This window comes from Thunnus thynnus, chromosome 17 (genome assembly GCF_963924715.1).
Source record: "Thunnus thynnus chromosome 17, fThuThy2.1, whole genome shotgun sequence".
Classification (NCBI taxonomy): domain Eukaryota; kingdom Metazoa; phylum Chordata; class Actinopteri; order Scombriformes; family Scombridae; genus Thunnus; species Thunnus thynnus.
Genome location: NC_089533.1, coordinates 6546390 through 7499385, shown reverse-complemented (window position 1 = coordinate 7499385; position 952996 = coordinate 6546390). Strand labels below are relative to the sequence as shown.

Below are 952996 nucleotides of genomic sequence, written 5' to 3'. Positions count from 1 at the left end.
ACAGAAGCTGCTTCTGCTGTTCTCTAACAATTGTCACCCTTCCACGTTCTGTCTATGACACAGTCTCATGTCTGTGTTTTTAAAGCCCTGTGGCAGTGGTCTAAATGGTTGGCAGGTTGCTGTTTCAGATCACTGGACTAAAGGCTGAGTCATGATGAGGCAGGTCTGAAAAGGAGCCAGTGCTTCCCAGAGATGTTCCTAAATCTCAAAATGCAAGTCCAAGTCAATTCAGGACTTAAATCTCTCCAACTTCAGACTGAAGAGCATTCAGGCTATTTCTAGACACATCACTTTCATGAAATTATATCCTAAGTAGTAATTAATCCTTAAACACCCACACTCCCTGGAGAATATATATATTTTTAAGTTTTAGCTACTCTGCTGTGTATCGTAGCTGTATTCTTTTTTTTAAGCCAGGATGATCTTTTTTAAAATGACTGAAAAAAACAGAATCTGATTTATCAATATATATGTTCATATTCATGTGACTTTTCATACTGCAAGCAGCAAGTCTGTCGTTTTGCAGGTGGGACAGTTAAATGGGGAGTAAATGAGTGCATAAACAACAATTATATGATGACTTTAAAGCATAATACTCTATTTTGAAACAAAGCAATAATTTTAATAGTTTAATCTTAAAAAACAAATATATGTTTTCAGATTCTAGCTTAGTGTGTATAATAATGATTAGAAGCAGCTGTGTTTGTTTCGGTCAAAGGAAACAACAATGAAAATTACAAACTAGTGAGCAGAATTATGAGTGTCGGCACGATAAACCGAAAATTGAAACATATGAACGTTACGTATTTTGACTACAAATGTAAGCTAACATGCTCAACTCAGGAAATACCATCTGGAAGAAAAACTTTGCATGAATAAATTTCAAACATACGGTGAAAGACTGTTTCATGAGCAGCTGAAACATCTGGTATCACAACAAGAGCATGAGTGGCGTTGGCTCATGTGTGGATTTTTACAGGAGCAAAATATATTTGGAACCTCTTAGTTTTGGAGCTCGACGTTGTTCTGTTTTTCAGAATGCTTTCAAAATAATCCCAAACACTACCAGTGTGTATACGCCTCCTGTGGAAGCCCCTCTGAGTCCAAAACACATTGTTTTGTGTGTTGATTCAATACGGTGTAACATATTTGTGGCTGGCAGACAGACTGTTCATCACACAGGAGGTTGTAAAACTGAATAGATATTCCTCCAGTGGAGATGTCCACAGTGCCTTACTTATGTTTAAAAAAAAAAACTCTGATTATTAACAGTCAGAGTCACGTCTGAAGTAAATAAAGATGAGTTGTGAGTCACGTCTAGAGTTGATTTACGCGTGAGGAGACTGCCCTCAGAAAAATGACTGCACTGGTTGTTTGGTCAAAAGCCTAAAACTACCTACGTGTACATTTTCCTGACAAAGATGTCTTGTGGCTTCTACAAATCATGACTGTTATCTGACAGGAGCAATAGGGGTAGCATGAAAATCATCACAGGGTGGATGGTTGGGCCAATAAAACGTGTGACTTTGACACCAGTGACTGCTGTTCTGGGGGCGGCCGTGGCTCAGAAGTAGAGTGGGTCATCCGCTAATCAGAAGAACGGCAGGAAGATCCCCGGCTCCTCCAGTCCGCAAGTATCCTTGGGCGAGATACTGAGCCCCAAATTGGTCCTGAAGTCTGTGCCATTGGTGTGTGAGTGTGTGAATGATTAGAGACTGGTTGGCACCTTGCATGGCAGCCTCTGCGTCCATCCAATGTGTGTGTGAATGGGTGAATGTTGGCATGTAAAGTGCTTTGAGTGGTGGGAAGACTAGAAAGGCGTTGCATAAATGCAGTCCATTTATCATTCCGTTTCCTGCCACTAATCAACATTGTTTGCTTTAACCATGGGCACCATCTTTCTCTACACTTGACCAAGTAGTTGTTGTGTTAAAACCTGACCATAGTGATAAATGACAGAGGCTATTTTGTCATTTAGTTAAGAGGATGTGTTGAGTGTAAGCTCCCATTTCTGATGGCTTTTATCTCCCTCTGAAAAGACAACAAACAAACACAGAATGTGTCGTCTGCCTTCGTCCAAAGGCGAAAATGTTCATCCATGTTCTGAATGGCCACACTTGAAGGCGAGATGAAAAGCCTGCTGCTATTGCCTCCTCCTGGCTACATCCCACGGACTCCTCGATCTCTCTCCAAGAATTGTGTTTTGTCTTTGTATTCTTGATGCAATTAAACATAGAAAATGAGATACTGGCGGATACTTTTGGACAGCCTCTGCTTTTTTCCGATCTCACCATCACAAAAGTGTTTTCAGACACTGTTAGTCAATCTGACATGCTCATCATCTGAAGCATACTGAGGCCTTCAGCTGTGTTGTTTTGAAGAGCGACACAGTCCCCGCAGTTACATCCAGCTGAAACTGTTCATGTTTACCAAAACACCGAGTGGAGAACCTGTGGTCCTGATGCTGCAGCGCCTACTTTGAAGAGACCGGTGTGATTTAATTAACCCGCCGGTGTGAAATTTCTGCAAATGTCTGGGCTGCTTTAACAGTCGAGTTGGCAGGATGACAGACAGGCAGATGTTCAAACAGTGTGTGCATTCTTCTTTTGTGAGGAGGGGGCTGCTGTGTTTGGCTGCTTTTAAAACAGACACGGTGTGATGGAGATTAGGAGCAAGCTGTGCAACCGGTGTTTAGTGGGTCGGGCAGGCAGGCAGATGGGAGATAGATTTTACATATCAAAGCCAAAGAACCAGGAGGAGAGAGAGTGAACATCAGGTGTGGTGATCTAGACTCCATCATGACATTGGAGGCCAGAGGAGAGAGGCTAATAATCAGAGAGCTGCGCTGAGGACAGATTTATTGAACAGGAGCAAAGTGAATCTCTTCATCATTAACTTGCCTTATTTAGATTTTGTCTTTATCTTGGTGTAAACACCCTGATTACTAATGAATAGAGTTGATCTCTGTGTGCCGCGACTTACAGTAAATCCAACATTATGTTCCTTCACAGTCAAGGCTGGCAACTATCCCAGGCCCCCAGACTTCCAGAGGTCCCAAGAACCCCCGAGGTTCTGTGTGCATGAACTGGTTTGGGGTAATTTGCGCTCATAAACTGGTTGAGCAAAATAATAAAATACCGTATATTGTGAAAGGACGGAGATTCGCCTATTTTGATTTTGATATACCCTTTACACAAAGGTACGAGATGGTCCTCAACAGAGAAATGAAACAGCGGAAAAACATTCCTGATAAGAACCTCTTGTGGCTGTGTGAATTTTGACTGTTGTCTCTCAGGTGAATGTTTTGTGATGTTGATGATGATCTGTTTGGGAGGAAGTCGAGGTGATTGGGTTTTATAGACTGTCTGAATCTGACACAACAGACTGCTGTTCACATCCCATTTCCTACTAACAGCATGCATTGGTTTTGTTTAAACATGACCGCATTTTTTCACGGTTAAAGGTTTTTTTGGGGGGAAGTTTTTTCGTTATTCGAACTGAGGGTCTTAAGGTTAGAGAATGTTGTATGCTGTAAAGCCCCTTGAGGCAAATTTGTATATTAAAAATTGACTTCATCTTTTCTTACCTTTAACCAGATATTGCTTGTGCCTAAACTTAAACAAACCTTAAAGTACCCTTCCACTCAAAAATATGTTTTTCTTCTTACAGTTGGTTGTTTGAGCTTCACTATGCAGAACGATGTACGTGCAGAGTTTGACACCTAAAGCTGTTTTCACATTCATCTGCTTAAAGTGGAAAGTTTCTCTGTGCTCACTGAAAATCTGATTTTAAGGGGCCGGCCTACGAGCATGATTTGTGATATCACAACTACTTCAGAGCCAATCGTGGTCCAGTATGCAACTTATAGTGTGAGTGTGATGTGGAAACTTGAAGCCTCCAGTGCACAAACACTGAGAATGGACTTTACATTGAAGTAGGAGACATCTTGTATCCAACAGGTAAACTTTTGAAATGAACAATATTTACATATTCATAGATTGTGCATTTTTAATGAAGGAGTGTGTTGTTTAGTTCAAAGTTTTTGTTGTAAGGTAGCTATCCCTTTAATATCTGGTTATATTAGCTAATTGATAGAAATACAGCGAATCAATTAGCAGGTCTGTTTTATGGCATTATGAGAGTGAAGTATTCCTACCTGGTTATTTTATATATAGATGGTTTCCCAGTTGAATTCCCAGAAAATGTACTATATCATGATATACACTGATATCAAAATACAAGACTGCATTTTCCATGATAAAAGACTTTATCCATATCACCCACCCCGTATGTGTCAAAAGCCAGGGTTATCATAAAGAGCCTATTGCTAATTCTGGCCCCCGGGCCTTCAAGAGGTTCATACCGGCCATGCTCACAATTACCTTCCTGGTGCTGTGAATAAATCCTTCTATTATTATAATTGGAGGGGTTAACCACACCTTTGTGTCAAATACTACCGGAGGACAAAAAGCAATAAGACAATCTGAATAACTGATGGGTCATTTGGTACTTTCTTAATAATTTCACAACCTCATCCTACTTACATCCCAAGAAATTGGCCTCATATATAAGTTGACAACACCCATCGCCACAGAATTAATGTTATTATTCTCCATGTGGCGATGCAGTTATGCAGCAATGACCATTAGTGTGTGACAACAGGAATTATTATTTCCTGTGGAGCCCTCACAGACTATTCGCTGCAGGGGTGGGCTGAGCAGGGCAGCACTGGGAGGAGACAGAACAAATGCAATTTAGGTCCTAAGAAATTTTCCCCTGAAAACCCAATTACGTCTCTGTAGGGAAGACAGGGTGATAAGGGTCATTTTGTTCTTTTTAATGGAACGACAGAACGGCTGCGTGTAATGATGGGGTCTCTTTTTATTCTCTTGGCTTTCACTCACTGCCCACATCACTGTCACACTTCTCTTCATTTCTCTGCTTTCTCTCTTTCTCTCTCTCTCTCTCTCTAACACACAGACACATACACACACACACACACTCGGTGCAATACAGTACTCTGGAGGAAGAGTATGATTTAAAGTCCGTCGAAAGAGTGTGATTAAAAAGTAAAAGACTTTTCAGTGTCTGAGGATGGATCTCAAATATCTCAGAAAGAAACTTCTCTTGCTTTTGCTGAAGGGTGGGAAATGAAGAATTGAAAAGTGGGAAACAAGGGGACTAGGAGGAGTTCACTCTTTTTTTTTGCAGCCAAGCCTCTGATGCCAAAATGTGTACGTGCAATCATATTTTGTCCAAGTTCACGCTTGCATGTGACAAGTACAATTTCACAGAAGAGGTAGCGTCAGACAAACGATTTGTCCAGGGAGGAAAACTGCTCATCAGGCACAATGTAGCCAGGAGAACGCAGCCATAAAAGAGCAGAAAAGGAACCAAAAAGAAATAGATAGATAAGGAGGAAAAAAGGGAGTGAATGGATAAATGGAGCATGGGAAAGCCATTACTTATGTTTACAGGTTTGACACTCCAGGTTTTCATTTATGAGTGCCAGATAGAGGTGGAAATGTTCAGTGTAATATACTGATGGTGTAGCAGTGCATGACCTTACTCTTGGCAGGAGGTGTGTGGGCTATTTGATGCCTTGACAAATGGACACGCACTAAATATGCAGCCATAAGCACATACAGTACGCTCTGTCTCACACGTGAAGTATCTCATTATAACTGATTTACTCCCGTGGGATGGTGCTTAAAAAAAAACTGCTGTTAAACTGTGTGTTTGTGTACGAATGTGTGAGAGAGAGATGTTAACTGTGCCATTAGCTGTCATTTATTGTGTGCTGTGCAATTGTGATTTTATGATGGTTTTATGGGGCTGGTGGTGTGAACTTTAATTAATCAACACACCCTCCAACATTTGCTTTGGAATCCAAATCAAAGATTAAATTTCATCAAATATCATTTGATAAATGTGCATAGCAGAGATTGTAGTTGGCCGTAGTAGAGGTTGTTGGCCTTTAGTTGCAAAAATATGGAGCCCATTGACTGTATATAAAGCTTGAGGCAGGGAGGTGTGACATCACCCGTTGCATTGGTGCAGGTTTGAAGTCCACAGTTGCAGCTTATGGTCGGCGCCATCTTTTCTGTTTAGAGCCAGAATCTTCCGAATAAGGAGTGGGAGTGCATGTCCAGGAGCCAGGGAGAGCAGCAGGTGGGCTGTCAATGACAGCTGTCAATCAACGCCCACAGGCCGGCAACAAAGCCTACTATAAGTCCTTGAATCTTATTAACAGAGCAATAATTTCCAAAATGACCACCAGCATACTTACTTGAGGGCCAGTGTTTAGCAATTAAGACCATAATGACTTATTTTTTTTGTATTTTCCTCCTGGCTCCTCCCCCCTTCTTTCTGTCTCCACACTTAAAAGAAATGTAGTCACAAAGCCTGGGGTTATGTGCAAATGTCTCACTCGAGTTAAAACATTTTCAGCTCATGCAGATGCGCCTGTACCTCAATTCGGGCTGCCCAAGGCAAACTCATTTCTTTTGCATCCACTCGTGACCACCCATTTCTGTCTTACTTTGTGTGCAGTCACCTTTAAAATGCGCCTCATGTTTAATTGGAGGATATTTTTTTCTAACAAAGGTTGTGATATAATCTTGGTTTCTCAATATCCTGTAGTAGTGTATTTATTTTATTTGCACCGTCTCATTTTCAAGAGGGTCCACTGACACGAAACAACATGAAAATTCATAGACAATTAAACAAATAATAATAATTATCATAATAATGATAAAACATATTGGGCTTTCCCAAACTATATTGCACAAAGCGAACAAGAAATAAAATAAATATGTAATTAGAGTCTCTCTTGCCTTTTTGGACCATCCTTTAGTTGCTTGACACAGTGTTACATAAATAAATCTCCTTCTTGATGCTATTTATTGCCTATTAATAACACAATAGTAGTTCAACCTACTGCCATTTGGCGAAAGCTTTTATCTGATCTTAACATCTTGTGTTCATCATGTCTTTCCTATGGATGGATTAAACAATGGACGAAATGTCCAATAAAAACTGCTCAACCAACATATGCTGAAATAGTTTCTTCCACTTCATTCGCAAGTGCAGGTGAATGTGAACTAGTGTTTTTCTTCATCCCACCTGACTGACTGCACACACTGACCTAATGAATGTTATAAATCAATGAATTAAAGGTGTCGTTTTAAAACACTTGATCCTCAGGAAACTCGGTCTGTTTCTTGTCTTGTAATGGATGTGTATATATAAAGTCTGTCTTGGGTCCAAGGGCATCACATGACAGCTTTCCCAGGTGTGGGCACAATGCCAAAATCACTGTACAAGTGCACCTCTGTCCCCTGAGGCTCTGTCTTTCACATACAAAATCCCTTTAGACTCTAGAAATGATGTTTTACATTTGTGTCATGGCCCAATAGCGGGCATGAATGACTTTACCTTATTTTGGTATATCCTGTATCGGTGTTGGAAAATATTCTCATTAATATTGTGACTTTGCCGTTCTGCCTACTGGCTACAAAAAAAGAACACAACAACAAGCTGCACAGCCTCTGAAGTTGACAGGTATACAACTGAAAACAAATTACGCTGAATATTGTACTTTGGAGTCACAATGCCTCGCAGCTACCTGAACAGACAGATATTGAATTCCTCCTCTTTGATCGCTATGCACGGGAAAACCAAAATTTCAAAAAAAAAAGATACAACTCCATCTCAGTCGGAGACGACATACCGTATCCAAAATCACATCATTCAACTGGAACACACATCCCACAGTTTGTCTGAGTCGTCACGGATATCTCTGATGGAAATAATATATTCATATGTGTCTGAGTGTCTCTTGTGTGTGCTGCTGTGATGAATAGAGCTCACGGCTATTTATTGATTTCTTGTGGGGGGGGGGGGGGGGGCATGAGGTCATATTGCTAGGTTTGCACCAAACTTCTCTCTGAGCTGTAGTTGGATCCTCCAATCCCTTCTGACACCAGCTGTCCCTGTGGGAGCGGAGTGATTATCCGAGCGTCTGAGCATCGGCTTGTGTTGCAGGTCATGGGTTGGATTGCGGTAGCGAGACAGCTATTGATTGGTCCTTTGATCTTTAGCCCGGTTACGTTAGGTGGAGCAAAAAGAGGGACGTCTCCAGAGGATGCTCGGACTATGCATCTTCTCCGAGATGAGCCGTTCATTCCGGCACTTCAGTCCAGTCACAGACACTAGCTTTAAAGAACCAATATTTACACATTCCCCACACACGGCCCACGGGCAAGTATTATGGTAATACATGCATGGAAAAATCGATGGAGTCAGCTATTCATTATTTTCAAAGCATGTCAACAGTGGTTGTCTCAATTGTAAGGCAGACATGTTGAAATTAAAATGCTACACAGAAGGATGTGCGCTTGATGTTATTTACTATCTTTCTCTTTCTAGATTCCCACTGGGTTGCTCTCTATGGATAAGGAGGAATAAATCATAGCGCCGCAGATGAGACACTTGATATCGGCAGTTTAGATCAGCAGTCCAACTCATCTGCACGCACCACCACCCAGACACACACACGCGCTCATATTTTAAATGCTGTATTTGAGTTTGCTAAACGGGAGTGGGTGTAAGAGTCTGATTTTCAGCACTGAAGGATACAACGAGGATCTCCCCTCACGCAGACATAAACACACATATACACCTCGGCTGTATGCTTAGCCTCCACCGCTGAAGGGCAAAGAGGTTCCCATGTTGCCGTGGTGACTGTGGTGGAAAGAAGCGGCTTGGTTTTGATTGACGGCTGCTGCATCTGTTTGTGGAGTATGCGTGTGCGTGGGTGTTTGTTTGTGTGTCTCCGTAAGGTGATTCCGTCAGGCGCATTTCACCACAAGTGATCTAATTAGACATTCATTCACAGTTGGTGCAACACAGTACACTGTGGATTATAAATGAATCAGTGATACATCAAAACATCCCCAATCCCCAAACCTGACTGTCTGATGGGAAAGAATGGGAAATTAATGCACTCTTTTTTTTTTGACAGAGATGAGAATTATGTTTTTTTGTCATTTAGAACTTTCTCAACTCCCCAAACTGGATATTAACATGTCAGCGGCACATTTGAGTTGTAGAACAGCATAGGGGAAGTCAGCGAGCCTCTCCATGTCTTGTCTTTTTATTAAGTATTCATGTTCCTGGTATTTTTAACCTGTGAAGACATCAGTGTCAGGGTCGCTATAGCAGAGGCTGAAACCCTCCGAAAACACCTCAGACAGGAGCTGACTCTCCGAAACTCTGATGAAAATGGTGTTGCCAAGGTTCACCATGTCGTTAGTTTAAGACACAGAGGAGGTGACAGTGGTTTCACTGTGGGCCACTGTGGGAAGGTTTCTAGCAGTGGTCTCAAATAGTGGCTCCAGGTAGCCCATAGAATGACATTAGGCATCTTCTCAGTCAGTAAGGTAAATAAACCATAATTTGTGACAGTTAGTCCAGTAAAATAGCTCAAGGTTTGCCAATTTAGCTGTTGTGAGGACATAACAGGGTTGAATGTTGGATGTCTGTGTAAAACATGGTCAAAGGACTGAGGCAGAGGCTGAACTGAGGGGCTGCATAAAGAGCCAGTATAAGATAAATAATGAGTTTTTTTTAACTGTAAATCATGCAAAGATAAACCAGTCCAGCCCTAGAATTAAAATAAGGACCTGGTGTATATTTTATTATAGAACAGGTCTATAATAAGATTATTAGTCTCATGATTGGTGTGATCATTGTGAACATTTAAGCTATTGTGGATATGCATCAATAACATGAAAATATATGCCTCAAAGTGTCATTACTGGTAAGTCCTGTTCAGGGGGTGTTACAGATAAAATGATTTATCTATACACCAGCTTTTTTAAAATACAAACTTTTATGTATATTTTTAAACCAAAGTGGGTTGAACTGACCATTTTTAGACATCTTACAGCACTAAAAGTAGGAGATTGGATACATTTTACATAAAGTATGACAGATATGAAAAAATAGGTAGTGCTTTGAACTGCTATTCTTTCCTGGTTTTGGTAATAACTGCACAACGAGTGGTTGACAGTGGCGAAAAATTATCCCCATACAGAGGCTGAATACAGTATGAGGTTGTTCACATGAAATAGCCTAATTCAAAAAAATAAACCTGGCTATTTCAACATCATTGATTAATTGAATCAGTGGGTCATGTAATGAAAGCAGTAATCAACTGTAGGTACAACTATAGTTAAGTTGAACAGAGTTTGTGCTTCCTGTAAAACCGTCACATTAAGTTTCATTATTAACTGTCTCCATGTTTCATCGTAATCTTGTAATGAGTCCATTTCTATTCATTGTTGTGTAAATTGGCAAATCATACACAGCGTGAGAACAGTGGCGAACCATGTGTGTAGTGAATGAATGTACAAACACACACACACACACACACACAAGGCTGTATGCAGCTAAATTAGAGGAATAGAGTGTACAGAGCGGTTTGGGCTCTGTGTAAACTGAGTGGGTTGTTGAAGCTGCGGGTTCATAATGAGAGGGGGAAGCTCTCTCCAAGTGTGCAGTTGAAGCAGGAAAAATCTCCCTCATCAATTGATTTTCCTGTCTTTGTTCTGCTATATTGGTGAAATTAAGGTTTAGGAGCTCTAAGTACTTTGGATAAGCTGACCCCTGTGCTCCATACAGTGTGGTTTTTTGGATTTAGTCTCATGCTTCCTGTTGCTTTCTTCTCAGTATGTTGTTAGAAGACTATTTGTTTCAGGAAAAGGAGATTGTCCTTATCTGTAAATCTCCCAATTTCTCTGGCTGTTTGTGAAACAGCTGACAAAATAGTATCTCTTCATTCCTGGAAAATAAAATTACTACTAAACCAAGATTGTGACTGTCTGCTTGGACATACATTGCAGAGAAGACCACATAATCCTGTGTTTAGACATGATGCCTCAGTGACCACATTACCCCTCTGTCTGGAACGTTCGGCTGACTATAATCAGCTTCCATTCTCCAATGAACACCCTTCATATTTCTCTCTCTCGGCAGCAGCGTGGCTCATTATCCTCTCGCACTCTCTCTTACACGCACTTTATTCACTGAGGAATTATGGGATTGTTGCTGCATAAAGTGTCGCTTGCCAAGGGGACAAAATTAGGACATTAACAACAGACTATTGAAACTGCATTGCACTGTTGGATTAGTTATTGACATCTGGTAAAACTGTTGCACAAACAATAACACAAACATTAATGAGTTCATAAACTAAACAACCAAACATAAGTTTTTGGTGTGACAAGCAATAAAAACACAAAAAAGAGAAAGATTAAACAGCATTTATTATCAGCTCAATATAATTTATATTTAGATAAAACTTATATTGACTATTAAGTGTAGTGGTGCATACATTAAACAATGGTTTTAGTGTATACATGCACAACTTGCAGAATGATCAAGTTCGCATTAAGCATGAAGTTTGTGTTTTTTTTTTTGTTGTTTTGTGTGTAACAAAGCCTGCATGAATGTCTTTGCTATGAAACACAAAAACCACAGTAATTCCAGTAAAGGTTGTGTTTCAAGAAAAAAAACAAAAAACTAATCAATAAATTGTCAGCAAACCATTAGTTTTTCCTTATCAAAGCCTCCCAAGGTAAAGTACATCTCTGAATCTGTTTCCATGCATGTCTCCTCCTGTGCATCAGTCATTGGAGGTCTGTGGGAGTCTGTTGTTGTGGTCGTGGCCTTTCTGGGTTTCAGCGGTCAGCGTTCATCTTCCGTAGCTTCGCCGGCAGGTTGTCCTCCAGCCTCCCACCAGCTGAGAGCAGTGGGCTGGGCATTGGCACTGGAGCAGGGGACAGCGTAGGGTGTAGGCTGTGCTGGTACAGGTCTCCCGTAGACTGGGTCATGGGTTCGAAGCCCACCTTGAGGGACTTGAGTTGCAGCCGATTCTCCGCCTCAGGTCCAGGCGAGGAGCTAAGGCGCTGGAGCTTCAGGGGCAGGTCTCCTGTGCTGCAGGCCTTCTCAGAGTGCTGGGAGCTCAGCAGAAGCACCTTCCTCTGCAGGTCCTCCTTCCCAGAAGAACTCATCCTCTGCAGCTTGCTTGGCAGTCGACCCCCAGCGCCTCCATGACGGCCCCTTTCATCTGAAGTGTTGATGCAATCCACGGAAAACACCCGATCACGCCGGGCGCCATGGCTCTCAGTCAGTGCAGGGGTGGGAGTGGATAGAGGTGAGGGCAGTGAGTTCTTCTCTTCGTGCTCTTTGACGCTGTATGGTGGTGTTGGTACCTCGAACGTGCTGTGGAACTGAGAGTAGTCTACCCTGAAAAAGCCCTCCTCAAGAGACATCACCGGCAGGAAGCGATGGCCCCATAAAACCTCATCCTCAGTGTATGACGTCCGTGCCTGGCATGTCATACCTACGAGGGAGTGACAGGGAAGTAATAACTTTAATAACTGTCATTAAATGGGGGTTAGCTGCAAGAAAACAATTACTGGCAGATGAGGGGGAATTCAAAAGGGCACAATTCACTCCCTTTATCTCTTTTTCCGCTGCTCATAATCCTCCCTGTGCAATCTACCATTCTGTGCCATAGTCACATACTGAATATTTAAATATTGTTTCAACAGTAAATCCACAGGAAAGGTTTCTTGCCATTTCCTAAATGGCTCATGAAAGCAGCCACACAGCTATTACTACTGACTATTGTTTGTACTATATGTCTCTCCATATTCTAAGCATCTTGCCTTTATGTACTGTAAAGAAATAACTAGGAAGATGATATGTGATGAAGAAACAGACATCTCTGCTTGTGTCTTTTGTCTGTCTGTAAATATTCCTCCCTGAAGTTAAAGCAGAGCTGTTTCTGTGTCCGTGCAAGAGTGAGCACTTTCCATATTTTGTGCTGTTAATATGGGTGAAAGGTGAATGACGCTTGGTATCAGTGTTGTGTTGTGTTGTGATAATTGCCAGTTTAAATCTGATCAGCATAATTAGCAGTCACCCACCACCATTCCCACACCAATACATCAATGGCAAGAGCCACGGGTCCTGTCTTTACATGTCATATTGTAGCTTGTGGTATTGATTGTGAATTATACTGGCATGAATCTGCTCTCATCTGAAAGGCAATTATCTATTGGCACAATTATGTCATGCTCTTTTGGCAGTTATTTATTAGTGTGCATATTTGTCCATAAATTTAAGATGACATCTTGAGAAGCAGAGTAAAGATTTTCTAGTAATGCTTGTGACTGTGTGTCTGCTATATACAGCATTGTAAATGCTCGCAAGCATCCTGAACCCACTTTTTCTATTTGACCTCAGTTCTTGTAAAATAATTTCCTTGACATTTTGATGTTTGTTGTGGGCCCTTTGCGATCAATAAGCACTTAGTCCATATTTTTTCTGATCCAATGGCTCTGCTACAACCTGAGCTTTTCTGTTAAACACTACAGTTAGCTGTAGAGTAGGAGTCTGATCCCGTCCCTCTGAGCGATGATATGTGCAGTGTTATGTCATAGCCTGATGCTATTCCAGGCTCACTACTCATCTTCATCCACAGACAACCTTCAACAGTCCTGCATCTATACATAGGTCATTTTTATTCTTAATTAGCCCCAGAGGCTTGGCTTGAATCACGAGGGTGAGTTTGGGACAATTTTCCAGTATTATAGTCTTTTCTTATCAGGACAATGACTGTATTTCTGCTGACTGTAGATATATAAGACAGCAGTAATACTGGTGCAGTGGACACTTCTGGGTTTAAAGCCTGACAGGCATGCTGGTTTTGTTTCATCATTCAGGCATCATATGGGTATTCAACCAGCTGGTTAATGTTTAGTGCATCTTGCATAAAAATAAAAGCCCTTAGCACAACTATGCAAACACTTGGCAGACAGCGACCAGGGCGTCCCTGAAGAAGACTTTATGTAAATTTCCTGGCAGTAGCCTTCACTGGCACTGTTTATGTGGTGCATTATGATGCTTCGGCTTTTCTGCGAGTTTTTATTTGAATCTGGCCAATGTTCATTTGCAAGAATATGAATTATGACAACAGAGAAATGTAACACACATGTAAAAGAGAGGTGTGTGTCATCTGCATATTAGTGAAAGTGTAAGCTATAGATGGAGATGATAAATGGCTTAACAGGGGAAATAAGTTTCCTTCTTTTATGAGATTTATTCTTCAGATGTTTGTAATAAGTACAATCAATCTACACTTTCTGTTCTGTTTTAGGATGAAACACTGTACTACACTTCAAGGATAAGGCTGGTGCTTTTTTAAAATCCCATGAAAAGGACCCAAATACTAATGCCTAAGAGGCTAGTTGGGTAGTTCTGTAGTTTTCAGCAAATGTTACTCAAACAGGAGTCAATAGTGCATTTGTTAGGAACTATTTTCAGTTTAGGATTAGTCTAATCTGAGTATTTATGGCAGCAAGACAGAGTCAAACTAAACTACAGTGCCCATGATCATGGTAATGAAGGAACATTTCACCCAGTGCAACAGTGTGGCTCATTGATGTGTTTTCATAGACAGAGTTTGTGCTCAATAACACAGAGGAATAAGATATACCAGGGGGAACCCAAAAATTCCTGGATGCCATCGATAGCATGGGAGTAGGGTGTAGTTATTGGATTTGGCACTAAGTAGTGTATGCCTACAGCTTTGTTAAACTAAAATTGTGACTGAAAGGGAGGAGATTCGTCAGTGTGGAAGAAATCCAGGAAGAATCGCATGAGGCTCTGGACACGGTGACAAAAGATGACTACAGAAAATGTTCCCAGGTTGAGAGAAGTGCTGGGACAAGTGTATGGTGCTTTAATTGGATTTGCTGACCAGAATCGTAATATTGCCAGCCTTATCCTTAAAAGACAATAAAGAGATTATGTTTAGCCTGGTTTCTTCACATTGAGTGTAAAACTATAAACACTGCAACTGTGAAGGTTATTTATTCTATAGAGACTTCACTCTCCATCTATACGTCCATTCTCTATAGCTGCTTATACCTGCTCAGGGTAACATACTTTCTCAAACTTGACAGAAAAACATTCAGTTTTGTGGAGAAACACGCCTTAGACCCACTCTTTCTGCTTTTGTTCTGATGTGTGAAAACAGAATCAATACTGCCAGTAAGACATGAACTAAAACTGACATGTATTCGAGCAACTGCATGGTAATGTGTCAAGTCTGGTTGAAAGACAATTGAAATGAGTTGGAGAGACAATCAACAAGCTGAGCAGCTGTCAGGACCGGCTAGATGTGAGGGGATAACTCTTAATGTGTTTGGATTAATGGGATATGTGTTAGCGTGAGGATGATGGGATATCAGGATCAACTGAAGGTGACAATGACAGGGCTTCCCTCTTCTACTCTTCAGCTATAAGTGCCACAGCACTGCGACAGTAAACTTGTGGCTGCTCCCTGATTTAATGGTATTATCAACAGAGCACAGACCATGTTGCCTGCCTGCCTCTACGCTTCTCTGCTGATCCCTCCTCCTGCTCTAAGCCTATTCAGCTCTGTGGTTTCTCCTATAGCAGTAGCAAAGTGAGGGTTATAGGGGATGGATAGAAGCAGAGCTGCAAAGAAAAGAGTGAGATGGATTTATTTGTGTTGTACTTTAGGGAAGAATCATTCTGTTAAATATATATAAAAGAGAGAGAGTAATGTTGTTGCTGAGACTAGTCCAGCATGGCTGCCTGTAGTTTACAGCAACGGCTGTATACCAGTGTCTCACAGGCTCAGAATTACCTCTGCTCTCAGCTGTCATCTGAAAAATGGAGTGGAACTTCTACTAAAACCTTGGCTCATTCATCAAAGTGACACACGCATCTATGACCACAGGCTTTTATTATGCATAGAGTGGGCATAAACCGATTCTGCAGTAATAAAATATCCCTCATAATTCAATCAGTGTGTCATTCTCATGTGTTGTTCTCATTTTTACTTTTTTCAGGTCCTGCCTTCTTCAAATATGCAAAAACGTGGAAGGCATGGAAATGAGATTTCACTAGAGTCTAGATTATGAGGCTGATATTAATATATCAATTTACATTTAAATTGTGTGGGAGAGGAGTGAAGAAAAGGAGCGCTGAGAATGAGATGGAAGGGACACAAAAAGCATTAAAAGAAAAGAGCTGAAAGAAGTTTAATTCAAGCAGGATTCCTCACCAGTGGTCTCCACGATGCCCTCGAGGATAACAACAATCTCAAACTGTTCATTCATGAGCGAGCGCTGGGATAGGTCGAAAAAGGGGCTCTTGGGATTGATTTCATGGCAGATGGTAAGAGGGGAAACTAGGAAGAGCTGGTCTGCGCCCGTCCCAAAACCAACATCCAATTCACACTGGTCCAGAGGCAAGAACTCACCCTCAGGTGTCTGGCGAGACTGAAAGCCGAAAAGAGAGACAGGGACAGAAGTAGAGAAAGACAGAGGGGGAAACAGTGAAATAAAGAGAGAGGGGATTAAATGCATGACATGGTAGAACAGAGTAACAAAGATTCTTGTTCTTCAGCATAATTCTCTAAAAAACGTCCACTGTATCACCCTCCTAAAAAAAGTGATGTTTGCCGTGGACACAGACTTGGCACTTCACATTGATTTCTAGAAGAACTTATAGTATGTAAACTTGACATTTGAGACAGTAGTGTTTGGACAGGACTTGCCCACAGAGCGTTAACTGGTGCGGAAGCATTTAATTGTCCAGATGATGTTGGAGCACAGCACCAAGGTCTTGGATGTATTTTCTCCTTTCCTGTCTTATACTGTCTAATCAATCTGTTCCCCTTTTCTCTTCCTGTTTTGCTCTCCTCACGTAGCAGTCTGTTTTTCCCTTAAATGTGAAGCCATTTGCTTACATCCTGCTTTTAGAAAATAGATGTCTGGGTTTTTTTGTTGTTTTTTTTTTTTAAATTTTAAAAAAAAAAGCTTTTATATATTAAAAAAAAGCTTGAAAGGATGGTCAGCCCTGCTAACAACAACCTTGTGTTTCATTAGCTACAGTATGTTTTGACATATAATATCATTACTGTGTCGTTTATGCTTAAGAAATCTGACCCTCAGAGGTCATGATTATCTTTTTCCTGTGTGGTAATACTTAATAAATATTATAAATTGCATCAGAAAAATACCTTTTAAGTCAACAATACAAAACAAACTGTGTTAAGTTGATTTTCCTATAAAGAATTTACTAGCAAAGAAACATTTTATACTCTTTTTCTACATAGTTTCACCTCCGACTAATAATTGAGATGTGTCAGCCACCGGCCACCCACTCACCCACACTATTCCACCACCACACAGCTTGTAATAATGATAATGATCTCCCACACAGACACACACGCAGTCCCACCACCATCTCTGTAACCCTCTCTGCCATTTCTGTATCTTTTGTTCTTGTTGTAAATCCTAAAATATTCACACACACATCATTCCAACAAAGGCATTATCCTCCTTCAGCCTTTATTACTGAGTCATTGTCATGTGGATATATATTTGGTATCACCCAGCAATTGACTCTTCTCTCTAAGCCCCGCCCCCCCCCCTTGGTTACTGTTGCTACTTCTGTTTACAGTGATAACGGTGGCAGCATTATCATCGAAAATCTAAAACAAGTCAAGGTTCTTGACCTCAAAAAGAAGACTTCTCATTTCTATCTGATGACTGTCAATTGCAGATTTTAGTAGCTCTAGCTAGCTACTTATGCTAACCTTAACTCTATCAAACGAATGTAGTGAGTGCAGCTCCCTGGCCTTTTAGTAAGTACAGCAATGCTCTGTTACTTCGGTAGGTGGTCATGCTAACAGTTGCATTTTACATTAAAGTAGACAAACAATTGAATCTGTTAAATGCAGTCTTTACCCTTTTGCTCTTGTGTTTTTGATTTTTGGAAAAGCTAAAGAAAGAAACCACCCTCCAAACTAATGAAATAATTAAACTCAACATGTGGAGAATGATTGAAAAACTGGTCGTGTTGGTTAGAGTTGCTAAGCTACTGGACAACAGTCGTTTCAGTGGAAAGTAAAGGAAGAAAACACACAAACGTGAGCAGAACATTGACTATAATAAGATTAAAACAATCTGAGAACTGTTTTGAACTAATGTCAGAATTTATGCTCTAATTTCAGCAAACGATTCAGTTGTTTCAAATGTTTTTATGTCAGATATTTTTGGGGAATCAAAGATACAAAAGGACTTATGTTTTCATTAATAAATTAATTAGGTGTCAGTGGGTTTACTACATCTCTGGTGCTGCTTTCTATCTCACTCACCCACCCAGTTCACTCCTGTACTGCAGCTACGTACCACCCGGAGCCCAATTTGATCCTGACCTCCCAGTGACATTGCCCTATGGTTTATCTTTCCGAGACGCAAAGTGTGAATGAAGTGTGAGTAAACAAGCTTTGCATTGCCAGAAAACATTGCGTTCTATTTCTATCTCCTGTGAATATCAATGAGATGCTCTTCTGGATTTACGTTTGGGGGGGGGGGGGGGGACTTTCATGTCAGGGGGGCATTGTTCACTTGTCAGGTGCTTACAGGCCGCTGAACACTGTTTGGCATCATTCCTCTATGTGGGTTATCTCATGCTAGCTTAGGGAAATTCTACTTTTCACTTTCTGTCTTTGTCGCTTAAGATTAAAAAGATGGATGACTGTATGCAAACATTGACAGGCAAAGCTCCTTACACAGCCCCTGTTAGCACTCTCCTACGCTTCTTCCTGCACAAAGATTCAGAGATAGCTGAGCTTGTCTACTGTCTTTTCTGTAAATCTGACACTCTGTTCTAACAAATAAACAGATTTTCTCCCCAAGCTCTGCTGCATCAAGACAAGGACTTTTTAAAATTCATTTTATTCAGTGCTTTTGGGGAGATGGTACAGCAAAAGCGCCAGATGAGAACACAAAAACATTTCTGTTCAAAATTCTACCCATTACATCTGACAACTCACCAACCTAGTCAACCTGCCAGCTGTTCATTATCATTAGAAAGGCGACGTGGTTTTGTCTCACGCTCACAAAAGGAGAGTTTCAGTGTCGTGAATGATTCTCATGGATGAAGACAGGTGATAAATAAAATTGATTAGACTTAAAGTGGCCTGATCTTCCTACTCAATTCCACTCCATGCCGTGCTGGGCCTTCATCAATCAGTAGCCTGAGAGTGGGAGTGGAAGATATCGCAAGTCACCTGACAAGCCGGCCGAATCAAGCAGGCTTTCACACTACCAGATACCGTCTGCCTACTCTATATTTAGAAAGATTGAGCCGGTCTAAAATTTCAACAAACAAGTAAGTGTCAGCAAATCCAGCTGACATGAGTGAGATGAATTGGTCAAATCAAATCAAGAGTGTTAGTGTAGTTTTAATAAGATTTCTGTCTGCACTGAAACATCCAAGAAATGTGAAAATGGCTACATCTCTTCTTTCCCCTCTTGGTAGGAAACAACAAAAGTGCATCAGATTACTAGCAAGAAGAGGGAAAGACACAACCTGACGCAAATAAGATGCAAACAAGACTCCTCTCTCCCTCATAATACAGCCCAACTTACAATTTTGTTGTTCTCATTAACAAATATTTCCTTTGTCAGACAATTCACCCACCAGGCAAACGGCAATATCTTTGTTGCCGCACCGAGAGAACAATCAAACTACCATTTTATGACACAATAAAACTAAATGCAGCTTAATGACAACACCTGTGCTGCGCGATTGGGAATGCTGACGTCTAAGATGAGTGATCGCAGAGAGGGTTAGAAGCGACAGAATGTGTGGAACTGTAATTGTACTGCCACACAGCCCCTCGATGGTGTCTGAGCAGGCTCACATCATCGTTTTTCGAGGGAGGCGTCTTCAGAGTTCTTGAGTGCATCGCTGAAAAACTAGTGTGGGCAGAAGGCCAAAATGGTAAGAAAAAGATGCATCATTAGACTCACTCAGCTTAGTGTGAACGTAGTATAAGTTACTTTTTCTTTGAACTGGATATTTTTGTTCTTAAACATAAAGGAGGACATGGGCGAATACATCAAAACTCTCTGTGAGCTGTTTTTTTTTTTTTAGTTCCAAGTTCATTTGTGCATTAAGGGTACAGCTTCTCACGCACATAATCAAGTTTCCTGCTGCAGGGAAAACATCTGCATCGTGGCCCATCCAAATCTGGAGTGACCAATTATTGCTCACATGTCCAACTCACTGCGTTAGAACTCACTAATCTGACAAGGATGACACCAATTGTTCCAGCAAAAGTTTAGATAAAACCACCTTCGCCAGACTTCACATTGATGTTGGACAATCCTGCAAAACCCTGAATTACGTTCAATAATAACATTTCTGAACATTCGATGCCAACAATTTTATATTCATTTAGAGCTGCAACTAACGATTATTTTCATTATCAATTAATCTGCAGATAAAGATATTCAGTTTACTGTCATGTATGACAAAGAAAAACATTAAATCTTCATATTTGAGAAGTTTAAACCTGCACATTTCTGATATTTTTGCTTAAAGAAATGACTAAAATGAATATTTGATTATCAAAATACTTGCCAGTTAACTGTCTGATGATTGATTTATCGATTAACTGACTAATCATTGCAGCTCTGTATTCATTTACATTTATTTCTGCAATATCTGTGCATGGCAACTACTGCATGGTAAGGATTAGGCAAATAAAACATGTATTTAAGATCAATCATTTAAAAAAAAAAAAGACTTTTTTGTACATGATGGGATGCAAACTCTGGTTTCTGGCATAAAAGTCAGACAAACTAAAATCTCTTCCACCAACCTGACCTCCACAATCTTTTTTTTCCACCTGCCTTGGTGTATAAATGGCACAGTACTTCCTGGATTAGCACTGAACGTTGGCATTGGACACAAGTCGTGCACTATAGGATCATTCAATATGAAAGCAATCCACAGGGTTACTTGAGTCTTTTCTCAATGATCTAAAAATATTGGGTAGCCACACTGTCTGGAAAGTGAAAACTGCAAGATTTATCTGGATTGTCAGCCAGGTAATCAGGAGGCATGTGAGATCACACTGATTAGTTGATTACAGAGCTCTAGTCCACAAAAATAGGCATGTTTTGAAGTAATAGGGTCTGAAATTTACTATGTATGTATGCTGTTTCGTCTTCTGCTTGCAAACAGTTTTAAATCTCAATGTGACACTTAGTAACTTTGGCAGGAGTGGGCAGAAATAGTGTCACAATGTTCTTGGCCAAAAATGTGTTTTGTCGTGACTGTGCTGCCTCTGATTTTTTACTTAGATGTGGAAAATACTGTAACTAGGCTCATACATTATTACTGTCAGTCTGTGTGCAAGAATCCTGAAGCTGTAACACTAATATTACATTTTACCTTTTGTGTTTCCTGGCAAAGACACAACAAATATACACATTTCACCTCACATGCCTTCTTTTCAATGCCTTGGAAAGCAAACTTAGCGAGGAAACCAAGGTAAAAAAAAAAACGTAAATGTTTGTGTATGTACCTACATGTATTGTTATGTATTTGTTAGCATGCACCATCTTACAGTGAAAAAAAACAATTTACAATGAGTCTTAAGGTTTTCTGGCTCAGGGGCTTGCTAATCAATGACTCCAGAGCTTCAAGGCTCTCCGCAACTTGATGGTATAATTGCATCTCTATTCTTATTAGAAAAGAAATGGAAATCCATTCTTGTTCTATTGACTAGTGTATGTAGCCCATCCTGCAATCCTCTGAGGAGATATTCAGCCGAAAGGATTTCTCTCGCTTGTATACCTCTGAAATAGAAAGCACCACTCATACAATGAAAACATTAAGAAAAAAATCTGTTAGTAATTCTTTTTATTTCTCCCCTCTCTTACTGCAAGCTGCTCTCCAGCTCGCTCACCACTTTTCCATCACTTCCAATCAATCCCTTTCGCTTTCTCTCCTCCTCCCACAAACCCCGCAGTAATACCGGAGTTATATTTTCAGCTGGGATGTTCCACCAGGATGCCCTGTGAGGCTGTCATGGATGCCGTGCAAAGCTGCATTTCAACTGCTTTATGGTGGTACTCCGTATGACAGTTCCCATTGGTCTGTCTCTCCCCGTCTTCCTGCTGTCTGCTGTCATCCAGTAATCATCCGCGACAGTTCGGCGGAGCTCTGGTACACCGACATGCTGTCCAAACACAGCAGCGCCAACAAGTGTTTCCATTTCCTCTTTTACTCAGCACTTGACACTTCAACTTAGCCCGGAAAAAAAATGAGCTGTAGCTTCATCTGACGACTCAGTTCTGTATCGAACAGTAGTAGCTTTGTCACAGATTCACACCGACCATGCTATATGTGCCTTGATGCTGAGCATACTGCTTCAGGTATCCAGGAACCATCAAACTGTCACCTTTCCAGATCGGGGTTTCGAACCACAGTTGTGAGAACTGTGATTTTTTTAGGCTCGTTCCTCTTAGTCTGGTTTGAAGCTGGTTTTATGTGTGCGTAAAACTCTTTATCTGAGAAAAGGGAGAGACGCTATTGTAAAACATGCATGAATGAGAAGGATTTATTCTGAGCTTCTTTAGATACTTTATCGCTGACTGTAATACCTTAACCAGCCTTGCAGCATGTACTACAGTGGCTATGACTACATGGTGGCACCTCCCACACAGAACCAGTCAATAACATTCTTCTTTTTTTTGCAGCTGTGAGGTAATCTCCTCTTTATTCTATTGCTGCAGACTCCATGTGAAACCACAAACTGTCTCCTGATCCTTCAAAGCAAACCAACTGACCCCATGAGCAGAGCTTAGTATCAGCAGACAGTCGGTCTTCACTGTCTTCAACAAAATATGCTGGCTTTTTTAAGTGGTGTGGCCTCAGCTAGTATAGGCAAAAAAAAACCTTCTTTGGCTTCCTGGGCATCCTCAGAGAGAAAGGGAATACCATCATTCTGTATCTAGGTGTGGTCATAGTGAAAGACTGGTGCTTTTATCTTACAGGGGAACGCACTGAGACCAGTTTATTTGTGTCTGCAACATCTCCAACAACACTGTTCAGTTCGGTGAAACAGAGCAGTGGTTAGTGTAATCCTTGCTCTATATGAAAACAGGTGGAGCATGACGGCATGCTTTCTTAATAGCTGCTGAAGGCTCAGTTGATAAGAGCAGGGTTAAGACCATCCTTTTACAGATACGGACTCTATAGAGTTGACTGCACTTGACCTTATTTGCTGTGATATACATGCAAAGCTTCAGTGGTCACTCCACTGCAAAGATGAGTGCCCTGTAGAGTTTCATTAAGGTGGGAGTATGCTTGAAAAGAACTACTTCATACGACATGTCGTCTGATCACGTTGGATGGCAGAAGTGTTTATTGTTGTATCTTGTGGCCACACTTGAAGGGGCAGGATGAAAAAAACCCCGCTATGATAGAGAGGGCGGAGACACGATAATCGTTTATGTATGAGAATAGCAGCTCACATTTTATTTGAAAGGCGTTCATAGTGTTGTACACAGAAAAAGTGACAGAATTAGTTGTATAAAGAATGAAAAAAGAGCTCGAACGAAAGGTTCAAACCCTGCTTACTTTCTCATCAGCTTAGCCAATCATGTGTGAAGAAGCTGTAAATGTCGGATTGACAGTTTTGAGCCTATTGGACCCCCCCCCGCCCCCCCCGCCCATTTATAACATGGGAAAGGCATAGGAGGAAGGGAAATTCAGACTTTTTCAACCATTCAACAAGCACTTTGGTTGAAGCATAACTGTTCCCTTAGAAAAAATGGATAGTGTTCCCACAACTACTATGCCATTGTTTACAAAATGTCATATTCAGACTCATTATGTGACTGAAATCAGCTCAGAGTTTTATGTAACATCAATCAAAAGTTTCAGAGAATACTCAAAATCATATTATGAGGTGATGTCTCAGAAATAGCTCTGTTTTGATTTATAAAAGATTCAGATTAGATTTGATGTCAGAGAGATGTTCATTTACTCAGCTTGATGAACAAGTTACTACAAAAACCTTTTCACAAACTCTCTCTCACACACACACGCTGTTTCTATAAAAGTTGAAAAGATTCCTCTGCCAGTAATGTCTAAGTATTTCATATGATGAGGTATGACTTGAGAAAGGTTGCAGTTCAACAGCACCACCAACATCTCTGTACAGGGACTGCACTGAAAGCATTCAGTCTGAAATATGATTACTTGAATTTTTTTTATTTAAGGTTTTTTTTAAACATAGTATGTGACATATAATAGCTAAAGGTATGTTCAGTTTAAACAATACTGACATACATGCACAGTGATTCACTTATTTTTTTTTACATTTTTTTTTTGTTCTGTACTCTGGCAGAGCTGCTGCAAAAAAATTCTGTCTCAGGAAGAGAGTCTTTGAAGCGAAAGAACAAGGTTAGACCACGAAGCCCTGGAGCAAAAATAATAATAAAAAAAAAATACTAAGGAGCACAGAGTGGATGCTGTATTTATTGTATTTCACCACAGAGAGAGGGAGTGTAAAAAAAATGATGTGGGCTTGGCAGAGAGGTCTTGGAATTTATACTGATTGTATTTCTTGCAGCCCAGAAGGAAAAGTAAAACAGGAGTGTGGCTCTTGACTGCAAAAATTCAGTGAACCTTGATTATTTTATGATGCTACATCTGCTCTTTTTTTTTGAGCTAACATAAATCCTCATATTTATGTTCTGGATGCCATCATTTTTTTTAAAAAGACACTTTTAAGACACTTAAAACTGACTATTCATTATATTATATTAGATTAAATTATATCAAAAGACATCAAAGGTGTGTTGCACAGTCTGATTGAGATGCTGAGAGCTTACAGCTCACTCTCACAGGAGAGACGAGGGGGAAATCGACGTAGACATGTGTGATTGTACTTTATGCCTATGGGGATGTTCACTTCCTCCATGCTTGTAACTGTGGAATAGCTCGGTCGTCCCTGCCTCCCTCTCTGCCTGCATGCATCATTAAGCTGACCAACGCTGTGCTCGATGTGGCTGTGCGGAGGAGAACACAGGCATAAACAAGCTCCAAGCACCTCACTAGTGCTGTTTATCTTCTTTATGGCCCATTTTGCACATTGAACATGGATGTGGCTGAAAGGAGCTCTATTATGATAATTAAAAGAGGAACCAGTCAACCTTGCTGCTGTTTTGTGTGTGATTTTCTGCATTGTTGCTTTGTTTTCAGAGTGTGAGGTTCATTAGCCATATTCCCCAAAAGCTGAGTTCTTCATTAGTGGATAACGAACATGACACAGTTGGTCAGGAGGAGTTTTTTTTTTTGTCCTTTCACTGTTTGCAGCGTGTTGTTGAAGCTGTATTCAAACACTGTCAGGCTTTCTAACATATTTTATATCTCAGGGAGGAGGAATAAGAAAATACAAGCTAAAGAACAAAAAGGAAGATAATGCTTTTTCTGGCTACAAATACCTTTTTTTATCTTAATACTCAGTCCCAGGAGTGCTGTTTTACTGACTCCACTGATCCGGGGTAGCGTGTGAAGCTCCCTCACTACTGATTCACAGAATTTTTGTAAGTAACTTTATTCCTCAGGAGGGGAATATTTCTGTCACGTCCACATGTGACCAGCTGGAGAGAAGCTGATGCTGGTGTCGACTACCCACACTGCAACGCTCCCCACAAAGACCAGCAGTCCCTTTACTCTCTTATCTCAGTGGTTTGAGATGCACCTGGCTGATACTCAGCCTCAGCATCCTGCAGCTGAAGGATTATGGTAATGCCACCTTAAGCCTGTTTTGTTTAACAAGGCATATACTGTGTGGTGGGACCTGCTTATAAATAGGCTGTAAATGAAAAAAAAAGGTTAATTATAATCTTTGATATGCAATATGCAACTTTTCCTTTTCCCTGTGGGCTCATTGGTGAAAAATAATTCATGTTCATCATGTGCTCAACTTCAACTCTGCTCCTACACTTCAGGGTTTCACTTAGTTTTCAGGGAGTTGTTCTCATCAATTATAGAGCACATAGACGCAGAGTATCTGGCACTTGTGAGCTTACCTTTATGAGTTTGCACCTGATCTGAGCAGACACCATGTGGCTGTTCCGCAGGTTGCCCACACGGAACATGAGGCACAGTTTGCCGTCTCGCTGAGAAATCACCGCGTCCTGACTGAACATGAGCGTCTCTGCGCGTTTCTTAGGTTGAGACATTTTTATGAACATGCAGCCGATGAGAAAAGCGTCCACTATGGAGCCCAGCAGTGACTGGAACAAGAAGAGGATGATGCCCTCTGGGCACTTCTCTGTAATGTACCGGTAACCGTATCCGATCGTGGCCTCAGTCTCGATAAAAAACAGAAAGGCTGAGGGGAAGTTGTAAACATTGGCTACACAGGGGGTATAAGACGAGTCGTGGCCGTGATTTAGGTCTCCCCTGATGTAAGCGATGATCCACCACATAGATGCCATGACCAGCCAAGCGATCGTATAAGTTAGGATGAAGATGAGCAGGTTCCATCGCCACTTTAGGTCGACCAAAGTGGTGAAGAGGTCAGACAGATACCTGCTGGTCTCTCCGCCGAGGTTGCCGTGCTGCACATTGCAGCGACCGTTCTTCTCCACGAAGCGCTGCCGTTTCTTCTTGACCGGAGCAGAAAAAGTAGTTGCCCGATTTGTGTTAACCACTTGATAGTCTTCGCCAAATTTTCTACGAAGTGCCGCCATTTGAGCTCCTCTAAAGTAAAGGGAAAATGACTTGCTGTTTAATCCATGTTTTTGTTTGTTTGAGCCACCAAAACACTGGTTACCTGCAGTGCGTAAAATGCGCCATGGCCACTTTAGCGCGCACAGATGTAAATCCTAGAGATAAAAAAATACGTGAACGTCAGTGCTTTCAAAGCATACCTAGTATCCCCTTCTTAAAAAAAAAAAATCCAATGCTCTTCCAGTTATTTATGGGTCAATTTAGAGTAGCATCAGAAGATCGCTGACTGGAGCTGTGCGCTCTGCTCAGTCTCCAATCACACTGACTGGCGTGATGCTCACCAGCGGAACGAAATACGAGGAGCTGTCTACCATTCACAGCTTCTGGTGGGCTGTAAAAGATGAAGTGTGAGTGTGTGTGTGTGTGAGGGGGAGAGATGCGAGGAGAGGGAGGGAAGGGGGCAGGGAGAGAGGAGGGGAGAGTTACACAAGACTGCGTTTGTGTGTAAAAAAGAGAGAAAGAGAGAGAGAGAGAGAGAGGTGAGCAACATTCAGTTCATTTGGTCAATTAAATCAGTGTGTAACTTAATTGATATATTAATTAGGTGATTCATTCATTCATTCATTTCTCACAGTGCTTTAATTGCCTTTACATTTTATGATTAACAGCATGGAGCCTCACACAGATGAGGTTGAAGGTTCTTTGTGCTTTCAAGTTAGACTGTGCCATCTACTGGATGGACGACCTATGTGCATATTTGATCTAATATTGGTCTAATAGGGGCAACATGGGGGGACATTAGCTAATTGAATTGCAGATAGGCTACAGTATTGCTCTGTGAATCTCAGCCAGAGTTTATAGTCTTACACTGATGTATAATGTCAAGTAAAATTAGCAATAACAGAAAAGGCATCTAGTACTCATTTGAATTTTAAATATTCCCAGAAACTCTCATTTTATGGAACTCCTTGTTTTAAATAAATTTAATTGTACCACTCTCTGTCCTGATACATTGTTCAATTTAAGTCTGGCATTAAATCTGTGCCTCTCTTCTTTCCTGTAATGCCTTCTTATTGATTCACACATTGGGCAGCTACTACAGTGGAGGATTTCCTGGACTACTGTTCTCCCAAAGGACAGTTGTAAAAGGGTTGCATTGTCCTTGGTTCTCTTTTACCCTTGTTTTAATCAGACAGAACACAAAGGGCTGCATTATTAGGAAGCACTCCTATTATTAACAAATTCTTAATTACGGTTTCAATCAGACAGGTCTTATGAACAAGCCCTCGGCCGATCTCATCAACTGACCCTCGTCTCAAGTGGTTTTTGTTCAGATCCTTAATTTGTGTTGAGACCCAGGAGGATTTCTGATATGAGAAAAGACCTGCACTCTTTAAAATAAAAACAAGGTCCAAAAACAGTTCATTACCTTGTTTATTAATGGAGCGCTCTTAAGACGCTCTATCATAGGATTTTAAGCATTTTATCAATAAATTATGCAATTAACTGATTTTTAATTTAGGTTTTCAAGATTAGTTGTTGCTTTGTGGAAGCAGCATGCCAAACAACACAACAGGCATAAATTGTAATTTTGCACACAATTTAACACTTAACAAATAAAACAAATAGAAAACTGGAGCTTTTGAGGAATCAGTGACTTAAACAAGGCGGCTTCAACAGTCGTCCGGTCTCAGTGATACACATCTGAGGTTTTCAGGGGGTTTTCTGTGAATGAAGTTGCTTTTTTTCAGAAACACTTTTTCTTCGTGTGTCTACAAACTCAAACTTTAAATAAATCTTACATGAGAAGCTGCACGTTTTACATCAGTATCCCACAATGTTATCTCTTTTTAAATTACAAGAATCCCCTTAAAAATGTCTGTCTGAATAAATCAAGAGCACCTTTTGTGACTTAAATAATCATAACCCTGGACCTTCTGGCTTTCAATATAATCAGCATATTAAAAGATATTAAATTGAGATGCATATTTCATTAACACTGATTAACACTCTGCACACTCACATAAGTGTTTTCAATTATTCTGGCTGATTAAACCTCCGCTCCGGTTGAAGCTGGGCGCTTTACAGGTGCAAAATTCCATTCAAGGACAGTCCGTACTCGCCCTCACGGTCCTGAGAGGACGTCTAATTAGCTCTAATAAGTGAAAACACCTGTAATTGGTCTGCAGTATTACGGCCTCACAGGACCTTTCATTCTTACATCACCCACTTGTGGATTTCATCTGTGTTTTTAAGCTTCACATGATCTAATATATAATAGCGATGTCTTGCGGACACTAAACACCACCAGCTAGTAGCTCAAATGCTCTCAGTCACTTGAACAACAAAAGAGAAGCCTGATATTTCACCATCACAGCTGCAGGTGATACAGTAGAGAGCATGAGGACATCAAACAAAGAAATGGAAATGCAACTATCAGACTGATCCAACGTTTATTTTAAAGGGTAAAATGAATGCTGCATTGAAATCAATCAGAAAATAATGTCTGCATCACAGGATATTGAATGCAGAAAGAGAGTTCTTGTCACATTGTGCATTTTGTGGCTATTTAATATAAAAAATGCATAATCAACAAGGAGACCTACAGCATATTTCAGCAACAACAAATTATTCAATTAGGTTTCCAAAAAAGACAAAATTTCCATTAATAAAAGAAAAATGATGCACAGCAGTTTCCTGATGCATTGTGCTGCTGTTCACACTATTAAAATGAGCTGCTGAGAAGAAAGACGAGTTAAAATGATTGGTCAAATTGTTCCTAATCATCACACAGTCGACGGCATAAAGCTGACCAGAGCTACATGTCACATACTCATGGATACCTGTGATTAAATTAAGACTTTGAAAATAAGTTACATTAATTACATTGAAATCAGGGTAAATAACCTTTTTTTTTTTAAAGAATGTTCTTTTGTACATACATTAGCTTTTAGCATTTTGAAGTTTAGCATTTTTTCCTGCTACATAGTGTGGTTTAAACCAACATGTCTTCAGAGAAAAGTGGAACCAAAAATTAAATTTCTGTTAGAAAATTTAGCAAAAAACGCCAAGTATCTTGTCAGATGTGTCCGAATAAGCTGATATGTATTTATTCTATTCTACATTTTTATTCATTTTCTTTTGATCCTCATAATTATGCCCATGTTTGCTATTTGATTGTAATTCTCATCTCTCTGTAAAGCACACATTTGCTGTTTTTCAATGCACTTTATAAATAAATTGACTTGACTTTGTAGGTAAAAGAATATGCACAGACAGACTCTGTTCAATCTTAAGAGCAACAACCACAAAAGAAATGTACCAGTCTGTACTGGAGGCTACATCAAGTTATCAGCTTGATGTAGCTGTAGGAGTTTCTGATTTGTAGCATAAATCACCAAACATCACATATCAATACACAGAATATAATCACCCAAATGTTATTTTTCTTCTCTCCACAGCACAAGTCACACTACACAACTGATGAGGGACTTCTGTCTCAATAGAGGGAACTGATATACTGGACTGTGATCCTCCTGACAATTGAGGATTAGAGTGTAGACGGCCAGGATCGCCATCTGTTATGTGTAGGCATCAGGCTTTCCCAGTGAGAGGTTTCCAAATCAGCACAACACAAGCAATCACCAAAACCTTGGCTCTCTGCTGTTCACAGTTTTCTTGGCTTCCATTTATTAGATGATGAGGAAAAAAAATTCACATCCAAATTTATTGCATGCGAGGTTGGGATGGATTCAGGGGAGGAGGGAGAGGGAACAAAGACACGCTGCACAGACCTGAATTATTAATGAGGAGGTAGAATTAATAACACTTTGTGTCATATGATACAGAAATTGCTGCAGATTCCAGACATGAAAACAATCAGTTTATCCTCTTTCATAGCCACATACTGCACACGCAGTATGTGCAAGTACAAACATGCTGACTTCTCTGTCCGCTGCACAATGACGGCAGATTATTCGACTCAAAGTGGAGTCAGTGGCAGATGACATGACTCAAAGTGCAGGAGTCATAATGTCTCTGACCTTAATGTCCCGTTCAGTGCAGTCATCCACTCAGCTGATGGCGGGGGAACTGTTGGAAAGTTGAGCCATACACTGACATTTCCTAACCTCAGCTGAGATTGACATATAAGACTCAGTAGATGACACTGAAATAAAAACCCAGGATTTCCTCTCTTTGTCTCTGAGCGGACTGAAATAACAGAAAGATGGTGAAGGCAGACTGGTGTTTTGTTAGTGTTATCAGGTGATAACAGTGTGTTTTTTCTTCATTAAGTTTAATAAATTAAAAAGATGAGATCAGATGATCTTTATACTTTGATAAGCCGTGAAGGGTCGTAGCCAAGAAATTAGAAACGCTCAAGTCAAGTTTAAAAAGAGTCACTGAAAATTTTCATGCTGTATTGATTCCTCCTGTTCATACTGAGCATTAAGAGATCTCTCCATGATGCACTTTCAATGTAAGTGATGGCGGACAAAATCGACAGCCCTCTTTCTGTGCAAAAAAGTATTTAAAAGTCTATTTGAAGATAATATGAGACTTCAGTCGTCCAAATTAATCAAATCAAGTTAATATCATTCAAAGTTACTTTTCATTTCGTTGCAGCTGAACAGGAAAACACCGTCCATCGAGACACAAAGAGGGGATTTTTTTTACTAAAATAGTGAAGATATCCACTTTAGTTAAAAATCTCAGATGGCTGAAGCCTCATATAAAACAAGCTTACAATCTCTCTTCAACTGAATACTTTATTCAGTTGTTATAGGCCGCTACACTGCCATACGGATGTAGTATAAACCAAGACAAGACTTGATGATCTTGCTTATAATCAAACTGAAAAAGATTAACTTTTTTTTTTTTTTACCTTCAAGTTAATTTATTATCTCAAATTTTATTCACTGATTTTTAACTAGCTCCAGTTCATCAAGCAACCATCATCGTACCATCATACATATTTAAACACTCCAAGATGAGAGTGATTTCAAAGATATCACTGTCAGTAATGTGGGTTGCCATTATGGATATATGAAAGGAGTAGGGACATCAAAAATGCACTCGCTGACCTTTTTTGCATTACTCTACTGTCTGCATTTCAATTACGCTCTGCTTTCTGAATTAATTGGTTCATTAGCAAAGGCAATTAAGAGCGGGGGTGCGAGGTCTGACTCTGATGTGCTTTTAGATGTATACATAGTCATTCATCCAGCACATCTAAGAGCTTCACTTCTAAATACATCTGTTATGATCATCTGAATGGCCTGGTCTGGGACTCGCTCCGTTATTCTGGCATTTGGAACAATCAGTCTCAGTCATTTGAATTTGGGGATCTTTATTCACTGCTGCCATTGAAGGTGGGTTTTTTTTTTTTTGTCTCCTTTCATTGATGGCGGAAATGACCAACATTAATAGAAAGAGAAGAGATAGCAAGAAGACAGAAACTAGTAAAGAAAGTTAGTGACAACACAAGGAAATTACTATTAGTCTCTCTTTGTAAAGATATGCCAAAACTATAAATTTCAAAACACTGTATACTGGATATGTTCTCCACATCAACCTGTAAACTATGTTCACTGGTGGAAAGTAACTAAATATATTTACTCAAGTAATTAAGAAAAATTTTAAGGTTCTTGAGTATTTTCTTTTTCTGTTAGTATATACTTTTACTCTACTGCACTTTTTTACCATATTCGCTACATTTTTGGATACCTATAGTTAGTGGTAGATTTAGATTTATATAAAAATCGTACGATCATCTTATAAAATATATAGTGTTTTAAACCACACACTATGTAGAGTGCAAGTATAAGTTTAGCTATCTCTCTATAGGCTACTTCTGCAGTTTTACACCAACATTTTAAGGCAAGGAAACTACTTATAATGGAGTATTTTTTGCATGGCAGCATTTCTACTTTTACTAAATGACCTGAATTCTTCTTCTTCTGCCTATGCTTTAAATACAACATACATACAAATACAGGAATTAAAGGCTAACCTATTAATAACTATGAAATTATGCATATATACAACTTCAATATATATGTCTATATTATGATTAAATGTATATCTGATTTCAGTTCTGCTGAACTTAAACACATGATAAAGAATAGTAACAATACAGTGAGTTTTTTTTTTTTTTTTTTTATTGTTGCGTCTCTTCAGGACGCGTCCGCCTGCGGGACCCAGAATCCCCTGCGCCGAGGCAAGATGGAAGAACCCAGCAGCTGCGGGAGAACAATGTTTTGGCTCTAGATTTTTAAACGGACAGCTGAGGGCGAACAACACGAGCCAAAACAGCGGGTCATGGTCGTGCACCGGTAAGAGAAATTCATAAAAGCCAAGTTTGGGGCAGAGTCCGTCGCTGTAGCGGTTGAAACTCCTCGTACGGGACAGACAACAAAGCGCAGCGCACTGACGGTACCGCTAGTTAGCCTGCTAAGTTAGCCGTGTCGGCTAATCGGACGAGCATCATTGTTCGCTGGAGTTGTGTGGGCCGTTTGTTATGGGTCCTGCCTGTGTTGTCGCTCCATCACTTACAGTCGGCTCACTGTGCAGGAAACGAAGAAACCAACTTGCTGAAAGCAGTGAAGAATAAGTAGAAACGGTGTAAGATAGCTATGTTGATTTTATATATATATACATCTCTCAAACCAGCATTCGTCCTTGATCATTTTTTCCAGCTCACGGATTTTGTTTGTCTGGTGTAACGCAACGCTACTGTGAAGTCATATCTGCCTCCCTAAGATCACATTTCTTTCATTTCAGCAGCGAAAGTACAAAACGAAACTTTGTTTACACGTTTTGAAAAGCACCGACTGTCTTCACGCTTCGGCTGTTTTTTTTTTTGTGTGTGTTCATGTTGTGCTGCACGGTGTGGCGTCCATCCGCGCAGGTCTGCTGCTGTTATTGCATGGCCATATTAATTATTGCCTGATCCCGCATCACAAAGAAGAAGGGCCCCGCAACAGTGGTTAGCCTAAATGCTTAGCTAGGTAGCTAATTGCCAAGCGAACACACGCATGGCAGTTTTCAAAAAAAAAAAAAAAAAAATACACTACGCTAGACCACAGGGGTCCACTAAGCACTGTGTTCATTTACTGTAAGATGTTTGAGAAAGCAGGAGTTAGTCGGAAGGATCAGAAGTATTGTTTCATGTTTGAAAAAGTTGTCTTTGTGTTAGCGGAGTCGGTTATTGCTGCTAGCGCATCATCAAAGCTGGAGGCATTTGGCAGCAGTCAGATAGCATTCATTAACTTAGCTGGACGGGACCTTGAAAGCTAATCCATGAACATATAATTATGATTTATTAAAAAAAAAAAAAAAGAAGAAGAAAGAATCGATGTAACTGAATGAAAATAGCAAATCATATAAAACGAAAGAGACACGTTTCCCAACATTTGTTTACATTTGAGCAAAGCTAATCCCATTCAATTTAAAATGTCGAAATGTTACATCGCCACCTGAACTCTTCAAAATTAATCTTGAATGAAACGTTACATTCACAGCTACTATAAAACGTGCTTGATTTGTTTATGCTACATAATTACACCAGCAGTCTTTCTAATGCAGTCTGTGTGCACTCTCATTGTCAGATAAGCTCATGCAAATAGGATGACTGGGTCAGACAGGCCCATCAAACAGATTAACGCACAACTTCAATCCTCTCATTCCTCATCTCATGTTGTGTCTAGTGTTGCAGTCGCAATGACCTTTTTGCCCTGTAAAATACTGTATCATATATACACAAACACACTGTAATTGACCCGAGAGAAATTTTGTACAGTTTAGCTCCTGTTTATTGCTTGTTTCCACTTGTCGTTATGCTAGACTGCAGCCCTTTGTTGACCCACAAATCATCGGTTTTAATCCAACTAAGCACCCAGTTGTGAGATCAGAGGCCGTGACACTGATTCCTGAAGATCGAGCTTAACTGGCTCCATAATTGTTGTCTGTTGGCTGTTATTTGTGTGTATCTACGCAGATGGATTGCTACTTATTTGCGCTTCCTTAAAAGAATCACACATTGACCCAATATTGTGTTTAACATTGATCGTGGCTGTTATTTTCTCACAGGATGACACTGATTGGTACCCCATAGTTTTCCTGCCCGCCGGCATTCACCATGAGCATCATTCAAGACAAACTAGGCAATGAATTCCTCCGCTCCAACGGGAGCATGGACTCCAATTTCGGCCCCGGCATGATAATGTTCAGCCACCTCCCTCCGGTGACCAGCTTCACCCGGCTGGCCGCCCAGTCTGTCATGCAGGACCTTCCGCCGCAAGAAATGATCTTGAAGAAGGAGCGTGACTCGCCTGACTGCAGCATGGGCACTCAGGGCGGCGGTTTGGGGTGTGCGGGGGTAGGAGACTATGTTCACGCCATGGGTATCAAGCAGGAGAAACTGTCAGAGCATGATTATCGCCTGCCGTTGTACCCAGGAGGACCGGGCAAGAGCACAGAGCTGCTGGAGGTGACACTCAGTAACAACCAGGGCCTGCTGGTGCATGACCTCAACATGGGCAACGTAAGTACCACGGATGGGGAACCAGAACGTGAGAGGAAGCTCGTTTTAAATAATTCTGATTCCTTAAAGCGTTATAACTAGACTTTTTTGCCTCTTAGGGGCAGTGGAACAAGCTGTAATAACAACATTGAGATATTACTAACATATAAACTTCATTTCTGGTAAACTCAGAGCAACAAACACACACAAGTCCAATATTCACTGGTCTCCACCAGCTCCTGAGATAAATATCAGTATCTTTAGTTGCTACTGTAAATGATCCACTTTGTTCACCACATAGTCACTGACTTAATGTGTCTGCTGTTTGGTGCTGCTCAGTGTACAGTTGGTTTATTAGGGGAACAGTGTTGAGGACAACAGTGAGAGTGAAGTAAAACACTAAAATTGCAGGCTGTAAAACTGAAACATTAAGCTGAAAGACACTAAAATGCTCCACAAAGCCGAGGTTACTACGGAGTCGTGTGATATTGGATGATATGTGGATTCATCAATTGTTAATATGAAAGTATTGATTAGTGCAGCTGTAAAGTTATATTTCTCCGTTTTACAGGAGACATCCTGTTGTTGCTGCAGCTTATGCCGTTCACTCAAAACCACATTAACATGAATACATAAAGGTCATAAATTAAGATTAAAAGCTACACGTTAATGTGATTAAAAAATGAGCTAACGGAGAGAACATTATCATACTAGTGTAGTCAAAATATGTTGTTTGTCAGCTTTCCTCTGTCACATCATCATGTTTTGCCTTCACATTTTCATTTATACTGTAAGTAAAGGATGTCGGTACATCTTACACAATTGCATGTGTAAGATATGTGAGAAAACTTTTTTTTTTTTTTAAAGTGTGCAAGCACAAAATGAAGAGCTATCCAGAATTTGAAGGAAGTCCCACAAGTTCTGTTAATATTTTTCACTTCCTCTCTATGACGTAAATACAAATTCATATCAGTATTTCAGATGAGACGGATATAGACATAATTATGAAAACATGTGTCGGGCATCGGAGGAATAGTATTATACAAAATTAAATCTAAAAAAATATATCTGGTTTTCAGGGCTTTTAAAAAGACGGCTAGCTCAGTGTAACGTCCAATATTAGTCCATTGCAGCCTATAAGTGACAGGAAATAAAAGTACAGAAATGTCAAACATACAGTGTGAAACAGTGTCACCATTCTGTATTTTTCAAAGGTAAAAGGAAAGTATAGTTCTTGGACACAATTGTTTAAAAAAAAAACAAAAAAACAAATTTAAAGGAACTTTATCAAAATGTTTATCTATTTTATCGTTTGTGTAAAGAGGACTGATATTGCTCGTTATATCACTATATCAGTGTTGGGTTCAAATATCCTGTATTGCTCAGACTGTAGTCAGAATTGCGTTACTGTGTTATTCATGTTAGTCAGTTTTTAGATGGATGTGGCCAATGTGGAATCAAACATCAGAAATATTAAACCCAGATGAATTTGAAAAACAAAACAAAAAAATCAATAAAGATCTAATTTGGAATCATTTTTTTTTAGTCTGTCCCCCAAAAAACACAAAAAACAGCCTCTGCTATGTTTGTCAGACAGGCCATAATTTAAAAGCCTGAGAGGGAGGAGTCTGGGGAAAGGAAGGGTGAAGGGGGAGGAGCTTGTCTGAAACAGGTTATGGTGACATGAATCTACTGACGGCTTGAGATGCAAAATATAAATGAGCCCCCCCCCCCCCCCCCCCCCCCCCCCCCCGACACACACACACACACCCCTCCCTTTTTTTTTTCTTTTTCTGGCTTAAAGGGTGATGTCATCCAGCCTTGGCGTGAATGAAAACGTCTTGGCAAGGACACAGCTGTCTTGTTTGAGCTTGCACTTCATTTCAGACTTCTTTTGTGCTCCATTCAATTAGAATTACGCACATCCACACATTTGTAACAATAGCCAGGCATCAGAGGTCGTCAGGTTCTAGATGTAAGTATGATGAGAAGCAGAGTGAATTATCGTCTCCACTGTGCCAGAGTTTTTTTAGTTTTTTTTTTTTTTTTTAAATGGTCTATTCAAGGATAATTTCATGTTCTGAAAGTAGAACATGAGATTTCCATTTTCAGCCAGGCTCAAATGATTATTTTATATTCTCAAGACAGCTATGAAATATGCCCTATAGTCAGTGTTTTTTGGAATATTTCCAAATAGTTATTCATGCACTTATTCTCATATTTTTCTTGTGAGTTCATAGTAAATCAAGTCAGAAATCTGATGCATTTTGAGTTGATTTTCTCCTGTTTTTACTCTACGGATTGGGCTGATTTTTAGGAACAGCAGGTGCAGCCACATTTAGCCTGTCAGTCACCATATGGCAGTGAGGACAACTGAGATAGAAACAGCAATGCGGGACGGTAAACTGGAAGAAAGAAAGAAGGAACCGCTTCTTAATACTCCACGCAGATTGTTCAGTTTAGGTACAGCAGCATGTGAGGTGTACAGTTTGCGTATATACCATAGTAGTAAATGAAAAGCTCTCACAGTGAATTACAGGCTGCTTATCCATAGAAAGGCTATAAATTTAAGGCTTTGTGATCCCGCCCACTAGAACCACATCTTGACTTTCCAACAGACAATCACTAGATGTTGTCATAGTGCTTTGTTTGTTTTTCACGAGCAACAAACACGGACTTGTTTGCGTGACAGTTTTAGACTGAAGGCCCTTAACCTTCAATCAAGTAATTTCCTTGTCACGGCTCGCTCTCACAGCCTCTCCCTCTCTCCCCTTTTGTCATCCTCGCAGCTGCCGAGTCAGGAGCCCACTGGGAGAAAAGGTCGAAGGTCAAACGGTGATGGACAGGAGGGTAGACCAAGAAAGAAGCGGAGCGAGGCAAAGGTTTGTCATACATATATATCTAATATGTTGTCAAATTTGGGCTTTTCAAGTCCTTCAGTTGTACATCAGCAATTATATATCACCACAAAGAAAAGTGTATTAATAATTTCCTAGAGTAATAATAATTTATATTGTTAAAAATAATCACTTCTAATATTCAGATTTTTAAAAACAACATGGATAGTTCTCATTATACCGGTGCGTTCCACAAACATGTCACTGATACTTCTATATTCAGATGACGTAGAAGAAGGTCTGGACTGAATCTGACCCCTCTGTTTCTCTCTATATTGTTCTACAGCAATCAATGATGCTGGACGCAGATGGAGGCAGCCTGTCCCCAGGAACCAAGCCTCACATCTGCGAGCACTGCACCGCATCCTTCAGAAGCTCCTATCACCTACGCAGACATGTCCTCATTCACACAGGTATTGTGGCATGTTTATTTCCACTATGATGATCATCATGGGGGGGGGGATTGCATAATTAGCGCAAGTACACTTTATTTATTTTTGTCTTCAGATAGTTCAATGTGTAGCTTTGAAATAAGCACATTTTTAGGTGTAATATTTAAAGGTAATTAAAGTTATCCCAGGTTTTGAGCTTCTCTGCTGTCCTGACACTAAATTAAAAAACAAAGAGTAGCTCATCCATAAAGACATATCATCAGTTCTGGTCTTTGAGGGACAGTTCTGTTTCGTTTGGATAGTTGTAGAGACACATGTGGTCTCAGATATAGACAGGCCCAGAGTGGGTATTTAACTACTAGGATAATGTGTTTTTAATACGCTATTAAGTGTAATTTTTGTTAAGTTTTGACCCCAAATTGTAAGTCTGAAATCCGTCCTTGGTCTGGGTCAGTACAGGACTGATGTCGTTATTTTAAAATCAGTCTTTTTAATTTTAATCTCATCTTTCCCGTTTGTGTAATGTGTCAGAATGATGAATTGTTACATGATAATTGCTGTTGTCACAAAAGAGTTCAGTGATCTAGAAAATTGATTTTGAAAAGTGGAATATCAGCTGAAGGTCATGCACAATTGATCCCTTTATGTACTTGGATATTTAGACTGATGAAGGATATGCAGCATGTTTCATTTTACTTCATGCTCTTTCCACAAATTCCTTTTAACAAGATAACAAGATAACTTTTTATAGTCATGAAATCCAGTCACGTTGTGAGAAAAAGAAAATTCAGACCTCTATGTTGGATTAATAGATTCAATACAATGACATGAAACTATGTGAAACACAACGCAACTCATTGCAACAGCCTTGCAACATGTGTGTCAAGTTTTGGTAAAGAACCACCATAGAGACAAGTCATCCCATAGTCCTTATTAAAGAATATGGTATTAATTATTGCATTGCATTCTACAGATGCTTGTGTTATTTTGCACCTTGTCACAGAGGCGTTAACGTCCATCTGAGGGGTTCAACATATAAATCTCTGTTGTTTCATTCCAGGCGAAAGACCCTTCAGATGCAGTCAATGCAACATGAGTTTCATTCAGAAGTACCTTCTCCAGAGACACGAGAAAATCCACAGTGGTGAGTGATTTTAAAAAAAAAAAAAAAAAAAAAAAAAAACAGCAACGACCCATTCATATCACCGAAGGGCCTGACGCAACCTGTGAGTCACACCGTGTTTCCAATCAACCAGAAGATAACTAACCTTGAACGATGCTGTTATTATGTGTCAGGAGAGAAGCCATTCAGCTGTGACCAGTGCAACATGCGATTCATTCAAAAGTACCACATGGAGAGGCACAAGAGGACGCACAGCGGAGAAAAACCGTACAGATGTGAGACCTGCCAACAGGTTAGTGAGCCGCTTTGTATCACACACACACACACACACACAGGGCTTTTCGATGGCTATCTAATTTGATCCTTTTATACTGTACATCAAGAACTTTAAGATCATTCTTCATTATTTGCTTTAAAGACAACATTTGGTGTTTGTTCCGTTCAGTATTTTTCTAGGACAGACCGATTGCTTAAGCACAAGCGAACCTGTGGAGAAGCCATAAAGAAGGGGCTCGATCCCGGGATGATGGACTTGGGTTGTGTAGACATGGGACACGGCAGCTATGGAATCACTCAGGGAAACGCAGGGAATACCGGGAGAAAGAGGGGAAGGTCCAAAAATTCTGGAGAGGGAGGGGAGCGCAAGAAGAAGAAGGGGGATGCAGGAGGAGGAGGAGCAGCAGCAGCAGGGATGAGGATACCACACATTCATGATGCTGTATCCGGAGGCTACAGCATCCACGAGTACTCCGTGGAGAATCAAACGGTATCTTCCTCCACTGAGCCAGGACCCAGCATGCAGCACGGCCACCACGGCCGAGCTCCAAAGATGGCGTTCAAGAAGGCCAATCGCAAGAGTCTTGATAAAGTGGGTCTCGGACAGGCCAAAGCGGGCCAGTTGGAGCAGAGCGGGGGCATGGACGGTCTGGGCCTCATGCAGGGTAACGGGGCTAAAGTCGGGCCCACCAGCAGCAACTACGATGACGCCATGCAGTTTCTCAAGAAGAGACGTTACCTTCATGCAGCAAACAATGCAAACTCTTCAGGGCCCGCGGTGGCCGGAGGAACCAACAGCGAATACGATGTCAGCGTCGGCCACTTGTCTTCCCACCCGTCTGTCATTCAGGGTGTTGTTTCCAGCGTGTTGGACAGCGACGCGCCTCTGAGTCTGGACAAGTCAGGGATCCCCGACGAGGTGCTGCAGAGCCTCCTCGACCACTACACCCAGAAACCCGACGGCTCACACCACGACGTCCACTTCGACATCGGCGACCATCACGTGGAGCTGAACCCTCACTCGGCCGACGGTCCCGACATCGGCCACAACACAGACGTCCCCAGCCCGTCTGGAGACAAGACCGTCATGATGCACGAATACTCTCGCTTCCTGCTGCAGGCCCTGGAGCGCACCAGCCACAGCGCCAGCTTCCCTCTGGGTCCCGGGCCCCCCAACTCCGGACCATTCACCAGTTCCCACCCAGGCAACCCCCTCTACTCTGACAAAAACATCTACACTACTTCCCCACTGGAGTGTGGGTTCGGCCACTCAGCGGCCTCGCCTTCGCTGCCCTCCTCTGTGCCAAAGTCTCACTTCGCGATGCTGACGGGCTCCTCACCACAGCACAGCTTCCACCTGAGCAGCCTGGAGGCGTCCGCACACCAGCAGCTCACCCCTTCTCAGGAGCTCACCGACCAGATGGAGAAGCAGCACTCCTCCACTCCCCCTTCCTCCTACCAGATCAGCCCATCTGACCTGAGCAGCCAGAAGGACCAACCTCCCGTCAAGAACGGCACCGCGGTCTACCCTCTAACCCCCTCGCAGGATCTGGCCTCTCTCGACTCCTCCAAGCCTTCCTACCAGATAGAAAACTTTGCTCAGGCCTTTGGCTCCCAGTTCAAGTCAGACGGCCGCGGCTTGTCTTACGGCACTGACTCTAGCGGGGAGGTGGATCATCACAGGATAAGGACGCCTGTGTCTGAATTCTCAGGGTATAGTAGTTTGTTATCTGATGTCAATGAGCCAGTAAGTACAGGTTCCAAAACTCCAACAAGCCAAAGCTACAGATGAGAGCCTGAGAGGGAGAGAACACTGTCATTAAAGTTGATATGTTAATTGTTTAGTGCTCCTATTTTATTATTATTATTATTATTATTATTATTGTTATTATTATTTTTTTAAGTGACATCTTTATTTTAATTATACTGATGCTCTGTTTTTGTGCCCACTCCTCTCCCCACAATAAGCCTGCAAGGCTTCCTGCAAATGCAATTTTTTTTTTTTTTAAGTATCTGTCATTTTTAAGTTAAATATGTATTGACTGTTTATTCATGTCATATTAGTGACAATAGGTCTGGTCATTAATCATGAACTGAAAGTACTTTTTAAAGTAAGCGTAGAGTAGCGTCGGACATATTTCTTTTCCAATGAGCTGAAGTGTTTGAGCAATCAACTTTACAATTGTAAAAAAAATAATAATAATGGAAATAACCATGATGGCAGGGAATAGCCCAGAATTGAAATAGCAAAAAAAAAAAAAAAAAAAAATAGAAGTTATTGTCTGTTACAAGGTTAAAAGTATTACTCAGGAAAAAGTGGAAAAGAAGAAGAAGCATATGAGGTTCAGTGTAAGTTTTGCGACTTCAAAGAGGATTTTTCTTATGTTTTATTACTTGTTGAATGAGTGTGACATAAACAGACTGCTGCCAGCTCACTTGAACACTGAAAACACTTTCTACTTGGCTATATAGAGATTATGGTACTTTCGTGTCAATGTGAAACTCATGTTTTCTTCAATAAGGGCCATATATATATATCTATATATATTTATAAGAATATATATTATGTAAAATAACAGATTTAATCATTCTGGGGAACTGCCAGTTGAAGTAGAGGGAGAGTGAGGGCTGTTTCAGGGGGTAAATGTTGTCCTTGTTATATTTTTGGAGAACAAAAAGCGATGTTAGGGCTGTTCTTTGGCCAATAGAGGTTGCTGTTGGACAGCGATAGAATGGCCTTCCCCTTATCCCGCCCTCGTCGTCTTCCTCATTTCTCTTATGTCTTTAAAAGAATCCAATTAGCACTTTGAGCCGTTTTCTTACATTGTTTAAAAGTACCCCATCAGATCAAGGAAGCTCAAACGTCAGGAATGGACTGGCTTTTTTTTTTTTTTTTTTTTTTTTGAAAGAGGCGTGTTGCTGTTTGGGCATATGCAGATGGGGGGTTTTCTGGGGTTGAACATATTCTGTATGATGGGAATACCCTTTTGTTTGGGTAGCATGGTTTATACGGGATTCGGGGGGGCGGGAGGGCATGGTTGATATGTGAAAGTGGGATTTTTCATTAACATTTTCTCTTTCTCCTTACTTTTAGGGAGGGTTTAGCTGGGAGGGGAAGGGAGGGGAGGGAAGGGGGGGCTTTTAAAATACAGATGTTTAATCGGGATAATGTAAATGTAATTCAAACCCCTAGTTTTAGTTTGACTTGTTACCCAACTTAGAAGCTTTGCTTTTTTTTTTTTTTTTTTTTTTTATCGATGAATTTGATGACAAATGTGTTAGTGATCAAGTATTTCTTCAGCTGTTACTGAGGCAGCCATAAGCAGTATGAGCAAAAAAAAAAGGTGGCTGACCAGAACTCGTATGCATTTCGACCTTTTCATGTGTGCTGGCAGTACCGAGCATATTTGTCCCCAGTAGAAATTGGGTGCCTATTCCTGAGAAGTACAGGTGCAAGATATTGTCTAGTAAATGTTAGATGTAATCTCTTGCTGATTTTTTAAAAAATGTATTTATGCTGTACGTTTTTTTTTTTTTGTTTTGTTTTTGTTTTGTTTTTCTTTGTAAAGACAACAATAACTGCGCTGTCTTCCATAGCGACAACTGGCCACGAGTGCTGGAAAAAGATATCACTCTGCTGAATGAGTCTTTAAACCCCTTTATGCTCCAACGGCCTGTTATTTTTGAAGCAATCATTAAACATGGCGGAACGAACGCAACGCTTGTAATATCACATTGACTCGAGTAATACGTCGCCATGTTGAACGGTTGAGGGGGTGAACAAGGCCTCGCATATACCTCATATCACAGTAAACCAGGGACAAAGGAGTGAAGGTTTGATGTATGTAGCAGATATACTGTTGTATGTAAAAGGAAAAAAAACACAAAAAAAAAGAAGTCATGTTTTTTTTGTGGGACTATTTTTGAGCATTTGTGTCCATGACATTTATGTGACCCGATGAGACGACGTCGCTTAAGGGTTTCTGCAAATGTCTCACGCCAACCAGTGTTTTAGTCCCTTCAGTTCGACCTCCTCTCCTCCAGATCGTATTTGCCATATTGTTTCAATATGCTTATTGTTTACAACAACTGTACAAAACACTACATCTTACTTTACATAATTCTGACCCCTGTATAAATTTTATTTTACTATCTATCTTTCCCTTTTTTTTTTTTTATCACCGCCAAATTTTGTAGCTGATGATATCCTCCATTTTTATGTTCTTTTGAAGTTCTTGTGACATGTTTCACAAGACTGTACTTGTCCAATGAATTTAAAACTGATTAGGGAGAAAACAATAAAAAATACTGTTATCAAAAACTATCACTGTCATTCTATATGGGATAAAGATGTCGATGCGTTATTTCGATGCATTTTTACTTTGAATCAGATCTTATCAAAGGTGTTGATGGGTTACTGTTAATGACTGTGTGCTTATCTACTCTGCATATTAGTGCATAAGAGGCTTACTGAAGCTTAATGTGAGTATTTATTTTCACCACTGGGTGGTGGTGATGTTTTTCTAGAAGTGGGATGCTGTGGGACTTATAGTTAATGCTTTAGTGCTTTGTCTCTACATTTTATTGATCATATTTATCAGGTTTTCTTTTTCCAGGTGACGTGGGTGTTAACCTGAACCCAGCCTGAATTTGTCTCTTAACAGACAGACTAATTGAAAAACACATAAAAGAAATGTGGCAATTATTTCTTTTTTAAACTTTTCTCACCAAACCAGAGCTGGTTCAGGATGCAACAGAAAAAATCAAATCTAATTAGTCTTTTCCTGTCCCACTCAAAAACATATTAATTAATAAATAGCTCAGATACTAATTTTCCTCATTACTTGTTTTTTTAAAACCAAATACAGCCCCTTCAAACCAGTATAAGATAACCGTAGTAGTATACATTCATCATTGCAAATTAACTCAACCTTCAAACATGAGCTTTTCCACATTCACCCACTTAACCACCACCATAATGTTCCATATAAGTTTATCTTCATCTTATCTTATAAGATGGTGCAAAGTGAATATATAAACAAAAAATACCCACCCCCAAATGGACATGACAACATTTTCACCACAGAAAAATGTGAGGGTGTGAGCACACTTGGAATATCTATATATCTATCTAAATGATCTGTGAATTACAGCAACTGGTAATATGTATGTGAGAACAGTATGCCTTATTGTGCAATTACAGGGACTGATCCCACACAACCCATATAATTATCACATCATCATTACATTAAAAGTAAGGCATTAAACCTACACACAATCAATTAAATACATTTAAACATAAAATGCCATTCTCTACAAAAGGCAGAAGAAAACTAATGCAATTAAACTAAACTAAACATTATAAGAAGCCAGTTTACATCCCTAAATATGGTTCAGGGCCTGTACACTCAACCACATTGGTCTTCACGAGCCCTCCAACCCGATTACACAACAGCACCACCGCTCGTCCGGATAAATTTAACCTCTCTCACAAACACTGGTGACTTCTCATCTGCTTTCAGTACTAGTATGAGGAATTACCTTCTTCCGTAAATCGAAAAGAGAAGTCATCTGCTTTCCCGTCACCACTCAATAAAACCTGCATTCCATGTGTGTTTTGCAAGCAAACATCAATTGCATCTTTACGCATTCGGCATACTTATGTCCACACCTAAAAACTTTTGTGATTCAGTGCCAATCCCATCTCATTCAGTTAATACATTACTGCGTTTTCAATGAAATGGTGTGACGAGCTTAAGTTTCTGTTCTGTTGATTTTATCCAAATATCTTTACGTCGTCATGAGTCATTATGGATAAGCAGGTATTGTACTCAATGTTGACTGGAAAGAGGAAAAACCATAAAAGTTAAAGAATAGTAAAGGTGTGACCAGAAGGAATGTGACGTGATTTTATTAAGTAACCAAGGAGTTGTGTTGCTTAGATGGAAGCAGCTTTTCTCAATAAAACAGCACTCCATATTCTTTGAGCTGAATGTCAAAGAGGTGTATTTGGCTGAACACGCCACAACAGACGCAGAGTTTAACCCTACGGGAGACCTGCCAAACAATTAGTGAACTTTCTGTCCTCTGATTTTCTCTTTCTCCTTGAATGACATGCATGACGTTTTTAACTTCAAAGCAGGAAAGAGGCTGCATATTCGGTTTGTGTACACAGAGAGATAGGGAATGAGGAACGTTAGCAATAAAAGAGAGGAGCGAGTTTTAATGATGCTGTAATATGAGTCATATGAATGCAAATAAGTCTTTTTCATTTGCGTATCATAGCAAACGGGCAGTAAACACACAAAACTGTGAGTTTGTCATTTGTCACGTTTGTCACTTATTATTAATATATTCGCTCATGGGTACAGCTAGGAATGGAGTAAACTATTAATAGCAGAAAATAAATAATCTGTCCTTGTACAATATTAAAAAACAGCAAACCCTTTCATCTAGAGTCCAGTCCTGAAATAAGACACTTGGGTTAATCTGAAAGGCCACTGGAATTAGTCTTGGCAGTCGTCAGGCTGAAAATAAACACAAGATATTGCAAAATGTTGCAATGTCTCCACATATTTGCATGAGATAAGAGTGAGGTCAGCAAGGTGTATTTGTTCATACGCCGCTGCATAAGTTATGTCTCGGGAGCGTCTCGTAGCAGAGTCATAAAAGCTGCACTTTTGCAACATAGATAACGCAAAAAGATTTGAATTTTTTCTAGGAAATGGAAAATGAAATCATATGAATATATCAGAAAGGTAGCAATGAGAAATGAACCATTAATGTTAAAATGCTCAGATAAAGTCCAAACCTTAGTTAAACAATAATGAAAAATACTTCCTTGATAATTAGTTAAGATCTACATTATAGTTTTTAGTTTTAAAATACTTACCGCCATGTGAGTACAGGCTGAACCATTAACAGTAAAATACTCATCATTCACTCAATAATATTGTAGACAGATTGTTATGATAAGGATATCAGGAGTTTTATTGTTGTTATTATCTGATATTAAGTATCAATTCATGTACTCAAGCCTCTTCCTGATATTATTGTCATTTTTGACTTGTACACTGTGTCTGAAGTGTGTGCAAATACTAAAACATGAACTAATCCCCTACTGTCACCATCAATGATTCATATATTTCAGCCTCAGAATAAAACAAACAACAATATGAAAATACTTCCTTGATAATTAGTCAGGTTGACCTAGTTAGGAGACGTCGACTGTTTTGTTTCAAAATGAATGGCGCCACATAGTTTCAGGCTTCATTTAATCATTTGGTCATCTGTTTGCTGTTCTTCAACATGAGCACTGAGCAATGTGTCATCCATAATCAAACAATTGTAAAAAAAAAAAAAAAAAATGAGTCAGTCACGTAAGAAGAGAGTGAGGTTGCACTATTTCCAGAGAGAAGATACAGAAATAGTAGTCGCTGAATGTTTAGGGTATGTTGTTTACTGGTGCGGAAACAGCAGAGAACAATACGCATTTGTGGTGGTAAAACGAAGCGTAAATAAACTGTGTGTGACTCTATTATTCACACTTAAACCATCGGTTACAGTTCTGTCCTTGCAGCAGGAGTTGCTTGTGTGAGGATTTGAAGTGTGAACAACAAATACAGGTAATAGCTCTGATAATAGTGAGGTTATGTCCCTCCAGACCTTGGTGTGAACCAGGATCTTTGACCATAAATATTATTAGCCATAAAAAGCTGGCACGGTTTGGTGCACTTTTGATAACGAGCTGATTATATTGTGCCTGGTGGTGGAGGAGTTCTCTCTAATACTGTAAGTCTGGTCTGCGCAGGATGCCCTTTACACTGAAGGACGCAAGCATGTATGTCTTATTGGAGATAAATTCATTTCTCCCATATAAAATACTCTACTTTGAATAATAATTTGTGTCTGATATGGTTTTTATCCACAAAAAAGTAAGTAGAGTCCTTAAAATTACATCTACTCCTCCTCATTCAATAACATTGTGCGTTGGTCTGAGGAGAACCACCTCCAGCTCAATATCACCAAGACCAAAGAGCTGGTGATGGACTTCCAGAGGAGCAGGAAGCCCTCAACCCCGTTTACCATCCAGGGGGACGAGGTGGAGATAGTGGATTCCTATAAGTTCCTGGGTGTGCATGTCAATGACAGACTGGACTGGAAGAACAATACAGAGGCTCTATACAGGGAGGGAAAGAGCTGATTGTACTTCCTGCAGAGACTCCGATCCTTTAATGTGTGGCTACTGGGGATGTTTCACCAGTCGATGGTGGCCAGCACATTGTTATTCCACTGTGGTGTGCTGGGGAGGTGGTATCGAGGCTGTGGAGCTGTACAGGTTCAACAAGCTGGTGAGGAAGGCTAGCACTGTGGTTGGACTGCAGCTGGAGGCAGTGGCGGAGAGGAGGATGATGGACACGATCAATAAGATCCTGAGAAATCCCTCCCATCCCCTCTATGAGGAGCTGTGGCTGAGGGGGAACATCTTCAGCCAGAGTTACATGCACAGTTTTTATTACTATATTTATTACTACATGCACTTTATCTTGTTGTTAAAGGCTACTTTTATCTTGCTGTCTGTCTTTGCCGCTGTTATAACACAAAATTCCCCCCTTGGGTGATCAATAAATGGTCTTATCTTATCTTAAGATATCTCCTTTATCAATGAAGAGTCCAATCTCAGGGTATAAAACTTTCCCTTTCAGCTGATGAATGTGAAAACAGCTTCCTAGTGTCACACTCTTCACATATGTCATTCTGCACAGTGACGCTCAAACATCCAACTGAAGGAATAAGGAGGAAAACACATTTTGAGTGTTGGAGGACATAAACAGACTTTAGATGCTTAATGAGCCACTGTTAAAGAACTTGCAGTATATTCAACTTGTTTCATCCCTGAAGTAACACTGATTTGTTGATCAAGGATGTTAACTGCAAAGATAGGGAATCGTTTTTAGAAAATCAGCTTTCACTATATGCAATATAAGTAGTTCTCAATGACAATTGGCATGAAGGTCTGTAGAGTAGAATCATTGTCTCTAAAATGATCAATTACTAAATTTTCTAAGGACACAAAAATGAATGAGTGCTACAAATGGATTGTCAGCAACAGAGAAAACATCAAATAAAACCAAATACGTGACTAGAAGCTACGGAGGTTAAGTGGGGAAAAAAGTTATGGTGAAGTAAACTTTTAAGCACCGAACTCAAGTGGAGCAAATAATAAAGGTTTGGAAGAAATTGCATGTTACCTTCATAGCATTGTCTCAAAGGTTACATAACCGCTGGAAATATAAGAGGTTTTTCTTTTTCTTTTTTTTTTTAGATCTGTCTTTGCTTTTCTGAACAAAGCCAATTTTGCCTGAAACGGTGGAGCCCATTTAGAGATCCACAATAATAACAAGAAGAAAAGCAATGACATTGTGGAGGGTTTGTTAAGTTTTCATTCTGAATACATTCTACTCTTGTGTTCTCATTTTCAGACAACTCTGACAAGAGAAGTTACTGTTATACTTGTAAAAAAAAAGAATGAAATCTTCAAAACTTTGTCCAAAAAAAACATTTTGATTCACCTAATTATGAGACATGTCTCATATGTTCAGATTATTCTTACTGCAAACCACATCACCTTCCATAATAATAAGCATTGCATGGTTTCACATCATCATCATCATCATCATCATCATCTTGATTTAATATTAAACATCATCAACATAATCTACATTATGTGTGATAAAGTGAGTTTGCAGTTGTGCTGCATCATGTTTTGGGGAAAAAAGAATTATTTTAAGAATCAGATGTGTGCCATTATTTTTAGTAAGTAGTATAGTTGTATGGAAATATTCTTGATAGGATTTATTTGATAAGGCGCCATATTGTTTGACTTTTGGGTAGGTCACTGGGAAGTCCATTGTCAAAATCATTGATAACCACCTGAGCAAATATGATAGAATCTGCTAAATATGAATGGAATTTCCTTGGTGTGCATAGTGTAACAGTATCGATATATTTTTACTTTACAAGCATTCAGTACAGGTGTCTCTGGGTAGCCATTCGTTAGTATTGGCATGACTCTGGGGATGGCGGTCCACCACCTACTGTAATTTTATATACAGACATTAATGGTCCCCAGAGGCTATATTCTTATAATGTTGGTGATCTGACTTTATCCTCTCGCACTACCATCAAGGTGACATTTTTGTTTTTTAGTGACACGTCTTGACATTTAGTGGGGATTTCCAGTAGGGTGAATTTTCCTCTGTAGCGCCACCATGAGGTTCACATTTGTGGTTTTGATTGAAAGGTTTGACAACAACCGAATGGTGCAGACGTATTCGTGTCCACTTCAGGATGAATGGTGATAACTTAAAGGATAAGGCTGGTGATTTTCTATGTTTTTCTGATTGTCAATAAATCTCATGTGTTATCCAAAGCCTGATATACAGTATCACATTCCTCTGTGCCATAGACCTCCGTTGTTGTCCAAAAAAGATTAATATCATGTCAGTGAGCCACACCGCTGCACTGAGTGACATGTTCCTTGTCCTAGAAGAGCATGGTTACTTTTAGTTTTTTAGAAACAGCATCGACTTGTCATTCTCTGTACATGCGTTATGCAAAGATATGACATTCCCATCAGTCATATCTGTACTTGCTGATAGCAAATGTTCCATATGATTGTCACAAAAGAGTTTACTGTGTACCAGTCTATCTCTGTGTCTGATCGATGATACAGTAAAACTCAAAATGCAAGATGAAAGCAAGCATTAATTGAACACTGAATAAATAGTAAATATTGGATCAGTTTTTAAAAAGGTCATTGGAAGGTTGTTTTTTTTTTAGTTTTAACTGGGTGATGCTTTTCTGCTTAGCACAATTATAATTGTCTGTCAAAACTATTGTAATAATAGAAGATATATGGGCTCTTGTCTGTAAAATGTATTTTAAAAGGGCTTTTCCTTGCAGGGATACATACAGCATATAATATTCTTGTGAATTTGTTTGTCATCCCCACTTTTGAAGTAGTCACCATCAGGATGTTCAGGATTTGCTGCCCCTCCTAGTTGTCCTTGAATAAGGCATTATTTGCTTCCCCTGAGTCTAAACACACAAAAAAAATCAAGGTAACAATCAGTTAAAAATAGACCTTTATTGTACAGTAGGTTTTTTTCCGTGCTGTTGATGACAAGTTTACGGTCAAAGCTCTGGTACATGGGTGGAGGCGCAGTACAGTAATGATGAACGACAGCAGAGCTGAGCCAATCAGAGGAGAGACTAAAGCTTTTAATGCTGTCAGAGGCTGCAGCCCTCAGCCACCTGTAGCAGGCAGCGACTCTAGAGCTCTGTTATACCCCGTTATACTGGCAGGACACGGGACTTCATAACCTCCTCAGAAAAAAACCCCGTTTCCTTAAAAGTTGCATCTTAGACCTGAACCATGTTTCTCAGATGTCTGCCTGTCGTGTTTCTCCTGGCTGCTGTCGTCAAAGGTGAGTGAAGTTTACTTTACCACACTGTATATATTAGGCTAGAAAACGGTTTGTTTGTTTGTTTTAACGTACATACCACGAAATGTATTTGAAAAAAGATTTGGATATTGGGACATTATCGAGTTACGTTTTACAAGTGTGTAAAAAAGTGCGTTTGTCCATGTCAAAATGATGTAGGCTAAATTTGCATGTCTATAAATGATATTTTAGGCATGTTCACAATACGTTTTTGTCTCTTTTCTGTTCTTTTTTTCTTGTTTCGGATTATATCTTGATGCTTGATTCATGCTTGATCCACAATCAACATATTATGAAGTTTATTGTGTAGCCAACAGGGTTAAAAACTATTCTTGCAAATAAAATATCTATAATATGCAAATGAATATCTCAAAATATTTAGCTTATGAAGCAGCTAGTTTACTATCATATGTTGTTATGGTTATGATAGAGATGTCTTTTACACATAAAATCACACATGATAAGAATACAATTTGTACAGTTTTGAAAACAATCCTAAAACATATATTTTGGCAATATACATGAATATTCACAGTGATAACGGTGACATTCTTGACAATATCTAAATATATTTATAAAAAAATACAACATATCAGATTTTGTCAAGGATAAAATAATAAAGTCCTTGACTAAGTCCACCAACCTTTATCGAGACAAGGACAGGTGTTCAAGGTCTGACATGCTAGAAACTAAAAACCGAAGAGCAAGTAGCAGTAGGTTGTTTTTTTTTCAGAAAGCAGACAAGATAAAAGGCATCATGAACATCCAAAAAAAGAAGTCACATCATAAAAGATGCGAGGCTAGTCCAAGATGCAAAAATCAGTGAATTACTAAATAAATCATAAAACCTATTTTACAGTAAGAAATCCGTAAGTGCTTTAAAGGCATCAACCTTTCTTCTTTGTTTTCGCACACTCATGGGGGGGTGTCCCTTGTATGCGGCTCTAAATAGTCTTAAACCCTGACTCACCGCTCCTCCAGGGTGACTCAAAGCTCTTGGGGTGGGCAGATGCGAGGGAGGAGGCATCGGTCAAACGACAGCCGGCTCCCTGAAGCGCAGCACACTCCACACACAAAGTTTACTCTGTGTGCATAAGCTGACCCCCTTGATGGCGTGGTGAAGCTGCCTGAGGAATTTTGATGAGACCTCCACTGTACAGACTCGCTCCAGTTAAATCCATTGGTCACCCTTGTATTATTTTGGACTATCCTGAAGTGCATCACTGTGTTTAAAGGTTCACATGTGTGAAGGGTATGAGAGTCAGTCACCGTCATGTGGCAGAGCCTCACTTGGGAGCCTGCAGGCTGTTTGTGTGTTTCACCTCTTGTGATGTGTCTGCTTGTATAGAAACACTGAGTTGAAGGTTGATAGTGGAGGGAGGGGGGGGGACTAAGGCTGCAATTTGGGGCATGACTGAGTGTGTCTGAAGTAGCAGTAAAGAGGTCCAGATGAAAAGACCTCCTGAGGGTCACAGTCCTCCTCCTCTGAGTCTGGCGCCACATTTTCTTTTGCCTTCTATAAGAAATCTTCCAGACAGAGGGGAGCAGAGCACGTTTTTTGCCGGCCTCTCTTCTCTCTCCTGCTGTTTCCTCTCTGAGACCACAATCAGTATATCATGAATCATCCATATGTGTCATGATTTGCTGGCTAGTCATCATAAGGTCACTACCAGAGCAGCAGAGCAGAGTCTGCTCAACAAGTCATCAGATGGCTGTGACAACCAGTCAACCATTATTTTGAGCGATTGTTCAGTGTAAACAGTGGGAAAATTTTCTATTTCATTTCCTCCCCTTGTTTACTTTACTTTTCATAATTGCATGCTGTACCTTTAAGCTTCCCTCTAACTGCTGATTCATTTCACAGTGTCACCTTCCTCATTTCATGCACTCTCACTTACTGGCATGAATTGTTTTCTACATCCCCTTCTCATGCACACTTGTTGCTGTTTCTTCTCTTGTCTTTTCCACCCTCTGTCGCTGAGTCCCTGCTGTATCCTGGTGGATTAGACCTGCTCTAGGGCAGTAAATCTCACTCGGTAATTGGAAAGCATGTGCTGGCGGAGCTTTAATTGGATATGATATGTGCAGAGGCCCTGCGAGTGAGCTCTGCTTCAGGGAGCCATCTGTTACATCCCAGTAACAGTATGAAAGCTCTGTTTGCTCGGATAGAGAGAGCTCGTCTCTGTCTGACTCCTCCAGTTGAGGACGCCACTGAAATTGCAGACTGTCTGATGAGAGCAGGTTTATTTATATAGCACCTTGTACAGACACCAGTCACAAAGTGCTTCGCAATCAAAGAAGTAAAGTCAAATACAATCAAATCAAATAAGTAAAACAAAGACACCAGATGTAATATACAAGGGGAACAGACATAAGAGACAAATTAAAACATAAAGTATCACATGCTACCTAAATGCCTGATGGGTTTTTAGCTGCTTTTTAAGAGTCCACAGTGTCCAAGGACCTCAGGCTTATTGGGAGACTAGTCCAAAGCTTAGGGGCTGCTGACTGGAAAGCACGGCCTCCCTGAGTCTTAAACGTGTCCATAGTACACTTAGAAAACCCTGGGTAGAGGACCGAAGAGCTTGGCTCGTGGTGTGGGGGTGCAGAAGGTCCGTAGTATACTGTAACAGGAACTATAACAGGAAGCCAGTGCAGTGAGGTTACAATAGGTGTAATATGTGATCATCTGTCAGATCGTGGAGTGTAAGGAAGATTTATTAAGAAGAATTACAGTAGTGCAAATATGATGAGACAAAAGCATTATTAGCATCTCATGGTCAAGTAGGCGTCTTAATGTGAACTTCAAAAGTCATCACACCAAGATTACGCAGAGAAGACAGAGAAGATGAGGACAAGGCACCGAGGTTCTGTGTGATCGATGAGTGGACACATTGAGAGAGGACGCGTTGAAAAGGATCTACAGTTTGACGTTATCAGCCGCAATAAATAGACACTGACATCAGATATATAATCATCCTATCCTGAGCACATGTAAAACAACTGTGGCTTTCTATGATGAGATTGTGTGTGGGTGTGTGTGTGTGTTGGGCTGTACGTGTGTGTGTTAGGCATCAAGTCTGTCTTATCAGTAGCAGGAAGAGGCACATTCCTGGCCGAGATGAAGTTTGTGTGACAGTCCAGACGGAGGAGAGCAAAGTCTAAGCAGGACAGAGTCATGTCCATATTTTTTACTAATACTCCGATGGTGTGACTTAAAGCATATCACCAAACCGTTCACCACCGCTGTTTAAGGCATCAGTGTTTCCTCTGATCGGGGCTGTTGACATGAGACACTCAGCAGGATGATGGACCGTTGGTGCAGCTTCCACTCTGTCCTGTGAGGTCGGGGAGCTCCTGGTGAACTGGCGTCAGCTGTGTTGCTTTGATGTGACAGCCCTCAGGCCTGGTTTCCCCCCAGCAATGAACGCTGAAGGAAGCTGACCCGTGTGTATCTGTGTGTTTTGGTTCACCACGAGGCACAGGGACGGGGACCTTTAAATACCAGGAGGTCATAAAGAAGTATGTAAGAAATGTTCGCTCTCATTAGCTGGCATAGGGACCCGAAGTGTGACCAGTAATTAGTTGTGAGGTGCAGTCCAGTATGCCTTTAGCATTTTTTTTTCTTTGATCAGCTTGTTTCAGATGTCATACTGCATGATTTCTGAAACACAGGCCCTACACACACACACACATCACCATAGGTCAGCTCTCCACATGACTCCTCTGTCTCCTAATGAGATCCTGCCTCTTGGCCTCAGGTTCTTCCTGACTGTTGGGTCACAACCTGTCAGTTCATCTCCTGCTCTGTGTGCGTTCTTTAATTAGGTCCGTCTTTCTCGCAGTGCTGCTGGATGCGATAGAGAACTATTTCAGGAACGCACCTTCCCCTAATCCCAACAATAAGCTGGAAATGTTTCATGGCAACAAATGAGGAGAGAGTGTGTCTGCAGCTCTCAATAGTGCTCAGGATTCCCTCTTGGAATTAGTAGCCCTCACCCAGAGGCGTGTCATCAATACAGACAAGGATTTAGTCCTGGGCAGTGGCAGCGTGGACAGGAAGTTGAGGATGTGTGTTAGGGGTGCTGGATCTGACAGTCAGTTCATGAACAGGTACTTCACTGGAGGGCTATTGTGTCGCATGAACAGAAATCCCCTGAAGTGGGGAGCAGCTCTGAAACACGAGCATCAACGCCAAAATTGTTGAAGTGAGGCAAAGCTTTGACACCCAGAAGCAGACGTCCCCTTGGCAACGGAGACACTCACATGGCGCTGTGCTGCTTGTTTGGTTTCAGTGTCGAGGAGAAAAAAAAGGGAAAGATTTAGGTGGAGAGGCGTGGCAGCTTTTAAGTGGCTTCGGTACTGTGATAGTACCAAGTAGCGTTCTTACTAGGACCAAAGGAGTTGTTCTCGGTGGGTAAAGCCGGATCCACATCCTCCTGAATGTGTGTGCTTGCAGGCGACCTTAGACCCACTTGTCACCCTGCCTGACCCAGTCATCCCTTTTGTGTCTACGGGGGATTATCTGGCTGTAGGTTAAATCCTAAGAGACAAGGCTCACTGTTCGGCATGCAGTGTGCTCGTAATAACTCCACTGTTTCAACTGCGTTACACTAAGTGACTGTCTGTTTATATGGTCTCTCATGGGTTTCATAAATATTTCCAATATGGGTGACTTCAACATCTCACAAGACCAAGAAACTATTAGCAGCTCTGTCAAAACAAGACCCAAACAAAGTCCTATAGTTAAAGGAATGCTGTGGTCTGTGGTGAAGAAGGGGAGAAGTGTCAACATTAACATTAATAGCTGCAAAATTGCAGCTATTGCTATATCAATCTTTGACTACGGCGTCATAGATGCACTGTGGAACTAAGTCATAGTTGATTTACTTAGAGTCTATTTATATCATTTGCATGCATTTGGCTGACATTTCCATGCCAGTGGAAAATAGAGAAGCAACGCTGAACTTTGTGTAAACAAACATCACTATGAAAATGAAATAAGAACGACTGTGTTTGTGCGTGTTTAGCCAAACAAATAACATTCTTGTCTGTAAAAATTTTCAGTTTGTCCGTTATTTCCTTCTGTGTTCATGAATACACATGTTTTTTTTAACTTATGAGATCTTTATCTGGATTATTATGACTTCTACAGGTATCAGAAATTCCAAAGCATGCCAGGAGCGTTTGTTCATTATGATATTCTCAAGGTCTCAGTTTAAGTATTCCCACAAGACTGACTAGATTAAGCAAGGACAGGTGAGACTAAGGTACATCAGACAATAATCATTGCATGAGAAGGCTATACGGAAAAACCTGAACCTTAATTTACAAGGTCTGTGTAGACATGTGGATTTATTGTAAATGACATTGTGATGCTAATGTTATATCAGAACTTGCATCAAATGTATCACAGAAAAAGGAACTTAGTAAATGTCATCACACAAAAAAGTTTGTTTCCCATCAGTGTGTCCATGCAGACAGGTGACACTGTTTAGTTTGTGTAATTCCTCTTGACAACATTCCTCTGTTTTGTACTCTACTTAATAATGGTCTCAGCTGTATTTTAGAGAAGTGATAAACAAGATATTACAATAGTTTATAAATGGGACCTTTAAAATTATGATAAAGTGCATAATTGGATTTCATAACACATCACTGATGCCAAGACATTTATCTCTGCATTCCCTAATGTTCAAATCAAAATAAGGCTTTGTTATAAATGCAGTTCTTGCCAAATCTATAACCCTCAAACACATCAGGTAACAAATAATCTCCACCATAAACCTGCATTTTCTTTCTAAATAAAAGGCCTCTATGAACCATTGGCTGTCAATCAAATGCGGTAATGAAGGGAATCTTCTCGCATACTGATTTAATATTAGTACACTCATATTGGTTCTCAGAATATTTTCTAAGACATTAATATTTATAATAATTTAATTAGCAATGAATAGTTTTTGTCATGTACTGGCCGAGCTTTTGTTTGAGAGATAATTCACCAGCAGGAGTCTACAGCCAAGCTAGCAGCTCTGTTAGACTGTACTTTAAGTGTACTGCTTTGAGCTGAATGCTAACGTAAGCATGCTAACATACTCACAATGACAGTAATGCTGTCATTGTGTAACATGCTGATGTTTAGAAGGTATAATGTTTACCGCATTCATCATCTAAGTTTAGCATGTTAGCTTGCTAACATTTGTTAATTAGCACTAAACACAACATACAGATGAGGCATGGGGGACAAAAATCTAATTTTGAGTCTTGGGCTGCAACTAACCATTATTTTCATTTCATCTGGATTACTCAATAGATGTTTAGACTATAGAATGTCAGAAAATTGTGATAAATGTTTGTTTCCCAAAGCTCAGATGCTTTGTTTTGTCCCGAACAACAGTCCACAACCCAAAGATATTTAGTTTACTATCATAAAGTAGTAATGAAACCAGAAAATATTCACAGCTGTAGTCAGAGAATTTATGACTCAAAACGATTAATCGACTAATCGTTCAAGAGTCCAATATCTCCTCATATTACGCCAATAGTTTTGACAGGAAATAATTTCGCTAAGTAGAAAAGCATCCCTCAGGTACAACTTCGGTCCCCTTTCCAATATTTATGATCTATTCAGTGTTCAATTAATGCTTGCCTCAAATCTGAATTTTGAGTTTTAGTGTGTCTTCAGTCAATACAATGATAGACTGGTTACACAGTAAACTTTCCAGTGTGTGTCAGTTATGTGAAGAAAGAAAGAAAGAAAGTGGTCTCTCCACACACACACACAGCTGATAAGGCTTTGAGTCCACACCAGTAGAGTTAATGTTACTTTTTTACTTCTTAATTTGATTGTTTGTGTTAAAAACAATATTTCTAAAATGTTACGGACCTCCACTGTTATTCCGTCAGCACACAGATCTACAGTAGGCCTACCTGCTGGCACCGATATCGGCTTGGCACGCAGCGACTGTAGTGAACCAAGTCACACACACGTAACTGATTTACGGGATGAGGTGTAAACTGAAACTGGCTGCCCAGTTTCGATAAAACAATGGGAGTCTAAAAAAAATTGATAAAATGCAGCAGATAAAACTAAAAGCCTTTAAAAAATTTTTAAGAGGATATAAAGTATGCACGAACAAAGTGAACCATGAAATGCTTAACCTTCAACTCAGTCGTACATGGAAACTCACGAGTCTTTGCAAATGATACAGTGGAATCTACTACGGTGAGAATGTAACACGCAAAGAATACAATGACGCTAATTAATACAAGGTCAGTTGGATCTGATTTAAGAGGTTTTTCCATTAATCTTGATCTCTGGGCATCCAGTAAGATTAGTCCATTGCCCTTAAGTCTTAATCTGAACAAGCCAGTCACAATATTATACATGTGTTTTACAGCAATAATCTCACTCTGTGCTGCTTCACATATAGGTCCAGCCCAGCTCAACTCTGTCACCTCTATACTTTATGATCAATAAAAACATCATCTGAGATGATATACATTTTTACAACCTTTCATCGCTCACATATCTATCATCATTGATTGCTTCATGTCTTATACCACTCCCATAATACATAATCTTTGAGGGAGGGTATGGGTGCGTGTGTGCACGTTTAGTACATCATATCCATAAAAGTCTGCTGTCACAGGGTGTGTTGAGCCTGTTGTTTTTCATACCTAAATGAGTCCTTGTTACCAAGTGATAAAGAGATTAGGTCCCGAGGGCCATATACACACAGAAAATAATCAAATCAAGTTCAGGAACTGATATTAGTCTTTGTTTTCTCACCACTTCCTTGTGCTTTTAAGATGCCTTACTGGAGAAAATTGTGTGTGTAAGGCGTCTACCCATCTGAGTCTTAGTAGTACGTTCCCTCTCTTGTTTCTGAAAAGGGGCGTTGAATGTAATCATTCAGTGCATACAGATGAGGAGCTGAGGTAAACAGGCTAAAACCATTATCAAAGACCTCCTACTGTTTGCGCCGCTCCTCAAGCTGCCCTCTGGCTTCCTCTGTTCCCCCATAAACACAGAGCAGAGAGTGGGAGCACGCTAAATGGGAACAGTTGCATTACAGCACACTGACCAAGTAGGAAGCAGCTCCTTCCTTTAAGATGCTCTAATGAACTTTATGGTGCTTGTGACTGACACATCTTGGTTTTGTAAAGATAAGCCACTTATGGTAGTTCTTACTTGCTGAGTCACTGCTATCAACTTTTTATGCACTTGGTGATGCATGTTTATTGTAAACACAGCTTTATTGCTCTCTGTGAATACGGCTTAAAGCCATAAATGTGTCTTCAGTTTTTACCAACTCGTTAGTGGTTCGAATTGTTAACAAAGTAATATTTTTGGAATGTCACATGGCTGAAAAGAGATAAAATATGTACAACAGATATCTAATTTTGGTTACAGAATGTCAGTGCAGCTATGTGAAAATACAAAAAACACACTAGTCATTTCACTTTTTGTATGCCGTGTAACTTTTTATAATCGCATCTCTCTGTTTTACATTTATGTTAATATTACAGAAATTTACACAACAAGCTTCCTCTATAGAGTAGATGATCTGATTATATTTTTAGCCCTGAGGTCATATTCATACAGTATCTTCTGTTTTCTGTGAATGTGAATACTGTTTTGTTTCACTCTCATCACTCTCTTTAGTGTTGTTTCCAGCAGCAGCAGGCAGCTGTTCTCAGACACATTACATTACCAGCCCAGCACCAAATGGCAGACAGACAAAGTTAGCAACCAGCTGGTGAACATAGTGGAGTGTTTAGCATCTAAAGGGCTGGATATTTCCCACACACAAAAAAAACAAACAAACAAAAAACAGAGCTAAAAGGAGAATTAATACTGAACTTACATTTCTCAGTTGGATGCAAAACAGGACTCAAAATGAATTTTAATGTTGCTTTGTGTCTACTGGATACACAAATAGGCAACTGTTTGTTATAAAGTGATAATATGTCAATGTTATGTTAACAGCTTGTTATGCTGTCCCCAAGTGGCCAAAAAATATTGCAGGTGTAAAGCCACAGAATTTTATGTGATCTTAGCATTTTTTGACATTTATCCTGATGACATAAGTTTTTCTTTTGTAGAAAAATGAGACACTCTCACTGAAGATTGCAGTTGCAGTTATGAGTTGCTTCTAAAACATGCATCAGTGTCCGATGTGTATTGTCTTTCTACAACATCACTCGGGGACACCAATGTCAGAAATTTTCTAATCCTACACATAGCGTAAATTCTTATTTTTCTTGTGGCTGTCATCACAGAATTGGACTAACATTTTAGCAAGCTGTGCCCAGGAGAGAGAAGGTGATGATCTGATTATTTTTTTGTGCTTTTGTTTTGACTGTAGGAATGGGAACGACAGACCCTCAAAGCTCAAATTCAAGCAGCAACCACACAACCAACGATTTTACAGCTTCCACCACAGAGACTGTCACAGTATTCAACAGCACCGCGACAGAGAACAGTAACGTCACCATCAGCAGAAGCACAACTGACTCCCCGTCAGCTCCAACCAGTGGTGATGTCACATCCACTGCAAACCTAGAGACAAACCAACCTACCAACACTAGTGAGACTACAAATACAACCACCACACCAACCACACACACCAACAATGACACAACTTCGCTGACACCAACCACACACACCAACAATGGCACAACTTCACTGACACCAACCACACACACCAACAATGACACAACTTCGATCACACCGACCACAGACACCAACAATGACACAACTTCGATGACACCAACCGCACACGCCAACGAGACAACTTCGATGACACCAACCGCACATGCCAACGAGACAACTTCGATGACACCAACCGCACACACCAACGAGACAACTTCGATGACACCAACCGCACACACCAACGAGACAACTTCGATGACACCAACCTCACATGCCAACGAGACAACTTCGATGACACCAACCTCACACGCCAACGAGACAACTTCGATGACACCAACCGCACACACCAACGAGACAACTTCGATGACACCAACAACACACGCCAACGACACAACTTCGATGACACCAACCGCACACGCCAACGACACAACTTCGACGACACCAACCACACACGCCAACGAGACAACTTCGATCACACCAACTGCACACACCAACGAGACAACTTCGATCATACCAACCGCACACACCAACGAGACAACTTCGATCATACCAACCGCACACGCCAACGAGACAACTTCGATGACACCAACCGCACACACCAACGAGACAATTTCAATCACACCAACCACACACACCAACGAGACAACTTCGATCACACCAACCGCACACGCCAACGAGACAACTTCGATCACACCAACCGCACACGCCAACGAGACAACTTCGATCACACCAACCGCACACGCCAACGAGACAACTTCGATGACACCAACCGCACACGCCAACGAGACAACTTCGATGACACCAACCGCACACGCCAACGAGACAACTTCGATCACACCAACCGCACACGCCAACGAGACAACTTCGATCACACCAACCGCACACACCAACGAGACAACTTCGATGACACCAACCACACACACCAACGAGACAACTTCGATGACACCAACCACACACACCAACGAGACAACTTCGATCATACCAACCGCACACGCCAACGAGACAACTTCGATCACACCAACCGCACACACCAACGAGACAACTTCGATCACACCAACCGCACACGCCAACGAGACAACTTCGATCACACCAACCACACACACCAACGAGACAACTTCGATGCCACCAACCACACACACCAACAATGACACAACTTCGATCATACCAACCACACACACCAACGAGACAACTTCGATCACACCAACCACACACACCAACGAGACAACTTCGATGACACCAACCACACACACCAACAATGACACAACATCGATCATACCAACTGCACACGCCAACGAGACAACTTCAATCACACCAACCACACACACCAACGAGACAACTTCGATGACACCAACTGCACACGCCAACGAGACAACTTCGATCATACCAACCACACACACCAACAACGAAACAACTTCAATCACACCGACTGCACAGACGAACAACAACACAACTTCGATCACACTAACCACAGAGACCACCAATGGCACATCTTCCATCACTCCGACTGCACAGACCAACAGCAGCACAACTTCGATCACTCCAACTGCACAGACCAGCAACGGCACAACAGCTACAAGTACAGTAACCCCAGAAAACTCTACATTAACTACAACCGCACTAACAAACTCTACTAACACCTCTCCTGAGTCTCCCACATCTACCACTGCACCCTCAACTATCACCACAAACACAACCAGTAGAACAGAAATGACCACACTCCCACCTGGACCCCCATCCTCTTCACCTACCTCCAGCTCCACCTCCAGCTCTACCCCTCCACATCCCCCCCCAGGCAATAGCACCGTACCCCCCGAAGGAAATACCACCACCACCCTAACTCCCTCAACAACAACCTCAGGAGGTAGGACTAACAGGGTGGTGTTCTTACAAAATAATATGCTGTAACATGCAGGTGAGAAAGAATTTAATGACAAACTTGAGTAAACCTTGAGTTAAAGCTGCAGCAGGCAATGCTCAATGTTAGAGACCATAAAGGCTAAATGCAGAGCTGTTTTATGTATTTAAATCAAAGATCCCCATAAGCAAGTTGCAAGTCACTGTGAAAGTTTTTCAGGCCTCTGTATTTTTAATGACTTTGTGACATTAAGTCAAGTCGTTACCTCAATGAAGTCAAGTCTCAGAGCAGTAAATTCTCAGTCCTCAATTACACGACAGCAGCTCAGTCTGCTACAGTAGTTTGGATGTTTTAGCCAATAAAACTAAATTGTGCATACTTTATACACCTGCTGACCATTGTCAAGCTTTAAATTGATTCCTGACCTTCTGGACAGCAATGGTTTTATGCTTCTACTTGTTTGGAATTGGTAATCAATCACAGTGAACATAATGCCCCCTTTTATCGCCAAATGTTCATTATCACCTGTTTTGAAAGCTCCTCTGCATAGGTTTTTTAAGATTGATTCTGAATGCAAAACTTTCTGGGGGGCTTCAGAATAAATAAAATATTAGCGGTTGTAATTTCTGTGAACAGAAGTGTTTTCAAAACCGCACAATCTCTCAAATTACTATGCAGCGATAAATTTAGAAAAAATAAATAAACAGATAACAAAGGAAACATAATCTTGAATTACCTATCTCCTGCAACTTTCAAGTCTCTCCATCTTGATTTGTATGAACTGAACCCAAAAGTGGCCTCGAAGGCAGGAAATCAAACCACCAGTGTGGCCCTATTAAGACTATAATCCCATAAAACGATTTAACGTGTTGTCAGCAAACTGCACACAATAGAAAAGCTAAACCAGTCTATGATTTGTGGTGAATTTACAGTTTTTTGTGGGCATAATTTGTGATAAATAACAGGTAAATCATAATAGTGTAATACTTTTGCTGTATAAAGCTTTACGGAACACCTACTGTATATAGAGTTAGTTGCTGACATTGGCTTTATTATTTGATTAAATGACTTTGGACTGATTGTTACATATTTTTCCACTCAGTTGAAACCACAACTGTGACTCATTCCACTAAACCAGTTAGTGGCATGACCACAACCTCGCACAACACCACTAATCCGACCACCACCACCATGAATACTGGTACCACCATCACTGCCACCAGCCTGAAACCAACAGAGACCACCACCAACTCCACTGTAGCCCCACTCATCCCTACCCAGGGTCCAGTTATAGGTTTGTACCTTTCTCCAAAGTGTTTGATATCATTTGTTTTGTCAGATGTCTTGGTGAGATCAAGAGTGTATGGTCCATCAACACAATAGGCCTCGTGCAAGAACCACTCCTACAAAGAGATTCATTTTTAAGAGGCACTTGTGGCTGATTTAAGAACATTCATCAGTTTTCTTGTACTTAGAATATATGAACAAAATTTATGAATTCAGACCTGTCATACGAGTCATGAATAGATAATCTTTGCATTTATTCACAAGGGGAGAAACACTTGTTTGACTTAAAATCTTAGTGCCCTATTTTTGTGCAGGCACAAGGGCCGCGCTGGTCCAAATGCAGTCTTTATGCAATTTTAACAAGGCAAATCTGGGTCAGATTTGGTGACCAGTTGTATATGATGGCTCAGATTCAGTTCACATTAGAAAAAAAAATCAGATTGCTGGGTGGTAAATGCATCATTTTTCTTCTGTCCCTTTACTAGAGTGTCCTACCATCCCATGCCCACCTGACAGCGTCTGTCTTAATGGTACCTGCCAGTGTCTCGCTGGTAGCTTCTTCCAGAATGGCCGTTGCACACCCGGTAAGGACATTTCAAGCAACAGAGATCATAATAGGGTGGCACCAATGAGTCTTCTTCTAATAACAACCTTTTTCCCCTTTTTCTCCTCTCCTTCTTTTCACTTAGCCCGAGTGTTCCCAGGCCGGCTTCATCTCACCTCCTTGACATTTCAAAATCAAATGCTCAACAGGTCCTCAAGTCTATTCCAGCAGACGGCAGCTAATATCTCAGCAGCGGTACGTCCAGAGCTGAGAAAATATGTTTAATACTTATACATCAAGATACGCTCCTGTCTCATTAAACCACATTTTCTGTTTTTTAGCTCAGAGATGTCTTCAGAAATGATGTGGGGTACATAAGATCTGATGTTGTTGAACTTCAGTGAGTATTTTCTTTTTCTCCTGCTACAATAAGGGACATTATGCCAAATAAAACAAAAGATTTCATAGCTTTTTTGGTGCTTCTCTATAATTCTCCAGACCAGGAAGTGTGCTAGCAACTGTAAATAACGTCTTTGAAAACACCGCCTCCGCCTCTCAAGACTCTGTTGATCAATCCATCAATCAGGCCATAGCAAACTCAAAAAATCCAGGCGCATTGTTGACTGATGCTTCATTCACAGGTAAGTACTGCTAGAACACTGTGAAAGTTAAAGGGAAGTTTGATTTTGGGAAGGGGAACCTGACATATATGAGCCACAGGCTACGTTATCTCAAGTAAAAGGTTTGACTTATACACCTGTTTTAAACCCTCTCTGTTTTAGTTACAAACCTGTGTAAGCAGGAGCCATTACCTTGTGATGTCTTCACTACAACATGCTCAAGTGCAAAGGGCCGGGCTACTTGTTCCTGTAAGGCAGGCTACATCGCCATCGTGTACTCAAATACCAGTTGCAAAGGTAATAGCAACTATTTATCTCTTTATGGACTGATATTCTTTTTTTTATCTCATTCTTTAAGAATAGTGTTAGTTTTGAATAAGCAGACTGCATTCTTTACTGTAATCTGCTGCCATATACATATTAAAGCCTCTTGTAAAGACTTTAAGAGCTGATGACCCGCAGCGTCTGAGGACAAGTTCAAGTGAAATTTTCTCAGCTGATCTTGACACAAGAAAACTGTACCAAAACCTTCTTATCCCCACTGACATACTTTTGTATGAGAATGAGGGGGAGAAACAACAGGGAGCGAGACTCAGAGACAAGGTCAAGAGCTGTAGCCTTTTCTCAACGCAGACCTTTGAACCTTCCTTCATTTATCTCTCAAATTTATTTCTTTTTAACGGGGTTGTTTCCCTGGAAACAAGTGGAAGAATCACAACCTTCTCTCTCTCTCTCTGTGGAGGATTGTGACCAAGGAGAACAAGCTATAGGAAGAACTAATAAAGACATTAAGCTGCGTACAGTTCCTTTCCCAGAAAAGAAACATAATGTACTATTATGCGCTTGTTTGTAATGGTTATCATGCAGCCTCCATATGAGGCTCCCATTGTTTTCATTGAATGCTCAACCAAGCGTGCAGTACTCCTCCATATATCGTGTCTGAGTTGGAAACTGTAGCTTGTTATATTCTCATTTCAGTTTCTTTGGATTAAACATTGTTTGTGTGTGTGTGTGTGTGTGTGTGTTTATGTTATGGTGTTTCTCTTTTTAGCTTGTCCAAGTGGGCAGAGGGCAGCGGGAAACACCTGCGAACCGTGAGTACACACACTTTTACATGTTTGTCAGGTATTATAAGGTGTCAGTGTGTAATGCTGTGTGTGTATGAGACAGGGCGAAGCACAGCCACTGGCTCCCTCGTGTGGATTCATTGTTAAACTTCATTAAGATGCTACACGACGAACCCATGACATGTGAATATCGTGTGTTTTAAATCTGTTTTGTCCTCTCAGATGTCCATTTGGATATGCTGGCTTCAACTGCAACGACTGTGAGTAACCAGGCTGTTACAGAGGCAAAAATAATCCAGCACTAGTTATTTACTGACCCCAGAAATTCATAATGTGTGTTCCTTATGTGTGTGTTCACAGCGGCTCTGCTGGCAGTGGTGGTGATCTCCTGTGTACTAGGAGGAGTTCTTCTCATCCTTGTCTTGGCTTTGCTTATTTACTGCTGCTGGTGAGAATAATTTAAAAAAAAAAAAACTTATCCTCCCAACTTTACACACCCTATTGATTTAATTGCACTGATTATAATCAGCACATGTATATTTACACATTGCATCAATAACTATGACCCACATTAGCCCTGTAAATATGACTTTGGTTATTTGCAGGTAAAAAATATGCAAAAGTAGAGTTAACTCAGCGGAGACATCTAGAGATACATAAATGTGTTTTTCAGCATTATTTTAATGCTTATATTTCAACATGTAATTATGACCTTCTCCACATTGAAATGTTGTTGAATCATGTTAACCTAGGTGTCCAGAAACCTAACTTTTCAACCAAATTCAACTCTGTTGTAATGTAGATGTTTTTTGATTCGCAAATCACCAAATTAATGTTTAATGCTAAAGGTTAATAAGGCTTGTGTTATTCTGTACTTTTGTACAACAATGTGTTGGTTCTCAAGACTTTCCAACATCAAACAGGTCACAAGTATATAGTTTCAAAAAAAAGCCCAGTATTTTGATTTTCCTAAAGCAGCTGGGCACTGTATATTATAGGGGACGTAGCTCAAAAAGGTATAAGTATAAGAATTATTGGTACTATTTACAGATGTGGATTTATTTGGTGCTCTAGTAAGTAATTGCACCAGTGGGACGGTGTGTGATGAATTGACTAAAAAATAAACAATGAGTGACCACGTTCATGATAATAAAGCAACCCAGTGCAACTATGTGGCTCATTTATGTGTTTTAAATTGATTTCGGAGCTCTATGGCACAGAGGAATAAACTATATCAGACTTTGGATACACATGCAATACTTGTTTGAAGCATCAATTCAATCAAATAGCACCTCTTTTTCATATGCTCATTCATACATTACCCTCTCTCTGTACATTAGTAGGACATGCTCAAAGAGCAAGCAAGAATACGGCAGCAGTCCTTACTCATCAGGTGAGGTAAATCAGCCCTGGCCCACTGGCATCACACCCATCCCTCGTGCCTCCACTAACTGGGATGCAACTCCTCCCATCGAGATGACAGAAGGGGGCAGCACTCATACCTTGGTGGACAAAAAGCATCAAACCAACGGATTGGTGAGTTATCGCAGACGTTCTGTTGTCGCCTCTGTCGTCTGAACTACTTACTACTAACCTTTTTGATCGTTCACAAAATCAGCCTCCAGTTTGTTAAATGTCGCCCCATCCTCTCGCATCCAGATTGCATCTCCTTAGTATCAAACCCACCCAGTCAGCATGGTTTTGTTGGTGAAAAATAAGTCTTGTCTGGGTTAAAATCTGGCTATAGATGGAAAAGTGAGCTTTTTTAGAGGTCTAGGCTCCATATAACTGGAGCTACTTTTAAATGCATTTCTACCTAATTTAGCCCCATTTTTAACACCAGACAACCAGAAGTTATTTGACCTGCAAATCAACAAATCCATGCTCACTGGGCACATAGCTACCCTGTATCATTTCCGAGACTGATTACATGCCTTGATAATATGTTTTCAATCCAATGCACACCAATATGTTACACCCAATCATCCAGAATGTTTAGAGTGCTAAGACGTAGCTCCCTCCCATGCTCCCTGCTTTGCCTGACTCCCAGTGTGTTGCTTTAGGGGTTTCATCCGAAGCAGAGAGGATGGAAAAAGGTAAGGCTTTGCTTTAGATTCTGATTTTCCTGATGATTTAAACTGACCACAGTGAAAATTGCACTGACGGGGGTTTGTGGGTGATGGGAAGCTTCGTGAGATATGGATCTCTTGATTGTTGTGGAAAGCAGTGTGCTTTCATCCTCATGCTTCACCTAGTGAGTGACAGTTCAAAGGAACTGATCCGATGCTAGTTTGGGAGTAGTCATGCATAGTTTTTCATTCTCACTGCACGTTGGTGACTGTGGTTACTGGTGTATGTACGCTCGGCTTGTGTGAGTGAGTGAATATGTGAAGCCTCTACGTCTGAAAGACACTAACACATTGATTGGTTTCACTGACATTTCAGACGGGATCATATGATCTCAACCCAGATGGAATGAAAACCTTCAAAGGTAAAAATCCATCCCGTTATTCATATCTGGTTCAAGGCCACGAGAACCCCTACTTCTTACCAGGAGATGACAAAAAAAACTGAACATCTGGGCAGCTGGAGATCCGTGTAGGAGTTCGGAGCAAATCAAAAAGAAGTCACTTATTTGAAACTCTGGGACCACATTTCCTGAGCATGATCAGGTTGTTTATAAAGGTACCACAGTTTTGGACTTTTCTGGTTTAATGACAAATCACAAAGGACATTTCTTAAAAGAAAACTCGGAAACAGCCACCAAAGAGATTCATTAAACACAAGCAAGAATTCCTGTACATTATTTTTTTTAAAAGTGAGATTGTATTCATCATGCCTGCTCTTTGCTGAGAGCTAAATGTTGCTGATTATAACCAGTAGATGTCGCTGTTGCTCAGTATCATTCTCCTACTGTTTTTAAAGGTACGGTTGACTTTTCTAAGCTTTAAAGAAATCCACCTGTAGTCTTTTAAAATTAAGCTTATTTTGCTAATTGCACTTGAGTGTGTGTTAAGTTTACCACCAGTTTTCCCCCTGAAATCATGGGTAAATTGAATGTGGGCTTTCTGGGGCTACTATATATTTTTCTTATGATTATTTTTTAGAAAAATAAATCTTGAATGACTAAAGGGGCTGGATCCCTGGTTCTGGGTATTTTTAAAGGGATTTATACTGTAGCAGTACTCTGTATTTGTTGAAGCCACTCTTGCAAAATGTGCCTGTTTTGATGATCTATTTGACAAATAGGAAACATTATGCAAAGCTGGTGATAAAGCCTGTCTGCTGGATGTGCCAATTATCACTTGAATACATTTCTTTTGAAGACTTATATATATATATATATGTTTATTTTTTCGTGTCTGAGACAGTGCACTATTTTATAAGTGTGTCAAGTTTCTGTAAATAATTGAACATCTTTTTTTGCAGAAAGTGTGTTTATGTGTGGATTGGTAATAAATTAATTTAAACACAACGGCCTTGTTTGTCATCATTGATGGATGCACTCAGTGTAACTGCCCTCTGTAAGATCATTAACAGCTTCATTGCTCCCTAATTCAATATTTTGTGCCTTTCCGGGGTTTTTTTTTACAGCCTATTTGTGTCACTAATCATTATCTGTGTAGAGTAGAGCAGACATCTGAAGAGTCAGGAATATCTAAACATATGAATTGATCAAAGGACTGTAAAGTGAACCATTGCAGCTTGAAGTTACAGACACTGAACTTATATATAAATATAAATTAATTAAATATTACATCCACTTAAATGTTAGTAAAACCACTTAAATACCATTCATACATGAAATGCAGCTCAAATTACTTCACATAAATTGCATAAAACATTTAAAGCACTTCACAAATCAAAGGTTGAAAACAAGCAATAAAATACAATAACTGAAAAAAAAAAAAAATATTTCAATGAGATTCAATAAAATAGGCAAAGCAATAGAAAAAGAAAATGTATGCTGTGACAGGATTATGTCTCACTTAAATTCTTTTCATTATTATTGTGTGATTGCTGAAAGCAATCTAATGTTATCCAAAGCTTTATAATTCTTTTTCTTCCGCACGCACTAACTACTTCTGCATACTTTCATTTATAGAATCCATTCATATATCAACACGTTCAGTTCGTTAAGGACATCTATGCTATTACTTTTTATTTTTATAACTTCTATAGTTTTTAAGATATTAAGCTTTTTTCAACATTTGTTTTTACAATGTATGTAAATGGGAGCAAATGACACATACAGACTTACACATGCATTCTGGCCCTCATAATATACATACATACATACTGTACATACATACATACATACATAAATGTGACAAATTAAAGGAAAAACCAGTACAGTCCTGAATGCTTGACCCCTACATTGTAGGGATCCGGTGGCTCTGTTATGCTTTGGGCGGCATTTTGTTGGTATTGTTTGGGTCCACTTGTCCCCTCAGAGGGAAGTGTCACTGCAAATCAATACAATGTTGTTCTGAGTGATCACTTTTATTTTATGATGAAAAATTTCTATCCTGATGGGAGTGGTCTCTTCCAGGATGACAATGCCCCAATTCACAGGGCGCACGCATTTTCTAGTTTGTGTTACAGTCCTAATTCCTAATTATTCCAGTTAACAAGGTCTTCACAATGAAATGCTTAAGTGACTTTTTAAATACAAAATGTAACTATTTATCTGACATACCAATACAATAGCTGTTTTCTGGTGAGTCAGGTGATCTAGGCCTCTTTAGTCCTAGATGTGTTTATGGCCAAGTAAAAATGTCAAAAATGTAATATGGTGTCACGTCCTAACTTTTTCTGTTTTTTGGACTCTTTGTGTTTTTGTTTTGACTTCGTTGGTTTTTGTTATCCTTCTGATGCCCTCAGACTTTTTCTGTTTTTAGTTGGACTTTTTGAGGAGCCCTTTCATTTGTTTTGCATTTGTTTCCTGGTTTTGGTTTTCTCTGTTCCCTTGTGTGTTCCTCCTGTGTTTTTTGCGTCACCTGTTTGTTTACTTTAGTTCCTGTTTTATTTTGTAATATTTCCTCCTTGTGTCTGGTCACTTTACTTCCTGTGTTTGATTATTTCATGTGTCTCACCTGTGTCTCGTTTCCCTCACCTGTGTTTCATTTGCAATCACTCCCTGTGTATTTATAGTCCAGTTTTCAGTGTGGTCTTTGTTGAGTTGTCTGCTTCTGTTCGATGTTCCTGTGTCGCCTGTGTTCTGGTTCGTTCCGGTTCGTTCCCATGACTTTTTGCTTTTTCATTGAAAAATATCTGCATCGGATTGTCCCTGCCTACCGTCTCTGCATATCCACCTGCTCCACTCACCCACCCTGACAATATGGGCAGATTTGAAGTAGAGCTACAATGTTTAGTTGATAAAGTTGATTGAAAGAAAATAAATCAACAATTATATTGTAATTTTATATAATTGTTTCACTATTTTTGTTACATCAATGTGAAGTGAATATCTTGGGGTTTGGGACTGTTGATTGGACAAAACGTGACATTTGAAGAAGTTCCCTTGGGCGTCATTATTTGTTGTTTATTGATTTAAGTACTGAGTTTCTTGAGTTATAGATTAGCTTGGATTGTAACTTACCATATACCCACCATACTTTCCAGGAGACAAAAGAGGGAGGCACTGAATCACTTCCTGATTTTAAGATCTTGCTGACATCACCGGTGATGTCATGAGTTAGACCAAGTATGGGGAGATTTATTTTATTTAGTTAAATGTTTGGTTTTGTATTTACGTTATTTGTACTTATTTTGGTTTATGTTATGTATGTTATATTAACTGATACAAGTGACATTGTCATATATCAGTTGTTGCCTAGATAGATTGGAGAGTTGTTGGTTTGAGAAAGAGCAGAAACAAAAGAGGATGTCAGTGTAGCTGTGTTAAAGTAAGTTTGATTATGCTTGATTTCATTTGGTAGTCTGATTCTGTGTCTTATCACCTTCCTGGACACTCTGGCAAAGCTTCATCACAGTAAAACTTTTATTTTACAGTATATAGTATACAGATTTTGTTTCCTATCTTGTCAATCGTTTCTTCGACCCAGAATCCTTGAGGTTTTTGGAGTATAGAGGTATGTTGGTGGTTTCACATCCTCCTTATGAGCTCAAATTTATGACAACTTTAATTTTATTTGAGAGCCACAGTCTAGGGGCGTATCTGTGATTGTTATTCCAGATGGCAGCGAGAAAATTACATTTGATGGTTTTATTACTTTTCATTAAAACAGTAAGATTCGCCAATGCTGTCTTTGCCTTCTCACTGATGAGGCTGACTGACATGTCGCCGTTCCCTCCATTTGTCATTGTTTTAAAAGATCTTAACTGTATCCCATGCAAATGAAGAGGTTTGCTTTTTGCCTGTTATCTATTCATATAAGAAAATGAACAGAACATTAGTGGGTCACCAAATGAGGGACGGAAAAGGGAAGAGGAGGGGTGAGAGACAGATAGTGATGATCAGCAGATACAGAGTAAAAGAGAGCAGGCAGCTTTACATTACTGTGCTGTAATGTCTCTTAACTCCCCATATCTTAACTGCATATGTGAGTGTCAGCATATGTTTATGTAATACTGTAGATCAAGGCTGATAATTAATCTGATTACTGCAAGCAATAAAAAAAAACAATATTGTAGCAGCTTGCAGCAGCTAGATTTTTTTTTTTACCCATCTTCATCCGGTAAATCAATAAGTGAGTTCCTTTTCGCTTTGCTTGGTAGCATAAGCAAAATACATTACATTTCCAATCAATTTGAATTAATTAATAATTAACTAAGTCTACTAAAGGAACTTTTTTTTTGCCTCTGTTGGCACATATTCCATCTAATCTTCACTAAACTTGGTAAATACCATATTTAGATGACCCCGGACAAAACTTATGAGTTCATTTCTGGGTATCTCTTACTGTTTGTCTGTAATTGGTTACCAAACTTTTGAAGGTGTGGATGATGCCCTTAACTAGAACTCTTCATTGCTAAAAATGGACTAAACCAGATTCTGCAAAGTTGTACAGATGGGGATACTGAACAAGAGTGTTGTATTTGCAGCAATGCTTTGCAAGTTGTCAGCATTCACATGCATTTTCCGCAGGAAATGCATGTCTAGTTTTTATTGTGGTGTGTTTTATTTACCTCTGTGATTGAAAACATATCTCATTTAGATTTTTTGGGGGGGAGATAATAGTTCTGTATGCATGATTTCTTGATTTGTTCATATTTCCACTTGTGTAGTCCACTAGTGTTATAATACAGTGGCTGTTCTCAAGTTTAGCATGTATGAAAATCAGTATATGCAGAGTTCAACATTTCATTTGCTGTATTGCTTTTGCAAACACCACCACTCTCATTTTAAGAGAATGATATTCAAGTATGACGCATTTCATTATGCATATCACAGCGTCAGTCTGTGGTAAGTAAATGGCCACATGAATCACAGAGTTTATGGAACTGTTTCTGTAAAAGGAGTTAACTGTGTATTTTACCTAGAAACGCTCCATCTCCCTGCCTGGTGTGTTGTGATATTTCACCCTGAGGGATGAAGATGAAGGTGTTAGAAAGTCTCAGAAGTTTCATGTTGGTGTTTGTGCAAAAGTTGTCTGGCAGTGTGCTGCTGTGGCATTACAGTTGAGCTCCTCACAGGCTCTTAAAAGCTGGATTTTGTTTGCTGGGAGGCTAAATCTGGCTTTGCCAGGCTTTAATCTTGGGCACTGGGTCACTGGAACACTGCGACTTGCATGCAGGGGGTACAAATCAGATGGACATGTTGATTTATATTTATATGTATAGAGTGGGTTTATATATTTGTGTACTGTGCAGCATCCTGATCTGTGGCTTAAAACCAGTGCCAGTTGCAAGGCTGGATTTTAATACTCATCTGCCTGTGGGTGAAATCACAAAAATAAAGCAGCCGCAGAACTTTGCAGGGAGGGAATCTGCTCAAGTAAAGTCAAGGTGCTTTTATGAAGGAAACTGAAGAATATAACCATTTCAATTTTAACATTTCACTTTGTCCATTTGATGATTTACTGTCTTTACTGTTTACTATCCACCACTCCCTCAGTTTGGCTTGAAGCCTGTAGCAGTTGACAGTGCTATAAGTACTGCTTATATCATTTTTGATAATCTTCCTTTAAATTGCCCGAAATGTTACAAACTACTATGGTAATCAATGTTCTGATAATATTATATTAATGAGAATATAAATTCTCAAAAGCTGTGTCACATATTCTGAATGATGATGTAATAATAACAGTGACTGTTTTTACTCAAATTTACTTCAATTCACTTTAATGTCCATGTGACCAGAGTTGCTGGAAATCATCAAATTCCTTTTTTTACAAGTTAAGATATGAAAAAAAAGAATGATTCTGTCAGTAAGTTTAGTTAAAGCAGTTAAAGCATTTTCTCAAAACAACAGCTACTAGACTGAAGTTCACACAGACATCAAGTCATGGAGCAGCTGAACATTTGAATGATATCACAGATGAGGTGACTAACTGAACTGCTGCGTACCATTTCATGCTGTAGGAACAGTACGTTTTCAGTAAAGTGGTTGGCTTTGGTATAAAATTGCTGATTGATCTTAAAATGCAAGAGGAATATATTACTTTTGTCATATGAAAACTTTTTTATCTTTTGGGTAATTTCCTCTCTTACCTCTAACGTGCCAAAAATTTGCATTTTCTTAGAAATCCAATTTAAAAACTTAAAACTGTATCATTGCAAGATTTTAAAAAAGGGCTTCTTGTCCAGATTTGAGACATTTTCAAGATACACTGTTTCCAACAGCAGAAAAATACATATGTAAAAACTCTGTTGCAGAATTTAAATTATACACTTCATATTCTAATTTGTATATAATAAACAGTCAGGGCGGCGGTTCTGATCTGTGGAGGAATGCATCATATTTTGTACCTATTACCAACCTGCCAGGTCCTGGCTCTGTCTGCTGCAGCACATCCCATCAGCCCACAGGCTCGGCTCACTGATCAATAGACCACTTAGCGGCCGTGAGCTACACATCCCAGTCATTTGACCTGCTGGAGCTGTGGGAATGGGCACGCAATCCAATAAGCATCGAGCTACTGAGACAAACGAGCTGGACTGCCAACTTGAGGAACTTCCTCCTCCCTGAGAGGCTGTTCTCCGGGTGGGAGGAGAGACGGATGCCGGACCAAGCCTGTCTCAACTAGTCACACTTTTTTGATGAGATAAAGACCTCCTATAAGAGTTATTGATTCTTTCATCTGAAAAAAAACAACTTCCACTAAGAGGCGTCTACTATGTCTACAACCTAATTCTTCATAATAAGTGCAGTGAAAGATGCACAATACACAATTTCACCTTATAGCCTCCTGCAGAATTCTTTTTAGAGAAATGGCTTAAAGTATTTACAGTATTTTATGAATTTTGGCCAGAAACACTGACCAAAAGACACATGAGTTGGTATCAGTTTGGTAAGACTACAAATTCTGTTAAAATATTTATTTTTCAAGTAAACTGTGCATAAGAATCTGGGAGAAAGCTGGTTTGGCATCACAACAATATAAACAATTATAACAACAGGATGCCTACAGCAACATTTAAAAACTCTGGAAACTTTATAATATAAAATATACATGACTAAATAAGCACTTTAGGGATAAAGTTCTGAAAAATATATGATTAAGTGTAATTTATTGAGAGTTTAACACTCAAAAACTCAGCTAATCTGCTTCATCAGGACTGTGCGGGTGCGATTTGATCAGCTTTGATCAATAGTACCTGGTGACACAAGCAAACAACCTCACAACTGTCATTAGATCTTATTCAAATTTTGCAAAATGCCAATTCTTGCATGTAACTTTTGCAGGAAATTTTAGACCTCATTGCTCATTTAAGAAGGTCATCATGAAAATATGTTTTTAGAGCCTTTTAACATAACTTGATGACTTTTGGGATCCATTTTTAAATAGAAATACATGTAAAAATGTGATGTGGTCGAACAGTCAAGATCTAACTCAAAACTTCAAAGAACTGGGCTAAGTATATTGTCATGTGTCTACAAATTTAGTCATAAATACAGTAAACGCTCCTTTTTGGGTAAAGAAAACAAGGTATTTATGCATTTTTCATCCAGGCTATTACACAGAAACTACCACGTGTTTCCACGTAACAGCATTAAGCAGAAATTTTACAGTATTACTTTAAAACAAAGAGGCACGATTGGAACATAAAGGAGGTGGAATTTCAGCACCATAAACGAATTAATTATTAATTATTAACTAATTAATTAATTACCAATTTTGACTTTTCAGAGTTGTCATGTGATTTTGAAAGTATTATTCTGATAGCAGCCCATAATATTTTCAAAATATGGACCATATTACCTAATTATCATTATTAGGTTAATATCAGCATATTACCATTTTATATCAAAATATAATATAACCTTATTATTATTGTTACCAAAATTTTACTGTGCTATTACTAACTGTTATCTTTAGATGTGTTTCTGCATTATTACCCCTTTATTTTTGACCCCTTTATTACCATGTTACAAAAATTTGAGTCTAATATTAGCTAGTTATACTCATTGTTAATACCACACTATTACCTGTTATTACTTTGTAATTACATTATATTACATTATTACTCTTAATTATCAAAATTTTGCCCCTCTATTATCATGTTATTACTGAGCTGGAATGTAAAGTGCTACTGAAAAGAAAACCCATCAAATTATTGAAAAGCATTGTAAAGCTTTAAATTACAGCAGTTTTTCTTTGTTAATGAAAATGTTGATTTTAGAGATACACAGGACTACACTAATATAATAATATCACTTTCAAAAAGGGATAAACTATCACTTCCTACCAGTTCCTCAATACTTACAACATAAAATTTAATGATCCAAGTTTATTTCCAAGTTCATAAAAATGACAAAAATTCTCTCTGAGAATATTATATTGTTGGTGTGATGCTGAGCTCACAACCAAACAAGAGAGAGAGAGAGAGAGCGGCATATGGAGCAGTTTGAGGCAAAGATTAGAGCCTTCTTAACTGCAGCAGATGGAGACGATAGTATGCAAACACTTAACAATGCACGATTGCCAACAAAACAATCTAATAAATACCTGCCAAAAGGTCCACAAAGGAAGCAGAAGCCACCTGTTTTACTGTTTTATTGCTGTGAACGAGCAGATATCCGCCTGTTATTCTCTCCCTCCGGTTCCTCTCAGCTCTCTTTCCCTCCCTTCTTCCGTCTTTATTAAGTCACACAGACGGCTATAATTCACTTTCACTAATGCAGCTCCGCAGCAGCCAGTGAAGTACATAAAATTATAAAACATTTCCCAGCAGCCTTATAGGTCTCGGCTAACAGCTGCCAAGAACACCCCACAGTCCTCCTCGGACTTACACCTTCTTGTATTATCTTATTATAACTGGTGATGTAAAGTCATTTAAACTCAGCTCAGCAATCATTCTTTATTTGGAAAAGAAGGAATATTCAACTATTAAGGTGACATGAATATTTAATGTGTAAATAAATGAAATAATTTTTAAGTGGCATTAATGACTGGATGTTAAAATTGGATTTTTAATTGCATGAGAGGAAGCAAATAAATGTGTTTGTTCTGAAATTATGAGCAAATTTGGTCTTTAATGGTTGCTGCTTGTCTTTTGATGGCAACTAACTGGAAATTTAAACATCTTTTTTTTAGTTATTTTCTTTGTTGTTCTGTTTTTACCGTATTAATTGTTATTTATAGCATCAATACTGAAGTCGCAAACTTCATCTTGTTACTTGTGCAGTGACAATAAAGATATTCTATCCCATTTCTATTCTGTTTGCCACAGTCATTTCCACTGATTACACACTTCCTCCTTTCCATATAATCATCACTTCATACTTTCTATCTGGTGGAACAGCCAGGTATTTATATTAAATGAATTATATCAGGGTTTAATTACGTAAGAAAAGAATAGAAGTGTTCCAAAAATATGGGCTCAAGCTTGTTTTGTATCCCTAACTTTGCCTTATCAAAGTGGCCTAATCTGATTGGCTACAACCTGATTGGTAATCGTCCCATCTCCCCCACGTTATCTCAGACGGCGGAGATGAGGGAGCAGCCGGAGGCCTTGGAGGAACCTGAGTGCTAGGAGATAATGCAGGGAAGGCCAGACAGACAATCATATTGATGACTCTTGGAGGCCGAGAGAATGGTGAGAAAGACGTGGCGCCGGGCAGGCATTAGTCTGAGAGGACATTAAGCCTCCTGCTTCCAGACAAACAGCAGCGATCTGATAAAAGGAGGAAGAGTGAATATGATTGCAGTTACTATTAGAGAGAGGTGATACCTTCAAGTCTGTTAATCCTTATTCATTTATAGAGCAAGCTGACACCTTAAGATCCACATAAATGGGATGAACCAAATAACAGGAACACTTACACTGTAATCCTTTGGTTCCCAACCTTTTTGACTTGTGGTCCCTTAAAATAAAGCAATTCTTCTTGCAAAGCCTCATCACAGATTATAGCCTGTTGTAATCCGTTCAATCACTGACAGGTTTTAAGAGGCCTAAGAAAGGTGAAAATATCTATTAAATGTCCTTTGATAATATCTAATAATTTGAGAAAAGTAAGAAAAAAATACTTTCTATGTAATATTCTTTCATATCCCTATCTGGGGAACCTCTAACTGGTCAAATCTAAACTGATCAAGTAGTTTTTAAATTACACTCTTATTTATTGGGGTAACTTATTATACTGCACTGCACTGTAAAAAAAAAAGAAAAAAAAAAAAAGTTATTTCACAGAAATTTGCTGTATTATTTTTAACAGTTTTTTAAGTGTACATGCCATAAAAACACAGTAAATTATTTTTATTAAAAATATTCACCATAAAATAAAGGCTGTAATCTGTAAATGAATATAATGGAATATTATAGTTTTTTTAAACAGGATTATTCAATTACTTAATGGTCTTGAATGTTAAATTACATTGAATTCTATGTAAAAATACAAAAAATACACATCATATTACTGAATATAAAATTATGGCAACTTTCTGTTTTTTTACAGTAAAACTTTAAATTTAATGTAAAAAAAAAAAAAGTAAAAAAAAAAAAAAACGGTAAAAAGAGGTGCTTTCTTTCTTTGACCTGCGTCCTTGCTTTTTTATGTTTTTTCATTCAAAAAAAAAATTCTATTACAATTTCCTTTTTCTAATTCACTGATCTGTCCACTTTTCTTTGTTCTTATTGTTTGGGAGGTAATCCCACAGTGAAAGCTTAAAAATGGAAGAGAAACTATGTAAAGCATACAGTAACGGACGGTATGTAAGTATACTCTGTATCCCACATAAATAACATTATTTAGGAAACAAAAAACTATTGTGTGTCAAAGATTTCCACTTGCATTATTGAAAAAGATCAATTTATGAAAAACAAGTTGGTTGGGTGGAGGGTTCATCATCAACAAACAAACAAACACTATTTGTGAAAATGCAAAAAAGGGCGCTTTCACTACTTGTTTTTTCTACCAAGACAATATTAGACTAGGTCCAGATCAGAAACCACTATACTTAGAACTGTCAAATCTGGACTAGATTAACATGGAGAGGCTAAAGTGTCTTAAAAACACAGTTTCAGAGTTGTGAAACCTTTATTGTATTTGTGAAACATGCAACTGTAATCAAACAGTTGTAAATTTAACTTTAATTTTTGTATTTTGGTTCCTGCAATCTTCCATCTTGTGTAATGGGATACTTTCATTGGTTTTGAAATGTTGTTGACTCAAAACTGCTCATTTTTATTGTATTGTATTATATTGTTGCTGTGGATAGACAAATAGAAGCCATGAATTAGATCATCTTCATATCATTTGTATTTGTAGATTGTCTAGGTTCAGTAAAACGAAGAAACCTTATCATTCCACACCTGTCCACTAGTCTCTTAGAGTTTCCTGCCTTTGTCAGTCATGTGACCCTGCTCCTCCCTGCACAGCTGCCTCTCATTACCCCATCAGCTCCACAGTATATATAATATATATGTTACACCAATTCTCTCATTAACCTCCAGCCACAATATTCCCGCCTGCTACTTGTTCTGCAATCTGCTACCTGTGATTTGACTCACTGCTTGACTCTGACCTGCCTGCATGTCTTGCCTGTCTGAAATAATTCGCCTGACTCTTGACTGCCTTCAGTTTGTTGATTTCAGTAAAGCCCCTTTAATTCAACTTATTAGTGTTGTCGGCCTTGTTGCCAACTACTTTGGACTGTGACATCTCTGGCACACTAACCCGTCTGTTTGTTTTTTTTTTTACACTTATTTGGCTGTTTTAGTGTGTCACGTCTGTGCTGGTAAGTCATGCAGCTCTTGGTGGGAAGGATGTGAGTCATGCTCAATTTAGGGCTAATCTTTACAGATGAGGCATAAATATCACATCTATTCCATGTGTGGAATACAACTGTATATTTTATGAGGCAGTTATTAACTTTTGTCTCCTACAGTCCTCCATCTTGTGTTAATGGAATACTTTCTTTGGTTATACAAAGAAAGATACAAGACACAACCCAAGAACGTTAGCATTCACTTTGAGCAGAGGGGGTATAGTGCCTTATGTGAAAACCATGTTAATGGGGTTTTTTGCATCATTCTTAAATCACTGCAAACAAAGACAGTACTGCAGTTTAGCCGTGAGCAGATATTTTTACCCCCCAAAACATTTATATCATGACAGAACAGTGACTATACAGACATGTGGCTGCTGATGCACTAATTGGCAATCACTGTGATTACAGATGACCCTCTGGCAATGAGTATAATACATTGCCATCCAAGGGCAAAAAAACAAGAATGTCTTCTCAGAAGCTATTATCCATTTATCAGTTCTATAAGTAATCTATGTCTAATAGCGCACATACTTTTGGCGCACCAATTGGGTTTTGTTTCGGCATGTTGCCCACCATGAGAAAACGTTTAGGCACCACTTAAAGTATTTTTTTTTTTTAGCATTTTCCTTGTGCACAAAATGCTTTCCTGTTCTGTGATACAGCACAGCAAGTTGCTCCAGCATTGCGGAAAAATGATTCAGAGCAGCTCATCCACAGTATCTAATGTATTGTTCTACTATTGTATCTGATTTCAGGTGTATCCACTTCTATAAAGATGGATCTCCACAGACTGAGATAAGAGTGCAGTAAGAGCATGGATGGAAAAAGGAAAAGAATGGCTAGATTTTTTTGTTGTTTGTTTGTTTGAATAAAGTAATCACCTTTTTAGGTCATTTCTGCTTTGTCATCCTGCACAGAGGATGCACGAGAACAGAGATGCCAGAGGCACTGACATGAAACAAAGCTAATGAGGCAGACTTATTTCACTACAGGGTATGTCTGGCTTTTGCTGCTTCGTTAATAGTTAGTAAGTACTTGGCTTCATCATTTTGTGCTGCAGCATCATCCTGTAGTACACATCTGCTCACAGAGTCTCCAGCATTTGGCCTATTATCTGATTTCAGCTCCATCCATGTGGTCCCTCCGGAGCTGACCGAACACACATAGACCCAGTTTATGACCTATTTGTGGGGTCAGAACACAGCTTGGACCTCCTGCTCCACCCCACACTGTGGACATCATTCCAGCCTCTTCTGCTCCCCAGAGGAGGAGGTTAGCAGATGCCACTGAATCAATATGACCAAAGACCCATAACGACCTCCGCTGGAACTGATGGGGATGTTTGGAGTGTAGATACTCTCTCTGCACAGCTGACCTGCTTTCACTGCACTGACTCGGCTGTGTCAGGTCAGGACTCCCCCAAGTTTTTTATTTGTTGGTTAGTTTATTGTGCATTGACAGTGTATATATTAATAAGCATTTCTATAAAAGTGAAAACAACATCTCTGAACAGAAGTCATCTGAAGAACCTGGGATACATGAAAAAATTAGGTTAAATATATAAATATGTGTAGATGTTGTCACAATCTCCACTATAAATGACTAAATGTAAAATCTAATTTGGAATGATAGAACTACAGTAAGACCTCCAGCTGGGTGATCATCAGTATAAAAACACTACCAGTTTAAACAAAAATCAATACAAATAATTCAAATAAAAATATAAATTCATACACATTTCCTGTTTATGTCACATAAACATAAATATTATAACATACATATAACATAAAATACAACATTGATATATTTTGCACATACTGCTGAGATTATATGGGTTTCCCTTTAAACGTGAGCTTAGCAGTTTTACACTCCGATTGATTTTAGCTTCAGGAAACCAGGATGCAGTTATACCCTTCATGCAAAAAACTATATATTTTTTTTAGCAATAATAGAATATTATTAGTTTTTTTTAACCTTTACCATTTCCATGTATTAACACACAGCGTTGTGAATTCCTACTGTAAATAACAAGCACCTTAACACATCATTTTCATGTTATCTTTTAGGAATTTGCACAGTTGGTGCTTTGTTTACTTCCTCACTGAATGTCAGCTTTACCATCCATATAAGATCTGTAGATCAGCAGTATTTGTTGGCTTTGAGCAGAATATGTAACCAACTAAATAAGAAATAACCAAAATGTTATGACATTTTCCACAAAGCCATCACCTGGCCAGTCGGGGAAAGTCCCTTTCTTGTTTCATCTGATTTGACTCTAGTATGTACACACACATCAGTATGAAAAACATATGTAGATCCTCTTTTGAATTCACAATTGAATGATTTCTGTAGTGTCTGCATACTCAGAGCATGTTTTCATGTGCAGTTCAATTCTTTGTATCCTGAGGTCCTCAGCGGTCTGGACACGAGGAGGGGGCACCCAGGCACAAAGACAGACTGGAAACACCCACAATTATCATGTGAATGGAGGGGTGAGGTGGAGGAGTGTGTGTGTGTGTGTATGATGGGGGGGGGGGTCAACCCATCATTAAGATGCTGTGTGTCTGCTGTGGGAGCTACATGTGTGCAGACAAAGAGAAAGCAGCCGCTACGTAGCTGGATGTGGGCTGCTACAACCTCAGCTTCAGTCCTGCCAGGCTCAGGGAGGAGGGGGAGGGGAGGTCTCTGTCACAGGCAGAATAGCCACCACAACATGCCAGAATCAGACCAAAGTGAAAGGGAAAATGTATGACTATATCTATAGAATCGTATGGCCCCAGTTTGTGCCTCTATTATCAATTACATTTCAGTCAGAGATAAATATCTGATTTTATAAAAGGTAAATCCTCCCCGATCTTTGAAAACCAAGAAGGTAATATCACAACTTTCAACCCTTAGGATGAAAAAAAAAGTTTTTTTTTTTACCTGTTTCCAAAGTTATGAATGAATTTCCTGATCCGAACAAATAACTACCTTAACCAGAAGTGACATTTCTGTTTATTCAATTTGCACAAAACAAAATTTTAATGTTTTATTATCACGCATCTTCAGGATCTGGAACAAGCTTCATATACACAATATTGACATAAAGTTGATATAGTTGCTAACTCATGTTGGCAAACTATTGCCTGACTGCAACTTTACTGTTTTGGTTCACTCTCAGCGCTCTCATAGTCATAGTCATTTTTGGCTGCACTCACTGTACACTATCAGCTCAGTGCCAAACAGCAAAAAGACATTGTTATCTGTAGACTAGCTGGTGAATGTAGTAGAACATTTAGCAGCTAAACAGCCAGATATTTCCCTCAAGAGTTAATAGAGAAGAAAAACACAGCTATGAGTGAATATTGGACTGACATTCACCAGGTGGACAGGTACACGACTCCACATGAATCATAATGCTGCTCCATAACTGCTGGATGTGTAAATAAGAAACTGTTTGCTAACATGTATATCATATCAACGTAAAAGCTGATGATATGTCAGTATTGTGTAACAACTCATTTCGGCTGCCCTCAAGTGGCCAGAAAAATCAGTTAATGCAGGTTTAAGATGTTAGTCAAATATTCAGACTCCTTTTAGCTCTGGTTTGGTCTCCACCAACTTCTTAGAGATAATATCTGACTCTTTAGCTGCCAAATGTTCCACCATGTTCACCAGCTAGTAGCTAACTTTGTCTTTCTGCTGCTTGATGCTGGGCAGGTAGACTTTATCAGAGTGCTTTGCCAGGAAACAGCTGCCTGCTGCAGCTAAAAACAGAAAGCCGTGAGACTGAACCAAACAGTTAAGTTGCAAGCTGTAAAACCCAAACAATGAGCCGAAAGATGTTCATCTATCTATATCTGAGTCAGGTGATAATTCTCAGTTGGTTCGTCACTGTGAGCGACTCCTTTCACATCACATGTAGCCATTTGATCCATTGGTGTTATAAAAATATAGGTTTGTGCAGCTTTTAGGTTGTTTTCCATGGTAACATATTTTTATGCGTAACAGGATGTTGAGATTTTTCTTTGTCGTACTAAATAAGCAAGTATTTGTTTGGAGAAAAAACAACATGAATCATCGGATACGACGATGTGAGAATATATTTGGGGGCCGATTCCTCAAAGTGATTTTCAGAATAATCGTAAATCTCGAAAAACTACTCACTTCTGCATCTTTTGTGGTCTCTTTTGTATAACTTTAGTAGAAATACATGTTAATTTTGATTGATATGTTGTCTGCAAATTTGCCTGTTTTCCCACTGGAAATAGATAAATTTCAAAATATCATTGTCCAGGTCACAAAAACAAAGTTTGAAGGGAATAATAGCCATTTTCTATACTTTTTAGACATAAGCAATTAGGAAATAACACTTAACTACCCAGGAATGAAAATTGTGTTACATAGTATAATACATAAGAGGTATGAACTGGGACTACAGCATCATGTAGGCAGCAAAATACAAAACCTCAGCCCTTCCATGGCATTCTTCATCCACTGATGTTGTGGACAGAGAGCGCATCAGAGATGTAAAGGGAGGAGAGTGGTAAGGGGAGGGGCTGAGAGAAGCAGAGGGAGAGAAAGAGGGGGAAGAGGAGGCGGACACTCAGCGGCAGCAGGTTTGTGAGAGCAGCAGCCAGAGGAGAAGGAGGAAGAAGGAAGGAGGAGGAGGAGGAATCAGAGCGAGAGAAACAGTGTGGCTGCAGTCAGGAGGGACACAAACACACAGAGAGAGAGAGAGAGAGAGAGAGAGAGAGAGAGAGAGGAGGAGATACAGAGAGAAGAGAAGGTAAGAAGGCAGTTTCTACTCTTTTCTGTCCACATTCATCTATCTAAACATCTTTTTGTTATCAGTGTGAACACGAGGTATCAGCTGGAAGACAGGATGCTCTGTTATCCGGCGTGTGTTTTCCTTTTTTCCTCCATCTGCCAGCTGACGGCATGCTGTATGTGGGGAGACCAGAGCGCCGTAGCACTGCAGAGTGATGCAGAGAGACTGAGGAGAGAGAAAGAGGGTGGGAGGATGGGACGGAGGGCCGGCATTATGCTGTACAGACATGAGGAAGTAAGAATAAAGAGAGAGGAGGGGAGAGACAGAAAGAGATAACAGACATCTGCCTCTGCTTTGCTGTGTAGCAGTGTGGGGTGGGTGTAGGGGGGGGATTGGGGAGGGGAGGGGGGGAAGCAGCATTTCAGTGACACTGAGTAGGAGTGTGTCAGTTGTCAACATCAGTAGTTTCCCTCCATGTTGAAAATGTTACAAGTTTCTATGTGACCACACCCTCTGCTCGCCCCTATGATATGAGAGTGGATGATGGGTGGTGGTGGTGTGGTTGCATCTGTATGTCGGTGTGAGTCTGGGGAAATGTGTGTATGTTTGTGTGTGTGTGTGTGCGTGTGAAAGGCATATTGGATGCTGGCCAAACATGCTTAGTGTTGCCTCCCATTACTGTCAGGGCAGTGGATTAGCCTGCATGTGAGCGCTGTGCATTCTCGAGGCGGTGAGGAGTCGAGCCAAGATGCTCGATCGTGTACTGACCGAGATGTTGTCGCTGTCAGCTGTGTGTGTGTGTGTGTGTGTGTGTGTGTGTGTGTGGACACTTACATAGATACAGTGCGTGACAGTGTTTCTCTGCCTGTACTGTACATGCAGAACGCACATGTGCAAACAGCTTCATTCCCTCCGCTGCTGTCGTGCACAAGTATCCAGCTCTAAATACTCAGCCTGCCTTCTGCTCCTGGCATCAATCCTTGGGTTCAAAATTCTTCACTACCACCGTTTGGAGACTGATGCGGAAATAATATCCTCCACCATATTGTAAAGGCACATAGCTAAGAATGAGAGTGCACTGTCCTGAAGCAGGGACAGGAACAGGGTTGACCCTCGTCATCTGGCAAAGGGAAATACTCAACAGTCTGCTTAGAACAGCTTGACTGAGCATTTGTTGTTTTAGTGCCTCAACGCCAAGGCATTCTCACAGCATAGCAGACAATACATTTTCATTAAGAGCTGTTATGTTCAAGAGGGTGTTTCTAATGATCCTTATACCCCCACACAGACATCACAATAACCCCTCCAGATGCCGCGTTTTGCGTGTAACATCTTCAGATATACATAGAGAGCTAGAAGTGCATCAACAAGGATACTCAGCACTACAGCATTATTTGTATAGGGACAAGTATATAGCATGAATTTATGCCACATATCACAGCTTTAGCCTAAGCTAGTTTGCGATGCTGGATTACTTACCACTGGAAACACTGTGGGAGAGGAAAAATCTTTTTGGTGTCCACTAAGGTTTCCAGATGACAGAACAAAAGGATGTATGTATCTCAAATAGACACAATGGTCCCCCTTTTTTCCCAGACAAAGGTCTCAGACTGACAAAATAGGTCGATTGTCAGTGCCTTCCAAAAATGACTAATCATTTTTGTGTTGTTAGGGTGTTAAGTGTTTTTTGATCTGCCACCTCTGCAGTTAAAGGTTGAGTTTCTGGCGTCTAGTCGCATTATTATTGAAAAGGAAGCACATGCACGCTGGTGACATGATACACAGTCCTGCCTTCATACTATTCCAGTGATCTACAGGTGGCTGTAATGCACCAAGAAATGTAACAATGTGCCAGCGAAAGCAAGAAAGAAGAAGGTTGCAAGCTAGTAAACATGGATGTAAACAATGCAGAATTGAATTAGCTTTGCAAATGTGAGGAAGGAATACATTCAACACATTTATTAGACTTCAAGAATACACATTGTTTGTTTACAACAAAACTCCACAGGGCCTCTTTAAGATCTGGTTAAGGCAAGGCAACTACTTGACTACTTTGTTTAGGTTAAAAAAATGATCATTTTGACAGTTAGTAGGGTACAGGGTGTGTGAACCCCAGCCTCTTTTATACTTATACATCCCAAACTCCTCCCTAAAATGTTTCATGGAGCAACGTCACGCTACAGCACGCTACACCAAACATAAACAAATATCTTTTTTTTCTGGTAAATGAAGTCATTATTTGCATGACCACATGAAGACGCATGTCTAGAAAATATAAACACAAAGACGACAGTCTCAAGACCTTTTTTTATGTCTCAGTATGTCCTGTCCTATATTTTCACATAAAATAAAAAAATAAAATGGCAGCAGTAGCAGAACTAACTAGGGCTGAAACAGTTAGTCCATTAATCAATTAGTGAAGAGAACGAATGTTAAATGTTAAACATACCAAGGCTAACACTGGGGTTGGAGTGTTCGGCAGAAAAAACAAGACATTTGAAGACATTTACATTTCAAGCTCTGGGAACTTGTGATGGACACTTTTAACTTTCTGACTTAATTGATAGATTGATGATGAAAAGAAGTGATATTTGCAGCCATAGCATCAACATCATTCTTGAAGAGACAGGGAGACCTTCATACTTCTGGGTTTTATAACCCTGCTTAGCAGCTCAGTTGCATCTTCAGAAGCTCTTGTGGCTAATGCCTTACTGGATGAAGCATCAAAAAGAGTGTCAGAGAGATCTGATGAAGCTCTTGACAGTGTGTTGATGGCCGTGAGGGCCAACTGCTATCCTGCTGAACCTGCTGACGTCACGCCACCTCCAGGGCTTGTGAGTGAAAGCAGGCGAATAAAGGGGCCTGTGGAGGAGCTTGTGTGAGTGTGACAAAGGAAAAGCTGAAACAGGGACAGAGAGAATGTGGATAGAAACAGAGGAGAAAAGAAATGAGAGAGTAGGATGAAGTAGGAGGAGCTCAGAGACATGATGTCTGAGCATGTTGGCTGTGTGTTCGTGTGAGTTTAGTCCTGTGAGTCCAAACTACTTATCTATTCATGAATGAGCGAAATGATGGCAAACAACTCTGAGAATCATATTTAGTGTTACGTTGGTTTATAAACCTCTTATTTAGCACGAAATGATGTAGCTAAATGTGTCTAGATGAATGTTATATGACCAAGGCTGTTATCTGATCAGCTGACGTCTGAGCTTTTTCAGTGACCTCACCGGGACTCCATTATGTTTGTGTGATCTGTGGCTAAGCTCTTAACTAGATTTGAACCACAAACGTCATTTTTTGCTGGAATGAAATGCAAAAAGTGTGATGTCTGCGGTCTATTTCTGGATCAGTGACGTTTGGCGATTTGACGTTAGTAGTCGTGTTTTGAGGTGATGCGAGATAACAGGAATCTGGTGCTTTTTGAACATCTGTTTCGCTGCAAGTACTTGCACTGATCCCTGCAGGTTTTCTGTGAGTTGTAAAGCCAGAGGTCATGTGTAAGAGAACTTGCTAATACAAATATTGTTTGTTCATCTGAAGGGGACAGTAAACATTAATAAACATATCTGTTTAGACTGTATATCATAGGGCTGCTATGGCTGTTGTACTAGCTTGCAAACACTTAAATAAGTAGGGGTCTGTGTTGGTTATCAAATATACAGAGACCAAACTAAAACAATGAGCTGAAAGACTTTGGTGTTGATTCTCAATTGGATTAGTATTTAGCCATATGCTAACAAAAATATTGCTAATGGAGCTTTATTGCTTGACTTAAACACCACTGATTTAGCATTGCACTCCGATGACATTGTTGGACTCATGGTTGACTTTTTTTTTTTTAAAAAAAAAGGATCAAAATTGGTGCCACAGAACCAGAGATATAATATATATAAATTCATCTTCCTTGTCAAAGTCTGTCAACTCAATTCATTCGCTAGAGGTCTGGTAACCTCATTTCTTTCTAACGTCATGCCCTCATATTTTTTTCATTTTCGTATTTGTTGTCTTTAGCTCCAACTGATGCCGACTCAAGTGACATCATTTGAGGCAATTTGTCAGCGCAGGTCCCTCTGGAGCCACAAAGGGCTTTATACAACTTGTTTCAACCATGTAGTAGTTCTCTATAAGATCTGAAAACAGACTGTGATGTGTAAATTCAGAGTTCCCCTTTAATACTCGCTATTAGATTGAATTTTCCATCAAATAGCGAGTCAATGTTAATACTTTAACTTTTCCTGAGTACTCAGAACACTAATACAACACTAATAACACTAATACTACCTATGATTAGAATCTATCCCTAACCGTAAGGGCACACCAGTATTTATAAACAGTGAAATATCTGACTCAAATCACTTCATTTCAAAGGATCGGCTCATGATTCTACGTTGATCTTCTTGCACAGTGTCTTGCATAGAGCGTCTTCACAATCCTGACCTTTGAGGGGATGGAGTACAAGAGTCCAAAATGGAGGAAGGTATCATATTAGTGGTATTGCACAATAAAATTTTAAATAACCCTGCTCTGCTGGGCTATAAACTACAAGAGATGCAGCATTGTTTGTAATCAGCTGTGAGACAGGAGTTGCCTGGATCCAAACCTTTGAATCCGCCCCGTTCCACTGAATTGAGTTGACTGACTCGGTCTGGCATCATGACATTAAACAGCGGTTTCTCAGTTGGAAAAGCAATTGATCCAATGAGCGCCACAGGGGGACTAACGATTAGCCAATCGGCACCACGGGTGGGACTAACACCATTGTCAAGCTGTTGTCAAGTGTTGTCAAGCTGTGCGCCAGAACCAAGGAGGAGTAAAACTGGGCAGTGCTGATCAAATATAAATAAAGATTCTGTTACTGCGTTGCCTATTTCTCACCTCAAATATTTTCAGAAACATATTTTAGTGTACTGTTTAGCTGTAATATGAGAAAGTTTGTGATCCAACCGTCGTGTTGAAAACCGACGAGCCAAAACCATCGCCCAACTTGCAGTACATCACCCACCAGCCGGAGCATTTAGTGGTGATCGAACCCCTTTCCCCGTGGAAATGGGTGGAGTGGAAACAATGTCAGACTGAAGATGGAAACGGAGTGTAACAAGTTTGTCTGATATCAGGCAAAGACAGGAGTGGATGGTACAAATATATCCCCTTGAATACATTGTGTTATTTCCTGGTCAGTGACCGAGAGCACAGGTCACCATAAGGTCTCCCTATGTCATCCAGCTTAATGACTTAACCCTTCATTTACCTACATTTTACCTTACATAACTGTAAGTATCAGTATACTCAGTATTATCATTAGTTCTGACACACTGATGTCAAGTATTAGCTAGCTTGGAGGGCTATTATGTGTTTATACACCAGTCTCTTTTTAATTTGAATACATCTATGACCATTATACACAAAAGAGATCAATGACAAGAACATTGGTTCTTTCTATAATGATTCCCAATATGTCTGCCACCAGGTCAGCAGCAAAGACCACTGGATGAGAGAGCTTCATCAGCATAATTTTATATTGCAGAGCAACCAAGGCTAATTCTTACAAATCTAAATTTTGCTTTTGAGACACTGGTGATTTTTAGGACAACGAGAAATAGAGTTAATAGCAAAAAACTAACTAACTAATTTAATTCCATTATATATAACTATAACGTATATGTATTACAACTTAAATTTTGAAAACTTTGTAAATACTAAAGCCCCCCCATGGAGGTGCTCCAGTAATGACTCTCTGTGATGACCTCACCACGTTAATGTGAGAGTAGCTCAGCAGATGATGTCATCCTCCCAGGATTGTTAATGAACCGCTGCAGAGGGAGATGTGATGAACCGCACTCTTTTGATTGTTTAAAAGCTACAATTTCTAAACACATCCGTCCATTAAATATCATTAAACTGCAGTTTTCAGCTAATTAATCTTACATAATTGTTTGTTGTTTTCTTTAAGCTGACAGCATTGGTGGCGGCAATAACAAAGAGGCCGATGATATAAAAAAGCTGATGATGCTGATGATGAAGAGATAAGGAGGCTGTTTCTTCTAATCCTTCATCAACGGGAGACTTACTTGTCATATTACATGTGACAATAAAACAATGAAACAGACACAACATGACACAAAAATGATCAACTGACACAAAATTCACATTTTGGGAAATATTTTTGTTTGAAGTCAAACCACAAAGACAAATGATAAAGTGTGTGGTTGTTGTAAGTCCCCGTTAGGTTAGAAATGTTCTACTTCAGCTTCAGTCCTCACAATCATAAGTCAGTTTAGTTGTAATGTAATTCTGAATAGCTACATTTTTTCCTATATCAGTTCTTCTGATTTGTCTCTAAAACAAAAATAAAGATGGGTCCCCGTGTCCCTGTTATACTGGTTTGTTTGTGGAAAATGTCTTCATAAAGCACCTGAATCTGACAGTTCCATCTCCAGTTCATGCATTCTTGAGTATTTGAAGACCAAACTATAGATTATAGATAAAAGCTTACTGTGTGTGTGTGTATATATATATATATATATATATATATATATATATATATATATATATATATATATAAATGAAGTTGGTGCGCTTAATATACTGAGGCACAGAAAACTGCAATTTTGATACTGTCCTCCAAAGAAAAATGACCCAAAACAACATATATTTACACTCAAGTGACTGAAGTCTTCTAGCAGCCAAAGAGAAAATACTATAAGTTGATGTTATTATATTGTGTACATGTAGGGAGGAGGTCAGAGTGGATCGACTGGTCAACAAAACACTAGACATTTAACACGGGGCACTGCTGTTTGTTTCCTATTTTTTTGTAAAAAACATCATCCTCTAACATTAACCAAGTGGTTATTATTGCAGCCATCAAGACGAAGGTCCCATAATATTAAGGAAGAAGTCATTATAACCCAGACCACAATGTTTTCCTAAACCTAAGTCATTTTTGCACCTAAACCTAATAAAATCTTAACCTTATTGTTGCCACATCATAAAACGTATTTATTTTTCCAACAGTGATTTGTAAAAGACTTTGTAAGGTACAGACAAATGATTTTGTCCTGCTGATGGGGGCGTCAGATCAGAAAACGCTTCTATGTGTCACCAACAATATATTTTGTCATTTAATTTGGAGAACTGAAAAACAAAATAAAGTCAACGAAGCAAAGCTGAAATGAAAATTAAAATCGAAACAGAAAAAACAAGTCCAAACCTTTGACAACCTCATACCTTGTATCCCTGCACTGCTTCTACATGAAGCCCAAATCCTTTCATACCATATCTTTAATATAAATCTCTTTGAGAGAGGCATTACATTTTTATTCGCTCATTAATTCTCCCTGTCTACAACTTCTATCAGTGATAATATGGACGGGAGGAGCCGAGAGGAAATTTTCAAAGGTTTTCTTCGTTGAAGCCGGTTGGTTGCAAATTCATCAGTGAAAAGTGAATATTGATGTAGAATACAGAATGAAGCGTGCACTTTACCATTCCCAGAGACATGTTATTGATAATGATGTTTTTTACTCGTCTGAGTTAAATATAGTGGGGTTATAGGGAGGAAATCCCAACTGACACCCTTGAGAATAAAGAGACTGTCACTTGTGTGTTGATCCACTGATTCTCCTGACAGTATAAAAAAAAGGTGCCGCCTCCCTCCTCCCGCTCAAGTTGCTCATATTCTCCTGATCTTCCCTTCTCGCGCTGTAATATCCTCTCTGTTCATTATTCATGAGCTCATCGCCGTCTCTGTCTATGTCTCTGCCGAAGTTAATCATATTCTTATAATGTACCATCAAAAAACAAGGATACTTTTTAAAAATGCTGTAGCAGGAGTGAGAGAATTGCACTCTTGCAATATACAGTAGAAACAGTGAATTCGGACTGACACGCAGTAGGTTTTCTTTTGAAGAAGCGCACACAGATATGAAATAACTGCTCAGATTTCGTGTACATATGTGGTTTGGGTCTATTAAGTCACATATCTGAATGCAGTCAGTAAAACTATTAAAGCTCGTAGCATACATGATTACAAAATCAGGTCCCAGAGACACAAACTGAAAGAAAGACAACCCTCTGAAATGAACCGAAGCTGATGGATGATAAGTCAGAACTGACATGAGCTTTGTGTTATTGTAACAGCCACATGGATGAGGACAAAACTATATCAAAATTGAGGATTCAGACAGCTGCAGTTTGTTCCCCTCTGTCCTCATTCAGGGACTCTTCACTTGCTGCACTGCATATCGATGTTGATGTTTCTAGGTTAGAGACCCTAAGGATACTTTTCTGCACTGGTAACACATTTAAGAGGAATCCCAGCTTATGTCACGAAAGAACAAATTCATACACTATGGTTCAGTGCTGGGTATACATTAAATAGGGAATTTATGATATAATATATGGATCAATGATAATAAGTCGAGACTATGAGTCTGCCATGCAAGAGGCTCTGAGGCTGCAATGCAGTGCTTTAAGCTAAATGCAGTTTGCTAACATACTTACAATGACACTTTGCTAAGTAGCACCAAGTACAGCTGAAGATGATAGGAATGCCATTAGTTTTGCAGATTTGTGAACGTAAACCGTTGGACAAACTGAAATTTTAGCCTGATGATGACGCAGGAGGAAGTTATCACAATTTGCCCCGAGGGGAAAAAGGAATACCTGTTCCAAATTTTTGTGGGAATCAAGAGACGTTTCATTACAGACCACACAAAAATGTGAACCTCATAGTGGTACTAGAGAAAAAGTCTGGGGATCACTGATAGGAACAAAGATCTGGGTGGCTTAAAACTTGAACAGATTAGTGTTAACGGTGGTAACACGAACTTTAAAAGTAATTTCTTAATTATTAAAATCATCTAATGATTTAATTATATAAGGTTCTCACCCCAGTTCATTTCACTTGTCTTGATAGACTGTGTGGGATAATCCAGTACTTTATTCCTCTGGCTCCTCTCCCTTTGTTTAGCTTCTCTTGTTTCAAATCTCAGACCTGCCGTTCCTCACCTGTCCTCTAGCTGCCACTGCAGTTTACTACTGCTGCTGCTGCTGCTGCTGCTGCATGCCACCTGACCCAATAACCTGCCTGCCCAGCTGCTTCACATTAGCCATTAGCCCCAGTATATAAAGTGGACTGGACATTCTCAGTTTATGTTGTCTCAGCTTCCTACCCTTGTTCCTGTTCAGACGACCAGCTGCCTGCCTGCATTCATACTTTGGTCTGATTTACTACCTTCACATTGCTGACTGTAAGCCTTTGACCAAGTAAAAACTGCTTTTACCACACTGATGTCAGTCCAGTCTGTCCAGTCTGTACTTGTTTCCAACCACCTGGGCCAGTTGTCAGTATTGTTTGTAAGTGGATTACATGCTATGCTAGCACTTTACAGGCTGTTAAGGTAACAGTTTAGATTCAGTGTTGTCTCAATACTCTTTGTCTCCTTCAAATGGTGCTAGTGCAGGAAAATAACCTTGACGTTTTCTGTGTTTTTCCTTGTCTGCTGCAGGGTTAGTTTCTGTCTCTTTTTGTAATTGTGAGTCAGTGTTTCCAGATTGTTTTGACATGTTCTTGCACAATAATTGCTTAAAAATTGCCCAAATATTACAAAGAGTGAAGAAAAAAAAACCTCAAACTGCAGACTTATGCACTTAAAATATGAAATTAACCGCTAAAGAATGTTTAAGAATAATTCTTATGTTCATATATCAACTTTACAATCTCTGTGCACTATAGTTACTCACAAAAAGTTGCGTCACTGTGGAAGGCCCCTTTAGGGTGGTGCATACACTAACATGAACAGCCCCGTAATAAAAGTATTCTTTGTAAAGCTTATGTTTGTTTTACACATATTGTACAGTACAAAGCAGATAAGCACACGGATGTTAGACAGGTTAAGGGATTGCGCATCTACCCCTTTTCCAAACAGACTGCATAGAATTTCTATCAATATTTCAATAGAGTAAAATGGGTAGGTGGTATGATTATATAAGTCAGTATTTAGATATCATATTGTTGAAGAATTATCTCAAACAAGCCCATATTTACCTAAACTCATACAGCCTGCCTCCATTATTATATAACATTATTGCAAAGGCAAACTACTCTGACAAAGGTCAAGTGACAATGCTGAATATAATTTGTATGAAAATGGTTATACTTATCACAGCTTCTTGAGAGTTTTGTCATCGGATCATAGTGGGACATGATTGTCTGTAGTTATTGATGTATTGAAGTATGCAGAATATTGAGTAGAGTAGCAGGACTATTGATCAGTAAAAGCTGTAGCAGTCTGTGCAGTCCTCCTGCCGACTGCAGCTTTGAGTCACTCACAGATCTATCGGTATATAATGTATACATACTGATATTATACATTGTTGTCTCTGTGTTATTTAATTCAGTGTATTTATTGCATTGAGAGAAAAAACATGTAATTTAGGCCTAAAATCTGTTTTTCTTAAAATTATTATTTCAGCTATTTTCCAATATAAATTGATTTAAGCTATTTCCAACAATAAACTGCCTTGGTTTGTTATTATTTCAAAACACTGATACTTATTTATAGAAAATTCCTGAAACAAGATCATCTCACCCATTGGCTTATTTTATTTTATTTTATTTAAAATATGCATTGAAGGTGCAAAATGAGACTAAAACACGCATTAAGACTAAGACGCATTAGGATGTTTTTTTTGCAATATAGTAGTCCTCGTATGATGTAATTGCACAAATATATTTACCTATAGAGTTATTACCTCCCCCCCAACCCTTCCCCATCAGAAAGAGGAAGTCAATGTTTCACAAGTAGCGTTACTGGATAGGGCAGAGAGGTTAGATTTACTACACTACACACTGTACACTACGCATACATCCTGCAGATTAATGAGCAGTCTGTTAAGTGAAAGGCTTCCTTTCTGTCCTATCGGTGTTTCCTCAGCTTTTCCATTACTCAGAGTGCTATGACACGGTGCTTCAATTATTTCGCACGGGTTTGTGCCAGAGCAGCCCACTCTCCTGCTCTCTCAAACACCAACACAAAGCTCAGTGGGCCTGATGCAAGCCAGCGTGATTAAAAGTGCCAGCAGTGACTGTTTATCTCACTGGTATGGCTCAATAATGCAAGCAGACTTACGCATATAAACCTACACATTCGCACGTGAGGTAACTAGTGCAAAATGTAAAATGCAGCCTGGATTTATAGCATGAAACCTACAAGGAGATGACATACGGCTATGAGTAGTGCACATGGGTCCCAAGATGCCTTTACATGCTCACACAAACACAAAAACACACTTCTATTTTTATGTATGAGAAGTAGAAACCCCTTTTTTTATCCTCCCAGACAGTGAAAGTAACAGTCAGCATCCATATGAGAGTGTGAGGAAATGTTCATTATAATTTCCCTCTTTCTCCACCTCCCAGGTTTCCCCTCCTCACCTCACTGACCCATGAAAGAAGCCATGCCGGTCCTCACAGCAGGAGCGGGTGAGATGAGTTGGCACAGATGCTCGACACATATTGTCCATACTGCTCAAAGCTAGCTGTGCTCAATCTGTTTATGTTAATATACTGCGCATGTTTTCATTATTCACCCTCCTCTGTAGGGCTGCATGAAACATTGGCCCTGCTGACCTCTCAGCTGCGTCCTGATGCCAATCACAAAGAGGACATGGTGTTCCTCAAAGACGTCTTCAGCGAGAGGAGCTTGGGATACCTCATGAAGGTGAGGAATTCTTGTTATTACTTGAGAGTCTGATTCCATGAGTAAGCGTAATATTTACATGTGGACGTAATATGCAGCTATGTATTGTTAATTTTATATATTATAAAAGTTTCTTGGTTTTGGGAGACTGGCCTGTTCATGAAGTTACCCTCAGTGACAACACTACAAGTCCTCCATTCTAAATGTTAGAGCTTTTTAGAGCTATGGTTAAGATTTAATTAAGTTTAGGCAACTAAAACTACTTAGTTATTGTAGCGGAAAGGTTACACCCATGGTTAAAATAACTACTTGATGAAGGATTGAGGACTATTTGTAGGAAATAGGATACAAACAGTGGTCTCCTGTGTTAAAGTTAAAGGTTTTGTAGCCTCCATCAAACTCATGCTACTTTCCCTCTGAGAGAAAATTATTTGTGCAATCACAAGAGGTCACTCGCCAGGAAAACGCAAAGATAACTTGTTTTAGGCAGCGGGAGAAACAACCAATACAATGTTGTTGTTTTTTTGTGGTCAGAACAGGTTCCTTAAGTAGTAAGATAGTAGCATCATCCAAGATACTGTAAGAATACTGTAGCAAGTCAAGCCGAGTCAGTTTTTATTTCTAGAGCCCAATATCACATATCACAAATTTCGGCCTCGGGGGGCTTTAGAAATCTGTACAGCGAGACAACATCCTCTATCCTTTTAACAGGATAAAAAAATGGAGGAAACCTCAGGAAGAGCGACAGAGGAGGGATCCCTCTTTCAGCACAGACAGACATGCAGTAGATGTTTGTACAGAATGGAACAAGAAAGCAAAATTATAGAAATTACAGCATGACAGAATTATAGATGGATTGATAACATCTGGGCAACTTTGTAGTAATTTAAGTTTTAGTTTGGCTTGTAGACTCATAAGGTTTACAAATTAAAAATGACCGATGCAATATAGGCAATTAATAGATTTATTTTGATACGTGTATCAGGTGAGTAAACATGTATTTATCTACTGTGTGGTGAATTGTAAATCAGTTTTCTTGACTCAGATGGAAATAAGAGCTCTAGTCCTTATTAAATGCAAGGAGCTAATGTCTTTGGTAATTGTTTTTTTTAGCATGATATCTCAGATTTAAAAGTTTTTGGTAAACTTGGTGGGAAAATGAGTCCAGGAGCATTGCAAACATAATTAATTTTAATACTATTTTGACTATTTTCTCAGTTGCAACAGAACTTATTTGAATAAAGACAAATATAGCACAAGAGCCCTCTCTGTGTCACGCATCTCAATGAGATCAGGATCCACACACAGATTAAAAAACGTCACGACACATTTCAAGGATTGTGCAGCCTGATGCAAAAAAAAAACACACCTCTAGACTTGGATGCATATGTACAGTATTGTTTCATATCACTTGACCTTCGGCTTTTACAAACCTTTTCCAAAACCTCACCTTTTAAAAGAACTAAATGTGTTTGTTACAGATTCATGAGAAGCTGAGACAGTATGAGAGACAGAGTCCGACACCTGTCCTCCACAGTGCCTCTTCCCTGGCAGAGGATGTAAGTTCATCACACATGCATAGACACACACACAATCCTCCCACACACACACACCCTAAATTATTTTTCCATTTGGGCACAGCAGTCAGTCACAGTGTGTTAGCTCCGATGGAGAAGCAACGCAGGTATCAAAACTGAATTTTAATGTTCTCAAAGTGCTGAATCATCCCAATGCTCATCTAATGAAACTCCACATCCTGCTGCTCTCTGGCTCTCAACAGTTATCAGGAGGAGAGAAACTGCTGACCTTAGCTGCTCGTTACTTATCTTCCTTGTTGTGCATGTCTGTGTATCTGTCTGCATTCCTTCTACAGTAAGCTGCAGTGTGCATTACTGTGCAAACACATGCACAAGTTCATACCAGGTGCTCATGGTTCATATGTGTGTTGTGATTGGCAGGTGGCGGAGGAGCTGCAGAGCGGACCGATGAGCACAGAGGAGAAGGAGCTGCTGCACCTGCTGACCTCACCACATCTCAAGGTAAACATGTGAAAATATTTTAAAAAGGATCCATCAAAAAATAATTCAAGTCATGTTTGGTCCTCAATACAAACAAATACAGTACCACAGCTACCACAAATCCAAAGAATGTTTCACAAATAATAACATGAAGTAGTAACACTATTGTGTGTCCATGTGGCATTTGTCCTGACAGAGATTTCATTTTCCGTGACACTAGACATTCACAAATTCATCTCTGAAGCTTGTTTACAGATTCTGGCAGACATGAGGCTGCTCTGTCAGCATTGTAATCTCAGCATGTCTGTTTTCTGTCCCATCAGGCTGTTCTCTCGGTGCACGACACCGTGGCTCAGAAGAACTTTGACCCCGTGCTGCCGCCGCTGCCGGATGACTTTGAGGACGATCTGGAAGAGGAGTCAGTGAAGATTGTCAGGCTGGTGAAGAACAAGGAGCCTCTGGTGAGTTGGGACAGAAAGATGGGGGGTGGAAATTAGAGCATAAGATCCGGTAGGAACACTGGATGAAAAAAGAAGGGATGTGGGATGAAACATGGAACTGAGACCTTTGCTTTTTTTCTGTTAATGATCCTATTCCTTCTGTCTACATGTACTCCAGGGAGCCACCATCAGGCGTGATGAGGCCACGGGGTCAGTGATTGTGGCTCGGATCATGAGGGGAGGCGCAGCTGACCGAAGCGGTAAATTTAGCCTCTTTTCTGTTTGTCATTCTGGGATTTCGAAATGAGGTCATGAGATGAATTTTAAGGGTCACAACATGATAACCTAGGTATGAAATGAAGAAAAATTCCCCCTCTATAAACAGTCAATTAAAGACATTGGGTGTGATATCAGAATCTGCCATAAAAAAAACAAAAACAAATCATGTTTATTATGTGTGTGAATATTGTGGAATGTAAACCCCCATATTCCTAGAAACAATACCAAAACATTGACCTAGCTACAACCTGCTCACAACTTGAAGACATGCTTTCTAGGACGAGTGGTTGCAAGTAGGTATTGTTTTGTATTAAGCTGAAAAAATTGGGATTCACTGACCTATATAACAGTGTTAATCATTTTTCCCCTTCTGATGTTAAAGTCCCCTCCACATGTGTAACTCATGAACAACTTAAGCTGGTCTGCTAATGTTAAAGATGATTTTTGGGGGACATTCGCTGTTCTTAAATAGTTATAGAAGAGTCAAGGATGACATGCAAAAAAGTTCCCAGCATGGATGTGAACCAGGACATTGCAGTTATGTAGCACAGCCCTGAGGCGGGCTGAGCCACCAGGACGCCCCAAGAGGCTTCTGGTTTTCACAGCGGTGTGAGAGCATTTGGGTGTTTGGTAACCAGTGAAAATGAGGGAAACAGTTTCATAAAAAATATGCGTATGTGTGTGGGATAGCAAATCAGAAGCTGATACTGTAATGACAGTGAGATCAAAGCCACAGGGAGAGAGAGAGAGAGAGAGAGAGATGCATCACAGCAGTGAGAGCAGGAAGAGAAAAATGAGAGGGATAGTGTGGTGGTTGCTGTTTGAAATCTAAAGCTCCCCACAAGTCCCCAGAGAATCAATCACACATAATATAGACTCAACAAAGATCCTTTCATGGATGTTACCATGGAAATATCAGCCACACATAGGTGTGTGTGCGCTATTTGGCATTAGAAACATGCTGCGAATGTAAATCAATCAGACCATTAATCATTGATGTCTTCCTCCCTTTTCTTGCTGTGTCAAGTGATGAAAAAAAAACTCTCATCAATGCGGAGACAGAAGCTGTAGAGAGACTTCGGATTTAGCCTCAGGCCTCTGTCTATGTCTGGTAAATGCATGCATGTTCATTATATGAGTGGGATAGCACAATGGTGTGTCTGCTATGTGCTTCTCTGTCCTGAGGGGAAAAGTGTATCGATCTTACCTCTCACAGTCTTTGGTTTCATTGTTGTGGCTGCGGCTAAAAAGATCACAGCCGAGGATAGAAGCTGCCCATATCTGTGTATCTGACAACAGTACTGATGTTAAGATACGACTGATAAACCCCGAAGACCCGGAAAGCTCTGTGAAGCTTCTTTGATTGTCATTGATGTTTTTCTGCCCACTCAATCCGTGCCTTAATAGCATCTCTCTTCTCCTTATAGGTTTGGTCCACGTAGGAGATGAGCTCAGGGAAGTCAATGGCATCTCTGTGATCCACAAGAGGCCTGATGAGATCAGTCAGCTGCTGGTAAGACAGACTTTAGCTGCTGCTACACATTTAAAGGCATGTAGATACCACAATATAGAGGTTCTCCATCACAAATCATTTCATCTGTAGTAATAGCTTTTAGATAGATCTTTACTTCTGCGTCTTTTCTCAGAGAATATGTGCACATTTGTGCTAGATTTTATACGTTGATATTGTTGTTACTTGTTATAAACAATATGGTAGAATTTTATTTTCCCCTTTTGCCTGTTTTGTAAACTGGGAAATTAACTATACTCTGCATGTTTTGCAATTTTATATTCACAAGAAAACTCATGCTTAGACATGACTACAAAAAAAAAGTGTCTTCCCGGAATAAATTCTGAGAAGCACTTTCATATTTATGCAATATTGGTATTTATATTTATCTGATGTAACTGAATCTTCAAGAACTGAATCTAACTGAACAAAATCAAATGAAACAGAATCTGGACTTTGTGAATCTAATTTAACTGAATCAGTGGTGTCAATGTCCTCCCTAGTTTTTAATTATAAAGTCTAAACCCAGTGATATTTTGCACCGGACAAAAACACTGATGTGAAAAAATGTGAGCCGTAAGACAAACAACCACTATTTTTCCCCCCAATATACCCATAAGATCTTGCATCAGTTCCACACAATGTGTTATGATTACTCTTCTAAATAAATGTCAGTAGTAAAGACGGGTGCAGTAAACTCATGTGCATTAGACTCTACTGCATCTCTGTATTCAGATGCATGGACTAGAACTACACAAAAAATACAATAAGATTTTCTAGGATTATGACAAAAGTGAATCTTCACCTAAAATGTTCTGTATTCCCCCCCACTTCACCCCAACCCCCTCTGTCTATCTGTGATCTAGTCCCAGTCCCAGGGCTCCATCACTCTGAAGATAATCCCTGCCATTAAAGAAGAGGATCGGCTAAAGGAGAGCAAGGTAAGATGAAACGAGAGTGAGTGAGCATGCTCAGTGAAACTGCAGAGGAAGCACAAAATATGCTAAACATTGCCTTAATGTACTGTGAGATGTAAAGTAGAGTAGTGGTCTTTTAGTGTACACTGTTGTGATCCCAGATGAAGGGTTTCCTTAAAGATGCAAAACACTGAATAAAAATAGTAGTTTCTTATCAATTCCAGAGGGTTAATTTGACCCTTAGACAAACTAGTCAGAGACCATTTTGTCTATCCTATCACTCCAAGATATTAATTACCTCGATCTGGTAGTAAAGCAGCCTGTATGTTTCATTCCAGGTGTACGTGAGAGCCCTGTTCGACTACATCCCCTTGGAAGACAAGGCCACGCCCTGCCAAGAAGCAGGACTCCCCTTCAAGCGGGGAGACATCCTGCAAGTTGTGACCCAGGATGACCACACATGGTGGCAAGCAAAGCGCGTGGGAGACAGCAACCTGCGGGCCGGGCTCATCCCCTCCAAACAGTTCCAGGAGAGGTGAGAGTACCGTGCATCATGTGTCGGTAGACTTACATTAAAGGAGCAAAATTAAAATGAACTTGTGGTGTAAACTAATCAGTGCAAGGACTGAACGGTTCACCCACACAGTGTGGATATTTCTTTTATCCAGCCATTTGTAATCTGTTAAATCCACATTCATGTGTTCCATTTTGAGGGGTCAACTATGATTAGATGGAGCATCAGAGCAGCGTGGAAAAAAATTAAATTGAAACACAGCCTTGAATAGGCGCACGCTGATACTGTGCTGTAAGTGTCATAATCCGTCAGTAAGATGATCTCAGCAGGCTGTAAGATTCGTACCAAACACTGCAGCATCTGTTGGATTAATAAACAAAGCTCAAACACAGAGAAAGACACAGGTCAGACTGAGAAAACCTACATGGGGTCTTTTGCAGGTTAAATCAATGTTGATACTGTGGATTCCTGCTGCACTCTGAACTCTGGGTAACAATAGAAGAAGTCTTGTCTTCTCTGAATGTTTTTTAATGCATCAGTATGACATACAAAAGTAGCATAAGCTCAGTTCTGCTTGTTGACAGGCATCACACACGGTTGCATGATCCCCCTGGCTTTTCATGTTTTGAATCTTTTACTCTGCCTCACTGACATTCCCTCCTCACCTTTCGCTCCTTGTGTATTTCGGACTTGATAATTCTTTTTCCTGCCTTCATCTTCTATGGTTCTTTTGTTCCTGCTGCACATTCCTCCAGGCGACTGGCCTACAGGATCAAAATGGGCACGCTACCGAATCCAAAATCCCCTAAAAAGCCTATCTGTAAGTTTCTGCCTCCCAGGATTCCACTACATTTTCAGCATTATTTCACAATTACAGTTTACAAACTGCAGCTCTCCGTTCCCTACTAATGTACTCCATCACTGTCATTAGAGGACAATAATTTCTCCGCCGGATAAATGCAGCAATGTTTTCATTGACATTTATTGACCTTTTTTTTGCTGGTAATTGGCATTCTCAGAGGCATTAGTAATCATTGTCTGTTCTTTCCGTGCTGCTATGTAGACATGTTTTTAAAAGGGATGAGAGAGAGATGGAGGGGCACAGAGACGGAGGGGAGGGATCACAGATATGAATTAATCTCTTTCATGTTTGGTCCATCTGGCCGGCGAGCAAGGCTGTAAGTTCAGCTTAAGTAGATCCACACGGCGTTACGACAGGCACCCGTTGAGATACAATGCCTCAACAATATATTACACTTCTCACTTTCTCACTCGATGCTATAGAGGTGGCGTGTAAACAGCCAGGTGAGAGGGTAATATGAGTGGTGGCTCTTCATGGCGCATAAGCTTCAGGCGATCCGATTAGGCCTGAGCCACGGGGAGACAACAAGGGCTTAGCAATATGGCAGCTAGCCCCGCTACGCCACACAGCAGCAAGCCTGTGGGGACTCTTCTGTCTCAGCCTCTCTCCACGCTCCTCCAGCTCTCTGATTAATTCCCCTAAATCCCAGCTGGGGCCCTTTAAATGCAGTCCCCCCCCCCTTCTTTTCCCGTTAGTGACGTCATTTTGACAAAAGTACTTATATTTAGAATGCTTTGCTTTCATAAATATACAAATCTCATCCTCTTATCTGCCATCTACACAAAAATAACCTGTCCTCTACCTACACTAATAATGTTTTACGCTATCTTCTTCCTTGTTGCACACTATATCAGATGACCAAGGATGTGATAAAGGTGGGTACATGTGCGGCCACAAACGTGATTCATCCAGAATACGCAGACACATTCACACACACGAAATACACAATAAGAAAATGTTCATAGAGGACTCAAAGCCTGTGTGTTTGTGTGTGCGTGTGTGTGTGTGTAGCTTGCATGTGTGCTAGTGGGGTGTGCATTTGGGATTTCTACTGCTTCTAGCTTAATTCCCCCCCCCCTCCTGCTGTTAGTGTACCAGACCAGAATAGAGATCTTTGCCTGGCTTGTTTGTGTGCGTGTACTGTACCAGGTGATGTGCAGGCAGAACAGCATCTCTGGAGACTTGAGTCCAACCAAGCAGAGGTTGTTAAAGATAACAATAGCTCCTCTTTTCTTTTGCGTCATCCTCAGTCCCCCTATTATCTTTTGTTCTGATTTTCTCTCCTCATCTTCCACTCTGCTGCAGTTTCAGCTGCTGTTCTGTTTCTGTGCTGTAAAAGAATATTTTCCACCCATCCTTTTGTCTATTTTCTAAAAAATCAGTGCAGATTGTCACTCATTATGTTTGATGAAAGGATAGAATATAGATGTAGATGAGGAAGAACACATATTTTCTTTTCTTTTGGGAATTGTGGATTTGTAGGTTTCTGTATGTGAGCACGTTGTACCTCAGCTGTGCATCTTTGGAAAGGCCAGACTTGTTTACATGAGTGTGTGAGTCACAGAGACTCAGTTCACAGCTGGCTCCCCTCCAGATGAAGGGTAGCCTCCTCTTTCCTCTCCTCTCCTCTCCTCTCTTCTCCTCTCCTCTCCTCTTTTGTCCTCTCCTCTCCTCTCCTCTCTCATGAAGGCTTTGTCAGTAGCTGTTCCTCCAACAGCGTTCCTTCATTATCTCTTGGCTGCCCCTCCACTCTCGCCTCCTGCTGTCTGCCTGCCTGCCTGCTGCCTGCCGGCCCCGCCTGCCCTCTCCAGTGCCCACGGCCCGCCCCCCCTCTTTAACTCTTCCAACCCCTTCAATTCCTTTAATTAATTCCTCTTCCAGGTCTCTTACCCTGTGCTTACCCCTCTTTTCCCTGCTTGCCTCCCTACAGAGGACTGTGACTGTGAGGGCTATTTCAATGGACAGTACATAGGTGAGACCGTGCACATCTTTCTCCACCTCCTTCTCCCTTTCTGCTCTTTGCCTGTTGCAGCCTGGCTGTGCGCTGGTTCCCTGGTTGCTTTGGGCTTGGGGATCACAATGAATGCTTGCAGGGTTGACCTGTCTGGGCCCAGGGTTGAAGGATAAGAGGAGGGGTGAAGGTTTCAAAGGATCAAGAGATGGGGTCAATGCCAGGGGTTGGGGATCTGAAAGGATGAATGAGGATCTATATTATATATTTTTTAACATACTTGACAAGAGAATAAACGTACAGATGTAGAAAAACATTTAACTACCACAGTATTTGTCCAAAAACATGAAAGGAAAGCAATGCAGAAAAAACGTGTAGGAAATATTGTCTCACACATCTACAGGTGCCAATAACAGATCTGTCTCTTCAGCGACTCCAATACATAATTAGAGGTAACAGATAGTTCAGTGATGTGTCAAAGGGTCGGATATCACAGTACAGACGTAGACTGTATTACACCAGCACAAATTACTAGCTCTGATCAAATCATTATGGAAGAATATGAGGTAACACTTTTTCTGAGTCTCTAATTTGTATCTAATTTAAGTGTAATTTGTTACTAGGGGAAAAAGAGATAGTGTTAACTTAAGTATTAAACCTGGTACAATTAATTCAAAATAATTGTTAGCATAACTTTTCAGTTTTTTAAAGAGTGCACAGCAGGTCAGCTGGAAATGCAAGAATGTTAAATTTGTTTGCTAAAAGCAGAATGTAATTTTCAATAATAAACTAATGATGAATGAATATTTATGTGGATTGATTTTCCAGAAAATTCTCTGAAACATTCCCTGTAATTAGTATTAACTTACATACAGACGGCTGACAAATTAAAGGAAAAACCGGTACAGGTCTGAATGCTTGATCCCCACAGTGAGGGGATCAAGAATGGTGGCTCTCTTATTCTGTGGGGGGTATTTTACTGATATCGTTTGGTCCAAACATCCCTTAGAGGGAAGGGTTGCTTCAAATCAATACAAAGTTATTCTGGGTGATCATCTTTATCCTATGATGAAACATTTCTATCCTGATGGGAGTGATCTCTTCCAGAATGACACGAGGGTTTGATAAGTATGAAAATTATATGAGTCATACGCTATGGCCTCTGCAGTCACCAGATCTCAACCCATTTGAACACATATGGGAGATTTTGGACCAATGTGTTTGACAGCGCTCTCCACCACCATCATCAAAACACCAAATAGGGAATATCTTTTTGAAGAATAGCGTTCATCCCTCCAGTAGAGTTCAGGGACTTGTAGAATCAATGAATCAACACCTTACTAAGACACTTTATGTTGGTTTTTCCTTTAATTTGTCACCTGTCTATAGCTCTATACAGGAAACCTAGAAATATATTAGGAAATTATGGACCTGGAGAGAGAAAATAGCAAATATTACTGCAGAAACTGTAAAATATTGTTATTTATTGCAAAGTAGGTAGCCAGGCATGTTATGTTTCCAACAGGCTTTACTGAATTCAAATTGGGATGGAGGGAATGCATTAGTCCCCTTTATCCTCAACCCGTGTCTAGCCTTCCACTGACCTCCCCTCCCTCACCTTTCTACAGCCCAACATGACCCCCTCCCCCCCTCCCCCCTTGTTTGCTCCCTCACATCCTGTGAGCTGCTGGAATGACGATGTGCACACAAGGAGCGATCGAAACACAGCTGACAGCTTAACAGCGCCTTCTCACTGTAACATAAGATAACTTAAAAACATATTTGTGCTTCCTATGAACCTGTACATTCAGCAGTCTGCTTGGAGCTGTAAACCCGCCCCTTCCCCTCCATCCGCCCAACCCTGCTTCCTAGCAGTGTTTGGATCCTCCTAACCTCCTGCCCTCCCGCCCTGCATCTAACTGACTACCATTGCTGCTGTGGCCAGTGCACTGCTTCCCCTTTTCCCCAAAACACCCCTCCCTTCCCCCTCATGAGGGCCTGCTGCGTTGGACGCATTGCACACTCAACCAGGCACGTTTGCTGCTCGTTCACCCTGTGTGGAGGTGTGAGGCTGGGTTGTGTGATGCTCTAACGCCAGTTATAGTCTCTCCTAAGTGTAAAGCAGTGGCGCCCTCCTGTGGCCAGGTGTTTTCCTGGGAATTTTATTCAGGTACAGTGCCCGGCTTATTCCCTCAGGTACACACCACTGACAGGGGGATACAGACAGTCCTGGCAATGGGAGACCATCATTTGCCGTCACTGACGTGGTGTTTCCCAGGGCCAGGCTGTCCTGTCTGTCCTGCCTCAGCACTGTAGCCTTGTTCAAAGCAGCATGCCTTGTTTGGACCATAATGATAGAAAATGATGTCTATCTTGGGTAATCTATCTTGGGAATTTGTTTTCAACTGCTGAAAAACTTGTTATCATTTAACAAATGCATCAAATATGCCTAACAATGTTTTTGCTTAAAATGGAGCAGAGTCTGCTTCCTTCTCAGGCCATGTTTACAGCTGCATGTGATTCAAGTTTTTAAGTCTAATTGGCTCTAAGTTCCATTAATATCTCACACTATCAAGTAGTCCATTTATACTACAGATAAGAGTGAGCTATTCTAATCCATGTGCACTATTGACAAATGTTTTTAATGCATGATTATCAGTGGGTTGGTCTTGGATTTATTAAAAACATGTTCACTGCACTTAATCTAATAACTATATTAAGAGATTATGTTTGCATCATGGAAGTTGTGCACCTTTGTGATATGTAATATTGTGAAAGCATGTTTTAAGGATCATGACATCTAACCCGAAACCTTTTATATTTTCTGCACCTTTGTCCCTTCTCTCTGGCCTCGCTGTAGCTGGTCTGCGGAGGAGTTTCCGGCTGAGTCGTAAAGACAGGCAAGGATCTTCCGGTGAGGGCTCAGATCCCGGAGATCCCGACTTCTTGACCTATGAGGAGGTGACTCGCTACCAACAACGGCCTAATGAGAGGCCCCGTCTGGTGGTTCTGATTGGTACGACTGAGTCACTGGATGATTCAAATGCTCTTATATGATGATAGTGACATCAAGTGGATCAAAGCCTGTGGTGCAACATACTGATGATCTAGTACTGACATTATTTATCTTTTCTTTTTTTTTTTTCTTTCACACACAACCGGCTTCAAAAGGTTCTCTTGGAGCACGAATCAATGAACTCAAACAGCGGGTAATTGCTGAAAACCCACATCGTTACGCAGTGGCTGTACCACGTGAGTCACCCATGACATCAATGGACCAACATTATTGTGCACCATGTAGTCACATTCACTTAACTTACTCTCTTTTGTCTTCCCACAGATACCACCAGGCCTAAGAAACCTCATGAGAAGGAGGGTGTAGAGTACCACTTTGTAACCAAACAGCAATTTGATGCAGATGCCCTAAACAACAAGTAAGTTTCTAATGATACAACGTCTCTTTTGTGTAAACATTTATGATTTGTTTCTTGCTGAAGTTAACATCTTGTTGTTTCTCCTCAGGTTCATAGAGCATGGGGAATACAAGGAGAACCAGTATGGCACCAGTATAGAGGCTATTCGCTCTGTGCAGGCCAAGAATAAGATGTGTATAGTTGATGTGCAGCCTGAGGTAGGGGTCATGTTGCAGCCACTTGAACCCATCTTGTGTAATGTACATCCAAAAGTATCACAGTCCACTATCATAACATGTCAGATCCTGCAGGCAGCAGCAGTTTGCTGAGTGGATGAGGGTAGGCGGTCATACTGTATCTGCTCACTGTGTGGAGAGTGATGCATCATTGTTGACTTTGTCCTACCATGTCTGATTTCTGACCTCTGCTTTTGCTCTTTGTTCTGTTATATACTATTATATATATACTCCAGGCCCTGAAGAGGCTGCGAACAGCAGAGTTCAAGCCCTATGTGATATTTGTCAAACCCCGCGTTCCTGAGAGCAGACGTCGGCGCAGTGCCGCCACCTCACCAGGAGGGGGAGACCATGGCCGCATAACAGTGAGTGTTAATTTTTCTCTTTGCAATAAAGCTATGCCGGTTCAGAAACTGGATCCTCTGGAGTCCCATTTCAAAGGCTTTGCCAAATGTGGCTTTGAAGTATTCCTTTGGCTGAATCTGAGAGTACACACATCTTTTGCAGTCCTAAATATTCCATAATCCACTGTGCACCTTTAATGGAGGCTACTCTTGCCAATTTATTAAGCTGGAGAACATAATGTGACCCCCTCATATCGACTTGGTATTTGTGTTCAGGAGTCACTAGTAAATATTAATACATAAACTGGGAACACTTGAAGGTAGTTGAAAGGTACAGCAGGGTGTAAATATTGGATGCCAAACTTTACTGTTTGTTATTGTTGCCATACATGGTTAATCTCAAGGCATTATATTAAACTAAATGTTATGTTATAGGGATGTATTAACCAAGAGAGACAATTATAGTTTTGCTCTCTGTGAGGAGGAGCATATTCAGCCTTTAAATCCTATGAAGGTACGTCCTACAAAGGACCTGAAAGCAAACTTTGATTTCTAGTACCCACCTTCATGGTCCACATTCTTCAGAGGCTACATCCTTTAAAGAGAAAGAATCATGCACATTTTCAGGTCTATATTTTTTATTCTGGGGCACTACTGGAATATTTTTGCATGATTTTAAATAACTGTCTTTACCTGATACTGGCTCTTTATGCAGCCCCTCAGTTCAGCCTGTCTGAAACATGCTGTTTTAGCTCTACCTCCCGATGAGTCAATTCTATTCTATTCTGTAAACTTCTCAAATACATCTGTACATGTTTAAGCCTGATTCTGATATGAAATATGCAAGTGGACAACGTAAACAACCCATTAAACAACCATAGCAACAAACGTGGGCAAAAAGTCATTTCGATGGGGATATAGAGGTATCTTTGCAAACAGAGCATTCAGAGCAGGCTGAAGCCCTGGCTTTTGACTTGAAGGCAGCATTTTTACATACGTTCACTTCAAATTTTGGAACTTTACAACACTATGTAAAAGATTGAAAGTCACACAAGCCATTTTATGTCCCCTTTAAAGGATGTGGGCCATGGAGGGCCAGCAGGTGATTGCAGATAACTCGTTCAGAGGATCCAGCCTCTGTGCCAGAGCACAGCTAGTTTAAACCTGTATTTCTTTCTCTAACAGGATGAGGACCTCCAGGAGATGCGTCAGTCTGCCATTCAGATTGATCAACAGTATGGACACCTGGTGGACCGGGTCCTGATCAAGGAGGACTCAGCCAGTGCCTGTGCAGAGCTGAGAGGTATTTTGGAAAGGCTGGAGCGAGAGTCCTTCTGGGTGCCTCTCAGCTGGGTGCGGACCTAAACCTATCCTCCTACATCTTCCAGAAGAGCTTCACAGCCAACCCACCAAATTCTGCACTGGTCTTCTCCTCATGAGCCGATTCCCTTTCCTTCCCAAAGGCCTTCTGGCCAGCCTGGGAGTCCATTGAACTCCCTCTACCTGACTGACACAAGGCTCGTCCGGCAGCCATAAACTGAGGCACCAAAGGGAGAGGATGATGTCAGAGGAATACCTCATTGTCTGGGGTGTTACAGCAGATCTACAGCTCTATTGGCTCAAGGCCAGTTTATTGCCCAAAACTCAGTTTTACTGTCACTCAAATGTTCGCTACATTCTCATGTCATATTTATTCAGGTTTGGTTTGTATTTAATTTATTAACTTTAAAGATGAGGGAAGGATGTTTGTAGTTTAAGTGTTTTATTCCTCACACTGTCACTCTTTCTAGCTGCATCGTTCACTAGAGTGTGTCAGGTTTGGGATCCTACTCAGAGGATTGCTCTGTCAGTCAGCTTTAATGTGACTCCTGTTGGAGTAGTTTTAGTAGCATGTTTTTTTTAGTTCCAAATTTTTATTTAATTCAATGCTAATCGCTGAATGCTTCCTGTTAAGTCCTACTCCTTATACATCCTGGACAGCATAAAAACCAACCCATACATTCAGCAGAAATAGAGTAATTAAGATTTAAGTGAATGCAATTTGAAATTTCTCTTTTTGCTAAACCATAAATAGTTTCCAACAAATGGACAGAAACAAAATATTAAACTGGAATGTGAGAATCTTATTTTCTACAAAACATTGTTTTTAGGGAAACGCATGACAACTGATTATTTAATCTCAGATGTAAATATTGTAAATGTTACTCCTTGTGTGCCAACGAAAGATCTCGTAGCACTTCAATGCAACCTGTTTACCTGTTGATCCCTGGAAACCCACATCTGTTTGTGTGTAAAATAATATGCCGTCCACACAAAGTGTGTGTGTGTGTGTGGATGGATGTCACAGTGTATGTTCATACACCAACATGTGATGCTCCAGGAATGGATTTTGTACAGTTTCCTTGCACATATCTGTATTTTTGACTCCAGAAGAAGAGATGATGTCTGTTTCCTTAATAATCAGGGTTTTGCTTTATTGTCGTACTGTCAGACTGGAGACACAGTGTGGGCACGGGAGGCAAAATATCCACAGATTTCAAATTAGAGCAAAAATTATTGATTAATAGAATATTAACTATTTGATAAAAAAAACTATTTTGATGATCGTTTAAGGCATTTATCAAACAAATATACCAAACATTCCTTAGTTCCAGTTTCTCAAGTGTTAGGATCTGCTGCATTTCTTTGTCGTTTGTGATAGCAAACTGAAAGTCTCAGGGTTTTGGACTGTCTGGAAAAAAAACACAAGCAATTTTAAGACATCACCTCTGGCTTTAGGGAATTTTAATTGGCATTTTTCACTACTTTCTGACATTTTATGGACAAGATTAGTCAATTAAACATTTGAATTGGCAGATTAATGATAATGAAAAGAGTTAGTGGAAGCACTATTTAAAATTAAAAAGGTTTGACAATATCCTACATAGCTTTAAAATTTTTTCGGATTAACTATCACTCCTACACTGACAAGTGTGTGATGAAAAACAAAGCAGCTTCCAGATGCCCTTTTGTTTTTTATATGCAATGTTCTCAATCTTTTCATGTGCTGTATGAAACAAGAAACCTAGAATGTTCAATTTGTAATGTGACATGTAAAAAGTGCCATAATAAAGCTAGCTGAATCTAACTTTTGGTATTTCATTTGAATAATTATTTTTAAAAACACCTCTAGGTTTGTACCCTCTTATAAGGATTGCAGTGAACATTTCAATGTCAACGTGTTAAATGTGTGTGTTTACCTCAAAGCTGTTGTTGACTCTACTGCAGTTCATTTCAGTGCAGCTAAAACACCGCTAGGAGTCCTCCAGCTTTGGTCCACAAGAGTAACCATACATCTATCAGCCTTGTTTTCCAGGTGGACTGCACTGGGAAGAGATTATTGTCAAAGTGATGGATTAGTTGGGTACAAACTGAGGTTCTGGAAAGGGATTTCAATGCACTTTAGAGGAACCTGAGTGCCATAAGTTAAAACAATTTCATTCTGTGGCTGTAGTAATGTAAGGAGCAAGAGATTTAAGAGGATGACAATAGTCAGCAGTACCCCCCAAAATGGACCACCCTGCCTGGTAAACACCCACAATGGTCCACTTGTGCAGATTGGTTATAAATGAGTAGTTTCTAAGGCCAAGCTGACATCATCAGGAGGCAGATTTTGGAGCCACAAAAGACATTATACAACAGTTTTCACAGGCTGAGTTGCACTCTACATGACTAGTAAACTGATCTTGATGTGACAAAAAACTCCCTTTAGTACAAGGAAAGCACAAGTTGAAAAGTTCAATGTTCAAACAAGATCAATGAAATGCATACAGTAGAGCTATTTTACTGCTGCATTTACAAATATTACTGATACAACATTAACACAAAATCTGTTAATTTCAGCCATTGTTTAGTGTTAATGTAATAAATTAAAAGACATTAAGAAATCTGAGCTGATTCCAATCCTGTATTATTAAAAAGGCACTTTCGGATCACAGATTGTTCCTTTAAGCTAAATCTAAATATGACGACAAACATCATATATACAATCTTAATCCACCCACCTAGTATATCAATAGACCTCTATATCACCATATTCGAGGGTAAAAGGAAAAAAAAAATATCCCAGTATTTTTATCTAAACTCAAAATTGGATTCTATAAAAAAATCAGACATCAGATTAATGATTTATAAACACAAAATTAAAGAACCCCCCCCCCCCACCAAAACAACAACAACCCTGAAACAACCAATGTAAGCACCTATTCCCACATTCCTGTAAACACCATTGTGGACTTTGCACTTACTTTTCATCACCGTCCCTATTCAGTTTCTGTAATTGTAAAAAAGATAGGACCATTATTCCGCCTGCATAGTGCAGGTTTTTGGTAAGTTTTGTGAGGGTTGATCATCAGCTTTTTTTCCCTCTCTCTCTCTCTTTTATGCAATTAACTCTCCGAACATCCTGCAGCTCCTGAGACTGCTGCTGGCAGAGCCAATTAAAGTGTGTAACAATCATTCTAATTAGTGGAGCTGCTCCGCTGAGAAAACAGAAATATGTTAGTGTGAAGGTGTGCTGAGGCTGCACTCAGATCCACTAACAGTCATTACAGATACACAGGATATGCTGTGATTCACGGCTCAGTGGTTAATACAAAGGCCACACATCTCCTATACCTGCACTATCTGTTTTGAAGTAAAGCATATGTAAAAAAAGATTTAAGTCGCTGCCCCAAACCTTTCTTTGCTTCAGCACTGGGTTTGCTACTAAAAAAAAATACCCATTGCTGAATATATGTGATTACTTACTACTAAATTTACATGATAACTTGTCAATTCCTGGAAACTTTGCACACTTTGTGGTTTACTTTTATGTGCTTTCTTTCCAAAAATTAGACGAGAGGATTGATAATCTTATGTCTGTGCTCGCGTGAATAAAGTAAAAGAAGACTACTGCCACGCAAGCAGCTGTGTGACACTAAAATAAGTATGCTAACATGCTAATGTTAACATGCTGATATTTAACAGTACTGCTGGTTCCAGTTTTTCCAGTTGTCTCAGTTTACTGGAGTCTGGACTTCGAAATGTATTTTTAAATGTGTGTATTTTGAGTTTTTCCAGTACTGGGTGATGCGCACCTCTCAACAAGTGATAGTTAATCCATTTATGCTTCATTATCCTCAAAAAATATCAGGCTTTAACATAAAGCTGATAAGTTGTGAAAACATTTTTATTGTGTTGATGCTACATGTGTAGGCCTATATGTTTTAGTAAATTTTAGTAAATTAGTAAATAATAAAAAATCTACCAACTTGTATGTATGTTGTACGATGACAAAAATGAGAAATGATCTGGAGAAAATAAATACATCTCAATCAAAATGAAAAACAGTTTTGATTATTATTAATAGGCACTAAAGCAGTCTAACAATCATATCAACCAAACTACAGCAGTGAGTACCTCCAAAGTCCACAAGTAACAAAGTATCCACAGGCTAACAAGTATTGAGTCTCCCGTCTACAGGCTAACAAGCTAACAGGCTAACAATCACTGTCTGACTCTGGTACATGAACAAATCTGGCTAACCTTTTGCACATTGCTAAGTAGCACTGATCATGATTCCCAAACTGTAATTTTTACATTAATGTTCATCCAGCTCTTAAGAAAACAAGATACATTGTGTCAAGATTTAGTTTTCGCAGTTTGTAGTTTAAAAAACAAACAAACATTATTTTAGACAGAGCAAAGCTAGCTATTTTGCCTCAGTCTTTATGTTAAGCTAGGCTAAACATCTATGAAGTTATATTTGTGCCTCATTCCCTGGCAGATGTTGGAACATTTTGAGCACAGAAAAATATTTTTTGCAAGGAAATAAAATCTTTTTTGTACAGAGATAATCATCACAGAAAGAATGTTTTAATTTGAGCAAACAAAAATCTATTTTGCCCTCAATAAATTTAGTTGTGTGTTGGCTAATATCCATGCAGGTCAAACACTTTACAAGCACACAGAGCAAAGAAACTGAGATGGGAGGTGAATAAAACTGTGGAGAACAGCAAACACATAAATGTATTGAACACAGAATAGATTTGTTTGCTCAAATTAAATTCTTTACATGATTATTTTTATACAAAATATAATTAATTTTTCAATGTTCAGTTGCACACTCAGGAATGAGGGACAAATATAACTCTATACGACTCCAGCTCTGTCCTCATCTCGCAGACGACATTGGCATCAATCTTCTCATCTCAATGACAGAATGAAAGCAAATATGGAATTATGTTGAACAATTCCTTAGATAACTCTAGGTAACCCTGGGTTGCTTTAAGTTTCTGTGTGATTGACTGTTTAATTACCTTGCAGTCTTTTTGTTCAGTGTATCTTTTAAATGTAAAGAATTATTTCTATTAAAGCTTTAGGTTAATTAAAGAGATTGGGCAACTGCAGGACTATTGAGTGTTAACTCAAAAGGATTCTTATGTTTCATGATATTCTTAGCAAACAAGAAATAAGTGACTGTCGTCCTTGCCTGCCACACATCAAGGCCTATGAAGTTACATTACCTAGTTTGTTCAAATGGACCGAAGATTTCCTCAAGGACAAGACAAAATGACACAAGATAGGAGAGGACGAACACACAGAAATTGGAAAAGCAGAGTGGAATCATGCAGGGAATTCAAATTAGCCTTATGTTGTTTAACTTAATGATTAATGATATTTTCTAGTAGTTTCAGTTTGAGTTTGGATTGTCTTTTTTTTGCTCATAATGAGACTTTTTAAATGTTTTTTTTCTTTTTAGTCATTGTAAACCTAATTAACTTAGGGCAGAATGTGGAAATCAAATGGAGGTTGCTGACATCAATAAATTGATAAACAATAGAGTGAATGAAGAACTGATATAGTGTGTTTTGAGTTATGGCTAGTAGAAGAATAAGGAAAAAAAACCTTGTACAAGGCGAGCGTTTGGGCTTGTGGGCCTTGGAGGAGGCTATAATGATGATGATATATTGAGCTATAATTGAATCTGAATTCAATTACAGCTATATGGTGTTTGGCACAGAAGCACTTCTGTATTAGCCAGACTGGATGTAATTCAGCTTTAGAGCCCTAGCTCATGAGTAGAAGTAAAAGAACAGCTCTCATCCAAAAGGCTTTTTGCCTGAGAGGAATGAGATGACCTTCAGATTGAAGAAGAGGGTGAACTTCATGCTCTTTCTGCTGTATGAATCATGGGGTCAAGATGCAAATCGTTCCAAAAAAGTTGTTCACCGAAGCATGAGAGAATTTCTTAAAGGGGTGAATGACGGAAAATTGACATCTATAAATAATCTGATGAAGATTTGAGGGGTGGTTTTGTGACAAACAGTGTCATGTATTGCCAGTTATGGAAGAAGCATTCATATCCTTTACTTAAGTAGAAGTACCACAATGTAAATATACTCATTACAAAAGTACTTCCAGTAAATGTAGCTAATAATACTTCTTTTACTCAGGTACAAATTTAAATTAAATATTACAAATAAAAGTACTTGTTTTGCAGAAAATTGTCTCATGACTGATGTTTTATAGCCAACTAGATATTACAATGAATTCCATAATTAATACTAATACATCATGTGTAAGTAGCTTTTTGCCGCTGCAGCTGCTGGAGCTAATTTCTATACAGTTACATCATTTAGTCCAGAAGCTCCCAACCTAAGGGTCAGGTCCCTCCGAAGGGTCACAAGATAAATCTGTGTGGTCATGAGATGATAAATGGGAGAGGAAAGAAGAAAAACATAGTTCTGGTGCACAAATTTTCTCTTATCTTTTCTGTTTTGTGAAATATTGCAGAGTTTAATATCCTTGGGCCTCAAACAGTTTTTGAAATGAAAAACCATGTCAGAAGTTTAGAGGGGAAATGTCTCTTTGGTGGAACTGCTAACAACTCACAGACATCTGAAACATGAAAAAGGAGCCCGAACTAGACAAAATAGCCAAAAGGTTGAGGACAACTGGTTTAATCTTTAACAGCGTGTTGTATTTAATAATCTTCTCATAAGTTTCTATGTTAATATGAAAAGTAACTACTAACTAAAGCTGGCAAATAAATCCAGTGCAGTAAAAAGTGTAATATTTCCCTCTGAAATCTAGTAGGGTAGAAGTAACAAGAAGCAGAAAATGGAAAGAACAAGTACAGTACTTGATTAAATGTACTTCATTACATTCAACCACTGTGCATGATCTCAAAAAATCATTATATGAGGGTTTTGTCTGAAAATTTTATGTCTTCTAAATGTATAATGAAAGTCTTCTCTTACCTGTTATGTTGCTTCTTCTGTCTCTGTGCAGAAGTTTGTGTGTAAAGAGCAATAATTTGTCATAAATCAAGCAATTACCCATCTGCTTCCTTTGTCTGCGTGTTTGTTCTTAGTGATCAGACTCCGATGATGACAGGTGTTGCCAATGAGTTGATTTGTCAGCTGCAGAGTGAGTCACATTAGTTCAGGGACTCACTGCCTGTTTTAGGATCCACAAAAGCTGCTGCCAGATGTTGGTATTATATTAAAAAAAGTTTAGCATCAACGTGTTTTTAAAAAAATTTAATTAAGAAGCGTTAACTAGTCTGATAACTTGACAACAAATTAAATCACACATGCCTCAATGCAACTAACTCTTTAAATGGACTGTACTTGTACTTGTCCAACCACTCAAAGCACTTTTACACTACAAATCACATTTAATTTGGGGTTAAGTGTCTTGCTCAAGGACACATCGGCATGTGGACTGGAGGAGCCAGGAATCGAACCGCCGATCTTCCGATTAGTGGACGACCCGCTCTACCTCCTGAGCCACGGCCGCCTTTCAATATACAAGAAAATGTTATGTTTGCCACATCTGAGCATTTTCATTGGTTGAAACAGATGTGCACACAGAATATTGGAAGGGGACATAAAACACTTTTACTATATTGCCAAAAGTATGTGGATACCTTGTGTTTTTTTTGGTCTGGGGGAGTTTTTCATGGTTTGGTTGAGGGAAATCCTAATGCTACAGCATACGTTGATATTTTAAACAGTGTGCTTCCTATTTTGTGTCAATAGTTTGGCGATGGCCCTTTAATGTTACTGTTTTAATTACTGGTAACGAAGCTCGCCATTATACTAACTGTCAGGCTAATGTGTTGTTAATATAAGAATCAAAGTAACTGCTCATTTACTGTACTTTTACTCTTGAAAACTTAATGTGTATTTTTACTAGATTAACTATTGTGTAACTTTCTATGGGGGATTTATATCAATATTTCACTGGTGACACTTTGTTTCTTCCTGGCAAAAGGGACATCAAAACTAATCAGACCTCTACTGTCGTCTATACTTTTGTGAATCCAGTTTCCTCGTTACTGTACTGATTGATTTTCACAATATCTAACTATTGTATATGGCATTTCATATCAGCATCATTAAATCTGTTGTCCAATACTGTTTTCACACTGTTTTCACATAAGTCAGGCCTTATTATCCAACATCAGAAGCTGACCTGACTGATGCTCTTGTGGCAGAATGGGAGCAAAGTGGTTCCAAAATCTTGTGGAAAGCCTCCCCAAAAGAGTGGAGGTGGTTATAGCAGCAGATGATTAATGCCTGTTGTTTTGGGATGATATGTTCTGCAGTCACATATGGGTGTAATGTTCAGGTGACAAAGTGTAGAGCACTAACAACCAAACTGTGGTAAAGCTCTGGTAAATTAACTTCACTGGGAGATATCAGTACATATACTTATGGCTACAGAAAAAGTTAAGCTGCAATGATTAGTTGATTAATCATTAGGTCAATCAAAAGCAAATGAATAGGGCGACTATTTTGATAATTGAGTAATTGTTTTTGTTATTATTTAATCCAAAATGCCGAATGAAATTTTCTGGTTTCAGCCTCTCTCAGTTTTTACTATTTTCTGACATTTTATAGACCAAATGATCAATCAGTTAATTAGGGAAATAACTGGCAGATTAATCAGAAATAAAAAAACAAACATTAGTTACAGCCCTAAGAATATAACAAAAAATAAAACTGGGAAACACTTCAGCTGAGATTTTGTGAATAACCTCTCTGAAGTTGAATGTTGGATCATTTTTCCATTAGATTGCATTAGTTTTTATCACCAAACTGACCCTGTGAAGGTTTATATGACCTCTTCATGATGTCCCCAGGGGAGACATTATGACAGTCATATCAAATGTGCTGCTGTGTCACCACTAGATGGCACAAGCAGAACATGACACAGCCCAGTGTGGGACAGATATTGCTGGAAGGAAATGGTTTTAAAGATGCTTTCGGCCTAAAATTGTTTTCTGATGATGATGATGTTAACATCCTGATTCTGATTGTTTTCAGGGACTGAGAGGCTGTGTCACACTCCACTGTGTTTACTAGCTTGCACTGCAAGATATGAGATAAAATAAAAGCCGGTAAACACATATTCCTCAGGAGTGATACTGATAAAGGCCACGTTTTATTGAATCAGAACTCAACATCTAGTCATGATAGCACACAACAGTGGTCCACTTCTCCATTCTAATCTAATCTGTGCAAACTCTTAGGTACTGTACAGCACAAAGGCCACACAGTTATCTCCCTAGATGACTTTTTTCATAATGTAACTTGTACCAAGTAGATTTCTCAGTGATGGATGAGCCGGAGAACAAATGATTGCAATTGTGGTGGCCCTTCTCTAAAGGTTTCCCTCACGTCGTCTGCTTCATTGCTTTGGCCCACATTTCCCCGCAGGTACTGTTATCTATCACTGTTTGGCACAATACATTTTACTGAGGAATGTACACACACCCAGACAAGAACGCACACATGCACACACACTCCCTCCCTAATCTGTTCCACCATTATGACTGTGATTGTTTTGGGATTTGTGGTTTCTTTTATTATTCATTTGTCAATTTAAATTAAAATCACTGTTATAATTTCTTGTAGAATATTTTATTTGCACTGGCAAGTTTTAGATTGGATTCTATTTTGTGACAAAGTTTTATTTGTTCAGAATAGTTTAGCAATATTACCGTCATTGTTGGCACAACAGTGATGCGGTTAGTGGTAAGCATCACTTAAGTGCCAACAATAAAGGTAAAGCGCACCTTCTCCTGTAATATTGCGATTATACAACATTTACCAACAAAATAAAAGATATAAACAAAATGTATTCATATTGTGAGGCAGTTCGCTCTAAAAATAAAAAACTTTTTACTTGTGTTATCTCCGTTTCCATGGAAATACATGGGGTATGACTAATACCTGGAAAACAATCACTCACGTCAGTAGAATCCTATGTAGTAAAATCTAGTTAACTACTCCAGCAAGTAGGCCAACCCTTAGTAACGACTTCAGCTAATGCTTTCTGGAGATTGTGGCATTTCCCAAACCGAATAAATACCACATATATAAAAACAAAACTGCTTTGCTAGCTTTATCTCGTTGTAACTAAGATATCCGCTGAAAAAAATATTTTCCAGATACAGATTTAGCTACTATGTCCGCAAACTTCACATACAGTTTTAAGCTAGTAGCGCTGTAGCACCAGCACAGCTGATGGAGGATGCCAGAGTGGGAGCAAAGATATACTCTTAACTGAAGGGGAAATGGCTAAATTTTGCTGTGTATGGGGGTGCCAGGTAACGATTAAGAGTGAAGAAGGGTTCGGGTTTTGTGTGTGTGTGTGACTGTGTGCATGTGTAACTCGTCCCACAGTCTCAGAGTTCAATCCACTCGGCAAAGGGTCTGTTTTGTTTTCCCCACAACCCCTAATCAGTTCACTTCAGTTATGCTGATTTGAGCACGTTCTAAATGTCTACTTGACCAATCAGATTGCTTGGTCGGAACTATGTATATGTGCATAATTTAAAATAATATGTCTAATAATGTTCAAGCCCTACAATCTGTTGCATGGTTGTCTTTGTTTTCTAAGTAAAATGGTCAATAGCTATTATTCACATCCTTACTTGTGTTATTTCAAGGAGAGGAAATAATCCCTTCAGCTCAGAGTAATTTCTTTCCCACACATCATTTTCTTCAGTTAAATCAATTCTCAGTATTTTTTTCAACAATTGCCATGTTCTTTCTCTGGTATTTTTTAGCCATGTTAGCAGCGCGGATGTAGGGATTGCAATGTTGATCTGTCAGTCAGTTGGTCCATTTTTGTCCAGATTGATGTATCTCAACAACAAAAGACCCTTTTTTATGGCAGAAACTTTTACTTGTCAGAGAAGGAAAAGCACAGCTGTAAATAATAACATTAACGGTGATCCTGTTCCAGTCCCAGTAAGTCACATCAGTAAGTGAGCATGTAACTTACTAGAGCCCTGGAGCTGGCTCACCTACATGTAATGCAGCCATCATTAAAGGTGACCATTACTCTAGAGTAGACTAGAGTAGCTTTGCATCATTCACAGTTCGAAAAACCTCCTTATTTATCCTATACTGGCCCTTTATGCAGCCCCTCAGTTCAGCCTCTGTTTCAAACAGGCAGTCTTAGCTCCTGTCTCTTTAAGGCCCCCCTCCTGATGAGCCCACTCTGTTCTGATTGGCTGGAAGCCTACCGAACGGCAGCTGTATCAGAGTCATGTTAAGTTACTGCTGCTTTTGCCACTTCATAATAAAATCTTTCAAATGACTAAATAACAGGAGACTTTTATTGTGAAGAATTTACAGGAAATGAAACATGTTCCTCACTGAATTAGCAGAGCTTCGTTAGCAGCGCTGAAAACCGTGCAACACAATAACATATGGAGGTATTTGGAGCTATTTGTTCAGCGGATCAGTTAGAAATAATGCAGGGAGAAATAGTACAAGCAGAAACAGCCACAGTGATTACAGTAAAGGTGCACCGCATAGAATTTAGTGGCATTCAGCAGACACGAAAAAAATTAATTCATTATTTCATTATACTGCAATGACTCCTGATGGATGCTCTTTTTTGTGGTCTATGGTTGTGGGAAGTTGTTTCAGTATTGCTCATCAGACCCACATCAATGTTTGTTTGATTGTATATCTGCATATAGTTCTGTAAATGTATTTATAGTTTTAGTTTGGGGAATTTAATGTTGGGAAGTGCTCCTGTGAGGTTTTCAGTGAGGCAGGTCTCAGGATGCCAGGTACAGATAGGCACTCACTGCACCTGTTGATTGACACTCATTGTTGGTGCAAAGTTAAAAGGACCCAACCATGAAGCTGAAGGACTATTGCGCACTGAAGAAGGCATAGCTGAAATGTGCGTGCATTTTTCCCCTGTGATCATAAAGAAAACAAGAATACAAATGAAGAAAACAAAATAAAAGGAGCAATCTAAATTGTGTGGGTGTGCAAACTCCATGAAATTTGGTACATATATCCATGGTGCCCAGTCGACTCTAATGACTTCAGTGATCCTGACATTCCATCTGTCAAAGTTTCACTTATCCAGTCAAATGTCTCAACATCTACTTGATGAACTGGCACCAAATTTAGTACACACATTCATTCACCCCTCAGGATGAATTGTAATAACTTTGGTCATTTTTTAACTTTTCATCCAAATTGTATCCCATACTTTGGTTAATGACCAAATACCTAATAAAATATTTGCCATCAGCTTCAGATGTATTTTGTGTTTGATGCTATATAGCAAATGTTAGCATGTAAGCATGCTAAACTAAGATGATGAACATGGTATACATTATACCTGCTAAACATCAGCATGTTAGCATAATCACTGTGATATTGGCATCCTGCTGTTAACATTGAGCACCACCATACCTAAGTAGAGCCTCTCTTTTTTAGTTCCAGTTTTTATATTAGGTATTTTTCTCATCTCTTGGCTGAAGTGGCATTGCCTGGAGTTGCAACTGTAATTTGGTTGTCAGTGACAATGAAAATTAAGTAGCAGAACCTGGAAATAAAAAAACATTATGATCACTACAGATGCCAAAAGTTGTAATTCTCAATCTGACCAACCTGATTTTATAAAACACACCCATGAGCAAGTTTAAATGGAAATCTGCAGGTAGGCTTCCATTGTGCACATGAACACCGCCGAGCGCACCGTTTTATAGCTTCAGTTTCAAAGTGTACCTGTAAATGTCTTTAGGGGAATTTGTACCGGCTTTAACTCATCAGGCCATGACTATTTGCAAGACGTGGGATGTTGCAGCCTTGTTTCAGTAATTATCACAGCACACACAGATTCCCTGATACATTTGCAAAACTGTCCTGAAGGATCTCAGAAATGTTGACACACGACTTGTTAAGAGAGCTCGTCAGATGGATGCATATGTATTTTCATTAGCTGAATGGATTATTAGCCCAGTTAACTATTCCGAATGTCACTGATTTCCCCAGAGGCTCGTTAGGAGCACATGGAAAGGCGTCCCGATGAGTCTATGGCTTGTGATTAAATTGGTAATCAACTCTCTTAAGCAATAAACAGAGTCAACAGGTAATTAAATATGATTCAGCCCCAGGTAATAACCAGCAAGTGTTGTATACGTAAAATAAATGATGCAGTCATTTCCAATGTTGCGTTACACCGGCCTAGGTGAGTACATTTACGATACCTGATTCTCTAATGTGCAGCACAACAAACATAAATGCAACCTATTTCATTTAGTAAACAGACTTTTCCAATGCTAACACATATCCTATTCAGTAAGATTTGATCTACAGCTCTCCATCATCTGTGTCTGTTTTGAGCAGAAAATTCAATTATGCTTTGGTGACATTATATTTGCAAGTTCATGAATTATAGATCTCAAGGTTAAATGTATTGTCCTAGATGTGGCCTGACTGAGGTTTCCAGACATCAGGTTAGGATAATTAAATGGAAAACCCTTTGTTCCCAATTGGTCAATGACTGGTACAACTGGTGAAAAAGAGAAAACGAAGCCTCTGTTTCAGTCTTCCTCCCTGATATGTTTTGTTCTATCTTGATTCAGTTCTCCTGTGGCTGTCTTACTGTCAATGCCTGAGTGTCTCTTTGTTCATATTCCAATTATCTCTCATTTTCTCTTTAATCTGCTCACTCTGCACAAACTGCTTTTCTCTCTCTGACATGAATGAAGAGCACAAGCGTGTGATGCCTGAATAACTGCAAAACATCAAGCTGGCGCCAAATCCAGCTTGATATTCTGTTCTTTGGGGATGAAAATACTGTCAGTATTCATGGGGGGATGAAATAATTTACAGTCTAAAATGCAAGTATGCTTGCAGAATCTCATAATGTAATAAATGTGTGTGATGTAATTAACAGAATGTGATGGAAAACTCAAAGTAAATAGTAAGCTAGAATGCATTCAGTCAGCAACTACTCTATAATCCAATCCCCTGCATTTATCATTTAAATAGTAAAACATGTTTATAAGTTTTCAATCTGCATCTGGGTGCACAGCTGTATTAAAATCGCCATGGTAATAAAAAATTACTATGGCTACTGTAGAAACATGGCGGTGCAACATGGCTGGCTCCGTGGAAGAGGACCCGCTCCCTGTGTAGATATAAAGGGCTCATTCTAAGGTCATGAAACAATTCTTATTTTCAGGTGATTATACACTGATTAAAACATACTGACGAATATTATATTCCATTTCTGCAAAGTCTTTTCCGCTAGATGCCACTAAATTCTACAAACTGGACCTTTGGTTGCAGCTGCACAAACTTATGTTAAATCATCAGGCCATTCGTACAAGAATTTGGCAACCAATCATAAGCGAATGGTATGGAATATCAATGAACTGATTAATATGTTCGGTGGGTGATCTAAATATGTTATGTATCAATTTTGCTGAAGATTAGATGAAATATGTAGAAAGAAAAAACTGAAACAGCTGAAAATCTGTTCAGGTTGAGATGTGATGCACGTTGAACCAAGGAAGCCAGAAAAAACCCAGACAAGCTTCTACACCTCAAGGTGGTGCCCTCAGTGCCAAAAACTAAAAAAGGTCTTCCTTGGTCCATGGCCAAACTTTCCAGTTAATTTCAATAAAGTCTGTTAACAAACAACAAAACGTCCCTGTCTGAAAAGATAACCCCCTTAGCAGGAGTAATAATGAACCAACATAGAATAAAAATGTGGAGTGCATATTGAAGTAACTGCTTTTGTTGTAATATAATAATTTACTGCATTTTGCATTGGTTATTGGATTGAAACTGATGTAACAGTTTTTCATGAAAAATGTTATATCTTGAAATATGTTTTGACAAAAACTAAAATCAAATGCACAAATGTTTCATGGTTTATGATCTCTGGGTGTCTTCTTTGCTGTCAGGTAAACAGTATGGAAATACATGCTAGTCTACATCCTTCTCAGACTGACAGTGGTTGAGAAAAGCAGAAACTATGATGAACATTATAATTAGTGATGGCTAAATTAGGAAGCAAATGGTTAAAACACAAAAACTGCCTGGTTAGCCCGGTCCAAGTGCTACCAGATATCTTTCCCTGCTCAATCAGTCAGTGTTTGGCCTCATCTCCATCTAGCAGATTTTTGACATGTCAACTCCTGAAAGGTAGCCAGAAATCCTGTTTCTGCATTCCTGCATTCTCAGAGAAACACGGTCTTTGGTCATAAACCACACACTGTCTCATCCAGATCTATTCCCTGACAAGTTCCAGCGTACACAAGGACAGATTTAGGTGTTGCGGGTTTAGTAAGAGATCACAAAATAATGTTCTTTTAATTCAACCTTGGTTCTATCATGCACAGGGGAGTAAAATGGACAGATACACAGACGCTTCTGCTATGCCTTCTTCAGTGTGCAATAGTTATTTACTTTCAGGACTGAGTCTTTTCAGCCTGTCACATACCACCACTCTCTTCCTCTTGGACCTCAATCTAGACCTTTCTGGGCCCTGCAACATGCAACAGAGTAAGAAAGCAACTACTAAATAACTTGTGAGCAGAAACTAAAAAAAAGAACAAAAATTAAGTGTACATGCTGGACTTTGACATTAGTTACCCACACCCCTGCTCTCCTTTTGTCTTTGGCTGAGCACAGAGTGTTTTTTCGTCTTGCTTTTCCATACAAAACTGGTTCATAAAACACTTAAATGCCCTGAAGTGTTTGATCTATTGTTTCTACAATGCTGTTTCAAATACAAATGCAACCTCCAATGTGTGTGAGTTCCTACTCTACCAAAGCAATCAGTGTGTTTACAATGAGTTGCTGATGCACTATGGCTGACCTGCAGGCAATTTCTGATGCCTAAATATCTGCTAAATGAACTGAGACTGAACTGAGGCTGAACCTCAGCCTGCAGCAGCTCCAAGACAAGAGTCTCTGGCAATAGCACAGAATATTAATATAAGTAAAGCAAAATCAGGGGTCCTTTTCTATATCCGTTTGCTCAAAAATTGTCATTGCTGCTATGCTCTGAGATTAAACTAAAACCAAAAGTCTCAATGTGAACAATCCCCTTCAGCCCCTGTGTCCATTAACTACTACAATCATTCCTGCCTCCTCTGCTTTTGAAGCAATCTTGACCTGAATGTCATCTCTTTCCTTATTTCCATTCTTTCATTCAGTAATATGATTTGTGCATGTCTGAGCTGGAGGAGAAAACATTATTACTAAATGAATGAAACAAATGTGTAGCCATGGAGGAGTCTCTGGGTTCCAGTTTTCACTGCTACCACTGTTGGATGTTTTTAAAAGTAGCGACGCTTAATAAAACCTGACCAGCAAGCTAAATCAGGTTTCAAGTGGATTTTTCCGCCGCTGTGACGCGGGTTCTGCATTGTCCAAGCCGCTGTAATCATTTGAGGTTGAACAGAGGAACACTTCAGGCAATATTAAGAGCATATAGCACATGTGTCAGAGGGAAATTGCACCTTGCCAAGATACTGTACATTTGATCAAGCATGGCATGCTATTCTCCAGTTCTTTCTGCAGGAGTTGTCAGGTGCTTTGTACTGACTCACTCTTTGTATTATTTTCACCTCCCACATATAAAAGTTGAGACTGTCCCTGAGTGACTTCATAGGTCACTGTCCAGATCTACCAAGAAATGACACATCAATTGAGGACAACTGCTAGGCAACAGTGCATCAGAGTACCTCCAAGCTAGCTGTTTTCACTCTTCAGGCTAAGCTAAGCTAACCACCTGCTGGCTGTATTATGCTTAATATTTAATGAACAAATGTAAGAGTGTTAGTGTTAGTGTGTTAGAGTGTTCCCACCGATAAATTCAACTCCTTCTTCCTATATTGCCAGGTGTTTATTTATATCTTTTCTTAAAGGATATGGCTGCCGAATTTATGTATTTTTCTTATTGTCAAAAATCTCATGTAAGACTAATAACAGCGATCGCATTTTCAGTCTCCGGAGAGTAGTTCCGTGTTAGGCAGACACCCATGCGAATGTGCAGGAACGCGGGCCTGTTTACAGTGCTCTGCTAGCTTGTTGTGCTACATATCACAAGCTCTTGACTTGCACAGCTAGTGAAGCTCTGTAAACAGAACCATGTTCCCGTGCTAAATGGTGTCTGCCTTACACAGAACTACTCTCCTGAGTCTGAAAATGTGATTGCTGTTATTAATCTTTGAAGCTGTTTCTAAACAAACTACTGTAACTGTAGTCTCTGGGTAAAGGAATATGTCACCCTGTGCGACAGTGTGGCTCGCTGATGTATTTTAATAGTTTTTGGAAGGAATAAGATATATCAGGCTTTGGATACACACATGATACTTGTAAGAAGGATAAATTCATTGTGGGTTTGGCTTTGCACATGAGATTTGTTTAACAATAAAATAAATATAGAAGATCACCAGCCTTTTTATTAGGCCTTTTTATGTCTTATGTATAGCTTTGAATTGCCTTGTTGTCGAAACAAACTCGCATCGCTCAGCCTTGCTACAACAGGACGCCACCACTGCAAAACAACTTTTTCATTTTATTGTTTCACATTAAAAACACACACTGTATGCTGCATCACAAAATGAGAAAACGCTGTCCTGCGATAGCGATTGAAGCCAAAGTAGAGAGAAGAAACAGCCAGTGTCGTTGCCACCAGGAGTCGCTAGACACGTTTTGTCTCACACCCCTGCAGGTCGACTGAGGATTGTGTTCGTCTGAAGCCACAACATGAGATAGTACACAGCGACGGCAGTTTGAAGCACAGATGGGAAATCATAATTCAAACAGTCTCACAAAGCACTTGAATTCATTCCTACCTGTAATGTACATTACCATGATGACAGAGACCATGCTAGGATGATCATGGACTAGAAATAGCAAACTCAGATACACTAAATCTTCCAAATGGTCTCAACACAACCATTTGGTGTAAAGCCAACTGTTGTTTCTGAGGACACTGTAGATTCAGATGTTTTTGAAAAAGATGCCAGGTGCTCGCTTGACATTCAAATACCCCAAAATGCTACTGCCTGTTACATGACATTCTCACCTACGGAGAGCTGCAATTTGAGTAATATTACAAAACAAATGTGACCAATATGTAGTCACTTGTGGACCAGGTGTTGATGTTTCACCAAAGTTCTTTTAAATTAGATCTGCTTCAGGCATGTCTGCATGGTACCCGTTTTTATGAGAAAAAAAACACAGATATTTACACCATAATACAGCAGACCCTGTATCCTAAAAAAAATTCTGGCTGAACCGTCCTCATGGTACTTTTGCAATCATTTTTATAATCATGAAAATTATTTAAAATAGTCAAGCCAGGGTTATTGTTTTTGGTGAAGGACAAAATGATGACATCTTTGATAAAATGGTATAGCTGTCCAAAATGTCACCCCATTCTGTTAATGAAATATAATGGTTTGACAACACCCTGGGCATATTCTTTCACTGGAGCGTTTTGTACACGGCTTGCTGTCTGGCAGGCAAATAAATTCAGATTCCACCTCACTTAGCTGGGTGTTGTGGTGAGGTGCAGCAACCAGAAGCCAGTCATTTATTCACATAAATTAACAGTAAGAGTATGACATCCCTTTAAAGATGTCTGTCGAGAACAGCTTAGCACCCCGGGAGTCACATAGTAAACATGCCTTTTAGTAAACTGATTAAACTGAAACTGACAGGTGAAAAAAAAAAAAAAAAAAGCAAAATGTGGCCTACAAAATGTTTAAGATTTCACTCTGTTTTCAGTAAACAAAACAGAAAGTTCAGGTGTTTTTTTTTTTTTTTTTCCCTCAGTAATACTCACACATCACCAGCCCCCATTTTTTGATAAATCGCTCATTAGAATAGATTTTCAAAGATGGATTAGTCACATCTGAACTATGATTTTAAACAACCATATGTTCAATCTGTACATTCGAAGTTTGATATCTCACCTGGGCCCTTGTCATGGGCCGGTCCTGCAGATAGAGAGACAAATGGCACACATGTACAGTAAAGCAACACTGCAGTCCAACGTATGCATCAGCAAAGAGAGCAAGATAGATCAACGCATGCAGTTTGGACAGTTTGAAACCAATTTTTGTACAGTTCATTTTGGCAGTGAGCGACATATGAATGTGTTTGTTACATAGATATGCTGCACAGGGATGAGCCCCCCTCTGGGTAGTTGCCCCACCCAGTCTCTGAATTTCTGTGTGTGTGTGGATGTGGAGACACAGACCCCAATGCATGTCTGGCACAGCAGAGGCTGCCCTCCCACTACAGTACAGTGCAGGGTGACAGAGAGGGCTGATAAGTCCAGCCGACAGCTCCTTAATCCCCATTAGTGCCTCAGACAGGGCGGTGTGACAGAGCACAGCGCTGTCCTCAGACCAACCCTTGTATTTGTCCTTGTCTCTTCCCCTCCCCTGTAAAGGTCCTGCAGGGTGCCCAAACAGAGGACATAGCACCACCCAATGGAGGCAGCCTCTCGGTGTGTGTGTGGCTCTGAGGGGAAGGAGGGAGGGCCTCAGCAGGCAATCTCCTCCAGGGTGCCCAGCGTAGTCTGCAGGGGCACTGTCACAGTGTGGCTGATGGACTCAGAGTGGTTTGCCACCGGGTCACAGGAACTCTGGGAAGCAAGATTAAGAGAGTCTCAGTTCTAGGTCAGACCAGAAAGTAGCACAGCAAAATAAGAGTAAATAAGGTGGTGTTAGCTCTCTTGGTGACTACATGTGGGGCTGGTAGACAAGCTACTGTGGTTGGCGAGCTTTAGCCACTAACATACTAACAGCTTGGTCATTATCAGGACAATAAAATAACATGGTTGATTCAAGAGACGCATTTGTACCATTGATTTCTGTCTCTAAACCAGGACTCTTAAGTAACAGTTTATACTCAGGCAGAGCAATGCTGTATAAAATTGGATGGTGTGACACAGCTAATATGATATTGTAGCTTCCTGGATTTTAGAGTCTCTGCCTCCCCTCTGCCTTACCCCAAAGGTCAGTGCTTTCGAGCTGGTTTGCATTTGTTCAACAGCGAAAATTTGTGTGTCTAAGCTCTGCGCATGCAAATCCACTGATATCTGGGATTCAAATGTAGTGATTTTATTTTGGTCCTCAGGGAGTAAAAAAAGTATGCAAGGGTTAGGGGGTGGTTAGGATTAGGCTGCGTACAGGCCGACAACAGTGTACTGTCGGTCTGAACACAGTCTTACGGTTGCTAGGGTGCTCTCTCTATGCTTGTGTGGAGGGGTAAGAATGGGGCAAGGTTTGATAAGCATGATCAGAGGGAGTGAAATTACTCTCAATCTACACGCTCCACTTACACAGAGCACTCTGTGAAGGAGATTGACAAGTGAAGGGTTAAAGGCCGCTCTTACCACATCCTCTCCATGACTCTCCTCCTCCTCCTCTCTGCTCAGTAGATCCAGTAGTCTGTCTTTGACTACCTGCACGTCAGGAAATAAAAGTCACACAGACGTCATTCAGTCTGTAACAGACTATCTCCATGAGCTCTTCTTGTAATTACTGACTGCACTGCACAGGAACATTGGAGTTTAAGGTACAAAGTAATAAGGTGGCAAAATTATTTCAGCTTGAAGGTTGATAAAAGTTGCTTAGGAACTGCTTATGTTAGTGACATAAAGGTTTTGGATACCCATAACTCCATTATGCCCATTAAATTGAAAAAAAAAAATCAACCTTGAAAATTACTTTTCCTGTGTATTTCCAAAACCCTAGGGGATGTGGAGACTATTATGTGCTTTTCAGAACACTGTGCAGCTGAGAGCAGCATGAGAAGCTCTAAGGCTCACAATGGAGCAAAGGTAATGGAAAAGTACCATCACACAGTCCTTCATCTCAGTAAGGTCTGGGGTAAATTTACTTCTTTATCTGCTTTTTGTATCAGTGATACCGTTTCTGTTGTCAGAAATCAGTCAATGCTCTAGCTCCTCACTGAAAAACAAGAGCTATCAGGGTTTATTGCACCGACAAACACTGCAAGAGCCTGTAGAGGTGTTGTGTGCATGTGTTATTAGAACAGGTATATGAGAAAACAAGTGTGAAAACAGCAACTTTAGACTGACCTCATAAGCATAGTCGAACAGTTCTAGGATGGTGAGGATGCTGGCTCCAATGAACAGACCCATCTGACCTCCAATATCACCTGTAGAGGACACAGAGAGCAAGATATGTAGAGAGAAAGACTGAAAAAAGCTCAGTTGTAAACAGCATTACACCAAGGCCAAGAAAAATACTTGATTCCGACCGGCTGGCAGATGTTTGTTAAAGTTGTATGTGGTCAACTGTGGTCTGTGTGGTCGAGATGTGATCAACAGTCTCGGCATGAACATAGCTTCCTTAGTTTTCCTTTGGTTAGTGGCCACAGTACGAGCACAATAAAATTGCTTGAAGGTGTCCTTATATATGAAAATAGCAATAGCAGACTTGTAAAATGTCACTCAGTTTTGTGTCACGGTGTTCTCTGCCTCCAAATCATCTGCTATTTTCATTTATGTGAAACACCTCGAACCCGACAAGTACATTTATTTTTAAGACCTGACCTGTCTGGACCCAGCTGGTGCTGCCAAACCCAAGACCTGAAGCTACAGTTTTGCCCTATTTCATCCAATTACTAATCGTTGCTGGCAAGGCTAATGCAACACAGTGGCTACACTCTGTCTCTTTCCCTCTTCCCAATGGGCACTGCATATCTACTTGCGACTCAGACGACTGGCACAGTCAGAAAGAAAAAGAGACATTTCCCGATACATTTAATAACCAAACCAAATTCTGGCTAGAGCCCAAAGCTTTACGCAGAAAAACAATCCAATCCTGACCTGAATCTCCGTACTTCGGCTATATTTGTTCGGCAATTTAAAGGGTCACATTCAAAAATGAAAACAAGCAAGTGCAATAACCTTATATTCAATTGGAGCTTATGTAAAGGCTAATATCATTTATTGATGGTGTTTGTCTTGTAAGAACTGTCAAATTTATCTTGCTGCATAGCATTTCATCAGCTTTGTGTGGAGCCAAATCTGAATATTTTAAAAACTGTTTGTTTTTGGGAGGAAAAAAAAAACCATGTCATAGCTCCTCTGTTCCGCTGTGCTGTCTATCTCTGTGTCAAGGATGTATAAATAGCTGTAGGTCTGTAAGTCTGGTGGAGCTGAGCTATGGCTGACTGGTCGGTACAGTTGTCTGTGGTCAGGAAGTCCAGGGTTCAAGACTTGGAGTGGGAATTGTTACACCTATTTCCACTTTTATTCAAATACAAATACAAATAATTTGCTGCCTCAACAAATACAGATACAAATACTGGGCTTTCTGCACATCCCTAGAAAAAGCATAGCTGATGGAGACTAGATTCAGGCCTGTAAAATAAGAGTAAACCTACCCAGCAAGCCTGCCACCTCATAGGCTTTCTTCTGCTCGATGGTCTCATAGTTCAGAGCTTCAAAGAACACGTCCAACACCAGGATGTTGTCTCTGAAAAAGGTAAAATGAGACTTTTGGCCGAATGAATCCCACAGCATCAGGTGCTCACTTGGCAAGCAACACAATCATCAACAGTTTATCCATTTCCAACAGAGCTGTACAACCACAGAAACACCATCACTGCGTGGGAGGAGGACATGCTCATTGCAGTGGCTCGGCTTTTCACAGCCAGTCAAAGATACCCAGGCCTTTAAAACCAATATTTATAAGGAAAAAAAAAAGATAAAAATGTGGGCAGCAAAGAAGCTCAGTGGTTCGTAATGTTATCTGAAGGGAAAGCTTGATTTTACCTAGGTCATATTTGCATGGAGTTTGCTTGCTATTTTCCCTTTTTCCCTTTTTCATATATTAGTTTCCTGTGGATGCTCAGCAGTTAAACTGGAGACTCTAAATTGTTGGTTGGTGTGAATGTAAATAATGATGTGTTTGCCTGCCTTAGTGTAAGCATAATGTCTGAATATGGTAAAAAAAAAAAAAGAGATCAATTTAACTCACTGGGTGTCATTAGTGAATGGTTTCTCATTTTTTCTCTCTTAAATCTTTGTAAAAACAAATTAAGAAAAAAGGAGAAAACCCTACGTCTGATTTATGAAATGTGTGCAGGCCACTGATTTGTTTTTATCCCAATGATAAATTTACCATTTACTCATATGCTTGTCTTAAAATGCACATCTTTGTGAGTCAAGACTGTTCTTAACAAGCACTCTAATGATCTGAGTTCAGAATATTTTCTGATATTTTCCTTCCATCAGTTGTGTTTTTTTGGTATTTCATGAACTATGACACACAACAACCATAATGAGGATTTAATGAGAACAAGACTACAGCCAATCATTTTTACCTAGGTACGTTTTGGAAAAAATAAAACACTGATGAATCCCAAAAAAGAATCTATTAATGAAGATCAAATCTGTGCATTTCATTAATTGGGCCCATTGATTGTGTCAATGTATAGGTTTAAAGTACAGTAAATTCTACTGTACTAGCACTTAACAAGCAACACCATTACATTAAAGTATCATTCACCTGTTTAAAACCTCATAACTGCAGACCCATAAATACAGTAGATACATTAGCACCGCCTGCTGGTTGTCAGAACAGAGCAAACAACAAGACTTACGTAATATACTTCTCCGACTTGTTGAACTTCTTCTGCAGGTAGCGGGCTGAGGTCTTGCTGGGGATTTTGACCATGGACAGCTCTTTGTTGTAGCGCGTCATGTTGCATGGTGTCCTGCACATGCAGTTACTGCTCTCCAAAGCCGACAGTTTAGCTTCTCACAGGAAGTGATGGTGGGAAAATGGAACGGGGACGTGGGAGGATGAGTTGAAGATGATGAACACAGGAGAGAATGTGATAATAGCTCACATTGGTTAATGGTTCAAGATACCCACCACAGCTAATTACTTTTAATTAACCTCATCTTTGCAGTATGTGAGCGCCAATTATAACGTGAGCTCTTCTGGACACAACATACACATATTCACAGACATACTGAAACTCTAAGGCAGAAAACTACCTGCAGAGTGTAACAAAATATCCTGCTGGCATTGTGACTCGCAAGTAATATACCACCGCTTTGGATGGGAAGTTCCTGGTGTGGTTATGAATATTTTGCTTACAATATTCAAGTTTGACTAAAGCCTTAATCCCTGCGACAAGTCATATCCAACTGGCGAACAAAATATCTTCCCTTTTATTTGAAAAACCTTCGAATAAAAGGCTGGTGAAATAATAAAATGCAATTAAATGATCAACAGGAGAGCCTGCTGCACAAATGAAAGAATCTGTATATTAATTTAATAATAATACTTGCTGGTGAGACCACAAATGACATATGTTATTAAAAGTACAGGAAATGAAAAAAAGACTAAGTCTAATAAGGTCAGCAGGTAAAATTAATCTTAGATGATAGAGAAACATCATGTTATTTTAAAATATGAGAGTGATGTCTTGAATAAGACAGGAACTGAAGAAATCTCAAGGTAACTGTGAAGTCAGTATAAGCTTTTGAACTTTTCAAGTCTCTATAGAAATGATTCATTAGTCAATTAGTCGACTGACAGGAAATTAGCCCACAACAATTTTGATTTACTTTCCAAAGCAAAAATGCAAAATATTTGTTGCTTCCAACTTCTCCAACATGAGGATTTGCTGCTTTTCTCTGGTTCATTGTAAACAGAATATTTTTGGGTTTCGGAAAGAAAAAAAAAACTTCAGGATGTCACTTGGACTCTTGGAAATCGCATCAGCCATTTTTTTTTTTTTGAACTTATTTTATTTCCTTTTCTCAAGTGCAGTTGTACAGTACAATCAGCTTTTCAAATATTTACATTAATACAGGTGTAAATGAAGCAATGTTAAGGGTCCGTTCATGATTTTTGACCTTCCATCATGTGTCCATGTGTCCATCATCCATACAGCCATTATCAGTGAATGGGAGCCATTATTAGTGCATAAGTAAATAAAATGAATAATAATAAGCATCAGCCATTTTTAAAAAATTTTGTAGACTAAATGTCTATGGGAGAAATGATCAACAGGTTAATCCACAATTAAAATAATGATGAGTTGCTTTAATATAAATACTCATTTCATAATTTTTTCCTTTCTTTTTTTGTGTTTCAACAAGGCCGTTGTGAACTAAAACCATACTAATCTGAAATAACAACATGTTAAGCTGTGATAACGGTTCAAGATACACCACCACAGCTAATTAGTTTTAATTAGCTCCATCTTTGTAGTATGTTAGTGTCAACTGTATGTGTCACTTACTTTCACTGGTGATAAACAATAAAGCTTATTGCTCTCAAGCTAGAGTGTGGGTTTTATACATCTTCTGAGAGTCAGGAAAATACATCTGCCATCTCTTTAGTGTGACTAAAAGGAGAAGTCGCTCACACTGTATCATACCTCTCTGCATACAAATAACACGCACGATTTCACACGTGGCCCATTCATACTGCGGCGTCTTGAGTCCTGTAAATGTGTGTACTCCATAAAAGACTGAACAACAGCATAAAACAATGTCACTGTCAATGTCAAAAGGAGGAGAGAGAATGTAAAGCATTAAACACCCTCCAGCAGCGTTTGTGAAACAGCCTGACAGAGACAATGTCCTGATGCAGAAATGCCAGACTCTATTCAGGGCTCCGCCTCGTCAGTTACACTTAAATCTTGAATGCACTGGATGATTTTGCGTTAAGCCCACAGCCTCCTACATAACACCAACTCTCTCGCGGTGATGGTAATGTTAAGCGACACAAGCTTTTCAAATATAGCTCCATCAAAAGCTACTCTGGCGCCGAGGCCGCTCACATTCCTCACAAATAACTTTCTTAAGCTGAAGTCTTAATTTTTGAAGTTCCAAAGTTTAAATGCACTGAATTTCACCAGAGATTACCGAAGTAGTTTCTCACTACCAAAAAACTTCTCGATTTTGGACTTAAAAAGCTTTTTGGGATTTTAAATCTCCCCATGCATCCCAACCCCTTATTCTTTGAAAGGAGAAGTTAATGTTATCAGCCTTATTTCTCACTGAGACAACTCTGTGGCAGACCCGCAGATCACAGAGCACGAGGCAGCTATCCCCCACGGTGCACTAATAGCCGGCGGGGCCACACAGTCACGTAATTGAGAGAGGAAATTCAATATGGCCTCTCAGTGGTCTCCCATTTTTATTCAAATGAGACGTTATTGGATACACGGGAGCAAGGCCTCGTGCATTCAAATGATTGATTTCTTTCTCTAAGCCTTGCACCTTTATCCACCGCCTGCACTTTTTCCTCTCACACACACATTTAAAGCTAAAAGACCGAATTATCTCATTACATTTGGTCCTGGAAAGTTTTTTCATTGTATTAAATGTTAATGCAAAACTAGTTGTTAATAATAACTGTGTAAAAAAGTGTAAATAAATATCTTTTTGACAGGAAGACAACTGATATAACCACTTATTTAAGACAGTTTTGGCAGGATGGATTTCGACTTCAGCACCTATAACAGGCACTGAAAATAATTGTGTTTTCTCTCTGTCTGGATGCGTAATTATAAGCTGTCTGAGTTTCCTCAAAATCAAATGAAGAGATAAGCAAGTTGTTCACAAACAGATGCAGCTGTCTCCTATTAAAAAATATTTTTCGGTGCCGACTCCAAAACTTGAGTGACACAGTTATAGAGAGAGGAAAAAGCCAATCAAACTTTACCGTCTGAAATCTTCTCTGATGGGTATAGCAAATTGGCACTGAGTTTAAACTAGGATTCATTTGCATTCAATGATCCAGGCTGAGTGTGTGTGTGTGTGTGTGTGTGTGCGCGCGTGTGTAGGGATTGTGAAAGTCTCACTGTTCCAAAAATGAAGCCAATTACAGAAAAAGAGAGGAGAAGAAGCTGCCTGGAATAAGCACCAAAGCCATCTCACTCAGGTTTTAGGAGTCGACACTGAAAATATTTTTCGAAACTTGTGGTTTCGAGTGCATGTTAATGACACATTGGTGACTTACAATGAATGCTCTTATGGTGTGGGAGTTTACAGCCTTGATGCTGATTGCCTGAAAGTTTTGTTGCCCTTGGCTACATTCTTCTGGCTCTCCAGAAATAAATTTTTCCTTTAGGTGGGAGAGGTAGGGGCTGAGCGAATGCTGGTGTGGGAGGAAAGAAGGTTTTACTGATGTTTCTGTGACTCCTGCTGGTCGACGGTTATTTCTGTGGTAACGTGTACGTGCGTCACTGCTTACTGTAAGTGTGAATGAATTAAAGACACGGTTACAACGGAAGAGCGTTGAGCTTATGTTGTGAATATGTTGTTTATTTTAGTAGTTACCCAATAAAAAGTGAGTGAAACTCAAAACACAACCACACAAGAAGCTATTTTTTTTTGTCACTATTTCTGATAAACAAGGTCCGGCTGCAGTTTTGACTCCTGATTTTTTATAGTCAATGATTTCTTTGTGAACTCTTATGACACCAGAGAGGATAAATAAACACTTAAGGTGTGGGTCCATGAAGTGCTAATGATGTTTTGAGATTTCTGCCTTTATACGATTCAATGTGGTAGAGGTCTTCCCTTCATGGGTTCAAAGTTTTGGAGTGAAAATAATCTTCCAAAATGTTCACACTTTCTGCCTCGCACACACACACACACAAAAAAAATAATTTCCCCGGCAATTGTTATGGTGCAACACTGGATCAGAGCTGATAGAATGTTTGCTCAGATCCGCTCGGGTTACAAGACCTATTGACATACAGACTAGAGAACCATAATACAACAGGACCTTGCTTGACCTGTATTGTCTGACTGAGGTCCTGGGTCTTGTTTACTGAGTGGGCGCTTGAAGACCTTTGATCTATGTGGTGCTCACAGAATTTAAAAATCAACAGCAATGCATCTTTCCAGTAAAAATGTCCTTTTTGCTCTTGATAATCCACAGGAAATGTTGTCAATAGTTTTCATACGGACTGTTCCTTTAAAACTCTTTACAGCCAAGTCTGTGGACTATCCAGACTAATAGGGACGAAACGCTGTGCTCCCTTTAGGAGAAAATGTAAGTGTGTATGTGTATGTAAGCCCTAATACAGTAGACCAGCGACCTGCCCAAGGGTGGATCATACCTTTCACCCAATGCATTCTGGGATAGGCTCCGGCTGTCCTTGTGATCCTTAATAGGATGGAAACGAATGAGAAAACACCTCTTTATGATCCCGCTGCTTTGTAAGGCTAAAACCTAGACTTTTAAACACTTTCCAAGGAATTTAATTTAGATAAAATCAGAGAGAAACCGTCTCATCTGACTTTCATGAGCCTCTCTCAAGTGCACGGCCACGGCAAAAGTAAAATATTACACTTAGGTATCGGGGCAAATTCATAAAAAGTCAAAACCACGAAAATCAGATCAATATCTTAAAACAGCTAGATGAGGAACATTTAATAAAACTGACAAAGTTAATATAAAATTTTGAATTTTGAAGGAATGAGCCAAGGCTGCCAGAAACCTTTTACATGGTTGTATAATTTACATCAACGCAGGAAATATGACACATTATCAATCTGACTATCCATCCATTAAATTGAACTGTAATACTGCAGCCTCGATCCGCTCTGACGTCGGTTATTTACTTGATGAGGCCTTCACACAAGGGGGAATATTAAGATGACTCCTGTTCTCTTGATTAACCAGAAAGTAGTGACACACACACTTTCCACCATAAAAAGAGCACTCCTGTAGCCTTATTAGTAGAACAGTGCCGTGCCTACGTGCAGAGTTATTCCTTGACTGTACAATTCCCTTTTTAAATGAGGTCCAATTACAGACAGAGAGGATGTACAGTATGGCGGAGGCTGTCACTCATTCCTGATTTTTTTTTCTTTTCTTTCATCAGTGTTTTGGCATTTACGATGATAAACTGTAACTGCTCTTAAGTCGAGCCGTCTCAAGGTTTAAATTCTCTCCGATGTTGCTCGTTGATCTTTAAAGCAGGTTTAGCGTTAAAGCTCTGTATCAACAGGAGGAAAAAAAATTATCCTAATCCTCGCCGAGGCAAATAATTATATGTAAACCAGTGTACAGTATGTGAGTTTCGTCTTTGTGAGGTTGTGTGTGTATGTGGACTTACCAAGGGCAGGCTCAGCGCAGTCTTTGTACTGCTCAGGCGTACAGTATGAAGCATCACCTAGGAAGAATATGAATGAAAACTTAATAAGAAGAATTCAGTCAATGTTAGAGTTTAAACATTAAGTCCTTGGAAGACTCTCCAAACAAAGTGTAATCAGTTGGATGAATCTAGAAACAAATGTGAGGCGCAGCACCTTTTTCCTGCCAGGCACATAATCCCAAGGCTTTTTTAAATGCCGACACCTAATCCAGTATTGACTTGTCATATCAATATGAGCCTTCTCAATGCCGTTTAATCTCACATAAAACACTGCAACCTTGCTGAAAACTCCTGTTGATGAATACATGCTCAATACACCACCCACAATGTCAGGATGTTCCTTTTTTTTTCTGAAGTTAGTACAGCAGCGGTGGTGCTTACCTGGCATGTGCACCATCCTGCAGTTGCAGTTCTCAACGATGTAACGTGTTTCACAGTCGATCCTACAAGCGGTTACGCTGTAGACCTGGAAGAAGCCAGACTCCAGAGCCTTCGACTCGCACTCTCCCCACGGGGGAGGCAGGTAGGTCAGCTAGAAAATGAAAGAGGAGATTTCAGGTTAGTGGGGAAGCAAGATGGATAACTACAAAATATAATAAATACATAGAGAGTATATGTATTAAATCCAAAATGTGGACAGCAGCTCTCAGAAATGCGTTCCTTAGTCCTTGAAACACAGCCAGTGTACCAGGCGGTGCAGAAAACAATTCAACAGATAGCCAGACTCTGTTGGAAAAAATCCCATAACACCCAGCTACGGGAGCACAAAAACTCCAAATGTTCTCCTAATGCTCCTGCCGCTCTGAAGACTGGGACAGCAGATGAGGAACGAGGGATGCCGGGCCGAGCAGTGTGAAGGCCCATCTGCTCTACAACATAAGCAGAGCGCACTTGCCACGCACTCAGTATCTATCACCCACTCTGTTCCCCAGTTCCCTACGTTGTCATCACAATGCATCCCGAGCGAGGCATCTCCCTCTGCCAAAAGAGCAATTTTTTTGGATGAGGCATAACACAATATCCTGCCAGGTGAAATTTGGCAACGGTTTACTTGTTAGTACTGACAGAATTTGAAACCGTACCCCTCCTATCGAGCAATGTTGTTATCTATGCTTTCGAAAGAGTTTGATGCTGTAGGTCTACGGATGCAATCACTATCACCGACACTCGGGACAATAAATTCAAACACAATCCAAACAGCAATCAAGTATGCTGAATATTTGAGAGTCCCAAAAGCCTCTGGCCATTTCTGGGCAAGGCTATAATGTCTCCTGTGATAATTAAACATGCCCTCCCTGATGCCAGCAGCAAGCGCAAGCAATAAATACCGGCATCTTGACGCTATTAATTTTATTAGGGACTTAAGAAAGGTGCTCTTCAGCAATCCTTAACCTTTAAAATCACCTTCACACCTCAGCTAATCTTCTCTTCTGGCCTAATTAGAGTCAACTGTGGCTGATTCCAGATCTGATTATTTCTCCGTAATCAGATAATCCGAGGTGCTCAATATCACTTTTCACTGTGTTGGGACCTGCTGACCTGATTATGGTCTATCTAATAAGAGCTGAGGCCTGTGCCCCACTCAGTGTTTTATTAATCAATATTTCATTCCCATTATACCGCAACAATGCTTTAATTAGGCTTTATAATTTGGTCAGTAAGGGACATTGTTCAAAAAGTTGGATTTAAGAACAAGGTGGTGCTTTAATAAGGTCATTGTTTTTGCATTGGTTGGGTGAGCTGAGACTGAGACTTCTGACTGCAGGTTGGACCTCAACATGAAATCACAAATTTCAAAAAAATGCCCTCTGCTGTGGGGTTTTTTTTTTTTTTTTTTTCCTGACAGCACAGAGCTATACTGAAATACAAAGACCCTGAGCTTGAATCAAGAAGCAGTAAAGGAATAATGGTATAATGGAGAGTGTTTTTTTTTCCTTGGGAAGAATGACTTTCCAAGTAACCAAGGGAGCACCCTGTCTTTTAGCTTCAGTCAAAAAAGCCCACAGAGAGGCAATTTCTATGTCTGGAGAGCTCAAATCTAAAATTGTCTGCCTACGCTTGAGGACTCATTCAGCCTTTACCACAGGCTTTGTAGTTTTGTGCCTTACATACTTGATGAAGCATCTTTGATCTAGGCCCGATATTATTAGCCAAAATTAGTTCATTTAAACTCTTTGTCAAGGTCATTTTCACAGGCAGACTGATTGGTATCCATTATAAAGATCCGATAATCACCAGTTTTTTTTTTTATCACTCTCCACAAGGCCCCATCCCGAATCTCTGCCCCAGATACTCTACCCAATCATCATTATCGTGATTGTTTTTGGACATGTTTGAAAGTGCCCTCAGGTTTTCTGTAGAAGAAGAATCTTGAAGAGACAGGTGGGAGCTTCTCACAGTAAGAGGGTTTTCTCAGACTTAACACAAAGTGCAACTCTGCATTAATTAGCCGGAGCTAAATTTACAGTGTTTCCCGCTGTGCGTGCTTGTGGAGAGGGGCAGTGTTTTCGCAGCAGGCAAGCAGAGGAGGGTCTGTCTTCGCCCTGCCAGTCACAGAAGTGGGCTGACAGATGAGCAGAGACTGAAACCCTGGAGGCTCATTACCCAGGAGGCCTAACCACATCTCTAGATCTCACTCTGCTCCTCCCTGGCTGCCGCTGAGGCGACTCTCTGTATCGCAGCACCACATCGAGCTGTCGTGAGGCGAGATTTCACCTAAACTGTGTTGAATTAAAACTGAACTCCTCAATATCTGTGTTATATTATCTGCTATTTCATTCACCCTCACTGAAAGCCAGAGTTGCCAAAGGAAAGGAAATGTAATTGTTATGCCAGAGGACATCTAAAAAAAAAAAAAAAAAAATAGAGGGCAATAATTAATCTTGACAGAAATCTGTCTCCTCAGACAAGGACAAGGACTGGTGAGCCAGACAATACCTCTCCCAAAAATTAACTTGGAGGCAGAAAAACAGAAAGAGGTAGACAGAAAGAAAATAGAGACATAAGCAACGGCAGAATTAATAACCTTAGAAAAATGACACAGCTGAGAGGAGTCAAAATATAGGGACACTCAGCTCGGCAGTTTAGAAACACATTTTCCTGTAGCTTGCTCAGGATGGAAAAGAAAAAACCACCGTGTAAAGTGGAAACCTCCAGTGACAGAGAAAAAAAAGGCTATTAACATCAAAAATGTTCAGCTGTGTATATTTGTGAGACCTGCAGCCTTTAATATCAGCCTTGTGTGATGGAACAAAGCTTCAGTGTGATTGAGTGGGGCTGAGTTAGAGTGAAGCACCTCTCTATCAGCAAGGTCAAAGCCACTGACAGAGAGGGAAGTTATCATTTGTCAGTCAACAATCACCAAGAGACCACAGAGGCCAATTGAGGGTCCAGAGGGTATTGAGACACGCATACATGCACACAATCCCATCATGCCTGTTATGGCAAGTTATTTATCACAGATTTTTTTTTTTTTTTTTTTTATCTCTTGAGCGATAAGCCGAACGTGAGGATTAGTGGTGAAAAACAGCACAAGGAAGAGAAATGATTATAAAAAGCTATTAACCGTGTATCAGCGAAAGACAGGGTCACACCTACCCTCTGCTCCTGTGTGGCTACAAAAGTCTGGAAGCCAGGGGCCACGCCAAAGCCCAGCTCGTGAACGAACGGGGGCTCCACCTGGCTGTGGATCTGCACCCGCACACCTGCCTCGAAGGCTGTATCCTCTGGAAAGAAGACAGATGGAAAGATCCGGTTAGCTGATTTATTCAGTCAATAAACAAGAAGAAATGTGCAAAAAAAAGAAAAGAAAAATATGTCTTTGGCTTTTTGACTGGTTCATATGAACTGCTTATGGAACAGAGGCACAAAAAAAGCTATTTACACTCAGCAGATGCTGGTACACAGAGTCAGAAACTGAAATTCATGTTTGAAACCTCTCAGCACCTGGGGCTTCTGGCTCAAGGATTGCTTTTAAGAAGTCTTTATTATAGCACACAATTTCTTAGATGTGCTATTTGATTTGTCTTGACATCAAGTACAGGTAGTGAGAAAGGCTCGTTGCTGACTCCAAGGACCTTTATCTTGCCATTCAGAGCACTCATATGCACACACACACACACACACAGGTGCGTGGGCAAGGGCGAAGAGAGACATTACATTTATGGGAAAAGAGAGAGCAGTCTTTGTAGAAATCGATAACGCTCTCTCTCCATGTCCTCACATTCACTAGTGTGCTCTCGGACATTCAAGGCTTCCCCAGGCCACCTGATCAGCCAGACACTTCAGGGTACTTTGGAACCAAGACATCGTAACCTTTCAGCCTCACAAGATATACACACACACATACACAGCAGTATAAACCCACTAGGACACAGTCATCAATCAAACATCTACAGCAACTGATAAGGCAACAGCTTGGATGAATTCACATGAAAAAAAAATAAAAACAGAAGAGGGATACAAGGGATGAAACATACTTTTTTTGGGTTGTGTGAGTAAAAAGGAGAAGAGAGGGCATAAAAGAGGGGAATTAATCATGTTGTGTCCTATTCTATGCAGCGTCTGTTCTGTCCTTTACATTTTAGTATCATGTCCTGTGTATTAATGAAGGTCTTGTGCTGTTATGAGGTTGTCAAGTCTTTGGCCTATCATTTATGTCTCATTCAGCACTGTCCAGCTCAGGGACTTGTCCTTTTTAACATGTTCATTGTACCATTATGAAGCCATTATCTGCCTGTGTATTCATAACAAAAAAAGGAGCCATGGCACATTGCTGCATTTCTTGGCACATTGCAGCCACCTGTACATCAGTAGAATAATGTGAAACAATTGGCAGGAACGTGTATCGCCATCACCCAGGTGCACATGCACATGTGTTTGCATCCTTGTGCAGGTGCATGAGACAAATGAAATTATTAACTAATGTTACTAGAGGTCAGACACTCCACAGGGTGCCTTTAAGTGGACAATCAAAAATTACACCCATATGTCATGTCACTGTTGTGCCTCCACCTTCTGGGAGGGCTTTTCCACCAGATGTTGGACCCTGACTGCAGAGATTTGCTTCCATTCAGTGACAAGGACATTAGTGAGGTTGGCCACCGATGTCCCGCAGTCAGTGTTGCAGTTCATCCCGAAGGTGTTGGATGGGGGTTGAGGTCAGGGCTTTTGTGCAGGCCGGTCAAGTTCTTCCACATCAAACTTGGAAAACCAATTATTTCTATGCCTCGCATTATGCACAGGGGCATTGTCATGTCGAAAATGGAAAGCGACAAACACAAACTGTTGCTGCAAATGTTGGAAAGGCGCTATCCTTTAAATATTACTGCATGGTGAAGCTTTAACATTTCCTTTAATTGGAACTAAGGGACCCAAAGCATGAAAAACAGCCTCAGGCCACAAGTACAAACTATGTGAACAGGGTCGTCTCTTATTTATAGTTGGTTGACTTAATCCCACTGCCATTCAATGACACTTTGTCACATGATTTTGCCATTATTTATTGTTAATATAATAATATAGCATGTTATAGGAAAGCATATGATATTCAAGAATGTGCCCTTACAATGCTTTTTGGCATGATGCTCCATTAGCAGCCATAACACAGCTAATGTGAATCTCATACAATTAGCTACTGTTGTCCAAAAACTATTAAAAACACATAAAAGAGCCGTATTGTTGCACTGGGTGACATATCCCTTCATTAAAACGAACACTAGACAGTGTAAACAAAGAACCACGTCCCTGAGTCTCCATAGTGATGTCTGTAAACACAAAAATGATTCAGAATCAACTACGACAGCCTTGTTCATTGTAATAAAGGAGTATGTCGCCCAGTGTGACTGTGTGGCTCTTTTGTGTTTTTACATAGTTTTTGTTTGAGAGATCTATGGCAAAGAGGAATGAGCAAATACAATAACTTAGTAGCAGACATTCATTATTGGTTTTGGTTCTTGTCAAGGAATTTGTTGATAATTATACAAAAATAAAATAACAACAGTTTTATCCAAGTTTGTTTTTAGTCAGAAACTCAATAACATAACTGCTAAATGCAGCTTTTACTACCCTTTATGACCAATAAGCAGCACTATGGTCACTGTTTCAACTGATCCTTCCCCTGTTGCACAAAAATATGCATGTATTTGTTCAGCTGTTGAATGCTGCAATGTTAATGCCAAAAAACATCAGATGTGTACATTTGTAAAACAAAGTGCTCCCTGAAAGATAAACATTCACACTCTAATTTATTGGCTGCATATGTAATGGTCTCAATCTCTGAAATTTGAAGGGAGTACTGGATAATATTAGAACAGTTGAGAATGGACTGATTATGACTTCATGCAGAAACTTGGCATATTCTCTGCTATTACTGGCTGCATTTAAAAAGCTTTTTGCTTTTACCAATACATGAGACATTCAACATGAACAAAATGCCAAAATAATGATCTAAAATCATCCACTGTTATTTATACACCGTACTACATGACATTAAACAGGACCAAGAAGAGGCATGTAAAGGTCTAATCAGGTGCAGGTTGGGTCTCGGGTCGGTAGGTCCAACACCTGAGTGGATCTGCTATCAGCTCTGATTACAGGGTGTATCAAAATCATCACAGGAGAAAAATATGTCTTTTGGGGTGATTTTACATTGATTTTTAAGACATGTGTCTACTCTTTCTGACTGAGGCTGGTTGTTATGTTGTTTGGCATCACGCTGCTGCCAGTGTTGGAGTTGCTCTGTTTGGGTCAAAGGCATTTTGGATCGGGTCTGATCATCTTTGGGTCTATTTTAGAAACATATTGACTGTCTTCAGATCAGGCTTCATTTTTTGAAAATACTTCTATGTACGAGGAGGGACCCTATGATTCCTGGAAGCCATCGATAGCACGGGAGTAGGGTGTAGTTATTAGATTTGCCACTAGGTAGTGTATGCCTACAGCTTGGTTACATTAAAATTGGGAGTGAAAGACGGAAGATTCACCACCATGAAAAAAATCCATGAAGAGAAGCACTGGGACAAGTATATCACATCTCAAAGAGAGTACTTTGAAGGAGGTTAGAAAGGTACTACTGAAAGATTTATACCACAGTTTTCTCTAACAATTCTGGGATTTTTTGGGTCCCCTCTTTATGTCTGTAGATTTTTTTATCAGTCTGTTTTAAATGAAATCCAAAAGTTTGGACCAATGTAGACCTCTGGTCAGGACAAATGGGGCATTAGGTATTGAAAAGAAACAAAACCATGGGTGAAATTCCCACTAGGGCTATAACTATCTATTATTGTCATTGATTAATCTGCTGATTCTTTTTTCCTTTAATCAATTAATCTTTTGGTCATTGAAATGTAACAGTCAAGTCCAAAGTGATGACTTCAAATGTTTGTCATATAAGAGTATCAATTGAGAAGCTGGAAGTACACAATGTTTGCCATTTTGCTTTGAAAATTATGCAAATGATTAATCTATTATCACAATAATTGCCAGGTAATTTTCTATTGATTGTCTAGTTGGTTAATTGACTGATTGTTTCACCTCTAATTATCACCCAATATTCCTATAATACACTAGATTTACTACTTGTTACACTCTAGTCAGATGACCAAATTGATTATATTTTTTCAGTGTATAGACCAATCAGAGACCAATCAGTGATGATACAAACACAGAGAACACTGAATAAACTGATATCTGCAGAGTAAATAGTGATTAATTGAGACACTGGATTGGGACTGTTTTATTTCACACAACAAGACATTCATTTACCCAGAACAAAATAGCAACGACACAATGATATCTTACTTAGTGGGGGTGAAAATGAGTATCTGTATTTGTGCACTGTGTGTTTGTCTGAAGGAAACAATGAGAAAATGTGCATGTGTACGTGTTAAAGATCAGAGCCAACGGGGGCCTTGTTGCGCTTGTTTTTGCTCCAGTCAGTTCAGTTCTCCTCATCAAAAGATGATCAAGAGGTTCATGGATAACAACGTTTGTTATGTCTGACCGTAACTTCAGCAGAATCAAAGATAGCTCCATAGATTTGTTGTTTCCATGTGTTTCATCTCCGCTATCACACTCATTTGACTTAAAATCACTCAACAAAGTAAGAGGTGCGGACTACATTACGATGCTATCTGTTGCTACAATCCTAACTTAGATCTTGCTGCTTTGTATGAAAGTGAGTAAATTCAAGTGGTGTTCTGGTTTCACCTCTGCTCCCCTTCAGCATTACAAGTGATTCTAAAAAACATGAAAAGGGAAAGGAGAAGATCATCTGGGGTAAATGAGAAAATATGTCTGTGCATGCATGAGTGTAGAAATGTTTGTCAGAAACAAACATTTTTCCCCAGTTTTCTGTCACATTCAGGACTGGGGCATGTCAGGCTCGGTTTGTGTTGTGGATTTAATGTGTGACAGTTGAACATATGGAGATCAGAGTCAGTTGTTGGCAAGCTGAAGCAACATTTCAAGCGTATCCTCAATGGGTGTCTCTCTTTATGTAAAGCATACGTTTGGTGATAGTCTCTGTTTTTCTTACTGTTTAAAAAAAAACATGACCAAAGGCAACAATGAATTGATCCTAACAGGTGTTATCTCTGTGTCCAAAGTGTCCCTCTGTGCCATAGAGCTCCATTGTTATCCAAAAATTATTAAAGACATCAGTGAGTCTCGCTGCTGCACTGGCATGATGTGTTCTTTCATTAATGTGAACACACACACTGTAGTTTATTTGAAGTCATACATCATCCTGCTGCCTGAAATACTCACTAAAGCACCAAACGTGTATTAATCCGCTACTGAAATTGTTCCCAACAAATACATGATTTAATCCTGTTTGAGTAACGTTTGCTGAGAACAGTGCCCACCTGTTTTTTGGAAATTTCTTAGCCTTTTTTTTTTTTTTTAAAAAAAAGAAGCTATAATTATACATCTATTTACATGAGATATATGGAGGAACAGCATGTAAAGCGTTTCATTAACTGATATCTAATTGGACAATAGAAACAGGAATTAAATGATTTTACAGATTAATTAATTAATCCATAAATAAATAACATATCATGTGTATTAATTACTCTAGATATCTGTTAATGAAATGTTTTGTAACTATTTCCCTGGCACATTTGGTCCTCCGTACAGATAGGATAGGGAAGTCTAAAAGGTCTGAGATGTTTTGACAATAACAGAAATATAAAATAATTTCCAGCCTTATACTTTAATTATTAAAAATGTTAAATACTTAAGAACTGAGAGCAAATGTGTTTGATGACTGCATTCACTCATTTCTTATTTATTTTATCTTTTTATTTTCCTATCACTATCGAGATGCTTCTTTCACTATTATATTGTCTGTTGTTGCTATTATAAAACTCAATATACTATTTTTCACAAAACAAACAACTCAACATGTCCACACTTGACCTTCAAAATTCATTCTTGACCTACTGTCAACAGCAGTTAACAAAGCAGTCTGGCTACAAGGACCATTTAGAGGCTGTTCTGGAGCTTTCCATACTATCCACCTAGTTGTCATGGAAATTTCCATTTTTTTCTGAATACTTAAAGGACTTCTCAACCATATTTTCTTAGAAGATTATGCTTAATGCTTTTTGGATTTTCTTATGCTTGCTCATATTGAGGTAATTTTGTATCCTCAATTGTATATTAAGCACATTTGTTTGACATAGAAAAACAAAGGGAGGCTGCTACAGAAGAAGAAGCTCCAACACCGTGGCAAGCTAAGCTGTTATATTTGCCCAGTTTGCACAAAATGTTATTATTGTAATTTCGCTGTCAAGCACAAATGTACTTTGCGAAGGCACAGAACAAATCAAAATTTACAACAAGACTGAAATTGAAAGAAAAATATCGTCTAAACAGCAAGTAAATGAGCATTGCATCCACAGACGGCTTGAGTCACCCTCCTGTGTATTGCTGGTGTTCACCAACAACAGCAATAATTAAAGTTATATCCTCGCCAGTGTAAGAAAGTCTGATCCACAAAAAGGAGAACAGCTCTCACAAGTTTTCAGAAAGCAAAAGCAATTGTTTGACACACACACACACACATAGAATATTGACGCAAACATAACACTGACCGAACGCCACAAAGGGAAATGACACAAGTTGAAAAGATAAAAGGATCAAGGACTTTCCACTTCCACTTTGCACTCGGTTTAACCTGTTGTTGAACAAACATCCCTCTGCTCCTTTCAGACACTTCTAAGAGTGCTTTTTCTCCGTCGCTTTGATTAATAACAGCAGACATAAAGCACGCAGAGAGCATGGTGAAAGTCTAGCACTCAAATGCTTGTCTGGCTTTACTCGCCTGTTTGCCACATAAAACGGGAGCTAAGATTTAAGATGATGGATGGCACACTGATGGAAAACAGAAAAACAGAAGACAGAAAGCTCAGACTGGTGATAAGTCCCGCCAGTGTTTATCTACAGAGTGATGCAGCTGTAAATAAAATCAAGGATAGCAACTAATAAAAAGATTTTAAAAAAAAAGGGGGTACAAAGTAAAGAAGCAATCAATAAGAGGAAGAGAATCAAATAAAACAACAGACAACAGAGCAAAGTCAGCCAAAGAGACACAAAAAAACACATATCATGCCTCTCTCATTTTCAGGGTAGAAGATAAAACAGAGGTCAATATCTCAAGAAGTCTTTGCATATATCTCTCAAATTATGCATTACTCCATCAATGATGCTGTTAAAAATAGACATAGTGGTTGAGCACAATGTAAATGGTTGCTTGGAAACTCTGAAATGTCAGATTTACAAGTTTAGCTTCTGTACATGAGCGCTGATACGATATGAACCAAAACTCTGCGATGTGTACGATGAAGAAGAGACGACGTGTCTGATTTAAGAAGAAACGGAACTCGAATGTTAATGCGGTCTCACAGGCGGCGATGAGCTCGAAGGGCTTTTCTCCACAATGCAAACATTTTATAGCTTCGCCGATGAAGGAAAACATGTGGTGGGTGCCGAGTGTTTAAACAGACTACTTTGATCAAGACTGTCGGAGAGGCCTGTCCAAGGCTGAAACACCAGACGGATTTTTTAAAAAAACAGGTCAGGCAGGACTTGATCTGATTATTAAACATATTAAAATTTAAAACATGAAATATTTCAATAGCTGCGCTAAGTTCATAGATGTGAAAAGGGGGGCATAACGAGAACTTTTACATTATGAAAACCGTCAGCGTTCGACGTGCTGGAAGCTATTTTAAATGAATTTTAAATAATGATTCTAAGCATTTCTGAAATGAGCAATCACAAAAACAAAAAGGAAGGTGTGGGGATGTTTTCCCTGCTACGGAGATCTGTGCAGCCGGCGTCTACGGGACCAAAGGTTACACTTTTCCCTGCTCCGGTACATCTCAACTAGCAAATCAAGGAGCAGAAACAACACTTCAAAACCATTGATGGTCTGATATAGAATCCTAATGACTCAGATTGATTTCCCTCTGTCTTCTGCGTTAATATTTAAAGTAAATTCATGAAAATATCTTCCAGACAGCCACAGTAAGGATGGAAATAAGACGGACAGACACATGCAATACATTTATTATTACCATCACTGAGTAGCTTGGACAGCAACACTGTGAGGAGAACGCCGGGTATCCAGGCAACAGGCCATCTGTTTTCTCCCACCACTCAAACATATATCAGTCCTGTTCATCTCTCACACCCTGAGACACGTTGTTTTTTTAATGCTTGTCCATCATGATAAAGTGAGGAGGAGTAGTATGGCTTCCCTACGGCTCCCAGGAGAGAACAGTGTGCTAATAGAACCTCGGAGACCACCTGCTGGCCTCTGGATGATGGACATTAAGAAACGCCAAAGGAGGGGAGAAAGTTTGGGGACTGGATAGAAAAAAAAGATAATTGGTGGGCAGAGATGGAGGAAGAGTCGCCGTGCTCATCATGTCTGCACAGCTCAGGGACCTGGCTCGGTTGAGGAGACACTGCGCTCCCTGCTGAGGCTGACTCAGCTCATCTGGGCTAATTAAACCACACAGGGATAAACAAGGGCACTGGAAACCGGAGCCTGCTGGGAGATGAAGCTCCGCATGCTGTCAGGATGGTGGCTGGAGAAGAGCCTGATCAAACGGATATAAAACCAGGAGGAGCTCTGGGACCTGCTGTCCATAGGAGAACATGAGGAGGATTGATAAGATGTGGACTTTTTGATGATAGATCTTCTTTAAGTTAGAGCCCAGAGTAAATAATGTCCATCTGCTGGGCAAGCTCGTAGCTTGACTAGCTGCTGTGGGAACTCCCCTATCTGCTCTTCCTCTGGTTTAAGACGTGAGCCAGCCATTCAATGAGCTTCACTGTGGAACCACTCAGACATCCAGCCTCCCTAAAATACACAATCTGAACCACTAACAAGATCTGTAGTACGCACATCAGCATGGAGGATAATGTAAAACTGCACCACTTTATAATAAAGATTATCAGAGAGGCTCCAGTACTCGAGTTGGAAAGGTTTTGAATGTGCATTATGATCACTAAGGAGGCTGTATTCACTGAGGAATAGTCAGCTGGCCTGAAACACAATGTATTAGGCAACTTGTTGAGGCACCTATTCACTGTGACTTACAGTGAATACAAAGCAGGAAAAGCTGGAAGTCCACAATTATTGCTGTAACAAGTGCTTGAAGTGGACCGAGGCCATATTCAGACCAAATCAGGCGTTGCGGCACACCGCTGCAGGGTTGTGTGGAGGTGTGCGGGGGTGTGGCCGTGTTTATTTGTGCTCTAGATCGTAACCGCTGTGAAACAATCTGAAAATAACATTTTATTGATCCGATTCACTTTCTCGCGATCACTGCTCCCTCCCTTTCATTCGCTCTCTAGCTCACTCGACCATGGCTGCTCTCTCTCTCTCTCTCTCTCTCTCTCTCTGTCTCTTTCTCTTTTTCCTCTCTTCTTTTTTAAAATGAGTCAGGGAGCCGACAGCAAACTCTAACTTTACTTTTAACATTATCAAACAAAGAAAACTGTCCTCCCCTCTTCCCAGTCACGTCTTTGTACTCCCTCAGGTGCATCACCGCTGCAGCCAAAGTCCCCGTAGTGCTACCCCCATTCAAATGAATGGTAAAGTTTTCACTGCAATGTCTGATTTGGTCTGGATACAGCCTAAAAAAGTTGCCAGTGCTCTAAAAATCCACTTTTAGTAACTGTGTGGATAAAGCTTTGAGTATTAGGCTCAATCATAGCATGTTAATCATAGCAATAACAATAAGATTTTACCTGATGTGCATGTAATATTCAAGAAACTACAGTATCTGTAGCTGTTAAGGACAATTTAATAACAAAACAATGTGGTAACGCTTTCTAAGTGGTCAATGGGTGCTTTAAGTAGGAGGGCTCCCTCACTGGGTCTCAAACCTCAAACTTCTAGACCACAGACAGCTACGCTAACCAGTCAACCAAAGAATTACACTGTTGGCTAGGGGCCAGCACGTCTAGTCATCCGTGGTCACTATAACCACTCCCCTACTCTCTGGAGGGCACGGGCCTCGTCACTATGCAACAACAAATTAATTTATATGTTTAACGGGTCATAACAGAAATTCAGTATTCCAATCTGATACAACTTTTTGATGATGAACAACTGAATGATGGACATTTACATTACACTAAAAAACTCACCCTAGTCTAAACACTAAATTGACTCAAATTATAGATAATACCTGAAACAATTATACTTTACCTGTAGCTGTAAATTTTACTTTATGTAAACATTTGATCAACAAAAGTGACTCAGGTGCAAACCAGGCACTGGTGTTAACACTTGGTAAGTCTCAACCTTGGTAAGGGCTTGTGTCCTTACAGCGTTTCTCTCTGGCAGAAAAATGCTGGCAGGGCGCTGGGATGAAGCGCTCGTGTGGTGAGAGAATCAAAAAGTTGTGTCAAATTGGAGTATTCAATATCCGTTATGACCTGTTAAACATATAAATTAATTTCACAACGTTTTGTTTGTGTGTTGTTCTTGCATAGTGTCAATGTTGCAGGTCCGTGCCATCTACAAATAACGACCACGGATGACCAAACGCCCTGGCCCTTCACCAATGGCTCAGTTCTTTGGCTGACTGGTTAGCGTCGCCATCTGTGATCTGGGAGACCAGGTTTCCAGACCTGGTGTGGGAACCCTCCCTCATTACACATAGATTTAATTATATTTTTCTCACTTTACTTAAAGCACTCAATGACCACTTAGAGTAACTTATAATAAGTAAGTAAGTGACCAGCAGTTATGAAGTATTATGATACTCGACCATATAAGTCATTATACAATTAAGATTATTGTTATAGAGCATTATGAATATTGAGGACTGCTTATAACTATAATTATACAGTGCTGTAAGCAGATTATAACACATTATAACTTTGTTTATAATGCATTATAGACATGGGCATATAGAAACGTCAGCTCACACATCCTAAAACCTCGCACAGCTTTTCTCCATTTAAAATTTAATAAGAGTTTTTGGGTGTGAAAATGTCCCTTAAATGATTTCATCAGGACACTGAATCATTGCTGTGTTAATTAGGGATAAATTAAATAATGTGAATGGAGAAAAAAAAAACCTCCCATGGCCCAAAGGCTCAGTGTGGGAGAAGATTGGGAAAATAAAGTTTTAAAGACTTTATTTGATTTGCACAGTCTGAAATTTGCTTTGTACCAGATTTTTTTTTCCTTCAGTAAGGATATATTCAGTTCTCATGCCAATATACTAAAAATAGGAAGAAAACAAAAAGAAAGAGAGAGACAGAGAGAAGAAAACAAGGCAGCAGTGTATTGGACCGCAGTAGTACACCAGGTGTTTCAGTTTGGGTAAAAGAGGCATTTTAAAAGAGAGCATTATGCTAGCGTAGAGGTAAATGGCTGTCCAAAACAGGTGCTGACTCATATGTGGAAATACTGAAGTGCCAGAAAACAGCCATGGCCCAAAGGCTCAGTGTGGGACAGATACTGTGTGTATCCACGCGACGTACCAGATGTAATCCACCAACATGAAGTGCCGCAGTAAAAGGCACTCAACGTAACAACATATTCCTGTGATCCTGGTGGAACAAACATATAATCTTCTATAATCTTCTCTGAGTTTTCTGAAATTTTTTGACTTCATGAGTTGTGACATATGCTGTGTTTGTTAAAAAAAGTTGGCACATATTGAATTAAACTTATTAAACTGTTATTAATTTGGCTCCTACATAAGTGAAAGGAGTTTGGAGGAAGGTGGTGTGATTTTCACTAATTAACTTTGATGGCGTACTCTATAAGCATGTCACGAGATGTTACAAACACACACTTCGCATGTGGATCTGTTCAAAGCAAAGCAAGCAGAGCATCTGAGCATGTTGTCAGGCCTACCCGTGTCCCCCCACACCGGCAGGTACTCGTCCTGCTGGATGTCCAGCATGATCTCCAGGCCGTTACCCGTCCCTCCCTTCATGGTGGTGCGGAGCGTCTTGCCCTCCTCTGCGGCGTTGAACATGTAGCACTTGCCGTACCTGGTGAACACCTGAGAGGGAGGAGACAAAGTTAGAGGAACGATAAGCGAGGACTCTTTACCTTTGATGCTCAGACACACACGTTGCAAAGATAACCCTGCAGTACGTACACCGGCTGATTGCACGTTGATGGTGCTGCATTTTTTTAGCCAACAGCACCAATTAAGAAATCAATCTTTACTTATATGATAATGAGTTACAAGAGTTTCTCACGTTAGTAGGTTTCATGAGTTAATGTTTGAAGCAAAGTAGCACTCCAACAGCAAATAATTATCCATTAGTGTTTCCTTCTTTTGCATATAATTCTTTGAATCTTTAGCTGTTTCTACTTGGTTTATTACTCCCTTTATTTACAGACTTATGGCATTGTCACTACATGTCTTAACTTAACGTATTGTTATAAGTCAGGTTACTCAGAAATGCTACATTTTGCACGTGAATGGCTCTATACATGTTGTAGGATTGTTTTGTGGGATTTTTGCTGGTATGTCCACAGGTCCTCAACACATCACACATATCTGTATATGAATGAATAGAGGAAGGTGTCAGTGTTACAAAGATATAAAAAAAAACATGTTGATGCCCCATTCTGAGCCTTAGTAATGTAAACAAACAAACAATCCATTGTAAAAAGTCCAGTATAAAACAAATTCATCAATCCTAATGTTTTTATTTTTCTAATTTCTCTTTGGGATTGATCGATTATATTGAGTACCACACCTCTCGTCATGCTTTGGTTATGTACACTGAGAGTGTCATGTTGTCATGCACTGTAACCATGGATGTACAGACATTAGTCTGCTGGGTTTCCTTTGATACTGGGGAAAATGTCTAAATTCTGATTATGTGCTAAGATTTGAAGTAACATCTTTTGGTTTTTACATGATTTCAAAGCATATTTTTTATTCATCAGCAATGGACACTGAATACTGATATCATTGGAAAGTTGTGATTCCAGCAGTATGTGCATGATGTCTGTGTGCTCTTTTTTGATTAACTAATCTTATAAAGAATAACTTTATTACACACACACACACACACACACACACACACACACACAGAGTCATGATGGCTACAGGTGTTATTTTGAAGTGAGCGACAGGTCTGGCTGCCAGAGAGGCACTCTCCTTCATTCTCATATTATCAACCTCTCTCTGCAGAAGCCTTCAGCTTTTGAATTGTGAGCAGGTCTCAGTGGGTCAAGCCAAGAAACTGTAGAGCCCACAACAGCAAGCAACAAGTCAAAAAACAGAGGCAATTTCCATGTAATGATTTAGAAGCAGAGAGCACCCTGCCATTACCAGCCCAGACTTCAATAGGGCCTCACCAAATATTACAAGAACTCTCCAATCCCTCCATATTGTGTGTGTTAACAACACAATGACACGCTCCCATTAGCGGTACTGTATGTGAAGAACTATTTCTTTCTCTACTACTGTCTCCTCTGTTCCACCACCACCTCACCAAGAGCCACCAAATGGCTTTGAGGCATTTTTGAATAATAGATTGAGTTAAAATTGCAGAGTGCAGCTTATTTGAAAAGTATAAGTGTGTGTATGTGTAACACAAGCAAACATGTAAATGAGACTGTAGTTTTGAGGTCCCTACTCATGAATAGTAATCATCATACCAACCATCCACTTCAGTGCTGTGGTGATTGAAAGGAAGTGAGTGATGGGAATGGTTTAATAAACCAAGAGCAGTGGTGCTGTCTGGACCCCCAGCAGTGAAATGAAAATTTAAACATCAATATGTTGTTTTTATACGAGCTACAGATCACAATCCATAACATATGTTCTCTGATCATTATCTCACAGTATTGAGGAAAAAAATGCAATAAGGTACAGTTTTTGATGCAATGCTGTAATTTAATGTGATCCATACACACATTTACACCTGGTAGCTTTTCTGTGTAAGAAAAATATGTTTTAATCATAGACTGTATGTAAAGATGGACGTAGCGAGGAGCGGGTTTGAAACCTAGAGTTGCTGCTCATGGTTCGGCGCCATCTTTTCCGTTTGGAGGCAAGGCATTCCAAATAAGGAGTGCGGGGTGTTGCCAGGCCCTGCTACTGCAGACCGAAGCACATGCTAGCTTACTGGGAACACCCAGCACTGCACACTTGGTAGCAACTTTTGCTAATCAGGTAACATTAAACTTACTGAAATATTGCATCAATAGTCCAACTCAGTGTGAGTCGCAGAGCCAGGAGAGCAGCAGGTGAGAGAACTGTAAATCACAGCAGTCAATCAACGCCATACGGTAGACATCAAAACTACTGTAATACTTCAAATCTTATTAATAGAGCCAAAATTTCCAAAATGATCACCAGAACCAGCCTGAATTTAGTGATTGAGACCATAATGACTGGCTGAAAAAAATACTGACTTTTTTTTCTTTTCTGTATTTCTAGAGAGAAGTTGACACTTTTTGAAAAGGAGTCAGGAATTTTTGTCATCATCTAGTCTGGTGTGTAGCTGTGGGCCTGGGCGCACCCAATCAGAAGGCTTCCTTTTTTGCTAGATCATCCAGTGAATAGCAGTCAACGAGTACAATCCTTGTTTTTTGCTTGTTGTTTACCATATGATGATGATGACAGGTCATTTTGCAAATGCCGGACTGCATGCAGCCCCTCCTCTTTCACTTGGTGTACAGCTGCACATTGCACAGAGGAACAGAAGCCTACTTTCTGCTAGCTAGCTGCTTTTAATGTAGGTTAAGATAAAAAACCATGGCGAAACAAAACAGTCACAAAGAGACGTCATGAGGAGCAGAAGAAAGAGAATTCAGCACAAGTTCAGCCATTATTATCAAGCCAGACACCTACTGCTGCGCCAGTTTCTCCTCAACAAGTGCCAAATAGTAACGACACGTATGTGGCTGCCAATTTAGCCCTTTCCCCATCAGTGGCAGCAACAGGCGGTACTGTTTAAAGACTCTTTTCAACTGTCAGTCGGATAAAAACTGGCATCAGGGCATCAATGATGACGTACTCTCTGCTCTCTCTGCTCTCCTTTGAAAGAGAACTGACTGAAACGTTAGACTGTTATTAAAAAAAATTCAGTGTTCAACACCGAGCCCCGCTGTCTCCTGCTATAATCATCAAAAGTGAGCTAATTTACAATTTTGGACTGCCTGTTCCAATATTATTGTTTTATGGGTAGAGCTTTTGTTGGGTGTACGATTGGATTTAATGCTGATGTTGTTGCGTCTGCAATCTGTGTGTGTGTGTGTGTGGTATATGTAGCCGCTGTGCCAGGCCATGTTCAGGTGTCATTTTTAACTTTACTGAGCATGGTGCTGGTTTACCTCTATCCATACACTTGATTAATGATGCTGTTGCATCTGTCAGCTGTGCGTGTGTGTAAATACGTGGCTGCCGTGCCATGATATGTACAGGTGTCATTTATAATGTTACTCAGCATGTTGGTGCTTGTGGAACTGCGCTGTTGCATATGTCAGTTGTGTGTGTGTGTGTGTGTGAATATGTGGTCACCGTGCCAGGCTATGTTGCTGTCATTATTAACGTTACTCAGCATGTTGGTGCTGGTGTACTTCTATCCATACGCTACGGTGTTGCGTCTGCCAGCTGTGCATGTGTGAATATGTAACTAGAACATAACTAGAATACCTTCTAGTTCTTATGGCCTTCTTACAACAAGAAGTTTTAGCCTAGTTAGCAAGGCCAATCAAACATATCCTTCGCTGTCTCTGTCTGTCACAATGTGGCAGTCCTTTGAGAGTATCTAGCAGTGCTCCCATTTTTGTTAACAAGTTTGCCAGCTCTGCCTCCCTCATTTGCATACTGAGATAGGATCTCAATGCAGCAGAACTGAGATAATGAGGATGCTAATTTTTATTGCATGAAAACATTAATGCCTGTGATCAGATGTCAGTATTCAGACAAAACATCTCTCTACTAAAGGCAGGAATCTTTGTATGTCTGGATGTATGTATGTATGTCCTCCATGTATCTTGAGAACCATTCATCCAATCGACTCCACTCTTGATGGGTGTATGGCTGGGGACCAAAGGGAGTGCAGTGTCGAATTTGGTGCAATTTGGACATGCAATATGTTTAATATTAATAAACTTTGAATAAACCAGCGATCAGCAAGTCGCTCTGCTCTGTGCAGGGGCAGGGCACATTGCTGAGCGTAGGTCACCCACGTTTTTGGAAGCACTCAGAGCCCAATACACAATGACTGTAGTTACACAAAGCAGAGCAAATACTTTCAGGAGCAGTTCAGAACCAGTTTGTCTCATATGTTCCAAGACCACGGCGATTGTGAAGCGCCACTACAGAGAAAGCACAAATATTTGGAGCAAACATAGCGTGAGCAGCATGTTTAGCAGATAAGCTAAACTCCACAGATCAACTGCATGTACTGTTACCAAATACCATTCACTTCAACATCTAGTCAATGAAAACCTGATTTTTCTGAAAGCTTCAATATATCCAACTTGGAGCTAAACATTTCAGCAATGCATGAAAAAGCAAGCAAATTTTGATGCCTCATGTCAGCAAAGGTCTGTTATTCAAGGTGATTAAATGGTTACGTGACCAACTCTGCAATTAGTCCTGGGTTGACCAATTATCAGAACTTCCATCACACATGATGTGAACACAGCATTAGGCTTGTTGAATCCAGATGTTTGTTTTATATGTAAATGAAGAGAGAAATGTTGGAAAAGGACATAACATGCTTTTTGTGATTTACAGTCATTTATATACTGTTATGCCAGAGATCAAAAGTTCCAAAACTTAAGGTGAAAGTATATAAAAATGCTGCCTTCAAGTCAAAAGCTCAGGACTGCTCTGAATGCTCTGCGTCGTCCACTCACATATTTGGGATCAGACTTGGGCTTTGACATGTGCAGATGTATTCGAGAAGTTTATATTTCAAGTAAAAAAAATGGGAAAAAGAAGTAACAAAAAGATCAAGAGGCTCTCCAGTCAGCAAAAAGCAGGATTAGTGTCTCTTACCCCAAAAAAATCTAACAAAAAACTTTTGGCTACTAGGGGTGTGCTGGAATACAAATATGTTATTCGGCGAAGCACAAATTGTGGGTTTTTTTGATTTGATTCATACAAATATTTTAAAGGTGATTTGTTTTCGGGAAGAAAAAGATACATGTCAAATACCAGCACGCAGGTCGGTTACATCGCTATGTCAGTCTCTGTCCTCTGCTCCACTGTCATGTCTATCAGTAGGTCTCAATGAAAGGAGTCACATCCACCTGCTACATGATGCATATTTCCTAATTTGGACATCACTCCCGAAGTTGGGGGTGTTCCCCAGAGATAAAGCTGAGCTACTGACACATGCAAAGTGCTCCCAAAGGACTCTCGACAACCTGTTGTTCCCCTTCTCCCTTCCACAAAGTTAGATTGTAAAAAATAGGCAATAAAGTATATTATTATTAAGTAAAGTATATTTATTAGTATAAATAGGTAGAGGTCTGTCTGCAATGAGTCGTCTATTATCTGGGAGACTCCAGTTTGAGACCCGGTGTGGGGGACCTGCTTTGTAAGGTAGTTTATTCATGAACACTTATTGTAACACTTTAATTTTCTGAAATTAAAAGTGTAATAAAAACAAAAACAGGATTTTCAAGCTGCTTTCCACTTTTATTCAAATACAAATACAAATACAAATAATTTTGCTAGCTCAACAAATACAGATACAAATACAAATACTGGGCCCTCTGCACATCCCTTTTGGCTACACTGCATTGCGGTCTATCAAGGTTACTCTTGGGGAGATTCTTATTAATCTCTGACTTCTCTGAACTATTTCTTTTCCCTGTATGATTTCTCAGCATTGATTGAAAATTCTGAGCTAAGAAAGAAACTTAATGTCCTCAACTTTGAGGACTAAAACCAAACCTGATGTTTACCGCTGATGTTTAATATTGTTGGAAAAAGGCAACAAAATGAGAAGCAAAGTGCACTGCCAATAGCCAGCTTTTCAGTGCTGGAGTGTTTAAAAATGGTTTTCTATGAAATGAAAAATCCATCTCCATATCCAGCTCCTCCTCCTTTATTGACACTGGCTTTCTCATGGACGGTTTACTGACGTGATTGATTGACTAGCTAATACCATGCTGCCACAGAGGTGGTGCGGATCGGAAGAATATGAAGTACCATATTACAGGTTCATTCACCTCTGCAAAACAGAGGTGCTCCTGACAGATATGTATCTGCACAAAATAAATGACACACTAGGAGTTGCTGGAGCATAGTGAAGAGGACGGCGGATAAATATTCATGGCACCATCACTCCTCGTTTGCAGTTACAAGATGTGGTTGGGTTTTCTTTTTTTGTGGATTATTCTGCACTCACCAGACATCCCCGCACAGAGAGGAGAAGCACCACAGAGGGCCCATATGGTGGTGGTCCAACATCTAACGGTCATTTTTCATGTCTGCTGAGGCCTGGCAATCTCACCATAGCTTTACTGCATAGAACCCAGTTCATTAGCAGAAACAGTGTGTTGACATGCACCACATTACCTTGACTTCTCCTGAATTAAAGCATTTTCTAATGATGCCTCATATAAACTTCATTTACGCAGCTGTCCAAACCCTCAAGAGATTGAAGTGTTCCATTTAACCCTCGCCGGCTAATTGGTCGGATACTATAGCATTAAGCGTAATTACCCAGCAGTCATTTGCTATTCCATTATATATTTGTGTGTGTGTGTTTGAAGCTGCCACAGATAGCTAAATTTCCTTTTTTTTTTTTTTTTTGCCTTTCTGCGCAAATGGCTCCCAAGTGTCTACTGTCAACATCTTTCTCGCCCCTGGCCTCCTTAGGGAAGAATTTCTTTCAGGGGGACACTGCTAGCCCCTCTTTCACTCCTTTTGTCAAGACTGATGATGTTTGACAGACAGGTCTAGGGCTGGGTCAACATCCCATTAGACCTCAGCCAGACAGAAAGGCCCCTTTTGAGCCACTGGATGACAAAGACGCGAACAAAACCTTGACAGTAGGGTTCTGTTATTTTGCAAACCCTCGCCCCTGACCCTGTCTCTGTCTCTCCCTCTCTCTCACTTCCTTCCTGATTTGCCGCCTCAGGTAGGGCTGTCAGATGGGAGAAGGTAATGAGTTCTCAAAACTGTCCAGACATGTAGAATAGTGCAGGAAACACCGCTCTGCCTGGAAAATGTGCAATGGGAAAAAAAAAAAGACATCAATTCTCATTTAACAAGTGAATTGCACCTGTGAAAAGGAAAATAGATAATATCGACTATAACTGTCTGTGTTATAAAGTATGTCCCAGTTGTCATCTGTCAGTGAAAGAAAAGTTCCCTATAATAAACACCACCATGATAACGTGTGCTTGGATGTGACTTGATCAATGCCAGTGAGCCAATACAGATTTCCAGCTATTATTTGATTATTTGGTGTCCACATCACCTGCTGTGAAATGAGGTGTTATGTCCTACATTGTTAAGACTGCACTAATCAATATTTCTATATAAAACAATGGCTCAAATGACTCTGTATGAAATGAAAGATGTCACTCATCATGACAAACCCACAGGAAATTATCCCTTGATTCTGCAACATTTTCCTCATCTATACAGAGCATTTTGGAGTCTTTCAGCTCATTGTTTTGGTTTTACAGGCCACAACTTTGCTTCACTTTGCTCTCATCAACCTGGTTTACAATGCAGCTGCTTTTAGCAAAAAAACCTCTCACTATGTAAAACCTGCCCAGCACCAAACAGCAAACAAACAACGCTCGAATCTAGCTGGTGAACATAGTCGAGTATTTAGCAGCTAAAGAGCTTTATTTCCCTCAGGAATTGGTGTAGACCAAAACAGAGCTAAAAGCAGAGTCAATATTGGACTTATATTAGTAAGGTGGCTAGAAACATGACTCTAAATGATTGCTAATGTTGCTCTGTCTCTGCTGGATGTGTAAATAAGCAACTACATGTCAACTTCAAAGTTGATGATATGTTAATGCTGTGTTTAAAGCTTGTTTATCTGCCTAACAAGCGGCCAAAGGTTACCTTTTCATGACAAAAAATAACAAAAACTTTAATTCATGGTAGGACTGTGTTTGTTGCTCCTTTCTGTTCTTGTTGTTTCTGTTAAATTTAAAACATTAAATATTTTAATTGAGTCAGAGTATGAAATGTCAGAGAAGTCAAACTCAGTTGCTGCCAATATCACATTAGTTTCCCTCATTCCAAGCCAGAGGTCTGAGAGCCGATCTGCCGCCAATTAAAATGCCTTTTGACCAACAAAACACGTCTCATTAGTATTCACAGCTGCAAGTGTGAATGTCTGGAAGCGCGAAGCTGCAAACATGGCATGACCTTGCCTGTTTGCCGTGAAGTGCCTCCCACAGAGTGGAAGTCAAAGATGACATGGCCATTAGTGTATATTCCTGTCATGATGAAAGGTCAGTTGTTAGCCAGCCACCCACAAACAAAATTCCTAAGAATGTTCCTATATAATGCAAACATTTGGAAATAGATGTGGTCATGAATGGAGAAAAATTGCAACATTTTAAATAAATGTATCCCTGATTATCTGACCTTGTTTAGAGTACTTGATGAGCTCCTAATGTAGGACTCTCACAGACCCCTACCACTCTGAATTCATCTAGCTTTCTTGCATACAATCCTATTTTCTTATCACTGCTTTGCAAATGGCTTGCTGATGTAATGCCAAAAAACTGGCAGATTATTGCTCCTGAAAGGGAGTGCTATCTTTTCTTTATTTTGTGCTCCCATTCCCATTGGCCCCTTGTTTATCTCCTTCTGTCCATATAGCATCCGAGCCATCAAAATACCCTGAAGAGCACACCATATTTAGAAAACCCACTTTCAATGTTACTGACACAGCAAAGCTTCGTCTATCACGAGAAAGAGCTTTACCATATCTGCCATGTTGGCTCCGGTTCAAACATTTTCCATCTTTTTCATTATTTGAGTTGATTCAGTGATGCAGGCAGGCCATTTCGGTTAAAAATCAATAAACAGCAACACCAGATGATGAGTACTTTGCATTTGTAATATTACGGCCTGTTTGAGATTGGACATAGCGCTGTGAAGAGTTTGTTCCTCAGGTACTGCATGCTGACTCTGCTATTACTTGTCACTTGTAGTATTCATGCACCATTATGAACTGCCAACTTTCCCTTCCCCAAAAGTACAAGAGATCTGTATTAATTTTTTGCTCGGTGACATTCCACTGTCAACCCTTTTGTATCTTTCCATTACAGAATAAGCAGGTAATAAGACAATTCTCTTGTTCGTCCCATTTGCTTTGCTGGCAGGCGGGACATAAAGTGAAAAGCATTGAAGATTAAATTGAAATAAGCATAGCAGCAGAAGCATATAACAGTCAGCCAACCAGTTTTATCAGTTCTCATAAAGAGCCTCCAAGTTTCAAGGTTACACCGCGTTTGCACAAGCTGTCTATGGTGATCTGCTGTTATTGTTTGACGAATCAATATCCATTATGGGAAAATTTAGAAGGTGTTTTATGATAAAACCAAAGCAGATGGGAGCTTGGAGGTTTGAAGAGAAAGGAGAAAAGAGGCCTTTTATCCTTTAGGCTTACTGAGAGAAGAAGAGAGGAGTAAAGTTTATGAAAAAGGTCTTTGAGTTGCAAGGTGTGCACTTTCTCCATTGCCTCCTCGGCAGTGGCGGCAGCAGTTAAAGTGGTTGTACTGCTGTGGGGATAAATAATGCAGAGGGCTGCTGCGTTAGCGATAGGGTTGGCACTGAGTATGGGAAAGGAGGGGTTTAAGCACACACACATACAGCTGCCTCCACTCATCATTATGGCTTTATGCACGCCACTCCACTACCTGCACGCTAAGCTAGCTTCCCGTGCATCTTAAACACCCTCACATCCTAAACATACCCACGTCACATTAAACAAATTCTGCCATTTATGTGACATGTTAAAGTCATGGTCCTGGATAAGTGGCAGAAAATGGATGGATGGATGGATGGATAGATGGATGTGACATGTTGGGAGTTTTATGGAACGTATTTATCACCACACCCTAACGTAATTTTACCATGCAAGTCAATAATTTTTATTTTTACAAGACAGCACATAAGTGAGTCTGGGCTGCGATGGGACACAAAGGATTGCAGTCACTGCTGCCAGCATGATATTTATGCTGTTTGAGAGGAGGGAAAAGGGAGGGTGAAAGATGAGCATAAAAACTTCAAAGGGAGCAAGAGAGATAAAAATGAGAGGAGGGAAATAGAGGAAGTGAGAACGTAATGGGGAATCAAGAGACAAACACCTCCCTTGAGTGTAAAAGTGAATTAAATCCCCGTAGCTGAACTCTGACCAAGGTTACTGTCTTGAGTGTGGATTGTGTGTTTAAGAATTATTCTGCTTAATGGAGTTTATTCCAAGGGGGTGTTGCAGAGACACAATAGCTTTCACCTCTGCTGGAAGGACCTGATCGATTAACATGCTGCTTTTGGACAGGTCAGTTGATCTGTTCAGCAATGCCTTCCATTCCCAGTAAATTATAGTGATTTTCACTATTCACCCACGCAGCTACATTCAGGAACATTTCTGTTCGGCGCCTTCTCGCACATGCCATGACAATGCCGGAATAGTTGGGGCAAGGGATATTCCAGTACATGGTGGTCATGTAACACTTATGGATGCAAACCAAGCCCCCAGGAACAGCACCAGGCTTTGAAGCCAATTTGACATAGTGGCCAAACTGTGCAATTACAACTTCCGTGTCCATCGCATGATGCACACTGGCGCCCAAAAAAACTTTTTCCTATCGACTTACATTGTGAAAGAGACATCTGTAAATCAGCAGATACATTTCTTCAAGCATCACACCCCAGCGAAATGACTCTTTCACTATCAGAATTTGATCTATTCAGTCCAATAACATTTGGAAAGTCTAGTCTCGTAATCATATACAGAGGCTCCTAGTTGGCCGATGTGGAAATGCCACACTGTCAGCGCCAATGGTGCTTTAAAGAAATAGCTCAGCAATTTTGTAAATTTGCTTTCTTTCAGAGAGTGAGATGAGAAGATCAATATTAATCTTATGTTTGTACATTTAATACAGAGTTGGAGTCAGGATGTGCCTTAGTATAACAAAGGGAAACAGGGAAACAGCAAGTCTGGGTCCTACCAAAGTGAAAAAATATATCTACCAACACCTCTGAAGCAGACTTATTGTTATAGTAAGTCTTTCACTTTGGTGGATCAGGAAGAGATTGGAGGGTCAACACTGGTGTCACACAGGTGGGATGGGTCCAACTCATTTTTGGCCACTGAAACAGCACAACAGGTAGGTGCGAGAAGAGCTACCAAGCAGCAACTACCATGGCTTGAGTCTGAAGCCAATGTGGACATACCTTAAAGTATGCAATGCAACCGACGGCCACTAGATGCTGGCTCCTAAAAATCCCTGCCTCCCATTGATTCACACTCATGATGGTGTCAATCACTAAATCCAGGCCCTCTAATAGGATTTGACGACTTATAGTAGCACTGATGTCTCATGTGTGGGCGTTTATTGGCAGCTGTGATTGACAGTTCGCTCACCCGCTGTTCTCCCCTGCTCTGACACTCACACTGAGTCTGACTATTGTTGCGATATTTTGGTCACTTTAATGTTATTTGATCATGATACCTGCCTTGTTAGCACAATTTAGCTGTGCGGGAAAGATGCCACCCAAACCATAAGCGCATACAAACTAATGAGTGATGAGATTTTGATTTGTACCACATCAAGACAATCCCCAAAGGGCAAATTGTTTGATTTATGTCTGTGCCATCCAACCTTTTATTAATCAATTAAAAACTGAGCTGCCAACAAAAAGAGTCAAACCTGTTAGGGACTAATGTGAACATCCTCGCATCAGTGTTGCCAAAGTAGTGTTCTGCTGATGTACACAGCACTTGTTTGCATTATATATTTTGTTAGTTTAACCCATACATGACCAGAAATGTAAAAATGATAAATTGTGATTTTTGAGGGAGTGAGGGAGTAATATACCGGAACTATTTCTTTACTTATTTCCTTACTAACAGTTCATCCACTCACTCAATACTTCTGGTCTTTAGCTATTGCACAGGTTGCCGGATACAGTCGGTAAGCATAGGTTAAACCGGCTAACTTTCTCAATACCAAGTTAGCCAAACCACATCCTGACTCTGGTTTAATATCTTAAACACAGACATGAGATGGACATTGATCTCATCTCACTCTCAAAAAGAAAACTAATAAGTGTTATCTCCCGAATCGTTGAACTATTCTCAAAAGCCAATGTCACCTCTACCTTGAAAATATTCCCTTTTGTAAAGAAAAAAGGTGTCAGTCTTCTCCCTATTCAATATTCTAGAGCAGATGTTAAAAGTTTCCTCAATGAACTCCACAGTCCATAACTTTCCCTGCAGTATGTCTCTGATCAAAACAGAAAAGGTTTATTAAAATGTATTTATTTTGGGACATTGTGCCCTGTGGTACTACATTTCTTGCCTTATTATAGCATGTGCTCACATTCAGACAATGCCTCAGAAAGACAATAAATAAAAGAAAAGTTTGGGTCGAACATTATGTACTCTCTGAATAATAATTGTATTGCTCCCTTTCCCCTCAGTCACCCTTTCTTCTTGCAGGTGAAGGAAAATTAAAATATTGAAATGGCATGTTCTCTTTCACTTTCCGTCTCTCCTGGCATGTCAGTCATGTCAGTGCAGAAGGTGTCCAGATATAGCTATGGACTATCAGCTGTCAGCCCAAACTCATCAATCATATCACACACACCCATTATTTTTAATAAGTCACCTCTCGCTGATGGCCAGTGGGGCTCTATCTCACCTGTCACAGTCTGGCTGACTCTGCCAGGGCTGATGCAAGGTTGAGTAATGGAACAGAGGTGGGGGACCTGTGGCAGCTCCTAATCACCGACAGGAAACCAACTCATCTGACTGGATGACATGTCTTGTCTTCCTCACAATGGTATGTGGAGGGGATGTCACCTCTGCAAGGCTAAGATGTGCTTAATGCACTGTCAAGATCATAGACATTGTTATCCATGCCCTCGTTTCCAAAAGGCCCTTTTGAAGAGGGCAGGGACCTCCAGGAATTTCAAGAAGAATCATCTGAAAAGGGTTGGTTGCACAGAGTAAAGAACTGCTCTCTTGGTCTGTGTGACTAGTGACTCTGTTCTTCACATCAGCTCTTATCTTCGACAGACACTATTGATATATAAGACTTGGTAACATGGTGGAGCTTCCTGAAACCTTGATATGATCAATACCTGCAGCAAAGCCTCATTATCCCTTAATATCCAATGAGGCTTGAAGTCCAATGGAGACAAAATGTCGATAAGAAAATACCCATTAACTTGTGTAACAGTGTGGTGACTACAGCAGAATCCAAAAAAACACCTTTTTAGTGGATGTTATATGCAGTGATTACCCAGTCCAGAATTCCTAGTTACAATGTTCATATCACTCAAAACTGCAACAACATGCGACTTACATCCAACACCAACATTCAGTGCCAATGCAGGTGGTAGTTTGTCCTTCTTGTAGCGATGCAGAATGCAAGGTTGAGTAGGTCAGGGTGATGGGTGGGGATGAAGCATTTCTGACTTTCATACAGGAAAAAGGTGTTCATATCTTATCACAGACTTGCAATTGATGCTTAATTTTGAAAAATGAAGGCATTGGAAGAATTGAAAGTAATCCAGAGTTATGCACAATTGTCTGATACCAATGTTCTTTTCTAGTGGTAAGGTTACAGTAAACATGAACTTCAAACCAAGTACATGTTAAATGGCATTCTTGCTAGTCTGTCAACTCCCATACTGCACCGAAAGACTACAACTAAAAACACATCCAATCAGCTGGTCAAACAGGCACATCACTTCTGAGTTTGATTGTGGAGGTTTGGTCCGTCAAGTGTTCCTGTTATGAATACACATCCATGTTTAGAACTAAGACCCTGCAGCTCTTCGTATGTGGAGGCGACCGTGCGTAACATGCCTCGCAGGGAGGAAGATGAACACGTTTATAAACTCAACGAGCCTTAACTTGACAAGCGGAGGGAGTCGTGTGAAAAAGCACAGCTTGAAATGTGTCCTGCGGTCTTTCTGGTAAAAGATTTCTGTTGGAGAAGAACAGCAGTCAATGTCCAGACAATTAAGGTCAGAACTGGAGATGTAGCTTCCCCGCTTGTCAGAGAAGCAAGTAAAGTAGTGTTTGATTTTACCTCCACCCATACTCCTAAAATTGTTCTTCTCCAGCAACTTGAGTTATCTCTAAATACTGAAAATGTCCATATATAAGCTGTTATGACATTGAACAAAAGTGTTTTCTTCTCTGTGGCTGCACATGCGCCTTTGGTTGTTTGTAAAGGCCCCATACTGGGGTTTACTAAGGGCCTCCAAATCAAAAAGCCTGCCTTTGACAGACATAGCTCTCCCAGAATGGAGGGAGTAATGCGTGAAGTCAAACTTGAATCATTCATTGATTTATTCACTTATTGCATTTTCTGTGAAAATTCAGGTGAAAAATTATAACTCCCTCTGGAAAAAATATTTTCCTCCTATTTTATCTTACTCAAGGTGGAACAGAGACACATTGGACACACACACACACACACAATTGTACACAAGTGTGAAAAAGAGTTAAGATTTTCTATGAGAAGAAGCCCAGCCTCAAAAAAGGATCTTATCTTGACATTGTGACAAGATGGTGTTTTTTTATTGAAAAGAAAAAAAAAGAAAAATAAACAGTGGGCCAAACGAGGATAAAACATCTTTGGTGAGGAAGGATCCAGCATCCATTAGTTTCCTCCTTGCGTAAGTGACTTCCCCTCATGAATTAGCGATTTTGGCTTAGTCTCCCTGAGAATGAGGACGAATAACCCTGGGATAATAATCCAATATAATATACTGTCCTGACAGCAGCTTGCAGCCATGCCGGAGCAGCATTTCATATCTGCTGTGCAGCGAAGCCACTGGTCCGTGAAATAACAGACAGAAATGAAATAAGCACTAATCACAGAGATCGCTAATGATTTTGGAGCCACAATTTAGAAGATTAGGTGTGTGTATGACAGTAATCAGGACAGAGAAAGCAAGAGAAGGTGTGTGTATGGCCAAATTTGTGTTTGGCTTTTGTTTATCACCAGCAGAAAAGAGAATGCAGTGAAATAACAAATCAGACCTTTAGCTGGAAATGGGAATATGAAATTAGTTTTCAACTTTGGTGAATTTTGCTTTTTTTGTTTCTGTCATTTCTGTAAATGAATGGAAAGAGAAGGGTAAAAATTATGAAGGAGTGGGCTGATCAGAGCATCAGGAGTGGGAAGATTCCCTGCTTTAGAGAAGATCATGTTTAACGCCTGCTATTGTGTGAAGCTATAATTACCACAACATTAGCAAAAATAATAATCAACCGCATGTCAACACCATCTATTTACAAGTTAACAACAGAGCAATTGGGCGTTTCCCCACAGCCACTTAATCTGCATAGAAATTAACATAAATATAAAGCTGTCAGGAGCTAAGAGGGATGCTTGTGATGATGCTTGCAAAACGAGGTGGTATTCTGTCAAACGCAACACAATAAAAAAAATCACTGCACCACATGAAGGCTATGGTCTGTCTGATTTAATTAATAATGTCTAGCCTGATCTATCTTATTACTACAGTCTAGGTCTATGTTGTAAAAAGCTATATTTTAATTAAGTTCATCTTTACATTTGTTTAAGTTTTAATGCAGAGTTAAACAAAACATGAAACCAAAATATACAGCAGCGTTTTATACAACACCATGGAAACAGTAAACACTGAGACATCTTGTACTGTTCTTCCTGTTCATCAGTTTGCTTCCATCCCCACAAAACAACATACTGAGGAGAAAGATGCTCCCATTGTGCTGAAACTTTAAGTGGTACTCCACCTTTTAGATTCCTTCTGTGACATTTATAAAGCAGCTCCACTGCTTATCAAGGCCGTATTCAGCTTAGATTCACGGTGGTTATAATGGATTCTAACCATGGCAGAAGAATACAAATGTTAAATGTCTATCCAAACTTCTCAAACCACTCCTGCAGCATGATTAAAACCAGTGAGTAAGCAGTTCCTTCTGACCAACGGAAGAGCAAAAGACGAGGATGTTTTAACATGCGCAGAACTAAAAAAATAATCCTGCTTCTAAGCTTTACAGGGTCATGCATGAGGACTGAGAATGGTAATGTGTATTTTGGTGAAAATATGACTGTTGGTAACATACATATGCAGAGTGGTAAACTGGATTATGAGATCAGTTGAGGTTTGATAAGTTTCTTTGCATTTTTTTTGGATACTTTTTGCACCACAAAAACCTTTTACTTGTCGGGATAACCGCCACAAGACCGAGCTGATCTGAACTGGTTCCAGACTTCTACATCGTCACACATGTCTGATTATTTCAGCAATAGTTCTGGCAGTTGTTGACGGTTGTTTCCCAGAGTGGAAAAAGAACAAAACCAATAAGAGCTTTGTAGGTAGAATAAAGAATAGGGACATTTTTCCTGTGCCAGAGCCAGAAAAATGGTGACAAGCGAGGATAAGATCGACCCTACCACAGCTTTAAAGTCAACTGAAAATGACTTTGATGGGACAGATATGTAAGTCACCACTGAGCATGAAGACAATTGGACTGAATAATGATGTAAAAACGAAATGGTGATTTAGTCCAATACTCAGGCTAAGCTGATCACAGCCTCCGTCTTCCATGAGGATACAAACTAAAAACTGTGGGGAGTTTTGCTTCCTGCTTTACAGCGGCTGACGCAAAAGACAGACATTTTTAAGGTGAGGCTACTGTTTGCCCTGGAAAATCAAAAGTCATATCCTGCTTTCACTGTCACAGAGAACTGTTGGATAGTCACGTAGAAGATCAAAGGAGAAGGACACTCAGAAGCAATATGTCTCTTTCTGTGATGTTACTAATCCCCGCATGCACTCACAATATCTGTGTGTATGGAGAATAAACCAGCCCTAGTTGTTGAGGGCAGGCGGGCTTGTACAAAAGGAGCATATGATTTGCAAAGTAGTGAAACAAAATAACAATATGGCAATGGGTCCCCTCTGCTGTACAGATAATATTCCAGCAGCAGTGAGATGACAAGTGACACGGACAGCTAAAGTGAAACTGGGGAGCCATCTGCAGAAATGAATATAGCTGATATTGCATTTCCAATATGTCAAAACTGTGCAATGTCTCCCTCCATTACGATCCATCACGCGGGAGTTCTCACCACAGAAGCTTTGGCTTCCTGTGAATCCATGGACAGAACAGTAAAAAAAAAAAACGGATAATGTCTGCATTGTCTCATTCGGGCTGTATGAAATTGGATAAAGTGATGGGAAACAGATGAACTGTAACGCTGGGAATTGCTGGGAACAGATATGCCAAACGTATAAAAAGACATTTCCTTTAGTTTGTCACATTCATATGCGGGGACAGAGAGAGTGGGTGGAGGGACACAGTAACGCAAAATCTGATTAAATTACTGCCAGCAGTCTCAATGCGCTGTGTGTACATGTGTGTGTTTTCGGTATAGATGATCAAGCTAAGAGAGAGGTAAGAAGAGTGTATTGGCAGCGAGAGCCTCAGATTCCCTAAAAAAAACATCTAATCAACAGATTATCAGTCATCTTGCCCGGCATTGTTAAAAGTGTGTGTGTGTGTTTCAGTGTGTGTGCACTTGTGTGTGTGCTTCTTGGCAGAGACTGGGTAAATGGTTTCAAAGGCATCTAATGGGTAGATTAAGATTGATCTTTTCTAAGTTACAACCAGAGCAAAGCGCTTCTCTTTTGTTTGTTTACACTTGCACTTTTTTTTTTTTTTTTTTTTTTTTTTTTTTTTACTTTTGAAAGTGCAGCAGCCTGATATTCAGACTGCACAGCCATTTCCTTTACCACTGCATTATTCAGCCTTACATTTCCTTCTTGTTAACCAGTTGACAGGTTGAATCAGACAGAACACAGCATAAAGGAATGCTGTGAGAGAAAACTGAATAATTGGTTATCATTTTATAAATATTTTATATATATGTTACAAATTCAAACTAAGGGGTCAATATTTGTTTTGAACTGAATGTGATGTAATGTCCTTGTCATTCTGGTATACATGTTGGTGAAGAAATCCTACTCCTAAGCTAGTTGAACTCTTGAACTTGTTTCTTAGCTAGAGATATCTTTGTCTTAAGCCGTCTGTTTTAGAGACTGTGAGGATCAAGAGGTACCTAGTCAAGCTAGAGTCGAAGGATGTCTTTGTTTGAAGTTATTGATTGACCATGAGGTCTCTGTGGGATCATCGTATGACCGTACTTGTTTGTAAGAAGGTGTAACAGTTTGTAAAAGTGTGTAAGGACCTGACTGAGAGGTATAAAGCTGTCTGGTTTGTGTTTGCAACCTTTAGAGAAAGGGCTGGCTGAACAACATGCTTTCTCTCCAAAAATACAAGATTGTATTTTTGTTTGGACATTTTTTATAATTGTTATTGATGGTGTGATGTATTATACAGTGTCTACAACTACTTCAACAGGTAACAATGTTAAATGCTCACTTTATGTCTCTGTGTGGTTCTTGAGCAACGATGAAAAATGTCCATGACAACTGTAATGGGAAATTGCTGATCACTCAATAAACACACAAAGAGAGCATTGTTAAGTTATGAAATAATGTAATCAAATAATACAATCAGAAGTATAATGCATCATAGTTCTGGAGACAAAGATACATACCACCTAGCTACCTTTTCTTTGTCTGAAAGATTGGCACTTAACCAGTCCCTTAAATACTACTTGTACAGAATTTAAGACATCTGTTTACTAACCTTACAGGTCAGCAACCAACCCTCAGATAGAAACACAAGTCAAAAGTTCAGCTAACCTAGGAACAGTCTTTCTTCACGACCATATATGACAGTACATAAGCATGCACCAAGTAGCATCACAAAATAACATTACTACTATATTAAATTATGGACAAACCACACTATCCTCTAAAAGCTTATCAGTTTTACACATAAACATCTACATAACTACAGTTTATCTTATCACTGGCTCAGGTAAGGGTATAACAGAATAAACTTAACTGTTAAACACACAACTGCCTCATCTTACACAGCAAAGAACTAAGTTTAGAATAGACATAGCACACACAAACTACCACTAAACTGAACTTAAACACTATCTGAAACATGTATGATATATTCAAGAAATACATCAAATGATAACCTATTATTCAGTTTTCTTTTATACAACGCGCATCAAAACATCTGCACTGGTTGTTTTCTTAGCAAACACATTAGAAGCATCATGCAGCATCATGCAACACATCCCAATAATAGCTGTTCTCTTATTTCCCAGCATCAAGGTTTGTCAGTGCTCCAGAAAAGCATCACTTGTAGCACATTTGCTCCAGTCAATGTGTGTTGCACTTAAGTGAGTGTACAGAGAACAGCATTCGAGAATAGACAAATAGCTGGCTAAACAACGGCTGGTGAGTTTGCAGCCGAGGTCAGACTAATTTATTAATAAGGTTGGGCATTGAGAACCAATTCACCTCACCAACTGTTTTGAAATATAAAAGTGAATTACTTTGATTCCCTTGGACCTGCTTCACTTCACTGATTACATATACTTGAACACACGTCTATACTTTTGACAATGCAGTGAAGGACAGCTATTGTAATACTAGCAGATGTAGCTAAACCTCTCAAAATACTTACGTGATACAAAAGAAACTTTATCAATGTACATTTTTTTAATGCAGAGGGGAAGTCCACTAAAAAGCATGAAGTGCAGCATGGTATATGAATGCAGCATTTTTTTGATGTCCCCAGTCATCCCCCCAGAACCAGCTTCTGCAGCTGAAGCTAATGTAGAAACTAATATGTAAAACATTAAACTTGCACACTGTAAGATAAAACATACTGATATTTTCTTGACTTTGACCTGTTTGCCAACAATATTCACAAAATTAAACTTCAAATTTGTAGTTTATAGACGCTACTATCTATGACAAGTTGTGGTAACTACATTTCTGTCTTTTAAGAGTAACTACACCCAGGCTGAAATCCTGCTTGCACCTGCCATCTAGCTGTGGCTACATACTTGTACAGAAAAGTGCTTTATTACAGATGGTTTGTAAGTATAATAGACCACAGTTGATCACACCCGGCTGTGATGGTGGACATGTTTAGGGATGCAAGAGACTTGAACCTTGCAGCTCACAGCACAGTCACTGCAGCAACCTTTTCCTTCATGCAGAATGAAGTGTAGAGTTCAGTCTGTCTGATTCTGACACAGCTCAGTAGTGTTACCGACTTTCAATCTGTTCGGTTCAGACTGGCTCTGGATGTTTGAATTACTCAACAAATTTTGAGTTGTGGGTGATGATTTGAAAGGCTGAAACAAGGCTATGAGATGAGATGGGTTTCATGTCAGGAAACAAATACAGAAGGAGATATTCAGAGAGATAATTAACCACTGCAATGAGAAGCAACTACATCTGGCACAATCTGTTCACGCCAGTATGAAGACTGTTGGCTCAGTCCACTCCACTGCAGTTTATTAGGCTGCAACAATAACAACCAAAAGACGAGCTGAAACAACAACATACAACAGATGAACTATAGATCACAGTGTTCATATGCCTGTCTGTACCTTCACAGCCTCACCCTGCAACAAGGTTTGGTGTTAAGAGGCTTTGGTAACACGGATCTGTCATGTAGTTACATCAGGGATACATCAGCCTCTCTTCTACATGGGAACAGAAAAGGACAACCTCTCACATTCCCCGTTTCATGAAAAAATAAAAATCCTATCAGCCCTAGAAAATGTCAACAACAGGGCAAGTAGCTTCGCCTACATCTTCTACACATAGTAAACTGACGAATGTTAGGCCTTCAATCGGGAGCGGCTGGCCTTTCCAAAACAGCGGGAGCCGGAAACACACGCTTCACCTCCGAAAAGAGGATGAAGAAGGGGGGAAATGGCGAGAATCACACGGACAAGACACCAAAACAGTCTGTCACCTTCAGTACATCACCTTCACTAAATGAAGCAGTCATCACGCAACATTACCTCACACAAATCGAGGACAAACACTGAATTTGAATGAAATGCTCTGCCCTCCGTACCTCCACCCACATACACAAAGGTATCGATTCCCCTCGTTTTTCTTCCTGATGGCTGAGTCTGAGTCAATGGCTAAGTCCACGCCACAGCAGTAGAAAGTCATAAGGCTGCTCCCCGAAAGACATGTGAACGCTCAGAGGTGGAGAGTAAGTCCATCTGTTCATGTACACGTCCATCTGTTCCACAGATTCATCCTTTCCATCTACATTACCATCTACACAGGCCTGTTTCTATGTCTGGGCTGTGTATCATACACCATAACTGAACCCTTACGAATTAACCCGAAGCAGTCTGCTTACATGGAAAACTGAAAACCTGAAATTGTGGTGTCTAAATGTTTTCTAGTCAGAGAAAACATTTTTAGGTCCAAAAATCCTAACAAGCCCAACGAAGAGCTTCCAAGTTTGTCATGTGAACTTGGGTATGGCTTTAACTTATTTATTCCATTTTTAAGAGAATACATTATTAATGCTCATAAGTATTTAAATTTAGTAATTATCTCTCTTATACAGTAGTAGTTCTTATTGGTAGTGGCCGAGTCCGCACAAGGGATTTACAGGAAATTATGCATTTACAACTTTAAACATCTGATCATTTATTAATATGGTTGATCACTAATTTTATATAATCTTACTAATTTATTAATCAACATACGTTTCAATAATTTGCATGAGTATAAATTGCTGATTGCAAAAGGGTTCAAAAAGAATTCATCTACAAAATTGAAACAATCGAATAACTCATCATATGAATAATCGAAACTGCAATGTGTCAGCAGCTTTTATGACAAAACACCAAGTAAATTCTGAATCCCATTACATTTATTGAAACTGCAGGCAGGTCATTAGTCCTCTTGCTATTTACCAGCAAAAACATTATTTAAATGTTATATCATGAGTAAATATGGAGGCCTTGGGTTTTCCGTTCCATGTAGCACAGAGATTTTTGATATGGATCGTGAATTGGCCGGTGCAGCATTTGTCATAACACTCCACATATCAGCCCTCCACTGAGCCTTTATCATCATCAGCAGGTGTGCTGGTGGGATCTCTCGCTCCAACATTCATTATGCCGCTGCAAAGCCCAAGCAAACCAAGAAAAATGGTTGCCCGTAGCAAATAATATGATCCGTTCCCATAAGGGGAATAATAACAATAAATAAATAAATAAATAACCTGACAGCTACTGGCTGATATTGACATATATATTGTTGCCTCATGCATGTGGGCAGGGCAACGCCACAGCGAGATGAACAATGATCTTTATTGTAAAAGAGAAGGATAAATGAGCTTCCTACTACTGCCACAGAGACTGTATGCAGGTTTGGACTTGCAGCACGGCTGTGGTTGACTGCTTACATTAAGCATGAAATTTAAAGGGTACATGCAGCTGTGTGGGACGAAAGCGCTGTATGAATATTTAGTACTGTGTGTCTATGTGTGTGTAAGTCTAGTCGGTGTGCCATTTGTCTGAGATTACAAATGGAAAACGAGCGTCCAAGCCTCCTAAGTGAAAAATGAATCAGTGTAGAAAACAAGATTTTGTCTCAGACAGTGGGCTCTCATTCGTACTGTAAACACTTAAATAAGCTGATACATCACTGCACAAATTGTTTTCACAAACAGACCCACGAGAGGTTCGAGTGCTCCAACTGTTCATTTGCCACATCACACAAATGTGAGCCACGTCTACCGTAGGGTTTAGAGATGATGTCAACTCATTATTCTTTCTTTGTATTTGTATGCTATCTCTGTAATTCTCTCTTTTTTTTCCTCCAATTTATTTCTCTCTGTCTGTTTTGCAGTCTTATCATTACTCATGAAAATAGCCCTAATTTAAGGTGCAAACCTGCACCGTAAAACCACACACACACAAAATCACTGGATCTCTCAGACGCTGGCTCATAACTAACACCAATTACCTGATTGTATGAGAAAAGAAACAAGGGTGGGGGTTGTAGGAGTTTTCAAGGCTTTGACAGAGACAGAATGTACAATTAAATGACCACTAAAAACCACTGAGAATCCCTTACCCACATTCAATAGAGTTTATGGACTGCTTCGAAAGGAAAGTTTAGAGTGCATATAAATCTTAAGACTTTAAATTGGTAATTTCAACCTTAAAGAAATAGAACAGAGGAAAATAATGAAACCAGCTTCTATGTATTGCGATCAAACAGTTCAAAGCTAAATTAATATTTTTATATCAACAATGGATCAAATTACATGTAATGTGAAAGGTGCACAGAAAAAACCCTGCAAATATTACTGTTTTGGTTCAGTCTCAGGTCTCTCTTCAACATTGTTTTCAGCAACGGGTAACTTTTTGATAAACACACTGTACACTATGTGCCAAATGCTAAAAAGCAGACAGACAAAATTAACAACTAGATATTGAACGTAGTGTAGCCTTTAGCAGCTAAAAAGCCGGACATATTTCTAAGGAGTCGGTGGAAACCAACAGAGTTACAGGGAAAGTGAATATTTTATATGTTTTATATTCCAAACACTAGACCAAATAAATGCTGATGCTGCTCCACATATCGTGGATGTGTTAATAGGAAACTGTTTGCTTGTGTTTACAGCTTGTTTCACTACACCCAAATGGACAAAAAAAAAAAATCAATCAATGGTGATTTCAGTTTGAATTTGTCTTCGCAGATTCATCAGCTTCATCGGCTTCATCACTTCATCAGTCACATTAACCTATAGTGTCAGCAGAGTCATTAACCACCACCACCACCAGTGGCTGGACACCATGGGTTTTTTTTTTCTTGCTGCTGCTCAGGGCTGATGCCCCTTGATTACAAAATCTCCCTGTAGAGTCTGTAGCGCCAAAGACTTTCTTGAATACCATTATATCATCTGTTATATATATGTCATAATAAACAATTATCTTTACTTCATTCACTTGTCTCTCCTGATTGAACTGCTCGTATCCTGGTCAGAAAGGCAAATCAAAACCCCAATTTGACTGCAAAAAACCTGCAGGAAGGTTTAGCAGACTCAGGAGTGGTGGTGCACCGTTCCACTGTGCAGAGACACTTGCACAAACAAGACCTTCATGGAAGAGTCAGTAGAAGTAAACCGTAAATGCATCCTTATAAAATCCAACAGCAGAAGTATGCAACGGAACATCTACAGAAGCCTGATGCATTTTGGATTCAAGTGCTGTTGACTGATGGAGTTAAAATAAACTCTTTGGCCACAATCAGCAAAGGGATGTTTAGAGGAAAAAGCAGCATTTCATGAAAAGAACACCCGGTCAGCTGTTAAGCGTGGGGGTGGATCTATCATGCTTTGGGCTTGTGTTGCAGCCAGTCGCACAGGGAACATTACACAGGTGGAGGGAAGAATGGATTCCACTACGTACAGTACCAGCAAATTCTGTAAGCAAACATCACACCTGAAGCTAAAAAGAGGAAGGCTTCTACAGCAGGATAATGATCCTAAACATACCTCGAAATCCACCATGGACCACTTCAAGAGATGCAAGCTGAAGGTTGGCCCCTCACAGTCCCTTGACTTAAACATAACTGAAAATCTGTGGGTGGATCTTAAAAGAGCTGTGCATGCAAGACGGCCCAAGAGTATTGCATTACTAGAAGCCTTTTGAAAGGAAGAATGGGAGAAAATCACAAATATAAGAACTGAAAGACTTAGCTGTCGACAAAAAGCGTTTGCAAGCTGTGATGTCTGCCAGAGGGGACTATGAACAGACTAAGCAGGGTGCCCAAACTTTTGCACGTCACAATGATGTTTTTATCTATGTATTTATTTTTGTTCAATTTATGACATAAAAAGTAACTATGCATTAATGTTTGCTGAAAATATTGTGGTTTTTTCCATATCCCAGAGATACTTCAATTAAAAAAATCATCAGTCAGGGTGTGCCCAAACTTTTGCATATAACTGCATATATTTTTTATGTTGGGGATGGTTGGATTAGTTTGGATTATATTAGTTTTGTTTGTTGATGTGTCAATATAAACTGACTGGCCACAGCCAATCATGTGGCGGCAACTCAATGCATTTAGGCATGTAGACATGGTCAAGATGATCTGCTGAAGTTCAAACCAAGCATCAGAATGGGGAAGAAGGATGATTTAAGTGACTTTGAACATGACATGGTTGTTGGTGCCAGACGGGTTGGTCTGAGTATTTCAGACACTGCTGATCTACTGGGATTTTCACACACAGCCATCTCTAGGGTTTACAGAGAATGGTCTGAAAAAGAAAAAATATCCAGTGAGTGGCAGTTATCTGGGCGAAAATGCCTTGTTGATGACAAAGGTCAGAGGAAAAATGGCTAGATTGATTCAAGCTGATAGAAGGGCAACAGTAACTCAAATAACCAATCGTTACTACCGAAGTATGCAGAAGAGCATCTTGGAACAAATGACACATCAAACCTTGAAGCAGATGGGCTACAGCAGCAGAGTCTAATATTTGTACAGGCTCACCAAAATTGGACAATAGAAGACTGGAAAAACGTTGCCTGGTCTGATGAGTCTCAATTTCTGCTGTGACATTCAGATGGTCAGGTCAGAGTATGGCGTAAACAACATGAAAGCATGGCTCCATCCTGCCTTGTATCAACGGTTCAGGCTGGTGGTGGTGTTGTAATAGTGTGGGTGATATTTTCTTGGAACACTTTGGGCCCCTTAGTACCAATTGAGCATCATTTAAACGCCACAGCCTACCAGGGTATTGTTGCTGACCATGTCCATCCCTGTATGACCACAGTGTACCCATCTTCTAATGGCTACTTCCCGCAGGATGACACGCCATATCACAAAGCTCAAATCATCTCAAAGTGGTTTCTTGAACATTTGACAATGAGCTCACTATACTCATATGGCCTCAATAGTCACCAGATCTCAATCCACTTGAGTGCCTTTGGAATGTGGTGGAATGGGAGATTAGCATCATGGATGTGCAGCCGACAAATCTGCAGCAATTGCGTGACGCTATCATGTCAGTATGGAGCAAAATCTCGAAGGAATGTTTCCAGCACGTTGTTGAATCTACGCCATGAAGAATTAAGGCAGTTCTGAAGGCATAAAGGTGGTCCAACCTGGTACTAGCAAGGTGTACCTAATAAAGTGGCCAGTGAGTGTATATTTTACAAAACAAAAATGAAATCTAATAAAAAAAAGTACATAAAAGAGGCTACAGTACAACAGCAGTCTTACAATTTGTTAAATTTGCAATAATAATAATTGTGCAAAACAAACCTGTAGTCATTGCAGCTAAATAATTTAATGTTCAATAGTGAGCAAATAACAAGTGTTCCTGGGAACGAGAAAAATAATTAATATTACAGCGACTATTAATAATGCATAGAAAAATGTATACCTCCTTGAAAACACTTAGTACATTTCCAGCACCACATTCAGCCTCCTAGGTGGAACTTCATTAATAAAGAAAAAGGCAGGTAGTGGTATTTGCCTCCAGCTGCGTCGTCAATCTCAGCTCTCAGTCACTCTCACACTTTGCTGTAACTGTCCAAAGAGAGAGTGCTTGATGAGGCATTTCAGCTGAGCCAGGATAGGAGATACACTGAAAGCCTTTTCACAACCTTTTCAGAGACTCTCCTCTGATGGTTTTATGGATAAGGAAAGCACTCCTCACTAAATGTTCATCTTTTTCTAATGCAGACCTGCGGGAAGTCATGCCGAAGTAAAATCCTGAAGTGATAAGAACCTCCAATCCACTTCTCACTTCCTTTGCTTGTAACCAATTGAGGATTGCCCTTCAATTTGTCCAGTTATCTCCATAGGGAAGCACGCTAACAGCCTGCTTATAACCCCTGAGAGTGGTAACAGGAAACTCTTAAGCCAGCTTTGATGTTTGGCCTTATCGGAACATGTATCACACAAACGAGTGCTAACTCTTTCTCCGGTTACCAAACCTTTATCAGCATGAGAACACAGAGCAGGGTCAGGTAGATGCAGCAACATACATTTCTTGTTATGAATCACTGATTTGTATCATATTATATTGCACATATGGAAGTGCTTCATATTTCTACCCTGCTAAATCCCATAAGACACCAGTTTTCAATACATTATTTGCATATTTCTCATTCTATCATTCATCCTTGCAAAGAAAATGGATGTCAGCATTATAGAAGGCTACCCTCCCACACATGGTGCAACACATGATGCACATTAATAACCACACAGATGTACCATCATTTAGATGATTCAATTATTGGCACAAATGGTATCAGTCATATTCGGTTTTATACCTCGTCGCTGCCTGTTCTGCAGTATTTGGTTTTTATGTGTACTAAAGCTCAAACCAGGGTGGATCAATTATTATTTTCTTTGAATTTTAATGGAAATGTAATCATTAACATGGCCTCTGCCCACATTCATTAAATAGTCTCTCGGTTTGACATTTTGTGTATATTGCTTTACATTGAATTTGCCATATAATTAGCATAATTTTCATCATCTCATCAGAGTGTGCTTATAAATGATGGCAATAAAACGGTTCAATATAGAAGTGCATATTGATATTGCTATGTAAATAAAAACTATAGCAACCATAAAATACTTTAATAGTCAGTAACAGTGATAATATGTTTGACAGGTACAGTATGTGGTAGACATGTGTCTCTCATGACAGGAGATATTGATATAATGAAACTAGCAATATGTGTTATTACTGGTGGGTGGTGTAATATGACAGCCTCATTTCAACATTGCAAGCAAATATTTTACCTAATGAAAGTGATAAAGCTGTGTGAGACAAATTTCTGTGTAAAAAAAATCATCAATCAGAGCGTGACTGCAGAGCAAGAGATCATTCCATCCCCACTAATTGAGACGCTGTAGATTCATTTCATTTCCAGAAAACGAAAATATGGTTGTCGCCTCGCTTTGGTTCACCTTTCTGCCCGCTGGACGTGACAAGTAGAAATTAAATCCTAAACATGCAGTGAGTGAGTCGTGCTTCCAGGATAATATGGTCTCACTGACATTTGATCTTTTGCTTCTCATCCTTTTTTGCTATCTTTTAATATAAAACATCACAGACCAGACAGGTTGGTAAACATCAGCGTGGCTTTGTGTAGTTACACACATTAGAGGAGTTTTGAAATTTTTAAGTTTAAAGCATCTACTGGTGTAGTTTTTATGTGATTATAAGATCTTTCAAATAATTCTGATAGTATACGTTTTTTGATTTGATGAAAACTGCTTTGAGCCCTTCATTCTCTGTGTCCCCAGGTCACATTTTTTGTACCACCACTGGGGGCGCTAAACTTTAAAAATCTGAAGTTTGAAATTCTGCGCAAAGTCCCTTTAAATTTAACAATACATTTAAACTTATGTTCAACTTGGAACTAATGACAAACCTAATGCAAGGTTTACTAAAAACTAAAAACCTCATGGCTAATTGTAAAATATGAAATACACCGTAAAACACTGTGCAACAGTTTAGCAGAATCAACTAATAATTTATCATGACCTTAACGTAAATATGTTTTAACTTCAAATTATACATTTTTTTATAAATTTTAAGTTCTGAGTTGAGTAAAATGAGTTCTTCTAACTTGAAATCTTATACAATTTAAATGAGGATTTGAATAAATATACTGCTGTGTGTCTATCAAAATCATCAAATTTACGTGTCTTAAGAAACACAATTAGCATATTAGTCACAGTTGTTTCATCTGATATTTATTAAAAAAAAAGATCATTTCAAGGCATCTGCGGAACTTACGTTTTAGTATTGAACCAGCTCACAGTATAATGTGACAATTACGATATTTTACAGTTTATCTATACAACACTCATGTCATCTCATCTCAAACTGTTCTTCATGGCTATTTCTTTACATTTGGTTCCAGACTCCAACAGTGATGTCTCAAGCTTCTGATCCTGCAGCAGGATTTAGCAACACTATCTGGACGACTTTCCCTGCAACAGCCAATTACTTACACTGGAAAATAAATTGCAGTATTAAGTAGTATTAGTGGTAGACGGTGGTGAGGGTGTTCATGGAGTGTTCTATATTTATCTTGCTATTGCAACAACATTGCAACCACTACTCCCAAGCAGGGGGCCATTCAGTCAATCAATCCAACATTGATTTCTTCCCCCAGAAGGGAAGTACACTCTGCGATTTCAAGGCTAGGAGGAAAATAGCAAGCATGAGTGTAATCACAAACTGAAGAGGGAATGAAACAAGGAATGTTACGAAAGAGTACTGAATTTGTTTTATTTTGAGGACATTAAAGTCCAGAATAACCATGTAGTGACAGTCACCAACTCCAAATTAGATTTTTTTCCTCATGTGTGTTTCAGCTCAGGATGTTTAACAAATAAAGTAATGAAGCAGACAGAGAGACAGATGCAGGCAGGTGGACAGACAGTAGGAGTTTGCGGTAAATAGAGGGAGAAGGACAGTGTCATGGTAAATAATGAGCTTAGGGAGCTTTTCACATCCCCAATCCTTCCTGTGTTTAGAGAGGTCAGTCACCCACTGGGCTGCAGGCTAATTGACTTTTAATTAGCGTCTGATCAAATACACACGCAGCAGTGCCGATGCACACACAAACACTGCTGCCTCTATGCTGGGGGGGTAATGAGAGATCACAAAATGTCCTTCACCATCAAGTATGTCTACTGCATGCCCACAGCAATCTACACTATGTGCATCTGAAGAGGCTTGTGTAAAAAATGAGACATCCACCTACACTCACAGAGTAAAATAAATCACCTTTCACAGTACAATGTTACTTTTAATGATAAAAAGACCCAAATGTATGAACTTTGCACCTTGTAACTCAATAATAGCTGTCACTTTGCCCTGGGCTGTGAATGAAATGACAAAAGCAAGGATTTTGTCAGCAGAACAAAATGAACCGTCCTTGTTCAAAGTGAATGCTTGTGTTTCTCTTTAATGTTTGACACTAACCATATTTTGAAAATCTTTAATAAAAGGAGTAGTAATAATAATACTTTAATTTGTACGGAATTTTTCAGTCATAGTGAAACTCGAAGTGCTACAGTATTAATAACATAGAACACACAGCATAAAGAAAATAGTAATAAGAGTTAAGATGAAAAGGGACTAGGGTCTGTGCTGCCCTCAGATGGTTAGGAAGACTGTTCCACAAGCGTGGTGCAGCACAGCTGAAGGCTCGATCTCCCGTGGTGCAGAGCTTAGTACTGGGGTCCCGGAGGAACAAGCTGCTGGCAGATCTGAGGGTGCAGGTGGAGGTTTGTGGTATGATCAGTTCCTGTAGGTAGGGAGGCAAATGTACCTTGATGGATTTGTATGTGAGAAGCAGGACTTTGTAGTCAATCCTGAAGGGAACAAAGAACCAGTGTAATGAAAATAGAACTGGTGTTAGGCTTATATGTTCATGTTTTCACACTCATCAGGATCCTGGCAGCGTTGTTCTGAATGTACTGGAGCTTCTGGATGCTCCTGCCAGGGATCCCTGTGAAGAGCGCATTGTAGGAGTCCAGTCTTGAGGAGATAAAGGCATGGACAAGTTTTTCTGCATCTGACAGGTTTGGGAGGGGAAGAGTTTAGTGATGTTTTTGAGATGGTAGAAAGAGATTTTGCATAGATGTTTTATATGGTAATCAAAAGTCAGCTGAGGGTCAAAGCTAACACCAGGTTAGTGACTGAGGAGGAAAGGGGGATGTCCTGGCTGTCAAAGGTGTGATGAGGTATGAAGGATGACTGAATTTGGTGTGGAGTGCCAATAAGGAGAGCTTCAGTTTTGCTGCTGTTAAACTGGAGGAAATGTGTGCTTATCCAAGCCTTTATCTCCTTAAGACAGGTGCTGAAGTGTGACATGGCTGACAAGGGCTTGGGGCAGTTTTGATGTACAGCTGGGTATCATCAGCATAGCAATGAAAAGACATCCCATGTCTGCTGATGACATGTTCAAGGGGGAGCATTTAGGGCTAGGGTCACACTCAGCCTGAAGCTAAGAAGCAACCACCTTCTCTAACACCTTGGACAGGTAGGCTTCTTGAGGTGGGGGCGGATGACGGCAACCTTGAGGTTAGATGAAACACTACTAGTTTGAAGGGAGAGGTTGACAGTTTTGGTGATTAGGGGGCTGAGAACGGGGATGTATTATTTGAGCAGAGCTCTGGCAATGGGGCCCAGGGCACAAGTACAGGGTTTCATCTTCCTGAGGATTTCATCAATGTGGCTCTATCCGACGCCAATAAAATGGAGTAGAGATGGCGAGCTCCCAGACAGAGGGTCGATGACAGGAGGAGGCAGAGAGGAAGAGCTGGACATCAGAGAGTGGATGTTGTTGACCTTGGCTTTGAAAAAGTTAATGAAGCTGTTATATCTTCTTCTGTAGCCTCAATTGGGGAAGATGATTGTGGCTTCAGGAGATGATTTATGGTGGAACAAAGACGCTTAGGGTTGCCAAGGTTGTTATTAATTAGGTTGGAATAGAACTGTGACTGAGCACTTTTAAGGGACTTTGAGTGAGTCCATTGAAGTTCACAGACAGCAAGTCCAGAGCGTTTGGAGCGCCATTCCTGGACACATCCAGCTGTTTTTATTTTCTGAAGGTCATGAATGAGTGTGAAAAATTGACTACAGTGATGACCAAGTCAAGTGTGTGCCCCATGGTGTTTTGAATCTCGCCTGGTATAGGGTAGTCTTGCAATGTTTCCAACGATGACACCCGAGTTTGTTTTGTTTCCGTATTCCATACTGAAACCATGGTGCAAGTTTTAAAAAACCATTGTCAAATGTAATTAGGAAGCTGCGTAAACTCTGTAGCTGTGTGGCAGTGTAGGACATCATAATTAAAGCAGTTGCATTGTTTAAGCAGAATGGCAGCGTTGGTAACAACCGCAGTCACAGTCACACAGTGGAGATCATTACAGCAAACATCAGGGGAGCTCCAGTTGAAGAAAAACCCCAGTCACTAGAGTCTGTCAATGACAGTGCTGCTTCTGCACTGATAGAGTGTGCAGGGGAGCCAGACGGGGCTTTGTGGCACACCTGAGGCGGCAGGCTGGAGGAAGAGACAGCCGCTGTCCTCCAGAGAAAAGGGATCCCAGTAGAGCAGGTAGGAAGCACTTTAAGTTGAATAATCCACAAATCCCACTAGAGAAGGTAGGAAGCACTTCACATTGAATAGCCTAATCCAAAATCCGTAAATACCAGTAGAGAAGATAGGCAGTACTTTACTTAAGTTAATCCAAAATCCACCAGTTCGATAGAACGTATTCCAACTCGGAGTAATCAAAACACGCAGACAGAAAACAGAAAAACATTAAAAGCTCGAGCAAAATGCAGGAAGGCTATGTTAATCACACAAGCAGAGAAGTTCACCATCACTTGTCTATATAGCATGTGTGAGGATAGTTGATAGTGTTTATTGAACGCCAAAGTAAAGACAGAACTGATCTCTCTTATTGTAAACCTTGTTTAGGTATTTCAAAGCCTCTGCCTGTAAAATATCAACATTTTTGAAAGTCAGATGAACACCATTTATCAACACTACATAACACGGAGAATCCTTGGAACTCATCACTGACAGGTTAGCTGTGCATATTCTCTTTTCTATTGTTTTGACTGTCTAATAACCATGTTGTGTCATTTTGTTCAGAATGCTTGATGCCAAATAGGCTGCTACAGTACAGCGTAATATCCATCTTTCAGTCCAAAGTCGTTTTCACCCCATCTACAGCAGATGTTTACAAAATTACTTGACTTTAGACAAGTGTGTCTTAAGGCCAATTCACACTGTCAATAACAGTGATATTGTCATACAAGGACTAGAGATGTCTGGCCAGGATCATCATAAAAAAGGAGAATCAGATTCAAAATGGAAATCTGTGATCTCAGTACTGATGTCGGTTTTGTGGCGTGTCAGAGTGTTGGATAAATGCCTGGTGAATATAGCACTACAATAGAAAAATGAAAGCAGAGACATGTCATCAACTTGCATCAGCCATCCGTCAGGTTTTCAAAAATGTAACTGCTGCTATTCCGACAAATTTGTTCTGACATGTCTTTGTCAGTATTTAGTTGCTTCAGCAAATTCATTTATTCGTGAGAATACATGGTTTTGTTTTTATCTGTTATGATTGATGACTGTATAAAACATCTTTGTCTGCTAGGGAAAATACCACATTCATAAATAAAGAATAACTAACAATGTGCCCGATTGACATGGTAAACTTTTATGCCACATCTCCAAAATTGCATCTCCGAAATCAAAAGGCACAAAAAACTACTGCTCTTTTAGAGAACATTACACACACACATTTGATTTCATTTGTTTTGTCAGTATTTGTATTTATTTATAAGTATTTATACTGTAGTTTTGTGATCTATATTGTCCCTGGCTTATAAATTGACTTTTGAAAGAGATGTCTGTCATTCCCCTGCTCTCATGTATAAATTAAGGGGTTTTTTTAAATATAAAATGCAGCAAAATAAAAAACAATCTTGGGCTATTTGGTTGGCTTATAGCGGGTTGTAGCGGCAGTCACATTATATATACTGTCTGAATTTCTTGATGTTTTTCTTGTGGTTCTCATCTGCAAGTGCCCAAAATCACTTCTACATCAAACATAGTTTTGTACTGTGTGTACGGTGACAAACCAAACAAAGTCATATAGTCATATAGGTTGTAGATAATGTCCAATAGGCAAAGCTGGGATAATTTTGTGGATTTCCAACTAAGTATGAGTTAAAACCGAAGAATGAACACATTGAAAACACATTCTTCTCACTTCATCTTGCTGCCTCCCTCCCCAATCTACTCCGCCTCCCTCTTCATGTCTCGTTCTCTCCTTCTTGTCACTCTGCCATCTCTTTCTTCACCCTTTCATCTCTCTCTGTCCTCCCCTCTAATATCTACCTGAGGCAGCGTGAGCAGCAGTGGATCTGTATAATGATATTTAACACATTAAGACCAGATGCGTGCACATGAATACTGTCATGGCTTTTTGATCGCAGTGAAAACCCCGCCTGTCCTATATGTACGTTCACCAACAAGATCAACAGCTCCTCCACTCTAAGCTCAATGTTCTGTCAAACCCACTGAGGCCTGGGGGTGGTTTCAGTCAGACAAAGAGGGAAGAAGTGAGAGGAATCGAAAGGAGGTAACGAGAGAGTGAATTACAGGAGAGATAAACATCCTTTGAAATTAGGGGCACAATCTGCCCGGTAGAAGACCAAACGAGGTTCACACTAAAAGCAGCCATATGTAAAAACACTCCCCACACAAAAGGAGATGTTCAAGGAAATAAGCTGAGAGTTAAAGCTCTTGTCTTTGTCTCAAAACAAAATGAGGGCTCGGTGGTCTACACAGAAAGATGATATCGTCTGGTCTCTGTCACTGCCAGGTATCTGTGTGGGCGTAGATGAATCGTCTGAGTCTGATACGGTCTGATTATACTCTTATATGAGGTGAATGTCAATAGGCATCGTGGTCTCCCAGCATGAGTGGTGCACCTTGGGCAGCAGCGTCATTGACATTTAACTCTGACAGGGATAAAAACTCCTCTGCGCGACGATTGATGATACTGGCCAGTCTTGATGGCTTAGCCGTGCTCGGTTTCGCCACGGCGGTAAGTAGAAAGAAATCAAGTCGGTCTCTTCCCTGATTGGGCTCATTGTGCAGCAGGCACATCCAGAGACAGGACAGTGAGGACACGCAGCAGCAGATGCGAGGCAACATGCAGCTCCAGATTAATATCTGCTGCGCCACTCAAGTCACTATGACCCTCAATGAATTAATGTGCCGTACACAGACTGCAGCTTCGGAGCAGTGTGATGTCCAAAAGTGATCCGTGCGACTATCTCTTACTGTGAAACACATCTCTCCCACTGAGACCCATTCACTCCTGCTGGATGACTCTAATGCCATGAAAGGTCAAGGTCAAACACATCACTATTCGCAGGTGAATTCTGTCATCTTGACTGTATTCAGTTGTTACGGTGTGCTAACAGCAACAAAAATGCAAAGAGGGAGTCCCATTCATGTTCTCCATAGACACTGATTCTTATTCCTGTGCATAAAAAACAGTCCAGAGAAAAGTTTGCTATGACTCCCTTCAGCATTTAGATAAGAAATGTCCAATCAGTAAACTCTAGTGCTGTGTTTTGTTACTAATTGCGATTAGAAAGTGTTTCGAATTCGCCACAGCTCAGATTTCCACCTCTGAGCTACATCTCGCATAGCAGCAGTGACCAAAGCTCATCAGTAACCGTCTGGCATACCGAGCCAACACAAAAACATAATTTCTGAAAAAATAAAGCTGAAGTAATTAAAGTTGGTGGCCAACAACATGAGGAATAGATAAATTATCCAGGAGATTACTGTTTCTTGTGTTAAGGAAAATCGAGGACATAGTTAAATAACAGATTTTGGATATTACCTCCAGAACCAAACGCTCCTCTCTCCACCTTATCTCTATCTAAAGTTTTACAATTAAGCAGGCAATAATTTGCTCTAGGTTTTGTCTCTCAAGCTACAAGCTGCTCTAAGCATCTGATTGGTGGAGCAGCTGGAAGATGATCTGCAGACGCTTTAAAAAAAACAAATTCAATCAAACCAAACCTACACCCTGCCACCTGCTTTTAGTCGATGCCAACTGCATCATGTTCTATAGATGAGATCGAGGCAGAAACATCATCTTAACTATTTAAATAAACGTGATTTCTGTCAATGAATTAAAATGCTGAACTATAAACACCACCAGTATGAATAGTAGTTTCACTTATACAACCACTCTTTTCCAAATTACTTCCAAAAGTTTTAACATTTCTCACACTTAGCAGACCCGTGCAGGTACCCTGGAGTGATTGCAGAATCAGCAGAGAAACACATGCCTTCTCTCAATCTCCACATTTATGCGCAAAAACTATTTTCTTGGTATCAAACCATCTGCTATTCCACAAGGTGAGCTTAGGATTGAGATGGAGGACAAGATGAACTCAGGAGGAGGACGTAAGACAGAACTCTAACAGCATTTTTTTTTTTTTTTTCCTTCTTGAGGAGGAGAAGTGTCTAAGGTGTGATGTCTTTTAAGGAGAAAGTAAAAATCCTCTGGGGGGAACTGTCAAAATGTGCAACAAAGTCAGAGCAAACTCTGCTGAGCTATTCCAGTCTGGAAATGTGCAATATTCAACGTAAAACATGAAAAAGCCTTACATGGGCAAAGGCAGGGTAAACACAGGTACAGCCCGGTGTGAGGAAAGAAGTCCCTCTGAATCCCTGCCAGCTATAAAATGGCCTCATATCTTTCAGATAGCCGCCATGGCTCCCAGTGGAATGAATCCTTTGAATGGCCCATTAAATCATTAAAACAACCTCCCATTCAGAGACCCCTGCTGCATAAGTTATTAACTACACACACTCACGCAACACAAAACCTCTCTCACAGGGACACTCAAAACCCATAACAAAAAAATATGAAAAGATAAAAGGGGAAATGCTCCAAAGTTGCCAAACACACTGAAAATTTAACATGAAATTCCAAATTCATATGGAATCATGTTGCCTCTTTCTTGCAGCATTTCTTTGAACAGCCGATAATGAAACCATCTTTTGATTTCACAGAAGTCAGACTGCAGACAGAAAAGAAATGGAGTCATGAGACATCTGCATTTCTATGCCTCCTGTGTTTTAAGTTATTGAATGCTGGTGTAAAAAGATGTGTCAACGCCTTTGACATGATGACACTGTGCTGTTTTTTTTTTTTTCTTCTGCCGCCTTGTCAAATAGGAACAATGCAGCGTTGACAGCTACAGGTAGCAGAAACAGCAGTATTTCTGCATCTACACTGGATCAACCCAGGGCTTGTTTATGCGTCACGCATTCTTGTGTTGCACAAGCTGCAATTTCTACAAGCAGATGGATGGACAAAGCTACTGAATTTTGTGGACTTGTTTTGTCCTCTAGTCTAACATCTGTTCATTTTATCCCTCAGCTCATTGCATGTCTGTTAAGATTGAATGCTTAAGCTTTACGGTGGCAGCAAGTTGGGGGTTGTATATACTTTTTTTGTTACCATTAAACCCGTCTCAATAAATGTGGTAAATCCTTAAACATAATCCCAAGAAGACTCTAAACTGTACTGTAGATTTCCAGCAGTGAAGTGCTACAACATTGCACAACTGGTTTTAGCAGAGCTTGTGGCTTATGCAGTTTGATCATTTGTGAGTCATAAGATGTAGTTTGTATATTTTTCAAACAGAATCTGGGAAAATGTAACCTAACGCCTCAATTCTTATTCTCCATATTGCTTTTCTGCGTCTGGCACACACTCTTCTTCTACCACCACGTCCCTCCTCATGCTTCCTGTCACTAGCGCTGTGTACATCAACACAGATGTAAAATATAAATAAAATATATCCTTTCTCTCCTCAAACGTCTCTGGATGTGTGTGTGTGCCTTTTTCTTGAGTGTCTGGGTGTCTGGGCCTATTCTGTACCTACAATTCATCCTGCCTCATTGCATAGCCAGGCAATCCCAAATTGTTCTTCAAATTGTGGGTGACAGCAGACCGTTGGCTGGAGGCGACTGGCAACAGTCAGAGGCAAGCTGGAGTTTTACATCCTTCTAACAGGGCCAAAAAATGTGCTGGGCATAAACGGAGAGCTAAATCATTCAACAAATATATTTCGATGAAAAATTTAAGCTTCAGTGCTTTTTTTTTCCCTCCCCAAAAAAACAAGAGACAAGACCTGAAGACAGGATGAGAAAGAAGTCATCCTCTTTGCTGGTGAACACATTGATTGAAAACAACTCAATTAAAATTATACTAACAAGACATGTTTTCTTTTGCTTTTAAAAAATATTATTTGAGGACCCAGTGGTGGAAGGACTCAATAAGGGTGGACATATTTTTTTTACAGTGTTTATAGAAATATTAAATAGAGAATATATCATATTCCGCATACAGAATGTGATTAAAAAAACAAATTGCTTTTTTTAAGGTGGTCACTTAGTATGCCGAGTATTAAACCCAGAGAGGTCGACTGACAGTTTGAACCGCAGCGCTGAAGACACGGTGTCAGGCAGCTCAGGCCTGTATAATAAATCTGTTAGTTTGGTACCCCCGGCTGCTCAGGGCTACTGTCAATGCTGTCATCCACTCCTCCACTGTCCTCTCTACTACCTGCTGCTTTCCTCTTCTTTTTTTTTGTGTTGAAGGATTCAAAGAAGGAGATTAGTTGGAATTTGGAGTCGAGTCAGATTTGACATTTGAGGAAGCAAAACATATCAGAAACAACAGATAATGAGAAGCAATGGAAGCTGAAAGCAGCTCGAAGTTTACTCGGCAAGCATCCACGTATGCATGGCTGTATGTAAATGCACACAGGGGTTTATGTAAGAACAGGTGAGAGAGCTCAATGCATTGCAATTCAAGATTTTCTGCAAACGGACAAAAGAGCTTCACCACTTAACAAAACCTATGAGGCATTTGGAGAAAAAAAGGGGCTGCGTAAGCATAAAACAAAAGCAAACTAAGAAGTATATCCAACGATTTGAAACTACACACACACAGTAAGGAGATGCACATTAAAAATTCAGAGAATACAAGCAAATAGAGAAAGCTGCAAGTTGTTATAGAACAACAGTTACAACCAAGCAGAAGAGGAGACTAAAAGCTGGTTAACACACTAAGTAGTACAAGGCTAATGGTAGGTGTATGGTAATTAGCTGCATTGATATTGGACTCATCCAATCAGAAACTGCATTAACATTGTTAGCTTCAACTGTTTTCAGTATCCCCTAAAATTTCCTGATGTGTTGTGTACGGCCTTCTAAATTTGCTCGTGTTTTATTTATTTGCAGTGCTTTTTTGCATAAATTCCTACGTGCCTATGGGTTGTCAGAGTGTTTTGTAGACTGTAGTCGCAGTATATCGAGGTATCTCAGCCACTGTATTCTCAACTAAAGCCAGATGCTGGTTATCCACCAAGAGAAGCTTTTACAAGCAGCATAGGCAGCTACTACTCAGTCCCTCCAGGCTCTTGCAAATCCAAAGTTTTTTTTAATGTATTGCAGCCCCAAATGACTGACTTTTCAGCTACTTTTCCAAAAAATTGCACTTAATAACCGATGTCATTTTGCAACAGATTGGTGGAAGTAATATCTAAAAATTGCAAGCTAAAATTGCGGCCATTTAAAGAACCTCCTGATAAGTATAATCACAGTACATTATGTAACAAGCATGTTCTCATAAGAAAAAGGTGACTTCAGGGATATCAGGAGTGCTTTCTGTTAGTACTCACTCAGCCCCTGATTAGCTAGCCTTGAAGCTGAATTCACCCTCCCCCCCTCCCCCACTATTTCATCTGATTGTTTGCTCCAACAGCTGGAAAACACACTCAGTGCGAGAGATGTTGATACAAGTTTGTGTCATTTAAATTAAATGAATAATCGTGTTGACAAGCGAGTAATGATGTCTCAGACATGAGGGTGGATTGTGTATGAAGACTGAAGAAAAAGTGATGGAAAAGTCACATAAATGCATTATTTAACTTTGATTAAGACACCTTGGCAGATAAACTAAAATAGAGTTAAATATAGAGTAAGTGTATATTTAAATAGGTGACTCTTTCAGCATGAAACAGTGTTTAGGCTACACAAGTCAGTCCTCATTAAGTATGTAATTGGTTTTCTCTGAAGAACAAAGTCATGGTCTGACCTGTTCATTTACTACTTAGAACCACTTTAACCTCTGCAATCTGCATGCGGTTTAGACATTAAAGGTGATGGCAAGTCAATCATCTGTGGTCTGAATACACAGTGAGGCTATAGGTGCAGCGATTTGAAATCTGGGGGGTGATGGGTTTAACAGCTCTGTTTCTCATCTCTGTCTCTCTTCACTAATCCCTGAGCTGAGCCGTTGCCATGCTCCCACACCTCTAACCAATCCCCTCGTCTCTGAGTGACAGCTGATGAAAATAAAGAAAAAGAGATATGGACGTGGAAGAAAATGGACAAAACTTTCCCTCACTGTTTTCTCCTTAAGGGAATCTCTGTGTTTCATATCATCGAGGCGAGACTTAATTAAAAAAATAATGCAATGAGTTTAACAGTTGAGTTGCATGTTTATTCAATTGTGAGGCATTAAAAATGAAATGTGATATTTCTTGGCAGCAACAACATTCTCCCTGCAGCAGAGACTAATCAGTAATCAATACCTCAAACTAAAAACACTAAAAAAAAACATAACTGTTCTATTTTGGGTCTTGTGTTTAATTTGACTTTTGAAAAAAAATATCAATACATTAAAAAAACAATACTTTACTTTTTGATATTCTGCTTTGAGAAATTGAAGAAATTGAAAATGTATTTTTTTAATTAAGACAAAAAACTAAAAATTCTCAAATTTAAAACGTTGCCGTAACACAATCAGCCAAACAAGAACTTAAAACACAGTCGAATAGTGGCAAGATTTTGTTTTAAACCAATCATCAAGAGAAAAAGTAAACAAGACTTCGAATCTGACCAGTAACAGCAGATTTTGGTACTGTTCATCAGGCTAATAGCTAATAGCTAATACCCTAACCCCATTAGGGAACAAGGTTTCCTTTTAACATGATGTTTAAGAAATCAGCTTACTGGACAAACCAGACTTAAACCCAGTTACTTAAGTAGTAGTAAACACACGGATTGAATGGGTGACTGAGCGAGCTAAGCTACCAGTTACAGTCCACTACACTGAAGCTATCACCCAGAGCAGCAACATGGCAAAAGTAGCTTGCTACATAGAAACTACTTGTATAAATAAGTATAAATACTATTGCATTTTATAAGACTGGCAGTTTAAACAGTGGTATTTTTATTATGCCCATCCAACCATCATAGACTTGCAATTCTGTTGGACCCTCTGCTGGTCAATGTTACAAACTAGAAAAGTAATATCTCAGTAATATCTAAACCTTTCCACTGTCCCCTCATTCGCCCCAAATAGTCTAAGTGGCTCCTTGTGTGACGCCTTTCCAGTTACAGCACTTGTTGAGACAGCAAGAGTGTGGAGGTTTAACAGAGCTCGCTGGGTCACTGTTGATTAATAAGGACTTCACGTCACTCATGCAAATGAAACTTAGCATAAGTTCAATCAGGAAGACTATCTTATGTCACTCATTCATTCGCATTCCTTCCTCTTCTCCTGCTCCCTCGTATCAGCTGATAAGGGCATTTTTCTTTTAGTTAAACCGACCATATTTTACCACAATCTCTATCAGTCAATCATATCTTTGCTGTTAAACTTTAAATCTCTTCTCCTCCCTCTTACTGTCAGCTGTTATTTCAGTGTGAATTGTCTCGACCCTCCTCCACCCCATTCACCTCCAGTTTCATCACTTCCAGCGCCCAGGTCTGAGCTCACTATAAGCCCGCTCCTCTTCTCATCCATCCAGATCTCAGCATTCTCCTCATCCATCACCACCACCAGCTGTGTCTAAACGCTTTGAGTGGTCGGAGGACTAGAAAGGCGCTATATATAAGTGCAGTCCATTTATCCATCGGGGGGTATCCTACTCTTTTCACAGCTTCACTACCCCCTTTATGGGATGACATCATGATGGGGTCTAACCGCCAAAGACTTTCACATTTGTCATCGTTATTGAGCATTAAAATAATTCTTCATGCTAATGAAGTCTCTCCTGATTTAAATAGAAGTGTGTAAATGGCACAATAAGTAAGAGTTGGACCAACCAAACAGTGTTACAGCCACAGTAGGTAGGTTTAATTAAGGCTACATAAAAAAGACATAATACAATATCATTCTGAATGGTTTCTGTCTGATAACATTTTTAAGAATTCTCAAAATCTTTGATACTGGATATTTAATATTTATCTTGGCAGTGTCAGATATGCAATATTAGTCTTATCAAAAGAACAGATTAATTGTTCATATTTGGTGATAACAATCTGTGGATAATAATATTGATATTCACGCTAAATCCAACTAATAAACTTCAACTTCTTCTTGTTTGTTGATTACTGTCTGTCCTAAAACCAGCCTATGGGCACACAACCAACAACAACAACAACACAATACACCGTGGTGAATTGTGTGCTACACTTGGCTCTAGATATCGCTTCAAAGCGGTATTAGGAGAAGTCTGCATCAGTTTGGGTTAAATGTAGTGGGACAGGGAGACAGAAGATGGAGGTGGATGAAAGAAGCAGCAGGAAGAAATCAGGGAAAATAAGAAAAAAGAAGAGATTTCAAGTTGCAGTGATGATAGTGAGAACAAAAAAGAAATCTATTTGGCTGGAGTAAAAATTGACTGGGAGTAAGGACAGATTTGGAGTTCTGTCTGACAAACATGACGTTGTGAGGTGGGTGAAGGACAAACTTGGCGATGTTAAAATAAGTGGATCGATTATTGTTGCCTTCTTTGAAAGCATTGGAAATATCTGAGTTAGATGGTTGTCATGTTTCCCACTTCATAGCGCTGTTGATGGAGTACCGTATGTGATTGATGCAAGTAGATTTAAAGAACGTAACAGAGTTGTTGACAGTCGTAGAATGACGGCGAAAGGTTGGCAAAAAGATCTGCTATGTTGCATTTTAAATCAGAAATACTGCCTGACAAAGTATTCTTATATCACATCAGTTATCCAGTACGGCCTTTGGTTCCCAAACCCATTCAGTGCAGACGTTGTTGGAAATTCAGACACAGCTCACTTGTGTGCAAACATGATTTAGGGATATGTGGTAAATGTGGAGATGAGAAGTGCAGCAGCAGAAACTGTGAAAAAGAACCCAAGTGTAATCAGTGTGGGGGAGTCATGAGGCATGGCAAGCAGACTGTCCAAAGAGAAAAGAAAGAGATGGGAGTCATAAGGATCAGGTCCAAGAGAAGGCTGAGCCATGAGGAAGCAGCTAGGAATGGAAAGATGCAAAAGAAGTAAGGGAGAACAAATCAGATAGGAAGCATGATGAATATTGTTTTTGTAAGGACAAGATTAAGTTCTTAGCATTCCTAGTCATGGTGATTAACTCCGCCGCTGAGGCAGGAAGGAAATCCGGGAGAATAGAGATAGTTGTTGATGCAGCAAGAAAGTTTTTGGTTATTGTGAAAATTACTGGAGAGAAAGTGAAGGAGCTGTTGAGAGAGGCTTTCAATCCCTCTCAGAAGATAGACTGACAAGTTATATTAGAGAATGGGATCAGGGGTGGGGAAGAACTTTATTCATTTATCCATATATATATATATACATATATATATATATATATATATATATATATACAGAAACCACGTTCTTCAGCTAAAAAGGCCTCCGACAAAGATAAAGACAAGACCAGAGTCAATAATGGTCTGGCTTTGTTGGGATGGAGAGCCCTACGAGCTTCTCCAATCCAAAGGTCTCCAATTTGACTCGCAGCTGGCTTTTCTTCTCCTCGATGCATAAGTAATGATGGGTAATAATGTAACATGTCTGTTTTCATTAGTGACTGGCTAGAGTCGGCATGTTAGCTAAATAACTGTTACCAGCATATTGAATTTGCTCTGCAAATGTTGCAATCACTAGTCGGCTTACTGTAGCATATCACAGCCATTCGATAGATATTACGTTTTTATTTTTATTGTACTTACCTCGTCACTTGATATTGTTCACAAAACGATGCGCCTATTTGTTTTGGTCCGAGATGCTGGTGCTCTAGTGCGACATCTAGTGGCTGAATGTCGTATATTGCACCTTTAAACGTGTGCGATACAAAGAAAGATTTGTCAGTGCACTTATCCAAATATCTAAGTCTCTCAAGGGTCTTTTTCTTACCTTCCTCATATTTCCAACATAAAAGTGCAGCATCATTCAAACAGTCAAACCTTTTTTAGCACTTATTCTCTCGCAGCCTTTCATCTTCCCTTTATCTGTCCAATTTAATTAGAAGTCTGTCGTCTCTCGTGCTCCTTTCTGCCTCGCCTCTTTCATCTCCTGTCCAACGCAGATCAATTCTTCATGGCGCACATCCTCGTTCCCCGTTGATACTGTCAGCCTTTCTAAGAAGCACGGAGGACCACTGAGCCACGGCAAAGTTCACACATCTAAAAACACCACAAGACCTCGTAAAAACCCGAGTGATCGATCAGTCGCCTGGCATTTTGTATTTTCTTAAACTTTCTGCCCTCTTATGTATTTTGCCTTTCGTTAAGGTGCACCTCAGGAGAGAGGATATGAAAAGAAAGACTCTGCTTAAAGTTACCATGTTGCCTATGGCATATTGTTTCACTGATGAATAATTTCTAAATCATATGGAGCAGTTCTCAGCAGAGGAAGTATAATGCTCTAATCCTCTGGCATAGAGGTGGAGGATGACTCGGATTGTGAGGGAAGCGATCAGGGAGGCAACAGGCGAGAGCAAAGGATGCCTACAGTATGAAAGAAAAAAAAAATTAATATCAGGTTGAGACAGAGAATAGGAAACAGAAAAAAGAGCAAGCAGGAGATGAATGGAGGGAGGAAAAATCAAATCATTAATGCACCATGTGTATAATGTGAATACAGCTCACATAATGTTCCTCCCTTCAAGTATAATTGAATCCATTTGTTGGATTTGTATTGTAAAATGTGATTTGAATCTGTGTGATTCATGACCGCTGGAATCCCACAGGTAATTAAGTAGTATGAGCCCTTGCAGGTAAGAGTGAGAAAAGTGTCTCTTAAACCATTAGTTGGATAATTAATCAGGGCACATCCATGTTATCACAGCAGTATGCATTACAGCACAGGGTCTAACAACGCAGCCACAAGGGGAACATAGTATAATTGCAGTAATCCTCCTATCGTATCCCTGAATTGTAGTAATGTGATTTGATGCAAACCGTTCCGTTTCGTCATACAGTACTTATTTAATTTGTATTTTTTTTTAAGAAAATCAACATGCAGATCGATGCTCAAACTAGTGAGCTTTGTACATGCAGTCATGCTTGTAAACTGGCTCGCAATTAAGTGCTTCCTTCCCCGGTGAGATTACATTATGAACGGCCCACTCCTTTTTTCTCCAGCACCCACAGCGAGCAAAGCAAAGCGAAGCAAAGCACGGCTATCTATCCATCGTTGTCTCTATCTGTGCTGGAGCCAGCCGCTGAACCGGAGCTCCAGCTGGAGGGGATGTTGCTAGGGCTTAACGGTGGGAGCAGAAAGCACAGGCGGCAACAGCAACAAAAGGAGTAAGTGACCCTGAGAGGCGTGTGGGGAGAGTCAGTGTGTGTGTGTGTTTGTGTGTGCGTTTGTGTGCGCGCAAGGGAGGAGAGCTGGCTGCTATTAGTCCTGCTGGATTAGCATCTGACACCCAGCACCTTCAGATCCTCTATCAAAAAAAAGGAGGCCTCCAGCTGAAGCAGAAATGGCCATGACATAAGGTCCAGCCGTCATTGACATCAACACACACACACGCATATGCAACACAGAGGAGTGAAAAGGGATGACAGGACAACCAGAGGGCCCTGACAGTCATCTACTAACCTCCACGCTGTGACAGCGCAGCGCGGTGATGTCTCAGTCAGGCTAAGCCCTAATCTCTAGTGACATTTCTGAGTGGAATTGTTTTTGTAGTCCGGCTTTAATGAAAGTGTTGAAAGGGAGGTTTTTCTTCCTGGTGAGGTGTAATTACAACCACCAGGACACAACAAACAAGACTTAAAAACAAAGGTCAGCACTCATCTGTGAGATTGTGCAGGCTGACTGTAAGTAAGGGCCGAAGCAGCGGCTCTGTTTAGTGAAATCTCACAGATCCCTCTTGTATGTCAGAGAGATGATAGAGATTATTACTCGAGAGTGGTGATTAAAAGCAAAAATATGGACTATCCACCATAAACTAATGTCTCATACATTACCACAGGGCTGAATGAATGCCTTTCTACAAAAGTTTAACATTATAAGTGTCACGAAAGGTAGCACAGCAAGCAGCTCTCCCCAAAATATTACTATATTACATTAATATATACTCAATGTCATGGGTATATAAATACAAGAGGGCCACTGCATTAAAGGTCCTGTAATGGTGCATTACATGATGATATTTCAGTATAAAAACTCCAGAACTCTGTACATGAACAGCATTTCTTTATTAATGTGAGATGTGACGCCTTTGTTATGTAACCAACTCCTGAAACTTCACTGCATTCATTCAAAATGTTGGATTTTAGTATTATTCTGTTGGAGTCTTGATATCAGCTGGTTTGGTTTTGTGGTTCTTCCCTCCATGTTTTTGGTGTCGTAGCGGCGTTCTGTGTTCCTCTCTCTCTTCATTACAACCACTGTTTCATTGCATATCAAGCGTAGAGGTCTCGTACTTCCCTCGGTTTTCACTGCGAGCCGTTTTACTTTATCAATCTTTGCGACCTTGCTAACTGTAGCGACTAGTGAGCAGCTGAATGATGACAGACAATGACAGTTGAATTGATGTGATAGTGATGTGTCACTCGAAAGCGGTCCGGGTCATGTTGCAGTGACATTTTGCTCCCGGTCCAGATTAATTTATTCAGTCCAGATTGAGTTTTTATGCTCTATGTACTATACATGTATTGCTATTAATGTATTTGGTAAAAAAAACTGCATGATGGCGTTTGATTCTAACACCTTAACAATCATAATAAATGCAGATAAGAACAGCAAAACAACAAGTATTATACATTTCTTGCCCACAGTTCATGAAACGTGGGTTTGTGTGTTGCCTGTGTTCACACTTATTCGGATTCCCACATTCACACCCTCGGCCACACATCTGTCACATACCCTGCCTAAAATGCCCCTCATCCTACACCCACAGGTGAAAATAACTCACACATAATACTTTTTTGTGTGACATTTTTTGGTGAAAAATTCTCTTCAGCCGTGTGGATTTCTGTGTTGCATTACTAATATAAACAAAAGCCAATCCTGAGAAATTAGATCTCAGTTGTAATAAACAGGAATCACAGCTACATCACATAAACACCGACCGACGGCGGGCCAAAAGAGACAGCATGACAATGCTTATTAGTCGCTGCGATGTAGAAATAAAAGTGCAACCCAACCAGAAATTTAATGTGAGCTAATGTTTGCTACACACAGATGATTGTAAACTATGCCAGTGGTTTCAGTCATTGTTGAATCCAGAAACAGCATTTAGTGCTCACTGCAGATTGAGCAGAAAAAGATGTGAGTAGTTGCTAGGACACTTTTCTCGCTTACACAGCTGCCTCTGTGTCTCTCTGCAGGTCTCTGTCCAGTATCATCTTGTGTTGCAGCTGACAGTGTGACATCACCTGTAGACTATAATATTCTCTCCTTCTAATATCTCTCTTGTGACTGTTACACGGCCGCCTCCCATCACGGAGCGCTTTGCTTTAGAAAGATGTTCTTTTTGCATTTAACTTCACATCAAAGCGTTCCCTCTTCATCTCCGTCACAGTACAGAGCCGCTCCGGTGACATGTTACGCGTCACATCTCGAGAACACGCGCCTCCTCACGAGCTGGTGGCGTTCGTCATTTCATCAGGCTGAAACGAGCAATTTGCAGTTTGTTGAATTCCACGTAGGATTTTTTTATTTTTTTTATTTTCCTGTTTTTGCTTCCTGCAAGAACAAATATAAGAGAAAAATAAGAAAACATTCATGCATGAGGCTCACTGAGTGCAGTTCTGAATTGAGAAATAAACCAATTCAGAAATATAACGTCTATTTTGATTAAAAAAATGACTGCTGGCAGAATAGCAAAGTACATTTTGGGCTGCTAATGAATTATAAGTCTCCTGAAGACCTTTTCATACAAAGTAGCTCTGTTTTTTGAGGACACAGCCATCTGTGTTTTTAAATATTGATTGATGAATTTCAAGAAGCCAGATTTTTTTCCTATGTGGTTATGAAGAAATTTGGAATGAAGCTTCCTCTTACATTAATCTTACGCTCCCGGCAGCTTCCAACCAACAGAATCCTCTTTGAACCTCTGAGACTGGAAATGGTGGTTTCTGGGCTATTTTTTCATCCTCATCTCCCAACTCCACTCTATAAGTGTAACTGCTGGACTCGTTGCTTTGCATTACAAATACCCGACCTTAAAATACAGAGATTTACATCACACGTTTTCAAGCAAGAGCACACCTACATGTGCACACTTGGAAAAAAAAAAGAGCTCTTAACGGTAACGGCGTTCATAATTTCTAACCTGTTGCTCGGCTGCGGAGACGAGACAGACACTAATAAAATAAACCTTTGCAAACAGAAGTCAAGAAGCTAAAACCTGCTGTCGACGCCTGACATAAAAAGACATAATGTTTGTAACAATTCATTACTCAACAACAACAAAACATTACAGCCAGTGGCATCACTGAAAGAATGAGAAATGAGAAAATATTTGGCAGAGCTAATTACTCCTTTTTTATTGTGCAGGAACCAGGGTCAGAATTGAGAGAGAGAGAAAAAATAATAATATTGAATGTTATTAAAGTGCTGTGAAAATACAAGGGCAAAGAAGCAGGCCACAAATAACATTCACACATGAATAATTTAGCTATGATGCTATATATTCCTGCATGTTTATAACTACCGCCCTCCCTGGACCAACATAAAATATTGGTGGGACACTGACCGCTGGTACTGCCAGTGGACAGAAATCAACCAAACACACAGTAGGAAATGTTATCAGCAGGAAGAGAAGAAACTCTCTGGTGTTACAGTAAATGTTGATCATTTGGACAAACTTTGCTTTTGGGAATGTTTGGATTTGTTGTGCTGCTATTACTACTGTTTCGTCATTGTAGGCCACTGTTAGAATTTTGTCAGTCGTGTATGTTTTTAACTTTCAGCTTTCAACACCAAAGTATAGTTTATAGTTTTGTTTTTTATTAGAAATGTGTATAACATCCATAGTAAGCAGGCCTCTCAATTTTAAACGGCACTGACCATTACCTTCACAATGCCAATACCATTAGTTCATTGCCAAAATCTTCAAATCGACACTCTCTGCAATCAACAGTGTCTGTTCTCAACCATTTGTGATGTGAAAGAAGCATCACTCTGTAACTTAAGTGACAAAATTCAAAATGTAGTCACATCAGTTTCACAGCTTGGGGTGTCTGTAGCTCAGCAGGTGTAGCAGGTCCTCCAATAATGACGGGGTTGGCGATTCCTGGCTTCATCTCTCCACATGTCTAAGTGTCCCTGAGCAAGAAACTGAACTACAATCGGTCCTGTTGGTTTGGCCTGTGCCTTGCATGGTAGCTTGCTGCGATGTGTGTAAGTGAATTGTAAAGTTCTTTGGATAAACGTGCTGTATAAATGCATCCTGTCAACTTGTATTGGGTTTTCAGTATTTGGATGAAGTAGCTTGCGAAAAATAAGGTGTGAAAAAGTATATTTATAAGTTACACCCATTATTACAATGTGTCAGAGACATATTCAGAAATGTCATATCTCATGCTGGTCATCTTACTGTGAACAATAATTACGCCGCCACTCAAAACTATGTTGACTCCTCAGCCAACAAAAAAAGTACAGAGCTCATCTAAGTCGTTGAGTTTAAGTCATTCTTCACTTTTGTTACAAATGCTGAGAACTGAATCCAAATGATCGATGAGGGCTTTCGAAAGATTTAGATTTGTTAAGCCGATATGATATTGGATTCAGGTTCAATAAAATGCTATTGAACCCTACACGGTTGTACTGCCAGTGAGTTTCAATTATTAAAAAACCCCCTTCACACCGAGGCTGAAACTTTCACACAAAATAATTCAAAAGAACACAAAGGACCAATATTCACATAGGTCCACATGGGGTGTCCAAAACAAATACATCTGAACGCTGGGTTTAATTAGTTTTATGAAATTTAGGTACAGAACTTAATAAAAATGCAGAAAATTAGACAACCAGGGGATATTTGAACAGTGGTTGTCTACTGGACATTATTGATCTCTGCTGATATTGTACATATGCTGCTATCTAGAGTTATAACTTGAGCTGTAAAGTGCTGTTCCAATCTTCTTCTTTTTTTTGCAGCGGAGGAGGTTAAAAGGCTGGAAAGGCTGGAGAGAAACCTTTGCTATATACATCAGGAGAAAAAAGGGAGCTACATGACTCTAGCTGGCAGGCAGCAAGAAGGAGAAAAAAGAATGGAAATAGATGAAGGCTGAGTTCCTGCCTCTTTCAGCAAAGCACAGGAGGAGGTCTGTTCACAGGTTTCACTTCTTTTTCTGTGGTAAATCCTTTCTGAATTAATTCACACTGGACTTGCATGTGCAAGGTTTATGAGAAAATGCCTTTCTTCAATAATTCCTAAACTTATTGATATCTTTAGCAGCAGTATAATACCACCCTGATCTCTATGAACGCAACAAGCCAACCTGCAATGAGATCAATTGAATAGCAAACCTGCAAAGTAACAAGCCAGAGCAGATCTACTTCCTCTTCTCTACTTGATAAATTGAGGTCTTGAAAGAAGCAAAATCCTTCAAAACAGGAGGGAAAAGGAGAACAGCCGTGTCCTGATATGACCTGCTGGATTCTGACTGAGCTGCCTGCAGCGACTCAACAGTTACTCCTGTGTAGTTATGTACTTTCGTGGCCTTTTTTGAAGGTGTCAATAGTTCAGCTTTTGTCCTAAAACATTCGTCAAATGCAGCTATTACTGACGTACGAAGATAAACTCAAAGATCGCTCAAACCGACGCCAACAGACACACATCATCAGAACAACTCGATCATTACTTTTGAATCCTTTATACCTCCCTCGACCTATTTTTATTTCTGTCTTTCTCCCCGTTCTTCCCCTCCCCTCTCCTTGATTTTTATTGCATCTTACAAAAACTAACGGCCAGACAGAATGAAGGTAATAAAATAACAATTATTATGTTCCTGTGTGAGTTCCTCACAAACCAACCAACTGAGACAGACTGGTGAAAAACCTTCCTGAACCTGACATGCATACATTATTTTTTTTATAGGGCAAATATCATGCTTTTTGTAATTATCTGTTATTTTTATACTGTTATAATGTCAGATGCCTGACGTGAGATGAATGTTAATGTGTCGGGTAAATGCCTTCAAGTCAAAAGCCAGGGCTTCTGCCTTCTCTGGATGATCCATTTGCAGTGTCGACCTCAGATTGTTCACATATGCCAACAAACATTGTGTAACTTTTGTTGCTAAGGCTGTTGGTAAGGTTGTTCCAGGGGGTTGTGCACGTTATCAATCAGCATATCGATGGCCAAAGCACAAAACCTCCTATCTGCAGAATTTTCTGATTGGTGGATTTTACTTTGGATGATGAGAACAAGGACAGACTGAATATGAGCAGCCTTCCTTGTTCTCATCATCCAAAGTAAAATCCGCCAATCAGAAAATTTTGCAGATAGGAGGTTTTACGCTTTGGCCATCGATATTTTGGATCTGATTCAGGCTCAGTCATGTATGGATACGTTTGAGAAGTTTCCATTTCAGCAAAGAACGAGAACATACGTAAAATCCTACTACTACTGTTTGTTAAGGTAGCGTCCGGAGCCGGTGGAGGTCTGCCGAGGGGCCTCTTCCAGGAGCTAACCAATCAGAACAGAGTGGGCTCATCGGGATAAGATAAAGAAGGAGTTTTTGAACTGTAAATCATGTAGAGATTTTCCAGTAGAGCCCCGGAATAAAAATATGGACTGAGAAATGTGCATGATAAGTCCTGTTAAGTCTGACCCAATCCAAACAGACCTGTGGTCCACTAAACCAAATCACAAACTGACCAAAACACAGAAAGACCACCGACCCCGATGTGAAGAAAAAGATTAGCAAAACATACTATTTTTCTTTCAGTTCACTGCTCAGTCTCTGTCTCACCTCAAAATGTACTCCTGATGTACCATGAGGGTATTAAAAATATTGACACATAAACCCGAGACCTGAGACAATACAACAGAACCCTCCCCAACCTCATTAAACTGAGTATAATTTAGACGGAAAAGACCCATGAAGACCTCTGCTATTTGTTATAAGGGATCTTTCTGGCCCTGAGTTGAGTCTCTCAGGCAGCTCATCTTTTTCTTCTTATAAATTCCACCTCTACAACCCCAAAGTTTCTCCCTTAAACATTAGCGTTTGGCTGTTGGTGCACAGCCGGAGAGTAATTGCTGCCTGAGAGGCTCAGTTCAAAGTCCCTTAACCTAAATGTAACCGGACTTTAAACCATCATCTGAAGGCTGCGTGTCAGGCAAACAGTGTTAGTGATGCATTCATCTTGTAGAAATTCATTGTTACAGCCAGGAGCGAAGCAGAGGGACCTTTCTCCTGATCTCTTAGTATTTTTCTCATATTGTCGTTGAGAAGCCGTTTGGGAAATATCCCGGTTAACTTTCATCGCTGCAGCCTTCACCTTGACCTTTCTCATGACATCATGGATAAATTCAAAAGACCCCCTACCATAGTAATGACACACAACACACTAACCTCACAGATTTCTCTATTCAACAGGACACACTGCAGCAGTTTCCTTTCTATTTCATTTCATTTCTTCGTATAAACAGAATCAATAACTTGTAATATCTTAGTTCTTCCCTGGGCAAAATCTTTGCAAGTTGAAATTCATGTCTTACCGTTTCCTGTATTGCTCTTTCGAAACCAATGAGGTCATTATAGATTTCATCTCACCGTTAAAATGGAAGGAATCAAATTTTCTACGTGCCAGTGTTGGGAACAACATCCAGAGAGATGATTGATTGTATCCTCACAACCCGGATTTAAAATTCCTGTGCTTGTAGGCAGAGAAAAAAAATCGATTTGAATATAAGTAGCAAGTAGCACGCCGTGGATTTTGGTTCTAGGGTTGTGGAAGATGTGGAAAGGAGAAGCTGAAGCGAATCTCCTGACGTGGATGATGTGAAATTTTTTAAAGGCTTCATTAGGAGGGATTGTCTCCCCCTCTAAGTTGAGAAGATTAAAAAGGAACATTTTCTAAAAAAAAAAAAAAAAGATACTTAAAATATGGAAATTTGAGACAAATGGGGGGGGGTGTTTGATGAAAACAGAAGTAAACTTTGTTAAATCGGAGTCTTCACAGGCAGGCAGGGATGAGAGAGAACGCTGGCTCAAGGAAATAAAGTCCAGCAGCAGGGGGACAGGATCTAGCTGGAACTGGAACAGCAGGTGCACGCAGGTATAATCTCTACTTTTCCGAAAATTCAGCTCTACTCCTCACCTAACCTCACCGTGTTCAGGTCCTGGAGCGCTGACACGACTTAACTCTTTGTCATATGTTAAAAAGACATGGACAGGCAATTGTGACTTCTAATTACTAATTAATAACAACCAAATCAAAAGGAAAGAACAAACAAAACATATTCAATCAATCAGAAATCACATCAAACACCTTTCACTATATATGTATAATATATAATAAAAAGTTTATTGCTATGTGGAGACATATGGAGGAAAATAAACCTCTAAATCTACTCATGTCTCATTATTGAATGTTTCACTCTGTGCTTGTTTGGATACTCAATGTACCGTAGCACTGAGAACAGATGGTTTGACACAAAGCATTATGTTTTGTTTAAAATTATTCCAGCACTGGAGAGTCTGAAGTACAGTTTGGCATCGTCTGACACTTCAGCATTTGTTAGGACGATGACAAAAGCAGAGACGACGACGCTGTAACGTTTTAACGAAGACTAGTGAAGACAGTGAGCTCTGAGGCCGGTTGGGTGACTCGCGGCTGATGTGAGAACCGTGTCAATCTTTAATTCAGTTATCTCATGCAGTTTTTAACATGACAGATCTTTCAGAGTGATCGCTTATTTCTGGTGCAATCTGAGGTCGGGTGAAGAGGGGGAAAAAAAAAAGTTTTAACAGTGGCTGCATTTACACACGTACTCAAAAACTGATGATAGTCAGATTTTGGCAGCTACCATTGAAGTGGCTATGTAATGATTAAAGCATAACCCAACAGCCTTTTGGATAAAGTATAAGATCTGATAAGTTTCCTTGGGTTTTAGCTTGTCTGATTGTCTTTATTTGTCTATGTATGTGCACAAATAATAAAAAAAACATAGGGAACAACTGTTTCAAGAAACCAGAAGAAGAAGAACCATTAACAACCAGATGTGTAGCGAGAATCATCATCAATCAAGAATCAGTATTTTTCATTGTAAAAATAATAAATCACAAGCATCAAAATCAAGGTTGAATTTGCATTTTTATAAATACTGAGTCAAACATTCCTCAGCAAAACTCTCCCACCCAAAGAAATGGTTGACTATTCTTTACAAAAACTAAAAGTATATCAAAATGTCACATTACATCTATTCATTTGAACTGTTTTGCTATATTTTCTGTAAATAATATGTCCCTATATGATGAGCTTTGTTTTTTTGCATAAAACACTCACATTTTATATATAATACTGATACTTCAAAAGCTCAAAATCAGTCTTATAAACCCAAAATGTTTAGTTTGTGTGTGATTTTTAGAATGTAAACTCTTCCTCAGTGGGGCCCTGATTAACACACTGGTGAAAAGGTGAGAAGATGAGACGAGAAGCGTATTTTGTAATCATGGAAACTGCGGTTCACACTGCAGACATGCTAATGTTGGTTGCCCTGTCTGAAACACAGTATTCCATTAAAACTCCAGGCGTGTTTAATGCTTCACCTGAGTCTCTGATTTGCATAATCCCTGCCTGAAGTGTGAGGGTGATAAGCTTTTAAGTTGAGGTTGTGAGCCTGTGGCAGTCAGCGGTTTTGTCCCAGAGGCATGCAGGTTGTGTTCTCTGGGCAAACATAAAAGACCTGACAGGACCGATAATGGCTTAACAGTCATGCTCAGAGACAGCCTTTGCACACACTCTCATTGAAACAATAGAAGAAGAGAAACAGCTATGACAATCTGAGCCAAAGTGTATAAAAAGTCAAGATTACTCCGCCTAGTTTCAGAGTGCTGATTCAACAGTCTGGGGGTATTCGGGCTTATCGGCCCTGCCGTTCACTCAGCGTTTTGGCGACACAAACAATTCCCTTCAAAAGGAAGCGAGCTGTAAACTTTTAATGAGATGAGATTTTTAAAGCTAAAAGCCTCGAGTCTTAAAGGTGCAGTGTGTAGGATTTATAACTCCGCCCCTCAACCTCCTCTTCCAAGCGTGTAGTGGCCGCAAAACTCGCCAAACACACGAAAGGTCCTCACAAGGAACCAGTGTGTGGTTTGTCCATTCTGGGCTACTGTAGAAACATGGCGGTGCAACATGGCGGCCTCCGTAGAAGAGGCTCATTCCAAGCTAACGAAAACACAACAATCCTTATTTTCAGGTGATTATACACTAATAAAAACATACTTATGAATATTATATTTCCGTTTCCACTAAATTCTACACACTGCACCTTTAAGCAGACGGTGAAGTCAGCTACAAGCCAGATTCTTAAAGACAGTTTCAATTCTCTACCAAATATCTGTGTGTGTGTCTCTGAGTCGCTCATGCTGTTCCTTTGCCTGATAAAATGATGAGAGGCAAGGGATTGCAGTCTGTCTCCTTCTGGTCTCAGGATGGCTTCAGCCAGCTTATCCTCCTCTGGCCCATCCAGGAGCAGCAGCCCCTGACCTCTGCTGTCAACCGAGTGCTGTGCTGCCAACTGAGGAGGCGAGTAATAAAGTAAACAGAGTACAGCAGCTCACATACGTATATATAATGGAACACAGCAGGAATGTTCAATGAACACCAGACACACACACACACACATTCTTAAGTGAAGAAAAACACCAAACAAAACCAACAAGCAAACATTTCATTTGATAGTGTGGGTATGTATGATATGTACAGCCAAAAGAATGTAAGGTTAGGAGTATACACAGTAACACTAAAAGTTCATAATTGTATATATAAGCATGCTGCCACATTTTGCTTTATATGGTTAAAAGTATGCAGACACCCCTTCTAACCATTGCTAACATAAATACAAACATAATCTCTAATGACAAACTTATGGATGCCAATTTTTCTAGTGAGTCCATTTGTCAAATTTCTGCTAGAAAGTCTTCCCTTTTCTTCTAGATTTTGCCCTGGTCAGCTGTGAGCGGTATTATTGTGGAAGTGGAAACTCCTCGGAGCAACAGTAACTCAGCCATGAAGCTATAGTCCCTAAGCTCACCGAACAGGATTGCAGTTTTAAAGTTGGGGAGTTTTAAAGCGTGTAAAAAAAAATCATTTGTCCTCAGCTGTGACCCTCATTACTAAGTTCCAACTGCCTTAAGAAGCGACATCAGCGTGAAAACTGCTCGTCTGGAGTTTTAAAAGCCTGAGATCGCCATGTGTAATGCCTAACGTGACCACTGAACGCTTCAGTGTCTGGCGGTCTGATGGAGGAATCTGGGGTTTTTTTTTGGTTACCTGCCTGAATGCATAGTGCTGACTGTAAAGTTCAGCGGAGGGGGATTAATGGTCTGGGGCTGTTTTTCATGGTTTTTGCTAGACACTTTAATTCCAATTAAGGGAAATGCTACAGAATATCATATTTTAGACAATAATGTGCTTCCAACTTTCTTGCAGCAGTTTAGGGAGGGCCCTTTAAATTTGAAAATGTAAGTGTTAACATGTAGTGAAATGTTCTTTTCCCAGTTTGGTGTGGAAGAATCCAACACATTTAAGCTGAAATGTATCGTCCAACATCAGCAGCCGACCTCACTAATGATCTTGTGGAAGAATGGGAGCAAATTCCTGCAGCTAGGCTCGTGGAAAGTCTTCTCAGAGACATAAAAGTCCATGGTTTTAAAATGACATGTTGTACTATCACATGTGGGGGAAAATGTTTGGGTATCCACATACTTTTGGCCACAAAGCGTACATGATTTCGGGTATTTGCCACAGTGTGATTTATACGACTATCAGAAAAATATTCTTCCTCAAACTGCGAGTTTTTATTTCAATCATATTACCCAGCTCTGGTATTCATTAGGACATTTCCACATTTCCTTCTTTATTGCTTTTGTTATAGCCAGTATACAGCAGCTCTGGAGAGATTTTCCCTCAAAAACACAGCGGCGCCAGATGAGCGAGGGAAGAATGAGTTGCTTCTGACATGGGAAGAAAGAGATAAGAGGGTCCTCAGAGAAAATGGATGGTTCAAATTACACAGACAGGCAGGTCTATTAATGTGGAGACAGAGGTTGTTTTCTTTTTTTTTTCTTCCTCTACGCTGTATCCCCACCTAACATGCTCTATCTAACTGACGCAGCCAGTTATATTCACACACACAAACACACACGCACTCAGAACACATACACACCCTCCCTGGAGATTAGCGCTTGCCATGCTGCTACGTAGATACATGTCAGCGCTCACTGTAAACACACAGCACCACACCGTATGAAGCCAAGAAGGCCTTTGATGTTCCTGCTGCAGCGGTGCTCAATGTGACCTCAATCCACATCCTTCATTGTAACTGAGGGGAATACTGGAGCGTTCATTATCCCCCCCCTTTCCCCTCGCCTCCCGCTTTCCGTCCAAAACCACTCAAACAACCCGTGTGTAAAAGTCAGAGCAATGTATGTATCATCACCTGCACACACACATGCACGGGGGGTTATAAAGAACTTGAGATGCACCCGAGAGTCTTCAAAGTAAGCCCATGGCTTAGCGTCTAGCCAAGAGTTATTTTTTTTCTACCATTCTGTTTTCTTCACACGTCAAAAGCTTTCAATCGGATGACAAGCAGTGTCAAGGCAGTTCCAACTCGGTTGCCTCTCAACTCTTTTAGTCAAAGGATCTCTTTCTCACTCATTCCGCGTTCTTCTTCTTTGCTTTGTAATATAGAATTCACTCTGAAACCATGACAGCTGCAAAAAAGGAGGAAAAAAAAATAAATCACTCCCTCTCACCAGATTGGGAGCTGCGCCACTCATGATAAGGTGAACCGGACTATGATTTATTTCATATCTACGAGCTGTCATCGCTGTCATTGACATGCACATCCTTCTCTCCCCATCACCTGTTTAAATAAGCAGAGGAGTCGCACTCAAACAGATGCACGCCGCACTCCACCCGCTGACGGACTGACTGATCATTTTTAACAAACTTCTGCTTCGATCTGCTTGAATAATAAAAAGGCTAAACAGAAAACACTGTTCTGCAGGGTATGAATAAATAAAACGTCAGGAAAACGGAAGGGGGAGGGGGTGGTGGGGGGGGAATAAAAAGCCTGAGTGAGTGAAGGGGGTGGTGGGAGGGGGAGACAGAAGGCGAGAGGGAAGGAAGAGAGTCAGTGAGGGAGAGATGATAATGATGAGCCCTGAGACTGGCGACTATTTTAAGACTTCCTAAAAGTGAAACGACAGCTTCAACGGACCAGAATATTATTGGTTTTCCATGAGCACATACACACTTCAATTCATTGGTCTGCTGAACACCGGGCCATGAATGCAATACCTGCGTTCACAGAATATATAGATAGTGTTAGGGCTGTGAATAACAAGTATTTTTGTTATTGATTGATTATTGATTGATTCCCCAAACTGCTGCCAAAAAGCTGGAAGCAGGCAACTGCATACGAAATATGTATATATGCTGAAAGACAGGGCTTGACCCAAAGTACACTGAAGTATGTGGGCGTCCATATACTTTTGGCCATGTAGTGTAGACAGACAGACGTCTAGATGGATCTGTCTAACACGTTTCTCTAGGGCAGTGGTTCTCAAAGTAGGCTCCGGGGACCCTCAGGGGTCCTACTGGGGGTTCCAGAGAGTCCCCAGCAAAAAGGGGAATAATTTATTTTCACTATATTGATTGATTGATTGAATCATATGGGCTTACATATAATGTACAGTTCCACAAATTCAAAAATAAAGCATTTCGGTACATTTAGTTTACATGGAAGAAATGTCCCGTTACGATGGATGTAATGTTCTCTGCCTTAGCTGCCAAGCATCTCCTATAAATCTCGCCAAAATAAAAGATTTCCATATTAAAAAGCAACACATCAGCATCGGACAACCAAAACAAATCAGGGTTTTTCAATTCTATCTTCTGAAACAGACAATTCCTCAAGTCCTTGTACAAAGAGCAAATGAAATACAAAATGAAATTCATCCTCGACAACACCAAGATCACAAAAAACACAAAAACGTTGCTCTTCGGGGATACCTTTATATCTGCCAGTGGTAAAGTACCAGTTCTTAACTGGGACCTTTGCCCTCTCTGTAAATGTATCTTTATATATGATTCTGTATAATAATCGTCTTTAATTTGAATGTAGTTTCTAAGCTTTGGCTTCTTCCATTGTTCCTTATAAATCTTTGGTCATTCTTGATTAACTGTATTTATATCACACTGCAAGTTATTCCTGAAAATAAAATTCAAATCAGAAAGAGAAAATATTGCAGCCACCTCTCTCAGCCGAGGATAATTGTGTGCTCGATCCCAGTTAAAGATTTTTTTTTGGTAAGTCTTTCCTCTGGCAACTGAATAAGGCGGTTCCATAACCTCACCATTTCAGCCCTCTGCTTTATAAGACATGACTCCCATCTCATGTCACCTTCAACAGCTCGCTTTAGCCGTCAATTTATGCACCCCTAAGAAAACACCTCATGGCTCGATTCTGGATCTGGCATTTACTGTCGGAGGGGCATCTTTAAAACCCCACACACCTGCAGCATAAAATGAAATTGAGCCGACCATTGAATCATAAAGTTTAGTGAAAGTTGAAAAAGTTCAGGACACAATTTCATTTTAGTCATTACAGATCCTAGTGCTCTTCCTGCTGATTCTACCGGTACTTTAATTCCCTCTGTTAAACACATTTTCATTAAAAACCAAACCAAGATATGCATAAGAACTAGTGTACTTTAGAGGAATTAATCCAAATTTAAATATATGGATTCCATCCATGTGTAATTTTGGTCTGTGGTCTAATTTGTGTCAGTTTAGGGGTCCTTGATGTGAAAAAGTTTGAGAACCAGTGCTCTAGTGGACGTCACACTTTAATATGTAATCCGTTCTGACAAGAGCGTCACACCCTCTGCGTTCACACACTGTACGCACCGCTGTGAGGCATACTGAGCTCCACATACACGTACAGTATATACACAGAAACAAGCCCGCACACACACACACACACATCACTAACAGCGGCGGATCCGGCAATCAGATCATTGAGCCCCACCAGGGGAGTACGAGCTGACGACGACAGGCTGAGAATGACAAACAAGCTGTAAAACAGAACCATCAAAAATAAAATGAGAGAAGATCTGTTGCAGATCCTTCACCACCCGATTCAAACACAGGCTGTTTGAATTTGAAGCTGCCAATTGAGACTGAGGATTTTGCAGCATTAGAGGGGTTGTTTGGTCTGGCTGCCTAGGTCCATGTTGGTTAAATCCAGAAATAAACACAATGTGACTTTGCTGTTTGTTTACTCACATCTCTTAAAGCAGAGACGTGAGCCGATGACAAAGCTCGCAAACGACGGAGCGGAGAGCGAGCAGAAGGCTGTGATTTCAGGCTGGAGGTTGCATGCTCTTTGAACCTGTCTGGTGTCTGTTTGCTGAAAATCTTTTTAAAAAAAAAAGGATTTGGAGGAGGCAGTCTCGCTCACTTCAGCAATCAAGGTGCAGAGCGGAGCTGAGAAACAGCTTGACCTGCTTCTAAATCAGATAAAGGAATAGCACTCTTGATGTTCAGAGTAAATATTGAGCTAATATCAATAAACCTACCTGTGAGAGAGCAGGGGAAATGTTATTTTCTGCTACAAAATAGACCATCACCATGTTACTACCATGTAGTAATTTCATTTTGCACCTCATTATTACCATAATAATGATAATATCAGTCTTACCACAATATAAAATGTGTATTTGTATATTTGTGCAACGATTGTGGATAGTTTTAAATTTTTTAAAAGCGAAAAAAAATGTTTTTTTGGACATATTTGTGAAAACAGCTCAGCTTTGAGCCCCTGAGTTGGCGTTTCCAATGGAAATGGCTGACAGCTGGCATTGCTCAGAGATGCTACTGACTGGTAAATATCACACTGTAAAAGTCTATGAATGTTGATATAAGGTGTTTTGTTTTCTCTTTTTCCAAGTCCACATTAGCTATCCACCATTAACTATTTAAGCTATTCAGGCTGTTAAATTTGTATTCCTAAAGTTTGCACCGATTCCTTCAACATTACCTTTTATTCACCTGCTGAGTCACTGGCAGCCCCCGCACACTCAGTGCTGTGTTCATTCTGCATTTTGAAAAGGACTTGGGGTCTATCTAGCATTAGCTGTCTCTCTTTCATGGGTTTAGTTGTGGTGATGGCAAATAACCAGACTATGAAAACTCCCAGCAAAGAGCTAATCCTGTAACCACAGGACTCCAACATTCATACATGGGAATAAGCAATCAGAGTTTGCCCCCCAGCTGGTTAACCGCCTGCGTGTCTGTTGGAATTAGGTGATGTAACAAACTATTTCTATTTCTACTGGTACCCAAAATTTGAAGCTCACTGGGAAAAAAAAAACACTACTATAAGGGATGTTATCACTGCAAAAGGGGAAAAAAAACATACATATATATATATACACACAAACATTTGAACACAGTCAAGAGAAATATCAAAGATATACTGTATATATGGATTTCTTAGCAAGAGAAATGTTTATTTCTGTTTATCTTTCAAATAAAGGTTCTCAAAGGTATTATATTATAGAGAAGAAGAGAAAATATCTCGCAGCTAAATGTCAAATAGCGACAGTGTTTGTCAAGAAAAAGTAAATATATCTGCAGGGTGCAGTGAGTGTTGGTGAATTAAACCAATGAACATAAAACTCAAATTAACACAAGCCGCCATACAGAGGAATATGCATCTGATTTTAACGTCACATAAACAAAAGCAACTCTCTCCCCACTTTCAGCCAGGTGCAGAATAAAACCAGCCTGTGCAGCTTTTCTGGGCTGTTATGTAAAACACTGATAAATCACCAATATGGCAGCATGAGTAATAAACTCATCAGCAACTGCTTCTTATTTACTTGAGGGGGGGTGGGGGGTTTCTTATTTCCATCCCATAATTAAAATTTTATGCTGTATGTGTGTGTGCGTGTGTGTGTGTGTGGCTGCAGCACCGAGCTGCACCATCTCACTAAACATTTACAGCCCAGTTGAATGCAAAGGTCCTCTCATGGCAACTGACACGGTTTTATAAATCAACATTATAGCAGCTGACACGAGGTGCTGCGAGTCCACATGCATCAACACTTGCTGGAGACCAGTGGTGGGTAACATTAACTTTAAAAATAACATGTTACATTACAACATTACTGCCATTAAAAAGTAACTCATTATGTAACAACACTACCTGCTGAGAGAAGTCATGAGTTATGTTGGTTATTTACAGTGCAGAATAAAAGGTAGGAAATGACTCTCAGCAATATCAACCGTTATTGACATACAGCACAGAGGACAGGATCTAACTATTACTAACATAAACCACCATTACAAACACTAACAAAAAGTAACATTTGCATTTTGGAACATAACAGCAAACTTAACAAACTACCCAGTCCAGCACTAGGCATGATGGGAAATGAGGGTCGTCGATACATTACAATTAACCATGCAGTAGATGCGGTAATCAGCAACAGCCTTCATTTCCCATCATGTTTTAACCATGAGTGAGGTGGCTGTTACATTTCTTGACCACAGCTGTGTTTTGCTACTGTGTCTTTGAGATCCTGTCCTCTGTGTTGTATGTCAATAAAGGTTTGACATTGCTGAGAGCTGCTTCCTGTCTCTCACTCCGTGCTGCTCACCACTAATGTAACTGGTTACTTGAACTGCAAAACTTACGTTAGTTGTTACAACAAAAAGGTAATCTGAGTACTCTAGCCCTCACACTGTTGGAGACTGATGCGATTTTGTCGGTGCATCGGCTGTACTCAGTTTTTCTTACTTCCATCTCAGCTGATTTTGTTGGTGCAGCGCAGGTCAGGCTGAGTCAGATCTTATCTGCCTACATGTGTGCACTAGTGCCAAAAACAACAGCAGGAGGTGGTTTAATAGTGCAGTGAACATGCTGAGCGGAGATTTCTGAGTCACATGGGTGTTGGTGAGCTCTGGCCTGTGGCCTGAGAAGCAGCCAGTCACCTCCGTCTGAAGCCCCAGGAGATGAGGACTGTCCGTCCGGCCAGGCTGCCACCGACACACACACTGCGGCCAGTTTGGCTGCCGCATCGGAGCTTGGCTCCCTCGGTGGATGTTACTGACAGCTGAGGCTGATCTCCAACTGAAAACAACTGACTAGCCTTTTTATGAGCTAATTGGGTTATGCGGTCATTGCTGATGCTCAAAATCCTGAAACATGATTGAGCATTGAGATAAATAAATATGCAAACATGCGTCCAAGGTAAGTTTTTGAAATTAATTGTTGGCATGGTTTAGTGATGGAACTCAACATAAAGCTGATTCAAGGCTCTCAGGAGGAACAGCAAAGGTATATATATATATATCCTGCCGCAGGGAAAATCACTTCTGGGAATTTTTTCTGGAATGGACTTTGCTTTGGGCTATAAACTATAACACACTCAGGCAATTTTAGTTTCAGCCGAAATTCAGCAGCCGTGAGCGCCATAACCGTGCCACCATGAGCTCAGACACACAGCAACGAGAGCTGCATTCACAAGTCTCTCTCTTGCACTCCACTGATTTCCCCTGTTCTCTAGTTCACTGTGCAACTCATTTTTCAAATTTTCACACATTTTTCTTGTCTCCCCTCCCTTGTTTTCCTCTGTCTTCTGACCTCTCTTTCTTTTTTTTCTTTTTTGCACTTTCGTAACCACAGCATTCATATCATCTATGAACTCAAGATCTGTTAATTATTAATCCATTATGACTAGAACGATAAACTTGATGCGACCGGGAGCACCGTGTTTCTTATAAATCTGTTTGATGCAAAGCACAAACTATTTTGGATGAGTTAAAAATGCAAGCACAGAGGACAAGAGAGGGCAAATGCAACATGCCTTTTAGAGGTTTCAGAGGATTAAAAATGTAATGGCATGGCTCAATGGCTCTGTCTTCCACTTGGCTTGAACAGAGCAATACAAGGCCAGCTGTGATGGAGACAAAGGTCTGTGCTCTGCAGGTCAGGACCGGGTGGCTGGTCAGGGCAGAAAAGGGCACAGTGGGAGAAATTATAGTTTGCTGTTGCAGCTTTATCACACACCAAACAGATTACCAATAATGAAGAAGCTATTTGGTTTCAATGGGTTCATAATGCATACGATTCAAAATTTCTGCAGCATAGAGGTCTTGGGGGTTTCCCAGATAATCCGGGAAAATCCGAAAATAATAAACAAGACTGACAGCCAAAACAGAAATATCATGCCTGATTTGAAGCAGCTGAGCAAAAAAAAAAAAAAACATCAGCATAAAAGTGATAAAAAATGCTCGGAAGTTTTCAAAATGTGCTTAAGATGTACGAAAACGATGCTTCCAGCTGTTGAGATAAAATGGAAAACTTCTAAAGCCACTTAACTTCTTAGAGGTAGAGAAATATAGATAAATATATTGCACCTTGCCCCCGAGGATCTGCACAAAAAGAGGGAGTCTGTATGCCATTATTATGATCACATTAGCTGAATGTATGACAGATGGTCTGTGATTAAAACCTCAATTGTATGATGTGTGATCCAACCTCTGCACAGAATTAAAAACTCAAATGCAGTTTTATTAATGCTGCCGTATTTATATGTAATTTACTTTTCCTATTGTGTTTACAAGACTTTGTTTCATTTGATTTGAAAGTGATTATGAGCACGACACCATTGTAAATAAAAGGTCTCAATAGGTTTCCCAGTATAAATAAAAGTTAATGAATATTTCCTCATTCAATTAATGTAGCTTGTTTCATTTAATCAATGTAATTTATTAGGAAAGCCTTACATGCTGCAGACAGTGAGATCACCGCAGCGCATGGATGCCAGTCATGACTATCACTGGTAAACAGGGGCAGAAGTCAATCATCATGACAGTTATAGAGCTGTATGGTGAGTTTACAAGACAATATGTAAAATAGCATGCATAGCATGAAAATATGTTCTGCTCCCTTGTGGTTTGGCCTGACATTCATATTGTTGTTTATTAGCCTTCAGAGCTGGCCATGATATGAACGGCAAATTACCAAAGGACCCCTGATAAATCCTAAAGATAGGATCACATCAGGCACATCGCTGCATGCATAACAATGACCAGTGCTGTATAGATGCAGTCTATTGACTCAACCTTGAAGCTGCTCTTCTGTTTTCTGTAAATAAGGATCAGGATGTGAGTCCATGGGAGAACCAAGATGGTGCAAGTGTGTACGGTGAACTGTCTGTTATTTCTACTAAGCTTATCGTTTGCTGTTGCTTTGTTATCGAGATGTCTCCACTTTACTAGTTTATGATCGCCAAGGATTTCTTAACATCAGAGTTTCTCAAGAGATGTTGTCAAAGCACGATTTGGGAGACCAGATTACAAGCTATCCTCCTTTCTTATTCTTATTGGATATATCTGAACGCCCGCGCCGCCTACCTTGCGGCATTCCCCGTAAGAAATGTTTTAGAAGACGGGGAAAAGCGGGGAGGTGTACTGGTAAGATTTAAGGCTTACCTGACGTCCTCTCATGTGACTGATCCTCACTTCTTTTGCGATGGATGTTACTACTTCCCTGTTGTCCGGCGCTCACTGGAATTTAGAAGTCGGTAGAGCCGGCCTCTTGTTTCTGGTCCACGAGAACCTTCGCCCACTGTGGTGGCTTCAACATTGGCCAGCGAGGAGCTTACTCTTCGTATGTCTCTGATTAATGCTAGATCCCTAGCAAACAAGACCTTCTTGCTTAATGACCTCTCCACCTTTGATGGAAACCTGGTTTCATGGTGGTGAGTTCACCCCTTTTTCTGAACTTCTTCCTCCTGGATGTGCATTTTTTTTTAGCTCCCCTCGGACCACCAGGTGGAGGGCTAGCGTCTGTATTCAACACATGAAAAGGGGCACACACTGGACCTTGTGCTGTCATATGGTTTATGTGTATATACCCTGGGTGGCTGTTGTGATCTCAGTGCTGAAGAGCTTACCACACCTTTTGACTCCACTTGCCCTGAGGTCTTGGACTCTGTTGCTCCTTTTAGGACTAAACGCACTAAACCACTCTCAGAGCCATGGCTGAATGATAATACCTCCGCTCTCAGACGCACGTATAGACGAGCTGGAACAAGGATAAGCTCCAAGTCACCTTAGGACTGCTTATCAAAATACCAGAGAGCTGTTAACTGCTAAATCCGAGTTTATATCTAACCTTGTCTGCAGTAACGGTCATAGGCCTCAGGTTCTCTTCAGTGCTTTCAACTCTCTCATAAATCCTTGTGATACAGCTCACATTGTGCCAATGCCTACACTCTGTGAAAACTTTCTTAAATTTTTTATCAACAAGATTTCTTCTTTTAGGTCTTCACCCACTTCCTTTGCCCTAGACCCTTCTGTTCCTCCTATGTGCCCAGCTGTCTTTGATCAGTTTGAGCCTTATTATCAGAGGTAGTTCAGCATCTGCAGCCTACAAATTGCCCCCTAGACAGTATTCCCCCCTCTCGTCTACTACTACTAAAAGAAGTTTTTAATACTGTTAGGTCAAGTATTCTTGTTCTGATAAACATCTCTTTTATTTCAGGGTGTGTTTCAGCTGCTTTTAAACATGCTGTAGTGCAGCCTCTTATCAAAAAGAAAAATCTGGACCCTTCTGTTCTCCCTAACTTCAGGCCAATTTCCAAGCTGCCTTTTCTGTCTAACGTTTTGGGGAGAGTATCATATCAAAGTTTCAGTCTTGTTTTAAACCACGCCATAGTACTGAAACAGCTCTTTCAAGAGTTTTTAATGATCTTCTCTTAACTGTTGATTCAGGGAACTCTGCTATTCTGGTGCTTTTAGACCTGACTGCTGCCTTTGACACTGTGGATCATAGGATCCTTTTATCACGTCTCAAACAGTGCGTAGGCATCAAAGGTACTGCCCTCAAATGGTTCCAGTCATACCTGACAAATAGGAGTTTCTCAGTTCACCTAGGCAAATATTCTTCAACTGCGGCCCGACTTACTTGTGGGCTCCATTTCGGGCCCCATCCTCCTTTGGGATCCATCTTTAAGAGACACAATATTCGCTTTCATTGTTTTGCTGATGATATACAAATCTATCTGCCTATCAAAACAAAAAGCAAAGATTCAGTGCAGCATTTGGTGGACTGCTTAAAAGATATCAAAATTTTGATGAATTTAAACTTTGTCAATCTTACTGAAAATAAGAAAATAAGACTGATACCAATGTTTCCTCTAGGTTGACTGCTTTGGAGCGGCGGGCGGGGGGGCGTGTTGTCATATGTGGGGGGCCAGACATTTCTCCGTTCTCTGTGAGAATTGCTGGTCCACCTTAAAAGTCAGTCCACCTTAAGTGAGCCTGGTCAAGTTAAGCTAACGCGGTGTAGCTAACTTCGGGGCTAACCCCCTTTGATAGGTGAGTATTTTATTTGTCTTGAGGAGCTGCTGCATTTGGTAACTGACACACACTCTGTACTGTACATTTACTGCCAGACTGACAACTTACTGCTAAACTTTTCCTCTGCTCCGCTCGCGTTCACGTCATGTTTCTGCCACTCACCCTCTGCGCCTTTCACGTAGATGTCCTTTGAAGAACGAAGAGAGGGAGGATGACTAAAGAAAATCCACAATAACATAGGGTGTTATTGTGCTCTCACAGTGTGTGAGTGAAAATCATTAGTAGCTCATTGATATTAATGATCATCTGAAATTTTAGCAGTGGCGCTCATAATTTTGCAGCGGTGGTGCACCAGGGGAAACACTGGATACTGTTTTTGTATGACCTGACCTATTGGAAGACTCTGCTGGTACTCTTGGCACTTTAGTTTCTTGCAGTAGACCTTTTGTTAAGAACAGCTCCTTCAAATTTGATAAATAGATTAGTTCAGTTTTTTTTTTTTTTCAATTAAGACTTTTAGTCAAGGTAAATGCCTATCTCCCAAAGATTTCAACAGAGTTATTCATGCTTTTATTGCCTCTCGGTTAAACTATTATGTGGGTGTGGAACAGTTAGTACAAAACGAAGCCGCTCGTCTTCTAACTGGTAAAAGAAAATGTGATCATATAACACCAGTATTGACCTCTCTCCACTGACTTCCTGTCTGTTTTAGGATTTATTGCTGGCTTTTAAGGTTTTAAATAGACTGGCACCACCTTATTTAGCAGAACTCCTGCATCACCATACTCCATACATTTAGAGCACTGAGGTCGACCAACCAGATTCTCTTGGATGTTCTGAGATCCAGGCGCAAAAACGGAGGCAACCGAGCCTCTGGCTGCCCCAAATCTCTGGAACAGCTTTCCTATTCCTATAAGAACTGCTCAGACCCTAGGATCTTTTAAGTTGCCGCTGAAGACCCACTTCCTCTCACGGGCATTCAATTTGAGTTGAGCTTGACACCTTGACTTCATCTTCTATTGTGCCGCAATTCTTTTATTATTATTATGTTTATTGTTTTCTTCTTATTTGTTATTTGCTTTTATATTCATTTATTTTGGTATTTTAAGCCTGTTCAGCACTTTGGTCAACTGTGGTTGTCTTAAATGTGCTATAAAAATAAATTTTGACTTGACTTTCCTGAGCATGTCCCGCTGATTGGCCAAAACAAATCTGGTCTTTGTGCAAAGACCCTCGGGAGTTCTTTATTTGTGTTCCTCAGTGAACATCCAGTTGAGACACACAGAGCATGATATTATGATGCCTTAAATAGACAAATTTAAAAGGCTGCAAGAATCGCTCGTCAACAAATGCTGTGCTGTGTGATTAAGGATGTATTTAATCTCTGGTGAGATTTATGCATTTTATTTATAAGCTTTTATACAAGATTTATGGTCCCCGCTGTGTTCAATCTGTGATCTTAACGTATGGCTAATTAGAAGTATGTTTGTGGAATGGCAGGTGGTTGAATAGGAAGTCTGCTGCTGGGGTGACTCGTCACTTCTCAGGACGACACACTGGGAATAGATCATAAAAGGGAAATGGTTTGCTATTTCCCCTGCTGAATAAAATGAGTTATCTGGGCAATTCTTGTGGCTGAGAGGTAACAAAGGTGTGTTGAACGGATGAGTTAAGGCTCTGCACCTGGAACACTGGATATAAGTTACAGCAGTAATCAGCATGGAGGGGAGAAGGGGGTTGTTTGCTGTGATGGACGTCTCAACACATGCCACAGAGTCGGTATGACTTCCATGTGTCTTACTAATGATGGTGGTGAGACAAGAAGGCAGGCCTTCAACAAGAGTTATGGAGATGGATTTCACAGTGTGTCTGCATTAATGGATATAAAAAAAAATAACTCTCCAAAAGTGATTACCTTCCTACATGTGTCACTGCTGAGAATGAATGCTTCTTCCCCGATTTGAATTATTTTGAAATTGTTTAAAATATCTGTCATTATACATGCAAATCTATCTTCACAGAGACTGAAATCAGTGATGCACCTTCTTATGTAACATGTCTGTTGCTTGAAGGAGTTGGTGATGACAGCAGATTAATTGTTTAATTACTGGTATCCCGTCGAAGTGGTAGTCACACAATAACAGTACAGCAAATTGGAGCAACTCAGGATTGCGGATTATACTGACTTTACATCTAACAAGGACTACATTCCACCGGAGATCCAATGCTCTCCTGAGCTCAGAGGGATTACTATACCCCCGAGGATACGACACAGACAAGGGAGGTACAGGAAATAAAAGAGGTGCAGGAGAGCGGGGCTAAGAGCTAAACTTTGGGTAACCCCTTCAAAGCTGCCATGCCAAGTCTCTTTCTCACCAACTCATGGCCACATATCAACAAAATGGACGCGATAAGACTACAGATCACTGTGAGATGATAATAACGGAGGCTTAGCTGGACCTGAACACTTCCGACACTGCTATCAAGCTATCAAGCAGGCCACTCCATCTGCAGAATCAACCGGACCGGACTGTTTACTCCAGTAAGAGCAGAGGAGTCGTCGTCGAGGGGAGAGGGTAAAGAGGGCAGAGAATTTCAAATTCCTGGAAGTCTACATCACGGCAGACCTCACGTGGTCTGTAAACATATCTCACCAGGTGAAGAAGGCCCAGCAGAGACTATACATCCTTATGAAGTAAAAGCAGTCCCACCTCCCACAGCAGCAGCTGGTAAACCTTTACCGTGCCACAGTCGAGAGCCTCCTGAGCTACTGCTGCACAGTGTGGTACGGCAGCTGTACTGTGGAAGACAGGAGTGATCTGCAACAGCTCAGCATGTCACTAGGAGGGACTACACCACCACCTCCGATGGACATTTACACTAGCTGACTACAAAAGAGAGCCGGAGGTATCATATAAGACCGAACCCACCCTGGACACTGTCTGTTTGCCCCCCCCCCCCTACCCTCAGGAAGAAGATACAGGATAATCAAAAGCAGAACAAACAGATTTAAAAAAAAAAAAAACAGCTTCTTTCCAAGAGCTGTAACCTCTGTTTACCCCCAACTGTCAAAGACTGACTGCTGTGAGCAATAACCCCCCGCATGCACACACATTCACTATGCACTACACACTTTACAGGCTCAGTTTTATATATTGTGTATATAATGTATACATATGAATGTATTGTGTAAATAGCCTTTGTAGGTTTGTAGTGTTTTTGGGATAGTTTGCCCTTTGTGTTACAGCAGAGAGAGCCAGAGCACAAGTATTTCAATGTATTATTAATACACATGACAATTGTTGAACTGATCATATCGCACATATTGCAGTACTGCACATACCACCCCATATGCTGCTACTTTACCACCACTGTACTGTTCAGGTCACTTTGTCTTTGATCGTTTGCCTCTTTATATATTTTGCTTTAATTTATCTTTGCTTTTACTTGTTGAACTTTACTGTTTTTTATGCTGCACACTGCCGAAGAGCTGCTAAACAGATTTTCATTGTTCTGAGCACGATGACAATAAAGATCTAATCTAATCTGAGGGGGTTGAATGTGCACACGCCCTCACCACTGCATCAACTAGCTGGTGTGTCACTGAGTCTGACAGAACACACATCCACATGTATGTGCACACATGTGGCAGTGCACACACACACACACACACGCGCGCGCGCTGGGGCAGTATGTTAATCATATTAAAGTCATGCTCTCATTTAAATTTTAAATAACCCTGATTAGCGTGCATTTGCATTTGAACCAATGAAAAATTAAATCAACCTCCCTCTTACTTGCAGTGACTTCAATAATGATAATAATGATAATTCCTTATAAATGCAAACACACAACCCACAGTACATAGACAACAGTCGGTGTTGAAGCAAAATGGAACCAAACATTGGCTTCATGTTATTAGATGGAAAATCAAAGTTAATGTTGGGGACAAATCAAAAGAAAACAAAGGGTCTTTTTTGAGTTTGAACATATTGCTGACAATCAAAGATACAAAGCAAACAGCGTTTTGATGTGCGTCGGTGGCGGCAGCAAAAAGCAACGATACAACTTTATGTAAGAAAAAATAATCGGAAAACACAAACTAAAGACACTCTGAAGTCCAACAAAAACAAGCACATCACCACAACAAAGTATTCAATGCATACCCAGCGATGGACTGGGAATAAAAATGGTCAGAGGATTTTTTGACTCAGACCAGTCAGATGAAATATCAGAGCAACTTCTTTATATAATAGTCCCCTACAACACTACTACAACAAAGTACATCCTGAAAAACTGTGTAACTGTGTAACTCAAACGCAAATGTACAACTAAAATAACAGAATTTTAGTGGCTTTTCTCCTTTCATTAAATCCCTCTGTAATTTCTGAGCTAATCAAACAGACAAAATGCTTTAAGTACTTTTGTTAATTAGCATATTATTTTTTCTGATGAATATAAAGCACCAAATATTATGCTGTTAACCAAACCCAAATTATTATATCCCTGTTGTTTTGAGGATCACTTCAGCTGCAGAACTTTACTGGTGTTTTCACTGGACTCACTGGGCGGTGGTGCTGAATCCACTCCACTGCTGTTCTGGTGCTACTCTCTGGCTGTTGCCACTAGCAACGATAACTGCATTAGCTGGTTATTTTGAAGGTAACCAAATGTGATTGGCTGGTCATGTAAAGATAATGAAAGAAACAATAATTTACTTATGACTTGACAAAAAAAACATGATTAAAAAAGCTTATGTATGTGAATGTTTCATCATGTTTTTTATTCTGTGCTGTAGACATTGTGATAAAATACTGTATATCAGTGAAATGCTACAGTATTAGCCACACATACCGTGGCATATTATGTTAAAGTATGCTTTAAATATAAGTGTAAAAATGTATTTGTATGTGTACATTTATACACTTCTTTTTTTTTTAATTGCTGTCTAAAGCTCCATTTGGATGGATATTTGTTGCTGAGTTCTGTATACAAGGACATTATGTGGAAAAAACCATGTGACCTTCATCACCAGTGGACTCAAATTATTTAATTTAATTATTATAAATAATATGGGGCAGCTGTGGTTCAGGAGGCAGAGCAGGTCGCCTGCTAATAGTAGGGAGGGCAGTTTATTTCCCGGCAAAACATGGACCTCCATGTTGCAAGGCCAGCACCTTGCATGGTAGCTTGCTGTATGCCATCGGGAGTGTGTTGAGTGTATGTGTGTGTGTGTGTATATGTGTGTGTGAATGAGAGGCAAATTGTAAAGCACAAAATTCTTAACATTGCAGCCCATTTACCAATACCTGTTTAATTTAATTATGCATTTAAATTAGTTTGGCTGTACACAGGCAGATAAGCCAAGACAGAATTATCTATAACATAACTTCCAACAGCCCATTTGATGAGCTTCTGGGTTTTACTCTTGTAATTTTTTTTTTCCCTCCCTCATAGGAGTTGACTTCGTGTTAATGAACTGGCATCTATCAAGTCAGAAAAATCCTTTCCTACTTCTTCAGTTTTTACATAACTGTGCAAAAATGATAAGACAGAAACCTCAGGTCCATGCATAAAACTCAGACATACACTTTTACTTCGCAAAGTGTCTTTCAAGTCTGAATTTAAGTTATGAGTGTGCTGAAAAACAGTAGCAACTGGAGCTGAGCTTATTAGCTGGTTAAGATGCGAAAACTCACACACTTACGTACTAAAAACAGGATTAAAATCACTGACCAGAACATATACTATTAAAATCACCCGAGCTCCTCCGGAGAAATGAATCCAAGCCTAATGGGGCTTAAGAATTATGAGTGACATTAATATACTTAATACTAAATGAAAAAATAACGAGAATTGTGCAGCACTAATTAATTGCATGACACGCAGTGTATGTGGAGGGCTTTATTCTTCCACATGTGCCAAACTTTTCCTTTTCTATTTCCCATAGAGTCTGATTCAACCCAAGGTGAATTATTTACCACAGCACTCTTCCAGCCACATCACAAAGCATACCTAATAAATGGGCTAGGTCCTGAGGCATTTATGCATTGCTCAACCAGTGTAAGTATTAAAGAGGAGAGTACATTGTCAACTACTCACATCCGCCAAATTTATTAACCATGACTAAATGAAAAAGGAAAAATGTTTAGCAATTCAGTTTATCATTCTCTTTGTCTAAGGACGTAGATTTGAATATATTAGGATACTGTGCCCTTGAGTTTGAAACAGAAAACAGAGGAGGATCATTGAATTTTGAGAATTTCTACCTACTAAAAAAAAGTTCAAGATAAGGGAAACTGATGATGAAGAATAGAGATAAAAACTAAAATTGTGCAGCCAACCACATTCACATGGAATGCAATCAAAACAAGATTGTTATGCCAGCAGCCCTATGAGACTGTAACAATCATTACACATTAGAGACCAAAATTGTTGGACGGATGAACCATGTAGAGAAAGTCTGCTATTAGAGGGCTGTATCATGCTGTTACCTGACTCAAAAACCTACAACACTTAATCCTGTGTACAGTAGTCACTTTAGGGAGTCAGCTTGCCAGGTTCAGCTACACTAACAGACGACAAACTGGAGGATTAGTCTACTATACCATTGTGAGACCGTGACATCACATCTTGTTTGGGTTCTGGCAAAATTGCTGTACTTTGTACGGTGGATGCTAACATTAACATGCCTACAGTCACCATGTTAACATGCTAATGTTTAGCATGTTCGCCAGCCTTTAGCATGTTAGCGTTAGCGTAGTCTTTTCTGAGGCTAGGCTAGGCCGAACCAAATTTTAGAGGTTTTGTCATGAAGTGTTGGGCAAGTTAAAAAATTGGACCTTTTAGTGGTGCTACATGAAACTTATCCATCCTCATGGCATTATGAATATCTGTACAAGACATACGTACAATTGTTGTTTAGATATTCTTCTCTAATGGACCGACAATGCAACCCCTAGAACTGCACCACTGGGATGGCTAAAAAGCAATGTGTGGCACTTGGTGTGCTAAATATCACAATTTCGTACCTTTCTACTCAAGTTCTTTGAGAAAAACCTTAACCCTAATCCTCCACACACACACTGTATATCCCTCTATATCTGCCCCCATCCTACACACCCACACAAGTTGGATCTTCTCAGCCTCGATGGGAGGGAGAGAGATTTGACAGCAGAGTTTCTCTGATCGCTCTGATGTGGTCCTGAGAGGCTTGAGTGAGGACAGCAACCTAGCACACCAATACTGCCCACAATAAAGCTCCACAGGCCTGCTGCGAGGTCGAAGAGATGACCTGCCCCACAGCTCCACAGGCGCGATGGAAGGCTGGGGGGATACTGTGATGTTTGGACACGACTGACAAAATACCACCTGTCATAAATTCACAACTCAGAAACATGCTTACCATTTGTGATGCTAACTCCTGCTGACAAACAGAGGGAAAGAGACAGAGGTGGCATATGAGATAGAAAATCAGAACACAGAATAAAACAAAACAGGGCAAGGGGGTGAGAAATGAATCTTAACACAGTAGGAATAGGAACTGAAATACATATTGCCTGCATGTCTGGATAAAAAGGAGCTGTGGTATTTTACTGGAGAAAATATGGGCTTTATTTTCCTGAAAATATAACAGATGACATTTCAATCATAGCGCTTCGATCATGTCAATAAGAATGGCAGGGGAAAAAACTAATAGTGGCCAGAGCTTTCTGAGACCCTCCTGTAATTGTGCGCTCATTTAAGGTATTTTTCATCTGCTTCATTATTGATTGAAGGTAAGTGCTATTTATTCTCCGCTAATTACCAGACAGAAAATAACTCTAAACACAGCCCGTGTCACCGGTGGACCAACACAACTTGTCAAATCAAAATTTAATTTGCCAGCACCTGATGAATACGTATAACAGGAATAGATCAAGGCTTTGCTGTTGCCAAATACGCAAATGGTTACCAAATTCCACCAGAACAATTATATTCATTTTTTGATTTTTAATTAAAAATTCTTCTGGGAAGAATTTCTCATCTCAAATTTTAAATGTACCTCACAATAAAAGTTTGCTTCTTAACTTGTCAATTCAACAGCCACCTCACCTCGTATGAATATGAAGTAGTAAGATTTGAGATATGGAAAAAGCCAGGCACATAATTTTTGGTGATATTAAAATTGTTTTCAATTTTAAATGGGAGAAAAAAACACAGGTTACTTACATTTTTAATCAAATATTCTGTCCTAGTACAGAAAAAAACTGTGAAATGGAAAACTTTTACTTTCCCCCTACTTCTAGGTGAGAGACAAGTGAGACAACAGACAGGGTTTTAACTCCGACACTATTATTAAAACATCATATGCGTAGTCTTTCGTTAAATTATCTTTTGTTATATAGTCAGACAGTATCAGCTCTCACTGCAAGAGTAATCAGTGTAAAATGCAATCCTGACCGAAGCAAATGATGGAAGGTCAAAGCTGCTTTGAGCTGTCGTCTGTTAAAGGAGCTGTGAAATCAAGCCAATGTGTAATCATTCTGTGTTTTATCAGCTCTGGTATAGAATTTATGCAGAAGACCCTTTTAATCCTTCGACCAGGGGTATTTATTTCAAAGATGGATGAAAAAAACAATCTGAAGGAAGGAGCTGCACCACCTTCTTTTTTGCAAATATTTAAAAACATGTCTTATCGTTTAAGATCCCCTTCACCCCGACCCACATCACTTCTTGGCAACCAGCAGAAAGGTGACGTGCAGCAGAATATTTTAAGAGAGCGAGCTGGGGAGAAAATGGCCGTTCTCAGGGGGAGAGCGCTTATACACAAACAACCTGAACCACCATAGGCAGGTGCATTACTCACCAACAACACAGTGTTTCCACTGGTAACATCACAGAGTACGACAAAGTAAAGTGGACAAAACACGAATCGAGCGAGGTTTTCATGTTGCCTATTGGCAATGGTAACATGGCAAAGAGAGATTTTCATTTTGCATGCTTGACTTTGAAAATGTGAATCTTTCCTCCAGTCATCAGTGATTACAGAGAAACTTTTGATACGGCTGGGTTAAACCAGTGGAGGCTTCGGTCAGTCCTGCACCCTCCCTCCAGGACTCTGGTCCATCTCAGCGCAGTCGTACAGCCTGCCTGACAGCTCCGGGGTGTTCTACTCTTTCTGTCTCTTAGTGCGTTTGGTTAAAGACTTTAAAAGGCCTGCCATCATCAGGAAGGATGGCTCTGGCATGTCCTCTCACTGTCCTCTGTCCAAGTAAGCCCCTGAGGGGCCAGAAGCACCTGTCCTTCTAAAGGACAGCCAGGCCTCTGCTTAACACTACTGTCGGGACCTCGGTTCTAACTGCAAATCACAATGCCTTGAAGGATGTGAAGAGGTAAGACTTGAGGACACAGGATTGAAATGCTGAGTGAAGGCAGGGGATAGTGGTGCATATATCATATTCTATAGGAACCAAGGCATGCTAGTAATGACTAATTATTCCGACAGGGCTCATGCCAGCAAGTTCTCCAAATCAAATGACATGCACTCTAGAGTGACAATTACAAGCATTTTCTGATCTGATGCTTAATTAGGTTTAGGATAACATCATTGTATGCTTACAATACTAACTGCATGGTTAAGGTTAGGAGGTTATCTCCCACGTCAAAGCTTGATGTTTTGTTGACTTCCACCCTGACCTCTCTATGCAGGCTTTGTCGCTATATACTGGTAATATGTCATCTATTTCCTCCTTTGCTTCCATCATAACTACTGTTAGAGGACCTCTGTCACGTCAACATAAATATGCCGTTTTGGGGGACTTGCATTCATGACTGATCCTCTTGTTTTTCTTGTGAGGACAGTCTCTCCGTGCTGTGGTAGAACAGGCAGGCGAGCATTTTGTGCTAATCATAAACTTGCAGCATAAATCAAATACACTATTTTCTCAGAAATATTGCAATGTAATGTATATATATAACTTTAATATTGTTAGGTAGCGTTCATGAAGAGTTTTAATATATCAAATATGTGCTTCATCAGGACTGCGTGGGTGTGGTTTAATCAGATTTTATTGACAGTGCAGGCAACATAAGCAAGATTTAGATATTATTAAATTCTGAGTGGTGCGCAGAAGTACCACCTTTTTCCCAGTTGAGTGCCACCAACTTCAGTAGAGTGAAATGAGCAAAGACAAAAACACAAAAATCTCTCAAATGTAAAAAATCCAATACAAAACTTTGGCACAAAATGTGTGTTCATGTAGGACCCCATTGCTCATACTGTAGTATGAGAGTAATTGAGAAAACAGTTTTTCAGGGCCTTTAACTTTGTTCAATACCGTCTGGCAAACCTCGAGTGCAACTGATGCCCGTAGTTCACAATGGATGCACCATACAGACAGAGGAAGCAGTCACAGTACACTGTGAAAGTGCTGATCCAGTGAGCGAATTTGATAAAATTGTGTTTTTCTGGAACACTGCACATCAGCCTGCAATTGGGCATGTCAAGGCACTGCCGGTGTGTGTGGCCTTACATAGAAAATAATAGGCACGGATGTTTTGATATGCCTCATACAGCACAGTGTGTTGCCCTTTTAATCTATGTTTGATTGAGTTAGCAGTGTCTTTGAAGCCTTGAATGATTCAGAGCCATAAACAAGTGAAATTGTGGTACTGCTCGTTATATTTATAACCTTAAAAGACATGATGTTGTTTGCTGATTGGTCTGTTGTCGAGTTACTGGGTTCAGTCAATTTTCAATGCATGTTTGGTCACAAAAACCTACTTCTGTGCAGCGGCCTGTTAGTGGGTAAAAGGAGGGAGAGTATATAAATTTAAAGGGTTTAAAGCTAATGTGAATGGGTCCGCCACCAGCCCTGAGTTCTGTGTTACCAGATTATTAAATTTCTACTCACAAGCTGTAATATGCTGTGGCTCTGCTGTTGATGGAGATTTAATGATTTTCAAAAACAAAACAAGACAAAAAAAAAAAGGATGCCTGCATGCCATCTGTTGAGAATAGTAATGATAGGAGACTTCTACTGCTCTGGTAGTGAAGAATACATTGCTAAGGGTGCTGTTAACATGGAACCTAACCCTAACCATGCAGGAGAGAATGATTATAGTCTGACAACAGGGAGACGTTGTCATGAATGCCAACAACACTCTGCCTCTGCTTGTAAATCTGCACATTATTTGCATATGCACTACATGGGCTTCTATGTTACATTCTTCTAAGCCTGTGTGAATGTATTCATAACTAATGGTGGGCCTGACTGCATCACATGTATGCGTGTGCAAAAGCGAGACAGAGTGAGAACTACACAAACACTTTCATCTTGCCAATTCTGACACCAATCTCTGCCAGTCTAGCGAGTTTCCCCTGCCTTGTTCTGTGCATACAGTTTCTACTTTTACCTGTATTATTGTTTGTTTTTCTTGCACACTGTACCCTTCTATATTTACACCATCTGCATAACAAGCTCTGAAACGTAGGTGGATGGATGGGTGGTGTCACAAGCACAGTGCAGGTTTAATTTATTTAACCTTTGTTTCTTTTGCTACTTATAATGAGAGGAAGTGCATATTATTCTGTTCTGAGAAACTGTGAAACCTTTTTTTCCCTTTTGAAATAGTTGAGATTTTCTCAATTTCTCTGGCTGTCTTTGTTGCAGCCTCCCACACATGTCCTGACCCATACAAATACTGCATGGCGCAGCAGGGGATGTGCTAATAGGGGTCCATATTTCCCTTTAACAGTAAAAGATAGACTATAGGAGTTTGAGTAATGAGCCAGTGCCACCTGTGCCCACAATACCAGGGGAATGTGGACTATAATGCTGATGAGCTTCTCAGGGCCAATGTGCCACTGTGCTCTGCTGTTCCCTCTCTTTACATCTCCATCCATCTTGGAAAAGCTCCTCGCTAGAAGTTTGCATCTCCTGCTTAACTTGTTTGAATCAAAAGCTTTGCCTGGAATCCGTAAGGAAAACAGGCATTTATGTCAAAGAGAGTCCTGGGTCTCATTTACTGAAGAGGGCAGTGTGTGAGCACGTTTACAGCGCTGCAATGCTAATTCGGGCTTTCTCAGAAAGTCTTTCAGTCTGTGGTTGGGAACACCACAGCTTTATAACTGCTGTGTTAAGGGAGCATCAATTAACTTCCAGAGACTGCTGCGACTGGCAATTTCAGCATTAAAAACATGAGCACAAAGTTCTTTTTCACGCACATATGGACATAAATGGAGGTGTTGTACATGTACAAATGAATGCACACACTCGTATACAGACATCCGAGTGCGGTCTCAGAGGATGACTCCCGTTTTCACAATCTGTGTTTCATTTTGGTCCATAATTTCTCCCAATTATAACTGACATACAATAATGTACTGTAATACTGCAAGCACTCTGTTTTCCATCACACAAGTTGAATGGACATCTTTGATGACAGGAAGAGATAATCATCTGATGTTATTCATCTTTCAATGATATGTTCCTCAAGGATAAGACTGATGATATTCTATTTTTTTTCTTAGAGCATGCACGATCATCTTGCCGTGACTGGATTCAGGAAATATGCGCTTAATAAATAGAATGAATTGCAAACAGCTCTCGAGCTAGATTCTTTCTTTCCTCTCGGAAATTGTAAAGCTCCACTAGCTGATGTTTTTTATACCTCTTGTAATCATTTTTAATTATTCTTTTCATGGCTTGGTTGTTGTTGGTTGTCTGACTTCACAGTAAATATGTTGTTTTTGTTTTCAGGTCTCTCTTGAAAAAGATCCTGAACTCAACACGACAATGTGATTGAAAAAAAAGTTACCAGTAGCAACAGACAATTAACACTCCACAGGGAGATAAAAACACTTCCGTTTCACATGTTTTGGGTTCCCTTTGCTTCTGCTAAACTAGTATTTTCATTTTCACTTGGTCTGTTGCTTAATTTTAGTTAGAGTTTGAACCCCAAAGTACTGAGTTTGTGCCAGTTTATTATTATTTGTTGTCTTCTGCTGCGGAAGGAGCTACAGTCATGACACTTGGCCCAGTAACTGGAAATGATGTGCAAATGCTTCACAAGAGACATGACTGTAATCGGCCAGACGGTGGCGCGATAATTCACATTCCAGAAAAAAATTTGAAAGGCCGTGACACCCACACAGTGAGTCACATTGACTTGAAATTTGGCACACATATCCAGCACAATGTGCTTTACAAAAAAAGCCAATTGGATCATAAAATGTCGCTATGTTGTATTTTTTGCTAATTTGCATAAACTGAAAAAGAGTAATGTGACATCTACTTTTTGGATTTTGACTTGGTTTTGGGACATTCTTCTGTAATGCAGTTAGAATGTTTTATAATGACATTAACAGCTGTTTCCTTAAAAACTGGTCCCACAACACATATCCCTATTTCAAAAGGCATTAAGCAGGGTTGTCTGGTATCTCCCTTGTTATTTATTTCAGTGACAGTGAGTTATTGGGTATATTGATTATCAATGCTGGGAATATTCATGACATTAATAGTCTGGCTAAAGAATTTGTTATTAGTCGTTTGCTGATGACACAGCGATTTTTCTTAAAAATGCTTCTATAGTGCCTAGTGTGATAAATCAGATAAATGTTTTGTTTTTTTCCCCCAAAGCCTCAGGCCTTCACCTGAATCTGAAGAAGTGTGAATAACTTCAAGTTCATTCATGTGAAACAGAAGGTAAAATACCATGGAATTGTATTTAATAAAAATGAAAGTATTAGAGAAGTGAATTATTTAAAAAGTTATCCTTAAACCACTGGCTTTCGACAGATGCATCCATATTTGGTAGAAACATTGTCCGAGTCAGAGGGAATTTCACATTTAATATAACGCCTATCATTCTTTATTTATTACCCCAAAGATAGTAAAATGTGTTAATTCTTCACTTGGTTGGCACTAGCTCATATTTTAGTCAATACCTGTGTCTATTGAAAGTGCTGCTATGAAGATCATTCATTGAATCAGTAATCAATCAGCTATACTTAAAAAAAACAACAACAAATTATGAGGATAAACCACATAATCATCGTCAGCATAGCAACAAATCAAACATTCCACACAACCTGGATCATTTGTAGCTGAAACAGGGCAAAAAAAAACAACTTAGCATCACAATAGCACCTTCCATTGCATTATCCTTTTCTCTTTTCATTAGTCTGCCATTAACTCCAGTCAAGTATTTACTTTTGCTAATTCTTTTTGGAGGAAAATACTAACAAACAGCACTTAAGTGGATTTATTTCATCACTGATCTCCCTAATGCATTTACTATACGGCAGACGGTTGACAAGATAAGATGTTGTTTATTATATGGACATCTTTGTTGAATTTAGGATGTTTTTTCATGCATACACAGTAATGATGAAACAAGTGTGTGATTGGTCTCGCTTCTTTAAATACAATCAAACTAGCTGAAGTGACTTTCCTCGGCTTTGTGAAGCCTGAAACCAGCTTGTTGCTGTTCGTGGCTTTAATTTTGCCCAATTGAGCTGCTTCCTTCTGTTGAGCACGACAAGGTTTGAACTTGCAAATTGCCACTCGCAGCTATATTATCTCCATGCTTTGGCTTAGTCATGTACCAACTGCAGCCTTAATATCCACAGAGTGACTAAGCCCAAATAAAGCCAACACAGTTTGCTACATTAATAATATCCTTCAGAGACAGAGAATAAACACAATAATAAAAATATATATACTGTAAACTCTCCAGTAAAGTTGGACACTGAGTACAAGGCGGTAGGCGGTTTCTTAGCAATTACCTCTGTTTGGCATTTTGGGGAAATCCACTGAATATTTAATCTGCCACCTACTGTGGATGTAAACAATTGGAATTATTCACGTTTGTATATTTATATATACAACAGTATACGGGTGAAAAGGTATGAGGGTAGAGCTGAATTAAAGTGTGCTGTCAAGTAGACAGGATGAATGGCTGCAAATTGCTCCTTGTGTTTCCATTATTCATAAAGGTATTCACGTCTGAGGGAGAGGCACAAACAACGGCGAGACATTCAGCGTGTTAAATTATTGACGGAACCTCAAGATCTCAGAGAGGATTCTCTCTTTGATATTGTTCAGGTTAAATCTGGCAAGCCGCTGTGTTCTTCGCCTCTTGATGCACACTCTTATTCCTGGTTGTTTACCTTTTTTTTTTCCTTTTGACTTACAAAACCACCTCTACCTCCTCCCCACTTCGCCTCCCGCGGGAACAAGACGGACTCCTCGCAGGCTTTTGCTGATATCCCAAGATGACGAAGCGGAGAGATTCATTTAAGTGACTGTAAACTAATGGTGTGTAAGATGGACATGAAATGCACACTTATGGCTAACTTCACTTCACAACACGTACTGTGTTATATTTCATTTCTCATGCTGCTACAGATCCAAAGGATGAGGTAAGAATCCAATACTGAACTACTGACACGTGGAAAAGCTATAAAATATGGATCAAGTCAGACATCAATAGCATCCGGTTCAATACAACCGACTTACCAGCAGGTCTGGAGAGGTCACAGGGAATGCACTGAGAGTCCTTGAGTCATACAAAAATATCTGTCTAGATGTGCATGTATGTGTGTGTGTGTTTGTGTGTGTGCATGTGTGTGTATGCTTGTGTGAGCACGCCCCTGGGCGCTGGCTAAAGCAGTATCAGTGGAACCAGGTTTCATCAAAGATGCACAACCATAAAACAGTCTGTCAGGAGAATACGCTTGTATCCCTTTGTTGGTTCTCCTTCAAAGCACAGTCTTGTGAGACTCGAGCGAGAACAAACATCTTCTTGCCGTTTTAAGTCTGTTTACATTTGCCTCTGCTGTGGTGCTTCAACTTCACCCTGTTTTAAACGGGTTTGCTCTGAGAAGTCTGATCTACAGCAACAGTTGCAGGCTGGAGGAAGCTGCACACACACACACACACACACACACACACACACCTGAGAGCTGTCCAACAGCCAACAGCCTCTTACTGCTCACCACTGAGCAACTTGACTGCAGCAGCTGGGGATTAAGTGCTTGCTGAAAGGCACAAAGGCAGCAGTAATTGAAAAAGGAGAGTGAGTTAAGGCTGCAATCTTTTCTCACCTTGAGATTGCTTCCTGATTTGGAGCTGGAAAAGAAAACTAGCGGTGCGTAAAGGAACTGCTATCTGTTTTCGACAGACAGCATCAGAAAAACCATAAAAATTCTGCCAACAGGCGCATTTCCTAGGTGAAACAGTAGCGGCGTTGCATACAAGAATCTGATAAAAACAAGAAAAATGAGATGAAATGGCTGCTTGGTTTCGCTGCAGACAGCTGAGTTGGCTGACACCAGCAGCATTATGATCCATAAGCCTTTGATCAAATCAGACGCTGTCCTAACGCATGTCAGTAATGCATATTAACGAACATAGCGTGATAAGGAGGATGCAGCTAGGTGAGATTCAAACAGCATGGTTGATATCCTTACTGAAGCATGGCTGAATCTGCATTTTTCTTACCTCAGGACTGAGAACTTGTTCTTTCTGATCCCGAGCTGCAAATTTGACCTCGACATCCTCAGAGCTCGGCTGATCCCTGTAGACTTCAACCTACGCACCACCACACAGCATCATGCCTGACCCAGAGAAGGAAAGCATCCCTGGAAAGGTCGAAATCATGCGGGCTAAAACGGTCATATGCCATGTGAGCTCTAATAACTGCAGGGGGCTGAGAGCTTATATTCTGAGTGTGAAAAACAGGAGTCTAGAAATCGTGTGGGATGTAATGAAATGGCTTGTTTCCAACCTGTTAGAAAATGGAATATAACTTTTGCCAATGTCAGATAAATGTCTGTATATATGTGCATCTCAGTGCTTGTCCAACTAAGCTTTCATGTAAGATCTAGTGCAATTAAGTGAAAAAAAAGCAAGATAAGTGTGAAGTTTAGATTGCCATAGGGGCTCATGTGAGTAACAGCTCATGTTCTGCAGAAGTTAGCTACACCATTTTCTTCACACTCTAATTGCATCTCCTGTGTGTGTGTGAATGTGTTTATAGCTGTAGGCTGATTACTGCCCTGTCACATGATAAGGAACACCTATGAGGAGTGCCAGACAGAGCTAGTATCACACGCTGGGAAGCCCATATTAGTGTCAGCGCTGCGCCTGCTGATGATTGATCCGCCGAACAAGTCCTGTGGACACAGGCAGCTCTGTTCCCTGTCCCTCTGCTTTCCTTCAAGCACTAACAGGTTGTTTTTGTGAAGGTGCACTGTTTCTCACATACAGGCTATCAATGGCCGTCCAAGTACATTTCGACCCGTTTTAACAATGGCAGAGCACCGTAAGACATTGATGTAACTGAATTTGCTGCAAATCCCCACAGAACAGTTCAAGTACACCGCTGTCCACTCTTGTCCATTTTGAAGTGAAGAGTGGCACTGGTGTTTCTTGACAAGGCTCAAACAAACAGGGCTGAAATCACGAACACTGTAAAGAGCATTAACTCGGTTCAATATGTAAATATTGAGTGAACTTGTTGAGTTTGTTTAACTAAACTGAACAGAAATGATAATTTAATTTAATTTAAGTGAGACAAAATGAAGAAATTCACCCCACAGCTGAACAGATGAGAGGTGCTATTTAGACTTGATTTACAGTTGTTTTTCTACATTTTCTTTTTTTTTAACAAATAAAGCAGCTGTAAGTCTGATCCTGCATCCACTGAGCTGCCTAATAAAGTAAGAATGACATAGAGTTTAAATAAATACACAATATATCTTCATAGGTTCTTTTGTTTTAATTTAGATCAGAGAGAGGACAATGTAACTCATCTGAGACACATAAAAAATGACATATGGTACAAAAAAATCTGTCAGGTAATTTTCTTCTAATTAGAAAAAAAAAAAGGATTTAAGCTCACACAGTGTATGCTAGGAAGTGTGCTAATAGTCTGACAGTGTTTCTTAAATACTTCATTTCATGAGCCTTGGGAATGATCAGAAGGATATCTAATCGATTCATCATTTTAAGTGATAAGACTGAACTATTATGAGTGAATTATGAGTTCTGAAATGGTTCCGAATGTGATAATTAAACTATTTAAGTTCTGCTGTCTTGAAACTGACAAACTAATAATTACACCAAGTTAATGATAGAAGATTTTTATCAAACTGATTATGAGATTTTACAGCATAGGGAGTCTGCAGAATCTGACGTCATCATCGAGTATATTTAGTTAACAGCAAGCAGGTCTTTTATTTTACACTCAGAAGCATAATTTGAGTTGAGTTTTTCCAGGTACAACTCTGCAATATAATGCAATCCAATACAACAGCCCTGCAATAAATCTCGCCCTTGTAAAGTTTATAATGTTTTGCTTTCGTTGACTTTGTGTCAGCGAATAGTTGACGCGACTCGGTGGTCATTTTTTTTTAGACTGTTTCTTTGTCGTAATGTTTGCTGTATTGTATTGTACTCAAGGTTGTTTCTTATATTGTGCCCGTTACGATTTACATACTCTCCCCAACAACACACACACATACACACACACACAATGCAAAGACAATGCTGTGTGTGGGCGTTTGTTGCCCAAAGGTGTGACAGTAAATATAGATTTGAATCGTGGGTGTAGTAGTATGCATATCTTCGGTACAGAATGTGTTTCTGTATGTGTGTGTGTGTGTGTTTGTGAGGGAGATGAGCCATAAGGGAAAACAGCAAATAATGAAACTTAAGGTCAAGTAAACAGTATGTAAACACTTTTTAAATATTACAATCACTGCCTCTGTCACCTGTTATCACTTATATCTTGCATATAAACTCAAAAACAAATGATTTTTTTTTAAAATTTACAATATTACATACATATAGAGCGAGTGAAGCTCATCTGCTGTAAGTCATGCATGTTCTTCAGAAGGTGCGCTGGAGATTGGATACAGCTTCAGCTAATGGTATTCATGGAAGAAAACAGCATCCATTAGCTTTCTATTTCAAACACTAACCTTTTACAAGTCCTGCGGTTTATGCGTCGACGTGACCTTATGAATACTAACCATGTATAATCTTTTCATCTGCATTCAAGGCTTGCATTACACCGGGAGATTAAGGTGACTGTTCACTGTGGCCCACAGCTTTCTGTCAAACAGCTATTGGATGCTGGCTGCATCCAGTGGCTGTGGCATATCAATGACCAGCGCCTCGGCCATTCATATTAAAAAAAAAACAGCACTGTTATGGTTTTTAATATAAGCTGGAAGTTAAAGCTCATGAAACCACTCAAGCCATTCGCTCCGAAGAAGGAAATTGGATTAGGGGGGTGTGGAGCATGGTAGGCACAGGGCCACCTGTGTTAATGAGATTGCTCTGGTTGGAGCTGTGTAGCTTCCACCTGACTCCCACTTGTGTTTATTTCAAACCAGATCAATAGCTTATGGTCTTGCTTTACAGAATCCTACTGAAAAAGGTCAAAGACAAACGAGAGGAGAAGAGACCTGCATTATTACCTGGGTGTGTTTAAAACTCAATCAGTAGCCCGTCCAGGCTCAGCCGTGATTGACCAGGCTTTGTGGAGGGCTTCATGTGGGCCCTCTGCAAATAAGCATTAGGCCTTTTCCATACACATGTGCTGGCTTGGCTTGACTCAGTTTGACTCAGCGTGTCAGCCCAGCACAGCAGGGATTTGCATCTCAATTACAACGGGGCTACCCGCTTGAAGGTCTGTCTTTAGCTGTGATGTGACGTGCTCGTCTCGAGTCGAAAGCAGCGGGCTGTATACATCACGGCTGTGACTAGCGCAGCGGGTAAAAATAAAGCAGATATCTGAAGGAGCAAACAGAAACACAGGAGACAAACTAAACTTCAAACCACAGAGATTCAGTAAGAAGCTACAAAAGTACTGGGAGCTGAACACACAGAGGCTTTTAAAAAACGTCTCTCTCTCTCTGGTCTCCAGACATGAGATGAGATGAGACATGAGTTGATATAGCTGATGACATGACTGCATATTTCAGTGGCTGAACAAAGCAAGGGGGAAACCTTCAATGAACAGGCACCTTCCTTTGGCAGCTCTGACACATATTCTATAAACAATGGCACATTTAATAAATTAACCTTTGGAGAGATGAATGGCAAAGCTAAGTAGGGCTTTCTGTCAGAAGATCTCCGCTTTTCAGCTAATAATAACTGTGGCTGGTTGAAATATGTCAATAGAGAGCATTTAAAACCAGCATCCATGCCCGTCCCTTTATAACTTACAGTTTAAACAAACGAAGCAATAGGTGTGTAATTCAATGGGGAAATAAATAAGAAATTAAGATGACTTGAAACATTTACTTAAAGAATTAGTTCCTTCATCTGCATCCTTCCCTTTGAGCAACATGAGTTTAATTTGCATTCATTAAACCTTTTTAGCAATGTTGAATACCACACTATTAATACATACTCACCTGCACTGATTACTACAGCTAAACCTGCATTAACTATTTTTTGGCAATTTTTAATATAATATGGGGAACCAAACAGTTGCCTATTTACACATTTATCATTTCCTCTGGTGACCTCGCAATTCTAACTCCAATATTCACTCCCCTTTTTAGCTCTGCTCCACCCACTTCTCAGGGAAATGTCTTTCTCTTCAGTTGCATAATTATTCACTGTGTTCACTAGCTGGTTGCTAACATCAGTAGTGTAAAGAGGAAGAATCAGAGCTTTGTCACTGAAAAATGAAAACGTCTGCTGCATCTGGAAATTAGGTCGACCGAAACAGTGAAGTCGCGAGCGGTAAGACAAAATTAATGAGCTGAAAGATGCTAAAATGTTCCCGTAGAGGAGAGCCGAGTGATGAATCCTTGTGGGTTTGTCACCGCACGCAACGGCTTTCACATCCATGCAGTCATTTGATCCATATTGATAATAGCATCTAATAACACTAAATCTGACACACAGTACCGTCCCCCAGATAATTCACGATTCATAAACACATATGAACAAAACCTTCTCAAAGCCAAACATTTCAACACCGTAGTGCAGTGATACTGTGGCTTTGCAGTTATGAGATCTCTCTGGAGATACAGTTGATACATACAGAGACCAGACAAAGAGGTTCACCCTTTTTTCATCCCCTGTCTGGCGTGTGATTAGGTGGTGCTCTCCAACTCCGAGCGCTGTTTAATTTGTCATTGCAGCCGCAGTTATCTAGAGCTCGGTGGAACTTGGAAAAGTAAGGTGGAGATGTGTATCAGCTCCACAGGGAGAGAGAGACTTAGCTTAGCTGTGGTCTGATATGGTATCACTTACATTTTATTGTGGATGGTTGGATGGGTTTGTCTGACCTTTGGCATGTTTCTCCCCCCCCCCGCTGTTAAGTTGGAACAAGCTGCGGGTGGCTGAGAGTATATCAGTATTGGAGACGTGGGAGCAAAATAGACTACCATAAACTACAGCACGGAGCTAATAGATTTATTGATTAGCCAGGCCTTCTACTAGTTCCTATTCACTGTGATAGAGTAGACTCAGCACATGAAATCCTGCTGCTGCAAGAGGTTGGTCAGAATTATGGGACACATTCGTATTCCCAACCAGTCAGATGCTTTTTCTCTATACAATGTCTCAGTCCCAACCTTTAGCTGTACCTTTCCCTTCCTCGCCCCCAAAACCATCCCCTGCCTGGCAATTCAAAGCATCCTCTTTACTCTTAAGCCTGTAATAAGCAACCTCTATTAAAACAAGATTTCTCCTTTTATTTTCCAAGACAATCATGCTTCCAGGCATACAAATTTGCACACACACACACATGATACAAAGATTCTAGTGTTTATTTACTCGCGAGCTGATGTGTGCTTGTGCCCCCTATCCCTCATTTTATCTGGTTGTTGCATCCTTTTTGGTCTTAGAGTGACAGTGCTCTAAATGCAGTGATAATGAAGAGGCCTCAGGGAGTCTTTGCTGACTTGCAGCAGCAGGCTAATGAGATTAGCAAAACCACTGAGGGCCCGTTAACGGCACAAGGCCCCCTGTGAAGTAGAACAAGATGAGGAAGAAGGCAGGATTGGGGCATCAATCTGCAAACTAAGGCTGACAATATCCATGCAACAGCACCACTAAAATGCTCCCAAATCTACTACTTGGGAAATATATCCTTCATAAATATGCATAACTGGTCTTAATTAATGCAGGATCAAACTAACTGTTGGAAGACTCACTGTGTAATGCTCCCATGTGTTTGTATCAGGGCTGCTGCAGAAACCTTGCCGATCATGGTTTCACCCACTTCAGATTCACTGATATTTCACTGCGATTGTATAAATTGGTTGTTAAGTTTGCACAGTAGCTGTTCTTAGAAGACCATTTTCCCTCCATCACCAAGCCTTGACCCAGTCTTACACAATGTTCAGACCAACAATGACAGAAAATAATTCATTCGGGGCAAACTGCTTTTACGTATCCCTCAAAGCAACACGTACAGCTCACTTGCTCAACTCATTTCACATGACTCGCACTTATTTTGATAGTCAATCCATCCCTGTGCAGACAGCCTTGGCATAAAAAAAAATGACCTGTGAATATTGCGGCAGCAAAGGAGTCACATCAACAAACCTACAAAAACCTTCCAATGCTGCACTGAACCTGACAACAGACATGACATTCAACAAAGAGGGAATATGTCTCTCTCTCTCTGTATACCAAAATGAATGTGCTTCAAAACATAGTTAATGGATACCGGCTTAAGGGCATGATTCTGACTGAGCACTTAATTTGCACAGCAGTGGGCTGATGCACCTTGTCCTGTTTCTGACAGAGGGCAACGAGACAGAGCAAAGTGGACAGAAAGAGTAGCGACGCCCACCAGAGCTGGAAAAAACTAATGAAATCCTCCAGTTTGATCACATCATGAAAGCACAACAACAACAACAACAATAGCTGCTGACCGTTAAGCTTGAAAGGAACTAATACAAAACGCAAATATGTGATTTTCTGCATTCCAAAGAAAGGAAGGAAATGCTTTTATGCTTGGTTGAGTGTGCTATTGTCAGCACTGTAATCATGCTGCCTTCAGATGGCAATCATGAGTTTGTGTTTTCGAACACTTAAAGGTCCACTGCATGACATGCTACACATTCAAAAAGGTTAAAATGGTCTGAAAACTGTTGCTGGACAAAAGACAACAAAAATAGAAGCAATTCTTCTCCTTCTTGGAGATGGTGAAATATTTTCTGTTCGGTTCAATTCGACTGCAACACAAGGTGAACAAGAGGCAGCCGAAAAGAGAATAGTGGATGATACAAATGGACAATGAAGAGCTGTTTTTTTTATGCCACAATCTTTGAACTTGTAGCTATAATTTCCATTTATGAAGTTGTGAATCTAACAATTGAGGGTCATTCAAACTGATGAGTGTATCGACCACTGGGGGCAGCAAACATGTCTTGAGTGGCTACTCTGTCAGAAATTCAATAGAGGAATGACTTGTCTATGTTTTTTTACAGCACAAACCTCACTGCAGAAGTACACACATAACCCAGTGATACACCAACCATCATGCACAGCTTTTGCACACAAGAATTTATCTGTCATTTCTAATTTCTCCCGCTGTCACTTACTCTGAGGCCACAGTGGAAAGAGCAAAAAGAACACAAATGCAATGACAAAAAAAAAAAAAAAGAAAAAAAAGAAAAAAGTTTCAAAGACAGTTTTGAGCTTCTGCAGAGAAAACATCTGCCATGGTTCGGGTGTGCCATGGGAACGCACAAGGAAGAGTGGGCACACAAATCCCCAAACCCAAAACCACCCACACAGAAAAGAAGACATATGAGAGTGATCAGACACAGAAGCAGTAAACTCCTCTTGGCTGGGGGTGGGTGGTTGCACAGTACTGTGAAACAAAGTTTTTGATATGAAGAGGTTTTATCTATGCCTAGCCACAAGCCCATAAATAACCTACTTCTATACTTACCATATATTACCATATTGTTTTCCTGCTTCCTTTTACTTGTTCTTGTTTATGAAGCACGTTGTAATGGTTGTTTTGAAGTCCTATATAAATTAAGTTTATTATCATTATTATTATCATTATCATTATCATTATATCACCATGTCTGATCATGCCAATTTCCAATACAGATTTTTCTTTTGCTCTGCGAAAGCTTTGCTGTCTTTGTTGTACAAGCATTAATTTAACAAGAGCTCTGGTGGTGATTTAATGATTTCCCTGTGCAGTAGCAGATTTACTAATCTTTCAGTGTGATGACCAAGAAAGCTTTAACGGTCAGCTATAACAGCGAGTTATGACAGCTTGTATACTGTGTTTTTACAAAAGTCTTTACAGCCTCATAACTTAGCCATTAAAGCAGGTGCGGTTCAAGAGAATACCCACCTAAAACATGATAAAAATGAAGCTATGTGTTGTTTCGGCGTGATGCGATGCATTTGCAACTTTTACACTAACTGGTGATTAGACTGATTGTTGACACTAAAGACTACATGTAAGGAGACGGAAGTACAAGAGCAGATTCTGTGTGAAATTAACGGCTAATGGAAAGCACGACAGAAGAAGCTGGACTTACAGAAGAGAAGTTGTGAGCGCCACAGGGCTCTCCTCTGTATTTGCATGAGAGGAGCATGTCATCCAGTTGGTGGCTCAGTCTGTCCATAAACTCCAGGTTGGTTCCCTCAAAGTTTCTGGGTGGCAGAAACAGCCTGAAGTCCGACAGCTTCCTGAACCAGGCCCGACGGTCCTCCTGAAGCAAGTCCAGAACCATGGGCCTCACTGTCCGGTTAGCCAGCAGCAGGCCCAGCCAGTGGCCGGCGAAATACAGGTCGCTCTTGGTGAGTTTGTAGAGGCGGATAGGGTTGTTGTTGCAGATAGTGACTACAGGGAAAGCAAGTTCTTTGGCCCACTCAGTGTGGACACGGGTGTGTGTGGGGAAGGAAAGCCAGTGGAGAAGGCGGTTGGAGGACCAGGATAAAAGCAGCCCCAGGGAAGTGCAGAGGGCTAGCAGCCAGAAGGCCCTGCGGCCCACGGAGCCACCAGGGACGCAAACATGCCTCAGGCCGTGCAGGCGTGTCCTTGACAGCAGAGTGGAAGTGACCTGAGCCAGAGTTGGCTTTATAGGACGCCGCTGACGACCCTTTCTGATCATGACTGGGGATCCCCGCCGGAGACAGCGCCCCTCCAGGGCCATGGCTGCCCACAGCGCTCCTACAGCCACGGGAAAGGCTTCATTTCCCAGCCAGGCCTCAGGGGCTGGGGCCCACATGTAGCTCCAGGATAAATCCACTACTGTAATCCACACCTAGATATGTGTTTGGTCTCACGAATACTAATGAACCATCCAGTCCCAACTGTAAATATACCGCCTGCAAGTAATGGAAGTAATGAGAGTACACTTACAGAAAATCTGTATGTCTTTAAGTCGTCTTCTCCCGGTGGTGCAGAAGCTCTTATGAACTCAGCAGCAGCTACTTGTTGGTCATCTGTCCTGGTCTCTCAGTCTGAGAGGGCTCCAATCATCCAACTCAGCAGAGGAAAAAAAAAAAAAAATCAGCTAGGCAAATGTGCTCCAAGCAAGGTGGCTTCTACATGAGTGACTCCAGCATCCACCGCAGTTAGTGTGACAGTGAACAAGAGAGGATGAGACAGAGAGAGCAAAGGCAAGTGGAAGAGGGAGGGGAGGAGATAGGGAGAGAGGAGGATAGAATACAAAATACCAAAGGGTAAGCAGAGAAGAAAAAAAAATAAATGAAAGAAGGGAAGGTAATTAAAATAATGAGAGGACAGCGGAAGGAATTGGTTGGTGTGGTGCAGTCTGTCAGAGAAGAGCTTGCCTTGTTCCAGCGCTGTGGTTTCTCTTCTTCTGACTTACATGTGTGTGTTTTTTGGCATCACTGTCTTGCAGAAGCATTTGGCAGCCAGAGGCTGCAATCAGTTCCTTGTCACTATCAAGTATGAGCCTCAATTGAATTCACAAAAGTCTCCCATGCTCATTTGTTTTTTGTCCCACTTTGCAGTCTCACTTTGAATGCCTTGACTTCCACGTGATGTCACTGGTCTGCTTCTTGGCTCTCCCCCCATTTGGCTTTAACCAGTGTTATTAGGTCCTGTGGGTAACCACGGGGGAGCTTCATCTAGTAGCAGACCTGCTTCTCAGTACCACGGCCACAGTAAGAAACATGCTACACACACTTTCACATGGAGATGGAGGCACTCATGCGCATACACGGACATACACTCACAGCGGTTTCCTGCGGGAAACCAGACCAGAGATAATCTGTTCTGTCACACTCTGATCTCAACATCTCTCCCCCCTTTCTCTGTCTGCTGTTATTCTCTCTTCTTCTTCTTCTTCTTCCCCCCTAGTTTTTTCTCTTCTACTCAAAGACAGCATTTCTAATCTCAATATTCCTCTCATGTCTCCGCTCCTCCTTCTAAAAATACTCTCTCCAAATCAAATCCATCAACTTGCCCTCATGCTCCTCCTCCTCCTCTTCGCTTTCGTGTCAGTCAAGCCCCGTAAACTCGACCTCCTGTCAGTTCCCTCTCCTCCTCCTCCTCCTCTTCTTCTTCTTCTTTTCCACTTTGTGCACACACTCCCTTGCTTCTCTCCCCCGTCGGGGAAGGCTTCTCTGTGTGCTTTCTTCCCTCTACGTCCTTGTCAGCTTCATCCAGCTTGCTCCCCCTCACTGCTCCGAATGACTTCTCTCCCCTCAGCGATCTCTCTCCATTTTCCCCCCCTCTTTCTCTCTCGCAGTCCCTCCCGTTTTGCTCCGGTTTTCAGGCAGCTTGTCCTCCCGTTGCACCTCTTCTCCTCCTCCTCCTCCTCCTCCTGCTCCTGCGCCACAGCTCTGTCCACGCAGCCGGTGAGCCCGTCACTGATGAGAGCGCCTGTCTCTCTGTGTGCTAACTTGCGCCGTCCTTCGCCCCCCTCTGTTTGTCTGCTGCTGCTGCCGAGCCACACAGCTACAGCGCGTTGAGAGACTGCTGTGTGTGCATATATGTGAAGGTTTGTGTGTTAGCAGGGAACAGCGAGACATGAGCTCGTCGCCACACTTTCAGCTCGAGATCAGAATTTGATCTTATGCTTTTTATGAGATCTTTTCACTTTTTTTGGAAATTTGAAATCAGTTTGGAAATATATTGTGTGTGATTTAAAGGAGGTGGGAGGTTATTATTAAATAAAAAAAACTGTACTTGAAGTAAACAGTATAATAATTCATCACAGATCTCTGTTCATGAACATTTTAGTTTGTCCAGTGTTCATTTTGGCACCTGATTTTAATTTTGTTTTATTTTTGTTGTCTTCATCTTTTGACTGATTTTATATGAGTTTTAGTCACATTTTAGTAATTAGATTTGGGCTGCAACTATCTTCATTATTGATTAATCTGTTGATTATTTTCTCAATAAATCATTTAGTCCTTTGGTCTATAAAATATCGATTCTTCCTTCTAAATTTTTAATTTTTTTTATGTTGTCTTAATGAAAAATAATGAATATCAGCCAATATATTGTTATCAGATTATTTAAACTGTAAAATATTGATATCAGCGTCACCTAAAAAGTCCAGTATTGGTTGGACTCCATGTTTGACATCATATAAACATGTCAATCGTTAACAATATTGTCATTTTTGGTCACACTGTGTAAGTTTAAGAGTTAGTCTTTTCACTAATGACGCCTGTTGAGTCTTAAAGTCTGTGTAAAGGAAAATCTGAGATTTCTCTTTAAGCACATTATACATGTTAGAAAATAATTGCTGAAAACATGTGAAGACTGTGAACGATGTACTTAATTGTGGAGTTAGAGTGTTAAACTATTTTTCACCTTTTCTGTGTTCAGGATTTTTTGTGTGGGCCTGACATGTTGGCTCTATGATGTATGATATGTAGAGGGGTTACTAGCATGACCCCTCCCCCTATATAAACACTAGAGCACACATACTCATAATTATTTTTACACCCAATAGTTTTACAAACTTTACAACTGGTATTCACTTTAGATAATCGTTGTTACTGGTGAATGGGAGCCATTTCCAGTCCATGTTAGCGCTCAGGGAGTTATTTTAAACTCAGCTGAAGCGTCTGTTGACGGGTGGAGTCCCCAGCGGCTTCGGCTTCAGCGCCGGCTGTACAGCTGGGAGGATGAGTAGAGTCAACTGATGCGGCGCCGGCAGCAGCCTACACCGACACTTTAGCACCAGCTGTGCAGCTGGGAGGCCCCCGGCCAGAGGGAGAGCGTTTGCCGGGCAGCACTTTACCAAAAAGCACGGCGTGAGAGGCTTTTGCTTCAAGGAAGACGTCCACAATGAAGCGACCAGATAGAAAAAAACAAAAATTGAACATAATGATGATTGGTGATGCATTATGTTACATTTTTACCAAAACCAGTCAACATTTACCTACAAAATACGTGCTGAATTAAACACTGGCTCCTAACGTTACTTTATTTTGAAAATATCATCCATGTTGCTTTCCTTAAACCTACAAACAAGGCCTATTTTAAATGTATTTTTAGTTTGGTACCAGCTTTGTAAACTCAGTGCCTTCAGCAGACACGTCTCCAGAATTTCAAAGTAGAGAATACTGCTTATTTTTTTCCACGATTTTGGAACATAATTTTTACAACATAACTTTTTTTAATCAGTCAAATTTGGCTGGGTGGTTAATTACACATTTTTTTCTGTGGTGTGACAAACTCAGAACACAAACTTATTATTGCTTTACATGGACTAAGTGATTCAAAACTCATCTAAGAGCAAAAGAAAACAAAAGAAAAACAATTAAGACCTTCACTCTGCTGTGATAAACAGTATGTTGTTGTTTCCTAACTGGCATGCACTTACTGTTTTTTCAAAAGAAAGATGTACAAGAACCCCCCCCCCCCCCAAAACCCACCAAATGAAATACAGCACCTTTAAACTAAATAAATGTAGGAAGGAAAGTAACTGTGACAAACAAGTTGACTCCAGTTGCTCATAATTTATCTTTCATAAAACATGTATTGGAGCAGTATTTCAGTCTAAAAGCTTGTCCTCAGTGGCTCTGAGTGCACACATCAATGCACACACAATAGCAATTGTAAAGTAAGTCAGTGTAAGGACAATATGCCTTTAACTTATTGCACACCTTTTCTACCATTTCTCAATGCTTTATTCATAAAGGGTTAGTTCATCCTTGTTCTGCCAATATCACATCAGCCATCCAACAATCTCTGTCCATCACGGTCAAGTTCGACTCCATCAATAGAAGTAAACAGAAGGCTTTTTGAGAAAACTTGGCATATAGTCACGATTTTATATCAAATCCAAGGTTTCATATTCGTTAGCATTGATCAACGTTCTTCTGACAGTTACAGAAGGGAGCGTTTTCTCCCTCCGTGGTGAAGAAGGTTATTTTTTATTTCATTTTCAGTTTTTTTTTTTAATTTCTTAATTGAACTCCCCTAAGCTGCTCTCGGTTTCTGCAGCGATAGAGGAAGAATAAAACAGAAAAATATAAATCTAAACCCAGACTGCAGCTCTTTCTTTCTCTACATTTTTATCACAGCCTGCAACGCATGACGGCTCTGAATCATTATCACAATTTTTGCAGGTGTATGTCATGACTCACTGAGTCTAACCAAATTATTATAAAACACAACCAGACAAATATCTAATTTGCCGCGAGATCAACAACGTGTGCGGGCTTGACATTATTTTGACTCTGACACCCGTTGCTTTTTATTGTTTGGCTGGATGTTCGGCAAACATTGCTCGACAACTCGGTGTGATCTCATCTTTGAATGTGTGATTAAAAGACATTTTTAACTCGGGGAGCTATGGAGCCCACTCGTAAGCCCAGAGAAACCTTTCACACTGTCAAAAGAAATTAACATACAAGCCCAAAATGGCATGTGCATGCACGCACAGGCATTAGAAACACAGACACACACACACACACAATGAGCCACGTCTGACCCAAACAGCCAAAGCAGGACTGTGAAGAATGTTAAAGAGTAAAACACATCCATGTATAATGCATAACCGTACGAAATACAAAGAACAGGAACACAGTATTGAAATGTCACATGCATGCGTGTACACTTATTTCCTCTAACACCTATTGTGTGCTACAGTGACACACACACACACACACACACACACACACACATAGACACACAAACACAGCCTACAGCAAGAGTCAGAGGCAGCCTTCCAGAGCCTGGATCCACAGGCTGAATAATTAGCTTGGAGCCATAAAGAGGGTTTCTCAGTCCAGCTATGCAGTCAGTGTAAAGAACAGCTCAAAGGCTCAACATATCCAATTTGCAATTCTAAAACATAAGGGAAATCACTGATTAATTAGGGATACAGCCAACCCGAGCGTCAGATACAATTACACAGCATTCTATGGCTGCAATGCCATGGCATGTATTTCCTATAAAATATTCCTGTACGCTTTCATCAACAACATTGTCTGAGATCAAAGGACAGGAAGGGGGTAAACTGGTCGCGAGAGCGGAGAGCAACCGGTAAATTAAACCACATTCATAAATCCGTGTTAATGAGGCCGTGAATGTTTTCGGAGTACGTCGGATTAAAAACACTTAATTGCACAAGAGTGGCCCTGAAAGAAAAAAATAAGTCTGGCGAAAGGAAGGCCGAAACCGTAGATGATTCATAAAGATTCGAGCTAAATGCCGAGCTCGTCTGTGGAAACACAGGTGAGGCTGAGACGCTGGCGAGTAGATGAAAGATGAGGGAGGTGAACAAAAACAATGTGGCGGGCGGCCATTAATCAAGACCCCAGCTTGATTTAAAATGACAGTGATGGCAGGCAAAGCAATCAATGGCTTTTTCTCTTCTTTATGAGTTTTCTAATCTGACTGTAGTAATACTTGTCAGCTGAGGGGGAGGGGGGGGGGGGCTTATGCTAAAGGGTAGCTTCACACTTCTCCCTAAACACGTCCGTTTATAAATGAACAGAAAGGATAAATCCCTCGGTAGCCACTGAATGAGTCAAAAGATTGATGGTCTCACGGTAGCCGCTCATTTAATCGTCTTAACATCTAATTATTGTTGTCAGGGTTCATAAAATAATCTAGAAACGGTGTCCTCTGTCTGTCTTATCTACTATATCTGTCTATTATAAGCCTTGAAAGGTGGCATGTGGAGTTCTCCTATAAACAAAGTTTCCCACCCAAAACACATTGTGTGTATCCTTGAGGCCTAACAAACTGCATTTCTCTCTCATCTTAAAACATTTATAAAGCTGATTTTTATGCATTTTTTAAAACCTGCAGTGTTTTAAATCCGTGTGTGTTCTCCAGCTAGTTCTTCATCACCTTCTCCGCATAGCTTGAAACCATCCGTAGGAAAGTGTATCATGTTGCTAGCATGCTACACATACAAATAAAACACTAGCGGTCAAACAGAGTTCCAGAGGGTAACTTTAAAGCTAGATTAATTACTTTTTTTCCAGCTATGAAGCAGTATAGCCTGAAAATATTTATTATTTACACATCTAGCTGACACGGAGCAACATTAGCCTTTATATGTGGTTGTGGTTTCTGCCTACATAATGAATGTTAGTCCAATGAACACCCTCCACCAGCTCCTTAGGGCTCTTTAGTTTGCTAAGCTAGTTGTGAACTTTGTTGCTAATGTGCAGTTATACATCAAATAATTAAGCACATAATACAAAAACTCACTGCAAACAAATCCATCACAAACATTCATAAACATATGTCTTCTCTTTTGCTATTAGTATCCCTTTGATTCTGAGCAAAAACACTGTGTCAATAAACACAAGCTAGCAGCGTGATAAGGTTTTTCAGTCATCTCTCTCACCGTTCGGAGACCTCAATCTGTAAAAAGCACCAACTGCTGCTTTGACAAGGAGGAGAACATGACAAACACAAGGAAAATAAGTCCTATCGCAGATCAAATATTAGAGAGGTTGCCCTTTGTACTCGGCTGTGTACCGCGGTGATTGTACAGTTTTTTTTTAATATTCTGACTCGCGCAGAATACAAGAAAAAAAACAAAACACATCGTTCTACCTTCAGCGCTGTCAAGTCTGACGGGGCAGGAGGTGACATGACTCAGAAGAAATTACAAAAAAAAAAAAAAAAAAATTGCTATGCAGGTAAAACTGAACATTTAACTGTGATGGAGACACTCAGCTGAGCAATAATTTAGCCTCAGGCAGGAAGAGAACAATCCTTCACTGAGGTAAGAGGAAACCACGGGGGCACTAGCGCGTGTAGTTGGAAGAGAGCACTTTCATTTCGTGACTTATTTTAATAAGAGCAGGTGAACGGAGACTTCTCCGGTCTGTACTGTAGCTGACCTCAGCAGCTTTGAACACACGGCTCAGCTATCAGGGTCGGGGTCAAGTTTAGCTTAAATCACATTAAATTACATGAAGCTTTAATGATCTCTGTGGGGATTTGAGGCTGAAAGAGTTGTATAGGAACTAAAACATGCACAGTTTTAAAGGTAATGCAAAGATTATGGTTTAAAAAACATACCGAGAATATTGATAAAGATAATACAAAACAAATGTCTGTGTTTTTACCTTACAAGCCCGACATTATCACCTTTCACCTCAACAATTTGAACAGAATAATTGAGGATTAGCAGCTCATCACCGACTGATGAACAACAGATTCACTTCATTTTCAGTTAAATCGATGGGGGGAGAAGGTGAACTGACTCCGGGACACATGAAGCTGCTTCTGTTGATCCCGTAATATTAACATAACAAACTGTGTTAAATCTGATACTGACATGTTTTTAATTAATATGTGATTAACATCAATCTCCAAGGTCAGGAACACAAAAAAAACATACACACAGCTCAATAAAAATGCTGAGAAATGCTGACAGGCTCGTCAGGTCGCACCTGTATCACATTTCAGCTGCTGCATCATTGTTTCTGTTTATTTCAATTGACTCTAAATGCTTAATTGCATACGCTACATGTTTTTTTTTATTTGTGTATGGAATCTTTTGGCATTTTTTAAATTGGAATTTAATTTTTTGGCCAGATTTGTCTCGAAAAAGAGATTTTTAATCTCAATGAGACTTTTTATCCGTTTGAATAATAGAAGAAGAACTCTGAATTAAAAATGCCACGAAAATAATAGTGTCTGATCAATGATGAAGTACTGAAATAAGTAACAGTCTCTCTTCAGAGAGCGAAAAAAGAGCAAGAAAATCAAATTATATTGAGAGATATGTTTCAGGATCAAATTCTGTGTTCGAATTGTTTTTCATCTCTTGCTTTTGATACTCCTATTTTATGGCTGACTAAGCTAAATGTTCATGCTGCTCCACTTTTTTTTTTTTTTTTTTTTTTTTTATCAAACTGCCACCACCTTTTTTTTTTGATTTAAAGATGGGAACAGCTGCTTTCGAAAAAGGCCCCCCACCTGGCTCATATCTAGACAGAGCAGAAGGCCTTTTAAAGTTTGAAGAGCAACTAATTGGCACAAAAAGGTGGAGGTGCTTAAGCATGTGTGTGAACATGCTTTGTGAATGTAGTTCCCCTAATAGTGTAATGATAGTAGCAGTTTTCTAATAATGTATCTGTGTTATGTTATTATGATAACCAATAAAAATGGTGGTTTGTTATCCAGCTGGACTCTCATCCCTGTGATTCCAACAGCTCTGGTTAAACTAATAACCTCCCCCCAGCTGACACTACCTAAACACTCTCTGACAGTTTGGCAGCGTCCCAACCACGCTCTGCACACACACACCGCCCCCCCCCTGCCCTTTACAGCTCCCCTCGGCCATCCGGTCACTTTACAAACCCCGGTCACGATTCAGTCGGCGGACCAACCTCTGAAAAGCATCGCTACTCGATTTAGGTTTTATACAAGAAACAGAGACAACACCTCAGTAGCTTTAAATACTGAATTAAACACTGTACAACCTTATTTTAATTAGTTTTAGGTTGTCGCGTCAGGCGGAAGCAACGAGGGATGACATGAAGTACAGGAAGGTGGACACAAAAAATTCAGTGGGTGGTTATAAAAGTTAAACTTGAAGGGTAAATGTCTGCTGGAAATTATTTAGCGTTTCAATAGTTTCAATCACTCGGTGCGGGTTTGAGTGTAAAGGTTGGTGGAGCTTCTCTGTGACAATTTATTTTACAGTATCTATATTAAGATCTCAACCATGGCGATGATTAAATGATGCTACATATTTTTAAACTCAATTACTACTCTTCATACAGTAAACGGATAAGAAAGTTGAGGAGGAAGATCATTTCTCTTTTGCAGACACATTTTTAAATGCATGTCACATCTTTCTTGCTATCTTTCTGTCAAACGGTAGCTAATGAACGAATAACCGATGACACAACCGTATGAATAATGAATCACACTTGTCAACACAGTAACAACTACGTTTAAAACTTTTTCACTACTTTTTTTTTTTTTTTTTCCGTGCAAACTAACTGGATTCATGATCTCACGGCTGCAGCATGTCAGCTTTAACAAGCATGAGAACTCCAACCGTCTTCAAAGCTTCCACAGTGTTCCACACTGTGACTCAGTGCTTATCAGCTAAATTCTTGTTGTACAAATTTAACAGTTGGTATGGGGCAGCATGTCAGTCCTGCTGGCTCAGACGGCTGACTGCTCATATGAGAAATCGCTGCGCTGTGAAGATTCTGATGATTGTCAGGCGGGCCGCATTTCAACACTTGCAGAACAGGTAGACGCTACATGGGTTTAGATAATTATTGTTATTGTAATTTATTTCTGACTAGCATGACTTCATAAACAAGCAGACAGATTAAGGACCCCTGACACATTTTATACTCGTTATAGAGCCAGTAAATGCTCTCCTTTGTCCCAACCTCCATAAGACTGCTCAACAAAGAACTGGTGTGACTTTTAATCCATCTATTGTTGGTTAATTTTACTAAGACCCAGTGCAATATGGTTTCATGTGCAATATGGACAGTTGGTGAGTGCAATACTATTTAACCTGTTTTTGTTTTTTTAAGGGGCCTATTATGCTCATTTCCAGCTCTATATTTTTATTCTGGGACTCCACTTGAGTAGCTTTGCTTGATTCACAGTTTAAAAAACATTTATCTTATACTGGCCCTTTATGCAGCCCCTCAGTTCAGCCTCTGTCTCAACAGGCAGTTTTGGCTCCTGTCTCTTTAAAGGGAAACTTGGGTATTTTTCAACCTGGACCCTATTTTCCCATCATTTTGTGTCTAAGTGACTAACGGGGATAAAAGTATTTGAAATTAGTCCAGTATTGAGCAAGAGCGCTTCAGCCAGCAGCTGCGAAACGGGCTGCAATGTAATCCGACAGTACAATAGCGTCCCGTCAATATATGTCCACTAAAAGTGCTTGTTTTTGCCGCTGACAGGCTCAGATTGTTATTACAAGTGTCTGACAGAGAAATGAAACTTTTTTCTTTACCTTTTGCTTGATCCCGTCTGTTTTTTTAATTTGTCTAACCAAGACTTGCTCAAGGAGAAGTCTTGTTCTGAAATCCCGCAAGAGTTGAGTTGTTGTTGAAATCAGCTAAATATTCAGCCATAACAGAGTTGGAGAGAGGGGCGCCTGGAGGAGTTTGTTGTGTTGGAGTGCAGAAAGCGTAGCTTAGTTTTATCTAAAAGATTTTAAAAGTCATGGCTGAACACTGAAACCTAGCAGTCAGAGCAGTCTGAAGCCGCTGCTTTTTGCTTACAGGGATGACATACGTTTACCTCATTATTTGACACTTTGGCCATGTTTAACATGAACATCAGACATTGTAACATTATATATATGACTGAAAAGAAACGAAAAGCATAATAGGTCCCTTTTAAAGTTTTTTATTTACTCTTTTAAATATGCTCTGCTGCTTTACTGACCCCTGCTCATTGTGTTGTTATTATTATTATTATTATTATTATTATGTAAACTCTATGTACAAGGTTACATATTTAGATACAATAATGAATTTTTTATGTGTCTGTACATATAGTGATTGTGTACCTACAGATTGTGTGTACCTTGTATTCTTCTACATGCAGCTGTATGCAACACTTGAGCCTAAGACAAATTTCCATGGGAACAATAAAGTATATCTTATTTTAACTAAGTGATATCAGACATTTTATTGCAAGTTTTGCTGAAAATATACCTTTGAGGGGTTAAATAACAGCATCCAGGTCCTAAAGTGTCACTACCTCTCTAATGATACATACTGTACTGTACAGCTCTTCCTGCAGTTGTGTGTGGCATCTTTCCATTGACATTATAAAAGCATTTGTCCCCAGGTTTCCAAGGTAACAGCATCTCCAGCTGGACCAGTATGCACGGGTGCGGCGGCAGTGAGGCTGATGAGAAACCTTTACTCCTCTATAATTCACATTTTACTTTGTCTTTAGTGAGATTCAAACCCAATTAGATTTAAAATGAACCTCTCTCGATCTACTTTCTAAATAATAAAAGAAAGGATAAGGAAAATCTCGACGAGGGAATAGAAACCTCAGAGTTGAGACTGCCACAACACTTCCAGCTAATGATGCTATTAGTGCTTCGGAGCAGCACAATCAATCAGAGAAGTGATTAGCATGAGCATGTACAGAGAGCCGGGCCATTAGTCAGATGTGCTGTGTATAACCTTCAAGACTCTACTCAACCACCATGCTCACGCCTGTGCACTAAGAAACAGTGTATCACATTGTATTGTGGGTAAAAAAACAAAAACAAAATCCAAATAGCCTCATATTGATATGTAGAACGACACGGTTGTGTTGTGTAAGCAGTAAAACATCCACATTCAGCCAAAGAACAGATAAAATAAGCCAAGTAGTTACACATTCTGCAAAAATGTTCTTCTGAATCAAATATAAATTTATTTGACATGAAAAGAAGGAACGATCTTCACTTTTTCCACTCTAGTCTGTACACTGTTACAGCATCTACAGTACACTTGTCACTGCATTCTGTATTAAAGTAACTTAAAAAATAGTTCCAGTTAGAGGATATAAAAGGGAAACAGCAACACACTGAGCTGACACTGAGCCAGGCCAGACGAGGGTGCTGAGGTGAAGCAAGAGAGAGAGCAGAGAGGGCAGTCTTGAAGCTGTTGTTGTAAATGTAACCATGGAAATTCATCTGCAATTATTCCTGTGCTGTATTTCCAATTCATTATGGGGGTTTAAGGCCCCCAAACAAAAGAGCTATAACCTCCTTAAGCAAAACATTACCTGGATTACCAGCAAGGGCTCCAAATAGAACAGGCAGATTTAGCTGAAGTGTCTGACATTTTTTAAATCTTAGGGTAAATGTCAGTGAACAGACTTTTGATCAAATGGGAAATTAATACTTTTCAGAATAGGGAAAGGGATCATTAATCATTGCTTACTTCATTATCAGCGCAATTTTAATGATGCAGGAATTATGAGACGAAATGTCATCGTCTGGTCATTTGATGGATTTACGTGAATCCCGAGTTTATCCTTTAGCCACTTACATTTCAACTTTCAGAGTCACAGGTGCATGCAGTGAGAGACAAAACACAGACAGACAAAGAGGGAGAGAATGTGAACAGCTTGGATAAACTGGCATTGTGTTTCACTCCCTCTACAACACCAGCGTACAGAAAGAACTCGTCTGAATACAAAACTCAAGAGCGGCGAGTAGTAAAAACGTTGTCTAAGCAATAAGACAAGACAAATATCATTGTTGCTTAGTTTTTGACCGTTCTGTCATTTTTCTTTTCATTTGACACCTTGATCAATAGCATCATTAGATTATATTCTAAAGCTCATTTTTCGCAAGGCTTCTATTAACTGACATCACATGTAATCACTGAATTAGCTCCTAATGTTACCCCTGCCAACAGGATCAATTTCATTGTCATCAGATGCACATTATGCATCATAAAATGAAGATTTTTTACAATAGATCACTCCCAAATTACACACAAAAAACATGATGTTTGTGTTGAAAATATTACGTATTGCTCCGCAGATTCAGTTTTTTTTTCCACGACTGAAGGATAACAGCAATGTCACAGCTAAAGCAGAACAAATGACATGCAAAAACAAATTACTTCTTAAATTACAGTTTGATAAGAAAGAGGATTAGCATGGACTTTCTGCATTTAACGAAATTCAGTATTGTCATTTCTGTATCCATCATCCATCCCATGGATGATTTACATAAGATTAAAATCAGTAACAATGTCTGCAGTTATTACAAATCCCTGAATTTTACTAGCTATTATCACTCCCATGTGATTAGGGATTAAGCCACACATAAGTCATGCTACATTCAGTGATAATGATCCTTACTCACTCACCAAAAGTGGTGAATTTGCTGTAGTAGTTCCAATTTTCAGCAAAGAAATAACATCCTTTCTGTTTTCAGGCCATAACTTATCAATCAGCAGGAAGTTGCCACAGAAGAAACTTTTTGAATCAAAGTGCATGGCAGCAGCACTGTAGCTGGAGCTGGAAATCATTGCTGTACGCTGTCAACACCATCAACCAAACGCCCCCTTGAGCAAGCCTGCACTCTTTGGGATTTCTACAACTTTGATCTGAAACTGAAAATTAATTTTAAAACTTATAAATCACTATGGCCTGATGGTAATGTTAGACTGGCAGGCAAGTCCACACTTTTCCGTCTGAACCACATTAAATAAACTAAATTGAATCTCTCTTCAAACCTAAAGTAGCTCCCATCTTTAAAGTAAAAACATATGGCATTAATATTTTCTATGTTTGACTAAAATACAGCATTTATTCCCCCAAAACATGTGTTTGATAGTCCTCACTACAGCAGATGATTCTTCCTAATCTCTAGGCTGTGCCACAGCGATAGTATACATCATTAAATCTCCTCACTCTCATGATGAGTGGATGCTTCTCAGGGAGAAGGAGGAAGAAGAGAAGGATGCGAACAGGATGAGAACTATGGAACAAATTCAATGGGAGGCCTGTGTCCAGCTGTTTCCCCAAGGAAATGTTGACCCTTCTGGGAATCCGCTTTTAGCAGAAAGAAGATTGCCCTGGCACGACATGTGAGTGCTGCCATGAATTAAAGATGAGCTCAAGTTATTCTTCTGGCTTGAACTGACTGGAACAGATTTCCAATTTGCATTTTATTCGAAAGCCCATAACCATTACGCCCTTTCATTTGCAGGATCATATGTGATATATCTATGATCGGGTTTCAGAGCTACTCTGGACCTGACTGAGTGTCATTTCAGTCCTCTGTAATAGGTTTAATATTTCTATTCTGGGCGGTGCTCAATAAGGAAAATTAGGACCTTTTAGGGTGTGAAAAATACCATATTTCTCAAACAACACATACAAATGAACATGGAATGAAATAAAATAAGGATGTATGGCGCAAAGAGCAAAAACAGTCCCTGAAATGGTTACCATGGCGTTAACTGAAACCATAGATGGTTTCAATAAAAAGTGATTTCTGATCAACAGACAAAGTACCTTGGCAACCTCAGGCAACCAAGTTTTACCCCTAGATCTTCCGCAACAAAACCCATCAGTCAATTCCCAAAGGTAGGACTTTCTGCCCAACACCTTCCCTGCCTTGTTGAAACCAATTTCTGTGAAAGTGAATCAAGGTGTCACCATTGTTGTTCAAAAAGCGGATGTTTGGGGTTGAACAGTCACACACATAAAGACCACCATCTCCTTACTTCAGCTGTCACTCTTCAAAGGAAGACGAGCATGACCACAGAAGATGTCTTGAAAGCAGACGTGGTATAACAGGCCATTAGTGTTTAAGCAATAAATGCCCTTGCCACTGTTAAAAGGAAGGCAAAGATGACAAGCATAAATCTGTTGAATGGCACGACCCTTCAGGACTTCCAACAGTACTGGACCAGCTATTTTATTTCAAGCACCAATCAGCCAGTTACATCCAGAGTGCTATCATGACAAGTGACAGAGTGTACAGATCACTACATCTGGGTTATTTACTCCAGTCTTGCTTGGTCTTCTCAGCCCAATTCACAGAGGTGACTGTACTCAGTACTTACGATCTTTCAAGAGGAAGTGGATACCCTCTAAAGAAAGATTTAGGTACTGTGTAAGAATTTATTTCCTCCAGAGTACAACAGTAGATGTTCTTATACAAGCTGTTTCTCAATGGCTATTAAAGAAAAAATGGATATCGAACGTATCCTTGGTGAGCAGATGAATTCATGGCACACAAAGCATTCTGTATGCTTATTTAAAAGCTGGGCAACTGGTCCACGTGACCTGAAGAGCCAGTCACAGGATGCTCCACCACTTACCTTTCAGTGAATAGCATATGACAACAGGGTATTACCTTGAGGCTACTCCGCCCTGAGCAGCAGGCTTAGCACAAGCAAAAGCGAGAAGTGCTACACTAACCTTTCCTTTACACCTAAATAAACATAAAAAATTCTTTCAGGTCCAGGACTGCTCAGCTGAATGCTTTTTATCCTCACCCGGCAAGGGGGAGAGGAAGAAAACCTGAAAGAAAAATGTAGCTGTGCACTTCACATAGAGCCAAGCCACATTCTTTGTTATGCTTACAGTGAAGGCACCTTACAAATCTATGAGCTGGCGAGCTCTCACGGTTGTTAGTGCACACTCCATTCAGACTCTGGCTGTGGCAACAGCCTTGCAGCTTGGGCCAAGAAAAGCAGCCTGTTCCAGTGTGGCCAGTTACAAATTGGTACTTACTGTAGGTCATCATGGCAGTGTCACAGCAAGAGCTTTGCCCATTACCGGCCCCCATAGCGGTGGATGGACTTGTCTTGATGGCCACAGCAGGTATTGTTTTCAGTGGGGTAGGTTTGGTGCATGGTCTGGTGAAAAACTGTTGAAGCCTAAAGAACAATGCTAGCAATGATTATCACATTGATTTAGGAATTAAATCTCTGTACACACACTTGAATTCACACTGCATTTTCCACTACTCCCTTGGACAAAACCATTATCAAAGTCCTTCACTGGTGAAAAATCTTTCAACCAGCAGTAGGTACATTCTCTGCAACACAGTCATGCTGACAGTCACAATTAGAGACAAAGGATTAATACTAACCACCAGTGTTGGGCAAGTTAACTTGAAAAATGTGGCGGCTGCGGCTCAGGAGGTAGAGTGGGTCATCCACTAATCACAGGGTTGGCGGTTTGATCCACACCTCCTCCTGTCCGCAAGTTAAAGTGTCCTTGGGCAAGCACAAATTGCTCCCAATGGTCAGGCCTGCACCTTGCATGGTAGCTTGTTTCCATTTACATGTCAATGAACGGCAAATTGTAAAGCGCTTTGGATAAAATGCCACCTTTTTACCATAAAAATGACATATAATAAATAAATCAATTATCCGATTACCCAATCTGGCATGTTATGTCTTTGTAAAGCACTTTGTAACATGTTTTGAAAAGTATTACATTATTATAATATTACATGTTAATCATTGAAAAAGTAAATACATTAATACTTAGTGACAGCAGAAGTAATTTATTACATTGCTTCTTACATTACTAATACATAATTCAGCCTAACTCTGTCAAAGATGCCTTTAAACAGCTCCAAGACAGCCACACCTAAACGTTACATCTTCTGTATTTAACACTTGTATGAATGAAAAAAAAAAAAAAAAAGATTGCAGTTAAACAAGCAGCCAGCTGATTTTTTAGAGGTATTTCCTTAACAGCTACGTTAGATCAGTGACTGCAGGCAGTAGCACTCCAGAGGTCCCATCCTCACTGTGAAGTTGCGGGAATCACAGTCCCTACAACTGTGAACACAACCGTGTGACTCCTGACTGCAGGCTCACCAGTAGCACTTCATCTCCAGCTTCTGTGTCAAGCTAACACTTTTAGGACAGTCTATTGACTGAACACACACACAGAAATTGATATCCGTCCATCAAACTTCTATTGTAAACAAGTCAACCTCAAAATGGCAAAGTAACAGACACTTATTTGGATTGGTAACTGTAATGTAATAACAGAATTTCAAGTTGTAATTCCTTACAATACTTGTTACTTTAAAAAATGAATTACATTATTTTAACATGTTACTAAGTAATGCATTACATCCTAATACTGCCAACCACACACAAGCACGTACTGTATACATGAGTGTCTAACCAAAAACCCTGCCTGATGTGTGCTTTTTGGATGAGTGGCAGTGTGTAAATACTGGTCTTCATCTCCTCAGAGCATATAAAGAGACAGAACAGGGAAAGCAACACGGAGCTCTCAGGCAAACACTCAAGTATCACATCCCTCAATCAACAGACAAAGAGTAGGCGCTGTGAGAGGCATGTTTAGAATATATTGCTTTGTTTCTCAGTGATTTCCTTCCCTGTATTTGCCCCACTAGCCTTTTCTCTGTTGTTCTTCACATGTTGCCTCCTCTCATAAATGTAGATGGAGTTTATGCCGTAAAGGTCGGACATGTTGGCACAGAGTAAAGCAGTAATGAGATTTGTTGAAGGTTACCTGCATTATATCTACACCACACACATAGCCCTTTTTTTTGGCTGAAAATAGAAGCAGTAAATCTGTTGCTGTGGGAGAAAGAAAAATATGAACTGTCTGTTATTTTCCCTCCATTGCCAGTGACCTTTTATCTAAACATTTGCTATATATCATTACAACATAACCTGGGCAAACATTTGATTATCATGCAAAGTTGATTAATGTCAGACAGGTGCAAGGCTCTGATGTGAAAGTCTTATAACCACTGGAGATTAATAGTTGGTCTAGGAGAGGTTGTTTCATTAAGCAATCAGCTGATAAAGTCACTGGATTCTGCAGGTACATTCAAACATGTATTTTAAAAATGCAACATCCAATGGACTGTTTGCAAAGCTGAATGGGGTAAGTAATTTAGTTGTTTACTGCTTTTGGTCTAGTCTTCATTTTTAGGGCGACAAGCATGTGGGATTTTCAAAAACCATGAAGAACACTATTAAAGACACTGGATTCATTTGGGAAAAAGCATTCTAACTCCCCCCATCCAAAGACTGTAAGTCTGCTACATGGCAGAAATTTGTTGCTCATACAAGGGAGTGATGATGAAATATTGAAATATCTGAAAAGAGATGTACCTGTGAGGCTTTTACATAAATTAATAAAACTGCAGAGGCTTCCGCCACTTAGAAGCTACATGGACAATGTCACAGTTATCCTGCAGACAGCTCCATGCACAAAAAGGCTTCTAAATAGGCTGGATGACGAATGAAGATCAAGCGCTCCACATCTCTCGCTACAAAAAGGTGTCAGTAGCGACAACACAATCTTTGCTGCAGGCGGTGAGGAGATCCCCCTATTAGCTTAACAGCCCATCTGAAGCTTAGGGAGGCAATATAGCGCATATCTCTCACAACAAGCACCTGGGCAAGGCAGTATGAAACCAACTCTCACAAGGCCTGGCTAGAATCAACCAGAGCCAGCTCCCCAGAAAGTCCAAGGTGTGGTGCTACAACTTCACACTGTATCCCCTCATCATCAGCCAACAGAATGGACAGATTAGCCAACTCGTACATCCAAAAATGCTTCTCTGAGACAGGACTCTTTGGGGCAAATTCGCTCCAACTGCTGATCCAATCCATCACCTTGGGCTACAAGCAGGAAAAGTCCAGACTAATACTGGGGCTAAGGGAGTCTGTGGACCTGTTAGTGAGGAATGCACATGTCCCTGTCTGTACAGGCCAGAAGTGGCAGGCAAAAATGGAGGTTGACAAGACCATTAGAAGACTGCAACATTAGGAGATCGTCAGTAGAGTGCAAGTCAGATGAGCAGCGCTTGGCTAGGAGAAGCTCAACATCTGTGGTCCAAAGCCATGAAAAAAGAAAGGGAAGCAACAGTTGTGGAAGAGGTGACAAGGGCAAAGCAGGAGCTCTACAAAATCAAGGCAGTGGCACAGGGTCGACAGGGAGGGACCACATGGGAGGGCACCACCCTAAATAGATCGGTAAGCTGTGCTGAACTGTGGAAGATCCCACAAGCCAGACTGCTTAGGGCAACCTACGACACTCCGCCATGCCCCAGAAATCCCCATCAGTGATTTGGCAAGGAGGAGAGCTGCTCCCTTTGCAACACCCTAATGCAAACATACAACATATGCTGTCAAGGTGCAAGACGGCGCTGACACAGGGGCGCTACAGATGGTGGCACAACCAGATCCTGAGGAAGCTGGCTGAAGTTCTGGAAACCTTCAATACCCCATCCAGTTCGTCAGGCCGGCAGAGAGCATGGGAGGCACCGGTTCACAGAGCCTTCCTAGATGCCTGTCGCCAGGAAAAGATTGGCAAATGATGGTCGACATTGGTAAGCAGCTGCACCACTCCGGCCGGATTTGGTCTGTCACTGCCAAGACTGCTCTGCTCATTGAGCTCACCATCCTGTGGGAAGAGGGAATGCAGGCCGCCCATGAGTGCAAGAGAGCAAGATACTTGGATCTGGCTGCTGAGTGCAGGGAGACAGGCTGCACTACCACCATCTACCCTGTGGAAATAGGCTGTCAGGGATTCATAAGCGCATCAACACTACGGCTGCTTTGGGATGTAGGCGTATCAGGGGTGAAGTTCCGAAGAGCCAAAAAAGCGCTTGCTGAGGAAACAGAGAAGGGCAGCTTTTGGCTATGGCTGAGGCGGAATGGCAAGAAGTGGGGGTCTACATAACAAGAAAGGGCAGCTGCAGGGGGTGGCAAGGAGAACCCCTTGCCACCGCTCCGCCATCAAGAGATGTTCCAGAGCTAATGAAGCAAAACAATGACGAATTGTGGTCTCCAGCTGATGACCCTGCAGCTGACCCCATTGCACCATGGGAGGCACGGCAAGCAGAAATGTTTAGCAGGTAATAACATCCACATGTACAATCTAAATACATCAACAGTACTGAGTACCGAGCACTGCAGGTACTTCAACAGATTTAAGCCTTACAACTCTTAAACAGACCAGGAACATGCTACCATCTGAAAACATTACGGTAATTCAACAGGCCATTAAAAAGCAAAGACATCTCATCAGCATCTAAACAACAGAGATTAGGCACGGGGTTCAGAGAAAGCTGTCTCAGCTGTTTGTTTCATGGCAGGGTGAGATGACAAACAGCTCTGCAGGTTAGCAGTCTGAATTCTGAACAAATGCACTGGTGATGATGCCTTTGCAGGAGAATATGAATGGAAAGTTTAAATTATGGCTAATGTACTTGCTTTAATGAATGTCTGTAGAATTTATATATGCATGTTGATATATGACGTGTATGTAAGTACATTTTATACTCTTGTACCTAACGGCCATAATTAACTATAGTTATATAGTTATATATACAGTTTCTCTCAGTTGCAGTAAACAAATAAATGTGCTTCCTGAATTTAAAAATACATTAAATACATCCAGGAGATATATTAATCTTTGGAGAAATTATTACAGTATTAATAACTTATTATTATAGTTTGTTGTCAGCTAAATGTTGTTCACATTTAATGCTATGCACCCTTTATGTGCCATTATACTATGTGCCTTAAAAAACACTATTAAACACCACTATATAATTAAAGCTATTATAATGTTTCACTCAAAAAGTTTATTGCCATCAGTAATACTAAATGATTCACTGAAAGATAGATGATCCCTTGGCTCTCCAGAGAGATTTTTCTAAATGTAAAAATGCTACATTAATCAGTATTTTTGGCCACTGGTGGGCAGAAAATCATAATCATTTGAGATAATATGGTCTTATGCAGTTGATAGGGTTAAGATTTTAGCAAGGTACAACCTGTTTTAACATCTAGCACAAGCAGACACCCAGCAACATCAGCAGCTGATGAATATAAGTCAAATGTTAACACCTTCTAGCTTTTGGTCTTCACAAACTCACATGGGAAATATCTGGTTCTTTAGCTGCCAAATGATGTGCTATGTTCACCAGCTGCTCGCTAACTTAGTGTTGTTTGGGGCTGGACAAGTAGGACACAGTATCAAGCCTTCTGGTTAGAAAATGATGCTGGCAGCAGTAAGAGCGAATCAAAACAGTATAATTACAGGTTGCAAAACCAAAACAATCAGCAAAAAGATGCTAAATTTATGCTCTGTAAGTGGAACTGGAGTGTCGTGTTTCTGAGATCATCACTACAAGCGACCCCTTTGACATTATACACATTTAATCCATTGTTAATATTAAGAATATGGATTTTTTTTTTTTTTACAGCATTGTCATTTTACAGATGACAACTTTTTGTTTATCTACAGCATCTACTCATTTGTCTGTCGGTTAGTTTGTCATTCCTCCCAGAGAATAACATTATTGTTGGGACGGACCCAGGAAAGTAGCAGTTGAAGCACTGCAGAAACATAATAGATGACCTGAGAATTGATTGCTGTAATCAATTGATCCACACTTATTGTTTACTGTGGAGACACTGCCAGGCCTGGCATCGGTTGATGCTGACTTACCAGTACGCAACTTCATCAATAAATGACCTTGGAACTGGCCTTTCATTAAAAATGTACTCAATGGACTATAAACCCTAAAGAGGTGAAACGACCAAAGGAAAAGCTTGGACTTTGTTCAGGGACCCCAAATTAGCGGATACCCTTCGACAGACAAGCTGTGAATGTGGTGAACCAGATGCATCAAGGTGTGGGACCAGCACTCCTGGAAATGGCATAACATAAAATGAAATGACCAAAGAACTGGAAGCTCCAAACATACTCAGGCACTTTCATCTCTGTCCAAAAGAACACTTACTGTGCAGGTAAAAAAAAATCTCTTTACAGACAATTTGAGCACACAGGATGGGATTTTAGACCTGAAAGTAATGGAAATGGCCTAAAAAAAGGAAAACAGACTTTTGTGTATAATTTTAAGCTTTAAGGTATTTTTTCAGCTCAATTCTGCTGGTGTATTTACAGAAAAAATCATTATGAGCCAATAACAAAACACATCATCCAGATGATACTCTATAGTGTATGTGAAATTACACACATTAGCTGTGCATGTGTGACTGGAAATGAACTTAGGCTCTATATTAATCCAATTCACTCATTCGCTCTTTGCCAGCTTGTTGGGACCTTGCAGAGCTCAGGAGTGGGCGTGTTTGTTGGCACCCTAAGGGGTCCACACCAAATTCATCAACACACAGAGCACAAAAAACAGCCTCCGACATCTACATTGACGGTGATCAAAGCAAAGCACACAAACAAAATACCATTTTATTGCTTTTACTACTTCATAAATTCTCTCTTATGGTCTTCTCTGTTCTCTATTTTGGACCACACTCATCCCAAAGATTGGCTGCCCTTATCCAAGTCCACTCTGGTAAATTATGAACCAACAAAACAGAAGGACACCGAGTGCAAACCAAGCAAGGTGCTGCCAAATAAAGCATGTCATAAGTAAAAAGAGAGAACAAGTTATCAAGACTAAAAACTCTGTGAGGCTTTACTAAGCCTTTGAGTTTAATGCAAACATCAGCATGCTAACATGTGCATGACGGCAATGATAACATGCCAAAGCTTAGCAGGTGTAATTTTTACCATGTTCACCATCTTGGTTTAGCCTGTTAGCATGCCAATATTTGCCAATTATCACCAAATACAAAGCACAGCTCAGGCTGATGGGAATATCATTGGTTTTGCAGGTATTTGGTTATAAACCAAAGTACTGGACAAAGTAAAATTTTGTCCTGCTAACAGAGCTAGATGAAAGGTTCTGCAAAGTTATTACATTCATGCAGAGGGGGACACGAACATCTGTACAGAATTCCATCACAGTCCATCCAATAGTTGTCAAGGCATTTAGATTAAAACTACAAATGTGAACCTCATGGCGCCACTAGATGAAAAGCCAGAGAATCACTTGAGAGAGTCAATTGGATTCATCCTCTGGGCAACATGAACGTTTGCCAAATTTCATGGCAATCCATCCAAACATTGTTGAGATATTTCAATCTGGACCAAAGTGGTGGTGGACAGACCAACGCTCCCATCCCTCGAGCCATGCCACTAGCCTGGCATATAACAGAAGAATCCTACTACTCAAATTAATGTAAAAAATAGATGAAACAAAATCCCAGAGAAGTCGATATACAAAGCTGAGTAATCAGGATCAGATTGTGGGTCGAATTTTGGCATTTATGTTATTTATTTTCTCAGTGCTGTAAGCCAGAATGTGAGTGAAGAAGGCACTCACAGCAGTAAAGCTTTTTGCACCTATAAGATACAGCAGTGCAGTGCTGAGATGTCTGTTTCAATAAATGTCACGCTGTTCAGAGAAGAGGGTATCTAATAAGTGCATTGCTCAGAAAATAACACAGACACCAAGGAAAAGAAGTGGATTACTAGAGATGTTCTCACGTTTCCTCTGTTCTTTATTTTGTTTGCTTTCATTTTTGTTTGGTATTTTTCAAGCTGCAAACTCTCCTATTATTCTGGACAATATAAAAATACGGTTTATTTGTATACACCTCAAAAGTAGCTTATACTCAAAACTGTACTAAAACTTGACACTTTCTTTAGGGAGAACTATATCCCCAAATATAATCTTATATTTACTTTTTTTAATTAAAACCATTATTTTGCAGATGTATGTGGATCAGGAGGAACATTGGTACACTATAAAGGTAGAGAAACAAGAGAGCAAAAAATGATTTCAAAAGTGATAAATGTATGCTCTTTGAACGTCAAAAGAGAATTTTCTTTCTATAGAAATCCACCTAACTCGACTTACTTTAACTGTATTTGTACATTTCCCAGAAGATGATGTCTGTGCTCAAAAACTTTCAGGCTACTTTTAAATCAGCTGGCATACAATCATGCAAGAAATGCATGCCAGAAATAACACAGATGTGTGTTAAAAAGGAGTAAAGTCGTGGCCAAGTCTGACAAAAATGGAAATGTTGAGAACTCCCGTTGACTAAATTTGGATGTAGGGTTGAGAGAAAAGCTTTCATTAATCCAGCAACCACCTGCAGAGCAACATAGCTTTAAACCTGCCACATCTTCTTTTGTTCACACTCTATCCTCATACTTTTAATGATCTGTAAAGGCCACGCATCAGAACTCACACCAATTTGTAACCATGATCTGCTCTGACCTTTTCTAATGACAGCGATGTATTCAAAAATAGTCATACAAAAATGTTCCCTCCAGTGCAAGTTTCACATGACTGCAGAAATCTCCTTCCCGTGAGGACGGAGGCGGTAATCTCTTCTTTGATCCTCTGAAAGCTGTTGTCTCTAATGGTGTCGTCGTTGTCCGACCCAGACTGTCACTACCCTCAGAGGAAACACATCCATCTTAGATCACATGTTTTCCCTTTCAGATCTGATATCACCTTTCATCTCCTCTAGACGACACATGCAGAGACGTCTTCAGTGTACTTTCGGCGGAGGTGGCACCTGATAATGTGGGCCAGCCAGTGGCTAAAAAGGAGTCCTAATGAGTGGGTCCGTAAGCCGCAGAGACACACACTGGTCCTCATTAACTCTGCTTTTGTTGGCCTCCATTTCTCATTAGCTCCCTTCATTATCATAGAATAGGCTTGGAGGAAGATTCAACGTTTGATGCAGTGACCCTATAGGCATAGAGCTACGGATTATTTTATAAGAACAGGTGAGTCAGCTGCAATGTGAACCTTACTGGATATGACTGATTAATACAGGCTTAAACCTAGACTTCACGACATAGCCTCTGTTTTAAGTTTTCATGTCTGTACACAGGAATCTATTGTCAATATTGAACAAAGACGGTGATGAGAACCCAGTGATCTGTTACAGAGGTTGGACAATGAAAGGATAGCGCACTGCTGAATTTGAATGCAAACAACCACAACAAAATATAATCCACCTGTTGCCCTGGTATTCATATTGGTGTCTGTGTTTCAAATGGTAATCTGAGCTCATTTCCTGATTTCAAAAGGATGAGTTCACTCTGATGACATCGACACCTGCTGGAAGAAAGCATCACAGGGTTTTGTACTTGCGTTGGTGTAGATTATAGCCTGACATTGGCCGATATTGTTTTAGTTTTTTTTTCTTCTTTCCCCCCCCCCCCCACAACAACACATCAACATTTTTGATACATAAAGATATGAAACACAAACTTGTCAATGGTCTCTGATGAACTGTGTAATGGCGACGCTGTTTCTAAATTACCTAAAAAGTATCTTCAGCTGTTTCAGATAAGATAAATTCAGATAAATTCGATTAGAATTTCTTGTTTCTTATCGGCCAACATACATATCAATATCGATAAATCTGCTAATATTTGACAGTAGGACTTTTACAAAGTGTCGGAAGAAAAGTTGAGTTTTACTGGACCATAACTAATCATAAGCAACACATCAACAAACATGTTAGCTTACATTCATTGCTGCTCACTAAAACACACTGTGTGTATCCTTGAGGCTAAACAAACACACTGAATGCATCTACCTCATAAAATATTTGCAAAGCCGATTGTTTTTATATTTTGTAACTTGAATCGTTTACATTGCTTGCAGTCTTCTCCTTCCTCCTTTTCTCTTTAATTGGCATTGGTTTCTTTTCACAATGCATTAACAATAGAAAATGTTGATATGTCCATGTGTACAAAAACTGAGGAATGTTATACCGCTTTTGTGACAATTATTTATTTTCTTTCTTTTCCTTTCACTGCTGTACTCATCCATTTTCATTTGATAAGACTCAGCCAGTATCGATATCTTCATTACCGCACTCAGCAGTTGCCACAAATGTGTATCATGACACTCTGGTGTTCGTGTTGTGCATGAGAACCTTGTGCGCATTCTTGAAATGCTCGAGAAACAAACAATGTGCAGAAACACCGCACCACTAGAGACATTCCCTTCACATTACAGTGTTCTTTCAAAGCACTTGTAAATGATGAAACAAGGGCAGGAAGTGGTGTGTTTTCCCAAGGAAATATTCCTGCATGCATCATCAAGTAGCTGGATTGCGGTATGTGTTTGAATTTTGGGACTAAATTTGTGATTCTCCATGTCTTTCAGTTCAATCGTCTTTACCCCAACTATCTTTTGTTCCCAGATCTTTATTAGCTTCTGCTTTTCACTTGTACACCCAAGGGAAGACTCTGACGTTATTGTAGCAATAAACGCTGTTTGCATGGCGATTTCATATTCAGAAGGTTGTGCCTCATCAGGTTTACTGTCAGAATATTGAAGACTATAATCATTTTCACTTAAAATGACGTTATTTACTAGATAGACATTAGATAACTCCTCTGCGGGTGTACTTACAAGTTGACTTACAAGTTGGTGACATTGATGTCTAAGCAACTTACATAAAATGTGTCTATTGTATCTGTTTTTATACCATGAGTACAGTGAGTATTCGTCTCCTAGTTCCACCTCAAAAACACATCGTAACTGGTCTAAAACAGTGTATTACATGGTTCAGTAACCCAAGCAGAAATACTGATGCAATACGCCATTTAATGAAACTCTGTAGTTGTTATTACAAAGAAGGTTTGAGATGTTCCATTATAGAGAATAATGGATCATATGGAGCCTTTCCATTACAGAACACAAATAGCGCATCACATCTTCTTGTGCTCAGGCGTTTATCTAAGTGTTTGTGTCTAACTCCTTGTTGTGTGACTCAACACACACAAAGAGGTGCATTACTTGACTTGCTACAGTACTTGTCATATACTCAGCTATTACATACACCAGGGCTAGACTAATGCAATCTAATACAACAGCCCTGCAATACATCCTGCCTTCACGAATGTTATAATGTTCTGTTGTTCTTGAAACAGTTTTTGAGAGTAGTTGATTCAACTCTAGGGTTATTTTGGAGGCTGTAGTTTGTTGAATGCATTACAGAGCTGTTTCAAATTCTTAGTCTACCCTAACTGAGCTATTTTGGGTGTGTTTCATTAAAATTAAGTAGCATATAAATGTACAGTAAATACAGCCAAAAAACCATACTGACAAACCTTTACATTTGTAATGTTTGGCAATATCTTACTGCATTTCACACTGTCCACTCATTCTATTCAGTCTAGCCTATCTTAATACCTCTCTCACATAAATGAATGTCCTAATGTAAATTATATGTCCTTTCTGTGTCAATGTGATAATGAATGCCCAGGGATTCATTCAGATTATCCTCCATAAAGCCGAAGTGAACCCTGTGCCCACTGTAGCATCATCTATTCAAATGAACACATACTGCACCTCGGTTAAGTGTGAATCATCTTCTCTGGGAGAAGGTGCTCTGTGAAATTATACTTGGGGCTTCATTCATGTCCATGTTACTTTGCATATTAAAAGGGACAGGTGTTGGATGTTCAACTAATTTCGAGCAGTAATTATGGTCCTATTATGGAAAAGCCACCTGGAAGATCACATACTGTATAGCGGTATCAAAGCTAATCATTGCTCTAGTTACGGCTCCTCACAGAGCAAACTAATCCTCCTTTTCCTGGGAGCATTTGTGTGTCCGTTGGAGAGATTACAGCTCCACAGGTAATGGAGAACCAGTGACAGAGAACAAGACAAAGAGAATCTTCCATTATGGGATCACGGTTATGACTTCATTAGAACAGAGTAGAAGTAAAGTCGATGTGAGGAAGGGTGTGTCCAGAACTGCCAGAGCCTGCCTGCTTTAACTTGAAGCTCTGAGCTGACAAAGTACAAATTCCTCTCAAAAGGTTTTTGTGCAAGACCAGGAGCTTCTCAAGGGTTTAAAGTGGAAACTGATGTAAGGTGAGGAAATACAGATGCCTGTTAAGTGCCCCGCAAAACATGTTTTATCATCTAACTGCCCCGGGGAAAAACAAGGTCCTCAAAGCAGGGACTCCATCGGTAGGAAAGTGACAATGGTGCAGAATTAATGGTACAAAAGAACAGGATATAGCACAGTCTCTTTGTATCCGACTATACTGACACACATGCATATACACACGGCTGCTGACAGAGCTTATGTAGCCATACCTTTCTTGCATTTCAAGTCAATACCGCGAGATTAATAGTGGGGGAGAAATGGTTTAGTCATCAAAGTAAGTGGCCTCGTTTTCTAAAAGTACACTGCACAGAATGCAGAATTACTTTCACATGCAGCGGTCCAGCTGCTTTGATCTCATCGTAACAGGCAGAAAAGCTGAGACTCTCCATTTAATCATCTTTTTTTAATAACAAAGGAAGAAATTTGATAGGGTGCGCCCGTCAACCCCCCCAAGGGAGAACTCGGTTGATTGAAAGAATGTAATCCTTGGTTACATGTAAAAAGTGTGAAAGGAGAGTATTGCAGTGTGGGTGGCAATGTGTGAAAGCTTTATAAAGAGGAGAGAAAATAGCAACACGATCAACAAAAGAAACAAAAAATTAAATCTGGTTGCAGGTTTGTTCGTACATTATATGGATATTAAAACAGCCGACATGCTTCTGAATTTCTAAAGAGATGTTTGTGTGTCACATACTCTACAAGATCTGTCAAACAGATTCAAACAGAACGTATACTTCTATAAACATGGGACCGAAGACTCAGAAGAAGAAGATTAAAAGACTGATTATTTATTTAAAAGCACTAATGTTGGTAAGGAGGGCTGAGTGATTAAACTGGAAATTTGTTGTGAGGAATTCAAAGGGAAGTGTTAATGAAGGTTTATGCAGATTGACTGACAGAAGTTAAATTAAAAGATCTCCAGAGTAACGTTTATGAAGCAACTTCTGACTTGAATTAAAACCAATTTTAATACAAACTACACTCTCAACAAGGAAAACTAGGGCTAAAATGATTAATTAATTGGTTGATTTGCAGAAAATTTGCCAATTACAATTTTAATGATCAAATACTTGTCTTTTATCAAGGAAAAAATACAAAATATTTGATGGTTCCAGCTTGTGAAATGAGAGGATTTGCTGCTCTATTGTTTTATATCATTCATATAAATTCAAAACATGACATTCGTAATTTTTTACAATTTTCTGTGATTTTATAGGCTAAATGGTTAATTGTGAGAATATTCAGCGGATTAATAAGTAACAAATATTACTGTTTGACATAGCCCTACAGGCAACACATAATTTTTTGCAATTGCAAGATCATCCTGATAAATTATTTTTTTCAAATTATAGGCATTTTATATAATTTTCAAATTTATAAAGTGGTTAATACAGTCTGTAGTGACTTCAGCAATGCATAAAAACACACAGAAGGAAGTCGCTGAGAGCCAGATGTTAAGATGAAACATGCAAACTTACCCATTAATGATTATTTCAATTTTGCATGATGATTGTGCATTTATAAACTGTCTCGGCGCGACAGAAACGCCACCGAGCAGAACCGGTGTCAGTGCTGATGGAGGATTCCCGAGTTGCCGTCACGCTGCTTGCATTGTGCAGCCAGCGCAGACTTTACTTAAGTGTCACCAGAATACTGAACCATATGCTCCTGCAATCTGTTACTGTTGGGTAAACAATATACCAAGTTCTGAAAAACCTGCTCGTCCTGCAAACTTTTGTTTTTTGTATAACTACAGTATAATATATTCAGTCAGTTATACAAGGAGGTACTGCGTCATAGTTTTACACAGTCCTATTCAAGATTGTGCCCAAGCTGAATCTTTGGTTGGGCAATTAGAAGCTTCTCAGATTTCTTTCTATAATTAAAGCAAACAAAGGCAAAAGTCTGAATAGCTGTGATGAATAGATTTCAAATTGCTCCAGGCCTTCAATACATGAGGCAATAACATCGGGCTTGTTTTTTTAAAGCTCCCAGTCAAAATCAGAACATTCAGAGATATTTTGTGTTTGTGTCAGTCAAAGACAAAGAAAGAAACAATGAATGGCAATAGATGGGAGACAGAGAGGGACAATGACAACGAGAAAACAGGATTGCTTTGAAAACACATCTAAACTGTATTTTCCAATGTTTTTCACATCAATATTGATTGCTATGGACCAAAATGCTCTATTTTTGTTTGAAATGTCAAGGATTGCAGCTTCCCACAACAAAAATTACAGTCCAAAAAAGCTGCAAAATCAACCTCGAAGAGCAACCAAATGTCCATTCTCCAAATGACACGTATCTGTAAAAAAAATATTTTTGTGGGTGCTTTATGTGATTGATTTTGGCCATGAATACGATATGTACCAGAGATCCCTACACCTCACCTTTAGCTCTTCAGAAAAAAAGAAAAGACTGATTACAGACATCTTACTTGAATCTGGAAAAAGGGTGCAATGCACAAACAAAACTATAATGTGAAAATAAATAAATAAATAAAATCAGAGAATTCACACTGGATGCTGTCTGATGAAAAGTGCCGAGCTAAAACCATGCAGCTGCCTGTTTAAGCTTCCTTGTGCTTCTTTCATGTTTTTTTTTTACTCATCAGCATTGATCGCCCTTCTTTTCTAAATAAGAAAAGACTTTTTCTGAAAGTCACACACTGATCTATTATTGTCAGACTTCATTGTAGACAGAGCGCCATCTCATAGTGACACTTTAAATGCGTGACTAGCACTCGAATGGGCGTAGAGCTTCTGATAGCACCGAGAATGGCGTGTCTTATAGAGAATATCTGGAGAATAACTGGAAACTGAACGCCAACCAGCCGACAGCCACAGGACCTCATGCTGGGACAGACGAACTCCTTGCAAGACTTTAGTCCATATCAATCAATTGGAGGGAAAATGGCAGAAAGATTAGGTCGATTTTTTGAAAAATAAAGTGTCAAGTATTCATATCTACAACAACATTGGTTCCCGACTCGGGGGTTTACACCCCTGCAAGAGGTCGTTAAAGAACTCTGAGGGGGGTATAGACTGATTAACGGAGCATGAAAGAAGAAGAAAAATGTTCAGCTGCTCAAATTTAGATTTAGCTGTTTCTTTGATCTTTTTTTTTTTCTCTTTTGAAACACTAAATAGGCTTCTAACAGTTATTCAGCTGAAACAGTGTGAGAGGTCTAGAGGAGAAAATCACTCTCTGGTGAAATTGCTTACCACCCATGCAACTAGTGATGAGGGGTCGCAATCAGACACAGCAGAAGTGTAAGATAGTAGAAGGCTGGCAGTATTCAGTATTTTTCTTGTCCAAAAATCCAAAGTCCAAAATCAAGAATGAGCTGATCTTTCTAACAAGTATTGTCTATGTAAGCCTGATATATATCCTGTTCTCCATTACTGTCCATCAAAAACACATCGGTGTTTCTACTGCACATTATCACGAACATTGTAGTTTATTACTCCCACACACACTATCCTGCTTAAGTGTATTAATTCACTGCTGAAAATGGTCCCCTCCAATTACACTATTTACTTCAGTTCAAGTAACATTGCCTAAAACCTACAGTGCTCCTGTGGTTTGGGAAATTACTGAGCCTTTTAGAAAAAAAAGGAATATTTATACCCTATTTTTTCTAATTTATGTAATAGGAGCCTTTGGCTTGGTGCTGAGTGCCAAAGACACACTTGAGAAGTCTTGTGAAAGTATTTAGGGATGTTTTGGACTCTTAAACTTGAACCACCATCCTAAAATATGAATTGACATGTACAGCGTAACACTGTGTCTACACTGAAAGCGAGACAAAACTTATTTTTAGGCTCCGAGTCGATTTTACCCCATTTTACATGCATAACTATGCTCATTGGCTTTTGTCAGACAGCAGGCAAATCAGATTTGTTTCTCAAATCAGATCTTTAAGACTGATTTTCCGCACTGTTATTAGCAAGTAATCAGATCAGATTTTTGTATCCCGACCACATCAGCAACCTATCTGCAAGGTTTGCTAACGTAGGTGTCAGTAACTAGGTACGCTGGTGACGCAGCTTTGCAACGCGGAAGCATAAGAAATGGAGATCAATCATCCCCCCAAAGTGCTACCAGACAATTTATTTCAGTGTTTGTCTACGGACTGTTGTTCTCTGTGTTGTCCTCCATACCGCTATGCTAGCAGCAGCATGGATTCTGCTCAGCTGCTCTGATGCACTTCCGTCAATCTGGATTTGACATCATTAGGTTTGGAGTCACGCTATTCTGCCCTTTGTTTGAGTGCAAGTAGTTTTTTGTGTTCTGCAGTGCCCCCCCCGATCATTCAACAGAAGTAGTTACAAAACAGGGAGTTTCCTCCAGAGCTAACCAGACAGAGTAGAGAGCTCATGTGTCGGCATGACACAGCATTTTTATTTTTTACATAGTTATGTCAGTGTAATGAATAATGTTCAGATTCTGATTTCTGTTTGCATTTGTGCTTTGTCGCAGTTTTACAGTAAATGTGGATCTTCATTAAACATGCAAGAAAAGTTACGCCTTGTGTTTATTGGAGGACTGCAGACTGTTGGCTAACTGTCTAGCTTTGGATAAAGACTACTCATTGCGAGGACAGTATACACGCAAAAGACACTTTGAAATCTGATTGGAAAAGCCTCCAAATCACCTCCAAATGCGGCTTAGATCCCATTTGCAAAAAAATCACATTTCATGTAACTTTTTTGCTGTCCAGACTTTCTAAAATCGATCTGGATACAATCTGGATATGCCAAAAAACAGATTTGGGCTGGCGGTCTGAACAAGGCCATTGTGCTATTGGGCTCTGAGTGCTTCCAAAACACCTACGCTCAACACTGTACCTGAACATCTCCAGTGTAGACATACATTATGGAGAACTGCTGCTGCTGCTGTTCTGCTAAATGTGCTGCTCATGCTACACTCTCTGTGTAGACATGGTGTAAGTGTAACGCCGGAGGACAATGAGGGAGGAGAAGTAAAGAAAGAAGATATGGTACATATAGCTACAATTTGGTCTCTGAAGTCTTTATCATCTCTGGATCGTTATCCATTCTGATATATTAATGAAGAAAGCAGCAGCACACAGGAAAACGGTTCCTCCCACTGCCTGTCTCATCACTAACACATGAACCTATGAAGTCTGAGCATGTGCCTGAGCACCAAAACCCACGCCTTAACAGGGATCTCGAAGACATCTTCTCCATTAGAGATCTGGGAGTGTAGGATTAACCGACTGAAGCGAGGCGTGGATCACGTTACGCTCATGGCTGAGCAGGGAGGCATGACCGTGTGGTCAACCTGTCCTCATTCCCAGGGCATCAAATATGGGAGGCTCTGGTACATTGCTCTGGAAGACAAATAACAGAAACGCTTCGGTAACTCCGCTCCCATACAGTCAGCTCTGCATGTGTGTGGCTAGACTCATTTAAGAGCAACAGATGGCGAGGTCAGCACAGAGTGACACACTTCTCCTGACTGCTGAATATCTCTCAGTATTGGAGCCTTAGCGTGTCCTACTGCTCATCGCTGATCGCTTACAGAGAGCCTGTATGAGCCTGAACTAAAAAAACAAGCATAAATAGTCATTTGTGCTGCATTCATATAATCCATTTATGTGTAATTTTCAAAAAGTAAATGAGAGAGTGCTCTTTTGAGAGACTGTGTTCTTGGAAAGGAGAAAAGACATGGAAGGGAACAGAATAATGTACAAATGGAGTATGTAATTCAGTGCTGACCTTAAATTCAGACAAATATATCTCGTATTGATTCCATCAGCATTATTTCAGGCCATTCCCACTGTCCATTAAGTTGTTTTGCTATACTATCTACATGATGCAAACTCTGCCTCTCTTTTCTTACCCCTGTGAAATGGAGCTTTAGCAACCTCCACTGCTGAAAGCATCATCTTCTGGGTGTGATGTAAGACATTACTGAAAATAACTGCTTGTTGTTTGAGTGGCGGTTTGCATTTTTTTTTGCTTTTATTAAAGCCAAAAATAAAAACCCTCAATTCATCAGGCATTGTCTTCACCTGAGAGATTAAAAGGCCTGGAGGGAAAGTCATACACGTTGAAAACGCATAGCAATGAGCACGAAAGAGCAAAAAGAGCTAATTACTGTAAAGACTGTTGGGACTGCCAGTCGGAGTGGCACTTTTCTGCTCAGTTGGATCCATTTTCAAGTGAAGTGCTCGGGGCACTCAGCATTAAAAAGGCCACACTCGCTGCGCCTGGAAATGATAATGGAGCAACATATGCATACACTTAAAATGTTTTTAGAGAAATTACCGCCATTAAGCTGCTACAGCTGTGGTGGTGATTTCCAAAATCAGGCATAATTTTGAGCAAAGTCACAAATTGCAGTGCTAACTTGACAATGACAAGAGGACATTATCACTTGCCTTTGACGAGTAGACAAGTCATTGCGTTCTGTCCAATCTGCTGTTGCCCAAATTAATATCACACTGAGGGTTATGACACATATTTTAAGGACAGAGATTTCCACCACTTTGGTCCACATTGAAATATCTCAACAACTGCTTAATCGATTGCCATGAAATTTTGTGGATTCATGGTTCCCAGAGGATGAAACCTATTGACTTTGGTGATCCCCTGACTTTTCCTCTAATGCCATCATCAGGTCAAAACTTCAACTTGTTCAACACTTAATATGACCAAATACCTACAAAGCTAATGGCGTTCCCATCAGCCCCATCTGTACTTTGCCTTTTGAGCTAATTAGAAAATGTTAGCATGCTAAAATGTTTTTGGTAAACATGATAAACATTATACCTGCTAAACATCAACATATTAGCATTGTCGTGGTGAGCATGTTAGCATGCATAAGTTAGCATTTAGCTCACAACACCACTGTGCCTAAGCATGGCCTCACAGTGCTGCTAGCATGGCTGTAGCCTCTCTAGTCTTGTTAAATCTTTGTTTCACTACTCTGCATCAATAAATGGCTTTATGTTTTAGTGGTTCAACTCATGGGCACTTCAGTTTAGTTTTAACATTTACTGTACTACATGCCCACAATCAGGTACATCTTTCCCTACATGACTGAAAGGATAACAGCTTTGACATAAAGTATTTCAACATACAGTATTATACAGCATGTCAAATGTTCTTGAGATGAACAAAAACGAGGGAAAGCACAAAAGAAAGAAAAAGGCAAAAAAATCTAAAGAGAAACTGCAGGGCACTGTCTGACTAATGATCTGTGGAAGGTGCAGTACAAAAGCAGTTCTTAATACTACTACTGCTGTTACAGTACCATGATCATTGAAATATTTGCTCCCAGAGCATTTGGCATGGCATCACATATTTTTTGCCACAAGAAGAAGAATGCCAACAATTTTAATGGTGGTGTTCAACACGAAACATTCTATTGGGACTTTTATCTGTGCACACACGTGCACACACACATGTGTGCACATACTGTATGAGAGATGCATTGCACACGTACAGTAACATTTCCTCTGAAAGGTGATCCAGCTGGCAGAACAGTCCCTGTTTTCTTTCCCCTGGACTCTTTTGTTCCAACACTGCAGAGATATGACATTGTCTGCAGCTGATGAATGAGTCTCTCTGCTCTCTTCATTAAAAGTCTGAGCTCCTCCAACGTCTACGTAAATCACCGGGGTTACTTCGCCTCAGCATTTCTCTGCTAATAACAGTAAGGTAAAAAATATTATTATTATCATGTCTTGTCTGTTGCAGCACGTTTCTGTCGATACTGTCCTTTGCAGAATTTGACTGGGATCAGAATGCTTTTAGGCTAGAATGGTTGCTCCTGAATCTGCATTATCAGAGCAAATTGTGCCCAGATAGTGTTAGTGTAGTCTGGAATATGGAGCATCGGTGTTAAATCTTGACAATGTGCTGTAACGTACTGTTTTTGTTTCAGAGCAACCAGGATATAAGTTGTCTTGAATAATTCTCTTTCTGCACACCCAATAATATGCCTCTTTTCTCAATCTGGCACAAAGATGTATGGAACCATCTAGCAGAGGAAATTGCACATCAAGGAACCAAATTGAAATCAGTTCCTGTTTGATTCAATCAGTAGTACTAAACTGCATCAGATCTGCAGGAGAAAATATAGTCCATTTCATCACAGACACAGAAATATCCAGAAAAAGATGAATACATTCTCAGCCCATGATTATGACTCACTGATGAGATTGTTGTTGCAGCAACAAATCCAAGACCACAGATAAACAATGCAAATATTTCAACTGCTAACAGCTACACAGACAGTTTAATACCTTTGTAAAGCACCTGCCACTTCACATTAACTCTGCTGCTCTCACGAATAAATATCCCCATTGGGTGATGGTGTTAAATACTGACCCATCCTGCATTCCCTACAGGTGTATTCAACTTGATACAGCTCTCCCATAGTTCAAGGTCTTTCAATGCATGTCAGTCTTGATACAAGTCTGCAAACTGCCTGCATCCCCCACATTACTATTTGTAGTCAAGATAATATTCTTTCCAGTGGTTCCAATATTCCCTAGTGGCATGTATATATTGTGAAAGTGCAGATATCTTTAAACATGAACACAGATAAAAACTAAAGGTGCATATCAATATGCTGTGTGCTTTTGAGAAGTAATGTGTTGTTTGTAAGGGGAGCGGTCCCTGCCAGAGTGGAGCTTACTGGCTGTCACTGTGGTTGATCTGAAGGACGGATAACACTCGCCGAGCCCTGAGGTCGCTGTCGCTGCTGCCACCGGGAGGGAGGTGTGAGATATAGGTGAATATGAAGGGCCAGCCCCCCTGTCTTCATGGCTATCAATCTGTCCCTCTCTGTCCTACTGTGTCTTTCAGTGCCTATCTGAAAACTTAACACACACCTGACTTTTGGTTAATTCCTCCAAGGTACCCTAAGACCTCTCAGACAGGGAACAGAAATTAATGTTCTGGCTCGCCTGTCAAGAGCTGGTACACTAAAATAACAACACCTGTCAGGGAAGAATTATTTTCATGGGCAAACATACTTTTTCATAGAAATATATTTCACCCACAGGGTTTTCAATGCTATTTTTTTTTTATTACAGAATGAAATACCTTTAACAAAGAAACAATATCCAAGATCAGTTCACTGAATCATGTATGAAAAGGAACTAACTTCTTTTTAGATTTGTCAATGGGTAAAAGGAGAAAATGTCAACACTTAGTGCTTGTTTCCATGTTTCCCTGCTCTATTTGACCATGACCAAGACTCTATACAATCAAGCCATTTGAAAGTTACCCCCCTCACCTTTATTGATTTTCTCCCCCAAATGCAGACTTTCCCTCGGACCCTAGACAGCATCCGCACTCTTATAGGTTTTTTGTCGTAAATATGATCGATATTAAGTGAGCGTACCATTTTCACAAGCATCTTGTGTCATTACCGCTCTATTTCCATCAGCCTCTCATTACAAATAATGATACATGTCTTTTGAGAGAACAGAAATAACTGCGTGAGTGCTGTATGTGATGTATCTTTGTGAGCCACAATTCCCACAATCCACCTCTTTACATGCCAGGGGGGAAATACACAAAAAGAAAAAAGGCTTAGGAAGATTTTTGTTAGGGTTTGCTGAGCCTTAGTGTATCTACTCCCTACTCAGGCTACACAATGTGAGCAAACTAATGGTTCAATCTGACAGCCGTGGGGAACCAGGAATGTTAGGAAATAAAAATGTATCATTTGTTTAGCGTAACACAGTGGGAAACAAACTATTCTGGGGTTCGGAGACCTCATCAGGACTAGCATGTCAATGTTTTTGCCGTTTCTTGTATAGTTTGATGTCTGCAATGTGCTCAGTGATGCTTTGGATGCCAGGGTTGTTAAAATTCCCGATCTGTCCCTGATCCTTTTTGCCTAATCATCTTCCAGGAAGGAAAACTAAGATTGGTCTGACACGTCTGTAAAGGAATCCAACGTATCATCAAACCTGACATTTGTGTCGTCTTATCCTGGCTACATCAGTAACTGTTAAATTACATGTTTAATATGGCATTAACGATTAGTGACACAAACTTCTATTTTGCACTATTAATTTGCATCCAACTGTTAATCTCATTTAGGTATTTTGCATAACTCCCCTTTACGTATTTACATTCAGGATTCCTTTTTACTCCCCTGATTTCTCCTGACAAACAAGAGTCTTTCTTGGAGAAAGGTCATTCATAATTCTGCATGTCACTAATCCATTTGGCCTTTCTGTTTTATTTGCCTGGGTCGGACTATAATCACATCATTCCATTCAACCCTGCAATCTTCGCTGTGTATTTTTAGCCTCTGAGAGGATGCTTGGATGCTGTGCAATTTAGCTTCTCTCTTACATACAAACACAGGAGATAATATCTCATTTTTAATCACAGACCAAAAGTGAGACGTTAAGCAGTCAGTGAAAGGCGATGGGTGATAAAACTACACATTAATCGCACAGCAAACTGTTGCAGTCAAACCCAATTAATTTCCAGAATGTGCTGTATGGTTTGCATTAGCGCTCAGTTAATGGGCGGGGAGCAAGTGAGTCAAGTGAGGCCGACAGGAGTAATATTCTCTTCGTAAGTCACTCTGTTAAATGAGGATGGTTTGATATCAGAGGAGAAAACTCCAGCTCACTGCGGGGTGGCAACAGAAGAAAGCTAATGACTGTGGAGATTATGGTGCAATTAATAATTAGCTATTATAAACACGCCACTTCGATTAAAATAATAAACATGATCAGAGGCATTATGAATAAAACAAAGGAAATTTCTGAAAGAGGCACTAAAATATGAGTTTGAAACATTAAAGTTATCAACACTGAATGCAAAATAATAAACTCTTTACACCATAAATTGCTCATATCATGGAAGTGAGGCAATATAGTGTATTAATCAAAATGGGTTTTTTTTAAAGACATTATCATAAAAGGAAGAAAAAACATGAAAGAATTCCAAATACATACTGTATATGAAAGCAATGATAACTGAAATATATTAAGGGAACATAGTGAATGATGGATGAGCCAGTGCACGGGATATGTCTAGATATATGTATCACAAAGATCACAGAGACAAACACATGGTCCAACTATCATTTGGTTTCGTTATATTTTCAACTTTTTATGAGTAGAAAATGTCAGATCAAAAAACCTCAGAACAAGTTACTGAAATCAGAGGCAGAAAAGAGGAGAGCGTGCAGCAGCATAGTGAAGCACATTGAATAGAAACATGATAAACAGAACTACAGAGGCCAGAGCGCTGTCCGTGGTGCTGATTCTGAGCCAGCTAGTAGCAGCTGCCTGTTCTTTGTACATAGATAACCATGTTATCCAGATTAGAGTGTTGACAATTTGACAAGAGTCTGGATTTTTTTTTTTTTCTTCAGTTTTTCAAAGCTTGTAAAAGCAACAACAACAACAAAGGTGCCCTGTGGAGTTTTCTTGTGATCTTTTTTAATTAATTTTTTTAACTTAATTTATTGCAACTTTGTTTTTGTTTTGTTTTTTTAAACCTGACTGAGTGCACAATAATTCCAATGTGTATGTACTTTGTGCCTGTGCAAATAAAGTCTCTTGAATGTTGAGTCAAATGTGTTCAATGTGTGTTTAATCCATTTAATTCTGCATAAAATGCAAAAATGATATTTGAAAGTATTTTATATCCTGCATTGTTTACATCAATATTTACTGGCTTGCAGTCTTCTCTGCATTTGATGGCGCATTGCTGTGTTTCTCAGTGCATTACAGCCCCAGTCAAATGTCTCGCTTTCTTATATTTAAAATGAAAGAATGTTGATATAATTATGATTTTAGATGAGAACATGCAAGTTATTGATAAATCATTCTAATCTATTTATGTGATTATCACAATTTAATTTTTAGAATGACGAGTTACCTAAACTTATTCATAAAAGTTTGTGCACTCAGAGGGAATCGATCCAAATTCAGTTCTGGATACTCTGAGCGAAAAGACATAAACTCAACTAAAAGATTCTGACTGGAGTGGAGCCAGAACATAATGGCATTTAATTTGACATTTGAAACATTAAAACATATTAAATGATTTACCATGGAGCCCAAAGAACAGAACATTGATTAGGCAATTAAAGCTGCTTTTTGAGGGTTTTTAATAAGGTTTCATTTTCATACCATCCATTTATTTATCCAACCAACTGTTTATCTGTCTTTTCTGTTGTAATTTGATTTTTTTTTCTTTTACTAAAGTGAGAAACATTGTATCACACATAAATGTGGTCATAAATAATAACAACATCAACAAAAGTCTCTGGCAAACTTCCGTCTTAGCATAAGAGATTCTGCCAAAGTCAGTAACAAAACAGTTCCTGGTTTTTGTTACATCCAACAGAATGATGCCAGAGGCAGTTCCCATCTCAAGTGAATGCAGCATAAAATCACATAAAAGAAAGGGACGTAGTCTGTCAACGAAAATTTACTCCCTCTGTACATATGGGAAAGAAAATGTCACTGGCTCTTCAATCATTAGTCTCTTGCCATCTTTCTCACACTTCCACCATGACATCAGTTAATAAAATGAGGATTAACTTTCACTTGTTCGAGGGACGTGTCAATTTTGAGTTATATCTTAATTATATGCTGTTCCTAATTTGTATAATACAACCTGTTTTTACAGGCTGTTATAGAGTAACTCCCACACTATGTTAAATTCAAATGACACTTCATTTGAATTTACGCATTGCTGGTTAAGGAGGCTGGAGTAACTATCCAAGGTGCTGCTTTTGAGGCAGTCTATGGTCATATTATGACACAGCTGGTACTGTGGGTGCTGCAGTAGCCATTTAAGGTAGCAGAGGGTTTCACAAAGATGTCAGACTGGTCTATTAAGTTAGACAGGACTTAGTATTGGAGTTTGACTTGAATATGTGCTAACCCTGTTATAAACTGTCAACCTGCCTGGGATGTTCCCTGCCTTTCACCCAGTGTGTGCTGGGATAGGCTACAACCACCTCACAGCATAAGCATACACAGTAAATGGATAGATGGGCTGGTTATAGTAGTCTAATCCAAGTTGTTGTTGTTGTTGTTGTACAAAAACAAAGACTGACTAACTTTAAGATGTTAAATTTAACTCTACCTCCAAGCTACCTCAGAACAATAGCTTTGTTTCTGTTGGAACAATCAATGGCACCTGCTGACAGCCAGCGGAGAGGGGAAAACTTGACTCAGTTTGTATTCTACTAAAAGTATTGTGGAGTGAGCAATAACATGGGGAATATGTTTTAGAAACCGCAGGAACCCTTTGAAAAAGCATATTTCTTGACTCATTTCTTGCAGGTAAAACATCATTGCAACTACAACTTCTTTCACACTCCCCACTCTGTTTTGTGCTAAAGGGGAAGAAACTGCACAGATTAAATGGGTTTCTCTCTCATACATATCTTTTTAAAGTTCAAAAAATTTACTCATGACTTCTTTTTACTTTTAAGCAACAGAGGCCAAAACTAGACAGCTTTTGGGAACCAATGACGTGCAACCAATTTGTTAGATCTAAGCCATGGTTAAAGTCTGTTTATGTGAAACAAACTCCTGGTGTGATGCAGGCAGGGCTTTCAGTCAATAGTTCATTCTAACCGTGTTGTTTAGTGATTGTTTACACCTGTTCTGTTACCTTTTAAAACTGTGCAGAGACAGGGTAAACATGTTGCATTGTTAGTTTAGACTCTGCTATCTGTTTGTGTGTTTTACTGTTGTAAGAGTACAATTCAAGGCTGTTTATTTGTGGTCTGCCCTTTCAGGTGCAGTTGTTTTTATTGTGTTTTCTAGCTGGATCCTATTATAGACTAAAGCAAACTTCTGCCTTTGAGTCACCTCTACAGCTTGGTCCAGCATCTCCAATTCTGCACAAAGAAAATACTACACAAAAAGGCAAAGTGATTGAAATTTGTTTCCATGAATGTTTATTTGTGGTCTAAAATACAGAAACTAACCTTAACTGCCGTCAACCTGCCAGGGAGTTTGATGTTGATTGTTTGTTTGATGCCGCGGACACATGAAAGTCAACATCAGACAGCAAAGAAGACATAAGTTAGTATAACAAAAGTTTAATATTTGGACTGGCCTCAAGAAAGTCTGGACCAGCAGACTATTTAAATATTGTGGCAGGACCTGAAGGAAACAGTTAATGTTCAACAGCAACTGAACTGAAGCTGTTCTGCTGGGAGCATAAGCTATAATTACTCCACAGCACTCAGAGCTAAATTAATTACTTCAGCGCACTATTTAGTTGCCCTTACTGATAAAGGTTATATAACTGTGTTCTGGAGAAAAATAAAACAGGGAAAACAGGGAAATGGGTGGACAAAGGTTTATGATTAAAAGTAAACAAGTCATTTTGCTACTTAAAAGGACTGGTTTTACATAAATGTTCTCCTCTCTTCTTTTTCATCTTGTGAAATCCCAAATCATGTACATAGTTTTTTTAGTCATGCTAGCAGCGTGACTCGAGGGATGGCAATGTTTGTCGCTCTGTTAGTGTTTAGTGCTAATTAGCAAAAGTTAGATTTCATAAACATTACACCTGCTAATCATCAGTAGCATCATCACTGTGACGATGTTAGCATGCAGACATTAACATTTAGCTCAAAGCATCACTGAGCCTCACAGAACCACCAGGGTGGCTGTAGACTTTTAGTCTTATTGAGCTGTAGCAATATGTAAATCAGAAATATTTTCCAATGGTGAGACTATTCAACAGGAACCATCTGATGAGTTAAAATATTCTGCACAGTTGTCTTGAACTTTTTTTTTTTTTTGATTATTGTATCAATCAAATAATTTCTGAGAGGATTGGACATGATTAAGTCAGTGGCTTCTAGACTGACAATATGTCTACATCATTTAACAGACACGAGTGGTTTGGAGAGCATGGCAGTGATGGAGGGGATATGCCGCAGCCTGCTCGATGGCTGTTATGATGCCAGTATCGTTTATGAGTCAATCAATCAATTTTTATTTATATAGCACGTTTCATATACCGGCTATAGCTCAATGTGCTGCACATGACGAAAGACAATGTGACAAAAACAAAAGCAAGTAAACAGGTGAGCAAAGGCACAAAAGGGCAAAACAACAAATAAAAGAATGAAGCAACAAGAGATGAATAAAACAAGTGATGATACACCTGAAGTAAAAGTCAGGCTAAAAAGATATGTAAGGTTTCTTTTAAAAATGTCAACAGAGGTGGAGTCCCTCAGATCCTCAGACAGACTGTTCCAGAGACCAGAGCCACAGGGTTAAAGGTTTTAACCCGATGCCGTTCCTGAGACCTTGATTCTGGACTTTGTTGTCAACTGAGAGACTACACCTTTGCTAGGCTACATTAAATCCACTGCTCTGCAGCTGATTTAACAACATAACTCTACCTCTGCAGTTGTTGTCCATGTTGGCACCAATGACATCAAAAATCAACAGTCAGACACTCTCAAACAGGAGTTTGTATGCCTCGTGAAGCAGGTAGTTATTTCCGGCCCACTGAGATTTAACTGATTGCTAAATTCAAGCCCATCGTGTCCATAGCTGAGATGGAGATGATTATGCATGCATTAATTTCCTCCCATCTCGATTACTACAATTCCCTTTTCACCTATTTTAGCAAGACATCCCTGAACCACTTACAAGTGGTCCAAAATGCTGCTACTAAGCTCCTGACCAAGTCCCCCAAAAGGTCTCATGTAACACCAATCCTGATGTATTTATGATGGCTTCCCATCAAATTCAGAATCCAGTTCAAGATCCTTGTAATCACATCCAAAGCCTTACATGGTCAGCGTGGACACCTTTAAAAAGCAGCTCATTTGTTTAGACTTGCTTCTGTTTAATTTATTTTGTTTATTTCTGTTTTTGCCTTGTGTTTTTAGCTGGATGTCTGCATTTAATGTTTGTTGCTCTGTCTCTTATTCACTTTTTTTATTTGCTTGTTTGTTTTTATTGTGAATCACTTTGTGATGTCTGCCTTTGAAAGGTGCTATATATTGGTGCTCTATATACAGTAATTGTTAGTATGGGTGACTGGCATTTGACAACAGTAGGAAGATATTCTAAAGAGCTAAAAACACTTCAAATGAGACATTTCTGCTATCAAAGGCCTTAGAAGCAATAGTAGCTAACCCTCCTCTCCTTTTTCCTTGTCTACAGAAAAAAAAGTCATATATTGAGGGGGCCACGTTGATGAGGACAATAGGTGCATCAGAGTTCAGCCAAGTTTCCAATAAAAACATACAATCTAGGTGGTGCTCTACAATAAGGTCGTTGACCTTAAGTACTTGCTCAGGGGGGAATTGTTTGGTCTCTGTAAATCAAAGAGTATGGTCTAGACCTGCTCTACGTGAAAAGTGCCCTGAAGATAACTTCTGTTATGATTTGGCACTATATAAATAATACATTGAATTGAGTTGAAAGCTTTGTTTGACAGGGACCTAATATTAAAAAGTGCCATTTGCAGTTTTTGTGGATTATGCTGCTGTGCACAGTTAATGGAATAATAGTGTTGTTTGTCATGACTGGTCTAGGCACTATGGCATTTTTATTTTTAGCTTTGCTATAGAATACAGATCTGTCAGTGATTGTGACTGGTATGTCCCTAGGTGTGAGAGTGGGAGGTTTAGGCTTAATAGAAGAAACAGAGAAATGAGTGTGGTTGGATAGGGGTTGAAATGACAGGCGGGACCTGTGGGGGGACCTCTCATGGGAAACAGTATGCTGAGGTTGTACTGTAGAGGAAGAGGGAGGATCCAGGGTGTGTGTGTGAGACGTAAACAGTGAGACACATGGGAGGGACTGCACTCCATGCTGAAAGTTCACCAATGGCATTTGGCTACCCTGCTTGTTGGGATAGATCCCATCTCCTTTAAAAAGAAAGAAATGATCACAAAACAAATTAAAATTGTCAATAAAGCCCATGTTGTGAGTCCTGCGGGAAGACTGGAGTCAGATGTGAAGGCTGAGGATTCTACTAAAATGGCCAGCTACCAAGAGTGGGGATGAGGCCTGATATAAAACAGACTTTCCACAGTTCTTCAAAAATAAAGGAGGTTAAAATTGTTTTTGGTGCACTCAGACTCCTGATGGATTGTGTCATTTGTCCCCACATGGACTATTATTCTTTTAATAGAGGTCGGGAGTGAGGGCAGTAGATCCTGGATTTTATCCAGGATGTAAGGGACCATATCTCCAGAGAAACAATGTATGATTGGTTATGGAATCTCCAATAATTAATGTAGTGTGGGGGGGAGTTGGAGACAGGAGACAGGACATTGAATGTTCAGTTATCTCCGTCTGTGTTGAGTTCAGTTAACTAGGCTGGAGGGTCTATGCAGGCAGACAGGGGTGAGAAGACGGCCTCAGTCTTGAAAGATAAATTATTCCCTGCGTGTCTGATTGCAGCCTCCATCAATATCCTATGACAGGAGAAAGAGGCCATACCCCAGAAAGAGAACTGCTTATTTTTCATTCCCATGGTGGAGTGACGGGCCATCCTATGAATGCTGGCCACAGGTGGAGAAGACATAGTGGTGACGGGAGGTGCCATAGCCAAAGAGGGGTCCGGGTCGGATGGAGTTGGGACTGCAGTGGCATTGCCAGGATGGACCTCATCCAGCAGGATTGCATATCGGTTAGACAGAATTAAGGGAGGTTGTGGGGAAGTCCCAACTGAATTTCTCTTGCAGCCGCACTGTACCACCTCTGTCCAGGACGGTGGCATCTATGGACTGGCTCAGTTTGGTGTGGAGCTATAAAACGGGGCCTTGGGCCTGGTTCCGATACAAACCCCCGGATCATCTGGCAGCATTGGGGTGACCATCTGCAGTGTTGTAGCGTCCAGGTCCAATGCAGCAGTGGTGGTACCCACTGCTCCTGCCTACAGCCCACATTCAGAGGACTGGCCACTCTCCTTGGCTGCTAGATTGTCTGGGCAGACCAGTACAGTGCCAGTGTGCAAGAAGGCCAGCCAAGGGAGGGTGGCTGCAGTACCCGAGACCATCGGGGACACCAGGGAGGTGGGTGATCAGGCAGCTAAGAGTGGAAGATTGCATATATAAAATATGCTTTGCTTACACAGCTGCTACAGAGACACAGCTGTCAACGAGCTTTACCTTTTCTCAGAACTCGTAGTCCAGGTGGTGAATATCATCCCTTAAATGTGGGTAAGCAAGTTTGCAGTCCACACACACAATCACAATAGCTTGTTTTCAGACCAAGAATAACTCACAGAACAACAGAACTGTTAAAACGTAAAACTTAAAACGGCAAGATAAAAGTAGTCCAATGATCGGTAAAAGATTAGCGTTAAGAACAGGTTTTACTTGCAGTAGAGAGTGACGCGTGACACACGTCATTGGGCTCTTCAGCACAATGGAGTGGAGCGGTTCTGAAGCCGTGTCAAATATTGTGTTTTGAACCACAGGCATTGTGATGGACTGCCCAGATGATCGCTGTGTTGGGGGTGATAAACAATGAATTGGGTTACCAAGGGAATAAAAAAGCTGTCTGTCTTTACACAGGAAAGTCACACACAGCTTCAGATCCAGCAAAACTGAGCACAGTGTCTGTGTTATAGTGTTTTTACTTTGACCATACTCCATGCGTATACACAACTTAAATAGAAATACAAAAATAGGTTTAATAACATACTCAAAAGTAGAACTCTAACTTTCATTTTCTCCCAAAGTAGAAGAGGAGCTGAATCTTTCAGCGGCCCTCCTCTGGTGCCGCTTTCTTCTTTGAGTGAGTCGCCTGTGATCTGAGATTTGTCACTCAAAAAAAGCAGGATTGCAGCTGTCATACTACTTGTCAGGAACAACATGTTTCCATCCGGCTCAGGAGGTGTCAAGGTGCCAGCAAAACTCACATTCAATCACTTTCGAACGGCGTGAGTATTAGTGGTCTAATATATATCTCTCAATCCTGTCCATTCCCCTCTAGCTGCTGTACATCAGCAGCCATATCATGAGGGAAGTTTTTGACACACTTGTTGCTTTCTCACAACAAAACTCTCAGTGACAGACTGCTGCTTTAAATCTTCTTCTTTTGTTGTGGTCTGTGGTTGTTTAGATGCCCTGGATTACTCTGAAGCCTCTAAACCATTTCTCTTTGAAGCTGCATTAAAAGAAGGTTTATAAAAGAAGCTCAGAGCAGACAGACATTAAATCCTTCCTCACCTCTATGGCCTGAAATGCACTGTTTGTCAACACTGAGGTACAGCTATTGGTCGCTTCTTCGCCATCCTCGGCTGGTTGTGTGTCTGCATCACATGCATCACCTGTCTGCCAACCTGACTGACAGCCTGTGGATTGGATTTAATTACTTCTTCCTGGTACCATTTTTCAACACTGCCAACAATCTGCTTTACTTCATAATGCTTTCATACATTCTAACTGATTTCTCGTCAACACAGGATGTGTGCCTCTGCATACTGTAAGCCATGCTTCTTGTGTGAGTGTGTTTGTATGGAAGGATACAATCCTCTCTTTCCTCACCTGTTCTGATGCACCGATTTCTTGCAAAGCACATCTCATCTTATTAGTTTTATTTTCACAGACGTCACTACGATGCACCAGGCAGCGGATCAGCATCACAGAGAAAAAACTGGCTGTACAGCTCCAGCCTCCATTGGCAACATTCAGTCCATAAAAGACAAGGTTAAGACAGGGCAAGGCAGCAGCAGAATAAGGCCAGGTTTCATTTCACACATCACTGACCAATTCGCAGTGACACTAAACAAAAGATATCCACGACAAAGGCAGCAGCGGTTAGAGAGCCCTCAAATTCTCAGTCCGTGGCCCTAAAATTCAGAAGTGGTTCTGGAAACAGCAACAGTGGACAGTAACACTTACACAGCAGAAGGAATAGAGTGAGCACAGTGATAAATGTCTACATCTCTGATCTAGGAGAGGACAAGGGGTTCACTAGAGCTTTCAAAGGCATCCCTTTTTTACATTTAAACCGCAGTTTCAGTATCTTACACACTCCACCTAAAGGGTTCCAGTTAAAAGAAGTCAAAAATACCCATAAGTGGAAAGACAAGATGCTCTCAGCTCTTACAACACTATGGATATAATAAAATACTACAGACCTGTCATTTTAAAGCAGTGACTGCTTCTGTAAACGTGTTCAGATTTGCTCAGAGAGGCTTTAATATTGGATAGTAATCTGACTGGTGATCATTCTGGTATTTTTTTGCAGCAGAAACCATTCATTATTGCGTGTGGCTCTAGGGATTTCAATTTCAGTACGTGTTTTGGTTGGTTTACCATTTTGATCCGGGCTGACATATTTCAATAACCTTTGAATGGATTGGTGTGAAATTTCAAACATAAACTCATGGCTCCCAAAGGATGAAGCGTAATGTCTTGGGTGATCCTGTGACCTCTAGCGCCACCATGACTTCCACATTTGTGGTTTTAAGTGAAAAGTCTTGACAAGTATTGAAAAGGTTGCCATGAAATTTGATAGACCTGTTCCGCTCTCGGTGAAGTGTAATGACTTTGTTTGATCCAGAGCTAATGACATTTTCATCAGCCTCAGCTATACTTCATGTTAAGTGTTTAAACCAAGATGGTAAAAAAAACGGTACGTGCGGTACGGTACCTACTAAACATTAGTATGCCGCTAGCGCCGCTTGCGTGACACTCTTGTTACCTTCTGTAAATTGCTGCTCTGTATGCTGTTTCCTCGTGGAATTTCAAATGCATGCAGGCTTAGGAACTCACTTTAAAATGCATGAACCCGATAGACTGCACATGTTGAGTGTCAAAGAGTGTCAAAAGCTTGTGGCCAAACTGTATTATAATGGTACAAAACAGACCGTTTCTTCGTCTCATAAAACATGTGATACTCGACAGCGGTGGTGGATTGAGTTCTTTTTGTATGTATTAAACGTGGGACTGAAATTGTTTTTTTTGTGTGTGTGTTACAGCTAAATCACCTCTTCTGAGCTCTGCTGTGAGAAAAAATATGGACCCAAAACAGGAGAAATTTATATTTTATGTTTCTTTTTTAAATATTTTTTGGGGGTCATTAGGAATGAGAAAGTGTGTCCAAACTTTTGAATGGAGCTGTGTGCCGACACTTCAGAGGCTCAGAGGAACAGAGAACATTTCTGATATTTTTCCAAATATCTTTCTTCTTTTTTTAATAAGAGACTATCAAAGGATCTTTTCACATTTTTTTTTCAAGTCTGTCTAAAATCAATAGTCAGGTGCACAAAGGACCATTGAAGCAGGCTTTGCTTTCTATAATCATTCCTCCTGTTCATACTGACTATTAGAAGATTGAAAGATCCCCTCCCAAAGCACTTACAATGTGATTGGGGACAAATTCACAGCCCTCATTTAGAGCAAAAATGCATTTCAAAGATTATCTGAAGATAATATGAGGCTTCAGCTGTCTGAGTTAGTTGAATAAAGTGGATATTTTCCTCACTTAGTCTTTTTAGTAAAAAAATTTCCTCTCTGTGTCTTGACCGACAATGTTTTCCTGTTTAGCTGCAGTGGAGGTAATAGTTTCTTTCACAGTAAGAAACAAAACAAAAGAAATTAAAATGAAACAAACTTTCTTCAAAACTAAAATAACTTGAAATTAAAATCAGATTATTTAAAACTGACAATACTGTCAAAACAGACGCATATTGATATCCCATCATAACTAGAGGCTGACCCCGTGTAAATATCAAACATAACATGACGACTTTAAACAGTCCAACATGATCGCATTAAATTCACTGAGAGAGTGAAGAATGTCTTCAGTCAAGTGGAGAGAGCAGTGTAAATATAAGACATCAGTGAAATTACTCTAGCTTGATGTGGAGCACCAGGAGTCTGATGTGGAATAATATGACCTACTTATACACACCACATCACACCCGACAGCTGCCTCAGAGATGAGGGACAGACAATGAATGTGAAATGCTGAGGTCTGTAAATCAAGGATGCTGGCCTGAATGAGATGGAAGCATATCTATTATGTCTCCTTAATTGGCAAAGGGACTGAAACCACCTTCTGCGAGATAAAAAAAAAAAAAAGGAGAAAAAAACCCTCCTGATGATTTAAATCTGCTTGATTCATTGTCGAGAGGAATTGCATTTTGCGTCTTGCACTTCACAAACACAGATGTACGAATGCAATCGACACACAAACGGACACACACACCTGGATGTGAGCTGTGGAACATGAGGGAGGGCAGTGACAGAGCTGCAGGTCTGTGGAGCTCCTCAGGGACTCTGATACTGTTCAAACACAAAGACAGATGGGAAGGGATGTGAGGAGGGGTCGTCATTATCACGCTATGCTCACAGAGCACTCATCACAACTTTTTCCCATATAATTCCCATTCGAGATATTACATTTCTGTCGTGTGTGAGCTGCAGAAGCACTCCTACGTGTTAAAGAGCCGTCCTTTGGGAACTCACAAGAGGCATATAGAGAATATTTGGAGCTGGGAGTGCTCATTTATGACTGTAAGAAAGATAAGATAAACTGCTGACGGCAAAGTCATTAACATGAGCCCCTTTTTCAAAGCATTTGCTGGCAGATGCTCACCCCCGTCTTCAGACGAACATCTAGTCACCACTGATCTATCTGACACCAGCAGACTAACCATGCTGAGATCCAGTCTAATCCTCAAAACACTTCAAAGCTGAGGAGGAGCGTGTGGTCTGCAATATGCTCTGTTGTACTCTGTTAGAGGAAAAAAAAAAAAAAAAGTTATCTCAGTGATATTGGATTTGAAGCACAAAACATTATCTTAACATTTGTCCCATGAGACTTACGCTTCAAAAGGCTGTCTTTATTTTATTTTGATGTTTGATATTCTGATGGGAAAAAACTACATGTAGAGAATTGTCTTGTATCATTACATGGATAATCAAAATAGAGTATCCAATTGTACCCAAGGGGAGCAGGCCTGGCCTATGTAAGAGTGTTTATTCCAGAAAATTGTGAGGCTTACATTATATTTAATAAAAAGAAATGTGTGTATTCACAAATGCTATCTTTAAATCAAGCTTACACAATAGTGGCAGCATTTAACAGCTAAAGCACCAGATGTTTCCTTCAAGAGTTGTTGGACATTAAAAAACAGAGCTGAAAGGAGTAAATATTGAATTTACATTCATCTAGAGGCCATAAACACAACTCCACGTACTGTCTGTGTCTAGTACATTTGTTTTGTTTTTTTCCCCATGGGATTTTTCAACCATTATTTGGCGCAAATCTTTCTTCTGTGGTTCTTCAACTAGCAGTCATTCCACTAAATTAAACACTGCCATCTGCAACCTGGATTAAACACACTTTGGAGTGATCAGCCTTTTTACAGTGTAGTAGACGTGTCAGGATAAAAAAATTCTCCAAATGAACACATTTGAAAAGGGGCAAGACAAAGAGCTTCTGTCTCTGCTGAGAGATGGAAACGCGCCAGTTTAGTTCATCACTTATACAAGTTTCTGTTAGATCACTTTAGCGGGCCCTTTTTGAACAATACAACTTACAGTGCCACGCTTTTCTGAAAAACTGGCAAGAAAATGTCAACTTTCTCTCTGACTAACCAGAAGAAACTGTGTCAACTTGGCAGACGTCCAAAACTCTTCTACAGAAATGTAGGAGAGTGAATTGGGAGGGAAAATTAAAGACTCTCTGTCCTGATTATGCCTCATTGAATAAACAAAACAGCCCAAAATTATGACTAAATTACATAAAATAGATATATATAGTTTTGATTCACTTCAGTTTAATTCTGTATATTTTTACAATTGATTGTCTCTCCATTGTATTCAGATCTGGTCACGCCCCAGCTGCATAGTTTGATTGATACCTGGCCCTGCAGCAGTGAATGAACCCATGCAAATAACAGCCATGTCTCAGCTGAGCGTACATGTATGCTGTGCGATAGCTTTGACATCTGGTAAAAAAAAAAAAAAAAAGATCCAGCTAACACAACACAGTGCCATGGTTTGGGTATTCACGCTGGCTAACATGATGGCCACTGACCTGACAGTAGATGAAAGCCTCGGGGCTGGAGTCAAGTAAACACCCCCGCTCGCCCTCATTATGTAGAGCTGTCAGTGTGGACTTCAGCTCACTAATACAGTACTGCAGAGCAAACAGAGAGTAAGCTACTTGTCCTCAGACCAGCCCATCCTCACAAGAAAAACAACAGTATAGGTCTAAAATTCAGCAGGCAAAAACAACCTATAGTTATGTTTACGCCATCTAGCGGATATAGCAATTATGACCTGGTCAATATAAGGTGACATTTTCCTTATAAGGAGGAGGCAGGTTGGGTAGATGGTTGGATAGTTAGATGGGAAAAAGTAAACTTAGCTGCAGGAGACAGCTGATTGCTTCAGTTTCTAACTGCAAGTGTCATGTTTCCAACTGTGAGTCAGGACATTTTTTTGAAAACTGTAATGTTGTGATGTTTACTGTTGCCATGATGACGACGCTTGCGTAACTTTAAGAAATTGGAAACCATGTATGTTCATTTTAACCCAAACCATGATATTTCTCTAACCCTAACCAAGTGGTTTTCATGCCTAAACCTAGCAAGACCTTAACCACAGTGTTGTCACATCATATAACATAATTATTTTTTAACAGTGCTTTGTAACTGTTTTGGAAAGTGGCATATTACACTCCTATGGGTCATTTGTCAAGTCCCTGGGTCATAATTACTACAGCTCCTAGATGGCGTAAACGGTACGAATTTGAGGTATGAGAATAATGAATATAATCCAGGATAATAAATCTTAAAAACAAATGTCTGAAGGCAAATTGCATTAGTTTACATTCCAGTTAGAGCACACTGCAGTCACCAAGGGGAAGAACAATTGGAGACCTTTACTGTGTCTTGTACCTATAAATTCCATATCTCATAATTGAAAGTTATAATTACAAGATAACTATCTCATAATTACAAGGAAGGATCTTATAGTGATCTGGATCTCATAATTAAGAGATAATAGGAGATAACAGGTGAATTCTGTGACCCGTAAAATTCGGTGACCTGATTAGGAATGTCAGCTATATTACAACTGAAAAATTTCCATTATACTTTATTGCATGTTTCATTTTTTTAAAGATGTTACCAAACATGGTAAAAAATATGTCAAAAAGTTTGACTTTTAACTAACAAACTCACAATGGACACAATGAAAAAATGGATCAAAAGCGATGCAGCAGAACGTGGGGTATCAACCTTTTTCATTCCATGCATTCTTCTTCCTTGTCAAAACCTGCTGCCTACATTACCCACAATGCAACTCCACTCTATTCACTCTACTGTACAGATTCTGGTATGTTATGCTTATTAGTAGCTCGGGCCACTAGCCTGAAGCAGTGATGAGGAATTAATCAGATTTCACACAGCTCCCTCTGGAGCCACAAAAGGTTTATTACATCTTTTTCACACATGTGTACTTCCTGACATCTGAAAACAGACTTTGATGTTCCTATTTAACAATTTTAATTCTTATACTTTGGAAATAATAGTTTGACAAATAATCTTACCTCAAGGGGTATTTACTAGCCTTTTCTGGAGCTTTCAACTATATCTCAAGATTCCCTACCAGGAGATGATCAGGTGATCTGCATCACCTGTTAACACGTAGCCAAACTTCCATACTTTGGTCATGTGATGACAACTGTGAGATGTGGTTGAGAGACTGCAAAAATTCTAGTAAGATGACCTTGAGTAAAGACCCGGTCACGGTATTCTCGCTTTTAGCCATAGTTCGAACAATTTATGAAAAATGGCCACTTTGCTCTGTAATTACTTTTCTCACTGTATTTCCTCGTTTAATCAATTCATAATTTGGTCTCTAATGTGTCAGAAAAAAGGCAATCACAACTTCCCAGAGCTCAAATTGACATCTTAATATTGGTTTGTTTCCCCCAAAAAACAGTCCAAAACCCAAAGGCATTTAGTTTCCTATCACGGAGGACAAAGAAAACTAGCCTATCTCCATAATTCAGAAGCTGGAACTAATGATCTTTTGGCATTTTTGCTTGTGCGTTTAACTTTGAGGGAAAATTGCTGCAGATAGTTTTAATGTCAACAGACTACATAGAATAATGAACAGATAGGGACGTAATGTATAACTTGCAATATAAGGTAATGAACAATAAACAGAAAACATAATAAGGGATAGCTCAGTTTCATGTATTAAAATCAATCAAGATAACCCACAGCATAAACATTTTGGACACTAATCAATGATTTGCATAATGAGATTAAAAATTTCCACACATATTTAGACAGTAAAGCCCTATTCTTTCGTCATTTGAAAGTTTCAGATGAGTAAAGCATCCAAGAAAGCAAGTATCTTCTCTCTCAAGTATGTGCCCCCCCATGACACGCCTTCTTCAAAGTTTCAAGCATGAAGCAACTAAGTCTTTTCTAAATGCACAATTATTCTCTCTCTGGAAGAACTGAAAGGTTGACACACACTGTGAAGGGACTTGATGCAAAGCATTGAAATTTCCAAAATAGCAGTGTACCACCCGTCGATTCTAAAAAATGGTTTGATTTTCTGATTGCGTCAAGAACCAGGCAGGAAATGTAACTAAGCAATTAGATAAGCATTTATATATTTCTGTATTTATAAGATATAAATATCATGGAGTAGATGGAAGTTGTTTCTTAATTTGCAGGGAGAAAGAGTTCAAGATCAGACTTGGCAAAGTGTGGACAGGATTTGTTCGCTTAGATTAACATTACAGGCACAGACTGTCTGTCTCCACCGGTCTCATAGTACACTTTTGCAAAGTTCAACAAACATTTCTGCTCATTTTATGAACAGAAATGCAGTTTGAAGGAGAGCACAGCTTGCTATATTCAAGCTGTATTCAACAGCGCTTCCATTTAGTGAAACTTCAATTTCATTTCTAGTGTATTGCCACCCCTTGAGTTTCCCCCATGGACTGCCTTTTCATTAGATCTATGAAGCTTTATGCTGATTGGTGGATAGAACATAAACTGCATTAACCATGGATCATCTCTCTGCCTCAGATTTATTGGGTCTAGGACTCAGGGATATAGGGTGGATATACAGTATATAACGTACAATATAAAACTGTTTGGCTTTATCTTTGGCAGTAAATTATTAGGGGACGTAAATAACAGGTTGGGGTTTGAAATGTGGCTGAAATTCTGTATTTCTGTGTGCTGGTGTGTCCAAGCACAAAAACAGCTTTTGTCAAAGTAATCAATGGTGTAGTCCTGGCTTTTAACCACAGTTCTGTGCCTGCTCATCCTTCTTTTTTCACAGTTTATTTACTGGGCAGCACTGTGGTTCAGTAGTTTGAGAGTCATTTTGGGTGTTGTGTCGGGTTTCCTGGTGGACTCAAAGTTCTGCCTCTTTTGTTGCTTTACTTTGACTTTCTGCACTTCGAGTTCCTCTCTACTACACTTTGTACAATTACGTTTAACAAATAGATCTTTCATCTATCTAGAAATAGGCCTTTGTTCTTCAAATACATTTTTTGGCTTTTTTTTTTGTTGTTGTTGTTGTGTGGGTTCCTCCAATCCAAAAAATATTAGTAATTTTCTTTTGAACCTGTGATATACAGGGTTTTTTTGTTGGTATGGTAACAGCCGTGGCTCTTTTTAACTCCAGTTTTCTCCAACATTACAAAAACATGCATGTGGGAACAAAAATCTATTTATCCAGACACATATTATTAAGGAAGTAAGTTTCAATGGACTGAATGTAATTCCATGTAATGTCATCAAAAGACAAAAACGTTTCTGTGTGTGTTTACGTGTGTGTGATTAGTTTACAGTGATGGCAAACACAAGTAGTTTGGTGTAATGGCCTCATTCAAAGTACATAATTTATGGTTGATAACATACTGGAGTATACAGTGCAAATAACTGGATTAGCATAGTGATAATGACCAGGTTAATAGCCAGACAGAACACAGTACTAACACTGGCTACTGAATAGCAGCAGCAGCAGCAGCAGCATATTTATTAAGTGCTCCAGGTCAGTGCTGGCTTCATCAATACTAAAAGAAAATTTAAATAATTCATGGAAAGGGCAATTAAATATAAGACTATCATGTGAATAAGTGTGTGTAGCAACCATTGTCTCTGTTAGTGCACCTCCTGCTGCAGGTTGCTTTCAGGCTGAGACGTAGGAGGATGAGAGCCATTTGGCCATGCGTGTCCTGCACCTGAGCAGGCTCCTCATTCTGCCTCTCTCTCTCTCTCTTTTTCTCTCTTTCTTTTCTTTTCTTTTCCTTGTTTCAGCTTCACAATACTACACATCAATTGAACACCGCATACACCTACAGTCTACTAGGCTCCAGTCCTCCCCTGACACTGAATATAATTAAGTAGGTATAGACAAACAATGCTCAGTGGAGTCTACTTTTTGACTTATTGTAGAAACCCCTTGCGATGTATTCACATGCTACTTCTCTGTGGCAGATTTACTCGTTCCATAATAACCAACAGGTACTCGGTGTTCACAGAATTACAAGCTGTAAACATAAAATCAGCGTGGGAGTTATTTATAGAGGCTTGTATCGAGAGTTGAGATAAATGGAAATAGTGGACTTCATCTGCAAAAACCTCTTAGACAAGAGCTGCTCCACATGCAGGGCAGAGTGAAAAGTGATCTCTGACATCTTAATGTAAAGCATTTTGAGCTGCATTTCTTACATAAAATGTGATTTTTACTGAAGCCTGAACTGACCAGAACAATCTCTTAGGCCACAAGTCATATCTAATTTACACTAAAGCACTTAAAGGATGAGGCTCTTTTTATTATTTTAAACCAATCTCATAAAAAGACCAAAACCAACCATGTGTCACTCTGTCTCTTGATATATTTTTTTGGCAAATAAACAGGAGTAAATTGTGCATCTGTTACTATTTTCAGTTGCAGATGAATCCGCAATTGCTCTAGAGGGTATTTCTGGCAGCAGAATGGTGTATGTGGGATTGACTCATGATGTACTACAGTGGCCACGCTCATATGAAGGGACATGTCACCCAGTGTGGCAGTGTGGCTCACTGATGTGTTTTTAATAGTTTCTGGACAACAACAGAGAAATAAGCTACATCAGGCTACAGAGAAAACACACTTTTTAGCTGATGGTTTTGGTCTTTTGATGGGATTTGTTGACAATGAGATAATATAGAAGATAGAATATTACCAGATTTATTATTTGATAGTGAAACCAACTTAAACAGTAAGCTACAGACCTATAGGGCTGCAAGTCTATATAATGTGATCATTGAAAAAAAGTCCATATCTTCAGAATTACAAAAAGGTTGCTAAAATCATGCAATTGAATGATCATGATGGTTTAAATTATATAAAAGTTACTATACCAAGACACTCTACTGCAGCACTGTTACAAGACATATATGTCTCACAGTATTAGTCTTGCTTTTCAACAGGCCTTATATCAACACTCTCTACCCTAAAAACAATGTTTTCATTCAGCTCTTTCTCTTTACATGAAGGTCTTTAGATCCAGTCAAGCCCACTGGGACAAACATACTGCACCATCCTCTGAAGACATTATGGGATGTGGACAACATACTGTATAAATATACGTCTTTGGGGGGGTTCATAAATTAGATTTGAGTGTGGCAGCATGTGTGATGCACACTGATGTGCAGTGTAACCAAGCTGCAAACCGAAGGCTAATGGAAAGCCCTTTTATGACACAGTCATCACTTCACAGGCTCCGGAGCACAAAGTGTTCAGGACATTTTGAGGCGAAAAACAAACATGAGGGAAAATAAACCCTCCAAAATAGCACACTAACGCACAATGAGTAACAACATTTTCATAGAGCCATCAAACCTGATCAGCATCAAGCCTATGCATGACTGGCCTCCCCCTACTGGTGTTGTAGAGCATCTAGTCCAAAAGGCTAACACTGACTGACAACACCCCCTGATTATTTCATCACTGAGTAAGGTGTGCTGAATATAGAACCCACTTCAAAAGCAGCAGCCTTTCAGCGAGTCAGCAGACTAGTTCCCCACTTGTAGCCGAAACACATCCGCTAATGCTGCCTATAGTGCTTAGAGATAAAAATGAACGAGCGCGGCAACAAAGACAACCTCGTGAGATGTATCCACACTGTTTCTCTCTTTTGTGATTTTGCTTAATCTTCTTACTGTCACACAATGTAAAAATTAGGTCATTATAACCGCACCGAAATTAAAAAAAAAAACAAAACAAAACAAAACTTATTAATCATTCATTTCACTGTTGAATAAACAAAGTGAAATTATCATGCCCAAACTGTCAAGCTGCGCTGATGTCTACAGAGCTGCACATTGGTTTAAATGAATTAACGAGCCAAGAAAGAAGATGTTCCATTCAGACAGCACAAAAGTGACTCATGTATAATTGATGAGTGACTCAGTGTAGGGAGTTTCATGTTGGGGACTGGTGGGTGTTATCAGTTGGAGTGCCAATGCAAATTCGCAGCAGGCATAGACACTCTGGAGGATTGCTCAAACTCTGCAAGTCCTGGGACTGTATGAAAACCCTTGAAGGGAACACAGCTATGTTGGCTTGATGTTTGTTCTGACATGTATGGGATTGTTGTGATTTCCTTATAATATCACTTTCCGGCATCTGAAAGAGAGTAATGCTCTAATGTAATATTCTTTCCATTTTTATCCCTCTTGGTTACCTTCTAGGCTCTCACATATCATCAAACTCACTTTTATACCTAATTCTAGGTGTAAAATACCACATGCAACTTCAGGGTAAGCATCCACAGTCCACTTTAATCAATCAGTTAAAGATGTCAAGAAAGGCTACTAGAAAACTATTTTCAAATCAATTTCGGCCAATTATCTCAGGCTTTCGAATGTAGCGCTGAATGCAAATGTCACTACACCCACGCCGGATCTCTCTTTCCACCGTAGAAGATGGAGTCTGCAAGTTTCAGTGGAAAAAAAAAAAGCAGTGCTTTAATACAGTAGAATAAGATTAATTAAAATTGGCTTGTTTTTTTGTTTTTTTTATTGCAATGGAATACAGAAAACAAAGTGACAGAGTATATTTGTTCTTCAAATTAAAAAAAAAAGCATACATCACGGAGAGATTGTTGTTTTCCAGTGACAGAAAAAGAATAAGAAGAAAAATGACTGCCAACCAGTCAATCTGATCCAAAAAAGCTCTCGTCACTGTACAAAAAGTCACAAAATTTTACACTTTTTACGTCAATATATAAAACAAGTAGTTTAAATGCAATTATGGGGTAACCATGGTAACCATGATAATTGCAGGTTTCTGTACATGCTAAACTAGAAAGCATGTGAAACTGTTGACAATCATTCCTTCCCTCTTTACATTCAAGGCACAGAAATATCAATGCTGGTATAAAAATGGTTTAATGTCCTTGTGAATGAAACTGACAGCAGCAACAATAACAGTCTCGGTAGATCGTGGTGATTTCAGGGAGCTAATTCAGAGGATCAATTTCTTTTCATGTCACCTGGAAATACGTCAGTAAAGCAGAAACATGTGATGTTGTTCACCAGTGGCAAAACTGTCATATCGCCTGTTAGAGCATGCCAATTTCCTTACCAACCAATTAGCTGTTAGTAATTGTGCAATAAATTAATTATCAAGTTTAAAATTCTACTGGAAGCAGCTTTACCTATTTCCTCTCTCTAAATTTCCGTATGAAAAACTGTGGTCACGGAGCCAGTAGCTGGTGACTGAGCTTCATCTCTGCCTGGTGTCTCTGACAACAGGATGACATTCTGCCAAAGTGTATTCTCTTTCAAGAGCCAAATAACATTCAAATTTGCATTTTGAATTCATTTTTCGCCAATGTGCTAAATGAGATTTTGTTTTTTGTTTTTTTCTCTGGATGCTGATCTGACTTATTATAATTTACTCAGACAAGCAGCCAGTTGTTAAAAAAACTATCTTCCTAAAAAAATAAAAATAAAAATATTCTGGCCTCATAAAACAACTCAGCCTGCCAACTCAGCCTTGCTGGGGGCTGTTTCGGGCTCCTATGAGCCTCTCTTCACGTTCCCCAATCAAGCCAAAACAACACTTAATTAACTTCAAATAAGATAGTGTGTTATTGCAGCATCACCCCATCAAATACATAATTTAATGAAGGTGTTTTTAGGAAAACTTTGCCATCAGACTACAATCAATAACCATTTCTTTTTTTTTTTTAATGCAACATTCCACTGCAATAACAGAGCAGCTGATGCTGATTGCTGATGCTTCTAGTCCACAACGCACTAACGTAGGAGACAGAGCAGTAGATGCCAAACAAGCTTTACTTAAGTCAAGACCGTACAGGTTAATTGACACAAAAAGTAAATGTCAGCAAGGACTGGGCAGCTGTTCAAACCTGAGGAACGCTACATGGTACACTCATGTTTCTGTGCTGTTTTAATGCATTTATTTGGTGCAAATTGCACTAATCCCTCTAATGTATGTTAGTATGTGTGCTTGTTTCATTTTGATTACCGTAAACAATGCACACATTTGAATACCCATAAAGAATGTGTCTAATGTGAGTTAAAGTAAAACAACAGTTTCAGGCAGAGCTTATGCTCGGTAAAGACTTTCTCACAGTTTGTTCCAATATGTTTGATTCAAAGCTACTTTTAGGCTTAATAGTGATTTTCTTTGCCAGTTGATTACAGCCATGTAAAGACAGATGGACAAGGAAACGGGCATCTGCAGCATCTAATTTGATAGATGTGCTGCTCATTATAAAAGCACAATGTCATCATCTAGCGAGCGTGCCATGATTACATCCTTTGCAGTCTGTAGCAAATGTTTGTGCTTTTGAACACTCAGTATACCTAAGTGAAGGCTAGGGTTTGATGTTTCTCACAGTGTCTACAGAACAACACAAATCCACTCCTCATTTCATTTCGTCATCCAAAAACCAAGACTTATTAGGATGATACATGCACTGTCTCCTTCCTTTTCAAAAAGTCTCTCACAACTACTGCCTTAAATAATGTGATTATGTATTGTATTGTCATCTTATAAAAAAATACTGGTGTCTTTGGATTTTGTTATTCTTTTAATTTGGGCAGAGTTGGTTGTGGTTGGGCAGTATTTACTGTTCTGGTTGTTTTGGGTTTTTTTAACCATTTTGTGAAAAATTGATAAGGTTCTTTTTACATTCCCACAGCTGTCATTTAGTCAGGAGCCGAGGAAAGAAATGCATTGTTTATGACCGTCCCCGGCCCCGTAAACTGCACATGTTTAAAAGTGTTTCCACAGATTTTGGCCTCACTGAGATGTAGTTTCTATTTTATTTATAACATACATAAATTCCGAGATTGCGTTGCCCGTTTCAGCTGTAAAATACCGTATGCCTTACGCTGACATCTGAGGAGTTCAATCATGTCACATCAGATCTGCTGTTTGCAGGTATAAATGTGCGAACAATCCAAAGATGCATGTGGAGCAGAGGAAAAGCTTTTATCCACCACCAGTAACCTGAGTTTCAGTTCCTTCAGCTTGCACTTTTACCTCTCAACTAAAGTTATTTTCTCTTTTAGTGTCTTCTACTTCTCCCGAGCCTGAATCATGCGCCTGACATGGATTTTTTTCTTTAGCTCCTAATTTATCCTTAAAAGGACTTGAAGAAAAATGTGTAAGATAAATAGCCTTCTGTTTGTATGGATTACAGAGTTTGTTGTGAGACTGCATGTGAGGTCACGTAACACATCAGTGAATATGACACCAATTAGTCGAGCTGCCTCAATACGATCTGAGCTCACTAGAGAATAAACAGTTTGTTTCACCTCATTCCCTTGAATTTGCTTTAATTGTTAAAGTCCACTGTCAGTTCTCTCCATAGTGCTCTTAATGGAAAGTAAATCAATTTCTTGACTCCACCATATTACTGAGAGGAACTTCATATTTAACACAACACTGAGCAACTATCAGAGCATGAAAAACTGTGTACACATCCTGCAGAGAGGACCATCGGTTTTTCATGCAACTTAAAAAGAAATCTGCTTATGGTTATAATGAAACACAGGCTATTTTAAGTTTTTTTTTAGCAATTATTGTCAAGCTGAAGGCATAAGCATAAGCTGTTTTAGGGGGTTTGTGCAACCAGTGGTGGACAAATCAAGATTAATAGCTGCTGGTGGTCTCGTTTAAGAGTCATTTCACCTTTGCTTCAGACCATTTGACAACAGTAAATACAACAGACCAATCAACAACCAAAACATTTTGGACTTGTAACAGTCATTACACACCAGAAAACAAATGTGTTGGATGAATGAAAAAATGATGGAACAACTATGCTATGCAGCTATTTCTGGACACCTCAAACTCATTTCTTCACTGTCAGACTTAACTGAGATTTAATTGGTCTAGATTGTTCTTTGTTGTACTAATTGTACACAACTGTGATTTTAGCAGCATGCATGTTAAAGGCTGATTCTCACTGTTATTTGCTCATTTATTTTAGAAGACTTGGTGAGGAACTGTTTATGCAAGATTAAGAGCTGTTCATTTCAGTTTCACAGTACATGCCTGTATGGTGTATGAAAGCCGAGTGACAACTTCATCACACCACATCACATTAACATCACAGCCTGAGGATGAAGCCAAAGCCAAAGCGGACGTACATTAGAGTGCGATGCCACCGACTGCTACTACATGCTGGCTCCAAAAAATCTCTGGTTCCTATTGACTCCCATTTAAAAAGCGTCAAGTCCATTTTTTTTCAACTTTTTTCAAATACAGGTCCTCTAATAAGTGTGCTGGTGGTCAGAAGACTTATAGTAGCTTTGATGTCTGCTGAGCGGGCATTGGTTGACACCTGCTGCTCTCCACGGCTCCATGACTCACAGTTCAGTAGTTATGTTTAATGTTTCTTGATTACGATACCTGCCCTGTTAGCACAATTTCGCTAAAGTAGCTAACATTAGTCCAAGTGTGCGCCACTCAGTGTTCCCAGTAACTTACTTTTAACCACGAGTTCGCATGATGGCTTCCTCGTGTATCCTGCGTCCGTTTGGAGCGTTGGTTGTGCACGTCCTCAGAAATTAACGCGACACATCTGCAAGATGCAATATGCATATGAATGGTAGGGGCAGTGTAGGAACAGTATGGGGATGTGACAGGGTCAGGGGGTCAGTAGGCTTTGAAAGCAGCAACAATAACGGTGGAAAGACAAGTTAATAGACTAAGTCCATAATTACCAGCATTTGTATGATATGTCATTGCTGCTGCCCAGTGACAAATATGCTTGAATTAACAAAGAAGTAACCTTCTTGAGTGTTGCTATGTTTATTTTTCTTATTCTTCTTCTTTGCTTTTTTGTTGGATTTTACATCATGCAATTCTGGAATTCCTCTTTATATCCTTAGTTCTCTGTGGAATCCTCCAATAACAGACAAAGTACATAATAGCAAGTATGTGAACAGTTATGTTCAGGATGCTGCTGGTGCAACACGTGGTTAAAAAGCAAGTATATCTCCAGCCTAAGCTAACCTTTGTTTCAGTTCGAGGCAGCGGGGCGTGTTTCCAGAGCATCAAAGAACACTCCACACTCCTTATTTGGAAGGTCCTGGCTCCAAATGGAAAAGGTGGTGCCAAACCATAAGCAGCAACTCTGGGCTTCAAACCAGCTCCAGTGTAAACCAACAGGTGAGGTCCCCACCTCGCTACATCCATCTTTATATACAGTCTATGATTAAAGCGCACATATAAAAGATCACTAAAGAATATCCTGAAGGCATTCTGACACCTCAATGATTGATTACCTTAATTATCTACTACAAGTACCTGATGCTTGTGAACATAGTGTAAAATTGATGTAAAGGACTGTTTACAAACTATAGAGAAACTAATTCATCATATATATCATCTCTGACTGAACAGTTTAGAAGAACTGTCACTTCAGTTAAGTGCAGCAAAGATAATTTAAAAGAAAAACACTTTGGAATACAAATTAAGGGGTACAATGGAACACAGAAAGGTGCGCAACTAAAGAGGGATGCAGTGAATTTTATTTATTCAATTCCACTCAATTCAAAAGCACTTTATCCCCATTTTAAATAAATGTTCTTAATGTTTTCAAAGACTGAGTCTCATCCCATCTCTAAATAAAGAAATATGTAAAGAATGACTGGAAAAGAAGTCAAATTTAACTACTAGAATACTTTTTACGGGGAGTTGACCACCAGTCTGAGCTGCAGGCATATCTATAAAATAAAGCTTATTTGATGAAAAACTAATGTTTTTTTAAACTCCAACTCAGAGTCAACATCTATTACTGCTTCCACTCAAGCCTATATGAATAAAATTTGCATTAGCACTCCTCTTTGATATTCACAACACAATTCTTCAATCCGCTGCTTTTGTCATATTGCATGTCATATTGCATATCTACAGAACATATGTGCCAGCACAACAAAAAAAACATGTAACTTAATATCAAAGCTCTGAGAATTAGATAATGAGAATGAGTAATGGTGTCACCAGCCTTTTTATTTCTGCCTCCATTTAGTTAAATGTTGCCCTGCGCTGTAAACTGAGGCTTTCAAGAGCATAAAACCAGTACCAACAATGCTCCATCTGCCTATCAGCTGAAAGCACCCAATTCATGAGTCCCTAATGTGGCTTTCATCCACCAGGGTGAAATGGAAACAACAGGAGAAATAATGGTATGTACACCTTCTGGAACAGGATTTGTTTCTAGTTAAAGATTTCCCCCCTCACAATCAGAGCCTCGCAACCCTATACGTGATAAAAATTGTTTTATCAGATCTGCCCTGTGTAGCGTAAATGTCGACCCAATGTGCAGTTCATCCAAACTTACATACTATACATTTTACAACAGGGAATGTGCTTCAGTGCTGTTCATTTTAATGTTTAAATATGGCTGCCATGTTATTCATTTTTTAATAGAATGTCTGATGTATTATGTATAATTATACATTTACATTTTCATACATTTTATTATACATTATACATATATTATTTTAAGTGACAAATGGATGCTGACATTTTTATTAACTAAAATATGAACTGCTTTTAAATATGTTACACTGTACCTCAAGTATTCATCTCTGACCTTCAGTTTCCATGTAGAAGAAGAAGAAACACAAGGGGATTTCTTATGAACTTTTTAACAGACTCAAAGTCAGTTTTAACAAGCAATGCAAGGGTGAACAGTAATGTTTTATTTAGCTATAGCACACTGCCAAAACATAGCTCACTTTTTAGTTTTCAACAGAAGTTTCATTCGTAACAATACTGATACTGCATGTTATCTGGAGAAGGGTCTGGTGCTCTGGGTGTTAGACTTAAAGCTGGATTTATATTTCTGCCACAGATGCCTCTGCAAAGAAAATGATTTATATTATATAGAAATTAAACCTGTTGATTGTTGTTGAGTGCAAATCTAGATGGATGTGCTGAACATAATTGGGCCATATGCATTCATTATACACCTGCTGTAACTGTTTTTCATTTGCTACAGAGCATGACTGTGGAAAGGCACTGAAAATGGCTTAGCTGCCTAGAACAATTAAAAATATACAAATCTGCCTACCTTTTGAAAAGGAGACCATTACTGACTTGCATAATCATTATATAACAAGACTATCGATGTCATATTTATTCATTCACTTCATGACTGAGCGCAGCTGGACTGTCAATGGCTGCTTGATCATCAAATATAAATTACTGTTATTGGAAAGGAGATTACTTTACCTTTTCTTAAAGGGGGCATGTCATGCTTTTTGTGATTTTCTGTTATTTTTATATTACTATGATGTTGGATATCTGTGTTAAACATGGTCAAAGTTCCAAGTTTGAGGTGAACGTTTGTAAAAATGCTCCCTGCTAGTCAAAAGCTGTTCTGAATGTCCTCCTCGTGATGATGTCAATTTGTTCCTACATTCTCACAAACGACCGTCCGCTTTGTAGTCTTTGGTGCTAAGGTTGTTTCATAGGTTCTTCACTTTGTCCACTCGTATATTTTGGATTGAACATGTTCGGATATATTTCCATTTTGAGTAAAAAACGAAAAAGACATGAAATCCTTCTACTACTGTTTGTTTAGCTTCCCGATTTGACAGAGGTCTGCCTAGGGGCAGTTTACAGGAGCTGGCCAATCAGAACAGAGTGGGCTCGGGAGGCGGATCTTAAAGAGACAGGAGCTAAAACAGCTTGTTTCAGACAGAGGCTGCACTGAGGGGCTGCATAAAGGGACAGTATAAGATAAATAAGTAGTTATTTAAACTGTAAATCATGTTAAAATATTCCAGTAAAGCCCCAGAATATATATATATATATATACCTGGAAATGTGCATAATATGTCCCCTTTAAACTTGCTCCATATTATCTTCACTGTGAACAATATGCACTGGCATTTGTAAAATGTAGAAGAAAACACATGCAGCCCAAGCTGCATGGTATCTCAACAGCTCCCATTTGAGGAACTACACTTGAGCTCCAGTGGTACTTTTGGAGCAGCTCTGTAGCCTCCACATGTTGCCTCGGCAACACTTAAGTAAGCCAGCTGCGTCTCTCACTTGTACATCTAATGAGAGACTGTGTGTTTTCAGTTTTTCTTTCATTATCATTTAGCTGGGAAATCTCCTTGACACCCAGAAATATTTTACAGTGACAGAAAGTCATTATTACAGCCTGAGAGAACAAAACACTTCTGTACAGTATCGTAACACTGTGTACTCTACCACCTATGAATTTACAGTGAGCTAAGATATTTTATGATATCTGGGCCTGTCTCCTCTAGGTTTTGACTCAGGAGCAAATGACACACAGCTAATAGGTGGTTAAAGAAAACAACTTGATTTATTACAACACATGGAAATAAACATCTAAAGCCAATAACAACTTGTCCTCTACAGAAAAGATGTTGTTTTGTTAGTCCTTTGTTTGTCAGTCTGTAGAAACTGTTCAGTCCTCCACAGTTCACCGTTTTTTTATTTCTCATCAGCTCAGGTGTGTGGTGTGTGAATATTGTTGTTGCAACCTGGGTAGCGTGTTTGTTGTGATCTCATATAATTATCTGTCCAGAAGTGAGGTTGTTGTCACTTAAGGTATGTTGACAACCTAGGCCGGATACACTTCCTGCACCCCTGGTTTATATCCTGGCTGACCAAAACGGGATCACCTTGTCTCAGAAACAATCTCAGATTCAAAATATATATATATATTATACTTCAACTCAACTTCCCGATATGAAAGTACCCGGATCTTCCGCATTGTGCGGCCCATAGAGCATGCACACTTGTGACTTTTGCTGGCCGTGTCGGCTACTTCCGGTTTAGCCCTCCGACTAACTTGAATGGGGATGAAACAATTCAATCATGCGGCTCTTCGAGGCTTTTGAAATGTGATCAGACCGAACGGATTTAATTCTGATAGTGAGACAAGTCATTTCATGGGGGTTGTGACGCTCAGAAAAATGTATCCACTGATTTACAGACGTCTCTTTCACAATATAAGTCTATGGGAAAAAGTCTTTTTGGGCCAGTGTGCATCACGTGATGTTGTAATTACACGGTTTGGTTGCTATGTCAAATTGGCTTCAAAGCCTGGCGCTCTTCCTGTATCCAGTTCTCTTTACACATCCATGCTGTGAACACTAGCCACAGTAAAACCAGTTTCTCACTAAAATGTCAGAAACATGCCTCACTGCTACGTGAGTGAGAAAACAAAATGGAGTTTGCGGTGTTACTAATCAAAGACCGCTCATGTTTACATCCTCCTTTATAGCAAAACAGAAAATAAAACTCCTATATAAAACCACTTCTGCACTCTCATATAGATATCTCCGATTGGTTTATGGTATGCGTAAGGTAAAGAAACGTAACAAAAAAAATAATGCAGTGGTCTAAAAAAAGTAACACAATATTGACGCTAATCGCTAGCTTACTATGCTAACTTAGTAGGTAAACTAACAGTGACCATTTGTGGGATCACCAGAGTTAACTCTACTGATCAATTTAATGTGGGTTACAATATCATAATATAATTATCCCACCATTTTGGTTTCAAATGGGTATTTGTGCTTGTTGTACTTTGTGCCTCTCAAAATAAAGATTAGCATAAATTAGCACTTTTCAAAACAATACTGCTAACTGCTACTTCCTTACTATTGTCTTTTACTATTGGTCTTTTTGAATTGTACACAGTTTGTTTTAAACAGCATGCCCAAAACTTTCTCCTGTCTTTATCCATCTGATTACCTAACATTCTACATGACGGAGAACATTTGTTTTACCTTGTTGTTGTCGGTATGCAGTAAAAGTATTATTAACAAAACAGTAACATTGATGCAAATATATAACTTACTAAAGTGATGAAGTTGGATGGCACAGGTGCAACTAGACAAACTCAAGTATGAGGAGCATTTCAAACCTTGTAATTAGAACATTTTTGCTGCAGGGCGCCACACAGAAGTACACAATATCTTATATATTAAACACAGTGTACACATTTGATTCTGTATTGTACATGTGTGTGTGTCAGTGCAGGCTGAGATTGTGGGCATGAGAATTAGCTCAGCTAAAGCAGCACCAGAATTTTAATGTAAGAAAGGGAGAGCTTGGTCTATCAGACAGGCAATTGACCAGAGTTATTGGGATTTTGTGCCATGATGGCTCTCTAACCTGATGACAATTATAAGCGGTCGACACAGAACAGAGGAAGAATAGAGACAGAAGTGGGAAATCGGGCAGAAGAAAAGGACCCAAACATTGCAGATTTATCTGCTCTGTGCCGTCTGCTTTCTGATAAGAGTGTGTTAATGGTATTACAGCTCCCTCTTATTACCAACTCAAGAAAAAAAAAAAAAAAACCCAAGGCTGATGAACAATCACTGACAAGCAAAAGGGCCACACGTCATAATTGCCTTGTCACAGAACAAATAACAGTTATTAGTAGTTGGAAAGGAATAGCTTCAGGATGTGTTGGACATAACAATTTCGTTTACTCAACAGCCGTCCTGCTCTGCCTAAGAAAACACAAAAATATCAACATGCTATTAATCTTAGAACAACAGCGCATGTTGTAGTTTATTACTTTGGACCACAATATAATTTACAATTTCAGCATGGCCATAGAAATAGCATTCAAAAACAACTGTGTCACTTTTTTAATACATGCAATTTAGTTGATTTTGGGGGAAACATTTTGGCAAAGGGAGTGAGAATTACACAGGCTGAGTTCATCAGGCATGAAATGTTTGGTTTATTCCTAAATCTCATTAACACATGTAGAAAATGATCATTTTCATGGATCCAGAGTCAAAACAAACACAAATAGACAGCAGTGAAGTAAATTAAAAATATATTTGCATTGTAGAACTAGAGTCAACTCATCATTGGGAAGGTTGTTGAATTCACCAACAAGGCTTTGATTTTAAACTAACACAAATGCTCAAAAGTATATTTTCTTTTCTTTTAATAATGCCCCTAATATTCAGGTAGCGATAAGTAGCCAGAAATTCATTAAAATAAAAAGGAAAAACTGAGGTCATGTGTCTAAGTGTCTAAAACTAAAATAGTTTTTTGATTCTCTGAATTTTCGTCTATTGCCACCAGCAAGATATCACATTTTTCAGGGAAAAAACTTGAATATTGCCATGAAATTTGTTAAATAAATTCACTTCCCCCACAGGATTGATTGTAGTAAAAGTAGCCTACGTGCAAAACTACATTCACATCAGCTACAGCTGTAGTTTGGGGGGGGGGGGGGGGGGGGGGGGTTGGCAAAAACTGGAATATGATGGTGAACATGGTAAACATTATGGCTGTAGACTTTTAGTTTTGTTGTTTTCTTGTTATATATTCATATGTCATATAGTTGTATAAACATATGTTTGTGCTGATCTCTGTGAATAATCAATCATAGAAGACAAATTGCATTTCAACGGACTCAAACCACACTATCAACTTTTGAGCCAGAAATACTGAGGACACAACCTTTGCACTTTCCTCAGTGCTAGTAAATGTTTTACTTGCAATTCAGAAAATATACAGTCCTGTGCAAAAGTTTTAGGCACTCTAGATGTATAGATTATCCATTATGCAATACCATAAGGGAGGTGTCTGATCCGTCCCAAATTTATTCATGGCATGACAATGACCCCAAGCATACAGCTAGAGTCATAAAGAACTATTTTCAGCAACCAGAAGAATGATGAGTCCTGCAACAGATGGTATGGTTCGGCCCCCACAGAGCCCTGATCTCAACATTATGGAGTCAATCTTGGATTACATGAAGAAGCACCTGAGACGGCCTAAATAATAAATCCACAGAAGAACATTCTTTCTTCAGGATGGTTACAACAACCTACCTGCAAGTTACTATGAAAAACTCTGTTAAAGTGTACCGAGGAGAACTGCTGCTGTTTTAAAGGCAAAGCTGCTCACAGCAAATATTGATTTCATTTACGTTCCTGCTGTTTACTCAACTTTGTAAGAAGTTAATTGATAAAAATGTATAGCAATATTTTTGTAAATATTCTCACTTTACTTTTGGTGCCTAAAACTTTTGCACAGTAGTGTATATAATTTGAGTAAATAAGGCAAAGACTTAACAACAAATGCTAAGTGTCTAATTAGGGATATGGCTATAAATATAAAAGCTTTATCCTTTAGGATGTTTAGGAAGAAGCACTCGACTTCCCATAAAGTTTCAATAGATCTGCGTTTTGAGGAGGCTGTGGATTTAGTTCGGCTTAATCTCACTGTTCATAAACAACCCCTGAATTTGTTTACCAGTGTGTCATGGGGTATCATCATCTTGGAATGTGGGAACATCAAAAGGGAGGAGTGTTTGTACCTTAGGTGCAATTCTTTCTCTTTGTAAAATGGATGTTACATCACCATGTAGAGCAGTCATCACATAAATTGACGAGAAACTCTGTTGTTAAACAGTGTAGCAGATAATGTGGGTTGAAGACAAGTTTGTTCTTTCTTTTAATGTAAACCCATCCAAAAATCACAAAAACAACAACTCATTATACAGTTTCTGTTCTGTCTTTTATGCTCCTTACACCAGACAAGGTGCCTTTATTTGTTTGCCTCAAGCGCAGGAAGTTTCTGAATGCAATCCTACTATAAAGAGACTCAACGCATGGAGTTTTAATTGTGATGTTGTTATATACTAAATGTTGAAGTTGAGTTTTGTGGCAATTATTAGGGACAATGTGTCTGGAAAGTGTGCTCCTGCCAACTGCTTGTTAATGATGCAATTTATTTGTGGCTTACGTTTTAAGCATTTCTCTTGCTTTCAATCCTTCCACCATTATTATGCTGCTTGTGCAACCAGTACAACCACAATTCAGGCTACACTTGAGATTTGGCCTCTTTGGGGCCCCTCTAACAAGACTCTACAGCTACTGTCCATTCGCATGTTTCATCATATTTCTTGGCTCAAACATGCACTACATGTATTTGAGAAGATGATATTTTGAGTAAATCCTACTACTATTTTTTGTTTGAGTAGCCTCTGGAGCTGCTGGAAGTCAGCCGAGACACAGCTTCCTGGAACTAACCAATCAGAACAGAGTGAGCTCATTTGGAGGGAGGCCATAAGGGGACAGCCTAATTCAGACAGAGGCTGCATAAAGGACCAGTATAAGATTAATAAGATATACCAGTTGATCCCCAGAATGTAAATATAGACCTGGAAATGTGCATGATGCGCCCCCCTTAAGCTTAGATCTAACATCAGCATACTAACATGCTCACAATGAAAATCAATGACAGTCTATAGTTTTGCAGGTGTTCAGTCATAAACCAAAGTAATGGACAAATTGAAGTTTTGGCCTGGTGATGGCACTGGATGAAAAGTCATGAGATCACCAAAGTTATTAGGATTCATCCTGAGGGGAACATGAATGTGCGTACTAAAGTTCATGACAATCCATCCAAAACCTGTTGAAACATTTCACTAAAAACCACCACTGTATCTTATGGTGGTGCTAGAGGAAAAAATCAGGGGATCAACAAAGTTATTGGGATTCATCCTCTGGGTACCATGAATGTCTACACAAAACTGTGTGCCAATCCATCCTGTAGATGTTGAGCTATTTCACTGGATGAGTAAAAACGTATCTAGTGATACTTAACTTATTCCTGGTGGCAATAACTTACCACAGTCTGTAGGATTCATCCTCTGGGCACCATGTATGTCTGTACAAAGTTTCATGGCAATCCATATCAAAGTTGTTGAGATATGTCGGTCTGGACCAAAGTACTGGACCAACCAAATGACTAACATTACTGAGAAGAAATCATAATTGATCATCAGATATAAAAATATTACAAAAGGATAATCAGACTTCATTTAACACAGACACATTAGCTCTGTTTTAGCCTGTCTGCATCAATGTTGTGATACACCTCTAGGTATTAATATTAATAACCTAGTGCACAGTGAGAGTACAGTCATCACAAATTCATCAAGGGGACCTAACAGACTGAGTTTTTGCTCCCTCCAGCCTTTTGGAGCTGACATTTCCTCTCTGAGGGAGAGCTAAACCAGGTCAGCTCACAGCAATTGCCTGAAAATACAGGACACCACAGGGATCCAGAAAGATGTTCTCCCTAATGGGTGAAGGGAGGAGAGTAACATTTCCACCATTCTTTGAACCCTCTGAACTACGAACAAATCAGGAGTCCAACCAGTGAGGGGTGTCAAAAAGCGTTAGCGTTTGACGACCTGGGATGAGAACGGGTTGTGAACAGTTGTCTAATTGTAAATGTATTTTTCATCTGAGCCAGTTAACACTGCAGCACAGATAATGGCTTGGCATATAGTACGTCTGAACAGAACTGGTAAGAGCTCGGTAACAACATTTAGCACTTTTCAAAGATGAACAAATATGAGTAAGAGCTATGTGTACATACAGTAAATATAATAAAACAGAAACAGGGATCCGCTCTGCCCCTGCTGCAGAATATATCTGGACAAGCACACATACAAGAATAGTCAAAAACTCCTACTCATCCTTTTTTTTTGCTACTTTTTAATGTTGTGAACTAAATCCAAGACATTATTCTGTGCCAGTCTACTCCCTGTTGAGAGGCCTGTTGATATGTTTACCCTTAAAACCAGGATGCTGTGTTGCAATTGACATTTCAGTGACTCTGTGGAGTGTAATCAATGTTGAGTGGTGCCCACACTACTCAACAAAAAGCTAAAAGGTCAGCTGATTGCAACTTTTCAAGTGTGTTGTAATTATGACTTAAAAGCTGGTTAGTGGTTAGTTTTATTCACTTTATTAAGTGAGACTGCAGCAGGAGGAACAATGAACTGTTTCTGAACTCACCACTCATGGTAGTCAGTGATAATCACAAAGGCAGCCAGTTCAGATGAGGGTGCCAAAAGGCTGAATGGCTCAACATGTGGCTCAACAGTCAACGTGCTTTCACTACCAAAATAGAAAATCTCTGCTAGATTGCTCTTTTTGAAATGCACAAACAGTGGGTAACCATAAAATGATAGAATTATGAAGATTTGTCTTCTGATTCATTTATTTTTCTTCCTCATTAAAGTTAAATTGAAGTGCAACTTCCTACTAGGAGCTAAACACTTAAGTAGTCATTACACTTAACTAAATAAAGCTGATAAAAGTTGTCAGGTTACTCTGGAATGGATTCAGTAACACACGTCAAAGAGGGACATGGTAGCTGTTTGCAATACATGTTTCCTTAAAGTGACTACAATCAATATTTTTTTAATATAACAAGGTATCAAATGTGTAACGTGTTGGTCTTGGCTCGTAGTGATGACCCCACAGAGAATTTTCATTGACTCTGCAGCTCCCCTCAGCTTTATGGAGCTTTATAGAGAGTTTCAGCTCAGTGTTTAGCCGTCCGTCATGAACTTCACTGCTCTCATACCTTCGTTTGCAGCTGCAGCAGGCAGGTGTTTTCAGAGAAGAAGCTCTAAAAACCCACTGTACACCACCTGCTCAGCACCAAACAGCAAACAGACACAGTTAGCTATAGACTAGCTGGTGAACATAGTGAAGCATTTAGCAGCTAAAGAGCCAGATCTTTCCCTCAGGAGTTGAATGATAACATTGCTCTGTAACTGCTGGATGTATTATAATAACAAAAACAATAACTTTATTTATATAGCACTTTTCAAAACACAATTACAAAGTGCTTTACAATAAAAACAGAACACATTTAAAATGCAAAAACAAACTGAAAGACATAAAAATTAAGCATTATAAAAACACAAATAAAGTCAAATTAACTAAAATTCCATAAAATATAATAAGACCACTGAAAAGCAATTTTAAACAAGTGTGTTTTTAACAGTGATTTAAAAGACGAGACAGAGCTGGCAGGCCTGATCTCCTCAGGCACCTCATTCTAAAGTCTAGGAGCCCTGACTGAAAAGGCTTTGTCCCCTTTATGTATCAATCTGGACCTCGGAACAACAAGAGGCGACGGATCCGATGATCTCAGGGAGCGGGAAGGGACATAGGGCAATACAAGATCTGACAGAAGGCTTGAGGCAAGCCCTCTCAGGGCTTTGTAAGTAATCAATAAAATGTTAAAATCTATTCTAAAAGCAACAGCCAGTGAAGGGAAGCCAGGATCGGTGAAATGTGATCATGTTTCCTAGACCGAGTTGAAATCCTGGCAGCAGAGTTTTGGATGAGCTGGAGGCAGGAGAGGGATTTTTTGCTGATGCCAGAGAGCAGTGGTCCAATCGACTAGTTATGAAACTGTGAATGACAGTTTCCAGATTTTTGCAGAGAGAAATGGTCTAACCCTTGAAATGTTTCTGAGATGATAAAAACAGGATTGAATCATTGAATTAACATGTTTATCTAGGGTGAGGTTTTGATCAAAGGAGACAATAAGACTTCTGCAATGCTGAGTTATGGAATGAGATAGTGAACCGAGACTGTTCGAAATTTGGTTGTTTGTACTATCTTGACCTATGATTAATATCTCTGTCTTATCAGCATTTAGCTGCAGGAAATTTGGTGACCTCCATGTGTGGATGTCATTCAGACAGTTTAGCAAGTTGGCATTGTTCTGTTCCACTCCATTGTTTTCAGGGTCACAGTTTAGATAGATCTGAGTATCGTCTGCATAAAAATGGAAACTGATACTATGTCTGCATATGAGGTAGCCTAGAGGAAGCATGTAAATGTAAAAGAGGACTGGATCTAGCACCGCACCTTGGGGCCCCCTGCAGTGAAAACCTGTTGTGGCTGACCTAGAATCAGCGATACCAATGCAGAAGCATCTGTCTTTTAGGTAGGACCTGAACCATTTCAGAGCAGTGCCACAGATACCCACCCAGTTTTCAAGATGGTCCAAGAGAATATCATGGACAATGGTACTGAATGCTGTGCTTAGGTCCAGGAGAACAAGAATGGATTCATGGCCAGCATCAGCTGACAATAATAGGTCATTATGGTAAATGGTAAATGGACTGTACTTGTACAGCACCTTTCTAGTCTTCAAGCCACATTCACCCATTCACACACACATTCATACGCCGAATGGGTACAGAGGTTACCATGCGCGGTCCCAACCTGCCATCAGAGAGAACTAACCATTCACACACTGATGGCACAGCCATCAGGAGCAATTTGGGGTTCAGTATCTTGCTCAAGGACACTTTGACATGCAGACTGGAGGAACCAGAGATTGAACCGTTGATCTCTTGATTAGTGGACTCTACCTCCTGAGCCACAGCCACCCCCCATTAATGACTAAGAGAGGAGTGATTTCAGTACTATTGTTTTTTTCAATAGTTAAAATGAGACAAGAAGACAAGAGATGGCTTTTTAAAAAATGGTTTAACAAGAGCAGTTTAAAAAAATTCAGGAACAGAATCTGTCAACAGAGAGCAGTTTAAAATTTGCAGAATAGACGGGAAAACTGTAGTAAAAATGTCCTTTAGAAATTTTACAGGAAGAATATCTAAAGGACAAGCTGAGGGTTTCATTTGTTTTATCATAACATCATATCATGTCATATCGTTTCGTAAATTGGATTGAATGAGCAGAGGGAAACTGCACAGGGCTTGTCAACTGTAATTGGAGAATCGGGGGAGAAATGCAAGTTCTAATAATTGAGATCTTCTGGGTAAAGAAGGAAAGAAATTTTGTTGCATTTCTCAGAGATGGCATCTAGTATCTGGCCTGGGGGGATGATCAATTACACTGCTCGCAATGCTGAACAACATTCTTGGGTTGGACTGATTGTTTTCAATTAGAGTAGCAAAGCAAGCAGATCTAGGACTTTTAACCTCTGCATTAAAAATCTTAAGAAGAGACATCATATGTTCCAGGGGAACTGTGAGTTTAGATGATTTCCACAAATGCTTGCGGCGTTTTTGTTTCAGCTCTTGACTATTTTCATTTATCTAGGGCATCGAGAGGTGACTAGACTTGCGATTGCATCTAAGATGGAGGAACACGTGTTATTAAAATTATAACAGCTCACTTGCAGGATGAGGTGAGCGAGAGAAACTAGCGGGCATATTGAAGGGCAGACATAAATTTAACAGCAGAGGATGAGTGAAAATTTCTAGATCTAGTTTTGGGGACTGTGATGCAGGTAGCACAAGGCAACACCATGTTAAACATAAGGCTTTGGTGGTCTGACTTACAGGCTTCAACATCAGGAATCATTATGCCATGTGATAGGACTAGATCCAGAGTGTGACCTTTTGAATGACAAGGTCCAGTCAGAGCATGTGATAGTTTAAAAGACTCAATAAGGTTTAAGACCTCCAGGCTCAGGTGGTCATCAGGGCAGCAGACATGGATATTAAAGTCTCCAAGGATCAGAGACTTATCAACTTGTAAATAAGCAACAGTTTGATTAAAATGTTATGACAATGTGGTGTTCACAACCACATAGAGCAATTACTATATAAGAAAATACAAATCACTGCAAAAAAAAAGACAAAGACTGGACATGAGGAGGAAAAGTATCAAAGCTACTGTTAACATACATAGTCTCCTTGTAACTAGACTGATATAAAAAACTAGATGTCGTCAGAATCTGTCAGACAGCTCAACAGATTACAGCATTTGATTAATCAGACTTATACATAATGTTTGCTTTACAGTATCGAGTCAGAGCAGGATGTTTCAGTGTGGGTAAAAAAACTGAAATTCAGGGTTTTTTTTAGTTGAGAAATGTTGGAGGGCAAGCAGCTCAATCAGTCAGTCGATCAGTTAGAAATGTGTGAGGAATAATCCATGGCGCATGAACGAGCGCGCAGACAGCGCTGATAGCATCAGTTATTGCCATCAGATGGTTTGCTTATTTTACTGCAGTACGAGTCTGCTCCCCCAGAACATCCTGTGGCTGGAACTCCCACAGGATCGCACAGCTTAAATACAGCAACTGGCTATATATTATTGTGTTCTACTAATGTTAGCGTTTCCTTTATTAGATCCATATCCAGGTCATATTGTAGTTCTATAGACGCAGACCCACAGAATAATTAAACTCAATCATATAATTTTAATTAGTCAGATATTACTCTATATTGATAATTGCTGTGGTTTGCTATGTAATTATACTTTTAATTTATTTTTTTTTCAAGCACTCACTTCCATCATCATACTCAAAAGCCTGGGATGCAAAGGGCAGAGAGACTTACTTTCTCTCCCATGCTGCCACACAATGAGTCAACTACAAGCTTTTCTTCTCATTATACTGCTGTAGTATTTATCTTTTTCAATGAATTCCAACAGAAGCTGTCATAAGGAAAGAAAAAGTTTACTTTACAAATGTGGAAATGCTGTAGTTACTGTATCTAATAGTTTTAATCTGTGCAGTGAACCCAAGAAGATCTGTTCCCGCCAAGAGTTTTGTTTTTGTTTAAAACCATGACGTGGTGTGATATATTAAAATTCCTTATGCTCTTCATTCTTCATTCTGATACCCTGCGTTATAATCTGCTTATTCGACCCAGTGGGGGAACCCTCCTCTGCTACACATAGATTTAATGATATTTTTTACTTAAAGCACCCAATGACCACTGAGAGTAACTTATAATCACATTATAATGTATTATAACAGTGATTATAATGCATTATAAAAATGATTATAATGTATTACAACTATGAGAATTATAATACACTATGATCCTAGCAAAAAATGTCAACAAGTGACCAGTAATTATAAAGTATTATTATACTTGACCTTATAAGTCATTATAAAATGCTTTATAATGTGTTATGATTATTGTTGTAAAGCATTATGAATATGTACGAGTGCTTATAACTATAATGATACAGTGCTATAAGCAGATTATAACTCATTATAAGTATGTTTATAATGCATTATAGACACTTCATGGAAAATGTTAAAAATTTTCATTCCAAAGGTCCAACCTACACATTTACTGCTCTGATACATCAGTGTCTGAGGGTGTTTATGCTGATACAGACGTAGAAATGTGCAGTAAATCAGACTGATATTTGAAAAGTGCTCCGATGTTTATGAAAATAATGTGAAATTCACCCAGTGACAAGACGCCAGTGGATGGTTCATCACTGAGGGAAATTGTATCCTGCTCCTAATGTGCAGACCCCTGACACATGAGAAAACAAGCGCTGTCGAAGTGTTGGTGCTGAATTGGAAAAACTAGTGGCAACATGTCTAAAAGCGGCTACATTGCATTTTGCATGTCAAAAAAAACAAAAGAAAAAAAAAAACAGTTTACGATTTCCTTTACTACCCCGAAGAGCGAAGGACCGTAAAAGAAGAGATCTGTGGCTCCAGGCCATCCATAGAGATTATAAAAATGGTAAACTGAGATACGTCTGTGGCAAACACTTCATCACAGGTTAGTTAATGATTTTAAAGTCAACATTTATTATGTTAAAAGTCAGAGTAGTGAATATTGATGCTGCATTGAAAGGGCAGTACATAGAACATACTGGAAAAGCCAAGGAAATCCCAATTTAATGCTATCCTGTAACAGCTAACTCGCTAGCACTGGCTGCAGCAAGCTGGCTTTTCCCCTGGTTTGTTGAAACATACGTACCAAGTAAAACAGCTTTACCTGCCTGTTTCCTGAAACGATGTTATGTCATGATTATCATCACAATAATCCAAATTGAAAGTGTGTCTAAATGCTGCATTAACCTCTGCCCAGATTAAGTTGTGACCAGACGTACTGCGTATATAGTGTGTTGTCTCATTTCCGTTTGCTGACATTTCTGTATTAGCGATAGCGTTTTTGCTGCTCTCAACACTTAGCTATATTCTTCATTACAGCAGCTAATTAGCCGCTGTACATTTAAACTTATACTAGTAGCTCTCTCTCATAGCTACTCATAGCTTACACTTATAGCTCTCTCCTTCTTTTAGCAACTTTCTTGCTAATCACTGATCAACCCCTACTTCTTTAATTTATTCCATATAATGACGCCAATCATTGATCGGCAATGACATAACATAATTGTTTGCCTGACTGGCCATATGATTTGATTTCCTGATAGCTATAAAGCGACATGGTTTTCTTATTTTATGCTATTAAATTGGTAAAGTCACCCAAAAATGGGTGGGGACATGATGTAAGGGCAAAGTACCCGGATGTGCTGCTCTTATCTATCAAACACTACAGCCAGTGATGGGTTTTAATTTTAGAGACAGACATCTCACCTTTGCTCTTGCTCAGTCTTCTCTTTCTCTTCTCTTTGTTACACACACACGCACACACACACACTAACATGTACAAAATGCCACAAATGACTCCTACCTAGAGAGAGGGGGCTGGAAGGGCGACAACCCAAACACTAATGAAAAACAAATCCCCGCTGAATCCCATCTGAAAGGAATCCTAGCCAAATATGCATCATTCATTTCTGACTGCAAATCTCTTCTGGCATTTCACCATCCTATTGTTTCCAGCCATACCTGCGCATGTTTTTCCCCCCGCATGCACCCTCAAATCCTGCTGTAATGCCAAAGTATGAGCAGGCTGATACCGGTGCGACAGCAGCTTTCTGGATATTTAAAAACAGAACCGAGACGAAAAGCAGTCAAAAAGGGTTGTTTTTTGTTTTTTTTTAAAGTAATAAAGAAATTATTAGAACCTGACTTTAGCATTCAGATTCACCATCTGTCAAAGTTCAAAATAATTTTTTTTTGAGTCAGCTCCGATTGCAGTTCATGAGCAGACCTTTAGATAGCTGCTTTAATATTATTCTTTCAGCCCTGCAGTCAGTGGGGGCGAGGGTTGAAACAGACTTGGAATGTGACAGTCATACTAAGTAGCAGGTAAAAGCTGTAGGGCCGAGCAGGTGCAGCTATTGGAAACATGCATCATAATAACAGACTCACTGTGTTCCCGCAGCACTATAACAATCACACTGTCATGAGAGACAAAGTGAGAAAAGACTGAGATGGTGTGTGTGTGTGTGTGAATCATAGAGATCAACCATGTGACTGGATCAAGTGTTTAGTCATTCTTGCCTTCAGAATCTAAAACTGGTGACTGTGAGTCTGAGTTCAAGAGCTTAGGGTTTATTTTTGGAGAACTGGTTAAGTATGTGAGTAGTTAATTATGAAGTGAGTGAAACGATTTGCTGTATTCAAAGTGTATAATAGAGATCTCTGATGATTGTTCTTTGTCAAGACCTGGATGCATCAAGGTAGAACTAGATAAAAGAGGTACTGTAAACTAAGGTCTTTATTTGAAACAGGCTTTTATTCCCAGTTTTAACTGTTTTATAGGTATAATCTGTCATATTTTTAACAAGTCCTCCAAATTAAACGACCTAATATGTTTGATCATTTGCAGTCAAGAATGACGCATAGGAGCTTTTAATATGAAACAAAATTTTAATATGAAGCATCTACAGGAGATTTTGAGTTTCACTGATGCAAGCTTAACAGTGATAAAAAAATGGCAAAGTAGCAAATGGTGAGTAATTTTGTGAAATTTTGCTGTTAAAATGTACATTATGCTGAGTTTATCATTAGTGTTAATTCTATAAAAGTGTTTTATTCAATTGTGTTTACTGTCAACACTTAGTTGTGATTTAATGTGTCACTTACTGTAAACAGCCTTGTTTTTTTCCCCAAAAATGCAGACAATGTTAACTTTCAAGCCTCTGTAATTGAAAATGTTTGGGTGATACTTGCATGATGAATGCTTAGTTGATGCAGCTTTATGAAATATTAATAAATAAGATTAAGAGATAGAATAAAGTCATATGAATATGAGTTGTACAGCAGTGTGATTTGGGGATATCCATTAGGGAGGAGTAAATGGTGAGAGTTCTCTCATTAGCCCATCGCCTCCCTCTCCATCTCTGTTCCCCGTCAGCATCGTTCAAAAGCCTCCTCTCTTTGAAAACTGGGTTTCTGTGTCTCTTTTTGAAGAGAAGAAAAACACATTCCACCACCGAGTCTCCTTTGAAGAGGTCTGCTTCATACCGATGTAGCCATTGTAGAAGTTCAGCTTTTTTCCTTCATACTTTTTCTCTCTCTCTCTCTCATACACACACACACACACACACAAAAAAAAATCTGAAGGAAAAGTTTTCATCTTGTTTTAGTTTAGATGTTAAAGGAAGTGGTCTGACATTTAGATATCTAACAGTTTTGTACTGTATGAATAAAAACAGGTTAATTCCTCTAATAATGGGTAGATTAAAAGCAAAGCAAAAGTCCATATTCATTTGTCCCTTTCTTTCTCTACATCCCTTCTATTTGTTGGGATTGTTATACAGCACATGTAATAATAGGAGAATATATATATATATATATATATATAGTGACGACCCCTCCTGCTCCTCCTCTGCTGCTTGGCCTGGTTGTGTTATCCTCCTCTTTCAGGAAGTGGCAGCAGAGTGTCAGGAGAGCCTTCTTAGCTGGCTGGCTCAGTCTGTTTCATTCTCTCTCAGCTCACACTCGTGCTCCTGGTTTTTCTTTGTTTGATTTATCATTTCTTTCACCATTCGACTGGTATTATTTTCCACTCGCCCATTCACATCCTTACATCAGTGATTTTTACTGATTTTTGTCACATCTCATTTACTTATTTTTTGTAAATAGTTTGATTTAATAAACATTCTACTTTTTGACTGACAATCTTTTGTGTGTACTCCCTCCTAATGTGGTCTGAACCGTGAGCCATTGACAAAATGAGGGCTCGTCAACCTTTTTTTTTTTTTTTTTTTGGTTAAAACCAAGTCTAAGTTTGATCAAATGGGGACTTGTCCAGTCAGTTACCGAAAGGACTTTGGTAAAACTGGTTTAATTTGGCAGTTCTGACTTTCTTGTTTTGTAAGATAAATTTGGTCAGCTCTGGTGTTGTTTTAGGTGAGAGAACTACTGTATACACTGGTTTGTTGTCATTTGTGGTGACGTGAGGTTAGGTTAGGTTATGTTTTTACAATTAGCAATTAGCTGTCCAAAAACTAGGGTTGAGTTAGGTAGGTCATGGTTTGTTGTAGTCTTAGTGGGGGGTTTGACTCCATAGTTTTGTGGCTATTTTTGTTGGTGTCTGGACCTTTGCAACTGGGTGTTTGGTAAGTGGTTTACAATTGCCTTGGTAAGTAATTTGGTCTGTTTATTCAAATTAAAATATGTTTTCGTTAGTTGAGGATTTCATTCAGTCTCCCTCAGAGGAGCTGTTTGAACAGTGTACCAAAGATCTCCTTGTAAAGATTGCTCAGCATAATGGCATTAAGATCCATGGTAAAAATGTTGAAGGAAAATGTGATTCCTCTTTGTATTCCCCTCCACAAAATGCAACTGGTGTCAGGTTTGGTGTCTGGTGAGGTTGGCAGTTGGTGTTCACCCTGAGCTTCTAGTTGACGGGGTAGACATGATTCTTGGTAAAGATTTAGCTGTGGCTGACAACTTCCTTTCTTCTTCTTGGGGGGCAGCCTGTTTTGCAAGACCAGTTAAAAAACTGGAATATTGAAAGCAATCCCAACCTTTTTGCAACAGCTGGGTGAGTTTAAACATATTGGAGCAGTTTGCCTCCCTTGACATTGTCATTTAAAGGGCTAGGACCTTTTGTGTGTTCTCCGCCCTATTTTTGTCTGAACTGTGAGCCAGTTCATGACCATATGCATGGTGACACACTGCATTTGCAAATATGTTGATAGCAAGTAAACACAGAAGTTTCTGTCTATGAATAATGCATTAAGAGATGGAGGATATGCATGGCATACTTGTCTTGGATGTCTTTATTTTTAAAAACAAAGGGGACTCTGCATTAAACATTGTTATGCCAGACAAGACGGTACTGTGTTGTCTGTGACTTTGGTTCCTGGCAAAACTTGAGGCAACTAATCACGTCCTGTAATTAACATAAGGCTTTCATAGAGTGCAAATGGTTATCTCTCCCAGAGAGGCCTACGCACCGACTTGAAAAATGAGTCGCTTTCTCATCCCACACAGCTTTAAGCAAGGAAGAAAACATTAGCAACTAAAACATTATCTTACTGTCTACTCCCTCTCTCATTATTTGGGTTTAGTAATGTGTGGTCTCACAGCATGGACTGTATAATTGCATAGGGTTATATAATAGAACATTAGACTTTATAGGAAAAAATGTCTTGATACAAAATTCTCTTTTAAATGTGTTCTTTGTTTTCAAGTAAACTTAGTCCAACTATTCCTACAGCAAAAAAAACACAACCTAACCTCGCCCACACACAATTTTTCTGTTAGCATTTTAATATTTGCAGAGTATTTATCCTCGCCAGTAAACAATGTCAACAATATTCTCTCAAACAGAACGTAAGCATTTAAGTTTCCTGTCAAGACACAACTGTGAGTGGCTGCATTGTGTGTTAGCAGGTCAAGATACGTATACACTCAAGTGATGTGTAATATAATTCTGCATTAAGTACAAAGCGCTAAGATACTTACAGAGTACTGACTGGCTTGGTATTATTATTGTGCTCAGTAGACAGAAGTCAAAAGAGCACCAGAATGATATTAATTTAATACACAGCACCTAATATAAAGCTTTTACCACAGACTTGCTTACAACTCAGACAGCTTGGTGTCATTTGCTGGGGTCTTCATGATCCTCAGAACGACCATCTTTCCAATACTTTAATACTTGCAATCTATGTAGCATCAGCTGTATATCTGCCCCAAATTAAGCTTTAGTTGACACTCCTCTTGACTTTCAAAACCGCAGTGGTCTTGGATTAATCCTCAATAATGTGAGAAGCTTGGTACCAAAACTGGACTCCATTAGAATTTGAGTCCAAGAAACCAATCTGCTGTGTCTCTGCCAAAATAATTTGAATTGCTAGCATTAAATGTCTCTTTTAATCTTAATAATAATATGCTAGTAATCAGGGCCTATCGCCCCCCATCTGCTTATCAAAGTGCCTTAGACAAATTGGTAAATATTATATCTAAGTATGAGGGTTCTGAAGTTTTGCTCATGGGTGACCTTAACCTTGACTGGTTATCTTCTACCCCTGAGAGGCTAAAAAAAAAAATCACTGTATTGAATTAAATTTAACTCAGCTTATTTCTTCATCTCCCACCAGAAATACAGAAAAGTTGACCCTGATAGATATAATCCTAACAAACCACATACATTTGCAGCCACTGGTGTGTTTGCACTTGATCATTGTCCAATTTTCTGATATCATGCCAGACAAGAAAAGATTCTACCACATATTATTATAAAGAGAGACTTTAAACATTTTGTTGAGCAGGCTTTTCCTCATGATTTATTTCTCAGTGATATCACAAGGTTATGTGTTATTCCTGGCCCTGAATTAGCCCAAAGCCATTTCAGAGATGTTTGAACTCCTTAGCAAATAAGCATCCTCCCTTTAAGAAATACAGAGTAAAAACTAGATCAAATCCTTGGTTCACACCTGAAATCTCAGATATGTTAAGGTTAAGGGGTGTAGCATGGGCAAAAGCATGATGAAGTTGAGAAACAAATGTGTCAGGGCAATTAGAAATGCTAGGTCAACTTATTTTGTTGATACCCTGTCCAATTGTAGTGGTAATCCAGCAAAATTCTGAAAAACAATTAAGTTGCTAAATCATGGTCATGCTTACCCCCTACCCATGCACCTTTCTCCAGATTCTGTCTTTGACTCAGAAAAAGTGATGACATTTTTAATAGTCATTTTACTTCTTCTGGTGACCTGTTTTAAAATTCATATCGATCTACAATTGCCTCAATTGAAGATGGGCCCAGTTGTAATAGCAATACCCCTTTTGGGGAAAGATTTTCTCTTGGACGGTCACTGTTTAGGGGGGTTTTTGATGCCCTGGCCTCAATTGACCCAAAAAAGGCTATTGGAGCAGACCTTTTTGAATACAAGACTCTTATTATTGGCTGTACCTATTATAGCGTATCCTTTAACTCATATTTTTAATCTAACACTTGTATCCAGGAATATTCCTAAAGTGTGGAAAGCAGCACATGTACTGCCACTGCATAAAAGATGATGACACTAGTGATCCAAATAACTACTGCCCAATCTCCAAACTGTCATGTTTAGCTAAAATGCTAGAAAAACTCATCAATAATCAATTATGTCACTTTCTAGCTAAGCATTGCATTCTAAATCCCTATCGGTCTGGTTTCAGACCTGAACATGGCACTTTGACAGCAGCATGTAAGGTAGTAAATGATATAATCTGCTCTCTGGATAAGAGGGAGTGTTGTATTGCCCTGTTCATTTATTTGTCTACAGCATTTGACACAGTGGATCATACTCTTCTCTTGGATAAACTTAGATCAATTGGTTTTAAGACAAATGCATGTAACTAGTTTCACAGTTATGTTATCGGCAGAACTCAAGTAATAGTAGCAGACGGTTATCAATCTGACTTCCTTGAAGTTACAAAAGGGGTACCACAGGGCTCAATATTAGGTCCTATTCTATTTATATTGTACATAAATGACCTGGGCTCATTTGTTAGTAACAGCTCTATTGATTATTATGCTGACAACACAGTAATTTACGCATCGGTGCCCTATATTGACAAAGTTTTGTCTAATTTAAAGCCTGAATTTTTGGCTACTCAAGGGGCCCTGATTAAACTTAAGCTTTTACTAAATCCAGATAACACTAATTACATGCTCTTCACCAGATCTCAAATGAAAAATCCATTACTACAATCAATAGTCAATCAATTAGTACAATATATGGGGCTCAAATTTCCAATGTTATAAGTACCTGGGTATCTGGTTAGATGAACAATTATCATTTAAAATTCATTTTGAGGAACTGACTAAAATGCTTAAGTTTAAATTCATTTTTTAATAGAAATAAACAGTGCCTCTCTTTGAGGAGTGGGTTGCAAATTGTACAGGCAACGTTTTTTATCAGTGCTTGACTATGCAGATATAATTTACATGCATACCACTGTCCATGCCCTCAAACCCCCTGATGCTGTGTATCGCAGTTCCCTTAGATTTATTACAGGTGACAGTTTTAGAACCAATCATTGTATCCTCTACGAGAAGGTAGGGTTTCCATCAATTACCGCTTGAAGGGAAAAACACTGTCTTGTTTTTATTTATAAAGCCATCCTAAATAGACTACCATTTTATTTATCGTCACTTTTAAGACTTAGAAATATGGGCTACCTTACCCGTTCACAAGAATGCATCACTTTGGATATCCCTTCTATGAATACAGAGCTAGGAAAAACCGCATTCATCTATTATGCTCCTCGTGGGTGGAATAAGCTTCAGGACTCCCTTAAATTAGACAAATTTTTATCCCAAGAACATTTTAAGATTCTGTTGGACGATGTTTTATATAATGAATGCTCCTGTTTTTCTTAATGTGTCCATTTTATCCCTGTGTAATGACCTTATATTACTGTCATTTTCTTTTTGTTCTTTTGTATTTTATAAGTAATTTGTCTTGTTGTATTTATGTTTGGTGAGGAGTGTACTGCAGTCTGTGTAATATTCTGTACTGGCTCTCTCTGAGTCTACTACATGTAAATATTTTCTTAGCAGATTCAAAGGCATCTGACCACACCTTGTCATCAAATTCAACCTCCAAGTCTTTTTCCTGTAACTCCCTAGTTATGGTGACTTCAACTACAAATCTTAGATCATTGGAGTACCAGTCATTAAAAACACTTTCCCTACACCAAAAGGGAAGGCTTTATTTTAGTTAAAGGTTGTAACACTGATGAAAAACCTCTGGTAAAATATCATGCCAAATCTTAAGTGTGCGAGACATGAGAAGATTTTTTTTTAACCTTTGCTGGAAGTTCACCCGTGTCAGTTGAAATAAGGCTGAAAAGAGAGAAAGGGACACAACACCATGCATTCATGGGGGGCTCTCTTTGATGTAGAAAATGTTTGAGCCAGCCTAATATTATCCAGGCATGGAAAGCCCAGTTAAAATACAGAAAGTTGGGAGGAGGTTGGTCCCCCCTGTCTACTGGCAATTGTAAAGTCTTCATCTTTAATCTAGATTTCTCTCCATGCCATATAAATTTTGAGAGAAATCTTTCAATACCTAAAATGGCTGTTCTAATGATCTTAAGTGGTAGCATTTGCATTGGGTATAATATCTTTGGAAACACATCCATCTTAATCAGGCTAATTCTAACCATCCACGACAGACCTGTTAAGGTCACTTTTAAGTGATGTCAGAGTTGGTGTGAAATTAGTAAAGCCTGAAGTTGACCACCTGAAAGGGAAACTGACAAGAGCTGCCCGGTCCCCAAAGACACCCAGTGGCAGGGCCTCCAACTTGTCATAATTAATTTTGTACCTTGAAATCTGGCCAAACTGACTGATGATTGATATTAAAACAGGTATGGAGCTTTCTGGGTTGGTAAAAAACAGCAATACATCATCAGCATAGAGCGAAATTCTGTATTCAGTGTCTCCCAATATGACACCCAACAGTCTGTGGTGGTTCCTGATAGTCTTGCTGAGTGGCTTGAGCGCAAGTGTGAATAACAGTGGTGAAAAAGGACAGCCTTGACGTGTACTTCCACTGAAGGGGAAAATGTCAGACATTGAGCCATTTACCAGGACCCTTGCAACTGGAGACCTGTATAGATGTTTAACCCAATCAATAAAACCAGAGCCCAACCCAAACCTGTCTAGAACATCAAAAAGATTCCCACTTCACCTGGTCAAATGCTTTTTCAGCATCCAATGAGACAGCAAGGACCCTTTCTTTGATCTTTCTAGAACTATATTAAGTTACAGAACCGTCAAATTCAATAAATCCTGTCAGATCTGGAAACTAAAATGGGAAACACCTCGTCCCGTCTTCTAGTAAAGAGCTTTGGTAGTAATTTGCAATCAACCCCAAGCAAGCTTATTGGTCCATAATATGCACAGTAATCAGAAAGCTTATCTTTCTTTAAAATCAGAGAGATTTGAGCCAGAGTTACGCTGGCAGAAATGTGCCCCTTTCAAATAACTCAATAAACATGAAGGTGAAAATTGGATTTTCACCTTATATGTTCCTGCGACCGACCAGCACCTGTCTGAAAATACTGGCTGTGCATGGGGAGTTCTGTCCTTTTAAAGTCAATCAACATGTTGGTAAGAGGTCATACCACCCGCTTTGCCATCTTTTTATAAAATTCAGGCCAAAACCCATCAGGGCCTGGAGCTTTCCCACTTTGTAGGGATTTAATTGTCTCTAGGACTTCCTGTGCCGTGATTGGTCTAGACAAATAATTTCTAAGTTCTTTAGATAATGTAGGAAGATTTCTTCCATCAAAAAAACCTTTTTCTTAGCACTGAAGTATTTTGACACTCAGACGAATATAATTCCCTTCGTTATTTTACTAATAATTTTGGTTTCAAAATGTGTAATGATTTTTGTGTTATTCATGAGAGAGTAGAGTACTTTTTAGATAACAACTGAAAATAATCAATTTCAAGCACAGAAACAACCCATTAGAAAAAAACATTGTGCAATTCACCATAATTTGGTGGGATGAACTGTGCTGGCAAAAACATGCCCATCTCCTACAGATGGGAGAACAACAAGAACTTTATTCATGCCCAAAAAACAATGCAGATATGAAAATAGAAATAGCATAAAGCATAAAGTCTATGAAAAACCAAAATAAAACTAAAACAAAGAGGTACCAAATGGGTAGTGCTATAGGACCATGTGCTGCTAAGAGAAGTAATCACTTCTGGATATTTGTGATATTGGGCTATCTAAATAAAATGGATTTTTCCTCTTGTGCCACCATGAGGTTGACATTTGTGGTTTTCCTCAACTACTGGATGGATTGCCATGAAATTTGCTACAGACTTTAATGCCCTCCTTGGGATGAATTAATAATTAATAATTAATTTGACTGTCCCTTAACTTTTCATCATTTTTCATCATCTGGTCCACTACTTTGGTTTATGACTAGATATCTGCAACCAACCAATGACAACCCCATCATCCTCAGCTGTACTTTGTGTTTAGTGCTAATTGGCAAATGTTACCATGCTAATACCTTAAATCAAGATGTTAACATGGTAATAATCACACCTGCCAAACATCGGCATGTTCGCATTACCATGAACATTTTAGTATGCTGATTCATTTAGCTTAAAGCACCACTGTGTTAAAGTATGGCCTCACACAGCTGCTAGCATTGCTGTAGACTTCTTGTTGAATCTAAAATGCATTTCTCAGCTCTGATAATCCTTATTTTTTAGTAATCATGAATTTTAGTGGATAGGTCACAGAAAATGCCTCGAGCTATTTTCTTGTTTTGGCCTTGGTAATATCTCTTTCACATTTGTCCAAGGCAGCCATAGAAAATAAAGACATATATCAGTCGCAGGTGGCATGGAGGGAACAAAATGTTTGCTTCTGGAAAATTCACCAGCCTCTCACTGCTGCTACATAAGCAGGACAGATTTCACTTACAAATTTTATCCACTTCAGTCACACTGAAAAAAAGTCAATGCTCTCAGCACAATAGCTCCTTCATATTGCTTATCCCCTTTTATCTCTTTTAGCACTGGAATTTCTTTTGCATGAATCACTAATCTAAATGTACTTGCTGTGTGAATTTACTGTGTAATTGAACAGAAAATTGGTAGCAATTCAATCTGAACAAAACCAGCTTTGAACGGATTGGCTATTGTTTTTTTTCAGAGGCAAATGTTTTCAGATTCACAAACAAATAGATAAGAGGGATTTTAAATTTGTGTTTCTATGCAGTAATGCAGACAGCAAAGCAGCCTTTTTGCAGAACAAACAACAAAGACATCATGCCGTTCTCATCCATAGTGCCATCAGCAAACTAGATATTATTAATTTGCTCTCTTTGACTAAAAGAATTCCCTAATTTGATAGGTTTTTTTGTGGATCATTGTCATTTCCTTGTCAGGAAAAAGTGGTGCTGGATTAAGACATTGTCTGTCAGTAACAAACCCTCATCTGGCAGTGCATTTACCCCACTGGCTCTTAGTAGTTTAAGAATGTGTTGCTAGCTGTCTGGGCATGGAAGAGGAGTCAAATACAAATGGAAATGAGCATGTAATTTAACACACTAGAGAAACTTGTCACTGCCACCGACATCCTCAGCATGTTACTAACATATGTTAACTTCTCATTCCTCTCGAGAGTGAACTTTGCACTAGAAATTATGCTTTCTCCATTTCCTCAGCTTTTCACCAACAGTGAAATGCTTTTGACAGCTGGCATAATGGAAAACTGCCTTACAGCGCCACTAATGACAGGTTTTCTCTCCTGAATGTTTAGACAGATGCAGGTGATGTATTGTCTTTCAATGCAAATTGTCCTTGTTTGTTGGAGTGATTCAGAGGCTTTATTTTTTATTTTTATTCAACCTTTATTTAACCAGGAAAAAAATCTCTTTTACAAGAGCGCCCTGGCCAAGACAGGGAGCAGCACAATTAACAGGGTTGCAGACATGAAAAAATATAACATTTTACAATAAAAATATAGAATAAATTACAGAATCATAAAATATAAAAAATATTCATCAGTATTCGTTGCAAGTCATCGACATCAATGATCAAACAGGGGCCATATGAGTCAGTCAAAACATCTACAGTCAGATGTGCCTGCCTCAAAGTCATTTAGAATTACTTTAAATGCATCCAGTGAGATCAGCTCCCAAAAAGGGAGGTCATTTTGCAACTAATTCCAAGCAGAGGGAGCAGCATACTCGTACACCTTTTTTCCCAGTTCAGTACAGGCTTTAGATACAGATAGTAGGAATAGGCCTACGTCCTGGGAGCAAAGGCAATAACTTCCCATACTTTTCTGAGGGATGTAGATCTGTAGGTAAAATGGAAGCAGATCAAGAATGACCTTATAAATAAGAATATGCCAATGGATAAGTCTGTAGGTGGTGAAGGCAAACCATCAAACCCGAGCATCCAAAGAGCAATGGTGAGTAAGGGCTTTAAGACTTGGAATAAACCTTGGTGCTCCATGGTAGACAGTATTGCGAAGATGCATGTATATAACATCACCATAGTCCAGCACAGACATGAAGGTGGCAGCAACAAGTTTCCTTTTGTCCTCAAAGGAAAAGCAAGACATATTTCTAAAATAAAAACCCAATTTCAACTTAATTTTTTTCACCAATTGCTGAATGTGAGGCTTAAAAGAGAGAGAACCATCTCTTATGATTCCTAGATATTTGTATTGAGATACAGACTAAATCTCAGAGCCCTGAAAAGTGGTGATAGATGGAAGGTTAAGAGGCTTTGATTTTGCATTTGAAAATAGAGAGAGAGTTTTGTTTTGTCAGCATTTAAAGCAAGTTTTAAATCACTCAAGATACATTGTGCAGTATTAAGAGCGAGTTGTCGCTGACAAGGAGACTGGGATGGTGTAGACGCAGAGCAGTATATCACAGTATCATTGGCATAAAAGTGTGTTGGAAACATTTCAATTGAGACTTTTGATATACATAATGAATAGGAATGATCCAATGACTGGTCCCTGGGACACACCCTTGGTTACAAAAAGGTAGAAGTGATACCTTCTGCTTGCATGCACTGAGATCTGCCTGATAGATAATTTTCAAACCAACAGACAGTTTGTTCTGACAGTCCTACACTGATAAGTCTTTGCTTCAATATTGCATGAGATTGCATTAGATTAGTCAATAAAAAGGGCTGCAGTGATGCTTGTTGTTTAATGATTCAATAAAATCACCAAATACTTTCAAGGCCACTGTAATTATGCTGTGTTTTTTTTCCTAAAACATGATTGAAAATCAGATAAGATATTGTTAGGAGATAAGAACTCTTTTAGTTGTTCACTCACAAGTAATCATGCAATACCAGACAATTGGAGATCTCCCCCTACTGAAGTCTGGGAATTTCTAAATACACAGTAGTTTCTTGAACAGCGGTGAGAACGGCTGCTAACAAACCTACACCACTTACATTTTGTCAAGGACACGCCTTACTGGAAATTATGGTCTTCCCCAATTCTCCTCTGGAGTGAACTGCACTAACTCAATATGAAGCCCAAATATGAAGGGCCACCTTAAAGACTTTGGTTTGGTTCTGCAATGCAGGTTTTTTTTTTAACTCTAATTTTTCACCCAGTTTTAACAACAAAACCTTGGAGATTGTCCTCAGTCTCTATTAGCAAAGCGTTTAGAGATTGACCTGTAAACCTAACTCACAAGGGATTCAGAACCTTAGCCAGGACAATTTGGAAATGGACCTATAATTGTTTAAGACTGTAGGGTCTCTCTCTTTCAACATGAGGAGAACAAAGATAGATTTCCAAATAAGAGGAATTTCATTAGTGTCCAGGGAGAGATTAAAAAGATGTGTCAAAGGGGGTGCTAAGAAATCAGCTGCTAGCTTTAAAAAGAAAGGCTCCAAGTTATCAGGACTTGATGATTTTCTAGTGTCTAAAAGTTTGAGTGCTTTATGCACCTCTGAGACTGTAACAGGATTAAAACTAAAGGATTGACTTACTGTAACATGACCATCAGACCTTATAGTAGGAGTATTCTCATGAGTAATGTTGAGAGTTGAACAAGGAACCAGAGGCAATGATATGCTCATTAAAACAACTAAGCATTTCAGCCTTATCATAGATTTTATGTCCTTAACAATGCATGGAGGAAGCTCTATGCCATTTTATTTCCAGCTATGGATTTAATAGTCTTCCAAAATTTCAGGGTATTGTTTAGATTGTTTGAAGTTTTGAGTAAGGGAATGATCAGCTTTGGCTTCTCTAATTGCAACTGTGCATGAATTGCACAGATGCCTGAAAAGCAGCCAGTCTGAATTATGACCTGATAGACTGACTTTTGCCTTATGCCACATTGCACTCATGAAGTGAGCTGGATAAATCTGGAGTGAACCATGCATTGTTTCGACCTTTTACTCTGTACTTCCTGAGGGGAGCATGGTTGTCAACAATTTCAGTAAAACCATTGTAAAACAATTTCCAGGTATATTCAACATCAACAATAAGGTTAATTTCCTCCCAGTCAAAGTAAATCAGGTCATGAAAAAACCCTTGTTCCATAAAATGTTTAATGTCACGCTTTATAATGATGCGTGGCTTAGTTTGGGGAATTTTTGTATTTCTAACTGTGGCAACAATACAGTGGTCACTAATGTCATTTGCAAATACATGCAGCAGTTGTGTATTTATGAGGAACATCAGTTAGGATTAGATCAATCAGAAATGATTTCTCAGGACATTTCAGATTAGGTCTGGTGGGACTATCAACAATCTGAAAGAGACTTATAAGCTTTAAAATCATCAGATACTGGATGAAGCCAGTTCTATTTTAGATCTCCAATAATTCAATCCTGACAGAAGCTGCATTAAGAGGGTAGAGTACCACTGACAGCTGATGGTGTCCTATAGCAACCATCAACATTAATGTGTAATATGTGAGTTTTAGAGACCTCAAAATCAACAGCTAAAAATTTTAATTGCTTACTCACTGATTTACTGAGAAGCACATTCATGTGAAACTCATTTTTGATAAAGATTTGCAACACCACAGTCACATTTGGGTTGGTCAGTCCTATATATACATTATAACCATCAATCCTAATATCCTTGTTCAGAACAGATCTGCTCAGCCAAGTTTCACATAAAATAATTACATCAGCATCAGTTGAGTGTGCCCATATACGAATCATATCCATTTTAACGATCAAACTGCATCCAATCAAATGGATGAAACCAAGACCTGTACTTGATTTAATATCGACAGGAGCGTTAAAACTTACCAGAATCTGGGCCTGGATTGGGTTGTACATTCCCTGAAATCAGTAGCAACAGAACAAAGTGGGTTACTGGAGGATTCCTTCTTAGTATTGACTTCTATTACAAAATCACAAAGACAGCTTATAGAAATGGTAAAACTGTCTTGTAGAGTCATGTCACTGATCAGATGGGCCAAGTCCACAGAGTCAGAAGAGAGAAACACAGGCAGGGGTAACAATTTGACGCCTGGTGCACAGCCAGAAGTGCACCTTCCCTGGCATGTTGTGTCCGGATTTGAGAGCGCTGCAGACGAGTTGTTGGCTCCGTGGAAGCTTCAACCAGAGACGCACAAAATTAACAAACACAGTAACACCGTCAAGCAGAGTAATCCAATAAGGGCACCACATTTAGGCTGCCAAAGTGAGCCAACTCCAAAACCCAACCAGGTGCCGAGTGTCAGACCTCATCCACATAACACAGCCAAGTTTAGCGTCATCAGCACACAGTCGGATACAGTACAGTCCATTAAAGCAAAAAAGTTGCTGAAGGAAGCAGGCCAATCAGCATGTGATAGAGAGCAAGTGTATTGACGAAGTTCAGCTCAGTGCAATAATAATCCGATCCAACTTCTTCGTCCTCAGTGAGTCAGATGATGATGTTGCTTGACATCTCATGTAAACAGGAAATCAAGCCCAGTGAAGCAATGCTGTGGATAAATGAATTCAAATCTGGACCAGTCGAGGTCTAAAACAATAGCAATACAATTTCAAGCACCAGTATAAGAGCAAAGAAAGAAGCACTTTCCTTTATAATGAGAAGTTTGGGCCCATCAAAATCAAGCGATGTGTCGGCATTCAAGCTCCAAGAGGTGAACAGGCTCCATGGTACAAACAGACCTCCAGAATAGGTGGGAATGTAAGCCACAATTTACATATGATCCAAGTACACAGAGTGATGCACAGGTTTATTTATTTACATCATTATTGTATATAAAGGGTGATTTCGGGAGGCCCAGCACATTTCCTGCATACAGAACTAGCCAGACTCAACCTGTATCAGACTGACTACTATGAGATTTACAGATCAACACAGTAGTTTAAACCAAAACAGGTGTAAAGTGGTGGTATTTTCCGAACAACTTGCAGAATTAACCAGCTTTAAAGTGATAGGGCAACCATGGCACGGCAGCAAATTCAGTTCCCGATGTGTCTTCAAAAGAATAAACATTCTTTTTGACCTTCTACTGTCTTTCTTACACTGGCTAAGAAAGAGTAGTAAGAAAAGTAGAAAGAAAGCTCCATGTAGAAGTGTACTACAGGGTGCGTAAACCATGACACCACTGATACAGGTGCAACAGAGAATTCTTACCATACCCATCGGTGATGCTGGGGGTGGCCAGAGGTCCAATGTAGAGGGTCAAAAAAATAGCCTCTATTAGAAGTAATTAAAAACTGACACCCCCCTTATTTTAAAAAAAATCTAAATAGCTAGCTATTTTATAAATCAGTCTCTCTCAGATAAAACATTTGGTTTAAATGTTGTTGTTACTTCTTGTTTACAGTAGGTGTCGCTGTAATACCAGGTCCAGTAAAAAACATCCAACTCAAGCCCCTGTTGGTCATGTCAGAGGCAGAATAAAGATGGCGCTTGAGTTGGTCACACACTGATTAACTCATGTCTGTTCCTTACTGCTCTGCAGGTATGTAAAATGTGGTGCAAAACAACTTAGATTGACATACTACCTAAAGAGAAGACCGAGTTTGGACGTAGTTTTGCGTAGAGTGTATTTTCTCAAGCTAGCATCTATTGTTTACACTGCTCGATGTGACTAAGATGCAACACTGTGGAAAGACAGTTGTTTGTCTGACCCGCATTCTGAAAATTACAAGGTACAGGAGAGTATCAGTTCCTTGTGTGAGGGAAAGTATTTAGATTTGATTCCACAAGCTGTAAATGAAATTACAGTGAAGTTATTTAATGGTTTTATTTCACCATTTTTATGCATTTGACATTACAGCTACGGTATGCAATTTCACTATCTTGTTATATCATTTTCATGCATTTGACAGTGCAGCTGTGCAATAGTATTCCACTTACATAAAAGTACTATTAGGGCCAAGATGCTGGTAGTTGAAACAACTTGTTTGCAGTCAGAATAACAGTAAATCATACTGTTAGGAGTGAAAGCCAGTTTGAATGTTAAGTGAGATGTACATGATGTGACTGAAATATGATTGAAATTGTAGCAATAACTGAAGATACAGAAGATAGTACCAGTTCAAGGGGATTGTATGTCTATTTTGGATACAGAAATACATTGTTGGTTAATGAGGATGACACTGAATTTAAACCGTTTCTAAAACAAGAAGGAACAAGTCACCCAGTGCAACGATGTGGCTCATCAGGCTTTGGATACAAACACAACACTTGTAAGTAGGATTAATTCATGAGATTTTTGAGAAAAATATAGAAAATCACCAGCCTCGTCCTTGTAAAGGGAACATTTGTGATTTTCTGTTTATATGATGTTATGATATTGGATATCTATCTATGTTAAACATGGTCAAAATTCCAAATCATGAGGTTAACATATGTTAAAATGCCCCCTGCAACTCAAAATCCAAGGCTTCAACCTGTCCTGAATGCTTCGTTTGCAATGTTTTTTTCTGCCTTGCCAATTCACACATGCCCATAAATGGCCGTGCGCTCCATAGCCTCGGTTGCTAAAGTTCGTGCAAAGGTTTTTCCATGTGTTGTTTGTGTTGTCCACTCTCATATTTTGGATCAGATATGGTATGAACATTTGAGAAATTGACATTCTGAGTAAAGAATGAGGAAAAAGTAGTTATATCCTACTACAATAGTTTGTTTCATGGTTTGTTGACGTTGCTTCCCAAGCAGCCAGAAGCAAACCAATGGACTCATTTAGAGGGGGGCCTTAAAGAGAGAAGAGCTAAAACGGCCTGTTCAGGCAGAAGCTGAGCTGAAGGGCTGCATAAATAGCCGGTATGAGATAAATAAGAAGTGTTTTTAAATCATGCAAAGATATTTCCAGTCGTGCCTCAGAATAAAATATGGACTTGGAAATGTGCTTAACAACAATGGCTTGAATGATACAACCATAGTCATAACACTGATGTATACAATTTCCAAGAAACATCAGCCAGCTACATGACAGTTTAAAAATTCAGTGTCAAGTTTGAGGTAGGATACAAATTATAGGCAATGTCCTTAATGGATCATCAGTCACATTAATGACCAATTATCTATTACATCTACATGGGCTGTTTTCATAGTACAGCCCGAGCAAATTATGTTTTTAAGCTATGAACTAAAGAAAAACACAAGTGATTTTCTTTGAATCATAAATTAAACTGAACAAAAATAATGTGGTCATTCAGAGTTTTTTTGTTCCCGCTCTGCTTGTCATCATTCGACAAATGACAAACAAAATTCAGGAGATTCAGCATATTCCATGCAACATACTGCACTTTTCTTAAGAACATAAATCTAATGACAGCAAACATACAGGGCAGGCAAAACAAAGTCTACCCCATTCTTATATCAATAAAAAGGGTTGTTGATTTCTATGGTCATGCAGAGATAAAAATTCTACGAGCAACTCAGACTAAATATTTGAGTTGCTCTGTCAGGAAGAGCTGAGAGTCTTTGTGACTGAAGGGCATGTTTGCACGTAAGTTAATCGCACTTACATTAATGGCTGAACAAACCAATGGAACTAATTAAAAAGTGCTGTGTGGGTGAACATGTGGATGTTCAAAGCATGAATGTCAGCACAATAAGCACCAAGAACACAACAGCATTATTACTTACTATATCAGATTTACTACTCATTCTGTTAAAGAAGACAAAGTAACCAATAAACGTATAAAATGATCTATTTTTGCAGTGATATTCGTGACTGTAACCTGAGGTAGTGTAAAACATTATTGCACATATTCCCTCACCTTCACGGAGGCAGTACAAATAACCAAATATTACACTCATATAACCGGGACACACATGCCCTAGGATGTGCACTCATGCCGTGCTTTACACATCCGTGCAAACTGGAATATCACCTTGGGTGCAATGTACCAACAAGCCTGAAAACAACAATAACAACTCATATGACAGCTTGGGAATTACATCCCGTGGATAAATATGTGTCATGTTTGCTCCTCATCACTGAAATCTCCCTGGTGTTTTCTCCTGACTGCCCCGTCAACATCCAGGGAGCGAAAGAAAGGTATGGATGGGTGAATGTATTCATATATCAGTACATCACTGCACGTACACACACACCTACAAAAAGGTTTTTGGCAGAAACTGTAGAACAGGTGCTTTGCCCAGGGGCAGCACTTCCTTCTAAAGCCTCAGCGTGATTGTTGTGCTTCAGCTGCCAAAGCATCAACACGGATTAACCGGAAAAACAAAAGTTTAAATTCTACTTTACGGATAAGGACTAGTCCTGTAGTAAACTGAAAATCAATCAAAAATCTGATTCCAGTTGCAATCCTGCTCATAACTTCTTCATTTCTGGTTCTTGTCATATTATTTGAGTAAGGAAAAAAAATTAAGAGACAGTGTTAAGATTGCCATGTATGTAACCTTCACTAGCCTCTATGAATATGTGTATTCTACAAGCACCAACAAACATGGACACATTTCTATTCCGGGGGCTCCTCTATTCATTCTCCTCCTCTTCATTCTAATGAGGTCGTCAGTGTAGGCTGAGTCAACATGCTGCCCCGCAGGGCAGAGTCGCTAGCTGCTATTCCTCCACTCCCCATCAGCCTCAATCATCACCCTCTCTGTGGGGTTCCACTTCCAGCCACACTTTATCAAACAACTTCTCTAAAATGGCACATTGGCACCCAAAGGCGGAGCTGTGATGCTTTTAGTGGAAGTGGAAAGCGCATAAAGCCTCGGGGCTTTTTGAGCAGGGCTAGTGTTGGAACACAGGACCAATCTAATCATACCATTTAGTTCAAACGCCAACTCACACCCCTCGCGAGAGAAAGGATGGCGATGGCTGGAGTATTAGATGCATTTGTTCTCCTTTTTCCCGCTCCTCTTCCCTCATTCAGGGCTGTCCCCTGTGGGTCTCTTAATCTGCTAGAGAGAAAGCAAGAGATTGGCAGAGCCCCCACCCCCCCCACCCTCCCCACACACCTCAGCATGGATGGAGAAAGGGTGGGATATTGAGTTAGGTTTGGAAATTAAAAGAGTGGGAGGACAGGAGAGAGAGAGGAAAACTCATACGGGGTCACTGCGGGAGTATGTATTGGATGGCTGCAATTCCAATGCGCATCACTTCATTAGAGAGCTAATGGCTTTTGGAAACGGTTGAGCTGGAACTGAACCACTAGTGGGTCCATGAGGAGCAGGGTTTTCACACAACACACTCTGTGATCCTTTGAACTGTTTTTGACTCCTTCCCAAAACCACCCACCCACAAGCAAGCATGCAAAGAATAAATTATCTGCAAAACAGCCCTTTAGGTGATCCTGAAAGTACTCTTCATATACATTGCAATGACATAAATAACAGTTTAAAGACAGCCCATTGCAGTACACTCATTTAGAAATGATTGTTTTCAGTTTATGTGAGGACATATTCAACACTTTGTGGGCCAAAATATTGGCTTCTTTACTTTGACTCTACTAAGGCTGAGAATCTCCATGATTTCTAGCCTTTATTTTCTGTAACACCACAGGAGCAGGGAACAGCGAACAGTGGACCAGACGTTTATTTGAGAGAAACAATTTATTGATTTCTTTCTTTTTGTGCAGCGGCTGAGTTGGCGAGCAGTGTGATACCTGTTTATTTCTGTTTTATACGTGTGCATGCTTGTGTGTTAAATCCAGTGTGTGTTTATGTGTTGGAAGTGTGTGTATGCACATGTTTTAGTGTCCTTGCTTGAGTTTAAATAGTAAAACTAAAACAGCTCAGCCGATCCCCCCGCTGCTAGAATCATTTCAAACTCAACATCCACTGTGGCTCATGGTTGTAATGGTTGTATCGCCTCCCAGTATTCCCAGAGTATCCCCAGACTTCCCAGTCAAAGGGCAGACTCTCCTCCAGACTCACCCCAGACTTCAGGACAAATCTGCACCGGCTAAAACAACAGGCCTGCCATGACAGCCTAAAACACAAGCGAGACTGGCTACCGCCTTCTCTCCCATAATTCCTCTTCTTCCTCCTCCTCCTCACTCCTCCTCCTCCTCCTCCTCCTTTTCCTCCTCCTCAGAGAAGCATAAACAACAGTGTGAAGTTTTTTCAGCTGCTGCCAGAATGGAAATGCTGCCAAATGATTGGACACAGTGCTCCATTTGAAGCAAGCTGCTTTGGTCGTGGCAGATAAGGGAGAGTTTAGGGGGGGGGGGGTATTTCATCAGTTTCAGGAAGAACACTGACAAAGCATGAATTATTGGAATGATTAATCTTATTAAGGTGATTTGATTGTTCTGCACACTGTAACGTACCAGCGGATCGCCCATGCTCAGACAAATTCCACCGGCAAAGCGAATGGATTTCCTATGAAAATGGAATCTGAATCTGAAACCACTTCATCACACGGCGTAGAATCTTATCAGAGGTAGAGGAGGAAAAACAATAATTGCGACACAGACAGGCCTAAAATCGCTCATTACTACCTCATTAGCCCGTGGCACAAAGCTGACGAAAGGGAAGTCCCACCTGATGCAAGTAAAACACTCTGACAGTCTGAATGAAGACATTTATTCTAATGTATAAAAAAAAAACATCCTGATGGAAAGTTGGTGAAAACTGTAAAAAATAGCGAATCAATCAGATACACCGATTTAGTGTAAAAAGCTGAAAATTATTCAAGAAATGATCGATGGAAACGCACCGCAGAGAAGGAAAAAACACACCGCAGCACCAACAGACAGTGGAAAATGAACATATTAGATTGGAAAACATGTATCGATTTGGAAATATTGATGTTGTTGATGTTATGTGAATGGAAAGTTCCTGTTACTGCTTTGTCAGGAGAGCCAGCAGGAACTCTGTTTTTCTGCACAGACAGAAAACAAAGTGAGCTAAAGGCATATGATGAACACCCAGAATATATATATATATATGTATACATATGTAACAACCGATTTGAAACAGCGTTCTCTACTGTTAAACTGTAGCTAACTCAGCGTCAAGTGTTTTCCTCTCTTCCTGTTTACACGACCGCATAACAGCGAGTGTTCTGAACGTCCTTCCCAGTGAACAACAAACGGTGCTGTTGTGTCCTCCCTCCTCCCCGTGCTGCATGCAAGTAAAATAAATTTGATTCATCACACCGAGTCACACCAGCAACTCTGAAACATAGAAGAAGAATTTCCATGGCAGACGTTCTCAGAAAGTCTTATTGCCCTTTTTTTTTTTCATTCAAAGAAAATCCAGGTGAGGACATCCAGAGGAGGAAATATATTTAGACGTAGTAAAACAATTTCACAATCTTTTATTGTTGTTCTCATTGAGTATTTGAGGTTCAAATAGTTATGTTTTGGTTCAGCTGTTTGTCGGCAAAAGTCTCACACCGAACAAAGCTTTTCTCTCCTCCTTATCAGAAAAGAGCAACATATAAAACCACTAACATTAGCATGCTTCTCTTTTTTTCCTCAGTGACTTTTCCCGCTTAAAATAACAAACATCACCTCTGGTTGTTTACATCCATCTTACCTGATTCAAATTAATTCTGTACCGACTACAATGAAACTTCTGGCAGATGTCACCTCTGCAAGCTGCTGCGTGTGTAACTCAACCAAAGAAAGTTTGTGTGTGAAAAGAAGCATCACTCTTTAAACACGAGAGGACTGTGTGTGTGTGTGTGTGTGTTTTTTGTTTTTTTGTTTTTTTTTGCAGTTCAGCGAGACCAACAGAGTCACGTCTTCTCTCGAGGGAAATCATCTCGCCGATCTCCCGGTTAAACCTTTATGCGTATCATATCAATAATTAATGGCTCATGAAAAATAACCTACACATGCCAATTGAATGTGTCACATACATTTCATCAGCGCGTCATATTTTATGCCGCTCATCTCATTTTCAGATGGTGAATATTAATTAGGCTGCCGTTTAAAACCGCAGTCAACAAAAACAGATCGCTATGAATCCTCGGGGTTTTAATTATTTATAACTAGTCACATGCAAATAATGAAATCTGAATTCAAAGAGGGAACTCAGATTTGATATTGGATGAGATAAAACGCTATTGAACCCCCAACCATACTCGGGATACATGATAAGGTGAGTCATTATTCACAGCTCTGAATGGTCAAACCCATTACTGTCTGCAGTATTGGGGATTATTTTTACATAGTTTAGGCTGCACAGCTGATGCTTCGTCTGTATTACGAGCCTGAGATCAAATTTTCTTCTATTCCACTGCTTTCATTTACCATGCTATTGATTTTTTTTTTTCACGTCACAGGTACTTGCATCTTTGTGACATGAAAAAGTGGAGTTTTACAGACAGCGTGGTAAACACAGCTTTATGCTTCTTCAGCCTGTTGTAAATCACAATCCTCAGGATGCAGAAGGAGACGGTGACAGAGGAGGAGAGAGAGAGAGAGAGAGGGAGCAGACGAGCACATGAGGAGCGTCTGTTTATCTTTTTGTTATCTTGAGTCTTGAGAAAACAATAAACTAAAAATGAGGCAGGTTTTATGAAACCACAAATTTCAAGGGCCACTCGATGTCTAACAGATAGCGTGCGATGCATGAGCAGACGACGTAATAACTATAAGGAGAGATTTCTTCCAAAGCGGTGCAGATTAACATTTCATTTTTGTCATCTGTACCTCTTCTCCGAGGTAAACACACAAGAAAAACAATTTATAGAACAAGAAAGCAAACACACAGACACCAAGCAAGGACAGGAAGAACACACTTCCTCCCACCCCCCCCTCCAAAAAAAAGCCAGCAAACTATAAAATGCGAGTTACTCTCAGTGCTGCTGTGTATTCATCAATAACAAAGTCAACTTGGCAGTCTGTGTAAGTTGGAATTGAATTTGAACAATCTAGGACACGTTAGTGAACAGCTTTGAGAACTGTCACATCATCTTTTTTTGCAGATCACCGCAGGAATCGTCCTTTTTTCATTCTTTTTTTCTTCTTTGCAACAATAAAACCTTTTTTACCGACAAGTGCCTGCAGCAGAAGTGAAGGCTAATTCAAACTACTGTAATTACTGTGTTTGAATAGATTTTTTTTTTTGAATGACGCTGACTTTGCAGATTATTTAAAAGTGCACATTCCCTGCATGTCTGACTAACATTTCCCTGTGAGTATGGGTCTACCTCATCAAGCACGACGCTCCTGAGAGTCAGGTTAGGACCCTGGCAGGTCTTAACCTCATCTAGACACAACAGCAAGAAAATGTTCTCCAGCTCTCAGGCTGTGTTGCAGCATAGAAGTATCGACTTTATTTATTTTGCAGGTATGGAAGTCATGGACGTAGCAAAGCCTAGGGTCAGAACGGTCATTCTCGAGGCAGCAGGATAACAGAAACAAATTGTGTTTGCGCAGGAAAAACAGCCAGTTTGTGACCAAAACAAGGTTGCTGTTGTTGTTTTTTTTCCCCCCACAAAGTGCAAAGGCCAAACTAAATTTTCACACTGCTTTATTCACCGCTCCCCACTGCACCATCAATATCACAATTCTGACATCATGCTGCCTTTCTCTCCTGCCACCGACAAAGATTCGGTATAACAAAGACTATAAAGACAGAAGTTTCTCCTCCTCACTCGGTGTGGTGCGTCATTAAAGTCACCAACCTTGAGTCTCAGTTAGTATATAAACTGCAGACATTTGCTTGTAGCACCACGTTCCAATTTCTCAGTTCATTTTCTACTATATTGTTGCCTAATTCAACATGAAATGTTAAAATACAGGTTAGGTATTATTCAGGTTTCTTTAAATACTAGTGGCAAATTCATCTAGTAACTTCCTGGAGTGTCCGCCGGTTACCTGGCAACTGCTCAGATCCAAGAAACAGTCTGACACATAACCTTGCTGTGAAATGGAAAATTGTGTCTTTTTTTTTTTACACTTTGCTTTTTATAAGGATTAAACAAATGAGATATAAATGTGTTAATTAGTGAGCTTTGAAGGTGCTGGCTGGCAGACTTTGTTACTATAGAGATCCTGGTTAGCTGTTTCCTTCTGATCCCAGTCTTCATTTTGAGCTAAGCTAACCGACCGAGGGATGTACTCTTTTATTTTCAAGGACAGATCTGAGAGTTGGGTCCTCTCATCTAACTCTCCACCAGGAAATGTATTTCCCAGAATGTCAAATTGTTCTTTTAACCCCTTACTTTGCAGAGTGTAAGTATAGTTTTCAATTTTAAAAAAAACCCATGAAAAGCAGAGCCTATAAATGTATCAGTTCTCTCTAATGCCCCCCGGAGAAAACCCACCAGTCTGATCACCACCTTTGAATGAACTTCATAACTAAGAATGTGAATGCAGCTCTCACTGAGTGTTACCAGGACTGACCTACTAACAGTCATGACCACAGCACCTCATACAGGAAACCTTGAGGTACACAGTATGTGTGTCTCTTCCAAATTCACAAATCAGGTGAGGAAAGGAACAAACTGGGACTGAACTGAATGGAGAAAGTATGCAACATAAGATTCAGTTGGTGTATATGGCTGCATTGGAGTGTGTAACTGATAGAGGCTCATTCTGATACCAATCATTAGGAGTCAGAGACATGCAGCAGTTACCATTGAGGACACTGTATTCATTTTAGAAAATTGAGGGTTTTAGCACCTCGGGTTGAATTTTATAAGCTGGTCCCGGTATTTTTAGAACTCAATGGCGCTCATGCAAGAACCACTTAAGAGGCATGTATGAGTGTTTTAAGAAAATCTGCGGCATTCATTAATTTTCACTTACTTCTCTTATGTAGAAACACAATTTTCGAGTTGTCCAGACCTGTCACATGAGTCACGAACCGATTCTTAACAAGGAGGAGAAACACTTAAAATATATAACTAAAACAAACTCAATGCAAAATTAATATTCTGTTCACCGGTGGTATATTTTGGCACAGCAGCTGGTTCGTTGCTGCCTCAGGGTCTCTGTGAAGGTCTCTGTTTGGTATCATCTTCTGTTGTAGCTTTGAGTGTTACATCACCTACTGTAAGCTATAATTTCCTCTCGTCTAATATCTGAGTGACTGTCACATCCCTTTGACCGCCTCTCATATTAGTCATGGATCGCTTTACTTTAGAAAGACGATTTTTAGCCTCTAACTTTATGTCAAACCATTCTCTCTTTACTTCTGTCACAGTACAGCGCTGCTCTGATGACAAGGCGGCTGGATTCATATTTTCTTTGTTATGTTTTTATCTGCTGATTCCTGACAGCAGGACTTGAAGCTCAGCAGTGTGAAATTCTTGTTTTTACTCTTTGGTAACATTTTTTGTGAATGAAATACAAACTACAAACTGAGTTTTATACGGACGTTTTAGAGGCGTCGATTATGCTAATGATCAAATCTCATGAACAGGCTGAAAGGAGCGATTTACAACAAGTTTGGGCAGTTAAAAGAGTTTGTTGAATCTGACTTGGAACACTGTTGTCACTATACGAATACCAAAATGTTCCTGCATGAGGTCCAATGTGTTTTAGTTTGACTACTTTTGGTCCAACAAAACAATACAAGCATACTGTCAAAGCTTCAGCATTTCTCCCCAAGATTCCTATTCTTGGCAGTGTGGAGTTTTACAAAATTCAGACTTTCATGTCCTGGAAAGAAAAACTGACATAAGTATAAGCTGAAAAAAAGAGACCTCTGTTCGGTGATTGAAGGGCGGTGGATTCCTAAAACCTAGACTATAGCCCTGTTTGCAATGAAATCATTCCAGTAAACACATATCGAAAACATGTGAATCTCTACAATATGGTGCAGTAAAAGTGGCAAACCGGTGGCGGGTTTTAATCACATCTACTTAGATGTGAAGTGCTTTCAACTAATGTAGTCTAAAAAATGGAGTCTACCTATTTTACAGTATAAAATATACGGTATAATAATGATGCTGCTTAAAAAATACATCAACCACTTGTTTAATCTTTTGATTTTTAAAAAATCTGTAGTCTTATCAGACCAAAAATATTGCCTCTCTCCAACACAGAAGTCAGATCTATTAAAGTAAATGACCTTTAGTAGGCATAAGCGGTGGTACAAGTACTCATTGTTCCACTGAACACTGATTAAACTGAACAACATTGCCTTGAACTATCTTTAGGGTTTTGTGTAAATTAGAAACCTTGAAAACCTCAAACTATCTGCCTGGAACAGAGGGAATATCAGTGTGAGAGACTATTTTTAATGCCAGAACTCTGCCTCGACTGTGGTATAAAATAAGTTTGCCTGAAGCCAATTTAAGCTGCTGTCAGACTTTTCTTTTTGGGACTTTTCCGACCTCCCCCTCCCCCCCTTTTCACAAAAATATATAAAAAAAAACCAAAACAAAACAGAAGTCAACACCCAGTCAGCTCTTAAGGCAAACTGCAAACCAATTTCAGTTTACAAAAAAAGCATATGTTATGCACCATGCAAACTGGGAAATATGAGCAATTACTGGGAAATAAGAGCACTTGAACGTTTCCGCCTCGGTTTCCCCTGCCCGGATGACACCCTGCCGTCACGTTGAGAGAGCTGCGTGTTGTGTCGGGTCCAAAATGTCCTGAACGTGACCTGCCGGCTGCCAGAATACAATTGATAGCGCTGCCTCGCAGGGGAATAAACAAGCAGCATTGATTTCATCTCCCTGCTTGGCTAATTCCAGGTACCTGGATGGTATGAAAGTGCAACATCCCCAATTATTTTTATGCAGTTGGCCGGTCAAGACCCTGTCAGATCTTGTTATCCTGCCGCTACGCTTTGAACCACATGTCTCACGTTTCTCGTACCTGACAATCACTGTCAGAGCCGGTTTCAGGAACATAGCCTCAGTGCGGCCGATGTCAGCAAACACAGAGGGGTGGGAAGGAGGGGTGGGGGCACAGAGGCGACTAACACCGCATGACTTTGAACCTAATTCACCCCTAAGCTGCGACAATGAACGGGATCACAGGGGAGGATTGACTAAAGCAAATGTTTACACTGTCTCCCCAATAAAGAGCTTCTTAATCTGATGTAACTCTAAGACATACAGAAGCACCCGCCCACACACATACAGATCATCTTCCTCCTCTCATCTAACAGCTTGCTGTTTCACTCTTGACTATGCTATACCATCTAGTGGAGCACTTTGGTAGAGCAAGAGGTGCAGCACAAGGGGAGAGATGTCTGTATTGATGGATCAGAGGCTGTGTTAGTGTATTTCAGTGAAAAAGCTTCTCCTTGCTGGACTCTCTCTTAGCGGAGAGGTTCAGGTGGGCGGAAAAAGGCTGATGCAGACGTCCAACTGTGAAGCTGCCACTGTGAGAATTACTGAGTCCAATAATGGGGCTGTAAGCAATTTTTTGTTTGTGCAGGTTTTGACTGGGAGATGAAATACTGCGCTGCAAAAAAATCACAACACACCATTTAACAGGGGAGTAAACACAATGTATTAATGTGACTGAACACTGTGTTAAACATACTTCCTGTGTAGAAAATGTTGGGAGGCAGTCAGTGTGACTTCTGTGGACAAACACTTCAAAAACACCACCAGGGGGAGCAGTGATCAGATGTGACTTGCTGTCCATGCTGTCAATGGGTTCAAGTGAACACACTCACCATGCTTCACACATGATCTATAATGTAAAAACATGAGGTGGACATGTGTGTGTGTGTGTGTATTTCCTCTGAGAGAGTGTTCAGACGGCAGAAGAGCCGGCTGCCTCGACAGTAAAATCCACTTTTAGGAATTGTCTCTCACAGTGCCACATATTCCACAATCCTACAGTCCCACTTTTCTGTTCTTGTTTGTGTCACCGCTACTGGGATGCACACTGCGTGATCACATACCCAGGTGACATGGAGGCTGGCTGCTATGCAAACATATTAACAGTTTTTTCTGATAAATATTTCACATAAAGGCTTTAAAAATAAATCAGAGATCCTGGCACGAGTTCTGAAAGAGTTCTGAAAATAAAAATGAGCCACACAGCTGTACAGTTATACAAAAAAAAGAAAAGAAAAGAAAAATCAAACTGAAAAATCCAAAGCTTAAAATTGTGAGGAAATCAATATCAATCCTCTTTTCAAACAGACTCAGTCTGCTGGAAAGCCCATACATTTCAAATTCATCTTGACCTGCTCCCTCTCTTGCTCACATTTTTCAATTTTATATCAATTTTCACTTTTCATTTCTATATCAACGGACAGATTACATGTCTCGCAAAGTGGGTGAGGTCATGGTGAAATCATTATAAGAGAGAATGACATGATTACGCCCTGTTGTCATAGTAGATGACATCTTATTTATTTTCAAGTGTGCCGAAATTCATTCTTCACTACATGAATAAAGCAATGACTTGTAACCTTGAAACTTTAAAACAGATAGAAAGTACTGTGTATTCTTAGTGCAGTGTGTCTCTATTGTGAGTAGTGAGGTCTCAGATTGCTCTGGGCTAACTGTACACTTCAGTCCAGTCCACTCTAATCTGGCCGAGTGCTAAATCTCTACGCGACCTCTACAGAGATGAGGACTCTGCTACTGAAGAGCATCCAACACTGCTACACAGCCAGGGGAGGCAGACTGTGAGTAATACTTTAAAACAGAACACTTACCTAAGACAGCAAGCCAAAAGAGCCAGAGGGGAGGTGGTGGAACCCAGAAGACAGCCAGGATCGGGGGGTGGTGGTGGTGGTGGTGGTGGGGGGTGTGGTAGGTGATGGAGAAGGTGACCCAGTAGGAGCGAGGGCAATGAAGACAGTTCACCCGAAGGGGAAAAAAGACAGAAGGAGGGAAAAGCATTTAGAATGAGTAACAGACAAAAGCCCAAAATGTTTAATATTGAGATTTCACATTGACATGTTTAAATAGAATGTCTTCATCCCTGCGCTACAATAAACCATGGACACACACACACACACTGTGACACACACATGCACGCACACACACATATGATCACACACACCATGGTCACTTTTGGGGACATTACATAGACTTACACTGGAGACTTGCCCTAACCCTTCACCTAATCCTAACCTTAACCTAATCCTAACCTTAACCTAATCCTAACCTTAACCTAACCTTTACCTAATCCTAACCTTAACCTAATGCTAACCTTAACCTAACCTTAACCTAATCCTAACTTTAACCTAACCTTCACCTAATCCTAACCTTGACCTAATGCTAACCTTAACCTAACCTTAACCTAATCCTAACCTTAACCTAATGCTAACCTTAACCTAACCTTAACCTAATCCTACCCTTAACCCAACCTTAACCTAATCCTAACCTTAATCTAATCCTAACCTTAACCTAATCCCAACCTTAACCTAATCCTAACTTTAACCTAACCTTAACCTAATCCTAACCTTAACCTAATGCTAACCTTAACCTAACCTTGACCTAATCCTAACCTTAACCCAACCTTAACCTAATCCTAACCTTAATCTAATCCTAACCTTACCCACTGACCCAAACATCATCTTTTTCCCAATTAGGGACACGGCTTTTGTCCCCAATTGGACAAACCGTCCCCAGTTAACTGGTCCTAAGTCTGAATTTTGTCCCCAAAAGTAGCCTATGACACACACACACATACACACACACACACACACACTCATCAAGGACTGTGACACACACACAAACACACACCTCCACCCGCAGAGACTGCTACCACAGATAAATAAACAAACAAACCTATTTATTAAAATCTACAACATTCACCTCTGTAAATTTGTAAACGTGTACATTTTATTTAACTAGTGTCTTTTTTAATATTGTAATTCTTTTCCTCCACAAGCATTATTATTATTATTATTATTATTATTATTGTTATTATTGTTATGCTGTTATTACTGCTGTCTTCTGGTACTTCTTTTATTCGTTTGACATTTATTTCTTTGACAAGGAGAGAAGCCCGATGTGAGATTTCATTGCACCTTAATATAATGACAGTAAAGATCATTCTGAAAAGGCACAAACAGAAAAAATCCCCCCCGTTCACCCAGATGAATTCTGTCACATATAATCACAAACGAATCAAAAGCTAAATACAAATTGCTTCCTACACAGCAGTGAGTGAACACCGTGTCTAAGCAGAGCAGGACTCACCAAAAACACCAAAAAACAAACAAAAACAAACAGAATAATGAGCTACAGTTTGTGTGATTCCATCTCTTCTACATCTGTATGTGTAATAAGAAGTATGTGCAAGTAACGGATATTGTTGCAAGCTAGGATTCACATATTGCAAACCACCAGTACAGCATCAAACACATCATTGACCGGTTGTAAACATCTCTTGCAGTGTAACCAATTTGTTTATATGATGACTTGTAATAACTGGTGAAGTGTGAAAACAATAAAAACATTGTGCAGCGTGGTGATAATATCCATTCATCCACTGCTCCGGTGCATGCTGAGAGGCTTCCCTTCACAGCTTCCCCCCACATAATGCTACAATATATTATTATGACTCTGTATAACAGCCAAGGGAGTATAATCATGGAGGATACATAAAACATGGACCCCCATTTAATGATTTAGGTCAGAGGGCACCTTTCTCTATGGTACTTTTATAGTGAAATAAATTAATGTCCCCGTCCGATCAAAATGTGTTTTACCTCTTGTTCCTACAGTTGGATGTTTGAGCTTCACTCTGCAGGATGATGTAAGTGCAGGGTTTGACACTAAAAGGTCACATTCAGCAAATTTCTGTGAGGTCACAGAAAATCTGAGATTAAGGATTGTACCTACAAGCAAGATTTGTGACATCACAACGAGTTTGGAGCCAATCCTGGTGTGATGTGGTGACTTGAATCCTTTGAATGGATGTTTTTTTTTTTTTTTAGATGCATTCAGCAGTTAAACTTTTTAAATGAGGGAGAAGGAGCAGAAGTAATTTTAAGGAATTCATAATGAGGGATTTGACCTTTTTTGGGTGGCAAAAAGCATATCAGATACAAATTATTGTTCAAAGTAGAGTTTTTTTATACACGTCTTAAAACATGTCCGGAGGGGATCTTTAACCAGAGGCAAGTAAACGCTCTTCAAGGCGATTTCTTCGCTGCGCAAAACAAGAAAAACTTTTGATGAGCATCGTTTAAGAAGTGTAAAGGAAATCCAGAGTGAAGCTAAACTTTAGTGACTAACAGTATAAAGATCATAGATGCAGTTAAAGTACAATTTAAGCAGCTCACACTGATAAATTATCTGTATTACACAGTATGTCTTTCTTCAGGGTTGCTTTTCTTTTACCCTATTAACCACTGTTGCAAAAGAAACTTTGCAAGCTTCTGTAAGCGTCTTCAAAGTCAACATACCTGAGCTCCGTCACATCTTCTGTCATTCACTCCGACAACATAACACGCCTTCTTAATGGATTCTTAAATCGTTATCATTTTGAAAACATAATACAGGCTAAGAAACGAGTTATATTTATAGAATCTAAGTTAATAGAGTTTAAGAGTCAGTGCTCTCAATTTATGCGAGGCAGAGGCAGCCTTGAATAAAAAGAACAAAGAGTCTCAAAGTAAAGCTCGAGAGACAGAGACGATGTAACACAGCAGGTAACAAGAGTGTGAACTACCTAATATTGGCGATATTAGTTTAAAATCCATCAGATTCCACTGCCAGAAAATGTAATGAAAATTAAAGAACAAGATCTAATAAAATGAGAGAAGGACATAAAGGATTAAAAAAAAAAAAGTTGAATTTATTCCCAAAGTAGAAAACCGCTTCAAACTACACTTTTTATGTCTCATGAAGTGTGCGTGTGGGTACAATATTAATGTTTCTGATGGAATATGATCTGATTTCAGGGTAAACTGACAAGCTGAAGTGCTAATCTTCCCTTCATTCACTAATTTGATTCATTGGATAAAACACATATCCAGCTGGTGATGATTCAAATTAATATTGGGGTGTCCAAATGTCCAATGCACATTTGATGGTCTATATTTATATTCTGGGGCTCTACTGGAATATATTTGCCAGATCTTATACTGGCTCTTTATGCAGACCCTCAGTTCAGCCTCTGTCTCTTTAAGGCGCCCCACCTGATGAGCCCACTCTGTTCTGATTGGCCAGCTCCCAGAAGCCTTTTGACTTGCAGGGAGCATTTTTACCTCATGTTTTGGAACTTTCGCTATGTTTAACAAAGGCATTCAACATTATAACAGTACATAAATGATAACAAAATCATAAAAAGTGTGTTATATCCCCTTTAAAGGAGCAGACCGTGAATTATTACATCCCTAGTTTGGGGCAGGAACCTTTTGTTTCAAGTCGTTCACCATCTCAACGTCAACGCTAATGGCCAAAAACACACTTAAAAATAATACCGGACCAATGTTAATTTCCTTAACAAAAACTATGACTAAATATGTTCATCAACAACCTTTTTTTCCATGACTAAGACAAGACGATGATGAAAAGGCACTGACATCATTAATAACTAACTTTGACCATATCAACATGCAATATTGTTGACAAAAAAAGACAAGACTAAAATGTAGTTTAAAAATAAAAAAACTTTACCAAAATCTCTCTGTATTTTCGTTAACAAAAATGGAGACAAAACAAGCCTGTTTTTTTTTAGTATATATAAATTACAATCCAAATATCTTGTTCGTTAGATGGCATGTGCAGCAGTTCTGTTTCCTGTGCTGCATGCACCATATCAGGACTAAACCAGCACAATGAGCACATCAACTATTTTACAGAAAACAAGTTAACATTAATAACGGCAACAACAGGGCCTGGGAGAAAGAAATAAGCTGATATTTGGGCTGAGATATATATATATATAACCAAATGCAAATAACCAAATGCATTGCTTTATCAGAAAGGAAGTAATGTCGTCATAAAAAAGCTGGTAAGAATACCTCAAACCTGAAGAGACACATTAAGGCTCACCACAAATAAAGTGAGGGAGGTAAATGTCTTGGTGGTAACGTTAGGTTGTTTTTTTTTAATCAATATTAAGCACACTAGTAAGGCGGTGGTGATATATTATTATGTAGGCTGTGTTTTATAGCCAAATCAAACTCATTAAGCTAGGCTAGCAAATTGTTGTGAAGGAGCTGAGTAAAAATGCAAACACAGACCGGCCACGGCACGCAAAATAACCATCGGCTTAGATATATGGACTAAAAAAGGGGCTCACAGCTTCCTTTCTTGCAGTCAGTGCTTGTTATTTTAACTCCCAGGATAATAAAGCTGAACACACTGTCACCCACACACTGCTCAGTCTGTCATTACTCTTGCGGAAGAGTGTACAGAAGAACGAGGGGATCCCAAAAGGAAAAAAAAAAAAAAAAGTCTTACCATTATTACTGATAATGGAAGCAACATGGTTGCTGCTTTTCATTGCAACGGTGAACCAGTTCACAGGACAATCCCCAGGATAGTGATGAAGCCTCTGCATGATGTTTGTCATTTATATATTTATGTATTTTTGAAGGCTTATACATGTGACCTGTGTGCTAAACACAAAACCCAATGCAAAGTCCTCCTACATACTGTGACTGTTGACTGTTTTATTTGTATTTCTCCTAAAATTTGATCTGCAATTAGCATTTTACAACCACCTGCATGGTCCACATCCTTCAGCCTGTGGTCACCATGATCCAGAGGGAACACACAATCAAATGACTGCCGGACAAAGTCAGACACCTTTTGCAAATCATCTGTTGTAACAGAGTGGTTCCTGCAGCAGTGTGGACTCATCCTCATCAAAGACTGTCCAACCAGATGGTCCAGTTCCTATTTGATGACCTCTCGTTTTCTTAAAATGAAGGACTATCTTACATCGGTGGCTGGCATCATGAGCTGGGACAGCCTGCTACCCAGTGAGTGGCAGAAAATGGCTATCCTCAGAGACCTGCTCCTTCCATTTGCAGAAGACGCAAAGGTGCTTGAAACCTGTTGTGTCACTTTCAGGGCAGTTTCAAGCAGTAGGTCTCCCTAGCTCATGCCAGGAGCTACAGGGATGTAGCTACACTGGCAGAGAGGTGGCTGAGTGCAAATATGGATCAAAGCTTCAGCGGCTGTTTCCTTGATGTCACGGCCAACGAGTTCTCTGCTCTTGCTGTGGCTGCATGTTTTGTTGTTGACCCCAGTGTATCAGCTGAAGCCCTTATTCAAAATGATGATATGACAATTCGGAAGACTACATTACTCACAGTGTGCCACCAAGACTGCAAGAGGAGGTGACTGAGGATGAGGAAGAGGAAATCGGTGAGTCAGAGGCTTCAGAGATAATTTCCCAAAGCGACCTAGATTTAGGTTTTTCATGGCAGTCGTCCATAGAGGCCCAGGACCTCCAAGACCTCTATCAAATATATATACAAGTGCTCATGCTCACAGTGAGGAATCTAGGATGGATTTTTGGACTTCTCAGAGTTGCACTGTGTTTGCACATCTGAAACCTCCAGCCTTGGACCTTTTGGCATTACCAGCATCACAATCCTTTACAGATTGTGTCTTCTTCAGTTTAACCGGTGACCTCGCAAGCGGCCGCCGCAACAGAGCAAGAACCACATCGGAAAGAAGTGCTTTTCTTAACTATCTAAATAGTATGATGGCTACAACAGAAAACAATTACACAAAGACACACGTGAGGCTGATTAAACAACTGTATTTTTAGATATTGACTATTTCAGCTTCAAACACTCTGACAGTTTATGAATCAAATGCTTTTGTTTCAGTAGTGAGCAAGAGAGCAAATAGTCAGACATACTTATTATTTGAAATGTACTATGAAACTTTAAAATGAACATTTATATTTGAATTCATGTCTATGTTTGCTTCTCTTTAGGAAATGTAAATTGACACTTGAGAGAGAATGAGAAAGAAAATGGCTTATTTGCAAATCATTTCATACTGTAACTCACTTGGGTGACTGAGTCTGGAAATTAAACTTGGCTCTCGCCGTTTTCATCTGAACAAAAAAAAAAAAAAAACCAAAACAAACAAACATACATAATCTTTTAATGTTATAAAAAGACACAAGAGGATGGACCTTTGCCAACTTGCAGTTGGTACAGGAGTTGTTGGGTTAAATTTTGACTAAAATGACAAAAAAAATACTGGTTTGGCTGGACTAGATTTACTGAAATATTCAATATAATCTGACGGCTAAAAAATACTAAAATGTGCAGTTTTCATTGACTAAAACTAGACTAAATAGTTATGGTTTTCTTTGACTAAGATAAGACTGAAATACCTGGACTTTTACTCAACTAAAACTCGACTTAAACAAAAAAAAAGGGATGAGGTTGACTAGATATGATAAAAACTAACAAGGACATTTGCATTTGACACAGGACTAAAGCTACATTAAAAATATTCTTTTACATATTAATGTATAGTATCAGCCTTAAAGATCTCATATCAATCAGGCTCTGGAAGCAAAGTTACCTGTTTTTTCGATGAATCGCTGTCATCTTCTGAACCGAGACGGTCTGTGAGGCACTTGTGATCTATTTAGTTACTAGATGATGCTTCAGTAATCACCTCAATGAAATCATTTTTTTCAGAGAGAGATTTTTGACATGACTTTGTCTTTATGAATACAGTTTGAGGCTAGGAAGCAGTGTGCAGGCAATAGATTTTTAATTGAACAGCCTTGCACCTACGTGATGTGCATATAATTATACCTCTTCAACTCTACAATACCCTCACCCATTAAATACAGTATATGGCCTTTCTAAGAGTCTCCGCTCTTATTCATTCAGGGTTACGGTTTATGAAAGGGGTAATAATTTCTTCTGATTCTTCTGACATTGGTGGTGGTTGTATTTATTTCAGTTGTCTGTAATAGCATGCTGCAGGAAGCTCAACAGCACACACACACCGGCAACAGACCATTCTTTAACACCGTTAAGGCACCTTTAAGCACCTTGCGGCTGCAGTGACACATTGAGCCACTTAAAGGAGGCCTTCTGAAAATGGATCTGTTTTCAAATGTCTACCCTGAGATCTCAGAGTATGATTTAACAACAAGATTAGGAGGTTGTGTTGTTCCCAAGGTAACAGTCTCCACTTCCCCTTCCCGTGGATTGTGAGCGTCTGCACCCTTTTGGCACGGGGACATGGCTGGGGAACATGACACGAGGAAATGACGAGACAAAAAATATTTGTAAAACCGAGGCAGAGATGTCGAGGTCCAGGTAATCCCTTTAGTGGGAGCAAGACGTCGCGGTATGTCTGACTTATACTGCTGGTAAAAACCACTTCTTTGCCAGTGCTTGAGCGAATAGTTGGACAGGAAAGCTGCTATGCCTTTGAAGCAGCAGACACATAAAAAACATACTGACAGGGGCTCATTATCTTTGTATGAGGTTTGAAAGACATTGGTGCACAGGGAGTATAGCAGAGAATTCTGGACAGTCAAAGCAAAAAGGAAACCTGATCAAAAAGTGATCAACAACAATATGTGATAAAGTGAGTACAAGAAAAATGGACAAGAATCTCTCTCTCTAAATATGAAATTTAACAGTTTATCTCTCACCTATTCTGCAGCATCACTGTAGAGAAGGAGAGTTATTACAGATGAGAGGGATTGGCTCTCCTTGTCTCTTTTTTAATTGCCTCCCCAACTGTAATAGGAACCATCTATCACTGTCCACAGCCAAGAGGCAGCCTGTGGAAATTCTCACGCCTCTGTTGAAGAGTGTATTTAATACTTCTCACCGTCAATAACAGCACAACATCCACTGTTCAAATCCACCCATCTCTCAACCACACGCATGACGTGCCTGCTGTCAAACACTCTAGATCCACTCTTCCTCGTGCGATGCATTTCAACCGTTTCCCCCCCGTCAGACGTGAGCTAAGGAACGTTAAAGGAGAGAGAGAGCGAAGGGCCGACTTTAAAGAGTCAGCATCTTCACGTCTCTGGAGGTCGATGAGGTTCTCCGTTACAGCCACCAACACACTGCGACCAATCCATCACACACTACACCCAATATCTCGGTAACAATACAATGTTTTATCACATATATTAAATGTGTACAAAACCATTAAGCTATCTCTGCAGTAAAACTTACAGAACAGGTCTGATGTCTGGCTATAAATGCAGCAGTGCTTTAGTATTCTATCCAAAGGGCTGATTTTGATATAAAAGTAGACAGACAGATGGTTGTGCTTATGCCTCCTTTTGTTAAACATGCCGTTTTTTTTTTACCACACTCACAACACAATGCTAAGGTGCAGGAAGACCTTGAGAACCTTGTGAATTATAATTGTGAACTCCATCCGTACTTGTATTTTGTTAAATATTTGCTCTGATAAGGTTTAAAGATCTGCATCTTATACCAAATATTTGTATTTAACATAACTGTGAAGAGACTTGTTAAAATGTGACAGCTACTATAATATATTGGCCAAAATCGGCTTCTTGCAGGAACTGTATATCAATATTGGCTCATACTGAATGTAAGCAGATATTCAAACAGAAATGAAAGTATATATACATTTTCTTTAAATGTTTCTGTTGTATTTATACTTTTATTTATACTTAAAAACTTTATAATCATAGTTAAAGAGGACGTATCATGCACATTTCCAGGTCTATATTTATATTCTAGGGCTCAACTGGAACATTTGCATGATTTACAGTTTAAAACAACACTTCTTATTTATATTATACTGACTCTTTATGCAGCCCCTCAGTTCAGCCTCCGTCTGAAACAGGCTGTTTTAGCTCCTGTCTCTTTAAGGCCCGCCTCCCAATGAGCCCACTCTGTTCTGATTGGCCAGCACCTGGAAACTGCTCGAGAGGCTACATAAACAAACAGTAGTAGTCGGATTTCACTTATATTTCTCATTCTTTACTCGCTATGGAAACTTCTCACATACAGTCCATCCATACATGTTCGATCCCAAAGCCGATTCAAAATACACAAGTGGACAACACGAACAACACATGGAACAACCTTAGCAACAAAGGCTGCTGAATAGATGGCTGTTCGTGGGTATGCGCAAACAATCTGACGTCATCAAGAGCAGGAAGTAGAGGCAACGTTGCAAACGAAGCATTCAGAGCAGGCTGGAGCCCTGGTTTTTGACTTGCAGGGAGTATTTTTTACATATTGGTGGCTGAAGAGCAAAACCTCCTATCTGAAAAATGCAATACCCAATACATAATACACGTTTTTGGACTATATTACTAAAGTATGTGGTATTGTTTACGGTATGTTTGTTTGGTTATTACGGTATTGTTAACACATAATATTGTAATATAGTACAAAAACAGTGTATTATGTATTGGATATTCTTAACCAATAGCATTCTGCAAGAAAACAACAAGTTTTTTTAGTTTTCTCAAAAAAGTGCATTTTTCAGATAGGTGGTTTTGCTCTTCAGCCATCAATATATTATAACAGTGCAAAGATAAAATAAATCACAAAAAGCATGATATGTCCCCTTTATTATACTGCTTCAGTATATTTGTCAAAAATCATAAATCCCTAAACATTAATTTTTCTCCTTTCCCTTTTATTTCCCTTTAAGCAGATCATCTTATTCCATGCTGTCTGACAGTATCACAGTCTATATATAATTAGCTCCTTCAAACTCTTCATTGAAACTATGTGATGTTTAAACTGAGTGAGATATTCAAGCCCTGAACTCCATGTTTCTATGGAAGCATAATTTCCTCCTATGGGAATATTCTGGATATCATGCACATCCTTTTATACACATTTTCTCATGATTTAGGCTGCTGAGTGTCATACATGGTACATTTGAAAAGGCTGCAAAGAATGAGTTGACTGGTCAGAGGGCTTTAACAGGTTAATAAACATATCTGAGGAATATCTGACTTCACTATCATCAAAATCCCATATTGTTTGGGCTCTGATGTGAGAGACTCAAAGTAATATGTATGTAAAAACTGTTAGCTTAGCTTTCTCTGCTAACAAAGATGTCTTCCTACTGCCCTGATTTGTGGAGTCTGTGCAAACTGAATTACAGATGGTTTCTAGTACCTATTAGAGTTCAAGCTGAGTGTGTGGTGTCATGTGTTACTCTGAGTACCTGTCCCTCTGCGGGTTCGTGTCTGTCCCTGGATTGGTTTCTGCATTGATCCTGGGGGAGGAAAGGATTTAAAAGTCATGCAGCATTTTCACCAGTGAATACAAGTTAATACCTATTTACCTCCACTTGTGTGGAACAAATCCCTCTGTACGTTCCCAGACCATTAAGGTGAATCACAGACTTGCGCGCACAGAACAACAGCAGCTTGTCACAACAGGCTGAGCAATGAGACTCTAACAGGCTATCAAAGCCACTTAACATTAAACAAGACGCTGCACAATGCGGCTGAATAAAACTGTCAGAACATCCTCACAGCGTAAAGTACGTACTGAGTGATGACAGCATTTTAATGTTTAGAGGGAACAGAAAGAACCAGACTCCTTTGCCTTATTAACATTTCTGCCAAAGGTTTGAATGGATGGTGAATAAAACTGCATATCAAAGGTTCGCTCTCTTTCATTGATTGAAATAAGGGCATCCTGACACACTGAACAGATTCATTGAGTACACGTTTTGCATCTTTAGCATGTATACTGTGACCAAAAAACAGTCCACATACTCTGTATTCTGTTGACCTGATTTAACGCAGCTGTGAGTCCTACAATCAACTTGGTCAGCAATATTTAACAACTTTACAGCATAAAAATCCAAGATATGTGATATAATAAATACAGAACTGAGAGAGCTCAAAAAAAAGGTAATTTGCTAAGTGTTACTCACACTAATATCACTTTATACATCTGCAAGCCTTGTGGCACTTGTGTCAGATGGAGCTGAGTGTTGACAGATGTAATGTGGTTTGGACTGTACCTCATCTGTACAGCGCTTTGCCAAATGAGTAAATGTAAATAATGAGTTGATGAATGTATTATAAATTCAACAGAAAATATATTGGATTATTTTGATCACTACATGATAATCCCGTGCACAGTTACAGTTTAAGATCATCCATCTACCGGAGCGTTGAGCTGGAGCGGGAATAACGTAGGAAAATCTTAATACAGTATGAATTTCGGAGCACGCAGTTAACGTCTAGATTGTCTTCATTAATTGAGAGTTATCTTTAAAAGCGCACACCGGTTGCTGATCATGTGATGAGCAAAACTGAAGAAGCCACAGTGCCAAATGTGTTTTTCGCTCAGAGATTTGTGATCATTTCCGTACAAGAAGGTGATCACTTTGAGTGCGCTGGAATTCCTACTGTATGACAAATTTTTCTGGATTATTTTGATATTTAATTAATCATTTGAGTCATTATTCAATGCAAAAATGCAAAACATTCTCTAGCTTCTTAAATGTGAGGATTTACTGCATTTTATATAGTTGTATGATAAATATATTTGGGTTTTGAGCTGTTGATCAGACAAATCAAGCAATCTGAAGACATCACTCTGGAATCTGGGAGACTAGTGGCTCTGGAGACAGGCAGTCATAATTTAGGACAAAATGATTATCAATTCATCAAGAAAGTGATTATCAGATTAATTTATAATAAAAAATAACTGCTAGCTGCAGCCCTACATAAATAAAATAAATATTACATTTAGAAAAATGTTTCATTGCCTCAAATTAAAATACTACATAATCTCAAATTAACTATTTGACTTCTGCCAAGTACCTTTTCCTGTTTTATTTCATATTCCCAATTTACTCTTACCTTTGCTTTCATATAAAAGAGGCATTTTTTTCTTCCATTTTAAATTTTTCATATTACATGTTTCATATTTTATATCACATCAAGACTGTGAATGTGGTTCATTGATTTTTCTTTGTTTGCTGCAACACTTCAAAGACTCTAAATGCTACACTCAAAGTGTTACTTGTCATGTAGCGTTGCTTTTTTTTATTTTTGTATGTTTACAAAATCATTATTTTGCTAATAAATTATTGAACTTCATCTGATCATGTATGCAGCCCAAAGTTGTAGCGTTTTTAACAAAATGCAGTCCTCGTGTAAAGTGTTTTCAGAAGCAAAAGCACTTCATGAAAATACATGACACGTTCACTTTGGTTTTATAGATCAGATGACTTCTCTCAGGTCATTATGCTGAATACTGTTTCTATTTTCATTTCAGTCTCTAGGCTTTCCCTGAACGAGAACCATGTAATGGAAAGTAAAGATTTAGGGATTTTATGATGAGCAGGTAGTGTGGGTTATTTCGCCTTGAGAGGTGACGTAAATAATTACAGTGCTGCTTCAGAGACTTTTCATCATGTTCTTTCTCATAACCAAGGCTTTGTTGACAGTATAGAACCTGCCACATGTGAAGAGATAGTAAAAAAAAAATCTAGTAGAGGCTTTAATGCTCTCTGGAGGAAGACTGGCATCAATCACATCAATGTCAAGCAGCCTTCGTCCTCCTTCAAGTCCAAATTCACACGGTGACAGATTCCATTACCTTTAACACAAATGGCCTGAATGTTAAATTCAGCACCCGACAGGAAATGAAGCCTGATGGACGTGTATACTTTACTCTGCACATAAGCCGTGATGAGTAAACACAATGACCAAACATTTTAAATCACCATGTGGACAAATTGATTGCAGACTTCCATTTTTGAGGGGACAAAAGCGACGAGCAAACAAAAAAAAACTGTGTTGTAACAGTATCATTCACTAATCCCTTTCCAGAGGTGCACATGACATGACCCAGTCATTTACTGAGGTGAGGACTGACAGCAGAATATCAGTAACCCATCTAGTATGTTCAAGCAACCATTACAGTATCACTGCCACCCACCTAACGCACACTCTTCCACACACACACACACACACACAATAACCACTGAACACACACCATAAAATTAGAAAAAGTCCTTTTTTTCTCTTGTGGAGACTATTGAAACTCCACTCCAGTGATTGAATAGATCCAGATGAAAAGGTTCAACTCATTATTCTCCTGCATGTTATTCAAGAGTCCTTCCTTAAACATATTCACTGGGAATTACACGATATAATCCATAATGAGAAAAGCTTCTGGTCTGCTGCTGGTGTGAAAGGCAATGCTCTAAATTGACTAATAGATAATCAGTCCATAGCTGAGTGAAAGTGTTGTTGGATCCTCTGCGCAAAAGTTTTGCGCAGAGGATCCAACAAGGACACATTCACAGTCCTTCAGAGGTTACATGAACACATAATATACGTTCATTCTTCTCTCAGCTCCACAGCAAGGTTTTCATCACGTATGTAGTTATTTTTTCTTTTGTCGAAGCCATAGAGGAAAACTTTTCATTGTTCCAACTTTATCTGTTCAGGTTCACACACTGAACTGCAAACAAATCAAGGCTTTCAAAGTCTAATGAGTCACCTTCCTCCTTCATCAACAGCTCACAAGAGTAATTTAACCCGATGTTTGTAACTGTCATATTCACTGTACATCTAGAATGATGTCATCAGTCATCAGTTCTACATCCTCTCATAGACTGTATATAAAGATAGACATAACAAGGTGTGTTACCGTTAAATTTACCAAAATATTCTCAGTGCAAGTCCCAGAGCCGTTGAGAGCAGCAGGTTAGCAAACTGTCAATCACAGCTGTCAATCAACACCCACACAGCAGACATCAAAGCTACTATAAGTATTCAAACCTTATTAACGTCAGAGCAATAATTTCCTAAATGACCACCAGCGCACTAATTAGAGGGACTGAATTTAGTGACTGAGATCATGATGAAAAAAAATTATTGACATAATAATTCCAGAGAGAAGTCAATGCTTTTTGAATGGGAATGAATTTTGGGGCCAGTATCTAGCGGCCGTTGGTGGCGTTACGCTTCAGGGTACTTCCAACATTGGCTTCAGGCTCAAGCCGTGGTAGTTGCCGCTTGGTGTGGACGTGTAAAAGTGCTGAAAAGCTGGCCTCCCCCTATTTCATGATATCATACAGATGATTAAGATGTAGTCTGCCTATATGGGCAAAACATGTTAATGCCTCCAGCTGGTGGTGGGTTCTCCAGAGTATTTGAAAACCAGTTAGTCCAGTGGCCAACCCCAGTACTGTAGCTAAAAAAATACCCGATGCCCCCATTTTCTCCATAGGCTACTATTATAAAGAGACATTACTAAAACTGTTGATAGGGCACCTAGAAAGGCAAACAATTATTAGGCCCACTCTTTGTATTGTGAATTTTTAATTAATGAAAGTTGAATACTTTCCCAGACCCCAGAAAGGCTATGTGTATGATGTCATCCCGGCGTCAGTGTAGAGTCTATGGGCCAGAAGACATAAGGGTCCAGAAAGACTGAAGCAGGGGACGAATTGATTGGCATCTGATAAGCCTTCAAACTCATTAATCTGTTACTAAAACTGGACTTCCCTGATCGTATCTTAAACAACATTCAACCACCAACATCACCCTTGCTTTCTTTTAACGTGAGGCTGCAAATGCACACCACACCGAAGCAAATGTTTTGCCTTTTCAACTGTTGGCACACAGATGAGAATTATCCATCTTTATTGAACTTTCACTAATTTAATATTTTGATTAAATGTAATCTTTTGTATTTTTCCTTGAGTTTTCAGGAGTTACATGTAAATCTAAGTATAAGTAGGTGTAAGTATGTAGGTGAATTTCTTTGTGTACATATATCTTTTATAATAGTTGTGTTTTTTTAAATGCGCAAATAATAGCTGTACAGGTAGTTGTTTTCGATCACCTCTCTGCAGTTCTCTTGGAAGATCCACACATTTTGGCATGTGTGCTATGTTTTGGTGCCACCAAAACTTGCATCGTTCTCTCTCCTCCTCAACTAAAAGAAACTGAAGGATTTGAAACATTTTAAAGTTCAAATAAACCTCTCTGGACATGCTGAAGGTTATGTCTTCAGCAAGCCTCGCATCTAAAAAGGTCATGTTTTTCAAAAGTGACCTTTATGATTAAGGTTTGGTTCAGTTTAGACAACCAGAGCTACTCGGTTAAGGTCAGGGTTAGGGTTGGGGTTTAGGGTTAGGGGGTTAGGGTTGGGGTTTAGGGTTAGGGGGTTAGGGTTAGGGTTGGGGTTTAGGGTTAGGGTTAGGGTTCAGGGTTAGGGTTAGGGTTAGGGTTTAGGGTTAGGGTTAAGGTTTAGGGTTAGGGTTAGGGTTTAGGGTTAGGGTTAAGGTTTAGGGTTAGGGTTTAGGGTTAGGGTTTAGTATTAGGGAGTTAGGGTTAGGGTTAGGGTTAGGGTTAGGGATGATCGTAGTCACGGTTTAGGAAAAACTACCTTTAAAAGGAAACCAACATATTTGACATATTTGTGTACAACACCCATCTGTGGTGCTGACCGTGACCATACAAAGAGTCATTTAAAGCTATTTATACAAATGATCAATGGTGTCATTTTCTGGAGAGGACAGTCCCCTGTCTTTATTGCCCTTACGTGATGACAGAGCCAATTACAAGAAATGAAAGAACTGTTCTGTATTGAGTGAATAGTATGAATTATTTCCCCTCGAGACTCTACAGTAGTGATGATGTTGCTGACTCTCACCCAGAGCAGTAGATCAGAGTGAGCCGGTGGGAGGATGTTAAGAAGATCCTCTCCCTTCACCACACACACACACACACACAGCTGTGTGTAGCAAGTTGTGAGCCTCTTTAATCTGTTACTGCATCCTCTCTGGACCACTCTGTCAGCACAGGAGGGGGAAAAGAGCAGGATTACAACTCAGAGCCTCTCAATTTATTAGAGCCCTGCTGACTCCTGATACTCGACTCCAGCATTCCAGTTCACCCCCCGATGCAAATCGGCTCCCAGTGAGACATGACACAGAGTCTGCTGCTGGGAAAGTGGAGCAGATGATTCACTGTACTCAAAAAGCCATAGAGATGACATGAGGAGAATGCGATGCAGAGAGGACAGATGTAAAAGGAAGGTTGATTACATGAGGGGGGGGGGGAAAGATAAGAGATGAGCGGGGAGGACGAGATAAGAGTGGAGAGGAGGAAGAGGAATAGCTGACCAGACAGGTTAGTTTATATTTGTTTGTGTTATTGAGAAGTTGCCGCAGTTGTTAGCAGATGTTGCTTCATCTTTTCTAGAAGGGCCATTAAGGCTGGGATGATTTTCAGGCCATTTGGATGTCACGGTATTGCTTTATAGCTCACTTCGCAGCTGCTTTTTGCTTAAGTTATTTCTCTCTCTGACACACTGTGGAGAGAAAGTTGTAGTTGTGAAGTGAAAAACACCTTGAACTGTTTATCTGAATTATGGTGTTGGTAAAAGCTGACTGTGATCCATCAACTTAAACCAAGGTCCCTCTGTTAGTCCACTATGAAGTCGACCCGTGAAATGTAATTAACTCTAACAGGTAATGGGTGTCTCTTTTTTAGAAATCAATTAGTGGTAGTGGAGCAGAAAAAGAACAACAGTTTGAAAGGCACACAGTGATGAGTTGTGTTATAACGGAGCAAGTTTGAATCCAAATTAACACTAAAGTCACTGATTAGACTGTTAAGCAGCAGGTATGAAAAAGGTTATTAAAAGACTAGTCTAAAACTAGAAAAAGAAATCATAGCTGAAGGCTGTTTTTTTTATATATATCTATCATCCCAAATGTGTTCGACCTGTCTCTCCATTATGCACGGTACCTTGCACTTGTGTCAGTAAACACTGACAGTTCATTAAACTTATTGTAGCAGAAAATAAACGTGCACAATTGAAAACGTCACTCTTTTTCTCCGATAAACCCAGGTCACATCTAAGCCACTCGCTGTGATAGATGGAATAATCTTTAACACAGACTTAAACAACATTATATACCTGCATTATTTGCACAAACAAGCTTTTCAGTCTTAATTTGGTGATATTTCTACAACTAAATACTACACTACCTGACTGGCTTGATATAGGGCAACATGTCCCTAAAAATGTCTGCTTCCTGCCACTTACTGACTATTACAGGAATGTCCAGCAAGTGTTCACATAACCTAATTTTATAGATGATTGTCAAGTAATTACACTGTTAAATGGAGAGGGCTTTAATTCCATTCTTTCCATGTTTACTTTAAATTTCAAACTTGCTCTAAGTAGTATTTTAGTAATTTTACACATTTTTGTCAATATTTTATAAATGAAAGAAAGAGATTTTATTCAAACAGCTGAGTCCAGATGGGTGATCTTTCATGTGCAATGATTTTAGCTCTAATTACATTTTGATGATGAAAGCAAAGTGGGTTAAGAAATTAAACAATTATTTTAAATTTGTTTGTTTGTTTTTACTTGCATATTATATTAAAACAACACCAGATGCAAAAAAAACCTTTGAAGAACTAATTACATACAGTATGATAAGGTGAAAGTTCTTTCAAATAACCATTTTTTTGTTTGTTTTGTTTTGTTTTGTGTTTGTTTTTTTTGCATTTTTCAAAGAGGATACTAGTAGTGAAGTCAGTTGGCCTCAGTAATAATAAAAAAGCCTCACAGGCCCTGGTGGGAGTGCTCTGATTTTTCATGTTTTTATTGATTTTAGTCAATATTTTCTCAAAGCACACACATTTTGTGTGAGTTGTGGATTATAGAAAAGTGAATAATAGAGCAAGTACAATAGCAGATGCTGTTTTGGTAAATCACGTTGCCATTATACAGTCCAGACAACAGTGACTGCACACATCACACAAAAAAAAAACAGTTCTCGCTGGACTGGTCCTGTGCCCTTCATGAACTGACAGGCCCATTGAATGCTTAAGAGGGTCTTACTGCTACAACCCTCTTTTACTGCTCATCAATCACCAAAAACTATTTTTCTGACTGTAAACTTATTGAACACATATGTATCTCTTCACAATAATTGAGGTAAACATCAGGGTTTTAATGTGCACAGGCACTATGAAGGGAATCGATAATGTTGAGGGTTCAAGGGCATTGCCACATGTTGCCGTTAGCAACATCAGTCAATATCCACTCTGTTCTCCACATGTGATCTGTTGCTGGAGAATGCAGCGAGCTTGAAAGAATTTATAGCACGTCAAAAGACAAGAACAAGGAGAGTTTCTTAACAGCGGGAACACACTGATGAGTACTATAGAGAAGTCAGTCATATCAGCTGCAGAAAACCAATGACAGTTATCAATCTTCTTGGCAGTGACATACCAACTGGGTGCCGTCATATCAGATCTCTTGTGCCTTTTGAATGCAATAATAGTGAAAAACAAACACCAAAAGAAATCCCATCAAGATCTGGAGTGATGAAGTCTAAAGCATTCTTTCAACATAAAGAAAATCTTATCAGAATAAGAAAGAAATAATATCAAATCCTGAGTTGACCTTGATGCAAAACAGATCACCGCTCACTGCAGAGCTTGAACTGATGTGGATTTACAGAGCGACAGGTCATATTAGTGGTACAGCCTAATCATGTCAGTTACAGTGCATCAGCAAGCTGTGTCACTGAACTTTCATGTCTCATCATAGCCTGTAGGTTCAGAGAGAGCATCTGAGGCACTTAACAGGCCAAACATCCTTCCTGGAGGGGGGGGATGTTGAGCCTGCCAGTTTAGGATCTTTCAGTGCATGTTTTTAACAAGCACAGTAGCACAGTTAAAGGAGCAGTCCACCCATTTTACACAAGAAGTTCAGTATTCATGAGCAGCGTCATCTGCGGCTCTGGAGGGAGCTCTCTGAAGTCTGAAAGTCAGTTATCTCTGATCAGAGTTATCTCTGATGACATCACCGCAGGCTTTTATTACATTTTTAATAAAAAAGCCTGTGTTACATATTCAGACATGCAGTTTAAAAGACAAGGGCCTAAAGTCAGGATACCTCCGCTGCTTCGGTTTTGACCCTTTGCTTAATTAGCCATGCTGGCAGCGTGGCTCTGTAGACTGATGTATTATTATCAATTGGTTGGTCCACTGCTTTGGCTCACACCTATACAGTGAAATATCTCTATATCTAATGGATGGATGGCCATGAAATCTGGTCACATACACATTCATTTTCCCCTCTGGGTGAATTGTAATAACTTTACTGACTCGCTGACTTTTCACCATCAGGTCAAGAGTATTAATTTGTCCCTGTCTTTTGGTTTATTTTACCAAATATCTGCAAAACTAAGTCTCAGCTGTACTTTGTTAGCATGTTAGCATGCTAAACTATACCTGCTAAATATCAGCATGGTAGTACTGTTGTTGTTAGCATGCTGATGTTGCTGTAGACTCTGCTCTCATCTCTGTCTACTGCTGGCTGTCAAGCTGGAGGCAGACTGGCTCTTTGAAAGCTGTTGCAGAAAACCTTCTGGACATGCCTTGCTATGAAAGAGAAACCTTTATTAACACCACATTGACAATCATAGGAACGGGCAATGTTGGCCGTGATTTTCAAACTCTCTAACGGTAAAGCTCAGCTGATGGGGAGTAGTGGATGATACTATTTTGGACCGTAGTTGTTTTCTGATTCGGAGGCTGAATTGCTTAATCCTATAATCCTTGTAATATGATTGGTTCTGGTTCTGCCTTGCTCGTTATTTAACTTTTTTTTTTTTTTTCTAAGCTCGCTTATTTCATCATCAACCGCATGTGGGGTTCAAAGATATCAAATAACAAGAGTCTTGCTTAACATAGTTCCCGTCTGCACCGCTGTATCCAGTAACAACAAACTGCTGGTGTCAGCAAAAACTTGTTTAGGTGTGAAGCCAAAACCATAAATCACATCTCGCTGGCTTGTTGATCTTGTTTGGGTATTGTTCTGGGTGTTGGAAAACAATCCTGTACAAACTCAATCAAACTAAAAAGTTCTTCAACTCCCCCCCCCCCCCCACATTCTTTTTCTGTCTGCTTGACTAAATTTGAGTCTCAACACGGGTGGCTTAGTGGAAACAGAATACAAACTACTGTTCAATAAACAAAATCATATTCAGAGCTTTTATCTAATCCTCACACATTTGCCTTTAATAAAAAAAAAACAAGCATTCTTGTGAGCAAAGTTGAGCAAAGAAAGAAAGAAAAGAGGGTAGAAAAAGGGCAGCAGCAGCTAATTTATCATGCGAGATGTGCTGCATCCCTCTATGTTAACCACAGTAATACAGTACACAGGCACTAATGAGGCTTTAATTGCATTGTGCCACTTTCTAATGTGACCATGCCTTAAGGCTGTGTCAGTGTTTTGGTGTTTGTTATACTGTACATGTTTTCAATAAGCCTATAATGTTTCAAACAAAGATAAAGATTCAGTATCATGGTCTTTGTATGGTCGCAAATGTCCCAAAATGTCCAAAAGTGAAGAATAAAGGCTTTCTTACACTATGATACTGATTGTCTCCACTGAAACTCACACTAAGGAACGTTTTTTATAGCTTCAGGCTCTGTAAAGTTGTGATAAGTGCTGTAACTTTGAGTGGGAAAAGGAAGGAAGACTCTAGCAGACCTGTCCTCTCCACCCAGAAACAAAGGAGAGATTTCATCTTAATCATGTTCACTGAAAAGCAGGATAACGTTTACTAATTTCAAAACAAAAACTTAAGCACATAAATCTCTGCTTTTCATTTCACACCACTCTCACACCTCAGTGGAAATGATCACTGTGAAGAGCCATCAGACAGAAATTGATAATAAACACGTTCACAGACAATGCTGACCTGCTGACATCATTCTGATATTAAAGTAAACAGCGGTTCGGTCCCAAATCTGTGAAACTCCCAAGTGTTTTGATTCTACTTCCCACTGAGTGTTTTTATTCAGGTAAAGGTGCTACAAGTAGTGTTTTAAGACGACTAAATCCTTTATCCAAATTAATGCACCATTACTTATTTTGAAACATTAAGATATGACAATAAGACAGGCCGTTTCTACTGGAAAATGTCTCCTTTATGGCACCAATATACAATAAACACTCAGCCTTTTTCGCTGAGTGTTTGATTGTGACCAGAAGCAAAGGATTGTTTTTGAACAACTCTACTATCAAATATGCGTGTTGTCAGATGTTTAAAGAAATTTTTGTAAAGATATCACATCAAAATTGCTAATGCTATACTGATGTTTAAAAATATTACACATCGCACCTTGAAATATAAGATAAATGGCATCATCATTAGTTTTTTACACTGGTAAACCCCACAGCAACACATTATGCGTCCTCCAACTGAGTGCCTTTCCAACTGGGTCAGACTGGTCTCCAGCTGCTTGACACTGACTTTGCTCAACGCTGCATATGGAAGATTGAAGAAAGATAACAAAGAAGGATAGTGAAAGAGGGTACTGGTCATCTTGGCCAGCACCATCTGGGCTCCCCTGTCTGGAAATAACTGGGCATGATTTCAGACACAAAGACGGATAGATGGGGCTCAGAATCTATTGTGTGCTCCCAGATATGACCAATCGGCTAATACGCTGTTTAGGACACACCAGTACAGAGGAGCGGGAGCTGAATTATTAGGCCATTATATATTTCTGTCAGCCCTTCCAAGGATTTTTCCTTAAAAATTCATACTTCTATAAAAAAACAGCCAGTGAGCAAGGAATAAGGACACAGAGAAGAAAATGACATCAACATCTGCACGGGTAAAATGTTCAGTTCTGATCTGGGACGTTTCATCCTGTCAAAAGGTTGACAGTTCATAATGCTTGTTCATAGGGGGTATATCCAGGTTTAAAATAATTTTAATATTTACATTATGGGTACATGTAGATTCAGTAGATTTGATTTATTGATTGTGACAGTGTGCAGTTTTAAACATTAAAGATGCACTGCACCGGAGTTAGCTCGAAGCTAATTTGCATCCGTAGTCCCCCACAATCAAAATATACAACAGCACAACAACAAACAGTACAAAGCAAAACACACAGAACACACCATACAAAATACAAGATACAAAGCTACACACAACAGCACATCACATACACCCACAATGTCAATTAGAAAGTAATAATGATGTAAACTTGTCAAATTAAAAGCAAGACTACCTGCGCTAATGAGAAGACCATAGATGGAGTTTAGACTCAATGGTCACACAGCTGATTGGTCTTTAGTAGATTTTTTAATTTGGCCTTGAATGTATTGATTGAACTGCAGCTCTTCATATCATCAGGTAGGATGTTCCACTGAGTTGTGGCTTTCACAGAGAAAGCTGACTGCCTAAATGCAGTGCGATGAAATGGTACAATCATGTATGTATCTTGGTTCTGACAGCGTACTTCCAAACTGCAACACACAATATTTTTTTATATCAACGAAAGATCACTACTACTAGTATGTGAAATGTGTCGTTCATAATATTGAACTCACAGAGAATGATTACCTGACTCTTTCCAGCCCCCAACTTCACTGTTTTGATTGACTCTCCTCACACTGATCAACCTCATTTCCACGATCAGCAGGCAGCTGTTTTTAACTAAAATGTTTAAAAAACAATTTGATGCTACTTGCTCAACACCAAACAGCAGACAGACATCGTTAGTGAAGATAGTGAAGCATTCAGTAATTAAAGAGACAGATATTTGCCTTAGTAATTGGTGGAGACCAAAAACTAAGCTCCAAGTAAACATGTTCACCATATCAACTTAAAGGATGGGTTCACAATTTTTCAAGTCTGTCTTAAAACAACAGTCAGGTGGCCATATGAACATGGAAACATGTTTTTCTTGCTGTAATCATTCCTCCTGTTCATACTGTCCATTAGAAGATTCTCTCCAAATGCACTTTCAATGTGAGTGATTGGGGACAAAATCCACAGTTCTGAGTAAAAATGTATTTAAAAGTTTATCTGAAAATAATGTGAGGCTTCAGCTGACTGAGTTAGTCACAGAAAGTGGATATCTTCCAGAGTTACAGTCTTTTTAATAAATAAATCCCCTCTTTGTGTCTCCATGGACATCGTTTCTCCTGTTCAGCTGCAGTGGAAAGATTGTAAGAAAAAGAGGGAATTTGGCTCTAAAAAGACTAACATTGAAAGATTGTGATTAGATTTGATTAATTTGGATTGTTGAAGCTTCACATTAGCTTCAGTTAAACTTCTGGAGGCTTGTGGATTTTGTTCCTAATCACTTTGGAATGATTACAGCAAGAAAAACATGTTTCAATGTTCATTTGGACAACTGTGAATCTTTTCTTTAAGAGATGATAATATGTCAGTTTGTAGTGTTTACAGCTTGTTTCTTCTGCCCCAAGTGACAAAAAAATAAATGCTATTGCAAGTTCAAAATGAGTTCTTATAGATAATCTGGCATTAAATTATCTTTGAGTCTTAGACATAAGAACATGACTTTGTTGTAATCAGGTAATTACAGTCTATATGCTATATAGACTTGTACAGGTAATGCCACTTGGTTAATTTCAAAGACAGAGTGCGGCCCAGTGGTCTATTATGAACATCATGTATATCATGTATCTCTGTTTTGATCATTAATTCACTTGTGGTTACATATGAGCATAATTTGTAGGAGATTGGTTTAAAAAAAAAATATCCAATTGGTCATCAAGACTAATTATCTTACTTGATCAATGTCACAAAACCCTTGATGTTGATCAGAGAACACTTTTCCCCAGCTGCAGTCGTGCAGCTCATCGTATTATTAACCTCTCATGTCTCTCTAGAGCCTGTTAGTGCGGCTCCTCATGACCCTGCTTTGATCTCCACTTACACACATTCTGCTGAGCCGCCACCATGCCGGCTCTACTCGACACCCGCCGGGTCTAATTTGCACCGCTGAATCATGTGACTCACTAAGCTAAAGCAATCAACAACCAATACCGCTCAGCAATTCATCATCTTTTCTTTCAAGAGAACATGAATTAAGTAAATACAAGGCTAATCAGACATAATAATAAAAAGTGTGCGGTTCACAGGAGATTATTCTGACCACTGCTTTCTAATAGCGTCTTTATGGCACAATGAACATTTTGTTGCTTCAACAAAATGAACATTTTCTCTGTATGCAGTTTTTTTTTTGTCCCTGGAGCACAAGCTAAACAGAAAACATTTGGCAGGCGTTAGCTGCCTGGCACCAACCGGTGGCTAAGTCTATACAATAGGTGCCAAATCTAACAGCAGCAGCTAAGTCTGGTGGAGCGTCTGTCAGATTTCACCTGCTGTTACCACGGAGGAAGGGATGATCTGTGTTTCGCTCCAATTACAACACGGCTAATGGATCCTATTCATCTATCTCCACCTGTAAGACAGTCAGGACGCTAAGGGTTACAACTCAGTGTTTTCTGACTGGTGGACATCCTAGACAGTTGATAAAAAAAAAAAAAAAAGGATAAGAAATAGAGAGGAGACATAAAATCAGAACCAGACCATCTGCACATTGTAGTACAACAGCACAGTAGACAAATGTCTTCCAGACTGGTGGACAAGCTGTAAGACCAGTGCCGTCCAGCTCAACCAGTCGGTCATCATTACTGGAACCTGCCCGGGTACTCGGGAGTTTGGCCGGGCTGCTGTAACTGCAGGACGGTAGAGTCTGGCAGGGCTTGGTTTAGTCCTCCCGCCTACAATGTTTCTCCTGGCTGGAGTGACGTTATGCTGGGATCTGCCTGCAATCTGTTGACTGGTTGGCAGGGATCAGTGGATCGCTCCCTGCTGTCCCATCATGCATCAGTACCTGACACACTAAACTCTAAGTGCTTCTGAGGAGAGACTTAGTTTTCTAAAAAAGTATCAGTGACAATGAATTAAAAGAAAATATGATAATCAATTAAAAGTTTGTTATGTTTTAATTAAGCATGCTGCTCAATTGTGGATATTTACTGGTTTTATCTTAGTCCGTTATAATAAACTGAAAACATTTTGGTTTTGGACATGTCAACCTGAGTTTGGGAAAAATGCATTTTTCATTACAGTATTTTCTGAAGTTTTATAAAGCAAATGATTACTCAAAAAAAACCCAATGTGCAGCTTATTGAATAAAGACAAATCGTTAGTTGCAGCCTTAGTAATATAATGAAATCATGTCCTTGGTTGTCAAAACAATGACAGTACAGATAAGAGAATTCCACCTTTATTCTTGTCCTTTTAAGTTTAAAAACACAGAAATGTAATTGTTCTAGTGTCGGAATTAAAATATTGTCATTGTGAATCTCTCAATATTTGTTTCAATTGATAGAATAATATTTTAGTATAACTATAAAATGTCTGAAACTGTGAAAATGTGTTATCTCAGTTGCCAGGAGCTCAAGGTGACGTCTTCAAATACTTTATTTTGTCAGACCAACAGTCTAAAAACCCAAAGATTCAGTTTTACAAGACTATTTGACAAGCTACAACCAGCATACTGTTCAAAATATTCTGTCCATCCACAAATATATTAATGGAATAATCGTTTAGACACTAAATTGTTGACTTGATAACATTACAAAGACCTTACATACACCATACATTGTGTTGTGTGTGTTCTGCCCCAAAAATCATACATCAGTATGAATCATACATGTTGTCTTTATTGCGATTGTTGCATTCTGTCATCTAAATTATTAAGGAAACAAAAACTTTTTGTCAGCCACCTTCTCAATGACACTTTCATTGTCATGCAAACGTGCCGTGCTGAATAACATACACATTAATCATGTTGGAAAGAAATCATAAAGCATATCCAAAGCATTAGCATCTAATTCCCCACCCCCCCCCCCACCCACCCACCCCAAACATACAATGTGTAAATACATTTTAAGCACAAAAATAAATCATGTAGAAAAAGCTGCTCTCACATGTATTACCATTTATATTGCGTTTGCAAAAATATAGCATTTTCTATTGTTTTGTTTGTCATGTACCAACACCCTGGTTTTTTTTTTTAAAATAATGAAACATCCCTGCACGCACTTCTCAGTAATGATAAATTATCTCCATTAGTAAACTGAGCATTCTTGGTTTTGACTCTGGCGTTACATGACATAATATGCAAAGTCAGACAGAGCAGTAGCACAGCGGCGAGCTCTCTCAGCACTTTAAATCTGGTGTTAGACACGCTGCTTTCCTAATGTGTGTTCCAGTAATGAGCCCAGAAGAGAGAAAATATCCTCTAAATGTTTCATCCGTTTAAACTATTTAGCCACTCTTACAATTTTAGACTCATTTGCACACGGCGCATGTGATGGACGCGGATTTACATAATGTTACAGATACATGTGCAGTTACGGTCTGATGCATGTGTGACGAGGGCAATAAGGAGAGGACGGGGGGGGAGGGGGGGGGAGACCGACAACGACACCTGAGGAATTTCAACCCCAGGAAATAATGTCTCAAGAAGAAGAGAACTGACGATGAGGCACACAGACTCGTTACTGACACAAGACAGAGACGTTTTCAGAATAAACCAAATGTTTTATTGAAATAATCAAAAAGGCAGAGACTGAAGCTGCTCGAGAGGAAAGAATATTAACAGCCAAATGAAAGTTACTGAAACCAATAAGGAGAATAAAAATAGTGCTTTATTGCATTTATAGCTACAAAGGCCTTGATACAAAATCTAAAACCGTAAGGATCTAAAACTGCAAGTCCATCTGGGGAAACTGAGCTGAGGCCACTTGTGAAGAGGCAGACTACACTGAGGAGTTCCCAGGAGTGCAACTGCCTACTCAACTCAGAAGCAACACAGCAATGCTCACTAGTGCAATCCCAGTGCTTTTATTCACATGCATAAAGTGTAGAGACCTCACCATGGGTGCCTAGCATCCCGACAATACGGCACTCTGCTTCACTGAAAGAAAGGAAACTAATAAAAAAAAAGGAACCACGAATGAACGACCCAGTCGGTTTGACGATACAAGCAATAAAAAAAATGACAACTCAAGCAAAACAAACCATAAGGCTGAACAAAACCGTAGCCAAACAGCAGCAGGTGAACCCACGAAGGAAGAACAGAGCTTAACAGGGCTCATCAGGCTGCATGCTAAAATGATATTCTACATTTTGATGCCGTGTCCCTACTGAACACACGACGACACACAATATGCTCAGCTGACTACGCTCAGTCAGATCCAAGCTAGAACGGATGGCAGTCAACTAAGTATGCAGTGTAAAGAGGCTGACTTGTGCATGTTAAGTGATCATTTTAACTACATACCAACGGAGACAGAGTGCACATGGTGCCGTATATAATCTGACCCTGATCAGGGATTGGTTGGAGGAGGAGTCAGGCCAGGGGCAACACACTACACACGATACTGTTACACCACCACATATGCATCACTGCAAATTCAAATTCCCTTATTATTCATATGCAGGCTGTAACATACGTGCTTGGACACACAGAAGAACAGCTAAACACACAGAGCCTAAAGCGACACGGCTCCACCTGCTTTAGATTCTGTCCAGCGCTTCCTCTTTCTCTCAGCGGTGACCAGGTGTCCTTTAATAAAACCTTTTCCGGGATTATTACAGGCATGAAGAATATGGGAAAAGTGTACAAGAACGTGCACGCAGGCACTGAGTCAATGACCACCTCCGGCTGCCGGTACTGTACGTCTCAATCGAACATGCTCCGAGAGGCTCAGCGATGACTTTCTGCCTGCTTTAATGGGCAAATTGAATGAGATGCCCTTAGTACAATCACATCCTCTAAAAAGGCTATTACTGACAAAAGTGCTAAAGGCTGAATGGGCTATCAGTCATGAAATCGATCAAGTGTTGAACAGAGTTCTCAACTTATACAATGGAAACCGTCGGGCAACTTTTAATGTTGCCACTTAAAGGGAATAGTAGCGGTACATCAGATCTCACAGAGCATTTCAAAAGTGAGACAAAATAATGCTAAAGATGGGACGGCTAAGCTTCATCCTGCAGGTATCTGGGAAATTTCTGGTTTATAATAATTAACATTACAATATAATAGAAAATATAGCAGCAGGATAATTAAAAAGTACATATGGGATAAAATAACACAATAAATGTGCACAAGAGCTCAATACAACATATAATAGTATAGAGAATGTTGAGATCTGTGTGAAATGTGTCTGTTTTGTGGAAAAAATTCATTTATGTCCACATGCAAAACCAGTAAATGGCACAGTTTGTCTGCTTAAACTTTAAAAAAACGAGAATATTAGGCTTTAAAGATAATATGAGGAACCTGCACGAGTGTGGGAGGTGAAGAGGTGAAAGGTGAGACGCTGACACATGTCTTTGAAAACTACTGTAAGCCTGCACAGACAGGAAATTAAACGGAGGGAGAAAATATGGAAATCCAACACACAGACAACAGATGAGACAGATGTAGAACTAGAGGAGAACAGCTTTAAATGGAGGAGATGACATAAAAGAAGAAATGCAGTAATAAAGGAGGATCTGATAAGAAGTTAAGTGTTAAAGAGAATCGCAATCAGACAATTTCTTAATCTGCTTTTCATTTCTTTTTTTTTCAGTTGTGTGTTTTTTTGCATATTAGCTAAGTCACAGGAGGCCAGTCGTTGTAAATTGAACCTCAAAAGACACGCTGACGCTTCCCGCTGAGACTCAAAGACTCAGCAGCACCCTGTGGGGGATTGGAGGACGTTTCCTGCTTTATCCAAATATCTTACGACTCTTGGGATCGACAAGCAGTAGCGCTTGTTTTGATTCCCTCTATGGGAGTAGTTTTATACTCCACTCAGCTATGTAAAGGAGCTTCAAAGAGAATGGATGAACTGACAGTTTTGGTCACTGGTTTCCCAATTATTTATAACATAACTCGAACAAGCAAACAGTACTTTAAAAGTAAAGAAAAACAATGCGGTAGGATTTCTTCTTCTCTGTGGCTCCAACTCCAATCCGCTCCCTGTGTATATGTGCAGCACTCTATACGCTGTGTTATATCTGATGCTGGTGTGAAATTTAACTCTAATTGTAACAAGGGAGAGTTTTTTTTTCCAACCATCTTCAGAATTCCAATTTACCTGCGAATACAGGCACAGAAGCTGCATTGCTGTTATGGTACATCAGTAAGGAATGCTCTCCAGTGTTACTGTCATAATAGAAGCTATTCATACATTTTACATTACACCAAGACACTGAAATAACAGCGTAGAGATGGTGGAAGGACAGAGGTTAAGGTCTGGCAGAAACAGCTGTAAATGGAAAAAAAAATGTATAGCTCTTTTTCTTTAAAAAGACTGTCGGCTTACTATTGTGGAGAAGATGCTTGTACACAGAGTGGACGATGTGGTGTACTGTTCTTATCTGGTAGTAGACTCGTAATGCCTCAACATATGCTTTATCCTGATCGCACAGAGCAAGGCAGCCTTTTCATCGACAAATACGCGGAGGAGGAGTTCTGTATATGTGTAGGAGCTTTTTTTTGGCAGCCAGAGAGAGAGACCACTTTTCTGTCAGGTTCATGTTGGGAGTTCTTAATGTTGAACAGGTTTACAGACCTGAGACGGAGGATAAGTTAAAATATAAAATTAACAAAGCCTTTCTCAGCGCAGCCAAGGCCGGTCTGTTTTGTTTGCCCGGTGAGAACACGGAGCGGGTGGATTGCCAAGTCTTCTATCGACATGAAGGCTCACATCTTTGTACAGCTGTCCGAGGGCCTAACAGCGCCCGGGCTGAAATACAAAGATCCTGAGAACTGCAGGAGATCACAGCCCTGAAGACAGCAGCTGTGAAACTATCAGTTCTTCAGACTACTGATAAATGAACCACAACGTGGAATCCTCATCTTTCAATCGCTGTTAATGTATCGTAATAATACACCTGCAGACTGATGCCCGTCACTAATGAGCCGAGTGGTAGTGAGGCTGTGTCTGCTGTTGTTATTGCTTCTCTGTATCTCAGCTGTGATGTAGGTGGATTAAACTTTATTATAAGCAGTGTTTTAATTATGCAGATCCCAGCTCCCCTGAAATAAACAAGTTTATTATATTAACTTATATCTACAATGAATGATATAAGAAATTAAATTAGGAAAAATTAAATGTCCGTCACTTCGTAAATGTGTTCTGTGCAGCCAACCGTATCTTGTGTTAATGATAACTGATCTAGCAGAGTTGCTTTATGTATTAAGGCTGTTGAAGTGGTCTCGGTCTGGTCCCAAACAAATTCTGGAGCAGTTTGTTTGCGATGGGAATGTGATCCAACCTCGGTCAGTGGTAAGTGAATTGAGGTTAAACCTAAGACGTAGCGCAACAAAGTATGTTGCATTCTTGATATCCGAGCTGATAGGACCTTCTTCCTGTGTTTACATTCTTGTTCCCGCCCCAGATACAACTACCCAATGAGCTGAGTGAACTTTTAGTGATGCATTTTGGTGCATTTCTCATTGTGATAAGAATCTAAACCAACGGAAAACACATGTTTACCATCTCATCCAATGATTCAGACCAGAGCGAACAAACTATAGGTTTGAAAACGTCCTTACTGGCCTGTTGATTCCAATTGTGTACGAAATCAATCCCTATTAACTGTATAGTGCACTAAATTTACTGCTCACTGTCCGAATGTGGATTATATTCCCCACACAGTCCTGTCAAAATTCACACGATTGAATGAGACATGCAAACTACTTCCTGCTAACAACCCCTTTAATGCAAAGCCCCACTCTAAACCTGTTTCTGAAATCACTATAGAGTAAACTACTGAGTGTTTATTGTTGTAGTGAAGAAAATGAATGAATGAGGGAGTCACTCTCTCTCTCTCTCTCTCTCTCTCCTTCAAATGCTGACACTGTCCATGGTCCTGAAATGTCATCATGACAAATGTTTCTCCTAAAAAACACTTGACTGACTAACAGATGTTCTTACTTCTGAACTTGAATTAAATGAATTAACTTATTTTTATTGAAAGGTGAACTCATCTGTAGCCACGTAATGAAGCTGGCGTGAATTAAGCAAACTAATAATAAAATCTCTCCAATCTCCTTCACTCACATTATTGCATCAGGTTTGGACTTTCTCAGAGAAAATAGCAGGAAATGTCTTCCTGTTAGATTATTACATAAATGATACATTAATTAGCATTCTAATGATGGGTTGCTTATAACCCTGTGCCCCATGTTAATTACACTCTTACTGTCCTGCTCAAGGTTTGTCATCTAGACTCACAAACATCTTTATTCATTTTACAGGTTTTTATGCTTCATATGCTTTTGCTGCTGTCCCGCCTGTCTGTATGCAGGTTTGCAAGGACTTTCTGCCTGATGACGATAATGAACAGTGACAGGACGACTCCATCGCTGCATAAAAGGCAGGCATGAAGTGAACAGACATGACTCTTCTGTGTGTGTGTGTGTGTGTTTTTTTTGTCCCTATTCTTTATTCGGGGATTCTGCAGACCCTTTGACCCACAAAAACCTGCATGTTTCTTGCTTCCTTTGAGATAAGCGATGGAAAAAGCAGCTCATTAAAGAAGACACACACGGGGAAAGAAAGAGAGAAAAACAGACATTACAATCTATCGATTTTAAACATTAACCGTCACTTCAAAAATCTGTTTATTTTTCTGGAGCTGTAGTATTACCGTGGTGCTACGCAACATCAGGATCAATATCCTGATGAGTCATGTCACACTAGGGTTGCTTTGCAGCACAGCTCATCAGCTGTTTCACTGATAAACAGCCGTCTGATCCACTCTATTCGATTATTGTATTTGAAATTAAAGCACGTCTGGAATAGTAAATAAAATGTCTGCAAAATGCCAACTGTTGAGTTCAGATGCACAAGAATAATTAACAGCACTCTCTCCTCCGCAGGGCAGAATTTCTGTTTATCTGAAAAAAAGTCTTAGGTGGATTCTCGAGAACTGTTGTAGACTACTTGTTACTCAAAGAAAGTAAATCATAGCTCTTACGTAATGTTTTTATGCAAAATAATGATAATCCAACACAAGAAGCACCACGATAGAGCCATAAACATGAAGTCACAGACAACAGCTCCTGCTACATGAGGACATCCACAGTGCACACATATAAAAAGCTGCTTGATTACAAATGGGAAACAGGTGCCCTGAAACACTTGAGTTGTGCGTTCACAGATAAAAACAAATCATGTCATCATTCTGTCACGTCTCATTTAAAAAATCAAACAAATGATGAACGAAGCATATCTGCATTATCTGCCAATTATGCTTCTTTTCATTGTTTATGCTTCCTTCCACACTCAGACTACTCTGTCTGGTTGAGTCCCTGAATGATTATAGATAAAACTATAAATCCTCCAGGGTAATACGGTCATATTTGTTGACTGCTTATCTCTGTAATTTTTATTTGTTTACATTAGGTATCATCAGTGTTTGAATTATATACTTCATACCGGTGAGTACTGGCACAATAGATTTCTCTTAACTCAGTACTGCACCGCCACTTTTTAATGAAAATACAGGTGTAGTTATTGTAAATGATGGACAAAAAAGGCACTACACAGAGTGTTATCTCAAAAATAGTCTGATGACAAATACATTTTATTCTATTTTAGCTGTTGTTCTGTTATTGTTTTTGTTTTTTAGTTGATGTTTTCTGCATGTGGTATCAATTATTCGCTTCCTGTATGTGTATAGATGTAATAATTTTGTGATTAAAGGCAAAAAGTGCAGCTGCTGCGTGGGATTCAACATGTGGTGTAAGTAGTTTTTTTGCCAGTGTTTTACTGGGACAGCAAAGTTCTCGTGCACATGTTTGCAAAAAAGGTGGTGCTAAAAGCTGGATGAAACAGCGACTACAAACAGGACTAGTTGTTGAACTACTGTAGCTAGGGAGCTAACAGCTAACACGCTAGCCAGCTGGGAACATGCTACCACTGGTCAGTCACAACAGCTAGCTAGCAAGCTAGCTAGTTAACGTCTCAAACTCATGCCTCTTTTGTGGAACAATTTATATTCTGGCTGAGGAGGTTTAAATAAAAGTTTACTGTGAATCACAGCCAATAAGCTATACTATCTCCTCCATTTTGGGTCACCACTGTCACCACAAGACAGTTTGCTATTGGTCAACAGCCCAAATTTGCTTGTCAGGGTTCACCAAATTTAAACTCAATGTGTGGATTTACTAAACCCTTGTGATTCAATTAAAATTAATTGATTTCGCTGTGAAATTTCATCATTCTAATGACAAAGAGTGATCTTTTCTACACATGCCTCAACAATCCTCTGTCAAGGTATGGAGGGAAAGTTTTTCATATTTGTGCACAAGAATAACTCTTATAACCAGGCCCGTAGCTGCCACTGTATGTTTTTCTGGTTCTTTAAAAGCATACATGACTGGCCTTACCAGTATGATACTGGTATTATAGATGATACAAACCCTCTTAGATACTTTAAGAACAATATCAAATGACAATAAAATAAGGAGGGGTGCTCCAGTTAGATTGGTCAATGCCATGAATGACAGGACTGGCTAGCCTTCTATAGACTGTATTCCACCTGACCTACACACTCAAAACAAGTAACTACGAGTTACACCACAGGAACAGAAGCAGCAACCAATAAACAATTAACCAATATGCTTTCAAAACGTAACATGTCCAAACTTTTGTGCACAGAATCATTTAGGTGTTTCTGCTTTGACATTTTCAGTGGCAAAATATTCACGGAGGGAAACAGGCTAATGCATTATAGTAAAGTTGCACTGCACAGCATCAGCTTTGAATAGACAATTAGCCTACCTTGCTGCAGTCAAACTGTCTGTTATCGCAGGATGCTACAGTACATTAGGTAAGTCTGGCTCTAAAAAGCAAAGCTAACTGATTAATCAATGCTAATTCATTGCTTGTGTCCCCACTGTGACATCATCAAGGGCAATAATTCTGAACAGCTTTTTTAAGGCTTGTTAATCTGAAGACTTCAAACCCTGCCAAGGATCACCGTCTTTATGTCATTTCCCCCCAGTGCCTAAATAACACTTCAGTCTGCCAAATCCATACAAAGACTAGATAAAATCAATTTTCCCTAATATGTCACCTTTAAAATACCTTGTATTTTTATACTGTGGTTGGGTTCAGGTGTCCTGGTCGTAATAGTCATCATTTTACTATATTTTTACACAGTAATTTTTCACTGTCATGCCATGTGTAACTTTTAGATTATGGCTTACTGTTTGGATGAACTTGAGTAATGAGTGTTAGAACATTTGTCAGGTAATTTAGGGCAAAACCTGAAAGATACTGCAGTTGTGCTCCTCTGCTCAGTTAGTTTGACAGTGAAAGTGATTTCAATGCAATAAGATACTGAACTGAAAAAAAGAGTAATTTCAAAACTGGCCATATTTGTGACTTGTGTTGGATTCTAGTCCAATTTACATCTATGTATTGGTACTGACATTATTTCCCAACTGATTATTGTTACTCTCAAAATGCATTAAACACATAGATTTTTACTATAGTCCTCAAAAATCTCTCAGGGGTGACAGGGTTATGCCCCTGAACCCCCCTAGCAGGACTAGAACTCATGACATCAGTGTTCCTGCTATGGCCCTGCTTATAACTTTGATCTTCTGTCATTTATATACTATTATAATGTTTGTTAAAAATGATTTTACCCATGATTTGTGTCCTGAAATGCTGCATTTGCATGTTATACAGGCTACTGGTTAGAGAACCGGGCATCATCAACATGAATTTGTCAAAAAAAGTGCTACAACAGGGGTCATGGCTTTTTTGTTTAGGAGCGTGGCGAGAGCACAACTGAGATCCAGGCTGTGTGTCACAACGTGACCAAATAGAGTCTCTGAGATTCTTGCGGATTAGATCACAGTTCTTTGTCTATCTAGGACTGATTTTGTCAATGTCAGTGTCACCACTAATGCAGCCTCCTAAATATCACATCCACCTTGCATCTAAAGTGTTATTTCCACCAATAGGATGTCCGCGTCTGCCTTCTCGGGACGTTGCGCTGGAGCCCCTGACCAATCCCATCATCCTCATTGGGCCCTGTGTGACTGTGGCCCTGTTGGATCACATTAACATCACGCTCATTGAAGCTGACAGGCCAGCAGAGCCGGGAGAGAACCAGCAGAGAGCGGAGGGATTTTATAAAGTGTGAGGACCCTGATGCACCTGTGGTGGTCACATAGATAGATGCATCCAGCAGTGCTGACATTTCTACCAGCGCTCCTCCACTTAAGTTCTCCTGCTTCCACTGTCATTTCTTCTAAATGTTCAGAGCTAAAAATGTCTGCTGTGCTTCTTTATGTGTTCACATTGTGAAGTCTGTCTGCCTATCAGTGGCCAAAAGTACCCAGACGCAGTTTGATAGCTCACAGAGAAAACCCTCTCCCTTTATCTCTTTGTAATGCTTTCACCTGTTCAGTCCTGGATCTGCAGCACAACAACCGACTGGAAAAGCGGAGATGGTGTGTGTGGGCATGGAGAACAGCATCACAGCAGGTCCTGGATCCTGCTTCCAGGAGGACAGAGGCTTTACACAGTGTGAAAAACTCATTAAGTTTCCATTAACCTTAGCTCACGGCCCCTCCGCTGGGGTGAGGCGGAGGAGACGGAGAGGGCCACGGAGATCAAACGTTGAGCACTTTGAAGGTGATCGAAACTATCAGAGTGCCATTAGTAAGATTCTTGTCATTATAATACAATTAACAAGATATACGGCGAGTAATTGATCTTCACAGCATGCTGTTTCAGGATCTCGTGTGTGTGTGTGTGTGTGTGTTCTTATGCATTACTGTGATTGCAAGAATGTTGAATCAGGTCAATAAGACTACCCACTATATGTTAATCTAGGTATTAAAACTTTTTCCACCATTCAGCTACGTGTCTAAAACCTCAGACATGCTGCTATGAGGTCCTGTTCCTGTATGCAAACACAAACATTTGTTCTCTGCTACTGGAAATTGGAAAAGTTTATATATTTGTGTTACGTGTGGCCCTGCATATGTATTACTGCACACTGCTTCTGGGTGTGTTAGTTTCCCCCCCCCCCCCCTCTCTCTCTCTCTCTCTCTATCTCTCTCTGTCTCTCTCTCTCTCTCTGTCTCCATCTCTGTCTCTCTCTCTTAATTCAATTACTTCAATGCTTTATTGGCATGAACGTCCGATGAACAATTTTGCCAAAGTGTCAAGGATTATAAAATTCATTAAATAAAATAAAATAAAAGAACAAGAAAATGGCACTAAACACATGCTTTGTGTGTGTATGTGCGTGTTTGTGTAACTCTACTATACAGTTACATTTAATTTGAATAATCACATTTATAGATGAATAATATTGCCAAAGCATGAAGGATAATACAGTTCATTAAATAAAACAAAATAAATAAAAGATAAAAAAGAACAAGAAAAAAATAGCAGAGAACATTAAACACGTGTTTTATGTTTATGTAATTCTGCAATGTTACCAAAGCAGTGCTACATTATGATAAAACAACAATAACATGACATTCACGACTGTAATCAGTGGGAAGAGATAAAAATAAGCATATGTACGATAGACTATGTCAAGATAATTATTTGTCATATTCAGTGATGTTGTTTTAATTATGTGTCCCTCAGCGTCGTTACACAGAATAGAATTAAATAAAATAGATGCAACAACAAAGCTGTAACACTGTGTCAAATCTCCATTATAATAATGAGGAATAATAGAATTAAGTTGGAGGATTTTTGTTCCAAAGAACAAAATAAACGACCGATTTGAGAGCACGGTTCCTTATTGTGTATCTAATATATTTATTTAAGTGTACAGTACACGTCTACACATAACATTACATATTATCATGTCCCTCATTGCTCCGTATTTCATATCTCATGTTTCATATGCACTTTTTTTTTTAACTACTTACATTCTACTACATACTGCACTGTACATACTTTTCTCCAGCTCCTTGTTTTACTATTTTCTTGAGGCTTAAGCCATCAAAGTTAGTCAAATGAAGTGAATATCTTACAGTTACAGTCTTCTCCTCTTTTTGTTATTATCCTTCCACTGGAGCTGAACAGAAAAATACTTTCTATGGAGACAAAGAGATTTTTTTTTTTTACTAAAACGATACTGTTACTTCGGGAAGTTATCCGTTTGATTTGTTTAACACAGACAGCTGAAGCTTCAGATAAACTTTCAAAATACATTTCTGGATAAAACGAGTACTCTGGATTTTGTCCCCATCACTTACATTACTTACAGGGTATTAGAAAGGGATCTTTAAACAGCCAGTAATAGTAGGAGGAATGATTACAGTGAGCGAAACCTCTTTCAATATTCATAGGAGCACCAGACTGTTGTTTTAAGACAGACTTGAAAAACTGTGAACCCATCCTTTAAATATTTGATATACTTTACTGTATTATTAACCGCACTATGCACAGTCTTTGGAGATGCAAACTAAGCATTTAGCTTTGACTCGCGCTGCGCACAGCTGTTTATGTGACACGTCTTTGAATCTCAAATCTAATACAATAAACAGATATCACGCAATACAGCAGGGAATGAAGTACCACATGGTGTCTGTTCTCACCTAGATGCTGTTAAACATCTCTCATCCACCTTCATATCTCTGAAAATATAATCCCTATGTATATATACACAGATAGATAGATAGATAGATAGATAGATAGATAGATTATAATTATGACTGGCTGCAGCATTTAACACACCCAGTGATAAAGTTTAATAGTGCAGTCACTCCTCCTTATCCCACCCTGTTAGCCCTGAGCGTGTTGCGCGCCCACAGCAACCAAAAGTGCGTACGTCAGTCCCTGTGCACACTGCATACTTGACTGCACTTTTCAGTTCAGTGTCTTGATTCATGAATACAGGGCCCAGAGGACAGATACAATGTCAGATATTATCTTAGGATCTTTACATAAATTGTTGTTGATATTCTAGCGGAAAAAAAAACATATATAATGCATTTTGTTTTGTTTGCAGCTGTCAAAACTTCTCCCTGGTTCCTCTGTCAGAGGTTTTGTTTTTTTATCAGCAGCTAAATGTATTTGCAAATGTCAGGAACAGCAGAATTCCTGCTGTAAAAGGAATTCACGGCTACATTGTGGAAATCAGAACCCTAACCCTTTTTTTTTCCTGTATCACATTTTTATTTGCATTCTGTGTCATTTTGCCATTTTGAAATGAAGCTACTGGCTATCAAATGCAGTCTTCAGTAACAATCTTGTACAAGTTGCATTCAGATTCTCTCACCCTGTTCAGTATCGGTTTGCTCCTCAAAACAGAGCAAATAACTCTCAACCCTCTCTCATCTTCTTTGGGTCTATATGGTAATGAAGTGCGGCGCAACGCACTCTGTGACTGTGGGAGGTTGTCAAAGCCCATGTTGTTTCTAAGCTCATTTTAATAACATCTTACTTTTTTTCTCCACCACTACTAAATTCTTATGTAGTGCACAGCGAGTTAAAAGCGCAACATAAATGCGGTTGTCAGTGCGTTGGCTTTGCCTGTCACCTTATCAGCTCTAGTATTTCTGATAGACCTACTTCAGCAGCCTGCAGCCAATTACACAAGTGTGTGAAGCAAAGGCAACGTATTTCAGGCCGTAAAAAGAGTGCCACTGCCACAACCTTTTACTAACAGATAAAGTGCACCGTGTTATCTGAAATCAGCTTTTTCTATCGAGCGCCGTCACTTTGCAGAAATAACAGCGGGCACGAAGGCAACCAATTATTCTCAATTTAATCAGAAAACAAGTGGAGAAAAAGAAGTGTGTGTGTGTGTATATTTGTGTGCCATGTACGTAAGCATTCATGTGCACTGTGTGGACCTAACGACGACCAAGAGGTACAAATGATGAGAATAAGGGCAGCCATACAGTCTGAAATTAAGTAGCTTATTTATGTCCAATGTCATATTTTCAAGGATTTGAACCAGGCGTATGTGCATCAACAATGAGTGCGTTATGTTGTCAGATTATGATAAGAATTAGTCAAGATCACATTTGATGTTTGGTATAAAATACATTCCTTCTTATCTCTGAGACAGGTATGATATGTTTTGTAATTGAGTTGAATAGTTTGGGTTTATTATGCACAGCTGCCGCGTCTTCGGATACACTCAAAATGCATGAAAATTGAAATCGAAATGTTCTCGCTGGGGTTAGATGCGTAGCGCCTTATTATGCCTGTCTGAGCTTAAATTGGTTTGCAAAGAAATTTGTTGTGTGTAAAAGTTGATTGACACCTTCTGCTAATACCGGACAAGCAATAGAGCGCCGACAGTGAAATCCCAGAGCTGAAGACAGTTTGTGAAAATGGGCATGGAGCTTTTTTTTTTTCTCAAAGTAATGAATTTTGCCAGAGGACACGGAAACTCCAGACAGTCCCTATCAAAGGGATTTTTTGTTCATTTCCACTGTCGCCCAGAGAGAAAAATGGAGGGGAAAGTGACAGGAGGAAACAAGGGAGAGAGATGCAGACAGATGCAGTAATGACCGCTGTTAACTGTGTGCCAAACTGACTGCCAAGAGGGATTTCACTGGCCTTCATTATTACTAGAAAATTAGCTTCAGCTATTGGAGCACAGCTCTAGTAGTTATCATATCTGAATTAGCAAGAGAATCTTCTCTGTTTCTTTTCTTTGACCACAAACATCTCTCTATGCTGTGCATTGAAATGTTCAGATTGTGTCTGCACTTCCTTCCGAACTAATGAAGCGAGACCAACTATCAAAAAGGTGTATGATAAATATGAATTTTCTCTGCAAGAAGTAAAGAAAACACTTCACAACTACATCCCCTTATTTCTTACAGAGAAACCTCCTGATAATAAATGAATCACAGCATATTCCATCAATCTACAGAAAAAACAAACCAAAACATACAATTCCAGAAATGTGACAAAAACAAGTGCCAACATTCTCAAAATGATGCATCAAGGCCGATTGTCAAAGTCAGTCACTGTATAATTTGCACATAATGATTTTCATGTATAACGTCATTCTCATTGACAGGTTTACTGAGCATTTTATTGCACTTTCTCATGAAAGAACTGCAACCTTAACGCCCTTTCACACCTACCTCATTTGGTCCGGACATTTGGACTTTTCAGTTTGATCTAAACCAAACTTACATGTGCGAAGCCTCCCACGGACCACCTACCACACCAAACAGCCAAACCTTGGTCCGATGAAAAGAGGTGGTTTTGATCCGGATCAAACTGAACCATGATTCAGTTCCTTCCTAGTCTAAGAAATTCTTTTGGATGGTTCGAATTTTTGGACCAATTACAGGAAGTTCCAGCAGGCTATCATCAGAACAGGAAAAAGGAAAATGAGCCGTGGTAGCACATAGAGACAGGAAGAGACCAAGTATTTCATTGAAATAGATACGGTCCAACGATGTTACAAAAAGTCAACTGGAAAAAACTTCTAAAAACACTTTCCAAGTATTTTCAGAAAGGATGAGAGAGAGAAGATATGAGAGGACGGGAGAGCAATGCCACCTGAAGATAAATAAACTGTAGTATATATATATATATATATATGTATATATATAACATGGTGGCAATGAAATGAATCTCTTCATTAATTTAGAGATAGAAGGCTACCCGCCGAACTGACTTAACACGTCGACATCAGACGCACACCCGTCTACAAACCAATCAATGTCAAGCATGTGGAGACGCAGCCCACATAGGTGATGACGACAAGATGTAGGTATGTCATGTAAAGTTCTTTAGTGTGCCTGCATTCCTTTCAGGTGTAAAATATTAGAAATATTTTCTAAAATACAGAGAATACTACAGATAAGGTGCAAGGTATAAGGCATATATAAGTTATATACAGATTAAATTGAATTAATATTATATATATGAGAATAATGGGGGACAGCTTTGATGGCTAGTGTTTTATTGTCCCAGTCAGAATAAGTATAGAGGTTGTTGAGCTCGTCATTGGCTATGGGGGGTCGTGTTCACTCTTCTGTAATTGGTGATGATCTGGATGCCTTGCCACACGCATCTGGGGTCGGAGTTATTCTTCAAATGCCCCTCAATCAGCAGTTTGTGTTTTTGTTTGGCACTCCTGATGCCTCTTTTTCAGTTTGGCCCTGGATGTAGGCCTCCGCATTGCTCTGTTCATCTAAGGCTTCTGGTTAGAGAAGGTTTAATCTCTTTGTGGTTTGTGACGTTATTGATGCATGTGTTGATGTAGTCCAGAACAGAAGAGGTGTTTGTTTTAAATGACCAAGTAGGAGTCCAGAGTGACCTGGGTAACAAACCAGCTCCAGTCTCTATGCTGAAACTGCTGCTGTAGTGCAGAATTTTGCCCCTTCAGGCTAAACTTTCACCGTCCTCAATGAAGGTTTCACATGTCTGATTAGAGGTGTGTACTTGGAGAGTAGCAGCAGAGAGGGGATTGACCTTGTAGGCCTTAGTAATAGTTGTGTTCACAAGGTCCAGGATATTGTTGAAGGTTGTCTGATGCACTGTTTGTACAAAGAAAACCAAGGTCCAAATGTTCTTGTCAGCTAAATGACATATTCGCACCACTGAGGGATAAAAACTTGAAATTAGTCAGTAGATTACTACTAATTCACAAAGACCGGGGAGACGCAGAGCTTTGCGTTGTGCACGAGTTGCTATCCTGCAGCCTTTGTCAACTATGCCCCCAAACTATGGAATAAACTGCCCATAGATATCAGCTCTTTAGATACTTTCAAAAGAAAGCTTAAAACCTCTCATCTCTTTACCCAAGCATTTAAATAGCTTTGCACTTTGCTCTCTGCTGCACTTTTAAAATGTTGTATTTTTATTTATTTTACACATTCTAAGCTTTAACTTGTTTTTATCATATTTTATTCTTTGATTATGCATTCTATGTATTTTAGTTTCACTTTATCACTTTATCTTATGTCACATCAATGTCTTTTCTTTTTTTCTACATGTCTTTATGCTCTTTTATGTCTTTGTCATGTATTTTTTTTGTAAAGCACTTTGAGCTGCATTTCTTGTATGAAAGGTGCTATACAAATAAAGTTATTATTATCATTATTATTATTATCCTTGTTCAAGGATTCCAGGATGTTGGGAACACTTTTCAATATAATGCACTCCAGTACACCACCACCACCCACTACGACCTCAGTAATAAACATAGAGTAGAATTATCACCTTTCTGACAATGTCAACAAAAACTGTAAACTACTCCCAATCAGAAGTAGCTTGTAGCTGCACTAGTTTCAAACATTTCACATTCTGAAACACTGTGAATTTTTAATTGGAAGTAAAGACAGCAAATCATCAAAACAAGAGGCATAAACACTAACCAGAGCAAATAAATTTGTTTCCACCAATTAAACCAAATTTCCATTTAACAATTATGTTCACATTCATATTTGCTCTGATCATTTATGGTTTTATGTGCATCTGTCAGTACATAACACAGAAGTACAGTGCAGATGGCACCAGAAAAAAACTCTCAGACAAGAAAATCATCAAAGTGTTGGACATTTGTTCAGAAGACAAGATCTCAACCTACATGAATTGCAACACTCAAAGAGAAAACATCTATTGCAATAATTCAAACATGATTTATCTAAAAAAGGACTTAAAATATAGCAGCGTGGGTAGCTCGCAAGCCCTAAAGCGAAATGAAAAGTTTAACAAACACAAAAGGTTTCACCCTTGACGTGTGTCACATGGTTGCAGTGGTATGAACAGAGAGTTTGTTATCGAGGGGGTTTAGAGGAACAGATAAAGATGACAACTAACTTCTCAAAAGCTGTTAAATAAAATAAACAAATAAAACATATTAATTGTTGACTCTCCTCCTTTCTTGTAAGAAGTGACCATCTCCTTCAGTGCAGCAGCCGAGGATGCTGAGCTTCACCCTTCCTCTGTGCATTTGCCCCCATAATAAGATAACAAAACCTGCTGCATGGAGGGGTCAAACGGTGAGGCGAGATGCACAAAAGGGATGAATTAGATAACTGTATGTACTGAACCTTCCCATTACACACCGCACACTGGAGCAGGCCCCCTTTTGCCAGGGAGGGCTTTCCTCTCGGCTGTTACCTCAGAACAACAATAAAACTGCAAAATCCTCCCACACAGCGGCACACAGTCAGGGAGAAAATGAATCTAGACGAGTCTTTTCCCGCTGCATCAGGGGCCATGAGCACTGGATTTACAGTAAGTCATTAGGAGCAGAGACACCTTGACAGGCTGGAGGCGACGGATAGGGAGTTTGCTGCTGATTCCACAGTGTGACTGATGCCCTGCAGTCGCTCAGATCCGCCCAGAGTCTCATCTCAACACGCTCCACCTGCTGAGAGCAAGTGTTGCGCGGGGACTGCTAAGGAAACCAGCCTCGAAACTGTGTGTATTATAGCTCTGTAATGTTTGCAGTCCACACAGGGGGGTGAAAACTGCACTTCCCACCAACAAATCCCTACTGAAACAGGCGTGTTTGTGTGTTGTTGTTGTTGGTGTGTGTGTGTGTGTGTGTGTGTGTGTGTGTGATGGCAGGGGTCTGAATTGAGATATCAAAGGACCCGAAGTCTAAGAGGTTTACCATTATCTGCCAGCCTCAGCATGCAAGAGAGAGAGAGAGACAGGGGGAAAAAGACAAAAGACACACAACATGAAAGACAGACAGAGGGGGAAAAAAAAGAAAAGAGCGGTGGTCGAGGTGGGTAATTTTATCAATGCTGGGCAAAAAGTTAAAATTTGCTTATTGCCAGTTATATACAGTAGTTGCCAAATAAAAATACATTTTAAAAAGTCTTATATTGGTGCAGCTATCAGTGAGGGGTCGGCGAAATAACACCTAAAGTACCAGTGTCGATAATCCAATAACAAAAACTGGATCCGTTTCATGTTAGACCTGTTTCTGAGCCTACTCACACCAACACAAACATGCCCTCTTTGCCAATCCGCTGTTGTACAAATACACACTATAAATACATCAGTCGGCAGACAAACGCACAAGAGAGAGGCTGCGTGAAAACTACATTTTAATGGGTTGAAATGTTATGATTGAAGTTACATCAGATGTCAAAAAATGTTTGGGTAGGAGCGCTTCCTGGACTCAAAAATGAGTTTGTTTGAGGTGCTCTTTGGATCGGGATACATGTAGACACAAAAAATACAAGAAAACTCCAAGGCAATCTCTTTTAAATCAAAATATGCCCTCATTATCATGGCATGGTCATATTTGATTTGAACTTAAACTTGACGCATTTTGGCATCAAGCCTTCGTCAGGGAGTCCAACAGATCTCGTGAAACAGCCATTATATAATGAAAATCCACAAATGGCTTCTTTCTACATGAAAATAGATAAATGTGTGGTTAATCCCCCAGTTAGACCTGTGATATCAGGTAATGACAGCCTTACTGGACCATTTTTACCTTCCTGCTTATGTTCAGGAACTACTGATGTGCTCAGCAAGATCAAGCGACTGGAGGACAAAGGCATTAGAGAGACTTTTCTAGCCACCATGGATGTTGAATCATTGTATACAACCATAGAACATAAACGGGCCTAGCAGCACTCAGATACTTCTCAAGTGCAGAATCTGAAATGCCACCCAATACCATTTCTTATTGTCACTGACAGAATGGACTTTGACAAATAACATTTTCATTTTCCAGGACAAAGTATTTAAACGGACACAATGGTGTGCTATGGGGACTTGCAATAGTCCTTCTCATGCAGGTCTATACCTGGGTAAATGGGAAGAAGACTTTGTGTTCAACCACGAAGGAAATAGTTTTCTAAGCACATTATCTGGTGGGGACGATACATCGACAGTGTCTGTTTCAGTCTGAGTCAGAGCTACAAGCTCTCCGTGTCTTTTTGAAAAGTATTAAACCTAACGTCACACTGTCTCTAGATTACAGCAAGGATAACATACATTTTTTAGATCTTACAATCTTTAAAGACAATCAAGGGACTTTGCATACATCTATATTTAGGAAACCAACAGACAGAAATGCCATTCTACAGGCCAGGAGCTTTCATCCCCAGTGGCTCAATGAGAATGTACCTTATGGCAATTTGTGACCAGGAAAAGGAGTTTGAGGTCAAATCAAAGGTGTCATGCTTTCAGGAACGGGGATATAGAAACATTGCCCTGCAGAAAGCATTCACTAGAGCCAAACACCTGGACAGATAAACCTTACTATAAAGAAATCCTCCCAAACAAACAAAAGATAGAGTAGTATTTGTCACAACATACAGCACAGAGGCAGTTGGGATATTATAGAGCCAAACACCCAAACATGGTTGGGTTCAAACCCCAAGGGGTCCTACAAGTGTAACCATTGTAACCACTGCACAAATGTTATACAGACTGAGACATTTATGGATTTTACATCTCAGAAAGAGTTCACCGTTAATCATTTCATTAACTGTAAAACCATGTTTGTTATTTACAGGCTAGAAAGACCCAGTTGCAAAGTTTTTTATACTGAAAGAACAAAAAGACGTTTACAGGACAGGCTAGCAGAACACGAATATGCCATTAGCGCAGGGAATGTAAACTACGCTATGGCTAGACACTATCTGTTCCTTCATAATTGCAACTAGGGATGTCGACGGTTAACTGTTAATCGGTTAACCACCAAGAATATTTTCAACCGGTTATGCACGCCAGTCTATTGGTTAATTAGCATTCTCACTCCGCCAACGGCCAGACAATGACGTGTTCACAACATCACCAAGTATGTTATGCTATTGAGAGCTACTGTGACAAAACACATTGAAAAACACTTTGAGGCAGTGATTCTCAACTGGTGGGTCATGACCCAAAAGTGGATCACGGACCCGTTCTGGGTGGGTCACGGACAGCTGGTCAAAAATAAACAGATAATATTTAATGCGATGTTGGACTTGTCTTTATCCTTCAGGCATGCATCAGAGACATGCAGCAGTCTCGCACCGTAGCCATGGTAACCATCATTTGTTTGACAACACTTTAAGTTTGTGTTGATGTTTGGAGGAAAGATGGCGAAGCGCAAATATGACCCGCAGTATTTAAAATGTGGATTATCGTACATTGAGGATAAAAAGGGACAGAAACCCCAGTGTGTGATATGTAGTGAAGTGCTTGCAACTGAGAGGATGAACCATGCAAGTACAAAAAAAAAAAAAGGCATAAATTATTTAAGGTAGTATAAAATAATTTAAAAGGTAGATTTTTTTTGTTTTTTTGCATGTACAGGTTTAAGGTGCTTGGCTGTTCATGAGTCTTATGGCTTGTGGAAAGAAGCTAATGCACATTCTGGCTGTTTTAGCTTTGATGGAGCGATATAAGTATATAAGTGAAAATATCTAATTTTGTGGCCTTATTTATTCTGTGCAGTTTTGATATTTATTTTAGTCTACATGCAGTTGTCATGGTCCTCTTCAGTATCTTAATAATGTGCTCTGAAATGCACTTTGTACACAAACACAATGACATATGTGTGTTTTTGAAGGATATTTTTGAAAAATAAATTTGCTTGGTTTGAATTCTATAAAAGTGGGTCGCCATTTAACGACCATGGTAAAATCTGGGTCTTGGGGTGAGACCAGTTAAGAATCCCTGCTTTGAGGTGAAGAAGGATGAGCTAAAAGACAAGCTAGCTCTGCCCACTGACTGCTGGACAGCTCTCACAAACGAAAGCTACATCACAACTTTTCTTAAAAATTAATAGTTATCAGTCGATGGGTGTCAGTCTGTCGAAAGCAAAATTGACCAAAACTGACATCCCTAACGGCAACCCATCCACATTACAAACCTTTGGCACTGACCGCATCCCATCTTCCATACGAAAAGGTGACAGACAAAGGAAACGTAGCCAACAGGAAGCCTTTTGGATTGACAAACTACAGGCTACTAAACATCCAGGCCTAAATGAGGACCTAGATTTTACTGCTTTTTTGTAAACTTTTTGTCTTTTCTAGTCATTGCAATTATTCATATTCACGTTGTTGCTCTTTAATTCAGCTTTGATGAATATCGTGGGCCAAAACGACGCCATCTACTGGAGTTTGTGTATGTCTACACCCTCTCTAGGCCAACAACACCATATCCAAATGGAAGATTTTTCATGAGAACTGTTTGACTCCCTGATGAGTTTACATCAGATGTGTTGCCAAAGACTTCTAACAGAACTGTAGAGGATGTGCGAGGTTGAACTTAGAAAGTCGTGTATGTACGGACTGCAGAGATGATATATTCAGCTTCAAAGTGTTGACATCCCAGCCAGCAGTGTTGTGAAATCTGTCTTCATAGTTCAACAAGGTCTGATCCCCCGCAGTATATTGAAAGAGAAAACCTAAAAGAAAAGTTTGATTTCTTTAAAAGGGCCCGAACTGAGATAGAACTTTATTATATAATTTAGGACTTTTAACCCAAATTTGAGAAACTTTATTAAACAAAAATGACAACAATGCAAGCATGACTGAGATTCATAAAGGAGTGGAAGGTGAACTGTTGACTGGTATATTTTATGGGTGGAACAACAGCAGCTAAACGGTTAAGCTCTGGGACAACTAGGGCTTCCACCTAAATGTTGATGATTCAATACATCAGCTGAGAAACCCCTGAGTCGACTCACATTTAGTCAGTCAAAACAATGACGCAGCTAAAAGAAAAAAAAAAAAAAAAGGCCGAGTAACGCAGGGTGACAGCATGACAGGCTGTAAACTTGTCTTACAATGACCTCAATAACTACGATGGAGAGAGAGAGAGAGGACGGCGTGACACAGAGCAGAGCGACTCCATTCTCCTGCTCTGATTCTGGCGCTCTCAAGTCCGACGCTGAATGTCGGTGAAGACGGCTGGTACAACCTCCTCTACCGTCCAGTGTGATTGACTCTTTGGCTTTTTTTGGCTCTTATTTCTCTGACTGTGTGGAAATCTGACTTTTTCAGATACAAGAATTAAAGTCTTACAGGTAAAACATGAGACTCATGTGGGTTGTTATAGGAGGTTAATCAGCGACAGCCCTGGCGAATTTCTCTATTTACTGCTGCCAAGGTTTACATAGTATGTGACAAGGTGTGAAAATTCATTTTATGTCAAGAAACGACTGTCAAGAGATCACTTGTTCAAATTTTCTGCAGAAAGAAAGGATTCCAGCACCGACATTTCTTACATGGCAGCTTAACTGGTGCCTCTTTAACTCATTAAATACTGAATGCTAACTCAATATTACAGACACTTTAAATGACAATGCTACTATATATCAGAACTTTATGGGGTTTCAAACTGCACCCTGGCAGCAGGAGTTGATTAGTCTGACGTGCTTTGTAAAACCAGGGGAATGATTATGTTGGAGCAGCTGATAGAGCAAGGTAGATACCTTTTACAATTTTGGCACATGCTTATCGCTGCAAATAAGCCGAGTCATTACTGTTAAAATAAGAGTGTGTTCATGCAGTGTCTGCTCTCTATGGCTGCAGTATATGTTCATCTTTAAGAACTCTTGACAGCCTTTTTTCTCAGGACACTACGCTGTTCAAGATTAAAGTTTTAAAGCTAGTTTCATTATCAAAAAAAAAGCCCTGGGAGCCCAAGGAAACATCTTCATATTGCCTGTTTTGACCAAAAGCCAAGGATATTCAGTTTACAGTTCTGTTCACAAAGAAAAGAAAAAGCAGCAAATCTCCCATTTGTGAAGCTGGAACCAGTGAAAGCTGAGGTTTTTATTATATTTCTCATTTCATTCATTTGGAAGACTTTCATTTTTTTCCCCAAGACTACACACATAAGGGGCAGTTTGGGAGTTCAGTGTCTTACTCAAGGACACTTCGGTTTGTGTGTGCAGGGGTTGTCAGGTGCACGAAAACAAAATAAATAACGGAAGCAACACAACTAAATCCAAACCAAAACCGGTAACTGGTGGGACGAGCTGAGAGCTAAAAACAGCGGCGGCAGCTGCTGCGAGCAGTCAGAGGAGAACGAGAGAGCTGCTTCAGCTGCAGCCCGGTGTTAATAACCTGGACACAGTATGGGCCCTCAGGTGACGCCAGTTGCGCTAACGAGCACCTGCAGAAACAGAGCAGAGCAGGTAAATCCCCAAAGCCAAACGCAGATGACACCAGGGGTCATCACAGCCTGGAATAAAACACTCTGAAATCATTTATCAGTTACTAAAATTGTTGTCATTTAATTAATTTTCTGTAAATCAACTAATTACTTATTTTTTTAGCACTAATTAGAATAACAACATTTTGGACACAAGTGTCTTTTAGAGAAGTTAGAAAATTATCCATTACAAGCTCTTCCACAGGTGATTTGGTTTGTTTGTGCCTGGATGGGGGGGGGGGGAATTCAGTACAGTACATCTAATTAAATACCCAGTAAACTGAAGTCAACACATGCTGAGAAAGAGAGAGATTAAAAGAAGGAAGAGAGATTATCATAACACAGGCGTGAATTTTGCGAACCATTAATGAGACAGGCTGGAGGACTACTAATGACCCTGACAGCTAGTGCAATTATCCACAGATTAATTCACTATTAAAACTTCCACTGCCCTGTTTGCATGCATATGCATGCATACGTGCACTAATGAGAGATCATGGCTCCCCTTACTACTGCATTATTAATCATCATGTGACAAAGATGGGTAGCAGCATCACACTGAGGAAGATAGCTGTGCTATATAATGATCAGTCAAATGTGTCACTGGGGCTCTCAGTAATAGCTGCAGCCCCCAAGCCGTGGCTCTGAAAAATCTGGCAGCAGCCGGCAAAATGACACACTCACTCTCAGCCTGCTGCTTTTGCTCTTTTTTTTCCAAGATCCCATTTACTGGAGTTGTATAACCATTTGATGCAATAATTGTTTTTGTTCTGATCTGAGTCATCCACGCTGTCAAAACTTGAAACAACCCTCAAAGAAGCTGAGGACTGAGGAGCTGGGTTTGCCGGTAGAAGGTCTGAGCCGGCTGCTTTTGCATCACAAGCTGAAGGCTTTTTACGTCGGCTATTATTTTGACAGTGATTTCAGAGATTTCTTAGATGGAAACAATATAAAAGTTGGCTTCCCACTGAATATATGGAAGTATAACTCTCCATTGCACTTTGTAAAAATTAAATTAAGACTAAATCTCCTGCAAACCACTGCTGCACTTGTTGGTGTTAATCTGTCAAACTTCAATAAACGGCAAATTAGAGTCGATTACATCAGACGTGTGTATAGTTATTTTATTCTCTTTAGTCTTAAGTATATTCTAAAAATCATATTAGTCTAATTGCTGTATAATATGTCTTATGCAAAGCCGTACATACATTAGCCTTGAAAGCATATCAAGGGAAATCAAGCGGGGGAAGCACAGCAGCAAAGAGACCCTGAGACTCATTTCAAGGTAGTGTGTAAGTCAACAAACTCTTGTGACAGGTTGTTGACTGAATCTGGAGTCCTACTGTATGCACACCTCGTCAGTCACAGATAGTCAGGAGGGAACATAAACAGCGAGGACTGAACCAAGTGCACCAAATAGAAAAAATATATTTCAGCAGTGTAAAACCGCCAGCTAGCTTCTGATAAAAAAAAAAAATGTCACGAGAGCATTGAGAAAAGTGAGAAGATTTGAACATGAAATCAAATGGGGAGGAGAAAAAAAATGAGACGAAAATGAAAAAATGTGACAGAAGACTGGGGTGAAATCTTCTCCAGCACATGCAGTGACTGACTCAGAGTCTATATGAGCTGAACTGTGTTGTGCTGTAGGCAACACTGATAGGAATGTAAAAAAAAACACAAAAAATACAAAAAAAAGTGAAGTAAAATGTGGAAATGAATATTGAAAACTTTGATCTGCTGGTAGCGCATCATGAGAAGTCTGAATGAATGTCGCTACAACTTTTAATGACAGTTAAAGATGCAACTATCCAACTTTTTCTCTCTTGATGCTGATTCTGATAACTGCGTCGGCACTGATACAGATCCAGTGTATCAGCCTAATTAAAATCAAGGATTTTTAAGACCTAATTACCAATTTTGGTATTTGAGGATTTAAGAATATCGGCCGATATTCAGTTTTTATCAGACACGTAACATAAAGAGTTTTGATAAAGATCCCTGATATTCAGTTATTGAGTTCTGAACAAGATAAATACTTAGTGCTACATTATGCAGTTGAAAAATAAACTTTTATTGTCAAAAAACATAACAGCGACTGCAACAGTAAACTTAATTGAAATTACTATTATTATTGTGTTTTATAATTGGTTGACTTAGTTCCTCTATTCATTAGTGCCACAAACGTGTTGACATTTTTGCAGAGTTGTGACAATTAGTTGATTTTTTTTTTTTTTTAAGAACAAAAGTCAAAAAGTTCTTTGATTCCAGCTTCTCAAATGTGAATATTTTCTGGTTTCTTTAGTTTTCCATGATAATAAACTGAATATCTTAGACATCAACAGTGATCGACATTTTTCACCATTTTATGACATTTTACAGACAAAAGGACTAATTGACTGTTATGCACCACAAGACCAAAGTAAATTCCTTGTATGTGCAAACCTACTTAGCAAAAAACCTGATTCTGACTCTGATAAATTAATAGAGAAAATAAACGTTACTTGTGGTTGAGAGTGAAATGCCTCAACAGCTGTTGCTTGGATTGCTATGAAATTTAGTAGAGATATTTATGTCCCACACAACATGAAGTGTAAAGTGTTGATATCTTAAGATCTGTGGTTTGACATGTTTCTGCTCGTACCATCACAAAAAATGCAATACTGCCACATACACGCTAACAACACGATATTTGATATTGATATTGTTTGTATGTTATTAAACCAACAGCTTTACTCTGACACCTTCTTGGTTTTCTTTACAGTGATCATTACAGCCTCACAGTGTTGACTCTTGTTTAAAAGTGTTATAATATTGTTAATAGGAAGCAGAAAACATATTTACCTTGTTCAGTATTCTCAGTCAACATACTGCTAGTTAGTAGCGTATGAACTGAGGAAGGTATTTGATGCCAGCGAGGCTTTTGAACATCAATTCCGATACCACAATACACAAACATACACACACACACACACACACACACAGAAACTCATTCACACATTTGCAAATGCAAATCTGTGAGTTTACACTCCCCGGGGGACTTCAAACAGTCACATTCTGCCAAAAGGAAAGCACTTTCATCAAAGCAATGACCTTGCAGCAACCCTTTACCCCCCCAACCTTCACCCACACCCACTGTGTGTGGGTGAAACCATATGCGGGTGATGTATGAATAAGAAGAGGTATCATCGAGTAATGACGACACGGCCGGGAAAAAAGAAGGGCAATTAAAGCTCGGTAGAGTGCGGTGAAGTAGTCAGAGATGTACATGTGCTGCTCCCACAGAGAGGAGACACCGACGAAGGAGCGATGCCGCCGTGTCTCATCGCAGCAGGAGACCGATGAGTGTAGGAGAGTCAACTTTCAGAACGTGGGAAAACCTGAAAAGAACCTCTAATTGGCCTCCATCGGCTCCATATTTGGCCTACCTGTTTAGAGCAAACATGGCAGCCGGATTTCTATTCACTTGGCTCTTGAACGCTCTCAGACATTCAATACACACCTTGAAGCACTGCCAGGCAGCAGCAGCAGCAGCAGCAGGAGGCAATAAACAGCGCTTCCCACTGTGAGGAGGTGCAGTGTTTTTTTTTCACAAAAACTTCCCCCTCATTCATTTCGCTCACACTTTTTTTTTTTTTGTCAGTTACCTTCCCCATCTAAACCCCACTGCTTCTCCCTTTGATGCTTAAAAGTCTACTAACATTTCCTTTTTTTTAGATATTGTCTCCTTTAGCAGAGAGATGTTTCAGCCCCATTGTTGCAATCAAACACACAGATTTCAAAGAGCGCTGGCATGGCAAAAAACAGTAGTTAAGAGTAGACGTACGAGCAGACAGCAGGCAAAGTAGAGTGGAGGAGTGGAGGGGTGGGGGGGGGGCAGGGATCAGACGGATGAGAGGGAGCCTAAAGAAAGAGCACAATGAATAAGGGGTATCATACACTCACAAGCTCACACATATGAAGACTACACCCTACGGTCACGGCTTTTGTGGCGACGGCGTTGTCCCGGTTTTCACACGCGACAGCCGCAAAGTGACACTAATGAGACACTGGAACATTTGAGCCTCCAGTCAGCACCACAGACCCAATTTCAAATTAGATTTTCTGTCTTTGTAGTATACAGAGATTATAGCTGACATTTCTTAAAGTCTTGAGAATAATGTGTTTTCTGATTATTTCTCTCTTTCACTCTGGCAGGCCTGCATTAGCACAGCTGTAGGACCTCACACCGGCTTCCCGTGTCTCCTTCATATCACCACTTGTACAAATGAACGATCATTAATGTTACGTTCAATGCGCACACGCTATAGAAGTACGCATTCTGGCGTCTAAATTACCATCATCCACTCTACCGCTGAATTTAATGAGGTAAAAACAAAGCTCAAACAATATAGGTGATAATCACATTATGTTATTTTGTCACATTAGTTGTGAAAACGGTACAGGTGGAACATTTTGGCATCAAAGCAGGTTGCTCCCAGGTTGCTTCAGGGAGAAACTTGAGCTCAAAGTCTGAAATGCCACCTGGAAGAAAAAACAAGTGCTTCATGTTATTGTTGCTGCTGGATTTAACCTGTACGTTTCTGGTGAAAATTAACTGTATCTACCTCTCAAATGTAAGTGTTATTTGGTTGCTTGTAATTAAGATATTTTGATGTTATTCTGAGCAATTCTCTGACTTAAAAAGTTAGAAAAAAGGCCACATATAGGCTTGTTATTGTGCAGTATATTAATATTATTATTATTTGGGCTGCAACGCACTTCAGAACTGAAAATTGTAAACTTGCTTAAAGAAAATGTTAATGTTGTAACGTACTACTTAATGTTAAAGGTGTAAATGCTGCTGTTTTAACTTTTTAACTACTCTCAGTGTTTTATACTGAAGACATTTTGTTTTTCTCAAAAAATTTCAGTGACCCGTACATTTCAGGTATCTAAACCTAGCTTACTTTAAGTACAGTTGAGTGTAATTTGTGTAAATTGGATGATTATAGCAATCCTGAATCACTTAAACGCAGGTGATAATGCTGTACTTTAATTATAGCTTCAAGTAGAAGACTGTGAGAAATACACTGGGAATGTGCGATGTCGATGGCAATTACTGTATTTTGCGGAGAACACAAAAAACCACTGTAGATTGACACACCGAGATACAAATAGTTTACTCAATTAAATGTTTAAAATAGTAAAAAAAAAACAAAAAAAACTGATGTCTTCATTACAGTCACACTTCAGATGAGCATTTTTGCTTAAAGAATTAGCAAAACAATCAATTATCAAAATAGTTACTGATTGATTTTCTGCCAAATCAATTAATCAGCTAATCGTTGCAGCTCTAAAGTTAATGCAGATATACAAAGTGGAAGGTGAACAGAGCAGGTCTGTGTCTTCCTCGCCTGTATTTTTATAGGATATCATTGTTGAAACACCTGCATCACCAGTTTCTCCCAAACTGTAGTGAGTGAGTCACCCACAGCCTTAGCCTATGAATATTAACACTGTTACTCATTATAGTATTCAAAATATGCATGGCATGCTCTTGACAGCAACAATAACAAGCGCCTCACTTCTCTGGCCTTGAGTTTGATTGGAAGCACCAACAATAATCAGCCATTCCCTCTTATCTTTAGCCCTGGCCCAACCTTAAGGGGCACTGCTGTGGTTGAAACAAGCCCACATCTGGATGCAGCTCACAAGCAAAGATGAAGCTTTAATGAACAGGGATTTTTTTCCAGAACTGCGCTAAAATAAAATCTTGTAATGGCATGCATGCAACATTAGTAGGCATGTTAAATATTTCATCACTCAGCGCTTGATTGAGTCAAGTCTAATCTGTGTTTATAACGTCTAGTCGACCGAACCCCTCAAAAAGACTGCTGAAACAGTCTAAATTGATGTAAATGAAAAAGCACTCTGAGAATGATTTAGAAATAACTGGAAGATTTTTTATCTGGTGCAGCAAATCAACACCAAAGGTCAGCTTAATATGGAGAGCTAGGACTTTTATAAAAATCACTAATATTCTCAGAACTTGAAGAGAATCTGCAAAGTTGAGCAGTCGATTTTTTTTCACAGCACTTTAACTCCTGAATATTATCGTATTTTAAAACTCTCAGTACAATCAATAAAAGCAAATACTCATGTCTGTCTGAAAAGAAATTCCTGTAACAAAAAAACTCACTCAAGACTAGAGCTGCACCGCCGTTTTCGTGCATTGACGGTAGTAACGGTATCATGTCACGCACGCCACGGAGTCAAATTGATCGCCGCTTCACCGCTGAGCGAGCAGCTCGAGTGACGGGACATCAGTTATTCTTTCAGTGCTGTGCTTGACATAAAGAATGACGTGCTGGCCTCTTAATGACAACACTGGAATAAAGATAGTAAAGGCCATAGAGGCTATAAAGAATAGACTACTACAGGAATAAATACATGCAAAAGTTTACCGTATTGGTCCAAATATAAGATGCTTTTTTTTAAAATCTGGAAATATGCTTGAAAAAGTAGGGTCGTCTTCTATTGGGGGTCTAGACCACATGTTCACTATATCAGATATTCTTTTTGAATGGATAAAGCAGTGGTGTGAAACCGACTCCTACACATTATGGGTTGTTTGTAGCCTTAATGTTGGCTAGCAAGTGTCTTAAAGTCTGTTTACAGTGATTATGTTAGAGTCAGTCAACCCCTAAAAGTATTTCATGAGTCCAGTTGAACCTGTAGGAGCTTCTGAAGGCTTGTGTAACATGTTTTTTTTTTACTGCCACAGAGGAAATAAATTCATGACAAGTGAAAACAAGTCCAAAGCCTCTGCCGACATCTCTACTGCAGAAATGGAATATGTCAAGCTGCCAAATACCACTGTGACAGATGATAAGGAGCACAAAAAGACAAACAGGCAGTCTTATAAACGCTAAACGCTCTGAGAAAATCATTTTTTGACCGCTTCCGAGAGCCTGGTAGGAGAGTGTGTGAGTATGTAACTATACTATGAAAGTATAAGCATGTATTTTTTCCAAAAACAGGTGTTGGAAAAAGCTTCAACACAGCTCAAACTATGAGGTCATACTGGTGAGTGGTGATAAACAAAACTGAATATACAATATACCTACTGTAATATTCTGGCTTCCTAGAAACCTTCGTTATATAGTTTAAATAACAAACTTTCAAAGAGAGAGAGAGACGGCCAGTACTGTTGGATTGGTTTGAAGCCTTTCTTGAAACGCTGCACGGCAACTGCCCCCCCCCCCCTCCCCTCCATAGATTCCCCCACCTTTCATTTTCACAGCGCTACATCACACCTGCATTTTACAGCAGGTGACCAGTCTGTTGCAAAGTTGGTGAAATGATGTGACACCACAGAAACAGATTTGTCTTCACCGGGAACAAGATGAAGAATATTGTGAGAAGAAAGCCAGTGGTCTCTGTAAGGTGAATTGGCAGCCATCGTATCAAAGCAAAGACAGACCATTTATTAACCACTACTGAATAATTAATGTTTTTAAATAGCGCTGAATTGAAATCTTTTACTTTAAAACCATTAATTCCCTGAATTCACTTTGAATTTCAGTGCTGTTACTTCAGTGGTGTTCAAACTTCAACACTCAGTAGTAACTCAATTTCACGGTAGAGAGTTAAAATTTCAAATGAAAGTGGCTTCATTTGCCTCCAAAGATTGTCTGAACGTGTGTTTAATGTTCTTCAAACCATGATTTTAATCTGATAAGCAAAGAAATTGTGAAAAAAAACAGAAATGATTAGAAGTAAAACATTTAAATAAATAAAAATATTAGACGACAATATTATACAACATATACTAATCTTATTATTAAGTGAGTTCAAGTTTTATTTTTTTGTACATTTATTTCACAAACAGTGCTCATGCGCTCATCATGTCAACTCCTAATATAAACCTAATTTATTCTTGGAGAGAGAAAAAAAAAAAGAGCGACAGCAGAAAAAATCAGAGTGAAACTACTCCAGCTGTGAAGTGAATCAATGTGTGGGTGCGTTTGACTGCGAGCAGAGGAACTAAGATCCTATTTAGAAACAGCATTAAGTGAAGATATTGCAATGAAAATAGGCAGAGAAACTAGGACAGGGCGACTTTTAAAAAGATCAAGTGATTTAACGTCTTTATCCGGAAGGAAAAACTGAGGAAATATAACTTTATTGTTTCAGAAACACTACATGCGTGTAATGATGGAGCACCCGCAATCAATTACAGATGAATTCATCATAGGTGGCAGAGCTTTAAGTTATGACTCATAAAAGTAGAGGGAGATGTTCTTCTACCAGGTAGAGTCGTCACGCTCTGTATAATATGTTATCAGTGAAAACATTAATCTCTCAAATGAACTGGAATTAGCATTTGAATTAGCCAAGAAGTAATGACTGGTGGAGGAGAAAGGAACAGATGGAGAGGAAGGATTTAGATAGGATCTTAGAAAAAAAAAAAATCAGGAAAACTGCAGTACGGATCGATAAAAGAACGATTAAAGAGCCGGAGTGCTGCGTCTCAGCCGTGTAATTAATTCTAAACACACATTTATATTTGAACGTCATGTGTGTTTTTGAGATTATTTTTGCTTGTATGCATATTTGTCTGTATGTGCGTACTTTTGCACCGCTTGACTGTGTTTCTCAAGAGAGAGAGAGAGAATAAAAAAAAAAAAAATAAAAAAAAAGGTGAAATCCTTTATTCTTCTACACAAAGTCCACTGTCATCCACTGAGAGCAAAGAGAAACTGCTGCTGACTTTCATCTGTCATCAATCTGTCAGTCTCCGCTGCACTCTCCCTAACCATCTGTCTTCATCTGCCTCTGTCGGCCTGTGAAGGTTTGAAGCAAAAACTTCACACGCCCCTCGGTAAGTAACGCAGTACTCCGAGTGTCTCTCTGCAGTCTCTCAGTACCGGGCTTCATCTCTCCAGAGGGCCAAAAACAATAACTCAAGCAAGTGTGTGTGTGTGTGTTTGTGTGTGTGTGTGTATGAAAGATATATTCAAATCCACAGCGTCTTACTTCGGCTACTTCCAGTGAGCTGTTGTAGTCGTTTATACGATCGGGACTGAATAAAGCGATGTCAGTTTGGTCGCTCCGTCTCACTCGATCTTGACTTTTCTTCTGTTACGTAACTGTAGTTTAAACCTCTCACGTTACACCACTTTCTTGTCACAAGTCCTTACATCAAAGATAAAAACAATGCAGCGATCTTCCTGCCGTTTAAACCGCCGCCATCACACACTTTCTTTCTATCTATATTTATAAGCAGATAAAAATCTTCCCGCGGCCTTCCGTTTAATCATATACCACATAACGGCGACGTCCACAGCCTTTCATTTCATACGGCTCTCTCTACCCCTGTTTCCTCTCTCTCTCTCTCTGTCTCTGCACTTTCAGCTGTCAAATAAAAAAAAACAAAAAAAAACTTTGAAGGATATGCTTTTAGTTTCTAATAGTTTTATATGATTCGTGGTGATCTGGGAGCTCATTTAAATATATTTATACTAATATTAATTGTTTTCTACCTCTTGAAGTCGTCCTTAATGCTGCTTTGTGCTGTGAATTTCATAACTTTGGAAAGCACTTTGTGCTTATTACTTGAAAAAAAGCTCAGTGCGGGTTGCATAAACACTATTTTATGCTAAATTATTGACAGGTCTGTGTTAAATCAATCTTCGTTTATGGCAAGAAATCCATTTTTCTGTGGCTGAAGCATGATTATTCCCAGAGGTAATTATTTTCAATCACAGGAAAACCTTCAGCCTTAATTATGTAAATGTAAAACCCATCAAATATGACATACAGTATGTCTCAAACCACAACATGGTATATTTAGTGATTTTTAAACTTTCCCTTTAAAAGCTTACACCAGCTGTGTGGTGCAAATCTAAAGCCATGTTAATTTTCAGACATTATATGTTAATGTCATTAGGTAATAGTGGAATAAACAGCACCGAATCTTGCATTGAGTGTGATGGATGGACGTTGTATGTATGTTTTTACATTACAAGTGGATTATTCTACAGTAAAAGGAAGCCCTGATATCTTCATGTCGCCACTGTGATGAGAACAACAGCGTGTTATTTGCTAAAGGGGATGGAAGTTCTGTTAGTGTGAGTTCCAAAAGATGTTTGTTGGGAATTAAAACCATTCCTGCATTCATGTGTCTTCATTGTGCCGTGATTGTTCGTTTTAATCCTGAAAGATTTATCTCAGTGTTTAGTCTCTGAGGCTGTGGTTGCTTCCGATTACTCATTCCTTTGTAGTCGCCGAGAAGAGCCCTTAAGATGAGACACATTGAAACCGAGCTGACTGGAAAGTACCCAGACAGATCAGCGGTGTTAATTTAGTTTTTATAGTCTTTCTGAATGTTCGTATTTTAATAGACTTTATAGCTTTTGCAGAATGCTGACAGTCTTTATGACGGTCTCGTTTTGATCTGCTCTTCCTTTTTCTGCGACGAAGGATCATTCTTCTTCCCAACATGTCAATAACAAACAAACAATGTGTGTTTAATGTAGACGTGTGTGTTCATCACCACTCATCACACCACCGCCTGCTGCCTCATCCTGTCTCTGCCACTGGACCGGGACATTTGTTTCCTGGTGTGTGAGCTCTCATCAGTCAAAAAAAAAAGTCTAAAGGGAAATGGTGAGGAACAGAGATCAAACCTAGTCAGGTTAATTTTGCTCACTTTTATTATCACGACTGTATCACACACATCTCCTCGATCTGAGGGAGTGACTTCAAGCTGATCGGCGGCCATGACAGATGGCAGTTTACTGGCTGGCAAAGACCAGGCCACTCAGACTCAATAAAGATTCCTCTTTTGATTTGCTTGTGTGTGTGTGTGTGTGTGTGTGTGTGTGTGTGTGTGTGTGTGTGTGTGTAGAGTATACGGGGGGAGCTTTACTTTATCTCCTGCACTGCTCAGCTTCATCTCCATAGCTTCTTTTCTGCCACTGGAGTCTTCCCTGAGGGTGAGATTGCAGCCAACCATGTCATAAAATGTCATATTTCACTACAGGTTACAGCCATGCTACCACACACGCAAACCTATTACAGCATTAACATTAAGCTTTGCTGCACTGGTGTACAGCACATGAATGTTAAACAAACAAAAAACCTCGCAGCAGGTCTGACAAATAAACCCATTCGTATTATAAGATAGAGTACATCAGCCAGCTCTGTGCTTTTTAAGTATGCATGAAAGGAGGGACACACTGTGTTTAAATGATGTACCATCAGTCTCACACTGCACTAACATCAGACATGCAGAGAGTGTTGTTTTAAGATGAAAAAATAAAGTATGACACATGGGTATCCTGGTCATCTACAGTTAAAAAATGCACAACATTTGTAGTATAAATACAGCCATTAAATTATGAATATTGACGCTTTATCCTCATGAAGTTAAAGAAATTATTAAATATTTTAGGAAATATGTTTATCAGCTTATTTTATTGCCAAGAGTTAGATAAAAAGATTGATACCACTCTCATGCCTGTGCATTAAGAACTGAGCTGGAGGTGGTTAGCCTAGCTTAGCATAAAGACTAGAAGCAGGGGGAAACAGCTAGCCTGGCTCAGCCCAAAGTTCAAAAATCGCCTTTCAGCATCCTCTAAAGTTCAGTAGCACATTGTATGTCATTTATTTAATCTGTGCAAAAACAGAAATGTAAAAATGACATTTTAAAGGGGACCTATTATACCTTTCCTTAGTTTCAGCCATATGTGTTACAATGTCGGATGTTCATATTGAACGTGGTGTCAAATAATGAGGTATATTTTATGTAGACGAAGATGTTTTTTTCTACTTTCTGACCAAACAGACGTCAACTCGTGACAGATTTCTTTATATGGTCATCTGCTCCATACACAGCATGCGAGTTCTGGTCGTCTGCAGCTCTTCATCAAACATCATCATCACTGTGGCTGTTTCTGCTTCTATTATTTCTCCCTGCATTATTTATATATCCATATCTCATAACATATCTCACTAATAAAGTGCTGCTAATTCTGTGAAGAACACGTTTCATTTCCTGTAAATTCTTCAAAGTAAAAGTCTCCCATTTTTAGTCATTTAAAAGCTTTTAATATGAAGCGGCAAAAGCAGGAAATTTTGTGTTTTCATCAGCAGTAACTTAACACGACTACGGCTGCCCCTCGGCAGGCTTCCAGAAAGCTGGCCAATCAGAACAGAGTGGGTTCATCAGGAGGCGGGGTTTAAAGAGACGAGACTACCTGTTAGAGACAGAAGCTGAACTGAGGGGCTGCATAAAGGGCCATTATAAGATAAATAAGGAGTTTTTTTGAACTGTGAATCATGCAAAGCTACTTTAGTGGAGTCCAAAAATAAAAATATAGAGTTTAACAGGTCCCCTTTACGGTGTTACGTGGAGTTGTGTGCTGTAAGTGTTTCTTGGAGGGAGAACAGAAATAAAAGGAGCAGTGACTTTTGAGAGTATTGTTGTCACTGTGAGGTTGCCAGGCAACTTGTAAGTACTGAACAGGATGGTGAGCTGTTGTTTGTCAAAATAGAGTTACATTATGTAACTCCCTCTAAAATCGAAAAGTGTTTTTTATATTACTGTTCGTGTATGGATTAAACAACCAAGATATATTAATGTAATTAGTGATCTTTAGAGGTGCTGGTATGTGGATTTTTTAACAGGCTAGCTGCTTCACCCTGGATCCAGTCTTTACACTAAACTTTGGGCGTTTTCAAACCTGCATTGCATTGTTTAATCTGGTTGCATCAGATTCTGGTTCATTTTCCCCCTTAGTGTGATTTGTTTGAGCTGAACTGAACACAGTAATCATACTCAGGTGCAGAAAAACAACTGGACCAAGATCACTTCCTCTAAAGGGTCTTGGTGTGGTTGTTTCACAAACAAATTCTGGAGCAGTTTGTTTGTGGCGGAAACATTATTCGACCTCAATCTGACCCAACCGCAGGGCACAGTCTGCAAGTTTGAATTAAAAGTCTCCTGTAGCCGGGTGTGCTTTGCATACTGGGATGTGGATGAGAGAAATCAACACTTGCTGGCAGCTAGACAGAGACTGAATCGAGGTTCGACCTGGACTGGCAACGAATTAAGTTGCCTTATTGATATTTGGTGCTTATAGGATCTTTCTCAGAACCTTCTTCTTGTGTCTACAATCTCATGAACACCCCAGAGACATCTAACCACTGAGGAGTGAGCGTTCTCACATGGCTTTTAGTGATGCATTTTGGTTCACTTAATGTGCTTAAGAAATCAAACCAAGGGGAAGTTTACCAACTCATGATTCAGACCAGAGCAAAGAACCCTAAAATAATCACCTCCTGGCTTAAGCTCAATACTAAACACAGAGATATTACACTGGTATCGAGCTCATTCAGCAAGAAAGTGAATAAGATTATTTTCCAAAATGTTGAACTATTCCTTAAATGTTATCTCACTCCCCCCAGAACAGTGTTTTACAGTTTTAGGTGTCATAAAACAGTAAGATTCTCATTTATTTCCATTTATAGAATATTGGCAATTTTGCCATTATGTATCTTTTGACAGCGTGATATTTTATACAGTACTGTGCAAAAGTTTTAGGCACTAAAAGTAAAGTGAGAATGCTTATGAAAATATTGCTATAAATTGTTTTAATTCAATTCAATCAATTAACTTCTTACAAAGTTGACAGCAGGAACCTAAATGAAATCAATATTTGCTGTGAGCAGCTTTGCCTTTAAAACAGCAGCAGTTCTCCTCGGTAACACAGTTTTTCATGGTAACTTGCAGGTAGGTTGTTGCAACCATCCTGGAGAAAGAATGTTTTTCTGTTGATTTATTATTTAGGCCGTCTCAGGTGCTTCTTCATGTAATCCCAGATTGACTCCATAATGTTGAGATCAGGGCTCTGTGGGGGTCAAACCATACCATCTGTTGCAGGACTCATCATTCTTCTGGTTGCTGAAAATAGTTCTTTATGACTCGAGCTGCATCCTTGGGGTCATTGTCATGTTATGAATAAATTTCGGACCAATCAGACACCTCCCTGATGGTATTGCATAATGGATAAGAATGTAAACATCTTGGGTGCCTAAAACTTTTGCACAGTACTGTATATAAACATATGAATATATATCATATCATAAGTGATATTATTTCTGTACCACATAACAGCAAGAGCCCTGGTTTGATTTCTGCACAGGACTTTTGTTGTATGTCATACCCAGTTTCCTGTCTGTATCACACATACTGGGGTTGCTGGGAACGTTTTTCCACTTTAAACGTCAGACACACTCTGTTGGATGTTCTCAGTGAAGGATGGAGGTTGACAATTTCATACCTTGACAGCTGGGTTGAGTTTCATCTTCAGGTACTAATACTTAAGTACTCAAGTCAGACAAGCATTCACTCTGACTTCCAGCTGTTAATATAACTTGCATACTGAAGATGTGGGTTAGTATTTCATTACTTCACAATTATGTTGTAAAGTGTAAAAACACTGAGTCCAAGTTTTGCATTGCCAGTGCACTGCCTTTACAACAATACATTCGGCTTTATCTTCTGAATACAGTCCAGAGTTACTTGTAAATGCTTTGTCTCTCACCACAGGACTCTATCCACTACTCTTTAATTCCCAGCAGCAACAGCAAAGACTCATTTTTTGGCCTCTAGTAAGGATGGGTATCAAGAACTGGTGCTAAATTGGTACCAGTTCCTGACTAGTTCCTGGACAAGTGGTGCTGCTATTCATATTTAACTGTTGTCTAAAGATGATGAAGCTGCTGGCGCTAGGAGGTTACATTTGATGTTGTGAAACTGTGTGTTTACATTCTGTGCTCTCCAGTCATGGCTGACAGGGAAAAAGGTTCAAACGTGTGGGCTCACTTTACTAAATTTAATGAAAATGCAGCTAAATGCAATATATGTGTCACGTTCTACCGGGACTTTGTCTGTTTTTTGGACTCTTTGTGTTTTTGTTTTGACTTCCTTGGTTTTTGTTATCCTTCTGATGACCTCAGACTTTTTCTGTTTTTAGTTAGACTTTTTTAGGGGCTCTTTCATTTGTGTTGCTTTTGTTTCCTGGTTTTGGTTTTCTCTGTTCCCTTGTGTGTTCCTCCTGTGTTTTTTGTGTCACCTGTTTGTTTACTTGAGTGCCTGTTTTATTTTGTAATATTTCCTCCTTGTGTCTGGTCTCTTTACTTCCTGTGTTTGACTATTTCATGTGTCTCACCTGTGTCTCGTTTCCCTCACCTGTGTTTCATTTGCAATCATCCACCCTGACAATATGTAAAAAGGTGCATACAAAATGGGTAACACCATTAACCTCATGAAACACTTACAAATACAACACTCTATAAATCTGAAGCTGTGCAGCATGTTTGACTGCTTTAGCAAAGAGGCTGCTGCATCTACGTCCTCAGTGCAGCCTCCCAGTTCCAATAATGTAACTCTGTCAACCTCGTCAAGTCAAGGTAACAGTCGATATCGTTATAAGAATAAGTCTGTAGTTATTAACTCAGCAGTGTCCCATCCACCACCAGTATGTTTTACACAGTGTACTTGTTAGACTAATAGAGAAATGAACAAGCTAAAACCAAAGCTGTCTGTTCAGCTTAGATCGTAACGTATCTTAAAACTAGTCAAATTCTTATAAACTTAGCCAGTGGCTGAGACGACAGCCCCCCCCCCCCCCTCCTCCTCCTCCTCAAACCAGTCCCTCCCCCCTCTACCAGCGGTACCTGCAGATAGTGAATCACATCAGCAGCTGAGGGAGGAGGGCAGAGGATAGGATGACTGACAGTGACTGATGTCTGTGTTCTTCATTCTTTATAAACTTCACACAATATTTTGATGTCAGAAATATTATTTATTTTATTGACATGTCAGATTTATTTCCAGTGAGACATTATTGAGTTTCTATAGTGACTATAGTGGCTGTTGTGAACATTACTGTTGCTGCTCTAGAAACAATATTTAGTTATATTTAAAATATAAATCATTTATAATCATGCTCTGAAAAAAGCAATTCTTGAGCAATGAAAAAGAACCAATAACAGTATTGATAAAATCCTAACAACACCCTTCCCTAGCCTCTAAACCTCTAATCAGTCTCTCTAGCAGATAATGCTGGGAGTTTGAAACCAGGAAAATTAAAGCTGCAGTCCTTCAAGCTACTGCTCGGCCCATGACTTGCTTTGTTGGCTTCAGAACAAAATGTCTTTTGAAGCCGGGTGCTTGTAGCACTGTTCTTCATCACTGAGCTATTAAAAATTGCTGCAGTGGAGGGACCGTTTCTGTTACAAAAACAGAATATGGGCCAGAAATTGAGTCTTGAAAGCTACTCAGTGAAGTAATTGTTGAGTCATTGGTGTTGAGAAACAACCCTATCAACCCACAGTGTACAGTGTTATTGTTATTTTCTGCAATAGGGCAGTAAAACTCATGCTTATTGCCCCTACATTAGAGACAAGGATAATGATGTGACAAAATTTATAATGTGCCAGATGCAATCGATGCCATAATAACTTGCCATATAGTTTAATGTTGGTGTGTCATTGGGAGTTAGTTGTCATAGCCCTACAGAACATAATGCCTAAAACACATACACATCTGCCCCTGCATGTCAAACGTCAAAGTGAAAATTGGGAAAAAGATTTTTCCCACCTACATATTTCTTAAAGACTTATCATGAAACAGCAATCCTTTCGTTACACACAAAATACACTTATGAGTATGATGTGAACCAGAAACAAGAACACTTGCTGTTTAAACCTTAGCCCTTGTAAATGGCTTTGCCAAGGCTGACTAAAAACACCCTTCAGTAAACAGATAAAAGTTATGGAAATACTTTATGAGTCAACTTAAAGGCAGCAACAGTGTTGGCTGACCTGATGCTCAGCTGAAGGCTGTTCCAGCGCTGTGGAGCCAATACAGTAAAGGCTCGATCATACTTTGTTTCAAACCTGGACTCTGAAACAGTTTGAAGACCCAAACTGGCAACATGAGGGGCCTGTTCGGACAGTAAGAGGTGAGGACTTCTATTATATACTCTGGCGCTAGATCATGCAAAGCCTTGCATGTGATTAAATGTACTTTAAAATGGATTGTAAAGCCAGTGTAATGAAGCCAACAGTGGTATGATGTGTGCAAAACACTTTGTTCTGGTCAGCACTCTGGCTGCTGAACTTTGTACAATTTGGAGCTGCTCCATAGCTCGACCGCTCAGGCAAGTAAAAAAGCATTACAATAACCGAGGCAGAAGGATATAAAAGCATGTGTAAGATCCAGTTTAAAAGATCCAGTTTACTTTACAAAAAATAGGTCAAACATGTTCATAGGCTGATCTTTTCCTTTTCACAGATGCCAGACAAAATGTATTTTATGATCTTGCATTTTATGTAAACTTCATCCATCACACATGTGAACACAGTAACACAAACAGTTATTTGTGACCAAAAAATTAAAAAAAACACAGCTATTTGAGTTTTAAAAACTATTGAAATGAAGTAAAAGAACAGGCAGGACAACCTTAAAAGCAGCACATTTCGAGGGCAACAGTATCATCAGTATTGATATAGTAAAACATATTTGGTAAGTTGTTGCACATTCAATATTGGAAAAAGTAATGGCCCTAGTATAGAACCCTGGGGCACACCCTCTTATATAGACAGGAGGGATAGTATATAGCATACATGCTATGACAATTAAAGCGCCAAAACCTGAACATAACTATAAATCTATAAAACTATCAATCTGAGGCACCTGCGGCAGGACCAACTCAGTATCTAGTCATCCCACACAGAGGTCTTCAGGTTACAGAAAGAAAGATCAACCTTCAAAGAGTCTTCAGATTCTCTGTAACTTTTACAAATCTATTATGTATCAGACGTGACAACAGCCTCCATTTCTGACTTTACCCGCTGTACATGAAATATCTTCTACTGGGTTATCAGCTTGTGTCAAACTCAGTGAGTCAGTGTAGGAGTGTGTGTGTGTCTGTTTCCAGCTTAGCAAGGCCATGAACTTAACCCATTATGTTATCCATCAGCGCCGTTAATGAGCTGCAGATCACAACTCCGTCTTCAGTCCCTTCAGACACAAACCTCATGGAGGAAACGCACAGACGATATGAGTTTGTGGGAGAGAATGTTCAGATTATTCAGAAGTTACAGATAAATACTGGCATTTGATCACAAAAGTTTACTGGAAATGCCCTGTAGTGCCAAATTAATGAACAAAGTTATTGATGAAATGCGCACACAAACATGAAGAAAACATACACAACTGTGGGCTGTTTGTGGAATCCCAGCTGACTCCAAAGAAACAAAGGGTATAACTGTAGAGCTACTATTTACAGCAGATCATGCACACTAGCATGAAACCTGATATCTGCATATGCTTCAAATTTTTTTGTGTTGTGTTGTTACATTTATGTTCAATTTCGCTGATTTATTCAAGACTCCATCATGTTCCCACTCCAAGATTTTAACATCTTTCATTTATGGTATGCTGATGTCTTCATTAAGGCTCGTTTCTGTGCTGAATTTGTAAATACAGCGACTTTCAACTCTTAAATATCACCAATTCAATTTGCATTTCAGTAGATTTTCAGTCTTCTCTGCGCTGCCTGTATTGTGCCGGCAATTGAAGGGCAAAGATGACAAGAAATGTTGACAAGTTAATTTGTCAGAACAAAATTATTCTATTATCTATTCAACAGATCCCAGTATGTAATCATAATAACTCATAGACAATTGAATAGATTGTTTATATGCACATAGCTGTAGCTTTCAAAGCATTAGTAAGAAACCTGAAAAAAGAGCCTCTTCAGTTAAAGCAGTATTAATCAATATCTATATATATATATATAAACAAGACACAATGATATGATTTGATAATTGAATAATCGTTTTAGCAAAAAATGTCTTTTCCAAAGTGAGGATTTGAAACTTTTGTGTGTTTTTTGGACTGTCGATCAGACAAAACAAGACATTTGAAGGCGTTATAACTGGCATTTTTCCCCTTTTTTTTCTGACATTTTATAGACAAGGCCATTAATTGACTAATCAAGAAAATAATCGGCATATTAATTGATAATGAAAATAATCGTTAGCTGCAGCCCTAATTAACAACAATCAAATGACTGCTGGTAATGTGAAAGTTGATGATCACAGTGATGAACCAACAGAGAATTATCACCAGACTCTGCAGTCCCCCCCCCCCCCTCGGCTCTACAGAGTGTCTTCACATCTTTCAGCTGATTGTTTTGGTTTTCCAGAAAGCAACTTTATTACTTTGATTCACCCTAACCGTTCTCAACAACCTTTTTTTCCAGCAGCAGCAATAGCTGAAAAAGCTCTTTAGACCACTACACTACCTGCTCAGCACCAAACAGCAGACAGACACAGTTAGCGACTAGCCGGTGAACAAATTGAAGCATTTAGCAGCTAAAGAGGCTGATATTTCAGGCAGGAGTTGATGAAGACCAAACCAAAGCTGAAAGAGCGACTGTTTGATTTACATTCATCAGGTGGACAGAAACATGACTCCAATCAATGATATCATTAATCTGTAATTGCTGGATGTGTAAATAGTCAACTGTTTGACAACATGTTCAGCATAACAACTTTATAAGGTGATAATATGTCAAATTAATGACATATTATATGTCAAATTTGTTTACAGTTGCTTCTGCCACCTCCAAGTGGCAAAAAGAAAACAATTTGATGCAGCTTTAAAGAGCTGTTAATGAAAATTACTGCCATATAAAGCTGTGTCAGTTAACAAATGGTAATAACTTGTCAGTGACTCAAGATACTTTCATTGTTAGCGAATACTGATCAATTTTATATAAATAAACAAGACAAATTCACAGAATAGGGAGCATCCTCCAAGTCAAAAAGCAAGAGGCAACTCACTCAAAACGAAAGATGTCTTCGGCTGCACTGTAATCTGGTCTGATGAGGATTAAGCTGGGGGGGATATTAGTATCTCCGCCTGTTTTCGTAATGGATTTCTCTCCTGTTTGGTTACAGTATGTCGATACAAAATGGTTTGTCTGGAAGGATCCTCCTGCTCTTTGATTTTCCAGCAGTGACACCAAAATTTGACATTTACTGTTGATGTTTTAGATCAATAAACTGCTGGAAAAATCCAAATGTGGAACAGTGGAGGCTAATTGTACACAGCAATATAATAACAACACCAGCAAATAACAACATGAGCCAAGAAATGTGTCATACAAGACCATTGTGTTTCAAAGTCTTAAGGGTTTATGTGATTAATATTTATTGGGTTTATTTGTTTGGTTGGTTGTTTTTTTTACCTTGACCAGGTCAGTAATAAGTGGAAACATTTTGGAAAAAATACTGTCATAGGGCTGCACGATATCACCAAGCGGGTAACTCTGGGTCTGAAAAGTGAAGCCAATGTGGAAGTGTCTTAAACCTGAAGGTTGTGATAAAAGACCCTCTAAAGAGTCGGCTGTTCAGTTTTTCTAGTAAGTACATCTTGTTTTAATGGTTTCAGGTCTGTTTTTTGCTAGTGAAAATTAGCATTAGAATTAGCATTATCACAGTTAACCATAGACTGTAAATGCACAGTGCTAACCAAGCTAGCAGCTAGTGCTAAGGTCAGCTCCACCCTGTCTATGGTCAGTATCACAATTAATTGTCACATTTACCTTGGTAACGATTAATCAAATAATATATCTGATTAAATAAGCTTGTGCACAAGATTATACGTCCTCACAGTGGAGCTCTTATTAATTATTTGTACAGAAAAATAAACAGATGATGGAAATGACGGAGTGTTTCTGCTGGTAACATTTTGCAGTGGCGGGAAAAAAAAAAAAAAAAAATCAATCATGTGTAAGGTGGTCATAAAACTCAGTCCGAGCTGTCTTAAGTCTTTTTCTCGTCTTGACGTTCTGATAAAATCTTTTTGGCTCTCACCAGCACCAAACAGGAAGTAGTACACCAGGTAGTTACTAGGGTAATGGCCCCCTTTAAATACTGTCACACACCCACAATAGACAGCTAATTAACAGTGTTATGAGACCATGTTTAATGCGGCGCGTATCTGATCCACAAACCAGCACATATTTTAGTGAGACATCTTAATTTTTGAAACAGTTCACCTCTCATTCCCAAAAATTGCACAGCTAACCAACAGAAGCTGGTAGTGAGTTGAGGCAACAGACTCCAAAATGTAAAGTTTGTACACAAATACAGTTTATCTTTATGGATCATATTGATGCCAAATGTATGTAAGGAATTGTTAATATGTCATAGTTCTTAAAGGGAGTTTGGTGTAATATTTTCCCCGGAGAGCGCAGGGAGCTTCAGTTTAATTAAAAACTGCTAATATGTATATTTTCTAATGTTTTGTCACCACCACAGAAACACTAGTTAAGTGCTTAAGTATGATAAGGTTGTCTGACCTTGACTGCTGCGAGTTACTGGTTTGATTAATGGTTTACAGTCCAATAATGTGTGTTTGTATTGATTACTGACGGTAGCTGATCAGGCTAATTATCAGCTAATTGTACTCAGTTTCTAACTGCAGTATGCAGTAAATGGTTGCCCTTTGTGTGCATGTTTTTAAACTGCTTCCCTGATTAAACACGATGTGCTTGATGGTGTTATTAATGACTCCTGATGAAACTTTAAAGCTCAGCATTCTCGCTGCCCTTTTGCTTCCCTTTTTATGAGTCACATTAACATTTATTCACCCAGAAAAAGCTAGTATTTCTCTGTATAATGTAACCTCCTCTTTCTGTCAGCTGTATTTACTGGTTTTTCACACATGATTTCAGGCAAGTTGGAGGAGTTAAACCTGTCACTTTCTGCCTTTGGATAATTATCCAAGCTGCTGCTGCTGTTTCTACTGTATTCCAAACAGAAATACCCCAAAATCCAGCAGCTGAAAGTGCTGCATCCAGATAGTTAATGGTTGAAGGTGGTTTCTGTGGGCAGCTGTAAAAACTGTGTAGCTGTTTTAAAAGTTGTAAAAATACCCTCGTTTTCTCACACATCCTGGAAAACCTGGAAATGTAAGGCTTTTTTCAAGCACAGGATGACACCTTTTGAAATGTCTTAACTGATATGATCTAAGAAAAAATGTATTTGTAAAGAAAATTGCTATATGAAATTAGTTAATAACAGGAACAATCAGTGTGTAGAGTCTGTTGTTTCTCTCTACAGTTGTTGTTCAGTTATTACTGAATTAATTAACTCACATTTTCTTTTTTTTGCTATTTTTAAGAACAAACCACTGCACACACAAGGGCAGCTGTGGCCAAAAGCAGCTTCTGTTTCTGCTCCACTGTCCAACAGTTTTTCCACCAGGAGCAGGATGGGAAATAATCTCAAAATGAATCTAGTTGTAGTCATGCAAACAGTGACCCTGCAGGATCCCCAGTCTCTGCTAAATCTTATAGTCTGTGACTAAACTCAGCAACTTATGACACATTGTCTTTAGATGTGAGAGGGTGTCAGACTTTAAAAGTCCTTTAAAAGTCTTCTAGTGTAAGGTAGGTATAATCCGACACCTTGGCGACGCGTCTGGGAAGTGCAACCCCCTCCTGAACCAAGTGAAGTCATCATATCAGTCCTCCAGCAGAATAACTGTAAAATGATGAGAGTCTCCGCCTGGCCATCGTACATTTTTTCCAAGTTTAAGGACTTGTGTCACTTCTTCCATAATACAGAAATGCTGTTAGTACATCGATATAACTAAAATTAGGCCAGTTATATGGTGATAATGACGGTTTCAGTTACTTTTTGCTTAATCAGCCAGCCCTATATTGTCATACTTGTCGATTCTGCCATCATTCTCTTCATCCTCCCCTCAGATCTCCGCTGACCAGACTCACTGAGATCCATGTCAGGGACACAAAAAAAAGAAGAAATGTCCAGAATGGTTCTCTAAACTCATCGATTACACGCTCCAAGGGCCTTGATCTCTAACACACGTACACACACACACACACATAAAGAGAGGGAGGACACAGTGGCTAACCTCTGATCCACTCATTGTCCTTCTCCACACCCTGGATCAACAACAGGCCACAGGGATAAAACAAGAGCAACAACAGCTGAACTGTAAAATAAGAAAATGAGAATCTGTCACACAGGATGGGGTCGCAGCGAGCAGCTACGAACCAAAATAAGAAAGCAGCCTAATAGGGCAGTATAATGTTGTTGTCTTTTTAATTACTTAAAAATCTGATGTTTATATAATTTTTGATTTATGGCTTGACAATCATGGAGTTTGACAGATGCTAAATTCGTCCTCTGAGTCCTGTCATCTAGTAGACACCGAGCCTGTACTGCGTTAATGACGGCTCAGTTAAATCATTCTGATGGGAAATAATACGTTGCCTTAAGCTCCAGTTAAAATGCTAATAATTTAGCTTTTCACTGGTTAAAAGGGTATTCTGTTCTTCTCATTATCATTTATACGCAGTCAAAGCAAAGCAGGCAGTCTAGTAGTCTTAACCAGAAGATCATATTCGCTTCTAATAATTAAAATAGTGAGTTAAATTGATTGAACGCTTTACCTGAGCCTGTTTTCTTTTTGTTTGCTATCCTCTTCTCATTGTTGTTGTATAAATAAATACCTTTTTTTGCTCTCTCTTTTCAAGTTGTTGTGGGTAAAAGCATCAGTAAAAATGTGAAGCCCAACAAAAGAAACAGACTGAACAACATCTTCCATCTGGGATTGATTGACTAAACCTTTCAAAAAGCAGTTTTTCAAGTAAAAATACCAAAAATTTCATGAGTTCCAGGGCCTCTGTTGTTGAGGATTTGCTGTTTTTCTTTGTCTCATGTGATGGTAAACTAAAAGTCTTCGTGTTTTAGATGGTTGGTCAGGCAAAACAAGCAATTTTATGACATCACCTTGGCTTCTGGGATATTGCAATGGGCGTTGTGGAGTTGTGTTGTTATGAGAATGACTGGTTGTGTGCAGTTCCTGGTGTGTCTGGGGCAAGTTCATTCCCTCACATAAATAGAGCGTTTGGAAGAGAAGGGCCGGCCGGCAGTGGGTTGTGTGAGGTTTACCTTCGCTCAGTAACGGCTCCGACTGAGAGCCCCATCACGAGCAGCCAACCCAGACGGCATCAGTAGATGGATCTTGTTAAAGTTTTTGTTGGTGGGAATTGGTCAAAACAAAACAGGTAGTAGGCTTTCAGCTCTCAAGGGTGAAGACGAAAGTTGCTCTGGTGTCGGGTCTCTCACTCTCACAGTTGTTCAGCACCAAGATCACTTCTTCAAAGAAAGAACTACTAATATGACTACAAAAGAGCGTACTGCTCAACCTAACACTGGTGCAGTCATTAATACATGGTGGTAATGAAATGTTCTCTTCAGTTGGCCAAATAATCACTACGGTAACCCTCTTGAATCCAGGCAGATATGACACCTTTTCAATGCAAATACACAATTATGTCAGTTTGAGACTAATGGTAGTTTTGTCTCCATAAGATGGTGAAAAATCTGAACATTTAGAGGTTAAACAAATAATATGAACTGACAAAATCTGGCCTTATACTGACCAGCTGTCCAGCAGGTTTAACTTGAATCTCTGAAAAGGAAGTGATCTCTGAGAAGTGCAGTGAAGAAACAACATTAGGTATGTTGATTGTCATGTGTTTCATAGATCAAGTACAATATATTCAATCCCAGATCAAGTGTTCACAGTCGGTCACATGCTCACACACTCTCTCCTGTCAGGCTCTTGGAAGTGGTCACAAAGCTTTTCTCTGACAGTTATCAGTTTTCAGACTTCAGTCTTTTTGAGCTGTTCATTATCAGTGACACTGGTAATTCTTGGCTGCGTGACAGATGCGTGTGGCGTGTTTCTGCAGTCGACGTCGGGAGACGCTTTCACTCGTCAGGAAATAATTTCCTTCATGGCAGAAAAACATGTGAACAGAGCCAACTACTGGAGGTTGAACTGGGCCTCCTGAACACTTGTAGGACTGACTAACTCTTAACGACACACTATAAACTGATGCGAAGAAGCTCCCTAGCCTCGCAACAATAAGGCTACAAATAAGCCTTAATATCTTTCCATTCAGCAAGACAACAACAACTTTTTTAGATGAAATTTCTAGAAGAAAATATATTATATTGAGAGCAATCCGGTATATCAAGTACCTGTCTGATTACCCATCCCTAACAGCTCTTAACACCAAGAATGGAGATAAATGTATAATTTAAACTGACAGTAAAGAAACATGTGCTCTAAATTGAATTTTGACAGTGGATGACAGGCTGCGTGACAAATACACAACGCAACGTCTGCTCTGCTCTCCTACGTCTGTTAATGTAACAGACATGGCATATCATTACTTCCTCTTTTCTCCCCTATAGCACAGCCTGCCAGGTCCCCCCCTACCCCCCCTACCCCTCCCCTCCCGATTGTCACCAACCCCTCTCAGCCCCCACAACCTCCCATCTGCTCATCAGTTCACACGGGGACGAGCAGACAGAGGATCAACCGGGGAGGAGATTCAAACACCCGGCAAATATGCTCCACATAGAGAGCCTCAACTACTACATGACTAAATGCTGCATTCATGCCATCTAATGAACTCGCTTGTTAACAGCTCAATGCTGTGCAAGTCCACACACACGCAGCATGGTATTTAATCAAACAGGATCAAAACGTCCGTATGTCGGTTACAGAGGTTTAAACCGGAGCTGATGCTGCAACATATAGATCAAATTAAAACATACTTGCTGGTTTGCAAATCAAAAGGTTTTCGGTTTAAAAAGCTTTAAGGCACCTTCAGATAGACTCGCAGTGCTGCATATAATCAGTCTGTGATGATCTGTGCTGCTTTGTATTTATTTCTGGATCCACTTTCTCTTTGACGCTCTAATCTACTTCCACTGTCACACTGCAGTTAAATACAGCTGTCACTCATCGCAAACCAGTAGGGTTCACACACACACACACACACACACACACACACACACATCACCTTTGAAAGACATAAGAAACACACATTCACACAGATTGAGGTTTTCAGACAGACTGACACCAAGTAACGTTTTGTTCAAATGATCGTTTAGAAGATCATTTGGTGACTGGTGTCATAAATTCTTCTACCACTATATGTCATTTTATATCTCTATATATCTTTACTTAGAACATTGTCTGGAAATTCAACTGAGATTCATATAGAAGATGTTTTTTGTCTCAACAAGCGAATTTAAGACTTTAAAAGTCAAGTAATGATCACATTAATGCAAAAATCCAATAAATTAAATGTTTTATCTCATCACAGAGATATTGCTTCCATATTTATGTAAATTATCAGTAATTGCAGTATAGAAATGCCAAAGATATGTTTGTGGTCTTGTCGATATCCAGTCACTGTAATACACTGTACTGTAAAATGTCACACTAGACACATATGTTTGGTTAATTAATCAAATTGAAGATACATATATCAACATGTTTCTTTATGCTTTACATGTATGTATAAGAATGAATATCAACCCATATGTTGCTAAGATTTTTAACACTTAATTATTGATATCAGAATTGGCCACAAACATCAGTCAGGCGCCACAAAGTGCACCTAATGGCATTTATATGTATGTATTACCAGAATGTGTCTGCAGCCCTCACTAAAAGCACAACGTAAGTGCTATATACTTAACATATTGGGTACTGCAATCATGTTGCATTATGGTTTATTGAAGCTTGCGGCTATTTGCAAGAATGGAAAAAGGGGCCCCATAAGCAACGGAAATGTCAGGTACATTACTCAGCTATTTATAACCGTGTCATAGCTTTGCCAAGCGGATGTATTGCTTCTCTCTTTCAGCAGCACAACTGTAGCTATAAATTGAATTACTCTTGCTTTATTATGTCAAATATCGCTTTGTTGATATCTCATTTTTAAGGAATATAAGCACAAGTTTCTACAAAACTTTTTTTCTAAATAAAATACAGTCTATAATTGGCATAATTATGATTTAAATCACAACATATCCGCCTACAAATCTGGGCAGATATTTGATGCCAGTGTACAATAACTGACAGTTTTTGATACTCTGCAATGAGGTTTAATGCTCAGCTCTTTAATTCTCTTCTTTTAGACGCTTCATGTACCTACAACGAGGATCCGAACGGCCTTCGACATGAGCCGAACACAGTGAAGACCAAAGTTCCTGCGACAGAGTACCGAGTAGTAAAAGACGAGCCATTGAAAGCTGGAACGAGTGGGAGGAGGATGAAAAGGTTTAAATAATATCAAGAGAGAGAAGATGAAGGAATCTGTTATGGATGAAGAGGAAATGAGAGAGAGAAAGAGAGAGAGAGAAAAAAGGCATACTGTTAGACCGTCTGATGTAGGAGAGAGGGCGATTGTTGGTATTGCCAGTGCCAGCTGATGATGGATTTGCACACGCTCTCGTCAGTCGGTAATGGGAGCGTGTGAGCTGTTAGAGCATGACTCAATGCTGAAGGGGTCACGCCGAGGCCACGCTTGAACAACGTGGCACCTGGAGCCGAGAGAGACGACTCCGTTTGGACTGATATTTATCACCACACCGATATACTTTCCTTCAACTACAGCCACATATCGTCCCCACTTGTGTTTATGTTGTTTCCACTTACTTAATCGTGTAGATGCTAATTATAAATGTTACTTTTTGAGGCAGCCAAGAAAAAAAAAAATCTTTAAAGACAGATTTGAGTAGATGAAAAGATGAAATGAAGCCGTTATCAAAAGATAAATGGGGCTCCAGCAGATTCAATTAAAGAACTATTAGAACAATTAAAGAAATATTAGCCAATTTGGAATCAAATCCCTCCCGACAATCAAATAAGCAGTGTGATAAGAGCATGCAGAGCGAGACGGGAAAGATAAAGCAGACCGGAATGAAGGATGAGATTGACAAACGGGGCAGAGGCTTTGTTTCAGGGAGGAAGACCTGAATCTTCTCTTTTTTTTTCGGCCAGCGCGCTCGCTAGGTCAGATAAAAATAGTACGAGTGTCTACAATTGAGGCTAATCGTTGCAGATGGGATGTGAGCAGCGCGGCGGTGGTAGCAGCAGGGATGAATGCGGTGTCAGGTCACTGCAACGGAGCGAGCAAACCTCTCTCTCTCACATACACAGCGTACAGTCTTTCCCTGAAATGTCAAACTGTTTTCCCTTTGCACAGCTCCGTCTTTAATGTCTCAAGTTAGTCGTTTTGCATTTTGATTCATATCTAAATACATACATGGAGATTTCTACCACCTTTCAAAAATGCCCTCCCTCTGTGTTTCCCTTCAGCCCCTCCTCCACATCCAAACATTATTTAATATTATAGTAACTTCATGCACTAGTGTTTAGGGTTGAATACTAGGATTTGAGATCCTGGTAGTAAATTTGAACTGTAGACGATTGTATCTACTAAAAGAAAGAAGCTTTCAAATCTGCTGCAACACAACAGTCGACTTTAAATACTAAAGTACAACCTGGAAAAGGTTTTATTACAATGTCTGAGCTGCAGGTGCGTCTTCTGATTTACTTTTTGTGTCAGATGTTAGCTTAGACTCCAGCTTTGTGGCAAAATATTCTAAATATATTAAAGATGGGGTTAAAAATATTGTGCAAAATGTAGAAGCAGCATTCAACAAGTGGAAGAGAGCAGAAGATAACTCAAACATTTTAACATTAAAACTACTTAGATGTTTAAGAAATAGAGCATACATACACATCTGGCAAGTAACATTCAATCATATTCATTCAGCTGTACAGTTCGTACATTATAATCCGACATAATCATTATTTACTCCACTAAACACGCTTTTATACCAACACAGCTGACCTGAAGATGCTTCCAGCCTTTTCCGCCACGTATGACTGCGTAACCATTAACTATAAATGGTCAATGGTGTCTCTGACTGAACCGTTCTCCTGTGTTTAAAACCACCAAAACAAAACAGCTGGATGCAACAGACTTTCCTTTCCCCCGTCACTGCACACAGTAATAACCACTGTATGGTCATACAGACCCATAGAACCACCTAGACGTATCAAAATTAATATAAAAGGGATGTTCAGGAAAAACAGAACATCAAGCAGCTCTAATGTATATCAAAGAGTAACACCAGTAAACTAGAAGAAACTGCATTTTCTGATTTATTACCCAGAGTTCTGTGTTTTAAAACTATTTCTGGCAGGAAGTCATCATTTTAAGATGATGAGAAAAGTGGGAACTCTTCATTTATGACCCACCGACATCCATCTTTAGTCTCGGTTTTGCAACACAATGTTCTCTTTCTTTTACTTTTTTTTTTCCTTTGTTCAAGTACAACAGATGGTGTTGTTCTTGAATAGAGTTCTCACATTTCCACACATCTTTCTATTTCCTTCTTCTTCTTTTTTTTTTCCACTTCTTTGAAGCTGAAGCATTTTTTTTTCTCTCCCTCTGTTTCTCCATTTTTCACAATTTTCTCATACATGTCAATAAATCTTATTCTCCAGATATCTCCACATCACACAAATCAATATTTCTACTTATTTTCAGGACCTAAAATGTAAGATTTAAAAACAACCCACGTGCATGTGGGCACTCAAAAGTTCTACCAGAAGAAAAAAAAAAAAACACTGTTATATTAACACGTATTATGATGACGGGCAGCACAAAATAAGAGGTCGACCTCTCCTTTGAACACCCTGTCAAACAAATCACCACAACTGCTTTTTTCCACCTAAAAAACATCGCTCGTCTCCGCCCTTCACTCTTCTTCTCTGCCGCTTTGATCCGTGCTTTCATAACATTCAGAATTGACTGCTGCAACAGCATTCTTTATGGCACATCATCCAAAAATCCTAAAAAAAAACTCCAATACATCTAAACCTCTGCTGCTCGCCTGCTCACCCACTCTCATGACAACATCACCCCCCCTCCAGAACCTCCACTGGCTCCCTGTCCCACAACGGATCCAATTCAAAGCCCTCCATAAGCAGGCCCCTCGCTCCCTCGCCGACCTGCTCTACCGCCACCTTCCCTCCAGCAGCCTTCGCTCCTCTGATGCCGACCTCTTGTCTCGACCGCTCAGGACCGAGCACCGCACCTGGGGCGACAAAGCCTTCTCCGTAGCCTTCTCCCTCCCTCTGGAACTCTCTCCTCAGACTGCACCCATCTGTCCAATCACTGATCAAAACCTTATCAGAACTGCTTTTAATGTGTTGTTTACTATGCTATATGTTTTTTGTTTTTAGTCTATGCTTTTAGTGTGTTCTATTTTGACTTGTAAAGTGTCTTTGAGTGCCCTGAAAAGTGCTCTATGAATAAAATATATTACTATTATTACATTTTTACCTTTATTTTGGATGTGGAGATTTTATTTTGGATGTGCCATAAAAAAAAAATCAAAAAAAAATCCTCTCAGTCAATCCCTCTCCTGTCTCTCTCGCAGTGTTTCAGTCTGTACATGTAACAAGAGGAATAACAGTGCTACAACAATTTCCTGAGCCTCGCTCCGCCTCTGGGAGCTCTGAGCATGAAATCCCCTACGCTCCGAGATGGAAAAAAATAAATCTTTCATGGGAAGCTATAGAACCATTCACACACACACACTGTTGGCTTGCTAAAACTCACTTGTGAATGAATTGAGCAGCGTTCCCTTATAGAGGGAACCTGGAACAGCGTTTCAAGAGGTTCATATGCACACCGTCGAGTGTGTACACTTGTGCATGAATGTGGACGGTGGATGGCAGCGTATTACCACTCAGCGTTAATATAATGATAGTGGTGCACTTATCTGTAAAGCCGTGGCAGTAATTACGAGCTATTGGTAGGTATGTCAGAGATTTAGACTGACAATGACGCTCCCTGAGGGCTGCGCACCAGAATGTTTGAGCTAATTTCTAATTAGCAACCCCGACTGACTGGAGAAATAACAGCCCCGGTTTGGCCCCGCTGTCCTCATAATGAATTCAATTACTAATGAATGCAGAGTGGAATTAAAACCACATATACAGTCAAAACCTCTGTGTTGCAGTCGTGTCCCAGAGGAAGGTGGAGAATCAAGATTACCGCATTAAAAGAAGGTTCATCCGTGCAAAACACACATATATCAGCACTAAGTCTCTCATATTTAAAACCCTTAATTATTTTTACAGTAATGATATCTCTGTCTCTGTGTGACGACATTGTCCCTGTTCTTTGTGATTTCCGTGATTGGCTCAATTATCACATTTCTCTCTGGAGCAGAAGATTGCAGTCTCACAGATTTCTATAGAAACAAAGCCAAAGAGCATGTGTTAATGTGCTTGATTACATACGCTGTGATGTATATTTAAAAGATGTTAAGTGTAGCGTTTTCTCATCATTAAAACATCACCATGGTAATTCTGAGACATTAGCATGATTACTGCATGCAAACAAGAGCATTATTCTAGGATGCCTCACAACATCAGGCAAACAGACTGCCAGTGAAAACTAGCCTTTTGGCTAACTCGGGGGACATTTACATTTGTTTTCATGGGCAGTCAGTTTGCCTGATGTTGTTAGGGATCCTACAGTATGTACTCTGTTCTGCCTCATTTCAACACTGTCCTCAGTATACAGCTGGTATTTCCTCAAATATTCAAACACAATGTATTTACAGCTGTATAATTACAGAAAATGTCAATATTTGAATAGTCTGTATCATGATATATCCCAGTACTTTCTTATTTCAGTTTCTTATGATCACACCCTCTGAGACTATTTTCCTGCTTGTCTTTACTCTGTATTATTGTAAATTATCTCTGTGTGTCAGAAAAAGTAAGCAATTTGCCTTACTTGTTTTATGCACTTGTCATTCATTATGCTTTACATTCTTTCAGCCTAACAATTAACGATTACTCAAACAGCAATATGGCTGAAAGCCTTGTCAGCTCCACTATAATTTCATACGACTGATTAATAATAGTGTCTGTATTTCACATCTCTCCACAATCAAGATCAGACACTGATTTTCAACTACTGTCCAGCTGGTATAAATTTACGCTTATTATTTCTTTATATAATATGACCAAAAGCACACAATTATAGGTGAGTCTAGACGGAGAGCTTACAGAGATAAAGAGGTAAAAAACCCAACTGTTGGCTACTTCTCCTCATCATAATCACACACATGAGAATAATGGATGTAAAATGGCAACGGTGATGATGAAAGACCAAAAAAAAACTAAAAAAAACACTGTAAACTGAAAAAATTATGATGTTGCTTCACTGCGCATTCCTTCACTTTTCTCAATTTTATGCAAATCTTTCACTATATAAATGGGCGTCTGCCTGCTTGGCTGCGAAAAACAGCAATCATCACTCCATGCCCCATGGGCACAAGTGTGTAATGAGAACAGATCTACAGCAATAACACAAAATCTGTGCCTGAGCACACACACACACACAGCCCTACATGCAGGTTTTTCAGCCACATTTTTAGGGTGTGTTTGTATTCTATTTCTATTTCTCTCTGTGCTAAATGAGGCCATGCGGTGTGTGTGTGTGTGTGTGTAGGGACGGAGAGAGAGTGAAGGGAGAGAGGCACGAGGATGCTGGGAGAGAAAACACAGTTTTGTCCTCAAAGGGGAGTGATGATCTAAATTTCAGATTCACCGTAAAAAGGGGAGGCTAGTTTCTGACGGGTTGTTGTTGTTGTTGTCATTTGTCATTTTCCTGAAGCCACGTTGTACGGCCAAGGTCAAAGAAACTTGACTCACCCTCAACCTGGTTAATATTCCTCACTATGCTCTTGTTTTCTCAATGCCTTTCAGCAAAGCAAACACAGAGTGGCATCATGGGAACGGTAGTATTCATGGCTTTTCAGAGCTGCAGGTGAATGGAGCTGCGGGAATGGGGATAAAAGGGAGGAAGAAAGGGAAAAAAGATGGAGTTAGAGGAAATTTAGCTCCACAACAACACAGAGAAAAAAAATCCCACAGGACGGCGGCCCGGGAGAGCAGCGCGAGATTGCGAAAACGCCCCTGTGCCACCCACTACTGCTTCAGGCAGCGATAAATGAAGGAGGGAGGAGAAGGACAAAGATGAAGGTTGGAGCAAGATGAAAGATCAAAGCCGAGGCACACACCTCACAAGAAGCTCTGCTATCAGATCGCTTCATTTACACCTCAGTAAAGTGTACAGATGGAAGATGATAAATTACTGATGGTGGGGCTCCACGTTGACGGTATAAACCTGTGTCTGCTCTGTGTTGGTTTGCTGGAACACAGTCGTTAAAGCTATGCATCTAATGTTAGCAGCAGAGCATGTCCTGTGTCAAAGCAGCTTAAATTCAAGCCTGAGGCACTGCAGCTCCACTGGTTTTCTGCCCAACCAGCTAGTTGACTGCGCTCTGGGCCTGAATCACTCACCGTGGAGAGCAAAGGGACGAGAACAAGAAGAGCTGCAGACCTTGAGGCTCAGACTCGAGGCTAAGAGACTCTTATATGTGATAAGTTGAAGACAACAGTCTCCCGGGCACGCTCATCAAGGAGTTTTGTTGAGAACTCAGCAGGCCACCGACTCACACTCCAAACATAAAGAGCGGGATGAATAGAAGGCTGTAAACTGAAAACTACACGGCTCACCGGCAGCGAGACACAGCACATGTCGGTTAACACCCTGCTGACAAAGAGAGGCACAGTTTCTTTACTGTGAGGGTCTTTTGTGACAAAACAGCCCAGATTGTCGATGTCTTTAGAGGTTTCTCCGTGTGACGATAAGCTCCTCAAAGCCTGCGATAAACAAGGTTACATCGCAGATGCATTCAACAAGCGCTGGCGGGGGATTTGAAGAGCGAAACCCTTTTTTAAATGATTGAACATTTCATGCCACTACCTTCAGCTCATAAATGATAAGTTCAATTAATACATTCAAACTGTTTCTCATTTCAAAACCCAAGAGGGGGTGACATCCAGATGTAATGCTCTTTAATCTGACATTGTCAACGTCACCAAGGGAAGGGAAGAGCACATAAACACTCAACCTAATCATTACACTGTAAAAAAATGCACATAATAAACTAGAACGACAAAAGTCCTCCAACTTAAACGACAAAATCAGGTTGTTTGTATTCGCCTTCTGAAATGACCCACATTTTCTAATCTGAAAGCACAATACACATGGCATTAAAGTCCAACTGATATCACATTTATGCATCCCTTTTTGCAGTCAAAAATAACGTTAATATGATTTAGAATGTATTGTTAGTAGTTTGTTATTATTAAAAAGAAGAAAAAAGGAAGAAGGGTATGTCGGTGTCTGCGTTTGATTGACAGCAGCTGGCTGGATGAGTGCTGGTATTACACCAGACACAAGGGAAAGTGTAAACATAAAACTTACATGTTGTTTAATGTGCTGCAGCTGAGCAGCTAATTAGCCACCTAGCTTGCAAACTGATGTTAGCAGCACACTTTTGCTTGGTGAATGTTTTTTTCAGATGCTTGTTTAGGGACAGTATATGAGCTTTACGGAGCAGAAATGTAATCTCTGGCAGACAAAATATGCAATTAATTTCAGTTGGATTTTACAGCTACAGTATGTAAGTTCTAGAAATCAAGCTAGCATGAGACTCAAGACTTCGCTAAGCTGTTCACCTGCATTGCACGCATTCAATGCATCGATTTCTCCACGGGGACTGTAGGTAACTGAGCTCTTCGATTCGACTAATGCAGGTATCGGGAGCTATCGATGCTTTTTCAGTAAGCCGTAGCGACAACTTCCGGCAGCTAACGCTAGCTTGGAGCCTCAGTACAAGAGGAGTAGTAGGCCAGAAGAGCGTTCACGTATTGAGTGACAGCCGAGAGATCAAAAATCATTTGTAATTGATCGTACAGGCCAGTCAAATAGAAATCTACAACATAAATGAGCAAAAAAGTGCAAAAAAAAGTCACACTAAAATCAAATTTGTCGCATGACATTCTGACTTCAGACCAGACGCATTTCAATTACTGTACCGTATGTTCCTCAGACAACTTTATGCCCAACTTCACTTTAGAGCTCAGAGGTCTGTATATTTCTCCAGAGTTGATGACAGAAGTAGTTGATAAGTTAACAGTCTTCCTTTCTCTGACAGCATGTCCAATTTCAACATTTACATTTGCAGCTGACAGCTATTTTCTGCGGTTACATTAGAACCACTTCCTGTCAATCACAACCCAGTAAGACCACAAAAAACAAAAAAACAAAGCAAGACATACAAATGAGAAAATAAAGCTACACAGTTGCAGGGGTGTAAAATCTTCTTTACTACCAGGAGTAAACTTAAAATGCAACTTATAAAATATTTAAGTTAACTAGGATTAAGGATTTGCAATTATCTTGTGATGTTGTAAAAGCCGTGAAACTACATACTGTACATACACATACAGTAGAATACAGAAAAAAAAACACTCAAATCACCCCGGCGTATTCGACAGGATACAGAATCCTTTAGTGCTCCTCGCTGAATAGATTTCACAAATTAATTTGCAGGATTACTGATTAAATCAGAATCATAAAGACACACTTAGTCACCAAGCAACACTGCAGCTGCTCACTGAATAAACTTCAGCTCATTTCCTGCAGGAAGAAATCCCACAGAGGCACCATGTATGTAATACTTAATACTCATGAAAATACTTTGCAGCATTTCCTTCATAAAGATTGTAACATGTGACACAGAAAACCACCCATACATTACAATTTAAATGAATTAGCTCATAAATTCCCTTTCATTAGATGCAGAGTACATGTAGATTGTAAAAAAAAAAAAATCATCATCAAAATCACTATCTGTGAAGCTTTGTATCTAGTCTAGCATATAACAGCGTCCCACACAGATATAAATGAGAGTGGAAGTGACAGAGATTGTAGCCGGAAAAAGTAAAAGAGAAGAGGAGAGAGAGAGAAAGAAAGATTTGACAGCAGTGTCTGGGTTCATAACTCCGGCAGTCTATCACTCATTACTCACAACTAATTTCAAAAGTTATTTTATTACTTTTCTTATTACCCGCTTGCAGCAATAATTCATCACAATGCTTGTTAAATTACTTGCGCTTTAAATCCCAAAATTAGTGGCTGCGTTCTCTCGTACCTTCACTCTTGTGAATGATAATGGCAGCCAAATAGATGTCCAATGTTCTCTCTTCACTTTGCTCAAATAAAATAAATCTGGAAGGAATATTTTCAGAGAAACTGCAATTATTCATTGAGGTTTAGTTTAGATTAAAAGTAAAAATATCTAAATGAGGAAAATAAATCAGTGGATGAAAATGGTAAAATGGTAAATGGACTGTATTTATATAGCACACCCATACACCTATTCATGCCAACCTGCTCATCAGGAGGAGTTTCTAATCCTTCACACACTCACCGATGGCGCAGCCTTCGGGAGGAATTTGGGGTTCAGTATCTTGCCCAAGGACATTTCTACATGCGGACCGTACGAGCCCGGGATCAAACCGCTGATCTTACGATTAGCGGACGACCCGCTCTACCTCTGAGCCGCAGCCGCCCCGAAGGGGATACAGTTCTTGGAGGGAGGTTTAAGAGTTGATTATTACTTTTTAGCATAGACCTCAACCGCAGAGAGAGCAACAGGCCTGTGTTTGAAACAGGTTTATATTTGAGACACCTTTTCTCAGTTTCTGTAAGTATATTTTATTATATTTTAATGAGGAAGCTCCTTGTTTTCTGATCTGCATCGGTTTTAATTTGCAGGTCGTTCTGTTTGCTGTTCATGTACGTTTCCATGCATGACGAACAGAATCACATCACACCACTTTAATTCCAATATCTTCTACCTTGCTGGGAGTTTTCTTAATCACTGTAAAGCTACACTAACTTCCAGCACAGATGTCTCAAATTAAAAAACCTTCCAGCAGCTCAAAGAGCATAATCCCTCTCCATCCTGGAAGACTTCTAATGTAAAACATCTGCACGAAATATTGAGTTTTTCTTAATGACATTCAAAAATACAGCAAAGTAGAAGTGACTGGAACTTTATAGTGAATCTATTGGTGCTGGCTATTACTTAAAAAAACTGGTTTTTATAAGAATTCATGGTGTGGGATATAAAACTGACTCTTTATACTGTGTAACCTCATGCATGTTCAAGTCAGACAGAACAAGGAAAATGTCACCTTTCCAAATTGGAAATTAATTGCATTCTCATATTTTTAGATGCTTTTAACGTGCACATAAGACCACAAATTATACACTTACGAAGCAGTCGCACAATAACCTTTCCGAGCCATTTACCAATTGTGTAACTGAAACTAAGAGAGTAATTTGTTCCATTACTTTGACAGTTCTCTTTGAGCATGCATGCTTTCCTCCCCATGCGCCGACTTAATTCTCACCTCTTTGTGTTCAGATGCAATTAGGATTTTGTCAGTACTTTTACGGGCCCGACCGAGCAGACACTCAATAAGAAAGAAGGATGGGAGGGCTCCTGTGGATTCCAGCTGTGCCTGTATTAGCACAAAACCGGGCTGACGTCTCTCTACATTGATTCCATCCCAGCAACCTGAGGGTTTAAAACTGCAATACCAGAGGCATAAGGAGCTGGATCCCCGGGGTGCCTGACACCCGCAGTCAGCAGCAAACAACTGTTATAAGGCTTCAACGAATCAACCTTTATACTATCAACACTTATTGCTTATTGATATATCACGCCTGCAGAGAGGACCTCATCTTTATTGATGGATGCAGAGATCAATCTGGTCAATGACACAGGGGAAGATGTGTGTGTGTGTGTGTGTGTGCGTGTGTGTGTAGTAAGTCAAGTGTTTGTATATGTGAATGTGCACATGCAAGGGTTAAATCTTTTTTCTTGCAGTAAATGCAATCCAATGCAGTAGCCTATTCTAGACCACCTTGGTGTTGATTCAACTACAGTGGAAACTGCTCATAGTGATCAAGGTTACAGTGATCAATCGCTTATATGGATCAAAAAGCTCAAGACAGAATTATTCCTATATAAATGCTGTTTAAATAATTTGCTTATAGTAATCAAGTAGTCCACTTTGGGTCATTTTGGGTCTTTTCAGACATGAAAACATAAAACTACAATAACTCTTTTTTCTTTTTGACCTTATGGACAGACGTGATCACTATAAGCAGTTTCCACTGTATAAGTTAATTTTGGATCTAATACAATTAATTTTCAGAAGTAATTGTGTTTTGTAATTGATCTTTTAACATCCACTGGGTCACAGATGACCCGCTTGTAAGCGGTGGCATCACACAGTAATGAGTCAAAGCAATTAGCACAATTTGGCCAATTGGAGATGATTGGAGAGGTTCGGGGACACCAGTGACACCACAAACTAAAAACTCCCTAGCTCCCATAAGGTTAGCCCTAGAGGTCTGGAATATTATACAGGTTGAAAAGATGTAGAAGGTTTATGGTGTTCTGCATAGTTCTGGTATAAAGCACGTCTTAATTATTGTTATTCAAATATGACTCATTATAGACGAGGACCAAAAACACTTTTTTGAGCCAAATTTGAACTGATGTAGTTTTATTTGTGTTTTAGCCGCATGCTAAACAAACACATTTCCAGAAACTACAAGATGTCACTTGTCAAATGAAGCCTAATACATGCATCATGGCCTTACAGTTTTTCTGTTATAAGCTTTTCCATTTATGCCAAATAGGCGAAAATTCTATAAAAAGGGTGGATGTTAAGGGGTTAATGTAACGCCAGCCAGATCACAGTTTTTATCAACATAAAAGAGAAATACTTTTTATAGAAATGTTCATTACCATAGTAAAATGTTTATACTCTCTCAATGTATTTTATCTGTTTTCACTCCTGGCAACTACATCTTGATTAATGTTTTTATGGTTATTTTGAGAAAACTCTTGATTGACTACTAAAAAAAAAATCAATTCTGACTTTACACATTAACTTTTTCCATATTTAACCAAAATGATCTTTCTCTTCCCTAGTCTAAACATAACAACACACGGGACCAAACCCTGTTCTCCAGAGACAAAATCCTGGTCCCAAAGTACTCACCATGATCTCCACCATATAAAAAACTAAGTATTAAATGTTTGTCTGCTCCAATAATAAGCATTTCAGTTTTATCTGTAAAAAAGAAAAAGTTAAAAGACATCCAGTTATCCACTAGATAGATTGGTTTAATGTACAGTATAACTGTGTATCATTGACATAACAGTGTAAATGAAACCCCTGTTTTCTTATATTATCACCTCGTGGTAACAATAAACTGTATACAAAGAAGACGAGAGGATCTAAGATGGAAACTTGAACCAACTGTAGAAAAATCTGACAATTTATTTATTATTAAGTTAAAGCAGTTGGCAGTTCAAAGTTGGTTTGTCACCTTGGCCAGAGTGCTTTTAACAGAAAGGAGGGTGTGGAATAAAATATTCGGAGAAACATTTCACTTCAGCACTGTGAAGTTTAAGAGGAAGTACAAAGCTGTAGTGAGGTTGGTGTCCGACAGCACACAAACTGTCATTTTCTGTACAAAACAGTTAAATCTGTTCATTTATATTTATCTCTTATTCTTTAAGTCCTATTTAGCGTTTATAAGCAGTATATAAACAGTTAATAAATGGTTTACAACACACTATAATGTAAATGTAAGCAGATATGTGTTTATTATCATAGTTATCAACAACTATGTCCTCCTCCTGTTAATATGGACAGTTAATAAATGACAATATAGTAAAACACAGTTGCAATAAACCATTTATTAAATGTTTGTATACTTCTTATAAATGCTAAATAGGAGATGTTAAAGTGTTGTTGCTTTCTTGTATATTAACTACAAACACAATATAAACAGCAGACATTAATATCTTCTAATCCAGTAAAACACCATAAAACTACAGTTTAAAAAATAACCATTACTGTTGTATGTAAGAGTTTGGGCACCCCTTGACAAATTAAGGCATAGATACTTAGTATTAAATAAATAAATAAAATAAAAACATCATTGTGGCATTTGCAAAAGTTTAGGTACCCTAAGAGAGTTCCTAAATCTCAGATTATTTTTACAATGTCTCCTTGACCTTTAATCAGCTCGTTAGGCCTGAGGCATGTCAACAACTGTAATTAAGAAATGTCAGCTGGTGTATTGGTTTCAAAGCTTTTACAAATACTCTCTCTACTCTTCAAACCTCGAACACTCAGCAAACATTGGTTCCTCTGAGCAGCTGTGTAAGACTCTGAAAATGAAAATTATTTATGCCCACCAATGCAGAGGAAGGCTACAAGAAGTTAGAAAGTGTTGTTAGCTTGCAGTTTCCACAGTGTGAGATGTAATTAAGAGATGGCACTTTAGGGGAACTGTGGAGGTCAAGATGAGATCTGGAAGATCAAGAAAACTCTGGGAGAGAACTGCTCTTATGCTGGTCAGAAAGGCAAATTAAAACCCACATTTGACTGCAAAAAAAACCTGCAGGAAGGTTTAGCAGACTCATGAACGATGGTGCATCGTTCCAATGTGCAGCAATGCTTGCACAAAACAAGACCTTCATGGAAGAGTCAGTAGAAGAAAACCTTACCTTATCTTACGTCCTCATCATAAAATCCAACGTTGGATGTACGTAACAGAGCATCTACAGAAGCCTGATGGATTTTGGAAACAAGTGCTGTGGACTGATTAAGTTAAAATAGACACTTTGGCCACAGTCAGCAAAGGTATGTTTGGAGGAAAAAAAAAGGAGCAGCGTTTCATGAAAAGAACACCTTGTCAGCTGTTAAGCACGGGGGCGGATCTATCATGCTTTGGGCTTGTGTTGCAGCCAGTCGCACAGGGATCATTACACGGGCGCAGGGAAGAATGGATTCCAATAAATACCAGCAAATTCTGGAAGCAAGCATCAAACCATCTGTACAAAAAAAAAAGCTGAAGCTGAAAAGAGGACGGCTTCTACAGCAGGATAATGATCCTAAACATACCTTGAAATCCACCATGGACTACCTCAAGAGACGCGAGCTGAAGGTTGGCCCCTCACAGTCCCCCTGACTTTAACATAATTGAAAATCTGTGGGTGGATCTTAAAAGAGCTGTGCATGCAAGACGGCCAAAGAATATTGCTAGAACTAGAAGCCTTTTGTAAGGAAGAATGGGAGAAAAATCACAAATACAAGAACTGAAAGACTTTTAGCTGGCTACAAAAAGCGTTTGCAAGCTGTGATGTCGGCCAGAGGGAGTGTTACTAACTACTGACTATGAAGGGTGACCAAACTTTTGCACATGCCTATGCATTAATGTTTGCAAATAATATCCTAGAGAGACTGTGTTTAGGTGTTTTCAATTAAAAAAAAACACCAAAATATGTTATTTGTGAAGGGACAGCTGTAAATCAACACTTCTCTAACTGTTTTAAGTGTACAGGTGTTTACGGTGTTGCATCCACCTGTACGATACAATCAACGCTACCTGTCGTCGGTCACACTGGGCTCCAGATGGTTCCTTTACCAGCTGAAATATGAGCTCAAAACGCAGCTACGACCCCTTATAAATCAAACTGAGGACAGAGCAACCAGGGCTACATGATGGAAAGAGACGGAAAGACAAAAAAAAAAAAAAGAGAGTGAGAGAGAGAGAGGGAGGAAAAAGTCAGCGATGGATTAAATAAAAGATGAGCGGGGCGACAGATGAGGAGGAAACACGTAGAAACAGAAGGAGGTAGAGGAACGGCTAAATAACTGGTGGGGAGAACGAGTGCAGAGAGGAAAAAAAGAAACGCTGATAGGAGGCCGAAGCCAGCGTATGTTGCAGTGGGAACTACAATCAGTATCGACGTGAAGGATGGAAATGAGGAGCAGGGCTGAAGAGTCTCAACTGCCATGACTGATTACACACCTCAGAGCTATCTTAATCTCATGAATATCGATAACGCCTAATGACATCTAATCAAACAGACGTGCAGGAAAACACTGGCGGTTACACACGTACACGTCAAAAACGCACCGTTTGGATGCATTTATTAAAAGCTAAATCAGTGCGTCCGCCTCCTGGCTCTCATATTCGATGCATTTTTACGTTATTAAATTCCTCTGTCAGCTCATTTGCTCCATGGCTGCCCATCTCTCCGGGAAATACTTTACGCCACCTTTAATCCGCACTTCCTGCCACTCACAGGAAGTTCATTTAGCCGGAGGGCCCGGAGAGGAAGACAACAAAGCGTGATAAGACTCCGGTGCAGGGGTGTTCAAAAGGAGGAAAAAGAGGGAGGAAGCCTTTTTTTAAAACACTGTCGTCATGGAGACAAAACATCTCGGACATGCTGAGATGGAGACGTTCCTCCCAAAGAAGCAGTAAAAAAAAACAAAACAAACGCCTGCTTCCTGTGCAGGCACTAACCATTAACACCCCACGCTGAATAAGACACGGTGAAAAAAGAGGAGGTGTCATCCGACGCCCGCATCCAGCCTCACCGAGATGACAGCGGTGAAATAAAAATGTCATCTCTTTCCCTCCCCTCCCCCCTCCCCCCCATCTCCAAAAATAACGTTGTAAACAGTCCAAAGAGACACCTAATCTCAAAACGGGCAAACCGCAACACAACTCGCACCTGAGCTGCTCCTCCTGTGTGTGTGTGTGTGTGTCCTCGTCTCCACTCTGCACGGCGATACGCTCAGTATTCATCATCATGTGTGAGTAAGGCTGCGTTCAGTCAGGCCAAGCGTGGATTAACACACGGAGGCCCCCGAAGGCACACGGGGAAATATGTTCATGCTCTCAAAGACGCCAGTGAATAGAAAAACACCTGTAGATAGCTGAACATACTCATAGAAATACCTTAGATATTATAGAGTGGGTGCTTACTTTGAGGAATATACATAAAGAGCTGCAATGAAATAGTAAAATTCTCTTGTTCCAGCTTCTTAAATGTGAATAATTTCTGGTTTCTTTACACTATTTGGCTTGTGGATCAGGATAAAACAAGACATTTGAGGTTGCACTTCGGATTCGGGAAGCAGTGATGCACATTTTTTGATGTTTTACAGACCGAACGACTCATCTGTTAATCGATACTGAAAGTAGTCGTAGCCCTTTAATGTAAGATGTGTTAATTTTCTGTCAATCTACTTTTTTTCTCTGTGTCAGTTTCACGTCTCATCTTTCACTCTGCAAGAATATTTTGCATCACACAAGAAGGAAAAGCATCTGCGGAGGAGTCTGACAGCTTGTCTTTGTGTAAAAACCGAATGCCAACCTTTGATTGAAAGCAACATGTTCACGCCCTTTTCTGAAGGTTGCTGAAAGTCACTCTGGGAAACGAGTCGAAAAACTATATGAAGCGGGTTGAGAGAGAAAAAAAAAAACTAAACAAATGTTTTTCTTGAATGTATTTTTTTAAGCACACAAACAATTCTTCACTGACAGGATTAATTTGTGCGTCCCCATCGATTTTCTGTCGACTCAGCCTTTTCAGGAAAAAAAAAAAAAAGGACAACATGACCTTTGTCAATCTGAACAGTCTGCTATACATCTAAAAGCATGACCGCCGCACGTACATGAAAACTAACTGTCGGCCACTAACAGGAAGAGTGACAAATTACAACAAAACGCCGCTGTTGCGCGTGCGCATGAACGCACGATGAGAGACGTGAATATTTCACAGTAATTGCTTGCTTTTCTCGCAGTTTCCTGTCAAACGCCCCGTCACGGGTAGTCCCACTTTCTTCTACAACCTTCCCCCTTTTACTCCATGTTTCCTAACCGCAGACATACTCATAATACCCTAAAGCCTGTTGGCTTTTTTCATGCCCGGCGCTGTGAATGATTTAACATATGCCCAGCAAGGTCCTGGAGCAGGGAAGAGGAAGAGAGGAAAATGCAAGTTTCATTACATTTGTGCAGGGCTGTGGGCAAGTAATTACACTCAGGGAACAGCAGATTTTACTTCTTTCTTTGGACGGCCAGGTTAAACGACCGCAGACCTGCACGTACTCAGCGAAAAAAAAAAACCTCTATTGTGGAGGGCCTAAGGTGCGATAATAGGTGAATTCTTTGACTGAAAAGGAGCTGAAAGTATATTTTAAAGGCCTTTATTGTAAGGGAAGTACATGTCACTTCAGTGTGATAGCAGAAGCGGCGGAAGAAAAAAAGTCAAATAACGCCGCCGTCTGAGGGAAGATAGAGAGTTGTCTCTTTGCTCTTACAACAGGGGTCAACGCAAGGTCAAAATTTCCTCGGGAAGGTACATCAATGCAGATTTTTCCCACAAGATAAAACGCTCGCTGGCAGGCCGCCATCCACTGCTCTGTCTCTGAACGGAGCTGTGAGGTCAAAGGTCACAACTCAGCAGAGTAGGCCACCACAGCAGCTATATATCCAGAAGTCATGTAATGGAGGATATAGGATGAAATCCAAAGTGGAAGGTAATGTCACTGGAGTCCGCAGGTGAGATCATCCATTTCCCCCTCAAGTTTCCACATGACATTTAAGCATCATATATATATATATATATATATATATATATATATATATATATATACATATATATATATATATATAATCTGTTTAATGGATTCAGGCTTGTTATTACAGCTGCATGTATAAATTCTCCATTGCTCACTGCCGCTCCAGTAACGCTGACCCTTCAAGCACTGACGCTTATTGTATTTTTTTCCTCAGTTTGCCTCAGTAACGATTAATCAAATGATATCTTATTAAAAGCACCTGTGCACAAGATTCTCCGTCCTCAGAGTGGAGCAGTTATTAGTTATTTGTACTGAATAATAAACAGATAACCCTGGATTATGACTGAGTCAGATTTATTTACCGTATTCAGTAGTTAAGAACGTTTTTAGGGATTTGTTTGCTAAAGCAGGAAATTCAAAGTAAAATTTGTCTCTGTTTAATATGCCTTTGAGCATCAAAATAAGTTATATAAATAGATATGAATAACACTTCTATGGCCTTTGTTACCTCATTATCTTATCAGCCAGATCTTTCAGGGTGACATTATTTTAACAAATGCTTGTATAGACTGCTGTGTCTGAAACAAGCTGCCCAAACCTCCAGACTGTGAGCAGGAAGAGAAGAGGAGACCATGTCACATGTCCAGGGAAAGGTTGGAGCTAATTTCAAGGTGAACTCCGTCAACATATTCAGCTGCCGGTAAACAAAAACTATCCGACTTCTCTTGGTTGTACAAGAGCTGTAGCGTTCATTTTCTGACAACTTGTAGCACATACTGTTACATTTCCAGTTTACTGTTAACATCCAGCAGAGAGACACCTGCCTGCCTGTCGCCTCACACACCTTATTCCCTTTAGCTTCGTTTTGTCCTGTATCATGTTCTCATCTGCCGGTGGACAGCCTGTATGAAAGAATGAATTTATCAAACATATCAATAAGACTGAAATTAGGCCAGTTATAGAGAGTCATAACGTTGGTTTCCATTACTTTGAGAGTAATTGCTCAGCCCTAGTACGTAGTACCCTGAACCCTCCCCACATGACTTTCCCATGTGAGTCATTTTTGTGTCCAAAGATGGCAAATGACTCGTAATACTGCTTTATTACATGGAGACCTCAGGGGACTTTAATAACTGATTTGTATTCTGGACGTGTCTGCATCCTAGAAATCTGTAAAGCACACTGTGTTACATAAATTACAACAAAAAAAAGCCAAACAAAGAGGCAATCTGGTAATATTGCTCTTGTATTAAAAGGAGATGTAATAATTTGGGATCTCTTCTGCTCTTCATTTTTCTTTTCTTAGTCGAGAAGTACTGCAGTGGAGAACACAAGGTTACGGCATTTTGAGTGCAAATTCAGGGGGTTTCAACTAACCACACAGGGTGAAAATCAGAGGCGAGCTCGAAATCATCAAAACAGCAACCTGTTAAAAGATAATGAGATGGAAGACATGCAAGGCAGCATTCAGTAATGAATATTTTATTTTTCAACAGGGTCAATACAAACCTCTCGGAGCAACAAGTAGCCCGCATTACTTTCCTCCGGGGATAAATCTGGTCAGTAAATTTGAGCTGAGCATGGACTTTAGCCTCATTTGATAGGGATTAGTGTTGGAGAGGGAGCCGGGTATTGAAACTTTTGCTCCTCGGTGAATGAACTCATCATTCCTGACAGCGTTTTAGCCGCTGTGAAAGCGCAGGAGGTAGGTTGTAATGGACGAGGATAGAGCATTTCAGGAGGAAAATCATTCCCATGTCACTAGTGGCTCCAGGTGTCAGACACAACTGTAGGTATTTGGGACTGTCATTTTTACTGCAGTAAGGGTGGGGGGAAAAATCACACATGCACTTTAGAGGTAAGAGGTTTTGAATCACTAATCAGTGCATGTAATAATAAAATCATCCATCTTCTTCTGGAAGAGTCCTGTCAGAATGAGAATTTGTTTATCTCACAAAAAATATACCATTACAGTGCAGGAGGTGCCAGGATAATCATAATCCAATGCTTTATTTGATCAAAGGGGGTTCATACTATGGACCATATATATGTTATATAATCTCAGCATAGTGTTTATGCATTAACCAATCCCATGCCCCCTTCAAATGACCTTATCAGCCCCAATGTAAGAATATGTTTTTTCTGGAAATTGCGTTTGAAAAAGTTGAGGATTAGACAATTACCTGTTACAACCACAGGACATTCTGTTTGAATGTACGAGTACCGGGTGAGTGTTTGCAACTGTTTTCAAGTCCATTTAAAGTGAGTCATTTAGAGTTAGTCAGCCTTGAAACTGTTTCGTTAGCCCAGTTTAACCTGCAATCCAACCGCGGACTGAAAGTGTGGAGCAGGCAGTGATTACCGCTGTCACAGATGATGAGGATCTCAAAGAGACTAAACCAGACTAAAACTAGAAATTCTGCCTGGTGGTTGTTTGCCTCCACCGACCAGTCAAGTTGCAGTTTACATGTCTGTCCAGATTCATGTGATATTTGTAGTGAAGACTTTGAATTTTCCTCGTATGTGTTCATATGTTTGGCCAGTAAAGTTGATTCTGATTGAACACAAAGTCGTAACTGTGACAGCAGACGATGCTTCAAATATGGACGTCGCTGCAAAGAAGATACTAATTCTCAAACATGGATGCTTCACACACATCTTCAACCCAGAAGATCCATAAAATCACCACAGTTTCAAGGTGGGCACCAAGATCAGTGTCACCAATTCAGTATCCGACCAAACGTGAAATACAGTCACAATCATCCCTTCTGTTCCTGAGTTACGGTGTTGAATAAGTGTTTTAGTAGAACATTATGATGTCACAGTAAAGTTGACCTTTGACCTTTTGGTTAAAAAAAAATCCATCATTAAGTTCATCATGAGTTCTTAAGTTATGGCCAAAAAATGACCTTTGACCAACAAAATCTAATCACTTCATCCTTGAGTTTAAGTGGACGTTTGTGCCAAATTAGGAGAAATTCCCTCAAGGCGTTCCTGAGATATCACGTTCCTGAGAACGGGACAGACGGACGGACAGACGGACGCACAGATGAACGGACAGACAGACAACCAGAAATCATATTGACTCCGGGCCACAGCTGTCACGGGCACGGAGGCATTAAAAAGTGGATTAGATGGATTAACTAGTACCTTAGGGAAACAACAACACAACTCTGAAAATGTGGTTTCACATTGCACTTGGATAAAAGGGGCGATAAAGAACAGTTTTAGGATAATGTTCTTGAGCAGTGTGTAACAGAAATATTCTTCTTCTCAGAATGTAAAGAGTGCAACTGAGACATATAAAGGACGACGCACGTTAATCCTCATTACTGTAACCGTGACGGCGTTGGCAGCTAGCTAACTTTCAACTGGAGTCCTTTGGCGAGCTGTTCTGAAGTGATGGTTTAAAAATGACAAAAAACTACATCCAACACCGAAAACTTTACTTTCTTCAGTTTTGATTTTATTGCACGAAAAGAAGAAGAAGGAAATGGACTTAAATGCTGCTGGGTCTAACTGATCATCCACACAGAAACTCTCATGGGTGAGTGACTCAGAAATGAGCAACTGCTTTCAGGCAAGAAATATTTAAAATTTTCAAAAAACAGTAAAGAAATATTAATAGATCAATTAATTTTTTTTGGAGCGGTAAGCCCGATTCTCGGAAAAAAAAAAACACGAAAACGTTTCCGGTGTCTGAAGCGAGGCGGAGTACGGGAGTGAAAGGCAAACATATCGGAGTTATGCAGATGTGGTGAGCAGAGGTCAGACGGCTGGTGAGAGACTAATTATGGCAGAGTGATTTTGACTAATAGGATCTGAGCCTCTGCACCGAGGTCAACTCCTCTGAGGATGGAATGATGATCAGTTCAGAGACCAGACGATAGGTCTCCCTGCAGGCAACCCCCCCTCCACCCCATCCGCCCCCCCCTCCTCTAATAATACCATTACGCAAATGCTTCCCATTTTGTATCCCTCGGTCATCTCTCACTTTCATCACTTCTCTTGTTCTGCTTTTGCCCTTTCTTTCTTTCTTTCTTTCTTTCCTTCCTTCTCTCTCGTTCCTCCTTTCTCTCGTTCTCCTCTTTGTGTTTCCTCTCACGCCAGTGGCTGTTGAATTATTGATGGGATGTTGAGCTGGTGAGATTTCTCCTGCTGCGGACTTGTTTGTTGGTCTGGGTTTGTGTTGCTTTCTCTTTCTGCTGTCACGCTGTGTCTGTGTGTGAATATGTGTGTGTGTGTGTGTGCGCGGATGTAAGTATGCATTTGTGTCGGCCTAATCAAATCTGCTGGTGTATCACCACAAGACTTTTTAATCAGCGAGTGCTCGTTCGGAAAATGTCAGACGGTCTTGAGGAGAAGAAATGCAAAAAAACACAGGAATGTGTCCGCTCTCTCTCTCTCTCTCTCCAAACACGTGTATGCGAGTCATACAGGAGGAGAACAACAGCGTGATTTATGGCACATGAATATAAAAGGTTTTTCATACCTGCGTGATATCAATGAGAGGGCGTTAACAGTGTGCTGCCCGGGGTTTGAGCCGGAGCACAGCGGTGCAATAATGAACCCCTTCGAACAAACAAAATGCCCTTTTATGACAACCTTCCTGTACCCGGTTATTCCTCATGAAATCAAAGTCAGGATCAATGCTGTTAGCTGACATCTGTGAGTTGTATCAACTATTTTTTCAACACCTGGAAGTTGCTCCACATCCTCCTGATAAGATACTTTATACTGTATATGTTATCAATCTATCTATAATTTGGTCATCCTGCTCGTTCATGCTATATTTCTGTAATTTTGCTAGCTTGGTCTATCCTGTACACACAACATCTATTGCATGTCTGTCCGTCCTGAGAGAGGGATCCTTCCTCTGTTGCTTTTCTTTCATTTTTTTGCCCATTAAAAGGGTTTTTTTGGAGAGTTTTTCCTTATTCAAATCGTGTGGAATCAAAAGGATAGAGGTTGTAATATGCTGTGCAGATTGTAAAGCCCCCTGAAGCAACTTTGTGATTTGTGATATTGGGCTATATCAATAAAAAGTGACTTGACTGACAAAAAAAAAGGCTGCAAGAGATGCTACTTTGCCTACTGGTTTGGATGCATACCTCATTACTGCAATGTCCACGATTCACCTCCGGCTACAGACCTTTGTGTTGCATGCGTTTCTGCACTTTCAACTGTCAAATCCAGCTCCCATACATACTCGCTGCCCTCAACACTTCCTGTATAGACTCAACTGCAACCCGAAATGTCAAAGACGGCACGATGTAACAATCAGAATAATGCATTTGCAAATACATTTTAGGTATCACAGTAATGCATCTTTTATCACTAAATGTGAGCTACAGATGGATACATACAGACAGATTTTCAAGGTCTTGACTTCAAGCAAGATACTGATGAAATATTTGTTAGCGGCACATTAAAGCTCTGGTGAAACAAAGGGGGATTTCTTAGGGTTTTGTTTTGCGCTGTCACAAACAAAACTGGTAATATTCTCATATCGTTTTGACATTATAGCACTCAAAGGGTGTGCAGTTCTCAGTTTTTGCCTTCACGGTTTTGTGAAGTACTCCTAGAAAAAAGTACTACTGGGTCTATCTGACTCCTGGCTCAAAAACCAGCTGCCAGAAAAGCTGGAAATTTACAGTACAATTTTAGCCCACAGAGGCTAGTCGTCACAAAGGCAGGCTTCAGTAAAGTCCCTGAGACACTCTATATTTAACTAGGCCAAGAAAATCAGCTCTAATGTTGTTTCCATTACAACATGCTGCTACATTTTCCCTCACTTAAAAAACAACTCAAAATTCCCTCTGTGAATAAACAATGCTTTTCCCTGGATGATTATAACACCACACAGTGCAGAATATAGCGATGTCTTGCCATCAAAGCACTTTGAGGGTTTAATTAAGAGTTTATACTCAAACTACTCATTTGTACTCAAAGAACACCCCACACAGAGCAAGTTAATGTATTCAGTTAGACGTGTGGTCCTTTCACGCTGGAGATATCCCTCTAGGATCCCATTTCACAACCAATCAGCTAACCAATCTGCATTATCAGTGGGGTTTGGTACCATTCATATTCAAACCTGGAAGTTGGTACCAGTGCCCTGCAGTACTTTTTTTCAGTACTTTACTCTCTCTGTAATAACAACTTAATACTACTAAACACATGAATAACAAATGAATACTACTGTAGGATTAGCATGCTAGGCTAACAGACTTTATATCCACGCTGTGACGTCTTTCAGAGCACAAAAACACCGTAAACACGCCTGTCACCCACCCAGCACGGTGCTGTTAAACCGGAGACACCAAGGCACCAGCTACACCTTACTCTTATACAGTCTATGGGCTACAAACAGCACGGCACGGCTATGTTAATGTAGCTAGTAGGGGTGTGCCCGAATACAAAACGTTGTTCGGCAAAGCACAAATAGTGGGTGTCTTACGAATATTTGTTTCATACAAATATTTTAACCACTGTTACGTCTATCAGCAGGTCTCAACGAGGGGAGTCACATCCACCTGCTACATGACGCATATTTCCTAATTTGGACATCGCTCCTGGAGTTGGGGGTGTTCCCCAGAGATAAAGCTGAGCACCTGACACTTAATTTTCTAAAATTAAAAGCATAATAAAAACAAAAACAGGATTTTTAAGCCTCTTTCCACTTTTATTCGAATACAAATACAAATAATTTTGCTGCCTCAACAAATACGGATACAAATACAAATACTGGGCTCTCCGCACATCCCTAGTAGCTAGCCATGCTAACTAGCTGCTAGCCACCATGCAGGCTAGTAAAGTGGATCCGTCACGTCTCTTTGTTTCTGCGGGTCGGTGCTCCTTTCAGTGTCGGAGCCTCCGTGTGAGACGCTTCGGTCTGTAAATGTATGACAAGATACCGAAATTTGTCACCAATTAATCTAACGTGAATCAGTACTCGGTCCTACTGACGTTATTTGGGCGTTACCCTTAAAAGTATGGAGTTCGGTACCCAACCCTAATTGTCAGACACACATCCAGAGATCTCACTGAACCACAACTCTACTGTTATTTTTACAACTAAGGCACTTGGCATGAATATGCAAAAAAAGTTTTGGGTCTATATCCAGAAAGGGGATTTTTTTTTTTTCCCCCAAAAGATGCTAAAGGGAACATCGGCTTGAAAGAGACCTTGAAACATGACGAAGCTCCAGGGAGCCTTCCCCCTCTCCCCCCTTCAGCAACCACCAACAAATGAATTACTCTACGCTCACTCAATGAGCACGACAAAAGTAGAGACTATAGGAGCTGAGAAATTATCTTTGGCTGGTGAAAAGAGTCATTCGTGTGCAGTGAGAAGCCATATTGAGCTGCATGAAGCCATTTACACGCTGATTATCGAGTCCTCAGACTGAGAAATCAAACCATTTCCATCAGCTTTCAGTAAGACATCACATTTCCAGCTTGTACCTATTCACAAATAATGTGTACTGCTTATGTAGCTTAACAACGAGCTACACGAGACGAGGCACACAAGTGTCTGATATACACATCAGCTGCAGTGTCAACTTCGTTTTATGTTTGTAACGTTTAATCGTAGCCTGCAGTGGGCTACGTGTGCGCAGAGGCAGCCTGTCTCACAGCTTTACTTTACTGGTTTTCTCCAACATTTTGTGGTGTTTTGTTTATGATACCTATGGTGTAACTGTGGAGCTGTTGTGGGAGGAGGATTCAGACAGGATTTGGACAGCACCTCTTAATCTCCAGCATAAACAAGATACCAAAAGTTCAAAAGCAGCCAACAGCAGCACTTTACAGGCGTGATATACCTGTATGATACGGCTGAAATACCGTAGATGCAAAACAACCATTTTTTAAAAGCCAAACAGCTCTGCTGACATGTCTCCCTGCTACACGCCGGCATTATATCACTGTTGGCTGTATTTATTTTCTGCAAGGAGCACTATGTGACTCAGTGCACCTGAAATAAACATATAAAGTAGGATTATTTTCATCATCGATTAATCTGTTGATCGATGAATCGATTAGTCGTTTAGTTTATAAAACGATGAAAGTGTTGATCACCATTTCCAAAGACAAAGAAAATATTTACATTTAAGAAGCTGGAACCAGAGAATTTTGGTATTTTTTCTTAAAAAATGAATCAAAATGATAGTTTTCTGTCCACTGACTAATCTTTGCCGCTCTAGAATCGTTTTATTAGAGCTGCAACAATTAGTCGATTAGTCGTCCAACAGAAAATGAATCACCGACTATTTTAATAATCGATTTGAATTTAAAAAATGCTAAAAATATGAATATTTTCTGGCGTCTTTAGTCTTCTATGATAGAAAACTTTGGGTTGTGGACTGTTGGTCAGACAAAACATGAATTTTAAGGTCGCATCTTGGGCTTTAGGAAGCATTCATCAACATTTTCCAACATTTTCTAACATTTTAAAGACTAAACGACAGATCGATGAATCGAGAAAATAATCAACAGATTAATTGATAATGAAAATAACAGTCAGTTGCAGCCCTGAAACATTCAGAGATTAATTGATAATGGATGATACATGAATTGGTCAGGACATTGTTGTATGTTTAAAAGTGCACTGGAAGACAATAGAAGTTAAACATTAAATATATCTGATATAAGACATAAGATATAAGATATAAGTTAACAACAGTCAGTAGAAAACATCATGTCCAGAAAGAGTCTTATCACTTCCTGTATGTGTGGGCAGAAGCTAGTAAATAAACATATTGGTTTGTGATATTACAACTCATTTCCACTCAGGACTCAAATCTACCAATAAGCCAGTTTATTTCCTTCATCTGTGGAAGCAGCGACATAAATCAAACGACCTATATTTGTACCACATCAACCTCTTTCCGCCATCGACCGACAAACACACTTCTCAAGGCTGACTGAGAATTGACTCGAATGCGGAAGGAACCAGACCTTCAAGCCACGCCGTCGTCATTTATAATACATACTCAAATAGCGGTGACCCACCTAATGATCGCTCCCCACCGTAAACAAGAAAAAAAAACCCTGTCCTCAAACATGAAAAAAAAAAAGCAAATCCTCTCTCTTTGCTTTGCTGCGCTAGTGGGCGCTCATGGGAAAAAACGGTAAGAGAAAAGTCAACAGCAGAACGAGGGATTGAATAGAGATTTCCATCGGTTCATTTTAGTGGGTGGCACTAAACTGTCATTAGCCGCATTACAGAGACTTGTGTCTTGTGTTTGCTTGCACTGGTTTTACCATTAAGCTGATTATACCTAAGGCTTTTTGAGACACGTTTATTAATGCCAATAATGCTTTTTGGATTAGGAAGGAATCCAAATCATCTGCTCCATTCTGCTCCGTTTGCTATTCTGGGACTGAGACAGATAGAGTATAATAGACAAAGCTCTCTCTCTCTTTCTCTCTCTCTCTCTCTCTCTCTGTCTGGCTGTCTCTCTCAGTTTTATGTATGAGGAGACTGAGGTATTCCTCACACACACAGAAATATATCTACCTCTACGCTGGCTGTGTTGCTTATAACAGCCCGGCTCCATCTGTTTTTTTAAAGATAAGTATGACATTATAATAATGTGTTGATTTAATGACACTGCAGGGAAGTTTTGTCCCAAAGAAAGGTCAGAGGACAGGGTCGACTAACGGCGACGCAGGAGCCGGTTAGACTTGCTCATAGGCGTTTGAGTAGAGCAGATGTTCGGCCTCACGCGCGGGTCGTTCGGTTGAGAATCGATTTCTTTTAAACAACACGTCCACTTTAAAAAAAAAAAGTTCAGAAAACTAGAGGAGGAAGATTAGCCAGAGTGTCAAGGAGGGTGATAAGAGACTCTGAGATTTGTTTTTCTGTTTGTTTATTTTCATCATGCAACAAAAAAACACAGAATTCAAAAAAACAAAATGGTAAGAAAACACAAATTCAACTTAAACATAAAGTCAGGAAGTGTTTGGCCACAGTAGCTCCTGGGAAAGCCTCCTGGAAAATCGAGACTTTACATTTAACTCACGAAAATTAAAGATTTAACTAATAAACAGTAACTGACCTTAAACAATACATGCATACTGAACTGTTAAGTTATTGTAACATTTTACACCACCAAATACTTGTAAATACTTACAGTATTATTCTTTTGTACGTTGTTCTTTTTGATGTATTATTATTCCCTTTCTATCATTTGTTTTTATGATATAAACTCAGCACACTTATAAAAGAGGGTTCCTGTACCACAATGTGTAAATAAAGGTGTGCATATATATATAATTTGTCATAATATGACACTGCAGATTGAGTAATGTACAAAACACTGTATATAGTGCACAATACCCTGTGATTTATTGCAAAATCCGTGTAACTGAAGGGAAAAACGTGCCTCCAGAATGTTTTTAGAGGGAAAAGACCACCATTAAAGTCAAATATCAGCTATCTATAAATGTCAGGCTCAGTTCCCTCTAAATAAATGTATTATTTGCACCACAGAATAACTATATAAAAAAAAAAAACAGAAAATACACAAGATGCAGAGATACCGACTTCCCATCAGCAGTAGTCTCAACAGACAATAATAAACCGCAGCCTCTGGGCATGTGTTGGGAAGTATACAGTGTAGGATCATCCAAGGGCGAAATTTCTAACTACTGGGTCTGTCACCGAAGATCAGCAGTTTATTTTGGCGTTTCAGTCAACTCCATTTATTGCACAAGGATAAAAGGTACAAAGGCGATCTGCAAAACAGCTGAGGTTACGTCAGCAGCGCGTTTGTCAGCCGCGTAACCTGTGTGCCTCACCGCTAGCAACCATCCACACAGCCAGCACTTAAATGTGTGCTTTTCCCGGTAACTTGTGAACATGTGTGGGGGGGGGGGGTGAGCGAGTGAGGGAGTGAGGGTGGGAGGTTGGGAGGGGATGAAAAAGGTGAAAAGAGGCAGAGTGTTGCATCAGCAGCAGCACTTCAGAAAAACAGTCAACCTGTTTTTTTCCAATTTCCTGTAAATATGTATTCAGCCACTCATGTTGGATATTGCATCTCCTTCGTTCTGCAAACCTCAGAAAAATCAACATCTCTCTTTCCTCATCTAATCTTCTGCTTTTATGGCAAGCACAGGCTGTGAATCACAAATCACCTGCAAGGCATGTGTACAGTATATACACACACACACACACACACACACACACACACACACAGGCCAAAACAGAGGATAAATCACTCCGTTTTCTGCTCGCACGCCAGCTACCCCGCGGTCACCTTTCAGACTAATAATCAGGTGTCCCTGCTAACCCGCCTCGGTCCAATATGCTACCTCGATTTTTGGAAGACTGAACCCTGTTTACCTGCTTCCTTATTGGGGATTATAGCAGCTCAGCTGGACTTTTGCAGAGACCGGCTGAGAGGTTTTACAGGCATTCTGTCGTGAAAACAAAGTGTTGGACGAGAAGACGTTTTGACCTTTTGGAAGGGCGAGATGGAAAGTCAAAGGATCGACAAAGAGGAGATGCGATATTAATTAACAATATTAATTAGTGCTTTTTGATCTTTTTATAGGGCAGAATATTGGCATTGATCTTCCAAATCAAAGACGATTCCTTCCATGTCAATTAGATTCTTGAAGATTTAAATGTATCAGATAAATGTTCAATATTGCATAAATTTATCCTGGAAACTTTCACAAGTGTGCAGCTATTAATCAATGTTAGATATTTTACACATTATACAGCCCAAACCGTAGCATTTATAACATGTTATCACAGTCTACACATGGTGTAAATGTATACATATTCAATGATAATAGGATTATTGCAGAATGACATACAGTACTGTGCAAAAGTTTTAGGCACTTAAGATGTTTGGATTCTTATCCATAACGAGGCTTCTGATTGGTCAAACGTTTATTCTGCAGCATGACAACAACCCCGAACATGCAGCTAGAGTCCTAAAGAACTACAAGAAGAACAAAGAGTCCTGCAACAGATGATAAAGCCTCCACAGAACACTGATCTTAACATCATGGAGTCAGTCTCATGAAAAGACAGAAGCAACTGAGATGCCTAAACTTGGAACAACCAACCTGCCAAGTATCATGAAAAACTCTAAGTAAGTGTACTGAGGAGAATTGCTGCTGTTTTAAAGTGTATTGATTTCATATAGGTTTCTTCTGTTTATATCACCTTGTATGAAGTGAATTGATAAATAAAAACTATTCATGGCATTATGTTTGAAAGTAACCTCACTTTACTTTTGCACAGTTCTGTACGTGCAGAGTTTGACACTAGTATGTTGTTTTCATGTTTATCTGCAGACAGACTAAAGCCAGTCATGGTTCAGTGTGCAACAAGTGTGAAGCTAAATGTGCACATACACTAAGAATGGACTATGGAGTGAAGTAGCAGACATATTGTGTCAAGCAGTTGAGTTTCTGAGAGACAATTTTATATTTTTTAGTGGGGAAGAAGGAGTAGATGTACTTTTCAAGATTTTTTAACTAGCTAATTGAACTTTTGTTAAAAAAACCTTATCAGACACAAATCATTATTCAAAAACTGTGTCTGGAGGGGATCTTAAAAATTACTTCAAATCGCTTTAGGTTAAACAACCTTCAGTCCAAAAAAGATATTTAATTTACAATATAATAAGACAGAAAATTACCACATTTGAGAGGCTGGAGAGTAAGGATGTCTGGTATTTTTTGGATACATGATTTGTACAATCGACTATATTTTCTGAGATTAATTGACTAAATGAGTCAGCGGAGCTACACCAAAGTCATTTACAAGTCATCCTCTGGACGATCAGAGTCTGTAGAAAAAAAAAAAAAAAATCCATGGTAGAGTTTTCCATCAATACGCCACACCCGACCTTCAAACATCACCACTAATGTAACTATAAAACACACAAAAAACCTGCTCAATTACATTAGAGGCAGTAAAAGCATCTATATTTGTTACTTCCGCCTTTGCAGATGTATACACACAGTCACATGGTTACAATCACAGCAGGCACTCCAGATTGACCCTGTTGAACTTGTGTGACAAACGAGTGCATCTGATGACGAAAGCGTGATTTATCGCGGTCCGTATTTCACTCGAGTAGTGCAGTAACTATGTCAGCGGTTGAAAATAACGGCTCCTTTGAATACTTAAACTAGAGAAGTGAATTACAGTCCGACCCCTCGCTCTAACCCCTCGTCACACGATCTCTCTATCAACAAGGGTCAAGCAATAAGACCCTCGTAGAGTCAATCTGTCCTCCGTGATAAAAATTAAACACTAATTTCCCTTCTCACGCGTGACCCGAACACATGGTGCGAGCTGGTGACGGGACGTAAAACCCTGAGATGTTATTAGAGAAATAGGCGCAGTAACAGTCTGTTCCATTAGCTCTTTATTCTGCTTTTTTTTTTAAAAAAGAAATGGCTGATTTCCATTCATCAGCCCGGGGACTGAATGTGATTATACACCTTGAGAGAGGTTAGCGGGTTTCAGACTGTGTGTGACTGACAGTGTGAACTTATAAGAGAGACAGAACAGAGCTCCCAAATGTGGGAGACGCCGTTTAAAACAGTCTGGGCTCGATCAGATACGAGCGCCAGTCTTTCACAGCTTCTCAACACAAGATATGTCTTTAGATATCGCTTTATATCATATCAGAAAACTTTCAATCAAAGTTGCAAAGATGTGTAGAGTGATAAATAAGGCCTGGCCAAAGTCCTCAGAATAAAGTGCTGATATATACACATGCACAGCAATCATATAAAGCATAAAAGCACAAAAAAAGAGTAAATTCATACCACCGATACACAAGGAGATGCATGATAGGATGATTGGAAACGATGCAGGCAGCAGCTATGAACCGTGGACACTGATGCTTAGTTTAGTGCTGGATAAACGTGTTGATTTTAACAGAAAATTAGTCAATAACAGTTTTGAGATATCACTGAATATCTTCAGGTTCTGGATTGGACTGTTGGTGGGACCAGTTTGAAGACACTAACTTGCTTAGTGGGAATTACTGTGACATTTCTCAATATTTTCTGACATTTTACAAATTAAATGATGAATTGGAAAGGTTATCCACAGAGGAAGCAATTTAAAAAAAAAAAATTATTAGTTGCAGTCCTTAGTTTTATATTTATTTTAATGTTATTATATCAAAGACACCCGTAGGCTTGTATTTAGCCGTATTTGCTGAAACTGTGTCTTTAACATGATGAGCAGACATATTTATTACTCTGTAGAAATGTAGAAATAGTTTAAGTTTATATAAAAGGTTCTTCCACACTAGAGTCTCAACAATTAGTTGATTAATCAGTTAATCGATTAGAAAAAGAGAAGAAAAACAATCAGTTAGGATTTTAATAAATTGATTCATCGTGTTAGTGATTTTTCAAACAAAGAAATACCAAAAATTCCTCTGGTCCCAGCCTCTCAAATGTTTTATATTATTGTTTAACTGAATATCCTTTTGGGTTTTGGACTGTTGATTGAACAAAACAAGATGTTATCTTGGGCTCTGAGAAATTAATGGGCAGTTTTTCCATTACTTTTTGACATTTTATCAGTGTTTCTCACAGAATTGGATTCTATTTGTGGTGGCGGCTGGCTGGGAGGTTGAAGGTGGGGGGGATTGGAGGGGATGTAGCCTGCATGTGGCTATCGGTAGATGCTACAATTTACAGATGTCCCCTAAATGCCTCACGTGTAGGCTATCAGGAGACGCTAGCTAGGTGGCTGCGCACAGAGAAGCCTCCAGTCCCCCCCTCAGTAACTGCAGCACACAACTCAGGCAGGTGTGCGGCCAAAAATGAGTTAATTTGAATGTAAGATTTACTTTAGTTGAGTGATTTTATCTACCTGGGTGAGCCACCAAAGTGGAGCCCATGTATGGAAAACACTGACTTTATAGACTAATTAATAATAATAATAGTTGCAGCCCTAAATCCTACTGACCAGAGCTGCATCAGTGAGGATACAACACTTTTTATTGAACTCTCAAGTCTGCAAAGGGTGAAATAGAGAGAAAGAAACAGTCTTTTATCAACCAAAATTGCAGAATATTTGTTGGTTCCAGGACAAGTGAAGAAAACATGAAGATTTTCTGTCTCTGTTTTATATCATTTAATATCTTTGAGGTTTGGACTGTTGATCTGACAATATAAACAATTTGAAGGCTCTCAGGAACTTGTAACGGCCACTTTACTTACTTTTGATACATTTTTTTGATTAAACGATCTATTAGAAAAGGAAACGACTGATTAATTGATAGTAAAATATTCTCTGGTTGCAGCTGGTTTGGTTCTTTGATTTCCACAAAACAACAAATATTTTTACTCTTCCACTTCATGACCATCCCTCCCTCTTACACCCATGTGTTTTCTCCTTATCCCGATCTCTCTCTCTCTCACACACACACACTATCTCTCTCTACCACACACACACACACACACACACACAAACACACACTGTAGAAGCTGTCTGCACGTCTCCTCCTGTCCTCATTAGTAGGCAAGGCCCCCGTTCTTGTTTGCACACTCCACTGTTCTGACTAAATGAGAAAATTAATGAGCTGGGGTGAGCTAGAGGGAACACCACAACCTTCAGTGTCTCCCCCCCCCACCTCACCCCTCGACTCCTCAGTCCACCCCCTTTTTTTTTTTTTACTCACCAACCTCCCCGCACCGTCTCCTGTTCCTGTCTACCACATCCTTGTTTAATTTCACGCCATCGCTGTTGCGGATACCTGTCTCGGCTCCGTAGATAGGCCTTTAGTAAACAAAGGAGACGCTGTAAAACTTGACCGCGTGCTCTTCCATCGTTCTCATCGCTCCCGCTGTTTGGACGAAGGAACATTACACTTGACAAAGACAAGGGAAGGGGAATACCAATGATCATGGAGGGAAGCAGCTGCAGAGCTGCAATAAAACAGTAAAAGAGGCCTACGGGCAAAAAGTGTGCACAGAAAAGAAAAAAATCCTAAAAAGTTAAATTCCTAGAGTGCAACTTTGTAAAAGGGCTCATTACCATGAATATTTCGACATAATGCAGACGCATAGAAGCTGAGTCACCAGAATACCTACACGGTGTTTACACACTTACTGTATGAATAAAAGAGATAAAGGATATAAATAAGTGGCTACAAGGCTGGCAGAGAAGATTAATAATGGATCTGTCTCGTTTATGTTGGCGCTTTGAAAACGCACGGACACACATGCGCACAAACACAACACAACAGACGCTGGCGCAAGTGTTTGTAAGCGAGCTCGAGGAATGTGGGTGACAGACAAAGCGAATAAAGTTCAGTTTGTACTGTCTGCTGCCTCAGCTGAACTAGATATTTGATTCATTACCTGCCTGGAGTGTGTGAGAGAAAAACACATCTGTAGTGTAAGAAGTTGTCATTCTTCTTTCTGTCCTTCTCTCTCTATATCTTTTCTCTCCCACAGTGGAAAACAAAGAGCTCGCTGCTGCAGTGGAAGTCATGATAACATAATGACAATGATAACGGTCATAAATGTACCGTTGAAATGATTAGTCATTTGTGAAAGTGGGCGATTGATTTCAGACAGAAGAAGACAAAAGTAGTTTCAACCGTTAACTTAGTGAGTTCACTGAAAACCAACAAGTCCTCAAAATTAAACGACCAAATGCGTTGTTTCACCATGTGTATTCCAGAAAGAAACGTTTTGTAATCTGGCACTCCTATCAGCAGGAATTGGCAGGATAACATCATTTGTCTGTGCTTTCCAAAAGCCGTTACAAGTCACTATTTTAAAAATAATGATGTTTGATGATGTGATAACGCTGCGGTTAAGGTCTGGTTAGGTTCAGGCAAAGATCATGGCTTGGATTAAAATTATTACTTTGTTAAGGTTAGTGGAACATGTGGTGTGGGTTAAAATGACTACTTCCTTTAAAGTTAGGTGACCTTCATCATCATGGTTACAGTAATAACCACAGGGTTAAGGTTAGGGGATGATCATAGTTACATTTTTTTTTGTTTGTTTGTTTGCAGTCCCAGAATTTCCTCATCAAAATGACACAATAGATCGCCCAAAGTCAGCCCACAGTCTCCTGAAAACTGTCTCCAGCTGAGTTCTTACTGTTTCCGGCTGACTTGTATGAAAATGAAAACTATCCATGATGGCTTATAGCTGCAAATCTTTCCCAGACCCAAAGCGATGACGTCATCCGGATGTGAAATCTACATACCGAGTAGGTGCTGCCAGGGAGGGAAACATTAATGCAAAATGTGAAAGCAAGAAGAAGAAGCAAGAATTTGACTGAGCTTTTCTTTGAATTCATGGAAACCATATTGGAGCCGAGTGTCCACTTCTTAGATAGATAGACTACTTTATTAAATCCAAAGGGAAATTAAAGTATACGGGAAAAAAAAATCCACAGTTTAACAGGCCTGCTGTGATTAGTTACAGTTGCTAAGCTGTTATTGTACAATCGGTGTTCAATCCAACAGTCAATTACGTACAAAGAAACAACAGAATAAAGACATTTTTCATTAGTCTCACAGTCCAAATAAAGCTCCTACCTCGGCTCAGTCGAAAAATTTGAGTCCAGCTTGGATTTTGAGGGCTTTGAATTCTTTGCTGCTCTGCTGCTCTGTGCTTATCCAAATATGAGATTGTATAAGAGCAAAGAGGAAAAGCCAGAAGCAGCGCCATTAGAAAGCCCCAGTTGTATTTTTTTATGTTGGTTCTAATAGCCGAATGGGTACGGGGAGAGGCATTGTGCCAACGCCGGCAAGCACACCCTGGGTTTTTAATCAGCCTTTAAAATAAATAAACCATGATGGCATCCTTTGCTCTGTCTTTCCATACAGCGCAAATGGCCTACAGGAATCAGATCAACTGATATATTAGCTGAGATAAGATCCTAATGGGGAGGGAGGGAGGAGTAAGGGAGATATTTATCACAGAAAAGATGGAAGAAGAAAACAAACTAAATGCAATAGAGCAGCGGTTGGGCCCAACACAGCGCCGAAGCAAAAAAAACAAATAAACCCACATGAAAACGACTGTTTGGCTTACATGTGGTGATTCCTTTGCTCTGCAGCAGTAATTCATTAACGCCAGAACCAGAATCCATATTCTAGCACTCTGTTAAGACACGGCCTCGGGGAGGGAACTTGAGGATGCTCAAAGTCTGTAAATAATAGATGCAGTTTAGGGAGTTAGAGACTGACACACACAAAGTGGATGTGTCAGGAAGAGAAAAGAAGGCAAAATGAAAAGGTGGTTTGATCAATCACAAGGCTGGAAGAAAGACTCTTGTTTTAGCTCTTTTGTCATACCCTTTCTTGAAAATACTTTTATCTAAAAAAAAAAAGATGTGATGACCCCTGCTGAGTCATCTTGTGTTGCTGTGTGTGGGTCTGGTTAAGGGGGGGGGGAGGGTTGTCATTTGCCAAAGTGTGTGTCTGGTAGAGAACACCTTACTGTCTGTGTGTATCGGTAATTTGCAATTACGGCTTCCTCCTCAGGGGTTTTCTCAAGGCACCCACGGTGGCATTTGCAAGGTCTGGAAAGAAAAAAAAAAAGCAGCTAGTTCGAATAGCTGATCATTATGGCATTACTGTTGCAGAGGAAAAAAAAAAAAAGCATAAGGATGAGATTAGAAATTAGGTTTTGCTGTCTATGTTTGAACGAGGTGTATTAAAGAAAAGCGTGTCTGGTGTCGTGGCAGAGTCAGCGCCCACGCCGGTGTCATTAGTCGTGCCTAAAGTTGGTTTGGCTTTTGAGCAGCAGCAGTAGGAGCTGTTAGCCTTGCAGTTTGAACAGAAGTTACGGAGGCAAACGGACAGGGAGGAGAAGCAGCTTGGGTGGGAAAAAGCAGCTTGCGTTGGAGAAAATTCGGCAAAACATTGAGAAAATGAAATTGGAGTTAAAGCAGTCTAAGTGACAGTTAATCAGAGAGGACGAGCTTTCTCCGGGGGGATCTAGTACGGAGGATTCTGCTTCTATTAGTTCTGCACCGGGTGGTGTTGATGTGGCTAATTTGCGTTTGGTGCCAAAGTTTAATGAGCGAGAACCTGACACTTTTTTTTTTTTTTTTTTTAACTCTCTTTGAACATGTTGCGGATGCTAAAAACTGGACAGAGTGCTGATGCTTCAGTGCGTCCTCACTGGGAGAAGTCAGGAGGAGTTTTTTGGCTTTATGTGCTGATGATGATTTGGATCATGATACGGTGAAGTCGGCTGTATTAAAAGCATACGGGTCGGTCCCTGAAGCGTATCATATCAGAAAGTCTGGAATTGGGTAAAGGTTGATAAGCAAACAAATGTGATTCTAATTCCCATTTTCCCTGTTGGTGCTCAGCTGCAGAACTTGTCAATATTTGTGAATTGATTGTGCTGGAACAGTTTAAAAAAAAGCGATCCGTCATTGCATTGCTACTTATGTAAGTGAGCAGAAGACCTCCACCACCTGGTAACTCCCATGGTGGTGCAAAGTTTTCGCCTGGTTCCTCGTGTAAGCCTGAATTTACGGGGCAACCTGAGGGTGCCAGAGTGTGTAATTACTGCCATGGAGAGGGTCATTGGAACGTCAAGTGTCCGCTGTTAAAGCCGAGAGCTAAGCATCATTCACCTTCGTTCACCGTCGTATGCTCCAGTTATGTTATGTTCTGCAGTTTTGGAGCACAGACTGTTATGTACGGATTAAAGTTCTAGTTCCCAAAGCTGGTTCTGGTTTTGAGCCATTTGTTGGCGATGTGGTTGCGTCCTTGGTTGGTAGTGAGGAGCGTGTACCGATCAAGCTGTTGCCCTTTTCACCCACTACAGAAACGAGGGATTTTGTATTGACGAAGCATATGGAGCTGGGCTTGATGCGTCATTTTACGGTGCTGGATTGTGAGCTGGTGCAGGGCATTGTTCCTTTCGGGTTGCACCCCACGTTGCCACTTGACGATGTGGTTATCAGTTTGGGCGACGACCCGGCTGGTAGTTCTGTGTGGGCCGATGTGCCGCAGTCTCCCAGGTGTGGTGCCTTGCAGAACATGTGGTTTCACCGCCTCATCTTCCTCCATCTGTTTCGAGGGAGGTTTAGGTGTAGAGTCAAAAAGGCTGATTCATCTCTGTCTGGTTTGCGGGATGAGGCTTTGCTGGTAGGAAAATTAAGAGATGTGGCACACGGATACTGTATCCAAGAGGATTTGCTGGCGAGAAAGCGGGAAGTGAGTTCTCAGGTTTGTTGAGCCGATTAACTTCCGATTAACTTCCAGCGCATGATAAATGTGGACGTTTGGGGATAAAGAAAACGTATCAATGTGTCCTATGCTGTTTCTTTTGGCCTCGGTTAAAGCGTGATGTATCCAAATATGTCAGGACGTGCCATACATGCCAGCTCGCTGGGAAGAGCATGCTCTGCTTTGTCCCAGTCTAGTTGTTAGCCAGCCGTTTGATCCCGATTTGCTCCTGTCACATGCAGTAGGATAAAGCACATTCACACAGCTCTGCAGAACAAGACACGTCTTCTGCTGTTGCAGCCTCATGTCCTTCAGCAAAGACTAAAGCTTTTTGAACCTGTCTGGGTGGCTTAAATAGCCCCGGGGGTTCATGGAGGGATTGTTTTTTCTCTCTCTCAGCTTTGTAGGTTGTTTTTGTTTGTTTTGTTTTGCTTTGGGTTGATTTAGTTTAGCCATATCATCCTATTTTTTGCATTGCTCTTGCCTCAACTGTTTGTTGATGGATGGGTGGCGTGAGCAGTGGCGTGAGCAGTGGTCCGAGGGCAGGGTGAAGGTTTTATACTTTGTTTTTGTTTTGTTTTTTCTTTCTTTATTTATTTGGTTGGTTTTGCTTAGTTAGTGCAGTGATCCTGTTGGGACGGCATCTTAAGGAGGTGGTTGGGGGGGAGGTGGTTGCTGTGTGGTTCACCTGACTCTTTGTTCCCCCTGCAGGTGGATCATTAGGGTAACCTGAACACCTGAGGGCCCCGGGGTGTTCCCAGGTTATTTAAGCCTGGCTGCTCTCCCTCTCTCTGGCTGAGTGTCTGGCACTCGACTGCTGCTCCAGCTCTTCCCCTCTTCCCCACAGACTCCTCTCGACTCAGTTATGTTCGTTTAGTTCTTTGTCTTTGCTTTTATGTACCGTACAACACCCATACACACATCCTCCACTCATGCACATTAGACTACTGATTATACTGACATCCACAACCCATATTATAAATATTCAGTTAATTTGTTTAATTAAAAACAGAGCACAAAAAGCATCTCATTCTTGTTTATCCAAAAGCCTCAAGCCAGAATGTCATTTGAAACAACAGAGGATTGAAATTATCGAAAAACACCATCAATATTGGATCAAAGCTCATGCACACGGCAACACCTAAGCTTTCGGAATAATCTCCCTAAAAGTTTGAAGTCTCTGGACTCCATGAGATCTTTTAAAAAGCAGTTAAAAACCCATCTGTTCAGACAGGCACTGAGGTAGCATGTGGTACTTTATGTATTAACTTGTGTTTTATGCCTGTTTTTTCTCCTGTGTGTTTTATCTTTGATTTTCTTTATTTTTTTTGTGTGTGTGTGCCTGTGAAGCACTTTGTGACTGTTGTGTGTGAAAGGTGCTATATAAATAAACTTTACTTACTTACAAAGTCTTGAAAATCTCTCCCCAGGAGACAAAGAGATGCAAGTATTTCTTTCTTTTGTTTAAATAAGTGGTTGTTTGTCTCCTTTGAATGATTATTCAAATCCCCGATGAATTTCAGCAAAAGTAATTGATTTCTAACAGAGAAAGAGAGACGCTGCTTTCGACTGGCTCGATGAAAACAGCAACAGATTTTGTGAAATAGAATATAGCTTTGAAGTGTTTTTACTTTCATTTTGATGTTAAAATGTTGAATCTGTAAATTATTTCTTTGGTCATTCACCAGTCAGAAGATCAATATTTGATCTGACACAAAGTTAATAGCTAAGATCTGGAAATGCAAGAACATCACATCTAAAACACTTATCACACACATCATAAAAGCTGTGCACATACAACTATGACAAATACCATAAGTCAACATTAAAGCAGGAAGCCATGATGGATGTTTACTACAGACAGTTTGGGTAATAATTTTACTGCTCGGCTTCATTTTCTCTTCCAAACAAGTTTGGCTCAACAATTAACTTGAGAAACAAGAGTCAAACAAATACAAATACAAATACAAATACAAACATAAATACAAATACAAGAGCCAAGCTGTAATTGCTGTAATGTAATTACACTATAAATGACCCACAAAGATTAATTCATAATTGTACAAGTTTTGCTCAACAATTAACTTGAGAAACAATAGTCAAACAAATACAAATACAAATACAAGAGCCAAGCTGTAATTGCTGTAATGTAATTACACTATAAATGACTCACAAAGATCAATTCATAATTGTAATGATCCTACAGAAATGTGTCTAACACCGACTATCAAACATTGTTACATTAATACTCTCAATGTACTGTATGCACACTAACTCACTTCTGTAAATAGAGTAATTTATTATCCCTGCGGTATTTATTCCAGCATTATTTTCTACTACTATGTACATACAGTAAATAGTAACATTATGGCCTGTTTGTAGACAGATTCTTGCAGATCTTGCCTGTATATAATATCTATAGGTTTAAGTTTTCTAATATTTGTTTAGCTTGATATCTTTGTTTAGCTGCATGTCTGTATCTGTATTTCTGTGTTTGAGTTAAATGAGAAGGGTCGTCAAAGTGTCAACACATTCATCATTCTGACTAATTTAAATTGTGTTTGTTATTGAACATCTTCTTGTGTTTAGATACATTTGAGCTTGAACTATGGCTTCTTCTGTTGTAGGGTTTTGTACGTATACTTTGATGATTAATTAATTAAGAAAAGTATCTTATTGTATTGGTAATGAAACTCTGATATATGTTTTTTAATCTAAATGAACAGGCTATAGATATCATAAACCCTGGAGTCAACACAAAGTTCAGCTGACCTGTCTGCACTCATTGCTGAAATGAACTTTTTAAACATTCATACCATTTAACAAACAGCTGGATATGAGCAGCTGTCTTGACTGGTCTTTGCCCTTGTTGGTTTACTTTAGGCTTTCCAAGAATTATATATTTATTAGGACATTTTACAGAAAGGTTAGTGCAACTTCGTACAAATGATATGAAAAACAGAAAAATTGGTAAGTACCCACTCTTTATATTTGGATTCATATTGTTAATGTGCAAAAATTCGTAATACATTAGATTCTTTACGATTCTGTAACAGACAAAAAAAACTTATTTTTCAGTGTTTAGTAATCTGCAACTATTTTGATAATTGATTACTCATTTTAAGTCATTTTTTAAAGAAAGAAAAATGCCAAAATTCTGTGGCTCCTGCTTTTTAAATGTGAATATTTTCTGTAGTTTTAGTCTTTAGTCCTCTGTGACAGATAACTGAATATCTTTGGGTTGTGGACTGTTAGTCGAGACAAAACAAGACATTTCTGGCATTTTCTGACCAAGCACCTAATCGATTAATTAAGAAAACAATTTATAGATTAATCAATAATAAAAATAGCTGTTAATTGCAGCCTTAAAGCCAAATATAATGAGAGGGTAAAAACGCTTCCTTCCATCCCATTTTTATAATTGAATTTCTGTAAGATGTCCTAAAAAATAACTGTTAAATACCTGCGAATTACACAGGAAATTAATATTAAACTAAAGGACCTGTAAAATAAAGCAATACCTTATTTTCTTCTGCCCAAACAAATCAAACAGGAGGAGTAAAAGTTGACAGGCGGATGCAGGGTGCAGAGTCACATTAGTGGTGACAGGGTAATACCCAGGACAATAGTTGAAGGATCCCCGACTGCTGCTCGCCGCAGTCAGCCTGCAGGCCTGGATCGATTCTCAGAGGAAAGTAGACACAAGAGGAGAATGAAATGGGGAAGCCATCCAGTCAGCCCCTATATCCCTCAGTCTATCAATACCATTTGTCACCTGTCACGGCCTTGCCCCCGCTGACCCTCCGTCTTGTCCCGAACACGTTATTCATTCAGACGGCTGCAGCATCTGCTTCTCAACCTTGAGACAAATCACCTGAGAGAGTCGGACTGACTGATGGTTTCTTGGAAGCTGTGAAGAGCAGGATCCCCCCCAAAGCTCGACAAGGACTCAATTAATCATAATCCTCATTAATATTAAGAGGCGGTGTGTTTAGGAAAAAAACGTGGGAAAACAGGCAACCAAGAGAAACAACAAATACTGCTTTGTATGCCTCCGCCAACCAGTCAAGTTGTAGTTTACATCCAGAGTTTGAAGACTTTGACAGAATTTAATGAAAGGAATTAAGTGTATTTTGCAGAGAAATGGACATTATCACTGCATTCACCCATTCATCGCAAGATCGTTCTCTCAGCTACAGAGGTAAGTAAACCTCCCTAGTCAAGTAAATTTGGAAAACTGTTCGTTTTGTTGTTGTTCAGCTGGTTATTCATTGTATTTCCTCTTGTCTTGTGAAATATGGTCACAATCTCCCCTTCTGTTCCAGAGTTATGGCGCTGAATAATGGCCAGAAAAGTGTTTTTGCAGAACGTTATGATGTCACAGTGAAGTTGATCTTTGACCTTTTCAGATATAAAAATGTCATCACTTCATCATTTTACCCTACTAGTGCAGCGCCCTGGTAAATGTGCATCCTTAAATAAAGTGGATCGATCATAATGGGCTCTAGATTGTTTATTTTCTGTGCCTTCTGTTGGGATTTGAGTGGGTATGTTTGCTCAAAAGATTTGTGCTTTGTCTCGTAGCGGCGCTTCACAGTCGCCACGGTCTCGGAACATATGAGACATACTGGTTTTGAATTGCGTGTGGGAAGAATGAACATGTAAGAGTCTGTCCATTCTTGATTAAAAGCTCTGTTTTCTCTTTTTAGAGCCGAGTGAAATTACTTTTCTGTGAGTCGCTTATCTCTCCGACAGTCTCTCGTCTCGTCTCTCCCCTGTGTGCTTATCTGAATGCACAGATTTGATTGGCCGAGTAGCATCACGTGAGATGATTTACAACACACATGCAACTGGTCTGTGAGTTTCCTGGGCCGCTGAACCAGCACCGTAAAGGCTAGAAAAGCTGCGCCGATTAAAATAGAAACACTCCATCAAAATGTCATAATTCCCAATTTATTTATCAGTTTTAATGAGTATAATGAGCTCACACTCGACACTGTGCTTCCATTGGTCCCCAACGATACATCCGCCAAGCGTGAAGTAGATGGGGTCCAGATATGCAAAGGACATACTGTACATACATACAAACAGACAGAGAGGCCTTGCTTTACAGTTATATTAGATGTTTGTGTGACTTTGTTAGAATTAGTGTTTGAATTCTTGAGTTATGACCAAAAATGTGTCACAGTGACCTTGACCTTTGACCACCAAAATCTAATCAGTTCATCCTCGAGTCCAAGTAGACGTTTGTGCCAAAGAGAACAGGACAGACATACGGATGGACAAACATAATGTTTCAGAAGCTTAAAAACTATTTCAGTCTGTATTCACCCCGAAGCCCAAAAACACATCTTCATTACTTTCTGTGAACTCTCTCCACACTTCTGCATCTAACACTGCGTGACCTCTGTCTGATTAAAAGTGAGTGTGTGAAGAAAAGCTTTTTAGCCACTGAAAAATAGTCGGCTCCAGGTGATATAGAGGTATAATAGGTATATGCTCATACCAGTATAACACCGCTCTGTATTCATCTCATTTAAGTAGAATGTATAGTTAATGAGCCAGCATACCAGTCGTATTCATTCGGTAATGAGAGACGTACAGGCCGTCAGAGTGAATTCCAGAGTTTCAAAGATGTATTCATACATTTCGTGTGATATATCAAAGCGAAGGGAGACACAGACGGCCTGGAATGATGAAATGGGTGAGGAGAGGTAATTGTTATGGAAGCTATAATGAGAAACTGGGAGAATAATGATAAGAAAGGAGGTATTGTTGTATAAGCGATGAAAGAAAGAGGAAATATCAAGAGATCCACCAGGACAAATGCTTTGGATCCTCCTGCCATCCACGACACCAGGTGGAACAGTTCTTTATGAGCCACGTTAGGACAAAATCCGTTTTTTTTTACACTTAAATCCACCCAATTAGTGCAGTTTCTGGCAGAGTAAAGTTATAAAGTCGACAAACATTAAAAACAATTCAGGATCAGGACTCCAGATCAAACATCTCGCTTCCGGGCCTTTACATTTACACCAGGTATTAATAAGGAATCGGACGTCGGATATCAATATGCAATTCTGTTATCCGCTCCTGGCTGACAACAAAACACGGTACATCCAGTTCAAAGGCAGCCATGTGGGCTCTGCTTATTACTCCTTTGCAAAGTCTGTAGCTTTTTGACAGGCAGCTTGAAATAGCAGGTTACAGATGACATATACACCTGGCTGAGCTCTGATGACAGTACGCTCCAAACCACCTGCAGATGTTTGATTGAAATGCGTTCTGCGTGTATGTACACCTGCAGTGCGTGCATTTCTCTCTTCTCCTGATAAGATAGGCGCTATTTACACTTGTGTCATTGTGTGAATTAAATCCAGATGTGATTTGTAACAGAGATTTAAACAGTGGTTATCATTTGATGTATTTCTTGTATGTATTATATGGATTACAAATGTTGTTTTCAAACTAAGGGGTTGATGTTTGTTGAGGTATAAGAACTAGTTGAACTCTTGAACTTGTTTCTATCTGAGGGTTGTTTGGGTTAGCTAGAGATATCTTTGCTAACTGCCTCACAAACTGTGTGTTTGGATCATGAGGTACCTAGACGAGCTAAATTTGAAGGATGTCCTTGTTTGAAGTCATCGACCATTAGGTCTCTGTGAGTCATTGTATGACTATACCTGTTTGTAAGAAGAAGCAGTTTGTGGAAATGGCCATTTAGGATCCTGATTGTTTTTCACTTTGCTTCTGGAGAAGTATAAAGCTGTCTGGTTTGTGTTCGCAATCTTTAGAGAAAAGGCCGGCTGAGCAACATGATTCCTCTTCAAAAAATACAAGATAATTCCATTTTTGTTTTGTATTTTTGTATTTGGACATTTGTATAATTGTTACTGATGGTGTGATGTTATGCACAGTGTCTAAGACTAAACAGCCACATCACAAATCTGATTTCAATCCGGTCAATGCACCTGAAGCTGCTTGGTAAACTTAAGAATAACTTGTGAGCATTAGCAGTTTAGTTAAAACAATAACCATGAAGCAGCTAGCTAACAAACATCCATAAACAAACACTAACACACGGATGAATCATATTTATGAACTACGAGTATGACAAAAGTGTTATTGTCTCTCATGCCGTACAGATCAATGCTCTCTCACCAACACACATCAGATAAATGCTACAACAGATCGATGAGCTTTCTCTATCACTGTATGTGGTGAAATCGCTGGGGCTGCTTTTTTCCTATTGGTTAATGAGACAGGGAAAACAACGACTGCTTATAGCGTCACTCCGGCTGCTGTTATCACAGGGGACGGATCCTTTAAGAGGCTTTTTCCACAGATTACACTCAGGAGGAGTAAATATTATTAATGCATCGTGGAGAGATGGATGCATAATTTATACCTTTACAACATCTGGATAGAACGTGTGTGAGGTGGCGATCAGATTTCAACCTACAGCTGCAACGATTAATCGATTAGGCGACTCAAAGAAGATCTTGAAGATCTTAGATAATTTGATTAATCGTTTCAGTCCTTTTTTAAGCAAAAATACCAAATGTTTTTTGGTTCCATCATCTAAAATGTGACTATTTGCTGTTTTTTCATTGTCATATATGACAGTAAATTGAATATCTTAAGGTTTTGGACTGTTAGCCAGACAAAACAAGCAAACTGAAGTCATCACTGTGGTCCTTAAGAAATTATGAATTCACTATTTTTCTAACATTTCATAGACTAAACGATTAATTGAGAAATAATCTGCAGATTAATCAATAATGAAAGTAATAGTTATAGTTGCAGCCCTATTTCAGTCTGTCTCAAAATTCTTCTTGGATGTATTTGCACACAGTTATTGATAAGTATCTATATAGATAACTATACAATATGCCCAGGATGCATGAAGTGGCCAGTATAAATATTCAAATCAGTAGTATCTGTTGTATTGTTTTTATTGTAGTGTTTTTATATTGTCACAACCAGATGTGGTGTACAAGTTTAATATGTTGGAATTGCCTCGGCTGTGGACAATTTTCCTGACAATAAACTATATCTTATATAAACTACATCTGCATTCAACCAGTACTACTGTGTAGCAGTCTACACCGAATTAGTTCAAGCACCAAAAACAGCAGCTTATTAGAAAAGAATAGCTGTATTTAAAATAAATGAACACAAATCTGATCATATTATATCACAAAACATAGAGCAGACAGCTGGCTGTGTGGTCATTATCTACTAATGCACCATGGTGCTTGTATTCTTCTGACATTTAACTTGTGGTAGCTGGTATTTTTTCTCCCTTCTTTTTTCTTTGTGTGTCTTAAATGTCATCTCATGTCCTTTTCTTTAGGAGATTGTTTAATGGCTCAATTTTACTTTTTGCCAACCTTTCCATAAATAAATATTATTGTTATGTGAGTAATAGCCTTCCGAAGCATTTTCCAGGTCAGGGTTTAATTGTGATCTTATGGTAAATTAACTTGTTGTTACATGCATGACCGCTTTGTGATTTATTTTCCGATCTAGCTGATTTCAAACCAGTCCTACGCCTGAACTATTCTTTTTTTGAGCTCTTACTCAGTGAAAGTAACTAGCAGGCCGTCCTCCCTCGTCACTGATTGCATGATGAGCTGCTGCCTCAGTAAATCAGATGCTAATTTCACACAGATTGTGCACACAAATTGAATGAATGTGAGTGTAAATTTGCTCCACGCTGTCAGGTACATTAATCTGGCTCTTTGTAAAAAAAAAACCTTACATAATTTGAGCGTAGGTGGAATCACTTTTGCATTTCTACCAGTCAGTAATGCAGAGTAACAGTCAAAAACAAGACAGTGTTTATATTAACATGTATGTAGATTATTTCAATTCTGTGATGAGTAAAAAAAAAAAACAAAACAAAACATTGGATCACTTTGAAGCATGCTGCACATATCAGCTGTTAAAAGGCAAAGCATCTAACTTGCTTAACATTTTGATTGTCAGCGTTTCTCATTATCACTCACAAACAACACGAATCAACAAATATTTAAAAAAAACATCAAGTGATTCAACAAATTTTTAGCAGCACTGCTAACAGACAGTGGTTATGTTTCCATTAAAATGTTTTAAAGTAATTTCTAAAATCTCAACAAAATATAAAGTCAGTCATATTTTTCATCAGCTTTCATTATGAGAATACATTCAAGAGATTACACAATCAATCACTTTTAGTTTTAAAGGGGATGTAACAAGCTTTTTGTGATTTTCATTTGTATACTGTTATAATGTTGGATGTCTATGTTTAATATAGTCAAAGCTCCAAAATGTGAAAGTCAAAAGCCAGGGATTGATCTCTACTTCACCATCTAACTGACGTCAGATCGTTTGTGCACATGCCTGCAAATGGCCATCAGTTCCGTAGTCTCCGTTGCTAAGGTTGTTCCCGTTGTCCACTCGCATATTTCGGATCAGATTCGGGCTCAAACATGTAAGGATGTATCCGAGAAGTTTATATTTCGATTACAGAATAAGCAAAAGAAGTGAAATCCTCCTACTACTGTTTGTTTACGTAGCCTCCCAGCCTCCAGACGCTAACCAATCAGAACAGAGAGAATGTCCTTAAAGAGACAGGAGCTGAAACGGCCTGTTTCAACCAGAGGCTGAACTGAGGGGCTGCATAAAGAGCCAGTATAAGATAAATAAGGAGGTTTTTTTTAACTGTAAATAATGCAAATATATTCCAGTAGAGCCTCAGAATATAAATATAGATCTTGAAATGTTATGACCTCTTTAAGCTTAAAATAACATATCATTTAGTGTGAAATAACCTCTGTTATGAGTGTTTAAAGTCTGCCAACAACAATCTTCTCAACTATCACTAACAGAGAAGAAGAAAATAGGACACACTTGGACAGTTGAAATATATGTTCGAAGGGGGAAAAGCACTTTGGTTGAAAGATAGGCTCAGAGACTCGTTTTACACAAGATGACATGATGGTTAACCTAATTACAGCTGTAGATGACAACACTGTCTACAGTGCAATCTGTAAATTGGATTACTCTACTTGACATCTTACTCAAAAGAGAGCAGGGTCAATACAATCTAAAAGAAATGAAGAACAGATAATGTTACAGAGCTTGACTAATTCATTATTCCAATTTTAAGCAGGTCCTTAGTCATCTGTAATAGATAACACTGTCACTGTTTTAGCCTCGACCACACAGACGTACAATACCCCAAACCAAACACATGATTATAGATGCACAGCCCACACACACTCTCCATCCCTCCCTCTGTTTCCCGTTATTTTCTCTCGCCGTCTCTCGCTGTTTTCAGGCCTCCAGCCCACAAGAGCTGAGATTGATTGGATCAGACATCAGCATGCCTGCTTCTCACAGCAGAGATGCAAGAGAACACACAGAGAAGGCACAATGCACGGATAATGCATGCACACAAGCTGAGAAAACGTGCGCTTACTACATTTATACACGTACACACACACAAGTGCATAATGAAAAAAAAATATAAAACATATAAATATCCAGTGGATTTAGAGGCTTTCCACCTGCTTCACATGACCCCCTGGTTGAATCAGTGTTTCACATTTAAAGGGGAGTATCACCTAATTTAAAATTCTCCATCACTGAGGTGCAGTGTTGCGTTACGGTAATTTACATATTTAGCAAAAACATTCATTCACTTACATGCAATTTTCTTGGAGCATTACTGATTATAATAAATACATTTTAAATTACATTTTAGAGAGAGTTTTACCTAGTTACAGACGTCAGGAAAGATTAACCGATCTCTCCCCCGAACTTAAAGTCCAGTCACTTCTTATACTAGCAAAGCACATATCCATAAGCCATAACCACGGGGGCAGAGGGGGCGACCACCCCAAGGGTCCACGCTCAGTAGGGATCCCGCTGGGGACATAGCGCGTGACCCAACTGGGCAGCACTGCAGGAATAGTAGAGCTTAACTTTTTCCATTCATTCTCTATGGTAGTTCTTATCACTACGGATGTAATCACTGTTCTGACAGCAACATGGGTTGCGATGGCAGAGCGGCGCTGTCCGTGTTTCCGCTCGTTGACTCCGTGAGAGGCAGCGATTTAAAGTTTATGATCGACTCTGCTTAAAACTTTAGCCGAAATATGAGATATTTGTGTCTTCTTGTGTTTGTTGTGAATGAAACTCGCCAGATTGAAGTTTCAGTTGTCTGAGGCTCATTAAGAGCTATTTTTGCGTTCATGTGTGGATGAGGTCAAACTATCCAACCTCACTCTGCTGTGTATTGAGCGGGACATTAACATTTACAAAGACAAAGTGGTTGGCAGGTTTGTCACCATGACAGATGAAGTTTTAAAAAGGGACGTTTGTTAACCTGTTAGGATTGTTTTGTTCTATGGAGAATGGTGAAATACACAAATGAATTAAACTAAATTACAGCAGGCTGAGCAGGGACAACAGTTGGTGAGTGAAACATCCATAATTAGTCTCTATTAACTTTAATTTTGGTTATGAAGAAATCAGTTAGAATGTTAGATTAATCTGTTTAACTCCACCACATCTCGGCACCTATCTGCGTTACTTCCTGTGGTGTTGTAGACTGTCTACTTGATGTTTGAATGAATAGGTCTTGTATAGTGTTTTAGACCGCCGTGTTTATGTTATTCCCGTGTAAGAAAGATATGGTACTGGTCTGTCGCTGTCTGTCGGCGGCATTGCTGAACGATTTGTCACAATCGATGCACGTGCAGAGTGCCGTGTGCTGTCCTTGGTGCTGAAACATTTGAACGCAACTTCTTCAGAACAAGCTTGTCTGACAAAGTGGCTTCACTGTATGTTTTCTTAGACATAGGCTTGCTGGGCTCAATGAGTGTGAATTTGCGTTTATGGATAGGATAGCATAGGATAGGATAGGATAGGATAGGATAGCATAGGATAGGATAGGATAGGATAGGATAGCATAGGATAGGATAGGATAGGATAGGATAGGATAGGATAGGATAGGATGGGATAGGATAGGATAGGATAGGATAGGATAGGATAGGATAGGATAGCATAGGATAGGATAGGATAGGATAGGATAGCATAGGATAGGATAGCATAGGATAGGATAGGATAGGATAGCATAGGATAGGATAGGATAGGATAGGATGGGATAGGTAGGGATAGGAAAGGATAGGATAGGATAGGATAGGATAGGATAGGATAGGATAGGATAGATCAGCTATTTTGCAGTTGTGAATTTTAAAATGACTTTATCAGAAGGGCCCCTTGAGAATGCTCCACCCCCTCAGTGCTGTCTAGCTCCATCCCTGCACAAATATTACAGAAATTGGCTGTCTGAGATAGTCTGATACTCTCCTCCCAGGCCTTTAGCCGATCAGGATTATGGTACATATCTCAAACACGTCATTATATAAGATCATTATATAAGACACCTCTATTTCAACCATATGTTTTTTTACAGTGACCCTATCAGAGAACAGCGTATACAACTAAATCAGGTTTTTTGTTTACTTCTGGCCTCGTTCCAGGTCAATGTCCTTCGTTCTGTTTACACATGGCCGCATGAAACCAAAGTCCAACACACATCAATAGTCTGACATGTAATCTTATGTGATCCAAAATATGTAAACATGTAATCTAAAATGTGTCATGCTGTTTTACTCTAACAACAATAAACGTAGTGCATTAGAAAACAAAAATGGTTTGAATCCAAATGTCCATGATGCATTTTCAAACCTGCCCGATCCGAACTAACTAAACGTATGTGTGCTTTGCATACTGGGATACAGATGAGCAAAGTCAACAGTTGCAAGCAGCTAACGAGAGAGTGAATGGAAATCTGATCTGGACTAGTGCAATGAAATATGTTAAAACCAAACAAAGGGGAAAACACACCAAGTTTACCATCTCATCCATTTACTAGAGCAAACAAAACGTTCTCAGAGATGAGGGCCCTGAGAATTTTGGTCATTCATACAATGATGTATCTGAAGTGCTGATCGCCATCAGATGACTGGGCCTTGTAATCAATCTCATTCTTTTTTTGAGCATACTACTACTACGTCAATGAAAATAGTTCTCTTCTAATAAGTACAGTACAATAATGCAATATATCTGAATTGTGTTCCTGAGATTCTCTGAAATGGACACTTGAACTTCCTGGAAAAGTGTAAAAAAAAACTCAGTGATGACTCATCCTGCACTACTGGATACAACTCCAACTAATAAAGCCATGAGATTTTTTTTTCAAATTGGGTTGCACATTGGATTGATCCTTCACTAACCACTATCCTGTTTCAACAGGAAATACATGACATTAAGAAAGTACTGATACAAATTTGATGGGACTCTTAATGCTAGTTGTTCAGTCTTTGGTTTTTGTTGTTTTTGCAGTAGTGTCTGTGGAAGTCTGCAGAAGGTTTGCTTGGAGCCTCCTGAGGACTTGATGGATTGTGGATATGGATAGTCCTCTGCACTTAACAGGTATACACCCATTAAGTCTGCAAGTCTACAAATGCAGGGAAGTCCAAACATTTGGACTCAAAAACCACTTATCAACTATCAAAATTGTAGCATTTTAAATTTCTGTCAGTCTACTTATCAATTTATTGAGTAACGCTTTCAGCTCTAGTTATAGTTTTAGTTTTGCAGTTGTGTTATTTAGTTATGTTAGTCAGCAGTGAATTTTCATACTTGGTTCTCAATTAGAGGAACATATTTTCAGGTTTTTGGATATTCTCCTCAGTTGCGTTCCCCTTTAAGTATTTAAAGTTCCTTCGCTATCTTCTTTTCACACATCTCATCTCCTGATAAACATGTCCAACTTGTCTAAACTCGAGAACATAGATTAGACAGGGATATAGGGGGTCATAAAAATGGATGTAATGGATGCAGTTACTAGGGATACGGGAAAAGGTAAAGCTGCAGAAGAAGGAGACTTCCGCAGCCTTTAAAAGTTTTTCATCGAGACGAAGGCGTGAGACAAACAGAGTGGGTGTGAAAATGAAAGATAAGTCTGTCATTTCCTTTTGGATATGTACTCAGATGTTTTCATCCTTTCTTACTCCGTATCTTAACTGACATTTTCAATCAATACGTTTTCACTCAGCTGCTTTCGGTGGTGATAACCACTGTGGCAGCACAATGCATTTGAAAATATGGACATTTTTTGTTTTATAAAACTTTTGCAACCAGTACAAGATGCTTTCAAACAGTATATCATTTCATCTGTCTCCTTTTTTTGTTTTTTACTGAAGTGTGAAAAAGAAATGCCTTTCAGGAAATTAACTCTCTTCTACCTGCTGTAATGTGCCAGTGAATAGGAGCTATGTTATGTATTATGCATTAACCAATTTTCTATAATGGTGGTATAGTGGTTTGGCTGCAGCCCCTCTCCAACAGAAACATACACATTTGTACATCTGTCTTAGTGAGGACATTCATTGATATAATGCATTCCCTAGCCCCTTACCCTGACCTTAACCATCACAACTACATGTCTAACCATAACCCCTAAACCCTAAACTGAACCTAAACCCAATCTGAACCCTAAATCCAAGTCTTAACCAAGCAGTAACTACCACGGCTTGAGGATGAAGTCAGTGAGGAAAGTACCTTCAAGTGCCACGATCTACCCGGTTAGCACACTTTAGCTAAAGAAGCTATCGTTAGCCCAAATGTGGTGGTGTTCCCAGTAAGCTAGCATTTGCTTAGGTGCAATGTATCAGAGCGTGTTTCCAGAGTGTGAAAGGCAACATCCCACACTCATTATTTGGAAGGTCCTGGCTCCAAACAGAAAAGATGGTGCCGACAATAAGCAGCAACTCTGGACTTCAAACCAGCTACAATGCAAACCGATGTAAACATCCATCTTTATATATCTATGGTCCATGGTCTTAACTCTCAAACAGCCTTTTGAAAAAAAGCAAAACGACGGTGGGCAAGAAACTGGTGTGTGCCTAACTTTACTTTACTTTACTGATCACCACATATCACAGGTAACAACTTTACACACAGCAACACAATTTGCTCAGCAACAACAACCATGAAGTACACACAGAGATACACACACACACAATTCCTACAAAGTTGACTAAGTTGTCTTGTCTTTTAGTTAAAGTTACTAAAAGAAACTTTTATTTAATGTTGATTTTAGCAGCCCCAGTGGACAAAAGCCGTAGTGTTTTCCCAGAATAAAGACCTCATTTCCCATGAGCACCACCGCCTCATGCTGTAAAGATCTTGGCTAGTGCGTGCATTTGTTTTGGAAGCGAGTGAAAGAAAGACGCTACTTATTTTTTAATACTATCTTTCTGTTTTAAACACAGCTGTCTGCAGGATGTATAGTGATGAGGTAATGTAGAGTTAGATGTATCTGTTTGTAGCAGTGATGGTGAAAGAGAGTAAACTTTGTTTTAGTACCTTTCATATACCTAACATTACGTTACATTAACCACAATCTTAACCGCAGGGTTGTGCAGAGGTGTGAACGTGTTTATTTGTGCTTTAAAACATAACCTCTGTGAAACAATCAGAAAATAATGTTTTATTTCTTAGATTCACTCCTTTGTTCTTGCTACACCGCCGCTCGTTCTCTCCATTCATTCTCTCGCTTGCATCATCCACTGCTGCTGCCTCGTTCTCTTGCTCGTGCTCTCAGCTCGCTCTTGCTCTCTCTCTCTCTCTTTTTCTCTCATCTTTTTTTTAATGAGTCAGGAAGCCAACAAAAAGTCTAACTTCACTTTTAAAGTTATCAAATGAGGGATATTCTCCCCTCATCCTAGTAATGTTTCGTACTCCCTCATGCTACAAGTATCAAATGACAACGCTACATGTGACGTAAACATCGGCTCTTCCGGTCTGCGTGCTGTAAATCATTTCGTCTGACTTTGCGGGGCATCTGACCCAATGGCAGACATTTAGATTAACTGTATAGAAATAGCCAATATTCCTGCTGATGGTCTGGTTTGCTTATGTAGGTCATATAGAGGCATCAGAAGCATCATGTAGTATAACTGTAGTAACTTAAACTCAGTCAGAAAGTATAAATACTTTCAAAACAGCTACCAAAAGGTTGTTCCTACATGTCATTTGTCACAAAACAGGCCTCATTTTCAGACTTTTTATTCTGGAAATGCAGTTTTAATTTGATCGGAGTATCAATAATTAATGCTTCGAGGGGGTTTTTTCCCCTATGAGCCTCGCTGTCACGCTAAAATGAGACTCTGCCATTGTACTGCCTTTTGCACCGAAACAGCCTGCCTTATGTACAGCACAGAAGTATAATTACTAGAATGGCATTACTGATTAAAAGCTATGGGTGGCTGCTTGCACACACCTCCGAGTCACCATTTAGTAGTGTGATTAATTCAGAGTCAGACGAGCTGATTCTCGATTCTGTGACCAGAAGACCCAGCACGACGAGAGTAAACAGGGAGGCACAGTCTGAGGAAGCAAGGGGAATATAAAATAAGAAATAAAAAGAGAAGTTAAAGCAAATGGGTCGTGGATATGGCTTATTGCTCGGCATAACATCCAGCTGGGGCCAGAAAGACTGGCCACCGGTGTATCTCTTCAGTCTGCTCGTTATTATCTCGCTCCTGCCTCTCGTTCTATATTATTCATCAGTCTGCCCCGACCCTCCTCCGTCTCAGGCCCTGGGCGGGTGCGGTGCCGCGGGTGCTAATTGGCAAATGGTCTGATTGTAATCCTGCCTCTGATCCTTTCTTTTTCTCCGTCAGCGAGTCAGCGCCGCTGCCCAAAGCTGATGAGATAACCGCTCCGGCGACTCGTGTGACCACGATCGATCGGCGCTCACAACCGCCGCTGTGTGTCTCAACAGGTCAGCGAACGTTTATTCACGTTTATTCACGGATGAGGCATCAGTGGGGGTGAGACGGGCTATGGTGAGGCTGAGCTGCCTGTTGTGTTGCTGGATGGGTTACACAGGGTGAGGCTGTGGCACCAGTTTACTGGACCACGACCCCACTGGAAACACTGGAATCCTACTAAAAGGCAGCAGACAAAAAGACTGTGTTAAGGATAGGACTTTTTTTTTTTTTTGATTGTCGACAAATCCCAGGAAAAGACCAAAACCAACAATGTGTTTGTCTGTTTCTCAATGCCTTCTGACTTCCCTATCCTATCTGTAGCCCATTTGTTCCTACTGAAAAACAGGTGACATTGTTTATCTGGCATTAAAATCCTCCTTTTCAAGATGCCATCATAAACATATTGTTGCAACAGGAAATATAAACAGGCTGAGACAAAAACTGGCACATGATACAAAAGAGTACAAACGATATACTCAGCGGTCCAAAGCTAGAGTTGAAGCAGGAACACTGTGGTGGCCACCATTACACCGAGATATAAAGTTTCTTTTTTGTTTTCTAAAAGCTTAAATACAACACACACACACACACACACACCGGTAGCATAGGACATGCATCAAAACACCCACCGTTTTCTGTGTACGCCCACACATCGGCACTGTCAAAAGTCAACAAGTCATTTTTTCTAGCGTCGATGCAATTCAATTCTCCAGAAAAGAAAAGAAATTTCATTAGTTTTGCTCTTTGCATCGGTACATTACCAGCTACTGAACGTTCACTTCTTCTTCTTCTACCTGTTTGACGTATTGTTTGTTGCATTTTCCTTTAACAGCCAGGCACTCAGTTATTCAAACAGGAGGATATTCTTCATTTTTTTTGGGGGGGGGGGGGGACTGTTTTCAGCTGTAGATGAACACACATCTCGGTGCTCTAGTGAGTATTCACAGCAGCAGAACAAAATAAATTACAGTGTGTGCTGTGCTCATGATAATGAAGGAACATGTCACCCAGTGCAACAGTGTGGCTCATTGATGTGCTTTAATAGTTTTTTTTTTTTTGGACAACAATGGAGCTCTAAGGCATAAGAGATAAGCTGTATCAGTTGTTAGTAGGATCCATTCATTTCTGGTTTCGGTCTTTTCACGGGGGTTTTTGTCGATAATAAGATCAATATTAAAAAAGTGGACAGGACAACTAACAAAGAATCGCTGCTGAGCAGATGTCTGTTGTCACATTAGAGGTGTTACGCAAGCAGTTCTACCGACTAGTATCAAAAGTTTCCACAAAAAAACAATCTGCCACATTTACTACAATACTGGAAAAGCTGGATATTTATTCTTTGCTTTCAATAAACACAAACACAGTAAACTCCACCTGTGCTCGCATAAATTGCCACCTACTGGGACTGCAGAGAGAGCATAGAGACAAAAATTTTTATCATAATTCTGCCGCCCGTCTGAGCGGTGAGAATAAACTGGAAGGTAGATAACAGGAAGGTAGACTTTTTGTCTAAACAGCGAAGACACATGGAACGAGTAACAAGTCCTCTGTGCATCATATAACCTCTAAATATTAATAATGAATACCCATGGTGCTATTTCAGATTATTTCTTATCTTATCAGCACTAATGTCGGGGGGTCCAACAACCGGAGACATCAGACCGCAGTTAACTGACATCTTGCTGAGGAGCGGCTTGAATGGAGGTGACACAGATACTCTAATTGCATGCTGTGATCAGTGGGAATATGAGACAACATCACAAGAAGGAAGACGTGATTGTAAGCACGGGAAAATGAATTACCATCAACTTTTTTTTTTTTTTGGGCACTTTTGATGCAGATTACCAAAAATAGGCTGAGTGTGGTCTGCACTCAAAGATCAGGACGCAGTTATTAATCTTGAAAAAAGGAGACAGGAGGGACAGACTGCTTTTGGTAATAGGCTCGCCGTCACTTGTCATCACGTAGTCTTCCCTGGAGGATTGCTTTGTTATTTTTGACTAAAATTATTTTTGACGTTACATTAGTGACCTTGATAAACACCTCAGGATCTTACACTGTGTCTAAGCATGGATATTTGCTTGTAATACAAACATGTTGATTTGTAATGGATAGGTTTACATTTACTATTAGAGCTGAATGTTCACTAAACCCCTTCCCTCCAAACCACAATTGTCTGATCATAAAATAGCAACGGTAAGTAGGCACAGCAGGTCTGTATAAAGCTTTGGATTTTCTCACATGTTGAAGTGGTGCTCATGGGATTCTCTGCATTCAAAGAGTTTGGAGGGTTGTACTTTTTTTATTTTATTTTTTTTTTTATCCTTTCCAGAACCAAAAAAAAAAAATAAGAGCAAAGTGTAAGGAATCGATTAAACTGTGTGTTTATCTTCTCTAACATAGACTGCTGAGCGCGCCCGCTTACCGCCTACGCTAGTAAACAAAGGTTATTCCCAAAGCCAAAGTGTAGCCAACACGTGCATATTTAAGACTTTTATAGGAGTAGTTTAAAAATAAGCCAGCTGGAAACATTAAGAAGTCAGCCAGAGAATGGGTTTTCAACTAATACATGAAGCTAACGTTAGCTTAAACGTTAGCTTAATTAGCTAGCTAGCTAGACAGCCAGCAACATTTGTCATTTAATGGATATAGCTGACATTTTTTTATATTTTTCTTACTGTTTCAATTCAAGACCAGTTGAGTCAAAATATTACTATGAATTTTGATAAGTTTACCACAGCTTTGGTAAGCTTCACATGTGTCGTCGTGACAACTGAAAGCTAGACAGGTGCGGCGAAAGGCTTAGCGGACCTTCAATTCAATAAAGCATCCACAAAAGAAACAGCAGAGCAGGGATGTGTTTGTAAAACATGCCTGTACAAATATATAAAAATATGATGGATAAAAAAATTCCATTATTCTGACAGATATGTAATATGACTTGAGATAAATCTTCAAATTCAATCTCATGGGATTTAAAGCTTTCATTGCATCTGAGGATATCAGTGGGGGGTTTTTTTCTCTATTTTTCATATAATATTCTCGAGGGGACCCAAGTCTGTCAGAAGCTTCTACTTGAATTATACATCGCACGTATCAAAACACTTTAAAAAGTCAATACTGCAGCATTTGCGCTTCTTTTTTTTCTCCATTTTTTAAATGTCAATCTAAGTTTGGTATGTTGTTCAGTCCTCACATGTCTCTATAAAATGTTAAATACAGTCTGAAACTGTGTAATATCTCTGTAAAGGACAAACTCAGACATGGGAACACAAGAAAAACACATTTTATATCAAGAGGGTAATTGTATGATGAGGACTGTCACTGCTGTTTTTATTCAAACACACACAAATCATTGCAGGTTTCTTTTTTTAAAGGACAGGCCTAGTTTCATTTAGAATAACACTCATAAGCCATCACATAAAACACCCTCCCAGTGCTGAAGATAACAAAGCACGTTTTTATTCCATCACTGACACAATCTGCCTCTTTTGTTTGTTTGTTTGTTTGTTTTTTTTCTCTGCTTCATATAAAAACCGACACACGCGATGAGCTGTCTAAGCAGGTTCCCCTTTTTGACCCTGAGACGAGTCTCAAGGGTATCAAATCTAAAACGCAATACTGACGTGGCCTTAAAAAATGCATCTGAAAGTTCAGCTGGAGGTAATATGAGCCTTCAGCAATGTGACTTAAGACAAGAAGGGATCTTCTTAAAGTTAAACTCCAAACAAAGCAGGAATTTGGTACTAAAATGACTGTAACTGTAACTTTGGAAGATAACTCAGACGGCTGAAATTAGCTTCAGAATGGATTTTTATACAGAAGAAGGACTGTGGATTTTGTTCCCAATCACTTATATTGAAATAGCATCAGGAAGGGACCTCTTCGCAGCCAGGAAAATAGAAGAGGAATCTGTTTTTATTAGCCAAGTATGCAAGTATACAAAGAACATATCTTGGTGTTTGCTCCCAAAACACAACATTGAAGAATGAAGAACAAAAATAAGAGTAAAAAAAATGCAAAAAGAAGCAAAATCTAAAATCTATTTACAGAGCAGAATTATAATAGTTCTGAAATAGGATATAAACATTTGAAAAGAAATATGGACTGTGCTAAGAATGAAATATATGAAAGTGACGAGTTCATGTGTGATAAATAATTAAATTATATATAAAAGCAACGTACAATGTGACGTCTAGTACTAGTAACACTTTCACTGTGCACACGGCGTGTCATTATTTATTTACTGTTTTCGCATTCATCTGCTGAAAGTGTAAGGTTCACCGTAAATCTCAGTTTAGGCGTGTACTTACGAGCTTTATAGTTGATGACATCACGACTAGTTCGGAGCCAATCGTCGTCCAGTAAGCAACTTACAAAGGTGTGATGTGGAAACGTGAAACATCTTGTTCAGTAGTTAAAGATTTTTTTAAATTAAACATCACATTTTTTTCACTAGAGTTTCTAAAAGTTTATTGTCATTAAAAAATAATATATACAGTACTAGTTGTCCTAACATATAAGACTCAGAAGTAAAAAATAATAATAACGTTGCATCAAGAAATAACAAGAACAATGTTTTCCCAGGTTGAACAAGTATTTAAATAGTCATTAAACCTGCACAACTTAAACTTGCATAAAATGTACTGTTTATATTAACAAGTGATTTTGGGGGAATTTGGAGCAAATTGGAAAATGAACTGTTGGTCCATGTTTTGTGTTTTAAGCAGCCCACCAGTGATTAAGCAGTTCATCACCATTATTCCCTCATTGTCATGCAAACGTTGAGCATCACACGTCACTTCACAAGTCGGGGAGTATCACCTATTTGCACTTTGGCAAAAACTACAGGAAAGGTGACGTCTCCATACACAAATCAAACTTGTATCCCTTTATTTACACTTTGTTTTTCTTAAGTTTAATCAGACTGGAAGCCATATATCTCTATTTCCTTTCACATCATTCACAACAGCCAACAGATAAACAATGACAAGCCAGTAGAGTCTAAATGCAGAACAAGCTCCCTAAAATTCACAGCTGTACCAAAAGAAACACATTACCATCACCCTAATTTTCTGGTGGTAAGCAAATGAACTTCCCCCGCAACTGCAACTCCAATGTTATCCCAGTTTGCCACCAAACACCTCTGTTCCAATTAAATGAAAACTGCTGTGCTTTCCAACATGGTTAAAGAGAGGACATATCTCATTATCATATAACTCAAAATTCAAAACTTTCTCAAATACATACAAGTAAAACGAAGATTTCTCCAAACAAATTTCTCAATCATCTCTTGTATAGTGGGTTTATTGTTTGTATCCACATGACTGTCTGTCTGCAGAGTCACTTCCAGTTCATACATAAATCTGAAAACGACTCTGCTGCTGCACGATCATTTCTGGGCATGGTTTCAGGTGCGTCCATGCCTCTGTGTGTCTTTCTCCAACACAAACAGAAACAAATAACACAACACAATATAATATTTATGGATAAACGGTTGCTTGTAGTAGGGAGGGGAAACGAGATCTTTACGGTTAGACGTTCCTACATACACAGTAGATACAGAAATTAAAAAACTCTTTCACGAAGTCTCGGTTCATCCTTCCTGCCACTTAATTTGATTTAATAAAATTTCAGTTTCTTTCCCGGAGGGACCTGCAGTTAAAAGCATTCCTGTGTAACTTGTCCTTGAGACCAACCAATGCCGTCATGGCTTTTAACTCTGGCTGCCCTTTCCACATTTCTGTTTCTCTTTTACCCACAGCGCCGGTCTCAGTCTTCAGTTATTGTGCCGAATAACTCGCTGCCTTTACCCCCCTCGGACTGCCTATACACTTCCCCGTCCCTGTCAGGATAATATACTGTAGGCTGCTCGACTTCCCGGTATCCTCACACTCGTTTTTTTTACTGGACAGATGCAGTTTGGAGGTATGAATCTAGCCGGCATGTGCAGGTAAAAGGTGAGAAGCTATGTTCATAAGAAACAAGAAGAAGATAGATCATGAGGTCATCATAATCACTGGGTTTATTCAGATCATACCCAGATTTCAAGAAACATTATCTTCCTATTTTGTTCCCATAAAGCAGCTGATTCAGTTGAGAGTTTACATCAACATCTCTAAATTAATGTTAAAATAATATCACCTTTAACCGGCTGGCATCCAAAGTTGTCCCTGGCATCTTTCCATGTACGCTGGACGTTGGACTGCTTCCACAAAAGGCCAAAGAGGGAAACTACAATCACACAAACAACTTGCACTGTTTCCCCCCCACAACATTAGTTAGCAAGACTTTATGCCCATCTCACTAATAGGAATTATATTCAATAGTGGAGTCAGCAGATCTACAACATGATTGGATTTAATTAAAACAGCATTTATAGATAAAGATCTATATTTTTATCACAAACCTTTTAGAGCTCCTACCTGCAACTCCAAGCCACCATGGTAGGTCAAATCCAACTATCAACTATTATTCTGTCATGCAGATCTGTCATAAAGTGTTTAAGAGTTGCACTTCCATAAAGTTGGAGGACTTTCAAGTGATAGATCAGAATAAAACATGGTAAAAATTGATGAAGCAGAGGTCAAGATATGTTGAAATTGCAGGATGCAGCGCTTTCCATGATGCAACTCAACAGCATCTTTCATTAGACCCTCCCTCGCTGCTAAACGCCCGTGTCTTTCAAACTCCGCAACCCGTGAAGCTCGTCATGCAGGATTTCTATAATAAATACATACTCTCTGAGTCTGATGACATGATCATGACATCATCAAGGCTTTCTCCACTTGACAAAGCTCCTCCAGAGCCACTGAAGACATTAAACCGTGTTTTCACAGGCTCAGTAGTTCTCCCCATGCCTCATGATGAGTAAACGGATGCGTAAGTGTAAAATCAGTGGGGTGTCTCTAAAAATATGCTAAAAAAAAAAAAGCGAAGTGATGGTTTGCTACACACCAAAGTTGCTCATAGGGTAAACAAACTTACAAACTAATGCTGAAATATTTCAGCATTTCGCCGGCAGCCAACTTTTTTTTCGACTGTATCTGCTCCCCATTATAAGAATAGATTTTCTTTTTAACAGCATCTAAACATCCTAAAACTGAGGCTGCCCTATAAGTAGAACTGCTTATAAAAAAAAAATCCAATCCTCTCGTTCCCTGAGCTCATAACCACCCTCCCTGTTCTCTCAGCTCATAACCACCTATTGCGCTAATCCACACTGCCTGCTACACTTTTAGATAAAGATAAACAATGGCACCTGCGGGCTACACCTGCCTATATGCAAACAACATAACAGCACGTGTGCGCACGCGTGCAGACATTCTCAAGGTGCTCGAGAAAATTAATTTGCATGCACAAACACACACACACACACACAGACAGAAATAAGGTGACATTTCCCCACTTTTCTCAGGCTCAATGCTAACTTGCGTGTTTCTTGTGTGAAAATAAGCAATCTCACTCAATCCCTGAAAGAAGAGTAAGAGGAGTAGATTCATGCGGCCTGATGTGATAATTGTCTGTTATCATTTTGCCTTAAGTGAGGTGTAAGGGTGCAGCGGCGGAGACGAAGAGGTGAAAAGGAGAGGATGACAGGTTTATCACCACCGCCTGAGTCCCTCAGAATAGCCCCCTGTGCCACAGCAGCCCCCCCCGTCCCCCTCCTCCCTCCCACTCACATTGCATTTGGTCACTTGTGTATTAAAACAGCCTCTCTCTCTCTGGTGCTCTGCTTTCCTCTCTTCCCCCCCTTCAACCCTCCACACCTCTTCTCCTCTGCTGCTTTCTGCCATCTAGTTGCTGCATCTATTCCCTCCGCGTTGATGGCCTCTCCCAGTTTCACTGTGATCCCTACTGTAATGATGTCTCTCTCTTCTATCGCTCTTTCCATCTCTCCTTCACACGCTCGCTCTCACAGTCTGGGTGGCAGAGAGTCACGCTGTCATCTTTAATGACAGTCTCTCATCTCGTTTTTTTTTTTTTTTGCAGGTTTTTTTTTTACACTCCACAGACATAAAGAGCAGGTATGAACTTAACAGACTATGTGGAAATGCACATTTTTAATATCTGGGCTCACTAATTGTCTGATTCTTCATTTTATCTTTCTGTTGCCTGAAGCTGGTTGATTCTTTGACTGAATAGAATCTATTTGATGTGAGCGAGGAAGGCACTCAGGGAATCATTATTATCGCTATTTGCATGAAAATGCCAAACCCTTCAGCATTCCCTTCACATACTGTGGTCCAAGATGAGATTAATTTGGGGTTTCTGTTCTATTGATTGTCACTGATAATGATAAACCATCCAAAGAAAGGGTATCAATCAGTCGTACTCCTCGCTGTCTGCTGGATGTCTAATTCACTACAAAAAAAGGCACAAACAAAAGGAAGGAAGACTAGAAATGTTTCACATATAACCGAGCAAGATGTCACGTTAAAAGTGCAGCGTGTAGAATTTAGTAGCATCTAGAGGAATGGACTTGGCAGAAATGGAAAATAATATCCATAAGTATGTTTGAAAATAAGAATCGTTGTTACCTTAGAATGAGTCCTTTATATCTACATAGGTACATAGGTCCTCTTCCATGGAGGCCGCCATGTTTCTACAGTAGCCCAGAATGGACAAACCAAACACTGGCTCTAGAGAGGACCTTTCATGTTTTTTGTAAGTTTTACAGCCACCGTTGGTTCTCCTATATGCTACATGCTTGGAAGGGGTGGGTGGTCACTGCTAGATGCCACTAAATCTTACACAGTGGTCTTTCAAATGAATCTATACATATTGGTTACATACAGACAGGTTGGAGGATATGACAATATATTACACAAGGTGAAAATTGTCATCTGATACTGTTTCTAAGGTAGCAGAAATGCCGACCACCTCGGCTAACACCAGAAGAAATCCAAACACTTTTATGAAACAAAATAACCTGAAGGGAAAACAAACATTGCCAATAAACCAGGGTATTTGTAATGTAATGATGTAGGATTGTGTGACATGAAAATATACAACTTCTGCTAAACTAGCGATGCCTTTAATATATCTTGATGTATTAGGCCATTGCAGCCATGTTGCATTATTAACAAGCAAGACTGCTTTGTGGTAGAATTAGATCTACAGTATTTTTGCACCAATATTGACGTACCTTCATTGGATCAGTATTCAGCTCAGTTTATTTGCCAAAAAACAGACAATCTGCAGGGATTTCTAAATCTATAGCAGAGGTAGACTGCATTGCCTGAAACGCAAACCATCTCCACTAATGTTGGAGGAAATTTAAACACTTTTATGAAATAAAATTAACAAGCAGAGGTGCAAAATTTCACAACAAATGCCATGCATTTAATGGCTTTTGTTATACTAACAAATATTCAGGGAAAAACCCTGATCCACTTCATTTCTGGGATGCTGATTAGACAAACTTTTAAGGAACTGAAATTTTATTAAATATTTGCTTATGAAAGAGATAATCCAGTTCCAATGAAGCCGAACAATACAAGCGGCCCCCCAACACTAGATGTGCATGTTCACAAACATTTACTCTTGTGTACATGGAGCAAAAAATGACTAATTTCTCCTCAGCTGGCCTGCAGCTCTGTATCTGTAGTGGTATCAAATATTCATTTATATCTACGCACACAGTGCAGGGTTTGGGGCGCTCCGTAAGTGAACAGATTTGATTATGTTAAGAGTATTAATGGATCAGAGTGACTGTGGTGAAGCCAGGAAGGGAGGAAGAGCCCATGTCTAGGGGGGGGGGAAGTTGTCGGTACAATGGTGTAAATGCAAAGCAGAGGGCAGCCAATATCCATTCCACCTTTTATTAATGCTCAGAACCCTGATGCTGAAAGACATGGATACTGTATCCCTGCTGCACCTCCAGTCTAGTGACCCCTGACCTTTAAGCCTCTGTGTGTGCCAACCACCGCAGCTTTCGGGCTCAGTAGTGGGGATTCGATGCAGAGCACACACAGGACAAAAAGGGAAAAGGAAACACTTTGTCAAAAAGGTGAAGGAATACGCCGTGAGGGCGGCGAAGAGTAAATAAATTATAGTGTAAAGGAGGATGAGAAGACAAAGCATAGGAGAAGCAAAACTGATAGAGGAGATTACAGCGGAGAAACGTGGTTATAGGGGCAGAATAACAGCAGTTATTCAATCTAGAGCCAATTTTGGCTTTTACATTTGCTGCTGTAAAAACGGTGTTTGGTATTTTTCCAGTACAAACAACAAGAAATGTGTCTCTAAGAGTATCCTAAGGCCATCTGACAAAGAGACAGTTTTATATGGAATATGGGAAAATTTGGTTACATTCCTAATATGATGGGAATAAAAAAAAATTCAAACCCTTCAGCCATGGTGGCTACTAATAGTCTAATGTCCTACTATTTTGGATTTCCAGAGGCATCAGTCAAAGCTGTCCTCATTTATTTGGTCTCTAAAACCTCTCAGACAAGCATCCTTTGAAGTGTGGTGTATGGAGATGTAATTTTTTTGTGTTGACAAATGGGATTGTGATGTTGTTTATGTACTGAACCTCCACTGTGTATGTATTTAAAGGATGTAGAAAAAAGCAATAAAAAAAAAAGATTAATCACCAAAAACAAATAAATGATATGTTTTATATTCAGGTACTGCAAACACTGTGGAGCCAAGATTAGCCACTGTGGCTGAAGACAGAGCACCGCCTTCAAAAAATTCAAACCTGCTCAAATACCAACGCTGCATAATTGACAGTATTTTGGGGGGAAGAGCGGTGCAAAAACATCACAGCGGTGACAGCTAGGCGTACTCACCAGATTTAGAGTATAAGTGTAGCAATATGGTAAAGACAGAAGAAGAATCAGATTATTTAAATAATATCATATGTGATTTATACTGTAAAACAAAACATATACGACAGCTAATTATCAGTTTTCGTACCTGCGTATGTCTGGAATCCATTGTCACTGTTTTACAATTACTCTGTATGAAAAAATGTTCTAGTCAAGGTGATTGTGCCCCAAACCTTCTCATCTTCTGTGTTGTTTCACACTGTTAAAACACAGAGTTGGATCAGAATAAGGATGTAAGGACGTGCGTCATTTAGGGAAAGCAGACAATTCTTTCTACACCTTTTGCATGACATGTCTCGCAACAAAAATACTTTTTCTCTCCTTATTTCAACAATGGGGTCTTTTTTTTTTACTTCAACCAACTAATATTCTAGATGAGTACTTCACTGATTATTTATTGATTAAAGAGTATAGCATAGGGACTGTGGTTAGGATGTCTGCCTATTTAAATGCACAGTTTCAGAGACTGTTGTTGCATGTTTATTCAAAAAAAGGTAAATGAGAGAAAGACTTAGATTGTAGACCATCAGTCCATGAAGAGAAAAGTCCTTCACTGGTGACCCTGTAGAGAGAGACAGCCAGAGAGCTGATTCAGCATCTCAATCATTTATCGCCTCCCATGTTGAGGACCTGCTAGTCATTCAGGGCACAGACGCGTAGTTAACATGAAGGCCATTTGAGTGCTTTTGAGTGAGTTTTTTTTTTTACAGCGGGTCAATGAAAAGGATCGTAAACTGCAAGTTATGTCATAGTTTTGTTCCAGTGAAAGTACAGAGATGGTGCAGAGGAAAATCAATATGTATATACTGTAGCTAAGAAAGAAGCAAAGGAGAAGAGAGCAACACACACGGCTTAACCCTGCCAGAGGGGACACACACAAACACGCACACACACACACACACACACAAGCCTCAATATTTACTTTTAAATTAAAATGAAATGTTGATTTCATTATTTCTCTGTAATTAAGTTGCAATCATCATCCATCATATTCCACACCCATTTGTCATTTCATTCAGCGGAATGAACAGCTAATTTTCAACTGATTAATGTACTGGTGTGGATTATTTGTTTTGTTTTAGAGCAAAAACAGCAAAACAGTAAAAGAGAGACAAATAAATTACATCCAGAACATAATGTGGCATATATAGGTGACAGGTGGAACCAAGATTTACACCGTGTCAACACAGTAGGGCTGGGCAATATGGCCAAAAGATCTAATCGAGTTTTTTTTCAAGCTTGGGTTCAGTTGAGCAAGAATAATAAAAGGCCTGAACCACCTTCAAGGCTTCATCATTAGGCATAAAATACTGGTTACTCCACACAGCTACTGACTGTCAGTACCTAATGCTTCAACTAAGTAGAGCACATCCAGTTTAATAATCTGTTTTTTAAGCATAGATAGAGCAGAAAGGTCAGTTCACTAATCGATCCGCTGCTGTTTGTGTTTCTTTACCAAACATCAGCCTGATATCTGCAGACTGCTGCTAGCTAGCGTTAGCTGCCTGGCAAGTAGGGAACTGTTCAGTCGACTCCCAGCACTCGCAGACTAGTATGCAGAGTCATTTTCAGTCTGTCCTTCTTGTAGATGTGACTGTTAAATTCACTACGAGATAGCCACAGACAGCTAGCCACCTGGAGTCACGACAATCCTGCAAACTGCAGCGGGTGAACATGTAGCGTAACTAATCACATCACAGTTTACAGGACTGTCGTGACTCAAAACGGCTAATGTAGCAGCTAGCATCTATGTTACTTTTTGACTAAAAACATACTTTGTGTATATTTTAATGACTCAATTTTCACAATTTAGACATTTTACTCATTGTGCTAAAACAAAAATTCAAATTAATCAAATTAAATTGAGCCTGCATAGCATGAGCAGCGTGTTAGCAGAGCAGTAGCGTTAGCATAGGGTGCGTCCAGGCACAGTGTTGCATATGTCAACTGCATTTCACTCACAATCACTGTAGTTACTAATAAAATGGAAGACAATAGACTTGAAGTGTAAAAATATGCTTCAAGAGTTGCCCTGCTGGCATACTGGTTAGGATGTGTACCACATGGACACGACCATTGTTTCATGTCGTGCCCCTCTCTCTAACCATGTTTCCTTCTGCACGTTCAACAATAAAACTATAAAGAAAAAACTCATGGTAACGCGTGTAACGCACAAGTGAAATGTAAGCCGATACATAGCCTGTGTAGACAGCAGTTATTCTTAAAATAGGAGCATAACTGTTGAAAAATGTGGCTGAAACACTTTCTGTGTAGACATTGTTTTACAGTCTACAGCCAAGCTGGTATTGTAAGTATTGTGCAAGTTGACATTTTGACCAGATGATGGTGCTAGCTGAAAAGTGGAAAAAAGGGAAGGGAATGTTACCACAATTCATCCTGAAGGGAATTCATTAATATCTGTACCAAAATTTTAATGAAAATCCATCCAATAGTTGCTGTGAAATTTCACTCAAAACCACAAATGTGAACCTCATGGTGGCAAAAGAGGATTTATCATCTGGGAGCCATGAATGTCTGTATCAAATTTAAAGGTATATTATGCAGGATTTTCCTTTAAAACAATGTATAGACTCATACAGAAATAATCCCTCTCAGTCATCACTTATGACCCAGTACAAGCGTGTGGCGGTGTTCGTATCTACAGAGACTCTACCCTCTGCCCTTTCAGCGGACAAGATGAAGCTCTGCATTCACACAAAATCCCGTAATGCGGCACCTTCCTGCAGGGTTGTGTGGAGGCGTGCGGAGGTGTTGGCGTGTTTATTTGTGCTTTAGAACTAATTGCTGTGAAACAAGCAGAAAATAACGTTTTATTTATCTGATGCTTTATTCTCACCAGCGCTGCTCGCTCTCTTCTTCTTCTCTCTTCTCTTTGCTGTCCTTACAAAAACCAGCCGACAAATCCTGCATATTATACCTTTAATGGAGATCCTTATAACTATACCTTAAATGAAACTTAAAACTGTGGAGCTCATGGTGGCGTAAGAGGGGAGATATTTCAGTCAGGACCAAAATGGTGGACAACTAATCAACACTGCAATCCACAAAGCCACGCCATTAGCAACGGCTAAATGAGAAAGATCATTAAACAGAAGAAATATTACCTTAAAAAAGATATAAGAGGAACATTTAAACTAAGTTCAACTAAAGTTCAATAAGGAAGATCTTGTCTCTCACATTCATTTCCTCCGTTGATGAATTTCAGCTTTTTTCCTCCTCCTCAGATTTCCCATTCTGGCAAAGTTTCCGTCATAAATTAATTCTTGCATCACCATATCTGATCAATAATCTTTATGCCATCATTCTTCAAGTAAATCAGTTCTTGGATGCTGCTCTTTAAATATCATTGTGACGCTGTCATTCTGTCTTTCAGACCGCATTCTGTGCAGCCCAACATCTCCCCATGACCTTCAGGATGTTCTGGGAGATACACCTGAAATTTTGCATCTTCCACCTAGCGGCTCTACTTCAGAAGCTTTCTATCTTCAAAACCCTGCATTTAAAGATCCTACAATTAAGTCTGCTTGCTTACAAATCAAGAAATATTGCTACACACCTCCGATCGATCTCTCCTTATTGAAATTGAGCTAAAAAACCTGACAAAAGGGGAGAGTAGCGCAGGACAGAGTGAGATGGCCAAAAAGCTGTCAATTAAATCTTCTCCATTTCCTTGTTGATTATGGATTTGAGCACTAGTTTATGAACGACCGTGATGGCGATCGTGCAAACAAGACAAGATAGGGGCAGCAGTTAATATCAGGATTGCAGGAAGATTTCCAGTCAGTGAGGATTGTTTTCTTGGCAACTGAGAGTTAGAGCCCTGCTGTATAAATGTTTGGATGTCTGATTCAGGCTGATTGTGTGTGAGTGTGTTTCTAAGTGACAGGGATACTGGGATAAAGAAAAGATGATTTCTTGCCAAAAGCGTTCCACCAGTGTGTGTAGTGCCAGGTGGCACAGATGCAGTTGTTGCAGGTGTGCATGAACAGATTCTGTTAATCCCATTTTAAACATCCTGTACCAAGTCAACTGTGAATTATCTTCTACAGTATATGTTTTAGGATAGTATTTTCAGTCAAGTATGTGTTTTTGCACATTTGGGTCCAGACTACAGGAGACAGAAAGGATAAGCTCCAATGCTGCTGATAGAAGAAAAAATGCTTTTTCCTTTATTCTGTATATTTTAGATAAAAGTTTTATTCAGTTGTAGCACCTTTGAATGATAAAATGATACAATAAAAACCATGGTGTTATTCTAAAAGACGTGTTTAATGGTTTAAAAGGAGTTTTTTGTGGGAATATGTGTGGTCAACTGGGGAGAGGAAGAATTATATTTGTTAGCAGTTGGCTTGGTCTTCTATGATCGCCAAAACCAAAACCACTAATGAACCATTTCATCATTTCTGTGGCTTGCCAGTTACATGTGCTGCCAGTATTGTTAGCTCTGTCTCAAGATGAATAGATGATTGTGCTGAAATCACCTTCAAAAGTTGCCAAAGAGGGATTGGTTTGTCAGTGTGTGGGTAGAAAACGTTGCCGTTGGGACTCTTAACCCTTTTAAAAATGCCCAGATGATAGATATCCACTTCAAAACAGTTTGAGATTTTATCATTCTCAACCAGTCCTACATAATAACTCAGTAAGTGAACCTACAAGGCTCTGCTGAAAGAAACCAGACAGCCTTCTGAGAAGATTATATATATTTTCTGACAGCTTTGGGCCAGGTGAGACAGAACAGGTGATGGTCAAACCACTAGACTGCACTGCACAGAGGCATATCCACATTACAGGTGGGCATGACAGCTGTTAGGATTTTATTTCTGCTCCTCCTAACACTCGCTCGACAGTAAAAGACTCACTGCTGAAATGACTGTACACTGCCAGAGTCAGTTTATCATGTAGCTTAATTACCCTTTCCTCTTGTTTTGGATTTATGAGTAAATGCCCTGTGACACTGCCTCGTGCAGTTTAATGAGCTTCAGCTACATGTGCACTCAGAGTCTTATTTAGAAGAAAACATTGGAGACCTCATGTAAATGTAGCCCAAAGGTATAATTGATGTGCTTTCCAAAACATCAAGTATCAACACAGATGCGGGCCAATCAACGTCTATGTTGCTACTGATAAATGCACTTTAGGTCATCCGCTGTAGAGAGCTGAAAATGAAGGAACAAAACTCAAAGAAAACACAGAGAAATGGGATTTTATTGCAAAATGTTACGAAACGTTATGAACTCTGGGAATTCCACAAGAGCCGGTCGTATTATTCCCTCAAATCCTCTTGGTCAATCAAAATGAGACAGTCAGCCGGACGCTCAAAGCTGCAATCTCGACAGGAAGGAGGAGATGTGCTCAATTCTTGAGCTGGGTTTTAATTAGACAAGCTGGCCTTTCAGTGCTACTGCTTTAGATGTCATTAAAGTAAAGTAAAGCTTGATAAACACACTTACGGTGCTTTATACTGCTCATATACTGATGACTGACATGCAGTGAGTACATAGTCACATGTAACAAACAGCAGAGACTGGCTACTGTCCTGAAGACTTTATTCTTCCACCAAAACATCCATTATAAATTAGTGAAGGCTGCTTGAGTTGATGATCAAGGTAAATGACCATAGCAGACTTTCAAAACTCACTTCAAATCCAAATATTCTCCCACAAACACACACAGTTTCCCGGGACTGCAAAGGAGGATGAAATAATCACATCAACACTGTGAGACACTATGTTGTCAAGCCAAAAAGCAAGTGACAGCGGGATTATTTTGCCAAGAAATAATATCTTACCTCTCCACTAAAATTTACTGTTTGTCTTGGCTTCAATCAGTCGGATTATCCATTAGCCATATTTTCAGATGTTAGGTGTGTTTTTATTTATTTTCTGTCCACGATAAGCGGTGTCAGACACTGGTTAGTAATGCAATTCTTTAGTTACTGATAAAAATGGCTAAAAGGCATCACCTGCTCAAATAAAAAACTTTTGGATTTTGAAAAATGGAACTAATGACTGGTGAATAAAATGTATAGTGAGTTCAACAGCTACCCAAACAAGCTCATACATCTGAGCGTGTGATGTAAAATTAAATATATTGAAAAATACACAGTAGAATATAATAATATATTTCACAGATTTCACTGTGGTGCAAGTTAGTCCACTATAGTTACAATTAAAAGAAAGAAAACAGGGACTACAGAGCTGAAATATAAACATTACAAATGGAAAAAATATTGCATTAGTTGTGCTCAACAGTACCATTTTTCTGAACATCCACAACAATGCATGACTTCAAATCATCTGGAGCATGCATCTACAATGATTTATATTCATAAGCAGGCTGAAGATGGAAAATATTATCATAAATAGAATACAATGTGCTAGTACACTGTCCTGCGTTAATTAATGTGCACGCACATTAAAAGCACAACAATAAAAGGTAGAGCTCTGATTGCCTTCCTCCTCTCCTTTTCCCCAGCACAGACTACATTTTCCATGGTGGGTTTTTCGGATGGTTTGACGGAGAATTGGTGCAAATTAGTGTGTCATTAAACCTGATGAGCTTTACTCCAACTTAGCTTATGACTCATGAAAAAGAGGAGGGGGACATGACTGACACCCACCGTACCTACACAGGAAAGCTCACACTTGACATACGTTGGGATGGTGTGTTAACAGTTACGTAATCCTTTTCACAGAAAGCTATAAATATTCATGTTGAAGCCATCTTTGGGGAATGTGTGCAGCTATGTGCAAATTTCTGCCTTTGTACGAAAGCAGACAGTAGAGGTGTGAGAAACAGGAAAAACATGTTTATATTTCTAGTTTTGTTATTAGTAATAATAATAATAACGATAATAAATAGCAGCTTTCCAAGATAAGGTTTACAAGGTGTTTTACAGGGTAAAAACAGCAAACAACAGGAAACTTGAAAGTGTTAATCGTAAAAACAAAAAGAACAATAGCATCATCAATACTGGAAATCAAAAATGGCTTAATTTTAGAGACTTTCTTAAGTTGAAACAAGCATGACTGTATGACAGATTTGATATAGCTGTTCAATTTGAGGTTGCTGTCAATTAAAACACCAAGGTTTCTACACTGGAGAGTAATAAGATGAGAGTATGAACCTAGTATTTTGTAATTTGAGTGGTGGAGGAGTCAGTGCTAAATAGAATTATCACAGTCTTTTTTGAGTTGAGTTGAAAGAAATTTTAAGCCATCCACTTATGAATGTCCTTGAGACAGTTTATAAATGAAAAAATTTAATTGAAGTTATTCGGGTCACAGCTGAGGTAAACCTGGGTATCGTCTGCATAAAAATGAAAATTGATGTTGTGTGATCTTATGAGATGTCAAAAAGGCAGCATGTGAATGGTTAACAGAATCGGGCCAAGGATCAAACCCTGAGGAACCCCACAATGCAGCCTAGATGTGAAAGGCCTGGGCTCATGGTGTTATTCTAGAAAGATGTGTTTAATGGTTTAAAAGATGTTTTTGTAGGAGTATGTTTGGTCAACTGGGGAGAGAAAGAATTATATTTGTTAGCAGTTGGTTTGGTCTTCTATGATTGCCAAAAACCAAAATCACTAACGAACCATTTCATCATTTCTGTGGCTTGCCAGTTACATGTGCTGCCAGAGTTGTTAGATCCGTCTCAAGATGAATAGATGATTGTGCTGATATCACCTTCAAAAGTTGCCAAAGAGGATTGGTTTTCAGTGTGTGGATAGAAAAGGTTGCCATTGGGATTCTTAACCCTTTTAAAAATGCCCAGATGATAGATATACACTTCAAAACAGTTTGAGAATAGACTTACCAATACCAACACAGAAAGTCCTGCCTGTATGACTTAAACCATTCAAGGGCTGCGCCACTGATGCCCAACGATTGCTCTAAATGGAACAAGAGGATGGTGTGATCAACTGTGTCAAACGCTACACTGAGATCCAGGGAGTACTAAAACGGAGGGACGTCCAGTGTCAGCAGCTTAAAGCAAGTCGTTCATGACCTTCAGAATGGGCAGCTTCTGTATCGTGTTGAGATCTAAAAGCTGATTGAAAGATTCAAACACAGATTTATCATTCATAAAGGCTACAAGTTGATTTGCAACAATCTTCTCCAGGGCTTTGGCTAAAAGAGAGGTTTACAGATAGTTCTAAAAATGTTGAAATCATTTGAATTGAATCTGTGTTTCTTGGGGCACAGTACCAGAAGAAAGGGAGCTATTTAAAATGTTCAGAATGAAAGGACAAATTGTGTTCTTTAAAAAAAATCAAAGAGGGACAATGTCCAGAGGACAGGATGAGGGGTTCATTTTGTTGACAATTTCTAACAATGTAGGTTGAGAGATAAGGTTGAAGAGATCAAAACGAGTTTTAGGTCTAACAGGTAAACAAACTGATGGGGGATCTACAGGTGAGGTAAAAAAAGTTCATTGCAGGTTTCAAGAGTAGCGTCTACAGTAGGGACGGGGAGCATCAGTGGCATGGCTTACAAGCACCTTGGGATTAGAAATATTAGATTCAATGAGATGGGAAAAGTAGGCGTGTCTGGAGTTTTTAACCTCAGCATTAAAGAGCTTCATCAGAGCCTTAAGGTCCTCATGGTGACCAAGGGGCTTTGACACCTTCCACTGATCCTCTGCCTTACGACATTTGCATTTTCAAGCATGAATGTTTTCATTTATTCAGGGCTGAGACTGTATGTATTTGGTTTTCCTGGTTTTAACACTAGAACCATCAGGGGTCCCTATATACCTAAAACCGCAAACGGGTAAAATATACCCGTGCACCTGGCTACCGCATTTTCTGCATGAGGGTGCTTTCACACCTGTAGATCAGTTCATCTGGTCCAGACCAAGGTAAAAAAATGATAAACTGTTGTATTTTAGTTCTGGTCCGGTTCCTGTTCACACTGACTTTTTACAAACAAAACAAGAGGAGTAAACATGAAGTTATACAGACTGACAGTTAACTCGTTGGCCGGTTTTGGCGATTGTTGTCTTGCGATTGATGTCAGTGCATCATTAGAAAAAAATCACAAAGAGCTCACAAAGAAATAATTAATTATGAGCATTGTTAGTATTATTAGACTGCAAATCAACCACATGTTCATAATCATGACTAACAGATAGAGACAGGACAAAAAGGAGGCGTTGTGTACGTTAATTATTCAAGGTTTATTACTGTAGTTTCACTGTCACACACTTTTTAATGGACTTAATGAACTGACAAAGTACACAGAGTAGGATACAAACACAACAGTTTTAACAGCTTTTGACCTATTAATCAGGGAAAATACCGTCGCTGATGTGCATACATGTTACCATGGTTACCAAATGATTTGCATAAATATATACATGACTTATACAGATCAATTATAAGATTGCTTGCTGAACAGATTTCACGATCGGCAGATGGATTTGGTCATAGTGTAGCTTTTGAAATAATGCTAAAATCACATATCTGCTATCATAAAATCTGCTTTCACACCACAAACGAACCACACCAGTGTCTGCTTGACCAACCATACTAATGGAAGACGGATCTGAGTTCATTGTTGGCAAACCGAACAAGTTAGGCGTGAAAGCACCCTAATACTAGAAAATGTACCCTGTCACTAAATTAAAGTATTGTCTTCATAAAGGAATGTCTAAAGTGATGAAATGAGTTTGTTTAATCATCAACTGTGTTTTGGTCCTCTTGTTTTATAACAGTATCTTTAAGAACACTTATCGCTTTGCATGGCCATCAGTATAATTCAGTCTAAAATGACAATCAAAATGGGTATTAGAAGGAAATATTTGCATATGTGGATGGTGTGATATTGTTATAAAAATGTCATTCATTACATAATGAGATAACCCATGTTATTTAAATTACCAAAGTAGCCTAAATACCCCAAATGGACAATAATGATCCATAATAATAACAATAAACAACCACCGCACTTATGGGTGATTTAATGTCACAACAAAATCAACATGACAAAGTCAAGCGCACAATTTCACTTAATCAATTATCAATTTAGGCATTTCAACAATGTGTGAATAAGAGAACATCACCAAGAAACTTGAGGTAACCATTAAAGCATTTGTTAATTTATAACATCATAACGCATATATACATATATATATTTCTCTTTTAATGTTCCATTCATGAAAACAGAGTAAGGCAACAGGCAAATTAGGCTAAATAGCCTATAAACAATAAAAGGCAACATGTCAAAACAAAAATAAATGAATAATCAATTAACTAAAAATAAGTTTTACACACAATGAACGTTCATAAGTAGGCTAAATCACCATCATTTGAACGCTACGTGTCCCCTCAAACACACTTTGAGCAGACATTCAGCATCTTGACTGTGCATTTTCCACAGACAGCTTTCCTGCACTTAAGGCACTTGGCAAAGGTTTTTTTTTTTTTTTTTGCAGGTCATTCTCCTCTGGTCTTATAATTTAATTATGACTTGAAGTAGTTGTCAGATCACACACTCCAACGGATGCTGTCGCCTAGCAACGTGGAATGTTCAAACATAAACCACATGGAAATAAATGCATTTCATATACAGGTGAATTTTACCTGGTGATGCTTAGAGGTAGAAATGGCTGTGTTTTTAAATCTGGATTCATCTTTTCACTATTTTTAACAATAGAGGGTCCTACACAATATTATTTTAGGAAAAGCCGAAGACTGGGGGACATGAATATTTTATTAAAACATAGTAACATACAACTGAAAAACCGCCACGAGTCAATTTTACCCCGTGGCAGTTCTATGTTAAATGGTGCTATTTCGTCAAGGACGTAAATCGCAGAAGATATTGAAATTAGTTAGATGCTCATCCACTAATAATAAGGGCTTTATCTCACAAGGGATAGTATTAAAGGCTTTACTCAAAATATTGGCAGAAGTAGAATTAAAAACTCTCGCCCGTAACTGTGTATATGAGCAGTTAAAACAAAGACATAAAACCAAATTACAGTAACAATAGTGATCAGAAATACAAGGATCAGAACATGTAAAGTCAGATAATGTAAGACCATAAGATGAAACAAAATCAAGACTATGGCCCTGACAATGAGTGGGCCCGGCAGGTGAGAGAGATAAATTAAAAGAATCAATCAGGGATAGAAATTCAGCACTTGGACTGTTAGAGGTGCGGCAGACATGAATATTAAAATCACCTAAAATTAAAAACCTCTAATTTCTGGGTAGCATTACTGATAAAAGCTCTGAGAATTTGTTTACAAAGCCAAGAGAAGATTCAAGGGGTCTGTAGACTAGAAGGCACAGACAGAGGAAAACAGTCCTAATACAAGAAAAATTGAAATTACTTCTGAGATAAAGCAGCTACCCCTCTCCCCCTCCCCAAAAGTCTAGGTTGGTGAAAAAAAAAGAGTAGCCGGGAGGAGAGGCTTCTATTAGAGGAGTAAAATCCTCAGGTTGTACCCATGATTGTTATCATAAACATGTCCAAATGCTGTAATAAATGAAATCATTACACACATATGACTTATTTAACAGAGATCTTGAATATATTTGGCATTTTGGGAGGAAGGCAGTGGAGGAGACATAGGCCAGCAGGGAATGTGAATTAGATTAGATGGTGCAACCATACTGGGAGAGAGATGGGTTGCTGAACACCAGTTCCTTCCGTCGCTGGTCACAAACGGAAATGGTACTTTTAAAATCACAGAAAAAGGCCAGCAGGAACCCCCACTGTTGTACAATGGGCTTTTCTGAAGAGAAGCTGAATTGTGGAAAGGGTCATGCTGAGGTGTGTGTCGGAAAGAATCAAAAGCTATAAAATGGATAAAATTAGAGACTAGTTGCTTGGTTCTCTTTCTTATTTGGGTGAAGGCTGTCAATTCTGTAGAAGTCCAGAAATAATTAAAACTGCTGATAAAATTATATCCCGCTGCCAAACAGAAATTTAGCAGCCACTGTTGGAGGCTAAAAAGATGATTAAATGTTCAACTCTCTTTGAAAGAGTAGGGATGGGGCCAGACATTACACAGCTTTTTCTCAGACTCTCAATTGTGGAGCATAGTGATTCAATGTCCCAGTGCAACTTGGCTGATCGTCTAGATATGACGTCATTAGTTCCGGCATGTACTATTACAATGGATGGGAGTTTAACCAATCTTACGATGGAGCCCTCCAACGCCAAGATTTCAGGCAAGGTTGGAAGGGAGTTGGCAGGTGACAGAAGTAGCCGACCTAGGTGAGGCAGGGGGCGGTAGCACTTGACCGGGGGCAGCGGTCCTTGCAGCAGGAGGTGAACTGAGAGCAGCTGAGGTGGTACCCAGCTTGGCTACACTGGGTGACAGGTGACACCACTTGCTCCAAGGACAAACAGCTTTGGGGGTTGAAACAAAGGAGTTTGGACAGAGCGCTTCCAGGGACAAGACTGTGGACACCTACGCCGTCCCTCCGGAGTGGTGAGCTCAGGTAGAGGCAAGGAGGGCACGCAATCTGCTAACTCCTGAAGCGGTGCATAGAAGCTGGAGCATAGTAGATCAACAGTGATGTCACGCTCACCAGGAGAAGCGAAATTCTTCACCACCAGGCAGTTCCAAGGAGGCCAAGCGGTCTTGGAGCAGTGACTGCCGCTGGAGGAGAGTCTTAATATTGGAGATTTCATCTGCTATGGCCATCGTCAATGAGACCTGCAACAAGCCTAGTAGCAGTCCAGTCTCTCAAGTGGAAGCCCAAGACTGGAGAGGGTGAGTAAAGTCCATTTAAATCGCAGAAACCTCTCCTATCTTCAACACTCAAGCACCGTCCCACAAGCCCCTCAACCAGGGATAGAGGAGTAAAATCCAAAAGGTAAAATTGCTTAAAATCCTCAGTAAAAGCAACCAGCTAGTCTAGCCACCAGGCTAAAAACAAACCTAGCTAAGAAAGCAGCAGTCGAGGCAGTCCAGTAGCCTGACAGCTAACTTAAGATGCAAAAGTCTGATGACTAATATCTTTTACCTTGTTAAAACGTACAGGTAAGCCAACCAGGATCTAAAAGTGTAATGTAAAAATGTCAATTTGTGACAGAGCTTCTGACAGAACACCGACAAATGCATATTTATGGATTTTCATTGGACATGGTATTGGTAGGTAAGGTGAAAGGTAGGATGAGGGAGAGAATTATGGGTATTTAGATGGTGGAGAAAAAAAGACAGAAGTTTTATTTTAATATATCCCTTGTTAAAGTGCCAAATATTTTCAGGAAAGGAACAATGGTGCATATATACACATACTATGTCTGCTTGTGTATGTGTATAAATGAAATGTGAAGACGTTACTTTGGGCTCTGAGCAACTGTGATGGCATATTTCACTTTCTTCTGACATTAAAAAGACGGAACAGTTAATTGAAAAGGTAATCAACTGTTTAATTCATAATGAAAATAATCATCCGTTGCAGTCCTGCATATCACAGTATGTATTATTCTACAATAGTGCTTATGTTGCCAACAGAAGCTGCACACATTCACTTCCTCTTTCTGTTTGTCTGACACAAACAACCACACAAAACTTTGCCCATCTCCTGCACTCATCCTGTCGTTATCATGCAGTCAGCCAGGCGTGAGACAGCACCACTTTGGACGTTAATGCTACAGCGGGCTGGAAGAAGGCCGCTGACACCAAAACTGAGCTCACCCTGCTCCACTCCTCCATCCCCCCCACCTGCCCGCCTGCCCGTCTGCCTGCCTGCCAGTCGTTCTCACGCTGAGTAAAATGTCCATGTAGATCCCAGATTAAACACTGACTCTGCTGCTCGTCTTCTGTCGGTACATATTCATAACAAGTCAAATACTACAACCGCAGACCTTCCCATATCACTTTACGATGCTGACGATGAGCTGGCAACGTTCTCTTCACAGGCATGTACTCGACTCGTCGGGAACACCAGCTGGTATCGCCGCCAGAGGTACGGGAAGTGTTGTTGTAGCATGACATGATAGAGACAGTTACTGATGGTGCGAGTCGCCCTACGGTGCCGCATGTAGTATCTCAGGATGAAGTCTGGATCCAGATTCGTGGACATCCAAGCAACCACTCGTTGAATAATAAATGATGAGGGAAAGCGAGGCGGCAACTGCCAAAGCAGAAATGCTGAGGAAGGAAAGAAAGTAAATAAGGAAGGACTGGCACAAATTTAGCAAGATATTATTAGATGGAGAGACACTAAATAGAGATAAAAAAAAGAAAAAAGGAGAAACAGGAAACAGAGAAAAGTGAGATAAACAAGTTAACAAATTTGTTTGCGCTGCTGTGTGATTTGTAAAAAACTTGCCAAAGATGTAATACATCTGCAACACATTTGAATCTTTTCTTTCAAATCTAACTTCAACCATTGAGAGAAATCCTTGTAGTTGTGATGCAGAGATTTAAGAAAGGATTAAGCTGGGTAAAATATTCATCCAAATTAGTTCTCAAAGGATGCTCCAAGCGCTGGTGAATCGAAAAAAAAACAAAAAACCGGCCTATTATATGGAAAGTCAGAAGTTCAGCGTTATGCCAGACAGCGTATCAAACAACATTTGAGATCAATCTGTTATCAAATGTTTTTGTGTTTCTACCAGGATGTTCGGTAAACACAAGAGCATTTCATCAGGCAGATGCTTCTATTTTCCTCTAAGTGAGAAAACAGTGAACATGCTGCGCGCTGCCTGTGCTATCAACTTGTGTTTTCATGCCGCCGTGTTGTTTATCTCTGGTGTCCCCATGGTGACAGGATTTATGCTGCTGGTCTGTGCTTCTTTTTTACAGACTGTTCACCTGCAGGTAAAGGTCTGGGGAGATTGTAATGGAGAGGAGAGGATTGAAGAGGCAGAGGTTAGACTAACACGGTCCATTTGGTCAACTGTTTCTAATTACACAAACACATACCAAGCATGATAACAGTGGGTAAAGACATTGTTGTTCATGCAGGCATTGCTTTATTTCCACAGTGCAGCTGCCAACCCAAAGAAGGAAGCAGCGGAGGCAGCTAGAAGTGAGACATGACTAGGTCTCGGCAGAATAAAATCTAAATATTTAAAACCGCAGCAAACATCAGGCTTTTGGGGTGAGTCTCTCAACACACAATGATTAAGAGGCACAGTAAAAGACAGATATCAATTTCTGATATTAGTGACACCAGACCAGAATCCAAACACATTCATAAGACATGTTGTGTATTAAAATTTACAAGACCATATGCACAATTTTGATTCAAGTATTTTTGATCGGTTATGCATGTCAGTCTATAGGTTAATTTGCATTCTAGGGTTTGGTACTGAACTCATTACTTCACGTTGGATCAATTGGTACCAAATTTCAGTACCTTACAGGTCTGAGAGTGAGCACAGCCCCGAAATAGGTTTTAAAAACACACATTTACTGACTGAAGTGTCTCACAGGGAAGCTCCAACACTGACAGGAGCACTGACGCTGAGGTACAAAAAGACGTGACGGATCCATTTTACCAACCTGAATGACGGCAAGCAGCTAGTTAGCATGGCTAGCATGGTTAGCATAGCCGTGCTGCGTGTAGCCCATAGACTGTATAAAAATAAGGTGTAGCTGCCGTGTCTGGTTTAACAGCACCGTACCGGGCAGGTGACAGGTGTGTTTACAGTGTTTGTGTGCTCTGAAAGACGTCATGAAAGACGGCGCGGATATAAAGTCACATAGCACAATGTTTCTAAAAAAATTAACTGCTTAGTTACTAGTTAATGGGTGTCAGTCTGAAAGCAAAATTAACCAAAACTGACATCCATCCCTATTTCAAAGCAATGATTTCACACTCCCTCTTTGTGGCTTGCCAAATGGGATCGTGGGAAATTGAAGTACAAGTCAATTATGCAGATTCTGTAGAGTTAGTCAACCAAAACATAAATTAAAACATCTCATCTCAAATAAATAAGAAAGAATGTCAGGCAGCATTCGGGCATACATCAATTACATTACTTGTCCACCGCTTCCATCCTTGTTTTTCTTTTTTTTCATAGAAATAAATTCCATTCAATTCATTTTCGTGTATCAGCCCACGTTCATCATCTGTACATGTTCGAGCCTGAATCTGATCCGAAATATACAAGTGGACAACATGAACAACCCATGGAACAACATTAGCAACAGCCTTAGCAATTAAGACTATGGAACGGACGGCTGTCTGTGAGCATGCGTGAACAATCTGATGTCATCACGAAGAGGAAGTAGAGGTACCAACAGCAAACGAAGCATTCAGAGCAGCTGAGAACACAATGTTGACATATCAACCTTTTAGAGTAGGGGTTAGGGTGCAAACTTGTTAGCAAACAGTTCCAGCAGACATCTAGCAGACACGGTGCAGCATTAGCAATCATTTGGAGTTGTGATTCTGGCCACCTAACTGATTTAAGTTTAGTACTTGCTCTCCTTTTACCTCCGTTTTGTTCTCCACCAACTCCTTAAGGTAATAACTGGCTTTTTAGCTACTAAATGCTTCACAATGATCACAAGCTAGTTGCTTACTTTGTCTATCTGCCATTTGGTGCTGGGCAGTTGGTTTGTCAGAGTTTTTTTTTTTTTTCTGAGAACAGCTGCCTGCCTTTAGCTATTATTCTACAATGACGCACTCAGTCCAACATACAGTGAAAAAAACGGCCCTGGTCAAACAAAGAAATAGCCGAGACAGAGAATCAATCCAACTTTGGCCTTGTGGGGGCAATGTCTTTGATTTCAAGTCACACTGCCCTGCACACAAGCATCATTTTGACAAAAAAGAACGGACATTGTCCTGACGCCGGTGTAAGTACCTTTCCAGCTGGACAGCAGCTGTACCTAGAGGCGGGAAGGGCCAGCGCTGGCAGGTGGAGCTGTTTTAGGGATACCTTGACATTTACAGTTTTAGTCTGGTATTTCAGAAGACTGATATATTCCTTTGTGAGGTAAAAAAAAGTCTGTTTTTTCAACAGTATGAAGCATTTAATTATATTTTGTGAAGGTTTGACTGATAATTGATCACTTAGAAGTTTGCCAGCTTGTAGTTTTGATTCCACAGTCAACTGCAGTATGCAAGAAGTCCTTCCCTACACTCCCAAAGAGTGACAAGAGCTTAGCTAAAATAACTAAAGTCACTGCAACCCAACATATCAAGGTATCCATTCAAGCAGTGGTCACTTTTCATTAAAGCCACCTAAATCTCTTTGCAACAGCAAACAAATGAGGCCCAGAGCACACACAGCTCTCAGGTGAGTCTGAACACTGAGATCAAAAGAGCTCCTGGGCAGCTTACAGAGATTAAAGAGAAAAAGACAGGTGGACAAAAAGGGGGAGTCGAAAATAGTCTGTCAGCCTGTTTAAGGAGGGCATGTGATTTTCCGACACCAGCCAGTCAGGTTTTAGCATCTAGTGCTGAGATCAGACACTACGTGGTAAATTATGGACAGGGAAAGAAGGCTGAGACATGAAAGGTAGTAGAAAACAAGAGCAGGAGACAGAGAGAGTGCAGGAGGCACGGTACGTCTGCAGACGGTATGAAATCACATGTTTGACCACAGAGCTGCCAGTGAGCTGCAGAGGAATTGTTCATGTCCGCATTTTTTATAGCAGAAAAGCTAAATTAAGCAAGTCATCCAATGTAGAGGACAAGTGATGGATGACGCTCAGCTTCACATCGCCTGTTCAGTACATTGTTCCACCTCCATTTAAAATCAAATGCTACAAATCGATACTCCTTCTGTCAGCAGACCGGCAATCACTATTGCTGCAACAGTGCAAGGCTTTTTAGCCCGGTTTCAGATATACAGGTGCGACTAATTCCTCACTACAGATTAATTTTCAGAATACGTGTGATCTCACTGCCTTATTGAGAAGATTGCTGTTCCCAATTTTGCACAGCTGTGTAGAACTTATTCCATCTGAATACTAATTGGTATTGGCAAAAGGACACCTTGCAACTTCTTTTCAAATTTAATGCAGTGTCAGCAGTATGTGTTCTCAGAGTGTGCTGGCTATCAGTGTTGGGGGTAACACGTTACAGTAATATGTTAGTTTTAGCAGTAACAAAGTAATATAATGCATTACTAATAGAATTTCAGTAATATTATTACAGTTATTATGTCAAGTAACGCATTACCACCCGGAGTTAAGTGGGTTTTTTTAAGAATTCATCCACACTGTGTGCCATTCTGCCACCAGAAAAAAATATAATATCCCCCGAAGAATTTCCTGTTGCCAAAATTCGTTGGCTGAGATGGCTGCATTACTTTCAGTTTACCAAGGAAAAGGACAACAACATAATAGTCAAGTGCAATCTATGTCTAGGGAAGCTGAGGGAATTCTCTACAAGCCTTAAAGGCAGATGTCTGGATTCATTTTGGAGTTAAAATCCACTGCAACAGGCAAATATTCACAGATCCATCTCCGATTTTATGAATCAATATCGGAAAATTTTAAAGGAAGATCATTTTGAATTGGAAAATCAACTTTTTAAACCCAGCCCTACACCACTTACTCCAACACGCACCATGTCCGTGGAGGCAGATATGATGGATTATCTCAAATCTGCCCCTACAGTGGAAAGCCTGCACCAGTTTCAAGAAGAATTAAAGAAAATCACACTCTGTTATAATGCCCCAACACCATCCAGTCCACCAGTCTAAAGACTTTTCAGTCTTGGGAGTTTTGTGCTCACCCCAAAACGAAACCTTCTCCCAATGCACTGTGACAGGTACTTTAGTGGTATGGAATGGTCTGTATAGGTATAAGTCTAGACTAAGTGCCTTCAATAGTTTTATCAGCCTTTGTTCAGCTGTAGGTTTCCTCTGTTTAGCCTGTTTTTTGGGTTTTTTTTGTATTTTTAGGCTACGCTTAACCTACATATTAACATAGTCTACGTGTGTTTAATATAGCCGAGTTCTTTGTGAAGTCTCCATGTGGGACTGAAATGAGCCATATTTCGTAATGATGAGTCATTCATCGTTGTGTTGGTCCCATGCTTAACCTACCTCATAACATACTGGTTTGTAAAATAGGCCCTATCTGGTGGCTGTATGGGCCAAATCTTCCAAGCGCACTTTTATTTCCATTCTTGAAATCACGTGTGTTTATACCTCGTTCTTCTGTTAACCTTAATAATAATAAAAATAGCATTGAACAAGAGATTCTATGTCTTGTCATGTCATTATAGGCTACATTATAGAAGGGTCTAGTTCTATTATGTTTCATATGAATAGGCCAACAATTAAAAATATTTATCCCTATCTCATAATTTATCAGACAGATCCTTTCTCTGCCTGCCCATCCCAGTGTGTCCAAGACTGTTTGTTCATTTATAAAGGTCTAGGCTATTTAATTGTTCTATACGGGTTTCTGTTCTAAAGCTTCCTATGTCGGCAATGTAGCCGCAAGCTTTTGTGATTCCCACATTCAGATTCTGAGAGTGATTGTTATTTATTGTATAACGCTGTGAGCCTCCGCTGCACCTCTTACATTAAGCTGTTTTTATAATGACTATGAACTATCACTTTGGATATTTTATTGGAGTTTTTCAATAGACCTAAAAGGCCATTATATCTAGCCAAGGTTTAGGCTACTGCCTGAATGTTGTTTTCACACATAATAGAAAAAGCCGAACAAAAAGAGAAGACGGACTCTCACGCTTGCTGTTTCATGCCTACGCTGTCACTAGGCTATACCATATCACCCACCACTTTATTTAGAATCAACTGCAATAAACTTGAGCTTCTGTGCTTTGATTACCCGCCATGAAACAACATCACACTCTTCCATTTTATAATGCCGAATCATACTTCTGTGGTTATTTTGGTGAAGTAGTGTAATAAGTAACGTGTTACTCTACGCTGACAGTTATTACTTTCATATGAAAATAACTAGTAATTTGTTATATATTACATTTTAATATATTAAGTAACTTGCCCAACACTGCTGGCTAATTATGTGTGGGAGAGTTTCATATGCTGATATTTATATACTAAGTAAAGGTTAAGTTATAATCTCAGGCTGTGTAAACTGTACAGTGTAGTATAAATAAAACTGCATGTCTATCTGCTGTCTGTTTAGTTGTCTGTTTGTTTAAGATCCTCCGCTATGTTACTGCAGCAGCTATTCTTCATGGGATCCACACAGGTGACAATTAAAAAAAATACACTCACACATGATAACACATCATAAAGTAAGTCTAGTGTAAATAAGATAAAGTTTATGACGTAACACAGCCATAAGTATCATGATTTAAAATAAAACGTCCATGGAAACCTTTCACTCCGACAGAATACTTATTAATTTCAAAGGTTTCTTCTTCAGTGATGGTGTCTTTCTAATTTTGGATTATATCCACGCTGCAATAAAAAATGGACAACATAATGTTGAATTAAATTACATTCATTTGGCAAACGCTTTGGTCCAAAGTGACTTACAACAGGTGCATTAAACCTCTGTTAGGGACATTAGCTAATATCAAAAATATTTTGGTTAGTGTATCCCTGCCAAATAAACAACTAAGAGTATCCTCAGTGCTATTGCTCACTCTCTCACTCTGTCTTCCTCTCCCTTTCTTTCCTTTTTATATGAAATTCCCATAAATGAAGCAAAGCCTGCGAGCTAGTTGAGACAGCCAAACTCATACATGTACAACAAAAGTACACGCCGTACTCCCCCCTGACTGCAGCATACATCCAAGGCACCCATATAATTACTGCTGCCACACTGCTCACACAAAGCTACGCTGCTGCTGCGGCTGCTGCCGTTTATATAACATTTCAACAGCCCCACCTCCATCCCAGCATCCACCTGTGGACTCTTAGTCAAGGATGTATTGAAAGAGCTGGATAGGCCTCCAACCCTCAGCCTTGCAGCCATTTTTTCCCAGTGGTCATTTGCAGAATGGCAGCAAAAAAATCCCCCTGCAGCCCAAAAAACATTTTCCCCATAGACCACCATTATAAAAGAGACGTTGACAGGACACCTCAAACTGCAAACAAGGTCAATTATGACTCTTTCTTTCATGAGTTTTTGATCCATGGAGGTTTTATATTTGTAAAACTTTCCTTGAGATGAGAAAAGCGACTTAACAATCTATGACATCATCACAATGTAAAGTCTATGAGCAGGAGAAACACTACTGTGCATATTCAGTGGGCGGCACGACGCAGAAGCAAACCTGGAAGCTATTTTTTGGCATATGCGCCAGCCGAGGCAATTCTTATTCTCATTTTCATTTTGGTATCCAGCTTTTATAATACATCCATGCTCTACCTTCCCCTAAGGAGGAAGTTCGTAGGCAGCAACAGTAGTTAGATTAGTCTATGATAACAACAACTCCAAAAAGTGTGTGTGTGTGCACGTGTGTGTGGTGAGCTCAGGCGATGTGTTGGTTATACAGTTTGTTCAAGCTCAGGATATTTTGATAGCTCATCAGAGGACCTGACTGTGACGGAAACTGTTAACACACTGCAGCTGCACGGAGCATACCTAATGTGAATCTTGGAATGATTTTTCTATTTTAGAAAAATTACGACTACAACCAAAAACCAATTTTGATTTTCTAACCAAAACATTGATTCAATGTGATGTGAGCAGCCTACATTTCTGCCAATTTCCTCAGATGTAATTCTGCACAATCACCTCCGAGCTTTAATACAGTTTAAACAGATAAAATGTTATTATTATTATTACAGTTTGGAGCTGAGTGGTCAGACAGACTGTTTCTCGATGCATCCGTTATTCAAATCATCAAGTTGAAGGGCCTTTAAGTAAGTCGCTGTTTTCTTATCACGTCAAAGGATGCTGCTCTGCGGCTGACCTTACTGTCTGCAGAACTAGATTAACAAAAAGAGGATTTTCACAACGGATCAATAAAGCATAACATTATCATGCGAGACACAGCGTTTCTCGGACGTTAGCTAGGAGAAGCGAACGGCTCGCCATTTTCACTCTGTGGCATCCAAACAACCCAAGACAATTGTAGCCAGTTGACCTTTGGGTTTCATAACCATTAGTCAATATCTGCTGAAAGCAACTGATGGCCAAATGCATTGAGAAGCTGTAACACACACACACACACACATATACACACACACACACAGAACAAGCTAAGCCTCACTGCATGCGACAGCACACTACAACACAAAACCACACACACGAAATATAAACATACCCTCCAGCACATTAAAACACACTCATGAACAAAAACACCAACACTCCTTCTCTTCCACCACCTCCTCCTCCTCCTCCTCCTCCTTCTCCTCCTCTTGTGATGAAGTGGGTCTCCAGACAGGCTGCTGAGGTAATGGGCCGTGCTCCTCTCATCTCTTCCAACTTCCTCTTCTGTCTCTGCTGGCGTGAATACCAGCCAACATCCTAGACACAAGCCATGACTTCGTGTCCCGACTTCTCCTCTCCTCAGTCACCGACACAGCTCTCCGTCTCTGCCATAAACCTCTTCCTTTTTTTTTTTCTTTTTTTTTATGTCTTGCTTTAAGGACCACTAGGTAGTTAATTTGGCCGAGAAATAAAATAAATATATTAGGTATGTCATGAGCTGAACTACAGGATCAGGGCCAATCCTTTTCCAAACCATTGCCCCCCTCCCTCCACCCCCTCCCTCCCTCTGCACCGCCGCTGCTGAAATGCAGTGCAGTGTACAGTGTTGTGCGAGCATTTTGACCCACAAATGAACAGCGGGGCGTACAAAATAAATTAAACAAAATCCAGCAATATGGTAATTTTCTTGTCTACTTCGGTGACATTTTGCAGTTGAACTACATCTCTTAAGTGCTGCTGTTGGCTGAAACTCTATTTGAACTCCATTTGAGGCTTAAAGAGAGAGGCTGTCTAAATCTAAATCCACAAGTTTCTGCTACAACTGATCCATAATGACACTCCTCTCTTTGCCGATATCATATAAAATACTGTAGGAAAGCTACGTTACTATACTGTAGCTATTTAGCTGGGAAACATATAGAAATAGTTCAGTATACTATGAATATTGGACTGAATATGGACAGATGTTCAATATCTAGGGTCATAGATGACGATTAAAACTGGGCAACTAACTTTATGAAAGCTACCATCAACTGTCTGGTTGAATTCAGTCTTGTTTAATAAATATTTAGTCAAATCCTGATGTAAATCATAATTTTGCCGGTTTTAAACTGCATTTCCTTGAGGCAGATTTGTATGGCTGCTTGTGTTTAGACGTTTTCATATCGCTACTAATACTCAGATACCGTATCAAAGTATTTCAGGCTCTAATCCGCACTGGGAGCAAAAATCAGGATTGGATAATCCCTGTTATTCTTCATATATGTTATCAATTCATCTATAATTTCTTGGTCTATTCTGTACACACACATCTATTGCATATCTGTCCGTCCTGAGAGAGGAATCCATCCTCTGTTGTTCTTTCTGAGGTTTCTTCTCATTTTTTTTCCCCAGTTCAAGTTTTTACCATATTTGAATCAAGGGTCATTATATTGCTGTACAGATTGTAAAGACTGTGATATTTGGCTATTTATAAAGTTGACTTAACTCAACTTGATTACATATATAAAAAGGGTAAATAAATATTTATTACGTATGTTTTATAGGTGCAAGTTGAAGACGAACTGATTCAGTCAACACCATGTTAGTCCCTTCATGTCCACAGCTGCTGTATGTTCCAGTGTATGTACCAGTTTACCTCCACAGAAGAGGACCTCTGCACTCCTGGTGTTGTTGTTTAGTCCCCATACTTCCTTGGAGGCTCAGGTCAGGGCTAAAGAAAATCTTTTCTGCAGTGTGTGTACACCAGTAGCTCCCTATAAACAATCTAAATATGAATATATCAAGATGAAGGAAGAAAAGGAAAGAGTATAAAGTGTTGGTGGATAAACGACTTTAAGGTCACTCCTTTCTGTTGGACAGGAAAGTTAATTAGTCTACACACCGACCAAATTAATCATTTAATTAATCACTGAGCTGATAATTCTCAGTACAGCCAAAAAAAAAAAAAAAAGTTGTTTGAGGGTGAGGAAAACCCTTCAAGGAAAAATTACTGCTCCTTTAAGCCTCACCACAGTCAACACACTATATCATCAGCCTACCATAATCCACCGCTGCAGACAGCTGCAGTGTCTACCACGTAAGTGCCATCCACACTGAGCTGTCTGTCTGTGGCGGCACTCCAGCTTTTCTCCCCGAGCCGGTTAAATAGCACAGGTTACCGGCTGCCTCTTTGGGCTGTTTTAGAGAGGCGGGCTTGTGGGTGGCAGTGGTGCTTTCCATGCCCTTTTAAGAGACTCATACATCATGCCTTCCAGGACTGTAAAATGCCATGATAATGCCACATTAGTGATTAATACAGTACATCCACTAAACCCTAATGTGATGCATTGGGCTTTCAAATGTTGAGAAATGAATCTGAATGTGATAAAATGCAGTCAGTGAGATGGAGTGGCTGGAGGGGGTTGGAGGGGGGTTGGGGGGGGCAGATTAGAAAGCACACAATCCTCCCTGATGGGTCACTGACGGTAGTCTCGTGCTGCTCTGCTGGCAAGAGCGAGGAGATTCTAGCCACACAATAATCAACCAGTGAAGTGGTAAGGCCACAGGTTGTGTGTAATGGCTAATTACTGTTGCTGTAAACAGCCAGAACCATTACATTTGCGGTGCTGTTCCAACAAGGCTCTGGTCAGAGGAATAGACGAGTGGCTAATTAGTGTCTGTGTGATACGGAGCTCAGGGTCTGGCTGATATCAGGTTGCATATTAAGGCTCAGAGTGTGATAGGGTCCTCCCTGCCCTGCAGTGCTCCGGGGGTATTTATATATATATATATATATATATAATTGAAGCATGGAGCGAGTGCAGGCCAGGCACATTGAGCTGATTCACTCTGGCAGACACTGATGTGGCTTGTCAGTGTGATCAATCAGCATTTAATCATGGTTGTAATCGCAGCCGGCAAAACAAACACAGGCAAAAGGGGGGGGAGGGGGGAAGTCCATTCATTCACATATGTAGCACACATGACCTACAGCTCATAATGACATCATTACTCCCACTTATCTCCAAATTAAGAGCGTCGTTTTCTCCGGGAAATATTCGGCTGAGTTGGTTAGCCGCCCCCACACCCTGAGGAGTCTCGTCTCGTGATCAGTTTAGGTAGCAGTTAGTAGATGATGGTTTAAACAATTGAGACAATCATTAAATACACTCACCGGCCACTTCGTTAGGAACACCTGTGCAATCCAATACAGCAGCTCTGCCATGAATTCTACACTCATGAGGCTGATACATTTTCAGGTTTTGTTGACATATGTACTGAAAAGTGTTCCTAATATTTTGCTTTCCTCGTGTATGTTAACGAGGTGGGCAAAATATTAGGAACACCATTCAATATAATGCACTCCAGTACAGAATCACCACCCACTATGACCTCAATAATAAACATAAAGTAGAATTATCACCTTTCTGACGATGTCAACCAAAACTGAAAATGTATAAGCCTCATAAAAGTAGAATTTATGGCAGAGTCTGCCATATTGGATTGCATTAGATTGCACAGCTGTTCCTAACGAAGTGGTTGATATGTGAAATAATTCATCTGCTCTTTTTCTCTGAAGGTAATATTTTTATTTCATATTTATTTTTTTATTATCTTAGCAGAGGTGGTTTTGGCTTCGGGTGAATCGGCTCACCTCCGCCGTAAAACAATTCAGGGAACAAACATGAAAAGAATATTAACGCATCGTGATTGGACAAACTTTAGGGGCTGGTTGTCAAGCATGACGAGAATGAATCCACAGCAGCGAGTATCAAAAACTGTCAAAAAACAAACGATCAAACCTTCATGAATTTTAAGAGTTGCAGGGTTTTGTTTTTGGTTAGATGCACCTGCTAACAAAGACTTTCTGGTCTGCAAGAACTGTACAAATACTGAAAGTAGAGCCATTTGTTGCAGAAAACACGAACGGAATCGCAGACTTTGATAATAAAAATGGAATCAACACAAAATATCGTGGATATTTGCCAAAACGAGGAGGCAATTTATAAAAAATCTGGCTTAAGGGTTTTTTTCACAGCAATTAAACTTAAAAAACTGAGAATCTCTTGCGTTTTGGTGTCATTTATAGTCGTGATGCTTCTGTCCTCTGCTGTCTGGGACGGAGTTACATCAAGGGCGAGGCTCAGCTCCTCCACACACACACACACACACACACACACACAAACACACACCTGTCTCAAAAAAGATGCAGAAAAAACAAGTCTATGCATTTGTAGCTTTTAAGCTGGATTACTGCACTTCCTTATAATCAGGCTGCCCCGACAAGTCTCTAAAGACCCTCCATCTGGTCCATAACGCAGCTGCAGGTGTACTGACAAAAACTAGGAAAAGAGATCATATTTCTCCCGTTTTAGCTTCTCTACACAAGCGTTCCTGTTAAATCCAGAGTAGAATTTTCCTTCTTCCTCACCTACAAAGCCCTTAATGGTCGGGCACCATTGTATCTTAAAGAGCTCATAGTTACCCCAGTAGAACACTGCGCTCCCAGTATACAGGCTTACTTGTGGATCCTAGGCCTCCTGTGGAACCGTCTTCCAGTTTAGGTTCAGGAGGCAGAAACCCTCTTTATGTTTAAGAGTTGAGCTAAAAACTTTCCTTTTTGATAAAGCTTATAGTTATGGACCAGCTCTTAAGTTATGCTGCTATAGGCCTACACTGCCAGGGGACTTCCCATGATGCTCCTCTCTCCTCCTTTCTCTCTCCATCTGTACGCGTTCATGCCCCATTAATGCATGTCACTAACTCGGCATCTTCCCTGGAGTTTTGTGCTTTCTCGTCTTGTAGGTGACCTTCGGTTGCGGGAGGCCTGCTGCCCCCGTGGTCCCACTTGACACCCACTGCCACTACTATCATTATAACTCATATTTCTATTATTGTTGTTATTATTGTTGCTTCTGTGTCTCTCTCTCTCACTCCCTCTTTTACTCTCAACCGGTCAAGGCAGATGGCCGCCCACCTAGAGCCTAGATCTGCACGAGGTTTCTTCCCGTTAAAGGGGAGGTTTTCCTTGCCGCCGTCGCCAAGTGCTGCTCACGGGGGGGGATGTTGAGTCTCTGTAGATCAAAGAGTACAGTCTAGACCTGCTCTATATGAAAAGTGCCATAGTGACATAACTTCTGTTGTGATTTGACGCTATATAAATAAAACTGACTTGACATTTTCTCTTTGTGTAATAACGTCTCTATTTCTAAACTATTTCAAATTTCTGCCCTGCAACTCATTTTGTTAGTATCATTAACTTGAATGATAGAATTTTGTAAAATCATACACTACAATAAAGCCAGTACAATAATAATGCAATCCCATCATCGTAATACGATACTCGTTAAAGATGATAAACAATAAAAATCAGTCCAGTCCTCCCACAAATGCAGTTTTCTGTTTTGGACACACATGTGTGGATGAGGACTGAATCCGATTTCCTGGATTTCTCTCTCCAGCACCACAGCCTGCAAAAAAAAAAAAAAAAAAAAAAAAAAAAGTGTCACTGATCCACAGTAACACTAACTGGGATGGAGATGTACTCTGACCACTCAGCATCCTCGCAGAGATGCTGGTTTGGGCAAAAAAAAAAAAAAAAAAAAACTCTGAGAGAGGGTGAAAGCAGGCTTTTGTATTGTTCACCAGCTCTGCTCGGATGGGAGGATGCTGTGTTTTGGCTCGGGATATGCCCTCCCCTTTTTTTTTTTGGCATCCTTGAAAAACAAGTGTACCAAAGTGCTTATTTAGGAAGAATCATGTCAGGCAGGTTGCAGACACGCTCACGTATAAACATAAAAATTAAACGCGATGAGCCGTCTGCACGTTTGAAAATAAAAATGCTATCTGACAACTACTATGTGAGGTGACACATTATACATGCATATAGATGGAAATGTTGCACGCTGATGCCGTGTGTCCCCCCCCCCCCCCCCCCCCCCCCCCCCGTTTGTGCGGCGCTCTGCTCCACTTCCATCTGTCACATCACACTGACTCCCGTGTTCCTGCAATCCTCCCTACGGTCATTCATCACAATGTCACTCAAACGCTGACTCGGGTCCCTGGAGTGTCATGGTAATGCCGTCCCCCTCTGTGTGTGTGTGTGTGTGTGTGTGTGTGTACTCATATTTTGGTGTGTGTGTGTGACTAAATGCGTGTGTGTCTATGTGCATTCATGCATGCTGGTTTTCTATTTTTGGAGGGGGGGGGGGGCGTGGCGGTGGTGTTTTTTTTCAGAAGGCGCCGGAGATATGAAGGTGTGTCGCTGTAGTGACAAGAGAGAGAGAGAGAGAAGAGACGGAGAGCGAGTCGACAACAGAGAGGAGTGGAGGAGAAGTCAGGAGGAGCTCGGCAGTAGCAACAGGCAGAGGGCAAAGAGGATGACAGTGCCTTCTAGTAGCCTCTCTGTCAACATGATTATCTTTGAACCCAGCTTGACGTCAAAGGCGTGTCACACAACATGCAAGATGGTTACTAAGGGGAGTCAAGTGGAGACTCGCTAGGCAGGCATGGGAAGACAGTGACAGAGCCGTGCTAGCTTTGCGTTAACTCCCCGAAGATTCGACGACATGAAATTATGAAAATCACATGTTCTGGCGGCAGATACTAAGCAAAGGGGGGGGGGGATGCTCACTTGTAGCTTCGCTGCAGCTCACTGCAATATGGATCAGAGCTCCAAGGGAAGCATCAGTCTGCAGGCATGAATAGAAAATCACTACAGCCGACGTTTGATCCACCATTGTTGTTTCCCAATTAGTGTCTGTGCATTGAGTGTCTCTCAGGATGAAACAAGACGATATCAATCCTACAGTAACAGATACGGACCTAGAAGCTTTAATGTCTTACATTACGTACATCTGAGGTGTGATAATGCCGTTGATGTGCTCTGTTAATGACATCAGAGTCGACTCTGTACAAAATGAAAAGCTCATCAAAGCGCATTAGATCCCAGAGGCAGCTCTACTACAGTGCTGTTTGCATTGTACATGCATCACTGGTCATTTTTAAGGCTGACAAGAACTAAAAAAAAAAAAAAAAAAAAAAAAAAAAAAAAAAAAAAAGAAGAACATCTCGTTATTACAGATCTGTATCAGCTCCAAACTGTGTTGTAAATTTAAAAAGACAGTCAGGCTGCTACAGTAGTTAGGCCACTGTCCGTTACATCACCCTGTGTCACGTATATGATGACTCTGCTCTATAAAGAGAGGGAATGAGAGGAGAGCTTTCAATGTGCTTTTTCCAGCTGTTCCAGCCAGCTATTGGTTTCACTTCTTTTCTTTTGTGCAAATATGAAAATCTATCGACAGAATCTTGAAACTCGCTTGAGCGGGTTCGCTCTTTTTAGCAGCAAAGTACAAAACATTCAGGTAACGTTAGCAAGCGTTTAGCCAGCGCTATCATCTCAGACAGATTATAGCAGCTGTAGATAGTTAAAAGGGAACAGTTTAGGTCTCAGGTAGCACTAATAAATTATATGAAGTCTTCTGTGCTTCCAGAGCAAGCCGTGTGAAATCTGATAAATTGACTCAAGTGATGTCACTTGAGTCCGCGTCAGCTGGGGCTGAAGACAAGTTTGAAATAAATCAAAATCTGCAGATATGTAGTTAGAAAGAGGTGAGGCTACCAGCCCTCTGTTACCTGCTCCTCATCTCTGCTTGAGGCTACTATCCAAGTGTTGGCAGCTGAATTGCATTGTGGGTAATGTGGGCACTACATTTTGACAAGCAAGAAGAATGAGTGAAACAAAAAAGATGATATCTATGGTTCTGCTACATCGATTTTAATCCTTTTTTTTATTTGTTTCTGCACTTATTGGAGTGCAATACTAAATGAGCGGAGTATCCTTTAATATACGTACGATAACTTGACAACAGGACAAAATTAAACTTTCGGCTGGTTAATGTGCCCGTGTTTGTACTGCCAGAGACTGTCTGTGAGAGAATAGAAACTTCTTTCTGTAACATCACACGAAAACCTGAACTGGACTGCGTGTTTCGTGTTTAATTCAACAACAAAAGCTGCGTGTCGACACTTCTCAGCTTAAACAATCCAGCTAACAACTTCACATCAGTTTCAGAAGTGGTAATCTCCCAGTAATCTCCCAGTTAAAATCAGGGTTCAAACACATTTCCATGACTTTTCCATGATTATTAAGTAATTTTCCAAAAGTTTTCAAGGCCTAGATAACGCTATTTTTAAAATTCCATGACTTCTCCAGGTTTTTCATGACCGTGTGAACCCTGTAAAATGTCATGCATATCATAGTGATATTTGAACAGTTGTGAATCAGGGCCTCTGGTGTTTGGATCCAGTCACTCGTGAAAAATAAGGTGTAAAAAAAGTTACAACAAAGTGTCAACGCTGCTCATTTCATGTTCAGGTTATTAAACATAATCAGACCTTTATACCTTCACCTTAAAACTGTCAGCCAACAAAGTGATTACGGATCTAAATTGAATCTTTGAGGTTTAGTTATTTGTCACTCGCTGACAGCTAAAGTGAATTTGATTTGATCAGGGATTTGAAGAGTTTAAAAAAATACTGATTAGCAGATTGGATGCTGGATTCAGATTCATTAAAATGTCATCGAACCGCAACCCTGTTCATAGTCACGTTCTTATTATTATGAGGTAAGGCAGTGCAGACTTTTGAAAATCAATCTGCACTTAAACTGCATTACCAGGCTATAATAGTGCCAGACCAACAAAAATAATGTGTTGATGTTTACGGTGATAAATTACACGACTCAAGAGTCTGCCAAAATGCTTAAATAATGGAACACCAGAAAAAAATAAATACATCCAAAACTCTGCAAAAAAACCCCTAAGTAACAATGATTTGTGGTTCATGAGGTAAACTTAACAGACGCTGCGGTATGGTCCTTTAAAAACAGAGCAACAAAAATCCTTCACAACGCCGTCTAAAAGGCATCTTTCGAAGATCTTGACCGGCCTTATCAGCAGATAAACAAGATTGTGCAATTAGAGCTTCAGTACTCCCTTTTCTAACATTCACATAAGCAGCGTGCTTGTCAGTTTCTCACTGATGGACTTAATTAACAATCAGTCGGAGGGAGTCTGAGTATGCAACGAGCTCTGCTGCTGCTGCTGCTAGGATTATCACTGGTTCAAGAAAACAAGATCATAGAACGCCAAATTTCAGCCTCCCTGCTTTAGCTTCCCCGTTCGTTTTCACATTGATTTTAAAATTTAACTGTTTTGACCTTCAAGGCTTTACATGGCCAGACTCCCTAATATATCAAAGATCTATTAACCCCTTATGTGCCTGGACGCCTGCTTAGATCAGCTGATAGTGGATTTCTGGTCGTTTCACAGAGCCGTGCTGGTGACTGAGGGCAGTCCGGGGCCCCCCAATCTCTCATATCTGCGTGAATTTCATTTTTTGCATTTATATTTTATTATTATTGTCTTATTGTGTCTTATCTTCTTGTGAGGCACTCTGCAACATTGTTAAAAAGTGCTATATAAATAAAGTTTTGTATTATTATTATTATTATTATTATTAAGCGGGTGTTTAGAATATTGTGTTTTGGTGTCAAAACAACTTGTGCCAGCACTTGCACACAAAAATTTGACTTCTCTCTGAAGTAACATAAAGTTTCAGTGTTTTTTAGTTTGACATGAAACACTGCATTTCACTAACATAGCACCAGCTAGCTTTAATCTATGTCCTCAGGTTTTACAAGCACAGTATTGACACACAACAACAAGACAGCATGCTGTTACGCTCAATAGCAGCTAAATTCCAGGGAGAAAATTGACACCAGCAACAATCATTATAATACATACATTTAGGCTGTTTGTTTCCTGCTCTGACAGTTCAGCAGGTACAAAAATGTCCTTTGAATGTCCTGATTTGTTGTAAAAAATAAAATAATTGTAAAAAAAAAAAGACGGGATTTCAGTGAATTTGCTATTCACTATGACCCAAGACTAACCAATTACTTTCCTTCAGTGACTAAAATGCTGTATAGACCTGTTGCAGTACTGTATGTGCCAGTAAGCACAATGCTATTATGTGAAGGCTGAAGACAACAACAAGGCAACAGCAGAGAATATATTTGCAGAATAAAGCTTGGGAGCCAACCTGTGCAGCCAAACACAAAAGTCCCAAGGAGAAAACACAGCAGGAGACTCCCAGCATAGCAGCGTGGGAGGAAAAGAGCAGCTATCAGCATACATCAAGTCATTTTACTGGCAGAAAAAAAAAGAAAAAAAAGAAAATCATCTCTGGAAAACTTGCAAGAGTCAGGACATGCAACCAAAAACACCTCAGAGTCCTCTGTGAGCTGGGAGGCTGCAGAGAAGCTCTGACCCTAACTGATCCCAGACCACAGCTGACATTTAAAAGCAGACATGAGAGGACTCACGGTTTTGAAGTCGCTGTGGCTGCACTCTTGGCCTTGGTAGCGGCAGTAGAGCATCATCTCTTTCAGGTCGTGCCCGACTCTTTCGATGAACTCCTTCATGCTGAACGCCTTGGGCCTGTAGGCGGTGAAGTTGGCTTTTTCCTGCAGGAAAGCCAGCACGTCGGGTTCGGCCAAGTGCGGCTGGGGGATTGTCAGATGCACATCCAGCAGGGCCAGCAGCTCTCCGGCGTGGTACAGGTCGTTACGCGTGAGGCGGCTGAAGCGGTAAGCGTTTAGGTTACAAATGGTTACTGCTGGGAAGACTAAGCTGCTCGACACCACGGCGTCCAAGCTGGTCACATGAGGGTAGGAGAGGAAATAGGCCAGGCGCTCGGCGCTCTCCAGGGCCAACAGTCCCAGGCATGCGAGCAGAGCCGCGGCCCAGAGCAAGCGGCGTGCGCTGGGCTGACCGTAAGGGAAGACGAAGCGCAGGCCGTGCAGCGTGCTGGTGTGAGCGAAGGCCTGCCAGGAGGTTGGGCGCAGGCTGGAGCTCTCCTGGCTCCCTTGACTGCCACAGCTCTCCTTTAGATCCATCATCAGCCCTCCAGCTCCTCAGCCAGGGAGCCCCCTGCTGCACTCACACCTGCACAGACAGACAGGAAACATCAATAAATACCATGGATTCAAATCCCATAATCATACAGACGGACAAAGAAAGAGAGAAGAAAGGAGGCACAAAAGAACAAAAGATAAAGACAAAAAAAAAGTGGAATAAATGAAACAGAGACATACAGCGAACACTGATAGGAAAACATGAGAAAACAACAAATTTAAAGCCAAACAGCAACTGACAAAGAGGAAGTACACATGAGATGGAAAAGAGCTCCACAGCCCAAATAACTACTCCAGAGAGAAAGAGGAGAAAGATGCTCCCTCGGGGCATCCCTCTCGTCTCCACCTCCACTCTCAATCACTCCCTTGAGCTGAGAGTTACTGTGGCTGCCAACCCGCCTGTGGCTGCTACTACACCCCCGCACACACCACACACACTCTACCCAAATCCAAAACTAGCCCCCCCCCACCCTCACCCTCCTCCTCCTCCTCCTCCTCCTGCCACGACCCCACTCCCTCCCGTCCCCTGTCACCCCCTGTGACTGCTCGATTTCATTGACAAAAATCCCAGAGGTAAGTCCTCTGTGATACCCGGAGCGAAAGGTGAGAGTCACTTAAGCTGCAAGCCAATCAAAGCTGCCTCTGTGTATTTAACGTCCCGACTCATATCCATTCAAAAACACACACGCGATAACTCTCTCGTGCATGAGTGCGCACGCAGATTCACACACACACACACACATCCAGGCTTCTCAGGATCTCCTGTGCCCCCCCCCAACTAATGACAAGCCTAAGCACCTCTCTTGTTCAGCCTAGCGAGAAGACATCCAGCCGGCGCGAGTGTGTGTGAGTCTGAGAGCGCACGTGTGTGTTAGTGCGTGTGTGTGTGTGTGTGTGAGAGAGAGAGAGAGAGAGAGAGAGACAGTGAAAGAGAGAGAGAGAGGAAGAGGGAGAGCCGTTGATGATCAAAGCCGCTGGTTAGTCTTGCTTGCCGATCCAAACTCCTCCCGTTTTCCTCTGGCCAGATACATCCGCTTTCCCTCCTCTTCCCAGCTCATCTGTGGCGGCGGCGAACAACAGCGGAGCCGGGAGAGACAGGAGGCGCACACACCAACACACATGCTGGCACAGAGAGAGAGAGAGAGAGGGAGAGAGAGAGAGGGAGAGAGAGAGAGAGAGAGAGAGAGAAGGAAGGAGGGGGGAGAGAGGAGGGAAGATGACACTCTCCTCGCTTGCTCTCTCTCCTCAGCAAAGTCTCTTATTGAATATGTTTGCTCCCTCCTCCTCCTCCTCCTCCTCTTCCTCCTCCTCCTCTTCCTCCAACACCACTACCTTTGCTCTCATTTGTCTCTCAGCCTTTCATATTTCCACATCTCGTCACCACAAACAAGAGTGATGGATGGATGCAAAACGGGAGGCTGTCGGGAGAGACAGATAGTAGAGAGGAAAACAGTGGTGGTTGGTTGGTTTGTCGGAGGCGGGGTGGGGGCTGTTGGGGCTGTTGGGGGGTGGGGGGGTTGTATGTCACGGGAAGTGAAGCAGAAGTGGAGACGGAGGAGTAGGGATGAGGACAAAAATAAGATGGGGAAAACTAAAAAAAGAGCGAGCAAGGAAGTGCGGTCACACGGGCTGCACGGCGATGTCACACGGAGGAAAGTAATTCAGACGCATAACTTCACACATGTGCACAGGAGAGAGACACAGACCGAAAGGGGAATAATAAGTAAAAACAGAGCGTGTCTGTCATACATAACAAAACGCTGGAATTATGAGCTTGTATATGTAATTTATGACATTTTATACTTGAGAGTAGCAGAGTGTTTTTCAATCAAGAGGCGGTCAGAGAGAGAGAGAGAGAGAGAGAGAGAGAGAGAGAAAACAGCCGGTATGTGAAGAGATACAAAGAGACAGGAGGAGGGAGGTGGTGAGAGAAAATAAAAGAAAGGGTGTGAGAGTGTTAAAAGGTGGAAAGAGGAATATAAAACAGCTTCTGTGTGTATTTGGATTGACTAGAAGGAGGCAGGTTGTCAAAATGATATGTGATGATAAATCAGTCTTATTCATTTCATTAATTCCAGCTGAGAGAAAAGTTGAAAGCTTGTTAAACTGGATTATGAAAGAAACAAAACCAAACAATACTGGATGTTTGAGGATGATACCAGTATTAATGTCTGGGAGCTAAAAAAAAAACATATCAGCAAATGTACAATAGCCAATAGAATATTCAATATTAAACAGCTGTGAGAAAGACATTTTACAGAGCTTGACGCTAACTAACAGATAACAACGAGGGCTCTAAAGTTCACTGGAAATTAAACAACACAAATATATTCATTATTTATTATTATGAGTAATTACAATAAAATATTATAATTAGTAATATTTAAAAAATGCAGCTCACAAAACTTTTTTTGTAGAACTATGATGAAGTATACTGAGCTAGGTCTTTGAACAATGTTTGATTGATCTTCATGTATTAATTCATCCTTTATTCACCAGTACTCTTATATTTCTGTCGACTGGTGCTACAGGGAAGCTTTTTCCAACCATCAATTATGTCAACAAATTCAACTCTAGGGCTGCAAGTAACAATTATTTGCATTATTGACGAATCTGTTGATTATTTTCTCGATTAATCGATGAAGAAGATGATGATGAAGTCGTTTGGTCTGTGTAAATGTCAGACAAACGTCCACAACCTAAAGATATTCAGTTTACTGTCATAGAGGATTAAAGAAATCAGATGATTCACATTTGAGAAGCTGGAATCTGAGAATTTGGACATTTTTTATAGTTGACGATTCATTTATTACAATATTTAAACTGGCTGAAAGTTAGCATACAAGTAACATGAGGTGCACGCAGTAAATGAAAAGCTAACATTGACTAAAGCTTGGTGGAAGAATTCATTCTAATGTTTAATTGCTAACAACCATGTTATTTACTATTCATCAAATTGTTGCTATTTAATAACATTTCATCCACATATTACTCTTGTAAGGTATTGTTACAAGACAATGTAGCAACCTCCTTGTAACGTCCACAAGGGAGGCAAAATATTAGGAACAGTTTCACTAAACTTATACATGTTCAGGTTTTGTTGACGTTGTCAGAAAGGTAATAATTCTACTTTATGTTTATTATTGAGGTCATAGTGGGTGGTGGTGGTGCTGTACTGCATTATATTGAAAAGTGTTCCTAATATTTTGCCATGCACTTTATTAAGAACACCTGTGAGATCTAATGCAATCCGATACAACAGCTCTGCCATAAATTCTGCTTTTACGAAGCTTGTACATTTACATGAGGAGGGTGAGTGTATAATTACAGTCACCTATACCATAAATTAAGTGATTAAAACTAACCCCACATTAACAGCCAGTCATAAAAATATGCCTTAATATTGCCGGGATAAAGCTCCTTACTGTTACACAACTGCCTCTACTTCAAACATGTAAATAGGATAAAGCCTAATAACATGGGGATGAAATATTATTTAATAGCAACAACTGAATGGACAGTAACGTAAATAATATCAGCAATTAAAACTTCCTCCATCTGAGCCCCTGCAACGTTACTGTGTGCACCTCACCTGTATGCTAACTTTCAGACAGCTATCTTTAGCTCTAGCACATAAATACTTATGTAAATACTTGTTTGTCGAGAAATTTACAAATGCAGCGATAACTGTGTATTATAAGGATAAAAGTTTATTCGCTTCACAGCCGTCCAAAAATAAATATAAAGGACCAGCGTGTAAAATTTAGTGGTATGTAGCGGAACAGACTAGGCAGAAATGGAATATAATATCCATAAGTATGTTAGCGTATAATCATCTGAAAGTAAGAATTGTTGTGTTTTTGTTACCTTAGAATGAGCCATTTATATCTACATAGGGAGTGGGTCCTCCTCCACGGAGCCCGCCATCTTGCACCGCCATGTTTCTACAGTAGCCCAGAACGGACAAACCAAACACTGGCTCTAGAAAGGGCCTTTTGCGTTTTTCTCCAGTTTCGCGGCCGCCGTAGGTTCTCTTACAGGATTGGAGAGGAAGGGGAGGTAAATGCCAATAAATCCTACGCACTGTTCCTTCTTCGTAGCTCCATCTTGAACTTCATGTTCTTTTGAAGCAGGCTGGCATCGCCGGGAGCTTATCAGTTTCTTTACTCCATCTCAGCAATATCCTCCAAATTAATTAATCTTTCCTGTTTGAATACTAATGTTGTGTTGGAAATAACTATTAAAGGACCATTAAACAACAGATAAGTGACAGTATATGTGCTTGTATCTAACACAGCTCTAACCTACCAATTAAGCTGCTAAAGTAAAACCAGTCAAAAAATGCATTAAATGACATCCAGCCTTATTGATGTCATTGAATGCAAGAAAAGCATGAAAATAGGAAATAAGATAAATAAATAAACAAAACAAAATTACATAAATCGTGATACACAATGAGTAAAGAGATACAATATGTAATTTTACCATAAGAGTAAGAATTTGGAAGAATGTATTTATAGTGTGAAAAACATGTAAAATCATTAAATTTATTTATTTATTGCTTCTACTGAATAGGTTTTGTATTTCCAAATCTTCCAAATAAGTGTTTTCAGAGTTGGGCTCATATTTATCTTTATAATCTAATGTCATCAATGCAACACTCTCTAGTGTAATGTAAAAAAAAACCCCAAAAAACCCATATTATTGTTAAATGAGAGCCATAATGTGTGTCAAGATCTGTGGCAGTTAAAAGCTCTGTAACTGACCAGACATATGAGTCACATTTACATGACCTTTCCCAATAAAATCTGGAATGGCAATCCAGTACTAACAATACTGAAATCGAATTTAGTGATTGTAGTTTGCATTGACATCAGGCAGACTTTACCCTTGTTGTATTCTTATATGTAATATAAGAGGTTGTGTTCTGTGCATATTGGGGATTCAGTACATCACATTGCACTTGCAGACCAACTTCAGCAATGTGCGACAACACAGAATTCCTAATTAAAAGTAAAGAATGGCTGAAGTTGGGAGGTAAAGTACTTTATTTCTATCACTCTGTCAAATACACACTGCCAGTCGATCACACACTCTTTCTCCCAAATGAAATTTGCTGTGGTCTCAGACAGCTGCACGGTTTGCTGGTTTCTTAACAACTTAATTAAGCAAATCACCCCCTTTTTCCACTGAGGTAATGAGCGTAGTTTTACGGGGATTAAACAGTCTCCGGGGTTGAAAATAAGGCTTTATGCTTTAGCAATCTTATCTGCCTTCATCCATCCAGCCAACTTTACTTCCACAGGATTAATAAAGGCGGGGGCCTTGTTAGCCTTACCATATTCTTCTCTTTTTAATTTGCAAGGTATTAATGCTAAAAAGCTTAGTGCAACAATCTGGAATATTCAACAGAGTCTGAGTTCATCCTTTCTGTCACTGGGTAAAGGCATTTTTCCCTTCCCGACTTGGATTAACATTGACAGCTGATAATTGTTTATACAGTTTAGAGGTGCCACCGCAAAAACAGAAGAGTGCTTAAAGACACTTCTTAGTAAGTTCACCAGAACATCTTTAGTGCTCCTTGTCACAGATTCTTTCAAGTCTTTGAACTCTACTGGAGGGATGAACATCATTCTTACAAAACATATCCCCTTCTTTGGTATTTTGAAGACTGGAACACGTTGTTAAACATGCTGGAAAAAAAACTTACCATAGATGTTCAGTTGTGTTGCGATCTGGTGAATGTGAAGGCCACAGCTTACAGTATGAGTCACATCATTTTCATATTCATCAAATCCTTCAGTGACCCCTTGCTCCCTGTATAGAAGCAACTGCATTTATGTTTCCTCGCTTATTTATTCAGATTTTTCCTTTAATGTGTCATCCATCTCTAGCGCACTCTATGTAAATATATGTATATGTACAGTATCAAATGCATTACAGAAACAGCTCCAATGCAATACTTCAGTCTAAGATTTTTCACTGTTTTCATCATGTTTCTTTTTAAGGTTTATTCTTGACCTTTGAACAGCAGCTGTGAAAACGGCCTCGCTTCAAAGTTCATTTAGTACTTTTTCTGGAGCTTTCAATCATATCTCGTAGATGGAGTTTCCTCAGTTGTCATGATGAAATTTTAAGTGATTCTTCAAGCAGTTTTACACAGGACTTCTCGTCTACGTTCGCCTAAAAGTTAAAGTTCATTCTTGACCTCGGAGACAGACGCTGCGTTCACGTCAAATCCTTGAAACCATAATTGAAAAGCAGCTAAGTCAGAGAAAACGTTAATTAGCCTCCTAGTTGTAATTCTGAGTCGGACACTTGGGGAGTTTCTGAAAGCTATATCTCCCGCTTGGGGAAAAGAAATACTGAAGTGTCAGCGGATCACTGGCAAAAAGCCTGCAGAGCCTCACTGGCAGTTAAATTTAAAAAGTCCAATAGGCTATTAACACTAACACAATTGATTTGACTGATTCACAAGGAGCTATATACAACGTTTGCTTGTAACTTGCTTCACCTGTTCAAAGACACTACAAATACAAGACACAACAAAAGTATTTAATTTTGGCTGTTTAAACTGGATGATTTCAAGTCTATCAGTGGGGGGGGGGTAATTATTTTGAAATAATGTGTGAATACTCCCAAGTCGGCAGCAATATACTGAATATCATTAACATAAATTATTGCTATGTGATATTATCAAAAACTCCAGAACAGCTACTAAACGGACCTTGATGTGAGATGAACTTGAGGTCTCCACGTGAGATGGATGAGAAGTTGCAGGAGAAAATAAAAACTTTAACATCTACATTCCCATGACTATTAAAACTTAAACTCTATCTGCCGATGATGATCAGGTGATACAATCAAAAGCTCCAGAAAAGCTACTAAATGGACCGTGAGGCCAGATTGTTTCATCAACTGCTGTTTTCCAGATCAAAAACAAACTTTGAAACTCCAGTTTTAAGCCAATATGGATGAGAAGTGCTCAGAAAACATAAAAATTTGAACATCTATGACAATTAAACAAACTCCACCAGTTGATGGAGATCATGTGATATGACTGAAAGCTCCAGAAAAGCTACTTAATAGACCTTGAGGTGACACTCTCTCAACAAATGTCACTTCTAATTTTGTTTTTGCGAACTTGCACAGTTAAACTTTGAATCCTTGAATCCTTTTAGTTTTTTTTTAAATTCAAGAACTTTTTTTTTTTTACACTACACCTGTTATTTGTGTATTATCGATTTAAATAACTTACAAATAACTAAAGTCAGTGAAAAGTTCCTTGTTCACTAGTGTCAGTCCTTGTGTTTTATCTTTCTGTCAAGCGCACGTTTGAGTCTTTTACCATAAAGTAATATTGCTATTTTTTTCATCTATTCTGAGTCATTAAGCACTCTCCAGAGGCTCAACTTGTTAAAAAAAGACAAGCTTTTGGATATTTGAGGCCTCTCTACCCAAATCTCAGAGAGTTAACAGTACTTTACATCAGAGATGAGAAAGTTTTCTTCCCTTCTGGGACTCCAGTAAACCACAGATAAGAATCTTTTTTTAAAAATCTTTTAGGGATATATATATATATATATATATATATATATTTTTTTTTTTTTTTTGGGTCAGCAGACACTTCTTATAGTAGATGCATGACAAGACTGCGAGAGTAATTACACTTTCTGACTATCTTAATGGATTATGAAAAATAATAAGCTCTTACCAGGAGATAATTAGGATGTGTAAGTACCAGAGTTTGGCGCGACTGGGCACAGTTGATTATTACCTCTAGCGAGAGGCGATTGAAGTTGAAGGGCAAATTATTCCAGCGTGTGAGCAATAGCTGCAGACTAGCTGGAGCCCAGCCCCCCCTCCCCTTTTGTGAAGGTCTTAATTGGTAGATGTGCTGATAAGAGAGGGAGCAACCCCCTCTACACACACACAGACACACACACACACAAAGATGGACAGTTTCAAAGAGCCTCAATCTGGTCAAATTAAGTTCCCCTGCAATTAGAGTTTTATCATCAGGACTCTTAACTGGGTGCTTGATGTCTGTATGCTCTCATGAGCTCATAAACTTGACTAATGATGTCCACTAGGACCTGAACAGCCGAGGATGGTGTTGAATGCTACCCCCTGCTGGTATTAAGACTACTGTAACTTATACTGTGTAGACTGCAGTGGTTCCCAACCTTTACTGGTGTGTGTTTAATGGTCAGGTAATAGTCTGAATATGGACGAGTGAGCAGATCATTTAAAGAGGGATTATTCTTTTCTAATTGTTTAATTTGAAGGATATTTAGAGGCCTGAGGAGGGGAAAGTTTCCAGTATTTCACAATAAAAAAAAAGCACTACTTATATTATCTCTTTAGTCATTTAGTGCAGTGGTTCCCAACCTGTGGGTCAGGACCCCCAGAGTGGTTGCAACACAAATCTAAAGGGTCGCACGATATTAAAGCATGATGGGGAAGCAGGAAAACATACTTCTGCTACATAAAATCAGGGTAATTTTAAAGGATTTCATGTAATCTTTGCATTTTTCTTGTGAATTTCTTGTGAAAACCTGTAAATCTCTATGTAGGAGTTGTTTTAAGGCATAATAAACCAAAAAAAAGGCCAGAACTACTGATGTAGTGACCTCTATGTTTTGTTGGTCTGGCTCAGTACATTGGATTTGAAATGAAACAGTATATATGAACACTAACTTCCATCTCAATTTTGAAATAGTAGCACAATGACACATTTATACATTTTGTTTGTGCACCAAAAACAGCAACAACAAAAAGAACCTCATATTTTCTTTCTAGCTTGTAATGGGATCCAGCCATGCAGATAGTTTTGGTTTCATTTTCCCCAAGATTTCACATATGTGTCTCAGATTTCTGCCACCACGGAAATACAAAAAAAAAAAAAAAACGAGGTTTGTGCTGCTTAAAACATTTTTAAAAATTCAATAGCAACATCTCTCGCCAGAAACAGTGTCCCCGTTGCTCTGTTTTCATTCATCTCTTGTAAAAAAGTAGCTTCACTGAACACTGTTCAGAGTGAGGTCTGTGGATTATTCACAGCAATCATGACACTGTTTTTTTAAAAAGACATTTCTATTAAATTGTCCACTTTCACTGTGTTGGCAAGGTGGCAGAATCGGAGACAAATATCTTAAAATCTGCCCAAGAAAAAACAACAACTATCTGTCTGGCTAAATACCACTCGGGGCTGAGAGAGAAAAATGTTTTTTCTTGGATTTGTGTGACCCTTTAAGATCCATACTGGCTGAACAACGTGTGAATCGAAGCCCTTTTTTTATGCACATTACACCCAATGTTTGAAGCAGTGAGACAATGACAGGATTATATGGATGAAAACACCCTCACATTAAGCTAGAAATCACCACTTTTGTATCATACTTGCTGCTTAATTTCAGATTCAAAGTGCTGGAGCACAAAAGCCAAACAACAGGAAAAATGTGTCACTGTGTAAATACTTAAAACTGTACTGTAAATTATACCTTTATCATCCTAACAACTAAGAGCAGGAGGGCGAGAAGCATTTGGGGACAACTACAAACCCATTTCATCTTCCCCATCCTCTCTCTCTCTCTCTCTCTCTCTCTCTCTCTTTTGAACATAAACCAGGCAATTTGAGCAGCTGCATCGTACACAAAATGACAAAGAGGCTGCGGATTAACCTGAATCTGTTACAGTGAGGCAGGGTGGTGATGGTGGTGGTAGTGGTGGAGAAGGAGAGTGGATCCGGGATTCAGATCCTATTGGGAAAGCCTCCATAAGAGCCTGTTAGTCACAGTGCGACTCCACCCTGATGCAGACTAGCCAGGGCTGGGTAGACACTTTTGGTCAGGCAAAAAAAAACAAAACACAAGAGACTCAGTGACTACCTCCCTCCCTGCCTGCCTGAAAACCTCCGATGCACCTCTAAACGCATTGGTAAACAAACCGGGTCACAGTTTATCCACTTCCACTGTGAGGCTAAGGAGAAAACAGACGGGACTGAAAAATGCAGGACAAGGACAAGAACCAACAGGGAGAAAGAAAAAAAAAAAAGCAGCAGACAAAGGAGCCTCATCTCGATTTCATTTTACATAATTAGCAAATCAATGCTGTTTAGATTAGTCTTCCATTTCAAGGTCACTGAAGCAAAGTACAACAATGGATAAGAATGAAAGAAAAAGTGAGGGGACTGCATCCTTAACACACACACACACACACACACACACACACACACACACACACACACACACACACACACACATACAATCTCAGGCTAATTACAGCTTTCACAAGAATATAAGACATGTAATCAAACAGGGCTGATTTTTGGAGCTTTGTAATTGATTAATGAGCATGTGTTGGCTTTGAGCGGCTGCGTCTTATAACGCATCAATCACACAGTAACAACAGATGACGTCAAGATGTTTTCTTTAAACTGGATATCGAACATTTTTGACTCAAAAGAAAACAGTTTTTACAAGATATACACATTTTAACAAGTTCTTCAGTAGCCAGAGGGTGGTTTTAAAGAGGTGACATAAGGAAAACAAAAGATAATAAGGAGTTAATCGTTTGTCAGTCATGAAATAACCGAGGTCAGTGAAGGCAACAGTCTGTACAGAAGGGTTTGCTGATGTAAAAGTTGACATCAGAGGCTGTAGGTGTCCTCAGGTAACTCTCCCAGGAGTTCATCCAGGTCATCGTCTGTAAAAAACACACAGACACACATTAGCTAATTAATGTGCCATGAGCAGCTGAGATAAGACATAGATGCAGTTTCAGAATCACTTTTGCAATTGATCAACTTGGTGAATCACCATCAACTGAAAAAAAAAAAAAACATTACAAGAGCTGTTTCAATTGTCTACCCAGACAGCAGGGAAGAGAAATCTACAGATGTTCAGATGACGACGGCGCTTTCTGAAGAGTAGCGCTGAAACCACTCGTCCCTTAATTTAATTTGAGTGAATGAAACCTTTATCGCTCCCCCGAGGGGAATACGCTTTACACAAACAGCACGAAATAAAATCAACAACCATACATGACAGCACATGATATAAAACATAAAAGCGTTGTAAAAAAAGCATCATTTTGGGAAAATCGATAAAAGACATCGAGTTGAGACTATGTGATCAAAGCTTGTTAAGCAGCTGAAGCCCATAAAGGGTTTAGTGGGTCTTCTATGATCATGTGAGCTCAATTCATAGTGTACTGGTCTGTCTTTTTTCCCCCATTTATCTTGTCACCCAGTTCACAACCCTGTCTAGTTTGTTCTTTTTTAAAAAACAGACAATGCTTCCCTCACAACACTGAATATAAAAAGGTCGATATACTCTGAATGAAGGTCTTTTTAAAACAGTGTCAGCATATATAAAACTTCTAAAAACTTTCCTTAAAAAGTAGAGAGGTTGTTGAACCTTTGCAGACCTAGCTTTGGTGTTAGCATTCCTAGTCGATTTGCTATCAACAACAGCGCCCAGGTACCTATACTGCTGTACCCTTTCAACGGTTATGGTGTTCGTAATTACGGAGGACAGAGACGAGTTTCTTTTGAAATCGATGTTCATTTCTTTCGTTTTCTTTGTGTTTAAAAAAATCAATGGGTTATCTGAACACCAGAGGTAGAAATAGTTCATCTCAGCTCTATAAAAATGGTCTCATCGTCGGTTAAAAAGGTCCCATCAGAGCCGCATTATCTGCAGATTTTTATCGTTGTCCAATTATCCTGATGAATAACACAGTCATTGGTTTACAATTTGAAGAGCCAGAGAGAGAGAGTGAGTGAGAGGACGCAACCTTGCGGTACCTCGGTCTGAGTGATGATGACGGATGGCTGTCCTCCATGGACGTACTGTTACCTCTCAGTGAGGAAGTCATATATCCATCCTATGAGGGTCTTATTTACACCCAGCTTCACTGTCAATATATCTGCCTGGACGGTATTAAAAGGCAGATGAGACATCAGCAAACAGTATGTGCACATAAGATGATGGAGGGTTTCCAGGTGTCTGTAATCACATCACACCCTTCTTTGCATCCACTGGTTGCAGATTTTAAGTGAGATAAAACAATTTGTTAAAGCTACTGGTCTAAAATCATTTCAGTCAGAGGTATTTGTCTTTTTCAATGACCTCAGAATTATTTAAGAGTCCAGTGATGCTTGAAAGAGATTAGTGACTAAAAAGGTTTAACTGCTAACAACACTTCCTGTAGCATATTTCTCATCCGTCCCATCAGGACCGGTGGATTTCCTCGTGTTTATCAGGGAGAGGGTGCGCCACACATTTCCTTTGATGTTATATGTAGTGGTGCTCCGTCCTCTTTCCGGTTCCCCCTTGTGGCTCGAGCTGGGATGGTCTATCAGTCTCATGACGTGTAAAAGCAATTAAGTCATTGGCAAACTCTGTTGGTGCAGAGTCGGTCTGCTGTGAGTTCAAGCCGACCGTCGTCTTTATTCCAACGCCTCCCTTGTCGTCGTCGTCGTCGTCCTCGAGTAGCTGCTCCACTTTAAGCTTTGTAGTCCCTCTTTGCTTGGTTTATTTGCATCTATATTTCTCTCTGAGTTAGTTTTCCTGTGCGTCTGTCATTCAATTTAAATGCCTGTTCTTGGATAAGAAGCTTTCTTATATCAGCAGTAACCCAGGGTTTAGTATTTGCATGTGTTTTTATTACATTATCTACACACACAAGTTAATATAGGATGTGACCACCTATGTATACTTGTCTAATATATTCTGTATGATTCATCTATATTCTGTACAATCTGAGCATCCAAACACTCCCGGTCTCACTGTGCTCATCTCACACTTTCACTTAGATCTTGATTTGGGTTTTTCAGTTTGTAATTTCTGTCTGTTAGATGGTTGTTAAAACAGTGTCACGGTCGGATGCAGCTATCGGTTGTTTTCTGGATGTCTTTTAGTGAGCCTTAAAATTGCCGTTGCATAAATCATTAGTTTTTGATCCTCTAGTATCACATTTGAAATATTGCTGATAGTGTGTGGCAGCGTCAATGCTGATGAGCAACCATTAAAGTCAGCCGGTATTATTTTTGGCACCTTTGGGGAGATTCCAGCTTCCAGATCCTGGATGTGCTGGTAAACAGTCTCTGTGGAGTATCGTCATGGCACAACAAAGCCACGTTAAATACAGTTATTGTGTTGACTCTCATTAGTCTAAGATGCTAATTTCTGGCTCATTATCAAGGTTGCATGTTATGACAGTATTAGTTTCAGAGGTATCTTGTCATCATGTGTTATACAGGTAGAAATTTCAACCTACTGGTTTGCACTAGAGGATATCTGAGGGGATCAAAGTCATTAGGATTCATCCTTTGGCAGCCATGAAAATGTCATTACAGCCAATAGTAGTTGAGATATTTGGTTCTGGACCTGTCTTTGAGGAAACGTTACTTGAGTCTTGCCGCTAACATGACTAAAAACACTGAACATCTTTAATGTTTCATATATTTATCAAATGAATACTTTTGAGGTGGATGTTCAATTTGACTTCAGACTCTGCCAACTTGTTGTGAATTATAATGTGCATCTTATTTTATGGACTAGATAATGGGAAAAAAAGAAGAATAGCTTAATCAAAGAATCCAGAACAATGCAATCAGACGCCTCTTTGTCACAGAGCTTATGTTTTGCAGCAGTTCGTTAGGTGTTTGGGGACGGAGGAGAGTCCAATTAATATCTCAGAACAGTATCGGGCACCGTTGTACTTCTACTTAACAAAGAAGTATTTTTATTGAGTTTGACACTCGGTGAAATTAGGATGCGACTCTCTCAACCAGCACTGTTATTACAAATGAAGGGGGGCCCCACCTGCATCCCAGCCCAAGTCCTGAGGTGCCGGCTCTCGGGGGCCTCCGCTGGAGTCGACTCGAGGGTCTGCACGTTTCCCTTCTTCTTGTCCTTCCTCCTCGTCCTCGTCGTCGTCAAACATCAGCTGCATTTGAGAAATCGGCTCCCGGATGACGGCTGGTGACCGAGCAGGTGACTCCTGGATAAAAATTTTTTTAAAAAACAATATTTTGTGGGGGACAGCTGACAGTGTGACACAACATTTTCTGGATGACGGATTTAGTATTCGTTGGAAAGCAATTGTGCTGTTTTTATCTCGTCTCGCTCACCGGGACCAGCGGAGGCAGCTCAGCGGAGGACAGGCTGAATCCGTCGGGGGTGTAGATCCTCAGCAGGTTGTTGGGTGTCACGTTTAGGTAATGGTTGCGATGGGAAGGAGAAAACACACCCACCTGTACGCAGAGCGAGCACAGACTCAGACAAACACCATAAATGGATTTGTAACCAGTATATATATTTTAGGTTAACTGCAGTTATCATCATGGGTGATATTTAATTATAACCTTGTGTGGGAAGTCTTACTTGTTTGAGGAGCAGTACAGCTCCGACCTTCAGCTCCCCCACTCTGTCCTCGAGGAGACGGCGATGAACCGTTCCCTGAATCTCCCCTTGAGTCAGAAATATTGAGAACAGAACAATGAGAGACGGGGCAAACAAAAAACATGTCAAAGATGTACTCTGTGTGTGCTTTTACAACTGAGGAGCTTTCCAAAATAAAATAATTTGACAACTTAACAGAAAATTCTGGCATATTTTAACCTGCTGTTTTACCCACAAACGTGGTCACTGAACTTTGCACTCGCCACCTCCGTTGTGGTGAAAAACTCGTCTAAAAATCATTAAAAACTATTAAAAAGGTTTTGAGTACACACACACACACACACACACACACACACACAATACTTGGAAGTAGATCAATTCATTGTTGGTTTGGCTCTGAATATGAGATTTGTTCCCAATAAGAAAAATATAGAAAAATCGGCAGCCTTGTTCTTTTAGGGCCTTGAGAACTAATAACATAACTCAAAATATCTGCAGAACACAGATTGAGCTGGAGGAGAGTGAAAACGTACCTTAAAACACTTTAGATGATTCTAAACAGCAGGTCTGTTTATTTTCAGTGATTATCTTTAATAATTCTTCTGAAACATTTAGTCTAGTGAAAAATAGAGTAAAATATCCTCTTTCCCCCAGAGTGACACCTTCAAATGACTTATTTTGCTCAACCAACTGTCCTTAAACCTGTGGATAATGACATGAAAATGATAGATAACAGAGAAAAGCAGCAAATCTTCATGTTTGAGAGGCTGGAATCAGAACATTTTGGGTCATTTTTCCTTTAGAAGTAGCCACGTATCAAAACACTTTTGATGAAATTTTCTCCTGATCAATTAGAAATCACACCGCAGGCTGACAGCGGCTTATGAAACAGCTGAATGCTAAAAGCTAAAAAGCTGCAAATCTTCTAGCAGGTGGGAGGCACATTACTGACAGAACAGTCCCTCGTGGTGTCACTAGCACTTAATGCCCACCCACCGCTGATGCCAATCTACCGCAATTGAATCGCTAATAAGCACTTAAGTCTGCTGTTGAGTACGGCATCCACTCCCGAGTGTTGATAATCAGTACACCTCGTGTGGCTGCTCTCTGGGGGCCATGGCAACCGGCTCGGCTTAGAGACGGATCAGACAAAAGGGTAAAAAAAAAGGCTTTAGACGGAGCGAGAGGAGACAGATTCAAAAGACAGAGAGAGGAAGAAAGAGGCTTCGGGCTGTAGGGGCAGGAATGATGTGAAGAGGACTCGGTGTATATATATATGTGTGTGTGTGTGTGTGTGTGTGTGTGTGTGTGTGTGTAATCAAGCATGTTACTATGGCTGAACTCTGCTCTCGTACCATGTGGAGCTCAATCAGGCGAGATCTCAGTGAGCAAATGTTAAATGTGAAGCAAACAGCTCACAGCTTCACCCCTCCATCCTTCTCCTCCTCTTTTACTCACCATCACTTAACACACACACCTCATTATTCTCCTCACTTTGTTTTTCTCTGCCACACTTGTTGTTTATTCTGGAGCCTTGAGTGTTTTTACTTCAAGATATAGTATTTCATTTCCACCTTGTGTGCACTGTTGTTACGCATTTCTACAGCCAACCTGTGCAAGTGTTTTTTACGTGTGTTCGGTACCTGTCGGGTCTTTGAACACGGCCTTGGCGTCGGTGTGTGTGTGGACGATGCTCTTCAGCAGCACGGCCATGTTGGGCACTTTGTTTTTCGCCAGCTGTTTCAGTGCAGCCTGGGTGGAAGACACGAAATAAGATTCTTTACTTCCTGGTGGATCAAAGTGTTGGTTCAGTGAAACATGTAGAAAGCAGAATTATTTCAGGACAACACACACATCGACTTCCACCCACATTACTACAGCATTTAATCATATATCAGATTCATAAGTACAACAACCATTTCTTCTTCATCCATAAATAAATATTCTACATCCACATATTCGCACACTGCAACTAGAAGAGTGTGTCTCCCTTAGAGCCAAGATGGCGGTGAAAATAACAAAACACGAGGATTTATTCATCTCGTATCGTAACTTTAGTGGATCGTAACATATTGGGTATGAAATTAATCTGCAGATGCTCTGGTTCAAGATGAGATCAAACTTCTCTACGGGAGACAAAACGTCGCCAGCAACAGACAGTAAACCTTGTTTTTAGTCTGATGTGCAAAATTCAAAACTGCAGCAGTTGTTGATCATTTGAGGCCCCTACAGACCCGTTAAGAGGAGTCAATGGTGTTAAAAAGCAGGTTTAAAAAGATAAAAATATTATGCTGATGGGTCCACAGATAATAACCATACTCCTGAACTGACGGATGTATTTGTTTCTGTGCTGACAGTGAAATTCATCCAGCAATAACAAACCAGTTTGGTTTCTTCAGTCATTAACACAAGTTCTGATAATTGTTTTAAAGCTCGTGTTTGCAGAATTTGAAATGTCTTTACTTTGGTGCCATCTGGTGATTGTGAAGCAACTGATGGAGAGCCGGTTGACCCAAAGTGAAGAACTCATCAGGAGACCAAGGACATCTTACGCAGGAACATTTATTGAAGCTCGATCGAGGAGGAAAGAGTCAGAGGACGAATAAAAACACTCGATTCTGCGGTCTACTTCCAGACAAGAGTATTTAAACCCTTAAAACCTCCAAATAAGGTTACTCTTTACTCATCTATGCCTCTACTGGGTATTGAACTATAAACAAGACTGATTAAAGTAAACTGAAGTCACGTAGTCGGTACATAGGTCACATGCAATCCATTCTGACTGTCTGCATTAAACACAGCGTATCTCCGCCCGACCTTGGTCGCCATTGGACACAGCCGGCCTTATCAAGACGGCTGCATATCCCAGCCAACCTCAGCAGGCAGAGAGATGAACCGCTGTGAAAGAGACGGGTCATGACCTGCTGCTCCCAGGATAGAAGAGGACAAGAGAATGACCCGGGGAACAAATATTCCCCCCACAGTGATGATATAGAGAATTACTCAGTGCTAGACTAACGCATACTGATACAGATGGCTGCAACGCATAATTATTTCATCGTTTGGTCTATAAAATGTCAGAAAATGGTGAAAATGTCGATCACCGTTTCCTAAAACCAACAGTCCACAACCCAAATATATTCTGTTAAAAGAACAAACTGGAAAATATTCACATTTCAGAAGCTGGAACCAGAGAATTGGACATTTTTTCTCTAAAAAAAAACATCCTCAAAATGATTTAACGGTTGTCAAAATAGTTGGCGTTTCATTTTCTGGAGACAAACTCCTCACTGCAGCTCTAATATTCATATATTTAACTTTAACAGAGGTGTTAAACTGAAAACTACTAGAATACTTTATTCAATTCGAATAAAAACTAGTGATATTTATTAAAAATGTGTCCATATACACCATCTATCAAACACCTTCCACTTTTTGTTTGAAGCATGAGATTTATTCAGGTTTCAGAGATGTATTAATGTTAATAAAAAACAGCAGCAAGCAGTATTTACTTTCAGGCTTTTTTCCCTCGATGCATTGGATGTAACGTGTTGTTGTTCGGTCAACAGGAGTAGGGGGGGGGGGGGGGGGGGGGTGTGTTCATTTGTTTTTTCCTGCAAACAGGGATTTTTTTTTTAGGAAGCTGAGGTGAGTGAGCTTAGCCAGAGTCCCGCCAGCCTGGACTCTGAGTATGTAAGCGGAGCCGCGACGGAAACCGACATGTTTAAGCGCTCGTTAGACAATTGCGAGTCAAAAACACTGGTGAGTTATTAAACAGAAGCCTCTTGTAGTGACACACAGAGAGAGCAGAACAACAGCAGAGTCTCCATTAGAGTGATTGATGAGTGATCGTATGGTTTATAATTACAAACACCTCCGTTACAGCTCTGTCATTTGTCCTGATTACGCCGATAGACCTCCGGCAGCGACACCGAGTCTGTTATTTGAAAAAAAAAATGCTTGACCTAAATAACAAGGTGCTTACTGTGATGCTGGATTTGGAATAAAATAGGGAAACAGTTTGAGTAAGTAAGTTTGTTTGTAATTGAAAAAAAAAAGGAAAAGGATGTGTGACGGTAAAGAGATTTAACCTTTCGAAGCACCATGACCACACTGTACGACTGCAGGAAACACGAGGGGTTTCTCTCGTCCAATCCCATCTCTGCCTTCATCGCCGCCCAGGCGCCGCCGTTGAACTCGTCTTCATCGGTCTGGGAGCTGGAACCCTTTAAAGTCGAGACAAACAAACAGAGTCGGATCGAGATGTTCTGTTGTGTACGCGCTGCGTTTACAGCATAAACATCTTTCTGCTCTGCCTCTGACTGTTACTGTGATTAAAATTCTTTTCACACTGTAGTCTGGAACCACTGCAGCGTCTGGTTTTTTGAAGGTGCAACATCCAGACACAAGAGCGGTGACTGAAAGTAGAGCTGCAACCAGGGTCCAAAATGAACTTATTTTTTACTGGCCATAAAGCTGCATCATGAACTATCTGACTAAAAATAATGACCTCAAGTTTTTAGTTTGCAAAGTCATCTTGCATTACTTTGGCTCATACTTTTCCACACACACTTTACAGAAATATGAACACAGGAGCATAAACTGAATCCAGCATACAGAACATACTGAGTTTATCTTTACCTAACTCATACAGTATGCTCCTACACCTCATCATCAGACATGTGTATGTCACTACCAGGGTGCTGTTGTGTGCGTGCAGAGCCCTCGACACCAGGACCCGTATTTGCACACGTTGGCGGTGCAATAACTTAAAAAGGACCATAAAATTGTTCCTTGCATCCATAGAGTGGTGTGCATGTTAATTTACAGGAGAGTTTGACACCAGAATGGCTCTGGAGGCCCACATAGCTGTAACTGTAATAGATGTTTAAGATTGAAATGCCTTAACGCAGAAAATGCAGCCTCCACTATTTTTTAGACATGCAGCAATATGGAATTACAGAGCCGATAACAATAACAATAATTATAGATTTCTGAGGTTCAAACGTTTGTTGTGGCTGATACAATATAATAACTGATTAACAATCCCTACAATAAAGAATATATTTATTTATTGTAAACTTGTTTATCATTTTAATATGTGGACTAATTAAAATCAGACCGTATCTCCTTATTGACGAGACCCTTGGAATAAGCTTTCATACTGCCAGACTCTACTGTTTATAAAAGCTGCAGTTCTTTAACTGGTTAACAGCTCTGTGCCATCATTCATCTTCTCCTGAGTCGTCGTCCCTCTGCTGGTCAGACTCACTGCTGCAGCTGCTGCTGGTAGAGAGGAGGAGCAGGCTGCCGTCAGCCTAAAGGCTACAAAATTCAACTTATTTTAAGATACTACTTAGCTACTTAGACTCAGTTGTTACATACAGTGAACGTCTGTTTTGAGCTCGTTCATAAGAGTTGACTATTAGCATAACCAGCTCCATATAGCTGTAAAACATAGAGGCTGCAGATGAGAGGGGAGCAGGAGTCGACTGCTGGAAGTCAAAGACGTTGTATTTAAGTTTATGTTCTGTTTGTTCTCTTACTGCCAGATTTTGTTGCACTTACGGCAGCGAGCAGTTGTAGTCGACTCGAGTAAAGTAGAACCTAAAGTCCGTTTCATCCTGTGTGTGTGTGTGTGTGTGTGTGTGTGTGCGTGTGCGTGTGCGTGTAGCTCAGCCTCGCCCTCAAACAGGCACAGACAGAGCAGACAGAGAAGGAGAAGCAAAACTCCCGTTCTCTCCCCACTAGCTCCCATCAGCTGCTCAAAGAAGACAAAGTGTGTGTGTATTGCGATCATCGTGATCATGTACAATCTGATATTCATCATTTAGCAGCGGTGCTGTGCTGCTGTTGACAGTATACAGGGGAAACACTGAAGCACATAAAAAACACAGTGATGTAAACCTATATTATTTAACTTCCACCTGTCTAGTGACCCCAATTTATTTTTCCACCAAATCCAAAATTTACCCACATTTAGCACTTGGTGGGTGTTAATTCTGGACCCTGGCTGCAATAATTAGTCAATCAACAGAAACTTAATCATCTACTATTTTGATAATGAATTTGTTGTTTGACTCATTTTTTAAGAAGAAAATTTCCAAATTCTTGGATTTAGCTTCTCAAATGTGAAAATGCTCTGGTTTCTTTAGTCCTCTATGACACTAGACTGAATGTCTTTGGGTTGTGGACTGTTGGTCGGGATAAAACAAGACATGTTAGGTTGCAGTGAGACATTTTTCATTTTCTAACATGTTACAGACCAAATAATTCATCTATTAATAGAGAAACTAATCAGATTAACCAATAATGAAAATATTCGTTAGTTGCAGCCCTGACTGGAAGCTTCTGTGACACGATGCTTCACCTTGATTATAATTTGCAAAAAGTAATTACATCAGAGATCTGGTTATTGCTTTTTTACAAGATAATAAAATTTATATCAAATTAAATTAATTCGTGTGTTTTTTGTCTCTGAGAGTATTTTTATTACCTGGCTTGGCAACCGGGCCACAGCACCGTGAGCAGGAGTCTGAGGAACAGACACGACTATGTCATCCAGACTTTGACCCTGTGGCTGAAAGAGAAGAATTAAATCAACATTTGGCACCATGATGGAAAAACAAACACATAACCAATAGATTTCTTCGACAGTCATTTCATTAAAGTTTATGACAAAACCGCAGAGCAAAGAGACTTTGTAGATGAGACGATGTGTGATTTGACCGCTCTGAGCTCTACAGCACTTTCATTTCAGGTGAGAAGCAACAAATAGTTAGTGGCGTCAGCGCAATGCAACCAGACAGATCCAGTTCTCATATGAAGGTAATTTCAGATGCATGGCAGAGGGAGTGAACCAGGGCTGGATGAGACTAACCTGCTGTGGCAGGAGTCCAGCGGGGCCAGGGAAGCGTCTGGTCCTGGGCCGATGAGGCTCAGAGCGAGGCCTCTTCTTGGGAAGCTTATTAGAGGCAGATACCAGCTGGACCAGACGATTAGTGAGGACTGGTGTGTGAAGGGGATGTGGGCTCAGAGTTGGGGAGCTCTGGGGCCCTGGAGAAATGGTCTCAAAGAGGCTGCGGGCCTGACGGGAGGGTCCCGGAGTTGCCCACGGTCTCTGTGGCTGCTGAGGCCTGTTTAGTGTCCTAGAAAGAGGGCTGGGGGCCGGGGACGTTGCAGTGAAGCCTGGGAAAACACTAGGACTCTGCGGAGGGGCTGGCAGGTGAGCAGGGCGGGGATTCGGAGATCGTACATGAGCAGCAGAAAAGGTCCGAGGAGGTGGCGTATGACTAGATGAGCCAAACGACTTGTGTGCAGTGCCGAGCTCTCTCAGGCCCCCCGCAGGTGGCCTCTGAGTCCCTCCACAGGCTGGGGGCCGCAACGTTTTAGCTGAAGATACATTCTCAACAGGAGGCGCAGGTGGGGATGGAGCAGGAGGTTGAACCAGGCGGTCACACTCATCCAGGTCCGCCAGGTCGACATCCCAATCATCAAAATCATCCTGAGCCACACTGGGCTTCTGCAGCGTCTCGGTGTTGGGATGACTCTGATGTGATGCCAGATTAGACTGAGAGACATTCAGTGTGGGGAGAGGGGAGGAGGAGTGAGTCTGAGCGGAGGAGGAGAGCTGTCTCAAACCCGGAGCAACAGTTTGTCCAGCAGCAGTGTGCGTGCTGCTCCTTGATGCTGTGCCATTACACGGGGCAGCTGATCTCTCTCCAGTTTGCTGCAGGCAATTTTTCTCCGGCTCTCTGCGAGTAACAGAGGAGGCACGCAGCGCACAGGATGACACAGCAGCTGCCACATCGGCTGGTCCAGACGCTGAGCCCACAGCCCAGTCTGTCCCGAGCAGGTCCTGGGAAACACACACACATACACACACACACACACACACACACACACACACACACACACACAAACAGTGTAAGAGAGGGAGAACAGAAGGAGGATTATTATGTCCCAAAATGAGTTACAGTTGTCTGACAGTTAAGTATCAATTGAAAACAGGTGTGTTAGAGTGTGCTGGGACTCACCTCATCATCGAAGTCCTCGCCAATGCTGAACAGGCCACTTAATTTGCAAGTCTGTAACACAGGTAAAAACACACTCACGAAATGCTCTCACAACATGTTGCAGCAATAAAAGTCCAGATGTCATTTGACACGTGAAATCAGTCTATTAAAATGCAAAAAAAGAGAGAAACGAATCCCAAATCTCTGTGTTATTATCTGTGTGCAGTGACCGTCTAGCTAGCATATGTTAGCTCAGCAGGGATGGCTCACTTACCATCGCTGTCATGAGATATCGCGATGAAAGGCGTATTTGATCAGTTTGGAAAGGTGTATCGAACTTAGCGAGACATTGTATGCCATTCAGTAACACCGTATAAATATAATTTCTTATCCTTTTCGATGTCGTTACTTCCACGAGTAAACGCAGCTAGCCATCGGGCTGGATGAAAACTTTTGCTGCTGCTTGGTACCGCGCCCCCACGTTCAAACACGACGTGATGACGTATGTGATGTTTTTACGAAGAACGTTGAAGCGCAGCGAGATGTTTCACTCCTCGTCACTTCCGCCCCCGCATCACAGATAGTTTAAGATACCTTAAAACTACATCGCTTTCACTTTCATTTTCCTGCTTTCATTTGAAATTAATGAAAATGATTGTCGGTGTAATTTACTTGACGTTTATTTCTTCTATTTTTGGACATATTCACAACAAACTGACAACGTTTTATTAACCTTTAAGCCAACCTTTACCAGGAGGAAAATGGAAATTTGAACAGCTACAAATCCTTGACAACTGCGAAAACTTTCTCTGCTGAGGAAGATCGTGTGATGCGATAAAAAGCCCCAAACCAGCTACCAATGCACCTTGTGGTGAGGTTGTTTTTCCAATGACTTGTTACTTTTTAAATTTCCAGACCATTTATTTTAGTTTGGCAAAGAAAACTAGGTTAATCTGTTGCTTTAATCTATCAGAATCTCGTCGGCTGTAAATCCTGAAGAACGAATAAAAAAGATGTACCAGTATGATGTGAAGTAAGATGTGAAGGGTGAATAGTTTTATTTCTAAATATAGGCCTAGATTAATTTAGTGTATTGTTTCCCTATAACAGTTTCCTCCACCCTTCTCCATCAGCTTAAACTGCCTTCCTCTACATAACTGTTATTTCACTTATAGCCTACTTTTGCATAATCTTTTGCTGCTTGTCGCATTTTAACTGGAAATACATGAAATTTAAAACGCTCCCATAATGCTATTTACTCATTCTGTCCTTCAACTTTCAACAACTGACTTTGAACCATATTTAACATATAATGTATGTAGCAGTTGACACTATTTTTTACCTGTAATAATACTTGACGTTTCACATGATAATTTCTTCAGATCATCTATAAACTAAGAAGAGATGGAGTCTATCTTGTCATCTCCTGGTTCTTTGGTTTACATGGCTTTTTTGGAGAGATAATGTCGAATAAATAGCCTACTGCCATCTAGTGGTCATTTTGTAAAATACAAGTATCAGTTTGCATTCTGATCTATTAATAATTTGTGCTGGACTTATCTTTGGTCAACAACCTTGTGACTGTGTCCACACAGAGAGGGCGTAAGATTTGGAGGTGTGCTTGTAAGATTTTACATCAAAGTGAAACAAGACTGATATCAGTTATGAATCTTTTTATTTGACCTCTCCTTGGACCTCTGTGACTCACTGCACTTACAGTGAAGGGTGAGTAAACACTGTATGCTGACATTTCTCTGAACAGTGCTGCCCATTTCTTCAGAAGAGACACCATGCTGCTTTACGGAGGTTCATGTATGGACTTTTCAGCTCTGATGGAACAGGAAATGGCATAAAACTATTTACTTTTTAACCTGCGTTCTCTGTACAACTTGCTAAAGGTTTACTTTGTCCTTTGCTCACTTTAAGGTGCCATGTCAAGGGAAACATTTCCGTTCTCTTCTACCTCATTGCGCTCGCTGAGACTGGAGCAAGAGTTCCAAGACTGGGAGGATGCACGGCGGGCGGTAGCCCATAGGAGAGCCATGAGCAGGGCTCCGTTGCCCAGGGCCCCCAGGCCTCCACCCAGACAGCAGCGGCTCCAGGAGGTCCGCGCCCCTCCGCCCCAGATCCGGTGCAGAGATGTGGCCGTCCACAACACGTTCATGTGTGGGGACATGAAAGGAGTGTATGCGGTGCTGAAGGACCCTGGAATGGTCAACGCCCTGATGGAGACGGTGCATGAGGAGATGGTGTGGGCTCCAGAGATGGGTATGAGTTCCTGACTACATAAATGCTATCGATGCTTTTGTCCTTACTTCCCTGACAACCTTTTTGTTCTTCTGTCAGGCATGTGGACGCTGAGCTCGAAGGTGAAACAGACTTCAGCTTTACGTCTGGCTGCCAGCAGAGGACACACAGGATGTGTGGAGGAGCTGCTGTTCCGCGGGGCCGAGGTGAACGACGACCCCGGAGGCAACACCGCCCTCCATGACGCCTGTATAGGCGGTCACGACGTCTGCGTCCAGGTGCTGCTCTCTCATGGAGCAGATCCTGAAGTGTTGGCCGCAGATGGCAGCGCTCCTCTTCACCTCTGCACATCTGCTCAGTCATTCCAGTGAGTGGTAAAGGAGCCATTTCTACTCCATTAATGTCAATATTCTGTTCTCTATTAGGACCAATTTCACCATAGGGGTAACTGAAATTTGGTTTCAGCTTAATCTTCTCTTAAACAAGTGATTTCCACTATTGTAGCAATAAAAAGTGTGTTATTAAGACTTAATTTTCTTAAAACAATACAAATGGTCTGCCTGAAGTGTAAGAACCTTCAATTTTCTACTAGTTTTAAGGCAGTAATGTCTTCTGACTCAGTATAAATGTGACATTTTTGGAGCGTAGATAGCTGATGTTGGTATAATCAGACTATGTGAATTGTCTCCCAGGTGTGCTAAGCTGCTTTTAGAAGGTGGTGCAGAGGTCAATGTGAGAAACAAGGAGTCCAGGCTCACACCTCTGCACGTCGCCGCTCGGCGAGGCCTTGAGGAGCACGTGGAGCTCTTCCTCTCCCACGGAGCAGACGTTTTAGCCACAAACCAAGAGGGAGAGACCCCTCTGAACGCTGCATGCGGCGGGGCAGAGAGGCTGTCTGAGGCGGGCCGCTATCTCCGTGTGATTCAAAAGCTGCTGGATGCCGGAGCTAACCCCCGAACTGCGGGCAGGAAGCAGCACACCCCCCTGCACAACGCCTGCTCAAACTGCTGCCACAGGATTGTAGATGTCCTCTTGCAGCATGGAGCCAAGGCAGACGTCGCCAACTGTGCAGGATACACGCCAATGGACTGTCTGTTGCAGGTAGTAGATAATAAGGGCTGGGTGGATATCAAGGGAGCAACAAAGTGAAGTTTAGTATTCTAAAGTCAGTCATCCAGTAGAGATAAAGTTTCAGCTCCGGCAGTGAGATAAACACTTTTCTGCTCTGCTTTAAGGTGGTTGAAGATTACCCGGACCAGCAACCTGAAGCAATAGCACGGTCCCTCCTGAACCACGGAGCCAAGCCTGTTTCACCAAAGGTTAGCTAAAATAATCACACTGAGAGCCTGTGGTGGTACAGATACATGGCAAACAGGTTCACAGGAAAATGAAATAATGTGAAAGAAACAGTTGAAATCTTCTGCTGAGTTTATTAAAAATACAACATTTTGGTCATGGACCTTTATCACGGCATCGAATTCACAACATAAAACAACCAAATCTTTACACCAGGCTGCAAGAACCAATCAGTTACCGCATTAATAATTGATTAAAACCATTCTAATATGAAACAAACAATATGTAAAAATCTGTGGAATAGACAAGAAAATAGGCGATTTTTTTATCAACAAGATAAGTTCAAATAGGGGATATGAGAGGCAGATCAGTTAATAACCAGTCCAAGTTATTATTCGACCAGGAAATATCCTTTAAGAAAAATAGAACTGAAAGTGAAAGTGAAAACTTAGTAAATAGTCCAAGGTTACACAACATCTGGCCAATATTTAAACACACTGATAATGAAAGCAAATGTAGAAATAGTGGAGACAACTGTTAAGGGAAATATAATAATAAAACGTGGTACACACACACACACACAAAAGGTTTTTGTTAAGTCAGATAGTCAAGATAGTAAAGACTCTTTTTTCCTTCTTTAATCTTCTTTATATATCTATTCTCAGTCACCTTTTGTAAGAAAATTCAAGTTGGATGGTATGAATTGGACATTTTCGAACTTCTTTCTCTCCTCTCTACAGATGCTGAAGCAGTGTGTCCTCTCTATTTCCACTTTGGAGGTGATGCTGAACTCGTACACATCCGTCCCTCCCTGTGAATGGATGGACTCTCTGTCTGAGGAGATATACGAGGTGAGCTCTCCGCAGTGTTACGACGTCTTTTTTCCCATTTTGTTCTCTGTTCTGTCTCATGTTCATAGTGTTTGTGGGTTTGTTTGTTTTTTTTTTCTTCCCCCACCTCAGGATCACCCGTTTTTCTTTGACTTGGTACGTCAGCGAAGCGGTCAGCCTCGCTCTCTGCAGCATCTCTGTCGCTGCGCTTTACGGCAGCACTTGGGAGCCGGGTGCTACTCAGCGGTCAGTAAACTGGATATTCCCGGCTCTGTGAAGGATTATCTGCTGCTGTGTAATGATGGGACGCTCCAGTAAATTGATTTTTTTTTTATTGCATACATTAACAACAACAGGATGGTGCTTGCAGTCTACTTTAGATGACAATAATTTGTTTCTGTTGTTTTCTCATTTTTTAACTTGTTTTTGTCAGCTTTGAAATGCTTTTAACTGTGTATGTTTGGACGATGTCTAAGTGAAGTGAATCAGGAGACTTTTGTTTCTGGAGTTTCTTCAAGAAGACACAAATAAAAACAACATTACCTCCTACTGGATTATTAATTATGTATTTTTAAATGTATTTATTTCTCCAGGATTAGCTGGTTGGTGCTATTGTCAATTTCAGCAGTAAAGTGTCTGCACAAAAATATTAATGTTCTATAAAAAATTCATCAAAAATAAACATTGTTTGAATTACTCTATATACACAAATGTAATATCATATCTTGCATCTGATATGCTTTTGTAATTGCTCACTTTTCATACGAGTAAATGTTGTACTAAAAGCAGTGCTGGAAGTTAATTTACTCAAGTACTGTACTTCTGTACTTGAGTATTTCCATTTTATGCTACTTACAGTATATTTCTACGATAATTCAGAGGATAATATTGAACTTTTTACTCCTCTGTATTTATTTCACAGTTACAGCTACTAGTTACTCACCAGATTAAGATTTTAAACACAAAGCATATAGTATGATTCCTTTAGTACATATCTTATGACATGAAATAAAAATAATGGTAATAATATATATAATACTTACAGTATATTTCTATTTTTCCACAATTCAGAGGTTAGAATTGTATTTTTTACTACATTTCTTTTACTTTCTAGTTATGTACCAGATTCAGCCAGATACCATACCAGATCTGAAACACAAAAGATCACTTTAGTACATATTTTATAACATGAAATAACAATAACGGTAACAATAATAGTAATAATGTATATAATAGTTACAGTATATTTCTATTTTACCACAATTCAGAGGAAAATGTTCTTTTTACCCTACTATATTTATTTCACAGTTACAGTTACTTACCAGATTAAGACTTGAAATACAACACATATGATCATTTTAGAACTTTTTTTTAACAAAAGATAAAAATTGTGGTAATAATAATATAATAGTAATAATTAAAATAAGTTGTATCTCAACAAGCAACAACATAAAAATGCTGCTTACACATGGAGAATATTGCTTTATTGTAATATAAAATAACAACACTGCCATTCTGTCTGTATAATGAAAACTTTCTGCTTACATTTTACTAATAATATTTGTACTTTTACTTAAAGTCCTTCACTCCAACATATGTTTTTCTTCTTGTTCCTGCAGTTGAATTTTTGAGTTTCACTGCAGAATGATGTATGCGCAGAGTTTGACACTTTCATCTGCTGAAAGTGGAAATTTTCTCTGAGCTCATTGAAAATCTAATTGTTAGTTGTGGACCTACAATCATGATTTGTAACATCACAACTAGTTTGGAAACCAATCCTGGTCCAATATTCAACTTACACAAGTGTGAACTTGAAGCCTCCAGTGCACAAACACTGACAATGGACTTAACAGTGAGGTAAGAGTCGTTTTGTGATCAGCAGTTAAACTAATAATTAAAGTAGATGCCATTTTAAGGATTTTAAAGTGTTAATTATACCTTTTTTGTGGAAAAAACATATCAGACACACATTATTATCCCAAGCAGAGTATTTATCTATATCATAATACATGTCTAGAGGGGATCTTTAAGTGAATGCAAACTTTTACTTGTAATGGATTGTTTTTACATTGTGAAATTGCTAATTTTATGTTCTTCCACCAATGTTAAAAATACGGTTTGAGATTAATTTTAAAATATAGCCCTAACAAGTGGCCAGAATAAACTGTGTGAATGTCCAACATATATCATGGATATAATGTATGATTTGTGCAAACAGAAAACAATTCCATTGCTAGTAATCAGACCCTTAACCCTGTGACCAGCCTGGTAAACAATGGTGGAAAGTAACTAAGTGTTGTACTTAATACAGTTTTGAGGTACTTGTACTTTGAGTATTTCCATTTGATGCTACTTTATACTTCTACTCCACTACATTTCAGAGGAAAATATTGTACTTCCTACTCCACTACATTTATTTGACAGCCTTGGTTACTCTTCAGATGAAGATTTGACACAATGGATAATAAAACAAGCTTTTAAAATATAACACATCGTTAAAGATGAAACCAGTGGTTTCCAACCTTTTTGGCTTTTGACGTCTTACAAAAAGCAGTGTGCAGTCGGGGTCACATTTCAGACGTCTATGAGTTGTTAACAGCTCCACCAAAAAGTGATTTTTCCCTCTAAACTTCTCACATATGCTTTAATTTCAACAAATGTTCAAATGATCCAATATTTCACCAATAATTGAAGATTAGAGAAAAAGTCCAAAAACTGAAAACAGATTTGTGTATCAGAACTTTGTTTTTTCTTCTTTCCTCTCCCATTAATCATCTCACGACCCCTCAGATTTATCTGGTGACCCTTTGGAGGGGCCCTGACCCCTAGGTTGGGAACCACTGGACTAAACTTGCTAACTGTATATAAAGTAGTTGAAACTAGCTTCACCTCCAGCAGCTACAACAGTAACATGCTGCTCTAACACTGATGCTTCAGTATTAATAATCTAATGATGTCATATATAATAATATATCAGTCAGAGGGACCAAACCACTACTTTTACTGCAATACTTTAACTACATCGAGCTCATAATACTTATGTACTTTTACTTAAGTAGGATTTTAAAAGCAGGACTTTGACTTGTGATACAGTATTTGTACATTTCTGGTACTTTTACTTAAGTAAAGGATCTGAATACTTCTTCCACCACTGCTGGTAAATGCACACATATAGACAAACTATTACACTATTATTACGGTGGATGTACAATGATGATGATGATGAGGAGCAACAGGCGTGTCTCATTTCCAAAACAAGCCCCCCCCCCCCCTCCCTCCTCCTCCCACCTCTCTCACAGCCCGGTGATGACGTCACGTCGCCTCGTCGCCTCTGTGTTTATTACGGTATGTGGTTTTTAAGGAGCAGCTGCTAACTAGCATCGAGGCTCGCCTTCAAACATGCTCTGATTTCACAGCTGGCAGGTAAGAGTAATTAATCTCCACACACCGACGATACACAGACATCCTAGCGACCCCCGTGTTCATTTTTCAAAACTGCTGCGACAAAACAACCGAGCAGTGAGAGTCGTAAACAACAACCGAAGGTCGTTTTTTTTTTCTAGCTAGCAACGGTAGGCTGGTTAGCTCGCAAGCTAACTTAGCTCGCTAACTCTGAATTAACTCCATAACAAGTAAGCAGTACACCGTGCTAGCTTGCATAACGAGTGCCATTTTGTGTAAAAGATTAAATGTCGTGTATAAAGGCAAACATGACGGAGAGAAAACAGTGTTGACATGGTCGTGTGTAGCTTGGACATAGCTTCACTGCTACAATAAACAGCTGTTGACCAGCCCTGATAGCTGCTGCGGCTCTGATGAATAACTTTCATCCCGAAGTAATGACCTTTCCTCTTGCTAATATTACCCTTTTTTTTAACCCTTAGGCGATGTTAAAGCATCTACATACACCGTTAAGTAGCCGTTGAACTTTACAACACTGCTTTGTAGTTTGTTTTTATGTAAAGATTAAAGTAAATGTGAAGAAACCTGAGGGTGATGTAAACTGTTATGCAAAGCAGCCTTGCCCTGATTTGTTGGGGCTTTCACTGCTGCAAGTTCAGAGCTTTTCTTAAGCTTTTAAGAACCAAAGTTTACATCCTCTTTTGTTTTCTACTGTCATCATGTAGGCGACGGGAGGGGTGGGGACATATGGACAAAATCATCTCTCATGGTAGCTATATGCAATCAAACAGTGTGATATTAATATATACAGAAAATTAATTGGCAATTATTTTCATAGTCGATGAACTCATCATTCTTCTTCAAGTAAAAATACCAAACACTGGCTAGGACCAGCCTCTCAACTGTGAGGATTTGTTTTCTTTGTCTCACTTGTTAGTAAGCTGAATATCTTTGGGTTTTGAACAGTTTGTTGGACAAAACAAGATCATTTGCAGCCCTAATAATATGATGCTCTAGTTAATTTCCTGTAAATCAACTGAAAAACAGATCAGAACAGTTTGTAGATATAATAACCAGATATGAATGTATGTTTTTGGGTATTCCAGCTATTTTTCTAGCTATTAGTCACACTTATGCAAAAAATCCTGCAAGTCCAATATTTTCATAAAGCAGCCCTGCTCACTTATTACCATATTGTTCACAATAACCTAAAGCAACTAGAAACAATAAAAGGGCAGACACCACAGTGTAAACAGTAATGCAGAATCTCCAAGGGTTGATAAATTTATATTGTGTCATGGTGCACAGTGTTATATCCCCCAGCTCTACCATGTAGTGAGTGGAAAAACAAAATATGAGCCAGTTATTGAAGATAAAATTGAAAGAAGTGATATTAGATCAGCTGAAGAGTAGACATCATCATTTGTAAAACAAAGAATGCATGTTAATTGTGGTGATTTTGTGAAAAGCCAGAAATACAAATGCGCTTGAGGGCCCTTAACACTGTGTTTAATTCTGCTTAAATGTTTTGCTTTGTCTTGCCTTTGAATTACATCTTTTTCGTGTCATGTTCTCCAGGTTTGGAGGACAGAGATGGCAGTGTGTGCACTGACCATGTTGGACGGGATGGAGGAGGAGGTAATGGCAGCAGGCGGCGTGCTGCTCTTGGTCCTGGCCCTTGTTTTGGCTTGGCTCTCGACCCACGTGGCGGATCGGGGAGACCACATACTGGGCACCATCCTCACTGTGGGCGCTCACGCCTCTCTCATCAGACTGGGAGGCCACGACAGCTACAGTGGAGGGTCTCCCAGCACTGATACGCCTGAACAACAGACTCCTCCGCCTTCGCAGGAGAACAAGCCGGACGACGGCGAGCCGGGGACTGAGAGAGGAGAGAGCGAAGGGACGGGGGAGGGAGCTGAGGGGGTCAGGACAGATCTACTGCTGGACATAAGGAGCAAACAACTGCAGGCTGGAAGACTACATACTTCTGACGAGGAGGATGATGAGGTCGATGAGGAGGAGGAGGAGGATGATGAGGAGCTGGAGGAGGAAGATAAAAAGATTATAAAGCATATCCCAGTGTTGTCCAGCAGCATCTCCACCACCACCACCACCACTACTACCACTTCAATTTCTGTCCGTCTGAAGTTTTTAAATGACACAGAGGAGGTAGCTGTTGTGAAGCCACAGGATACAGTGGCAGTGCTGAAAAGGTTAGTAAAACAACCTCAAATATTGATTTTTAGATGTCGAACATAAATCTGCAATATGTCTTTTACCTCATTCTTTCTCTCCTCTTTTCCAGTAAATACTTCTCAGGGCGGGAGCATCAAATAAAACTCATCTATCAAGGCCAGTTGCTGCAGGATCCGAAGAGAACTCTCTTATCCCTAAACATCACACACAACAGCGTGATCCACTGCCACATCTCCCAGGCCCTGCACGAGGCCAGCCCAGAGGAAGGGGCTCAGTCTGGGGCAGGAGCTGGAGCCGGGTCAGGAGTGTCCGGAGGATTCAGGGCTGCAGGTGTCGCCATTAGCACCAGCAGCCTGGTGGTGCCTGTGTTTGTGGTGATACTGGCTGTGGTTTGGTACTTCCGCATCAACTACAGGCAGTTCTTCACCGCCCCTGCGACCATCTCCCTCGTGGGAGTCACTGTGTTCTTCAGCTTTCTGATATTCGGGATGCACAGCCGCTGAAAAAAAAGGCGGAGAGGGCTTACAGCTGAATGTTGTGAGGTGAAAATAAAAATAACTATAGCGGCGGGTGGCGTCTGGAGAGATGGACTTATCAAAAGGGGCCTCGTTGCAGATGCCGCAGCTGATTGGATTCCTGCAGTGTGTGTAGGAGGTTAGGTGAGCCAGTTTGTGCATGTAACAAAAAAAAAAAAACAACAACAGATGAGTGATTGTACAGTATGTGTGGGGGTCAACAAAAATCTGAGTTCAGCCTAAACTGAATCATAATTTAGCTTCTCTTCAAACATGACTTAGTGGTTCACACCATGTGACCAACACTCTGGCTTTCTATTGTTAGCTCTTTTACTGTTGCTGGGGATTCAGATGTTTTCCTGTGTCGTCGTTTTTTTAAGGCCACTGTTTCTGTGTTTTAAAGAAAAAAAGAAAAAAAATTAACCAATAGATGCAAGAATCTAAAAACCTTTTGGAACCACTCACTATTGTGCTGTGTGTTTAATTCTTTTACCATTACTTTGCGTTCTTTGAATGATACAAGCTGTCTGTAAGCAAATATGGACTGTACAGCCGCCTCAGTGCAAAGCCGAAAATTTTGAATATTTTTGTTGGTCGAGAAATACTGCTCTGTAGAAATAGGCTAATTTAAATAATCGCTAGACATGAAAATAGACACTTTTTGAAAGTATATTGTAAATATATTGTGTATTTTCTGTAAATAAAATGATAGAATGAATCAGATGAACCTGCATCTGGCACTTAAAGATTTGGAGGGGACATTGAACCCTCCTGATTATGCTGGACTGCTCTGGCTTCAGTGATGTCTCAAATTAAAGCATTTAAAACCAAAGATGACTCTGGATTTGTGTGTTTGTTTGGTCTCTAAAGAACTGAGCCTCTGGGTGGAATGTCTTTATTTATATACAAAGATCAGTATGCATGGCAATGAGGAAAAAATAAAAACAAAACATCACATTATGTTCATATACAACAGTCATTCACACATGCACTGACTTGTGCTTGTGCATGAAAAAATATTGCAAACCCATACAATGACCCCTCTGTCATTGCACTCTGCGTACAGATACACAAAGAGCCACAAGAGAACATCAGCAGTTAGCTTCATTCACGAAAATATGGCTGCAGAGTCAATTTATATCTACCAAAGTATTTGTAAGAACAGTTCAATTTATCTTTAGTGCACATCACAAGACTTTACCGAAAAGTATTTAAAAGGACAGTCAATGTTACTACCGACCTTGACAGAAATAGATGTGGAAAAATTTTAACCATACAAGAAAGAAATCAAATCAGGCTTTGTCAGATTGTCATGAAAATGACTTTTGAGACTTGAACTGAAAGTGCTTGACTTAAGGGACTGTACAAAAATTATTAGAGTGGGGAGGAGGGATAAATCTTATATTTCATTAAAAAAACAACAAAGAACAAGACCCTCCACAGCTGTATAAATACTTTCATTGGACCTTCCCATTGACAGGACAGGTAGTGACACCCTTACTGTAATATCTCGTGATTAAATATTAATGACAAACAAACCACCACGGGATAACAAATATAAATTTGATATTTTCATGCTAACAAATAAGGCTGGAAATGTTCTATATTTTTTGTATCGTCAACAAATCTCATGTGCAGAGCCAAACCAACAAAGAACTGATCCTACTCACAAGTATTGTGAGTATATCCAAAGCCTGCTTTTGCCAAATGAACATTACGACCTGTGGCGCACACAATAACTATTTGATCTTTTTTTTTAAATAAATATCTAAAACAGGGAAATGACATCAAATATAATCTGGGATGAGAAAAAGTAAAAAGACCACCGTCCCACCCACCACGCACTCAATCATTTTTATACAGCCCCTGTTTTGCAGCAATATCCTGATGTACAGAAATAAAAAAAAATTAAAAAAACACTCTTGTAGTTTACTATGCACTTATGACTCTACAATAATAACAGCAACAGTCAAGTCTTTTGGTTTATAAAGCCAATTTATCAGAAAAACAAACAAAAAAAAATGCTTCTCTAAGACATCAACTGTGAAAAGTGGCAAGTACAAGATTGGTGAAATAGTGCATCTGATCTAAAGCATGTAAAATACCCCATCTTACAACTTTTACATTAGACATTGTTGATTATAGGCTTACGAGATGCAGACTTATCACTCATGATCATGAATGACAAGCAGAACTGCAGCACTGATCTGCTTGTTATGTGATTTATAAGCACAAACTGAGTGAAAAATACACGAGACAGTTTGGTACTGAGGAAAGAAAAATGGCGTCAAATTCATGATTCTTTTTTTCCATCTCACACATCATACATACATACATACATGTACTGTACATGTGCCCCAAAAAAGCCCACTGGCTCAGCAAATATCAAAATCTGCATTTACACACACACACACACACACACAAATAATATACACATCACTTCACAGGCAGTGAAAAATATAAACTTAAATATATTGTTGATGTAAACAAAAAAAAAAAAGTTGAATATTTAAAATGGCACACTTACTTTCACAAAAATGTCACATTCTAGGATGCATAGATTTGTGAAAATATAAATGATTACACACACACGCCCTCTAACCACACACACACACAACACGAAAAACTGACACTCAACGCAAGTCAGCATACTTATGTACACACACACACGCACGCACACACACACACACACACACACACACACACACACACACACAGAGTGCAATACAATGCTAGAATTAAAGAGCCACCGATAAGTACTCCAGTATACGTGTGTCAAGTGTTAAATTTGAAAGCAGTCGTCTCCTCACACCGAGTTGAAGAGTGAACTGAACGCTGAGTCTAAAAAGAGGAGACAGGTCACGAGGTCGCAAACACCAGCGCGGTACCTGAAGGTTTCAGAAAGTCACATTTGAGAGTTTAAGACCTTTTTTTTTTTTTTACGCTGTTTGAAAATAGATTCAAGTTAGCGAGCAAAAAAAAAAGGAAAGCCTATTGTGAGTCACTAATGAAAGGTCTTAAAATTGAAATAAACTAATCAAGAATTCAAATACTTAGAGCTGATTTTGTACAAACCCCAGTTCTACATGCATTTAACTTTTGGATAAGAGTGGACAAATTAAGACGTCTAATTATGTCAAACAACTTTGTTGTCGTTTTAAGGCTTTAAAGGTGATAAAGTTGTTTTTTTTCGCACCAAAAACACAGTAAAGATTAGTTTTAAATGGGGATTTTGAAAAAAAGTATCTACATTAGTTTAACATCAGGGAGATAGACTGTAAAGATAACATCATTTGGAGCTGAATCTTCGAGCTGCTTACACTTTATGGCCAAAACTATGTGGACACCACATGTGGCAGATTATTTTTTTACAGTTTGGTCAAGGCCCCTTGCTTTCAATTCATGTAAATCTTAATGCTGCAGCATATAACGATAGTTCAGACACTAGTGTGCTTAAAACTCTGTGACAACCATTTGTAGAAGACTCTTTCCTGTTTCAATATGTCAATGCCCCATTCACAAAGCCAGATCTATCAAGAACTAGTCCGGCCTCAACCCCATTCAAGACCTTTATTGCCCAACATCAGCGGCTGACCTCACTGATACTCTTGGGGCTGAATGGGAGCAAATCCCTGCATGAAGGCTGCAAAATGAATATTAATACACATGGTTTTGGAATGACAACAGTCACATATGGGTGTAGTTTTGTAGGTGTCCACATATTTTTGGCCATAATGACTTAATTAGGAGGAGGACACACTTTCTGATTTACAGTTGGAGCCCACTGTCAGTCACTAACGCAATAGACTACAAAAAACACCTAAATCCATCTTAATGAGACTGTCTGAGTTGACCTAAAAGTCCAAAATTACTAGAATTGCAGGTTATAAATTCTTGTTTAGGGTCGAATATCTCGAATATGTCTGCAGATACTGATTGGACTCTGTGACTGGCCACAATTTATACAACACTGTGAATCATTAAAATGGAGACGCCTTACTTTTAAAGGCTGAAAGAACGACTAAATCAAGTTAAATCCCAAACCTGTTCAGACCTGCAAATATAGGTATGAAAGGAGGGACTGGATGAAGAAGAGGCAAGAGCTGGTCAGACAGATAAGAGGGATTACGCTAGTTTAAATCATCATAGATACTCGAAATAGAAGGTGCTGAGAGTTTAGGCCTCTTTTTTTTGGTCGATAAGCTGATATTACTCTGAGAGCTGCTGCTGCCGCCTCCAGTCAGACATCCACTTCCTCCTACGCCTCCTCCTCCGCTGTTCAAACCAAGAGAGGTCCTCTTCTTTTTCTTAGGCCTCCTAGAATCTGAATGGTTGGTGCCTGAGAGAAAGACGGAAGTAAGAGAGGGAAAACTATGTAGTTGTTGCCCTTAAACTGCGTCAGAAATCTTTCTTTTTTTTGGCGTGTTATTTCCTTACTGGCTTTAGATGAGGCAGAGTCAGTGGGGGAAATATCTGGGGAGTCTTCCCACTGCAGGCGGCTCATCAGGGTCTGCCCATCTGGAATGTCGAAGCTGTCGTTCTCCACCACAGCGTCTGCATCAGGCAGCGACGGCCTATTACATGAAACCCAGACACAGTCACTCCCTGTTAGACATCTCACACAACTCATGACATCCAACTCACAGCACCGTCCATAAACAAAGCTGTCCATATATCCCTAATGTGAAGTCAAGGAAGAGTTAAAGGAGTAGTAAGAATTTTTATTATCTCTACTGCAGCACAACATCTCCCCACCCACTCACATTTCAAGACACTTTTTCTACCCTCCATGGCAATATTGCACCTCTTTAGTAACAACCAGTTTGATCTCGGACCTAAATGGTTACAATTTGACTGTAATCAGTCACAGGCGGGCCGGAGGATTGCAGAGTGGGAGTTTTTCCACACACACACTGATGATAGCAGACCCCAAAATATCCTGTATGTGTAAGTAGGTTTATAATAAAAAAGAAAAATGTAAAAGGAAAATCTGTTACTTGCACTCTTTACTTATATGAAATAATGGATTGCTGGTCCTGGCTAGTAGCACCCTCAAGGATTTCAATAGATTAATATAAAGCAGAGTGGAGCCTGAAGAGTTTTCTTTGCATAGGAATGTTATTTGGCAACATCTAGAGGACATTTTCTGGCAAAAAAAGAGTAAGAACTGAAATTTGAGAATATATAGACACTTTGATAAAGCAGATTGACATTTTACAGTTGAAAAATCAAGTTAGTTTGACATTCTTGTGCTGCAATGTCTTATTACTTATTAGCAGACATTTACACAAATACAGATATATCTGCAATACGCTAAAATCAGCCTAGCTGATAGCTCTGGCAGGTACCACGGCAGAATTCGGTGAATCATGTGTCACATACTGATCGGTACATGTGCTCCTCCACTGATACCCGATGTGTGTCAGGGAAACCCCCTGGTGGTAATGTAAGACCTCTTCCAATGATAAAAGGTCACAGAACACTCAGTGCCCCTTCAGGTGCAGCGAACACTTTTAGAGGACAGCTGTAACACTTTGCCAGTGAGGTGTTATGTGCAGCGAGGACGCCCTTTGTACCAGAGTATTCACAACACGGACCACCAGCATCGCTCTGTTCTCCTCTCTGGCAAAGGCGACCTAATCAGAAGCAGCGAACTGAATCAGCAAACACCTGCACCATGAGGGTCACAACACTCACTCAAACATGACTTTTGTTAAGTACACTTATGGGGTGGAGGGTAAGGAAGGGGACAGGGCACACTCACGCGGACGGCCCCAGGAGGAACACCCTGACGGCCCTCCTCTGTTCGTCCGTGTGCTGGGGACATCGTTGAGACCTGGTGGGACACAAGGTGGCATTATACATCCCCGACTGACGGCCACCCCCCGCCACACAGCTTCACGTGTCACCCTGCCTGCCTATCTACAGTCACAGGGAGGGGAGGGAGGGAGGTGGGATGGACTGCTGTGGACACAGTCAGTGACCAATCAGGTGGGGGAAGAGCAACAATGAGGTGTTAAAGGTTATGAAATGTTAGAGGTTGGTCACTGACAGGGTCCTACAGTTAAAAAAATAGCTTTGTGTGTGAGATCGCTTTCGTTTCTGAGATCTTTGCAGACTTTGGTGTATCACTTTGGGGAGGAATTAAAAAGCCAATCACTGGTCCAGAACAAAATGAATTACGATGTCGTACCGAGTTGCCACTTGTGTTCCCCTTAAGTTAGTCCCAACATACACGATCATTTTCACGCAGATGAAACTGATCGTGTTTCAAAGAGTTTCAACATGCAAGCGTGACTGTCAGTTTCGGACAGCATTTTGAAGTGATTTAGTTTTCATGACAAAGCTTCACAGAAACTGCGGGACATAAAAAGACACTGACCTCAGACTAAATGACACAATGACACCAACACAAGGCCGGTTAGAGAACCTAAATGTATCCTGCATCATGTCAGATATTAGCAACACAAAAGCAGTTAACTGTTTTCCCCCACAGTGGACAGGTTTTTATCACTAGTTTACCTCCAGTATGTGTCAGTTGATTATACAGTAATTACCTGGTACACATCTTCTTGGTGTGCTCTGAGATCACCCCGCATTGCTGCGGAAAGAAACACTAGTTTAATGATCAACAGTTGTATAATAAAAACAGGAGAGAGCAGTAAAAGTGACTACACGCTTGGGCGCATTAATGATAGATGCTCACCGTTGTCAAAAGGGACCTGACTTCATCGGGGCCTAATGTTTCGTAGCTGATGCCAGTGTTGTAGTTGTACTGAAAGGCAGACCGAGAACAATCGTCAATACTAAAAAGTCTGTTTACAATACAAATTGAGGAACGTTACAGTCTTGGAGGCGACATAGTCAAAGAAGGAACTTGTCACCTTGTAGGGCTCCGAACCGACGCTGCTCCCGAGCTCACCTGAGGAACAAACAAAACACTATAATCAGTCCTCTTTACTTATAACTTATACAGTATTAAAACATTATAATTTAAAATGTCTAAACAACAAGAGATGGCTTGTGCTTGGTGGGTTTCCCCTTTCTGTATACTAGCGCTGGGCAATATATCGATGTCGTGATATGAGACTAGATATCGTCTTAGGTTTTGGATATTGTAATATTGTGATACGGCATAGGTGTTTTCCTGGTTTTAAAGGCTGCATTACAGTAAAGTGATGTAATTTTCTTCAACTTACCAGACTGTTCTGGCTGTTATATTATCTGCCTTTATCCACTTAGTCATCATATCCACATTACTGATTATTGTGTTAATATTTTGTAAAAGCACCAACAGTCATCCCTTCAATATTATCACAATATCAATATCAAGTTATTTGGTCAAAAATATTGTAATATTTGATCTCGTCCATATCGCCCAGCCCTACTGTATACATAAAGGCTTCAATCAGCATTCAATAAATTTACTTGAACCTCAAACCGCCAAGTATCTTATGGGGAAAGTACACGGCTTGGTATCAACAAGCCACTTCTTTTTTTTCTATTTATTCAATGATAACAGGAAGAAAAGAACTGGGCTGTGCTGACATTTCGGCGCTGCACAAGTCAGTCTAAAAGGTGAACCTTTTGTTTTCATATCTTCTCAATCACGGCTAATAATGTTGTCTACACAACATTGTGGTTAGACAGCAATTAGAAAGCAGGTACACAATTTCTACTTCCTGTGACTGAGGAAACCGAGAGCACAGGACATCCTGATCTACAACACAATGACTGCTGAATGTACACGTACAACATCTACAGCGCATTCAGAAAACAGCATGGACTGAAACCTCTTCACCAAACCACAAACTTAATACCTGATAAACTCACCATTTTTATGTTTTAGAGATTTAGATCTTCTTGGTGAATTTTGATTCTGCACAGAGAAAAATTAGATATTACAGCACATTTCACGTAACAGATTTAATCCGAAATTATCTGCAAAAGGTAAAACAAATGCAAGAATACCTTATCTGACTTTCTCTTCTTGGCTGTAATAAGGGGAAAAAAGGTTATTATGTGAAAACAATCTGGAGTTTTGCTTAATTATTTTCTCCACACAGTGGCTATTAATCAATTTTCAATTACTCACATTTTTTCTCAGCTCCATACGACCAGTCATTATCATTGAGGTCATCGTTGTCCTCCTGATCGCTCTCTGATTTGCTCATGTTATTATTGCTGGCTAGCCTGTTAAAAAGAGAAAAACATCACAACAATCAAATAATCTGATCGGATGTTTGGACATATTTTGAATCAATACAAAATTTACTCCTGAATGACCCTTAGTGACTGACCTGCGGTTGGCGATGCGACTGCTGTTGCGTCCCATGCCGAGACATTTCTCCAAGTGCGGGGCGAAGCGAGAAGCCGCTATCAGTCTTTTGCAGTTGGGGCATTCACACTCTTTGTTCTTCCACTGATTGTACACCTGCCCGAATATGTCAACTCCTGGTTGGTCCACAATTTCTGGAAGAGTAATAAAAGGCGCATACTGTAAGCAAAGTCACCTAAGAAAAATATAAACAGACGAGAACAAAGTAGAAGACATGGCACCAACCGAACTCCTTCATGCTCTCTTGGTCTGTTTCATCCAAGAAGAAATAGCCCTGTTTCACAGCACGGTGTACCTCAAAACACAGGCCCAAACAGGCATCTTCTACCAGCTCCGAGTAGATGTCATGGACCAAGGCCTATAACACAGAGGATACAATTTAACACCAAATACAAACCTGATGTCTATTAAAACATCAGCTGAACATAATGTTTGTATAAGCTCACCTCCAGCCTGGTGTTGTCTGGGCCTGACAGGGGCATATCCTCCATTTTCATTTGCAAATCTGTATGGGAAATCTTGATAGTAAGGTAACGAGATGCTGACCTGAGGATTCAGAACAGAACAGAAAAAAAATAAGATGATGCTCTACACAACAGGCTTACAAATAACAGGTTTAATATCCAATGTCTCCTGAAGGGTCCGGTTTATTGGACACATTATTTACCAAATACTTACTTTGAAAATAGCTATCAACACTTGTTGCACATCTCTCTTCATTCTGTTGACGAAAAAGGAAAATATATACAGTATATGCTTTGACCACTTTCACTATATGGGAAACTGGTCTCAGACTTTTGGAGCCTACCGCATATATGTATATATAATTCCTGCTAATGTCATATGTTAGATATTAAATATTAAGCTTATTTTTCTTACGTTAATCCTAACAAAAAAGGTAAAATATGAGAGAGCAAGCAGGCAAAACAAATCATGGAAATATTGATAACAGCAATATCATGATTAACATACTACTGAGTGCCATAATGCACTATATACTTGCTAAAATAATAAAATATCAATGCTATGCAACATTATAACGTTAGCTCAATGTCTCAGGTGTCGCTAACAAGCATTTTACATCTTTATTAATAATATAACTATGAACACTACAAGGTAAACAAAAACTAAAACATACAATATCCATCTTAACTTGAGGTTAACAACAAATTAATAATATTAACGCATTAATATTAGCAAACTCAACACTGTTCAACGCCAACTAACATTACTTTTTAGTGTTAGCATCTGCTAGCTAGCTAGTCCTTGTCCTCTACACGTTTGAGATAAAGGAAAAGCGTTGGTGACATGTTGCTGTGATAAAAAGATACACTGTAGCGAGGTTATATTTTTGTTTATTTATTTATTTATTTATTTTTACCGAAAGCTGTTTCCTCTTACCCTGTCATACCGCAAACTCAGCCTGAACCAGTTTCTGTGAGGGAGGCAACATCACCGCCGTGTTGAGTCCACAAAAAAAAAAACCGACAACACATCAACAGGAAACTCGGTGTTCAGCAACGTCCATCGTAATATCACAGGAAACACAGAGACCTCGTCAAAAGCGTTTGTTGTCGCAGTAGAAGATTAAATTAACGTTACAAACCCGCCTGACACCGAGGACGGAGGCCAGCAGGCAGCAGCGTACTAAACAGTCACAAAACAAAACAACCCGCTTCCGTTTCAAACCTTCACAATAAAAGTCTGATCCTTTACTCATGAAATATTGAACATTTATCGAAATGAAAGCATGTGAGAAGTTTAGAAGGAAAAATCACTATTTGGTGGGGCTGTTGACAACTCATAGACATGTGAAATGTGACCCCGACTACACACTGCTTTTTGTAAGACGTCAAAAGCCAAAAAGGTTGAACACCTGGTTTCATCTTTAACAATGTGTTGTATTTTAAAAGCTTGTTGTATTATCCATTGTGTCAAATCTTCATCTGAAAAGTAACTACAGCTGTCAAATAAATGTAGTGAAGTAGAAAGTACAATATTTTCCTCTGAAATGTAGTGGAGTGGAAGTATAAAGTAGCATCAAATGGTAATACTCAAAGTACAAGTACCTCAAAATGGTACTTAAGTACAGTACTTGAGTAAATTCTGCAAACTCTCAAATATTACAAGCTTTTGATCATATTTGTGATTTTTTTTGACTATTTTGTATTAGACTTCCTTATATTAGTGTCTCTAATAATATTCTGTCTGCCTCATATGTGCATGTGACTGCCTGGGGTAAACAAACATGACTAGAAACACTTCTCAATATAATTCAGTCCAAAAAAACTGCACAGTGGTGGAGGAAGTATTCAGACCTTTTAAAGTCATAAATAAAACAGTGTAAAAACACTTAACTACCAGTAAAAGTCCTGCATTCATAATTACATTTAGACCAAAGTATTATCAGTAAAGAGGTATTATCAGCAAAATTTACTTCAGTATCATGCAGAATGGCCCCTTGTTATATTATTACATGCATATTATAATAAACTTTATCATAATAAAACAATAATAAACCATATTCAAACTGCACTTTTGCAAAACAGAGTTGCAAAGTTCTTTACATGGTTGAGGTAATGAAAACATATCAGGGCTGCAGCAGAATCACACAATTAAAAAATATACAAAATAAAATGGAATAAAATAGTCAGATAATAAAACAGATATGGCATGTTGAAAATATAGCAGTATGTTAATATGAAAGGATTTAAAAAAAAAAAAAAAAAGATTTTGACAAGATTTTTGAGAAGTGATTTAAAGGAAGTGATTCCGCAAACCTTATACAGTATATGCATAATACAATACATTTTTTAAAAACTATTATTAAAAGCATCCTATACACATGAGATCATCAAATAGGCCTGTCATATTTCTAACCTCTCCATCTATATTTAGCCAATATTTTCATAGACCAATAAAAGCTGCAGCTAAGCCTCTACTGATTATTTAATTTTGAAGGTACAATCAGGGTATTTCCGGTATAACCGGCACACTTGACGCAGGCCGGTGACGTAAACCTTCCAATTGAGACATTAATAAATGAACAGCAGATTGTCGCCTGCTATCTGGGATCAGTTAGTTGAGCCTGAACGGTTGAATGAGGTCATCAGTACGATAAGGTACATGGCCAAAAGTATGTGGACACTCAAACAATACACCCAAATGTGAGAGTTGAGCATATTATTGCAGAACTGTGAGCATTCATGGGCTGCTGTAAGAGGTATCACTCTTCTAGGAAGCCACAAGGGCATCAATGAAGTCAGGTGTTGATGTTGGGTGATGAGGCCTGGTTTATAGTCAACTTTCCAGTTCATCCCAAAGATGTTGGATGAAGTTCTCTTCCATATCAAACTGGGAAAACCATTTCCTGATGGAGCTGGCTTTGTGCATGGAAACATTGTAATGTTGAAACAGGAAAGGGTCTGATGCTTTCAGGGCCCCAGAACTCCAGGGGCCACGAAAGGCTCAAGGTTCACTGTGTGTCAACTGATTTGTGCTGATTTATTGAAACTTGAGGTCAGGCACCACTTAAGCACAGTGTCACATGACGTGATAAGGCCTTGAGGTGCGGTCACATTACATTTCCGTCAAGTGTCTGTTTCCTGTTTTGGTGCCATGTCCAGCTGGCTCCGGTGGTTTTCACAGGTCAAAGTTCACCTTTGTTCAACTTTGACTGGGTGGACGTGCTCGGTCGAAATGGAGATTACTCTAGTGCTACATCACCATTTTTAGCACATTATCACACTACCAGACGACAAACTGTAGCATCACTCATATACATTGTCAACAGTTTGTGATGCTACGATCAATATTCATTTATCACCTGCATCAGAAATGTGACATCACGTCCTTTTTTTGGAGCTGAGTGCAGGGAAATTTTGGTGAACGGAAACCTCATGTGACCGCACCTTTAAGGTGGATCCTGTATTGAGCAGAGTCCCGGTGTTTTTTTTAACTGGTCACCAAGGGGTCAAAAATCCCAAGGGGATATTTCTTTGTTTTAAGGTGGGAAAATGGTTGGAAACCAGTATCGTAATACATTAACCCAAATTGTCATACAGCAAATTTGCAGCCCAGTAATATACCAGCATATATTACCCTGGGGCCCCTACTGTTTAAATCTGGCAATGCTAACAAGGTTTAAAGCACACTAATGTCTAATATATCATTTTATGCTGGATAAAGATTTGCCTTTATTGAAACTAAGAGACCTAGCTCGAACTATGACACACATATGTGACCTTATAGTCCAGTTATACTTCCAGCATGTCTGCTTGAATACAGTTAAAACAGAACACACACGTCTAACTGTTAAAGATCAATTTTTTATTTGCCCAAATACTTGAACTACAAGGACATAAGAACACCCTCAGCTATAGAAAACATCAAATTTTGTCAAATGACCAGCAGTACAAACTCGTAAAGCTTTGCTGTCTTAGATATCTCTATAAACCAACGTAAGGGAGAGAAGAAACAACTGAAAACAGGTGAATTAAATCCAAAAAATTCTTCCCTGTGAGTGAAAGACTCACTGGCCTCAGAAGTCACAGATGAGGGTTTCGCCAAATTAATGTACTAACAAAAACAATAAGCACTCAATACAAAAAACAGTATTTACAAAAAAATTACAACCATTTTTTTTTTTTTTTTTAAACCCAATTCCACTGGCAACTCAGTTCCCCCAAATCCCTTTTACAAACTCCCATCAATCAATATCAGCAATCACTTTTCTTTTCCCCTCCCCCAGTTATTTAAATAGTCCACGCTGGTTTTGTTTCAGTCAGTGATGAGATACATAATGGTCAAAAATCTGTCCATTAATAGCAGATTATTAACAGTCGGCGTGTAATAATCTGTCCCTAGATCCAAAAAATGACAGTCATGGAAGTCTTGTTATCCGTCCGTTATCAGGTAACCAATGACACGACAGCGCCGAGCAGAAAAAAATAACTAAAAGACCTTTGGGAGAAAAAAAAAAAATTTTTTTTTGAGAGATTTAACAATATCTACATTCATGGTGTTGGTATGATGTCCCCACACAGGCACATACAAGCACACCGCAGTCACATCATGGTATGCAACATAACAGCAAAAAAAAAAACAGCACACATTAAAGCAAAGAAACACGCACACACACACACACACAGACGCGCACACACACACACACACCCTCATATATACACAGTCTTGTGCATGCATGCACACAAACTCACACAGAGGGACAGATTTACATTAAGTGCACACTTTTTTGGGATCAGCATCAGACTATAAAACCTCTACGGATTTAAGTCAATACCATTAAAAATTTCAAAACAAACTCGAGAAAACAAAGAGATGACACCGTTCAGTTCAGCATCCATAAATGATTTCAGATGGATCCGAAAAAACAAAACAAAAAACTGCTCACAATTAAAAAAACGAACCTATTTAACAATTCAATCCGTTAAACCGTCAACGAAATGTAAAACGGTTCAGAAGAAGAAGAAACATACACCAATTGTAAGACATATTCTTTTAAAAAAACACAGTCAGGTCGAGCAAACTACTGTTGGAAAACGAGTGTTATCCCTTCAATTACAAACTGCTCTGGAAACACAATAAACTGTTTTTATTACCGTCAGGCCAGAACAAAAGAGTCATAACTGCTGAATAAACTGAATGCAATAGTTTCAGACTGATAAACTTTTATACACTACAAAACATGTCAGTTAAGGTTGATAAATGACATTTCAATGACAGACACATGGAAATGGACGCTGCAGTGACTATAAAAAGGTTCCAACCCCCTTTTTTTGTTTTACAACTCTGAAGCAAAGTGCATGTAATGATGTTTATTTGACGCTGATGAACAGGAGACTCTTTAATCGGAAATTAAAACCAAACTGACTTCAATTTAGTGCCAATCTAAAACACATAAAAGTGACTATACAAGCACTGAAAGACCGTACTTATGTAATAGAAGTGTGACAGGTGGTCCAACAGCTGGTTAGTTACATGTCTGGTTGCGAGGATAATAAAACATTTCAAACAAATCTGTTTCCTGGAAACTACAATTCAAGCGAAGGAAGAAAAGTTTTCAAGGCACTGAACAGCCCGCTGAGTACGATCATTTTCTTTTTTTTTTTTAGAAAAAACAAGGATTATGGCACAAGTATACATCTGTTTAGAGCAGGCTGTGGAGATGGAAGAAGTGCATTAGTGAGGAGGCCGAGTCAGACTTTAATATTAGAATCTGTGGTAGGACGTCAACTGCTGCTTTGACATAAAACAATCAGTTTTACAAAGAGACTTTGGGAGGATAATGCAGCGTCCAGATGTTTATAGCTGACAGAAGAAGCTTCTATTAAATGTTGTTTGGGCTATTTTATATGATGGATTGTTTTGTTTTTATTCGTTCTTCATTTTGTCTCACTATCAGCCCATCGGTTACATGAGATCAGTTTCAGTTCTGTGCATTAAAGGACTTAAATGAGACTGCAAATAAGTAAATTTCTCCTAAATGTCGCACTTTTCCTCTTAAAGAGTCATTTTCTGTTAATCAGTATCAAAAAGCCTCATTACACACGCTTTGATTCAATGTCGTAAAGCAATAAAACATGAAAAAGTCATAAAAAGGGAGGTGAAGCCTTTATGGGCACTGTAGCTTTTAAATGAGAACATGTGTGTACGTAACAAGTTTGGAATATTTCCAGCAACAAAAAGACATTCATAATGGCTTGATTTTTTTTTTTCCTGAAAAAATACCACCTCTTTAAGAACCAAATGATAAAATCTACATCATAAATTGAGAATAGAGAACACGTCAACTTTCTGGAAAAAAAAAAAAAAAATTTAAAAAAAAAAGGAAACATTCTGAAGAGTGCAATTTTCAGTACCCCGCACATCCCCCCCCCTCCCTAAAGTGATCCACCATACTATGTTCTTTGGCTCTAAGAAGCCTGTTCACAACTCATGCCACTTGTCTTTAACTAATTACCAGAACAATAAAAATAAACACTGGAGGGTAATTCATTATCCCTGACATTAAAAACAAACTTAAACCATTGAACCTGTAAGTCAAGATTGAAACCAACGGCAGAAACGTTCATGACATCACCAAACCAGTGGGATGCTGTGTTTTGTTTTTTTTTTAGTTTTGTTTTTTTGTTTTTTTTTTGGCGTAACGTCAGCCTTTGAGATGATCATCACACCGGGGAGGGAATGAAAACTGATTTTCTGGACACAAGGGGCAGGGGTCCCTCCATGAGTAGATCACAAACGTAGCAACTTAAAAAAAAAAAAAGAAAAAAAAGTGGGTGAGTGTGAAATGGATGAGGCAATGCAGGGGGCTCCCTCTGGTGGTGGGAGGAGAGCAGGGTTGGCACAGTGGCAGAGCTCCCTGGACTCTTGGCTCAGCTCAGCGCTGCTCAGTTCGTCTCAAGGACGCCGTCGGCCCCGTTTCAGTCCGAATCTGAGTCCGACGTGCCCTGTGAATTCGACTCGCTGCTGCTGTCCTCCGACTTGTTCTCCTTGTCTTCCGCCTCGTCGTCGTCTTCTTCGTCGTCGTCGTCTTCTTCTTCGTCGTCGTCCTCCTCCTTCTTTAAAAACACACGACAACAAAAGAACAATGTTCAGCACGGTCGACTTCTATTTCTCGCCATTTACCTGAACGCTGCATAAAAAAAAAAGAGAGCTGCGACTCACGTCCTCGTCGTCGTCGTCTTCGTCCTCCTCGCTGGACGAGTCTGCCTCGGAGGAAGCCTTCTCCTGCTCGTCGTCGTCGTCGTCTTCATCGTCGTCGTCCTCCTCCTCCTCAGTGTCCTGCGGGGAGGTGACATTTAAGTACGGCTGCTACGTGAATTTCAGACACAGCTGATAGCAAACAAGATGTCGACACTTACAGATTTCTTGGACTTTGCCTTCGGGCCTCCTACTTTTGCCGTAGTTCTCCTTTTCTGAAACATCAAGTAGATAAACATTTTTAAAACATGTCCTAGAAAGACATTAAGCTAAAATATCCTGTTCCAGTATTTGACGGCACAATGCGAACTGTAACCGACCATGAGCATTTGACTTACCTGTGAATTATATTCTTTGTAGGTGTTCCTCTCTTGTGAAGACAAGCTCTGTGGAGGGATGGAAGTGGAACGTTAGATAAGAATTGTTGAGTGTCAACGATTTCTTGACATAAAACAAGATAAAACAACTTCTTACAGCGAGCCACTGTTCCAGTGTTACTTTATACTGCCTCTGCTTCTCCTCGGCTATTTTTTTGTATCGGTCCTTCTCCTTCAGAGGTAATCTCTGCCAGCGGCTGCCGATCTCAGCCATCCGCTCTTTCATGGGGAGGTGATTCAGCTCTCCGTTGGACAGCATCTCCTGAGAGAACTTCTGATATCCGTTTCTAGAGAAAGAGAGCCAGAAGCAAGTAAAATTAGAACTTCAAGGCTTCACAAGCTGACACGCAACAGGCTGACACACACACACACACACACACACACAGATGGGATGGATGTGAGAAACTCACGATGGTGGCTTCTTGGGTTCACCCTCAAACTTCATCTTCTTCCCTGAGGCAATGGCAGCAGCAGGTGAGCGCATCTCACACAGGTCTCTCTGTCGAGGAGAGACAAGTCAACTGTTAACTGGTTTACAGATGCTGTGCAGTTCTACCGGACATTGAGACAGTGAGTTTCTTCTAACCTCATATCTTTTCTGGTCCTCTGCTGCCTTTTTGATCCACATAATCTTCTCTTTTTTCTCCATGTTGATCCAGGTTGCTTCCATTGCTTTCTGAGCCTTTTGCCGGTCGCTCTACAAAGCAGAAGTTCACATGATATGTTCCTGTAAACTTGTGTATTTTGCAGCACTTTGTCAGAATTACACAGCTGAAGCTGGGTGATTGTGTACTCTGCCATGCCCAATATCTCTTCATACCTTTGTAGAGTCTACATACTTGTATCAGGAGACTCTTATTTTATAACTTTATGTTTATCTAAGTAAGGAAAAACACATGTAGTTCATGTTCTGATACTCTGTTTTCATTGTATATACTCAACTTTTATTCTATATTTTCTAGGGCTGTCAATTGATTAAAAAAAACTAATTAATCGCACACTTTGCTGTGATTAATCACTTTTTTCCTTCTTAATATTATAGCTTGTAATAATGGTGTTCCAAGTAGGTAAATTCAAATACTATTGTTTAACAGCATCTTTTTAACTTTGATCATAGATTCTCTCCTGTGAACTATAAAACCATCAAGGCCATTGACCGTCAGTCTTGATGGTTTTATTTCTTATATGCACTAACAGAAATAATAACAAAACCCAGGCCTTTATAGTGACAGTGAATTTCAAAACCATCAATCACAACCTGTGTTAATTGTGTTAAATATTTCATATTAATGCGTTCATTTTGACAGCACTAATATTTTCTGCTATAAACTGACATCAGAGACTGAATAATGACACCTGGTGGGGAAAAGGTAAACATTATAAACTACTTCAGCTTTATTGAAATGATATTTCTTCCTTAATGTGGTGTAATTCCTGTTCAAACAGGTTATTGTGGTGGGACATAGTAAAGTGAGGGATGAGTCACCAGTGGGCTATGAGTTATGGAGAGAAAGGCAGTTTGATTTGATAGGACAGGCAAAATAAATGTTCAAAAATGTTTTGTGACTTTATTGGTTGGTACTTTCAGATATACCTACCAGTGCAGCACAAGGTCACCACTCAAGATGGCCGTGCTTACTCTTTAGTACCACCTGTTGAACCAGTGTTTATGGTGTACTGGACCGAAGGAAAACTACTATTTTTATTCTGGGACAGAGTGTCAGGCATACCTTAAATCTTGCCAGGTAGTCTCCTATGACACTTTGCTGCCAGATGTCCTGAGCAGTCTTGGGTGGGTCTGGCAGACGACTACGATCCTCCTTCTCCTTCTTCTCGGACTCTGCCTTCAGGACTGTTTCTAGGCGTTTATACTTCTCCTAAATGAGCGAGACGACAAGAAAATTGATTAGACGACTAATTTAATATACAGTAATGATAATAATCCATGTTTCTACCATGCGGCTTGCTCCCTGTCGCCCCTGTGATCCACTCTACAGGCCCGACACTGATTGTGCTCTATATCATGACGCTTTGACTGGTTACCTTCTTCTTATCGGGCAGCTCATTCCACATGCGTGCCAGGAGTCTTGTGAGTTCGCTGTCAGAAAGATCTGGCCGCTCCTGATGCAGTTTGGGACGTTTCTCCTCAGAGAAGATAAACATGGCTGAAATGGGCCTTTTGGGTTTCTCTGGATTGGCCTGCAGATTTTAAAACAAGACAATATCAGAAAATGATACAACAAATTAGATGCACAAGCAATCTACTGATATTTATTGATTTACTGTTTAATATCACAAAGATTCAAATGAATACGGGGAATGAGACCTGAACTCAACATGAAACGCTATAATTGTGATAACATGCTAGTCATCTTAGTGGCAAAACAGTACAAGTAAAATTATGTTAAGTACTAGAAACTGCAGTCTGTATCTGAACAACTGTGAGCCATTACCTCCACAAACTGAACTGTTGTTGCTGTATTCTTGTTCTTACCTTTGCTTTAGAGTTCTTCTTTTTGGATGCAGGACTGTTGGCCCCACTGCCCCTCTTAAAACCGCCCTTATCCTCACCCAAGACCCGCTGCTGCTCCTCCTCAGACAAACTCTACAAATGTGCACAAAGCAGAAATAAAAACAATAAATTCCATCGAAAAATTAGAGCGCATGAATGGGAACGGTGATGGCTCCAACATGAAAAGTAAACCTACTGTATGTTGAAATAGGAAACAAACAAAAAGATGCTTACACTGAGAAATCTGTTCATCTCGACTTCATACTCCTTCTTCCTCTGGAATAAAAAGAAGACATTATTTAGACAAAACTGTGAAAAACTGCAAAACTTAATAATGCAGGGTCATGTTTCAGAGCTCACCTGTTCACAGCGTTTCTGGTAGGCGTCCTTCTCGTTCTGTTTCAGCAGCTTCCACCTCTGGCTACACATCACCATGCGCTCTGTACTGGGTACGTCCTTCATGCTCGACATCAACTCCGCGCAGAACATCGAGTAACCGTTTCTGAAATAACGCACCAATGATATGTTGCGTTTAAATAACTCACTCAAAGGGAAGTGGCCTACAACACGCAGACAAGTCAGCAGTATATTTGACTCACGGAGGGGGTTTGTCAGGTCGGCCGTCGGACTTGTCCTTCAGGTGTCTCTCGGCCTTGGTCAGGGTGGACTTGACGATGTCCCCTTGGGTCATGTTTAACTCCGGGTGCTGCTGGATGTACTCGCGCATGGTCTCCTGGAATAATATAGTGAACAAACCCGGAGTTAGCGCTCCTACTGACATAGTATTTTGTAAATCGCTCCTTATGGTTCTACTCATCAATGTAGTCTCACCTCATACTGTTTCTGTTGCTCCAGAGACTTGCTGATCCATTTGAGTCTCTTTTTGTCAGACAGTTGTGTCCACTGTTTGCCAAGACTGTCCTTAATGTCCTTGGTGGTCGCCTGGTGTCAAAGAAAGGAAGTTAACACCTGTTGCATGTGACAGTTAAGCTTTTTTTTTCTTTTACATTGTGTTGTAAACACCCAAACTTACATCTGGGTGTCCCTTGAGGAAGGCCTTCTTTTCATGGTTGTACCACAGCTGTTGTGGTGTTTTGGGCTTCTCTGGTACATTTGAACCTTTCTTGGTCATGCTCTCCACAAGGTCTGGATGTTCTTCCCTACATTTACATATTACAAAAAACATTTAAAGACAGTTATACTTGGATATTGTTGCAGATGAAATAAGCAACTGCTACATCCCTGCTTAACATCCCCAGTGTGAATACTTCATTTTAAAAAGCTGTAATAAGTAATCTCACCTGAACTTCATCATGCTTTGCACAAATGTCTCTTTGTCTCTCAGGAAGTCTTCAACATATTTTTTCTGTAGACATGAAAAGAAAACAGCGTGTCGGTATCTAATAGCACCACAGCAACGTGACACAATCCTTGTTCTCTATTCTGATGCGCCTCCGATGCTTTTGACTGACCTTTTTTTTGTCGGGCAGCTCCCTGTACTTCTTGGACAGGATTTTAGTTAGATCTAAGTTGCTCATCTCAGGGTGCAACTTTGCATACTTGGCCCTCTTTTCCATGAAGAAGCGAAAGTACGGAGTCAATGGCTTTTTGGGGAAATCAGGATGTTTCTGTGTGTTCAGGAGGGGAAAAAAGGAAGTGAGAAGACCCGTGAGTTACACCGAAAAGATGCTAGTTGTCCATTATTCTTAAGAAATTTCTGTTCTAACTCACCTTTATTTTCTTGCCCTTGTAAGGGTTCTTGATGTAATCTTGAGCATCAAATATCAGCTCTGTGAGGGTCCGGAATTTACGAATCTGTGGTTAAAACACATACAAAGAAGCGCCCAATTAGTTACAAAATCTGGCATTTAACAGACAATAAATCTATCTCACAATCAATGTGAATATCACTAGAACTTGCGTACCTCTTTGGAGACTTCCTGCCACTTCTGCTTACACATCTCTGCCGTGTAGGAATTGAAGGCCACCTTCTGCCAGTCGAGGTGGGACTCTGACGTTTTGTATTTGGTCACATCTTTCTGGGGCAAGGCCACTTTCATGGCCTCCAGCAGTTTTAAGAGATCATCCTGTGGCCACACTGTGATGGTGCAAAGATGAGAGAAAGGGGACATTAAGTAATGAATGACATACTGTCTTTATTTGTATGTAAAAAATATATTAAATGTTGTTTTTATAATAGCAGATATGTGGGCACTGTGCTATTATTAGAAAGAAAAGGCAATTAATTATTTCAATATATAAAGTAATCCCACCTAGGCCTTGGGTTGCTGCCTCCATTACTCCATTCATTTGTGGGTGTGCTGTCTTGTATCTACAAAAAAAACACCAAAAATCAAGTTAGCACGTACAATCTTTAACAGAAACATCATCTTTATAATGTAAAATACAAATGTAATCCACAAAATGTAGGTTCATGATTAGCCCCTACAGTCATAATACCTGTATTTTTAAATCACGTAATTTAATGATAATGTTATTTTTATTAGCATTTTATTCATATGGCTGAAGTATTTTTCCTCTCCGACAAAAAAGGAATATGTGTGCGGTATAAAAGTAAAACTCTAGTCGTGGAATTTAAATTTGGCTCGACATAATGGGTTATGTTCATTACACCGCCCCTTAAACGTTTACGCTACATGGTGAGACATAGGCTATTGCTTGTGACGGCTTCAAATCTCAAATAACACTGCGGAGGGCTTCAACTAGCACAACTAGCTACGACAACAGGAGTCTCCGTCGAGCAAATGTTTCCAACCGGAATTTGGCGCATTAGTACTGTCCTTATTCCACAACAAATGTATCGTGGACACACAGGAGCGACCATTTTCTCGCCTAGTCCGCTCGGTAATGGAGGATTTTCTGTCGGAGCGGAGGTTGGGGAGGATCCACGGAAGGAGGAAGCGAATGGACGTGGACGGACAGGCAGCTGTAGGCGACCAGCTGACCACGGGGATCTGCTTTCGGTCTCCGACAAGGGGGAATGGTGGCTTGGAAGCACTGCAGTGAAATGCGCCACTCGGCAGAGGCGCCTCATCACCGTTGGATGCGGATCTAGCTCCGCCATGCAAACCTATAATCTTCCCTTCATATGTTTACTCGGACTGGAGCGAGGAAATCAACATATTCTCGTATTACAGTTAATAAATGTGTTTCAAGAGTATGTTTTTAGGCCGCTTTAATCAGGTTTTTGGCTGTTAATGTTGGGATTTAAGGGCAAAATCCAGTACATTCTTCAGCGAGGCGTAGCCGATCTCTGCTCCAATGATGGCGGCTGCTCGTTGTTCATCGTGTCCTTGATGGCCCCAGCTCACTGAGGTGTCCACCGTGTGACCCAGCTACATTAAACCTATCGATACCACCATTTATTATAACTTAACGGCTATAATCATACACATCTGGAGCCGTTGAAACATCAAGAATAACTTAAATTTCTAAAAAAAAAAAAAAAAAAAAAATGAGAGAAAGAAAACAACATATGGAGGATAGAAAAATGAGAGCTGGGGCATTTCCATGGCCAAGGGCAACTTGGCACGCCAAATGAAGCTTAAAAATTGGACATTTAACAAATATATTTATAAATATACGCATTTTAAGATGTTAAAATACAAAACTTTAAGATTGCTTGCATTTTAAGACAGTCCTGTTTCCGAGAGAGAAGACCTCGACTACATTATTGCTCACAAAATATTAAAAACCAGCATCGACTATGTCTTTTGCTAACGTTAAAAGCCAAGTTAAATGTATAATATAGCTACTTCGCCGGGTTATAGACGATTAAATTTAAACAAATTGGTTAAAATGTTCGAGATAGCTGATAAATACCGTGGTGGGTTGGTAGGACTTGCGGAGGCGCAGGAAGAAAGAGGAAAATGGAAAATATTTCTAACAAACAACCGTTACATTCACAACCTTATTTTACGGAAGAATTTATTTTAACATACATTGTTAGATATTTCGGCTACACAATAGCGCGGGTAAACGGTGGCTAAATTTTGAGAAATAGCTCAAAGGAAACATGGTAACATCCGAGACTGAGTGGCTTCACTGGCGCTGACAAACAGCTCCAGGTCCGCCATGCTTCAGCCTTGCTCTCTACATGGAAACCTACCGTGACAAGGTCCAATGGCGCACTGCAAACTGAGAAAAACGGGGCTTAAAACTTAAACCCAGGGCGTTGCAGACTCCCGTCCCTCGACCCTAAAGCGTATAAGCGAGAACAAGAAGGCGGGTTCTCCGAGCTCGGTCGTCGGCGGTTCTGGGCTAGTCAGTGAGAGAGAGAGGGGGAGAGAGAGGGCGAGTCTCTGCACGGTGAGATATTAAACCGAGATCCCTGATGGCTAACCGAGAGAGGCGGCTGGCTGTTCCGCCAACAGCCGCATGGAGGTCTCGGCGCGGAAACCACCGCTAATTCCCCCACGCAAATAGCCCAGTTTCAGCACGAACAGACGAGTTTCGATTAAGGGAACTGGCGTAAACCAGTAGCACGGTGTAATTGTAAGGAAATACCACGTTTAGCATTACCTCCCGGTCTTACATCCAGTTTCTTCCCCGCTGTAGAGGACAAGAAACTCGGCTATGGCCGACCTCGTCTGTACCCTACCGCAGCCGTTGGTTTATTTCTCTAGTACAAAGAGGCTACCGACCGAGACGCTTTACAAACAAAACAAAAGCAAACATTAAAGGTGAATTTTGCGGGGTTTTTGAAGCTTATTCTGGTTTGTTTATCGCGCACTCTCGTCGAATTATGAAACCGAGCGGCTGTGTTGTTGGCTTACCTGTCTCTCGGCGTGAGCCTCGGCGTCGTTGTGGAGGAAGAAGGGGAGGGTTGAACGATAGCCAGCACTGCGCCGTCCGTCCTGGGCTCCAGTCCCCGCAGAGATGGTCCTTCCCCCCCGCCTCCATCTCACTCGCCGTCTCCCTCCACTCAACGTGCAGCAGCTTCTCTCTCTCCATCCAACCATTTCGCCACGCCGAGGCATCCACATTTTTTCCGATTCTCGCACCGTTGTTTCTGAACACAACCCAGGGCGATTATTTCTACGCATGGAGGCCGACCTTGTCTGATCTCCAGCCGAAGTTTTGCGCACCGAATATTTGATCAGGTAGCCGAAACTGTCATGAAAAGCCAAACTTGTGCCAGTGATTATATAATTTTAATGCAACTGGCTCACCTCATACACTCCCCTAATTTAACATAATTTAACATTAAAAACATTTTTTTCAAGTTTATAAGAAGTTTATAATTTTCACTTTAATTTTAATGCCAGTTTTCATCTTTAGAGGATACTATCTGACATATCTACTCAAAGCAGTCTATGCCTTTTCACATTGCCTGAATCCTCTTATAGCAAATTGTAAGCGGCTGTTTGACAGCTTCATTTTGGCCCAGCATGTTTTTTCTTTTCAACTCCACCTTGTGTGTTTGTGGGCGGAACCCGCGGCCGTCCAATCCCGTCAGTCGGATTCACGGAAAACAAATTACTTTCAGGCGCTCGGCCTTGTTAAACGGTGCTGCGTTCGGTTGCGGTCGGAAATATTGACATCATCGCAAAAAAGGAGGCACACCTGTTTTAGGAGTTTACTGTACTCCTGTAATAAAAGTGCGCATGATGCATTTTGATGTGTTACTGATTTCTAAGGAAATTATTAGTGTCATTTAAGCTCCCCACTCTTACATTCGCCACCCAACTTTTATCTAATTGCATCCTTATTTAAATAAAGTTATTTTAAAAAGGCACATTCTGCTTGTTTTAGTCGTCCTGTCGTAAGGGGTAATTACTTATTTCAGACTGAAAGCAGTTAAGATTATATTTCTGGTGTTTTCAGAACAGAAGTACTGAGAAGTTGGAGTTTACTTGATAACCGTGAATGCAGCATGCAGCTGAGTGGCAGGCGTCTTGGTTCAACTGAACAACCCCCTCCTCTTGTCTCTTTCAGGATATAATTAATTCTGTGAGTGATGTGTAATATTGTTTTTTTTTTTTTTTTTTTGCATTTATAAAACAAAACAAAACACAAGCTCCTTAAAGGCTGGTTTTATTTTTATTAAAGTGAAAATCCTAAGCATGTACAGTGTTTCAAGCACACAACAATATGATAGGCAACACAAAAGGCATACAATACATTTACAAATCAAATTTTTCCGTGATTATATCAGTACAATTAATTTTTTTATCAGCTCAAACAATAAGATCTCATCAACCCACTATCCACCCACTACTGCTCATCCCTATTATGATCATAAAAGCAATTACACACTCTGTCTTCAGGATATGGCTGAACAACCTCACTTACAAGCAGATCTAACAGATAGCAGATATCTCTCCATACATATTCAAATTAGGTGAACTGAACAGGAAAGATCAAAGTGTGCAGTAAACCATACATAATATATAAAATGAGGCAAACTTCTATAACACAATTTAAATTATTTTAGATCAAACAAAGTAGAGGTTATGGGGCTGGTGTGACAGCCACATAAAAATGCATTACTTGTGTGTGTGTGTGTATATAGAGCTGAATACATGTAATCAGCTAAATTTTAATAGTGCACGTAAAGTTTGGTGAAATTACACTATTACAACATGGAGTGATCTACAATGTGGCAGCACTGGATATTCATTTTCACAAGCAGTAGTTATGCACGAAAAGAAACAAAGTTTATAAATGGATTTTATCTCACATTTTAAAGGAAAATACTTCTCATTTCCAGAATTCAAATTTTTCTCCTGGATCAAAAGAAAACTCAAGTAAATAAACAGCCTTTATTAATGCCTTTAGTAAGAAAGAAAGGGGGGACATTTTAATGATCCCTCATGAAAGGATGGAATATATAAATTAAACAGAGAAAATGTAGTTGTGAGAGGACTCAGGATGTGTAATACACCTTAATGACAATGTGGACTAATATTGGTTCTCTAAAGTGGTCCATGGTCTCAAATACAGATTCAGCTGCAGGAATAATGTATGAATCCTAAAAATGAGTGGTACCTTCCTCTAAAGTTACCACTCATAAAAATAAAAGAACAGTTTGGAACTGCAAATATTTGTTTACAAGACACCTAATTTTCTTTTTTTTTCTTTTTTTTTTAAATAGTCATTGGTAATTGGTTTTTGAATGAAACCTTAATGAAAGATACGTATTGCTCAAGGCAGTGGGGACTCATTGTACACATCCTCCCCAGGTTCCTCCTCTAAGTTCACTTTGGCATCATCTGCGTCCAGCTGCAACAGAAATGTATAGAATTACAACAGAGAAGCCTAAATATTGAATAATGTTTATGAAAAAAAAAAAAAAAAAGACAACTTAAAAATAAAGTCAGTCTGGGAGGGGGGGGGGGGGGGGGGGGGGGGGGGGGGTGAATGTAACAGATAAGTACTTACACATTTCATCTCCCTGGTTGTGAAGAGTGTGCCAGTCATCGCCATACGCAGAGGGATGGTGAGAATGAGAACGAAAGGCAGTGCCAGGGAGAAGGGGCTAATCTTCACCATCCACAGGATGCCCAGGCACACGATCTGGATCAGTGTGAAGAGATGCATCCGTAATGTGCTCACCTGCACAAATGATATGAGAGAAGGGCATGAGCAGAGGAAGGAAGTCAGAGCCAAAAAAATAACATTAAAATACACAAAATGCTCATTTAAATTATGATTACAGTGAGACTGTCATACTATATATGCATAGAAATATCAGGAAAAATAGGAGTGCGTATACCGTCTAACGTGACAGCCATTTACAAAATATTAGACCGTAGTGTTTAATTAACAGCTCTCTAATACAGTCTCAACAAAAACTGAATGCAAGCTTGATAAAGGTAAGATTTCTTGTTGGGCTGTCATACTGGATTGCATAGATTGTACAGGTGTTCCTATTTTCTGGTATTTTAGTGTATATGACGACATCATTGTGTATAAATACTTGCAGAAATGTGAAACTGCATTTTCAAAACATCTTTACATACTTATCTTCAGACATAGGGGTGTATTAAATGTATTAATGATCGGAGTAAAGTTCTGAACATCGTATTTGAAGAGGGTGCATACTTGGGTGGCGTAGGCATCTGAGGGATGATATTTCTTGGGCGTGATCAGCAGAAGCATCCGATCCCACATCTGGATTCCACTCAGAGAGGTGATACCCATGTAGAGGAAGATGCCAAACAAGGCCGTCATAGGAATCATCTTCAGGATGGGTTCCATGTAAATAGAAACACCTGGAAATGACAGAGTAAATGAAAGATTAATAAAAGAAAATGTCAATTCACTGTGATCCAGCATCGAGATGGCAGCACCTACCAACTAGTATGGCAACAAGAAAGCCACTGATCCTCTGCTCAAGCACTTTCTCAATCTCTGGTTTTGGGCCTTTGGACATGACAGTGAGAGCGTTGGCATGGGTGACGGATCGCACGGTGGCAGCACTCAGCCACGGCACCCCAAAGATAGAGGAGATTCCCCCCATGGTGACCAGGATGAGCAGATCAAAGTGGAAACCAGATCCTTTCACCATCTTCCTCTCAGGTTTGCTCACAATCAGCCTGGAGGTCCACAGTGCAGAGACAGTACATAGTTGGTATGCAGACAACAAAACAAAAATCTTGATTTTATTCAGTGTTTTCATTAGTTACAGACAGTAATGCCGTCATGTACTGTATAGTGTCACTCACGTCGTAATCTGGGACTCGAGGAAGATGAGGATGAAGACGAGCAGTGCTGGTACACAGCACGCGGCCATCATCCAAATGGGGAAGGACTGCTTCTCTCCCATGGGGTTGATGAACCAGCCTCTGGCTTTGGGGTTGGTAACCTCAACACCTTTTGGCACAACAAGTTTCTACAAGAGGACAAGATGACATTTTTTTTAGCTACTAGATCTCAAAGGTATGGGTATAATAACTGAAAGAGACAAATAAAAGTAAAAAAACTGCTCCATGGTAATTAACTCTGAATTAATTTTTGAGAATTAGAGAGGATTCTGGGGCTATAAACTAGTTTTATTTGGAGGAAATGACTAAATAAAAGACATACAGATATATCATTGATTAAAATGCACCAATCAACAAAGTGTGAGCGCCCACTGGAAGACTGAACAATGATGATCATGTTGTCCATCATCAATATCTTATTAATAATATACCAATCAAATTAAACATGAGTATTTACGCAGATAAGGTGACTGACCAGACAAAATACATGCCACAAAAAGGTGCTCCAAACCATTAAAGATGTTACCTGAGTGTAAGCATCCTCAATGCAGATGTCGATAGCGATCATGATGAAAATGGCAATCGGGACACCGAAATCTCCAATCAGACGACGGATCTATGGTGTGGGATAAGATAGAGTGTAAAGAAGGCACAACATCGTCACTTCGTTCAAACGATTTTGCATTTAGAATGTAGTTATATGTGGGAAGTCAAAGTTTTCTGGGCGTAGAAAGTTGATCTTACTGGGCCGGGGAGGTAATGACCATTCTTGAACTGACGAAGGAAATATGCAATGAAGAAGCAACCAAACATAAGGCACATGGACAGCAGGGCAGTGTTGGGATAGGGCCTTTCATACTCCACTTCCTTAATGGTGACGTTGCCATCTGGATGGTACTCGGTGTGCTCCTTGATGAGCGGGTGGAAGGGGTTGTCCAGTGTGTCATTCAGATGCTCGTAGTTCAGAATCAGAGGGTGGGCTTTGAAGATCTGATAAAAAAAAGAGGTAAGATGTCAGAGAGAACATTAAAAGTGACACCAAATGAGATGATTACAGTGGTGGTTTGAGTGAAATATATGCGGAGATGAGGTGAGGAAAACCTTGATAAGCTTATTGAAGGTCTCATAGATGAAGATGAGAGAGATGAGGATGGAGAAGATTTCTTGGGTGAAGCGGGAGATGAATCTGACCAGGAAGCTGCCTTCCGCAGCCACAATGATGAATACGATCACTATCAGCCACATCCCCACCCAGATACGACCCACAATGTATTCAATACCCTGAGCCTTGCAGAACTAGTATGGAATGAAAAAACAAAACAAAACAAAATGTATATTAATGAAGCAAAAATAGATTTCTTAAGAATGATTGTCAGGGTTCCAACGTGTGAATCTATGAATGCTACTTATACGTACAGCGAAAAAAGCTTCTTCAAACACCAGAAGTGGTCCTGAGAAGCCGATGACAAGGACAGGCTGGGCGGCAATGAGGCAGAAGATGACACCCTGGACACTGGTGGAGACCATGAGCTCTGACACACCCATCATTTTCTCAGTTTTGTCAGCTAGGGTCAGACAACAGAGACAATTATGAATATAGTTAAAAGGGGTCAGTTTGTACTCATGTTAACATCAGAGATCAATGAACTGATACTCTCTGACTCTCTCTCTCTCTATCTAAGGACTCTCTCTTACCCAAAAGCCCTCCAAAGGTGATGGCCGGTGACAGGGCCGCGAAGTAGATGAAGATGACGGCAGCGAGGACCTGAGGGTTCAGAGCATCCGTGTAGTCGCTGATGTAGTGGCGATAACGACGCTTTATGTCTTTCACCATCCCACCGAAAGGAATGCCTGTACGGGCCAGAGGGTCTTCCCTCGGAATATCTGGGCCTTCATCAACTGGACATGTAAACAAATCAAATTGACATTAATATTGATTATAGCAAATCTGCTCTCATTTCTCTTTTGTTTTTAGCAGTGTCTCACAATTAAGACCACATTTCCTGAAAACGTGTTTGGTTCCTTTTGCAAGGAGGTTGTTGCTGCTTATCACTTCTCCCACCCGAATTGGTCAGCATATGTTTGTTTTTCTCTGTTATGTAACTAAAGTGGATACACAAATCAGAATTTTTTTGTTATTCACTTGTTTTAGCATTTACTAAATGAACAGCAACCTCTTCCTTTATTGTGATATAAAGCAATCCAACAATTACAAAGTAGAGGTTCTCAGTGATTGTCTTGTTTTCTTACAGTAATTATGGTTTAAAGCTATTGCATTAATATCTTCTCAAAAGTATCTCAAAATGAATGTTTTAATTACTTCTAATGCTATATGGAGCACCTTTAAATTAATTTAATATCTGAATATGCATGTTTAAGAAACTTAAATTCAGAAGTAATGTAAAAAAAATCATTATTTATATATATTTACGAAACATTTTAAAGAATAATATAATGAACACATTAAAGTGTAAGGTCAGAATGGCATGTTGGCATTAGTATGGTAGGGACGGTGTAAAACTGTCTTCAGGCTACAAATGTTTGGTCTGTAGAAAGCTTCAGAAAGCAGCTGGACACTGTATAAGCACTGTGGTGTACGCTGACCTCGGACCCTGTCACCAAAGGCGAGGCGGGTGTCAACAGGGCGCACTCTGTCAAGCAGCATCTTCCTCTGGTAATCGATGATTGGCTCCAGCATTCCTTGCTCTTGGATTTCAGTGGGAGGGATCACAATGCTGCAGTCCATGAAGTCAGCGACGGCATTGGTCAGATCTTTTTCGTTCTGGGCCAAGAAAGCCTCCAGACTGAACACCTAATGACAGCAGCGATACAGAAAGCTTTTACTCTCTTGCACTTTTATTAGCAAACATAATTATATTCCATAGAAATCAGGGTATTTTACGTTGGTAGGATTGTATGATCTCAGTCCTAAAGCTACATGCTGCTGTGCCTTATTTTATCTCTCTACTTTCTCTTCTTTCTCACCCAGTCGGCCATTAGAGCACCCATGGCGCGCCCAGTTTCAGTGTAGTCTATTTCGCTCTGGCTGGGGCCCACCAGGACAAAGACGTAGCGGACAGGGACAGCAATCTCCAGGGCAGACTCCATCACCACAGAGTCACTCAGCCTGACAAAAGACACCACTGGCTTCTCCAAGAGGTCCAGGGCACCTATTGGAAGCACCCTCTTTGAGTCAAACCTGGTCATATACTTACAGTACAACAACCTGGAGACATATGACTGCTTTTGAATAACATAGACGTACCTGAGAGGACAATTGAGGCCTCCATGTTGTCAGAGCTGTCTCTCTGCAAAAATAACAGTCCAGCAGTGTAGTAAGTGTAAACTCTGTTATGTTAATACATGTTTGTGATATTGATGATTACCCAAATGATGAAAAACCAAAGCTTAATACCTTCTTAGTTACAGAAAAGGCCTGCATCTCAATGTCTCCAGAGGCTGTAACCACAGGTCCCCCAGCTTGACTGGAAGAACAAATAAAATCAGCACATTCTACAAAGATTTTCATGTCATTATTGTCATGTAGAAAAAAACTATGAAATAGAAGGTCCTGTGGGTCACCTGCGTCTCATGAGGAGAGCTCTCAGCAGAGCATCCCGATCGTCGGCACGAATCTCATTTTTTTTCAGGAGCTCATCCGCCACCTTCTCAGCCACAGCAGACAGACTGCTGGCATTCAGGTCGAAGATGAAAGCACCTGAGGACAGACACAGGCTCACAGTTTGATTTTATCCTACTGTAACATATACTCTGATTTCTGTTTCATTAAGGGTTCCAAAGTCACCTGTGCTCATGAGCTTGCGGAGCTGGATCAAGCTCTTGAAGGTGAGATAGGAGACATGAGAGGAACCCCATTTTCCTGTGCGAAGGTTGAGGTTCTCCTCGTAGCCCATCCAGCGGCCAGTCTCCTGCCAGGTGCTGCCCTGGAGCTCATTCAGCTCCACATAGGCCTGTGGATATGTAATGTGGTTAGTTAAAAAACATACCAGTACAGAGTGAATTACATTAACTTCTGGCAAGAGTTAAGAATGTGGACTAACTTGAGCGTCCCCTCTTGTGGTGGCATTGGTGTTTACGTTCAGGTTGGCTGAAATAAGGAGATAGAAAAGTGATTTAAAAAGTCAAAATTGCCAAAAGCTGCATGGACTTTAAGAGCAACCTACCCTCTAAATTACTGGGGATGAAAATGGCTTCCATGGGTGGCTCATTGTCCTCCTCCTCCTGCCTCCTCCTCTCCTGGTCATAGATGTCACTGTGGCCTGGTGGAGTTCTGGTTTTGTGGAGAGACAGAAACATTAACAGAGACTAAAGATGAACATGGGGTGATGCTCAACACCATCAGTGTCTCACCAGATGTTATGGGATAAAAAATGTGGGATTCTTTGGAAAATGCACTCCAATTATTGTGTCTGTAAGTGAACTGAACTCCAAAGCCTCTAACTGTAGTTGGTAAATGGCTTAAGATCCATCCAAGTAATGGTCTCAATATAGGCTGACAGTCTAAAGAAATCTGTTATTGGTGCTATTCTGTCCATGGCCAGAAGAGGGCAGGGTTGCTCAACCTATCTCTTATCATAGGTATTGACTACTTGGCCCTTAAACTGTTTACCCTGACTTCAAACTCTAAGGCACCCTGACCACAGGCTGTGTAAAAATCCCAAGTCCTTTCTTGGATTAGCTATGCACAACCATGGTCCTAATGCTGTTAGGAAAGGTATTTAGCGGTTCCTGTATTTCATTTAAATAGCTAAGTTGTAATTATGTCTGTGAATCTTGATTTTTTTTTTCTGAAAGCAAACAAACAGAAAAGGAAAAACAACCAGTTGATGTCTATAATTCCAAGCCCTACTATACTCTGATTTAATGGTAATTTGGTTAATGCCGAGTATTTCTGTGGTCTACTGGTGTGGACACTTGTAAGTCACTACCATGAGAATTTTTTTTGCCACATATTGTGAGTTCAACATAGATCTGACCTCAAACCTGCTGTAATTAATTTTTTTGGCCACATGGGGGCAGCATAACAAGCTGTTAACACATTATCACCTTACAAAGTTGACATGGTGAATGTGTTGCCTATTTACTCATCCAGTAGACATGGAGCAACATAAGCATTCATTTAAAGTCATATTTCTGGCCACTTGGCTAATGTAAGTCCAATGTTCACTTTCCTTTTTAGCTCAGTTTTGATTTTTGCAAAAAATCTGGCTTTTTAGCTGCTAAATTCTTCCCTATGTTCAAAGCTAGTTGCTAACTTTGTCTGTTTGCTGTTTGGTGCTAAGCAGTGGAAAACTTTAGTTGAAAATTGCTGCATGCTGGGACTAGAAATGATATTGATGAGAGTAATGAAAGTAAACTGCAGCCAAAAAACCAAAACAATGAGCTAAAAGACGCTAAAATGCTCTGTAGAGCTGAGAGAAACTTCCAAGTTGGGTGATAATTCTCAGTGGGTTTGTTACTACAAGCGACACCTTTCAAATTACACAAAGTAATTTATGCAATGTAGCAGCTTTAACTACTTATAACTTAAACCTAAATATAACCAATTGAGTGGGGAAACCTTTTGGGATTTACTGACATACTCACATCAGGGAAAGAAAGTCCCAAACTTTTGTCTTATCAGAAACATTTTTTTTTTTACATGAATGCAAAGGCAACCTTTGTAAATAAACAGTCTGTTTAAACAGAAAGACCTCACAGAGAGAAAGGACTCACAGTCTGAATGGAGAGGGGAAGGCTGAGTCATTGTCTTCATATGACATGTCACTGCCCTAGAAAAGAGGAAAGAGATTTACTGGAAGAAAGTTGGATGAAAATATATATTGCTGCAAGATTTATTGATTAAACCCTATAGTCTGCATCCTGAGTCATTGTCCTAGATTTCCTCTCTCTGTGAGAAAGGCTTTGAGAGCATAATAATATCATAAGTAGTTCTTATAATGCAAGCGTCCTGAAACTTTATCTGGGTAAACAACTATGGTGCTTCGTTATTACAATATATATCTTGCAGCAATTGTAAAGTTTATATTGTATTTTGATGTCAGCTTTAGAGTGAAGATGTTAGACGTCACACTGCATATGAAGGAAAAAAAAGGACCAACCTCCTCAAAACTGAAATGGTTTTCCATTGATGTTTTTCAGTCTCAAACCCTCTGCTACTTTGTGCATTCCCTAGGACAGAAAAGGGAATAAATGAACATAAAAACAAGAATATAATAATTATACGAGCTACATCAAGTTTCCCATAACTAATTAGAAATAACTGATGACTCAGATGGGACCATTAACATTAAATCTTCAATTCCTTTACTGGTGATTTTTGGGTTGTGACAGGTGCACCTGCAGCATCCAAAGCATGGGATTTGTAATAAATATATATTATACTCTTGTGTGTATACGTGTGTGTGTGTTTTTTTTTTTGCTATTGAAGAACAGGTTCCTCTGCCACCAAAGATCCCAATAAGGACTTTTATCGCCATCTAACACAACACAGCCGCTCTGACTCTGTCTGCAGAGCCATGGCTCATGACAGATAATCAATCAGCCGTTGAGACTGTGAGCTACGTTATAGTTTAAAATAGAGGACTCACAGAGCACAGAGCCTTATCTTTGGGTTACGCCCTTCTTCAGCAGCAGTACAGCAAATAACTTGTAATGTTATAATGCAGCATATGCAGCTACTGTAACCTCCAGCAATATGAAACTGTTACATTTAGAGAGAAATACTCAAAACTCAACAATCTACATCTTATAATTTAATATTGTATATAGTTTTACATTTCAACTTAATAAACAACAGTAAGGCACTTTTTTGTAAAATTGCAATTGCAAATATCTTTTATCAGAGGCAAAGAGACTTCTGCAGTAAACAAAACGTGCCATTATTACACAACCGCTTCATACTTGCTCAAAAAAAGAGGGAATGAGTACTGGTTCCAAAACAGATCTAAAGATAAGGCCAGTACATCTGAACAAGTATGCTGCTGAATATTAACAAGACTTTGCTTTTTAGTGTTTTTACAGAGAATATACAGGTAGTTTAACACAAAGCCAAGACAATTTTAAAAATTATGAACATCCTCGCTGGCTCAAAGTGCTCAAAGTCAACTTTTCAAAGATGAGAATCTCACTTGACCCTGACCTCCAATGAGTAAAAGGCTTGAAATATGTTTACAGAAAATGCATAACAAAATATTTTGTTTGTAAAGGTTAATCCTTATAGAATAATCGTTTCCAAGAAAATAACTCAAACTCAACAAAATAGTTAAGACTCTAATCTCCTGCCCTTATCTTACAAACACGTCAAAGGCCCAAAAGGTTAGAATATACTGCTCTGCAATCAAGATACATTCAAATATCCATCTTGTTTGACCTCTATCCTCTAGTCCAGTAGTGCCATGAAGTGTGTCTGACCCCTGTCCAGCAAAGGCCACACCCCTACCTGCATGCAGGTACTCCCACCTGGTCTCCAACACTGGGAACAGGACGTCCGCTGTTCTGTCAGTCAAGACGAGCCCGATGATGAAGTGAGCTGGGACCAACGAAGATGAGTTTCAGTGACTGAGAGAGGAGCGGGAACACCCACATGAAACTACGTCGACCCGAAGAAGTGCTGTACCCCACTACCCCTCTGGTTGCCCAGCAACCTGGCAGGGGGGTGGGGGAGATAAGACGTATGTGACAGACAAACAGCCCTATCATTTAGGGACACCTTGAGACAGGGATATCCCAGCCCTAGTTTGCCCGCTCTGCCCGCTCAGCATGAACCAGGTTCAAGCCTGGATGCTAAAACTCAGCCTGTCCGAGGGGCACATGGGGGTAAAGAGGGTAGAAAAGGGGGCAACTTTTTCTATCAGTTGGATAGCATCTTACTATCTTGTTTACGTACTGGGGATTCCCTTACGATGATGGGGGGTATCTCCTCTTGATTTTATTGAGAAAATTGATGTGATGAACACATTAACGTCAGCTTTTTCTGTACAGCTCTAAAGCTCACATGGCTAGTCTGCAGTGCATGTGACATGGCAGCTACATGGTTAGACATCTTCTGCAGCTGCCTGGCACTGGATTCTGGTGGTCCAACCCTGTCAGATGACAGATACTGACACATGGATGCAGCGTAGACTGGTGGACTGGAAAACATCATAGGTTGATTGTACATTTTTAAAACATAGAAAACACTGTAGACTGTGATAACAGTTTCAGCAGTGCTGCTGCTGTCAAAGAATGGAAAACTGAATTAATGGACACATGACAAGGTGATTAGTTTAGTGCTTTTAAACAGGAAAACCTACTAGGGTGCACTGAGGAGTATGGTGGCCTACCCTAGAAGATGAGAAGAATTTTTAAGGTGTGTGTAAGTTCTTGCATACCAAGTCTTATTGACAGGTACGTAGGATCAAAACTTCTTGACTGTGAAGAAACCAAAGAATCCTGCAGACTGTCAGTCACTTCTTCTCAATTTACTATAAACTAATAAAGTGAGAACAAATGATCAACAGTGTGCAGGAGTCCTTGGTTTCTTCACAATGAAGGTACTCTCTCCAATATTTTTTGATTTTATTTTTTAAGCAACAATAAACGCAAAACACAACAACAAAAAGCTCCACTTATTTAACATTGGAAATCCACTCCACAAAAAGAAAGAGAAGAAGAAACAAGGCTGATACAATAAAGACAAACTTATTCTGCATAGTTCAACACAAGTAACATTCTGTCACTCTGCCAGATCCAAATCTTTAACATGATTTATAAAGAATCCCCAAATTTTATTGTTTATCTTTTAGTATATAAGGTATTCTTTCTAGTGAGATTTTGACATCATTTATCTTAAATGGGTAATATTTGGTCTGTGGGTTTTTCTCCAAAACAATGTTATTATCTTATTGGCATTGAGGAAGCTATGGTCCATCAATATTCGTTCATTTTTATTATAATTATGTCCTTCTGGATATAAACCAAGTTAAAATAATTTAGGGTCAATTAATTTTTCTCATGTCTCTCTGACCTCTTCCCAAAATGTTTTAATCTTTCTACACTGCCAAATGCAGTGAAACGGTGAAACAGTGTGCCTCTGTGCACTTAATACATATGTTTGGTATATTTTTATCTTAACGATTTAATTTGTCAGGAGTTACATAAATTCTCATTAACCAGTTAAGATGTATTAATCTGAGATGTACATTTACTGTCTGTGCATGAACTGCAGCACAGGCCAATTTCTATTGAGATTTCAGTTTCCAAATCCTTGCGCCAAACATTTAATTTATAGAGTGAACTCTCTGATGAGCAGGATGTGAGCAGATTATAAATCTCTGATATGATGCCCTTTCTTAAACAGTCATCCTTGTTTCAATGTGACTGTGGAGGTCTAGTAAGTGTGTCATTTTGTTTTTGTTTTTACAAAGCTTCTCAGCTGTAGGAGTTTAAAGAAGTGTTTTCTATTCAGGTTAAATTTACACTTCAGTTCTTCAAAATACATCATAATATCAGAATTTGTTAGATACAGATATTGAATCTTTTCAAGCCCTTTAGAAGCTCAGAGTTTAAATGTAGTATCTGCTCTTCCTGGTATAAAAAACTAATTACCCCATATTGGACTTTTCTTTTATATACCTTTTACATCATAGCAGATTTAAATCATACGTTTAATGATTGGATTGCCAGTCTGCCTGTTTAGTTTTTTCTCTGTGTCAGAGTATATGTACACGGGAACAGGCAGTTTTAGATCATAGGATTTCATTTCTGTCCAACAGGGAGTGTCAAAGGTTGAGAAATAGAACATAATGGACCTCAGTTGTGCAGCCCAGTAAATGGATCTAATGGAAAATATGACAGAGACAAATGAAGCCTTGCCCTTCTATTGTTCCACATAAAATCCCACAAATACTTTTTTGATGTTTGAAAACAAATCTGTTGGTGGTGGCAGAGGAATGTTTTGAAAAAGGTAGTTGTTACTGAAACAGGTAGGGATATCCAGGTATTAAATGAGTCATTAATTCCTTCCATCCATTCCTTCCATCAAAGGTCCATAATTAGGTCGTATCCCCAAGTAGATGAATTGTTCTACCACATTAAATTGGATCACTTCAGAATTTGGATTCCTTTCATTTTCACTAAGAAGTAATATTGCTGACTTTGTTTTGTTCACTGCATATCCTGAAATGTCACCAAATGTTCTTATTAACTGTTGTAAAGCTGGAATTGATTTGTTTAATTTTGTAATAAATAAGATTATATCATCAGCATACAGTGCTAACTTTTGTTCAGTCTGTCCAGCTGTTATTCCATAAATTTGTGGGTTTAATCGTACTGTTATTGCAAAAGGTTTGATTGCTAAAGTGAACAATCTTAGCAGCAGCCTCTTTTAATATTAATTGGTTGTGAAAAATTCCTATTTGTCAAAATTTCTGCTGTTGGCTTTTTATATATCAGATGAACCCATTTTCTGAAGTTTTCTCCAAACCCAAACCTTTCCAGAACAATGAACAAATAGGGCCATTTAACCCTATTAAAGGCCTTCTCTGCATCCAATGATAGAAGAGCTGTATATGAGTATTAATAATAATTAATATTCTTCTAACATTATGAAAGCCATGCCTTCCAGTTATAAATCCATTCTGGTCTCTATCAATAATTCCTGGCATCAAGTTTTGTATTTGTCTTGCTAAAATTTTGCATAATATTTTAAGGTCAAAATTTAAAAAGCTTATTGGCCTCATATTTATTAGAGGCCTCCTCTGGCCGGCGATGAAAATTAAGCTGTAAATACATCTCCAGCTCAACGTCGCCTTATCTTAGTACCTTCCTCATCCAAAATATGTGTTTCTTGTCGGAATACAATTTTAGAGTCCATATGCTTAAGCTTATTCATTACCTGTTTTATTTTTTTAAGCTTGTGTAAACCCCTGCAGCTCCATGACACAAAATTAACCTTTACTCTTTGAGACGTAGCTAATAATAAACATTGGATTACCTTCTAACGTAACTCTTTCATGTTTAAGGAGCACTTATATAAAAATTAATCCCCTCTTCCCACTCACCTGAGACCCTCCCCAAAAAATTACCACCTCTAGCTATCAACATCTGACTGTCCTGTCTCCGTGAGGACAGTCTGTCCATCATCTGCTTTAAACCAGAACGCACCCAATAGCACATTCACTGCTGCATTGCAATTAACGAAAATAAACCAACACTTTACAAAAAAGCAAACTCCATGGACCCCCCTTCTCCACTTGTTATCAAAAGTTGAAGAAGGAACAATAAAAGCAAAAACTAGAAAAAAGTCAGGAAAAAAAACAACATAATTTTGTGTAAATTTGTGTAAATATGGTAAATTTGTACCCCCAAGATAAACCCAGGTCAGCTAGAGGGATAAACTTTCTCAGCTGCATTAAATGTTGTAAATAAAGTTGGTATGAGAGAAAACAACACACATGAGTCAGTTGGATCTGGTTCGTCAGAGTTTATTGACAGCAGTAAGCTCTCTCTTTTTAATGGACACATTCACAACAGTATCCAATAAACAGAAAGGCAATGCACAGAAATACCAGTTTTGTTATCACCTGCTGTAGAAGCTATCTGCTGTGTGCACGTGTCTCAACATACAGCATACAGACACTCCCAGTCTTATGTCATATGGCTGTTTCATACACTAACACGTCTGCACATATGTTGCTTTACTTGAATGCAAAGCACGAAATGGCAGTACTTTGACAATTTGAAATATTGCTTTACACAGTGCCAGATTTGAAAAATGTGCAAAATATCAAAATATATGATAGATAGAGTACCTAGTTTGAAATTATATAACTTAAAGCATGTATAACATGAAGCACCAGGCATGTGGATGGTGTGTGATTTGGAGTTTTTAGTTGTCTTGGTAATAAACTGCAACTAAGAAAATGATAGGAAAAAGCTGAGAGGGAAACATAACTGACTGAAATATATCATGACATATCAGTCAGTGCTTGTAGATGATGATAGGTGAAATTTGAAATGTCATTGATGACCATTGTCAACAAAAAAATCAAATAGCTACAATGGCAATGAAAAGTATTCACCCCCCCCACCCCCTGGGGAAGTTTTCATGTTTTAATGTATTACAACACTGAGTCAAACACTGAGACACTGATCAATAGAAAAAGACCCTTAAATGTCAAAGTAAAACAACAAATCATCACTGGTGCAGCCTATTGATTTAGCCATATACTGTAATTAGTGAAACAGAGATCACCTGAGTGTAGTCGAAGGGGTTTTAATTGACGGCAGTATAAATACACATGTATCTGAAAGGTCAAACTTGAATACTTTTTTTTTATAGGCGCTGAACATTTTCAAACTTCTTATTGGAGGACCAACTACAGCAGCACAGATGACGTCTATCAGCATTAGAACAAGCAGGCTGGTGTGAGTTATCACTGAGAGCCAGAGCCAGGACTCAAGACCCACCTAGTCACAGTGTGCTACACTAAACTACACAAGTAGAACAAATATATCACTAGCTAGAATACTGAGAGGGCTGTTGTAACTTCCATTTCATTTACATAAAAACATGAATTAAACCAACATTACTATTCAGATTCAGGCCAGAATAGTAATTGGTGTTTTTCACAGACTGAGATCTTTTTTTTTTTTTTTTTTAATTATAATCAACAATTTCAGTGAGGATGATCAGTGATTCTCATTTTCTATTTCCACTTCCAAAATCAAATGTTTTAGCTGTATGGTCTCTGACTCATCACTTTTCAGCATGCTCCAAATTTAGATGATATTAGCTTTTTTTCTGGCTAAAAAGGCAAAACTACAACAATTCTGAGTGGTTAATAATGTTTGTGGCATGTAGTTACAACCTGAGTATGAGTTCTGAGCTAATCATATAAATAAATAAAAACATTTTCATTGCTTTCCTGTTTGAAAATCAATTTGTGGAAGAACAAAACTGTGAAACCACCCTCAAGGGGTTGTTGCTGTTTTGTCAGGCTGCTGCACATTTGAAGAATTTGACCTCTTTGTGACAGTACCCTCAGCTTGAGATGGGGGGATGCCGGACTGAAAATGGTTGTCTTTGTTGTATTTGGCGCCCCTTAGCGTGAACAATGTGGCAAAAATACTGCATGACTAAATGACTTATCATTCCCTAACAGAACTGAATCAGGATTTTCACAAAGTTAGTAACGCCACCCTTATGTTTCCTGTTTCCTAAAAGTGACTGGACATGTGGTGTTATTTGGTGTTTCTCCTGTGAAAGAGATATTTTGTTGACAAAAAAAACCTCCCAAACATTTACTCAGAGTTCAGGCACCATTTAACAACTGGATATAACAGTTCGACTTAAATTCTCATTTTGAAATATGTGCTAAATAGCTCTGCTGCTACAACTAAAACTACAGTTGCTGAGCAGGCTTTGTTGACCATAAATAGATAAACCTGTTTAACTTGTACAGAGAAGTAACTGTAAGTTGCTAATCACCAGTATCAGGAGACTCTTAATATCAACATGCAGATAGCACCCAAGCAACTGGCTCTATGGTAAACCAGCACACCATCACAACCAGCTGGGAATTAGGAAGTACAGGTGTGTTATTTAACACGGTCATATCCTTAGGGAAGAAGTGCAAAAGACTTGTGCATAATAATGTTAATAATAATAATAATAAGAAGAAGAAGAAGAAAAGACACTGACATCATAAAAAAGTGACAAACAACAGCACTTAAACAACCATTACTTTTATTCAAAGACTACATTTTTGACATCGGAGTAAACAATTACATGATTTGTGGAGAATGAGCTGACATCGAATTAGTGTGAGCTGACAGACCAGTGGGTGGTGGTCTTCAGAAGCACTACTGATGAACGCTCCAGTACCTGACCGGTTTGATTTACAGAGGAACAACAATTAAAAAAAAAAAAAAAAAAAAAAACAACCCAAAAAATGAATACCAAACAGATTCAGACTGGACAAAAAATTTATAGAGCTAAGCAGCTGCACACAAAGGCAGTGTTACGAGCAATCATTTTAATATTTAAATCGAATCCAATTTGATTAAAGAAAAATATTTGAGTTCTCCTTTTACATCCACCCACCACATTATGATGTTGATTTGCTATTCAAAACCCACACAGTCAGAGTATTTGAAACTGTTATCTCAGAAAAAAATGCTTTAGATACAGAATAGTACAGAGGCAGAAACCCAGAGTCTCTCCCTTTATGCTTAGAAATAATGTGCAATCATGATGTCCTGTCCTTGCATTCAATGATAATTGTTAATTGCATGTGAGATGAACAAACACAACAAAAACAAACAAACAAAAGAAAACAGTTAGGCAGTTAGAGAATGTCAGACAATGAGGCTGTAGGAAAAGAAAAGTGAGCTCCCTTCCAACCCTTCTGCTAAATCTTCTCCCTGTCTCTGCTCTTAGAAGAAGGAAATTCCAGGAATGGATTCATCATACCATAACTTTAACATTTTAGGCTACGGTAATCATTAACAGCCTGGAGCTCCACAGCGAGAACAGAGAGGGGAGCCAGACGGCAGAGGAGGGTTAGGTGGTCGCTCTCTGCATCAGAGAAAGGAGCTTGTGGTCACAGTGCACCTCTGTTGGATTTAAGGTTTCATCCCAGTCTTTGTTAACAGGGTCAGGGTATACCACAGGTGGTAGTAGCAGTATACACAGCTGCACTAGCTTGTCTTGATGCTGCTGGTAAGCGAGAGCAAAGACACACGGAGGGAGATTTACATGATGACACATGGTGCACGGCTTTTGGTGATCTTCTGTACCGGTTTCCCGTCATATGCATCCTGGACAGCGTTCATGATCTGTGGCAGGAAACAAAAAAAAGCATAAATCAGAAACTGTTTTTTTTGGTAGTGGTTTACATTTCAAAGGTGGTTTGAGAGTGTTAAAGGATAGGTTCACAATTTTTCAAGTGCGTCTTAAAACAACAGTCAGGTGTCCATATGAACACTGGAAGAGGTGTAATCATCCCTCCTATTCATACTGGCTGTTGAAAGATCCCCTTCAAATGTGCTTTCAATGTAAGTGATGGGGGGCCAAAATCAACAGTGTTCGTGCGAAAATGCATTTAAAAGTTGATCTGACGCTTATATGAGGCTTCAGCAGTTTTAGTTAGGCTGTATTCAGACCAAATCAGGCATTGCGGCGAAAACGCTAATCCTCCCATTCATTTGAACTGGGCGCAGTGTGTTTAGGCTGCAAGGGGTTTTGGCTGCAGCGGCGCCGCACGGGTCTGCAGCGAGAAAGTTGATCCAGAGTCAACTTATGGAGAAACGCAACCCGACGACACGCTGCGGTAGCCAATAACAACTGCCAATCAGACTGATAAGAGCTGTAAAACCCTGCATTGAGGGAGGACAAAAATGCTACTAGGAAGAAGGGAGGACATTTTTCTTTGTTTGACAACATTAAGAGTAAAGTTACACTTTGCTGTCGGCTTCCTGACTCATTTTAAAAAAGACCAAGAGAGAGAGAGAGAGAGAGCTGAGAGCACCAGCAAGAGAGAGCAACTGTGGTTGAGCTAGCTAGCTAATAAGCTAACGTTATTTTCTGATTTGTTTTACAGCGGTTTACACCCCCACGCCCATACACCAGCCTTAGTCATATCAATTGGATATCTGCCATATTAGCAGTCTTTTTTGCATCAAATTCCCTCTCTGTGTTTCCTCGGACAGTGTTTCCCTGTTGAGCTGCCATGGAAGATTAGAAACAAAAAGAGGGACTTTGGCATTAAAAAGACCGCAACGTTATGAGATACCTGCTTGATTTGACTAATTTGGACAACTGAAGCTTCATATTACAGGACATCTTTGCTTACATTTATGCACAGAAGGAGGTATGTGGATTTTGGTCCCATCACTTACATTATAAGTGCATTATGAGTGGATCTTCTAAAGGCCAGTATGAACAGGAGGGATGATTATGGCAAGAAAAACCTATTACAAATGTTCATTTGTAAACCTGACTGTTGTTCTAAGACAGACTTGGAAAAAATGTGAACTGTCCTTTAAGCATGTGTTACTCACGTCATCCTCATATGGGAAGCCACCAGTCTCAAACTTGGAGAAGACAAGCTGCCCATTGATTTCGATCTCAAAGCTGCCTATAAAACAAAAGAGAAAATAAAGTAAGATCATCTGCATGCTTTCTGGAATGATCTTTGCCTCAGTAACAGCAACACAGTAACACATTAAAAAAGGTCAAATGTTAGTATCAGACATTAACATATCTTCGGTAAGAGTTCAATCATTGATTAATCTGAAACAATACTTACTTTTTCTTCCCACGAAGCCTGACACAGCCGCATCGGGAAACTCACCCTTAACAACCCGGGCGAGCTCCTGATAGCGGGGTTCGTATCCTCATGCTCCACTAGATGGAAGAAATACACATGTATTTAAAAAAAAATACAAGAGCAGGACACACTGTGTTTCTACCCAGTGCTGCAAAGTCAATATAAGCTCATTTTAGCCGCCAGCTAATAGCAGCTAATCTACAGTAACATCTAATAGCCGTCTTTAAACTGGGATTTACGGGACGGAAAAAGACACCAGCAGAAGCAGATTAATTAAGCATTTAAACAAAATGAAAATGAGTATAATAAAAAAAGATATAACTACCAGTATTCGACTTTAATTGTCACCCCCATCGTTATTGTTTTTTCCTCAGCGTTGTCACCAGCGCTCGGTGTGATTTGGTGCGTAGCTCAGTTGCTTGTGTAATAGTGAGCCGGCGTCCTGCCTGGCCACGGAAGTGCGCATGCGTCCTCCTTCTTCTTCTTCTTTAGTGTTTATTGGCGGTTGACAAACCAGTTTAGAGACGCATTACCGCCACTAACTGGACAAGAGATTATGTAGGAAATAAAAAACCCTCGAGATTATTTTAGCTAAACCAGTTTCTTTAAAAAAAACGTGATAATATCACAGTATATCTTGTTTGCTGTTTTCTCCAAGAGACCCGAGAATGAAAAATCATTGTGTTTTACCTTCCTTAGTGACTGAAGTAGGTGATTTCTTTTGATATTGTATTTTCTACAATGAAGTAGTACATGTTTGACTGTCTCTGGTTGGATACAGTGTGTGCATTTTCCAGATGGGTGCTTGCCTATTTAATATAATGTACAGTTGAGACCTATATGACCTATTCTCAGATGATTAATGACATTTTCTTCCCTTCGTCTCCAGCCCACCATCCTACCAGCCTTATATAGATGTCCTCCAGTTTCATTATCATCCCAGCACTCCCGCCATACTGATTGTGCATTTGTCCCAGTGAATGTCTTAGCTTCAACTTTGCTTAATGGCTTAACTTTTAGGTCTACATGCTTCATTGTGAGTGTTTGTTTTGCCAGAATATCCACCTGCTCACTTCCCTCCACACCAACATGAGCAGGAACCCAAAGGAAGCATGTAGAGACCCTCAATCTCCATCCCGTACATCATAAGGAATATTTCATTTATAATATCTGTTCTAAATAACGATCTGCCAGATCTGATGCTTGTTAGTGGTGAAAAGCTGTCAGATGCAATAACGGTGTTACTTATTTCCTTCTGCTCTAACCACTGCAGGGCCAATAGTATTGCCAATTACTCTGTGGTATAAACTGACTAATGGTCTGACACCGTTTTCTTAATATATGACTCACTCACTGGGATATATACTGTTGCACCTGGACACCCTGTATCAAGATCTTTGGAGCCACCTGTGAATATAAACACTGAGTCCGAAAAACGCTGATCAAAATAGTTCTGGACTATGCACTATACTGGAAGTTGCTCTGACTTGTCCTTCAATATGGTGGATGAGAGCGACTTCTGGTTCAAGTGAGGATCGAGGAGCGAGGAAGTATCAAATAAGAGAGCTGGGATGTACCCATGGCGTTTTTCAGAACTGACAGGTGGGCGAGGAAGACAAGAAATCAATATTCATTGACTTGAACAACATAAAAACGATGTCATGTCAGTAAATACAGATAATTTCTATTTACAGACTTTACACAACTGTAATATACGTTATTTTGTGTAAGATTTACCTGAAATCTGTATATACAGATGTCAAAAAAGTGCTCTACAGTATCAAGTCTACACTGACTTCTTTGCTGCAGACAGAATAAGTGAAGTGACTGTATTTCAAGAAATCAATATTCAACAAATCTAACAATATACAACAGATTTTAGCTTAGTATACACAGTATATAAAGATGATTATATAGCTATTTACACACTACATAACTGTGTAATATACAGTCTTTGTAACCTTTACCTGCAAATAAGTGCTATGTACAATTCAAAGTCCTACACTGGCTTCTTTGCCCAGGTCTTTACCAGAGGTCTGTTTTGATAGTTGCCAGAGTTGGATCTCTGTATCGAATAACTTGTTTTCCATCACTTGGTGTATGACGCGCGACCACATGCACCCTGAGGCTTGCAATGGCCTGAGTCTCTCTGATGTCACAGGCAGAGAGAAATGTCGGCCTATAGACTTTACAAGGAACAAAGTCATCAACAAGGAACCCTCTGTCAACCATGATGGCCGTCCCAGGTCTTAACGGGGACAGAATTCCAGACTCTCACATGATCTGTTTGTCACTGATAGATCCGGCATACAATGGCGAGATGAAAGTCACAACCCCGTGTGGAGCAACTCCAAGCAGCCCTTTGAGAGTACAGTGAGACTTGTATGCAGGGAACACTTCACTTTGAAGGAGAGGTGAGGATAGATCACTAGCATAGTCCTTGAACTCTGCTGGTAAAAGGTATTTTCTCACCTGGTATCCAGATCCTCTTTGATCCATGGACAGTGTACAGAAAGTTGCTCCATGTTGTGATGATCCGAATGATGTGGACCGATGGATCTGTCAGTAAGGTCTTGCTGTTGTGAGCCCAGTGCCAGATAATTGAGGAACAGGAACATCTCATCTATGGGCTGCAGGGAATGAGTCAAAACAAAATAAAAAAGTCACATTACTTAACCATCATGGTATTTAATTCAATTAAATAACCTAATTTAAGAGTGGTAACAAAGCTAACAGTTATTACCTCATGTTACATCTGTTACATAATGTGCGTGTAACAATGTTTATCTGTATTGTATGGTCCCTGAAAAGGGTTATGTGAGTATTTCTATTTTATGCGACTTGATACTTCCACTCCACTACATTACTGAGGGAAATATTGTATTTTATACTCCACTACGTTTATTTGACAGCCTCAGTTACTTTTCAGATTACAGTTTTAAATGATATTACCTTATTGTTGATTGTTGTCCAAATTTATGTATCAGATCTTTGGTTTTTCTTCTTCTCTATACCTGAATTATCATCTCATGACCCCTCAGACCCCTATAAAGCAGTTAAAACTAGCTCCATCTCAAGCAGCAACAGTAAAATGTAGGGAACACTTCACTTTGGAGGAGAAACGATGATATTATTAATGTACTTTATTAAACGTATCAGTCACTGGACCTTACTGCATACAGAGTACTTTTATTTCTAATGCTTTAAGTAAATTTAGCTTATAATACTTATTTACTTTCACTAAATTTGATTTTAAATGTAGGATTTTTACTTGTAACGGAGTATTTGTATTGAGATATTTATTGTGATATTGCTACTTTTACTTAAGCAAAGGATCTGAATACTTGCTGTTAATCACTCAGGGTTTTCACAGAATGTACTCTACTATCTGTCTGTGTTTGGTAAATGATAAATGCTGTTATGTTCCTCTTCAGAGTGGACTGTAGACCTGCTGCTGAGAGGTGTGGTTCTTACTGTCTGCTGCATGTGGGTTTGATTACTCATTACAGACAACCTTCAGACTCATAAACACATAAAACAGGAATTTCTGCTATCATTCCTTCTACAGCGAGCTTTGTTCACAAAGTGCACAGAAACATGTGTTAAAACATGAGAGATGGCATCCAGCGATCTGGCAGCATGTAAGTCTTGATTCCTGATGTCTCGTAGTAGCTGTATCACATCTATAATAGTGTTAGTGTTCAATTTGAAGGTATTATTATGAAAATCAAAGCAATTTAGCAATGTAGTTATTGTCATAATATTCAATTTCAAGTTTACCAGAGTTGATTTATTACAGATATTTTTTGCCACTGGATTATTGATCTTTTTGGTGCATTGTAGTCCCACTGATTAGTCATATATTGATTTATTATTTATATTATTGTCAAGACATTTAAGAATTTAAGGATTTAAGGGAATGTTATAATTTATTCCATTTATAATATTTATTTTATTAGACAAAACAGAGCCATCTCTCTACTTTCTTGTAGTGTAATGTCATTTTAGGCCTAATTTTGTGCATTTGTAGGGCTGCATCTAATAAATATTTTCATTATCGGTTAATCTTCTGATTATTTTCTCAATTAATCAATGTCTAAAATGTCAATGTCTACAAAATGTCAGAAAATAGTAAAAAAAAAATCACTGATAATAATTTGTCAGATACATTTAAATTGCTTGAAAAACAGCCTGAAACTCAAAGATATTCAATTTTCTATTATATAATAAATATGAAAGTCAGATTATATAAATTTTATAATCTGGAAGCAATGAATTTCAGGTATTTTTGCTTTAAAAATCGCTTAATTGATTATCAAAATCACTGCAGATTAAGTAGTTTCATCAACTATTGGATTCATAATTTCAGCTGCATACATTTTTCTCATTGTTTTCTCATGGTATGAATGTTTTCTACACATATATGAGAATTAAAATGAGAATTAAGCAGCTAATTTGCCTCTTTTTCCCTCTTTTCTTCCCTGTTTGTTAATGTGCTTTTCTGTGTTAGGGGACGGCTGGTGTACATCACAGTTAAAGATTGTGCTTCTCGGTGGCAGAAACTCTGGAAAGAGTTCTGTGGGCAACTTAATCCTTGGCAAAGAGGAGTTCGTCACCAAGGAGAGGACTTCCTGTTCCCGGAGGCTGGGTGCGGTGGCCGGACGGCGGCTCACAGTGGTGGACACTCCCAGCTGGTGGTGTGACTTCAGCTCCCAGGACACATCTCAGCTGGTGAAGAGGGAGATCGTGAGCAGCGTCTCTCTGTGCTCACCGGGCCCACATGTATTCCTGATCACAGTCAAGGCGAGCTCAGCCTTCTCGGAGAAGCGTCGCAGGGCTGTGCAGGAGCATGTGGCCCTGCTGGGTGAGAGGGTTTGGAGTCACTGTGTGGTTGTCTTCACCTCAGCTGACAGGTCTAAACACACACAAGCAGAGGAGCATGTAGAGTCGGGGGGGAAGGCCCTGCGCTGGCTCAGTGAGAAGTGCAACCAGAGGTGTCACAGTGTTATCTTGAGCGATGAGACCGAAGTCACAAAGCTGCTGGTGAAGATACAGAAACTTGTCACGGAAAATGGAAACAGAGTGTTTGAGATGCAGGAAAGCATTTTACAGGTGAACGCAGAGGAGAAGAGAGGGGTGGAAGAGAGGGCTCAGCAGAGGTTTATGAAAGTAAAAAAACACAGATCTGTCATGCGAGGTAAGTTTAACGATGAATGTTTTGCTTATTTTGGTTATTAAAGGTAAAATATTCAATATTTTGCTTTGATTAACACTTCACAGAAATATCCAGTCAATCAAACGGCACTAGATGGTGCTCAAACTAATTGGTATTGCTATTGCCGCTATCAACAGTTGCTTAATTTATTCCAAACATAATGTTGCTGCAGCCATAAAAAGCATTACTACCCGTGTCCTCAATCCTTTCAAATAGAAACCTGGTAAAAGGGATTTTCAGACCAAATATGTGTAGACATTAAATGATAAGGTTGGTGATATTCTACATTTGTTGTTATTGTGAACAAATCCCATGAAAAGACCAAAATCAACGATGTGTTAGTTCATCTCTTCTGACCTCACTGTCTGTGGCAACCAGCTCCAAGCCCATTGGTTCCTACTGAGGATGTAAACATTTAAAAAAAAGCTCTTTAGGTTTATGTTAATACAACAAACTTTGCCGGGGACAGAACGATAAAGTCCTAGACTTATTTCCATCGTCGTCGCCGGTATTTTCACAGACCTTCAACCATTCAGCAAGATAGAGACAGGAGTTCATTGTCTGCCATGGAGAAATATCACAAAACAAGCACCAAACACAGACAATTGAATCCCAAGAGCAAAGAATCAATAAAATGTTTTCAGGGATGAACATAGACTCAAAGAACATCGCATCAGAGGAGACAACAGCTGTGTGACGCAATGATAAAAAGGTGAATCAAAGTCTAGACATAAAAAAACATATTAAGATACCATCAATCTATTCAGGAACTCTGTCGAGTAGCAATTGTTTTGCCTTTGACTTAAAGCTAGAAGGATTAAAAAAAAAAGGCAAAATGAAGACTACAACAGCAGGGCACTGCAGTTTTGCACTGTGGATGTGTTCTAGTGAGTATTTACAGCAGCAGGACTGTGGGATTGAATCAAAGTAAACTACAGTGCCTATGTTTTACTACCATGAGGTACAATGTCACCCACTGCAATGGTGTGATTTGTTTTAATTGTTTTCGGACGACAATGGTGCTTTATGGCACAGAAGAATAAGACACAGCAGAGACAACACTTGTTAGTAGGATCAGTTCATTGTTGTTTTTTTTCTTTTATCAGATTTGTTGACAACAAGAAAAGTACAGAAGTTTTGCTTGAAAAACATACTAAATTAAAGCCGCAAGCAGCATTGGTCGGGACCTTGCACTCTGGCCCGTCGGGATCAGATCATTTTGCTTTTTAAAAATGAGGGATATTTCTTACAAGTGTGGTGTGCTTTTATTTTGAAAGTTTGATTGACATGTGTACTTTCAGGTGTGTAGAGACAATAAGTAACTGCAGCTGGATACAGAAAAATACTCACATATTTGTACATTTCCAACTTCCATTCTTTCAGAGAGGTTGCGGCCCATTACTAACATCAGGATTGTGTTGGTGGGTGCAAAGGGTTCTGGGAAGACCTCAGCACTGAACACCATCCTGGGCAGAGAGAGCAGCCAGCGACTCGGGAGAACAGCTCAGTGCCTGGTCGGAGAAGGAGTTGTGTTTGGTCGACAGGTGACTGTGGTGGACACACCAGGCTGGTGGATGAACTACTTCTGTGATGAGAGTCCCATCTTCGACCGGAGGGAGATCCTTCTCAGCTTGTCTCTCTGTCCTCCGGGGCCGCATGTCTTCCTGCTGGTGATCCGTGTGGACAGAGCCTTCACCGAAACGTATAGGAGAGCAGTGCAGGAACACCTGGAGCTGATCAGTGAACACACCTGGAGTCGCGTCATCGTGCTGTTTAGTTTCGGGGACTGGCTGGGAGGCACGACCACTGAGCGATACATCGAGAGTGAAGGAGAGCCTTTGCGGTGGCTTGTTGAAAGATGCAGCAACAGGTATCATGTTCTGAACAATAAAACCAAAGGAGACGGATTTCAGGTGAGAGAACTGATCGGGAAGATAGAGGAAATGGTGGTCGGCGGCGACGGCGGCTGGCATTATGAATTGGAGAGGAATGTGTTGGAACAGCTGGAGGGGAAGATGAGAAGAGATAAGGAGAGAGCCAAGGAGAGACTGATGAAGAAAGAGAAACAAAGGCAGATTGCGAAGTCTCAGCTGGGTGAGTTAGATACATTTAAGAGTGATAAACAATGTCAGTGTGATCTTGTTGTACTCTCATCTTCAGAAATATTTAATTTAGCAATGCTGTTGGTTCTCCATGTTTCTAACAGAGAAGGTCGACCCTCTCTCAGAGCTGAGAATAGTGCTTGTTGGTGGCAGGAAAACAGGCAAGAGCTCCTGTGGTAACACCATCCTGAGCAGAGAGTGCTTCGACACAGAAAGCCAAACCACTTCCTGCACTGAAAAACAAGCCGAAATCAGCGGCAAGGTGGTGACAGTGCTTGACACACCAGGCTGCTTCCCTGTGACCTCTGACCTCCTGATGGCTCCTTCGCCCTGCGCTATCGTTCTGGTTGTCAACGTGAGCTCCTCATTCAAAGACGCCAACAGGGAAGCCTTGGAGAAACAGCTGGAGGCGGGAGGAGGCCCCGTGTGGAGCAGAGCTATGGTCCTGTTCAGCTACGGAGACTGGTTGGGAGACACGAGCATCGAGCAGCGCATCGAGGGAGAAGGAGAGCCGCTGCAGAGGCTTGTTGAGAGGTGTGGGAACAGATACCACGTCCTGGACAATAAACACCGGGGGGACGGAGCTCAGGTTAACCAGCTAATCGAACTGATAGAGGAGATGCTGGTTGAAGAAAGGCTTGCTGTTCTTCACAGAGGTGATCACATGGAGAGAAGTGTTAAATCAGCACGAGAGCAGCAGACCGACACAGTGACACCGTGTAAAAGGGTTTTAAAGGTGCTCATGACCGGCAGACGTCAGATGTCCCATGAGTGTAAGTAAATGCACTCATGTTCTTTCCCCCAAAACAAACAGACAGTTTATTCTAGTTTGAGACTCACTGAAACAGGATGTTTGAATTAGAGTGTGACTAAAATTTGATTATTTTTGAGGCCCTTTTCTATCACAGCTTAAAAACTTCATATAGAATGACAATATTCTGCATTTTTAACAAAGATAATGCATTGGTGGATTCCCTTTTTTCACATTTTGTAAACAAAAAAATGGTGGAATGATCCTTCAAATTTGATTTGGTAAACATAAATAAATTACAGTAAAAGTAAGTATGACTGCAAATAGAAAATACCCTAATATTACTAAATAACTACAGTCTAAATAACTATAAGAAGTACAACAAATTGTTTTAAATCCTACTTGATTCAAGACCAATAAACATATAAACTGATATAATTGGATATAACCAGATATAATCAGTCAATATTGACAGATTGTATCTAATTATGTATTTAATTTTTTGTTCACTAGCAAGGACCAAACCATCAACAAGATGCGTTTGGATGATTTATTGAGGAAAACAATTAATGTGCATAGTTCTTTCGGTTGCTGACTGCGTTGTGGGGCCGCTGCACCCGGGCAACAGCAGACCCCCTTAGGACCCTTGCGAAGGAGAGGAAGAATCATGAAGAAACAGGAAGAGAGAAATAGGGTGGGAGGGAGGGGCGCAGAATACGAGAGCGGAAGAAGTGGAGAGGGTTAGGTGGTATTTATAGGAATGCCGGTAGTGGCGTAATTGAGGTGTGGTCCTGTTCCTGAAACTTCGCTGAATAGCTTCAATAAATATGCCAGAATGCAAATGAGCTATAAAAAAAATACAAATTCAACCTCACAAAAGATATAAAATTAAAACAGTTACTGAAACAGGATGTAAACATGAGAACAATAGAAGAATATGTACTATATAGAGCAACACTGTGATATAATATCAGTTACTATATGAAAACATGTAACAGAGAAATATACAAAACACAAGCAACACATACATCTGACAAAATGAATAACATCAGATGTCATATCAGGTGCAGCATGGGGAGGGATCAAATGAAATATGGTTTGTGTTGTAAAAGATGAGGTAGCAGTGTCTGTCTGCAACAGAGAGATAAGCAGGTTTATCTGTTAGGGCAGGTGGAGACAATTGTTAAAGAATTGGTTCGGATTTTTTATGGCTCGCATGAAATCACTCCGGTGTTATTATTTCCTTTTACAGTGACTGAATCAGCCGCTTCCACTTCATGTCTGCCACTAAACTGCTCAGAGGTTGCAGAGGAAGACGGTCAGACTGTGGCCCTGCCAGCAGGAAGAACAGGACGGGCTGGACTCTACACCCTGAGGTGGACTACAACAGGTCAACAAAGGTTAACGGTAAATCTGCCCGTCTGGTTCCCGACTGATGATCCTCACAGCCACTTGCGACTGAACGGTGAAAGCCGAGTGCACCTGTTCTCACCCAAACATTCAGCAGTGGTTTTGGTTTTACCTCAAACACAACACAGGATGCTCACAGAGGAAAACATTGTTAACATGCATTCACTCTGCCATCCTGCACTAAGAGAGAACACACTCAGGAGGCTGACTGAGTCTGGAGGCCTGCAGGCGCTGATCAACCAGTGGGGCGACAGCAGCCTGGAAGAACTGGAAACTTTCATTGACTCATACTTTGAGGCTTTGTGGGAGCAAAGCATGGGGTCATTACATCCGACTGAACCTGTCTGTCCTGCAGAGCAGGAGCCTGTCGTCAGGGAGGCTAGAGAGGAGCTGCTCTCATCTATTGACAGAAAACTTTCAAAGCTGGATCTCCTTGAGGACATTAGGAGGGATCTGGCAGAGTTGAGGCAGAGTCTGGAGCACAGCTGGAGGGCCATACAGGAAATCAGAGAGAAAAGTAAACAGGATGTTGATAATACATGTTGATTCAGGGGAAACAGAAATCAAGGATGGAGCAAGTAAGCTGGAATTGTTATTTCATCTAGTAAAAATGTATTTATATGCACTTTTGATTAGTTTATGTGAGCAATCATAAAACATTACTTCTTTGAATGAAGAGGCCACAGTTTTGTTATATTTGTCCACAAGGGGGAGCTGCTGCATAAGATTAAGATAGTATAATGACACTTCTGTCCATTGATTCATCACACTTCAGATTTTCTTTTATTCCTAGAAATCTTGAAATATGTTAAATAAAGTGAGTCTAATGGTTGTACAACATGCTGCGTGGAAGAATGGACTCTGACTTTGCAATGAAAGTAACACATTTCCTCATTTTCTCCAATATGCACAACATACACTACAGTGTATGGCCAAAAGTATATGGACACTAGAACATTACAGCCAGATGTGTAAAAATCTCTTGATTTTTACTGAGACTTCTTTGGTTGTTTATGTATTGACCCAGTCCTCAGGCAAGTTTAGAGCCTGTATTCTGTGGTGGTCTTGTTTTGGACTCCAGTGCTGTATTTGGAAAGGTGTTTCCAATATTTTGTCCACCGTATTTACATATGTGGAGAAACAAAGATATTAGAAACACACTTCAGCATAACTGAATCCAGCAGAACAACACCACAAACTACAGTCTTACCACATCCCTCAGCACAGATATACAGCATGATGACTAGACATTCACTATATGGCCAAAAGTATGTGGACATCTGGACGTTACACCAATATGTGATAGCTGAACATGCTATTCCAAAACCATGGACTTGAATCACTTGCTTCCACTTTTCTGGGAAGACTTTCCACCAGATTTTGGAACTTGGTGTCAGGGATTTCCTCCCATTCAGCCACAAGGACATCCGTGATCGGGCACTTATGTTGTGCCATAAGGTCTGGCTCACAGTCAGCGTTCCAGTTCATCCCAAAGGTGTTGAATGAGGTTGAGGTCAGAGCTCTTGGCAGGCTAGTTTCCCAGTTCTTCCACACCAGACTGGGAAAAAACATTTCACAAACCCGACTTTGTGTTACCATGTCGAAACAGGTCTTCCTCAAACTTTTGCCACAAAGTTGTGTCCATATACTTTTGGCCATATAGTGTAGTTCTCAAAACACATCCTTAGAGGAGAATCTTTGTGTTGTGATAGAACAGAGAAAATTAAAAAAAAGAGGTGAAACACTGCTTTTGGTGCTATAAGAAGGCAGAAAACTGACACAGAGAGTAACCTGAAGATTTATTTCTCTCATGATTCACTCACCTTTCCTGTCAAATAATTCTCTCCAGTCTGTCAGGGTGTTACACAAACATCAAGGACTTAGGTTGAAATGAACTGTGTTCAACTGTGCAGAAGAATCCACGTGTTCGCTTCTTCCAGTTTACAGGTAAACACTCTGGCTTCCAGGAATCTGACAATGGTTAGAAACAGGAAGTTGATTCCAGCCTATACAATTTTCTTTGCAGAGAAAAACAGAGAATCTGTGCAGCTTCCATTCACAACCCATTTTTTTTTTCCCCCTCCAGGATTTGTCAAGGGCTTTCAAGTGAGTCACACACACACAGACACATACTACCGCAGGATACAGAGGCTAATAGCGCTCCGGCAGAGTAAACACTGTGAAAGTCCTCTGCAGTCAAGGCCGATTTTGAAATCCTCACAAATAAAAATGTATGGTAACATCCAGGAAGCAGGTGGCAATTTTTAGATGTAGGTAAAGTTGTTTGATCTAGATTAACTTTCCTGTTTCCGGGGTTTTGACACATCCGAAATCTGAAAGCATCAATTTTCTATGCCGTTTTGAAATGCAGACGTCTCCGCCTGGGTCTGATGTGTTTCGTTCCCCGCAAGCAATATCACAGTGTTACCCTCCCATTTATTAAAGCTGCATCAGGCAACTTTGCACGTCGGTGGCTCCACATGGAAGTGAGAGATAACCGCTTGAGAATTTAAACCTCAATAACCAGATACCGTGTAAAGTGAACACAACCTGCCTGTATTTTTGATGCTGTTTACGTTTGACTCGCTACTGTTCAGGGAGCTTGTCCTCCTTAGAAATATGACACAATAGGTCAAAATGTCAGTCGCCAAAAGTGAGATATAGTTACGTTTGAGTGACTTTGGATGTATAAAGAGAACTGGATACAAGCAAGATTCAAGTAAAACCCTTTATGGTATATTTCAACCATGCAAAACATACATCGATGTTGACACAGCAAAAACGAAACAAAAAATTAAGTTAGCTAAGAGTGAGGGTCCTATTCAAGCAGCATTAACAAGTCCAATAAAGAAAAGAGGGCGTCATGCATTGAAGAGATTTTATAACTAGCTTGAGTTCATCCTTCCATCCGTTGATATGGGGCTGAACCTTTAAATATTTACATCTATGAATAAAGTATTTAGCCAACAAAATCAAGTTGTTTACCAGAGAATCCTGGTTTTTCTCCTGCATAAGTACTCCGGCTTTAATTGACATCACATTTAGAGGGTGCAGCGGTATCTCTTTAGCCAAAATTCCTGCACAGATTTACACTGGAGGAAAATATGTTCTACAGTTTCAATATCTCTCTCACAGAATCCACAGGGGTTGTTATTCCAATGAAATCTTTCATGCAAGAAGTAACTGGATGGATAGATATTCAAATTTTTAAATGTCATTTATTAAGCTTTAGGTAGGACCGGATAGGACAAATATTGTTTCCTTAGTTTCCTTGCCTCTTCGTCTCTGTATTGTTGAAGAGCATATTTTCTTTACAGCTGATTTGGGTTTGTATTGTGTTGATAAAACACTTCTAACAACCATTTCTGATACAATGTTGGAGTACGCCAAAAGCTGTTGGATCATTGTTTTGAGGTGAACTGAAATGGCCTTTATCACTTTATTGTATTCTAACTAACTGAGCGGTGAAGATTAAATTTATCAAAAAAATCTCCACAGTTTAAAAAAAATTACCAAACTCATCCATCAAATGAGTTACAGCCCATAATATTCCTCTTTCACATCCAACTAGTCTAACTAGTCAGAATATACCTGTTTGTCCACAGGGGTGAAATGATGCTTATATATTAAGTTCCAATAAAGGAGAACTTGCTGGGACTTACTATGATTGTTGTGGTGTTTACTGTTGCCATGGCGACGAAGATTGCCCAACTTAAAGGAAGTAATAACTTCTAAGTGATCATTTTAATCCAAATCATGATGTTTCCCTAAACCTAACCAAGTGGTTTTTGTGCCTAAACCAAACCAGACCTTAATCACAGCATTGTCACGTCATAAATTATTTTTTAACACTGATTGGACATTTGATGTTGTCCCGCTGATTACTGCTGATAGAAGTGCCTGATTATAAAAGGCCGTTCTTGATTGTGTGGTCAAATGACACACAATGTGGTTGTTTAATTTGGAGGACTTGTATTTAGGAGTTTGGATTTTGCAGTTTGAGTTTTGTTTAGCTGCTTCCTGTGAGCAGAGACGTATACAAGCACATTTTCAATTATGACACATGACCAAATCTAAGCCAAAATAATAAGATATTAAATCATAATTATACAATCAATCAAAATCTTGAGTTTTAAAGTAAAAAACCAGATCATAAATCAAAGTTTCAGTCTTTCTAAGTTAAATTGGTGAGATGCTAATTCAAAACTATGATGTAATAATTTAAAGTTTGACTGTCTCAGTAAACATCTTGATGTTTAAAGTAACAGGACAGAATCTATACTGATGTGACTCTGTGAAACTGTACTTAGACACAACACTAAGTGCTAAACACTGACATTAGCATGCTAACACACCCACAAAGACAATATTAACATGCTGATGTTTAGCAGGTACAATGTTTATCATGTTCACCATCTTAGTTTTAGCGTGTTTCGCTAATTAGCACTGAACAGAAAGCCATAGCTGAGGCTGATGGGGATGTCATTAGTTTTTGCACAAACGTCAGGGCAAAGTTATTACAATTCATCCCGAGGGCAACAAGAATTTCTGAGCCAAATGTCGCTGGAATTCATCCAATAGTCGGAAGTTGCCAAGACATTTAATGCAAAACCACAAATGTCAACCACGGTGGCACAATCACCGAAATCATTAGGATTCATCGCCTGAGAATCATGAATGTCCAATCCATCCAGGAGTTGTGGAGTAATTTCTGTTATTTAAAGTGAAACTGATGAGATTTTAAGTCAGATTTTTATATCATTAAGATTGAGATACCAAGTCACAGTCGTTGGATAAGAGAACTTTTTGTGTTTCATATCAAATAAGTCAAGTTTTTTTACTTAATATCTCAATTTTGAGTTATTATGTCATGATTTTAACGTAATAAGTCATATATTTCACTTTTTCTCAATTTCCTATCATCAATCTTTTAATTTTGATTTAACATTTTTGTTATTTGTTTGGCAGGGTTTGACTTCTATAAAGAGGAAATGATACATGACTGAAAAAAACACTTTTAGGAGATTACATTTCCCATTACTTACTATGTGACTAATAGGAAAGCTGTATTTTGAGATAAACTTTAAATATAAAATTCCTCTCGCTGTACAAGTGTCATTTTTTTTCTCTTCCTGCCTCTTATCGTCTGCATTGTTGTTTCACTGTGACAGATATCCCTGGTTTTCACCCCCCAAAATGTTGTGTTGTGATAAAGGACAAAAATCTCAACTGTGGGATTACAGGAGGGGGACGGAGACATTTTGAGAATGGACGTTTACTGGAAGCATAATAGCGAGCATAATAGCAAAAGAGTGATTTGTTGGCAATCACAGTCTATTTATCTCTGTCAGTCTTCATCTTGGGCTTTCTCCCATTGCATTATACCTCTTTGAATATCATTACTCCCTCAATCCTCTCTTCCTGCTGTCTTATCATCTATCTTCCTCTCTTGTCAACATGTCATTCCTTCACTCTATTCTCCTGCCGCTCCTTTTCTCTCCACTCACTCCCTTTTCTATCTCCCCACATCTTTCTCTCTGCAGCTCTACATCCCCCTGGTCCCCCCCCCCCCCCCCCCCCCCTTTCTCTCAAATCAAATCGTGAGTGCTCAGCCCTCCCCTCTCATTAAAGGAGTTCTGCAGCCCAGGAGGAAGCGCAGGAGAAATGTATCCCTCCTCCCTCTCTCTTTCTCTCTATCGTGGAGAGGCTGTACGGGAGACAATTCTGAGCCCACATCCATCTCCATTAGCGGGACAGCGCAGCGACCGGCACGACCCCCCACCCACCAACCTGTATCACGTTTCACTGGCTGCTATTTTTCCAGGTGGAAAAAAAAAAAAAAAAAGCCAGGCAGAGAGATGGGCAGAGGGGCTAGGAACAGGGGTGGAGAAGAAGGATGAGAGAGAGGGATGATTTAGATCTGGTGTAAAGGAATCATCCATCCTCCACTTCCCTTCATGCTCTGATACAATGATATCCCCAGGGGGTGATGTCTGGGATACGGTACAATGTATACCAGTGGACCTCAACAGGAGGACTGAACTTTCTACCCTCTCCAGCCCATAAAGAAAGTCTGCATCATGACCTCACGGTGATACTGATTTCACAAGTGTTTCAGGCTAGAATTGAGAGTGCAACATGGGAGCGGCTGTATCAGATCATCAGTACAGGTCATGGCTCTGTGATGCAAGTTATTGGGAAGTGTAGTCACTGAGGCTGAAACTTAATTTAGGTCAATGCTGTGATAAACAAGAGAGAGAGAGAGAGGCTTTAATGGTGCCACAGGGAGTGTGAGCACGGAAGGTATTCAAGGGATTATTTTTCTACGGATAAAGATACTCTTCTCTTTAGGCACCAGATGTGTCCATTTTACATTTATGCCAACAATATTTCCCATTAGACCTTTTTTATATATTAGATTTTCTATATTGTTCTTATTGTCAGCAAATCTCATGTGCAGAGCCAAACTAACGATGAATCGATCCTACTTAAAGTACTGTATCTGTATCCAGAGCCTGATGTATTGTATTCCTCTTTGCCGTAGACCTTGGTTGTTGTCTAAAAACTATTAAAAACACATTAATGAGCCATGCCGCTGCACTGGGTTACATATTCCCTCACCACAAAGAGTTTGGGCATGTAATTTGTTTAGAAACGGCTCCAAAGACTAAAAACAGCAATCACATTTTCAGTCTCCAGAGAGTAGTTTTGTGTGAGGCAGACACCACTGCGCGTGCATGGGAATGTGATTCCCTTTCCAGAGCGTCACTAGCTTGTTGTGCTACATATCACAACCTCTTGACCTTGTACTGCTTTGTTAACTTCTCAAAGAACATCAGTATAACAGAGCATGTCACCCAGTGCCTGGAAATGTCTTTGGATCCCCAGGAGGAGCCTGAGGATGTAGCAAGGGAGAAAGACATTTGGGGCCTCGGAAAGCATTTGGGAATTCTCGAATGGATGGTTGGAGATTAAGTGAAGTCTTTATTAAGACAAGCCTCAAGGAGGTCTCACAGCAGTCAAGTGTCTGATTTATATATAAACACCAATCAAGTAAACTCAGGACGTTAATGTGGGTGCTTCTGGCCTCACGGAGACACCATTATAACACCACATGTAACCTGTGGGAACAATTTCACTGGAATGGGGCAGGAGTAAGTCCGGGCTTCAAGTGTGGAGGTGATGGAGGAGTTTGTGTCAGAAATAAATGAGGTACATTTGGCTTTGCTGCCACCTGGCCTGGACCAGAACAACCACCACCTCAAACACACACACACACACACACACCCAGGACTCCCCTCTTCCATCTTCCCAAATCCACGTCTGTCATTGAGCCCCATCAATATATGCCGGGTCAGGGAGAACCTCAAGGGCAAAGTTCAGGAAACAATTAAGGGAAATAACTGCACACAAGTGAACCAAATTCCAGTTCCATTTTGAATATGTGTCTGTTTCCCAGAACGTCTCACTCGTTAAATCATTAACCCCGTGACAGGAGACCACAAAAGAGGAAAAGCAACACAGTTGTATGTTAAAAATTTAGACGCCATCTGCTTCACAAGTGGCTATTACAAGAGCTATTACAGAGAGGGATGATAGGAGAGCCCTCTGTAAATCAATGGAGGCTTACCGGGTTTGTGGTTTGACCCTGAAGTCGGTTTCACCTTCAGACATTTAGCTTCCAACAATAGCCAATGAGGCAGAGTGCTTTCACAGCAATTTATCACTGTGATACGTCAGTAGCACTTAAATAAGATATATATCATAGAGAATCTAAACATCCATGCACTTCTTTCATAACTGCTATCTGTGCAGGATTTCAGACAGACAGAAACGTATAAATGGTGTTGAGACATGGTTTAGGAACGAAACACATGGAAACATTTTTATGTAACGATTATTTAGCTTTCAGTCGGTGGAGAGGTCACAAGATCAATTCATATCAGATTTTTAGCCTTGTCAGCAGTGTGACTCATGAACGGCTGTCAGCTGATCCATCACTTTAGTTCAGGTTGAAATATCTCATCAAGTCTTGGATTGCCATGAACTTTTGTACAGCTCTTCATGATTTATAGAGAATGAAGGCAATGAATGAAGATCTTCTAGCACCACGATGAGATTGACATGTTTGGTTTTTGAATGAAATGTCTCAACAACTGCTTTATGGATTTGCATGCAATTTGGTGCAGACATTCATGGTTTCCAGAGGATGAATCCTAATGACTTTGGTGATCCTTTGACTTTTCCTCTAGTGACACCATGAGGTTCACGTTTGTTGTTTTGAGTGAAAAGTCTAAACAACTATTCATCACCACGGGAAGTAGGGGTGCTGAGGTTACTGCAGCACCCCCACCCCAAGATGCAGCACTCCTACCTCCAGGTGGTTGGCAACCATGGGCGGCGCTATTAAGACAACCCTAAAAACAATGTAACCTTCAACAAAATCATGATTTTTTGGGGGGCAGTAACTACTGGCAAACAGACTAAGCCTCCCTATATTGATTGCTGGCTATTGTGCACCCTACACTGTATACTGGTAAAGTTAAAATAATGTTAGAGAAAAATCTGAAGTGACCAGGCTCACTTAAGGTGGACTGACCTTTAAGGTGGACCAGCTATTCTCATGTTAGTGTCAGCTGCTCCTCCGAGTTTTGCTCAACATCCTGCCCCCCTGCAGCTTGTGCTGGCAACCTATAGTTGTGTTGTTGCAATAATTTACTTTTTCTGTCATGTGTGAGCCCTGTGTGTAAGATAGAGGAGTGGGGAAAAGAACCAGCATTGCCCTACAGAGCCAGAATGTGGACATTACATTCCACCTCTACTGGTCCCTGTAGGCTATACTGCTTTTTAAATTATGTCAAGCAGCGCGACCTTTCCAGATGATTTCTTTATCGTGTGTTGTATTGATGTATGACTGTTTTCTTTAATGACTTACTTTAAAGATTAGAGAGGCTGCTTTCAGTAATTGTAAACGTTTCCAGGCGTGCAGTAATGTCACTGCGGCAAATATCGTGGGACATTTAGGCAGTAAAACTAAAAGCTGTAGTTATAAACTTGACAGGACAGAGGAAACTCTCCGGAGGAAACCAAATTAAACTTTTAGGTTCTGAAATAAATGTTTTAGACAGCTCTGATGGAGCTCAGGATTTATCAGGAGGATGGCTGCTTCACTCCAAACAATTTCACTGTCTGAACCTGGACTGGACTGTGTGTGTAACAGCTGACCTTTTGGTTGTGTAGAAGAACACAGAACATTAATTTTAAACATTAGATCCTGAGAGATCCTGTCGGCGTGTCTAGAGATTTAAATAATCAATGAAGTGACGCTGCTTTGCTGCTGTGCCTGACATCATGTTCCTGCAGCTATGCAACTATTGCTGTGAAATTTCAGCATTCATATTCCCATCAGAATTAACTGTAATAACTTTCATGATCTCTATTCAATTTTTAAAAAAAATTACCAACTATCCAACACTTTGGTTTATGACCAAAGACCTGCAGTAAAAACATGGCACACCTATCAGCCTCAGCTGTACTTTGTGTTTAATGCTAATTAGCAAATGTTACCATGCTATCATGCTAAACTAAGACAGTGAACATAATAGACAATCCTACCTGCTTAGCATTGTTATTGTGAGCATATTAGCATGTTGATATTAGCATTTAGCTCAAAGCACCACTGTATAGCCTCACAGAGCAGCTAGCATGGCTGTAGAGGAGTGTTTCCCAACCGGGATGCCCTCGTCAAGGGGTCAAATTAATATCAGCTTTTTCTCTAATCTTTGCTTTTTTCTTGTGAATTACTCAACAGTTTTTCCTTTTCATGTCCTCAAATTTATATTCAAAGGAAACAATGACTTTAAACTGCTTACTACTCTACTAAGACATTGTTTCATTTAAGAGGTTACAAGACAATAACTTTGGCGCCCACTGCTTTAGAGGCTACAATGGGCATGTGTTTATTTGCTGCGACACATTAACATGCGAATATAGGAAATTTAAACATCAGTTTTTGCTGGTGACTACATTTTATATGTGGCAGGATGTATGAATTTGGTCTGGCTTTGATACAAATCTTGACTGACTTTAATGGTTTGTAGCTATGTGATACTGCAGCCGTTCGTCTTTTTCCTCGAGAAAGAAAATGTATGGTTGAGTGGAGAAGCCTGAACTCTGAGACTTGAATGACAACAACATAAAGGGATGTAAAAAAGGTTACTGGGATGCATGTTGTGTAAAGGGAGTTATGTGAATGCGCTTGCTGGAAAACAGGATAATGAAAAAACACAAGAACAGGAAAGAAAACCAGATGAATACAGATGTTATGTTTAGAGCTGAGAATTATAGTAAACGGTCACATACAACACACTGCCTCATGCACATGCATGCAGACACACCGCAAGGGTTTATTTTTTGTCTCTATGTTGAGGATTTCCAGGACATTAGCAGCCAGCCATGTACGCTGGATGAGTGAACATGACCGGCCCACACAAGGTTACAGCCTTTGATCACTGCCAATGAAATGAAAAACATGATGGGAAGGAAAGGCAACCTGACACACCGAACAAACACAAATACGCAGACACACAAACGCACCTATCAACCTTACATGTTGTTGCATGCAGCAATCAAGATATGCCGTAATGCACGCATGGAAGCATGCATGCATTAACACACAAAAGGTAATTGAGCTCAATGATATTTAACAATATTGAGTTGTTTATGGAAGTCCGGGGCTCATGGAAGATCACATTCTGGAAGTAAAGGATGCTTGGAGGAAGGTAGAGGAAGAGGATCAGGTTATCAGTGATTGCTATTCAATACGAACCAACCAGCTAATCATATTACTCCCCTTTCTGTGCCCCACTGTCGATACTCATCCTCGGGTTGCTCTCAGTCAACAGCTCACTTTTTTTTTTTTTTACCACCATCCTTTTTCTCCTCTTCTTTGCTCTTAACACTTCTTTTCATTTGCTGCTGTTTCGATTTCTCTCTCGGCCTCTCTTGCGTCCTTCTCTTGTCTTCATCCAGCCTTCTTCCAGGTGCTTAAGAAGTCAAACGGCGACGGCCTTTATGATCCCAGGATGCTCATACAGATTAAAGGAAGCTTAAAAACAATGATGTCCTGCCTTATTCACATGACGTTAAACTCCTTTGATCCAAGGACATTATGCCTGCATGAGACAAAATGCGTGCAATGCAAATGTCTCTGTCTGCATGGGTAGCATGCAGATGTTGTGTTGCTTCTATTTGTGCAAACAGCGAGGATATAATTGCAATTCTCATATATGAATATATTTGAATCACAATTTGTATGTCATAACAATAGCTTTTCTGATTGATGCTGATGAAACCGCACATTTATCTATACTGAAGTGCCCGCCACACTTTCAGGGAGCAGGGAATAACGCCTCGATCGACGTCAAGGTTTAAAATCACGCAGCGCCATCAATATTCCATCAACCATCACCTTGAGTGAAACAGCTCATCCGTTTGGCTGATTACAATGGTTAGCTGGAGCGTCATCATAAAGAAGATGGAGAAAAGCAGGTAAGAAAGCAGATAAGAGCAACTTCCCTCTATTATATAAATTGTCTGTGCCACCGCTTCAATTCTCTCCAAGGAGAGAAGTGAGCTATGAATAAAGAAAGTGTGTTATCACTTACCAGGAAAAGGCTGCACTCGAAACCACTTAAACTTTCAGTATATTTACTGTCATTTTCAAGAATAATGAAACGATCAAGAAAAAAGCACATACAATTAGACTAGAGAAATGACGATTAAATTACAAGTAATTAAAAGTTAAAAAGATAAAACAGAAGGAGAAAAAAAGGCAGCCCAACATATATTACAATCAAGAAGTCATTCAATACTTTAATGAAGTACAATCAAAGCATCTGCCAGTTTCCTCTAAAGTATTAGATAGCTGACATAATTATGTCAACATTTCCGAAATTTATCAAGCTTGTTTTTATATATATATATAAATATAAATATAAAATAGGTGATTTTTTCTAAAGCAAAGCATGAAGTCACTCCTTTCATCAACTGGGAAATTCCACACGATGGTTCTCTCAAAACCATTTATATATATATTTATATGTATTTTATTAGTACAGTCTATAGTAGTCAAAGTGTTTTGATTTGATTATGATATTCAGTGCTCACAGCAAAGCACAGTAAACAGAGGGATGTCCACTATTTAATAAGTATTAAATTCAACTATTTAGTGTTGCAGCGTACAAAAAGTGAATTTATCCACGTACTCCTTCCTTTTATTTGGCCATTCAGATTTCTGTTTTATCTAAGACTTTTTTTGTTGTTGACCAGAACCACTATCCTGGTTAATTTGTTTAATCTACAACTCTTAAAATGACTTTCCACTAAAGAAATAGTCACAGTCTCTAACCACAGCAAATATACCTGCATCATTTTATCTGCATCATATAATCTATATTTTTTTAATTTGGGTTTTTTTTTCCTGCTGATGAAATGAGATGATTTTACTTTACTCAATTCCTTTCAGTAACTCTCCTGAATCAAATGTTATTTCCCCCCCCAAACTAATAGAATAATCTGCTGTGAAAGATGAGACTTTCCCAACGCTGCAGTGGACACATCTGAGTTATTCCACCTTGTTGCCAGAGATTATCCACTCTTACCAAGAAAAAAACATCCACAACTAACCATGAGATGAAATTACTTGTTAAGATTAGATTGTTTTGCAGCGAGTGTTTCAGTAAAACGACTTGTATACAGTTTCCTGAGAATCACCTGTGTAAATACAACCTCTCTCCTGCATCTTCCAGCTTCTGGTTCCCAGGTATATCAGGGTCATCTGTCGTGAGGAGGTCTCATGTTTTACAACACAGTGGTTGCGTGCTGCTGCCTCCCCACACGGTGACAGCAGGGGATCTGGAGACGAACACGATCTGACCACCGGCTGTGTCGAGACAGAAACAGGAAGAGCACTGAGGGCTGTTTTTATGAATGTCCAGAAATGTCACATTGCACCTGCTCGGTGATACTGCACATCTCTGTCTGCTTTTCTTCAGGTATGAAAGGATTGCTGTTTAGTGGTTGTGTGTGTTGGGTCACTGTAAACCCCCTGAACCGTCTCAGGAGCGATGACACTGACTCAGATGCTTCACTGCATCTGCACTGGGACACGAAGGGAGTGCAGATCACCATCCTCTGCAACACTGACAGAATCCCCCCCTACTCCCCCACCCCTCCCTCCTTCTGTCAGGAAATACAGGGAGTCTGAGAAGATACGGTCATTCTGCACATGGAATGAGTTTTTCCTAATGTAACTTCCTAATGTCACTGCATCACATGTTTGGGTAGTTTCAATTACTTAAGTTTATATTAATACTAATCTATGTTGCTTATTAAGCTTAACAATATTGGGTAAATTATACTGTATAATTCCTTAGGAATACTTCACTTCTGCGGAATTAAGTTTATTATTTTATACAATTGTTTCATCATCATTTACAGCACTTAAACTATTATATGTGTAACATTGAAGTCGCTTGTTCATGTCTCTTTGCAGACCTGGCTCTAGACAACAGGAGGCTCTAAACAAGATTATAGAAGCAGAAATTATACTTTCCGCATCCACGAGTATGTGAGGGTGACTTATATATATATAACTATATATGTATTTTTATATTATATATATTTAATTTATTCCATTTGATTTACTTAACTTTAATCAGTGTCACAGGCTGGTTTCACAAGCCTTACCAAAGCAAAAACGAAATGATCTCAAGGTAAATAGCTTAGCAAGCTAAACTCTGTTAGCTTGCTAGAAAGCATTTGTCAAGTTCTTGCCAACTAGCAAGGCTACATGTTACATGACAACATGTATCTTTTCTAACTAACTTTTTGGTTTATACCATTTACTGTCATCAATCATCATTTATACATATATACATATATTTATTAATGTTTTATTAGCAACCTGGTATTTTAACATTGACACATTCAAATGTGGCTAGGTGTAATTTGGTTCCTACCTGCCGTTGTTTTATGGGGACAGTTGTGAGTGTAACAGTATCAGAGAGACATGTTCAGACAGAGTAAAGAAGTCAAGAGAGTGACGTTGGGTGTACTGTGCCGCTGTGTTGGGGTTTGTTAAAGACGTTGATTCCAAGATAAACTGTAGCCCGTTTATTATCCACAGCTCAGAGTGACTGGAGGACACTACCCACCAACAGTTCAGGGTTACACAAAGAAGGACCAGTAATTCAAATTTTAATTAACATTTTTAATTAAGGTGCACAGCAGCCTGTCAGAAAAAATAGCAAATTAATGAATAACCATTTAGTTACTAATTTATTCATTTCTCATTCTACTTTGTGAATTGTAAACATATTTTTAGCCACACTGGTGGATGGCAATGTTGGTCCACCATTTTGGTTCAGAGAGACATATCAAGTCAATTTTACTTATATAGCCCATCATCACAAATCAGACATTTATCTCAGGATACAACATCCTCTATTCTCAGACCCCTAATTCACATGAGGAAAAACTTCCCAAAAAGTAAAACCTTTAATGGGGAAAAAATGGAAGAAACTTCAGGAAGAGCAACAGACAGATAAATGTGCAATAAATGTGTGTATAGAATAAGAATGTACCAGATAACAAAATCACTACATTTTCTAGATTGGTGCAAAAGTTTGTCCAGACATTCATGGCTTCCAGATGATGAATCCTACTGACATTGGTGATCCCTTAACTTTATTATCCATTATCAGGTCAAAATTTCTATATTTCTCAATACTTTGGTTTACGAGCAAATTTCTGAAAAGCTTCATTCACTTCAGCACCAGCTGTATTCTGTGTTTAGTGCTGATTAGCAAATGTTGGCACGCTTACTGTCGTCCTACCCGGAGTTGACGCATATCAGCGCCCTAGAAAAGCAGCAGTTTTATCACATTCGCTCCCTTTATCAGCACTTCTTGGCAACTGAAATGCCTTAAATGATGTAACGTGTGGTGTGTTACAGATAAGGGTTACTAACTTTCTCACTTCTGGCATGAGGCACCCCCCTCTGTCAGACTATATCTCACACGCTCATGCAGCCTGAACAAATCTCATGCTGAATACTATGAAAAATATTGTTTTAAAGGTTAAAGGCTACCACCAAATATAGGACAACGCCTGAACATCAGGCTTTTCTTCACATTTTAGTGCTGACATTGGCCATAAACATTACAAAGAGTGCAAAAGCTGAGCTGTCTGATGTCTACCTCCAACTTCCTACATGAGCTGTTGGCTGCGGGTCAGCTCTCCTGCTCCTCCACTTTGACATGTATGCTGGAAGTACAGTTTATGGCTAAAAAACTTTGAACATCCAAGCACAATAGATGAGAAGGGAACTGCATGATGAAAAAGTGCTGAATTTTGACTCTGCTTTGATTTTGTGCCGAGCTGTTTCCAATAAATTGCTCCTGAACTCAGAAAAAAAAAAAAGAGCTTTGTGAATATGCTAAGTAAACATGACTCATTGAGAAGATTACCCAGAGGGACAGTTTTCTTTCTCTCTCTCACACACACACACACACACACACACACACATACATGCGTTCAGACAGGAATACACCCTCCTTACGAAAATAACAGAAGAAGAAAATTAGTGTTCATCCTGTTCAGAAGATTCGGATGCAGTGCAAGTCATTAATCAATCACCTTCTGTAATTAGCAGGGGGGGTTGATTTGTGTCTCGCTAACTCACTTAGCACTGCTCAGAGTAATAAGAGATGCCATAAAAGGCTTTGTCATGTGTCTCAGAACATGTAACTCTACTTGTAAATTTGTGCAAGTGTTGGCGGATTTCATCTTTCTAATTATATCAGCGGGAAATATTCAGTAGAAACCATTAACCTTGGCTAGATAGTTGACAACAGATTGAGCCGGTCTTGGGTTTAAAGAACCAGGAGTTTTGAAATGAAATAGTTCAAGATGCTCAGTTGATATTTACAGTATGTGTTTTACATAAATATATACGTGACATATGGGGACATTTTTGTAAGAAAAGCTTTCTGTTTCCTGTAATAACGCTGCTACATGCCCATTAAAGGACTCCGATGGGATCATCTACTTAAAAATCCATTTTTATTCTTCCCTTTGAATGCCTGATATTTGAGCTTACTATTCAAGACGTCGGCAATCTTTGAGGGTTAAAGTTAACCAAGGAGAGAAAACCCCAACCATGAGTATGACAGCATAAAGACAGCCTGCCAAGAGAAAAGTATACATTCCTCTAGAGCTCTGGCTTGACTCCAGCTTTCAGCATGTACTTTTCGTGGTTTATATTTGCAAACGATTTGTGAAGGGTGAATGCCTCTCCTCCTCTGTTTTGTATGGGAACTATAATTCTTGTTTCTACATGTTGGACTGTGTATAACCAGTCACAGGTGATGTCCTATCCCCTACTTGGCAGTCAGTCCGAGACATATGGTGTCCACCCTCTCAACTCCCTTCCAGCATTTTCTCTCAATCCTTGCTGGGCCATAACTTTATACAGTGGTCATCCAACTCTTATATCAGCCCCAATCTATCACCGCAGCAGCACAAAGATAAGAAATCATGTTGCTGCTGTAACATCACACTTGGGTCACACTGTCTCTTAACTGCAGCAGGAGAAGCCTCTTGTCCTGACCGGACTGAGCTGTGTCTAAACAGCACATCTGTATTTTATATGCACCAAGTGATGTATTAAAGGGAAGATGTACATACCTCCAGTTTGAACGCATCACCTTCCTTCAGATCTCAAGCCACGTTTTTGTAACAAAGCGGTGTTAACCTGGCTATTGTTTGTTTGACATTTGCAATCAGGATGTGTGTGGCAGCTAAAAAAAAGTGATTGATTATGTGGATCACTTTTATTCTTTACATGCATGGCCAAAAATCCTTTTAGCACGTTTGAGTTTGACCAGACCAGAACTTGAAGCCGATCCAAATTTAAATCAGGATCAAACAGTCAATGTAACATGAAGACTGCTTTCTATATGCTTCATGTAGAAAGAGACTTCATGCGTGTTTGGACAGCGACACTTTTTGTATTAACAGAAAAGATAAAGCTTCTTCTTTACTCCTTGCAGAGCAAAGGGAAAAGGTTGTGAAAAAAAACCTTTATGGTTTAAAATGCTGACTGCACAGGGTCCCCACCAGGGAGGAAATGATCAAAAAATAGATGTTTTATGCTAGAAATAAACATAATCCATCAAACAATTTTGCATCACAGAATGAAATGATCAACAGGTACAAAAAAACATGCACAACAATATCAATCTATAGGTCTATAGGCCTGTTAATGAGTACAGGAAGGAATGTTGTTTATAAAAAAAAGGTTTATAATCTTTATTTAGACACTAAAGTATTAAGTTTAAAAATCCCCCTGGCTTTCCCTCATCAGCAGTTTTTTTAAAAAAAACCTACAACATCTGATGAACACATTGTATTCCCTCCACCCTCACAAGACTGTCAGTGCATGCATGATGCTCAGCAAAGTGGTGTGCCAGAGGATTATCCAGACTTATGCTCACTCGCCCCGTCCTTCAGACAGCTCTTAGTATGTCCAATTTCATATTTTTTAGTGTTTTCACTCTGTACTCCAGAATAATAAAATGAAACAATCGCCACAGTAAAAAGCTTGACTTTCACTTAACTTTAATTTGAGGCTAATTTTGAAACGCTACATCGTTCATGGATATAAAAACCTTCAAAAACCCTTAAAGCTGAAACTTATCATTTAAACTTCCTCCCATTTCAAGTCCTTCTTCACTCAAAATTGTGTTTTATCGTTACTTCACATGAATGTTTGAGTTTCACTGTGCAGAATGATTGTTTTTTTCACATGTAGCAGCTGAAACAGGAACTTTTCTCTGAGTTTACCGAAAATCTGAGTTTAAGTCGTGTACCTACAAGCAAGATTTGTGACATCATAACTAGTTGGAAGCCAATCCAGGTCCGGTATGCAAGTTACACAAGTGTGATGTGGAAACTTGAAGTGCAAAAACACTGAGAATAGACTTTTCAGTGAAGGAGGAGACATCTTGTGTCCAGAAGTTAAACTTTTAAAATGATTATATCATTATATAATATATATTATTATATAATATTTATATATTCACAGATTCTGGATTTTTTTCATGAGCAGGAAGAATGAAATATAAGAATTTCTGATCTGGTACTTGACGTTTTTATTCGAAAACCACATTATTCAGTGTTTTGATACGTCTCCAAACATGTCGGTCTTTAAATCTCATTTCATTTCAAATCCAACGTGATGTAGAAGAACACAGAACAAAACAATGTGTTTCTGTTCAAATACATACCAACTGCATTTGTAGATACATCTGCTGACTAAACAAAAACAAAACATGCATTTGTTGCATTGTTTAATCGTATTCGCATGTTTTACAAGAAGCATAATCGCAGTCATAAACTTTATTGTCCATCATAAGACAAAAGAACTTTGTCTTTGATGTGATTCAAAAGTAAGTAAAAACACACAGAGAGGGAAGATACACACACACACACATGTTGGTTCATGCTCAGGCTACTGAATGCCGCGAGCCAAACACACTTTCAATGTACTCTATGTTCAATACAAGGAGCTGGACTTTGTAATTTTTTACTGGAAGCTGGAAGTGCGTAAATAACACTACAGATTACAAGACTAAGACTTATTTTGACATCATTGCATTCATTTTAACTTTCAAATTTTGACATTTCACTTTTCCAAATTAAAAATTTCAGCTGCCAAAACCCATTACTATAAATAACCCTAAATATAAAGTCATCAGATGATCATCTCATACAGCCAAGTTAACAACTAATTTCAGCAATAAATAACATTTCTGCACAATAATAATAAAAAAAAAGGGAGTCTGGAGAATTTCATGTGTGGCTGCCCTTGTGATGCTCGCCGTAACGACGGCCAGCAAGTCGTCTTCATCACGATTGTATTTTAGTACAATCGTTGGTCATTGTAGTGACCTTGCAGACTGATGTGACATTTCCTTTCGCTGACCAATCATACAGTACGGCTGGAAATGTGATATGTGCAGAGAGAAAAATACATGTATCTACAGTACCAAAGGCCTTGTCAGCACATATTCATATATCCATAACACTACTAATAGAGCTCGCATTCGGAGGACATTTTTCTATTTCTGGCTGTTGGACGGATACATTTCATCCCGGAGTTGTAGTACATCTCTGTTACACTGTTGTTAGACTCTGACAATATCAACAAAATGGCCGGAGAGTGTTAAAAATAATTATTAGAGCTGGAACTACACCGTTAATTACCTGTGCACCTGTGACGTTACAGCGGTTTCACTCAGAATGCAGAGATTATAGACAGTAAATACTGGATTTAGTGGGAATCGACACGTGAATCCAGAATCAAAGAAGATTATATTGATGAAGAGGAGTGCTGTCAGAGTCATCAGAATGGGGGTTAGTCAGAGGTGCTGTAGGGGTGATCTCGAAGGAGGATGTGTAGGAAGTGGTGAAATTGATGTGTCTCGAGATCGATACTGGAGATCATTCGTATCTCAACAGTGTAACTAAATCACCCTGTGGCTGCTGCTTGGGGGGGGGCATCGGCCTCTGCGTCCCCTGAGCTGGTGATCGGTGCGGAGAAGGTGGAAGTTGCAGGGTCAGGAGGAGACTGAGAAGGGTTTTGCAGCAGATAAAGCCGTTCATTTTCGGTGACTACAGCTGCTTCATCGTCACACTGTCTTGGATCAATACCCATCAACACTGGGTTTTTTTTTCTTAAGTGTAAAGGCTAAGTACCTCAACGAGCATTAAACACAATTACAATACTTAGACGTACATTAGTGGCTTTGGAGTGGTCTCGCCCAGTTTAGCATCATCTTCATAAAAAAAACCCCCGAAAACATCTGTGATGCGGCGGGCAGGGCTCGATGATTCATGTGATTCAAACCTCAGTAGACCTCAACATATGTGGCAGGAGTCCAAAAAAGTGCCTCACACTATACAGTACATCTTTTTCTTCAACAAAAGTGCTTAATACTCTATGGAACAGTGTGTCATAAAAATTAGCTCCTGATTAAATGAAGAAATTGTTTTGTTTCTTATCAAACGGACACATTGGCAGCCTTACATGAAATCTAAATGATAATGTTTTAAGGGAGGCCGTTGCTCAGTTGTGCAGCAGTGTCATACAGTGAACATATCAGATCTGAGATCAGCCTTTTCACAGTGTACGATGAATGTGTGAACTGACATGTTTATGGGAAAGAACCTCATCCTTCATTTTTAAGCTCACAATCATCACACAGATGTGAGTGTGAACAGCTGCTGATCTGAGCTCAGCTGAGTCGCCCTCTTGTGGTACATGATGATACCGTCTTAGGAGGTCTCAACATGACAAGTCAGAGCACCTGGTAAGCTGACTACTGGCCTTGGATGTTGCTTGGTAAGCAGCCAAATACCAAATGATTTATAATAAAATAATGAGATTTTGTACAGCAGGTTCATTCATAATCTAATTAATCAGATTTGGAACACTTGTGTCCTTAAAATCCTTACTTTTTGTTAACACTTCTTCAGTTGTTTGTGTGTTGACCCACTTCTCTGCTAAGTTTTAAAGCTGTACTTTGTGGTAGTCTTCTTTTGGAGTGCATTATATTGAAAACTGTCTAATATCTTTCCTGGGAAGCAAAACATATTAGAAACACACTTCAATATAATTCAGTCCAGCAGAAAAACACCACAAGCAGCTATAGCACTGGGCACTGAGTCAGCAATTAATGAAGACATTATATGATGATGAGACATACGCCGCATGGCCAAAAGTGTATGGATACCAGAATATTACGCCCATATGTGAATGCTAAACATTTCATTCCAACACCATGAGCATTAATCTGCAGCTATAACAGCTTTCTCTCTTATGGGAGGAATTTCCGCCTGATTTTGGAAGCTGGCTGCAGGGATTTACTGTCCTTCTGCTAAAAGAGCATCAGTGTGACTCTGATGTTGGGTGATAAGGCCTGCATGGCTTGCAGTCGTTCGACAGTTTGACTCAAAGGTGTTGGACGTGGGGTTGCGGTCATGGCTCTGTGCCGGCCGGTCAAGTTCGTCCACGTCAAACTGGGAAAACGATGAGAGATTTTTGTGTGTGGGAGAGCTGTCATGTTGACATAGTCCAAACTGTTGACCAAACTATCTTTACAGGCGCTGGATCAAAAAAAACACACTATGGATAAAAATCAGACACATGATCCGAACACACAACAGCGTTTCCTGCTGCTGCTGCCTCGCTAATATCTCTGTTAGATTGCATGTCTGATTTTTTGGCTTCTCCAAACTGTTGCCATGACACTGTTGTCAAAATTATCATTATATGGTGCAGCGTTGAGGTTTCCCTTCATTGGAGCTAAAGGACAAGAAAGAGTACATAATGTATAATGAATGTCAATTATTTTTATGTCACTTTTGCAATGAATTTGGACCTCACCATGAGATCAAAGCATGTGAGAAGAAAGACAGAGAGACAGAGAGAGTGAGAGAGAGAGAGAGAGAGAGCAGGTTGTATAGTCTTACTGCAGGAGTATCAGGGGTAATAAACTGGAGGGTGGACGTGCCCCCTCTCCTCTCCTCTCCTCTCCTCTCCTCTCCTCTCCCCTCATCTCCTCTCCTCTCCTCTCTTCTCCGCAGTGCACTTGCAGCTGAGCAGCACTCCGGACAGGACGGTCTCTTCTTCCTCCTCCTCCTCCTCCTCTTCTTCTTCTTCTTGTCTTTCTGTGAGTGTGTGTTGGTGAGGTAGTGAGGTGGTGGTGGTGCTTCTGCATGGGGTGCACCGACCATCGCATCTGACTCCAGTCCAGAAGTCCCGGGGCTGACGCGTTAGTAGTGCGGACTCATTGATAAAAAAAAAAAAAAAAAAAAAATCCTTGCCGCTGGAATTAAAATGAGCACTCCTGCTGAGCGGCTCTCCTCCTCCATATAGCGCTGCCTTCTCTGCTCAAGATCTGTTTTATGTGACTCCAGCAGGCGACGCAGGATGACTACTACCTTATCGCTGGTGATTTTGTGCGCTCTGGTAAGTAAGTCTGTACAGTAAACTGCTGCATGTTCGCTGTAATTGCTGCTGTAAGACTCTGCAGGGACTGTAAATGAGTTTTAAATGACCTTACGCACTTTATGATGTGATTTTTTCAAAAAGATTTAACACTATGAGGTTTCTTTTTTTCCAACAATATTACCACTGGGGCTTAGTTTGAGTCAACATTTATTCTAAGGTGTTTGTTTCTATAATAATGATATGATGTTTCTATAATATTCCTGCAGGGACTTATGAGGAGTTTTGCATTATATATATATATATATATATATATATATATAGTCTCTTATGTGATAGTTGTGATATTTTTAATCATATTTTGAAGACGGTTTGAATGTGCAGCGTATCGTTGCTGAGGTGTTTCCCCTGTAAAGTGTCATATTAAAGGACTAATGTGGCGTTTTTTTTCTGCTAAACATGCTGCATGTAGCTAAACAGCAGCTGATATGCATGTGATATTATGCCCAAACACACACACACACATATACACACACAGGGCTGCATCCAGACATCCAGGAGCAGTCTGCTGACAGGTGCCTTGGCCCAGAATTTACAGGCATTTATGACTAGAAGTAATTTTTAGGTACATTTTGACATATTTGGGTCTTAAAGTAAGAGGAGATAAAGATGCTGAAGCTTATGGAAAAGTAAATTGATTCACTAAAGTCTTATCCAACACGAGCTGTAAATGATTTTGACATCAAACGTGAGGATTCTGACGATTCTGTGAAAAAGTTGATTAAGGGAGGATGGTGGTGGCGATAAAGCCGACGGCAGGCGCAGAGCAGGGGGGCACATCCTTTCACCGCCCTGGTATGTCTACAGCAGCTGGTCTAATTGGGCCGCGCAGCTCGGTCATCATGTGAACAGCCCTGGATGTGAGGGGACGCTCTGTTGTGACAGCTGGTTTAAAGGGTGGCGACGGTCGGGTGCACTTTGGTAGAATTAAATTTAGAAATAAACTCTCAAATTGACCATGAAATTGAGGAGAGTACAAACCAAGCATATCACAGCTGGGCTGCTGTCCGTACGTTTTTTCTGTGTGCCTGTATGTGCGTTCTTGTTGCTGGTCCACAAATTTCCCTCTGAGTTGGCCATTAATCTGTTCTGGAGCTGAGTGATATTCCAGGGAGATGTCACAGGAAAGGAAGTTGGCCCAGCACAGTCTGGGATATCAATCCCTCCCCTGCAGATACAAGAGGGAACTCTCTTGAGGTTTTAAGCTGCGTCCAGAGTTCATTTTTGCAGACCAAAAAAACTGGGCTTTAATCCTGCAAATGTACTCAAATAAAAACTGAGGATTGAGTATAAATTTTGAGGTAACAGGTGGTAAAATCAGGATAAATGACGCGGAAGAGAAATGCAACTAGAGAGCAAAGATGGGGATGACAGAAAGGGGGAAATACTGAGCAAGAGGAGCGAGAATTGAGGGAGCTGCTGGCTGCTCAGTACATCTGTTTCTGAATGAAAGCAGGCACAGCAGAGAGGAGAGGAGAGGAGAGGAGAGGGAGGGGAGGGATGAACGATAGAGAGAAAGACAGAAAAGATTGAATTGATGTCTCAGCAAATTTGAAATAAGTGGAAATGAGCTTTGCTCGTTACATAATAAGAGCCATAGGACATGAAAGTGTTTTCGGTCTTTCTTTGTTCTAAACCGCCTGGATATGAATTCTTTTTTATTTAACATTGTTATATGTTACGCCAGTGAAACAAGCCTCAGTTGTTCTGCCAGTAAAGCTGTAATGCATTTATATCAGAGAGGAAAGATGCATCAAGAGAGGGAGGGAGAGAAAGAAGGTGATAACTGGAGTAGATTAGACAGATTAGACGAGATTAGGGAGAAGTAAGAGTCCATTTTGCAAGTAATTTGAACTAAATTATAGATGGAAATCCCTCCCATGTAAGGAAGAGAGAACCACTGTGTATTTACAGCACAGTTTGGCTGCTTGCTGCGGGTATTTACAGTGAAGTGAGCATGTGTGTCAGTGATCAATATGCAAATTAGGACAGAGAGCTGTGGGTTGAGAGAGAGGCTTTATTTTGTAGGAAAAAGTGTGTGCATGCAACTCATATTAATCACATTGCAGGGACAAAAATATTTTAACGGTAAGATTACGGGGACTCATCTCCCATTTAGGGACAAAAAGCAGATCCCCACAATGTTATATTTTAGAGTTAAGACTTGGTTTTTGGTTTGAGTTAGGGTAAGTCTCCAGGGAATTAATGTATGTCGATGCAATGTCCTCAAAACTTTGTGAGACTTTCAATGGCTGGTTCTCTTATTGAAGGTTGCAACTTGCTTATAGAGTCAAAGTTAGACTTAGATTTAGGGTAAGACCTGGGTTTAAACAGTTATGATGGGTTTGGGGAATGCATTACATCAGTAAAAAGTCCTCACAAGTATAGAGGTACAAACATGTGTGTGTGTTTGTGCCAGTACTTGGTATCAGAGGTTGACGTTCACAGCTTTTCTCACCTTTAGACAGTAATCAGGTCGGGCATGTGTGTAATGTCCTGCACACATGAATTTATGGTAACTGCCTCGTCCGGAGTGTGTCATAAGTTTACTATTAGAGCTGATGTGCCTTAAAGGGAGCTATTAAGGCAGTTTAGAGGTGACTGGCTTGTTCAAAGTGTGTCCAATGTAGGCGGAGACAACATGATTTATGATGAATCCTGATAGCGACTGGATTTAAAGAACAGGTTGGACACCTGGCAGCAATTTTCATCAATTTGTTTTGCTGTGTATATTCGAGTCACAGTGGCTCTGTGCTGTGTGTGTGTCTGTTATGTGCTTTCTCTCTGAGTGTGTATACGACGCTTTAACACACTGTGTCACTTTCCCCGGTGTACCAGATGGCGCTAATGTTGGCATCTAAGACGGAGCGGGCGGTGCTGCTTCCCTGTCCCTCCGGCGAGTACACCAACGATGGAGAGTGCTGCAGGGAGTGCCCACCTGGAGAGGGAGTGGTGAAGAAATGCGGCGCTACTCAGACTGTCTGTGCCCAGTGTTTGGACAGTGAGTAGAGATTTTTTTTATTGCATTGCATCCTCTTTTAAGGGGCTGGGAGCAATTTGAGCAAATTAAAACTATAAACTACCTTTGCTCATTAACTAAAACATTCTAGACTCAACCTTTCTTTTATTCTGATCAAATCAAAGAAAAAACATGGGCACCACTTTCTAATAAGACGCCCATTATAAAGGGTTCATAAGTTGTAGCAAATGACTTAATGGTTAATAAATAATTTACTACTGCTTTATAGATCAGCCAATACAAACAGCTTCTGGGCTGCCAGGTTGTGAAATAATCATGTCGGTCTACCTTCTGGAAAAGGCCTCTGGAAAATATATTAAAATTTACAACTGCATACTTGATGGAATATTGTAAAAGCTTTCTATTAATAACTTGTTATTTATAACCACAGACCCATGAGCATTACTACCAAATAAAAGGGCAGGATAAATTCAAGCCAAAGGGATGAATTAAACCGAGAGTAGCTGTTAGCTGTTGCAGACCTTGTTAGAAAATGTTTTTTTTTATCATGTTCCCATTCACCACTTGTGGTATCAAACCATGCAGACAGCTTCAATTTTGTTTTTGAGATAGCAGCCAACAGCCGACAGCCCTCTGTGAATGTGCATATGTGGTGCTCAAAACACTTAAAGACGAAATAGCAACATGTCTTTCAACAAACAAAATCCAAACACCTCAATGTTACCAGAAAATAGCTTTCATATTGGGGATGTGGTTCCAATAAAGAGAGTTCACTGCACGGTTTTTTGTGATTAACCCTTTAATAGGCTAACGATTCCAACACTGTCAACCCAAAATACCAATATTTGACTCTTCTTCCTGAAATGTGTCAGATGGTAGTAGATTAAATTAAACCTGGAAACAATCAAAATCTAATATATACACATGTAAACTGTTGCACAGCTGCAAAAGTGGATGTCCTCACCAGCGTTACACACACTCATACCTACTACATCATCTTTATTTAAACATCCACATTCATTTTCCAAGCTTTTAATGGCAGCTTGGGCTCGAACTCCAAACAAAAAGAACCTCAAAGCCAAAACAAACTGTTATTGTCCAATTTGTTCATTTGTATGAAGTGTGCGCTTTGCCTTTATCAAGTATCCTGAGAAATAAGGCAGGAATTCATATGTTTGATGCTTGTAAGTGGGTCCAAATGTGTTCGCTTACAACTCGGCTCAGGCTGTGAACCATTAGCACTCGCTCTACAGACCAGAGCTGGGAGAGGTGCCAACACCGCAACATCACAGAGAAGAAGAGCTGTTGCTGCAAATAAATATGTTCCTCTAGATTTCAGGGTCTTTCTGCATCGCGTCCCTGCAGCAGGTCTCTTTGCCCTTTAAGATGTTGGCCTGTATTCTTTGTCAGAGCGCTAAGTAAACGTCAGAAGTATAGGTCACGAGCATCACTGCATAATACAGGAGGAGCTGCAGAATCACGACAAGACAAATGTATCACACCTGCTGGTTTGAGTCTCTGCAGTGGTACCTTTCCCTTCATTTAAAATGCACATGCTAATCGAGGCAGTTTGTGACTTTATGGTGACTGACACGGAGCAGAAATCCAAAAATTAGCCCGGTTTAGTCGTTTAGTCAGTGCACACTCTTGGTTGAACATTGATTGATTGCATTAATCCCCTCAGACATCACATGTAAACACTGGGAAATGCTGCCTGTAAACAAGAACTGCTGAGCAAAAATAAATTGAACATCAAAACCTTAATTATCAAATTCTTGAGGAATGCTCGCAGACCGGTGGGAACGCTTTTTTTGTCGCAAGATAATTGATACTTTTTGATTATCCTTGAACTCGTGAACTTTTTGCACAACAGATGTTAATCTCTGTGTTGTGGTATGTTATAAAGAATCTACAAGTATGGCTGGTTTCACCCTTTTTGAAGTTGTTATTCTTCGCCTCAAGGAACTCCAGAGCTACAGCGCTAGGTACAAGGGGCAGGGAGCCAATTCCCTACATGTAGCGCGCGACAGTGCCATAGGGTAAATAAAAAAAAATTCACATAAACCAACTATGTCAAACAAAGTCTATATTTGAAAAGGTAGGGGCATGAAATTGACCAAAAATAAGAGTGAAATAACGCAGGCTTTTCGTGCTTTTGTATCAACATCGTTAATAACCCAGTCACACCAGTAGATGGAGAGTGAGGAGAGTAATTACCGTAATAGTCACCGGCAAACACGGCTTATGATAGACTGGAGCAGGAAATTGGATGAGTGAATCTAAGAGGTGCGCCTGGAGTCTGTAGAGGAACACGTAGCAGCTTCACGAACGTCTGGACTTTATCTTTGCTTTGACGTCATGAAGAATTAGCGTTGCGCGTCATATATTTTCATATTCCCGCTGTAAACGGTGGTGGACGATGTGTGGACGCTAAACCGCAGTTTCAAGTGATGCGCGTCGGCCCGCGTGATGGTTGTTCTGATGAGTATTTCTTTGTCCCCTACAGCCCCCCTTTTTTCCCCTCCACACCAGCGAATCCCACCAAATCTTGTCGTGTCTCCTCTCTTTTCTCCAGCACCCTCCTCCTCCTCCTCCTCCTCCCTGTTGCTATGACTCATCGTCTGTATTAGTGGATAAAATGGTATTAGAGAGCCAGGCACCAAAGGGCACGATCTGCTCATTCATCATGCATACTGTTACATCAATGCATCTTTACTCATTTGATCCAGCTAATTAAACCATATTGAAAAGCCTATTGTGCTTCTAACAGTGAACAATTATCTCGCTCCGCAATACAGGAGCGTTACTCACCGCTGATAAACACTCAACAATTAAGTTCAAATACCCAGGAGGTTACACTCAATTTCCGGTGCAAGTGCATTTTCATTGTTTTCAATGTTGTTTTAGTTTCAGCAGATGAAACCTTAATGTACCTAAAGCTCAAAGGAACACATACACTAAAATAAGGCCGAATGGGATTTATATGGAAGTTAGAAGCTGAAACAATGGCCTTACCTGAAAAACTAAAGCTATAAATACATTTTAGGTGACTTTCTAAGTGCAGAACTGAATAATTGAAGAGTAAAGTGCAACACATCCATTTGCTGTTTCATGGTAAATATGGGTGAATCTTTATTTACCACGAATCCCCCTTAATTCCCCACTTCCTGTCAGTGTAAGCCCCCTCCCCCCCTCCCTCCACCACCTCACCATCTCAGCTTGGGACGAGTGCCAGCGTCAGCAGTGCTGAAATATTTATCAGTCTCCTCCACTTTTCTCTGCTGTCATGGGAGATGAGACAACCGGACCTGCCTCACTTTGTGAACCATTCAGAAAAACTTGCCCTGCAAACTGACTGAAGATCTGAGAGCAAAAAAAAAAAAAAGAAAAGCAGAACCTCACAAGTCAATGTAGCGTTTAAGAGGAGAGCCCCGCTGGCTGGCTGGACTAGGGCTCACTGGGGATTTAAGGAAGAAGGAAAGTAGAATCACAGCCTCGTCTGGCGAAGGCTGAAACAGAGCATCAAGAATCACTTCCAACTTTGGATCATAAGGGATGAAGAAAGAGGAAATGGAGATTTTCCCCTGGCAGGTCGTCTGTGGCCAAAGCAAAGGAAGCTTCTTCTCTAAAAGGCAAAAAATAAAAAAAACCCAAAAGCTTATTAGTGTGGGATTTAAGAGTAACTGTTGATTGTTAAATTACAACTTGCTTCCTTTGGTCTCCTAATAATTGGTTTGGTAATATCCTAAAACCACCGGTTTCAAATCTGAATGGAAGCTAAGTGGACCAATGAAGCAGAGCGATAATTACACTCAGAAATGTTTCATGTCTAAAAAGACAAATTAAGCCGTCACGCAGGTTGTTGGTCACTGATCCACAGTCAGCGAAGGGTCACTGGTTCTGGTGTGAAGAAAATGGGAGTCTCTCCGCTGAAATGTGGACCCTGACACACGCTGTGGAGTGGGAGAGATGGCTGTCCTCGCTAAAAGCTTACACCTAAAGTGCTGATTGTGAAGATCATCGGGCAGTTTCAAGGCCGTCCAGGGCTACATTATTGATGACACTAATGGGGCCGAAACACATCAGTGTTTCAAGGGGGGTCTTCATGGGCCAAAGTGGCACATTTTAAGTGCATCTACCCCCTCCCCTCCCCCTCGTATACAACCACATCTCCCTTTTACCAACAGCCGTCTTTACTGCTGAATATGAGAACTCGGATCGCTGAGCTGCACTGATCATTGCTCGATTGAGGACAATTAGAAAGAAGATCATATTTTATTAAAGAAGACACTCTTCACCTGATTCCTGATAGCCTTTTACTTTTCTCTTTTAGCCCCCCTCAGTGTCTCACAATCAGATGAAAGCGCTGACACATAAATTGAACACATGCACAAACCACACACACACACACACACATGCGCGTGCACACACACTCCTTTCCTGTTTCTGTTGAACACACCGGATTGGATGCATATGGTCACATTTAGACGTGTTTACACACACAAGGACTGCGAAGGGGCTCATGCATGCAAGTTAAAATTAGCAAGGAAGCCTGAGCGCTGTGGGATAATTGAAATGAATGAGGAGAGCTTTACCGGTTGAGCCTGACTGCAAAGAAAACAAAAGGCTTCGAGCTCACAAATTCAAATAATCATTTACCTCTGAGGTCTGTTATTCGTCCAGGTCGGGATCGATCAGTCAGTGTCATTGGCCTTTATCACTTCTGCCTCCAGACAGTAATGAGAGCAAAGGGTGATGATAGATAGAGAAAAGAAAAAACATTGAATCTGATGGTGTGTGTGTCTATCTGAGAAGGAAACTGAACTAACTTACATCCCCTTACTGCCCCATTTCCTCTGACCCTTCCCCTTCCAGACGTACATCAGCACTTCCTCAACACTTTGATCGCTAAATCATGTTTGGGAGCTTTTTTAGACCGAGGTCGCGCACCAGACCACCCTCGAAGACCGTTTCTGATTACTTCTGCGTCAAACAGTCTCGAGCAAATCGAGATCTCTCCCCCTACCTGTCTCTATATCATTACCTCCGCGTGCTCCACTCAGTCTGCCCGTATAACGTGACAGCCTTCATCGTCGGCTTCTTAGTCGCACTGCTGTTTACAAGGTGTTTAGAGCTTCAGTCTGTACCAGTGTTTATGTGCTAGGCAACACAAAGCAAGCATTGGGACATTGCCGCAGGGCTTTTCACACTGACGACGTGCTGTTGTTCAACATGACACCCACATATGAAGTTTAGAGTTCTGCACATCCACACACGTCATGCGGCTTTATTTACAGTTACACCCAGTTATGATTTATTTCGCTGGAAGAAGGAACACATAACCACTGAGAACATCTTTTTTTTTTTTTTTACCAGTGTTTACTTCCCACATGCATTGTTTTGAGAAATCAAGAGTGAAACAGGCGGTCTCTAGTGTTAATTATAGTTTACAAAAGCTGTTTGGACATGCATTTTTCTCTTCATGTTATGAAACCATATTGCTGGATGGATGCAAAACCTCCAGCTGCACCTTGCCACCCTGTCAAATGTTTCCTGAACGGCAGTGGGGGATTAAAACGTCACACATTGTGCCTTTTCTGTCCTGACTGCAGCTCTTGCAAGGTGACTGCTCTCATGTTAAGCGACACACACACACAAAAAAAAGTAAAACGGGATTTGGAGAACAGTTATGCAGCGTCTGTAGTGAATCTGAACTGTTTTTCCCTGTTAGCGTCTCCACTCTCATCTCATTCAGCCACTAAAACACACTCGTAGGACACACTCACACACACCCACACACACCGTCTCTCTGTATGCATAATTCAGCAGGCATCCAATTATATCTGAAAATAATTCTATATGAACATACAATATTAATAGATTACTTAGTGCCCCTAGGAACTCTCCTTGTAAGAATAAGCTAATTTGAGGTCATCACTTCCTTGGAGATGAACTTTCCCGGATCCTTCTGACGCAAACCTTCCTAGAGAGCAAATCCGAAGTGTGTGAAGTAATTGAAAAGCAGCAGGCAATTAGTCAGCACAGCTTTTACCTCGTTGTATTCAACACTGTTGTACTCAACCGCTATCTCTTTTGCTTACAACCCCTAAAAATAAAAATCAATATAATGCAGCGGAGCCATCGTTGTATTTTGGAAACATGCGCTGATTATTAGGGAACAGATTTTTATTTCTATCCTACCAGAAAGAGTCAGGCACAAAGTCAATTTGCAGAACAACCTTCGTCTGGCCCAGCAGTCTAAACCCTGTGGAGTTTTAGTAAATGTTTGACACAAACCAGAAATTACACACATTTTAGCCACACTAATGGCGTAGTTCTAGGGATGGTTAGCCCACCAATTTGGTGGATGGAATAAAACATTTTTGTACAGATATTTATGGTCTCCAGAGATTGAAACCTACTGACTTTAGTGATCCTCTGACTTTTCTTCTAGCACCAGCAGTACACTTTGTTTTAAGACCAAATATCTGCAAAACTTCCCATCAGACTCAGCTCTAGTTTTTGTTTAGTGATTATTATCAAATGTTAGTATGCTAACACACTAAACTATGATGGTGAACATGATAAATATTATACCTGCTTAACATCAACATTAACATCCTCTTAATAAGCGTGTAATTATTGCTAATGTTAATTAAAGCACTGCTGTACCTAAGCACAGCCTGACAGAGCTGCAAGCTTTACACTTTCAGTCTTGTTAAAATATCTCGTTAACTGTATATTTATTCACACACATCAATTATGGATGTCCTGACACTGATATTTTTTGCCTCGTATTAGTGATCACACTCCATATGATCATGTGATTCATGCGTAGCATGGGGAATCTCACATTTATCTTACTTTTCAACAATATAAAATTGTGCTCTGTCAAGTTTTCTCTCAATAAAACTTTGGCTCCTTCTGTCTCTTGAAAATGTCCATTTATAAGTTTCACACATATAGTTGATATGTGCTACAGTGAAACTTCACTTTATTCAACCAGTACTGAAAAACTCCTTCAAAAATACCAACATGTCTAACAAATTAAGCAAAGTTAATGACTAGTCTTGCTCCATAGCTTCATCCAAACTGACTAACAAGCACAGACAACTTGTTCTAAATATTAACCAATCAGAAGCAGGAGCTGTTTGAGGTTGTTTGTGGTCCTTAATAAATATTCTACGATGGCGCAATAGACCCAATTAAAAATACAATTTCTTGTTTGGCTCTAACTACAGTAGATTTAGAGACACAATATAATGAATCCATTTTATAATTAGCAATGCATTAATTATAATACATTATATCATGATGCCCCCAAATTTCAGATGAGTTTACATTAAGCAAAGAGAATGAAATATTGGCAAACATTTTGCACAAATTCAATTAAGATTCAATGAAAGCAGCTCAGAAATAACACACTGACTCGTCTGATAACTTTTAAAGGTAAGTCTCCGTCATCTGTGCATCAGTTTAAGCGTGTGGATGCACCTGCGCTGCACTCTGCGTGTATGACTGAGATTAAAGCAGTTTCCTCAGCGCAGCACAAACACATTGGGATCGATATCGTAATGAGCACAGCAGGCTTTTGACTCGCTCCACAACAAGAGCACCTTTCTTGTCCCGGAGCACAAATCACTAAGAGCCCAGTGGATCAATGTGTCCTCCCTTCTAATGAATGTGCAGTAAACATGATTAATGTCATTAGACTCAGTGTTTATCCCTTTGTTTATCTCCTCATATTTCCTGCTCTCTCCATCTTCTAACCTCCTTTACTCTTTGCCCCCTTCTCCCGTTTCTTCTTTCTCCTCTTTCTGTCTCGTCTCCTTCAACCTGTCCTATCGTCTGCAGGTGAGACCTACTCCGAGAACTACAGTCACACAGAGGAGTGCAAGCCTTGTACTCTGTGTACAGGTCTGATGCGGATGGAGACGCCCTGCACCGACTCCAACGATGCCAACTGCGTCTGCAACTACAACTTCTACTTCAATACGCTATCCGGCAAATGCGAACCGTGTACGGTGTGCCCTGTAGGTGAGGGCGTGTACGCGCACTGCGAACATGATCACGACACCGTGTGTGAGGAGTGTGTGGACTATACCTTCTCCGATCGGGAAAGCTCCCTCGACCCCTGCCTTCCCTGCACCATCTGTGACGAGGAAACAGAGATACAGTTGGCTTTTTGCATCCCTACCAGTGACTCTGTCTGTCATAGTAAGTCTTCCACACACACTTTCATAGGTTGTTGTTCAAGTAACTCAGTCTAGACCAGAGAAATCATTGTTGTCTTTTAGTTTTGGTCCATTTCACGTTCATATTGACTTATCAGAGACAAAGCAAGAGGTGTAAACATGGCGTATGACTGACGGGTGACTCATTTATTTGACTGTCATTGTGGATCTTCAGCATCACGTGAACTCACAGAGGAAATTTGAAGTGATTAGTCAATTAACAGAAAATTAATTTGGCAAAAACTCCAAACATTCTCTTCTACCAGCTTCCAAATACTGAAGTAGAGCTGCAACTAATGATTATTTTCGTTATTGATTCATCTGCCGATCATCTTGTGTATAAAACATAAGAAAAATTCTTCTTCTTTATCTTATGTTTTTGTAAAACATAAGATAAATTGTAAAACTTTGTGGGTGTTAGCCTGTTGGTTGGACAAAACGAGTGATTTTAAGACGTTGCTTAAGTTTTTAGAGACTATGATTTTGAGAAAGTGCTATTTTTACTTCACACATTACGCCATAAATAATAACAGACAGCCAGAAACAGGACAAAAAAGAGCTGTCTTATGCAGTTATATTATGGGGGGGATACTTAAGTGTGGTTGCTATGTTTTACATGCCTTTTAGTGAGGGGTTCCAAAAATGAAATAGAAGACAATCACAATGATAGTTCCCACGATCAGCAGATGGTTTGTATAAATTTAATATGATTTGAGCTTCAGAAGTCATGCTGAAATTTCTCCACTTCATGTTCGCATTACAAGCAAACCGCACCAGAATTTGCTTGGAAACAGCCCAAGACGAGTCTTTTTTTTGGTGGTCTTGGTTTAGTTGTTTGGTCTCTGACAGAATTTGTTCCCACCTGCCGAAACAAACTGCAATAGATGCACCAGAACCTCACCAACAGGTTAGGTATGAAAGCAGCCTCACTAGAGAACAAGGACAGCTCCAGACCACATACTGCACACTGGCTGCCAGTCATATTCAAAGCTATGTTGGAGGCATCGTAAATATCCCAGTTGCATTTGAATAAGCCAGCAGGGGTGACTTCCACATGTGTGTCTGGGAACAGGCGAGGGCAGAGGTCAGCTCTGGTCAGATTTTCAAATAGCAGGAAGTTGAAAGCTTTAGCATTAAAAGGTCAAAGACTACTACAGTGTCAACACATGAGACAATCAATAATCTGCTCTCCCACAAAGCAGAAGGCAGCGGTGGAGGAGCAGAGTCGAGCGCTTGTATCTAAGAGCAAAGGCAGCTTGTATGCAAGGAAGTTGTAAATTCACCAGGGCCGGATGAGGCATTAAATCAACCTCATCAGGGGACTACAAGGCTCAAATCTGGCAGTTAGGCGGTCTAGATGGCATTGTTCTCACTTCCCTTGATATCTTTTTTCAAAGCAATATCAGATGAGAGAAGGACTGGAAAGTACTCTCGACATCTTCAGTAGTCATAACAAAAGCAGCCTTTTTCCAACAGCGGACACTGGTTGCAATTTCAGAAGAAGTTTGTGGTCATGGTCTGTTCTGGGGAAATTCTCTACCATGTAACTTTGTAAAGATGTGGAGTGATTAAATTCAAAGAAAGCTCTTAATAGCAGGAGCACTTGCTTATGCGGGGCCTTTTTTATTGATCTCCTGTGTGCATTATCATTCTTAAGTGAACATGTTAATGATGTCATTGATATGAATGTAGAGATTTAGACTTGAGTTGCAATATTTCTCTTCAGAAAGCTGACTTGGTTGAGATTTCATGGATTTCAGATGCTGGAAGGTATTTGGATCTACCAAGTTAATGAACCTCAAAACTCTGCCATCACCCTGTTGTAGTACAGTGGATATGCTAGCACCTTATTGAGAGTGTAAATTCCTCTTTTAATAGACAGTAATAGCATTGACAGACAGTGGAGAAATGGACTGAGGAAAGATGAGAGCAGGTGAGGTAGATGAGGTGGAAGAAGGGCTAATAACACAGATGATGACTCACCACATTTCCGTCCATGAGTGCCAAACACCATCAAAGATGCTACATTTAGCTTTTTTACTATCAATAAATCATCACCACAGTCATTTTGAACACAAATAAGACCATCAAAGATTGGCCTCTGCTTAGCTCTCTAGGTTGAATTGATTTGCATCACTTAACATCACTTAATGGCACGCAACAGGCTGAAGGTGATGATCTACCAGCAAGAATGGAGATAGTTTTTTTAGCTTTTGCAGTTTTTAGCCACACTAGAGGCTTTGTCTGTCCTCCACTTTGGTCCAGACTGAAACATCTCAACAACTATTGGTTGGATTGCCATAAAACTTTGTACAGACATTCATGGTTCCACATATGATGAATCCCTCTGACTTTGGAAACCCCCTGACTTCTGACTCCTCTAGTGCCACCAGCAGGTTGGCATTTGTGGTTTTTAGTGAAATGTCTCATAAACTCTTGAATAGATTACCATGAAATATGACACAGACATTCATGTTCCTTTCAAGATGATTTGTAAGAACTTTGGTGATTCATTAACTTTTTTTATCTAGCGCCAAATTTTAATTTGTCCAAAACTTTGTTTGTTACCAAACTATGCTATTGGTAGCATGCTAACATGCTAAACTAACATGGTTAACAAGGTCAACGTCATATGTGCTAAACATCATTAATATTCACTGTGAGCATGCTGACGTTAGCATTTATCTCAAAGCACTACAGTGTCTGCCGCTGTTGTGGCTGAAGACTCTTGAGTCTTGTTTATAAAGTCAAATGGTGGATGAAGTGGAATGATGATGCAAAAAGTACTTATCAAATTTGTTATTCTTCCTGATGCTCTTCAGCAAGAAAAAAATGGTTCATTGCACCCACCGATGTCCACTTCTGTGCCCTCACACTCAAAGTTCAGCCTTGATGACTTTTGCAGGGTAATTTTTTCATCAACCCATGAGTAGTTAACATTTCTGAATCAAGTCTACTTTTGAAGCCTGAAGGAAGATTTCCTTCCTGGAAGCAAGTATGCATACCTAATTTGACATGCAGTGATGAGGAAGGAACAACTTTTTCCCTGCTATTTGAAAACTCTGCCTTTATCTACCAGACCCCAGATTCTACAAATATCCAACCGACGAGGCTGTAATGTGACAGGACTGACAGCCTTTAAAACAAACTTGTATGCCCCCTTAAACATCCAAAATATCCATTCCAGACATATCAGATGTACAGTAAGCCATGGTACAGCCTTGTGCCACCCATTTAGCGCCCACCCATACAGCTGGTGTCACCTTTGACCCGCCATGTCCTGAGCGATGGTGCTGAAGCAGCAGTGATGGTGGTGACTGGAGATGGCGTGATAAGTGACCTTGTGGGACATTCATTTTAAAGGAGAGCCCTGGCATATAGCACCAGTGGGCCTGTGGGTAATGGCTGTTGTCACATGTGGTCACGATGATGTTCCCAGTTCTTTCGTTGGTGGTCTATGATGGCTGTACATACAGATATGTTTTCTGCAGCAAACAGGAAGTTGACTCACCACAATTCTCATCCGGTCTGCGCCCTCTTATCTTTTTACGAGAGGAAAATGTTTTTTAATTTCAATCCTGCTGCCTTTCTCACTGTTCTGTACATGGTAAAGAAGATGAATGGGGGGTATTTTCAAATCCCTAAATCCCCAGTTCATACCCAGCTGTCACCGAGTGTCAATTACAAGATACAATGACTGTAACAGAAAGAGAGGGAGAGAAAGAAATAGAGATGAAAACAGACAGAGAGAGCTGCAGCATATGTGCTGTGCTGGTATTCTATGCAGAGGGGTCGATATGAGTCCTGGGATTTCTTCTGCTCATGCTCAGGTTTCACTGAGTGACCTCTATGGGCACCCAGACTCGACTGCAGGACATGCACGCACACACACACACACACACATACACACACACAGACACTAACAAGCTTAATCCTCTCCAGCTTCAGACACACAAACACTTTTTTATGAGCATCCAAAATCAATACAGCTGATAGCAGGCTAACAAGGCGCATGCACGCTCTTCCCCCTTGCCAAGCGCGCTTTAACTCCTACATTTTTCATTAAACTCCGGACACCGCACATCTGTGAAACTCTTTGATCTGAAATTGAAAACACCTCCTGCATCTTTTGTTGACAGTCTCAATCCGTTTGGCCTCGCCGGAGCTCATTTTTTTCATCTCCAGTAGGTGCTGCTCAGTCGTCAGTTGAGTAGATTTGCATTAAATGTGAAGTGTTGAGCGTCTGTTTGAGTGTTTGTCCTGGAATAAAAAGGGAGCGAAAGATTATAAAAACAGATAAAGACAGACTACTTTTTTTTCCTTTTTTATTACCCCTGTCATCCCTCCCCTCCCTTCATTTGCTCTCTTTCTCCATCTCTTCCCACAGTGGCCCTTGAGTGGCTGGGTTAGCGGAGCGGTGGAAGGTGGCCAGTGTGCATTCAGTGCCTTCACCGCTGCAGTATAATTACTCCTGCTAATCAGAGCACTTTACAGCAGCTCCTCTGTTCATCTGCACCCCCTCCTCACTCTTTCCTAACACTCTGCCTCTCTGTCTGCCCTCCCCTCCACTCTCCCTATTAACCCTCCCTAGCAGAAGACAGAGTGCTCACTTGAATAATTTGTAGTATGTGTGTGTGTGTGTGTGATGGATGTGTGCGCGTCAAGCGACAAACACAGAGGAAGATTGAGATAGAGGCAGCGCTGAAACAGAGGGAGAGTGTTTGGCAGCTGATAAAGAGGTCATTGTGCATGTGCTGCGCCTGATAGTTGCTCATCTCCACCCAGAACTGGCAGCAACCAAGACTTCAACCTCCACACAAGACCTCAGGGTTAACTTCACCATAAAGACCTCAATGGTTCATAAAAATTAAACCTTTTTTTTTCTCCCCCTCTTGTCCACACCCCGCTAATAAACACATCTCCCTGTGTGCACACCGCCACCGCCATACTAGTAAAATCCTGGGCTATAGTTTTACTTTCATGAGTGTTTTAAACCCACTGAAGCCAAATTGAAATTGTAAAAGCACCACTGCCGCCTGTAAGCTCCTATTCTGTTCCAGCTAGGTATGCAGCCACTGGAGCCCAACGTTTATCCTTTGGTCTACAGCCAGCCGTGTTTTCTACATCAGCCCAGAGAAAAAGAGAGAAAGAAGGGGAGTGACAATTAAGATGTAGTATACTTTACTTTAACTGTAGCTGCTCTCTGTGTTGGGTCAGTGTTATGTGAAGCAGACTCTCAGGAGAGTTGTCATCTGGGCTCTGAATGAGAAGGACAATGTAAAGCGAATGCAACTGATGCATGTATATGTAGGCATGGAGGGAACATTCATTGCGCTAAAGAAGGCAGTTACAGTAGTGCAGAATGAGTGATAGCCCAGTCTGGTAAAGGAAAGGCTGTAAGGATTGTAGCTTCTTGACAAATTGTATATAAGGCCAGACCGTCTGCACACTTTCATTCACTTTCACACCTTCCATTTACATTTATTCTTTTTGCCAGCTCGTGTTGCATTGCTAATACCATTAGCCAGCCCTGCATTAGCTGGATGATGTATGGCGGAGCTGAGGAAACCTGACTACATCCCAGGAAAGGTCAAGAATTGCATGTAATACAGACACCAACGCTCCCTCCTTGTAGACGGATCCAAATCAATAGCGCTACTTTAAATAGGCCTCTGCATTCTGCATTTCTGTGTTTCTAAGTATGGCGTACACATGTGCTGTGTTTTCCTATCTGCGAAAGATATTTTCAACCATTTCAGTAAACCAATCCCCCCTATGGGAGGTAGGAATGCCCCCGTCATCACCGTGCAGACAGACAGTCAACGCGGACTCTTAATGACCAACAGAAGTTTTTCAAATACGTCCACATAAGTTACCCATCAATGTCCCATTGGACTATTAAAGGGAGTAACCGTGTGTAAATTATGCAAGAAATCAATGTGGAGAAACTTGACTATCTGCCATGTCAGTGAAAAGAGAATACCGTATATATGTGTAGACGGCCTTTGGCTGTGATGGTCCACTGAATTTGACCACGTCAGAGGTCACACTTCCACATTTACATTTTTACATTTTTGTCATTTGGCAGATGTTTTTTTTTTTTATCCAAAGCAACTTACAAGCAAGACAAAACAATCAAAGAAGACAGTGACTCAAAAGATTTTAGGTACAAGTGCAATGAGAAAGAGTGCTAAAAAAAAAAGTAAGAAAAAAGTACATTTAAGGAAATTATATGTATTAGAAATGCTAATGCTTAATGCTACCATCTAGAATAAACTCATATGGACATCATGTACCACCATTTACATGCATCATGTACAAAAACAAGGTGACAACTTTTAAAAGTAATACTAATTTAAGTTTTTAGGTGGTAGTTTTGGTTTTATTTGCCCAGGATTGCAGATATCTGTCTCAAAATATCTATAAATTATGCCACAAAACAATGAAGGTAATGGAATTTTAGATGTCCAAAAATGGGTGAAATTTAAAAAATGTATTTTTTCAAGGCTGTGAGCATCATAAATTAGTAATTGTAAACAAATAAGACGACAAACAGACAAATGTTTTTTATATTTTAGGTGAACTAACCCTTTAAAACATTGTCCTTTGAGCCAGTTTAACTTATCAATATACTTACATAATTTAAAGTATATAAACTGAGTATGAATCATATATATACAGTAAATATATGCCTTTTTGTGAGACAGGCTGTGCATTGACAACAATAACCTTGATATTATATGAATGATAGCTGTGTGAATTTTCAGGTAAACTGAACGAATCAGCAATGCAGAATAAAAGCCGAATCAAGTTACAACATGTGGCAACCAGTCAGTGATCTAATTCACTCACTTTAATGATTGTATTGGATTATCCATACTTTGGTTTTATACCCCTAAAAAACAGTTCGAACAATTGTGAAATAAGACGACCCTTAAAATATTTGAGATGGAGCGTCGCAGTCTTTGGCCTTGAAGGAAGCCTCGGGGGTCTCACAGGGTTAATCCTGTGTGCGCCAGTATAGAGCTAATGAGGAGCAGCCTGAGGTTCTGCTGGGAATTACAGGCTCAGATCTGAACCAGTCTGCACATTCTCCATCCCCACCAGGCTGCTGAGCTCAGGGGAGTTTTGGTTTTGGCTGGACAGCAAGCCCTCTCCTCGGCTTGCTGTAGCCCTCGCACCCTCGGGGAAGGGGTAATCTACAGACTCTCAGCCTCTCTACTATCTGACAGAACCACTGCAGTGTCACTTACAGTGCTTTTCAATATAGAAGCATAATGTGACAAGACTGTAAAAAGGGGGTTTGGTGTGTTTTCAGGATCAGTCATGCCCATCAGAGTGGGCAACATGGAAACCTACACTGAGTCATTAATTGAGCTCACAAAGAAAGAGGGAAGAGGACAATTTATGAAAATGACTCTTCTTTTCAGGCTTAGCTTTGATAGAAACCAGACACATCCAGTAGCACAGTGCTTTCCTGCCTCTCTGGTCTCGGCAAAGGCTACACTCAAAGTGATGACCTCCTCAAAGCCCCTTACTTTGTTCTACATGGATCCATATGGCCTTAATGTCATGCAGTGAGCAGAGATCATAAGAAGGGGACGTGGAGAGTAGAGACTTGGCGTGCAGGGCTCAGGCCTGGTGTGGGGTAAGCTGGTGGGTGACAGATATGTGCCCCCCTTGTCGAGGAACATTCTTTTTCTTTCTGCACACAGCATATCACTCAGAACCCATCTGTCTATCAGAAACAGCTGCCGCATGTGTGCAGTGTATCTGACATCTGGTTGGGGACTTGGTGACTACACTCCAGCAAACAAGCTCTCAGTAAACATGTGAAAGTGCCTCGTCATGATGTTGGGATTTCTTTTTTCTTTTTGCATTGCGATTAAAGTCATATCTGTGCATGTTTCTTATCTCACAAGTGCTCCTTTCTCTCATTTGCCTCCATACAGATCCTCTCCTCCCTACGTATATCCCTACAACCTCTGATATGGCACCGACTTCACCCTCCTTCACCAGTTTCTTCCTCCCAGACAGCTCCGAAAGCCTGTTGCCGGGAGGAGAGACGACCACGTCGAGCGCCGGCTCTCCTCGCTTCCTCGGCCACGGCCTCAACGAGAACCTCATCCCCATCTACTGCTCCATCCTCGCCGCTGTGGTGGTGGGGCTGGTGGCTTACATTGTTTTTAAGAGGTCAGTCGGAAGTAAAGAGTGAGATGATGCGGTTTGATACATTAGCACAATTTGCTTTTGCGCCTCAGCCACAATATAATATAGGGCAGATAGGGTGAACAGTGATGGAGATGGAGGTCTGGTGGGCGGTGTTAGAGTGACAGATGTTGCCCCAGGCTAAAAAAATGGCAGGAGGGCGCCTGGTGAAATATTCAGGCCTGTCGCGGTCAAAGAGGTTTTGACCTATTTTGGAGATTAAAACACACCACGATGAGTTTTCTTTCTTTCTTTTTTTTTAAAAAAAAGGTCACAACACTCACAGCGTAATGCATTACAGAGGTCACACATATAAACACATCAGCACGACACCCAACCACACATGCTAACGCTCAGACAGACATATACAAACGCGGGCTAAAACACATTTGAAGCAAGTAAACAAGCTCATTAGCGGCATTGATTGTTTGAAAAGTGCCAACCAGGGGAAATTCAAGGTCCAGATTTATCATTAGGGTCACGCACACATCTGGCTGATACTCCTCGTGTACTTATTATCATGTAAAAACAGACTGCAAATTATGTGAATTATCCTCAACACTCGGTATATTAATAGTAACCACTTGGATGTATCTGTTAATTGTACTGTAGCACCCAGTGCCTCATGAATATTTTAATCATTGATTCTCAGTCATCTCTTGAAGACAAGCATCAGATGAGAACCGTTAAGCGTTCCCACACTTTATGAACATTTTATGAACCTTTTATTTTAGTTTTATATTATTTTCTTAGGCAGATATTCAGCATAATTAGAATTACACAAAATAATTTACCCTAACTTTTTTATCATTTGTGCGCAGTGCATGCTATTTGAGAGAAAACAAGGTTATAATCTTACAAAATCAAATAGCTTCATATCGTTTGCTTGCTGAGATTTCAGGTCGCTGCTTCTGAATATCATTGTTTTATAGCTCATGAAATCTAAACATGTATAGGATAACATAACGATATCATATGGAACGGACTACTTCTGACACGCCACTTCTTCTTCTCCACAGGTGGAATAGCTGCAAGCAGAACAAGCAGGCAGCTAATAACCGTGCGGCTACAAACAACCAGATGGTAACACCGGAGGGAGAGAAGTTGCACAGTGACAGCGGCATCTCGGTGGACAGTCAGAGTCTGCAGGAGCAGCAGCAGCAGCAGCAGCAGCAGCAGCAGCAGCAGCAGCAGCAACAGCAGCAAGCCCAGGCTGAAGTCCAGGCTCAACCTTCACACTCACACACACAGGAACAGATAGGTGAGCCAGCCTAAAAAAAAAAACTCACTCTTAAGGAATGTGTTTAAACCTAAGGTGTGTGTGTGTTATCCCTCTAATGCCATCCAATAAATACAGCATATGACTGGAGACAGACCAGATGTTACTATGCAAGTGACTCCTCGCAGAAACTATTCAACCAAACAAAAGGCACTCACCCAAGTCTTGACTAGATTCCTGTTTTACACCATGGTAGTCTGGCTGCCAAAGAAAGTCACTATCAATTACATCAAGATACACTGGTGAGAGTTTGTGGCAGTCTGAACGTGTCCAGTGGGTTTTTCCAACATTGTGCAAGCATTTCCCTCAGAGCTAAGACACATTTCTAGGGGGTGAGAAAAAACCAAAAGAAACAATACATCACCCAGCAGCAGGGCTAACACCTAGCTGCCAAGAACTGAGACTGTTGGTGAGGCCAAATCATGCATGCATAAAGTATTAGTCTGCAGGAATATAGAATCTATCGTCTGAGACGTGTACTGAACATTAGACAGATCTTGCTTGAATGTTTTATGTATTAGTTTGGCCGTATGCCTCCCAATAACACATACCTGAGGTGCACTATCAATAATTTCGTGCTGACAGAAGTTTGACACAGTTTCTATCTTAGTATACAGTGCATATCAGAAATGTGATGTATAAGGAGTAACTGAATATGTTTGATCTATATTTGCCTTTACTTCTCTTACTGCTCCTCTATATCTATGTCATGAGAAGTATTTTGGGTGAAGGTCTGTAGGATGGATTTTGCCATGTAGCCTTGCAAGCCCGACAAAAAAAATCTAGCTCTGGTTTCGTAAGATGAACTCTAAAGATCCTGTCCGGCTCGGAGGGCTAAGCCAAACATGCAAACATGCCCTTTGCTGATCTGCTATGAAGCAATGCTTAATTTACCTCATCTATCTAGTGCAATGCACTGACAGAGACAAACACAAACACAGAGTGAGTGTTTAGTTTTATTAACCAACAAAATGGCAAAAGCATGTCTTTCAGTATCTTCCAACTTCCATATGGTGTGTGTGTCATTCAGCCAAAAGCTCGTTTTTGTTCCTCCTGAAAATCTAAATGTTTAATAACAGGTCACATTGTTTGAACAGGTCAAATTCTTTCCTAAAACAGCAAACACTGGCAAACATTAATCAAACAGGAGCAAATAGTGCATTTATTGCAACAGATTAATACACATTTGTCTACTGCACTATACTACACTATACCAATACTTAACATTAGTGATAGTTTATGGCAGGAGGATGAATAAGCCAAATCAGACTTTGACTACACAACAATACTTGTTTATATGATCAGTTCGTTGTCGGTTTGTCATGGGATTTGTTGACAATAAGAATCATAAAGAATAATCACCAGCATGATCCTTTAAAATGTCAGTTACAGAAAATAGGAGAAATGATTATTAATGTATTTCAGACCTATTCACATCTTAAAGATCCACTCGCTCTCTCCATCCAATTACAATTTCTTTAAATCTCAGAGTAATCAGCGTATGTGATCTAGAGATTTCACTCACTGCCCGACACTCGCTAAAAACACAACAAGCAAGGCTAATGGCATGGTGGGGGATCTGCAGAGAGAGGGTAACCTTTAAACAGCCAATGGGAGAATAAAAACAAGTGCTGCAGGAATGTGAAGTGACCTCTGTACAACACAGAGCAGTCAGCCTCCCTCCAATCCTCAAATAGCACTTACAGTACATTAAAGAGATGAAACCAGTATTTCTACTCTCTCATTCTCACCCGATCCATACATATAAACCTGAGAGGCTTTTTAGCTGCAGAAGAAGAAGTCACAGGTTCACTGATGATCTTGTTATACATTCAGTCATTCATGTTTCTTCTCCTCACTGCTGACGGCTGGTAAATTCTCATGCGAACAGTCCTCACCACTGTGTCTTTTCTGGATTACCCATTACATCCTAATGAGGTTTGGGAAAAGCGTATTTTGTTTTTGTGTTTCGCTTGAGTCCCTCTTCCCATTCTTCTGCATCTTACAGAAAAGAAGGAATTTCTTTTTTAAAGGATCAGCTCCAGCTCAGGGTTGCTTCATTGAGAGGAGGACTCCCCCCCCCCCCTTAACCCTGCAGCCTCTTTAACTGATTGGCTCATTAGCAGGTGTTACGAGACAAGATCCAGGCCTGGTCTCACTGCCTTTCAAAATCTGATCCGGCATCAGCGTTTAGCAGGTGCTAATTGGCATTAGCACCGACTATGGGTGCGGAAGCCATTAAAAAAGGGAGCAAATACTCTTGTGCTGGGGGTCGGTGGTTCTTCCATAACCAATAGGGTCTGTTAAAATACACGAGGGGGTGAGAATACAGGCAATAAATCCATGATAATCGCTGGAGTTTCCTGTTTCCAATGAACCGTATTTTACTGGCGGCTAAAATAATGGGAGCAGCTCCAGTCAAAACAAGTCGAATAAGCTTTTAAAAAGAGAAATAGAGCAATGAAAATGCCGTGTGTTTTGACTGACAACATTCAGAGAGGGTATTCCCTTCATGAGTCACTGGTGAGGGGTGAGAGCTCCTACATGAGGAGGTGCTTGGCCTCATTTCTGTCTTCTCATCTCCATTAAAAAAGAGCCGTCTCTCTGTGCGGCACCCCTCCCTGCCACCCCACAACCTTTCCTTTGCTGCCCGCTTCAACCCTCTATATCGTGCATATTGAATGTGTTTAAAATTTAAACAAGACTCTAAGCCCTCGCTCTCATCGCCCATCCGTGCATCTCTGTCCTGTATTTGAACTCATAGTCTACACAAAATGGAGTCAAGGCAACTGTCGATCAAAAAAAAAAAAAAACAAGAAGAAAAGGAGGGCAAGAGATATTGTAAAAAAAAACAAAAAACAACTTGATTTGGACAAATTTGGAAAGCTTCAAATCGTGCAGCTGTGGGCAGACAGTCCAGAAAATAAGTAACTCATATTGTTATTCATCAGTATAAAGAGTACAATCAGGAGTTTTATCTGAATGCCACGAGGGAATGATAAATATAAAATGATAAATATAAATAAGCCTTATTGAAAACCCTGAGGGAGACGGGTCTTTACAGCACTACAGTCAACTGCTGTCGAGGGGTTGCAGTATAGTTTCAGTTAATGTTTGTGATTGAGGGACACATTAGCTCTCAGTCTGTAACATTATACAGCTTCAAGTTACAGTAATAATGTAGCTGAGTTACTGTATATAATGAATTACTAATGCAGTTTCAGTAAAATGAGGATGGGTGACTCATAATTGATTGTCATCCTCTCACAGTAGGAAGTTTTGCTAGAACTTGGAGTTTTATGGGCAGAGTTATGATTTTACCAGGAAGAATGACATTAGAAATAATCAATATTTGTTCCCCTTGTTTATTTACAGGTAAAGTAATGGATATTTTACCTTGATTTGTGCTTTAATGCATTACTGCACAGCTCCAAAAAAAGTTCCAGGAACTATGAAACCATAGGAACTAATCTCAGATTAAGATCTAAAGGTCCCCTTTGCGATTCTGCCTCTTCTGAAGAACTGTGAATATCAGGCAAAGTAGTCCAATAACAGATTCAAAACGATGGCGGTGTTTTAGGCACAAAACAACACAATGACTCTGTGTTGCATTTGTACTTACAGTTATCTGACTCTGATGGTTGAGTCTGAAGTAGAAAGTGAGGCTCCAGTTCGTAGCATTTCTTGTTGGAAAGTCACAAATCTCAGTCAAAAGTAGAACGTCCTGATCATGTTTATTTCTCTTATTCATTAAGGGATCAGGGATAGTTTGGATTTTCTTCTCCAAACTGGGAACAGGCCAACCCAAATCAACAGTAGGTAATACCCTGACTATGGATAAGTATCCCTTTGAGAATTTTCCTCGGCCAAGTCTGATCTAATAGTTATTTTATTCTGTTTTGCTTCAGTTTTTCCTCTACAAAATAAAGCTGTGTGGTGTATACTTCAGCAACCTACATCAAAACAATATAATCAATTTATTATATTTGACAGCACAGCAGAATACCTCTGTTTAAAGACAATATAACCTGCCCACAAGTTTTCTTTCATGGTTTTCTATAATATTTTGTTCAGTGTTCTTCTGCCCTCGATACGCATGTAGATTCACAGCTATGCAGCGAGTTAAACTCACTCCCAATAAAACCTGAGGTTGCCTTTGAAGTTTTTACTGGAAACAATGGAAAAACTGTGAAAACTGTATTGGACAACAACTTTAATGATAGTGATTAGCACCCTCAAGAGTAAAAAAAACATAACAATGGCTCCCTTATTCACACACTTATATAACAGACACTCACTAATTTACTCTATAGTGAACAGTAAATGTAACAGACGGCTGTAGAGACGCACAATGGTGATTATAAAATGTAGTGAACTGCATTGTGGGTTTGTTAGCAGAAAGTAGTGCACAGTACATGTCAAGGAAACTACTTTTTTTGGTTCCACTGTGAAATTTTTGAGGGCACCATATAGTGGATATGTAAAATAAAATGGCGGGCAGTAAATATAGTGCATTGCATAGTAAATAAGGAGTGATTTCAGACACAGCCTTGGAGTGTTGCATTAAGGAATACATTAGCCTCAGACAGCTGACAGTAAACAGATATCAGAAAAACTAAATTACAAAATTAATTAATACAGAATCAACAAGGAGGAGTCCTCTCCTGCCTAACAAACAGGCGGCCTTAACATGTCTGTGCCTGGGGCTCCATTGACTCAATCCATCCATAGATTTTGGATTTTAAATGGAAAAGAAATAACATAATTTGTTTTATGAACTACTTCCCCCAGAGAGTGATAAGTAGCAATAAAAGTGATATTGCCAAAAAAGAAAAGCAAGTAATTCAGTTTTTTTTTTTTTTTTTTAATTAGTGCAACAATCGCAATGTCTGTTAACTTTTCACTGGGAGCTCTTGTGATTACAATGAAGCCATCTCAAATTCAATCTCAATCAGCAAATTAAAAAAGCTTTACTGTGGCTTAGGGTCCAATCAGGATTGCCTGAATGTGCTGATTAAATAAAAAAAAAAGAAGAAGAAAGAAGAAGTCGGTAACAAAGCTTCGCTGTGATTGTGAGTTCACATTTCAGAGCAGATTGAATTGGTTCAGTGAAAGACAGCAGGTATTGATTCTTGGAATGAGGTTGGACTCTATAAAACATCGGATAGCCATGTGGCTATTATTATCACCGGTGCCTCTAAAATGAGGTGCAATGCCTGTTCAGAAATGATTGTGTTGAGCTAAAAGTGCAGGTGCAAGCCACTGTGCGTATGCCTGCACGTGTTGCAGATGGCTGTGCTGTGTCTCTGCTCTGTGTCACTGAATATGACTGTAGAGCGTCTGTCTAAACAGGAAGAGAGACAGAAGAGTGCTATGGACTGTTGCCTTCACTGGATAGAATCAGCGTGAGAGGAAGCAGAGAGGAAGGGTGTACGTAGCAATTTCAGTGCAGTTATAAGAGTACTGTGTGTGGAAAAAGATTTGCAGGGATTGAAAGAATGAAAACAAAAGGAAGGTATGACGTTATAGGGAAGTCGACAAAAGAAACCCTCTCTTCTAAAGCTTTAAAATAAACCCTCTTGTACTACACTCCCCTGGCACAAGGATGCATTGATAAAGACGAGAAAACACCCACCGGACTCGGAGGTCCTCTCAGAAACGCCTCTGCATTCCCGAGCCGTTTCCATGGCTTCCCTCAATTGACAACAGGTTAAGAGGTTTGTGGGAAAAGAGAGCATTTGTCTCCCATCCTCGTCCTGCTAATGACTCCAGGTTTGGATGAGTGAGTGACACCACAGGGCCCCCTGCAGGGAGGAATGCGATGCTCGAGGGATTAAAGAGTTTTTCCATGCAGGGAGACTTGCATACAGTATGTTGGTAATTTGTTGGATAGCTGGTAAGCTAAAATCTTTGTGGGGAGGAAATTAAATGGAAAACACTCAAGGTGCCCTTAATCAGAGGATTTAGTAACGAGGGACTGCTCAGTGGGAAACACAAGAAGACAAGTGTTGGTACAAGTGAGAATATGTATAATTGTGTGAATAAGAAAGAAAGGTTTTTGTTAATAAATGCAAACTATTTAATTATCACCACAAATCACCTGTGTGTCTTCTTCCCAGAGCCTGACATATTTCTCCTTTTACCTTCTCTCTGCAGTGGTGAGGGTGGACGGCGGTTCCCAGCCCGACTCTCTTCCCCCTGAAGTCTGAGGAAGAGAAGGGAGGAAGAGGAGGTGTCAGAGCTGAAGACAGGGAGAGGAGAGAGCGGGGACCTGAATTGTGGTCCAGAAAGAAAGCAGGGGGTCCATACAGGAAAGAAAAACTGACTCTGATTCATATCTGAATTGGCCACAGAGGAGAAAGACTTGACTTGGATGGACCTCCCAGCACCTTTGGGCCACAGACTGATTCTTCATCCCTGCATACAGAGTCCAACTCTATCTGTCAGTGTGCCTGGACTAGACCTCTACGGCAATATCAACCACTATCTGTATCAATGTCACTTCAGCTGCAGATACATAATCGTAGATATGCCAGTGCATCTCGTATTAACTGAATATTCCAGTATCTAATGTTGACATATGACATAATTCTCACTAACTTAGCATCCTCTGCCCCCTTTCTACGTTTTCCGTTTTCCCTCTAATTCCATCAACGTTAACCATGAAACATATGTGTCTGAAAGGTAAATTGGCAGAAAGCTCCTCCATTATCTTTTCTCTGCACATCAAAAAAAAAAAAGGCAGTGGCAACCTTTCCCTCTCACATCTTCCTCTCTGGTGTCCCACTCTCAGATAATCTTCTGTCTCTCTCTATAGGATTCGCTCTATTAGACCCCCGCCGTTATCTGCGATACAAAACGCAGCGGGGGAGCAGTGAGTCATTCCCAACTTCTTCTGAAGTTTCTTGTTCTTTTTATCATTTGCCACGGACGCATTTCATGGCGTGTTGTCTTGCAAAAGGTTTGCATCATTGTTTGAGATTGGCTGCACCGGCTGATGCAAGTGACTCATATATGAGAAGAAAGGTCAATTATTGTCTAGTCCAGTCGCTCATCAACTGTTTCTCCTCAGCGATATGCTCCTTCCTCAGTCTCTACCGTTACATCCCCCCTCGCTGACATAAACCCCTTCACAACGCCTCCGGGGATTGTGTTTCAGTAATTTCATGCTTATAATGTTACACACCCAAGTGTTTGTCTACTGGTTTGGGGTGCTTTACTTTTCATTTTGTGGTTTAAGTTATAGGGCTGATTCAGCAGGGTGCCTCCACGGTTCTCTCCGGAGCCTGGGAGTGCAGCATAAGAGAAAGATCTCTGGTCTGTGGAGCTCTGCTGACTCACTGCGATGAGTAGACACATCTGAGAGGATGCAAAGCAGTCCGGTGAGCAAAAAAAAAAAAAAAAAAAAAGAAGCTGTGACGTCATTGGTGATCTAGCAGACAGTGCTGCTCATTAAACAGACACTGTAATGATTCAGGACTAAAAAAAAGAAAAAAATAGCAACAAGGAATCCCATCTGTCATTCTTTACACTTGCTGAGTGGAAAATCGGGACACCCCTCTGAGGCAAAGTCTCTTTTCACTATCCCCACCGCCGCTAGCATCATCTTCACCTACTCGCTCTTATACAGCTCTGTCTGCGTGATAGAGCCTGATAAACAGCGGCCGGGGCGATAATGCAACGTCGGCGGCACTCGCGTCAACACAGGGCCCATTAGAGAGACATCCTGACAGGCAGGTAGTAATTACCTCAGGGTTTCAGCTTCATTTACCCTCTGCTCCACTCCACTCAGCAGCCTCTCATCGGGATTAATGCTTTGGACAGCAAAGGGGGGGACACGGCCCTCTTTGAAGCGCCAACGTGACATTACAGATCCCTTATCCAAGTTTGCGGGCGCTGACATTTACTATATTGCCATGGTGATATAAAAGCACTTAGTCCGGGCTCACTTCTAAGGCTGGGTGGCACCTTTTATCACACTGGATCACTTTTATGTTACCCCCCCCCCCTCCTCACTCCCTCCCACTTCCGCTGCTCGCAGTAACTGTAAAAGCAGCTGACATAAATATCTTGTAAAAGAAGTGAGCTTGACTGCACTGCTTTAGTGTTCATTCCTAAAGGGGCATGTATTTCCTCAGGGTCCCTCCTGTATGATGATAAGAATTTCAACAAATCCGTAGAGGATTTCTGTAAACAATCTGTTGATGTATGATACAGTAAGGAGGTCGGAAGGTACAGATATAAAGCAGCTATGTTGAAAAACGAAAACGGTACAAAGATAGGTGTTGAAGAAAATATTTGCAAATTCCACTATGATTCAGAAATGAATCAATTTTAAGGCGATATAAGATGTAGTCAGCAGAGCATGTACAGTTTAGCGAGCAGTGGATAAGATAAGAAGAAGACAGAGAATGAGTCATTTTATCCTGTGTGATGCTGCATGGATCCGTCACCAACATCTCAAGACGATTAAACTTTGTGGTCTCCTCACGTGTGATTCATTCTGTATCACTGCAGCGATATGAAGGGAAACAAATAAAACTCTGCCGTGTTTTTGCTCACAACTCCTCAGTTGACGTGTGCATGTGGTGTGGACATGTGACCACACACACACACACACAAAGCGACAGTGTATGATTCGCTCCTCTATTGAGTGAGTGGGTATGATTCATCCTGATCCTGACTATGGCAGTGACGCTGCTACAGTACAGTATGAGTGACCAAAGTGTTGATTTAAAGAATAAAAAAAAAAATCATACTCCTCAACTCTGTCACCCCGTGAGGCCCAATCAGCGCTCCAGCAGCGCACCCATCTACCCTGAACCAGCTTATTGTCTTTCTGCAGCAGCTTGTGAAGTGAGACACACATTTTAAAGAATGTACAACCCGATTATAAACAGAAATATGCAAGACACATTCAAGGATAAGGTTTAAGTTTGCCCTCATTCTGTTGTTGTAAATTGCTTTTGTCTTTCCATTTTCCTGTTTGGTTATCTTATGAATAGTATTACACTTTTGGAATCAGTATTTTTTCTAACTGATATGTTATTTTGCAGCACTTATTAGATGTAATATGAATGCACTCAAAGAGTGCACCACAGTTCAAGTGCCTGTGTACAGTGTCAGGTGTCTTTAAGTTCAGAACTTGACATTTTTGTTGCATTTTTCCCCCACTTATTTTATTATTTTATGTGCATTTTTATATATATTTTTAGAGCTAATGAAGGTTTTTAGTAAACAAAGGTCAGACATGTAGATGAACCTCGGAGACTCAAACAAACTGTATAAACCTGGCACCAATATAGAGAGACTTACAGTACAAACAGGTTGCCACCATACTCTATGTTAACATGCTATAAAATACCGGCAACTAAAGGCTCATGTAGCACTACAAAATCATATACAGGTACATGTCACCTGAGACTTCTACTCTAAATCTCACATATGCTATTAGTCAATAGAAATCAGCTCTATTGTGCAGGGGTTTTGCATGTATGGTAAGTTTCATCATGTACCTCCATTTCAGAGGTAACAGGACATGTACAATAGTAATCTGCCATAACATGAACTCTGTGGGGAGGTTCACTGTGATTCTCTGTCATAGCATTATTACATACCTGAGAGAGATAGTTCAGGACCTGCTCCCGAAAAAGCTGAATGTCAACTGTACTTACCTACTAATGTAAAATGCATTGTGTAAATGTGAATTTCTTAGAGTTGATACAAGATACAAAAGTACACTATAAAATGTAAAAAAAAAAAAAAGACAAAAATGTGTGCAAATGAAATGAACATCTATAATACAATAAACAGAGATGTCATTGCATTATGTCTCCAGTTTGTGTTATCTTTAATGTGCAGAGAATTATGATTTTAACCATAATTCAATAATCAATCAATCAATCAGTGTGGTTGATGCTGTTATTGTTGTTTTGTTGTTGTTGATCATCAGATAAATGTATTCGGATGTGTGATAAACACTATATATATATTATATTATGTAGTTTATGAACTGAACATTAGAGACAGAGCAGGAAATTATAAGTATTAACTTCCTCCTGCTCCTTTTCAGACGTGGTATTATTTGGTTCATTTACTTTGAGAGTTTGTTCTTAAATTTTATTGTTTATTATTGTTTATCTTTTATTCTTTTATACATGTTTCGAAATAAAGTTGATGAATGAAATCAAATCAGGTTTCGGATCGACACACGAGGACATCAGGGTTATAAAAACCTCAGTGAGCTTGTATCATGATAGATAAACATTTTGAGTTATTCAAATTATTCCCAAAGTGCAGACGTCAAAATGAAATCTCCAGTCTGTAGGAAATATCCAGATTCAGTTGCAGAGGTATAAGAAAATCTGTATTAGTTTTTTTCCCCCCTCTTTGCAAAAAAAACACCCAAAAGTATTTGTGCATGTGAGCTCAAGCAAATGAAAATAAAATGCTGCCACCAGAGAGAACAGAGTGGCAGACCAGCAGCCAAAGCACAGTGAAAAAACTAGAAAATGCAATTTCTGATGAAATTGCCTGTGATTGCTGAAAGCTGTAATAGATTGCGTTGCATTACTGGAAGCTGAACAGTATTGAAATTCTAACAAGACTAATGTTGCCTGCAGGTGGGATCGGTGCTCAATCAGAGGATTGGGAGCACCTGCGTGTCTCACCTTTAACTCTACTGAGTGCTGCTCTGAAACAGGCATTGAACTCACAACCTCGGGGAATAAGCTTAAAACATTGGACTATATGGGAATACTACTCTTTGAATGTAAAAGATGACTTTTTTTTTCATGAGAAATGGATTCTCCTCTTTTAAGGTGGCTCCTATGACTCATATGTCTAACATGTAACACAGCAAACAGTAAGCGAGTTCATATTTTCATATTTAGACTTTTAATTGCATAAAAACTAAGGCTCTGACATTCTTATCGTATTAAAGGGCGCTGGAGTCGTATTGCATGATGGTACATAAACAAAGGTTCAAAAAACATATGGAATGTGGAATAAGAAGAAGAAGAAGAAGAAGTAGTAGAGTAATATAGAGTGAGAAGAACCAATAAAGAGTGAGGAGAAGTGAGCAATCGCACAACTAAGACCATATGTGAAAGTATATTGGAGTCGGAGTGTGGTTCTCTGCAATCTTATCATCACTTAAACATCCTGAGGTCCAGCGGGGTTTTCTTCCTGTTACGTGTCAGAGATGAATCCTCGGCGATAAATCCTCCACAGAAACAGAAATGTCATAAGAGGAGGAGAGTCATCAAATAAAGTATAGTACATCTCCCGTCGTTGCTGCAAAAAAAAACAGTACAATTAAAACAAGAGTACTTAAGCTTTTACTTGACTGATTTTTGTAGACAAGTACTTCTGCAAAAGCAAAACTAAATTAGAAGTGTGAAATGTTTCTCTACGCTTTCACTTTCTCCTTGACTGGTTTCTACATATGAGAGCCTGAATGCAGCATACCAGACCAAGATGGGGGTGACAGATAGACTGCAGATTTTAATTTGATCAGCAGGGTGCACTTATACGGAGACACTAATCAAACTAGGTTTTTTTTTTTCCCCCTCTGTCAAGATTAATCAAGACTGCATGAAAGCTGAAAAGTGGAAGAGAAGAGGTCTTAAAGAGATAAAAGGAAACAGACGTGCCCATTGTAGGAAAAGTAAAGACATTAAAATATACTCAAACACGACGTCATCGAATCACAAATGAGCTCAGTCGTCTTCAGCCAGAAATATGACTGTCTGTTTTATTGCTTATTGCTTGAAATTAATAAATGACTGTTTTATTCCGTCTGACTGTTGCTGAAAGGGTTGACAGCCTCCATCAGCACCTGCTGTGCAGAAATTTACACAGTGTCTAATTTCTTTACAGGCAAACGACTGTAAAAGATTGTTTATGACGTAAATCAGAAAGCCATTTTTAAAGAAATACTCCTCTGAAAATCTGTCTTTTGAGTGTCAAACGCTGCTGTAGGCTTTAAAAGGTACCTCTGTAAAGTTTATGGCTTTCTACTTCATGGAGGACGACAGGCAGCTGTATTCAGTTTTGATCACGTCAAACGAGAGACCGTCCTCACCAGAAAAACAGATCTGTCATTTGTTCAAATGCCTACAAATTTTCCTGGCAAGGATCATGTGAATTCTATGTTTTGTTTGTCAGGAGAAAAGGTGGATGTGAATTTAGGTTAGATGGTTGACACACATGTGACTGCTGCTCATATTCTGCCTCCTGTCTATGCTCTCTCCCTATCATTAAAGTATGATTGTGTCTAAAAAAGGAAAACCGCAGCGGTGGCAGTCATATGAATCATTTTTTTGTAATGGTCATATTCGGTAGGCAATCACAAACAATGTCATCCCGCTGATAAGGGACCAGGATCAGAAAAAACCATTCATGTCTCCTAGAAATAGATGGTCTTGGTGCATGGTGAGTGTATAAAGCACATGACTTTGTTTTCTTATTACGTTGATGAAAAACATAATTCTGGTGGTATTACATTTCTTCTAAAAAGTCTTTCCTGTTGCACATTAGCATTATAAAAATATTTGTCGGAGACAAGGTTGGGAAACGCTTATATGGGTTGTTTTGGAAGGCAATGACAAACAACTCCCATTTGTTGCAAATGCATTAAAATGTTTTTAAACTACTCTTGAAGTATAATCCACTCCCCCCGCTGTTAATCCATAAATTCAAAGTGCTCCAAACAATTGTGACTTTGCCAGTAAAGCTAAATATCCAATCATTGGGATCGATACATTTTTATCTTAGTAGTTTATGTAGCTGTCTCACTATACTCTTTGTACATTTTAATATGTGTTGACATGTTTTTTTTGAGTCTGGATGTAACTGATTGGAGCAGATTCAATACTTGAAACATAGATTTCCAGTTTTTCACCTTTTTTCCAGCCACAATATTCCAGCTGTGTTCTATCAGCGTTATCAGTGTTATCTTGCTCTGTCTGAATATGATACGGCCTGTTGATCGTTTTTCATCCTTTCATTTTCTCTTTGAAATAACTGAAGTGACAACAAGGGAGGGGAGGTGAAATCCTTACGTCCCTTTTGACAGGAAGCACCAGGATTTATGAGGAATATGGTTTTCATTTTTAAATCATAAAACACTACATGTTGCACCTCTAAACTCAGAGTTCCTCTGTATACGCAGAACAGGTTGGAAATCAAATTGCTGAAACACTGGCACACATCTGTATTGAGATGTTTTGGACTGCTGCTTCAGTCAGTCTACAGTACATCTGCTCTCAACGTGATCTAAGGATTTCCAAAGAATGATGTTTTTCCACAATGGGGAGGAAGGAGTGAGTCTGTGAACGTCTTCAATCAAATCCAAATGGGTTAACTCCTCATTGTGATGTCGAAACACCTAACAAATAAATATACAAGACACAGAGGAGCACGGCACGCACGCACACACAGCTGCGGAACCGCTCAACAAACCAGAACCCCTCCGAGATCTTTATCATGTTACAGTGTTTGTGTTTCTGTTGGTGTGTTTTATCAGTGTTTTTGCACAGGTCTCTGTAGGGCGAGAAATCAGCAAAAGCTGGATACAGGCCTGGAAACTGGCTCAGGATCATGTGTGGGGCACATGAGGAAACCATCCAACACAGCAGCAGTTAACAAATCAACCAATCCATACCCTGGCCTCACCCATCTGCCTGCATCCCACGTAAAAAATAAAGGGGACCACCCTGTCCCAACTTGGTTTTATGTAAAAAGAAAGATGAGCTAAGGCTGGAGCTACATAAAAAGAGAAGAAATAGACTTTAAGGGTGATGGCGGCCAGCTGTGGGAGCCCTATCCTGTAACACCTCACTCACAGTCCAACAAGTCAAACACACCCCACCACAAAACCCTCATCAGTCAGACTTAAATTTATCACGTTGCACTTGTTGCTCAGGGACTTCTAAGACTGGAAACAAAGAGAATAAAAAGACAAAGTGTTTTCTCTGTGTCTAGAAATATGACTCTCTAGGTATTACACAGTACTTAAGCTCCATACAAATTCATAAATCAAATCCATATGTATACAGACCCCTACATATATTTACACCTTCGCTATAGAAAAGGACTTGTAGTCAGCTACACTGTATAATAAAGTTATGCTCTTTTAATGACAGGAGATCAACCAGATAAACACACTCCCCTGCCAAGTTGAAATATTCCTGTTTGTTTAACTTTTTTTTTTTTAAATGTTAAGATTGACTAGAAAACCTCAAATATTCCTCTGCTCAACACTGATGTACCAGCTCAATGGATTTCCATGCATGGATCTGGTTTAGTTATTTCTCGCTCTGCTACAAAGCATTGCGGACAACATAGCTGATTAATGAAATGTTAGAGTAAGATTCGGTTGGATTCGGTTTGCCCACATCCATAACTTGACTGTCGCCTCATATCAAGATAGAGATGAATAATTTCAGGCTAGAGTTAGATTTTATTTCTCTTTTCTCGTTCCAGCCTCTGAGAGAGAGAAATTAAAGCGAGAACATCACTGTAATGTATGCAGCATCCACTTTATGCCCAGTACAATTCATTTTTTTTTAAATATATAGTAGAATATATTGTCACAGAGTAAACAAGGTAGAAGAGAATGTGTCATTTCAATAGAAAAAGCATCCAGTAACACAAACAGAACACAATTCAATATATTCCAGTAGAGGGATCAAACATTAACTTAGCAACTCAAATTTGAAGGAAATACAGTGCTATATAAGGAAAAGCAAATAATAAAAAAGCATAATGCTACTCAGATTTTGTTTTTTCAACAACATAATGTGGAAAATTAGTTTTTTGCCAAGTCATAAATGTTGCTAAATGTTCACTGTAATTGAATTTCCCCCCCATGATATCTGCTCTTGCAAAACAAAATTCACTCTTTTGGTTATATTTATTTAACTCAAAGCACTTAGTTAACGTTAGGGAAAGATAGTTGTATTAGTTAAATATTGAAAAAGTGAGCTTGTTGTTACTTGAAGCACAAGTTTACTTACTTTATTTCATTTTCTGATCCTTAGTTTTTCACACTTTAGCAATAAACTTAGTGGCTCTCTTTGCATTTCATAACAAATATAATTTGTGTATATGACAAATAAAGCATTAAAAGTTTTGCACCATCATCCACCTCCACTACCTCGCTATGAAAAACGTAGCTCTTTCTTCTTCTTCACTACAAAAGACATGGCAAGTGAACATAACAAAAACTTAAGTTTCTCTCATGGAGTTTCTCACAGAAACTTCCTAATAAATAACATTTAAAAATAGTAATCCGATCCATACCCAGCCTGTGCCTCAAGCATCACGCAACCGAACGCCGCTAACAGTCGGAAATCTACACCAGCAGCTTGCAAATGAAGTGAACCTGTTGCTTCCACTTGTTTTTCTGGAGCTTGAAATACTAGATTTAATATACAGATGTTGGGCTTTTTATAATAATCCTATTATTGGATTAAAGTCATATTTAATTTTTTGTCTATGAACAGTCACAGTTTTCCTTTCAGATGGTTTGAGTTGGGTTGGAAACCGCTGCAGTTGTTGCAGCTCATAAAAATAATTAAACGTTACATGTGATATTGAGCAATACAAATAAACTATTGAAACTGTCTTTTCGTTGTTATGTTGCAGCATTTAGCCAACACACACAGCAGTTCACCATATGTTTATCTGTGACACCACCCAAAAGTGGCAGTCCCTTTCAGCAAAATGGAACATGAAACCACCAGTTTTAAAACGACCTAATCACTTAATCCCAACCATACAATTAGTATTTAATTTGTTTTTTATGCTAGTGTCTGTGATACCTAGAAAGTCTAGTTTGTACCAATTTGGGACATCTGGTTTCATGTTCTTTGAGCTTAGTGTTGATAAAAAGAAGATGAAAATAATCAGACAGAACAAACTGACTGTATTTTTTTGTGTGTGACAAACTATTCTCCACTGTTTGATTCTTAGACTGTAAATGAAGATGGACATAGCGAGGTGTTATGTCACCCAATGGTTTGCATTGGAGCTCGTATGAAGCCCAGAGTTGTAGCTTATGGTTGGCGCCGTCTTTTCCATTTGGAGACATGACCTTCCAAATTAGGAGTGCAGGGTGTTGTCTTTTATGCTCTGGAAACACGCCCTGCTACCTCGGACTGAAGCTAACGCTAATTTACTTGGAATACCGAGCAGGGCACACTCAGGCTAATGTTAGCTAGTTTAGCTAAATTGTGCTAACAGGGCAGGTATCAATCATTAAATTAAATTTAAATTTATATTTATAGAAATATTGTGACAATAGTCCGACTCAGTGCGAGTCCCACAGCAGAGGAGAGTAGTAAGCGAATGAACTGTTAATCACAGCTGTCAATCAGCGCCCACAGACATCAGACATCAAAGCTACTATAAGACTTCAAATCTTATTAAGGGAGCAATAATTTCCAAAATTACCACCAGCACATTTATTAGAGGGCCTGAATTTAGACATTGAGACCATAATGACTCGTTGAAAAAAATAATTGACTTAGTATTTTAGAGAGAAATTGATGCTTTTTGAATGGGAGTTAATGGGATTTCTTTGAAGCCAGCATCTGGCAGCTGTTGGTCACATTGCACTTTAAGGTACTTCCACACTGGCTTCAACTTCAAGTCGCGGTAGGTGCCACTTGGTTTGATTGCGAGACTTGGGAATGATTTCTTCCCTCTAATCATCTCGGCTTTTCATCCTGGTGAGACTTTGTATATGACAAACAGATAAACAGCTCTTACACAAACATATATGTAACCACTTGCATGGACAAATTAAGCTTCCCCTCCCATACAGGCGGCCGATATGGACGTTTCTCGGCAACACGGTTGATGACCAGTGATGAGGAAACTACCTCGGGGGGGATCTGACGCTGATCAGAGAGGCATCACACTAGCCTTTTGACATTCTTGATGCTTTCTAGAAAAAAAAGGGGGCTAGGTAAAGAGATCTTACACTGAACTCAGCTTTGTAGAGCAATGTTGATATCACTTACATGAAGTGAGACACTGAATGCCTCCTGATCATTGACTGGCGAACAAACAGAATCTGACTTTTAAGTGAAACGGATTTAACAATCAAGTTTTCCTCATTTCTCTGCCATTCTCACCTCGTAATGGACTCCACTTTTGTCAACAAGAATACATTCAGAGCTGTTGTGTTTCTTCCTCGGCCCTCTGCTGCTGCTGCTGGTGCAGCTGCAGTGCCTAAAATGCTTTCAGCTCGATGCCACATGAATACTGAGTATCCGATGCATGCATAAAAAAGGATAGGTGGGATCCCCAAGTGTGTTTACTCGGTAGGTTTGTGAGGAAGATGTGTTAGCGAGTCAGCAGCTGGAGTATTTCTGATGAATAAGGGGTTGTTAATATGCAGGAATTCATGATAAGAAAGAGAAGGGAGGGATGTGTTTGGAGATAGGAAATATAAATGGACTGCATTTCTATAGCGCCTTTCTTGTCTTCCAATCACTCAAAGCGTTTGACACTATATGTCATATTCACCGATTCACACACACATTCATATGAGGCTGCCATGCAAGGTGCCAACCTGCTCATCAGGTGGAATTTCTAATCATTCACACACACACACGGACTGGAGGAGCCAGGGATCGAACCGCTGATCTTCTGATTAGTGGACGACCTGCTCTACCTCCTGAGCCACAGCTGCCTGTATATAAGATAGATGGTAGCCAGCGAGGGGTTGGGTTGCTATGGAGCCTTCCTCCTCAGGGCTGGAGATGCTGGGTACCCACAGCACGTCTTGCTGCATCTGCACCAAGCAGTATGTGTGGGTGACAGTGAGCAGACAGCTCGCTCTGCTCCACAGCACACCTCAGTGAAAGGATGGACCTGGAAATCAGTTTTATGATAAAGCTTTATCTCCTGCATGTGTTAGGGCCGAGACAATTACAGTGAGACAATAAAGTATGGCTGTCTCACCGTGAAAGGAATTATTTCCATTTCTCTCTGCTCTTCTCTGAATAAACTCTATTTGGGGAAAGTCATCATTCATAAAGGCAGAGAGTAGGAGATGGCCTAAAGCGACTTGCCTCCCTCCCACCAATTTTTAATACCTGAAAAGGAAAGAACGAGCAAAATACAGGGGATTTGCTTTCTGCAATGACAATAACAAACAAATAATGAAAATCCGTGACTTTCAATGGCCAATTTTCTATTAAAAAGCAGCATTGTTGGATAAGGAATTAATAAGTCAATTTAGGATCAGGAACAAAGAACATGCCTGATAATCATTCAATTTCCTGTCCCTACTGGTAATTATGGGAATTGAACTCTTTTGTCTCGCTTGTCTTAGTTATAAAATCCCTCCACCACTATAACCCCCTTCACCCCTCTTCTGTTGCTCAGTAAAAGAACCACAGAGAGGGTTCACCCCTTCATCTCCAAAACCTCATTCATCTATCCAACACTATACTTTTATACTGTTATAATGTCAGATGTCTATGTTTAATATGGTCAAAGGTCCAAAACTTGAGGTGAATGTATGTAAAAATGCTCCCTGCAAGTCAAAAGCCAGGGCTTCAACCTGCTCCGAACGCTTTGTTCACAATGTTACTTCATCCTCATGATGATGTCAGATTGTTCATGCATGCCTACAAACAGCCTTTGTTTGTTTGTGTCCACTCACATACTTTGGATCTAATTTGGGCCCCGGTATGTATGGATGTATTTGAGAAAAAGAAGTGAAATCCTACTACTACTGTTTGTTTTTCTAGCCTCCCAAGCTTCTGGGTCAGCTAACAAATCAGAGCAGAGTGGGCTCATCGGGAGGGGGGGCCTTAAAGAGACAGGAGCTAAAATGGCCTGTTTCAGACAGAGGCTGAACTGAGGGGCTGCATAAAGGACCAGTATATTGAGGTGGCTGTGGCTCAAGAGGTAGAGTGGGTCAACCACTAATTGGGAGATTGGAGGTTCAATTCGTGGCTCCTCTAGTCTGCATGTCTAAGTGTCCTTGGGCAGGATACTGAACCCTAAATTGCTCCCGATGGCTGTGCCATTGGCGTGTGAATGTGCGTGTGAATGATTAAATCCTTCTGATGAGCAGGTTGGCACTTTGCATGGCAGCTCCTGCCATCAGCGTATGAATGTGTTTGTGAATTTGGCTTGTAGTGTAAAAGCACTTTGAATGGTCAGAAGACTAGAAAGGAGCTATATAAATGCAGTCCATTTACCATTACCATTTATGATAAATAAGGTTTTTTTAAACTGTAAATAATGCAAAGATATTCCAGTAGAGCCCCAGAATATAAATACAGGCCTGGAAATGTGCATGATACGTCCTCTTTTAGATTTGCAAGGGGCTAGAGCGCATCCCAACCCAATGGAGGCTGTGTGCAGGGCTAACACACATAAACAAACATATTTACACTCACATTCACATCTACAGGCCATTTATTTAGAGTTTCCAGTTCATCTAGTGTTTGTCTGGGAGGAAACCATGCAGACACAGGGAGAACAGAACAGAACAGAACAGTGGGCAGCACAGTGGTCTTTACAGTGTTAACAGAAATCCCATTTTCTACCCGTTACTTCACCTATTAACACAGCAGCCTGACTGAAAGAGGTTCTGCTGTGCGGTCTGGCAGTAACAGAGCAGGGCACAGCAGATACGTGCAGTATCACTGACATGGAGGGGAATGGAGAGAGCTGTCTACGGAGACATAACATCACATGTACCTATTGATTAATAAGGAACTAGTGGAAGAGAAATGTCGAGAACAGTGTGACCGGCAGCGGTGACTGAAGAGCTGACAGCTTAAATTAAGTAGAACTGAAAGTCTCATTAAATCATGTCTGTCATTACTTTTGGGGGACTCTAGTCATGTCTTCTCTTTGTCTTTCCACAGCTTTGTACAAAACAGCTTCTGCCTCAAATATTTAACCAGACAAAGTTACCAGTTAAAAGCATGTTGAACAATCTGGTGGACATTAAGACAATTCATGGTGGAAACAACAAATAATGACAGAATTAGGAGGAACTAAGACTGAAATATGCTCTTTGAAATGGAAGGAAACATTAGACTTTGTAAGTGAGGATAAAGGACCTGCTAACATTTGGGTTTTTGTGAGAGGAGTCTGGCAACGCAGTACCATTTAGGTAATTTATGTCTTGGCTGTAGATCAAAAAGTAAAAGAGGGACATAATTGTTTTGGAGTTTTTTGTCAATCTTTAAAGCCAAATGATTGGACGTGGCCTGTGATGTGTTTGAACATAATGGTGGTTTCAAGAAATATATTTCATGAATGAATATTAATAATAACTTCACTCTTCTCTGAGAAAGAGCTGCAGCCAGTAAGATAAAAAAAATTTAGAGGCAGAAATTAGTTTAATTAATGAAAACAATATTTTTTTGTAAGAAAGGAAAAATGACAGTATCATCTTTTTACATGAGGAACCACAGCCATTAATGCAGCGAAGAAACAGTATGGGACTCGATATAGTGCCATGTGGTGCCCCAATATCACATGCATGTTGCTTCATCAGTTTTAACCACCCAATTCCCATTTGACAAGTATGATGTCATCATCTAAATAATAATAAATAAGAGAAATGTAATGACAGAGTTTGTTAAAGAAGAATTTAATGATGCACAATATCAAAATAATCCCTAAAACTTTACAATAGTGAAAAATGGCTGGGTGCATTTGCTCCAGTACTGTGCTTGTGTGCAATTTTGAGGTGTTTTTACTTTGCATGAGCATTTCAGAGGGATACATTGCACTTTTCATCCCACTATATTTATCTGGCAGCAGTTATTGGTTACATTGCAGATTACATTTTTACATATAAACCATAAAAAAAACTTAAATCAATAAATAAAATATCAGTAACAAGACTTTTGTTGTGGGAAGTTGTATTACTGATCCTGAGATATTTGGTTAGTTAATTTGTGTAAATATTTAAAAAGGTGTGCAGCTCTAATAATATGTAACAGTTATTTTCTGAATAAACTCCCAGACTAGATGAAGTTACTTGGGAATAGACGTCTCGATACTCTCATAATGAATCATGCTCACTCATCATGCCGTTTTTTTTCGTCTTGAAGTGGTATTAGACTTAACAGTTTTTCTAGAAGAAATAAAAGTCAATGTAAATGTTTGCAGTTTCCTCAGCTGTCATAACAAGAGTGCCCTTTAAAGTGATTGATTACAACTGTAATTTCTCTTCCCACATTTTCTGTAATAGTCTTAAGTGTGCGCCATAAAGCCTGAATTACGAGTAGTTTTAAGAATTTGACTCATGAAGTATGCTTCTTTGGTCTCATGGATTTCTAATCATGGATTATTTGTGGCTTTGTTCATTATCTGGTGAAGACCAAGCCCTCCTGCTGCCATTCAGCTAACCAAGAACGTATGAAAATTATGTAAGACAGGAAAAAACATGGATTAAGCATCGTGGAGAGTGTGAGAAAAGTTTGCTGCTCTGAAACTCACATATGGGAAAGAGAGTCACAAAAGCTTTAGTTTGTTGAAATGTGTGGGTTTTTTTTTTATTCAAACAGATCAACCTAAATATATGCAGTAAAAATTGTGACACATTAGTCGTACATACTATTGCAAGAATGTTGATTAATAAGGAACCAATTGAGGAGTAGCCTGGGATGGTGAAGATACAGTTCATTGATTTGCAGCTGTTGCTACTTCATACCATTACTTTGGTCACGTATGAGAGCTCGTTACCTGTCATTATGTGCAGTCTTTCAGGAAAAACAAAAAACCCAGGCATGCATTTAAGCTGACCATTAAGAGAACATCTAATAGATCTGACACATCTAATGGATAATTACCTCTACTGCACCAAACCACGTACCAACCGCAGTGGCTTTTATTGTTCAGAAAAGCCATGCTGAAACAATGCTGGATTTCATAACTCACTTGGCATGTCAACAATATTGCCATAAAAAAGGCTTTATTTCCCCACTAAAATCCTCTGCTGACCAAACTCTGATTGCTGACTGGTCTTAATAACAGATAAAGTGGTGATTAAAAACGAATAGGAGCCATAGGAATCCATTAGGGAGAGGAAGTAGACAATACAAAAGATGAGATAAAAACTGTATTGATACATAGTGAATATTTTAACCTGAAAGAACAAAAGAAAAAAAAACAACAAAAAAAAAAAACGCCTTACTCGTCACCCTTGTGTTCTTGCAGGAAATGAGAAGTTCGGCTCAGAGGACACCCACATACTATAGATGAACCCCAGAGCACCGGAGTGAACTTGCAGTCATCAATCAGAGCTCTGTAGTTTCATCAACACCGTGACGGTGTGGGTGGTGTTGAGAAACAACGGGACTGCACAACCGCAGCCTCTCCCTTACTGAAACCTTACTGAGTTAAACATGGGACTTCTTGGATAATAGAACCAGGCATTTGACAGTATTTATAACCTGTTACTTAGCCAAAAAGTATTAAGTGCCTTTGCCTGTTCGCCACATGCTGCGTGGCAGTGGGTCGAGTTTTTGAGAGCTCAGGTAACAATAAGCGGCAAAGTAATGAATAGTTCAAGGTATTGAGGAATTAAGACAATACAGAGCTCGAGTGCCGCAGTCTGAAAAGTTGACACAAAGTGTGTCATGTTAACTCCCAGATGAGGTCATCAATCAGCGCTGCAGTGAAGGGGATCTGACAACTGTTAATTTAGGAGGATGGATGAATGAATAGTCTGAAAGAGAATATGACTAGGCTGCGACTAAGACAGAGTAGAAGGCAGAAGAGAGGATATTTTTTTTAATCCCCCTTGTTCTTTTGTGTATGTCCTTTTCTTTTTCAGTCCCATCTGTACCATTTTCTCTTTCCTCCGTTGCTGCCTCTTGCTTCCTCACAGCGTCACAGTGAGACCTTTCCTTTTGAGGCCTTATAAACACATGTCTGGAGAAGTTAGTGTTCCCATCCATTTTTACACCATGTTTTCCTAAAGTGTCACTGGATTCCCGAACAGCCCCGCTAGTTCTCTGTTTCCCTCCAGGCTTTCCCGGAGTAAAAAAACCAGGGTGTGAAACTAAAGAACCCCGACTGACCACCGCCTCACGTTAACCTGCAGAGACTCCCTGAACCTCCTGGACTGATCAAGAAAAGCCCCAGCGTTGTTGGAACTAATGAAGAAGGGACATGGTAAGATGGATTTCACTGTACTGTAGCTTACCGGCCTTGCATGATCTATAAATGGAATCAATGGACATCTGTTAAGTCACAGATCCCTCTTAAAGTTTGACACTCTTAAACATAAAGTCTCCTTTACAGATGGAAAGCTAATGCCTTCCAAATGGCATGACGTCACCACATCATTAATTTGTAACTGCGCTGGTAAATTGTGATGCATGTGGGTGAACTCGTTGATTAAGTTTTTATTTCATACTGTAATCTGATATCACAAAAAAGCATCTCACCACAATTTGTGAAAGCCAGTGTCTGTGCTACCCCTGGAAAAGCTGTTTCCCATCTTGAAACCGCTCCTCAGACATCGCGCTGGATGAATATATTACTTCTCTATTGACATGTTGATGCCAAATGTCATCTGAAAATGACTATGAATAGAGCCTGTGTTTTTCTACCCGAAAGAAAAACAGAGAATTTTTGCAAGCTAAGAAGGCACATCCAGCAAAAACCCCGAACCTAAGGAGCACTAACTGACGGCCAGACAATCATTTTCAACTGAGCCGAGGGATTGGACAAATTTGCAGATGCAGCTGTGCTTGTCGTTAGCCAGCCCACGTGGATCCACTCACCATCTTTATGGAAGTGCTCCTACTAAATTGTATTATACAGTATTAGACTGCAGCGTTCCTCCCCTCCCTTCCTCTCTGGTCTCACACTGCTTCTCTCCCAAGCAGCACTTGGCTGATACTGAACAACCAGAACAGAGCAACCGTACCTTAGAAGTCTTTGGCAAGCGTTTAGGACACGCTCTTCTTGCCTGTATTGATGGCAGGGGAGCAGCACTACTGGACAAACCCAGTTTCTGTATCTAATTAAGGGGTGTGACAGGTTGTAGGGATGAAATCGACAACATCCTTTGTAGCAGTAAATATGCTAAAATACCCAGAGGTCCTGTTTACAGTACAACACATATACAGTTAAGTTGCGCTGAGCGAGAGCCGTTAAAACAGCATAATGGCATAATTGCTGTGAGGAGAGTGACTAAATAAACGCTTGTTAGTGTTATGGCACCAGTGGTATTGGCATACAGTCTGAAACCTAATGCAATATACTGCAGGCTTCATGGGCCACAGAAATTTATACCAAACAAGGTTGTGGATGTCAGATTAAACCAAATCTGTAAGGAAATCCAGCAAAGTCAGCATCTGCAAGGTGATCGTATTCAAATTAAGATTCACTAGTAAAGCATTTTCAAGAGCTCTGGAGGTGTAATGAGTATTAAAATAAAGACTGTAAAAGTGTCATGGACAAAGTCAAATAAAGACATTAATTCATGCAGGCAAACTTTGGATTTTTTTCCCTTCAGTTGAAAATTCTCTGAGAACTCATTTAATTTGTATATTTCAGCAGACTTGGCTCCTCTGAACTGTGTGATTTTGGGCTGTCGAAGCAGAGTAGGAATTTCTTCACTCTCTTCACTCTTCAACTCTCTCTGAGAGAAATATGGTGAAATCTTTGGTCATCAATCAAAAAATGGTACTCCTAGATTGTGTTGAGATACACTAGGGGGCTAATTTACAGCTTTGGCCAATCAACACAAGCTAGGTTTTCTAAACCAGAAAATTTAATCCATAAAATCAACGAATTCATGCGTGTTTCCATCCACTGCTGTTATGTGAATATAAGGAGTTGGTTTGAAGAGATAAGCAGCTGTTAGTGCTTTTTTCCCCCAACCATTGCAGAAGAAGAGTGTGCAACAATATGACGCAATTAAAAGAGCGTAAATCAACCCTCAAACAGTGAAAAACAAAGTAGAAAACACAATAGAAGTAAGACAGATCTGTTTGTTTCAGCTTTTATTTTGAGGAACGTTACAGTCTCATTGCTTCACACAGATCAGATTTTTTCGTCTGACTACTTATCCTTCTTTTCACTTTATCATCTCTTCAGTGGAAGTTTAAATCATATGCTTTATGTACATCATGATCTTTTCGCTGATTCTGTTTCATTGCACTTTGTCACAGGTTTATCTCTGCACAAATTAAAAATGTGCATAAAAATAGATGAATGGAAACCCACCTACTGCCTGAGTCAAAGCACTCTGACAGTAGCAGAGATTTAGTACCGATGTCTACAATGTGTCTGTTGATTAAGGTTTATATAAAAATATAAAACAAAAAAAAAGGAGGCTAAACAAGCAGAAATTTGTGGGACTCTAGCAAAGTGGAAAAGATTTGTGGAGCATAGAAGTGCCAGAGGCTTACTTGAGAACGGTGCAGATTGATGATAGTATTTTTTTTTTCTATTTACTTATGGATGCTACAATTCACCAGTTCATAACAAAATCTGACATGCTAGATCACAAAAAATATTTTATTAGACCCATCTCACACAGTATGACATGCAATGACCCTGCAAAAATCGTTGTTTTCACACAGTGTATATATATATATACCTTATGATTTTTTTCCCTTCCGCCTCACACAGAAAACCATTTAAACTTAATTTGTATTCAGCGCAAACTACGATGACATTATGTGCTAAGAGCAACATAATGCACCACTAATGCACAACATAATGATAACAGTAATATGTCACCGTCTGGCTTTAAATGTGTCTGTGTGGAGATGGGTGGCTTAATGTACTAAAGAGTCATATTGTGCGGCGAGGGTTGTATAGACAGATTTTACAATGAGTCTCATAGAGCAGCTCTTCAACATGAAAAATGAAGTGACTCATTTATGAGTGCATCTGCCGAAAGAAGTGAGTTAATGTATCACACGGCCGGCGGAAGATCAAAAACAAAGACCTGCGCTCTTTGCCTGCAGACGCCGTCCAGGAGAGTGGACATGTTCATCATGAATGCCCTCCGGATATCACTTGAACATGTCACGCAACTTTAGATAGGTCGTCCGTCTCTACGGCGAGCTCGGATGTAAATGCAAACAGTGCATTAATGGGTTTGGATGACCGCGTCTGTAAATGGTGGCGCTCTCTATTTCTGTCTGTAATGAGCTTAGTGATAGCAAAGTTAGGAATGTTAGTTATGTAAACTGCACTTTCTGTTTGGCGTCACTGAGCTGTCTGTATTACAGAGGGTCTATAATAAGGATGGTTCAGACATTTGATTTGCAAAAAAGAAGAGGTCACTGAGGATTTAGAGCATAACTAACAAAGACTAATGTACATTCTTTTGTCTCCATTGTCAGAGACTTATTGATGTTATTCTCTTCAATAATGCAGCATGTGTTATAGCATGTGTCACAGGTGTGCGCCATATACTGTGGTTCAAAGGTTCCTGCGTCCACTGCTGTCAACACGGGTTGATGTATTCTGCAGCTTACAGACAGCAGATGCTCTCCTCTGCGTGGTGCCTCTGGTATGGGGCAAACACTCATCTTCACCTTCACCTCCATCCACCGACACTCTCCGACGACTTGTGTCAAACCATGAAGCAAACAATATCCAGGTCTGGAGAGAACCGCATCAGCTCGACTGAGGAAGTGACTAGTCAGGATCAGAGTGGGGATGATGTGATAGATCGCTACAGTTTGAATGCTTTAAGCTGCGATAGACAAGATCTTTATATAAAGATAAATTATGAAACTTATGAATATTATATTCCATACCTGCCGAGTCCGTCCCACTAGATGCCACTAAATTCTACACACTGCGCCTTTAATTCCTAAACTTTAAAGAAAAAACAGGCCAGACAAGAGCCGTACAAAGACCAGGTGTCTAAAAGGGTCATTTTACACAGATTTAAAGGTTTTATATGTAGAATTGTGAAGCAATTTACCCCTATGAATCATTTTTTATTGCCAATGAGTGAACAGGATGTAATTTAAAAAATGAGACCTTTCCCGTCTTCCTCAGTTGTCTGTAACAGCCTGTGAACGGCTTTCTATGTGAAAGACCCAGGCCGCAAAATCCAAAGGATGTGATGTTTTTGCATGCTCCCAAGTGCCTTGATCCCTGCTGCTAACATCAACAAATGACCGGCATAACTACGCAACAACAACACAACAAAAACGGCGCTATCCGAGTAGAAACACCCTGCAGATATTAACTCTCCAGCTAATGAGACGGCTAGCTGCCTGCGTCAAACCACTACACATTTCACAACAAAACACCTCTGCAATGACAAGTTGCCCACTCCTGAGCACACACAGCTAAAACAACATTATTTCCTCAGTGAAGGAGCAGAAAACAAGCTCCAGAGTGATAGCTGAACAAAGCTTACCCCTTTTGTTTTTTTTCTGCTGGTTGTCCACAGGTGGTAATAAACACACATTTCACAACAAAGTAGCACCACAGCCTGTTTCTCCCCCGGCCACAGCTCACTGAGGCTACCGGTGTTTCGGTAAAAGTTGGCAGTTTTTCATATTTTTGTGAGTTGGGCGATGTGGATTGGCTGTTGCTGTAAGGCATGTTCATGAAGTGCAGCCACAAAACACACATTACCTGTGACGAACTGTGTTGTTAAAGGTCAGGACCTTTTTTTGATCACACACAGCCACGGAAGTCTTAAATCCAAGCATGATTACAAGCAGTAACATATTTAAAACGAAATGTGAAAATAGGCTGTTTGTCATCAGTAATAGTTTTATCATTGCTTTAGTTTAACACCATATTAAGCACAATAAAAATCTCCTGACTCTCCTCTTCAAAGCTGCAACGCTTTGAAGCTGCCTGGATGCAATTTCAATGAAATAGTTTCCGAATTGTAAACTTAAAAAACTAGTCGAACATATTTGCGGCGTTAGATTAGCATTAGGTGCAATCAATCCTGCTGGCTAACCACAGGCCTTTCAACTGGTTTGGAGGTAGATTGTTCTTTTACTGCAGATCAGAGAACAATTTGTGATCCCACAAACGTATTTACTGTAAGAGCCTAATTGAAAGAACAGAGACGCTGCAGTTGCTGGTAGGATGTCTTGATGTTATCTTCATTTTTCCAGATAAAAATGGTGAAGCCTTTTTTTTTTTTTTAGCTTAAAAAAGAACTTCCTCTTTGTAGTAAAGTCATTTATTTCTCCTTCTCCCTTCTTCACTCCACTCTTGCCTTTTTTTCAGCCACACCTGTTTCTCATCGTTTAATGAATCCCCCTTTTTTTCTCCCTCTTGCAGCAGTTGACCAATTAACTTGTGAGGAAGCTCCATATCTTCTCAAAGTGGCTTCAAGGTGCCACTGATTAGTTTATCAAGTTGGGGATAAAATAAGACCTCTAGACCAGTGGTAGTAGTGGTTTGAATGCTATGACAAAGGCTGGAGAGTCTCTTCAGTTATGTGTATTTTGGAAAAAGTGGCACTTAATGTCCAATTTCTTCCAAATTCAGGCTCCTTTTACTTTGAAACAATGCTGGTACACATGCAAAAAGTACCACATTAGATAAACATACCAGCTACAGATGTGTTTTGAAACACCCAGACAAAAAGGTCACGCCCTCATGAAACTTATTTGACATGAAATTAGTAGACAGGACCCCTCTCTCTGCCGTGTTGTGACAGTTGAAACAGCAGTCGGTGTCTGGATCAGGACTGACGTGAGAAAAGAGACTCTGGCAGGTGTTTCAGCTCCAGTCGGGGGGGGGGGGGGAGAAGGAAACCAAATCATGTCAGGTGTCGCCCACAGATGGGCCCAGAAATACCACGACTTCTATCCCTGATGGGGCCAATTCCTCTTCTACCTAACTGTGAGGTCTCTACCAGGCCTTGCTCCCACAGCCGTTATTCTGCAGCTGTCTAAATTGATTACACAATAGTTGTAAATAGGCACCAGCTGTCAGGAGAAATAAGAACATAATCAAGTTTTTTTAATGTGAAGAGATGATGACGCTCACAATCAGTGTTTGTCTTTCTTTTATTTCACTTCCCAGGAATAAAAAGCACAAACTAGTATGAGTTGGCAACCATCATCTCTCCCCCCTGTGCCTCACTAAATTGGAGAACATACTATATTTCATCGGGCCTTTAGTGTAGAGACCAGTACACATGTTGTCGTCGTGGTTTGTTTGGAGGCTGGAGGTTATTTTCTCAGTGCAGACATGCTCTCAGCCCTGCGGAGGGGAGAATGCAGTGGTGTGGAATAGAGAGCTTTTTAAAAGCCAGTGAATAAAAGCTTTGACATCCCCTCAGCCCCTCGTCCCAGTGGCCGTTCCCATCTTCTGTTTCCTCCAGCCACCCTCACGCCACTGTTTCTACCAGAGCACATTGAGAAGCAGCGAACACAATTAAGCCCGATGTAATGAAATCACACTGTGCTCTGGTTAATGGAAATGTTGGTGAACAGGGTCAGGGAGTGGCCTCTCGCTGTCTCTCTGTGAGTGTGTGTGTGTGTGTGTGTGTGTGTGTGTGTGTGAGGGCAAGATAGAGAGGTTGTATAGCATAGAGGCAGCTGTCAGGCATTGCTGTTATAGTTTCATGGACCGCCAGCGACACCTTTCTCATTAAAATAACGTCTAGAAATTAAAGATTTAAGGTTGAAGGTCGGGTTTGCAATTTTTCAAGTCTGTCTGAAAATAACAGTCCATACTGACCATTAGAAGATCCCTTTATAAAGTGCTTTTAATGTAAGTGATGGGGGACAAAATCCAAAAATGTATTTAAAAGTTTATCTGAAGCTTCAGTTCAGTCCAAATGAGTGAAATCAAGTAGATATATTTCAATGATAGTCTTTTTAATGCCAAAGTCCTTCTTTTTGTTACTATACTTCCACCGCAGCTCGACAGGGAAACACTGTCTGAGGAAACACAAAGAGGGAATCTGATGCTGAAAAGACTGTGTGGCAGATATCCACTTCATATGACTAACTCAGACTGCTGAAGCCTCATATAAGCTTCACATCAACTTTTAAATGCATTTTTGTACAAAATGACTGTGTGGACACACTGTGGATTTTGGCCCCTGTCACCTACATAGAAAACATTTAATAGCCAGTATGAACAAGAGGAATGATTACAGTGAGGAAAACCTCTTTCACTGTTCATATGTTCACACCTGACTGTTGTTTTAAGACACACTTGAAAAACTGTGAACCCCTCCTTTAAGGATCCCAAGCTGAATAAAGACACAGAAGTCTATAAAAAAAAACCCACTTAGAAATGATGTTATCTCGTCAGTATAAAGTATTTATTTGACAAAGATATTACGGTGGATTAGAGTGTCCCCATACCACATATTCGTGATTAACCTCGTAAAACATAGTGGAGTGTTTAGTCTGGCTGATGGGCAAAGTGAAGTGATTATATCTCAACCTCCTGCACGCTGCCAAGAATGACAGCTAACAAATTACTTCAAATAACAGTTGTTGCAGGTCCTCAATAAGACAAAAAATAATCTTTCCAAAGCATGATGAATAATAAATGTAGTTTTAATATCCTGTGTAAGAACAGCCCACTAAAAAACACATTACACCGAACATAACAACGCTTCATTACACTCTGTGCGACCTTATCCGGCAACACCTCAGTGCAGAATCGAATAGATTAAATACTCATTGACATTTAGTTCTTGGATCACATCATAGCGAGTTGGTGACCTCCAATCGGTGCGGCACGAGTCTTTTTTATACACTGTACCGTGGATGTCGAGCCCTCACAGATGGGACCGGGCAACGCTCCGGATCAGGATTCAACTCCTTCCCTCGACCTCAGAGAATATTCAAGTGGCTCTTGAACACAATGATCCCAAGCAGTAAATCAGTCAGATAATGAAAAAGGTCCATACAAGCAGCAGCAGAGGCACAAGACCGGATTAATGGAGCTAATGAGGTGGATATGTAGCGCAGTGGCGCTGGGTGGGTGGCCGTTTGGGGCATTAAGGACATAAGGTCATTCGGTGTGTTCTGCTCACTGTGAAAACCTACAAGTTTTACACTTATCATGTAAAAATAGTGAAAATAATGTGTTATTTAGCAGTCAATTGTCCGAATGTTGTTGCAAGTAGAAACAGATGGTAGAAAGGAGTCTGTATTACTTGGAGGTGGGTTGTAGTGTTGTTAAGTCTTGAGAAGAAAAGATTTCTGTTATTGTTGGATGAGACGATTCGTGCACAATGCCAACAGTCAAAACCAGTACAAAGTACACAGTAGTGAATTAGAGGGTGTGTGATGTGTTCAGATTATGGGCCCCTGTTTCAGACCGAACGATTAATGTTGACTTTCTTTAGCTTTTCTGCTCTCACTATCAATTAATCAATGGTTTAATGACCACATGACCGAGGTCGGTGGAATTTGCTTTCGGTACAGCATGTAGGGAAGCTCATAACAACTGTGTCAGATATAGAACAGATGAGAGAACGCAGGACTGGCACAACGGACAATATACGCAAATTTACACAACAATATTTACACAGTATATACATTGACATGACAGTATAAAGTATAAAGTGCAGGTGCGTCTGGCAGGGATTATTGCAAAGATTATTGCAAAGATTATGGTCCTTATGGCAGCGGGGAAGAAGCTGTGTTTGAAACGGGATGTTTTGGTGGATAGCGCCTCCTATACGTGTAGGTGCACAGCTATGCAGTGAGCTAAACACTATTTCAATAAAGGTTACAGACAATGAATAAGCCTTTAAAGTCTTTACTGGAAACAACTGTGAAATTGTGAAAACAGTACTGGGAGACAAATTCAATTAAAAGGGTTACAAATCCATAAATGTGGGTTTGACTACTAAGAATATTGTATTAGCAACACATCTTAGCCTCAGACAGCCAATAAAATACACTTTGTCTCTTTGTTTGTTTTAATATTTATTATCCTGTCTGAGTTCCTTCTTTTATTTTTTCTCCCACCTGTGAAGCTCGTTGTAGCTACTCTTTTGAAATGTGCTATAATTAAAGTTTGCTTTTACAACATTAACCTAACCTTAACCACACCTTAACCTTGCAGTCACTGACACGCACTTATATTGTAGGAATAAATAATTTAGAATCTGCAGTCTGCCTGTCCGATATCAAGTGTTCTGTCTGAGTGCAGGTTGCAGATACAAATGCAGACAGTTGGTGTTTGTATTTGGCTTTGTCTTAACTGATGGTGAGCGGTTTACAGTTGAGAGGAGCGCCATGAAAAGGAGGAAACGTAATGTTTAGGTACTGTGCCTTTCTGTTCTGTCTCTGCAGTTACTGACATTAGAGGAGGAAACGCTGCTATCTGTATTCTTACTTGTACACATGGCTAAACACAGTGCCCGTTAGTGTTTCACACTAGTTACTGTTATCTTCAAGTGGCTGTTGTTTATACAAACCCACACAAATAAAATAATTACAGTGTGCATGTGTGTGTTGGATGTCTAATGATTTATTATAGTGCAGAGTTCAGGTCTCTGTCCGCCCCTCTTTCCATTCCAACCACTCCCTCCCCACTCCCTCTTAGACAGCAGTGCAGCAGTAGTAATGGGCTGGCCATTGGTTACTGGGTCCTCTGGGGTATTAATCAGCTAACTGGCTGCCATAGAGGTGGGTGAGGCTCCTTACACTGATGCACAGGCTTTTTAATCAAAACTTCCTGCACAAATTGCCGTGTGTTTGAAAGACTGATTAAATTACCTCTTTGATCTCTCGAAGCCAATTTAGCCCTCCCTTCCTGCCAGATAATACATGTATGCATATGTGCAAACAAACACATACAAGAAGATACATGTGCAAAATGCACAATCAAGCATGTTGATTTGCACTGAGAGCTGCACAAATCCCTTAAACACTGGATAACAGTTTAGATTTATGATTTAGGAGCATCAATGCTGCATAAAATTCAACCAGAGGGACCGGTCTACCAAACGTTCAAGAGCTGCATTGAAATAATGCAGCATTTTCATCTACTTACTGAAACACTCACTCAGGTAATGCAGACATCCATCTAACTGCTTCTCTGCCGCTGCCGACGCTGGCTCCAGACCAACGTTATTATTGCCGTCCTTACGTTAAAGCCTCACATGTGGCTTCGCCCGGGAATGATTTGTGCGTCCGCCATTTTCACACTTCAGAGCTCCTGAACGCTGTCAGGGAAATGATGCAGAGAGATTTTCAAAAACACTCACCTGGGAATTGAACCCAGGGCTCCTTGATCACATGACACCCGAGAAGCTGTAGGACTGATGGAAGAGAGGGGTAATCAGGAGATATGTGATAGGAGCGTGAAACCATATCTGGTAGACCTGGCACTGCCGTGGTGTTTGGTTGGTACATTTGCTGCTGCTGACAAATGGTAATTTAAAACATTTTCTTCTTTTTTTTTGTATTTATTTAAAGATAATTCTCAAGACTTTTCTAATGTTAGGTAAGTAAAACCACAAAATGTCACCCAGCTCTTGTGTGTACTCTTGAAACTCACCTGTAGTCCATTAAACAGCCTGGAAGAGTACTTTAGTTTCATGGAGAGGTGTTCTGTCAGAGCTTGTTTGCTATAAATTCCCCTTTTAAGAATTATACAGATTTTTTTTTTAAAAGTACACTGAGTACATTTAAGATATCAGCAACAATGACAGCGAGTGGCCACACACACCAACAAGCAAATGATGCAGATAAAAAGGATCAAAACCAAATTAGGGGTGAATTCAATCACTCCCTAAGAAGCACTTTGTAGTGCAGGAATCCTGGAAGCACTACACTTAAAACAAAAGAGTGAGTGAGTGAGTGAAAGAGTGGAAAGAGAGCAGCTGGCGGAGAGGTCATATAAGAGGAGGGAGTGTAAGAAGATGAACAGCAGTCTGGAGAAGATGGCATATAGAGGAGAGAGGACGCTTCTTTCTCTGAGGACTGTCCACATGAATCATGGGGTGGACAAAATGCCTTCCAGTTTAAGCTAATGGGGAGGGAATTTATGGTAACACTTAAAGAATGAGATCAATAGGAGCAGAGCTTCCAGCAGGGAGGTGAAGGAGGGGAGCGCTGGCCCAACAAGAGGGTCAATACCAGCCAAACAGGATCAGTTACAGCTCCATTATAGCGGGCCAGCAGTCAGAGAGGAAGAAGACGAAAAAGGTCAATACCAGTTACTTGTGGCGATGTGACAAGCTTGATCAATCTCACAAAGTAAATGCACAAACACTCATTTAACTCCTTACTCCTTTAATATTCAGTCACTTTACTGTAAGTGGTGCACACAGCATGTTAGTGAGTCGAGTGTTTTGTGTTTTTTTTTTTTTTTTTGCAGCCAAAAATAATTAACTCGTTGAGATTTACGCCTCAAACTTTTTATTTGACTTTATTGGCTCATAAAGTAGTTCCAAGCCAATAAATGTTTGTTTTGTTAGCTACGCAAATAGATTAACTCTAAACTCGTTATTGCAATTGCAAGATTGCTAAAAATCACAAATGATGACAAGCTAATGATGAATATACTTTGACTGTATGCTAAGTATAATCAAAGCAAAAATTAGCATAAAATTAGCATTACATTTTTAGATATAAATTAAATATCTTCACTGTCTATGTGATTATACTTTAATGCCATTTTTAGTCTAAATGTGCATAGTTACAAAATGCACATAAAGAAAGTGTTACCAAATGTTGTGTGATATCAAAAATGACTCCCACCACTGCAGCAAAGCATAATGAAAAATGCATGTTGAAATGGATTTCATGATGTCAGAAGCCACCATGTTCTTCAGAGAAACATTTCAGCGTTCGACCACTTTATGAGAGCCACAAGAAATTTCCAGACACCCAACACAGAGCAGAAAACAAAGCTAAACTCTGCGCTGTGCTCCCTGTTAAATGCTAAGTTTATATAATTGCCTTATAAAAATGACAGACAAGCCAACATGTAGCCAGCGGTTACAACTGTGTTAAACCTCAGCTGAAAGGCTGAACCTGCTTCATGTCAGATTTCATACCTTACCCCCTCCCCAACCCTCCCTTCCTTTCTGATTCTGTTTTTCTCATGACCCTGAACGGTGTTAAAACAGTCCTACAAGAGGCTCACTGGTCTTAGGACTCATATTTGGCAGGGGGGGCAGGGTTGGGGGGGCTTTACTTCCATTAAAACCAGTCCAAGAGGATGGAGACGTTGCTAAACTAAGGAATATTTATTTGGTTTAAAAGTGTTTAATTTGATATTCAAACTAAAATGCCATTTGTTTATGCTTGGATGCAGCTAATACTGCTTTCACTCAGGCAGTGGGTGGATGTTTTTTGAAGACATCAGGCTGTGACATTTAAACAGTGAGGTGAAAGCTTTGTATATGAATGAGCAGCCCTGGTTTTCATTTCCCTCTCTTCTTCTTTCCCACATTAATGTTTATCTCTACTCTTCCCTTGTTTTTCTTTTACTTCACTCTCCGTATGAGAGAAGTGAACTTATTGACACAGTGGCTCAAATCCCAATCGAACACATTTAACTCGATGATCATGATGCAGGATCTACGTCCAAGATAAGCTGCGTGCACTTTTTTTTTTTTGCCCTCCTGAGAGTTACAAAACCAGCTCAGATCCAAGGTCTGCCTTCATCTTTTTACTTGACTTCAGTGTCTTTTTATTGTTCAGAATGTGAACATTTTCTAGATTATTGTGGGAAAATTACAGTCCAGGAAAAGATCCAAAATGCTGAAGAACTTTGTGGACCAAATTTCTATGAGAACATGAGGTGAAGGAAGAAATGTCCTGACAATTCAGACAGCTGTCAGACGTTTTATTTTATGATTTCAAATAGACCACCAGCTAGGGTGGAAGCCAAGGTCCCAGACACAATATTGCTCTGCCTCCCCCTCCCCTCCCCCCCCAAAAAATACCTTTGCTTTTAACTAAAATAATCCTCCTGGAATTTCTGTGGGCAATATCCAGCTGTGGGCACCAAGACTCATGACCACCTTCCCCTCCACTGCCACCAGCCAGTGTGAGTGTGCATGCTAGATTCAGGTTTTGCTTGTATAATTTAAGATGTACTCTCGTGAGAGTGCACAGGAGGGGGAAAAAAAGCAACTTAAAAGTCAATCTGAAGATGAAAGACATTAAATACTTCCATTCTTACTGTAACTTTAGAATTTACAGGAAGAATTTAAACATTTAAGGTCTTTTTCCTTTGATTTGATTTTAAATAAATGAAAGCTAGCTCCTTTGATACCTTTTAAAACCCCCTTTGAACTGAATGGCAATAAGATGTACACATGGAAAATGTCAATGTCATGCCACCGCCATGCAATTATTGTATACTAATACCGCAGTGGTCTGGAAACGTGTTGGAAAAAGAATCACGAGGTAAAAGGTGTAAAGTGCTAAAGATGTGAACAATACGCTGGTTTATTTCCTCAAATTTCAGGACTGGCTTCAAATATTTTTACTCAGCGGGTCACATGAAAAGAGAGACCCAAGGCTATTATTGTGGTACAGCATGATTCGTTCAATACATTTTGATATAGCCTCCTCTGTATAAATTAATAATAAGCTCCGTTTTCAAGGACTGGTATGGCCTTCAAGTCTGCTTGTGAACTAGAGGAAAACACTTTAATTTATGAGGTAATTTGATAGTAAGGTCAATTTGTTCCATCCATAGACATATAAAGAGTCCAATAAAGTCCACTGTTACCATATCCTGTACAGGCTGAGGATGCAGGCAGTCGTGGAGGTTAAAGTCTCAACAACATATGCTTCATACCAGAGAGGAGTTAACTGTCTATTGCTCCGCAGGCAGGCATGTGTTCGGCTTTAGTTTGGGAAGACTGGGACCTGCTGTCGGTGTGATGGAGTGTGTTGAACTCTGGGGGGAAGAGAGGGTGATGACAGTGTTTAATCCCTTTCTGTGGCACAGGCCTGCTGTCCAGCTCTTCACCTCTCTGGTTAAAAAAAAAAAAAAAGGATGATACAAATTGAACTCTTAACTGAGCATGAATACGACCACGTTTGGGACACGGTAAGCTGAGAAGAAGGGAGTGAAGTACATGCATGTGGGGGCGAAAGCATTCAAGTGGATGTCTGGATGGACACCAAGGGTTATGTTCTCATGAGCGGTGTCTTGAGAAAATCCCCCCCAACACCCCTGCAGTACTTTCAGTCTTACTGTCTCACTGACTCACTAAATCTAACGTGGACCCCTGGTTTCACTTCGCTGTACTGTACAACAGTATGCCCAGCTGGAGGTATAGTATGTCTGTTTCATTTTAAAGATCCAAACCTCTTATTACACGAGTTCGGGCCAGCCAGGGCCGCTCTGGGAAAGCCATTAGGAGGTGTGTTTGAGCTGAGCCAGCCTCGATGCGGTTACAGTAGTGCAGGGCTCTGTCTAATGACTGGAGTGGCCTGTCTCTGCACTGTAATGAAGGCAGGAGCTACTTAATCATCAGCTTGACTTTATAAGGTGTCCTTTCAACCCCATTGGAGCGGGGATAAGTGTAACACTTCAGAAACAAATCCTTATAAAGAACTACAGTTTGACCGACCACACCATCAGAGCTGACAGCCCGCTGACGCGCGAAACACTCGACTCGGCTTGTAAGGTCAGACCGCTTGTGCCTCCATTATGAAAACTACTTGTTTTATTGTTGCATGTGAGATGTTGCATTCCATGGCAACAGTGATTGGGCTGTAAATCCACTGATGATGGGAGGAATGGTGCAGCGGAGAGGGCTTGAGAAGGGGGGGGGGGCGTGTTGCAATTAGAGGAATGAAAGACCACCAGGGAGGCTGCGGCCCAAACTCTCAGCTGCCACACATTTAAAGAATTCAGAAAAAAACAGAGCAGTACCAACATCAGTGACAGTGAGTGAGAGTGAGAGAGGCAGATCGCAATTTGAGTTGTACAAACATTTTTTTGGTCGGTAGAGCTGCTCTGGAGACAGAGATCATCTTATTGGCTGAGGCGGAGACAAAGTGACAGCTTTCAGGAAGGTGGATAAGCCGTAAACACAAGAAATGTTTATTGTAAATTCTGTTCTGCTTTCTAACATGTAGGTTTATAGAAGACAGTAACAAAGTCTTATTTTTAGCATCTTGGTGTTTATTACGAGTGAGACAGACTGTTTTGTGGTAGTAAGCCTGACCACAACAAAACATCAGATCATTACCTACATTCACTATAATATAGTCAGTACAATATGTGCAAAGTAAGCAGTATCTTCTGCAGGTTTTTGATTGTGCATTATAAGGTCAAAAATGAAAATAATATTGGATAGCAGCAGTTCTATAGCTTAAGCATGGATACTCCCAAGTTACTCCTCTCCCAAAGAGACGGAAAAGATAACTTTATATTCAGTATTTTCAGAGGTATGATACATAATGATACCATATAAATACATAAATATATTTAAAATCTCCAAATTCGCAGTTCACAATTAAGATTAGATTTTAAAAAAAGAGACAATAAAAACCTCCTTTTCCGTCTTGAATTTCAATGGCAAAATACAGTCTACATTCACCCACCACACAGCAGAGAGTCAGTAAGTCTCTGAATCAAAAACTCAAAACCACACATGAAGAGCTGGGATAAATGGTCCGCTAGCTGATTGAAACAGATACCTCGCTCCTGGGAGTCTGCCGGGAGCCATTGCCATTATAACCTGCCATTTCCTGTCTTGATGGGGAGAAGGACCAAACTTTTGTTCTCTGCATCTAAACGCTGCATTTAATGATGGTTGCACTTAGGGTTGGGTGATCGTTTCTATTTTCATAATGTCCAATTGTGGATACTCGAGATCGCCGATAGGTGATTTGACTGGGTGTGGGGAGTTATATCACTGTGTTTGGTGCGACAATATCGCAGCGTCATGTTCCGTTTAACATTGTTTAATATCACAATCCAAATCCAAAATGTTAATTACTCTTATGGAGTGCAGAGTAAAGTTTTCCTGAACAGACATATGGAGAACGGAGATGTGGGATGTCAGATCCATGGAAAAGAGACAGTTTGTAGGTAGGATTTAAAATTCACTGATTACTTGTGCTGATTAACGGGGCGGACATGCCTCTCCATGAGAAACATCTCTAAATACACAGTAGGGCTCAGATTCCGTGGATTATTTTCATAACATTTTAGTTCTGAAAGTAAGTTTTATCAGCGTAGGAAAAACTAATAGTCATCCATTCAGTCATCGATATGATCCAGTCACCAGTCATCACAAGTTGCAATGTTTTCTCAACTAATTAGGGTGTTTGTTTATGATGGAAACACTGCCTGCAGTAGGGATTCTTCAAAATCTTCTCACTCAGTCAAGTTGCTGTTGACCTTTTCTTTGGGGCTCCTTTTCAGGAGAGCGGGAATCTAAAACGATTAATATGTTTACTTAAAGCACAGACTGCTGATTGATACTTTGATTGATTGAGTCAGTGACCAATTACATGAATCAGAAGATCAGCGCTTTCCAAACCATGTAAACAAGCCATTACCTCTGAGCCTTTCCTTCCTTGTAAAGATCAAGTACTAATACAGGTACGGCTCCTTCCCATTTTTGCAATCCATATCCTGTTAGCTTTCCACCCCAGCGTGGATGTCATTGGTCCAAACGTCTACATCTAGGCCACAGGCATTCCCCAGTAATGACCTGTGGTGACCTTTCTAATGGGCAAGGGCATTGAAGAATGGACATAGCCATCGGTTCTCCATCATGGAGGAGAAAATAAAGAGGAAGGAAGTGACAACTTGGAGAGAGTTGATGCTTCCCATATGTCAAAGTTACTGGGACTCTGTTCTAATCATGGCCTCGCCTGCAGACATACACAGTAGGACAAACTTTAAAATAAACCAATCACTGCTATTATTCCCATGACGACCATTAATAGTACACAAGAAAAATGATGATGAAGTAGTGATGAGTGGAAAAGAAGATTGAATGAGTCATGTAATCCTGAGGGAAGAGATCTAATGGTGCAGACACACAGACTCCAGCGACAACACACCTGGATGCACTGGACGCACTGGGCCACTGAACGCTGGGTGACACACTGCAAGTTTGGCGGTGCTTGGTCTATGCTCTGCCATTTTCATTTTTCATGTTTCTGAAAACATTTGAGGCGTAAAATAGGCACTGCAGTAACAGAATCTTGATTTCTATTTGAGCAGCACTGCCTAATTTGATAGTTTGATCTGAGTTTTGTGAGCCGTCCGCGTTACACTGGATGACCTCATTTGCATAAAGTTGAGATTGAGTCATGACTATGCAAATTCAGATAAGGCGGTCGGTCTGTCAACTTGCCGTGCCGTATCCATCATGCACAGTGCGGCCGGATCTCCTGCTCTCCATAGAAAATGAATAGGAACCGTCAAACTGTCAATGGATCCAGTGTGTTTGCACCATAAGACATCATACAAATATAAGCTCTCAGTTAACAAGAGGCAAACTAAGCAGCAACTACCACAGCTTGAGGCTTACTTTAAAGTGCAGTCCTACTGATGGCTGCTAGATGCCGGCTCAAAAAACGTCACTTGCTTCGACTGACTCCTGTATAAAAAGCATCAACTTCTCTCTAGAAATACTGAATCAGTTTTTTTCAGCGAGTCATTATGGTTGCAATCGCTAAATTCGGGCTCTCTAATAAGTGTGCCAGTGGTTATATTGGAAATCATTGCTCCGTTAATAAGATCTGAAGATGTATAGTAGGCTCTGATGTCTTCTGTGTGGGCACAGATCGACAGCTGTGATTGACAGTTCACTCGCCTGCTGTTTCAGACTCTCAGAACTTCTGTTTAGAGATCAAACAGTGATTTCTCTGTAGACACGCAGTTTTTACTGCGTTTGTGGTTAAGAAGTTACGCTAACAAGACCCTCACAGGAAGCTGTCATGCATTATTTAGGTAAGAATAATATTACTTGATTATGATACCTGTCTTGTTAGCACAATTTAGCTAAAGTAGCTAACATCAGTCTAAATATGCACTTTCTGGAGCATGAAAGACAAAACCCCATATTCCGTATTTTGAAGGTCCTACTTCCAAATGGAAAAGATGGTGCCGACCATGTGCAGCAACTTTCACCAATGTCACACCTTGCTACATACAGTCTATATGGCAAACATGCACATACATACATGTGATGCTTTTAAGGTATTGCTGCCTCTTAATAAATCTTCACTCAACCATCAGAGCTGTTGTAGACCTCAGGAAGACTAGGGTTCACTTTGTGGAAGCTAATGCGGATCCAAATAAAGAATCAAGAGTAGTCAAGCTGGTTTTAAAACAACAGTATTTACATCTCAAACCGTGACATCACCCATAAGTAGATGAGTGTAGATTTCCTGAGCGCGTGTGTGTGTTTATGGCCCTAAGAGTCAAAATACAAAGTGAAAGAAATCACCACAGTAACACATCAGAATAGAGAGGCAACCATCTTGTCAAACACAGCCAGGATCAGCCTTCTGAGTGACGAGGGTTAACCACGCATACAGATATTATCAAAGGAGGAATGCAACATTACCATTAGCCTTGCCTGGCTTCTTCCAATTTCTCTCATGTCAGGGGAGGCTGTTGCGGTGAATGTGTTTTCACGGCATCAATTCCCTCCCTAGTCAGCCGGAACAAGAAAAATCCTGTTTAATAAGACACCGCTTAGAACACATGAGTGAGCTGATATAGACAATTCATAACAAATCTAGAAATACAACAGCGCTGACCTGAGGACTTAATAGAAATTGACTAAATTAGTTTAACATGTAATATTGCCGCATGGCTTAACCGAACATATGGCGTGTGTAGGAAAAGTCATTCTTCACTGTCAATACCCTTACAGGCGTTTATTCCTGTATTTGCAGCTCACATAGCCGTTACAAATCGATTACAAGTGATACAGAGGCCTAAACACTACTTATCTATCTAGCTGTGTGATGGGAAATCACTCAAAAATTCACATTTCAGTGCATTGTTCTGGGACACAAAATCCAGCACCAGGCACCTGCAGAGTTAATGTTCACTGAGCTGCATTACTTCTAACTCAGTGGGTTATAACAGTGCTTTCCTGGGGCCCAGAAGCCATCAAACCTCACCTCACCTGTCTGCAGGCTGAGGGAGAAAACCCTTTTAGACTGGACCTCAGGCTGTCAGTGTGGATTAGACAGGCAGTGTGTCTGATAGGCATGGGACATGAGCCCCCGCCCACCTCCTAAAAGCTGGTTAATGGTTTCTCAACCAGGCCTGGATCTGACTCATCCCCCTGCCAGCCAGAGCATATGCATCTCACCAGACCCTCTCATCTGTATAAATCTAATCAATCTACGAGATAAAAATACTTTTTATTTGTATCATAATCAAATGAAAAATGAAAAGAATGAAAAAAACAACAGGAAGATAAAAGCTATTAAAACCACAACTAACACAAAATACATGCCTAAAAAAGCAAATTCAAAACTGAGGAAAAAAAGCCGAACAAGCACATCAACAAAATACATTTTAAAGCTATCAACTAATCATGCTCTTATGGCTAAACATGCTGGCCAATTTGAGCTTGACAGGTCATTTCTGACTTTGAAAACAGCAGTTGATGAAGCAACTCATGCATTTTGCATTTTGTCTGGTTTGGTTCCCCCACCTCTGGAGGAAAATATCCAGTATGTCTTTCCTCGCTAGATGCTCCTTTTTCACCTCCTGCATTTGAATCCATTCTCTGCCGCAGTTAGCAATTTCACATGAGGGATCACCGAGAGCCGAAGCAACTTGACACTATAGCCAGCAAACCAAAACAGTAAGCTGAAAGCTGCGCTGAACTGCAGTGTCGGGTGTTGATTATCAGTAGGATCAGCAGCATTAGAAAGTCTTTCAGGGGCCTAAAAAAAATGGAGCATTGCATTACTTCAGGCAGATTTTTAACATCTTACTTGCATTAGTGGGTTGGTATTAGCTGCTTTATTAATGCTTCATCATCAGTGGCTCATACAACAGCTGTTTGGCTACCAGCTGACTATCAACATTGGTCATCATAGGCGTACAACAACACAATTACTCTGCTGATATGCCATTTGCTTCTCCACCACAAGCTCCTCCTTGTGTGATTTAAAAAAGATCTCATGTTCATGTATGTATTTTATTAAAGGGGGATTAGTTCTACCAGCAAAATCCTTGTTGTTGAAATTCTTTGAGAGCTCCCTCAAGAGTAGAGCCTTTTCCACGGTAGGTTATAACCGTTTGCTATAAAGGGCTAATTGCTTGACGTAAGTGTCTCAGATTGAAGTGGGAGTTCTTTCAATCCAATAGCAAAAATGTTGGCAAACATGAGATACATCCACACTGGGAAATAAAACAAAGTCCACTAACCTGGTGAGCAACAAAGCTGCCAGTATGACATAAAAATGTCATCACTGGCAGAGGCACATAGCGAAACACCTGAGAGATTCTCATTTAATAGCACGATATGAGCAATAAATAAGTTCGTCGGGACTTCTGGGGCGCCTGGCTGTTGTGAGTTATGGCGGAGAGCTGCTAGCGGCGATCTGAAAGAGGCGATTCTGATGGCTTCATCTTGGGGGTCAGCACGCTCAGCAGAGCCCAGTAAACTGTCCTTCCCACAAGCATGGAGTTTAATGATAGAAGTGGGAGAGGAAGGCCCCCACACACCTGGACACCATCCAGAATGACATCCCCCCTCTTCTCTCCGGCCGACTGTAAAGAAACGCTGTCAATTGAACTGTGCATATGTATACGTCCATGATTTTACTGTACGCCAGTGTGTGAGTGTTTATGATACTTCACCTTTGTGACATCTGTAAGAGCTAACCCTCGTTGAACCACTTGAAACGTCCTCAACTCGTGTTGATGTCGGCGGAGCGTTGAGTCAACACTGTCAGACATATTTGTGTGTGTGTGTGTGTGTGTGTGTGTGTTTGTTGTTGAATCCAAAGGTGATGGTTAGAGTGTAGGATGTTTATTTCAACAACGCTGTGGGTATCCCGCCGCAAAGCATACGTGTTTATGGGATTTGGACGGGAGCGGCATTGATAGTGCTGACTGAGCAAATTACACAACAGTCCCATTTATTTGCATGCAAACCCACACACACACACACACACAGACACACACATGCACTGCCGTTCCTGTTCCTCATTAGTATGCTGTATCTATCGCAGTTGTCTCATCTCTGTTAAATGGGAATAGAACAAAGTTGAAAGAAGCACAATTGGCCTGGGACAATTTAATCAATGTTTGTAAATGTGGACAAATCTCTCCCAGAGTACAGAACTGTCATGATTTACAGGCTGGAAAAGCTCCACTGACAATAAACTGGAGGTTCAGTTTGTTGACTCATGGAATGTTTTTCAAGCGTTTCTACCTAAACTGCGCTTAATGAAACAATGCAGCCAGCAAAACCTACAAACCCAAGTGAACCCACGTTTTCAGAAAGTCATCCTCGACGTTCCTGTATGTATATTTTTGAGCATCTTCTAATGATTTGTTGACATTCATGAAAACATCTTTTCTGGGATTAATGGAGGCATTATTGATCACTGAAGGGAAATGAAGGTCAGGATCAGCTATATAACAGCAGCCAAGGAGCTTTGATTTAGTCAGTTCTGTTTAATGGATGGATGTGTCAGTGTCAGCTGTAGACTTACAAGATTAGTTTGGGCTATCCATAAATGTACAAGTGATGGGATGAATTAAAAAACTTGTAGCAGGGGCGTTTTTGGTGTCCTGTGCCTGCTGGTGCTCTTGGAGGGATACTTTTATAGAGAAAGAAATACGCCTTCATGCATTGGTACTGTAGGGTGTGGCATACAAAATAAAACAAAAGAAGACAAAGGAATCTCAAGGGGTCAAACAAAGTGCTTGTCGAACAGCATCTCCCCCAGCATCTGTCCGACACTGGAAGTCAGGGATTGCATCCAAGAATTTTTGTAATTTTCTGAAATTACAAAAAATGACAATCTGGAAATCGCAGCCACAGTAGCAGCAGCTGGCCAGGCGTCACACAACTACTTCTGTCACTTGTTGTGTGTACAGACTGCCCAAAAGTGTGCGTTGAATGATTATCATGTCTCGTTCCGCTCTATGACAACAGGCTCCTCATTCAGTTTTTGAGTGCGGCCATTCAGACAAGCATAAACATCTGCGTTCAGACATGGTCGGACACATGTCGTACAAATGAGTTTCTTTCAAGAAAACTCCGGCCTTGATTCCACACACACAAATATTTGGACAAACAGTATATTACATTGGTTTGGAAAATGAGAGTGAACTTGTGGAACTTGTTAACATTGTGTTGTTTTACATGTTATATATTTAATGTGATTTGTATTTTCTTCAGTAAAGTCATATGATACAGTACATTTATAGACTGTAAAATGAAACGGAAAACAACCTCATATATCCCCCTCCCTAAGCCCTGATGTTATAACTGAAAACATTTGGAGAAACTGGATATATTGGAGGAAAGTTTTGCAGCTTAATTTTGTATTGAAGCTTAAGCTGGTCTGCATGTCTTTGTCTGCATTCACAAACTTAGACATTTACTGTAGATTCAGTCTCACATATCTCTACTAGGTCTGCTGGGATTTTCATCCTGCAGCTGAAGTTTATTTTCTTTAACAGTTAAGTCACTTTTACACTTTATAGAGGTGTGCACAATGTCTATGAATTGATGTATTTGTTCCAACAAGAGAAACATGCATTTGAATATAACCTGAACAGGTGTTATTTTCTGCATAACGGCCGTCCTGACACGTCTGGGTTTTCTCACTAGACTCTGGAGACGGCTGTATGTTAAGTTCCATGTGCAAGTTTAGTCTGTTAACACTTCTATACCGCTCCCCCATCACCACCATCACCAACTCCTGTCCCATAACTCCCAGTTAACAGACGGCCACGACCTGCAGTCACTATGGAAACTTACCTGAGAATGTCATCTCCCGAAGAACGCCACTCAATCAGTTAACTTCTGAAAATACACTTTACAGCGACGGCTTCAGACTGAACTTTTATAGACTTTCACATGGCATAGGTCAGGCTTTCACTGGAGTCATAGTAACTAAGGTCCTCCAAACTGTGTCACGTATATTATTCCCATATGATCGGGATGAAGGATGGATTATTCATCTGAGAGGCTTTCTTGAACTGTCTTACAAAAGCTCTCTGACTGGTTTTCCAGTCTTACAGCACTGTACAAAGAAATAAGTAATAAAAAGGTTGGATTGTTAATTATTACTGAACTTATACCTTTAGTCTTTTCCTAACGCCGTAATGTGATTATTGAGGATAGGCTCATTTGTATTTTTGAATTATAATGTTATGAATCATGAGGAAACATTACCTAAAGCATTTAGGTTTCAAATTAGCTACCCTGTGCTGCATGTGTGAAAGATATATTCATTTAACAATAATAATATCAGACTGCATTCATCAAACATACAAATAACATTTTCTAGGGTAAAAACAAAATAACGGCTTATTTTCAACAAGGGATTGATTGTGAATCAAGGGTCTTCTTTTTGCACAAGATTTCATTTAAAATTGAATAAATGTGCTTTTATGACCATTTGAGCACATCATGATACAATACAATAATCAGTCAGTCAGTCTTTTTAGAAATTTTTGCAAATTTGACTAAAATCAAAACAAAACCTCTCATTTACAAAAGTATTGAGACATTTTATTAGGTTCCTTATAGAGGCAACTTTAGCAGCTGTTACAGCCTCTACAGTCTCTACAAGTTTTCTGCACCAAGATTAGAGCTAGAGAGTTTCCCCCCTTCTTTCTTTTAGATTCTCCAAAGCTCAATAATATTGGATGGGGAGCATCTGTGAAGTGCCATCAGGTCTGAATACCTTCTGAAGCCACTGCAAACTAAACTTATTTCTTTTATGAGTGTCTTTGGAAAGATAGCAGGTTTTTAGGTCAGGTGAAAGTGGATAAAAAAGACATAAATAAAAAGACAACCCATAAATATTTCATGGTTAAAATGCTAATAAGCACGCAGTCATCGGATAAATAAGGAAATATATCAAACGTATGACTAAATGCACACAAGTCGTAATAAAAATGCTGAGCCAAGTATTCAAACCGCTGTATACATAACAGCAAAAGGGAAAAATCTCATTAGTTGAAAGTAAAAGCTTCTCCCTGAGTACAATGACCACAATAGGATTTACAGGCAGCTGATTGTGCGTCTGTATGGACTACTTATATAGTTGGATGTCTTATTTTTCAAGGGGCTCTGTCTTTGTTGAAAGAACTGCTGTCATTAAGACAGAGAGGCTCCTTTTCCGTGTATCCTTGAGTATAATAAGAACCAGAGGATGGATCACTGAGACTACTGTGTCGTATGTACTGTATATGTGATTCATCATGCACACAGAAAACACACTGAAAGTACACGCCAGTCGTCTGACAGCGTCTCCTGGGTTTTGTGCATCTCTTGCATCTCTACTGTCAAGTTTTTACCACCCAGACAGCAGCTTTCAACCGGGGGGGGGGGGGGGGAGCCGGGGGGGATGAAGAAGGGAGCGCATTCATCTTCTCCACAAATGGATATGTTATAACAAAGAGTAGCACACTCACCCCAGGGATTTCAGGCATTTGGACAGAGAAAAGTGGATTGTACACATTAACAAAAAAAAAAAAAAAAAAGACTCAAAGGCAGCGTGCATATCTTCACTTTCCTTTTTTTTCTGCATCTTTTTTTACTGTGCTGCATAAACGTGAGCTCATCACACTGTTGCAGTTTTCGCAGATGCCTCCGCTGAAACATGCTGCGTTCAAGATGGAGCAAAACATAATTGGATGTGACTACATATGAGGGAAATTGAGATGGATTGGGACGCAGATCGATATCAGTAAGTGACCGGCTGTGCTGCGCCGCTCCGATGGACCCGCACTCTCTTTCTCTTATTCTCTCTCTCTCTCTCTCTCTCTCTGTGTCCAGCTCTCATTTTCACCACAACATCATAAACCCGCTACTGGGTGTCTATATAGGCTCATTAGTGGCTGATGGGGAGGGAGAGTGGGGGATGATAGGAGATGGAAGGGGCAGAAGCCATTACAGGAAACACCTGCCTTCTACCCATAATATTTCTCTGCCCCCTGCCTCTCACCCATCATACACACTCTATACCAACCTCAATACCATCCACTTAAAAGCCCTCTCACTCTCTATATCAGAAATCCACTTTTATAAGATTAAAGAGAGGGAGGCGGAACAAACACCAGCACAGTGGAGATAGATGATGGTGGGGGTGGGGGTGGGAGGGGGTGGGGGTAGAGGAAAGGATGTGGTGTGCAGGGTGGCTGGGTTCAGATGAAGAGGAGAGGGGGTCGAAACGACACAGCAGTCCGACTTCAGTGAAGCCGAGAGTGGTGAGTAACACAGTGGCCCTGGGTTGGCAGCCTTGACAGCTACAATGAGGGTGTGGGCAGCGGCAGAGAAGAGGAATGATGGAGAAAACAAGCGAGACAGAGGAGTGATTCAGCAGGCGTAAATTAAATCTTTATGAGGGCCGTGATGTGCCGCGGAGGCTCCTAAAGACGTGTGATGTCCGTCCATTATTTTATAAGAGGGATGAAACCACCCCGAGGGCTTCCAGGCTCAGAGGGGAATGTGAAACCCGATGAGTGGATTAGTAAAAAAACATAAAACTGTGCATATGGTCCACACGTTTGTGAACTGACCGTGAAATAGTCATTTAACAGCAAATGAGAAAATGAGAATACAAGTAAACAATAGACATCCCAAGGCTATGTATTGGTAATGCAACACTTCAATCATACAACCAAAACGAGTGACTGTAAATCAGTTTTTTAAAACAAATCTAATCCTGTTTGGATTAGCATAGCTGACTCAAACAAATGGTGATGACTGTAAAAGTGATGCATTATTCATACGTGATATAAATTGAGAAAATTGATAGTGACAGCTCGATCTAAGACAACAGGAAACCAATACATGAATGAAACATCATATGGTCGACACGTGATTTTGAATAAACAAAACAGCCGATGTCAGGTGAAGGGGTTAGGAAGGTGAGATTAAACCAACATGTCTCAATATGACTCAAATTAATTTAGAATTGAGGATTTAACAGCTCTGTTTTTTCTTAGACTCTCTCATCGGTCAGCACAGTATCCCACGGTCCCCCCCCCAAAAAACTTTTTCCATCCGTTCCTCATGGGAAAAAGATCAATGCCATCTCTGTATTGTTCCTAATCTTCTACAAGAACACTGTTTAGATGGAAATGCAGATGTGGTTTCGCTAACTAATGAGTAGCACACACAGACGAACCCGCAGAGCACCGAGACACACAGAAGATATACCGCAAGCCTCTAGTTTCTCATCCCTAAACGCTATCTGTTCCTCAGCATCTGACATTCAGTGGGTTTAACATGTTAGGAGTGGAGATTTAGAACAGCTGCAACTGTTTCATAAGCCTCTTTTATAGAGGACCTGGATCCTCTGTGGGTAAGTAATGGAAGCTATTCAGAAGCAGTGAGCGTACGGTTTCTCACATTTTGAAGGTCCATATGTGCAGTATATTCTTTAAAAAAAAAAGAAGCATTTAGATGCTCATTTCTATGGTATTGTCACTTTTTATTATGTTTACTGCTGTTATTTTGCACAGATTCATGCTGTATTTGCTGCATTTAATCTTTCAATTCATGCACATTGACTTTATACATCTATATTATATATATACATGTATACATGTATATGGCACATGTCATTTTACTATGTTTTGTTTTTGCTCTACTCTTATTTGTATTCTTTTTTTTATGCTTTTGTATACTTTATGCTTTCAGAAAAAACATATGCTGTTGTAATGATCCTGCTGCAGAAGATTAAGACGGTTATTTGACTTTGAAATATTTCAAAAGTTTTAAAAAGCTGAAAAGTCTGGTTCCATTTCTTAGACATCATATAATGTTACACGCCTAAAGGATTCACTCCTCTGACTAATTTAAGCTGTTTTTCACCTTGAAAACTTCTAACCATCTCTGCACTATAAAGCACATCACTCCTAGGCTGCATTAACTCTGCCTGGCACAAGTGACCCAATTCAGATATTTTTGCTCACATGTGGCACAGATCGGATATGTATTATGAACGTGTAAACAGGAAAAAAGCACATGGAATCGGATATTCTCAGATCCGTTTCAGGGCCTCAATCATATGTGGAAATAAATCTAATAGTAACTGGATATCTGCCAATGCGACTGCCAATGCTATTCCCTGTCATTGAGATTCACACGTCATTAAAAATGCGACCATCTTATACTTTTTCTCATTTTAATGACGTATAACGTTATTTTCACGTGCACACCTGGCACAGCTACATGCGGGTTGTTTCAAATGTTGAGCCAGTGTAAACAAAGGTATCAGATATCGGTCAATATAAGTAAAAAAATCCAGATATAGGCAGAAAATCAGAACTGGGCATCAAGACATGCAGTATAAATTCGGCCTTAGATAAAATGCATCATTCTCACAGTTGAATCCTGAAGCTTCACATTCGTTCTTTTCACCCTTGTACTTCAAATGTGGCATTAAAAACATATATACATACAAGAACATACAGCAAAAGACCTCTCCTCTCAGTGGTTAATAGAGGTGCAACTTATCACTGCAGGTCAACCATCACTGGTGAGTCTCTGGATAACTATATCTCTGTTATTATTTAATTGGATAAAAGGAATAAAGTTATAGGGTCGGCAGGGTGGTATAAAGAAGATGGTGAGCTCTTTTCTGTTCGAGTAATTTAGACTGATGAGCCTAATTTAGGGTGTAAGAATGCTTCTTTTCAAGGTGTAAAGACTGTACCAGTGTCGTGATAAGCAGGCGGGTCTTATGTTTTCATCCTTTCATCCCCAACCACAGGACCACAGGCAGGGGAGCTCAGCGGCAACAATAACATAAGAGCCCGGAGACAAAGCAGCCTAATTTTCACGGCTGCCCAGGTTGGCTGTGATGGACAGTGCCAAGGTGCTAGCAGTGCCAGCGTCACGCCGTGATGAATGGGTCCTGCGGTGCGTCGTGACTCACTCCGCTTCAGGCAGGCACAGTGCCCACCCCCCCCACTCCTCCACTCTTGGGTGCTTCTCCTCCCCGTTCCTCCTCCTCTACTGCAGCGGATGAGTCAGAGAGAGGCTGTTACAGTAGGAGATGGCTGAGCAAGGAGAGAGAACTAATAAAATAAAAGAATGAGAAGCCTGCCATTAGGGACCCTCCCTAATGCACACTTGTTGCACACGCACTGATGGCACACTTGATTTAATTTAGGGTTTTTAATCTAAGAAGGGGAACTATGCTTTTATATCTATTTTTCTTCTTCTTCTTCTTGGCAGGTGGTGTTTTTGAGCTTTCCGGGGAGTTCTAATTGTTTTAAGCGTTTCCTGGGCAGGTGTCAGCCGTGACGGGCCTCGCTTTGGAGGAGAAAGGAAGGGTAGCAGGCACCGGCTTGTCTTGTGTGTTTAGGAGAATGAGCCGAATGTGTGTCAGAAAGCGTTATAAACCGTGCGAGATGTGAAACATGACGGCGGGGACGGGCTTTGGGACTGTAATGTCTAACACCTGACATCTATTCGAAACAGAACAGCATCTGCCTAGTTTTCTGTTAGATTCATGACACACACACACAAAGACACACACACATCAAATTGTGTCGCCAGGCTGCGGTTTATGCTGTGACCTCGGTCTTCGTTGTATCCGTCATTACCGAACAGGTGTTGGATTGCAGGCTGCGGGGTCACAATGGAGGAATTTCTCATTTTGCTGGTGTCGAGTGAATGACAGAGTTGTCCTCTCTCTGACACACTGAGGATCTGCCAGAAAAGAAAGGAAGGTAGGGCAGTCCCAGCGATTCTAAGAATAGCCAGTGTTGTTACTGGCAAATATCGATCAATGACAACAGTGGAATCCACGAGTGATTATAGTCACCATCCACCTATCATCATAACCATTTTACAAAGAGTAAACAAAATTACATGAAGTACTACGATAACTTTGAAGAAGCTAAATCACCGCCACAAACGCTGCAATGAGGGTGGGTTATATTAGGTTGCATGCCATCAGCAATTTCTTTAAACTCTCTTATATACAATCATTTGTCAGTTTATTAAGGCACAGCTGCACAGTCTAACGCTCCAGCTCGATATTGAAAGTGTCTCTTAATCTTTTCTTCCACCCACTTTTACATGGAGTGCATGATGGAGGACAGAAGTTTTATTTCAGGGTTGATGTACTGGATTGCATTACATTGTGAAGGTGTAACTACAGTAATAAACTCACACAATCAGTGTACTGTATGCTCATTGTCATCATGTCCTTGTTGGTTAGTTTCAACTTGTAACAGCTGTTTCCTCTCGTGGGCGCCGTGTGTTGTCACGATTTTCCTCTATTTTGATGATCTGTTAATTTTTGTTTTTCAAAAATGTCAGATTACAGTTTCTCAAATGTGAAAATGTGCTGGTTTTTCTGTTTTCTGTTATTGTACACTTAATATTTTTGGATTTTGGACCGTTGGTTGGACAAAACAAGACATTTGAAGACATCACTGTGGGCTGTGGGAAATAATAACAGACATTTTTCATCATTATCTGACATTTTAAGAGATTTTTGTAGAGTTTTTGGCACAAATATTTGTTCCTCTTTGCTGTTAGTTTTTGATGTTACTTCAAATAGTCAAAATATCCAATATCTTACTCTTCTGACATGCCTATTGTTGACTAGCGTAACATCCAGCAGCGCTCTCACTTCTCATAACTTATCTCCCTTTAATCTCTTATCTCCTTTGCGTCATCTCTCATATCTTATCTCTTATTTCTTATCACATCTCTCTAATGTCTCATGTCTCATCACTCATATAACCTCTAATAACTCGCCATCTTTCATATCTAATCTAAAGTCTAATATCGAATCTAATCTCACACGTTAAATCTCGTGTCTCATCACGTCATGTATTAACTCACGCTGTATGATTCAAAGCCATAGAATTACTATAATTCATTTAAATCCCCGTCATGTTTTTTGCTAAATATTCATTCATAAAAATCCAATATCTTTAACAGAGCTTTTTAAATTCCCTCATTTGCAGCCTATATCTCAGGCAGCCACCTCAAGACCGGAGGAAAGTCTCAGTGAAGTTGACAGCCAGACGGGGGATAAAGTTAGTTTTCTCCTCTTTAAAAGAATCCAGGCAAGAGTCACTAGTTGCAGTAATGCAGTAATGAGCAATCCATTACCTTTGGTCAGCTCATTAGAGTCGAACTAACTCTGATGTAGACCTCAGCTTTCATCTGGCTGCTTGTTTAGAGTATAGTCAGTGTCAGGGGAGCTGGAGTGTTACTGCATGGTGAGCGGTGGTGGTAATTGACTGTGCGTTCATGTGTCTGTATTCTTGCGCACATGTGCACGGCTGATGGAGTGAATTACTCTATGTGCAATGAAGAGAATGACAAAGTGTGCGTCTCTGCGAGCGTGTGTTTATTTTTCAAGATGTTTGATCCATCATGTTCAATTGAAACCCGTAAAACCGGCACCCATCCGTTCCCCAACACATAGGAAAATAAACCTTGAAAAATAAGAAAATCTTTCCCTTTCCTCCCGGGGCATTTACATTTTCCACTGACCCACGTCGGAGCGGACCGGGCTCGAGTCAAACCTCTTCCTCCCTTCACAGCAGCAACACATCCCCATGCCCTAAATCACAACCCTTGCCCTTGACGGCGTGCGATGGTGCTGAAAACTTCTTTCCCAGCATGTGATTGTGACGGATTAGCCAGTGCATAAATCATATGAAAAACGAAAGAAAGCTGTCTGGGAATAAAACGGGCGACCCAGGGGAAATGTGTAGTAGAGAACGGGGGTGTGCGCCTCAAGGGCTGCAGTGAAAACCCCCTGATGAAATGACCCCGTTTTTCAATTTCAGAAAAAAATCACAGACGATAAATTAACTCAAACCAATCTTTAAAATGACCACCTCCCCCAACACTTCTTTATCTAGCTGGCTAATTCATGATGCTCCCAATAATCATAAAAATGAGATATACATCCAGGGCAAAGGTCAGCGTTACATCATCGTAGTCATAAAGGGATTCTTTGACTGTTTGGCCTTTTTCTATAAATTCTGTCAGGACCACAGTGAAAGATACGGAGATATATCCTCTGCAGTGTTGAGATTAGGGGACTGTAAGTCAACATAGCCCCTCATTTGACACTTAAGAGAATTGTTGCAATGTTACTGAAAAGAAAAAAAATTATAATAAATCATCCTGCTTTTGCGAGAGTGTGATTGAGACCCTGCAGTCTCTCACACACCGGGACTGTTTCCTGTTAGTTCGGTGGTTGAGTTTAAGTTTGTATGTGAGAGACAGAGAGATGAAGGGATAGATAGTGTTTGTGTGTGTGTGTGTGTGTGTGTGTGTGTGTGTGTGTGCTCGCAAGCATTCCTAGAGATATTAGTGAAACTCTAGTGAGACTATTATGAGAGTGAGTGGGAGCAGCAGGGGTGCTGATTGGCTAAACCGATGCAGAGAATTGAAGCAGGCTGTTTCTTTAGGGATCAATTCATTCCCTCCTAGTCCCTGGACCGGGCACGAAACACATGGAAACAATAAAAAACCTGAGAGTCAAACGGTATTGCTGAACAAAATACACGGACTCCATGCAGGGAGATGCACAGAAAACAGAGATCACAGGGGAGGGAAAGAAGTCTATTACGTTCAAAACGGTAGGATTGTCTTTCACAGATATCACAGCAACAATCGAGTCTATTCTCCTTATCTACCAAGGGAAATAAGATGAAGGGGTTTGTGTGGGGTCAGTGAAAGCATGACAGCTTCCATTAGATGGGTGAGCCAATAATATATCACCTTATACACAGAATCAGCCAATAAAATGTTAACCCTTAAGGAAAGAAGGACGTTGGTTTTATATGAAAAGAAGAATGTAATCCTGCTCTCTAAGTAGCTGGTTAAAGGGTGCTGTAATAAAACTAAAAGCACAATGTACTTCAAGCATTATACATGATTTTGCAAGCAAAACACGCAACTAATAAAAATTCTGTAGGGGAATTCAGTACATTACTTCACAGAAAAGCTGCAGTGCATTTTCCCTTCCGCCTTTCAACAGTTACCAAAACGTATAAATATAAAGCTTTTCATTGCTCCATATGGTAAACAGTTCAACCAGAGTGTTTTTGCAGAGTCTAATCAGGCTGATGTATAGTTTATCTTATCCTGCGTAAACGGAGCTTGCCTTTGTCACAAATGGTGTCCTAATGCTGTCAGGGCAAGAACAGAGAGACATAAAGTTTATTTTACAGGGAGTTGCCGGTACCACCCGTCTGACAAGAGAAAGGCATCCATCAAATCCACCTCCCACGCTCATTTGCGACGTTGCACTCGGCTTATACGGAGCAGCAGAAGAAGGTGTAGATGAGAGGAGAGCTACGGCACTTTATCCGTGACTGATGTAAACCTGCTCCCCGGTGTGGAGGGAGCTACTGGTCCAGGCTGACAGCTTGTAGTTAACACAGGTATCGTCTCTCAGAGATCAAACGCAGCAGAGGTGAATGGGGAGCACCTCCCTGCCATGACATGGTATTATACAGCTGACAAAAGGACCACACTTAACCTTAGCCCTGAGGGCTTTAAAGAGACAATGGTCTTGGGGTCACAGAGAGCCCTGCCATCATTTTTATATATTTTACTTGTGCTGTAAGGAATTCCTGCACCAACATTAAAGATAACATGACAACGGTAGAGTTTTACACATTTAAAGTAAACATTTAAAGCACCACAAATGAAATTACATTCACTTTATGGGGGTGGCGGCAGATATTTCAGAGATGAATATCTTAAAAACTGGAGAAGTAAAACAAAAATTATCTGCATACCACTATGGCTAAGTGGAAAAATGTGTTGTTTTTTTTCTTGTAATGTGGTTAACTGATCCATTCAATATCTTTGTATACCCATGTGAAAACGTTTTTAAAAATGCTTTGTGTATCATATTGTGAAATCTTTGTATTTGTTTCGGTTCACATCAACTATGGCTACCACCACCTGCAGGTTTGCAAAGAGAGCTCTAGCCTCGGCCTCTCAGTCTCACATCAAGGAAGTCTACTGTATTTTATCCAGTCTTATTGACTTGTTGCCTGGCATTCAAACCTGCAAGATGCGTGTGTATATGTGTGTTTGGGACCAGGTATTGTTTGTACAACAGAGAGAAAGAAATAGATATTCTACAGTAAGCTCATTGAGACAAATTCATGACTATTTGGGGAAACAGAGGGCAGCAGCGGAGTGAGGATGATAAGTTGGTACGTGCCTTAATCCATTGCCCAGCTGCAGGTCGGCTGCTATTGCAGGAGAAGATTTCGATCGATGGCAGCACCCTGGATTAAATTACAAATTGAGTTTATCGGGGCTGCTCTTCCCCTCTTTATTTCTGCAGTGTCCCCCAGCGAGGCTCCACAGCAGGCTATTTACGGTGCCCTCTTCCTGGGTAAGTTAATAACGTGAGCCCAGCCTGGACGCAGCTCCAGACACACACACACACACGCCTGCCTTGAGTCATTTGGGCTGGAATTGCTCAGACACACCCAATCAATCATGAAGTGGGAAGGGGTCATCCCCAGAGCAGCCCCACCCCTGCACCTCATGGCCTCTCACACTGATCAATACCAGGCATTATTCTGATCATAATTGCGTTAGATTTTTCACAGTGTGCAGCAAAACGCCATCCCCCTGGACCTACTTACTGGCAAGAGCTTTAATACGCTATTGTTGATTCATGTATTTGGCTAAATTGCCTTATTGACCGTGCTCATTGACTTTTTATTAATGGATTCAGTCTGTTGCACTTTTGGTCAACAACACTCTCCACAATCAAAACGTCTAGTGATTATGAAAATGAGGGATGTGAGTGAACCTGAGGGGGCTTTGAACAAAGCCGAAGTTCAATAAGACTCACTGACTTAAGCCTGCAGGTGACCCAGTACAAGCTGCTCCGGGATCTGAAGTAAACAAACCATACGTCAACGTCACCACATGAACACACACACATAAAAGTGTTTTGTGGTGTATCTCCATTGTCTTCTGGCAGTTAGTATTTGAAGACAATGGGACGTGTGTGCACAGACGCAGTGTTAGTGTAACGTACTGTAGATTTCACTGATTTGAAGCTCAGAAGTTGGTGATGTTGGCAGTGAATGCGTGAGAAATAAATCGCTTACTGTCATACTGCCAGGATTGTTGGGTGTAATAATGAAATCTTGGCTCGTTGTCATCGCTCTCAATCTGATATTAAAGTATTTTTTTGTAAACCTGTGCTCATAACTGGATGGTAGTAGGTTCGGCTAATAGCTGTGTGATGTGTATTTAGGTTATGCGTGGGTGAGGTCCATTGGGTGAATATTGTGCGGCTCACTGGGGGCTACATACTGCAGCTGTTTATGGGCTCCACCGCAGGAGTTTAATGAGGGAGATGCAGTCAGGGTAATTACACTAAAGGTCGTGTTTCCCCCATCATCAGAGTAAAAGGTATGGAGGGAAGGAGCAGCAGTGGGAGTGGAGGTCAGGCATGAGTTGGTGGTGTTTGGCAGACAAGGATAAAAAAAAAGCCAGTCGAAGTAGCCAATTTAACGACCTTTCTGCACAAAGCAGAACCACAGCCGACCCACGGGTTTCATGAGTTAACCCAGTTGCACCCTTTTCTTCCTTTTCCCCCCCGCCAACGCCCACGCTGCCTCTAGACAGGCCTGGAAATCACATGACAAGACAGGGTCCTCACTGCCTGAGAGGATGTCTGGGGGCTGAAACCACATCGGCACGCCACAGAGTGGTGGTGAGCACCACTCTGATCACAAACACAAAGTGAAGAAAAGGCGCAATGACAGCGTGAGAGAGAGATACAGCATGAAGAGGCCGGTTTGTCCGAGAAATCTGGACTGCGGTTTCTCTTTGTGCAACAAACAGACGGGTATTTTTGCTGTTACAAACAAGTGTAGAGAGGCCTCTGGGAGGCTTGTGGTTATAGTCTATAGATTATAGGACTGGACATGCATTATTGTAAGGAAAACACAGACATTCAGAGGTCATGAACTTGTCAGTCTGTTTTTTTTTGTTGTTTTTTTTCACTATGGAAGCCATCAGGAAACATTTTCATACCAGTGATTTGGACAGACACATTTCACAATTCTTGTGTCCATATATCAGCTTGCTGGTTTATTTCAACCTGATGTATTTCCCATAAATGTGGCCACTGTGGCTCTATGTGTTTCACACTGACTTTGCACTGGTCAGCTCCATTATAGAGATTCAAGCAAATGAGGACTTGCACAAAACGACGTATATCAGGGAAAACTGTCCGATCCTCCAACACCTTTCAAATAAACTTGATTTTTAAATTAATCATTTCAAACATTTGTCTCAGACTGAAAGTAAACACAGAAACTAGCCACCTGGAGCAGCTATTATGGCTCACGGCAGGACCGTCAGGAAAGACAATGTACAGTACTTTAGAGAAACTACTGGTGTTCCTGCGGTCAGTGATCTCTTGCCGAGTGAAGAGGAAGAGCTTGATACCAGAATATCTACAAGTGTCCCCAGAGTAATCCCAGCTCCCAGCTGTATAACTGAAATAAACTGAAATGACTTATGAGGTCTCTGAGGTGTGCTAAACATTGTTTACTAGATGATCTTATAAATTGGCATGACATGAAGGGAGATGTTTCCCGTAAATTTTGAAACTCCTACTGATATGTCAGGCTTTTAGCCTGCTTGTTGATTCTTTGTAAAAGGGAAATTCCAGTTTCATGCAACTTGGGTTGTTCATCATTCCTATTGGTTATAATAGCATTGTATTCAATGATTATCATTATCAATTGCTGATATCTGGGAAAAACAGCAATATCACTAAATCAGATTTTAACAAAATGTATTTGAAGAGAAAACAAAAGCAAATAGTAGAATTTTGACCTAAACTGTCCATCACAGTTTACTTCCACCTTTTTAATTCACCTTTGACCTTCTATATTTGCTGTTTTGTGCACTCTTGTGTTGACCTCTTGTGTTTTTTGCCCTGTTGTATCAATGTCACTGTGTTAAAAGATCGTAAAATTACTTTGGTGATCACAATATGATCATAAAGGAAATAAATGAACTATGAAAATAAAAACCAAGTCGTAATTTAACAGGTTTTAATTGTGAAGCACTTTGTAACTTTTGTTTAGAAAAGTGATATATACATAAATCCGTACTTACTTACAGTGTACAGAATTTGATTAAACTATTTCTAACGAGACATGCCTGCACTTCATTACGCAGCACTGAATCAGTCGATTAAAGTAGGAGCTGTACTGTAAACATGTAACGATAAATCTCTCCGGCCTGAGCTGTGAATTCTCCATCATTCGCCACAATCTCCTTGTCATGTGCAGAAAAACTCTTATGTCATCACCATCAATGCGCTCTGGGACTGTGAACTTCATGTTTCAGGTCGGTGAGGTCTGAGGTAGTGGGAGAAGCGAGGGGGTGGACGGATGACAGGATGATCTGTAAGTGACGGGGGGGGGGGGGGAGAGAAGACCGACAGTCTCCTCAGTTCAACCACAGTCACAGCCACAGTCTGCTCTGTTGTCAAAGAACATAAAGACGGGTCACGGGTCAAATGTGGACACATTATGAGAGCAACCTGGAGATTTCTTAAATCAATAAGCCACTCTCCTATCACATACTTTGATGTTTATCTTGGAAACTCACCATGGAAACCAATAACACAGCGCTCTGTGTAATTGCATGAGAAAACTCTGCTGATGGCAGATTATTTAGAAGGGAGAGAGGAGGGGACATCGGAGGTGATAGGGTGGAGGTGGAGGCAGACAAATTGAGCAGCAATTACAGTAATCATCATTACAGATTTTTGTGTTTCATCTGACTAAGAATGACTAAACCTTTCTATTATGCAGCCTGGAACCAGGTGAAATTGATACATTTGTCAGCCCACCAGGGAGAGAAAGAGGAAGAAGAAGGAGGAGAAAAGCAAGAACAGGGACACTTCTATCCCAAGACAAACATCCTATCTTCTATCTTTGTCAGGCGGGACTCAAAAAATTTGAATTCTGCATATAAAGACATGATCATACCTGATCCACCACTATAATCATCCCTGTATGTGTCTTGTGAATGGAGATCATGACAAACACACACAAACATGAGTCAGTCTCTACCAGTCTCTGGGGTTTCCACCTCTGTATTTTCATGCAAATTATAGTGATTAAACAAGCTGAATGAGAGCTTCAAACTACAAAACAGCATTTCATAAACATTATTTATAAAAATTTATGAGGCAGAAAATGTTTTTTTGTAAAAGACATTTACAAGGAAATGCCAAACGTATGATGAAGGCTGAGCACAATCAGTCCAACAAATCGTTTTGTCGATGGAAATTTGCTCAGAATTTGGCTTCAGACTACAAACATTTGACATGTTTGTAAAAAAATAGTTGTTTCTAAAAGTGTATTAAGAGGAGGAAGGTTGTCTCACACATGTTGCATCATCGTTTGTTGGCGGTGCTGAAACTAACAATTTGTGTTTTAGTGCCTGAGGACGCTTGAAAATGAGATCTCAAGGTTAAATTTTGAAATAAATAAAATTAAAAAATGTGCTGCTATGGCAACAACTAAATGTTGCATCCAACTTAGTGAATCTGCACAGAGGATATTTCCCAATAATACACAATAGTATTAATCTCAGTTTAATATTATAACAGTTTGATTAAGTGGACAATTAAAGGGACTGTTTTTCCCATGTGGACTGTTTTGTTGTTGTGCATTCATGAAACAATGTAAGTACCCATTATTTACCCGCAAAGAACATTTCCTAATAGAATTTAAGGTTTTATCGAGTTTTACCCATTTCTAGAGGGTTAATTGGTATGATGTATTAGCTATTAGTCGACCCACTGCCATGATTCTTCATTTTTTTAGTTCAAATGTTGTTAAAATGCATATCTTAACTTTGTCATTATTCAACTCTGTCAGATTGGTGTAGTTTTAGTGAATACATTTGGTATGAAGAATAAAGGTCACTGTGTTTCACCACCCATTGCTACAATTTACTAGTATGCATCATGTAAAACTATAACTTCTTAATTATTCTTAGGTTCTGTATAGAAATGCTCATGTTTCCCCATATATGTTCTAACCACAGACCACACACACAAACACATACTCGCAAATTACAACAAATACATACCAAATGCTTACATATGGACACAGACTGAGCTGGGCATCATTTGAAATAAACTATTTGAAAGATGGCGCCTGATTTTCTTTTTTAGCTATGATAGGCTTTTTGTTTAAAGGGGACAGGTCTACATTTTTAATCTGGAGCTCTACTGGGATATCTTTGCATGATTTACAGTACAATAAAACGTCTTATTATCTTTATACTGATCCTTTATACAGCCCCTCGGTTCAGCTTCTGTCTGAAAAAGGCCATTTAAGGTCCTGTTTCTTTAAGGCTTCCTTCTCAAATACATCTGTACATGTTCTAGCCAGAATCTGATATGAAATACGAGTGGACAATGAAAACAACACATGGAAAAACCTTAGAAACAAAGACTACAGACCAGACGGACACTTTTGGGGATGTGCAACGAGACAACGTTAGCTGGTTGCCAAGGTAAGAAAAAAAATGTGGTGAACAAAGCGTCCAGAGCAGGCTTTTGACTTGCAGGGAGCATTTCTACATATGTTAACCTCAAGTTTTAACATAGTTATCTATCATAACAGTATATAAATAACAGAAAATCAGAAAAAGCATAATATATCCCCTTTAACTGGAGTGAATGTCTGTATCGGCCACCTCAACCAGCTGAATTTAGAGTGGAAGTCTTAACCTGCGCAATAATAACTGTACTATTTAATGCTAAAAGGGACAAAGAGCAGCGATAGAAGCACACATACAAAGTCCTTAACAAATCTTAAAGTTAATGTTTTTGTACTAAACACAGCCTCTCACATTAGTGCCTGCAATGATCTAATTGGACCTCGTACATTACATTAAACACATGAGGTGAGACGCTGGCACACACGTCTTAACAAGGTCACGCTCCAGCGAATCCCCCCCCTCACCATCCACTCCTCGCCACACACCCTTACCCTGATGTGGAAAAGCTCACCCACTCGTCCACATAAGGATACACTTATACTGCGATGCACAGACACATACACACAACAGCACCAAGTTCTGGAGGGAATCGATGTTAGTATAATATTACAGTAAAACATTGCATTGATATGTTAATATGATAGGATGGATTATGCAGTTATGTTGACATTTTCTTGACTAATAGAAGTTGACCTGACTGCTATGTGATATAGGAGATGGAAAGAGCTTTGCAGTGTCTGAAAGGATTTGAATTTCATCAACTAATCACATCACTGCTTTTTACTTTGAGTATATTTGGTATTGATATTGTGCTGCCTGAGATATAATTTTCAGAGAATGTTAAAGGACAAGTTCACAGTTTTTTTTTAAGTTTGTCCTAAAACAACTGTCAGGTGCCCATATGAACACTGAAACAGGTTTTGCTTGCTGTGATTATTCCTCCCGTTCATACTGACCATTAGAAGATTCCCTCCAAACGTGTTTACAATGTAAGTGATGGGGGCAAAAACAACAACAACAACAACAAAAACAGCAACCAAAAACTATATTTTTAGAAAAATGTATTTAAAAGTTTGTCTGAAGTTAATATGAGGCTTCAGCCATGTAGTTAGTCAAATAAAGTGGATATCTTCCACAGTTAGTCTTTTCAAGTCTTCTAAGGCACCTTTTCCCCTCCTTTAGATCATACAGATCTTCGAAAGGTGCTCTAGAAGCCTGAGGCACTGTTTGAAGACTTAAGGCATGCAAATTCCTAAGAGGCTGGAGCCTGGCAGACCACCCTTGGAGCGTATCCTCAGCTGCTGGTATTGTTGGCACCACGACTAAGTTCTGTGGGCAGTAACAGACACCATCTGCAGTGGCATCAGCCACAGCAAGTAGCAACACCTAACAAAGTGCAACATTGCTTTTGTTCGAGCAGGGGAGAAGCCTCAGCCACAGCCAAAGGCCCAAGTTGGTCTGCTTGCAATAGCAAGAGACTGGCAGTCCCCGGTCATCCTAGAGAGACAACTGAGGTCCCCAGACACCATTACAGCAACCAAGCAAGTGGTTTTGTTATAGCTAACTGTCCCCTGGGAAAATTGGATGGAGGATGCACAAGAAAGGAAGAGAGCCAGGTATGCAGATCTGGTAGCTGAGTGTCAGAGGAACAGGTGTAAGGCCTGCTGTGAGCCAGCTGAAGTGGGCTGCAGGGGCTTCGCAGGACAGTCTCTACACCAGGTCCTGGGACTCGTGGGGATATGTGGGCTGCAAAGAAGAGCCATGAGGAACATCTTGGAAGCTGCTGAAAAGACTTCCTGTTGGCTCTGGTTGAAGAGGGGTGATGCATGGTGTGATGCACTACTTGGACACAAGTCAGGGCTTGATCACCCCCGGCTGGGTCACCCAGGTGAGGGTGTCTGATGTTAAGACTCAAAACATCTGATGACCCCAGGTTCATCACTGATGGTGTGTCCAGGTTGCATCACAAGGTGTATTAAAGAACCACCAAAAAAACAAAACAAAACATGTGTCATGTTCATTTGGGCACCTGAATATTGTTTTTGAACTGAAAATGAGGTGCACAGAATGTGATTTGCAGGCATACTGTATCATCAAACATAGAAAACATGGGGCCAAATCTAGAAAATGATTGCGTAGCTTTTGGGGCTGCTTAACCTGTGCAAATGAGACATAAAGACAGCATGTAATTCACAGAGCACCCACAAAGGGTGAAATGCATCACAAACTGCGCTGTCAAGCAAATATCGTCATGGTGCACCTGTGCCATTTGCAGTCTAATTCACAAAGACCAGTGCTAATTGCCACACGTAATTAGGGTGGAATTATTAGCGTCTTCAGACAGTTGGTGTTAACTTAAGTCTCTCTCTCTCTATCTTCAAATCTTCAAGTTTGTGAGGCTTGAATGATATTGAATTGATATTGAATGCTATTTAGGACCAAATCTACAGTCAGACATGGGGAGGATCATGAGGGGTTGTGGGCTTATCTTGGATTTAAAAATATAAAAATAACAACGCTGATGGAGCTCTGAATTCATCTATGCAGTAAGAGGCGGCTGCTTTATTACAAACAGTTCCACCATATAAACCTGGAATGTGTGTGTAACAGCTAACCTGTCGGTGTGTAGCAAAACACAGAACATTAATTATCCAGTGATAATGAAGTTACCGCTGCTGTGCCGCATGTGTAAATGCACACAGCCTCTTTCTCAGGTTTGGAGACACACTTATTGTTTCAGCTGCTGTGTGATGCTGCAGCCAGCTGTGACACACAGCCAGCTGTGGGCACCAAACAGAACATCAGTACTGGTGTTTCTTTGAAATCCCGGATACATTCAGTGACACCTGAACAACATTATTGTAAAATTCAGACATCAATCTAACATGTTTCAGATCTGCCTGAGTCACATTAATAGCTGCATTTTGACATTTCATTAGATCATGTTATAGACACATGAAAGCTGGTTTGTGATTGTGGAGAACTCTGTATATGTGCAACTCTGCTAATTAAAGACATGCAATTTGAGGCTTTTGTTTTCTCTGCAGTTTTATTATGGACCAATCTGTGTGCTGAAATATAGAGAAAAGCCTGAAACACTGGAAACAGCTCCACTTACTCAATCAGACGCAAAACGAGGGCAAATTGCTCTCAGCTGCAAGACTTCACGGGTGTGTTTGCGCCAGCATATCATTAGCGCAAAACCTTTTGTGAATAGGACCTCTAAACATGGCAGATTGTGGGTGCAAATGCAATTCACTGTGCTATTAGTGGGCACAGTCCAATGTGGATTTGGCCCATACTGTATAAACAACCTAAAACGCCATAAACATGCCATCCTACACCACATTCTGTAAAACTGTCTTCTCCTGATGTGATTACGAAGTCACAATGACGCCCAACAGTCAACGAGCCGAGTACTTCATGCATGAACATGTGTATGGCAAACTCCGCTGGCTTAGTGTAGCCCAGATGGATCTTTCTAATTACCATATATTAACACACAGAGTTGAAATACCAGCAGAACCTCAGGAGACCACCACCCAACACTGCCAACTGCTCAGAGCTGGTAGCTCCAGTGGAGTGGATCTGCAGGATGGGGTGTAATGTTTCGGTCTCACACAGCAGTGGTCAGAATTGTGGTCATACCCCCATAAACCACCAGTGACAACCGTTTACATACCAACCAAATCAGCCTCCATATCAAACGCACATGTTCGAAACTGGAGGGACGGCTGTTGTGACAACCAGCAGATGTATCGTACAGAAAAAATGGCTGCGGGTAACGATGCAAGACTATGGATTTAAGTTGAAAATAGAAAGCAGGATTTGATTTTTTTGTAAACTGCCTCTGTGTGCTTGACCTTTTTTTTTTTTTTTTAACACTCTTACACTCATGCAGGGAAGGTCAAGTCAGCTTACCTGCTGTTTTCAGATAACAACCTGCCTCACATTCACACAGCTGTACACATTCAGAGCTGGGAGCCTCTCAAACACCAGCCACAGACTTCAGCTTATCATTTAGCAGCTCCCGTGGAGCAGTTTAAGGTTTTGGAGGTGTTTCCACACTTGAGCTGATTAGCTGATTCTGAACATAAGGTCACTTCGGGGGTGTTTTTCACCTTTGAGAATTCTTCCAAACCACGGTGTGTTTCTGTGTATCGCTCTACATCAACAGTGCCATTTTTTTTTGTAATTTTCTACTTGCAAACACAGAAGAAAGTACAGATTACACGTCTGTTTTTGTTTTTGCCACAACTGTTTTCATTGTGAGCATCAGTCAAGTCGCATTTACTGTACAATCCACTGAAAGTACACCCAGTTTTGCACTTTGCTCTCCATGCAGTTCAACACAATTATCTGTTATAGTCAGATACCACATCTCATCTTCAAATTTTGGACTTCAATACAGGATGTAGACAAAGCTGTACAAAGCTCCATAGTTCCCTAAAACATCAGGAGAACATTTACAAAACGATTGTGGGTTAGATTGCTTCAACACCTGCTGCAGACCGCATCGCATTTCATCTTTATGGGAACCCCAGATTTTTTCTTTCATTCGATCCCATTCCACTTTTTAGGACTAAATCGGAGTTCAAAAACAGTTTATAGACCAAAATACTTGTAGCATGAATAGCCTGTCATATGGAAAACGTCCTGAACACCTTTCTCAACGGCGCCACAATTTTCCTAAAAAGGAGCAGAGCTACGTTACTCATTCATTTTACTCCATCCACCTTTGTCCAGGGGTTCAAACTTGAAACCATGCCGTTACAAACCCACATTTAAAATAAATCAAATTCTGTGATGCATAATGCAGCAAAGCACTCACTCGATTAGTATTACACTTCAGTAAGACCAGCTCACTATGTATTAAAACAGTCCCTTTTGCATAATTAATGAGGCACTTGGTTCCAAGTACCAATTACGAGGGGTACAATGGCAGAGTCCAATTGAACACTGCAGCCATCTGCTCCAGAGCGCGGCTGCCTAACCAGAACAGAGGCATAAATAAAGCTAAAGCAGCAGGCCCACATGCAGACCCAGACCAGCTGTGTTTTTGTCAATATGGAGCTATGAACAGGATGTTTCTGAGGATGCGGAGACAGGAGGGTAGAGGAAGAAGAGGAGGAAAACATGGTGAGACGAAGAGAAGGGGGAGAGGATAGAGAACAAAAAGGAGGGAAAGAGTTACAATGAGGACATGGCAACTGTAGAGGGGGAAGTTACTGAGAGAAAAGTGGAGGAAACAAAGAAAGAAAGTTGAGCTTTTTAAGTTTGGCTTTTGAGAATGCCAAAACACTGGCGGTGTCAATTTTGCAGGTGTTGCCAAAATCAAATTATATATTTTCAGGAGGACAAAAAGCAACAAAAAAGTGCCCTTGAAACTTGAGTCAGAAACTAAACTGAAAATTGAGAATGATGCGTTTGCCAGGTTCTCTCAACATCCAATCCACGCTATCCATGTCAGAATAAACAAAAGAGAAGAACAAACATTCCAGTGAAAGAGAAAACAAACAAAAGTATAAGTATACAATCAACCAAAAAAAGGGGAACAAATAAATAACGGAATCACAAATAAAGCAGCGCCGCGTCGCCATAGCCACAGAGAGACCGGAGCAGATGAGACTACATGATGAGCCTGCATAAACAGAGGATGAAGCCAGAAGAGGAAGAAGAAGAAGAAGAAGAAGAAAGGAGACAAGAAAATGGGAGAAATAAAAGCGTAGGATCTGTTGGGATGGATCAGTGTGTAGTTGGAATGTTTTTGACAATAAATCACTTCCTGTGAGGAAAAGTGAATGCATAAGGGGATCGGAGGAGAGAGAGGAGACAGCTGGGAGGGAGGTAGCTGAGTAAATCAGAAACATCTTTTGATTATGTCAGTCAACAAATGTCCAAGGTATATTGTAAAGCAAGCAAAACAGCGGTTGATATATACAGAAACTTGATGAGGGGGCTGCATACGAGTCGAGGGGATGATACAGTAGTTTAAATCGAGATAATCAGCCATCATCATCATCGCAGTCAGAGTGTTCAGCAGCAATCCTCTTTGTAAGCATGTCCATCAAGCAGCTGCCTTAGTCATAATACTGCTAATCCATCCAGAGCGCTGACAGCAGTGTGTTTCAATCAGCGGAAATTAAACAACGGAACGCACCAGTCATAAAATCTATTATTTGGTAACGAAGTTGGACTGTCTGCAAGCTGAGCTCCACACCGAGGCCGGCCACAGTAAACAGACTTGCAGACAATTACACCCCGAGCAGAACTGTACTATTGTGCGGCATCAGGTATTTAGACCCAAAGCGAGCTTATTATATGGATTACACAGACGGAGCTACGCCGAGATAGTTTTTCACAAAGACATACGGCTTCACAATAGATGGTGCTGCCAACTGAGGGTCTTGTTTTCTTGCTTTTCTTTTTTTTTTTTTGTTCGTTCTGTTGAGTCTTGGGCGGCTGCCTGGCTCAGTTTAAACAGAAACAGAAGACTGTAATAGAAACTGGCTGCTTTCTCCAAAACAAAGGCATGAAATGAAAATAGTCTAATAGTCTTTTTTTCCCTTGGGTTTTTAACCATTTGTGATCAAATACTGACAGAAAATTTCTCACAGTCAGCTATGAAAAATTGTGCTTGTGCATATGATTTTTTTTTTTTTGTCTGTGCATATGTGTATTGCTTCGGGTGATGGTGTTAAGAGCTGGATGTGTATATGTGCATGTGTGTGTGTGTGTGTTTGTGTGGAAGATGGACTCTAATGAGCGTCCTAAACCTATTGTCTCGGCTTGATCATCATTCACTCTGATAGCCCTCTACAGCAGAACCTTGTGAGCCTTCAAAAACAGATTAATAAAAATAATTTTCTCCTCCCTCTGACAGCAGCCTGGAAGGCATTACAGCAGGGAGGCAGGCAGACCCCGGACGATCTCCAGGAGCAGGATTAGCAGCATTAACCAGACAAATTAGGGCCTCTGCGCCCTCACAAAGCCAAGAGAGAAACTCTCTCCCCGACTTTCATAAACAAATCTTCTCAAGTTGTTAATCTAACTGCTGTCCCACTTCTGAGGCCACCCGGGCTCAGCACACCCTGATCCCCCCTCCCTATTGGTTACCCAGATCAGCACGGCGGAGTCAAGGTCATGCTCACCTATTTCGAGTGATGGAAAAACAAATAAGTCAGCATAAGTGTATTGAGCAAAAATGGGTGTGAAAATAAACGACAACAACAGACATTACACGCCTTGAAAGAACAGTGCTTCGTTTGTAGCCAAACTGCACTCACCCAACCTTATTTGCTTTATCAGTCAGAGTTTAAAAAACTCGCCAAGCCTTCACAGATGTGACACTGAGCAATTTTGAGCTCAGGGCCATTCTGAGCCTCATTCACATTTGCAATAAAACTCCTGTGTGAGTAACGAGAGGTTGTGTTACACCACGTATCAAAGAACATAGCTAATGCCACATATCTGACCCTCCGACACTGTGGGTTCCTGGCGCCTGGAGGAGCAGGAGGTTTGTTTCAGAGAGGCTGTGAATCACAATCACTGCACCTCAGCGCTATCCATCACGGGGCAGGGCACCGAGGCTGCCGGAGCAGGGCAGAGACCTCGACCCAAATAACATCAGATAAGAAAGTATAGGACATCTCACTCGTGATGAATCACCTTGATGAAAATGTTCCCCTTCTACCTACAGGAGGTGAAGAGAGTAGAACTGTAAATAAAACTTCACTTCTCAACTGGTTTCCAACACTCCTTCATTCCCTCAGCTCATTTGTCAAATAGTGACTTTGTGTTAATAGAACGACTAATTTCAGTGATTGGTTATTGCAAACAGAGGCTCTGCTCTGACCCTGGCTGACAATAATACTACATAATTTAATGTTTATTTCCAAATTGTTGCTCACATTAGATTAAAAAGTCACACGTGTGCAAGATAGCTAAGCTGTGTCTATGTTTTTTTTATTTCAAACATAAAATTTTTGCACGTTATCGTGTAAACATTCACATTGTGACTAATTTTAGCTTCTCCTCACATAACAGTTTAGTCTTTTTCAATTTCTTCAGCTCAACTAAGCTGCTGTTTTTCCACCTAAAGGAGGACAATTGTTAAAAGTAAATATTTTACCAGACACAATGATGCTGCTGATAAACTCTCATTTGAGCAGTGAAATACATTCAAACCCACATTGGGCTGTACGCCTCAGGATCCAATATTGTAGTATAATCCCATGTGGTCTAGATGAAAATGGAAAATACGTACATATAAGACTGAATGTCACTTTTTTGTTGTTTTTTTTTTATTTATTAGAAAACATGAGTGTCATTACTATTGCATTTCCATAAAACAAAAAAACAGACAGAGATAGTTTTTGAGTCCTACTAAAACAGATAACACAGCACTGAACTCTCTCTTATAAAAGAAAAGTAAATAATTGTAGACTTTGCAGTACTAACAATGAATGATGCTGAACCTAATAGATGCCACAGGCCTGAGCTATTGTTATGATTGTACTAGATAAAAATCTCACACTGACAAGAAAACACAGCTGACAAGGCTTGCTGTTTAGAAAAAAGTGAAGAGCCATTAATCAGTATCAATCAAATGAGGACTGGAATGTAAATTTAGGGTTTATCATAAACATTCCTGAAATGACTCACAGATAGAAAAAAAAAAAAAAACTGGGTCTACATTTGTTGCAGGAGATGCAAACACACAGCTGGATGAAAAAAAAAATCTGAATTGTGACACCTTTCATCTCCAAAGCAGCAGATTAACCCCCCCCCCCCCCCCCCCCCCCCCCCTGTAGAGAAAGATGTGTAAACAGTCAAGAATAAACCAAGAAAAACTGAGTATGATGAAGATCCTACAAGGTCGAGACAGAAGCCGGTAACACATGTAAGACATCTCCTGCCACAGCAGAAGAATGATGTTGAGATAAAGGCTGGCCTGCAGCAGTGAACCAGCGATGCAATCAAACAACGATTCTAAAACCACTTCATATTTTTTAAACATAGCCAGACTGCAGTTGATTTTCGCTATGAGGAATAATCAATCATACTTGTGAGTCACCGTCAGCATCATAAGCACCTAATGACTCTGCGGGTGACAAAGTGCCTCGACAAACAACTTCAACTCCCGTCAGACAACCAGTCATGTACAACTTTTTCATTAGTCACCACATAGAACTGGTTTAACCAGCAGCACCGCAGGCCTGCATTTAGACAAATGCACGCACACACATACGCATATATACCAACCCAGTCGCCAGAGGAAAACGTTGGCGTTGAACGTTTCTGCAAACCACAGAAACGTTGTGTATATATACATGTTTCAACATGTGAATTACGTATCATATCAACATTTCCATCCGTTGAATAATGATGTTTTATGGTGTGACAACGCTGTGGTTAAGGTCTGGTTAGGTTTAGGCACAAAGACCACATGGTTAGGGTTAAGGAAAGATCATGGTTCGGCTTAAAATAAAAGTACAAAATAAAATAAAAACGGCTGATGTCTCACTAAAAAAAGACGGTTTTCTCGCCAGAAAAATGGCTGCAAATGTCCTGACGTCTCGCTAAAAACACTCGCTTTTGTCGTTTGAAAAGGGAGGCGGACATTGTTTTCGGTTTCGACGTGGTCTCGAACCGCGTTCTCTGCTGATTTCCAACTTGCTGCCAAGAAACTTACTAACCATCCACCTGCCCCTCCTCCTCCTCCTATATAAGAAAGATCAACTCATATAGATCACATGTGAACTATGTCACTTTATGATATGTTTTGTAGAAATGCTGATACGTATTGTTGAAATGTTAATATGCTACGTATTTCACGTGTTGAAACGTAGATATTCAACGTTTCTGTGGTTTGCAGAAACGTACAATGCCAACGTTTTATTCTGGCGACCAGGCTGTACAATAAAATAAGCAACAATATCAAAGGGGAAGGACTCTGCTGCTCCTCAAAGTCAGGTTCCCCTCTATCAGCAGAAAGAGCAGTAAGGCTTGAAACTATCTTTGGAATGACACGTATGATGCAGGAATGCAGCATTTCATATCCGGTCATGCTGCTCAGCGGGTAGTCCACCTGTAATCTAGCAGTAATCTAGTGTTGAGAATCATCAGGAGGGCATCTCTGCAGGATCTGGATGCAGTGGTCATGCTTGACTTTATCCTTCAAGCCACTTTTATGCCTGACACGCCATGGAATGCACAGCAGTCCGTCGTTCTCACCATGAGAGGCATGACCCGCTCTTCTGACCAGTGAAAATACTATAAATAGAGTGAATTATGAATTTAAAAAGCCCATAATATCGGAGAATAATACCGGCACTTTGTTGTATTGATTCCATATCCTCTGTGTCTGTGTGAGTGCTGGATTAGCTGTGTTTACCCAGGAATGGTCTAAGTACAGTTCAAGGGCAAAGGTTTTGAGTTTAAAATAGCTGCCAGATATACACATGGTCAACATTAGCCCTCTGTGAGAAGCACATGTCTGTGTGTGTGTGTGTTTGAGAAAGAGTCAAATAAAGGAGACGAAGAGAAAGAAGAAAAAAGATAGATGGGATGGATGATGACAACGATGGTGATAATGACGGGAATGGTCACTTATTCCATGATATAATTTGTTCTGGATTGATTTTATTTATGTGGTTGTATTAGAGAGGAGAGAGGAGGGAAAGACCGGGGAATCGTAGAGTGAAAACACACATACGCACACACAGTCACACATGAGCGGAGGGAGGGAGGCTGAGGATGTTGTGCTGACAGTAAAATCAACAACATGGTATTTTAAACTGCTGCGGGCAACTTTGCCTGTCAGCAGCTACAAGTGGCAGTGACGTCTCAAAATCTGTTTGAACTTCCCCCAGAAATCATGAGATGTTATGTCAGTAAGCTGCCAATAGCTCGCTGATGTGTGTGTATGTTTCCCATACTGGTCTGTGTGCTTTGGATTAAAGTGTTCTCATAGGCAAAATATCTAACACCGCGGAGGCCTGCTTTCTTTGGATCAAGCACTCATGTTTTGATTCTTCACTTCTTGATTCCCTGCCACCAAAAGTACATCAAACCAGAACTTAATTAAGACAAACAGAGGGGATCTGTAGTGTCGCAATTAAAGGTGAAAGGACCAGAATGATATTAGGCCTTTGTTAGTGCGGCTTTAAAGGGGAGGTATCATGCACATTTCCAGGTCTATATATTCTGGGGCTGGAATATCTTTGCATAATTTACAAAAAATACTTATTTATATGTATATATTATTATATTCAGCCTCAGCCTGAAGCTCTTTAGTCACTTTAAGCTCTCCCTCTGATGACCCCACTCTGCTCTGATTGTCCAGCTCCCCTTCAGCCAACTTCTGGCAGCTCGGGAGGCTACGTAAACAAACAGTAGTATTACCATTTCACTTCTTTTTTCCTCATTCTTTACTCGAAATGGAAACTTCTCATATACATCCAAAATATAAGAGTGGACAACGTACATGAACAACCCATGGACGTTAGTAACAAAGACTACCGACGGACGGCTGTCTGTGGGCATGCACGAACAATCTGATGTCATCACTAGGAGGAAGAAGTAGAGGTAACTTTGCAAGTAAAGCGATCAGAGGAGGCTGAAGCCCTGGTTTTCCTCAAGCTGTTTAACATGGACATGCGACTTCATTATAGTATAAAAATCACAAAAAGCATGAAAAGTACCCTTTAAAAAAGGAGTGAATGTGCAGATGATTTTGTAATTGTGTGCTGAACCACGACTTAAAACATAAGCGATGTCACCGTTGGTCAGTTGCCAGGATCGTGTTGTGGTCTGGGAAGTTGTACTGGCAGATGGAGGACGTGTCCTCTCTACCACCCACAACTCCACAGGACTCGGTGCATAGCATGCTGGGACAAAACCTGAAGGCCCAACTCTTTTAGAAAAACTCACTCAGTTGTCTCTGTGTACCCTCTAACTTCCTCATATCCTCTCCCCTGCCTTGTTCTGTTTGGCTGCCTTGCCTGCAGAATAAATAAATACACTTCAGAGTTATCGGTTTTCCATACTGCAAAGCTCCCCTGGTCGACAGAAACATGTCAAACCGCGCAAATAAATAGCTCCCCTGTAACCCAAATAGGGTAATTGCACAGATCCTGCGCCCCTGCCTGCCCTGCTCTTTTCCTGAACATGAGAACCTGCTCAGAAACTCCCACTGCCCCCACCTGGACCCGAGGACTGGAGACTGTCTGCCCCAAGCACTTTAACACCTCCACCTCCATCCACTCAGCCACCCATTTCCCCATTTCTGGTGCAAGCCGGGGGGGTTCCAGTTCCCCCATACACCCCACTGATACCGTGTCAAACAGTGTACAACATCAGCTCAAACGGGAACTTAATGATCCCCACAGGGAGTTACAGGGTCACTCCAAAAGCAGATAATATGTCACAGCTAAAAACATACTGTAAAACATTTATAATGGCAGAACAGTATTTGGTATTACTAAACATTCACAACAAGTTACAGTACATTACAATAAATTACAGTTAAAAAAAACTGCACAAATTGAAAATATATATAATGTAAAGTATGATGTGCTAATTGTCAGCCTATACCCAAGTAAAGCTACACAGCAGCAGTCGTAATGAGGTTGAGACCAGGAATACTCATGTACAGTATGCAAGGGGGAAAATCATTACACCTCATTACAGTTTTTTGGCGATCGCTAACACATTTCTCTTTACTGAGTTCGTTTTTTCAGTTCCCTTCACCGGCACTCAGCTCGGTACAACATTTAATCTCACATCCAGAATGTACAAATACAACCTGAAACACTTCATCCATATCTCAGGATCAAGTCTTGTTCCAGAAAACTGTCAAAGTCTGTCTCCCAAAAACAACACTTTGTCACTCAGTACACAATGAGCTGGAAAAACATTAACAACAGGTTACAATATATATCACTATTGTCTTTGTTTTAGAAGAAAATCCCATGACAAAAAAAGAAGAAAAAAAAGAACAACACTTCTTTATTGCATGGATTGCACAACCTTACAGTTTATATGTCAGAAATTAATTAGAAATGATGCAATATGCATTTTTTGTGTGTTGAGTAATTCCAAGAGCACAGACTGAAACTAAAATTATACCTGTAATGCAGTAAAAAAAACTATACATATTCACTGTATGTACATGTATAGGAGAGATAAAGATATAGAAGCAGAGCAGTGCTAAACAATGTTGTCTTCTCATCCACATCACATGTCCTCTCCTGTAATACACCTGGGAAATAATCTTTTAGCTTGTCTGATCCATTCCTGCAATCCTCTGCAGATACTTTGTCCAGACATTAGGGGCCCCGGATTCATTTCAGAAGTGCAGGGGCCAAAAACTGTGTGTGTGTGTGTGTGTGTGTGTGTGTGTGTGTGTAGTTGTAGACAGACTGGAGACTCTCACTAAACTTTCGCGGAGTAACTATAGCTTGCTTGCAGCACAGGGTGGCGATATAATTCCAAACACAAAGCAGCTAATTAGTGCTTGTGGGATTAAATAGAAACTTTTTTGTTCAATTAGCCAAAACTACGAGTTTACAGGACAGTAACACTTCTACGGCTGAGTAACAGCAAGCAGGCGACAGGAATGTTAACATTGTCCTTGTGATGTGAGCAGCCATTCCCCAAATCCATATTTAACAATAAATCAGAAAACAAAAGGAATACAGTGATTTGTGACTTAAGAAATAATTTGGGAGGAGGGTAAAATGGGGGGGGCGATGGCCTCTTAGACCCCCTACTTCCGGCACTCTCGCCAGATATTCAGCATTCATTGCGTCCAAGAGGAACATGTGATCATGTTGCTGGTGGTCATAAACCTCCCACCTCCATGAGGGAAAATAATTCCTCTACAGAGTTGAGGAATGTAGAATAAAGTTGAAGACCACATTTAAAAAATGTTCTGGATTAACCTCATCTGCCCTCTTTCAGGTCATCAAGGGATTAAATGAGGTTTTGTATGAACCAGTGAAGAGTTTATGTATTTTTATTTCTCTCTTTCTTTTTAGAAAGAAAGAAAAAATGTCTGTCTAATTACCAGTAAGTTTGTATTATGGTTTGGTTTTTCAACGTATATTTAACAGTTTTGACAATAGTATGTAAGCATGTGAAAAATGGACACACAGAGGTCTGGTGGTGGTTGAGTTTGAGTTAGAAAACAGTTTATAAATGTTGAAAGATTTTGGTCATTGGATGCATTTTCATTCATTCAAGCTTTATTTAAACGGGTTGGTCCAATGACAGCAGGGATTTTCTCTTTTGTACAGGTGCACTGTTTACACAGGACAATAAAAACAAAAATGTCACAAGTAATAACAAACATAAAGACATCTATGAAATTTCTTTGTGCCAAAACAATGAAAATGATCCACAGTTTAATTCAACATTGACCTCTGTTTTGCTAACTGTTTAGAGTTTTGAGAACATGAACTCAGTATTGAGTAATGCATGTTAAACAAATGTTAAAAAAACTATAAAAAATATTACGATGTGTATGTATATAAGAATGTGCAAGTTTGCATTATGGTTACATTACTGAGGTGTCAGCTGCAGTTTAATGTAAATAAAATGTGTGTAAAGACATCCAGCGCACAGACCTTTAACCTCGACCTTTCTTTAACCTGCGCCGGAACCCAAAACTCACACCCACAATCTCTCCCCACTGAAAACAGCTTCTCTTACCTCTGGATGCAACGGTAAACAGAGGGATGTTTTCCCCCCTCTCGTGATATTCAATAGGTTCGGTGGAGATAAACTGTGGGACACAGTAGTTGTACGCACCAGGCTCAGAGCTGTTTAACTCTCTGACCTCCTCTATATGACCCCAGAGGCCGCAGTAACGTAGGTCTGCTCCACTGGACTTCTGTGGGAGAGAGAGGGATCATTTACCTTCATGGGAAGACTACTCTGTGTGTGTGTGTGTGTGTGTGTGAACGAGAGTGAGAATCAGGATGCTCTTCAGTTCAAGCTAAGGAAATGAAAAGTGTTTTCAAATGTTTTCACAACCTGGGACAGTTTAAGGACCTTGCTAATCACTACCAGACATCCAAAAACTTATTTTGACACGATCCCACCACCCTAATGGACAGACACCTACACACTGGTACAGTATAACCCTGTACTGTATGAAACCAGAGTTTACCAATGCAAAACTATCTCATTCACAAATCTGGTTTTGATGAAAATAGTCAAAATTGGCTAACTTAGATTTTCATAACCGGAGCCAGCGTGTAATATAATATGAACTTCTGTACAGTATCTCGACCAGCAGCTGAATATAGCTACATGCATTTCCTCCATCATGACTCAAACATAAAGGAGCCCCTTGAATCTCATTTATACCAGCATCTAATCCGGCCTCTCTCCCCTGGCTCTTATGAATATTTATGCCTTCCAGTGTGTTTAGAACAGAGTCTTACACCGATCACTGGGGGCATGTCCGAGACGTGTAATTGTTTCCATTCCCGTTCACGGTGTTTACATTAAAGAGCTTTGCCAGCAAAATAAATGTTTTCTAGACATGTAAACACGACAGGCTGGTGGCGGCGAGGATGGTGCAGCATTAGTGTAATTACATGAAGTTTGTACACAGTAGTAAAATATATTTATATATAGTAGACAATTCAAGCAAAGTCTCAAATTTGGACTAAATTCTGCTCACTGTAGTGGCCAGAGGATGTCACCATGCGCTCTTGGTAGCATCTATTATAGGATTAACTAATACATTTGCTGAGGTCATAGTGTGTGCCTGCAGACAGCCTGAAGCACTTCCATGTTCCTCTTTGCATCAGCATGAACTTCCTGACTCCCCACTGGATCTGCATGCTATAGAAAACCAACATTACAGCACAGCAGACCATTCATTTATGAAAAACGTCTTCTGGTATTGTTGTTGTTATTGTACATTAACAGTTGTGCAATGAAACAATGTGCATTTAGTTAAGTGCTGCACTTTAATACAATATTTAGATACTTGACTGTTATTTTTGTGTCTATTTCCCACTATTTTATACTTTCATTGCACTACATGTAAGTGGTTCTCCATTAGCAGCTATAGTTACTTGTTACTTTGCATACAAAAACACATGGTCAGCTTATACAATAGGATGCTTTCTTATTGAGTAAACTAGTGTGTCTGAAACATTTCCTGTCCTATCCTTTTGGAAGCAAAAAAAACCCTTCTTGTTTAGTTATTGTTCCTTTAAAAATTAGACTCATTCAACTTAGGATGCACTGCACAGTTTCCTCCCCGGTCATGCCTGCCTCATTCGCAACGGCTCTATGCCCCTCTAGAGGATCCCGCCCCCCAATTTGAGAACCGCTGAATAAACTACCCATGTAATATATTGTAATATATCTCCAGGAGAGGCTATTTGTCTGCATGGCAAGGACTTTAAATGCATTTCTTAGTGACAATACCTTTGTAAGACTGATATTTTAAATTGTTGTATTGCTATATCTACTTAAATAAAGGATACTTTTGCTATGAATGTACATTATAAACCTAAAATATCCAAAACAACACATCTGAGTGAGTTTAAAAATTAGGTAAGAAAAAACGTAACATTTTGTTTCATATTTCCCATTCAAAATTAGGCCTTCTTCTGTTTTTTGGCAGGCGGTTGTCCTGCACTGATCGCTCTGCGCCTCCTACCAACCCAGCGCCACCACCCCCCACCTTGCCCCCTTTAGTGGCACACCCACCTCTAAAAGCTTTTTTAATTATGGCAGCCATTAAAGCAAAGCTGGCTCTGGGCTCTGACTGATGGTTGTGTATGCACCCCTGCTCCTTTGAGGCAGCCACATGCTTACATGCACTTATACTGTATATGACCACACATACACAGCACATACAAAAGACATGCAGGCAAATGCACTCGTAGACACAAAATGCTTTGACCAGACAACCAAACTGCCTCCAGTGGCATTAAATCTGTCGAATCATCTTTTTTTTTTTAAAAGTCTGCAAAGGAGGAGATGGTGGCGTGCCCTCATCTACTCAAGTGAAAGGAAAAGGACAGTGAGAGAGTGCAAGATGAAGAGAGGCAGAGAGGAAGACAGAAGAGGAGAAAGGGCAGGGGGGGGGAAGCAAAGCTATAAAACACACTTTCCATGTGTCTCCCTAAAGCGGAGGTGTGTGTCTACGACTAGATTGTTCACATAAAAAACTGTGCTAAAAAATAAATGCAGGGCTAAAGATAGAAAGGGCAGCACGGCAGACTAGATGACTCATCCATTGAAAACAGATAAGTACACTTCAATTATTGATTCCCTATCATAAAGAAAAAATGAAAATGATGACATCATGCGCTTGATGAGCTGCACTGCTGTGGTCTGAATGTAACAAGGGGGGGAAACTTACAGCAAGCTTGAGTGCCTCAGAGCCAGGCAGCTACAAGAACATTTACAAGTGCAAGTGCTCCCAGGCTGCTTGTACCTGTGTGAATGTGTCTGTGTTTATAGGATCCCAAAGCCGTCTGGCCTGAATGAGACACTAATCTAATTGTCACTGTTCTAAGAGACGTATTCGACCCCGGGGCTTCGCGGGGTCACGCTCGCTTCCTGTTTGGACCAATGGGGAGGCTCCATCAGTGGTCTGACAGGCTGCTACAGCCGCTCTCAGGTTACACCGCATGGGTCTGGGAGCCACAGTGCTCCCAAGGGTAGTTTTTGGAGGTGTCCATATGTGATGTGTGGATGTAGGGTGGGGTTCTGGGAGGATCAGCCACACAGAGTTGCAACCCTACTCACTTCAAAGGGTCCCTGTCCCTTCGTGTCCCTGAGGGCACCCTGCTGTTTTCCCTCCATTGCATCCCCCAATCGGCCGGCCCACTTCACAATGGCGGATGACGCAGGTCCCGCTCTAAAGGCCTTGAAGTCGGACACCTTCCCAACAGCCCCGCCTGATGACCTTCCCTGTGTCTCTGATGCTCAGAGCATCCCAGCTGATGGTGACTCCACTTTGATCTGCCCCCACCCCCCCTCCCCCACCCCCCAAAAAACAGTGTAACTCGAGGACGCCACATCAGGACCACAAGACTCCCTCCCGCATAACCATATAGACCATATGGAACAAGCTGCTGTGGCTACACTATCTTTAAAAGGACACTCTTATATTATATATAGGTTGAAACATATTGCAGGCCTCTCTGTTATCAGGGTGGAGGACAAAAGAAGAAGAAGCTACAATGGCTGCAACAAAGCCTCACCTGTTCTCTGGGTTATAATTATGCATGTGAGAGAGTCTGGTGACTGATGATCCTTTAAAAGGTGAGATGAAAGATGTCCATTATGTGATGACATTTGATGATGACCTTTAGATTTTGTTTAGTGTTTTAAGTGCATTTGTTCCCCCCTTCTCGTCATTTTTCTTGCAATGCAGCTAGTATTTTCAAGGTTTAGAGTACTCTTCTAGTTTTAAAAAATGCATTTACTTTCGATTAATTCTTGCACAGGATGAAAAACAATTTCCACAGAACAAGATATCCCATCATTGTAAATTAGGGATCTTCATTTTAATACAACAAAGTTTGTTTTATTGATGTTTTATTGCGACCAGTAACGGCATCGCAGGATGAGAGAAAATGTAGACCAGACTTAGAAGTTAATGGGCCATTACTCTAAATACCACTCATATTCTCCCTTAATCTCACACTTCTCCTGTGATGGATACGTTAAGCAGACCAAACCACTGAAAAAGCCTTCATTAGGGAACAGTGGAGCATGACCTCGTGGCACAGCTTCTATTTTTCTCTGTTGCTTAACCAATACTGATGGCCATCACTCATGCTGATTAAGTAGACCTCGGTGTTAATAGATTTGTTTCAGAGGGGCTTCAGACAAAAGTACAAATGTGTTCAGGCTGAGCCCCTGAGGTGCACCGCCGAGATGCATGGCTCCGCTAACAGTCCAGGAAATGTTTATGAGCGGACCAACTGGCTTGTTTAAGGTCAAGGGTTATATAAAAAGCCAGATTGGTTTAAACTGTGTCATTTGATAGACACTAGAGGGAATTTGAATGATCCCCATCATGCCTCTCAGTGGGAAATCCTAAGCTGGCTCTCTGGGCTCCTGGAGATGTTTATTTTTAGTATTAGAGGGAGTTTAAACATTTTAGGCAGAGGGAAGGTGCCAAGGCTGAAATCCACTGGTGTTAAGACTGAGTCACTCTCACCCCCCTCCATGTTTCCAAAACCCAAACAAACAGCAATGCGGCACTGAGCCACTAACACCTTTAGACACGCCTGGACCCAAACATGAGCTGTGGACGTGTCAGCAGGCAGGGACTCACAACTGATCAGAGGGACATGAGCAGATGACAACACGTACCGGCTGAAAATAGTTCTCAGATTACGGAGGAGATCAAGTGTCGATGCAAGCATAGATCTACTGTACTGTCTTCTTTAATAAATACCACCGTACTTGCTTTCAACACTTAAAAAGAATTGGCACATTGTGACTGCAAGTTGCAAGTTGGTTTTATTGTTTGGTAAGAAATCTCTTGTAATCTTAACGGAAGCATTTTTTGACATTTTCTGGTGCGTTTTCTAAAAGTTGTATGAATCTGAAAGGCTTACAGAGGAACATTTAACTTTTAACACTTTGGTTTCTATGTCTTTCTCTTATCTGAGCATGAGAAAAGCAGTGAACAACAAAGAAAAACTGAGGGGAATATGCAGGAATAAATACATTATATCAGTCACTAAATAAAGAGGAAACAAGACTAACAGTTTGCTGTCATGCTAGTCGACCTAAATACATAAATGTTTGATGGATGGAATAGAGACGTCTTTGCTTATTCTAACTACTAGTGAGGTAAAAAATAAAAAAAATGAAGTGTAGTTCCAGATAAGGCCATTTTAGGACATGTCACTCTCAGCCTGACAGGCTCAGCTCTACTTTGTCAGATTGGCTCAACCCTACAGTATAAAGCTTTGGCAAAAGTTAAAAGGAGTTTTTTTCCCCCTTTTTTTCTATGGTTGAATTTCTCTTATTTCTTTCTGCTTTAATCTTCTTCATCACCTTCACTTTCTCAAAGTTCACAAATACCGACTTCACCATATCTGAGCAAAATTACCTTTTTTTTTTCTTCCTCCTGTTGGCTTTACTTCATCACCACCAGCATCTTTACACTCCAGGGAGATCCTGTCCTGTCTCTATGCTTAATGAGGATGCTTCACATCTATAGGGTCTAATCTACTACCAAGTCTAATTCAATCAAATGTATTCATCATGCTAGACAGCAATTTTTCCTTATTGAATTATCAGTCTAAGGTGAACTTTGGAGATGAACGCTTACCATAGCATGTTAATACACCTACAACTGGCATGTTTACATTCACGTTAACAGCTGATATTATATTACTGATGTTTAAAGTGAAACATTAAGCATTTTTCATGATGGACAAGTAGGAATGCTGACCTGTTGGTGACGCTTGGTGAAAATTAGAGGGGAAAGTCTTCATCCTCTGGGGACAATGAATGTTTTTAAGCAAATTTCATAACAAGATATTTCACTCAGGTTCAAGGTGTTGGACTATCAGACCCGGCCAGCGTGCCTTTCCTACAGCCACTATACGACTGTGTCTAAAAAGATTTGGAGGAACATTTGGATAGAAACAGCCTCTGTGTCTGGAAGTAATCCACTCCTCTTCAATAAGGAAAATAATAAAGCTGAGAAGTCCCAAATGTGTATCCTTTCCCTCCTGCAACTCAATTAACCCTCTGTGGTGCCTTTTAAAGTTTACATCAGATCTCAAAGAGATGGAGAGATACAACTGAGAAAACATACACAGGCATTTAAATACAGTATGGAAACCATTCATGAGTTAATGATTAAACAGTTGATAGAGAATATTGGTGATTAATTTGAGAAGAGGGAGGAAATTAAACAAAAAGAAAAAGGGGGATCTGTGTGTTATTAATGGAGCTTGAGTGTATTGATCTCTCCAGAGCTGCAGATTTGATTCTCCTCCATCCATCCAGATCTACATTTAAACCTCCCCTTCGTCCCTCGATCCCCTATTTGTCTAGTGCCAGCATCTGTCATCACTCTTGCTTCCCTCCTGACCTGTTCTGTTATTGTGCCCAGTCCTCTGCTCAAGAAAGACATTGATTAGCAGAGGACACGATGACTGACGACACTGTCACAGAGCAGCTCATGGAGATTCAATCAGTCCATTGTTAGCTTGAAGTGCCTCATATATTTATATCTCTGAAGATTAGAGATTAAGACTGCGGAGGAAAAAAAGGATGAGGACAGAAAGATAGAAAAACAAAGTAACTGCTGGTGTTCATTTGCTACTTTTAAAGGACCGGTGTAGGATTTAGTGGCATCTAGCGGTGAGGTTGCAGATTGCAACCAAATGAATACGCCTCCACTTCCATGCATGTAGGAGAACCTGCGGTGGCCGCAAAACTCACGAAAAACGTGAAAGGCCCTCTCTAGAATCGGTGTTTGTCCATTCTGGGCTACTGTAGAAACATGGCGGTGCAACATGGCGGGCTCCATAAGGGGGACCCGCTCCAATATGTAGATATAAAGGGCTCATTCTAAGCTAACGAAAACCTAACGATTCTTATTTTCATGGGATTATACACTGATTAAAACATATTTATGAATATTTTATTCCATTTCTGCCAAGTCTGTTACGCTAGATGCCACTAAATTCTACACACTGGTCCTTTAAAGTCACTGTTACTGTTTTTTCAACATACAGATGGTATTTTATACTGAGCCACACTGAAACAAGATAGAGATTGAAATATGTTCCAGACTTGAAGCTTGATACTATCTGTGTGTCCTAAACCAGGGACACCAGCCAGAAATAGACACTTTCCATCCAGCTGATGTGATTCTGACAAAAAAAGCCAAAGTCAGCAAACAAACACTGACACAACACCTTGTTCATGCTGTCAGACATCTGTCTCTCTCTCTCATGTTTGATGGATGGTTATTGATATCAATGCAGGAGAAGTCTGAGCAGAGCCAGAGCTGTTCAGCGGGCTCTAACGGGGTTTCCTTTGATTATAGCGCCCCCTAGTGGCTGATAGTGTTTATAATTATGCTGCTCTCTGCTATCTCTCACACAGTAGACTGCAGTTCTTGCAGCTCAACAAGCACATCTGTATCACATATGAATTTGTACTCTGAGATAAATTTACAAACATAAATAATCTGCAAAATGAGTAAAAATGCAAACAAAATGAAGAATTGATGCTCTCTGCATGTTGAATTTTGGCGCTGTGAAGCCTATTTGGGGTTTATGAAGGCTCTGTTCAACCCAAAAACATATTTTTCCACTTCACTCTAATCACATCTAGTAATGCAAATAATTTTGGTTTTATCTTGGCTGGTTTTAAGATATAAATGAGTGTAATTCTGTTTGTGCTGTTGAAAGCTTTAAAAAATCCACCCGTAAAGTGATTTCTCAGAAACAATGTCATAGTTACTCTGGAAGATCCAGAGATTTTCACTGTGAACCATTTTCATTGGAACTACTTTCTGCAGAAGAAATAGACCAAGCTCCACTACTCTAATAGACTTTAACTGACATCACCTGTATCATTACTGTTAGTGCCTGAGTGCAGGAGGGTTTAAGGGCTCTTAACAATGTCTGAAGAACAGAACAGCACTTAGTAGTTTGTTGTTGACTCAGTGGTCATAAGAAAAACTTTGCTGTTAGACGCAATTTGACATTTTAGGAATGTCATCATGCCATCATAAGACAAAAAAAAGTGCACATAGTGCTGGTTAGTGACATGTGGGCATTCTGACACCTTTTATGTTTCATTTATTTTGTTGTTTTTTTTTTTGTTTTTTTTACGATGCAGACTTCCCCCCGTCATCGCCACTTTAACGCCACAGCACTTTGCACTGTGGGCTATTCCCTTGTGCAAAGTCTGCAGAGTTGCAGGCTTAATAAAACTGTGCATAAATGACTCAAAAAGTAAACCAGATTACACTTGAACGTTTGGTGATTTAATAGTGGGACAGTCCTTAATTACCATTTGTTCTTTCTTTTAATTTAACAGTTTAATTAACAGCATGTTCTTGGAAAACTGTTTTTTTGGAAAGGGATGCTGTTACATTTTTAATTTTCAAAGCTACAAGCACCACAAACTAAATTGAATTATGGTCCTTTGTTATAGTGTGCCAGAGGAAATCGATATAGAGATAGATCTCTCCAAACCTGAATAAAAAAAATTTAAAAAAAACTATCTGCATGACTAAATACAGCCTGAAAATAACTTTATTTGACATTTAGGTGAATTGACCATTTAAATGACTTCACCCATCCATTAATGCCACCACAACTGAAGCTTTGCCTCCATCTTAAAGGGTGCAGAAGTGGAAAAGAGACACTAGATGGCAGCCAACACTCATCTTTCAACCCAGCGGTCCGGGTCTCTGACATCTCACCAGGCTGTCTGTTGCCTGCAGCTCCTCATTCAAACTGAATTATACTGTGAAATAGGATTACGTGTCAAGCAATGCAATGATTGAGCACAATTGTTGGAGTTTGGCAGGAGAATGGAATAAAAAGGAAATATACAAACACGCATTCGTATTTGTCATGTTGATGTGAGTCGTCTGTGAAACGAGATTAAGATAAGTCGATTCTGGGTGTCAAATAATGGGTATCTTAGCATCCACACTGCTTTTTTATTTTTTTTCAAGTGAGTAAAAAATAGCAACCGCTTGTCGGGCTGCTCCCCAGAGAGTGTACAGACTGAGTTACGGCCCTATAATTATGTGCAGGAGTGAAAGTATGTGTGTATGAATGAACGTGCTCCGTTTTAAAAGGCGTTTTATTATGGTTGCTGTTTCTTCAGATTGTGGGCCAGGGAGCGGATCTCCCTTTATAGGTTGCTGTTTCCTCTCCCAGAGAGCTCCCTGGTACCCTGGGCAACTGAAGAGGCTGGCTCGAATTATACAGAGACACGTTTAGCGTCTGAAATAATCTAATAAAAAAAGAGAGAGAGAGAGAGGGAGAGAGATCAAGAAACCTCCTAAATCGATGAGCTCATTCCCATCTTTCATCAGCGTCTCCTGCATCGTAATGAGCAGTGAATCTGTATGTGTGCACACAGTCAGATAGGTGGAAAAGAGCAATCGTCTTGACTTTCCTTGCACCCAAACCCTTTGATGTCTCAGTCACACTGGATTGACAGGGCCTCTCCACAGGCCTCGTCTCCTCCTGTGACCCCTTAGCTCTGACCTTACAACTTCAGGGGTCGGGGTCCGTCAGCATTAGGTCTGTTGAGCCAATTAACCTCTGAACTGAGATCAATTAACCCCTTTACAGCAGCACAAGCAGATAAAACCACATGCATTATTAGCAGAAAAAAAAAAAACATTAGATCAAAAGATTGAAAACGGGTTGATCCGAGGCAAAATAACATTGTTAGAAAAGGTTCTGACCTGGAGACAGAGAGATACAGACCTCTTCTGTGCTGCCTGTCAGATAGATGATACTTCCAGAGAAAGAACAGCGAGGGGAAAGACTGAGAGGGATGGACAGAGAAAGTAAAGCTCATCTATCAGTCCAAATAAGGAGAAATGGAGCCGTTGGGAGCCAGGGGACCTCCGTAGTGATATCTTGCATTTCAGTCCATTAACCTGCTCCTAATGAACTGTGTGTTATTGGGGAAAGTCTTTATTAATCACACCCCACTGAGGTGACGGTCACTGGTTTATCGGTGCTCACCGTGAACGTCGATACTCTTCAGCAGGGATCCAGATCACTGACTGGCCTGTGTGTGGGGTGGGGGGGAGGGGGTGGGGGTGGGGTGAGGGACAGGCCTGAACCTGATGTGACAGCATGCATGAGGATCAGACTTTGAGTAGCTGCAAACCTGAGCTCAAATGATACCATAGGACATAGGAGTCGTGTTTGTTGTGACAAGCGTGGTGCGAAAACAGACCCAGTCTTCCCCCAATCAATGACTTTCACCCTCCCACAGTGATGATTATGTTTAATGACAGGCTCGGTGATGAGAAATGCCCACAAAGTTGTCATCAGATTATCGAGGTCTGTTCTAGGGTTGAACAAACTCATGTCAGAAATATTGGTGAGGGATTGGACAGGAGAGACACTCGTACAAGTGGAACAGATGTTTATTGTTGTTTGACTACCGGTCGTTTATTTTAATTGCTCTTTATTTTGATTGCATGTGAAAATGAATTGAACGGATGGGATTAGGGAAAAAAAGGAGAAAGAGGGAGATAGCCGGATAGGTGGAGAGAGATGGAGATAAGGGGGGGGGGGGGCGAAAGAGAGAGAAAGGAGATTCAATGATGAGAGGAAGAGGGGGAGAGGCAGAGAGAGAGAGAGAGAGAGAGAGAGAGAGAGAGAGAGAGAGAGAGAGAGAGAGAGAGAGAGAGAGAGAATAGAAACTGTTAAACTGTTCGCTCTTCCCAGTCTCAGCATCGCTCAGTTTCTGCAGGAGGCTGCAGCTCCATCCCTATAGGACATCCATTGGCACCGATGACAAGATATGATCTACCCACTTCCCAGTTAACCCGTTTCACTCTGAGCTGGGATCTCTTTATTTCTCTGCATGGATAATAACAGCCTACCGCATATTCATGGATTTCTCATACCACTACTAATTTGACTCAAACCCGGGAAAAGACAAAAAAGGAGGGGACTCCAAGTGGTTTATAGGTTTGTGGAAGCAGCACTTCAGCCTGCCTTGGACATGGGACCGTGCGTCAGCCGAGAGGGATCCGGTGCCGGAGGAAAAGCATCTTCCTGAAGGAGGAAAAGCCCGTCTGCGGGAGTTTTTTTTTTAAACATTTTTCTTTCTCTTTTTTTTTTTTGCAACCGGAGAGGGGGAGCTGTGGGTTTTACGCGCCGGAATGATGCGTCCCAACCGTGGCTTCATCCTGCTTCTCCTCAACGGGACCGCTTGTTTGGTAAGAAACGAGTGGGAGTGGGGGAAAAAGTCACACTGGGGGGTCTTTATGCATTTTGCTCTAAATTACCTTATATTAGCCAGGTAACACCTCGTACCTGCGTCATGAGGTACGGTGAGGTGTCTGCTCCCCATTTGTGCCAAAAACTTCCAAACTCGGTCATACAAGTGCACCAAATTTGTATGTTGAAACATGTGGGAACGGTAACTGATAGCTGAGGTGATGCTGGTCAAAATGATAAATTACCAGATGTTCAGATCATTTGTGCATCTCGCAGAGCTGCAGAGATAATTCTCGTCTGTTGTGTTATTTTCGTTGCTTTCAAACGTATTTTTGGAGATCTATGTTTTATATTATTTCTCTATTATAATTCCTAAGACAATAATGTTCACTTTGACCCTGCTCGGCTGAGGTACGGCGGGTGCACTATCACTATTCCCAGCGGACACTCGTGCTGGCAGCATGCAGAGCGCACCGCGCCGTCGGTGTCCAACACCAGTCTATTTCTACTGTGTGCGTATTTTGAGTCACATCAGTCTTTTAAGCTGTCATTCTTTTTTATATTATTGGATCAATTGAAAGTGAGTAACACAATTAAGCAGAAAAATTACACCAAAAGTGCACATCCATGATAAATAAATGAACTGCAAGCAGGTGTAACCTTTTAACTAGTGCAAGAGAAGAAACAAAACAGAAAAAATAATTTAGAAGCTTAGATCAGTGTGATAAATATTATATATTTTTCATCCATTAGCTTCTGTCATCCAACCAAACTGCAAAAAAAGTTGGTTTACCCTCCATTAGCTCACATATTTAGCTTTAAAATTGAGTTGTTTAATCAAAGAGTGCAGTTTAACTCCACTAGACACTACAGACACATATCTTCTCAGTCTTTTTTTTTTAATGACACTCATTAGCTACACACAGCTGCTCCAAAATGGTTTTGCTGTATGGAAGATCTGGAGGTTGGAATACTTTTTCATGTCAAAGATCGACAGAAAGACGAGACAAGCGGTGCTGTTTTTGGAAATTCTTTACTCTGAGGACTATCACTTTACAGCAATGTCAGATATTAAATACAGAATTTGTACTGTAGGTGGGGGAGATGACTTTGAAGTGAGTGAGTCATTTTCTATTCTTTATTTGAGCTAACTAATAATAAATGAAGTAATACTAAGTATATATTTTCCATAGTACGTTCCTGTGGGCCTAAAACACCAGATGTGTGACATGAACTGTTTCTGTAGCCTTAATGAATGCTTCCGAAATTACATAACCTTACAATCAAATCTGAATCACCCACTCTTCTTTCCATGTGTGTATGCAAATTTATTAAAAAGCAGCCCTTTAATGAGAAATCATCTCTTGATTCACATGAGAAAACTTGAAAACATCCTTCTGCTCGGAAACCCTCTGGGCTGAGAAGCTCACTCATCACAGGACCCAGGAAATGAGAGCGAGCTCCAAAAAAAACAAAAAAAACATAAGTGCAGTTGAAATATTCAAGTGAGGTTGAGTGCTTGTTTGATGCACCCGTTTATGTCGGCGTCTCTTCAAGAATGACCTTACGGTTTTCCTATTAAGGTGTTATTCAGGTGCGTTGACTTAAGTAATGGCCCTTTTGGTGATTCGAGGTCTAACAGGCATTTGTTGTAATGAACTAAACACACCCAGATTTACTTAGATGAGACAGAGCAGTTCTCTGAGGAAGAAGAGACCACACGCTGACTTAAAATATGGGGAATGAATGCCTTTTCAGCCGCTGTATAACTAGATACAAGAGTGCTGGATAATAGGCTTAAGACTCGCTCTTATGTTGTCTTGGTTCTGGGAGCATTTTGTGAGCTGCAGGGCTACAGCCTATCGTAACCCAGAAGGTCTGTGGCTAATGATAATGAAATTAATTGGAGCTTTTTCTCCCCCTCTCCAGACCATGTATCTATGAAAAACGTACATGACATCCCTCAGCAGGAGATCTTGGGTAATTCATTAGCCCCGTGACATTGATAAATTATGGAGCAATTCATAAATTAAGTAACTTTTTACTATGCAACAGAGCGGTGATTAATCAACTTATAAGCCTACTATGCATTAAAAATTCGATTTGGATGATTTTCTGTTGTAATAGCTCCGCAATTCTCAAAGAGGGTTTAGGTCTCCAGGGACCTTTTGTTAATGGCAACTAATATACTTTAGATGACTATTAACACAAGGTGCCACTGTTGTGGTTTAAATGATGAATGATAGGTTTCAAATGTTAATTATTCTCTGTATTTGAATGAAGGGTTATGAATAATATAAACCATCTCAGTTATGTAATTGACTGCTTGAGAAATTATGTTTATTTTTGGCAGCGGTTCGAGTTATTCTTCATGTGACGCTCAGCAAGCAGACTGGATTTGTTTCACTTAACTAAATGGCTAATGTGCATATATCAAGAGACTAATCTGTGGAAAATTTAGGGAGGATGTTTTGACATTTAGTGTCCTTTCACTGTCATCGTGATTAGTGGTCAGTTGTTGGTCAAGCAGCGCCAAGATGTGCAAATTAAAATCTTTGTAAGGACAAAATTCACCATTAAACAGATGCGGCAGATGACAGGTGAAGTGTGCTAACACCATCAGCAAAGGGAAAGACAGGTGCCTATAGAAGATAAGTTGACACATTGGAAATAGAAAGAGCAGACACAGATTGGTGTAAAGATGAAAGAAACAAGAGGAAGTGAGAGGAGGTGTAGATAAGTGCTAAAAAAAAAAATAATGAGTTAAACATCTGCCTCAGAGGTTTATGCTCTAAGTTGACAGTCATCATAATTTCTTTCTCCGTTTTGCACAAAAAACATCCAAGAAAATACACTTACTGTAATCCACACATAATTACAGCTGCAGCAGTGTGCCTGAACCGTGCACAGCACACAAGGTTGACAATCTGAATCCCCCAGACCAGCCAGTGAAATCTGGGAGGGGTGAGGTGAATGAGACTCTTCCTCAACAATCTGAATAACTACCAATAAAGAATGAAGTGCTCTCGCACGGGGCATTGAACTCAACAGCTCTAGTGAACAAAATGCATTCTCCCCTCTGCAATTATTCCAAAATCACTCCACTTTCCCTAGAAATAAGATTGAGGTCTATTCAACATGCCTTTTTTGAGTGTTATTTTAAATGGGTACATTTTTTAACTCAATTAAAATGTTCCTCACTCAACACTTGAACGAGAGGACATAAAATAAACACCTGCGCCTAAATACATGTGTGCACCCACAAAACAGCTTATTTATTCAAGGAATTCTGACCTTGCATGTGCTGTAACCTTCACGTGGAGTTCGCTGGGGATGCAGGAGCGCTGCTCTTCATATATACGCTCACGCTGAGCTCACAGCTGCTCTTTCACACAAGATTTTTCTAGAAGGGATGAACGTCAGGTAGCCTCTCTGTGGCCATGAGAGACAGGACCGCTTTATACTCCCTCTGATTGCTTTCAGTGCAGACGCAGACACCGGCCATCATGCTTGATAACTGAATTTCACCTCTGTAGCTGTGCACAGAATGTCACTTTTCGCAGATTGAATTTCAGCAGAAGACATTTCATACATATTCCAAGGTTTATGTGTCACATTCGTCTCCGTGCAGGTACATAGGTAATTCAGAAATATAAAGAAAACATGACACATCCGTGAATTCACATTGAGAAATTATGATCTTGCGCAGTTTTCCATTTCTAAACTTTTATCATCGCCCTCCATTCGACTTTGCCGCGAGCAAGGAAGCACTTATTTTACACGGCTTGTCAATTCAAAACAAATTATGTTCTTACGACGAAGCCTTCACAAAGCCAAAATCCCCTTTTATAACAAAGACAAGTTGAGCAGTACAAAAACAGCAACGGGCCACTTGAATCATAACATAGCACTACAACAACCGAGAAAACACAAGGCATAAAAAAAATCCAAGAAAAACTGCTTGTAGTTTGCCTGGAGACACCATGAGACAGCATGGTGCAACAATGCACTAACACACACTGTGCAAAGATTTGTGTGTGAGGTTAAAAAGCAGAGGCTATCTGACGCTAATTCTAACCACATCAGACTCCTCTCTCCCTTTTGGCCTGTCATAAAGTCTTAGATTCATGTTTCTTAGATACCTGTCCTCCTCGCAGGGTTGCTGACCTTGTCCACCCAGATACATCCCCGGCTAAGCAGAGATACCACCTTAATCCTGAGAAAACAAATGGAAAGAACATCACTGTCTGATGCAGCATACAGTATATTGCATACAGACACAAATGTGAGACAGCAGCAGCAGACTGAATACAAATTTTTTTTTTTTTTTTTGCTGCTTTCTTGCTCCTCTTGAGTCTTCCTTTTTTTTTTTTTTGCCATCATTGTCGAAATCTGCATGTCAGAGCTCATAAGCTTCCACTCACCACCTCACATCCCTCTTCATGTCTCCCACACAGACGCCGGAAACACAAAACTCATTACTGTCAAAATTTCTATCTTAAGGGAGGGTTTGGCTGTAACTGCAGACAGAACAGTTCATAATGCTGATGACATCTGTCCTGTAGTTTTCCCTCGTGAAGGCATAAAGGATCATGACGGGGTGATGTTAGAGAGATAGCTAAAGGGATTAAGCTGAAAAAACCTTCGCTCAGTACTTAGACATCTAATTTATTCATTTTATTTGGGCACAATTCACAGAAAAAAAATAAAGTGCAAATGTTTCTTTATGTTGGGCTTTTGGAGAGAACCACTTGACCATGATTCCTTTGGAGTGATGACAGATAACAACAGAGCTGAACTTGAAACCACATTTTAACTTTGGATTTGGGCAAAAATGAAAAACATATTTCAGTTAAATTTCAGCACATTAAGTGTATTTTGCTTCACAATTGACCTTTTTGTAAGTTATGAGTTGGTTAAGTACAAATAAAAAAAACATTTACAGAATATATTTCTCAGAATTTTGTTTTGTTTAGGATACAGAGACCGAACTGATGACATTTTACAAGTTTTGCTGCTCTCGCTGTTTTTCCAAATCAACAAACATCAGATTTTTCAGTTTTTCCATCATTTCATATAAACACGACTTCCGTTAACAAAATTAGAATCTGGACTTGAACTGCCTCCAATTTCTGTAAACTTCTCCCCAGAGTGTCTCAAACATGTGTTAAGAGATTCATCATTGCCAAATTTACACTGTTAACAGTACAGTAGAGGTCAGTTTGATTATATAATTGGTTGTTTGTGTTTTTGCTCCAGAAATGTGATACTTATTCTTGAAGCAGATCCACATGGCTCTTGGCTTTTTTGGCTCTTCCTAACAGTATGATTCCCTGTGTTTTAACCTATTTTACTCTGATTTTTTTGTTAACATTTTATTTCCTATTTTGCAAATGAGCAAACAAATGATGAGAAATCACAGGAACAATATAAATACATGAGGAAGCAGGGCAGCTGGTGTTATAATGGACAGCCTCTGTAACTTCCTGCCTGTGGTGTAAAACAGCTTGAGTTATGCACAACCACAGCGTGAATGACCCCAGAGGTGCACCTCTTCCCCCCTGACCACCCGCTGAGGAACCCACTGGAGGACCCACCCTCCACTTCCCTCTCCCCCCCCCCCACCTCTCCTCAGGCTCCCAGCAGCCCCACAAACCACCGCACAGGCAGGCAGAGAGAGAAAAGAGAGAGACAGACAGAGAGAAAGCATGCTCCCTGACACACTGACAGCCCTTCATAGTGAAGCGCCAAGCTGTCCTGAGACAGAATACGTTGTCTGCTCAAAACCAGCACAATTTATTGTGGCATTGCTCTCTGGGAGACTGCACGGGGAGACAGTGCAGACCCTGAAAGAATATCTGTAGGTTTGTCTGCTGGTTCGGATAGTGAAGGGTGGATTACAGTGCACAGCTTAAAGAAAAATGATTCGTAGCCTTGGGTAGAATGAGTGGGTGTTACTCCCAGGGGATCGAGATAAAGATGCGCTTGACTTTCACACGAAGGAATAACTAAGGATGGGAAAATCCATAACAGACGTTTTAATTTCAGAGAGGTTCTACTGGTGCTGACAATAGTAAAAGTTCTTTTACTGCATTGTGAAAATGCAACTGTTATGGAATACTATAAATAGTGTCAATATAGAGTAAAATCCTCATCATTTCAAGATCCAAACAATATTAGAAAAGGCCATAAGGGAGCAGGGGACATGGGTTTATTTGAAGAGGGAACACCAGGCTGTCACTGTAGTTTAAGCTTTCCTGATGCAGCAGGCTTTGAGGCTCACGCTGACCGCATCCTGGTGTGACTGGAGCCACTAGATACCACGCCAGAATGAGACGAGGGAGCGAAAGCACATTTATATTCTCAATTCTCTCACAATCTGTAAACAGTCTGTTCTGCGTGAATGAACATCGAGTGTGCAGTTCACCAGCCTGCTGCCCGGTAACGGTACAGTGATTTTCAGGGTCAGAGTGGTGCACATGTCCAGACAAGACCCACTGAGGGTCTTTACGTGGGGGTTTCCAATTAAAGCAGTGCACAGCCACAGGGATCAGGGAATTTGGCTGAGCTTGAAAGAGAGCATTTCAAGTACAGTAAATGGATAATAGGATCATTTTAGCAGAGCACAGCAATTTCCGTATTGAACTGAGATTGTATTGTTGTAGACCAGAGAACAGTGATGACTAATAATTATGTTAACCTTTATTTGTCCAGACAAAGTCCATTTGAGCAGTCGTGCACTTATCTATGCTGCGCTTCACTGTGACCCTGTTAAGAGCTGTTGTGTCTGCTTTACCTAAAGCATGAAAAGGTATTTTGTTAGTGCATTAAGAAAATGTCATGTGACTTTTAAACAGCATTTTCTGAACTCCTGCCTCTATAGTTAAGGCTTGGTTATGTTAAGGTTGAGGAGAGATTGCTTAGTACTTAAAAGAGACCGATGTTTTGTCTGTTGGTGGGAAATGAGATACAAATCATTGTCTCTGGTGTTAAAGTGATACACATGGGTTGCAGATGTATCCTTTTTCATAACTTTTTGTAGCAGGATTACGCAACATTCTCCTTTGCTACACTGAAAGTTAATGTGATGCATGCATGTCACAAAACACAAAAGTCATTTAAAGTGTCTGAACAATGCTGTCATTTCCAGATTGTCTCTAATCCACTTGAGGTGAAGTGCAGCTTACACCTGTTGTCAGGATGCATGTCAGTTGTCTTTGTCTGTCGATTAAGCGCGTGTGATTAGATTTCACCTCCCTGCTCAAGTTTTGTTTTATCTGTTAAAGACTGCTGCTACCTAACAGGAAGGAAAAAAAAGAAAGTCTAAATCCCGCAAGAGAGAGTCAGATTACTGTGGCAGTTCGGTACACTTTGGGTAGAGACTTGTCTCCGTTGTCCAAGCTGTTTGGCATATGCAAATCAATTAGTTTGTAGTCTTATATGCATGCAACCTGCAAAATGTACTAGACAGAGCTTCAAAGCAATCAGGGATGCATTCGTGTTCACCATACAAATGTGGACACATCTGGTGCACCTCTAGCTGAAGCGACTGAGTCCTGCAACCAAAGCTGTATTTAGAGCTGTCCACTAATTATCGGATGCCAAGACTCATTGTCTTTACACAGTTACACACGTCTCCTAACAAATCCTCCAAATTAAACTACAAAATAGGTCTTTGGTCCATGCACTCCACGACGACACATAGTAGCGTTTTCTGATTAGTGGGCTTTGTCACTTGAAAGTAAACATACTGTATGACTGATTTTTCTCTGGAGGAGAGTCTTGTTACACACATTACCTGCTGGGACCTGCACAGACCACAAACCAGGGTCTGATTTGGCCTCTTAGCACCTTCACTGAAGCAATTTAACTGCCTTGCACATGAGCATATCAATTGGTTGTTGTGTTGCAAAAAGAAAGAATTATTAATTTGCTTCTTTTTTTTTTTAGCTGGAGTTTCATAACTGGGAACTGCTCAGCTATTTGTGTGTATATGCTCTTGGGCGGGTGTTCAAAATTCATCAGAAATACTAGAGCATTAAGTCATGCAACAGCCCCTGATAAGACTGCATTTAAATGGAGGTTTTTAATTTTTCCTGAACCTCCATGAGACGATTGTAAAGTTCTGCCAGCTTTTACCAGACAGGTGTGAGTACCGTAGCAGCACTTTAATCAGCTTCGTCCCATCAGCCCATGCTTTGCTCCCTGTTCCCTCGGGAGAGACTGGGGAGAAACCATCCCCTGCTGCCCTCTCTCCGCCCTCCTCGCACCGCCAACTTGTCGATATCTTATAATGTAAAAATTTGATAGCCAATTCAGAGCCTGGCTTCTCTCTGAGCATACAGAATGAGCCCAAATCCACTGGGACCACACGGCTGAACCTGTCCAAAATGAGCTGGGGAAGAGAGTGGAGGATGCAGAAAGAAAGAATAGGTGTGGAAAAGAGTTTAAAATAAAAAGATTCAGTGTAGCGAGTTTGTTCACCCACTGCAGATCTAAGCTAGTGACCCCCGAGAAGCCGGAGTAAATTATTCATTAAGAGTCAAATGGCTTGTTTCTTGTGAAATTACCTTTCTCTTCCTCACCTCCTCTTGGATCTACACTAGCCAGAAGAATAATTAGTTATAAGGACACAGCCATTTTCAGACTTTAATCATGTAACTCAGGAGTCTCCTGCAGTGAGCATATTAGATCTGGAGACGGGGAGAGGAGAGAGAGAGAAAAAAAAGAATAAAGAATTGACGAACACTTAAGAAATCTGAGCTGCCTCGCTCTTTAATTAAAAATTGATGTCATGTTAGAGATGAGGATTTCAATGCAACAGCCAGAGGAAAATTGAGTGCTTATTGAACTTGTCAGCTCCCCAGGACAAGCACATGCTTTCAGCCCTGCTGGGTGGCTCTACAGGCTGATTCTCTGTATCAATCAATCAATCAATTTACTTTATTCCAGATCTTGCATCCATACGAGGAAAAAGATACAATTTCAAACTCGTAACACACGTCATACATACAGTATACACACATCCCAGGAAGTGTTTGTTTGGTGATATGCAGATCAAAAGAGTTTGGACATTTAAATTACTACATTTCAAATTGAAGTATTTGCTGAATTAAAGTCAGTGAAATGCTGTGGAATCGATGTTTTTTTATGTACTGTGGACATCTAAAAGTTTTCACTTAATTAATCCAAATTAAGACGGTTTTAATAAAGATTCCTAGATGTCTTTTCACCAGGAAATTACCAAATCAGTTGTATACACATATAATAAGAATTAAATCATTTTTAAAAAACTGCACAAATAGAGCCCCGGATTGGAGCTAACCTTTATTTTTATTATCCGCCAATCTATTTTAATATCTGCCATTTATTTTTCACTATTATTTAAACCAGCAGTAACTCATTTTTGGCCACTGAGGGGCAGCAGAAACAAGCTGTGAACTGACAATTTATAAGTTGATATCGTAGACTTATTAACAAACATTCGCCTATTTTACACATTTAAGCAGATACAGAGCAACATTTCATTTTAGAGCCTCATTTGTGTCCACCCAATGAATGAATCATTCTCCTTTTAGCTCTGAGGGAAATATCTAGCTCTTAAGCTGTTAAATGATGTGCTATCTCTGCCATTTGATGCTGTGCATTTAGCATACAGTGGGGTGAAAACAGCTGCCTGCTGCAGCTGAAAACAATACTATGAGAGCCGTGAGAGTGAACCAAGACCGAAGGAGCCCCGAAACCAAAACCAAAACAATGTAAGATGTCATAAAGCTCCATCGAGCTGAGGGGAGCTGCAGAGTCAGGTGACAATTCCTCAGTAAAAATGATCCCCTTTCACATTAAACATAACCATTCAATTCATTGTCATTATAAAAATACTGATTATAGATGCTTTAATAAATTAATTGTCTGTTCTATATTAAAAAGGTCTGTCACAATTTCCTAAAACCCAAGGTGACATTTTCAAATTGCTTGTTTTGCCCGACCGAACATCCAAAATCCAAAGATATTCAATTTATAATCACATAAAACAGAGAAAAACAGCAAAAGACGCTGAAACCAGATAATGTTTAATGTTGAAAAATTACTCATTTATCAGAATAGTTGTTGATCGACTAACCAATTTATTGTTCAGCTCTAATCCCCAGTTTTCTCAAGTATGAAGTATCCAGCTCTTATCTGCAACCCATGTTTTTTTCAGGAGCCTGACAAATTAAGTCTTCATGTGTGAATTTAACTGACTTTAATTTCAGCGTGGTATCTACTTCTTTGGTTGACACACTAGTCTGTCACCAGTCTCCGGCTTCTGTGAGTTATGGCACAGATTTCAGTTAAGTGGCTCCCTTATCTCTGTGCTATATTATGGCAATAGTGTGCTTCTGTCACCAGGGGAAAGGGGTTAAAATGGTGTACCTGTCACTGTAACAGGCTGATTATTGCCTGTGGAGCTGGCAGGCTTGTGAGGATCGCTCCCCTCCCCGCACTCCCTGCTGGGAGAGAGGCCTGGGGCCTGTGCTCATTGAGGCTGAATGACTCACAATTACCACAGCGACAGAGCCTGCAGCCACCTCCCATCTTCTCCAGCCGTTTCACTGACTCACTTAGCGCACATGACAAATGACAAAATCACCCTGAACCTCCGCCCCCTCGCTAAGACCCGATTGCCCATCGCCCACACTTTGCCTACTGTACTTAAAGCTGGGATGCATCTTGCCAAGCTTCATGAAACAAAACAAACTTACTCTGAAAGTATCCTGTTCTTCTACTGAATACAGCCTTTCAAAGCAACAGTTAACTGTACACTCTACTATGTACATGTTATAACACTAGTGCAGAGCTCAGAACAGGCCTCCCATATTGCTGGTTGCAGCTTGTTCGAGAACCACTCATTCAAACAACTTCACATTCAATACTGCACTTCCTTGGGTCCTCAGCAATACACCCACCAAGTGTGAAGTCAATTGGTCTGGACAGACTAACATACAGACAGACAGAGACTCCTTTCATTTTAGTTGGATTTTTGCTTAGATTAGTTTCATTGAGGTGAAATTGTATCTTAAATAAGATTGTGTGATTCTTATTTCCGTCATTTGTTTTCTGTATCGGCTGCTGTGTGTTGCTTCGGGCAGGCTTGTCTTCCGTTGGTAGTTTCCAGGTTCCCTCTCTCCGGGTTCTGCTCTCCTCTGGTATTGCTGCTCGCAGCTTTCTCGAGAACCGTTCATCCAAACGACTTCACACTCGACGCTGCACTTCCTTGGATCCGCAGCGATACACCCGCTAAGTGTGAAGATGATTGGGTGAACGGTTGTCAAGAAAATCTAAGGACAGACAGACAGACAGACAGACAGACAGACAGACAGACAGAGACTCCCGTGGTTGCTGTATGTTACAGCTATGTGGCTGCATGGCCGCCATATTGGAGAGGTCAAGATCTGCTAAATATTTTCTTTGATATCTTTAACATTTCTCATCCAAACAACTTCACACCCAACACTGCACTTCCTTGGATCTACAGCAATACACCGGCCAAGTGTGAAGTGGATAGGATGAATAGTTCTGGAGATATGTGAAGGACATAAATACATATAGACAGACAGACAGACAGAGTCCTTGCTTTATAGTTGGTGCATATTTTGGTATGACCTAGTGAACATTGCAGTTGCAGCCCTAGAAATAATCCGCTGAAGTCTTTCAAAACTCTTCTTTAATGCTATGACACTGATATCCGAAAAAGAAAAAAGTCATTTGCGGTGCATCATCAAAGGATGACTTCTTGGACTTGATTTTAAATATGAAAGCAAGTGAGTGAGATGAATACCCAACATTAGTGCTTGGCTGTTAACAAATCACTGTCCGGGTACGCAAGCTAAAATGTGAAAATACAACACTAAAAGAGAAGCAACGGATTAATCTCTTGTCATTGTGGGGAAAAAACTCGGGGGTTATTCTACACCATTTCAACTTGCTTACATTGCATTAGCCAAAGTGGGAAGCTTGCTGATAATTAAATCTTACACCTCATATACTCTCCTAGTTAAATGCAGAGTGGCGAGAGAGTTGTAACAGTATGCAGTTTTTCAGAATGGAGTGGAAAAGCAATGCTTGTTATAATATTTAATGATGAAAAATGTGTTCTTTGCTGCCTTATGAAATATGACCTCAGTGACCTTAGAGATGTGGCATTCCCCAGACCACCAACTGTTTGAACACATGCAAATTATATCTAAAAATACATACTGTACTACGGGCTACTTATAATATTTATCTGCATATTAAAACGCTGGGCCTTTAAATTGCAATTAAAGGCATCATAGTGGTTTGGACAACTGCACAGTATGTGTTCTTTCTCTGCAGCAATAATTACAGAACTTTTTACTTCTTTTTGTCAGAGCCATATTAAGCTCATTGTAACATTTGTCTTTGACAATGATGCTGCACACTGAATCTGACACCTCCAGCGGTGCCAGACACTTAAATCTTCTGTTCAACAGAAGCACAATGCTCACTTCATCTCTTCTCCTGCAGCCTGGCCTCTGAGGCTCTCTAATGAAGACTGTGCAAAAGAGGGAGGGATGCCTTGCTCAATATGTAAGCTACAAAGATCACTGCAATATGTTTTTGCACAGATACAGAGTTTTGGCTCCATCTGAGAGTCACTCTAGACGAGCTGCGGTGCTGGCAAAATGATCAGGATCTTAAAAGCAAGGGGCAGTTTCATAGAAATCAAGAGTGACATATTTTTCAAGAAGCCTAAAGGGCTTTTTTTTGTAGGACACCACAGGGGCTACTAAGTGCTATCTGGGGAGGCAGGCAGAGTGCTACCCCCTGTGCCCAGCAGCCACCGGCTCACTGAAGAAAAGAAATCAAACACAAACTAATGCTTCGATAGGAGCCTTGAAATAGTGTATTTGTCATCAAAGTCATTCTGCCTGACCTCCACTTCCCCCTGTATAAAAAAAAAACAAAAATACATTTGAAAGATTAAAATCAATATATCTTCAGCTCCTCCAAATTTTTGTTCATTATTAATGAGTTTGGGATTCTCAAAAGAAACTATCAGAACTATCTGATTCAAGAGGAAAGAGCCCTTGTCGGGGCTGTTATCGGTCCCTGTGGGGAGGCTAAAGGATCTGAGCGGCAGTGTAGCGTAGCAGCAGACAGGTAACTAGAGGAGAAGGCGTCTGGCCTCTAACTCCCCCATGGGAATAAGGCCAGATTAAGGAAAGAGGGGAGTCCTCTCATCTCAGTCCAAACACCAGACCACAACCACATCAGCGGGAATCCTCGCAAGGCAGTTGAAATGCGATACACGTTGTTATGAAAGGAAATACATGTTTTCAGAGAGACAGAAAATCAATATCGCTGACTGACTGCGGTGCAAGTGAACAAATCTGAGCGAGCTTGAAAAACCTGCATAAAATGGAATAAAAATGAGTCAGACTTAATAATCCTGACTAAGCCTGTATAAGGAAGCCCTGGCAGTCAAGACAGTAGATGGATCAGAGCACAGACAGGGATACATGCATTATGCATCACTGTAAAATCTCTCCGGGTACGGCGCACACACATACACAAACTTACCCCGCCGTTCGCATTTGCATCACTTATTGTTCACGTTTACCACAACTCAAAATTCACAAACGTCATGTGCATGTATGTGTGTGTGTGTATATGTGTGTGTGTGTGTTTCTCTACTGCCAAACCCAAAGGACATAATCATGCTGGATACTTCCATGGCACATTAGACAGAAGCTACCTGTTAATAGATCATTACTGTTGAATAATTACCCATTACTTTTCTCTCACATTCACATCCTCTTCACAAAGCTACTGCTGAGCACAGCAGCACTCTTATCTCCCTCACTCCTCCTCCCCTCCCTTCAGTTGATGTTAACATCTGACAGCTTTGTGTGTGTGCCGATACAGATTTTTTTTTTCTTTAATTAAAACACTGGAAGTCCTAATTGGACATTAGACTTTATTCTTCTGCCCCTCTGCTTGCCCCCCCTGCTTGCCCCCCTGCTCGCCCCCCCCCCCCCCCCCCCCCCTCCCCTTTCTCAAACACTTTGATCCTCCAACCAAATATTTCGAGGCAATAATAGTTTCTCCTGTACTCGGACTCACACCGCAGCGTTCGAGAAGCAAAAAAGCTCATTTTAAAACTGGGAAACACAGCAGCAGTCTACTCTCCTTCTGAAGTTTGTTTAAGATTTTATATAAAAACAGTTTCTCTCCGTTTAGATGATCCTTAAGCGACTTTTTCTGAAAATCCGGTGAAAATGCAATAGTTGGAGTGAGAATCATTAAGCTAGCACCTTGGATGAAGCTTTGGCAATACAATAATGAGTGTTTTATAACTGCTACCATGAATCCTGTTCGTTCTGGTCCAACATCTATTGTTCACAACTTTAGTAGGCATTTCTTAATGACAGGGCTTTATTGTTTTACAGGATTACAGCCTCTGAAGAAAATTGTCCACCCTCACAAATATCGATTAAACTGCCCGTGACCATGGGAGTAACAGACTTTATGTGAATCCAGTTTTGGTGTGGATTTTCTCTTTGAATCCGTTCTTTGATCCTTCTGGCATCTCCAGTAGCTCGAAAGAGGCATATGAGCCCATTACATTTGAGCTCAGGGAATTACATTGGCTCTGTGAAAACTAGACATAAAGGAGTATTTTCTCTTGCAGCCGAGGTAAACAAAAGAATGTAATAATAGCAATACCTGCAAATTTTCAACCTTTTATTTATATATATAACATTGATAGAATGTCATGGTTACTACCACTAGAGGTATGAACGGTAAATTAAGTATTGATTAAACCTTTAATTTGTTTTCTGTCCACATTTCTTTCTACCTTCCTAATAACTACTTTCTTTCTCTATTTTCTCACCGCCCTCCTTTTTCTTCGATCCCCGCCTCCACCTCCTCCTCTCCAGGTGGCCCTGGGTCAAGAAGACGACTCCTCCAGCCCCAAGAGCTCTTCAGACGACTCTTCCAAGACGGTGGGGCTCCTAAGCGGGCAGGCGCCGATCTCGCCCCTGAGTCGCTGGATGCTTCACAGTAAGAGCAGAGCTGCTAATGCCACCTCTCTGGAGCTGCCCTATCGCTCCCCAGTCCCTTTCTCCAAGCAGGAGTTTTCTAAACAGGAGTTCTGGGAGATGTTGGGCAGCGATCTGCTCAAGCCTGACGCCTCCAGCTCCAGGGTCAAACGCCGGCCCATCGTTAAGACCGGCAAGTTCAAGAAGATGTTTGGCTGGGGAGACTTCTATTCCAATATCAAGACGGTGCGGCTTAACCTGCTGATCACAGGCAAGATTGTGGACCATGGTAACGGCACGTTCAGCGTCTACTTCCGCCACAACTCCACGGGCCAGGGAAACATCTCGGTCAGCCTGGTGCCACCTGTTAAGGCGGTGGAGTTTGACCTAGAGCGCCAAAGCGTGGTCTACCCCAAGGACTCCAAGATCTTCAACTGCCGCGTGGACTATGAGAAGGTGGATCGCAGCAAGCGCACCTCGCTGTGCAACTACGACCCGTCCAAGACCTGCTTCCAGGAGCAGATTCAGAGCCACGTGTCCTGGATTTGCTCCAAGCCTTTCAAGGTCATCTGTATCTACATTTCCTTCTACAGTACGGACTACCGCTTGGTCCAGAAGGTTTGCCCGGACTACAACTACCATAACGAGATGCCCTACCTGCCCTCGGGCTAGAACACTTGAGGGGGGTAGGAGAGGTGGGAGGGGAGAGGAAAAGGGGGGTGAGTAGGAATGACTGCATCACTTGAGGAGGAAACCAGGGCTGTGAATCGTCTTCAGTGCCACTGTGGCAGTGAAACATCTTTAAAAAAACCCTCTCTCTGTAGCCTGACTATAGTAAGATGTAAAAACATATATGCAAAACAAATACTACAGTATGCAGATAATGAGGCATTTGGAATGCTTAACTGCAGCATTCATTAACTGGACTGGTAATGTAAGTTAAATACCGCCAACACGCACATTCTTACCTCAATCCAGTTTCTAAATGCCAACTTCTCGCCAGGTTATTTCTCTCTCCCATTAAGTCATTTGTGAATGTTGTCTGAATGTCCTTTTAATCACTATTTATAATATTGCTCTTTTACAAAGTCACCAGACAGTATTTTCCAGAGAAAGCAAGCATTTAAATGCTGGGATATGATTCAGTGGAGAGTTGTATACAAATTCAGACTTTATTACAAGCAGCGTACAGTGTTTAACATCGTACACTGTGAAGGCAAAAACAATCATGATATAAAACTTACCAGAGGGAACACAAAGCGTTGGTTTTTTCCCACAGAGAACAGCTGAATGTAAACTGTAACCAACCACAGGATCATTCAGGTAACACTCAAGGTCTTTTTAAAGGGCATCTTTTTTAATGTGAACTGAAGTTCATCCCAGAACATGTTAAAAGTTCCTCTTCTTACTCGGTTTCTCACTCTCTGTCCACATGCTCGCATGTAATCATCCCATCATGTCATTCTTGATGTGCAGTGTTTACTTTTAACACCTGCCAAATGTACATCCTGCAGTTCTGTCAGCTGGCTTTTGATGAAAGAGGGAAAAGATGGAGAGAGAGAGAGAGAGAGAGAGAGAAAAATAATAATAAAATTTTGCACGAAAAAGCAATTGTTCAAAACGGATTCAGGGCCAGGGCTTAAGACAAGTTCAGTGCGAGGGAAATAACTAGATTCTGCATAGAGATAGAAATGGCCCTCCACACTTAAGAGAGAGAGGGAGGTGGGGGAGTGAGAGAGGGAGAGATTCAGTGAGCTCTTTTAATTAAAGTGGAGAAGGAGATGTAGAGTATGCAGCTCCTTCTATTGTCCCCTCTGTATGAAAAAGATTACATTTTGTTGCCGTCAGGATTCCTGATTTCACGCCTTGATAACTTTGACTGTGTGAGGGAGATTGCTCTCTCCCGACAAATACTGTGCTCACTAAAGTCGGCCCGTTATCTTGAATAAATGAAAATATTATCATAATAATTACATATAATTTAATCTCCTTTAGAACTAATTAAGGTTTCAACGAGAGGGCAAAATGTATTCCTAAAAATCAAGTCAGCGGGTAGGAGGATAAGAGGACGTTCATGGGGATTGTTGTGTTTTTGCACGGAGCCGGCAGCCAAAGCTCAGCCCAGAGTTAACTGCGCTCATTAAGATAAATGGCCACTGGCTGGCCCATCTCATGTTGCTCTCACAAACAATATCAGTGAAGAGCAGTGCACAATGGAGCTATGAATTAGGTAGCTTGACATTTTGTGTGCTGAGAGGTTACCGCTATCCTGCTTATATGGACACAAGGACTTCTTGGTTCATTAACGATGAACAGTCACAAGACAGGTGTGAAGAGTCATTAAACGGTGATATCAGATAACCGGTTTGATGCTAATGTGATGTGATACCAGGGATATGGCCAAGATCTGTGCATGTGCACGCTTGGCTGAGACTGTGCACTGAAGTCCCAGGTGGACCTGTGCAGCAGTGAACGGTCACTATGAAGCCGTCCTCCTGTGGGGGGGGGTAGCATGAGGCCAGACATGACAATGCAATTGGCCGCTCTGTGTGAGCTTTGAGAGCAATAATAGGAAGGGAAAACACAGCCACAACTCTAAAGATAGTAACAAAGACGTGTAAATCTGCACATCAAAGCTCTGAGTTTTTAATTTACTCTTAAAGAGGGGGGTAGTTCCTCTCCATGTGCGACGAAATCAACTTGTGGCCCAGAGCAAATGGCAGCAGTGCACAGGCAAGTCTGCAGGGGACAGACAGCAACACCACCTGCAGCCGTGTCAACGGCTGTTCATCTGGCAAAGCTGAAACTCTGTCTCCTCTTGCTTGTGTTTGTTTTATCTGAGTAAATACTTCATATATGCAACCTCCCTTGCAGACAACACACTTATCTGTCCGGTTGATCTCTTTAAGTGTCTCACAATCAAGAATCCTCACAGAGGGGGTTTTCCGGATACCATCAATCAGAGTAACAACCTTGAGAAAGCATATAGAGACGCTTTGGATGGAAGTAATCAGATTACGATTTCTCCTACATCACAGTAAAAGTTTATACAGCATTTATTTGAAGGCATACATACAGCGTCCCAGTGGAGCATGCAATATAGATGTAGGTTTGGCAGCAGCTCAAACTAAACACCTGACACTTGCCTGAAGGTCCTTCTCCTGTAGTGCTGGAAAGAGTAACTGCCTCTTGCTCTATTCATCCATTTCCTCATCCTCCAACCCTGTCTGCCCCTTTCCCCTCCAGACATCTGCATGTTACTCAGCCATATGCCCTGCTGTCTTCACGCTGTTGTCCTCCCCCTGTGTGTGACCCGGCTGACTGGCTTCAGCCTTCATACCCTCACTACCTCCCTTACCCTGGCGTTGAACCCTGCTGTGGGTAGTTCCCCATTGCTGCCCCGCCCACCCTCTTGTGCACAGTGCTGAGCTGAGCTGGCTAATCTCTGTGAGTTTAACACCGAGCCAACTGAACATCAGCAATGAGAACTCCCCTCTCTCCTTCACTATCTATCTATTTCTCTCTATATCTATATCCCATCAAACAAATGCGTGCGCACACACAGCTCTTAAGATGTGCTGGTTTAGGTATTTTCCTCTCTCCTGTTCAAAGCATCTTACATAAGCCCCTGGATTGTGAGGACATGAAATCTCCTCGAGAGCATGCCAACGGAGTGCCCGACACAGATACGCCCCAGTAACCTCAATACTCCTCTCCCCCCCTCCTGCAGGGCATCCGGAGAGAAGCTGGATACTCACACATGTTGGAATCAAAGCTGGGCAACATGAGTCTACAGCACTGAACTGATGTAGAAAAAAAAAACACGGACACACGTCGGGCTACCTGCCGGGAAGAGGCCCCTTATTTTGCTCCTTACCGATCCTCTCAGATTTACAGCAATACTCTCACTGAGACTCCACCCCTCTCCGCCTCTCTGGGGTGAATTAAAGAAAGGCTGCTGAACTAAGTTTAAAAGACAGTCATGTTGCTGTGGGATGAACGGTGTTGTTACAGCAGCAGCCTTACTGTTGACCCATCTAGTGCCAACAGACATGTGGATATTTGGCCTTAGAGACTGCAAGACAACATTGGTCCACTCAGCAAAGAATAGTAACAAACCCCGACTGTCAAAAACATAAATATACATATATATATATATATATATAAATATATATAAAAGCTAAGAGTCCTCAGACCTGAATAAAGTTGTATTTAAATGTGGGTCATGCAGTGGAGGTTGTCTGTTTTATCTTTTTGTTCCTCATTTTGTTTCTCTATGTCATATGGATGATATACTGTATGGATGATATGATGGCATTTACTGTGGTTTTCAACATTCTAAAAATCAATAAAGTACACAGACGTACTTAAATCACTTCAATTGTAGAGAAACAGAGTCTAGTCTTATACCTGCTTGTGCTTCATGTGTAGGAAGAGTGTGTCAACAATGCTGAAGTCTCTATTTTCTCATATTTGCATACCCATACTGTGTGCCAACGGCAAAGAAAAGATGTGACAAAAATTTTCGCTGAGGGCTGTTGCAGATATACATGCAGAGAGAGAAATAGAAGAAGAAGAAGAAGAAGAAGGAGCAGAGAGGAAACGGGGTTGAGAGAGAGAGGAAGGAAATGTTTCAACTGGAATGATGCATGAACACAACTCCTAATTAGCCTCCTCTTTCCTTTTTTTCCCCCCCTATCTCTCTCACTCTCTGTTTCTTTGTTGTGCATCTTTGCATTCCCCCCTTCATTTTAAGATGTAATTGACATTAAATTCATTCTACTTCTTAATTAAATCCCAGACAACTGTTAACGAGGGGATGGGTTCAAACATTCAGCTCACAACATCCCTTTAAACAAGATCGATTAAGGCATGGCTGGCGGCACAGCCAGGCCCTCCACCCCCTTCTCCCCCCCCCCACCCCTCGACGCCCCCTTGTTCCTATAAAAGTGCTGCCTGCCTCAGGATAACCTTGCCGGAGATGATGAAAGGGAAGCAAATAAGTCAACATGGAGACAGAAGAATAGAAATCTAATTTGGAAGAAAGCAGGATTGAGGTTAATGTGAAATCTGTGAGAGTAGCATATTGGGTCAAACATGCACATGGATACACATACTGCAACACGTGCACAGACATACATAGAGGGTGGTGACTGTAGGCAGCAATCATTGATAATGGACATGAGGGTTTACAGCATGTTGGTGTGCTTTTGGATGTCCAGGAAGAGAAAACAATTCAAGAGTGTGAGCTTCTCAGAGAGGAAAGGGCATTTCAGCATGAGTAATGGGAAGCTGGACTATAGTCAATTGAGAAAATAACTAGTCATGGCACAAGGAGGCGGGAGAAGGCGTGCAAAGCTTAAAATGATAAATAGACATTCAGAAAAATAACCTTGAGGTATGAGAATGTGTGTCTGGGAAAAAAAAACAGACAAAATATGTAACAAGAGACAAGGAAAGTGAGTGAAGACAGAAGAGATGGCGCGGTGGTCCTCTTGTTAGCACTTTGTGTCGAATAACAAGGCTATCAGGTTTGCAATTTTATCCTGTAGAATAATAATTATGAATCATTTTCCTCCAGGACATGTTACACCACAAAGTGTAGTATTGCTCTGCCGATAGATATTGCACTCTGCAACATCATCCTCTCACTAACGGTGTTGACAAAGTGGAGGCTGAACCACCACGCTCTCATTTCTTCACACTTTGAAATCATCGACGAGGATTAGACTGGTGTACCGATTTGATTATATACAGAACCAGACTGATACCGAGGTTTTATTAAAAATCTGATTTCATCAGTCATCTGTTACTAATATGACCCAGGTATCTCCCCGATGACAGCCACATTAAAAGTCTGCAATGAGGACAATCTTTTTCGCATAATTCTGTTTTTTTAATTTATTTTTTGTAAATTATTTCTTCATGTAAAGGACTAATGTATCCCCAAACCTCTCCTAATATTGAACAGGTGTGTTGGGTCATCCTGCTAACCCATCTGAAAATTTCATTAGTCTGGGGTTTCAGAGATTTTGGTGTCTCATTATTGTGTGAATGCTGTTTCAGAGGCTTTTTAACCCTGAGAAGAATGAAATTCTGGGGAAATATGAAACTGAAAGCACATCAGAATGAGTTGCATATACAGTATGTATAATCAAAAAAAGATCATCACCAACTTGTATATTGATAAAACCCTTTGTGTGACACTATTAAGTCTTGTTTCCATATCATGTTGGACACACGACTGCAGGTCTTATAGAAACTGATTAGGCTTTTGTTACCTGGATACCAACTCCATCCAGACGTAATTTATTAACATACCCTACCTCGCTGCGCTCGCTGAATTCAAATCCACTTGATGTTCTTTGACATTCTGGATTATGTGTCTGGGTGGTTATGGTCACGCTCTTTCTACGGGCACAAATATGTAAATGCAAATGTTCATATGCGCTCGCTGCCTACACACACACACACACACACACACACACACACACTCAGAAACATAAAAATACACACATACACCTTAAGTGGTTTCATGTTCCAGCATCCTAATACTCTTTCTCCCCTGCCATGATAATCATGAGAGTGCAGAGTAGAGTGGACAAGCAGGTGGGCCGAGTCTGAGCCACAGAGCATCATGTGAGACCATCAGACAAGGACAAATACAGGATCAGACTCCTGATAGAGCACTACAACCCCTATTTGCAATGCACTGTATTTCCACACAGACTGGACACATGATGTGGGGCATACATGCTCTACGGAGGCCGTTAGAGAGGCTGGAAATTTATAGTGGAGTGAAGGGGTTGAGGTAACAGTGAGGGGGAGGGGGGGGGTTGTGAGAGCTTGTTGCAAAAGAAAGCACAGATGGCCTAGGGCTACAACATGGTGGGAAGAGGAAAGAATAACTGAATAAACTAATTAGAAGGGCAGAATTTCACACACACCTCCATCAATTCAACACTCCCTACCTCCGCTTGAAAAATATGTTTTATCTATAAATCATTCTTATGCAGGGGAAAACAAGACAATGAGAAATATAATACTAATATCAAAGCTCCGGGTTTCACGCTTCATCGCATCTTGTAACACAATAACACAAAAAAGTCGGGTTCGGATTGCGGTGGCTGACGGCAAATTGCTTCACACGTCGATGCCAATGTGGAAATTCAAGCTGGGGCGTCTGTGTCATGCAATGTGGCAGGATCAGGTGGAGGCCATGATGAAGACATTAAGGCTGTGATCTCTCTATTAGCCAGAAAAGAGGACATTTCCACTTAACTAAAGGAAGCGATGGAGAGGAGGGGTGATTTAAATTCAGTGACAAGGCTTTAAATACCAGCCAGGGACCACAGTTGTGCCCTTTGGCAAAGTAATTATTCACTCCCTTAGAAGACGATCAGGTGTGGATGTGTGGCCGTGTACGCGCGCAAGCTCTTGGCGAGTGTGTCGGCATCTGTGTGTGTGTGTGTGTGTTTGAGTGAAATGGGAGGGAGCAAGGGAGGTGTGAAATATTACAGTTTCTCCTCTTTTCGTGTAACCGAGAAGTGTTTATGCCAAACTCTTCAGAGGGGAGGAAGAGTGTTCGGCGAAGGGCTCATATCAGGTGATAAACGTGTGAAGGAAGAGAGAGAGAAGGAGACATAAAACAAGAGCTGGTAAAGGTTAGCTTTCCACCTTTCCATCACTGTCTCTAGCCAGCTTGTTCTCGCCTCCTGTCCATATTTTTTTTACTTTATAACCTTCAACCAGAGGCGGTGTGATATCCGGGGGAGGAGCTCTCTCCCGCTGAGGCCAGACAGAGGCCCAGCCCAGGGGTTGATGGGATGAGGCTCTCATTGGGAAGCTGTCCTTCAAAAAGTGCAGCCTGATGGATTTTTTTGGCCCTGGTTTTGCTTCTATCTTTCCCAACACATCCTCAGTGCTTTCCTCCTGGCAATGCTCCACCTCCCTTGAGCTCCCTCTGTTGCCCCTAACCAAGTAGCACCAACACACACACACACACATACACACCTTTCTGCAGGTTTGTTTCTGCTGACAGTCTAGTCCTTAGTACCGCAGGGCTGTTGCTTGATAAGTCAAAGACAGAGTTGTGGGCCCTGATACTTCTCGTTATCTCTGGGGTTGCTCAGAAGAAACTACCCCCCTCCAAACACAAATGCGCACACACACACACACACCGATCTTCCCTCCCCAGGCTTGTCATAGGAGCATGTTGGGCTCACATCGTTATCAGCGCTCCTGCACGAGTTCATCACAAACCCAACGATGTGCAGACTCTGCAGACTCCTCCAGATTTGGAGGAAGGCTGATTGTGAAACATGTCTGAGACCTGATTCCTGCTGGGCCCAGAGGTTCCCAAAAACTGAGCTGCAGGCAGCGAAAGAACAGTCACCTAACAGCAGAATATTCCCCTGCAGGCAGGCACACACTGTAAATAGCACATCCATGAATGTTGCACAAGTAAAGCTCCCCTTGCGTAACATTAAAATGCAGTCAATGGACAAACAGCAGGTTCCTCTAAAAACAGAAACAAATGTTATCAGAGTTTCTTCACAGGAAATGAAAAAGTTTGACCATGGTCCCTCTGTAAAATGTCTGAATAAACTTCTTGTTGCAAAAACTCTTTTATTGTTGAGAATGAAGCGAAATTGGTGGCCAGGCTTTCCCGTTTACAACTCAGTAAAAAGAGAAAGATACGATGGAGACTGGGATCATTGCAGGAAGGTAATTGGAAGACTAGACTTTAATGTGACCTCTCAATGACAATGGATGGTCATGCAGTAAGTCCCAGTCTGACATTTTAGCAAATTATAAAGGGATCACAACCTGGTGTGGATTAATTATTTCACATATATTGTTGGAATGTCTAAAACGCTGGACAAAAAAGGGCAAGATAACCCTCGTCACGGTTATCTTGGTTCGGGTTTGAGGACTAAAGTTTTATAAGAGAAAGTATGTGTTAAAAACTGGCACTGTGGGTTTGAAAGATGTGGGCATTTCAGAGGCAGGGGGAGCTTCTATTGATCTGATCTGGTGTTTTTGGACCCATACTAGGGACTAAAAGTCAAGATGTCTCTGACTTTGCTGTGCAGATTTCTGTTTTAATCTTGTGAGTCCCTTTAAGTAACAGTAAAGAAAATATTTTTGCATTTAAGAAATAAAAATAATCATTATGCATATTGGCCCTGTGTTACTATAGATATAGATGTAGTAGAATAAATAATATTTTCTTCTGAAATGTAGTGGAATTCCAAAAATAGCACAAAAATATGCAAATAACAAGTACAATATCTCAGAACTGTACAAAAGTGCACAAAAAGAATTCGGTTGCATTAAAGAGCGTTTGAACTACGTGAACTGAAAGAGTAAATCATGACAAATGTAATCATTTTGATTAAAAGTGCATGTATTCTTGTAACCTTCCTTTTTCTTGAGAGAGCAGTGTTGTGTCATTTGGTCAATGCTCTTACTTGCAGTGCTTTATATTATTACTATTGTTTGTTCGTCATTTATATTAGTTATGATTACATTTTGCTCACCGCAGTAACTGCTGAGATGTGGGGAAATGGCAATATCGCTAATAAGAAGTCTGACAGGGCAAAATACAGACGTTTAGATCTCAGCAGTTAACCAGGTGAGTACAGTATAAATGTTTCACTGCTCTCTCTGGTTGAAAAACTGTTTCACTTCTTACCACACCCAGTTTTGCTGCACCACACTCAACAATGACAGATTGTCAATTGTTCCCAAACAGTAGCTGACACTTTCTTTACAATATCAGGGAACCAACCAAAGACATAATCATTTTACAATACATACATGCAGACATCCTCTTCTCGGTACATCAACATGCATGTATCCCTTCACCGATTTCTAGCCACACTAGCAGTACGACTCAATGGATGTTAATGTCTGTCTGGTCGTCGGTCAATCCACCACTTTGGTCCTGACTGAAATAGTGAACAACTAGATGGATTGTGATGAAATGTCATCCATTCATGGTTCCCAGACAATAAAACCTGCTGATTTTGGCGATCTCCTGACTCTTCATCTATCAGCAAGTGAAAGTTTTCAGTTATTCTGTGAAATATCTCAACATCTGTTTGATGGAGCAAAAGATTTGGTACAGATATTCATGGCTAACAGAGGATGAATCTTACTGACTTTTTCTCTCGCGCCACCAGTGGGTTCATGTTTGTGAACATTGCTGTGAAGTAATTAACTTTTTCTCTATCGCCACCATCAGGTCAAAATTTTAATTTGTCTAGCACATTTTCTGTTCAGCCTCAGCTGTAATTGGAAATGTTAGCATGCTAAGATGCCAAACTAAGATGGTGATAGTTGTAATGATTACACCTGCTTAGCATCAGCATGTTAGCATCATGCATGTGGTTAGCATGCTAACATTAGCATTTACCTCGAAGCACACTGTGTAGCCTCACAGAGTCTTACAGCTAGTGCAGTTTTATTGACACCCTGTAAATTTGGATGATAGATGTATCAATTTTTCTCCTCATTACCTGTAAAATAATGTCAGCTCCACAGCCTGCAGGATGACAACTCTGACACAAATCAGCAGTACTCTTAAAAACCTGTGAATGGCTCCTGTCTTTATAACATACTGCAACCACACATGACATCACTCTCTGTTCTGATGTGAACTCCAAACATGACCTCACCAAGAGGTCCCTGTACAAGTCTTGACATTAGCTATGAAATATTGCCAACAGGGAATAATAGCGCCCCAGGGATCCCATGCCATTTGGCTTACTACCCTGTAATGTGTCGACCTTCACCTTAAAGATTTTAGCATACTACTATAACTTCTATTTTGGCTTTCAAATAATTGGATTATTGAGGTTGCATGGGCCAGGGAATTCTAATTCATCGCTGGATGCCTCCTGCATTATGATGATAAATGGCTGAATCTGCAGAGCCTCTTATTGGCTTCAGGTTGTCTTTTCAGACACATACATATAATACTGCCTCAAATATTTTCTACTGTGATATTTTCAATTTAGGGTCCATTTTTGAAGATCTAAATCATATATATATATATATATACATACACACACACATATATATATACTGTATATACTGTATATATACACACACATACAGAACACAGACACACACACACTGGAGCTTCTGGGGTAAGGCAATTCCTTTCACACTGAGAGATTTCTTTCTGCATCAAACAAGTCAGGCAATTGGAATTATGACCGGGGTCAATGCTTCAGATGAAACACCAAACCTCCCCTCCCTTGCTAAATTCACTTTCCACTCATCCCCGTCTTGCCACTGTCCTTGACTCCTCTTGACCCTTCCACCTTGGGGGAATTGAGTTATTCAGTGGTACAGCTATCACCCTGCTGCCATAACTTTAAAAGCTGACCTTACCGCCTCTCGCAAACATGCTAGCCTGAGCGCTGGTTTATTGATAGAGGCTCTTTAACATGGTTCCTTTGTCTCTGCCTGAGGCATGAGGAAATAAATCAGCTTTACCAATGTCTTTTTAATCCCCTTTCTACACCTCTACAAGCAACTAGGAGCTGATGATTATCCGGGGTCAGGGGCAAAGAGCTGCGTGGTCACTGTATATACACACAGCGACATGTCACTCCTGGAAACTGTCACACAATCTGATCTATGACTCACACAGTCACCAAATTGGGTACACAGGTGGTCCCTGCTCCTGTGACTACATCCATCACTATTATCACGCCACAGGAGGGATGCATCTGCTCCTATTTGTTGCACATAAATACGATAACAATGCACACAACACAAATTTAAATGCCTTTACATCTCTACATAAAGGTATCTGAGTCCTGAGTCACAAACAGAAACACTTGCAGGCAACTGATAAGGCAGTGGTGTGTGGGTGGGGATTTTGGGAGGGAGGGGAGGGAGATTGTGGGAGGGAGGGGAGGGTGATTGTGGGAGGGAGGTGTGTGGGTGATGTGGGGGAGGGCAGCATAGGACGAGGGCGGGGAAGTGGATGTTTTATGAGGCCCTTAACATTTACTTCCCCAGCGTTTCAATCCGCCGTGTCTATTAAGGACGGCTGCTCCTCCTACGTGTTCCCCATCCATCAAAGACAGAGAGACACGAGGCCCCACACTGACGGACAGCTCGATATGATGGAGGGAGAGAAAGTCGGCGATAGGCAGGGGGGGGGAAGAGAAAGTGAAAATACCGAGAAATGGAGGAGGAAGAGAATGAGAAAAAAAGGGTCACTGAGTGGAATGCAGCTGAAAATACAGTCGCAGGGAGAGAATGGCAAAGGAAAAACACTTTCAGGTACAGACCAAATGGTCGAAGAGGCGTCCGTACAAAGAGCTGAAGCAGCATTTTGTCCCAGAATACGTTTTGTTCAAGGTGGGCTGCTGTCCGTTCGCAGGCACAGTCTGAAACGCTACACAATTTTTGTGACTCTGCACAATAAACCAAACGCACACTGCCTGCCGAACAACATTTTGTGAGGAGCAGTGAAGTCAAACAAGCCATAAATAAAAAGAGACCCTGAGAAAATAGATGAGGTCTCCATTCACTGTGACAGAGTGTGTGAGGTGTGTGTGGGTCAGGTAGGTGTCCAGCTCTGTTCAGGCTTTAGTAATACGTGTAGCCCCTGCAGGTCACTGCTATTAATTACAAACTTAGCCAGCTACCCTTCCATTAATCTAAATTTAGAGTCTAGACTAGCTCCCGCTTGATGCTGCAGCTACAGAGCGCTGTGCCAACCAACCAATCACATAATAGATTTTCTGCCCTCTGGCCGACCAAAGACAAGGTCCACTATCTGCAAACTAATCATAGCCACAGTCTGACACTCTCAACCTGCTGGCAGCCAAGGTCAGCGTACCACTGACCACCACAACACACACTTGAGGCGAGAATTACTGGAAATTCACAGTGGGAGACTCTGTGCAGCTGAACGTTTTGACCACCTGAAACGCATAAAATCAGGCTTGTTAATGAATACATGGAGCTAATGATCATTGCAGTGATGAACAGCTGGTTTGCATTGCTGTTCATCTGCCTTCGGCCTTTTATCTTAATTAACGGCATACATATGTGCAGCGATGTTCCCACTCTGAGGCGGCGCCGGCCGGCACTCGCCTGCAACATGCGTAGGTCAGACAAGGAAGCGTGGGGAATTTGCTTTACAACAGATCAACAAGGAGAGAGCGGAGAATGAGAGGGTAAATGAGACAGAGATGAAGAGAGGGGAAAAGAGGAAGAGAGCGAGTTGCTGAAGGAGACAGAAAGAGAAAGGGAGAGAGGGAAGGGAAGGGAAGGAGGATGGGATGGAGAGTGGAGGGGGGTTATACCATCCTGTAACCTTGTGTTCCCCCGGCCATACTGCCCCTGGGCTGCTGTACCCCCCTCCAGCAATTAATCATCTGATACTGAGCTTACTCAACCGACAACCAGCTCCCCCACATCCTAATTAAGCCAGGAGAGAGGAGAGGAGAGGAAAAGAGAGGAGAGGAGAGGAGAGGAAAGGAGAAGAGAGGAGAGAAGAGGAGAGGAGAGGAGAGGAGAGGACAGGCAAAAACAAAACAGCAACCAAAAAACAATAGAAAAAGGATGGTGCCTGTCAATGCAGAAAAAAGAGGTACAGTACAGTGAACTACACTGGAAGCCAGAAGCAAAATACAGAGAAGGAAAAGGGAAGAAATCCAAATCTCAAGGCCAGTTCCTATGGATTGGTAGTGAACATAATGAAAAGCCTGTGCCAGCCTGCGTCGAGGACCATCTATCTACCAGACTGGCGAAGCAGGCACCATGCTGGTGCCAAGGTTATTCTACAAAGCTCAAAGACTGTGTGTGCATGCGTGAGTGAGTAGATGTGTGTGTGTGTGTGTGTGTGTTAGACAAAATAAAGTAGAGGCAGAAAAAGAGTGCGTATGCATGTGTGTGTTTATTTTGGGCTTGTGTGTGTGTGAGAGCAAATGCTGCAAGATATGTAAGTATAAGAGAGATTATATGCATGTGTGTGTTACAGCTTGTGTGTAATTGGTAGTAGGAAGTGTCCACATGTACCTTTCTCTCTGTGTGTGTGCATGTGTGTGTGTGTGTGTGTGTGTGCGTGCATGACTTGTTTTCATTTCGGAGAAGCCTTTTCATCTTTCGTCCAGGATACCGGGAGACTTGATGTCCTCGCTCTCCTTCTTCCTGGCTGAGACACACTTGCGTTGTCCCGGCCACCTGCCAGCCAATTAGCTGAGCGGGCAGAAGCAGCTGCCCAGTAGCAGGTGGACGTCCATCCCAACATCCTTACCACCTGCTAATGCTAATGGTTCTGATCTCAGGGACCACTGGACTGGGCTGCCAGGGGAGGTAGGTCAACTGTGGATAGAAACCACTGAGGCTGAGCTGAACTAAAGCCTTATAGAGGCCTCTAGTGGGCATGTTATGAGACCAGCACATACTGTAACTCTAGTCTAACTGGCTAGTATGATTTTTTTGTTCTCACCATGGTAAAGCTTTGCAATGTGGCCAGTTATTGCCAATCCAAAAATCCCTAAGAAAAAGCCCTTAACAAGAACTTTGAATGAGGTATCACCCCTAACAAAAAACATGTTTCTAAGTATACAGTTAGTACATTACTGTACAACTTAAAGCTCCCCTTTAGGCATGTTTTATGACATGAAAATCATCTGCTTTGAACAATTATTTGTGTCTGATATGTTCATCATCATCCTGCACAGTGAAGCTGAAGCCGAATGAAGTAACGATAAATAAAACACATTTTTGTGTGAAGGGGGACTTTAAGGCTGGTGTTATTCTACATTTTTAATAAATGTGCTCATCCATCTCTCAATACTCAGCTTCTGTTCCAACTTAAAAACGGATCAAAAATTTATAGTGTAATTTTCCTAAATATGTTGCCGCTGTAGTTATTGACAAACTTTAATCAGACAGGATTAAATAGAGCATTTTTGAGTACTTATTTTAGCTGTGGATTAATGCACATTTGGTATTCTCATGAGTGTTTCCGGCAGCAGGACGATCTATGTAGGAATGACTCAAACTAAACTACAGCAGCTGTGCTCATTGAAATCAAGGAACCCAGTGACAATAATAGCACATGACACAGAGAAATAAGTTAAATCAGGGTTTGGACTACATGAGCTAATATTTAATAGGATCAATTACCTTTGATGCAGTAAATTATACTGGGTTTGTGCTTGTACTGTACCTTTTCAGATTCTTTCAAATAATATGAAATGATACGGTTTATCTCTGGTGTTCAGTATGTAGGGAGACACTAATACACTGAACAATGTTTTTGTCTTTTTTTTGTCAGTAATTGATGGAGCTAAGTTTTTTTTTTTTTCCTGTATTTCAATTCCAAATGAATAATTGTGCCAGAAAGGTTAATTGCATCACTTTTGTGCAGCAAAAGATTAGACTGTTCTCTGAATACCCCGACATCATGTAGAGCAAATGTAAAATCTTTCATGAACTGAGTACAAGTTGTTAAATCAGTCAGAGCAGACAGTAAGGGAAGAGGATATTTCTACATATAAAAAATGTAGATTATTACTTGAGAAATATTGTCTGCAGACGTGCAAATTTTTAATGGAGATTTTACTAATAGATCATTTTCTCTCTACGTCTCTAAGTCACTGATAGGCCTACAGATCAAAACCAGTCACATTGTCCCTGAGTCTGACTATCCGCAGCTCATCCTTGTACGCTCCATCGATCCCTCTTTACTCACCATCGCTCTGCACAGTGAATAATTAGCTCAGTCCACAGGTGGGGGCAGTGATGCAATAGCTTTTTGCGATCAGACCCCGAAATAGGCCTGCTCCTCTCCCCCTCGTAAAATGCCTCGACCCTTTTTCACTTTTATAGATGGAGGAGTAATATATGGCTTTATTTACGAGGACAGGCCCTGACAGATTTAATATTTTAATTCGTTTTTATGACCTGAACATAGGGCCGCGCAGAACTCTTTATGAGCCATCGGCGTGAGCGAATGGAGCGACAGGGACCACCGGGCGGAGACGGGAGGGCAGGAAGTGACAGATACAGCCATTCCTCATGTATCTCTGCCTAAATACCAAGCATATCTCTGCCTGTTCTAACCTCTGCCCACACTGCTCCTCCCCCGCATGTCTCTATCATCCGTCTATAGTCCCTCCCCCCCATCTCCTCTCAACCCATAACTCCAATGAGAAGACATGGCCACGGAGCAGACAGTGCAAGTCTAATAGAGGGGAGATTGATAGTTCAAACGATTCAGGGCTAGTACGGAAGGGAGATTCATGCCCGAGAACCTCAGAGCTATTGGTTTAGAGATTGATGAATCAGAAGATACAGCCCTAAACTTTACAAGCTTTTCATGGCTTCAGCAATACCCTGCCAATACTTTCAGAGTTCAGGGTTCAGACTATTAACAGCTGATATTGGAGCTAGGCACGGGAGGGTTGATTGATGTGATGATCCAAACTCTTCTGTGTAGATTGGTGGTCATTTTGAAAGCAGAAGTCAAATAGTTTTTCACAATCAAAAAAAAAAAAAAATTCCCACACCCCTCTAGTACCATGAAAAGTTTGATTACTTTTAATGGAAATCAATAGGGTTTCAGCACTCGCTCTCTGAGAGAATTTTTAATCAAGAGAAATTCATTATTTTATGGTACCACACACACACACACACACACACACACGCACAGACACACACAGACACTGCTATCATCTGTCTTTAGAAGAAGAACCAATAATAACCAAGATACCCTGTAACACGGGCACCAATTTTTTGCTCCAATTTTCCCACCAATTAAAGAGTTTATCGTTTGACACAAAATTAACTGTCCTCAAAGGTTGATTCGGTAAAACTTCCAAAACAGAAACTTTGAGAAAAAAATAGAGAAGGTCTTCAAAGTGCCGTATCCGGTGGGACTTAAAGCAGTTCCCATGGGAACTGGCAAATGAGCGTCTACCCAGCCTCACCCCTCCAGCACAGCGCCGGGAGAACACAGTGATTATCGATCTGTCTGAGGGGCGAACAGCTCAACCAATCAATGGCTCTTTGAGTCCCCCAAGGATTGTGGGATAGAGGAGGAACAGTGTGTGTATGTGTGTGTGCGTGCAGTAGAGGGAGGCGTTGAAACGGCAGTGCCAGAGTGATTTCTGTCCAACACAAATCACCAGCTTAATTGACGGGCTTGAAATTGGTTTAAAAGGCCTGGTGCCTCCCCCCCCCCACCCCACCCCCCCCCCCCCCCCCCAGCCCCCTCTCCCGTGCTGGCATCAAGGCAGAGCGCCGTTTAAAGGTATTAGTGTCATTATCCCCCCTGGGGATGGAGGTGAGGAGTCGGTCAGGGGCTGAACAGGCCGGGACAGCAGCAATCAAAACACTTCACAGCCTGGTGAGGTACAGTTCATACATTTCATCCCCACTCACTGCCTTCTTTATGCATCAGCACTATTACTGCTAAGTGTACAACCATTGTTGACACAGAGCAAACTGGTTAACCAAACCAAAACACGAAAACCACAGGGACAGAAATTGAGACTTAATACAAGTACAAACACTAGAGAGCTTAAACAGCACAGCAAGCCCTACAAATTTTATACTTGAAATTACTGCAGAAATAATTACATAATTGACATAATTAATCAATAAGTGATTTATTAAAAGTGCCAAAGACCCACTGGATGTATGTAATTTCTCAAATGAGGATTTATTTTCTGATTATTGTAAATATCTTTGCTTTTGTGCTGTTGTTTGGATAAAACAAGACATTTGAACACATCACCTATACGTCTTTACATCATTTATAGACTAAACCATTCATTCTGGCTTATTTTCTTAGTTTTGGCCACTATTGCTTTCAGTAATAATATCATTGTACTCACCAAATCATTAATGTAATACCTCATGAACTATAATGTACAAGAATTAACAGTATCTCAAGCATGAATTAATGCAAGAACAATATGTTAATTAATGCAATAATAAGCTATTTCAATCATTATGATGTCTGAGTTATTAATGATGTTTGTGTCTTTTTCATAGTTAAGTCTGCACCAAAGAGACAGGATAAAACTCTGACCAGTCACAGCTGTGCAAACTATTTTGTTGAATTCCAAGAGTATAATCATAATCAACCAAGTAAGATTTTTTCATGACATAAGCCCCTTTCACACTGAACAACACCCACTTGCATCTGGCTTTTATCTTCAGTGGAAAGGGTACAATCGGCATTCGTTCCCGGGTCAAATGACTCTGCAGCAGTCACAGGTATTGGTGTCGGCTCCATCTCCAATTGGCAGTGATGGAAACATGATGCCCGGGTGGACACGCTAATTTTCACAACTTGTCCGTTTGCTCTTTTATCTGATTCTTTCTGTGAATGTCTGTAAACATATGGTCTCATTCATTTGTTTACATGTGGTCTCTCTGTAATGACAAAGTATGAGAGATTACATGCAAACATATGGTCTCATCCATAAGTTATGTAGTATTAGCATGCTAGGCTAAAAGTCAGACAGCTGTGTGACTTTATATCTGTGCTGTGACATCTTTCAGAGCACAGAAACACTGTAAACACACTTGTCACCTGCCCAACACGGCGCTGTTAAACCAGAAACACTGTGGCTACGCCTTATTTTTATACAGTCTATGTGCTACACACAGCACGGCTATGCTAACAGTGCTAGCCATGCTAACTAGCTGCTAGCTGTGACATTGAACATGACACACTAGAAAAAAAACAGAAAGGCAGACTCGTCTACCAGCAATGGGAAAGACGTCAATCACCCATTGTTAGCGGGTTTAACCACATTTTAAAAACCTGCATATATGCACTAATTTTGGTATAAAAAGGGCATTTGTGTTTGTCACTTCATTTACAGAGTACATCGAAAAACAACAGATGTTGACCAAAGTGCTTTACAGAGAGATGACAATTACAATCAAATAAAATCGCAGACATAATTATGAGGATCAAAAGAAAATGCATAAAATGTAGAATAGAATGAATAAAATTTAGATAAAATCTTAAAAATGGAACAGCACTGCACAGGGAACAAATAAATAATAGAAGCAGAATGGGACCACTCATGTCTTCAGGATGACTATTAAAAGGCTAAAGAAAAGGAGTGTGTCTTCAGACAAGTTTTAAAGATGTCATAGAGGGAGAGGATCTAATAATGAGTGGCAAACTGTTGGCCAACAATGCAGAATGCCTTTGTCACCACTGGAGGTTAAGTGGGAGCAGGAAATGAAGAGCGGTGATTGGTCAGCAGATCTGAGGGGTCTGGTGGTTGAAATGGTGATGAGAAGCCCAGAAATATAAGCTGGTGCCAGTCCATGTAGTGCTTCAAAAACAAATAAAAGAATCTTAAAATCAATTCTGTATTTTATTGGTAACCAGTGAAATACGAGAGACGATCTGGTCCTTCAAAGTTCATAATCTAAACTATGGATGAATATTCAACAGAATACATATAAACTACTGTGACTGTTCAGAAGTCATGCATGAATTCATGATATTTCATGTACCCTTACAATACCAAGTGTTAAACACCAGTTTAATTGGTGAGATCTGGGAATGCAATAATGTTTCTAAAAAAAAAAACCAAAACAATTTCTACTGGGCAAAAAAGTTGACTGATCAGACAAACTCCAAGGTCCATGTGTCTGAAAGAAAAAAATCATATCAACTTTGACCTACTGTGTTTACCATACCTATGTGACTTTGTTAACCCTCCTGTTATGTTCATTTGTCAGGAACAGCAATGATGTTCCCGGGTCAATTTGACCCAGTGCATGTTTAATTATCCAAAAGATGTCCGAAACCAAAAAAATCCTAACAAGCAGTGTGAATATTTCATTACTAACTCCATTTACATGCATTTACACACACACACACACACACACACAGACACTGTGTGTGTGTGTGTGTGTGTGTGTGTGTGTGTGTGTGAGAGTGAGTGATTAGGAAAAGAAATATGTCTCACAGTTGCAAAGAAAAAAATAGTCTGACATTTCTGACATCCTTTTACCTCCAGTTTGACTGCTGGGTCAAATTGACCTGAACAGTATCTATGTGATATAAACATGCAGGGGGTGGTTGCAAATATGTGAGATGAATCCTTTTCATATTACATGTTGTTTACAGTAATTAAGGCAAGCAGAAGAAGTTTCATACTGAAAAAATACTTTTGACTATTTTTCCTAGATCTTCAAACTTTAAAACAGGTCAATTTGACCCGGAACACAACAGGAGGGTTAAAGCAATGTCCTTGTGTTCCCAGAGATCAACAATAATCTTAGTGAATAACATGCTATTTTTAACCAAAACTACATGAAAAATAAGACCTTAGTAGTCATAAAGATGAATTTTCCTTCAACACATTAATCTTAAACCTGCAGTTTGTAACTTTTACATAAAATGAACGTCAGGTACATTCAAGCCCCTTGCCAAACGAGTTCACACAAAGCTGATTAAGCCTATCACCATTAGATAAATCTCTCTGTATTTCACAGTATACAAAGTTTTTAAATCTCATGTCGGGCAGGACATTCCCGCCCTGGCTGTTTGAATGTGCACCCAGAGACTTCCGACACAGAGCCGGCTAACTTCCGGTTAGCTCCCTGCTAACTATAATGGGGATAAAATAATTTAATCGTGCACCTCTTCTAGACTTTCCAAATGTTATCGGACCAAATGGATCAAATTCTGATAGTGAAACTAGTCATTTCGTGAGGTTTGTGTGACGCTCGAAACAATTTATCCACCCTTTTACGGCTGCAACAGCAGTGACGGAGTAGGCTACAGCAGAGCCTGTGATGTAAGCGTATGTCAACAGTGTTTTTGTAATTACTGTCACTGACAGAAGGGGGAGACAAAAGTGCAGTGCTCTAGCTTTAAAAAATTAATTTATATAATTTAAAATATAAAATATTGAAAGCCCTACTTTAAAAAGACATCACTAGAAAGGACATTCTTCTTACAGCGTGTATTCAGTCTGTGGAGAATATGGGCTCAGTGAGAAACTGATGTTTAGCTGTGGGCCTTCTTCTACACTCAACAAGTCACACACTGATCAAACTGAAGGCCGAGGATGGGCTCGCCCTTCGGAACGGCCTAAATAATTAACAGGCCTTTAATTAAACCTATAAGCGAGCAAATGACCGCGGGCCCCTGGAGAGCCATGGGGGGAGTGGAGGGAGAGGGAGAGGGTAGAGCGAGGGTAGAGTGTGTGTGTGTGTGTGTGTGTATGGGTTGGAGATATCAGATTATGGTAAAAAAACAAGGAAGAGAAAGTGGCCTGATGAGCACATACGGTTACACAGCCTGGCCAGCTCATTTACTTTGACATTTGAGCAGAGCCATCGCCACAGGAAGTGACTGTAAAGGTGGCAGATACGGAGACATCTGACTCACAAGACTGACTGACACCTCGAGGTCCATCCATTTGAGCCCAGGTGAATGAGATGAGAGAGACCAATCAATAAGGCAACGGTTTGATAGAGTGTTTGTGAGTGGCTACATTTCCAGCTATTGAGCTTTCTGCGTTTCTAATAAGGGGGAAGATTTATAATGACAACTAACTGATGAGTGAGCTGAGTTGAATGGTGAGCAGACACTGAGACAACCAGTGTGATAAGCAGTGTGTGCTGGAAAAATAAGGATTTCAAAGGCTTTGTTCATAATGTAAACGTAAACCGCAAATCCAAACAAAAGATTTGAACCAATCAGTCTCGCATTGATTGCAAGTCTTTTAATATGCTAATCAAGATGACACGACTTATTAATATTTAATGAGGTTAAGTTACAAATGAAGTCTTCAGTTATGTGTCTTTCACTGTATTTATATGTAGATTGGGACTTTCACCTTGTTTTGAATGTTTTTTACATCATGAAATCCAAGCTGTCATATTCCTCTAATAACTGATTGTGCTGGACTTGCAGGTTTACTTGCCATTTAAAATAAACTGCATGAAGAGACCGTCCTATATTGTCCAATTAGTTCTCCATTTCTTACATCTCCAATTAGTTTTCCCGGTAATGTCAGACTTCTCTGCTCCGACTCCACCAAATATTACAAGACACGGAGCATAAGATCTAAAAATGCCATCATTTTCATCAGCCTAATATTGCAGAAATGGGAGTAAGATCATCTTTCTCATTGGTTACAGTGACAGCACTCTCATTTAATCAAATTAAATCTCAAGAAGCGTGTCATGCCACACACCCCCTACATATTTTCTCTCTCTTTCTCACACACACACACACACACACACACACACACGTTTCAATCTTCTCACATGCCTGCACACACTTAGGTTCTTTCTTTTAGCTTCCAAGTGGCACAAGCACTCAGAGATCCAATCAATCACACCTTTGCTCAGACACACACACACACAAATACACACACAGGGCAAAAGGTGCTGAGGCGGACTTGCTCTAAGTTCGCTGCCTGACCAATGATATCCACTGTCTTACCCATCACTCTGTGGGTGTGAGCGTTTGAGCTGTGGCATGCAGCAGAACAGATCACTCTCTTACTCTCCATTAAAGAAACTGCCGACCCCGACGCATGCGCCTCTTTTTAAATGGTGGTAAAGAGGAAATTAATCTCTCCCTGGGCTGCCGTGGCAGGATATTAATCTAGCAGCTTCATTCATCTCTCCATCTCTTCTCTCTTTGCCTGATAATCCTTTCTTCATCAACAAACCACAGGTGGACCAGCAGAGTAATTGATTAGGATGTGCAACGCCCCTCTTCGCATCTTCTTTGCTCATCACCTTTTTTTTTTTCCTTTTGTTAATCCCTCCGCGCATTGTTGCAGTTGTATAATTTGCCCGTCAATCTCTCATCGGTTATAACAGGTTATTGATGTGACTTTTTATGTTCTTGTCAAAGAGAAAGTCGGTTTAGGATCAACTGAAGACGAGTCTCGACCTTCAAGTTTAGTGTCATTTGGTCTTTGTTAAAAAATAAATAAATAAAAGAACAACTCTGTAATTACTGCTGTAATTATGCTAAACGACATTCATAATTAATTACTATGTGCAAACCTCTTTCATTACCTCACTCTACTTGCTTATTGATCACCGCAGACATCTAAAACAACTAAAAGACAAAAATAAACATGTTGCTCAAGAATGAGGCCGTCTCCCTGCGGGCCACTCAGTGACAAATACGTCACCTTGTTTTGATCTGTAATTATAGCTCCCCTCCTGGGCCAATCAATATCATTTTGAAAATGTCACTACACTAGAGTGGGAAAACGCAGCCATGACTCAGATCTCTCAAAAAATAGATAAACATGTTAAAAAATGAGAAAAATTGTATTTTGAGAAAATGCTGGAGAGATATATTATTTCCTTAAATTGTAGTTAAATCCATCCATGAGTATGTGACAAATGAACTGGTGTAATTGTGGGAGAGAAAATTACTCCTTTATGAATAGTGTTCCTATCATTCATAAGTGCATCTTTACACAGTATCTGCCCCCTGGGTATATTAATAGCAGTTTTTTCTAGAGCGGCTCTCAGCTGAGGAGCCTCGAGTGAGAGCCGATAAAGCAACATGATTCTTATCTGAGCATTAACCCCTGTGCTGCTCCCAGAGTGTACACCCGCCCAGACGGATCAGGGTGAGGCTGCCGCGTGGACCCTCAGGGAGACAAATGGGGCTGATAAAGCTAAGTTCATTATCTTTTACTGACACATCGGTCGGGGGTTAGGCCTAATCTGAGCCCAGAGGAGCCCGGCCGCTTGGCCACAGCACGACCTGGCTCTGTTACAGCTCTTAATCGGATCCGAGGTTAATATGCTGCCTCTCTATGACAAAAGCAGTGCGATAGAGGGGAGAGCAACTCCTCACCTCACCGGTAGAGAAATAAGCACCCTCCCGCTCTCCCTGGAGATCCAACACTTAGCCCACACGACTGAGCCATGACTCAGAAGAAAAAGAGCACGCCGCAAAATAAATATCATTAACCCACAATTAAAATCCTGTTCTCTGTCCTGACATCCTTTATTGTTCTCATATCTCTGTCCAATTACAACATGCTGGAGTAATTACGGCTGCATTAAAAAGTAATGAAGTTATATGAGCAGGGCAGTTTCCACAGGGCAATCTGACAGAAGGTAGAGAGAGAGGAAGGAAATCACTGAAGCTGGTGGAGGACCCGCTCATCCTTGCCCATGAGGTGAAATGTCAACTAGATGACTCTGAAACATCCACAATTCAGCTGATTCTTCCTCATGGCAAACTGCAATCAATCACTCTGCCTCCTGGGTAGCCATTATTTTTTAGCTTTTTAACTGGTCAACATGATCTCGTAGCCATGGAGACAGGGTCGTGCCCAGAGGGCAGAGGATATAAATGGATGCCAGGTCTTTTGTAATGTGTGTTAACAGATTTGAGTCAGTAACACACTCATGCAAGGCTCTGGCAATTAAAACAACATTATTTATGTTTTGTTAACTCTACCACTGCAAGTGTTTTAATGTTTAAATCACATTTCTCTCTCTTGCTCTCTCTGTGTTTGTGTGTGTGTGTGTTTGTGTGTGTGTGTGCATCGGATCTTGTAACATGGCCATATAAACACAATACAGACGGGGTTATCAGACTGGACTTTACATTTCACATCCCGCATTAAATCCCTGCACTTGTCACGTTCATATATTTCATCAAACTGGACTTTACGTTGTGCATTGCATTGCAACCTCCACTGTTACATAATTTAATTATTTATGCACATGTCACATTTCATTTTGCTCTTGTCACCTTCATATATTTCCTACACTTTATTTCTTTGTCCATAACACAGCCCATATTTCCTTTGTACAGTCAATATTTAATTTCAAGTTTTATGTCCCATTTCAAAACTATTACTATTACTGAGCAGATTTCAAAATTTAAATTTAATTTTAAATTTACTTGTTTGAAAGAAAACCTTAACATGGTCACAGTGAGGCGATCAAGATCATCATCAAACAGTTACATAAAGCGATATAAATAACATAACAGCTCAGATAACTACACAACTCAAAGACAATGATTCAAACAGGTAAACTATGTGGTTTCAGTGATAGCAGCATCCATAGCAACCACCATAGCAACGATAGAAAACCTGAAAAAATCTTTGTAATAACTGACAAACTAAACATCGTATACATTCACTGAGCGAAGATAGTGAAAATGAAATGCAAATTTCTATCTAGAAATATTATCAAAACGCACTTTAACACTACAACCGTCAACATTTCAATCCCCCCCTAGAACCACCGGGGGAGTCATTCTTACCTTCTGCCACAACAGCGTCAGCGTTCACAAAGATGTCACCTCTTGAAGCAGTTAAGTTGTTCATTTTCATCTGTTTTTTTTAAATAATAAGTAAGACTTAATAAAATAACTATTTAAAATTCAGTTTATGGGGTTTATTCATTTTACAGTTGCTTTAAGCTATTTCTTAACAGAATGAAAAGATTTTAAAATTCAATAAACTGCAGGCTACAATAAACAAACAACAAAATAATTAGCGCATTTAAATAGAAGAAGAACATTAGGTAATAGTTAAAAATGAATTTTGGATAATAACGTGTTGTTTTAGTAATGCTGCTGGGAATAAATTATCTATCTATCTATCTATCTATCTATCTATCTATTTATCAAATCTAGCTAGCTCTAGCTCTTGATATGGCAGTCTGCTTATCAAAAGACATCTAAACAACGGGTGTTGCTAAGCAATCGGACGTGGCACGACATATACAGCGGTTTCTTTTTTTTTTCTCTTTTTATCCCACACCCTCCATAATTCACTAGATGATGAATGAACCCATTTTCCTAAATGGGTTTATTAATTAAGTTATTATTTTAACAGAGTTACATACATTTGAAAATGGCAGGGGGGGGGGGGTAAAAAATGACCCCTTGGCGGTTCTAGTGTTATAATCTAAGCTATCTTAGAATATTGCATTTTCCACTAAGAATAAAGGGAATGTCAGCCTTTTTTTTTTTTTGCAGATAGAAACATGACAGTCACGTGACATGGACGTGACATGGACGCAGGCCAATAGAAAAGAATAGGCCAAAAAGAGTAGGCATCTGACAATTTTAGAGCCGTTAATGTGAAACTCATACATTTTGCGCTGTGGACCAATGTAGTTCTTACTCATTTTGATGTGAGACTGGGTTTGCACTGTGGACCAACATGGCTATTACACATTTTGATGTGAGACTGGGTTTGCACTACGGACCAACATGGCTATTACACATTTTGATGTGAGACTGGGTTGCTGAGTGAGGCTGTTAAGCGAGGGTCAGAAATGAGAGCAAGGCAATTTGAGGTTGGAAATGAGCGATGTCCTTTCTCATTTGAGCACCGCAGAGGCCTTACCCTCTCAGACGCCACCTCCTCTTATATGTCAACATGCCCATTGTGTTTCAGCTTCCCTCTGTTGTGTTTGTCTCTCATTACACTGAAGAAAGAGAGCCAGAAAGAAAAGAGTGGTAAAAACAACTGTGAGCCACAGTGATTTGGAAATGAAATATCAGCCCCAGTCTGTGAGGAGGAGGTAATCTCCCTTTAGAGGAAAAGACAGCAGATGAAAAAGACAACTAGGCGGGAGAGAGAGGGGGAGACAGACAAAGAGGGGAGGGGAGAGGAAAAAAAGAAGCACAGAGAGAGAGGGAGTATTGGGGTGCTGGGATAGATTGAGCTCATGTCTGAGCTGCTCCACACATGAGTGGAGATCTGACACTGACACAGTACTGGTCCTGCTGGTCTGAGAGCTGCACAGAGAGCTGTGGCTCTGAGGAAAGTTCACAAATTCCCATGGATGGAAAATATGTAAAATTAATTACTGTTTACCATACTAATTCATCTTGCTTATTAAGCTGTACAATATACTGTAGTAAGGTTATACAATTATTTTATTATCATTTACACCACTTAGCTGTTATTTTTATTTATATATTTATATGTGTAACATTAAATCGCTTATTCATGTCCCCTTGCCTGAGAGTAATTTTAGTTCCTACCTGCCATTGATTTTGGGGGACAGCTGTGTGTGTGTAACAGTAACAGAGTAACATGCAACAGTGAAGTAATATTGTCTTATCATTTTGGTGTTGATGAAAGAAGATTAAAGAAGATTATTCAAAGAGAAGCTGTAGCCCTGATGTTAGAGAGAGTAGCCCAGAGTGACCAGAGAATGCTACCCAGCAACAAATGGATGGATGGATGGATGGATGGATGGATGGATGGATGGATGGAGGACAGATGCCCATAAGAATGACTAAAAAAAATGAATAAAAAAAGAAATTGCTAAAAAGAAAAAGGTGTAATTTTGAATTTTTCCATTCGGGAGGCTAAATTGATTTTTAACCTGGACACTTTGTTGCATTATGTATCTTTGTCTGGCTGGTTTAGTAGCCTTTGTTTAATGGCTTGAATGTCAATTTACTGGATTGATCAGTATGTCTGGATCAGGACTATAGCCAGAATTCAGTTCATGCATTCAAATTTCTGCAGTGCAACCCCCACCCAGTTAAAATATTCTTGACTTGCTACCAACCAAACTATGTAAAATTTTCTGAGTATTAAAAAAACCCCACACAATTAGACAAATTAGTTATATGTATAACTGTTCAGGTATATTTTCTTTAAAGTGGAAACAGACAATTTTTCAACTTTTGGTGTCAGGTGGGGTAATGTTAGAAAAATAAACATTAGGAGAAAAAGTGCAAGTTTGTTCATTCATTTAATCAATAATGGAGACATGAAAGCAGATGGAAATTTTTTAGTACGTGTTGAGAAAAGTGAACCGGGTTGGTTTATGTTTTTATTCATTAATTCACAAAAAAGTATTGATGTCAGTGATAGCATTAAGTAATAAAGTTATAAAACATAATTATAGAGGTGTTATTATGGACATGTGCAACTGATCCCATAATAAGAAGACAGGGCATTTTTGAATGAGTGGAAAAATTATATGGATCGAATATTTAGGTAGATTATTCCAGTCAGATGGAAACATAAAGGCTTTCTTAGCTATAGACTCAGGAACATAAAAAAAGAGCTGTATAGAGTGTCTCAATTGAGAGTTTCATACATTGTACAATGACAAGTTATGAAAAGACAACCAAGAGCAAATCTGCATAGTCTATTATAAACTATACTGAGAGGAAGATTAGTTTTGGATGCAGCCTGATATACAATGGCAGCATAATCCAATATTGGTAAAATGAGGTGAGACGCAAGCTTTTTTCTATCAGTAAAAGAAAAACAATTTCTGGATCGGTAAATAACACCATACTGAAGTTCAATATGAATAATATGGCTTTTAAATGAAAGTCATAGGTTCAGGTTTTTGGTGTGTACCATCAAGACAGGCAAGAAACACATGAACAAGCTTTAGAATTGGATTTAATGCTTTGGCGAGTTCTGAAAATCATAGTGTGGGATTTAGTTTTATAGAGTAGTAATTTATTACTTGCGAGCCAGTGTTGTAGGATATTAAAATCAGACTGCAAAGCTGATTCAATCTGTAATAAATTAGCTATAGAATATATTACCGTGTCGTCTGCATAACATTAAGAGCAAATCGAGGGGATAAAAATAGAAAAGAGAAGTGGACCAAGAGTTGAGCCTTGAGGTACACCCTGTTGTTGTACTAATGTATCAGATTATCTTCCTTGTATGACAACACGTAGTTTTAACAGAGTAAAGTTTATCTAAAAGAAGGTAGTGGTCGACCAGATTTAAAGCCTCAAATTAGTGAAAATTGTACCTGTTAATTTACTATCATTAGATGCAGAGAAAATGTCGTTTATAAGTTTTAATAAAGCAGTAGTTGTGGAATGATTTGATCGAAAGCCAGATTGGAAAGGTGATAAGATATTGTGCTTGTTGATTAGTTTTTCAAATACTTTTGCAGTAGAACAAATGATTGAAATCAGTTTCTAATATTTGAGTTCAAGTACATCGCCCACATTTTGTGCAAGAGAGTGATACATGAGCATTTCCATATGGCAGGTATTTCAAAAGTAAATAAAGACATCAAAAGATCACAAAGAGGGTAGATGAGAACATAGGACGAGTTTTGAGAAATTTGGTTTCAATGCCATCTAACCCAGGACCAAAACATGCATCATTAATGGCATCCTGGACCTAGACAGGTGTTATTGTGCTGAAAATGAAAGAGCTGTGACTAGACAGTACATTGTTAAAAATCACCACCAACACAAGAATCAGGCATTACAGCAGAACAGACCGAGGAGAAATGATGATTAAATGCTTGAGCAACTAAAAGTGGAAAATTGTTTAGGATTTTTAAAGTCATGAGCAAGAGATTCTATATAATTGGATTTGGCATTTCTAGTCATAGTTTTACTCACATTTCTCGACTGTCTGTACTTTTCCCAGTCAGCAGGATCCTTGGACTTTCAAAATGTAGTCCATGCTTTATCTCTCTGCCTGAAAATACTCATAAGATAAGAAGTTATCCAGGGAAGATGCCTTCCCTTGACTTCAGTAGTTTTCAAGGGACCATGTTTACATATAACATCAGTGAATTCAGAATATAGTAATAATAATAAAAGTCCCAACCATCATGAACATTTGGTGTTAGTTGATACCTGTCCCAATTAATTGAAATTAAGCAATTAATAAATTCATCTGTATTCATTTTCTTATATTGCCTGATTCTAATTAATTCGGGTGGCAATTTGGGTAATTTAATTTTCCAATTACAGTGCACAATTGCATGATAACTGATGCAGTCAGACATAACCCCTGCTTTAATAAAACTATTTGGGTGTGAAACCAGTATCCAGTCAAGCAGAGATTGACATTTAGGTGTAACATAAGTGGGCACACTAATTAACTGAATTAGGTTCAGATTTACAAAAATGTTTTTTTTTCTTTACTAGAAGATTTATCAATCTAAATCTTATTGAAGTCGCATAATATGATATAATAAGTTTAATTTCTTGCAGGTAATAGAATTTATAGTGGGAAACATACAGTTAAAGGATTCAGCAGGTGCAGAGGGAGGTCTATAAATGTTACTTATTCTCATGCAGAGTAACCTTTACAAAGATACACTCAAAATGTAAAGGCATAATATCAGGGATAATTAACTCAGAAACCAGATTAGAGGACACATATGTGGCTAAACCACCACCCCTAGTGCCTCTGTTGACTCTGTAAGTTTGTAAGTTTGATTTTATTTTTAGATATTTTGTTAGTGAGACAAGTTTCTAATAAATTAATAACAGGTTTATACTGTTCAACCCATGCTTGAAATAAATCAATGTCTATTAAAAATGTTTCTGATATTCAAATTAATTATTTTCAGTCCTTTAACACCATTCAGTTTGATACTTAGGATACTTATACTGATCAAACATTGCAAAGCAAAAGCAAATCCAGAAAAATAAGATGTAAGACACAAAGATACCAAATACATTATCAGTAACAGCGAGACACGCAGACAGGATGAATAGACACTAAAAAACAAGACCAAACACTAAATTAGTAATTAATAAACAAGAGGCTAGTGCATTATATAGGGAATTATAAAGGCTGCTGCATATAACTATAATAACAGAATTCATTAGGGTCAAGTTATTGCAATACCTTGTTAGTTTAATTTAAAGGGAAAAACAAAATCGTTCACCACTGGAGAAAAGTATAACCTACCTCAATAAGATGGGGGAAAAGTATATATTTCATCATAGTACAGCCAGTAAGACTTCCGCTTTGTGGCAATGTATGGTATATAGTTAATTTCGAAAGTCACCAACTATATCTCGAAAGAGTGTCGTCATGGTTCATAGTGGGAAGTCTGCATAAACTTTGTGAGGGACGGGTGACTAAAGTTAGCCTGTATTTTCAGCAGGGACTTATGCTGGTGAGTTCATGGAGGAGTTCATAGAAGACATGAAGACAGCTTCAGCGGCTTTGTGGTCACTTAATAGTTTGTAGATGCATTCATTTTTTCTCTATCAGCACCAATAATGTTAGCATACCAGTGCTATCTTTAACATACTGCTGTGGGAAATCTTCAGATAGGCAAATAAATCTTCAGGTCACCCACAACTTAGTATTAAACTCAAAATTTATAAGAGAAAGACTTAAAGAAATACACTGGAAGCTGGTAGAGTTCAATGTGAATAGGTTTACTCTGCATAAAGAGCAATACAAAGCAAACCGAGGCCTTGATCCCGGGATGAAGAACCTAATGAAAATTAAATGATATACCTCTAATAACCCCTCCTAATCTGGGGCTTATTCGCTGAACCCCATCCTGTTTGATCTTAACACTTTGGTAATAATCCAAACATGACTCATCACAGAAAACAATGGTGTCTCACACTTCTCTAACATGTATCAGTTGTATTAGGTATCTTCCCCATTTCTCCCAATACACATGGCCAAGCGGCCTTCGCTCATCACACACAGAAAATTAAAATTCCCTTGGGTACTATCTCTTATTGACATAAATGTTATCTTTGCACAATTACCGGCCTATTCATGGAAAGGCGACTTTCCACCACAATACAGTTTCCTTGTCGTGATGTTATTGTCACGATGTTATTGTTCTTTATTTTTTTAGTGACACATCAGAATAAAACTGTCTATGCTGCCCGAGGAAGAGCATCAAGCTTGAAACATGCTGAGTAGCTGCCACTCCAAGACAACTTTCCGACTGTGTTATGAGTTAATTGAGCCTATTACATTCAACATTTTTATGCATTGAACAGCTTCGACTTTTATGTGAAATTATTGACCTCAAAACAGGCTTATTTAAAGGCTGCATACAAGTTCAAAAAGCAGTTACATAAATTGTGTATCTATTTTGATTCTGCTGTATTTTTTTTTACACCTGTGACCATTGTTTGATGGTCTGCTGGCTCCAGGGTCCATCATGGAGTATTTGGAACTACATTACTGAGGTATAAATGAGGGAATGTCGGCTAGGCCTGTCTGGCACATCTTTTGTTATTGAAGATTTTTTGGGATGGAGCAGGAACATTACCTGGCGAACAACACACCGATACAATACAATGAGACTTGCAATAACAGCGGTACAGATGATGACTGGGATTGGCAACACAGGTCAACAACAATGGATTCTTTGATAAGCATCAATCAAGCTGCCGGCCCTCTTGGGGCTTTGATCGAGTGGTTGTGTGTTGTTGTTGAGAGGCTGGCTGGGGATGGAGGTTAGCAGGGAACTGATAATGGGCTTCAGTGAATCACAAGAGATGAACCCCCGTTGAGAGATGGAAGGGAGGAAGGAGAAGAGGATGGAGGAAAGAGCAGCAGGGCAAATGAGGGAGAGAGGAGTGCAAGAAGCAGGAGAGGATGGAGAGAAAGGAAAGGATGGAGTAGACTGGCTGAGGAGGGAGGCTTGTCCCCCACCGCCCATTTCCCCCCCAGTTCCCTGCTGGATGACCAGCACACAGACAACCAGGCACCATGACGGACATTCTCTTTCTCTAATGAGTCCCAGTCACAGCTGAACACACTGCTGTGCTTTACAGCACCAACAGAAGGGCCTGCCACCATGAAAAACTGACTGCCTGCTACAATCACAAACACCACAACAAATACAAAGAGTCAAATGAGGTCCTCCTGCAGTATATCTCAAATATAATTATGTTTGTTTGTGTCTTTGAAGGTGTGTAAGGACTGTTTTTTCAGCCTCTTGCCATTGCAGGCGACCAGGACACCTGCTGCGTGTTCGCAGCACACACTCGCTCTGCCTTGCTTTCGCCTCTTTGCCACCTGTTCTGTCTTCTTCTCAAGTGGAGCCAGCCAAGTGCCTACGCCAGATAGCGGCATATCACATAGGCAGGCTCCTTTGGCTCTGGGGAAGAAAGAAAGAAAAAAAAAAAAAAAAGCGTGTATCGTGGAACGTTCACTCACATTTCACATTCACTAAATCCATTCAGTAATCTCCTTATGCGTGCGACATGGCAGTATCAGAGGGGGTTGTTGAGGTAACTGTCAGGGAATTTGATGCAAGTTCTCTTGTCACAGTCACTTTGGCTCGCTCCCGTCACTCAGCCTGCCGTGCTCTGAGGGGCCGCTGACAAGAGCGGTATCGGCAGGCAGAGGAATGGCGGAGAGGATGTCCTGGAGGGCACCTATTTAAGATACGGATACAGGAGTCTGGATGCAAACCTGGCAGTTCACAATGAACGGGCATTCATGTACAATCTGCTCTGACTTGTGGAAACTGTCTTTGATCAAATAAGTGGCATTGATTTTGTGGAGCCCGAGCCTTTGTTGCCATATGTATATTGATTTTGTCCATCTTTGACATGTCAGGCAGGGGGTGAGAAGTAATGTGAAAAATGACCCCCCTCTCTGCCAGAGAGCCAATGAGGCAAGGCCAGAACACAGCAGGGAACCCTGCCATTAAAGTGATGCCCTGCTCAGCCACATTACAGTCCATTATTTTGAAACTTGGGGTCTCTTGATATAATTGGCACTTACAGAGAAGGATGCAGTGACTGCAACTCCCATTTTTCACAACACCCTTTATAGCAGAGGCCCAAGAAACATAAATATGCGCACACACCATGCGCCATCTGAGTGTAATCTAGTCCTCATCCTGAGTCTCCTGTGGGTGTCTGTGGTTTGCTGTGCCAGTGAAATGAAAGCAGGCCTCTCTAATAACAGCAAATTTAATACCAGCACTAGTCCCTTAATGAGAGTGCCCTGTGTTTGCTCTAGACTCATATCCGCAGCACCAGTGGGAGAGAAGGCGAGGGAAGGAAGGAAGGAGGGAAATGTAGTTAAAATCTCCCATTAGCATCACCTCCAGGGCAAGCATGTACACTCCCCAGGGGGTGGTGGGGGCGGCGGTCTGCGTGTCTAGCGCATGGTGGCACGGGGGGCCACAAGATGCCCATCCTCGCCTCTGCACAGCTGGAGCTCCTCGGATGGCGGTGTGTGCCACCATTAATAACCCACAGAAATTACTGTGGTGCTTATTAGAAAACAGCTTGACACTGGAGATCGGATGAGAAACAATCTGCTACAATAGAGGAAAGAACCCCTTAGAACAGACGGGAATGATAAATGATGTAAAACAGCGAAATAGAAGATAAATTCAATGTTCCTACATATCATTTGACGGCGGGTGAGGACCTAAGAATAAAAGATCAAAGAAGGAAGACTGTAGTGTGAGTGTGGAATCATTTTGAGAGTGTGTATGTGCAAATTCGGTGGGTGTGTGTAATATTACATTGCATGCAAACATGGGCAAAAAAAAAAAAAAAAAAAAAAACAAGCGCAAGAGGAGGAAAAACTTGCAGATGAGAGCATCATATCCAGTCAGGTGATTGGAATATTTACGCGATGGTCAAACAATTAACTAGTGATCCTTTTTAGCAATTAGCATGTCCGCCATATCAAGGAACAAAACTAAACAAAAACAAACCATTGCAATCATCTCTACTTTAATAATCTTGGTGAGGTCCCCTGAGTGTTTACTAAACAGAGTGATTGTGGTGGAGATTTGAATATTTAATAACAGGAAGAGATTGCAGAGGAGCAGCGTCTGGGGAGAACAACAATCCGTTTGGACTCACTGGGCAAATGAGGGAAACTAGGCTGAGCTCATTGAGTTTGTCCCCGTGGTATTAATGAATTTTAAATGAATTTTAGGGAATAGCCGTAAATACACTTCGAAAACAGTGAGTAGGGAGTGTTTCTCTGCTTCATACGGAGACAGAATATCTGTCTCTTTACAATGAAGGTGCCCGGAAACCACAGCTTTGGGTATTAGGGAGCAGACAGACAGATGTAAGACTTATCAGGATTGGAAAACTCTCCGAGGTAGATTTGATAGAGACATTTATTCTCCGCCTGCTACAGTAGAAAATTCCCCTCCTCTGGGACACATGTATTTTCAACTCAATATATTTCTCAATCCAACACATCCATCATATTGTGCACTTACAGGGATCAAACTCACCTACACATGTAAATTGAGTTTGTCTCTTACAAAAAAAACAACACCCACCAACAAAATATGTGGTTGCATGAGTTTTAAATACAGTTAGAACTATTTTTTGACCAGCAACAGACTCACCATACCTATTAAAACATCAAAACACCACCAGTATGCGACCTCTGCAATTGGAGGAGTAGCGTGCATCTGTAACCTCAGTCCAGGGATGTGCATGTTACCATAGAAACTGTTTAGATATTTTTTTTTATTATGCACAACTGATCCAACACACACACACACATAAATCAACACATGTGAAGACCGAGCACCATCATTTTGAATTTTCAAATTAAAAACTTCTTCTTAAAAAGTTACTTGACAATAAAAACATGCGCTTGTTTAGACTATAATTGAAACCAATTGAAATATGTCTCACATCCCTGCTAGATGAGTTCAAGTACCCCTTCGTCATTGCAATGAGTCATGATCCGAATATGTTCATTTGAATTTAATTTTCAGCTGGATATTTTTAACACTAATAATCATATAAGACAAGAGATCGTTCCGGTTTCTTTTCCCATATAAGACACAGTGATCCTGGAATTGGGTTTGGGCTTTCTCCAGTAGATTGGGTTAAGTTTGTATTTGTACTAATACCACCTGGAGAGACAAAAGGTGAACATTTCAACCATTTATCCATTATTTTTAGCTATCAGTTCAGTTCAGATCTTCATTGTCCCACAAGAGGAAATTCTTCTTGCAGAAAACTCAGCATAAAAACACAAAACAATGAAAACATAGAGACAGTAAAGACACACCAAGGATGTATGTTAAAAGCAAGGAAAACAGCAACAAGATTATCATCATAGCTAATATCAATTCATAAACCTATTTGTACACTGACTTCATTAGCTAAATGACTCCACAATCTTTCTGTTCCTCCCGGCAACATACCCACTGGGGAACAGGTATCCTTGGCTGGGAATCACTATTTTATACCTACAAAGCCTTTTGGCCTTTCAAGGGTTCAGTGAAACATCACAGCCAAATTTGCACAAACTCCAAGGTTTAAATATAACAGGTAACACTTTACAAAATGCACTTTGCAAAATTGTGCATAGTTACTAAGGAACAAGTGAGGAACGAATCAGGAACAACCTAATAATTGATGAATCATTCCTAATAGAGGACTATATAGTAGATACTGATGAGTTACTAGAGAACAGACTGGGAGATCTGTGAATCAATCATACTGACCACTTTCCTCATGAGTCGTTCCTGATTAACTCTGAACCAGCTGCTGAGTGGCACAAAACTAGTAACGACTCATTTATTAGTAATTACTTAAATATTAGTTACTGTTTTCATGCAACCTCAAGTAAAGTGGTACATATAATACTGAGTAGTTACTATATAGTCCCTTATTACTTCATCACTATCAATTAGTTCCTTAACAACAAATCAGATACAGCAGGATTCTCAACAAGTATTTTATTCATCATATTCAGACCACATATTCATTATTATTCACATTCATGTCATATTCTGTACCATTGGTGATGCTGATGCCTTAAAAATAAACATAATAAGAGAGTGTGTAACAGTTTAATTGGGCTAAGTTTAAAGATTTTAGGCAATAACACCAAACAGAAATTGCTTTCACACACTGTATTGAGTATTCATGTATTCAAAAAAAAAAAAAAAAAAAAAAAACATCCAGCAAAATAATAAATAGTTTAAAATATATTTTGACTCCTAGAGAAACAGTACACTGGTGTTATACTGATGGTCCAGCTACACCAGGAGAGACGGACAGAGAACAGGCACAGACTTCAGAAAACAAAGTTGGTGGGCAAACAAGCTGAGGTTAAGCGTCATGTTTATTGTATTTTATCAATGTAAATATTCCCCCCAAAAAATGCTATGCTCTCCCAAACTCAGCAGAAATTAAGCTTCATTCCAGCACAGCATCACATCTCAGGTCACTTTCAGGTCACAAGACTGTTGACTTCATCACATTAGCAGATCTATACGTTGGTTAGCCTTAGCATGTCTGTGGTTAGCAGAAATGCTAACGCTAACTGTTTGTGACATAAGCCATGTTTCCATTAGATTTGCAAGAGAATTTTAGGCAAACTTTTGAAATGTTGCAAAAAGGAAAATGTGAATTAGCTGTGTTTCCATCAACTGGTTTGAGGTGAATAAACTAGGCTATGAAACGTATAGTTTCATCATAAGATGGCGGTATAGGCTTAAATAATCTGACAGTAAACAGAGTAGAAGACGTTGCCAACTGGAAACAAAACAAATAATTACATTGTCTTGACGAGAGAAAGATGGAGAGAGGTCTTCAGGAATTTGTTTCATTTGGGCAAGCTGTAATTATGTCAGCTAGTATTGGCCATCCTTCATGCTATCTAGAGACGCCGGAAGACACCGAGAGCGGAAACAGCTGATCAGTCATGTGAGTTAAATGTTGTTATACATCATTATTTATTTGACAAATGCATTTCCATTAACCCATTTTGCGCATAAACTCTTTTTTGACATTTCCAAAATCCACCTCAAGCAAGCAAAAAGGAAGTTTTTTTCGTATTTTGGTGTTTCCATTAAGCTTTTTTGATACGATACTTCAAATTGCGCATAAAAATAGGGTAATGGAAATATTAAGTGGATAAGCGATAGGCTATATCCACTTCCCTCACCAGTGCTCGTTGGACAGTTCGTGTTGAGTCTAAATAAGTGATTAAGTAATAAGTGTTCATTCAGCAACACGTCTCTTTTCACTGTTACGCTGATGATACACAGTTATACCTCTCATTTAAACCACATGAACTGAACAATCTAACCAGACTTCATTCCTTCTTATCCAATGTCAAGAACTGGCGGCTAACTTCCTACAATTTAACAGCAGTAAAACAAAGCTTTTGAACTTTAGTCCAGAACATCACGAACTACAGATACAATCCTCCCTTGGCTCACTTACTACCAATGTTGGCAAAGAACCTCGGGGTAACTTCTGATAGCCACTTATCCTTTGAGCAGCATACCAGAAATATCATCCATGCTTGTTTTTATCAATTAATAAACATCTCCAAGATAAGACACATGCCTGGACGACTGTAATTCTTTTTTTTTTAACCTTTTTAAACTCTCACTCAGTCTCACAATTGCAATTTATCCAGAACTCAGCAGCCAGATTATTAACTAAATCTAGTAGGTCCTGTCATATCACTCTGATTTTAGCATCATTGCATCGGTTGCCCTTTACTACATTTTAAAGTTTTATTAATTACCTACAAAGCAGTCCATGATCTGGCTCCAGATTATATTAAAGAACTTTTGACCCCTTACAGCCGAGCCAGGCCTCTAAGACCAGCTGATTAAAAACTTTTAGCTGTTCCACCAACCAGACTGTAAACCAAGGGTGACTGTGCGTTTTTAGTTACAGGCCCTCGGCTTTGGAACAGCCTTCCTCTCAGCGTGAGATTGGCAGACTCCACTGAAGCTTTTAAGTGCCTTCTTAAAAATCACTTTTTACAAGATGGCCTACACTTAACAATGTTTTCCTTTTCCATTATCAACATCACTTTCATATTTCCTCTTTATATTACTATTTCATGGTGTGCTGTGCTTGTTTTTTAGTATATTTTAGTATTTTTATGTGCACTTCCATATATTTTCCGCTTTTATCCACTTTTATATTCAAGAGTTTGTTCTTTTATTAGAATTCAATCTGCTTTGAGCTCATCTCTTATATTTGCATCTTATTTGTTTATATATGTGGTTATGTCTTTTACTGAAATATCACCGGCTTTATATGAGCTTATTCCTTTTATCCGCATTTCACTTATTTATATATATGGGGGGCTTACATGACGGGGGTTTCTGATTTTTTTAATTTTTATGCTGTAAATCCTTTTAATCTGGAAAGCACTTTATGCTTTAACTTCAAAAGTGCTGTATAAATAAAATTATTATTATTACTTAATGATTCATTAATGTAGGATCTTCCAGCCTGTTCTCTAGGAACTCATCAGTATCTACTATATAGTCCTCCATTAGCAATTATTAGGGAAATACTTGTTAATATTCATCAAATATCAGGTCATTCCTGATTTGTTCCTCACTCATTTCGCACAATTTTGTTTAGCGTATTGTGAAGTGTTACCCAATAACACGCAGTTAATTGCAACAGCAAAAACACAGTAATGTTGGTTACATGAAAAACACACATACGCACACACATACGCACACACATACGCACACATGCACACAGAGTGAGACAATTTCTTGCGAGCCCAGTCCAGGTCTATTAGGCAGGCATCAGGCATTCACTGTGGGCCAGGTCTGGCTGGGCTCCCAGGTTAGAGGACGTCTCCTCCTGGCCCTCTCTTACCATCTGCTCCGTCCAGAAGGCCAGCACCACTGGGGGGGGGGGGCGGGCTGGCCCACCAGATACAGCCCAGAGGAGAGGAGAGGGAGGGGAGAGGTGGAGAGAGGTTGAGAGGGGGGACACCGAGGAGCAGAGAAGGGTTGGAAGGTGGTGTGCTGGAGCTGATGGAGGTGCAGAAAGGGCTGGAGGTATTCAAAGTGCTGGACAAGGGGAGCAGGAGGCTGTTGGCAGGACAGGGAGGGGACTCGAAGGGGGACAGCCGGGGCAAGGCAGGGCTCAGGTGCCCTGGGGGGAGTTACAGGGTCGTCTGTTACCTGTCCACCTCTGACCAAAGCCATCTGCTGCAGGGAGAGGAAGAGGAAGCGGAGTGGGGGTTGGGGGAGGGGAGGTGCAAGGAGCAGATGCTGGGAAAAAGGTGAAAAAAAAGGTGCTGATGTGAGATCTAAATTTGTGTTCCGTATTTAGGTTTTAATTAGTATCTCATATTGTGCTCAGGCATGTACGTTTTTCTAACAAGGCAGAGTAATTGAAGAAGAGAAAGGTAATTGAGAACAGGAGGAAATAATATTCATGATGGATTGAGTGGGTGAAGGAGTGAGTGAGAGAGAAAGAAATTATTCTTTTTTGCATGAATATGAGAGTTTAATTGGACAGTGTGTGCTTTCAACCTGGCGGATGCAGGGGCTGCTGCTGACGCAAGGAGTTTTGGAAAAATTGGGTTTGAAACAAGAGGGAAATTTCCTCGCTGAAATGAGAGATGGAGCGATATGGGGGGGAGGCTAACAGGACAAAGAAACAGGTCAGGCACTTCATCTGAACATTACTCTCTCCCTTCTGCCAAATCCCATTCCAAATGAAATGCGCCACATAGTCGGAAATAGAAATTTATCACAGCATTGCATACCGGCTCCTGATCTCTCATCCACTGGCATTATAATTGACACTTCAGGAAGATGCAGGGAGGATGCCCAAGGATATCGTACAGTATATCCCTGCTTGTCTGTCACAGCTACGTCCTCCTTTTGTCCCGCTCAACTGTGGCTCCCTCCGAGCCAAACAGAAGGAAACAGACCAAGAGGACTTGTGAAGGTGAGAGCAGGAGATTCTGCAGGCGAGGCGGCGCTGGGACTAAAGGATGGACAGAGCTTAACAGTGGATTTACACAGAGAGTAGCTCACCAATCAAATGCTGAATAAGTTGAAATTTAGAAAAAACTGCTGTCTCTGGACACTGAGACCACAACTTCTTCCTCAACAGTGTGTCGAGCCAATATTGTTTGTTTGTTTGTTGCTAGTAGCCCGACTTTCTTTTCAGCAATTTCACTTTACAAAAAGTTTATAAAGGACATGGCGACAGTGTGCTGCAATTTGCAACAATTGATTGTGAAAGGATAGAAAAATAAAGTGATATCAATCAGTGTAACAAAAATATCTCCGGTGACATCAGAGATCTTAACAACAAACACAGCATGACCACATCATGCTCAATAACATCGTAACTACTGAGGTGATCTAAATTACTTTGATCTCCGCGAGTAATTCAAAATGCAAGCACATAACTATTGAATGCAATTTATCGCATCACGGCTGCAGACTTGATAAAAATTTCTCGGGGAGCTGGAAGCTGTCGGGACTGCACGCTGCACCTCAGGTCCTGATGAAGTGGAGAATGACAAGACTTTCACTCACCAAACATATCACCACAGGCACTAATTCCACCAATTTCTCTGAAAAATGAAAGGAAATTGATGAAAGAAGCTTTGAAAGAAGCCTCAAGAAATGTCCATCATATGAGAGACGTACAGAAAAATCCTAGAAAACATAAATACAATTCTTGATACTGAAATTTATGTACAAATAAATGCAGTTTTTGCCCAATGCTGTTGATTATTGGAATAATGCAACATGGTTTTAAACTGTAGCCCATTCAGTAAAGTTTTGAGTGTCTGGTAGTTGTCTACAAGAAGTACTGATGAATGTTTACTCCATGGCAGCAATGTAGTGGTTCATTTGAAATACACAAGAAACTCCTGAATTACTGCTTTAAGTGGCTGTAAACCAAGTATAATGTGATTTGCTTGTCATGGAAAATTGCTTCAAAAGTTGCATCTCTCCAAAGATCCATAAAGGCTTAAATTACTTTCTATTTTAAGCTGCTCAGTGTTAGAGAACAATACTGAGTCCCAACACATCTGAGCGAATGAAAAAAAACAGAAATGATTGGAGTTTGCATCATGCCAGTTACTTATATGTGAGACATTTCATTTTAACCTCTAATGTGAAAATGTGGTTTTCTTTGCATCAATTAGTGGTGACCAAGATTTAAGGAGATAAGGGTCGGGGTCGTAACCCTTGATGTGTACAGTAGGAGGAGGTCTATTCATGTTGCAGCTTCTGCATAAATCATTTAACGGCCCATTGAAGGTAAAGTCCACTGAAGATTTTTACTTTATAATAGTGCACAGATCAGTTTTATCAGTGCATCCGTTGCAATATTTTCTTAAAGGGGAACCAGCACATTTCCGGGTCTATATTTATGTTCTGGGGTTCTACTGGAATATCTTAACTTGATTTACAGTTCAGTTGTCTTTATGCAGCTCCGTTTTAGCTCCTGTCTCTGAAGGTCCGCCCTCCAGATGAGCCCACTATGTTCTGATTGCCCAGCTTCCAGTTCTAGATACATAAACAAACAGTAGCAGTAGGATTTCATTTTTTTTCTTACATGTTCCAGCCTAAATGTGATTGGACAACATGAGCAACCTGTAGAGCAACCTTAGCAACAACTTTAGCACAAGCAGCAACCTCCGGGGCTGTAAAATGAAGCCAATGCGGAAGTGCCAAAAACTGCAGTTCCTCGAATGGCCACTTGAGGCTCCAAAAGCGAGTCAATCCCCATAGACCCCCATGTTAAAATGCCCAACTTTACAGCAGAAATAAACATGTTTACAGCCTGGTACAAAAAACAGTTTTGGTCTCTGTAGCTAATTTCCCCTTTCATGACAACTGTACGGGGGGTGAATTTTTTTATAACTCACCTGTTTAAATTTTATTAAACTGTAAAGTTATGCATAATGAAGGACATGGCTGCTTTGAGTGACAGGTCCGCCAGCCGCTAGGTGGCTTGTTTCAGCCATTCAGTCCGCCTCTTTGCCCATTTTTGATTGGCTGGGAGTTACATAGCGTCAAGCACTGCCAAGATGGCGACGGTCGGAGCGGCTCACTTTGACGTCATGGTAACTACGTCCATATTTTTATACAGTCTATGCTTTAGCAACAAAGACTACAAAACGGACAGCCATTTGTGTGCATGCACGGACAATCTGATGTTATCATGAGGAGGAAGTAGAGAACTTAACAAACAAAGCATTCAGAGCTGAAGTCCTGGCTTTGACTCTCTGGGAGTACCTTTAGTTTTTAACTTTGACCATATTTAACATAGACATCTGACATTAAAACAGTATATAAATGACAGAAAATCACAAAAAGTATGTTATGTCCCCTTTAAGTTGTAGGACTCAAAAGAGACAGATGCCTAAGATCAAGACCTCCAGTTTATAATGCAGGCTTTCTATTAAAATGTTTAAGTTTCAAGCCCAATAATAACACCATTGGGTGGATGATTTCATATTTAAGAAAACTCCCTCCAGATCCGACATTATACAGTACACTTTATTTCACAGTCTGAGGAGTCCTCCTCTAACTGGGCCTCATGTGTAAAATTGGTGTAGTGCCCCTTTAATTTTAAGAGCCAATAGACAGACTGTAGCATGGTGTCATCAAGGGACGAATCCTGCTTCATAGACAGCAAAAGATGATGAGTAACCGCTCCCAGCCACAAAGGTTTTACTGTAATATGCACACATTTTCCAATGGATAGGAATATTACCTGAAAACCCTACAGTCAAATAAAACTCATTTTGATGATTAAAAAACTTCTCATAAAATAATTCCATGAGTCCACAGATTTAACTCAGTAACACTGAAAGCTCAATGCTCTGATTTCCAGCTCATTGCAAAAGCACAATTGAACTGTTTTAGCACGAATTTTTCCTTTAACGTGTGTAAACATTGTTTGTCAGGCTGCTCTCCCAAACACACAGAAGTTGAGTCAACTTCCTGATAGATGGAGCTGACAGATGAGGAGCCACTAGCCTCCCAGCCGGCGGGCAGTGGCGGTGCCAGGCATGGCTGGCGATATCCGGTTTTTAGCATCCCCCTGCTGTGCCACAATTAGCAGTCATTAGCAGCTCTGGGGAATGGAGGAGGTGAGTGCGAGGGGTTGGGGGAGCGTTGAGATAGCGGGCAGGCTCCAGCAGCATGGCGAGAGCTTACAGTGCTAATCAGGTCTGCTTCTCCATCCCTTGACTCTACTCATTTGTGCCTCTACAGTAAACAAAGTCCTCTGATGTGTGTGTGTGTGTGTGTGTTTGTGACCATGCACAGAGGAGCATGCAGCAGGCAGCGCCACCACAAAACAACCAGGGAAACACACTGTCTGTCAGGTAAAGATTGAAGCCGATGAGATGGGGTACTTAACACAGTCTTGAAATCCCAAAGGATCAATACTTAGCCAGAGTTATTACTCAGTGTATTACATTTATATTGGCACCACCGCTCTGAAAAGCCACCAAAGATGAACCACGTGAAATTGATGTCAAAGGTGACTCTGCACGAAAGGAGCATAAAAGATAATGTGGAAGCAAAACCAAATAAGAGCGGAATCCGCACGGCAGGTTAGCATCATAAGTACGCTCGAGCAAACCTAGACGGCCGTTCTTACAGATAAAGACTAGCCAAATGGCCATATACCGCAAAGTGGGCCTGTGAAAATGACATTGATACATGGAGGGAAGCTACAGAAGAGGAGTGACTTCTCTTCTTTTTTTTTTTTCTTTTTTTTTTCCATGGCAGCAGACTGGCAGCTTGTCCTCTGCCGTGGCCCTCCCCGGCTCTCCGAGCGGCGGGACAGAACCATCTCATCTCCCCTGCTGTGATTTGTGTGTCCGATCACAGAGGCAGCCACTTTTACAGCTGCTATATTGTCAGGGCTAAGCGGGATGTGGCATGTGGAGCTACTGCTGTGTGTATTTCCGTGTGTGTGTGTGAGTGGTTGTGTAGCTATCTATGAAAGGAAGACATTCATTTGCTGTATCATTTCATGCTGGGACAGTCACCCTCCCCACCAACCCCCTTCCCCCCCTCCACACTCACCCTTTTTTTTTCTCTAAAGCTATAGCTCTATAGCTGACCTGTCTGCCATAATAAACAGCTTGTGTTGGACAACTGATTTTAAACCAGGGCCATATCGCATATTTCTGCACATGAGAGGAGGGGGCCTGAGAGAGAAACACATCCATAAAGATGACACCGTTTAAGAGGCAGACAACCTTTACAAAAGAGCGCCGGGTTTAATGGGCTGGCCGCGTGGCTCATAAACCACAACAGCATCCAACTGCAACGGAGACCGAGAGCCAGCTTTACTCAAGGCTGCTGCAGAGAAAACGCTACCACCCTGAAGGCTACACCGGATCGTTTTGCACAAGTCAGTCAGTCAGTCAGTCACAACCGCAAGAAATCACAGAATCTAGACCCAAGAGCGGGAGGTGTGTCCAGGTGTGTTTTGTGGTCTGATAACCACAATAACACAGTGTGGGAAACAACACTATGAGAGCGCTGAGAGTGAACCAAAACAGTAAAGTTGCAGCCGGAAAGCTAAACAATGAGCTGAACGCGATAAAGCTCCGTGAAGTCGAGGGGAGCTGCAGAGTTGGACCATAATTTCCTGTAGGTTCAACACTACGAGCAACACCTCTGAAACACCTCTGACCTATAAGTCCTATATTCAAAATCCTTCTTTGATCCTGCATAGCCTAAACGTACATAAGTAATACCAGCAAAACGTACTTAAAGTATCAAACATAGCTGCACTGATATTTTAATTAGACTGTCAGTAGCCTACTGATACAGCAATGTGTGGGTAGGGTTTAACTATTGTAAATAAAACCATCTGAGACGTTTAGAGGGGGAAATCTCTATTTGGTGGAACTGCTAACAGCTCAAAGACATCTGAAACATGAATCAGATAAAAGTGGTGGAGTAAAAAGTACAATATTTCTCTCTAAATTGTAGTGGAATAGAAGTCTAAAGTAGCATAAAAGTGGCATACTCAAGTTAAATACTAGTATCTCAAAATTATACTTATAGAACAGCTTCACAGTATTCCGAGTCTGTCTTAAAATAATCGAAACAGGTTTTTCTTGCTGTAATCAGGTCCCCTGTTCATGGCAGGCATTAAAAGTTCTCTTTCTAATGCACTTTCAATGAAAGTGATGGGAGTCCTCCATCAAAAAAAAATACAGCCTTTTTAGTGAAAAATTTCCAGCCCAAGCTTTGGAAGACATCTGCTTGATTTGACTAATATGGACAGCTGAGGCTTTATGTTGGCTTCATGATAACCTTTTGAACCATATAAGGAATGTGGAAAAACATCTTTCAATATACATATGACTATTTCTTTACCATAATACTAGCTTCAATAATCATTTACTTTTATTCATTTGAGGTTAATTGGTCAAATAAGTAAAAAGGCTGCTCACTTCCCCAGTTGATTACAGTCTTTATTACGCATACACTAGTCTTTAAATGTACAGTAACAGTTCAAACCGAACTCTGCTCAGGAATCCTACAGATGTGTGATCAGTGTTTAAACTGTAATAATTGAACAGGAGACAGTGGCAATGAAAGACGCACAAAGCCACTGGAATTTCTACAAGTATATCACATCATTTACATGTAAATATATGCAAATACATGCAAAACCAGACACTGACCTCAACTCACCAGACACAAGAGCAGTAAATATCCAAATTTTCCAAGTTTTAACCATCTTCTGCTTTGCCACCTGCCAAAAACACTCAACATTTTTTTCTCATTAATATGCAAATGTGAGGAATCAGATTTGTGTGTTGGATTGAATTAATCCCTGCCACCCCTTCTGCTTGTGCTGTAATCACAAATTACAGACAGGCGTCTGACGGTAGGCTAAAGCCTTGAATCCTGTCAGAGGGTCTTTTACCTCAGGGGAGAACTCCCAATCAACACAACTGGTCAGACACACAGATACGGCAGCGGCATAGTAATTTGGCATATCCGCTGTCAGTTTCAAAGGGATATTAATTTTCTCTTTTCCTTATCTCTCTGTTCTTGTAGCGTCATTGTAGAGCAGCTACAGTAGGCCCACGCCGTGGCCAGTTTCCTGACATGTTAATCAGTGGACAATTTGTTCACGTTTAACAAGGGGGATGTTTGAGGAGATGAAATGAGTCCATTCTCTTGGTTCCTTTTCTTTAAGATTCAGAGCTAATGAGGAAGGTGCATGTGAGGGGAAAAAAAATGAGATCAGAGGGATGCTATTGCCATTCATACACCTCAAATCGATCCTGTATATACATAATGATGTGGCTGCATAATATGGAGGAATTGTCAAATATTTAGATGGTAGTTTCATCCAACCCCTATGGATGGTCAAATAAATGCCAGCTTGTGATTTTTTATACTCATGCATGTGTGATGCTTTGAAGAGAGCATTTCAGGAAGCACTGGTGTGTTAGTATGCATTGTGCATCCTGCAGAAACCTCCCTATTGGATTTTATAACTCTAATATTACACTCTAAATGTTGTGTGTTTCTCTCCGTATATATGTACAGGATGTGTTGCACGTTTCCAGTTGCAAATCTGTTTCACGTGTGCAATATTGAAATTTGTGTAAATCCTAATTTAATAGAACATTGTGTATTGTTTCTCCTCAAGCAGACCCAGATGGTTGCGTGATAAAATAATAAAATGACACGAACATCCAACTGTAAGACGAGTGTCAGGTGAGCCGTGTAGACTGCTGAGATTATTCATAAGCGAGAGTCATGGCGAAGAGCGAAAGTGCGACGTCCTCTGTGAACAGCATCGGCGGTTACATCTGTGAGGAAGGAGAGGCAACATGAGGGGGAAATATAACGGGCCTCGTTCAGATGACAAAGAGGGACAGACAATGGGCGTAGCAGCATTATTTCAACTCCCCTCTGACAGTACTCTAATTTAATGAGGCACACTGTGAGCGCTCGGGTGAGTCTCTGTCTCACTTTGTCTGGAGCAAGGTCAATATGAAAACACAAGGGCACGCAGAGGAAACAACAACAAAAACAAAGCCAGCGCTTGTAAAGGAAAAAAAAATGAAAAGGCCAGATTACAAACCACCAACAGTGCAAACAAGAAATGCCACGCTGGACGCCCAGAATATCCCACTAATTAAATTGTAATAGCAGACATGTTGTAAACAATTTTTTTTTTGCTGTGCAGAGAGCGGTAATAGCATTTTATAGAGGAGAGAACTCGGCCAGAGGTGTTGTTCACCTCCCCTGATGTGCTAAAGCGCGACATAGCAAACACTGCTATCATAGTTGCAGCGACGACAGCCAAGCAAAAACAACAATCTCTTCCAAACACACACACACACACACACACACACACACACAGACACAGACTTAGAGAGACTGCAACTCCAGCCTCTTGGCTTCACCACGTCCTTCCTCCCTCCATCTGTCTGTCACCACAGACACGCACGCCATTCCAGGCAGCAGTCGCCTGGCAACATGGCTCAGTCTCTGAACATATTTCCCAGTTCGGGTAAGATATACACTTTCAGCTACAGTGTTATTTCATTAGAACAGAGCATGTGGGTTTGTGTTTCTGCATCTCTGTCTCCAGCCACCTGCTTTTATTGGAGCCTGCCCCCGGAGTGTTTGCTGGGGGAATATTAAAAAGACGACTGCCGTTGAATGGGATATTATAACATAATTAGCAGGGGTTCCGGGCTGGCACACTGCACGAAAACAGATGGCCTGCTAATTCTATTAGCAGGGCAAAAATGACCGCATAGCTTTTAGCGCTGGTGGAGCGCTGTGACCTTCAAGCCCCTGAAGTGGCCGGGTGCACAGACCCCCAAACTATTACATGATACTTTCACTGACCCCGGACACTTCCTATTACACTCTTTATTAACTGGCAGAATCTCTATGGGAAATCTTCAATTCATGGTTTTATAAGTTCAGTGCACTGAAAGCCCCATATGAGTCAATATGCATGTTGTTGTTTGTCAAATATATGGAGGTTAAGATGTGAATGATGCCCTTAATGATGCTTTAAAATAAGTATATTAAAGTTTAACATTTGAGGTCAAAGTATTATCATACAATACGGCTTTTTTCACAGCAGCATTTTGACTTATCAAAGTAGGAGAAGCATCAGTGTCACATCAGCCTTTTCCACTACAGGAACTCATACCTGAACTTATACCCATTGTCCCGGGGTTCTGCTTTTGTTTCCGCTGTCTTCTGCCTTCTTCACAGACAAGTTCCTGGAGATAAATCCTGGTTCACTGCTCAGGAGGTGATGCTAAATCAAGTTCCAGGTAGGCGAGGGTCGTTAACCTCACAATCACAGGTCTGTTTGCACTTATGTGTCGTCACGGCTCAACTACAACAAACACAACATATCATTAAAAACACCGTTTCACTTCTAGCATAAATGCAAAGACCCTAAGGTTGATTTTATTGCAGATGTAATGCTTGTAATGGAACATTTTTTATTTACATCATGAATTCATGAATTTACATATTTTACAAAACTCTCAAAATTTCCTCAAAACAAAAAGAACATATGCACAATTAATTATTATAATTACATTTTTGAAAACATTTAGAACTTAATCTGCTTTTACTTTTAATGTATTACTTTATTTCCTGTGGCTTTTACTGGTTTGTAAAGTACCGACCACCTTAGTACTTTAACTTCCAATATGTTTGGGGTATGAGAAGCTCCAGGTTACAGGCTGTTAACTTCCCGTAGTGGAAAAGCGGCTTATTAACATTAAATGGCTCCATTAAATTGTCCCGGTAACTCATAGCGGTAAAAGCGAGCCAGCATGAACAATACCACATAAGTGGCATTCAGCCATTAGTCATTTTATTATTTACACCTGTGCTTTTCCTACTACGACATGTAGAAATGAGAAAAGCGTGCTATAACTCTAGTCGCTAAATGTGAGACTTTCCTGTAGAAGTTTCTCACAGTTGACATTTTGACATTTTGTCATAAAATCACAGGTATAACGGCTTTGTTCCTCTGGTAAATACAATGCAGCCTTTAATAGTATTACTAGACACACCTGTGTGACCTGAGGGAGGGATATTTATTTTATTAAAAAAGACTGTAACTGTGGAAGATATGATTTTGTCCCCCATCACTTCTATTATAAGCATATTTGGAAGGGATCTCTTAATGATCAGTATGAACAGGAGGGATGATTACAGAGAGTGAGACCTGTTTCAGTGGGTCAGTTTAACTGGAGTTGATGTGAAACAGCCTAAAAAAAAATCTATTGTATCATATTTATTAAGCTTAACATAGGTGGTGGATAATTGGAGTTTTCATAAAAAGACCTCATTTTGATTTGCACAATAGGGGAGATAAGATGTAACCACGGCGGTTCATCTATTTAGCATCAAAATGGACAGCAGAATTAAACATATTACTACAGCTATTCTTGGTTCCTATTGTATATACTGTATTTCATTATCTCTCTCTTCAGTCTGACGCCCCCATTTTGACCACAAGAGTGTTAAAACCACTGCAGCTTTGAAATGTTGTCAGAGCATAAACCATTACCGATATTACCTTCTGAGATATTAAAGCATCATCTTTTATGGGTTTTTTTTCTAGACTGTGTGTAATTTTGATCAGACTGGTTTGATTTAAAGAAAAAAAACTGAATTTGTGAGTCTAAAGCAGCTGAATATCGCCTCACCGGCCACATGCAAACCTCTGCTCTGCCCCGCATACTGAGCGGAGCCTCAGCGTCTGACTGTCATTCTCACACCCACTCACTTTTCATCTTTACCTCAGCCCCGACATTCTCCCTCCCAGGTTTCAATATGCCGTCCTTCATCCTTCATTTCTCAGAAGATTCCATTTACCTTCTCTATATATTTCACTGACACATTTTCCAGCCCTTTTCGCTCTTTCTTTCAGCTGACTCCCCCTCCATCCCTTTGCTGTCCCTCTCCCTCTAAAGCAATCATCCTTCTTCCTTTCTCTCTTTATTTACATGACACTGAGGTTCTCTCTGAGGCAGGTGCGGATGGCAAAAGGCAGGCTTTCACAAAACGGTTCAGGTTTAATATCTTCCCCTTGCTTTTCATCACAACCCGAGAGCTTCATAGCAGAACTAACATTCCTTGTGTAATCGCATTGTCCTTCTGTAAATACCATGGGCCCAGTCTCATCTTTATTTTATTACCACCTCTATCACTAAAGACCCCTCGTGCAGACCAATATTGTTTAGGCTTGAGGCCAGACGACGCCACCCTCATATCGTCCACCCCTGCCCTGCACAAAACACTGCATGTGAAACACAGTGGACTTCCTTAATATACTGAAGTATGAAAATTGACCGAAGCAATACGTCCTGACATTTAGTCTAATATTAGGTTCCTAATCATAACAAGACATTAATCAGAACCAGAGTCTACAGCCACGCTAGAGGTGAAGCTGTAATGCTCACAGTAAAGAAAACTTTTAGGTGAGTACACTAAAGTTTGACCTGCTGGTGGCGCTAGAGGGAAAGTCAGGGGATCACCAAAGTCAGTAGGCTTCATCCTCTTGGGACCATGAATGTATGCACAAAATTTCATGGTAATCCATCATATAGTTGTTGAAATATTTCAGTCTGAACCAGAGTGGAGGACCAACCAGCCAACAGGCTGTCATTGGCATCGGCAGATTGAAGGATTTCCAACAAACCTTTGACAAACCTTTAAACCTTTCTTTCCACTTGGAGTATTGCAATCAATGTGTTGATAGCAGTGTAAAACAGAGCTGGTCGGTGCACAAATACAATTTTCTGTTTGGAAATGTTTAATTAATTAATACATTATTAATTTGAGAATTGGTTTGTCCTCGGTGGTTGAAAACAACAGCCTCCATTATTTAGTTTAATAATCCCTAAAAATGAATACAGGAGAAGTAAATTGTGCTCAGAAAACAACTTCATTTGCATGAACTACAGTAAAGAATTTTTTTTTTTTTAATGTCCCAAAAATTAACGAGCGATTCCTACTTCAGTGCATGAAAATATACTCATTATCCAGTTGCTTTAGTGATTATAAAATAGCAGTTGAGTGGCAGCTTTAAAGTACGAGAGATTCAATTTTCAAGAAATATGAGGAATAAGCTTGCCACAAGGACACATAACAAACACACATAGTTCAATCAGGAGAGATAAATTGAAAGAATAGTTACTGAGAAATTCATTTATTTGATATTGTGGGCACAAAAGGAGAAATTGCAGTACCAGTTAAAAGTTTGGACACACCCTCTCATTCATTTCAATGAGAAAGTGTGTCCAAACTTTTGACTGGTACTCTATCTGTGATCATATTTCAGATGAGGAAAAATGTGAATAGTAAGTATGAAAGCATTTCCTTAAAGGGGAGAAAACATGCACATTTCCAGGTCTATACTTCTATTCTGGGACTCTACTGGAATTTCTTTGCATGATTTAATGTTCATAAAACTCTATTTATCTTAAACTGACCCTTTATGCAGCCCCTCAGTTCAGCCTCTGTCTGAAACAGGCCGTTTTAGCTCCTGTCTCTTTAAGGCCCGCCTCCCCATGAGCCCACTCTTGATTATGTTTAACATAGACATCCAACATTGTACAACAAAAGATCTGGTATTATGGCCTTTTCTGATTCATTTTTATAAATGCTGAGTCTATTCTAAACATATCTTTGACATTTTATTCACCCAAGGTTGTTTAGATTTCTCTAAATTCTTCTCTCCTTACAGCCCAGATTCCCCTCTGTCCTCCGGCAGGCTGTTTCAGAAGCTATTTACATAAAACTGGCATTATTAATGACCTCCTATTCCGATTGGCTAACCCACAGCTAATCAGAATACTAATGAATAATGCAACTTCCCTTACGCTGCATCCTTACCTGGAGTAATGGCTGATAGCTGTAGACATTAGACAGTATATAGTGGTCTAAGACCGGTGAATGAAAGGGAAGAACCTGCTGTTGCACAGTCGAAAAGATGTTTCAGAGTAGTAAGATCGTGTCTACGTTTCCTAAAAAAGTCAAAATTATTCTTTCAAATATAGCCGGAGGTCGCTAGCTTAGCTTCAGCACAGATATATTATATTACTTTAGCTGAGCTTGTTTTAAATCTTCATCCAAAGACTGAAGATGAAAAGGTTGAAAATCCTGCAACGTACTGAGTTTCCTTAAGCAGACAGTCAGTTGTAAAATGTGCTGAACACACACACACACAACCACCTGCCAATAACGGAGAGAAGATTGTCTCCAAAAATGAAAAACAGCCATACCTGAAATAAATTTCCATCCTCTGGAAGGCTGTAAAGACTTTTTAGCTGCTGAACAACCAGTAACACTTCCAGCATCCTGCTCTGCTCGTCATCCCGGTGAAATGCAAACTCACTACAGAAGTTACATATGCACTCAGTGTAGCGCTGAGCGGCGGCGGGCTCATGCTAAAGCCTCCTAGCATATTTGGACTTTCTTGTGTGACATGCTAACTGGTTCCACCTCAACACTGCTAGCTCTTGAGCCAAGAGGAGATGCAACTGAGTAATGTTACAGCACAGGAAGGTCCCCGACATCACTCTAATCTATCCCAAAGCTCATTTTTCTTCAGCCCTTTAAATCATAAGGGACTGTCTCTTAAGCCACAAGCCAATGTCGGTGTCATTGACCCTGATGTTCTGTCACTGTCCTTGTAATCCGACAACAATAGTATAAACCATTAACACACCACAGTGGACGCAGAATGGCAGAGCGGGCCAGAATGACGCAGCATTTTGTACATATACGTTTCCTCTCGTCAAGGTCTTAATATTCAGACCTACGTACATACACCTACATGAGCAAATCAACAACAACTCACTCATGCGCTTAAAAAGCAGAACATACAACACACATGCACAGACAAGTTTTACTTCACACTCCGTCTGAACTTCCTCAGGCTGAACAGATGCTTCGTCCAGCAGAGATCTGAGCTGCATCTTTTCCTCAGCACAGAGGGAGAAAAAAAAAAAAAAAAAAAGAGGAGGAGAGAATAGTTGGAACAAAGCAGACAATCCCCATCAGACTGTGTCAGCTGCTCTACATAGTCCGTCAACAAAAGCCTCTCTCACAGACTACTGGCTATCTAAAAAAAACCCAAAAATCTTTACTTTTGAAAGGCACAAACACGGACACGCGTCACGTGTTTGCGGCGTGTGTGTGCAGTCAAGAGAAGTGTCTCTGAAGTCCCTTTTGTGAAGTCCTTCATTATAATCAAGTAGCACCGTCGTCTCTCCCCACTGTTGACGTCAGGTGTTTATTAATGGATTCCCACTGGAGCAGGACATGCAACTCACACAGGAGTGACTCAACCTACTTACTGTTTATGAAATATTTTACACTCTTTTACAGAAAAATCCTGCACAGGAAATTGGAATAAATAGAAGAAGAAATTATGAGTTTGCATGAGCCTAATTAGATGAAGAAAGGAGCAGCACCTACAGTAAAAAAAAAAAAAAAAACTTCACGAATAATGCCAAAATTAAAACTTAGGAGAACTTGTGGTTTACAGCTTTAATCTGTGGTGAAAGATGTTTTTAAACTCTAGACAGACTGCATTTACACACTCCAAATTAGCAGCAATGGAGCACCGCTACATATTGTACAAGGCATCAAGCTCATAGTCATTAGCTGTAGCGACAGCACAATGATAATTATTATTCCCATCATTGCACACGCACCTTTGTGCAGCTACCGTAATTCATCCGTTTATTTATTCACTCTGGATCTCATGGTGATGTGGCTCATTAAGACAACACACCATCATCTCTTGTCACTTTGTATTCCGTCTTTTTAAAAAAATAAAACACATTCCACAAAATTTCTGGCCATGTGGCGCATCATAAATTGAGAGGAAAGTTTTCACCAACACACACCTGCAGAGTAGAGAAGTCTTAATTGAAATGAGGAAGGACTTGCAGGAGCGTCTGAGGGAGGAAATACATTGTTTTACTGTCATACTTCGCTGCCTCCGTCGTAATGATTTTGCATGCAGTTTTGTTTACTGTAGAGCACTTTGAATATTGTTTTTCATATAAAGTTTATTATCAGTTTCTTTATATAAATTACCCTCTGTGTACCTTGTCCAGAGATGCAGGCATCCAATTCATTTTCATTAAATCACCAGAAAACAGAAACCGCCCACACACCACGCCACTCCTGAGTGATATAGCTGGTTGTTTATTATTTAATTGTTAATTGTTGTTATCATTTAATTGTTAATTTTCTCTTAATCATGATCCTGAAATGAAAAAAATGAAGTATGAGCTTTGAGGTCAGGCATTCTTGGTGCAGTTAGTTATCTGCAATCAAAAGTAAATGAGTGACTGAGTTAATGCTAATATGTAAAACGCAAAGTTCACAGAAAGCAGTCAGGGTGAGTAATTGGCCCAGCGCAGCAGAGATATTTGTATTTCCCCCGCTGTGAAATAACCGCACCCGTGGTGCAGCCGAGAGAGAGAGAATGGGTGAGAAACAGAGAAAGACAAACTTGCAAAGCCTTACAAGTCAAGATAATTCTCAAGTGCAGTTGGGGGGAAATTGGCAGATTGAAGAAGAATAACTGAGAGAGGCAAAAATCCTTTGCATTTTAATGAAAACTTTGGATTGAACGTGAATAAAAGAAGGAATACAGCCATACATAAACAAAAAAGCAAGCAAAACAGCATCAGCTTTGGGGTTTTGATGGAATTTTTAACCAGGCGGGATGTGTGCGAATGTTAGACTACACTTGTGACGAGGAGCGGTGACACACAAACTCATCTCGCTCAGGTGTGAGGAGAATGCCTGATGACTTCAGCTTAGAGCCATCAGCTAACCTGAGCGATCAGTGGAGGGACTTCAGTGGAGGAGAGCAATCGGCCGTTTGAAGAATTCATGAGGTCCTGAACGAAACGTCTCATAAGCGGCGACTACTTCATAGAGTCAGCTGGACAGAGATATTTTACAACTAATGAAGGGTAATAGCCAAAGTGATGAACCAACATCCTCACAGTGACCTTTCAGGTATGTACAGGCTTGTTTATGAGGCTGTGTGTGTGTGTGTGTGTGTGTGTGTGTGCGTGTGGGAACAGCTCGCCCGACAAAAGCGGATAGAGCAAAGCTTCTTGAAGGACGAGTGACCTCATACATCATGCTGGCATTCCTCTGCACACTGGTGAAATGAGGGATTTTCTATCCCACTCCCTTTTCTCCTCACATTCGAGATGCTACACACACACACACACACACACACACACACTTGTATTCTATACTTGTTAGGACCCTCATTCACATAATGTGTTCCTTCGCCCCTGATATAACAACGTCTGACCCCAACTTTTACCCTAAGTTTAAACATTACACTAAAACCAAATCTTAAAGTTGAATTAAGGTAATTTTTAAATAAACGGTTGGTCAAATGACTATGTATAATGTGAATTACCACCTGATCCTGAAGTTCCCTTCAGCTCTACAGAGCTTTATAGCATCTTTCAGCTCATTGTTTTGATTTTATGGCCTGCATAAAATCTCACCACTCAGTGTTTTCACCGCAGCAGGGAGCCATTTTCAGCAAAAAAGCTCAGAAAAACCCACTGAACACTAGCTACCGAGCACAAAAAGGTCTGACATACAAAATTAGCAACTAGCTGGAGGACATAGCAGAGAATTTAGAAGTCAGATATTTCCCTCTGGAGTTGGTGGAGACTAAAAAAAGAGCTAAAAAGAGAGTGAATATTGGACTTACATTCATTAGGTAGCCAGGTGGAAGCTAAATTTGAACGGTGAATGCTAAATTTCTTGCTAACTTCTTCACCATATCAACTTTATGAGGTTATAATGTGTCCGTTTTGATTTTACAGCTTGTTCTGCTGCCCCCCAGAGTGCTTAACAAAAAAGAAATTCATACTTTTTGACTGACAGCAAAACAAAAAAATGTGTTATCTGTTAAAATATATAAAATATCCATCATTTTTGAGAATTTATGTATCAAAATCTTTTTATTCTCTTGACCAGTAAAATTCTACAAAATGTCGAATGATGATTCAGCCTTCATTCTGGGCTGTATACATACATCTTGTCCAATCAACTGTGAAACTGGACTTATTGTCATTGGTTTGTGGGTCATAGTTACTAGCAGAGCTCCATCATGGGTCAGAGGTGTGTATGTGGATGTCGTTTGGCAGAAACTCACATATTCTGTCACATCAGGAAAGCTAAAGATACTTTAACTGCCAGTTCAATAACCCTAAAACACCTTTTTGAACAAGCGAGGCCTTGCCAAAATGTAATAACTTTCCAAAAATGTCAAACCGGATCTCACAAAGACAGAAGTACAAAGACACACACTCATTTCATTTATTGTTTATTTTTGCAGGGACGGTGCACAATTAAAAGTAATTGCACCGGAGTTAGCTAGCAGCTAATTTACATCTGTTGTCCCTGGGCAGGTAGACAAAAAAAACAACAGAACAGCAGATACACTACATAAAACACACACACGCATTCACACAGACACACCTACATCCCTAAACCTCAGAAGGTCAAGCTACTGTAGGGTTTTTCCTGTTTCCATGACACTACCAACCTGAAGTCTGCACTCAACCTGACTATCAATCAGCAGACAAACCATACACAGGCCCAGGCTACTGTATCGGTAAGTGGATACACACACACACACACTTGCACACACATTCACAGATGAATCAGTTTCCTCTCTCTCTCTCCGTTGAAGCTCTGTGTAATATTAGCGTGCAGTGCGGCTATCTGTCAGTAATCTGGAGATGTAGCAGGAAGCTCAGCAGTACCTCATCTGAGCAAAAAACTTGCTGATTAGCACCGGGATTATCCTATTAACAGAAATGATTTCACAAGCTTCAGCATACAAATGAGTCACTTACAAAAGTTTCATCTGATACTACTACAAAACTTATTAAATCATTTAATTGTGAGATTAAAGTGGGCTAATTTGACAAACCAGCACTAATCACAAATGACAATAGGACAGCCTCAAGGCCTGAGCGCCGATTGCAGACTCTCGTTTATTTATATAGCTCTAATAGGACCGACAGACGGGATCGCATAGTGTCAGTAAGGAAATGAGATAAACCAAACAGCTGAAACTGCAATAAGGAAGGAGAGGACACAATGTATAATGTGATGTATTCGCGAAAGGAGGATAGATATAGAAGGGGGGAAAGGGGAGAGGGGAAAAGTGTGTGCATGTGTGTTTTGGTAGGCCACATCAGGTCAGAACTAAGCACCGAGACAATCAGAATAAAGGCGCAATTGCTGCCTGGTGAAGCAGACACACATGCTCAAAACAACGTGAGACCTAGAGATGATAACGCTGGAAGTAGCGGACTGTGATTAATCAGTGACAGCTAACCACTAATTACAACCCCCAATCAATTACCTCAACGCTCATTATCTAGTCAACACACCACCTGGAGAGCACTAATGCGCTTTACTTGCTGTGGGCAGAATCAGCATATACACTTGTATTTTGAAAGCACTGACACTGAATGGGAAGTGTGAGAGCTTTGCTTTAGAAGGAAATGTGACCAGTGTGAAGTTTATGTGTGTCATTCTTTGTGTTTGGTAAAATTCATGCATGAGCGATGTAGTACAGTAAGTGAATAATCCCTTATATGTATTGTTGTATTGTGTCTTCATAAAGGAATTCAATATGCAAACGTGTGTGTGTGTGTGTGTGTGTGTGTGTGTGTGTGTGCAGTAAGGGGTAAAGTCTCCGCTGTGGCCAGAAGCCTCCAGCCTTCGCTTTACATTTATAGCGAGACTAAAGATTAAAGCTCTTCTCCCAGCAGCTCTCTAACAGAGCACAACCCAATTACACCTCGCTGGACCTGCACCACGAACCGAAGGAGAAAAAAAAAAAGACAGAGAGAAAAGAAAGAGAAAGAGGAGTGAATGAAGATGAGGGAGGCTGGAGGGAGGGATGACTGCTCTTGCAGAAAAAAAGGTAGCAGACTACGGATGGGGGGAAAGGACGCAGAAGGAGAGATTGGCTTGAAGGAGGAGTGAGAGAAGAAGAGAGTCGGAGGGATGAGTGCGGTGCAAAGGAAGGTGTTAAAGAACAGAAAGCAAAGGAGGGGGGGGATTGGATTGAGAATATCAGAGGCGAGAGGAAAGCAATGTCAGACATCTCCTCAGGGGATCAAACACTGCGTTCAGTAAAAAGGCGCAACTCCAAATGGCAGAAAGACTTAACTGTTTGAAAGTTAAGGACCTCAAAAAATATGATGATGCAGCATGACGTCAGGGAGCAGGGTCGTGTTTCCCAACCCGACTGGTCTGTGACACTTTGAAACAGACCATAAACCGTTTATATGAGATATTTAACATTTCCATCTGAAGTAAAGCTTCAACTAACAGTTACTTTCATTATTGATTAATCTGCAGATGATGTTCTCAGTGAATCTATTAATTGTTTGATCAATAAAATGGCACAAAGTGCTGAAAAATGTTCTTTAGAATATTAAAAATAGGAAGTTGAGAAACACAATTGAGAAGTTGGAACTAAACCAGACTTTTTTATCGAAAACTTAAAAGGTTAATTGATTATCACAATAGGTGCAGTTTTCTGTCAATCAAATGAAATATGATGAAAGATTAAATGAAAATGAAAGATGATTGGTCGATCAATCTAATCTGAAGAGAAAATCCAACCGAACATGCACTACGTTCCATTTGTACACTAATTCTGTTGCTTAATTGTGTATTTTTTCTAATTTACACAGATATCTGGTCAACTATAGACCACAAATGATTTCCAACAATATGCTGCCAGAGGATGAGATTTACATGAAGGTATCAAGTTTAAGTTTCTTAAGAATGGAAAAACAAAAACTCCTTGTGGCATCATGTAGACACTTGTTTTTGAGGGGCCACAGTTTCACAAAGCATGTGTTAATGTTCACACTAAAGTTGTTACCAGTAATTATCTGCTTTGGCATCTGTGTTTGTGATCAAACAGCCCCCCTGTTAGTAGCTAGCTGGAGCTATAACTGAATGACACTTATTAACACTATTCTGCATTTGACAGCAATATTGAACAAGAAAATGTTATTTATATTTGCATAGTGCTTGCTAATGTTGGGTCTCTGTAAATTAAAGAGTACGGTCTTGACCTGCTCTATGTGAAAGGTGCCCTGAGATAACTTTTGTTGTGATTTGGCGCTATATAAATAAAAATTGATTGATTGATTGATTGATTGAGGGAGTATAAAGCATGAATTTATGCCACATACCACAGCATTTATAGCCTAAGCTAGTTTGCAATGAATGTCCCTAGAAGGGCTTTTGAAAAACATAAAGCAGTACATTTGAAACTGCACAGTGAAAAGGCTCTAAACTCAGGGCTAATGTTAGCTGGTTAGCTAGCCGGCACAGTTGATTATTTAATGTTAAGTAAAGAAAACTCATAAACATGTAGCTGCTGTTTCTACTGACACTATTTAGCTCTTGAATTGACTGTTTTGTAGGATTCTGTAAATTTGTTTCAACAACAATAGTTTAGCTCCTAATTATAGCAGGGCTAATGTTAGCTAGTTAGCTAGCCGGCACTGTTGATTATTTAATGTTAAGTAAAGAAAACTCATAAACATGTTGCTGCTGTCGTCATGTAGCTCTTGACTTGACTGTTTTGTAGGATGCTGTACATTTGTTTCGACAAAAACAATAATTTAGCTGCTAACAATAGCAAAGGACAACAAGCTAACACTGATGTTACTGACTTGTAGTTTATAGTTAAAACCTCAGATGCTAAAGTTATTTTAAAAAGGGGAATTCTGAAGCTCCAAGTAATTTATAAATCTATTCAAGTCATACTGTTTTAGGGTGTGAGCTGAGATTGGTTATTCATACCTCACATTGTAGTTAACATGACCACAATTTGCAATGTTTCTACACGACTTCCACAGTGTGTAGTAGGTTCAGTTAAATATGAATGAAAACACACAGAAAAGTGACTTTTATTTATATACTATATTGTTATGGCTAACTAAAAACACTTAGCATGAAAATAGAATTTAACAATCATCTCTGGTTGTTTTCTCTGGTTGTCAGAAAGCACTCAGGAAAATGAAGAGAATCATTAATTAAAGTAGAAATTTAAATGATTTTCAAAAAAAAATGTAATCACAAAAACATTTTTGTTCCTTCCAGTCGGATAAGTTTTCCTGTCAGTGACCATATCTAACCGTGTCTTGTGGGCGGATGTGGCAGCATTATCCTGCAGCATGTTGCAGGCTGACTAGACAAGTAGAATTTTACAAAGAAATGCTGCCTTGTGGAGTTCATTGCCCCCTTCCCTACGAAACCCAACACACATCTATCAGTATATCCTGAGCATCAAATGACTGAAAACTCCTCTTCATTTCACGCTTTTCCTAAGAGTCTCCCAAAACGTTCAGAGTAATTATACAGTTGGTGTTTGTACCTATCAAAGAGTTTGAAGCAACAAACAAGCAGAGGAGACGGAGAGATGAAACAGGGGAGAGATTATACAAGTCTGCAGTCTCTCTCAGCTGTACTTCCTTCTGGTACCAGACGCTCTTTACACAGGGCAAGCTGAGTTTATCAGGTCTGCAGAAGGTGACTGATGATGTGGGTTTTTTGGGAGCCAATATCAATTCATCCAAGAAGTTGCAAGCTTTGCTTCCTTGTGAATTCTGTTCTTGGCAGAATGTAGCATCATCTGGACAAACAGTCAGACTTCAGGACACCAAGGACGTCTTAACACTTGGTCCAGATTCTTGAGTCTTGACCTAGGTTAGTTTTCTTTAGTGGTTTGACAGGTGCAGTCAGGTTCGTTTTGATACACGAGAATCAGTCAAGCTATCAGTGCCAGCATTCACGCCACACGTCACTTTCCGTTAAGTTTTTGCCATTTGTGTTTTGATATTTTCTTCACTCCAAATCTCAAGTCGACACCTTCATTTTCAGACCACCTGACAGGATTCATATTGTACTTTACATGATGACAGACGATGTTAATGTGTCATATACAGTGTTGGGCTGTAACATGTTACAGTAATATGATTACTTTTTCAGTAACAAGCATTGCAAGGAATTACTATTACAGTTACATTAGATTAACGGTCTGCTACTTTGACAATTTGGATGCAGATGGAGGGTTAATATCAGTTTACTGTAGTGTGTCTGATTATTTGATGTTTTATGTATGACTGTGAAAAGTGTCATATGTGTAACTATGTTTAATCTGTGTGTCTTAAACTGAACTGCTTAAGTACGCAAATTAAATTTCAGCATAAGCTCACAACAAAGTTGTATCGTATTGTATCATATCGTATCGTATCCAGTGGCTAGACTGGTTGGGTACGTGTTAACTTGGAGCGGGGGCTGGAGGTTGGCCTCTGCCAAAAGGGGAGAAATTCATTGTAGAGACAACACTTCTGGAGCGCTACATGCAGACAATGTTTACATACAGTAGCTGTTGATGGTAAATCACCATTCAGTAGGCTTTCTACACGTGTAGAAATAGAAAACGACAAATGCAAAGTATGTGTTGAGGCTCTGGAGTTGTTTAAAGACACCTTTGATGGAGCAGGGCCGAGTAACAAAAGTAATGTAATTCAATTACTTCTTCAACCGGTCATTTATAATCAGTAATTGATTACAGTTTTCGAGTAACTTGCCCATCACTGGTCATACAGACCCATCAGGTAGCTCAACTACACACTCACGGAGTGGTGGGCTTTCACGTCTGGTGGGGACTCCTTGGGATTACACCAGAGCTCACTCAAAGCAAACCTAAACCTCCGTTTTATCGTGGACCCAAGAGTCGTTCTCTGGAGTTTCACACTCACCAAATGAACTCTCAGGTAAAAAAGCCTCAAGTCTGGAAAACCTCTCTGGTCAGACCAACTGTGAAAGCTGCCCAGAACTCTCCACTGTATCCCAGAATAATTTTAAGTTAACATTTTAACATTTCTGTAACTCCAACAGACATCCAGTGGAGTATTGATCATTTAGGAGCAGCAGGATGACAGGACATACTGTAAGAGTGTAGTACACACTCCAGTATACGAGCATGAATGAAGATCTCCTCCCCTCCCTCCATCCCAGTGGCAGGCGAGGCAAAAGGCTAAATAAATAAGGCATGGCTGTGGGGGTCGCCGAGCTGTGACCTTTCGGCCCATTTGCTTTGGGAGTTCAGTAGTGCAGCCTCAGCTAGCTGCTCTTCGAAACTCGGGAGGGCGAATTTTAATCAGCGCCGTGCCGATGGCTGAGGCAGTGCATCATGCTTAACGAGGCTAAGAGAGGGCTTTCATTTACCCATGCACAGGTAACAAATGGACCACAGTGCTCATACGACAACCCTGTTTCCCCTTTTCCTGTCCTTCACTGAATCTCTCCTCTTTCTCTCTCTCTGCTAGTCCAGACCTCACCCTGCCTCACCGAGTATCTCATTTAAAGGTTTATACTCTTGAACACTGTTATTTTCTTTTGTTGTAGCAAAAGCAATTTCAACTTCTGCCACTGCAAACATTTTTATGTGAACAAAGTCTATGTAGGCTGGCTATATATTTGTTTTACATTGCTTTTCCAGTTTATTAGGTACACCATTACAGTCCAATCTAATCTGATACAGTCCCTCAGTTCATCCTAACACTAATGTAAAGATTTTGTTGACACTGTGTCAAAGAGGAGTTCAACTCTGGTTATTTTTTAGGTCATACATGTTGTATTGGACTGCATTATACTGTCTGTGGATCTTCCGCAATCCAAAGACATAAAAGTTAGATTGCTTTAAAGCTGCTGTAATCAATATTCTTATATTAACAGTGGATCAAATGGTGACAAGCTCACAGAGAATTATCACCCGACTCTTCAATTCTTTCATTTAATTGTTTTGATTTTACTGCAGGCAGTTGTTTTCCGGGAAAAAGCTACCTGAGCGGCACCAAACAACAGACAAAGTTAGCGACTAGCCGGTGGAGACCAAACCAGAGCTAAAAGTACAGTGAATATGCGACATACGTTCATCAGAAACACGACTGAATGCTAATGTTGTGCCATGTCTGCTGGATGTGCAAATAAGCCATAATAGTGTCTGCCATATAACAACTTTATAAGGTGATAATATGTCAGTGTTGTGTTCACAGCTTGTTTCCCATCTGTCGCAGGACTCTTTGTTCTTCTTGTCACTGAAAATAGATCTTTATGACTCTGGCTGTATGTTTGGGATCGTTGTCATGCTGCAGAATAAATTTGGGACCGATCAGACGCCTCCTCGATGGTATTGCATTACGGATAAGAATCTAAACATCTACAGTGCCTAAAACATTTGCACAATACTGTAGTTTTAAACAGATTGTAGTTAAACCTCTTACCAGCTGTGAGTGTGAGGAGCGAACGAGCTGTGAATTCTTTCTTTGTTTCTTTCTTTAGATGGTTTCAGTGATCAGCGACGCCAACACCATTTTTTTTTTAATGTTAGTCATTACTTTAGCTTTTTTCATTTATTGTTCGTTTGACTTCTAACTGTAAATTTCTCACATCCTCTCGCACAGCGTTTTATGCTGCAATAGGCTCGAGCCCCCTGTGACCCTGAGCGGAGCAGAATGGGCAGTGTTTTTTTTTTTTTCTCCATTTATTTTTAATTGAGCTCATCGTCCGTAATATCTTCAGTCCATTTGAACAGGATTAATACTCCAAAGGGAGGAGTGTAGTAAAATGTTCGCCGTGCTAATTTTAGATGGAATCTTAGCCCCATTGCTGAAGTACAAGAGATGGTTTTGTAATAGAAGAGGGGTATTTCCTAAGAAAATCATGTGACCCTAATTACCTGCAGGATTTTTAGCTATCTCAGCTCTTACTGTAAAATGCAAGGTGTCGGTCTGTAATGATCATTAGTCATAAATGAACAAACAATAGTCAGGTTTTGACAAAAATTGGGATAATTATCATGTTACTTATTGACTTATTGTTACTCAGAGGAGCCTTCTTGTGGCCTTTTTACACCATCCCTTTATTTCCTACCCTTTCCTGCTACTTCCTCTCTCTCTCTCTCTCTCTCTCTCTCTCTCGTTCTCCCTATTGCGATGAGTGTTGTACTGATGAGTTCAACTCCATCACTGCTTAGCTCCACAGGTCTCATTACAGTCAGGCCAGTAGGGAACATTCTAATAAACGGATGAAGATGACACTCTTACAGCCTGTGCATATACACGCAGACACACAACCTTGAGAAAGATTACACCAGGGACGGGTACAAAATAAAAACCTTTCACTTGATTATTTCAGGCAAAATAAATCACAGCCCTCAGACACACACTCCAACCTCAGAGCAAGAGAAATAGTGATACAATAACATCCGCTGCGAGCTCACAAGCAAACATGCGCCTATAGATAAAAGCGCTCCTTGTTGAGGGGGGGGGGGGGGGGGGGAGAAAAAAAAAAAAGACACACTCACAAACATTCACATTCAAGCACACACTCAAATAATGAAACGCATACACCCGTGCACCTCCCTCTGTTGCACTGTGCACAATAAGTCTTGCTTCATTAAAGCCAAATCTCATCCACTATCAGTTTACAACCACAGAAGTCGTTTGAACCGCCGGGGAAATACAATTCCATTCCGTTTCGGGGTTATCTTAATATATGAGCTTGTCTCCGCCACATTGGTCTGCGGTTATGAGCCGGGCAAACACCCACAGCACCGCAATATTGCACCGGCACATTCACAGGACGGATTGGTGCACACAAAGCAATTAGCAGCTCATATATATATGCGTAATTGCGTGTGTGTGTGTGTGAGAGAGAGAGAGAGACTCAACTCCCATGTCTGGTTCTTTTTCCTCCTCTAATTTCTACATCCGACGCTATTAGCAAAAAGTTCATCGTGGATTGCAGTTTGTTTGTTTGTGTATGACACCTAATCCCCAAAACAACCCCCATCAGAGTGGAGGATTCTCCTAAAATGGTATCTCCAAACATTCCCGAGCAGGTACACAGCATCACGGCTAAACCTCCGCCGCTGCCGCCGCCGCTGCCACTGCAGCATCTTCAGAGTAAATAGTTTTATGAGATTTAACTCGCTCGGACACAGTGAAGAAGGAGAAACAAGACAAATGGGGTACAAAGAAGACAAATCTCTCAACGCTGTCAATGTCTGAAGTGCTCCGGCCATCCATCCTCCATTGCTCCTTCATTCACTATCTGTCTGGCCCTATCCCACCTGTATGACACCCGATCACTCTTTATCCCTCTATCCATCCATTACCCCTGTCACTTCATCCTTACATTTCTCTACCCCAAGGCCTGAGCTCCCCTCGCCTGTCACAGGATACCTTTTGAGTGGATTACTTGAGGTATCATGAGGGATAAATAGTCAAATATCTCCTCAGAAAGGTTATAATATGCTGTCGTTAATGCTGCTTTAGGCAGTCCTGTTTTAGTTGCTCCACATGATAATTGGGTACCACTCTTTTAATGAATCACAGTTTATAAAGGGTTAATAAGCAGTAACTGTTGGCTTTATTAACGTTTAAGTGAATAAGTCATTAATAAAGCCTCTAAACTATCAATAAGAGGGGTCTTCCTGATCAATTTAAGAGCTAGCTAAAAAAAACATAGCAAATTAACATCTCATTTATGCATCACATTTAATCTCAGGGACAACAGATGAAATTTAGCCCTCTAGGTCATACATACTCGATAGGCAGACTGTGGTCTGGATCCGGACTGTTTAACAATTTAAACCAGACGGACAACAAAATTTAACCACCGCTTTTGATTGGCTACCACGTCACCTGCTAGTAGCCACAGTTAGCGAGGTTGTTGTAGTATACAGGAGCTCCAGTTGATGAAGTGAATTGGCTTTTTCAAAACCAGGAGATGTATTTAGGGATTACTGGACTGAGAAACACGTGTTCACTTTGCCAGAGGGACATATGAGACCATTGTGCTTGATTTGCAATGAAACAGCTGCCATAATGAAGAGTGGGAACACAAAACACCTTTCATGATGAAACTTAATGTGATTTTTACAGTAATTAACTGGCAGCAAGGGACAAGTAACTTACTGTAATTTATTTACAGTAAGTTACTTGTCACTTGCTGCCAGTTAATTACTGCGAATATAAACACAGTAAACTTACTGTAAAATAAATTACAATAAGTTTATTGTGTTTATATTTACAGTAGCAATATTGTGACTGTAAAATGAAATACAGTAATTTAATGGTACTGTACTTAAAGTCACAGTAAGGAAATTTTAAAATCAATCAGTAATATAATGATACTGTATCTAGAGTTACAGTAGCTGTACACAACTGTAAAATAAAGTACAGTAATTGCATGTTACTGTGTATTGGATTACAACACCAGACATTTTGCAGTAAATTAGATCACGGTTATTCATGTAATGCTGTAAACTTTCAAACCACACTTTTAAATTTCAATAAATGAGTCCAGAACAAACTCTTTCAAATGACAATTTTTTTTATTGTTAACTGTTGAACAGGAACAAACATATTTCCTTATTTTAATTGAGCGCAGGGATCGTGCGCACCATGTTTACAGAAATCTAATGGCCTTCTTCCATATGGCAGAAATACCCACGATGAATAGCGAACTGCTGCAATTATATCTGTGATGCAGTGCAAATGGTTTTCCCTCAGACAGGACAGCAGAACAAAATAAGTTGTTTACCTTAATGACATATTAGATGTGCACTGGTTCGCACATCTGCACTGAAACAGCCTGTTGCCTGCTGCTCTTCGTCTACCAGCTCACTGTGGCTGTTTCCTCTTTCACTAATCCTCCTTTGCAATATATCAAACTGATCTGCTGACCAAACAGCACAAAACATTTCACTGTGTAGACCAATATTTACTGACAAATAGTGCAGTGTCAGTTTTGCATTTCCTGTGCATGCTTCATAATAAAAGCGACACAGCGGTTCACCAGTGAGAAGCTTTTCATTTGAAGTAGCAACAGCTGGAAATGTTTGGACTGCATGGGCATCAACTTAAGACTGTAAATAAGAATCTTTCCAGTGTTTCCAGTTCTTATAATTTCTGTCGACAACGTCTCCTCTAGCCAGAAAAGAAGCAGGGACCACGTGTAACTTTCTGTCCTCTAAAAATCATTCTGTAATAAAGTTTTCAAATATATACTGTCTATTACAAACATTAGCAAATGTTACAAAAGACGACATTAAAAGTACAATATGTAAAAAGCTTGTTTAAACCTGTAGCTGCAGTTAAACAAATCGCCGTGACATCACTACTTAAGCCCATAACAAGTAAAAAAAAAAAAAAAGCTGAATCATTGAACTTGACAATATACAAGACCCTGTAATTTCCTTGAAACAAAACAATCTTGGTTTATCTCAACATCGTTATTCAACTGTGGGAGATGTCAAGTCACCAGGTAAACAGGCGTCCTTGGAGTCTTTAAAATGGTGTTTGTGCATGCGAAAGGTTGCCCTAAATGATGTCTTATTACTGATCTGAGCAATAATAAATTATTAACCATTCATAAGGTTCATTACAACTTATACATCTTTAATTTTTAAGTATGCCTCATCAGAGAGACATACTTTAAATTCATGGACTTTGGTAGTAAACTGCTAAAATATACCAAGAGATCTAACTAAGATAATCTAACAAAATATCTGACATTACGGTCACAGAGTTGGTGAGGTTGTCTTTGGGTTTGCCTTCATCTCGTGAGCTTCCTGAGGACATAAAAAAAGGAAGTCAAATGTTAAAGTGGAGATACTGCCGTTATAATATTAATGGAGATGCTTGAGTTGGTGTCAAGTGGGGGAAATTCAAGATTCAAGAAGTTTATTATCATGTGCACAGTAAACATGGTTGGTTACTGTGCTAGTTCACCCTGCACGAAAAGAATTACATTAAATTTTTAAATTTTTAAAAATTAAAATCACAAAAGTAAATAAAATATCAAAAAAATAGTCAAGATTACATTTCAAACCCCTGACTTCAATACCCCACTGACCCCCACTGAACACTCTCCACTTCCCACTGTCCCCACTCCTGTCCTCCCTCCTCCTCCTCCTTCCTCCTCCTCCTCCTGCCGGGCAGCGTACACCAGCAGGCATCAATCTCAGGCCTTGCTCTTCCTCCTCTTTAGTGATGGCGGGGCTGACACAGACGCAGAGCTTGTGACAAGCTTTCACAGCATTGACCTGCCACGCCTCGCTCTCCTTTCTCCCATAAAAGGAGGAGTGAATGATGGGGAGGCGAGGCAGAGGCATGCGAGGAAGAGCGAGGAGGAGGGAGGGAGTGACAGACTCATACAGCATGCATAACAACTGAGTACGCCTCTCCACATGCATCGCTCCATCTATCTCCCCCTGACTGTCTCATCTAAGGCCAATGGAGACACACACAAACACAAACACACACGCACATCTTTACAAAGACACAGAAGGTTGGCTGCAAGCTGCTACACAAGCTGACTATCAAAGATAGAAAAAAAATCACACCCTGATGCCTCGTATTCCTGCTCATATGAGGAAGGTCACACGACTCCAGTTAACAAAGCCTCTTCTTATCTCAGGGACATTCCCAAAAAAGCACAGTGTGCTGACACGCATGCCCACTCATAGAGCGCCATATGCCTGCCACACGTTTTTAGTCCAGCGCACACACACACACACACACACCTTGACCTTTACAAGAAAATTCTCAAACTCAGAAATATTGGCTGCAAAGCTGATCTGAGGGTTGTCGGGCAATATAAAGTGTAAGCTATCAAAACCTGTTCTTCCTTCTCTGGCTTCGGCTTCAGTCTTTCGGTGTTACAGTGTGTGACTCAGTGGGATGTGAACACACTGGCAGGTGTGGAGTTCAGGTGACACTAGGCGTTTTTTGGGCGGTAAAACAATTATTTTCGGCAAATATTTGAATAAAAAATAGTTACAGACATTTTGACTGAGTATCTTGATATTGATATGGCCTGTATCTATTGTTGTTGTTGCTGTTGTTGTTCTGCTTCTCTGCCCCCCCCTCCCTCCTCCTCCCCTCTTCTCTCTCAACCCAACCGGTCCAAGCAGATGGCCGCCCACCTAGAGCCCGGTTCTGCTTGAGGTTTCTTCCCGTTAAAGGGGAAGGGGGTCTAGACCTGCTCTATGTGAAAAGTGCCCTGAGATGACTTTTGTTGTGATTTGTCGCTATATATAAATAAAACTGAATTGAATTGAATTATTCAACATGCCCTACATGAACTTACAGCACAATCCTGTTGCGATAATATAATCTCATTGTTTAACATAAACTTTTTGTCTAAATTAATGACTCCAAGCTAACTGTAATTAAAAATACATTAAGGAACTGAAGTTATTGTTTTATATGTGTAAAGAATTTGGTCTAATTTAATGCATAACAGTGAAACATGGTTTAATGGGATGAACATTCATTTGTAATATATGATATTATTTTGCTTACATTTTTCAGCTAAATGGCCCAAAACCATCACGCCTCCTCATCCATGCTTTTACACAGACAAGTTGTTAACCTATTACTTTTATAACTCTGACATTTTATATATACAGTATTATCAGTCTTTGGTAACATAATCTTTTTCTTTTTTTTAACCTATGGTAGTTTACCTTTGTAAAGTTTAAGGTTATTCACTGGACTTGAACAGCTCACGTTTCCATAAAAACTGGAAAAATGAGGGTATTCTAAAACTTTTGAGGGTATAACGACATCAGAAAATGACCAGTCTTTAATATATTGTTAATATTAGATATTAAAATGCTGAGTAAACAAGTAATTATTAATGTCACAGTCATTAGCTTCTGTACTGTGACATATTTTCACACACTTTTCTCACCTGTGTTGTTAGATCAAGAGGAAGAAGACGAGGAAGAAGTGAATAAATTAAAGCTCAACTGCATTGTTTCGGAAATTAGAACAAAGTTTTTGCCAACAGACATCCAAACACACCTCCTCCTATGATACCACTCTGCTACCTAAGACAGGTGCGGTTAGCTCGTTACCCAAAATCATATTTGATTGGATACAGTTTTGTATACGGCTCTGCGTTCAAGATGAGTCGTCAAGCATTTGAAAAATGTTTTACAAGAGAAAAGATTTTGAAGTGTCATGCTGAGTTATCTTTTTGTTCTCCCAGTGTTCCTTATCTTGTACTTCCTGTTTTATTTTGATACTCACCTCTTGTCTCGTTCCAGGTCCTTCACTTCCTGCCCTTGTGTGTCTCCCTCCCGTGTGATTACCTGCCCTGCCCTAATGTGTTGCACCTGTGTCTCGTTGTCTTCCCTCCCCTGGCGTATATAGTCTCAGCGTTCCCTTCCTTCTGTGCCGGTTCGTCTTGTTCCTTAGTGTCAGCGTTCCAGCCTTTTTTCTCCTAGTAAGCCTTATAGTTCCTGACCTGTTTTGTCTTTGACCTCGCCTTTTGCCTACGGATTTGGATTATCTCTACCCTGCTGCAATTAAAGGACTGTTTTTTTTTAACTTGCATACTGTGTTAGTCTGCATTTTGAGTCCAAGCCATTGTTCGGTTCTTGACAATAAGTCACTCTGCTGTTAATGTGGATGATGACCAGTTAGAGACATTCATTGATCATGAGTCAACTGAGCTACAGCGCTCTAATACGCTCATTAATATGTGTCCATTTAAAGATCAGGAAAATACTAGTTTAAGTTTTATCACAGTATTATGATGACCTACAAACCCAGATGACATCTATTCTCATGTCCCAATAATCAATAATATCTATGTATTACCCACCCAAGTCTTTCTGATGACATGCAATGCTATTAGTAACATCCACAGGTGTTACTAATAACATTAACGAAGGCTCAGTTCTAATAAAGTGTCACATTAAGTCATGACAACGAGCATGAACAATACAAGGACCCTGAAACTGAAGTTAAATGGAATTCAGCCATCATACTTACTGTAATGCTGTTTTTAAATCATAAACATAAGTAAAATAATGTCATTTACAAAACAAACACATTACATTTTTTACACTTGTGCTTTTCCTGCTGTGACATGTCAAAATGTCTTCAATGATGAATGACAGCCCATAGAGAACGTTGTTAATGTGTAGAGTTCGGCTGACGTAAAGCTAAATAATGACATTGAAATACTGCTCAGTCCTATAGATATGTGCTCTGGTATGAAGCCTCAGTATAGTGTCTGTATCACAAATAATAGCCTTCCCTCCGTTTGATGAGCACCGGGACAACGGCAGAATATCCCCCAAGATCAGTGGCCAGGACTGACTGTTTGATGAGGAGCGATTTGCAGGGCTCAGGGATGAGCTTCCTTAAAGCACGCTGGGCCTCGACTTTGGTCAACACACAGAAATCCCTGTTAAAATACTGTCCGAGAGAAAGGTCCGACTCCCTGTGAAGCGATTACAACCTCTGTGTTTCTCTAAGCAAGGCCACGGACACGCCGAGTCAAACGGGCCTGTGACCATGAGTGAGAGCTGAGTCTACACACTACACAGCTGGATATATGAACTCTTGTGATCAGACGATGTGAGTAGCACCAACACGGGGGATTGAACTTTGATCATGACAGGATTAAGCCTGAAACTGAAATATGTTACTCACATGCACTGATGTAGCGGCAAGCTGAAAGAGGCTGAGCATTAATGAGCCAGTAACCGGTAGATGTGGCCGAACTGCGTAATGAGAAATAATGAGGCTAATAAGGACAAAAAAAAGACACTGATATGCCGAGTGTATTTCATAAGTTGAGAGGTCAAAGGGATGTACTGTGGTTAGAGGATGTGGCTGGGAATTTTGTATATTTTTCTGTCAGAAGAAGCTCATGTGCAGAGCCAAACCAACAATGAATCGATCCTACTTACTGTAGAAGTATTGTGCATGCATCCAAAGCTTGATATATCTTATTCCTCTATGCTGTATACCTCTGTTGTTGCCAAAAAATATAAAAACATGTCAATAGTTTGCTTAGAAACGGCTCAAAAGACACATTTTCAGTCTCCGGAGAGCAGTCCTGTGTAATATACATGGTACATTGTAAAGAACATTAGTACAAAGTCAAGAGGTTGTGATATGTAGCGCTACAAGCTAGCAAAGCTCTGTCAATGTAGCCACGTTCCCGCACATGCTCAGTGGCGTCTGCCTTACACAGGACTACTCTCCGGAGACTGAAAAAGTGATCGCTGTTATTAGTCTTTGAAGCCGTTTCTAAACAAACTAATGCACCCAGAACTCTACATTGCTACAAAGTCATTGTTTTTAATTTTTGGACAACAACGGAGCGCTACGGCACAGAGATAAGAAAAATATAGAAACTCACCAGCCGGATCCTTTAACAGGTGAATAAAAAGTTATTTTTTAATATTCTGCATTTTGTAAAAAAAACCCAACCTTTTTAAACCATGTGAACATTAAAACACACTCAGTTTTATCTTCTTTTTATTAAAACCAAAATATATATTCTTCTGCTCTTCAAGAGAATTGCTTGTGCTCTACAAAAAAAACCCAACAAACACTTTGTACAAACACTGTTTAAACCATCAACAACGGGAGCAAAAGTCTTTCTAATCACGTTCCAGTTGGTTGATCCTCTTCACTTGTTTTTTTGTTTTTTTTTTATAAGGACGGTTTGGATTTTAACACATATAGGACATTGTACTGTACAAGAAAAGATTGTTTTAAAAACAATATGCCATAAAACTATATTTACAAGGACTCAGCGCTGACTTTTCGCTTTCAAGCCAGAAGATCAGTTCTCCGTGTGGCGGACTAGCAGAATAAGATTCTGGCTTTTCAATATCATAGATGAAGGATATATAAAATACGCAAGGCTTTGAGCTTGCAATCCATAAATATCCAGGTTCAGATCTTATAGAATTCCCCCCATTCCCACCTGCAGAGATGCGTAGTACCTCTTCTGTGGCTCCAGTCCTGTAAATCTCTCTTTATTCCCAGCTGAGTTGTGGGTCTGGATCTCCCCAAACCAATATCTAGCCAAGTTGTGGGTTTCAGTCTTGGGCGTCTCTGGGTGGAGCGAGAGGAGGGCTGGGAGGGAGGAGCAGTGTGAGGTTGCCGGTGTGCGGGAGGACACAGCAAGGTTAGGACATAAGAGTCTCTCCGGACCACTAGGACTGTTTGAGGCGTTTTCTCGGGGGACCCAGGAAGGGGCACTGAGCTGAGGCCAGGGAGTGATAGGCCTCTGCGACCAGATGGGGGTGAGAGTTCACCATGGACTTCCAGCCTGATGTCTCCATCACATCAGCTGCGTGACTGAGAGAAAAGAGGGAAAAAGTTTTCAAATAGAAAATAAACAGACCAGCAAATGAAAATAAACGCAACAAATTAATGAATCAGTTTCTCCAAAGTTTGGGATTGTAAATAAAAATCAACATTCAAAGATCATAAATGTCATATCATATCATACTCTTTAGAGCACTGGTCTCCATGTGTTTTGGCTGGTGACCCTTTAAAACCAAACAACCTCTCATCCTATCACATGAGAGTACAAAAACTGATGTTCCCTTTAGAGCTGCAAAGATTGGTCAATTAATCAATTAGTTGATGGACAGAAAATCAATCACCAACTATTTTTATTATTGATAAATATTTTCAAGTCATTTTTAAAGAAAAAAGCTTCTTGAATGTGATATTTTCTGATACTAAACTGAATGTCTCTGGGTTGTGGACTGTTGATCTGCATAAAACAAGACATTTGAGGACGTCGTCTTGGACTTTGGGAAGCAGTGATTGACATCTTTCAAAATTTTCAGACATTTTATTGACCACACAAATAATCAAAAATCGTCTGAGTCCAGAAAACTCTCCAGCATTTCACACAATTTTGAGAAAAGTCAGAAAAATAAATATAATAGGAAATTATATATAAATATAATTGTAGTAGAAATAAGTATAACTGAACTTCACTTTAACAGTTAAAGCTATAGTAACTGATTAATTTGGTAATTAAGATTATTCAAATGATCTTATAAAACATGAAGCATAATAAGGTTTAACTATCCAATAACATGTAAAGTTGTTAAAAATGCTTCATGTCAAGCAGCTACAACAGTAGAATACTGTATGCTCAATATATAAAGATAATACTTTTGTACTTTTGGTTGGTTAAATTTGTAGTACTCATTGTATTATGTTTACATTGTGTTATTTCTCTACTTAAATAAACTGAATCCTGAATGAACAGTAAACACAGGCCTGGTTAATGTGAAGAAACTAGACTCATAAATTACTGTTTCCTAATTTATCATTCATTTTTTTGTTTTTCATTTAAAATTACAAAAAGGGAAATCCCTACAGTCTTAAACAGAATGTTTAGTTGTTGTTGTTTTTTTTATTCAACATATTTTGAAGCTCTTGGATTGTGTGTGGGAGTGTGACTCACAAGCTTCGGCGCTGAAAGCCAGTAAGCCAAAATAAAAGTTGGATAAATCTCGTAATTCCAAGTAATTGCTTGATTAGTTGAGTGACTTGTGGTCATCATCATCTCCCACAGATGTGAGCTCACACCAGCAGACCCTGTGTGTGTGTGTGTGTGTGTGTGTGTGTGTGTGTGTGTGTGTCACCCTCCTGACGCCCTCAGGGTGCTCGGCTGCACTATCACGCACACCGCTGTGTTGGCCTTTAATGACATTTTTCATGTTTTAATATGTGTACATAAACAACAGCATATGTGTGTGTGTGTCTTCCCTTGGCACACACGAACTTGGCAAAGTGTGTGTGTGTGGTCAAATGCTTGTCCACACAGCAGCTCCAGACCACCGGCTGACCTTTGACCCTATTCTCTGCGGAGGAAGTGAACCCCTGCTTACAGTAATGGCCGGTGCGCTGAGGCTGAGGCAACAGGTCAGCGAAAGGGCACGAAGAGAGCAGCCGCGGCAGGAGAGGAAGGAGAGGAAGGATGAACCGAGGGAGAGGAGAGGAGAGAGACAGCAGCAGTGGTGACAAAAAACAACAACAACAACAACAAAAAAAAAACCAGGGAGGTGAGGGAGAGTAATGAAAGTCCGCAGAGAGAGACAGGAGGGGACAGAGGGAGGGGAGAGGAGCGGTGATGTGAAGGTAAATTAAAAAGAGGCCAAACTATGACCTCCAGTCAGCAGTAATCACAAGGCAAACCGCCACTATTATCAACAACAAAACTACTTTCAGAAAAGCACTATTTTTTTTTTTTTTTGCTGCCTTAACAGACCCCTAGCTTCATATTACCGGCGTCACTTTTACACTACTTACTGTGATTTATTTTAGGAATTTACTGGGGCCTAAAGAGTCATGTTAGGCTAAAAAAAAAAAAAAAAAAAAGTGTGTACACTCTATTTCTATAAACAAAGTGGATAAAGAGAGTTTGGCTGGCTTTACTCTCTGCTACATCCCTGGAGAGGATGAATAAATGAGAGAGGAAGGATAAAGAGGACTCCTATTGTCTCAACTAAACGTCTGTAAACTGCTTGTAGAAGACCGGTCTGGAAAAAGGTTGAGGTGCTACTGGGGGGGGAAAGAGGGGGGGGTTATTGGTTCCTCGGTGTCTTCTGTTTTCTATATTCGTCCTCTAAATTGATTTTTGTTTTGTTGCTCTTGTTGCTGTCGATTGTGTCCGCGGGAGGAGGGTTGACGCTGGCCAGGAGTCCCCCGTGGCCAATTTTCCCAACCACCACAACAACGCTGTCGCAAAACTAATTAAACTGTCATAACGCCCATAACCACAATTAATGACTGGGATTAGGGGCTGAAATCTGCATTACTGAACACCTTTAGGCACACATGAGCTCTTAAGCACAGAACAGGAGAAGGGAGGAGAGAAAAAGGGGGGGGGGGGGGGGGGGGGAAGGGGAGAGGGGAGTGAACGGAGGAGGGATCGCATGTGGGAACAAGGCCGAGGGGATGGAGCGACGCTGTAAAGAGAGAACAGAGGAGCGAACAAAAGGATGGAGAATGTGCCGAGAGACGGAGGATTCAGAAAACAGCGGGAAGGTGTTGAGCAATTTAGGGAGTGACTGAAAGAAAGCTTTTTTGTTTCAACCGGGCATTCAAATACCGGATAAATCACCTTTCCATGCTACATAAATAGCAGTCATTGATGCTAAAAGGCCCCATCTTACTTAAACAGGCTGCCTGCAACGTGATTAACATCAGCAGCTGAGGTTTATTGCTAAATGGCCCAATATGATACGGCAGCAAAATGGTCTGATCTGGGGATTAAATTCAATTTCCTCAGGAGACAAAAATTGCTCCCACTGAAAATTAATGACTTCCTTTGACAAAAAGCAAAGTGTACGTGTGTGTGTGTGTGTGTGTGTGTGTGTGTGAGTGTAAAACAGAGAAGAAGAAAAAATATGTTTGCTTAAGTGTGGATGTAGTTCTCAAGACGGATGATGTCAGTCGCGGCCGTGTAACTCACTAGTTGATGAAGTCCACGGCCTGCGTTTTGAGCTGGTCGGCGCTGTGCAGGTCGGCGAGGATGAGGATCTCTGCGGCGTTCTCCGCGGACAGACTCGTGCACAGAGCGTCCTCGCACATCACCTTCAGCTTCTCCAGAGCGTACTGGCGATGACGGAGAGACAAAAGAGGAGGGGTGAGGGGGGGAAGAAGCAGCAGGTAAACTAAATTACTTAAACGACGCTGCCACCAGCAACTTATGTTGCGCCGTGTAATGATACGGAAAACACAGAATTACTCGACCGCAGCGGCAGAAAGGCTTAGACTGAATAAGAGGAAAAAAATGGCAGAGAGAAGGAGCGCTGACAGTTATGCAGACTCAGGGAAAGTGATGATGGGAAAGGGGATCACTTGAGAGGTAAAAAAATAATTTCCACTGTGTGTTTGATTGCAAAATTGCTCGGGAACAATAATCACTCATACTTAGAGACACACTTCAGGATGAGTTGTAGAGGTTCAGGAGAGTCTACAAGAGATTTTGTGTCACCACAAATCTTAATTTAGTGGGTTATTAACCGACGCTAATGATGTAAAGGAGTTGATTCCAACTCACACAGAATAAGACTTGTGTTTCCCTGTTTGACACGTCTGTCACAGGTAGCAACAGAGTGCAAAAAAAAAAAAATGCTTTCTGCCACTGAACTTTTATCTCACATTCTTCTTATTGTCAGCAAATCTCATGTGCAGAGCCAAGCCAAAGTATTGTGTGTGTGTGTGTATCCAAAGCCGGATATATCTCATTCTTCTGTGCTGTAGACATCCGTTGTTGCCCAAAAACTGTTTAAAACATGTCAATGAGCCACACTGCTGCACTGGGTGACATGTTCCTTTGCAACAAAGTTAGTTAGTTTGTTTAGAAATGTCTCCAAAGACTAATAACAGCGATCACATTTTCACCCTCCAGAGAGTAGTTCTGTGTACGGCAGCAGCCACTGCACATGTGCACATCGCTAGCTTGTTATGCTACATAACACAACCTCTTTATTTCCTACTAGTCAAACCCTTTAAAAGAGAAAACACTAATGTGGAGCTGCGGGAGGATATAAGTAATGTGAGGAAATATATTTCTCCCCAGAGACAAGCTGACAACATTAAAGGGAAACTCCACCAGTTTTCCACATGAAGTTCAGTGTAGTCGTTAGAAGAAGCACCACACAGCCTGTGAAAACAGTTGTATACTAGCTTCTAATCTTCTGACAAGGTTATTGCTGTAAACATTATAAAAACGTCATACTTAATAGGTAAATTATTGTGTGATTCAGTGGTTAAACAGTATACTGGACCTGTTGTGAGCCATTAAAAGTGAAAAAAATGATACTATTAAAACAAGGACATGCAATAAGCTCCCCCCCCCCCCAAAAAAAGAGAAAAGCAAACGTGGTTCTGGATGAATAGACAGGAAATGTTGAGTATACAGGGTATTTGGTACAAACAATTAGGATTCATTGGTAATGTGGGCACATTGGTTGCGGAACATTTGGCATTTCTTAGGTTTTATGGACACATTATCATGCATACGGGCTCGTACGTAATTGTACACAGTAACAGGTGCACACACACACACACACACACACACACACTCTCTGTACCTTGTCAGCTGCAGCCAGCAGGTCATCAGCCATCTTGTCCAGGTTGGGGGCCTTGCCTGTGTAGATGAAGCACATCATCTCTTTGAAGACATCTGGCTCCACGTCATTTATCTCTACACGGTTCTGAACGGGAGGAGAGGACAGGAGAGGAGAATATACACACGGGATGTTTAACGGAATAAAAAGGCAAGAAAAGATAAAGACAGGTGCTTTGACAATCCTTTTAAAAACGCACGCACAGCGGCGGAGCGTTCTTTATTTCATGTGAATATTCTAAAAACCTGAATTAAACTCATTCACCTTGTTTAGCAAACACACAGGGAAAGTCAGCCATTCAGTGATAAAAAAAAAAAACAAGAGCCACATAAGGAAAAAAAAAAGAGCCTTCTGAAAAGTCAGAACACGTTTCAGCAAAACTCAAAACTACACTCTAGTACATTTATTTAATTCTTTTCAGCCGCTTCCTGAGAATTAATCCTGAGCATTCATTCCTTGACAGAGCCTGCAGCCAGCGAAGTAGGCTTTATCGCTCGCCGGCACAGTGACGGTAACCTGAACCTTTTTCCTCCGCACTGAGAGGTAGAACAAAGCAGTAAACCAATTATAACAGTGCTTTATCGTCACCACGGTGACCAGCGGCGTTTTAGCGGGGTCAGGCTGGGTGTACCAACAGCTTAGTGCGTTTGTGTCAACTCTGACCACTCAACGGCAACATAAACACACACAGCAAAAAATAATGGATAGATGGAGCCTGAAAGCAGCCGGCACACACACGGTTCGCAACGGTGGCCTTTTACTGGAATACAGATAAACACACAAAGGCATGTAAGCACACATACGGCTTAAACAGGTAAAATAAACAACGTGAATCCTCTACTCGCTCCGTTACGCACACTGAATCTGCATGTACATTTTATTTCTAAATTAGCCTCAGACTCTAATATAACAGAATAAGAGTAATAACATTCCTCCTCACGGCTTGTTTGTTTGTTTGTTTGTCGGCATATAGAAGATGAAAACTTTTTTTTTTTTTTTTAACAGCAAAGTGTGTTGGAGTGTTAATGATATAAAAGATGGAAAATAGCACCATATAACCATGTTGGAAGTCACGTGAGAAAAACTAACAGGACTTCCCTCTGTATTACAGAGGCGGGTCTCCCTAAAAACTTTGTATTTCACCTGGATGGATGTGGTTTTGCAGGACGTAGCGGTGAGTGCACGCTTCTGCAAGCTCCGTGAACGTCTCAGCCCGAGCTCTGAATGCTTATTCATGAGTTTTCAATGATGGAGGGTGAGTTCAGTTAGTTTTGTACAAATAATGTGGGTTACTACTTTTAATTTGCACTATCCAGTCATGCTAATATTAGAATGTCATAACATGTGCCTCGTATTATGTGCTATGAAAATATTGGCTGAAATTTACTGACAATAGAAGAAGGTAAGTGAGGGGTGTGTTTGGTCTGTTGACCTGCACTTAACTTTAATTGTAGTCTACTTTATTTGCTGACCTGCGTGCACCTTTGTAAGAATGCAGTACAAAAAATCCTGAATTATTTTGGTTTGATGAAAGAGAGAAGTTGGACTGAGTGGCAAAGTATGAGCGAGTTTTATTCCTAGAGTTTGGAAAATTAAACAAACTAGACTGAATAATACATGCATAAAATATGAGATCAGTTTATTTGATGCATGTCAAGTATGAAGGCATACAGAATATACTGTATGTATGAATAGATAGTCTGCTTTGTAAAGCCTGTTTGGGCAGCTATTGATGCAAGATACTACACTGACATCAGAGTACAGACCCTAATCTGAGTAGATACATATTGTTGGACATAACTTAGTCCATCTAAACGTCAATATATTCTATGTAGTTGTACATATTTTCCAGTATATTATGATGGTCAGATAAAAGTCATTTGAAAACCTGCAGGGAAGTCTAATCGCAGCTGCAGTCAAGCCAGCAGTACAAGGAGCAAAGATCTAAGTGTATCTTCATAAATCAATGATCACAAAAAAATAAAAATCATCTCTGTTTGAAGTTACAATTATGTGTGATGTCTCCTGTAGGTTTAATCTCAGGATTAAGGCAAAGATTAGGCTAATAAACAACTTTTTAGCTTATCCGAAAACTGACGAGCCGACCCAATGTGAGCTGATGAGGACACGCTGTGTGACGGAGGATGTTAAGGCACCGCCCCCCCTGGGTGAAATACCAAGTTTTTAGGGAATCCATCGCAAAGGCAAGCCTTCAACGGTGTCTCATAAACAGACGACCCTCCTGTAGTTACAGTGTCTGAAGCTCTCCTCTATTCACAGAGCAGTCCTCTATTAGAGTGGTTCTTTATGAGCTCATTTGTCTCTCCTCTATAGAGTGCTGCAGAGGAGTGTTAACCCATCTATCTGTTTTCTCTGAATCGTATGGGGACGTGGCCCACCATCTCTCCCTCTTTATGATGAAGACGCCCACTTAAACAGCAATTAAGATGCATTTCCTGGCTCTGTGCTTTATAATTTCCCCATTCGAACCGCGCAGGCATCAATATTCCACTGACATGATGGCTAAATCACCAAGGTTCAATCTCACCACCTCCTATCAGATGTACACAGCTCACCGTGGCTCCCTGCGTCACACACACACACGGAAACATACAAACACCACAAAGGACGCATAAAGAAAAGCAATGAACCACATACTGCATGCATACAAGTATAAATTGCTCTAAATATGAACTTATTCGGGTCATCTCTACAAGTTTAAGAGAGCTTTGTACAAAACCATTTTTAATTCTACAGTACTTGACACAAAGGTTTGCAGATATAACAACCTGAAATCAGTATATGAGTAAATGAACAAGGTTACTGTCTGCAAAAACGAGGTCGTCTAATAATGATGTTTCTCTTCACATTCTGTCTAAACACAAACATTTTTAGCTCAGTGGTTACTTCGGATGAGGGAAGTAGCCTTAGAGTCCGTCCATTCTTGATTAAAAAATATGTTTTCTCTGTCTACTTTTTATTTTTTAGAGCACGCCTCATGCTAAGCTGACCTCCTAGGAGTATTTTTAGTTTTAGAAGGTCATTAAGCTTTTTGAAATCTGGAATTACAGAGTTGAACTTATTAATGTAAATGTTCCTTATTTCATTGAATGTCTTACATCTCTCTCTCTCTCTTGCGTGCTCCTCAGCTGCCGTGCTTGAAACACAGCATTCACACGTTGTTCGTTGTATTTACTGCTACATTAGTCGGATGTAATGAATGAATGAAAGAGGAGAAATGCAGAGGAGGAAAAGGAAACAGAAACAAAGAGCGTCTGTCTCCACAGTAAATCATCTGCTGAGTGTTTGATGGTTGTTTATTTGTGCTTCAGAACGTGACCGCTGTGAAACAATCAGAAAATAACGTTGTATTTCTGTCATTCTCTCTCTCTGAGAAAGCTTTCCACTGCTGTCGCTCCTCACCAGCTCTGTCTCTCTGTTGCTCGCTCTCAGCTTGCCTGCCGTCTCTCTCTCTCTGTTTTTTCCTCTTTTGTCTTTTTCAAATGAGCCGACAACAAAATCTAACTTTTAACGTTATCAAACGAAGAGAGACGTCCTCCCCTCGTCTCTCTCGTGGCGGGGTTGTACAGCTCTGATCATGACATGCAGTCACAGAGCCCAGAAGAAGCTCCGCCCCCCCCCTGCTGCAGAACAGAGTGGCTCGCTGATCACTTGTTTATTAATATTGATCATGTCGTGTGTCCAAATTGCACCAAATTCAACACTGCACTTCCTCGGGTCCCCAGCAATGCGTCCACAAAGCGTGAGGTAGATCAGATGAATAGTTCTCTAGATATGTGAAGGACAAACATACATGTAAACAGACAGATGGTTGAGGTTGGATGACAGAGATTCCTTCCTTTAGTAGAGAGATTTATTAATTTTGTATCATTATGTGTATGTGGTTCTAGAAATGTGGTGACACAGTTACGACTAATCGATTGACAAAAAATTATTCTGTAACTATTTTGATAATCAAACAATCAGTTTAGTTTTGCTTCATGATAATAAATTGATTATCTATGGGGTTTTGACTGTTAGTCAGACAAAATAAGACTTAAAACTTAAAAAAACTTAATCTTTGACTGTGGGTAGTTATAATGTGCATTTTTAACTATTTTCTGACATCTTTTTAGGCAAAGATAATGAAAATAATCGTCTGTTGCAGCCCTACACGTAGTAACTACTCGCAGGGCCGTACTACTACTATATGCCAACATACAAACCAGCTGGGAATATGCTAATGATAATATGCTAATGCTAGTTTTGCTCTCTGTTTTTTATATACTGGGCTGTTTATTCCCCCCCCTGGCATTTGTTCTCAGGATTACATCATTTGATCTAATAAAGAATTACTGAAGGAACGGAGAAAGATCTCTGAGCTCGCTAGCCAAAGCTTGTTACTTCTGTCTCTAACAGGACGATAAGTTTACAAAGTTTACTCAAAAGACATATTTATAAAAGCAACTACTGCCTAACAACTGTCTGCAAACTATGCCTTCTTTGTGGAGCAATTTGTACTCAGGCAAAGCATGGTTATCTTTCTGCAGACTTTTCAACTCTCAAATATTGATATCTGTATCAGTCTTCAATATCTAGTATGGGGCAGCTCTAGTGTTGAATCTGAAGATAGCCCCAAAAAATGACACTATGGCTGCCAGCAATGCACACGAGTACCCTCCTCCCACCACTATAACATCCCGGCACCAGTGAGATGATTGCACCGAAAGACTGCGCTAATGTTCACCTGCATTGTCTAATTTTCCTACCAACACTTCATGCCTTCATAACGACTTTAAAGACGCTCTATCAAATAAAAATCCTGCACACAGTGGCTTTAAGGAAACCAGATAATAGAGTTGCAGTCAACAAGACATGAAGGAACGCTTGCAAACACACTTGGATGTTTTGAGAGGTGAGCGCTTCCTGACGCAACACAGAGAAAGATTAGAATTTAGACATTCGACTTGCCACCGAGGGGGGGTTTAGTAACAACACAGTCAAGTGCTCGACTCACCTTCTTGCTCTCTTCCATCTCGTGCTCAAACATGGCACTGAACACCGGCGAGCGAGCTGTGACGGAGAGAGAGACAAAAGACACAGAGAGAGAGAGAGAGAGAGAGAGAGAAAGAGAGAGAGAGGAGAGTTTGTTATTGTGTGTAATGTTGATACACAGTGAGGTCTCTGATATCTGTTAACAGCCTGCCACAGGGCCAGAGGAGAGCGTGGAGGTGGATGATTGACAGCGGTGACAGCGGCAGAAGCGTCATGTGGAAAAAAAGTCGACTCCGCGGCTGCTTCCTGCTGACAGACTCGTGACGACTTCTCAGGTGTGTTAAGTCGGTATTTAATGCTGATAGACTGACTTGACTGGAGCTGATTTGATGCATTATGCTTTAATTAAGATCCGTCCTCCATGTTTTCAAACATGGTCACCTGCTGCCACTCAACATAGACTACTCTAATGTGCTTGCATAGAGGACAGTGAAGACTTTCATGCAAAAAAAATACATTTTTTTTTACAAAGAGCAGATATGTTTTAAGTGATTTTCACCCAGTTTGTATGTCCCAGGTCCCAAACATCCAAAAATGTTTGTCTCCCGCTGCAGGAGAACACTGTTCTCAACAGTTTACAAGTCCTCTCTTGAGGCAAGAACAGTTCAGCTTCCATTTACAGAAAAATGGAGACAAAATGCAAAAAGAGCCGAGCGACATGAGCCGAAGTCCTTCAAAGTCAGTAAAAAAAAACGAACAGTTAAATTCAGTGTGAAGGAAGTTGTGTTTTTATAATCCAGTTTTCACCCACATGCAGATATATTCACACTCTAAGTAGACCAAAACAAGTGACTACTAACATACGCCATTGTTTTAAAGGCAAAACATATTTCTTCTTTTATTATCCCGGACATTGACCCCAGCTGGTGAAGTCATCTTTAATCTCCAGCGTTATGTGTCCACATTTCCTGTCAGATCCAACCACAGCGCTCGGGTATTATGACCGTACAGTATATCAAATTACATAAATCAGAACCCACTTCTGTTACTTGGAATTACTGCTGTATGATAATTCAGTACGGTTGAAATTATCGCCCCACATCTCGTCTCTGTAGTTCTGCTTAAGGCGACGAGCGACGCAGTGTATTTCCTCTCTCATCATCCCGGGCGTGACAGCGGTTTGGTTTCGGCACGGGCCGACGCTGAAACCTCACAGATGGATCTCTGAGTCATTCGCCAGCTGGTTGTACAACAGCGGAGGGAGAATGAGTGTCTACAAAGGTTAGCACTTGACCTTTTTTTCCTGTTTTTTTTTTTTTTTACAAAGACTCACATATCAACCGGTGACATCCTCTCTCACTTAGTTTGATTATGCGCTCGCTGCGTAACACTTTTACATTATTGTACACTAATGTATGCTTAATTAACTAGTGATTAAAATTTAACAAATGTTTTAACACATTATTAACTATGTGTCAAAGTCAGTGATATGCTAATTAATTTAAGTACTTAATAGTGAGTTATTAACTGCGGTGCTAGCTACTCGTTTAATTACTCATTTGGAAACACGGTGTCATCCATCAACTCTGCAGAAGCCACAAATACGTTTAAAAAATGAAAATTAGAGTAAAATGTGAGCATGAAAGTGAATTCATGAGTTAACAAATGACATACAGTAGTGGTTATAATGTCAGTAATATCTAAAATTAAAGAAACTAACATTTAGTCTCAGGTTATTCAGTTTTCATGAGTGTGTTTCACATGTTCGTCCAAGGTCTAGGCCAGAGGCAAAATGACAAAAAGCTGAACCTCCGAGTATCCCAACACACTGCACATAAACAGTTTTAACTCTGTTGTTTACAAGATAACCAATCTTTTCTCTCAGAGAGAAAAGGGTTTGAAGTCTTTTTACGACTGTGTAACAGAGATTAATATCTGACAGGAGTGGCGTCATCCTTCAGCCGGTGTCGGGTGGACAGGCTTAACAGCAGTGAAGAAGATTAAAGCCCAAAAGTTGAATGGTTAGTTAACCCACCGTTCATTTGTCAGGCTTGTTTAGAGAATCCGTCAAATAGACATAAAAAGATCCTTTCAACAGCAGAATGCCTCTCCGCGCTCTCTCAAGAGGTAATTTGTTTTGTTTACACAAGAGATGACAGAAGCTAGCCAGACAGCTAAAAGTTTTTGGACAGTTGATTTGTAAAAATCAGTTCTCCAATTGATGAAGAATCTTTCCTCAGAAAATGTAATAAAGAGAGCTAGAAAGAAAGGTTTGGTTGTCTGTAAAGACTCTCAGTCGTCCAGGTGATATCAGGATATCAAGTCAAACACACCTGGACTTATTGTAGATTCTTTGTTCATTCCAGTTACCTTTAATAATACAGGAAAGCATTTGAAGGACTGAGTTTTCTGTCCTGCAAATGTCAAAACATGAAGAGTCAGAGATGTGATTTAGGAACAAATCCTTTTGGTCACATGTCGAGTCAGACACAGACAAACAAATCCTGAGAAAGTTTGTGTGTCGTCATTCATTATGGGTTTGATCCTGTAGCTAGTTTAGCCGTACGCTACGTCCTAAACATCTACACCGAAACCAAACTTAGCATCGAATGTCTAGGTAGGACTGTGGGGACAAACCAACAGTATGTCTGTCTGGTGCAGCTTAATACTGGTGAGCTCATACTGCAGCAACAAAGAGAAGGGGCGGGCGAGAGAGGGAAGAGAGAGGGAGAGGAGAGAATAAAAGAAGGAGGAAGATAACAATAGACAGAGAAAGGGAGTAAAGGGAGCCGTGCAACATTTGAGAGGAGATGAAGAGATAAAGAAATGTAGACTGACAGGAAGACAAATAACAGAGGGATGAAGAGAGAGAGAGAGAGTGAAAAGAAGAGCGTGAAAGAGAGGAAGGAGAGGTGAACAGTTGAAGGAGGAGGGAAAATGAATGGAGAGGAGGAGACGAGAGAGAATGGAAAAGGAGGAACATGAAAGTAAAAGGTAGGGTATGTTAAAAAAATAAATAAATAAAAGGGAAGATAAGAGACACGGAGAGAGAGAGAACGAGAGAGAGAACGAGAGAGATGGACTGGTATAAAGATCACATGGCCAATGTGGAGCCAATTTGAGTTGCTCTCCCTCCTTCGTTTGATCCCTCTCTGTCCGTCTCCACGGCGATTAACAGCCGGGAGAGTTGTCACGGGAACGGCCGAGAGGGGGAATAACAAGGAGGAGGGACGTCGTCTGGACCAAGTAGAGCAGAGAGAGAAAGAGAGAGAGAGAGAGAGAGAGAGAGAGAGAGAGAGAGAGGGGAAGACCTCAAACCACAGCAGCACATAATTAAAATGGCTCCTCACACACACACACACACACATTTCAACAAATCCAATAATCAACAGCTTCTCTTTTTGCCTCCGCAGAGACACACAGTTCACCAGTTTCCTTAAACTTTTCACTATCTCACGCTCGGTATCATCGAAGCGCCGTTATCCGCGACAAGATGTTCACGACGCATCACCTGCGTTCGCGTAGACGCGTGTCATCGATAGCTAATCGGCCGATACCGACACAGACGGGCGCTGAAGGTGTCAATAGCTAGCATTTAATGCTTTTTATGGTTATTCAATGTATTCAAATTTAACCATCCCTGTGGTGAGCAAAATTATTCATTAAAATTAAACATTTGATTAAGTATTTCCCCAGGAATTCTGCTCTTGTCACTGAGGAAAAGCATCTGAAACATTTAGACTGAAACTAAAACTCTCTAATAACAAACTCTGTGATGAATATGTAAAGTACAGAAACTGAGCCACATACATCATCAGTTTGGAAGTGATCTAGTGCTTAAACTATCTGTCAATCGAACAAAAATCAATCAATAACAACTTTGATGATTGATTAATTATTGTCATTTGTCAAGCAAAGATGTCAAACATTCGTTTTAGACTGTTGGTTGGACAAAACGAGCTATTTGAAGATGTAAACTTGGGTTCTGGGAGATTATGATGGGCAGTTTTCAATTTTTTTAAATGTAATTTTATTAAATGACAATCAAATCAACATAAAAGACTCTGAATTTACCAAAGCTACACAAAATTAATTTTTAATGTCCATTATCTGCTTCTGAACAGGTTCCCTACACTTAATACCTGTAAGTTCATGTTTTATTGCAAAATATTCAAGAATATTTTTGTATTCTTATCTTAAAACTCTCTGACTATTTCTGTGGTTTGTTTGAGTTTTCCATGTTGGATTCATCTGACTCTCTCAACTGCCTGAACTTGTCACAAATCCTTCATTTCAGCCTGATGGATGTCACCTGTTCATGAGGAGTTGTGCGTTCATGAGATTTGACTATTAGCATAACTAGCGCCCCTAAAATTGCCACATAAGGCTCCGTGTTTGTTGGCAACTTTCATTCTCAAATGTTGCCAAAGAGTAAAAACAAGAAGTGCACACCGCAGAGCTTCACATCCTGCTTTCAGAAATCAGAAAAACAAAAGCATAACAAAATTAAGAGGGTCAGTAGTAGAGGACACGAAACAATTAGAAAACATGAATCCAGCTGCCAACTGCGCTTCATCAGAGCAGCGCCGCAGTGTGACAGAAATAAAAAAGGGAATGCTAAAGTTAGATGCTAAAAAACATCTTTCTAAGGCAAAGGGAGTCCGTGATGGGAGGCGGTCAAAGGATGTGACAGACACAGAGATATAACAGGAGAGAATCTACAGCAGGTGATGTTACGCTGTCTGCTGCAACACATGATGATACCTGACACAGACCTGCAGAAAGACCCTGAGGCAGCTGTTTACAACGACTGCTGAAATGTAAATACGACAGTAAAAATCAACACGTATAAAAAGTAAATTGGCAGCCATGATGATAATACAGTGAACAGAATATTAATTTAGTAGTAAATTTTCATAAATGACTCATACGTGCCTCTTAAGAACAGATCTGTTCGTATGAGTGGTTCTTGTATGAGGCCCGCTGTCATACATGCTGTGTCCTATCATGACCTCTTGAACGATGAAACAGGAAGTGACGGATGTTTTTCCAAGTCGTTTTTACCGCCTGAATGCTACGTTAGCATAAGCCTACAGTACATTTCTCCCATTTCTCACATGTGATGAATGAAAGGACACTCTTACCCGCCAGGATCGCTTTGTGCGCCTGGAATTTCTGTCCGGCGACACACAGGGAGCAGTCGGTGAATCTGGAGTTTTCCCACAAATCTCCGAGCTCCTCGGCCAACCTGCAGTCAGGAACCTTCACCATGTTCACCGTGTTCTGGCCTGAGATGTTTACAGAGTCCTGAACCACGCTCACCTAAAAAAAAAACATACACATATTCAGAGAACATGCGAATGGGAATCAAAGCTCTCTCACTGTTTCTTTTTTTAAGTCACGAGTGTCGCAGTACGTACAGTAGAGTTTTAATTTTAGGGTGAGCTGTGTCTTTAACGCTCTCCCTTCTTCATACAGAGGCAAATAAATAGCATGCGATGTTCATAAAAAGACAATATATCAGTCAATCAAACATGCTGTGAATGATTAATGTGGGTTCTCTGCCTCTGTAATCAATACATCAGCCACTCGATATGGGGGCTATTCAAAGACAACCTATTCTTCTGACTTTATCCAATCAGATCGGCTGCACTCTCAAACAAGCCAGAAAATCAGCATTGAAGTCAAACTGGGTGTGTGTGTGTGTGTGTGTGTGTGTGTGTGTCTGAGAATTGTCTGTGTGTCTTCCCCACTGACTTCACCACCTGTTCCAGACAATGTCAACCAGACTCATTTATCTCTCAACAGGACTCATTGCAAACACACACACACGCACACACACACACAGACTCGTGAGCACAAACACATACCGTCATACTCACAATACTAATTACAGAGTAATTTCCAACAGCCTGGATTAACTGACTTGCAGTTTTGTACCTGCTTGTTGTTCTATTTTAATCAAATACTACCAGTTAGTTAGCCGTAGTCTCGCTTAGAAGTTAGTTCAGATTTGTGTTTGTGTATTATATTAATTCTAAATCTAGAGTGATCCATCATGCTGTGTTGAACTGCTCAGAGTTATACTGAGCTATCAAGGCTCCTGAAGCAAAGATCCTTATTTTGTCAGTATGTTAAACAATTGCTTGTTAAAGTACTTCTTATTCCTGGATGCACATGAAACTCTCACAGTTGATTCATAACAACGAACAACGAGCATCTGAGTTGAAAATATTCTGGTTCATTGAACATAAAGTCAAATTTGGAAGAGTTCTTATCAACTACGGTGGATTTGTTGTTTTGTTACAAGTGATAAAAAGATCTTTATATGCTAGAACTCTGTTACACACTCATGCGTGTGTTTTCCTGTGTGTACTTGTGTGTTTTTAAAGCTATTTCACTCACCAAACTGACAGAAACAAATAGTTTCTCAAGTCTCTTCCTGTATTTCAGTGTTGAGGAACTTTAAGGTAATCAATTAACAATAATCATTAACAAATACTCTCCCTATCACTACTCTATGTATCCAATTAATTAGTTTTGTTCAGGAACATACGACTGAAGCCTCGAACAATATCATAATATTATGTAATAAAGTGTAATAAGCATAATAAAGCCTAAAGTAAAATATTGCTGGATAATGACATGTTGCTTTGATTCTTTTGATTCCAGACGTCACATCAACATCACAGACATTTATAGATATTTTTATACATTTAAAGTGACATGTTTTTCTCAAGTATGTAATACAAGGTACAAGTACAAAATTACATTGAAAGATATTTTTACATTACCAGCACACTACACCAAATTATTACATCATTAAAGTGTATTTTGTAGTGTATTGTAGTATTTGTAGTGTAGTTGTTAAGTTTGATTGTTTATTATATTCTGCACAATTATGACACAATCAGATCACCTGACCCCACATGACCCCACATGACACCACATTATAAAAAAAACTTTTAGATAATCTTTTTTTTCCTGTTTTCATTGCTGCCGGCTCCTTAACACATTCAGTGTAGTGTTGTCAAGAAAAAAAAAAGCTAAAAATCCCCTCAACATCCCTGCAAAGTGACCTTGCTGTTAAAGCCTCAGTCAGGGAGGCTGACACCCAAAACACCACCACTAAAAAAAAAAAAAAAAAAAGACAGCCAAGTTCCCTCCTCATCCATCCGTCTGCCCTCCTATTCGTCCAACGCCACATCCATCCACCTATTCAGCTCACACAAAGAGTCAAGAGTCAAGAGTCCTAGAAAAAGGAGGAGAAGCACATACAATAGAGAAGTGCGTGGCGAGCAGGAAATTGAATGTCAAGGAGCCTTGTTTGCTCCTGATGGAGGTTTGAGGGTTAGCCTGAAGGGGACAGAAAAGACAGAGAGAGAGAGAGAGAGAGACAAAAAAGAAAGATAATAAAACTGAAGAAGAGAGTGAGGAAAAAGGAAGAGAATTAGGGAAAGATATAGGGATGATAAAAGGCGGAGAGAATACAGATGCAGAGATACAGAGCGATGGATAGACAGAATAGAGAGAGAGAGGCCGTCGCACAAAAGAGGGGTGGAGACGTGAGGAAGCTATCGGTGGGACCTGCACTTGGAGATGGCTTCTCATAAGCAGCGGCTCATTTCTGGCACAAAAACGACAGGGATACAGTGAGAAGAAAATGTGACTTTTTTTTGAAGAAAGGAGTATTCGAAGTATTCCTGTGTGTGTGAGACAGAGAGAGAGAGAGAGAGAGGGTGTGTGTGTGTGTGTGTGTGACAGTCTGGTTTCCACAGCTGGCTGTATTAATCACACTCCAGGGGGGTCTGACTGACTGACGTACATCCATCTCCACACACTCACAGAGGAATGCTCACACACACACACACACACACATTCACATGAGGATGACAGAGTCACTCGCACAGACACTGGCATTCATAAAAACACTGATTAGCAATACAGAAAGCCTGGGAGAAAGGGAGCCGCTGTTTATAAGGGAGAGGAGGAGGAGGAGGAAGAAAAAACAACAGAGAGAGAGAGAGGGGAGAAAAAAAAGAGGAGAGAGAGAGACAGACGGACAAAGAAACGGAGGGCAGAGGACAGAAGTTCAGTAAGCTCAAGTTGGAATGAAAAATGGCTTTAGGAGGAGGAGGAGGAGGAGGAGGAGGAGGAGGGTGGCGAGTCCAGCGCTGTGTCCTGAGTACACACTGAAAAAAAAATAAACAAGTGCTGAAAAGCGAATTGGAAGGGAAGCCAGTGAGCTCGGTCAATGTGTTTCGGTATAAATAGCCCAATTAGCATGGCGGAGCCGTCGCTGGGCTCTCAGACGCAGCGTGGCAGAGCCGGTCTAATTACTGGCTAACTTGACCAATTATTCCACTGTTTAACCAGGCAGAAACTAAATCGCAGCACCTGGTTATTTAGACACAGTGGCTGCCCTGACAGTCTTCACGCCATTAGCTGTCATCTTCAGTCATTGTCAACCTCCAACCAAACCCCTCCTCCTCATACTGGATGAGTGGACGGGCATGTTTACAGTGGGCAGACGGTTTACACACCTTTGTATTTGCTGAATAGTTTGGTAAATATATCACAATGGATTTATTGTAAACATAGAAATGCAACAGCTTGCATAAAAATGGTGTATTTGAAATAAAACAGCATCCTTTTCTTAGAATATTTACTTAATTTTAGCATACTGGTGCTTGTTATGGTATCAAACTACACATTCATCCACCTGGTAAATGAAAAATGATCATTTGACCCCTGCTAGTGGCCCATAGAAACAGCCATTTCTATTACAACCCTCATTACAAAAAGTGTCACATGTTGCTGATTTGTTCATCTTAGTGATGGGGCTGAAATGTAAAGGCTGTCCTGACGGTGGCACTGCAGGAAATCCATGCTTAGTATGAATGTGCTAACCAAATTTGGTGGCAATCTGCTCAATAGATTATGAGATATCTTGTATACAAAGTTAGCATTTTGGCCTGAGGGAGCATAAAGGGCAGATTCATTTGAATGGAGGCGGTGTGTGCCAACGCAGAGGGCCTCTGCAAAACAATGCAGGATCGTCCAGCATGAAAATTGAACCAGGCTCAACTTTTGCTGCAACGCAACACGATGTAATCTGGCAAGGAGCTACGTGGACCAATCACATACATGCAAGCGCACATTCTCGGTGGATCACTTTGTAACATGAACGCTGTATTTGACTGTTTACCTCGTGATTGGAGGTGATAACTTTCCAGAGTTGTAAAATCCTGTCTATGAGTATCACAAACAGCTGTGTTGTGTTTTGGCGTCTGATAAGCCTTTAAATGCATTAATCTGTAGCTCCAACTCGACTTCCTGGATTGTATTTCATTATCTCACAGGCGTCTTAAACAACACGCCCCCAACAATGCAGCCCCTTGCATGATCATGTTTTCATGCAGGGCTGTTTTGAGTCTGAATGCAACCTCACGGCCTAAATACACCAAGCATGGACGCGGCGCGACACGTCTGCCGCTGCAGAACACGTCCATTATAATCAACTGAAGCTGCTACAGTGATCACAGAAGCTGCCGGCACACACGCTGGCATCACGCTGCTCATCTCTATTTTTACGTGGCTGGTCTATTTTTTTTCTCCACGCACAGCTACGCGGCCCTCCAGCAGGTAAAAACTACATAGAACTGCATAAAAAACGAGTACAATCTGTTTAAAAATGATTTAAATAAATATCTTAATGTACCAGAGACAATGCGACGCAGCAGTGCACGATCGAGTTAATTAACCCAGTAGCAGTTAATGTAACCTACGCTTCCAAACCCTGCATAACTAACTACATTATCATTTGGCAAAACTCAATATGCACACAGTGAAGCTGATCATCTACCTGTAGTCTAGGGGTCATTCCTGGACTTAGAGAAATATAACTGTTTATTTCATCATAAAACATTTCAATAACTTTGCAAAACTTACTACCAAATCCAAACTTTTCTAATGTTTGGATCAAAAAAAGCACGTTCTCTAGAATCAAACGCTTTGAAAAAAGTCAATACATAGAATGAGGATTTCTGATTCTATGAGGGATTGGCCAGATGGCAAATATAACTGTGGAGGCTCAGAAAACACGGCTGGCACACAACCAAACGCAACAAAGACACAGTTGGTGTTTAAAAACCCCGCTCCGCCCCACCTACATGATGCGTCGCGTCCGTGCCTCATGTATTTCAGCTGTTAAGTGTCCAAAAAAGGAAAGTGTTCATCCTCTTGGTAATACAGTACATACATCGGCCAACATTAGCTCATCACAGATATATCCGTTTTGACATGTAGCCTGCCGATAACTGACTAAGAAATGTCAGGAAGATATGTGTGATGTCACGTAGTCTACCACCAGAGAGCACTGACAAATGTTTATATATGTTACATGTTTATGTGAAAAAATCACTATTGGCTGATATCTTGTTATTATATGTATTAAACTCTCAAATATCAATATTGATATCTGCCTCAAAAGTCCAGTTTTAGCCCATTATTTTGGATATAATACACTGTATATGTGCACATTTTAAATTTAGTCCGCTCAGGTAGTTAAGTCTTGTAGGCTTGATAATGGTGCAACAGGAAAGATCAGACGCTCACCAAAAATATTAGAGTTTATCTGCTGGAGATACAGATTAAAGTGTTGGTTAAGGTAAAATATTGAAGACGAGAAGTTTAAGGAGTCACCAAAATAATTAGAAATCCTTCTTTGATGAGCATGAATATCCCAGCAGTGGTGGACATCAGTAGCTTTAAACTAAACTGACAAACTGGCTGAATGACTGACTGACTTTTATTTATTCCTGAATGGTGTTAATGATGATGATGGTGATGATGATGACGACGACAGAAACTCATTCTGTACACAACCCTAGGTAAAGAATAACAGTAATGAATCATCGCCTCTCTATCACCACAATCCTCATTTGTTTTGGTAATTAAGTTCCCAAGATAAGTACTGACTAAATCGCTCGCCTCCCAGTTAGTTTCTCAGACATCAAGATGGATCTGTCGTAAGCTCCCTCTCAACCCTCCAGGCAACATAGAGTTAATATTGAGTTTCGGTACCCAGATGATTTATTCATAATGCATCAATCTTTTTCTGCCTGTTTATGTGTTTGTTTATGGATTTACAGTGTTTTGCCATGCATGAAATAGTTTGAAAAAGAGAAGAAAAAAAAAAAAAATCAAATGAAATTCATTAAGTTATGGAACACTTGTTCTTTTACCTCCCGAGTCTCATTTTTCTCTCCTCAGTCCTGTGCATTTCTCAAACATGTAAACACGAGCAGCGATCAGGGACAAAAACAAACACATGGACAGACGCATTCACACAGTCGCCTCATCATACTACACACACACACACACACACACACAACACTGGCTGCACCGACATGCAGCAGATTCTAAAAGGAAATAAGCTTTTCTTTGGGGGGCAATTTTCTCGTTGCTCGCCTCTTGCTGTTAAATTAGCAAATAGATCATTTGCGTCAACGTTATATGAATCTGCACATTGCATAGTTTTACTTGCGTGATTTGGCTCCCCGATCCGAGGCCTATCGCTGCTGACTTTATGGGTAACTAGATGTGGTAGTCAGCATGCAAGTAAGCACCTTATGACACATTTTCATGACTAATTCGACAGAAGGTGTTCAAATTTGAGCAACTTTAAAGCTTTCTAACACGATATTAGCTCAGCTGCCATTTCATCAACAAGCCAGCTTTGCAAACTTATTACTGTTTATACTGGATGTTGTTATATCTAACATGGAAATAAACACATTTGATTGGCACATTAATATACAGTTTCCATCTTTGACTGCTGACAAGCAAACACGGTGTCACATGGTTTTACCGAGCTTTACTTAGAAATTGTGTTAGTTTATGTCTGATCATTCCAGACTCGTCTATACATTAATTATCTTTTTGAGTCATTCTTATCAGGAATAAACATACATGCCAAACATGACTAAGCCTTAGCCTTATTTTAATTGTTTATAATTGGAGTGATAATGGTTCTGTTTAATTACATCCCATACTTCAATAATAATAAAAAAACAGATACCAAGATTGGTTGAGCATATTTTACATAACACAGATTATATTCTTAATTTTCTCTGTGTGACACACACACACACACACACACACACACACACACACACACACACAGGTATAGTGACTCAGCTCTATTAATCAGGCTAAATAAAAATAACACTGATAGACTAATGTCTGCGGAATAAATTTGAATTATACAGTTACAAGGTCAGCCCATCTTCAGCGACTGAGGAAAGGCAGATCCTTCTTTACAAGAATATATTAAATGGTGTTGAAACAACCTCATTCACTGCATTCAAATTATAAACTGCATCTGCAAATGTTGCAGATCAATGTCACTTTTTTTTTTTTCAAAATCCACCCTCTGTGGTTTATTAGCCCTACAGTGCTTTTCCTACAATCTTTTGTTGAGGTTACTACTTTTCTTTCATTTTTGACTGTGTCAGTATCAGATTTACAATTTTACTTCACGCTTTACTTTCCATTTTTATGTCCGACTGAGTAAATCAGTGCAACAGCACTCTCATTTGCCTCGGTGAAAATTCTACACTGAGAGCAAAGGATGCAATACATGAAAAGAGGTTCAACAAGGGCGACCAAACTAAATGGTTCAAATCTGGTTGACTGTTGAGCTCTGTGGTGGTGACAGTTAAACTTTAACATATTAAAACAGGATTGTTAGCACAATACAAGTAAAACAAATGTTTTGTTACCTTTTTACAACATTGACTGTATTATGTTTGCAATCACATCCCGGATATTAGTCTGTGGATTCACTGCCAGTTGTGTTGATACCACTTGGGAGAAACAAAACAAATGCATTCCAAAAATTTCATTATAAATTTATTAAAAGTTAATTACAGAAAGGGAGCAGCAGAATTGTATGATGGCTTCATCATGGACTTCATTATCTGTTGTTTCCATGTTGAATGGAAATTTGGTAGCAATTTAATCTGAATCAATTGCTGTAAATTACATATTTCATTACACACTGCACAGCTTAAGACGTAACAAGGTGGATCTCTATTAGCTAAACAATTAAACAAGTGACCAGTAACTCCAGTACTCATCCACTTTTCATCTGCAACAGCTTAATAGATCTGTGATCTTTAAACTTGTCATCTGAACCCCCGAGCACAAAACTCATCACCAGCTTTTTATAATGCATGACTCGCCCTCCACTTCAGCCAGACAGAGTAAACAGGCTCTATGTCACAGACCCACTCTGCCGCTCCCTATCTCCCTCTCCCTTTCTTACTCATCCTCTCCACCCTCTTAGATGTTATTGCTTACAAAAATCAAAAACACTCAGAGCAATGACAGGATATTTTAGTTAGAAGGCAGACTAAATATAGGAGCCAGACTTACAGTAGCAGCCCTCTGGCAGCTGCAACAGGTGACTGTACTGATTAAAACAGAGAATAATAGCAGAATCTGATTCGGTCTTGACATCATTAAGCAAACATAGCCCCAAATCCCAATGCTATTAAACAAAAGTCAAAAATAAACACTGCGCTCACTCTCCTCAGAAGACAATAAGCTCACTTTCTTTAATTACAGTCTATTTACTTCATCCTATAATATAGTGTCCGATAGGTCTTTCCTCTGGTGCGCTAGAAGTGATTTAATGTTTAATGTTTCTGGAAGAACAAGTCAACAGCAACGCTAGCAGCTCTGTAAGGCAGCAGTGCTTTAAAGGAGCACTATGTCAAATTGCGCCACCTGCTCCAAACAAATAGGGGAACCAAACGCCCCCAAACGCTTACTGTTTCCATAGTGCTGGCACAGCATGGTGGAGATAGGTCTGGCTATGTGGGACTACTGTTTATAGTGAATCTGTGCCATGGCGTAAGTTTTTCTCCTTCAAGTGATCCAGTAAGTTACAGCCCACGTTACAATTTTGGCTGGACCGGCCACAGACCAGCTCTATAACTCTCAATGTCTGTCCATCACTGACTCACTGACTGAGTGATGAAGTTGCACCATTGGTCAGCCGGCCCAGTGTTGGAGTTTACCCATTAGCCGTTGCTCTTTCAAAATGAATTGGCACTAACAGTTTCTATTATGTCCTCAGGGCGGCGTTTACAGCAGAGCCCTGAGCGCAGCTAACTCTCAGCAGGACTGAGAGTGAGTGCAGTCCTGAAATAAGTTTTAAAAACACACATTTACCGACCGAAGCGTCTCACACGGACGCTCCGACACTGACAGGAGCAGCGACCTGCGGATACAAAGAAAAGCGGCAGATCCATTTTACCCACCTGCACGGCAGCTAGCAGCTAGTTAGCATGGCTAGCATCATTAGCATAGCCGTGCCTTGCTGTGTGTAGCCCATAGACCGTATAAAAACAAAGTGTAGCCGTGGTGTTTCCAGTTAACAGCACCGTGCTGGGCAGGTGACGGGTGTGTTTGTATGCTCTGAAAGAACAAATGTTTGTGATATGATACTTCAGTACACTGTAACAACAAATATTACTGGGACCACTACAGAAAATTGCAGATGAACATTTGACATCCAGGAATTCACATTATGGACACTACCACTGACTATCCCTGTAACAGTTTGGCCACAATTTCGCACATTGACCATACACAGTCCAGCCATATACTCAGTTTTGACCTGTGTACTCTTGTTCAGTGTACTTTTGAAATTGTTTTGTTTTGCTACTTAGCAAGATGAAAATTAGTAATAGTAATATTTCTACGTTGGCACCGAAGCAATAATGCATTGTCAGTGCTCAGTTAGCTAGCAAACTAAGTAACTAGGACTTATGGTGGTATGGTATGTATGGTAGCAATATCAATCCAGTGCTAACATAGAGCTAACGTTTGCTTGAATAAATCTAACCTCTATAGGACAGTTGTTGACATGTTGCCAAACCTGCACACAGGTTTACCTTGTAATCTGATTATGTAAAATGTAAATGTAAATGCTAACGTCAGCGTGTTAAATGACCACAATAACAATGCTAATATGCTGATGGTTTAGCAGGTATAATTATTACCGTGTTCACCATCTTAGTTTAGCATGTTAGCATGCTAACATATTTGGTTAAGGGATTATAAGAGTTTTCACAATTCATTATGTGGGGAGCATGAATGTCTGAATCAAATTTACTAATATCTGCAATATTTTCTGATTTGAATTTTGTATGTATACGGTATAAAATGCAGTCAAACAAAACTATTAAAGATCAATAAGGAGAAGAGAAGGAGGAAATTTGTAACAAGCCAAAGTTCAGATATTGCGTTCAAATCAAAGAAGATTGCCACCCAGACCCATATATAAAATTTAATTTACAGAGAGGGCAGAGGTCCCTGTGTGTTCAGTTAAGAACCGGTACTTTACTTCAGGCAATTGAGGTAGGCAGATAAAAAAGCTATTCCTGAGGAGTAATGTCTGTGTGTTTTTTGTGATCTTGGTGGCAAGGATGAATTTCATTGCTGTATTCCATTGCCCCGTGTACAGTGACTTGAATTACTCGATTCAATCGAAGGATCCCGACTTGTTTTTGGTTGTCTGAAGGTGATAAATATGTTGAGTTGGCTTTTTAATGTTGAAATTTTTTGTTTTGGTGATATTTATAGGCGATACATGACAGATAAAACTGTATCCATCATAACAGGACGTTTCTGTCTTAAAAACTGACTGTTTTGAAATGTACTTTTCTTGAATTTGTGGAACTGTACATAGTGATTTGTCATGTGGCCATACTGGTTATTGTCTAGTGTCTTGTAAGCCCATATGGGCACCAGAAAATGCACAAATAAACAAATCAATCAATCTACCCAGTCGCTGTTGAGATATTTCCTTCTGGATCAAAGTGTTGTACCATCTGACTGACCGACTAACAGACTGAGATTGCCCTCAGTAAAGCCACTAGAGTAGCTAAAAACCACATAATACACATAACAAAGGCTACATCACAGACAGAAGGACAAGCCGGCCTACCATCGACACAGAGGTATTTGAGTGAATCTGCACAGACAGAGACATATTTCATGCATGATTCGAAGTCACGCTGTTGAACAAGAGTCGTGGCCAAGTGTGTTGTGCCTGGCCAACCTTGTTCTTACACGCACACATACAGACACAGGCTTTTAAACATAGAGTGTCTCCACGCAGTCGGTATCACCACTGGCAGTGAGCGCGAGCCTCTGCATGCTGTCTGTGAGCACCAGCCATTTGGGTCTCTTTTTTAAGTAGTTTTGTTTTCTCCGCTGGAAGATCACAGGCACTAAAGTGATAGCTTTGAGACTCTGAGGCCCGATCTAAAGTGCTTGAAGGAAATGTTTGGACAAAGAAAAATAAATAAATAAGCAGGGGAAGGTTGCCTGTTTGTTCAATTTCTGCTGTATTTACTCTGGTTGAAGCGAAGGGCTTTTGATGGGATATAAAAGACCTATGGATGTGGTGCTGGTGCAAAAGTGTTGCAGAGGCAGTTTCAATTAAACGATCCATTGTGGCTTAAAAATGGCTGCCAAAAAAGCTATCATAGTAAAAAATCCCACTGCAAGAGAAGGAGCTTGCCCTCAAAGTGTGCCTTCTACTTTTGCATACACAAACCCCAAATTTCTGGGTACCCTTCCCTTTCTTCCCTGTGTCTCTTCCCACCTCTTCCTCTTTATCCTGCTCTCAGAGGTGGTTGTGTGTGTGTGTGTGTGTGTGTTGTTCGGCGTGCAGGGAGGGAGCAGCTGGAGCATCTGCAGTCGTCTCCTCTGACAGCAGCACGGCATATGGCAGGGCCCTGTGAAGGATGGGTGCTGTCACCCGGCAAAGTGCTTACCCACCGACAGGAGCACTAACACCATGAGGAAGAGGAGGAAACAGCTGAACATCAGCACCCCACTCATTTATTCTCCCGCCACCACCTCGCTCCGGGAGGGACGCAGCGGAGAAGCCTTAAAGAAAAGACCTCCGACCGGCTAGCGGTGGCCGAGAAGCCCGTCGCTATGCATTATAGTAAATCACATCAAAGATCCTCTATGTGCGGAAGATAAACCAATTGAGAGAAAAACACTGGCTCATCTTCCAGTTAACACATGCAGGCGATGAGACTCACATATGCCCTCTCATCACCCTTTGGTGTCTCACACAGAAGTACATTAGCATGTGTGACGGCTTTTTGCTTCTACTTCTGCCCTATACTTTATGTTTACCGCTGTGAATGACAAAGTTTATTGTCTTATTTTTAATATTTTTAGTTTGAGTGTAATTTTATCTTAAAGGGGACGTATCATGTATATTTTCCAGGTCTATGTTTTTATTCTGGGGCTCTACTGGAATATCTTTGCATGATTTACAGTTCAAAAAAACGCCTTGTTTATCTTGTACTGGCCCTTTACGCAGCCTCTCAGTTCAGCCTCTGTCTGAAACAGGACGTTTTAGCTCCTGTCTCTTTAAGGCCTCACTGTTTACCTTCCAGACGCAGGCAGACTTCCAGCTACATAAACAAACAGTAGTAGTAGGATTTCACTTCTTTTTCTCATTCTTTACTCAAAATGGAAACTTCTCAACAACATCCGTACATGTTCGAGCTGGAATCTGATCCGAAATATGCGAGTGGACAACCTGAGCGACCTTAGCAACAAAGGCTACTAATGGACGGCCATTTGTGGGCCTGTGTGAACAATTTGATGTAATCGAGAGGAGGAAGTAGAGTTAACATTGCAAATGAAGCAGTCAGAGCACGTTGAAGCCCTTTTTTACATATGTTCACATATGTTTACATATTTTTACATACGCTCACCTCAAGTTTTGGACCTTTCATCATGTTTAACATAGACATCCTACATCATGACAGTATAAAAATAAATCACAAAAAGCACGATATGCCACCTTTAACAAACCTGCGATATATTAAAGGGAAGATACAGTATCTGTAAAAGAAAAACTCAAAGTGACATCAAGTAAAAACTCTCCTCGTCTCCCCCCCTCTCCAACTTAATTTATGTGCAAATCAGACAGCAGTCAAGTATGTGCTCGTTCTCAATTTCAGAAGTGTTCGCATCTTGAATGGAAGGACAATAAAATCAATGTCAATCCAGTCATTATCAACTGTCATTCTTCCTCTGCATCCTCTGCCATGACTCACAGCAACTGATGTAGGGAAGGGAATATTCAGCCTGATTGTGGATGAAAGATTAAAAAAAAAATCAGTGGGTTCCAGTTTAGCTTTTACACTTGAAAGCTGCTTTTAAAACAGACATTTGGATCCATCATTTTAATGCTTCCAAATTACATGTTTTTTCCTTTTGAAAATAAAAATTTTCCCTTCAAGATAAGATAGTTATCATGCGATTGGTGACAATTTTGCCAAAAATATATATTTTAAAGTAATACCAAAAACCTTTGTGTGTGTCATAAACGTGAATCCTGGTGACTGACCACTTTGTCAAGTGGACAACAACACAATTATTACTCAATATGCATTTTTTAATATAATTATAATGACAAACCAATATCAGTATGTCTGGCGGCTGCGGCTCAGGAGGCAGAGCAGGTCGTCCACTAATCGGAGGATCAGCGGTTCGATCCCCGGCTCCTCCAGTCCACATGGCGATGTGTCCTTGGGCAAGACACTCGACCACACTTTGCTCCCGTAGGCCGTGCCATCGGTATGTGAGTGTGTGTGTGAACGGGTGAATGTGGCGTGTAATGTAAAGCACTTAGAGTGGTTGGAAGACTAGAAAGGCCCGATATAAATGCAGTCCATTTACCATAAAGTGTGGCCTGTGGATGAACTATGACAGGGATAGTCAAATACTAAGTCTTAGAGGTCCACTTAATAAATTTCCACTGCATCAAAGGTCCAGTAAGGGTGCAAAAACTCTGTACATGAACAGTATTTCTGTATTAATGGGAGACGGGACATATTCATTGTGTAAGAAAGTCCTTGAGCATAAAAAGGTGCGATGGCCAGACAGAGACACTGGTGTAAGTGTTCGTTAATGAGTCTGCTGCACTTTGAGTTCTTCACTGCAGTCATTGTTGAAAATGATTTTACACTTATTCCGCTGGAGTCGTGATATCGAGGAGTTCATCAAGTTCACTTTTGTTTTTTTGAGATTGTTCAAAACATGCATGTTTAGTATCGTAGTGGTGTTTTGCATTCCCGCGAATCAAGCGCAAAGGTCTTGTACTTCCCTCAGGCAAAATAAACATGTATTTCTGAGCGCAGTCATCCTTAAATGCATGTTTTTCACCGTCAACCTTTCTTTCTTTATATCGGATAGTTTTGAACAAGTCGTTTTACTTTATCAAGCGGAGCTCCTACCTTGTAAATTGTGGTGACAAGCAGGCGGCTGAATGATGACGGCCGAGGTGACGTGATAACCATGTGCCAAACAAAAGCCGTCCTTGTCGTGTTGCAGTTAAACTTTGTTCCCCGTCCAGTTTATACTGGTATTCTGTCTGGATGTAGACAGAAGTCTGACTATATGGTGTATGAACACGACTGTGGCTATAGATTTTATACAATATGTTGAGTCTGCATGGTGGATACAAAGAATATCAGGGTTTATCCTACATGTTGCTCCTGAAGCTACAGCAGATTTGGGGGGGACGGGGGGGGGGGGGGGGGGGGGGGGGGGCACGGCCTCCTCTGAGAAATAAAACGGTAGCTCTCTGACTCAACCTCCGGCTGACTAAAGGGGGGACCGCTGTGTTCATCCACTTTTCAGCAGCCAATTTAACATGACTCACAGATAAGTTTCACCATCAACTTCTCCCTTCCAAAACAACTCCTTTCTTTCCCCCTCAAACAGACTGCCGGAGTACTCACCCTCACAAGTGTCAGTCAACATGACTGTCTGCAGGCAAAGCACGACGGCAGCACAAACTTGTTGAGATTTTCCAGGAGCGGTAGGACCCCCCCCTCCCCCTCCCCCCCACCCAAACATGTGTGTCTGGTATTACTCCGAAAAACTTTCAGAGCATCTGCAATCTATAGCATGAACGGCTAGGTCTGACCTTAGAGTGAGAGGTTACCTGCGGTGCTGAGTGAGAAGAAAGGTGAGGAGAGAGAGGATTTAACCTCCTTTACCTCTGTGTCTCATTAGAGGAGGGATGAGAAAAGCAGGTCAAAACATGTCTCATCCACATGAAAACATTCTCCCTCTAAGAAAATTCCTAGCCTTTTATTTTTTTTAATCCAGTATCATCTTCATTTTTTTTCCTCTTTGTCTGTTCTTCTTCACCCCCGTGGCTCGATGCCACCCGGCGTGCCCACTTCTTCCTGAGCAGGCCTTTCCTGCAAGCTCTCTTCTCCCTACGCCTCCTTTCCCTCCTTCTTTATCTCTCTCTGTCCCTCATGCTCTCTTTTGACAGCCAACGCAGCACCTTTAATGGGAGCTATCTCCTCATTAAATACCTGCAGGTGTCTGCAGAGCTTTGGCAGGGATGGAGACAGAAAGAGAGATGGAGACAAAGAGACAGAGAGAGAGAGAGCTCCTGCTGGTGTTGTTCAGGCCCTCTCCGACATGACATATAGCCAGATTCCCTGTGCTAAATTTGAATTACTAATGTCTCCAGAGGCAAGTGAACTGAGCACAGGGACTAAGGGGTCAGGAGGAGAGGTTGAGCCAGCATCCCCCCCCTCCAACAGTGATCTGGCTTCTCCTCATAGCCTTTTTCGCCTCTATTTGACACTCTACTACACAGAATGAAAGAGCAAGGAAGACGGGAGGCGAGGGAGGGCAAAAAGTAAAGAGACTGAGCTGAGAGGAGACGAGGGACACGTGGGAGAGCTGAGGGGTTAGGGTAAGAAATGTGTGATGCTCCAAATGGGAGGCAGCGAGAGATAAAAGAAAAGGGAAAATAAGAGGAGGAGGAGGAGGAGGAGGAGGAGATTGGGTTTGAATGAGAGATAAGATGGAGGGAGGGGGTGGGAAGAGGAAGTGGAGGAGATGAGAGACGAGAGAAGAGGAGAGAGAGAGAGAGCTGGGCTCTGGGGCGATGGGGCTCTCTCAGATGCAGGACGGGACCATCTGGACGAAAGCGGAGCCAGGTCTCTGACGGTAAACACTGGGCTTCACTTTCACATGGAAAAGGACCAGGAAAAGAGATTCAAACACCCGCTCCACACTTTTCTTACCGCCATACACCCAGCGCGCCACTCCGCCAAAAAACCGCCCTGCCCACATGTTGTGGTGGAAAAAGCTACCAGACTTCACTGTTGGCAATCTGATGGTTTACTGCACATCCCACTTCCAGACTGCTTTTCTTCTAACATACTGTGCTGCCTTCCCATATGTTTTAGAATTGATTTGAAAGTGCTGCTGCCTGTCTGTATATCAAGCGGTCGGCTTTAAGAATATGAACTGTGTAGACCTCTCAGGTCATCTGGGGCCATTCAGCTAAATGTTTCCAGAGTTTAAAAAAAAATAGTAGAGCTTAATTGATATGCTGCACACGGTATAATTTCCGTAGGGCCTGAGACTACTATTAAATCATTTTCTTTTTAAAATACAGACAATTTTCTCTGCCTTTTTTTATTTATCTACTTTCTCCTTAAATGTTTCTCTGTTTTACACAGCTGTTATATCGAGCACGTACACTTTTTTTTTTTTTTACTTTAAATGTGCTATATAAAATCAGGTTTGCCTTGCCTTGATTGTTCATCAGCAGAGCCAGCTAATTAACACAGTACAGCAGAAATTTATGGGGGAAGAGGAAGTGGCCACTGAGGAGTTAAACCAGCAACCCCCCCCCCCCCCCCTCCCCCCTCCTTCCCCCCCCCCACCTCCAGGAGAGTGGATGAATTCAGTGAGAGAGAGAGAGAGAGAGAGAGAGGACTCTTCAAGGTAACTAATCCCTCTCTCCTCCAGCTCATTCTCTCCAGCAAACAGTCTCATCCTCAAAATTACGTCCCAACGAGACACGCCTGCACAAACACACACACACACAATATATGCATAAGAAACAAGACACGCGCACAAACACACTGCTCAACCCCCCCCCACCTCCCCACCCTCCTTCTACCCTCCATCCCACATGGCTCTGGAGAAGCAGCACTGCCCCTCCTATCCCTCTGTCAATAAGCCCAGTTTGGAAACACTTTAAACAGACTTGAACATTGCTCCACTACAAAAAGGGAAAACTTCAAGACATGCTCTCCTCCATACCCGCAGGGTTAATTAGAATTGTTTTAAACAGCCACTGCCATGCTTTTTAAACATTTATGGGTGCATGCATTACAACTAAGGCATTAACATATCCAGAAAGTTTAACCTCTTCTCTGCTCCCCGGCTCCATTATGAGGAAGCAGAGAGGAACGAGAGAGAGAGACAGAGAGAGAGACAGAGAGAGAGAGAGAGAGAGAGAGGACAGTTGACCTCTGCTGCCCCCTGTGTTACAGCTGAAAAACAACAAGGGAATTTTCAATGAGGAGCAGCAGCCAGCTTTGGATCAGAGGTGTCGGGAGCCAAGCCACCATGCCCGCTGAATGACAATCAGCTTGTATGTTGGTGATGAGAGAGAGAGATCTAAACCCAGAGGCTATGTAGTACCAATAAAAACATACATTATTCACTAACAGGGACATACAATGAGCGGTAGTGTTGAATAAAAAGATGAGTGAAACAGGAATTACAGTTGTGATTACTGCAAGGCAAAAAAACCCACCAGTATAAACAAGAACTTTAGGTATTTCAACAGTATTCATTATTTTTACATTTTATTTAAATCAAATATTCTGGGGGTAATCCAAACAGTTCCACTAATGTGCACACACTTCTCAATCAGTGTAATCCAACATCACGGTTTTAAAAGTTATTCTGTGTTCGTTTGTGATGTTTAAACATCTCATTTGATGATTAATCATTTTAATCTAGCGATATAATCAGGATTATCATTTTTGACTGTGCAGCTCGTGCCGTGGGAAAGATTTTGAGCTTCGAAATGACAACAGTGTGAACTCCGTCTCAAGGGGGCCTACCTCACAGAAAAGTGTTAATTTGTCATCGGGCAGCAGACCGTTGGCCTCGTCCAGCAGGAAGTCCCTCCTTATGAACTTTTTGAAACCCCAGTCCTTCCCCTGGACAAAACGGTACGCCCTCTGGCTTTCTGCAAAAAAAAGAAAAAAAAAAAAAAAGAAAAGAAAAACACGCAGACAAGCAAGGAGAAACAAGATTATTTGGGAGACTTTCACAACGTGATTAAGCTCCGCGTGTGTGAAATGTGTGTGTGTGTGCGAAAGAGAAAGTTTGTTATGAGTCATGGCCATAAGCGGCGGAGGAACAATGGCGAAAGAGAGGCTGGGTGCAGGAAGTATTGCCTGCAGGGAGCTTTTAACACTTCAGAAGAAAACAGAATCTCTCTCTCTCTCTGTCTCTCTCTCTCTCCCTCTTTCACTCTCTCTATCCTCTCGCTGCCACATAAAGACTAGTGGTAAACATGAGACAGAACTGCTGTGCCTCTTTGGCCAAGAAGTGAGAAATTGCAGGGATCAAAGCAGTCCAATTATCATGTGTTTATGTAGTGCCAATTATCTCTGACAGTGGCAGGAAGGATTCTGTAACACTCAGTTGCACTACAAAAGACACAGGAAAGGTGCCGGAGTTCCTGTGTGTACAATAGTCACAGTGTGGGGGCGGTCGTAGCTTTCTGCAGTCACCTAACAGTCACAAACGCTCAAATACAAGGTCAATAGATAATAGCTATCGACTATGACGGCTGCAGAGATCACAGCGTATTAAAGCTAATTGCCGATAGAGAGGAAGCGAGGCGTTAACGCATGAATTCTGCAAGTGTAACCGGAGCTCTGTTGGAGGGATGTAACGTCATTCTTTAGAGAAATTACATCATTCGCCATTTTGTTAATGAGAAAGAAAATGCTTCCCCGGGCGCCGTTCTGGGATTTCTGAATGTATTCGGTCGAGCTAAGCTTCGGTGACAGACCCTTTCTGCGTGCGGAGACGTCGTTGTCCGTTCTCGTTAGGGCGGACACGGCTCACCGCGCGATGAAAGTAATAACTTAAGCCCGTATGTGTGTCCCGTGAAGGGTTAAACGGTCTCAAACCTCGCAAGAAAAAGTTCAAAAAGAATCACTAGAAGCCAATTTATTAATCAGGTCTTTTCGTTCCTTTTGTTAGATTTCATCGAGAGTCTTCTGAAGATGACCTGCACATCTGACATTAATGTGCATCTGGATGATTGGATTGTGTTGAGACTGAGCAAGAAATAAATTCACTAAAAACACACTGAAGATTCAATCACAAAAAAAAAAAAATCAGATTGGGTTGTCAGATATTCATTTTGGCTGCACTACAAAGGCTCTGCATACAGTATATCAACTCTGTATCTGTGCATGGATCCAACCGGAGAGGATACATTCGAACCTAACAGACACACTGTGAGTGTTAAGACGGGGCGGTGATGTGTCTGTGGCAGGCTGTGATTTGTGAGAGAGGCATCCAATTTCAAACTATAAATTTAATGTAAATTTAATAATATCCCTGGAGGACAGAAATATTATCAGATGAACAATTATTTGACACTTTTAAAATGGAAAATAAGAACAATGGGCCTCTTGGAAGAACATTTTCTTATTCTAAAACTTTTTTTTTTCTGTGAGGTTCGCTTGTACAAATGTTCCAAGCAGGATTAAAAAAACTCTCTTAACTGCAAAAACTTGTCATAAACCGCCCGTTTCAGCCTGATTAATGTCACCAGGAGGCGCACGTTTGTGAGATTTGATCATTAGTCTAATCAACATCCTTAAAACGCCCATATAAGGCCTCATGTTCGGCTCCATTTGTAGGCGAATTTAACAAAAAACGTTCCCGAAGAGTAAAAGCAAGAATATAACACCTCTTTGACTTGACATTAGATGCTAAAAAAAAAAAAAAGTCTTTCTAAAGTAAAGTGATCCGTGTGACTAATATGAGAGGCGGTCAAGAGATGTGACAGTCACAGAGATATTAGATGAGAGGATGTTATAGCCTACAGCGGGTGATGTTACGCTGTCAGCTACAACAAAAGACAATACTGGACAGAAACCTGCAGAGAGACCCCGAGGCAGCAAAGTCATAAAACCTCTCAGTAAGTTGGCAGCCACGACGACGGACAGAATATTAATTTTTTCATTGAGTTTGCTTTAGTTGATTTCGTTATCAAATTCGTTCTCATTAAAACATTATAATGAAGACAATAAAAGTCAAACATGTGTTTTTCCTCTTGTGAAGAAAAGCAGGTGTGGAACACTTGAAAATTGTAAATATGAGGGAAAATTCATGAATGCCACAAATTTTCTTAAATCCGTAATATGTGCGTCTTAAGAATGAATCTGTTTGTACAAGTAGTTCTTGCATGAGGCCCAATGTCCGGCTAAAAGAAAGCACAAAAATGAAAGCAACTATACAACACATGCATACATGAGTGAGCAATATATGCTCACTATAAGACACGATACAAAGCAACATTTTAGCTCTAAAATAATACATTTCTAATTTAATTTAACTTGACTCCATACTTTAAAGGCCTCAAGTTCAACATTCATGACATTTGAGACTTCTGCAACACACATATCCACGATTCAATTCATATGTTAATGCCAGATGATGGAGAAAATGATGAGGACGACCTTTAGAACTTGGTTAAAAGGGCATTAAGTAGGTGAGACTCTTGTTAAAAGCCGACTGAAGCGGATTTAAACTTACACAGTCGCCACATACCAAGAGGTCATCACCTCTCACGCGCTAAACATTAATTCCTCTGCAGCGCGTGTGTGCGCTCACACTATATGTGTTTAGCCCCGGCAGTTCAAACAGATATCTCTTCAGGCTTGCTCTCGCGTAGAGATCCCAACAGGAGATCTGCTGACAGATCACAGCGGGAAGCGCTGAGATGAAGTGTCAATGTTGCTGTAAGATCCTGTGTCAAATCCCCCCCCTGTTTGGATCTGAGGGAGCAGGCAGCCAAAGAGGGGATTGGTGGAGGAGTGCAGTGCATATGCAGTTATTCCCACCGCTGCTCATGCAGGGGGTCCTTCACTGTAATCCCCCGCCTCTAGAGACTGTGTACGCAAAGAAGCTGACAGGAATCACTGTGCAAACACACACACACACACACATAAGCATGCATGCCAATGCAAAAAAAACATACAAATCTATGCGTTCCACTTTTCCACAGCACTCTACTTTATTCATTGTTCTGTCACTGTGAGTAAAAGAGGGGGGAGTGTCAGTGTTTCCAAAAAGACATTAAGTTTTTTTTTTTTAGAGCAGATCTCTCAAGCAAAGCTAAGCAGGTTTTGAAAGAGAGTCAAACTTCTGCGGCCTCGGTGTACTGTACTGTTTATGGCTGACACAGAACGACGGTACCTGAGTCCCTCTCGAGGGTCCGATGAAACTCCGCTGACTTTCACCCGCTCTTTCATGTCTTTTAAACGTGTTCGATAAGACATGCGAGACCCAAGGCGCGGAACGTCCTTGTGAAGTCGCGTTATTTGGGTATGAAACAAGACTGGCAACGATGAGTGAGGACTTCCCCTGTGGCGGTATCTGAAGCTAAACTCGGGTGTGAGAAGAGAGGTTGGCATGAGGAAGACAGGGAGAGGATGAGGTGAGGAGAGGTGAGAGGGAATGCTGAAAAGAGACTCTGGCGGACAGGGGAGGAAAAAGAGAGAGGTGTGACTTCTTCAGTGCTCATCCGTGACAGAGAGGCGCCTGTGTGTGTGTGTGTGTGTATGTGTGAATGTGCGCATGCATAAAGGCAGCAATGATGAGGGTGTGTGTGTGTGTGTGTGTGTGTGTGTGTGTGCTGAGCTCAGCTAATGCCATGCTGCCACATCTCCAGTGGGGCATCAGAAACCTGCACTGGCAGAGAATCAACTGCAGGTCAGATCGCTGCCTGGCGCTCGCTCTCTCTCTCAGCGAGCTGGCCAAGGTGGCGGGAGTGCAACCGCTCTGCCAGAATACCAAAAAGAGCTGGATAGTAGTGAGGGGGGTGGGGGGGTGGGGGGGGATCCAGCGGGAAAAGTGTGAATGACGAAGTAGACCGGTATGAGAGAAAGATTAATAAGCGTAGATGGGGAGATTGTGCGACGTGTCACAGCGCTCTTGTGGTGAGGATTAAAGCATGGGGGGGGGGAATTATCATGGAGTGTGTGTGAAAAATCACAGTTACGACGTAGACATGTATAGGTTCGACTCAATAAAGAACAGAGGTTTTTTTTTTTTACCACATTAAAATACACTTTGATAGTTCCCGGGCGTTGAAGAGTGAAGTTTCTCGCCCTGCCAAAAAAAGACTGAAGGTGATGAGGAAAGTGAGAAAAATGAGGCCTGAGTCGGAGACAGAAGAGGAGAAGAAGGGGAGAGCGGGAGCCGTGCCAGAGTGTTTAAGTGAGCAGGGCATCCATATTCAGACACGGGGGCTCAGGGGCACGGTTGGCACACAGAACGAGAAGGTCGCCAGAAGACGAGTTGGCATGTCGAAAAATAACAGCCGACGCAGCAGCCAGAGTCAACATCTCTCTCTTCCTGTCTGTCACTCTTCGGGTCTTATCTTTCACACGTTCGACTTTAGAAAAATCCCTCCACTAACCGCTGCTTTCAACCACCCACAGACCAGACTCGCATCCCTTTCCTGAACCCTCAAAACCTATTGATGTGAAAGGGCAATTAGGGGAGCCGTCTACTGACAAGACCTCAGTCTATACGAGTGTATTTATCTTACTAGTATCAGAGTATAAATACAATTTAAAGCTTTTATTCCCTCTACGCACTGATTCACATTGGTTCACATAAAGCAGACAGACATACAAACATGACACACAGTCTTTCAGAGAATACAATCTAATCTCTATTGAAGATTGAGCTCTATAAGCTAGTGTCAGCACAAACATGTCTATTGACATTCTTTCTACCAATGTCAATACCATCTGATTATGTAAAGACTGACCAATAGCTTCTAGTCTATTAGCATTGCTCCACTCACCCACACAGAATGCCTGATCACCTCCATCAGTTACCGAGGGCAACAGACTCTGACAAGCTCACATCCAGAGCTTCAATTAACTGAAACCTTAAAGAAAAAGCACAGATTCTCCAGCTCCAAAGTATAGAAGTAGCCCACACTAAAAAAAAAAAAAAAACCTGCTGTAACTAGACTCTCCGGCCGACTCATATGCACATAAGCTCACTTAGCCTTTGGCTACAACACAACAAAACCACTGTCTGTAGGGGAGACTTAACAAGGAGACTATTTGAATACAAAACAGCTTGCGGCAGAGGATGAGAACTTTCCATCTCTCCTCTCCGAGCTGTCAGAACAGGAGTCTGCAGGGGGGCAGCTGTTTTCTCTGGCACGGCGAGGAGGAAGAGGAGGGGGTGTCAAGAGACGAGTTACAACCCACCCAACAGCCTCAGAAGAGAGAACCAGCACATTAAGCTGGGGAGAGAAATGATGTGGCCAAGCCGAGTATGGGAGTACGGAGCGGGGAGGAGGGGTAGTGGTGGTGGTGGTGGTGGTGGTGGTGGGCTGCCACTGCTGCCTGAATCTATCTCCATTAGCAAGTACGGACCATCAGAGGATCCAGACACAGACACATACTCTCTAGTGGGGGGCTCAAGGGCTGACTGATGCGGATGGGGGGGGCGGGGGGGGTTGCTTCATCAGATAATGTCAAGCTTTCCAGTCAGAATCTGCCATCGTAGCGCAGCCTTCAAATCTCGGACTGTATTTATATCTCATCCTTTTTAAGCGCCGCGGGGGGATACTTTAATTTACAATACGCACACATCAATCCGCCGCACTTCAACGCAAATCAGATTTTATACCTGACTCAAAAGCCTGGATAGAATTAAACGCTGAGTTAATGGCCTATGCTTTTTTGCATTAAAAGGCAGAAACCGGCTGGTAAGTGGTGAAGAGTTTGCCTCATCCAAAAAAACAAAAAAAAAGCTACAAAAAGACAGAAATTCAAACCGACACCTCAAACAAAAAAAACTTCAGCTCTGTAGGTGTTCAGCTCAACCATTTCCAGCAGGTAGATTTTGAACATGTGCCAGTGATTCAATGCCAGCTGCTTATAGTTTCAAAATGTTTCTTTCTTTACTGATTATCAACTCCTCCTTCTTCATAACTATTCCGGTTTAAAGTACTCAGACTTAATATGCATTGTATTAAAAAAAAAAAAAACACTCCCCACAGGGATGCAGTGTATAAGCAAGGCCAAGCAATGACCTGCCACATAAACAGTCCACAGCCACCCAGCTTTCTTAATTAAGGCACTTTGTTTTTATTTGGCCTTTTTTTTCCTAGAGGCCTGGATTAAATTGGATTCTAAATGATCCAGAACCAATAGAGCAATCTTTACTGCCATATTCTTAGACGGAGTGCTCACTAAACTGTCACAAATATGCTGGCAGTTGGGTAATTTTCTTCTTGTGACAGGGCGAGCGAAAGTGGAGGGCCCAGGTCTCCCCAAGGGGATTGTGGGAAGATTGGAGGAGGGCATATGGCAAGAATGGGATGGGGTGTGCACCATAGAGCACACCATTTATAGCTGAAAGCCCCTTGAGACACAAAAAAAGAGAGGAGGAAAATGAGATCCTCTTCACTTCACTCGGTATTCCCTACATTCAGGCTTTTCTGGGGGTCATTTAGGGGGAAGGCAATGCTCACGAAATGGCCCAGCAGTGAAGTCAAACAGCTCAAATGTCTGTTTATTACTCATACCGCAGGAAAATCCTCTCTGCATTACCACATAACCGCCAGCATACAGTATAATAGCCAGGAGAGAAAGCTTTAAGGACAATAACCGCAGCGAGGTTTAGTTTTCATGCCGCTGAGAATGAAGAGGTAGTATTTCAACGTCGCCGGACAGAAGCGGAATAAAAAGGGGATAAAAGTAAAAAGAAAAGTGACGTCGTCGTGAAAGAAAGGGGAGAGAGAGAGAGGTCTAAGAGAGCAAATGAGGGACTGAGTTAGAGTACACAAGAGGGGGGGAGGTGGAGGGTGTCAAGTTCACATGAGGGAATGTTTCTCAGCAGGAAAAATGATTTCCCTTTCTACAAAACCTGCACCGCAGGGGGTTGTACACAGTTTCACTGCATACGCCTCCGATTCAAACACACTTCCGCCTCCCACCTCTCCTAACCCCCCTCCCCCCCCCCCTCCCCCTCTCCCCATCTTCCCTCCTCCACGCTTCCTGTACAGTATGCTGCAGGGTACTGGAGGGAGAGGGGAGGCAGCCAGAAAGCCTGATAACCAGGAAGCGGTCACATCTGGCCCTCACTAATTCAATTCCACACAAGTTTGCTTTTCCTCCCCATAACATAACCTAATTAAAAAAAGCAGAAATTGGAGGCACATTCATTTCCAATTCATCAACGGGGAGAGAGGCTGACGAAGACTTCTAAAAAGGTTGGGTCTTTTTTAATTAAAATCAAAATTGCCCCGCGCTACTTTGAATTATATATTTACTAGAAATGAATCCAACCAGCAGTGATTACACAAGCCCATATGGCTATCAATACCCTCACATTATTAGACGCACTTGGAGTATTAGACACACTCCCCACCTCCCATATTTACAAATTTCAGAGCCCCTAAGACACAGGTGTGGCAGAAGTTTTTAATTTTCAACCTCTCAAACTTTGAGAAATCCTTAATTTTCTACTGAACACAGACTCATGCGCAGGATAGGCATGAATAGCTTTTCACTTATTAACAACAACATGTTTCCAACAACAAGCTACGAAAACTATGAAAGCGGTGGACAGTTACAGAGAATGGAAATGAGGACGATCTGTTTCAGAGTGCAGATTAGTATGAGTCAGAGTCGTTTAGGGCCTCGTAGCTCTGACTTACCCATCGCTTTGGTCTCTTCTCCCTTGGCGTTGAGGATAGAAAACTTAAACTTGGCGCGCACCTCACTTTTTGGACAGCTGACCAGGAGGAGGTAAAGTGATAAATAGTCTTTACTCTCCTCATCCAGACCTTTAGGGTTCACACGCAAACACCTGGAGGTAGGAGAAAAGAAAGAAAGATTGATAAGACACCTGGAAAGTAATGCGGCGCTTCAATCTCTAGAGGCATTTTTCTTCATAACTGTCAGCGACAATATTATTCTTTAACAAATGTATTTCACACCTACTCTGTAAAGACTGTTTAGGTGTTCAAAGCAAATTTTCACCTCAAGTCATTCACACAAATTTGACCACTAGATTCTTTGTGCAGTCTGTGTTTAGTCGGCCAAAACATCCAATATATTAACTGTACAGATGATAGCTGTAAGCTAGCTAGCAACGGGCACATCAATCATGTGTTTGGGAGGGTATCTGTGTGTTTTCAATGTTTTTTTCTGTTATTCCTTCTTATTCATGTCTCTGTAAGTGAATTCATAAAGCACCAGGATACGCACAAATTATTCACTCAGTTTGAAACATAGTCTTTCCACTGTCTTTGCATGCTAACACGCTGCATCTAACATTTTCCATTCCTGGTTTTATAGTCATGTATTTCATCAAAATGATGGCTTCTGACCAGGCTTCACAGTGTAGTTATCATGATATCAAGTGAGGAGGAAAATAAAACCCTTACAAATGCAATTTATTTAAAAGCAGGAATCAAAACCACCGTGCTCTATTCATTCACTCAACATCATTCACTTGTTTTATAGACGGCTGAGATGAAACACAATGAACCAAAAGCCAGTCTGAGCATTTAAAACACACACACACACACATAGCGACATAAACACGTGCCAATATTTCAATGTTAAACAGCAATAAACTGGCGAGAGGCTGAACTGCCAGAAGCGAAACACTGTTTCACAGTCCAAGTGTTTGCAGGAAGAGAAGAAAACACTGCTGCCTCAGTTAAACAACAGAAAGTATCCCGATATGAGTATCAATATGATGATACTGTAGCCGAGAACAAATCACAACATGGATTATTTGACCCCGCCTCTGACTACAGATTCCTGGCTAACCTTCCTGACCTTAACGATGAAAGAAGAACCTACAGTAGATCCGGTGTTGCAGGCGAAATGCATCCAACTTTCTTTGAAAACAGGAATTTGTCGGGCACATGAACAATACGCTTTCACCAGGCTGTTCAACTAAGATTTGCTGTGTTCAGCACATCAATGCTAAGGTTGAGTCATAGTCTTTTTTTATGTCTACAGAGAGAATTTTCACAAAAGAATCATCAGCTTTGTAAAAAATGTATTTGTGACGCATGGTTTTGTTTGCTGCACAGTTTTAGAACAACAACATGGACCCCGGCCATATGGACTCTTTAGTTATCATATGAAGCATCTGAGAGGTGGGATTATGTAAAAACCATTTGAGATGTAGGAATTTTACAAGCACAAGAAAAAAAAAGCAAGAAAAACTGTAAACATTTGGAGTTCTCTAAACTATATACTGACAAGAGTCAGAATTAAATGTGTTTAATCAAATGTTCCCTGTGAACAACTACTGAAAAGTGAAAAAACAATGACTGAACTGAGTAAATATGCATCTGTTTGTAGCACCAACCTGTCAGATTTTTCATACAGGCACTAGTTGGTACCTTCCCTGCATTCTTGACAGGCTCTTATCAATTCATCAATACAAGTCTTCTCATTATTTTTATTATATACAATTTGCACCCTCCTCTTTCTTCTGGCTGACCTGCGGTGGATTGTGGTTCCCGGTTGTTCTAACAAGAATCTATAAGAGCATCAGAGTGAGGTATGATAAACAAGGCTGGAAAACAACAGGCAGAATTGTTCATTCAGGTAAAAAAAAAAAAAAACAGGAAGGCACTTACAGCAGGGAGCGGACTAATGGCATAATGTCTGACAACAACATAGGTTGCTGTGGGTTTTTGAAGAAATCGTGCGTATCTGTTTGTTTCTAATTTAAGCCAATAACTTGGCGATCGCAGACTCACTGTTGTGTGTTATTTTACCCGTGGCTACAGTCATTACTTTCAGCCTCCCTCAAATTGTCTATGACCATGTTGCCGTGTGATAGTGAATATGTTTCACTGCTCCCGTTAGCTCCTCTGTGAACATGAGACAGTTGAATGTCATTTTAACACTAATCAATATCAGAGTCTGGCCAGTGTATCTTAAGAGTACAGCCTGATAGATGCAGGATTGACTTCAATTGTTTTTTTTAACAATTGTGACCAAGAAATGTACTGGCAGAACATTTTACCATTGAAGAATAAACTTGTCAGTACTCTCTGGTGGACAAACTATAGAAACTCTTTCAGAACATATGTTTGGCATTTCTGTACCTCAGTTTCCTCTCGTTTATCAGCCAACATATACAACATCCATTTTGCGCCATTTATTTGGGTCGGCATGGCCGTTTTAATGGTCGGGCTCTAATATACAGTATATACACTGAAAACCTGATTACTGTTCATGTAAATCTAATAAGTTATAAGCAAAAGTTCTCATCAATCCAGCTGATTATCCATCAATCAGTCCATTTGAGTCCAAAACCTCGCAAGAGTTGAGTTGTTGTTGAAATCTGCTAAATATTCAGCCATGACAGAGTTGTAGAGAGGAGTGCCTGGAGGATTTTGTTGTGTTTGAGTACAGAAAGTGTAGCTTAGTATTATCTAAAAGATTTTTAAAGTCATGGCTGAATATTTAGCTGATTTCAACAACTCTCCCAAGATTTCTCAGCGAGACTTCTCCTTGAGCAAGACTTGGTTAGACACAATAACAAACCGACCGGATCAAGTGAAAAGTAAAGAAAAAACATTTTATTTCTCCGTATGGTCCTCTCCATAATGTTGTCAGACACTTATAATGACAATCTGAGCCTGTCAGCGGCAAAAACAAGCATTTTTAGTGGACGTACATTGACGGGCTTAATTGCCCTGTCAGATTACATTGCAGCCTGTTGTGCAGCTGCTGGCTGAAGCGCTCTCACTCAATACTGGACCAATTTCAAAAATTGTTGTCCCCATTAGTCACTTAGAAACAAAATGATGGGAAAATAGGGTGCAGGTTGAAAAATAAGTTTCCCTTATCTGCTAGTCTACAGGCATTGTCCCCGACCTCTAGTGACACGGAAGAAGTGTGTCGACCAAGAAAGTCAGAAATCAGACTCTTAAGGATCCATCCATCCATTTTTTGCCACTTATTTGGGTCTGAGTCACAGTGGCAGCAGACTAAGTAAGGTATATGTGCTCCAGTTCAAGAGACCAAAAGGTGTTCCAAGGCCAGATAGAGTATATAATCCCTCCAGCATGTTATGGTCTTCTCTCAGTTGGATGTTTCCTGAAGTATCTCCACAGGGAGGCGTCCAGATGCCCATACCGACGCCAAGGAGCAGCAACTGTACCACTCTAATCTGCTCTAATCCAGAGAAGGAACTCAGAGTAGAGCCACGTTTACTATTTCAGGACAAATCTCACCCACCGATGGCATCTTGCCACTGCGGAGTGTTTTGACTACTTCAGTGACCTCCGTTCAAGAGACGATCACTCTGCCTCCTCCACAGAGATCACGTCTTCAGCTGTTAGTTTGTTTTTCATAAATAATATTTTGACATATTCTTCACGCAGCACGGCTGAAAAAGCATTTACACATATATTTATCTCAGTGTTCGCTACGGTTAACATACTGTATCACACTGAGCCTATTATAATGTGAGAAAAAAGACAGATTTGACTTAATTCAAGCTACAAAAACGTATTATTCCAAACACATATGCAAGTAAACATCAGTGCTAATACAGAGTAGCTGAAGGCACAATAGATACCGCTGTAAAGAACTCATCCTGTATGATTTAAACTACCTATGTGTGAGCAAAGCACATGGACATGTTGATGGATTTAATTACTTGGAAACAATCTTCTAATCTCAAATTATTTAGTGTGAATTTAGAGGTAGGCTGAGAGAGCTCTTTGAGAAGATGTGCTCAAAACACTGTGAAAGACTGTTGCATTATCAGCGTCCGATAACTACGATGACCGGCCTTCACTAACCATTTGAGTTTGTCGTTGGCTCCCGAGGAGAAAGTGGAGCTTTTGATGACCTCTCCCATCTCCTCGCGACAGAAACTGAAGTTGTTGATGGTCCACATGTAGGAGAACTTCACCACTTTGATCTACGCAGGGGGAGAAAGACACAAGAAGGACTGAAACCAGATCTCTTTATTTATATATTTATCTATTCTATATGGGTAAGTGGTGTTTGGTCAGCCTGGACTTCAAAACCGCACATCAAAACTGCCTTTCATCTTAATAAACACTGACAACAAACGGAGGGAGAGAAGAAAGGATATTCTAAAAGCGGCAACAGAAAAAAAAAAAACAGAACAATTTCGCAAAGACCTAGAGGAGATGAAAAAAACACAGACATCATCAGTGACATACTTTATCTAGCTCGGTTCTTAACGGTAAAGTGATGTCTGGACTAGCGAAGCATGTGCTGCGATGACTGAATCAAACCTTTTCACGGTATGGGTAACCTTTAAAGCAAAGAAAACACATCATATGAGAGTACCAGCTTTCCTGAGAGATAAATTAGGGTTGTAATATTGAACCAGTGAGGAAGCACTCATATCATATTCATATCAGTTCACAGATAAGAGCAAGGCAAGTCCCTTACAGTAATATGCGTGTAAAGTTTTTTTTTTTCTGATTTATCACCTTCTTCGGTCTGACATGCAAATTCAGATGCAACGCCCACATCAGCAGAGGAAGAGTGGGCAGCAAAAAGCATTTTTTTCAGTCTTTCAGTCAAGTTCAGGTTGTCTCACTCACAGTCAGCTCTGTTTAACGTTATGCTACAACTCTGACAGAACACTAAATAATGTTAGTCCCATGCTGACAGAAACAAAAGACACATTTCTGTTTTGCAAAAAGCCTTCGGAAATATTACGAGGCAGATAACACACCTATCTGTCAGTGATCATACCCCGAAACTCCTGACAAAAACAGATCTCATGTTGAGTTGAGTGATAACTGTATGCTAAGTAGACAACGGCAAAATGAATATTTATTTACATAGAATGGATTCACTTCCATATAAAATGTTTTTCATCAGTGAGAGGAGATTGTATAAGGTCTTGGAACAAAAGAAAAACTACAAGTAAAGTTTCATCAAAGGGGACGTATCATGCTTTTTGTGATTTTCTGTTATTTTTATTCTGTTGTGATGTCGGATGTCTTTGTTAAACATAGTCAAAGATCCAAAACTTGAGGTAAATGTATGTAAAAATGCTTCCTGAAAGTCAGAAGCCGAAGCTTCAGCCTGCTCCAAACACTCCGTTAGCAATGTTACATCTACTTCCTCCTCGTGATGACGTCAGATTGGTCGCACATGCCCACAAAAGGCCGTCTGTTGGTAGCCTTTGTTGCTAAGGTTGTAACTAAGGTCATTCAACAGGTTGTTCACATTGTTCGCACTTGCATATTTCAGATCAGATTCGGGCTTGAATATGTACAGATGCATTTGAAAATTTTCCATTTTGAGTAAAGAACGAGAGAAAGAAATGAAATAATAGTACTACTGTTTGTTTACGTAGCCTCCAGAGCCGAGAGCTGGCCAATCAGAAGAGAGTGAGCTCAGGAGACAGGAGCTAAAACGGCCTGTTTCAGACAGAGGCTGAACTGAGGGGCTGTGTAAAGGGATAGTATGAGATAAATGAGGAGTTTTTTTAAACTGTAAATCATGCAAAGATATTCCACTAGAGCCCCAGAATAAAAACACAGACCTGGAAACATGCATGATACGTCCCCTTTAATCCACCAGTCACAGACCCACCTACAAACATACAGAAGTCTTGCATCCCTCCTCACCTGAGTATAACACCAACTCTCTGCAACGGGGCCGCTGGACATTTCCGCTGGGGCATGGGGGCTTGGGACTCTGGACATTGCCAGCCTTGATGCAGAGAGGACCTCAATGGGGCCTGAGCACCATCCAGGTGTGGGGTGAGGTGGGATGGGGGGGTGGGGGAGGGGGGGTAAAGGGGAGAGAAGGGCGAATAATCAGTCAAGCTGGCCGCCTCTTAAACAACACCTGCTGTACAGAGAGCGGCGCGGGGAAGAATCCAGCACAACAGAACGTCCAGACTCCAAAATAGCTTCGGGCGCTCTGTAGGGACACAGAAACACAGTTAAACACATATTAAAATAACTCTGACTTTAAACTAGTCAAGCGCATTACTATGAAAAACTGTGACCTTGCGTGTGTGTGTGTGTGTGTGTGTGTGTGTGTGTGCTTGTCTGTGTTTGTGCGTGTCAAGGCAATTCCTAATTGAATGGTTAGTCTAATTGAGCAGTGTTTCCCAGTAAGTAGGACGTAAGGGCTCTGAATTCATTTGTTTTAAAAAAAAAAAAAAAAAAAAAAGAGGCTTCAGCATTCAAAGCACAGCAGCGGCATGCGCTCTGCTTCACTGAGGGGAAGCCTTCCTTTATCTGCGCGTGGTTTCATCTTTGTGGTTTTGCTTTGTGCAGAAGCAGAGTGCTGTGCCAGCCATCTGATTCCAGCCAGGCTGCACCCGTCTACTGTGGCTCTAAGTGAAGGGCAAGACTTAAGACTTTCATCTCAAGCCGCCAGTCTGTATTCACACAAACACACATAAATACACACACACAAGGTCATACAGTACTTTCAAAAAGGCTGCGCTGGCTAAGAAAGGTCAAAGTTGTTTGTTTTTTTTTTTTTAAAAGCACCCGCTTCCAGGATTTTTTTTTTTCCATTCTGATATGCTGCGATTGAGATTTTCACTGCAACGGCCACGTCATCTCTCACTTTCTGTTTGTGGCAAAGGAACTTCCTCATTATTTTTGTCTCATTTCTTTTCCTTTGCTACACTAGCGGTCTCTTGGGATTGAAAATCTTGTTGGGGAAAAAAAATAATAAAATAATAATAATAATAAAAAAAAAAGGGACACGTGACAGTTTGGTTTCAAAGCTTCATTTTCTCTGCTGCCTAAATCTCTCATTTCCTGCTAGTTTCATCCCCCTGCTCCTCTCAAGTTCCTCTCCACACATTTCATACCTAAGTCATCACAAAGGTCTCAGGATCTGGCTTTTCTCACTCAACCTGCACATCCTCGCAAAAAACCTCCTGCCAAAAAGGAACCCTTCCACTCCGCTGCTTAATTAGTGGCTGATTGAAAGACAAGTTCAGGACCTGAGAACACTTGGCAGAAACTGGGTATGAGACCAGGAGTGCAGGGAGACAGAGCGAGAAATGAGAGAAGGAGTAAAAAAAAAAAAAAAGTGAGAGGGACCTCTTGTCTCTGCGAGGGGATCGGAGACAGCGGAGGCGACACCCAAGACCTCGACAGCTCCAGACCCAGACACGGCTTAATTAATGTTTCCAGATAACGCCTGCATCTGATCTTCCTCAGTCCAGTGCCCCCCTTTTTTCTTCTTTTGTCCTATTTGTATCTGATGAAAAACACTGGTGGCATTTTCGCTCAGTAAAACAATAAAATATTAATCACAAAAGTTGGGGAGAACAAGGCGGCACTGATTTGCAATTTAAATTACCTGAGACTTCCTGGCAATTAATTATAGGCTATATGAGTGAGTGAGGGTGTGTGTGTGCGTACGCAAAGTTTTTTTTTTTTGCATGTGTGTCATCATTCGGGCTTTTGTTTCGCCGCATAACTGAAGCACGACTTACCTAGTGCTTTTCTTGTATCTTGTCCTTTTAAAAGAGCACCGTGAATGCCAAGTAATCACAGGGAATCAATTTAAGAAAACATGACAACACTGGCAGCACTGCTAACAGCCTCACAGCTTTCTAAATAGACCCAGATGACACTTAACCAGAATAAAACTAGGGATGGGGTTTTATTTATTTTTTTTTTTTCATCCTTTTCATGACAAACATCAAGAGCAGAGCGGCGGGAGGAAAGCAGCAGCAATAACAACTCTGCGAGATGAGGGAGATGTGTGCTAATCATAGGACTCCCCTTCACAAGAAATGTCTTCAGACAGTTCATTTGTCATGGGAATCAGATGATGACAGCGTGAATGGGAGGAATGACTAATAGGTGATAATGCGCAAGGCATAGAGAAAATAAATATTGCCACATTATAGTGTATGACGGGCAGTGATTTACAAACACTTTGGTTTCCCCCCCTTCCCCCCCCAGAGGCAATTAAAAGACAAAGTAAGGAGGTAACGGAGGTGCTGTGCTCCAGATAAGGGTTGAAGTGTTTGTTGTAGCTGCCGTCGGTGTACCTCGTCGTCGTAGGTGGGATGGAGAGCGGAGGAAATTAGGTTGAGGGTAGAGACAGCGATACAGAGAGGGAGCAAACAAGTTTAGATTCTGCACAGCGTATATGTCTTAATCTCTTCTCCGGCGAGTACAGCGACTTAAACAACCACACAAAAAAGCTTTTCATATTGCAGACATGCATACAAAAGGGCCCTGCAGTACATACTAAATTGCGAAGCCTATATTGTCCACTTCTTGAATAGAGTTATATTAGAAGGTATATATTTGATTTCATGAGCTTAACAAAGACAGTATGAATTAAATGTCCTTTTTCATTAAATTACATTACATTGCATTCATTCAAGTGGCCATGACAGCATCCACCCTGGTACAAAAAAAAAAACAACTTATGCAACATTGTGATTTAGTATATGTACAAAGATATTGAATTTATGATGATATAAAACATAAAAAGAAGTAAATCATCATGTTTCAGAGGCCGGAACAAGTTCATTTTGTGTCATTTGACTAACGTATAGAAGAGAAAATTCTTGATTTAAACACTGTGATGAAGTTTCAGAGCATTGAAAGTCTCACTACCAGCTGTTTTGGCTATACGAGACCTTAAAAACCACAGAGCGCTCACCCCAAAAGCAAGAAAGAAACTAATTTGTATGTGTGTATGTGTGTGTGTGTACTGTATATACAATGCAGCAAGTGTGTGAGTGAGTGAAGAGGAAGGGCGGGGAGAGGAGGAGGAGGAGGAGGAGGGGTCACCTCCATCACACCCTCGTCCTATGCCTGCTTTCAGAGAGCGGAGCCAGATGAGGAGAGCGAGACCCGGAGCCCATTTATATTTATTACAGAGAGACAGTCTGCTCTCACTCCGCCGGTCCGGCCTCCATCTCTCTGTCACATACCTCAACACGCCGGGGAGGAGAGCCTGACGAACCGACAGACAGATAGATTCAACTTCCTCTGTATAAACAAGAGCTAAGCGAAGTGATGCCGCATCCGCCTCCCCCATCAGGATGAGAGCTGGATGCCCCAGACGCCGACCCCCGACACTGACCAGAGCGTTACAGCCACGATACATATATAGTCACGAGCTCATGTTACACCCTGAGCCGATACATGATACTCAGCTCATAGTGTAATAACACTCCATCTGTAAATTTTATGTGGTGATAACATATATTTCTGCGCATATGCTACCTCCATCTGCAAAATCTGATAATGTGAGCAGCTTACAATGCATATTTACACTCCAGGACACATTTCTGTTCATTTGTTTTTCCATCTGTGCCTCGTGACGATCTGAATAGCCGTTGATGCACATGTCGCCTGCACAGCCGGCTCGACCCTTAAGTCTATCTATGAAAACAATAATGCATGTTTAGCTGGTTTATGTTGGGCTGTGATTGTACTTCTTTTAAAGCAAAAATATAAAAACTCTCGCTGATACGTCGGTTTACACAAATCGTTAACGTTCCATCGACTGTAATTTAAAGTAAACGAGTAAGAAGTGAAGTTGAATCGAACGAGACTTAAGTAGGTGCGAGGCTGTAACAGAAAATGAAAATCTTGGGTAGATGAATAACAAAGTTTGCTATTCTTAAATTCTAACCACTAGTTTCACAAAATAGACCAAAAGAAAAGCCCCATTCAGGATAGAAAGTCTTGTTGTTCAGATCAATAAGCCCTATGAGGCAAATTTGAGATTCTGGGCTACATAAGTAAAACTGACTTGACATCTTATTTAATCAGGACCTTTTCACAGCAGATATTTTGAGTTGTCGGAGAAGGAAAAGTGTTACTAATAATATTAACAGTGGCTTTAACCTGCATGTTAACTATGATAACAGGTGACATTTAGCATGTTAGCAGGTACTATTTTCATTAAGTATCTGTGATTAATTGTTTTATTGTCTTTAATACTTCTCTTTCACAACAATTCATGTAAATGTTGTCGAGATATTTCACTCAAAACTGCTGGTACAACAGACTGACACACACTGCTGCTAGTGTGTTCCCTGCTATTGTATATCATGTGACAATCCTGTATATTAAAGGGGAACTCCACTGAACTGCCTCACATGATGTCACTTGAGTCAGCATCGGTTGGGGGGGGGTGTGGAGATAGAAAGAAGCAAGATCACCTGATCTCTGTAGTCTGTTCCTCATCTCTCGAGGTTAGCTACTAGCATCACACTCCTAAATCTCCAATTCAATGGTCTGTAGACGAGTTGCATTATGGGTAATGTAGGTGGCAGATTTTGACAAGGAAGAAGAATCAATGGAATAAAAAAAGACTGTATCCCTGCTGCTGCTAGGGTTTGTTTAGACATAAGTGACTTCAAAAGACATACAACATTACCTTATTACTGTAAAGATGCACACACACTATAGTTCCTGCTGCTGGTGCAGTTTTATCAAAAGGATTTCTATGAAATAATTACATATATATACCAAATATCTTCAAGTATGGCCATATGGCAGAGACTTCAAGCGACCAGGCCTGCTGTGAACTCGGGAGGTGACGAGTGACGGAATAGAGAGACAGAAAGCCTCCTGGAATTCATTACAGCTATTGCTCACACTCTCAGAAAGAGAAAATAAATTCATTATGAAATGAAAAAAAACAAAAACACATTCTACATACGAGCACACGAGCACTTCTACACACACACATGCCATCTAAATTCCCTTTTACTTGCAAAATGAAAGGAAAACATCAAATACACAGAGCCACCCACTGGCCTTTCCCCTCAGGGCCCTACTTCCTGCTGAGAGGAGAGGAAAACGGGTGGCACGGTGCTGAGACACCGCCACCAGGTGGACAGGGGGTGGATCTGCGTGAGTTGGCTGCTTCAGAAAAAAAAAAAAAGGCTGGGATCACAGCAGGGATCCTGGGAGTGTTTTAGAGGGGTCACCTTGTGTGACAATAGGCAGCGAGCGAAACAGCGAGGTACAGAGACGGGCTGCAGAGTTTAGAGGGACAAGCTACAAAGACTGAAAACATGCCAAAAGGCTGAGGCTAAGTGACAGAGTGTTGCAGCTTTGAGCGTATGCGTGACGCATTTCTGAACGTAAATCAAACGCCCACACGCTAGCTCGCTTCTCCGCAGCTTAGAGTCGACCCCGTGCTCTTCTAACAACCCTCCTCCTCCCCCCACTGCCGCCCTCTCTTCCCTCCAGCTCTGGTGAGAAATCTGACAGAGGGTTAATGAAGCCTGTTCATTATAAGGTCAGATTCCATTAAAAGCGGACGGGAACTCCGATGAAGGCATACAGGGAGCATGTGCGGATGCATCTGGAGGATCGGCAAGATCGATCAAGTGAAGTAGCTGACCCCCGTTTCTAAAACTCATGCACAGTTGGCTGGAGGTGCACCTCCTGTCAAATAAGCAAGCACACACCCACAGGCATCGTATGAAGGCAGTAATTCAAAGTCTCCCGTTATGAGAGATTCAGGAGTTTTGGCAGCAGACAAGCAGCGCGGTCATGAGGAGAGGAAAGGGGGAGCACAGGGGCGTCTCGGACATTAATGACAAGAAAATCCGAAATATAGGAGATGAGACCGGCAGGCAAAATAGGCAGAGAGAATTAGAAGGTGTGAGCAAAAGACACACATGTGTGTGTGAACAAGGCTGGATACGGAGCATGTATGAAAACATGTCTGCCACCGAACGGTGTCTGTCCATCTTGCCCGAGGCCACTCGCTGATAGCCCTGACATTCACTCTGAGAGACAAAAAGAGGGTGAAAACAGGGATAAGAGAATGCGGGGAACAGCGGGCACACATGCATGACAGAGCTGAGCGCGAACGCGGCAGCGGCGGCGGGTTGGGGAGACGCTGGAGTGTGTCGGATCCAGGGCCACAGGAGGTGTGATGGATTAAGAGGCGCTGGCAGAGACAGAGGCCCTCCCTGAACCGTGGAGCAAACCCCAGTGAAACAACATCACCATCCCTCTCCATATCACTGATGGTCTCCCCTCTCTCTCTCTCTCTCTCTCTTTCTTTTCCTCCACTTTTTTTTTTTTTTAAAAACCACAACCTAAACTCCCCATTTTCTCTGCCTCTCTTAAACCCACTCAAGATTGCTATAAAACCAGGCAACCATGCCGGCGCCACACTTCTCCCTTATTGCTTTAGTCCCTCGTTCTGATCACTTTCTCTTGCTTTTAAGAAGATATAAAATTGAGAAAAAAATCATTAATTTGTGCAACTAAGATAACAGACATACCATAAGATGGCACACATTTATCTACGTTAATAAACCAGCTCAGTCAAAATTAGGAGCTTTAATATCTTGAAGCTGCACTTCACAGCATTAAATACCGATCACTACTGTGAGTGATAACATTAATTAACTTTAGTGGCACCTTTGGTGATAAGCGGTCAGTGCATTCATGTTTTCTAAAAGAATACTTCACAATGTTGTCGGTACTTTAACGTTAGACTGACACAAGTTCCCCAAAAACCCCCCAAAAAAACATATGAACCGTTCTACAGCGAGTAGTGAAGCAACTATAAATATATTAAAAACATTCACGTCCCTGATGCACAGGACTGACTAATCCATGTAAATAAACATGCAACTAATTATTTTCATTATCGAGCATCTGTTGATTATTTTTCAGATGAACAGATTCATTATTTGATCTATAAAATATCAGAAAATAGTGAATCTTAATTTCCTAAAGTCCAAGGTGATGCATGTTCAGTTTACTATCACATATGATAAAGCAGTAATAGTTAAGAAGCAGGTAAAAATGATTGACAGGTTTTGCATTTTTGCCAGAAAAAACAACATAAGCGATTAATTGATTTGTTGTTTAACAATTTGATTAATTTACACTGTGGGGCTTCCCCCCTCAGATAAAACAGAGTCAACAGCTGGAAAACCATACATACATGCCTCATAGGGAGCAACGATCAGACTGTGTTGATAAGAAAAAGAAAAGCTCTCAAAGCTACATCATCATTCATCGTTCAAAATAACCAACAGCCCGCAGTGACTTGAAGCTATCTTAGCCTAATGTAACGCCAAGGCTGAGAGAAGAACACAGAACAAGAGAGTATTTGTCTACATTTGGCTCTTAACAGCATCCTTTCTTCTCTCTCCCAATCTCTTCATCCTTTCTGATCTTCCCCAAATCTCTGCTTTGCTCTCATATTGCAAAGCTGACCAGCTGCTGTGTGACTGAGTCCCTCAGTACAGAGGTCCAATTATAACTCCCAACACAAACAACACAGCGTCTCCTCCGCGACATTCACCTACTTAATTAAACCGTCTTCACGAGTGATTTCATCTGACTAGAGAAAAATGTTTAAATTTAGTGTTTGTAAAAATTGCCTGATTTGGCCACAAAGGCATCAAAATTGCAATCTGTGAAGGAGAGCCTGATAAATACACGGTCTGTTATACTTCATTACACACACAAATACCTTTACCGCGCTGACTTTCAGTCTTGGCAAATCACATTACACATGCAAATCAATCTATTTGTATACTCCTCTCCTGATATTTTTGCACACTCAGCGAGAAACATCCAGTATTACATATTCAATAGGACCGACCTGCGAGGAAGATAAAGGGCTTTCCGAGTGACACAATCCTCTAAAAATCCTGCACTGCTGCTGAAGTTCTCATGCCAGTGGTAACAGTTTTGCACGGGTTTACACGTGCAAACCTTAGATAAGACCCCCCTGTGTGTGAGCGTACTTGTGTAAGTGTTTGTTTATATATGAACATAATGCCATCCTGCAAAACAACCAGACTGGAGCTTTAAGTCCTGAGTCTAAAGCCTTTTGGTCTGTTGCTATTTGTCCTCCCCGCCTTGCATGTCTGTTGACTGTAAGGGGCTTTCCAGAGATGGACTGAGAAGTTTGCTCCACAACAGGCTAAAGAAAAAAAGACTTTTACTGACACTGAACACAAAGAAGAAGAAAAAAAATGTTTATCTAGCTTGGAAACCTACTTTTCTTCTCTTTATTTTCAGCACTGCAGCTGTTGTATTTCCCTGTTGGTTGTATTAAACCTGTTTTACTGTAAAAATGGTTTTCATGTAGTAGATTCTAATGTTTTTTAAATGCTCATTTGGAGCCCTGATTGCACTCTTTATTTTACTGAGAATCCACTAACATTACACTAAAGGTGGAATGGATGGATTTAAATATACAGAATGGGTGTTAACTTGGTTAATGTGTGGACTATGACTTGATGTCTAAGGGAAAATCTGGACCCTGAAGCATGAGCAGTTGGTAACCACTGTACTATCAATTGGCCCTGTGTACTAACAACACAACACTCATCTGAAGACAACTCTACACACACACACACACACACACAGTAGAGACAGCCAAAATCCACAGTGAAAATTTGAGATCTGAAAAAAAAAAAAAAAAAGATGTACTCTGAGGCAGACATCAAACCACAGTGGGCCATGTAGCCAAGATAACAACAGAAAAGTGCTTTCTAAATGACAAAATGATACTGGCTGCAGCCTGTCCACAGCTCTCTCTTTCACTCTGTGTCTCTGTCTTCAACATAGACACCTGCTGGAAAAACAGAAAAGTCTGTTTGACTGTCAAAACAACACATGACAATACACTTCTCTCCCCCTCTCAACTAAGCTAATGCAGTTAGCAGCGAGAACGTTTGCATGAACTCGCTGATGTAAAGCTTCTTTCACCTTCATCCGCACGACTGTGCTGGATGTGCTCTTACGTATTATCCTCCCTGTTTATTTTCTGCCCTGCAGAGGTTCCTCCACGTGAAGTTTCATTCTCACAAAGTGAGTCGAGCTCGGAGCGAAAAGGGAGGAGTGATGGGAGGAAGAGGGAGTTGTTTTGTTACCACACTCGGCGCAATGATGCAATTTACAATTAAAATGCAAATAGAACGACAGGGAGTCTCTCTCTCTTCACCTTGTTTTCACTTTACTCCCGACGTTCTCAGGGGAGGACCATCTCTGCCCGGGATCTATGTATCCGAGCCAGTAAATCAATTTTCACATGAAGCGCTAAAATCAATTTAAGATTTAGGCTATACAAAAATCTGGAGGTAGCAGCCGCTGCTTAACTGAGAGAAAACTTGAGATGCATGGACAGACACATCTAGCCTGTGGCAATAAAACAGTTTTTTTTTTTTTTCTACTTTGCTATGATGATGTGTGAGGGAGTTTTAAAAGCTCACGTCCTCCTAACTGAAGGCTAAAAAGCAATTATTTCACCAACAAGAAAACACAGGCCGGTCTGACACATCCGCCATTGGCCTGTCTCTGTTTTGACTATAGCTTATCACAATAGGTGGCTCAAACATCCCCTAAGCTTCAATCTCAACAAACAACAAAGACTAACGCTGTGGAATGAATCATTTGGGGGAGTTTTATTGTGTACATGACAGAGAAAACAGGTGGGAAGTGGAAAGGAGGACTTTTTTTTTTTTTTTTTTTTAGTGGCTGTCCTTCAGCGTGACTTTGTCATGTAACACATTTTCAGCTCAATTATCTGCATCCAGTGGATTTCAAACACATTTAGCAAGGACCAGAGAGCTTGGTAATTAGCCGGAGCCCTGGCTCATAAGGGGACCGAAAACAAAGCCTGTCTTTAGCTCCTATCTTTATCCCCTCCGCTTGTCTAATCTCTTCTGATCCTTTTCTTCTCACAGTGGGTGTTGGACATGTATGCACTCAGTCAATACCTTTATATGCCAACAGGTTTCAGCTTTTAAAGACCAAAGCATGACGCAACAAAAGACTTCCTCTTCTTTAAGAACAAGTTTAGAGTTATTTTTTAAATACTGAGCAATAAATGTTGAGTTGAGTTGTTTCTTATACCCTCAAACATGTACATACACAAACTTATATTACAGACTGTTGTCTATATGGAAGAAAAGGCCCCAGTGACTATATGACAAAATTAAGAAAGATAAACCGAACTTTCCTAACTGTAAAGAATAATAAAGAGAGCTTGATAACTACAATGCACTATGAATCCTGCCACATATTTTCCTTGAAGAACTTGTAGTAGTGATGACATTTCACACAGAAACACAACACTGTGCAAAAACAATCGATATAATGTTCGAAGTATGTCATGACATTATTAGAATTCCACATATAAAGGTTAAGACGCCGGTCACAGTCCTCTTACTCATGTTGTTTTTCCATTTTAATTATGGTTTGTCGGTTTTTCTTTGGCACAGCAATGTTGCCTTAGGTAAAACTACTTTATGTCTATCTCCAGATACCCATAAAGACTAATTTCAGCAAGGGAAAATTTCATCTTCCCTTCACGGCTTGCAACAACCCACCCACCCTCCCTCCCTCCTGGGTTAGTGTACTATACATTCATTTTATGTGAGCATCTCAATTCTACTTCTACCATTTACAGTATGTACTACACAACCCTAAAAAAAAAAGTAGTTTTCCACAATTCAGTGGGTGACAGACATGTAAATTATAGTTGTGATACCAGACCTGTCAACGGTGAAACAAGATGTCCAAACTCTTATGTTAGAGTAAACTGCAGAGTGTTTAATATGTAGAGAAAAGCCCGAACAAGGGAGTTATTTCAGACACAGCGATGGTTTCCTTCCTTATTTTCTCCATTTTCTCCTCACCATTTCCTCCCTTCTCTCCAACAATTATAATGATGAACTGTGCCGGCAGCAGTACAAGACACTGAATTTGTGAGATGTCATCTTAAACAGAGGTAGAGTAAGTCAGGTGGGAAAGAAGGGGAGGAAAAAAGAGTTTAAAAAGGAATGGTGTGGGCAAACTTGGTGTGGATCCACTCCAATAAACACTGTTTTTGGAGAGGATAAAATAAGAGAATTAAAAAATGATTTTCTAAATGAAGGAAACATAATTTGACAGCGAGTTTCAGATATTTTGGCACCAGACTGCTCATTAAGCGGTTTTGCATCCTGTTTTTTTGCCATTTACACAACATGTGTCAGTCCTGAGAGACAGAGAAGCTAGCTGGGAAATCCATCAATGAAGCGAAAATCAATGAAAAGAATATAGCCACAAGCAGCAATGAACAGGGTTCAAGCACAAGGAGCAGTCTTTGACTTAATATGACCTTCAGAAGAATTTGAAAACATGCCAGATGCATAAATTGCCACATGGTTGGCATGTTTGCATTGGTCACCCTGGGACTCAAACCAGGGACCTTTGTAACCCCAGACAAGGTGACTTACTGACGGCGCCACTGGGGAAGACATAGCTTTCCACACAGGCAATGACATCACATGTGCAAAACCGGGTGTATTTATTTTTGTCTGTTTACAACAGTCAAAATGTTGGTGAACTTAAACTTAAAGTAAAACTTAAGCCTTGAACTTAAAGATACAGATTTTAAAATGTATAATTTTAAAAATGGTATGAAATATCAAAAATTCAAAACAGTACTTTTTTCCAGTTTGGTCCAGATATGCTATGTGTCATATTTGGTGACGATTGCTCAAAATTTGTGGGAGGAGTAGTGAAAAAAAAGATTTGGCTATAATTCAAAATGGCCGACTATCTAGCCGGGCGCCAATGGGCGTGGCTTATATGGATAGTTTCACCTGGACCCACAGAATCAAGAATTTTGTGAGATTTACAGATCAAAAGTTATAGGCCAAAACGTAAAGTTTGTTGTTATGGCGCCACCATCTGGCCGATCGGTATAGTTTTTTTTGTCTGAGTAGTGAGAGAGATTGCAAACCTATCTGCCAAGTTCTCTGAGACCCAGATACTTTTAGGGCCAAAAAAGAAGAAGAAGAAGAATCCCTACAAGCTCCACTGCAAAAACGACCTATAGTTACATTTACGCCATCTAGCGGCCGTAGTAATTATGACGCGGGGAAGTGTTCAGATGACGTCAATATAAGATGATTCTATAAGATGATTTGCCTTATCAGGAGGAGGCGGGTTGAGTGGAAGGCTAGATAGATGACAAAAAGTGGACTTTGCTGCAGAAGACCACTGTTCACTTCCCATTTCCAAACGTGAGTCGGGACATTTTTTTAAAAAACGTAACGTTGTGGTGTTTACTGTTGCCATGACGATGACGGTAGCCTGACTTTAAGGAAGTCTAAACCATGTTTCAACTGATCATTTTAATCTAAACCATGATCTTTCCCAAACCCCAACCAAGTGGTTTTTGTGCCTAAACCTAACCAGACCTTAACCACAATATATTACGCTCCTATGGGTCATTCAGGAGTGCGTTATTACGGCTTAAATGACGTAAAAAGATGGCGTAAACGTAACTATAGCTCATTTTTAGACCTATACTGTCATTTACTTATGATGAGTTGTTTTGTTTGGTAGATGTGTTCCTACTTAGTGTTTTCATTGGCATTAAGCACTTCAAACCCAGGAGGTTTAACACAAACACACACACATCACACACACAGTGTGAAAAGAAGCCAATTAAGATCAACTGTTCACTTAACTTGTCATACTGTCATACCGCTGCGCAGGAACATGGGGATCAAGGCCGGTCTAATGCCATGGAAGGGAACGTGGGGTTAAAACGGGCATTCTTCCACACAACAGCTCATCTTTACCGCAGGGGAACAATATTCCTGCTTTTCACCACATGTCACATCTAATCTCCGTCTCCCTGGAGAAGCTTACATCTGAGAACATTCAGCAGGAGTCGCGGGAGCAGGGAGCCGCCGTGCAGGGTCTCCGTAAGCGGAGGTCCTGGGTCGTCCTCTGTTAAAGCCTGTGTGATTAAAGCCACACATAGAAGAACAGAACTCTACATTATAAACTAATGTTTGAAGTAGGACTGCAACTAACAATTATTTTCATCGATTTTGGTCTATAAAACGTCCGAAAATGGTGAAAAATGTCCCTCACTGTTCCCCACAGTCTGAGACAACGTCCTCAAATGTCCCAACCAACAGTCCACGACCCAAAGATATTCAGTTTCTGTCACAGAAATCAAATATTCACATTTCAGAAGAAGCTGGAACCAGACAGTGTTGACACTTTTTATCTTAAAGAACTACTCTGAACGATTAATCAATCATCCAAACAGCGGTGATTAATTTAATAGTTGGCAACTAATCGATTAACAGACTAATTGTTGCAGCTCTGTTTGAAATGCTGTAAAATGAAAAATGCAATTAGGTGCCTTTCCAAGAGGCAAGAAATGTTACATCTTCATAAACTTGTAAATATATGTACTAATTACCACATAATTTGTCAGCCAAGAAAAAAATAAAATTCAAATATTAAGGACATTTTTATCGGAGGATTTCCTGTTCCTATCGGGCTTTTATAATTCAATACAGATACAGAATTCACCCTTTTTACTGTGAGGAAACCCAGGCAGAGTCTCACAGACCCGCTGAGGAGATTTGGAGACAGGGAGACAGGTGCACACGCTGCTCTCTGTCTTATTGCTTTGCTGTTGCTCTTTTCAGTGAAAGGAAGGGAGAGGAAAGGTAGCCGCGCTAATAAGTTCAGTTCTATCCATCGGTTGCACTTGGTACGACAAGGGTTACTCCTTTGTGTGCCCCGACGTCACTCTGCCTCCCAATTACCACATTTACACACACACACACACACACACATGCGCACGCACACACACACACACACACACACACACATACACTCATTTATATTCAGGGAGAATTTTAAATGCTCTCCATTAAATTCATAAAAGATGGATTGTCTTTTAAAACCAAAAGTGATCTTCTCACCTTTTATACATTGTTATCTATACATTAAATAGTGTATACATTATACAGTGAGGGCTGGAAATGAGCCATCTCACTCTGAAAAGTGTCAAACCAGAGCTTTTATTAATAAAAAATAAAAAAATAATTAAAAAAAAGGAAATTCCAGTAATACTACACAGTGAAAAATACTGCTGGTCAGATGAGCTTTATGAGGCATAAAAAACTTTAAAAATAGAATCATCAGCAGAACTTGGCTCAAGAAATACTGATTGAATTTCACTGCTAGTTATAATGAAAGTGAGTAAAAGGAAAAGGCATGAGTCTCTATTTGTTCCTCATCCTACATGGTTAGCTAATTATGCATAATTAAAAGGTAAAAATATATATTCTGCATGTGTATGGCTGTTATCTCATTTTCTTTTCAATGAACGTATGATGATTGAATTTCAAATATGGCTTTAAAAATGCTAAAAATTTCAACTGTGTCAATATTTACATGTAATTTTCAGGTGACATTTCCCCTCCCTTAAGTTGAGATAGTGGTGGGTAGCGAGCGCCTGCAGTCGTACGTCTCTGTTTGGTTGCTGGCAGACTAAATGCCAACCTCCTCTCTCCTCGCGGTGCCTGAAGTGGAAAAGACTGCAAAAGTTGGGAGCAACAAGCTGACGCCAGACGGCTGCGAACGTGTCCTATCATCCGTATTAATCAGCCAGCGGTCTGATTTGAGATCAGTTCATTACCAGCGTGGAGGAATCAAATCCGAAACCCCCAGAAACACTATTAAGATAACACCCGCAAAATAACTGCCGGTGTGAGTAAAGGTGACAAAACCCTGTATGTCATCCTCCAAATCCAAAGCCTTCCTAATTCATGTTAAGGTTACATGTGGTCTCCTCGATATTATTTGCAGCGCTGAGACTTTTTCGAGGGTCATCAGATGGTGCCTGGTGCTGTAGTCGGTTCTGAAAGCAGGAAATGCCAGGCAGATAAAGCTGCTAGACTGCCATAAACACACACACACACACACACACACACACACAGTGACATTTCACATCTCCGCAGTGAATCTGGGAGCGTAACCAACACAACCGACCGAATCCAAGCCTTCCTAATTCATTCCTTCCCTCTTTTTTCGCTATCTCTGAGAGCACTCCTGCCGCTATCAAACTTTCAGCCCTCGTCTTCTCCGCCTATTCTGCTGTTTGAAATTACTCATGGTAACTAAATCTACACGTTTCACCTTTTTGTCTAAGTGGCCCTGACAAATCGGTCACATCAGGTGGCCTTTGGTGGAGACCCCCTTTGAGATTATCGCTCCCTAATGAAGTCATTCGAGTCAGGCGGGCACATTCCGATCTCTAAACGGGCAATCAAAAAGCACCGGAGTGATTTCTGTGCTCCGGCAGATGCCAAGATGGTGGCGACGGCAGACAATGGACATAAGGATGGAGGCAGATAAACAAAGAGAGACACGAGATAAGAGAGAGAAAACACAACAGATGGGAGCCATTTAAATACATAATAACACAACAAAAACTGTAATAAAGGAGTTGTGTAATAAGATTGAAAGACTATAGAAAGTAAGGATGGAGGGATGGAAGGAAAATATGAAAACGTATCTCTACACACAAGCAAAAACAAGTCCACAAAATACTATGACCAATGAAAATCAAGTCCCTGTAACTTTAGATAAGCAAGACGGACGGACGAAGTAACTGAACTAACAAATATTATCCATCTATTGATGACTGAGAAGCATTATTTTACCCATGAAGCTTTGCCTTTTAGAATAATTTCCTAAAATCGGGCGGTTTAAAGAACATGATCAATCAAGATAGAAAAGATGGACAGAGTGTGTGGAACAAAAGGAAAAAGGGGGAAAGAGAGGAAAGAAAGATAAAGAAGCAGAGAAATTGCAGCAGGGCAGAAAAAACAATTATGAAACTGTCCAGTCCTGTGCAACATATTGAGCTGATTCTCTTTCAGTGTGTCATCAACATGAATTTCGGCTACCTGTTAGTACACAATACTGTATACCGGTCAGCTCACTGAAGTCAATAATTGAATGATGATCCGTTGTCATGTGTTGATGATTCATTTAAGGGCCAAGTGATGTGGATGAAATCAAATATCAAAATATTTTTGACCAAATACACAAGTGGTTAAAGCAAATAATAGAACAGCTAGAACAGTCTGATTAAATTACATCACTTTAGTGTAATGCAGCCTTTAAAACCAGGAAAAGTCTCATATCACAATATATATATAATAGCAATATATTGCTCTACTTATTAATTACAAAAGCTCTAATTCATTTGTTAGTTACAAATGCCTGAGAGTTTCATTTGTTTTTAGCTATAATAGGCTTTTTGTTTCGAGGGAATATAACATGCACATTTCCAGATATATATATATATATATATTTGTATTCTGGGGCTTTACTAGAATATCTTTGCATGATTTACAGTTCAAAAAACTCTTTATTCATCTTATACTGGCTCTTTATGCAGCCCCTCAGTTCAGCCTCTGTCTGAAACCTCCAGCCTCTGAAACAGGCCGTTTTAGCTCCTGTCTCTTTAAGGGTTCCCTCCCGATGAGCTCGCTCTGTTCTGATTGGTCAGCTTCTCACTCGTTCTTTACTCGAAATGGTAACTTTAACTAATACATCTGTACATATTCAAGCCTGAATCCGATCCGAAATATACAAGTGGACAACATGAACAACCTGTGGAACAACCTTAGCAACAAAGACAAAACAAACGGACATGCACAAACAATCTGACATCATCACAAGGAAGGAGAAGAGGTAACACTGCAAATGAAGCGTTCAGAGCGGGCTGAAGGCCTGGCGTCTGACTTTCAGGGAGCATTTTTACACATGTTCACCTCAAGTTTTGGAAGATAGACCATGTTTAACATAGACATCGACGATATAAGTAACAGAAAATCATGAAAAGCCTATTATATCCCCTTTAAATTAAACAATTTTGACAAATCCATAATCTTTAATAGCTAAGGATCACTGTATTTCTAAAAACTGAGGATAATGACTCATCAGAGATCCACCTGCTGTGGGAAAAAGAACTAAATGTTATGACAAATTTAATCTTTTACATTTAAATTAAAGTGATTTGCTCTCATTTGCTTTTAGTGAAAGCAGACTCTTATAAACGATGTGATATTTAGCATTAAATCAGGACAGATACTAAAACAGCAGCACTTTAATGTCTGAATCTGCAGCAGGCATCACAATACTTTCATAGATCAACTCCACTGGTGGAAACTAAACATATGGTCGTGTTGAAATGAAATGAAATGAAAAATATAAGCGCTGGCTCTCGTAACCATGGTAATTATAGTCAGGTTATCAGATATAAGTGAAAATTTCAATATCATGCATCCCTGAGGCTCACAACAAATGTGTGTGCTCTCTTCTGGTTGTGTGTGATTCAGTGAAATATTACTGATGAACCGACATTTTGGCTGTACTTCATTTAAACTTGATCTGCATGAAAGCCAACGATCAGACGAGGCACACTGGGCAAACTCATTTGCATGCGAGTATGCGATCGGAAAAGTACTGACGGTCCATCTAGCGTCCTTGAGTGACCACAATTTACTGAACGGCAGACAGCTGACGGTGACAGTCTGCTGCGCCATGAGAGAAAAACATGAAAACATGAAGACTGACTGCAATAAAAACAAGAGAGGAGGGAAAATAAAGGCAAGAACACGAGAGGATGCAAACGAGTGAGCAAGAAAATGAAGATAAGAGTACTACAAGAACTACAAGATAACTCTAGTGTGTGCACGCTCTGCACGGTCCGGGCACTGCATTTCCCTCGCAGTTAAGTTCCGCTTTTTTTGTTCCGTCAACGTCACGTTATTAACTAACATTTAGAAGATCGATTTTTGACCCTTGTGACTTGATTCCTGGAGATAAGAATCAAGACATGAATCGATTTTTTTCACCCCTAAAAGGAGTAAAAACATAAACAAAACACAATCATTAACCAGCTCTGCCACACTTAATAAGGAGCTCAGAGAGATGACGGAGGAGGCGTAAGCGGAGGGAGCTGCGGGGTTGCCGCAGCAACTGAAATTAGAACCTGGGATAACAAGACAAATGAGAAATGTGTGGGACGACCCAGGTGAGACAGACGGCGGAGAGATGGGGAATAGAGAGACGGAAAAACAGACAGACGGACGGAGAGAGAGAGAGAGAGAGAAAAGCATTCACGGAGAGAATAACAGAGTCGCCTTCATTCCTGTGAGCGCAGCTAATACAACAAGGTGATAAATAAAATGCCTGAATGTCTTTTTTTTTCCCCCTTTAAATTCAGCAGCAGCTCGTTCAACATCATACATGAAGAAATGAGAAATGTGCTCATCATCCCAGTAAAAAACTTGCATACTGCAGCAGGATTATTGGAGCTGTGTGAAAACTGAAGCCAAGATGTAGAGTAGGCGTTTATATATTATTAATTTTACTTGTATTGCCCTTAATCACAGTTGATCAATGCCCATACTATAAAAATAAATAAAACCAACGCCATCAACCTCAGACCCTCAATGGAAACTCATTCAAAAACTTGACTCGGCTATTTATCAGTAAACAACAGAGACAATGATTTTTTTTCACTGTCATAAATTCGGAAGCACCTTTCTCATCATAGATGATAAACATGAATTAAACTGTGAGTAGTTATCAAGCACCTTTCTGGCTCTGCTTGGAGGTTGCCAAGAGACAGATAATACCAACTGGAGGCTGGCAGTTTATAAGGTCTCAGTGTTGAGACCTAAAATGTCAATATTGGTCCCAAGGGAAGGAATAATTAAGGCATAAAGATCTAAAAGGCTCGTCGCATATGGCTGGCCAGCTGTCACATCTGTCTGTTCAAATTAATGCCGGTAACAACAAGGCCTATACTAAAGCAGCGGCAGAGTATGTAATGGCTGAGCATTAAATGTCAGCTGACTGAGCTACAACTAAAGGCTCGCACAGTGAATGAGTAAAAGCCTGGCATTTAAAACAATACACAAGATCCACGTCTCATTTTAGACGTTCACTCCCGAGTGGGTTGTCTCAAAAAAAAAAACAAAATCTATTCCCTGTGGTTCTACTTCACAAATCCCTGGTGTTCAGAGTTACGGGGAGCAGCGCTGCAGAACCAGCAGGAGAGTATTTAACTCTGCAGAATTCCTGCAGGATGTCTGATCAAAAGGTCTCCTCTTTTCGGGCAGAGGAGTGTTTTACGGTGACGATCCCTCGAGGACCTTCGGTTGCAAACATCTGCCCTGCTGATGTGTCACTGAGCAAGACGCTGCTCCGCTTGCCAGCGCCAGGAAAACTGTCCCCTGACGCTTTCCTCACTAGAAAAATGACAGTATCGGTTGTCTGGTCCAATTCCTACAACAACTTACTAAGCAACCTCTCTTTCCATAAACGTATCCAGATCTTAACCGTAGAGGAAGCAAATCGAAAACCCTCATATACACTAGGGAGCATTTTGGAAGGTACTGCCAAACAACCTACATTATTTTGTCTGTTAAGTATATAAGGACTTGCTGCTGGTTGTGCATCTAGCTGTGTGCTCTGGCCAAAAGAAAAGAGAATTTCTCCACAGGGATAATGAAGGTATCACTTTTGTGGCCTTTGCAAATCTCTGTCGGCTCATTTTGGTCCAAATCAGTGAACAAGTTGTTGCTCTGGTGCATCCGTGCACAGGCTGCTCTTATGATAACCATAGACAAATTCCATTTCAGCCATAATTTATCAACAAAAGCCACACAGGAAGCAAATTTCGCAAAACAAATATGATTGCAGTCCGTGTCACTTTATCTCGGCTTTGTGGACTTGCAGTCTTGGCTGGAGTGTTTACACTGAGCTTTAACACTTCATGTCTGCTCTTTTACAGAGTTTAGTAATGTGCCATTTATTGAGGAAGCATTTCACGGTATCTTGAGTGCAAGTTCGCCCTTGGTTCATTCTGTTATGCTTGGCTTTTCAAGCATGAGTAAGGACCGGCTATCAGATGACAACATCCGTTTCCTTCTAGCCGTAAAACTGCATTTCAGGGTCACTTCTTGTAGATGAAGGTGTAACTCCTGACAAACTGCCTTGCAGGTCCACAATATCATGCATCTCAGAGCAGTTATTATTTGATTCCAGCTGAGTTTAAAAGCCACAACTCTCACCAGTCTAGGACAAAATACATGAAAAGCTCAATGATTTAAATGCACTACTTTAAAACTGGTGCAGATGCATCCTGACTGAGGCTACCACTCGGACAGATCTAGTGAGGTGGGTTTGGACGGGCATATATTGAGCGCCTCCCCGGGAGTCCAGAGGTTGTATCTGTGTAAGAGGAAGCTGGGGATGTGTGTGGCAGGCAGCTGGCAGTAGTGACTGACAAGTCAGGTGAGCGCTGTGGTCTGCTCACGCGTGCAGATCCGGCTCCTCTGACTGATCTGAAGTGGCTTCAATTAACTGGAGCAGCCAAGTGTGAGGGAGGGGGCTGAGGGGGGGGGACAGACCCCAGACATGCCTCCTGACAGATTTTGGCAGGGGGTGGGGGTAAGATGAGTGGGTCCCTCTGACAGGTCCTCTAATGCCCCACCAACTCTCCTCAACCTTTCTCCATCTCCTCTTAGCTAATTACTAAGTATCCATATGGAGACACTTGTCACTGTGATCACAGCAAATTGGCTGTAACTGCAGGGTCAGCAAGGACTGTCTTTCGCTCGCGTACAGGCGCACGCACAGGATATACTCATCTTGTCTTGCACAAAAAACAAAACACACGATAGTTTTCATCATTTTCAGTACTGAGATTATTGTGAGTTTTCTCGGAGAAGAGAAATTAAGTCAGAGCCAGAAAATCAAATATCACAGACGCTGCCTCACATATATATATACTATAAATATATATACCATAACCATATTCATGTTTATTTTGCATGAGGCTCTGTCTGTATGATAATATAGAAAGGAGGTGATTAAATATCCCCGGCGTTTCTCAACATATCCTACACAGAGATTTAATTTTCATGGATATATGCTAAGAAACCCTGCCAGGTGAAATGCTAGTGTAGGTGCAAGAGCTTAAAAGGCTATCAGAAATAATCAATGTTTATATTAAATAATATAATTTAACTTGCATTAAATTCACCTCAGGGCACCACCCTTAAAAAAAGGGAAAATTCATAACCAATTAATTAGTTTAGTCTCATTAAAATATACTAAACAATCAATTTGGAACTCTGATTAATAATTAACTTAATAACAACAACAACAATTACCATATCAATAGCTGGTGAAGGTTGAAGGGTTTTGGAGCTCTGAAGGATGGCGGCATTCACTCCTGTGCAACTTTAAATAGACTCAAAGGCATTTATCAAGGGTAAAAACACACAATATGTAATATAACTAAATGTGCTTAACTAAGGAACAAATTGAAAATCTTGACTGGTGGTACTATACTGTATACTGGTGTTTGTGTGTGTGTGTGTGTGGGTGTATGTGTGTGTGTGTGAACAAAGGAAACAGACAAAACAAAATGGCGGACTCTGATTCAAGATAGTGGCTAAAACCGCATGTGCGTGTGTGTGTGGTTATGTTTAAGGCCAATTCACATATGGCACAATGCCAACTTAGAAAGAGGACAGTTTGTTTGCATGCAAGACGTGGTAGTTACCAGACATAACTCCAGGTCTATAAATACATGTGTGAAGCATAACGAACATCAACTTAGCGATGTGGTTATCCAATAAGCTAACTATGAAAGGACTTCACAATAATAAAGCTCAGTGAACAATGTTGAATCAATACATGTACACTGATAAAAGATAAGCAGTCCTGTGCTCAGCTGTGTGCCGTTACGCTATGCTACGCCCAGCTAACGTTGCCAGTCCGTGAAAGTAGAGAGGCTCTTTTTGGCGTTCTGTTTTGCTAGCTGGTGATTCTGTTGGTTGTGGGTGAGCCATGCTGGGAAAGTTGTGGTTCTGATGTCGAATGATGCAGTCTTTGCTGCAGAATTAGCAACTCGCGGCTAACTTGCTTCATGGCTACTGTGGTTTGCAGAGTTAGCTAGCAGCCTTTGTGTCGTTGCTGCTGGCGCTAAATAGACTTGTTTACTCTCGGGTGGCGGTGCGTACTTAGCTAACCAGGGATCTTAAATGTCTTAGAGCAGACTACATGGAGGTCAGAGAGCCATCAGGTAAGACAGTGGGCAGAGAAAAGAGAGACAAAAAAGGGGGAGCTGGGTTTTGTTGGCCTGGTCGGGGCGTAGTCCGTAAGGGGATCGCACGACGTGATTTAGCCAAGTAGAACGTGTTCCTGGATCAACATTGTGATCCAGGACCGCAATGTGGATGTTGATCCAGGAACACGTTCTACTTGGCTAAATCACGTTGTGCTAAGGGGATCAGGTTACAGCTACAGGAAGTGTTTGGAGAAGAAGTGCAACTGTTCCCTACACTAGTTTCATTATGAATATATATGTTGGAATGTGGAAAATAGATTTTAACTGTGTCCATTTCTACCTTCCGACTTGTTAAACTTGTACTTGATGAAACAGTAAACCTTCCTGTACACAACAACCGACTAATATATCACATCAATAATCAATCATTCACTATTTTCTCTACTATTATTCACCTCTTATGGCCTGTAGCTGAACAGAGTGTGCTATTTTACACCCTGTCTCTCCATCCAGCTTTTGTTCTTGCTCTCTTGCTGTTCTTGCTAGTTTTACATTACCTAATTAACATGGAGAACTTTTTCAGGGGAGGCATGAAACACACAGGCCCACATAGTTTCCCCTGAAGATTACATTTTATTGTTGTTGGGTTTTTTTCTTTGGCCTCTCATGTTAGCACATCCTCTATCCTCTCCGCCCTCATTTCCCCCTTCTAAAAACCTGATCTCCTTCCTCACTTTTTTAGACTTTTGTTAGAACCGGGTTCAATTTCCACCTTTAAATGACGGCCGGATACGACCCGAAACTTCTTTCCCGGCTGCCATTTATATGATCAAGTGTCTTCCGCATCCTCTGTTCTCTCGCTACTTGGTATTCCTCGACTGGTAGCCTTTAGATCTTCTGTCACCTTCATTCTTTTTGAAGGTTTGTGTTTTTATTCAAACCATCTACCTTATTTGTCATTCTAGACCATCCATTTCTTCTTACTATTTGATTCAACGCCAGCCATCTGAGAATAGGTCTGTTGCTCAAAAAAAAAAAACCCCAAAACAAAACAAAGTGTAGTTCGCTTGAGAGCAAATTACTCAACTCTAACTTAGCAGCTCATTATTTTCAACAACATGTTTTTTAGAGCAGCTGCGGAAGATAAATACTGTCTAAAGTGCAGTCTAGACAAATCAAATTAACTTGCATTTTGAATTCACACCATTTGAAAATTAAATAAACATGTAAATCAAATTTACTGTAGACCTTTTCAATAGTGGTCTGTATGTCTGTGCTGACAAATTACTGCAGAAAACAAAGCACCAGACAGACTGTAATATCTCTAAGACAGTTAAAAACTTAAACACTTTATTTAATGCTCTTAACATCAGTTTAAGGCCCTAAGTAGGGGCTGCAACTATTATATATATAGTAATCCTTTTCATCATCCATCAATCTGTTATTTTCTCAATTGATCAATTAGTCGTTTTCTCTATAAAATGTCAGAAAATGGTGAAAAATGCTGATCATTGTTTACCAAAACCCAAGGTGACGTCCTCAACCAACAGTCTACAGCTCAAATATGTTCAGTTTAATATCATAGAGGACTAAAAAAAAACAGAAAATATTCACATTTGAGAAGCTGAAATCAGAGAAAAAAATGACTCAAAACAACTAATCGATTATCAAAATAGTTGGTGATTGATTTTCTTGCCATATCAGCTCATGTGTGTTAATGTTTGTCATTAAAATGAAGTAAAAACATCATAAGTTAAAAGCCTCCATATACCCATATCCCAACTCCCCCTCCCTCCCCCTTCCACAGTATACTTGCCATTTCCCTATATTGGTACAGACCAGTGCCCCCCCTTCCCTCCCCCAGATCCTCACCCCATTTGGTACTCACCTAGATCAAAGTCCCTCGCACATCTGTTCCGCTTGCCGCTGTCACCACTAGCCAGCTGGACTCTGTCCGTCAGGTCTCTCTGTCTGTAGGTATGTCAGTGCTGCGTGTCTGTCCAAAGCCTGCGCTTTGTTGGCAAGCTGCAAAATGCAAACAGTGGAAAGAATCAACAAGACTGTAGTTGTGAGAGCTAGTGTGGGTGTGAGCCAGTGCCTTATCATATTCTTGCAAGAGACTCCTTGTCAAGTTGACTGTTTGTGTGCGCATCTGTTATGTAGGAGACTTGAATGCAGAGTATTTTTTTGGAGATAGAGTGTGTGTGTGCTTGTGTGTGTGTTTGTGTGACAAGATATTACAAAGACACATGTTTTACAAAGACTGTACACAGCGAGGCGGAACAAAGTGGGACAAGGGGGGGGCCCTCCTTACGTAATTACACCCGGCATTAAAACACTAATCCAAACACAAACTGTATCTGGACTGTATCCAAACAGCAAACTAAGCCACAGGTGTAAACACAGCCATGACGGAAAGCAATCTCATTCCACAAATCAGATGATGGTGCTTAAAGCAATAAGATTCAAAGACGGCTTAATGCTTCCTTAATACTTCTTGGGCATATTTACACTGACCCATAAATATGGATAAAAAAAAAATCTTTGTGGATATAATTCAGATGTACACGCTGCATGTTAATGTGATGTATAAAAGGGCCCACAGAGATCCCCGATAACTATACAACCATCTGACAGAACAGACCCACGGTGGCACTCGACTCTAGCGTAGAGGTATGCTCTGGCAGTCTCATTAAAATCCTCCAAGCCTAATTCTCTTTCAAATACCACCTCTACCTAAATAAACATGACCGACCGAGGACGCTTACTCATACTCCGCATGCCTGCCAAAAAACAGACGAGCAGGATTTCACAGGGCCGACCGGGTTCGCTTTGCCAAGTATTATTCTAGAAAGGTCTGCGGATTGTAACACAATGTCTAAAGCTAAACAGTCACCATGATGCTCATAATGCAGCCAGTCCATAAAGATGCCCTGACACTTTAAACATTTAAACTAGGAAAAGCTGGCTGATTTGAGTCAATTTTCTTTTATATGCGGCTCATAAAGTACAAAGCTGTGTTTTAAAATGGCTATAATGACTTGAAACAGCTACAAAATTGTGAGTCATAAGTTTCCTCAGAAGTCAAATAAATTCTGACACTAACTAAAACACTAAACACCGACTTACATTCGGCCCAGACGGACTGTGCAAAGAATAGGCTACTTTTTCCACACTTTGTATTCATGACCGGTAACCGAACTGCCTGTGGGGTTTTTTTTTTTTTTTTTACCTCAGAGAGGGAAGAAATGATCTACATGAATGAATGAAATATCTTAAGATCCGCGTGTTTACACATACATACCGAGGAAATGTCAATCAGATGCAAAATACAGAGGTTGAGCCCTGAAAGAAATGTCAAAAAGGTAGCTGGGCTCTGTGATATGTGTGTGTATGTGTGTGTGTGTGTGTGTGTGTGGGCTCAGAGCCGTTTGATCAATAGCTATCCTGAAATGAATACGTGATCGTTCTCACTGACTCAACAAAGCAGACGTGCACTCTCGAAAACCTGACAACAAAATAGACATGACCCAGATCAATAGGCCCCATTTCAAAAATCTATTTAATACCAACCTAGTTTGATGTAACACTTCCAAACACGGCAGAGTGGGTACGGAGTGAACATCCTGCCAAACACCTCTTCAATATGATGAATGGAGGATTTTCGTTTGTTTTTTTTATGACATTTAGCAGTCAAGTTGGTATTGTAACATCAGTTATGCATTTTTCATGATTGTGGTTTTACATTCTTTTCTCTTTTCACCATTTGAGAATGAGGTATGTAGCGTATTATCCCATTGCTACGGAGAATACTGGTTATTTTCAGATGGGTAGATAGTAGGGGGAGGCTGCGGCTCAGGGGTTCGTCCACCAATCAAAAGATTGGCGGGTCGATCTCCGGCATCTCAGATCTGCATTTAGAAGTGTCCTTGGGCAAGATACTGAACCCCAAATTGTTCCTGAAGGCTGTGCCATCGGTGTGTGAGAGTGTGTGTGTATTAGAAACTCCTCCTGATGAGCAGGTTGGCACTTTACATGGCAGCATCTGCCATCAGTGTATGATATTTACCATAACTGCACGGCTTTGGCACAGCAGCCTCATCACTAGTCTATATTAACAACTGGCAGGCTATTAGTTTCAGCTTAAAAAATGCCAACAGTGTTCAGGGTAGTGCTGACAAAAATGCCAACAATTTTGTTAATCTTTTTATTTACTTATCAAGAAAAAAATGCCAAACTGGTTCCAGCTTCTCAAATGTAATATTTGTTGCTGTTCTCAGTTTTATATCACTGTAAATTGAATATCTTTGGGTTTCAAACTGCTGGACAAACAAAACCAGCTTTAAAAAGACATCACCTTGAACTAATGGGCATTTTGTCACATTTTATAGATTAAAAGACTATCAAAAAACAAAACCAGCAACTCTGTAAGGCTGTACTTAGGCACAGTATTGCTTTGAGCTAAATGCTAACGCTAGCATGGCAACATGCTAACAATGACAATGCCAACATACTGATGATTAGCAGATTTACCATGTTCATCCCCTTAGTTTAGCGTTTAGCAAATCTCAAAGCCACCAATCCAATAGCTAACATGTCAGTCAAAAACACAAATGTCAACCTCATGGTGGCGCTAGCAGTAAAAAAGTAAGGAGACCATGAAGACCAAGTGGCAAATCTGACCTGCTGGTGGTGCTACAGAAAAGTCATTAGGATTCATCCGCTGGGAACCACGAATGGCTGTTCAAGATTTCATGGCAATTCATCCAGCAGTGGTTAAAATATTTCAGTCTGGACCGACCGACATGCCACTGCACCGCTTTAAAGATGTAAAAATAGGCAGATTATCATTAGTTGCAGCTAATAGTCCCACTCTCAAGACTAAGAATGGTCATCCTTTTTGTCTATAATGGTTTCAAATATTCACACTGGTCAGCAGTGTGATACTGGGTTGTGACCACAGGAAATGAGGTATGACCTGGCGCTTGTAACAACCCCATCACCAGTTTGGATAAGCAGGATGGGACCCGGCCTTCACGACCTTCCTGTCTTCTCCGTCCAGCATAGTTTGCCCTCTTGTGACTTTGGCAGCCTCGAGTGGTCAGTTAAGATGGCAAAAGATGACAACAGACGTCGCCGGGGAAATCGCCAGGGTCAACCAGTCACGGCTTAGTGGCACGACTGGTCGACCCTGGCGATGTCTGAGCATCATGAGACAGCACGACGGTCTGCTTGGGAAAAAAAATAAAAATAGAGAAAGAGGATGGAGCTGCCAGACAAGGAGGTGAGGAAACAAAAAAAAAAATACAAGGGCAGGGAAAATAGAAAGCAGAAAAATGAAGAGCCGACAAGACACAGAGGAGGAAGAGGCAGGATGAAAGATAGGTCGATGTACAACAGGCTGACGAAATAGAGCGAGAAAGACAGAGAGAGAAACAGCAGTTCAAACAATAGTCAAGAAACAGAGCAACAAGAAAAAGGAGACACACTAAAGGGATAGAAGACAAATTAACCAAAGGGCAGACAGGGACATGAAGAGACGGGGTTAGTCCAAAAAAAAAACAAAAAAACAAGTCAGACTCAATTCTTCTCTCAAAAGAGTGGACGAAGAAAGGCCTGCTCCTCTCGGTCTCGCTCAAACCCGCACAGACGTTAACAGATCAATATGTAGAGAGGAACTAAACGCCAGGGGGGTTACATCAAGCGCTTGACTACATTCAAAAAGAGCCACAGAGGAAGAATAACTGACACAATTAAGAGCATAACTGTCATCAGAGCCAATCAACTCGGTTTCACACACACACACACACACACACACACACACATACGGGCGCTGAGGGAGGGATGAAGGGCTGCTAATTCCCGCTAGCTATACAGCGAAGGCTACTCGCAGTGAATACCAGATACCTCGAAAGGCTTAAAGGCTACAAGCGTTCTGACGCAGAAGAAAACATGGGACACATGTAGAAAATCTCTCCCATCGCAAAACACGCTCCCGGCTCATTTGCATCCTGAGAGAAAAGCTGACATTTAAGAGGCCCTGTGACATGAAAAATACATTTTCCCAGTTTTAATCCCACGTCCCTGTGTTAATTGTTCATTTATCTCTCGTTATATGCCAAATATGAGTCGGAAAAAATCAGTGTCAGAGTGTTTTTACATCAAAATCCTGGTCTTTTCTCTTCCTGTAAAAGGAGGATTTTGGATATCAATGTGCAAAAACTTTTTAATTCATTTGTCTCTCCCTCGTCTTCCTCCTGATCTAACGACAGGTGAGGGAGGCGTGTGTGTGTGGAGCGCAGTTTCCTCTTTGCGGCTCTGTTGTCGCGCTTAACTCTGTAAGCCCCGCCCACTTTTTTTAGCAGCCCAATCAAATAAAGCTAAAGATGCTCTCGCTCCTGTTTGACTGGGACTTTAAATATAATCCTGCTGACATGCAACAACCCACACGTGCATCATCAAGAGAGTGATGTGTGATTCGGGAAACCAATCACAGGTGGATGCTCGCTCTGACTCAATAAAATACAAACTGAATTTAATAAGCTCTTTACATTTCCTCTTCCATTTCTCCGTCTTTCACAACTATCATTCATCCGACCTCCATTTCTCTCCCCCCCCCCCGACTACCGCCTGCCCTCCCTCGCTGGCGTTTTTTCATTCTAAATCCACTTCTCTGCCCTCCATCTTTTTCCTCTCTCTCCATCCAAGACAACAGCCATTCCAGAAAGAGGGCCATCAATCTTCTTCAATGAGACCGGAGTGCGAGAGAGAGTGCCAAGGCTACAGCAGATTACTATCTCTCCTTACCTCCACTCAGCACTGGATAACATGTAGGAGGAGAGGACGGGCACAGGACGGAGAGGCGGGGGGGGGGGGGGGGGGGGGGGTCGAGGAACCAGTCGAAGAAACAATCTCAGATAGCAGGCGGACGCATTAGCTAGATCTTAAAAGCCCCGAACAAACTTCCAACAGCGGAGGCTCGTCGGGTAAAGAAGCACGGCGGCCGAATTTAACAGCAACTCAAAACCTGAACCTTGATTTATCTCCACGGAGACATGAGCTACTTCAGCTTTCATCGCCTGTAAACAGTTGGTTTTCATTATTATTTATTTTCATTATCAATTACTGATCATATTCATCTATAAAATGTCAAAAAAACATGAAAAATTCCTATTTTTTGTCAGTTTTTGTCAGTCCAAATAGGGCTGCAACTAATGATTACTTTCATCTTCTGGTCTATAAAATGTCAGAAAGTGGTGAAACATTTCCATTACTGTTTCCCCCCCAAGTCCAAGGTGACGTTCTCAAACCTACTTTACAACCTAAAATGTCTTGTTTTGTCCCGACCAACAGTCCACAACCCAAAGATGTTCAGTTTACTGTCACAGAGAACTACATATGTACATTTAAGAAGCTGGAACCAGAGAGTTATTATGACTTTTCTTCAATGAATCACAATCATTAATTTTCTGTCGACTTATTAATTGATTAATCGTTGCAGCTCTAAGTCCAACAATTCAAAATCTAAAGGTATTTAAAAGACAAGCAAATGTTTTCAAAATTAAGAGTAATCTATTTATTGACTAATTGTCAGGGTTGAAGGACGCATTTGACCAAATCTGCTTATTTAATCCGAATCCCCCCATCAAATTTATTTAGAGTCAACTTTAAAAAACTTGCAAGTAAGTAAAGCTTCAAATTAGTAAAACTCAGAGATCTGTATTGAGCTGATAAACAACAAATTGGGAAGTGCGCCTTGAATCTGACAGCGATGTGAGACAAAAACACGGCGATCGATGTCCACAAAAAAGGGAATGAATGAATCTATGATATTTGTTTGTCTGAGAGTGTGTGATTGTTTGGCCCTGAGGAAGGTGTTTGTCTTGTTTTTTATCATGTAGTCGCTATATTAAGGCTTTTTAACTTTTGTACTTTAAGGAAACAGTGATTTTGGGGGGAAAATGGATTCATCTGTGTTTAACTTTTGTTGGATAAGAAACGCTACGGTTTTCAGTGGCGGCCTGACTTAGATACAACCTGAATGAGATAAATAAAAATGAACTTCTGTGACTGATTTAATGTATCACACAAATTTGCAGCTTTCTTACTTTGCATGTATTAGTTTTCACATACAACCTGTTCCAGCTTGTGGAGCTTTAAGTACTGATATGATGTAAATGAAAGTTTAACTAAGAGATTCTCCAGATGTTGCCATGACGCAATCCACAAGATCATTTCCAGAGATAATTTTGATAATCGAATATCAAATGGTTTTAGTCATTTTTTTGGAAGAAAAAAGCCAAACATTTACTGGTTCCAGCTGGTTTTTTTGGTCATAAATGATGGTAAACAGAATATCTTTGTGTTTTGAACTGACAGATGAAGACTCTATCTTTGACTCAGGGAAATTATACGAAACATTTTTCATTATTTTCTGACATTTTATGACATTTATATATTAACAAAAAGAATCAGCAGGTTAATTGGTAATGAAAATTATAGTTAGTTGCAGTCCTACTCATATCCCTGGAGTGCGGTCGCCACTGTTGGTCTCTATTAATCTACAAAAAAACACAATCCACTTGTAGTAGAGTGGTGCTACAGAGTAATGATACCGCCTCGCAGAGAGAACATTAACCAGATAGCACTCAAAAGTTTTATTAGAGAATTAATATTAATTAGCTACAGCTGATATAATCTGCCCCTTTGACATTTTAACCGCTGAAAGTGATGGTCAGCCATGGCTAGAAATGCTGCATAAATGTTTACTACACTGTTCTTGGCTAATAAAAAGAGTGAGGAGAGGGAAAAAAAAAAAGGTTTGATAAGATAGATTTGTTGGAGCTGAACGAAAACGAGAACTGGATCCAAAATGGAACCGTGCCACGCTAAATGTTTCCTCACTTGCACGGATGTGAGTAAACAGAAAGCGTGCGGAGCAGCTGATGTTTAGACGCCACAAGATTATTGGTGCATATATGAATCTGTGTGTGTGTGTTGCAGAAAGTGTTAGATCATAATTTTGCAGATTGATGATATCAGAAGACTCTGGGAGGAGTGTGAATGTTTGTGTGTGTGTGCGACAGGGACACTGACACTCACAAAAAGGTGGAAAAGCCGGAGCCGTGACCTTGCAGCCGAGAAGGGTTTTTAACGAGCCGCCTCACTGCCCTGTGTGTGACGGTGGCAATATTTCACACACACACAAACACACACACACATCACCAGTAAACCCAAAGCCAAGTGTGTACTTCTGAGGAACGCCCAAAAGAGAAAAGAGATGGGACAAACAGGAAAGAGGAGGAGAGAAAATTTCCAAAAAAAAAGGCATCAAATTTTGCATAAAAAGCTTTGAACACAAGTGTGTCACAGCCGAGGCTCTGAGATCTCTTCATTCCAAGGACACGACGAGACCACCACATTATAGCTCTGACAGCCACGTTCACAATTGAGCTTGATAGGGCTAATCGCTATGCAGCTCTCTCTCGCTGCGGAGAGAACCTACACGGGGAGTTTTGTCAGGCATAATAAACTCTCCTTGCGTTGTCATAGCGCCGTTGAGGAGGAAGGTTAAACTTAGAGCTGTCTGTAAAGCTGTCCCTCTGCAGCAGCAGCAGCAGCAGCAGCAGCGGCGGCAGCAGCCCTCTGACGGAGGATCAGCGTACTGTGGCTTCTGTCGGGGGCCTCTGGGCCACACAGCGACGAAGAGGAGGAGGGGGAGGAAGGCTGCGGTGGGGCTCAGCCCGGCGCTAAAGACTTTGACACTAACATACTGATCGCTGGTAATTGATTCGTCTGGTGAGGAAGGTGTAACATTAAAAGGATAAAAAAATGGCAGCGGTAGCAGTGGCGGCGGCGGCGCAGCACCGAGGCCTAATGTGAGCTGATGGGGCCGACGCCGCCTGTCACACGCCGTCTTAATCATACGAGAAGGGAAGATTCTTGAGACGTACCATCGAATCACTATCAGCCACGGAACCGCTCGGCACCCTCAAAGGGGCTTTGATCAGCGGCGGGGCTGAGGGGGAAAAGCGAGGGTGCGCGCGGGCCAAGGACAGCGGTGAGACGGAGGCGAAGGACGGAAAGATAGACGAGGGAGACGGGCGTCCTTCGCCGTCGCAGGACGGCCCTGAGATATCACATGACAGGACAGAAACAGCAGAGTGTATCGATGACCGGCACCCCAAGGGTCAAACAGCGTTACAAACAGTCATTGAACTCAACTTGGGCGATAACCTTGTCCAGTCTGGTAACCCTGATGTGCAGTTTTATTTTTATTCAAAGTTCATCCAGTCTAGACGCTGAAATAGAGTCAAACAATGAATCAAATCACAGAAGGTTCATCACAACACAACAGTTTTGATGATCAGTTAACAATTCGAGTCATTTATGAAGCACAAGTCAAACTTTACCTGGTTTCCTGCTTCTCAAATGTGAGGATATGATTATTCTCTCTGTTATATATTACTGAACACTGAAGATCTTTGAGTTTTGGACTGTTGGCTGCACAAAACAAGACATCTGACAACACCCAGGAAATGAACACAGGCATTTTTCACTATTTTCTGTTTCTTTATTAAGAAAATAATTCACAGATTGACTGATAACGAAAATAATCTTGCAAACTGCACTGAACTAAACCATTGCTCCAACAGAGCAGAGACAAGAGTCTGTTTTGTTATTTTCTATATTAGCTGCATGTATGTTTGTAGACATGTTGGACTAGTTCTCTGTTGCAATAAAATGATACAAAAATAAAAAAATTTAAAAAAGCAGAGGAGATGAAAATAAATGCAGTCTGTACAAGATGTTCAGGAGTTCATTTATTAACTGTATTTGCTTCGCGCTCGCAATAATTAAAACGGAGCACAACAGTCAGCTATTATTGTAGTTACAATTTAGCTAATGTTATTCTCATTATATTATAATAACACGACTACTGTTGTGTTGTAATAATCTGCCAACTTTTTATAATTGGTTGGCAGCTGTGGGGGGAAACATTTATAGGTCATCTTAGTAAATCTGAGCCTTGTCATTTTTCAGAGGTGATAAACTAGTTTTTAACCTGTTCCACCTGCTTCTTAACGTGTCGTGACATGGAGCGCCGGTTCTAGTGAACCCCTCGCTAGCTTCGTTGTTAACATGTAATGGAGACGCACGAGTTGAGTCTAGTATCGGTGACTGGGGTGTGCCTATCTGCTGAGTGAACTGATGAAGACGGAGGGCTCCCAGTAGCCTTACAGTCAGAGCGTTGATAAATTGGCCAGCCTCCACCCCCTTTTTTCCCCAACTGCAAGGATGTGTGTGTGTTTGTGTGTTTGTGTGTGTGAGAATCAGGCATGGCCGCCTGCTAGACTGGAACTAATAATATTAAGTGGCAGGAGCAACCGTTTTCATGAACACACAGAGGCCAGGAGCACCGAGGAGCAGCAGGAAGGCCTCTGTTATGTCACCGAGCGGTCGACATAAAAAGAGCCGTTTGGGACGACGCGCACGCTCCTCCACGGCGCCGACGCGCTCACCTTTACCGAATTAAAGGCTGCCGAGCACAAACAGCACGAGACGGACGGACAAACACGCGTCTCCGCCTCGTGCCGCGGACATAAACACACATCGCCTCGTGTCGGGAAAAATGGCTGGTGGGAGATCAAAGATTTTACAGGGGTTTAATAGAAGCGTAGGAGCTCCTTTAGAGGTAGACGACGGGGGTCGGGGTGTCTTACAGAGAAGCGAAGGAGGAAAGAGAGAGAGGTATGGAGGGAGGAAAACCTGCAGGGTGAAGACAGTGGGGAGAAGAAGAGGAAGACCGGGATGACGAGTGAGTGAGAAAATGCAAATGAGAGTCTGCCGAGCAAAAGGGGGGAAAGAGAACGTGAGAGATTACTATAGGAACTGTTGGAAGGGAATCTGAAGAGCAGAACAAAGCTGACAATGAGAAAAAGTGTGGCGGGGAGGAAGAGGAAGGGTGTGTGGGGGGGGGGGGGGGGGAGTGGGGTCGAGAGCACAGGAGGAAATGAGATGAGCACACGCATCACGCAGCCTTTTGCTGCTAAAATGGGGCTGCACGCTTTCTCATATGTCCTTCAAAAAAAAAAAAAAAACGTAGCGCTGGCGGCTCCAGACATCACAGCACAATATGTTCCGAAGAAGAAAAAGCGAGAGCCACAGAAAATGAAAAGATGGAGAGAGAGAGGTAGCGAGAAAAAAGAGGGAGAGGTATAATAAAAAGGACCCGACATGATCCCCACGAGAGGCGGCCCGTGGCGTCTGTTTGTCACAAGCAAAGGAAGAAGAGGAGGAGGAGGAGGAGGAGGAGGCGAGGAGGAGGCAGCAGACTGAGAGGCAGCTCCTCTTCTCAGCTCCCTGGCTGTCCTCCACCTGCAGCTGGAGGCTAAACTTAAGCTCCGCCAGCAGCCGCCAGGGAGAGAGGAGAGGCCTAAAGGAAGGGGTCATCCTCGATCACCCACCCAAAACAAAACCGAGGAGGGACTCTCTCATCTGCGTGGTTAGCGGCGGAGGAGCCCCTCCTGACGTCTAGCTCAGCCTCACAGACAGATCCCCCCCCTTCAGAAACACGGCCACAGTCCCCCCGCGCGCACACAAAAAAAACATCCTCTGCACAATCGCCATACAGCGATGTCAGCCTCCTCTTCATGAATATTCATCCGCCTCATTAACACTCGAGTGGGGGAACGCGGCATATTGCATGAGACTCCCGTTACTCGGAGAGTTGAGGGAAGGAGAGGAAAGGGGAAGAAGAGACGGGACACATGGTGACTGATGGTGAAGAAGCAAAAGGCCGAGTGAGAGCCTTCTTTTCGTTGCCAGCAAACTTTTTTTTTTCTTGAATCTCAAGAGTGGAGGGGGGGGCGAGGGGAGGGGAGTAGTGGAGGGTTGGGGGGGTGTACTATATTGTTCCTGTCGCTTTTCCTTATGAAGCTAGACTAGGGCAGTATGAAAGCAGCGTCAGCAGGACAGCACAGCAGGAGCGCAGACTGGGAATTACAGACCATTTTACCCTACAAATCCTTCCAGCAATAACAGCTTTAAAGCAATTTCTCTGCTAATGTCTGGCTGTTCACAATAACCGCTAAACTGTAGGGGGATATGTGTGAATACACCTCAACTCCAGCCGCAACCGTACAGACGTTTCATGCGACCCCGGTCCTCGTTCAGGAAACAACAAAAAAACACACACACACACACACACACACCAGCACGTACAGACGCACAAAGCCGGGCTGTCTCGTACCCAGACGCTGCTGTCAGTCCAATCTTTCTCTCTGAGCCACTTACCAACAGACACACGAGCGGACAGATACTACCACACACAGAGAGAGGATTATTTTCTCTTTATGTTGTAATGCCACTGAATCTCTTAACAGGAACTGCCAACAGGGGAAATCTCCCATCCTGTAGCCGTGTCCTCAGAGAGATTCTGGAAACTGTAGAAACAGCAGACTCTATTTCCTTTCTCTCTCTCTCTCTCTCTCTCTCTCTGTCTGTGTGTAGCTTTGGTGACAGAGACAGTTGGCAACTCAGGGAGGCAAAGTTGGGTGATGCCCCAAAATTTTTGCCCCACCGGAGTCACTCTGGTCCTTTTAAAAAGGTCACTGATTGGCCGGGACGAAACCAGCAGTACAATAATTGGACCAGGTTTCTGGAAATCAATACCGTTGCTTACATGAGCTGTTTCATATTCCACCGTCTACACGAGACTTCTTACAAAAAAAAAAAAAAAAAACAACTTCAATTTCAGAACGGTATGAACTATCGATTTCACGCAGCCACTATTCTTCACTACTCTCCCTCCTCCTCCTCCTCCTCCTCCTCATCTTCTCTCTTTTTTCCAGCCTCCTTCCCTTGACATGCTGTCTCCCCTCCCGCTGTCTGTTAAAGGGACACATGAGTGTTTTTTATGTTCTGCTGGGTGTGAGGGGAGTCGGGTGGTCCTTACCTGTGAACTTCTTTATTTTATATGCTTCAAATCCTTTACAAGTGCCAGTGCTCTACTTCACTTGCTTTGGGACTTGAAGGTCTTTCTAAGTCTATTATCCGACGGCAACGTGAGTCGTAAGGGCGACTAAAGCAACGTCTTTTAATATAATTCTTTAAATATCTGCCAAATATTTAACAAAGAGGTTTTTTCCTAGAACACAGTGAAGACCACAGCTACTTATTTCTCTTGTTGGATGAATTTCAAATGTTATTCTCTAGTCTAAATTGTCCATCCTTCCTTTTTACACAGTTATTTAGTCTAAGAGCAGTCTGAGCTTCATAAATAGTTTACAATGTCTTATTGTTATTATTATTATTTAGGGCTGCAAGTAATAACCATTTCATTATTAATTAATCTGCCAATTATTTTCTTGATTTATCAATAAAATATTGGGGAAAAAAAAGCCCATCACAAGTCAAATGACATATTTAAATTGCAGGTTTTGTCTGACCAACAGTACAAAACTAGAATAAATTCAACTCATTATCATCTAAGATTATGAAAACAAACAAATATTGACATTTGAGAAGCTAGAACAAATTAATTTTTGCTTAAAAAATGACTTAAATTATAAACCACTTATCTAAACTAATAAAACCAACTAATCATCCCAGCTCTATATTATTATTATTATTATTATTATATGAAATCAGGGCTGCAACTGACTATTATTTTCATTATTGATTAATCTGTCAATTATTTTCTCAATTAACGGATTAATTGCTTTGTCTATAAAGGTCAGAAAATAGTTTAACGTTAGCCAAGATTCCTAATTGTGACGTATTCAAATGTCTTGTTTTGTCTGATCAACAGTCAAAAATATCATGAATGACACAGAAAAGCTTAAAAAAATCACATTGAAGAAGCTACAAACAGCATGTTTTTTTTGTTTGTTTGTTTGTTTTTTGCTTTAAAGGACCAGTATGAAGAATTTAGTGGCCTCTAGCATAACAAACTTGGCAGAAATGGAATATAACATTCATAAGTCTGTTTTAATTAGTGTATAATCCATGGCGCCCGCCATGTTGCACCTCTATGTTCCTACAGTAGCCCAGAATGGACAAACCAAACACTGGCTCTGGAGAGGGCCTTCGCAGCGTTTTACCCTCCGTAGGTTCTCCTAAACGCTTGGAAGGGGAGGTTGATACGAGGTGTATTCAGCTGGTTGCAATCTGCAGCCATCTTGTCTGGAAGTGGACCGCAGAATTGAGCGACCTTGCACAGTGTTTTGACTTGTACTGTTACTCTGTTCTCCTCCATAGAGCTTCAATGTGAAAGACATCCCATCTCCAACTTCTTTACTTTGGGTTAACCAGCTCTCCATCAGTTCCTTCACACTCACCACTAGATGTCACTACATCTTACACACTGGTCCTTTAAAAAAATGACTAAAATGATTATTAGATTATCAGAATAGTTACAGAGTAATGTTCTGTCAACTGACTATCATTGCAGCTTTATATGAAATAGTACATTTCTGACTCAGGAGGCCAGCTGGTGTGTAAGAAAACAACTTGGTGGAAACATTTAATGTCAAACTTTCACAGTATTGTAATTTCTCTGCATTTATACCAACCATCCTTGTATGAACGGAGTCTAGATGCTGTTATTTTCTTTCTCATTTAACACCTAAACTCTGGTTTTCTGGCTCCATGACTTTGTTTCCTGGACACGCTGTAGTTTTCATCACTTCTCTCAACACTTCTAGTTGGCCACTCTCTTCACTATTTGAGCATAACACCAGTGCTTTCAACATTTTACCTCAAAAACGATCCTTTCTCAAAATGCCAAATCCAACAATATTTCAGCCATGACAGAGCTGGATCTGGTAATCAAACCATTAGGATGGGTCACCGTTTTCCAGCCCTAAATGCCAGATAATATCAGCGAAATTGGATCTGACACTAAACCAACTGTGTTGTCATTAATTCACATTCAGATGGCTTCCCCAGGTCACCAGTTGCCCGGCAGAGACCTGGGACCTGACCAGTTCAAATCGCAGGTCCGAACTCGGCGTGCATGCATGATTTAAATACATCTAAATGGCAGATGGCAAGAGATGGCTGGCTGGTGTCTGGCTCTGAGACAGAAGGGTGGGGGTTGGGGGGGTGGGGGGGGGGGTAGATGTAGGAGAAGCAGGAGGATGAGGCTGCGTATTAGAGTGAGGAATGACTTGGCTTGTCTTTAAGATTACTTTTCCTCTTAAAACATTCACTTCATCTGTGTCACTCCCGCTCCCAACTTGTTATTGGAAAATAGGTTCGTGCGGGGGAACGCTGGAAAACCATTCAACGCCTCGACACCGTCCGCATCAGTCACACGCTGACACACACATACGCGCAGAAAATACATTTCATCCTCCATATCCGAAACAGCCAATAGCACTGGCAGGCATTTGCGACCCCAATCCATATTTCAATTTCCCTTCTCTCATGCAAACTAATTCAATACTTGTTGCCTTCCCTCACAAGCGATCGGCAATGTGAGAAACGAGCTTTCTTCTCATGCCGCATCTATAAAAGGCCCAATCAGAGACAGTTTTTTGAGTGGGCCACTGCCTTTACCAATTATGTCTTAGCAGGCCCGTACACAGCCAGATTCGGAGTATTTGAGGAAAAACCAGTGTTTCACCGCACCGCGATACAAAATGCAAATCATTTCATGTTCTGTACTCAACATTCAGTCCACATTAGCTTCATTTAAAACTCATATTTTATATCACACACGCTGTCGGTGCTTATATTAAGAACTACTCATGCTTTCAAAGCAATTAAATTAGCATTAGGCTAAGAGTGGAATATTAGTCCAGCAAGTAGTTTAAATATGATTTGACCCTTAAAGTGGAAATCAGCTTAAAACAAACATCATATGTCTATTTTTTTTCATATTAGTGAACTTGTTAAACTCCCTCACAAACCCAGAAACAGAAAAAAGAAGCTGTGAGCTGTGATGGCACCGGCCAACGCTTTTTGGAGCTGATCCACTAACGCTGACTATAAACCGGCTCAGGAGACGGGCTGGCCGCTGTGACGAGCTCAGCTTTGGGGATATTCACGTACATCCTCTTAATCAGGCTCATTAGTGGGGAAAAAAAAGCTCAGTCAAACTATGTTTCAATCGGAGAATCGACAACGGATTTCTGACCACCGAACGACCCCGTCTCTCCTCATCTTTTTTCATTTTTTTCAAAGCGCCGACTGGTATTTGATGTATTATCTACTGTAGTGTTTTTACACTCTGACACCACAGAAACGATTCACACATCTTGACATCTTCCCCTGCAGCGTCACCAACAAAGCAATTCCCCCAAAAAAGCACATCACCGAATGATAATGTAAGTAAACAAAGACTGTGCACAAGTTAAATGAAGCATTGGTGCAGTGCAGAAACAGTCTGTCTGTAAGAATTCATCATACTTTACGGTGGACAGTGTTATTACTGATCTTTACTAGAGCTGCAACAATTAGTTATTGATCCATAAATCAATCGACAGAAAATTTATCACCAACTTTTATGATAATAGATTAATCGCTTTGAGTCATTTTTTTAAGAAAAATGCCAAAATTCTCTGGTTGCAGATTCTTTAGTCATCTATGATAATAAACTGAATATCTTTGGTAAGGCTGCAACTAATGATTATTTTAACTGTCAATTAATCTGTTGATTATTTTCTTGATTAATCAATTACATGTTTGGTCTATAAAATGTCAGAAAATGTCGATCACTGTTTCCCAAAAGACTAAAGAAACCTGATAATATTCACATTTGAGAGGCTGGAATCAGAGAATTTGGACATTTTTTATTTGAAAAATGGCTCAAAACGATTGTTAAAATAGCTGGCGGCTAATTATCTATCAATCCAGTAATTGATTAATGTCAGACAGACAGATGTCAGACAGTTAATGTCTGTCAGACAGATGAATTGATAATGAAAATAATCGTTGGTTGCAGCCCTGATCGTTACATTAACCGTCCTTCGATTTACTGTCAACGTATTCTGCATTGAACGCATTTATGTATGGCTGCAACTAACGATTATTTCTGTTGTGAATTAATCATTTTCTAGATTAATCGATTAATCCTTTTGTCAATAAAATGTCAGAAAATAGTACAAAAATGCATGTTGTAGTCCAAGGTGACGCCTTCAAATGTCTCGTTTCATCCGACCAAAACCCAAAATAATCAGTTTACTGTCATGTGTGACAAAGAAAAGCATCAAATCTTCAAATCTGAGAAGCTGAAACCAGAGAATTTCTGGCATTTTAAAGAAATGACTAATCAATCGACTTTTGCAGCTCTACATTTATACGAGCAAGCACGTGCACGCGTTTGACGTCGCTGAAACGGACCAACATGAGTAACAACACCTGCTCTGAATCAGGAGCCTGGATGCACTTTTCCTCACAACTCTTTGCCCGTGTGAAAGGAAAAGCAGGCAGGTAATAGCGACAAATTCAGGGGCTTAAACGGCGACAGCTTTACGACGCCTGAGCGGCCTCTATGACTCCATTGCTGTCAGATTCTATTAGCTTGGCCTCCGCCGTGTGTTTCCATTGGCTCTTGGCCTATTCCCGGCAGTTACAGAAACACCTCCCGTAAATAAACCCCAACGGCTGCATCTTGTAGTGTATGAAGAAGGGGAGGAGGGAGGGCTGGGGGGGGGGGCGGCAGCTGGGCCCTTCTGTGTAAAGAGCATCTGACAGAGTGGTTGAATAGTTTAATATACTGGCACCGAGCTAAATGGACACAGTCGACTAAAGGGAGAGCTCCACTCACGTCACCGTAATGGCCGAAATACGCCGGGCCACGGACGCGGCGCTGCCACAGCAGAACGCGTCTATTATAATCAACTGAAGCTGCTACACGCTCACCACGGGCGCTGCTCATCTCTATTTTATGCAGCTGGTTTGTTTTTTCTTCTCTACACTCAGCTATGAGACCATCCAACAGGTAAAAACTACACAGAACTGTGTAAAAAACCAGTATAATCTGTTTAAATAAGGGTTTTTTTTTTGTTTTTACATTGCACATTAAAATAAATCAATCAAATCTATGTGTATCCATGATCCTGTAGTTGCAGTCTGTGTAGCATTTCAAAATAAAACGCCGCTACATCCCGCTTACATGATGCGTCACGTCCGTTTCTGGTGTGTTTCGTTTAAATTTGACTGGTGTAGAAAGGATACGAGCAGCCGTGTGAGGCAAGCGCTTTTAAATCAAGACAAGTGGTCTCTTTCCACCGCACACACACACACACACACACACACTCCTCTAAACAAAAGGAAAGTGTGTGTCTCTCTACCAGCTGCCAGGTGTCTAAGGAAAGGCCACCTGTCTAATAACTGGTTTTGATGCGCACAGCTCAGCAATATGAAACAAAAGCATCTGGCCTGTCGCCTCCGAAACTGATCTTGTTAACAGCAAATCAATGTTCCTCTTAGATGGAATTTATCCGGTAAATCACCCAAATAAGTTGGCTCACGCCTGAAAAAGACACTTTTTTCATATGAAGTCGAGTAGATCGGAAAAAGGGAGTTAAAAGTCACCTCAATCAGAGGTGGTGAGTCTACTGCCAGTGACTCTCAGCTGTCAGGTGTTTCCATTATTTTTTTTTAGAAGGAGCACAGAGTGTATTTGTGTGTTATTTGAACTGTTTCAAACCGAGTCACTCGTTCTTTATAAAGCAAATACCCTGAGAGTAAAACTAAATGGATTAATACATTCTACTAACAATTATTAAAATGAAATGCCTGACATGCTGCAGCTTAATTAGTTTTTTGGTTTTTTTATGGCTTTGAAAAAAAAAAAAAGCTGAAAATATAACATTTTTCTTGTACAGATAAAAAAAAAAATGCTGGACTGTAGAGAAGAAGGTCTGGCAGAGCTGTGATAATCAGCAACGTCTTACTTTGAATTTTGAGGAGGAAAATAATAATAATAATATAAAATAATACAATAATACAACATACAAACAATAATAAACTTGATTACATGTATGAGACTCACTGAAACACACTTTTACACATACATACACTTTACATACACTTTTTCTTATTTAATAATCAATTAATAAATAAATAATTATTTGTATGATGTGTGGGGTTTTTTATTGCTGCAACAATTAGTCGATTAATCGATTAGTTGATTAACTTTCTGTGGATCTGCAACTACTTTGATCAATCCTGGTTCTCAGATGTGAAGATTCAAAGCTTTTCTGTGTCATTCATGAGATAAAACTGAATTTCTTTTGGATTTTTGACTGTTGATTGGACAAAACAAGACATTTGAAGACATCACCTTCACCTCCAAAACAATTAATTGATTAATTGAGAAAATAAAAGGCAGATAATGACAATAATCATTAGTTGAAACCCTACTCTGACATTTTTCTGTGCTGATAATCAACTTCTCTACAAGTATCAATAAAATGTTATGTTAGTCTTACTGTTATTACTGCATTTCATCAGTTCAGCTCCACCCAGGAGATCAGTCCCACTGCTGATGCTGTGCACTGAGGTGACCCCGACTATATCAATGGCGTCAGTACTGTTCTACCGCCCACAGCAGCTCAGACTCTTTCTTCAGAGACGTGACATCCCACATCGGCAACAACGATTTCATAGCCTGGGGCAAGTTCTCTAAACTCCCCATCCTATCACCTGCAGACTGACTAGCAACATACCTGACCTCTACACCTAGCTTTAGGGGTGGTGGTCCCACAAGGTGGCAGCTTTGTTACTTCTTCAGGCACAGCAACCAGGCAGGTCGCCTGCCAAGCACCCATCCCACGCCAAGCAGGGAGGGGGCCCCTGTTTCCCTGATTCCCACACACCCTGATTCAGGATTTCCTCTTAAGGCACAGTCACACTTGCAGCAGTTTCTGGAAATATTTGTTCCTTATTTCATTCATTTCATTTGAAACCCATCTGACCTACAGTTTAAAAAAATAGTTCCCTTTATCCGTGTGGCAGAGTCACATGTCAAAGTATTTTTTATTGTTCAACTTTAACCTGAATATTCGCCTGATCAGTTGATGCATCTCGTGTTTGAAAATGGGGAAACAAGTCTTTATTGAAGCAGCAGTCACTCATTTTATACAATAACACTTACAGTCTGATCACAGTTTTCAGTATTTCTTCATTAAACCAGGGTACTACAGGGTATTTCCACTGAACTGCAGGCAAATGTGACTAAAGCACATGATGACAGTTTAGCACAAAACTGAAAGATTAACTCAAATCCTCACAAAAACAATGTAAGCTTGAGAAGCAAGGACAGTATTTCATTACGCAGATTATACTGCAGCATAATAATAAAACACAAACTCAAACACCAATATAAGTCTAGAGTTTGTGCGTCATTAAATACTAAACCCAACTTTACCAGCAAAAGAACGTGTGTGACAGTAAATAAGAGGATTGCAAAAGGCAGCCAACAAGACATCTTTGAGATTCAAATATTTTCACCCGTAGACTGTTATGAATCAAACAAGACTCCCATTCAGAGCATTTCTGAACACCCACACTCCTCTTTGCACATGCATACGCTTCCAGCACAGCTGAGCAGACAGAGGCGACTGAGTTTTTAGCATCTACTCAGATTCATAGAGATACGACCGCATGCACAAGCACGCAACTTGTTCCACCAGCTATCACTTCCTCACAATAAAACGATAATAAGAACACATCAAATGAGATTAGTTTGATTTCGCAACTTATTCCGGCAATTTACAGTCTGTGACTCATTTGTGAATTTGTATTCTCGGTACATATTTTATTGCATTCATTTGTTTTTTTTAAATGATTTGTCATTTTGTTTTGAATGCTGTTAATTTGTAGGGGTGCACCGACTGGTATTGTATTGGCAAAGAGGTTATAAATTCAGTCTTTATCAGTATTGTTATAAAATTCAGAATTCATGATTCAGATCTTCAGACATCTGAAATGTGACTCCGACTACACACTGCTTTTTATAAGATGTCAAAAGCCAAAAAGGTTGGAAAGCACTGGTTTCATCTTTATCTTTCTTTATAAAGCTTATTATATTATCTATTGTGTCAAATCTTCACCTGAAAAGCAATTAAAGCTGTCAAATAAATGTAGTGGAGTAGAAAGTACAATATTTCCCTTTGAAATGTAGTGGAGTGGAAGTATAAAGTAGCATAAAATGGAAATACTCGAGTAAAGTACAAGTACTTGAGTAAATTTAGTTAGTTACTTTCCATCACTGACTACTTTCATGTTGCAGAAGTAATGTTTGGACCTCAATCTGCATTGCAGCAGCCTGTTTACTAGTTTGTGGCAGGGTGCAACCTGCAGCTGTCCTGCACTGCGCAGGGAGATGCAACAGAGGGGAGAAACCGAGCTCACTATTTGGCAGGATACTGAGGCTGAGCCGGAGGATATATACATGACATGTCTTCTTATTGCGGGCGCATTATTTGGCATGTCACTGATGAAATTTTCACACAAATAAATTTAACCACGACAACCACATCCACCCAGGCGACCTCAATAGGACACAGATAAATGACTAAGAGCAGCCGATAAGTCATCATCACCCGCAAACAACAAAGCTGAACCGCTGCTAACGGCCAGCTAGCGGCTAATGTTTAAGCTCTGTAAAAGTCCGTTAAATCACGACCAAACTTTACACGGATTTAATTTCGGGGAAGATAACACAAGATACGAGCGTTAAGTATAGGAAGAGCTCGTTTTATAGCGTAAAAACTCACCTTTGTGTCGCTGTTCCACGAAAGGGATGAAAGATTTTTGACAGCAGCTGTCACTGCACTTCCGGGTTGATCTGTGACGTGTACAGACACCCAATAAGCGGCTGGCCATGCTGAAATTGTTTTGGTTTTGGATGCTGGATGTTGCAAATCGATTTATTACTGTCTTTAAATGTCTGACATCTAACACAGGACACTTAATGTCAGTGGAAACCACACTGTTATTAGTGTGGGTTAGTTTAATTTCAAGATTACTTTTATAACAGTTCATTAAGACAGAAAAAATAGACCTTTATTGATCTCCTGAAAGGAGCAAGATATAGAGCAGAGAGCAGTTGTTTTAAAAGTATTCAGATCCTTTACCTAAGTAAAAGTAGTAATACCACGCATTAAAAATCCTTTATTACGATTTAAAGTCCTGCATTCAAAACTTTACTTAAGTAAAAGTAGATATTATCAGAAAAATGTACTGAAAGTATTGAATGTAGAAGTATGCAGCAGAATGTTCCCTAACAGATTATATTATTTTATGGATTGATTATTATTATGCATTATTGTTGTGCCTGGTGGTGGTGAAACTAAGTGTATATAAGGATGCAAGGAAGCTGTAACTTGTGCAGCTTAGCAACGCATATTCATATTTTAAAAGCTGCTCCTATGTTTTATGTGTAAAATTCAATATGTAAAGTAACTAATAATCATATCATAGCAGTGAAATACATGTACTTCAGCAAAAAGTACAATATTATAATCTGAAATGTAGTGGAGTAGAAGTAAGCAGAGCAGAAACTGGAAATAGACAAGTAAAATACAAGTACTACAAAACTGTGCAAGTACAATATTTGAGTAAATGCACTTGGTTACATTTCACCTCAACAGGGCACAGATAAGTAGAAAAAATGTATACATACAGTCCATCACCTTAATAAACCAATGTGCATAAATATAATGCATGTGCAAAGTCAATAGAGCAGTTTTCTGACATTCCCAGTAAAAGTGATGAATAATTCCAAGAGTTAGTAGACTAATGACAGATATAAGTATTTGGCTCATATGTTTAAACAAAAAGAACATTAGCACACCGAAACACACCCTGTACTGGACTGAATCCCTCCTCCATCCACAGCACAACACTTGAACAGGTCGTCAGCATCACATACTTTGAATTCATTATAGAAATAAACTCAGTTTTGACCAAAACACCGCCACCGCCAAAACACTCTGTTACCCTCCTGCTTTACAAAAGCACCATTCACCCTATACTGCTGTGCTGCTCCCTCTGCTTCTTCACCATGCTAACCGTTCCCAGCAACAACAACAAAAAAAAACTAACTTAACAATGTCACACATACAATACAGCCTCCAAAGTTATTAGGCTCCCCACACCTGACTTCTCAGACCTCAGCAACAGAAATATCCAACACAGCAAATGACACAAATCACCCCCTCATGTTTAGCAGGAGTTTCTGCCATAGCAACAAAATACCAAGCTGAACACTATGTATGTAGATGTGTGTATACATGTGGACATGTATGTAAGTATATATGGGTATACATTTAGGGGCATTGATGTAGATATGACAATATGACAACTTGATGTATGTGTGTATCTGCATATGTTTTTACAGTGAAAACTAATTTCTATCTTATGTATCTGTCTAATTACTCTCAGTTTACTATAGTTTAGGCTGACTTCTTGATCATGAAACTATGTGTGTGCAAAGTTTGACATTTTTTATTATAAGGAGGACAAAATGTAGCTTGACATCGAGCCATATCTCAAAAAATAACTCTTTGTGTTCGTTCTGTATCCATTTCCTGCTGTGAAGCCGAGTGCGTTGTGACTTTCAGTATGTCACCAAGCACACAGTTATACTTTTTCTGTCATTAGTATAATTGCTTAATTTTATTGACAGAATTCTGGTCAATATAAGCATAAATTTGACATTTTTTCAGGGCAAACCCTATTATAAATGCAGGGGCTCTGCCGTACAAGTGGGTCATCACAGCAGGATGTCGAGGCAAGGAAGACAACAGGAAATAATGCAACAAGCAATTAAAAATGTACTGAGAATAATGCAAATTATAAATCAGGCTACAGCGTCTTTGTGCACATTTGCAGATTTACCGGTTTGATGATATGACATGAAAAGATGTGCTATAATGAGATTATGATCTTGATGCCCGCAGTTAAATTAACTATGAAAAGAATGTTGTGCAGGCTTGTTTATGTTGCAGATATGAGTAGGCAGTGTTGCAGATATTAAGTCACTACATGTGGGTAGCTGCCCATGTATAGTATCTTGGCAATTTTGCAAATGTTATAAGAATATCGTAACGTGATTTTCTCTTTTGAAGATTTAAATCACATTCATCCAACTTGAACAAAAGCGCTCGGGATGTAGTGAGAATCTGCTGTGATGCTCGTCCAAAAGGTTGTCTGGTGGGATATTTAGTTTAAGGCAAAGCAAATTAGACAGATAAACAAAAAAAAAAAAAAAAAAAAAGATGAAGAGGAATCTGGCACTTGAATAAAGGAGAAAAAGAGAAAAAGTTGTTATGACACCTGGATTGTTTTCTTCTCAGGAAATGCTTTATCTCATGAGGAACACAATGCTGCAGGGATGATATTCATAAGGTCTTTTCACAGGTGGAATTTGCTCTTCTGTTGTGTGAAACAGTGCTGGTTCCCACCATTTTAAATCATATACATCTGTGTTGACATTCTATATTGTTACTGCGATACTGTGAAATACAATCCAAACATTTCCTGATCGTTGCTGCTTAATGTACAGTGCATTTCCTACATGATTCATAACGTGGAATTTTCCCAGCCGGTGGGATGTTTCAGTACATGAAATTGTATTACTGTGTGACAATCCGGGCTCACTCCACAGGTCTGGCACAGTGTTCAGCCGTGGCTCAGCTCTGGAGTTTAATGCAATTATAAATAAATAAGCATGTGGTCGGGAAGAAGACAGGGCCCTATGGGGACAAGCTGAGAGAAAATAGAGAAAGTTTAATTAAAGCTGCAAACCGCACTCCCACACACAAAGACACACACAATAATATAGGCAAACTAATACACTTATGTATGTTTGCCTATGTGCACCCCTCTTGCCATTATGCATGCTTGCATGCACATGAGTGTTTATAGCGACAACCGTACAAAAGAGGGAAATGTGTGAGTGTGAGCATGCGGGGCGTGAGTGTGTCTACATGCAAATGGTTGCTGATGTGCCGGTAGTCAGTCGGTAGTGGCAATGCGGGGCAAAGCAATATAAATGTGTGTAGAGTAATTGTGTTCAGATATGGTTCTTTAAATTTCTTCATCACACAGGTTTTTTCGTGTGTTTCCTATCTGACTACACACAGGAAGTCGGTTTGTCTATTCCAGTGTTTCACCTCCAGTAACCCGGTTATCACACTCCATACGCAGCCACAGTGGAATGATTTGGTGCATGCAGCTATGGTTTTGTTACATTATTTTCTGCAAAATGATTGAACTTCCAGTATCCTTGTAATTACCTAAGGGGTGCAGGCAAAGGCACAGCCAGTAAAAGGCTGATGAGGGAGTATTGAATTTGCACTTCAATTAGAGTGCTTATAAAGTGTGGATTACACAAGGACTCCAGGGCCACAGCTCTCACTCAATTACCAGAGTGCACTATGGGAGGAAGGACAGCAGGCAGGAGGGGTGGACAGCGAAAGGCGTCCGGGTTAAAAGAGCAAGGCGGCAGAAAAAGGCGCGAGGAGAGAAAAGTAAGAGACAGTTTGATGCGGCCAGAGATATGTCTTTATATAGGCAAGGGCAGGGGAAAGGATTCAACACGGAGAAACAACTTGAGGGAGACCCATCCATGTGTGACTCAGGTCTCCCCGCTCCAACGTCTGGCCTTGGATTCAACAAGGACATCTGAAAACATGCAGCCGTCTGAGTTATTAAACTTCCCCGGTGCTGCACAGTGTAACACCACGCCGTGTATGTGTATTCATTTCCATTTTCTGTGTTGTTTAAACAAGTCCCCTTCAAACTGAAGGGGGTGTACAGAGGAAACTGTTCAAAAGAAGCAAAAAAAAAAAGCAACCTCAACAATGTGTCTGAGTCCCTGAGTAAATTCTCAAATGGATTATTGAGCCAATGAGTGAAAATCACCGGCCATTTAGAGTGGATTTGTCTGCGAGGCAGCGATAAACGACAGCTCGCCTTTCTTTGGCTTAGCTCCTTGATTCTGAGGAGGAGATGCTTGAAGGACATGCTTTTAGAGTAAACAGGCCAATGGCAGTGAAGAAAAAAAAAAAAGGGAAATTTCAATTTGACTGCTTGGCTGTACTTATAAAGACAATATGGGATGATATGAATGTGAATAATTAATTGTTATAGACCCTTAAGAGGGGGTGCTTAATTACTGGTTGTGATGTTTGCAATGAGGCCCTGTGAGATTTCAAAGTGGAAAATGTGCAAAACTGCAGAAACAAAGAAGTGAAAAGAGTTTTATTATCTTCTATCAAACTCTAAAATCACTTTTGCAGTATAATATGTTATGTAAGGATGCTGCACAAACACAGCATGACAGTGTTATAAGATAGGTATAGGGAAGTTATATGAATTTAATATGACAACATTATAAGATGTAGCGCGCACTTTTATGAACGCAAAGCCCATGCTAATTCGATATGCCGTTAAAGAAATAAAGGGAAACCTAATAGCTTACCGCGAGAAGGGATTTTATATCTGCACGTAGCGTTAATCTCTCAGACTCCAGCACTTTTTGTGTCTGTTCAGATCATCGCTTCCCTTTCTACCTTTCTCTCCCTCACTCTTTCTCTCTCTCCTTCTCTCTCTCTCTCTCTCTCTCATTGCTACTGTCAACAAAGAATGTGCAGGCTTCCCACAGGCCCTAAAGGAATCTCTCACACTGCACTCACATAATCACTTCAGACCCGGCTGTTTAGGCCGACATCTCCACTGGGACTTACCAGCCGCTTGCTGCAGGCCAAATCAGACCGCTGAGTAAAAAAAAAAAAAAAAAAAAAAAAAAAAATCAACTGCAACAGTGAAACAAAGAAGTGCAAGTCAGACAGAGGAGCGTGACCAGTCTGAGAACATCAAGGACTCGTCTTTTTGGTGGCGGTGGTGAATGTCATACCCTCCTCCTTTCAGTAACAGGATGATTTGGTGTCCTCCTGTATGAAAACGATAGACTCTAAGAGGCTTCCTTCAAGCGCACAATAAACACCCACACATTAGAGTTTGAACAGAGGCCGCATGTGTGTGTGTGTCGTTTTACGTCTGTGTGGCGGGTCAAGCGTGATTCCTTGACCGCCGCCGTGAGCGAGCCCCGGTTTAAATTCCATCATCCTTTCCAAAGACCAAATGGGATCCACGAGCTTCATCTACTTATATGAAAGAAGATTTAATGACATGTTTAATGACTCCTTACATTGGCAAATGGGCTTTATTTGAAATCTCCAGCGCCGTCAGAAAGAAGCCTTTTCTCCTCCAATTAGAGGCATCCTTTGGAAGACAGACTCGCTGTTCTAAATGAGGATCTTTTTTTTTTTTTTTTTTTCAAAGATAGAGAAAAAAGGTGCTGTTGACGCTTGGTCCCTCACTAATGTCAGGCTCGAACAGGCTGGAAATACATTAAACTATCAAGGTGGGAAAATATTTTTAACAATGGCAGGCAGCGACCGAAGCGTTGTGTGAGCTGACAGCTTGTGAAAAAGAGAGTTAAATACACCTGCTGGATTAGACTTAAGATCTCCTCACTGTGTTTTATGGACGGTATCTTCACTTTTCATTGTTTTGAGTATTTTTCCTCTACTTTTTTTTGTGTACTCGAGTTGCTTCTAGTTCATTAGCATGTTTATTTTGGATCAACGCAGTGCATATTGGTTACAGGAAGGATTAATGATGTTTTTATGTCAACATAAATGCCGGACTGAAAAGTTTCACACTTGAATTTGAGAAAATTGTGATGTTGAAAGCAGCACATCCTCGCTAGGAGCACGGTTTGCCTCAGTGAACCAAATTATTAATATCTTAATTAACAACTACAATATGAAAGGTGTGAGACACATAACTGAAATGAAAGATGCTTATTTTTCTTTCTGGCTGTCAGAGACTGAGCTATATGCAGCTCAATTTGACTGACTCCAAAAAGCTCATTCCCCTCCAGCATTGACTCGCATAGAGACATTTGCATAGTAAAGGGTTATATAGAAGCTGAAAGGCTTTTACCAGCGTCTAATAAGGGTAAAAAAAATGTGTGAAATACCACATGTGAAGATGCAAGTGCACATTAAGGCTTTTTTTTTATGGTATCACGTCTTTTTCATGTGAAATTTGTGAATCAAAGATCAAACACAGTTCTGTATTTCAGAATAGAAAACTGCACATAGTAAACCATATATTTAAAGGGTTATTCCAGTAATTTTGTGGTGATCTTCTAAAGGGCTCAAAAGAGACAAATTAAAAGACAAATGGTCAAAATAAAAGCAGCAGAGGTGAAGACATGACATTACAACATTGAGTTAACTTTATCCAGTAGAAATCTGTTATTTTGACCCAGTTTTACACACTACACACTACAAAACAATGTGCATAATGACATCCAACAGATACACAAGTTATTAACAAGTTTAAAAAGAGTAGAGTAGATTATAACAAGCTTTAGTTTGGGTAAATAACTCAACGGTAAAATGAAAAATAAAACTGGGTCAAACAACGTCTCGCCTTGAGTGTCTTTCTGGGTAACATTACCTCAGTGTTGTGTTGTGGTATATTGACCCAAACTGTGTAAAAATTTAAACCCATTGATTTTAAGTGTGTACATTTCCCATGATGGAACTTCACAGCATCTTTCATTATATCCTTCCTGGTAAATGTCAACACCTTCCAAAATCCAACTCCAATCCAAGTAAAAACTTTAGAAAGCTCTTTGCAGACCCACAGAAGATATTAAACAACTGTCAGTCATCTTTATGACGAGTGTCCCTTTAAATAATACTAGTTTAACATGTTTAACATATTTGATATGTATTAAACTGAATTATAATGTGAGATTAGATTTATTTTTGTAGATTTTCCTTGTTTATCATTGTTTATTGGGGTGATTTACATAATTTAATTAATGATAACTACATCTCTCATTTTCTATTCCTGTTTTTTAGATGGGAATCATGTAACACTGTGCAACTTAGTCCTGGTAGTTGTTGATACGATACACTGTAAAACAGTAAAGTGACGTGTTACATGCTACTGTTGCACTGATGAAGATGCCTGACTTTAATTTTAATGCAGTAACTATCAAATTAATAATTAACACTTAGAGAAGCCAGTTAAACAATAACAACTAAATATATTCAAATACTTAATAGCAGGAAAACAAATACAAAAACCTTTAAGAATAGCAGGAATGGTAACATACATTCACTGAGCACTTTATTAGGAACACCTGTGGAGTCTAATGCGATCCAGTACAAGCTTACATATGTTCAGGTTTTGTTGACATTATCAGAAAGGTGATAATTCTACTTCTACTAGTTAATTATTAAGGTTGTAGCAGGTGATGGTGGAGTACTGGAGTGCATTATATTGAAAAAGTGTTCTTAATACTTTGTCCACTCCATTACCATACATGAGGGGGATAAAATATTGAGAACACTTTTCAAAAAGATTCAGTCCAGTACACCACCACCATCTGCTACGACCTCAGTAATAAACATAAAGTAAAATGATCACTTTTCTGACAATGGCAACAAAACCTGAAGCTTTGCAAAAATAGAGTTTAATGGCAGAGCTGTTGTATTGGATCGCATTAGATTGCACAGGTGTTCCTAATAAAGCGTTCTGATTTCAAAGAGAAATCATTAGGATCAGTGTCAAATATGATCCACTACATTTATTCCAAAGGGACTGTCATCTGTAAGTCTTTCAAAGTCGTTAACTTTGACTAAAATAGTTTTCTGAGACAGAAAGGACACTGGCTGTCCTTCAAAGCTTGTGACACGCTTGGCTCCGTCTCAAACACGTTGAACCATTACTCTGTTTCTACTTCAGAAGATAAACAAGGACGTGAAACGAAATGCCAAAAAGTCACAGCATGAAGAACAAACCGAGCAGTTTTCTGTCAACAGGCCCTCCATTTGTCATTTGATTTAACCACTTCATCTCCGCCTTTGTGCTGTGTGTATATAAAGGGCTTCATTCACCTCTTAGATAAAACATTTTCTGCTCACTGCCCAGCAGCCAGTGCACAGTGGAGTCGTACAAAACAGCCTTATCTGTTTTCCTGACACAGCTGGGGCATAATGACCTCATGCCACAGGTCCAAACATTTTTCTGTTCTCCATCCCCCCAAATGAGGCTGCCTCTGGTCATTAGGGAACCAGCGTTTTAAAAACACAGAAAAACAACCAGTGCTGTGGCCATTAAAGATGCCATCGACTTTTTAATTAAGTCTCATAAAGGGCCTATCAATGTGAGGGCGGTAATGTATGACGGCGTAAAGCCAATCCCATCCCATTTCTGTGTTCTTTGAGGCTTTAACAGATCTGTTCTCATTTCACGCTATTAGAGAAGGTCTGGGACTGTAACACTTAACATCTCAGCAGTCTCGGCCCTAATTTCTCATCATGTGCCATAATCCAATTCCACCATTTTATTTTTTTATGACCTTTTTTTTTTTTTTTTCTTTTCTCCCCAACTATCATGGCGAGGAAAGTTTATTTGTATAACACATTCCAAATAAAAAGGCTTTACAAGAAAAGGCATGAAAAGGCTGTAAATCAGTTATAATCAATATTTCTATAATAACAATCGACCATATAACTGCTGGTACATGGAAGGGGACGCTAGTGGTGACAAACCCCAAGAGAAAAAGCACCGGGTTCTGCTCATTTTTCTGTCTGCAACTTTACTGTTTTGGCTGCATGTTTTCGATTGAAAATCTTTAAAAAGCAACTTTACACAACCTGCCCAGCACAAAAATGAGGATTCATGAGCAGGTGGAGAACAAAAACAGAGCTAATAGAGAGTAAATATTGATTAATGTAGTGTACAGTATTTACTTAATCAAGAGGCTAGAGACATGATTCTAAATTAATGATAATGTTGCTCCATGTCTGCTGGATGTGTAAATAGGTGACTGTTTGCTAACAGTTTTGCCATATCAACGTAAAAGGTGATATTATGTCATTGTTGTGCACAGCGTTGCTTTGTTTTTGCTGCCCCCAGGTTGCCGAGAAGTCAGTTATTGCAGGTTTAAAGGAGACATATAATGCCTCTTGTGATTTTCTGTTATTTTTATACAGTTGGACGACATCGTCAAAGTTCGAAAACATGAGGTGAAAGTGTGTGTAAATGCTCCCAGCAAGTCAAAAGCCAGGGCTTCAGTCTGCTCTGAACGCTCTGCTACCTCTACTTCCTCCTCGTGATGACATCAGATTGCCGTCCGTTCCATAGTCTTTGTTGCTAAGGTTGTTCCACGGGTTGTTCACATTGTCCGCTTGCATATTTTGGAGCAGATTTGAGCTCAAACATGTGCAGAAGTATTTGAGATGTTAATATTTCGAGTAAAGAACGGGAAAAAGAAGCAAAATACTCTTGTTTGTTTACGTAGCAACACCTGATTTGGTGTGAATTCAGCTTTAGTCTCGATTCAAATTAGTTTGAGGTTGTATCAGTCCTCACATCTTTCAGACGTTTGTTCCAGATATGTGCTGCTTCCGAACTAAAAGCTGCGTCCCTGTTTTTTTGGGTTTTTTTGTAATACATCCGAACAGCAAGCAAACCAGCCCCAGGCAACCTGAGACATCTGTAGGGTTTTAACACAGAAGCAGGTCACAGATGTTTTTTTGGCCATGAATTTGAGTGCTTTGCAAACAGTATTTTAAAATCAGTCCTTTGACATACAGGAAGCCAGCGCAGTGATCTGAGAACTGTAGTAATGTATTTCACTTTGTCAGTCTGAGTACGAACTCTGGCACTATAAAGCTGCTGGTTGCTTTTTGGAGAGACCTGTGAAGACACCATTACAGTTGTCCAGCTGACTAAAAATAAAAATGTGGATAAACTTTTCTAAGTCTTGGACTTGCTTGGACATAAATCCTGCAGTTTATATTTTCAAGGTGGGATTTGTGTCTTGATTTGGTTGATAAAAATGTAAATTGGAGATCATAACTACGCCAAGGGTAGGTGACAGGTTTGTTTTTTTAGCATTCAGTCTATTTATTTCTATATCATGCCACAACAGGGAGGTTGTATCTTTTTTTTCGCAAGGATTCAAGTGTTCAGTGATTGCGTGTTTGTGTCAGAGAGATATGAGTGAGAGGGGGAAAAAAAAAAAGAGATCAGGTCAAAAATGCATGACCTGGATTGACGACCTCAGGCACCGACTCCCTGATCACAGCATACAGTCTATTTATTTCTACCTCACAGCACAACAGAGAGGTTGTATCTTTTTTTCGCAAAAATGCAACTGTTCAGTGATTGTGTGTTTGTGTCAGAGAGACATGAGTGAGAAGGGGGGGAAAAAAAAGAGATCAGGTCAAAAATGCATGACCTGGATTGACGACTTCAGGCACCAACTCCCTGATCACCGAATAGACTTTGAATCCCTCCTTTGATTCCCTCTGTAGAGAACTCATCCAGAGGGGGGAGGTGATATTGGAGAACCTTCACTCACCTCACACATGGGGCAGGTCACAGTGACCTCAAATCTCTCACATAAAGTTCTGAACATCACCGGGGCTACCAGGGTGCAATAACAAGACCAACCTCCTTATCTGCAGTTGGCACAAGATACCATATCTAATGCTACATTCACAAGATGTCAGAAAGTCAGAAACTTTCCAACTCTCTGAATGGGAAAGTGCAATCGCGCAATGCTACTGCAAAGAATTTCCAAGTTGGAAACTGGGTTGGATTTAATGTGAGTTTTCCAAGATTTCATTATCTGATAAACATACTGTAAACTTTTAACATTGTTATAATCATCACACTTACCTTGTGTTTTATTTTTAGCAAGCAACATGTTTGGGAAGTTCAAATGTATTGTTGTAGATACAGTTTTGCTCATGCTATACTTGCTAACATCCATCTTGTTGATAAATTCAGTCACATGACATTAGGTTTTAATGGGGTCATATTAAGGAAAAACTCACTTTTTCAGTGCTTTTGTGAATGTATTTGGGTCTCTGATGTGCCCACTAACATGTAAACAGTGAAATAAGACCACCCAGTCAGTTTGCTGTGGGCTGTACTCTTGTGATTCAACAAGCCATTCAGATTTGATGCCCCTTGTTACATCACATGGGGCTAAGCAGGGCTGGTGAGCCCCGTCAAGCTCTGCAGGAGAGAGTCGGCCTGGGAGCAGAGCTGCTCTGATCTGGAGCAGTTTACCGGTGGGAGGAGTTTGTTTTTTAAACTTTTGGGATTAAGTAGGTTTATCTTCAATCTTGTTTCTCAACCTAGTCAGAGCTAAGCTAACACTGGAGGCACACACCACCTCCGCTGCTGTCATCAATAATAAACATCTTAAACACCGGTGAGATTGTTTACACAGTATGTAGATATCTATGTGTATAAACAATAACGTCGCTGCCATATTTATGCCCTTCAGATGACGTTATTTTAAGTGTGGATGGAGCAGCTACAATGTTAGCATAGCTCTGATCAATCTGAACTCCATTCAGAAAACAAACATTTTGTTTGCTTGTTGTGGTGCAGACAGATGTGACAAAGGATGAATTCAGGCTTTTTACAAATCAACATCATGATGTAGTTATTTCAGCATCCTTTTGATCCGTTTATTGCCATTAAATCACAGCAAAATCTAAGTTTATTTACACTCAAACCGGCCGTTCTGAACAGGGCTGTTTAGACTGGATGAGGAAACTGCTGTGGTGCTTGATCCTTGTGGTATTTTGACCAAAGCATGTCAGATACATTTTATCAAGACCCCAGGGAACTGTGTTAACTTGTGGAAAAGATGCATAATATGACCCCTTTAAAACTGAGTTTTTAAACTTAAATCTTGTGGTTACCAATGTTTTTTTTATAATGTTTGTAATTACGACCAAAAAACCTGGAATTTCCAACTTCTAGATTTCAGTGTCACATTTGTATCAGACATGCTTGCTAATGTTACATTATCATCTTAACACAACTATATCAAAACAACCAAAAAACAGAGCAACCTTTTACTCAAAGTTCTAAGTAACAAAATAAGAGAAAAAAGGTCCACAAACATTTCCTACTGCTGCCGATCTCGCTGAGAATCAACACAACCTGCCTGCAGCTCTCTGCAACTTTTAGTGTGTTTAAACTCAGTTTTCTGGTTTGCTGGTTTAGTCATTCCAGTCGGTCTAGTCAATAACCCTCCGTATTAAACTGTGGGTAGCTGTTCCCACCACGAAACTCAATTCTATACAACCTGCTCGGCGATAAATGGTTGAGAGATCAAGCTGAGTAGCTGATGAAGAAAGATGAACATCTAGCGAGCCAAAGATGTACAGGCATTTCCTTCTGGAGTTTGCAGACCAAACCAGGGCCGAAATCCAAATAAACATTGGACTTGTATTTGAGAGATGGCAAAAAAAACAGGACTTGGAGGGGATGCCCATGTTGCTCTGAGTCTGCTGGATGTGTAAGTACGAGTTTGCTCTCTTCTTAGCTGTAAGAACATTACAAGTTGATGTAGGCACGTGTAAGTATTGCTGGCACAAATCTAGGTTGCACATTCACTGGTGTGCACGGTGTAATGTTTGATGGTATAAAATCTAAATCTTGGTCGTGACTTTTGACCTCCGCGACTCATTAAAAGTGCTGCTTTCTTTGTAGAGTATAGTATGTATAAATAGATTCACAGTGCTTTGATGAGCACATGCTAATAAGCTCTTTTAGCCTTTAAAGCATAAAAAGTAAGTCAAGCTTGTGTTTTGCTCTCATATATTTGGAGAAAGACAGAGCTGTTTTCTTCCTGAACACATTGTGCTGCTTCACTAATCAAAGACCTTGACTCAAGTCCAGGACATTATCTTCAACCAATTGCATAAAGGCAGGAGAAAGAAGGTAATGGGGTTAGCAATATAAATCAGCGCACAAGAAACTCTATTATTGGTAAAGTAATGGGGACCGACGTTGTTTGTAAGCTTCAGCTGTTTGCTTAATTGCAGATCTACGAGCAACATTGGCTCTCATTTACATATGTAAATTCCAAGCAGGCCAACAGAGCTGTTCTTGGCAATGCTTCTGTTTGCCTGCAGGAGGAAAAAAAAGGGGCTGTGCAGCAAAAGAAAGGGAGAGAGAGACAGAGAGAGAGAGATAAACAAACAGATGGAAACTAAAATAGAAAACGGAGATGGAAGGGATCGTTTAAGAAGTGATGAGCAGAAACCCAGTGCTGTTGTGAAGAAGTGACAGGATTTGTCACCACAAGACACATTTCACCTAAGCACATAGCAACTGTCCACTCTCTCATGCATATGGCAGCAGTCAGGACAGGTAAATGAACAGACATGTTGCTCTTTCCAGGAGGTTAAACCAGAGATATGCCCCTACAGGTTGTCTGACAGTTGCAAGAGTCCTTAGGGCAGATTCCCCGCTAAGTTCAAGGACTCTCAGACTCACACTGATGTACTCAAATGTGCACAGATGTTGCCGTGCCTGAGACTGTGATCTGCTAGCATTAGTGGCACTGTGTGTTATTAATTCATATAGACAGCTGGGGACAGTAGGAGCAGGTCCCCAGTGCTTTTCCTGCTTCCAGGCAGCATGCCATCAGCTAATATAGATGAGGGCAAGTGTGTGTGTGTGTGTGTGTGTGTAGGAGAAAGTCGGGTCAGGTAATTGTACGACTGAGAAAGGAGGCACTTGTCTCACAATCCATAAATGAGAAAGCAGATATTTTTTGCAGTCAGATTATACTTTGATGCTCATTGTTCCAGTGAGACGTTGGTACACAGTGAGTGTACACCAACATGGGAATACACAGACAGAAAAGAGTTCAAAGTTCAAACTCACCATCTGAAAAAAAACAACAGAAAAAACAAGCTTTGTCTAAACGAATATTTGGCAACATTGTCACAGAAATTAATGCTCATCGTTTTTTTTTTTTTTCTCTCTATCCCTGATTATGAGCAGCAATCTCTATGCCTGATTATATCAATCAGCGACAGAGATGAAAAGTGATGCAACCTATTCCCAGTTCATGAATATACATTAACTCTTCCAATCATTCAGTGTCTGGTTAGGGAAGAAAACTCTGATGTGCAGGAATTTATGAATTTTCTATTTACTGTACAGTCTGATTGAAATATAATGAAAGAAGAACTGGGTGTTTAGCGTTAGCAGTGACCACCGACTGACAGTCCTGACCACCGATTCTGACTAATAAACAATTACTACCAATACAAAGAATGTTCTCGGACTTTTCCATTTTAATTCAAAGAGTGTGCATTTGAATAAACTTAGTTAAAGCTAGTAAAGTTGTGAGGGGATGAAACCATATTAAGACCCAAGATAGAAACCATCGGAGAGTGCTTAGTGAAATAATCATGCTGCTACTTGAAGCAGCATCGAGATATGTTGCAGATTTGAGGAATGAAAGCCAGTTACTGATAAACTATTAATGCTATTTGGCAGCAGAGCTGAATGGTGTCTCTGGTCAATGTCTCTCTTTCTCTCCTTCACACACAAGTGCATGTACGCAGACACAAAACGCAGGAGAAATATCAATAAAATTCATGGCCTCGTTGCCACGTATTCCCACTATGCTCTCCTGTTGACAGACTCCTCCTCTCTCCTTCTGCTGATCTTTAGGATGTCCTAATTCATAGATCCTCCTGAGGAACCATCAAAGTGGTACCTACGATATTATATTTATAGTCTTTCTCCATTTTACACGTCTGCGTATGCGCACACACACATACATTTACACATTTGGTGCAAGGAATGCCCATAACACAGCCCCATATCTTTTATAATTACTCAACGCCTCCTCTCCTTAACCTAGCTTAAGCTTTTCTGTTTGGACCTCTGTGCAGGGAAATTACTGATGAGTTGGCTACACAGGGACACGGTGGTGTTTAAAGCTCCAAATAAAGTAGCTTCACTATATGTATGCTGAGGGGAAAAACTAAAGCACATTTTGATCTTGCAGCTCTCAATCTGAAATGGAAAAATCTCTGATTCAGCACCATAGACAGCGACAGTCTGGCCAAATAAGACAAAATAAGAGATAAGATAAGATAAGATAAGATAAGATCTCCAAAAACATGAAAAAAAGCTATTTTAATGAAATAAACATATACATATAAGTGAATAGTGGAAATATTTGTGCAAAAGAGGTCCAGTAGTGCAGCTCTGGCAGTCATGATGTGTGAACTGTACATATAGAATAAATATATATGTAAATGATATGAATAAAAAGTACAATGTACATGATAATATAATAAAATATACAATGTTGTATGTAATATATGTGCAATATATGCACACTATACAGTAATATTACAATACTGTGGAGCATGCATAATTTGTATGATAGAAATTCAAGAGAATGCTATGATATATATGTATAGCATATAATATAATAATTATCATATATAAGCATAATAATGACAAAATATTAGTAGTGTAGTTCTGTATCTGAATCTGAATCTGAATCAGCTTTATTGGCCAAGTATGTTTGTGAGGAATTTGACTCTGACCCAGTGTGGGGACCTCCTTCGTGAGGTAGTTTATTCATGAACAATTATTGTAACACTTTAATTTTCTAAAATTTAAAGTGTAATAAAACAGAAACAGGATTTTCAAGCCTCTTTCCACTTTTATTCAAATACAAATACAAATAATTTTTGTACAAATACAGATACAAATACAAATACTGGGCCCTCTGCACATCTCTAGTTCTTACACACCACAAGGTTAAGGGAGATGCACACGGACAGAGAGCCAAAACAAGGACAACAAAACTGAACAAAGATCAATATATATTATATTTCAAGCAAGGAGGTGAAAAAATGAATACATACATACAGAAGCAACATTCAATGTCAATATAAAGGTAAAACCATTTGTAACTTTTTTTATATGTTGATATAAGTACTATAATGCAATGTAAAAATAAAACTATGGTAAAAATGTTACTATTTCTTCCCATAGTAACAATAATTATGGTAATATATAATCAGGGACAAGCTGCAGGTGTGTTGTTGTGGTGCTTGTTACTGTGCAACACTGAGCCAAATACTGGTCTACAGGTATTGTTGTCCACATACAATAGTCACTATCGAGTCCAGAGCTCCAGAGGTTGGAGAGGGTGAAGCGGGGGGCGTTCAGTGTTACACCCCTGGGGTGTGTTTATGTATGTGTGTGTTGTTTCTACAGTTCCTTTTGTACTATCACACAACAGTGGGCACAAATAAGCACCTGAATCGCTCCGTGTTGCTCTAAGGTGGGATTACTGAATAAGCTGCCCATTTGCCACAGTCCACCATAGAGCTGTTGTCAAGGATGCTACTGATCTTGTCCCTCATCATCCTCATCCTCATTGTCCTGTTCAGATATAGCCCTCCTGCCCAGCTTGTTCATGATACCTCCTCCCCCGGCGCACAATTGCAAAAGAACAATTAATATCTCTTTTTTTTTCTCTCCATTGTGCATTTTATTGGGTCACAGTTAAGCTACAATGAGCATGTTAGGTTTCTACAGACAAACGTGGGTCTTTGAGCGGCCTACAAAAACACATTCCCTCTCTCCGAATCAATAATCCAATATGTTCAGTCAGAGATAACAGATGATCAGAAGATAGGTACTACGTGGTGCCAAGAGGCGCCTCCATCACGCCTGGCTCACACATTTCAAGTTAAGAGAGGGGCTGCCAAAAAGCATCTCAAGGGACTGCCAATCACCTCTAGTAGTGATGATACGGGAGACAAATGAAGGCAATAACTAGCAATGGGATTAGACCTCTTATAAAAGTGTGAAAGAGGGAGATTTGGGACATTTGTCTCCTCCAGTATCAAATGTGGCAGCACGGTGCGGTGCAGTGACAGTAGCTGTGAGAGTGTCAGATTCAGCTGACAGTATCATTGTAGATTTTTAGTGTATGTGCCTTCAGTTTAGAGTCAAGTTCTCAAATTATAATAAAATCTAGATTCTATTAATAGTCCAATTACTGTCTATTGAATGTCTGAACATAAAAACAGTCCACTGCTTTATCAATCAAAAATATCCAACCATAAATTGCAGTTTTACCATCATGCAAATTTTCTTCTTTGTATCTTTTTCACCCAAATCTTTAACCTAAACTGATGTCCCCATGAATTTACTGTATGCCCACATGAGCCTCTAAACGTTTATATATATATATATATATGTGGCATTGTTGGAAACATCCACCTTTTGTCTCTCAGTTTTATTACACATCTGTCATATTTGAAATGCTCTCGGGTTTTGGAAGCAAACTTTCCCCTCTGATAGTCAGCCTATTTTCACTCGTGTAATTTGTTCTTTCTGTGCTCGCTGTTACCTGCGGGAGAAATCAGATGCTCCAGAGCATCTGTAATAGTACCATGTGCTCATAGCGGTGTGTTATCACACCTTGAAATAAATACAGTATTTCCACCTCATTTAGTTTCCACTGATTCAGGATGTGGGAGTCTGTCACATATCATTTATTATTGCGTTGAACAGTATCCAAGGTTGCTGAAAACCTTACAGCTAATTAGAAAAGTGAACAAAATTATCAGGAATGTTTTGGAGCTGTTAATTTCCACCCGATACTTGCAATTTATCGCTTTATGTAGATGCTACTGTGTGCATTTTCTCCCACACAAACTTTTTATTTTTCTTATGTAGCTATAATTCTGGTTTATAAAGTCTTAAGTGCAATGATAGGCTTTGGAACAAGCAATGAGAAATCTAAATATAGATCTCTATGCAGACTGCATACAAATACTTACTTTCCAGTCCTTGTGCATGGGGCTTTCAGTCATCATGGAAGGAAACCATCCTTATTGGAGCTTAATGTTTCTTATAAAAGACCCGCATGGAGGCTTTGTCAACAAACAACCTGGGTCATCAAACAGAATCCAACTGCACATCTATTAAAGCTAATCATTGTGAGTAGACGGACACCAGGGTCACGGAGAGCTGAGATTATACCCAGCAGGTAGCAAGGGACAAACAACACGTGGCACTGCAGCTAAATATGCAGACGAAAACAAATCAGAAGCCATATTATTATTATTTTTTATACTGATCACTCTTTCATTTCTTTACGTGACCGGTTGATGTTTTCAGATGATGAATTTACATTTGCACAGACAAGTCGTTTACAACCGCGGCGTCGGTGGCAAAGTACATTATGTGCGGACTTATAATATAAATAATAATACAATAAAAATGTAACTGCACATCTATTAAGGCTTAATCACTGTGAGTAGATGGACACTGGGGTCCGCAGAGAGAGCAGGTGGCAAGGGACAAACAACATGTGGCGCCGGAGCTAAATATGCAGACAAAAACAAATCAGAAGCAATATTTTATTTGTACTGATCACTTTTTTTTTTCTCCCCAATCTCTTTCATCATTCATAACCCTGGCGTGGGTGGCGATAATATAAACAATAATAAAATAAAAATGTTCTGTCAATTCTTTTTAATTTTCAGTCGCCACGTGCGAGCAAGTTTGCATTTCACACAATGTTATGAAAGCAACACATAGGACTTCATTTGCATGTTATTTTTGGGTAAGCCTACCACCGACTGCTGTTCCCTTTAAAATTCGTTCTAGATTACAGGAAATATGGAGCAAGCTTTTAAATTGGATTCCTCCTCTTTTGAAGGGAAGTAAACTCTGGGGATGTTATTTACAAAGTAGTAGTAAAGGCCATAAACAAAAGAAGCCTTCAGTACAATACAGTCAAGGTAAAGATGCTAAGTTTGACCAAAGTATCGGTCAGAGATAATAAGCAACATTTCAATAAAAAAAAAAAAAAAATCCTGCATCTTGTTTTATTACTTTCTCGCCTAAAATGTCAATGTATGAGTAATGTAACCAATAAAATGTAATTAAGTTAATCTCTTAAGGACTTTTAAACTTCATACAGGTCAATACTGTTTGTCTGTGTACAGCGGAGCTCAGTAAGAAGAGAAAATTCAGTTGTTTAATGTGCTGAGATGCAGTTTGTTTTTTGGGGGGGTTTTTTTGCTCAATTGCACCTGTTTCATATTTGCACATTAGCTCATAAACCAGCGGCTACATTAACATTACATTTGAATTTTAAACATATGCATAATGTTGTTTTCCACCAACAAATACTCCGGTGTTTATGATGGTCTCTGAAATTACAGACCTACTATACAGTACGAGCTGTGTTTTGCCCTTTTGGTTTTATTGTTTGTCTGCACTTTAAAAGAACGTTAAATCTGACATGAATCTGATTAAATGTAACAGTGTGGGTATAATTATGTTATGTGGTAGACAAAAAGCTCTCCGGTAGGCTAATGTGCCTGCGGCTGCTGCTTGCTCGACTTCAGATGGGAGCCAGTAGGCCTAATTGGCTACATACAGCCTAATCAGACTTGCTGGATTGTCTTGCTTAACATTTTATCCCCATCCTTGTATCAATTTTCAACTAAATTAGCCCGGTCTACCAGAGATGTAGCAGAATTAGGCGGGGGGGGGGGGGGGGGAGGAGAGGCTGCTATCACAGCACTTCACAGCAGTATCTGTCACATTGACGGCTGCATTGTGTGTGTTATGACATTCATTCAGAGGCAAAAGAGTAAACACTGAGTCTTTTGTGATGTTATACCTGTCCTGCATGTGTGTGTGTGTGTGTGAAAAGTGCACTCGCCTCCTGAATCATTTCAGGGCCGCAGCTGTCACGTTCAGAGAGGTTATACCGCCCCCTGTAGGCCAGGCCCCAATTGTGATACATATTCCTGGGCCGGCCTCAGACATTTCAGGGCCCTTGGTGGTATTTTGCTTTAGGGCCCCTCTCCATGTTGTGTGTGCATTGCAGATTTGCAGACAGTGAAGCATTTTCAATTGTTATGATGGCAAAAACAGCTGCAGCCCTGCATGAGGCCTGAAAAAGGAGGTGATGTCACAGTTCTGATATGAGGAATGAATAAATATTGTACTGTAAACATCATATGACAGCAACGCTACAGTTTGTCTGGTAGTGTAATAATGTAGGGATGAAACACATTAAAGTTTTAACAGTCTAGATCCACTCGGTCAAAGGTGAGTCCAAGGTGAGCTGACTGGAAAAACTGAGTCAGGAAATAAATAGTTGGGATATGTCTGTTGTGCAGCTTCAGTAGAAGTGAAGAGTGAGCAAATACTGTACTTGTAGGATGGAAAAGTGATGAAACCTAAAGGCCCGGGGTAAAAACACTCACACACACCTTTTATGTTACTTTTAAACGTATACTCAGTCAAACTTCAGACAAACTTCAACCGAATTCCTTTTACAACAGAGAAACAAGCACTGTGCTGACCTCAAGTTTACAGTTTTTTTCACATATTTCATCCGCTTGTTCAGATATTTTAGCTTTAACTGCAGGGGGCTTTGGGAAAGGCTTCAAAGCTTCCAAAAATTACCCAGTTTGAGACTATTGGACACAAGTCACATCATGACCAAAGTATTTTATAATGCTTTGAAAATAGCATTTACATCTCACTTAGAAATTATCCACATTTTATATATATTTTAAATAGACTTACCCTCTTGTCTGACATCCAGACTTATTTGTTTACATAATAGAGCTCACTTATTTTATTCATGTTACATGTTTTTACCTCATGGATGATTTTATATCTAAATGTCTTTCATCCTCATGGAGGACAGCTCCCCTAAGGGCCCAAGATCTATGCCGCAATCCAGACCTGACACATCTATATAGACTCCAGCTTTACTACCACTCAGATTTCTCTTTGTGCCTGTACGCTAAGTATACAAAGGACTGTAGATATCCTCCAATCTTCCTTAACTTGCAGCCCCTTTTCACAATTCACATGTGGGTTGTCTTAAAGTATAAAAATCCTCGCCTAATTTGTCCTCTGTTAACATCCATCTGCAGACTCACCCACGCTCCATTTTTGCTGTCATTGATTTAGTATTGAATTGTAGAACTTAACGCTGAAGACAGCAGCAGCAGCAAAAGCAGCAGCAGCAGTATCACATACAGGCAGTGGAGTAAAATCTGAAGTGATGTGAAACTTAACTACTCCACTTTTTGCAGTAGACACCACCTCAAAAACTCAAGGCCACACTGAGAAAGCTACTGACTGAAGCGCCTAAAAGAAGTGTAGAAGGTAGAGAGGATAGCAATAAGAGGCTGTGAGCTGTCTGAGCAGTGATGACGAGGAGAGAGGAAAGTTGCCTCGGCTATGGGCAGATGCCGGTTGCAGTGCCAGCTGGTGGGGGGTGGGCCCACCTGTCTCCGACTCTCCCCATCTCCCTCTTCTCTGCTGTGGAGAAAGCGACAGATGGAGTCCGGAGGTTCTGCTCCGGTCCCAGCGCTGCTTCTTCAGTCTGTCCGTCTCTCTTCAGCCCCCTTGCATGAGGGCAGCACGCCAGGGGAACACGGGGACCACGCCCGACCTCAAGCCCTCCATCGCCATGAGGGTCAACCGCTTTACAGAGAGGGGTCACCCTGTTCGCCTCGTTCTCCCACCAAAACTCTGCTGCCTCCCCGTGGATGTGAGCAACAGCTACATCTTCGCTTTGAAGTCGTCCTAAGCTGAGTGGAGGCATTTCTTTACTCAGGCAAAACATGCCCTCTCAAGGTCTCTCAGCTTTGAAATTATCAAGACTGGATGCTTCATGTAAGCGGCTCATTTTTCACTGAGATAGAGAGAGAGAGAGAGAGAGAGAGGTGCCAAATTGGATATGTTATACATATTGATGTGAAATTGTATTTCGCCTAAGGAGTGCTTTGGATGCACATTGATGCATGTGGACAGCATGATAAGGAGAGAATTGTGATGCATGGTGCGGGTCACAGGGGTCATGTCGAAATCCCAAAGTACTGAAGTCCACCACGTGGCGCCTTAGTGACCTTTACGTCACTTGTTTTGTGATGAATCAATGCATGAAGTCTCTTAAGAAGCCCGGAGAGCTCATTAGGGATTCTTTAAGGCCATCCAAACCAGTTGTTCCTCTGGCCCTCCTATTAACCTCCTTCTCATTTGTTTGTAACGATACACACAGTTCTCATTAAAAGAAGCTCATACAAATAAAACGCTTTTTTTTTCCCCTTGCTATTTAGAAGAGAGAATTCAAAATGCTGTCCGTATAAAAGTTCCTTCAGACCTCGTTTCTGTTCTCTATTATGTTTCTGCAGATTAATAAATTCTTCCCTGCTTGGGTTTTTTGCCAGAATCAGCCTTGATATTTGTGGGTGTCTGTGTTCATTAACAGTAGAGCTGAATTATGACTAAGGTCCTCTCTACAAGAGCAGCATAACTGGGCTGTTTCTCTTCCCAGCAGCCCAAGCTGCTCCCAGAGGCGCCTTTACAGCACATTAATGGATTCTCTGCTATTCAGGAAGAAAGTTATGGTTGTAGAGAAAGCAATACCTCTCAGCGTTAAAGAAATCAGACCGAATCCCAAGATAGATATCGATATTTAAATAACAGACCTCTTAGATGTGGTGTTTTACTGTAAAGAATCGACGATGGCCGCCTCCAGGCTGCGGCTTTTAAGAGTGACGGAGTGGACGATTCAAAGACGACACAGAGAGACAAAATTCCTCAACAGCTCTCTGATGAACTGCAGGGCATCATGGGAGGTCGGCAACTGAGCCTAATGGCATTTGTATTCACAGGGGGATACTGACTCAGATGTTTCTTGCATTGGATTTTAGGTCTCTTTAAATGGAAATTAACTGGAGATTTTTCCAACACACAGAAAATGAAATAAGTTTCCCACCGGTCCAAAGCATTCAGCGGTGAAAATATGAAGACTGAGGGATCTGTAAAGGCAGTCAGTTGAGCGGTTTGGTATTATCTGGACCGACAAAGCTTCTCAATTATCGCCGAACATGAAATGAATCTAAAGAGACCAATTTTCGCCAAATAATCAAGCCATTATCATTCATGACTCAATCACAGTGGAAATTACCAAGTCTCTGCATGTGCCCAGCAGTGGAAATGAAAAAAAAAAAAAAAAAAGAACAGACATGCGAGGAAACAAAGGGATGATAAAGGAGCACAAACCAGTTTGTGGCTCCACTGGGACCAGTGTTCATGTGCGTCACTGGGGTTTGGCAAGATATGGGCACTCCGCCATACCTGAGCTTGATTGAGTGCAAATTAAATCTTGTTTCATCATTTGAATGGAAGACAAAGAATGAGCAAAAAAACGGCCAACAATCTATTTGAAGGCAATATCGGCAAAGAAAATCACATCAGGAGAAGCGTTGAGGGACGACGTTCCTGCTGAGCTGTGTGCAATCAGCGAGTTAAATCCGATGTTTTATCACAAAGACAAAAAAATAACATCCTGTCATCTCAGATATAAAGTCAATAAAAGTATATTTTAAAGATTTAGTGACAAATTATACACTAAACACTACGATATGAGATAGCTTAGACTTTTGTGAACTGATGCCTCTAAATGCCGTTAGCTTGAAACAAACTAGTTTGTGCTGTATGTCTTTCCGAACAACCACAACAACCGCACATAAGGGCCAGATGGTAAAGCCTGCCTTCATGCAGAACATCGAGACGCCATAACTGTCCGAATGGGGATAATGGCGCACACTTTTAAACGATCTTTCCACGACTCGAAAGGAATAAAAAAGGTGCCATGGGGGTGGTTTAGATGCTATTCAACCATCCAACAAACACTGGTTGGAGCATAGCAACACCTTGAGATGATCTGGGAAGAGACAAGATTGGATTCATGGACTTGGAACCAGTTATGAGTGATGCTAGTCAAGGTCAAAGGGATGATGGTGGTCATAGAATAATGGAAACATACAGGACTGTCATTTCGTCAACACTAATTGACTGTAGGGCAAATGTTGCACATCTGCTTCTAAACCAACGTTTTTCAGCCAGAAGTGTTTTGTAGAGACACTTTAAC

General features: G+C 40.2%; 16 protein-coding genes and 2 long non-coding RNA genes across 45 annotated transcripts; 8 read left to right on the top strand and 10 right to left on the bottom strand.

The window, feature by feature from the left end:
- Positions 1-11312: 11312 nt before the first annotated feature.
- Positions 11313-27066, bottom strand: kcnj19a (potassium inwardly rectifying channel subfamily J member 19a). Its single transcript, XM_067616154.1, has 3 exons — positions 26016-27066; positions 16169-16385; positions 11313-12409 (listed from the first exon to the last, which is right to left on the bottom strand). Exons 1-3 carry the CDS (start codon positions 26679-26681, stop codon positions 11745-11747), a joined length of 1548 nt encoding a protein of 515 aa, XP_067472255.1. The 5' UTR covers positions 26682-27066; the 3' UTR covers positions 11313-11744.
- Positions 27067-29783: 2717 nt separating this feature from the next.
- znf281a (zinc finger protein 281a) lies at positions 29784-41715 on the top strand. 2 transcript variants are annotated; one of them, XM_067616152.1, is made up of 8 exons: positions 29784-30248; positions 32842-32996; positions 34753-35206; positions 37975-38067; positions 38369-38495; positions 39535-39618; positions 39771-39889; positions 40043-41715. In XM_067616152.1, the coding sequence occupies exons 3-8, from the start codon at positions 34802-34804 to the stop codon at positions 41663-41665; spliced, it is 2451 nt and encodes an 816-aa protein (XP_067472253.1). In that variant the 5' UTR covers positions 29784-30248; positions 32842-32996; positions 34753-34801; the 3' UTR covers positions 41666-41715. The 2 variants fall into 2 exon arrangements, with proteins under 2 accessions (XP_067472253.1, XP_067472254.1); XM_067616153.1 differs by lacking the exons at positions 29784-30248; positions 32842-32996 and adding an exon at positions 33012-33285.
- A 9460-nt stretch (positions 41716-51175) lies between these two features.
- Positions 51176-69886, top strand: si:ch211-198m17.1 (uncharacterized). Of its 4 annotated transcripts, none has more exons than XM_067570346.1 (14): positions 51176-51362; positions 60752-62614; positions 63996-64187; positions 64666-64764; positions 64870-64979; positions 65066-65124; positions 65223-65365; positions 65507-65641; positions 66396-66438; positions 66634-66671; positions 66772-66859; positions 67752-67947; positions 68475-68507; positions 68857-69886. In XM_067570346.1, the coding sequence occupies exons 1-14, from the start codon at positions 51311-51313 to the stop codon at positions 68983-68985; spliced, it is 3180 nt and encodes a 1059-aa protein (XP_067426447.1). In that variant the 5' UTR covers positions 51176-51310; the 3' UTR covers positions 68986-69886. The 4 variants fall into 4 exon arrangements, with proteins under 4 accessions (XP_067426447.1, XP_067426445.1, XP_067426444.1 ...); XM_067570344.1 differs by having other exon boundaries at positions 60752-62899; positions 67755-67947; XM_067570343.1 differs by having other exon boundaries at positions 60752-62899.
- An 11153-nt stretch (positions 69887-81039) lies between these two features.
- On the top strand, positions 81040-112876 carry LOC137167945 (MAGUK p55 subfamily member 3-like). 2 transcript variants are annotated; one of them, XM_067570305.1, is made up of 20 exons: positions 81040-81837; positions 81935-82217; positions 96986-97048; positions 97168-97286; positions 98747-98824; positions 99224-99304; positions 99607-99744; positions 99902-99983; positions 101430-101515; positions 102379-102453; positions 102768-102964; positions 103699-103763; positions 104660-104680; positions 105736-105777; positions 108617-108772; positions 108928-109008; positions 109097-109190; positions 109279-109387; positions 109642-109770; positions 110935-112876. In XM_067570305.1, the coding sequence occupies exons 3-20, from the start codon at positions 97012-97014 to the stop codon at positions 111112-111114; spliced, it is 1770 nt and encodes a 589-aa protein (XP_067426406.1). In that variant the 5' UTR covers positions 81040-81837; positions 81935-82217; positions 96986-97011; the 3' UTR covers positions 111115-112876. The 2 variants fall into 2 exon arrangements, with proteins under 2 accessions (XP_067426406.1, XP_067426407.1); XM_067570306.1 differs by lacking the exons at positions 81040-81837; positions 81935-82217 and adding an exon at positions 85430-85581.
- Positions 112351-118178, bottom strand: LOC137167947 (uncharacterized). Of its 3 annotated transcripts, XR_010924209.1 has the most exons (4): positions 118032-118178; positions 114036-114061; positions 112989-113114; positions 112351-112480 (listed from the first exon to the last, which is right to left on the bottom strand). It is a non-coding gene; the product is annotated as an uncharacterized lncRNA (long non-coding RNA). The 3 variants fall into 3 exon arrangements; XR_010924210.1 differs by lacking the exon at positions 114036-114061 and having other exon boundaries at positions 118032-118177; XR_010924211.1 differs by lacking the exons at positions 114036-114061; positions 118032-118178 and adding an exon at positions 113793-113851.
- A 10467-nt stretch (positions 118179-128645) lies between these two features.
- Positions 128646-535526, bottom strand: asic2 (acid-sensing (proton-gated) ion channel 2). 5 transcript variants are annotated; one of them, XM_067570533.1, is made up of 12 exons: positions 535393-535526; positions 530935-531556; positions 367437-367487; positions 155641-155791; positions 143844-143971; positions 140628-140778; positions 140208-140264; positions 134715-134868; positions 133494-133585; positions 132181-132260; positions 131473-131541; positions 128646-130719 (listed from the first exon to the last, which is right to left on the bottom strand). In XM_067570533.1, the coding sequence occupies exons 2-12, from the start codon at positions 531508-531510 to the stop codon at positions 130618-130620; spliced, it is 1611 nt and encodes a 536-aa protein (XP_067426634.1). In that variant the 5' UTR covers positions 531511-531556; positions 535393-535526; the 3' UTR covers positions 128646-130617. The 5 variants fall into 5 exon arrangements, with proteins under 5 accessions (XP_067426634.1, XP_067426635.1, XP_067426636.1 ...); XM_067570534.1 differs by lacking the exon at positions 535393-535526 and adding an exon at positions 532324-532802; XM_067570535.1 differs by lacking the exon at positions 367437-367487 and having other exon boundaries at positions 535393-535525.
- A 6063-nt stretch (positions 535527-541589) lies between these two features.
- Positions 541590-554424, bottom strand: hrob (homologous recombination factor with OB-fold). 2 transcript variants are annotated; one of them, XR_010924231.1, is made up of 11 exons: positions 554226-554424; positions 553973-554023; positions 552817-553794; positions 552433-552516; positions 550028-550162; positions 547580-547688; positions 545919-546004; positions 545666-545788; positions 545358-545535; positions 541763-542232; positions 541590-541724 (listed from the first exon to the last, which is right to left on the bottom strand). XR_010924231.1 is itself a non-coding variant. In XM_067570532.1 (10 exons), the coding sequence occupies exons 1-10, from the start codon at positions 554235-554237 to the stop codon at positions 542177-542179; spliced, it is 1812 nt and encodes a 603-aa protein (XP_067426633.1). In that variant the 5' UTR covers positions 554238-554424; the 3' UTR covers positions 541590-542176. The 2 variants fall into 2 exon arrangements, 1 of the variants encoding a protein (XP_067426633.1); XM_067570532.1 differs by having other exon boundaries at positions 541590-542232.
- On the top strand, positions 553957-558873 carry asb16 (ankyrin repeat and SOCS box containing 16). 4 transcript variants are annotated; one of them, XM_067570542.1, is made up of 8 exons: positions 554522-554822; positions 554925-554984; positions 555878-556219; positions 556298-556565; positions 556891-557299; positions 557434-557517; positions 558235-558345; positions 558457-558873. In XM_067570542.1, the coding sequence occupies exons 3-8, from the start codon at positions 555883-555885 to the stop codon at positions 558640-558642; spliced, it is 1395 nt and encodes a 464-aa protein (XP_067426643.1). In that variant the 5' UTR covers positions 554522-554822; positions 554925-554984; positions 555878-555882; the 3' UTR covers positions 558643-558873. The 4 variants fall into 4 exon arrangements, with proteins under 4 accessions (XP_067426640.1, XP_067426643.1, XP_067426642.1 ...); XM_067570539.1 differs by lacking the exons at positions 554522-554822; positions 554925-554984 and adding an exon at positions 553957-554034; XM_067570541.1 differs by lacking the exon at positions 554925-554984.
- Positions 558874-561618: 2745 nt separating this feature from the next.
- On the top strand, positions 561619-564626 carry tmub2 (transmembrane and ubiquitin-like domain containing 2). 2 transcript variants are annotated; one of them, XM_067571400.1, is made up of 3 exons: positions 561619-561747; positions 563305-563942; positions 564035-564626. In XM_067571400.1, exons 2-3 carry the CDS (start codon positions 563320-563322, stop codon positions 564426-564428), a joined length of 1017 nt encoding a protein of 338 aa, XP_067427501.1. In that variant the 5' UTR covers positions 561619-561747; positions 563305-563319; the 3' UTR covers positions 564429-564626. The 2 variants fall into 2 exon arrangements, with proteins under 2 accessions (XP_067427501.1, XP_067427500.1); XM_067571399.1 differs by lacking the exon at positions 561619-561747 and adding an exon at positions 562021-562160.
- Positions 564627-565318: 692 nt separating this feature from the next.
- On the bottom strand, positions 565319-574447 carry atxn7l3a (ataxin 7 like 3a). 3 transcript variants are annotated; one of them, XM_067571397.1, is made up of 14 exons: positions 574180-574447; positions 573457-573499; positions 573225-573324; positions 573004-573136; positions 572741-572912; positions 572536-572633; positions 572412-572434; positions 572274-572319; positions 571325-571362; positions 571147-571215; positions 570998-571041; positions 570205-570276; positions 568878-569014; positions 565319-568779 (listed from the first exon to the last, which is right to left on the bottom strand). In XM_067571397.1, the coding sequence occupies exons 3-14, from the start codon at positions 573273-573275 to the stop codon at positions 568571-568573; spliced, it is 1092 nt and encodes a 363-aa protein (XP_067427498.1). In that variant the 5' UTR covers positions 573276-573324; positions 573457-573499; positions 574180-574447; the 3' UTR covers positions 565319-568570. The 3 variants fall into 3 exon arrangements, with proteins under 3 accessions (XP_067427498.1, XP_067427496.1, XP_067427499.1); XM_067571395.1 differs by lacking the exon at positions 573457-573499; XM_067571398.1 differs by lacking the exons at positions 570205-570276; positions 573457-573499.
- A 2639-nt stretch (positions 574448-577086) lies between these two features.
- Positions 577087-588596, bottom strand: ubtf (upstream binding transcription factor). 8 transcript variants are annotated; one of them, XM_067570657.1, is made up of 21 exons: positions 588186-588596; positions 585663-585721; positions 585315-585487; positions 585121-585204; positions 584862-585017; positions 584691-584755; positions 584423-584549; positions 584221-584331; positions 583989-584122; positions 583750-583891; positions 583624-583665; positions 583372-583482; positions 582921-583076; positions 582608-582754; positions 581464-581574; positions 581288-581376; positions 580975-581164; positions 580839-580886; positions 580662-580715; positions 580461-580581; positions 577087-580336 (listed from the first exon to the last, which is right to left on the bottom strand). In XM_067570657.1, the coding sequence occupies exons 2-21, from the start codon at positions 585697-585699 to the stop codon at positions 580221-580223; spliced, it is 2214 nt and encodes a 737-aa protein (XP_067426758.1). In that variant the 5' UTR covers positions 585700-585721; positions 588186-588596; the 3' UTR covers positions 577087-580220. The 8 variants fall into 8 exon arrangements, with proteins under 8 accessions (XP_067426758.1, XP_067426757.1, XP_067426752.1 ...); XM_067570656.1 differs by having other exon boundaries at positions 577087-580355; positions 580465-580581; XM_067570651.1 differs by having other exon boundaries at positions 577087-580358; positions 580465-580581; positions 588186-588595.
- Positions 588597-589430: 834 nt separating this feature from the next.
- On the bottom strand, positions 589431-599736 carry slc4a1a (solute carrier family 4 member 1a (Diego blood group)). 2 transcript variants are annotated; one of them, XM_067570650.1, is made up of 21 exons: positions 599601-599736; positions 598241-598310; positions 597855-597910; positions 596303-596409; positions 596180-596226; positions 595924-596089; positions 595701-595836; positions 595534-595603; positions 595384-595426; positions 595104-595288; positions 594723-594930; positions 593814-594017; positions 593535-593683; positions 593220-593414; positions 592863-593108; positions 592645-592734; positions 592080-592246; positions 591709-591950; positions 591457-591626; positions 590794-590967; positions 589431-590634 (listed from the first exon to the last, which is right to left on the bottom strand). In XM_067570650.1, exons 2-21 carry the CDS (start codon positions 598265-598267, stop codon positions 590557-590559), a joined length of 2760 nt encoding a protein of 919 aa, XP_067426751.1. In that variant the 5' UTR covers positions 598268-598310; positions 599601-599736; the 3' UTR covers positions 589431-590556. The 2 variants fall into 2 exon arrangements, with proteins under 2 accessions (XP_067426751.1, XP_067426750.1); XM_067570649.1 differs by having other exon boundaries at positions 599581-599735.
- A 6993-nt stretch (positions 599737-606729) lies between these two features.
- Positions 606730-608925, bottom strand: LOC137167840 (migration and invasion enhancer 1-like). The gene is made up of 4 exons (XM_067570147.1): positions 608778-608925; positions 608432-608529; positions 608184-608260; positions 606730-606959 (listed from the first exon to the last, which is right to left on the bottom strand). The coding sequence occupies exons 1-4, from the start codon at positions 608804-608806 to the stop codon at positions 606876-606878; spliced, it is 288 nt and encodes a 95-aa protein (XP_067426248.1). The 5' UTR covers positions 608807-608925; the 3' UTR covers positions 606730-606875.
- Positions 608926-611645: 2720 nt separating this feature from the next.
- Positions 611646-619466, top strand: LOC137168347 (GTPase IMAP family member 8-like). Its single transcript, XM_067570887.1, has 5 exons — positions 611646-612093; positions 612963-613649; positions 615051-615761; positions 615874-616542; positions 617773-619466. The coding sequence occupies exons 1-5, from the start codon at positions 612069-612071 to the stop codon at positions 618474-618476; spliced, it is 2796 nt and encodes a 931-aa protein (XP_067426988.1). The 5' UTR covers positions 611646-612068; the 3' UTR covers positions 618477-619466.
- A 20064-nt stretch (positions 619467-639530) lies between these two features.
- On the top strand, positions 639531-668178 carry ngfra (nerve growth factor receptor a (TNFR superfamily, member 16)). The gene is made up of 6 exons (XM_067616501.1): positions 639531-640026; positions 642904-643066; positions 650900-651262; positions 659232-659472; positions 660507-660748; positions 666923-668178. Exons 1-6 carry the CDS (start codon positions 639988-639990, stop codon positions 666973-666975), a joined length of 1101 nt encoding a protein of 366 aa, XP_067472602.1. The 5' UTR covers positions 639531-639987; the 3' UTR covers positions 666976-668178.
- A 79582-nt stretch (positions 668179-747760) lies between these two features.
- On the top strand, positions 747761-767815 carry LOC137168071 (neurexophilin-1). The gene is made up of 2 exons (XM_067570519.1): positions 747761-748386; positions 763333-767815. The coding sequence occupies exons 1-2, from the start codon at positions 748330-748332 to the stop codon at positions 764104-764106; spliced, it is 831 nt and encodes a 276-aa protein (XP_067426620.1). The 5' UTR covers positions 747761-748329; the 3' UTR covers positions 764107-767815.
- A 32277-nt stretch (positions 767816-800092) lies between these two features.
- LOC137168072 (uncharacterized) lies at positions 800093-812362 on the bottom strand. The gene is made up of 2 exons (XR_010924229.1): positions 812129-812362; positions 800093-803196 (listed from the first exon to the last, which is right to left on the bottom strand). It is a non-coding gene; the product is annotated as an uncharacterized lncRNA (long non-coding RNA).
- A 24352-nt stretch (positions 812363-836714) lies between these two features.
- On the bottom strand, positions 836715-928975 carry spop (speckle type BTB/POZ protein). Of its 2 annotated transcripts, none has more exons than XM_067616524.1 (11): positions 928887-928975; positions 908042-908178; positions 883875-884172; positions 882057-882178; positions 877929-878080; positions 870049-870176; positions 852187-852364; positions 847065-847120; positions 842012-842134; positions 840385-840527; positions 836715-837242 (listed from the first exon to the last, which is right to left on the bottom strand). In XM_067616524.1, the coding sequence occupies exons 3-11, from the start codon at positions 883950-883952 to the stop codon at positions 837098-837100; spliced, it is 1125 nt and encodes a 374-aa protein (XP_067472625.1). In that variant the 5' UTR covers positions 883953-884172; positions 908042-908178; positions 928887-928975; the 3' UTR covers positions 836715-837097. The 2 variants fall into 2 exon arrangements, with proteins under 2 accessions (XP_067472625.1, XP_067472626.1); XM_067616525.1 differs by having other exon boundaries at positions 883875-883987.
- Positions 928976-952996: the final 24021 nt, after the last annotated feature.

Bases quoted from the DNA above. Each gene is read 5' to 3' on its own strand.
- kcnj19a (XM_067616154.1), bottom strand. From the start codon at position 26,681: ATGGCGGCACTTCGTAGAAAATTTGGCGAAGACTATCAAGTGGTTAAC. The intron at 16,386-26,015 runs GTAAGCTCACAA...TTCGGCTTTCAG, and splicing joins TCAGGTGCAAACTCATAAAG to TCTCGCCAGACACCTGAGGG. The intron at 12,410-16,168 runs GTGAGGAATCCT...ACTCCCTCGTAG, and splicing joins GGGCATCGTGGAGACCACTG to GTATGACATGCCAGGCACGG.
- znf281a (XM_067616152.1), top strand. From the start codon at position 34,802: ATGAGCATCATTCAAGACAAACTAGGCAATGAATTCCTCCGCTCCAAC. The intron at 38,068-38,368 runs GTTTGTCATACA...ATTGTTCTACAG, and splicing joins AGAAGCGGAGCGAGGCAAAG to CAATCAATGATGCTGGACGC. The intron at 38,496-39,534 runs GTATTGTGGCAT...GTTTCATTCCAG, and splicing joins ACATGTCCTCATTCACACAG to GCGAAAGACCCTTCAGATGC.
- si:ch211-198m17.1 (XM_067570343.1), top strand. From the start codon at position 51,311: ATGTTTCTCAGATGTCTGCCTGTCGTGTTTCTCCTGGCTGCTGTCGTC. The intron at 65,366-65,506 runs GTAAGTACTGCT...TCTCTGTTTTAG, and splicing joins GACTGATGCTTCATTCACAG to TTACAAACCTGTGTAAGCAG. The intron at 67,948-68,474 runs GTGAGTTATCGC...GTGTTGCTTTAG, and splicing joins AGCATCAAACCAACGGATTG to GGGTTTCATCCGAAGCAGAG.
- LOC137167945 (XM_067570305.1), top strand. From the start codon at position 97,012: ATGAAAGAAGCCATGCCGGTCCTCACAGCAGGAGCGG. The intron at 97,287-98,746 runs GTGAGGAATTCT...TGTTTGTTACAG, and splicing joins GCTTGGGATACCTCATGAAG to ATTCATGAGAAGCTGAGACA. The intron at 109,191-109,278 runs GTAAGTTTCTAA...GTTTCTCCTCAG, and splicing joins GCAGATGCCCTAAACAACAA to GTTCATAGAGCATGGGGAAT.
- asic2 (XM_067570533.1), bottom strand. From the start codon at position 531,510: ATGATGGATCTAAAGGAGAGCTGTGGCAGTCAAGGGAGCCAGGAGAGC. The intron at 134,869-140,207 runs GTAAGTCCACAT...TCCTGTGAGAAG, and splicing joins CTGCGCTGAGCCTGCCCTTG to CTAAACTGTCGGCTTTGGAG. The intron at 130,720-131,472 runs GTAAGAGCGGCC...CTTGCTTCCCAG, and splicing joins AGAGTCATGGAGAGGATGTG to AGTTCCTGTGACCCGGTGGC.
- asb16 (XM_067570539.1), top strand. From the start codon at position 553,995: ATGCTGAACAGGCCACTTAATTTGCAAGTCTGTAACACAG. The intron at 557,300-557,433 runs GTAGTAGATAAT...CTCTGCTTTAAG, and splicing joins CAATGGACTGTCTGTTGCAG to GTGGTTGAAGATTACCCGGA. The intron at 557,518-558,234 runs GTTAGCTAAAAT...TCCTCTCTACAG, and splicing joins CCAAGCCTGTTTCACCAAAG to ATGCTGAAGCAGTGTGTCCT.
- hrob (XM_067570532.1), bottom strand. The intron at 553,795-553,972 runs GTGAGTCCCAGC...TGTGTTTCCCAG, and splicing joins GCGAGGACTTCGATGATGAG to GACCTGCTCGGGACAGACTG. The intron at 542,233-545,357 runs GTGGGGCCCCCC...TGTTTTTTACAG, and splicing joins GGACTTGGGCTGGGATGCAG to ACGATGACCTGGATGAACTC.
- tmub2 (XM_067571399.1), top strand. From the start codon at position 562,140: ATGAATAACTTTCATCCCGAA. The intron at 562,161-563,304 runs GTAATGACCTTT...CATGTTCTCCAG, and splicing joins TGAATAACTTTCATCCCGAA to GTTTGGAGGACAGAGATGGC. The intron at 563,943-564,034 runs GTTAGTAAAACA...CCTCTTTTCCAG, and splicing joins ACAGTGGCAGTGCTGAAAAG to TAAATACTTCTCAGGGCGGG.
- atxn7l3a (XM_067571395.1), bottom strand. The intron at 572,435-572,535 runs GTGAGTAATTGA...CCCTTATTACAG, and splicing joins GTATGGAGCTGAGAAAAAAT to CCAAGAAGAGAAAGTCAGAT. The intron at 572,320-572,411 runs GTATTCTTGCAT...TTCTCTGTGCAG, and splicing joins AGAAGAGAAAGTCAGATAAG to AATCAAAATTCACCAAGAAG.
- ubtf (XM_067570651.1), bottom strand. From the start codon at position 585,699: ATGAATGGAGTAATGGAGGCAGCAACCCAAGGCCTAG. The intron at 585,205-585,314 runs GTACGCAAGTTC...TTTTAACCACAG, and splicing joins GGCAGGAAGTCTCCAAAGAG to ATTCGTAAATTCCGGACCCT. The intron at 581,377-581,463 runs GTTAGAAGAAAC...TCTCCTCGACAG, and splicing joins AGGACCAGAAAAGATATGAG to AGAGACCTGTGTGAGATGCG.
- slc4a1a (XM_067570650.1), bottom strand. From the start codon at position 598,267: ATGGAAAACCATTTCAGTTTTGAGGAG. The intron at 591,627-591,708 runs GTAGGTGCTGCC...TGTCATTTCCAG, and splicing joins TCTTGTTGCCATACTAGTTG to GTGTTTCTATTTACATGGAA. The intron at 590,635-590,793 runs GTAAGTACTTAT...TTTCTGTTGCAG, and splicing joins CAACCAGGGAGATGAAATGT to CTGGACGCAGATGATGCCAA.
- LOC137168347 (XM_067570887.1), top strand. From the start codon at position 612,069: ATGGCATCCAGCGATCTGGCAGCAT. The intron at 613,650-615,050 runs GTAAGTTTAACG...CCATTCTTTCAG, and splicing joins ACACAGATCTGTCATGCGAG to AGAGGTTGCGGCCCATTACT. The intron at 616,543-617,772 runs GTAAGTAAATGC...TTCCTTTTACAG, and splicing joins ACGTCAGATGTCCCATGAGT to TGACTGAATCAGCCGCTTCC.
- ngfra (XM_067616501.1), top strand. From the start codon at position 639,988: ATGACTACTACCTTATCGCTGGTGATTTTGTGCGCTCTG. The intron at 640,027-642,903 runs GTAAGTAAGTCT...CCGGTGTACCAG, and splicing joins TGGTGATTTTGTGCGCTCTG to ATGGCGCTAATGTTGGCATC. The intron at 651,263-659,231 runs GTAAGTCTTCCA...GCCTCCATACAG, and splicing joins CAGTGACTCTGTCTGTCATA to ATCCTCTCCTCCCTACGTAT.
- LOC137168071 (XM_067570519.1), top strand. From the start codon at position 748,330: ATGATGCGTCCCAACCGTGGCTTCATCCTGCTTCTCCTCAACGGGACC. The intron at 748,387-763,332 runs GTAAGAAACGAG...CCTCCTCTCCAG, and splicing joins TCAACGGGACCGCTTGTTTG to GTGGCCCTGGGTCAAGAAGA.
- spop (XM_067616524.1), bottom strand. From the start codon at position 883,952: ATGTCCAGAGTCCCAAGCCCCCATGCCCCAGCGGAAATGTCCAGCGGC. The intron at 882,179-883,874 runs GTGAGGAGGGAT...CCCCCTGCGTAG, and splicing joins AGAGTTGGTGTTATACTCAG to ATCAAAGTGGTGAAGTTCTC. The intron at 842,135-847,064 runs GTGAGTCGAGCA...CCTCCCGTTCAG, and splicing joins AGATGGAAGAGAGCAAGAAG to AACCGTGTAGAGATAAATGA.